Raw genomic sequence first — 1,153,433 nt, 5'->3', positions numbered from 1 at the left:
GGTGAACACAGGAGCGCAGGTGCTGAAGAGGAGAATAAATGAGGGATAATCATCCTCCGGCTGCTGGAAATAATCCACCAAATCTCTGCTGTCGGTTGCTCGTGTCAACATGAAACACAAACCAAAGAACAAACAAAGACCTGATTGGGGAGCAGTTTTAAACAATGCTGTGAGGGGGGTTAAACTCCTGTTTGGGATTTGCTTTGATGATTTATTTCTCCTTGTCAATAAGAAGAAATCCTGTGGACGAAATGGCTGAAAAACAGCCAAAAGAACACCTTGTGAGTGTGTCACTGCTGCAGCGAACAAAGGGGTCAGGGAGAGAATACTGTGGCTGATATTAAAGATAAATAGTTCAGCCATTCCTCACATCTCAGCCTGCTGACACCTCTCGTGCTGTTCATGGAGCTCAGTAGTGATGGGCACAGCAGCTCTTTTAGATGAACTGAATCATTGGAATCAGTTCACTAACAAGATTTGTTCAAAAGATTCGTTCAGTGCTTGGCGGGAGGAGCCTGCGACTCCGACCCACCTAACCGATACACGGCTTAACGGTTTATTTTTCACTTTAGTGTTGTGGCTGTGTTGCTTTGACAAACACGTTTGTAAAAATAAATTAGTACTAAAATGAATAAATAAAAAGTATTCAAGTATGCAACTAAATGTTGGGTTTATTATAGGAAATATAAATCGCATTACAAATAACATAATACAAAAAATAAGTAGGAACTAACCTACGAATGAAGATAAAACTCTAATAATTAAAAAATATCAACTTAAATGTGCAATCTAAAAGAAACAAATACCAAATCAAGAGCAAACTGACGAGGAAAAAACAAGTATAAATACTGTGCATTTAAAAATATAAAGAAAATATTAACTTAAATGTGCAATCAAAAAGAAAATAAATAGCTTAACTGTAGTGCAAAAGAAAAAGATAAAGAAACTAAAATGAATGAATAAAAATAGAACAAAGACACATCCATACACTCACTGTTGTAGGTGCAGAACAAATGAAATCCAAACAGGGTCATCGTGATTAGTGGCAGAGCAAACGTAAAATCATGTCCTCAGCAACAGTTCTCTGGGTGGCAGCGCCAATGTGAATCACAGCGTCGGTACAGTCGGTGAAAGCATCGCACAGTGAGTGAACGAGGGCCCTCAGCCCTTAGTGACCGTACGTTCAGTGATTCACAGACCACTCAGCAGCTCCCCTGCCGCCCTGCTGAGCTCAAATACTGAACTGAGAAACGAACGAATCAGCTGAGGAAGTGATTCCATTCAGTTCCTTCACTCAAATGATTCGTTCATTCGAACAAAACAACACTGGAGCTCAGGCAGACTTTAGCAGGCTCGGACACATTGTATTAGGAGACCAGCAGAAAAGTCTGTGCTCAGAGAAAAGATCGTTTCCACATTATACATGATTTATTTCACCTTTACTGCAGTGTTGTTCAGGGAGTGGCACAGCCTCACTGATGAATGTCTTTGAGGGAAATCTGTGGCTATGCAGAGGCGATGGCCTCGCGGGAGCCGTTTCATGGTGACTTTTAGTGGTTTGGGCTGAATGTTTTATTTTCATGATTAGTTTATTTGTTTTTAAGCGTGAGAAATAAACCTCTCACATCTCTCTGAAAGGCTACCACGGGGTTATTCTGCCTTTACTCTTTGTGCCATTTCTAACTGTTTAAAAGACTTTGTTTCAGTGTTAAATGCCTCCTGGCTGCCGTGTGAAACTCAGTCATATAGTCATCTACAGGAAGTTGTAAATAATGAATAAAGACAAGTTTCTTTAGAGAATAACTGAAGGGATCTACAGCTTGAGGACATCTTTCAGTATTTTTAATTTCTCTGCAGTTTTGTACCTTTTCAGGGTGAATCTTTAGGCTTTGATGCAGAGTATGTGAACATATGTGAGATCTGTTCGGCTTTTCTGAGCCTTTTAATATCTTTTACACTAAAAAACAAATAAATGAGGACGCAGATGAGTGTCTGAGACCAACACCTGGGCTGGTTCTCTGCCTCATGCTTCCTTCTCCTTTATGCTACTTCTGCCACGCATCGGCATTATCTTCTACTCTGTAAACATTTGTTTACACCACATGGAATATTAATGGACTGTTGAGTTTGTGTGTGTTTTCTGAAGATATTTAGATGGCTGCTTGACAGTGAAGTGTGTGCAGAGAGGGACTGAGATGAGATAAATAGAGGGTTGCAGACATAAATCTGCAGAGAACAGATGGACGGGTAGAACAGGAGAGAAAGGGGTGTTGTCAGCAGCAGTAATGATAAGCAGCAGAGAAAAACTTACAGGGAAGTTGTGGGGAAAATTAAAACCTGCATTTATTATTGCACCAAGTTATGGACGGGTATTTTATATGTGAAAATAACAGGAAGTGCGTTAGCTCACTACGGCTAGCTTTAGTAGCGCCGAATTCGTGGGAACAAAAATTGTAAATAGCCGGTATTTTGTCAGGTTTTCAACACGTTGGGGATCTAAACGACTACTTTCTCTCCTGAAAATGTTTCAAATGTTGCTAAAGTTTACAGAGTTTAGAGCTTTAGAGAAATCTGCTTCAGGCCGGCTGATTTCGGCTCGGGCAGGAGCGAAATGCATTGTGGGTAAACGCTCTGCATACTATCTGATCGATGAATATGTAGTATGCAGTTTCGAACACAGTCTTTTATACCATCTACACTTAACAGGTTCAACCCATTTCCCCAACATCTTTAAAACCAACAATATTTTTATGCAGTGGTTATCATCTAAACATATATAAATAAACCCCCCAAAATACCAAGAATTATATTTACAATATTAGCTAAAAATTTAACCCAATTACCAAACATATAAAAGTACAAATACTTCAACCCCGCCTTCTCATCCAATGGTTTCTCCCGGAACCTTTAAATGGCGTTCGAGCCTCTAGGGAAGCTTTTGCCCGAAACACCCCGGAGAAAACAAGAGAAGAAAGGTCAGTGAACCACACAGTTAGCTTAGATACTTCCTGCACTCATAGCAGGAAGTAGACATAGACAGGAAGTAGACTCATAGACATTCACTAATTAACATTAACTCTTCTTAGCTGTCAGCCATCAGCTGCTAAAACTTGCATGCAAACCACCACCCGGCATTGCAATAAATACTTGATCCTAAAAGTGTGCAAATGGTTTCCTTTGTCTGTTCAAATCTATGCCTTATTTAAAGTGCAAAGTATTTCAAATGCAGCATCCAAAAGTGCCTCACTACCACAAACATTCAGTAACTAAGAGCTCCTTCGTTACCGACACAGAGTAAATATTGGCATAAGACTTAAACCAGTACTGATATAAATAACCAAACATATAAAATGATTCAGCACATATTTAATCAGGCATAATCAGCACATAAAACACAGCTTTTTACATCTCTTAAGTAGATCAAGTCACATATTCATGACAATCATGCACTGTACTGAAGACACCACTGTAACATTTTTCATCATTTAACCCACAGAAATGAACAATTTAGACTAGATTTGTCTTCTTTTGAATCCCCTAAAACTGGACTGATTAAATATCTCCTGAATGAAAACCTGTTTTAAAGTGTCGTGATCATTAGATCATTTAGAAGTATTGAACTGAAACGTATTATTATGTTTAAAACTGTTTAAACTGCATAAATTAAGTGTTCATTTAGTCACGGTTCACATAAATAAAGTAAGTGGATACTGAAACATTACTGGAAAACTACACCCTCTTTGAAAATTAAATCCTAAGATTGCAAAGGACGGATCCTGGTTAAAAAAAATTTAAAAAAAAAGACTCCAAGGTTCCTCACGAGTACTGGAAGCCAAGGAAAAATTTGACCACTGTTTCCATGGTTACCTCATCGTAGGACACATTGCATTACTCCAGACCGACTGTTTTGGGATGCAGGGAACTTCTCCAATCTCAAAGCACTGTCATCCCACACGAGCATCACTGAGTTCAATTTCTACACGAACAAAGATGTTTTCATACTTTACGTCTTTTACAGATGAATTTCTACCATATTCATGATGGATCATTGTAGAGCATGTTGGCTGTGCTCACTTCCACGTTTGCCTGTTCATCCTTTTCCACTGTAGTGATTAATGATAATGAGCGACATATTTTCCAGCAGAAAGATGATCTGAAAATAAGAATAAAGACCTTTTTGAGCTGCTGCCTGAATCACAAAATGACCATAAAATGAAAGACGTTTTCATTAACAAAGATTAAATCATGCCTTTCAGTTTTCTACATCATTACCAGAGGTGGGTAAAGTAGCCAAAAATTTTACTCAAGTAAAAGTACTGTTACTTTAGAAAAATATGACTCAAGTAAAAGTAAAAAGTAGTCATCCAGATAATAACTTGAGTAAGAGTAAAAAAGTGCTCGGTGAAAAAACTACTCAAGTACTGAGTAACTGTTGAGTAACGTCTGATTTATTTGTTAACACAAGCATTCAATCAGACAGACAAAAATACTAAATAATCATCTTTAGGCAAATTAAAGTTCATCCAATTGATAAAATAAATTAAAATGAATTAATTAATTACAAAATAGCTTAAATAAAATAATCAAGGTAAATTCAAGTACTTCAATAAAAAATAAGAGAGACTTAGGAAATGTTTAAAACATATGTAACCCATATGTAACCTAAAAAACAAACATTCACCTATCCATGGGGGAAAAACGAGTTTAGGAAACTTAGCGCTACATGTTTCCTCAAGTTAGATGTTGAGTTTCTGCTGAAATGTGCGTTTGTTTTGGTTGACACAGAAGACACATAATGTAGCTGCTGTTTCTCACTCTTTGTAAGGTAAACATGCTTTCAGTATGAGGCCTCGTCTGCGTCTTCATTTCCCACCGTTGGTTCTGACATTTTTCATCTGTTTCTTTGTTTGTTTGCTACGACTGCTAATGCTAAAGCTAACCCGTCCCGCCGCTGAGATTGAGTACGGTCACATGACCAGACTGCACGGCTGCGTCTGATTGGTGAAACACAGTCAGGTGGTAGAGCCTTTGGCGGAAGTCTCTCTCTCTGTCAGAATAAAACATTAAAATGAGGCGTACGCGGGGGGATAAAAATAATGAGGCGTAGAATACCAAAGAGGTAAGAAGAAAAGTAACCAGCTCATTGTAGCCTAATGTAGCGGAGTAAGAGGACAGCTTCTGCTGCACACATCTACTCAAGGAAAAGTAAAAAGTATAGAGATTTAAAACTACTCCTAGAAGTACAATATTTTCAAAAACTTACTCAAGTAAATGTAACTCGTTACTACCCACCTCTGATCATTACTTCATAAAACAATTTGTTTCTCAGGATTTCACTGCCTTGTCTGTTGCAGAAGGCGGAATATCTCCACTTATATGACATACAGCATGTTGTGCTGCATCCATCTTAGAGTGCACACGGCTCTAAGGTTTTCATGTGCAAATAACGCTGGTAATTAAAACTCCTGAAACCATTTACTTGAGGAAAGATGCTGCTCATAAGCATATTTGTTAGACTGAGGGATTATGTGGGATATAGAAGTGGATGGCTCAAAAGTTGATAGCACCAAAACACCTCTGCCCTTTGAGAACATGGATGTGCTAATTAACTACAACACAATCTGTCCATTACTGAAGGAAGTGTTTTCTGGAGGGAGTTGACAGTTTGGCTTCGTGTCCAGAGAATTCTCAGTTTATATCGAGGTAATATTTTGCCTTTCCTTTCACGTACTGCGTGTTGAAGACAAACGCTTGGCCTGATACCGGTGCAAGATAAACGGCACCAGAAGTCCATGAGGCAAATTTAGAGTTCCAGTCTGCAACATTTATGGGGATCTTTTGACGGAAATGCAGCTAAATATTAGAAAATATGTCATTTAATTCATGTAAAGTGATAAATAAGATGGATTTATTAATTTAGAATGAACAATTAATTACCAAAGCTGCAAGTTATCAGCCTCAACTGCTCTCCATGATTACCCGCCATGTTGCTACAATAGCTCAGAAAGGACACACTAAGCACAGCCACTGAGGTTTAGAGGTGGGGGGTATTCAGGTGGTTGCAGTTTGTATTGTTAGACGTCATTACATCTTTAAAACTACACAGTGTTAGCTGACTGTGATCAGAATGTATGCAGTCTTATTTATTCTGGATGTGGCTCCATCTCGCTGACGGATTTGGCTTTAAAAATACTTTTCTTGCATTAAACTTTCTTTGGGACATCTGGGACGTGACAACAGGACTTCTTTGCTCTCCAAATCAATGAAGTACGAGAAGTTCTAACTTATAGCCATCAATGGTATCCACAGCATATTTCAACTCCACCTGAACTGTTGTTTTAATGTTTTTTATCCTCAAAAACCTGTTCTGATAATGATGCTCCACACTCCCAAAGACAAATGGCTTCTCATTCAGATAAGAGCTGTTATTAGGTGTTCAAACTGTGTTATTCTGGCGGTAACATTGTTCTCAGCCTACTTTCTAAAATGAGCTTTGCGGATAAATATTACCCGACTTGACCACAGTGCTTTTTAATGCTCATTATAGCAGCTGCTCACTGATTTTCTAATGAGAGAAGCAGGCTCCCTGCAGTATTCTCTGCTGCATTAAGCCTCATTTTCCAAGGTCAAACCTCCAACAAAAAGCAGGGAGTCCTTGTATTTAAAGACAGAAACACGTGTTGCAAACATTTTCAGAGATGAAGAGTACAAACCCAATACAAGGAGGAAACAAACAGGGAGGGGGGTGGTCTACCTTATAATCCAGGGGGAGCACACTGAGCTTTATTGGTTCTGTTTTTGAAAATAACTTTTCTGTGAAGCTGTACAGTTTCATATAAACACGAGACGGAAGAGGAGTTTTTGCACCCTTGCTGGAGGTGTGTGTTAGGTAGGTCATTGAATCGTTGGAAAGAGGAAACTTAAAGGCCAGCCTCCTCTCATCCAATGTGGGCAAAGAGGGATGCACGCCTCTGTAGCTAACATTAGCTGCATTCGGACTGTAGGAACCTTTGGCAGTTCTTTTAACCTTTTCAGGAACGGGGCCGTTTTCTCCCGCATTCGGACATACAGGAACTCGGGATCAAGGCCCTCAGTTCCTGGAACCATTTCAGCTCCTTCTCCTCAGCTGGGTCTGTTCTGGTTTCCATAGGAACACATCTGACGGAGGTGTTGGGTGGTCGGTAGCTCCGCCCCTTGTCATGTTGTCAGGCTGAAATGTTTCCTCATACAACACGGACACAACCTTGGCGTGTTTAATAAGTTAAACCTCCACGTGGTCTCCTTTGTCTGCGGCGCTCTGCTCTCCTTCCTTCATGAAACCAAGAAGTACGGCCTGCGCTCCATCCTTCGTCTCCTGACTCTCTCTGTGAGCTCTTCCAGCCTCCATGTTAGACGCCCCATGTGATCGTCCATGATTAATATCACCATCATGCAGACCATGAACACGGTGGCCTCCCCGCTCTCCATGTTAGCTTCTTGGTGGAGTTTTTTTCTTCTCTCCTTACTTTTACCGGGTTTTGTTTTGTTCTGTTTTGTTGTTGAATGTGGCGCTAAAGTAACACGTCGCTGTCGCAGGCGGCTGCGTCGCATCAGTCCCCATTAAGGTCTGACTCATGTGGGAATGCAGACTGAAACAGTTCCCCTGGGGAAGGACGGTTATCAGAACGGAATTCGAGGATAACCATTCTTAGAACTGCGTTCTTAGAACGGCTCTGTCCGAAAGCGGCTATTGTAACGAGGAATCCTCGGTTTGGTTCCAACCCAGTGCCTTCACTGGTCATCAGTTCCACTCTATCCACCGTCAGGTAAAGGCTACTAAAGCCTTAAGAGATATTTATTTGTTAGGGCTGGACGAGTTAACTCGTTATTATCGCGTTAACTCGTTAATTATTTAAAGGTAGGGTAGGAGATCCTGGATTTTGAGTCCAGCGAAGCTTGCATTTTGAAAATACACAGGTAAAAAGTCCCAACCCTTTTCTTCACTTTCCCCCCGAAGGCACGCCTCTAGAGTACATGAACGCGCACGAGCACGAAGGTGCACGAGCGCTGTTCTGACAGCAAGCATCGATCGTTGCCGTATTTAGTATTTAGTTTATGCTAACTATACGTTTAATAATGCTAGGTGCTAGCCAAGCTGGCTTTAGTTTAGCTTCCTGCCAAGCTTCGTTCACGGAGCAGGGTACGCACACAGGGGGAAGGAGGGGGAAGGAGGGGGAGGGGGAGGGGGAGGGAGGAGCAGATTGCAGTTTGATAGACGGCATCAGAATCCAATCATTGTGAACGGTCCGTTCACAATGATTGGATACTGTTTTTCCTAGATTGTACGTTCTAGAAGCCACTAAAACTTTTCATATTTGTGTCAAAACTTTTAATTAATTGGTTGCAATGGGGGTGTGAAGAGTATTTCAAGCAATATGTAAAAAAATGTTCCAGAAAAAGATCCCCTACCCTGCCTTTAACGCTGATACATATTTTATCGTGCATTACTGCAAGTTTTATTTATTTAAAAAAAATTAAAAATATATTTTTATTTTGGGCTTTTGTGCCTTTAATGGATAGGAAAGTTCAGAGAGACAGGAAGCAGGGGGCAGAGAGAGGGGGAATGACATGCAGCAAAAGGCCGTCCGATGCGGGACTGGAACCGGGGCCAGCTGCAGCGAGGACTATAGCCTCTGTACATGGGGCGCCTGCTCAGCCCACTACGCCACGGACCACCCCTGTTTTATTATTTATTTTATTTTGTAAAAGACTGTTGCTCACAGGCTTTTATTTTGTAAAAGTCTGTTGCTGTCTGCTGCGGAACTGGAAAAGAAAGTAATCGGCGGATTCACCAAACATGGAGAAGGGTACGGAACTTTCACTCGGCCATTTTCATTTTAAAGTACTTCCAGACGGCGGAGTCGACAGAACCAAAGTCATCTGTAAACTCTGCCAAGTTGAATTGTCTTCTCAGCGTAGTAGATCCAGTCTAAAATATCACTTAAAGGGGAACTCCGGGGCATTTGAAGCGCAATCCCATTGCTAGAGGTTGTCAAATACTGATAGTAGGACACAGAGAGGTGCAAATCGGCGCTCCCTGTGCGGCGATTGCGCTGTTTGCGCAGCGTGTCATGCTAGCCAAATACGTGGTGGCTAGGGGCAAGCGCTAAACCTTCCACGTAAAACAACAACTTGCACACTGCAGAAACGTCACACCACTTTATAAACCATCCGACAATAAAGTCACAAGCCTTACCATCAAAACCATATGCATGGTTCTCACATGACTGGCATGGGGACGTTACAAAACAACTTTATAAACAGCATGTCACTTACCTCTTGTCGGTATGCGCGCGCATGTGAAAGCCCAAAACAGTCAATGGACGATAATCCCATATACAAAACAATTATCTTCTCTAGAAAAACTGCGTTCAAGTATTTAAAACATTACAACAATATTACTGGGCATGTATTATAATGTATTTGACAACCTCTAGCAATGGGATTGCGCTTCAAATGCCCCGGAGTTCCCCTTTAAGTTATGTTACCCCTCGTTTCTCTATATGGAAACAGAAAATAGGTGTAGTCGTTTATTGAAATATGTGCAACATGAATGACTAAAATCAGAGTTTGTGCAAAACAAAGCAGCTTGAAAGTGAGCTCCTTTATTCTCCAACACAGCCTGAACCCTCTCAGACAAGCTTTAAAACAAATCACATGAATATTTTGGACTAAAACCATTAAAAGCTTTAAAAACAACACCCTGGTACACAGATTCCATTTGCTTGATGATTTTCCCTTAAATTATAGTGCATTGAGTTGCCTCCGTCACTGAACTGAAAGAATTTTGTTGAGTAGGTTTCACTTAGAATGAAGTATGAATACGAATCATAAATAAATCTAAAGCAAGCACATTTAAAAACTAAAATACAATGTACTACTTAGTATCATGATTAACGGGATTATTAGCTTAAAATCATGTTTCTACAGTTAAATGCTGTGGAAGTTTGAAAATTGAATCCTTCATAGGAAACTTAAGCTTCTAATAAGATTAAATGGACCATCTTTTAACTGAATCTAATTCTAATTCATCTGGTGACTTCCTATATTTCCCAGAAGGCCCATGAATCAGCTTCAGTGAACAGGTGCATATAATTTCCTTTTAATCTGAGCTCTGCATCGAAGTGACTTGCTAAAATGCAATTAATCAGTAATGTTTTAACCGTGGTTCCATCATAAAGCATCATGTCATTACGGTAATTATTGACTTATTGCACCAGCCCGTAAATACAAGCTGAAAGCTCAATTTAAAGGGCTGGCAGTTTGGTGTTAAAAACATGCATTTTTGATGAGTTCTTAAAACTCAGTCCCAGATCCAGCAGCAATCATGCTGTTGGGTCGCGTCCAACATGCTCCTGCTGTGCACATGTGCACATGTAGAGGAGGCACATCAGATCCCGAACGCTGAAGTAAAATTTGATCAAATGTGTCAAACACGCCTGCAGCCAGCCATGTTTTACAACACACAGCGTACTGTATTAGTAATGATGTCGCATGATACTGCTGATTGCACCATCTGTGACTCTTTATTCTGCTTGCTGGAGGTATACTCTCAGACTGGGTTAGTTGCTCCCGTCCTGCAGTTCGGTACAGAGTTAATGTCTTTGCAGGCACAGTCAGTTTTACTTTCCTTCACATCTTATCTTAACCTTATTGTGACACATTTCTGTTTTAATGTACACAAGCATGACGTGCAATGTTCGTTTTTTTTCTCACAAACTTGTGAATGCCACAAAATGAATATTAGCTTCGTTGCTAAGCAGAAAATTACTGTACAGCCATATTTACTAGGGCCGGGCAACGATTAAAATGTTTAATGTAATTAATCACATGATTTCCCTGATTAATCGCATTTGTACGCAAAATCCAGAAATTAATTCAAAAGTAGTGTATAGCTTTTAGCATTTAGTTTTATTTTAAATGTGCTGCCATATGAATGAAAGTGCCATAACATTTGTTGTGCAAACACACTTTTAACATCAGCATCTTTCTGTAGTTTTTATGTAGAAGCCTCGCTCCACTGTCTGTTTCCTTGAATGACTTGCTGCTATCAGTTGTGTGTTTTGCCTTTAAGTGATATTTTAGACTGGAACTACTACGCTGAGAAGACAATTCAACTTGGCATTGTAAACCCAGGAGTTTTTTTTTTAAATTTATTTTGAAATACTTGCTTTTATGTTGAAACAAGTAAAACAGGAAGTAGCGCCGGTTAGCTCCGTGAGCTTCACACAGAGACCGAGGAGCACCTGAAACGGTGATGTCCAAGGCTGTGTTCGAAACCACATAATACATACTACATACTGCATACTGATCAATCAGACAGTATGCAGAGCGTTTACCCACAATGCATTTCGCTCCTGCCCGAGCCGAAATCAGCCGGCCTGAAGCTGATTTCCCTTAAGCTCTAAACTCTGTAAACTTTAGCAACATTTGAAACATTTTCAGGTTAGAAAGTAGTCGTTTAGATCCCCAACGTGTTGAAAACCTGACAAAATACCGGCTATTTACAATTTTGTTCCCACGAATTCGGCGCTACTAAAGCTAGCCGCAGTGAGCAATGCACTTCCGGTTATTTTCACAAAATAAAATACCCGTTGCCTTTTATCATAGGGAAAGCCATTACGATACAATTGGTGCTTTTGTTTTGAAAACAGGAAGTGAACCTACCCTCGTTGTAGCTAGCTTGAAACTGCCGTTTTGACAGGAAATGACGATCGGCGACGTCACGTTACGTTGCATCTTGGGTAGTTTGAGTACGGGTAGTAACCTCATGATGCATACCCAACATTTCAGAGAATCTAGTATGCATCCGGGAACTTCTCGCTTTAAAAGTTAGTATGAGTAGTGGGAGTAGTAGGAGAAGTATGCGGTTTCGAACACAGCCCAACTTTAAAATGAAAATGGTCCGAGTAAAAGTTCCCCTTCTCCATGTTTGGTGGTTCCGCAGCAGACAGCAACAGACTTTTACAATAATAAAACCTGCGTTAATGCGCGATAAAATATTTATCAGCGTTAAATAATTAACAAGTTAAAGCGATAATAACGAGTTTACTCGCCCAGCCCTAATATTTACAGATAAATTAGATTTGACAAAAGTGAGCATTTTGATATAATTCACAGTTTATTCCATCCATTTTCATTCTCAAGAGAGATGTTGTCCTTTAATAACACATTTGAGATGCAGTTTTTGTAAGTATTTGCCCCGATCGCCCAGGTGTAACAGGTCATTAAGGTCTGCAAAGACTCGTTTTTGCATATTTAGACTTCTTCTGTATTCTGTATGGGACAGAGTGAGACTGAGCACGTGAGATACAAAAAGAAGAAGCAAATAGATGCTTACAGCATGTGACAGAGAGGGTGACAAGGATTCACCGGGGTATTTGGACCTTGTTGGAGCAAGTGTTTAACGGAGGTGAGTTATGTGTGAGTGTAAGATTAAGAAAAACAAACACCTGTCTCTCAATGTTAGCAATACTTACATCTAACACACTATTAGCTGAATACAGGGCAACACAACCTGCGCATTGTTTGTGACACCTGAGGCTGTTTTGGGTCAGATTCTGAATATTTAAGGTGTGTATTTGGGTTAACTTGTGAATTTAAAAGGGTAGCTGTCGACGAGAGTCGGCAGTGCTGTCAGCTGATGTGTTTGTGTGAATGAGAGTAGAGAAAGGGTGAGTTCAGAAGGGCCGCATAACGACTGGGGATAAAAGCTTTTTTACTGGATGTGAATGTGAGATCACAACAAACTGTGCAGGTAAACCCGTCAGCTGGAGTCCCCCGTTTTCCTGCAGTTCCAGTTATCAGCTGCTGCTTTTTACCCCCACGATGAGATGAGCGCACCGACGTGCACGACCAGATACAGTAGCGTGCACTGGGCAGTAACAGTGCTATAGTCTTCCTGAATGCTAAGGATTAGGTTGCAGCTCAACAACAAACAGCTGATAGAGGAAGGCTTGTTGTTTTATTTAATGTTAAAGTGAAACTGCAAAATGGGAAACGAGTTGAGGGGAGTGTCATGCACGAGTCAGGCCTGTCTTATCTGTCTTATCTGTCTTATCTGTCTTGCTTTAACCCTTGTACGGTCTTAACATTGTGTTTACTCCCCTTGTCCTACGGGCCAAAAATGACCCGCCCTACCAAAGCCCCAAAATAAAGCAACTTAATTTAATTTTAAATCCAAAATCTATTTTGCATGATGAAACCACCTGTTATTTATCCATTCAACTCAATTAAATACATTTTTTATCATGTATTTTTTGCTACACAATACAAAAAGACAATCACCAGTTTTCAGGATTACACTTTTTTTTTTTACCACAAACCAACTGTCAGTTGGACCAACAGTTTTCTTGTTTTCTCAGTTTTCTTTTACATAATAAAGGTTTATTATTGCTATTATATAAATGTGAAGTAATTACATCTGAATTAATTATATTGAAAGGGAAAAAAACAGTGAACTTTTTTCTGCTGTTTAAATGTTTTTATAATTCACGGGTCAAAAATGACCCATAAGACAATCTTTGTACCCTAGTGGTGTACAGCCCACATGGAAACATGAACAAAAATAAAGTGTGACTTTTTCTAATGATGGGGTCCCTTTAGGAAAAGTCATAACATTTCAAGTTGGAAAAAGATAGTTTAAGGTATTTTTTCTACAGCTAAACATGGTAGTGGGTCACTTTTGACCTGCAAGACAACAGGAGGGTAAAGTAGTTGATATGAATGTTTTCTCTGTAGTTGCAGACATGAAAGTCAGAACTGATATAAGATGGATGATCATAGGGATAAATTTAGAGTTTTCTCCAGCTGAATTTGAAAGGCCTGTTTTAAAAGGGGACTTTGCATCCAGCTCGTGAGGAAACCTGGTGCCAAAATGCTTTAGAATTAGGATATATATCAATATAGTTCCTAGATGGATTTCTTTCAATTACTTCATGAAGTTTAGTATCATCATCTGGACAAATGTGATTTGTGCCAATTTTCAAACCGTTTCTGGTGACAGTCGGAGAGCCAGAAATATAGGATTTCATTTTATTTGAGAGGGCATTCTTGTGTTTGAGAGACATAAAATTCCTCAGCAACAAAATAGATTGTTTGTCTGCGCTACCCAAATATTATGTAAGAAAAACAGAAAGACATTAAAGAGGCAATTTTACTGAACTTCTGTGTTAAGCAACAGAAACACAGACAGAACCGAAAGTCTTTCAAGCAGCTCAAAAATCTTTCTATCTGGAATAAAGCAAACCAATTTGGACTTCAATCGCATCTCTCTTACTTTGGAAGCTGTGTTGACATCAGCCTCTCACCAGCTGTGTGCTGTGAGCTCTGCTTGTGCATCACTGAACTGCTGCATCGTGGCCTCATTTGTGTATTCACACTGCTGCCCATTCTGTTGCTGCACTGCTGCAGAACAGCAACTTCCTGCACAATCCTACTACACAGCGATGCCTTTGGGATTTCTCATGGATACACTTTTGTGTAATCCATAGTTGATATGACTAAAAAAGAGAGTTGACCACTTGTATTTGAGACCAGTCTTATGCAGTTGCCAAAATCACAGGAAATTCCTCAACGTACCCGGCTTATTGCCTACACATTAAAACGATAGTTAGCATGTTTATATGACACTACATAGACCTAAATTAATGTGTTTGTCTGATCAAAACTGGACTAAACTGAGCTTCCTCGAGCCAGACTAACTTTACAATTAAGCAGTGCTTAATTTGTAAATCACAAGGTCCCGGAACGCATACAGAAAACGGTGCTGAAAACAACATACAGATGCCCATTGACAATGCTGTGGGACTTACAAGCCTTAATTTCAAATAATTTCCATGGTATTAATGTTATGACAATAATTTACAATTATTTTAGGCTATGCTGCACAGCACAGGCTGGCGGGCAACCTGCCCTGGCTTGGCTAGCTGTCGGTGAAGTTGGCTAGCAGCTGCGGCGCTGCAGCCGGTTTTGCTCGTCAGCATGACCACTGCAACTGCCCGTCTCGCCGCTTGTCGTGGCTTTTCTGACTCGTTTCAAAGTGTCATGCAGCTCTTCCTTCTTTTTGAAAAAATTCAACTGACATGTTTGCGTTGAAACGGTAACACTTTGTTCCTCTCTGCTGCTTGCTCCCCAGCTAACGCAAATTTAAAAAGTTTTTGGCTGTGTTCGAAACCGCATACTACATACTTCCATTCTGCATACTGCATACTCATCGATCAGACAGTATGCAGAGCGTTTACCCACAATGCATTGCGCTCCTGCCCGAGCCGAAATCAGCCGGCCTGAAGCCGATTTCGCTTAAGCTCTAAACTCTGTAAACTTTAGCAACATTTGAAACATTTTCAGGTGAGAAAGTAGTCGTTTAGATCCCCAACGTGTTGAAAACCTGACAAAATACCGGCTATTTACAATTTTGTTCCCACGAATTCAGCGCTACTAAAGCTAGCCGCAGTGAGCAACGCACTTCCGGTTATTTTCACAAAATGAAATATCCGTTGCCTTTTATCATAGGGAAAGCCATTACGATACAATCGGTGCTTTTGTTTTGAAAACAGGAAGTGAACCTACCCTCGTTGTAGCTAGCTTGAAACTGCCGTTTTGACAGGAAATGACGATCGGCGACGTCACGTTACGTTGCATCTTGGGTAGTTTGAGTATGAGTAGCAACCTCATGATGCATACCCAACATCCTGTTCTGGCAGGATCCAGCACAAATTGAGCCCTGACACCAAGGTAATGCAGTTGAGGACTGAATCACTCCTGCATGTATGTGCTCAACGAATCTCAAATGAGCCCAGGTCTTCTGTACATGCTTCGAAGTGTCATTTTAAAGATGATTCTGCCCTTTTTAACAGGTTGACATTATTTTCGGAGGACTTGTTCAGATGTATGAGGCAGGTTTTGGTTTAAGCACAGTGCCTCTCTGTCTCACCCTTGTTTTGACATGTCTTTGTTACCAGTCTGTTTTCAGGGTGGAGTCCTGATAAGTGCTCAACCCCACCCTTATGGTGAGGTCAGCTGCTACTCAAGCACAGTTCCACTGCGCTCTTTTGTCCTGTTATGCTGGTGGGAGATGGAAGATGCATCTTCCAACAGAACATTTCCATCAGAGGCTGGCTTCAGTGGTGCAGCAGGGTGGATGTAAATGGGCGGAGCTCAGAGGTCGAAGCTCAGCAGTAAAGGTGAAGTGATGTGCTTTTGGAATGAAAATCCGAACAGCTCGTTAAAACGAGGAACTTTCAACTTGTCAGGGTTGTGTTTTTATCATCTATGATGTCATCTTTAAAGCCAAGACTGGTCACCTTTCCAACCAGTAGAGTTTAAAAGGTGTATTAACACATTTAAAATCCCAATAAAGCTGCTTTAATGTTTGTTTCTTTAGTCAAACGGCTAAACGTGTCTAAAACTGTAACTGAGAATCAGCCTCTGAGTTTCTTGATGTTGTTTTTGTGGGTTCGGCTCTGCACATGCAATTTGGTGACTAACAAAAGTAAGAGACAGAAAGCCATGAAGGTTCTGTTTGAGAAAATGTTAAAGCTTTTAACGTTTTCCTCTTCTATTCTGACATTTCAAAGGGATCAATGGTCCCACTGATATCACGGACGACAGCAAATGATCGATTTTCACTCACCAAGTTCACACGGAAGTTCAGCAGTTTTAAATATTGGATCATTGTCTGTTATTATCAAAGCTATCAAAGCATCTGTTGGGTAATTAAGACTGAAAAAGCTATTGAATTATTGGTATTTAGGATGTTTGAGGGTCATTTTTTTCCTTTAAATCCAACTGCAGCATGCACTGTATCACTCCTCCATCGGCCATGACTCACATGAGGAATATTAAGTTGTATTTTTTTCCATTTGGCTTGACATTGAACTCCTGAGGGCTCGTGTGGGATCATGATGTGCAGATAACTGACCTACAGTAGGACACACATTTTAAATGTCCAGAGGGTGCAATTTGCCCTTGTTGCAGAAAATAAAGTCAGTATTAGATAAAGATGAAAGAAGAAAAAGGAAACGGACTCAAGAAAAGATGATATCAAGATACTTTCATGTCTATTTGCCTAAAATGGCCAGAGGATATGGACCGTGTTTCATTTAAGTTAAGCTATATATTTTCTGGATTGTTTATTTGTGTTGGCCCATAAGGGCCCAGCTGGAGGGTAATCACAGAAATTAAATGTGTCTTAAGATGATCGAGCTGGGAGCTCCAGTTGTGTTTTGTTATGTTGGGCATTTGATATGTTTGGCACGGGATGCTGTATCCAGAAGGTCCATATTAGATTGTGATGACTTTGGCCCTGGATGGTGCAGCTGGGAGGTAGATTCGGGATTAAGATGTCACACTGTGGCACCCTTTGGTTTACGGCCATGTCATCTCAAGCCAAGACGCCGCCATGTTTTGCACTCAGAATTAGCTTAGTCATGCATACATGCACAAGCTGGATGGCCTCCAAACCTATGTGTCTGTCACTCCGTCTTCACCTCTAAGCTCTATTATGCTGGGCGTGCTTCCACTTCCCGAGCTGCAGCCTCACGCATACCGAACACTCCCTGTGAGAAAACTGCTGATTTTATCCGAAATGCACTTATGATTTCTTGTGACCTGAAGTTCTGCAAAATTACCGTAATGTAATGTAATGTAATCCTCCATTAACTGATTGTCTTAGTATTTCTCCCACTGTTTCCAGTGAATATTGCAGGAATTTAAGTTACTTGTTCAGATGCATGTGTCTCTTCTGTAGTTTTGCATCACAGTGTTAAGCATGCACTGGAAAAAATGCCCCTCCAAAAATAAGTAAGAAAAACAACGTTTTTGCTTGAAATAAGCAAAAAGAAATCTGCCAATGGAACTAGTGAAAATCGGCTTGTCAAGATTTCTTGAATTAAGATGTGATATTTGGGACTTTTGAGATAAAAGTGATCTTAAAATTAGCTTAAAAACCTCTTCAAATGTCAAGTCAAGTCAAATTTATTTGTATAGCACATTTCATGTACAAACAGTTCAAAGTGCTTTACATAAAATAAAAGCATTGCAGCAGGGAGTGTAAGAAGCATTAAAAATACATAAAAGAATATAAAGAGAAACAAATAAAATCATTTAAATAAATTTAAAATCAGGCAACAGTCCAGATAAGTAAAAAGATATTTCATGCATAGACACATGAGAACAGAAATGTTTTTAACCTGGATTTAAAAATGTCTACATTTGGTGAAAGTTTAATCTCCACTGGCAGTTTGTTCCACTTGTTTGCAGCACAACAGCTAAATGCTGCTTCTCCATGTTTAGTCTGGACTCTGGACTGGACCAGCTGACCTGAGTCCTTGGATCTAAGAGCTCTGCTGGCTTTATATTCTCTGAACAGATCACAGATTGTAAACCATCAGCAGGCTTTTAAAATCTATTCTGTGACTGACTGGAAGCCAGAGTAAAGATTTTAAAGCTGCTGTGATGTGTTCAGATCTCTTAGTCCGGGTTAAAACTCCAGCAGCAGCGTTCTGGATGAGCTGGAGATGTTTAATGCTCTTTTTGGGAAGTCCAGTTAAAAGAGCGTTACAGTGATCGAGTCTACTAGAGATTAATGCATGGATGAGTTTCTCCTGGTCTTTTTGGGAGAGGAAACCTTTCATTCTGTTGATGTTTCTGAGATGGTAAAAAGCTGCCTTGGTGACAGCTTTGATGTGGCTGCTGAAAGTCAGATCTGAGTCTATCAACACTCCGAGGTTACCAACTTGGTCAGTGATTGTAAGGTCCCGAGTCTCAAGATATGTACCAACGCTGACCCTCTTCTCTTTGCTACCAAACAGAATGATCTCAGTTTTGTCTTCATTTAATTGTAGAAAATTCTCTCATCCAGGTGTTTACTTCCTCCAGACTCTGACACAGTACGTCTGCTGGGCTGCAGTCGTCCGGTGACAGAGACACATAAAGTTGTGTATCGTCTGCATAACTGTGATAATTGATGTTAAAATTCTGCAATATCTGACCCAAAGGGAGCATATACAAGTTAAACAGAAGAGGTCCTAGAATCAAAAAAAGCTTTTTTCATTTGAAATCCGACTCAAAACAATTTGTTTTCAAAACTTTTTCATTTAACAAGATATTCCAGATGTATTGTCTTCAAACAAGTCCCTATATCTGGCTGAAATAGTACTTGTTAGGCAGTTGTGTCTTATATTAAGTGTAATGAGATATTTTGAATGAGACAAATATATCTGGTAAGACTTTGATTTTTTCCAGTGTGACCTCCTGGGTGATTAGTTTAATGGAGATCTTGTGGTTGTATCGCTGGATTAAAACTCCTTACAGTTTAGTGGAAGATAATCCAATGAACAGGTGCAAAAACAAATAATTAGAAGTCACTTTTACAGCCAAACTGGAGCTTTTTTTCAGCTTGTCTGTGATTCCATCTCAGAAAAGCGAGACCAGCGTTTACTCTGATCTTATCCAGCCTATTCTCACTTTGACTCCACACTACTGCTGTATACTGCCATTTTGGACTGGAAAAAAAAAAAATCTTACCAAGTATATTTGTCTCATTGAGTATCTCATTCCACTTAATATAAGACACAACTGCCTAACAAGCACCATTTCAGCCAGATATAGGGACTTGTTTTAATACAAAACATCTTGAATATCTTGTTAAGTGAAAAAGTCTTGAAAACATCTTGTTTTGAGTCATATTTCACATGAAACAAGCTTTTTTTTCCATTTTATTCTCATTTCATTTTCATTTTCATTTTTAAGCTAATTTCAAGATCACTTTTATCTCAAAAGTCCTAAATATCACATCTTATTTCAAGAAATCTTGACAAGACGATTTTTTTTACTTATTTTTGGAGGGGCATTTTTTCCATTTTGTTCGGAGCATTTAGCACAACGAAACAGTGCAGAGGAAGGACTTTGGCAGGTAACTGTAATAAAATGCTGTTTGTTGGCGTCATTAACGCAGCTCATTAACATTATAAAGCAGCGTGTTCTATACTGGGGTCCTGAACCAATTCCCAGGTAAGAACCCCTCTGTTTTTACATAGAAAATGCCTGTTTGCACTTGTATATTAACTAAATGTGTAGACCGAATATTTAAAAAGAAGTTTGTACCATTAGATGGGATGTGAGTCACAGTGTTTTTGTTGTTTTTTACTGGAAACAGCTTCAGGGCTGAAATTTAAATGACCGAAGTCTGATGCAGAACTTTCAACTTTGTGGATGCAGTTGATGTTGTAGCTATAACTTTTCTCACAGTTTTAAGATCTTATTGTACAATGTAAACTTTACACATGAAAAGACATCTGCAATATGTTTATTTTAACAGTTTTTTTTACGTGTTACTGATCATTTTTCAGTTAAAATGAAAGAAGCCAGTCGTGACAAAAGCAGGTCATAAGTCATTCGTTACCTTCTCACTGTGACCTGGTGGACTGAAAATACAATACACTTTAGAAAAAATAAAGCTGCTTTGTAGTGACATAATATGATGGAATTAACTAATATGAATAACCTGTCAAACACAGAAATCTGGATCCACATCTGCCATTCACTGGCCAGTACTCCTGCCATTCTTACTGTGTTTGACTTCAGCACCTCTTCTTCTAATTCAATCAATTTTTATTTATATAGCACCAAATACAACAAAATGTCATCTCAAGGCACTTAAATAATAAAGTCCAATTCAAGCCAATTGGAATTCAATTCATTGTAATCATAATTATTTACAAAATAATCCAATTCATTCATATAGAGCCAAATCAAAAACAGTTTCCTAGCTAAGGAAACCACAGATTGCACTTAAACTTTGCTTTGGGTCCAATCTCCCGTCCTGAGCGTGCCTGAGGCGACTGTGGAGAGGAACGAGTCCCTTTGAACAGGAAGAAACCTCTGGCAGAACCAGAACCAGGAAGGGTGGCCATCCGCCTCGACCAGCTGGGGGCTGAGAGGACAGAAAAGAGGGAAAAACCCACTGTAACACCATTCAAAGGATAAAAAAAAAGAGGTAAAAAAAGAGAGCAAAGTGAGGAAAGGTGTGACAGATGAGGCCCCCCAGGAGTCTGTGTCAGGTTGGTGTGTGAGGAGGGAGGACACGGATGCGGACTTTCCAAAAACAAGGTAGATTTATTAAACAAAAACAAAGTGTCAACATAAAACACGGCTGAGCCGGAGAAAAACGTAGCTATAACCAAAACAAACAAACGTACATGGCATGGAATAAACGGCGTGGCAGGGGCAGGCGGAGGTCTGGCGGACGCCCAGACCGCAGACGGCGTGGCAGGGGCAGGCGGAGGTCTGGCGGACGCCCAGACCCCCGATGACGTGGCAGCAGGCGGTGGTCTGGTGGACGCCTAGACCCCCGATGACGTGGCAGCAGGCGGTGGTCTGGTTGGCACCCAGACTTCCGTTGGCGTGGCGGCAGGAGACGGTGGTCCGGCGGACGCCCGGACCCCCGACGACGTGGCAGCAGGCAGTGGTCCGGTTGGCACCCAGACTTCCGTCTGCGTGGCGGGAGGAGGAGCCGGGGACCGTCCGATGGTCGACCGGACATCCGGCGGGGGGGGGCCCCCTTCAAGGGATGGATCCCAGACATCCCCAACGTCTGGAGGTGGGAGGGAGGGGCCCAAAGAGGTGAGTCCATGGGCTCTGAGGCTTTGTCGGGCCCTGCCGCCTCTTTGTCAGGCCCTGACGCCTCTTGGTCGGGTCCCTGGTCAGATTCAGGGTCAGACTCGTGGTCAGGCTCGTGGTTAGGCCCTATGGCCTCCTGGTCAGGCCCTATGGCCTCTTGGTCAGGCTCGTGGTCAGGCCATGTGGCCTCTTGGCCAGGCTCGTGGTCAGGCCCTGTGGCCTCTTGGTCAGGCCCTGAGGCCCCTTGGCCAGGCTCGTGGTCAGGCCCTGTGGCCTCTTGGTCAGGCCCTGCGGCCTCTGTGGCTGGGGCCAGCTCTTGGACGGCTGGGGCCAGCTCTGGGACGGCTGGGGCCAGCTCTTGGACGGCTGGGGCCAGCTCTGGGACGGCTGGGGCCAGCTCTGGGACAGCTGGGGCCAGCTCTGGGACGGCTGGGGCCAGCTCTTGGACGGCTGGGTCGTTGGACACCGTGGCTGCTGGGTCGCTGGATACTGTGGACTGACATATTGAAGAGGTGAGAGAGGAGGAGTATAGTGGTGGGGAATAACGCAGGTGAATTGAGTGAACCTAATGAACAAAGTGCAGGGAAACTAAGGCATGACTAAAAACTAAACATGGACTGAAAAACAAAAGCATAACCTAAAACATGAAAACTAAAAACGAGTCCCTGGGCGTGACAGTCTGGGCCTATAGCAGCTTAACTATGGGATGTTTCAGGATCACCTGAGCCATCCCTGACTATAAGCTTTATCAGAAAGGAAAGTTTTAAGCCTAGTACCTCATACCATCCTAACAAACTCTTTCCAAGTTAATCTGCCACAGAACTGAAAGGCTAAGGCCCTCCCAGCCGTGGAGGAGGGGCCTCCGCCCACAGCAGACCTGACCCAGATTGAGGACAACCTTTTAGCAGCTGTGTGAACACGGTGAGGACCAACGTTGGTTGTTACTGAGTGGTCCGTCGGGATCTCACACTGAGGATGAGGAGCATCGACAGGATGCATAACATCTCTTTGACAGCAGAGGACAGAATTACATGTGGACGTTGTAAATGTTTATAACACAATTATGACGACGATTGAAGAAACAGTTTCTTTAAATTCTGTATGATGGGATGTAAATGCAGGAATTCTTCAACGGGACTAGAAGCTGTCGCTGTATATTGAGATGGTTTGATGAAGACTCATTTTGATGATGAGGAGGAGGTTGTGTGAGGAAACGATGAAGTGAAGGCGGCAGTGATCACAGCAGACCTGTGGTTGTGTTGGGCAATGATGACAGAGCTGTGGGGACGATTGGAGGAGGCAGGAAGGAGCGGTGCGGTTCAAGAGCAGCGACCAGCTCGGTCCCCAGATAATCTAAAACAGCTTTACACCAGCTGCTGTCTGAGCCCATTTACACTGGAACATCTCACCCTTTACAGAGTGCCTTTAAACACAACGCAACCTAAAACTACCCTGAGGTTCACAGCTATGCTGTTGCTGGGCTGGAAAAAAGTCCCTACCAGTCTTTAGATAGTTATGATTTCTGGTAATCACCCCCCCAACATAGGCCAACTTATTCCATATTCAAATGCATGAATGCAAATATCCGCATGTTGTGGTTTTCAGAAGCACATTTGACTGAGCTTTCCCGGGTTCTGGAAGTATAAATTGCAAGCAAGCATGAGAAACAAGTTGAAAGTTGTGGAAGTAGTGACTTCGGAGTGTACTTTTTAGGGCTGGGCAACAATTAAAATTTTTAATCTAATTAATCACATGATTTCCCTGATTAATCACGATTAATAGTATTTGTACGCAGAATCCAAAAATGAATCCAAAAGTAGTGTATAGCTGTTAGCATTTAGTTTTATTTTAAATGTGCTGCCATATGAATGAAAGTGCCATAACATTTGTAGTGCAAACACACTTTTAACATCAGCATCTTTCTGTAGTTTTTATGTAGAAGCCTCGCTCCACTGTCTGTTTCCTTGAATGACTTGCTGCTATCAATTGTGTGTTTTGCCTTTAAGTGATATTTTAGACTGGAACTACTACGCTGAGAAGACAATTAAAAAATTTAAAATTTATTTTAAATACGCGCTTTTATTTTGAAATAAGTAAAACAGGAAGTAGCGCCGGTTAGCTCTGTGAGCTTCACACAGAGACCGAGGAGCACCTGAAGCGGTAATGTCCAACTTTAAAGTTGAAAATGTCAGAGTAAAAGTTCCGTACCCATCTCCAGGTTTGGTGGATCCGCAGCAGAAAGCAACAGACTTTTACAATAATAAAACCTGCGTTAGTGTGCGATAAAATATTTAGAATAATTAACAAGTTAACGCGATAATAACGAGTTAACTCGCCCAGCCCTAGTATTTTTTTTTTTTACCACAGTCATGATGGTGCTACCTGGAGAGTTAAACATGCTCTGAGGTGGTGTTAAAAGTGTGAGAACCACTGTATCATCAGAGGGATCCAAAGTCGAAAGGGCCTCCAGAAAGATAAACAAGGAGCATAAACCTTTGATTTAAATCAGAATGAAGTGCACCTGACCACACAGATCACGGGCTATGATGACTTCACCATAAAGTCTTTTGAGAGCAGCACTGCTAACTATATAGTTGGCAGGCTACCATATACCTGTATTTTTATTTAGTCAAGTCAAATCAAATCAAATCAAATTTATTTGTAGCACATTTCATGTATAAAACAATTCAAAATGCTTCACATAAAATAAAAGTATTGCAGGGCGGTCGGTGGCGTAGTGGGTTAAGCAGCCGCCCCATGTACAGAGGCTTAGTCCTCGCTGCAGCTGGCCCCGGTTCAAGTCCCGCATCAGACAGCCCTTTGCAGCGTGTCTTCTTCCTGTCTCTTCTCCAACCCCCCCAAAAAATGAAATAAAAGCATTGCAGCAGGGAGTGGAAGAAGCAATAAAAATACATAAAAGAATATAAAGAGAAACAAATAAAATCATTTAAATGCTTAAAAACAAGCAACAGTCCAGATAAATTAAAAGATAGCATGCAGATTTCATGCATAGACACATGAGAAAAGAAATGTTTTTAACCTGGATTTAAAAATGTCTCCATTTGGTGAAAATTTAATCTTCACTGGCAGTGGAGATTAAACTTCCATAAAGTCCCTAAACTTTCTATAACATCCCTGTGTTTTATATCTTACCAGCAAAGATATACGGTGCAGCTCTACTTTAACAAAAGGACAAATTTTAGCTTTTACCATTCAATAATTCAATGTAGTATACCATAAAATGTGTAATATGTAAATGTTCTGATCAACATTCAGCATTAGAAGCATGTATCATGAGGCCACGTGTGTTTCTCTTACAACAGGACTGTTCCTCAACCTCAACAAATAATCTCTCCTCATCATTTTTTTACATTTTGTTTTGATTCAGGACAGAGCAGCTAGAGCAAAGTAAAGTGATGGCTGAAACATAGAAGAAGCGTTGATAAAGGTGTGTTCTGGAGAGTTGTACGATAGAGTCACCACAACAGGTGACTTCAGACATGTTAGATATTAAGAGAAATATCTGTTAGAGAGTTTTTCACAGCTTTTTGTGCTTTAATAACTGTGCATAACGGATTAGCCGGAGTAGCCGTGCATTCATGTGCAAACACACACAACAAAGATTGCAGTATGGTTGTTTGCTTAGAGCCCTGCTGGAGAAATGTCTCGTGGACGTTAATGTTGAACACAATGTCTGCACCCTAAGCTCCTTAGAAAATGCGGCTAAACCTTTTCAGGGTCTGCTGAACGTTTTATTTTCTGCCCCAAAGTCAGCGGTGCTGCAGAGCATTTTAGAAATCAAAGTAACAACGTGTCTGTATCCTCTGTGTGACTCCTTATGGAACGATGCTCCTGAAATGTGGAATTAACTGAGTCATATTCAGAATTCCAACATGCCTGGCTGGCAGCGCACACATTTTCCTGGCAGATGCACGTCGGGCCTCATCTTCGGCCCCTGGAGCGTTTGTTTCTGCTTCACATGAACGCAGTCGAACACGGTTGGCCACTTGAACCTGCCTCGTTCATCCGGAGTGTTTGTCACGGTTGGGCTTTTAATACTGACTGAATGTTTACCTTTACTCATGTAGCTAATTTAACCTGATATAACTTTGAAGTTTGAAACATGTAAAGGTTAGTTTGCTTTCCCAATGAATGACTGATATCTGCGGTAATCTTTCCAGAAAGATTCCCAACAGCGTTCCTCAGCTTTAGGCCACAGCTAGATGATGTATTTCCTGCCAGAAAAGCAACTGATGACACGTCCTGTTATGGCCCTGTCACACTGTTGCGTATGAGAGAAACATATGAGTTGCGTATGAAAATTATCACTCATACGCTGGTATACGCTGACATACGCCAGGGGAACGTTCGGCATAGGTTGTATACGTTTCAAGCACGCTGGCATACGCTGGCATACGCTGAGGCAGAAATAAATTTTTGAACATGCTCAAAACTTTTGTGCGTATGGTTAATACGCTAAGCATACGCTTGGCATACGCTGAATACGCTAGAGGTACGATATAGGTACGTTACTGATAGGTCGAGAACGCTGGACATAAATTGCCATACATTGGCATGAAGGTGTACCGTACAGCTAGCGTATTTATAGCCTCCGCCCGTCTGACATATCTGAGGCAACCGACGATTCACGGGAGCGGTCAGGAGGAGGAGTTGGGGATCTTGATCGCTCAGAAGCATGTAACTCATCAGCCGCAGGTGCATCAGGCATTTCAGCAGGTTTGGGTGAGAATGATTCTTGTGTTTTTTTGCCTTTTCCTCGGCCCAGGGCCCGGGCAAACGACGATTGCTGCTTGGGAGGCATGATCGAGATGAATGTCTCGAGAGATGTTGATAGCGCGTCGTCTACTGCAATAATGGAGCAATGTGGAAAGGCTGCTGATATAGGCGCGTTGAAACGTACGCTGGGCATGCGCAGTTCATATGCTACTCATACGCTAGTCATTCTTTATTTTCAAGGACTTTTCGTGATTAATAATATAATTTTCATACGCAACTCATACGCTTCTCTCATACGCAACAGTGTGACAGGGCCATTAGGGACGACAAAATCAAATTCACAAGAGTAGCTTCAACAATAGCCAACAAATGCATAGCTTAATTTATTATTTTATTATCTTATTTATTATCTTACTTTATTCGTCTTATTTCTGACGTGGGCCTCTTCAAATCTAGGCTAAAAACCTACTAATTTCGGATTGCTTTTAATACCCAGTAGTATGATTTTATCACAGTAGACAATTTTATCTTCTTTGATTTTGTTGTATTTTATTGCTTTCACTGTTCTTTTATTGTTTTGACTTATTCTTCTCTTTATTTATTACCTGCTGTAAAGCACTTTGGTACACTGTAAGGATTGTCTGTAAAGGGCTGTATAAATAAAGTACATTTACATTTACATTTAGCTCTTAAATGGAAGAGTGAACAACCACCCCGACCCTCTCTTTGGCTTAGTGAACTGACCTCTCGTATCCCTAACGAGAGAATAATGTACAATCTAAAACAAAGACCAGATCAATTTGAGGGAATATGGAGTGATCTGAATGAGCATCTGAAGGGCTTGGGTTGAAAATATGTTCACAATGAGTTATTCAAATACAAATACTTGTGTTGAATACGGAAAAATCCAATAAACAGAATGTTAAAAAAAAAAAAGCAACTGGTTGCTACTGAGATGTGCTACAAAAAAAAAGTAAACATTCAGATGTGCAGCAGGTGGATTAATAGTGACGATAAAACCCACAAAGTAACCCAACTGATCTGCATCACATCCTCTAGATGAATGTATCTTGATCCTGGTCCTGGAGACCCACTGCCCTGTATGTTTTATGTTTGCCTGCTTCAAATGAATGGGTTATTAATTATTTGAAGATGAGACTATGATTAAAAAAAACTGCCCAGCTTGTACATCTACACAAACATTGATCAAAAATGCCGCATTAAAGTAATACTGGGAGCAAAAACAGTTTATTTTAAGTGTTTGATGGAGTCAGAAAAACGGCCAAAAAAAGACACGAGAGTCAGAAAAAGGAATAAACCAGAGTCCTGATTTTATAGTTGCACTGTACAGCTTTTATACACCCAGCTTCTAATTAAGCTTCTTAAAAAACAACAAAAAAACAACTATTTCCCCCATACTGATTGAGTTTAAAGCGTAATGGTGCCATGGTAATGGAACCAAACTGGTTCCAACCTGTAACCAGGCAGCTCTAAACTCTCCTCAAACTTGTTTTTCAGCCTTTTTTTGGGCCAAAACCTTCAGCACTTTCTAAATTTTAGTTTATATTTTCACAATCCATTGTTAAAAGCGCTGCTTTACTGCATAAGTAGAACAAAACGAGTAAGTTAGTTTGAAATATTGTGGAGTATGCGGTATCTGCTGACGTCAGACTAACACTGTAATGAAACATCTGATAATCTGCGTAGCTTTATATTCTCCATTCTGGCGCCAGGTTGAACTGCCTTTGAGCGCATGTGCAGCCTGTGGAGTCGGTGTGTCTTCTGCTCCAGAGATATTTAATCAGTTGTATTCTCACAGACTAAAAATACACACTAAACATTTTATATATATATTATTCATACGAGAATTAACTTTTTTTTTTATTTATACACAACTTTAATCCAAATGTTCACTTGTAGACACACCTTATGTACCAGCTGCCTCCCCACATACCTCCGTGTCTCTGTGAGTGTTGTTTCCCGGGCGCGTCTTCCCCTGAGCAGCCGTCACACCTGCAGCTCATCTCAGCATCAGGCCAGGAAGTAAATCCTCCCTGGGCTCCACTCCATCTGTCACCATATCCCTGTTTGCTCGGCAAACTTCTCAGTCCGGCTTTTTCAATATTTGCTCAGGTTAGTTTCTTTGTTTTGCTAATCCTGTTTTTCTCTGAGTCTCCATTGAACCTGTCGGCTTGCTTCTCCTCCTGTTGGATGCTTCTGATTTTATAACAATGTTAGCTTGCTATCTACAGTGTGTCGGGGGATAGAATAGAATTGAAAAATACTTTATTCATCCCCCAATGGGGGAAATTCAAATTAGTCAAGTAACTCAAAAAAATCATGAATATTTACAATGATTGTATATTAGCAACAACAATAATAATACCAATTCTAATAATAAAAAATAAATAAAAATAAACAATAATAATAATACTAATAGTAATAATAATGATAAATGACTAAATAAATTGAAAAAAAAAAATCAATCAATTTGAGAAGAACTCAGCAGTCACTGTTAAAAAGCCTTATGGCAGTGGGAACAAAGGACCTCCTGAACCTCTCAGTTCTGAGAGATGAGCCAGGAGCTGATAGGACTGTTCCAAGTTTTCTGTCCCTGATCACAACAGCAGAGCCATTTCTGAGCCATTTTGTTGGGGGCAGCTGTCATTATAAAGTATTCAGCCTATGGTCGAGCCTTTCACCCCATTAAGTGATGCATGCACACTTTAAGTCTTTGCTAAGTTTAGAAAGTTTTCCTTTTCAATGCCAAACATAGGAAGTGGCACCAACTTACAAGACACAAAACGATCTAAAGATTCTGGTTGCATAAGGCATAAATGAAAATCTCAGAGGAAGAAGTGGATACAAATCATGACATTGACTTATAAGTCAAAGACTGAGCGGAGTTAGCTCAATATTCTGAAAAAGTGAGTCGCAGCTGAGATCCTAAAGCATTCACCTTTAGAATATATGAAGAGCAGACTCCTTTAACTAACTGAGGCAGGGGATGAACTGGAGTCCCAAACAATACATTAATAAACATAAATTCTTGAGCTTCATTCTCCTTGTATTTGCAGACATGAGTCTATCTTTTTCAGAGAGTCTCCTGCTGTGAACTGCAGGAAAAATACTGACCAAATCGCCTGCAGATGTTTTTAAAAAGCTCTGATGTTCATGAGTGAAAGATACTGTTGATCAAGTACTTACCCCAACCCCAAAGAACAACTCTATCAGGCAGCTCAGCTCATTGTCACCATAAACATTTCGACTGTAGCAGGATATTCTGCAGCCACATATAAGTGAGGTTTGCCAATAATTGTTTACACAGATCCTGTTTCTATCTTTTCCTTTTTGCATAGTTGTTCAGTAACTTTTGAACTTTTTAAAAAAAAATGTCCTGATGATACAATATTGGCTCATTTGCATTCATTTCAGAGGATATTTTAAATTCTGAGCAAAGTGAGGAGGCAGCAATGTGGGACCGGCAGCCAGGTTTTTAATGTGGCGTCTTGGAATATAAGAAGTGTTTGGCAGAGATTTTTGGCTCACATAGTCAAGCGAGGACTGTGAAACAATGCAAAACTTTAATAAAAGCATCACAGAAGGATAGTGAATAGAAATAACCTGAATTAAATCACGAGTTTGGATTTAAAACTGCACCTGTCTTTACAACATTTTCCAAAATACTTCCTGGAAGTTTCAGCATCTTGTGAGACTTGTTGTACAAAGCTTCTCTTTCTTCATTTTGTAGTCCAAAACTGACTCTGTGGCAGTGACTTCAGAGCTCTTTGGGGGAAAATGTCATTTTTTTCATAGCAGACTTGACCTGAAACGTATCCGTGGGCCAGTGAGACCACATCTGGACAGATGCAAGTATCACTGAACCCAGCCCAAAATTCACTGGACCCAAAGTAATCCAAACAGCATGAGAACATTTGAGACTTCTGCTGATATTTTGAACAGTCATATTTGTTGTTTTATGCTGTGCAGACATGTGAAAATGGAAAGGTTGTTTTGTTTGAAAGCAGCAACAAGATATCTGGTGGGAGGACAGAATGAAATGTAAGACAGAATCTGAGTGTGTTTGAGCTGGAGTGTCTGGAGGGCAGAATGGTGCCGGTGGGGGGGCAAGCTTTGACGTTCGTTGTCAGGTTTGATGATATGAGGAGCAGCAAAGCAGAGGGAGAGATGAGCCGGTACTTCCATTCATTGTAAGAAGTCGGGGACTCTGCTCGGGAGAGAGACTCTGTTACTCTGTTACATGCACACACATTTACTTTAACCTGGAAAATCTGCTTTGTTGACAACATATATCCAGATATATCATTTACCCATGGAGATGATAAAAGTTACATCGTATCTCATGCTTACACAACTTAACATGTAAGAATCCGAGCTTAAACTTACAACTTACAGGATTCACACAAAGATATACACCCTCAGGTGTGCTATCAGGATATTACATAAATCCAGAGGTGGGTAGTAACGAGTTACATTTACTTGAGTATGTTTTTTGAAAACATTATACTTCTAGGAGTAGTTTTAAATCCCTATACTTTTTACTTTTACTTGAGCAGATGTGTGCAACAGAAACTGTCCTCTTACTCCGCTACATTAGGCTACAATGAGCTGGTTACTTTTCTTCTCACCTCTTTGGTATTCTACGCCTCATTATTAACTTGAGGAAACATGTAGCGGTAAGTTTCCTAAACTCGTTTTTTCCCCCATGGACAGGTGAATGTTTGTTTTTTAGGTTACATATGGGTTACATATAGGTTTTAAACATTTCCTAAATCCCTTTTATTTTTTATTGAAGTACTTGCATTTACCTGGATTATTTTAATTTAAGCTATTTTGTAATTAATTAATCCATTTTAACTTATTTTATCAATTGGATGAACTCTAATTTGCCTAAAGATGATTATTTAGTATTTTTGTCTGTCTGATTGAATGCTTGTGTTAACAAATAAATCAGACGTTACTCAACAGTTACTCAGTACTTGAGTAGTTTTTTCACCGAGCACTTTTTTACTCTTACTCAAGTAATTATTTGGATGAATACTTTTTACTTTTACTTGAGTCATATTATTCCGAGGTAACAGTACTTTTACTTGAGGACAATTTTTGGCTACTCTGCTCACAGAATAAAGAACATTGGCTAACACAAGTCAGGCTCACACATGGCTACAGTACAGCTTAACTTATTTTGGCATCTATGTTGTGTCACATTTACTGTACAGAACTGCTTTAATGAGCAACTGAGATCTCATTAAATCAAGTTATTAATTACGTTTCTGCATCATTGCCTTCAATGGATCATAGGATTTTATGTCTGCAATCTCTTGTATCATTATCATTCACTCCCCATTTATTACCCCTTGTTCCTCTCCTCCACATACGGGGGTCCATCGGGGAGGTTTATGTAGGAGGCATCCCGCTTCCTTCAGAATCACAGATGCTGCTTATCTCCAGGTACGGATAAAAGTAAAGTGCATGAAGTACATTCTTTGTACGACAGGCTTTGGCTCCTCCAGATCTAAATGTTGCAAAAGGATTCTTTTATTTTCTAATTGAAATTCTGTTGAGCATCAGAGTGGCCTACGCTTGGTTTTCCTGACGCGATGAGGTGAGCCGCGCCGTCTCCCCGGGGCCAGAGGCAAAGATACCGAGCAAGACAGGCTGGCTTCAAAACACACTTTTGAATATGTCACAGCAGGAAAAGCACAAATGGAACAGAAAATATGGAGTATGGTTTGATTCCAGTAAGGTTAAAGAGTATTCAAACAGACTTGATCTTTTCCGGTAATGACACTTTCCGCAGAGGGACGGTATTGATCCTTGCAATGCAGCTTAGGAAAAGCTAAAAAGGACATGAAAGACTCTGAGGTGTTCCCCTGACCTCTAAACCTTTCAGATGCCAGTCTGATGGGATCTGATAGCATCCGTGGGAAGCTGGCCCAACACACAGGGTCTAAAGGATTCTTTGATATGGTCCTGGTACAAGACCCTGCAGAACACCTTCAGACGTTCTCTGGCAGGATGAGGAGAGCACACTCTATATTAGGCTTGTGGTCTTTTTATGGCTATTACATAACATTTTATATGTTGAAACGAATGCTTGAAATAAAAGATGCCATCATCTCCACCCTGGCCCTCATCAACGCATCTATTGAGCCATTAAGCCAAGAGGAATGGGAGCTGGTCTGCGCCGTCCTGCAACCATTCGAGGAGGTGACTGTGGAGATAAGTGCAGACAGGTACCTAGAACCATTGAAGCATTGTTTTCTCTACACTATTCAGTCACTATTATACATTGCAAACACAACACATGCAGTATAATGCATCACGTATAATATGCCACATACTTTTAAAAAACTAAAAGTTCCTGTTTTCTCTCCTTCAGCTATGTCACAGCCTCGAAAATGCTCCTGCTTTGCAAAGGTCTGCAGCGGGTGACAGCCGAGAACCAACAGACAGTAACCGTGCAGAAAGTGAAGGAATTAGTTGCAGCTCTTTGTTGTTCAGCCATGGACCTCAAATTTCTGCGGATGGAGTACAACACTGTCCTTTCAGAAACTACCTTATTGGATCCAAGGTTTAAAAATTTGCCTTCAGTGATGGGAGAGCTATTGATGAAGCTCTTCAGAGGATTAGTGCAGCAGCAGCAGCAAAATGCACCCCCAGCAGCCAGCCAGCTCCACCATTAGAGGGCCAAGTGGAGGAGGAGCAGCAAACCTCTGCTGTTTGGAGGCTTTTTGATGACAGAGCTACAGGAGATGCTTCACGGAGAAATCCGAAAGCTGATGCTGTAATGGAGGTGAGGAGCTACCTTGAGGAGCCCCTCATCCAGAGAGCAGAAGACCCACTGAGCTGGTGGCAGGCCAAGGCCTCAGTCTTTCCACGCCTGGTTAAGGTGATGGAGGCAAGACTATGTATTGTTGCCACATGAGTTCCTTCTGAGAGAATCTTCTCCAAAACAGGGCAGATACTCACAGAGAGGCGAAATCGCATCAGCCCATCCAAGCTGAGGCATCTGATCTTCCTGAATGCCAACCTGCCCTGAGGACTAATGCTGTTTGCTGGAGTTTGGTTCTGTTCTGTGGATCTGTTTGAAATTTTTTGTTCATTTGTCCAATAAAAAAGCTTCATTGAGGACATTATTAATGTTAGCTTGAGTTTGGTTCTGTTCTGTGGATTTGTTTGAAGTTTATTGTTAATCTGTGCAATAAAAAAGTTTAATTGAAATAAACAAAAGTAAGAGTGGTTTTGTCACAGAATAAATGCACACAATTAGGCAATTATAAGGTCTCTCATAAAAACACTGAAAGCAAAAGGGTTTTCAACACATAAACCATGATTTTTTTGCAAAGTTAAGGTCAAATATAGGCTACAAAAGATCCTAAATAAGGAGCCGTTCGGGAGTCGAAAGAGCCGGCTCTCGGAAAAGAGCCGAACTTCCCATCACTACTGAGCTGCATCTGTCGGGAACTGAGTGACAACTGGACAGAAACACAGTAATTGTACAATTTGTGAGCCTCTCTGATTCCAACATTCTGTGTCTTGAGCAACTATTACCCATCCTATGGTGAGATTGAGTTGGTCAGAGCGCTCAGACTCTGCAGTGCTCTGATCAGAATCACACTTCAGGCCGCCATCTGTGCAGGGATCAAATCTGCCAAACTGTATTCAGTCTGTTGCACAATGGAAAAAAATCAAAGTCTTACCAAGTATATTTGTCTCATTTCTCGTCAAAATATCTCATTACACTTGAAATAAGGCACAACTGCCTAACAAGTACTATTTCAGCCAGATATAGGGACTTGTTTGAAGACAATACATCTGGAATATCTTGTTAAATGAAAAAGTCTTGAAAACAAATTGTTTTGAGTCACATATCATATGAAACAAGCTTTTTTTTTTACATTTGAAGAGGTTTTTAAACTAATTTCAAGATCACTTTTATCTCAAAAGTCCTAAATATCACATCTTATTTCAAGAAATCTTGACAAGCCAATTTTCACTAGTTCAGTTGGCAGATTTGTTGTTGCTTATTTCAAGCAAAAACGTCTCGTATTTGTTGGTTTTTTAACTTATTTTTGGAGGGGCATTTTTTCCAGTGCAGACCAGAAATTCTAAATTCAATCTGGACATAAAGTGGATTTGCAAAGGAAACCATTTTGGTGACGTTAATCGAACCAAGGCCCTCGTGTTCGCCCTGTGATGGACTGGCAACCTGCCCAGTTTGGACTCTACCAGTCACCCAATAAGCATTAAGACAGCCTGTGCCACCCATAACCTTCCTCAGTTCAATGTTTTTATAGGCAGTGGATGGATGCACTGATTAAAAAACTATTAATGTCTTTGGATGATCTCTATTTTTGACTCGCTGCTGTAAGACAGAATAACTGGCAGATGACACCTCATGCTCAAACTATAAATATTCTGTGTTCAAGCTCATTTTTTGGATAAAAAAGGCCTTTGACGTGTATTTATACCCTTCTTGCATCATCTGAACGAGTTGGTGTACTTGTTGGATGATGTGAGTGAAGCTGACAGCATCATATGCTTCTTGTTAGGATCAGTCTCGACTCCAGGCCACCTGCTGCAGACTGAACGAGGGGGAAATAACATTCCAGATTCTTACTGTGACCCTCGTTAAGTTACAACAAACGGTCCATTGTGTGTATGGATGGAGGGCTAAATGCATGTGTTCATACCTGTTTTCACTAAACATGCTCAGTGTATCTTACGCTGTGTTCATTTATACACCAGCGGGCATGGATTTCATTTTCACATCACACTTGGTTTTATTTTTGGAGGATTTAGTTGCATTCATTTTGAAATAAAACATTAAATCTAAATGAAAATTTGAATAACCTCATTTGCATTTTATTCTGCCACAAAGCAACAGTATTCTCTTCAGTATTGTGCATGTCGAGGCTTCATTTTTTTTTTTTATTTGAGGATAATCGGAAATAATTGGAAAACTTTGGCTGTGTGAGTTGGTTTTGTTACTCAATAACTATGTGTTTCTATGTTATATATTTTTGATCGTGACACTGTCACTCTTTCATGACTTGTATGACTTAAAGAAGTGACCGGAAAAGGAAGTGTGAGAGACTTGTCTCATTTCGACTTCAGGTTCCTGTTGGTCAGCGTATGTGAATATAAATTGTGGAGCAACGATTATAAAACTCTGTTGTATTTTTCTTTAAACGACTCAAGTTTGCTTATTTTTTGCAGTAATTACAGTTTAGTGACACAATGCTTAGGATAGTAATGAGTTGAGGCAGATGCTGATTTTCTCACAGTCCAAATTTATAATATTTTTGCTGATATAAGCACAAAGTTTCAAAGAAGTCGTGTTTGAAAGGCATCCGACATAAAGCAGTGATGCAAAGAGCAAAAAAATATTTTGGTGGGACTGTGCATGCGTCATCATGCACCAAAGTATTTTGCATATGAACGTGCTTCAAATTCTGTTTTGTCACATACTTATCGAGTGAATCACGATTGATGAACTTCTACATTTCAAGCCTTAATGATGTGGATTACCTGTAAAGTTGAGATCACTTAACTTCAAGCTGTTCAGTGAATATTTAACACGGTAACAAAAGATAGAAGAAGGGGGGCTGAGGGTTGAGCACCACTTTTATAAACTATTGTTGCTTTTTTTTAATCCTTCACTTTGCCTGGAAAACACCAATAAAAACCACCTGCTCTCCTCTGAAGGATGCGTTCATGTAAACAGTGATATTGTCTCCACAGACTTGGATGGGACCCATCATCCCGGTGAGCCCAGCAGGAAAAAGCAAACATCCAAACTTTGGCCTGCACTGTGCAAACATCTTCCTCTGAAATCCTGAGTAAATGCACACATGAACATGTGATGTGCAAACTGAGTCGGCGACAGATGACGTCCCTTTTCATGCTGAAGCCACAGTGATCTCATTAGAATTGGGTCACGCTGAAGTTTCACACAAAGCAAAATAAAATCAACAGTTTGCTCAAACAAGGCAGGGAGTTCCCTGCAGGTCACTGTGGAAGATGGTGAAACTTAAGTAAAACGGGCAGGAGGACACTGTTCTATTTAAAAAATGCCAATTATTCAATCACTTAGTTTAAAGCCAAACAGGATTCAGCATCGCTGTCCTTAATTGGATATCTAGTGCTTGCTGTAAAAGGGATTTCATGCCCTTTTTTGTGTTTAAAGGCATAAAAGATTAACCAGATTCCCAGAGCTGACCTACTTTGTCTATATTTTCTGACGATTGATGTTTGCGCCAATCAATTTCATGGGATTTTTTTTTAACCTTCAGTTCCTGCTTTATTTATTTGTCTTAAACTAGAATGACAGTTTTCCCTCTTAAAATGTTGAATTGCCTCCTCACACATGCAGCTAAACTCTCAGTATTTTAGAAACGTCTCAACACTTTTGTCGAGAAGCGGCGCTCCTCACGCTTTCATGGAAGTGTCATTATCGGTGTGAGATCAAAGGCTGGCTCTGCTGGTGAGATCAGAATTATTTTCCTTTTGCTCTTTGTGTGGCTGACTCTCTTATTCTCCCCATCTGTCTTTGCTAAATTTAAATGCAGCCACAGATCCTGTGATTTTCCAACCCGATGTGACTCAACTTTCTGCGTGTTTCACCAGAAATGAGGAGATGATATCTGGGTCACGAAATCTATTTTTTTTTTTTTTTTACTAAACATAATTATATCAGTGACATCAGTGATCAAAGGATGGCTCCTTATCACTGAAAGATACTCGAGAAGAGTAAAGAAAAAATGTGATTTTAAATGGCAGCTTAACAGAAAGGAGTCAGAGGTTACAGCTGAGAGCTTCAGAGCTGCCAAAGTTGGGTCATGTTACATTAAAAATAACAGTTGTTGCCCATGTGGTGAATTGGGGATGGTCGCCCTCAAATGTGCAGATGATGCAGGAAGAACTCTGCAGAAACTTTTATCGTCAACCAGGTCCGTTTGAGAATTACAGGATGAGGCATCTAGTCTGGAGAGATCCTCATAGCCCAAATGTCCGTGTGGGTGTGTTTTTCATTGATTACTGCTCCGTGAAACAGGCGGCAGCAGGCAGTGATACGAAGGGAGAGAAAATAGCGCCAAGCGATTGTGAGGTCTGACTTTTTATCAACAGAATTAAAGGTTTCCTCTCCCAAACAGACCAGGAGAAACTCATCCATGCATTCATCTCCAGCAGACTCCATCACTGTAATGCTCTTTTAACTGGACTTCCCAAAAAGAGCATTAAACATCTGCAGCTCATCCAGAACACTGCTGCTGGAGTTTTAACCCGGACTAAGAGATCTGAACACATCACAGCAGTTTTAAAATCTTTACTCTGGCTTCCAGTCAGTCACAGAATAGATTTTAAAAGCCTGCTGATGGTTTACATCTGTGATATGTTCAGACAATATAAACCCAGCAGAACTCATTAAATCGTCACTTGTTGTGTATTCATCTTTTAGAGTCTCTGTGTATTTCTTCACATTCAGCACTGCTGATTTAAATCTAAATGCAACACTGAGACTCACCAACCCTGCACGTCTCACTTACTCATGATCCATCCATCCATCCATCCATTATCTTCCGCTGGTCCGGGGATCGGGTCGCGGGGGCAGCAGCTTGAGCAAAGAGACCCAGTCGTCCCTGTCCCCGGCCACTTCCTCCAGCTCTTCTGGGGGGACCCCGAGGCGTTCCCAGGCCAGCCGAGAGACATAGTCTCTCCAACGTGTCTTGGGTCTTCCCCGGGGTCTCCTCCCAGTGGGACGGGCCGGAACACCTCACCGGGGAGGCGTCCAGGAGGCATTCTCACCAGATGCCCGAGCCACCTCATCTGACTCCTCTCGATGCGGAGGAGCAGCGGTTCTACTCCGAGCCCCTCCCGGATGACCGAGCTTCTCACCCTATCTCTAAGGGAGAGCCCAGACACCCTGCGGAGGAAACTCATTTCGGCCGCTTGTATTCGCGATCTCGTTCTTTCGGTCACTACCCACAGCTCGTGACCATAGGTGAGGGTAGGAACATAGATTGACCGGTAAATCGAGAGCTTCGCCTTCTGGCTCAGCTCCTTCTTCACCACGACGGGCCGGTGCAGAGCCCGCATCACTGCAGACGCCGCACCAATCCGCCTGTCAATCTCCTGCTCCATTCGTCCCTCACTAGTGAACAAGACCCCGACATACTTGAACTCCTCCACTTGGGGAAGGATCTCATTCCCGACCCGGAGAGAGCATTCCACCCTTTTCCGGCCGAAGACCATGGTCTCAGATTTGGAGGTGCTGATGGTCATCCCAGCCGCTTCACACTCGGCTGCGAACCGCTCCAGTGAGAGCTGAAGGTCACGGCCTGACGACGCCAACAGAACCAAATCGTCCGCAAAAAGCAGAGACCTGATTCTGAGGTCGCCAAACCGGACCCCCTCGACGCCCTGGCTGCGCCTAGAAATTCTGTCCATAAAAATTATGAACAGAATCGGTGACAAAGGGCAGCCCTGACGGAGTCCAACCCTCACAGGAAACATGTCCGACTTACTGCCGGCAATGCGGACCAGACTCTGACACCGGTCATACAGGGACCGAACAGCCCATATCAAGGAGTCCGGCACTCCATACTCCCGGAGCACCCTCCACAAGAGTCCCCGAGGGACACGGTCGAACGCCTTCTCCAAGTCCACAAAACACATGTAGACAGGTTGGGCGAACTCCCATGCTCCCTCCAGGATCCTGCGGAGGGTGAAGAGCTGGTCCACTGTTCCACGGCCAGGACGAAAACCACACTGCACCTCCTGAATCCGAGAGTCGACTATCCGGCGGATCCTCCTCTCCAGTACCCCCGAAAAGACCTTACCAGGGAGGCTGAGGAGTGTGATCCCCCTGTAGTTGGAACACACCCTCCGGTCCCCCTTTTTAAAGAGGGGGACCACCACCCCGATCTGCCAGTCCAGAGGCACTGCCCCCGATGTCCACGCGATGCTGCAGAGGCGTGTCAACCAAGACAGCCCCACAACATCCAGAGCCTTGAGGAACTCAGGACGGACCTCATCCACCCCCGGGGCCTTGCCACCGAGGAGTTTTTTGACCACCTCGGCAACCTCAGCCCCAGAAATGGGAGGTCCCACGTCCGAGCTCCCCAACTCTGCTTCCTCATCGGAAGGCGTGTCGGTAGGATTGAGGAGGCCCTCGAAGTACTCCCCCCACCGACTCACGACGTCCCTAGTTGAAGTCAGCAGAGCCCCGCCCTCACCATACACGGTGTTGACGGTGCACCGCTTCCCCCCCCTGAGCCGCCGGATGGTGGACCAGAATCTCCTCGAGGCCGTCCGGAAATCGTTCTCCATGGCCTCCCCGAACTCCTCCCAAGCCCGAGTTTTTGCCTCAGCAACCGCCGAGGCTGCGTTCCGCTTGGCCTGTCGGTACCCATCAGCTGCTTCCAGAGTCCCACTGGCCAAAAAGGCCCGATAGGACTCCTTCTTCAGCTTGACGGCCTCCCTCACCACTGGGGTCCACCAGCGGGTTCGGGGATTGCCGCCACGACAGGCACCGACCACCTTGCGGCCACAGCTCCGGTCGGCCGCCTCAACAATGGAGGCACGGAACATGGCCCATTCGGGCTCAATGTCCCCCACCTCCCCCGGGACATGGTTGAAGCTCTGCCGGAGGTGGGAGTTGAAACTCCTCCTTACAGCGGATTCCGCCAGCCGTTCCCAGCAGACCCTCACAATACGTTTGGGCCTGCCAGGTCTGACCGGCTTCCTCCCCCACCAGCGGAGCCAACTCACCACCAGGTGGTGATCAGTTGACAGTTCCGCCCCTCTCTTCACCCGAGTGTCCAGGACATACGGCCGCAAGTCCGATGATACGACTACAAAGTCGATCATCGAGCTGCGGCCTAGGGTGTCCTGGTGCCAAGTGCACATATGGACACCCTTATGCCTGAACATGGTGTTCGTTATGGACAATCCGTGACGAGCACAGAAGTCCAACAACAAAACACCACTCTGATTCAGATCGGGGGGGCCGTTCCTCCCAATCACGCCCCTCCAGGTCTCACTGTCATTGCCCACGTGAGCATTGAAGTCCCCCAGCAGGACGAGGGAGTCTCATGATTAGGAGTTAAAAAGTGCATTGATCAGGGTTACACCTCTTCCTTCCTTTCACATCATGTTTACACTGGCCTACAAAAAGCAACATTATGAAGATGTGTTGCCATCTCTCAATTTCAATCTCTCCATAAATTGTGACCCTACTTCTTGTGTGTGATACACACTGTTGTGCATTTTCTGGTGAGGCTGGGCTACTGTTGGACCTTCTCTTGCAATGCTTGTTAGGGCTTGGCAATATGTCGGAAATATTATCATGATATAGCTATATTTTTATTGATCGATAGTGCAAACTCTTCCTTCTCTGCATGCTGAAGATGCTCACCTCGTGTGTTTTTGCAAGCTGCTTTCTTTTCTTAAGAACAAGTTTCTTAAAGCGTCTGAAAAAGCTCAACAGCGCAACTCATTGTATGTTGTTGATGCAGCGTGAGTGTGAGACAGAGAAAGACAGGCTTGCTATTTTTTTATAGTAAAAATTAGGGCTGGGCAACGATTAAAATGTTTAATCTAATTAATCACGATTTCCCTGATTAATCACGATTAATCGCATTTGTACGCAGAATCCAAAAATGAATCCAAAAGTAGTGTATAGCTTTTAGCATTTAGTTTTATTTTAAATGTGCTGCCATATGAATGAAAGTGCCATAACATTTGTTGTGCAAACACACTTTTAACAAAAGCATCTTTCTGTAGTTTTTATGTAGAAGCCTCCTGCGTGTTGTTCCCCCTCTCTCTGCCCCCTGCTTCCTGTCTCTCTGAACTTTCCTATCCATTAAAGGCACAAAAGCCTGAAATTTTTTTTTTTTAAATAAAACCTGCGTTAATGCGTGATTAAAATATGTATCGACGTTAAATATTTAACAAGTTACTTTGCCCAGCCCCAGTATATTTACTTCAACAGTTTTGGAGGATAACACAGGTTCCCTCTCAGCCAGTTTCCTCTTGTTGGCTCCTCTGATTCCCTCAGTCATACATTCAGTCCTCTTCCCTGCAAGTGATGTCCACATTGACTGAGGGACACACCTCCTTTGTTGAAAAGTCTGACTGTCGCATTATGCTTTGAACTTGCTCTGATTCATGCTTTTTTACGTCTCTTTCTTGTAGGAAAGCTGATCCTTTCTTTTCATAAGCTGGAAAAAATAAACTTGAATCAGAGACATTTCCGTTGTGTTTGAAGTGATTAAGCTGAGCTGCAGCGTCACCAGGGGGTGGCAGTAAGGACTGCATTGGTAGTGGTTTTAATTCAATAGAGGAAGTAGTTGTCCAAACCAGAAAGAAACCTTGAGGGAGAAAAAAACAACAATAGTGGTGGACATTCAGGAAAATGGAAGTTGTTTCCTTTCCCCCTAACTTGAACCAAGTCTTCTTCAAAAATGGGGAAAAACCACTGCAAGCACAGTGCACATTAGTGGAAGTTTTTGTATTTCCGTTAATTTTTTCACATATTCTAAATGCAAATTAGATAAAATAGCGATGGAAACCCGACGGGTCGGCTGCAGCGCGGGACTGTGGCCTGCAGACTGCACACGAGCCACCCAGTCCATCAGCTGAGCTACCTGCCACCCCGGATGCCTACTCTGTTACCGCAGCAACCGCACCGCTGCGATTGCATTGATTGAAAAAAGAAACATGTGTTTTCAACATCAGATTTCCGAACCTGTGAACGGAGCCACGGGAACAGAGGACATTCATTATGACTGGCTCCTGTTGTCGATCACATTCAAACCCAGAACTGCATTCCAGAGCAGCAACAAACCTTTTATTTCCAGCAGTAGGCGAGCATTCGCTCATCCACACACACACAAAAAAAGCACATACACGGACTGCAGAACGCCCAGAAATAGCTGGCATTTTCCCCCTTCTGTAAATGAGGTATTGTATAGAGCTGTCACATCTGGAGCAACACTGTTCAGAGTGAAAGACTGCAGCAGATGTGCGCGGAGAGCTGTTGTCAACCAAGGTGCTTATTAAAGCTGTCAATGCAACACCCCCTTCAGAAGGTTTCAGATGATACTTTCAGCTACAAATTCAGGAAATAAAAATCTTTCATGGCACTTTGGAGACTGTCAGGCACTGGTAATTCCACCGTGTCATTCTACATAAACACAGAAGTGAATAAAACAACAAATATGGTGTTTTTTTATCAGATTCAATTTATATTTAGTGTAGCTAGGTGCATTCCACACGGGGGACTATGAACAGTGATAGTTTATCTAAGTAAATACACACAGAAAGGATCTGTGCTGTATGACTGCTATGAGTAAACTAAACAAATATGTACACACGGCAGCTTATTCAAATATTGTGGATACAAATATGTTGACATTTAACCATATAACATCATGTTGTTTCCAGTCGTACTTTTTATTGTAAGGCCAAAAGCAGCAAAGCTGAGCTGAGACAGTTTTTTTTGATTCCTTCCCTCAAATGAATATTTATCTTGGACAAATACCACTGAAATATTTTGTATATGTGAGTAGGTTTATACGGAGCCCCTTGAGTCTTAAGGTGAAATATATTGGGGTGTCGAGAAAGCGTGCACCCGTTTTAAAAAGCGCGCTCTCATTTAACCAAACCGTGCTCTCCTTAAAATATAGCAAGCGCACGTTTACCTAAATCGTGCGCTCGAATTACTAATGTCGTGTACTCGCTGTAATACAGTCGTACTCACGTTATATCCCTCGTGAGCACAATTTACTGAAACGTGTCTTCACTTTGCAAAGTGCGCGCTCATTTAACCAAAACGTGCTCTCGTTGAAATACAACGCGCGCACGTTTACCCAAATCGTGGGCTCGATTTAGTAGTTTCGTGCTCTCGTTGTAGTAACAAAGTTATATACCTCGTGACCACAATTTACTAAAGCGTGGTCATGATTCACAAAACGTATTAACGTTATTTAAGAAATGTATAGCCTAATTAAAATTGGCACAAGTAAGCAAAGCGTGGCCACGATTCCACACTCTCATAACATCATGAGCCAAATTTACCAGCAGGATATGATTCTTCACCATTTTGAAATGGACTTAATCAGGGTTTACCATGGGCTAGGTATGGAATACAAGAATATTCTTTCAACCTTGGCGTCCAGTCATGGCATCATCATGAGCCTAGTTGACTCAAAGTACTTCACACACCCTCACCTGTTCTCAAGGCTGCCTTGTAAGGCGCCCAAGTCAGGGCTGTTGCCAAATGAAAAACTTAAAATATTTATTTGCATTTGTTAATTTTTCCCCCAGGATGAATTGAACAGCATCCAAGACACATGGAATGCACATCGCATCCGTCCGTCCAGAAACCCAGGTGTTCCGGCTGGAATACCGGATATAATGCACCTGGCTCCGCATCTGTGGGGGGCTGAAGATCATCTCTTTCCTCTCGATGAAGCCAATCTGACCGTCTGCAAGTGGAAATGCACCTTCCTCGACTCCATACCATGCGACATCGATGTATTTGATTTTTGCACAGGCATAATGCAAGAACGAGGGTTACAGTTGACAAACAGTCCAGACCAAGCACTTGAATTATACATTACATTAAGGGACACTGTTCGTCCCATAATACTTGCTTAGGCATACATTCGCCATAGCACAATGCACTTACTGTTCCATTCCAAGCAACTTCCAAATAGATTAAAAAGGTGAGATGCTCACACTGTAATGGTAACAGATTTCGTGGCCACAATTAATACAACGTGCGAACGTTTCAAGCAATTTGGATTCATTGTTGCCATACAGAATGTCGTGGGCACGTCTTACAGATCGTGGGCACACTTTTGTTTATTGTGCTCACAAGGTATATAATGTGGGCACGACTGAGGGGCAGTGAGCGCACGGTTTGAGTAAGACGAGCGCACGGTTTATGTATACGCGCGCACGCTTTATTTAGACGAGCGCACGATTTAATAAAGCGAGGGCACACTTTGAAAAGTGAGAGAACGCTTTCTTGAAACCCCCTGAAAAAGATATTGTTTGATCTCCACCGGGCTCCGTAGGTTTAGGTGGGATGTTGCATCTATAATGCAACACCAAATCCAGTGAGCAATATAATCTGAAATTTGTACACAGCTTAAAATGTTTCTGCATATCTATTTTGGCAGAGCACTTAAGTATGATTTTACATTTCTTATAATAAATATCAAAGGATCTCATACTTCTGCAAGCAGCTGTCCCGGTTAATAACTATTACTAAACACCCAAGTCATAAACTACAATTTCATGGTAGCGTAGAATGAAGAACAATCATTTTATTATGTGTGCAAATACGTAAGGAAATGGCAAATAGATTCATCTTGAATAGGTTTGAAAAATGCACCTTACCTGGTAAAACTCACCTGCTGCTGCTGGAACAAAGTTGCAAATCTGACACAAGTGAAAAGAATTCTCTTCCATTGTCTTCTCCTCCTGCTCATACCGGCTATAAAACCACCGACAACCATTTAAAATATGCTCTTTTATCTCCACATAGAATTCCACAACCAGCAGTATTTGCTGAACTCCTCTCCAAACTCTCCTCTCAGACACCTGCACACCTATAAAAGCAAAAAGGTACGTGTCAGACAAGGTCGAGGCACTGTGGACCCGTTAGCTTAAACAACAAGAGCGCAGGACATTTCAGTACTTTAAAACTCAAAGAAATATTTAAACATGGGCTTCAACAGTCTTACGACTGCAGAATTAATGCAAAATTACACATCGAACAAGGATGGAGGTGTTTATAGAGTTCTGGACTACACTGTGTGACGGAGACTTTCTGATTTATTCAGAATTTGACAGCTTGTGTTGGGTCATAGAAGATGTGGATTCATTACTCTGCAAAGACATTTATACAACATTAATAACTCAGTGACTGCACAGGTTTGTTCACCTTTGAGGGCTTTCATGTCAGGTGGCTGCTTTCACTGAGCCTGACAGACGACTCAGGCGTGTTGGTTATTAATTCTACGATACACCGACTCCACTTTCACCACCTAACATGTAATGTGCGGGGCATGTGATGTGGAGTCGGTGCTTGCTATGCACCACTGCCCTCCTCCAGGCTCTTGATCATCATCCTGGAGCTCAGTTCAACAGCCATCTCTTGATTTTCCTGTTCAGGGTTAAAAAAGGGCAACAGATACTGAAGTCTGATGGTGAGCAGCAACCACAAACATGTCCCCTGCAGCCTTTTGTTCGAATCCGACTCAACTTGTGGTGATCTTTCACCTTTGTTATTTTAATAGTATGATGGGTGTTTGCATGTAAATATGATGTGAAAGTGGGAGCGAATCATGTTGCTCTGACACAACTTCGGCTTGTCTCAGAACAAACACTCAGTGGGGTTACATGGCACTGAAAGGATAAGATTATTGGCTAAATTACAATAAAACTGAGTTATTAAGTGCATGTAGACACCTTAATCTGACAAGAACTTGGATCGGATCGGATTAAGACCCCGAGATAACTCGGTTTAAAGTCAAATCAAACCTGGACGTGGTGAATTAGACTTTGCGTTCTGCATATGCACCAGATTTTTTCCCGGGGTTGTGAACCGGAAGTCAAAGGAGACGATTAGGGCTGGGTGAGTCAACTCGTTATTATCGCGCTAACTTGTTAATTATTTAACACCGATACATATTTTATTGTGCATTAACGCAGGTTTTATTATTGTAAAAGTCTGTTGCTGTCTGCTGCGGAACCGGAAAAGAAAGACCGCTACAGGTGCTCCTCGGTCTCTGTGTGAAGCTAACGGAGCTAACCAGCGCTACTTCCTGTTTTACTTGTTTCAACATAAAAGCACGTATTTCAAAATAAATTTTAAAAAAACTCCTGCATTTACTGCCAAGTTGAATTGTCTTCTCAGCGTAGTAGTTCCAGTCTAAAATATCACTTAAAGGCAAAACACACAACTGATAGCAGCAAGTCATTCAAGGAAACAGACAGTGGAGCGAGGCTTCTACATAAAAACTACAGAAAGATGCTGATGTTAAAAGTGTGTTTGCACAACAAATGTTATGGCACTTTAATTCATATAGCAGCACATTTAAAATAAAGCTAATGCTAAAAGCTAAAAGCTATACACTACTTTTGAATTCATTTTTGGATTCTGCGTACAAATGTGATTAATCGTGATTAATCAGGGAAATCATGTGATTAATTAGATCAAAAATGTTCATTGTTGCACAGGCCTTGAGACGATATTCCTGTTGTTGTCGCCGTCAGAAAGAAACAAACAACGCGATGGAGAATGCTCCGTTGGGCATCGAGTTTGTGCAACAAGCAGCTCATCACAGAGCAAATGTAGAGGGACGTAGCTTCATCTTGCTCTGCGTTCTCCATCTTTCTCCAATGCCTGAGTTTGTTGTTGTTGTTGGTGGTGAAGAGGTCAACAGGAAGTGGCTCTATTAGCAACAGCTGGAATGGGTACAGCGCCACCTATCATACCGGGGTATGACACGCTTTGTGCCTCTGATTCCATTCATTCACCGCCAAATATCCAAGAAGAATTACCCTTTCTCAAATAAGGAGCATAACCCAACTATAATCAAATAATCTCACCATGTAGACCCGCTGACTGTCTGTGACATGCTGCTTATCAGCCGAATGTAAAGTGCTACAGAAAGTAGAACCGCACATGAGAAATTCCTGAAACTTTTCCTGAAGGACGCTGTCAAAAACAAATTAGCCTGCAGAGAAAGGTCAGGGAACGCCTCTTCCCATTACCGCTTTAATTTGTTCTTTATGTGGGAGTGAAATAAGATACATGTGCCCGTCATGCGTAAGTGAGTTGTCACGTAACTAATCAAATCAGAAGCTCTGCTGTGTTCCAGTCTGCTTGATTTATTAATAATCACACAAGAGCCAAAAAAAAAAAAAGGCTGCTTGTGTGTGATGGGCCGTCTGTTTGTGTCCTTCCTGTTGACTCGTCTGGTGTTCAGTTATAATGTTGGGACTTTTTAACATTTTTTAATGTGTTTAATGTTCTCTTGATTGTGCTTCTTCCACCTGAGAGTGTGCAGATTAAGCAGCATCTTAATGTGCATGAGAAGTCTGCTTCAAGAGTTAAAATTTGAAAAATGAAGAAATATTTTCTTATTTTTTATTCCTGAGAATAAAAACCAAACTCGGGGTGAGTTAAGCTCTCTTGGTGTGATGAAAATCCAATTCTTCATGTCCTTAAAGTTCTCCAGATATGTTCATAAAGGAGATTTCTGGATTTCTTCAATCTTAAACTTAATGACTTTCCAAATGTTAAGGACCATGGACAGTGCATGTAAGTGACGGGATGATTAGATTATGAAAGTAGACGTGTTGTACCTTTTTTAAACAATTTGACACCATTTTCTGTATGTTTGAGACTGACTTTGGTCAAAATATTTTGCTGGCCCTGTTTTCACATCTCTGTGAGAACAGGGGCAGAAAGTGAGCGAATTAATGTCATGAAAATAACTTGAACACACTCAGAGGGCATTCAGTGTAGCAGCGAGAGTGAGGAGAGGACCGGTGTTGCGTTGGAAACACACCTTATCCACACAGCTGCAGGTTGTCTGAGTGACAGAACGGAACCGTTCACCTAGAAAGCTTCAGCTAACAAAGTAATGTGGGAACAATAATGTTCATCATTCAGAAAGGAACAGCAATAACTCCTTAGAAGCTGGTGTACGTCATCTTCGTTAGCTAAGCTGTTAGCGTTAGCTGCTGCTAAAGGAGAAAATAAATCAATAAATAAACCATGAGGAATTATTTCTAAGATATTTCCATTTCCCTGCTCTGAAGTTCAGGCTCTGGGAGTTGGAACTGATCCCTCTTTGTGGCTCAGTTTCTTCAGTCCAGCTTTGAATTGGGCAAAGAAGTTAAAACAGTGGGATGAAAAGAGGCTGCTGCACATCCACAGTCTTTAGCTAACTCTGCTGGAACATTAGCCTCAGATGGAGTTTACCCACTGGGCTCTGATATCCTCTGAGGCTGCTGCTGGATGGAAGATGCATGCTCCTCAGTGCAGCTGACAGCAGAACATTTCCACCAGAAGCTGGCTTCATCCGTTCAGCAGGGTGGATGTGGGTGGGCGGGACTTAGCAGAGGAGGCGGAGTCAACTTAAGGAGTGACGGCTCGTTAAATGAGGAGCTTTCAAACAAATAAAAAGATTTTAAAAAAGCCAAATTATGATAAAAAGCAGACAAATATTATAAAATGTTAGTTTCTATCCCTCATTTCATGTGAAACTGTGAACAACAAAAGGGTTCCTTATATCTAAGAGTTCAACTTCTGAAGGGATTTTGAGAGAATGAGAATATTCTGGGTCCCTGCTGCACATTTTCTCCTTAAGTGTGTACGACTCACTGCTCACAATCTCTTAAAAGATGTTCCTTGTGAAGGTCAACCATCAAGGCATTTATTAAGAGTTTATACAGCAACAGAATTGCACTGTTTGTTTGTTATCACAGTTATTTCCTTAGCTGTTATCACCTCGTAGTTTCTTAGATGATTCTTTTACAAATTAGCAGAAGAAAACGGGTTAAACCAGTTAAACAAATGAACTGGTGTTGATTCTTTGTTTTTGAGGAATCGTTTGTCATGTTGTAGGAGCACTTGAATCCTTTCAGTCACCCAACATACTTCTGGGAAACAAAGTGCCCGACTCCCTACCTCAGGCTGACTGACTGCACCACTGTGGACAACAAATCCAAAACACTGGGGGCAACAGTAACTGTAAAGTGGCTCGAATGGCATGCTTGGTCAGAAAAATCATAAATTATATGTCAGTCCAATCTTGAAAAATGGATTTTTTAATATGAAAGGAATGTTCCTCTCTGAATCTGTTCATTTATCACCATAAAGTTTGTGGTACAGCAGTTAAGTAGGAGGTATCTAACTTTTTTCCCCTTAATTTAACTGCAAAAGTCTTTCATGAGAAAGTTTAATCTTAAGGATTTCCTTAAGCTCAAAGCAAAGGAAAACGAATGAAAGAAATGAGTGTTTGGAATAACATAATTATTCCCTCGTTCTGCAACAAGTTGATAAAACTAAAGGCTGGTTTTTATTCTGGTTTCGCCGGTTCTCACCAGAATCAGAATCTTCAATCAGAACCTTTCTATTGGAAATGGAAGATAACTGTTGTGCAGATTAAATCACAGTCTTCAGAGGACCGGGGAATCTTATGGGTTGCCTTTTGAGTTTATTATAAGGGAGTGTTTGGTCAACATCTGTGGGAGAAGGATGTCATGACATGCTCATGACTTCTGGCCTAGTTACATCCTGGGCCTTGTTGACTGGTTCATATGAATATGGGTAAAAGGTAGTATGGGCTGTTTACATTTAGGGCAGACGCTCGGCGTCGCAGAAAGAGATTGAGTCCGGATGACGCATGCATGTTATGATTAAACCAGTATAAAGTTGGTTCACAGTATGAAGACGGTGGACATTTTGTACATTCTGTATGCACATTTGCTGTGACGGTTTGTTCAATAAACTCCCCAATGGACGGCTGACCAACGCGGGATTCGACTCTAATTTCTCCACAACATAATGGTGACCCCGAATTCGTGAGAGTTTGCATCTGGATCCCGGCGGAGCGTGTCCTCTGTGCCCCGACAACCGACATCAGCTGTAACAAGCCGGCAGGTTGGATTTTGTTCCTACCATTACGCAGTTAATCTCGGTTAGTGGAGCACAGCTGACGGCTTCTTCCGGCTTCCCCAAATTTAAAAGAACACAGGAGAGAGACGGATCCTGTATTCGGTAAGCTCTTCCATTGCTTTCCTCTGCGCAGGGGGGCTGCTGAAATTGTTTGGGAAATTTTGGGCCAAGAGGAGCCATATGTGTGAATTGGGATAAAAATTGGGTAAACAGCAGCTGATGTGAGTTGTAAAGCAGACAGCTGTGGTCAGTTGGTCTGGCTTGTGTTGTTGTATTTTTGTAATTAAGGAAGACTAGTCGCTAATGCTCGGGCAGGGAATAAATCGATGAGTTTAAACTGGAATAGTGGATACGCTTTTAGAGCGGGCAGAGTGGAAATCACTCGTTCATAGTGATGTCATAGAGCCAACGGCCGACCTTTTATGCATGGGGGGTTCGGGCTACCGTGGGACTATGGTTCGCATTAGTCATTAATATATGTGAAAATTATTTTCACTAGTCAAGGAGTAGACGAATGCTGGTAATTGATTGACTTGCGAACATAAAAGTTTGAAGGTGGAATCAAAAGAGCAGTTCAAGAAAACTCCGAAAAAGTCAATTCCAGTTCTATACGGGCACATTTTAAGTATATATGTTTATATCATTTTATATATCTGCCTAGAACTCTTTGGAGTTATCCGAGACCTCAGTATAAAGACATTTTGAGAAGAAAATTCAAATTCGTTTATGAAATTGGCCACAGGAGATTTTTATTAAGAGGTCACAGCGAAGCTGATAAAGTACACGTCAGCATCTGTTGCTTTGGTCAAGAAACCATATCACAAGGCTTGTAGGGAAAACACATTTTGTATTCCATATATTGCCGACACCCACATCTCCTGAAAAATTAAAAGTCTAAATGAAAGAAATTGATAATTTAAAACTGTGAAGATTTGAACGGTGACTGACAAAACTTTGATCGACCGACTTGGTGATCGACTGACTTGGTGTGGGTGCGTGGGACCGGTCTCTGTTTGTCTGTCAATGTGTGTGGAGTCCTGCTGGTTTGTGTGAATCAAGAAAGAGAAGAAAAGAAAAAAGGTTCTGACTCATATCATCCCTTGACTTTTGAGTATTCGTAGTATTTTAAGTTAAACTCAGATTTGCCTCATTGTTATAATTTGCCTCATTGTTATAGTTGCCACATTAATAACTTGGGGAGATAAGAAGTTGTTGCAGTAATGTGCTATGACTTTTAAACGCTGAGTGTTTATTTCTTTAAGATTCTGTATTTTCGTTGAGTGCATCTTGTTATTATTGAATTATTGAATACTGCTGTGATTGGTGTTAAGTTTCTAAAGTTCTATTCTCAACAGGCGAGTGAAGGTGTTTTGGATTTCAGGGGGACAGAGGGTGCTGCGCGTTCACGAGGCTGGTGTGAAGGAGCGTGCTCTGTCCTTGACAGTTTTCTGCTGCTGCAAATGTTCGTGTGTGATCACATTTTCTTTCCTTGTGTCTTCCAGGGGCAATTTATGGTTGAACTGTAATAATTATTAGTTTTCTTTAGGTAATGTGCTAATTGCAGAGTTGTTATCAGTCGAGTAATGAGGGTTTCGCAATTCTAGAGGAGAGTTTCTGTCTCTAGTCAAGTTGAATGTGACATTCCTGATAAAGAAAGTTTTTCGCTTATGCATTGTTTCTGTATCTTTTGATTTGTAGTTTCCCTGTCCACAGCGTGTTAAATTGTATTTCTTTCTCTTTCTTAACAAATGCCATTTCGAGGTGAAGAATAGTGCAACTGTTATTTCTGTGTTAAATTGTATTTCTTCTCTGTCCAGCTGAAAGTTTGTATTTCCTCCTTTTTCTCAACTTGTAACAAAAAGTGTGACAAACGCCATTTTGAGTTGGGGTGTGGTTCAATTGTTATGTCTGGTTCAATTGTTATGCTTGGGAGGAGCTAATAACAGTCTAGGAAGTAGATGTAATGGTGTGTTCATATTTGGTTGGTTAGAAATTCACGTGGTTCATTGGAGGCAGGCTTAGAGGTGTGTTCATATTTTATTGGTTAGAAGTTACGTGTCTCAGACGTGTTTCATTGGAGATAGATTTAGAGGTGTGTTCAGATTTCATTGACTTTCAAAAAAAAAAAAAAAGTTTTATTTCATTGGTCAGAATTGACGTAGCTGTGACGTACATTGGATCATCTGGATTGGTGGAGGACATTGTGTGTGGATTGGATCGGCAACATCCGGATGTGAGCAAAGGTTGGGGCAACGCCTTAAGCCTGAGTCACTTTAAACAGAGTAAGCATTAACTGAGCTTTCGATTAGCAATAAATTAACATTGGGTAGCATTAGCAATAGAGCAAGTATTGATTAGCAATAACTAGCATTGTTTAGCATTGATTAGCGTTGATTAGCAATAATTAGTATTGATTAGCAATAACTAGCATTGATTAGCAATCACTAGCGTTGAATAGCATAATTAGCATTCAATTAGCATTGGTCAACAAGGAAGCTAGTATTGATTAGCAATAAGTAGCATTAATTAGCAATAGTTAGCATTGGTTAGCATTAGTAGCATTTGTTAGCATTTCGTTAGCCATAATTAGCATTGATCAGAAAGACAATTAGCATTGATTAGCAATAGCAATAAGGCAAATATTGGTTTAAATCTTAATTAGCAATAGGTTAGCATTTATTAGCAACAGCTAGGAAGCTAACAGCAATTGGCATTGGTTAGAAGTCAAAAAGCTAAATTAGCCTAACATTGAATTAACATTGGTTCAATTTAAAAAAAAACAAAAAAAAAAAACAACCTAGAGCATAAGCTTTCAAAGCTAACATAGGCTAACCTTAACATTAGCATTGACAATATCCAATCCAATAATTAGCTGCATCTAAGGAAAATTTAGAAAATGGATAAGTAAATAAAAAGGAAAAGTCAAAAGTCAATAGAAGGGAACTAACTAGGTGAAACAATGGATGTAACACCAACAATAATCATCAGTGCCAAACATCCTGAACATTCCAAAGATATTAAAAAGATATCTCTAAAATGGGAAAAACGAACAAAACATAACGTCTCACCCTGGCCAAAAGGTGGCACTTTCAATGTAACTACCTGTAAGATTATGGAACAAAGGATTAAAGCTTACAAACCAAAGGACAAAAGCAAAAAGAGACAGGAAAAGAGAGAGCTTGAATTAAAAGTTTTACATTTCTTTGAAAATGCAGAGCTATATCCAACACTGCCAGGAGCAGTAAACATACAAGGAGATTCTGAAATAAAAAATCACAAAATATCTCATGAACGTCCAGAACCACAAATAGCTACATCAAGCAGTCATGGAGCTCCTGAGCCAGACGCCGTCTGTAATTCAGATCAGGCAAGAGGACAGCTCCTACAATACCAAAAATCACCCGAACTGGCACCTCCAGTTCAAAAGGCATCTTCTGAAGAACATAAGAGTCCAACAGCGTCAGCACCGAGTTTGATAGAAATGACGCAGGGACAGTATGTGCCGTGGCAGACGCTCGTCCTAGCGGGGCTGGTTGCTCGATTGCCGGACATTCACACAGGTGCAAGTAGATGGATAAGAGCTTTTGAACAAGAGACTGTGCATAAACTGTTGACTGTGGGACACATTAAGGCAGTGTGGGCACTGTGTTTTGGAACTTCTACCATGGAGGGCATTTTGAGACACAGTGAGAATGACTGGATGTTAAGCCACCGAGCTGATGGAACTGACTTTAATGCATATCGAGCTGCACTCTGGAGAGCGTTACGAGCTGAGTTTCCTGTGGGAGTGGACCTCGAAGCATTAAAGGGGGAGCCACTGTCAGGAAAAGAGAGTCCAGCTGTGTACATTGCACAACAATTGAAGAAATGGAGACAAGAGTCTGAGGGAGAAATCGAGAAGAGCCCAGCTTGGGTGACATTGTTCAGAGTTTCCATCAAAGAGGCTCTGCCTGCCCCAGTTCAGGGGAGGCTGGAGGATGTGGTGGGGTTGAATTCAATGTCACATGGACAATTCCGAGACCACGTGGTGCATGCAGTAAACAAATACAGAAAAGAACTGAAACGGAAGGAGCAGGAGGAGGATATGCAAAGGGAACTTGCACGGTTGCAGTTAGAAGAACTGCAAGCGAAGCAAGAAGTACAAAATGAGGCCATAACAGCGGGGGCCGCTGAACAGCCATCACAGGGGCAAGTCCATCGTCGACCCTGTCAAAAGTCAAGAAGAGGTGCACCTGGAGGACGAAGGTCCTCGGGGGCATGTTGGGCCTGTGGCGAGAGGGGACACTTTGTTTACAGCTGTCCGAGAGCACCGAGAAACCCGAGTGTTCGGCAGGACCGTGGCCAGTCCCTGTGGGGCGGAGCAAGTGGCCCGGCAGGTCCAAGGCGTTCCTCTGGCAGAGGAATCCCAGTATTGGTTTACATTGACATATAGAGGTAAGAAGTACATTTACATCAGACGTACTCAAAAGGGTTTAAAAACCGCCCTCAGATGGGTCATCATTACAAAACAAAACAAAGTTTTTAAGTTAAATGTGTCACGACTACTAAGTTTCTAAAACTTGAATTTAAATAGGTCACTGTTACTAGGACAGAACAAAACAAAGTTTCTGAATTTAAAATTTAAATGTGCCACTATTACGAAGTTCTAAAATTTGAACGGAACAAAGGTTCTAATTTAAATTTTAGCATTGATAGTCTGAATTAGAGTATCTATTTAGCCCATAGGGAATTACTGATATCTCTCCATCCCACTTGGAGGGAGTAAGAAAAGCGCCATGTCCAAAATAAATAAATAAATATCTAATGAATAAATAAGTAAAATTAAAATACAACAAGTATGATCTTCTTTTGGGAGGATTATGCAATAAAATGCGCTTCCTCTGGAAGGAATCATGAAAAATCCAAAGATCAAAGGTTGAAAGCACAACTGGAGAGGACAACCGAGGCTAAGTTAGCCTTTGAAAATTTGAAACGAAATTAGCAAAAGTCATCCAAAACGGCCAACACTAGTCTATGAGAAGCCATTTTTCTTATATGTCTCCAATAAAAACCATAAGATTTCAGAACTAATAAATCAGAGTAGGTATGTTGTGACTCGGACAGGATGTTTGCAGGTTGTGCATCTTTTGACACGTCCAGATGTGAATACAGAAGTGTACTACATCGGATCCTGCAGATGTCATTCCACGTGAGTTGGAAGGAGAACCACATGAGTGTGTGTCAGAAGCTGTGAGATACATTAAACTGAGACCTGACTTAGGAGCAACTCCACTGGTGCAGGCTGATGTCACTTATGTTGTGCATGGTTCATGTTGTGAGATCATTTGGGTGATCATGAGGTTTTGCAGTTGTGAAACAGGAAGGTGGAAAACTTTGGGACGGTGAAAGCTGAGAAGTGTGAACGGCCATGTTCGGCACAGTTGGCTGAACTGAAGGCATTAACGGAAGCATGTTGACTGGTGAAAGGTAAGGTTACGAATGTATACACAGATTCTGCATAGACTCATGATATTTGCTATTTGTTGGAAGCAGTTTGGAAGCAGAGAGGGTTCAGGAGGTCAGAAGGAAGTCCAGTGCGACATGAGGTCCAAAGGAAGGAGCGGATTGCAGTCATGAAAATTGAAAATTGGCAGTGATACATTGTCAAATAATCGTAAAGGTAACAAAATGGTTGGTAAAGGTAATATCGCGGCTGATGAAGCAGCGAAAGTAGCATCAAAGTGCCAGCTTGCTGTTTTGGCACCAATGGTGTTACTGGAGCCAGAGGTCGCGCCATCACAAGGATTTTGGTCATACACATTGGATAAATAGTCGTAAATTTTTTTTTGGTAAGAGAATTGATTCATCTGTTTGTCATTCCATCAGAGATTAGCTCAAATAATGGTTAAGTGTTTGTTTAGAAAAGTGCAAGAGGCATTCTGCAGCAGCTGCGAATCAAGCAGCGCTGTGGGGCCGTTTATCATCCACAGAGTCAAGGGATGGTTGAGAGGATCAATGGAACCTGGAAAGTGAAATTGAATTGAATCTGTGCTTCAACTAAACTAACTAGATGCTTTGCTGCTTGCACTAATGAGATGTCCTATGCAGACTCATAGAGTCACGCACTAACACCGCATAAAATGCTAACGGGTCGACCCAGGCCGGCACCTCAGTTCCCACTTGAGCAGGTGCGAACAGAGTGGACAGCTTACATGAAGCAACTAACTGCAATCCACAGAACAATCTATCTACAGGAGGAGTTCAGAGACTCAGGTCTCGAACAGCTGGTTGAGAGACCAGTGGTGCCAGGCGACCAGGTGCACATCAAAGTGTTCCGGAGGAAGTGGCTTGAGCCAAGACGGAAAGGACCGTACACAGTGGTGCGAGCAACGCCGACGGCAGTTCAAGTGGAAGGTAGCAACACATGGTACCATTTGAATCACTGCACCAAGGTTCGAACTAAAGACACAGTCGGAGTCGAGTCCGAGGGAAAGGATGAACAAAAGGAAGAGGTTAAGATTTCTGACACTGTGAGCATCCAGGTGTGGGTGTTGGCCGACAGCATGGGCTCAGGAGAACGAAGCCTGGAGATGTTGGACGGGATCCCGCAGACAGGAGAGGCTGGAAGGGTCCCGTGATGAAGCCACCCCGCAGGGAAGTAGCCAGCCTGGGTCAGATGAGTATGATGCAACAATACACACCCACTCAGACCATGCCACGCCACAAACTTTGCCAGCAATACACACTAGAGCTAGTCGTGAAGAGGTATCTGCTAAGCTTGAATTTAAGTTCATGGAATAAACGATTTGAGGAAGGGTGGATCATGGGTCCGGTGGAGGAGACGACGAAATCGCTGCCTCCGGACGCCACAACAAAGGGGCAATCTGGTAAGATCATGTCAGATCGGGTCAGAAGTAGTTGTTCACAATGGTTGTAAGAATAGAAAGATTTTTCGGGAAAGGCTAGGGGGATTTGATACCATTAGCACTACAGGATAGAATAATCATGTTAATCCAAGAACAGACGGAGTGTACATGCACAGGTGGAGTCGGGAAAACAGTGTAACTGTGGAAGATGGTTTAAGGCAGCACAGGATATCTGGTATAGTTGGGCATGGTACATCACGAGAGGACTGACAGCGACAGAGTGTCTCATATGCGCAGACGCTCCAGGAGCATTGCCTGTTGTTGTTCCAGAGCCACACACCTTCAGGGACTGTGCAGTGGTCCAGCAACGGGAATGCAGGAAAGGTAGGTTCACATCGGCAGAGGATAAATGGTTATTGTTTCCTATGTGTGGTATTAAATGCAGATTGATGTTTGGGCCAAATAAATTACATAGTTATTTTCAAAATAAGGAAGGGCCACAAATTGGAGTCTTCTTGTGCTGAATTTAATCTGAGTACATCACAGGATGGGCCTCCCACTGATTATAGAGTAGATCACGATGGTGAGTTTGAATGCTTTTGGAAGTCACGTAAGTAGTACTACTGTTAAAAGGAACCAATATTTATTAGGGTTTATTTATTTGGATCAATAATGTGAAAATATCGAAATGATCATTTTAACTCTATATCTTTTTGGGGATCAGACACACCCAGTAGCTGAGAGTTACTGGATGTGTGGAGATGATGTTTTGTTAAATGTGCTACCCAACAGGGAGATAGGTTTTTGGGCACTGGTGAGGAGGAACACATCAGTTGTGTTAGTGTATGACAAGGTAAACGAGATGCGAGGTTTGGATGTGGAAAAAGGGAGAGTTAAAAGATCTAGTGATGACTACATCAGGGATAAGCACGTTTACTTGGATGCTATATGACAGCCGAGAGGGATTCCTTTGAGCTCAAAGCACGCAGGGAGGTTGCAGCTGGATTTGAGGCTGGTTTGCAGTGGATCACAATTAACAAAATGGGGAGTGGACTAATTACATATAACACAACCAACAGAGAATTCTCAGCTACACGAGTGAAGGGCTTGCAGGCTTTGGAGAACAACTACATGAGACGAGTATGATGGCTTGGTAGAACAGACAAGTTTTAGAAGGTATATTAGAAGGGAAAATTGGTGTTTGCCGGATGGTTGGGGAAAATGTTGTACATTTATACCCGGGAACACTGCAGCTGATGGTACGTTTACAACGGCCGTGAAGAAGATCAGAGAACGGAGAGAGGAGCTGACGTGTGATGCTGGTGGAGGTGAACGGTGGTGGACTGGTGTGTTTGGGATTTTGGGAGAAGGGGGAGCGATGACAGTTAAGGCGGGAATAGCAATATTGTTGATAGTGAGGATGGTTTCCCTATTGGTGTGTTGCATTATACCCATTCTGAGAAGGTGTTTGATGCAAGTGATGTTCAAACGAACAGTGGAAGGAATCAGGGGGCAGATGACCATGCGAGACCAGGTCTGAGGACCAACGCATGGGAGAGCGGGCCAACGAATGAAGGTTATCAACGGACGGTTCACAAGTTTCTTTCCTCGAGGGTGGAACCAAGTATAGTCTGACAGGGAGAAGAGATGCTGAAGATCTCTTTGATTGGGAGTGACGTACTGGCGACCTCTCCTCCCAGAGTTAGCTTAGCAGTTCCAGACCCAGCCGGACGGATGTTCGGCCAGAAGCAGACGACACCAGAGTACAGGAGATGGGACGGGACTGGAAGAGCTGCATTACATTGCATTTTATTACCATTGTTGTGTGATAATCCATAATTTTATGTATTGTACTTGATACAAAACGGTGATTAACTGATTTGATGGTGGTGTATTCAGTCTATGTGTATTATCAATCAAAACTGATCACTGATATGTCCATTGCCAATTGTGTCGGTCAACTGTTCGGAGTGCGACCTTGGTAAAGTGGTCGGTCGCCAGTGGGGGGGGCCGTAGGTGAATTTTCCCAAGATAAGAACATGAGTTACGAAAGTTACGAAAGTAGCAGCCGGTGGGTTTTTCGCACCTATGCACTGCGAACAGTGGACAAGTGTGATGGCAATGTAAAACTTGTAGTGTTGTTGAATTCAATATCGTGTAATTTAATTTAATCATTTAATGTGATTCGAGTACACGCATATGTATATTCCTTTTCATTTATTCAAAATGGTCCCGTTGATTGATATTGTAGAATTATTAGAATAATTTAGTGTTGATTATGTTAATTAATTCTTAATTAACTATGAGGGATGATTTTCTTTCATTTCAGATTATTTCTTTATTAAATCACTGATAAGTGATTTCAGGGGGGACTATGTGGGAGAAGGATGTCATGACATGCTCATGACTTCTGGCCTAGTTACATCCTGGGCCTTGTTGACTGGTTCATATGAATATGGGTAAAAGGTAGTATGGGCTGTTTACATTTAGGGCAGACGCTCGGCGTCGCAGAAAGAGATTGAGTCCGGATGACGCATGCATGTTATGATTAAACCAGTATAAAGTTGGTTCACAGTATGAAGACGGTGGACATTTTGTACATTCTGTATGCACATTTGCTGTGACGGTTTGTTCAATAAACTCCCCAATGGACGGCTGACCAACGCGGGATTCGACTCTAATTTCTCCACAACACATCAAGGCCCACAGTCAGGGTGAAAATGTTCCAATCTGAGGAGGGTAAAATGGACCAGTCGTCCTGACCGTCCCTGTTACACTCTGATAGAAACTCAAGGAATAAACAGTTACAAAGTGCATATTTTCCAATCTTAACATACCCATTCATCCAAATATACTAAAGTTAATTTGGATTATTACTGAAATGGAATGTGTTGCCTGTCATTTATTGTAGTGTAAATGTAAAACGATCAGTTTGGGGAGCTCGTATACTAGGCTAACACCATTGTGCATGTGCTATTACATGAATTGTGTTATGTTGGCTGGTGAATCTCTTAACATTGTGGCTCTTATCCATTAAAAAGATTATCCCAGCGAGCCACAGAACCAACATGGACCTGCTGACGTGGAATTTTGCCTTTTAAACTGCATCTCTGCTGGGATGTCTCAGAACATCTACTGTGACGAAGGTTTTCTGAACATTTCCAAACTTAACCTTTCCCCAGCAACTGCAGGGCGAACACGAGCTTTAAAGATTAATAAGTGAAATGACCTGTTACTCAGGCCTCCACAGTACAAAGACACGTTTGTTACCCGACTGATAAAAGTGCCGTTCAGTGATGAATCATTCACAGAGTGGCAGGATGTTTGATCCCGGCTGTTTGCAGTAATGATCCGTGGGCTCACCTCTGCCACCGGCTGCATTGTTTAACACGAAGCGTTCGGTACCCACAACGACTTGTATATTGATAAACTGGTTTGGTTTGAGGCTAAATAAATGGAAATGGATCTGGGAGGAAGAAACCATGATGAATAATACGCCGCTCTGGTAACTTTGGGAAACTAACAGACTGTTTATAGACAAATTCAGAGGAGCCTAAAAGAGACTAATGACAAACAGAAAATTATTGCTGCCAAAGGTGGTTCTACGAGCTACTGAATCATGGTTTGTGCTTATTTTTTCACACTCTACTTCAGCATTTTAGTGTCTTGTTTTATGAATAATGACACATTATAATATGTCATGTGTTCTTTCTTCTTCACGTGACTGCAGCCCGTAGAAGGGACTATGAGGTCAGGTAAAGTCCCTTATTCTGACATCATAACCAAAGTCTGAGGCCAGAAAAGTTCTGAACAGCTCTCAGACATTTAGCCGTGAGAAAAGCACATTTTGGGGTTGGGGATGTGCTTTGGTCACTATATCTTAATTCCAAGTTGAACTGGGTATACAGATTGTTAATATTATAGTGTAGCACAATATTGTAAATAAATAGCTATAAAGTACAGGACGTCAGCAAATGTAATATAATGTAACTTCATGCCTCTATCTGTTTCAACACAGCCAAATGTGTTTGTTTTCATAGTTGTATGGTTCTCCAGAAGGTATTTCTCAGTTAAATGTAACATCTGTTTTTAGTTGCATGATTTAGTTTCCTTAACATTCCCAAATGTGAATGATATGGGAACATTTGAGGGACCTTTGCATGTTTGGACCGTTTACTGTTCAATCTAAACTTAGGGGAGCCACAGGCTAACATGAGTTCAATGTTCTGTGCTCGCTGGGATGCTCCAGAACATTTCATGTGACTGAAACGGTGTGAAGAAGATGCAGAAGGAGAAAAATGAATGAACGTGTGCTGCACGCACACACACACACGACTGCTGGCTCACATGTTGACTTTTCACTAATTTATGTTTCTTATAAACAGGAAAATCGTTGTTTTCATCAATCTACACATAAAGTAGATTCTGTGGAACACAGAGGGGCAGCAGTCACGCAGACACTCGCACATCTTTACAAGGATTAATTCACATTCACTGACAGGTACACGCACAGAGGATGCCAATTTACCCCCGGAGAAACCTAAACACTCACACACATACAGGTCATTAGGTCTCTGCCCATTTCTATTTGTTTGAATTCATTACGTTAGCACCCAGCATATATATTTATTTTACTTGGAACACAAAGGGCATATGACAAAAATGTACAGTTCATTCTTAATTATCATAAGAAGACTCTCTTTGCTGTCTGAGCTCAGTGAGTCCATCACTGCTTCTCTGAGAGCAGCAGACTCCCTTTGTGGAATTTGTGGGATCCTCATTGCATCTCTGGCCTTTGCCTCCTTTAGAGCTCAGCTATACATTACAATAATACATTACAATAAAACACAATCAGTGAGATTAGGAGAAAGTTTTAGTGACCATTACAACTGTTGAATTTGCCTCTTGTCCCTGCGTCTGCATAGGTTTTTTCCAGGTGTTTCGGTTGCCACTCACAGCCCAAAGACATGGATGACAATTTCATAGAAAGTGTGTGTATGTGTTAGCCTTATGAGGGACTGGTGACCTCTGAGTTGGACCATATTTAGCTTTGATTTTGGCACCAATTCGCCATGGGTGCCCCGATGTCACAATGTTAATTCTTCTCAAAGATCTCATACTGAAGATGGAAAAATCTTGAAGATTCTCAAATGTTAACATCTGGTCGATGTGTAAAAATGACGTCTCATGCTCCCTGAACCACTCTTCAGTATATTCAGGTTGTCATCTGACCGCATTTGATCGAACACCTGAAGCCACCGCAGATGATTAGCTTAGTTAAATCCAGGTGGTGACTTCTTTGGCCTGGCAGTGTTTGTCCATCTACAGCTTTTTATTAGTCTTTTTCTGTTTGACCTATTACATCACAGACTAAATTAACTGATAATTGATTTAAATGGCCGCAAATTGGTCCTTTGTTGAATGGTGAAGCTTTACAGCCCAGTACATTTTGATGCTTTCCACTTTACTGTTTCTTACGGAAGCCCTAAACGGCCATACATACATACATTTTATTCCCCTCCGTTTTCTCGTGATCACGAGATAATTTTCTTCCGGGGCGATGAGGACGTGCACGTACGTACACCTCACAGTGCACGTACGCAGCTGTGAAGTCGCGCTGGGAAAAGAGACTTTTCTGGGGCTTTTCTGGCTGTTAGAAAACTTATTGACGGATAAAAAGTCCACGACTTAAAAATATAGAATACAAAGATTAGTAAATAACAGCGGTTACAGCTGGAGGCGTCCTGTGAACAGTTTTACAGGCATCTATTTTACACTGTCAAATCATATTTTGTGAGAGAACACTGATTTCTTGGGCTGGTCATGTAAAACAAAGTGGACCGGAGAGGCTACTTACAGCGCACACCTTTAGCGTATCAGTGAAGCATTTGTTCCTGTTTTTGTCTCAAAACTCAGCTGGTCAACTATGCAGTTTATGACGACATCGGGCTCGGTTAGATTGCTCCTCCGATAAAGCTGAAGTCTTGCCAACCGTCTTCTCAGATGACGCACACTAATGTGTATTATCTGTAATAGCAAGGCATAAAGCTATTTCAGCCTGTGTCTGGTCTTGATTGAAGAGATATGTGATGCGGTGATCAATATTTTCCTGCACTAAATGATGTTTCCTGCAATGATTTAATAGACAAGACGAGATCTTGAATTAATTATCTCGTTGTCATGAGAAAAGCCCTGTAAGGCTTCCGTAGTTTCTTATATATATGCACATAATAACTTGTGCTCATTCTTTATTAGCACTGCTATTCCCTCACAGTACATGACATGCAAAACAAAAAGATAGGCAGTAATAATTAGCTACTCTGGGTTTTATTACCACACCTTTTCATGGCTCCTGGCCGCCTGCACCTGAGGCTCTGACGCATTAATGCTCTCCACAGGACGGATGATGGTTAAACTGTTAAACTATCGCACTAAAATGTGCCAGAAGTTTGGGTTTGTTTCTTAACGAGGCAGCACATTACAAACACTGCTGATGAGGCAGACAGCAGGTGGAACCGGTCCAACTAGTTTTGTGTTCACACTTTGAGAGAAATGTGTTCTAGTTGCAAAACTTTTTTTTATTTGACTGCAAAATCATCATATATCTCTCACTGCTTTTCTCCTAAAGTATCCTCTGGGGTCATTAAACCGCTCCACGTTAGCTAAGAAGCTGCGCTGCTGCAGTTCATTGGGTTTAAGAGCCTCATTTTCTTTGTCTGAACTACGCTTTCAGTATTTAGGTCAAAGCTACCTCCGTCTCACTGTGAAAACAAACCTCTTCATCTTGCTCCATAGCTTCTTTTCTTCCCATACAGCCATGCAAATGCATCCAGGAGCGTGTGTGCACATATAGCAGGTTGCACAGAGCAACACATAAACCGTATATAGAAATACACATAGAGCCCATTCTGCTCTTTGTCACCCAAACAGCTGCAGACACAAAACACTTTCCCTCTCCTGCATCTCTTTTTTCCGCCCGCTCCTCTTCGCCTTCTCGTTGGATCTGCTTCTGTCTTCCTCTGTTAACCCCCCCTCCTTCCATTTTTTCTCTCTGCTGCCTGTCAGCCGAGCAGCAATGTGAATCAGCGTTTGACGCCCACGCTCCGTCTTTTCTTATTGCTTCAGAGCGAAAGGAGAGAGTGGCGCTGATAACGGTGAGCAGGATGGGCTGAGAGGGAAGAAGAAGAGCATAAATATCGCCGGCAGGTCTTAATTACACGGACAGAATGTGACAGCCAACACAATCCATACCGGTAGCTCATTCCACTGCCAATCTGTTCATTTTCTGTTCATCAACAAACCGACTAAAACATCTATCTTACTTGTAAATTCTCCACATCACAAGGACGCGTCGCATGACACGACACGTTGGATTTGCTAACCTCGGCGGAAGAACTCGACCCCATCCAGCACCTCTGTGACAAACCGGGATGATGATGTCAGTGTTGAACTGGCTAACGCTGCTCACAGGGTGGGTGCAAATCTTTAAAGACGGGTTCCACGATCTGAAACCAGAGGAGAAACCACGTTTTTTAAACCAGCCCAGCCAGCATGTCCATGTGGAGCCCATAAGGTTTAAATTTGGGCTGCAGATAAGGGTCCCAAGTGGGTTTGTCCGTAGTTTCCACAGTGGCCCCACCTGTGTTTGCCCATAAGGGTTTCAAAGTGCAACTTGAAGGGTTAGGGGTTAGGGTTACCCTAAGCCTTAAATTATTCCAAAGGCAATACAGATAAACACATCACACAAAGTAAAAGGATGTTCACATTCAAATTGGCTAAATGCTAAGTGCTAACTAAAGCCACACAGCAACTTGACACCCAAATGGGCAAACACAGGTGGGACCCTTATCTGCAGCCCTAATTTTAACCTTATGGGCCCCACATGGACATGCTGGCTGACCAGATATGTCACGGCAACAAAAGCCACTTTGAGTGAAGGTGATGATGAAATTTATTGGTTAAATCTACTCAATAATACCACAACCTACAGCCCAGTCTGTGCCCCTCATGTTGTAGCATAGCGTAGTTTATATTAGCTCTATAAAGGTCTGATAAACACTGTTGTGTTTTCAGTGTAATTTGCTCTGCGTATTGAGGTGTCTGATACTCAAAAGAACAGTTGAAAAGGACCATCTCTAAGGCCACTGAGTCCAGAGATTGCATATTGAGTACATGTGTCCCAACCAGGGATAGCATATAGTCAAATAAGGAGATTAGTAGGAAAATACAGTCCAAAGGCGTGAAGTCCATATACATTGTTTCCTGGCTAGACGCCTGGAGAAAAAGAGACCTGGAGCATCTCCACCATATAGGGATAAATTAACACCCATAAAAATAATCTTCACCCTCTGGAGGACAAAGATTTCATTTGAACAATTGGGCTCATCTCTCCAGACTTGATGCATCTTTTCTGTAAATTTGAGACGGACCTGATGAATGCAATAAAGGTTTCTATGTTCGATTAAGTCCGTGTCAGCAGAGTTCTTCATCACCCATCTCCACATTGGCTCGGCAACCATCCCTCTTATTTACCACAGTATATTCTGACACAACCTCAAATAGCCTCTTTAAATGATCCATGAAAAGGTCTCCGAATAATATTTTTCCAATCATCAAACATAGAATCAATTGGCTTTTCCGGCCCATCTCAGTTGTGAACATCTGCAAACACCGAAAGTTTATATTTGATTAACTATTAAATTAAAATAAAGGAAACTTTTACTGTCATCTCTTCCATCAACAACTATTCAGAGAGACGAAATGTCGAACCCCCGGGTCTACAGTTGGAACATATAGTTTAACATGGTGTAAACAGACAAGTGAGACACTGAATCACAAAGGATATTTGCAACTAAAGCCACGGAGAGCCCTCTCGGCCAACATTCCTATCTATCTATCCGTCGAGGAGTCCATGTACAGGGAGAGCATGTTCCCTGCACACCCCGAAAACTAGTGATGACACATTTTCAGCTTTTTCCTCTGATGAAACGCTCACCAGTCCAGGCGGGACTAAAAACGATTGGTCTCATTTCTGACACCAGCTTATGGAGAAAGATCTAAACTGTTACCAGAGTGAAGCTCCGTGTCCGTGGCAACAACATGTCCGGGTCAAATAAGTTGATCTAATCTGAAAATGTCAACCGGTGCTCGCCTCAGCATCTAGAAAAAGACCCAAAGAAACACATGGTCAGTGTCTACTGCAGGCAGCAGCTGTGAAACCTGCTAAATGTTCCCTCCTGATTATTCCTGAGTGTTCTGCATAAAAAAGCTGCATAAAAAATCTGCATTACAATGTGTCTATGGAAACACACTTTCTTTTAAGGAACTCAAACACACTCCCGAAGGTACATTTAGATACATTAACGTGTAATATACATTTATTGCTGCTTAACAAATGGGTTTTAACACATTTAATGTTGCACTGAAGTGAATGCTGCTGAGATCCAGATATCTTCACTTACGATTAATGAAGAGAATCTGGTCGTTGTTGAACATTTAGAATAGTGTTCTTAGACTAATTTTAACAAAGTCTGTAACAGAAAAGGATTTTCAGAGTTAAGATATCTCATTTTTGGCAATTAGCACAGAAAATGTCTGTTTGCTGTGAAAAGGATGAGATGAGCAAGAAGGGCACTCTGACAGTGTATCCACCACCAAGGTCAATACTCCATTTTACAGTTATAACAGAAAATAATCCAGGAAAAATTAATCAGCTCTCTTCTTAGCATTGAGTTTTGTATATTTTCCATAATCTGGAAGACGAACAGAAGCCAGCATCACTTAAAGCACTAAAAAAAGTCACTCATTTCTTTAAATGTTGCCAGGAAGACAGGATACAGTTGCCGTGATTTACTGAAAACAAAAATACTGTAAATAAGGTAAAAAAACAGAGCTTTAAACTTTAAATATTCATTAAAGTGAATATCTGCTCTGAGCTCCTTTCTCCTCCAGCACAGCCTGAACCCTCTCAGACGAGCTTTCTGTCCTTTCTTTAAGGAGTCTTCAGGAATAGTTCTCCAGGCTTCTTGAAGGACATCCCAAAGCTCTTCTTTGGATGTGGGCTGCCTTTTGTTGCGTTCTCTGCCAACATGATCCCACACTGCTTCAGTAATGTTGAGCTCCGGGCTCTGGGGAGGATTCATCCCTCCATCAGACCTGCTGCCACTGATTTTCAGCCCACTTCTTGTGTCCTTTGGCACAGCTCAGCCTTTTCTCCCTGTTTCCCTTCCTTAAGAACGGCTTCCTGACAGCCACCCTTCCATGGAGCCCATTTCTGATGAGGCTTGGGCCAACAGCAGATGGATCAGCTGAAGGTCCAGATGCATCTCTCAGCTCCTGTGTCAGGTCTTTGCTGGATTTTTTCCTCTTTCTTAAGGACATCACTTTCAGCTCTCTGAGAATCACTTTGTTGGTGCAAAAATACAATTTTATACCTTTCAAACTGTGTTGTTTTTGCTGTTTTTCACAGATGCAGCTAAAGAAATGGGAACAAATCTCTGTAAACAGCTCTGGTTCATCTCTTGAGTTAGGTGCTTTGCTTGATCAATTGAACATGGTCAGGCACACGGACTGGACTGAAAATGAGTGAAAAAGGAGCCAATGTCCAAAGAAACACTTTGAAAGCCTGGAACTGTTGCTCAAGAACATTTTAAAAAGAAAATAGTGTTGCCTTTTGAAAATCCTGTCAGTTTATACAACATTCCTCAATGTAAAGAAGATTTCAGTGTTGAACACATTTTTATACTCGTTTCTAAAAGCCTATAACCTTAAAGTCCTCGTCAAAAGTTTGAATTTTCAAAGAACTGGAGTCATTTTACCTCCATGGTGGAGCGACGCCTCACTGCCGGCATAATTCAAACACTGCAAAAAGACCTCTATAGGAGCCAAAGTAAACACAGGCTGTGTTCGAAATCGCATACTTCTCATACTACTCCTACTACTCATACTAACTTTAACTTTTTTTTTAAGTTCCCGGATGCATACTAGATTCTCCGAAATGTTGGGTATGCATCATGAGGTTACTACTCATACTCAAACTACCCAAGATGCAACGTAACGTGACGTCGCTGATCGTCATTTCCTGTCAAAACGGCAGTTTCAAGCTAGCTACAACGAGGGTAGGTTTACTTCCTGTTTTCAAAGCAAAAGCACCAATTGTATGGTAATGGCTTTCCCTATGATAAAAGGCAACGGGTATTTTATTTTGTGAAAATAACCAGAAGTGTGCCGCTCACTGCGGCTAACTTTAGTAGCGCCGAATTCGTGGGAACAAAATTGTAAACAGCCGGTATTTTGTCAGGTTTTCAACACGTTGGGGATCTAAACGACTACTTTCTCACCTGAAAATGTTTCAAATGTTGCTAAAGTTTACAGAGTTTAGAGCTTAAGCGAAATCGGCTTCAGGCCGGCTGATTTCGGCTCGGGCAGAAGCGAAATGCATTGTGGGTAAACACTGAATACTGCCTTATCGATGAGTATGTAGTATGGAAGTATGCAGTATGTAGTATGTAGTTTGCGGTTTCGAACACAGCCAAAGACATGTTTCTTGCTGAGATACGCCTGTTTTTTTGGGTAAATAAACCCTTTAAAATTGGTTCTTTGCCAAGTTGTCTGTTACGTGTAAACAACACTGATTCATCCCTTGAGTTAGGTTCCTGTCTTGAATAATTAATGGTTCAATATTCACTGAACTGAGCGAAACAGCAGCCAACGTTCAAAGTGAATCTCAGAAAGCCTGAAGAACTATTGCTCAAGTCATCAGAAAATCTGACAGCTTGGAAGCAGAATACAAAGAAACTCGGGCTGGAAGACATTCAAAAGGAAAAATAAACGCATATTCTTTCTACATACGCTTCTACTCACAACTCTAACTCAATGCAGTCTGAAAAATAGGTTAAGTGTGTTTTGTATGATAGTTAAATAGATCCAGAGGACCAGCGGGACGTAAAGAGATATTCTATGTGCGTCTGGATAAAAGCATCAGTTAGAAGATGCTGAATAAGTCAGAGGAGTGTGCAGCGTCTACAGCTGCAGCAGAGATGAGGGGCTGAGACGGAGTTCGTGTTCTGAGTCCGACCCCCCCACTGGGATGTGTAACCAGGGGACAGCGTCACCCATGTGAATCCAGCAGTATGCACTCAAAGGTTGAAACTGCACCCGAGTCACTACAGCAAGAGCACACCGAGCTTTAACTGCAGACATTGTGAAGTGACCATAAAGAGCAAATGTCCATGAAAAGGATGTTTTATTTTAAAGGGAAAAATACATTAAATAATTATATGTACATGTACTGCATCCAAACATTCCTCCCAGCCTTATAAAATGTGGTGATTGCCTTGTGTCGGTGTGTCCATCATCTGAGGAAACGTGGCTTTAGGAGGCATTCTGGTGAGTCTTTGCTCCGAGGAAAGCAGCTAAAGTATCTGTGGGTGTCATCTCAACTCCTCTGTATGAGGGGGGGGGGTTAAGCATCTAATCAGGATGCTCTACGGTTCCTCATCGGGGAGGCGCCACAGGAAGTGGCTCACACACGGAACATTTTAGGGGAGTTAGACGGTAAATCCTGTTTGCTCTGGGATAAAAGCAGATTAGATCAAAGTATCGTCCTTCTGGTTGTTTTCTTCTCCTTCCTGATTTTCCCAGTTACCCCCTCTCTGCCTGCCTCTGCCCACCTGCTCACTTCTTAATCAGCTCACCTGCTTTCACTCTTTTTAATCACCTTGCCAAGTGTTTATAATCCTTGGTTTACTCATTGATCCTCATTGCTCGCCTGATTCTGATAAGTGACCTGCTCTGTTGGTATTTATGGTTGATTATCAGGTTTGTGGTTTTTATGCGTCCTATATATGCAGCTATTCCAATGAATTAGGTGGTTGAATTTCCTGTTTAGACCACCCTGATTCCTGTAAATGTCTTTGCACTTTGGAGCTTTATCCAACTCTAAAATAACACCTCCCAAAAGAGGACACAATTAAAATTAAAGCTGCAAGCAGCCTGAAGCGGGACCGAGATGAGCGCACATCGGCGCACGCTCTGGACGGTTTTTGACAATTTCTAGGTCTGCGATGATGATAAGGCTTACAATCACAAACGCCATCACATGATTTTCACCGCCTGGCCACGCCCTTTAAGTTTTGAAAAAGTTTCTCCATGATTGTTTCCCCCCATGTCTTAAGAGTAATCTGGCCAAGTTTGAAGCTGTTACCATTAAATCTGTAGGAGGAGTTCGATCATATGCAAGGTGTGGAAAAAAATACGTTTCCAACCACCAGCAGGTAGCGCTATAGGTGGATGTCACTATGATAATTTGTACGCGTTCAGTCTGGGTCCAGCATTCACCGTATGAAGTTTGGGACAGATTGGATAATGTATGTGGGAGTTATAAGCGACTTAATTTTTTGTGGCGAGTGATGGCGAGTCATCGAACTTTGAGGCGTCGCCACAGCCACACCCTATAAGTTTTGAAAAAGTTTCTCCATGTTTTTTCCCCCCATGTCTTAAGAGTAACCTGGCCAAGTTTGAAGCTTGTAGCATTAAATCTGTTGGAGGAGTTCGATCATATGCAAGGCGTGGAATCGGGCAAAAATGGCACAAAAACGCACCTTCCATCCAAAATGGCCGCCTTCCTGTGGGTGTGGGACCATGGCGGCAGGAGACTTTTTTGTGCGTCTGGGCATGATGAATGAGTGTACCGAATTTCGTCGTCCCACGCGAAACTAAACCATTTTTAAGCATGGTAGAGGGTGCTACAGAGTCAATGAGTGACTCCCAAAAATATAAAGTTTAGATTCTTTCATGTCGTCGACTGGCAGGTGGCGCTCGCAAAATTTCCTGAGTTTTCGAGTAACATAAAGATGTTCGATATCCTTCAACCTCGGTGGAAACTTCTTCGTCTGACCCAGCAGCTTCAGCTTGGCATCCTCTGAGCGGGACTGAGAAGTCAGCTGCAACCTAGTGAAAACAGGACAGAGCAGGGTGAGATAACAACTTCATTTACTTTGCTTTTCCTCATGTTCTCTCCTCACCGGTTTAACAACTTTGAATTACACCTGCTCCATACAACTCCTGACCTGCAGCAGTTTTTCTGGTGCTTTCGGAGGATTTATCTGGTTTTTATCCCCTGCTTTTATGGCACAGCTGTTATGTATCAAAGGTATTTGTAAAATGTCTGAGGAAAGACTGCTGGGGTGGAAACAGCCGGAGGTGTGCGACCCTCGATCCCGTCGGAGTTCCATCGCTCCTCAGCTGCATCTTAAATGTAAATAAATGTCAAACATTTCTGCGTTAAACCTCTTTTTTTGTAAAATACTGATTATTTTATTTATGTAAAAGTATTTTTATAGTTTATATGAATATTAAACGATACAACAGTGTTAGCTGCTGACATTACTGGTTTCACTGCTGCATGTGTTTTGTAAGTAAATTATATTTTGTAAGAATTTTGCAGTAAGTTTAGTCTACAACCTGTTTTTAGGTTGTTCTGCTGCTTTCAGAACATATCACTGCTTTAATTAGGTTATATTCACAGGGAGTCATAAACATGTTGCTGGTATCTCTCATTAAGTAAAAAAATCCACTGAAAATTGAATTAAAAATGGATTTTTAGACGTATAAAGCAACTTTTGAAAATCTTCTGTGATGACCTTTTCTCAGATGGAAGGATTTTGATCCTAATCAAGATCAAATTTCAGAAAACAAAGTGAATGATTTGTAATATTTGTGTGACATGATATGCAAAGCAGTGTTAGAGGATCATGCATCTCTATCTGTGGCTCTCTGAGACACAGGGAAATCCAGTTCTCACTAATTATTCTCCTGATATCCCTGCATGTGCTGTACTGCACACACTGCTGCCCACAGATGGCGGGCAGAGACATGCCAGGAACATGGAGGGGAAAAGTGTCCATTTGAATATTGTAATTGTGACGACAGCATGTTAAAATGATTATTTGATAGAAAGAGGCCTTCTTTGTGGGTCCAGCTTGTGTTGACCGTCATTGATCCATCACCTTTTCAGATGTGAATCACAGAAGTTAGTTTATCTGATTGGTTTTAAACGCCACATTTACATTGAGGAGGTTATGGCTCAACCGCTGCCGAGGTTCAGACGTTGGACTACAGCAGAGATACTCATTGCGTGGCTTGCATAGTAGCTTATAACAATATGTAACAATAACAATACATATTTTTTTTCAAATAACACACAGCGAATACTGCACAGTATTAAGTATTTTAATTAAGTTTGCTTTTTTTTTGCACAGTATTTTTATGAGGTCTTTTTCAAGTCGTGTAGGACATGCAAGAGAAATAAGGATAATAGAAAAAATAAAAAAAATAATAGTAACAAAAAATAAGTATGCCTATATATAAAAAATAAATAAATAAATAAAAATAAAATTAGCAAAACAACAGCACAAACTTCAAGCAATGACAAACGTAATGCATCCCTAGTACTCTATGTATTTGGACAAATTCTCAAAGATTTGCGTTTTTTGCGTTTTTGTAGTATAAAGTATTTTTATTAAGTATTAATTAAGGCTTAATGGTATTTCCTAAAGGGGGCTCTGTTAAACCTGGCAACGCAGCCCGCTTAAACCACCTCACACTTTACCGCAGAGCACGCTAGCTCCTTTAGCCAGCGCGAGATGCAGGCACAATGGATCCGTTTTTGATTAAAAAAGGGCAAAAACCAGCACAGAAACCATGCTCATCCTGAATGTCTTACTATGATTACAACAACAAACTACAAATACAACATGAAGAAAGTCGAGCACATGCACGCCAGCTTCCGCTCATCCCAGTATTAAAGTAAATGTGGTCTTAATTGAAAATGTGACAACACCTCTTTATGAATTATGATGGATTCATCCGCCTGAGGGCGTCTCTCCTGCAGCCCAAGGCCAGACCTTTACCCACAGCATTCATCCTCACTCTGTCCTGTGTTGTATGAAGTTGCCATCTACTCGTCTGGACATCCGCACTAATTGGTTCTAATGATCTTAATAACTCTCATTTCACTAATGCTCTAATGGACATGCGTTTCTTTGTGGAATGAGTCACCCTCATTAGTTTGTAAAGGAGGTCCAATTTTGGACTGTAGGTGATTTCTAATGCTGGATAATGGTGCTCGTAGCAGGCACTAATGAATGGAGCGCATGTTTTAAGTGTGTGTCAGGGGGTGTTAATGTGCTTCTGTCAGACTCGCAGAGACAAATCACAACTTCTGTGCATTCATATTGGTCTAAAAGAAAGATTAGCCAGCACCGCTGCCCTGCTTCTTCTTTTTAACAGCGTCATGTCTGCAGTATTAATTAACCCTCATAAACAGGACAACAGAGCCTGATTAAACTATTAATCTTTTATTCACCTTGTCCAACTTTCCTCCCCTTTTAGCTGTGCTTTAATTCTTTTTCTTTTTTTTAGCAATTGCTGAAATGATTTGAACCTCTTGTACACAATACAGTCCATCTGGGTCGGATGTCTAAGTTTCCTATTTCAGCCCATTCACTGCCCCCAATAATGTTAATCTGTGTGTGACCAAAGAGAAAAACACCCCTTTTTTACTGTATGCAGTGTGTACATATTGGCAAAGATTGCTGTATAAGTCCAATCCAATTTTATTTATAAAGCACTTTACAACAACCTCAGTTGACCAAAGTGCTGTACAGAAAATTAAAAACAAAAAATTAAAAGAATAAAATACAAGAATAAATTAAAAGACATACAACAGCTATATAATTAAAAACAATAATAATATCCATCCATCCATCCATCCATTATCTTCCGCTTTTTCGGGGATCGTGTCGCGGGGGCAGCAGCCTAAGCAGAGAAACCCAGACGTCCCTGTCCCCGGGCCCCGGCCACTTCCTCCAGCTCTTCTGGGGGGACCCCGAGGCGTTCCCAGGCCAGCCAAGAGACATAGTCTCTCCAACGTGTCCTGGGTCTTCCCCGGGGCCTCTTCAATAATACTAAAATAAAAAAAAATAAAAACTGTATAGTGTATATAAGTGTAAAATATATGGCTGGGCAACGATTAAAATGTTTAATCTAATTAATCACATGATTTCCCTGATTCATCACGATTAATCGCATTTGTACGCAAAATCCAAAAATGAATCCAAAAGTAGTGTATAGCTTTTAGCATTTAGCTTTATTTTAAATGTGCTGCCATATGAATGAAAGTGCCATAACATTTGTTGTGCAAACACACTTTTAACATCAGCATCTTTCTGTAGTTTTTATGTAGAAGCCTCGCTCCACTGTCTGTTTCCTTGAATGACTTGCTGCTATCAGTTGTGTGTTTTGCCTTTAAGTGATATTTTAGACTGGAACTACTACGCTGAGAAGACAATTCAACTTGGCAGAGTTTACAGATGACTTTGGTTCTGTCGTCTGGAAGAACTTTAAAATGAAAATGGCCGAGTAAAAGTTCCGTACCCTTCTCCATGTTTGGTAGATCCGCCGATTACTTTCTTTTCCTGTTCCACAGCAGACAGCAGCAGACTTTTACAAAATAAAAGCCTGTGAGCAACATACTTTTACAAAATAAAAGCCTGTGAGCAACAGACTTTTACAAAATAAAAGCCTGTGAGCAACAGACTTTTACAATAACAAAAGAAACAATAAAACCTGCGTTAATGCGCGATAAAATATTTGTCGGCGTTAAATAATTAACGAGTTAACGTGATAATAGCGAGTTAACTCGCCCAGCCCTAGTAAAATCACATGTAAAAGTGCTTTGTACAACCTTAACATGGTTGAAATGGAACCATATAAGTGTGGACCAAACAGATTTACCACAGTCACACCATTAGTTTAATTCTACATTACGTTCGTAGTAAATTGGACTTAAATGTTTTTGTGATAATTAAAGTTGTGCTGTGTCTGATTAAACATGATCCAAAATACACAGCCGAACAATATTCAGTTGCATGACTTCTGTGTTTTAAAAGCTGCCATTAAAAAATAAAATACAGACGGAGATGAGGTCGTATATCCAGTCCAGTGTTGCTGGATCTTCAAAAAGAAAAAAGAAAAAGAAATATACCAAAATCATGTGACGTTACAGACCCGATGCAAGACAGACAGGACTCCTTATTAGTTTAAATGTATGCAGGCTCAGCAACAATGAGCCAAAGACTGAAGGGAAATGATCCTTTCTCTGCTCCTAGAAACCAATTTGCTTCCAATGGCGTTCAGTTAAAAGCCAGACATACCTGTGTAAATCAAAGATGGAAACCTTTCAGGTTATACCTGTCACGATCTTTGTGTTTTGTGTTTTTTTTCCAGCCTTTTCCTCAGCTCCCTTCACCTGTGCTCACTTATCCTCAGCTGCTGTCAGTCACTAATCACTCTCCCCACAGTACTTACACGCCCGGTTGTTTTCATTCTCTGTCAGATCCTCGTCGCTGTTCCTTCTCCTGCGTAACGTACAGTCTGTTTTGGGTTTTTCAGCTTTAGTTTTATGGCAGTTTTCATAAATAAACTGAGTTTAGGTTATCTCCTGGCTCCAGCTCTGTATCTGCACCTGGGTCCTCTTTCCTCACATCCACTCTGAACCATGACGACACCACTTTTATCTGATTTATTTAAATGAATAACCATATATTTTTAAACTTTTTGTTGAACTGGATTTACCGTTTGGCTACTTTGGATTAACTTTCCCAGTTAATGCCCTGCTAAGAATGGTGTTAAATGTGTAGTCGTAGCTTCTGAAGCGTGTCTATTTTTAGTCATTTATTGGACGTATTTCTGGCACAGACACAATCGAAGGGAAATAAATGTTTAGCAGGAGACTGTTTTCCATCAGAATGAACACTGCCCTACTTTATTAGTTTTTGCTTTGATGTAAATAAATCTAATTTCCATGTTGAAGATCTACATGATGTTCGTGTCACACTAAAAAAGTCTCCACATGGAGCTGAATCCTCTTTATTTACTCTCTTTTTGCCACTCCTTTTTCACAGTTTGTTGCCCAAACAACAATAGAAACTATATTGATTGTGTGACCTTTGATTTGGTTCCCTCACCGACTTCAATACCTCAGTCTAAGGGGGAAAAAGAAGAGTTGAAACACATTCTGCAGCCCAATTAAGCAACAAAAAAACCCCACTGTGGTCCAGTCTTTGTGGAAACATTAAATTCAGACCTCGAGTGACACTTGCATGTCTTTACCTTGCTTTCCATTAGTTTCATGGCACACAACCAATCAACAATTTGTTATTTTTATTAAGTCAGTTATTCACAAATAACTTTGCAAATGGGTTGGGCGAGTTAACTCGTTATTATAGCGTTAATTCGCTAATTATTTAACTACAATAAATATTTTATCGCGCATTAATGCAGTTTTTTTCATTTTTATTATTTATTTATTTATTTTATTATTGTAAAAGTCTGTTGCTCACAGGCTTTTATTTTGTAAAAGTCTGTTGCTGTCTGCTGTGGAACAGGAAAAGAAAGTAATCGGCGGATTCACCAAACATGGAGAAGGGTACGGAACTTTTACTCGGCCATTTTCATTTTAAAGTTCTTCCAGACGGCGGAGTCGACAGAACCAAAGTCATCTGTAAACACTGCCAAGTTGAATTGTCTTCTCAGCGTAGTAGTTCCAGTCTAAAATATCACTTAAAGGCAAAACACACAACTGATAGCAGCAAGTCATTCAAGGAAACAGACAGTGGAGCGAGGCTTCTACATAAAAACTACAGAAAGATGCTGATGTTAAAAGTGTGTTTGCACAACAAATGTTATGGCACTTTCATTCATATGGCAGCACATTTAAAATAAAGCTAAATGCTAAAAGCTATACACTACTCTTGGATTCATTTTTGGATTTTGTGTACAAATGTGATTAATCGAGATTAATCAGGGAAATCATGTGAGTAATAAGATTAAACATTTTAATCGTTGCCCAGCCCTAGTTTTAACATATCTGTAGAATAATCACAGGGTGAGTAATACAGATTTTAGTGGTATAAAGAGGCTGTTTGACAATCCTTAGGTTTTAGAGTCGGTCTAAAATGGGTTAAATAATCTGTAAAATGTGCATTTCTTTCTCTGCGCTTTAACCACAGGTGTGAATGATCTTTCCTTTACTTGATGCTCAGGTTCTTTATTCTTCATTACCTCTTCAATCAATTGAAAAATATTTCTTTCCTTCGGAGACAGATGGTGGAACTCTGCAACACTTTTTCTCTCTTGCACTCGTCACTCCACAGTAAACAATGATAAAAGGAAGCAGCACTTTAAGGGGCCTTTCCCAGTGGACACACTGGCTGACTTATCATGGCCACCTATCCTTTAAAAAGAGCTGCTTAATCTCAGTGGAGCCCGCTGGCTATATAAGCAAATAAACACCATTTCTCTTTTCTCTCCGTATTTTTCTCCCCACAATCTTCCAGAGTAGTTGTCTACCAACCTCTTCAAACCCATTGCTAGCTCTTTTTTTTCATTTTTATCATGCTTCCATAAACATTTTTGTGGTGCTAAATTTGTCCATTAACTTATTTTCCACCAACGTGGTAACGCTGGAGGTCTCCTTTCAGATTTAAGATGAATACAGCTCACATGACAGCTGCTCTGAAAGTCTGTTAAAGAGGCTGCAGCTGGGAAAATCTTTAGAAATATGTTTGTGTTTACTTTGGCTCCTATAGAGGTCTTTTTGCAGTGTTTGAATTATGCCGGCAGTGAGGCGTCGCTCCACCATGGAGGTAAAATGACTCCAGTTCTTTGAATATTCAAACTTTTGATGAGGACTTTGAGATTATAGGCTTTTAGAAACGAGAATAAAAATGTGTTCAACACTGAAATCTTCTTTACATTGAGGAATGTTGTATTATGAACTGACAGGATCTTTAAAAATCAACACTATTTCACTCATTTTCAGTCCAGTCCGTGTGCCTGACCATGTTCAACCGATCAAGCAAAGCACCTAACTCAAGAGATGAACCAGAGCTGTTTACAGAGATTTGTTCCCATTTCTTTAGTTGCATCTGTGAAAAACAGCAAAAACAACACAGTTTGAAAGGTATAAAATTGTATTTTTGCACCAACAAAGTGATTCTCAGAGAGCTGTTCATCAAAAACCTGGAAGATCTCAGCATGGTGTGCAGTGTGTCCTTAAAACATTTGAGGAAACTGGACAAGTGGAGGACAGAAGAAGAAGTGTCAGGCCTAAAGAACTATCTACAGCAGATGAACAGGATCTGAAAGTGATGTCCTTAAGAAAGAGGAAAACATCCAGCAAAGACCTGACACAGGAGCTGAGAGATGCATCTGGACCTTCAGCTGATCCATCTGCTGTTGGCCCAAGCCTCATCAGAAATGGGCTCCATGGAAGGGTGGCTGTCAAGAAGCCGTTCTTAAGGAAGGGAAACAGGGAGAAAAGGCTGAGCTGTGCCAAAGGACACAAGAAGTGGGCTGAAAATCAGTGGCAGCAGGTCTGATGGAGGGATGAATCCTCCCCAGAGCCCGGAGCTCAACATTACTGAAGCAGTGTGGGATCATGTTGGCAGAGAACGCAACACAAGGCAGCCCACATCCAAAGAAGAGCTTTGGGACGTCCTTCAAGAAGCCTGGAGAATTATTCCTGAAGACTCCTTAAAGAAAGGCCAGAAAGCTCGTCTGAGAGGGTTCAGGCTGTGCTGGAGGAGAAAGGAGCTCAGAGCAGATATTCACTTTAAAGCTGCTCACAACTGAACTGACTCTGGTTCTGCCTCATACTGAACTCTGATGTTGACACGTTTCAATAGAACACTGCATCTACATTTAATTTTCCTGGTATCTTTTACACTGGTTACAACTGGTAAGGAAATGAGGGGTGTCGAATACTTTGTGATTGTGGAAAATGTGCAAAGCTCAACAGAAAGAAGAGAGAAAATAAACTTGCTGCCGACCTGGATTATAATTTTTGGCCTTTGTGGAGGATCCCTTTTGGCTCTCCAGTGTTTATTTAACTTGGGCTTTTTAAACTAAGACCTTCCAACAGCAAACAGTTAATTGCTCATTTAACATTTTCTACAAAATTTCACCAAACCCAAACAGCTCACAGATGGGCGAGGCAATGAATCTGGTTAGTTAAGCACCAAATAAAGGAGATATCTTGATTATAAAAAACATTTTCTGTTACAGACTTTGTTAGAATTAGTCTAAGAACACTATTCTAAATGTTCAGCAACGACCAGATTCTCTTCAGTGAAACATTAAACAGGCCACTGAATGTGTTAAGAACCATTTGTTAAGTGGCAATAAACGTATATTACATGTTAAAATAACTAAATCTACCTGCGGGAGTGTGTTTGAGTTCCTTAAAGGTCCCATGGCATGAAAATATCACTTTCAGAGGTTTTTGAGCCTTAAAATGAGTTTCTCTAGCCTCCTTTAGTCACCCCAGTGAGTAGAAATTGCGAAATGTATTCACTGAGCAGTACAGCATTTCCTCCGTGTTTTGAACAGAGCGCCTCGAATTGTCTCGTTGACTCAAGGCTCCTGGCATGACGTCATGCCAGGATAGAGCTCATCAAAATTTCCCACCCCCTCTCTCCGCCACGCCCTCTGTCTCCACCCACTGCTGGTAAACTACCTGTATCTTACCCGCCCAACTCATGTGGAGTAGACCGAGACTCGCCACGACTGAAGACAGTCACAGAAGATACAGCAATGGCTTCCAAACGACTTTACCATGCGAAATGTACTGTGCCAGGATGTGAAGATGAAGAGAAGAATATGTTTCCGCTTCCACCCTCTGTCCCTTTGAAAACGGAATGGCTAATTTCATTTACACGGGACAGGTGCCCATGCATGTTCCAAAGAGCGTCAGTGTTTGCGCGACACATTTCAGAGGAATGCTTCCACAACTTGGGACAGTACAGGGCAGGTTTTGCCCTACACCTGAAGTTGAAGCCTGGATCAGTGCCAAGCCTTGCGGTCCATCAGCTACCCACACCGATCAAGTAAGTCATAATTATTTGGAGCCGCTAGCACTTCATGGGTGACAGCAGCTAACTAGCCAACATTAGCTGTGGAGGTATTTATCCATGAAACCTACACTGCGCTACAAAACCAATACTCTGTTAAACTGGTTAGATTTGGAAAATTGGTTGTAAAACAAGACATTTGTCTTTTGACCAAGTATCTTACGTGTAGGGGACTACATACAGCATGAATACTAAGGTAAGCAAGTCTAGTTCTGTTCTGCGGCTAAATACGTCTGTTACACGGAAAATGACGCCCGACGATAACAATTCATATTTTGTAAGCCTTTCTTTCGATTGGTGACTTTATATTTTGTAAGCCTTTGTTACGGTTTGGTGACTTTTTTTTTTTTTTAACGTTGAGTCGTTTCTGCGTCTTTCGTGTGTGATATGCGATCGGGTGTTGTGGCTAGGTGAAGGATGTTTAGCAAACGTTTGCTGACTTCCCTCGAACATACACCATTATGTATCTGTCAATTCGAACACAGTTTTGACTTCAAATCTGTCGTGACACGTCAGTTTATCACGAGTGTAATGCTCGGCTTTCGAACCATGAGATGTGTGCTCTCTGTCTGCATCAGGTTCACTCTTCACTGGCCAGCACATCAAGTGCTCACGTCCAGACATCCCGGACCAGGGATGCTGCCTGCCATACTGAGCCCATTGTCAATAGGACTGCAGCCACACCGAAGAATGTTGTCTTTCTCTATATTGGAATGCTTTGCAGGTGAGATGTTTTACCTTGTAGTTGTTGAAAGTTTTTGTCTGAAATGTCATAATTGAGCCGGGTTTCTCCAGCACTATAAGGCACGAAACACCTAGACCAGGTCCCCTGAAAAGATTGTCTTGTGAATGTAATTTATATTTGATTTACCAAAAAATGTATACTTTTAGGGGGTTTTCAGATCATAGTTCCTATGAAACTTCACAATATATGAAAAGCTTTTTCCAAAATGTTTTATACCTACTTTCAAAAATATTGTTTTATTTGTTACTACCATTAAAAGCAGCATTTAAATGTTTCAAATGCTATCTCAGCTGATATCACTTTCCTGATGCTTGAAATCAGATTTTTAAAAAAAAGTAATGAGAACAGCTTCTATAGCATTTTGGAAAAGAGCTTTTCAAATGCTTTCCCATGATGATGCATGTGTCTCTACCAGCTAACCCCCACCACCATGACAAATGAAAATTCTGTGGGAAACACCGTTTACACATTGTTTCTTGTACTTTCAGACTGTACTTGGCAGCGATCCACTTTAATGAAAATGCGAACCGACCACAGGCCCAGACAGCAGACGGTGTACCTCTCTTCAAAATCTCCTTTCCCAAATCCAAGAAGGGAGAGTGCAGTCAAACGTCAAAAGACTAAGCCAACCTTTGGTAAGACCTCAAAAGTTCAAGAATTCAAGTCCAACTACTTTTGCCTTTATCAAATTTACTGAGGTTAATTCCAACAAATAGGAATACAAAAAATGTGAGAAATAGAAATCTAAACAAACATAAATATATATATAGAACAAATATAAATATATAAATAAACATTGAAATGTACAAATGACTAACTGAAATATACAAATGTTGAGCGTGTACAGTGTGTATGAATGTTCTGTGTGAAAAGGGAATGTGGATGTCCTGATGGACCTAATTTTTCACATGCGAGGCAGTCTAAACCCGGTGCAGTGTCCTTCATCATCGGGGTACTCGGCACGGACACGCAGGACCACACAGGCAGGAATGACCGCTCTGATCCGGCGACCCCAAAAAGCCCCAGCACCACGCCACGAACTGCCTGTAGGCCAAATACCTGAAGCGCCTGGAAGAACAGATAGAAAAAAACGACACTTGCAGAGAATGTTGTTGTTCTTCTGTTATTGCTATGTTGTACATATTTACATATTCCTATGGATTATTCTTGATTGTGTTTTAATAATGTCTTGTAAATAAATCTACAAACACTCTTCATACTGTCTGCATAGTTGAATTATCAGGCTCTGTTGGGTGGGTGTACTGTAAACTCTATGTATGTGGCTATGAGTGATTATTTTACAACGCTTACCGATGGGTTCTTCTCAGGCGTAAACTGCCAAACAGGTAGATCCAATGTTTACAGTGTTACCTGAGGGATCTCCATGCAGCATCTATTCTCCCTTTCTGTGGGCATTATCTCGCAAATTCCACATTGACACCTATTATTTTAAAAAAAAAAGGCAGTGTAATGATATTCTGTTTTCAGGTAATGCCGGCAAATATAACAATGAAACATCTTTAGTGGCAAGTAAATGAGTTAACAGGTGAGCATGGAGAATAATTACATGCTGGTCAGAATACTATCATGTTTTTTGCATGCCATAGGCTACTGTATAACTACATGGGCAACGCACAGCTGGCTGTTCCCAGTGAAGACGGGCTACTAAAAAGGTGTACACAGAAATATGTGGCATAAGTTTCATTCCGTGTAGTTACACTTTGGATCCAGCACCTGGTCAGGATATGATGAGGTATGCTTTTTTTTTTTTTTTTGTATATTACAGCATGTAAACCTTTTTGTCTAGAAAACTTGGTTATAAATCGCTCCCCTTATGTCAACACTGGGTGGAGAATCATTTGCATGTTGGCAATGTGTACTATGGGAAATACTTTGGCAGTGTTACTGTTGTACAATGCAAGGCGACATTGAGAAAGTTACTTGGTGTAGAGACTGGAGATGCCAGCAGCCATACTCACTAATGTTAGCACTGCAAATACGTGCCCACATTGCAAAATAAGTTGGGAACTTATACGTTTTGTAAGCAAAAATAACATTTTAGGTAGTCCTGATGTAGTGACTAATTTCTGCTCTAATTAGGCTACCGTAGGCTAAGCCACTGCTAGTATCTGCGCACCTCAGTGGTTCGGACCGACCCAACTATAAACGTTTCCAGACATAACATTTCAAACTCACCATTCTGAGACGTTTTGCTGAAGGCGCTGCTGATCTGCAGTTTGTTGCTGAACTGCCTGCGCCTCGCTTCAGGGTCCGATTCCGGGTCGAAGGCGAAAGGTACGATGGTTTGCTCACCTGCCATTTCTATTTTTTTTTCCTACTAGCAGGCAGCTAACATGCGCGGAGCCAAAACAGAGAATCAGACACGCCCCCATTCAGCCATGACACACCCCTCGCGCTCCTCCTTGCTTCTCATTAGGAAAACAGGGCACTGGAGAGAGCGCTGAAATGCTGCTTTCTTCTAAGAGGCCAAATCTGCGTTTTTCGGGTGAATTTTGAGAACGCCTGGGGGTATAACATCCTGAAGCCTCCGAAAGCCCATTTAAAGCGCCACTACTATACCATGCCATGGGAACTTTAAAAGAAAGTGTGTTTCCATAGACACATTGTTATGCAGATTTATGAGCAGCCAGAACACTCTTAACAGGTTTCACAGCTGCTGCCTGCAGCAGACATCGTCTGCATTGTTGTTTTTGTTCTGGACGCTGAGGAGAGCACCGACATTTTGACATTTTCAGATCGGATCGGCGTATTTCTGGAATGAAATGACAAACTGACCTGGACACACGTACACAGAGCTTCGCTCTGCTCACAGTTTAGATCTTTTTCCATAAGCTGGAGTCAGAAATGAGACCAATAATTTTACTGATAATGCTGTATATATAGTTTGTTTATATATATAAACAAACTCGTGAAGTTAAAAACTCAAAACCAAGAATCAAGTATGAATCCCTGCCCTACATGGTGGGAAACTGCATGGTCAAAGTCGGAGCAACTACATTTCCAAGTAGGCCATGGGCAAAATGGTCACCAATTGGCTGATTGAAAGCAGCTGAAAGGAAGGAGCTGCTCACTTCAATCAAAAGTATGAGGGGAATTCGTAGAGAACGGCAATACCCTGTCCTTAAATTACAAGAGGTAGTTGCAGTGGCTGATGAAGAAAAGGCTGAAATGATAGCCAAGGCCCTGGTTAAAATACATAGCTCTGATAATCTGACAGTCATGGGCAAGCATGGACGGGAGGAGACAAAAGCGGCTTACCCAGATGTACTTAGATGGAGGGAAGGAAATGGGGGTACAATAGATGTCCGGTTTACTCGTGTGGAGGTGGAAAGGGCTGTAGGGAGGTCTGGTAACTCAGCTCCAGGTAAAGACAATGTTTGTTATGCCATGCTCAAGCAGCTGGGGCCAATGGCTATTGGCAAGCTCCTTGGATTCTATAATAAGGTGTGGGAGCTGGGCATTCTCCCCAAAAGCTGGAAAGAGGCTATTATTATCCCGATAAGGAAACCAGGTAAGGACCCTTCGAACCCGTGCAATTATAGGCCCATTGCACTTACGTCACATATGGGGAAGATAATGGAAAGGATGATTGCTGAAAGGCTATTGTATCATGTTGAAAGTAAAGGATGTATGTCAGTGTTACAAAGTGGGTTTAGAAAGGGGAGAGGAACTATGGACCCAGTTGTTTGTTTGGAGACAGATATTCGAAAAGCCCAGGCTAACAAAGAGTCAGTCTTTGCTGTGTTCCTGGACGTGGAAAAGGTGTATGACATGGTATGGAAAGAGGGTCTGATGATTAAATTAAGTGAACTTGGCGTATCAGGGCGTGTCTTTAATTGGATTAAGGATTTCTTATTTGATAGACTCATTCAAGTTAGAGTAGGAGGGGCCTTGTCAGGGCGATACGCAGTGGAGAATGGGACTCCCCAAGGGAGTGTAAAAGCCCTCTGTTATTCTCTATTATGATTAATGATGTCTTCAAGCAGGTTGATGATGGTGTTGGTCGCTCATTGTTTGCAGATGATGGGGCATTATGGAAGCGGGGACAAAATGTCAATCATATAGTCTTGAAAGTGCAGGATGCAATCCGTTCTGTGGAGGAGTGGTCAAACGCATGGGGCTTTAAGTTCTCAACTGACAAAACTAAAATGTTACTTTTTACAAGGAAGAGGAATGTGAAAGTAAAATTGGGAATGTATGACCAGGTAACTGAACAAGTTAAGGAATTTAAATTCCTAGGTATATGGATGGATTCTAAGTTGACATGGAGAACTCATATTTTGCACATGGTTACAAAATGTAAGGGAGTCTTAAATGTGATGCGGTGTCTAAGGGGGATGGATTGGGGGGCCAGTAAATCAGCCTTGAAAAGAATCTATATAGTGTTGATTAGGTCTGTACTGGATTATGGTTGTGTGGTTTATGACTCAGCAGCAATATCAACTCTTAAAAAGTTGGAGGTGATTCAGGCGCAAGCACTGAGGCTGTGCTGCGGTGCTTTTAAGACTTCCCCTGTAGCAGCTCTTCAGGTAGAGGTGGGTGAAATACCCCTAGCTCTGCGACGAAAGCAATTAATTATGCACTATTGGGTTAATCTCAAAGGGCATTTAGGGAATCTCCACCCTGCAGTTAACACTTTGCAGCAGTGTTGGGAGAGTGAGAGGGCGAAGCAGGAATGTTTTGCATGGAGAGGAAATAGGCTTGCAGAATTGATGCCTTTCACTCGGATGCGGTTTTCCCCCTCTGTGGTGTGGTCGGTAACTCCTCCATGGCTGTTTCCATCTGTTAATGTGGACTTCAGTATTCTGGATAGGGTGAGGTCACGCAAGCCACGACGTAATTCAGCTTGTGGAGGAGAGGTTAAGACTAGTGTATGGCTCCTGTATTCACAGACGGTTCAAAGGACCCCAATTTGGGTTGCACAGGCTTCGCTTATGTCATCCCATCTCTGCATGTTTCTGTTAAAAAGAGGACACCAGATAATCTAGCAGTCTTTAAAGTGGACTTGTTGGCAATTTTAGCAGCCCTTCACTGGTTAGAGAGTGCCAACATAAAGGAGGTAATTATATGCTCTGATTCAAGCTCCGCGCTAGAAGCTATCAAATCCTTCAGGTCTACTAGTAGACAAGATTTAATTGTTGAGACCTTTGAGAGCCTTTATAGGCAACATCGTAATACGAAAGTCTCATTTATGTGGGTCCCAGCCCACAGGGGTATTGAGGGTAATGAGGAAGCTGACCATATGGCTAAGAAAGCAGTGGTGGCAGACGGTCCATTTATGGACGTCGCTATCAGTAGAGCAGAAAGTAAGTCTCTTATTAAAGATTATTTTATTAAGGAATGGCAGGGCAATTGGGAAAGGGCTATGAAGGGGAGGCATCTGTTTATTTTTCAGAAAACTGTGGGTTTAAAGGGAAGGACAGCAATCAGAGGTACTAAGGAGGAGAGAGTAATCACTCGACTCAGAATAGGTCACACTTGTTTAAATAAGAATCTTCACCGCATAGGGAAGCACCCATCAGGCCTCTGTGAGCATTGCAGGGAGCCAGAATCAGTGGAACATGCATTACTTCATTGTGGTAAATATGTACTTCAGAGGAGACAAATTCTCCAAGAGATTAGGAGTCAGGGTAAGGCAATCAGTCTAGTTAATTTTTTCACTTGTATTAGACAGAGTATGTTTTTCACCTATCTAAAGGAAACAGGATTATTTGACAGAATCTAGTGTGGCTATGCACACACACGCACACACGCCTCACACGCACATACATCAGACATACACGTTACCCTCCACAAATACCAGAGACCAAGGGAAAGAAAACTCTGTTTCTCATAGGACAGTAGGGGGCGGACATGCGCCTAAACTGAGCGCTACTCGCCCATAAAGCCTCCAAAGAAGAAAGAAGAAGAAGAAGGAGCTGCTCACTTGCTTCATGGATCGAACAAGCTGCATTGAGGGAGCAAGCAGCCAAAACTCTCTGCAAGATCTACTCTAGAAGTTGCTCCAACACACCAATGGTCGGTGATTATATTTGTTCTTTTGAGGACTGGTAGAATATTTACCTTGAAATGCTAAGTTTGTACCTAGAAGCTTCTTAATTTGATTACTTACCTGTCCTAAATTGTTTGTTAGTGCTAGGGTTAAAGTTGAGCTACTGCAAACTTATTGCAGTTTTGAGCATTAATTGCATTTCAGTGTTTGCTTACTGTGTTTGACATGTTAAAAGATTTAAAGAAAGCTTATGGTTTAATGTTTAAAGTTAAAAAATAATGAATTCAGTTAAATGCAAGGTTAAAGAAAAAACATGTTTGATTAAAAACTCTTGCTAAAAGTTTGAATTTAGAATGTTAAAAGTTTAAAATGTTTGAGAAAGAGCTGATCTACAAGCCTGTAAAAATACTTACCTTATTGAGCTGATTTATTTAATTAATTCAATTATACTTACCTTTTTTTAGTTGATTGATTATTGTGAAACCTTGTTTGAAAATACCTGTGTAATTTTGTTGTTAACACTTGTTTCTCTGTGTTCGAAGGTTAACAACCTGATGATTATTCTGAAGATCAACTGGACAAACCAACAAAGATTAAAAGTTGGACAATAAAAAGTTGATCAAATTTGGAAATCAAGAGTTGTCCGTGTGTCCTTTCAGAGTTCAACTGAGTGGAAATTGACAACGTCAAACTTATCCTTAAAGGGATACAAGGTAGTTTAGCGGCAGTATAGCGATCTCTATTGGTCAAACTGAAATTCTACACTGTCGTAAAAATGCCCACCTGTACACACCCACTAGCTAACCATCGTGGCGAATGCTGCCGTTGTGTTATTTAGTCAGTGCAGTTAGGTCATCTGATTCACAAGTGTAGACTGCCCACGTAAGATACTATAATCAGAGATTTTCTGTAGAGAGAACTCAGGATAATATGCTATAATCCTGTTGCTGGAGGGACGGGGACGTCTGGGTTTCTCTGCTCAGGCTGCTGTCCCCGCGACCCGATCCCTGGAAAAGCGGTAGATAATGGATGTATGGATGGACTGTTGCTGATCTTGAATGGGATTCATCCCTCATGGTGTATTCGTGGAGTGATTCCTTTGTATTAGCAGACACTTACAAAAGTTACATCTTAGACAGATGCGCGCAAGCACTACCAACACACGCCGCAATAAACGCAAACTAGCTCTACACTATTCCGATTACAATCACAAATGAATCAATTTTCATTTGTAGATAACAATTCTTGTTCGGATCAAAACGCTATTCTTATTCTAATCAGGTCAGTCCGTGTATTTCTGAAGCTAGGCTACGTCTCGAACTCAGGGGGGAATTAGAGCACCGTCATCACCTGTCTCTTCACGATCTAAAACGCAGGTCACTATGGTAGATGAACAAGATCACGCTTGGAGAAATTTCACAAAGATGGGAAGTGCCAACATCGAACGTTTCAAATTCAATCTGTGAAAGGCAGAATAGGAAACGCTTGGTGTTGGCTCTTCAACGCAAGCGAACACATAGCCTACAACTACAGCTAGCATACAGTACCTAGCTAAGTGCCGTAAACACAAACGACTCTTCTCGCGCATCACGACACTTCAGAAGCGGGTCGCTCCTGCCGAAGTTACATATGGGATTTTCAGCATACAGACCCCTGTTGGGAGCGAGACAGGCTTCATTCGCTTACCATTGACTTGTTTAACCTTTGTTAAACTCCTAAAGGCTATAATTTTAGGTGAAAATGCTACCTAGTGCCCCTTTAAAGAGAACCATCCATATGCACGGCTGTATAAATCTGGTAAAAAGACTATTCACATTTCTGCCTTTTGTCCTCACACACAGTTTTAATCAGGCATCTACACATCGCTCCGACTCCAGACTGCATCTACATCAGCATGAATGAATGATGAAACCGGTCCTCAGAACCAGACCTGAGGGGATTGTTGCCTCATTGGAAGGCACATCATGGCCGTATCACGTCCTGTGGACCTTGTCACCATTGTCTAGATTAGATTTGATTCCTTTAGGTTCGGATTCTTGGACTTCCTCTAAATTTCCTCGCTGATCACAGCCTTTCCTTTCTAAATTAATCCAAAACAGAGCTTCTTCTTCTTTTTATTATCTTTCATTAACCTTAAATGTCAGGCCATCCATCTCACAGGACTCATACATATCAGCCTGACTCTCCGTGCAGCTGAGCATTTATAATGTGCTTCAGGGTGTATTATCATAAAAAAGACTGGACTGGCTGTTGCTCTAACTGTGCTGCATTTATAAAATATAGCACTTTTCTGTTCTTGCTGACCATTAGAAACGTTTAACAGTTCCAGCAACATTTACTGGTTTAAACCACAGTTTCCTCTGTCGCACACACACTGATGAGCACATCGTTAGTGCCACCTCGGTCAGGGACAGTTATGCCACATATATTCTGGCCACATTGCTCATTGAATGTGGAAACTGTGACCTCAACACATCGCCATAAGCGCTTGGACCTGTGTTTGAGGCGCATTTGGTTCACTGCAGTGCTGATCTGACAGTAGGTGTCACTGCTGAGAAACTGACGAGATTAACACTTTAATTCATATATTATATACCAATGTAACTGCCCTGTTTTAACTTCTGGTGCCTGATGCTTACTAACCCTTTATAATAACTGTGCCGTCTGTAGATGATCCTGTTCACGCAGTCTCCCTTGCAGGTTATAAAGTAAGGAGGTGTCTGACTGGCTGAAGCTACGCCAAAGCATCTGGTGCCCTCGATATCGCAATGTCAGTTTTGGCATGAACTGCCTTTCGCATTGTCACACCGCGGTGAGGCCAAGGTTTTTTTTTGTCTCATCTCCATGGCTGTGTTCGAAACCGCATACTACATACTACATACTGATCGATCAGACAGTATGCAGAGCGTTTACCCAGAATGCATTTCGCTCCTGCCCGAGCCGAAATCAGCCGGCCTGAAGCTGATTTCTCTTAAGCTCTAAACTCTGTAAACTTTAGCAACATTTGAAACATTTTCAGGCGAGAAAGTAGTCGTTTAGATCCCCAACGTGTTGAAAACCTGACAAAATACCGGCTGTTTACAATTTTGTTCCCACGAATTCGGCGCTACTAAAGCTAGCCGCAGTGAGCAACGCACTTCCGGTTATTTTCACAAAATAAAATACCCGTTGCCTTTTATCATAGGGAAAGCCATTACCATACAATTGGTGCTTTTGTTTTGAAAACAGGAAGTGAACCTACCCTCGTTGTAGCTGGCTTGAAACTGCCGTTTTGACAGGAAATGACGATCGGCGACGTCACGCTACGTTGCATCTTGGGTAGTTTGAGTATGAGTAGTAACCTCATGATGCATAGCCAACATTTCAGAGAATCTAGTATGCATCCGGGAACTTCTCGCTTACTCAAACTCACATACTAACTCAAAAAGTTAGTATGAGAAGCAGGAGAAGTATGTGGTTTCAAACACAGCCCATGTCATGTTTTGTCCCTTCCTGTTTTATTTTGAAAGATTAACTCTCCTCTTTCGTTTCCCAGTCCGATTGTCTGAATGATTGCACCTGTTCCCTTTAACCCTGTGTGTATAAGAGTCTGCGTCTCCCCTTGTCTTGTGCCAGCGTGTCGTATTTGTTGGTCTAACGTGCTTCACTCTTGCCTTTCCAAAGCCATAGTTAAGCCTCGATCTAAGTCACCGTTTTGGTTAAATCCTCTCTGAGAGTTTTGTGTTCTTGTTAAATTTTGATATCATAGTTTTGCTTAAGGTTAAAACTAAGTTTCATAGCTTCTTTGTTTTTCCTCCAAGTGGAGTGATCTTTTGTTTGATTAATATTTTATAGCTTAGTGCCTCCGTTTTTCCTAGAGGTTTTTATTTTTCTTCGTAGCAGGAGTGATTTTTGGTTAATAATAATGATCTCTGATCCTCCTTACAGTGGAGTGATTATTATTAGCCAATAATCCGTTCCTCTCAGTGCCATGTAACCCCACTGACTGTGAAACACGTGTTGCCTTCTCAGTATTTGTGCTGCATCTTCGTTGAGGCTCCAACCTCTATTTTATCTGTCAATCATCTCATATTTCCCATGGCAATCAAGGTAAGATGAGGGAAGAAAGCCGTTCATTTATTCTCATTCTCCCGTCTCGCTCCAGCACAAAGTGACGACCATAGACACTTGAAACACGTCGAAAGTGTCTATTTCATTGCATAAAGCAGCGTGTCCTCTTTATTCGTCAGAATTGTGATGCATGAGTTGGAAAAGGCTCAATTATTTCTGTCATCTGAGTCTTATTTGTGGTCACATATCTGTAGGTGTCCAGAGTTTCCTCTGCATGTTGTTGGTCACGCTGTTGGTCACATCAGCTGGTGAGAAAACACTGACACATTCTGTTTTAGCCCAGATGATTGACAGCTAATGCAACACCTTGTATTGTGCCAGTTGCACAATCTGGTCAACTGCTGCCCTCAACCATCCTATAATGTGTCTCCCAGCTGGACTTCATTTTAGAGCACTGTTTAATTTACATGCTGAAGAAAGGTTATGGTGGTTAACACCATGTGTTGTCACAAAACATGTGGGTCTGTGTTCTTTTTTAGAGTGAACATAGAGTACACTCTTTAAGGAAAAAGTGCTTTAGCCTGGCTGGAAGTGTGACAAACATGACTTTTAGCCTGGAAACCTGAATTCATCTCCTGCCTGACTCGGTACTCTTTACATTCTGGACTTTTTCTGCGGTTCTGTTCACATCATTGCACATCATTGGAGCATGCAGAAGGCAGGGCATGAGGTGCATAAAACCTTTTTTTATGACATTTAGCACCACATGCATCTGAATGTAACGCTGAAACACTGGGGAAACGGTTTAAAACAACGTGCGGGTCAGCAGAAAAGAGAATGACGCAGCAACTCTGACCAGCATGCGCACTAAATGTAATGTTCATCATGGGGGGTTTTAGCCCCAAAGTGTCATTTTCTGCAGAATCCTGTGATGTGCAGCCACGGTCGTCACCTCTTTAAGTTTTCTGTAATGTTTTTTATAATTCGGGTTCCTTCTTCAAAGAGCATATAACCACACATGCACAGATTGTCTCGTTGTTGCTAATTCTTAATAATTATTCTTAATAACCCGCCCTATACGTTGGTGGGACAGGCAGAGTGGAGCGTTCGTACACAAATCAGCCAAAGTGAGCCAGGTTAGCGAAGGATGATTTCCTTTTAGGGCTGGGCAACGAGTAAAATGTTTAATCTAATTAATCACATGATTTCCCTGATTAATCACGATTAATCGCATTTGTACACCATCCATCCATCCATCCATCCATTATCTATACCGCTGAATCTGTCGGTCGGGTCGCGGGGGGGGCTGGAGCCTATCCCAGCGGTCAATGGGCAAGAGGCGGGGTTCACCCTGGACAGGCCACCAGTCCATCACAGGGCCACACAGAGACAAACGAGACAAACAACCATGCACGCTCACACTCACTCCTAAGGACAATTTAGAGATGCCAATTAACCTAACATGCATGATTTTTTTTTTGGACAGTGGGAGGAAGCCGGAGTGCATTTGTACACAAAATCCAAAAATGAATCCAAAAGTAGTGTATAGCTTTTAGCATTTAGCTTTATTTTAAATGTGCTGCCATATGAATGAAAGTGCCATAACATTTGTTGTGCAAACACACTTTTAACATCAGCATCTTTCTGTAGTTTTTATGTAGAAGCCTCGCTCCACTGTCTGTTTCCTTGAATGACTTGCTGCTATCAGTTGTGTGTTTTGCCTTTAAGTGATATTTTAGACTGGAACTACTACGCTGGGAAGACAATTCAACTTGGCTGTAAATTTTTACAGTTTTTTTCAAATTTATTTTGAAATACATGCTTTTATGTTGAAACAAGTAAAACAGGAAGTAGCGCCGGTTAGCTCCGTTAGCTTCACACAGAGACCGAGGAGCACCTGTAACGGTGATGTCCAACTTTAAAATGAAAATGGCCGAGTAAAAGTTCCGTACCCTTCTCCATGTTTGGTGGATCCACCGATTACTTTCTTTTCCTGTTCCGCAGCAGACAGCAACAGACTTTTACAAAATAAAAACTGCGTTAATGCGCGACAAAAGTTAACGCGATAATAACGAGTTAACTCGCCCAGTCCTATTTCCTTTATGGAAAGAAATGTTGCAACGTTAAAAAAGAAATGCTTCTTTTTTAAGAAATCACTTGTTAAATACAACAGCACACTGCCTCTGGAGGAATTAAAAGGGTGAGAGTGCATGTTCAGCTGTATCTGAGATTGGAAACCTCCAAACTTTGGAGTTATTTTCAGGAGATATCTCCGACTGAGAACATAATTCTTTTAAGTCTCAGATAGAGCAGAATAAATTGTTCATGAATGTGAACTGGGATTTTATTGTATGTGTATTGTATTTCAATTGTTGGACCCAAATAGATCTGGCCACAAGGACATGGATGTTTGAGTTTTGAGTAAAACTTAATCATCCTCAGTTTTACAGCTGTTGAAACTTAATTGCTTTAAAGTAACACAGCAACACCTTATAGTGTGTATAAGACCATCTTAGCTTTAATGTTATTGTAACTGTAATTTAAGCATTTATATCAGCAGCCTCCTACCACTTGTGAACACAATGACTCGAGCCCCGCATCCACCGTCTCCTTTTCTGAATCCGCCTACGATTTCCCTGCAAGGTGAAGCCGCTCGGCAGCAGCCAAAGCGGCCTCCTCATCTCCCATTTCCCTCCATAACAAAGACACACCGAGGCTTCCTTTCTGTGGGCCACCAACCGAAGATGGAATCATCTGGATGTGTGTTATTCATCTCACGCACACAAAGAAAGACCTATAAGAAACAATTTTACCCTCTACTTACCTTCAATCTCTACATCTGAGATTCCACATGACTGCACACAACCTCATGTGTCCATTGCACAGCAGCGCGGTGTTCATGCTTCCATGTCACTTCTTCCATTTTGGCTTCAGGGAATTACACATCTCAAAGTAACGCACGACTCTGAATGGAGGACTGAATCGGCCATCATTCCCAATGCATGTATATGGCCAGATTTAAAAAAAATCATAAAAAAAGAAATTCTATTTTTTTCTGCAAATTCCACCAGATTCTTGTTCTATATGTCCCCAGCTACCTCTGTGGGCATTTTAAAGTTATTTCACTGCATCATGCCGGCTGCCTCTTTATTTGGAGCATCCCTTCTGCAACAATCAGCGCAAAGCGCTTGCAAAGCTCATTTAGCGTAAAAAGATGTAAAAAGGTGTCAATTTCAGTTATTTTTATTTTCATTATAAACAAATTAACCCGGTAGCTGCATCTACCCAAAATTTAATTTAACCCGTCAGCGGAACCAGCGGAAATGTCATTTCTCCGTTCCGCCACTAATTCAACTGAGATCGAGACTCGTCAGACCAGGCAGTTTTTTTTCCAATCTTCTACTGCCCAGTTCCAGTGAACCTCAGTTTCCTGCTGTCAGCTGACAGGAGCAGCACCCGGTGAGGTCTCCTGCTGCTGCAGCGCAGCTTCTTCACGGTTCCACATGTTGTGCGTTCAGAGATGGTTTTCAGCCCGTCTGGCACCAACAACCACGCCACGTTCAAAGTCACTTAAATCCCCTTTTTTCCCCAGAAAAAGGGCTGCAAAGTGTTGCTTGTTGTCCCAGGATTCTATTCATTCATTCTAAGGCCAGAAATATACCTGGGCCCTCATTTATCATTAGTGCGTAGAATCCCTTCTAAATCCTGTCGTATGAGTGAAATTTAGAATGTGCCCAAGTACAAAAAAATCGGCATTCATCAAACGTTCTTACACAGGTCGTATGCACACGGGTAGGTAATCTGCAATGATAAATACCACACCTGCCAGTTCACCTTGCGCGGGCACGATCAGACTAATTTGCATCATGGAACGCCCCCAATTAACCATATATGGCACCAACATTCCCTTTAAAAGCCACCGGAACTTGCTTGCTTGCGCTTGACTCAGAGCGCGGATCTCGAAAACACATGAGAAGCAATACAGAATCATACGCGGCGGACAGCACAGCTTTATGCCAATTACACACACAGGCTCCACACCTCCACACACGCATCACGTCTGCAATCATAACTCATTAGGGGAAATCACATTTTGCCAATATTTTAGAGACCCCTCAACATTTCCCAAATCATGTTTTCGGGGGATCTCGTGTCAGTTTCAGGGGGTCTCAGATCCCCCGAGTCCCCCCTTAGTTCGAACACTGACCATACATATAACCAATGTTGCAAACATGCTGCGCAACACTCACCAATAAGCCATCCATCTTCAACAGCTCCTTCTTGTAAACGAAGGCCCACTGAGCTGTTCTGCAAAATAAAGGAATCGGACAGCACCTGTACATGCACAGGTATGGCTTGTGTGCGCTTAGTTTCTCGCTCGAGAAATGGCCCCAATTCACGGCAGAGGTCGAGCAATTTATGTTTTGGAAATCTGAACCTGCTCAGAAGCCACTCACTACTTTCTGCCAGTAAATCTGCTCGCTCCCTAAACACGCGCTCCCTCCGTAGCGCACGGTTTTCCAGATCCTCAAGCAATGCAAGATGGGCCATGTTGCGTTCTGAATGGCATGTCCTAGGTGTGCCTTTTATACCCATATCAATTAAACTAGGCTGATTATTGTCAGGTCTTCTGGTGAAACAATTATTGTTACACTCTGAATGAAATGCAATGAACGCCAGGTAGATCTAATGCACCGTGCTTTGGAATTGCATAGGCTACGCGGACCCAAATGCCGTCAGACATACTGTAATGCAACAATTGAATGAACATTGTAATATTCCCCTGTGCAGCAATCAACACCATTTGCAGTTTCGTAATTCTACCACTAGGCAATGTGCGTAAGCATGGTCAAAGCTGTGCGTAGATTTAGGCACATTTCTAAGTTCAAGTACATGTTCATAAATCCCACACTTTGCTCAGGAATGATGGCACGCACGCTTTACGCACAGATCTGTTCCTAAGAACGCTTGATAAATGAGGGCCCTGCTTTTTGATACTGCGGTCACGCCATTTGCGCTTCGGAGAGGCATGGACGCGCCAGCTCCACTTGAAAATCTAGTGCGCGTCTACACCGTGTCGTACGGTAAAGCATGTATATGGCCAGATTAAAAAAATCTATTTTAATTGTTTTCTGCAAATTCCAGATTCTTGTTCTATATGTCCCCAGCACCCTCTGTGTTGATTTTCAAGTTATTTCACTGCATCTTTTTCTAATAATCTGATTCTGAAATCGTACCTGTATATACCAGTAACCAAACTATGTTTTTATGCATATTTTTATGCATTTTATGCTTATTTCACATCAGTTTTATTTATATAGCGCCAAATACAACAAATGCCATCTCAACGCACTTAAATAATAAAGTCCAATTCAAGTAAATTGGAATTCAATTCATTGTAATCATAATTATTTATAAAATAATCCAATTCGTTCATAGAGAGCCAATTCAAAAACATGTTTCCTAGCTAAGGAAACCAACAGATTGCAGTGAAACTTGTCTTCAGTCCAGTGGCGGAACAAGTCAGAGCCGAGCCCGGGGGCGGGGCAGATGACCGGGCCCTTTATTAAACTCACCATAACATAATTTTACAACATACACATTGCCGCAACAGCGGGGAGGTAGAGAGGGAACAGTCGTCCTTTAATCATATATCAACCTTACAGAACTGGTGTATAACAAGCTTCCTAGAGATAAATGTAAACAAGACAAAGGAGCTTGTCTTTCAAAAAGACATGGGTGCAATACAGCCAATAACAGTCTCTGGACAGACAGTGGAAACAGTAAACGATTTTAAATACTTGGGTACATATGTTGACACCAAACTGAATTTTAGGGAAAACACAGATTCTATATTTAAGAAGTGCTCTCAAAGGCTCTACCTAATTCGCAAGCTAAATAATTTTGGAGTGAACCAAGAAATCCTCAAAACAGTCTATAAAAGTTTAGTGGAAAGTGTCCTATCCTTTAACATGATTATGTGGTATGGAAACCTCACTATCCAGAGGAGGAACCAACTACAAAGGATAGTAAACATGGCTTCAAAAATTATAGGGAAACCTCAAATGAATCTAAGCAGTCTGTATGAGGAACAGAGTAGGAAAAAAGCCAATAAAATGATTAGTGACCCCTCCCATCCACTACATCAGGAAGGCGTTTTAGAGTACCAACAGCAAACAAAAATATTTTTAAAAGATATTTTGTCCCCAATGCTGTGACACTATTAAATGACACCAAACGCACAAGACTGTAGACTGTTTTTACCTTATGTTGTAGGTTTCTTGGGACAGCAATGCACATGCACTTATTTATTTCATTTTAAAGTCATTTATTCATGTCTTAGCATATGTTGAAATGTCTGGTCCATACTGTTGTTTATTCAGTACTGTACTGTGGTTTTTTTTGTATGTTGGTGGTGAAACCAAAGACACATTTTCACACTGTGGACAATAACGTTTTTCGTATTCGTATAAAAGTGTATTGATTGAATTGCTAGGATATACCTTTTAATGTTGGCGTCCTGGTCCTGGATGTGTTCATCATCCACGGTCTGCGTGTCACCTGTAGCGTGAGGAGACCTGTTCTCATTCCCAGTGTCTAGCGCGGGTGAGGAGGGTGGCCTGGGTTCATCCAGAGAGACGGGCTCTGGTTCATCTCCAGGAGGACGAACAAAATATGCATCAAGTTTTTGTAATTTAGCTTTTCCCTGCTCCCTTTTTTCCTTTTCTTTGCGCTTTGCCGCTCCACTTTTGTACTTATATGAACTTCCACTCATCTTAGCTTGGTAGTACAAATTATTGTTGCCTAGCTAGCACTCTGTTGACAAGTGAGTGACTGAGTGATGACGTTGTGGACGGTTGATGACAATTTTACCCATAATACACTTGGATCGGCCCGATCCCGGCCCGAGCCCGGCCCGAGCCCGGCCCGAGCCCGTCAGAGCAGTGACGAGCCAGTCAGAGCACGTCATCGTAAGCTCTTCCTCCTCATCACCCTGCCTGCATCCTCCTCCTCCTGAGTTCCTCATCTTGTCCCCCTTCTCCTCCTGCGCTCAGCCTCCTCTTGTCTTCCTCATCATTCTGCCTTCATCCTCCTTTTCTCCTTCTCATCCTTTTTTAACAGCTGCTGACTGCGCCGGGAGAGCGCACCTGCAGATCGTCGGCCAGGTCCGCCCCCGGCCCGGGCCCAGTAGGGGCTTGCACCCCCTCAAGCTCCGCGGCTGCTTCAGTCCAATCTCCCGTCCTGAGCGTGCCTGAGGCAACTGTGGAGAGGAACGACTCCCTTTTAACAGGAAGAAACCTCTGGCAGAACCAGAACCAGGAAGGGTGGCCATCCGCCTCCACCAGCTGGGGTTTGAGAGGACAGAAAAGAGGGGAAAAAACCACTGTAACACCATTCAAAGGATACCTGTTGGAACAGGGAAACACGAGTTAATGACCACAATAATGTCACATGTACATTATATCATTTGAGAAATTAAACGTGGGAAAAAGAGAGTGAAGTGAGGAAAGGTGTGACAGATGAGGCCCCCCAGCAGGCTGGGCCTATAGCAGCTTAACTATGGGATGTTTCAGGATCACCTGAGCCATCCCTAACTATAAGCTTTATCAGAAAGGAAAGTTTTAAGCCTGGTCTTAAAATTTGAAAAATTGTTATTTTCAAAGAGTTTGATTTCTCTTTCGGACCCCGGACCTGTTTTTGACCCTGATCTCCGCCCAGCCCCAGATCGGTTCTGTAAGTTTTTGACCCGTCTGCCCTGTCTTGACCTTTTGCCTGCTTCCTGGATTTTTGTCTTTGGATTAATACTTCCGGAAGCCCAGAGCGGACGTGGTACGTCTAAACTTTTTTTTGATGGTTTTCTCGAGATAACGAGTTAATTTACCGATGGTTTTCAAGGCCACTTTTTCTCCCCAGTCCACCCCTGTTTATATGTGTTTATATGTATTTCTGGCAAAGGTTTACCCATCTTTACCCCCCTTTCATTGAAAAATGAATAAAGCAGCCTATGAATCAAACATAGAGCGTTTGTGTAACAATTCTGCTGTGAGAATGCACAAAGCAAATCCTGCTGGTGTGACGAGCATCTGAAGAATGGAATCAGGTTTAACACTCACCAATCGTGCCGTTATCGGCACCTCTCGTGCATCATTCGGTAACCATGGAGACGGCCTGGTCCCCTCAGCTGGTCGCTGATGAAGTTGACTGTATCAGCAGGATCACTGAGGTGTAAACGCCTGCTGAGCTGCAGTCGAGCCGGCCGTCTGCTTAAAGGACGCGGGCCGATATGAAAGTTATCTCTACAAGACAAACAAACTGCAGTTTCAGTAAAAATCTGATGCGTTGATCTGTCGAGTTCTCCAAAATCTGACATTTTCAGCTTGAGTCTGTTCTTGGAAAGGCTTTAAGAACGCCAAGAAACTGATCATGAGCATTCAAGAATAGATAGTTTATCTCGTGATCTCGAAAACCATCAGAAAAAAGTTTATACGTACCACGTCCGCTCTGGGCTTCCGTAAATGCTTCAGGATTGCATGCTTGGATTTTCCTGGAACCCTTGGACCGGACCTGGATTTGATCTTGCTTCCCTGAACTTGTTTTGAACAGTTTTCTCTACAGTCTGGATTTGGACTCCTGTGTTCCCCACCAGGCTTTCTGAATCATCTGTTTGGATCAGGAACTTTGGCTCCCAGAACTCGGACCCCTCGCCCGCCACCTACATCCATCCATCCCGCTCCTGTGTCTGCCTGGGGAGGACTCAAATGACTTCTTTCCAGTGTTTTATTTTCCAGAGCATCAATAAAAGTCCTCTGTAAGTAATTTTTGAGCCCAGTCACCAGCTCAGTTCACATGCTAACAACATGCCCCCCCCCTCCTCAGCCTCTTGCTGTATTTGTATATGTTGATATTGATCAGCTATAATGGCGATTGTACCTTCATGGATTTCTTAATTAGTATCAAATCGAATTTATTCTAACTGTGAAATCGTTTGCATGCCATTCAGAAAACAATTTTTTTTTTTTTTTCATGAACATGATCTCTTGTGGATTTAAAAAAATTCTTGTTTTTCAGAGCTTATTATAAAATAGTAGGATGCCAGAGTGCATGAATACTAAATTTAAGGCACCCTAATGAGACTAGATTCACACAGGGAGCTCTCTTCTTTTAATAATATCTATTTTTGATGATGCAGCACGCTTCAGGATCAGAGAAATAGGACATTAAATAAGGATACCGTAATGAAACCTGACTATTTTTCAGGCAAATTTTTTACCTACACCAGCAGAGAAGAGTTCAGATCCCAAGTATGTGTCTGCTTCTAATCATGCACCTCGTGTTGGCCAGGTTTAATGGTTCACAGCTACGTGTCAACACACAAACTTTTATTAAATTCAGCTTGATTTGTCCTAAAATGACTTGCAGTTATCTTTAAAGCTGGCAGAGAATTTGATATTCTGTTTTGCAACAGTCTGCTGCAACGATGTGTTCAGTAAGAGGGGCCGAATCGCTCCACGATCTCTGTGCATCATTAAAGTTTCCCTGTACCGAGGCCGAGGAATGCAATCTTTTATCTCCACGAGAACTGGAGCGCCGATAAAGACGGACCATTTATCAAAAGAAAACATGACAGTTTTTGTACAAAAACAGTTTTCATAGATATTTCCTGGGGGAAGATTCAGTGAAATACACAACTTAGTTGTAATCCTGTCACAGACACCAGCAGATGCTCAGATCTTTCAGGAGCCCCGTTCTTTCTCTCCATGAAAACTCTGGACAGTGAGGCCGGGCGCCGGCATCGAGGTGAAGCCCCGGACACATCAGTCGTGTTTCTCCTCTGACGGCTCGTAAAAAGATGATTCTCTTTGCTAAACTGAGGAATTCTGACGAGCCAGAAAAAAACAGCTTTTGTTCTTTGCGTTGGTTTGTACCACGTTTGCGTCTTAAAGGGATAGTTCGCCTCTTTTGACATCATTTATGAACATTTTCTTACCCCCTGCTGCGTCCTGTGAGCAGAGTTCCAGCCTCGTTTTGGTGTTGATGAAGGTAGTCCGGCTAGTTGGCTGGGGTTTAAAAAATAAAGCGTCTTGCTTCTCAAAACAATATGTGTTCAAAAGAGTAATACATTTGCATCACAAAATCGTTCTTCTGGAAAAAGTCAGACCCCACAATCTCTTGGCCCTATTTTCTCTCCCTTCGTATCACTGCCTGCTGCCGCCTGCTGACAGCCGCGCCTATTACGGTGTTTGCTGCTCGGAAGCAGGGGACTGCTCGGTCTGTGCTTCGGTCTGCACGGTCTACACAGGACGCAGCAGCGGGTAAGAAAATATTCATAAACGATGTTGCTAGTATGGGATATCATACAGTTTCATGCCATGTAAAGGACTACTAATATGTTCTGTATTATAAATTGATTCATAGGTGTTTTTCGTTCTGCTGCAGCAGTGGCGCAGCCAATGCTTTTATTTTGAAAAGCTTAGAACAGGAAGGTGTCGTAAATCGATTGTCACAAACTGCGGTAGTAGCGCGAACTCCAGGGAACAGAGAGGCGATGTGCTTCACGGTTGAACGGAACATATTACTAAGGTGATATTGTGGATTGCAAAGGTCCTTTAGCACCTGGTTGATGGAGGAACAAGGTTGGTAGTAGTGTTTTATTGTATAAATGTATATTTGATTATATTTCACGGAGCATACAGGTTGCTATCAAGCGTAGCAGTAATGTTTTTCCCAGTAGAGGGCGCTCATGTTTTATGTTGGTAAGTTAGTCATGTTTAGCAATATATAGGTTTATAAGTTTCAATGTTATATGCTATGTAAGGTCACAGGTTTTATCTTTGTGTATTTTGTTTTACTTCTCAGTACAGTAAAATATTGAAGGCAATATTGACGAATAAAGGTAACATACTGTCAGAGTTACTAATAATGTATTTTATTCTGTATGTTTGTAGCTCTTACGGTGTGTTCACATGCAAGGCTGTTCAATACAGGATTGTGAACCATCAGTTTGAGAGACCATCTTTTCAACCGGGACGCTACATGTCAAAAGAGGCGAACTATCCCTTTAAGTTTCCAAAGTGCCATCACATGATCATCTTTCTCTTGAGTTTATATTCTGTTTAGTCCCTAGTTGTTTTCAGTCTGGTTTAGTTTAAGTTCCCCTGTTCTTATCCCTCTCATTAAGTACTCACCTGTTGTCACTCCCAGAGGTGGGTAGTTACGAGTTACATTTACTTGAGTAGTTTTTGAAAACATTATACTTCTAGGAATAGTTTTAAATCTGTATACTTTCTACTTTTACTTGAGTAGATGTGTGCAGCAGAAACTGTCCTCTTACTCCGCTACATTAGGCTACAATGAGCTGGTTACTTTTCTTCTTACCTCTTTGGTATTCTACGCCTCATTATTTTTATCCCCCGCGTACGCCTCATTTTAATGTTTTATTCTGACAGAGAGAGAGACTTCCGCCAAAGGCTCTACCACCTGACTGTGTTCCACCAATCAGACGTAGCCGTGCAGTCTGGTCACGTGACCATACTCGATCTCAGCGGCGGGACGGGTTAGCTTTAGCATTAGCAGTCGTAGCAAACAAACAAAGAAACAGATGAAAAATGTCAGAACCAACGGTGGGAAATGAAGACGCAGACGAGGCCTCATACTGAAAGCATGTTTACCTTACAAAGAGTGAGAAACAGCAGCTACATTATGTGTCTTCTGTGTCAACCAAAACAAACGCACATTTCAGCAGAAACTCAACATCTAACTTGAGGAAACATGTAGCGCTAAGTTTCCTAAACTCGTTTTTTCCCCCATGGATAGGTGAATGTTTGTTTTTTAGGTTACATATGGGTTACATATGTGTTAAACATTTCCTAAGTCTCTTTTATTTTTTATTGAAGTTCTTGAATTTACCTGGATTATTTGAATTTAAGCTGTTTTGTAATTAATTCATTCATTTTAATTTATTTTATCAATTGGATGAACTCTAATTTGCCTAAAGATGATTATTTAGTATTTTTGTCTGTCTGATTGAATGCTTGTGTTAACAAATAAATCAGACGTTACTCAACAGTTACTCAGTACTTGAGTAGTTTTTTCACCGATTACTTTTTTACTCTTACTCAAGTAATGATTTGGATGACTACTTTTTACTTTTACTTGAGTCATGTTAGTTAGTTGAATAAACCCACCGTCTGTCTGCTCCTCATCATCCTTCTTCCTCAAATTCAACCGTGACTCCTGACAAATGGAGGTCAAGCTTATGGCGTCCTGTGTTTCTGGTACGTGACGCTTTGTGCTTCTCTATCTCAAAATGTTGTGTTTTATGAAGAGTCTACAGGCTCGAGTCTTCGTGCATTTGCTTTTTCATTTCTTTTAGCTTATTTGTGTGACCTTGGATTAGATTTTGAAACAAGCAATTTTTGTTCGTTCATGCACATTTAACCGCTTATTAATGAGCACCGAGCCCATTTGGAGAACCAGTCACTCAGCTTAATATCTTTGCATGACACTTGGAAATTACCTTCTTGTCTTTATATATAATTAAAATGCCTTTTACACCAGAACTTTTCATTCTAAAGTACTTCCAACACTCTCCCTCTTACTTAAAAAGTCTGTGTTAAGTCATCCGGGTCTCTGACCTTGAGCCCTGCCAACAAAAACCCTTTGAAGCTAAATGTGGAAAGATCACCACGTACTCTTCTTCCCCCTCTTTGCACCAGCTTCTTCTGAACCGGCACTCAGCTCTTATCTGCTCTGCTGTCAATCAGCAGCATACAGAGGCCGCTGCCTTGAGCTTCAACTGCTTCACAGATCTGCTGCTCAGAGAAAGCGGTCCGAGCGTTGAGGCGGTGGGTAAAGCAACTTTCAGATCAAGGCAAAGACCATATGTGGCTAAAGCTTGGAGCTTTGAGCTCAATATGTGTTGTGGAGTTATGTAAAAATGAAACTATAAAGAGAGAAGAATGGGCTGTCTTCTCCTGTCTTCTACCGGTTTGGCTCTTTAGAGTTGGACTTTAAAAATGTGTTTGAGGTTTAAAGACCTTCAAAAAGCTGCAGACCTCTCAGGGTGATTCAGTCGGGTCTGTTGTGAACATGTTTTAGATAAATGGGAGCTCGGTTCCATCTCCATCTGACTCTCAATGACCACATCAAACACCTGTGCAGGACCTCATTCCACCATCTTGGCAACATTTCCAGGCTCCGCCCCACTTTAACCCTGCCAGATGCTGAGAAGCTCGTCCGTGCCTTTATCTCCTCGAGACTGGACGACTGCCCACGGACTCTTCACCGGGATCCCTGGCAAGTACATCCAGAAGCTGCGATACATTCAAAACAGTGCTGCCAGAATTGTTTCATAAATAGATAAAATGTATTATTATTACCTGTTATTACAACTGAGATGGTTCAGTTTTAAAGGTGAAATTCAGTGTCCACTGTTGTCAGATATGGAATATTAAAGATGCCATTTATTAAACAAACAAACCCCGAAAAAGAAACTGATTAAAAAGAATAATAAAACATGTAATTTACTCTTTGTCATCATTAAAAATAACTGGTTTAAAACCATTAAAGTGTGTCAGTAAGTGACACTCAGTGGGGTCACATGGCACTGAAAGGATCGGATTATTGGCTAAATTACAATCAGACTGAGTTATTAAGTGCATGTAGACACCTTAATCTGACTAAGAACTGGATCGGATCGGATTCAGACTCCGAGATAACTGGGTTGAAAGTCACTCTAAACCTGCTTGTAGACGCTGAAGCACGTGGTGAATCAGACTTTGCGTTCTGCGCATGCTCCAGATGTTTTCCCGGGGTCGTGACCCAGAAGTTAAAGGAGACGATATTCCTGTTGTTGTCGCCGTCAGAAAGAAACAAATAACGCGATGGAGAATGCTCCGTTGGGCATCGAGTTTGTGCAACAAGCAGCTCATCACAGAGCAAATGTAGAGGGACGTAGCTTCATCTGGCTCTGCGTTCTCCATCTTTCTCCAATGCCTGAGTTTGTTGTTGTTGTTGGTGGTGAAGAGGTCAACAGGAAGCGGCTCTATTAGCAACAGTTGGAATGGGTACAGCGCCACCTATCATACCGGGGTATGACACGCTTTGTGCCTCTGATCCCATTCATTCACCGCCATATATCCAAGGAGAATTACCCTTGCTCAAATAAGGAGCAGCTTATTCTTATTTTAATTTAGCCAATAATCCGATCCTTTCAGTGCCATGTGACCCCACTGAGTGAGAGCTCTGAACAGTATGTGATGAGTTGGGGAAAACATAAATCATTGCAATCTCACAATTTTACAGCCTTTATTGTTAAAGTCGGCAGGTTTTTCTTTCTGGACAGTTTAAAAGTTGCACCGTACATGTTGTAATGTCTCAATAAGACACTCTGGATCCATCAGTGTCAGTTGGCAGATTTTAAATGTGTTAAATGTATTTTTGAGGGAGCATTTAAAGCTATCAATATGTGTGAGTATTCATGTAGCAGGTTGAATGAAGTGAGGACAGGTCAACTCTGATGTCTTGTCTCATATGTCACCCCAAAGGCTCAAAGTTGACGGCATCAAATTGCCCCTCTAATAGAAAAGAGTACCTGGCCGGAGCGCACAGGGCGGCGGTCCACTGGCTCGGAGCGACGTAGCCTTACATCTGCCACATCAACTTAAGTCCAGACAATCTGATTTGATCTGTGTGGAACATTTCAGAGAATTAAAAATGGGGCTTTGGTGAAAGACAAAAAGCAGAGGAACCTTTGAAAAAGTCGGGCACAATACTGAGGCCTCACGATTGTGTCATCATCACATGCGAGAACACTGACGGTCAACATCACATACTTTTTTTTAGGCTACAACAATTCTTAAAGATTCGCCCTGATCTGACCTCCTTCAGCCGAGCAAAGTTAAATGTCTGAAGATGATTCTGCAGATTGGAGCCATTCCACATTAACTCGGAGCAGCAGGCCTCTGAATTAGCATCTGAGCTAGTTCGCATTTTTACAGCTTCAGCGTGTAACCACCCGTCCAACTGTGAGACTTTGCTCTGCTACGTTGGCGTTTTCCTGGTGCTCCATCAGACACGTGACACATTGATGTCCCAAACTTTCCCTGCATCACCTTTTACTTTCACTGATAGTTCAGACGTGAGTGTTAGCCATCTGGTGGCAGGGCCTGTTTTTGCTATGGGCAATGTGGGCGACCGCCCAGGGCGCACTCACTGATCCCAGGCCACACGACACAAGCTGCTTCCAATCCAAATAAACTCTATTTCATTCCTAAAATGAACATAGACCCATATACCTTCATGTAATTAACTGGGTTATGTGAAAAATGTAAAATAAAATTAAAATCTGTGCAGTTATCTACGTGAATGTGTTTACGTCGTGAGACTCCGGTTGATTGACGGCTGAACGGACGGCGTTAATGGGAAAAGCAAAGGTAATAATGTGGAGTCATCATGGATCATCATCATGGTGAAAGACCAAAGAAGCCATCAGGTGCCCAGTTTAGAAAGAGAAGAAGAGGAGAAACGGGCAAAAGATAAAGGGATGCAGAATTCTATGAGTGACGCAGGCTATAGGATCTGTTAGCTTCTTGCTAACATGTTGCTATTAGCCACGACTGTGTTTGATTTTTTGTTTTGCTGAACTAGAATTAGAATTAAGGCATCCTGTCATGCAGCTAATTTCACCCAAAGGCAACCTGGTCTGGTTGTTAATGTTAATGCCAGTTGTTGCCAATCTTTTTTTATGCTCAATAGAGTAGCCATCCATCCATCCATCCATTATCTTCCGCTGGTCCGGGGATCGGGTCGCGGGGGCAGCAGCTTGAGCAAAGAGACCCAGACGTCCCTGTCCCCGGCCACTTCCTCCAGCTCTTCCGGGGGGACCCCGAGGCGTTCCCAGGCCAGCCGAGAAACATAGTCTCTCCAACGTGTCCTGGGTCTTCCCTGGGGCCTCCTCCCAGTGGGACGGGCCCGGAACACCTCATCGGGGAGGCGTCCAGGAGGCATTCTCACCAGATGGCCGAGCCACATCATCTGACTCCTCTGGATGCGGAGGAGCAGCGGTTCTACTCCGAGCCCCTCCCGGATGACCGAGCTTCTCACCCTATCTCTAAGGGAGAGCCCAGACACCCTGCGGAGGAAACTCATTTCGGCCGCTTGTATTCGCGATCTCGTTCTCTCGGTCACTACCCACAGCTCGTGACCATAGGTGAGGGTAGGAACATAGATTGACCGGTAAATCGAGAGCTTCGCCTTCTGGCTCAGCTCCTTCTTCACCACGACGGGCCGGTGCAGAGCCCGCATCACTGCAGACGCCACACCGATCCGTCTGTCAATCTCCTGCTCCATTCGTCCCTCACTCGTGAACAAGACCCCGAGATACTTGAACTCCTCCACTTGGGGAAGGATCTCATTCCCGTCCCGGAGAGAGCATTCCACCCACACAATAGAGTAGCCTTTATTTTATTTTTTTTTTAGCTTTCTTCGGTTATTTTTTAGGATTTTAAGGTTATTTAAGGATTTGTGATTGATATTTATATACTGTATTTAATTTATTTATCGTGTTTTTTCCCAGTTCTTTTTGTGCCTTTTTGTTTTTAAGATTATATATAATAAAGCAATACAAATAATTAGTGGTGGGCCGTTATCGGCGTTAACGTGCTGCGATAATTTGAGAGTCTTATCGGGCGATATAAAAAATATCGCTGTTAATCTATTCTCAAAGTTGGGTTGGGAACTGGGTCAAAATAGGTAAGCAAACTGTGATGACTTTAACCTTGATATTTTAGCTCGGGTGTGGGCTGATGTACTTTGTCTGCCGTTAGGTGTGATTAAAACAGAAGATCGCCACTTTGCAGAAGCCTGTGCTAGGCAGTTTATGGAGGTCGCTAATCTGTGGGGGATAGTTGACAAACTCTGCTCTGTAGGAACAGACTGCGCTCCTAATATGGTGGCCGCAGGGAGGATACTGCGCGTGTGGCGCAACAGAGACGCACTGCACACAACGCTATCTCAACAGCAGCTCCACCTGGCCCTCCCTACAAGTGCTGAATATGAGAAGTTGGCGAAGCTAGAGAAACTGCTGGAGCCATGCATGTGAATAAGCTGGTCTGCCTGCTGCGTGTACACCAAGAGCGACCTCGCTGGAGAAGCTTCGCTTGAGAATTTGCTTTGGTAGCTTTGTTCGCTCGTGACGTCACATTGAGAATGTTCAATTCTTAAAGGCCCCGCGGCTGTGCAGCACCCCCGCGAGAAAAAAACATGAGGAAAGAGAGGGCAGGGACACGAATAAACGTGTTGTTATTTACAATTTGTTATACAAGATATACATCACGTTACAAATGATGTAAAACTACATTAGGTACACCTGAGAAGAGCAGGAATAGCAGAGGCAGCTGTGAAAATAAACTAAATTCGAAATAAAATCCAAAATAAATCCGAAATAAAACTTAATTGCAGTGAGAAAGGTATGCGTGGGGTTACTACACTATTGTATTGAAGCACTCGACACGGCAATTGCAACAGTCTCAGGATTAAACGACTATTGTTTGGATAGGAACCAAAGTTTACACGTCTGTTTCCGCGGACCCTGCGGATTGTCGGACCCCTGAATGAGCCATTTTAATCTAGATTAATCTAGATTAATTTCAAGATTTCAGTGAGATTAATCTAGATTAAAAAAAATTAATCTATGCCCACCACTACAAATAATATAATATGTTGTTGTGTTGGTGCCGGGTAAGTCTTTTTTTTTCCGGGGGGGGGGGTTGTTTCGCCCAGGGCATAAATCTAGCCAGGACCGCCTGTGGTGAGTGGACATGATTTCAGCCTTCACAGGTTTCCCTTTCCAGCGTTACATCAGAAATACAGAGACACACTGAAATAGAAACATGATAATAATCAGTAAGATAAATGGAAATAGAAAGCTAAGATAGTTTACTGCATAATGCTTGGTTTAGATGAAGCTGAAGTGTGTTATGTGCAGATGAAAGAGTGTCTCGTACAGCTTGTGTGTCATGGCGGAATGAGTCTGTTGCTGAGTCAGCTCCTGAGCCAGCTGACGTTTCGGCTTAAACGGAACGGCCATTAAAGCTGCATGAGAGAAAAGGCCAGGAGTTAATTGAGTCAGTCGTTCCTTATTGTAAAATAAAAGAGCAAAGCTGACATCTTTGAAAGCTGGACCAAAAAACTATTTATCTTCCTGGGAACATAAATGTGTGGAGTAAGATGTATTATAACGTGATCTGAAAGAAGTTGGATGTCCTTTTCACACCAATTGTGTTTAAACCGGTCTTTAAACGCAGGCACTTAGGCCAGTGGAATCCTTTTCCATAGCCAGTAATAGTGTGTTTAAGATAAGATAAACCTTCATTTATCCCACCAAAAAGCTTCTGGTTTGTCCCCAGCTCTGAACCGATCCGAAAACCACAACCTCCCAGGGGACAAGCCTCTAGTACAACAGCACAAAGGGATGGAAATGCACCGCAAAGAGATTCATTCTCAGCCTGAACTGAACTCAACATTTCAAAGAACAGCAAAAAGGATACAAATTTCAACCTGTTCCTGTGCAGACTTGATACAGACGTCTTCCTCCACACAAGTTCTCTCACAAACTGGTACAAAATACATCTTTTTTTTTTTATTATCACATGCTCAGCTCATTTAAAAGTAAGTTAAATTTCTCAACTTACCCTTTTCTTAGCTGGTGTACAGCTGGAACAGTCAAAGGAAATATTCCTTACTCCACTTCTTTTTACCGAACATTGAATTAACACCTTTTTCTGTCTAAAAATGTGCAGTTTTAATGCAGAAGCATGCAACACTGCTCAGGTAGACCTCTAAAAAAATAATGACACAGCTCACCCTTCCCAAAGAGAAAGCACAAGATGGAGAGCAGAGCACTCTCTGTAACCAACACAAGGACACAGACACCACGTTCCATTTGGTGCCTAATTCACACATTAATTTGGAATCCACATTTATATTATTTTGAATTTCTTATTATGAAGACAGATTGCACAGTTGTGTCCTTCCACTCCGTATGCAGTGATGTGACCCCTCTCTTCCTATTAACCCAGATTCTGCCATGGCTACGGGCTGAGAACACGCTGTAGTCGGTGTGTCTGCAGAGACATGTGGCACCGGCTCGCCAACACCTGCACATTTCTGAGGTGCTGCCGGCATGTGAGGCAGCGTGTTATGCTCAATAATGAAAATCAAATCAGCTCCCTTTTCTCGTCTTGAACAGGCGGAGAACCCTTCTTGTGATTGCAATAAGATAAGAGGAATTTTATTAATCCTGAAGGGGAGTGCTTCATTACTCCAACAATGGATGGATGTGTACAAAGAGGAAAACGGTGCAGGGCGATAACAGCAGAAAGGCAATGAGCGGCTCAATATAAACAATAAGAAAATTAAAATTGAGGAGGGGAAGCTACGTTCATGACAGGCCATTGACAGGATTTAATACTTTTCTAGCTTGCTGGCTAAAGTATTAAGACAATGCTGTGAGACTTACAAGCCTTAATTTCAAATAATATCCATGGTATTAATGTTATGAGAATAATTTACAATTATTTTAGGCTATACTGCACAGCACAGGCTGGCGGGCAACCTGCCCTGCTGCTGCCGCGGTATCGGCCTTCTGCCCTGGCTTGGCTAGCTGTCAGTGAAGTTGGCCAGCGGTTGCAGCTCGTGGAAGCCACATTTGAAGAGGAAGCTGTTTTATTCATAAATACAAGAAAACTCATAATTCAAAGTAAACACAAGAAACTTGTGCTACAAAAAAGGACCACACTCAGTGAATAGTTCCCCTCAATTCAATATTTAACCTTCTAATACTGGCTCAGTACCTAATGAAGAACCTCCTGATCCCTATAATCCCTATAGACCAGTGAGCAGTGCTGACCAACATGTCATTGGAGTCATCAGGTGGGAACCTCATTTCATCAGTGTTTCATCTAGTTGGGCCCACGACACCTCCAGGAGGCAAGACAATGGCTTTGTTCGAAACCGCATACTTCTCCTACTACTCCTACTACTCATACTAACATTTTGAGTTAGTAAGCGAGTTTGAGTAAGCGAGAAGTTCCCGGATGCATACTAGATTCTCTGAAATGTTGGTTATGCATCATGAGGTTACTACTCATACTCAAACTACCCAAGATGCAACGTAACGTGACGTCGCCGATCGTCATTTCCTGTCAAAACGGCAGTTTCAAGCTAGCTACAACGAGGGTAGGTTCACTTCCTGTTTTCAAAACAAAAGCACCAATTGTTTGGTAATGGCTTTCCCTATGATAAAAGGCAACGGGTATTTTATTTTGTGAAAATAACCGGAAGTGCGTTGTTCACTACGGCTAGCTTTAGTAGCGCCGAATTCGTGGGAACAAAATTGAAAATAGCCGGTATTTTGTCAAGTTTTCAACACGTTGGGGATCTAAACGACTACTTTCTCACCTGAAAATGTTTCAAATGTTGCTAAAGTTTACAGAATTTAGAGCTTAAGTGAATTCAGCTTCAGGCCGGCTGATTTCGGCTCGGCAGGAGCGAAATGCATTGTGGGTAAACGCTCTGCATACTGTCTGATCGATCAGTATGCAGTATGCGGTTTCGAACACAGCCCTGATTAAGATATGTTTATTGCAGGTGGTGTATTTCAGTGTTGACTGCAGAGAGCAGATCTCTGTTTTAAACATGCATTGGCCTCTTCTTTCTTAAATCCACAGCAGTAATTAGTGCTGTTTGCAGAACCCAAACAGATCCACCCAGGAAGGTCAAGACTGTCATCACCTGTACCGAAGTGTCCCCTTCGCTGAATTAGTGCATTTTCTTTGTAAGCTGCTTTGGCAGCTTGTTGACCTGGATTAACGAAGGCAGAATAGACCCTCATCGTTTAAATGGAATTCCCAACACAGGTGTGTTTGGCATTTGGAAATACCAACAACCACTGCAGAAGTTGGCATGTTAGTAAATATTGGGTGGAGCATTTATCTGAGTTTGTGCAAACTAAACACAAAACCTCGGTCCAAACTTGCTGCTTCAAGCCTGCAAAAAACATAAAGACACAAACGTGCTCAGCTGTTTTCTGATATCCAACCCTCCTCTGCCCATTAACGCCTGCAGACAGCAGGATTAAAGTGGTCCTGAATCTGATTTACATCACAATCAATGTTTTAACCTGGTTCCTTCTCCCAAATCGTGAATAAAGGAGATGCAGCTAACTCCCTTCTATCTAGACATGCCTGAAGAACTTGAATTAATGGCCCCCGATGGCGAAACATTCAGCATGGGTGCTGCCACCAGTCATGGGGTTGTAGGTTTAACAAATTAATATCGACTTAAATTAAATCTCTACTATTGTGACATACCTAAGAGTCTGCGAACCACAGGCATTTCTGGACAAAAAATAAGCTTCCTGACGTGTAAGAAAGAAATGAAATAAATTCGCTCCAGCTGGACTTTGGATGTCTGATTTTTTAATAGGATTTTTCTGATGTGTTTTTTTCTTTGTCCCAGTAAGAAATTGTAAATTCTGAGTTTCCATTTGAAACTGAAAAGTTGTAAACATGTAACATTCAAGCGACCGTTCTAGCCTCTGAAAACAATGAACGATGCACAGAAATGGACCAACAGTGATGCTCAGGATTTATTGAACAGATATTTGAGGGAGGAGTTTTGACATCGACCCGTCTACCATCTGCAGGCCGTCAGTTTTCAGTCCTTTTCAAACTTAATTGGGCCAGTTCAGTGTGTGAGTTGTGCTTAAAAGTGGGATCAGTCACACCTGGCCATGTCCAAACTGCAGAGAACAACTTTTCATGTTCTGGATTCTTGACTTTTTTTCACTGATTTACATCCAGCACCTCAGTTGCTTCCTGTTTTATTTGGTAGAACTTGCCTCCTTGTGCACTCTGTTGGGTTTACTTCCCATTCGTGTTATGTGATGTATTTATACATCAGATTTTCCTTTGTTCTGTGCCAGATCTTCGTCATTGTTGCCTTGCTTTGTCATGCCTCTTCAGTTTCATTCTTATCGTTTGGATTCTCTTTTTATTAGGGCTGGGCGAGTTAACTCGTTGATTATTTAACGCCGATAAATATTTTATTGTGCATTAATGCTGTTTTTTTATTTATTTTTTGGGGGCTTTTGTGCCTTTAATGGAAAGTTCAGAGAGACAGGAAGCAGGGGGAAGAGAGAGGGGGAACAACACGCAGCACAGGGCTGTCCAATGCGGGACTCTGTTTTATTAGCACTTTCATTCATATGGCAGCACATTTAAAATAAAACTAAATGCTAAAAGCTATACACTACTTTTGAATTCATTTTTGGATTTTGCGTACAAATGCGATTAATCATGATTAATCAGGGAAATCATGTGATTAATTAGATGAAAGATTTTAAATGTGCCCAGCCCTACTTTTTATTTATATTTTACGAGGTTAATATGATTGTTAGACTGAGCATGCCCAGTATGTGATGCAGCTACCATCACACGCTTTGTGAGTGTGTTTGTGTGTGCAGTCAAACCATTATCATATACAGGTAAGTGGGAGTTTAACTGATAACAAGGCCAGCTCTCAGGCAGCTTGTTTTAGTCTAACAAGCTGCAGTCAGCCCGGTGATACAGTACAGAGCACCGGCCAGCCTTTTTAAAGCTGTAATTCCAAACAAGCAGCAGCCGCTACATCATGAAGCTCTGAGGCATGCCGATGAAACCCTCACACAACTCCCACTTTCATGTTCCTGGACTTTGTGGTTTTCAAGACTGAAAAAAAAAAACCACAAGCAGTTTAATGGACAGCTTCCAAAATCCGTGTTGTATGCATTTACAGAATGTGTGCTCCTTGTAAGATGTGAATCCTGGAACTGCCTCTGGCTTTGTAGTTTCTAAAAGTTTGCATGAGTTAAGCAGCGTAGGTGGTAACCAACTCAGAGGTTATCTCCAGTGGATGAGTTTCTGGAGGCGGGACTCTTTGTGGCTGGCTCCCTAATGTCATATTTTTTATTCTAACCACTTCAGAGATGTAAACACACCTTTGCCTCGGAGTCCTCCGAGCTCCCGGACTGATAATCGTTGCAAACATGCAATGCATAAATCTTGCATTGGCACAAATAGAATAATATATGATTGTATTGCTTTTGGCAGAGCGCTGACACCATGTTAGCATCAGCTGTTGTAGTATTGCTCCACACTCTCTGGAACATTATTCATCTGTTTGGCACCAGATAAATAAAAAATGCCTTCCATTTATCTTGGAGCCCCCTTCAACCTCGTGAGGCTTTTCTACAAAACCTCTGACTGTATAATGTATACATTATGTACATTATACATTGTGCAGTTAATGCATAATTTATAAGAGAAGCCAGGAAGAAATGTTTTTACAGCAAGCCCACAATCATCTGGACGAAGCAGGGAACGCTGCGAGGATCATGTTCTTGGATTTCTTCAGTGTTCTAAGACTCAACACCAACCCATAGACCATAATATGGGCAGACCAGAGTCTACTTCTTGGGGAATCTTTGGTCTTTTGTGGAGAGAGCTATCTGCTTTGCTGCCATCAGCAGGATCAGAGCCACTGACCCAAAGAGACTGAACAGAGTGATACAAGGAAGGCTGGCTCTGTGCAGGACTGCTCTGGAGGTCCTCGAGTCGATCAAGACTGCTGCAAAAGTCCATGAACATAATGGACAACACTGCCTGCCTTCTGCAAACCATACAGTGATTAAACAACAGAGAGTCAGATATGGAAGGCCATTCATTTCACAGCAGGAACATTTTTTCCAGGAATTGAGACTCTTTTAGGACAAAATCTATGATTTTTTTTATTTGCTTTTGGTACATAATACACTGAAACAGTTTAATTTCCCTTCAGCTTTAGTGGTCTACTCTCCAGTTCAAGTTTAATTACATTTCTGATCTGTTTTCTTTACCTACTTACCCTAAAATAAAAAATAAAAAGCTGTAATAATTCAGTTGTGGACGGAATCATTTGTCAGATAGGGCTATTGTCTTTTAATTAAGATTTATCTGCTTGCCTTAAGATCACATTGATTCTAATTTGGCGCTATTTAAATTGAATTGCTTGGTCTTAAAAAAAGCATAAAAATGGAATCAACCTCCTCGACAGATAGACTCAGATCCACATAGGCAGCAGTCATCCATTTCATTTTCTTTCCTCCCTGTTTGAGTCGTATTGCCAAAGACGAGCAGATGGGGACACAAGTCACATGTCAAACATGTTTGCAGAGGAAGTCTTTACCATGCTGTCGGGTCCAAACCGCTCACGCCGAGCTAAACGTGGCATCTAAAAAGCACGAAGGCGAGGCTGTCCGGCTCTTTAAACTGGCACGGATGACTGTGCATTTTGTTCTTGATCAGATTAGTTTATCGGCCTCCTCTTATCTGAAAGCCTGCGTCTCCTAACTGCCCAGATAAATAAAGCAAACCAGGCTGAACACACTGCAGAGCATAAATGTGTGGCAGCAGAAGTTGTGACCTTTTCTGCAGAGTCTCTTGTCTCAGAGTTCGGGTCCTGGCTCTTTAAGCCGTCTAATGATCCATAGAGGAGCCCTGTGGCTCAACCCCTGTAATTATACTCTCTTTCCCTCTCTGAGTGCGAGTCTCTCAGGCTCAGCCTATCATTCTGTGCCAGTCTTTGCTTTCTCTGTCACAGACACACATTTTTCTGTCTCCTTTTTTTCTTCGCTCTGATCCGACGCTTTCTCGAATTCATTTGTCTTTGTTGCCCTTCTTTCCACTCTCTTCTTCTCTCCTTGTCACCATTTTCTTCTCTCTTCTTCATCCCTCTGTCTCCTGCAGATTAATTACACTACAATATATGCGCAGCTCTCCTCCCGGGGAACCCTCCTCCACATCTACAACCCCTACTCCTGGGCTGAGTAATGGAGCCACTCCACTCTCAGCAGGCAGCCCACACAATGCATACGAGAATAGATGACAGCATGTCTGTCAAGTAGGGTCTGTGAACAGACCATGCTTCAGATAAATACTTTGCTTTTAATCTTTTCTTTGTTTCTTTGTTTGTTTTCTGTTGCAGAGCCCAGTCGACATTGATAAAATGGCTGGACCAGAGGTTGTGAATCTGGAAATTTCTTGGTAGCACATACCTGGGGTCCCCAGTTTTTTTAATCCTGTGGATAAACCACAGTCTACAGCATAAATGTCCAACATATCTTTAGCAACATACATGCAGACTGCTTCCGTAATCTCTTCCCACCGGGTCCCCTTGTTGTTGTGCGGATGAATTGAAAATGATTACACTATGTTGCCTTCTTTGTAGCAGGTGTTTGCATGCCGTCACAGTCTGTTGGATCTCATAGTGAGCAACGTTTCTCCCCCCCGGGCCGGATGCCTCTATCTGAGACGCTCAAATGAACCAGCGATGCAGCTGCCGTTAGCTGGAATAGCCTTTGAACAAACTCTGCAATGGTTTGTTCCAAGTCTGACTCAAACCGGGGCCAAACGGCAGCAGAGACTGAGACTTTTTAGGGAGCCATGTGGTTGTTTGGGCGACATCTAAACTACGGAAGCCCAGAGGGAGCGGCAGTACGGGAAGGTTAAAGAGAAAACTGACTTTCTTTAAAAACTAGGGCTGGGCACATTTAAAATCTTTAATCTAATTAATCACATGATTTCCCTGATTAATCACGATTAATTGCATTTGTACGCAAAATTTAAAAATGAATCCAAAAGTAGCGTATAGCTTTTAGCATTTAGTTTTATTTTAAATGTGCTGCCATATGAATGAAAGTGCCATAACATTTGTTGTGCAAACACACTTTTAACATCAGCATCTTTCTGTAGTTTTTATGTAGAAGCCTCGCTCCACTGTCTGTTTCCTTGAATGACTTGCTGCTATCAGTTGTGTGTTTTGCCTTTAAGTGATATTTTAGACTGGAACTACTACGCTGAGAAGACAATTCAACTTGGCTGTAAATGCAGGAGTTTTTTTTTTCAATTTATTTTGAAATACGTGCTTTTATGTTGAAACAGGAAGTAGCGCCGGTTAGCTCCGTGAGCTTCACACAGAGACAGAGGAGCACCTGTAGCGGTGATGTCCAACTTTAAAATGAAAATGGTCCCAGTAAAAGTTCCGTACCCTTTTCCATGTTTGGTGGTTCCACAGCAGAAAGCAACAGACTTTTACAATTATAAAACCTGCGTTAATGTGCGATAAAATATTTATCGGCGTTAAATAGTTAACAAGTTAACGCGATAATAACGAGTTAACTCGCCCAGCCCTATTAAAAACAAATTGTCTTGAAAGACAAAGTCAAATCAATCAGTAGATTTTTCCTGAAAATAATCTAACAATCTCCATAAAACCTCAGCCTTTTCTCCCGGTAATTTCCAGATGCAGAAGTATTTAAAACAATGAAATGTTCACATATTTACTTCATAAAGCCCTTTGAAAGATGTTCATATCTTCTCCAGTTCTTCAAATCAAACCAGTAAAATAAATTAAGATAATTCGATGAGGCAGTTCTGTTCTGGTTCATATCATAATAGAGTTCTGGAAAATGAAGACATTTAATCAGCTGTCACTTCACCACATATTGTTTGAGTGAGGAAATCATTTCTTCTTTTCTGTCCTTAAGTAATCAAAGGGCAGCTGTGCAAAGTGACGACGTTTTGTTTGGTCCCGGCGTTATCAAAGGGCAGCTCAGTCAGACTCACATTTAAAATGTTGATTTACACTCTGTCCTCATCCCGTCCCTCAGAACATGTTTGCACCAATAAAGGGGAGACTGATGAGTAAATGTCACACCGCTGTCACAGTCTGGAGGTGGTGGGCTGGTAGTGGTGGGCTGGGTTTGGAGCAGCAGCATCACAAGAGCAGAGGCGGAGCACAATGAGACGATGGATTGGGTGGATGGTGTTTTTGCTTCTCAAAACAATATGCGTTCAAAAGAGTAATACATTTGAATCACAAAATCGTTCTCCAGGAAAAAGTCAGACCTCACAATCGCTTGGCCCTATTTTCTCTCCCTTCGTATTTTTTTAGTAGTTTTTTTTTTTTTTGTATAGTTTTCTGCAAAAGTCTGGAGTTTTCCAATGGTCAAACATGAACATAAACCCAGAATCTGAGGCAGAAACAGAGTTTGTTCAGTTCTGAGCAGCTTTAAAGTGAATATCTGCTCTGAGCTCCTTTATTCTCCAACACAGCCTGAACCCTCTCAGACGAGCTTTCTGTCCTTTCTTTAAGGAAACTACAGTTTGATGACCCCCAGATGCCCTCCTGAGGGTCGTAGTATGAAGCAAGTTCAACACAGCCAGGCTTTCTTTGTGTTCGCTGGCTGGACTGAACCGCCTCTCATAGATAACTGCTGCTATGATGGTGGCTCTATATATTATAATCAGCTTTCTTATTCAGGCTGTAAACACTCGTATAAAATGAATATTCCACCCTTCATTTGAAGTTTCTAATACACAGAATACACCTCTCTCCTAACTCTTCACTTATAAGATGATACATATAAATATATATATATATATATATATATATATACAGCCCCTGCTGTTACGCCATGCAGAGGTTCGGATATTTAAGGTGGACTATTCTTTCACTTTAGTTAAGATTAAAACGCTGGGTCATATTCTCTATTGATTACACACTGAAATGTGAATTTGTCGCTGAATCAACATTGTATTGTGGTAGAATTTGCGAATTAAAATGCTAAAATGAATCAAATAAAACATCTGAATGTGAAATCCTGAACTAGCTAATTACCAATCCGCCATTTCTTAAACGTCAAGTTCGCGGCTTCGGTTTAAAACCTCTGAGCGATGACATTTAAAGCGATCCCTAAACACGATGCTAAGGATGCATCCTCAGCACGGCGTACAGTAATGAGACATTTGTGCGGAAATGTGTGGCCGGGTTCAGCCTTTGGGGTTCAACTACCCGGAGGGAGCTCAGAGTAGAGCAAAGGTGGGTAGAGCAGCCAAAAATTATACTCAAGTAAAAGTACTGTAACTTCAGAATAATATGACTCGAGTAAAAGTAAAAAGTAGTCATCCAAATAATTACTTGAGTAAGAGTAAAAAAGTGCTTGGTGAAAAAACTACTCAAGTACTGAGTAACTGTTGAGTAACGTCTGATTTATTTGTTAACACAAGCATTCAATCAGACAGACAAAAATACTAAATAATCATCTTTAGGCAAATTAGAGTTCATCCAATTGATAAAATAAATTAAAATGAATTCATTAATTACAAAATAGCTTAAATTAAAAGAATCCAGGTAAATTCAAGAACTTCAATAAAAAGTAAAAGAGACTTAGGAAATGTTTAAAACATCTGTAACCCATATGTAACCTAAACAACAAACATTCACCTATCCATGGGGGGAAAACGAGTTTAGGAAACTTAGCGCTACATGTTTCCTCAAGTTAGATGTTGAGTTTCTGCTGAAATGTGCGTTTGTTTTAGTTGACACAGAAGACACATAATGTAGCTGCTGTTTCTCACTTTTTGTAAGGTAAACATGCTTTCAGTATGAGGCCTCGTCTGCGTCTTCATTTCCCACCGTTGGTTCTGACATTTTTCATCTGTTTCTTTGTTTGTTTGCTACGACTGCTAATGCTAAAGCTAACCCGTCCCGCCGCTGAGATTGAGTATGGTCACGTGACCAGACTGCACGGCTGCGTCTGATTGGTGGAACACAGTCAGGTGGTAGAGCCTTTGGCGGAAGTCTCTCTCTCTGTCAGAATAAAACATTAAAATGAGGCGTACGCGGGGGGATAAAAATAATGAGGCGCAGAATACCAAAGAGGTAAGAAGAAAAGTAACCAGCTCATTGTAGCCTAATGTAGCGGAGTAAGAGGACAGTTTCTGCTGCACACATCTACTCAAGTAAAAGTAAAAAGTATAGTGATTTAAAACTACTCCTAGAAGTATCATTTTTTAAAAACATACTCAAGGAAATGTAACTCGTTACTACCCACCTCTGGAGTAGAGCCACCGCTCCTCCACATTGAAAGGAGTCAGCCTCCTGGTCACTTCCATTTGGAGGTTTTCCGGGCAGGTCTAAGTGGGAGGATGCCTTAGGCTACACCCAGAACACGCTGGAGGGATTATATACACTTCCTGGCCAGGGAACTCCTCAGGATCCCTAAAGAGGAGCTGGGAAGTGTTGCTTGGAGAAGGAAAGTTTGGGTTTCCATCCTCCAACTGTTGCATCTGCGACCTTTCCTTGGACAGGTGGAAGATAATGTCTGGTTAAACTGTCGAAGACATACTGAGCTGCAGCTCTAAGGGAGCAGAGAAAAGAGACCCTTTCAGTGGATTACTCTGTTTTTTTAATATTCAGACGGGACGCAGACAAACACGGCCTTTGGAAACTGTAATTCCTCCCAGATCGACTTTGAGACTGAAAGTTAAAGCCGTAATTGTCTGTCATTGTTTATGTGCCACTGCCCCTTGCTTAGATGAACGTTCTAAATGAGGTTTTCGCCCGTTTAAACAGTTTAAAACAGCCAAAGGGAAAAGTGCAGCGCTTGGCGAGCCGATCAATGGTTTAATTTCATCAGTCAGAGACAAACACAGATTATGGGCTGTGCTGCTTTGCCTAGCCAGAAACCTTATACAGACTCAGTTTGTTGGAGCCAGAGTGGGTTCAGACGGCAGTTTTATCTGTAAGACTGCAGGGAGAAATGTTTCAGAGGGGACTCCATTCCCCATCCCTGTTCAAGGGTGTTGTTTGACATTTGAAGATGAGTCCAGCTGTGGGATTTTTACGAGAAACTCACCAGTAAGAGTTTATTTCTTTACAGACAAGAATGCAGGACCATTTTCTGAGCAAGTGTCTGACTTATCTAGCTGCTCCGACACAAAGTTTCATCTCAGCCCGAAGCCGTTTGGACCCCGATGCGTCGCACTTATTATATCTAATCACTGTCAGAACAAGTGCTCCAGGATTCCTCTGTTGGCTTCCTGCTACAGAACATTTGGTTTGACAGTCAAACAACAACCATAAAAGTCCAAAGATACACTTGGCTTGCTGCTGGAAGTCATAAACAACACATTTAATCCTCTCCGGTGCAATAAGAAGACCTAACACAATGAAAAAACACTCACTCCCCGCCCTTATCGCATTGCAAACACCTGATGCAGGTTACAACTGTTTTATTATTAATTTTATTATTGTAAAAGTCTGTCGCTCACAGGCTTTTATTTTGTAAAAGTCTGCTGCTGTCTGCTGTGGAACAGGAAAAGAAAGTAATCGGCGGATCCACCAAACATGGAGAAGGGTACGGAACTTTTACTCGGCCATTTTCATTTTAAAGTTCTTCCAGACGGCGGAGTCGACAGAACCAAAGTCATCTGTAAACACTGCCAAGTTGAATTGTCTTCTCAGCGTAGTAGTTCCAGTCTAAAATATCACTTAAGGCAAAACACACAACTGATAGCAGCAAGTCATTCAAGGAAACAGACAGTGGAGCGAGGCTTCTACATAAAAACTACAGAAAGATGCTGATGTTAAAAGTGTGTTTGCACAACAAATGTTATGGCACTTTCATTCATATGGCAGCACATTTAAAATAAAGCTAAATGCTAAAAGCTATACACTACTTTTGGATTTTTGGATTTTTGCGTACAAATGCGATTAATCGCGTGATTAATTAGATTAAAAATTGTAATCGTTGCCCAGCCCTATTTATAAAATACAATTTCTATTAAAAATCATCTGAAGACGCTATACACCGGATAAGTTATCGAATGCATTAATGTGAGCCTGGATGTATAAGCTCTGTAAAGAGTGTGATAGCCTGAGTGAGACTCTCAGATCTCCTCTTGTGTAAATATGTGGTATTTTAATGATAATGTGTTTTCAGAGCTCTAATTGGCTGGACTTGTGCTCACAGCCTGCACGACTGCTGCTGCCACAGAAGGCAAAGACATACAAGTGCGTGAGCCAAGTCTCTGTTCACCTGTTGATGAAGTTAGATAAGTGCTAATTTATGCTTCGCTGAGAGTTTATCGCATTTATTTGTGCTCATGTTGCTCACGGGAGGGGCGGGCTGACATTTCCAGCACACCAGAGTCATGTGGAGGGAAAAGCTACTGAGATTTAACTCGACTGACATCACACCGGACCTTCAGCTCTGGATATTACCTCTTTCTGTTCGGCTAAAATCTGTCTTCCATAATTTAAGAATTAGCTCTTAAATTATGGAAGAGTGTATTTTCAATTCCAACTATAGTGCTGATTTATGTAAATTATTAATAGAGCTAATTAGATACATGAAGACTGAGAAACTGTGTTTGCAGAGCAGAGAAATCTTTCATGTTCTGCCTTTGAGGTGCACGGCTCGCCGTCAGAAAATGCACGAGAAAAAGCTTCAGACCAGAAGAAACTAAATGTGTTGGGATGTTGCATTCAATTGTTAAACAATCACAGAAATACAATGAGTTCAATATAATTTACGCTACAATGACCTGATGCTAAATGTGGGTGCTTTTACCTTTAAAGCATTTTGATTTGATGCACTTCATGTCAACTTTATCCAGGCAGACAATGTAATTTATCAATAAATTCTGACAAACACGAGTGGAAACCTCTCAAAAAGGTTTTTATTTCTTGTTTCTGGTTTGTTTGGAGGCTGAGAAATAACACGGTCGTACAGAAACAACGTAGCAGAGGTCCAAACTGAGAAACTGTACTATGATAATCTCTCTATTAAACAGGTAACAGACACTTAAAGCGGTGTTTCTCAAAGTCTGCGGAGGCCACTGCTCTGCATCTTTTAAATATTTCCCAGCTTCAACACACCTGGCTCAGATTAATGGATCAATAACAGGCGTGTTATATAATAGTGTCTTACAACCGCTGTAACCTGTTGATGTGTGACCAAAACTAAAAAAACATAATTAGAATGTAAAGTAGCCATAATAGTTAAACTTTTTTTTACCCTAACCATGTTCTGATATCGCCTAAATTCAACCAGGAAGTGGTAAATGTTGATTATTTATTGCCTGAACATAACCTGAGAAAATAGTTGCTGTATCTTTTTCTCAAACTCAAACTTCATGGTTGAAAGTGCTTCACATAATAGGCGGTGAAGTCCTGCTGGAGCACATCTTTTACTAACTATAACCTGTGTGATCCATCTATGTAATGTGAAAAGTGAGTGTATATTATGCCATTTTTGGCCAATTTTTGTTAAAAAACGTTAATTCTTTTACATATTTCCCCAAGAAAATGGAAAAAAACCCACAAAGAAACATTTTTGTCTGTTTTGTCTGTGTCGTTAAAGCAGGAGTACAGGACCCAGATGCAGACAAACTCCAGAGGCAGGCAGGAGTAAATACAACTATTTTCATTTAACAAATGGATGGAAAATCCAGGAAATGGCACAAGAGTGACCGAGCAAAGCGACCAACACAAACACGAATGAGCCAAGGATCTTAGGAAGGAACAAAGGAGTGTTTACACAGAGGGAGCCAATGACCATGAAAGAGCAAACTGAATACAGGTGTGCAGGTAGAGCAGCAAGCCAGAAAGGCTTTCTGAGACAAGGAAGCTGCCTGAGGACACGACAAAAGAAAACAGAAAACCACCCAAAACCCCCACAAACCATGACATTTCAAGACAGCAGCCGTTGGGCTGTTTCACCAGAAACACGTTACTCAGCTGGTTGATGGTGCTGGATACATCCGATGGTTCCCGTCTCAGTTTAATGGAACAGGTGCATAGATTTGTTAGGCTTACTTGACATGTATGGCATATCCGTCACCAGCCAGTGACAGTAAACCTTAAAGGGATAGTTCGCCTCTTTTGACATGAAGCTGCATGACATCCCATATTAGCAACATCATTTATGAACATCTTCTTACCCCCTGCTGCGTCCTGTGAGCCGAGTTCCAGCCTCGTTTTGGTGTTGATGAAGGTAGTCCGGCTAGTTGGCTGGGGCTTAAAAAATAAAGCATTTTGCTTCTCAAAACAATATGCGTTCAAAAGAGTAATACATTTGCATCACAAAATGGTTCTCCAGGAAAAGTCAGACCTCACAATCTCTTGGCCCTATTTTCTCTCCCTTCGTATCACTGCCTGCTGCCGCCTGCCGACAGGCACACCTGTTACGGTGTTTACTGCTCGGAAGCAGGGGACTGCTCGGTCTCCACTTCGGTCTGCACAGTTTACACAGCAGGCAGTGATACGAAGGGAGAGAAAAAAGGGCCAAGCGATTGTGAGGTCTAACTTTTTACTGAGTTTTTACTGTTTTATGTGGATAAAATAACAGAAAAACATGAAAAAGATCCGACTGAAAGACATTTTACTGAGTTTTATGTGGATAAAATGACAGAAATATCTTGCGTGCTGTGTAGACCGTGCAGACCGAAGTGCAGACCGAGCAGTCCCCTGCTTCCGAGCAGCAAACACCGTAACAGGCGCGGCTGTCGGCGGGCGGCAGCAGGCAGTGATACGAAGGGAGACAAAATAGGGCCAAGAGATTGTGAGGTCTGACTTTTTCCTGGAGAACAATTTTGTGATGCCAATGTATTACTCTTTTGAACACATATTGTTTTGAGAAGCAAAACGCTTTATTTTTTAAACCCCAGCCAACTAGCCGGACTACCTTCATCAACACCAAAACGAGGCTGGAACTCTGCTCACAGGACGCAGCAGGGGGTAAGAAGATGTTCAGAAATGATGTTGCTGATATGGGATGTTACACAGCTTCATGTCAAAAGAGGCGAACTGTCCCTTTAACGCACAGCCCTTACATTCAGCCACAGAATGAGCAGGGAGTCTGCAGCAGATGGTCCGACCAGAGAAAAACCCTGATCTCAACACGAGCCGTGATTACCCGAAGAGACAAATGACCCCATGAGTGAGTCCACAGATTAACTGCGGCCACTTCTCTGAGACGCTTCAGAACCTTTAAAAATGCCGGAGAACTCGTGGAGCCCACTGCTGTGGATCTGCTCAAACACAGATCAAACGGTGAATAAGCACCAGTGCTTTTGTGATTTAGACAAATCGTGGGCAAGATGCAGATATGTGAGCATGTTGTTGTGTTAGCGGAATCTCTGCGTAACACAATCAGCAAGATGGATTCCCGCTTGTTTCATTCCTCATATTGAGTCGTTCCATGTGATGAGAAACAGAATATTATGAGTCTGTGTTTTATTACAGATTGGTAAATCTGAGTATTTATGAATGGTTGCTGTCTGGGTTTTATGTAGAGATGCACACACACTAATCAAGTTATATACAGCGGGTATTTATTCTCACTGTGAGGAGGCAGGTGCCAGATACCGCAGCCCCCCACCAGCACCTTTACTTTATTACTGTGTGTGTAGCGTGATTATTGAGCTGAGGTAGATAGACACTTTGCACTTAGCTGCAGGTAATTGAGCCTCAACAAACAGGCAGCACTGACACACACACACACACACACACACACACACACACACGCACACACACACACACATGGAGAGTGTAACCTGGTTATGGACGTGAACGTGACTGTTGAGGTGGGAGACGTGGCCGGCCGGCTTCTCTCAAACTTTATTACTCTGTCTCGCTCGCACTCTGTTACAGACAAGCAGAGAAGAAGAGAAGAGAGTGTGAGAAGGAGGAAGAGGAGGAGAAAGCAGGGAATTCAATACAAAAAGAGACTGAGAGGTTTACAGAAAGGGAGGATTCAGATAAGAAATATAAAGGATTGAATAGAATTGATCATATGCCAATCAATAAAGACCAAATGTTATCTCGTTAAAGTTGCACCTGGCATGTGGTGTGGTGTATGAGGGAGAATATTCTGTGTTGCAAGCAGAAAAAATGAGCTGGTATCTGAGCAGCTTGGACGTGGATCAAATTGTGATGGATAGACGGCTCTGAACATCTCAGCTCTGCCGGGATGTTTCAGGTTTGCAGTGGTTAGGACCAAAGGGAGGCAGCAGGACGGGTGCTGCAGCAACAGGGTCGTGGCACACTGAGTTATGGGGAGCACAGGCAGCTCTAACCTTGGGTCATCCATGTCCACCATCTTTTCTGCAGCCGGGTCTCTGATTAAGTTTAGGTCTTATTTAATTTGATGTTGTTAGGAAGCTGGGGTTTGGGTTTCTGTTTTCTCCACTAGGGGAGTTCTGGAGCCTACCTGGAGGACGGTCTGGAGATTATTGCTCACACCTGATTCTCATCTATAATCATCATCAGCAGGATAAGAGGAACAGGTTGCCAGTCCTTCAGCGCCTGAGTGTTAGCCATACATGGTTCTCTGAGCCGGTCCTTGTGTTTTCCTGGTTAAACCTGATTAATCTTATGAAGCTAAACTTTGCAGACTTAACCCCTCTGTGTTTCTCATCAAGGTTACCTTCCCGTTGTCTCCTGATCTCAGTCATCTCAAGCTCCTCAGTAATCTCGTGCCTTCATCAACCTCAACTGGATTCTTGGATCCATTTCCACGGCTGGCGTAACCTGCTCCTTCCTGTGAACAACCCTGCGAACCCTGTCAATCCAACTCACACCCACTACAAACTCCCTCTGGATTTCCCCAAGGATCCTCGGACTCTCTGGAACTCACCTGGAAACCTCCCTTGGACCCAAGCCCCTATCTTCCACTCACCTCTCCCTGGTGAACTTCCATTCATCACATGCAAGTCGTCCTTCCACAAAATCTTCCTGGCAAAACATTCTGGAACTCCCCTTCTTCACTTCCCACTGCAGAGCCCAAATAACTCCAACCTCATCACCAGCTGCCCCGGACAAAGAGACTCTTCATAACTTCTTTGTATAAAAACCTTTATTTACCATCTTCTGAGAGAATCTTTGCATGTGGGTCAAATAACATCCAAAAACCATGACAGATGTCTTGTTTCACTTCCCTTGACACTGTGGGTCTCTGTCCCCCCTCCATTGATGCCACCTGTGTCTCCCTTCCTTGTCAGTTGTTTACTCATCTCAAATGTCATATTAACTCCTCCATTCCACCACATGCGGTTTTGGCCTGGTCACAGAGGCTTTTCTATGAAGTTTTGATGAAAGTATTCTGACTTTCTGTTGCAACCCGTCCACAGTCCAACATCAAAGATGAAATCTATCTGCAGACTTTGTTACATATTGGGAGACATATCGATATTTTCTCTACGTCTGTGAGGGGCAGTTCGGTTTTCTGCTCCTTCCTCAACATTAGATCAACGTGTTATTTGAGCTGCGGCAGTAATGTAAGCTGAAGCTCTTTGACCTTAATATCCAAATCTATTATGGGATCTTAATTTGATTTATTCAATTAGTCTCAGAGTGGCTGACAAGATTCAGACGTCATTATCTGTAGACAAAGACTAAAGATAACTCTTCAGCCCCCTCTTTGTGCTTCACCATCTGTTGTGTCTCTTATCTGTCTTTCTTGTGTTTGTCTTTCTGGATTTCTGCCTCTCATGTTCTTGTGTCGCTGTATCTTCTCACCTACACGCATCACTGGAGTGCAGCAGCTGCCTGTCTGTGCACGTGACTTTCCTTAAATCCAGCAGTGGGCTCCATCATTGTGTGAGTTGTTATTAGTTACTGATCCTTGACTGAAGGGGATCTGGGAGTTTGAAGGACTTCAGTAACCTCAGTGTCGTCTTTATTCGCTTTATTGCATACTTAAATAATGCTTTACGTGCAGTTTAAAAGATGCTGAAACATTGAAACTACTGAGAATGTGGCTTAAAATGCATTAAAGTTGTAAAGACTCAAGCTGTTCCTAAACTTAGGGGCATCCGTAATGTATTTTAACTAGGGCTGGGCGAGTTAACTCGTTATTATCGTTTTAACTTGTTAATTATTTAATGCCGATTAATATTTTATCGCGCATTAACGCAGGTTTTATTATTGTAAAAGTCTGTTGAATGCATCACATTCACACAGTTACAGCAAACACCACGAAGCATGGAGGAATAAAATAAAGATAAACTAGCAGGTAACATCACCGCTACAGGTGTGAAGCTAACGGAGCTAACCGGCGCTACTTCCTGTTTTACTGGTTTCAACATAAAAGCACGTATTTCAAAATAAATTTGGAAAAAAAACTCCTGCATTTACTGCCGAGTTGAATTGTCTTCTCAGCGTAGTAGTTCCAGTCTAAAATATCACTTAAAGGCAAAACACACAACTGATAGCAGCAAGTCATTCAAGGAAACAGACAGTGGAGCGAGGCTTCTACATAAAAACTACAGAAAGATGCTGATGTTAAAAGTGTGTTTGCACAACAAATGTTATGGCACTTTCATTCATATGGCAGCACATTTAAAATAAAGCTAAATGCTAAAAGCTATGCACTACTTTTGGATTCATTTTCGGATTTTGCGTAAAAATGCGATTAATCGTAATTAATCAGTGAAATCATGTGATTAATTAGATTAAACATTTTAATCGTTGCTCAGCCCTAATTTTAACCCTAACTATGATCATTTTCTAAGTAATGTTACCTAAACCCAACCAGGAAGAGACTAACAGTTTTTGTGTTATACTGACTGGACATCACGTTGTATTCGTGGCCATCCGCCCTCCCTCCTAAAGACTTCAGAAACTTTAGAGGAAGCCCCTATGAGTCATGTTCAAAGGTGTACAGAAACAGCTTTTTTGTTGTTTTCACTGAAAGCCTTATGGGACTAGAAGTGGACCAGAAGAAGCTCCCATTTCACGTGTCCATACAGCCAAATCCAATCTACTTCTCAGCTGAATGTTTTAGCCTTCTGCACCTTTACTGCGTCTCTGAAACCTTCTGCTTCAGGAAGGCTGCTGTTCTGGGATGTAATAAAGTCAGCTACTGGGGGGCTTAATGGGTTTATTTTTCTTCATTTCTGTTGGAGAACATTTGCTTCTCTGTTTTTTTCCTACCATTTCCACTTAGTTAGGCTGCAGAAGTTTTACTTGCATTTTAGATGTTTTTGCCATCAGTTTAAATTTTTCAGAACACTTGAGTTACTGCTGGTATGACAGCATAAGCACTGACATTTAAAATCCTGACGCACAGTAAGCTGTTTCAGACAGTCCCCAAGTGCATTCCTGCTATTTCTGGGTCTCAACGGCGAAATCACAAAAGGCCATTTGTGCACTAAATTCCAAGGTCATTGTGCATCTGCTGCTGTTATTAACATGAAAATGCAAAAAACAGAAGAAAATTCAAATATTGTGTGTAGTCGGCACACAAAAAGTTCATGTAACTGGAACTAAACAATCAGTTTAACTGAAGTAGAACTGAATCCATCATAGAATATGACCTTCAGCTCACAGAAACAATGTTTTATCTCGTGCTCCTGATGCCTCAGGTCCAACACATTAACACCAGACCCAAAGGAGATCCACAACCAGAAAAAAGTTCATTAAAATGACCGTCATCTGTCAGAATTTCAACCAAAGTATCCTGTGAAAGTGGCTCACACCAACTGTGTGAATTAGGATTCTTTACCCGGTTTATTACTCATTTAAAACCTAATGAGCAGAGATGTTTGGATGCTATGACCTACATTAAATCGGATTAATTGTGGGCGCATCCCAAATTTTGGGGACATGTCCATGAATCAGAGAGCTGAGACTGTGTCCAACAGAAGGTTTTCTAAATGATTAACAAATGATTTGGAAACAAAGGTAAACATTATAATACGGAGCTGACACTTCTGTTTACCATGCTCAGCTCGAGGTTAATGCGTGCATGAATTATGCAGATGTTCTCTTTTATCTTTACCAAAAGCTCTGTGCTGTGTTTGATTAAATAAAATGTCTGAATTAAAAAAAAAAACTTCAAATGAACCGATTCAGAATGTGTCTCCTTCCGTTGGAAAAGCTTTTTTATCTTTGATTTTATTGTTTGAAAGTTAGTCAGATGCTGATGAATTCAGCTAAATATTCATTCTCATATGCATGAGAAGATTTATAAAGTAGTCCTGAACTAATAAGAACACAACACGCTTCTCCTCAGTTTTGTGTCACTGCTGCTGTCTGTCAGCCCCTCATTCTTATTCTCCGTCCGTCTCTTTCTCCGGGTTTCCTCCTGTTTTTCTGTCTCTGGTTTACCTCGGCCCACTCTCTGTCTCGCTAACTCTCCTCGTTTTCTTTCCATCTTCATCTCCTCCTGTCACTCATCATCCCTGCTGACTCCTTCTTTCCCTCTTTCCATCTGTCCATCCAGCACCTGTTCGCCGAGCCCTTTTCTCCACCTCCATCCCCCAGGACTGATATCCCATCTTTTTCAACATTTCCATCCCGTAATACTGTCAGACAGTTGTTTGTGTTTTCTTCTCTTCTTCATCCCTTTCTCCAGCCTCCTTTACAACATTCTTATGCCTCTATTCTTGTGTTTTGCAGGTGTATTTCCCCAAACTGCCACAGCACACAGCCTGCTGCAGCTTCCGATCCATTTCCATTAAGCATTAACACGTTATCTGCTCCTGGGTATCTTCAGAATGAAAGCTCACAGTGTCCACGGAGACGAGAATAAGACTGAATGTGTCACTGGAAAGCTGGAGGGGAATCAGATTCAGCCAGCATCAGCCAGATGGAAAATAATTCATGCAGTGTGCATAGATGGGGAAGTTTTCACCCAAGTGGAGAGTCATCATCTCCATCGAGCCACAGCCAGAAACATCTTATGGGAGATGGATGGGTTGTCTGGGAAACTCCTAAAAGATTTAGACGAGCCGATATCAGACTCTTTCCTTTGTTTCACAGCAGTTTACTATCACATCAGTGTTAAATACCTAAAATGAAACTACTTAATGAGACTCTGTCAAACTACTACTGGGCAAAATCCTTGAGACACTTTGCCAGGACAACAGTAAATGATATAATTTATACACAATGGCTGTGTTTGAAACCGCATACTGCATACTGATCGATCAGACAGTATACAGAGCGTTTACCCACAATGCATTTCGCTCCTGCCCGAGCTGAAATCAACCGGCCTGAAGCTGATTTCGCTTAAGCTCTAAACTCTGTAAACTTTAGCAACATTTGAAACATTTTCAGGTGAGAAAGTAGTCGTTTAGATCCCCAACGTGTTGAAAACCTGACAAAATACCGGCTGTTTACAATTTTGTTCCCACGAATTCGGCGCTACTAAAGCTATCCGCAGTGAGCAACGCACTTCCGGTTATTTTCACAAAATAAAATACCCGTTGCCTTTTATCATAGGGAAAGCCATTACCATACAATTGGTGCTTTTGTTTTGAAAACAGGAAGTGAACCTACCCTCGTTGTAGCTAGCTTGAAACTGCCGTTTTGACAGGAAATGACGATCGGCGACGTCACGTTACGTTGCATCTTGGGTAGTTTGAGTATGAGTAGTAACCTCATGATGCATACCCAACATTTAGGAGAATCTAGTATGCATCCGGGAACTTCTCGCTCACTCAAACTCGCATACCAACTCAAAAGGTTAGTATGAGTAGTAGGAGAAGTATGCGGCTTCGAACACAGCCAATATCTGCTCTGAGCTCCTTTCTCCTCCAACACAGCCTGAACCCTCTCAGACGAGCTTTCTGTCCTTTCTTTAAGGAGTCTTCAGGAATAGTTGTCCAGGCTTCTTGAAGGACATCCCAAAGCTCTTCTTTGGATGTGGGCTGCCTTTTGTTGCGTTCTCTGCCAACATGATCCCACACTGCTTCAGTAATGTTGAGCTCCGGGCTCTGGGGAGGATTCATCCCTCCATCAGACCTGCTGCCACTGATTTTCAGCCCACTTCTTGTGTCCTTTGGCACAGCTCAGCCTTTTCTCCCTGTTTCCCTTCCTTAAGAACGGCTTCTTGACAGCCACCCTTCCATGGAGCCCATTTCTGATGAGGCTTGGGCCAACAGCAGATGGATCAGCTGAAGGTCCAGATGCATCTCTCAGCTCCTGTGTCAGGTCTTTGCTGGATGTTTTCCTCTTTCTTAAGGACATCACTCTCAGATCCTGTTCATCTGCTGGAGATAGTTCTTTAGGCCTGACACTTCTTCTTTTGTCCTCCACTTGTCCAGTTTCCTCAAATGTTTTAAGGACACACTGCACACCATGCTGAGATATGCCAAGTTTTCAGCTAACAGCTCTTTGGGAATCACCTTGTTGCTGCAGAAATCCTGTTTTCTGTCTGTCAGACTGTGTTATCTTTGCTGTTTTTCACACATGCAGCTAAAGAAATGGGAACAAATGATGTGTCTCTGTAACCAATAACAGCTCTGGTTCATCTCTTGAGTTAGGTGCTTTGCTTGATTGATTGAACACGGTCAGGTACAAGGACTGGAAATGCTTTCAGCTCATTGCTTTTTGCTCAAGACCATGTTAGAATATTGAAAGTAAAATGTACTACAAAGAAACAAGAGGTGGTTCAAACAGCTGTCACAATTAGGCATGATAGCTGAACAAGCTTCAGTCTGGATATAATTGCTGAAAAACATCACACACTGTGCCTGTTCACACCTTTTCTTTTTAAATTGGATGTTGTTAGGAGGAGATACAACGAATCTCTCATTAGAATTATTTCCGATATAAATCTTCATTATGACACAAAAAGGTTTACTCCTGGATAATTTGGGGAATTGTTTGGACATTTTCTGCTTCTTCCATCATCTTCATTCCTTGTACCTGAGCATCTTCAGAGGAATGTGTTTTTTCTTTGTTAAGCCACTTTGACCTTTGAATGTTTCAGGCAGGAAAAAGGCTCCTAACTCAAGGGATGAACCAGTGTTGTGTCCACACAGAACAGAAAACTTAGCAAAGAAGCCATTTTAAACTGGATCTTTAGGCACTTTGTTCCCAGCAGCCTGTTACAGAGACACATCATTTGTTCCCATTTCTTTAGCTGCATCTGTGAAAAACAGCTTCATAGTTTCAACTTTTTTGTACATTTACATTAAAACTGCTTTCAGTTACCAAAAGAGTCAAATTAATATATGAAATTCAGTTTTAAAAAATTCCTAATCCCAAAAAAATGAATGTTATCCAGCTAAAAGTAGAAAAGTAAGAAAAAAAACAGACAATAATACGAATGATATTTTATTCAACATCAAGAAAAAGTAAATAAGATTAAATTTAAAGCTTAAAAATGGAATATAAGATATAATCTAATAACTAATTATGGAACAATTAATATAAATGAAATGATTAAACTGTTTTATGCCACAAGAAATGAATAATCTAGAAGCTCTTTGTGGGTTTTAGACTGGAATTAAGATTTGTTCCCATTTCTTTAGCTGCGTGTGTGAAAAACAGCAAAGATAACACAGTGTGACAGACAGAAAACAGGATTTCTGCAGCAACAAGGTGATTCCCAAAGAGCTGTTAGCTGAAAACTTGGCACATTTCCAAAGAATTTAAGATACCTTAAACAAGAGTTGATTTAAACCACTTCAACAGATGCATTTCCAGCCCTTTTTGTATGAGTTTATTTGGCTTGGACAGTCGAGCAGATGATAAATGTTAAATGTGCAGGAGCAAAAGGCAATTTGCCATCTGGGTCCAAGGAAGCAAAATGTCAAGAAATTAGGCGAAAACTTAAGAATTTATTTCATCCAGAGAAGAAAAACTGCACCCAAGAGTCACTGACACTCTTTCTGTACGACATGCCTGAACTGTGGAGGAAATTGTGCTCTTGTGGTCAGATGTAAGGCCCAGTGTCTCAGATACCAAACCAAATTGTCATTTTTATACACTGTAGCAGCTCAGGCCAGAAAATAATCCTTCAGCACACAAACCTTTGTAATGATCCAACTCATTAGCATCATTATTCAGCAGCCTTGGGCAGACTACTGGCACTTTTCCTCCCCTTCTTCTTCTGTTCTCTCTGGTGTGCTCCTCACCGGCGTTCCTCTCGGACACTTTGCAGCATCCTCACTCTTTGCCTTCCCTCTTCTGCACTCAGGCAGCACTCACTTCCTCGCTCCTCTCACTCATTCCCTTTGCTCCTCAGGAGGGATGGAATGAGATGAAGAGATGGTGATTGAATGACTGTGAAAGATGCAGATAGGTTATGCTGAGAAAAAGAGTGGAACAGAGATGTAACAGATGCCTCTTCTCCATTAAGGGGGTAATGAGCAGAGCTCGAAGTAGCCTCGCCGCACTCACTCAGCGGGGACGTGCTGGAGGGTCCAGTTCCACCGAGCGAGGAGACGGCAACACCTGGCTACCTTCCTGTACAACATCACAGATGATGTCTCCCTCTTCTCTCCTTCCACATCTCTTATTTCCCCTCTTTGCTGCTTGTTTTACGCTTTCTTTTCTACTTTCTTTATAGTTCTTTTAGTATTTCCAGCTTCTCGTGTGCAGATATGCAACACATTTAGATCTGTGATCATATTTAAACTTTTAAGTGGACCTGATCACAGTGCCAGACTCTTGCAAATCAACTAATCCAGCAGACAACTCCATTAAAACAACAACTTAAAGTTTCAATGGACGAGATGCTCCATTCACCATTTGGCTGAGGCCAAAGATGTCCATGGCACTGGCTCAGAGGTGGGTAGAGTGGCGAAAAATTTTACTCAAGTAAAAGTACTGTTACTTTAGAATAATATGACTCAAGTAAAAGTAAAAAGTAGTCATCCAAATAATTACTTGAGTAAGAGTAAAAAAGTGCTTGGTGAAAAAACTACTCCAGTACTGAGTAACTGTTGAGTAACATCTGATTTATTTGTTAACACAAGCATTCAATCAGACAGACAAAAATACTAAATAATCATCTTTAGGCAAATTAGAGTTCATCCAATTGATAAAATAAATTAAAATGAATTCATTAATCACAAAATAGCTTAAATTAAAATAATCCAGGTAAATTCAAGAACTTCAATAAAAAAATAAAAGAGAAAAAACGAGTTTAGGAAACTTACCGCTACATTTCCTCAGGTTAGATGTTGAGTTTCTGCTGAAATGTGCGTTTGTTTTGGTTGACACAGAAGACACATAATGTAGCTGCTGTTTCTCACTCTTTGTAAGGTAAACATGCTTTCAGTATGAGGCCTCGTCTGCGTCTTCATTTCCCACCGTTGGTTCTGACATTTTTCATCTGTTTCTTTGTTTGTTTGCTACGACTGCTAATGCTAAAGCTAACCCGTCCCGCCGCTGAGATCGAGTATGGTCACGTGACCAGACTGCACGGCTGCGTCTGATTGGTGGAACACAGTCAGGTGGTAGAGCCTTTGGCGGAAGTCTCTCTCTCTGTCAGAATAAAACATTAAAATGAGGCGTACGCGGGGGGATAAAAATAATGAGGCGTAGAATACCAAAGAGGTAAGAAGAAAAGTAACCAGCTCATTGTAGCCTAATGTAGCGGAGTAAGAGGACAGTTTCTGCTGCACACATCTACTCAAGTAAAAGTAAAAAGTATAGTGATTTAAAACTACTCCTAGAAGTATCATTTTTTCAAAAACGTACTCAAGTAAATGTGCCTCGTTACTACCCACCTCTGCACTGGCTCTGGGCCCTGTTCCTTCATCTTGAACCAGTTCTTTCTAAGGCTATGTTTGGATCACTCGTCCCCTATATAGTGTTCACTATGGAGGAATCCAGCGGTGCTCCATAAATATGCGCTGCATAAACAAATCCCTTCTGCCACTTCAAGAGGACTTTCTTGGATGAACAATCTGTGCGAGTACTTTGGATCCTGCCGAAAAGCTCCCAGGTGATTTCAAGTTTAATGCTTACATTTGTGCTTCAGATTCTACTGAAACCACAGATAAGACAGAGAGAGCCTCTGCGATGTGTGCACTTTGTTCTCTCTGTGTTCTGTACAAGGCTGAGTGAAAGAAGAGGATGGATAGAAATGGCTGCTGCAAGGTTATCTAAGAGACTGCGAGAGCACAAAAGAGACGGCGGCAGCCGTACCGCTGGGACATCCTCAGCCAGCTCACAGCTTCCACTGCATTACACCGTGAGATGAGAGCAGGAAAGGTCCAGGACGTGCATAAAAGCTCCTCACTGGGGTGGAGTGTTCCTCACAGCCTCTTCAGTATATCCTTTCATGATTGCTGCATTTCACTCTGTGATTCTTTGTTCTGGACTAGATGTGATGTCCAGTCCAGAACAAAGCGAAGGTTCATGCTGTCGACACAGATTCGTGACGCGTCTGTGTCGACAGCATGAACCTTCGCTGAAAACAACTTTTTTTTTAAACATATTTTTATTATGATTTTTCATTGATTTAAACATTGACATTTAAACATGAACATTATATCCCCATCTGGCAATAATAATAATAACAATAACAATAACAATTAACAATAACGATAATAATAATAAATAAATAAGAATAAAAATAAACAAACAGATAAACATAGAATAAAACAAACAAAATGATACTAATGTAGATAAATAATCATTAATAAAACAAAATTACATTCCAATCGGGTCACAGCAGTGCACAAATTGCAGAACTTGTACAGTTAATCACAATTCAAGGTTGTGAGTTTCCAGAAAGTCCATATAAGGTCTCCATGAGTGAGCAAAATTCTTTTTCTTTTTTACAATATATTTTAGTCTCTCCAAAGCGAGACAGGACCCTTTTCTTCTCTTCATTTCACACAAACATCAGGTACATTAGGGTATATACGATTCAACATGCAAGGTGTAAGATAAGTGTGCATTAACCACTTATGTTGTAGCAGCTTATATCTGGTATTAACTGGCTCAGACTGGGTCTGAGCCTGAAAACCACATTTTAATCTGGAAATGGAATGATGCTTCGGTGTCATTTTGACTGATGTTTGAGGCTTTTCCCTTACGATGCATCGACTGTTTGTGGGCGATGTGTGAGAGTGAAAAAGCCTGCAGGCAGAGTAATGGCTGCAGTGTGTGGAGGTGAGGGACTGTATTTACATAGTGACGGGGCGTGCACGTGCACGGGAATGTGTGTGTTAGTTTCTTCTGCGTGTTATCTCTTGGAAAGAAGGAATCTACGTTGCAGCTCAGTCCTTTTCTGAAAGATTTCTGCGCCCCCCTGCAGCGCCTCGTAGTGTTTGTGTAATGGGATTATTTGGCTTGATGGGATATAGTCTGTCATCTGGGGGATCCTATCTGAGGCTCTGGCTCAAATTCATACATTGTAAAGAGGGTGAATCACCTGGGATCGCACAGTCATATTCCAAAGGCAGGCGCACACACACATAAGGCAGAGGAGAAACAAACGCACGCATTAATTCACACCGTCTCGTAGGTGCCTAAAGCACAAAAAAGGTGTCTGGTTTTTCTCTTACATCACCACCACAGTCTGTCTCACTGTGTCGTTCTCACATGCAGAAACACAATGTCATGGTACTTATTCAATTTCACCAGCTCGGATAATGGTTTTAGTTTAGATTAGGAACCTTTTAAGAGCTGCTTTACTTTTCTGCCGCCACAGAGCCAACTGATTGCGTCCCTGTGAGAGGTTGGTTGCATATATCATGTGTTTACATGCAGTGAATTACCAGCTGTAAACACTACTTTAGCTGGTATTCAGAAAAGCAACGTGAACGCTCATTTATTCAGCGCACACAGGCTCTTTTACAGCTAATATTTTATGTATCAGGACATATGAAAACCAGTAAATAAAACACGACCTCAGCTGAAAAAACACACAACGTATTACACTGAGTCATTATTTATTGAACAAAAACTAAAACAAAACTCAGAAGCAGTGAGTGAGATACTAAGTGAACCCCTGATCCAGCAGCTGGTAGCAGCAGTGAGTGAGAAACTAAGTGAACCCCTGATCCAGCAGCTTGTAGCAGCAGTGAGTGAGAAACTAAGTGAACCCCTGATCCAGCAGCTTGTAGCAGCAGTGAGTGAGAAACTAAGTGAACCCCTGATCCAGCAGCTTGTAGCAGCAGTGAGTGAGAAACTAAGTGAACACCTGATCCAGCAGCTGGTAGCAGCAGTGAGTGAGAAACTAAGTGAACCCCTGATCCAGCAGCTGGTAGCAGCAGTGAGTGAGAAACTAAGTGAACCCCTGATCCAGCAGCTGGTAGCAGCAGTGAGTGAGAAACTAAGTGAACCCCTGATCCAGCAGCTGGTAGCAGCAGTGAGTGAGAAACTAAGTGAACCCCTGATCCAGCAGCTGGTAGCAGCAGTGAGTGAGAAACTAAGTGAACCCCTGATCCAGCAGCTGGTAGCAGCAGTGAGTGAGAAACTAAGTGAACCCCTGATCCAGCAGCTGGTAGCAGCAGTGAGTGAGAAACTAAGTGAACCCCTGATCCAGCAGCTGGTAGCAGCAGTGAGTGAGAAACTAAGTGAACCCCTGATGCAGCAGCTTGTAGCAGCAGTGAGTGAGAAACAAAGTGAACCCCTGATCCAGCAGCTGGTAGCAGCAGTGAGTGAGAAACTAAGTGAACCGCTGATCCAGCAGCTGGTAGCAGCAGTGAGTGAGAAACTAAGTGAACCCCTGATCCAGCAGCTGGTAGCAGCAGTGAGTGAGAAACTAAGTGAACCCCTGATCCAGCAGCTGGTAGCAGCAGTGAGAAACTAAGTGAACCCCTGATCCAGCAGCTGGTAGCAGCAGTGAGAAACTAAGTGAACCCCTGATCCAGCAGCTGGTAGCAGCAGTGAGTGAGAAACTAAGTGAACCGCTGATCCAGCAGCTGGTAGCAGCAGTGAGTGAGAAACTAAGTGAACCCCTGATCCAGCAGCTGGTAGCAGCAGTGAGTGAGAAACTAAGTGAACCCCTGATCCAGCAGCTGGTTTCCTGTGGGACGTCCTCAGTCTCTCTCCTGGTTGAGGAGGAATCTTGTTCCCACTCTTCTCTCCAGCGCTGCTTCAGCTCTTTGAGGTTTGCAGCTTTGGTTTCTGCACAGCTCTCTGAAGGTCCCACCACAGCATCTCAGTCAGGCTGAGGTCTGGACTCTGGCTGGACCGTTGCAACACCTTGATTCTTCTCTTCTTCACACATTCTGCTCTAGATCTGCTGCTGTGTTTGGGATCTTTGTCCTGTTGATGAGCCAGTTTCAGCTTTAGCTGTCGGACAGACGGCCTCACATCTGACTCTAGAACTCTTTGGTATCCAGAGGAGTTCATGGTGGACTCAGTGACTGCAAGGTGCCCAGGTCCTGTGGCTGCAGAACCAGCCCAGATCATCAGCCCTCCACCACCGTGCTTGACAGCTGGTGTGAGGTGTTTGTGCTGATATGCTGTGTTTGGTTTCCTCCAAACGTGCTGCTGTGCATTAGGAGCAAACATCTCCGCTTTGGTCTGGTCTGTCCAAAGGACATTGTTCCAGAAGTCTGGTGGTTTGTTCAGATGCAGCTTTGCAAACCTAAGCTGTGCTGCCATGTTCTTTTTAGAGAGAAGAGGCTTTCTCCTGCAGCCCTTCCACACAAGATATATTTGTTCAGCCTGTTTCTAACTGTGGTGTCATTAACTTTGGGGCAGCCTTACATTAGACACACTGGACAAAATCCAAGTCTTACCAAGTAAATTTGTCTCATTTCTAGTCCAAATATCTCATTACACTTAATATCAGACACAACTGCCTAACAAGTTCTATTTCAGCCAGATATAGGGACTTGTTTTAATACAATACATCTGTAATATCTTGTTAAGTGAAAAAGTCTTGAAAACAAATTGTTTTGAGTCACATATCATACGAAACAAGCTTTTTTTGACATTTGAAGAGGTTTTTAAGCTAATTTCAAGGTCACTTTTATCTCAAAAGTCCTAAATATCACATCTTATTTCAAGAAATCTTGACAAGCCAATTTTCACTAGTTCCATTGGCAGATTTTTTTTTCCTTATTTCAAGCAAAAACGTCTTTTATTTGTTGTTTTTTTACTTATTTTTGGAGGGGCATTTTTTCCAGTGCAGTGAGACATAGTCAAAGACCACTGGGACATATTTAGGATATGACGATAGGATGATCATTCCATTGTGTTTCTCTCCTAATCAACCAGTAGAAATGTAACATGGAGTGACAGCATGGCTGTGGCCTCATTGTGTGACGACCAAAGTGAACCTGAACAGTCGATAAAGATTCAACGTGGAAGAAAACAGAGGAGGAACGATTAGTTCTGTTTGTTCAGTCTGTCAGCTCGTTAAACGAAGCATTAACACGACACATGGAGTCTGTGTTGCTCTTCACACCCTTCAGAAACGATCATCTCACAGTCTGAAAACATCAGACATGACACTGCAGCTGTAATCACTGGATGCCTGTCTTCCACTGTTGCTCACAGTGAATTTATATGAACGCTAAAATTATACAACGTAGCTAATGTCTTTCCTCCTTGGCATTGTGTTCCAGAGCAGCAAACTGCCAAACCTCTGGTTTTACAGAGGTGCTCACACTGGATGATGATCAGTAACTGAAGTGTTTTCACTCTCAACTGTATTTACAACTGAAAACATTCACAGTTTAACTCGCGTTAATTCCTCCTATGGCTCGAGCTCTAAAATTGGATCCAGCGTTTTGGCTATGCCTCTCTTTATTTATTCGAATAACATCCAGCAGAGCTGTTTACTTTGAAGATAAATATGAAGGAAACTCATTTGAGCTGAGGCGGTGTCCTCTGTTATAATTAAAGGGGATTTGAATATGCACTGTGGTAATGAAGAACATTGCTCTCAGTGCTGCCCTTAATCCTGGAAAATGTTAAGATATTATACAGTAGACACATGCTTTAAGTGGAAATGAACACAAGATACACGGGTGCAGACATCTGACCTCATAACGCTTCATTTCAGGGTTTGTATTCAACTCTTTATGGAATTCTAAACATTACAAAGTAGGTTGTGATTGAATTAATTTAGAATTCTCCCTAATATCACGTATCAGAGCTGAAATAAAGTGAGTGTTTGACTTAAATCTTCCCCCGAGGTCATGTGACTGGATGGTTTGCTGAGCTATGAAGGCAGTTTGGCTGTGTTCCAAACCGCATACTTCTCCTACTACTCATACTAACTTTTTGAGTTAGTATGCGAGTTTGAGTAAGCGAGGAGTTCCCGGATGCATACTAGATTCTCCGAAATGTTGGGTATGCATCATGAGGTTACTACTCATACTCAAACTACCCAAGATGCAATGTAACGTGACGTCGCCGATCGTCATTTCCGGTCAAAACGGCAGTTTCAAGCTAGCAACAACGAGGGTAGTTTCACTTCCTGTTTTCAAAACAAAAGCACCAATTGTATCGTAATGGCTTTCCCTATGATAAAAGGCAACGGGTATTTTATTTCGTGAAAATAACCAGAAGTGCGTTGCTCACTGCGGCTAGCTTTAGTAGCGCCGAATTCGTGGGAACAAAATTGTAAACAACCGGTATTTTGTCAGGTTTTCAACACGTTGGGGATCTAAACGACTACTTTCTCGCCTGAAAATGTTTCAAATGTTGCTAAAGTTTACAGAGTTTAGAGCTTAAGAGAAATCAGCTTCAGGCCGGCTGATTTCGGCTCGGGCAGGAGCGAAATGCATTGTGGGTAAACGCTCTGCATACTGTCTGATCGATGAGTATGCGGTATGGAAGTATGTAGTATGCGGTTTCGAACACAGTCACTGTCTTAGTTTGCAGGAGCACCGAAAAAATCTGTTCCATCTCAGCTGGAGTTCATTTAAATAGTGGATGGAAAGAAGAACATCTGTGAGAATCTGCATCAGAGCTCAACCGTGTGTTGTTTCTACCATTATAGACTTTCACACTCATACTAGTTGGCTCTGAACTGTGGGCTCATGCTTGGTTATTTGAAATGCAGCACAGAAAGACAGATGGAAACCGAGTTTCTTCTGTTGATGAGCTGTGACACTAACTGTTGTTTATGTTTTCCCTGTTTTCAGTAAAAAAAAATCCTTTTACACAAGACATAATAAAGTACTTAAGCACCCGGTAACACATGAATAATTAAAGAGGGACATAAGAGAAAAGAGTCCTACCTTCATGTTGATTACAAGTTCATTTTAATGTTCATAGTAGAAGAATATAATCAGCCATCTTGACTGAGCGTGTCTTTTCAACAGTCCTGTGAAAAAGAAAGAACTCCCTCCTTCAATTCTAAGGTTTTATCATGATGTTTTTTTATTATTAAGACACAACAATAAAAAATAACCTTGTCCTTGATTTGGGCTTGTTCTGCAGCACCTTGCACTCATTGAGTCCACCATGAATGGACTGTACTTGTATAACCACTCAAAGCGCTTCGAACACTACATGCCCACAGGATTCACCCATACTTAAAGGGACAGTTTGCCTCTTTTGACATGAAGCTGTATGACATCCCATATTAGCAACATCATTTATGAACATCTTCTTACCCCCTGCTGCATCCTGTGAGCAGAGTTCTAGCCTCGTTTTGGTGTTGATGAAGGTAGTCCGGCTAGTTGGCTGGGGTTTAAAAAATAAAGCGATTTGCTTCTCAAAACAATAAGCGTTCAAAAGAGTAATAAATTTGCATCACAAAATGGTTCTCCAGGAAAAAGTCAGACCTCACAATCTCTTGGCCCTATTTTCTCTCCCTTCGTATCACTGCGTGCTGTGTAGACCGAGCAGACCGAAGTGCAGACCGAGCAGTCCCCTGCTTCCGAGCAGCAAACACCGTAACAGGCGCGGCTGTCGGCTGTAGCCCCAGCCAACTAGCCGGACTACCTTCGTCAACACCAAAACGAGGCTGGAACTCTGCTCACAGGACGCAGCAGGGGGTAAGAAGATGTTCATAAATGATGTTGCTGATATTCAATTCAATTCAATTCAATTCAATTCAATTCAAATTCAATTCAAAAATACTTTATTTATCCCAGAGGGAAATTAAATGTTGATGTAGCTCAATTAAATCAAAGAGTTATTATAGATGCTGATGGCTGTGGGCAGGAAAGATTTCCTGTAGCGGTCCGTTTTGCATCCAAACTGAAGAAGCCTTTGACTGAAGAGACTCTGTTTTCTGATAACAGTCTCATGGAGAGGATGTTCAGGGTTGTCCATAATTCTCTTGATTTTATGCAAAATCTTTCTTTGCATTATTGTCTCCAGAGGTTCCACAGTCGTCCCCAGAACAGAACCAGCCTTCCTTATCAGGTTGTTGAGTCTTTTTAGGTCCCTGGTTCTGATGCTGCTGCCCCAACAGATGACGCAAGAGGAAATGACGCTCTCAACAACAGACTTGTAGAAGATCTGCAACATCTTGTTGCAAACCTTGAAGGACCTTAGCTTCCTCAAGAAGTACAGTCTGCTCTGTCCTTTCTTGTAGATGGCTTCACTGTTGTGTCTCCAGTCCAGTCTGTTGTCCACATAAACACCAAGGTATTTATATTCCTCAACCACCTCCACTTCTTCTCCCATGATGGAAACAGGGTTTGATCTGACCCTGTTTCTCCTGAAATCTACAATCATCTCCTTTGTTTTGTTAACATTCAAGATGAGATGATTGTTCCCACACCATGCCACAAAGCGGTCCACCAGCTCTCTGTACTCAGCTTCTTGTCCATCTCTGATACACCCGACAACTGCAGAGTCATCTGAATATTTCTGTAGATGACAGGAGTCTGACTTGTACTGGAAGTCTGAAGTGTACAGAGTGAAAAGGAATGGTGAGAGTACAGTCCCCTGTGGTGCTCCTGTGCTGCTGATCACCTGGTTAGACACACAATTCTTCAGTTTGACAAACTGTGGTCTGTTTGTCAGGTAGTCATTGTTGAGGCCTCCACCTGAGTCTTCTGGAGTTTCAGACGAAGCAGATCAGGCTGGATTGTGTTAAATGCACTGGAGAAATCAAAGAACATGATCCTCACAGTGCTGCCTGCTTTATCCAGATGACAGTGGGTTTGTTGAAGCAGGTGTATGATAGCGTCTTCAACTCCAACTCCATGGCGATAAGCAAACTGCAGGGTGTCCTGATATGTGCTGGTTTGCTTACACAGGTGGGTCAACAGGAGTCTCTCCAGGACCTTCATGATGTGGGATGTCAGGGCAACAGGTCTGTAATCATTGATGTCTGAGGGGTGAGTTTTCTTTGGTACCGGAACCAGACAGGATGTCTTCCACAACAGTGGTACCTTCTCTTGGGTCAAGCTAAGGTTGAAAAGGTGTTGCAGAATCCCACAGAGCTGCTCTGCACAGGCCTTCAGGACTCGGGGGCTGACACCATCTGGACCTGCAGCCTTGTTCCGGTTCAGTCTCTCCAACTGCCTCTTCACCTGACTTCTAGAAACAGAAAAGTGGGAGGGGGAGGCAAAGGGGACAGCAGCATCTCCTGATGGGGTTGAAGACAAACTAGTGGAAGCAGAAGAATCCATGACTGAGGTGGAGGTGGAGATGTTACAGGAAAGCTGTGGGTCAGAGGAGGGTGGGATGTCTCTTTGGCTGGGAACAGGAGGGGAGGATGGTGAGCTTGTTCCTGAACTGAACCTGTTGAAGAATGTGTTCAGCTCATTTGCTCTGTCCAGACTCCCATCCATCCGATCCTCCCTCTGCTTGAGGCCTGTGATCTTCTTCATTCCTGACCACACATCTCTGATATCATTCCTCTGCAGTTTACTCTCAAGCTTCTTTCTATACACCTCCTTGCTCTCTCTGATCTTGACTTTGAGCTGCTTCTGTATACTCCTCAGTAACTCCCTGTCTCGCTCCCTAAAGGCTCTTTTTTTCTTGTTCAATAGTTCCTTTAGCTCACTGGTGATCCAGGGTTTGTTATTAGGGAAGCATCTCACTGTTCTGGTGGGGATGGTGTTGTCCACACAGAAGTTTATATAGTCAGTCACACACTCAGTCATGGCATTAATGTCCTCTCCATGTGGCTTACAAAGAGAAATCCAATCGGTTGCATCAAAACAACCCTGTAAGGCTTCTTCAGCTTCCTCTGACCACTTTCTAACAGTCCTTTTTGTGACAGTATGGGATGTCACACAGCTTCATGTCAAAAGAGGCAAACTATCCCTTTAAGATACATAACTAACTGCCTTCTAACCATTCATACACACATTCATACACCAATGGATGTATTGGTAGGCAACGTGGGATTCAGTGTTAGCCCGGGGAAAGCCGGAGTCGAACCACCGACCTTTTCAAGCACTTTGAATCGCCTTGTAGTTGAATTGTGCAATACAAATAAACTTGCCTTGCCTTTCGGTTGGCGACTGCTCTTCCTCCTGAGTCCACCATGAACTCCTCTGGATACCAAAGTGTTGTAGAGTCAGATGTGAGGCCGTCTGTCCGACAGCTAAAGCTGGGCTGAAACTGGCTCATCAACAGAACAAAGATCCCAAACACAGCAGCAGATCTACAGCAGAATGTGTGAAGAAGAAAAGAATCGAGGTGTTGCAACGGTCCAGCCAGAGTCCAGACCTCAGCCTGACTGAGATGCTGTGGTGGGACCTTCAGAGAGCTGTGCAGAAACCAAAGCACCACAACATGAGCAGCATTGTGTTTTTATGATGTTATGATACATCTTTCTTTTCACATAACTGAAAAACTGTCAGGACCAGAGAATGGAGGACGCAGATGCAGGAGGTTTAATTCCAAGACTTTGAGGCAGCAGATCGACCAGTTCCTCGTGAGAGAAGCTAAATGGGCTATGAAATGTTACTCTAAGAATATACTTTCCAAAAGTGGAGAAGTATATCTATATAAAAATTATCAAAACTCAAAATCACTCCACTAGCGGAGGAGAAAACAAAAGACCATGAAACTTTACTTTTTTTAAACTAAAGATCACTCCTACTGAGGAGGAAAACAAAAACGCCTCTCCTAGAAAGCGGAGGAAATATGCTATGAAACTTTTACCAACAAAAAAGGCCACTCCACTCAGGAGGGAAAACAAAAGGGCTATAACAAAAATTACCTCTGTAACTCTTACAGGTTCTATATTATCAAATATTACTCTAGGAAAAACAAAATCTCTCTTACGAGGAAATACCACTGGGAACTCGGAAACGGGCTTGGGAAAACAGGCTTGGGACAAACGCGAGGATGATGCACCATACGGAGACAGATACAACACACTGGCACAAGACAGGGGGAGACGCAGACTCTTAAGCACACAGGGGTAATGGGGAACAGGTGGAATCATTCATACGACAATCAGACTGGAACACGAGAGGAAGGGCAAGTGACCTGGAACGAGAGGGGAGTTAGTCTTTCAAAATAAAATAGGAAATGACGAGACAAGACAAAAATCCAACTTAACCTCACCACGGTGTGAGAGAGCACCCCCTTCTAGGACCGGACTCCGGACGGTCCAGGGAGTTCAGGGTGGGCTTTATGAAAGTCAGAGATGAGGGAGGGATCGGCTATATAGCTTTTAGGCACCCATTGTCTTTCTTCTGGGCCGTATCCCTCCCAGTCCACCAAGTACTGTTTACCCCTCCCTCGATTGCGTACGGCTAAAAGTTTTTTTACTTTATATAAAACTCCACCGTCGGCCGACTCCAGTGGCGGCGGGGGCTTGGAGGTCGGGACCATGGGGCTTTCCTTGGCGGGCTTGACTTGGCTGACGTGGAAGGTGGGATGTACTCTGAGGGATCGGGGTAAACGGAGACGGATGGCGGCTGGATTGATGACTTTGGAGATGCTGAAGGGGCCCACGAAGCGCGGAGCCAGCTTCCTGCTGGGGACTTTCAGGTGGAGGTCTCGGGCCGAGAGCCAGACCTTCTGCCCAGGCTGGTAGTCGGGTGCAGGGCGACGCTTCCGATCGGCGGCTTTTTTGACGCGGTCCCCCTGGCGGGTCAGAATCTGGCGGGCTGCAGCCCAGATGCGCCGACAGCGGCGAACCAGAGCATGGGCGGAGGGAAAGGAAACCTCCCGCTCAGCGTCAGGGAACACGGGAGGCTGGTATCCGTAGACGCACTTGAAGGGTGAGAGACCGGTGGCGGAGGTGGGCAGAGAGTTGTGGGCAAACTCTACCCAGACCAGGTGGGCGCTCCACGTTGTCGGGTTCTGGGAAACCAGGCACTGGAGGCCAGTTTCCAGCTGTTGATTGAGGCGCTCGGTCTGGCCGTTTGCCTCCGGGTGGTAACCTGAGGTCAGGCTGGCTGAAGCACCGATCAGCCGACAGAACTCCCTCCAGAACCGCGAGACGAACTGGGGCCCCCGGTCTGAAACAATGTCTTTGGGGAAGCCATGGATTCTAAAAACATGTCTCATCATAATACTGGCCGTTTCTTTGGCCGTAGGCAACTTAGGCAAAGCTATAAAATGTGTCATTTTAGAGAAACGATCCACCACGGTCAGTACCGTGGTGTTACCTTCAGAGACCGGGAGCCCCGTGACAAAATCCAGCGAGATGTCCGACCACGGTCTGGAGGGGATCGGCAGTGGGTGCAGCAGTCCCCTGCGTGCTCCGGAGGAAGTCTTATTACGGGCGCAGACCGAGCAAGCCTCGATGTACTCCCGGACCTCCGGCTCCATGGAGGGCCACCAGAACCGCTGGGAGATGGCGAACATGGTTCTCCGGACCCCCGGATGAAAGGTGAGTAGCGAGGTGTGGGCCCAATGAATCACCTGTGGACGCAGATTAGCCGGGACAAATAAACATTGCTCCGGGCATCCACTAGGTGGAGGGGTCTCACCGTTGGCTTCCTTCACCTCCTTTTCTATTTGCCAATTTACCGCTCCAACCACACAGTTCAGTGGAAGGATGGGCTCAGGTTCCTTGGCAACAGGCGCAGGATCATAAATACGGGACAGGGCGTCGGGCTTGATGTTTCGGGATCCTGGCCTGTAAGACAACGTGAAACGAAAACGGTTAAAAAACAGAGTCCACCTGGCTTGGCGAGAATTAAGCCTCTTGGCTTTCCTAATGTATTCTAGATTTTTATGGTCGGTCCAGACAATAAAAGGATGAGATGCCCCCTCCAACCAGTGTCTCCACTCCTCCAAGGCGATCTTAACAGCCAGCAGCTCCCGGTTCCCCACGTCGTAGTTCCTCTCCGCCGAGCTCAGGCGCCGGGAGAGGAAAGCGCACGGGTGCATCTTACCGTCAGACTCTGCCCTCTGGGAGAGAACGGCCCCGATGCCCTCGCTGGAAGCGTCCACGAACTGGCGCTGTGGGTCAGGTAAGGTGAGGATGGGTGCGGTGGTGAAGAGTTGTTTGAGGCGGCGGAACGCCTCTTCTTGTTTCGGCCCCCAGAGAAAACGAACCTGAGGTGAGGTGAGGGCATGGAGCGGGGCGGCGATGGCGCTGAAACCCCTGATGAACCGCCTGTAGAAGTTGGCGAACCCCAGAAACTGTTGAACCTTTTTGCGGTTGTCTGGGGTCGGCCACTCAGCCACAGCACTGATCTTGGCGGCGTCCATCTGAACTTTGCCGGGGGAAATAATAAAACCTAGGAAAGTAGTAGTGGTTACATGGAATTCACTTTTTTCAGCTTTCACATACAAATGATTTTCAAGCAGTCTTTTCAAAACTTTGTTAACATGGGACTTGTGTGTGTCCAGATCAGGTGAATAAATCAGAATGTCATCTAAGTATACATAAACAAAATGATCCAAAAAGTCTCTGAGGACGTTATTTATCATGGCCTGGAAGACAGCGGGAGCGTTGGTGAGGCCGAAGGGCATCACCAGATATTCGTAGTGGCCACTAGGGGTGTTAAAACCAGTCTTCCACTCGTCCCCTTCTCTAATACGGACGAGGTGGTAAGCGTTGCGCAGGTCCAGTTTGGTGAAGACTGCGGCCTGTTGTAGTTGGTCGAGTACCGACGACTTCAGAGGAAGTGGGTAACGGTTCTTTATGGTGATGTCGTTAAGTGGGCTGTAGTCAATACAGGGCCGTAGGGAGCCGTCCTTCTTGGTCATGAAGAAAAATCCCGCCCCAGCCGGGGAGGAGGAGGGGCGGATGAGCCCTGCTTTAAGAGATGTCTCGATGTAGTCCTTCATGGATTGTTGCTCTGGCCGTGATAGAGAGTAGAGGCGCCCTTTAGGAATAGTGGATCCTGGGATGAGATCCACGGCGCAGTCGTAAGGCCGATGTGGGGGAAGAGACGTGGCTCTGTCTTTGCTGAAGACTTCACTGAGATGGTGGTAGCAGGCGGGGATCGAAGTCAAGTCGGGCGGCTGGAACTCTGTGACAGGGACAGAAATATTTTTAACAGTGGCGTGAGCCGGTTTATCAGACTTGGCGTGCAGACATGATCCCTCGCAGGCTCTTCCCCAACCCAGTATTTTGCCCGAAGGCCAGTCAATGTATGGATTGTGTCTGGTGAGCCAACAGTGAGCCAACACCAGAGCATGAGAAGGAGAGTGAAACAGAAAAAATTTAATTTTCTCCTGATGACGGTCCGTTGTCATGGTTACGGGTTCCGTAATGTGGGTTATGGAAAACAGGGGCTGCCCATTCAATGCGTTGGCGTTAATGGGTTGTGTAAGTCTTTCCGTCCTAAGACCCAGTTTTTTGGCTACACCCCAGTCCATAAGGCTTTCATCTGCCCCGGAATCAATCAGAATGTCAAGGTTGAGAGTGGTGTTTCTGTGCGTTACCTTGATGTGGAAAGGTTTTCGTGGCGTGGAGCTGGTAACCACAGAGTCTCTCTTTACCTGGGGTGGACGGATTGGGCATGTGGAGATGAGGTGTCCGATCTCCCCGCAATAAAGGCATCTCCCCTCTCGGATTCGGCGTTCTCTTTCTGCCTGTGTGAGCCGAGCTCTGCCCAACTCCATGGGTTCCTCTCCTCCGGCAGGAGATGAAGTGAGGGGATGAGCTGGTGGAGATCCGTGTACGGGTGACCGTGGGAAAAGACGAGAGGGTTGGAGAAAGGCGGGCGCGCGTTGGTGTTCTCCCCGATGGGCCTTTAACTCCCGCAGCCGGTTATCCGTCCGAACCGCGAGGGAGATTAGCGAATCCACATCCGCAGGGAGGTCCAACGGGAGGAGAAGTTCCTGGATGGGGACAGCCGGTCCCTTCAGGAAGACGTCGTACAGCGCCCGATCGTTCCAGCCGCTCTCCACCGCCAGAGTTCGGAAACGGATGGCGAAATCGCAAACGGTCTCCCGACCTTGTTTGAGACCGCTTAGCTCCCTCGCCTTCTGTCGCTCCGCGGTAACAGGGTCGAATACATTGCGTAGCGCTTCTGTAAATGCCTGGTGGGAGCTACAAAGTGGGGATTTTCTGTCCCACTCTGCCCGGGCCCATGCCTTAGCCCTCCCGGTCAGGTGTGAGATCATGTAGCCGACCTTGTGGAGGTCGGTGGGATACTGGAGCGGGTTGAGAGCAAAATGCAACTCACAGTCACTGATGAATGCTCTGCTCAAGCCGACCTCTCCAGAGAATCGCTCCGGGGAAGCCAGCCGAATACTGGCACCGTAGTTGGGGGAAGAGGGCTGAGGCGCTGGTGTAGGTGCGGGTGCGGCTGCGGCTGGGGCTGCTGCAGGTGCATCTCTGTCGAGGTGCCCCAGGACTTGCTGCAGCTGGCTGGCAAGCCGATCCACCCGGCCAGAGACGGCGGTCTGGAAAGCCAGCTGACTCCGGGCGAGGCTGTCGACCCCCTGGACAAGCGTACCCATCTGCTCCTCCTGCCGAGTAAGGCGATCGCTCTGGGAAGAGAGAGCCTCGGTCAAAAGCTCGGATCCTGCTGCGTCCATTCTGGCCAGTGTGTACTGTCAGGACCAGAGAATGGAGGACGCAGATGCAGGAGGTTTAATTCCAAGACTTTATTTGAGGCAGCAGATCGACCAGTTCCTCGTGAGAGAAGCTAAATGGGCTATGAAATGTTACTCTAAGAATATACTTTCCAAAAGTGGAGAAGTATATCTATATAAAAATTATCAAAACTCAAAATCACTCCACTAGCGGAGGAGAAAACAAAAGACCATGAAACTTTACTTTATTTTAAACTAAAGATCACTCCTACTGAGGAGGAAAACAAAAACGCCTCTCCTAGAAAGCGGAGGAAATATGCTATGAAACTTTTACCAACAAAAAAGGCCACTCCACTCAGGAGGGAAAACAAAAGGGCTATAACAAAAATTACCTCTGTAACTCTTACAGGTTCTATATTATCAAATATTACTCTAGGAAAAACAAAATCTCTCTTACGAGGAAATACCACTGGGAACTCGGAAACGGGCTTGGGAAAACAGGCTTGGGACGAACGCGAGGATGATGCACCATACGGAGACAGATACAACACACTGGCACAAGACAGGGGGAGACGCAGACTCTTAAGCACACAGGGGTAATGGGGAACAGGTGGAATCATTCATACGACAATCAGACTGGAACACGAGAGGAAGGGCAAGTGACCTGGAACGAGAGGGGAGTTAGTCTTTCAAAATAAAACAGGAAATGACGAGACAAGACAAAAACCCAACTTAACCTCACCACGGTGTGACAAAAAGAAGGAGCACCATTCTCGAATTTGACTCATTATATAAGGCTTTTCAGCTACATGTGTGAATAGACAATGGCAATGAGACAACGAATAGATATAGCATGTCATAAGGGATGTTTCAAGGCACAGATCTAACTAACAGGCTTATGTAATCAGAGAAAAGTAAATGTTTTTAAAGGTGTGAATCAGAGGCAAACATCACTGATAAAGAGAAAAGAGGATTAGTCTTCTGCCGGTGATCATGATTAGAGGAGCAGGATGATCTTTGCAGGTGGACAACAGTCTAATGGGATTTTAGAGGTCTAGCCTGATTTTATCTTAAGTCAGTGCAATGATTTTCAGCTTTCACCGGCTTCCCGCTTTCTTCTCCAAAAGCATCAGTATTTTGGTCCAGTTGAAAAGCAATTTAACTTCATCTGCCCTCGCTGCTCTTGTATCTGACCAGTTATCGATGACCAGCATCAAATCGAGCACTTAATTAATTTGGAAAACATCATTCGGCACATCCAATATTTGAGAATAAATTTCAGTCTCAATCAAAGCAGCCAGATAGTTCAGCTGCTGCCCGTCTGTGAGCAGCTAAAATGTCTGTGGGATAAAACTCAGCGTGGTCCAAATTGAATTTTTCCAAATCAGCATACCAATATAAAATGGAGCCATTTACCTTCATGGTACTGCACAGCATATTTGAATCTGACACCCAGTTCTCCTTAACTCCATCCACCCATTTATATCAGTTACTCCTGAAATTGAATAAGACTTGGTTGATCACTTCTTGGTTTAACACCCCAGTTAGATCAATTCATAATTTTTTTTTCCTGTGTTTACCTCATGCTTGCTTTTTCTGTTGATTCCACCACTACTCAAGTCCCATCAAACACACACACGTTTGATATCAGCTATTGTAGCTCCTCCAGTGAGAGGCATGAGGCAAGATAGTCCTGATTAAAATACTGGGCTTTATTGATGGTTGAAGAAAGAAAAAATAATGCTGTGTGCATGTCTCATACATCTATTGTCATAACATAGCATAGATTAAGCTAAACACTTTCCGGCTTGCTTGAATGACTCCAAAATGGCGCATGTAAACACACTAATTTTCACCCAAATTACGCCTTCACTGCAGATAAATATGAACACCGACCAAGCTCACTGCTGCTTATCACAAAGAGGTGCTAAATGTATTTTCTTCTATCTTCTGTCTGTTTCTGCTTCTTTATTCTATGTTCCACAACCTCAACTGACAGAAATGATCCTGCTTTCGCAGTGTTTTTGTGACGGTGCGTCGCTAAAAGACGCTCGGGCGAAACACACTCTGAAGAATGAATAATAATTTCCATTCAACTGTAAACAAAAAAACTAAATAATAAAGTGCCGATACAGAAAATACACTGGAGACAGGAGCAGTTACAGGTATCACCAACATAAAAAGATAGATGCTGTTTAAAATGTGAAAGAAAACAGAATGCAATGTTTTACAGTGCTAATAAATAATTATTTTATTCACAATAGAACATTGAAAACTTGTCAAATATTGAAGACTATTTTTTATTTCATGAAAAATATTTGCTCATCTCCAATTTGATGGAGGCAACATTGCTCAAAAACGTTGGGATGGAGGCAACAACAGTGACTTCCTCTGCCTCCCCCTCCAGCCTGTGTGTCTCCAGCAGTCGGGAGAAGAAGCACCTACAGAGAATCATCCAGAACAAGGCTACAGTTCCAGAAAGTGTCAGCCCCGGGGTCCTGAAGGCCTGTGCTGAACAGCTTTGTGGGATTCTATAGTCAAGGGAAAGTAAAAGTACTGTGAAAGACATCCTTCCTTGTTCCAGAACCTAAGAAATCTCATACATGTACCCTTCGTAACTACAGATCAGTTGCCCTAACATCCCACATCACGAAAGTCCTGGAGAGACTGTTAATGGCGCCACCTAAGGAAGCAAGTCTGCACCTTTCAGGATCCAGTACATTTTCTTATCATCCTGGGGTTGGTGTGAGGATCATGTTCTTTAATACACTTCAGCCACAACTGTTATGTAAGAAGCTACGGGCGGAAACCGCCACAACCACCCGGTTTATTGACTACCCAACAAACAGACCACGGTATTTGAGACCGGTTTGTGTGCAGAGCCAAGCTTATGTGGAGTTGGCAGCACGAATCCTGGAAGGAGAAGGCCTGCGAACGACTCCACAAAAGAGTATTGACTGTATGAATAAAAATAATTGTCGAACCGTACCAAACCTGCAAGTATCTTTGCTGAACGAACCCGCTGTGGCATCAGAGAACCACCACAGTGGATTTTAGGAGTAACAAGACTAACACAAACACTGTTTCCATCCTGGGTGAAGAGTGGGGGGTGGTTGGGGGTCACCTGAGAGTCTACCTGGACAGCAGACTCCTCTGGAGATGAAACAGTGAGGCTAGCAGACAGGACTTTTTAAAGAAGCAAAGGCTAACATTCTGTTAAAACAACATAGCGTTGTGTGTCAGACCTCTTCAGCTCCAGCAGCAAAAACTCTTCACATTGAAAACTGATGATTGTTTAAAAAATACTGCAACAGTAAAATTTCCCTTTGGGATAAATTAAGCAGAGGTGGGTAGAGTAGCCAAAAATTGGACTCACGTAAAAGTACTGTTACTTCAGAATAATATGACTCAAGTAAAAGTAAAAAGTAGTCATCCAAATAATTACTTGAGTAAGACTAAAAAAGTGCTTGGTGAAAAAACTACTCAAGTACTGAGTAACTGTTGAGTAACGTCTGATTTATTTGTTAACACAAGCATTCAATCAGACAGACAAAAATACTAAATAATCATCTTTAGGCCAATTAGAGTTCATCCAATTGATAAAATAAATTAAAATGAATTAATTAATTACAAAATAGCTTAAATTAAAATAATCCAGGTAAATTCAAGTACTTCAATAAAAAATAAAAGAGACTTAAGAAACGTTTATAACCCATATGTAACCTAAAAAACAAACATTCACCTATCCATGAGGAAAAAAAAACGAATTTAGGAAACTTAGCGCTACATGTTTCCTCAAGTTAGATGTTGAGTTTCTGCTGAAATGTGCGTTTGTTTTGGTTGACACAGAAGACGCATAATGTAGCTGCTGTTTCTCACTCTTTGTAAGGTAAACATGCTTTCAGTATGAGGCTTTCTTTGTAGGCAGTACAGTATGAGGCATTATTCTTTCTTTGTTTGCTACGACTGTAAACTGTAAAGCTAACCCGTCCCGCCGCTGAGATTGAGTATGGTCACGTGACCAGACTGCACGGCTACGTCTGATTAACACAGTCAGGTGGTAGAGCCTTTGGCGTTACTCTCTCTCTCTGTCAGAATAAAACATTAACAACCATAACTTAAGTTCACTCTGAAAGATTAAGAAAGTCTGGCTGCTTGGAAGAAATATAAAGAAATATATCATATATGATATGCTATGCTATATCAGCCACATAATGTAACGTACATTCCTGGAAGTTTTCTCATCCGGTGCCCTGACTTTTCCAAGTTGCCAGTTTTCTATTCCGTTCTGCTTCATCAACCAGCCCCACTGTGCCACACCTGTTCACCAGCCTCGCTGCTTATAAATGACGTCGCCAGCTCAAGATGGCAGCTCCCTTTTAAACAGTGGTAGGACGGGGTGACACATTTGACATCTTTTTATACACCCTTTGAGCAGCACCAGCAAGGACAGGAAGCCAATTTACAAGTTGGTTCCACACTTCTTCTCCTTAAGTGTTCCAGAGTGAAATGTTCTAAATAAAGCTTACAGCTTGATTAAGGATGATTCAGTGATGACAAACCAGAACACATTTGTTTCTGGGTCACATCGCTGGGAGCCTTTCCGGTTTCTTTATTTTCGTCTTCTCTTGGTTTTTCTTGCATGTAGTGATACTGCGTCTATACTGACAGACTCTACCCCTGGTCATTGTCATGTGGGAGACGCAGCAGGCCTCGCAGCCATTCAGAGTAGACAAACATATGCGGAGAGTCTTCCTGGAAGTGTATTCATATTAATCATATTCTGCCTTGTCCACGTTTCCTGTTGATGGATACACAACGGAGAAGCTTCAGTAATGAGAGCGCCTCAGTTCATCTCACAAAATAATATCAGGCTCTAGCTTTTTACTTACTTCTTTTAAAACATCCAAATATTAAGCTGACATTTCTTGAGAATGTAGGTTAAAGATGTGTTTAACTGAATGTGAAACAAATCTAAGAGACAGTGGCACTGCATCAGAAGATGAGTCAAAGCTGATATCCCATCGAAACTAGGGCTGGGCGAGTTAACTCATGATTATCGCGTTAACTCGTCAGTTATTTAACGTAGATAAATATTTATCGCGCATTAAAGCAGTTTTTTTTAATTTAATATCATTTTTTGGGGCTTTTGTGCCTTTAATGGATAGGAAAGTTCAGAGAGACAGGAAGCAGGGGGCAGAGAGAGGGGGAACAACATGCAGCACAGGGTCGTCCGATGTGGGACTCGAACCGGGGCCAGCTGCAGCGAGGAATATAGCCTCTGTACATGGGGCGCCTGCTCAACTCACTACGCCACGGACCACCCCTGTTTTATTATTTATTTTATTTTGTAAAAGCCAGTTGCTCCCAGGCTTTTATTTTGTAAAAGTCTGCTGCTGTCTGCTGTGGAACAGGAAAAGAAAGTAATCTTTGGATCCACCAAACATGGAGAAGGGTACGGAACTTTTACTCGGCCATTTTCATTTTAAAGTTCTTCCAGATGGCGGAGTCGACAGAACCAAAGTCATCTGTAAACACTGCCAAGTTGAATTGTCTTCTCAGCGTAGTAGTTCCAGTCTAAAATATCACTTAAAGGCAAAACGCACAACTGATAGCAGCAAGTCATTCAAGGAAACAGACAGTGGAGCGAGGCTTCTACATAAAAACTACAGAAAGATGCTGATGTTAAAAGTGTGTTTGCACAACAAATGTTATGGCACTTTCATTCATATGGCAGCACATTTAAAATAAAGCTAAATGCTAAAAGCTATACTCTACTTTTGGATTCATTTTTGGATTTTGCGTACAAATGCGATTAATCGCAATTAATCAGGGAAATTATGTGAATAATTAGATTAAACATTTTAATCATAGTAAAAAGACACAACATACTGATAAATTTACAGTATGTCTGAATTGTTGTTGGGACCAGTCGATGCAGACAAAAATGCAAATTATTAGCCTTTAAATATCATTTTATGTGTGTGTGAGAGTCCAGACGGTGTTATTGTGCCTCCAGCTCTCCTCCGTGACCTGCACACCCCCCACAACTTATTTAATAGGTTTCATACTGAACCAGCTGGACTCAAAATAAAGCTTTACATGCACACACTCAGGTGTCCACACACACACTCAGGTGCATACTGGCATTTGGTTATTTTGACTCTAGTGAGCAAAAATTCCATCCATCTGTCTACTACCTGGAACACACTATATATATCCAAGTGTGTAAGAGCTTTTCAGTGTGTGTGCATGTGAGAACTGCAGCTCTGCTGCTATCTGATGTTTGTGTGAGTGTGTTTGTGTGTTATGTGGGTGGTGTGAGTAGGTGGAGAGACTACTGTTCATCCTGCACCCTGAGGACACCCTGGAGGAGTTACAGTGCTTCTAACCGCCCACGCCCACACACACAAACACACAAACGTATTTACACACTTACCTGATAACACTTAGAACACTTTCACACACCTTCAGTTCCACACAAAAGTCCTCATTTCTTTATATTTCCTTTTAAGTTGGTCTTGAGCAACAATGCTTCAGGCTTTCTGAAGGTTCTTCAAGGTTATTGTTTGGACTTTGACTGCTTTTTCTCTCATTTTAAGTTCTTTTCATATCCAATCGTGTTACTGACCTGTCGTCAATTAACGACTTAATTGGGAAATGTTCCTCCAGCAGTTTCTTTTTTGTATCCTTTTGAAAATACATAATTTATCCCAAAGGGATATTATATTGATGCTGTATTCCTTTAAAACAATAATCATGAGAACCAGTGTTGTGTCCACACAGAAAAGATTTAGCAAAGAGACCATTTTCAATTCAATCTTTAGGCACTTTGTTCCCAGCAGCCTGTCACAGAGACACATAATTTGTTCCCATTTCTTTAGCTGCATGTGTGAAAAACAGCAAAGATAACACAGTGTGACAGACAGAAAACAGGATTTCTGCAGCAACAAGGTGATTCCCAAAGAGCTGTTAGCTGAAAACTTGGCATATCTCAGCATGGTGTGCAGTGTGTCCTTAAAACATTTGAGGAAACTGGACAAGTGGAGGACAAAAGAAGAAGTGTCAGGCCTAAAGAACTATCTCCAGCAGATGAACAGGATCTGAAAGTGATGTCCTTAAGAAAGAGGAAAACATCCAGCAAAGACCTGACACAGGAGCTGAGAGATGCATCTGGACCTTCAGCTGATCCATCTGCTGTTGGCCCAAGCCTCATCAGAAATGGGCTCCATGGAAGGGTGGCTGTCAAGAAGCCGTTCTTAAGGAAGGGAAACAGGGAGAAAAGGCTGAGCTGTGCCAAAGGACACAAGAAGTGGGCTGAAAATCAGTGGCAGCAGGTCTGATGGAGGGATGAATCCTCCCCAGAGCCCGGAGCTCAACATTACTGAAGCAGTGTGGGATCATGTTGGCAGAGAACGCAACAAAAGGCAGCCCACATCCAAAGAAGAGCTTTGGGATGTCCTTCAAGAAGCCTGGAGAACTATTCCTGAAGACTCCTTAAGAAAGGACAGAAAGCAAATTATATAAATATAAACATCAAATATTCACTTTCAAGCTTCTCAGAATTGTAGAAACTCTACTTTATACTTATATACTTATATACATTTGCACTATAAATCACTTTTTTTTTTCTGGGAATATAAGAAGAAAAGAGAGCTGGCTGAAAAACACAGACTGTCTTCATCATAAACGCGTCTTCTTAACGACACACACAGGAAACACAGAGCCGTTCAGATGATAGAGAAGCATAATGCTACACCAGCCCACTCACAGGCTTTGTCTCCATTTCGCTCACAAACACTTTTTCCTCAAAATCCTCCCCCAAACCCATATTTACATATCTTTCCTACTTTTCTACACACAGAAAGCCTATTGAGACCATAATGCTCAGCTTTTATGAAGATGTTTGACGGGATGGTGAAGCACAGACCGGTGACGGGCATGAAAACGTGAATATAACCACAAAGCTGAACCTGGAACAACACTAGTTACGGTGCGTAAAGCCAAATACGAGCTCCTCATCACTTGTAACTAAGGTGCGATCCAGAATGTGTCCGGAAGCCCTCACTATCTGCAGGCTTGGTGTTAAAAACTCAGGAAGCTAACAATAGCCTGCTCCCTATTTCTGGCTTTAATCATCCAGATTCCAAATTTAGTAGCAGATGTGAGACAGGAAGTCTTGATGTGTGATTGCATCTGTTGATGAATGTGTTTCACTGCAAAGTGAACACAAAAAGGCTGAGTGGAAGCAGATTTAATTGGCTTAATCACAGTTAACCCGTAGTTTAAGTTTATAAGTGATATGGGGACAAAATGCCAGCGTGACACCGGTTCTGACAGGATTTAAATATCATTAACACTCGAGCTTCAGGCCGGCCGTCACGGTCTGGATGTCAAAGTTTGGTGTGGAGGACACAATTGATTGCTGAAAATTCTCCACCTTAAAGGAAGCAATACTTTTCATTTCATTTGGACTGAGCAGCAACAATAATAGAATAGAATAGAAAATACATTTAAAGGGAAGAAGGCCAGCTGAAGAGCAAAGATCAGAACTCGCGTCCCTGATGTTACGCCAAGAGCAACTAATGAGGGCGCTTCAGTGATTTCATTCATTGGGTTAACATTTCAGAACAATGGACAGGAAGAAACTCTCCTCCCAAAAGCAACCGCATGGGTCGTTGAACCCAACAAGAAAACAGTAAAATTGTTTTAGGGGTGTGGTGTCATGTGTCCCAGAGGGTGGTGGTGTGAGGCGTTGAAAAGGACGGATGCAGATTTACAAAAAACAATCTTGATTTATTACAAAACTAAACTGTGAAAAACTAAAACATGACTCAAGTTCAAGTTCAAGTTGACTTTATTAGTACCCGTAGGTAGATTTGTTCTGCATCTCACACACCTTATTAAGAGACATTAATTTGACAGAGTACAGATCCAGAGGACAGATCAAGACAGTCCAAAGACAGACATGGCAGGTACTCACAATGCTCACTGAACAGGATAAAAGTAGATATTGAAGATATAGAAGGAACAATAGATAAAGGTTGAAGCCAGGGTCAGGGTTTCTATAAATATAATTAAGTAATAAATAAATTGTACAACAGATTTTAGCAGTAAAGTGCGTTAGGTTTCATTTAAAAGAGCGACAGCAGCAGGGACAGAGCTGTTCCTACAGCGTGTGGTCCTAGTTCTCGGGACTATGAATCTGCGTCCTGACGCCGCTGGCGTCCCTTCCTGCTCACAGCTTTGCAGTTCTCTTTAAAGGGACACTATGTAATAAATTAAGTCATTTATTAGCTCAAATCAACATATTCATTCATAAGTTAGTTCTCATTGGTGTAAAATGATCTCTGTCAAAAATCTCACTTATCCTCCTGAGTGAAGAATAACTTGTCTGTATCTACATAGAGCAGGTAAGCTCTATGGAGGCTGCCATGTCCTTCCGCTCTATGAAAAAGACGAAGTGCCGAGAGGGACATAAAGCACTTCGATTCGCGATTTCCCCACCAGGCCTACAAGCAGAAATGACGTCATTGTGACGTCATTTCCGCCAAATGGCTTATTACAGCCGCTAATGCTAAATAGATTTTATTCCTTGGCACATATGTCTTTGTGTTCATTAGCTTTCTTTTTGTAAGTGCATCATCTTCTTCTTTTTATTATTATTCCTATGCTCCCCCTGGATATCTTCTTTTTGGCGTTATGCTCACATTTGTAAACTGTTATTTTGTTGATTTACTAATAAAGTTTAAAAAAAAAAAAAATGCTAAATAGATTTTATCTCGTAAATGATCCCACTAATAATGCATTGATTGTTACCAAACTTCTGCCGTAGTACACATAGGCTCTTAGCTCACAAAACGAGGCATTAGAAAGTTTGTAAGTTTACCGGGAGTTTATTTACCGCTGCTAATGCTCCTATTGCTAACACAGGCTAATGCTAACGCTGCGTCAACGTCACTTCCGGTAACTCCCGGAATATGACTAATTGCATTGCTTGCACACCAAAGGAGATGTTATGTTATCTGACATGTTATCTGTCATCTGTATTCATAGTGTTGTTGTATGTGTGTTATATAATCCTTTGTACTGTGTGTCTTGATTTCTTTTTGTTTGTATGGACCTTGAGTCTGAAGCTATAGCTTCTTGAATCTCGACACATTCCGCTTGCCGTAGTTCAAGAAGTTGCAGCGCACATTTGAAAACGTGAGGCGCTAGAGAGCAAATTCATTCAACTTTGCAAAATAAAATTGCACCACTAGATGGGGGAAGAAATTACATAGTGTCCCTTTAAAGCAATACTATGTAACATTTCTAGCTTAAAATAACAGCTTGAAAAAAATTGTGCGGCCAGAATGAGTTTTAATATTACGATTGGCCTGTCTCCTATGCCCTTCGGGGGTCTGAGTTGGAAAAACTGTGCTATGTAACTTTGCTGGAGCGGCCCGGGAGCTGAGCGGAAGTACTTCGACTTGCTTTCTGGCACACCTACCGCAAAAACAAATAGACCCCTCTCACGCTCCCGGGTACATTTGATTACTCTTACCTTCTCGGTCGATATAGCTTGCACCTTCTGACTCCTCGCCGGTTCGTCAACAAACGTGAAACGTGAAAGCGAAAGGGTGTTGTATTTACGACAGTGTAACTGTACATTACCTCCAAGCCTGTAGGGGGAGCTCCAGAGTGGGCTTTTTGAGAAGTTACATTGTATTGCTTTAAAGTTTAGGGTCGAGTCAATGATTGTCCCCAGATATTTAATGGACTGCACTTGTTCAATTACTAGTCCCTTGATCCTAACAGGTTCAGGTGTTTTGATATTCTTCCTAAAATCGACAGCCATGTCTTTGGTCTTTGTTAAACTAAGATGTAGGTAAGAGTCTTCACACCACTTGACAAAGTTGCCTGCAGCAGGCTAACAATTACAGAGTCATCTGCATACTTTAAAATAAGGCGGTTGTTAAAAAATTACTATAATAACAAAGGACTTGACTTAGCTTAGCTTAACTTAGCTTAACTTAGCTTAGCTGCATTTAGCTGAACTTATCTTAATTTAGATTAATTTAGATTAATTTAGCTGAATTTAGCTTAACTTAGCTTAATTTAGATTAACTTAGCTGAACTTAGCTGAACTTAGCTTAATTTAGATTAACTTAGCTGAACTTAGCTGAACTTAGCTTAATTTAGCTTAATTTAGCTTAACTTAGTTTAACTTAGCTTGGCTTACTGTGACGGGTAGGATCTGGCAACGGTGCATGGAAAACCTGGAAACTAAATACTGAGGGAGTGATTGGTGAGTGAGTGCAGCTGAGGTGTTGTGAGTGAAGGTGATGGCAGAGCAACAGAAACTATGGGGAAACATGGCAAAACTAAATACTAGAAAGCAACTAAAAACATGACAAAAACCCACAGACATGACATCATGTTACTGACTGAGCAAAACTCAAAGATTAAATGCAGCCTGGAGACATCTTTTGAACTTTTACCGTAGTAAAGGTTTTTAAGGAGGTAGGTGGGGGCTGAAAATGGTTGATTCCAACAATGGGACTCAAGTTCAACATCAAGACATGTCTGATTTATTACTTCTCAGTTGCGTAAAGTCAATAATATAACAAACATGCACTTTGCTGAAAGTATTTAGTCCCTTCCTGGTTGGGTTTATTTAATAAAAAGTAGTTAAAAGTTTAAAAAGTTAACCAGAGGCGACCAAAAGAACATTTTTCTCCAGCTAAAACAACTTAAACCTTAAAAACATCCGTCTAATTGGCTGCACTGCAGCTCCACATTGTGTCCTGCTGCTGATGAATCCACCAGAAGTTCAGTCAGAATTTCTGGTACTTTCGGTCCAAAAGATGTTGGGCATTTGTGTTTTCCTGGGCTGTTACAACAGAACGACTGTGTTCCGTTTGTTGATGGAGACCTCTGGAAGTCGAGGTTTATTGCACTACAGTTGGATTTAACACCCCGCTGGTATGAGACAACACTGCACTGTTTGGATAAAGATTATGTCAAACCAAGTGTAAAAACAGAGATTGTTAGTGTGAGGGTTTTTGTTGTAACATTTTGGAAGAATACTCACATCTCCTGGGGGCATGTTTTCATGTTTTCAGCCCAAATACTCTGCTTGATTGATCGCCTATGTTCAGAGTATATTGTTTTAGAACTCACTTATAAATATTGTTTACTTCTGTCCAAAACCAGGATGGTGGCTTTTCTCTAGTCTGATAGTTGTATGAAGGGGTTGCTATGTGAGGCTGATTTCTGAACAGCTCGTTGTTATCAGCCCTGCTCTGGGTCAGCATGTTGTCGTCCAAGTAGAATTAAATCAGAGTTCTGGGAAAAAAAGCTGCTTGTGGCTCTTCTCTTCAACATCCTGATGCTGACCTTCAGTGCAGCTGAGTTTTCATTCTGTTCGACGGTACCGCGGACATCAAGCCCCAGCAGGAACATTCTGAAATCAGTTCAATTTCAATTCAGTGCCAAATCACAACAAACATCATATCAAGGCACTTCAATGACACAGTCCAATACAAGCCAATTAAGTCCAATAATCAAATCAAATTGAATGAATCAAATTCCAAATTGGTCCAATTCACACAGAGCCAATGCAAGAAAAGGTTGCCGAGCTCAGGAAAGCAACAGATCCAATCCCCCGCCATCCCTGAGCGTGCACGAGGCGACTGTGGGGAGAAAAAACTTAATTTTAACAGGAAGAAACCTCCATCAGAACCAGAACCAGGAAGGGCGGCCATCTGCCTGGACCAGCTGGGGGAGGAGAGGACAGAAAAGAGGGGACAACAAGCACCGTAACACCAGGCCAGGGACACCTGCTGAGAGAGAGAAACACAAGTTACTGACAACAATGTTGTCATGATAAGTAAGTAAAAAAAAAAAAATAGATTCAGTGGGTGCTCTGACATTTAAACAAACTCTTCTAATATGATCCATTAAGTAATTTAGCTGACAGACAGGCTTGTGCTCAAATTATTTCCTCAGATTGACGTCTCAGGACTTCATCGCAGCTCAGATAATGTGATGCACTGTGCTCCTTAAAGCTTTGAAAAAGTCATCATGTCTGCACTTTCCTTCCCCAGCTCCACCTCCAGCTCCCGGCTCTTTCTCTTTCCAAAAAAAAAACAAAACTTACAAGACAAAATTAGAAACTTTCAGCGAGCAGCATCATTTGCATAAGAAGTAAAAGCATAATTACCTGTTCCAGCTCTTCATTACTTCACCTCCAGTTAAAGCTAATTAACTACACTGTTATCCCCGCACGCAGTTCAGCGATAACTCATTTACAATTTAACATGATTACACCCAATGAGGTCACAGCTTCATTTTCAGGATGGTATGTTCTTCAGCTGAGTGTGTGTGGTTAGCCTTTCTTTTTTATAATCCATGCACTCAGGTTGTGGCATGTTTTGAGTGAAAGAAAATCGCCTGCATCATCTTTTGGCCGTCGGCCTTTGCAGGAATATGTGTCTCTTCCATCTTTGCCTTCTACGCTTGCTGACAAACGCTCTTTCTTTCTTTGTTTTTACTTTTTCATTTTCATGGACGTGGACGGGGACAAACAAATGTTTGATCCAACCAAAGTCTGCAGATGAGACGCAGACTTGAAGAAAGATGGGGGTCAGGGTGCACCCTGCCTCTCGCCTGATGGTAACTGGGATAAGCTTTGGTAAGCAGAAAGGTTGCATGTTTGTGTCTGCTCACTTTGCACATGCTAAAACCCGTAGATTAATGTCTCTCTATTTATTCTATGTGTGATCGCACTGCTCACGCTGTTCACTCCACGTTAGGTCTGAAGAAACCATTAAAACACAATCACACTCAACACGATCCAACATCCATCCATTTTCTAGACCCGCTGAATCCGTCGGTCGGGTCGCGGGGGGGCTGGAGCCTATCCCAGCGGTCATCGGGCGAGAGGCGGGGTACCCCCTGGACAGGCCGCCAGTCCATCACAGGGCCACACAGAGACAAACGAGACAAACAACCATACACACTCACACTCACTCCTAAGACACGACCCAACAGCTGTGATAAAAATCCAGCTCTTCAGAACTCGTTTCTCATATGTCTTCGGTAAAAAGTTATATCAAGGATGGTATGATAAAAAAAGTGAAAGATATCACTGCTCACAGTCATCCTTCTGTCCTCAGATTTCTGTAAATACTCAGCTGTTACGGATGTACCGATACCAATTGTCAGACCTGGGCTTGAAAGGAGGACTCAGATGCAGATAATCCAATTAGGCAGAGTTTATTAGAATATTCCAACCACCAATGCGACGTAATGAAAATAATCAGCTATGAAAATATACTTCTATCTATTTTATAAAACTTAATAAATAAAAGAGGACAAAGCAACTTAAACTCACTCTGCTATGAGGAGGGCAATAAACTAAGAACTATAAACCAAAATTCCCTCCCAAAGGAGGCTATCAAAAATGGCTGTGAAAAACTTAGACTAGATTACCAAAATTTATAAACAAAAAATCACTCGCAAGGAGGCTAGGAATCAAGGCAAGAATTTCTGTGGCTGTGGCAGGCTTGGGTGATCGACAAGACAAAACACTCAGGCACAAGACAAAGGGAGACACAGACTATAAGATACATGAGGGCAAATGGGAAACAGGTGGACACAATCAGGAATCAGGGAAGACACTCTAACAGGTGAGACATGAGGAAGTAAAACAGGAAATGACAAAACATGGAGACAAGACAAAAACCCAACTTGACCTCACCGTGTGATACCGATACTGGTATCGGGTATCGGGCCGATACTATTCTAATATACTTGTACTTGTTAAAGTTAACCAATGCCAATTTATTGCATGAAGACCACGATCAGAGGGTGGCTTGTCATTTTTGTTGTATTTTTTTAGATTGGCGGCGAGGGGAGATGTCGAGCTAATCAGGAACTGTGTGGTTAGTGAGACCGAAACCTGTCTTCCAATTCCATCCATCCATTCATCCATCAATCCATCCATCCATTATCTGCCGCTTCTCCGGGGGTCGGGTCGCGGGGGCAGCAGCCTAAGCAGAGAAACCCAGACGTCCCTGTCCCCGGCCACTTCCTCCAGCTCTTCTGGGGGGACCCCGAGGCGTCTCTCCAACGTGTCCTGGGTCTCCCCCGGGGCCTCCTCCCAGTGGGACGGGCCGGAACACCTCACCAGGGAGGCGTCCAGGAGGCATCCTAACCAGATGCCCGAGCCACCTCATCTTCTGTCTTCCAATTCTTCCAATTCATTACCATTTTTGTGGTAGAAGTATCGGCATCGGTACCCGGTGTCGGCAAGTACTCAGATCCAAATATCGGTATCGTGTCGGTTTGAAAAAAAGTGGTATCGCTGCATCCCAAGTCACTGTGAATGTTGTGGGAGAAAATGTTTTGTCTACTAAATGACATAATGATGGAAGCACCGAAGCTCCTCCCGTTAGTATTTAGACAATATGAGAAGACTTTCCAAAGGATACAGTCAGGACAGCTCTTCAGTTAAAAGGAGTATTTGACTGAACCCACAGACTGATTTAAGGAGTCGGAGGGGAATACTTGAAATCTGACTGGATGAAAATACCCGTCTTTGTGGCTAATGTTGGAATCCTCCGATTATTCACTGAGTAATGAAAATACAGAAGAAAGAGGGAGGCTTTACCTTAAAGGGAGTCTGCTGGAAGCAGATTTGTTTCAGAGCCAGCAGCCAACATTTATATTTCACTTTAATTCTCTGACAGGTGTTTTTTTTATGGACGGTCTGTGGTTATAAGTGGAGAACACACTCGTATGCAGGCTTCTTCGGTTATTTTTTCATCCAATGAATCCTTCCTGTTTGCTTTGTTCTGAGCAGCTCCATCCAGTTGGATCGTCTTTGATGCTTCTGGATGCTTTCTTTGTTCACTCCACAGGAATAAACAAAGGGAAGTGCAATGTTAAGTTGGTCAAATCATTGTTTACGTCTCGGATGTGTGTAGATTTTATTTAAACCATATATAAAATGTGTCGCACTGTGCTTGTGACCTCTGCATGCACAGAGTAATGACAGCAGGAGAGGAGTGAAACACCTGGAAGGAATGTTTGATGACATAAAGAAAAAGACTGACTGGATTCAGTCATACGAGCAAATGAGATCGCTGAGCCACAACTCATTTCTCAAAAGCAGCAGCTCTCACTGATGTCCTAACAGGCTGCCAGGCTCCACTGAGAGCTCAGCACCCCTGCAATGTTACTAAGTGCTGCCCAGAGTTTGGGCTTCTCTGCCACGTCCTTTTTCCTATGTTTGACAGAACAATGAAAACCAGCTTCAGTTCTGTTGTGACGCTCTGCAGATTGCTCTCCGCAGCTGTTTATTCTAATGCTGCTTCATTCCTGTTCACTTTGCAGAATCATTTTTTTTCAAATAAATTCAGATATTCAAACAATCCACAATAGCAGAATAAGTGTTATAGGGTCCATCTCTGAAAGGAAATGAACCACTTTGCTGTTTTTCTAACATTTTTTTCTGTTATCTTCGGGCTGTCATGGTTGCCTTGCATGGATGAGTCTATAATGGCCACAAAAGTGAAGTTATCCATAACATTCAGTAACATTCAGTAACATTCAATGCATGGATGAGTCTATAATGGTGAAGTTATCCATAACATTCATAACATTCAGTAACATTCAATGCATGGATGAGTCTATAATGGTGAAGTTATCCATAACATTCAGTAACATTCAGTAACATTCAATGCATGGATGAGTCTATAATGGTGAAGTTATCCATAACATTCGGGCCAAATGCTCTGAGGGGAGGGCTGGAAGTGGAAGTCAGGGGACATGGACCCTGTTCCTGTTCTCCATGAGCAGGCTGCTGGTATGTGACATGTGCAACACTAACTAACCGTCACCGACGTCCTGTTGCAGGTAAAGGGCACCGATGACAGATGAGGAAATGACATGAGGATGAAAGGGTGGTGAACACCTGCAGAACTGAAGCCACAGGCAGGTCAATAATGAACAAAACTCACTTTATAGCCACAATGCCAAACTTAATTTATCTATTTTGTTTCTGTTGGCAGCTACACTCCAAGGAGTTATGGGAATACATACACTGTGAAAAAGGCTTAAAACAGACAAAGGTACTGGGATCTAACAGGGAGACAAGTTTAAGAAGACGTTGGAGTAACTTAGACACACATGAAGGACTGTTTGATGTTGAAACTGGTTGAATACACCTCAGATGAGGAAGCAGCTAACCGAACACTGGAAGGTAGCAATTTTTGTTCATGAATTACTTGTTTTGTTACTTTGGGGAAGTTTCTACCAGCATAGTTTATTTTTTAAAGCCAATACAGCAACTTTTGTTGTTGAGCCTCTATTGCAACTTTCTTATGAAACTAATAGAAAAAGCCCGCTGCACGGTGGCTCTTAACACTGAGACATCCGTCTGACATCCAGGGGCCAGGAGGAAATCTGTGGTCCCTGAGTGCTGATTACCTCCTAATTGTTAGGTTCAGATTAATCTCCAGCAGAGGTGGGACATCCATCATGCAGCACTATGTGCAGGTGTCACCCCAGTATTTATGTTTGCACTAATCACTTCACTCTGTTTGGTCTGAATTAGTATAAAAACTCCCACCGAGGATGAAGAGTGTAAGGCTTTTGTCTCGGGCTTTGATCATTTAAAAAGTGCTGATATTTAGACGATGACGTGCCGGCTGAACTTTATGTGAGAGCCGTGTGATGTCCTCAGTGAGCTCTGTGCAGTTCTGGGGTTTAAAACACGACGACGTGTCACACAAACTAATGAAACTCTGGGAACAGAAAGCAAACCTGGAAGGTTCATGATGACCCAGAAGCTTTGAAACACTGGAAAAAATGCCCCTCCAAAAATAAGTAAAAAAACAACAAATACGAGACGTTTTTGCCAATGGAACTAGTGAAAATAGGCTTGTCCAGATTTCTTGAAATAAGATGTGATATTTAGGACTTTTGAGTTAAAAGTGATCTTGAAATTAGCTCTTCAGCTCTTCAGAATTGAGTTACTGACTGAAATAAGTCCGAATAGAAGGTGCAACTCTGTGGACTGAAAGTGTTCAATCACCTTCTGCTGCTTCTAACTTCTTCTTTGGGGGGATCATCGTACATGGAAGGACAGCTGAATTCACAAATGTAAGTAAGTAAGTAAGTAAGCTTTATTTGTACAGCGCCCTTCACGGACCAGAGTCACAAAGCGCTTTACAGTTACAACTGAAACACACAGTTAGGAAGTACATACAAGTATAAGTCTAAGAGGCAACTCAGTGACAAATATATTCAAAAGCCAGCTCAAAACCCACCTGTTCAAAATCACCTACAACACCTGATAAAATGTTCCTCTCCCCTGCCATCCCCCCCCCCCCCCCACCCTATGTGCCGAAAGTCTGTAACAGTGTTTTTCTCTTGTCTTTTTGTTTATGTCTTGTTTTTGTCTCTGCTTTCTGTTTGTTCCTTATGTAAAGCGTCTTTGAGCATTTGGAAAAGCGCTATATAAAACGTATATATTAATATTATTATTATTATTATTATATTAGCCCTGAGACAATTGAGCAAAAACCAGAACAAATAAATAGGTCTTAAGTTGCCTTTTGAAGGCGTCAAGAGACTCTTCCAAAGCCTGGGAGCAAGGAAACTGAAGAGCTTTAAGAACAGGGGTTAAGCGAGTCCTCCTATTGGAGCAGAGTTTTGCTCTAACTGCAGGCGAGATGGCTCCTTCTAGTTCAGACATGAAAACAAACTATTACCATAGTCTAAACGCGAAGACATGAATGATCATGAATGCTCCAAATCATTTTGTGACACCATTTTCCAAAGTTTGGAGATTTTCCTCAGTTGGAAAAAAAAGCCATTTTTAGTCAGCTGTTTGCAGTGTCTTTGTAGAACACAACACCCAGGTTTCTGAGGCTCGGTTTAACAGACTGGCCCAAGTCACCCAAGTACTGGTTAATCCCTGGAACGGAGTCATCAGGGGCAATAACCAGTGTTTCTGTTTTGTCCACCACAAATGGGGTCTTTAAGTTACTTGAATGGTGATTTTGTCCAGAAGAGGCTTAACAAAAAAAAAAAAAATCAGGATTTTATTACAGCAGAGCGACAGTTTTGTAATGTTTTAAGCGAGTTGACCCGTAGGCTGAATGGGCTGATTTTCAGTCCCAGTTTCTGACAAAAGACACAGAAAAACATGTGAATGAGAGCAGAGCTTTATGGGGAACTCAGCTGGATTAATCCACACTTTACTGTTTTTGAAAAAAGATGCAAAAAGATGGAGCTTTAGTGCATGAGTGTCCACATCTATCTCAGTCTTACTGAGGGTGTACATGCATCCAAACACTTTATATCTGATTGTGTTAGTCCGGTTTGGGGAAACTCAGGTTTATACCAGTTTGGTTGGCCTGACTTGTCTACATGCATTTTAAAACTCTGGTTTTGGTCAATCTTTTCTTGTGCCAGTTAAACGCGTTTACCGGAGACCTTCAGTCCAGAGGCATCTTGAGATGGTTCGGGGCCTTTCTGTGACAAATTGGGAGAGAGAAAAGGTTATCTGTTTGCTTTCCCCTCCTCTTCATCCTTTGGTTCTCTTCTCTCCTTCATTCATTGTTTTTCTGCCTTTAAAGGTCTTCTTTGATCTCTTTGTCATTCATTCCTCTTTTACTTTAATCTTCTCCTTTCCTTCCCTTTCATCCTCACCTTAACTTATCTCTCCGTATCAGTCTCAGTATTTTCCTCTTTTTTTTTTTTACCCCTTCTGGGATTCTCTCCTCCCCTGTCGCCTCCTCACTTTTTTGTGGAGGCTGTGTCTTGTGTGCATGAATGGCAGATAGCAGCATCAGTATTCACCACAGCGCCTCTCCTCCTTTGATAGCCCCCCCCCACCTCCTCTCAACTGCCCAGCGGAAGTACAACTGTGTGTTTCTGTCAGAGTGTGTGTTAGCATCGAGTCCTTCCATCTACAGAGTGGGACATTAGTAGTCTTCTGCCATCTTCCCTTCCTCCTCTTTCTTCTCATTTTGCTGTTAAGTATGCTGTGCACCTTCCTCACTGTCACGCCTGCACAAGTCATCCTCCAGCTCAGATTGTACCATATCTGTTTCTTTTTCTTTTAACACTCGGTTCATGGAGAGCATGTTTATGGAACACATCAGGAAGGATACAAGATATTTCCAGCTTTAACTTTGAGAACAGCGTTGCATTTTGTGTCTGACATCTCATTCCATGGTTTTTCATCAGCTCCGGGCTCATCTGAGAGGTTCAGGAGGGTCTTTGGTCCCACAGCCACAAGGCTTTTTAACAGTGACTGCTGAGTTCTTCTCAAACTGATTGATTGATTTTTTTTTTCATTTTTAATTAATTTATTTAGTAATTTATTATTATTATTATTATTATTATTATTATTATTAGTTAGTAGTAGTATTTTTATTAGAATTGGTATTATTATTGTTGTTGTTAATATACAATCATTGTAAATATTAATCATTTTTTGAGCTACTTGACTAATTTGAATTTCCCCCATTGGGGGATGAATAAAGTATTTTCTATTTCTATTCTAAAAGACTGGTTGCTGTATATTAAAGGGGTATTTTTTAGCTTTGATGGGAGTTAAAAAGTTTATCCTTTTTATTCGATAAACGTTCAATCTCGCACTAAATTTAACCTCCTTTTTTCTGGCTTCTTGGTCTCAATTCAGGTCAAAAGCTAATAAGCTGCTGCGTATCAAATCTTCTTTTAGTGCTCTAACAGGAACTTTCTACCTTGGTAAGCACTTAAATCCTTTGGGATAAGAGGGGGAGAAAAAAGAAGCGAACGAGGCAGCAATTTCAAATGGAAATGAAGCTGTTAGGAAAGATTTACTGACGCTGCTGCTGTGGAAAAGTTCGCTTTCTGCGTTTATGTGTCATCTAATGTCATGTTCTAAAACATCTGAAGAAGTCTGAAATCCTTCCAAATGTCTCACACAGCAGTCTGTAAGCAGGAGGAAATAAATCTTAAAGTTTATCAATCCAAAAGAGAAAAAAAGATGATACCTGGCTTGATGTTATATTGGCAGATTTACACACGGACAGGCTGTGGTTGCATTAACTCCAGCAGCTGCTGTTAAAATTCAGACCATCCATCTTTTTTTTAGCCTTATCAGTACAGATTTCCATCTATCTTGTATTTCTAACCATAAACACAGCAGACATATCTGTAACAGTTCGGATTATCGTGGTCTTTCGTTGTGTTTGTAGCTTTGTTTCCTGTTGCTTTCCAGGTCCTGTCCTCAGCCCCGTGATTAAAACATCACAAACTTTTTACCAGAACTAAGCTGCTGCCTTTAAAGGTTTGTCGTAAACCATTTCTGAGGAGGATTCCTTGATGGTTCTCTGCAGTTTGGGTAGAAGGACTGAATTAAGACTTGTGAGCATCAGGCCTGTCGCTGATCTTCAGTGTTCATGAATCTGTCCAGAAATAGAGAATCTTTAAATGTCCGTACCCAATGTGAAATTAGGAAACAGTCTGTGACCGATGGATGCCTCATATCGTCAGAAGCCTTGTGAGAGCAGGTGTCTCCTCTCTGTCTGAGCTCGGCCTGACGCATGCTCTGGTTCTCTCTAAACGAACAATCAGAGCTGTTCTAACAGAGAAATTAGAACCCCAGCTTATCTTATTTCTTGTGTTTGGAAGTATTTTAAATATTTACACCGTAGGTAATAAAGACAAAGCTATTTGTCCACTTGTAAAAAGTAGCTGTCTTACTCTACGATGACTGCTAGCTTGCCATTGGAGTGAGGCAGCAGAGGCTTAAACATCTGACTTAAACAACAAAAATAAGTCAGGCAGAATCTCTGTCATAATCTATGTATTTTGTGTTTTTCTGTCTGGACCTTTTTCCTCAGCTCCACTCCCTTAAAGGCCCTGTCACACTGTTGCGTATGGCACTAGCGTATGCCAGCGTAAGAAAATTATCACTCATAGGCTGGTATACGCTGACATACGCCAGGGGAACGTTCGGCATAGGTTGTATACGTTTCAAGCACGCTGGCATACGTTGGCATACGCTGAGGCAGAAATAAATTTTTGAACATGCTCAAAACTTTTGTGCGTATGGTTAATACGCTAAGCATACGCTTGGCATACGCTGAATACGCTAGAGGTACGATATAGGTACGTTACTGATAGGTCGAGAACGCTGGACATAAGTGGCCATACATTGGCATGAAGGTGTACCGTACAGCTAGCGTATTTATAGCCTCCGCCCGTCTGACATATCTGAGGCAACCGACGATTCACGGGAGCGGTCAGGAGGAGGAGTTGGGGATCTTGATCGCTGAGAAGCACGTAACTCATCAGCCGCAGGTGCATCAGGCATTTCAGCAGGTTTGGGTGAGAATGATTCTTGTGTTTTTTTGCCTTTTCCTCGACCCAGGGCCCGGGCAAACGACGATTGCTGCTTGGAAGGCATGATCGAGATGAATGTCTCGAGAGATGTTGATAGCGCGTCGTCTACTGCAATAATGGAGCAATGTGGAAAGGCTGCTGATATAGGCGCATTGAAACGTACGCTGGGCATGCGCAGTTCATATGCTACTCATACGCTAGTCATACGCAGAGTACGTTGTTCATACGCTGACATACGCTGGCCATACGCTGTCAATACGCTGACCATAAGCTACTCATACGCTACTCATAGGTTCAATACGGTAAGTATACGCACAATTCTTTATTTTCAAGGACTTTTCGTGCGTATGAAAATTATGTTATTAATTTTCATACGCAACTCATACGCTTCTCTCATACGCAACAGTGTGACAGGGCCTTAACCCGTGTTCACTGATCCTCAGGTGCACTCATCCACCCATCCCCCTCCTCCCGTTTTTTCTTCACTGTTTCTCAGGTCCCCGTCGTTGTTTCCTCCATGGTTTCCCCTCAGTTCTTGTTCCAGCTCCTGTCTATAGTTACAGTCTGGTTTGTTATTTCTTAGGTGTTTTTATTTTTACAAGTTTAGTTTATGGTGTTCCGGCTTGGCTGTGATTTTTACTTTTTATTTCCCTCCAAACAAACTAAGTTTAGTTTCCATTGCCTCCTGGCTCCTGCTCTGTGTGACTGCATTTGGGTCCATCTTCCTCACTTCCATTACCGAACCGTGACAATCTCACATTTAACTTTGTGAAAAATCCTTTGTAGAAGATAACAACCTTTAGTTTTCACTCTATGCTCCACTTTCAGCTGCTCCAGGGGGTCTACACCATGGACGTATTATAAATGGATACGCTGCCACCTCTCAGCCGGCACGCCGATGTTTCCCAGTGACCACTCTGGTATTGCAACAAAAAATCCCATGTGGCCCAAAAAGCATTTTTCCCATAGACCGCAATAGTAAAAGAGATGCCTGTAAAACTGTTCACAGGACGCCTCCAGCTGTAACCACTGTTATTTACCAATCTTTATATTCTATATTTTTAAGTCATGGACTTTTTATCCGTCAAAATGTTTTTCTAACGGCCAGAAAAGCCCCAGAAAAGTCTCTTTTCCCACCGTGACGTCACAGCTGTGTAAGTGCAATGTGATGTGTACGTACGTGCACGTCCTCACCGCCCCGGGGCATGATGGGAGCCCCCAAAGCATCATGGGGGGTGACTCTCATGGGCTGTGTTCGAGACCGCATACTTCTCCTACTTCTCCTACTAACTTTCTGAGTTAGTATGCAAGCTTGAGTAAGCGAGAAGTTCCCGGATGCATACTAGATTCTCTGAAATGTTGGGTATGCATCATGAGGTTACTACTCATACTCAAACTACCCAAGATGCAACGTAACGTAACATCGCCGATCGTCATTTCCTGTCAAAACGGCAGTTTCAAGCTAGCTACAACGAGGGTAGGTTCACTTCCTGTTTTCAAAACAAAAGCACCAATTGCATCGTAATGGCTTTTCCTATGATTAAAGGCAACTGGTATTTTATTTTGTGAAAATAACAGGAAGTGCATTGCTCACTGCGGCTAGCTTTAGTAGTGCCGAATTCGTAGGAACAAAATTGTAAATAGCCGGTATTTTGTCAGGTTTTCAACACGTTGGGGGTCTAAACGACTACTTTCTCTCCTGAAAATGTTTCAAATGTTGCTAAAGTTTACAGAGTTTAGAGCTTAAGCGAAATCAGCTTCAGGCCGGCTGATTTCGGCTCGGGCAGGGGCGAAATGCATTGTGGGTAAACGCTCTGCATACTGTCTGATCGATGAGTATGCAGTATGGAAGTATGTAGTATGTGGTTTCGAACACAGCCATGTTCTATGGGCCGCATAACGCGGAAGTCAGAAACTTTTTCGGCGTATGCGCCAGGCGAGCAACTCCATTATATCAATGGCGGCCATTTTGCGGTCCGTTATCCAGTTAATATAATACATCCATGGTCCTGGATCTGATCCCCAGGGATCTCCCCCAGACTTCTGTCCCTGTGGAGGGGCAGCTGATCAACACCAAGGTCCGGCTTCATCCAGCTCTTTGATCCAAGCCACTCAGCAGATTTTCTTTTCGGACTGAGATGAAGGACACTGGATTTTTTTTCTGATCTGTTCTGCTTTTAAAAAGGAAACTTGATTTGTGCTGGTTTTGGATCCAGTTCTTTCTGTTGGACCACACCAGCACCGACTCTTTAATGGTCCAGAACCGTTTCCATCAGGGTGACAGAACCAGAACAACTAAAACCTGTGACTGCTATGTTTCTAACCCAGAGTCTGGGTAGCATCTTGTGTACTTAATCCGAAGAGAATTAAAAACTGTTGAGCTTTTACATCCACATCAAAATGAAGCAGCAGAGGAAGCTGTCATCTCACTGTTTAATGATTTAATGTCACCAGGCAGCATCTGTGAACACTGCTCTGTGTGCAACTATAAAACAGCATTTTTAGCTCAATCTATAAGCATCCTTTGTAGCTACTTTTATAAACATTGTTGGTGGTTCTGGTACCACCAGCTTGAGTTTATACTTAAGATTCTGCTCAGAACTGTGTGTTTATAGAATGAGAACTGATCAGAAATCCCTGTTGGTGCTTTAAGGCCCCCAAAGCAAACACTGCTGCTGCAGACTGATGATAAATCACTGATCTGTGATCCGGCTCTGTGGTCCTCTGCAGATATTTAGAGATTTTTAAACAGTACACTGTGAGATATAGCTAAATGGATGTAATAAAGTGTCTCTGAGTTCTCAGGCGGGTCGACTGAGAATTCAGCCGCCTCACAGATTTTGCATTAGAATTAGTGATATTGAGCATTATCATAGATATTGGGGGTAGTAGTGTATTCAATCTGACGCTCATGTCGTTAGAAATAACTCGGAGCATCACTTTGTGTACAGTTGTGATGTTGAGCAGAGCATCAGAGTCCAACCGATCTGTGACTGTCAGAGAGAGAAAGGTGCTTTTTCCTGTTAAGGCCAATCTAAAAGAAGACTATTTCATCTTAGTGACACAAGATTATGGAAATATCAGACTCACCCATCCAGAGTTGATTTTCATTGAACTTTCTGACATTTCTGGCAGTTTAGATTTTTGATCAGAAGATGGAAGTTTGATATAACTGTGGAGATTACTGTTAAATCCCCGACTAAGATTTGTGTTGCTGTCAGTCCAAAGGTAGGCTTTATTGATCCTGCTGTGTAATAAAATGGATGGATAAAAAAGGAAACATACTAACAGGAAGTCACTCTATTAAAAACATTGATTTGTCACTGAATGTGTATAAAAGGTCCCTTTAAAGTAAGCAGATGAACCTTTTTAAAAGTTCAACCTGTCAGAGTTGGGGGGTGGCAGGACACGGATGCGAACTTCAAAGGTGTAAAAAGGAAACTGGGTTTGTTTTCAGAACAAGGATAACAACAAGTATGACAACACTAAACTGTGGGAACAAAAACATGAATACAACTGTGATAAGAAAACAAATGACTTGACATGGAATGAAAAGCACTTAGCTTGTGGTGTGGCGTGGCGTGGCGTGGCGTGGCGTGGCGTGGCGTGGCGTGGCGTGGCGTGGCGTGGCGTGGCGTGGCGTGGGAATGGTGAAATCAAGGTAAAGAAATCCCAAACTGAAAGTGGAGCCTGGAAACTAAATGAACTGAGAGTGATGGGTGAATGAGTGCAGCTGGGGACAATGAATACAGGTGACGTGAATGAAGTAGTGATCAGAACATGGGGACTGAGGGGAAAAACAACGACAAGACTAAAACAAAACATGAACTCAAAAACCAAGACATGAAACAACCTAAAACATGATAAAAACAAAACTAAAAACATGGGGAAAACCCCATGGATGTGATAAAACCCTGAATGGTTTATTGTCTCTAAGCGTATGGAACTGGATCCCAGGATGGTGACAGTGAAACCTGAAGATATAATTGTCCAGGCTGTAATTGTCAGCAGTAATAAGTGGCTCAGTGCTGCAGAATTAGAAATGAGTCTGTTTGCAGCTCATATGCCTCAGAGTTGGACTCATCCCTGCTCACACTCGGCTGATGGAGGGCGTTCAGGTGGCCCTGCGAGCCATTCCTCAGTGTGTGTGGGAGCGTGAGCAGGTGTCAGCTCTGGTTGGCGTGGACACTCCTCATCATTTCCTCCTGGGAGTTCATGCTTGTGGTAATTTTCCCTCACTCTCTCTCTATTAGTCATTTACTGCGTCCCTCTCTGGTTGTTTTCAGCCCCCCCCCCCGCTGCTATGCATCTGCTGCTCATCCTTCCTCTGGCTGCAGCCACTGTCTCTCGCCCGCAGTCTCTCTGCACACGATCCGTCTTTATTTCCGCTGTCTCTCCCTCTTGTGATAGACTCTTATCAAGACCTATTAGGCTGCTTCAGGCCCCACACACAAAAATCTGCCATCTTCCAGCCAATCATAGAGCGCCTGGCGCCTGGGGGGGCTGTGACTCAAATTCAGTCTGTGTACTGGAGTGAACAAACAGCAATTTACTGCTGATGAGTTTGTGCATCAATGTGTGTGTGTGAGAGAGTGTGGGGGCGGGCTAATTGCTGATATGGTCGGGGACTCCCATCATGACTCGCATTCTGTTGGTGAAGAAAGTAAAGTTGGATCAAAACCAGGAAGTCTTTGCTTGTGGCAAAGTCGAGTGCTGGCGTTCAGAGGACGTTTTTATCAAAGTGTCTGACAGAAAAACGTTGTTTCATCACAATCTGTTTGATTTACGAGGCACGGAAACAGAATCTAAGAAGAAGAAATGTGGAGGTGTTGGTTGTGGCTCAGGTGCAGAAGTGGGTAGTAACGAGTTACATTTACTTGAGTATGTTTTTGAAAAAATTATACTTCCAGGAGTAGTTTTAAATCTCTATACTTTTTACTTTTCCTTGAGTAGATGTGTGCAGCAGAAACTGTCCTCTTACTCCGCTACATTAGGCTACAATGAGCTGGTTACTTTTCTTCTTACCTCTTTGGTATTCTACGCCTCATTATTTTTATCCCCCCGCGTACGCCTCATTTTAATGTTTTATTCTGACAGAGAGAGAGACTTCCGCCAAAGGCTCTACCACCTGACTGTGTTCCACCAATCAGACGCAGCCGTGCAGTCTGGTCACGTGACCATACTCGATCTCAGCGGCGGGACGGGTTAGCTTTAGCTTTAGCAGTCGTAGCAAACAAACAAAGAAACAGATGAAAAATGTCAGAACCAACGGTGGGAAATGAAGACGCAGACGAGGCCTCATACTGAAAGCATGTTTACCTTACAAAGAGTGAGAAACAGCAGCTACATTATGTGTCTTCTGTGTCAACCAAAACAAACGCACATTTCAGCAGAAACTCAACATCTAACTTGTGGAAACATGTAGCGGTAAGTTTCCTAAACTCGTTTTCCCCCCATGGATAGGTGAATGTTTGTTTTTTAGGTTACATATGGGTTACATATGTTTTAAACATTTCCTAAGTCTCTTTTATTTTTTATTGAAGTACTTCAATTTACCTGGATTATTTTAATTTAAGCTATTTTTTAATTAATTAATTAATTAATTAATTAATTAATTAATTATAATTCATTTTATCAATTGGATGAATTCTAATTTGCCTAAAGATGATTATTTAGTATTTTTGTCTGTCTGATTGAATGCTTGTGTTAACAAATAAATCAGACGTTACTCAACAGTTACTCAGTACTTGAGTAGTTTTTTCACCAAGCACTTTTTTACTCTTACTCAAGTAATTATTTGGATGAATACTTTTTACTTTTACGGCAGAGAAGATTGTCCACTTTTCGGAGGGTTGGGGGTTCAGTCAGCAGCCCTTTTAGACTTTTAGCCCCAAACAGGTCAGATGGAGGGTCGGCACTTTTTTTTGGACAGTTAAGAATTGCACACTAATTAAAGCTGCCTTGAGCTTTGTGATTAAAGTGGATGTGACACGGTTCCGCTTCATTTCTGCTGGAACAGGGAGCAGTAGTCATTACAGTGACCTTAGGTGGTCACTGATGCAGAAGGTCTTTCGTTAGGCCCTGGTCATGAGTTAGGGCTTAGGTCTAAAATGAATGGAAATCAGTGAAGTGTGTGTGTGTGAAACTGCTTTGCAGAACTGCTGAGATTAAAAGGATACATATGAGTGCAGAAAATTTCTGGCTGTGCAGTGTTTTTAGCGATTACTCTATAATAAATCGATATTTTTCGTGAGGTTTCAAGTGAAGCATTAAATTAAACAATAACCCAAAATATAATGAGAAGGCTTAAATGCTCAGTAGGTCTCTTAAAACCTTCATTCTGTAAATGCAACGGGGAAAGCTTCATCAGAGTGAGGATGGAAGAACAACTAGAGAACCACAGGGATTTTATTGAAGTTACACTAGGCTTGCCCCTCTTCGAAACCCCAAGGCTGTGATAAAGAGTGCTGGTGTTCGGTGTTGTGTGTTGCCGCCACGTAGACTTAGAGGTAGTTGCTTTTGAATAACCCAGCCCTGCTGACAAAACAAAACTAAAGTCCAGGTAACCTGGCACTTCAACCCTCTTATCTTCCTACCTGTGTGTCTTCCACTGTTTTGTCCCTCCCTAACTTTAAAAAAAAACTTCTGGAGCTCTTAAAGTTAGATTTACTGGCAAGATATCTCTTTTTGCCCCACTTTTGTGTCTTTCACACATTTGTTTTTTCAGTGTCTATTTCTCAAAATTCCTCCAAACATAGACCCAAAGTGCAGCGCTGCATGGATACAAATATATGCAAAAATACAGAGGCAACACGCACAACACGATGTTGACAGTGTGTGCAATAATATGTCCAAAGGCTGAGGTGTGGACCTAACCAACTTTGTTTTGACAATTATGAAGTCAGTTGGCATAAGTCAGAGGACCATGGAACTCATGCAAAGCCACAAGCAAGGCACAGAAGAGGACTTTGAAAAACACGCTTCATGTAAGGTACATTTTTCGGGTAAGAAAATGTTCATAAACGATGTTGCGAACTATCCCTTTAAGTACATATAATCTGGTAAATAAAGTGAGACATGCACCGGTTGCTTTTCTGTTTGGGAAGTACCTTTAAATGTTTATTCATCATACTTCCAGTCATACAGGCCTTATAACCTGATTGATTTATGGATAAATTAGGATTTATGTTTTATAATGATTAACAGATGAGTTTCCGATTGAAAGAAAATTGTCAATTCTGGTTCTTGGAGAATTGGAATCGGCAGATCAAACATTTGGATATAAAAAAAAAGTAAAAGTAAAAATGCAATTTGTTTATCTCTTGTCTGATAGTGAGAAGACAGACACGCTCTCCACTTTCAGAAGCAGTAATCAGAAGGTAGTTATTTTAAATTCATGAAAGTTTTCCGCTTGGTTTACATGTGATATCGTTCCCTGCTGAAAACCCACCGATTCAAACAGCAAAGACAGTATTTCTTCCTGTTAATGTTGGACTGAAACTGAGTGTGGGCATGCTGTAATCTAACAGTCTAACGGCACTTTTCACCCATAGAAAGAGCTCAGGTTATCACGGAGTTCGATGATGAACTCACATTTCGAACACTTCTGTCTGAATTGGTGACTCTTGTCGTTCCTCCTGTGTCGACTGGTTGCAAATGCTCCCTGAATGCAGCACTGTCACATCTGTGAGATAACTCGGACCTGAATTAACCAGCTGAAGCGTATTTTACGAGTGTTTCCAAGACGAAATGTGCTCCACGATTATCTGGTTAAATGCAGACTGGAACTGGGTCCGCTCATGTAAATCTGACCACTCGATCAATATGCAACATACTGTGTGAGGGGATCAGCTGCATTATTCATCAACTTTCAGCACAGGAACCTATTTATTTCCGAACCCTTTATTTTAGCCTCCAGAGATGAACTCGGCACAGAAAGAAGTTTGTGGAATCGCAGGAGGCAAAGGGTAAGAACATTTCTGGCCTGCAGCTGCGTCCTGTGACATCCTGCTGTTTCAATTTGAGAAACACTACATAAAACATCGTAAAAATATCCTGTCTCTGCTGCACCCTTACATCAGAAAACTGCTTCTTTCTTTTAAGACATAAAAACAGAAGAGTGGGAGAAAACTGAGAGAGGGAAGAGGAAAGTGTCACCACCATGGGGTCTTTCGCCACGTTTTTAGTTCTTAGTTTTGTGTTTTATCATGTTTTAGATTATCTCATGCCTTGGTGTTTAGTTCCCGTTCAGTCCTTAGTTTTCCCATGCTTTGGTTTTCGGTCATGACTTTAGTTTTCTAGCTCATGTTTAGTTTTAGTTTTGCCTCATGCCTTAGTTTACTACGGAAGCCCAGAGCGGACGTGGTACATATAAACTTTTTTTGATCGTTTTCTCGAGATAACGAGTTAATTAACCGATGGTTTTCGAGGCCACTTTTTCTCCCCAGTCCACCACTGTTTATATGTGTTTCATGTGTTCGCAGTTTGTTTGTCTTGTAGAGATAACTTTCATATCGGCCCGCCTCATTTAAGGAGACGGCCAGCTCGACTGCAGCTCAGCAGGCGTTTACACCTCAGTGATCCTGCTGATACAGTCGACTTCATCAGTGACCGGCTGAGGGGACCAGGCCGTCTCCATGGTTACCGAATGATGCACGAGAAGTGCCGTTATCGTTATCTCGAGAAAACGAGCACAGAGAACACCAGAATTGTTACACAAACGCTCCACATTCCATGTTTGATTCATAGGCTACTTTATTCAGTTTTCAATTAAAGGGGGGTAAAGATGGGTAAAAACCTTTGCCAGAAATACATATAAACACATATAAAAACATATAAACAGGGGCGGACTGGGGAGAAAAAGTGGCCTCGAAAACCATCGGTAAATTAACTCGTTATCTGGAGAAAACCATCAAAAAAAAGTGTATACGTACCACGTCCGCTCTGGGCTTCCATAGTTTTCTAATCCAGGTCCGGAATTTAGTTCAGCCATGTTTTCCCCAGTTTCTGTTGCTCATTCACATCACCTGTAGTTTTCCCATCAGCTCACTCACCTATCACCCAGTCAGTATTTAGTTTCAAGGTTTCCTCATGCACTTTATCAGATCCTTACACCCTTCACACCACGCCAAGATAAGTATTTTGTTTGTTTTCAGCTTTAGTCGTGTTTCGTTCTTCCCTCAGTCTAGTTTTTCTGTCATCCGGCTCATCCGCGCTTTATGTTAACCTTGTTTTTGGATTAATAAATCAAGTTTGCTTTCTGAAGTCTGCATCCGTGTCCTTTTCCACGCCTCGCACTCCACCCCTACCTGACAGAAAGAAGTGGACGTGGCCATGTGAGGAATGGGGGTGGAGAAGAGTAAAAAAGAGAAATGAGACGGGCAAAGACCAAGGAAGGGAGGATGGACGAGGATGGTGAGAAAGTCAACACATTCAGGCATCTGAAAGGAGACAATACAAAAGACATAGTTGATGAAAAAGCTCGAGAAGGAGAAAAAGAGTTAGATGAAAGAATAGAGGATGAGAGAAGAAGTGAAGCTGAGTGGAAGCCAAGAGAGGAAATGAGGAGTCGGCAGAGGAGTCGGAGAAGGGAGGGAAGCATTAGTATCATGTTGGGAGGATCAGTCTGGTGATCCTTTGATGTCAGCAGCCAGAATGCACACACGCACACACACACACACACACACCGGTGCACAGTATCCAACCTGTGGAGTGATGCGACCTGTGGATTCAAAAACAGCAGGATGGGAAAACTACAGAGACACAAACAGGAAGTCACCCATCAGAGAGCTCAGCCACACACAGAGAGGTGAGGGTGGGGGAAGACCAGCACCTGTCACACACATTGTTTTTTACCTGCTGGAAGCAGCTTTCACTTCAGCTGCCAAACCTCCATTCTGCCTCGCATCTATTTTTAGTTCATGCTCGGACTATGTGGTCTGTCAGGTCTGTAGTGTTTAATATGCCTAATTAAAGTTCTGGGATAGGTCTCTATAACTGCAAAACCATCTCGATTAGATTGTGTATGTTCATCGATGGTTTAGTGTTAAGTGTTTAAATGGTGAAAGCGTTTAGAGAGCATCCTGTTCGCTTCACTGATGGTGAAGCGATGCAGTGCAACATCACTGCATCGCTTTAATACCTCAGAGAATATGTAGAATTACAAATATTTGTCTATCTATCTATGTATCACCACTGACAGTCTGACTGGTGGTTTCCTTCTATGTAGCTTATTGTTAGCTTATTGTTAGCTTTGATGTTAGCTTTGATGTTAGCTGTAATGTTAGTTGTGATGTTAGCTGTAATGTTAGCTGTAATGTTAGCTTTGATGTTAGCTGTAATGTTAGCTGTATTGTTAGCTTTGATGTTAGCTGTAATGTTAGCTTTGATGTTAGCTGCAATGTTAGCTGTAATGTTAGCTTTGATGTTAGCTGTAATGTTAGCTGTATTGTTAGCTTTGATGTTAGCTGTAATGTTAGCTGTATTGTTAGCTTTGATGTTAGCTGTAATGTTATATCCTCATTTTTAAGTCGCTTTGGATAAAAGCGTCTGCCAAATGGAAGATGGACGGTTCACTACCAGCAAAGAGGCGCGTGGAAGTTAACTAGATATTCACAATCTGACAAAGATGCTGGAATAAATGCAAGGCTCTAAATATCCCCATTTGTATTGTGACGTAATGACTCCCACAATAAATTGTTCTGTTGTTTCCTTCTGTTTCTTGTAAAAAGAAACAGAAACAACGGGGGAAGGAGAAGACAAAACTGTCTACTGTAGAGAAAACACTAGGGAACTGTCAAACCATGCAGGCAAAACGACAACTTTCAATCCATGACAGTCTGGACAGTCAGGTTTTTTTGTCTGAAAATAGTAATTTAGAGCATCGTGCGCTGATCACTCTCATCCCCACCACTACCATCTAACGTGCTCATCTTTTTTACACTGATTCAACTTAATTCAATTTATTTATTTGACCTTATATAAGTTATTTCCACTAGATATCTCCTTTTACATCTCATGTTACAGTCTATAGTGAACTGTTATTGTAATTCTTTTTCAGTTGGATCTTGTGGAGATAACTGTCGTGGAACCTGGCATAATTTTATGTTCAGCTTTTAAATCATTGAGCGAGAGAATCCTGCAACCTGCTGCAGTTTTGGAGAAAACTCAACTAACTTAGAGTTTTATTATGAACACAGTTGTAACTTCAGTCAATACATACATTTTCAAACTTGGCGTTTTGTATTCTTCAGTCATTGTTTTTGAATGGGGCATGAGCATTACAACTGGTGCGTCTCAAAGCTATGTAAGTCACAAATGATTTGAATATTACATATGCTTTGAGTTTATTTGTTGTTTCTGTTTCTATTTAAGTTTTGTGTGAGCAAACATCAGAGTGATGCAATAAACCTTTTCCAGGCACTCAAACTGAAATTTTAAATCTCAATAATGCTAAAATAATGAGAAATCAACTGAAAGGACAGAACAAAATGTATGCAAGCATTAAGGGCCACATTTAAAACACTCCGGTGGATCATCAGTGTGGAGCAGAGACATGAACAAAGGAAAGAGAAAGGATAGGACCACCCTGAGTCTAGATGCTGGAGCTGAGGAGAGACTTTTGACGAGGCTCCTCAGGCACCGTGAAGAGTTGGAAGATGGCGAGTATGATGGGGACTCAAGTCAAGTCAGTCGAGTCGACTTGAGTCGCTGTTTTGATGACTTGTGACTTGACTTGACAAAAAATAAAAGACTTGAGACTCGACTCGGACTTGGAAGTTAAAGACTCTGCACTTGACTTGACTTGAGACACGATGACTTGAATGACTTGAGTGTTATTCAGTTCATGTTTTTAGTTTGAATATAAAATTAATAAATTAATAAAAAAGGATTACCCGGTAGGAGCGCAGGCTGAGAATGGCGTCATGATTGGATCCCTACCCTGTCAATCAGTCATGCCCTCTCTACAAAAATAGTAAAAAACCTTACGTGTTTATTGGAGAGAATAAACTCATATCAGATATGCATCAACATGTCAGCGGGAGGGGGACCGAGAGTCGTTGTCTTCGACTTTCGTAATTATCATTTTGACGGCAAAAGACGAACAGCTCAGTGCAAGACATGCGGCATCAACATCTCGGACAGCCAGACGACAACTTCCAACTTTGTTCGTCATCTGAAGATCATTCTGACCAGTAAGTGCTTGTCAAATTAGCTAATATTATCCTGTTAGCCTAGTCGGTAGTTAGCTAACGTTAGCTTGATATGATACGGGGTGGACAGGTTGGACACATTGGTCAATGATGTTTACTGACAGTTACTTATATCTTTGTCTCTTCACTTTATTAAGATCAGATTCTGCAGGTATTTGCAATAATAATAATAATTGCAATAATAAGGTCACTTGACTTTGACTTGCCTAAGAAAAAATTACTTGGGACTTGAGACTTGAAAGCTAAGACTTGAGACTTACTTGAGACTTGCACATGTGTGACTTGGTCTCATCTCTAGAGAGTAGAAGGTCCTTTACATAAAAGCAGGCCTGAAAGGAGAATAATAGAACAGGGGAGAGTTCTAAAGAATGTGGATCAAAACCGATAGCCTTGAAAAAGGAACGGCTAATAATATCTTTGAACCGGAGCCATGTCGACAGAATTAAAAATGAGATGGGTCTTACAGCTGGAAACACCAGGGCTGACACGAGGGGGACAGATCTTATTTACTGAACTCATTGCATAGATCGATGTATGGATGTTAGTTTTATTTGAGCATTTCTTAATGAGACAAACAAAATGGAGACATCTAAACGAGGGACATTGAAGAAATTTCAACAAGACTTTGTTTGTTTCTGCAGAACAAAGATCTCATTCTTTGTACTGATGATTTATTCTTCTTATGATACCATCCTTTCCACAGTTGTCAGCAGCAATTCTGCTCCACAAACACAACAGCTTTCTCTCTGTCAGCATGAACAAGTCTGACAGTTAAAGCAAGGTACCGTACCCCCGTGCTCCCCGGGCCCGGTGTATGGCATCTGTCTCTATGAGTGTGTGTTCAATAGGTGCCAACCTGGATGGGATAAAGAGATCTCGTGTATTTCCCTTCATGAACATGACAATAAATCCAATCTTAACCCTAATCTAATACAGGGTCACGGAAAGCCTGAGTACCCGGAGAGAACCAATGCATGCAAGTCACTGCGAGGAGTTCAACCAGGATCCTCCTTACTATGAGGCAACAGTGCGTACCACCATGCAGCCCACTTTCACGGCACTTTCCTGTTATTATTGTCTTCCCTGAGCTGCTTTTAGTGCCCTTTGTTACTCTAAATGCCCTGTGCCATCTAAAGTGCTCTTTTGTCAGAGTTATTTTCATTAAAAGCTAGAACGGTTTGTGTGTGTGTGTGTGTGTGTGTGTGTGTGTGTGTGTGTGTGTGTGTGTGGGAGGAGATGGTGGGGGTTAGTTGTGCTATCTTGGAGATTAGAACGGTAATCTGGATCCTCTGAGTTCATCTGGAAATCAGTTTAAGAACTTCAGACAGACCAAACTTCAAAAGGCTCTCAATGCTGACAAAAAAAGTCTTTCCTTTCCTAAAGTTGCAGTGCGTATTATTAAGGGCTGTTGTATGTGAAAATGAATTCAAATGAGTCACTGTTTGTCCCACGGATGACAGCAGATTACAGAGGAGCTCTGCTGGGACCGATAGTCTCCCTGAACCCTCTGAAACTACTTAAAACTGTCCCTTTATTTAACCTTAAACAGGCGTGGAACTGGGCTCGATGCAACGGTATCACTTACGCCAGACTGTGACATTCATTGTACTGCTGTCTCTGTTGGATTATGTCACACTCCATCCTCTCTCTGCACCGCCGCTGTCAGACTGAGTGCTGACTGCTGAGAGGCTCAGGAGTTGTTAATGAGGGCAAGCTTCCTCTTGTGCTCAGGGTGAAAAAAGACTTTAAACAAATAGTAGACTGACAAATAGATCATATCAAACAAAGGAGTGGGGTTGGTTTATCATAAACATTGGCTAAAGTTGAGCTGTAGGTTGGGTAGTGTTGAGAAAAGTCATGGAAATGGAATGAAATGTTTTTGTGTATCATGCAAACCACCTCCTACATTACAACTGCTGTCCTTTCCTGCAGAACTAAAATAATCAAGCTTCATTAAAGTCTGCGTCTTCAGAATGTATGGTTGTCCATGTCAGATAACTAATATTCATAATGCCCTTAATGCAGAGATACTCATTGCGCGGCTCCTCAAGCTTTAATCGGCGGCTAGCACTCGAATAGTAGCTTATAACAATATGCTAACATAACAATAAATTTTTTCAAATAACATACAGCGAATACTGCACAGTATTATGTATTTTTATTAAGAATTAATTAAGGCTTAATGGTGTTTCCTAAAGGGGGCTCTGTTAAACCTGGCAACGCAGCCCGCTTAAACCACCGTCCCACTTGACCGCAGCGCACGCTAGCTCCCTTTAGCCAGCGCGAGATGCAGGCACAATGGATCGGTTTTTAATTAAAAAAGGGCAAAAACCAGCACAAAAAACAAACAAAAAATCAGCATGAAGACGCCAGAGAGGGGACGAGCAGGCAAACGTCGGGTGTACCGCAAGATGCAGGCACAATGGATAGTTTTCTTTAATTAAAAAAGGGCAAAAACCAGCACAAAAACCATGCTCATCCTGAATGTCTCACTATGATTACAACAACAAACTACAAATACAACATGAAGAAAGTCAAGGACATGCACGCCAGCTTCCGCTCATCCCAGCATTAAAGATCCTATAGCATGAAAATAAATGAAGGCTTTTATGTATTTTTATAGACTTTAGTGGTCCCCTAATACTGTATCTGAGTTTTTTTCCCCAAAATTCTGCCTTGGTGCAGAATTACAGCCAGTCCCAAAAATGAGCTTTCCTTAGGATCCTCAGAATGAGCTGTTTAGTGGGGGTGTGGCCTTACTTACGCCCGTGGTACCTTGCGCAAATGTTTTGTGAATCGCTATGGCACGTAGATGGAACGGCAGTCCTATGCCGTAAAACTAGCGAAACCTGTTGAAATGAGCTTACTTTGACAATATGACGAACTAGTTACTGAACAACTCTCCTAACACAGTCAAACATCAAGCAAGTGCTACACAAGACACAGCAAAAAAGGCGTGCGTGAAGGGGAAAGCAGGAGTGAGGATTTTGACATTCTCATCTGATTGCTCTGGTTTGCAAAGATGCACGTAGCGCGAGTCATTTCAATCAGGGGAAAGGCAGATATCGAGCGCGCCATAACACCAACAGCAGGACGGCTATCAAAACAACAAATAAGTACACAACACTCGCGTTACAGTAAATGAGGTGTCCACTTGCATACCTCATGCTATTTACTGTTACATTAGCGACTGTGACCGAGCTATTAGCTGCAGAGCTAACGACACAGACAGACTGACCGTTTTGACTCTGGAACCATGAATGAATCATTATCCTGATGAAATGCACTGAATTTGCGGATTCATTCTTCTTCAGGAAGCTTGAAGTAGGGGGTTTTGGTCTAAAATGAGCGAGCTAACCATCTCATGGGCATGCAAACACCTCCAACAGTCCAGTTGGCAGAGATAAGAGCTTGCAGATGCTATTAGCTGCATAGCTAACCGTTAGCTAACGTTAGCTGCTAACGATACAAACCCTTTCCTGTGGTAACAAGCTATGTAACTATACTGTACATACAGGAAAGCAACACAATAATAGAGCGTTAAATTACTTACTCGGGAATGAGATCCTTCCCCAAGTGAGACACGAATGGAGCAGGAGATTGACAGGCGGATCGGTGCGGTGTCTGCAGTGGTCTCCGCACCGGCCCGTCCTAGTCAAAAATCAGCTGAGCCAGAAGGCAAAGCTCTCGATTTACCAGTCAATCTATGTTCCCACCCTCACCTATGGTCACGAGCTGTGGGTAGTGACCGAGAGAACGAGATCGCGAATACAAGCGGCCGAAATGAGTTTCCTCCGCAGGGTGACTGGGCTCTCCCTTGGGCTCTGTATTAGCCCAAGTTCTGGAAACAATCGTCTGTGAAATATTTGGCGCACACATACACAAATCTCTTCGGTTCTGTCGTCACTTTCCCAGAAAAAAACTATATCTGTCCACTGGCTCTTTAGAGTTTCTGATGCAGGAGCTCTAAAAAGATTTTTTACATCCATGTACAGCGCAATGAGCTGGCCAAAGAGCTGTGGGCAGGGAAAGGCAGTTTATTGGCTCTGGGTGGAAACAACCTCCACGTCATAAGCGGGCACACGTCATAAGTGGCGGCTTTCCCGATCAGGCCATCTGCATGGTCACATTTCCAAAGGCGGAGAATAATTTCCAGTGCATGGTTTAGGTCTATCGTCATTTTTAGCCACTGGGGGACCGCAGGCAGGCTAGGGGAACCCATATTAATGTTAAACAACCTTAAAAAGTGAAAATTTCATGCCATGGGACCTTTAAAGTAAAGGTGGTCTCAATTGAAAATGTATTGGCTGTGTTGTTTCTTTTTTGTGGGATGTTTTACATGTAGAAATGCATATTTGCAAAAGGGGACTTTAGTATGTTGTGGTAAAAGTGGCTCTTCCCTTGATTTTGCTCTGCCAATGGGGCTCTTGTGAAAAAAATAGTGAGTATCACTGCCTTAATGGGTTATATTTGCTTCCATTTTACAGCCAATAACTTCCATTTGAAGGGGGTAAATAGCATGTTTGCACAGCATTTGCTGGAGCACAAATCACTGGTCCATGCACCACATTCTGCTCACTTTTACCTCAAGCTAGAATTGGTGGAATTGTTTTGTGATCCCCAACCACATTATCTGGGTGCGTTAGTCCAGTATCAAGAAGCTTGATTCCGTAAGATTTTGGTCAGACTAACATGCATTTTAAAAGTCTGGTTATCCTGTGCCATATAAACGTGCTTATTGATACAGTTTGTCTCTATGGGACTGGATTGAGATGCTGTTCAAACAACTTCACAGATATTTATGCAGACAGTCTCTTTTTTTCCTTTCCATCCTGTTATTTAGCTATCCCTTTCTCAGTCTACAATGCTCTGTTTTGTTCTTTTGGCTTTTCATCTTTAGACCTCTGCTCTCGCTCTTCCTATCATTCTTGGAAGAAAAGTCACCTTTCATGTCAGCGTGTGTGTGTGCGTGTGTGTGTGTGTGTTACAAGCACAATGGCTCAGTTTAACATTGTAATGGGACATGTGACAGCTCTAATTCTCTCTCTTTCAGTTGAACACACTCACACATCTGATTTATATGCCCACGGGGCTCTCCATCGAGCCAGTGCATTCACCAGCCCATTAACTTCACACTTAACCATCACAGAAATGCCTAATTGTTACCCTAAACCTTACCATAACCTAATTCTAAGCCTGATGCTTTAACCAGGTTTCAACCCCTAAAAATCACCTTGTACCTGCAGTGAAAAAATCTGGGTGCACATGTTTACAGGAAGTACCCATAAGCTGGTTTGTAGTCAGACCTTGGTCCCCATTATCCATGAAAACAAGTGTACACACACACACACACACACCTACTCATTGATAACAATCTTTACATCAACTCCTCTGTCTTTGACTGGTTGAATTTTAATGTGTGTTTATGGACAGTATATTCATGTACACGGTGTGTATTTTCGAATGTAAAAATTTTAAATTGCTGTCTTAAAGGTGACCTCTATTGCAGACAGGAAATATACCGCTCAAATCTGATCCGTTATGAAACACCAGAGGATATGTGTATGCTTCTACATTGCCTTTCTGAACCCAATTACTGCATCTATTGTCTTTTCTTTTTGCTGAACATTACATTGCAAAGCATACAGTCATAGATTGTTGAGCCCACTGACAAAGCAGCAAGAGAGAACAACTCATGCATATAAAAAATACAGATCCTGTGGCTTTGATACTACATTCGTCAAATTATGTATCATTAGTATCTGTCATTAGTATCACAGTGTAAGCTACAGAAATCGTTAATAACTGAAAATGAGTCATGCAAACTGCATATTTAAACTTGGGTGGGAACATAACATTATTAAACCCACTCAGAAATCAGAGAAATGATCTAACAGGTCTGTTGGAACAATGTTTTCTTCAACCTAATCATGTAGTTATGATGCCTTAACCTGAACAAATGGGTTTCAGTGAAAAGTAAAAAAATTGAAAGCTGTAACCATTCCAATCTGAAGTATTGATCTGAAGTCCAGTAGCTTTCTGCCAACTTCCTTCAAACTACCTGTCAACCTCAGAAAGAGACTTTTTCATTTTTCATCCGTTTTTCAGCTAAACTAAATGGCTTCCTTGCATTTTGCTGCAATTACATCAGAACAGCCCTATTTAAAGCCCTTTACTGACAAAGTTTTGAATCATCAGTTGCATACTCTCCTCATTTAGTTAATTATCTGGGGCTGCCATTGTCAAAATTATTTATAGATAATAAGCATTATAGATCTTTGCTAAAACTTAAGTGCTGCTGCTCATTCCTCTGGTGTGACCAAGCCCCATTATCCCAACACTGTGCTTACAGTTTTGAATAAAAAATACTGATAATTCAAAACATTCAGTACAAGAGAAAGAGGAAGAACTCATCTGGTAGTATTGTATGATTAAAGTACACTGTGCAGTATTTAGTGACATCTAGTTTCAGAAATTGTAAACAAACCTCCTAACTTACCGACAATGGCTTCAAAAGCTCGAAAAGTCCAATCTGTGGTCTGGATTTGGTTTGTCCCATCTGGTCTCCTGTTGTAACATCAGAGGTGGGCAGAGTAGCCAAAAATTGTACTCAAGTAAAAGTACTGTTACTTTAGAATAATATGACTCAAGTAAAAGTAAAAAGTAGTCATCCAAATAATTACTTGAGTAAGAGTAAAAAAGTGCTCGGTGAAAAAACTACTCAAGTACTGAGTAACTGTTGAGTAACGTCTGATTTATTTGTTAACACAAGCATTCAATCAGACAGACAAAAATACTAAATAATCATCTTTAGGCCAATTACAGTTCATCCAATTGATAAAATAAGTTAAAATTAATGAATTAATTAATTACAAAATAGGTTAAATTAAAATAATCCAGGTAAATTCAAGTACTTCAATAAAAAATAAAAGAGACTTAGGAAATGTTTAAAACATATGTAACCCATATGTAACCTAAAAAACAAACATTCACCTATCCATGGGGGAAAAACGAGTTTAGGAAACTTACCGCTACATGTTTCCTCAAGTTAGATGTTGAGTTTCTGCTGAAATGTGCGTTTGTTTTGGTTGACACAGAAGACACATAATGTAGCTGCTGTTTCTCACTCTTTGTAAGGTAAACATACTTTCAGTATGAGGCCTCGTCTGCGTCTTCATTTCCCACCGTTGGTTCTGACATTTTTCATCTGTTTTTTTGTTTGTTTGCTACGACTGCTAATGCTAAAGCTAACCCGTCCCGCCGCTGAGATTGAGTACGGTCACGTGACCAGACTGCACGGCTGCGTCTGATTGGTGGAACACAGTCAGGTGGTAGAGCCTTTGGTGGAAGTCTCTCTCTCTGTCAGAATAAAACATTAAAATGAGACGTACGCGGGGGGGGTAAAAATAATGAGGCGTAGAATACCAAAGAGGTAAGAAGAAAAGTAACCAGCTCATTGTAGCCTAATGTAGCGGAGTAAGAGGACAGTTTCTGCTGCACAAATCTACTCAAGTAAAAGTAAAAAGTATAGTGATTTAAAACTACTCCTAGAAGTATAATTTTTTCAAACACTTACTCAAGTAAATGTAACTTGTTACTACCCACCTCTGTGTAACATATAGCAGCAACATTATTGTTGTCATTCAGGGCCCATTTCTGCATCGTCATGCACCCTCAGACAGACAAATCCACCCCTTTTCTCAGTTTTTTTTCCATCTTTTTTCCTATTGCACAGAACATTTTCTCTCCTCAGCCACATGACCTCTTGGTCCTAGAAAACCTTGTAATCTCCCTCGACCTTCGTCTTAATTACTTTCTGAAGAGTTGACGCTGTTCTTTGAAACTTTATCAATACTCGTCTGTCTTTTCATCATCTGCTGCATTGGCCCTTCTCTTTTATATCTTTCCAATGGCAGCACAATTTCTGGGCTTCCTGGGAAAAAAAGCTACCATTTTCAGTTGGTCATAATAATTACTCATAGTTAAAGGGACATTTTGTAATTTCTTCCCCCATCTAGTGGTGCAATTTTATTTTGCAAAGTTGAATGAATTTGCTCTCTAGCGCCTCGCGTTTTCAAATGTGCGTTGCAACATCTTGAACTACGGCAGGCGGTATGTGTCAAGATTCAAGAAGCTATAGCTTCAGACTCAAAGTCCATACAAAGAAAAAGGCATCAAGACACACAGTACAAAGGATTACATAACATACATACAACAACACTATAAATACAGATGACAGATAACATGTCAGATAACATAAGTTGACATAGCCTTTGGTGTGCAAGCATTACAATTAGTCATATTCCGGGAGTTACCGGAAGTGACGTTGACGCAGCGGTAGCGTTAGCAGCAGTGTGTAGTTGCTATCTGGAAAGTGTTCTTTTAGATAAACTCCTGGTAAACTTACAAACTTTCTAATGCCTCGTTTTGTGAGTTAAGAGTTTATGTGTACTATGGCAGAATTTTGGTAACAATCAATGCATTATTAGTGGGATAATTTACGAGATAAAATCTATTTACCATTAGCGCCAGTAATAAGCCATTCGGCGGACATGACGTCAAAATGACGTCATTTCCGCTTGTAGGCCTGGCGTTGGGGAAATCGCGATTCGAAGTGCTTTATGTCCCTCTCGGCACTTCGTCGTTTTTCATAGACCGGAAGGACATGGCAGCCTCCATAGAGCTTGCCTGCTCTATGTAGATACAGACAAGTTATTCTACACTCAGGAGGATAATTTAGATTTTTGACAGAGATGATTTTACACAAATGAGGACTAATTTATGAATGAATATGTTGATATGAGCGAATAAATGACTTAATTTATTACATAGTGTCCCTTTAAAAAAAATACTGTGGCTAATTCTGCATTCAATGTACCTCAGAGGGGAGAAGTCGGGATATTAAGTCATGTCTGATGCACAAAGAGGAAAAATACAAATGGCTTCCTTAAAGTTTGCTTTTTTTTATGCTTTTTGGGTATGTATATTTGTGGGTTAATCCAACATCTGGGGTGGCGCTCCCCCTTTTCAGTTTTCAGTTGTTCCCTGATGTAGATGAGGAAGTACTGATCCATATTTAGGGTCATGGTCGGGGTACATCTCGGACAGGTTGCCAGTCCATCACTCCAGACAATAGAAAATGAATAATGCACACTCACCTCTACCGTAACCACCGACCTGCTGGACTGGAAATGAAATTGTTCTCATTATCCTTCAGTGTGAACAGTTGAATTAATATTGAATTGCTGCCCTTCCACTGACCTTTGAGGCAGAACAGAAACTAGTATTCTTTCAATCTTACTCATCTATTTGCATGAACAACATCATTACACAAATGTCAGACAGTTGTGTTTGTGACGAGGAAATATTTCAGCTTCTTCTTTTTTTATCATGGAGTCGTGAACCACGTATTCCCAAGCTCAGGTTTCAGTTTCAGGATGACACACTCCGTAAAGCGACTCTCCTATTTGCATATTTGACAGTCCCAGCCTCGGAATAAAAACTGATTTGGAAATACAAATTATCTTTGGCACTAATCCCCGGGAGCTGCAGCAGAATACCCACATGTGCAGTGACCAATTAAACTGAATTATCTTGTAGTGGAGCAGAGCTAGATGGTTATCCCCTGGCTTTTTAACACCGGCAGTTAGAGAGGCAGCCAGTTGCAGAAGTTTTAACACGGTCTTGAAAGATTTAAAGGGCTCACATATCAACACAATACCTTTGCTCAATAAGATGACTTGGTCATTATCTAATGGCACATCACTATCATCCTTTAATGTCATGATTAATTTGTAGTTGTAACCATAACAGGACTCGGTGTGTTATCCCTGTGCTGTTGGATGAAACACAGCTAACTATGTCAAATCAATTGAATGTCTTTCTTCTCACGTTGCCGAGGAGGGCTGTTTTATTGTAATCATAAATGCATTGAACAGATCAAGGGGTTGCTGATGCTCCAGTGACATGCCTCACGTTTGAAATCGATGCAAAGAATATGCGACCGAAGGGAACACTTTGGCCACAACCTCAGCATCTGCCTGGTGAACCTCAAAGCCCAAAGCAAATAAGTTTGTATCGTGTCGTTGAACCATATTTGACTGTAACAGGCTTTAAAGCTGTTGAGCTGTTTGTCAGCAGTCAAAGTTGGGGTGAAAAACTCATCATGATGGACATTGACTGCGTATTGTGGCATTTTAACGTATGAGTGATACAATCTTTGTGAAACAATAGAGCTTGAAAGGTCATACCTTATCTACAATTGTGTATTTTAAGTTTGCAGGCTTACTCTTGAGCCAGCTATCTTCAGGCAATGAAGTGAAGTGACCTGTTCGAACGTACCTCAGCTTGTGCCAGGTTTATCAGGAGCTAAGAATTAGCTTCAGATACCTTGTCTCAGGATGAATCTGGACCAGTTATTAACCTTTTATAGTGTTTCATCTGGGGCCATATTTGCTTTTGTATGCATGTTTCTAATGGCTACCTCGTGCATCCTGTACTTGTTGATGCTGTTTGGAGGTGACGTGCAGAGGCGGTGTCAGTGTAAGGATCACATCTGAATGTAAAGGGATTCAAAGCTGTCATCAGGTGTCAAAGTTGGAGGGAAAAAGTATGACAGACATACGCCTCAGGGGATAACCCATCATGGAAAGCATTGACTGTGCAGTGTAACATTTGTATGTATAAGTGATGGGCTGTGTTCGAAACCGCATACTTCCTTACTGCATACTCATCGATCAGACAGTATGCAGAGCGTTTACCCACAATGCATTTCGCTTCTGCCCGAGCCGAAATCAGCCGGCCCGAAGCTGATTTCCCTTAAGCTCTAAACTCTGTAAACTTTAGCAACATTTGAAACATTTTCAGGAGAGAAAGTAGTCGTTTAGATCCCCAACGTGTTGAAATATTGACAAAATACCGGCTATTTACAATTTTGTTCACACGAATTCGGCGCTACTAAAGCTAGCCGCAGTGAGCAACGCACTTCCTGTTATTTTCACAAAATAAAACACCCGTTGCCTTTTATCATAGGGAAAGCCATTACCATACAACTGGTGCTTTTGTTTTGAAAACAGGAAGTGAAGCTACCCTCGTTGTAGCTAGCTTGAAACTGCCGTTTTGACAGGAAATGACGATCGGCAACGTCACGTTACGTTGCATCTTGGGTAGTTTGAGTATGAGTAGTAACCTCATGATGCATACCCAACATTTCAGAGAATCTAGTATGCATCCGGGAACTTCTCGCTTACTCAAACTCGCTTACTAACTCAAAAAGTTAGGATGAGTAGTAGGAGTGGTATGCGGTTTCGAACACAGCCACAGAGACAAATATGAGTGTATGTCCAACTTTCTTGATTTAGCTGCCTTTAATACCATTTACATTGCTGTAGCTCTTGCTTCTTTCTGTCATCATTGTACCATAACCCAAATATTAATGTTGTTATCTGTGAGCAAGTTCCTGACATTTGTCAACATACAAATGATGGTTCCTTATGTAATAAAATGATCCTAAAGAGTGACAAAAAATGTTACCAACTGATTGGAGGTGGAAAAAAAATGGCAGTAAATCATATTACATTTCATTTGAATAGTGTCTGGCACACTCTGCAAATACTGTACACATTTATCAGGACCGCCAGCTTATCTGCTGCTTCATTAGTAAACCATGAAAGCATATTTTTTTTATGTTGAAACAGTCCAGGCATAAACCAAATGTATCTTCAAAAGAAAGATCAGTGATGTTTTTATTACAGCATTGCAGTTGTGTTGTATCACTTGAACTTTGCTAGTCAGATTCTAACAGTGTTAACGGTAATCTTCCCACTGGTGTTACACAGAGGTCACCAGCCGTCTCCACAACAGGATTTAATTACACCGTGTCCCAATTCATTAAAAGCTTACCTATTAACTGGCATTTTGAATGTGAGACATAACAGCGTTTACTGTGGGCCTTTATCTCTCCAGCACGAACGGCCAGAACAAAGACAAAAACAGCCAGTCAGTCACAGGGAGCTCAGTGGCACAGAAATAAACCGTGTGCTTGTGTGTCAGAGTGTGTGTGAAGGCGAAGTGATTGCTCTTCTTTCTTATCTCGTTGTTCTCTTGTCTCTGTCAGCCACCTGTCTGCTGCAGAGCTGCTCAAACAAACAAGCCCCTGACACACAAATAATACCCCTTCACACAATCATTGTCAGCGACTCACCTACGCAGAGAAACACTGCTGGAAGTAGCCTTTGTAGTAAGAAGCAGAAGTCTGGAACACCATGTGTTTTTATGTGTTTACTGATCTATCTTTTAATTATCCTCAAATTGTTCTGGGGGGATTTAAATAGAAGGGGACACAGCATTTTGGCAAGGCCAATGCATACAAGTCCATACAAACAAGAACTATTTAAAGAAGTTTTCTGAATCATTCAATTCTATTTATAACTAGGGCTGGGCGAGTTAACTCGTTAATCATTTAACGTAGATAAATATTTTATCGTGCATTAACGCAGATTTAATTTTTTTTAAATTAAAATCTTTTTTTGGGGGCTTTTGTGCCTTTAATGGATAGGAAAGCTCAGAGAGACAGGAAGCAGGGGGCAGAGAGAGGGGGAACAACATGCAGCACACGGCCATCTGATGCAGGACTTGAACCGGGGCCAGCTGCAGCGAGTACTATAGCCTCTGTACATGGGGCGCCTGCTCAACCCACTACGCCACGGACCACACCTGTTTTATTAATTATTTTATTATTGCAAAAGTCTGTTGCTATCTGCTGTGGAACCGGAAAAGAAAGTAATCGGCGGATCCACCAAACATGGAGAAGGGTACGGAACTTTTACTCGGCCATTTTCATTTTAAAGTTCCTCCAGACGGCAGAGTCGACAGAACCAAAGTCATCTGTAAACACTGTCTTCTCAGCGTAGTAGTTCCAGTCTAAAATATCACTTAAAGGCAAAACACACAACTGATAGCAGCAAGTCATTCAAGGAAACAGACAGTGGAGCGAGGCTTCTACATAAAAACTACAGAAAGATGCTGATGTTAAAAGTGTGTTTGCACAACAAATGTTATGGCACTTTCATTCATATGGCAGCACATTTAAAATAAAGCTAAATACTAAAAGCTATACACTACTTTTGGATTCATTTTGGGATTTTGCGTACAAATGCGATTAATCGTGATTAATCAGGGAAATCATGTGATTAATTAGATTAAACATTTTAATCGTTGCCCAGCCCTATCTATAACATCAAAGGTGTCTGATTTATGCAGACTTTGCCTCTTGGATTTGAAATATCAAGTCCAAAGATCAGCAATAGGCCATGAAAGCACACGCTGATCTGGGGCTGAGTCACCTCAGTTTGAGATGTTTAAAGCGGAGGGTTACACGGACATCTTTTTGTCCCTGATAAGCCAAAACCAATGTTTGAAAAGGGCTATTGTTTGACTACATGGTGCTTACATATTCGGATTGATCCACAATGAATTTACTTTATTAATAAAACAATAGGAGGAGATGTGGCAAGTCAACTGGAAAGACCATCTGCCAACATATTTCCCAGCAATGAAAAGTGAATCAACGGGAAAATCAATACGGCATATTCTGAATAAAAAAGAACGTGATCCTAACCAACAGTCCACTGTTATGTGCAGCAGGCAGTTGTCACTCATTCTTTGCTTTTGTTTTGAGTACAGGAAACTATCTGCCAATCATCTATGACAAAATGTGCAGTTAGGTTGACATTTTTTGTTATTTTTTACTCCACCCTCAGATTTGGGAACGTAGTGACACTTCGGATTAAGGGAGAGCAAGGCTGAGGGAAACGAATGATGCCAGCTGCAGACCGAATCTATGAACCCCGTCAGAACACCAGAACTGACCGTACACACCCCAGAAAGTCATCGGTCCGGCTCTGCGAATTCTGCAGCAATCAGATGAAGAAAGTGGAGGATTTTACATCCAACCGGGATCTTTTCCTCACCATAGCAAAGAAGTTTTGATTCCTCAGCCTGACCTGAACAGTGAGTGGGAGTAAACAGGAAAAAAAAGTCTCCTTGTAGGCATTAAATTCTCCTGAATGACACCGGAGCGCTTGTTCCCACCATCTACTCTGAGCTCATTTCAGACTCACATACAGGCGCTGAATGAAAACCTCTTTTCAAAGAAGTCAAAGAGCAGAACGAAAAAAACAAATGTTGCTCATCAGAGAGAAAAATTAGCCGCGCCAATCAGTTCTGTTTGTGTGTTTATGCTTAACATAAGGTGTCATACCTCGGGCCAAAAAAACAAAACTCCCCCAGAGACGAGACACACTGGATCAATAGTCACGCACACACCCCCCCACAGGGCTGCAGAGGCCTGATGTTTGCAGACAGCTCAGTGTGAGGCGGCTGCAGGCTTTGATATTGAAATCTGAGGTCACGGAAGGCACAGGCAGACTGTACTTCCATACACAAATCTGAAAACCTATTTGCATACCTGCACAAACACAGAGAGCGGCTCCGCAGGCAGCTGACACTCAAACAGGATGAGAGGACCCCGACTCTTCCTCTGGAGTTTAGAAATAAAAACGCTGACTGGATGTGAAACAGAAGCTCAGGGTTTGCTGCACAACACAGCAGGAAACAAGATAAAGTCCAAAATGCTTCTTCTGTTCAGTAAAACCATGTGAAACTAATTTTTCTGCTTCCACACATACAATGAAACAGCTGAACAGATGATTGTTAAACACCGGTTACTGGTTAATGATTCCCAGATGGAGCTGAAGAGTCTGGCATTTCCATGTGTTCTATGTCTCTAACTACAGTACATCGTACTTTATGCACCAGATTATAGCTCCAAAGCTTCTCTCTATTTGTTACTAACATCAAAGTGCATCTCAGAGAAGTGCTTTGTTTGCACTGTACTTGGTAATTGTCAATCTGAACTAGAACGAGTGAACCCAAACTGCAGACTCAGCACACAGGCCGAGCTTGTAGCTGAAAAAGTTATTTATCTATAATAAGTGGAGAGAAACTCCTGCTCTCAGGCTGAGGGAAACAGACTGGTGAGTATGATTCAAGATGAGTTATCTGAAATGTAATCTTCAATCCCTACCAGCTCTGACAGGTCTAGGTTCCTGGAGCGGACTGGAGGCGGCTGGCCGGATCCCGAGAGGTGAGAACAGATTACAGGTGGAGAGCGGGCCGGCCAGTGGGGTCCCGACGGGCCGAGAGGAGTGAACATCCAGCATTCTGTTATGTCTTGAAGACATTAAAGCCGGGATGTCCTTAAACTTTTTAAAATTCAACGAGAATTAAATTGAACCGGCAAATTTGTGCAGTAGTGAAGTCCAGCTTTTTTTTTTATCTTAGGCAGCTGGCAGAGGTGAAGCACTTCCTTGTACACACACAGTTTGAAACAGTAATCCAGCCTTCATCACATCTCGGCTGGATTACTGCGATGCACTTTATCTTGGAGTCAGCCAGTCCTTCCTCGCACGTCTCCAGTTGGTCCAAAACGCTGCCGCTCGCCTCCTAACTGGAACACGTAAGAGGGAGCACATCACTCCCATTTTAGCCTCCCTCCACTGGCTGCCTGTGCATTGTAGAGTCCATTTTAAGATTCTTTTATTTGTTTTTAAATCTTTAAATGGGCTCTGGGCCCCGCCTCACCTCTCTGAGCTGCTCCATCCTTATGCTCAGGTCAGCTGATCAGCTGCTCCTGGAGGTACCGAGGGCCAAACGGAAGCTCAGAGGAGACGGAGCCTTTTCTGCTGCTGGTCCTAAACTGTGGAACGACCTCTCATTGCACATCAGGCAGGCCCCTTCACCGCCCATTAAAACCTGTCTTAAAACCCATTTTTATTCCCTGGCTTTTAACCCAGCATGAGACTCTGTTTCTGTTATTGTTTTATTGTTTTTATTGTTTTAATATTGTTATTGATTATTATTGTTTTTACATTGTTCTTATGTTTTATGCCTTATATTTCATGTTGTTACTCATGTACAGCACTTTGTTTCACCCACGGCTGTTTTAAAGGGCTTTATAAATAAAGTTGAGTTGAGTTGAGTTGAGAGAATTTTACAGGTGAGAGATTCCAGGTACAGTCTCCAGGGTGAAAACGGGACTGAGATGGCTGCAGGGAACACGGATCTGTGAGAGACGGATGTGGCCCAGATGCACCACTGCAGTGGCAGCGATCTGGCGTGGAACTGCCGCCGCCTCCGGCCGGAGGAAGCCCGTCTCCGGCTGCCTGATGCTCCACAGCTGGGGAGAGCAGACAGTTATAAAACCAGCATCAACAACAAGGAACTGAAAAACTGTGCATGAGTCTCAGACTGCTCACATAACAAGTGAGCCGAGAAACGTAACATGTCTGTTGTTTGTATCCAGACTGCGGTGAATCGGTCTGTCCTGAAGCATCCGTTGGTTTCCAGCTCTGATAGTCATAATAACACTGAACTACTGCATTTGAATTCTCCAACCTTTATAAATCAGCATCTATGTAATTCTTTTCAGAACTAATGTTAATACTTTCATTCACTCAGCCTCCCTTGACACAGTTTGAAGGCCGACTGGCACAATGAAAACATTCAAAGCGTGCTTCATCATTATGGGAGCCCTCGCAGATGTGCTGATAACTCATATTGTGTGCAGTGCTGCACCCCCACACTGTCACCGACGCTGCCTTTGAACTGTCACACCACAGAAACTCCATTTCATGAGCTCAGACTCAACAGTTCTGCATCTCGGTTATGTTTTCCTTGCATCTCACACTTTTATGAGCTCCTATGAATACTGCGATGAACGGAGCACCCCAGCAGAAGTCGGCTCCAGTTTTTAATGCTGTGCTGCATGAGAACCTGAAAATGACGACCAATTAAATCTGCTGTCAGGCCTCGGTGTTAATGTGCAGAATTCTTCAGTCTTCTAAAAATCTTTACTCTGGCTTCCAGTCAGTAACAGAATAGATTTTAAAAGTCTGCTGATGGTTTACAATCTGTGATATGTTCAGAGAATATAAAGCCAGCAGAGCTCTTAGATCCAAGGACTCAGGTCAGCTGGTCCAGTCCAGAGTCCAGACTAAACATGGAGAAGCAGCATTTAGCTGTTATGCTGCAAACAAGTGGAACAAACTGCCAGTGGAGATTAAACTTTCACCAAATGGAGACATTTTTAAATCCAGGTTAAAGACATTTCTGTTCTCATGTGTCTATGCATGAAATCTGCACGCTATCTTTTAACTTATCTAGACTGTTGCTGGTTTTTAAATTCATTTAAATCATTTTATTTGTTTCTCTTTATATTCTTTTATGTATTTTAATGCTTCTTCCACTCCCTGCTGCAATGCTTTTATTTTATGTGAAGCACTTTGAATTGTTTGTACATGAAATGTGCTATATAAATAAATTTTTGTGATTTGATTTGATTCTATTGATCTTACGACAGATAATCTGATCCTAAAATCAAATCATTCAGGATTTGAAATATATTTTTATACATTCTCCAATTAAAAGACTCTCACTCAGTGGGGTCACATGGCACTGAAAGGATCAGATTATTGGCTAAATTACAATCAGACTGAGTTATTAAGTGCATGTAGACACCTTAATCTGACAAGAAATTGGATCGGATCGGATTAAGACCCCGAGATAACTGGGTTGAAAGTCACTCTAAACCTGTTTGCAGACAGTAAAGCATGTGGTGAATTACACCTCATCCTGACTAAAAGCGAGCGAGCGAAACTCACGCGATACGACGAAGAAATTTCGCGAGGGTATCCTGATATGCAGCGTGACGATTATGTCGGGAGTGATTCTATTGGTTCAGAAAGTGCTCAACCTTCGGTTCAGATCTTTGTGGTACGGGTGTTTGAGGTCATAAACCATTGGGTGCTGTTCCACGGTGCAGATCAGCTTCTCCTCATCCATTATTCCCTGAGTCATGCTGACCTGTTGCAAACTAGCTCGTCAACAGGAAGCAGCGTGTTCAGTTCAACCAATAAGAAGTATTTAGGGGCGAGACGCCGCCGTGAAATGCCGTCCCAATAGAGACAGCGTGGGCGACTTTGTAAGGGGTCGGTGTCATCGCTGGACGGAGCGACATCGCTCGCGGCACGTCAGGACAGGCTGATTGAAAAGTACACATTCTGATCACTTTTTATCAATTGCTCGCTTGCGTTCAGTCAGGATGAGGTGTTAGACTTTGGGTTCTGCGCATGCTCCAGATGTTTTCCCGGGGTCGTGACCCGGAAGTCAAAGGAGACGATATTCCTGTTGTTGTCGCCGTCAGAAAGAAACAAACAACGCGATGGAGAATGCTCCGTTGGGCATCGAGCTTGTGCAACAAGCAGCTCATCACAGAGCAAATGTAGAGGGACGTAGCTTCATCTTGCTCTGCGTTCTCCATCTTTCTCCAATGCCTGAGTTTGTTGTTGTTGTTGGTGGTGAAGAGGTCAACAGGAAGTGGCTCTATTAGCAACAGCTGGAATGGGTACAGCGCCACCTATCATACCGGGGTATGACACGCTTTGTGCCTCTGATCCGTTTCATTCACCGCCATATATCCAAGGAGAATTACCCTTGCTCAACTCATTAGGGACCGAGCAGTGAAACTGCAAGGACCCTATTGTATCTGTAAGGGTTATTCTTATTCTTTGCAAAAGGTGCTCGAAAACTCTAAACTTTATATTATTTGGAGTTGCTCATTGACTCTGTAGCGCCCCCTACAATGCTTAAAAATGGTCCCCGCATTGGGGTTAGTTTAGCGTGGAACGACGAAATTCGGTACACTCCTCTCCTTCATCATGCCCAGACGCACAAAAAAGTCTCCTGCCGCCATGGTCCCACATCCACAGGAAGGCGGCCATTTTGGATGGAAGGTGCGTTTCTGTGCCATTTTTGCCCGATTCCACGCCTTGCATATGATCGAACTCGTCCTACAGATTTAATGCTACAGACTTCAAACTTGGCCAAGTTACTCTTAAGACATGGGGGAAAAAAATCATTGGGCAACTTTATCGAAACTTAAAGGCTGTGGCGACGCGTCAAAGTTTGATGACTCGCCATCAATTGCCACAAAAAATTAAGTCGCTTATAACTCCCACATACATTATCCAATCTGTCCCAAACTTCATACGGTGAATGCTGGACCAAGTCGGAATGCGCACATATTATCATAGTGACATCCACCTATAGCGCCACCTGCTGGGGGTTGGAAACGTCTTTTTTTTCCCACACCTTGCATTTTAACAAACTCCTCCTACAGATTTAATGGTAACAGTTCCAAACTTGGCCAGGTTACTCTTACGCTATGGGGGGAAAAAATCATGGAGAAACTTTTCCCAACTCTGAATGGTGTGGGCGTGGCCAGGCGGTGAAAATCGTGTGATGGCGTTTGTGGTTTGAAAGCCTTATCTTCTTGCAAGGTCATGAAACTTGGCACACACGTCCAACCTGACGACCTCGTACGTATTTAAAGGGTATCGTGTGTGGGCGGAGCAAAATGGCTCAGTGGCGCCCCCTAGAAATTTTCAAAAACCCCTCCGTATTTGGGTTATTATGTGCTCGTACGTACGCAGAGGGTATCGTGCGTGTGGGCAGAGCTTCGCGACTATGGCGTCCAGCGCATATCCCAACGTCCGCACATCTCGGTCCCGCCTACAGCTGCTTGCAGCTTTCTAGATCTTATTGTAATTTAGCCAATAATCTGATCCTTTCAGTGCCATGTGACCCCACTGACACACACTCATACTAAAGTATTTGGACCCCAAAGGCAGCTGCAGAAAACAGCCCCGCTGAAGTAGAACCTGCATTCTGTGTCCAACATGCGCCTCTGAAGGTGCCGCAGCAGCAACAATCAGAGCCTTCCTGTGGCTGATATAGATGAGAGTTCACACTCAAGTCACTTCCATCATATCGGTGTCCTTCAGGTTGACTGCTTTGCCTGAAAATTACACGGTGTGTACGCTCACTATGTGTTATTACTGTCATATGTTCAGAGGAGCCGCGGGGCTGCTTGGCTCACTCCCACTCAGTAATGATACATCTTTACACTGTTGAATATCGTATATCCTTCTATATTCAGTCCGTCTTTACTCGGTCATTATTAAGTCTCCCTGTGTTCATCTTTTATTTTAAGGCACCGTATAATTTCCTATTCTTTCCTACTGTAAGCTCAGTTGTCTTCTGCAGGCAGTTTGGTTTGTGTGCAAAGCCTCAGCAGGAGCTGCTCCGTGTGTTAAAGAGTAGGCTGGTAAAAACTTAGATAAGTTAGTTAGGATGCAACATCAAAATATTTCTGGTAATACCACGCTCACTACTAAAACTGTCAAAGTTTTACAGCAACAATAAAACCGCTGCATGCTTTCTTGTTGCCCTGCAACATTAAAGTTGTTAAACTTCTTCGTAAATGCTAAGTTTGGGTTATTTTAGAGTGGTGGGTCCCTCGCTTTGTTATTCTCTAACATTAAATAGGTCTGAAATAAGCTGATAACTTATATTTAATCTAAACTTACATGTCTGCTTTCTGTAACTCCTCACGAATAAGACAGAACATTGTTATTCTGATCCCAGTAGAACCAGCAGAACTGCTACCAACTCGTTCCAGTTTCAATAAGAAGAAATAAAAAGCTTCACATTTTCCAGACAACCGCATGAGCTTTCCCACATGCCCTGTTTGCTTAATGTTTAAAGAATCTTTGAACAGTTTTATGACCAGAAGGAGAAGAGAATCACACTGTTGATCATGGATGCGGTTTTAGTTTGACGTAACTAGAAGATAAGTTTGATCTGGAGGTTTTTCTCAGCAGGGTGTTCGTGATGAAGAGGGTCAGCGTTGGTAAATATCTTGAGACTCGGGACTAGGGATGGGAATCGAGAACCGGTTCTTGTTGAGAACCGGTTCCCAGTGTTTCAATTCCTTGGAATCGTTTGGCGATTTTGCAAACGATTCCCTTATCGATTCCAGTGGGCGCAAATGACGTCAACACGCAACATTGAGTGGCGAGTCCAGCGCAGCCAGCAGCCAACAGTAAACATGGCGCCCAAGCGGTACAAACGCTCGAAAGGCTGATTACACATCCCTAAAAAAGACGACAACAGGGCAACTTGCAAAGTGAATATTTCACCAAAGGGAAGAAATACTACCAACATGCAATAACTATGAATGAATGATTAACGTCGGTGAATCTGAACCCAGCAGCAACGTTAGCAACGTTAGCATGTCCTCGGCTAACACTGCAGGTAACTAACTAACTAACAAACACTGCCTATCATGTTAGCACCATTTGCCTCATTGTAAAAGCTGCTGTTAGTAACGGTTAAGGTTAAATGAATGCCTTCTCAGGCATTACATTTAGATGAAATCATGAGAGGCAGAGCCTGACTGGCTCAGAGCCAGAGGCTGGTGGTACTACCCCCAGTTCACCTCTACCTCCAGCTTCTCCTTTCACCAGAGCAGGGAAGACTTAAATTACCCAGGCCAGGATAGACCAATGTGGACCTCACCGTTGTTGGGTTTGTAAGGTCATGACTCATGTTACTTCTAAACTAAAAGTTGATGTTTAATCGACCGATTTGTTGTCCTTTTTCTCCAAATGAGAATCGATAAGGGAACCGACAAAGAACCGAATCGTTAAGCAGAATCGAAAATGGAATTGGAATCGTAAAAATCTTTTCAATTCCCATCCCTACTCGGGACCTTACAATCACTGACCAAGTTCGTAACCTCGGAGTGTTGATAGACTCAGATCTGACTTTCAGCAGCCACATCAAAGCTGTCACCAAGGCAGCTTTTTACCACCTCAGAAACATCAACAGAATTAAAGGTTTCCTCTCCCAAAAAGACCAGGAGAAACTCATCCATGCATTCATCTCCAGCAGACTCCATCACTGTAATGCTCTTTTAACTGGACTTCCCAAAAAGAGCATTAAACATCTGCAGCTCATCCAGAACGCTGCTGCTGGAGTTTTAACCAGGACTAAGATATCTGAACACATCACAGCAGCTTTAAAATCTTTACTCTGGCTTCCAGTCAGTAACAGAATAGATTTTAAAAGCCAGCTGATGGTTTACAAGTCCCAGAACGGTTTAGGCCCAAAATCCATCTGTGATATGTTCAGAGAATATAAACCCAGCAGAGCTCTTAGATCCAAGGACTCAGGCCAGCTGGTCCAGTCCAGAGTCCAGACTAAACATGGAGAAGCAGCATTTAGCTGTTATGCTGCAAACAAGTGGAACAAACTGCCAGTGGAGATTAAACTTTCACCAAACGGAGACATTTTTAAATCCAGGTTAAAAACATTTCTTTTCTCATGTGTCTATGCATGAAATCTGCACGATATCTTTGAACTTTTCTGGACTGTTGCTTGTTTTTAAATTAATTTGAATTATTTTATTTGTTTCTCTTTATGTTCTTTTATGTATTTTTAATGCTTCTTCCACTCCCTGCTGCAGTGCTTTTATTCCATGTAAAACTGTTTTGGACATGAAATGTGCTACAAATAAATTTGATATGATTTGATCATGATCCAAGCTTCCACAGCAAGCCAGCAGCACAGGTGAGAGGTCAAAGTAAATTTACAATCTTTTAAGCACACATCCACCTGACTTTAACAGGCCAATGACTCCAGTTCCTGCTTAAAACAGAGCAGTTTCCCTCTCCCCCATCAGTGCTCTGACAGCTTCTCATTCATCGATCTGTTGGTAAATTACATGTGTTTTTTATTACCTTCATGTTACAGTTGTTTCCTTCTTCTCACATTCTAAAGACTGTTTTTATTTGGTGAAATCAAGCAATCCAGACTTCTTGTGCTTGTGTGGTTCCCAGCCTTATTTCCTGGAAGTGCTGGCCTGTCAGATGTGATGTCTGTGCGAATAACAAGCTTCTGTTTGTGTTGTTACAAGGTGCTGAGGGCCGTCTCTGACAGGCATGCAAAGCCGAGTGGCAGAATACCCTCTGAAACTTCATGTTTGCACAGTCTTAGGGTAACAGCACGTCCTCTAACACTCAAAAACTTTTTCTTTCTGTTTGCTCTGAAATATTTCTTTGAGTTAGCTTGAAGCTGAGCAGGCATGAGGTATTCCACATCCTGTAAGTCCTTTAATGGGTCGGTAAGTGTATACCCTGAGTAAATCGGTGCACAAATGGTGCCATCAGACAGTGGAAAATGTCCGGTTTGACATTTTTCAGACTCTGTACTCAAGCTTTTGCATCTTTTATCTGCTTGTTGGTCTCCTTGTGGAGAGTGGAAGTGTCCACAGAGACAGCTGTTTCCACTGAAAGTGAAAGAGTCGGACAGAGTTGTAGATGCGCTTCTATAAAACCAGAGGTGGGTAGTAACGAGTTACATTTACTTGAGTTTTTGAAAAATTGTACTTCTAGGAGTAGATTTGTGCAGCAGAAACTGTCCTCTTCTTTAAAACTATTGTAAGCTCTGTCCAAACAGATTTGCAGCAAATAATAAACTGCTCACTTCAATCAGGCACGTTTCCTAAACCCTTAAAAGTAGCTGCCATCAAGCCACTCCTAAAAAAGACAACATTGGATGCTTCCATTTTAACCAACTACAGACCCATCTCAAATCTTCCTTTTATAGCCAAGATTGTTGAGAAAGTGGGTTTTAATCAACTCAGTAACTTCTTGAACTCCAGTGGCTTCCGACCTCACCACAGTACAGAAACGTGTTAAAGTGTTAAATGACATAAGGTTGAACACTGACTCCGGCAAGGTGTCAGTTCTGGTCCTGTTGGATCTCAGCGCTGCATTTGACACTGTGGATCACAGTATACTGCTGAACAGGTTGGAAACCTGGGCAGGACTCAGCGGGACAGTCCTAGAATGGTTCAGGTCCTACTTGGAGGAGCGGAGTTATTTTGTGACTATTGGAAGTAATCAATCTGATCGAGTGGCTATGACATGTGGAGTTCCTCAGGGGTCAGTTCTTGGACCCCTTCTGTTCACTCTATACATGCTGCCTCTGGGTCAAATTCTGAAGAACTCTAAAGTCAACTACCACAGCTATGCAGATGACACACAGATATATCTCGCACTGTCTCCGGATGACTGCAGTCCTATAGAGTCATTGTGCGACTGCTTAGAGCAAGTCAAAAAGTGGATGAACCAAAATTTCCTTCAGTTAAATCAAGAAAAAACTGAGGTCATTGTGTTTGGCAACAAAGAGAAGAGGTTTGCTGTCAGTAAACATCTTGAGTCACTGTTATGCCGTGTAGTGCATTAATGAAAAGACACACACGGTCAGCGTGGGTTTATGCTGAAACTTTACTGATGAACTCCCTATCTGAGTACATGGTCTCCTACGTAACCTATCGCCTAGTGCCTTATGGGTAACGTAGTATATTAAAGTAACACATAACAACACATCTTCCCCCTTTAAGAAAAGCAATTAACTTTAACCCAACCACAGACTATGACTAAGTCTAAGACCTAATATACCTTGCTTTACCTTACTCTAAATGAGTAACAATTCACATTCACAATATCACAATTATCAACTCTGTTTTTTTTTTTGTTTTTTTTTCACAACACATTTAGAGTCTCTAGTGTTCAGCAACTTTCAATGAGTCTCTTGGGAGGCTCAACCGTGCGCTTTGGCCTGCACGGCGTCTTGGCAGGAGAGCTATGGACAGTTGCTGGCACTTCCAGTTCCACGGTATGCTTCAGGGTGTTGTCTCCGGCTTGCGGCATTGTGTCGGGCTGTTCCACACCTGTCTGGCTTGACATTTGTGGCTTGAGATCGACACGGTTTCTTCTCAGAGACCCTCCATGCTCTGTCTGAACTTCATAAGAGCGTGGTGCCACCTCTTTTTGCACTGAACCATGTAGATTCCAGATGCCTGTCACATGATCTCTGATCCTGACTTGTTCTCCGGGCCTTAATACGCGCAGTTTCCTCGCTCTTTTGTCATGTTGCTGTGTTTGTTTCTCTTTGTCTTTTTCTTTGTCGATTTTGATTTTGTGTGCTCCTTTGGGTGTCAAGAGATTCTCATGCATTGGCAGATTGGTTCTCAGGCGTCGTCCCATTAGCATTTGGGATGGGGACAGGCCGTTCTGCAGTGGCGCACTTCTGTAGATCATCAGGCTGTGATGAAAGTCTTCCTTTCCATCGTGCGCTTTCTTCATGAGACCTTTGACAACTTTGACTGAGCTCTCTGCAAGGCCATTGGACCTAGGGTAATGTGGGCTAGACGTTATGTGCTGAAAACCCCATTCTTTTGCGAAGTCAGCAAACTCACTGCTTGCGAATTGTGGACCATTATCTGATATCAGTTCACATGGGACTCCATGTCTTGCAAATACAGTCTTCAGGAATGCAATGACTGCTTTGCTTGTTGTTGTTTGCAAGGTTGCGACCTCCGGGTAGTTTGAGAGGTAATCTGTCACCACTATATGGCTCTTTCCATGGCAGTCGAACAGATCCGCTCCTACTCTGTAGAATGGTCTACCTGGCACAGGGTAAGTCATAAGTGGTTCTGCCTGCTGTTTGGATCGGTAAGTCAAGCATACTTCACATGAGGCTGTGGTCAGGCCAATGTCTTGGTTCATTCTCGGCCAATACATGACTTCACGAGCTCTGCGTTTACACTTTTCTTCCCCCAGGTGCCCTTCATGTATCTTCCTGAGCATGTCTTTGCGCATTGAAGATGGAATTACAAACTTGTTGCCCTTGAACACAATGTTGTCGACCACCGTCAGCTCTGTTTTGCAGGTCCAGTAATCTTGAACTCGCTGTGGACAGTCGCTCTTGTGCTCAGGCCAGCCTTGTTTGATCATCCTCTTGAGTTCTGTCAATGTCTCGTCCTTTTCAGTTTCTTGTTTGAGTTGTTCTGTTCTTTCGCTTGACACAGGAAGTGACGTCATGATCATGTCAACGTATGCCTGTATGTCAGCACATTTTTCCTTGTCTGGTTTCTCATGTTTGTCAACAGCCCGTGACAGTGTATCGGCTGCATACATGTATTTTCCTGGTGTATATGTCAATTTCACGTCGTATTTCTGCAGTCGTATTAACATACGCTGTATTCTCAGGGGACAGTCTGTCAATGGCTTGGACATGATGGCGACCAATGGTTTATGGTCTGTCTCTGCTTCTACAGTCTGCCCATATACATACTGGTGGAAACGTTCACATGCATACGTGGTGCCCAGCAATTCCTTCTCGATTTGCGCATAATTGACCTCGGCACTGGTGAGGGATCTCGATGCGTAGGCCACTGGTTGCCATCTTTCCTCGTGCAACTGTAGAAGAACGGCTCCTAAGCCATACTGAGAAGCATCAGCGGAGATTCTTGTCTCTCGTTTAGGATCGTAGAACCTAAGCACTGGCTCTGAGATGAGTATCTTTTTCAGGTTCTGAAAACACTCCTCTTGCTGTTGTAGCCACATCCACTCATTTTTCTGCTCCAGCAACACTCTGAGTGGAGCCGAAATGGTAGACAGCTGGGGTATGAACTTAGCTAGGTAGGTGACCATCCCTAAGAACCGCCTCACCTTGTCCTTGTTCTGGGGCGTCTCCATATTGGCTATGGCTGACGTCTTTCTTGGGTCAGGACTCACCCCTTTCTCAGACACAACATCTCCGATGAACGTAAGTGACTTGACTGCAAATTCACATTTGTCTCTGTTTAGCTTCAGGTTGACACTTCGTGTACGCTCAAGCACTTGTCGTAGCCTTGTGTCATGTTCCTCTCTCGTGGATCCCCACACTATCACGTCATCCATCATGGTTGTGACTCCTGGAATGTGCTCGAATATGGTGTGAATCGACTTGTGATAGACCTCTGGAGCAGATAGGATTCCATATGGAAGACGGAGGAATCTGTATCTTCCTTCTGGCGTGTTGAAAGTACAGAGTCTTGAACTGGCGTCGCCGAGCTTCATCTGCCAGAACCCTGAAGACGCATCAAGTTTACTGAACCACTTGGCTCCTGCGAACTGAGACATAATCTCCTCACGGGTTGGCAACTTGAAATGCTCTCGTTTGACTGCTTTATTCAGATCTCTGGGATCCAGGCATGTGCGTAATGCACCATTTTTCTTTTCTAAGATGACGAGGGAACTCACCCAATCAGTCGGCTCGTTGATTTTCTGTATGACTTTCAGCTTTTCCATTCTTGCTAATTCTTCCTTCAGTTTTCCTCTCAGTGCAAACGGAACTTTTCGGCAAGCGTGAACTACTGGTGCAACTGTCTCGTCCACGTGTATTTTGTGTTCACCTGGTAAGCAGCCTAGTCCCTCGAAAACATCATTGAACTCAGTCATTAAGGTGTCTTGATCACTGCTGTCTGTGTTCTGTTTGTCTGCTGTCTGCGACGCCACCATGAACACCCTCCTCACGAGATTGAGTTTCTCACATGCAGTTACACCTAGTATTGGTTGCACTTTCTTTTCAACAATCAGCAACTGTGCCTTTAACATCTGGCCTTTGTGTTTGAATGTAGCTATACAGCTGCCTTTAACTGGTACACTTTCTCCTGTGTAGCCTGTCACTTTCATTTTCACTGGATGGATCTTGCTTTTTATTGTCAGCGTTTTGTAATCAGCAAATGACAACAAGTTCACTTGTGCTCCCGTATCCAACTTAAACGGTATTATTGTCTCATTTACAATCACTGGAACAATCCATTCTTCTTTTTCAGCATGGGATGCCTGCACTACATCTACGAAAAACTCATCTGGTTCCTCGTCCACTGTATGCACTTTTTTCTTTGTCTCAGCTGTGCAGCATTTTGCATAATGGTTTCTTTTTCCACAGCTATTGCATGTTTTCCCATAAGCTGGACATGTTCTTGGCGCGTGACTGCCTCCACATTGCTTACAAGTGCCATCCACCATTTTGTCTTTATTTTGTTTAAATTGGCGTTTCTTGTGCTGCTCCTTTGATCTTACTGCATGCACCGCCATTTCTGTTTTGGCCAGTTCTTTGACTTGCTCGCGCGAGCTCTGTGATGCCCTGCACAAGTCTACTGCCTTATCCAAAGTCAGTTCTTTATCTCTTAGCAATCTCTCTCTCAGGCCATTGTCTGCAATTTCACAAACTATGCGGTCCTTTATTAGTGAATCTTTCAGTGCACCGAACTCGCATGTCTTGCTTAAAGTATGCAGTTCTGCCAGGTACAGATCGAAAGCATTGCCAGGCTTTTGGTCACAGGAAAAGAACTTGTATCTCTCAAACGTTATGTTTTTGGTAGGCACAAAGTACTCTTCGAATTTTTTCAACAGTGCAGGTAGTTTCAGATCAGCGGCTGCAATTTGGAAACTGTTATAAATGTCCAACGCGTCTTCCCCAATTACGTGCAGAAGGATTTGAGCTTGCAATTTCTCATCCCCTTGCCCTGCTCCGCTAGCAGCTAGATATATTTCAAATCTCTGTTTGAACCTTTTCCAGTTATCTGCGAGATTTCCACTAAACTGCATGGGTGAGGGTGGACTTAGCTTATCCATGACTGTGGGTCGTCTTTCCGTCCTTCCAGCAGACGAATTTTGCTGCGGTGATTGCGCTGACTCTGGCACCACTTCTTCTCTGTGTTCGCCGAGTTCTCCCGTGCTTTCGTCACTGCTGCTAGAACTACTGCTGCTGCTGCTGCTGTTGTTCTCCTCTCTCGCTAGCATTGCACATTTCGCGGCTTCTAGGGCTCGTAGACACGACCTCACGGCTCAAACTCGCTCACTCGTCACTGAAACTCCTCTTATTTTCTCCTTTTCAAAGATTATCACCATCTGACACCATGTTATGCCGTGTAGTGCATTAATGAAAAGACACACACGGTCAGCGTGGGTTTATGCTGAAACTTTACTGATGAACTCCCTATCCGAGTACATGGTCTCCTACGTAACCTATCGCCTAGTGCCTTATGGGTAACGTAGTATATTAAAGTAACAAATAACAACACAGTCACTGTCTCTAGAAACTAAAGACCAAGTCCGGAACCTCGGCGTGCTGATAGACTCAGACCTGACCTTCAACAATCAAATCAAATCAGTCACCAAATCAGCCTTTTATCAACTTAAAGCGGCAGTCGGCAACTTTTTTTTAGTCCTATTAGCTTGAACTGTCATGGGATTCTGGAAGTAGAATATTAAATAGGCTGTTTAGGAAAAATAACGAAATCTGTAGCTCCCTCTGAAGCCTGTAATCATGCTTGAAAAAACCGAGCGCTCCCGGCTGTTTTTAACCAATCAAGTTAGGGTGGAGGAATCCTACCTGTCAATCACAGCTTGTGCACACGCTGCTGAGCGTGAGTCTGCCCCAACTTGTGTGCGCTCACACTGGTGTGAACTCAGGTGCACAACCTCGTCCACAGAGGGGGAGGGGTTTGGGGGGCGATTCGGAGCTTGTTAGAGGTTGGGGGAGGGACCTGAGAGTTGTATCAGTTCGAATTTTCCGACTTTAGACTTGGAATTTTGAAAACTTGCCGACTGCAGCTTTAAGAACATATCCAGAATGAAGGGTTTCATGTCCCAAACAGATCAGGAGAAGCTGATTCATGCTTTCATCTCCAGCAGACTTGACTACTGTAACGGTCTTCTGACTGGACTCCCCCAAAAGAGTCTCAAACAGCTGCAGCTCATTCAGAACGCTGCAGCCCGAGTTTTAACCAGAACTAAGAGATCACATCACATCACCCCAGTTCTCAAGTCTTTACATTGGCTCCCGGTCAGATACAGAATAGATTTTAAAGTTCTGCTACTCGTCTACAAATCACAGAATGGTTTAGGTGCAGAACACATGAATGACATGCTGGTAGAGTATAAACCCAACAGAGCTCTGAGATCTGCTGACTCAGGTCAGATAGTGGAGCCCAGAGTTCAAACGAGACCCGGTGAAGCAGCTTTTAGCTGTTATGCTGCAAACAACTGGAACAAACTACCAGAAGAACTGAAATATTAGCCTGATTAACATAGACTTTCAAATCTCTTCGAGATTCTGGTCTGACCAAGACCATAACGAATACGATTCGAAATGGCCTGGTCAACCCGCCTCCCTCGGGTTGCTACTGGTTGTGGCCAGAAAAGGCTGTGCCTAAGCTTAAGCCAATCACACCACTCTTTCCTCTGACGTATGATTTAGCTACCAGCGGAGCTAACTGGTAGATTAAACTCTTACCAAAGCCAGTAGGGAGCAAGGCGAAAACGTCTTTCCTGTCAAGAAATGATTTAAGGGCTGTTCTTTGCTCGATTTTTAACGAGAATCTCCCGTCGAACACTTTCATTACAGCATCTACAGCAGTGTCAAAAGCTTGACGCTGCTCCATGTTGATATTGAATGAAGCGCTTCCGTGTACAATCCATGGGTTGAGTGGCAGTTCAACCACGTCACTACCTTGAACACGCCTCTACCCTGAACACGCCTCTACCCTGGGCCGTTGGCGCTGCTCAAAGTTGATTGATTCCCGACAAAGTGGGTGGAGTTCCCATTTTTTCGGGAACTCGAATCCACCTGAATGAGCAGTTTGCCTGAGTAAGTGTAGCAGAGCCGAAGGTGTTGCGTCACTGCGAGGGCGGAGCCTGGGTACTGAAATATGCCACAACTGTAAGCACTTTTAAATCCAGGTTAAAAACATTTCTCTTTCGGTGTGCGTATGGTTGAGTTTATATCTTTCTTTTTCCCCTCTTCTTTGATTGCTTTTAACTGTGTTTTTAATTTTTATTCTATTTTTTTTCTCTTTAAATTGCTGCTTTATGCTGTTCTTTTAAATGCCTTGTCTTTATGTAAAGCACATTGAGTTGCCTGTGGTATGAAATGCGCTGTATAAATAAAGATGCCTTGCCTTGCCTTGCCTCTTACTCCGCTACATTAGGCTACAATGAGCTGGTTACTTTTCTTCTTACCTCTTTGGTATTCTACGCCTCATTATTTTTATCCCCCCGCATACGCCTCATTTTAACGTTTTATTCTGACAGAGAGAGAGACTTCCGCCAAAGGCTCTACCACCTGACTGTGTTCCACCAATCAGACGCAGCCGTGCAGTCTGGTCACGTGACCATACTCGATCTCAGCGGCGGGACGAGTTAGCTTTAGCATTAGCAGTCGTAGCAAACAAACAAAGAAACAGATGAAAAATGTCAGAACCAACGGTGGGAAATGAAGACGCAGACGAGGCCTCATACTGAAAGCATGTTTACCTTACAAAGAGTGAGAAACAGCAGCTATATTATGTGTCTTCTGTGTCAACCAAAACAAACGCACATTTCAGCAGAAACTCAACATCTAACTTGAGGAAACATGTAGCGGTAAGTTTTGTAGCAGTCACAGTGCCGTGTGGATTAAGAGTTTTTCAAACTTTGACAAAACCAACATTCCTGTGGGGGATGTTTACGTATGTGGATATAAACCAGATCTTCATTTTCTTTCCACAAAGGAAAAAGAGACAGAAACTGCCTAATTTACAACACCCTTAAGAGCTTTTGGGGAGTCGAACTCACTCTTGGAAAAGTGGGAGACTTACTATCTTATCTAGACCATAACTCGAAAGTTGACACTTTAACAGATCAGACCGACCAGATGGCTACACACGAACTGAGAAGACTCACTTTTAGTCAAATCTTAAAACTATATTAAATGTGTTTGATAACCGTGTACAATTTCTTTCAGGTTTCCAGCTTGATCACAAGACGCATATAGAGACAATTTGTACGATTCTGGCTTAAATATTGACAAAGAACTGATTTTGGTGGAAAATGCCCAACCTGCCTGATGGAACCACATTGCCCCCTAGTGGTCTGCAGTGTTGATTAGTTGAACATTTAAATCCCAGAGGACTCAGTAAAATGGACAATGTATATGCAACAATTTAACTTCTAACGATGTCCCTTCGGTATCTATTTGGTATTTGTTTAGTGTCCCCATTGTTAACACAGAAAATGAATATTCTATGGCTCACTATTCATATGTCACGATTTCATAGATATTCATCTGAATTTTGAAAGTCATAATTGTCTTTATCATGTGTGTTATTTTGATGTCTTTATATTACAAGTCTATGTTATATCTTTAATCTGCATATCTTAACAAGATGTGGTGTTTTCAGAATCACCGAGACAAATGTTCTATGAGATGGGAGTAATGGAGAAACACAGAGTTCTTTGTCTCATCCAGAAATCCCCCTATAGCACAGATCACCTTACAGAGACATGCACACAGTTCAAGCATTTCATTGGCTGAAAAAGTAGTGTAAGCCCCGCCTCCGAGAGTCAAAACCTGGAACCCGGGAAAAACACGCTCTCTTGTGCTCTGGCTCTCTGGCTCTCTCGTTTCTTGCCTCTTGTTGTTTTCCAGAAGCACGCTCTTGTTTTCAGAGGGAGAACAAGAAAAGAGAAGAACAATGGAGAATTGATCAGATGAGTTGCTCAGAGAGATTTGAAGAGCACGGAAAGATGAGAGTATGAGCCGTGGAGAAGACGACGGAAGGGAGGAAGGAGAAGGACGGAGCAGGACCCAAAGAAAGAGGAGAGGATGAAGCCCTCCATGACCAAAGAAGGACCCAAAGAAAGACGAGGAAGACCCGAACAAAGAAACAGATTGAAATACTCTGAAGATGCACGTTTTACGTGTTTTTGTTCGTCCCTCGCCATCCACGTCCTTCTACGTCGCACGTCCTAACCTCCGCTGTTTCACGCCATCATCACCTTTTTCTACCAAGAAGCCAACGCCAAGCAACCTTTTATTAATCTTCTGTGAACTTAAGTTCACTTCATCAGAGAAAGCAGCAACGGACCAACTCTGACACAACGATGGATTTGATCATCCCACAGTAAAGCCCTCGACATCATCGTCCCCGTTTCCCTGTGAAGAGAAGCAACTGAGAAGCTAAAAAGGTCAGCCACCACAGCCAGGAAGGCCCAGAGAGCGGAAGAGAAGTCCCCTCGGACCCCGCGTGGCCGCTACCATGGTCCGAACCGACTGAACAGAACTTCAGCACAGTAAGACCGACCCGTTTTCACCTTAAAGTGGGTTTGATGGATGTCTCGAGGCTTTCACAGAGTGATAAATTAATCCGAAATGTCAGTATTTAGATTCAAATAGTCAGCCAACCCAAACTATTTGAATAAATCCAGTAACTCTCCATTCCCATACTTTATTTTATATTCACTAAGTGTTTTATATAATCACCCATATTCAATGCATCTCCTGTTTGTTTAAAGGTTCATGTCTAAGATCATATCATTGTAATAAACAGCTCATATATCTATATATATGTTATAATCACAGATTGTGTCGTATGCTTTCTTTACGTAATGTCTGTCCAACCAAACGAGAACTTCACGAAAGTAGCGAGATATGAGACTGAATATTAATTGAATATTAATTTAACACCAGGATCGTAAGATTTCGAACAGTTTTCCTACCTGACTGTGACTTAAAATTAAGTCAAAACCTAGGTTGGTGGTGCCCCTGAATTCGAGGTAAGGTTTATTTGAGACTGTAAGAACATCTCATAAATCCTTATATTTAATAGGTATATAAATACCCGGTAACGCTACAGTTTCCTAAACTCGTTTTTTCCCCCCATGGATAGGTGAATGTTTGTTTTTTAGGTTACATATGGGTTACATATGTTTTAAACATTTCCTAAGTCTCTTTTATTTTTTAATAAAGTACTTGAATTTACCTGGATTATTTTATTTAAGCTATCTTGTAATTAATTAATTAATTATAATTTATTTTATCAATTGGATGAACTCTAATTGGCCTAAAGATGATTATTTAGTATTTTTGTCTACTAGTTTTTTCACCAAGTACTTTTTTACTCTTACTCAAGTAATTATTGGGATGACTACTTTTTACTTTTACTTGAGTCATATTATTCTGAAGTAACAGTACTTTCACTTCAGTACAATTTTTGGCTACCTCTGTATAAAACACACAACAGAAAAATCTTTGTATTTTGTCTGTGTTTGATGCACTTTTGATGATCTAGTAAACATGTTTTAGTTTCCTTTTCATGGTTTTTAAACGTGTAAAGCTAACATTGACAGCTGTTTTGAGTGAAACTGTTGCTCTCATCTCCTGAGTTCTTTGGTTCTTTGGGGAACCCCAGGCTGGGAATCAGTGATCTGAGTGATTTTGACCATCTTGTGATAGTGGACTGGGTAAAAATGGACATGAAACACCCAGTCAGTTTTGACTGCAGCCTTCAGAAAGGTTAGTAATCTCTCTCATTTGCACTCATGTTACTAATAGCGTCCCAATTTTGCTGGTGAAAGTGCATTTTTGATGAAAAGGATCATTTACAAATCAGACTATGTGGCAGCAACAAACACCAACCCTTCATTTAACCCACGGGTCCACCGAACTGCTGCCTCCTTTCCAAACACGCCCTCTGAAACAATGTTTGATCCTTTCAGGGCCAGGTGTTAATAGAAATATCAACCTTATGATGCAGTGAGTGAGCAAAGTTTCAGAGGCATTAAGGAAAGAGGACATTGCCTCCGTTTGGACGGAGAGAAAATCGATGTGGAAAGTGGCGTGGGCAGCGACAAGCACGATAGAATTATATTGGTTATAATTGCAAGATGGAAGCACTCTCCAGAACGGTAGTAAGTGAGTTTGACACGGAGTGAACTCTGGCTTTAAATACAGGGTTTTGTTCTCCAAACAAAAGCAGCATGACTGCCTGCCGGATCTTTTGGTATATTCAGAGCGTGATGATCATTTATAGAAATACTCTGTGTGCTTTGTGAACATAGGTATGTATTTTAACCACCTCAGGACATGATGGCAGCCCCACAAAACCAGAGATAACAAGCAATTAGAGTAATCTCTGTTCGCCCAATCGGGTCCTAATGACCATGAAACTCGATTAGCAGCTACTATCTGAAGATGAGTCAAATGAGAAATGATTCAGCCGAGTACACGTTTAACGTAGATGAAATTTTAAGCTGGTGAACAGCCGTCCGAGTAGTTCAGGGAACCTACAGGCGAAGCGCTGATTCCACAGGACGATTAACACAGCTGAGTTCAGGCTGAAATGTTCGTCTTTTTGGCAGTGAGATCGCTGATTGATTGCCTTATTTTTATATCAGAAATCAGGTGCATAGATGAAAGTTTGACTGTTTCTGCCCAATGGGAAATGCACGAGATAATCGCCTTTGTTTAGTGGCTTTATCTGCTTTACATACACGTTTTAAAAAGCTGTACATACACGCTTTAAAAACCTGTACCTACACGCTTTAAAAAGCTGTACATACACGCTTTAAAAACCTGTACCTACACACTTTAAAAACCTGTACCTACACGCTTTAAAAAGCTGTACATACACGCTTTAAAAACCTGTACCTACACGCTTTAAAAACCTGTACCTACACGCTTTAAAAAGCTGTACCTACACGCTTTAAAAACCTGTACATACACACTTTAAAAACCTGTACCTACACGCTTTAAAAAGCTGTACATACACACTTTAAAAACCTGTACCTACACGCTTTAAAAAGCTGTACATACACGCTTTAAAAAGCTGTACATACACGCTTTAAAAACCTGTACATACACGCTTTAAAAACCTGTACCTACACGCTTTAAAAACCTGTACCTACACGCTTTAAAAACCTGTACCTACACGCTTTAAAAACCTGTACCTACACGCTTTCAAAAGCTGTACATACACGCTTTAAAAGCTGTACATACACGCTTTAAAAACCTGTACCTACACGCTTTAAAAAGCTGTACATACACGCTTTAAAAGCTGTACATACACACTTTAAAAGCTGTACATACACGCTTTAAAAACCTATACATACACGCTTTAAAAAGCTGTACATACACGCTTTAAAAAGCTGTACATACACGCTTTCAAAACCTGTACATACACGCTTTAAAAACCTATACATACACGCTTTAAAAATCTGTACCTACACGCTTTAAAAACCTGTACCTACACGCTTTAAAAACCTGTACCTACACGCTTTCAAAAGCTGTACATACACGCTTTAAAAGCTGTACATACACGCTTTAAAAACCTGTACCTACACGCTTTAAAAAGCTGTACATACACGCTTTAAAAGCTGTACATACACACTTTAAAAGCTGTACATACACGCTTTAAAAACCTATACATACACGCTTTAAAAAGCTGTACATACACGCTTTAAAAAGCTGTACATACACGCTTTCAAAACCTGTACATACACGCTTTAAAAACCTATACATACACGCTTTAAAAATCTGTACCTACACGCTTTAAAAACCTGTACCTACACGCTTTAAAAACCTGTACCTACACGCTTTAAAAACCTGTACCTACACGCTTTAAAAAGCTGTACATACACCCTTTAAAAAGCTGTACATACATATGTACTGTACTGATGTCACTTTAGAAATCACAAATATGTATATGTATGTATATGTATATATATATATATATATATATATATATATATATATATATATATATATATATATATATAAGACCCAGAGAGATTCATTCCTAAAGCTCTTAGCTTCCTGATTTTACAGGCCACACAGTGGAGATGATTTTGTTTCTAACTTGGCCTCCTTGTCTGTTTTGATATTCAGGTTTAGAGTATTTAACTTTACCTGCACTACGATATCATTCTCTTTGTTAATAAATCTGCTGTTTTGTCACTCAAATCAAAGAGAAACTTTATGATTTTGTGTTTTTTTCTAATTTAAAGCACCTCCATCTCTGATTATGTCTGTATTTAGTCTTGCTTTTGCATCGAAGACTCCATCATCAAAGGCGGCAGCAGGACTTTTTGTCTTTGTTTGTGCCACTTCAGAATTCATGTTGAAGTTTTTTTGACACGAGTTTGAAAAGCAGAAACTATAAATATGCATCATCTGTGGATCATTTCCTCTGAGTCATTTGTGTGAGAGTTAGCAAACCTGAGAGAGGAAGCTGAACACAACAAAACTGTCGTTATACATTTGGTAAATGTCTGAGACAGAATGTTAAATGTGAGATGAAGGTTTTGTGTCTTCACAGTGATCATTTTTGTTCTACTTATTAATGTGATAATAAGCAGCAGCCAGGCCAGCGAGCACTTACTTACTTACTTACGTCTGAAATACAAAACGAGGGTCACTTTTAAACCTGATTCTGTCCAGAATGACCCATCAGTGAAGGACATCTGTTCGACTTCATCCGGTTTTCCCTGCCGAGGAGGCTTGTTTTTGTTAAATTTCATTCCAACATCGTAACTTAATCTTAATAATGATCGTCCACATGATGATGATGATGAGCCCCCACATCATTTGATAAGGAAATTCTATATAAGTTTACATGCCAGCTTTCTTTGAGAGCTCGTCATGAGTGTGTGTTGCATTATTCTCCTGACTGCAGCAGACCCAGAGAGCCTTTAAAGTCAAATTTATTCGCATCGCACATTTCATGTACAAAACAATTCAAAGTGCAGCGGGGAGTGGAAGAAGCATTAAAAATACATATAAAGAGAAACAAATAGAATAATTAAAATGAATTAAAAGCAAGCAACAGTCCAGATAAGTTCTGTCATGACCATGGGGTTTTCCCCATGTTTTCAGTTCTTTTGTGTTTTATCATGTGTTAGTCATGCCTCAGTTTTAAGTCCATGTTTAGTTAAGTTTTGCCAAGTTTTTTCCCTCAGTCCCCATGTTCTGGTCATTAGTTTAATTCACTTCACCTGTCCATCGTCCCCAGCTGCACTCATTTACCAACCACCCTGTTCAGTATTTAGTTTCCAGTTTTTCCCATTCAGTTCGTGAAATCCTTTCTCCGTTTTTCCCACGCCACGCCATGATTTACCAAGCCATGTTCTTTGTTTGGCCTTAGCCATGTTTTATTTCCCACAGCTTAGTTTTGTCATCCGGCCTTTTGTTAACCTAGTTTGAAAATAAACCCAGTTTGTCCTGCCTCCCCAAACCTGACAAGTTCAACGATACAACCAACCCTGGTGGGATCTCATCTGTCATGAGATCGGTCAGCTTCTTTATTGTTTCTACGAGCTTTGTCACAATGCTACAATTTTAGACTTGATACAGATGACAAGAAACACTCTTGATGCCTGATATAATTTTTGATTCCACCAAGGAAAAAATGAGTAATTAAAAAGCACAAAATGTTTTTGATGAAAAGTTTCAGACCAACTTTCTCCACTCAGTGCTGCGGCTCCTAAAATGAAAATAAGAGCAGCATCACTGCTTAAATAAACTGCTTTTTTGCAATGCTTTCCTATTTATTTCTTTTTCTTCTTGACTGTATTACTGACAAATAAAAGGTTTTGGTCGTAAATGGTTTGTTCCACATATTAATATTTGTTCCATACATGTATTGGTAATAATGTAAATGTGAGGAGGTCTTTGTGTGACACATTAGTGCTGCACACATACACTGTTGACTCTGAGAGTCAGATTGACTGCATTGTTTGAATAATTCTAATAGAATGAAGTTAAATGGCAGCTCCTCCTTGAAACCATGCGTTTGCATGCTGGTCTGCCAACAGCTGTGGTCCATTAGTGCAGTTTATACATGATGCTTTTGTGGCATCACAGTTTGTGGTCAGTCTGCAAACTGACACGACTCCTTATTTTCAGCTTCTTTACCTGATAAACTATGAAACCGTTTCTCTGCCTAATGTTTCCTCATCATTAACTTGTAAGTATGTCGTGTTACAGGAAGGTCTGACGAATGAACCAATAGCTCGACATCTTGAGTTAAGCAGGAAGTCAGCAGCTGTTCACTGGACGGTCTCAGAAGACAGATGACTGTGAGGCAGGCTGCCATTAATCTCCAGTCTCTCACTCACACCAGACACCTGCACCATCCCAGATTCTTGTGTTGCAGAAAAAGTACGACGACAATATCTGAGGGGGAAAAAAAGGAAAAATGGGGGGTGTAGTTCAAAGTTGCACTGATGCACTGTGAGATACTGTCAACAGAAAATGCAACACTTAGTCCAACCCTAGCTGTGGCTGATCCGGCATCTCTGTGTTCGAAACCGCATACTACATACTACATACTGCATACTGCATACTACATACTGCATACTGCATACTGCATACTACATACTGCATACTGCATACTACATACTACATACTGCATACTGCATACTACATACTGCATACTGCATACTACATACTGCATACTACATACTACATACTACATACTGCATACTGCATACTACATACTGCATACTACATACTACATACTACATACTGCATACTCATCGATCAGACAGTATGCAGAGCGTTTACCCACAATGCATTTCGCTCCTGCCCGAGCCGAAATCAGCCGGCCTGAAGCTGATTTCCCTTAAGCTCTAAACTCTGTAAACTTTAGCAACATTTGAAACTTTTTCAGGTGAGAAAGTAGTCGTTTAGATCCCCAACGTGTTGAAAACCTGACAAAATACCGGCTATTTACAAGTTTGTTCCCACGAATTCGGCGCTGCTAAAGCTAGCCGCAGTGAGCAACGCACTTCCTGTTATTTTCACAAAATAAAATACCCGTTGCCTTTTATCATAGGGAAAGCCATTACGATACAATTGGTGCTTTTGTTTTGAAAACAGGAAGTGAACCCACCCTCGTTGTAGCTAGCTTGAAACTGCCGTTTTGACAGGAAATGACGATCGGCGACGTCACGTTACGTTGCATCTTGGGTAGTTTGAGTATGAGTAGTAACCTCATGATGCATACCCAACATTTCGGAGAATCTAGTATGCATCCGGGAACTTCTCGCTTACTCAAACTCGCATACTAACTCAAAAAGTTAGTATGAGTAGTATGAGTAGTAGGAGAAGTATGCGGTTTCAAACACAGCCATGTGTTTTTTTGAAAATGTGGATAAGCTGGAGGAAAGTGGTCAGATATGTTTATAAAGGCATCTGTATGACCAATCCACACCCAAGAAGGTATTATTTTTACAGATGTTACAGTCTCTTCTAACACAACTTAGTGAATTATAACCGTGTGGCTATAATTTGTTTCCTTTCTTTTCAACTTTGCGGTGGTAATGGAGTCATTTTCTCAGCAGCGACACCAGCTGTTCAGTTTAAGGACTGCAGCGAGTCCAGCATGTTTCCGACCAGGTATCATCATGTGACGAGCTGGCAGTGAGAATGTGTTGGTTGTTTCATGCCTCTGGCAGATAACACTGCAGGTGGTGTCAGAGGAGAAAGGGAAACTGATGCGGCTGCCCTGGATTCAGGAGCCTTCTGTTTGTCGTTCCGCTTGATTCCTCACCTGAATGAGTCTCCTGCGGTGGTTGTCATCTGATGTCATGTTTGATATTCTGTGCAAAAAATAGGGCCGCAAACCTCCATCGTGGTCAGGAGACACCAGGGAGGATGTTTTCAGTCCCTCAACCAAAGATTTGGGTGTTTAGTTTGGCTGTAATTTGCTGACTTGCTGTCTTTAGACTGTTCAGTACAAGATTATCAAAGTTTCAACAGCTGGGCTGGGTGAACTGCAGGGCCATGTCTGCCTGAAACCCTGCTTTGCTGGAAAGTATTGTGTCACAACGAGCCCTCCTCCACACCACTTTCATGTTCGAGGATGAGACAATCGGTTCTTTGGGGATGAACTGATTTTCATCTGAAATGTGGATGTGGAGGACAAAAAACTGGAATTATGTCGCTTGTGAGGTCTGCAGGAAGTCATTCAAAGACTAACATCCAATTACATCTAATCCTGATGTAGTGAAACAGTTACCATATTAAATTTTGTGTTACTTATTACAGATTAGCATGTTAAAATGTTACAGCTAGTCTCTATCCTGGGATTATCCTCCATTTCGTGTCATTATCATGTAAAACAGCGGCTGATTCAGTCAGTTCCACATATACGCTGGTGTTGTAAGAAGGATCCTCGCACTCCTCTTACCGGAGGCTTTTCAGACGGTTAGCAATAGTTTTTCATCCTTTTGTGGTGGGTTTTCATCACTGAAAAAGTTCATTTGGTCCAGTTTAACCTGGAGGCTCCTGCAGTAAATCAATTCAAACGTCTCCTGATGACTTCACTGCAGAAATTAAGCCGGAAGCAAATCTGTCAAACAGCAACACAAATTTTGTTGGAGAAAATTTTTTTAATATGTCAATAGTAAAGAAGTCGGGGGGGGGAGGGGGGGTCCTGACTCATTCGAATGATGATAGCTCTCATCTTTAAAAGCTATCATCCTTGCAGCATCTCAGGGAAACTGATTTGAAAAGTGACTCTTATTCTCAAAGACCAAAGATGAATAGTCAGGACCCTGAACTTTCTTTGTAATATGATCTTTGGACAGAGGAGCAGCTGCAGTGAGATGAGCCTGAGACTGAGAGGTTCAGGAGGTCAATTCAATTCATTTTTATTTATATAGCGCCAAATACAACAAATGTCATCTCAAGGCACTTGGATAGTAAGTCCAATTCAAGCCAATTGGAATTCAATTAATTAATAATAATCATAATTCATAAAATAATCCAATTCGTTCATATAGAGCCAATTCAAAAACAATTTCCTAGCTAAGAAAACCAACAGATTACACTGAAAACTTTTTGTTTTTCGGTCCAATCTCCCGGCCTGAGCGTGCCTGAGGCGACTGTGGAGAGAAACGACTCCCTTTTAACAGGAAGAAACCTCTGGCAGAACCAGACTCAGGAAGGGTGGCCATCCGCCTCGACCAGCTGGGGTTTGAGAAGACAGAAAGGGGGGGAGGGGAGGGGGGGGAGGGGAGGGGAGGGGGGGCGGCGGCACTATAACACCATTCAAAGGATATCTGTTGGAACAGGGAAACACAAGTTAATGACCACAATAATATCACATATACATAAAGAGAGTAAAGTGAGGAAAGGTGTGACAGATGAGGCCCCCCAGCAGTCTAGGCCTATAGCAGCTTAACTATGGGATGTTTCAGGATTACCTGAGCCATCCCTATTCAAGGTAAACACAAGAAACTTGTGCTAACGAAAAAATAAATAATAAAATAAATAAATAAAGGACCAGACTCAGTGAGTAATTCCCTATACTCCCTATATAGATCTGCTCCTCACACCACAACAACCATCTTTTTACAGCCACAAGCTACCTCAGCCTCTCACCAACTGCACACCAGTCACAGCGGGGTGGGGATGCAAACCCTGGTTCGGGTAGGGGGAGAAATAAAAGAGGTAAGATAGGCGGGATTGGGATTCCTTTGTTCCCACAGCCATGAGGCTTTTTAACAGTGACTGCTGACATGTTCTTCTACAATTTATCTATTTAGTCATTTATTAGTATTATTAGTATTGTTGTTGTTAATATACAATCATTGTAAATATGTATAATTGTTTTGACTAAATTGAATTTCCCCCATTGGGGGATGAATAAAATATTTTTCTATTTTCTCTTCTATTTCTTAAAAATGGTTAAAAAGCAAATATTTCTGAAGAAATAAAGTCTTTAACCCTTGTGCGGTCTTAACATTGTGTTTACTCCCCTTGTCCTACGGGTCAAAAATGACCCGCCCTACCAAAGCCCCAAAATAAAGCAACTTAATTGAATTTTAAATCCAAAATCTATTTTGTATCATGAAACCACCTGTTATTTATCTATTCAACTCAATTCAATACATTTTTTTATCATGTATTTTTTGTTACAGAATACAAAAAGACAATCAGCAGTTTTCAGGATTACACCTTTTTTTTTTTTTACCACAAACCAACTGTCAGTTGGACCAACAGTTTTCTTGTTTTCTCAGTTTTCTTTTACATAATAAAGGTTTATTATTGCTATTATATAAATGTGAAGTAATTACTTCTGAATTAATTATATTGAAAGGGAAAAAAACGTAAATGTACAAAAAAGTTTAAACTATGAAGCTGTTTTTCACACATGCAGCTAAAGAAATGGGAACAAATGATGTGTCTCTGTGACAGGCTGCTGGGAACAAAGTGCCTAAAGATCCAGTTTAAAATGGCTTCTTTGCTAAGTTGTCTGTTCTGTGTGGACACAACACTGGTTCATCCCTTGAGTTAGGAGCCTTTTTCCTGCCTGAATGGTTCACAGGTCAGAGTTAAAGCTGCAGTCGGCAGTGTTTCAAAATTGCGAGTCTAAAGTCGGAAAATTCGAACTGATACAACTTTCAGGTCCCTCCCCCAACCTCTACCAAGCTCCGACCGCAGCTTTAAGTGGCTTAACAAAGAAAAACCTCTGAAGTTCCAACCTAACTATGGAGAAAAATATAGCTCACTTCTTGTTTGAAGGCATTACATCATGTTTTATTATAAATTAGGGAATCCAATATTGTTAATTAATGTGTATGCCTTTTAGTTAATTAGGTTTGAATTATTTAACGCTTTTCCGTGCATGATGTCATGAGTGTAAAGACCAGAATAGCTGCTGTTGGGTTATCTTTGCTGTTTCTCATAGATGCAACTAAAGAAATGGGAACAAATGAAATGGTGTGTGTGAACACCTTTAAATAAACTGATGTGATGAACATGTTACTCACATGACTGATACCAACAGTCCTCCTGTAACTACACAGTATAGACGAGAATATGTCAGTAAAATGCCTTTTTCTAATTCCCTTTTCAGATGAAAAGTTTTTTTCTGATAAAACTCTGTGAAAGTGTGAATTCCTGATGTTGAAGAATTATATTGTGAGAAAAAAATGTACCAAAGAGTCCTCTAAGACAGCAGGATGATAGTTTGGTCCTCACAGCCACAGGAAAACTTACCTGTAAACTCGACTGTGTGTTGTATTTAGATGCTCTCTCATCTCCTGAGCAGAAATCTATATGTAAAAGAAGTGTTTCCACTCCAGCAACTCTGCGTGAGTCCCATTTGCATTTCCTCAAAGTCAAAGTTGGCAGCACTCACTGGAAGAGATGAGGAGCAGGAGGACAGATGGAGAGGAGAGCTGGGGATACTATCAAGCAGGAAGGAAAGGACAGACAGGGTAATTAGGAGGTAAAGGTGCAAGAAAAGGAGAGTAGGGGACCAAAACTACCCTTCCTGCTTTTCCTCTGCCAAATCCAACCTGGTTGAAGAGATTAAGGGGTGGTTGATGCTTTGTTACTCTCTTTTCTGTCTCTTCTGCAGCAAACAGAGATGGAGAGATGAAGCCAAATGCTGCTGCTCAGTTCGTCCTTACAGTCCTGACAGAATACAAACCCTGTTAGGACTCTGACTCACCTCCCAGCTCACAATTCACATCCTCTGCAGTGAGGATCTTGACCTTAATATTCGGGGCATTTGCTATTCAGACTGCTGGAAGTATTATACAGGAGAAAGTGCAGGTTAATAAGCTCTCGTCAGCCCATGAGACTGAACCCAGAGCTTTTATCCACATCTTCTTCCAGGATTTAGGCTCATTAAAACACTCCTCTTTACCCAGCATCAGAGTAAACTCTCAGTAATATACACCACATTGGGCCTCATGCAAGAACAAATTTCGTATTTTTATTCTAAATTTCTCTCACTTTTTTCGTACGAAGGTCTCGTACGAACACGCCACGTCAGATTCAACAAACGCTCTTATCTTCGGAAAAAGTGTAAACGACCTGCGTAAATGATGAATCCCACGTGTGCGTATCTAAGTGCATGTGCGCGAGGATAGTATATTTGCATACTCCACGCCCAAAATGATATAAGGCTGTGCTTCCTCTCTTCTGTGCCAGGAAGTGTTGAGTGTTGAGTCATGAAAACGGCACAAGGCACACAAAGAACAACTTTAGGGGCTCTGAGACTGAAGTTCTGCTTTCAGAGATCCAAAAAGGAAAATCTGTCATTTTTAGCAGTGTCAGCAGTGGAATTACGGGACCTGCTAAAGCCAAGAAATGGGAAGCAATTAGGAGTGCGTTTTATTCCATGTCACCTGTAGTTCGTAATGTCAACGAAATAAAAATAAAAAAATAAATTGTTTGATATGAAAATGGCTTAAAAAAAACGTCTCGACCTGGCCAGGCGCTCGATGACTGCAACTAAAGCCGTGCAGTCAGTTGTTGCCTCATCATGATGGCACTTTGATGGGGTGGTCTATGAGGGGGGTCTTCTGGCACCACACCTTCTGCTCTGCCTGGGCTGGTTCATGTGGAGACCCTCGTTCATGGCAATATTGTGCAAATCTGGCATGCCTTCTCTGGGCTATAGAGCAGTTTGCCCCCCGCTGTATGGAGACACCCACCTGGCCTTCAGCTCAGTGCGCTGCACGACAGCACGGGGGCTTTGATGCGTATATGTGTGCTCCAATTATGATTGGCAGTCCAGCCACGACATGAAAGTCCCTCTTAACTTGTACTTGTTGGACAGCGGTGTATGGGAATCTGATGTACCATGGGGGATAAACTGATAAAAGTTTTGATGACCAAGGGGAGCGCACGACTCACAGAGGACTGGGACACCCCCGATCTGTCTCCAATCTCCCTCTGAAAGCTTCCAGTGGCCAAAAATCCAAGGGTGGTGAGGACCTGGGCGTGTGGTGGAATTGGGTTTGATCGGCGTGTTTCTCTCTGTAGATAATGTAGACATTTTTAAATTCATGTTAAAAACATTTCTTTTCTCATGTGTCTATGCATGAAATCTGCACGATATCATTGAACTTATGTGGACTGTTGCTTGTTTTTAAATTCATTTAAATAATTTTATTTGTTTCTCTATATTCTTTTATGTATTTTTAATGCTACTTCCACTCCCTGCTGCAATGCTTTTATTTTGTGTGAAGCACTTTGAATTGTTTGTACATGAAATGTGCTATAAATAAATTTAATTTGATTTGATTTGGAGTTGTGGCTCTAGCAAGCTGCATATTTGCAGCAGCACAGTCCTTGGCAATCTTAATCGCGATGTCAGCCTTTCGTCTGTCTCCACATGGATATCTACTCGCTCTCTTCAAGAGCCTGACGCGCTAAGGCATCCAAAAGTAAAGTCAGCCGCTGGTTACGCTTCCCATTGACCTTGTTATTTACAGAGTCAAATTAACCTTCAATTAGTGCATAATTTAAGTCAAACAGAATAATGTCAGCATCATTATGGGGTATAATGTATATACTTATTTATGTTTGCTTCAAAGTAATTAAATATAGAATCCATTAGTCAAGCATACTTGATTGGAATAACAGTGGACTATTTTAGGAAACTCCTACAACACGTCTGGATCACTCGTAAATTCTGTTCGTACCTGAAAGAAAATGTAAAATACGAAAAGATTGGTGAATGCGCCAATTCTCTTAAATCACTCGTACGGACGATTTAAGAACAAATCTGTGCGTACGAACGGTTCTTGCATGAGGCCCAATGTTCTTTATTGATTGTATAAGGACTTGTGGAATATTCTGTATGACTTTCCTATAAGTCTCACTGGAGCAGCTCATGCTATAAATAGCATTAAAATCATTCAATTCAAGTGTTTCCATTGTGTGTCTAACAGACCAAATTTGTTTAGTCATCCAGTCCTCCATAAACATAGACTTCCTTCTACTCAAACCAGAAGTCAGAAACTTTCTCTGCGTATGCACCGGGCGAGCAACTCCATTGAAATCAACGGCGGCCATTTTGCGGTCCCTTATCCAGTTAATATAATACATCCATGGTATATCCCCAACTACAATAATCATAACTACCCGAATTTGTATGTCTATAGCAACTGTTTTTCTTTAATTGTCTCTGTATGTATTAATTTGACTTAATTAGAAATGTAATGGATCCAAATCCTTTGGATTCTGAATGTATTACAATAAACTGGCTTGAATTTGACTGTCTTGTGTCTTGAGATGACATTTGTTGTGATTTGGCGCCATATAAATAAAACTGAATTGAATTTGATTGAATTTCCCTGACTGGCAACATGGGATAAGTGTTTTGTGTTTATGTTTCTCGCTCAGATGCAAACAGAGCATATCACCAGATTTGACAGCCAAACAAAGTGGAACTCAGCCCACTACCCCAGAACACCAGCTGATTCCTCTCTGTGCGTTCAGTTGGCAGATTTTAAATACGCTGTGGTATTTTAGCTGCCTACACTCTGCAATCCACTTTACAACACATTTCCCCTCCAGTTCATCCTTTTCACGCCAGCTGACTCGATGCTGTGTCTGTTTTCATTGATGCCTCCTGAGTTCTGCTCCCCGGGAGGGTCTCTGCTGCCGTCGATACCACATGGAGGGGCAGGGAGGTCCCAAAACAGAGCCGTGCCCACAGATATATCTTTCTGCTCAAAGCAATGAACTTTTCTTTGTCAGAGCCGTCCTGATTCATTCATTTTTATCACGATTTCCATCTCAAACATGTGAGAGAAGTCTGTAAAGATGTCAGTTAGGAAGCCAGTTGTTTGCTGAACTGGAAGAAAATATCCAGCCAATCATGGTGCATTGATGCGAGCTCACTGTTTCAGCTGTGTGGCAGCAGGGTGCAGGAAGACTTTGCACCTGATTTTCACACAGGATATCATCTGGGAGGGGCCCTTTCTGAAAGGCCATTCAGTCCCTGTAGAAGTGGAAGGAAAACTTGGATCGTGTTGGCAGTAACTCACACTTGTTTCTGATATTTATTTCTCAGAATTTTCGGGTGCAGCTAATTTCGCTGAGTTGCTGCCTCACAGGGAGGACTTTCAGTATCTCAGAATCTTGTTCAGGTGTGGATGTTTAAATAAAGCGGCAATGATACAACGTTTTTCTGCTCTAATGTGGTGAAAAGAGAGCTGAGTTGAGAGGTGAATTTGTCAGATTACTTGTTCTAAAATCGATGTTTTTCTGTTTGGTTCCAGTTCTGACTTTTCCTCAGCTCCCTCCTGCCTGGTCATCAGCTCCACTCCCTCCACCTGTGTTCATTTCTCCTCAGCTGCTCTCATTCACTCATCGCTCTCCTCACAGTATTTAAACTCCCTGTTGTTGGAGCCTCGTCGCTGTTTCATCCATGGTTTTATGGTGTTCCAGCTTTGCTGAGATTTTGTTTCCTCTCCCGATAAACTGAGCTTACTTTCCGTTACCTCCTGCCTGCCCCGTGTCTCCGTTTGGCTCCATCTTCCTCGCCTCCACCACCAAATCGTCTACATTCCAAACATCACTTGTGGTCATAAGCTGTGGGTAATGATAGAAAGAATGAGATCGTAAATACAAGTGGTCGGAATGAGCTTCCTGTAAAGGGTGTCTGGCTTCACCTTTAGAGATAAAAGTCACTAGCTGTGTTGGAAACTGCATACTTCTCATACTACTCCTACTAACTTTCTGAGTTAGTATGCAAGTTTGAGTAAGTGAGAAGTTCCCGGATGCATACTAGATTCTCCGAAATGTTGGGTATGCATCATGAGGTTACTACTCATATTCAAACTACCCAAGATGCAACGTAACGTGACGTCGCCGATCGCCATTTCCTGTCAAAACGGCAGTTTCAAGCTAGCTACAACGAGGGTAGGTTCACTTCCTGTTTTTAAAAAAAAAGCACCAATTGTATCGTAATGGCTTTCCCTATGATAAAAGGCAACGGGTATTTTATTTTGTGAAAATAACCAGAAGTTGTGCTCACTACGGCTAGCTTTAGTAGCGCCGAATTCGTCGGGAACAAACTTGTAAATAGCCGGTATTTTGTCAGCTTTTCAACACGTTGGGGATCTAAACGACTACTTTCTCACCTGAAAATGTTTCAAATGTTGCTAAAGTTTACAGAGTTTAGAGCTTAAGAAAAAATCAGCTTCAGGCCGGCTGATTTCGGCTCGGGCAGGAGCAAAATGTATTGTGGGTAAACGCTCTGCATATTGTCTGATCGATGAGTATGTAGTATACAGTTTCGAACACAGACTCTTTGTTTTACACCTTTCACCGTCTTCACCCATCAAGTCAAGTCAAGTTATGTTCTTTGTTTTGTTTTGTCTTAGCCATGTTTTCTTTTCCACAGTCTAGTTTTGTCATTTGCTCTATGTGAACCTTGTTTTTTGAAAATAAACCAAGTTTGCTTCTACTTTTGAAAGTATGCATCCGTGTCCTTCCACCAACTTTGAAACTCGTATTGTTGTAGCCGTGTCACGGCACCGACGTGGACTCCAGCAGCTTTGACCCATTCCTGTGTCATGTTCATGAGAACCTGTTGGAAAAGATTGTTTACTGTTCTACAGCTGGACTGGAACCATTTAGGACCCCAGAGAGCAACTCAAACTATTCTGCAGGATCTGCATAAACAGCCCGGGTAACGTAACGTCGCCGATCGTCATTTCCTGTCAAAACGGCAGTTTCAAACTAGCTACAATGAGGGTAGGTTCAATTCCTGTTTTCAAAACAAAAGCACCAATTGTATCGTAATGGCTTTCTCTATGATAAAAGGCAACAGGTATTTTATTTTGTGAAAATAACCTGAAGTGCGTTGCTCACTGCGGCTAGCTTTAGTAGCGCCGAACAAAATTGTAAATAGCCGGTATTTTGTCGGGTTTTCAACACGTTGGGGATCTAAACGACTACTTTCTCACCTGAAAATGTTTCAAATGTTGCTAAAGTTTACAGAGTTTAGAGCTTAAGCAAAATCAGCTTCGAAATGCATTGTGGGTAAACGCTCTGCATACTGTGTGATCGATGAGTATGCAGAATGCAAGTATGTATGTAGTAAGGCAAGGCATCTTTATTTATATAGCGCATTTCATATCACAGGCAACTCAATGTGCTTTACATAAAGACAAGGCATTTAAAAGAACAGCATAAAGCAGCAATTTAAAGAGAAAGAAAAAAAAATAGAATAAAAATTAAAAACAGAGTTAAAAGCAATCAAAGAAGAGGGGAAAAAGAAAGATATAAACTCAACCATACGCACACCGAAAGAGAAATGTTTTTAACCTGGATTTAAAAGTGCTTACAGTTGTGGCATATTTCAGTTCTTCTGGTAGTTTGTTCCAGTTGTGTGCAGCATAACAGCTAAAAGCTGCTTCACCGGGTCTAGTTTGAACTCTGGGCTCCACTATTTGACCTGAGTCAGCAGATCTCAGAGCTCTGCTGGGTTTATACTCTACCAGCATGTCATTCATGTGTTCTGGACCTATACCATTCTGTGATTTGTAGACGAGTAGCAGAACTTTAAAATCTATTCTGTATCTGAACGGGAGCCAATGTAAAGACTTGAGAACTGGGGTGATGTGATGTGATCTCTTTGTGCTGGTTAAAACTCGGGCTGCAGTGTTCTGAATGAGCTGCAGCTGTTTGAGACTCTTTTGGGGAGTCCAGTCAGAAGACCGTTACAGTAGTCAAGTCTGCTGGAGATGAAAGCATGAATCAGCTTCTCCTGATCTGTTTGGGACATGAATCCCTTCATTCTGGATATGTTCTTAAGTTGATAAAAGGCTGATTTGGTGACTGATTTGATTTGATTGTTGAAGGTCAGGTCTGAGTCTATCAGCACGCCGAGGTTCCGGACTTGGTGTTTAGTTTCTAGAGACAGTGACTCAAGATGTTTACTGACAGCAAACCTCTTCTCTTTGTTGCCAAACACAATGACCTCAGTTTTTTCTTGATTTAACTGAAGGAAATTTTGGTTCATCCACTTTTTGACTTGCTCTAAGCAGTCGCACAATGACTCTATAGGACTGCAGTCATCCGGAGACAGTGCGAGATATATCTGTGTGTCATCTGTATAGCTGTGGTAGTTGACTTTAGAGTTCTTCAGAATTTGACCCAGAGGCAGCATGTATAGAGTGAACAGAAGGGGTCCAAGAACTGACCCCTGAGGAACTCCACATGTCATAGCCACTCGATCAGATTGATTACTTCCAATAGTCACAAAATAACTCCGCTCCTCCAAGTAGGACCTGAACCATTCTAGGACTGTCCCGCTGAGTCCTGCCCAGGTTTCCAACCTGTTCAGCAGTATACTGTGATCCACAGTGTCAAATGCAGCGCTGAGATCCAACAGGACCAGAACTGACACCTTGCCGGAGTCAGTGTTCAACCTTATGTCATTTAACACTTTAATAAGAGCCGTTTCTGTACTGTGGTGAGGTCGGAAGCCTGACTGAAATTTGTCAAGGAGTCCACAGGAGTTCAAGAAGTTACTGAGTTGATTAAAACCCACTTTCTCAACAATCTTGGCTATAAAAGGAAGATTTGAGATGGGTCTGTAGTTGGTTAAAATGGAAGCATCCAGTGTTCTCTTTTTTAGGAGTGGCTTGATGGCAGCTACTTTTAAGGGTTTAGGAAACGTGCCTGATTGAAGTGAGCAGTTTATTATTTGCTGCAAATCTGTTTGGACAGAGCTTACAATAGTTTTAAAGAAGTCAGATGGCATTGTGTCAAGACAGGATGTCGATGGTTTAAGATGCTGGACTGTTTCTTCTATGGTTTTTTAGTCAACTGTATTGAATTCTGACATCATAGTTGATTGATTCCTAGGTGGTTTTAAGGATTGCGTCATTTTATTATTTTGCTCATTTATGTTGATATTTACCCTTATAGATTAGATTTTTTCATTGAAAAAACAAGCAAATTCATTGCATTTTTCTGTGGAACAGAGTTCTGAAACTATCTGTTTTGGGGGGGTTGTCAGCTTATTAACCATAGCAAACAGAGCATGAGTGTTGTTGATGTTCTTATTAATCATTTCAGATAAGTGTTGCTGTCTAGCCCTGAGTAACCCGTGGTTAAAATTACAAAGACTTTGTTTGTAGAGGTCATGGTGAATTTGAAGTTTAGTTTTTCGCCATTTACGCTCTGCTTTCCTGCATTCTGTTTTCAAGGCCTTTACCATGATAGTGTTCCTCCATGGTGTTCGCTTTCTGCTCAAGATCATCTTATTTTTAACAGGTGCAACAGTATCCATGACATTTGAGAGTTTCAAGTTAAAGTTATCTAAGAGTTCATCAACTGTCTCTGCACTCGCAGTTGATGACATAGCTATAACTTCCATAAACTTAGCACTGGTATTCTCATTTATGTACCTTTTTCTAACAGACACACAGGTTAACTGAATGTTTGGAGCTAACTGTAAGTCAGAGAACACACAGAAATGATGAGAGAGCGCCAAGTCCTTCATATCAACAGAAGAAATGTCAACACCTTTAGAGATAACCAGATCCAGTGTGTGGCCTCGAGTATGTGTGGGTCCATTCACATGTTGAAGGAGGCCAAAAGTGTCAAGTAGGCTTGGGAGCTCCTCAGTGTCCCTCTGAAAGAGTTGGAGGAGATGGGGGTGATGCAATTCTGAGTGTTTGCTGAATAAGCTTCAGAAGATGGAAGGACAGATATCCGGTGCAAGATTACCACTGAACATGACTTTAAAATGATTGCTGTGTAATGTCACACATCACTCGAAATGATTCCAGAAAGCTGTTGTAATGAAACCATGCATATGAGTAGAATGATAGCGAATAAGCTCTGAGTGTAGCAATTTTTATCTTCTGGCAAAAATTGCAATTAAAGAAAGAGTTCTTTCACAATTAGAATAATTAAGAAGCTAGTTTTATTACCCTGAAACACCTGGCCAGAAGATCACTGCACAGTGGTTTAATCAAAGTTTAATCAAATTTCCTGCTCAGCACCAAATGGTGATACACTGGAAAAAATCTTACCAAGTATATTTGTCTCATTTCTAGTCAAAATATCTCATTACACTTAATATAAGACACAACTGCCTAACAAGTTCTATTTCAGCCAGATATAGGGACTTGTTTGAAGACAATAGCCGCTTTCGGACAGACCGTTCTAAGAAAGTAGTTATCAGAACTACCCTCCTCGAATTTCGTTCTGATAACTATCCTTCCCCAGCGGAACTGTTTCAGTCTGCATTCGCACATGAGTCGGGACCTGATAGGGACTGATGCGCCGCGCACAGCCGTCTGCTTCAGTGACGCGTTAGCCGTTTAGCGCTACATTCAAACACAAAACAAAACGATAAAAGTAAGGAGAGTAGAAAAAACACCACAAAGAAGCTAATATGGAGAGCGGGGAGGCCACCGTGTTTATGGTCTGCATGATGGTGATATTAATCATGGACGATCACATCAGGCGTCTAATATCGAGGCTGGAAAAGCTCACAGAGAGTCAGGAGACGATACTTTTTCATTTCATGAAGGAAGAAAGGAGAGCAGAGCGCTGCAGGCAAATGAGACCAGTGTAAGTTTAACTTATTAAACACCCGCCGGTTGTGTCTGTGTCTATGAGGAAACATTTCAGCCGTGATAGCATGACATGGGGCGTAGCTACCGACCACCACACACCTCCGTTAGATTCGTTCTATAAGAACTATGAAAAGACCCGACCTCGGAGAAGGAGCTAAATAGTTATAGGAACTAAGGGAGAAAGCCCCGAGTTCCTGTATGTCCGAACACGGGAGAAAACGGCCCCGCGGATTAAAAGGTTATTAGAACTGCCAAAGGTTCCTACAGTCCGAAAGCGGCTATTACATCTGGAATATCTTGTTAAAGGCAGGGTAGGAAATCTTTTTCTGGAACATTTTTTTACATATTGCTTGAAATACTCTTCACACCCTCATTGCAACCAATTAATTAAAAGTTTTGACACAAATATGAAAAGTTTTAGTGGCCTCTAGAACGTACAATCTAGGAAAAACAGTATCCAATCATACTGAACGGACCGTTAACAATGATTGGATTCTGATGCCGTCTATCAAACTGCAATCTGCTCCTCCCTCCCCCTCCCCCTCCTTCCCCCTCCTTCCCCCTGTGCGCGTACCCTGCTCCGTGAACGAAGCTTGGCAGGAAGCTAAACTAGAGCCAGCTTGGCTAGCACCTAGCATTATTAAACGTATAGTTAGCATAAACTAAATACTAAATACGGCAACGATCGATGCTTGCTGTCAGAACAGCGCTCGTGCACCTTCGTGCTCGTGCGCGTTCATGTACTCTAGAGGCGTGCCTTCGGGGGGAAAGTGAAGAAAAGGGTTGGGACTTTTTACCTGTGTATTTTCAAAATGCAGCTTCGCTGGACTCAAAATCCAGGATCTCCTACCCTACCTTTAAATGAAAAAGTCTTGAAAACAAATTGTTTTGAATCAGATTTCATATGAAACAAGCTTTTTTTTTTACATTTGAAGAGGTTTTTAAGCTAATTTCAAGATGACTTTTATCTCAAAAGTCCTAAATATCACATCTTATTTCAAGAAATCTTGACAAGCCAATTTTCACTGGTTCCATTGGCAGATTTGTTTGCTTATTTCAAGCAAAAAACGTCTTTTATTTGCTGTTTTTCTTACTTATTTTTGGAGGGGCAATTTTTTCCAGTGTATAATAGCTGTTATTTCAAATTTCAATTTTCAAATTGAAAATGAATTTCTTTGCTTAACAGAAAATATGTGAGGAATATTTGCTATTCATTTTGCCATTTCATCTGCAGCTTTGAGCTTATTAGACTGGAAAGAAGAATTACTGGAGGGATGTAAACTGTAGTCTGTCACTTTCTCTGTAAACCTGATGTTTCGTTTCAACACACATCCAACACACGTGTGTGTGTGTTAGCGTGTAGACTCATGACACGGTGTCCCTTCAAAGCCAGAGTCGGGCCGCTTGGTGCCAGCAGGGCGACGAGCAGATCAAAGTTGGTGCCGTCCTGCGGCTGCAGGCAGGAGAGGAGGACGCACTCGTGTCCCGTTGTCCACTTCCACAGGGCGGACACAGCAGGACGCCCCGGCTCAGAGGAAGCTGAACATTCTCACTTACACGCCGTGTGAGGTCTTTGTGTTCAGGATCACTGCTTCAATCACACAGACTGCTGCTGTTCTCAGTCAGAGCCAGAAATGGGTCATCATTCCACACCATTTCTGGACCGTTTCACCACTCTGGTCATCAAAGCCACGATTTTTACGATCCTAAACTGCTCTAAAAAGGAGGAGGATTGATTGATTGATTGATTTTTATTTTAGAACATGTATAAAAAAGAAAATGTATGGAACTATTTGTACATGCAAAAGAAAGAAAAAGAGAAATTAATTTTTTTTTTAAATGAAATCACATAAAATGCTAATACATAACAAAACACCACACATTGTTTTAAAAAAAATACTTTTTTAGTTTCCCACCCCTTTTTCACTACTCTTCAGTTTGTAAATATCCTAACTACAATACACCTATATAAATATATGCCATATATATACTTCCTAAATATCTAAATAAATATATAATCACAAAAATAAATATATACTACACACATATCCTTGTAAATATAAATGTAAATATGAATATATGAATATATATATATATATATATAACTATCCCCATAAATAAATATATACCATATGTACCATATACTAATTAAATTACAATATAACAATTAACCCTATTCTATTCATATATTTATCCCTCATCTTCCTTCCTCTTCCATGTACTTGTTTAAAAATATTTTTTTGTACCTTTGTTTAAACAGAATTATATTTTCACTTTGTTTTCTTTCAGACTCTTCCACAAAGTCACCCCACAGCTCGATGCGCACATGCTTTTCATATTTGTTCGGACCTTTGGTTTATTTTGGACGTTCTTTTAAAAAAAGAGAAATAAGTCAGTTTATTGATTTTAATGCTGCAGCCATGTAAAAATGTTCAAATGCAGCGTTTTCCTAGCACGCTGTGTACACTCCACCAAGTGGAGTTCTGTTGCTGTGGGTGAAGTCAATTTGTTCCTTTCCTCCTCAAAGACTCTCACACACAGATGCCTGCACACAGCTCCATGCAAACACTCCTCAGACGTGCACACGTACACACTCCCCACTGCTTCAATTTGTTCTTATTTGTGCTCAGAGATGTGGAGGCGGGCAGAGCGATGCGGATGGATGAACGGCAGCGTGGACGGAGAACAGAGGAGAGGCCGAAGGGAGGCTGGAAACGAGCTGACACTTAAGCGTATACATTATTCATACTGGAATAAATGCTTCATTCATAACCGTGGTGACATCACCATCCATCAGCCTGCTTGCCCTCCTCCTCCTCTCACCAGATTCTGGCTGTACCTGCATGTATCTGTGCATTTCTCCTTCTTTTGAACCATTCCTTTTTGGATCAAACATCTCTGTATTGGGGTAGTTGTTTCTGCAGTTGACAATAACGCATCCTTTATCAGTCTTTCTGTCCATAAGTTTACTTTTTCGACATCTAATGATCGCTTGCTTTCCTTTTGCTGTCCATCATACCGATTCCTAGCTCCAGGTGTTACATGCCCCCTGTCGTGTCCATGGGGTTTTCCCCATGTTTTTAGTTCTTAGTTTTGTGTTTTATCATGTTTTAGTTTATTTCATGTCTTAGTTTTCTTAGTTCAGGTCTTGTATTTAGTTTTTCCATTGTTTTCCCAGCAGTTTCTGTTTCCTTAATCCCCATGTTCAGGTCATTAGCTCATCTGCGACACCTGTTCGGTTCTCTCAGCTGCATCCATTCACTCATCAGTTCCCACAGTATTTAGGCTCTCCGGTTTCTCAGGCTGTGTTCGAAACTCCATACTCATCGATCAGACAGTATGCAGAGCGTTTACCCACAATGCATCTCGCTCCTGCCCGAGCCGAAATCAGCCGGCCTGAAGCTGATTTCTCTTAAGCTCTAAACTCTGTAAACTTTAGCAACATTTGAAACATTTTCAGGTGAGAAAGTAGTCGTTTAGATCCCCAACGTGTTGAAAACCTGACAAAATACCGGCTGTTTACAATTTTGTTCCCGACGAATTTGGCGCTACTAAAGCTAGCCGCAGTGAGCAACGCACTTCCGGTTATTTTCACAAAATAAAATACCCGTTGCCTTTTATCATAGGGAAAGCCATTACCATACAATTGGTGCTTTTGTTTTGAAAACAGGAAGTGAACCTACCCTCGTTGTAGCTAGCTTGAAACTGCCGTTTTGACAGGAAATGACGATCGGCGACGTCACGTTACGTTGCATCTTGGGTAGTTTGAGTATGAGTAGTAACCTCATGATGCATACCCAACATTTCGGAGAATCTAGTATCCATACGGGAACTTCTCACTTACTCAAACTCGCATACTAACTCAAAAAGTTAGTATGAGTAGTAGGAGTAGTAGGAGAAGTATGCGGATTCGAACACAGCCTCAGTCTTTGTGAAATCCTTTCACCTTTTACGCTACGCCACGCTAAGCTAAGCTAAGTCCTTTTGTTTTTGTCTCGGTCATGGTCATGTTTTGTTTTCACAGTTTAGTTCTTGTCATCCGGCTCAGCCGCGCTTTATGTTAACCTTGTTTTTGAAATAATAAACCAAGTTTGCTTTCTGAAAGTCTGCATCCTTCCACGCCTCGCACCCACCATTGTGAGACCCCCATGTGACCATTTCTCCATCCACTGTGGCTATCAGTTCTTGTTCCAGTTTAAATTTATAACTTTATAACTTCTACTTCTTTTCACTCAAACATCTTTCATGTTTCATCATTTGCTTGTTTTCCATCATCAGTTACCAAGCAGTGATTGAATCCTCTGTATCGCCTCTTCATTCCACCCACCAACCAATCAGTGGGACTCATTAATTCCTCCACTAATTCATCTTTAGGTCATAAATAATAAATATCAAACTACAGTTGTAAAACTGAGCTGTCAGTTGTTGTCATAGCTCTCAGCTTCCCATTCTATCATCTGAAAGAGGTGGTGTTTGCTCAGTGGCTTTAAGCAGACACATTTTCCTATTTTTAACCTTGCAAATGTAGAATAAATACACCAATCAGCCATAATATTATGACCTCCCACCAAGCAATCAGTTTCAACCAATTAAGGTCATAGACAGACGGATCATTTGGGGCTGACTGTGAGTGTCTGGCACTGGGACGTTGGTCATGGATCCCTCAGGCTGTGTGTGGCCTCTGACAGATGCATTCACATCCCATACATTCGGGGTCGCTTGGAGGCTCACGGTGGTTTTCACGGTGGCTTGACAGTTGTACCTGTCGTGGTTTATTCATCTGAAATAAGTCAAGAAGCGGCTTAAATCTGCCCTGTTTTCCTTCTTATTGTGTTAAAAATCTAAATTCACAAGCTAAAAGACATGCAGTATGATAAGCAGTCATTGTGATGCACAAGTTAGAAAATTGTTTGAGCTGCCAGTCAGGAACAAGATGTATCTTAGCCCCACAACAGGCAGTAATGTTCTTTGGTTTGCTTTCACACTGCACTTCATACAACATTCAGTAGTCATTACCTACAAGACCTGCAGCTCCCTAAAAGGGATTTCGATTGGATGACAGCGGCTGGTAGTCCATCACTGTATGAAAAAATGGAGAAAAAACTAGTAAACAGGAAAAACTACAAGAATAACAAAATAGAGTACAATAGAACATGGGGGGGGGGGTGGTTTAGGAGGAAATAGATATAAATGAAAAAATACTAAAAATAGATAAATTAATTTATCAACAAAATAGAGAAACAATAAATGTAATATATAAATAGTAATAATAATAGAATTTATAAAACTAGTAGAAGGCGAGGGTGTTTAAACTGTGGGGCCTTTGTCATAATACTGTGAGGCATTACAACAAGAAGCTGTAACTGCAACAGTAACAGTTTACTAAACCTTTCTGATATTCTCGTGATGGGTCCAAAAGTCTGTCCTAAAGATGTTTTCATGCCAAATACAAACTCTTCTGGTTGGACCATAATTTGGTCAGTCGATATAAAAGCATCAATGAAAATTCTTTGTTCAATAAGCTTAAACATGTAGAAGGGATATTCAAGATTCAAGATAGTTTTATTTGTCACATATATTATATATTTATATTATATATTGTATAATAAATATATATTATCAATATTTTAATATTATATTAACTATTATATTCTAATATATTATATAATTATATAATAATTATATAATATAATAATAATAAAATCATATATTATATTCTAGGATATTCTTAGTGAATCGAATCCATTAAACTGACGCTCTGTTCAGTTAGCCCGCCTGGTGGGCAGGGAGCCCATAGCTCAGCCTGTGGGAATCATAGCATGTCATTACCACTCGTGCTCTGTGGGCCCACAAAGGTGCAGAACATCTGGATATGTCATGACAGAATCTGGTGTGTATCATATTTCATTCAAATGAGTCAGGCCAGGCATCATGTCTTCATGAGGTAGTCATGTTTGGTTCCAAAACAGCACGTTGTCCCTTTTATCAGAAGGTTTGATTCTTCCATTTTCCATCATGGCTCCCCGTCTACCTCCTAGTGATACAACCCTCCATCCCCCTGCTCTCACCTCCATTCCCGCGTTACTCACTTTCATCCTCTGAACTGATGGTTTGGATTTTTTCGGTGAAATTGCCATAATTTCTCCCTCATCGCTCACGACTCCGCCACTCATCCTGTGTTGCTCCATGCAGGATGGATGGCCTCAGCAGTTATCCAGCGCTCTCCCGCTCTGTGCAAGGACCAGCTTTTAATGAATTTTTCATGGTCGTGACATCGTCCGGCTGTACTTTATGGGTCTATTTCTTTCTCCTCGGGCGTTTTCACTGTAATGTTGCTCCGGTGTTGTATTGGCAGCAATATTTTTCTCTGTATGGATCTTGTGGTCCGCTCAGCAGTATGTTAGAAGCATTGATTTTCTTTCCCAAACCTTCCTACACATCTCTTTGTAGAGGATGTAATACTGCCCTGGATTGCGTGGTCGTCGATGGATCAGCTTTAAGAAACACCTGTCTCCATTTCCCTAAATATCTCTTCTCGAAGTGGATATCCTCATCTCGCCTTGTGCTACAGTTTGTGCTGTGGTGGAAGAATAAATGTCTGCTTCAAACAGTCAACAGGCAAACATTGATTACAAAGACAAACTCCCTGCAAGCCGTGGCTCTTTCTTCCCTGAAAAGCCCCGTGTTCATTTCCATCCCCAGTTCACTGTGTGTTTACTCCGGTGCTGAAGCCATGACTCAAGTTACAGATACACAGAGGTGGGTAGTAACCAGTTACATTTACTTGAGTAAGTTTTTGAAAAAAATCATACTTCTAGGAGTAGTTTTAAATCTCTATACTTTTTACTTTTACTTGAGTAGATGTGTGCAGCAGAAACTGTCCTCTTACTCCGCTACATTAGGCTACAATGAGCTGGTTACTTTTCTTCTTACCTCTTTGGTATTCTACGCCTCATTATTTTTATCCCCCCGCGTACGCCTCATTTTAATGTTTTATTCTGACAGAGAGAGAGACTTCCGCCAAAGGCTCTACCACCTGACTGTGTTCCACCAATCAGACGCAGCCGTGCAGTCTGGTCACGTGACCGTACTCATTCTCAGCGGCGGGATGGGTTAGCTTTAGCATTAGCAGTCGTAGCAAACAAACAAAGAAACAGATGAAAAATGTCAGAACCAACGGTGGGAAATGAAGACGCAGACGAGGCCTCATACTGAAAGCATGTTTACCTTACAAAGAGTGAGAAACAGCAGCTACATTATGTGTCTTCTGTGGCAACCAAAACAAACGCACATTTCAGCAGAAACTCAACATCTAACTTGAGGAAACATGTAGCGCTAAGTTTCCTAAACTCGTTTTCCCCCCATGGATAGGTGAATGTTTGTTTTTTAGGTTACATATGGGTTACATATGTTTTAAACATTTCCTTAGTCTCTTTTATTTTTTATTGAAGTTCTTGAATTTACCTGGATTATTTTATTTAAGCTATCTTGTAATTAATTCATTCATTATAATTTATTTTATCAATTGGATGAACTCTAATTTGCCTAAAGATGATTATTTAGTATTTTTGTCTGTCTGATTGAATGCTTGTGTTAACAAATAAATCAGACGTTACTCAACAGTTACTCAGTACTTGAGTAGTTTTCTCACCAAGCACTTTTTTACTCTTACTCAAGTAATTATTTGGATGACTACTTTTTACTTTTACTTGAGTCATATTATTCTGAAGTAACAGTACTTGAGTAAAATTTTTGGCTGCTCTACCCACCTCTGCAGATATTCAGGGATAAAGGGGGAAAGTTGTTACCCGCAGAATTGTTTTCAGTTGGTAAAAATGCTTCATGAGCTGAGTCGGTCGACTGGAGCCTGTTCAAAAAGCATATTTTAATGGAAAGTCAATCTAAGATGAGGTGCGCATCAGAAAAGGAGAACAGACGTTCGGCAGCCAGCAGCAATCTGGTGAAAGTGATCATATCAAAATCCTTTTATTTCCCTTTGAGATCAAACTTTACAGACTGAGTATTCAACATTTTCAAGAACAAATGGGAGAAATTACTTTCATGAGGTTACACATGTATGATTAGATTACATCATATCATGAAGATTCGCTGAAAGACGAGCTTTCACACACACACATATGACAGCGAATGCCTTTGGAAAACAGTAACTCCTGTACGGGCCACTTTAATCTGCAGTTAGCTTGCATCCCTCTGCAGGCGTGCACGAGGCCGTTGCTGCATCAGTGTTTGTTCTGAGTGTCTGCATTGGATCTTTTGGCCGTCATCAGACTTCTTTGTCTTTACTTCTCTGTTTTTTTTTTTTGCAACTTTAGCTTCTTTTCCAGAAAGAAAATAATCTCTTGTCTATAGTTTAAAATATAAACTGAGTCGGGGCCGACGGCCTTATCCACAGATCAGCAGTAACTTTCCATCAGAACTGGGTGGCCTCCACCATTCACTTCCTCTAAGTGTCCTCAGTTATCTGTCTTTGTTAAGCTTTTTCTTTCCTTTCATGTCGTTTTTAATCTCCATCCTTTTCAAGCCGTTTTGACTCTGATGACTCACACGAGTCGCTTTCTTTCCTACTCTCTGCTTGTGAGGTTGTCCATGAATAAGTAGATTAAAATGAATGTACCGAACAGATTTAGATCTTCTTGCATACAGTGTGCGATGTATGGCAGAGGTATTCATGCTGAAAATCTCCCATCATGCATCTGTCCAACCTCATCCCTAACTGACAAGCTATTCTTCCAGATTCAATTAAAGAAGGAATCCTCTTTTTGAATCTGACAGCAGAGGAAAAACACAGCTTGTTAGTATACTTCATTGTGCCAGCGGAGAGCTTAATCCCCAAATTTTCTTCTCTTTGAGGAAATCTTGTTTGAATTGCCTTTAGAACTGAAAAAGACCGGATACCGAACTGGACTTCATGAAAGGGAAAGAAAACATTTCATTGCAAAGTCAATATCTTCAAAGGTGTGAAGAGATTTTCAGTTCTTTGTGGTCTTATGTCTGATCTTAAACATTTTGGGGTGCAGCAGGATGTCAGTCCGTAACAGACGGAGCCTAAACTTTTATTTTGAAAAAGTCAGAGCGACGCTGAGCCTGGTCTCAACTCTCTGCAGGTTGAGATTCTTAGGTTTAAAAGCAGAGGACTTTGCTTCCTGGTCAGGACCGTGCGCTGGTGCTCGGCTGGCGCTCGGCTGGTGCTCGGCTGGTCTCAGAGCCAGTTCATCTTCAGAACTTTATAGAATCTGGTTTAATTGTGCACAGCCTCCCTCTGATGTTGTGTGACTTTCTGCAGTTTGTCTTCAGAGATCACAGAGGCTGTGTTCGAAACCGCATACTACACACTTCCATACTGCATACTCATCGATCAGACAGTATGCAGAGCGTTTACCCTCAATGCATTTCGCTCCTGCCCGAGCCGAAATCAGCCGGCCTGAAGCTGATTTCTCTTAAGCTCTAAACTCTGTAAACTTTAGCAACATTTGAAACATTTTCAGGTGAGAAAGTAGTCGTTTAGATCCCCAACGTGTTGAAAACCTGACAAAATACCGGCTATTTACAATTTTGTTCCCGACGAATTCGGCGCTACTAAAGCTAGCCGCAGTGAGCAACGCACTTCCTGTTATTTTCACAAAATAAAATACCCGTTGCCTTTTATCATAGGGAAAGCCATTACGATACAATTGGTGCTTTTGTTTTGAAAACAGGAAGTGAACCTACCCTCGTTGCAGCTATCTTGAAACTGCAGTTTTGACAGGAAATGACGATCGGCGACGTCACATTACGTTGCATCTTGGGTAGTTTGAGTATGAGTAGTAACCTCATGATGCATACCCAACATTTCAGAGAATCTAGTATGCATCCGGGAACTTCTCGCTTACTCAAACTCGCTTACTAACTCAAAAAGTTAGTATGAGTAGTAGGAGCAGTATGCGGTTTGGAACACAGCCAGTGTCTCACGTCTTCATATTGCAGCTTCTAAAGGCTTCTGTGCACAGCAGGTGGTATTTCTGAATACTGCTGCAAACAGGATTCATGCCCACCGTGGCCTCTAAGTACCAGCTGATAGTTAAACAAAGCTATGGGCTGTGCTTTGGCCTACACTTGTGGGTGACTGGATGCGCTGTTAGGATGTCACATTCCATCATCAAATGCTGATGCAGGGAGTGTTTAACTGAAATGATGGTGTTCTGGGAAAGAAACGGTAGAAAATACAGAGAACTTTAGCTCATAAATGAAAATAAGTATCCTCCTCTCCACTGTATTAATTTCCCCCAGAACACGCAGTGTTTTGACTAGCAGTAATTCCTGCAGTGTTCTTACAGTTGTCTGTAAGTGTCTGTAAAAACAAACTCGAAGGTCCCCAGACTCCCATAAAAGTGTATTTTTCTGAGATGATGATCAGGAGGAGAAACTTTATGAAACCCTTCCTATGGGGAACTGTTAATCCTTTTACATGGTTATATAAATAGCATGGCTTTAAAGTCAAAGAATGTCTTTTCTGACAGTCTTGCGTGTGAAAATGATTAATAAAATAAAGAAATCCAGCTGATGTAAATGGATGCTTTTTAAATATTTATGGGGGGTTACTTTGGGGTTACACCTTGTTTGTTTTCAGATTGAACAGACAGATGGGACGTCGTCCTCTGCTGTTCTGTCACATGTCACATGTTCCAAAATGACTTGAAATTAAATATCTTCTGCGGTGAAGTCTTACTTTACTAGTTAGTGAAAACAGTTTGTACTCGGGCAACAGTAAATGCATTAATGAACTAGCTTTGTTTAGCGTGCAACAAACGATTTAGCTACATTTTAGGCCTACAAAATGTTGCTATGTCAGCGTTCTCTATGTCCTGTCAGTGTCCTTCTCTTCCTCTACAACATCAGTAGCTGATCCGTACATGTTTTTGTGACGCGATGATGATAAAAGTAGCTCTGGGCAATGTTTAAATCTCACGGCTTTGGTAATAACAGCTCCCCCCAGTGGACACACAAAGCATTGCAGCTGGTTTCCACAGACCGTGGGGTAGATTCTCCTTGGGGCTGATTTAACCCAGTGGGGGTTTCTGCGCTACTGTAGGCTTCGATTTCAGGACTCTCATTTTTAATGTGAGCTCATGGCAATATGTGTAGATAGCACACCAGTTTCGGTACTCTTCACGCGTAATTTTTAAGCATTTTAAACTCTCAGCGTGTCATTGCACGTTATTAAAATGCCTAAATGGTTTGGGTAAAATTTAAATGTAAATGCACTTTATTTATACAGCCCTTTACAGACAATCCTTACGGTGTACCAAAGTGCTTTACAGCAGGTAATAAATAAAGAGAAGAATAAGTAAAAACAAATAAAAACAATAAAAGAACAGTGAAAGCAATAAAATACAACAAAATAAAATAAGATAAAAGTGTCATCATACTACTGGGTATTAAAAGCAATCCTAAATAAGCAGGTTTTTAGCCTGGATGTGAAGAGGCCCAGGTCAGAAATAAGACTTAGCTGGACGGGGGGCTTATTCCAGAGCCTGGGGGCAGCTTTGGGAAAAGGCTCGCTCACCCCAGGGTTTGTATTCTGACCTGGGCACTTCCAGCAGAAACTGATCTGCTGACCTCAGAGCTCTACCAGGACTGTTAAAAGCTCAGATAAATACGACGGGGCGAGGCCGTTAAGAGCTTTAAAAACAAACATTAAAAGTTTAAAATCAGTTCTATAAAGGACAGGAAGCCAATGGAGGGAGTTAAGAACAGGAGTGATGTGCACACGTCTGTTGGTGTTGGTTAAAGACGGGCAGCAGCGTTCTGCACCAGCTGAAGGCGGCTGAGAGAAGACTGGGAGACGCCCACATAAAGAGCATTAAAATAGTCTGACCTTGAACTTATTAGGGCATGGATGCAAAAGTGCAGGATGAGGTGTCATTCCCTCACACACTGGAAAAAAAATTCAAAGTCTTACCAAGTATATTTGTCTCATTTCTAGTCAAAATATCTCATTACACTTAACATAAGACACAACTGCCTAACAAGCACCATTTCAGCCAGATATAGGGACTTGTTTGAAGACAATACATCTGGAATATCTTGTTAAATGAAAAAGTCTTGAAAACAAATTGAGTCACATATCATATGAAACAAGCTTTTTTTTTTACATTTAAGAGGTTTTTAAGCTAATTTCAAGATCACTTTTACCTCAAAAGTCCTAAATATCACATCTAATTTCAAGAAATCTTGACAAGCCGATTTTCACTAGTTCCATTGGGAGATTTTTTTTGCTTATTTCAAGCAAAAACGTCTTGTATTTGTTGTTTTTTTACTTATTTTTGGAGGGGCATTTTTTCCTATGCAGGACAGAGTGTGCACCCTTTCTTACTCTTATGAAGTAGCCATCACAAAAAACGAGCATCCTGACACTGTGGTCCTGAAACTGCAGTTTCTCCTGCTTGTTTAGCCACATCGTAGACGGGGGTGCCGGCTGGCTCTGGTCACGGGATTGGCCTGGAGGTGGCCGGCTCGAGGACAGAAATGCCGGAAATTTAAATATTTGTCATCTTTAAGTGGTTCTGAGAGCAAAGCACACTTAATTCAGAATGACTCACAGGCATGAATCAGTAGAGAAAATAATAAACATGCGGCTGTGGTGTAAAAGGTAAGGTCAGGTTGGTCCTTATCGTCAGGCGGAAACATCTTTTTTAACAGTTTGATTCAGTGAAATGACACGTTTATTACTCCGGGGAAGCGGTGCACTCCTGATGGCTCGTATGCAGGACGCCCTTGTTTGTCTCAGCAGGGAAAATTGCCTCCACATTCTCATCATGCTGGAGACAGACATTACATTTCCCACGGATGTCAGACAGACACAACAGCAGAGAAAACACTGAAGTGCTGTTGGATGAGGCTGGGTGTTTCTGTTCTGAGCAGCTACCCATGCAGGGGAGGCTCCATGCATCGGGAACACGCCGCGGGTCGGGCCTCTGTTTGTGAGAGGCAGGCCTGTGGAACACCTCTTGCTGTTGGCTTTAACAGAACGGCAGTGGAGCTGAGCAATCTCATGCATCCTAAAAAAAGCATTTCCCCTGCAGCTGGTCATTAGAGAGAGCAGCTGAGACTGTTCACTGCTTACCAACATCAGGCAGGTCAGAGAAAAGCCTTCATCCCTGCATTTTGGATTCTTTCTCCTCAAGTTACTCTGTAAAATAACAGCAGAGATTATATTTCTCCAGTTTTAGCTTCTCTTCATTGGCACCCTGTTAAATTCAGAATAGAATTTAAGATTCTTCTCCTCACATATAAAGCTCTTAATGACCGAGCTCCATCATATCTTAAAGATCTCATTGTAAGATATTTTCCTAACAGAACACTTCGCTCCCAAACTGCAGGTTTACTTGAGGTTCCCAGAGTTTCTAAAAGTAGAATGGGAGGCAGAGCCTTCAGTTATCAGGCCCCTCTCTGTGGAACCAGCTGCCAGTTTGGGAGGCAGAGCCTTCAGTTGTCAGGCCCCTCTCTGTGGAACCAGCTGCCAGTTTGGGAGGCAGAGCCTTCGGTTATCAGGCCCCTCTCTGTGAACCAGCTGCCAGTTTGGGAGGCAGAGCCTTCGGTTATCAGGCCCCTCTCTGTGGAACCAGCTGCCAGTTTGGGAGGCAGAGCCTTCAGTTGTCAGGCCCCTCTCTGTGGAACCAGCTGCCAGTTTGGGAGGCAGAGCCTTCAGTTGTCAGGCCCCTCTCTGTGGAACCAGCTGCCAGTTTGGGAGGCAGAGCCTTCAGTTGTCAGGCCCCTCTCTGTGGAACCAGCTGCCAGTTTGGGAGGCAGAGCCTTCAGTTGTCAGGCCCCTCTCTGTGGAACCAGCTGCCAGTTTGGGAGGCAGAGCCTTCAGTTGTCAGGCCCCTCTCTGTGGAACCAGCTGCCAGTTTGGGAGGCAGAGCCTTCAGTTATCAGGCCCCTCTCTTTGGGGAATAAGCTGCCAGTAAATGTGCGGGAAGCAGACACCCTTTCCACTTTTAAGACCAGGCTTAAAACCTTCCTTTTTGATAAAGCTTATAGTTAGGGATGGCTCAGGTGATCCTGAAACATCCCATAGTTAAGCTGCTATAAGCCCAGATTGCTGGGGGGCCTCATCTGTCACACCTTTCCTCACTTTACTCTCTTTTTCCCACGTTTAATTTCTCAAATGATATTATGTACATGTGACATTATTGTGGTCATTAACTCGTGTTTCCCTGTTCCAACAGGTATCCTTTGAATGGTGTTACAGTGGGTTTTTTCCCCTCTTTTCTGTCTTCTCAAACCCCAGCTGGTGGAGGTGGATGGCCACCCTTCCTGGTTCTGGTTCTGATGGCCACCCTTCCTGGTTCTGGTTCTGATGGCCACCCTTCCTGGTTCTGGTTCTGCCAGAGGTTTCTTCCTGTTCAAAGGGAGTCGTTCCTCTCCACAGTCGCCTCAGGCACGCTCAGGACGGGAGATTGGACTGAAGACAAGTTTCACTGCAATCTGTTGGTTTCCTTAGAGAGGAAATTGTTTTTGAATTGGCGCTATATGAATGAATTGGATTATTTCGAAAATAATTATGATTACAATGAATTGAACTCCAATTGGCTTGAATTGGACTATATTATTTAAGTGCCTTGAGATGACATTTGTTGTATTTGGCGCTATATAAATAAACTGAATTGAATTGAATTAAAATGTTTTAGTTGCAATCATTTTCATTTCTAATGGACGCCCTGCACTGTATGTAAGTCACTTACTGATAAGGTGCCATGTGGTCAGCTGGCTTACTGTGCAGCAGGTCACATGTGATGTCATATAATAATGATGTGCTGTAATGATCTGTTATATCTCCACACTTAAAGTCACATTATGTAATATCCCAACGCTGCATGCAGGTGCTGCCAGGCGCCCTGACGTAACATTATGTCATAACTAAAGTTACATGTTCAATCATCTGAAAAAGCTGTAAATTCATGAGATCGCAGGGGATGGACACAAATCTTTTACACACATTTACAGACAATAGATTCACCTGCAGGTCTGAATTTAATCAGTGCTAAATTAATAGCGTCTCGTAGAACCTGTTAAATATGATGTAATATTTGCATAGCGATGAGAATATCCATTGTGATTATGATAGTTGCCTTACATTCAGCTCTTAATTTCCTCTGCAAAGCAGCAGTGACAGGTTTTAAACTCCAATTATTCCCCCACTTTTATTGGATTTCACATCGTTTAAGTGATTATATAATCATTTGTCCAGAGAGGTTGGACTGAGGGGAAGGGAGCTGATTGGTGTGAACATGTGAGGAGAAATAAAAGATGATGCGAGGTGACTTCAATTAGAGGGACGGTCGAAAAGAAATGAAGAACGAGTCGAGACTTGGGATGATTTTCAAGGAGAAATGTGAGGGATGGAAGAGGTGAGACGATATTAAGGTTGTGTAGTGGAACATGGAGCTGTGTCAGGGTGGGGGGGATGAGAGCAGTGGATGTGTGTTTGTGCTGTTCTCACATAAATGATGTGAGTGTGAGACGGAGCAAACATCTGAAAAAGCTGAAAAGTGTGTGAGCTGTTCCTGTTTGGTGGGCGACATGCAAAGATTGTGCTGGAGTGAGTCTGTTGCTGTGAGTTTGGAACTATGACTGTGTGACTCATCTTATTGTGTTTCCCAGGTTTCAGCTGAATATGTTTTAATGAGCAAACTGTAGGAGCTATTTGTTATTTTGTAATATTTAGCTCACTTATTTAGTTATCTTTTGGGGGTTTAGTTTTGGGAATGCACCTTTTTTGGTTGTTTATGATATTTAGTATTGTTTATTTTAATTATGCTTTTATTTTGAAAGCACTGGTTAGCTGGGGCGCACTGGGAGAGTTTACTTAGATGGGCAGGCAGTCACAGGTGAGCAGGCACCTGGGAGGGCTACTGGTTATTTACCAAAAAAGGCCCATTGTTCTTTGTTCGTTTGTTTGGTTAGGGCATTAAACCTAAAGAAACCTAATTTTTTGCCTGGACAATGGACTCATTTTTCCTGCGTAAATTCACTCCCTAGGTGTCTCAGTGGCCGTTTGATTTGATTTAGTTTATTATTACTATTCCGACCACAGAAACGTACAACCTGACCAACCTCGAGTCAAACTGCCCACGACAGAAGACAATAGTTTCCAGAAGATTGGCTCCATGAATGGTTCAAGCCAATCATCTGGAGCAGAAACTGTCACGCCCAGAGACTCTTGTTTTTAGTTTTCATGTTTAGGTTATGCTTTTGTTTTCAGTCCATCTTTAGTTTTTGTCATGCCTTAGTTTCCCTGCACTCTGTTTATTAGTTCACTCACTTCACCTGTGTTTTTTCCCCCAGCTGCACTCACTCCCCAATCACTCTCACTCCCTATTTAGTTTCCTGCCTCCCCTGTCAGTCTTGCCGGATCTTCGTTGTTGATTGTTCCATCCATGTGCCACGAAGCCAGAAAAACTAAGTATTTATTCCATGTCATGTCAAGCTAAGTCTTTTGATTTTCATAGTCAAGTTTTTGTTTTGTCACAGTTTAGTTTTGGTAATCCGGCTCAGCCGCGCTTTGTTTTGACTTTTCTGTTTTTGAATTAATAAATCTTCCTTATTTTTGAAGTCCGCATCCGTGTCCACCCTTCCACACCCAACCTGACAGAAACAGAGAATTTACACTGTGAGGAAGCAAAGAGAAGCCAAACCCAACAGCAGCTGTTCTGGTCTTTACACTCATGACATCATGCATGGAAAAGCGTTAAATAATTGAAACCTAATTAACTAAAAGGCATATACATTCATTAACAATGTTATGGATTCCCTAATTTATAATAAAACTTGATTTAATGCCTTCAAACAAGTGATTTTTTTTTTTTTCTCCATAGTTAGGTTGGAACTTTAGAGGAATGTGTTTCCTCTCATTTAAGCCACTTAACTCTGAGCTATTAATCATTCAGGCAGAAAAAAGGCTCCTAACTCAAGGGATGAACCAGTGTTGTGTCCACACAGAACAGAAAACTTAGCAAAGAAGCCATTTTAAACTGGATCTTTAGGCACTTTGTTCCCAGCAGCCTGTCACAGAGACACATCATTTGTTCCCATTTCTTTAGCTGCATCTTTGAAAAACAGCTTCATAGTTTAAACTTTTTTGTACATTTACGTTAAAACTGCTTTCAGTTACCAAAAGAGTCAAATTAATATAAGAAATTCAGTTTTTTAAAAATCCTAATCCCAAAATAATGAACGTTATCATGTCTAAAAGTAGGAAAAAAACAGACAATTATAAGAATGATATGTTATTCAACATCAAGAAAAAGTAAATAAGATTCAATTTAAAGCTTAAAAAAGGAATATAAGATATAATCTAATGACTAATTATGGAACAATTAATATAAATGAAATGATTAAACTGTTTTATGCCACCAGAAATGAATAATCTAGAAGCTCTTTGTGGGTTTTAAACTGGATCTTTAGGCACTTTGTTCCCAGAAGCCTGTCACAGAGACACATCATTAGTTTCCATTTCTTTAGCTGCATGTGTGAAAAACAGCAAAGGTAACACAGTGTGACAGACAGAAAACAGGATTTCTGCAGCAACAAGGTGATTCCCAAAGAGCTGTTAGCTGAAAACTTGGCATATCTCAGCATGGTGTGCAGTGTGTCCTTAAAACATTTGAGGAAACTGGACAAGTGGAGGACAAAAGAAGAAGTGTCAGGCCTAAAGAACTATCTCCAGCAGATGAACAGGATCTGAAAGTGATGTCCTTAAGAAAGAGGAAAACATCCAGCAAAGACCTGACACAGGAGCTGAGAGATGCATCTGGACCTTCAGCTGATCCATCTGCTGTTGGCCCAAGCCTCATCAGAAATGGGCTCCATGGAAGGGTGGCTGTCAGGAAGCCGTTCTTAAGGAAGGGAAACAGGGAGAAAAGGCTGAGCTGTGCCAAAGGACACAAGAAGTGGGCTGAAAATCAGTGGCAGCAGGTCTGATGGAGGGATGAATCCTCCCCAGAGCCCGGAGCTCAACATTACTGAAGCAGCGTGGGATCATGTTGGCAGAGAACGCAACAAAAGGCAGCCCACATCCAAAGAAGAGCTTTGGGATGTCCTTCAAGAAGCCTGGAGAACTATTCCTGAAGACTCCTTAAAGAGAGGACAGAAAGCTCGTCTGAGAGGGTTCAGGCTGTGCTGGAGGAAAAAGGAGCATCTCATCAACAGCTTCTTATTTATTTTCTCTCTGTGAAACCACATTTGTCTCAGTTCTTTTTATTCTTTCTAAACTTTTAACAGAATTAGTTTTCAGAAATGCTGCCTCAACGTTTCTTCATGTCTGAGATGTGATATTGTGTTAACTCAAAACTTTTTAAACTTTACATTGCACATCACTGCAGCGTATAAATCTAATTTTTAAAGTTTATTCTGGTTTCAGAGTGCGTTTGTTTCTCTCTTTGGTGGGTTGCACATTTTAAATGCTTTTGATTTCTCCACACTCGTGCATTTACTCTTTTCCTCTCCACCTTTTAACCAGAATATGTGTCTGTGGTAAGTCCAGGTTGTGTTGACCCGCTGTTTCCCACAGTGCTGGGACTGAAGCTTGTGGCTGCATTCATTAAATCTATCTGAATTTGATAATGACATCATCTGCAGAGTGGTTTCCATCCATCCCTTTTTTTTGTTTGTTAGACTTCAATCTGAGCAGCTTCTGTGTGTTTCTGCAGGTTTTAGGTCAATTTGTCCTCCCAAACAATCCCTACAAACGATGTGTGGGTAGCAACATTTAGCTTCTATTCTGTGAAGTTATTGATTTTAAGGTTTCAGCAACATCTTTCATGCAGTCTGCTCCTGAAACCAGTGGAATTTGTTGTCAGTCAGTTTACTTTTCATACAAACTGAATGTGTTACGCCCCTGACAAAAGGGGAGAAATAAATATAGACTTTACTTTTAAAATAAACACTTCTCAGTTTACAGCGATACTCCGGAATTTTCGACATTGGACCTCATTTCCGAGTCAACCAGAGTGTAAGAAATGTGTACAGATGTTTTTTTTTTTGTTTTTTTTTTAAATTCCATGCAGCCCTTGTGAAACCACTGGTCGCTGTTGCTAAGCTAGCGCAAGTGATCGACTTTTGGTAGCCTACCACAAGAAAACAGTCTTGCCCAATTCAATAAACACTCAAAGCACATCAATTATTATGTCAGGCAGTGGATGTAAAGGTTTGTGGTGATAGAGTAATGTTTGAAATAAAACTGACCTTGCATTACATGGATTTTTATCATATGAGGGACTAGTTTATAGTGGTCAGCGGAATTGTACCTTACTCTCAGCAGTTGTGATGTAACTAACTCAGCTGCTAGTTCCAAGCTAGTTCTGCTGCGTTTGGATCGAGCGAGTTTGCTGCGAGCGGATTATAAACCAACATCCAGCAACGTGGCAACATGGTAAACCAGTGTGCCTTTGCTAATTGCAACAATAGAGCCCATAGATGGGTTCCGAAAAGTTTCCATTATTTTCCAATAAAAGATCCGGAAAGAACAAAACTCTGGCTCCTAGCTGCAGGATTAGACATACAAACTCCGATGGAGACGCTGCGTATCCGGGTCACATTATTATAAGTGCACATTATAATAGTTACACTGTGGACTATTAGTTATTATAGCTTGCACGGTACGTTTTTTCATTCAAACAATAGATAACAAATCTCAACAAAATTTTGTTTTGGTAACTTACCGCAATGACAACTGGCCATTGGGTCCAGCAGGTCTGGGTCGTTTTTTCCAGTTTATCTTATCGACTGAGAAGAATGTTTCTAGCACTCCGCGGTTGAGATGTGGTAAGAAGTCCTGGTGCTCCGTTATGCACACATCTCGAGATGTGCTATGGCCAGACAAATCTAGACTATGGAACGATGTATCAAGCTCCAGCTCTTCCATCTGTGGGATAACTAAGTCTCACTCTCTGCAGCAAAAGCATTCTTCCTCCGTCTCCGTTGCTTTGCAATTTCGGCACCGACACCACCAATCCCCGGTTATTCTAGCTCTCGTTCAGCCCTCTCTCGTTACATCTCTCTCAACTCTTCCTCAGTATATTCCGGCTCGTACAGGTATGCTTCATTGGAAAAATTAAATGGCTCGTCCTCGGCATCAAAAGCACCGGGTTCTCCGAACATTGCCATTCTTTGATCAAGTTTTTGTATGCTCAAGTATCAGCATCATTCTTCACAAAACAAACTATTGGCAGCGAGAGCCGGTAAGATTGGTGCTAGATATTAGTCTGCGGCTGCCAAACTTTCAAACCAGGAAGCACGAATGGCTGCGGGTAATAACATATAATTGTAAGGTTGGTTTTACTCCCTAAATCTCTCTATCAACGTAGATATTTGCATCGATAGCCTGGCAAGACAATCGATGTGCTTTGAGTGTTTATTGAATTGGGCAAGACTGTTTTCTTGTGGCAGGCTACCAAAAGTCGATCACTTGCGCTAGCTTAGCATCAGCGACCAGTGGTTTCACAAGGGCTGCATGGAATTAAAGAAAAAAAACAAAAAAACATCTGCACACATTTCTTACACTCTGGTTGACTCGGAAATGAGGTCCAATGTCGAAAATTCCGGAGTATCGCTTTAAACACCTTTTAACCATTTAGATTATTTTTATATTTTAATCAATCCCACTTCATACTATTCATGAACTTGTTTAACTTTTTAATCCAGCAGGTTTTTAATATTACAACAACCCATGAAATTACTTCTCCTTCTTAACACAAAGTATGTTATTCTCTTAGGCTGTCACAAATGTATTATATATACATATATAGAAACTGAATGTAACGTAAGGCATTAAAACAATAGCTCCTGACTCCACTTAAAGCCCTATCAAAGCTCAAAGCGTGGTTTTATTCTTAATTAAACAAGTACTGAGGAACCGAAGACATGCTTTCATTTTAAATCTCATACATGAGAGGCAGAGAAACCAAAACACTGCATTTAATTTAAACAAATAATTCCATTTACAGGCTACTGAAAATAGATTAATAAGTTCAGTTAGAGACCGAGCACAAAGAAATGAAGAATACATGTAAGAAATAAAGCTGAAATGCATATCTGTATATATGTTATGTATATGACAACAACAAGTCAGAAAGTCTAAGATTAGAAACGTAACGTTGGTTATAAATCTGAAACAACAGATTAGACATGAAAGTCAGTATCACACTGTCAAATTTAGATAATAAGGAAGCATGGACACAAGGTGAAGTTCAGCTTTCCATCTTCCATTGTCACAGCCATTTTTACACCAAATCTGGTCTTTTTCTACGTGCCTAAAACAAGCCGATTCAGTCCTTTAGTCCAGTCTGGGCACCAGCTGGTTTGTGATCAGCGCTTTGAGGGCTGAAATCGGTCCGGTGCACCGGTTCTTCACCACGGCAACATGAAGGGATGACATTAAACTGTATCTTACAGGTTGTTTGGCTGGTTTAGTACTTCTGACTGCAGAGAAATAGCTCCCAGCTGTCTTGATGAATGGTTTGGGATTATGTTCCAGCATTGCAGCCACATTTGTCTCTGGAAAGAGTGTATTTTCAAGATAAAATGTGTTATTTTTCCAAGTATAACAAAGGTTCTGATGTCTAAACTTAATTAAAGTGAAACTTACCATCGAGACCTTTAACTTACGGGTGTGTCACCGCTCTCACCCAATTACCTGAAGAAGCTTTGCTTTTCCAAGGCTGTCGCTGTAAATAAGAGTTCATTCTTAATGGGTTGCCTGGTTAAATAATCCCATTTAGAGACTGGATGTCTTCTTGGCCAAGAAGGCTGCACAAAATAAAATGTTTCACGTATAAGGCAAGGCAGGTTTATTTGTACAGCACAATTCAACAACAAGGCCATTCAAAGTGCTTTACAGAGACATTAAAACAGTAGAAATAAAAAGCACAATTTAAATTTTAAACAAAAAAGAAAGAAATAAGAACAATAGATAAAATCAGTGGTTAAAATGTGATTAAGTTTTGAAACTCAAGCTTCAGATTTGGAACTTTATTCAAATGCAGCTGAAAATAGGTGTGTGTGTATAAGAAGATTTTAAGTGGTAGAAATATAATATATGGAGTTGTAAAACAAATAAATGGGTATAACAGTTCCATACCAACTATAACCAACACATTCTTTAAAGCAGCTCCTGCATGTCGCCACACTTTTTCCTGTTGGCATCTCATTGTCATGTCCATGGGTTTTCCCATGTTTTTTGTTTTATCATGTTTTAGTTTATGTCATGTCTTAATTTTTAAGTTCATGTTTAGTTCTTAAGTTTTGCCATTGTTTTCCCCACAGCTTCTGTTTCCTCAGTCCACATGTTCAGGTCATTAGTTCATTCACTTCACCTGTCGATTTTCTCAGCTGCATCCATTTACTCATCAGTTCCCTCAGTATTTAGACTCTCTGTTTTCTCACAGTCTTTGTGAAATCCTTAAGGCCTCAGTATGCTTCTCCGTTGCTATCCGTCACCTCTCCAAAACTAAATACTGAACAGGGTGATTAGTAAATGAGTGCAGCTGAAGACAATGGACACAGGTGATGTGAGTGAACTAATGACCAGAACATGGGGACTGAGGGAAAAACAATGGCAAAACTAAAACATGGCAAGAATTAACTAAACATGAACTTAAAAACTAAGACATGAAATAAACTAACACACGATAAAACACAAAAGAACTGAAAACATGGGGAAAACCCCATGGACGTGACAGTCGGGATTTCGGATACTCAAGGCAGTTCACCTCTCGATCAGTAGGCGGCGACGTCTATGGTGAAAGTTGTTGATTGATTGTTTACCTTCCGGCTCCGTTCCACTCCTCACAGTGAACGATGGCGACCGAGAGAGAAAGACTGTTGTTGGAGTTGGAGCTTGTTGATGTTAAAATGCAAATAATCTTGACCAAATGTTGACCGGCACACAGTAAACTCTTTCAGAAATGGCCGTGTTGATGCTCTGAGAGGAAGGAGCTAAACCGGAAAAGTGATTCCGGAAATGATGTTGTTAGCCGACCAATCACAACGCTTGCGGTCTCCGCGAGTCTCCGTCTCCTCGACGGATAGATAGATAGGAATGTTGGCCGACGCACGCAAGCGACGGAGAGCGTCTCCGGGAGGGTCTCCGTCGACAGAGAGGGCTCTCCATAGGCGACCATAAATCAGCCTTTCCACCTTTCACCGTTTTCACCCGTCAAGTCAAGTCAAGTTATGTTCTTTTTTTTGTTTTGTCTTAGCCGTGTTTTCTTTTCCACAGTCTAGTTTTGTCATTTGCTTTATGTGAACTTTGTTTTCTGAAAATAAAACAAGTTTGCTTCTACTTTTGAAAGCCTGCATCCGTGTCCTTCCACCAACTCTGAAACTCGTATTGTTGTAGCCGTGTCACGGCACCGACGTGGACTCCAGCAGCTTTGACACATTCTGGTGTCGTGTTCATGAGAACCTGTTGGAAAAGATTGTTTACTGTTCTGCAGCTGGACTGGAACCATTTAGGACCCCAGAGAGCAACTCAAACTACTCTGCAGGATCTGCAGGATCTGTATAAACAGCCCGGGTGGCACCAGTTTAGATGTGAGACTACAGTCGCTCATTTCAAAGTGAGTGATTCCCCTCGGAGGCCGCAGTCTTAAAAACTCCAGGAAGTCTTCGCCACTTTGACATTCAAAGCTGTCAGAGAACGAGCAGCCGGTGCGGCGGACACGTTATCGATCTGTCCGCCGAAGACAGATCTCACTGACGCAGAAACTGAGCCAGGGTTAACGGATTCTTGAAGAGATGCAAAGCTGGAGCGATGGAGAGATTGTTTTTCATTTGTGTTATCGATGAACTAATCTCACCGCGAGGCCTAATCAGAGCATCATTTCAAAGGCTGTTTGTTCCTGCCGGTTGGAAATCAATCGCTCGCACTGATTTCCTGCTTCTGCCTCTCGTCTGTTAAAGTGATAATCTACTAATAATCAAGCTGCACCCTGACAGTCATCATCTGGATTTAATTCCCTCTCCCACCGTACATTCTTTCACTTACAGATAGTTCTTGTCTGCTTTCCACTCCCTTTTTCAGACACATTATCACCTCGAACACTTCAGTCTGGGGTGAAATACTTCTATCTGCTGATTAACAACTTTTCAATTAAGTTATCACGGTTCCCTGAAGATGGAACCTAACTTTGGTGAGGTGAGAAAAATGTGATTATGTAGGAAAAGCTTGAAGAAACTGCAACCAACTCAAAGGTTTTAACAGTTTTAAAATAGCTTTAAAGGTATGAAAATGTCGTGATGGTTCGGTGGGAATTACAAAATAAATAAGTAATTATCCATAAAGCACTACGTACCCACTCTGAATATGTTTCCTCTCTAAACAAACTAATCTCCCGTCAAAGATGGCTGGTAAAAGCACAGTGTGTGCTGTGCTGAAGGGAGATTTCACACCTGTTGTGTTCGTCCTGAAGTCCAAACAAAATGAATTCCATGTGGAAGTTCTTTCACTCATATGAAGACCTCCAGGAGATCTGAATTTATCTCCGATCGGACCCATAATTTCTACACTTTACTTTAGCTTGTCACTTCCTGTTTGCTTAGGTTAAGTCACCTAAATCACCTGGTTATGTTGAGGCAATGAAAAAATAATTAGTTAGAGTCAGAAAAACATTTGGATCGCACCGCACACTTTTACTGGTTACTGTTTTTTTTAGGGCTGGGCAACGATTAAAATGTTTAATCTAATTAATCACATGATTTCCCTGATTAATCACAATTAATCGCATTTGTACGCAAAATCCAAAAATGAATCCAAAAGTAGTGTATAGCTTTTAGCATTTAGCTTTATTTTAAATGTGCTGCCATGTGAATGAAAGTGCCATAACATTTGTTGTGCATACACACTTTTAACATCAGCATCTTTCTGTAGTTTTTATGTAGAAGCCTCGCTCCACTGTCTGTTTCCTTGAATGACTTGCTGCTATCAGTTGTGTGTTTTGCCTTTAAGTGATATTTTAGACTGGAACTACTACGCTGAGAAGACAATTCAACTCGGCAGTGTTTACAGATGACTTTGGTTCTGTCGACTCCGCCGTCTGGAAGAACTTTAAAATGAAAACGGCCGAGTAAAAGTTCCGTTCTCCATGTTTGGTGGATCCGCCGATTACTTTCTTTTCCTGTTCCGCAGCAGTCAGCAACAGACATTTACAAAATAAAAGCCTGTGAGCGACAGACTTTTACAATAATAAAAGCCTGTGAGCAACAGACTTTTACAGTAATAAAATAAATAATAAAACAGGGGTGGTCTGTGGCGTAGTGGGTTGAGCAGGCGCCCCATGTACAGAGGCTATAGTCCTCGCTGCAGCTGGCCCCGGTTCAAGTCCCGCATCGGAAGGCCCTGTGCTGCATGTTGTTCCCCCTCTCTCTGCCCCCTGCTTACTGTCTCTCTGAACTTTCTTATCCATTAAAGGCACAATAGCCCTCCAAATGTTTTTTTTTTTTTAAAAACATGCGTTAATGCGCGATAAAATATTTATCGCCGTTAAATAATTAATGCATTCACGCGACAATAACGAATTAACTCCCTAAGCCCAAGTTTTTTTTATTGCACCAATTGCCTTAAATGGTAAATGTAAATGTAAATAAAATCTATTGGTTTCAGAAAAACTCCACGAGCAGAGAAATAAAGATGAAATGTTATGTGGAGCCCATTAAACAGCTGACAGATCCATATATCTCAGTGTTTCATGAACTTTTTGATTCACTGAGGAGCAGATGGGTGACTAAAAAAAAAAGGGACTGTATGGGACCACACACTGATTTTAAATAAAACAATGAACAAACACGTTTTATTCATTCTTGTCTTTGGCCGAACGTGTTTTCCCAAGGCGACAAAGTTAGCCTGAGGCAATACTGTTGCACTCTGCTATCAATGAGCGTACCATTAATCACACTTAAGGCCTGCTAGTTAGTTTTAATTAGACTTTCTTTATTAAATCAAATAATTCAATAAACACTGGAGGTGCTTGTTTGTTCTGAGAGAAGAGGGCCAATAAGAAGAAAGATTAGCTGCCTTAAAATGCAACCCCATTCATCATTACAGATGACGGAGTACCACCTTAAAATTGAGAAGCATCCATCAACTTATCAGCAGCCGTCTAATGAGCACGAGGCCACTTCATCAGCTTCAACACAATCTGCTCTTTCATTCATCTCAGAGCAGGAGGCCTGTCTGTTAGCGTCACACCTGATGTACAACACGTGCACGCACACGGGAGCCGGTGTTAACATTCAGAGCTGGTGCTAACATTCAGAGCTGGTGCTAACATTCAGAGCTGGTGCTAACATTTAGAGCTGGTGCTAACATTCAGAGCTGATGCTAACATTCAGAGCTGGTGCTAACATTTAGAGCTGGTGCTAACATTCAGAGCTGATGCTAACATTCAGAGCTGGTGCTAACATTTAGAGCTGGTGCTAACATTCAGAGCTGGTGCTAACATTCAGAGCTGGTGCTAACATTTAGAGCTGGTGCTAACATTCAGAGCTGATGCTAACATTCAGAGCTGGTGCTAACATTCAGAGCTGGTGCTAACATTCAGAGCTGGTGCTAACATTCAGAGCTGGTGCTAACAATCAGAGCTGATGCTAACATTCAGAGCTAGGCTCAAACATTCAGAAAGTGTCTGATTGGTCCTTTCTCTTCTTCTCTCACTCTGCGAGCCGTCCTCCTCTGAGGATCTCCCGGGTGCTGCAGATGAAGAAGCACCCATGTTGCCAAGTTGCCTGCTAAATGTCACCTGGCATCTCTACAGCTTGGCTGTCCATTACGCACACATGCGTCCCTCCCCAAAGGACCCATTCTTTACGGGACCATCTGGATGCCATGGCAACTTTGGGATTTCACCGTGTTTGCTGCAGGTTCATAATGATGCTGGAGGTGAAGACGAACATAAGGGTTTATCTTGAATTCCATATGTTGGAGCTGTTTACTGTGTTTCATTACCGGGAAGCAGTTTATTCTTTGATATCATCGTTGATCAAATATATCATAAACAGGAAATAACTTAAAGGTATTTAGCGTGTTTTGTTTCCAGATTTAACCATAAAAGGATTCGCTCATGATAGAATGATATATCTTTAGATATAGCTACGGTTTCCTTTAAAGTATAAATTCTGAGATTAAGATTACATGATTATAAAGTTTTGTGCACTGATGGTGAGTAACGCTTCAGATTAATTATTCATTTAGAGCTTTTAGCCTTCCACATTTCTCAAGTATTTGATGCTGCTATTAAATTAGACTGGTAATGATTTTGCTTATCTAAGAGTCCCTCCTCATTTATGTGCTATGTATGATGTCATTTTGTAATATATATGAAATAATATATACATAGATATGTATGTGTCCACAAACTGTTATATAGCATATAACAAACCATTACATATCTAGTTTTCCTGTATTTCTCTGTATACTGTTACATTCCTACAGTCATGGCAAACAAAAATTTGCTTTGAATTTGAGATAATAAAGCATGAGTATAAAGAAAGTCAGCGGTTAAAACAAGTTTCCAAAGGTAAAACTGTGAATAAATTGTTAACAGTTGCTGTCACCTCTGATCCTCTGGGGTCAGCTGCTGAGTCACTGCCCAAGTGTGGATGTCACCCTGGCTACTGGCCACTATCCATCCCTGTTAGACTTGTGTGGAGCGTCCCCCCATGAGTGCCCAGAGGCACCTGGAGCTGCATGGCTTCCTTGTTGTCCCCAGTTCTACCACAATAGATCCACTGCCACAGGATCGCAACTGTTGCCTTTGCTCGGTGGCCTCCCCTCTCGATTAAACCGCGGCTCAGTTTACCCGCTTTACAATCCCTTCTGGCCCCACCCCCACTTCCAACCCATGGGATGCATTAAAGGGTCATATTTTGATCATATTATTGTAACCTTGAATAAACCAGGAATAAACTTTGTTTTGCTTTTACTAAAGTGTCCTATGCTAATACAGCAGAGCAGTACGGCACATTTACAACACACAGCACAAACAGACATTAGACGAATTCGTAAGAAATGAGCAAAGTTTACATAGAATTAATAATAAATTATCAAATATAAATATGATAAATATCACGAGCCAGATAAAACCAAGACAGTCAAAACACCTAAATCTTAAAGTATTTGTCTCCAAGTTCCGTAAAACTGCTTGAAATACATTCAGTGAGATTCACTTTGATGTAAGCGGCATAAATAAATGTTGTTTTTCTCAGTTCAGTCAGGGCTCTGGGAAAGAAATCCAGAGTATGAAGACAATAACTTCCTGAGCCTTGAACTGATGATCTTTGAATGCATATGGAGGTCAGGCGCAGGGTCCCAGTGCAATTATTTACGGTCTCAGACCAACCCTTTCGGCGGCCTTGGCCCGGCCATGCCTCATGCACCTCCTAGAAACCAACTCTCCTCCTTCTTCTGGGGTCCGAGGAGTGGTTCGATGTCTTCTGTTACCGTGGAAGTAATGCACAGTAAGCTATGCACAACGCTTGTGAAGTGTTTGGCTATTCTAAGAAAATACCCGGTTGAGCCTGATGGATAATCTTTCTGGGTTATTAATAATTTGGGTAGTTTCTGTTAAACGTAGCTGCTGGTTTGGGTCATCACAACTGATGGTTTCCATAGCGAATAGCACCGTTTCTCCTCCAAGCTACTTTCTCCACTTCCTGGTCTCCTTTTTGGAGTAAATAGCGATAGATTCGGTTCAACTATACGTTTCATCTTATCACCCATGAACTTGGTGGAAGATTAATTATTGTGATATTTACAAGCTGCAGTGGAGGTGCACATTTCTCAGTAAGTGGCGCTCAGAGATGGGTACGAGTTACATTTACTTGATTAAGTTTTTGAAAAAAACTTATACTTCTAGGAGTAGTTTTAAATCCCTATACTTTTTACTTTTACTTGAGTAGATGTGTGCAGCAGAAGCTGTCCTCTTACTCCGCTACATTAGGCTACAATGAGCTGGTTACTTTTCTTCTTACCTCTTTGGTATTCTACGCCTCATTATTTTTATCCCCCCCCCGTACGCCTCATTTTAATGTTTTATTCTGACAGAGAGAGAGACTTCCACCAAAGGCTCTACCACCTGACTGTGTTCCACCAATCAGACGCAGCCGTGCAGTCTGGTCACGTGACCATACTCAATCTCAGCGGCGGGACGGGTTAGCTTTAGCATTAGCAGTCGTAGCAAACAAAGAAAGAAACAGATGAAAAATGTCAGAACCAACGGTGGGAAATGAAGACGCAGACGAGGCCTCATACTGAAAGCATGTTTACCTTACAAAGAGTGAGAAACAGCAGCTACATTATGTGTCTTCTGTGTCAACTAAAACAAACGCACATTTCAGCAGAAACTCAACATCTAACTTGAGGAAACATGTAGCGCTAAGTTTCCTAAACTCGTTTTTCCCCCATGGATAGGTGAATGTTTGTTTTTTAGGTTACATATGGGTTACATATGTTTTAAACATTTCCTAAGTCTCTTTTATTTTTTATTGAAGTTCTTGAATTTACCTGGATTATTTTAATTTAAGCTATTTTGTAATTAATTATTTCATTTTAATTAATTTAATCAATTGGATGAACTCTAATTGGCCTAAAGATGATTATTTAGTATTTTTGTCTGTCTGATTGAATGCTTGTGTTAACAAATAAATCGGACGTTACTCAACAGTTACTCAGTACTTGAGTAGTTTTTTCACCGAGCACTTTTTTACTCTTACTCAAGGAATTATTTGGATGACTAATTCTTACTTTTACTTGAGTCACATTATTCTGAAGTAACAGTACTTGAGTACAATTTTTGGCTACTCTACCCACCTCTGTGTGTAAATGTGTCCCATATTTAGCCACAAAGGTCAGCTGGTGCAGCAACTGGAGGAACCAGACGGAACAGTTTTTAGGTCATAGGTTTTGGTTCTTAGCTCTATGTACATGAGGGCTGTCATCAGACTTTCTTTTGTCTATTCTACGTCCTTAACTGAAGGCAACGCTACGGTTCCACTCTGAGAATGATAGATGAACAAAGTTGACTCCTCCTGTAAGATAAAATAACATGATAAGACAAGCCCTACAGCATAAATACAGTCTGTCTGAACTTTAGTCACTTGAGTTTAATTTTTCCACCATCCCTAAGGAGCATCATCCGATGCAATCAAATCAAAGTGCAAACAAAAAGGCTTTAGCTCTCATTGTTGCAGGTTCCTCCTACATTTTGTTTCAATCCAACTATCAGGAAGCATCTGTTTGACATCAGACCGCTGAAGGTTAAAAACAAGGAATAACATTTTAAGCCTTTAGAGCTACGGTTAAAGAGTTTCTGAGCAGGTTGGCTTATTTAGGACTGTGCAAGCATTTTAGGTAGATGAGACTCTCGTGCATCATGTTGCACCATAAGGGATGTTTGGATATGTCCCAGATTCATGATTCATGAAAGAATACAAAGACATATGAGGCCTGTGACAAGATAAAGCAAAAAAATGCTAGTTGTCACAGTAGTAGTTGTAGGTGTTTTTTTTTAAGTAAATGATGGTCACAATAAATGCTGTTTTATTTTTTTTTTATACATTTTTACCTGATGAAAGCATAAAATGAAATGTTTTAACCATCTTAGTAGACAGAGTTTAAACATCACTGTTCCAAGTGTGCTGAAAATGTAATTTTTGTTGAGTCGCTGTGGTGTTCTTTGTTGTTTTCCCTTCATACATCCAATGACACACAGCAGCTGGAGGGGACTTAGTGTGTGTCATCAGATATGGTTATAGTCATGGAGAAATAAAAAGCATACCTTCTCTAAAATCTAAAGTTTTCAACATAATTCAAAATCGCCTGCTTCTTTCCAGGTGAAAATAACCTGAGATGAACAAGAACAAGACATGTTGCACCATGTTACTCTTTATTCAGCATAAACTAAGTCCATCCTGACTGCTTCCACAGGAACTAAGAAGGTAAGTAGCAGCCAGGTGATTATTTCATCATCAGCAAGTGTAAGCACCTCTAGTGTGTGTGTTAACACGATGCCAAGGAGGAAAGACATCAGCAATGATCTCAGAGAAGCTGTTGTTGCTGCCCATCAATCTGGGAAGGGTTATAAGCAGTGTTGTATAAAGTACTGAAATCTCACACTCAAGTAAAAGTATAGGTACCCCTCCAAAATATGACTTTGGTAAAAGTCCAAGTCACTGACTGAAATGTTACTTGAGTTAAAGTCTTAAAGTATCCGAAACGTCTTGTACTTAAGTATGAGAATTACTGTAAAAATAGATGTACTTAAGTAATGTAATGAAAAGTATAAGTAAACAGTGACAGTGACATTTTTTATATTTTGGTAAACTTTGAAGGTCAAATACACTTAAAATCTACACACAACCAAGTGCAGGCAACATTTAGACCAGGTTTAGACAGAAAATACAAACTTTGTGAACCTTTAAATTTTTCTTCTTCAAGTAAGGTCAGTGCTGAAAATGAGGCGTACATTACACCATTAAGAAAATAATGAAACAAAAGAGGCTGCTACTGTTATTGCCATCATTATAAACAAAATTTAAAGAAAAAAATAGGAGAAAACTGCAGCTTATCTGGCATCTGAAGAGGGAGTCCAGTTTGAAACCCCTTTTGTAAACCTTTCTAAAAAATAAATAAAATAACTCAGTACAGAAAATGCGGCCAACATCACCAAGAAAAAAAGCTGTTACGATTACTGTACTTCACAAGCTATAGGAGGTGCACACACAACCGCTCATTATACAAAAGAAGACAGAATTGGGAGGGAACTGCAGCTTATCTGGCATCTGAAGAGGAAGACCTTTTTTGTATAACTACCTTAAAACCTAAAAAAGGGGAGTTTCTGTAAGATAGAATTTCCACGTCTTTGGGCAGGCATAACATGCATGGGGTCAAAACACTGTTGCGTTTTTTTCTCTCTCTCTCTCTCTCTCTCTCTCTCTCTTTGTAACGAGTAACTAAACCGAACAATGAAAATGTATCGGAGTAAAAGTATGCAATTAAGTTCGGAAATATAGTGAAGTAAAAGTGAAAGTTGTCAAAAAATTTTAAACTCGAGGAAAGTAAAAAGTATTCCAAAATATACTTAAGTACAGTAGTGAAGTATTTTTACTTCGTTACTATACAACACTGGTTATAAGGCCATTTCCAAACTATCTGGAGTCCATCGTTCTATAGAGAGAAAGATTATTCACAAGTGGAAAACATTCAGGACAGCTGTCAATCTTCCCAGGAGTGGACGTCCCAGCAAGGTCACCCCAAGGTCAGAAACCCAAGAGCTACATCTCAGACGTGAGATGTGAGGCCGTCTGTCCGACAGCTAAAGCTGGGCTGAAACTTAACAGGACGATGACAACAGGAAACCATTACTTCAGCTCACTGCTGCTGAAGCTGCTGCTAGGCTGCTGGATCAGGGGTTCACTTAGTTTAGTCACACAGTGTGATATGTCACGTGTTGTTCATCTGATGCTGTATAAACCTCTTTTTTTTAATATCCTGATACATGAAACCTTGGTCTTTCCTTTTGCCACAACCCTGTTTGTGTCATCACAGCTGATCCATCCCATTCAAAGCCAAACCTAAAGGACTCCAGATCACACACATAAATGCCCGCGGTCATAAACTCAGTGTGGCAGATTGGCAACAGTACATAGATTTTTGCAGATCAGTGTTTGATCCACAGTGACCTTTAGTTGGGTTCCAAGTTGCCTCTCATATGTTAATCCCTTCATGTCCCTCTATCCTCCATGACTGTGTGGGTCGAGGAGACAGGAGGAAAGAGCAGAAAGGGAGAAAAACGGATTGGTGTTCTGAGCCTTACTGCATGCTGTACTTTTACTTTGTCTTCTTCCTGACCACAAAGTAGCAGAAGAGTCTGATAACTGAAGGTTCCACCTGCCTTGGAGAATTCAGGGACCCACGAGGTATTTTTGTATGATGGATGTCGGTCATTTGGATTTTCACAGGCCTGTCTGAATGAAGATAAGACAGAGAAAGGTGACTCATGACTGGATGTCATCACGTTTACAGACTGATGAAACCAGAAATGTTACATATCTTGTGTGAACAGGGCTGTAAACGCAGCATGAGGGACACTGAAAGTCCAGGGTTAAGCCTGAAAGCCACAACTCCAGCCTCATATGACGAGTTTGTAGATATTAAGCCTTCCATCATTAGGGATGGGAATCAAAAACCGGTTCTTGTTGAGAACCAGTTCCAAGTGTTTAAATTCCTTGGAATCGTTTAGCAATTTTGCTAATTTTGCAAACGATTCCCTTATCGCCTCCAGTGCAGTCAACAGTAAACATGGCGCGGTACAAACGCTCGAAAGTTTGGTTACACTTCCCTAAATAAGACGACAACAGGGCAACTTACAAAGTGAATATTTCACCAAAGGGAGGAAATACTACCAACATGCAATAACTATGAATGAATGTCGCGTTTTCGATCTGCTCCGGATTAAAGCTGCCGTCGGCAACTTTCTTTTAGTCATATTAGTTTGAACTGTCATGGGATTCTTGAAGTAGAATATTAAATAGCCTGTTTAGGAAAAATCCCCAATTCTGTAGCTCCCTCTGAAGCCTGTAATCATGCTTGCAAAAATCGAGCGCTCCCGGCTGTTTTTAACCAATCACGTTAGGTTTATTGTTACGGTAATCTATTATCTGAGCAGAACAGTCACCATGCTGAGCGTGAGTCTGCCCCCAGCTTGTGTGCGCGCACACTGGTGTGAACTCACGTGTACAACCTCGTCCACAGAGGGGGAGGGACCTGAAAGTTGTGTCAGTTTGAATTTTCCGACTTTGGACTCGGAATTTTGAAAACCTGCCGACGGCAGCTTTAACGTTGGTGAATCTCAACCCAGCAGCAGCAACGTTAGCATGTCCTCGGCTAACACTGCAGGTAACTAACAAACTAACAAACACTGCCTATCATGTTAGCGCCATTTGCCTCATTGTAAAACCTGCTATTAGTAACGGTTAAGGTTAAATGAATGCCTTCTCAGGCATTACATTTAGATGAAATCATGAGAGACAGAGCCTGACTGGCTCAGAGCCAGAGGCTGGTGGTACTACCCCCAGTTCACCTCTACCTCCAGCTTCTCCTTTCACCAGAGCAGGAAGAGTTAAATTACCCAGGCCATGATAGACCAATGTGGACCTCACCATTGTTGGGTTTGTGAGGTCATGACTCGTGTTACTTCTAAACTAAACAAAGTTGATGCTAATCGACCGGTTTGTTGTCCTTTTTCTCCAAATGACAATCGATAAGGGAACCGACAAAGAACCGAATCGTTAAGCAGAATCGAAAATGGAATTGGAATTGTAAAAATCTTATCAATTCCCATTCCTACCCATCATAGCATGAGTGATGCTTGAACTGTTTCATTAACTGTTTAAAAACACTTCTCTTATCAGCCTTGCTTAAATCATAATGAGGGTTTGTATCACAGCAGAGAGCGTCTCACATCCACAACCCGTCTTCCTTGTTTTCGGTTGTCTCTGTATAACGGTTTGAGGAAGTTTTTGGAGTCTGCTCTTCCTCTCAGGGGGCTTACATCTTAGGTCAGGGATCGGCCCGGTCTGTGCCGTCACGCAGCCGTCAGCTCCATCAAAGCCCTGCAAGTCAGCTGATTTAGTGCAGCCTGAGGCCATTCTACATAACGCTGTCACTGAAGGAAGCAGCCGACTGTAAGTCTGTGTGAGTGTGTGTGAAATATTCATAAAATGAACATAATGAAAGTATTTCATGCATCTTGTATAACAGACAAATAAACCGACATATTGTTTATTTAAGCTGAATTGTAGCCTATATTTTATCAGTTTGACTCCACAGTTCAGTTCAACATACATTATTCTCCCCATTTTCAGAATTACCATTAGCCTACCGCAAATTCTAGTCCATGTGAAGCAAATCATATCATAAGCTATGAAAGAATTAAGCTAGCATGTTTTTTATCTATTTATTTTGCATGACTGACTGTCAGGGCTGCACATTGGTGTGCAAGACGATTCCCCAAAAACATGCACATTAGGTAAACTGGTGACTCTAAATTGTTCCCAGGAGTGTGAGAAAGCATGGATGGTTGCTTGTCTCGTTCGTCTCTGTCGGCCTGTAATGGACCCTGTAACCTGCCAATGATGTGGTTATAAAATCAGGATTTTATCACAGCAGAGCGACAGTCTGGAAAAGCTTTAAGCAATAAAATCATCCCATTAAGACTTTCTGACAAAATAAATAGAAAAACATGTAAATTGGAGCTTTTCCTGTGCATTTTACTGTGTTAACATACACTTACACTTTTAATAAAAAGTAGGGCTGGGCGTGTTAACTTGTTAACTATTTAATGTCGATAAATATTAAATTGTGCATTAACGCGTTTTTTTTTTTTGGGGGGGGGGGGCTTTTGTGCCTTTAATGAATAGGAAAGTTCAGAGAGACAGGAAGCAGGTGACAGAGAGAGGGGGAATGACATGCAGCGAGGACTATAGCCTCTGTACATGGGCCGCCTGGTCAACCCACTACGCCACGGACCACCCCTGTTTTATTATTCATTTTATTTTGTAAAAGTCTGTTGCTCACAGGCTTTTATTTTGTAAAAGTCTGCTGCTGTCTGCTGTGGAACAGGAAAAGAAAGTAATCGGCAGATCCACCAAACATGGAGAAGGGTACGGAACTTTTACTCGGCCATTTTCATTCTAAAGTTCTTCCAGACGGCGGAGTCGACAGAACCAAAGTCATCTGTAAACTCTGCCAAGTTGAATTGTCTTCTCAGCGTAGTAGTTCCAGTCTAAAATATCACTTAAAGGCAAAACACACAACTGATAGCAGCAAGTCATTCAAGGAAACAGACAGTGGAGCGAGGCTTCTACATAAAAACTACAGAAAGATGCTGATGTTAAAAGTGTGTTTGCACAACAAATGTTATGGCACTTTCATTCATATGGCAGCACATTTAAAATAAAACTAAATGCTAAAAGCTATACACTACTTTTGGATTCATTTTTGGATTTTGCGTACAAATGTGATTAATCGTGATTAATCAGGGAAAACATGTGATTAATTAGATTAAACATTTTAATCGTTGCCCAGCCCTAATAAAAAGCTTCAGAAAGATGGAACTTTGAAGCATGTTCAGACCATTTAGGCCAATTTGAGTCTAGTTGAGTGTAAACATGCAGAAGTGATTTAAAATGGTGATTAAAATAGTCAGGTTTTGGACAGATTAGCACAATAAATACACTTTATTTTCTGGATGTTGTCATGTAAATATGCCTGGTGTAGAGGGGACAGCAAATGGAGGTGCAGCAGAAGTTGGTGACAGTGCTCAGGTTTTAGGATGCCGACCATGAATAGTGAGTCTCACACTGGGGCTGCAGGTGTAGTCGGAAAAAAGGTGGCACAAAATGTCACATAATATATCAGATCTTTTACTTTCGTCTTGTAGGGTTACAGATGATAAAGTCTCATGAATTTTAAAGTTCTTCTTGGCTGGGAACACCATGGATGTCAGGTTTCGGGGTTGGGGGGTGAAGGTGGGAAGGTAGGACATGGATGCAGACTTACAAAAACAAGGAAGATTTATTAACAAAAAACAAAGTAACAACATAAAATGCGGCAGAGCCGGAGAAAAACGGAGCTATAAACAAAACAAAAGAACATGGCATGGAATAAATACTTATCTTTGGAAAAACGTGGAACTCATGGGACGTAGGAACCTTAGCATGGATTTGAAACTTGACACTAAACAAAGATCCCCCAAAACTGAAAGGGGAGGCAGGAAACTAAATGGGGAGTGAGAGTGATTGGGGAGTGAGTGCAGCTTAAGGAAAAAACACAGGTGAAGTGAGTGAAACTGATAACCAAAGTGCAGGGAAACTAAAATGGCAAAAACTAAACATGGAGTGACACACAAACATGACCTAAAATATGAAACTAAAAACGTGAGTCCATGGGTGTGACAATGGAAACCCTAGTATTAACAAGAACCATACCATCATAAAGGAAGGCATTTTTGAATATTTTTTTTAAAGAGAGCACCATGAGTTTTGTTGGCATTCAAGTTTTATCAATGATTTATGGAAAAAAATCAAAAAGTCTTCATTCATAAGACTGGTCATAGTGTTGAGAGCAAAGAGTTGATGAATTCTTATTCATCAAAGTGCTTCAGCAGAAAGCAGCTGGACTCTTTTACTTGTTTTAATTGAGGATAGAGAAAAGCCTTTACAGCCTCACAGCTTGAACCCTCTGACCAAAACATGTGACAGCGACTTAAACGACTTGTGGACGGGCGAGTTGGCGTGACCTCAACAGCTTATAAGCCTGAAACTACCCACCAGTTAGCTAAAACTGAAGAATCCTGTCCGATTGAGCGATAAAATGTCTTCAAGAACTAAGAAAATAATCCATTTGCCTTCTATTCAAGCACTTAGGATTACCAAGACCTCGACTGAGAATCTGCAGACTTGTACATCAAAGCAGGGCTCGATCTCCTCGTTTTGTGAGCATCTGGTCAAATGCAAAAAGCACACTTACTTATTTTAAAGACCCAGTGTCAGCGAGGACATGCTAATTACTTCTGCAAGATGACACGGCTCTGGGGGAGTGTCTTATTTTTGGAATTCAGACTCCAATACAAAACCAGAGCAGGTTTTTAACCCACATTTATTCACCAGAAACACAAACGACACACTGATGTTCATTCAGTTTTATTTTTTAAAGCGCCAAATACAACAAATGTCTTCTCAAGCCACTTGAATAGTATCGTCCAATTCAAGCCAATTAGAATTCAATTTATTGTAATCATATGTTCAGGAAAGCCGTGTGGTGGTCCATACAATTTGATTTATTCAGCTGAAACTTTTTAGCCGTTAGCATGACGAGACGCAGGCAGTTTTTCATCAGAATGTATCCAGGAATTGCCTAATCTAGTGTGTTTAGCACCGTTCAAGCATGAGTGCAATATGAAGTGCTTTAGAGAGCAAATGCAGATCTAAAGCAACACATGTGGAGATAAAACAAAAACAGAACAATTAGAAGCAATTTGCACGAGAAAAATAAGCAATTAAAGTAGAAGTATGAACAATTAAACCAATGAAAGTTAAGTGTACCTTAAAAGAATGTTTTGCACTGATGTAAGCTGCATCTGCATCCTTTTCTCACGGCTGCAACACCTGCACAGATGCACAGGTGGGAAACATTTGACTTAACTTCACAGTCACACAGCATTTTAAAGAGAAGAACGTCAAGCGTGTGCATCATCCGAACACCTTAAAAAATAATACTTCAACCAAAATAAAACTTTGAATCTTAAAACATGAGACCGGGAGTTAAAAATCAGCTCGTTAAACAGAGCTAGCACTGACAGGAAGATTGTGGCGAGTGGTGGAGAGGCTGCATTCCACATGGCTGGAGGAACACTCACAAAATGACTGGCCTTGGCAATTTACGAGAGGAAAATGTCTTCACAAATTCTTATTAACCGTTGTGTCATCCTTCACATCAGCAGGTTGTCGTCATGGTTATTCTCTTGAAACAGAAACAGAAAATCAATCATGTGATCAACACATTTGCTGTTACAATCTGTTACATCTGTTCTAATATGCACCAACGCCAAATTACAAACTTCTTTTCATAGTTCATCCTCTTTTGAATTTTGGCGTTTCTGCTTTTTCCTGCAAAACTTAATCATGCACATTAAGAAAATAGGTTTGTGGAACCATGACCAATCAAGCACGGTAATCAAATCCCAGCTGGATAGTGGCTGGTTGTCTCCTGTGTGCACTGGACCCTGACGCAGCCATGTTTGTGCACAAAGAGAAGAGAAAGATATCTGCCTTTGTGGAATCAGCAGTGTTGCCATAGTTACTTTGAAACAGTAATCCAACTACTGACTACTGATTACTTCTTTAAAAAGTAACTTAGTTAAGTTACTGACTACTTGCTTTCAAAAGTAACTAAGTTAGATTACTTTTAGTTACTTTCAGCCGAGGCTGATCCCCCGCCCCTATAACATGAAAATGACTACCAGTTCTGCCAATACTCACTTTATTGACATGTATTTTAACCAGAACATCAAAAATGACACTGGCATTTGCAAACTTTTTCTGGAAATAGGCTTACATGTTTTTTAAATAAAAAAAAAATAAGACAGTCTTTCTTGACTTTACTTAAAATATAAAAAAACCTCTTACGTAAAAAAGTAATACATATTGAACATCCCTTGAACCTGTAGTTGTCTAACATTAGAGCAGCAAGAAGTGGTTTTATGAAACAAAAACAGTATAAAAAAATCTAAATACTCTTTCTTCACTTCATTTAACTGAAATACTTATTACAAATTAAATGCTTTTTTGACTTCATTAAATCTAACTTAAATACTTCTTATAAAAAATAAAGTAGCGTTTCTTGACTCAATTTAACATAAACACTTCTTTAAAAAAAAAAATACAATAGACATTCTTGACTCCATGCATTTAACTCTGATTGCATCTATCTATGAATTACGGTAACACTTAAGTTATATTGAACATGTAGTTGTCCCGCATTAGAGCAGCAAGGAGTGGTTTTACAAAACAAATCAGAACAAAACCCGTATCTGTATTTATGACTTGGCTTTCAGTTGCATTTATGCGAGAAACTGTGGAGTAACCAGTTATTCAGTGACCATCAGTCATTCACTCGCAGCGATGCAGACAAACGGACGGTTATAACACGTAACCTGCTGATAATTATTGGCCCAAGCCAGTATGACAGTCTAGTTTTTGACCGAAAAATGTCACGTTTATCCACTTGTTGACCAATAAAAGTTTAAACAAACCTGATTGATCGTCAGACCCGTCGCTTTGCAGAAATGTTTGTATGCTAGTCGCCTACAACTGCAGCTGTTACTGGATTACCCAAAGCTACACCTGACGAAGTATACATAGATAAACACCCGTACACTCATTCAGATATCATAGAGGATGTAATACAGTACAAAGACGTTAACAAGTCATCTTTGAGTCATCAATTGCAACCAGGTAAGATAAACAGCTAGCTAGCCCTCTCCATAGCACTGCCTGAAACGTATATGTTATAAAGTTAGCACGAATAGCTAAACCTATCAACTATCGTCTGTGACAGGCACTGATGAAAACTGTGGTTTAGATTGGTGTATTTATTGAAAATGATTAGGGAAAGTGAGTAAAATGTAACAAATGATATCGCTGGTGTTTAACATTTCAGATCAGTTTTACTGGGTAGGTAGATGTAAAATAACGAGTGACTTCCCGTCGCGGACACTGATATAACTCATAAGAAAACGAAATTATCCCAAATTATTTCAATACAAATGTATGGTTGTAATAATCGTGAATATGTTGACAAAAGCCAAATATATGTTCCCCTGAAATGCAGAAATAGTAACGCACGATGTTTTAGATAAGTAACTTCAATCTGACTACTATTTTTGAAATAGTAGTTGCGTTAGACTACTCGTTACTGTAAAAAGTAGTCCAACTACAGTAACGCGTTACTAATTAACGCGTTACCGGCATCACTGGGAATCAGTCAGGTCCAGTAACGGTTTAATAAGGCCATAACTACTCTGTCTGCTAAAACATGAAGAAACAGACCATCAATGTGCAGCGTTGTGTCAGCGATAGCTTCTGTATTTAAATGTCACACTGACCATGGAGATAAAACACAGCTGTAAATCAGTTAATGACCAAAGTCTTGAGGGAAAGCTGCAGCAGTGAACAAAATAAATCGATACAAAGAGAGACGGCAAAAAGAGGGGTTTTGTCTCGCTTCAACTCTTCTGCTTTCTGGGTATGAGAGAAAAATGCCCTCACACTTATTGATTGGTTTCTTCTCAACAACAAGAGACGGTAGAAATTCTTGTTGAGAGGTGTCAACCATCCGTGGTTTGAAAGAGGAGGATGTTACACAATAGAAATTGGTGTTTGAAGCAGCCGTGTTGAAATGGAATCCACACAAACAGCAGACCACTGAGCTCCATGGCATAATTCAACAGATGCCTTTTGGTGGATTCTTTCCTTTTTAATATAGCAGCCATCACTTGAATGCCCCGTGATTTAAATTTCATTAAAGAATGTAAGATTGAGATCTGATTGGCCACTGGCACAAAGTGAACTGAGGATTTAAAAAACAATGATATTCACAGGGCCTGAAGCATCTCATACATGATAGAGCACAAAGTCTTCCCTCCTGGCTTTGATTGGCTTACTCTGTGGAAGCATGGACTTATCTCGGGATGTTTTCATGCTTTTAATTTCATTCTGTCAATAAAACCAATCAATCAAATATAAATGGAAATTAAACAAAGTATGACAGAGTGAGACATCTTTAAATCCGGACAAAATAATCCTACATAGAGAGCAGTTGTCATTCTGTACGCAACCAGCTGCTCTTTTAACCTTTTAATGAGCAGTGAATGTATCGTGTCAGTTTCCCACCTTCTCTCCTCTCTGTCATCAGATTTAAAATCCCCACCACGACCCTTCAGGGCCAGTTACACTTGGCAGGAATCTTGTTCCCACTCTTCTTTCCAGCGCTGCTTCAGCTCATTGAGGTTTCCGTGTCGTATGAGATATTTTAAGAAAGGCCTCAAAATGGTTATTATTCAAAGGTATAAGGAAGAACAAGGGGGATGATCCTGGCTGGGAATTAAAACTCTATGTATGATTTCAGCAAGTGTGTGCAGGTCTGTGCATGTGTGGGTAAATGTATATAGGTCTGTAAATAGTTGTGTATTATTTTTGTATATAAGCAGATGGGTGTGTATATGGGTGTATGTATGTATATGTGTGTATAGGTGTATGTATATGTGGATGTGTATATATGTATGTGTACATATGTATATGTGTGTGTATGTAGTACTTTCATCTCTCTGAGGAAATATAACTATAATTATTGTTTCATGTTGTCAGAAAGGATATTGGAAACTGAAAATAATGTGATAAATTACTACTGGAAAAGGGGTATGATTATATAAGTTATACTTCATCATACTCCTTTTCAGACTCATAATCACCGATGTAATGTGTCTTCAAGAAATTTATTTATAATTTATTATGTACTTTGTGTTTGCTTTGCACTGACCGGTGAAATGTTTTGTCTGAAATAAATTACTATCATCATCATCATCGAGGTTTGCAGCTCTGGTTTTTGCACAGCTCTCTGAAGGTCCCACCACAGCATCTCAGTCAGGCTGAGGTCTGGACTCTGACTGGACCGTTGCAACACCTTGATGCTTCTTTTCTTCACACATTCTGCTGTAGATCTGCTGCTGTGTTTGGGATCTTTGTCCTGTTGATGAGCCAGTTTCAGCTTTAGCTGTCGGACAGACGGCCTCACATCTGACTCTAGAACACTTTGGTATCCAGAGGAGTTCATGGTGGACTCAATGGCTGCATTCAGACAGAGCAGTTCTAAGAACGGTCCTCCTGGAATTCCGTTCTAATAGCTGTCCTTCTCCAGCGGAACTGTTTCAGTTTGCATTCCCACATGAGTCGGGACTGATAGGGACTGATGCGACCGCCCGTCTGCGACAGCGACGTGTTACTTTAGCGCCACATTCAACAACAAAACAGAACAAAACAAAACCCGGTAAAAGTAAGGAGAGAAGAAAAAAACACCACCAAGAAGCTAAGATGGAGAGCGGGGAGGCCACCGTGTTCATGGTCTGCATGATGGTGATATTAATCATGGACGATCACATCGGGCGTCTAACATGGAGGCTGGAAGAGCTCACAGAGAGAGTCAGGAGACGCAGGATGGAGCGCAGGCCGTACTTCTTGGTTTCATGAAGGAAGGAGAGCAGAGCGCCGCAGACAAAGGAGACCTCGTGGAGGTTTAACTTATTAAACACGCCAAGGTTGTGTCCGTGTCGTATGAGGAAACATTTCAGCCTGACAACATGACAAGGGGCGGCGCTACCGACCACCAAACACCTCCGTCAGATGTGTTCCTATAGAACCCAGAACAGACCCAGCTAAGGAGAAGGAGCTGAAATGGTTCCAGGAACTGAGGGCCGTGATCCCGAGTTCCTGTATGTGCGAATGAGGGAAAAAACGGCCCCGTTCCTGAAAAGGTTATAGGAACTGCAGAAGGTTCCTACAGTGCGAATGCGGCTAATGACTGCAAGGTGCCCAGGTCCTGTGGCTGCAGAACCAGTCCAGATCATCAGCCCTCCACCACTGTGCTTGACAGCTGGTATGAGGTGTTTGTCATGATTATGCCTGGCTGTAGTGTTGTGTGATCTGAGCCATAGGGTGGGGCTCCTGCATGCACACCTGTGCCTCATTCTACTTAATCAGGAGCCCTTATTAAGGACCAGCATGAGCTGCCAGTCTTCAGATCTCACTCGCGACTAAATTCAGAATCCAAATTAAATCCTTGCCTTACCTGTGCTTCCTTTAGTTTCTCAGCTTCCTCCGTGGAACCCTATGCTGTTTCTTACCAGCAGTTCAGTCTTGACAGTTTTCCTTGTGCTCAATCCCTGCGGAGATATCTTGGAGAACTCACTTCAGCAACTTACCTGCCTCCATCCAAGATGGAAACTTCCAGACAAGTAGGGAAAAACTAACCTACAAATCTCTATAGACACACCTGAAAACCTTTAGAAATATTACCAAACTTGGACTAACTAACCTCACCTCTTTCTCAGAGGTACAGACCACCCTCCTGGATCACTTTCCTCCAACTTAATAAACCACTTGTACTCATGTTCTACTTTAGAGTCCACTTTTCCCGGGCTCCTATGAGCCGTTACAGCCGTTTCCTCCAAACGTGCTGCTGTGCATTATGAGCAAACATCTCCGCTTTGGTCTGGTCTGTCCAAAGGACATTGTTCCAGAAGTCTTGTGGTTTGTTCAGAAGCAGCTTTGCAAACCTAAGCTGTGCTGCCATGTTCTTTTTAGAGAGAAGAGGCTTTCTCCTGCAGCCCTTCCACACAAGCCATACCTGTTCAGCCTGTTTCTAACTGTGCTGTCATGAACTTTAACCTTTAACATGCTAACTGAGGCCTGCAGAGTCTGAGATGTAGCTCTTGGGTTTCTGACCTTGGGGTGACCTTTAACCTTTAACATGCTGACTGAGGCCTGCAGAGTCTGAGATGTAGCTCTTGGGTTTCTGACCTTGGGGTGACCTTTAACCTTTAACATGCTGACTGAGGCCTGCAGAGTCTGAGATGTAGCTCTTGGGTTTCTGACCCTGGGGTGACCTTTAACCTTTAACATGCTAACTGAGGCCCGCAGAGTCTGAGATGTAAAAATAGAGATATAAAATCTCACGTGTTGTTGTTCTGAAGTTGAATTTACTTGAATTTATGGTGAGGTAACCTGTAAGGCCCAGAAGATTTTTGTTATATCCTAATAAGTAAAACCTTAAGAGTTTAGAAAGACTAGTTTCTTTTTGTAACTGTATTTGGGTGTAAAATAAAATGATTATTACAGAGCTGTGACATGTTCAAATATGGAGGAACTGCTAACTTTTTTTCACATGCAAGAGCCAAGAATTTGTCTGATTTTGATTGCGACATTAGAAATTGATTGGCATCTCTAAATATTTGAGCCTGATGCTACTAAAGCTTGAAGTAAATTGTAGCAAATCAAACTACCTCACAGTCCAAAGAAAGACTCTCCACAGAAAATGCTTTTTTAGAAGAAGAAGAAGAAGGTGCTTCGGTGTAGTACAATCGGGACATTCCATCCGATTTACTGTGACCTGCATTTATGTCATACATTGAGAATAATCTCGACAAGTGTCTTTTATGTTTTTGTAACCTTCCACTCCTCCGTCCCGTTGGGTTAGAAGCTACACGTCACATTTTAAAGCATTGAATTGAATGTCAGTTTCATTTTATGGAAACCACATTTCAGTGTGGTCCACGTTTGGCAACTTGAATAACTGAAACGAAGGGAACAAAGATGTCTGATCTGATCTTTATGAGATAGAATATGCACTCGGTTTCACAGCCAGATGGATCCTGCTTGAACAAAGTTGCGTCTGGAAGTACTTCCCCTCAGGATCTAGTGATAACAAACCCTGGGAATGCCGCTGAAGCAAAAGATTATACAGAACCTGAAAGATTTAAATAGATACAAAGAAGGACATAAGATCAAATGGACTTAATAAGTATTAAGGGGAAAGCTACAGTACTTTTAGTTAACTTCTATTAAATAGGAAAGCCTGGCAGAGACAAATAGATACAATTGGACAGAGAGAGCAAGTGAGATGGAGGGGAAGAAAGACCGCTGCCCACTCTGTCTCTCCTACATTCATGAGGAGGGTTAGGGTTCATTCTGAACCCAGGGGGATTGGAGAAGTGGGCTCATGATTGGTGGGTCAGCAGTTCAAATCTCCACTGCGCCCAGGGAAATCATACAAACTGCTCTGTCTCAGTAAATGATGTTGAAGTGCCCCTGAGCAAGGTGCTAAACCCTTGTCTGCTCCAATGGAGCTTCCTGGCGAGTTGAAATCTGTGGTTGAAAACCTTTACTCCCCCCTAAATCTGCCCGGCATTTAGCATAGGCTCCCATGAACAGTGATTTACAGCCGGGGTTTGTTCAGGGATGTTTGATTTAGTGATAAAACTTTTGCTTGTGTTTTGATTTAAAGACTGTCCACCTGATGTAAAAACACCATTTTAAATGGTGTTTTAATTTGTTAGAAGATATATCAAGAGTAAAGCAAGCAGCCAAAGAACATTTGGCCCTTCTAAGGCACAAATCTGCAGTTTTCTTTTGGTTCACATAATACTTGTCAGTGCTTTAGTGTCCCACCTATGTCTCCCATTTGCGCACCATGGCTGTGCATTTCCAACATGGAAAGATTGTCGGCACAGTTTAACTTGCATTAGCTTTAAGCTACACATTATTAGCCATTTACTCATGAGTCAAATCAAAGAACACCAGACTTTCATAGGGAAAAGTCAATCAGAGCAGACTGATGTAAAATGTGCTCCAATCCGTTCCCGTTGCTACAGAATCCTCTTCAAAGGAATAGTTTGCCTCTTTTGACATGAAGCTGTATGACATCCCATATCAGCAACATCATCTATGAACATCTTCTTACCCCCTGCTGCGTCCTGTGAGCAGAGTTCCAGCCGAGTTTTGGTGTTGATGAAGGTAGTCCGGCTAGTTGGCTGGGGTTTAAAAAATAAAGCGTTTTGCTTCTCAAAACAATATGCGTTCAACAGAGTAATACATTTGCATCACAAAATCGTTCTCCAGGAAAAGGTCAGACCTCACAATCTCTTGGCCCTATTTTCTCTCCCTTCGTATCACTGCCTGCTGTGTAAACCATGCAGACCGAAGTGCAGACCGAGTAGTCCCCTGCTTCCGAGCAGCAAACACCGTAACAGGCGCGCAGCAGCCAGTGATACGAAGGGAGAGAAAATAGGGCCAAGCGATTGTGAGGTCTGACTTTTTCCTGGAGAACGATTTTGTGATGCAAATGTATTACTCTGTTGAACGCATATTGTTTTGAGAAGCAAAACACTTTATTTTTTAAACCCCAGCCAACTAGCCGGACTACCTTCGTCAACACCAAAACGAGGCTGGAACTCTGCTCACAGGACGCAGCAGGGGGTAAGAAGATGTTCATAAATGATATTGCTAGTAAGGTATGTCATACAGTTTTGTGTCAAAGGAGGCTGGTTTTAAGATCAGATTACTCAAATTGTAACTTTTTTACAGCCTCGAAATAAGTGAAATATCCTAAACACAAGCAATTACATATTTTGTTTTCTTACTTTAGGAAATTAAGCTATTCCTAACTATCCCTTTAAGATTTCCTCTTTCATTCAAACTGAGATTCAGCAGTGTTGACTGCTGCCGTCTCGCTTCTCTTGTAGCACAGCAGCCAGTGGGTGATTGGGACTTGGCTTCTTCATATATATGCAGAGAAACAATGTGGACTGAATTCAATACTAAATGAGTCACAGGTACAGAGCTGCATCTAACCCATTTCAGTGAGTGAAGGGACAAAAAAAATAATTATAATCATTCTCAAAGAAGTACCAATTAAATAGCAGCCAATCGTTTGTTTTCCGCTGGCGCCACAATGGAACATGTTAATATGAGTTGGTTGAATTAGAATAATTTACTGTAAAAAGCTTTATTAAAAAGCTTGTTTGTATGCTGCGTAAATGGATGCTTAAATCTTGTTTGCAGGGCTACTTAATGCACATTATGGAAAATTAAAGCAACTTTATGAATGTCGTCTGAACTGCCAAAAATTAAGAAGATGTGACTCAGCAGCTGCTTCCGTTCTGAGCCAATAAAAAACCAGAGTCTGATCAAAGAAATGAACGTAATCCAGAAAGACGAGCCCTTTATGTGGATCTCTGTTGTGTATGTGTGCTTATTCTTGTGGAACAACACTGCAGTTGTAGTTAATTCTTCTACATTATTCTAAAACTACTTCTTCTACTGAACTACAGTCACAAAGACCTTCGACTAAACTGCCACCATCTGGCGACACTTCAAACTGGTCAGTAGTAACGCGTCTGCAGCTTTTCAAGAGGTTTAAATTCGCTCTGCTGGTGAACAAAGACTCAACTGATAATCAGGGGAAAGGGAAATATCACCTCCTCAGCACCTTGTCTACTACAATCATGCTGGAACAAGTTTAAGGGGTCACACTGGAGCAGTTAGTGATGACTGCTGCTCCCTGAACTGTGACACACTTTTTCGTGCTAAATTACTTGAGACATGAGCACAGCATGAGTATAGAAGAAAGCTTGATCAGAACACCAATTATTGACTTTTTATTAACATTTTGAGGCTACAAGGATGAAGCATTTGGTATTCTCTCCCGAATATCCGACCACAAAGCTGTTGTCTGCTTCCCTCAGTCGTCACTGTGTATGTTTTAAAATGAACAGTAGAAGAAAAAACTACAAGTAACAAAAGGCTCTGACAAGTTAACTGATCTAAAAGATTAGAATATTTCCAGAAGTATTTGTGCAGGAGGAGGAGGCCAGTAAATGCTAACCGGGCAGCGCACTCAGAAAAAGTTTATTTTATCTTCACAGAAGAAACTAGTCGAGACATTTGTGCTGAGTTGGTGCATGATTTCATCACCCCGCTCAGAATTCAAAGAGCTGTGTGAAATAAGACGAACACATCACAGCACCATGCTCTGTTGAATTGGTTAAGCTCCGTGTCCACAGGAAATAACAGCTCCGGCTGTATTTTTATACTGTGAAAAGGAAAGGCAGTTGTGGTAAAAGCCTCCTCTTTGTGTGCATAATAAGACACAAACACAGCACAAAGGCCATGCCGAAGATCGCTGTGATATGGATGCAAACGGGATTATGAGCTCTTTACCTTGAAGGGACATCTCCTCTTTCAATGAAGAAGATGATACGCTGGAGTATCTTTTTTGGGATCCCTGTAAAGCCCGATTTATAGTCGTCCGGGAAAGGCTACAGAGAGCTACGGAAACCCTCCCATCCGCACGTCAACGACCACCAATATAGAACCACGTTTTTTAATCCAGGTGAGCAGGTATGTCACGGCAACAAAAGTCATTCTGAGTGAGGGTGATGAAGAAATTAATTGGTTAAATCTACCCAATAATACCAAAACCTACAGCCCAGTTTGTGCCCCTCGTGTTGTAGTATAGCGTAGTTTACAGTATATTAGCTTCATAATGTCTGATAAACACAGTTGTGTTTTCAGTGGAATTATATTCTGACAACCTCAAATAGCCTCTTTAAATGATCCATGAAAAGGTCTCCAAATAATCGTTTTCCAATCATCAAACATAGAATCAATTGGCTTTTTCAGCCCATCTCAGTTGTGAATATCTGCAAAAAATCTAAAGTTTAGATTTGATTAACTATTAAAGTAAAATAAAGGAAATTTTATTTTATTGTCATCTCTTCCATCGACAATCTAATCCACTTTATTTATAAAGCACAGTTTAAATAAACACAAAGGTTTCCAAAGTGCTGTACAATAAAATAAATACAATAAAATATAATAAATAAATAGACTGACAACCCCACCCCAAACTATGCAGAGAGACGAAATGTCGAACCCCCGGGTCTACAGTTGGAACATATAGTTTAAAATGGTGTAAACAGACAAGTGAGACACTGAATCACAAAGGATATTTGCAACTAAAGCCTGATTTAAGGTCGTCCGGGAAAGGCTAAATTCCTATCTATCTATCCGTCAAGGCAACGGAGACTCGCAGAGACCGCAAGGGTTGTCATTGGTCGGCTAACAACATCATTTCCGGAATCACTTTTCCAGTTTAGCTCCTTCCTCTCAGAACAAAAACACGGCCATTTTTGAAAGAGTTTACTGTGTGCCGGTCAACATTTGGTCAAAATGATTTGCATTTCAACATCAACAAGCTCCAACTCCAACAACAGTCTTTCTCTCTCAGTCGCCATCGTTCACTGTGAGGAGTTGTGTTTGCGAGCGTAAAAATAATGTTTGCGACTGCCTGAGCTGCACATGTGGGGGAAATCTATATCGTTGAATTTGCGATTTTAATATCTTGAATGTTCATGTCTAGATATTGATATGATAACGATATATCGTTCAGCCCTAATTAACACCAACATCCCTTCTGAGAAATTGAGGGGGGGAGTTCACAGGTACGTTACCCACAGCCATGATGGTGGTAGATCCAAAAACATGTTTGGAATCTAGGGTGGATTAAAAACTGATACAAGCTGATGCAAGGTGGTATATTTTTAATGTTTCTGGAATAAATTAATTAAAGGTTTTGAGACCTTTTTTTTTGGTATTCCTTTCTGCGAACACCATTTGAGGGACACTGGAGGAACTTCTTGCATAAATTAGGTCACATATTGACCCATACTGACTAGGTGTATTGTTACTGTAAATGTGAACATGCACAACAAAGTGAGAAAAGAAAGGCACTTCAAGGAGGACAATAAGGCATCAACACAAAAACATTCTTACCTTCAGGATATGCTTATGTAAAGCACTTTGAACTGTTTGTACATGAAATGTGCTATACAAATAAATTTGATTTGATTTGATGAAGAAGTTCCTCACAGCTTTTCCAAGCTTCTTTGGTGGTGAAGATGGTGAGGGGAACAGGGATGGGAGTGCAGGAGTGCATTGAAGAGGGCGAGAGTGAAATCCACTAAAGAATAGAAAGATGAGCAGAATGGTCTGAATAGGGTAGAAATAACAATACATTTGCATAATGGAACAGCAACTTACCTCCACGGACATCCAAGGGGAAAGAGGGTTTCAGGACTGTCTTCCACAGACCATAGAACTGCACCTTAGCACAAAAGTCTGCCCGTCTTCCTTTTCCTCGATGTTTCATCGAGTCTTGTCATAGCAATGACTTCTACAGTCATGTTGGAGATAACTAGAAATTGCAATATTTGGTACCATTTTAATCTTTGAAAGGTGGGAATTTTATTCTCGATTTAATTGATGAGTTCTTGCTGTATTTTGACATGTTTCCCATATCTCTTCTTATATAAATATAAATGTTAGCTTGAACTATTTCTGATCTTGGAGATTTGCTTGCTTTTAAGAATTTGTACTGGACGAAATGTGACTTGCATCAGACATCTACTTGAGATTTCTGTTACAGCGTACACACTTTGACTTGAATGACTTGTTTTTGGAGTAGAGGCACAAACAGACTGCATTGTTCCCCTCTAACTAACATGATCTCATTGACTGAGGCACTAAGTTTGGGACATGAATGTGGGTGAAGTAAACAGCTAAAACCAACACAGACCACTGTGGTCCTCCAACACAATACTTTCCACTTCAGGAAAATTGTGGATGGTGAAAGTTTCCTGCATCTCTTTCAGCTTTTTTTAGTTTTAAAAACTTTCCAGTGGGCCGAGTTCTCACTTTTCCACATTGTTATGTATATATTTCTGGTAAATTTTAGCCACAACACTTTTTCATGAAGTGAAACTCTCCAAGGAGAACCACTGAACGCGTGGCCTAGAAATACTGACTCATGTTCCCCCATTTTATGGCTCTGTTGTTGAAGAGATGAGGCTGTTATCAGAGCCGGGCTCCGTCCCCACCGGCCGTCACTAACAGTCTAAGAAGATGGAAAAATTCCATCAACACGCAAACACCTAAAAGCACACACACTGTTGCACCATATCTGCACCACACTCACCTATTCACCAGTAACATCTACACTATCACAGACACAGTGTAAACACACACACACAGACACTCCCAGCCAATCTATTCCAGACACACCTCCGAATACCCCATCCAGCCTCCGAACACAATGTTTCCTTCAGCGATAGCATCTCTGTCTTCTGCAGAGGAAAATGTCTCCCTCCGCTGCTTCCTTATCACAGGAACAATGCGGCGAAGTGCAGTGACACAGCCGTCTTATCAGCAGCACAATGCACAGAAAGCGTCACAATGCCACACGTCGGCACACAAACTCCTAATACAGCTCATTCAAACCGCCTCCACAATGCCGCCTCACACGTCCGCTGCTTGTCGATGCATCTGCTCCAGAACGAGGTACTCAACCACAGGTGGTAAACTATGAGGCAGGCAAAGACTTATTTGATTCTGCATTCAGCCCCACAGTATGCAATGAATGGGAAAAACTCTCTGTCGACACGCCACTCGATAAAGAGCTTTTAGTCCCGCAAGACACGAGAGCAAAGCCGGCCGTGTGATGAAATGTTCCACATCTGTAAAGGCCAAAATCAGCATCACAACACCACTAAATGTGTCCAAAAACAGAAACAGAGTAATAAACAGAGACACAACCGTGTGAAAAGGTTTGTTTATTACACAAATTAACCTTTTCTTCATGTTACAAAAGAAGAACTGGAGTCACACAGCCAGTAAAATGGAAATTAGATTAGATTAATAAAGCCAGAGATGGGGACTCGGGTCACTGTGACTTGGACTCGACTCGCTGTTTTGATGACTTGTGACTTGACTTGACAAAAAACAAAAGACTTGAGGCTTGACTCGGAAGTTAAAGACTCGGCACTTGACTTGACTTGAGACACGATGACTTGAATGACTTGAGTGTTAAGCATCTAGCATAACTTCAAACTTTGTTCGTCATCTGAAGATCCATTCTGACCAGTAAGTGCTGTCAAATTAGCTAATATTATCCTGTTAGCCTAGTCGGTAGTTAGCTAACGTTAGCTTGATATGATACGGGGTGGACAGGTTGGACACATTGGCCAATGATGTTTACTGACAGTTACTTATATCTTGTATTTTAACTTTATTAAGATCAGATTCTGCAGGTAAAATTGCAATAATAAGGTGACTTGACTTGACCAAGAAAAAATTACTTGAGACTTGAAAGCTAAGACTTGAGATATACTTGAGACTTGCACATGTGTAACTTGGTCCCATATCTGAATAATGCAGTAAAAATGTCACAAGGTGCCTCACAGAAACAAACCAGGTAAGGCAGGTAATGTGAGGCCAAAATAAATAAGTGCAGAAGAAAAAAGAACAAATGAAATATGCACAAAAATACACTCTGAAAGTGTTCTAACGTGGCAGAGATTTAAGAATGTGATGAAACATAGAAAGCTACCTGCTGATGACATGGGGTTGGTGTCAGGTAAAGGACCATTGATGTTTTACTGAGTTTTTTAGAATAATGATGCGTCTTGTTACAGAGCAACGAGCATTATCTTCTGGAAAGACTCAATAAGAATCAGCTCAACAACAACAACAACATGGCCAGCCAACAGTTGGTGTCTCCGTCTGATTGGATAGAGGCTCCATCCTACAGAGCTGATCTGGCAATAAGATTCAAACCTGATTAATGAAGGATGTTGCTGTTTATCAGCTAAGAGGAAGCGAAGCTGGGTATGAACTGGGATCTGTTTCAGATTCATGTTTCTATAATTCTTCCACTCAGTTGAGTGACTCTACATTTTTCTCCATTTCATTTGAAAAAAATAAAATAGCAAAAAGTTTCTAAAAAAAGAAATCATGGCCGTTTTACAAAGGCAAAACATTCATCTGTTAATGCTATAAATTAAATAGTTTTGTTTCAAATGCGAGTTTCTTTTATCTTTTGGGGTATTTCATGTTTAATTGGACCCAAACTGTGTTCCTTGCCTGCTCCACAGTTCCCAGAAGAAACCAGTTTGTGAAAACAGAGAAGAGCCAAAAGGTATCGTGTGAATTTCCTTTTGACGAATAAGAAAAAGCGTGCAGTACGAACAAAATGTACAGAGCTGTAAAGTTGTTTAATTCACCTTTCGACAAGCTGAAACGAGCTGAAAGGGGGCATATTTACACCGACTGTACCAATGTCTCCTCTTCAGTCAGTAAATCTATTTCATCTAGCTTTCTCTTGCCTGTAAACTACGTTAAATAGTCGGATTAAATGTCGTGCTTGAGCTGTAACTGCTGAACTGCATGTGATCGTTCTGAGTACAGAAAAGTATCAGTATCAGCAACACAGCATCGATCAGATCTACCGTCGACGCTGTCTCGGCAAAACCAGGAACATTATAAAAGACTCCTCCCATCCGGCTACACAAGCCTTCGCTCCATTTCACTCTGGTTTGCACTGTCTATGCACTATTTATATTTAATTATTTAATTTATTCATCTTCAGTTACTCATTTACATAGTATATATAGTGTATATATTTAGTCTGTATATATTCTGTGTATATTCTGTATATATAAAAGCACACCTTTGCACTTTGCTCTTTGACAATAAAGTTGAATCTAATCTAATCTAATCTAATTATCAGATGCAAGTCCTGGGACACAAATCAGTCAGTTATGCAACAGGTTCAGGAATCTTCATTAAACTGATGTTTGATCAGATGAATTTGATGTTTCATGATTAGATTTCCTGCTTTTCACGCAGTTTAACTTTAACAACATCATACGAAGCTGTTTGAAGCTTCAACTCTAAAGTTACTTGGAATATCAGCTCTTATTAATTCTTATTGATTACTTTGACTTGCACGTTTACATTAAATATGCACTCAATAGCCTGCTGATGGTTTACAAATCCCAGAATGGTTTAGGGCCCAGAATACATCTGTGGTCTGTTCAGAGAATATAAAGCCCGCAGAGCTCTTAGATCCAAGGACTCAGGTCAGCTGGTCCAGTCCAGAGTCCAGACTAAACATGGAGAAGCAGCATTTAGCTGTTATGCTGCCAACAAGTGGAACAAACTGCCAGTGGAGATTAAACTTTCACCAAATGGAGACATTTTTAAATCCAGGTTAAAAACATTTCTGTTCTCATGTGTCTATGCATGAAATCTGCACGATATCTTTGAACTTATCTGGACTATTGCTTGTTTTTAAATTAATTTATATTATTTTATTTGTTTCTCTTTATATTATTTTATGTATTTTTAATGCTTTTTACACTCCCTGCTGCAATGCTTTTATTTTATGTAAAGTACTTTGAATTGTTTGTACATGAAATGTGCTATATAAATAAATTTGATTTGATTTTATTTTGATTCAATACAGCCACCACTCTTTTCTATCTGCCACACGTGCTGTTAAATGGTCCACAGATGTGTTTTTTTTTTTAATTATTATTATTTTTTGGGCTTTTATGCCTTTAATGGACAGGACAGTTCAAGAGAGACAGGAAGCAGGGGGCAGAGAGAGGGGGAAAGACATGCAGCAAAGGGCCGCCTGATGCGGGACTCGAACCGCCACAGGTGTGTTTATGTTTAAGCCTGTGTGAATGTCTTGGGAAGAAGCTCCCTGTTCAGTAAGGTGTGCATCCGGTGAATCTCACTCCTCCTGTTGGTCGCTGCTCTTGGTTTCCCCGGAGGAGACTGTTGGAGATGAGTTGTAGAAATCCCCTGCTCTCTGATCAGTGCTGAAACTTCAGGGAGACGATGAGACGCAATGCTTTTTAAACTGTAAACCAGCACACACACACACACACACACACACACACACACACACAGAGGAACTCTCATACTGACTTGTAAACAGAGCTGTAGCAGAGCAGGCAACAGCTCGGCGACGGTGAACGCTCACATAGAGACACACATCCTCCGGGAGGATTCTGCAGTCCATTTATGAAGTAATAAAAACAAGGCTGCCCAGCGGTCAATATATGCAGACAGCTCTGCATCGACAGATATAAGCACAAGCCGATGAAACTGCCGAGCACCTTAAAAGAGAGTGTTTGTGTGTTGTGACCCCGGCCTGCTGCTGCAGCAGTTTCACTCTGCAATTACCAGTCAAGATGCTCCTTTTGGCCGGCGCTGGGAAAAACTTTCTGATTGTAAAGCCTCTCTGCAGCCATGTAAAGGCGTAGGCCATCAGAATGTGCATTGTGTGTGTGTGTGTGTGTGTGAGAGTGGGCAGACAGAATTGATGTTTCTCGGAGGAATAGCAATTTCTCTCTTCTCTGCTGAGTTGGGAGAGGGCCAGCTGTGATTGGTTTTTCCTCCACATCCCTTCATCATAATAACAACTTGATTCTGCCGTCTGAAACACACACATGCTCTCCTCCTGCAGCCGCATTGCAAACTCCTGTTTTATCACTCCTCTAAATACCCACACCAGCCCACTACTTACCTATTAACCTCATCGCTTTGGTATCTTTTCTCTCCCTTCTTTTTGCTCATTTAGATGTTCTCTCTGCATCTTCTCCTCTAATTGTTTTATCCATCATTTCTTTTTCTCCTCTCCGTCTCGTTTCCTCATGTTTTCTCTATTCCATTTCTTCCTCCTCTTCTTATCTTCCTCTTTATTCCTCTGCTCTCTTCGCCTCATTGCTCTCCTCTCTGTTCCTCTCCCGTTGAGTCATTAAGCAAAAATGCGAGTTATTAACATATCAGTTTGAGGTTTTACGGCCGTTTCTGCTTATTTAAGAAATTAGTTGAATAAATTGAGCCATCTTTTTCATGTTAATGTCCCTTCATTGTAATTCTCTTTGGTTAATCTTTTTCCCATTTTCATCCATCAGCCTTCCCCTTTCCTCCTTTATCTTCTCTCCCTTCTACTTCCCTCTGACACCTGCTTAGCTTATCTGGTCTGTTTCTCTCTCCTCTTACCCATTGCTACCTGGGGGGTTAAAACTGCTCCAAATCAGAGTGCTGACTCCTTGCAAAGTTGTTTCTTAAACAAAGTGATTGATCGTATTAAAGTGTTTTTTTAAGGTCCAGACAGGCATTTTTTTTCCTCCATCCACCACTGCAGAAGTCTTGAATGCAGCTCGGTGTGTGTGCGTTTCTGCTGGTACTCAGCTTTGCTTATAAGAGCTCTCACACGCTCAGCGGGGGGGGGGGGGGGGGGGGGGGGGGGGTTAACTCAGGCTTTCTTCCATGAATATGTTAGTAATTATGGTTTTAGTGTTTCACCACATGGATGGTTTGACAGGACACGGTTAGTTCGTCCAGATGGAGGAAAATAGAAAAACTCAAATGATAATCAACCGAACAAAAGGTACTATGTTTGACTTTGGTTGCAGGAATATGTTGAAGCTAACTGTTCCAGCTATCAGGTAAAGCCAGGTGGAACTCAGCGGAAGGTGTAAATAAGATCAAACAGAAAAGCGTAGAAAGACTCGGCTGATCAGTACATATGTTCAGATTTAAGGCACCATTGTTTGAATCTGCCTCAGGATTGATTTTCTGTCTTCAGCAGCTTTAGTTCCTCTTGCATCATTGATGTATGACCACCAACATGTCTGAGCTGATCCAACACTGCTGCTATAAGGGAGAGAGTTCAGCTATCTCACAGCTTTAATCACGAGTGACAGAGAAGAGGACTGAATAACCGACTGATAAATGGATGCAACAGCATCAGCACCACGTTGTTCATGATGAAAAAGATCTAAGGAATCAAGGAATCTTAGTTCATGATGTCCTAAAGAGTATTTTGATGGGAGTGCAAGACCCGTTCCAAAAGAAGTTGGGAGGTTTTTGTAATTTGTCAATTGTTTAATTCAACAAACACAAGTCAAATAAATTATTTTCAGTGTTCAACATACTTCTTTGTACTGAGAGAATGTAAACAAATCTAAAGTTTGATTCAGCAATACACACAAAAAAATGTTCGAGAGAAATAGACAAATTTATAGAATAAATTCAGGAAGATTCTCCAACCAGCAGATTACCATGGCGACAGGTGAGGGTCTTTCCAACAAGGATGGGTCAAGTTTGTGCCAAACTCCGTCAGAGAATCCCCACCAGCTAGTCTCAGGTGGACAGAAAGACAGTGGACACGTGTTCTGTGGGCAGAGGAGTCCACGTTTCAGCTGCTTCTGGGAAAAACTGACGAGAAAGAGCATCCAGGCTGTTCTCAGCTGTCTGCAGTCCACATCTGTCCACATCTGTCTCCTGCTGAACATGTACCGAGCATCAAAAGAGGAGAACCAGGCAACAACAACCAGGCACTGCTGAGCAGCTGAAATCTGGGATTCAGGAATGGACCCAGATTCCTCTGAAAAACTGCAACAATCAGTGTCCTCAGGTCCCAAAGCGTTAAAAAGGTCATTAAAGGAAGCTGAAGGAACAGGATGGGAAACATGACTCTGGAACAGCTTTTACTGAGTGTGCTGCTGCATCAAATAAATAAGGATTTAAGGTTTCATCTTTTCTTGAATTGGTAGAAAATAACTCTCATTGTGCTTTCATTTCCTCAGGCTTTTGCAAAGCAGATACAAACATAAAACGCAAATTAGAGGTGATGTGAATGATTAAAAAAGGAATCTGCACCCACAGTGAAGCAGAGCAGTGCTTCTGAAAATGAACAGTTTTAAAGTCTTTTTCGGATGTGCAACGACCGCTTTTACAAACTATTTTAGAGGTTTTGTTCTGACGTGTAGTGTGCATATGGTCTGCTCAGTAAATGACAGGAAAACAGGTGTTTATTAGTGAAACTGAGCTCTAATGATTTAGTTTTATGCCTTTTTTATCCATTAAACTGCAGTACATGATCGACTTACTGCCGCTTCTTCCCGAGCAGAGTTGAGTGCTTGCACCTGTTCAGCTCAGCCCACCTCAGTGGATATTATATCCTGGTTTAGATGAGGCTGGGGAGGTAAATGTGGTTCACTTATCTTGCTTGTCTGTGGCAAAGAAAGAGGTGTTGACAGCCTGCGATGAGCCTGAGGGTTTCATTAGGCGGTTTTACAGGTTAACGGCGCTTGTTCTGATGTGTGGAGGTGAAAGCCTCATTTTCCTCAGCAGGAAGGTTAACGTTCAAGATTCGGCCATGATGGTGTGGGATTAATAGAGTGAAATGAACATTAAGTGTACTTCTGCCGCAGAATAATTTCTGCTGAAATAAATTCAAGATATTGTTCGTATCAGGAAACGCTCCCATATGCTCTGTCTATAACTCCATGGTTTTCTTGCCCTGAATTCAACACTAACTAGAGGCAACTCTGACTTTCATTACCAACTCAAAAGAGGGCTACAAGCCTCATGGTGATGGAGAATGCCTTCTGGAGCACAGCTGAACAATAATCTGTGTGGCAGATGCACCAGAGAAGCACACAAGTCATAAAAACAAGATATCTGCCACAGGCCTTGCACTGAATCACTGCTCCAAATGAGAAATTTATTTATAAATCAGAATTTGCTCGCGAGTGCAATCTGTGTAGATGAAGTCAAATGAGATAAATGGGCATCCAGTCTTTCCTTCGCTGTGCCCTTGGAGAATTATTACTCGGGGATTTTCCTGATGATGGCCCATCCGGAGTGATTTGTAATAAATGAACAAGTAGATGTGGAGCATCTTACTGAAGGACACTGACAGGCAGGAAAATAAGTTTGTTGTTTTGCAGTAAATCATCTGAAAACCACACGTATCCTCTAAAATCTATTAGATCAGCAATCAGGGTGGCTACAAATATCAGCAATATTGCACACAAAGAGTCAACCAGATGAGCTTTAAGGTCCTGAATCTGCATTTCAAAGGATTTTAGCAATGCAATGTTTCTGTTAGAAAGGTAGTTCATGGGAAAATTAAACCAAAACGTAAAATGTGTATCAAATCAAATCAAATCAAATTTATTTGTACAGCACATTTCATGCACAAAACAGTTCAAAGTGCTTCACATAAAATAAAAGCATTGCAGCAGGGAGTGTAAGAAGCATTAAAAATACATAACAGAATATAAAGAGAAACAAATAATATAATATAAATTAATTAAAAACAAGCAACAGTCCAGATAGGTTCAAAGATATCGTGCAGATTTCATGCATAGACACATGAGAACAGAAATGTTTTTAACCTGGATTTAAAAATGTCTCCATTTGGTGAAAGTTTAATCTCCACTGGCAGTTTGTTCCACTTGTTTGCAGCATAACAGCTAAATGCTGCTTCTCCATGTTTAGTCTGGACTCTGGACTGGACCAGCTGACCTGAGTCCTTGGATCTAATGTACATCCTCAATCAAATTGATTTTCACTTTATATATATTTATATATACTAAAAAAAAGAAGCCAGGTGGCGCTCCACACATGTCAGGGATGAATATCTCTCCAGGCAAAGCAAGTTTGATCCTTGGTTTATTATTTATCCTCGGGACCAGCAGTTTTGAAGAAGCTTTGGATGGATTCCACAACTTCCTGAATCTGTATTTAAATTAGAATAAAGTCTTACTTCGTATTCCTTTTGTTTTCGCCTTCTTCTTTTCAAATAAAAAACGTACGTTTGACCACATCGGACATGTTGTCTCCAACTGTCCAGTTTGAGGCCCAAAGAGAGCAGATGGTACCAAGATGTACAGGTCACGAACAGTGTCTTTAGCCGCTTTCGGACTGTAGGAACCTTTGGCAGTTCTAATAACCTTTTAATCCGCGGGGCTGTTTTCTCCCGTGTTCGGACATACAGGAACTCGGGGCTTTCTCCCTTAGTTCCTATAACTATTTAGCTCCTTCTCCGAGGTCGGGTCTTTTCATAGTTCTCATAGAACGAATCTAACGGAGGTGTGTGGTGGTCGGTAGCTACGCCCCTTGTCATGCTATCACGGCTGAAATGTTTCCTCATAGACACAGACACAACCGGTGGGTGTTTAATAAGTTAAACTTACACTGGTCTCATTTGCCTGCAGCGCTCTGCTCTCCTTTCTTCCTTCATGAAATGAAAAAGTATCGTCTCCTGACTCTCTCTGTGAGCTTTTCCAGCCTCGATATTAGACGCCTGATGTGATCGTCCATGATTAATATCACCATCATGCAGACCATAAACACGGTGGCCTCCCCGCTCTCCATATTAGCTTCTTGGTGGTGTTTTTTCTACTCTCCTTACTTTTACCGTTTCATTTTGTGTTTGAATGTAGCGCTAAACGGCTAACACGTCACTGAAGCAGACGGCTGCGCGCGGCGCATCAGTCCCTATCAGGTCCCGACTCATGTGCGAATGCAGACTGAAACAGTTCCGCTGGGGAAGGATAGTTATCAGAACGAAATTCGAGGAGGGTAGTTCTGATAACTACTTTCTTAGAACGGTCTGTCCGAAAGCGGCTTTTATCCCAGAACTCCATGGTGAATTATGGGCTTAACACATGTTGGACCTGCATCTTTATCACAAATCTCATCAGAGCAGGGTCAACTTATTCAGCTCATCTTTAACACAGTGAAGATCTCACTGAGCGGTGCTATGATGCTGGTTATCAGCTCAGTAAGTCAACCCAGGTTTTCTGACTCTGGTTATGTGCACGTTCAAGTAAAACAGGTGGATGTGGCATCAGCTGACCAATCAGTCTGTCACCCAGCCTCTAAAATGCTGAACAAAAGGGTTTTTGGTAGTTCTGGTGATTTAAATTAATCTTTAAAATATCTTATAAAATGTACGTGTATCTGAATGTACAGACATCAGGTTTTCGCCATGTTGTTAGTTCTGTCATATTAAGTTTTTCTCATCCCTTGGTTTTTAGTTCCTGTTTAGTTCTTAGTTTTACCATGCTTTAGTTTTCTGTCATGTCTTATGTTTTCAAGCTCATGTTTAGTTTTTAGTTTTGCCATGTTTTAGTTTTTTCTCATGCCTTAGTACTCTAGTCCAGATCCAGTATTTAGTTTAGCCATGTTTTCCCCAAAGTTTCTGTTGCTCTGCCATCACCTTCATTCATGCCACCGTGTTTTTCCCCTCAGCTGCACTCACTCACCTATCACTCAGTCAGTATTTAGTTTCCAGGTTTCCTCATTCACTTTGTCAGATCATCATGGTCTCAAACCAAGCTAAGTCTTTTGTTTTTTGTCTCAGTCATAGTCATGTTTTGTTTTCAGTCTAGTTTTTGTCACGCGCTTTGTGTTAACCTTTTTGGAAAAATACATATATATATATGTTTTTTTAATTTTACATATAATGGAGGAAAGGGAATATTTTATATTTCCGAGATGATTTTGATGAATTAAGATGAATAAATGTTGATTTTAAATCTTTAAAAGTCAGCAGGAACAAGTTTTGGAGACATCTGTCCCTGTTTTAGACCTCAGAAACAATCGCGTCACTGATGAAGATGCGAAGGACTCAGAGTCTTTGACTCCAGTTGCAGTCATATAGAATCACTGTTAACGCACCCTGGTCAGCTTTGTTTTCATTTTCTTGGAGAGGTCAGGGGGCGGAGCTTTTAGGTTTCCGGGGTAAGTCACCGTGGTGAACCAGCTTCACGATGTTGTAAATCCGGAGCTGAACCTGAACGCACCCTGATAATCCCAGTACTGTTTCATGTAATCTTTGCACGTGTTGTTTGTAAAGCGTCTTTGAGTGTCCAAAAAAGCGCTATATAAGTTTAATGTTCATTTACATATATCAGATGAAATATGTTTGGTCATATAAATGTGGTTATAATATATTTTATAATATGAACTGTGCTAAACCAGTTAAATGTGAGAAGCCTATCACGTACTGCATTCCTTTCATTATCTGTCTTTATTTCACCAATACTTTAAGACCAATGAATGAATTAATGCGTACTATTGCACTGTTAGCTCAGAGCTGCCGTGTTGTTGTTATTATTATCCTGTCCAGAGTCCAGACTAAACATGGAGAAGCAGCATTTAGCTGCAAACAAGTGGAACAAACTGCCAGTGGAGATTAAACTTTCACCAAGTGGAGACATTTCTAAATCCAGGTTAAAAACATTTCTTTTCTCATGTGTGTATGCAGGAAATCTGCACGATATCTTTGAACTTTTGCTTGTTTTTAATGATTTCAATTATTTTATTTGTTTCTCTTTATATTCTTTTACGTATTTTTAATGCTTCTTCCACTCCCTGCTGCAATGCTTTTATTTTATGTGAAGCACTTTGAACTGTTTGTACATGAAATGAATTTGACTTGACAAAATCTTGCACCTGCAGATTATCTCAGTTCAGCTGTGTGTTCAGTCAAGGTTTCAATCATCAGGGCACAAGAAATAATCCGGTCCCTACCAGGTCTTAAAGGTGAATAATTACATCCTCAGATGAATGCTATTACAGCAGCATTATTTATTTAGTGTGCTCTGCAGCATTCAGGTGTGTGTTAACCCAAAAGACATCAGCAATGATCTTAGAGAAGCAGCTGTTGCTGCCCATCAATCTGGGAAGGGTTATAACGGATAATATTCATACCTGGGAAAACAGCATGACTGCTTCAGCGTATCCACTGAGAGTTACCACAGTGTCAGTAAACAGTATTTACAGCTTTCTCTGCAGTGCTGCGTTTCACACCGCTGATGAAAGCATGTTTAGACTTGAGTGAGTCATTGGGATTAAAGCGACCACAATAGGTTATATAAGCAATAAATAAAGTACTGTGCTGCAGTCTTGAGCCACCTCACATTATTTTATATTTCCAGGAAAACAAGAAATAGGTGCCGTAATTTACTGAAGCATGTTCAATATAAATACAATGTATACCCTCTGATACAAGCTTTCTGTCCTTTCTTTAAGGAGTCTTCAGGAATAGTTCTCCAGGCTTCTTGAAGGACATCCCAAAGCTCTTCTTTGGATGTGGGCTGCCTTTTGTTGCGTTCTCTGCCAACATGATCCCACACTGCTTCAGTAATGTTGAGCTCCGGGCTCTGGGGAGGATTCATCCCTCCATCAGACCTGCTGCCACTGATTTTCAGCCCACTTCTTGTGTCCTTTGATCAATCAGAGGCTATATAGATATATACATTCTCGCGTGCGGTTCGCTTTGCATGGCATCAGCCTTTCTTGATCTTCCATCATTTCACCGTCGTTGGACGCCCAATTGCCTGTTGGCTGGAGTAGCGTTGTTTCGCCCTCCTAGGGGCTGCGAAGGGTTGATCTTCGGTCAAGGTAATTCTGTTTGTTGGTGATGATAGCGTTTGCACCTCCCCTCCCAACTCACAGTTTCTGATCACTGTGTTGTGATACACACACTGGAGCTTAGCTACCTGTTAAGCCTGGTTTATGGTCGGTGACGCAACACGCAACGCAAGCCCTTGCGCGGTTGTAAGCCCCCCCTAGCATGCTTGCGTGTGTCACCTCAATTTTCTAAACTTCACGCGAGACGCGAGCAGAGCTATAGAGTAGCCACTCTGGACGCGAGCACAAACCACTATCTACATCACATCCGGCGGCGTGTTCATCTTCCGGTTTCATCCCCTAATAAAAGACTGCTGTTTTCAAACGCCAAGGTAGAAAGCAAAGAAGAAGAAGCATGAATCCCATAGACATAATATATTATGTCTATGATGAATCCACTCGAAGAGAGACTTGCCGAAGAGGTCCTGGCGGTGAATTTCCTTTCATCGTAGTAGGCTTGTCATTGAAAAAAAAAACGCTGCTCCACCTACTGTCCTGGCGGTGAATCGCCACGCAGCACACCCAACCGCCGGCAAAGCAAAATGAAGCATAAACGTCTTGAGCCATTACCGCAAGCGCAAGGGCAGTTAAAAGAGGTATAACTCAGCCTTTAGCCTCTCTAAGTTTGTTGTTTCGCTTTAATTGGTGACGGTAGCCTCTCGCTCCCTCTCCCAATTTTAGCCAACCGCTTATTCGGTTTTGGATCGAGCTACCTGTGGTAGCATCTAAGTTTCTATGGTTCTATGAGTCCCGGATGACCGCCAGTGATTCTCTGTCACTCAGAATCCTTGCATTCCGCGAGAAGATTCTGTAGGAACAGAGCGTCGGATGACGTCAGGCTATATAGCCTCTGATTGGTCATCCGACATGTCACAGGTGTGACTCTGTTGGTATTAGTACTCAAACGGCTCATGCAGGGTACATTCAGTGCTTTCAGCACTGCCCTCTGGCGGTCATCCGGGATTCATAGAACCATAGTTACATACGTAACTTTCCATTTAATTTCCTGGAACAAACTTAAATATTTCTTCCCATAAGGGTTGTTGGCTTAAATTTTCAACAAAATCTAATTATGTATCTTTCAACATAAACCTTAATGGAGTTACGTTGTTTTGGCAGCAGATAACTGTAATATTAACGACTTCAAAGCAATCAACACGAAGATTGGAAAACTCTCTAATACACCCAAGGCACGCTAACTCATGGTCTTTAGGGAGGGCGACTCCCTTTGATTTGCTTTCAAGACAAAATCAGTAAATATTTCTTTTACAATGTGACTAAAGTGATTTTTTTTTATTAGGAACACTGATGCAAAAAGAAAAGATTGTCAAGGTTTTTAAAGACAGGAAACATGCTTTCATATCCAGAAAGTTAAAATGAGCGAAGCAGCAACAGCAGGACACAGCATCACACCATCAAAGCTAAGTCTGCACCACTGAGAGGAAAATGAGCTGAGTATGAAAAATCAGCCCACAAATCCAATTATTTCCGGATTGTTTCACATTTCTGCCTCGTTCTACCTGTGGCAGACTCATTGATTACTGATGCTGGATGCAGAGGCAGCGGGGCACATTCATTAGGAATAATTCATGTGCTTATGCCATCAGTGAAACACAATGTGCAGCGTTACAGTTCATTGTCTGAGCAGGAAGAAAATAGGTTGCTCTTTTAGAAATGATGGATCTGCTGACTTCTGCAGATTTTAATGCTGTGGCATGAAGAACAACGTGTAAAGCTGCTTTTAGTCTCCACATTGCACATCATTTGAAAGAAATGGTGCAATGAAATTGATATTTTGTTCAGTGTATACATCTCCTTGTCATGTAATCAGGTGTTCTACACGAGCCGATACGATGAACCAGGGTTCATAGAATAAAATAAGGACTGTTATAAATATCTGCTGCTCTGTATCATGGCTGCAGATACATCAGGTATTCAGAGAACGGTACACTTACAGCCATCTGTGTCCTCTCTCTGATCTACTCCACCCAAAGCTATATGCTGTTGCATTCTGCTGCAGATGAAGCAACAGATGAATTGTTCAGGATAATCTATCGGGTCCTTTTCTCAGATTTCCATAGCATCTTCCAGTTATTGTTCTGTTGTTGAGACCAACCAAAAGAACAAAGAAAAGCGCATTTAATTACCTTTTTCTCCACTGAGTGACTCAGCCACATATTAAAAACTGTGCTTCTTCTCCGCTGTTGTTTCATTATCTGTGGTGCAAACTGTTCTTCTGCAACGGACTAATTCGGGGGGTGTTTGCATCCGCTAAAGGCTAAAAATGCACGTAGAAATCAGGTGTGTGCACATGTATAATTTCACAATGATTGAGATTTATAAAAGTGGATCAGCATCAGAGGTGGGTAGTAACGAGTTACATTTACTTGAGTATGTTTTTGAAAAAATGATACTTCCAGGAGTAGTTTTAAATCTCTATACTTTTTACTTTTACTTGAGTAGATGTGTGCAGCAGAAACTGTCCTCTTACTCCGCTACATTAGGCTACAATGAGCTGGTTACTTTTCTTCTTACCTCTTTGGTATTATACGCCTCATTATTTTTATCCCCCCGCGTACGCCTCATTTTAATGTTTTATTCTGACAGAGAGAGAGACTTCCACCAAAGGCTCTACCACCTGACTGTGTTCCACCAATCAGACGCAGCCATGCAGTCTGGTCACGTGACCATACTCGATCTCAGCGGCGGGACGGGTTAGCTTTAGCATTAGCAGTCGTAGCAAACAAAGAAAGAAACAGATGAAAAATGTCAGAACCAACGGTGGGAAATGAAGACGCAGACGAGGCCTCATACTGAAAGCATGTTTACCTTACAAAGAGTGAGAAACAGCAGCTACATTATGTGTCTTCTGTGTCAACCAAAACAAACGCACATTTCAGCAGAAACTCAACATCTAACTTGAGGAAACATGTAGCGCTAAGTTTCCTAAACTCGTTTTTTCCCCCATGGATAGGTGAATGTTTGTTTTTTAGGTTACATATGGGTTACATATGTTTTAAACATTTCCTAAGTCTCTTTTATTTTTTATTGAAGTACTTTAATTAACCTGGATTATTTTAATTTAAGATATGTTGTAATTAATTAATGAATTTTAATCTATTTATCAATTGGATGAACTCTAATTTACCTAAAGATGATTATTTAGTATTTTTGTCTGTCTGATTGAATGCTTGTGTTAACAAGTAAATCAGACATTACTCAACAGTTACTCAGTACTTGAGTAGTTTGCCCGAGCCACCTCATCTGACTCCTCTGGATGCGGAGGAGCAGCGGTTCTACTCCGAGCCCCTCCCGGATGACCGAGCTTCTCACCCTATCTCTAAGGGAGAGCCCAGACACCCTGGGGAGGAAACTCATTTCGGCCGCTTGTATTCGCGATCTCGTTCTTTCGGTCACTACCCACAGCTCGTGACCATAGGTGAGGGTAGGAACATAGATTGACCGGTAAATCGAGAGCTTCGCCTTCTGGCTCAGCTCCTTCTTCACCACGACGGGCCGGTGCAGAGCCCGCATCACTGCAGACGCCGCACCGATCCGTCTGTCAATCTCCTGCTCCATTCGTCCCTCACTCGTGAACAAGATCCCGAGATACTTGAACTCCTCCACTTGGGGAAGGATCTCATTCCCGACCCGGAGAGGGCATTCCACCCTTTTCCGGCCGAAGACCATGGTCTCAGATTTGGAGGTGCTGATGTAATTAAAGCTATGGTAGGTAATCCTAGAGAACTAGCAAGAGAGCTAGCAAGATTCGAAAGTGTCCACTCCTCTAAGCTCCACCCCCCCCTCCCCATTCCGTCAGTGCTTCATCCAAAGCCCGTGGAACCGCATGCGCACATGGAGCAGGGAGCCGGCAGAGGGGGGCGTAGGCAGAAAGCAGAGGCATCTGATTGGTTTTTTGTAGGCGACCAATCCGAGATCAGCGGGACGCTGATCTCGGATTGGTCAGCTTTTTCTCAGTCCTGCAGCTGCCACAGAGGTCTGATTATTTTCGTCCCTTTTTCTAAATACATCTTGTATAGATTTCTCTCAGGATAGACGGACCATTTCACCCAGTATTACAAAATGTGTTTCTGAACAGGATTACCTACCATGTCTTTAATTCATTCATTTTAATTTATTTCATCAATTGGATGAACTCTAATTTGCCTAAAGATGATTATTTAGTATTTTTGTCTGTCTGATTGAATGCTTGTGTTAACAAATAAATCAGACGTTACTCAACAGTTACTCAGTACTTGAGTAGTTTTTTCACCGAGCACTTTTTTACTCTTACTCAAGTAATTATTTGGATGACTACTTTTTACTTTTACTTGAGTCATATTATTCTGAAGTAACAGTACTTTTACTTGAGTACAATTTTTGGCTGCTCTACTCACCTCTGATCAGCATGCATATGCACATGCTTTATTTCTGCATACACACATTTATGTTTCTGGCTCTAACGGGTTCAGACTACTCGCCTGAGCAGCAGCATGGAGCTACACTATCGCTTCTCATCTGATCTGTATCAAGCAGTTCCGTCTGTTATTTAGATGAGTCTTTCTCGTCGTTAACGTCGCAGTATGATACAAGTAGCCTCCAGTGATTGGACCTGTTGTCACGTGGTTATTGAAGGGAACTGGCAGCTTCTTCCGTGGTTCACCCAGTTTCTGCTCCTGAATCCTGAGTCTCCGTCATGTTCGCCTTTTTCCGGTGTCCCCTCACACTTTCTTCTGCACTCTCACCTGCTGTATCTTCTTGCCAACCACTCACTCACTGACTCCTCCCCCTTTGACTCCTCAAGGATTTGCAGCTTTTCAGTTAGACTCTGCAAGCTTGACAAAACAAGTCTTTCAAGCATTCACTCGTGGCCTCGTGAGTTCTCATTGACCTTATATGCATCCTGTCACGCCCAGAGACTCTTGTTTTTAGTTTTCATGTTTAGGTTATGTTTGTTTTTCAGTCCAGGTTTAGGTTTTTTGTCATGCTTTAGTTTCCCTGCACTCTGTTTATTAGTTCACTCACTTCACCTGTGTTTTTCCCTCAGCTGCACTCACTCCCCAATCACTCTCACTCCCTATTTAGTTTCCTGCCTCCCCTTTCAGTTTTGTCGGATCTTTGCCTTTGTTAGGGTTCATGACCTGTCTGTCCCAACCTGCCCGGCTAAAGTTAAGTATTTTTTCCATGCCATGTCAAGTGATTTTGTTTTGTTTTTGTCACAGTTTAGTTTTTGAATCCGGCTTTGCCGCGCCTTTTGTTCGTACTTTGTTTTTTGTTAAATAAATCACCCTTTTTTTTTTAAGTCCGCATCCGTGTCCTCCCTTCCACCCATACACCTTGACAAAAAGATCCGACCAGAAATGGACGCGGCGGACTACACAGCCTTCTGGGAGCTGGCTGGGGACTTCTGTTGCCTCTCATCAAGCTACACCTCCTGGGAGAAATTGAACTCTGCCAATGAACTAATTGACTTTTTTGTACAAAAGCAGGTCCTCCAGCACATGTCAGGAGTGACGCACATCTGGGCAGAGGTGTACAGCGCGCTGCTATGCTGGATATCTTTGGCATGGAGCCACAGAAGGTAGCCGCGCTGTACACACCCTCCCTCACCACTCCAGCATCCCAGTCCCCGGCCCCAGCCGTCCCAGAGCTGGCCCCGGCCCCAGCCGTCCCAGAACTGGCCCCGGCCCCAGCCGTTCCAGAGGCCTCAGGGCCTGACCATGACCAAGAGGCTTTAGGGCCTGACCAAGAGGCTTTAGGGCCTGACCAAGAGGCTTTAGGGCCTGACCACGACCAAGAGGCCACAGGGCCTGACCAAGAGGCCACAGGGCCTGACCAAGAGGCCACAGGGCCTGACCAAAAGGCCTCCGGGCCTGACCACGAGGCGGCAGCCCTCCACAAAGCCTCAGAGCCCATGGGGCCCATGGACTCACCGGTTCGAGCCCCTCCCTCCCACCCCCAGACTTTGGGGATGTCTGGGATCCATCCCTTGAAGGGGGGGCTCCCCCCCCGTCGGAGGTCCGTCCGACCTTGGGACAGTCCCCGGCTCCTCCTCCCGCCACGCCGACGGAAGTCTGGGTGCCATCCAGACCACCGCCTGCTGCCACGTCATCGGGGGTCCGGGCGTCTGCCGGATCACCGCCTGCTGCCACGTCATCGGGGGTCCGGGCGTCCGCCGGATCACCGCCTGCTGCCACGTCATCGGGGGTCCGGGCGTCCGCCGGATCACCGCCTGCTGCCACGTCATCGGGGGTCCGGGCGTCCGCCGGATCACCGCCTGCTGCCACGTCATCGGGGGTCCGGGCGTCCGCCAGACCACTGCCGTCTCCTGCCGCCACGCCGACGGAAGTCTGGGCGTCCGCCAGACCACCGCCGTCTCCTGCCGCCACGCCGACGGAAGTCTGGGCGTCCGCCAGACCACCGCCTGTTCCTGCTATGCCGTCTGCGGTCTGGGCGTCCGCCAGACCACCGCCTGTTCCTGCTATGCCGTCTGCGGTCTGGGCGTCCGCCAGACCACTGCCTCCTGCTGCCCGAAGCCGGTACCACACACCCGTTTCTGGTCCCCGGCCTGACCGGCTTCGAGCCCCTCCCTCCCACCCTCGGATTTCTTAGGGGTTGTCTGGGATCCACCCCTTGAGGGGGGGGCTCTGTCACGCCCAGAGACTCTTGTTTTTAGTTTTCATGTTTAGGTTATGTTTGTTTTTCAGTCCAGGTTTAGGTTTTTTGTCATGCTTTAGTTTCCCTGCACTCTGTTTATTAGTTCACTCACTTCACCTGTGTTTTTTCCCTCAGCTGCACTCACTCCCCAATCACTCTCACTCCCTATTTAGTTTCCTGCCTCCCCTTTCAGTTTTGTCGGATCTTTGCCTTTGTTAGGGTTCATGACCTGTCTGTCCCAACCTGCCCTGCTAAAGTTAAGTATTTATTCCATGCAGGCACGTGCACAGACATTTTGGGGGGCAGGTGCTCAAGCAAAAAAATGGGCACCCATCGCCAAAATTATACATGAAATTAAAATAATGATAAATACATAAATAACACAGTCGGATATTTTCAACGTATATATTTATTTTTGTTAACGCAACCAATACTAACTCAAATTGAATAAATAATTGAATAATAGGCAAAAACAAGGCCAGACAAAAACAAAGACAAAACAAAGACGGGCTGATGGCTACAATTTCGCTGGTACTTGTGACTTGGTAAAGGTTCATTCATTCAAGGCCATATTGTATAACCAAATAATATGTTAAATAATAAAAAAAATATTTTAACTTAAAACTCTGCTCTGAATAAATTAAAGGATCTTCACAGGAGCATCCTCCTTGGTGCCATCTCTTGGAAGATTTTTATTACTTCACTGTGATTTATTTCAATGTCTTGCTCAATGGCAAGCAGGAGAAGGTCGGAGAGTCTTTTTTCCCCACAGAGACTCCTGAGCCTGGTCTTTATTATCTTCAGTTTTGAAAAGGATCTTTCCACTGAAGCTGTTGTCACTGGCAGTGTTGCATAGATCCTTACCATCTTCACAAATGTTGGAAAGATGAGCTGGCCAGTGTTCTCTTCAACAATGGCAAGGATTTCTTGCAGGTTCTTCGAGGGAAAGCTGGAGTGGAACACCTTTAGCTCTGTCTTCAGCTGGTCCTCATTTTCCTCATAGAAGTCCCAAAGAACATGGACAGCTTCCTCTGCCTCTGGGTTTGGGGTGCTTACCACATTACCTCACCAGACTGTCATGTAGCTCAACTTAAGACCTACCTTTCTTTTCAATAATTAAAATAATTAATGTCTGCCTGCCTCTCTCCCCTCTCTCTTCATTAAACATGACAAACGTCAGTAAACAACTGGGCAAGGCTTTTAAATCATGGATTTCGTGAGGGTTTTTTTTGTTTGTTTTTTAGCAAACGTCGGACCAGTTGCGACGTAATGTTTTCAGCGGCGCTAATTGTTGTTGTTAATTTATCACCAAACAACGTCGGGGTATTGCACTGTCATTACCTGTCTGTCTGATGCTCCGGGTCAGAGAAGAAGTTGGCTTCAGCTGTTTAGCCTGACGCTCAGCACTGCACGCGCAGTAGGCAGTAAGTGAAGGAGGAGGAGGGAGGGGCGCGTGGGAGGCTTGTGGGTGCCGCGGTGCATGTCGGGGCGAAATTCTCACAAGAACTCAAATAAATGCACCGTCAGATATCGAAACACAGTTGGGGGGAATTGATGACAGAAAAAGTAATTTTTTTTAAATTATATTTATAAAAAATTGGGCACCAGCAGAAAGGGCACTTTTCTCATCCAGGGCAAAAGGGCAGGTGCTTGAGCACCACTAGGGGTCTATCTGTGCACGTGCCTGATTCCATGTCAAGTGATTTTGTTTTGTTTTTGTCACAGTTTAGTTTTTGAATCCGGCTTTGCTGCGCCTTTTGTTCGTACTTTGTTTTTTGTTAAATAAATCACCCTTTTTTTTTAAGTCCGCATCCGTGTCCTCCCTTCCACCCATACACCTTGACACTTCCAATCTGGGACATTTTTCTGTGACCTCCATCATTGACTTTTTTTTTCTTCTTTCTTGGCTCTTTTTTGTTTTCTTCACGTAGAACCTTTAACAACATTAAATATACTCTACTCTAATATAAAGTCTGGTTTGTGTGTATGTCAATGTCGGCGTTATCAAGTGAACCTACAATATACTCTGAGGTTTTATAAAAAAAAAAACTCAGAACTATTGCTGCTTACAGATGAAATGTGAACATGTTTATATTATTTATATTATATATGTATATATTAGGGCTGGGCAACGAATAAAATGTTTAATCTAATTAATCACATGATTTCCCTGATTAATCACGATTAATCACATTTGTACGCAAAATCCAAAAATGGATTCAAAAGTAGTGTATAGCCTTTAGCATTTAGCTTTATTTTAAATGTGCTGCCATATGAATGAAAGTGCCATAACATTTGTTGTGCAAACACACTTTTAACATCAGCATCTTTCTGTAGTTTTTATGTAGAAGCCTCGCTCCACTGTCTGTTTCCTTGAATGACTTGCTGCTATCAGTTGTGTGTTTTGCCTTTAAGTGATATTTTAGACTGGAACTACTACGCTGAGAAGACAATTCAACTTGGCAGTGTTTACAGATGACTTTGGTTCTGTTGACTCCGCCGTCTGGAAGAACTTTAAAATGAAAATGGCAGAGTAAAAGTTCCGTACCCTTCTCCATGTTTGGTGGATCCGCCGATTACTTTCTTTTCCGGTTCAGCAGCAGACAGCAACAGACTTTTACAATAATAAAATAAATAATAAAACCTGCGTTAATGCGGGATAAAATTGTAATCGCCATTAAATAATTACGCGATAATAACGAGTTAACTCGCCCAGCCCAAGTATAATAAGTTGAAGATTGAACCCAGAAGAGCGTGCTGCCTGGGTTTTGTCGTCTCTCCCTGCAGGATGTCCTGCCCATCACTGCCACTGTACCAGTGCATCATTTATGTTCTGTGGCAGGCAACCAGAGGTGGAGTTTCACACCATCTGGCTCTCAGTAAGGACCGAGCTGTTTGATTAGAGGACAGAGTGAACATAGAGCTCCCAGTAGGGCTTAATGGATGCTCCCAGTCAATAATACACACACACACCCTGGGCTAGCTTCATTTCCTGATTGGAGGTAACACGAGTGGCAGGTGAAAGATTGTGTTTCCTGTAAGTTGGAGGCTGAGGGGGTCTGACAGCTGAGGTTTACCGCTGCTGTCACTGCAGAAGCTTTGTTCATATCAGAGGACGTCCGATGACAAACAGAATAACCTTGTTCTCAGCAATGTTAGCGCCGCCTACTGATCGGGAGGTGAACTGCCTTGGGTATCCGACATCCCGACGGAGAATTTCGAAAGGTTTTACAGCCTCTGCGTGACCACGGAATCGGATAGCGACGGATCAGCATACCGATGCAGACATCCCAAGTCTCCCGGAAGGTCCGGGAGTCTCCCTGATATTGATAGTTAATCACGGATGCCCGCGAGTCGGATAAAATATCCCGGATGCAGCGTGCAGGCAATAAAATAACTCGTGCAACTTGCGCGTTTCGACTGAGCAGGCACTAGTGATGTGTCGTTCGCGAACGATCCGGCTCTAAGAGCCGGCTCTCTGAAGTGAACGACAGGAACCGGCTCCACAATGGGAGCCGTTTTGGGATCCTATTTGGGAGCCGTTTTTTTCTTTCAGTATCTCTCCTCCTCCCTGTCGTTGCGCTTGTGCTCTGCAAGTGCCACAGAGCCGTCAGTTTTTTCTTCCACGTCGTTTTTTTTGTCCTTCGGTGCCTCGCTGTCTCTCCCAGCTGTCTCTCCCCTCTCCCTCTCCCTCCCCCTCCCCCTCCTTGCGCGTTTTGCTCTGCTTCTGCCAGTGCTAGACGAGTTTTTTTTCTTCAGTCGGTGCCTTAATGTCTCCACTGCCCTCATGTCAAGCGTGTGCTCCACACATCTGACCAATCACAAGCAGCTTTCAATTAATAAGGTGACTGGAAACACTGAAAAAAAGTTTGTCCACTTTTTTCTTTCCTCTGCTGTCCTCGTGTCAAGCGTGTTTGTATTTATAACTGTTTAATTTATTTTAAGTTATTTTTGTGGAAGTGGTGCTATTTTGTGATAATTTAATTGGTTATAATAAAACTTTTATTCATAAAGCATTGTTATGCCGCACTTTACTCATCATAAGTGCTTAAAAATGTCAATAATGAAACAAAATGTTGTAAAATTAGGTTAAATTTATTAATTAATTAATTAATAACGTAAAAAATGTGTATGGGGAGCCGTTTGGGAGCCGAAAGAGCCGGCTCTCCACAGTAAGAAGAGCCGAAAGAGCCGAATCTCAAAATAGAGCTGGAAATCCCATCACTAGCAGGCGAGAGAGAGAGAGAGAGAGAGAGAGAGAGAGAGAGAGAGAGAGAGAGAGAGAGAGAGAGAGAGAGAGAGAGAGAGAGAGAGAGAGAGAGAGAGAGAGAGAGAGAGAGAGAGAGAGAGAGAGAGAGAGAGAGAGAGAGAGAGAGAGAGAGAGGGGTGTGGGGAGAGGTTGCTTGTGAAACCTGTCTGTCCAAAGCGACTCTCTGTTCAAGGAGCGTCCAGGGCGACTGCTTGTCAGAGGGGGGGGGGGGGGGGGGGGGGGGTGTGGAGAGGAGACTGAGTCATCTCCCTGAAATGAGTTTTTGGAACTTGGGATGTCTGCTGATGCCTTTAGCCACGTTAAGTCTGGATTTACTAACTGTTGTTTGCCACATCGGCGTACGAGTACACTCTCAAACTTGTTGTCTTAGTTCATATCCTTTCCATAAAAGCAGACAGGGCTCTGAGAATATTGCACTGTCTTTTGACATGAAAGCATGTCAAAAGACGCTGCAATATTCATTCACTGTGTCAGTGCATAAATGCTTCTGGTAAATCAATGGTAATTAAGCTAACTGTCATGCGAATTCTTAGCTTGGCCAATCTAAGCTATAAAATGGTACTCCTGACATAAAACCATTACATTTTAGTGAGGTTAGCCAGCTTTGATCATTCCTGTACCTTTTTTAAAGTGATTTACCTCATTTTGGTTGTTTCAGTGCACATGTAACGTTTATTTGTGTCTGTTGATGTTCATGTTTAAATGTGGAGCTGAAAAAACAGTTCAAATAATTAACTTGTTTTGCTAATTCAGCAATTCCCATCGTATTGAGGCTAAAATACAAAATGCAATGAAATCTTGTAATATGTGTCATTGTGGTTACATTTTAACGTTATTGGTGCTTTTCTTTATCTTATGCTGTAGCAGGTGCAAGAAGTTGATAAAGTCTCATGTGAAAAAAGTCAAGTAAACAACAGAAAGACGATGTGGAAACTCATGACTCTGCACTTTTTGTGTTTTTTGAGCTATCGGATTAAATCTGGAAGATCATGTGATGGAAAATCCTGCTGGGGGAGGTTCCCAGCAAGCCTGTGGACAGTGATGCAGGCTGTGAGGCTGACTGTAGGACAGATGACTGACCAGTGAGTCATTGGTTCTGTCGACACTAACCTACACAGACAAACACACTATTAGCTCTATCTCAGTAAGAGTCTATTTATTACATCACCTGACCCTCAGAAGGACTAAAAACTGGATTTTCTGGATCTCAAACTCCTTGATTTAATGAGTAACTGAATGAAAGATGTTTTTTTTAAACAGAAAGAGCTCATTTTGGTTCTTTATATTTTATGCTCATTATTTGGTATTTGGTATTTTATTAGGATCACAATTAGCTGATAAACATATCAGCTACTCTTCCTGGGGTCCACACAGAACATAAAAACAAACATCAACATACAAGACAATATATATATAAAAGGAAGAAAATAATGAATTCTCTTCTTGGGGGATAATACACTGAAACAGACAAAAACAACAACAAACAAATTGATTTTTGGAAAGAGCTCAATTTGCTTCTTTTCAAACTGCTGCATTGATGTGCAAATGCTGTTCGCTGCAAGCCAGGAAATGGCCAGTCGTTCACTCACTGCAAACTCCAGCTGCTCTGAAACTTGGGCTACGGCTACACGGAAACGAAACGAGGTTTTTTTTTTAAAACGGGTACGAAAATTCTTGCAACCACACGGCAACGCTGCTGTAAAGACTCAGGTCCAGACGAAAACGGATTAAAACGATGAAACGATGCAGTACACACGCCACTGTGTCACGCCACGCTGTGAGACAATAGAGAAGTCTCACAGCGTCAACGTTTGACTGATGCAAAAACGTTTTCGCTGTAATAATGGAAACGAAACGACCTCGTTTTCAAACTTTCCCACTCTGGAACCCATTCTCAAAAACTATCGTTTTGGGGTAGTGGGAACGCCGGCGAAACGATAAGAAAAAGTATCGTTTACAGTGAAAAACGTTTTCGTGTAGCCGCAGCCTTAGGTAGATGTTAGAGCCTTCATTGCTCCGTGGTCTGTCAGGAATATAGCATTAAGAAGAGTTTTGGAGCCCAGAGGTTGGCCCATTCAAGCCTCAGACTAAGGTTTCTTATCTTTTAACACCAGAAATAACCAGAAATTTGAGGCCCTAAACGTTCCTCTTTCAACCACATGTTTGTTTTAAATGATTACTAAAAAAAAAGTTCATTCAAGCCAACTTTTTCATGAATATTCTGTACCTGCTCCTATGTTCAGTCGTGTGCTCTTGACTCTGATTGTCAAATGTATGTTCACAGCATGTAAATACATGTATTTATAAGTATATGATCCAATTTGTGAAGGAAATTAGTATTATCATTTCTGTTATTATTATGTTTTGTGTTTGTGAATAAGACCCTTACACAGAAAGATGTTAAAGCATTTAGCACAAAGAAAGAAAAACACTTGAGTAAAGTGAATAGTGGTATTTACAGCACCACAGAACTGCATCGTTTGGATGAAGAGCTGCAGTCGGAGAAGAAAAGAAAAGGCAGAATGTGACTCATATGTATTGGCTGGTTTCTTTCCAATGTGGTTGGATGCGTGAAATGTTATTGTTATTTCAGTCTCTTCTGCAGGCTGATGAGTTCATTCCTGCCTTTGAAATGCTGCAGACAGACCTGCTGTGCTGTGATGGGTCTATTTCTACAGAGATTACACAAGTTTGTGGTGAGGTTCGCCAATGCTGGACCACACTCATTCATGGTCAGAGGTGGGTAGAGCAGCCAAAAATTGTACTCAAGTAAAATTACTGTTACTTCAGAATAATATGACTCAAGTAAAAGTAAAAAGTCATCCAAATAATTACTTGAGTAAGAGTAAAAAAGTACTAGGTGAAAAAAGTACTCAAGTACTGAGTAACTGTTGAGTAACGTCTGATTTATTTGTTAACACAAGCATTCAATCAGACAGACAAAAATACTAAATAATCATCTTTAGGCAAATTAGAGTTCATCCAATTGATAAAATAAATTAAAATGAATTAATTAATTAATTACAAAATAGCTTAAATTAAAATAATCCAGGTAAATTAAAAAATTTAGGCTTAGGAAATGTTTAAAACATATGTAACCCATATGTAACCTAAAAAACAAACATTCACCTATCCATGGGGGAAAAACGAGTTTAGGAAACTTAGCGCTACATGTTTCCTCAAGTTAGATGTTGAGTTTCTGCCTAAATGTGCGTTTGTTTTGGTTGCCACAGAAGACACATAATGTAGCTGCTGTTTCTCACTCTTTGTAAGGTAAACATGCTTTCAGTATGAGGCCTCGTCTGCGTCTTCATTTCCCACCGTTGATTCTGACATTTTTCATCTGTTTCTTTGTTTGTTTGCTACGACTGCTAATGCTAAAGCTAACCCGTCCCGCCGCTGAGATCGAGTATGGTCACGTGACCAGACTGCACGGCTGCGTCTGATTGGTGGAACACAGTCAGGTGGTAGAGCCTTTGGTGGAAGTCTCTCTCTCTGTCAGAATAAAACATTAAAATGAGGCGTACGCGGGGGGATAAAAATAATGAGGCGTAGAATACCAAAGAGGTAAGAAGAAAAGTAACCAGCTCATTGTAGCCTAATGTAGCGGAGTAAGAGGACAGTTTCTGCTGCACACATCTACTCAAGTAAAAGTAAAAAGTATAGAGATTTAAAACTACTCCTAGAAGTATAATTTTTTCAAAAACTTACTCAAGTAAATGTAACTGGTTACTACCCACCTGTGTACATGCTGGAGTGGAGCTGTATGGGCGGTTTGTATGCTGTCAGAGGGCCACGTTGATCCAATAAAGAAGTGACTACATTACCATTCTGCTCCTCCAGAGTGAGGCTTTGCTTGAGTTGGCTTCCCATTCAGTTCAAATGCTTACAGCTGATGTTAGATCCCATCACCGTAGGGAGTGTGTGCACGGCCATGTGCACTTTGCTTTTTGAACAGATGTGCTGATATATTTGAGGCATGTTGCTTATCAAACTTAGATATTGCATCAGTGTGACAGTACGATCAATGAGAAGACTGTTTTGCCTCCTTTTATCATTGAATGTAACAAATATTTCACTTCATAGAACAATGTTTGGAGTGTCACATAGATGCAAATACGAGATTGGTTCTCAGCCGTGAAAATGTCAATAGATTTAGAGATTTAATGGCACGACCTTATCTCTGAGCAGCTCCGAATCCAAATGCCAGTGAAGGCTGTTCTTAACCCTGTGTCGTCCTGCTTTGCTTTTTTCCTCAATGCAACACTGAAGGATTAATGCTGAGACAGAATAAAGAGATGCACTGCATGAGCAGCATGTGCGATAGGTAGATATCGCCCAGAATTCACAGCTAAGAAAGTATTTATCTACGAGAAAGTCATCTTTACACGATGATGTTTGACGCTCCGGGATTTGACCTTCTGAGTCAGAACTTCTATGTCAAGTTGAGATGTTTTGCCTTGATTTGAAACATGACTCACCAGTTTTTGTTCTAAACTTGGAACTTAAAAACACAGAGAATAATATGAATATCAGTGTTCAGATTGCAGCAAGACCAACAAATAGACAAAGACATGCATGCTGAAGTAGACACACAGATATTTTGATGGTGAAGATGTGGTGCTCATGCTCCTTCTGCACCAAAGTGGTGACAGTGCTGGTTTGGATCCAGTATCTAACTCAGAACCAGTTTCTTCTGCTTAGACAGACAAACCATCTGTTCCAGGACTGGAAACTGTTTCTACTGTAGCATCAGATCCTTGTTGGTCAACAAAAAAACTGTTTAAGTCGGGGCCTGGAGGCGTGTTTATGGTGTCCAACCAGATCCAATAGAAAACTGTGAGTGCTGTGTTTTAAAAGAACAGAGCCGATGTCGTGTCTAGTCTGTTTAACTCGAGAGGGAATCATCTCAAACTGAGCTAAAACATGGAACAGTGGAGGAAAATCAGCTCACAGTTCCTCTGCTTTTACTCAGTTTTTCTGTTCTAACATCGTCCGTCTGTGCTCGGGATGCACAGCAGAGAGAAATATTAGGGCTGGGCAACGATTCAAATGTTTAATCTAATTAATCACATGATTTCCCTGATTAATCACGATTAATCGCATTTGTACGCAAAATCCAAAAATGAATTCAAAAGTAGTGTATAGCTTTTAGCATTTAGCTTTATTTTAAATGTGCTGCCATATGAATGAAAGTGCCATAACATTTGTTGTGCAAACACACTTTTAACATCAGCATCTTTCTGTAGTTTTTATGTAGAAGCCTCGCTCCACTGTCTGTTTCCTTGAATGACTTGCTGCTATCAGTTGTGTGTTTTGCCTTTAAGTGATATTTTAGACTGGAACTACTACGCTGAGAAGACAATTCAACTTGGCAGTGTTTACAGATGACTTTGGTTCTGTCGACTCCGCCGTCTGGAAGAACTTTAACATGAAAATGGCCGAGTAAAAGTTCCGTACCCTTAAATAAAAGCCTGTGAGCAACAGACTTTTACAATAATAAAATAAATAATAAAACAGGGGTGGTCCGTGGTGTAGTGGGTTGAGCAGCCACCCCATGTACAGAGGCTATAGTCCTCGCTGCAGCTGGCCCCGTTTCGAGTCCTGCATCGGACGGCCCTTTGCTGTGTGTTGTTCCCCCTCTCTCTGCCCCCTGCTTCCTGTCTCTCTGAACTTTCCTATCCATTAAAGGCAGAAAAGCCCCAAAAAACAATAATTATGTTAATGCACGATAAGATATGTATCGTCGTTAAATAATTAACAAGTTAACGCGATAATAACGAGTTAACTCGCTCAGCCCTTATGATATCACCTGCCGATGCACAGCAGAGAGCAGCATCCATCAGTCCTAACGCCACAGAAACTGGATCTTCTTCACGTCACTCCGTCTCGAAGGACAGATCAAAGCTGAAAGCTTGTTTTCAGATTGATTACTGACAGTCAAATTCCACTTCCTGTCACTTTTGTTCCTTTCATCCAATCGGTTGCTGATCTAGTCGTCTGGCACCTTCAGCCTCGTCTCATCACCGCCGTTAACTTTGCTCTCATGGAAAACAACAGAAGAGTAATATTTCTCCACCATGCTCGTCTGAAACATTACGACATCATACTTGGTGGTAAATTGCTTCCATCGTTCTCATTTTCACCATCTGTCTGGTTGGTGAGATGTTTCTGGAGAGCCTGGTGCAGAGGGTGCCATGTGTGTGTGTGGAAACCATGACAACATGGTCCATCATACTCAGCCGGTGGTGTGTGTGTTGGTGTGTGATCCGAAAACTGAACGTGTCTGGCTGTGGTTTGTATCTGTGTGTGTTTGTGTGTGTGGGAGATGGGTGAGAAACTAAATAAAGCTCGTTTCTGTCTTTGTTGTCTTTGTCCTTCCGCCTTTCACCTCTCCGTCTCTCTGAGGGCCAACAGACACATCCTGGGCCTCTGTGATACTGGCTCTTTCTCTTCTTCTCTTGTCCCTTTCTCCTCCCCAGAGCATATTTGGAGATAAACATCCTCTCTTTGGTTCTGTGCTTCACACTTGTTGTCCTCCTCTTTGTCTGCGACACAGTGGAGCTGAGAATGACACCCCCTGTTTATCTCACTTTTTTAATATATGAAGAGATGAAATACGCTTCCACAATAGTTGTTGTGCTCTCCAAAGGGCATTTATTTTGACTTTCACTTAAATGTCAGTCAGTCTTCAGGTAGTTCATCCCGTCAATGTTACAGCCTCTAAACCCAAACAAGTCTGGAGTGTAGGGGCGGTAACAACTCCTCCATTTGCTTTTATCCATTTAACTGAAGTATTGTTGGACGGTATACCGATACCAGAAAGGTATCATGATACCCTGACGCAAGAAACGATGCGATACGTTCTTTTTTTAGTATCGATACTGCTCTTAAAATAACGTTCAGCGAGCCGCGCCAAATCTGTCATTCTCTGGTCACACTCCATGCACGCAGGGGCTAGTGGGCGGGGCTAACTTGCTTTCCTCCTCAGCTCGCGCACTCAGCTACATGCAGCAGCAGGTGAGCAGTGAGGGAGGGAGAGAGCAACGCTATAGATGCCGACAAGTTCGGAAGCTCCTGCAGACCGTCCCCGGCTTGTAAACAAAAAAGACGGGAAAAGCGACATTTGGAATTATTTCGCTTGCCTCGCAGATAGTGAGGGCAAGCCAACAGACACACTGAAGCCGGTGTGTAAGAGATGCTACAGAGGAGTGCAGACGAAGGGAGTGAACACGTCCAACATGGCTAAGCACCTCGCTGACAGACATCCTCTGCTTTACAAAGATTTCAAAGACTGACAGGCTAGCGAATGTGACTGAAATCACCATTAGCCCTACAGGAACAGCCCCTTTCTTATAGAGTGTATGAAACAACATTTTTCCCAACGCTTGTCGAGATAGCGACTGTAGGCTATTCATACCATAGAGCCTTTATCATTCTCAACTGGTTAGCTTATGAAAGGGCATGTTGTTCACGCTAGTAATGTTGACTTAAGCATAACTTGCAAATGCTATTTAATATTCTATCAGTTCTGGTAATGTCATGGCATATATGCTGTTTGGTTAATAATTATTTCTCGGTGGACATTTCAAATAAGTGACATATTGCAGAAGTTCAGAGGTTGAAAGAGAGTGAATTTGGGATTTCATTGTTCATGAGGAAAGCAATAATTTTATTTTTGTTAAAGCATGTTCAGTAGCTATTTATTTTGGCAATTATATTTTTCTAATTATTTATTCTGAGTGTAAAGGTTGAAATACTTAATTGCAATTCTCTGACGTACGTTTGTCCACCATAGTGTAATGGCAGTGTGTAAGTCAGTCATTAATGTGTTCACTGTTCAAACGTTGATATTGGACAGAACAGTAGCTTGTTAAGCAAAAGCCAATATGCTAACAGAAGAGATTGTGCTCATACTTGCTCTGTAGTAATTTTCTCAAACAACAGGAAATGAGCAAGCTGCTGAAAATTAAACCATAGTGAAACCCAGCTGTAGGCTACCATTATTCATCTCTTTTCCAGATTTTTTTAGATTTTCGCTGTGGTATCGGTTCAGTATCGAGTATCGAGGTATTTATGGCAGGTATCGTATCGAAGTCAAAATTTTGGTCTCGGAACAACACTAAACTGAAGACAGTATGAACCCAAGATGTGTCTCATGTATATCTCATTAGTTTTACATATATTTGCATATATGGGCCAGTCTCCCCTTTGCTGATGTGTCATTGGGAGGCATAAGCTAACCTTGTTAGCAGAATGTTGAACATGCCTGCATATAAATCTATAAGAACAAATACATCTGAATGCGCTACAGAGGGCCCAGCCGCTAACATCTCGGGTTTGGATGAGACCCGATCAGACCTTATGGGGCAGCCTTGAGAAAAAAAGCAAAATAAAGACAGTTTTCTGTTGCTTTAACGACAGATTGAGTCTTTAAGCGGATCTCCTGCTGCACACGGAACTCTTTTTCAGGTCGGGGAAAGTCAAACGCCTTCGGATTGTCAAGACAAGTGCTTTGCTTTTTGAAGTCAAAATGCAAACAGCTCGCCGCTAACAAACACAGCGCTGGTCTTTCCTGTGGGCAGTTTAGACAGTTGCCCTGGGTGCAGGGTCAAATCTGTCAAATTTATCCTGACAGATAAAAGCCAACAGGCTCCCAGTTTCAAAAACAACCAACAGGATAAGAGAGGTGAAACCAAGACAAAGGTAGTCTTCTGTGCTTTAATATCGTGTTTGTCTTCTCTTATTACTAACCCACTATCAGGGTCACAACATATATGAGCTAAATAAGCTTCTGTTTCTGTTTTATATGACGTTGATTTAAGGAATGTGTTCATCTCCAATGGTTTTGCATGAATATGACAACTGGAGATGCATTTTAACATTGTCATCTCCATCCAAAAGCTGATGAAGAGTCACATGATATTTCTGATCGATAACCTGACTGTAAATCATTTAGTGTAAATTAAAAACCTGTGTGTAAGGAAATGAACCACCCAAATACACGATTTTATACTTTGACGTGTGAAAGTTGAAGCATTTTTGATGCTATAACTAAGTTTTCATGCATATCAATGGAATTTCTTATGAAATACAGTGTAAACCGCTTATAGTGGTCACGGATATAGTAATCAACCGCTTTTATAGATCAAAAGGCTTGTGACAGAATAATTTCTATACAAATGCTGTTTAAATAATTTGTTTATATCAAGAAATCCGCTTATAATGTTCATTTTATGAATGTAAACATGTGCAAAAATAATTTTAAAACTACATGTAGCTATTTTATTTTTTACTCCCTTGATTCCTTTCTGGACGTCTGCTTCTGCCTCGCTTGCTAACGTAACGAGTTGACACCGGGCAGCAAACGCGCGAATCATGGCTGGAAAAAGGAAGTCATTTTCTCTGAATGAAAAACGTAGTCTCCTCGAGGCGTATGACAAATTACCAAAAGTACTGTAATTAAACTTGCATGATGATAAAATTCAGTAAATGCGGAAGCTATCCGTTTCATTTAATTTTTCTCATTGAAAAACAATACAAATGGCATTTAGATGATATTCTGCATAAAAAAAATAAGTGAAATACCTGTACTGTAATACAAATTCGGTTTTAGTAATCAACCGCTTATAGTGTTCAAATTGGCTCTGGACCAACGTGATCACTATAAGCGGTTTCCACTGTAACTCTAAACTTTAGTATAATTAGCAATCTAATGTGTAGGGCAGGGCGAGTTAACTTGTTATTATCGCGTTAACGCATCAAATTAAAAAAAAAAATTGGGGGGGCTTTTCTGCCTTTACTGGATAGGAAAGTTCAGAGAGACAGGAAGCAGGGGGCAGAGAGAGGGGGAACAACATGCAGCACAGAGCCCTCCAATGCGGGACTCGAACCGGGGCCAGCTGCAGTGAGGAATATAGCCTCTGTACATGGGGCACCTGCTCAACCCACTACACCACGGACCACCCCTGTTTTATTATTTATTTTATTATTGTAAAAGTCTGTTGCTCACAGGATTTTATTTTGTAAAAGTCTGTTGCTGTCTGCTGTGGAACCGGAAAAGAAAGTAATTGGCGGATCCACCAAACATGGAGAAGGGTGCGAAACTTTTACTCGGCCATTTTCATTTTAAAGTTCTTCCAGACGGCGGAGTCGACAGAACCAAAGTCATCTGTAAACACTGCCAAGTTGAATTGTCTTCTCAGCGTAGTAGTTCCAGTCTAAAATATCACTTAAAGGCAAAACACACAACTGATAGCAGCAAGTCATTCAAGGAAACAGACAGTGGAGCGAGGCTTCTACATAAAAACTACAGAAAGATGCTGATGTTAAAAGTGTGTTTGCACAACAAATGTTATGGCACTTTCATTCATATGGCAGCACATTTAAAATAAAACTAAATGCTAAAAGCTATACACTACTTTTGGATTCATTTTTGGATTCATATGCGATTGATCGTGATTAACCAGGGAAATATTGTGATTAATGAATTGTCAGACACGCCTTCCGATGAGGAAGCAGAGTTGGGGAGCTCGGACGTGGGACCTCCCATTTCTGGGGCTGAGGTTGCCGAGGTGGTCAAAAAACTCCTCGGTGGCAAGGCCCCAGGGGCGGATGAGGTCCGTCCTGAGTTCCTCAAGGCTCTGGATGTTGTGGGGCTGTCTTGGTTGACACGCCTCTGCAGCATCGCGTGGACATCAGGGGCAGTGCCTCTGGACTGGCAGATCGGGGTGGTGGTCCCCCTCTTTAAAAAGGGGGACCGGAGGGTGTGTTCCAACTATAGGGGGATCACACTCCTCAGCCTCCCTGGTAAGGTCTATTCGGGGGTACTGGAGAGGAGGGTCCGACGGATAGTCGAATCTCGGATTCAGGAGGTGCAGTGTGGTTTTCGTCCTGGCCGTGGAACAGTGGACCAGCTCTATACCCTCGGCAGGATCCTGGAGGGTGCATGGGAGTTCGCCCAACCGGTCTACATGTGTTTTGTGGACTTGGAGAAGGCGTTCGACCGTGTCCCTCGGGGACTCTTGTGGGGGGTGCTCCGGGAGTATGGAGTGCCGGACTCTTTGATACAGGCTGTTCGGTCCCTGTATGACCGGTGTCAGAGTTTGGTCCGCATTGCCGGCAGTAAGTCGGACATGTTTCCTGTGAGGGTTGGACTCCGTCAGGGCTGCCCTTTGTCACCGATTCTGTTCATAATTTTTATGGACAGAATTTCTAGGCGCAGCCAGGGCGTTGAGGGGGTCCGGTTTGGCAACCTCAGAATCGGGTCTCTGCTTTTTGCGGACGATTTGGTTCTGTTGGCGTCGTCAGGCCGTGACCTTCAGCTCTCACTGGAGCGGTTCGCAGCCGAGTGTGAAGTGGCTGGGATGAGAATCAGCACCTCCAAATCTGAGACCATGGTCCTCAGCCGGAAAAGGGTGGAATGCTCTCTCCGGGTCGGGAATGAGATCCTTCCCCAAGTGGAGGAGTTCAAGTATCTCGGGGTCTTGTTCACGAGTGAGGGACGAATGGAAGGGGAAGACCCAGGACACGTTGGAGAGACTATGTCTCTCGGCTGGCCTGGGAACGCCTCGGGGTCCCCCCAGAAGAGCTGGAGGAAGTGGCCGGGGACAGGGACGTCTGGGTCTCTTTGCTCAAGCTGCTGCCCCCACGACCCGATCCCCGGACCAGCGGAACATGATGGATGGATGGATAATGTGATTAATTGGTTTCAAAATTGTAATCGTTGCCCAGCCCTACCAATGTGTTATATATGTTGTTATCTTAACGTTGTCTCATTTCCAGGCCCTTTCTCTTACATCTACTGTACTTTGTATTAGCATATATTAATACCATTGTGTTTTTTTTGGGGGGAAACCAGGGAAGAACTTGTCCCAGTCAGTCTGGACTTTAACAAACATCTCCAGGATTCAGGCTGCGGCCTCCTCTTTCTGCCCATGAGTTTAACCACCTGGGAACATAAGCGTAGCGCTTTAATTACCTTCACTGCGTTCTTTTTCTGTGATATACTTTCAATGAGTGATGCGCTCTCAACAAGCTCTCTGGTTTGATTCTGTTACTGTGGCGAGTGTGTGTTCTGCTGATTATTTGTGATTGATTTGTCAACAGACACGTAGAAAGGAAAACTATGCGAGGAAGCCGAGGCGTGTATGATTTTATGTGCATCAGTGAGTAATAGCTATTGCATATTGCTTTGGACCTATACAGTATGTTGGCAATAAACCGAGCGCTTCCCGTATAGGTTCCCATTAATTTTGATAACTTGTGCTGAACAGTATGTGTGCATGTAGCACGGCTCTGTGACAGGAGCTTTAAAATTAGGGGGGAAAAATTGTTCTGCTGTGCAGTAATGAATTTGCACGTTGCTTTTTCCCAGTTTGCTGAAAAATGAAGATAGTGCTGCTTCCATTAATTGCCTGTGGTGAGACTGCTGGTGAAGGTACTATTGCACAGGCGGGTTTTGTCATTGCCACGGCTGCTGTTTAACATAGACAGTACATCACATTACACTGCTCACCCAGCAGCTTTGCTGCAGAAACTCTGGTTCTTTAAATGCCAAAGCTGTGTTTTAGCTTTTATTTAATTAAGTTCTCCTTTTTCTGATATTTCTTTGCCAGTAAGTGCCACTATAGTAAATGCAGCATGGATCCTCCATGGTTCATACTGTACAAGGTATAAGCCTGGATACTCAAGAATCTTGCATGTCCATCTGGTACCGTCTGGCTGGAGATCCGGCATCTGTATTCACACGCTGCCTCCATATTTAAGGCTGGTGTTTACCTCCCATGTCATGAGGATCTGAGTGGAGCTGTGAAGTCTCCTGCAGGCAGGAGAGATGCCATGGATTATATTTAGGAAGCTCTTTTTCATTTGAGGAGCAAAGAGCCAAAGGAGACAGCTGTCAGCAACCAGTCCCTGCAATCTGCAAGAGTTTCAGTGTAAAGGACGAGGGAGCGAGCCTAAGCTGGACCCCCCTGACCTCTGACCCCTCGTTCATCAGCAGCTGATAGAAGCACACGGACGAGGGATTACTGTGGGAAACCTTTGTCCAGCACCAGATCCAGAGTTCCATTCACAGACTTTACTGTGCAGAGAAGAAGCCTGATGTTAGCCTGATGTTAGCCTGGTGTTAGCCTGATCTTAGCTCATTTCCACTTCTGTGATGGCAGCATTGATACAGAAAAGCTCACTGAGGTTTTACAGCAACATGTGCTGCCTTCAGGACCACATCTGTTCCAGGGACGTCCGAGCACTGTTCCAGCAGACCATGGAAAAGCACATTCTGCACACGTTCCAGAGGCACGGCTGAGGAAAAAGAGGGTAGGGGTGCTGGACTGGCCTGCCTGCAATTCTGACCTGTCCCCAAACTCTGAAACAGCCACCCCCCCCGTGCTGCTGCACACCTGAAGACCTGTTAGCAGAAAGAATGGGACAAAACAACAGCTGGAACGCTGCATCACCTGGTGTCCTCACTGTCAGGATGTCTCTAAGTGTTGGGAGAAGGAAACGTTACAAAGTGGGAGAAGATTCACTGATGGACCTTTTTTATAATGTAGTAAAGGCCTAAAACGTAAAAATTGATGCATATTAACAAATTTAAACCAAATTGTTGAGAAAAAACATGAAAAATCCTCGGTTCATACCGTCTGTAATTAAATGATAGTCAAAGTAACTTTTTCTGATCAACAGCTCCACATGCTGATTAATTATTTGACTTAAATATTGTATGAACGCATATTGTTTTGAGAAGCAAAACGCTTTATATTTTAAACCCCAGCCAACTAGCCGGACTACCTTCATCAACACCAAAACGAGGCTGGAACTCTGCTCACAGGACGCAGCAGGGGGTAAGAAGATGTTCATAAATGATTGTTAATATGGGATGTCATACAGCTTCATGAAAAAAGAGGCAAACTATCCCTTTAAGACGTGTTTGCAGGAAGAATGGGACAAAATAACCTGATTTTGAGCTCTATTATTTATGTGGTTGCAGTGGTCTGTGTCAATAGTTACATAAATGGGAAAAGTATGTTAGGATTAATCTTTTTAGTCTAAATATTGACCCAGGAATGATTTAGAATACTGGACGATATAAAGTTTGGCTTTAAATCTTGGAGCTCACTGGACATTAAGGACTGAGAGGCATGTATGACTGAGTTGTTTCAGTGTTTTTGTCTTTCCGGATGTGGAACAGTCATCTGTGAGGAAATCTGACAGCATTCTATAGGAATATTTGAGGAAACTACAAAAAACAACAACACATTCACTGCAGGGAAGTGTGTTTCCACTAAGATCTCTCACAGCTTGAAATTAAACGAATGTTGCAGCCTGCACAAAGGGCCAGCAGAGTCTATTCTTTCAGTTCTGCTCTATTACACTCAATTTAACCAAACTTAAAGAGTCAGCCCTCTTCCCTGCCTTATTCCGGTTGTTCTTTCCAACTCGCTGCACAAAGCATGGCCTTTAAATGCCCCAGAGGACAAACTGTGCTTTGTTTGTACAACTGATGATTTCAAGATGTTGCTCATAATTTTTGTAACTGATCATGAGTTTGTATGCACCCATTATCACTTTCACTTCATGCTAGTCCGGCCCAAAGTTATCTCGTTTTATGAAATTTAAAAATACCTCAGCTACTTCCAGTTTGCATTTGGTAGCATGCCAAAAGAGCATTGTGTCTGTATCGAAAAAACAACAAGACCCTCCAGCTGAAAGGGTTGTACAAGTCGATGTTTATATCCCTCAACACGGCTTAAAGCAGTGTCCTGTGAAGTACCGTCCATACAGAAGGGAAGTACAACTCGTATATGCATTTCCACACCATAGCAGACGCCATTCTCAATGCTTTGGACTTCTCAACCCTGGACCTTGGTGTGACACCAGGCCGAGGCCAACACATGCTCCATGATAACACAAGAACACTTTTAAAACACTTCTGTCTCCTCCTGGTTTGGTTTAAATGATAACGTTACTTCTATCCATCCATTTCCGTCAGCTCATCCAATGCAGACACTTGTATCCGCCATAGCGTAACTGGGTTAAGTTAAAAGTAGGGCTGGGTGAGTTAACTCGTAATTATCGTGTCAACCTATCAAATTATTTAACGTTGACAAATATTTTATTGCGCATTAGCGCAGGTTTTTCTATTTATTTTATTATTGTAAAGGTCTGTTGTTCACAGGCTTTTATTTTGTAAAAGTCTGTTGCTGTCTGCTGCGGAACCGGAAAAGAAAGTAATCGGCGGATCCACCAAACATGGAGAAGGGTACGGAACTTTTACTCGGCCATTTTCATTTTAAAGTTCTTCCAGACGGCGGAGTCGACAGAACCAAAGTCATCTGTAAACACTGCCAAGTTGAATTGTCTTCTCAGCGTAGTAGTTCCAGTCTAAAATATCACTTGAAGGCAAAACACACAACTGATAGCAGCAAGTCATTCAAGGAAACAGACAGTGGAGCGAGGCTTCTACATAAAAACTACAGAAAGATGCTGATGTTAAAAGTGTGTTTGCACAACAAATGTTATGGCACTTTCATTCATATGGCAGCACATTTAAAATAAAGCTAAATGCTAAAAGCTATACACTACTTTTGGATTCATTTTTGGATTCATATGCGATTAATCGTGATTAATCAGGGAAATAATGTGATTAATGAATTGTCGACCGACACGCCTTCCGATGAGGAAGCAGAGTTGGGGAGCTCGGACGTGGGGCCTCCCATTTCTGGGGCTGAGGTTGCCGAGGTGGTCAAAAAACTCCTCGGTGGCAAGGCCCCAGGGGCGGATGAGGTCTGTCCTGAGTACCTCAAGGCTCTGGATGTTGTACTTTTGAATTGTGATTAATCAGGGAAATCATGTGATTAATTAGATTAAATATTTTAATCGTTGCCCAGCCCTAGTTAACACATTGAATACCGGCGGTTTTTACAGAATTATGTCGTAGAATTCCAGCGTTCTAAACCATTTTTTTGACGTTTTTTGTACAGTCACAGCATGTTATGTGATAGGGCCACTGAAACATGTTATGGCTCGTTTGAAAGCTGAGACTTTAAACTCTTTGTGGGTCAAAACTGCGTGTCTCTAGGTGCCGCCATTAGCGAGCTATCCTTAGCTAAACCAAGGCGGGTATCCACCAAAATCAACAACAAACTGAGATATCGGGGCTTTTGTGAAACGTGCGCTCTTTCAGCCTGTCGCACTTTAGATACTTACATATCCGGGTCAGAGGATTTGCGTCGTGTCGCATGTGGCAAAGCTAACCTGTTCATAAGACCGCCTCCTTAGACTTGTCGCGTGTCTTCTTCTCCTTCTTTTTGTTTGTTTATGTTACTTTACCGCCACCCTCTGGAAACCGACACGTGCGATTGGACAAAATGCGGAAATGCACAACAATCAATGCAGCGTTATCAAAATTGTTCTTGAGTTGACGCAAAGCCACTGGCGTAATGATCAAAATGTCCAGATGATGACACCAGTTTTTGACTGCCATCTATGTCAGTTCTGTTCATCACATAATTACAAAAATCACACAGAATGTGCATTAGAATGTATAGATTCAGAATCCATAAAAAAAAACGTAAAAACGTATTTTTACCATGTGGGAGCCAACGCATGGGCAGTAAAAACGTAGTTTTACGTGACTTGGGAGTCAATGTGTTAAAAGACAATCATGGTTAAGGCTAAAGTAGATACATGGACATCATTTTGCTGGTTTCCTTGGTTACATGTAAAGCAAACAACTCACTTAGTTAGGGTTAAAAAAAATATAAAATAAAATAAAATAAAAAAGACATTCTTATACTGTCCAAGCTTCATGGACACGATCATGGTTGCCATTTTTACCCTTTCAGTTTTACTGAAAGTACTGAAGCTTGCTTATTCTTTGATTGTAATTACTGGCCATATCTGCCTACATGAACAAACTTTACTTGAGCAGGAAGGTGGACAGTCTCTAAAAAAGACAAAAAAAGAGAAGCATAGATGTGCTTCATAAGGGATGTAGTCTCATTGTAGCCTCATGAAAACATACCTGGGGAACTTTGTGACTGGGTTGTGCAAAAAGAGAAGACTCTAAATTAAACAGAAGCAGCTCCTTGAGGCAACAACAGACTTCTGACCAGCTGGGTCAGGAAGAGCACAAAAAGGAAGTTTAACAAGTTGTCAACAATGCAAAGGTGCTGATTTATTGTTACGTTGCGTGGGTGCGAGGCGTAAGGACACGAATGCGGACTTTCGAAAAACAAGACTTGGTTTATTAATCAAAAACAAGGTTAAAACTAAGCGCGGCTGAACCGGATGTCAAAACTAGAACTATGAAAACAAAACATGACTAAGAGTAAACAAAGAACATGACTTGGAAAAACAAAAGACTTGACTTAACTTGACGTGACGTGACGTGACGTGACGTGACGTGACGTGACGTGACGTGGTAAATTATTATTTCATCAACCATCCAGCAGCTCAGCCAACAGAGAGTGGATCAACGAGCCACGAGAGAAGAGGCAGAAACTGGAGGAGAGTTTAAGAAACAGAGCTCCAACCAAAGGAAAATGTGGAGGGGGGCCAAAGGTCCGATGCAAAGCCATGCTCAAAACCTAACTGATGCTGCCCATTTCCTCCAGTTTAACAGCAGAACAATGCCCTATAAGAATGTGTGATGATAATGTGATCTCCAGGGAATGGAAAAGGACCGTGGTTTTATCCCCCTACTGCTGATGCTGCGTGGAGTGGGTGACCTTAAGGTGCACGCTGGAAAAGATAATAAATGTCTTGTTCTGAAGCCATTTCTCTTTACACGGCAAGAGACTGAAGAATTGTAAAAAGCTTTGTGTGTTCACTGTTTGAATCGTTGCCTCAGTTGGTGAAGTGAAACTTCTCCCCTGAGAGGTTTCCAGTGGAGCTGAAGAGACTTACGAAGTTACCTGACTCTTAATCATATTACATGTCTCAAGACAACAAGACAACTCTAAGCAGGGAAGACGCTCTGGACAACGGACGGGTGGATGAATGACAGGGATGAAAGTATTTCCTGAAGGAACCTTTGGTGACAATAAAAGCCAAGTTTATTTGTTTTGAATCAGTCAGTGGAGACGGGTCTGATTTGCTTATCTTTTTAGGCCTTTTAAAGGATTGCTTCATGTTTGCTTCACTAATAAATGAAAACCAGTTAGAATTAAAGCTGCAATAAGCCTTGAGCAGTACCTGCCTGTGCGCAGGTCGGGCAGACGCTGGACGCCGTAGTCGCACAGCTCTGCCCACACGCACGATACCCTTTACATACGTACGAGGTCGTCAGGGTGGACGTGTGTGCCAAGTTTCATGACCTTGCGATGATGATAAGGCTTTCAAACCACAAACGCCATCACACGATTTTCACCGCCTGGCCACGCCCACACCGTTCAGAGTTTGGAAAAGTTAGTCAAGATTTTTTTTCCCCCATGTCTTAAGAGTAACCTGGCGAAGTTTGGAGCTGTTACCATTAAATCTGTAGGAGGAATTTGATCAAATGCGAGGTGTGGAAAAAAAATACGTTTCCAACCACCAGCAGGTGGCGCTATAGGTGGATGTCACTATGATAATATGTTCGCGTTCAGGCTGGGTCCAGCATTCACCGTATGAAGTTTGGGACAGATTGGATAATGTATGTGAGAGTTATAAGCAACTTCATTTTTTGTGGCGAGTGATGGCGTGTCATCAAACTTTGAGGCGTCGCCACAACCACGCCCTTTAAGTTATGAAAAAGTTGCCCAATGATTTTTTCCCCCCCATGTCTTAAGAGTAACCTGGCCAAGTTTGAAGTCTGTAGCATTAAATCTGTAGGACGAGTTCGATCATATGCAAGGTGTGGAATCGGTCAAAAATGGCACAAAAACGCACCTTCCATCCAAAATGGCCGCCTTCCTGTGGACTTGGGACCATGGCGACATGAGACTTTTTTGTGCGTCTGGGCATGATGAATGAGTGTACCGAATTTCGTTGTCCCATGCGAAACTAACCCCAATGCGGGGACCATTAGCATCGTAGGGGGCGCTACAGAGCCAATGAGCGACTCCCAAAAAAAAAAAAGTTTAGATTCTTTCATGTCGCCGACTCCCAGGTGGTGCTCGCAAAATTTCAGTTTCAGTTTTCGAGCACCTTTTGCAAAGAAGAAGAAGACGGAAAGAATAATAACTATATAGATACAATAGGGTCCTTGCAGTTTCACTGCTCGGTCCCTAATAAATGACAAATTAATGATTTTTTTTGGCTCTTACTGCTGGTTACTGCATGTAAGACACTGACTGCCCATGAGTGCTTCACACAAACCTTCTACAAAATATGCTTTTAACGTTCGCAGAAGCAGGTGAAAACTGTTTAGTTTCTGTTATGAGCACAGACCCAGTTTTGAGGTAAATGTATGAACAGGTCATTTTATGAATGCAACTCAGTGGGCGGCTGTCGGAGAGCGAGCGGCGCTTAGTCAGGCTCCACAGATAGATGCTGAATATGCAGCATCAGGAATGCTGCTCCAGGTGCAAAGGTTGTGTCGCAGCTGCTGTCGCAGAATGACCAGAGTGAGAATGTGGGCCTGGAGTCAGGGGAGAGAGAACTCATAGTTTAGGACAGTCAGCATTTCAGCTGCAGCAGCTCCTCTCACACTCACTGAAGCAGCATCTCTCACACACAGGCTGCAACACTCATTATGTAAATATCTGCTGTTACGAATTCCTATACAGCATTTCATGTAAATACTGTCCATGTTCACATATAGTACAGTATTTACTCTCCATTGCACTGCAGTTGCTTGTGGGTTTATTGTTTACTTCTATTCTACATTATCTGTACATATGTACAGTCTTTTATGCTGGTACAAAGAGCCAAGCTAACTGGAGTTAAATTCCTTGTATGTGTGCACGTACATGGCCAATAAAGCTGATTCTGAGTTAAGCTAACTTTCCATGGTCTGACACCCACAGAGCCTGGATTCCATCATCCTGGAGTCAGTCTAACGTCTCATGAAGAGACGGTGAACAGTCCAACAGTCTGAGGATCCAGAGTGATTTGGCATAATGATCCCAGGTCCCAAACTAAGGATTTTCAAGGAAAAAAGGTGCAGACTAAAATGATGGTTTGTTGTATTTTTCAAAAGCAAGTTCGGCCTGCTTGTCACTCAATGAACTACTTTGATTCACAACATCCAACGAAAAAAGTTTCTCACATGTAGAAACTTGGTTACAGTCTTAATGTCCCAGTTCAACTGACTCAATGCTCCCTTAAGGTGTCTCATGAGATCTTAAAAAAACTGATTCTAACAGATTCTAACCATCAAGACAAAGTCAGTGGGGTCACATGGCACTGAAAGGATCGGATTATTGGCTAAATTACAATCAGACTGAGTTATTAAGTGCATGTAGACATATATCCAATAAGAATTACCCTTGCTCAACTCATTCTTATTGTAATTTAGCCAGTTATCTGATCCTTTCAGTGCCATGTGACCCCACAGAGTGATCCAAAACCAAAAGGAAACCGAACTTCGAGCCCTTTAAATATACTGTACCTGCATCTAGGTTAAAAAACAATCCATTTGGACTAATTTCATCTCCCTTTCTTTCCTTCGATTGTTTTAAACAAAGAAAGCGTGTCGGACCGTAGAGGGAAAGCCGGAGCTGATGTTTATGCCTGAGGACCCCCCACTGGAGCAAAATTCAATCCATCGTCTCATTGTGCTCCGCCTCTGCTCTTGTGATGCTGCTGCTCCAAACCCAGCCCACCACTACCAGCCCACCACCTCCAGACTGTGACAGCGGTGTGACATTTACTCATCAGTCTCCCCTTTATTGGTGCAAACATGTTCTGAGGGACGGGATGAGGACAGAGTGTAAATCAACATTTTAAATGTGAGTCTGACTGAGCTGCCCTTTGATAACGCCGGGACCAAACAAAACGTCGTCACTTTGCACAGCTGCCCTTTGATTACTTAAGGACAGAAAAGAAGAAATGATTTCCTCACTCAAACAATATGTGGTGAAGTGACAGCTGATTAAATGTCTTCATTTTCCAGAACTCTATTATGATATGAACCAGAACAGCCCGTGTTTTCCTTTCTCCAAAATTCTCATTAGAATAGACAACATGGCTCCGATCCATCAACAAAACCTTTTTGCCGGCGGCTTTCTGGCACAAACCGCCTCGCTCTGCATCCACCTTCTTCTTGGAGGGATCCACCACTGCTGTGCAAGGTATCGGTGGTCTTTACGTTCATTTATTTGTACAAAATCTGACTGTAAACTGATGGAGTCCAAACTATGTAGAGATGGCTTCCGTAAACTCTGGCAAGATGAGCATAAACATTCGGTATTAAAGGGATAGTTCGCCTCTTTTTTTTTTTTTTTTTGAACAATATTTTTATTAGTACAATATTATTTATTTATGGCCGGGAATAAAATACATTCTTTCTGCCATGCCGCTGTCACCTTAATGGATGCCTTTTTGACACTTTAAATGCAGCTGTGGTCATTAATGTACTTTTATTATAGTTATAGTTTTTGGGATGAGCAAATCTTGATGGACAATGACTCAAACTGCCAAAGCAACCCAGGAGTTTTTGAAGGTGACAAAGTGTAATATCCTAAATTTGATCTCAACTTAACTGAGCTGCTTTCCACTTGATGAAGAAACAACCACAGACAGCTTCAGTAAAGGGTTTGTGATTCACTACAAAGGTGGAAACCCATTATTTATTCATGTCAGCTGATATCAGGGAGATAACTGCCTGCAGAACATTCTGAACAAAGTATCGAGACTTAACATTTAATTCGTACTTATACGTATTTAACAATTTGTATGAATTAATTTGTCAAATTAGAGTTGAGCCCCTAAAATTTTGATTAGATATTAAAGAGAGTAGAGAAAGGCGAGAGTCTGAATTTCAAACACGTATTCATGATATCATTTTATTTCGTTAGGATCCAAATATTTGTGGACCCGGGGGCACAAATTAGTGCAGAGTTGAGGTGCATCACTTTACTTTCACAGCTGATAAATGTCTTCCTTTAAAGTTACGTGCCACACATTGAGCCTCTTTTCAATCACTTCACACATCACATCCTGAGAGAAAGAGAAAGAGAAACAGGGACCGACAATGAGAAACTCTGAGATTAAAATGGGAGAAACAGAATGAAAGCGTTCGAGATGGAGAAGGCGGAGTGGCCAGATTACTTGGGGTATATCTCCAGAACAACATAATTACCCTTCATCCTCCTCAGTAACACCCTCCTTATCACCAGGCTCTTCAGAGACAAAAGGCACCGAAGCTTCAGAAACTGATTTGAGCCTCTTATGTCCTTTCTCAGCTGCCCGGCTGCTTGGACGGATGAAAGAAGAGGAGGATGACTGTTAGGAAGAAGAAAGTGAGCAGAATGAAGGTGAGGAGAGACCAACAAAGTTTGGTTAGTCACACAGCAGCACAGCTACGCTGTGAAGGGAAATCTTTTAGTGGCATTCCGTATCTTCAAGGGTAAAATGCCATTTATTTGAGATGTTTTCTTGGGTTGATATGTGCTTCTCCTTACAGGAACCCAGCTGAAGAGGAGGTGTTGTCATTCAGAAACTGTAATCTTAATCACATTGTCTGCCGTCTCTGAGCAGCCAGGTTGTCAGTGAGTCCCTTTAATTGCCCTTTTCCAGATTCCCTCATCTGTTTCACTTTAATTGTGCCTTATGTCAAACAGCAGAGCCATCGACCTGCAAAGAAACGATGCTGGTTTAATATAATTAAAACAAATTCCAGAAGGTTGTAAAGATTTATGCGTAAATGTCACGATGGCTTCAGTGAATTAATCTCTTTTGGAGCCATCTAATATGGCATTTATTTGTTTTATTTGGCTTATTAATTGAGCGAGACACGCTTTGTTTCAGTGTGTTCAGCATCACATATCCTCTTGTTAGCTTTTCTACATAGAATTACAATTTCTGCACATTCCTTATAAAAAAACATGATTATTATTGGAGGATAACAGGCTGAATGCACCTTCAGAAGCATTAAAACTGTATGCAGAGCTGCTCTCTGATAGGAAAACACAGGGTTACTGAAGGCAGCAGCTGTGTGGAAAATGTTGTGAAAGCATATTTAACTGCAGTCACAGTACACCTGTTCCTTCTTTAACATCCATCCATCCATCCATCCATCCATCCATCCATCCATCCATCCATCCATCCATCCATCCATCCACCCATCCATCCATCCATCCAGCTGTCAGATAGCTTTACTGTGATATTTACCTCTATGAGTCACTTTTTAGGTTATCTTGTGAGGAAAAGGACCGGCTCAGTCTCTTGTTTTCTTCTCTCCGTTCCCTACACAAATGCAGCTTAAGTTTCAATTTGTCACCACATTGACCTGCTTTCTTCATCGCCGTTTTCTACGGGATGGTTTCAACTTTGTGCATCTGGCTGGCACTTACCTGGCCACAGATGGAGGTTAAAGGGGACTGTGGGAGGACTTGTGTGTCATATGCAGTCCGTACTTTTCTACTTCCCTCCCACCTGCAGCTCCTTATTGAGCTCTCACAGGTAAACAGTTCGGGTTAGCCGTAAAAAGCCCACGGTTAGCTTTAAATTCTCGTGCATCATTGGGGTGACATGCTATAAAACACACGGTGAGGCAGTCGTCCTTGTGCACTTGTGCTGATTTGCTTCCTGCCCTGGTTTTCCTCAACACCTGTGGTTAGCCACTGTTCCCTCACGCTGCGTACCCAGCCTCCAGTTTTCTCCAGTCTTTGCCAGATTGGTCCGCTTTGTTTGCATTAACTGCCTTCTTAATTTTAACCCTGCTCTGAGTTTGTGACTGTAAAACTGTCCCGGTATCCTGCGTCTGGGTCAGTCTCCCCTCGGGAAAACCCGCAGAGGAACGGAGATTCAAAGAGAAGGAGAGGAAAAAGAAGGGAAGCTGGGGAGGAGCATAAAAAGATAGCAATGTGGTGTGATACAAAATGCATGAAGTTTCAGTGTTCCAGCTGTACTAGAAGTTAATCTTTTCCATAATTTATTAGGTGGTTGAGTTAGATTGAGATTTTATGAGCACTGATTCTAGTCAAGTGGGTCTGATTTCTTGAGTGCAGACTTTTTTATTTCCAAAATACATCCAACTTATCCTTATTCCACATGCTGGGGGTAAACAGGGCCTTTAAACACAGAAAATATTAAAATGCGCTTTATATCCTTTAAGCAAATGAAATGAGAGTAAATTCACTGAGATTTACGAGTCACGCCAGAGTGGGTATAAAGGCCAAACGAAGTAGATTAAAATTCTACTGGTTCCATTATTAATGTCAGCAGCTGTTCTGCTGTGTGGGGCAGAGGAACCATGTGTTGACACATAACATGTTGATTTACGGGACTTTTTATGTGTGTTCACCTGTATTTTGTGACACTGACACAAACAGCACAGGTGAAGAGTTTTCGATGTGAGGTTTAGATGAGCTGCACACATTTTTTAGGGGTTAAACTCAACTATATCAAGTAGTTTTCCTGTACCTTGACTTATGGTTTGTTGCACTGGTGATGGCTTGTTTTAGAATCTCAGCATCATATCAAATCTTTTGTGCTTTGGGGCAAGTTTGGCCCCTTTTGCATCTTATTTTTCTCTCAAATATTGCATTTCAGCGGGGGTTTGTCTCGCATGTTTTGTTTCCTTTGAAGAAGAGATGGTGTAACATCAGGTCGTAGCTTGTGTTTCAGCGGCTCAGTGATGGAGGAAAACCTCGTGGCTATTCTGGTGTTTCTACAGTGCGCGTCTTTTATCTCTAACATGCTCATCAAATGACTCGAGCTCGGTAAGACGCTGCCGTCTTCTCACACAAAACAGAAGCGACACAAACCCATAACCTTACTTTTGAGTCGGGAAAGTATGAACAGGAACCAGGATGACTAGCCTGACTACGTCATAATCACGATTCTAGTCAGAATGTGAGTCTGATACCGCTGGATAGAGATTTGAGTATGGGGCGTGTTTCAACTGAACCAGGAGAAAAAATGCCTCTTCGCTCAATTGGATAGACCTACAACCAATCAGAGCAACGTAGTATGTGACGTAGATTAAGCGACACACACTTGTTGTAGGAAGGACGGCAAAAACATATTTTCTATCGATAAAAGCCTTTATCGCGTTCCTCTGTTCGTCTTTCAAAATGAATGCAACGTGGAGATCCTGTAGAACAGACTCGATGGCAGAATCTACACACCCTAGCTCTCCAGCGGCAGCTGTGTTCAGCTCTTTAGTGATGTAGTCGATAATGTCCCTGTTGATTATCTGCCCATCATCGTATAAAGCCCGCCCTGGCGATCTGATTGGGTCGACCGATTCTTGGTCGGGCATAATGATTTCCCAACTGAGCAGAGCCAGACCGAACTTCCCGACCAAATCTTTTATGGGCGGGGCTAAGTTCGGCTGGCACCCAGGCTACAGGATGACATCATGACTGAGGCTTTCTTAGAGGAATGTTTTACAGTTACGACTGTTACAGTAGGATCTGTTTGTGACAAAACATCATCAGCTAAACTTGAGACATTAAAGACACCCAGGATCAGGGACATTGCTGGGCATACAGCTGTACGGGGGCCCAGGCCCCCCAGAACCCCACCACCAACACTGCCTTACTGTATACAGAAAATGAGCCTGTACTGGAACATTTATTCAAATGTGCATGAACCTCAACAGGTTTAACGGAGCTATAGGCTATCCAAGCAGATAAAAACACCTTGTTTTTAGTTCAGCCATTTAGCTTTTCAATTCCTCCTCCTGTAGCTCATCTTATATAATCAAGTCAGCCTTTTACAAGAGGAAATATTACTAAAAAACACTAAAGGCCCTGTCACACTGTTGCGTATGAGAGAAGCATATGAGTTGCGTATGAAAATTATCACTCATACGCTGGTATACGCTGACATACGCCAGGGGAACGTTCGGCATAGGTTGTATACGTTTCAAGCACGCTGTCATACGTTGGCATACGCTGAGGCAGAAATAAATTTTTGAACATGCTCAAAACTTTTGTGCGTATTATATAGGTACGTTACTGATGGGTCGAGAACGCTGGACATAAATTGCCATACATTGGCATGAAGGTGTACCGTACAGCTAGCGTATTTATAGCCTCCGCCCGTCTGCCGCCTCCATCTCCGCCAGACGGGCGGAGATGGAGGCGGCAGGCGACCGACGATTCACGGGAGCGGTCAGGAGGAGGAGTTGGGGATCTTGATCGCTCAGAAGCATGTAACTCATCAGCCGCAGGTGCATCAGGCATTTCAGCGGGTTTGGGTGAGAATGATTCTTGTGTTTTTTTGCCTTTTCCTCGGCCCAGGGCCCGGGCAAACGACGATTGCTGCTTGGGAGGCATGATCGAGATGAATGTCTCGAGAGATGTTGATAGCGCGTCGTCTACTGCAATAATGGAGCAATGTGGAAAGGCTGCTGATGTAGGCGCGTTGAAACGTACGCTGGGCATGCGCAGTTCATATGCTACTCATACGCTAGTCATTTTTTATTTTCAAGGACTTTTCGTGCGTATGAAAATCATATTATTAATTTTCATACGCAACTCATACGCTTCTCTCATACGCAACAGTGTGACAGGGCCTTAAGATACAAGATAATGAACAATATTTCTGTCCAGGTACTGAACATGTTTTAATCTTACTGCAGCACAGTCAATAAATACTTCCACAAGAGAGAATATTGCAAAATAAAAAGTCAGAATCTTAAATTAAGAGCCCCTGATATGGTCTGATAAGTTATTCCCCTGATTGAGTAGCCTTTTAAACTTTTACCTACCCACATTTTACCCATTTATAATGCCTAAGATAGTTTAGTAAATAGGCTATAATAGGCAGAATAGGATATTGTCTCGCGTGAATTCATCTGCCATGGAACCAGACAGTTTAAGCCTAAATGTTGTGTATTTGGTGTAAGAACAGCGGCCTATAGGTAGGCGTGGGCGATGACACAACAGAGAAAACAAACCTCTCACCTCCCTCCACTTCACTCTCAGTTCTCCTTGCTGCTTCTGACTCTGTGAGAATTTCCTTATGTCCATGACCACGTTGACGGCAATCCATCAGTATGTAGTAGTTCATACAGCCGACTACGCTTAGATTGGCACAATGTGTGGCTACTACCCGCTGATAAAGGACATGCGTGCCGCAGTATCTTACCTTCCACACGGTCCATTCGCTGAACATGCACAGACGCACCCAAAGCCTGCGATCACAACCTCTTCACTTCACTCTTTGGTAGACCTATGCAGCTTTGGCTAAAGGAGGTTACTGGTTGAAAGAGGGAAAATTGGGCCTATGTTATCCTTCTTGGCACATCAGTTTTAACGTAGTCTGAAGGATGTATTTGGGAATGTTTACAGGGCACGTGCCTCGGTAAAAAGTGTCAGGATTCAAACCTGTAGCCTTGCAGTCACAAGTTAACATCTGCAACATCTGCTCTGCCTCTGTCAGTTCCTGCCACGAGCGAGACATGATGACATTGTATTACAGCTGGTGGCTTCGTTCACAATTAGGATCCTCCTGTCAAAAACCATCAAACGCTGTTTCAGAGTAATTCGGGTGCTCTTTTTTTCTGTGTTTGTCTTCCAGGCATTTCTGCTTCATTAGACAGTTTACCGATGCAGAAGGAGACGACGGGTTACAAAGGCCACGAGTCCAGGGAGACAAGACCTTCCTTGTGCTGGCTAATTTGAACACTTGGCTGCATGACAAAAAGTGTTTTTGTTTAAAAGTTAGACTGTCTTCAGAGAGCAAACTCGTTCCCATCTGTGGCTCCAAGCTGCTTGCATCCCGCGGCCTGAATGCAGGTCAACGGTATTCTCATTCAGCTTGCGTCGCACCCTTTGCTTCCAAGCCACAGCACTTGTCTTTGTACTTCCATACACACATTTTTCCCCATAATTCACAAGTGTCTTAAGTATTATTGAAGTTTTCATGAAGTCTGATTCTTCAATAAAGCATCTGTTTCATTTTTAAACTCGTGGCTCCAACCAGATAAAATCATTCCTGCTCTGTCAGCCACAATAAATACAATGCACCTCCATTGTAATTTCAGGGTTTCAGTGCTTTGTTTAGGTGTCAAAAATTTGTTTAGGTGTCACTAAATTGGCTGAAATGCCCTCCCTTCACATTGCATAACTCCACTGAGCAGTTTTGAGGTCAGCTGTAGCTCACAGGGTAAAGTGGTTTTAGTACAATTTGGAAAATGCTGGTTTAACTCCTGTTTTCCCAGTTTATAAGTACAAACACCACATTGCAATTAGTTGTTTGATTTTAAGTCGCTTTGACTAAAAGTCCCTAAATATAATAGAACTTTTAAACAAAACTCGACTCATTGCGCTCTGAACTCCTTCTTGGCCTCTGATAGCTGACTTGTGTCGTCGTTTGTCCTGTTGGATCTCAGTGCTGCATTTACAGTCGATTACTGCGTGCTATTCCAGAGATTTCAACATGTTATTGGGATTAAAGGGACTGCATTAGGCTGGTTTAAGTCTTATTTATCTGAAAGATTTCAGTTTGTTCTTGTAAACGAAGAATCTTCCTAGTTATGGAGTTCCTCAGGGTTCTGTACTTGGACCGATTCTTTTCACTTCATGCATGCTTCCATTAGCATTGTTATTACACAGCATGGCATAAATTTACATTACTATGCTGATGATACAGTCCTGATACGGAGGCAGAGCCTTCAGTTATCAGGCCCCTCTCTTTGGAACCAGCTGGTACAATGACATCATTGTTGTCATTAACTTGTGTTTCTCTCTCTCAGCAGGTATCTCTGGCCTGGTGCATGTTGTCCCCTCTTTCCTGTCCTCTCAGCCCCTAGCTAGTCGAGGCAGATGGCCGCCCTTCCTGGTTCTGATGGAGGATTCAAAAGGTGTTTTTTCTTTCCGCCTCGTGCACGCTTTGGAGATTGGATTGAAGAGAAGTTTCAATGCAATATATTGGTTTACTTAGCTCGGCTATTTCTTTTTTGGGTCTGTATGAATTGGACCAATTTGGAATTTAATTAATTTAATTTGATAGAATTCTAATTGGCTTCATCCTTGAATTGCCTTGAGATGACGTTGTGATTTGACGCCATATAAAAAACTGAATTGAATTGAACTGACAACAAGCTCAATAGTCTCCTGCTAAAATATGGAGCCACTTCAGGAAAGACTTTGGTCCTTCCATCCTGTCCTCATAGCAGATAGCTTTCATCTTAACAACCCCTGTGACTCTCGGAGTATGTGCCAATAACCAGACTTCTGGATGCTTATTTAGAGCTGTCCTAGTATAAGTTTGGTATAATGAGTGTGGGGAAACAACACTGCTGTTGAGTTCAACAATAAGAAATATGGATCCACACAGGAGTTTTGACACTTACATTGAATATGCAAATATACAAGCACAAAGGAGACTTATATTTATTATTCATGTCAGCCTGATATTTATGAACCAGTTGGTGTCAAAAGACCGAGAAAGAACAAGAGCTGTTGTTCTGTTGAGTCAGCACTGTTAGCTAATGATTGCAAATGTGTTTTTTAAACATTCCCAGGTACCCCTGTACAGGTCCCTGTAGTATATAACCATAACAAGGGCAGCCGAGGACTAATTAAAGCTGGTGACGAGGAGACAAGCTTGGCTTCTAACTTACCATCCACAAGGCTGAGGAAAGCAGAATGATGTTGGCTGAAAAATACTTCCCCAAGCAATAGAAACCCAAGTCCGTTTTGATTGAAGAACTCAGAACAAAGCTTTGAAATCAATTTAAAAGGTCCTACATCCGTATTACTTAGTCAACCAGTTTCCATTCATTTAACTCTGATTGTAATAACTTCAAATGTTTGGTTACAAAATGGCGCTGCTTAAATTATCAATCACACATGAGTAAATATAAGAGCTCTGTGCTTTACTGGGTTTGATGGGATAACAAAGGGAGTCTCAGCTCATTTAGACATTGTATCTGTCCTTATTACATCAGATATAAAAAAGAAAATCAAGCTGGTCGTTTACCTCGTAAAAATCAGCTTAATGCCCAAGAATCAGCTGGTTGGTGTTAAGTCGTATTACTCACAATATAACAAACTGAAGTTCTGTTTTTTGTGATGTGTTTAAGGGCTTACAATAAGGAGGAAATAAGTACAATGAGGGTAAATAGAGAGACATAAAAGATCTACCAAGAAAGGTCGACTCGCATATTAAACACTCTTCCTTCTGTGTAATATTACTAAAATCAGGAACATCGTTCCCCAAAGTCATGCTGAACAGCTGGTCTGGGCATTTTTCACATGTAGGATGGACAACAGTAATGCCATTTTAGTTGGATGCCCTAATAGTTCCCTAAAAAAATCTTTCAAATGATCCAAAATGCTCCTGCCAGGGTCCCGGCAGGTGCTGCCAAGATAAATCACATCTCTCCGGCTTGGGCCTCTCTACTCTGGCTGCCTGTAAAATTCAGAATTACACACAAATTTTTTCTTTTTACATATACATACATGGCCAAGCTCTGACTTATGTGAAATATCTCATTGTTCCCTATCACCCCACACGAAGACTTCAACTTTTCAGGCTCCTCTCCTCTGGAACCAGCTCCTTCTTCAGATAAGATACACCTAAAACTAGGGATGGGCAACGATTAAAATGTTTAATCTAATTTATCACATGATTTCCCTTATTTATCGCAATTAATCGCATTTGTACGCAAAATCCAAAAATCCAAAAGTAGTGTATAGCTTTTAGCTTTTAGTTTTATTTTAAATGTGCTGCCATATGAATGAAAGTGCCATAACATTTGTTGTGCAAACACACTTTTAACATCAGCATCTTTCTGTTGCCTGTGAGTAACAGACTTTTACAAAATAAAAGTCTGCGCTAATGCGCGATAAAATTATATCGGATTTAAATAATTAACGAGTTAACTCTTCCAGCCCTACTTAAAACTGATCTTTTTGAAAGAGCCTACATTTGGTGCACCTGACTGTGTGCTACTTGTTTAAAATCCTCTGTTTTTGTCATTTCCCTCCTGTTAAAACCGTATACTGTTTTATTCTCATGCTTGCTGAAGGCTGCTTTTCTAGTTTTTCTGTCATTACTCCCCTTCCTACCCCGAGGAACGTGTCACTGGCCTGACATCCAGAAGTGTATCACAGCAAATTCAATTAAATTTGGGATTAAGTTGATAAAATCTTGCTTTCACACTGTCTACCATGAAGTAAAAGTAAGTGCAGTGATCTCCACATTTTTGCATTTTCTACATTGTCACAACTTTTTCTGCTTTGGGGATGCAGAAATCTGCCTTTTCAGTTTTGTTTGTGTCATTAATTGAGACGTTGCTGCAACAGAAAAGCAATCATCCTGAAGTACAGGCCCTTCTGCAGCTCCTTGTTTTACACCATGCTGCTATCTGAAGTGCACAGAACACATCACCATATGTTGATCAAACCAGTGTTAATGTAATCAGTTCAATCAGCTGCCGCTGATTTTATTGCACATTATTTCAGATTGAACACGGCTAAATGCCAAACCAGCAGAAATCTCACCATTTTGGATTTCTAGGATTACATTTCTTTCTCTCCTGGGGGTGGGGCCTTTGGCATCCACTGATCTGTCCTCGTGTTTTCCACCAATGCAACAATCTGTCATGTTAATCTATGCATTTGTTGCATGTGTGCTTGTAGGTCAGTGATTATGCTTTGTGCACGAGACAAAGAGAGTGGAAGATAAAACACTAGAGATTTAACCCTTTTTTTCATTTTCTTTTGCTTCGGTCACCATCTATAGAGGATTTATTCATCTTTAAAATCATCACAGTGTGAGGAAGCAATACTCAAGATTCAAATTTACATCCCGCTTCCCTTTTTTTCCTGTTATGTTTTCTTGTCAATGCTTTGTTCATTGCTGTTATTTTAGCTTCCTGCCTTTCAGTCACTGATTGACTCCTTGGTTTTCAATGTTAATTACCAGATCCTGGGGAAGGACAATTGTTCTGTCATCTGTCTGCTAAAGAACTATCTCCAGCAGATGAACAGGATCTGAAAGTGATGTCCTTAAGAAAGAGGAAAACATCCAGCAAAGACCTGACACAGGAGCTGCGAGATGCATCTGGACCTTCAGCTGATCCATCTGCTGTTGGCCCAAGCCTCATCAGAAATGGGCTCCATGGAAGGGTGGCTGTCAGGAAGCCGTTCTTAAGGAAGGGAAACAGGGAGAAAAGGCTGAGCTGTGCCAAAGGACACAAGAAGTGGACTGAAAATCAGTGGCAGCAGGTCTGATGGAGGGATGAATCCTCCCCAGAGCCCGGAGCTCAACATTACTGAAGCAGTGTGGGATCATGTTGGCAGAGAACGGAACAAAAGGCAGCCCACATCCAAAGAAGAGCTTTGGGATGTCCTTCAAGAAGCCTGGAGAACTATTCCTGAAGACTCCTTAAAGAAAGGACAGAAAGCTCGTCTGAGAGGGTTCAGGCTGTGCTGGAGGAAAAAGGAGCTCAGAGCAGATATTCACTTTAAAGCACGTTAGAAGATCTTATAAGTTTTAATTTACATTCATGTTTGCCCAGAATTCTGTAAATCACTGCACTTATCTCCTGTGTTCCTTAAGAAAAAGGATTCATTTTGCCGTCTCTTTTTGCATGTGTGTCACAGTAGATGGCTCTCATCTCCCATCCTTCTGTTTATTTTCAAGTCACCACTTTCCCATCATGACTATTCATTTGTCTTTCATGGCCATGTCGCCTCACGCCCCCTCGGGGTAACAGTATTGGCGTTTCCTGAAGAGATGCAAAGCACGTTTGCACTTACACAGCGGTGCAACGTTCAGCATTCAGCTCACGCGTGATGCTCCCCCTTTGCTGCTAATTCTAATTCACAGCCGCAGTGGTAACAGCTACCACCCCTCGTGCCACGTAAGCCCGCCCTGCTTCCACACTCTTCCTCCATCCTCACTCTGCTCCATTTGTATGTCTGTCACAGCAAACAGGAACCGACACAGATGTTAGGCCTACTTCTTCCTGGAATAGGACAAAAACACAACATTTTTTTGGGTAAAATCCGTTCTTAATGCATTGTCTTTACTGAGTGTATCTGCAATGGGCAGATGCTCTTGAACTTCTAAAATCTTCAACAAATTTTTTTGTAAAACTAAGCATTAGGCCCTTTTTGTTTATTTGTTTCTGCCTCCTTTCACCTAAGGCTAACCAGAGCTTATATTAGAGGAAATTCATTAAAGTTAAAGCAACTTTTAAATGATTTTCATCAGTCTTTAAGGATTCATAGACGGTGAGACGTGCCGTCAGTATGAAACCCTTCCAATCATTGATTTCTTTTATATAAAACTAATAACATTTAGCATCTTTTTGCCAATCATCTTATCACTGATGGTAAAAACATGCACACTGGAGAATCCTGATGAGTGGAACAGCATTCGGAAGAGCAAATACCACAAATACAGCAAATGAAATGCAAGAGTTTTTGCAGCTGGCGTTGCTGCAACATGTCAGATTTTCCACATTAGGCTGGCCTGACATGCTCTGCTGCAGCCTGGATGAAGCTGTGCTGCACTCTAACTGTGGCATAATGTGGAAAATGATGAGCAGTCAGTGTCTTACCTGCCGTAGACAGCAGCCAGAGTGATGTAAGTTTGGAAAGTTAGGAAGGAATGCTGACAGAGGAGCTGAATTAACAGCTTCTCAATATGAGCACAGAAGAAGAGTGAGCTCTGCTATTTCATATCGGTTCCAGCAAATGCTTCATAGTAAACTTTGTTGTCTTGTTTGTGTTGAACAAAGTTTACTTTCTTGCTGTTTTCTCGACAGAATGTGCATGTTACGTCATTGCGTGCATGCATGGTGGCTGCCAAACATGCTGCTGAGCAGCTGCAGCTCCCATTTTATTCCAAAATAACAACCATGTGACTCCTTCCTTTATTTTTAACTTATTTTCTTTGCAAAGGTACTGCAGCAGTAAGGTATTAAAGACAGCTCCAGAAGAGCTTTGCTGATCAGTGGCAGGATAGCCACCGTGCATTCAATGAAGGAGAGCAAAGCAAATGCTCTTCAGTAATTAGAAAATGGCAAAAGAAGGCTGGAGAGGACAGAGAGACGGCCATCCAACCATAAGCATGATGCTAATGTTTCAATCCAACCTTAAAACTGCTATTTCCCATTTTCTTTTCTTCTTCTCCTTCATCTCTGATCTTGCTTTTTGACTTCCTCTCCTACTTCTGTACTATTTCACGGCAGAATAAAGTACTTAGTTCGGTTTAAACCAACAGAAAATGGATGTTTACTCTGTAAAGGAAGGCTAATCACGTTCTTGCTGCCACTTGTAACCAATGTGTTTCATGCATGCTAAAATGTTGCACTCATGCTCATTCTATCAGTTGAATAGCACCAATAAAACCATTAAGGAGGAGCATGGAAGAGTGTAGTTTCAACACAGATAATTGGCTAAATTACAATCAGAATGAGTTGAGCGAGGGTAATTCTCCTTGGATATCTGGCGGTGAATGAAACGGATCAGAGGCACAAAGCGTGTCATACCCCGGTATGATAGGTGGCGCTGTACCCATTCCAGCTGTTGCTAATAGAGCCACTTCCTGTTGACCTCTTCACCACCAACAACAACAACAAACTCAGGCATTGGAGAAAGATGGAGAACGCAGAGCCAGATGAAGCTACGTCCCTCTACATTTGGTCTGTGATGAGCTGCTTGTTGCACAAACTCGATGCCCAACGGAGCATTCTCCATCGCGTTGTTTGTTTCTTTCTGACGGCGACAACAACAGGGATATCGTCTCCTTTGACTTCCGGGTCACGACCCCGGGAAAACATCTGGAGCATGCGCAGAACGCAAAGTCTGATTCACCACGTGCTTCAGCGTCTACAAGCAGGTTTAGAGTGACTTTAACCCAGTTATCTCGGGGTCTGAATCCCATCCGATCCAATTCTTAGTCAGATTAAGGTGTCTACATGCACTTAGTAACTCAGTCTGATTGTAATTTAGCCAATAATCCGATCCTTTCAGAGCCATGTGACCTCTGCGTCCCCCTCCAGCCTGTGTGTCTCCAGCAGTCGGGTGAAGAAGCACCTACAGAGACCCATCCAGAACAAGGCTACAGTTCCAGAAAGTGTCAGCCCCGGGGTCCTGAAGGCCTGTGCTGAACCCATCTCTTCAGGAAACACTACCCTGATCCACCCTTTTAGGACAACACCTGTTTCACCTGTCCTAGTTCCTTACGCACTTATTTGTTTCCTAAATTGTCTTTGTTTTCTAAATTGTCTTCCCATCTGTCTCGGTACCTAACTCACCGCACTTACTCCAGCACTAGTTACACTCTTAGCTGTTTGGTTTTGGAAGGAAATGCACTTATGATTTCTTGTGATCTGAAGTTCTTTTGCCGACCGATGCACTTATTGTAACTCGCTTTGGATAAAAGCGTCTGTAAAATGACCGTAATTTGATGTAATGTAATGTCTGAACAGCTTTGTGGGATCCTATAACAACCTTAGACTGAGTCAAGGGAAAGTAAAAGTGCTGTGAAAGACAGCCTTCCTTGTGATTGTATTCATTTATTGAAGATGATCTTTTTCCTGCTTTTCATGTGATTGAGATCAGATCCAAACTGTTTCTCCAACACCTGCTTTATGAAGAGCTGAGGACACAATGCAGACAAACCTGAATGTGCTTTCCCGTTATTGTTCGCACTGATGACTCATGGCTGTTGTGTCAGATACAATTCGAACCACTTCATCAAGTTTGCAGATGACACAACAGTGGTGGGTCTCATCAGCGACAATGACGACTCAGAGAGGAGGTAAATCTACTCATCAACTGGTGCGACATCAATAATTTACAACTCAATGTAAATAAAACCAAAGAAATAACTGTGGAGTCCAGGAAGACACATATACCGCACACCCCACTCATCATCAATGGCAGTGTGGTGGAATCTGTGAAAAGCACCAAGTTCCTGGGGGTGCATATCACAGATGACCTGACCTGGTCTACCAACACCACCTCCCTGGTCAAAAAGGCCCAGCAACGCCTCCACCTCCTTCGCCGGATGAGGAGAGCGAACCTCCCCCCTTGTGCCCTCACCACCTTTTACAGGGGTGCTATTGAGAGCATTCTTACCAGCAGCCTCTCAGTCTGGTACGGCAGCTGCTCTGTTGCCCACCAAAAGGCCTCCTGAGGGTGGTAAGGACGGCAGAAAAGATCACCAGATCGGCCCAACCATCTATCCAGGAACTGTATCCGTCCCGCTACCTCAAGAGAGCAAACAACATCACCAAAGACTGAACTCACTTAAGGAAAGTCTATGAACATGAAAATACACACCTGCTTTTGTATGCTGCACTTTACTTACTGCACCTTTTGTACATCACGATCTACCTCTAATTATTTACCCGTCTATTTGTCCGTACATGTTGAGTTTATTTGTCTTACCTGTGTGCATTATTGTATGTTGTGTATTTTGTGTGTGTTATAATGTTGCTGCACATTTGGAGTATGGGGAAACGCAATTTCGATCCTCTATGTAATTACTTGCACTGATTGCGTGGTTGGATTGACAATAAAGTTCACTTTGACTTTGACTTTGATTGAAATCTGATGTCAGAACTGAGAAGCGTGCCCAGCTTTGTTGTGCTTTGGGTCGGACTCCAGAAGTCCTCCCAGCGCCGCTGCTTCCGGACTTTATGACTTATGATAGATGGATGGATGCTCTATGGGTGTGTCTTTGGCTATTTCTGTTCCCTGCTCACACTCCTTCCCTCCCGCCTCCCTCCGCCATCCTCGTGCACACACAGCCGCCTGCAAACGGCGGGGAAGCACGCGCAGGATCCTGTGGCGGAATCTTAAACTTGAACCTTGTGTTAAGAATCTGCCGCAGATCGAGCGGACCGGACTGGGAGGATTTAACCGGACGGAGGAGATCTGTGTGCGGCACTGCGACGCCGCGGAGCCTCGGCCAGGATTACCAGGCAGTCTCCACGGTGGGCAGATTTTTCCCTCCTAAAAATAGGCGACTTTCGGCACGCAGAGCCCGCTGCGGGTCTGCCAGACTCCGCGAACCTGCAGCGACACCTCAGATGGTTGAAAGTTGGGTTTCAGCCACTGTCTCCAGATTAAGTCTCCTCAGCTGTGCACTTCAGCCCAGATGTTTGCGGATGCCCTGCTTGGATTATCATATTGTGAGATTGATTAAGTCTGTGTTACAGATAACAGAGGAGGGAGCAGAGGACACCGCCCGGACGAGTTGAGCGGCTTTGCTGGCGCACCATTTCATTCGACTTGTTTCTGGGTCCAGAATAAGAGCCCGTGTTCAGCCCCGCGTGCAAACGGACCGGAACCGCACCAATTAACGGGATGTTCTGAAAGTGCATTTTATTTTGTGGTTTGGTTTTTGTTAAGCATGCCCTGTTCGGAGTAGAAGCTGCTTGTTGTAGGGAGCAGAGCAGAGCAGAGCAGAGCAGAGCAGAGCAGAGCCGGTACCTGGAGGAGAGGACGGTGTTCGTGCTGAAGGACGCGGGTGTAGCTTCTCATTGTTCGGGTGTGGGAGCTCACACCGGAGCTGGAGCCTCCCAGAACCACTTCATCTGCCTCATCTGGCTTTGGATCCCTCACTGAGGACCGTGCTCAGGTGAAACGGCTTTAACACGATCTTATGGCCCTGTTACTTTGCATGGAGTGGTGTTAATTGGGCGAATGGGACACTAAAAGGAGTTTTTTCATCCATCCATCCACCCTCTGCCTTTACGGTGAGTGCGGACGTGAGTGCTTTCCGTGCTTTTTCGTGGTGAGACCACTGGCAGCTGATAGCCGGGCTGCCCTTCCTTTCTTTTCTTTTTTTTTTTTTTAGAGCGCGTTTGTTCCGGCAGTGTTGCCCGATCCAGAAAACACACGCACACAAACACACACACCCGACTATTCGGCCACAAAAAAAAAAAAACCGGCCAAGATAACCCATCTCCTCAGCGGATGAACACTCACCCGGGAGAGGGGAGCAGGAGTTGGAATAAGCCGCCGAGCTTGGTCGCCTGTTTTTAAAGCTTCTCTTTGGGGTTTAACTCGCCTAAGAAGACGGGATTCCGGAGGAAACGGACAGGAGAGGAGCTGGAGATCGATGAAGGTGAGGCTGATTGACCTACCGGCTGTTAATAATGCAGGGTGTATGTGTGTGAGATGGCGGAGGATTCTCAGCTGTGGTGTCTCTCTGCCACGGGGATGCCAACATAGTTTTATTCTTAGTTCCCAGGAAATGAATCATGGCTGTAATCTGATTAGGCGCTGCTGTAACCCCGCGCAGTGTGCGGCTGCTCTGTTTTGCGGCTGCATTGGCACCCAAAGTGGATTCTGCCATTCTCTGAAGCTGCAGACAAATTGTGTGAAACCCTCCAAAAAATGCAGCGCACTGACGCGCGCGCTATTATGCGCTGTGGTGTGGTGGTTTCAGTGGCATTTCTTTGCGCTTGTGTTGCGTTATGTTGGCGCTGCTGTATGGGAATGTGCGTGCATGACGTGCGCGTGTATGGATGCGTAATACAACCCATTTTGGGGGCTTTCTCGTTTGGCTTTCTCTCTGGATCTGTCTCACTTTGTGTGTTTGTGATGCTGCCTCATCACACCGCTCTGCCTGACTGGCGTTACAGCCACATCTATAATGCAGGAGGCGAGAAGATGAGAACTCAGGAGTGGAGAGGAGCTGAGTCAGGGAGGGGAGGAAAGGAAAGGGGGGGGAGTGGACTGAGGGAAGATGTAGCAGTGATAGAGGTGGGAAAAGAGGGAAGGAGAAAGGTCCAGAAATCCTAATAAAGGAAGATAATAAGGATGATAAAACAGAATGAGATTAGATGGGAGGGAAGATGAGGTTGAAAACAATAATTAAAGTACTAAAGTATCATTTCAACATATATTAAGATTCATATTAAAAAAGAACCACTTTGTAAATCATCAGAAATGACCATCTGAAATTATATTACCCCAGAGATGCATGGAGGCAGTTTGTGCACAACAGGACAGAAGGATGGTTTGGTAACAGAAGTCTGAAGCCAGCGAGTGTTTAGGAACAAGGGACCGCTCCACACTGAGAGAGCTTCTGTTCCACAAAAAAGGATCTGAAGACGTGGCCTAAAAATATCTTCACAGACATCAGAGAAGCTGCTCGTGGTTCGTGGAGAGCTTCGGATTCGCTGATGGGGAGTTCTGAGTCTCACGCTGCGAAGAAGCTGACCCGAGTGTTGAGGTCTGACGTATTCTGAGTACAAAGGATGGAGCTGGTGTGGTGTCAGCACCACGGAGAGCTCTGCCATGTTTCCATGGACTGAAGCATCAGCACCACGGACAGCTTCCACTCAGCATCAGCACCACGGAGAGCTCTGACATGTTTCCATGGCCTGAAACATCAGCACCATGGACAGCTCCCACTCAGCATCAGCACCACGGACAGCTTCCACTCAACATCAGCACCACGGAGAGCTCCCACTCAGTATCAGCACCACGGAGAGCTCTGACATGTTTCCATGGCCTGAAACATCAGCACCATGGACAGCTCCCACTCAGCATCAGCACCACGGACAGCCCCCACTCAGCATCAGCACCACGGACAGCCCCCACTCAGCATCAGAACCACGGACAGGTCCCACTCTGCATCAGCACCACGGACAGCCCCCATTCAGTATCAGCGCCACGGACAGCTCCCACTCAGCATCAGCACCACGGACAGCCCCCACTCAGCATCAGCACCAAGGACAGCCCCCACTCAGCATCAGAACCACGGGCAGCTCCCACTCAGCATCAGCACCACGGACAGCCCCCATTCAGTATCAGCGCCACGGACAGCTCCCACTCAGCATCAGCACCACGGACAGCCCCCACTCAGCATCAGCACCACGGACAGCTCCCACTCAGCATCAGCACCACGGACAGCTCTGACATGTTTCCATGGCCTGAAGCATCAGCACCACGGACAGCTCCCACTCAGCATCAGCACCACAGATGCTTGTAGTTAGCAGCTAACCAACCAATCAGCTGCTGGTGTTGTCTCCACGATGTGAGCCTGTCTCTCACTCTGTGTGTGTGTTCACGCGCGACTTCTTTGGCAGATGTGTGGATCTGTCAGTGGGCAGATGTTTATTTCTGTTAACGTACAGCCACACCACTATAAATGTGTAGTGGGCATCCAAATGAAAATGAGCCCAATTCCCATTGTTTTGCCAGAGTCTTCCAGCCGCTCTGCACTGTAAAATATTTGTTGTACAGTTCACCTGCACTCCAGACAAATGAAAGGTTCCAGATAGCTCGGTTTTGAACTGAAGCTTAAAGGAGGGCCGACAAGAGATGGTTGGATGTCAGATAACTTGGCAGTTTGCTACAGCTGTGCAGCTAAGCTTTCACAGTTTAAACATTTACCAATTTCAGAGATTTATGACGTATAAAATAGTTTGTTTGGGTCACATTCACTACCTCTGAGCATAGAGCACACAGTTGTAACTTCTGTACCCAGAATGCACCGTTCAATCAGCCACCATTACGTATTAATTCATCGTGCATCTTAATAGTGTGATTGATGGTCATTAAATCTGATTATTAATTAGATTTCTTTTGCTTTGCTTCACGTTGGGGTCAAATTACAAAAGAAATTCTGATTCAGGACTGTTATTCATCTTCATTGTTTCACTGTTTCTGCGTGAAGCTGCAGTTGATGACTCGTATTACCAAGAAATTTAAATTTTCCTATGAGCATTCGTGGGTATAAAACACTTTTCTAGTTTTTTATTACCTCAAACAGCTGATGTTAATGAACTCTGCTCCTCTTCCTCACCTCTCCTCCTTATGACCGTCTCTGGTTTATTGGTTTTGAACTGTTTGCATGGTAACTGGCTTAAAGGTTGGATTAACACGTCCAGAGAGACGGACAGTTTGCCTGATGTTGTGTCGTAAGTCACAGACATTTTTCATCTAAAAATATTACCTCAGACCACAGCTGTCTGAAGCACAGCAACACAGCAGCATATCTCCTCCCACTAAAGGCCGGAGCTGCAGTAAAGCTGCAGCAAGAAGCAGGAAGTGGCCTTCAGTAACAGTCACTCACACCGGCAACGTGGCTCCTTCCTCAGGAAAATAACAATAACTTTAATAACATGTAGCTAACCTGACCTAACCTGCTTAGTTTCTCTTCCCTGCTTACTGTTGTATTTATTAACAGTAACAGCAATACCTTCAGTCCACCTTAAAGTGAACACATTTAACAGGCTGTGGTGGAGATTAAACATCAGATGATGGAGACTGAAAGGCAGAAATAAAGTGCTAGTGATCAGCAAACACCGCCCTGACAGTACAACCCTGCTCGCTTTTAGCTTTTAGCTTTTAGCTTTTAGCTGCTGGTCTGTGCACTGGAGGTGCACAAGACTCCCTGAGGAAAGTTCCTGTGGTTTAAAAGCACTTAAAAGCATGAAGAACTGCACAACAGTGTTTATATGTTAAAACTCCAGCATAATCAAACACTTTTGGGGGTTTCGAGTTAGCAATTTGTATTGAAATCTTGGGCAGAAATGACCGGTTTCCCATTCAACATTCAAACTTCCATGCATGAAACACAACTTCTAGGCAGGGGATATGAAAATACTCTACTGGGAATATGAATGCATGTGGTGAGTTGTTGTGGCCATTTATGTTTGTAAATCACAAGTTCTATCAATTTAGTTTTCTTTGGGCAGTTAGAATATAGTTAGTTTGGAATCAAAATGTGTAATTCATTTTTATATTTGAAATTGTTTGAATTATTTTTGTAACTTTTAGACCCTGCCATCAATTAGAGAGATTAAGAACACACCGGGGGGGGGGGGGGAGCTTTTTGTTTGTCAAATGTCCGGTGGGAAGATGGGAGGTTTTGGTAAAATGATTTTTTGACCACCTTTTGAGCTTGTAAAATCAGATTAAGTTAACTTTCGTTTTTTGATCTAAGTTGGAAGAGATTTTTAGTTATTGTTTTGTTTATATTTTTGTTGGAAATAAATAAACAATCAAGTCGGAAGTTCGTGCAAGGATCAAACCACCTGTTGCCCCCCATGGCCTTTCTTAGAAAATGTAGTTTGGAAACTTAGAAGGCCGTGATACTGGTATCGTCTGATCTGACCCAGCTCTTACTCGGCTTACTCTTGGTCTCCATCTTCACCGTTTTCTAAAACCATCATCAGATATTTTTTCCCCCATTTCTGATTTAAAAAACCCTGAACTCACTCCTGATCCTGGGTGTTTCAGTTCTGCTGCAATATTAAAACCCCAACAGAGGAAGGAAATAGCATGAAGGACTTTGGAAGAGAAATACCAAGAGCAGTCAGAACCAGCATCCATGATGGAAACCTTATCCATTAATCCATTAAGGACACAAACTACATTTCACAGGATGCAGATAACCTCTGATGTGGGGATGTTTTCAGGCGGCATCTTTCCTCTTAGCCTTAACCCAATACTCTGTCCCACTTCAACAAAAATAAAGAAATAGTTCAGATGTAGTGCTTCAACCTTGAGATGATTTCAAAACCTCAGAGAGTTTCAGAACTTTGGGATGAGCCCCACAAGCTGAGAAGGCTTTCAGGAGAAGTCAATAAAAGGGAAAAGAGGCCGATTTTTAGACTGTGAAATTATTTAAGGATCTGGGGAACTTCACACGTCAAAGCTAGATTTCCTCCAGTTCTGTCAATCTTTCTGTCAAATATTGTCATTGGTTATCTTTTGGATCAAACCTTCTAACGCAAAATGATGAATTCAGTGTGAATGTGTGAAGAGGAAGGGGAGTTGTGTCTTTTTTAAAATGCATCCAGCTCCAGAGGGCTTCTCCCACACTGGACTGTTTTGGGACGGAACAGAAGGCCAGACGAGCAGATGCACAGAAAGTTGGCACGCAGACTCTGCCTCACACAGTCATCGGGAGGCAGGCGGGCTTATGAAAGCAGCGAGCTGGCAGGTGTGCAAACAGAAGCCAGACACGCAGAAGAAGAGTCAAACCCTCGCCTGAGTGTGATAACGCACTTAAATGTGATAACGCAGCTGGAGAGACGCGCTGATCTGTGGTGGCCGTTTTCACAGAGAGCACAACAGCGTACTTCACATCCCATTTCCAGAGGAGGAGGCGGCACATCTCCACCTCCACACTCTCTTTTCACTTCCACACCATCCCATCGTTTCTTACCTGTGACACATTCGCTTGTGTACTCTTCCCAGACGGCTCAGCCAACACAGTCTCACACATCCAGGCTGGAAATGTGATTCATCACAAAGGCTCTGGATGCTAAAGTTACATCTATGTGCAGCACTGTGTGTGATTTAAAAAAAAACATAAAAGATAATTGTACCATTCCTCAGTTCTTTAAAGATTTAAAGGAAAACAGAAAATGTGTGCGATGATTTATTGAGTTAGTTCAGTTCTGAGCAGCTTTAAAGTGAATATCTGCTCTGAGCTCCTTTCTCCTCCAGCACAGCCTGAACCTCTCAGACGAGCTTTCTGTCCTTTCTTTAAGGAGTCTTCAGGAATAGTTCTCCAGGCTTCTTGAAGGACATCCCAAAGCTCTTCTTTGGATGTGGGCTGCCTTTTGTTGCGTTCTCTGCCAACATGATCCCACACTGCTTCAGTAATGTTGAGCTCCGGGCTCTGGGGAGGATTCATCCCTCCATCAGACCTGCTGCCACTGATTTTCAGCCCACTTCTTGTGTCCTTTGGCACAGCTCAGCCTTTTCTCCCTGTTTCCCTTCCTTAAGAACGGCTTCCTGACAGCCACCCTTCCATGGAGCCCATTTCTGATGAGGCTTGGGCCAACAGCAGATGGATCAGCTGAAGGTCCAGATGCATCTCTCAGCTCCTGTGTCAGGTCTTTGCTGGATGTTTTCCTCTTTCTTAAGGACATCACTTTCAGATCCTGTTCATCTGCTGGAGATAGTTCTTTAGGCCTGACACTTCTTCTTCTGTCCTCCACTTGTCCAGTTTCCTCAAATGTTTTAAGGACACACTGCACACCATGCTGAGATATGCCAAGTTTTCAGCTAACAGCTCTTTGGGAATCACCTTGTTGCTGCAGAAATCCTGTTTTTTGTCTGTCAGACTGTGTTATCTTTGCTGTTTTTCACACATGCAGCTAAAGAAATGGGAACAAATGATGTGTCTCTGTGACAGGCTGCTGGGAACAAAGTGCCTAAAGATCCAGTTTAAAATGGCTTCTTTGCTCAGTCTGTTCTGTGTGGACACAACACTGGTTCATCCCTATAGGCTTCCCTCTTATTACTCGAATAATTCATAAGGAAGTGTCACAGTTGCTCAAACCACTTTAAAAGATTAAAAGAAAGTCTGGCTGCTTGGAAGAAAATATTAAGAAATAACTGAGATATTTGTCAGGCTCAACTCAAACGAGCTTTGTAGGAAGCCACCTTTTCACAGCAGGTTGATTTAGATTTTAAAATCATTCCAACTTGATCTGACCATCATCCAGCATGTATGTTATTAGAAGATTTTTTTTTCTTATAAATGTTTTAATAAATCCTTTTTAGCTTCGCTTCGCTCCTGCTTTGTGAACTAAATGCTGCGATCTTTGCAGAAATGTTTCCCATCATTACTGGAAATACTTCGGCAGCTTTCTTCTTCTTCGTGGCTTTTATCAGAACTGCTTTCTTATGTAACGATTCCTCACGGGGAGCGACACACCAACTCTCCGGTGGCAGATAGCAGCAGGTAAGAGGCCGTCACAAATATGCAGATTATCATGATTTACATCGTGGTGGAAATTCTGCATCCTGTCTGAAAGAAGAATTAATCTGGAACTTAATCTCCCCGCCCAGATCCATACCCCCAATCCCTCCTTCCATTCCCCCATCTGTCTCCTCATCCATCTGTTTGTCCAGCCGGGCGGCCTGCTTGCCTCATCAGAGCTCACTTAGTCGGGATCTCTTTTGCTTTCTCGCCCTCTTTCTTTCCCAGTTTTCCACTTCAGACATTACATATTGAGTTAAATGCTATTATGGCTGTATGTGCTTCATTCTATGACCCCCAGCAGCTCCTCATCAGCAGAATTTCCTTTTTTGTCCACTCTCACTTGCTTAAGGAACATTAAATGCTGTGTTTAGTGTGTTTTCTATCCACAGCAGGAACTCAAACACCACTGCGGCTCAGATAGGAACTGAAATGAATGTCATTCAGAGAAGGTGCATATTTCTTAATGCTTTATCATTTCAGTGCAGGTTTTTAATGGAGAGTGGCAACGATGTGAAGCTTAAAGGAGGGCAGACAGGAGATGGTTGGATGTCAGATAACTTGGCAGTTTGCTACAGCTGTGCAGCTAAGCTTTTACAGTTTAAAAATTTACCAATTTCAGAGATTTAGGACGTATAGAATAGTTTGTTTGGGTCATATTCACTACCTCTGAGCATAGAGCACACAGTAACTTGTTCTAACCGTTCAATCAGCCACCATTACTTATTAGCTCACCGTCCATCTTAATAGTGTGATTGATGGTCATTAAATATGATTATTAATTAGATTTTTTTAAGAGTGCTGCCCCCCCCCCTTCATTGTTTTGTGCATTGCTTCATGTTGGGGTCAAATTACACACACGCCTGATCATGTAAACATGAAACTTTGTGCTCTGCTGATAATGTCAGCAGGTTGATGTTGATTCAGGACTGTTGTTCATCTTCATTCCTTCACTGTTTCTGTGTGAAGCTGCAGTTGATGACTCGTATTACCGAGAAATTTAAATTTTCCAATGAGCATTCGTGGGTATAAAACACTTTTTGAGTTTTTTATTACCTCAAACAGCTAATGTTAATGAATTCTGCTCCTCTTCCTCACCTCTCCTCCTTGTGACCCGTCTCTGGTTTATTTTTGCACCTAATTTCCTCAAAAGATTGTTGTGATTAGGCTTTTCAAAATGACGGACCTACATTTCTGCCCAGATGAGAGATTGTTTCCTTCCTCTGTCAGACTCATGGAAAAGCGTGTAGTTGTGAAAATGATTTCCACTAAACTTCACCCACAATCCAGGAGGCAGTTTAAAAAGGATTCCTGATGAGACGGACTGACAGATAATGCACCTGCTCGTCTCTCTGTGATACTCTGTGTTTAAGTTACTTACATAATGGATCGCTGTGGTTTCTTTTTGCCACATCATCTGATATCACTCAGTCGATAATGGTCAGTGAAATTGTTGATTCGTAGATAAATCTCTTGCAGCTCTGCACTTAAAACACTGAAAAGTGAGAAGCACTGTTCTACTCAGTGAAAGGGAAGCGTAAGACTGGGACATTCATGCTGTAATTATCATTATTACATCAGAAATTATCCCTCTGTCCACATACTTTCGAACTTGTTTGCATCACATCAGACACGGCTGCTACACACTTTGCATTTCATTTGGCAGCTACCAGTGCTTAAAAACCTCCCAGTTTGCCACATCCTGCTGTAACTCCAGATCTGCAGATGAAGGGCTGCTGTCGTGGAGTCGCACAGCCAAAGGGAGCTGCCATCAGGACCAGCCTGAAGTGCAACATCTGGCTCTAATGAGCCGGGTCTCCCGGCAGATGCAGGAGCGCTCTCCTCCCAAAACTCCAGTTTAGGCTCGTTTCTTTCCAATTTAGAAACCAAGTTTATTAATCAGTGTTAGCAGCCTGCTGCAGAGCGTAAACCATGCAGCCAAGCACCTGACCACACAGACTGTGGGCTGGGAGGATTTCAACTAAAAGTTTGTCATTTTAATGCGTAACTTACTTTTTGATCAGTTAAATGTCTTGAAAGCAGAACAATCAACACAGATCATTGATATGTTTGGTTTTTTTTCACACTTTTAGATAAAACTGATGAAGGTGATGGATGAAAAGGACCATTTACAAACTTACTGAGTCCCCTCACACATCCTGCTCCACCACAGTTTGCAGTTTGTGCTGAACGGTGAGAGTCCTTTGCCTTGGTGCCAATTCGTATCTAATTATGCTTTCTTGAACAGCAGTGAGACATCTCTCCTTATCCATTTTACAAATACTTTGATGCACGACAGGGCTGCCATAAAAGCAAGGAAGACAAACTGCTACGTACCATAAAAGAGCCAGGATGTCCTTAACTGAGTCGATAAAAGCAGTGTTTTTTCACCCCGGAAACAACAATGCTGGAAAATGGCACAGTCGTATAAAATATTGAGGGCAGCTGTTTTGATGCTCTGTTTCACCCCGATATGTTCAGACCTTAACTCGACCGATACAACTCACCTGGAGTGGAGGGCGGCACGTCTTTCACAGTGAAGAATGAGTTGGATTTGGTTTGAAACACTGAATAATGTTCTTATTGGACAGTTTGCAGCATTAACCCAAATTATAAGTGTGACATAAAGTGATGAGGGTGGGATAGTCGCATGCAGAGGTGGGTAGAGCAGCCAAAACTTGTACTCAAGTAAAAGTACTGTTACTTTAGAATAATATGACTCAAGTAAAAGTAAAAAGTAGTCATCCAAATAATTACTTGAGTAAGAGTAAAAAAAGTGCTCTGTTTAAAAACTACTCAAGTACTGAGTAACTGTTGAGTAACGTCTGATTTATTTGTTAACACAAGCATTCAATCAGACAGACAAAAATTTTGGTGGAAGTCTCTCTCTCTGTCAGAATAAAACATTAAAATGAGGCGTACGCGGGGGGATAAAAATAATGAGGCGTAGAATACCAAAGAGGTAAGAAGAAAAGTAACCAGCTCATTGTAGCCTAATGTAGCGGAGTAAGAGGACAGCTTCTGCTGCACACATCTACTCAAGTAAAAGGAAAAAGTATAGAGATTTAAAACTACTCCTAGAAGTATCATTATTTCAAAAACTTACTCAAGTAAATGTAACTCGTTACTACCCACCTCTGGTCGCATGTTCACATAAATCTATTTTAACTGGAGGCATCGTACCAGAATATTTGGATATTTGGACGCCAATACTCAAAAAGATTATCTGACAATGAGGGCCTGATAAAGCCGCACAGTGTTGCAGAACTTATCAATATTTCAGCACCAGCCAGTCCAGAACCAGAGCCGGTTAAGTGCTGGTTTTCAATACCCATTGCTGAAAAATATCTCTGTCAGTGCAGACCAGTTCCACCCCCATCGGAGTGATTTTTCACACGTGATCTGACAGCCAAGGGAGGGATGATAACACGAAAAAAAAAAAGAAACTTGTCAAGTTTGAACTGAATACGAGCCGGCGTGGTGCGGACCTCCAGAGGACCTCCAGAGGACCTCCAGAGGACCGGCGGTGTGAGGACGAGATCAGCTCTGGTGCAAACTCATTAGAGATGCTAGCTGGCTAATCTGAGCGAGGCAGTGATCTAATGCTCATCACATTTCACTTTCTGTCTCTCTGCTTCCAAACTGCCGTCGATCACTTCAGCCCTCAACATTCCCATTTCTCCACCATCATTCATCCTCTCTTGCTGCTCTGCTCGACGTGTTCCTCTGTTTCTTTTTCCCTCTGCTTCTTTTTCAAGCTGAAGGTCACATCTGACGGCTCGCTGATGGATGGTGCAGCTTGATTTAGGAGAAATGAACACAATAACTATGTTGGAGGAGTAAGAGCTCACATTAGCACCGTGAGGGGGAGAAAAAAGCAGAACTGAAAATTGATCTGCAGAATTTTGTCATTTAAGCATCCATCAATCCATTTTCCAAACCCTGTTAATCTGAGTCAGGGTTGCAGGGGGCTGGAGTCAGCTCATCAGGGCCAACACCGAGAAAAAGAGCCAATGCTCACCCCTGGGATCGATTTAGAATCACAGGTTAGCCGAACATATTTGTTTTTGATGCCTGAGAACTCTTGCATGTGAGATGAGAGAAAAACGCTCCAGCCGAGGTTCGAACCGGGCACCACCCTGCTGTGAGGTGCCAGTCCTGATCAGCGCACAGCCCTGACATTTCAGTGTTCTCTGCTTCCTGCTGGAACGTAGCAATCTGCAGGTTTTCTCTGCATCAGGTCACTGCGAAGACGCCGGATTATTAAAAAAAACGGAGCGCTGGGAGTCCGGTGATTTCATGACGCAGGCCTGTTGGTCTGTCATAGGCTGTTAAAGGGACAGTTCGCCTCTTTTGACATGAAGCTGTATGACATCCCATATCAGCAACATCATTTATGAACATCTTCTTACCCCCTGCTGCGTCCTGTGAGCAGAGTTCCAGCCTCGTTTTGGTGTTGATGAAGGTAGTCCGGCTAGTTGGCTGGGGTTTAAAAAATAAAGCGTTTTGCTTCTCAAAACAATATGCGTTCAACAGAGTAATACATTTGCATCACAAAATGGTTCTCCAGGAAAAAGTCAGACCTCACAATCTCTTGGCCCTATTTTCTCTCCCTTCGTATCACTGCCTGCTGTGCAGACCGAGCAGCAAACACCGTAACAGGCGCGGCTGTCGGCAGGCGGCAGCAGGCAGTGATACGAAGGGAGAGAAAATAGGGCCAAGAGATTGTGAGGTCTGACTTTTTCCTGGAGAACGATTTTGTGATGCAAATGTATTACTCTGTTGAACGCATATTGTTCTGAGAAGCAAAACGCTTTATTTTTTAAACCCCAGCCAACTAGCCGGACTACCTTCATCAACACCAAAACGAGGCTGGAACTCTGCTCACAGGACGCAGCAGGGGGTAAGAAGATGTTCAGAAATGATGTTGCTGATATGGGATGTCATACAGCTTCATGTCAAGGCGAACTATCCCTTTAAGGCTCTGATGCTGCTCACCTGCTTCTCCTCCCGAATCATGTGGAGCCTCCTAAAGGCCAAAGGGTGTGTGCATGTGAGTGTGCATGTGAGTGTCACTCCCCTTTGAGATTAAAAACTCTGGATTTCACAGGCAGAACACCAGCCTGCTGCAGAGCTGAGTGTGTGAGGGAGAGGCAGATGGAGGTTGCTGTAAGGTGAAGCCTCTGTAGACTTACCCTCCATTTCACTGTCCATCAAACACAGTGTGCGCTCACACACACATGCACATGCACGCACACATGCACGTAACCAGAATATGAAATGAGTTCTTTGTTTGTGCCAGACCTGCCTGTTTCCGTCCTCTTTGCATCCTTTTCTCCTGCTGTTTTCTTCCTCCTCTTAATTTGGGATCATGTCAGAAATCCTCATGATCCTGAATTAGAACTCTGAATACTGCATTTTCCCTCCAGAACAGTTTGTTCTCAGAATCTGAAAAGCTCCTTAACTCTTTCATGCCGAAAATCCCCGTGTATGGATGAGGGTCGGTGCCATTTCTGTAAGCTAACTGATCGATGAGCTCTGAGAGAGGAGGTCGTGTGTTACCGCTGTGATCAAACCGTTTATTTCCATCTCTCTGAATTTTTCTAACAAGTTCAATAACCTCTGTGTTGATGAGTCGGTGTTTTCATACTGCTGTTTACCTCGAAACTGGCGGTTTTGGTGAGGCTGAGAGAAAATATCAGGTTTTTGAGGTCTCACTCTGGGCTGCTGATGAGGACAAAGAGGCGTCTCAGGTGTCTGTGATCAATACAACCCAAGGTTGTTCATATTGACCCTCTCTGTTGTGAAGCTGTTTTTTTCTGGTGGAAACTTCCAAAAATAGCTCAATGTTGACTTGGTTAAAAAAGGAGACGGTGTTCCGCTCACATGCTGACACAGCTCATCTGTTGATAAAATCATTCTGTTGTCTTCTGAGTGCAGCCTTTGACACCATTTCTCCCCCCATCTCCTCCTTAGCCCCCCCCCCCTGCACTGGTTTCACTCCTACCTCACAGGCCTCATACAGCTCAAGTCCTTCTCCTCTCAGCCCACTTCAGGTGTTCCCCAGGGCTCCGTCCTGGGGCCCCTCCTCTTCATCATCTACCTCCTCCCACTTGGCAATATTTTCCCGAAAATTTGGAACACTGCTTTGCGGATGACACCCAGCTCTATCTGTCCAGTAAACCTGACTCCCCTCTCCCTCCCTCCTCCCGCACCCTCTGCCTCTCTGAGAATAAATCCTGGTTCATCTCACACTTCCTTAAACTCAACAGTGATAAAATAGCCTTGTCACCTCCCGCATAGATTATTGCAACTCATTCCTTTTCGGTGTCCCTCACAAATCCCTTCATGAGCTTCAGCTGGTCCAAAACTCTGCCACCGTTACCCCTTCCTTTCACCATATCACCCCCGTCCTCCAGCAGCTTCACTGGCTCCCGGTCAAATTCAGAATTACTTTCAAGACCCTATTTTACACATTCAAGGCCATCCTCACATTCAAGGCCCCCCCATATCTGTCTGATCTCCTCTCCATGGTCATCCCCTCTCGCTCCCTCAGGTCTTCCTCCTCCTTCCACCTCTCTGTAACCTCTCCCCGTCTCAGCACCACGGGGAGCAGGGCAACTGAAAGCTCTGCTCTGTTTCAACTCTGGAACTCACTCCCACCAGACATCCACAACATTGACTCTTTACCCCTCTTCAAATCAAAACTCAAAACCCATCTGTTCCAAGCTGCATTCTCCCTCTAGCCTCTTTTTAACTTGTGTTATTTTATTTATTGTGTTTTTAATGTGTTGTAAAGTGTCCTTGAGTGTTGAAAAAGGCGTTTTTTTAAAAATAAAATATATTATTATTATTAACGTAATTTCATATGTGCAAAACTGCAATAAAACGACATGTCCCAAAGTAAAGTTTCCTGGAAACGATAAGGAAGAGCAACCTGCAGCTGTGTGTAAAGCACCATCCTCCAGTCAGCGTGACTCTGGAGTTTTTTTCAGACAAAGGTCTGCGGACACGAATCAATAGATTACATTTTGAGGACAAATTCAATCTTTTTTTATTATTATTTGCTGCGGACTGGGTTAGCATGTAATATCGGTTCAAATTGAATTAAATTCTTGTTCTTAATAATTCAGAATGCAGCAAGTAATAACAAATATAATTTCCTTTTTGTGTTTCAGGAATTTACATTCAGTTCAGTTTGGAGTTTAAAGGCTAAACACTGTCACCGCCAGTGGGACAGAATTTAATCATCCTGATTTAGTGGATGTACCGGCGTAAATACGCTGTGTTGGTGTAAATAAATAGAATAAGAGACAACGTGATTGTCTGCAGAACTCTGAATTCTGAACTTTTCTCTTCTCCCCTCTTTGATAGCAGCCCTGATATGAATTTAAAATACCCCGCAGACATTTTCTGTCTTTAAACGTCTCTGTGTGGCTATCTTTGTTCCAAACACCGTTATCTCCATCCTCTGGTGCCTCCTGCCACATCCACATCATCTCAAACCCCCGTTTCCCTTCTTCCCGTCTCCGTTGGTCTCGGCGTAAACAGCTGTGATTCAGCTCTGCTGCAGCTCGGCCCTCCCGCTGAGGCAGAAAATGGAAGCGTGGTTTTAAGCGTTGAACGTGCAAACTCGCCGGGGTTAGTACGGGATGGAAGCGATATCAAAGCAACAGCATGGGAGGCAGAGAAAAGCAGAATTAAAGGAGATAGACGGTGAAAAGCAGAGAGAAAGGATAGATGGCAGCCAATTACGTGGCTCAGCTTAGTGTGAACAGTGGGACAGGGTGCTGTCAGCAGCCCGATAAAAATAGACTATCTGTTGGATGTATGGCGTGCGTTCTGTGCGTGTGGTTTCTGTCTGGTTGTTTTTGCAAATGAATCTGAATGAGCTTGAATTTTTTTTTGATCTACTTGAATTTTGTGCTGTTAATTAATTGTGTCTCAGCTTTGTGGGTTTTATGTTTACAGTGCAGACTGATGGCAGGGAGTAAACATTACTCAATTAATTCACTCCACTGTTAAGATGAGTAGAAAAGCACACACAGACACACAATGTATATTTATCGGTTTTAGATGGAGAGAGACAGCTCTCCACAACCAATTACAAAATTACGTCTGAAAGAATTGGAAGATTGACATTTGTTTGTGTGTGTGAGTGTGGAAAAAGAAGCACTTTGCACACACACTGTGAGCTGAATGTCATGTTTGATGTAATGAGTTTCATGGGTGAGTGTCTCCATGTATGGCCGGGTCATTAAATGGTAATGGTGAGATGAGAGCTGATCTGTCACACACTGACAGCAGCGACGGATAGAATAGAGGAGGAAGAAGAGAAGATGGCTCCCCGTCCTTATCTCTCCTCTATTTCTCCATGGAGTTTGGGAAAGGGAAGAGAAGAGAGAAGATGTAGAGATATGAGAAACGATGGCAATAATGAAAAACTGCTTAAAACCAGGGCTGGGCAACGATTAAAATGTTTAATCTAATTAATCACATGATTTCCCTTATTAATCGCGATTAATCGCATTTTTATGCAAAATCCGAAAATGAACCCAAAAGTAGTGTATAGCTTTTAGCATTTAGTTTTATTTTAAATGTGCTGCCATATGAATGAAAGTAGCCTGATTAACATAGACTTTCAAATCTCTTCGAGATTCTGGTCTGACCAAGACCATAACGAATACGATTCGAAATGGCCTGGTCAACCCGCCTCCCTCGGGTTGCTACTGGTTGTGGCCAGAAAAGGCTGTGCCTAAGCTTAAGCCAATCACACCACTCTTTCCTCTGACGTATGATTTAGCTACCAGCGGGGCTAACTGGTAGATTAAACTCTTACCAAAGCCAGTAGGGAGCAAGGCGAAAACGTCTTTCCTGTCAAGAAATGATTCAAGGGCTGTTCTTTGCTCGATTTTTAACGAGAATCTCCCGTCGAACACTTTCATTACAGCATCTACAGCAGTGTCAAAAGCTTGACGCTGCTCCATGTTGATATTGAATGAAGCGCTTTCGTGTACAATCCATGGGTTGAGTGGCAGTTCAACCACGTCACTACCTTGAACACGCCTCTACCCTGGGCCGTTGGCGCTGCTCAAAGTTGATTGCTTCCCGACAAAGTGGGTGGAGTTCCCATTTTTTCGGGAACTCGAATCCACCTGAATGAGCAGTTTGCCTGAGTAAGTGTAGCAGAGCCGAAGGTGTTGCGTCACTGCGAGGGCGGAGCCTGGGTAGAATGAAAGTGCCATAACATTTGTTGTGCAAACACACTTTTAACATCAGCATCTTTCTGTAGTTTTTATGTAGAAGCCTCGCTCCACTGTCTGTTTCCTTGAATGACTTGCTGCTATCAGTTGTGTGTTTTGCCTTTAAAGCAATACTATGTAACATTTCTACCTTAAAATAACAGCTTGAAAAAAATTGTGCGGCTGGAATGAGTTTAAATATTACGATTGGCCTGTCTCCTATGCCCTTCAGGGGTCTGAGTTGGAAAAACTGCGCTATGTAACTTTGCTGGAGCGGCCCGGGAGCTGAGCGGAAGTACTTCGACTTGCTTTCTGGCACACCTACCGCAAAAACAAATAGACCCCTCTCACGCTCCCAGGTACATTTGATTACTCTTACCTTCTCGGTCGACATAGCTTGCACCTTCTGGCTCCTCGCCGGTTCGTCAACAAACGTGAAAGTGAAAGGGTGTTGTATTTACGACAGTGTAACCGTACATTACCTCCAAGCCTGTAGGGGGAGCTCCATAGTGGGCTTTTTGAGAAGTTACATTGTATTGCTTTAAGTGATATTTTAGACTGGAACTACTACGCTGAGAAGACAATTCAACTTGGCAGTGTTTACAGATGACTTTGGTTCTGTCGACTCCGCCGTCTGGAAGAACTTTAAAATGAAAACGGCCGAGTAAAAGTTCCGTACCCTTCTCCATGTTTGGTGGATCCGCCGATTACTTTCTTTTCCTGTTCCACAGCAGACAGCAGCAGACTTTTACAAAATAAAAGCCTGTGAGCAACAGACTTTTACAAAATGAAATAAAGAATAAAACCTGCGTTAATGCGCGATCAAATATTTATCGGCATTAAATAATTAACGAGTTAACTAGCCCAGCCCTACTTAAAACACAATCAATCAATCTTTATTTATAAAGCACTTTTCATACAAATAAATGCAACACAAAGTACTTTACATAGCAAATAATATTTCATTTTAAAAAACGCCACTTTACCCATCATATTACCCAAACCACAAGCCCATAGTCACACACATGCACACATGATGAGTTTTGAACCCTCACTGACAGCAGCGGGGAAACAAGAACACTGAAAGTTATTAAAAACAATATATTAAAATAAAGTAAAACACGATAAGAATGGAATGGAAAAAAATGGTACAAAAGAGACGAGTTAAATATTAAAACAAGTTCATTAATAGTACAAAGAATATCAGTGTGTTAAATAAATAAAAAGAGACTAAGAAGGAAATAAAGGAACTAAAATATTGACTGTGAATACTGAGTAAATATATTCAACTGAAAGCTTTACTAAAACAGTAGTTCTTAAGCTTTCTTTTAAAAATATCAACACTCCTAGCTGCCCTCGGGTCTTCAGAAAGGCTGTTCCATAAAAACTAAGAGATGCTTCTCCATTTGTGTTTGTCCCAGCCCCCGCAGACCTGAGGGCTCTGACAAACTAAGAGCATCTCAGATAAATACTGAGGACTAAGACATTAAGAGCTTTAAAAACTAATAAAAGAATTTTTAAATCATTCTGGAAACACACAGGAAGCCGATGCAGAGATTCTAAATCTGGAGTAATATGCGCTCTCTTTCTGGTGACGAGCAGCTGAGTTTTGTAGCAGCTGTGATGGATTTAAATAGAAAGAAGAGCATTAAACCATCTATTCTACGGGTGATAAGAGTCTCTGCAGTGTCTCTGCATTGGTCTGAGAGAGGTTTCTGCCATCCATGTTCTAACATCTAAAATACAGTTAAAAAGGTCATAAATAGGGCGAGTGTCATCCACCCTAACCCAATATAAAGCTGTGTATCATCAGCATAACGATGGAAGTTTGTGCCGTGGTGATGAGGTGTGGAGATGGGATCTAAAAGACAAGTTGTAGCTTTTGCTTGAGAGATAACTTTATTAATAATCTCTGCATCAACCAGGACAAAACTGTCCAGAGTTTCCCTCCAATACAGGCAGTGATTCAGTACTATTAAAATCCAGAGTGAGGGTTATTAAAACTAGATTTAATGTTATAAATCTTATTCATGAAATGGGATGCAAGTTCCTCACATTTAGCGTTTGTCGCAGTCACACTTTGATATGTAATTTATAAAAGTAGGGCGAGTTAAAAGGTTGATGGTTTGAAAACAGGAATTTGGGTCATTGTGGTTATCTGTAATAATCTTGGAGAAATATGTTTTTCTTGCCTGTTTTATTGCTTTATTGTATGTGGCCAGTTGTTTCTTTTTAAATGTGGTACAGTAAGTTTATTCTTCCACCACCTTGGTGCTGGCTGTGTTTGTGCAGAGGAAGAAGCGGGTGAGCGGGTCTGGATGGGACCTGCTGATTGCATGATGTGTTGTAAGGGTTAAATTTGTCAATAAAATCAGCGTTCAAAGTTCTGCAGGTGTGTTGGAGCCCAGTTTTCAGTCCAAGCTGTCTGCTAAAGTCGCCCTGCTCCGGGTTTAAAATGGAAGGAAACAATAAAACGGGGTTAAAAAGGTACCTTAGAAGCCCTTTTGGTCAGTTCAGACTGTTGGCGAGTGGTGTCGTTGGTCCCGACGGGCACTACCGAGTCCCGGGGAGAGTGTAGCGCTGAAAGAAACCGATATTTCTTACCACTGAGTCTACAGCAATGAGGGTCGTTTGAGAGAGGGGAGGAGGTGGAAGGGACAGCTGGAAGGGATCACAGGGAACACCGGGGATGCTCGGAGGCAGGTCACCCAGCGGTGGAGGTTCCTGGTTGGGGGTCTTTTTCACCTCGATCCAGGACAGCAGAACACAATTACAAAGTCAAATTCTGGAAATAAGTTCTGCACATACATATTTATATATGTATGTCCCTCAAGCTAGAATATAAATGCTTTTATGATCTGTAAGGAAACATTAGATGCATTAATAATAGAAACACTTTCTGTTTGGCTGAGACTACGAACACTGGTGTGAAGTGTTTTTGTGTTGAACAAGAAATTATTTTCACGGGGTTGATGTCCCGGCTGTGCACTCAGAGCCCTGCATGCATGTTAAAAAGGTTTCAAATTGTTCATCTTCTGTACCTTTTTGTTTACAGGATGATTTGTCAGAAAATCCTGCTTTTGTGGCACCTGAATACTTTTCATTGGTTAGTCTAAAACCTGCTTTTCCACAGGATGGCGGCTTCTCTTTGGGACTCTAACGGAGCTGTTTTGAACTAGTTCTCAGCGGTTTTGATGGCAGATGGTGGTGTTGGTTTGTTCAGTGTCGGGTCATTTCCTGGATGACTGACATGATTTCCTTAGAACTGTTATTTAGAGTTTCTGCAGCCGTTTTTAATCTTTTTCAGGGAACTGACTTAACATGGGGCTTTTATTCTCCTTCATTTACTGTAAATATCAGTGACTGTGTTGGGATGGCTTTGGATCATTTATTCATTTATTTATTGACGGATTTATTGGGTTGTTTGGAAGGGCTTGTATGTGCTGTTTGCACTTATTTTCCCTGAATTAGGTTTGCTTGATATGTTAATTCTGCATCAACGGTGCACAGGAAACTGCATGAAGCTTCTCATTCTCCAACTCTTTTGCAAACAGAAAACTGAAACACTTCTCGTCTTCCAGAATGACTTCAAAAGAAGGCAATTTGATAGAAAACTTACTCGGATTTCAGAGCTTTAGAGCACATTAAACTTGATTTTATTGATTTGTTGACTCACACCTTCTGCATGCTGAGTAAGGAAGGAAAAAAGCAGAAAAGGAAGGAATAAAAAAGCCATGAAAGATGAGAAAACATGAGTCTGTGTGTCCTTACAAGCAACAGGGAAGCCTCCTGTTACACTCTGACCCAGAGAAACCAAGTGACCGCCTGCCTCATCAGCCTTTAGCCCTGAGCAGCCACTCTGAATGGCCCCGCTGTGCTTTCCTTCCAGCGAGGAGGGGGATTTACCCCTTGGGTCCCCTTATCTTTACCCAGACTTTATGACTCTCAGCCTCTTTCTGCCTGTCTTGTCAGAAGGAACTCTGAGTAAGGGCTAAACTTTGGTCTTTAGACTCCTTTTTTTTTTTTTTTTACAGCATTCTGCACTTACTGCTGACAGAGCTGTGCACACGGGGGCTTTTTCTATGGTCATTGCAGAATAAGTTCAGTATATGCACTGCTGTGCAGCTCTTTAGCCGCCCCTCGGATGGAAATGGAAAATGGGTGCAGTGATTTACTGAAATGTGCAAATATGAATTGAAATACGGTTTATAAATAACATAAATGGGAAGAAACTGTAACTCCTCGCTTTTTGAAAAACTGAAAACAGATTTCATGAATGACTTGATGAGTCAATTGTTCCTGCATGTAAGGAAAATCTGACATTTTTGTCTTTCAGCTGATGTCTGAGTTGCTAAAGCAACATGCATGAGTCTGTGGGTTTGGGTGTTATTATCAGAAACGTTTATTCCCAGCATGAGACTTTTTTCTACACATTTCCCTCTGAAATGCAAACAATGATTTGACTTGAAGGTTTTTTTTCACATTAGAAGAAAATACCTGTCATTTTTGTAAAACACAATGTTCGTCGGCCAGAGGTGAAGGCGTAATGTGCAGGTGAAACTTAAACCTTTGTTCTCAGATCACTGTTCAGTTCCCCTGGGAGCCATAAAATGCGTTCGCTCCACAAACTGCAAACGTTAACCACCGTATGAATCCACTCCTGTTTAAGGTGTCATTATGCCACAACAAAGGACAGAACCCGAGGTGTTTAACTGCTGTTTGAGTCCTCGTTGGTCACACAGTTGGCCAGATTATACCTTTATTGGATGAGTTTATTTGCATGATGTTGTGCCTTTTATAGCTTTGCTGAGGTTCTGCTGTAGATGAAAGGAGGGCCTTCATAATGATGTGCTCTTTAAAAATGTATGAACCACCTTTCCGTATACATTACTGAATATTTTAAAAGCCACTTTTACATTTAAAGTCTGGCTGCAGGTGGAATCTGCGTGTTTTCCAGCCGAGATGTTTAAAGGCAACATGAATTAGTTAAAGCATTTTATACAGCGGTCACGCCACGGGACGGAGTCGTGCACCAACTCAACTTTCAACAATAGTGGAAGGAAAAAAACAAAACCCTTGTTAGTTTCTTTAAATCAGAATTGTCGTGACAGGCGTGGAGTTCAGGAAGAGGTGATGTCGCACAAATGCTATCAAGAAAGACGTTTCCTGCAGATCTTTATCTCCCTTCAGCTCAGGACGTATGCAGGCCATCCTGCCATCTACTGAGGCCTGGACCTGATCTGGTAACATCGCTCTGTTCCCCTTTAACATGCAGGGAACTGATCCACACAGCAGAACCTTCACTTTAGACATTAACTGACAGAATCAGTGTTTTGGGGGTTGAAATGAGTCACTATGCTTTCATGCAGGAGCCTCTGTAGTCGGAGGTAGACAGAAACAGGCCAGGCAGGTGTAGAAACAACACCCAGCTTTAATCTAGGCTGACAAGGATTTTACAAAAGTTAAAAATCCACAACAACACCTAAAGCAGGAAAACAGCTGCTGAAGTATAGACTCAGAATTATAGAAATAAATGAGCCAGAAACATGGCAGGAGGACATGGGGAGGGTGAACAGACCGATCAGAGGAAGCTCAAAGCATGAATATACACACTGAGAAATGAATGGATAGCAAAGCAGGAAGTAGGACAGCTACAACAACATGGGGTGGGGTTAAAACTAAAATAAGACTAAAGCAAATATTTACAAAACAGGAGCATAACAAAAGCAGTTAGAAAACAAAGAGTAAAACCAAACAGAAACAGAAACATGAAAACCAGACAAAAACGATCAAAAAGGAAAAACATTTAAAACCACAGAACACAAGTTCCACTGCTGGACTTCTGTTTTTCAGCAACAAAACATGTTGGGTTTAGAAAAATGTAAAAAGATAACGCAAGTCACCCGCTGGGCACTGAAAACTGACCATGTGATCCTAAAAAAAGCATCCATACCTGGTGAGCTGTGTGGGGAAGTTGCAGGTGAGATGCAGCAGTTTCCAGTTGTTAAGGAGTTTTCGGCTGTGTTCGAAACCGCATACTTCTCCTACTACTCATACTACTCCTACTAACTTTTTGAGTTAGTATGCGAGTTTGAGTAAGCGAGAAGTTCCCGGATGCATACTAGATTCTCCTAAATGTTGGGTATGCATCATGAGGTTACTACTCATACTCAAACTACCCAAGATGCAACATAACGTGACGTCGCCGATCATCATTTCCTGTCAAAACAGCAGTTTCAAGCTAGCTACAAAGAGGGTAGGTTCACTTCCTGTTTTCAAAACAAAAGCACCAATTGTATCGTAACGGCTTTCCCTATGATAAAAGGCAACGGGTATTTTATTTTGTGAAAATAACCGGAAGTGCATTGCTCACTGCGGCTAGCTTTAGTAGCGCCGAATTCGTGGGAACAAAATGGTTAATAGCCGGTATTTTGTCAGGTTTTCAACACGTTGGGGATCTAAACGACTACTTTCTTGCCTGAAAATGTTTCAAATGTTGCTAAAGTTTACAGAGTTTAGAGCTTAAGAGAAATCAGCTTCAGGCCGGCTGATTTCGGCCGGGCAGGAGCGAAATGCATTGTGGGTAAACGCTCTGCATACTGTCTGATCGATCAGTATGCAGTATGCAGTATGTAGTATGTAGCATACGGTTTCGAACACAGCCTTCGAAGAGGAGCTCTTTTCTTCTTCTGCTGCCTGTTGGCATGTGTCTCATGGCAGCTGCCACCAAGCTGGTCTGTGCATGCAGCCGTATTGTTTAAAATGTCTCCTATTTGTTTGACTACAAAGCCTGGATTAGATCACTGTTCTGTCAGATCAAACTTTTAGGGCCATGAACTGCTGCAGTTAGTGCAGTGATTCTCCTTCTGGTTTAAATTCCAAACAAACTGGTTTCATACAGTACATTTGTGTGGAGTCTCGTGTGATAAATGGAAAATCATACAAGTGTAGTAGAAGAATAATCCCCAGTTAATGGCCTGTCCTATCAGCTCCATTGAAATTAATAGGCAGGCTGGTCTGAATTAATGGAAAGTGCTGTTTTTGCTTTTTAGCCTAAATGGAAATGGTGAATGTGTGTATTTTCAAACTTTGTTCATAAAGTGTTTTAAAACATACTCTGACCTAATACTGTTTAATACACTGATGATCACTCTGTCCCAAGCACTGCTGTTTCAACAAGGAGTCGGTGCATTAGGTAAAGAGGGTGTGGATGATGATGAAGGGATCATCTTAGAGGTCATGTGATGGTCTGTTGGTAGGAGACGTAAAGTGGGGGCTTGTGTCTCAGGGGGTCCTTGATCTGGTCTGACTGTGGACCTCCAGATGATGCCTGGAAATGGATGGATGGGTGTGAAAGAGGGTGAGAGGATGGGTGGGTGGAGTTGGAGAAGGGATAGGTGGATGTGAAGAGGATTGGATGGATGGGGGACCAGGAAAAAATGGCCACTTCTGAGGTGCTCATTACCTTTTCAACAGAAAGTTCTGGATAAGTATAGAGTTCTGCTGTGCTCTGCAACCCTGCCCATCCATTAAAAAGAAGAGCTGTGGAATTAAAGCCAGTTATTGATTGTGGAATCTTTTCTCATCTCCCCCGGCTCCTCCTCTGTCTGTCCTCAGAAGAACAGAAGAATTCTCCAGCACTTTGGAGAGATATAGGCACAGCTGTTTGCTTTGTTATCCTGTTTTTATCTTAGATGAATGGGTACATGTCTCACTTTTATTGTGGCTTTTTATATTTAAGTCCACCCCAGATCCAGCAGCTTCAGCAGCAGGAAGTTGACGTAATGGTTTCCTGTGGGACGTTATCAGTCTCTCTCATGGTTGAGGAGGAATCTTGACTCTAGAACTCTTTGGTATCCAGAGGAGTTCATGGTGGACTCAGTGACTGCAAGGTGCCCAGGTCCTGTGGCTGCAGAACCAGCCCAGATCATCAGCCCTCCACCACCGTGCTTGACAGCTGGTGTGAGGTGTTTGTGCTGATATGCTGTGTTTGGTTTCCTCCAAACGTGCTGCTGTGCATTATGAGCAAACATCTCCACTTTGGTCTGGTCTGTCCAAAGGACATTGTTCCAGAAGTCTTGTGGTTTGTTCAGATGCAGCTTTGCAAACCTAAGCTGTGCTGCCATGTTCTTTTTAGAGAGAAGAGGCTTTCTCCTGCAGCCCTTCCACACAAGCCACACTTGTTCAGCCTGTTTCTAACTCTGCTGTCATGACCTTTAACCTTTAACATGCTAACTGAGGCCCGTAGAGTCTGAGATGTAGCTCTTGGGTTTCTGACCTTGCTGGGACGTCCACTCCTGGGAAGATTGACAGCTGTCCTGAATGTTTTCCACTTGTGAATAATCTTTCTCTCTTTAGAATTATGGGCTGTGTTCGAAACCGCCTACTTCTCCTTCTACTCCCACTACTCCTACTAACTTTAACTTTTTTTAAGTTCCCGGATGCATATTAGATTCTCCTAAATGTTGGGTATGCATCATGAGATAACTTCTCATACTCAAACTACCCAAGATGCAACGTAACGTGACGTTGCCGATCGTCATTTCCTGTCAAAACGGCAGTTTCAAGCTAGCTACAACGAGGGTAGGTTCACTTCCTGTTTTCAAAACAAAAGCACCAATTGTATAGTAATGGCTTTCCCTATGATAAAAGGCAACGGGTATTTTATTTTGTGAAAATAACAGGAAGTGCGTTGCTCACTGCGGCTAGCTTTAGTAGCGCCGAATTCATGGGAACAAAATTGTAAATAGCCAGTATTTTGTCAGGTTTTCAACACGTTGGGGATCTAAACGACTACTTTCTCTCCTGAAAATGTTTCAAATGTTGCTAAAGTTTACAGAGTTTAGAGCTTAAGCGAAATCAGCTTCAGGCCGGCTGATTTCGGCTCGGGCAGGAGCGAAATGCATTGTGGGTAAACGCTCTGCATACTGTCTGATCGATGAGTATGCAGAATGGAAGTATGTAGAATGTAGTAGGCGGTTTCGAACACTGCCATGGACTCCAGATAGTTTGGAAATGGCCCTTTAATCCTTCCCAGGTTGATGGGCAGCTTCTCTTAGATCGATGCTGATGTCTTTCCTCCTTGGCATTGTGTTAACTCACACCTGAAAACTGACTAAACTTCTGCTTTTATAGAGGTGCTCACACTCACTGATCTGTTATATCTCCTAAAAACAGGGCGTACGCCGTTTTTCCACACGACTGCATACAACTACATCTCCTCCTAATTGAACCGATCCCTCCTCCATTGTGACATAATTATTCACACCTCCTGTATCATCAAATCTCTGCCACATTCCTTCGTAAAGAATCGGTTGGTTTCCTTCCAAAGTGTCAAACAAGATGATCAATCACCCGCAAAATGTATCTGCAGGTAATTTCGCTTCTGCGTTGCAAACTTATTGGGGAGCAAACAGCTTTCAGATCAGCTTTTATTGGCAGTTCTGCTTCATTAACATCAGCAGACGAGAAAGATTGAACAGTAAATCCGATCTGACAGACTGTTGTTGAACGTACGGATGGAGTGCAACAGAAATCTGTAAAGGGTAATCTTTCTGCTAAGGAAAAGTAATGCTCGTCGTGCTGTATGGACACCTGGACTCTCATTGTGTCCTGTTGTGCATGTCCTGGAAGCCATTATAGATTTTTTTTTAAAGTTTCTTTATTTTCAATTTTCAGGCTGGAGCTGCAGTGAAGTGCCCGGATAATTTCCTCCATAAATTGAAATACCCTCAGAGCCTCGCGGAGCTTTGTCTGAGCCTTTTCCATCACCGTACGAAATGACCATTTACTGTAAAGTCATACTCTGACAACTTTCCGAAGCAGTTTAGTGTGAAAGATCAACCGTTTCAGTTGAAAAACGACTTCAGATACCTGCAGGCAAATTGAATTCTTAGCTGATATATTTTCTTTTCTAACTTCGTGTGACAGTTGTTCTCCTTTTATAGATTATGCATCGCACACAAAGCAGATTAATTTCTTTCTCTGACCGTCTAAAGCAGTGATACTCACTATTTTTTTCACAAGAGCCACATTGGCAGAGCAAAATCACGGGAAGAGCCACTTTTACCACAACATACTAAAGTCCCCTTTTGCAAATATGCATTTCTACATATAAAACATCCCACAAAAAAAGAAATAACACAGGCAATACATTTTCAATTAAGACCACATTCACCTTAATACTGGGATGAGCAGAAGCTGGCGTGCATGTTCTTCATGTTGTATTTGTAGTTTGTTGTTGTAATCATAGTGAGACATTCAGGATGAGCATGGTTTTTGTGCTGGTTTTTGCCCTTTTTTAATTAAAAACCGATCCATTGTGCCTGCATCTCGTGCTGGCTAAAGGAGCTAGCGTGCACTGCGGTCAAGTGTGACGGTGGTTTAAGCGGGCAGCGTTGCCAGGTTTAACAGAGCCCCCTTTAGGAAACACCATTAAGCCTTAATTAAAACTTAATAAAAATACTTAATACTACAAAAACGCAAACTTAATAAAGATACTTAATACTGTGCAGTATTCGCTGTGTGTTATTTGAAAAAATGTTTTGTTATTGTTACCATATTGTTATAAGCTACTATGTGAGTGCGAGCCGCCAATTAAAGCTTGAGGAGCTGCGCAATGAGTATCTCTGTTCTGAAGAGTCTGCTGGTGCGGGTACAGACTCCATAACCTTTGTGATCTCAGGAAAGATGAAGCGCATTGTGCTTATGTAGCCATTTCTTTGCCATCCATCCAATCAAGCAAAGCTTTCCGCTGTAAAATGGAGTCTTTCTTGTATCTGTGTGTTGTCATCAGCTGGAAGTGTGGTCATTTGTTTTGACCCCTTCTTTAGCTGTTGATGGTTGGGGGTAGCTTTCCTTTTGCTTCATTTCTTGATCCCGCCGCCGTCCCCCTGGCCCCTCGACCGTAGAAATGACGGGTCATCCATTATCAGGGATTTGTTTTATTTTTGCATCCGTCTCAGAGGAGACTGAGCTCCCAGAGGAGCTCAGATTCACGGCTTTATGTGAGACACATCAGCTGGAATCTGGGACGGTTAACAAAGCGACGTTACAAACGATTTGTAAACCTGCCGATAAAACAACGTTATTTTTACCTCTTTTTCATGCATCTTCTGTCCTTTTCAGTGATTAATGGAAAAATGAGTAGCATTCTATAAAGCATCTCCAGGTTTTTGTCTTGGTTAACTTTAACTTGAACAGAATCTCTTTAAAAAGGTGAGGATGTCCTATTTCTCAGTTTCCTAATTTATGCTCCCTTGCATCCTTTTATTCAGCGACCCAGAAAACGTTCTCCTCTGCCATTGTGGAGGATTTTTCTGTTCCTTAGACAGACTTTGAGGAGAAAGGAGGCTTCTGGTGGATCATAAAGAATATCCTTCCTCTTATATCCTCACGCTTTGGGAGTTACAACACAAGAAAGAGACACGAGGAGTTCTTTTTATATTCCATCCTTGATTCCTTTTCTCGCCTCCTCTTCCTAACCCCAATAGACCCACACCAAAGATAGACGTGCGTATCCTTGCTTATAGTTCCTCTGGAAACCCTCCTCTCTCCTCCAGTTGCCTTTCAGGTATTGAGATTTCCTGGCCTGGATATCCAGGTCGTTAACGGGAAAAGAAGAGATGAGATGAGCTCCTCAAAGTTGGCATGTTAGACATTTTATTGGGCATTTGTCATGTTTTCCAGCTAAGGTTGTAAAATTTGATTAAGTTTGTTATGTCCTGATGCATCAACACCTGATTTTGAATAAATGTGAACTTCCGTTTTCACATGAGAACTCTAAATATCTAAAAAAAAGCCGAAGGGCCGCTGTTTCTTCTTCTGGTTTCCAGAGATCGAGCTGCTTGGGAAAACATTTTGAGACACCAGGAGTCCAACAGTCCATGTATGTCCATGATCTCAACATCGGAGAGCTCGCACAGGCTTTATAAGCAGGACCGAAGTAAACACGTAGCCCACCACTGGGAGCTAATCCTCCAGCATCTGTTCAGTCTAGCCGGCCGTTCCAAAGAGAACCGGAAGCTTAAAGGTTAAAGTGTCGGAGAGCGCTGGGGTCAGTGTGCCAAGTCATCCCTCCATCACTCCATCACTCCATCACTCCATCCCTCCATCCCTCCATCACTCCATCACTCCATCCCTCCATCCCTCCATCCCTCCATCACTCCATCCCTCCATCCCTCCATCCCTCCATCACTCCATCCCTCCATCACTCCATCACTCCATCCCTCCATCCCTCCATCACTCCATCACTCCATCCCTCCATCCCATTCTCCATTTGTGCTTCAATAAGCCAACTTCTCGTCATTTTTCTCAAACTATTCCTTGTTTTTCCTCCATTTTTCCTTTAGCTTGCTCCTTTTTTCCATCCTTTAATGTCTTTTGACTTGTTTCTAAACTAAAAATATTTCTTGCCACTCTTCCCTTAAAGTCATTCAATCCCTTATCCCTCCATCACCTCTCCGTCCTGTCCTCCATCTGTGTCACCGGCTCCATCTCTGCTGCTGCTGCTGTTCTCCTCAGGCTTCCTAACCCTCCTCTATCCATCCATCAGCCCTTTATCTCCTCCCCTCCCACAGATCTAACGTCCTTGTGTCATTTTTTTCTCCCATGTCATTCTTCAACCCTTTCCTGCCCTTCACACACCTGCACCTCACACTTACCCCTTTAACATCCATTCTTCTCCTCTTTGTCACGCCCTGATCCCTCCATCACCTCATCTTTTTTTGTCTCCCGCTGCTTCAAACCTGACCTCAAGTTCAAGACATGAGAATCATTGCGGTGCCATCCAACCTGCCTCCCGTCTCTGCCTCAGTGCCATCATGATCATTACAGAGAGAGGTGAAAGATCCAATCACCGCGGTGGATGTCATCATCACACCTGCACACTCACGCAGAGAGAAAAATGAAAAGCATCGTCGAATAAACGCTCTTTTCTTACAGATTGGAAGTTCTAACATGATGCTATTTTCTGCATGACTCGAGCTTTGTGTGTTCATCATTACATGTGGCGTTTGTTTGATTCCAAGGTGTGTTCTGTGTGTTTGCTCGTTCCCCGTGCAGTCTGGGTAATCTCTCATGCATCGGGCATGACGGCGTGGGCAGAAATAGCTTGGCTGTTAGGACTGATGGAGTCCACGAAGCTGTTTAGTAATGATTATCAGACTATGGAGTGAGTCCAGAGCTGGCCGACCCCATTAGAAATACCTCATAAGTCACCATGAAGCAGCCTGATGCTGATCTGCAACACGCTCACCTCTGACTCATGTCTTCACACTGGAAAAAATGCCCCTCCAAAAATAAGTAAGAAAAACAACAAATAAAAGACGTTTTTGCTTGAAATAAGCAAATAAATCTGCCAATGGAACTAGTGAAAATCGGCTTGTCAAGATTTCTTGAAATAAGATGTGATAATTAGGACTTTTGAGTTAAAAGTGGTCTTGAAATTAGCTTTAAAACCTATTCAAATGTCAAAAAAAGCTTGTTTCATGTGAAATTCGACTCAAAACAATTTGTTTTCAAGACTTTTTCATTTAACAAGATATTCCAGATGTATTGTCTTCAAACAAGTCCCTATATCTGGCTGAAATAGTACTTGTTAGGCAGTTGTGTCTTATATCAAGTGTAATGAGATATTTTGTAGAGAAATAAGACAAATACACTTGGTAAGACTTTGATTTTTTCCAGTGCTGTCTGTAGTCAGGACCAGATCAGCTCAGAGAATAAGCACAGAGCTGCACAGGGATGCAAAATGGTGGCACTGTCAACAGAAACTGCTGTTGCGTTTCACTGAAACGTCCTCAGTCCCACCCGTTTGACGCAATCTGTTCATGTGGTGTATCGTTCAAGCTTTCAGTTCAGTTAAATGATGGGAGTCAGTTGGACGCAATTCCCAAGGAGTAGGAAACTCTGAAATCTGCATATTTACCTGTTTTCAAATGAAAATCAAATCAAATCAAGTTTATTTGTAGTACATTTCTTGTAAAAAACAGTTCAAAGTGCTTTATATAAAATAAAAGCATTGCAGCAGGGAGTGGAAGAAGCATTAAAAATACATAAAATAATATAAAGAGAAACAAATAAAATAATTTATATGAATTTAAAAACAAGCAACAGTCCAGATAAGTTCAAAGATATCGTGCAGATTTCATTCATAGACACATGAGAAAATAAATGTTTTTAACCTGGATTTAAAAGTGTCTCCATTTAGTGAAAGTTTAATCTCCACTTGTTTGTTCCACTTGTTTGCAGCCTAACAGCTAAATGCTGCTTCTCCATGTTTAGTCTGGACTCTGGACTGGACCAGCTGTTTGGTGTATAATTCGTGCATAAAGTGTTTAGGAGGTACAGGAAGTAGCTCCAGCTTTATTCAAGCATTAGTTATCAGAGAGTTGGTGGAGGAATTAACAGGTGACCAAAACAAAAAAGGTATTTTGAAAGCAGAAAATTGGAATATTTGGGTCATCTGTAACATCAGCCAACAGAACCTTTATTTAACCATCTTCAGCAGCAGAAATAATGTCAGAAATGGGACTGAAGATGTTGTGATGGAGTGCCTGTTTCCCAGCATCAGCTGCAGGGACGGATTCAGAGGTTTTAGGATTACACCACAACTATAAATAGTGTTATTAAGCTCTACCAATAATTCTGTCCTCCCACAGGCTGTGGTCTGCATCTGGTTTCCAGTCAGAAGTCATTTGGCTTCTTTAAACCATAAAAGGTGAATCTGGGGAAAAAAAACAGCTCGGTGCAATTTGAACCACAGAGTTGGCAGGTCAAAGTTCCCATGGGGGACATTGGAGAGGCGTCTGTTTTGTTTTCAGCTGCAACGTTTTGGTTCCTCTCCAAAGTGCCCGGTGAACCTGTTGCTGTAACTGCTCTTAATTTCACATTCTGTTTGCGTCTCATCTGGGACCCGAAGCTGCCCGAGCGTTCACCTCTGACTAATGATTCCCTGAGTGGCGCAGACACCAACAACAGCTTAATCAAGACGGGAAACATTCAATAAGGAAGTCTGAGATTTCAGACGCACGGATCCGGTTCAGATTAGTTTTACAAAGTTCTTTACTGTGTTCTATAATCAGGTGGAATTATAACGAGAACAGTCAGTTACTGCAACTTATGTAAATGTACTTTATTTATATTATTATATATTATAATTTATATTATTATTATATTATAGTCAAGTAGCTCAAAAAAATATAAATATTTACAATGATTGTATATTAACAACAATAATACTTGTAAAAATACTACCACTACTAATAATAATAAATTTAAATGTATGTAAATGTACTTGATTCATACAGCCCTTTACAGACAATCCTTACGGTGTACCAAAGTGCTTTACAGCAGGTAATAAATAAAGAGAAGAATAAGTAAAAACAAATAAAAACAACAAAAGAATAGTGAAAGCAATAAAATCCAACATAATCAAATAAGATAAAATAAGATAAAAGTGTCATCATACTACTGGGTATTAAAAGCAATCCTAAATAAGTAGCTTTTCAGCCTAGATTATGAAGAGGCCCAGGTCAGAAATAAGATCAAAATAAGACGCAGAAATCTCACGTTGGAACAATTTCTGATGGTTTCCAGGAAAAAGCTGGCCTCAGATTTCATCTTTCCTGATTTCCCCTGAAGGTTAATGTCCTTCTGCTCAAAGTGTAGGACATTTATCCGGTGGAAATGGGTGTAATGTGTCCCTTTATATTCACATGTTAAAGCAAAGGTATTCCTTTTAAAGCTTAAACTTCTTTTCCAACACTGTGCGGCAGATTTAATTAAAAGTTCTACACCTCTGGTTGTGTGGCGTTCTCTTCCAGCTGGCGGTGTGCAGTCTGAACCCGCGACCTTGTCTTCACTGATACTCAGTCATTACCAGCCACCTGATAGGAGCTGACTGAGTCTATCGCTGCACATTACAGGAACCAACGCTCTGAATTTATTTGTCCGTGTTAGAATACAAAGCGTACATCAATTGGTTATCCTCCATCCTGGGAGAGCATTACTGAGGCCCGACGCTTTAACGAGAGCAATATAAGCCGCTATCAGAAATCATGATGACATTCGTGTGGCACGCCGTGCCATAAAAATGCTAATGTTGCTTCTCTGACAGCCGAGCGGGGGGGCCGGGGCATCGGAGTGCAGCTGATCTCGTTAGATAAAACACTGTCATTCCACTTATTGGTTGGTGGGTCCTGTGAAACGCAGAGCCGCTCCCCTGAAATGAGGCCTTTGCTCATAAAGACACCAACAGGCTGGATTTGGTTTCTGTTTAACAGTATTACCAGGAATTCTGGCCAAAGTTTAAAAGGCAATAATGCATTTAAATTGCACATCACTGACATTACTATTCAGGAGGCGATGAAAAGCGGAAAAATGCAACACTTAAAAAACTGACTCTGATGGTGATTCATGCGATGTTTTTCAGCGTTTTACAGAGTGGAAGCACAGCCAAAGCACTCCTTAAAGACTGCATTAGTGAAAAAGGGTTTATGAAGCTGTTTATGGGTTAGAAAGGAGTTGTTAAGTGCACCAGGTTGGAATTCACTTTGTCACAATGGAGTCTATTTCAGGAAAATGCTTTTGTTTTTATAAACAAAACATCATGAAAATGAAAAAATCATTGAATGGTTCTGAACATGTTGGGTTATTAACAGTTATTAACAGCAGCTGAAAACATGACAAATCTGTGGATGTTCTAAAGTGAAGATATTAAACATCTTTAGAGCAAAAAAACAAAGTATGAATTAAACTTTATGAAGACTTGATCCTCCTGTTTTGCTGCAGCTCAGATGGTGTTTCCTTCCCTTTTTATAGTATTTAATTAATAACCCAACATGTTCAGAACCAGAGTTAGTTCAGTTCTGAGCAGCTTTAAAGTGAATATCTGCTCTGAGCTCCTTTCTCCTCCAGCACAGCCTGAACCCTCTCAGACGAGCTTTCTGTCCTCTCTTTAAGGAGTCTTCAGGAATAGTTCTCCAGGCTTCTTGAAGGACATCCCAAAGCTCTTCTTTGGATGTGGGCTGCTTTTTGTTGCGTTCTCTGCCAACATGATCCCACACTGCTTCAGTAATGTTGAGCTCCGGGCTCTGGGGAGGATTCATCCCTCCATCAGACCTGCTGCCACTGATTTTCAGCCCACTTCTTGTGTCCTTTGGCACAGCTCAGCCTTTTCTCCCTGTTTCCCTTCCTTAAGAACGGCTTCTTGACAGCCACCCTTCCATGGAGCCCATTTCTGATGAGGCTTGGGCCAACAGCAGATGGATCAGCTGAAGGTCCAGATGCATCTCTCAGCTCCTGTGTCAGGTCTTTGCTGGATGTTTTCCTCTTTCTTAAGGACATCACTTTCAGATCCTGTTCATCTGCTGTAGATAGTTCTTTAGGCCTGACACTTCTTCTTTTGTCCTCCACTTGTCCAGTTTCCTCAAATGTTTTAAGGACACACTGCACACCATGCTGAGATATGCCAAGTTTTCAGCTAGCAGCTCTTTGGGAATCACCTTGTTGCTGCAGAAATCCTGTTTTCTGTCTGTCACACTGTGTTATCTTTGCTGTTTTTCACACATGCAGCTAAAGAAATGGGAACAAATCTTAATTCCAGTCTAAAACCCACAAAGAGCTTCTAGATTATTCATTTCTGGTGGCATAAAACAGTTTAATCAATCAGTCAATCAATTATACTTTATTAATCCCCAAGGGGAAATTCCAGTTTCGGTCATGTGACCAAGGCATCGCAGCCCACGGGCTCACGGCCACGCAGGCGCCGCCTAATCATTTCATTTATGTTAATTGTTCCATAATTAGTCATTAGATGATATCCTATATTCCTTTTTTAAGCTTTAAATTGAATCTTATTTACTTTTTCTTGATGTTGAATAAAATATAATTCTTATTATTGTCTGTTTTTTCCTACTTTTAGACAGGATAACGTTAATTTTTTGGGATTAGGATTTTTTCAAAACTGAATTTCAAATATTAATTTGACTCTTTGACTATTAAAAAACTGAAAGCAGTTTTAATGTAAATGTACAAAAAAGTTGAAACTATGAAGCTGTTTTTCACACATGCAGCTAAAGAAATGGGAACAAATGATGTGTCTCTGTGACAGGCTGCTGGGAACAAAGTGCCTAAAGATCCAGTTTAAAACGGCTTCTTTGCTAAGTTGTCTGTTCTGTGTGGACACAACACTGGTTCATCTCTTGAGTTAGGAGCCTTTTTCCTGCCTAAATGGTTCACAGCTCAGAGTTAAGTGGCTTAACAAAGAAAAAACACATTCCTCTGAAGATGCTCAGGTACAAAGACTGGACCTGCCAAAGAAAGAGCTTCAGAAAGCCTGGAGAACTAGGACTGGCTGCAGAATATATCACATTTAAAAGTCCTAAAACTAAAATATTTGCCTTTAGAATCTAAATAAAGGTTTGTTTATTCACATTATGACAGATGGGTCTGTTACCCAACAGCCAGCAGCGGAAATCACTCAATAACAGCCCCCCCCCCCCCCCCCCACAATGGTCCACTTAATGCAGGAGTTGTAAAAGAGGAGATTATGACAGCGTTGCCATGGTGATCCTCTGGAATGAGGGTTTGAACAGGACCCCAGTCTGACTACAGTTGCTGGATTTCCGCAGTGAAAAGATGTACTGGAAATGTGCACACGCACACCTCAGTTACCCTCACAGGAGGAGCAGAAAAGCACCTAGACGGGGTCAGGAAGCTCAGCTGCTAACAGTAAACATGCTGTACATAAAGATGCTCAGCACACGCCCACACGCTGCTGATCTTTCTCACCGCTCGGCTCCGTGCGAGGGTCTGCCCTCCCCTCAGTTTCCCCCGCTCTGTGAGCGAGGAGGAGAAGCAGATTAGAAGGTTTCTTTGACTCGGTGCACTTGAAGAGGCTGAGCGGCTTCGACACACTCCAACAGTAAATGAGAAGTGACTCCCTGCTTGTGTGTTTCCATACCTTCATTTCTTCATCTCTTCTGGGTGAAGTGTGTGGGTCTGACACAGTGTTGCCTCAGATGCGTCTCAGGTCGAGTGTTGAATCATTTACTGAATGTGGTGAGAGGACGTGATGGCAGCATACCAACCTCCTTATCCTGAGCAGGCAGCAGATGATGTTTTATGTGCTAAGCTAACTGCTAAAGAGATGCTAATGGCTTCCACGTGTGCAGAATGTGTTTTTCCATGGTCTGCTTTAACAGTGCACGGACGTCTCTGGAACAGATGTGTTCTTGAAGGCAGCACATGTGAAACATATATGAAAAACACATGAAAACACGTAAAAACACATGAAAAAGGAAAGCACGTAAAAACATGTAAAAAAACATAAAAATACATGAAAAATCACATAAAAACACATGACAACACATGTAAAATCAGATGAAAACACATGAAAACACATAAAAACACATGAAAGCACATGTTAAATCACATAAAAACACATGAAAGCACATGTTAAATCACATAAAAACACATGAAAATACATGACAACACATGTAAAATCACATAAAAACACATGAAAACACATAAAAACACATGAAAGCACATGTTAAATCACATAAAAACACATGAAAACACATAAAAACACATGAAAGCACATGTTAAATCACATAAAAACACATGAAAGCACATGTTAAATCACATAAAAACACATGAAAACACATCAAAAACACATGAAAACACATCAAAAAAACATAAAAATACATGAAAAATCACATAAAAACACATGACAACACATGTAAAATCAGATGAAAACACATGAAAACACATGTTAAATCACATAAAAACACATGAAAATACATGACAACACATGTAAAAACACATAAAAACACATGAAAGCACATGTTAAATCACATAAAAACACATGAAAATACATGACAACACATGTAAAAACACATAAAAACACATGAAAACAAATAAAAATACATGAAAGCACATGTTAAATCACATAAAAACACATGAAAACACATGAAAACACATAAAAACACATGAAAGCACATGTTAAATCACATAAAAACACATGAAAACGCATGAAAACACATAAAAACACACGAAAGCACATGTTAAATCACATAAAAACACATGAAAACACATCAAAAACACATAAAAATACAGAAAAACACATGTAAAAACACATAAAAACACATGACAACACATGTAAAATGAGATGAAAACACATGAAAACACATGTTAAATCACATAAAAACACATGAAAATACATGACAACACATGTAAAATCACATAAAAACACATGAAAACACATAAAAACACATGAAAGCACATGTTAAATCATATAAAAACACATGAAAACACATAAAAACACATGAAAGCAAATGTTAAATCACATAAAAACACATAAAAACACATGAAAGCACATGTTAAATCACATAAAAACACATGAAAACGCATGAAAACACATAAAAACACACGAAAGCACATGTAAAAACACATAAAAACACATGACAACACATGTAAAATGAGATGAAAACACATGAAAACACATGTTAAATCACATAAAAACACATGAAAATACATGACAACACATGTAAAATCACATAAAAACACATGAAAACACATAAAAACACATGAAAGCACATGTTAAATCACATAAAAACACATGAAAACGCATGAAAACACATAAAAACACACAAAAGCACATGTTAAATCACATAAAAACACATGAAAACACATCAAAAACACATGAAAACACATCAAAAACACATGAAAATACAGAAAAACACATGTAAAAACACATAAAAACACATAAAAACACATGAAAGCACATGTTAAATCACATAAAAACACATGAAAATACATGACAACACATGTAAAATCACATAAAAACACACGAAAACAAATAAAAATACATGAAAGCACATGTTAAATCACATAAAAACACATGAAAACACATAAAAACACATGAAAGCACATGTTAAATCACGTAAAAACACATGAAAACGCATGAAAACACATAAAAACACACGAAAGCACATGTTAAATCAGATAAAACACATGAAAACACATAAAAAACACATGAAAATACAGAAAAACACATGTAAAAACACATAAAAACACATGAAAGCACATGTTAAATCACATAAAAACACATGAAAACACATGAAAGCACATGTTAAATCACATAAAAACACATGAAAACACATAAAAAACACATGAAAATACAGAAAAAACACATGAAAACACATGAAAAAACACATAAAAACAAATGAAAACACTTGAAAAATCACATAAAAACACACGAAAACACATAAAAACACGTAAAAACACATGAAAACACAGAAAAACACAGAAAAACTCTCAGCCTTTCATTGAGCCTGCTGTTCTAAAAGGATTTCACCTGTTTGACTGAACATCATCAAATATATATTTTTTTGCACAACATTGTCCTCGTCACCACACTTTTTTTGTAACTGCAAATGTAACTAATTCTAATGATACTATTTAACCTGAAGCACTGCTCGTTTATTAAAACGACAGTTTAAACAAAGCAGATTATCTCAGAGGAAACCGTGACTGATTCGGGAACGGAAACATTTGCTCTGCAGCGGCCTCGAAGCTCAGAGGAAGCCCCCGAGACACATTTGGATGACTTTGAAAACCTGAATAGTGAGTGATTTCTCTCATGACGCCCTGGTCCCTGGAGCCACTTCATTACAAAGTAATTATTCGATGAAGCCAGGGGCAGAGTGCTTCACTTATTCTCTGCACAGAGAGAAGAACATGATGCGTGTTTGCTTTGATGTCCGGTTCATCAGGTGATTCTGAAGCTCAGTTTAGATAATCAAGCTGAGACACAACTTGTCTGTGAAATTAATTGAGATGTTTTCATCCCTCTCCAACCACAGTTCTTGGAAACTGCACAATAATTAGATCGATTAATCTTCCTAATTAGGCTTTGATTAGAAATGTGAATATGTGCACATATGGGCGCCGCCCGTTAGAGCCAGTTCGCCTAAACCGGACAAATGAGCATGTGGTCGCAAACGGAGCCAATGGAAGTTTCCAGTTCTGCAGGTGAGGTCCTAAAACTGCTGATCACAAACACAGATGCAACAAAGTCATTTCAACACTGAGCAAAACTCTCCACCGTGAGCCGATATACGTATGAATCTGATTCCCTGTTCAGGTCAAACAGTTTCTGCTTAAAAAAGTCTTTGCAAAGCTAATCCTAATGTAGCAGCTGTGGCATCAATGCAGAGAACTTCATTTGAGATCAAATAATATGCACAGCATTGTAAAGGTTTCAGAAGTCCCATGCACGTCTCCTTAAAGGGATAGTTCGCCTCTTTTGACATGAAGCTGTATGACATCCCATATCAGCAACATCATTTCTGAACATCTTCTTACCCCCTGCTGCGTCCTGTGAGCAGAGTTCCAGCCTCGTTTTGGTGTTGATGAAGGTAGTCCGGCTAGTTGGCTGGGGTTTAAAAAATAAAGCGTTTTGCTTCTCTAAACAATATGCGTTCAACAGAGTAATACATTTGCATCACAAAATGGTTCTCCAGGAAAAAGTCAGACCTCACAATCTCTTGGCCCTATTTTCTCTCCCTTCGTATCACTGCCTGCTGCCGCCTGCCGCCTGCCTACAGCCGCGCCTGTTACGGTGTTTGCTGCTCGGTCTGCACTTCGGTCTGCACGGTCTACACAGCAGGCAGTGATACGAAGGGAGAGAAAATAGGGCCAAGCGATTGTGAGGTCTGACTTTTTCCTGGAGAACCATTTTGTGATGCAAATGTATTACTCTTTATCTTCATCAACGCCAAAACGAGGCTGGAACTCGGCTCACAGGACGCAGCAGGGGGTAAGAAAATGTTCGGAAACCATATTGCTAATATGGGATGTCATAAAGCTTCATGTCAAAAGAGGCGAACTATCCCTTTAAGGACATGACTGCATGAAAGGACGCTCATATTTTGTACTCCATGGACCTCTGGATTCTGCACCGGAAGCAAATGATTCGCTCCCTGATTAGATTTCCAGATGCTGCTGACATCCCGGCTCTCAGCAGCAGCGTAGTTGTAGCTTTTAGGAGTTATGAGGCCTCCTCTGTTTTGGCTGATCGATAACGTGACTTTTATTTCTCCTCTGCAGAGAAACAACCATCAGTCAGAGTCTTGGTGAAACATCCCACAAAATAAACTATTAGCTGCAGTCTGACATCCTCAGCGCTCCTCAGGCTGACTTGTTTGTCGGGTTCGACAGATCAATAACAGGCTTTTCTCCTCTGGTTAGTGGTTATGTTCACGTCTATTTATAAAACTTTCACCTTAATGTTTTTCCACATTAGCCCTGAGTCTATCCTCTAATGTGCTAATGTCTTTGAGATGGAGGCATGAGGCTAATAAAGCATCGCCATCTTTAATCATTCTTTCAGCAGAGAAGCAAAGAGCTCCCGCCCAGCCCGGTCTGTTCTCCTGAGTCTGGGAGTTTTTTGGCTTTTGTCCAGTGGTCAGTAAGCTGATGCCTCTGCCTGTAGTAAGCTGAACATGCCCTTGAAAGTAAGAACAACAAGATGCAGGCCCAAGATACACATGCAGAGGCACAATGGTGGAAGATGTAGTGTTTTTCTTTGACCTTTCACACAAACAGGATGCTCTCTCCAGATGAATATTCCTGGAAGAAATATGGCAGCACATGTAAGGTTCCAAAGGCCTCAAATGCTCTAATATTGTTCATTTCTTAAAGTGTACGGACACCTCTGACTGCTGAAATATAAACATGAGGAAGTCCAGGTTCCTGCACGGAGCTGATTGCACTGGAAAAAATGCCCCTCCAAAAATAAGTAAAAAAACAACAAATAAAAGACGTTTTTGCTTGAAATGAGCAAATAAATCTGCCATTGGAACTAGTGAAAATCGGCTTGTCAAGATTTCTTGAAATAAGATGTAATATTTAGGACTTTTGAGATAAAAGTGATCTTGAAATTAGCTTAAAAACCTCTTCAAATGTCAAAAAAAGCTTGTTTCATATGAAATCCGACTCAAAACAATTTGTTTTCAAGACTTTTTCATTTAACAAGATATTCCAGATGTATTGTCTTCAAACCAGTCCCTATATCTGGCTGAAGTAGTACTTGTTAGGCAGTTGTGTTTTATATTAAGTGTAATGAGATACTTTGACTAGAAATGAGACAAATATACTTGGTAAGACTTCTATCCAGTGTGGGAATGATGGTGCTCGTTTGGGACTAAGTTTCAGCCGGTTAAAGATTATTAAATCATTCTGGTTAACGGGACATCTCAGAGGTTTTCCCTGCTCTGCAATGTGAATTTTGGGCCAAGGTGACTTATAATATAATTTGAACCACTACCCTTGATTATGCAGAACGACTGATCATCCCACTGCTAAGTTTTCCATGATTCTCTTGTAATGTCTTCACTTGTTTTCACTGAAAACCAACAGGGTGATGTTTATAAATGTCTGAGTTCTTCTTCCCTAAAGATGTTAAAACAGGCTCATCTTTATATAATAAGAATATTAACAAGAATGATAAAGATAACAGTGACTCCAGTTTATGTCGTGCTTTTAATGAGATCCAAGGTTGCTTTACGAAGATGGTTAACCAAAGAAAAAAAAACACAAACGATTGAAGGGAGTCTGGTTAAACTAAGTTAAACTGTTGGCTTTGGTGAATAGATGATGTTTGAGGATGTTTTTATTTGGTTTTAAAGATGTTCAGGGATGAAGCGCTGTGACGTTTGAGTGGGGATCAGAAGAGCAAGGGCATGCAGAGATGAGATGAGGAGGAAGCATGTTACAGTGCATGCGAAACTTAATCAGAAGCCAGCGATGAGGGTTGGAAACGTGTTGGCAGCAGAGTCTGTAATTAGATGGTGAGCATCAACACTGGGAAGAGGATGGGAAACCTCATCAGTCATAGCAGAGAACTGAGGAAGGCAAATGGAGCCATTTCCTGATTCTTTTCTTATTTTTTGACTTTCTGTAGTGAAATGATGTATTTTTCATGGACCGATGTACATATTTTACAACCTTTCATGAGCTGGTTATTTTGATTGACGTGCTTGTATGAGACTATGGCTGTGTTCGAAACTGCATACTTCTCTTACTACTCATACTAACTTTTTGAGTTAGTATGTGAGTTTGAGTGAGCGAGAAGTTCCCGGATGCATACTAGATTCTCCGAAATGTTGGGTATGCATCATGAGGTTACTACTCATACTCAAACTACCCAAGATGCAACGTAACGTGACGTCGCCGATCGTCATTTCCTGTCAAAACGGCAGTTTCAAGCTAGCTACAACGAGGATAGGTTCACTTCCTGTTTTCAAAACAAAAGCACCAATTGTATCATAATGGCTTTCCCTTTGTTAAAAGGCAACGGGTATTTTATTTTGTGAAAATAACCGGAAGCGCGTTGCTCACTGCGGCTAGCTTTAGTAGCGCCGAATTCGTGGGAACAAAATTGTAAATAGCCGGTATTTTGTCAGTATTTCAACACGTTGGGGGTCTAAACGACTACTTTCTCGCCTGAAAATGTTTCAAATGTTGCTAAAGTTTACAGAGTTTAGAGCTTAAGAGAAATCAGCGTCAGGCCGGCTGATTTCGGCTCGGGCAGGAGCGAAATGCATTGTGGGTAAACGCTCTGCATACTGTCTGATCGATCAGTATGTAGTATGTAGTATGTAGTATGTAGTATGTAGTATGCGGTTTCGAACACAGCCTATGTGGTTGTTTGTGCCATCGTGTTCATGTGTTTACTCGACTCATTAAAAGAATTGGACATCTGTGCATCCCTGAAAGAAGCCTCGTCCCAGCAGATGATCAGCCAGCACTGCTGCAGAAGCTCCCTGCTGGTGAGTCCTCTCAGAAGCTCTGTGGCAGCAGCAGTTAGGCCCGTTGTTCTGGAACTTTGTTAACACAAGACTTCTCCATAAAATGTCAGACAGTTGGTACACTTGTCCTTCCCCAAGGGTGCAATCGGTGCTTCAAAGGAGTCGGCTAATGGCTTTGGGGTGTCCACTGGAGCTGCAGAGAGATGATGGATCAGTCAGCGAAGACTTGATAATCAATGGACACACACCGATGGATGGATGGATGGATGGATGGATGGATGGATGGATGGATGGATGGATGGATGGATGGATGGACAAACAGGAGACGATGGATTATACTGGATGTATTTAATAGGCAGGAAAGGGCGGTGACGGGTTTTGATATACAGACTCCTCAGATGTGTGTGTGGACAGTGATATTAGGAATATTGATCTCCAGGAGTCCTCCCATTTAATGAATCTTTCATAGAAACATATAACAATGAAATCTCTCTGGATTGGCATGAATAATGTGGGGGGGGGGGCATGGCAGAATTTCTCTCCAGTCTTCTGAAGACTAAAGAGCCGATTAACAATTTTAGTCCACAAAGTTTAGAAAAATGTTTGAACGATCAAGGACTAATTGGCGTCTTTTGTCAGAACAAATACCCAAAGGACAGAAAAATAACAAATCTTCACATCAAAGACGATGAAACTAGAGAATATTACTTTTTTTTTTTTCTTGACGAATGATTGGATCCATTTCACTCTTATCCGTCTCTCTCTCCCAGTTCTCTCCCTGAGTTTTATCTCCATTTGTTTCTCCTCATCCTCTTTTTTGTTTCTCACAGAAGTAGCTGTTTGTACACGTGTTTGGATTTATTCCCTCTGAAGGTCATCTTTGCTTCTCTGCTGCAGTGTTCACCAGGGATCCACAGGCTCGAATCAAAGAATTGAGCTTGCTTCTAAAGGAAATACAAAAAGATTGCTCCTTCAAAAAAATTCTAACCGGTTGATGCTGAATGTCGTGTTGATTCACAATCCATCTAAACCCTTAAAGCAAACCCTGTTGCTGGTGTTCCTTGATGCTATTTGTTTGAATCAGTGCTGTAATTTTAAGCACATTTTGCATCCAACAGTGGGAGCTATTTTCAGAGGTGGACTGATGCATATCTAAGACATTATTGTCTCTGTACAAGTAAACCTATCACTGCCCTTGGTATTCAGAGTAATAGGTACTTGGTATTCACCTTTTCCAGAGGTAGGCAGAGGAGCCAAAAATTGTACTCAAGTAAATGTACTGTTACTTCAGAATAATATGACTCAAGTAAAAGTAAAAAGTAGTCATCCAAATAATTACTTGAGTAAGAGTAAAAAAGTGCTCGGTGAAAAAACTACTCAAGTACTGAGTAACTGTTGAGTAACGTCTGATTTATTTGTTAACACAAGCATTCAATCAGACAGACAAAAATACTAAATAATCATCTTTAGGCAAATTAGAGTTCATCCAATTGATAAAATTAATTACAAAATAGCTTGAATTAAAATAATCCAGGTAAATTCAAGTACTTCAATGAAAAAAAAGAGACTTAGGAAATGTTTAAAACATATGTAACCCATATGTAACCTAAAAAACAAACATTCACCTATCCATGGGGGAAAAAACGAGTTTAGGAAACTTACCGCTACATGTTTCCTCAAGTTAGATGTTGAGTTTCTGCTGAAATGTGCGTTTGTTTTGGTTGACACAGAAGACACATAATGTAGCTGCTGTTTCTCACTCTTTGTAAGGTAAACATGCTTTCAGTATGAGGCCTCGTCTGCGTCTTCATTTCCCACCGTTGGTTCTGACATTTTTCATCAGTTTCTTTGTTTGTTTGCTACGACTGCTAATGCTAAAGCTAACCCGTCCCGCCGCTGAGATTGAGTATGGTCACGTGACCAGACTGCACGGCTGCGTCTGATTGGTGGAACACAGTCAGGTGGTAGAGCCTTTGGCGGAAGTCTCTCTCTCTGTCAGAATAAAACATTAAAATGAGGCGTACGCGGGGGATAAAAATAATGAGGCGTAGAATACCAAAGAGGTAAGAAGAAAAGTAACCAGCTCATTGTAGCCTAATGTAGCGGAGTAAGAGGACAGTTTCTGCTGCACACATCTGCTCAAGTAAAAGTAAAAAATATAGAGATTTAAAACTACTCCGAGAAGTATCATTTTTTTCAAAAACATACTCAAGTAAATGTAACTCGTTACTACCCACCTCTGCCCTTTTCGTTTTGGGGATTGGGAGTTGTGGTCATGTTGCCACCCAAATGGGCCCAAAGCTCCAGCTGAATGATGACCACTGCTCCTTGATCCTATACCTGCAAAAAAAAGGAACTTCCCTGCTTATTCTTTACTCTTTACTCTTGCCATGTTGGGAAGGAAATGGAGAGGAGTTGGGATTGGACCTTAAACTTAAATTGATCAATGTCAACATTGTGACTCTTTATAATCCATCTTTCCACCAGACAGATGCAGCTTCCTCTCGACTGTGAACCTTTCCTGGGCTTTGGTGTGATGGATGGATTTCACCACTTTTGAGGATTTGGGGAGCTGCTGAAAACTAAATTTTTTCCAATCAATGCAAAGATTATTTCTGGTCAATATACAGATTTCTTTCTGGTGAAACGCAGCGACTGGCTCCTGGTAAAGACTTTCCACTTCACAGACTCGGTTACTGTTGAAATTGACCGCTGTGAGTCAGTAAAGTGGGAGGGGGCGGACAGACGCGTCTCCCACTCACAGACCCATTATATGTCTAATCATCGGCTGTCCTGTGTCACGTAGAGTGACTCAGCATGAAACCTCGGCCCCTTAAACCTATCATCTTTGAATAAAGTTAAAAAAACACCACTATATTCAAATAAAAATGTAGTTGCACAGCTCAGGTCCTTATTTTATTTTACTGACATGAAGTAAAGATAATAAAAATGAATGAATGCAGATAAAAGTTAACGGGAGGCCGACTGCTTCATAGGCTGCAGGCATACCCTGGTCCATCGTCTTTTACTGCTGAATACAAGTGACAAAAATATCATTGCGTAAACTATTAAAAATCTAACGATGCTATAAAAACTGACCCAAATATAGCAAACGCTGGGACACTAATCATTGTACTAACTAACCATTATCATTCTTTTTTCACCAGCCAGTTAAATGATTTAAACACAACTCCAGGGATGATTGTTGGGTGATGACATGAGGCGCGTTTGTGTGAAACAGTTCAACGAGTTTATCTAGTTATTGGAACTGGAGTGCTCTCTGAATTGAAATATAAAGTATACCTTTCTTTTCTCTGGTTGCATTCACTCCACAAATAGGAGAATCTGGTTGTAATTCCTCCAGTTGGTGTTGGCTCGATAAACTCTGAGCTCCAAATTTTGGAGGCTGACGCTAAGAATGACTCTTTATAAGGTCGACTTTTTGCTGTTGTTTGCAAGTTATTTTTGGTAATGGCAGAATCTGGTGTTGCCCCTCATATTTTCAACCAATCACTATGCACTTATGTCATCTGGACCAATCATGGCGCTGCAACGACGGTTTGATCAGTCGCCTTACAGCAGTGGTTTCAAACTGATCCGTGAAAGGGCCGGTGCTGCTGCAGGTTTATGTTCCAACCCTGCAGCAGCAAAGCTGACTTGTTTCATTCAATCAACTGAACTGTCTGCACTGAAGGGCTGTGTTCGAAACCGCATACTTCTCCTACTTCTCCTACTATTCCTACTAACTTTTTGAGTTAGTATGCGAGTTTGAGTTAGTATGCGAGTTTGAGTTAGTATGCGAGTTTGAGTAAGCGAGAAGTTCCCGGATGCATACTAGATTCTCCGAAATGTTGGGTATGCATCATGAGGTTACTACTCATACTCAAACTACCCAAGATGCAACGTAACGTGACGTCGCCGATCGTCATTTCCTGTCAAAACGGCAGTTTCAAGCTAGCTACAACGAGGGTAGCTTCACTTCCTGTTTTCAAAACAAAAGCACCAATTGTATCGTAATGGCTTTCCCTATGATAAAAGGCAACGTTTTTTTTATTTTGTGAAAATAACCGGAAGTGCGTTGCTCACTGCGGCTAGCTTTAGTAGCGCCGAATTCGTGGGGACAAAATTGTAAATAGCCGGTATTTTGTCAGGTTTTCAACACGTTGGGGATCTAAACGACTACTTTCTCGCCTGAAAATGTTTCAAATGTTGCTAAAGTTTACAGAGTTTAGAGCTTAAGAGAAATCAGCTTCAGGCCGGCTGATTTCGGCTCGGGCCAGAGCGAAATGCATTGTGGGTAAACGCTCTGTATACTGTCTGATCGATGAGTATGAAGTATGCGGTTTCGAACACAGCCAAGGTCTTAACCAGTTCAGTTGATTGAATGAAACAGTTCAGCTGTGCTGCTGCAGGGTTGGAACCAAAACCTGCAGCAGCACCGGCCCTTTCACGGATCAGTTTGAGACCACTGCCGTACAACTAGTTCCCCGAATACCGGCTCATGCTTCTACTTTTCGATCTCTTACTCTAAATTAAGGGCTTAAAATAACAACCAACGCAACAAAGAATTTCTGTGAATGAAAATTGGCTGCAGGGTTTAGGGGTAATGTGCTGTTTTACCAAGCATTCTGAGCTCTTTCACTAGGGCCAGTTTAGTATTTTGCACTTTCAGTGACACTGAGCTCAATTTTCACTGATATTCAGCTTCTTTTGCCAGTTTTGACACTGCTGCAACTCCCCACCAAGGGTCTTGAAATCCACTTTGCGGTAGTTTGTGTGTAATCTAGCAAACAAATTTTAAAAAGCAGCAATGTTCAAATTCCTCCATCTCAACTATCGCCTTGCTGGAGAAACAACCAAGTGGCATAAAACAAGCATTTAACCCTCATTTAGCCGTGAAAATCTTTGGCTAAATATAGTTTGTATGGTTTGATTTAAAATATGTAAGATGGACGACTGAAGTCTGTAAATCATGTTGAAATCACAGAAAACACCAACCAGGATTCTAATGTCAAGTTTTCATTTGGTATAACACCAACATGAAGGGGAAAAACAGCATATTCTTCCACATTTCCCTGTTTTTGGCTCAAACGCCAGTTATTATGATGTCAGAAATAGATGTTATTGGGTCCAAACTGTTACTATGCCAGTGCACGGATGTGTTAAACACCATCTAGCTGTATATATTCTCAGCATTGTTGCTTACTGAAGTAAAAACAAACATAAATATCTTACTTTCTATAAATAAAGTGTCTTCCCTGAATCATATTGGACCTTATGTATCTAGATACAGATCATAAGGGCAAGATGCACACCTTTGGTGGTTTAAAGAATAGCAGAAAAGGTCAACGGGTCAGATGGATGTAATTCGTTTTTTTTCCAAAGGACTGTATGGGAATGAAGATTTCATCAACTGCTGTCGTATAGAGGGGAGCTCAGGGGACACATGAAGAATAGAGAAGATGTGGAGGATAGGAATACGTTTAGCCGCTATAAGACAAATGAAGTGAGAGGCAGGGGAAGGAAGAGAAAATTGGATGCTGGGTTGAAGTTGATAAATAGAGAACGTACAGGAACAGGGGATTAAGGTGGCGGAAAAGGACAAAAATAGATGTGAGCGATGCTGAGACGGATGCATGGATGATGGAGAACAAAGACAGTATTGCAGAAAGACTGTAGTCTGTCTCCGTGTTTGTGCCGTTTTTTATATTTAGACGTGTTTGACCACGCAGAAAGTCATTCCCCAGCCTGAATAAACACGCAGCCTGCTTCATCCTTCATGGTCCATGGCAGTCGGGGTTAATTCAGAGCAGTCTGCAGTGACAGTGGTGGGAAACGCTGACTGAACCAGCTCATTGTTGGGTTGGTGCGATGTGCAGCTGACCTTTTAGTGCCTGCTGTGTTCCCATTGGTTATGACAGGAACTAACACTGTACAACTTGTTTCACCTGATTTAATCAAAGGGGGTCTTTAAATACTTTTGTTTAGAACCTGGATGCTTGATGGAGTTGATCCGATGTTGACCCACACATCCAGAATAGTTTACACAGGGCTGGATGGTGTTTTTCACATGATCTGAATGTAAATATTCACTTAAAGATTAGGTAAAGTCTGGTTTGCTGTAGACATTCTTTAGTTGGATCAATATGAATGTGCTGGAATTACAAAAGTAGACATTCAAACTTCCAAAGCCAAGAGTCAAATCACATTTAATTCCTGGAAAACAGGAGGTAGGTGCAGGAATTCATTGAACATGTGCAAATGTAAATACAGTATTTTGGCAAAAAAAATTGTTGTTTGACAAGCTTTCTGTCCTTTCTTTAAGGAGTCTTCAGGAATAGTTCTCCAGGCTTCTTGAAGGACATCCCAAAGCTCTTCTTTGGATGTGGGCTGCCTTTTGTTGCGTTCTCTGCCAACATGATCCCACACTGCTTCAGTAATGTTGAGCTCCGGGCTCTGGGGAGGATTCATCCCTCCATCAGACCTGCTGCCACTGATTTTCAGCCCACTTCTTGTGTCCTTTGGCACAGCTCAGCCTTTTCTCCCTGTTTCCCTTCCTTAAGAGCGGCTTCTTGACAGCCACCCTTCCATGGAGCCCATTTCTGATGAGGCTTGGGCCAACAGCAGATGGATCAGCTGAAGGTCCAGATGCATCTCTCAGCTCCTGTGTCAGGTCTTTGCTGGATGTTTTCCTCTTTCTTAAGGACATCACTTTCAGATCCTGTTCATCTGCTGGAGATAGTTCTTTAGGCCTGACACTTCTTCTTTTGTCCTCCACTCGTCCAGTTTCCTCAAATGTTTTTTCAACATGCACTCGTAAAAATTAAGTGAAATTCAGACTCTTCAGCATCTGACCAACATTCATGTAAAGATTATTGTTTTCTTATGAAGAAACTTGGCCAAGAATCAATAAAAATGCATCAATTCCCGTCCCTAATCTTATTGAGAACATCGAGATAGTGGAGTGGTTGACGCCTAAAGAGGTAAACACAACCAGAAGTAACTTCTTACACATCAAAAACACTGAATTTAGGAAGTAAACACGAACAAAAGAGGCTGCTGTTGTTCTTTTCTTCTTGTTCAAGAACCCAAACCACCTGGTTAGGTTTAGGCATTAAAAGTACTTGTTGAGGGTGAGGGAGAGATCACGGTTAGCCCCTTTCACGATATCCACCGGATGTTTGGAATATATTTCTTCCATCGTGACCTCATCACCTTGTTGCTGCAGAAACCCTGTTTTCTGTCTGTCAGACTGTGTTATCTTTGCTGTTTTTCACACATGCAGCTAAAGAAATGGGAACAAATGATGTGTCTCTGTGACAGGCTGCTGGGAACAAAGTGCCTAAAAGATCCAGTTTAAAATGGCTTCTTTGCTAAGTTGTCTGTTCTGTGTGGACACAACACTGGTTCATCCCTTGAGTTAGGAGCCTTTTTCCTGCCTGAGTGGTTCACAGCTCAGAGTTAAGTGGCTTAACAAAGAAAAAACACATTCCTCTGAAGATGCTCAGGTTCAAGGACTGGACTGAAGATGAGGGGAAGAAGCAGAAGATGTCCAAAGAAAAACTCTGAAAGAGCTTCAGGAAGCTGGAGAACTGCTGATCAGCACACTTTAAAGGTTCCAGGAAAGTCTTGGAACTAAAATTTGAAGAAATGAGAACTGAGTCAACACTTTCGAACAGTTTTATGTTGAATGGACTGAAATTTTGTCGTGATTTTCTGTTGCTCCTCTGTGAGCTTTTTCATCATATTTTACATGAAAGCCACACAGCGAGGCCTTTAAATCAGCAGGGAGTCTGTAGCTGGAGACGGCTGGATTCTTACACACCGTGTCACAGTGATGTTTGGGTTTAATCTGTTGGCTCGTTCGTCAGTATTCTTATACTTTTGTCGGCTTGTGTGAGTGTGCACAGAGCACAAAGGTTGGATCCCTCTGCTTTGGTTCTCCATCCTCTTTCCCTAACCCAATGCAGGCTTTAATTTCTATCTCCTTGTCCTCTCCCGTCCTCTGCTTCAGGGCTTTGATTGGTCCTTTCTCACCTTCCACTTTCTTCCATCTTCATCACGAGTCACCTTTTATCTTGCATCTCTTTCCCATTTTTCTTCCCATTCCCGTCCGCTCCGGCTCAGGCGCAGAGTGCGGAAGAGAAGACTCATTAAGAGGTTTAGAGCTTCTGAAATAACATCAGCAAACGCCTCCATCTTAGTCCTTTCCCTTAAAACAGGTGGGTTTTAAGAGATTTCTGATGAACAAATATGCAGCGGTAACCACGGTAACCCATTCCAAAGTTTAGGGCCAACCACTGCAACAGCTCGATGGCCTTTCGCTTTTAGCCTGCATTTAGACACATCCAAGTAAAGTTTGTTTGCCGACCTCAGAGCTCTGATTGGTCTGTGAACATGTATGAGTTCAGCTAAATACTCAGGGGGCCAGACCGTTTAAAATGTTAAAAACAAACATCAGGATCTTAAAATCAATTCTGAAGCGGACAGGAAGAAAGTGCAGAGAGGCCAGAACCGGGGTTATATGTTCCCGTCTCTCTGTACCCGTTAAAAGCCGAGCAGCAGCAGCGTTTTGCTGATCTAAACATACATACAATAATCCAGTCTGTAAAAAATAAAAGTATGAATCACCTTCTCCAGGTCATAGGAGAGAAGTGAGATTTTACCCCGGCCAGAAGTCGCAGCTGGAAAAAAAGGCACTTTTGATTCCAGATCCAACTTGCCTGTCAAATTAAAAAAAAAAAAACATCAAATTCATGTCCTCCAGAGGACAAAAATCAAGTGCCAGGTTGTATACAGAGTGAAGAATGGGTCAAAACTGCTTTTTTTCCCCCATCATTTGTGTCAAAAAAGTGATAAAATTTCTATGGAATTCTGTGTTTGAAGATGATCGATAATCGAGGTTTTTAGCACAACCTAAAGCACAAAGTCCCAGTGAAGAATTTTCTGTAAGTCTGCACAAAGCTCTTGGTGGACGCTGTGTTACAGACATGATTTAGGGCAGTTTGTCTATTAGAGGAGCAGCTGACTAATCCCCGTTTTAGAGGCAGAAGAGAATAATCTGCCTGAAGCCTGTTTGTTTCTTCTGCTCTGCATTGTTTATTTTTGCTTATCTGTGTGTGTGTTACTGTGTGTGTTACACTGTGTGTGTGTGTGTGTGTTACTGTGTGTGTTACACTGTGTGTGTGTGTGTGTGTGTGTTACTGTGTGTGTGTGTTACTGTGTGTGTTACACTGTGTGTGTGTGTGTGTGTGTGTGTGTGTGTGTGTGTTACTGTGTGTGTTACACTGTGTGTGTGTGTGTGTGTTACTGTGTGTGTGTGTTACTGTGTGTGTTACACTGTGTGTGTGCGTATGTGTGTGTGTGTGTGTGTGTTACTGTGTGTGTTACACTGTGTGTGTGTGTGTGTGTGTGTGTGTGCAGCAGCAGCACAGCCAGATTTTTTCCTCCACACAGAGAAATACAACAAACCCAGCACCTCTGTCTTCGGCCATCTCAGCCGGAACAAAAAACTCAAACAGACTTTCAAAATTCAGCCGACCAAACCGAAAGCAATAACTAAAACTAACAAACCGCTCTGTGAAGAAATAAATAAAATCTTAATATTTAGAGAGGCCCGGGAGTCTGGAGTGAGGCTGTGAATAAACCCAGTCGGTAAAGGAAAGGGAATCCGGCAGCAGGCGGGCAGGAATGTCAGAGCAGCAGAATCAGGGATTACAGCTTTTACATTACAGCCGGTAACATGACAAATGCTCCATCACTGGGACACTTTGAAGCCCTGCTCCTCAGATTTGTGATAATTTTTTGTGACTAAATGTCCTCCTTTAAGGACAATTAGTTTCAACCTGTTGAATCCACAACCATCATTCTGGAAATTGATTTTAAAGTTGTGCTGTCCACACATGTTAGTATGCAGTTGAAATAGGAGCGATTCCTGGTGGCTAATGTCTGATTTATTTCAGTCGATTGATTGAAATGATTCTGAAAGCTTTTAGCCTCGATATATTTGATCGTACTTGCTTGTTGAGATGAGACATTAATCCACTGTCAAATCCCTCTTAACCTCTTCTCCTCGACCTTTCTTACTCAGGAAGAACACGACCCTCCTTCCATGTTTGGAAGCCTTCGGAACAAATGAACCCTGATGTTTGTCTGACAGGTAGCTGATATCATTAGATCAGGTGTATGTTTAGTGATTAATGCTGCGCTCTTCCCTTCAGCTCCTCAGAGTGTTGAGTTAAATACACACCTTTTATATGCACACACGTGCTAACATGCGCCGGGATCAGTCAATACAAGGTTTCAGTTGCAGCCAGCTGACAGGCTTCTTTATTCCACATCAATCCATCAGCTGAATTAAATTCATCGATTAGCTTTGGCAGCTGTGAGCTGCTCCTACATGAGTTTGAGTGGAGACGCAGCAGAAGTCAGTTGTAGACTCCACGGGACGATAAAGACAACATCAGCTTGTATCCAATCAGCTTCAGATGAAGCATTCACCTCCACACTGAACCATGACCGCGTCTGACCTTTCACATTACCAACAGCAGAGGCTTAAATCTTTAAAACGGAGGACTAAAACAAAAACTGAAAAAATAGATTTGCATAAAAACAGGATGCATTTTCAGTAAAAATGATTGAAAAATGTCGGAATTTAGCAGTTTATGTGGCTGTTACTGTGTTATTTAGCTAACAATATAATCTATTTATGATTAAATAATAAAGACAAGACTATATATTCATATTTAATGTGTCTGCAAATGATTAAGCAGCAACAAATATCATTAATAAAAATAAAAAAGCACATTTGATAAATGCTGATAGTATTTTCTTCTTTTTTGGCTTCATTTGACAGTGAAAAATGGCCTCAGAGCAGCATTTATTATCATTGTCGCCTTGATTTAACCAGGAGAGTCTTGTTGAGATTAAAGATCTCACTTGCAAGAACAATCCTGGCCAAAATGCGCTCAGACCTGCATTGTTGGACAGCGACGGTTGGGGGGAGTTCTGCCGCGCCGCCTTAATGTTAGGTGGGACCGTTCGGCCCCTGTTACAACTCATTTAGGCTCGTGTAAAAGATGCTTTCATCACAGACAAATGCTTTGAATTATTTCAGATGGATCAGCTTTTCAAGCAGTTCATCCGTTGGAGAAGTTGATTGATTTCTATTTTAGTATTGGCCTAACATATAAACTTTAGACTTATAGACTTTTATATAGACTTTGACATAAGTCTACGGATGATGGGTAGGCTCCTCCATCGGTGTGTCTGTTTTTCTTCCGGTTCACTGACGTGGGAAAAAAACTTTTGCGAGATCTTGCAAAAAAAAAAAATCCCTCCATATCCCTTTAGGGGCTCCGTACAATTCAACTTGGCTGTAAATGCAGAAGTTTTTTTTTTTTTTATTTATTTTGAAATACGTGCTTTTATGTTGAAACAAGTAAAACAGGAAGTAGCGCCGGTTAGCTCCGTGAGCTTCACACCTGTAGCGGTGATGTTAGCTGCTAGTTTATCTTTATTTTATTACTCCATGCTTCGTGGTGTTTGCTGTAACTGTGTGAATGTGATGCAGAGGAGAAGTGGAAGTTAAAGAATCCTAGTTCTGACCGTGCAGATTGCCTCTGGGGAATGACTCTGCCGTTGGTTGAGAAGCAGCTAAAGTAGCCAGTATTACTTTGATTATTTATTGGTACCAGCGATAATGCTAAGAATGCTATTTCTTTAATGATTACAACAACTAATGTTGTCTTTTACTTTGTTTACTCAAACATTTAGTTCTACGGTGTTGATGCGGCGTTAACAAACATCTGTGAAAAGAACCGGAGTCTCGCATCCAATCAATGGGCGGCATATTGGCAGAGTTTACAGATGACTTTGGTTCTGTCGACTCCGCCGTCTGGAAGAACTTTAAAATGAAAATGGCCGAGTTAAAGTTCCGTACCCTTCTCCATGTTTGGTGGATCAGACCATTACTTTATTTTCCTGTTCCACAGCAGACACCAACAGACATCTACAAAATAAAAGCCTGTGAGCAACAGACTTTTACAATAAAAAAAAACCTGGGTTAATGCGTGATAAAATATTTATCAACGTTAAATAGTTTACATGTTAACGCGATAAAAACGAGTTAACTCGCCCAGCCCTAGATATGAGAAATACATGCATCTTCAATTTACTCTTACTCTCTTTGAAGCTTTTTAATGTTGTTTTATGTAAAAAGATTCGACATTGATCCACATCTCGATGCCTCAGTTGGGATGTTGGAGCACTGATGGTGCTGTGGGTGCAGCGTGCAAAGCAGGCAGAGCAGCTGCGAACACTTACCTTCCGACTGCATTAAAGGCAACATTTGATTCGAGCCACGAATCTTTACTGGCCTCACAACTGGATTTAATTGATATTCATCTGAAGATGCATCTAAATGTCTTGCATCCTCAAATTATGATTTAGCCATATTTCACGGAGCTGTATTTTCATTACAGAATACCATCAGTGCAATCAGTCTGAATTCCCTTCCTGTTGCTTGCTTTCAGTTGCCTCTGGCGTCCACAAATTACACATTACAGCTGCTTAATTGGCTTTATCCACCAAGTCTTCTACCTGGGCTTTGCTTTGGCAGTGTATAGTGTAGCAGTTGCTCTTCCCACTCTGAGTTGGAGCACCGTGCCTCATTAAAGGCGCCTCGAGTCTGCAGATGTTCCATCAGGGTCTCAAGAATCAAGACATTTTCAAACTTCAGGTGATTTTGGGCGAATATTCAACTATCTTTGACAAACAGCTTGAACGGGAATAGCTTGTGGCTTAAGTTGGAAAGCAGTATTTCGAAAATTTCTGTCTATGATCCCCAAGAAACCAATTTGCAATTAATGTTTGTTTGTTTTTTTGTCATTTAAGTTGGCACAGAGTGACGTTTGTGCCTGTGAAGCCTTGTGAAAGCTCTCAGTTCTGCAACAACTCCTAAAGGTTTTCACTCTTCTTCTTTTATTCTCACAGTAATCAAAGCCGCACAAACGTGCTGTCAGAGTGTCTTTTAATTGCATTAGCGGAGTGGTCGTGTTAAATATGTGCATCTGTGAAAAAAGAGCATCTGTGCACGACCCTGAATAATTAAACTCTATTTATATGGAGTGAAGAAATGATTCAGAGGTTTTTCACAGTTAAGTGCAGCTGACGGTGGTGATTCACACGCTTCCTTTGCACGTACACGTATAAGCTCATATTATTTCTCACTGCTCGGCGTGAGTCAGCAGGTAATCCTGCTCAGGGTCAAAGGTCAAAGAAAGAGAGAGATGCTTATGGAACAGGATAAGTAAGGTTGAGTATGGAGGACTGATGCAGGTCTCAGACAACACTGTCATATCTGGGCTTCATGTAACGCACGCCCACACATGTGCTCAGACATGCTGTCTTATGCGAGGGTCGCTGGTTGTTTGTGACAGGATGCATCTCTGTGAAATCAGCAAGAATCTGCTGAGAGACGGCCGCGATGTAAACACTACAGAGGATCATTTTACATGCATGGATATGTATGTCTAAAGGAAGAAATGTGTATTTATTAGGGCTGGGCGAGTTAACTCGTTATTATCGCGCTAACTCTCTAATTATTTAACGCCAATTCATAGGACTCGAACCGGGTTTTTGTTTTGGCTTTTATTTTGTAAAAGTCTGTTGCTCACAGGCTTTTATTTTGTAAAAGTCTGTTGCTGTCTGCTGTGGAACCGGAAAAGAAAGTAATCAGCGGATTCACCAAACATGGAGAAGGGTACAGAACTTTTACTCGACCATTTTCATTTTAAAGTTCTTCCAGACGGCGGAGTCGACAGAAGGAAACAGACAGTGGAGCGAGGCTTCTACATAAAAACTTCATTTTTGGATTTTGCGTACAAATGCGATTAATCGTGATTAATCAGAGAAATCATGTGATTAATTAGATTAAAAATGTTAATCATTGGTCAGCCCTAGTATTTATCCATCTATTGGCTTACATGATAATAATATATTTCACCTACTTTATGTAATTTCTTTACTCGGTTAAGTTTTTACACACTTTTTGTTGTTGTTTCCTCTTTAGAAACAGACCTGATACAAAAAAGGACATGGAAATGCCGAACATGTTAGTGTAACCAGTTCCGCTATGGTGAAGGTGGGCTGTGGTGATCTGAATGTTAACTGGAAAAGAGTTCAGCAAACACACTTAGTTTCAGTTCCAGAAGTCAGAGTGTGCTATGATCATACTGTGAACATCCAGACATATTCACACACAACTCAGTTAGCAAGCTTGGGCCCATTTCTTGTTAATTTAACAGTCAGATAAATAGATAGATACTTTATTAATCCTGAAGGAAATTCAAGCATCCAGTAGCAAGACACAATAAAGCAATAAAAATCAGTTATTTGTTTATTTGTTGCCATGGAGCTGACAAAGCTCAAAGGAAAAAAAATTGTTTTTCACAAAGTATTGCAAGTGGAGTGACGTACCTTATAAACGCGTTACAACTATCTCATTACTGATCAAATGATCAAGAATAATATGAAAGATCAATTAGTAATCTTTCAAAAATTAAGGAATAATCACAACAATGGAAAGAATTCTTGAAGACCTAAACGTTTTCATTCATATGGAGAGACTAAGACTACTGGTTTATATGCATTTGGCCACCACAAACATGGGTTATACCAGCCCCAACACGGGTTATTACAACACCAACATTAGTTATTACAGCATTAACACGGGTTATTACAGCATTAACATGGGTTATTACAGCCCCAACACTGGTTATTACAGCATTAACACGTATTATTACAACCCGAACACTGGTTATTACAGCATTAACATGGGTTATTACAATACCAACATTGGTTATTACAGCCTGAACACTGGTTATTACAGCATTAACATGGGTTATTACAATACCAACATTGGTTATTACAGCCTGAACACTGGTTATTACAGCATTAACACGTATTATTACAACCCGAACACTCGTTATTACAGCATTAACATTGGTTATTACAGCCCCAAAACTGGTTATTACAGCATTAACACGTATTATTACAGCCCCAAAACTGGTTATAACAGCATTAACACGTACTATTACAGCCCCAAAACTGGTTAAAACAGCATTAACACGTATTATTACAGACCCAAAACTGGTCATAACAGCATTAACACCTATTATTACAGACCCAAAACTGGTTATAACAGCATTAACACGTATTATTACAGCCCCAAAACTGGTTATCACAGCACCAACACTGGTTATTACAGCATTAACATTGGTTATTACAGCACCAACACTGGTTATTACAGCACCAACACTGGTTATTACAGCACCAACACTGGTTATTACAGCATTAACATTGGTTATTACAGCACCAACACATTCTTAACAAAGGGGACTATAAGTTGAAAGACCCAAATCACTCTCCTTTTAGCTTTGGTTTGGTCTTCTCCAGCTGCTGCGGAGGATGTGTTCTCCAGCTCTTGTTCCTTTTTCTGAACGGTTTACTATGAACTAGTCAGATTACAAAGAAAAACTGCTCAATCCTGCTACGAACACAGACTGATCGATAGAGGAAAAAACTGAGAACAGAAGCTGAAAATAGTTTGAAGATCACCTCGAAGCTTCGTAGTTGCTGTTTATCTGGTGTTTTAATGGTTTCACATGTACTTCGGCCCATATTTCAGAAGGTCCATGCTAAAGCCCTTCAGTGCTGACATCAGTGAGTGAAAACACAACTGTTTATCCTGACCATTGTTCAGCAATCACTCAGACGGTTCAATAGTGTGTTCAGCCTGTTGCTAATCCAATCGGTTTGAGCCAGTCTCACTTGCACATTAGGTTAATTGCTCAGCAGCTCATTATTCACGACCGTTATCAGATCACGGCTGTTTTTGTGGCTTTTGTTTTCATGCTTTTAATGAGGAAGTAATGCATATTTATCAGTGGGCAGCTCCCCAAGCGAAAGCCACTAATCTGATCACACATTATTGTTTCAGGTTGATGTTAATCTCTGATAAAGATTGCTTTTACATGTCTGGAGTGGAACTAACACTTCTGCCAGTGTTTGTGTTGTTCTGCACCAACCTGAGAGGTTGAAAGCTTTTATACCATCCCTGCAATGCAACAAGATGTAGAACCTATTCTGCAAAATATCAGCTGTGTATCAATAATAGATGTTCCAATAAAAGGAGAATGGCAGCTAACGCTATCTGGCTGCTTCTGCCTCCTGAAAGGTGTTTGCATTTCCATCTCTCTCACACACAAACATGCTTGGCCAACAGCGTCTGCGTGCCCTTTGACTCGCATCCACTCCTCACACTGAAGTCACCCACACACTCCCAGAAGACAGAGGTCCTTTGATGTGAGTCGGAGCCAGTAAAAGGGAATGAAAGAGGCCTTCAGAGGGAAGTGCAGAGACAAGTGGCGCATCCTCCACAGTCACCATTTTGTGAATTTGCTCTGCAGCCAGAGCGCCCCCTCTTTCCTTTCTCTGCTCTCCTTTTACCTCTCTGTGTGCCTGCTCCCAACATTTCCCTTTAAAAACTGATTCTGGCCTTAATGCTGCGTGTCTGAAATCTCCATCCTGCTCAGCCAGTCAGTTAGACACAGCTGCTTCTGCTTTCTGGAAGTGTTCGGCTCTGTTTCATCTGTTTTCAACACTAGATGCACAAGTAGAATTAGCATTTCCTTTTATAAATCCTTATTCTGTTGTTCAGATGCTGTTGAGATAAAATGCAAAAACATTTGTTCAACCCGTCTGAGTGACAGGAAGCAGTAATTTATTGAAACAAGTTAAAAAGGAAAAAGCGACAGTTTCTGAGCAGCTTTAAAGTGAATATCTGCTCTGAGCTCCTTTCTCCTCCAGCACAGCCTGAACCCTCTCAGACGAGCTTTCTGTCCTTTCTTTAAGGAGTCTTCAGGAACAGTTCTCCAGGCTTCTTGTGTCCTTTGGCACAGCTCAGCCTTTTCTCCCTGTTTCCCTTCCTTAAGAACGGCTTCTTGACAGCCACCCTTCCATGGAGCCCATTTCTGATGAGGCTTGGGCCAACAGCAGATGGATCAGCTGAAGGTCCAGATGCATCTCTCAGCTCCTGTGTCAGGTCTTTGCTGGATGTTTTCCTCTTTCTTAAGGACATCACTTTCAGATCCTGTTCATCTGCTGGAGATAGTTCTTTAGGCCCGACACTTCTTCTTCTGTCCTCCACTTGTCCAGTTTCCTCAAATGTTTTAAGGACACACTGCACACCATGCTGAGATATGCCAAGTTTTCAGCTAACAGCTCTTTGGGAATCACCTTGTTGCTGCAGAAATCCTGTTTTCTGTCTGTCACACTGTGTTATCTTTGCTGTTTTTCACAGATGCAGCTAAACAAATGATGCGTCTCTGTGACAGGCTGCTGGGAACAAAGTGCCTAAAGATGCAAACAACTCTTCCTGAAGACCACACTGTAACGAATTGCTGTATATTTACGGTGGATTTACAACAGTATCCGACTGTATTTTACAATAACTGTAAAATACTGCTGAATATTCATCCCTCAAATGTAAATTAACAGTTAAATCAGTCATTTAACAATACCAGTAGATAACTGTAATTTAACAGCATAAAACAGCATTTGTAATGAATTGATGTCCAAATCCAAAATACGTTATTATACTGTTAAATAAATTAAGGTAGGTGTGCTGTAAAATGACTAAAACACAGTTATCCTACCGTCATGTACTGTAATCCAAAAAAAACGATAATATACTGTTAAAATAAATAACAGTAGCTGCATTGTTAAATAACAGTAAAATACTGGCAGCAGGGACGTATTTTACTGTTATTTTACAGGGAAATTCTTTACAGTGCACCTTAAAAAGATTATATATAAAGTCTGAATTCAAAGAAATCAGAGGTGTGTCACGACTTTTACACATAACGGTGTAACTTGCTCATTTGAAATTTATTTTTGGCACTTTAGTTCAGTAATTTTCGTGTCTCTCTTCCTTTTGCCTTCTCCTTTGCTCCTCTTGCCCTTCACCTTAACATCCCCTCACCCTCCATCGACCGCCCACTCATGTCTGTCACCTCCTCTGCCCTCCGTGCATCCTGCACTCGCTTCTGTCTTGTTCATTTCCAGATTAACCAAACTGATATTTGAACAGGAAAATGACTTAACGGCACATTTTTCTGACTCGCAAATCAATTTTCGAGCGTTCGGGTGGATGAATCACTCGGGTTTAATGAAAGAGAGCCGTATGATTTCTTCACCGGTCCTCTGGTCTGCTCTCATTTTCTCTTTAACCCTCCTCACCCCTCATTCACCCTCCTCTCACCGTAAAGTGACGTTTTGCCCTCTTCCACATGGGTTTCTTTCCTCACCTCCCCGTCTGTCCTGTTTGGTTTCACTGCTCCTGTCATAAACGTCAACACTCCCCACCTGCACCTGCCTCCCACCCTCCTCCTCCTCCTCCTTTCCTTCCCTCTGCCTGCTCCGTGTCACCTCTCGTCTGCCGGGGAAAGGAACGCCGCAAGGCGCCTGCAGAGCTGAGACTCTAACAAGCAAAAGCACTCAGCAGGATAAAGGTGTAGAAGAGGGAGAGAATGGAAGTCTGTGGGAGGTCGCCAGACAAGGAAATGAAGTCTGAGACGGATGTGAAGAACACTGGGAAGAAAAGGGAGACAGTGGCTGTGTTCGAAACCGCATACTACTCCTACTACTCAAACTAACTTTTTGAGTTAGTATGCGAGAAGTTCCCGGATGCATACTAGATTCTCCTAAATGTTGGGTATGCATCATGAGGTTACTACTCATACTCAAACTACCCAAGATGCAACGTAACGTGACGTCGCCGATCGTCATTTCCTGTCAAAACGGCAGTTTCAAGCTAGCTACAACGAGGGTAGGTTCACTTCCTGTTTTCAAAACAAAAGCACCGATTGTATGGTAATGGCTTTCCCTATGATAAAAGGCAACGGGTATTTTATTTTGGGAAAATAATCATTTTAATTGATGCTTAAATTGATGCAAAATGTTTTATTGTTGATTGTTGCAGTAAAATCAGCCGAATTAATCACAGAATATTCTCAACACCTGAAGAGACGATCGTCCACCAGGGCTGCAGGGATGACTTTTCAAGCTAGCTTTTTGTTTTTAGCTCGTAGCATTTATTCAAGCGTTTGTCACCACGTTGCTGTTTAGGATGCAGGAGGACTCTGTCCCACTAACATCTCAATTTAATTAATGGGGACTTTTCTCCCCCCCCCCTCTGTGGCTGCTAATAAAAAACACGGCTTGTCAGTGACTGTTACGCTCATCTAGGCACATTTACAGCTGACTAAAATAACTTAACTGCTCCCAACAGTATCATGCAGCATCGAGCTGCTGCATCTGTTTCGCTCTGTGAGAAACAGACTAAAAATATACCTTTAAAGGAAGGAGTATATAGTAAAATGTAAACCTAAATGACCCCAGGATGAAGAGGCAGGATGTTTCTGCTGAGTTCATGGTTTAATTAATGATACATTTACAGTTGTTTTATGACATTAAATAATTGTTTGGCTTGTGAAAATAGTCAGAAAGGCCATGAACCTGAATTGGGTCTTGTTTTAAAAACTAAAATATGAACCTAGAATCAGTGAGCAGATCGACATCGGTATCGGTATCGGAATTAACAGTTCTCATTCACACATGCAGGACTGTCGGCCATGTGGAAGTCTTCCCTGTAGGTGTAAATGAGAGCGGGAGCTCAATTAAATTAAACTGCATTGACAACTCAATTAAACTGTTAAGTTTTACATTTAAAGCAGGAAAATAACTGCAGATCTCCTTCAGCTCTGTTCAGCTAATTTTACTTTATTGTAACCTACTTTTTCTGGTCTGCATTGATTTAAATCTATTTTGTTGTTTTGCTTGCTTGTTTTTTCGTGCACCTGCTCTATGATGCAGCATGTAAATAAAATATATTAACTATAACTTCTTTTCCAATTCTTTAATATGTTTCTAGTATCTCGATGGAAATCAACGAGATTTATGAGATCTAAATATGTGAGTGTTTCCTCAGATCTTTCGTGAATGTCTTGATCTTTTATTCATTTTCATTTACTAAAGTCTATTCATTTTTAATAAAGAACACAGCCTGTAAGTGTTTTGGGCTCGGAGGTGGGTTGGAGCATAGGGAAGTATCATCCTTAATGCTTCTTTTTATTTATTCTGCTCGTTTCGTTGTGCAGATAAAGTCTGTGTGAAGAAAGGAGTTAAGTTGTAGGAATATCCCTCTGAGGGGCTTCACTGTGTGGAAGGTGGGCGGCCCCCCGGCTTCGGGATGCCTGATAGACGTTAACGCTAGTCGTCCATTGTTCAGTCAACGCAAGCCGTATCCAACGCATTCAGTTAATTTTCAATGAAATCCGGCCGATCGTTGTCGCCGTGCTCGCAAAGCATGCTGGGATTCCGGCACGGCGAGCGGGGGACCTGCGGCACGTCAAAAAGTTGGGCTCGCTCGAAGTTTATGTAAATTTGCCATGGCAGCCGTAGTGCGTTACCCAATGACAGTAGATCATGTAGGCGTGTCATGATAGGTTTGTTGTGACGAAAGCATTGCGGAGTAAAATAATAAAGATGGAGGAGTGTTTGATTACAGCGGTTAGCGGGTTCCTCGTTTTATTCGATCTATCCCTGCCATCATACAGGGATACAAACATAAAAGACGAGGCGTGGAGGAAGGTGGCGGAGATTGTGGGTGTCCCTGGTGGGTTGACATCTGTGTGAACTGTACTGGCCAGTAATGTTTGCTAATGTAAATGGCTAGGTCATTCCCCTGGTTGTCTTCGTGGTGATGAGCTAGATATGTTATATTATGTATAGTAAAACAATGAATGAAATAAATGAAGTGCATCACTCAGTTTTTAAATCAGAGAAAAGGTGCAGGGACACGTATGTGAAGGAGCGCAAGAAGGAAAAGGAGAGACAGAGGAGTGGCTCTGGGGCCTCCTCACACAGGCCATGGAAGTATGCAAAAATAATGTGCTTCTTGGATCAGTTCATCTGCCAAGGAGAGCACCCATGGCATCTTCCTCAACCTCCACAGAGGCTGTACACGCCCACTGTAGTAGCAACACGGCGACACTAGGCATCCAATCCGGCGAGTTAAGTTGACGTGACGGAACAATGGATCTCTACCGTAAGACATGAGATCAAAAACAAACAGAAATAACATTTCAGTGCTTCAGTCGGGTTGTTGACAGGGAAAGTTCTGAGTTTCCACTAGGGCTGGGCAACGATTAAAATGTTTAATCTAATTAATCGCATGATTTCCCTGATTAATCACGATTAATCGCATTTGTACGCAAAATCCAAAAATGACTTCAAAAGTAGTGTATAGCCTTTAGCATTTAGCTTTATTTTAAATGTGCTGCCATATGAATGAAAGTGCCATAACATTTGTTGTGCAAACACACTTTTAACATCAGCATCTTTCTGTAGTTTTTATGTAGAAGCCTCGCTCCACTGTCTGTTTCCTTGAATGACTTGCTGCTATCAGTTGTGTGTTTTGCCTTTAAGTGATATTTTAGACTGGAACTACTACGCTGAGAAGACAATTCAACTTGGCAGTGTTTACAGATGACTTTGGTTCTGTCGACTCCGCCGTCTGGAAGAACTTTAAAATGAAAATGGCCGAGTAAAAGTTCCGTACCCTTCTCCATGTTTGGTGGATCCGCCGATTACTTTCTTTTCCGGCTCCGCAGTAGTCAGCAACAGACTTTTACAAAATAAAAGCCTGTGAGCAACAGACTTTTACAATAATAAAATAAATAATAAAACATGGGTGGTCCGTGGCGTAGTGGGTTGAGCAGGTGCCCCATGTACAGAGGCTATAGTCCTCGCTGCAGCTGGTTCGAGACCCGCATCAGACGGCCCTGTGCTGCATGTCGTTCCCCCTCTCTCGGCCCCCTGCTTCCTGTCTCTCTGAACTTTCCTATCCATTAAAGGCACAAAAGCCTCCCCCAAAAAATTTTGAATTTTTTTTTTTAATAAAATTTTTTTTTAATAATTTTTTTTTTTAATAAATAAATAAATAAAACCTGCGTTAATGCGCGATAAAATATTTATCACCGTTGAATATTTAACGAGTTAACGCAATAATAACGAGTTAACTCGCCCAGCCCTAGTTTCTACCCATTACCTTCAGACACAAAGGTAATAAAGTCAGAGAAAAGTAAGTGTAGTTAATGCTTAATAAAGAGTTTAAGTTTGTCTAATTACAGACAAGCTTCCAATACATTTGTATTCAAGGGACACTCATCTCCACTTTGGATTAAATGTGTTTATATCAGAGAGACTGTGATGGAGGAGGGAAAAAACAAGAAACAATGTGTAAAGAGAAGAAATGAAGACATCAGGATGAGTGCAGGGAGGAGAAAGAGGAGGATAAAAAGAGAAGGATGGGAAAGGACAAACAACCTTTAACTTGGCTCATTGAAGAAGGATGGAGAGCTCTTAGCGTGGGGGGGGGGGGGGGGGGGCTGGGGTTGAGGGGTGGGCTGGGTCCCTGGGTAGCATCTGCTTTGTGCAAGACTGCTTAAATTACCCAGAAGGCCTTGAGGCTGAATAGAACTGTGGGGTAATCAGGACAGGATTCCTCTGCGTCTCCGGCCTCTCCTCAGCTGCACCAAGCGCACTCTGAAGGGAAGACTGGAGCTATTCTCACAACACGACATGTAATCACACGTCACAGACGTCACATGATTCAGGGTTAAGATGGCAGCTTATCTGTAGGCTGTCGTGTTGAGATGGTGATGCATGATTTCAATATGAGCCCTAACCATGTACACTGAAAAAAGTGACTTTTTGGTGAAGTAAACTCTATTAGAGTAACTGTCATAATCTCTACCTTGTATTTCTAAGATTCAGTAAGAACTCGAGCTTCTTAAGTAAAATTAAACATTTTAATAACGTAATACATCAATTATGGAGGAAGAGTAAGTTTTACTTAGGTTTCCTCGTACAATTTAAATGTTTAATAGTTGTATGTACATAAACCTAGAAATACTACATAAACTTTACTCTGAAAGTGTATCGTTAAAATCTACTAAGTTACTTCATAACAGAAAATACTACAGATATATAAAATTTACTTAAAATTTGGAGTAAAATGATGTTCCTGCCTATGAAAAACAAGTAGACTTTACTTAATTTGTTTAAATAAATATAACTTAAAACTTAGATGTAATTAAGTTAATGTTACTTAATATCTTCAAAACTGTTATGTTTTATGGTGAGTAAAATTGACTTGATATTGCAGCATTAAATATTACTTAAATCATTTGAGTGCAAATACTTACAAAGGGTTTTTTAAGTAAATCTTATGAGTTATTTTTTTTCAGTGTACTGATCACCATCTGAACCTGATCATGTTTAATAAGTCCAACCTAACCATTTGTGTTGATCCACCTCCAGCCGAGTCCTGGTGGGGTTTGATTTAAATGTTAAAGCAGCACCGACCAAAACCATCCAAACATACCCAGAATCCCAGTATGTGTGCAACACTGGGAAGTCTGGCACTACTTCAACTCTGTCATACCTCTGTGGCAGCTCTGCTGGTAGAAACACACTCATATAAATCACTTTGTTTAAGTTCCACCAGCAGAATGTACATCAGAGAAGACACCCAGTTAAGTTGTTACCTGTTCGTTTGTCTGTTATCAGGTTTTTCAGGGTTTGATATACATAGAAAATAACCCTAAAACTGGACACACCCTGAGTTATCTGTTTTATATTTAAAGGCTGCGTGATGGAGGTTGTTGTAACGCCCCTTTACGTTCCCATTCCTGTTGACACACCAGGTCATTGTCTTTCTGTGAAGTCGTGGACGTCCAGTAAGACGTGGTGCAAAAGCAGGAAGTCACGGAGCTTTATGAATAACCAGAGAAACTAAAGTATCATGAAGGAATTACAGTTTCCTGCACTGATTATTTATAGTTTCACTTCAGCTTCAGCTCATTTTGATTTGGTTTAGGTTGCTGTTTTATGTGAGAATGCATCCAAGGTTGTATGATCGTGTTGATGTGTTGTGATTTGTGCAGCTGGTGGAGTGGAGGGGGCAGGAATCTGGGTCTTTCCCCATGGCCTTCAGCGGTCAGTCTAACTTGTGCTTTACATTGTCAGGACCTTGGTGGCATAATGCAGCAACATGGAGCTAAAGTACTGAGAACATTTGCTACTGTTAAGCCAAAAGAACAAAAATGTTCCAACATATCACAGTTTAACTGTGAATGCGGTTTGTTTTCTGTTAGTTGTTGCAGTGATTAAGCGGTGGACACTTTCTGGTCACCGGCCCAGGATGGGTAGGTGGGTGGCTTTGGGAAAAGGGGGTCGTTTTAACACCATTAGCGACAGTTTCGTGTCTATTTAGTAGCCAGTTGACTTTGGTCCATGTGAGTTGGTCCAAGTCCCTGTTTTGTGCTTCTGTGTATTACTCAGAAACTCCAGCACAGAAGCTGTTAAAGTTAAAAGAAGGAAGAAAAAACACTTTTCTTTTGGTCCTGCTCCCACTTCTAAACTCTGTAAACTTTAGCAACATTTGAAACACTTTCAGGAGAGAAAGTAGTCGTTTAGATCCCCAACGTGTTGAAAACCTGACAAAATACCGGCTGTTTACAATTTTGTTCCCAGGAATTCGGCACTACTAAAGCTAGCCGCAGTGAGCAACGCACTTCCGGTTATTTTCACAAAATAAAATACCCGTTGCCTTTTATCATAGGGAAAGCCATTACGATAAAAAAGGTGCTTTTGTTTTGAAAACAGGAAGTGAACCTACCCTCGTTGTAGCTAGCTTGAAACTGCCGTTTTGACAGGAAATGACGATCGTCACGTTACGTTGCATCTTGGGTAGTTTGAGTATGAGAAGTAACCTCATGATGCATACCCAACATTTCGGAGAATCTAGTATGCATCCGGGAATAAAAGTCAGTGTGAGTAGTAGGAGAAGTATGCGGTTTCGAACACAGCCATGTTCTTTGTTTTGTCTTAGTCATGTTTTGTTTTCATAGTTCTAGTCTTGTCATCTGGCTCAGCCGCGTTTTGCTTTAACCTTGGCTGTGTTCCAAACCGCATACTTCTCCTACTACTCATACTAACTTTCTGAGTTAGTATGCGAGTTTGAGTAAGCGAGAAGTTCCCGGATGCATACTAGATTGGCCGAAATGTTGGGTATGCATCATGAGGTTACAACTCATACTCAAACTACCCAAGATGCAATGTAACGTGACGTCGCCGATCGTCATTTCCTGTCAAAACGGCAGTTTCAAGCTAGCTACAACGAGGGTAGGTTCACTTCCTGTTTTCAAAACAAAAGCACCAATTGTATGGTAATGGCTTTCCCTATGATAAAAGGCAACGGGTATTTTATTTTGTGAAAATAACCGGAAGTGCGTTGCTCACTGCGGCTAGCTTTAGTAGCGCCGAATTCGTGGGAACAAAATTGTAAATAGCCGGTATTTTGTCAGATTTTCAACATGTTGGGGATCTAAACGACTACTTTCTCACCTGAAAATGTTTCAAATGTTGCTAAAGTTTACAGAGTTTAGAGCTTAAGCGAAATCAGCGTCAGGCCGGCTGATTTCGGCTCGGGCAGGGGCGAAATGCATTGTGGGTAAACGCTGTGCATACTGTCTGATCGATGAGAATGTAGTATGTAGTATGTAGTATGGAAGTATGTAGTATGAGTATGTAGTATGTAGTATGCAGTATGTAGTATGCAGTATGTGGTTTGGAACACAGCCTAAGACTGATGGGCAGAGGCCTCACAGCCATTCAGGCCTTTATAAATATGTCAAACTAAAACAAGAACAGCTAAAAATGATTCGCCCGTTACTGATTTTGTTCTCCTCCAGAACTCGAGTAATGTGATTTTGTAATTATTGTACCTGTGTCCACCCCAGCAGGACCAAATTCCTGAGCCTTTCCTTGCCCCAGTTGGCCCTGGTCCTTCTCCCTCTCAGATCATGCTGGGAAACCTGAGCTCTTCCAATCTTTCGTTCCTTTTTCGCTCCTTTTCATACTTTTATTCATTTGTTTCTTACCTCAACGTCTTCATTCTCATCATTTTCCTCTCTAATCTCATTTCCCATTCATTTCTCTGATCCTCTCACCTTGTGTCCTTTATTCTTTTCTGGTTCCTGTGCGCTTCTCCTTTGTTCAGCTCCTTGTTTTCTCTATCTTCCTTCCTTTCTTCCCCGTCTCCTCCTCTCTTATCACCCCCCCTCCCCAACAGATCCTGGATTCTCCTGTTCGCAGCTTCTCCTGCTCTATCACGTTTGCTCCGTGTCTCTCCTCTCTTCATCGTCAGATCAGACGTAAGGGTCCATGGTAAACACTGCCTTAGCATCTTTTTTTCTTCCCCCAGAAAAGCTCCGCCTCACATCAAAGTGCCCATTTGGCCTCCTCTGTTGGTGTCTGATTTCAAAGTGCCGTGACGTAACGCAGCGGCGCGGTGAATATGCTAATCCTGCAGGCTCGCCGTGGATCATTGAAACATCCTCAAACTGTGACCAGGTCTGTGTTGGGGATGATTTAAGTATCATGCACAGACCCGGGGAGCAGATTTCACACCAGCTGTCAAACAAACAGCTGAAGCTCCGGGTTCCTACGTCTCATTCGCTGAGAATTATCCGGCCTCCTCTTCATCTCCACTAACAACTTTGCATTAACTGTACTGCAGAAGTGCTGCTTTTTGTTTAGCTAAGACCAGATTCTCATCAGCAATTATATAGCTCACTAAAGAGAGAAATGAGCTAATAATGCTCCACCGGTACTGTTTAATTAGGTCAAGAGTTGGCTTTCTGTCAGACTTGGAATATAGAGGCCGGGGTCGATGAACCTGAACAGAACTCCTTACTGGAAAATCCAGCTTCTTTCCCTTTTCTGGGATTAATTGAAGGCAGCATAAGGACACAACTGCAGAGCCACCAATCCAAAACTAAACTTATAAACACTGCTTTTATGCTTTTTAATTGCACAACAGTGAGTTTTCACTCCAAACAGTAAAGCTGATGTGATGTAAAACATGACTAAACTGTGTAAAAATGATCATTATTAAGCTGGGGCAGTTCAGATTAATAATAATCAGGTTTGTGTATTTGCTTTACACCATAAAATATTGAAATTTGTTTTAAATTTCTTTCTGGTTGAATTGAATTGTTTTGACTACCAATAGATTGATCCAAATTCTGATCAATCTGAATGAAGAAGATCATTCGGATTAAATCTAATTGATGTAAATACTGTAAATACTCAGGGTTGATTTAGCCAACATGTAACTGAGGTATTGAGCCGTCTCTTATCTCCTTCATCATGCAGCGTTTTAACAGTCTGCACCAGTCAAACAGGACAGAATCATTTCCTTTCAGTATCTGTGTGCACTGAGCTCTCAGGTCAGTTACTGCACTCTCTCCCATACAGTCAGAACTTACTTTGAGGGAGTTTTGAATCTAATTTGTGCCTCAAATTTACATTCCAACCCTGATGCAGTGAACTGTGCTGTAAAAAACTGTTTCTTTGTGGCATTTTGACCCAGTGATGTCACGATGATGTCATTAGGCAGAGTATGTCTCCTCTCAGGAACCAGGAAGGTTACATTCAAAGCTCTTCTTTTTAGCTCTCAGTGAACCAGAGGACTGGATGATTGCCAGAAAAATTAATTAACTCTTAAAGGATTATTCAGGGAGATTGGAGTGTGGAAACTTCCTTTCTGCACGTTAACCTTAAAACCTTTAGCGTCCCTCAGAACAGACTGTTTCCTCCTGTTTAATACTGGTAAACAATCCTGTTGTGATACTTTTCTGCGTTCCTATTTACTGTTTTCATACCTTTATGCACAGAAAAAGGAGAAAGTTGGTGTCTAAGAACACGATCACATAGATTAAACATTCAGTTCAGACTTTTTAAGTTGGTTGATGTTAAAAATGATCAATGAATGCAGTTCAGTCTAAACAACCTGGTGCCTGAATGCAGTTTTCCCCTCAGGCAGAGAGGAAACGATCATTTTCACTGGAAAAAATCTAAATCTTACCAAGTATATTTGTCTCATTGAGTATCTCATTAAACTTAATAGAAGACACAACTGCCTAAAAAGTACCATTTCAGCCAGATATAGGGACTTGTTTTAATACAATACATCTGGAATATCTTGTTAAATGAAAAACTCTTGAAAACATCTTGTTTTGAGTCGGATTTCACATGAAACAAGCTTTTTTTTTTCATTTGAAGAGGTTTTTAAGCTAATTTCAATATCACTTTTATCTCAAAAGTCCTAAATATCACATCTTCTTTCAAGAAATCTTGACAAGCCGATTTGAACATTCAATTTGCACTACTGTTATACTTGCACTACTCCAAATCCACTGCATACCATAATTTTAGTCGTAGAATACATCAAGGACCTTTACATTTACTTTGCACATAAACATATTTATTTTACTTACTTCGGCATATGCCACTTTACTTCTGATGTCAATATCAGAGACTTTGTATATATATATATATATATATATATCCACATTGTGCTGTCACTCTGTTTACCGGTTACCATAGTTTATTTCTGCCTTGTATTAAAGTGTTAAGATGCTACCGCTGCGCTGCACTATTGAGTTTGAGAGAAACGTAATTTCAAGCCTGTGTATGTCCTGTGTGTATACAGATCTGACAATAAAGTTGACTTTGACTTTGACTTTCATTGGTTTCATTGGCAGATTTTTTTGCTTATTTCAAGCAAAAACGTTTTTTTACTTATTTTTGGAGGGGCATTTTTTTCCAGTGTTCATAGAGAGAAGAAGAAAAGCTGTGACTTGTGCATCCAGGTGAGGGTGGCGGGGAATGTGCTGCTATGAGCAGCGATATCCTGGTATAAGCAGAGGGGTTTAGCTGATTTGCTCCTGTAGAGACGCCTTCAGGCCTGGATTTCTCCTTCGTATCGAGTGGGGACACAAATAGAATGAACTCGCTGCCACGCTGGGCCTCGGGCTGCTTGAACAGCGCTCTCCTGTAATGTCCGAACCCACAAGAACCGTGCACAAGGGCAGCAGCGCAGAAATATTACCTCCAGCAGCACGGATGTGATTACAATCGCTTCGGCTTCTGTCAATTCAGTAATGGCCGAAACCACACTTTTAGTCTTTAACAGAAAGGGCAGCAAACCTGATCTGTGGCTCGATTCCAAATAATCAATCTTACAGCGGTGTTCTGAAATGTGTCTGACATTGAAATGTGTTCGTGTTTCCTGATTCCTCGTTTCCAGTTTGCAGAGAGACTCCTTGTATTTGAATGAGTCTGAGGGTCGATGCGCTCTCGTTTAGCTGCTATTTCTGAGGACATTTGTAACTCTGAAACCTGCACAGTCACGGCTGTTAAAGTAGGAGGATGCATGGTGGTTATTCCGGTTCCACATCTGTTTGTGATGTCTCAGAAGGGTTTGTTGATGATAACAAAAATGAAAGAAAAAACTGCTGTCAGAGGGTGGCTGTCGGGATTGTTTTAAAGTAGAATGAAACGTTGTCATACCTGGAAACAAACCTCAGAGGGGTTAAAGAAAAACACCTGAGGTGGATTATCCACAGGAGGAAATACTTTAATCTGTGGGTTTCATATCATATTAAGGAAGATGCGGTCAGTCACGTGAGTTTATTGATCACAGCTGCTACGTGATGTCATTTTAATGCGAGGACATGACTCACAAAGTTGCTTCCATCCCTTTTTTTTGCACGTTAGTAGAAGCTTAATTGATTTTTACCTTTTTCATTAATCTTGTCTTTTTTTTTTCTCTGTGCAGCGTTAATTGAAATCTACTTAAAGGGATAGTTTGCCTCTTTTGACATGAAGCTGTATGACATCCCATATCAGCAACATCATTTCTGAACATCTTCTTCCCCCCTGCTGCGTCCTGTGAGCAGAGTTCCAGCCTCGTTTTGGTGTTGATGAAGGTAGTCCGGCTAGTTGGCTGGGGTTTAAAAAATAAAGCGTTTTGCTTCTCAGAACAATATGCGTTCAACAGGGTAATACATTTGTATCACAAAATCGTTCTACACGAAAAAGTCACTGTCACTTGGCCCTATTTTCCCTTCGTATCACTGCCTGCTGTGCAGACTGAGCAGTCCCCTGCTTCCGAGCAGCAAACACCGTAACAGGCGCAGCTGTCGGCAGCCAAACACATTGCTCATAACATTATCGTGGTTTCTTCGCCACTTTCAAATCTTGCTAGCTCTCTTGCTAGCTCTCTTGCTACATCTCCAGCTAGCTCTCTTGCTCGCTCTTTTGCTAGCTCTCTTGCTAGCCCTCTTGCTAGCTCTCCAGGATTACCAACCATGCCTTTAAGTAGAGAAATCCACGGCTTCTATCATCCTTAATGCCAACAATTTAATTTGTTTTACCATTGATTTGTGGGATCTTACTGTACAGTTGACCTTTAGGACTTTTGCGGCCTTTGACCATGTTATATTTGTGACCTGACATACACAAGCCTGTATGAAGGCATCCGTTCCTCTGGCAGAAAATTTAATCTGTTCTCAGAGCGCAGCTGAACATTAAAGGTGATGGTGCATCAGCATTCAAAGCCCCAAAGCCATTGAAATGAGCTGCCTGAGGAAATTAGGTCAGCAGAGTCAACGACCTCTTAAATCTTCGCTGATTTGACTTCATTTTCTTTTTAATCTGCTATATTGGGAACAAATATTTATTTTTCATACAGTAACTGCTGTTTAGAAAGATTCCCCTTAAAAAATGCGAGGATTGTGTGTGGTAAAGCTGCTGTGCAATGCTTTGATTTGCACGTTTTCTTTGATATCATGGGTGTTCGCGCAGTGTGTTGGGGAGTCTGTGCTTGTTTGTGTTCCCTCACTCTTCATCAGCGGTTCACAGGCAGTCGAGTGTGCAGTTTGGAGCCACAATCAGATCAAGGTTGAGCATCTCCTTCTGATCGGTGCTCTCTGCTCTGCACCACCAACTCGGTCTGATCCGGCCACAGCCTCAGGCTACCTCTCTGATCAGCCACATACCGCAAATCTGTGCTATCTCATATACAGGCTCAAGGGAATGGAGGCTCAGTCAAACACAGATGCATAAAAACACATTGGCACCCCACATGCCCGCTCACGCCCACTCCCAAAGTGGTACATGCCATAGGTGTGGGAGTGTTTCACTGCGTGTGGGGAGGTTTTCAGAGAAGGAAAGAGATGGGCTGTGTTCGAAACCGCATACGACATTCTGCATACTACATACTTCCATACTGCATACTACATACAGCATACTCATCGATCAGACAGTATGCAGAGCGTTTACCCACAATGCATTTCGCTCCTGCCCGAGCCGAAACCAGCCAACCTGAAGCTGATTTCCCTTAAGCTCTAAACTCTGTAAACTTTAGCAACATTTGAAACATTTTCAGGCGAGAAAGTAGTCGTTTAGATCCCCAACGTGTTGAAAACCTGACAAAATACCGGCTATTTACAATTTTGTTCCCACGAATTTGGCGCTGCTAAAGCTAGCCGTAGTGAGCAACGCACTTCCAGTTATTTTCACAAAATAAAATACCCGTTGCCTTTTATCATAGGGAAAGCCATTACGATACAATTGGTGCTTTTGTTTTGAAAACAGGAAGTGAACCTACCCTCGTTGTAGCTAGCTTGAAACTGCCGTTTTGACAGGAAATGACGATCGGCGACGTCACGTTACGTTGCATCTTGGGTAGTTTGAGTATGAGTAGTAACCTCATGATGCATACCCAACATTTCGGAGAATCTAGTATGCATCCGGGAACTTCTCGCTTACTCAAACTCGCTTACTAACTCAGAAAGTTAGTATGAGTAGTAGGAGTAGTAGGAGAAGTATGCGGTTTTGAACACAGCCATGGTCATTTGAATCCTTTATGAAGAAGAGAGGGCAGAAATCACCAATCAAAACACAAAGATGCACACATTCATGCATGTATGGGCACTTTAAAAATACACCTAAGGCACCACTTCCAGTGTATCCCACACACACACAGCAGCGGCCAGTTTTACGGGCTGTATCTTTGTTGTGGGAGTTTTGCTGCTCGCTGTGTGTGTCGGCAGGTGGTCGTGCAGTTGAGATGGACACGGCACCCTGGAACTGACTTCGCATGAAAGTGGGAGGGTGTGACATGCAGAGAGACGGAGCAGATGAACAAAAGCAACAAACTGTGAAAGATAAAAGGACTGAGATGAAGAGAAAGCTGGAATTGTGTTAAGCGTGTGTGCGTGGGATGAATGTATACTCACAGCAGTGTTAAAAATAACCGTCTTTTTGTGGTCAGATAGAACTGGAAACATTGGTCTTTTTCATCCTTTGTATCAGACGGAACAAAAGCATTTCCAGGAAGTCAATTGCTCTGGTTGCTTTCTTTCAAACCATGACTGCTCTGTATCTGCACACCACATCAGTTGATGGGGGCATTCACGCATTGTGGGCCAGAGCCAGCAGTTACCAAGCAGACGGAGCTTATTAAAGCTAGCAAGCATTAGCTGATGCTAAAGTTAGCAGCTCAAAGACCGCTCGTAGCAAACAAACAAAGAAACAGATGAAAAATGTCAGAACCAACGGTGGGAAATGAAGACGCAGACGAGGCCTCATACTGAAAGCATGTTTACCTTACAAAGAGTGAGAAACAGCAGCTACATTATGTGTCTTCTGTGTCAACCAAAACAAACGCACATTTCAGCAGAAACTCAACATCTAACTTGAGGAAACATGTAGCGCTAAGTTTCCTAAACTCGTTTTTCCCCCCATGGATAGGTGAATGTTTGTTTTTTAGGTTACATATGGGTTACATATGTTTTAAACATTTCCTAAGTCTCTTTTATTTTTTATTGAAGTATTTGAATTTACCTGGATTATTTTAATTTAAGCTATTTTGTAATTAATTCAATAATTTTAATTTTTTTTATCAATTGGATGAACTCTAATTTGCCTAAAGATGATTATTTAGTATTTTTGTCTGTCTGATTGAATGCTTGTGTTAACAAATAAATCAGACGTTACTCAACAGTTACTCAGTACTTGAGTAGTTTTTTCACCGAGCACTTTTTTACTCTTCCTCAAGTAATTATTTGGATGACTACTTTTTACTTTTACTTGAGTCATATTATTCTGAAGTAACGGTACTTTTACTTGAGTACAAGTTTTGGCTACCCTACCCACCTCTGTTAAATAGTCGCCAAATACAAAAAAACCGAGTCGTTTCTTCTGCTTTACTGTCAGTGAGAATATACTCTTTATGTTTAAGATACATCTGCGTGTCACAGCAGACTCTCCTCCCACCACCAGTTATTGTTTGTGTCTTGCAACCAGGGAGGGAATTTTATATGCGCAAACACAAACAAAATAAACTATATGAACAGAAGAATCCTGGTCTAAATGCACAGTATGGCTGTCAGACTCCACAGCTGACCACAGCCAAGCCTGCGCATCGTTATGGAGGATGCCCTGCTCATGGCTGTCTGATCTAATCATGCGCGGACTTTCCACCATCTTCACAAACACGCTCTGATTCCATTACAAAGATCCTCATCTGTGCACGGTCAGTAGTAATTAGGCCCTTTTAAAGACGATGAGAGAGCTCCGTAAAGTTCAAGCAGACTTCGTTGTTAAATAACAGAAGTGCTGGGGGTGGGGGGGGGGCTAATAAAGGGAAGGTTATTACTCTTTATCGTGTGCTTTTAAAAAGAAAAGTTGGCTAACGGCATGCAGGAGGGAAATGGGTTTTAATGACAGTGCAAAGTTTCAAGTAAAGAAGTGCTGAGACATGAATGTAATAGCTTGTGGAAAAATGCTAATTACAGCAGAGTTAATTCATGCCTCATCTCATTAAAACATGACATCTGCAACATTATTATTTCACTTTTACAGCAGGTAAGAACTCCAGAAGCCGAATAGCTGCTCTGACGATCCACTGCACAAGCAGATAAAACTGCCTTTAAAACGGCTGCAAATCAAGCTGACTTTTATGTTTGTTTTTTTTTTACCTAAAATGATCAAATCAGAGATTTAATGTTTTTTTATCCATAACAATAAGAAAGATGACTGAATTATAAACTTTATTTATTTTATTTTTGTGCAACAGTGACTAATCCAAGGTAAATTTTACTCAAAGGTTGTTTAAATGTAGATTAACTGCATTTAAAGAACACTTTTAGACCACAAACCCTCATTCACATTCTGTTGAACCAAACAGGAAGTTGTGCTGTAAACCCTGTTTTACTCATGCCGCAACCAATTTAATTATAACAATGCTACCAAAGTCATGCATAAAGGAAAGCTCCTCGTTTTTAATTTTGTATATGGAAGTGAAACCATCAGTCCAGGCATCTGTGTGCCACCAGATCAGCCTCAGAGTATATTGCTATTGATCCCATAAGATGTAGATTCATGTCTGTGCAGGATATCCCACACGTGTTCAGTTCAGTTTGATAACACCTGATGACTGTGAACGCATCCTGGGTGAGCAGCGCCTCTCGCCCAATGGCAGCCGGGATAGGCTCTCGCCTTCCCGCCACCCTGAAAAAGGATTAAGCAGGTTTAGAAAATGGACGGATGGATGGAAATCTAATGAAATCTGTGTGCTCTGGGAGCACGAGCATCCTGTAAGAGACTGCAGAAATGTTCCATCAGAGGACACTCTTGTATTTAGTTTTGAAAAACATCTCCTCACATCTTTCAGCTTGAGGAGCCAAACGATTTGTTTTTTCCGTTCTTCAAGGCAAAATATCAGATAATAACATGTGAGTGAAGGCAATCGTCTTGTCACTTCATGAACCCACTGAAAGTAAATGACAATAAAACACTAATGTTTTCTTTGGTAGTCATGGAAAAATCTGAAGTACTTGTTCAAAAAATTCTGAGCTAAACAAACATTTTAAGAGCTTTTTGAAGGGGCTCAGAGGGGCAACCATTACCATAGTCCCCTCCTCATAGCAGCCCATCATTAACCCCCTCACTTTTACACTAAATTTGATATACCTTTGATATGATTATAATAGAAATGGAAAAAGAATAAAGTTACATTAGCTAAAAGGGTTTGACTCTACAATAAGGCATCAATTCTACCTTTTGAGCGAAAGAAAGAGCTCAGATTGCCTATAATGGAGCTGTAATCTGTGGCCGAGGTGCTGAAAACATGCAGAGAAACCGTCCCAAGGCCAGGTCACATGGACATGAATATGCACAGCAGTAATGAAGTTAGCACTGGCACTGAGGAGTGAACAGGTGGAACAGGACAGGTGTAGCGTGGCCGTGCCCACATTAAAACATCACACAGATGGATATAAAAACATTAGAACCATGATGGATTCCCCATTTAAAACTGTCTGTGTACATGGCTGCGCCCTATAAATAGATTTGCAAAGCAGCACAAGGGATAGAAGGCTGAATTACACTGAACGGATGCGTCCACAGAAGGTTGGACTTTATTCTCTCAGTTCACTGCTTTCATGCCCTCCATGTGAGCTCCCTAAAGCAGACTTGACAGGTTTTCTCCCCAAATGAATCTCTGTTGCATCTCTGATTTTTTTCATTCCCACCAACTTCTGCTTTACAGTGATATTACTTTTTTATGACTACCACAGTGCTACATCTGAATTTTACTTTAGCACATTCACTATATCTCTCAGCTGTAGCTACATAGCAAATTAGGATTTTACAAGCCAAATCTAAAAGGTGAATAAAATAAAACGCAATGTTTCCTTTTAAATTACTTTACAATAAAGGCGGTGAAATGATCTCCACCTTCAGCGACTGTTAAACTGCAAAATCACTTCAGGTACAATACATTCAGCTTGTAAATCCACTTTTTTATTAATAAGTTCAGCTTTAAAGCACTTTATGTAAGTAAAAGTAAAAAGTGTGATGTAGTACTTTTACATTTTATTACAACATAAGGACAGACATCCTTCACTATAGCTCAGGTATAACTGGGGGTGCACCATCTACTCAAATGGTGGCCTGAATCATCCAGTATTCAATTTAAGAGATCAGTCTCATTATAATCTGAATTTTCTTCTGCAGGACAAGTTAAAGCATCATATGCACAGAGGTGGGTAGATCAGCCAAAAATTGTACTCAAGTAAAAGTAAAAAGTATTCATCCAAATAATTACTTGAGTAAGAGTAAAAAAGTGCTCGGTGAAAAAACTACTCCAGTACTGAGTAACTGTTGAGTAACGTCTGATTTATTTGTTAACACAAGCATTCAATCAGACAGACAAAAATACTAAATAATCATCTTTAGGCAAATTAGAGTTCATCCAATTGATAAAATAAATTAAAATGAATTAATTAATTACGAAATAGCTTAAATTAAAATAATCCAGGTAAATTGAAGTACTTCAATAAAAAATAAAAGAGACTTAGGAAATGTTTAAAACATATGTAACCCATATGTAACCTAAAAAACAAACATTCACCTATCCATGGGGGGAAAAACGAGTTTAGGAAACTTGCCGCTACATGTTTCCTCAAGTTAGATGTTGAGTTTCTGCTGAAATGTGCGTTTGTTTTGGTTGCCACAGAAGACACATAATGTAGCTGCTGTTTCTCACTCTTTGTAAGGTAAACATGCTTTCAGTATGAGGCCTCGTCTGCGTCTTCATTTCCCACCGTTGGTTCTGATATTTTTCATCTGTTTCTTTGTTTGTTTGCTACGACTGCTAATGCTAAAGCTAACCCGTCCCGCCGCTGAGATCGAGTACGGTCACGTGACCAGACTGCACGGCTGCGTCTGATTGGTGGAACACAGTCAGGTGGTAGAGCCTTTGGCGGAAGTCTCTCTCTCTGTCAGAATAAAACATTAAAATGAGGCGTACGCGGGGGGATAAAAATAATGAGGCGTAGAATACCAAAGAGGTAAGAAGAAAAGTAACCAGCTCATTGTAGCCTAATGTAGCGGAGTAAGAGGACAGTTTCTGCTGCACACATCTACTCAAGTAAAAGTAAAAAGTATAGAGATTTAAAACTACTCCTGGAAGTAACTGCACATCAAACTCTGCATCTGAACGCATTTAACCAAAGCTTTTCTCATACCACCTGAATTAGGTTTGTTGTGGCCTGGATGAGACGTGTTGTACAACCCAACGTCCTGTTTAAATCGTATAATCTGAGTCACACTGGAGTCTGTGCCTCTGTAAGCGCTGCTCTGCCGTTCTGTTGAGGTAATGTGTCATCATAAGATCATAAACACACACTTGAGGACGGTCATTAGCGAATTAATTGCCGTTTGCCTTCATTATTGATTGAGCTGATGGTGAAACATGGGACCACTTATCACGGGTCATCGATGAGCTCTGGGGGCGCCGCTTCAAATGAGGTTGACTTCCTGCAGCAAGCAGAGCCAGCTGGAGCCTTCGGAGGCTTACAATGAGGGAAAACTTCATTTTTAGCTGTGCATCATGCTTACATCTGCCCTCTTAAAACCTTTTTATCTAAACCAAATCCCAAAGTTTTTTCAAAGGAGAGCCACTGTATGCTCAGCTGAAGATTTCCTTTCTGTGAAACCATCTCTGAGGCGCACATACAGACTTATTGAGTGCACTGTAGGATGTTAGCAATGCAATCTTCAGATCAAAGTAGAAGGCTGGCTTTTAAAACTCAAGTAGTCCAATTTTATTCAGAGGCAGGCAGCCTGAGAGGGCTTTTGATAATCTGTACTGTCTGAGCGGATCTCATCTGAAACCGGTTTGAGAAAGGAAAGAAAGGGAGTGGCACGAGAGCAGAGAGATGTGGAGACATGACAAATGATCAGCGTGGGGGAGAAGATGGCCCGAGAAAAGTGTACGGAAAGGAAAAGAAACTCATCTTTCTCCTGTCTGGTGCAATCACGCTCCGTCTTTGTCTCCTCTCTGCGTTTGTAAGTCATCTCTCAGATGGTGCAGATGGTGATTTATTCTGCTGTTTTTGCCCGTGTTCATTCTTTCTCCACGCTGACATCCATTTGTCAGCCACCTCTGCCTCTTTAAAATGAATCCATTTCCCTTCCAGTCGCTCCGTTTCTGCGTCTCTTCGCAGTGAAGAGACGCAGTTTGGCAACAAATGCTAAAAGATGAAATGAGCATCGGTGTCATGATGACTCAGTGGGTTCCACTACACAGTCACAACATTAAATCTCACTCAAGGCTTCCTCTCCATCTCATCTCCCTCTTCGTAACTGCTGCAATGAAAAAGGTTTGACAGAAAGTGTGAAAACGTGTAGTTCCATTTCTTTGTTTTAAATGACTCGTTTTGGCTCTGGCCGACACAAAATGGAAGAAAATGAGTATTGTTTGTGTGTAATGTGCAACACTTTAAGCTCAATTTTGTGAAATGGGTTTCTTTGATCAACTTTTTGGACAAACTCGTGAAAAATTATAGAATATTATGAGGCTTCTTGAAGCGAAACATCTTAAATCTGCCACTGAATCGGGTTTATAAGTCGGAGATCTTACCACAAAGCTGTGGAGGTTTGACTCAAACTTTATCCCATGAATCTGTGATTCGTGACCGGTGTCGGCATCTCGCTTTTCATTCGTTTCATTTCACCGTTTTTCAGTTTTGACGGATTTAGGCGCCAAAACAGCTTGGTTAGGTTAAGGAAAAGGATTTTAGTTGAAATGGACCCACTTCAATCAGACGTATTACAAGATAAACTTTGCTCATCTGAGACAAGTTTTTCCTCCATTTTCTGGGTTGCCATGGTGACAAGTTTGATGACACCAGCAGCCAGGGCTGCGTTGGGACCAGTTTTCAGCCCAGCCCAGCTCGCTTATTTACGATGCTTTCGTCTGTTTTTATGAAACTTTATTTCTCTCAAAGTCAGTGAACCTGAAGATTTCCTTTTCAGTTAATGTGAGCTCCTCGTAACTCTACGAGCCAAAGAATCTTATTCTTTTTAAGAAACGTCAGTCCCGAGAGAGGCGAGTTGAGTTATTCAATTAGCTGATTTAAACAACTTTAACCTACGTACGCTGTCTTATTCTGATCAACATGACGTTAACCTCACTGGAATCTACAGGAGCCTGGTTTCCACTGCTGATTTTTATTTCTTTAATTCTACGCTTGCTTGTGGTGTTTTTTTTATCTGTTTTAAAGAGAACAAGATGCACAGAATCAACTTTGTGAATCGTGTCTGACCTGTAAAGATTGATGTGGATCGCCAGCTGTTTCTGATCGAAAATGGCAAACGATAAACTCCTCTTTCCCCGAGATGATATAATATTCCCAGAGTTTCAGGCAATTCATGAGCATTTTCCTCTCATGGATGTCCAACACCAGCACAATATCATCACAGATTGTAAAACACATGGAAAAATATGTATTAATTTACAAAAAAAAGGCCGTAAATTGTCCAATAGCTGCATTTTTCTTCCTCAGTTCTCTGCTGTGATGCAGCTCATGTCACACTGTGACAAATCCCCTGGTGATGAGAATCCATTCCTGCATGTTGTTTTGTTTTTTTTCAAAAATACAATAACTTATTGATTTCTATTGTTTCCACTTTATGTCCCACCTGTCCTCTGAGCAGCTGGACTCCTCATGACTAATGTTGGGGTCCTCGTTCTTCACAGGGGGCTGGGTTACAGGTTCATTTTCTGCTCAAAGGCTACAGATAAAGCGGTCCCTTAACTGTACGAGCAGCTCATGCTATAAAAGTTTCATTAAAGGCCTTTTTAATTCTCTTTTGTGACTCCAGTGATCTGACATTTTGCATGGCAGCAGGCTGACAGCATGACGTCTTGACTTGTACACTTTTGTCCTTGTTTGTCCTCTCGGAAAATCTTTGGTTCCAAACGTCCTCAACCAACTTTTTCTGCTGTACAGCCCCTCTGTGCCTCTTACTACCATCCATTTTCTACTTTTCAACATGCCTCTTTCTAATCGCTGCCTTAAAGAATGAATTATAGCAATTTTCTTGAGCCAAATCATTTGGAAAGGGGTAAATGCCTAAGCTGTTGGCCTCCATCTCAATAGAAATGAGCTGATTTAAACAACTTGGTTAGGTTAAGGAAAAGGGTTTGAGTTGAAATGGACCCACTTCAATCAGACTTATTACAAGATATACACTTTGCCTATCTGAGACGAGTTTTTCCTCCATTTTCTGGGTTGCCATGGTGACAAGTTTGATGACACCAGCAGCCAGGGCTGGATTGGGACCAGTTTCCAGCCCAGTTTCCAGCCCAGCTTGCTTATTTACGATGCTTTGGTCTGTTTTTATGTCCTTGTTTGTCCTCTCACACATCCTTTCACACATCCTCAACCAACTTTTCTGTTTCTACAGCCCCTCTGTGCCTCTTACTACCATCCATTTTCTACTTTTCGACATGCCTCTTTCTGATCGCTACCTTACAGAATGAATTATAGCAATTTGCTTGAGCCAAATAATTTGGAAAGGGGTAAATACCTAAGCTGTTGGCCTCCATCTCATCGATTTCAATACTCAGGCTGCACAGTTACACGTGTAGAAAGAGAAACCCGTGGATGGTCAGGAAATTAACTGGTGTAATGATGGTTGCGGGTGGCCGAGAGCTCCACTGAGAATCACCCAAAAGCTCTCCAGCAGCCACTCTGGCTGTGCTTCTGTTCATTTTAACCCCCTCAAAGATTGTGTTTCTTCTGAATGTTGGCTGCTCGCAGCTAAAGTTGAGTGAGCACCAAATGCACTCATCAGTATTCATGACACTGGTTCTGCTTTAAGCTGCTGTGCTGATTACAACGGTTGCTTCACCAAATTGCTCCATAATGAACATTCTTTTCTTTGTTCTCGTTTCAGGTTTCAGGAAGGACTGATCTTCCCACCAGATGACAAACGTGAGTGACATGAGTTTAAAGCTAAAATCTAACGAATCTGAATGCAAAGACGAGTTCAGAGTGACAACATGAATACAGGGTGGGGGGGATCTGGACCTCTCTGCACCTTTGTGGTTCCGTATTGGACTGAGAACATTTAAACTGTGAGAAAGTGGTTGCAGCCTTTTCGTCTGTACCTAAATAAATGGGTTATAAATGGGTAGGAGTTGGTTGTACTGAAGGGGAAGGGTGAAGAAGCAGCAGTTAAAGAGATCAAAGCATAATGAAGTGATGCAGGAGGCAGATCAGACACTCATTGGACTGTACTGGGCAGCTTGTTCTGATCTTACCTTCCGACCGCTGACAGTCCAGTATCTGTCTGAACAATGAGCGTTCGTTCAGTCTCTGATTAGTGTGGACAGTATCGGTGGGACAGATGTCCTCCGTCTGATCCGCTGTGTTCTGTTATCTCTTCATTCTCCTTCATTCTCACTTATCTGCTGTTGGATGAGGAGACGGGACTTCATCTGTGACTAGCCGATGCAGGTTAAGCACTGGTACTGCTTTAATGAACGTGTTGGTAAATATAATTACCTGCACGGTAGTTCAAGACGGATCAGAGCAGATGGAAGCCATACCGTCTGATCCGAATTAACAGGATTCAGATCGGCACCATTCATCTGTTACTGGTTCATTAAAAGCTGAATTAAAAGCTTTTTTTAAGCAGAAAATGAGGTGGAACAGACAACTTTCTGAGGACTTTTCCATCATAATGTTTCTCTTAACACGGAGCTGATTGTGATAAAGATGTTTCCCCCTCCAGCAGTCATTACTCCACGAGCAACGCAGACTTGTACATTTCAACACATCCTGGGAAAGATCCGACAGATGTTTCCTCAGTTCCTCAAACACTTTTTTTTTTTGTTATTGGGGTATATGCAAATCTGACCCCACCACATCTCCCCCCCGCAGCAGATGACACTGCCTGCCCTGTTTCTGCTGCACTATGCCACAGGCAGTTCTATTTTGGGTAATTCGGCTGCAAATTCTGAACCAGAGAACACTTATCATGAAGGTAAATTATACAAGTGGACGTTCCAGAAAGGCAACGATTCCACTTTCTATCTCTTACAACAATCCCTGCCTCATACCCACAGCGTCAACTGGGTAAATGGTTGGAGCAGGTTTTAGTACTTTAGTGTAAAAAAAAACTGAAAACGCCGTCACGGTGCAGTGTGGAATGTCTTTTTATTAGGAATGGGCAACGATTAAAATGTTTAATCTAATTAATCACATGATTTCCCTGATTAATCACGATTAATTGCATTTGTTCGCAAAATCCAAAAATGAATTCAAAAGTAATGTATAGCCTTTAGCATTTAGCTTTATTTTAAATGTGCTGCCATTGAATGAAAGTGCCATAACATTTTCCGGTTCATTTCCGGTTCCGCAGCAGACAGCAACAGACTTTTACTAAATAAAAGCCTGTGAGAAACAGACTTTTACAATAATAAAATAAACAATAAAACAGGGGTGGTCCGTGGCGTAGTGGGCTGAGCAGGCGCCCCATGTACAGAGGCTATAGTCCTCGCTGCAGCTGGGCCCAGTTCGAGTCCCGCATCGGACGGCCCTGTGCTGCGTGTTGTTCCCCCTCTCTCTGCCCCCTGCTTCCTGTCTCTCTGAACTTTCCTATCCATTAAAAGCACTGAAGACCCCCAAAAGTTTTTTTTTTTTTTTAATTAAAAAAACATGCGTTAATGCACGATAAAATAAGTATCAGCGTTAAATAATCAATGCGCTAACGCGATAATAACAAGTTAACTCGCCCAGCCCTACTTTTTAGGATTTCCACATCCTTTTCAGGATGTTTTTACTCCCTCTTTACCCAGCCAGAGCAGCACAGGCAGCAGGGAAGTTCTGCAGGAATTCAGGATCTCAGTCAAAACGGTGACACAAGCCGCCCACTGGCACATTGGCTCAGTGTGACACTGCTCTGCAGAGATGATTCTCATCATGAAGCATCAATCCGTTACTCAGGCATGTCGGATGCATCTGTGTACATATGGCACTGCTGTTGGGATTATGATTAATGTGATTAGGAGCTGCTGTCCCTGCTGTGCTCAGAACCTGAAGGACAAACGGAGAGCGAGCGTCTAACTTGTAAGCTTCACACTCATAGAATCAGACAACAAACTATCCAACGCAGTTCCAAAGGTGCTGTCAAATTTAAATCATATTTATCCAATTAACTACGAACAAATGATTTCAGTTGTCTCGTCTTTACGTTGCTGTTTGGCTCTTTAGAAAATGAATGTAGCTCACGTCCAAGGCAAAGATGCCAGATGCCTTCTATTCAAGCGTTCGGGTTGACCACGAACGAGTCCCTGGGAAGAGACTGAAAGCCTGGTCCATAAATCAAAGATTTCAGCTCAAGCATGAATAACACATGCAGTCGATGTTATTAGTTCAGCTAAAAGCTGACATAAATGCAAACATGTTAGTCCAGCTGAAAAGGTGTCAGGAATTATTCAAGGCCACGGATATATTTCTGCAGGTGAACGTTTGACTCATCTCAAACCGTCCAAGGGGCTCTGTGCACCCCACCTCAGTCCCCACCTCGGGCTTTGATCTTGAAGTAACACAAGTCGGCACGCAGAGGCAGCTACGAGGAATAACATGCATCTGACATTTAAAAAGAGCAAAGAAATCACGTAAAGCTGTCAAATTCAACACTAATTTGCTGTGAGCTACATTGTTCTCATCATGAGGGTCACTTACTGCAACAGAATCAGACATATTTCAATCAATAGATACATTTTCCTCCTGTGTTTGCTAACTGGAAAATGGACTGTAGTCTAATCTGAGGGCCTCGGTGAGCCGGAAAACTGGAAAAACGTAAATAAATACAAGAAGACGAGTGAATCGCAGCTAAACTGAAACTTTCTGATTATTTTTATTCAGGCAAGCTTTTACTTTGTAATGTTTTTATTTCTCTTATTGCATTTATTGTTTGTTTATATATAAATGAACTGACAATGTAACCCACGGGGAGAGGAAGTAAAGCAGAACCAGACCCGCGGTGAGCTGGAGTCGATTTAAATAAAACTCAACACACTGACGTGTGCAGAAACATTCACTGAAACGTGAAGCCCAGGTACTGACACTTAATGTTAAACGCGCTTGGTTTTGGACTGTTTTCTATTTTCCGCGGGTTAAAGCAGCCTGATGCTTTCTGTTGCTCTGAAGTGTTACTCACCGAGCAGAAAATTGCATTATTCACTTGTGCGTTTGGCGGATGACTGATTTGCCGCCTTCTTCAAAGTGTACTCTTATGTGGGGGCTATCAGCAGACCGGCTCTCCTGCGCGTCACCTGATAAAATCTGTTCACATCTGCAGCTGTTAAAGATTTCAAGCCTCCTCCACACATCTCGCCTACAACCCTGTAATTCAATGTGTTGTTTGCATATAGGCATGTGCAGGCTTCTTATAATGGCCACATGCAGATGTGTGCTCATGTAAAATTACACGTGTAGATATATGCGCATGTTTTATGTGTGCTAATGCCTCCATATGCTCGGGGGGTGTGTTTAAGCTCTGTATCCTGGCTCCCTGTGGCTGTGATGATGGAGCATGTGTGCAGAGAAGATGCAGGTACCTTGTCTGTGGTTATAAACTGTGGAATACTAAATAAAAAGGGAAGAAAGTGTTTGTAAGAGCATATTCATGTTAATTGTTGGGTGTCATGGTCGGATTGTGATTGGCGGGTCAGCCTATTTATTGTAAGAATCTTTGGGGGCTCGTCAGGTGTTTCCAACCGGAATAGCAAAACAGTTTTTGACCGCTGTGCAGGATCACCTTATGCTCTGTGCGGATGCATTTTTGAGATGTTTGATTTAAGTAGCCTGGGCGAAAGCCGACTGTTGACTCCGTCAAACAGTCTGGAAAAACCCAAGAGGAATCCGTTCCCATGGAGGGTGGGACCTTACTCAGCAACTTAAATTCATTGGAGTTCCCTTATCCAATCAGTAATGTTTAGAAAGGACGTAGGTTATGCGCCGAGGTTCATGCTTACTCTCGCGAGGCTCTAGCTCACGAATCACGCTTCCCACATCCGCTTTCATTATACCGGTACCATTTGATAAATCAAACTTTTCCCAAAGCCAGTTGGAAGGAGAGCTACGACATCCTTGCCACTAACAAAATTGACGAGGCATTCCTCTTGCTCTTGTTTTAATTGTGTAATGATCTCCAGAGTTGAGACAACTTCATGGATAGCTTCTAGCGTTCTTCCGTCGTCATGTTTATTTCCGCTGCGGTTGAACTACAATTATATGGACTACAATGGACTCCGCGCGTGAGTTCTGCGTCACCACTCGCAACTGTTTGCTGATTGGCAAAACACTGAGCGAACCGAGGTAGGGGGATTGGGCCAGACTATGTGCGGAGCCAAAATCTTTGGGCGGATGTGCGTAGGATGGCGTCGCCAGGCTATGATTTAAGGTATGAGATGCAAAATAAATGGAGTTGTTTGCATCTTAACTGAAACACAACGGGACTCTCATTCATCCGTCATGGTATGGTAAAAGCACATCAAATAGGTTTCCAGTCGAAATACCTTAAAGCATTGGCTTAGCTTCTACAGTGTTTTAATGGTAACTTCTGGAAGACTTGAACCTGCCTGAAGGTGCACACAACCATGAAACAGTCCCCTACATCACATGAGCTAAAGTCTGTGCAGGTGATGATTGAATGTCCTGTTTGGGGTGAGCTCTGGTGTGACCATTTTAAGGGTGTCTATATGCATTCTTTTCTCTTTCTGGCCATAATGTTGGCGCCTTCTCCTTCCACAACATCAGACCGCGTGGCTCAGGAATGCTGTGCTTTGACTTTTGGTTGCGATTTATAGTACGGTTTTAATTAAGGTGGTATTTTTATGAAAAAGAAAGAATGTTATGGTGCGTGGGTTTGCGAGGCATAAGGAAACGAATGCGTACTTCAAAAACCATGACTTGATTTATTAATCAAAAACAAGGGCTGTGTTCGAAACCTTATACTACATACTCATCGGTCAGACAGTATGCAGAGCGTTTACCCACAATGCTTCTCGCCCCTGCCCGAGCCGAAATCAGCCAGCCTGAAGCTGATTTCGCTTAAGCTCTAAACTCTGTAAACTTTAGCAACATTTGAAACATTTTCAGGTGAGAAAGTAGTCGTTTAGATCCCCAACGTGTTGAAAACCTGACTAAATACCGGCTGTTTACAATTTTGTTCCCACGAATTCGGCGCTACTAAAGCTAGCCGCAGTGAGCAACGCACTTCCGGTTATTTTCACAAAATAAAATACCCGTTGCCTTTTATCATAGGGAAAGCCATTACCATACAATTGGTGCTTTTGTTTTGAAAACAGGAAGTGACCCTACCCTCGTTGTAGCTAGCTTGAAACTGACGTTTTGACAGGAAATGACGATCGGCGACGTCACGTTACGTTGCATCTTGGGTAGTTTGAGTATGAGTAGTAACCTCATGATGCATACCCAACATTTCGGAGAATCTAGTATGCATCCGGGAACTTCTCGCTTACTCAAACTCGCTTACTAACTCAAAATGTTGACAAGACTAGAGCTATGAAAACAAAACATGACTAAGACAAAACAAAGAACATGACTTGGAAAAACAAAAGACTTAACTTAACTTAGCTTAGATAAGCTTAGCTAAGCTTAGCTTAGCTTAGCTTGTCGTGAAAGGTAAATGTTTAAGGTGCAAGGATCTCACCCAGACTGTGAGAAAACAGGGAACCTAAGTACTGTGGGGACTGATGAGTGCAGGTGACGTGAGTGAAACTAATGACCTGAACATGGGGAGTGAGGGAAAAACAATGGCAATACTAAAACTAAACATGAGCTAGAAAACTAAAGACTAAACACAAAGGCATGAGAAACCAAAACATGATAAAACACAAAACTAAGAAGTAAAAAACAAGGTGCAAAACCCCATGTTCGTGACAAAGAGGGGAAACATTTCCTCCTTTTCAAGTGAAATTTGGAGGTGAGGAATCACCATAACCTGCTATAAAATGTATATTATACACACTGTGTATAAACAACTCAAAACGCAACCGTTCAAAGGTCAAGAATTTTGTTCAAATACAACTTAGTTTTCACAGTGACTGTCTGAGGCTTTATTTCTAAAGCTGCTCCACCTCAAAAAGAAGGAGGGAATCTCCATATCACAGCCCACATAGATCCGGCGTCTCATGTCATTTCTGATCAGATCTTATCAAAGGAGCATTAAGGGAGAGGCATTGTGGAATTTAAAGACATGAACTCTACTATCGAACACTAATACTTACCTTTAGTGATGGAAAGGAGGTGCAGGATGCTCAGAAGTATGCTCGGCTGTCTTAAGTGAAAGCTCAAAGGTTTTCTCCTGGCAGGATCTGCATTGGTTCCCTTCAGATTTTCCGGAGAAATGCAGTTTTTACACTGAAAAAAAAAAAACAACTCATAAGTTTTACTTTGTAAGTATTTGCACTCAAATGATTTAAGTAAAATTTAAGGCTGCAATATCAAGTAAATTTTACTTATCATAAAAAATTACAGTTGTGAAGATATTAAGTAACATTAACTTAATTACATCTAAGTTTTAAGTTACATTTATTTAAACAAATTAAGTAAAGTCTACTTGTTTTTCATAGGCAGGAACATCATTTTACTTAAAATTTTAAGTAAATTTACTGCAAATCTGTAGTATTTGCTGTTATTAAGTAATTTAGTAGATTTTAATTGACATTTTAATTTACTTGGTTGCATTACTCACTAAAATTAGGTAATCATTCCCATTGTTCTTTTGATAAATGTTACCAAATAAATTTAACCAATACTCCATGCATTTAATATATATGTATCACATATCACATATATAAATTACAATGCAATTAATGTCAAGGTTGGGTTGGCAGGACACGGATGCAGACTTCAGAGGTGAGCGCAAACTGGGTTTATTTATCAAAAACAAGCTTTAACAAAAGGCACGGCTGAGCCAGATGATAAAAACTAAGCTGTGGGATAAAACATGAATATCACTATGAAAAAAACAAAACAAATGACTAAACATGGCATGAAAAGAGCACTTAGCTGTGGCGGGTGAAAAACAGAGAAAGGATTTTACAAAATGAATGGGGAAACCTGGAAACTAAATACTGAACTGGGAGTGATTGACAAATGAGTGCAGCTGGGGACAATGAATGCAGGTGACGTGAGTGAAACTAATGAACTGAACATGGGAAAAACAATGGCAAAACCTAACTAAACATGAACTCAAAAACCAAGACGTGAAACGACCTAAAACATAATGAAACATAAAACTAAAAACATGGGAAAAACCCCATGAACGTGACAATTAAACTGTTTATTTTTCCATTTTAAACAGTTTAACAAGAACAGTCAAAGGTAATCCACTACTATTGTGGATTGAATCGCCCAATCTTTTATAGGGCAGCCATAAGTTTAACAGCATGACTGACATGAAAAGAACAGACGCTGCATCTGATATACACTATTGGGATAAAATATTAGGAACACTGTCAACATAATGCACTATAATGGTAGACCAGCACCATCCACCACAACTTCAGTAATAAACATAAAGTCAAATTATCCCCTTTCTGACGATGTAAATAAAAACTGAGCATGTTTGCCTACCAGGGTCCAGAATGCAGTATGAATCCTCACAGCTCAGTCAAACTCTGGAGTAAATATCAGAAAATAAGCCGAAGATAATTGAAAATGAGCCCGGATACATAATCGGAAGCGTGCAACTGGAGCCATATGCTGCTGGAACATCTTTATTAAGACGCGGTAGTGAAGAAAGATGAACAATTAATTCACTGTTAGGTTGCTCAGCCGGACCAGAGGGAGGCAGTTAAACAGAAAACAGATGGATTACACCACGCATCATTGCCCCAATATGGGAGCACCATATTTGGCTGCAGTGCCTCGGATAAGTTTATTTGGTCATACTGGGTGTTATTACAGTAAAAATTTCAAATGGGCTTTAAAGAGAAAGGACAGCAGAGGGAGTGAAAGGCGGACTTTGAATTAATTTAAGGCAATAAAAAGCAAAGTGGGAGGCTGAGAATTATCACTCTCAGCAAAGATTAGAAAGCATTTAGGGATTAAGGAGTCTGGGTAGGGAGCTCGTACTCCGACATAAAAACAGCGCAACGAACACTAATAAGCCGTCTCTGCGTGATGAGGTCAAACTTTATCCGAGTTTATTATCACCTCCTCACACCTGCTCCGTGCTTTTTTTCTCGTCTTCGGCCCTCATCCTGCTGCAGGAAGCAGATCCTTGTAGGAGTGGATGCACAGATCCTATCGGGCACCGGAGCCGTTACCCCCCTGCTGCTAATAAATCAGCCATGTTCAGCATTAACAGGCCGAGGTGGAAGCCATCCCCCGTCAACTGTTGCCATGGTTGCATTCATTTGAGATGGGAGTTGCTGCAACTGAACTGTCAAAGATCATCTTGTCCACACAACAGTAAACTCAGCCTGAATCTCATGGGAAACAGGAAATAATCAGATGTAAGTTTGTCAGTTTCACTGTAAGTCGTCATTTTTTTATATCCAACCTAAAAAGATAATTTAAAAAGGAATTTAAATGCCAACAGCCAAACCTTTAGGTGACCAAACAACGACAGCAAGGCCATCTGAGAATGTGGCCTGTGCTCGGTGAGGACTTTGTTCTGAACAGAGCAGTGTTTTATAACCTCAGACGTGTGGTAAAGCCGGGGCTGGAGCCAGAGGAGATGTGCCAAGTTATGATTTAGTGCTAGTTGTCTTTGTTAGTAAGGCACTAAATGGGGAATTCCTGCTGTTTTCAGTGAGACGCATCATTTTGGCTCTCAAACGGCTCTTCACTTAGTACCACTTCTGCTGTAATTTAGACAATTTGGCAAAGTTTCCGCATCCAATTAGCACATATGGCTAGCATATCTGCATGTAGGGCTGTAGAGATACACTAATCTCATGATACGATACACAATATGATATGATACGATACGATACGATTCGATATGATACGATTTGATACGATTTGATACAATTCGATACACTTACATCATTTTCTGGAAAAAAAAGGGACGGTGTGATTTGACATGAATCATCGCTGATTGGACCAGTGGTCCGACCTTTGAACCGGAAGAAAAACACCGCCCGACAAACAGAAACAAACGAATATGTCACAAACGTGAGAGCTGTGCACTTTATATAACATTTTATCAACTAATTTATCACCGTTTTGTATAATGTGACCCCCTGGCATTGTATTGTATTACCTTAATATTCTGTGTTTTCACTCATTGTAACATCTGACTTTTCAATAAAGTTTGCTTTAAAACAAAATTAAAATACAAATTTAAAAAAAAAAATTAAAAATCTATTCTCGCGGCTGAAAAATACTCACGGCAGTATCGATAAAATTGCTCAGCCCTATCTGTATGTTGCTAAAATTATTTAGAATAGTTATGCTAAACCGTACAATTTTACAGTTAAAACACAGCACATCATTACATAAGCCTACTGACTCTGGCATTTCTCTCTGTTTGTAAGAGTATGTCATGTGGTATTAGTTCCAACCCCTGATTTCACAGAATTACACACTGTTTAATTTGCTTTTTGTAAAGTAGAAGCGCAAACCTTTCAATGAGTAGACCAAAGTTAACTTGAGTTAACAGAGAATGGGAACAAAAGCTGGAAATTATCAGTGGTTTATTTGTACTTTCAGGCACAGCCATGTTAGGCGCATTTAAAACAAAGAGTTCCCTCAAAGGTTTTTTTATGTATTTATTTAGTCATTTAATATTATTATTATTAGCAGTAGTAGTAGTAGTAGTAGTAGTATTTTTTATTACAATTGGTATTATCATTGTTGTTGCTAATATACAATCATTGTAAATATTTATCTTTTTTTTTGAGCTACTTGACTAATTTGAATTTCCCCCATTGGGGATGAATAAAGTATTTTTCTATTCTATTCTATTTCTATTCTATAAGAACTACGACAAGGTTCCTGAGTCCCCAGAAACGCCCACCGGCTTCACATTTTAAGACCATCGCGCTGTCCATCTTGTTCTGCGTAGAATTTAAAAACTATTCAGATCTTAACTGAATTTCTGTTTTTGAGCTGTTGTTGTTTTTAATCTCTCAGCTATAAATGTATTGTTTTTCTGACTGTAAAGCGTACTTTCTCCTTAATACGCAGCATATGGGTCAACAAAGCGATTATTTTAAATCATCCCTCATAAGAATGGATTCCAATGGCGTTAAGTTGGCGCCTCAGGTTTGTTGTGTGGCCTTTGAAGTTTGTTCAAACTGAGCCAATCCCTGTGTGGCACACATGCTGCTCTTCAGATGCACATCCTCATGGCAGATGGTGTGTGTTCATCTTGGGGAGAGAAGTGGATATTTTTGCTCCGGAGCTCAGTTTTCTGTTTATAGGAATTAATACATTTTAAAAAAGTGAGGAAAAAAGCACTTTTTGAGCTCATTTTAACGAATATGCCAAAGATTGTATTAATGATACAGACGTTCAAATCTGGCAGTGACTTTTCCATTTAAGTTGAAGCAACATATTGAAAATCATGGTTATGTTTTGCCTTCAGGTGATCGCTTCCTTTTCCAACCTGGAATCTAAGTAGCTTTTTGTTGGGTTGATACGAGCTGATAAATTACAATTTGCTTATAAAAACCTTTATAGACTATATAGAGAATTCAAAAACTGGAACATTTAAGATGCGTTCATCCCCAAAGTCGGGTTTTCCTCATGAATGTGTCTCTATCATCATTCACAACTGAATCCTCGCAGCATGACACTGCCACCACCATGTCATAAAAGTTAAAAGATGTTGGCCCCGCCCCTCCATTTTTCAGAGGTAAGGGGAACCTTTTCTTTCATAGTTTAAGGAATTTGAGCACCCAGCCATCCAAATGGCCTCCACCACTACAACTGTTTCTTGGTGCCTTAAAACCTTCACAAAGCTGTCGATCATCACTATCTTATTACTTTCCACTGACCCTCTACGACTGTAAAACATCCCCTTATTAGCTTCTTTTCCATCCTCTTTCTTGGCTTTTTTGAGGGGATCTGGGTGGTTTGACCTTTGGTCTCTTAATGTTTACGTCGTCTCGAAGTAAAAACGGACCTCTGATGATCGGAGTTTCCCGTTCTTTTCTCCGTGTCATTCTTCAAACCAGGGCCGGTTTTTGCTATGGGCAATGTGGGCGACCGCCCAGGGCGCACTCTAAAAAATAAATCAATAAATCAATAAATAAAATAAAATCGCCAGTTTTCTAGACTACCGCTCAATTCCATGTCAAGTTAGTGGAGTGGGCGCTGCTACAGTCTGAGCTCTGTTGGTATCATAACTGCAGGAATTTTTTTTTATCCTCCATAGAGTAGCCTTTATTTACATAATTTTTTTAGCTTCCTTCGGTTATTTTTTAGGATTTTGAGGTTATTTAAGGATTCCTGATTGATATTTATATACCGTATTTCATTTATTTATCGTGTTTTTTCTCAGTTCTTTTTGTACCTTTTTGTATTTAAGATTATATATAATAAAATAATACAAATAATATAATATGTTGTTGTGCTGGTGCCAGGGAAAGTCTTTTTTTTTTGGTTGGGGGGATCTAGCCAGGTCCGCCTGTGCTTCAAACTCACTTCTTGGTCTTTATCAGGTTCTGTGGTTGTTCTCAGGGACGGTTCACCAGCCTGCGGAGCCAAACACCGGCAAGCTTTTCAGCTGCAGTCGGGCACCAATTATCCCCCCGAGTTTTTTTTTTCCTTAAATTTAGCAGTCGAATCGACCATTCTGTCAATTCATCTCCCGTTCCACTTGCTGCCGAGCAGCCATGTTGTCACCAGGCTGCTCTGCCGCTCGGTCTGCCTGTCCATCACCGGAGCTGCCATCGCATTTTCCTGAGTGTTCTCTGGGTTATTATGAGAGAAACGTCAAGCGAATGTGTGACAAATGTGTGTCCCAGGCCACTTTCAGACCCACAGCACTACTAAATCTAAATCTCTGTGTTTCTGTGGGTGTACGTCCAGCTGAGAAAACCTCAAAATGACTGTTTTCTCTCAGCTTTTAAAGGGCAATATAACATTCCACTTAATGCACCAGCCAGTTGTATAGAATTCACAGAATTGGTCATTCCTGCCAACCTCTTTCACACAATGGCAGCATTTTATTGACTCCACTTATTTACGAGGCGCATAGTGCTGTCATCGCTGGCCAACGTGGAATGCAGCCAAAGTGAATCCATTATCCTCACATCTCTCACTAATGGCCACTCTCTTATTTTGGAACCGCTAACTCAACGAGGCTGAAACACACGTCAGAGGCAGCTGGGACACAAACACGTCAGCTTCCATCAAACGCAGTCACTGAAGCTGTGACAGCTTGGATTCAGTTGATATTTACCTGTAAAACGATTTGATGCATCTCTGTTTCCTTTAGCGGTGCCAGGGGATAATCTGCCTTTTATATTCTTTATATTTTTCCCCTTTATGTGTTTTTACTTCTTTCTTTTTGAATAAATATTAGATTTATTACTTCGGCTGGACAATGATTACAATTTTTAATCTAATTAATCACATGATTTCCCTGATTAATCACAATTAATCACATTTGTACGCAGAATCCAAAAATGAATCCAAAAGTAGTGTATAGCTTTTAGCATTTAGTTTTATTTTAAATGTGCTGCCATATGAATGAAAGTGCCATAACATTTGTTGTGCAAACACACTTTTAACATCAGCATCTTTCTGTAGTTTTTATGTAGAAGCCTCGCTCCACTGTCTGTTTCCTTGAATGACTTGCTGCTATCAGTTGTGTGTTTTGCCTTTAAGTGATATTTTAGACTGGAACTACTATGCTGAGAAGACAATTCAACTTGGCAGTGTTTACAGATGACTTTGGTTCTGTCGACTCCGCCGTCTGGAAGAACTTTAAAATGAAAATGGCCGAGTAAAAGTTCCGTACCCTTCTCCATGTTTGGTGGATCCGCCGATTACTTTCTTTTCCTGTTCCACAGCAGACAGCAGCAGACTTTTACAAAATAAAACCCTGTGAGCAACAGACTTTTACAATAATAGAATAAGTAATAAAACCTGTGTTAATGCACGATAAAATATTTATCGGCGTTTAGTAATTAGCAAGTTAACGCGATAATAACGAGTTAACTCGCCCAGCCCTTTTGAACAACTGGGATATATAAAAAGTTCAAATCATTTTCATCGTCCTGCACATTCAAATTACTTTGACTTGTAAAAAGCTGACTTTCAGTCAGAAATCTCATTTAATGGCTATTTGACCAGCACCACTCATTCTTGACCTGTACTTTGATTTAGCTGCGTCTCTGACTGCCGTTTCTGCTCCCACTGCGGCTCCAAGGGCATAAAGTCTGAGTTTTCTACATCCGAATATGTCTGTAGAGCCTCATCTCTGGAGGCCGCCATAGATTTGGTGATTCTCTCTTCATTTGGAGCACGACCTTGTTAATTATTGACTGATTAATTAGGCTGGCTTGGTTATCTGGGGTTTGCAAAGGTTCGGTCACTGTGAAAAACGGCTAACACGGTTTCTTCAAAGCAGTTTTATTACCACAAAAATACATTAACACATGGCAGATTTTTACACGACGAGTGCGTATCATTGAGTTCATGCTTTCTGGTGAGTTAATCAAATCCAAAATGAGCCCAGATGTTACCTTTCAAACAATCAGCTGTTTCTGCCTCTACTGCATAGAAATATATCTGATATCCTCATCAGATCTTTATACCGGTGTAATCAGTACAACACAATACAAGCCGGTAAGGTAACTGCTGGTTTGTACCATGTTTTCCAACAATGGTGACCAAAGCACCCAAGAGAGTATCATTCAGTGATGTAACAACACCTATATTAGACCTAATTATGACTGTTTCTCTGGCTGAACCTGGTTACTGAGGTGGTTTAATGCTGAGATGCGAACCTCTGAGAGAAAGTCTGAGAGAACCTTAACTGCCATTTTAAGTTACCATTTGTAGAATTGTTGGGTAGATTTTGTGTGTTTCTACGACGCTGGACGAATATTTTGAAATGTAGGTGTTAAAAAAGCTGATATTATGAACTTTCTAATGATGGGACTTTGTCAGGAGTCAGATTGGGATTTCTAATATCTTTCCGGAAGAGGTGGCGGCCACCTCACTTCGACCAGGCACGGTCCTTTTATCCAGGAGCACAGGGGCCATCGTAGCAGCCGAACTCACAGTGTCCTGGGAGGACAGGCGAGCCACCTCTCACCTGATTGATGAGGCTCTCCGTAGAAAGGAAGGCACCCAACCTTTCCTTAAGCCCAATTGAAGTCGGCTTCCGTGGTTTCCCAACAGCATCGGTACGCTGTTTATTACAGAGGCTTGGAACCCAAGCACCTGAAGAAAGCCACTCGGGGATAGCCTTGGCAGCTGAAATGAGCTCAAGATGGCTGACCAGAGAAGGCAAATGGAGCCCTTCTGCAGGTGAAGGTTAATCTTCACTCAGGCGAGGCGTCCAGGCTGAGGGGCGAAACGCTGGTGACCCTGAGATGCCTGCTGAGGATGCAGAAGGGTTTCCATCAATGCTCTGAGCACACGTCCCAGGAATAAATAAATGGATGGATAGATAGATAGATAGATAGATAGATAGATAGATAGATAGATAGATAGATAGCTTTATTAATCCCTTTGGGAGGTTCCCTCAGGGAAATTGAAATCTCCATCTCACTCGCACTCCACACTGTTATATACAGAAATGTACAAAGGTAACAGTAAACAGTGGAAAACACCAGCACCCGTATAAAGATAATAATGATAATAATAATAATAGTAATGTTATAATATTAGTATACTAGTACTAGTAATGATAATAGTAATAATAATGATGATAATATGTATATGAATTTATGTATAAAGTAAGATTAAAATTATTAAAGGAAGATTATTGCACGTTTTTGCACCGTTGGCTAGACCGACTGGCTGACTGCCACCTGTCCTATAGTCCCTCTGTCTTTCTGTTACCCCTCCTGCCCCCCAGTGAGGAGTTAAACAGTTTGATGGCACGGGGGACAAAGGAGTTCCTCAGGCTACGGCTACACGAAAACGAAACAAGGTTTTTTTTGAAAACGGGTACGAAAATTCTTGCGACCACACGGAAACGCGCTGCTGGTCCAGACGAAAACGATGAAACGATGCAGTACACACGCCACTGTGTCACGCCACGCTGTGAGACAATAGAGAAGTGTTAAAATTGGCTCACAGCGTCAACGTTTGACTGACGCAAAAACGTTTTAGCTGTAACAATGGAAACGAAACGAGGCCGTTTTCAAACTTTCCCACTCTGGAACCCGTTTTCAAAAACTATCGTTTTGGGGTAGTGGGAACGCCGGCTCCGTGTGGCCGCGACAGCGAAACGATAAGAAAAAGTATCGTTTACAGTGAAAAACGTTTCCGTGTAGCCGCAGCCTCAGTCTGTTGGTCCTGCACTTTGGGAGAAGCAGCCTCTCGCTGACCAGGCTTCTAACGCCGTAAGGAAGAAGCTGAACACCACATAGCTCCTGCCACTGCACGAAAAGAGGGATTTGTGTCACTGTGGACGGCAGTGAACATCCACGAATTTGCCTAATTTTCGGACGCACCTGGGCGCTTGCAGGCAGACAAACTTTAAGTTTGTTGAGCGAGAAAATCGTCAGAAACGAACCCGACTCGCGGCGGGCTCTCACAGCGGGGTGCTAATGGCTCAGCGATTAGCACCCGCTGTGAGAGTGCCTGGACCTCTCACTGGCCTCGCTGGTATTGGACGAAAAAGGCACGTGATTACATAAAAAAGCTCCTGTAAAGCTGACCGCCCATTGGCCAATAAGGTTAATATATGCATACTTTATATGGGCATATCACTCAGCAATTATGATTAATAATTGTGATTATGATTACTAATATTCCTGGGATGTTTGTGTACTTCATATATTCACGTCATTCTTATAAGCTGCACTATGAATAGGCTATGAATGCAGGCATGAATGACGTGAATCTATTGAGGAAATGAAAAAGGAAACTTTTTTTTTTAAAGCGCTTTTATGGCCACACCACACAATGTACATAGCTTACATTGTAATAAGAACCATGTTGATAATAAAGAATTGAAAACTATATACACACACACACCGCCTCCTTCAAGCGACTCGTTACATCCATTTTGTGAGGTGACAGTAGCCTGTAAAAACAATAGGCCTATGGTTAATAAAAAAAAACTGCATTAACGTAACGTAACATCGGGTCCAACTCAACTAGATATTGGGAGAACATTCACTTATTCTTACCCTTGACCTGGATTATAATGCCACGGTGAGTTATGCAGGCGGCGAACTGCTTCCTATAAATTGAAAACACGAAATTCATTTTTTGAAATAAAGCAACTCACACTGGTTTTCACGTGATGGACACAATTAAGTTGAGTTTAGCCTAAAGCCACAGTCAATAACCTACTCTTACCGCGATTTTCGGATTCTGTATCCGCCTTCTCTTGGGGGTGCGCTCTTCAACTTCTCTGGAATGTAACTTCAGTCCGTTCTCGACGGCCATCTTGCCTCCAACCTAGCGAATCTCTGGTCGATTCCCTCCAGAACCCTCTCCACGACCGTATCCACAGTGCTGGCCACCATACGAGACATCCCGGTCATAGCATTCAACAGGACTTTCATTTTATCTGCCTGTAAGCAAGTGAGTAAGTAAGTTTAATATACAGCACATTTAAAATCAGCGAGAACTGTCCCAAGTGCTGTACAGTGTCAACAAGACTAAAATTAAACAATCAAATGGTCATGTGCAAGTAGAAAAAAACACACAAACCTGTAGACCCGCAGAGAGTTGCTGGGGAGTTGAAAGCAAGTCGTCTTCCAGCCATTGTATTCCGCAAACCAGGGCAGTTTTCACAGCACGGGACCTCAGCGATTTCTGTCTGCCTTTCTGCCGCCAGATCTGCTCCTTAAACTTTTTGTTTACACTGCACGACACAATGTTTCTCATACGTGATTGAACGAGAGCTTATGCGAGCCGTTAAGCTCCACCAATCATATGCGTATACGTCATTACACGGAATACTCGCGAGACAACCTCCCGTCCTTTTGCTATTTAATGTTGTCTGACCACAGCTGGCAATTTGCACTGTTTTGACACAAAAATGGACTCTGCAAGGACAAAGAAAAGACCTCGGCGATATTGTGACCATTGTGACACCGAATTAAGCCATACACAATAAAACACTGAGCGCACTACTGCACATTATGTATACAGGCCAGATTTCTATATTTTTATTTCTATATTTCTATTTTATTTAAGAAACCTTTTAGAATATTGCTGTTGCATGCTTATTTTATCTTTATCTTATCTTTATTATTATACATTTGGACATCCAGTGCGGGCAACAAAGAAAAGAATTTCATTGTTCAGGGAAACACGTTTCTAACTGCACATATGACAATAAACCTTTGAATCCTTGAATCCTTGAATCTTGCCCACAAAAAGAGGTGTTTGGGAGAAAAAAAACCAGATATGCATCACCTGTCACCAGCAGACAGCGTGCACCTCTTCTTTTTCAAGACAACACAGCAACAAACTTGGCTGGAGTTGGAGGTGATAGTGATGAACGTGTAGAAACAGGCCTGCCCACCCCCCACCTCACCTCACCCCACCCCACTTGAAAATGACTGTGGCAGCTCCTGACCTGATCACTGGCATTTACATATTAAAGGCTCTCCTAAGTAGGGGAGGGGAGGGGGGCATGGGGGAGCAGTTGCCAGGTCAATTTGCGACAACTTGGGCCAAGTTTTCACTTTTACCACCGCAAATGCAGGGGCTTAACATATGCGGACATGTAAGGGGCCACATACATCCACAAATCCCTCTTTTCATGCAGTGTGCAGTTTTCTGCTTGTAGCAATTTAAATCCGACTAAAGAATCCAGTTAAAGACAAATATATATGTTATTCAAGTTTTAAAATTTCTATTATAATGGGCTAGTTACATTTAGAGTGATTCTGTTTTTATTATCCATTAGAAATGTATAAAAATCATTTAAATTTGATTCCAGGCAGGGTTCTGAGCTCTGAGTTACGGCCCTTTGGACTTAAAGGGACACTGCAACCCTAATTTCTCACCGAGTTGTATAAGATACTTTATTCTAATACTTCCCTCTAAAGTGGTGGACGAGTCGGAGGGATCACTGAAATAACCAGTAGGCCTCCGTGTTCCTGAAATAATTAACCAATGAGAAAACAGCCTTCTTACCATCAATGGAAGGATCGGTTTGAGCTGGAGTACTGAACTTCAGCAGTGAGGGAAACCTTTCTTCCATCTGCTGCAGGGCCTGTAGTTTTCAGATTTTCTTCCCTCTCGTACTTCCAAATGACAAAAAATGAGCCAAACTGACCCCCAGACTCCAACAGAACATTAAGAGCAAAGCAAAAGTTGCTCTACAGCCTGACAAATTTGGTATCGATCCAATACTAAGTAAATACAGGGCCAGTTTTACCGATACTTTTTACTACTACCATTTACTTTTGTGTAGGGGAGAGCAATGTATCATAATTAATTAAGTGAATGCATCATCAATATGCACATTAGAATGAAAACATGAATTTTCATGATTATTTAATTATTTTTAATAAGTTTTCCTTTAATTAATCATGTTTATGATGATATTAAAACACAGGACAAAGTTTTCAGGCAAATAAAAATATTTTTATCAAGTAACTCAGAAATGTTTATAAAAAACTTCAAACTTAAATTTCCCTTTTGGGGTGATAATCTGCATTTGCAATTAACAAACTCAAGATTTTTTTTTTTAATTTGAAATGTACTAAGTAAGTTGTGCAAATAAAGAGCATATAAGAAAATACTCCTACTGGTTCTGTCTTTTGGCTCTCCTGTGTCCTAGAAATTATCCCACGCACTGGAAAAAATCAAAGTCTTACAGAGTATATTTGTCTCATTTCTAGTCAAAATATCTCATTACACTTAATATAAGACACAACTGCCTAACGAGTATTATTTCAGCCAGATATAGGGACTTGTTTGAAGACCATACATCTGGAATATCTTGTTAAATGAAAGTCTTGAAAACAAATTGTTTTGAGTCGGATTTCACATGAAACAAGCTTTTTTTTTACATTTGAAGAGGTTTTTAAGCTAATTTCAAGATCACTTTTATCTCAAAAGTCCCAAATATCACATCTTATGTCAAGAAATCTTGACAAGTCGATTTTCACTAGTTCCATTGGTAGATGTTTTTGCTTATTTCAAGCAAAAACGTCTTTTATTTGCTGTTTTTTTTACTTATTTTTGGAGGGGCATTTTTTCCAGTGCGAGGGTCCATCTCATCACACAAGTATCGATCAATACCCAATACCAACGTTAGTATCGATACTATTGATATTTTAAATCGATCCGCCCAGCCCTAGCTCACAGTGGGGTTAGTTTTTACCACATTTTCGAGCTGATGGACATTTGATCATCACTGTGCTCCGTTTGCTCTCACTCTGATGGACTCAGATTAAAGTTTTTAGGAGTCCATCTCTCCAGAAATTGCTCAGTTATGTCAAACTCTGAAGAAATGTACGTAACAGCAGCAGACAGAGTTGAGCCAACATGTCTGCTCTAATGGACGACCGCAGAAAGCACAAGATAACCACTAACTGAAGTCTGGATGTGATTAAATTAAAAGTGGTTCAAATTCATAAAAAGATTAAAATTAACGTTACGCTAAATTTACTGGTGATTACAGTAATTGTGACATCGGCGTGTGTCATTAGAGGTGAGCTTTCTGCCTTCAGTGAACACCCATTATCCATTTCCTCTCCCTCTGCGCCCGTTGCCTTCAATTTCCACCGCCACACACACACACACACACACACACACACCCTCAGCTGCTGTAAGTCTTTCTGTCTGAAACACCACACACACACACACACACACACACTCCTGTGCATCTGCTGCCTCTCTGTAGGGTAACGGCAGGTATGTGGAGGAGCCTTCCCTCACTTTTAATTGCATTCCTTTGGGCTCCACTCGCCTCCCATGGCGAGCCAACAATCTTCTTTGTTCCTTTGATCTTAACGAGTCTTATTAACTACCATGGTAACAGCGGGACCGTAGCGTTTATTATTGGACACAAATAAAGGGGCCGCTGCTGCAGGGAGGTTTGGGATTAAAGAAGATTTTGAGTTGCAGTGAGTGCTGGGCTGTCTCAGAATATCATCTGTGAGCTAATTATAAAGAATTCAGTCAAAAGGGATGATTGTTAACTGGGTGGAAACGACTTTGGCGGCAGTTGAATACTGACTCGAGTTCTGATGCCGTGGTTTCATCTTTACTTCTACCATCGCTCCTCATGTTCATGTTGCAGCTTTGACCCTGTTGGGCTGGAACTTTATTTCCTCCTCGTGCATTCTGTGTTCAGAGGAGAGAGGTTTGAGGAGAATAATGTGTCCTTTGGAGAACATGTGATGTTTTAGAGGAGTGCACAATGAGCAATGACGAAGCTGGAAAGGAAAAGGTTTTGTGCTTTTTCATTAAAGGGATAGTTCGCCTCTTTTGACATGGAGCTGTGTAACATCCCATATCAGCAACATCATTTCTGAACATCTTCTTACCCCCTGCTGCGTCCTGTGAGCAGAGTTCCAGCCTCGTTTTGGTGTTGATGAAGGTATTCCGGCTAGTTGGCTGGGGTTTAAAAAATTGGCCCTATTTTCTCTCACTGCTCAGTCTGCACTTTGGTCTGCACGGTCTACACAGCAGGCAGTGATACGGAGGGAAAGAAAATAGGGCCAAGCGTTTGTGAGGTCTGACTTTTTCCTGGAGAACCATTTTGTGATGCAAATGTATTACTCTGTTGAACGCATATTGTTTTGAGAAGCAAAACGCTTTATTTTTTAAACCCCAGCCAACTAGCCGGACTACCTTCATCAACACCAAAACGAGGCTGGAACTCTGCTCACAGGACGCAGCAGGGGGTAAGAAGATGTTCATAAATGATGTTGCTGATATGGGATGTCATACAGCTTCATGTCAAAAGAGGCGAACTATCCCTTTAACCTCTAACGGAGTTCATGTCAATCATCATGGCTTCTAAAGCATCACTGTTGGAGCCCATCTCAGCTGCACTATTTAAGGATGTTCTATGAGTAACAAGGAAATAAATCATCAACTGAACCAAACGTCCAGAATTCAGACACTCTGAGTCGGTTTCTGCGTGTTTGAAGAAGCGCATTCAGAGGGGAAAAGATATTCCAAGAGATTAAACTAATTCCCAAAGATACTGGCTGTGATCGAAACCGCATACTTCTCCTACTACTCCAACTACTCATGCTGACTTTTTTCCCAGATGCATACTAGATTCTCCGAAATGTTGGGTATGCATCATGAGGTTACTACTCATACTCAAACTACCCAAGATGCAACGTAACGTGAAGTCGTCGATCGTCATTTCCTGTCAAAACGGCAGTTTCAAGCTAGCTACAACGAGGGTAGGTTTACTTCCTGTTTTCAAAACAAAAGCACCAATTGTATGGTAATGGCTTTCCCTATGATAAAAGGCAACGGGTATTTTATTTTGGTGAAAATAACCAGAAGTGCGTTAGCTCACTGCGGCTAGCTTTAGTAGCGCCGAATTCGTGGGAACAAAATTGTAAACAGCCGGTATTTTGTCAGGTTTTCAACACGTTGGGGATCTAAACGACTACTTTCTCTCCTGAAAATGTTTCAAATGTTGCTAAAGTTTACAGAGTTTAGAGCTTAAGGGAAATCAGCTTCAGGCCGGCTGATTTCGGCTCGGGCAGGAGCGAAATGCATTGTGGGTAAACGCTCTGCATACTGTCTGATCGATGAGTATGCAGTATGGAAGTATGTAGTATGTGGTTTCGAACACAGCCCCTGTTTTTTTTGTCTCCAGTTTGAACAGCTACTCCTACTGAATTACAGCTGCGTGCAAAGTTGCCTCCACTGCCCCCTACTGGTGACCCCCCACAGGCGAGTGTATTCACCTCAAAGCAGCCAATGGAAACATGTTTGATTCATGTCTGTTTTTTGCTGCTTTTCAAACTATTGCGTCAGATTTGCTCATGATGAGCAGCCCGATGCACGAGTACTCTGACAGGTGTTCGTATCCGTCTGGATGTCTGTGAAAGATGTGGGTGGATGTGATGTGGTCGCAGATGCATAAGATCGGGCACTGCCCCCGACTTTATTCCTTCACCTCTCTTGTACTGATGCCTGTCCATGTAGAGTAACTCGATGTGGTCTCTGGTATCTGTTCTGGTGATGATGCTACATGCAGCTGTATGCTTGACCTCAATGTGATGGCAGCATTTTAAGATAACTGCTATCACAGCTAGTTTTTTATTCTTTACGTTCACGCACCACCTCCTGCTGTGTGCATCACTTCTGTGTTTGTGTTGGCGGAAGAGTCTGAGTAACCCGTTCCTTTCACATACCAACTCCGCCTCTTACCGTTCTTTGAATGTCGGATTTAATTACACGATGAATTTGTTTTTTTCAGCTGGTTGAGAAAACTTTCCTGCCTCTGCTTCTGTACCCTTTATCCCGCTGAATCATGCTAACATTTGATGACATTCGCTCTTATTGTTAAGCTTGTGAGTGGCACACAATTGTAAAAGAAAACCTGGGGCTGAGCTGGCTTTATGATGGCGAGCATCACTATCTGCTGGTATTTCTGAAGATTCTTTTGTATCCTGTGAGAAAATTAGCATTAAAAGCATTACTCCAAGAGTGATTTGCAGCAGAAGTCCTGCAGTTTTTTTTTTTTTTTTTAGAGATTTTAGACCTCTCAGATGCAGAGTCTGCATTCAGATCCACTGTGAGACTTTGCTGTGTCACCTCAGTCATGTGACTGCAGTAAATGGGTGATGCACATGCAGAGATGGGCCAGTGAGACGAGCTTCATTGACTCATACGCTGAGTGGAGGTTAAGATTGGAGCCGGCTGGTAATTGTGGTCTCTCTGCTGCTGATAGTTGTTCTCATCATTTCTGTCTCGAAAGCCAATTTACACAGCCATGTTTCACATTTAGCTCTGATAGGCTGTTACACACACACACACACACACACACACACACAGAAAAAGGCCTTGTGCTGAGAAACAGCTGCATACAGATGAAAACTCGGTTTTCATAATCAAACACTTCCCGTCTCTTCCTTTGTGACATGAGAAGACAATTAAAATTAATCATAAACGATTAAGACTGTAAAGAAAAGCCAAATTAGAGAATTTAAAAACATTGATTCTTATATTAATTTTGAATTTTATTTCATTGCACAGTATGAACACAGGCTATTCGATGTGTTGTCTCTTCAGCTTCAGTTAATTTCTTGATATCCATCAATTTCTTTTTACAATAATGTGCTCATTCGGGCCCTGATCCAGATTGTGATTCAAATCACCTGTTTAACCCTCATACCTGATTTAAAACTTAATTTCTGAAAGGGGACATTTTTGTCCCCCATTAAAACGACCTAAAAACATCATATTTTAATATTTTTTCCATTTTTTTTTTCCATAAATCTTTTCTTTCACTTCAGTTCTGATCATAACCACCAAGTGTTCAATTATTTTCAAAAATTTAACTTTTTAAATACTGGTTTATATGATGTAAACGCCAATTTCTGTAAAAAAAAAAAAAAACAACACAAAACCTGCTATATTTTCAATATATGGAATGCAAAGTGGAATTATTGAGTAGGGATAATTATGGTCTGGGATATGTCAATGATCAGCAACAACATTGATTTTTAGGGATTTTTAATTTTTTTGTTATGCCTGATTTAAAAAAAAATACATTTTTGTCCCCTTTTAAAACGACCAAAAAACATCATATATTAATATTTTTTTCCACTTTTTTTTTCATAAATCTTTTCTTCCACTTCAGTTCTGATCATAACCACCAAGTGTTCAATTATTTTCAAAAAAGTAACCCTTTAAATACGAGTGAAATTGGTTATATGATGTGTGTTTGAAATTCGAAAAAATAGTGCACAACTGGACCAAATATGATGAGTATCACTATTTTCAGTGTGAAATTAGAGGAGAAAGTACACTTCAAGTGGAGAAAAATGTCCCCTATCAGGGATTAGGGTTAAACCAAAGGCAGAGAAAGCTTCGCTTTTCGATAAAACGCTTGTTCAGTAAAGACAATCTAACAGAAAATTGTAATTTCTCAAAATAAGCGTTTCAGTACATTTGTATTATACACTGGAAAAAATCAAAGTCTTACCGAGTATATTTGTCTCATTTCTAGTCAAAGTATCTCATTACACTTAATATAAGACACAACTGCCCAACAAGTACTATTTCAGCCAGATATAGGGACTTGTTTGAAGACAATACATCTGGAATATCTTGTTAAATGAAAAAGTCTTGAAAACAAACTGTTTTGAGTCACATATCACATGAAACAAGCTTTTTTTTTTACATTTGAAGAGGTTTTTAAGCTAATTTCAAGATCACTTTTATCTCAAAAGTCCTAAATATCACATCTTATTTCAAGAAATCTGGACAAGCCGATTTTCACTGGTTCCATTGGCAGATTTTTTTGCTTATTTCAAGCAAAAACATCTTTTATTTGCTGTTTTTTTTACTTATTTTTGGAGGGGCGTTTTTTCCAGTGTAATATCGGACCTACAACAGTTATTTAGTCCTCTATTTTCAATGGAAACATTGATACTGCTTATCCCACCGAGCCCCGTTCCCACACCATCATGTTGTCAGATCTGAGCCGTGGGGGCGAGTAAGGCCTGAAAGCAGATGTGTTGACATTTCAGGGTACCGTCACTAATACAAGCTGCAAGTCCTCCCCACGGCGAGCAGATATTATCACCCCTCTCCTTCCTCTTTGCGCTGTAGCTTAGAGCAGGAAAGACTGAAAAATCATCAAGCGGAGTCTCAAATGTCAGGGGATTAAAATGTGTGAAGCATCAGTTCGACAGGTGAGTGTGAGCACGAGTTCATTCAGTAAACATGTAGACCTGAGCTCTGAGTAGAGGAAGGAAGTGGGGTGAATATCCCACTGGCACGTGGCTCTGAGGTTACAAAGACTTGTGTCGAGGAAGAAAAACATGCTAATTTCAATTTTTGCTTAGAGATTTTGTCCAAGGACGCTGTCAGACTGAGGAAGAGCGGGCCGCTTCATGAGAGGAGACAGGAGAATGGAATTAGATGGATTTGGAAGGGAAACACCGAGGACTCAGGACTGGCCCGTGAAAAGAGAAGGCTGCTGAATGCAGCCTTTGAAACTGAGTAATGAGAGCAGGCAGCCTCTGGACTGCAGAGAGAGGATGGCAGCCAAGTGTCGGCCCAGCTGGCAGCTAGCGGCCAGATGATGCTAGCTCGCTAGCAGTGCTGGGTCATATTTCTGCTTGGGCTCCTTCAACGAATCAACCCAGAGAGGCTTCTGCTTTGGACACAGTCAGGGTGCTCCATCATTTACAACATTTTCCTCATAGGAGGATGCTGACTTAATGTAGTTTCCGTTTCTTTCTTTCCCTTTTTATCAGCTTTTTTCTCTTTATTGTTATTACTGTTGCATGTACAACGGGCAACATTTGACTGCTGATCCCTGAAATGCTGCTCTGTAATGGGCTTTATTGCACCTTGCAGATGTCCTGTTGTTCTTCTCAGGATGTGCAGAACAAACAAAGGAACATATGGGCCTGCTGGGCCTCTAGACGAGCATGGGGCTGTGTGTTTGTCACGGTCTCGTAAATCACCTGGCATCGCCTTCTGATTAGCTGTTTTCTATTTGAGCTGACACAGCGTACCCATTGTTCTTTACTGTGATACATCTGGATTTATAGCCGAAAACAAGTCTATCAGATACTATATTCAGTCCACCTTCACTCAGATTCGTTCAAGAAATTAATAGAAAACTGAACCCGTTTTGGCTCAGTTGTACATATGGCACCAAATGCTCCAACAGGAGTCCTTAGTGACTGGTTTTAGCACAGCGGGTGCACCCTGAGAGTGACTTTTGACATCTTTAGCAGAATTAGGAAAGCCAAATCCCAACATGGCCCAACTGTTCTACCCTTCTGTTAATAAGGTGCCCCATTTCTTTTAGGGATCAATGAGTGGTGTTGGCCTGGGTGTTGGTGGCCATTTGGATGGCTCAGTATTTTCTAGTTCTTCATTCCCAAAAAACAAAGGCTCAACAAAAATGCATTGTTAAGGCCAAGTGGAGGAGCTTGGACTGGGCCACATGTGTCTGGTGCAGGGTTGTCTTTAAATATTTACTTTACATTCATTTATCAGACTTTTATCCAAGAAAACGTACAGTTGAGGTAGAGACTGGAGGGAATACTTTGACATGTAGACTTAAGATCCTAACTTTCCATTATAAAGATCACTAATCTATCACTGAGCCGAACAATGTGTTTTAAATTGTCTTTCAAAAATGTGTCAGGACCTGGTTTTGAGCCCTACAGAGATGTAGAGAAGACAGAAGAAGAAAAAAGCCCTTTATCTGCCAACAGAAAGCTGCCTGGGAGATCTGCAGTAAGATGAATTAACAATTAAAACTGTGAGAACACTGGTGCTTTTATCAGAGATTTACTTGTGAGGGTGAACTAAATTAGTCAACTGTGACAGCAGCACCTCAGACAAGTCACATAATTCATTTACCTGATCAAACATGCATGTGTTGCTACTGTTAAGCACTCAACCGATGCTGTAAAAAGAATCTCAACACGACTGATAGGTTGGAGTGATATTTGATCTATTGTAAATGTGTCATTAATGTATTTGTAATATATTAGGCGGGGATTAGGGATTATCGTGGTCACATTTTAGATTTAGACACCAGCTGATTGGGGGAACCAAACAGCAGTCAGAGGAGGTGAGGACCCAGGTGCAGACGTGCACAGGAGGCTGGCAGGTGTAGAACAAAATGCTGTTAGGCGCGGGGTTCCCAGAAATAGTCTTAAAGATAATCCAATGACAAAGAAAATCCAAAAGGTACACAGAACAGATCTATATCGCACACTTCATTACTAGGGCTGGGCAACGATTAAAATGTTTAATCTAATTAATCACATGATTTCCCTGATTAATCGCATTTGTACGCAAAATCCAAAAATGAATCCAAAAGTAGTGTATAGCTTTTAGCATTTAGCTTTATTTTAAATGTGCTGCCATATGAATGAAAGTGCCATAACATTTGTTGTGCAAACACACTTTTAACATCAGCATCTTTCTGTAGTTTTTATGTAGAAGCCTCGCTCCACTGTCTGTTTCCTTGAATGACTTGCTGCTATCAGTTGTGTGTTTTGCCTTTAAGTGATATTTTAGACTGGAACTACTACGCTGAGAAGACAATTCAACTTGGCAGAGTTTACAGATGACTTTGGTTCTGTCGACTCCGCCGTCTGGAAGAACTTTAAAATGAAAATGGCCGAGTTTTTTTTTAAAGTATTTTTTTGGGCTTTTTATGCCTTTAATGATAGGACAGTTGGAGAGAAACAGGAAGCAGGGGGCAGAGAGAGGGGGAAGACATGCAGCACAGGGCCGCTCGGTGCGGGACTCGAACCGGGGCCAGCTGCAGCGAGGACTGTAGCCTCTGTACATGGGGCGCCTGCTTAACCCACTACGCCACGGACCACCAGGGCTTGAAAACGAAATTATTTTTTAAATCGTTCCGTTCCGAACGGTTCAGGCATGTTTAACGTTTTCGTTCTTGCGTTCCGCCACCAACATATCGTTCCTGAACCGGTTCGTAACGTAATATATCGTTCGTTCTTATCGTTCCGGCAGTGTTTGGCGGGCCTATCAAGTCTACGTGTGTGGACTTTACCTTAGAATAGACGTACTCATTAGTATTTGCCCTTGATTTACACCGTAGCTCTATACCCAAAAATAATAAATCACCGGCAGCATCCAAAAACATTCAGATGGGCTAAAGCTGCGTCGACGTCACTTCCTTGATCTGGGAGCTTCAAAGTAAGATGAGGGTTGATCTACTACTGTAGACAACAAAGTATATGCTATATTTTACATGAATTTTTATGTTGTAGAGTTGTGGATTTATTTTATCAATGGAGAAATTGAGCAGCCTTGCTTTGTTGTCTACAGTAGTAGATCAACCCTCATCTTACTTTGAAGCTCCCAGATCAAGGAAGTGACGTCGACGCAGCTTTAGCAGCAGAGAAGCTATTGAAGCTGTGTTGATAATAATAAACTCCTGGACTATGTACAAACTTCCAAATGCATCGTTTTGTGAGTACAGACCATATTTGTTACTACTGTAGAAGTTTGGTGTCATGGCATGTGATTTAAGTGTGGTAATTTTGGAGATACTGCCAGGGTCCGTTAGCGCTTGTACGAAGCTATTCGGGATAACTCAGTAACTCAGCTGATGTTCAGCCAATATCGAAAAAACTGCGGGTGGGCTACTTGGCTGGATGTCACGGTTCAAATGACCCCAGGGTGAATCTACTCCGAACCATCACTATAACTAGTGGATAACTAGACTAAGTAGTGGATAAAGGAAGTGATTTGTGACAGCTGCCTGCATTGAGCCCAGTGGACAGTGAAGTGAACGCAAAACCGGAAGTAGTCTTTTTTTTCCCCTGACAAAGGCTACGCTTTTGTGAAATTTTATAAAATATATAGAGAACGAAAAAAAACGTTATTAACGGTTTTGTGGATTGCAGAATAACGTTTCTGTTCTGGAACAGTTGAAGACCATTTCATTTTCGTTTTCGTTTTCGTTTTCATTTTCGTTCCTTGAACCGGTTCGGAGCCCTGCCGACCGCCCCACGCCGATTGCTTTCTTTTCCGGTTCCGCAACAGACTTTTACAAAATAAAAGCCTGTGACCAACAGACTTTTACAAAATAAAAGCCTGTGAGCAACAGACTTTTACAATAATGAAATAAATAATAAAACGGGGGTGGTCCGTGGCGTAGTGGGCTGAGCAGGCGCCCCATGTACAGAGGCTATAGTCCTCGCTGCAGCTGGCCCCGGTTCGAGTCCCGCATTGGACAGCCCTGTGCTGCGTGTCGTTCCCCCTCTCTCTGCCCCCTGCTTCTCTCTGAACTTTCCCATCCATTAAAGGCACAAAAGCCCCCCCCAAATTTATTTATTGTTAATTTAAAAAAAAAACTTGCTTTAATGCGCGATAAAATATTTTTCGCCGTTAAATAATTAGCGAGTTAACGTGATAATAACGAGTTAACTCGCCCAGCCCTATTCATTACATGTAGACCCATGTGAGCTGAACATGTAAAGCCAAAGCAACATACAATACATTCATGCATACATAAACATTTAAACGTAGCCATGATCACACACACACACATTGCAAGCAAACACAAACTTAATATCAATTTGAAAAAAGGGGAAAAATAGTTTTCAGTTACTTGCGAAATACTTTGTTTTGCAAGATTCACTTATTGGTATGTTAGGTTTAGGCAATATTCTGTTCAGGAGTAGTGTTCGTATACGACTCAATTTCCAAAAGAAAGAACCCTTTACCTCTGAAAAGTCGAGGATCGGGACCAAATTTGGTGTGAAACTCAGAGATGCCAGGAGCCATGAAAAAGGCAGAAGTAGCTGACATTCTGTGAATGAATCAATGAAATAACTCATCTTAAACTAGTTAATCAACTGTTTGTTCTGGTTTAGGCTCAGCTAAACAGCAGGTTTTACCCACCCTGAACTTTTAGCCCATAAAAAGGCCTCCTCACATGGATCAATAGTGACGCAAACAGGAATGTCAAGTCAACAGCTTCATGTGCAGATCTGTGTCGGCGGCTGGAAGCTACATTCTGTCAGCTTCACTGTCCGCCCTGCTGTGGCTGATCGTATCTGACACTGTTAATAGGCTTTAAACGCTAACTGACACATCTGGCACCAGCACACTGACATGAGACAACAACAGTGATGAAGTGGCACGAGCTGACATGCACACACCTCAGCGCAGTGCGGCTGCATTAGTGCAATTAGCCGCCTTAGCCTCCATATGTTTTAATACGACCTCTGCTCATTATAGCTACACACAGTTGAGTCCATTTTGGATGCTTTAAGCAAAAAAAAAAAAAAATCAGTTGAGTGTTTTTGTTCTCCATGAAGGAAAAGTGATTTAAAGCCATTTCAAAATGTCATAAAAACATTTAATGAAACACAAAATGACTCACTTTCATCCACATTGTGATGGAGCTTCTGACATTCAGGAAGTCTTCAGTGAGGCCGGCCGTACTCGAGCAATCAAAAATAAATGCAAGAAATGCACTGGAAAAACTGTCCCTCCAAAAGTAAGTAAGAAAAACAACAAATACGAGACGTTTTTGCTTGAAATAAGCAAAAAAATCTGCCAATGGAACTAGTGAAAATCGGCTTGTCCAGATTTCTTGAAATAAGATGAGATATTTAGGACTTTTGAGATAAAAGTGACCTTGAAATTAGCTTAAAAACCTCTTCAAATGTCAAAAAAAAGCTTGTTTCATATGATATGTGACTCAAAACAATTTGTTTTCAAGACTTTTTCATTTAACAAGATATTCCAGATGTATTGTCTTCAAACAAGTCCCTATATCTGGCTGAAATAGTACTTGTTAGGCAGTTGTGTCTTATATTAAGTTTAATGAGATATTTTGACTAGAAATGAGACAAATATACTTGGTAAGACTTACATTTTTTGCAGTGTGCAAACAGTGGCGATTCTAGAGTCTGTGGGGGCCCCAAGCAAAAAAATCCTAGGGGGCCCTACCGACTAGTGTTCGTCACCAAAACATCTGACACCAACGAAAAATGTATGAAATAAAACCTCTTTTTATTCCAAACATGAAAAACAGTTATTTTTAAAATATACATGTAAAGAATAAATAAATAAATAAAAAAGACTAATAGTAAAATAAAAAATTGAATAAAATACAGAAACTTACTTTGAAAACCCAATATAAACTTTGTACAAAATATTTACAGTACATATTTACAACGTATTTACAGTAGTAAGTTCCTCATAAGCCCAATTTACAGTATGCACTGCTTTCAGAAATGCTGCTTACGGGCCTTGGCTTGTGCAAATGCTGATACCATGTCCTCCAGATCCAAAGACCTTCGCACACTACACTCTATTGAAATAAGAGCCAGTCCTGAAAGTCTCTCTTGAGACATAGTTGACCTGAGATAGGTTTTGATAAGTTTTAGAGCAGAGAAACTTCTCTCTCCAGAGGCAACAGTGACTGGGAGAGTTAATAGTAGACGGAGGGCAATGCTGAGATTTCCATAAAGATCCAGAATCTGTTCTTTGTAAATGTAATCAAGCATCTCTCTTGGAGAGGCAGATACATGATCAGGAAAGGCATGGACAGCAGCCCTGATTTCCAGAACCAAATCCTCAGAATCAATGTCATGTAGTGTCTTTTCTAGTTTCTTGCAACTGTCTTCAAGTTTGCCACTCTGAATAGTCTTTGACACATTTTCTTTGGAGAAGATAAAACCATAAATGGCATAAAAAATCCTCCAATTTTGAAAATCTTTCATTCAAACTGGCCAGAGCTGTGTCCACTAGGGGCAGAAAAAACTCTCTGTTAAAGTGCTGATCTGGAGTGGACTGTGTTTCTTCTCTACCCTCATAAAGGAACTGCCTGGTTGTTTTCCTATTTCTTTTTTCTGGAAATGCCATGTCAATTTCTAGGTTTTCTGCTATCTCCCTAGCATCAATCTGAGAGGCAGCAAGTCCATTTTCCCTCAAATTCTCCAGATACACTCTAACTGTGCTGGTTTCTCTTTTAAGTGTGTCAATAGAAACAGCGGGGCACTAGAGAAGTTTGCTGACTCGGTTGATCTGGTACAAAATATTGTACCAGATTACAGTGCACATTACAAAACTCCATTTCAGGAGTTCATCCTTAATGCTGGTTGCCTTGGACAATGTCTCTGAGTCCTTCTGCACTGAAAGCGTTTTGAGAGCAGACAAAGCTTGTATGATCTCTGGCAGGTGGTAACGCACCACTTTCACACTGTCAATCCTAGCATCCCATCTGGTCACTGACAAAGACTTTACGGTTAACTGTTTCACATGTTCCTCTAACAGTGCCCAGCGTTGCACAGAAGAGCTAAAAAGATTGTACAGTCTCTGGAGAACACCAAAGAAGGTGATGGAGACTACTGAAGATTTTGCAGCATCTGCTACAACCAGATTAAGAGTGTGACTCCTTCATGGGACACACAGTGCCTTCTCATTCATTTCTAATATTCTTGCTTGTTTTAGTTTTAAGCCTCATCTGGAGTTCATGCCATCTTGTCAAACAGGTAATGTGTGTTTTGGAATATACATGTCCCTTTAGATGCCCAGCCAGATTCCTCCAATTTCTAAAACCTCCTATTGTAAGTGCATTGTTTTGTTTACCAAAAAGTTTTCACGCAAAGCAGAACACAGAGTCTTTGCTAACTGAATAAAGAAGCCATGTTCGCTGTATCGTCTCCCCATTTTTCATTACCATCTCATAATTTTCCTTTGTGAATCTATGTGAATTTTTCTCAGAATTCTGTGGGAATACTACATCTTTGATCTGTATAGGCCCTTTTGTAACTAATGCACACGCTTCAGCATGACTTAAGCCCCATACACAGACGTCGCTGCTATTTACTCGCTACTCGCTCACTCGCCTACTCGCCACTCGCTTGGGTGCTTTTGCTGACTTGGTGTGTAGAAGTTGGGTGGCCACTGTTTGGAGAACACTGGGGGAACGTCACCTGTCAATAATCTGTATTCTGCATTTTAATTGGCTACTCGCTTTTACTCGCTTTACTCGCGTCGCTCGAAGTTGAAATATGTTCATCTCGGAATCCGCCCATATCGCATTGCTTGTACTCGCTTGTACTCTCCTCGCCTACTCGCCTCCTCGCCTCGCGTGAACACATAGACATTCTATTGACTTCACTCGCTGAGCGAGTAAATAGCAGCGTTGTGTGTGTACGGGGCTTAAGAACACATGGCCATTTTGCAGGGTCTTCTGATGTAGTCAAACCTAACAGTCATTTACTGTTAATGTTATGCTTAAATCATTATCTGTTCCACTTACCACTGTCTTTCTTTCTTTTAGCTTCTTCTTCTTTTTCTTTTCACTGCCAGATGGAAAGGTCCTCTTCATTTTCGATCAGCTTCTGTTCTGATTCACTAGGTAGCCCGGCCTCCGACCCCGCTCCTCGCGATGTGATTGGCCTGATTAAGTTTCGATTTTCAGCCTCGCAAAACGACCACAAGTGACTAGTCCAGACAAGCCCGGCAGCAAATTCAATTTGCGGTCGCTAGGGGCATCTAGATTTCTTGACTAAATCATTTAAATTTAACTGTTCAAAGAAAACATGTTCACCACGAACGTTCGCCACTGTTTGTTTATAAAGTAACTAGACAATCTTTGATTGAAAAAAAAAATTTAAAAAAAAAAATCTTTGATTAAATGCACCTCAGCTCTCGGGGGCCCCCTAGTGGCTCGGGGCCCCAAGCAGTTGCCTACCTTGCCTGTTGACAAGCTGCGCCTCTGTGTGCAAAGTACCATCGATACGTAGAGCAGAGCTTTAAAAACTCCCCCAAAGTATCACCCCGGTCGATCTTTTCCAGGTTTAATGACCTTTTTCTTTGCATAACCGTTAAAAATGACTAAGAGTTTCAGTTGGGAAGAAAACTCTAAATCAAAATGTATAAATGAAGGTTTGTCTTGTTGTGGCTTTATGACCCATGAACCGGAGTTCCTACTTTTAAACGCCCCCTGGGCTCAGACCCTCGGTTAATGCGGCCCGCCCACGCTGGTTTTAAAAGACGATGATGCTCCATGAACGTTGCTGTGACGTGATGAATTGGACTCGGCTGCGCTGATGAGCGGGGCAGCGCCTCCGATGATGAGCCGCCCGTTTCATATAATGAGTTTTATTGACACGGGTGGCCTGGTGTGATTAGCGGCGCTAACGGACAAACTGCTGCGTGGTCTCATATTGGACAACCATCACGGGTTCTGCTGAAGAGGTTAGGAGGACGAAGGAGAGATGGATTCCGCTTTCAGCCTGTCCTCCGGGAACCTCTTTTACTTTTCTACTTGAGCTGACATTAGCAGTAAATGTCAGTCTACTGAATATTTTAGAGAACACTGAGAGCTGAGTGTGATTTAAACCCTGAGTCTACAGGACACTGAGGCTGTCTGTTGTGGGAAAGTCATTGAGGCAAAATGGATTGAAAAGCTACTTTGCAAATGTATAAGACATTTAAGTATTTTTAGATCATACAAAGCAGAATATTATCCATAAACCATGCTGCTTATAACCAAGTTCCTTAAAGGAAAACGCCGGAAAGTTTCAAATTTACTATTTTCCCTGGTACATGTTCCCCAAAATCAATTTCTCACCTTGTTTACATTTGTCAGCCCGAGAGAGTAACATTCGCGAATGTTTGAAATTCAAGTTATACCGCTCTGGCTCTCCCTCCCTAGCGCCACCATATTCACTCAACATGACGTCAGAAATGCAAACACGCGCCGAAGTGACCCCTTCACTTGACCTTGTTTATTTTTTATACAGCAATGGAAGACACTTGCAAACTTTCTTGGTCTGACTCGGACCCGGAGATAGAATGCGAAGTTTCGCCTGACTCCGAGTCTGAGTCAGATCATGATCAGCCTCTCGATCCAAGAAATATGTTAGCTTATAGCCATCAGAAATAAAGATGGACAAGTGGCTGTCGCAGCAGCCGCGACACCGCCGCCAAATGCTAACAACATCCTGGCGGTTAGCATTGCTGAATGGGACGGCAAAGATGTGGAGACCGAAGTCTGGCGACTAGAGGACTTTAAATGGTGCCGCTGTGGGAACTGTCGGCAAATGCGACAGTTCACGAGTGTGTCTGCTGTCACGATCTCGTTGAGGCTGAAGAGAAGGGGGTGAGTGTCTGTGGTGGCCCCGGTGACCTGACTTGCCTGATAGACCACGAGAGATTTCGCACCGCTGTCATCGCCGAGGATGTGCTGTCGTGGCAGATCATCGCTAGAGCTGTGGATACAACCGGTGAGGCGTTTCCGGACCCCATACCCAACCTTGTGTACTGTTTCCAGGCCTACCGGCAGGTGACCTACTTTCTCCATGGGAGACTTGGGAAGCACTTCCGAAGAGTGATTCCCTCCTGTGCGGTGTGGGCGATCAGAAATAAATATGAGTCGCAGGACGGGACCTACAAGGGTTTCCTTCACGCTGACGAGGCAGTTGTAGACTATCACTACAGGTATATGTGAACTTACATGTTGAAATAAAAATAATTTCTAATTCTACTATATACAGGTAGTATTCAATCATTGTGTATTTCCAAGTTACACTCTAAACTTTGTTAGAGCTTCATCATGTATAGGAAACCAACTGAACTTTGTTTCTATTTTAGTTAGGCTTCAACATACGAAATGTGTAACCAGAACACTTTAATATACATAAATATACAAATCTAGTTGTACTACACATATAGTATTCAATAATTCCAAGTCAGAGCTTCATAACTTGTGTCATATGTATATCAAACAAACTTATGTACATTGTTTCTAGTTCACAGTCAGGCTTCAACATGAGGAAATGTGTAACTAGCTGGTTGTATTTTACAAATCCAAGTGCATTCGAGCTTCTCAATTATAGTAGGCCTAACTTTACACATATCCTGCACAGGACAAGAAAATAATGTAAAGAATAACTTCAAAAAGAAATACATATTTATTTACTTTTTTATTTTTTCAAGTACTATTCAATCATTGTGTAGAGCAGCATTGACAAATGAACAAATATAAAAATGAGAGGTGGCAAAACTTTAAGTTAAGTCTTTACATTAAGCTGGTACTTTCAAACGTGTGAAATAGATGTATTGAAAATTTAAATACTTTATCAAATCAATTTGACAAAGTAAAAAATGATAGAGATGACGTGATCATGGTCTTCAGTGACCCTGGAACCGACTCAAGAATTTCTCGACAAGGGCAGCTTTATCCGGACGTTCGACTGGGGCGAAGTTGCGCCTCCCAACATCTGGGTCAGGCAAGACGTGCTGCCCTCTGCGATAACTGCCCACCGAAGCGCTCTCCAGCACTGCCTTCATCATCTCATCTCTGAAGGTGAAGGTCTTTGTCTGGTACTTCATCCTTGAGGTCCAATCTGCCGCCCTTTTTGACCATGCTAGATCCCACTTTCGGTCCCCTGTTGTAATAAATATAGGAAAAATATATAAGCTACTGGTACCTGTGAAATACACATAGATATAGTTGTATAACATTCATTGTGAGAGAGCATCTCACTCTAACAGCAGGAGGTGTGACCGATTCGCCGAAACATGTTAGCTAAAAGATGAATAAACTTTTACATGTCTGAGACAAACAAAAAACATAATTTAATACACATAGATATGATGCGTGCACTACAATTTTATTACCGTTTCTCCAAAGCTTTCACGCACATGATGTTGCAAGTACACATACAGTGTCTACACAAAGTATACACACTCCTGTTCAAATGGCAGGTTTGTGATATAAGAAATGACAGAAAGACCAATAATGTCACAACTTGTACATACGAGCATATTTAACACATAAATGAAGTTACAAAATACAGGTTCATGAATAATCTGTATGTTCCATACCATGCTTTGTTGTTGCCTGTTTTCGGTGCACATTCTCATTATGATCCAGCACTGCCAGCTGCAGCCTTGCCTTCATTGAAGGGTATGGAAAGTGGTGACGTTTGTCTGCATACTTGAGCAGCATACCATGAAACACCTCCAGGGCCCCTGAAGCACAAATGAAATGTAATAGTGATTTAAAAAAATTAATAAAAATACAAATAGTGACACACAGTAAGTCCCAACATCTAGGTCAAGGTATTGGTGTATTGAGTTTAAATTACCTGTGTGTTTGAACCTAGTTAGGTTAGCCAAGTCCCTCAGGAGTGCAGGCTCATTAACCACTTCATTCAGGGCCTTGTGCGCCGGACATCCTGCCTCTAACCACTTGATGTCCGCCCTGTCCTCTTCCGAGAGGGGCAGATGCTCACACTCTGTGAAGGTGTGGTTCTCTTCAAAGTTTACATGTTGGTTGGCGACATGTCTGGCTACACTTGTCCACTTCTCTCGCAGGATCTGCATGGGCATAACAGAAAGAACAAATTAGAACGTAAACAAAGCATCTGATACACAAAAAAAGAACATCTTGACAGATCACAGTGCAGTATAACAATTAGTATAACAGTACAACAAATGTGGTTTTCCAAAATTTGACATTCATAGTACGTGACCTTGTTATATTACTAGTGAAAATATGCACCACTTTGACACTGTCTTTAACATGCAGTTTTAGTCAAAATATAACCATCTTGCTTATTCAGACGTATCATTGAATTTTCAATACAAATTCTTACTAGGAATGAAAAGGATGGAGGGAAGGAGGATTTTTTGTGGACTGATTTGCTTACCACAGCATCATTCCCACAAGTGCTGGAGCACCACCACAGGTGCGTGGAAACAGCCTTCAACCATGGGAACAGGTCTCTCTTGTATCTTGTCTTTGCGTGCTCCGCCAGCTTTTTCTTCACTGACTTGGCCATGTGGAATACGTCAAACTGGTGGTCAATATCACTATATTGACGTTGCTTCAGGGCAGCCCTTACTCCTACATGTCGGTCGGTAGCAATGCAGTCGATGTTCATCCCCTCGTTCTGCAGGAACTCCAGTGACCTGAGGAAACCCTGCTTCTCCATAGCCTGCGAACTGGTGACTTCCGAGACTTGCACAAGTTGAAAGTCAACAATGTACTTGCTCTTTTCCTCCATGAAGGTATAACTACAGTACTTTGCACAATACCCAGGAGAATCACATCTCCCATCCCCTAATAGAGTGACCTTTGTATCTTCATGGTCTTCTTCACCTTCTTTGTTCCAAAATAAAGACAACACTCCCTGCTGCTCAGCCAAGTAATACTCATTGATGACTGGAAACAGTACCTTTCTCTGCACTTCTTTATACTGAGACTCGCCAAAACATTGCAGGTGAAGTGTGTGCGCAATGTCAGAAAATTTGGTAAAAGTACCACCAGCTATGAGAATCGCTGCGGGGAGGAGTAGGTTTCCCTCGAAAGAAGTGCTGGCACCAACGTGGGGTTGAGAATGCCATTCTCCACAGTGGGACCTAGGACAGGTATACTTTAACGTGAGTGCACAACCAGTGGAGAAGCTTTTGCATACCATCAAGTCTCTGTCACATTTGGAACAGCTTTTGTTTCTGAAAAGCTCAACAATTTTCTCATAGCGAACAATGTAGTAGTCTGCTCTGGCTTTTTCCTGTTGACTACTGCTTGATCCACGTGGACTATTGGTACTTGAGACAGCATCGTCATCAGAGGGATGATATGTTATATCCTTCTCCCCCACTCTTGTGCTTACAGATGTTACTAAAGTAAATGATAAGTCAGTATTGTTGCACGTTTTGATTGGAGATGGAAGTGGTGAAGAAGATCGCACCGGTAACTTGTCATCCAGTAACTTGTCCTCGGTTTGTGTTGCAGCATCCCGATATTTAGTTGGAGGAGGAACTCGGCAATAAGAATGAAATGACAGGCTTGATGAGGAACAACTTCTTGGAGTAGAAATACAGCTGGGCCAATCCTGAAGTGTAGTGTCCTGCATACAGCTGCATTCAGGTGTGTTAGGTGGTGAGAGTGCAGCTGCATCAAGGAGCTGCAAGAATGGACAACAAAAATTAGTTTGGTAGTTCTCTATTTTTTTTTTTTTTCAGAAAAAAAAACATGCAGCAAAAATGAAGCAACAGGATAAAAAAATAAACAGACCAAAAAGATAGGAGCCATGAAGTCAACATACCAGGCTTGTTCAGAAAAAAAAAAAAGCTATTAGCAGAGGTCTCAGTCAATATTCACACAAAATACACCGTTATTATAAGTAGGCTATGGTTTACGTACCTTTCCATGATCAGACGACTCTCCTGCCCTTTTAGCACCAAAAATGGTGGGTACAGCATCCTGAAGTGTAGTGTCCTGCATACAGCTGGGTTCAGGTGTGTTAGGTGGTGGGAGTGCAGCTGCATCAAGGGTGTGACTTGGCTGATCGTGAACTACATCCAGATCTGGAGATGGAGTGTGGCGCTGTTGTACATCTGGAGATGGTGCAGGCTTGGGCTTGAGTACAGGTGACCTTGTAAGCATACGCAACTCCTGAATGAGCTGCAAGAATGGACAACAAAAAAAGTTATAATCTGGCAAATTTTAACATCTGACACACCCACACAACAGCTCGCTAGCTGATGTATTGACACCATTTGACACATAACAACTTGCTAGCATTGCTAACTACCGAACCTAGTTAGCGTTGCTAGCTAGTACACTATGTTAGCTAGACAAAATGAGCCACCTACAAGTTTTTGACATGTATGTTGCAACTAGACCTATAGGTTAAAGCGACAATCCGGAATTTTCGACATTGGACCTCATTTCCGAGTCAACCAGAGTGTAAGAAATGTGTACAGATGTTTTATTTTTTTTTTTCCTTCCATGCAGCCCTTGTGAAACCACTGGTCGCTGTTGCTAAGCTAGCGCAAGTGATCGACTTTTGGTAGCCTGCCACAAGAAAACAGTCTTGCCCAATTCAATAAACACTCAAAGCACATCAATTGTCTTGCCAGGCTATCAATGCAAATATCTACGTTGATAGAGTGATTTAGGGAGTAAAACCAACCTTACAATTGTATTTTATCACCCGCAGCCATTCGTGCTTCCTGGTTTGAAAGTTTGGCAGCCGCGGACTAATATCTAGCACCAATCTTACCGGCTCTAAAATTCCTGAGTGTAAACTAAGAAAATCTTTGATAACACTAGCCGTGAAATCCATCAATTAGCAGAGGTCTCAGTCAATAGTCACACAAAATACACCGTTATTATGAGTAGGCTATGGTTTACGTACCTTTCCATGATCAGACGACTGTCCTGCCCTTTTAGCACCAAAAATGGTGGGTACAGCATCATCAGAAAGAAGTTTTGCAGGACGCTTTCCTTGGAAATATTTTGCCTTCATATTATCCGAACTGCAATCAGAGGCAAAGTGCTCGGTGCACACACATGCAGGATAGTGGGTGTTGTTCACAGCACGAATTCGGTCAGTTGACCACCCGGGTTGCAGGTGACTCTCCACCGCGGTTAGCCATCTTTCAAACCTGACCTCATCCTGTGGGAACCGGTGGTAGGTTATACCTTTCCCCCTCGTCTTGGATGGGTGATTTTTGCAGACGCAACAAGTCGGCATGGCGCCGTCAAACGTATTTAGGACTAGTATTGACCTAGCAGTGCACACCAAGAAGGATATCAGAGGAACCGCAGCAGGTTCGCACACTCCCGCCACACAAGTAGGATTTTATTTCCGCTGCACAAGTAGAATTGCATTTCTGACGTAAAATATGCCCGGATGTGGCTGAACATGGCTGCGCCCATGGCCAGAAGTGAAAAAATCTGGGAGCGCAAGGTTATGGGTTGAATAATGTAAAACAGTGTGAGAAATCGATTTTGGGGGACAGGTGTCAGGGAAAATAGGAAAATTTAAATTTTCCGACGTTTTCCTTTAAATGATGATTAAAACTCAAATGCAGATGATCTGTTATTGTGTAAGCTGTGACCACATGTAAAAAAAAGAATCATACCTTTACTTCCAAACTATCTGGAGTCCATCGTTCTACAGAGAGAAAGATTATTCACAAGTTGAAAACATTCAGGACAGCTGTCAATCTTCCCAGGAGTGGACGTCCCAGTAAGGTCACCCCAAGGTCAGAAACCCAAGAGCTACATCTCAGACTCTGCAGGCCTCAGTTAGCATGTTAAAGGTTAAAGGTCACCCCAAGGTCAGAAACCCAAGAGCTACATCTCAGACTCTGCAGGCCTCAGTTAGCATGTTAAAGGTTAAAGGTCACCCCAAGGTCAGAAACCCAAGAGCTACATCTCAGACTCTGCAGGCCTCAGTTAGCATGTTAAAGGTTAAAGTTCATGGCAGCCCAGTTAGAAAAAGACTAAACAAGTATGGCTTGTTTGGAAGGGTCTGACTCTAAATAACAATCCTCCTGAGCAGCTGGTATGAACCAACTCTGGAGTTTAAATCTAGTAAATTTCAATGAGGATCACAGCGGCTATAGGAGCTATTTGTTAAGTTAGTTTTTGTTCTTTGGTTCTAGTTGTAAATTCAATTTGCTAATTATGAGTAACTTTATTTTATTAATTTCAGTGCTTTATTTAGATTAGATTTTTTTGCTAGTTATTTGTTCAGGATATTTTGGTAATTGGGTCACACTGGGCACCTGGAGTTATTTGTGTAGGTAGGCACCTGGAGTACCAGCATGCACCTGGGTGGGCCAATGTGTTTTTTACCAGGGAAAAGGAGAGAGCAGCATGGTTTTCTTTGTTCTTTTCAAATGAATCATCAGAAAAAGCAAGAATTCAGCTTGGACATTCATCTTCTTTGACCTGCGTTAAACCACATCCCCCATGGTGCATCAGTGGCCTTTTGATTGTGTTTGGTTTAAGTTTAATTCTTTTTTTTATGGACAAATGGCCAATACAGCTGCCATTTATAAGATTAGCTGACTCTGTCATACAAGAATATTACTTTTAAGCAATGTAGAATAGAACTCTATGGCTCAGCTGACAGTTTGTGGTGTTGGTTACGGAGGGTACAGCAGCAGGACGACTCAAACACGACATCTTTCCACACGTCTTATCCCGTCTCCACACTCTGGTTGTGTTACTGCATTCTAACTCTGTTAAACTTTTAACAGACGTAGATGGCTGCAGCCCTCCAGCTACGGGAGGGTTTGCTAAATGATGGGCGGGCTTGTAATCAAAGCCATCTGAACACATTTTCCATGAACAATTATAACACAGTCAGTCTGCCTTTTCATGCCTGAACCCACCTGAGCCCCCCGGGTCGGCCCACAGGTTATATCACCGTGATGCACGGCAGACATGAGCTTTATCATGCTGCATGTTGTGTGTTGTAGCGTCTTCTGCATATGAAAGGTCTGCAGAGTGGAGTCTGTCATGTGCTCTCTGCTCAGAGCTCCAAACGAAGAAGGAAAAGAGATGACCGGAGCAAACCGGCCTCTGATGGAGGTTGTGACATCAATTGAAGGAGAGCGAACGAGGTGGTGTTGTCGCTCAGATCCGGACCTTTGGCGAATAAATGTCTTCTCTCATCAGCACCAGAAACTGCTCTGCTCTTCACGCTCTCTTTCTCTCTGTGTTTTCATGTCAAATGTATTTAAAGAGCTGCATTATTATCGGCTAATAATAAGACTTTATTGGTGTGTGTCAGTCTGCGGGCGTCTCTTATTCATACCTCATTGGCTGTCACAGTGAGACGAGGACTTATTCAGCCAATTAAGTCGGAGCAACACGGGAGTGAAAAGACCTGCCGTGTAAGCTGTTGCTGTCTATCTAAATGTCACGGGCCGCAATCAATGGCCCTGATACAGCGAGAGGAAGGTGAGAGCACATCTGCTGTGTGATTGCACGACAATAAGTCATCGTATTATTGACTTCTGTCCCAGCAACAAAGCTGGAAGGATGCTGCAGCCATGCAGCTGCTTGATGGGAAGTTAAGTTGATGATTGAGTATGAGACAGAGATGGGACCAAGTCACACATGTGCAAGTCTCAAGTAAGTCCCAAGTAACTTTTTCTTGTGCAAGTCAAATCAATCCTGTAATAGGTCAAAGTCAAGTCACCTTATTATTGAAAATACCTTCAGAATCTGATCTTAATAAAGTGAAAAGACAAGATATAAGTAACTGTCAGTAAACATCATTGGCCAATGTGTCCAACCTGTCCACCCCGTAGCTAACGTTAGCTAACTACCGACTAGGCTAACAGGATAATATTAGCTAATTTGACAAGCACTTACTGGTCAGAATGGATCTTCAGATGACGAACAAAGTTGGAAGTTGTCGTCTGGCTGTCTGAGATGTTGATGCCGCATGTCTTGCTCTGAGCTGTTCGTCTTTTGCCGTCAAAATGGTAATTACGAAAGCCGAAGACAACGACTCTCGGTCCCGCTGACATGTTGATCCTGCGCTCCTAATCGATATTATTTTTTTAATTATTAATTTTATATTCAAACTGAAAACATGAACTGAATAACTCTCAAGTCATTCAAGTCATCGTGTCTCAAGTCAAGACAAGTCCCGAGTCTTTAACTTCCAAGTCCGAGTCGAGTCTCAAGTCTTTTCTTTTTTGTCAAGTCAAGTAACAAGTCATCAAAACAGCGACTCGAGTCGACTCGAGTCCGAGTCACAGCGACTCGAGTCCCCATCTGTGGTATGAGACGTGTGAAGTTTGTGAGCAGGTTTAAAAGCATCTGAGACTGAAACAACCCCGATCTGTCATCACGTCCTGATTAAAACGTTGTGGTCACTGTGGTTCTCTGCATGCAGCAGCACTCTGTGAAACTGCAGGGATGCTTTCAGAGGAAGAAGGAAGCGAGAAAGTTCTGCTCAAATCTCTACCAATGCTGATTAGATTTTTAGTAGGGCTGGGCAAGTTAACTCGTTAATTATTTAACACCGATAAATATTTTATCGCGCATTAACGCAGGTTTTATTTTTATTTATTTATTTCTTTTTTTTATTAAAATAAATAAATTTGGGAGGGGCTTTTGTGCCTTTCATGGAAAGTTCAGAGAGACAGGAAACAGGCGGCAGAGAGAGGGGGAACGACACCCAGCACAGGGCCGTTCGATGTGGGACTCAAACCCACTACGCCACAGATCACCCCAGTTTTATTATTTATTTTATTATTGTAAAAGTCTGCTGCTCACAGGCTTTTATTTTGTAAAAGTCTGTTGCTGTCTGCTGTTGAACCGGAAAAGAAAGTAATCGGCGCATCCACCAAACATGGAGAAGGGTACGGAACTTTTACTCGGCCATTTTCATTTTAAAGTTCTTCCAGACGGCGGAGTCGACAGAACCAAAGTCATCTGTAAACACAGCCAAGTGGAATTGTCTTCTCAGCGTAGTAGTTCCAGTCTAATGGCCCTGTCACACTGTTGCGTATGAGAGAAGCGTATGAAAATTAATAATATAATTTTCATACGCACGAAAAGTCCTTGAAAATAAAGAATGACTAGCGTATGAGTAGCATATGAACTGCGCATGCCCAGCGTACGTTTCAACGCGCCTATATCAGCAGCCTTTCCACATTGCTCCATTATTGCAGTAGACGACGCGCTATCAACATCTCTCGAGACATTCATCTCGATCATGCCTCCCAAGCAGCAATCGTCGTTTGCCCGGGCCCTGGGCCGAGGAAAAGGCAAAAAAACACAAGAATCATTCTCACCCAAACCTGCTGAAATGCCTGATGCACCTGCGGCTGATGAGTTACATGCTTCTGAGCGATCAAGATCCCCAACTCCTCCTCCTGACCGCTCCCGTGAATCGTCGGTTGCCTCAGATATGTCAGACGGGCGGAGGCTATAAATACGCTAGCTGTACGGTACACCTTCATGCCAATGTATGCCCACTTATGTCCAGCTTCTCGACCTATCAGTAACGTACCTATATCGTACCTCTAGCGTATTCAGCGTATGCCTAGCGTATGCTTAGCGTATTAACCATACGCACAAAAGTTTTGAGCATGTTCAAAAATTTATTTCTACCTCAGCGTATGCCAACGTATGCCAGCGTGCTTGAAACGTATACAACCTATGCCGAACGTTCCCCTGGCGTATGTCAGCGTATACCAGCCTATGAGTGATAATTTTCATACGCAACTCATATGCTTCTCTCATACGCAACAGTGTGACAGGGCCATTAAATATCACTTAAAGGCAAAACACACAACTGATAGCAGCAAGTCATTCAAGGAAACAGACAGTGGAGCGAGGCTTCTACATAAAAACTACAGAAAGATGCTGATGTTAAAAGTGTGTTTGCACAACAAATGTTATGGCACTTTCATTCATATGGCAGCACATTTAAAATAAAACTAAATGCTTAAAGCTATACACTACTTTTGGATTCATTTTTGGATTTTGCGTACAAATGCGATTAATCGTGATTAATCAGGGAAATCATGTGATTAATTAGATTAAACATTTTAATCGTTGCCCAGCCCTTGTTTTTAGATTAAATCTGTTCGTCACTTTATAAAAAGGAAACTGCTTGTGTGTGAACTACGTTGTGCTTTTCAGGACAGAATTCAGGCCAGAGCAGGACAAGATTCGAGAAATTCTGGAGCTTCCCTCATATCTCTGTATATTGTCGGGACAATTGGAAATCAGTGCATCGGTTTATTGAAAAACTGTTGCGGCACTTTCCCCTGCAGGGAGTCGCACCCGAATAGTTCTGTGATTAGAAATTCTTATTTCCCACCGAAAGGGTCCATCTTCACTTAATTTCCTTTATTCAATATTGTTGTATCCATTATCGCTGCATCGAATGTCCTTCAGGTAATAGAGCGATATTAAACCTATATGCAGACACATCTGAGACTCATACAATATTCCGTCCTCAATCTAATGATATTGCACATCTCATATTCCTGTTAGTTTTCCCCGGGAGCCGTGGAAATGTCAAACTCAATATAATACTTACGGGTGAAACTCTTTGAATCGATTACAGAATGAAGTTGAAATGTTTCATTCAACAATGAACACGGGGAGCAGATGATAGAAAAGATGGCAGGAATGCAGAGAGTAGAAGATTTTACAGAGAAGGTGTCACAGTTGGTGGAGTGCGAGGCGTGGAAGGACACGGATGCAGAGGTAAAAAGCAAACTGATTTATTACTTAAAAAAACAAAGTTAACATAAAGCGCAGCTGAGAAGGATGACAAAAACTAAACTATGACGACAAAACATGAGACCAAACAAAACAAAGAACATAACTTTGAAATACATGAAAATACTTAGCTTGGTTTAACTTGGCGTGGCGTGGCGTGAAGGGTGGATGGTGAATGGATTTCACAAGACTGCGGGGAACCAGGAAACTAAATACTGAGGGAACTGATGAGTGAATGGATGCAGCTGAGAGAATCGAACAGACGAAGTGAATGAACTAATGATCTGAACATGGGGACTGGGGAAACAGAAACTGTGAGGAAAACAAGGCAAAACTTAAAAACTAAGACATGACATAACCTAAAACATGATAAAACACAAACTGACCACAGTAGTTTAAATGTAAATGTTATTCAGAGGTAGAACTGTAGCTCTGGCCACGATGCCGGTTTCCTCCTCTGATAAGGCTTTTGGAAAATGAGTCCATGTAACCCTGGAACACACTGTCTGCATTATAAGCTTGTTTGCCTGACAGCGGCTCAGCCAGCAGGCTCGGCACCTCGGCGTCAGCTTATCTGAGCTCGGTCATGACATCTGCAGTGTAGCTGCTGCTGCTGCACATCAGCACGCTGCACTATCACCTCACCGTTTGGATTATGTAGCCACATATTCACCTTTATTACACTTAAATGTTTGAAGGACACGTTGCGACACGCTGCTGCTTTAAAATGAATGTTGGTGGCTCCACAGTTTCTTGTTTCAGGCAGAGTTCAGGGCAGAACAAGTTGGCTGGGGTGGGAAAAAGGAACTTTTGGGAAAGGGTAGAAACCTGAGTGGGTTTAAATAGGATGGGAGCCAATATTACAGTTAAAAAAATTCAGCTAATTCAGTGTATTCCTGTCCAGGCAGAATTCCTCTGAGGAAGTCTAATAAACGAAGGAATAAACAAACCAGCACAGCAGTCTGATTCGGTGGCCGACGAGCTGAAAAATCAATTAATCAATGAAAATTATCCACAGCTTAAAAAACGCTGGAAAGTCATCATATTTCTGCTTTCTAAAAACTGATATTTGATGTCAAATTTACAAATAATTCAGAGCGATTCGATTTATTTTCACACATTTGAGAGTTTTTAATTGAAATGAAGAAGGGTGTTTATGCTTCAATATTCAACTGAACTAATTCAACATTTTAGCTCTTTATTTGTGTGATTATAAATGTGGATTTTGGGATTTTGGCAGTTAAGCTGGCCTGTGTTTTAATGACTCTGTCGGCCATATTTAAGGTTTTCTTAAATGCCAGCTTGTTAATGAGGTGGTCAGTGGTTTGACCTTCTTGTTTGGTCAGCGTTCAGCTGTGAAGAAGTTCTACTGTATGGTTTAATGAGCCTGAGTGTAGCTTGGGGAGTTCTAGCCCAGAAAAGGTTAAAGACTCCTGATCCAGTGGAGCTGATAGGTACCATTAGACTTTTAATGAGTCCCACACTTCCCTGTCTCGTGGCTTCAAAAAGAGGCTTATTAGGATCCTCTGAGAGAAGACTGCTCTGGGTTTTAGTTGTTTTTTGGTCATCGTCACCCACGCTGACACAGATGTGACCCAAACATCTGCAAGCGCCACAGTATTTGGAGCCTGGAGTTTAGAATAGAATAGAAAATAGAGTAGAAAAATACTTTATTCATCCCCCAATGGGGGAAATTCAAATTTGTCAAGTAGCTCAAATAAATAAATAAATAAATATTTACAATGATTGTATATTAACAACAACAATAATAATACCAATTCTAGTAAAATATTCTTGTTTATAATTATAAAAAATTATATAAATATATAAATAAATATATAAATTGTATAAAATTCTAGTTTATAAGTGAACCCCTAACTGGCACACAAATTGAACAAATGTTTTCATGACTGGAGCATGAGACATTGTTTGTCCTCAACTCTTAGAACTCTTTCAGCAAGAAAGTTTTTGTTCAGCAGGTGTTTTACGACTGAAAATCCCAACAGGTTGGGACGGTTAGCTCAGAAATACTTAAATTTACCTGCAGATGGTATGAGCTAAAGATATTTCATGCTTTAGCTCATCAACTTGATTTTAGTTGGTCATATACATTGAACTTTTTTGCATCAATGCTGCCATCACAGAAGTGGAAATGAGCTTTGCTCATTGGGGCCCTGATCCGAGCCCCTCCCATCCCAGGTTAACATCAGGCTAACACCAGGCTAACACCAGGCTAACATCAGGCTAACATCAGGCTAACACCAGGCTAACACCAGGCTAACATCAGGCTAACACCAGGCTAACACCAGGCTAACATCAGGCTAACATCAGGCTAAGATCAGGCTAACATCAGGCTAAGATCAGGCTAACACCAGGCTAACGTCAGGCTAACGTCAGGCTAACATCAGGCTAACATCAGGCTTCTTCTCTGCACAGTAAAGTCTGTGAATGGAAGTCTGGATCGTGGTGCTGGACAAAGGTTTCCCACAGTAATCCCTCGTCCGTGTGCTTCTATCAGCTGCTGATGAACGAGGGGTCAGAGGTCAGGGGGGTCCAGCTTAGGCTCGCTCCCTGAAACTCCTCCAGATTCCCTGAATGCTTTCATGATATTCTGCTCTGCAGAGGGAGAAACATGCAGATCCCTTCCAGTCTTTCTCTGAGGAACGTTGTTTTAAACACATTTGTGGACAAACTGGAGATCCTCTGAACATCTCTGCCTGAAATATCATTTATTATATGTGCTCTCGCTTGCTTGTGCCAGTTAAAAAAACAGGCGGTGCCATTTTGCACCAGCAGTAGGTGAGCAATGGAGCGCCGGTTAATTCCTGAAAGAAGAACAGTGCAGTGATTGAGTGATTACAGACGCATGCGTCCCTGTTTTAAGGTTTTTTTTAGACAGAACGGGCTGGATTTGAGGGGAAAAGAAACTGGAAAGTCGCTGCAGGGGGTCCCGCTGGTGCTGTTCGGTCTAAACAACATAACTTCAGTCTAGTGCTCATAAATATTATAAAAAATGTTGTGGCATCCATCTCCTGATCATAAGGCAGTCCAGGAGCATCTTGGTGCGAGTTTTTCTCTCTTTAGTGTTCACATATCTGTGCATAAGTTTGTCCTCGCACTCATGCATGACTGTGCAGATTGTGTGTGTGTTTCAGCATTAGGCAGCTATGAATAAGGCCTTAAGAGTTGGAGCATGAAAACAAGTTTGATTTGCCTGATTTAACAATAATAACTCTTCGGGAAGTCCACTGACAACAAGCTCAGCAGCAGAGAGACGAGGGAGGCTTTCTTATAGAGGGAGCGATCATAGAAGGGCTCCTGCTGTTATCTTCACCACTCACGCATCACAGGAAATATCTATTCTGGGGCCAAACGCCACATTAAGTGACTGACAGTATGAATTATTTATTTAAAATATGGCGTCTTTAGAGTACAGTACAGTGATTGATGCACATGTCTTTCATTTTACTCAGAAGCAGAAGCTTCTTTGTTCTTCCCTGTTTTGGGTAAAACCTCCATGATTAAAGCTGCAGTCTGCTGGATTTGTTGTTGTCATACGTAAAGTCCTACTTTTTGGCATTTTAAGAGTTTACATGATCTATCAGAACGCTTGAAGTTGAAAACGGTGACCTGCGTAGTCGCAAAATGCAAGAAATGCTTATTTTTTAACCGAAAAATAAAAAGTTATTCAACTTCCTGTCCCGCCCCATCAAAACACATGAGAACTCGTGCACGTCTATGTGCACGCCAGATGCACGTACACGACTCCTCATTCATCAACTCACCTGTCATTTGCGATCATGGAAGACACAGTAAGTAGACTAGCCCGTAATGAAGTTCAATAGTCCAGATAAATAAGCGTGGGGACGAGCCTACCTTGTATCGCGCGTGCACAATCGGTGATTGACAGGCAACAGAGCCCAGCTCGTAACCTGATTGGTTACCTTTTACCAGTCCGGTATGCAATTTTGTAAACAAACCTGCTGGCTTTGGAGGGACCTAGCGGGACATATAGGGGACCTAGAGAACTCATTTTTTTTGTATTGGGGTATTTAATGTACTACTTTCAGAATCCCCGGACAGTTCCAGGCGATATGCTTGAAAAAGAGTTGCAGACTGCAGCTTTAAGCATTTATTCTCCTGAAACTTGTTCCCTGGGTTGTAATAGCACCTGGGGTTATTTTTCTACAAATCTGCAGCGTCTGGAGGAAAAGTGTAAATTGCCTTCCACATTCTGCTCAGTCCTCATGGTGCTAATCCTGTAAGGAAACACTGCAGTTTCAGCTGTAATTTGTTTGCTTGCAGATCCCCCCCCCTCTCTTATTGTTGTGCTCTGGTCATCATTCAAAAGAGGAAGCGGAGACAGAAAAGTTTCCAACAGAGTTTAACTTTGTGGTGAATATATTCAAAGCAAAGATTTGGAACCAACGCATGCAATTTATTTAGTAATTTATTATTATTATAATTATTACTATTAGTTAGTAGTAGTATTTTTATTAGAATTGGTATTATTATTGTTGATGTTAATATACAATCATTGTAAACATCAATAATTGTAATAATTTTTTGGAGCTACTAATTTGAATTTCCCCCATTGGGGGATGAATAAAGTATTTTTTCTATTCTATTATGTTTATTGCACATTTTGTTAATTTACAAACAGTGAACAACATAGAACAAGAATAAACAGTACATACTAGAAAAAAAACAACGATAATAATAGCAATAATAATTATTCCAATAAAACTAATAAATAAATAACTGGAAGAAAAAAAAAAAAAGGAACGTTTATAACCACAAAACAAAATATCATTGCTTGTGTAAGAATCATGGTGGTAGGGAGATGAATAAATGAAAAATATGTGAATAAATAAATGCGTATATCATTATATCAACAACACGTACATACATGTGAAGGTCTAAATGTGTATACTAAATCAAGATAGTATGAAAAGATGGATAAATCTTTATTCCAGCCATCTACTTCAATGTAATTTTTCTCAAGGAAATTACAGAAAACCTTCCAGATTTTCCAAAACCTGTCAAGCTTATTATTTTTTGGGGTGTGGCTCGTCTTTTTTAAAGCCAAGTAAAAAAAACATCCCTGTTAACCATTGCAAAGTAGTAAGGTTTATCCCTTTTCCATGAACAGGCTGTACATCTTTTAGCTCCCAGAAAATAAATATTGAGTAAGGATTTTTCATCCGGCGTGCTGTTTAAGTGGCGCCGCCTCCACTCAGGGCACCACTGATGCAGCAATGCTGTGGACCCAGTCTTACCTTCACTTTGACGTTGATGGGGAAATTAATCTCTGACTCTGCAAAACTTTCGTCAACCAGATATTTACAAATGCAGAGCCGACCATCCACTGGGTCCTGATACATTTATTACAATGTAATTGCATCTTTAATGTTACAGTCAGCTCAGATTCACATCAGTTTATCTACACATCACCGCAGAAAACCATTTAATGACAAGCTGCTCACACTTTTCTTCAGGACATCGAACATCAGTAACCTGTTTGAATTTAAAAAGGTGTGTTCTGTTAGCATCTTCCCGAAAGATTCGGAGAGGGAGAGTCGTGCCTTCATAACGTATTCTCTCCATTTTCTGTCATTCTTTGTACGTGGGCTTAAATCTTTGGACTGTTCAACGCTGGCAGTGTTGCGCTTCCTCCGCTGGCTTCCTGTTTGCCAGAGGATATTTTGTTAACTTTTAAATGCTTTAATGAACAAGCTTCACTTTACTGAGCTGACCTGCTCGTCATACCCCAGCCAAAGACCTTTGGTCAGCCAACCAGCAGCTCCTTGATGTGCCAAAAACCGGACTAAAAGTGCACAGCTCACCTCCTTATATTCAATCTGCTCCCACTGTTGAGCAATTCAAATCATGGCTTAAAAAGCATCTCTTTCTCTTGGCTGTCGTTTTGAGTTGAGAGATTTCATCCTCCTCGCAGATTTGACTGAATTAAAGTGACTTCACAAACATCTTGGTAAAACAAGTCAATATTATATTTACTAAGCTGTTCCAAAAAATAAGGGAAAATATAGAATTCAAGATTCATTTAAAAGTTATTGGAACTTGATTTTTGGACAAAAGACAACCCCAGTGAAGGAGGCTGAAAACATCTGGAGAACCAGGTCAACACGAACACATTTAATACAAATAATTCCTCATCATAAAAGTATGATAACATCACACAATTAAATGTGCATGTGCAAAATAATCTCTGTCCATTTGGAAAGTATTTGAACATGAAAGCAAAACGAAAACAAAAAGAATGGATGCATCGTGCTAGCATGTTACGTTTTACTAGCATCTCGTAAAACATAGCATGCTAGCAAACATAGCTTGCTATGTTTTACTGCATGTTAACGCAGATCTTTGAATAAAACAGTAATACAACATTAAACTGAATAATAGTATTTCTACATTATAACACACAGCTGAGATGGCCTGGTTAAAAAGAAATAACAACCGACTGGATGCTAACTGGTAAACACATTAGCCCAAATGCTAAATGTTCCCTGTAAATGTGTCACTTCTGGATAAATGTGTGCAGATCCAGTTTTCATCCTCCTGTTTTTTTATTAAATAATTGGTCTTCTTCCCCCCGATCCCCCAGCTGTCATGAACATATTAAGTGAGCAACCCAATCGAACCGCAGTTGTGAACTGGGTTCCACTCTTTGGCATTCCATGACGTTCAATAGTCTGCCTCCCTGCCGCTCTCACCGCTCACCTTTGTGCCTTTAAAGGTGTTGTTGAGGCCAGATCGATGGCTTTGTGCAACAGGACAGAGATGAGTTGAAAATATTCACAGCCACTATCGATCAGCCGTGCCCAACAAACAGTGGCAACAGCAGCGTCTGCCCATGGCATGCTGGGTTATTTTTATTCTGCCTGAGACAAAACAGGGTGAAGGGGGAGGTGGAGGGGGAGATGGAGTAGGCTAATGTGGCAAATATAGTAGGAAAACAGTCTGTTATGAAGCAGTATTAACCCCGAGCCTGGAGCTGCATGCACACATCCGTGCATTTAAACACACACGTGTTATAAGACACTGAGAAAGAGGCCCAACATGCAGACTGTGGCAAGTGTGAAGCATCAACAATGACCTTAATATCAGGACTGACTCACATTCAGGCTCGACCTCTTCATCCTAAAGACCTCCTGAAAGTGTCTATCTTAAATATACAGGATGGATGACAGTGCCTGCTAACTGAGGGAGGGGGAGCGGGAAAGTGGGCCAAGGAGAAAGGCACCGAAGCACCATTTATCTGACAGATAAGCGTCCGTAAAATAGTTTGGGTTTTCATTATCACAGAAACTAATGAGTGAAAGCCTGCTGAGCTGTGCACACTCCTGACAGATCGGATTTTTGTATGTCTCATACAGGTGAAAGTGACACTTCATCACAAACTGAAACGTTGACTCTGTGCTGCCTTATTTCTGGAGTCTGACACAGAAAGCATCCTCTGAGATTAAGTTTGTGGAAAAAGGCCCGACACGTCCGACATGTCGGACTAAAATCAGGTTGTTTAATACCAGAAACACTTGGCCGGTAAGCCAACAAAGCAGATATTTCTGTTCGACACGTCCAGATTACAATTAACTCAGGCTGTGTTTGAAACTACATACTACATACTACATACTACATACAGCATACTACATACTGCATACTACATACTGCATACTACATACTGCATACTACATACTGCATACTACATACTGCATACTACATACTACATACTACATACAGCATACTACATACAGCATACTACATACAGCATACTACATACTGCATACTACATACTACATACTACATACAGCATACTACATACAGCATACTACATACAGCATACTACATACTACATACTACATACTACATACTACATACAGCATACTACATACTACATACTACATACTACATACTACATACTACATACAGCATACTACATACTACATACTACATACTACATACTACATACAGCATACTACATACTGCATACTACATACTGCATACTACATACTGCATACTACATACTACATACTACATACAGCATACTACATACAGCATACTACATACAGCATACTACATACAGCATACTACATACTGCATACTACATACTACATACTACATACAGCATACTACATACAGCATACTACATACAGCATACTACATACTACATACTACATACTACATACTACATACAGCATACTACATACTACATACTACATACTACATACTACATACAGCATACTACATACTGCATACTACATACTGCATACTACATACTACATACTACATACAGCATACTACATACAGCATACTACATACAGCATACTACATACTGCATACTACATACTACATACTACATACAGCATACTACATACAGCATACTACATACAGCATACTACATACTACATACTACATACTACATACTGCATACTACATACTACATACAGCATACTACATACTGCATACTACATACTACATACTACATACTGCATACTACATACTACATACAGCATACTACGTACTGCATACTACATACTACATACAGCATACTACATACATCATACTACATACTGCATACTACATACTACATACAGCATACTACATACTACATCCTACATACAGCATACTACATACTGCATACTGCATACTACATACTACATACAGCATACTACATACTACATACAGCATACTACATACTACATCCTACATACAGCATACTACATACTGCATACTACATACAGCATACTATATACTGCATACAGCATACAGCATACTGCATACTACATACTACATACAACATACTATATACTGCATACAGCATACAGCATACTACATACTACATACAACATACTATATACTGCATACTACATACAGCATACTGCATACTACATACAGCATACTACATACAGCATACTACATACAGCATACTACATACAACATACTATATACTGCATACAGCATACAGCATACTGCATACTACATACTACATACAGCATACTGCATACTACATACAGCATACTACATACAGCATACTACATACTGCATACTACATACTACATACTACATACTGCATACTACATACTACATACAGCATACTACGTACTGCATACTACATACTACATACAGCATACTACATACATCATACTACATACTGCATACTACATACTACATACAGCATACTACATACTACATCCTACATACAGCATACTACATACTGCATACTGCATACTACATACTACATACAGCATACTACATACTACATACAGCATACTACATACTACATCCTACATACAGCATACTACATACTGCATACTACATACAGCATACTATATACTGCATACAGCATACAGCATACTGCATACTACATACTACATACAACATACTATATACTGCATACAGCATACAGCATACTACATACTACATACAACATACTATATACTGCATACTACATACAGCATACTGCATACTACATACAGCATACTACATACAGCATACTACATACTGCATACTACATACTACATACTACATACAGCATACTACATACAGCATACTACATACTACATACTACATACTACATACTGCATACTACATACTACATACAGCATACTACATACTGCATACTACATACTACATACTACATACTGCATACTACATACTACATACAGCATACTACGTACTGCATACTACATACTACATACAGCATACTACATACATCATACTACATACTGCATACTACATACTACATACAGCATACTACATACTACATCCTACATACAGCATACTACATACTGCATACTGCATACTACATACTACATACAGCATACTACATACTACATACAGCATACTACATACTACATCCTACATACAGCATACTACATACTGCATACTACATACAGCATACTATATACTGCATACAGCATACAGCATACTGCATACTACATACTACATACAACATACTATATACTGCATACAGCATACTACATACTACATACAACATACTATATACTGCATACTACATACAGCATACTGCATACTACATACAGCATACTACATACAGCATACTACATACAGCATACTACATACAACATACTATATACTGCATACAGCATACAGCATACTGCATACTACATACTACATACAGCATACTGCATACTACATACAGCATACTACATACAGCATACTACATACTGCATACTACATACTACATACTACATACTGCATACTACATACTACATACAGCATACTACGTACTGCATACTACATACTACATACAGCATACTACATACATCATACTACATACTGCATACTACATACAGCATACTACATACTACATCCTACATACAGCATACTACATACTGCATACTGCATACTACATACTACATACAGCATACTACATACTACATACAGCATACTACATACTACATCCTACATACAGCATACTACATACTGCATACTACATACAGCATACTATATACTGCATACAGCATACAGCATACTGCATACTACATACTACATACAACATACTATATACTGCATACAGCATACAGCATACTACATACTACATACAACATACTATATACTGCATACTACATACAGCATACTGCATACTACATACAGCATACTACATACAGCATACTACATACAGCATACTACATACAACATACTATATACTGCATACAGCATACAGCATACTGCATACTACATACTACATACAGCATACTGCATACTACATACAGCATACTACATACAGCATACTACATACAGCATACTACATACAGCATACTACATACAACATACTATATACTGCATACAGCATACAGCATACTGCATACTACATACTACATACAGCATACTGCATACTACATACTGCATACTACATACAGCATACTACATACAGCATACTACATACAGCATACTACATACAACATACTATATACTGCATACTACGTACTGCATACTACATACTACATACAGCATACTACATACATCATACTACATACTGCATACTACATACTACATACAGCATACTACATACTACATCCTACATACAGCATACTACATACTGCATACTGCATACTACATACTACATACAGCATACTACATACTACATACAGCATACTACATACTACATCCTACATACAGCATACTACATACTGCATACTACATACAGCATACTATATACTGCATACAGCATACAGCATACTGCATACTACATACTACATACAACATACTATATACTGCATACAGCATACAGCATACTACATACTACATACAACATACTATATACTGCATACTACATACAGCATACTGCATACTACATACAGCATACTACATACAGCATACTACATACAGCATACTACATACAACATACTATATACTGCATACAGCATACAGCATACTGCATACTACATACTACATACAGCATACTGCATACTACATACAGCATACTACATACAGCATACTACATACTGCATACTACATACTACATACTGCATACTACATACTACATACAGCATACTACGTACTGCATACTACATACTACATACAGCATACTACATACATCATACTACATACTGCATACTACATACTACATACAGCATACTACATACTACATCCTACATACAGCATACTACATACTGCATACTGCATACTACATACTACATACAGCATACTACATACTACATACAGCATACTACATACTACATCCTACATACAGCATACTACATACTGCATACTACATACAGCATACTATATACTGCATACAGCATACAGCATACTGCATACTACATACTACATACAACATACTATATACTGCATACAGCATACAGCATACTACATACTACATACAACATACTATATACTGCATACTACATACAGCATACTGCATACTACATACAGCATACTACATACAGCATACTACATACAGCATACTACATACAACCTACTATATACTGCATACAGCATACAGCATACTGCATACTACATACTACATACAGCATACTGCATACTACATACAGCATACTACATACAGCATACTACATACAGCATACTACATACAACATACTATATACTGCATACAGCATACAGCATACTGCATACTACATACTACATACAGCATACTGCATACTACATACTGCATACTACATACAGCATACTACATACAGCATACTACATACAGCATACTACATACAACATACTATATACTGCATACAGCATACAGCATACTGCATACTACATACTACATACAGCATACTGCATACTACATACTACATACTGCATACTACATACAGCATACTACATACTGCATACTACATACTACATACAGCATACTGCATACTACATACTACATACTGCATACTGCATACTACATACAGCATACTGCATACTACATACTACATACAGCATACTACATACAGCATACTACATACTGCATACTGCATACTACATACAGCATACTACATACAATATACTGCATACTGCATACTACATACTACATACAGCATACTACATACAACATACTACATACTGCATACAGCATACTACATACTACATACAGCATACTACATACTACCTACAGCCTACTACATACTACATACTACATACTACATACAGCATACTACATACTACATACTACATACAGCATACTACATACTACATACAGCATACAGCATACAGCATACTACATACTACATACTGCATACTGCATACTGCATACTACATACTGCATACTACATACTACATACAGCATACTACATACAGCATACTACATACTGCATACTGCATACTACATACAGCATACTACATACAGCATACTGCATACTGCATACTACATACTACATACAGCATACTACATACAACATACAGCATACTACATACTGCATACAGCATACTACATACTACATACAGCATACTACATACTGCATACAGCCTACTACATACTACATACTACATACAGCATACTACATACTACATACAGCATACTACATACTACATACAGCCTACTACATACTACATACTACATACTACATACAGCATACTACATACTACATACTGCATACTACATACTACATACAGCATACAGCATACTACATACTGCATATTGCATACTCATCGATCGGAAAGATCGGTAAGAAGAAAAGTAACCAGCTCATTGTAGCCTAATGTAGTGGAGTAAGTTTCGGAGGACAGTTTCTTCTGCACAAATCTACTCAAGTAAATGTAAAAAGTATAGAGATTTAAAACTACTCCTGGAAGAATAATGTTTTCAAAAACTTATTCAAGTAAATGTAACTCAGTTAGTGACTGACACTTTTGTTCTACTTGGTGAATAAGATGTGTCAGAGATGACTTCTCCGAGTCGTCACCTGGCTTGTGTTTGCTGTAGATCTAAAGCATCATCACATTTACAGAAGCTGAGGTGTCATGAAATTGGCAGCAAGCCGACGTTTTGCACGTCTCATTTAGACGGAGGCACAAGGATCTGAAGAGCCTCGTTTCCGTGTTGGCATTTGTAAACGCTGTTATGCACACAGATGAGTCACAGAAACTGTTGTTGAAAATGAAAGAGCAACCACTCAATAATGTGTGACTATTATCCACTTACTGCAGCCAATTTGCTGCGGAGATAATTTACCCAGAGTGCGCTGACAAAAGAAGCACCTGACATGGAGGGGAAGTTGATGAAGGGTGCATTTCTGCAGGAGAGAGTTGGACAGTGAGTCAGGACGGGGATGCAAAGGAAGACTCGGTAATGATGCAGCACGGTGGTGAGAGAGAGACACGAAGTGTCAGAGAGGACAAAGGAAGGCAGCAGAATGCTGAGGTCAGAGGGCAGAACGAGGCCGGCTCTGTAACACTCCACCCCGTCTGCGTCTGCCTCCTAATGGCTCTCAAGGGTTTTCCTCCTCACGCCGCACTCTGCCGTGTTGGTGCTGTCATTATGGCAAAATGGAAAAACGCTGAACTGGAGGAGTGAGGAGGAGGCTCGCAGAGCTGCAGACGGTGAACTCCTGAAACAGGACGGAGGCGTCGTGGACGTTCGGAGGCGAGTGGAACACGGCAGGAAACCAGAGGCAGGGGTGAACAGTGAACAGATACTACGGCACATCCTGCTGCTCCGCGGGAGCTCAGGGCCCCGGCAGGGATTTCTGCGTGATGTGCAGGAACTCCTTTATGAAGTGTGAACGCATTTGTATAATGCATGTACTTGGTGTAAACTGATGTGTACTGTGGGAAGATGCTGCATTTGTTTGAGAGCACAGTGATGCTTTTATCTGCTCTCACTCAGGATCTGGATACATCCAGCTGTTTCTGCCTCACTCAGTGGGGTCAAAAGGATCAGATTATTGTCTAAATTATAATCAGACTGAGTTATTAAGTGCATGTAGACGCCTTAATCTGACTAAGAACTGGATCGGATTATTGGCTAAATTACAATCAGACTGAGTTATTAAGTGCATGTAGACACCTTAATCTGACTAAGAACTGGATCGGATGGGATTCAGACCCCGAGATAACTGGGTTGAAAGTCACTCTAAACCTGCTTGTAGACGCTGAAGCACGTGGTGAATCAGACTTTGCGTTCTGCGCATGCTCCAGATGTTTTCCTGGGGTCGTGACCCGGAAGTCAAAGGAGACGATATTCCTGTTGCTGTCGCCGTCAGAAAGAAACAAACAACGCGATGGAGAATGCTCCGTTGGGCATCGAGTTTGTGCAACAAGCAGCTCATCACAGACCAAATGTAGAGGGACGTAGCTTCATCTGGCTCTGCGTTCTCCATCTTTCTCCAACTTCTGTTGCAGTTTTAAAAAATGAGGCCGGAAAAATGACAATTACAACTGGTTTCCCAACTGGGATGCAGCTTTAGTAACTATCGATCACGTGTCTGCTGTTATATCATAACTTCACATACTCGCTTCTCATCCAGCTTTGGTCCAGAAAAGAGAGTTTATTTGAGGATATTTTTCCCTTTGGACCTTTGGATAAGAGCATTATGTGTAATTAGTGTCCTTTCTGCTTTGCCTCGAGAAATAAACAGATAAAGTGTGGCTGAGGCCCAGTGATGAATAAGTTTCATGTCCAGGGGCTATCCAGGTACATCTGAGCAGCTTCAACCCACACAAACAGGAGATGAGCTGCTGACCCACAGGCCACCTCAGCTCAGGCTTAATTCATAACTTTAGCTCGCATAAGAGCTCTGACCTGGAGAGATGAGGAGTAACCTTCATGGAGAAGCTGGATCAGCTGCTCCAGAACCGCTAGTCTAAGTTTTTTACGTTTTTATTTAAAAGAATTAAATGATGCAGTCTTAAAAAAAGGGAGGAAATACAAGAAATGATGGAGAAAATGCCATTGTTACTAATTATCTAGGCTGTCAATATACCTGCACGTTTTCAAACGGTTGTTGATCGTCTCTGCGTTCTGCTGACATGATACTGATGTGCAGTTCTGCCTCTACATTTACATTATTGTACTAAAAGATTGATCCCGCCCCCATTCTTTTATATCTTCCTCCAAGTGTCCTGATCGGCAGTTCTGCAGCTTCCTGAAGCTCTTTCAGAGTTTCTCTTTGGACATTTTCTGCTTCTCCCTTCATCTTCAGTCCTTGTACCTGAGCATCTTCACAGAAATGTGTTTTTTATTTGTAAGCCACTTAACTCTGAGCTATGAACCATTCATCTGTGTCCACACAGAACACACAACTTTGCAGAGAAGCCACATGAGTTGCACATGTTTAAACACTCAGAAAAAGCTCGACTTTCTCCACTTTTGTTAAACATATGCCTGTAGATGCCCACAGCCTGGTTCTAATAAGACCAAAATCTAGTCCAAACTTAATAATATTTAAAAAATTGAGGATTTTCCAAATGGCAGCCACCACTCTCGCCAACAGATTTAAACATACACATATTGCTCACACTTATGTGAAATGTTTTTGAATGCAGCTTCATAGCTCTACACTTTCATCGGCTATTTGACCAGTAACTGGTCTTTGGATCATCCTTTGGATGCTGACGCTCGTTGGCTCGCAGCTGCTTTATTGGCTGAGAGGAGCTGTGGAAGTCTGCTCCATCTTGGTTATCATGTCAGTTTGTTAAAAGGCAGCACTGGTCAGGACAAACAGTCTGTTGGGGTCTACAGGTGTTTTCTGACTGGAAACTTTACTGGTTTGGATTACCTTTACAGGGAACATTGTTTCTAACAGTACTGTTTGCTTTTTCCAGATAAAACTCATCACTGGATGACTGTGAAGCTTCATCGGTGAGTTGCCTGAATTCTGTCATTCTCTGTTTAAGAGCTATTGCCGCTGATTGTTCCTGTTGCATCGATCAAAAACACACAAATCTGGGTTTATCTGATGGTTTAATTTCTATATGCATTGATATAACAACTGTGGAAGAAGACGGGCGTGTTTGCTCTGTCAGGACTTGAGATGCTCGTCCTGAAAGTTGCTGCTGATCAAAGTCCACGTGGAGCCCAGGAAAATCAAGAACTAGTATTGGTGTATACCAGTAAATAGCATAATATAGACCAGTGGTCCCCAAACTTTGTCAAAACTGCCCGGCTCGCTCTGCATGGCTTTACATGGAGATTTTCCATGAAAATTACAGTAAATATGCCAACTGTATGTAGCAGATCTGTAAACAATGTAGACTATTGTTATAATTTATGTTAGGCTACTATCATGTTAAAATGATATTGCATTGTGTTTAATGGAAATAGCTGAAATAACAAAAATAAGAATAATAACATTGATAATGGTAGATAAAAGCCTGTATAAGCATTTTTAAAAATCATATTTTATTCCAAAATTTGTGAACTCACACAATTCTACTGGGCATTTAAACTACCAAGAGTGAACAACAATTTAGAACATGTTAATGCCATATAATATATATATATATATATATATATATACATAAATATAAATATAAATACAGTGGCCATAAGAAAAACGTGTGTATGTTATTTCAGTTGCAGCATTCGATAAATAGGCCAGTCTCTGAAAAAGGCTGCGCAACAGCGCCACAACCTGCCAGTGGCCACAAAAGGAATGACACATGAACTTGTTAGGAGTCGCCATAGAGAATGAACAGAGAGAAATAAGACTGATGGTGTTGAAGGGAGGGATGGAATACATTACGGCCATAAAAAATTAAATGGTGGGCCGTAGTTTGGGGACCATTGATATAGAGCATTACAAATAAACTCATGCAACCAGTAATTGCATGTGTGATGTCCAAAGAGAAGTTATTGGAGTAATGAGAACATGTAAATAAGACCATGGCAGTTGTAAAACATCTAAAATGACTAATAGAAGTGTGAAATGTGCCATTTTTATTGCAGAACTAAGTAATTTTAGGATGAATGGAATGAACAACTACATACTAATGAAAGGAACTGAAACTTTGTGTAGAAAAATGATGAACAGAACTGTTAAAAACAAAAAAACTGCGTTCATATCCTTTAAGCTGTGAACTGCACTATCCTGTACAGGATAAAAGTAGCATCATGTGGAACAGAAAACAACACATAAGTTAAAAGTCTACTGTAACAGCATCTTTAGCTCTACTGTTCTTCCACAGACACAGGGGCTGTGTTCGAAACCGCATACTTCTCCTACTAACTTTTTGAGTTAGTATGCGAGTTTGAGTAAGCGAGAAGTTCCCGGATGCATACTAGATTGGCCGAAATGTTGGGTGTGCATCATGAGGTTACTACTCATACTCAAACCACTCAAGATGCAATGTAACGTGACGTCGCCGATCGTCATTTCCTGTCAAAACGGCAGTTTCAAGCTAGCTACAACGAGGGTAGGTTCACTTCCTGTTTTCAAAACAAAAGCACCGATTGTATGGTAATGGCTTTCCCTATGATAAAAGGAAACGGGTATTTTATTTTGTGAAAATAACAGGAAGTGCGTTGCTCACTGCGGCTAACTTTAGTAGCGCCGAATTCGTGGGAACAAAATTGTAAACAGACGGTATTTTGTCAGGTTTTCAACACGTTGGGGATCTAAACGACTACTTTCTCGCCTGAAAATGTTTCAAATGTTGCTAAAGTTAAAGAGTTTAGAGCTTAAAGCAATACTATGTAACATTTCTACCTTAAAATGACAGTTTGAAAAAAATTGTGTGGCTAGAATGAGTTTTAATATTACGATTGGCCTGTCTCCTATGCCCTTCGGGGGTCTGAGTTGGAAAAACTGCGCTATGTAACTTTGCTGGACCGGCCCGGGAGCTGAGCGGAAGTACTTCGACTTGCTTTCTGGCACACCTACCGCAAAAACAAATAGACCCCTCTCACGCTCCCAGGTACATTTGATTACTCTTACCTTCTCGGTCGACATAGCTTGCACCTTCTGACTCCTCGCCGGTTCGTCAACAAACGTGAAACGTGAAAGCGAAAGGGTGTTGTATTTACGACAGTGTAACCGTACATTACCTCCAAGCCTGTAGGGGGAGCTCCAGAGTGGGCTTTTTGAGAAGTTACATTGTATTTCTTTAAGTGAAATCAGCTTCAGGCCGGCTGATTTCGGCTCGGGCAGGAGCGAAATGCATTGTGGGTAAACGCTCTGCACACTGTCTGATCGATGAGTATGTAGTATGCAAGTATGTGGTTTCGAACACAGCCTGAGACGTTGATGAGAAAGGACAAAAACGCGATATAAACAGCTGTAACCTCTTCACATTGAACCCCGGTCAGGAAAGAGTCGACTCACCATGGCGATGGCGCCATAGGTGGCTGCGTATCTCCTATAAGAAGGACCACAACTGGTTCCTTGATTGAACGTTGATCACTTTTTGGACTTCAACGCAGAAACAGGAACGTTTGGAGGGTGGGTTATCTTCTGCAGTCTGATGTGTAGGGGGGGTTAACAGCATGAGCATCAGTTATGAGCATCAGCTGCAGGAGAAACATTTCCTCAGAGTTTAGACTGACAGCGCAGCCTCTTTTTATGGATTTTGTAGAAAACTCCAGCGTCGGAGCAGTTTCGACGCCTTCGGGGTGTTCAGAGAATCCCACTGCTGCTCGGTTTTAGTGTAAAATTGTTATTTTTGTCTTCGTTTTTCCCTGAAAGTTTCAGACTCTCTCTCCTCAAACTTCTGGTTGACCACACGAGGGAAAGTGCCTCTCAGTTCGTGTCAGCGCCGCCTGCTTTTTCACGCATTCGTGTTGTCATTTTTAAACCAAACGCTGTTTAATTCCAGCTTCCACCGCAGACGGAGAGAAAAGAAGAACGTTAAAACCTCCGCGGGCTTGTTAGCTGCACAGGTGGCAGGTGGAGAAACTGTAGCACCAATCCGACAGTCACTGCTGCGCGGTGTGAGGACGTCTGATGTCTTTGGCAGGACTCAGTCATTAATGTAGCCCAGAAATCTAGACGCCCCTAGCGACCGCAAATTGAAGTTGCTCCCGGGTGAGTCTAGTCAGTTGCGGTCGTTTTGCGAGGCTGAAAATCAAAACTTAATCAGGCCAATCAAATCATGAGGAGCGGGGTCGGAGTCCAGGCTACTTAGTGACGACAGAGGTGCGACGTTTCAATGTGTAGTTCCAGAGAGAGGTAAACAATGACTGCGCCCAGCTAACAGTCTTTCGAGTTGGGTTTGGCAGTGACTCTAGAAAATTTAAATATCCAGTTTTCTTTGCGAGACGACATTAGATTACACACCATGATGTACTTTCCATCGCGCTGACTACGCAATCCTTCTTCATCGCTCTGATTGGTTGTTGCGCCATCCTATTGCGTGGCGTTGAGTGCAGAGGCAACTTAACAGACAACCGTTTATCCCGCCCACACTGCTATCCAGCTGCACTAGACCCCTGTACAGCTTTTTGCTGTAGGGGTCTAGCTTGCTAGGCTATCATTAATGTGCAATGCTTGAAGCTGGAGAAGCCTTTTGGTAGTATCCAAAGAGGCCATGCAGCCAAACGGCAGCATTTATATCGGCCTGCCGTGTGAGGAAGATCCTGAAAAGCCTTCCAGAATATGTGATATTTTATCTTTTCTTTTCTTCTTCTCATGACTCTTACGCGTATTCTTGGGGCTTCAGTTGATCTGCCTTTGTGAAGGTCTCTCAGACACATAATTCAGATTGATTAAATACCTTGTAGGGGAAATTTTGTGTAATGAAAAACTGAAGTGAACTAAAACAACAATGCATAAAGTAAACCTTTAGAAGATTAACGTTCAATGAAGAGTAATTATAGCCCCGGCTCCTTTACGGGCTTAATTTTCCTCTGCTTTTGATCTGCACAGATCAGCAGTTTTTAATCTTCTTTGTCAACACCGAGCAGAGAAATGTGGGAGAGAAACCCTCACCTGGGGGCTGATGCTAGTTGGAAAATGACTGCGTTCACTTTCCACCAGTTAACATCCGGGGAGGGAACAGCACCGTTCACAGTTACCTGAAGCCTTTGAGCCAGTTTGGCTTCCAATAAACTGAATTAATCACAACTGAACCACCAGAAACACGCAGTCTATCATTTTTTGCCCCTGAGTCTCAGTCTGATACCTTATACACATCATATAATGCATCCCTTTTACCCCAGGAAGCTGTTTACACTGGCGCTTTATTTATTCCAACCGTAGATGTCCCGTTGTGGTGATGATGCACAGGCAGCTGAATGCTGACCCGAGCAGCTTGGACATCAATTAGTTGAAAGAATAAAAAAAAACAATCATCTCAGACCAAAGTAATAAATCGGAGAAATCTGTTATTTAGCTTTTGATTGGAGTTTGAGCACTGAGTTGTTTTAGATGGTGAGAATTTGCTCTTTGATTCTCTGTTTTGACTTCAGCAGCCCGACAAATTACTTCCAGCTTCTCCAAACTGAAAGCGCTGCGACTGCTCTTGACTGCTCAGATATGTCCTTCAGTTCTCCTTCAGTAGTTCTCAACATACAGATATGTCCTTCAGTTCTCCTTCAGTAGTTCTCAACATACAGATATGTCCTTCAGTTGTCCTTCAGTAGTTCTTAACACACATATATGACCTTCAGGTGTCCTTCAGTAGTTCTTAACACACAGATATGTCCTTCAGTAATTCTTAACACACAGATATGTCCTTCAGTTGTCCTTCAGTAGTTCTTAACACACAGATATGTCCTTCAGTAATTCTTAACACACAGATATGTCCTTCAGTTGTCCTTCAGTAGTTCTTAACACACAGATATGTCCTTCAGTTGTCCTTCAGTAGTTCTTAACACACAGATATGTCCTTCAGTAATTCTTAACACACAGATATGTCCTTCAGTTGTCCTTCAGTAGTTCTTAACACTCAGATATGTCCTTCAGTTGTCCTTCAGTAGTTCTTAACACACAGATATGTCCTTCAGTTGTCCTTCAGTAGTTCTTAACACATAGATATGTCCTTCAGTTGTCCCTCAGTAGTTCTTAACACACAGATATGTCCTTCAGTTGTCCTTCAGTAGTTCTCAACATACAGATATGTCCTTCAGTTGTCCTTCAGTAGTTCTTAACACACATATATGACCTTCAGTTGTCCTTCAGTAGTTCTCAACATACAGATATGTCCTTCAGTTGTCCTTCAGTAGTTCTCAACATACAGATATGTCCTTCAGTTGTCCTTCAGTAGTTTTCAACATACAGATATGTCCTTCAGTTGTCCTTCAGTAGTTCTTAACATACAGATATGTCCTTCAGTTGTCCTTCAGTAGTTCTTAACACACAGATATGTCCTTCAGTTGTCCTTCAGTAGTTCTTAACACTCAGATATGTCCTTCAGTAATTCTTAACACACAGATATGTCCTTCAGTTGTCCTTCAGTAGTTCTTAACACACAGATATGTTCTTCAGTTGTCCTTCAGTAGTTCTTAACACACATATATGACCTTCAGTTGTCCTTCAGTAGTTCTTAACACACAGATATGTCCTTCAGTTGTCCTTCAGTAGTTTTCAACATACAGATATGTCCTTCAGTTGTCCTTCAGTAGTTCTTAACACACAGATATGTCCTTCAGTTGTCCTTCAGTAGTTCTTAACACACAGATATGTCCTTCAGTTGTCCTTCAGTAGTTCTTAACACTCAGATATGTCCTTCAGTAATTCTTAACACACAGATATGTCCTTCAGTTGTCCTTCAGTAGTTCTTAACACACAGATATGTCCTTCAGTTGTCCTTCAGTAGTTCTTAACACACATATATGACCTTCAGGTGTCCTTCAGTAGTTCTCAACATACAGATATGTCCTTCAGTTGTCCTTCAGTAGTTTTCAACATACAGATATGTCCTTCAGTTGTCCTTCAGTAGTTCTTAACACACAGATATGTCCTTCAGTTGTCCTTCAGTAGTTCTTAACACACAGATATGTCCTTCAGTTGTCCTTCAGTAGTTCTTAACACACAGATATGTCCTTCAGTTGTCCTTCAGTAGTTCTTAACACACAGATATGTCCTTCAGTTGTCCTTCAGTAGTTCTTAACACTCAGATATGTCCTTCAGTAATTCTTAACACACAGATATGTCCTTCAGTTGTCCTTCAGTAGTTCTTAACACACAGATATGTCCTTCAGTTGTCCTTCAGTAGTTCTTAACACACATATATGACCTTCAGGTGTCCTTCAGTAGTTCTTAACACACAGATATGTCCTTCAGTTGTCCTTCAGTAGTTCTTAACACTCAGATATGTCCTTCAGTAATTCTTAACACACAGATATGTCCTTTAGTTGTCCTTCGGTAGTTCTTAACACTCAGATATGTCCTTCAGTAATTCTTAACACACAGATATGTCCTTCAGTTGTCCTTCAGTAGTTCTTAACACACAGATATGACCTTCAGTTGTCCTTAAGTAGTTCTTAACACATAGATATGTCCTTCAGTTGTCCTTCAGTACTTCTTAACACATAGGTATGTCTTTCAGTTGTCCTTCAGTAGTTCTTAACACACAGATATGTCCTTGAGTTGTCCTTCAGTAGTTCTTAACACACAGATATGTCCTTGAGTTGTCCTTCAGTAGTTCTTAACACACAGATATGTCCTTGAGTTGTCCTTCAGTAGGTCTTAACACTCAGATATGTCCTTGAGTTGTCCTTCAGTAGTTCTTAAAACTCAGATATGTCCTTCAGTTGTCCTTCAGTAGTTCTTAACACACAGATATGTCCTTCAGTAGTTCTTAACACACAGATATGTCCTTCAGTTGTCCTTCAGTAGTTCTTAACATACAGATATGTTCTTCAGTTGTCCTTCAGTAGTTCTTAACACACATATATGACCTTCAGGTGTCCTTCAGTAGTTCTTAACACACAGATATGACCTTCAGTTGTCCTTCAGTAGTTCTTAACACTCAGATATGTCCTTCAGTTGTCCTTCAGTAATTCTTAACACTCAGATATGACCTTCAGTTGTCCTTCAGTAGTTCTCAACATACAGACATGTCCTTCAGTTGTCCTTCAGTAGTTCTTAACACACAAATATGACCTTCAGTTGTCCTTCAGTAGTTCTTAACACTCAGATATGTCCTTCAGTTGTCCTTCAGTAATTCTTAACACAAAGATATGTCCTTCAGTTGTCCTTCAGTAGTTCTTAACACACAGATATGTCCTTCAGTTGTCCTTCAGTAGTTCTTAACACTCAGATATGTCCTTCAGTAATTCTTAACACACAGATATGTCCTTCAGTTGTCCTTCAGTAGTTCTTAACACACAGATATGTCCTTCAGTTGTCCTTCAGTAGTTCTTAACACACATATATGACCTTCAGGTGTCCTTCAGTAGTTCTTAACACACAGATATATCCTTCAGTTGTCCTTCAGTAGTTCTTAACACTCAGATATGTCCTTCAGTAATTCTTAACACACAGATATGTCCTTTAGTTGTCCTTCGGTAGTTCTTAACACTCAGATATGTCCTTCAGTAATTCTTAACACACAGATATGTCCTTCAGTTGTCCTTCAGTAGTTCTTAACACACAGATATGACCTACAGTTGTCCTTAAGTAGTTCTTAACACATAGATATGTCCTTCAGTTGTCCTTCAGTACTTCTTAACACATAGGTATGTCTTTCAGTTGTCCTTCAGTAGTTCTTAACACACAGATATGTCCTTGAGTTGTCCTTCAGTAGTTCTTAACACACAGATATGTCCTTGAGTTGTCCTTCAGTAGTTCTTAACACACAGATATGTCCTTGAGTTGTCCTTCAGTAGTTCTTAACACACAGATATGTCCTTGAGTTGTCCTTCAGTAGGTCTTAACACTCAGATATGTCCTTGAGTTGTCCTTCAGTAGTTCTTAAAACTCAGATATGTCCTTCAGTTGTCCTTCAGTAGTTCTTAACACACAGATATGTCCTTCAGTTGTCCTTCAGTAGTTCTTAACACACAGATATGTCCTTCAGTTGTCCTTCAGTAGTTCTTAACACACATATATGTTCTTCAGTTGTCCTTCAGTAGTTCTTAACACACATATATGACCTTCAGGTGTCCTTCAGTAGTTCTTAACACACAGATATGACCTTCAGTTGTCCTTCAGTAGTTCTTAACACTCAGATATGTCCTTCAGTTGTCCTTCAGTAATTCTTAACACTCAGATATGACCTTCAGTTGTCCTTCAGTAGTTCTCAACATACAGACATGTCCTTCAGTTGTCCTTCAGTAGTTCTTAACACACAAATATGACCTTCAGTTGTCCTTCAGTAGTTCTTAACACTCAGATATGTCCTTCAGTTGTCCTTCAGTAATTCTTAACACAAAGATATGTCCTTCAGTTGTCCTTCAGTAGTTCTTTACACACAGATATGTCCTTCAGTTGTCCTTCAGTAGTTCTTAACACACAGATATGTCCTTCAGTTGTCCTTCAGTAGTTCTTAACACACAGATATGTCCTTCAGCTGTCCTTCAGTAGTTCTTAACATACAGATATGTCCTTCAGTTGTCCTTCAGTAGTTCTGAACACACAGATATGTCCTTCAGTTGTCCTTCAGTAGTTCTTAACACTCAGATATGTCCTTCAGTTGTCCTTAAGTAGTTCTTAACACACAGATATGTCCTTCAGTTGTCCTTCAGTAATTCTTAACACACAGATATGTCCTTCAGTTGTCCTTCAGTAGTTCTTTACACACAGATATGTCCTTCAGTTGTCCTTCAGTAGTTCTTAACAGTCAGATATGTCCTTCAGTTGTCCTTCAGTAGTTCTCAACACACAGATATGACCTTCAGTTGTCCTTCAGTAGTTCTTAACACACAGATATGTCCTTCAGCTGTCCTTCAGTAGTTCTTAACATACAGATATGTCCTTCAGTTTTCCTTCAGTAGTTCTTAACACTCAGATATGTCCTTCAGTTGTCCTGTAGTAGTTCTTAACACTCAGATATGTCCTTCAGTTGTCCTTAAGTAGTTCTTAACACACAGATATGCCCTTCAGTTGTCCTTCAGTTGTCCTTCAGTAGTTCTTAACATACAGATATGTCCTTCAGTTGTCCTTCAGTAGTTCTTAACACACAGATATGTCCTTCAGTTGTCCTTCAGTAGTTCTTAAAACTCAGATATGTCCTTCAGTTGTCCTTCAGTAGTTCTTAACACACAGATATGTCCTTCAGCTGTCATTCAGTAGTTCTTAACATACAGATATGTCCTTCAGTAGTCCTTAAGTAGTTCTTAACACACAGATATGTCCTTCAGTTGTCCTTCAGTAGTTCTTAACACTCAGATATGTCCTTCAGTTGTCCTTCAGTAGTTCTTAACACTCAGATATGTCCTTCAGTTGTCCTTAAGTAGTTCTTAACACACAGATATGTCCTTCAGTTGTCCTTCAGTAGTTCTTAACACTCAGATATGTCCTACAGTTGTCCTTCAGTAGTTCTTAACACTCAGATATGTCCTTCAGTTGTCCTTCAGTAGTTCTTAACACACAGATATGTCCTTCAGTTGTCCTTTAGTAGTTCTTAACACACAGATATGACCTTCAGTTGTCCTTCAGTAGTTCTTAACACACAGATATGTCCTTCAGCTGTCCTTCAGTAGTTCTTAACATACAGATATGTCCTTCAGTTGTCCTTCAGTAGTTCTTAACACACAGATATGTCCTTCAGCTGTCCTTCAGTAGTTCTTAACACACAGATATGTCCTTCAGCTGTCCTTCAGTAGTTCTTAACATACAGATATGTCCTTCAGTTGTCCTTCAGTAGTTCTTAACACACAGATATGTCCTTCAGCTGTCCTTCAGTAGTTCTTAACACACAGATATGTCCTTCAGTTGTCCTTCAGTAGTTCTTAACATACAGATAGTTCCATGGAGCAGACAGTCTGCTAATCTGCTGACACAACTTTTAAGTGAACCTGGGTTACTCCTATAAAACAGAAGTTCAGGAGCACTCACTCAGTTACCTGCACAAGTCCAGCTCGCTGTGAAAGCAGGAGTTCAAATCCTGCAACATTTTAGTTGAATGCATTCATTATGAGGTGAATAAGTAATCCGTTAAATAGCAAATAAAAATGTATTTATTCAGCTGCAGACTTAAGGTGACAGAGAGCAGAGCTGTCACACAGCGGCAGAATTGTTTAATGACGTATTTAAAATGGATGAAATGTATTTCCAACATTGAATTTCTTTTGTATTAAAGAATGCAGAGATATAGCACAGAGAATAATTGTGAAGTGGAACTGATTATTACAGCTGACAGAACTGTCGCTCATAGTCAGCTTGACGCTCCATGGTTCATTAAGTGTACTTACGGGCACATAAGGAGACAACGTGCCACTGTTACTGACATCTTGTGGTCAAGTTGGAGGTAGCAACCATCTCAAATGCTGGCCAAATTAACTGCTGAAGAGAAAACGAGCAGCTTCAGCTTCACTCTGAAGAACCAGTTTATTCTTATTATTTCTTATTATCTCTTATTATTTCTTATTATTTCTTATTATTTCTTATTATTTCCTATTATCCTCGATACAAACAATGTTGCCTGTTAAGTGAACAGATATAATCATCTGTTATTCAAATTTGCTCCTCGACTTTTGTCCAAGGCAGAAGGACCTGCTGTGCAAACGGATATTAATACTTCCTTCTCAGGTAATAAAGACATAACTCATTTAGCGAAGCCATTAGATATTAAGACACATTATTTTTAAATAATATAATCTCCATCCTCATAGAGCTTTGTTCTTTTTGCACACCGTAAATGTAATATGGGAGAGAGTCTTTTAACATTCAGCAGTGCAGCTCAGGCTAACAGACTAAAACATTAACCTTCTACATATTTGCATTTAATAATTCAATTTGTCAACAGGGGACACTCTTCAGCCTCTAACAGCTGGCCTCTCACTTAACTCCTGACATCCACTCATTGATTCAAACAGCTGACAGCACACTCATGAAACATCTTGGGATGAGTTTGGATCTGATGGGGAGTTAAATAGCAGCTTTTAGAACATGGACTCTACTTTAAACTGAGTTTAAAGCTTCTTTGGCACCACACTGCCGTCATCTTTGTAGTGATTTTTATTTATTTCAAGCTGTAACTAGTTGCCAGTTCCATAATTAAATCCAACGCAAGCTGCAGAAAGTGACTGATCTGGGGTTGAAGATCAGTTCTACGAATGCTGGCAGAGAATCAGTGCAGAGGGTGCTGCTGTGGCCCACCAGCTGCTGTCTTTTACCTTCACCGTCACACTTTAGGAGCTCCTTCTGAAGAAGAGCGGCACAATCAGATGTGACTGAACTCACGGGCAGAAGTCAAAACTCAGACTTCAGCTGCCGTTTGACCATAACGACTCCTCAGCTGAGAAGTTGTACATCACGAATTGCTGTATATTTACGGTGGATTTACAACAACTGTATCCGACTGTATTTTACAATAATTACAATTTTTTTACAATAATAAATACAATAATTTTACAATAATTGTAAAATACTGTTGAATTTTCATCCCTCACATGTAAATTAAATTAAATTATTAAAACACAGGCCAGCTTAACTGCAAAAATCTCAAAATCCACATTTATAATCACACAAATACAGAGCTAAAATGTTGAATTAGTTCACCCTCCCTCATGTTAATAAAAAACTCTCAAATGTGTGAAAATAAATCAAATTGCTCTGAATTATTTGTAAATTTGACATCAAATGTCAGTTTTTAGAAAGCAGAAATATGACGACTTTCCAGCTGTGGATCATTTTCATTGATTTATTGATTTTTCAGCTCGTTGGCCACTGTATCAGACTGCTGTGCTGGCTTGTTTATTCCTTTGTTTATTAGACTTCCTCAGAGGAATTCTGCCTGGACAGGAATACACTGAATTAGCTGATTTTTTTTTTACTCTAATATTGGCTCCCATCCCATTAACTCACTCAGGTTTCTACTCTGTAACGAATTGCTGTATATTTACGGTGGATTTACAACATTATCCGACTGTATTTTACAATAACTGTAAAATACTGTTGAATATTCATCCCTCACATGTAAATTAACTGTTAAATCAGTCATTTAACAATACCAGTAGATAAATGGAGCACCGCGTTAGTTCTGGCAGACCACATGGTCTTTGCCTATTGGCTGACGCCGACCCAACCTTTATGGCCAGCTGCGCTCAATGGGTAATCAGCTGCTGCTCGCAATTGGATGCTGGCATTTGGGGCACTTCATTTTAACTTGGTTTGCTGTCACTGCTTTTTTTTTGCTCTCTGCTTGCACCCACCACCTCGCCTGCTCCACCGACTTCTCATTCCCAAACAATGTCATACTGTTGTTCATTGTTGCTTGCTCTGTTCTAGGGGGTTTGTTGCCTTTACAGCAAATGGAAGGCACTCCACCTGAGGATGCTGCTGTTCCCTGTCTTGGCTTCCATGGAGCTCATGGAAAAGTCGGGAACTTCCTCCGAACAGAGCCATACCGCCAAACATAAATTGTATGCATTCAGAATAAGCTTCTGAAATTCATCTCTGTTCTCGTCTCGTTTTGACGAGAGTGGTTCTGACAGAACTGTAATTTAACAGCATAAAACAGTATTTGTAATGAATGTCGAAATCCAAAATACGTTATTACACTGTTAAATAAATTACGGTAGATGCGCTGTAAAATTACTAAAACAGAGTTATCCTACCGTCATGTACTGTAATCCAAAAAAAACAGTATTATACTGTTAAAATAAATAACAGTAGTTGCACTGTTAAATAACAGTAAAATACTGGCGTCACAAGAACCAGCACTTTCATTTGAAACTGTGCGACTATCACAATGAAAAGGGGATTTTTTTTTTTTTTTATTAATAATAATATTATTAATTTATTTCCCATTTTTACTAAGTTAGAGCCTCCTTTCAGGTTGCTTAATACAATACTAAAAGACAACAGAGAAACATTTTTCCTGCTAAACTGCACCATGCTTTAGGTCCTGGACGCAGAATCAAAGTCAAATGATATGCTGCTGCAGCCATGGTGAGTTTTTTTTGGGGACTTTTAATCAAGAGTTGAAACTCCTGCCTCCAAATGAAACGATATTGAGCAAAGTGCAGCATCAGGGCGAAGCTTCAGGTGTCGACCCTGCAGAAATCTCCCTGAGCGGCATACTCGGCCCTAATATCTGAGCTCCAAACCTCAGCTGAGAAAGGCTCTGCCCTACTAACCTTCTGTTGATTGGAAAACCAGTGACATTTTGATTAAACGGGCTGTTAAGCATTGTTTAATGTTTTGGAAAGACGACTTGCGATAAGAAATTCTTAACTGTGTTCAGCAGAATCTTAATTGGCTGGATTTAATGTTTCCCTCCTGCTTTATTGAAAAAAAGTGTGTGGTTTATTAATGTCTTAAATGTGGAGATTTATAGTGATGAGGCAGATGTTTGGTCTTTGATGTACTGCCATGGGGAACGTTGCCTGGGTGGTATGTGATTTCTCTTGTTGACTCAGAGCAATTTCAACACTACTTTTCTGCAGAATATGGCGAGATAAAGAAGAGTTTAGTTGCTGTGAATAGCTCCGACTTGCTCTTTGGGTTTGAGCTTTTGAAAGATGATCAAATGGTTTCCAGCGGGTATTGATCGGTATTCTTGCTTGAATTGTCCGCCCGTCCCTAATCATGTTTGAGCAAAGCAGCGTGGAGCATTAATACACCAGATGGATCGATCGCAGTCGTTATGGTCTGCTTTGCTGTGACGAGCAGTTATATTTCTGCGAATGTGCGCATCGGGATGCAGGGAATTTAAACTGTGAGGTAAAAGGCTGCCACAGGCTCTGTGTTCTGCTGATGTTGAAGCATAAAGATCATCTGAAAACTGCAGTCTGAAGCTTGAGAATTTCTCAGGAATGATTTTTCAGTGAAGCCTGAACCTGAACCTCAGCCTCCTTTCTTTTCCCCAAAAGTAGTGTATAGCTTTTAGCATTTAGTTTTATTTTAAATGTGCTGCCACATGAATGAAAGTGCCATAACATTTGTTGTGCAAACACACTTTTAACATCAGCATCTTTCTGTAGTTTTTATGTAGAAGCCTCGCTCCACTGTCTGTTTCCTTGAATGACTTGCTGCTATCAGTTGTGTGTTTTGCCTTTAAAACCCTCAATGGTACGCATTATGATCCCAATGGCAAAAAAAATGTTTGTATGGTAGTGGTGGGCCGTTATCGGCGTTAACGTGCTGCGATAATTTGAGAGTCTTATCGGGCGATAGAAAAAATATCGCCGTTAATCTATTCTCAAAGTTGGGTTGGGAACTGGGTCAAAATAGGTAGCCTAAGCAAACTGTGATGACTTTAACCTTGATATTTTAGCTTGGGTGTGGGCTGATGTACTTTGTCTGCTGTTAGGTGTGATTAAAACAGAAGATCGCCACTTTGCAGAAGCCTGTGCTAGGCAGTTTATGGAGGTCGCTAATCTGTGGGGGATAGTTGACAAAATCTGCTCTGTAGGAACAGACAGCGCTCCTAATATGGTGGCCGCAGGGAGGATACTGCGCGTGTGGCGCAACAGAGACGCACTGCACACAACGCTATCTCAACAGCAGCACCACCTGGCCCTCCCAACAAGTGCTGAATATGAGAAGTTGGCGAAGCTAGAGAAACTGCTGGAGCCATGCATGTGAATAAGCTGGTCTGCCTGCTGCGTGTACACCAAGAGCGACCTCGCTGGAGAAGCTTCGCTTGAGAATTTGCTTTGGTAGCTTGTGACGTCACATTTAGAATGTTCAATTCTTAAAGGCCCCGCGGCTGTGCAGCACTAGCCTGGGTGCCAGCCGAACTTAGCCCCGCCCATAAAAGTTTTGGTCGGGAAGTTCGGTCTGGCTCTGCTCAGTTGGGAAATCATTATGCCCGACCAAGAATTGGTCGGACCAATCAGATTGCCAGGGCGGGCTTTATACGATGATGGACAGATGATCAACAGGGACATTATCGACTACGTCACTAAAGAGCTGAACATGGCTGCCGCTGGAGAGCTAAGGTGTGTAGATTCTGCCATCGAGTCTGTTCTACAGGATCTCCACATTGCATTCATTTTGAAAGACGAACAGAGGAACGCGATAAAGGCTTTTATCGATAGAAAAGATGTTTTTGCCGTCCTTCCTACAACAAGTGTGTGTCGCTTAATCTACGTCACATACTACGTTGCTCTGATTGGTTGTAGGTCTATCCAATTGAGCGAAGAGGCATTTTTTCTCCTGGTTCGGTTGAAACACGCCCCATACTCAAAACTCTATTGAGCAGTATCAGACTCACATTCTGACTAGAATCGTGAGTATGACGTAGTCAGGCTAGTGCAGCACCCCACCGATAAAAAAAACATGAGGAAAGTGAGGGCAGGGACACGAATAAACGTGTTGTTATTTACAATTTGTTATACAAGATATACATCACGTTACAAATGATGTAAAACTACATTAGGTACACCTGAGAAGAGCAGGAATAGCAGAGGCAGCTGTGAAAATAAACTAAATTCGAAATAAAATCCGAAATAAATCCGAAATAAAACTTAATTGCAGTGAGAAAGGTATGCGTGGGGTTACTACACTATTGTATTGAAGCACTCGACACGGCAATTGCAACAGTCTCAGGATTAAACGACTATTGTTTGGATAGGAACCAAAGTTTACACGTCTGTTTCCGCGAACCCCGCGGATTGTCGGACCCCTGAATGAGCCATTTTAATCTAGATTAATCTAGGTTAATTTCAAGATTTCAGTGAGATTAATCTAGATTAAAAAAATTAATCTATGCCCACCACTATTGTATGTTTTTTCTAGCTTAAAATGGACTCTTATAACAAAATCAACAAAGTTTTTAAAAAAAAAAAAATTTTTATTAAAGTTTTATAAATTTTTAAGTTTTACAACACTGTACTATCGTGGAACAAAAACAATATTTCATCTAATAACATATAAGATACATCAAATCTCCTAAAAACACTTTCCAATTCAACAAAACACTTAAACAAAGATATTTTTGTGGTGCCTGACATAAAATAAATTTCATTCTTCCTTAGAAATCATTTACAAATATGAGCCGTTGCCCTCAGGCAACATTCTACCATTACGGAACAGTAAGATATGTGTTGATCAAAACTGGCAGAAACTAACTGGTGCTACCTCCATCCCCGTGCTGGCCTTCCCGAGGACTGTCTACTGTCCTTGTGTGTCTTTGCCTTCCCATAAAAGACATTCGGATTCATTCCCTGTATTAAAACATTTATTTTAAGTGAATCAAATATTTCACAAATGCATTTTGAATTAACATATACATGGGTTATTTAATATAATTAATTTAAATTATCTTTCATCTTTCATTCTTTTTTACAGATTTCATGCACTTTTTACTTGAACCATTATGGCCACCAGGGTCAAAAATGATTCCGTAATGGTACAGTGTTGCCTCAGGGCAACATCCACTTTTTTGTTATTTACTAAATAATGTATGTTTATAGTTTTCCTGAAATGATTGAAAATACTTTACTCACCAGTGAATGAAGTTCAGATTTTTTGGAGGGGATTTGAATGACGAAAAATGGTGAAAAACACACTTTCAGAGAGAGGAAATGTGGTGAGCTGAAATGTGGCCGCATGGGCTGTAAGAGGATTCAAAATCTCTTCCTGTAGAGCATGTGACCACCAATCTGCATTTTCATTGGTTTCTCAAGGGTTAGGAGATTCTTAAGGTGGTATAGACCACCCCCGAAAATGCCTCCTTTTTTTCTTACAAGGTCAAAAAGTCCATGTTGCTTCAAGGCAACACCGTACCATAGTGGGTTTTAAGTGATATTTTAGACTGGAACTACTACGCTGAGAAGACAATTCAACTTGGCTGTAAATGCAGGAGGTTTTTTTTATTTTTTTTATTTTGAATTACGTGCTTTTATGTTGAAACAAGTAAAACAGGAAGTAGCGCCGGTTAGCTCCGTTAGCTTCACACCTGTAGCGGTGATGTTACCTGCTAGTTTATCTTTATTTTATTACTCCATGCTTCGTGGTGTTTGCTGTAACTGTGTGAATGTGATGCATTCAACAGACTTTTACAATAATAAAACCTGCGTTAATATGCGATAAAATATTTATCTGCGTTAAATAACTAACGAGTTAACGCGATAATAACGAGTTAACTCGTCCAGCCCTATTTAAAACACTTCACCATGTAGAGGCGTGTTTGTGAGGCGCTGACAGAGAGCTGGTTCAGGGTGATGCACTCTGTTCAGACTGATGTATCGGTCTCTGGTGACGGGTCAGACAACTTTAAACGCCTTTCATGTTAGAAATCCATTAGTGGAGACGACGCAGTTAAATGCACAGAGTCCAGCTACTGTTGAAGCTCAACTTGACTGTCAAATGGAAGCCTGTCCCTGTATGCATGTCCGGAAGGGAAATGGATTTATTGACTGATAACTCTTTATAACTCAACAGCTTTATTGGAAATTCATTTGTAAATATATCAACTTTTACAGCTTTTACAGAAAAGATGCAGAAAGATATAAATTTGGAGTAAGTGCAGAATGTGTCGGCCCAGTTGATTGTATAGGGATTCAAACCCCAACCCTGCATCACCGGGGCGTGTTCGTCTGGCTTTAAGAGCTTTGATGTTGCACCATCCTGTTTATATCTTTATTCTTTGGTTTTGGTTTGACGAACACACTTTTTTTTGTCAGACTGAAGCTGGAAATGGTATAAAAGGCTGTTAGATCTCAGGCTACTATTGTTTCCCAGTGTGTCTAATAATGGAATGAATTCAACACGAGGCAGAAACTAATTCTCACTGAAAGTTTAACTTTCTATATGTAAAAAACGTGCATTCAATTAGCTCGTCTCGGTGGTGATTTTTACGTTGCCGACATATCCTGCTGCCGTCAGTGTGCATTATGTGGTTTAACTGCAAATGAGGTCTTCAGCAAATAAATGTAACTGAATTAATTAAAAAGATAAAGACGGATAAAGGTCTTTCTTTCAGACTGACCAGTGGTGAGAAGTTGTTTGTCAGTATTTTCTGATGCTCAGCTCTGTGGTTTAAATGCAAGAACATACACTCATTTCTGCTAAATCTAAAATCATAGAGATTTCAGAACCCTCCCAGACTGCAGCTCAGTGCATCCAGCGAGTCATTATCATGGAGTACTGAGGCACGCACACTCAGGAAGGAGAGTCCTTTGAGGATCCAGAGGTCCTGCGGTGGCTGTTCTTTTGATAGGATACAGGGGATGAATGTCCGTGTGTGTGTTAGTCTGCCTGTGTGTACAAGCCTCTTTGGAAAGCCGCCAGTCAATTCCAGTGCTGCGTCGGCTAACAATCAGAGCGCTAATTAGCTTCTGGAGTAGGGCCTACAATAAGAGAGAAATGCTGACGACAGGACAGTGCACGGGGTGAGAGGATGTGAGAGCAGGCCGGGGAGAACTGAAATTACACAGATGAAAAGGGGAGATGACCAAAGAAGTGCAAACTCTTCAGATTCTGAGTCGGTTTTCAATGTGACATTTGAAATCTTTAAGCAATGCAAACAGGCTTTCTGGGTTTGCATGGGGAATTTATGCATATACTGTTCCCGAACACAACAAAAACCTAAAAGTCAGACCAGCGAATTCAAGTAAAAAGTTGATTCATGCCACCAACTTACAGAAAAAGTTGTGCTGACAGCTGAGAAAGTCCAGAAAAGAGAGCAGCACTGGCACACATCAGCGGTTCAGGATCCCCCGCCGTCCTGTTTCCCGCTCTGACCCCAATCCACTCCCCACAGCGCCTCCCATCCTCGGCTGCTTTTTGTCTGTAAGCCGCACACGTGCACCGCGCCAGATCTCATGAGAAAAAACACAACACCGGTCGATAGTTTAAGGGGTTTAAAACGACAAATCTTTGTTGTTTTCAGAAAGGTGGCAGCGCCATCGAGGGCTGACCCAAATGCCTCGAAATTCCGTGGCGGTAGGCACCCAAATCAGAACTAAAATGCTTTTATCCGCTTTTTCCTTTCCTAGCTGCTTATGCTCCGACATTATCAGGTGAGCGCAGGGTTTTTTGTTACTTCAACTCAACTCTGAGCGCTGTCCTCTAACAAACTAAAATCTGTTATGTGGAAGAAATGGATTCCTTAAAACTTTAAAGGATGATTTTGTTCATTTCTTTCCATGCAATCAAGCAGTTTCACTGATGGATAAAAAGGTGTATTTCAGGATTTCAGTGCTCAGTTCAACACCCTCCTGGTGATGCTGGAATCACACATTAAAAGAAGACCAACAATTTCTACTATCTAGTTAACTTTGTATTCTTATATTATATAAGATTATATTATATCTTATCATATTATATTATATTATATTATATTTAGGGCTGGGCAACAATTAAAATGTTTAATCTAATTAATCACATGATTTCCCTGATTAATCACGATTAATCACATTTGTACGCAGAATCCAAAAATGAATCCAAAAGTAGTGTATAGCTTTTAGCATTTAGCTTTATTTTAAATGTGCTGCCATATGAATGAAAGTGCCATAACATTTGTTGTGCAAACACACTTTTAACATCAGCATCTTTCTGTAGTTTTTATGTAGAAGCCTCGCTCCACTGTCTGTTTCCTTGAATGACTTGCTGCTATCAGTTGTGTGTTTTGCCTTTAAGTGATATTTTAGACTGGAACTACTACGCTGAGAAGACAATTCAACTTGGCAGTGTTTACAGATGACTTTGGTTCTGTCGACTCCGCCGTCTGGAAGAACTTTAAAATGAAAATGGCCGAGTAAAAGTTCCGTACCCTTCTCCATGTTTGGTGGATCCGCCGATTACTTTCTTTTCCTGTTCCGCAGCAGACAGCAGCAGACTTTTACAAAATAAAAGCCTGTGCTGCGTGTTGTTCCCCCTCTCTCTGCCCCTTGCTTCCTGTCTCTTCCTGTCTAGAGCTTGGCCGCTCTATGTAGATACAGACAAGTTATTCTTCACTCAGGAGGATAATTGAGATTGTTGACAGAGATAATTTTACACCAATGAGGACTAATTTATGAATGAATATGTTGATTTGAGCTAATAAATGACTTAATATATTACATAGTGTCCCTTTAAGTAAAATGAATAGCAAACAGAAATGTTGCAAACAAGGTTTAATGTTTCGACTTAAAGCTTCGACAGAAAGCCCCCCTTACCCTGCACCGCTACATTTGATCTTCTGCATTGAAACCCCAGCAGATAAAACAACCACAAACCATTCCGACTCTCCTGAAAAACCCCTCCCCCACCTCATGAAAACATCAGGAGGAGGGTGGTTTGTATTACAGATGAAAAGAAAATGCTAAACTGACGAGTTGGCAGGTTGAATGTCAGGTGGAGGAGAGGCGAAGATGAGGAAAAAATGGAAGAAAGGTCCCGCTATCCTTTGGAGTTTGGCCTGTCTTTTAGATGAGAGTCGGGCAGTGGTGGATGTGCTGAGTTTTCTCACTGGAGTGAAACAAATTGCAAATCAATTGTCAAGAATATTCAGGAGACGACAAACCAAAGAACAGCAGAGAGCCTGGAGCAGCTTCCCTTTGTTTTCTCCATAAATCCAGATTCTTTCGAACATCATTCACGGGAATCGAACCTGGGACCCTCTTGCTGTGAGGCGACTCCCTTTGTATTGAATCTTGGTGCTGATTCTATCTATACTTTAGCATATTTCCTCAAAGTTCCACGTACAAAAAGCCCTTCTCCAGTGCGAATGCTTAAAATTCTCCACACTCGGGTCTCATCTTGTAAATGAACACTTTTATATTAAATGTATTCAGCAGGCAGTGTGGAAGCCAAGCGATTTGCATTATAACCTGAAGGTGAAATCTACCTGACTGAATGCTAAGTTGCTAAATCCATCTCCACATTCATGGAGAATCTGTCTGAAACCATCACTGAAGTGCTGCAGATTGCGGGCCACGTCAGCCCCTCTTCAGTGTTTATTAACGGCAGCATCCGTGCCACTGGCGCCGTTCGGGTTAACAAATACCTTAAAGGCTCATTTGAACGTATTTTAGCATCTGGAACCGGTGCAGATGTTATTCCGTTTAATCTTTTTTGGGTTTGCAGAAGCGCTACGTTCTCAGCTGAGCCTTGTCTGTGCCCACACTGTAACGAATTGCTGTATATTTACTAGAGATGGGACCAAGTCACACATGTGCAAGTCTCAAGTAAGTCCCAAGTCATTTTTTCTTGGGCAAGTCAAGTCACCTTATTATTGCAATTTTACCTGCAGAATCTGATCTTAATAAAGTGAAAACACAAAGATATAAGTAACTGTCAGTAAACATCATTGGCCAATATGTCCAACCTGTCCACCCCGTATCATATCAAGCTAACGTTAGCTAACTACCGGCTAGGATAACAGGATAATATTAGCTAATTTGACAAGCACTTACTGGTCAGAATGGATCTTCAAATGACGAACAAAGTTGGAAGTTGTCGTCTGGCTGTCTGAGATGTTGATGCCGCACTGAGCTGTTCGTCTTTTGCTGTCAAAATGGTGATTACGAAAGCCGAAGACAACGACTCTCGGTCCCGCTGACATGTTGATGCATATCTGATATGAGTTTATTCTCTCCAATAAACACGTAAGGTATGCAGAGAGGGCATGGCTGACTGACAGGGTAGGGATCCAATCATGACGCCATTCTCAGCCTGCGCTCCTACCGGGTAATCTATGTTATTTTTTGTATTAATTTATTAATTTTATATTCAAACTGAAAACATGAACTGAATAACACTCAAGTCATTCAAGTCATCGTGTCTCAAGTCAAGTGCCGAGTCTTTAACTTCCAAGTCCGAGTCGAGTCTCAAGTGTTTTATTTTTTTTTCACAAGTCATCAAAACAGCGACTCGAGTCCAAGTCACAGTGACTCGAGACCCTATCTCTGGTATTTACAGTGGATTTACAACATTATCCGACTGTATTTTACAATAATTGTAAAATACTGTTGAATATTCATCCCTCACATGTAAATCAACAGTTAAATCAGTAATTTTACAATACCAGTAGATAACTGTAATTTAACACCGTAAAACAGTATTTGTAATGAATTGATGTCCAAATCCAAAATACGTTATTATACTGTTAAATAAATTACGGTAGATGCGCTGTAAAATTACTAAAACACAGGTATCCTACCGTCATGTACTGTAATCCAAAAAACAGTATTATACTGTTTGATAAATAACAGTAGTTGCACTGTAAAATAACTACAACCCCTACTGTTATTCTACTGTCCTATACTGTAATCCTAAAAACGGTAATATACTGTTAAAATAATTGTGATTTAACAGTATTTGTAATGAATTGATGTCCAAATCCAAAATACGTTATTATACTGTTAAATAGTGCTACTGTTATTGTTACTGTTATTGTTATTTTATTGCTAATTTTATCTCAAATTTTATTTTTATCTGTGATGAAGCTATTCTTAGTGCTATTTTATTGATGACTCTCTTAATATGTGATGCAGTTGCTATTGTGAAGCACTTTGGTCAGCTGAGGTTGTTTTAATGTGCTATATAAATAAATTTTGAATTCAATTGAATTCAATAAATTACGGTAGATGCGCTGTAAAATGACTAAAACACAGTTATCCTACGGTCATGTGCTGTAATCTAAAAAAACAGTATTATACTGTTTGATAAATAACAGTAGTTGCACTGTAAAATAACTACAACACCTACCGTTATTCTACGGTCATATATTGTAATCCAAAAAACAGTAATATACTGTTAAAATAAATAACAGTAGTTATAACACTGTAAAATAACAGTGAAATACTGGCGTCCCTGCTGCCAGTATTTTACTGTTATTTTAAAGAGATTCTTCACAGTGTAATAACGTTTAAAAAAGCCAGCAGTGACCTTTTTGGGGGCGGGAGGCGGCGCTAAAGATGGTTATTATCTTATTTAAGGAACATTAAACCTGACTCATAGGGCTTAATGCCTGCTGAATGCCTGCTGAATGCCTGCTGGAAGCCGTCTGAATGCCTGCTTAATGCCGGCTGAATGCCTGCTGAATGCCTGCTGGAAGCCTGTGACGTTGACGGGCTTCTGCTGAGGTGGTTTTCAGACTCGGTCTGTGGTCTCGCAGTTTGTTAAGAAACGCCTGGAGCAGGCAGGAGTTCTCCTGAAAGTGGCCGATGTAATGAGTGCTGTCCCCGCTGTGGAGTTTGCCCTTTGACCACAGCGACACACACAGTGTGTAGGGGTTTCCAGAAGCCTGCAGCAGCAACATGAATGCAGTTAAAGCTACTCACTCTATCCCGCCTCCACGTCTGTGGCTGTTTCCCATTTCCCGTCTCTTTGTCTCTATTGTCTTTCCCCTCGTCTCTGTGTCTCTGCATCTTCTCCCGCTGTGTTCTGTCTGCTCGATGGCAACGTTTTCTGCTGTATGGCTGGAAGCTGTGCACATTTACACCCAGTCACATGCATGAATACATCAGCAGGCAGACATTTAATAGCACTGCGTAAGGCAGGCTCGTGTCAATGCATGGATATGAGTAAAACATGGAGCTGTAACTCATTTCAGGACATTATAGTAACTTCCTATAAACTTAAACCCCCTAAGAGCCCGTTTCAACTTGATTGTGGGTGTAAATAAGTGTAAATGTGGACTCAGTAAATAAAGAAAGACCTGCAGAGTTCCAACGAACCGGATGACAGTTCAGCTTGATCATGTCGTTGATGCTCTGGATTGATGTGAGGTAGCAGTTTGTATTTCAAACCCTTTAAATCCTGAGTTGCTGTTGAACTGAAGTTCTATGATTGATTTTTTTACGACTCCTCTTCAGCTGCTATGTGAAGAAGTTAGAAATTAGTTGTGTTTGCTGCCATTAGGTGCTTCTCTAAGATGTTTTAAGGCGACGTTTCTTAAGATGTTGCATCATAAAATCGAACAGAAGGGCTGTTACAATGTCAGGCTGCAGACAGATGATGGATCCGTGTTTACACAAAGCATTTAAGCTTTTAGTTTAGTGCTGCTGTGCACTTTTAAAGGACACCAAAGTGTAAATTCCCAGTAGAAGTGGCTGTTATGTAGCCAGCTATTTAACTGTCATATCTGTTTTTATGCTCTTGTGTGGAAGGTGTAAATCATGTTGAGAATGTTGATGTAAAAACCTTTTTAGGACTGTTTCATTATACGTTATAGGTAGGGCTAGGCAACGATTAAAATATTTAATCTAATTAATCTTGATTTCCCTGATTAATCACGATTAATCGCATTTGTACGCAGAATCCAAAAATGAATCCAAAAGTAGTGTATAGCTTTTAGCATTTAGCTTTATTTTAAATGTGCTGCCATATGAATGAAAGTGCCATAACATTTGTTGTGCAAACACACTTTTAACATCAGCATCTTTCTGTAGTTTTTATGTAGAAGCCTCGCTCCACTGTCTGTTTCCTTGAATGACTTGCTGCTATCAGTTGTGTGTTTTGCCTTTAAGTGATATTTTAGACTGGAACTACTACGCTGAGAAGACAATTCAACTTGGCTGTAAATGCAGGAGTTTTTAAAAAAATTATTTTGAAATACGTGCTTTTATGTTGAAACAAGTAAAACAGGAAGTAGAGCCGGTTAGCTTCGTGAGCTTCACACAGAGACCTTTCTTTTCCAGTTCCGCAGCAGACAGCAACAGAATTTTACAAAAGCCTGTGAGCAACATACTTTTACAATAATAAAATAGATAATAAAACCTGTGTTAATGTGCGATAAAATATTTATCGGCGTTAAATTGTTTATAATTAATAACAAGTTGACTCGCCCAGCCCTAGTTATAAGTCTTTTCTTGGCCGAGTAAGATGCAAATTGGACACAATCGTCCTGCCGAGGAAGAGTCCTTGTCTGTGTTCAAAACCGCCTACTACTCCTACTTCTCCTACTACTCCTACTAACTTTAACTTTTTTTAAGTTCCCGGATGCATGCTAGATTCTCCGAAATGTTGGGTATGCATCATGAGGATACTACTCATACTCAAACTACCCAAGATGCAACGTAACGTGACGTCGCCGATCGTCATTTCCTGTCAAAACGGCAGTTTCAAGCTAGCTACAACGAGGGTAGCTTCACTTCCTGTTTTCAAAACAAAAGCCCCAATTGTATCGTAATGGCTTTCCCTATGATAAAAGGCAACGGGTATTTTATTTTTGTGAAAATAACCGGAAGTGCGTTGCTCACTGCGGCTAGCTTTAGTAGCGCCGAATTCGTGGGAACAAAATTGTAAACAGCCGGTATTTTGTCAGGTTTTCAACACGTTGGGGATCTAAACGACTACTTTCTCGCCTGAAAATGTTTCAAATGTTGCTGAAGTTTACAGAGTTTAGAACTTAATAGGCCCTCCAGAAAAACGCGATTGTGCGATCGCTGATTTTATTGCAAAATCAGCAAAATACTGCTGATTATGCGGGGTCAATATATTTTAAAAAAGCCGCATATTCACCGCAATAATCACATTTTCCGCGCAAAATATGCGAAATATGCAGGACTCGCTTGATTTCACAATCTCCGCACTTTTCTGCATAAAGTTGGGGAGAGAAAAAAATGTCGAAAATTAACGAGAGACAAAATGAAAAAAGCTAATCGATCTCACCTACCGACGCACATTACTACCAAAGACCGGGCAAACCAGTACCTCGATGTCTTGCACGAAAGCGGGGGGGAACTATTCTGCACCCCGTGCAACTGTGTGTTGGAGCATAAAAGAAAATCGTCGGTGACTGCCACTTTACCAGCGCGAAACATTTGAAAATGCTTTCTGCAGCTGCGGAAAGGAAAGCCAAAGCCAGACAGCTGACGTTCACCGAGGCATCAGCCTCCAAAACCATTGCGAGGGCTACCAGAAACGAGGTGAGTAGCGTACAAGCTTGAAATTGGCCAAATAAAGAATAAATGAAACAGAATGAGACCGAGAAGTGTGTGTGTGTGTGTGTGTGTGTGTGTGTGCGTGTGTGTGTGTGTGTGTGTGTGTGTGCATGTGCGCGCGCGTGTGTATGTATTGTGAAACTGCTCAAGTTGTTAAAATAAAAAACCTTCTGTGAAGTAACTTGGTTCCAGTATGCTTGTTTATCATAGGAGGTCTTTAAAATGACTCTTTTTCATTCAGTAGCAGCATATTTTGCAACTTTGCATAATTCACAACTTTTTGCATAATTCGCAAGTTTCCGCAACTTCTCGCAATTTCACGGCATAAAATCATTAAAAAAACCTGCATATTCAATCGCAAAATCCAGGATTTTAGCCCGCAAGATCAAGGATTTATGCCTGCGTTTTTCTGGAGGGTCTAGCTTAAGAGAAATCAGCTTCAGGCCGGCTGATTTCGGCTCGGGCTGGAGCAAAATGCATTATGGGTAAATGCTCTGCATACTGTCTGATCAATGAGTGTGCGGTATGCAGTATGGAAGTATGTAGTATGCAGTATGTAGTATGCAGTATGTAGTATGGAAGTATGCAGTATGCAGTATGTAGTATGCAGTATGTAGTATGCAGTATGTAGTATGCAGTATGCAGTATGTAGTATGCAGTATGTAGTATGCAGTATGCAGTATGCAGTATGCAGTATGTAGTATGTAGTATGCAGTATGCAGTATGTAGTATGCAGTATGTAGTATGCAGTATGCAGTATGTAGTATGCAGTATGTAGTATGCAGTATGTAGTATGTAGTCTGCAGTATGTAGTATGCAGTATGTAGTATGTAGTATGCAGTATGCAGTATGTAGCATGCAGTATGTAGTATGCAGTATGCAGTATGTAGTATGTAGTATGCAGTATGTAGTATGTAGTATGCAGTATGTAGTATGCAGTATGTAGTATGTAGTATGTAGTATGCAGTATGCAGTATGTAGTATGTAGTATGCAGTATGCAGAATGTAGTATGCAGTATGCAGTATGTAGTATGTAGTATGCAGTATGTAGTATGCAGTATGCAGTATGTAGTATGTAGTATGCAGTATGTAGTATGCAGTATGTAGTATGTAGTATGTAGTATGCAGTATGTAGTATGTAGTATGCAGTATGCAGTATGCAGTATGCAGAATGTAGTATGCAGTATGCAGTATGTAGTATGTAGTATGCAGTATGCAGTATGTAGTATGCAGTTTGCAGTATGTAGTATGCAGTATGTAGTATGCGGTTTCGAACACAGCCCTTGACTTTGAGAAGCACTGATATTGCTGCATCAGGTGCATCAGGATGTCAGAGGACACCTTGTTTGTATCTCCAGAGGTTGGATATTTGCATCTTGCAGACCTCTCCGGCCTCTTGCAAACTTTGCAGGCACACACGGTCGAACACCTCCGTAACACTTAAATCTAGCCTCGTCTCGAGTTTAAAGTGTCAGCATGTAACAATCACTAACATCTACTGGTCAGGTTGGAGAAAGTGACCATCTTTAAAGCCATCTTATCCACCATCCATTAACATGTTGCTTCTGTGAATTCTCCATCAGGGAGAAAACAAGCAACTCCAGCATCACATGAAGCCTTTTCATCAGGCAAAGCTGCCCCTCCTCTTGGCTGTTCCCCCCTGTTCACATCATCTGTGATTATTTACGGTGTTCATGGTGTATCAGTGCTTTGTGTGTGTTCCTGAGTGTCTGATTTGGTTACCAGGGGGGCTGAGCCAGGAGGAAGCGCAGATATATAGTCCCACCGTGATGGTGGGTGACTTAGAGACCCACCGCCAAATGACTTTCTCAGAAGAAGAGCGGCGCGGGGCTTAAGATAGCTGCCTGCTTATGTTACAACTCATGGGGGAGAAAGAGGGAGGGGAAGGTGAGAGACCCTCAGGGAAGACGATAGATGTGAAGAGATGGAGAAGAGGAAGGAGGATGGGTCAGATTATCAGAGGCAGGACAGTAGAAGCAGAAGAGGACATGCATTCAGCAGAAGAAGAACCAGGAGGCAGGAAGCATGAGGTTTGAGTTATTGGTCATAATCAGAAAACATCATGATCCTGCTGAGGACTGATGTGTTTTTATTTGCAGTGGCGCACACTCTGGGCCTATTCAGCATCCAGCTGGGATGCCACAGAGGAAGGAGGGAGATGGAGCCTGGTTTGGGCAGCTATTTATGAGCTTTTTATGAAGACTGGTAAATATGGAACCCACACGGAGCCCGACATAAGGGCCAATATACAGAGTTATGAAAAAAAGAATGAATGTTTTATGTATATGGGCATAATAACAAAGAAAACCAGGACTGTGTTCGAAACCGCCTACTACATACTACATACTGCATACTGCATACTCATCGATCAGACAGTATGCAGAGCGTTTACCCACAATGCATTTCGCTCCTGCCCGAGCCGAAATCAGCCGGCCTGAAGCTGATTTCCCTTAAGCTCTAAACTCTGTAAACTTTAGCAACATTTGAAACATTTTCAGGTGAGAAAGTAGTCGTTTAGATCCCCAACGTGTTGAAAACCTGACAAAATACCGGCTGTTTACAATTTTGTTCCCACGAATTCGGCGCTACTAAAGCTAGCTGCAGTGAGCAACGCACTTCCGGTTATTTTCACAAAATAAAAATAACCGTTGCCTTTTATCATAGGGAAAGCCATTACGATACAATCGGTGCTTTTGTTGTGAAAACAGGAAGTGAACCTACCCTCGTTGTAGCTAGCTTGAAACTGCCGTTTTGACAGGAAATGACGATCGGCGACGTCACGTTACGTTGCATCTTGGGTAGTTTGAGTATGAGTAGTAACCTCATGATGCATACCCAACATTTAGGAGAATCTAGTATGCATTGGGGAACTTCTAGCTTACTCAAACTCGAAAACTAACTGAAGTTTGTATGAGTAGTAGGAGCAGTATGCGGTTTCAAACACAGCCCAGGTTTTAAAATGAGGTCAATTCTGCCTCAGATCAACAACACACATCACACTGAGTCATTATTCACTGAACAAAGACTGAAAATCAGTGAGTGAGAAACTAAGTGAACCCCTGATCCAGCAGCTGGTAGCAGCAGTGAGTGAGATACTAAGTGAACCCCTGATCCAGCAGCTGGTAGCAGCAGTGAGTGAAAAACTAAGTGAACCCCTGATCCAGCAGCTGGTAGCAGCAGTGAGTGAGAAACTAAGTGAACCCCTGATCCAGCAGCTGGTAGCAGCAGTGAATGAGAAACTAAGTGAACCCCTGATCCAGCAGCTGGTAGCAGCAGTGAGTGAGAAACTAAGTGAACCCCTGATCCAGTAGCTGGTAGCAGCGGTGAATGAGAAACTAAGTGAACCCCTGATCCAGCAGCTGGTAGCAGCAGTGAGTGAGAAACTAAGTGAACCCCTGATACAGCATCTGGTAGCAGCAGTGAGTGAGAAACTAAGTGAACCCCTGATCCAGTAGCTGGTAGCAGCGGTGAGTGAGAAACTAAGTGAACCCCTGATACAGCAGCTGGTAGCAGCAGTGAATGAGAAACTAAGTGAACCCCTGATCCAGTAGCTGGTAGCAGCAGGAAGTTGAAGTAATGGTTTCCTGTGGGACGTTCTCAGTCTCTCTCATGGTTCTGGATGAATCTTGACTCTAGAACACTTTGGTGTCCAGAGGAGTTCATGGTGGACTCAGTGGCTGCAAGGTGCCCAGGTCCTGTGGCTGCAGAACCAGCCCAGATCATCAGCCCTCCACCACCGTGCTTGACAGCTGGTGTGAGGTGTTTGTGCTGATATGCTGTGTTTGGTTTCCTCCAAACGTGCTGCTGTGCATTCTGAGCAAACATCTCCACTTTGGTCTGCTCTGTCCAAAGGACATTGTTCCAGAAGTCTTGTGGTTTGTTCAGATGCAGCTTTGCAAACCTAAGCTGTGCTGCCATGTTCTTTTTAGAGAGAAGAGGCTTTCTCCTGCAGCCCTTCTAAACAAGCCACACTTGTTCAGCCTGTTTCTGATTCAGTTAGTTTCTCCAGACTAAAAGGTGACAAAGTTTTTACCCTTCAGAACTTGAGTCACCGCAGGTCACAAATGTTGACATTACGTTAATCCTCCTGAATTTAATCTCAACACCAACGTAACGGCTCAAGCTGTTTAAGTGCAGGTGTTGGAGCAGTAAGACGATGAGCCCTCGCTGCAGGTTTTTCTGCAGATTTTTAAAGCTGAAGCTGCCCGTGAGGTGTCTGCCTCCTCATTAGCAAACTGTCTTTAAAGCAGACTCTTTGTTTACCCCAGTGGCTGCCATTCTTTTTAACGTGTGGCCATTTCAAATGTGCCAAAGTCAACTTTTCATTGTGCTCATCAAATACGAGAGCCTCTATTTTTCTACATTTTCGAAGGAGTAGGATCAATCTGGCATTTCTAACAGCTCGAATGACTTCTTCACGGTTTTTATCCCAGCGCTGCAGTTTACCGCCTTCCTCTGTCAGTTCCTGAGTCATGTTTTTTGTATAAGGACCACCAGAATGATGTCCTAACAGAACAAAATGATGTCACAGTAAAGATGACCTTTCGGTCTTTTGGATTTAAATGTCATGACCCGGTTTTATCCCTCTTAGTCACGTTATGTCACGTCACTTGTGTAACCAGGGAAATAAGCAAAGCTTTGGACCACTTTTACACCACAGTGGAAAAAACTTGCCTCTCATGGAAGTATCTCTCTGACCTTCTGATCACGCCACTTCATCCCATCTTACAGGCGAAAGGTGGAAATAATGAGCACCTTTACATGATGCCGGACATGTACAGAGGTGGGTAGAGTAGCAACAAATTGTACTCAAGTAAAAGTACTGTTACTTCAGAATAATATGACTCAAGTAAAAGTAAATCCAAATAATTACTTGAGTAAGAGTAAAAAAGTGCTTGATGAAAAAACTACTCAAGTACTGAGTAACTGTTGAGTAACGTCTGATTTATTTGTTAACACAAGCATTCAATCAGACAGACAAACATACTAAATAATCATCTTTAGGCAAATTAGAGTTCATCCAATTGATAAAATAAATAAATGAATTAATTACAAAATAGCTTAAATTAAAATAATCCAGGTAAATTCAAGAACTTCGATAAAAAATAAAAGAGACTTAGGAAATGTGTAAAACGGCTGGATTACTGCAACGCACTATATACGGGGGTTAGTGGGTTCTCCATTGCACGTCTCCAACTTGTACAGAACGCAGCTGCGCGTTTTTTAACTGGCACAAGAAAGTTTGAGCACATTTCACCGATTTTAGCCTCACTCCACTGGCTACCTGTCCATTTTAGAATTTATTTTAAAATTCTTTTATTTGCTTTTAAATCCCTAAATGGTACATCTCTGAACTCCTGCACCCATACACACCCTGCCAATCCCTCAGGTCAGCTGACCAGCTGCTCCTGAGGGTTCCCAAAACCAGGCTGAAGCTCAGAGGGGACCGAGCATTCTCGGTTGCAGCTCCCAAATTATGGAATGACCTGCCACTGCACATTAGACAGGCCTCCTCACTGTCTAATTTTAAAACTCTTCTTAAAACGCCCCTCTTTTCCTTGGCTTTTAATACTACGTAGGCTGTTGATTTTATGTTCACAGATGTTTTATTTGGGGTGGGGTTGTCAGTCTATTTATTTTATTGTGTTTTATGTATTTATTTTATTGTACAGCACTTTGGAAACCTTTGTGTTTATTTAAACTGTGCTTCATAAATAAAGTGGATTGGATTGATTGGATATGTAACCCATATGTAACCTAAAAAACAAACATTCAACTATCCATGGGGAAAAAACGAGTTTAGGAAACTTAGCGCTACATGTTTCCTCAAGTTAGATGTTGAGTTTCTGCTGAAATGTGCGTTTGTTTTGGTTGCCACAGAAGACACATAATGTAGCTGCTGTTTCTCACTCTTTGTAAGGTAAACATGCTTTCAGTATGAGGCCTCGTCTGCGTCTTCATTTCCCACCGTTGGTTCTGACATTTTTCATCTGTTTCTTTCTTTGTTTGCTACGACTGCTAATGCTAAAGCTAACCCGTCCCGCCGCTGAGATCGAGTACGGTCACGTGACCAGACTGCACGGCTGCGTCTGATTGGTGGAACACAGTCAGGTGGTAGAGCCTTTGGTGGAAGTCTCTCTCTCTGTCAGAATAAAACATTAAAATGAGGCGTACGCGGGGGATAAAAATAATGAGGCGTAGAATACCAAAGAGGTAAGAAGAAAAGTAACCAGCTCATTGTAGCCTAATGTAGCGGAGTAAGAGGACAGTTTCTGCTGCACACATCTACTCAAGTAAAAGTAAAAAGTATAGAGATTTAAAACTACTCCTAGCAGTATAATGTTTTCAAAAACTTACTCAAGTAAATGTATCTCGTTACTACCCACCTCTGTACAAGTATTTTTCTGTTTCTTTTGTCAGAAACTGGGACTGAAAATCACCACATTAAGACTCACTTCAAGCGTTTCCAGCCTGCTGCTCTGCTCTAATAAAATCCTGATTTTATAATCCCGAGTCATCTGCAGAATGTGGTTAAAAAAATCTAATAATCTGAGTGGAACACAATTCCATTCATCAGATTAGACTGGCCTCCTGAGACTGGAACGGATGGAGGAAGCAGGGCGCCACGCCAACCATCGCTCCCATCAGAAATCCATCATGTGACCTTCGTTGCCGTGTCCCAACCCCCGAGCTGTGAACTATTGACTAACATGGCGGCCTCATGTTGACACACATGAGCACATATTCCTGTGTGATCCTGTCCTGGATCATGCCTGAAACCATCCCTTCCTGCACATGAACGGTGAACAAAGTAAACACACCTTGTCACAGATGGTGATAAATGCCACCAGCACACACATTCACCGTCTTCAGAACGCACATCCACCATCACACTCTCTTCTTCTGACATGATCTTCTCACACAAACGCTCCCGGACTGACGGACGGACGCTGATAAATGGCAGCTTCTCACACTGAGAGCAGCAGCACAGCCGCCACCGCATGTGTTGTTTCCCCGTCGCTGGGTGTTGCCCGGGGAAACCATTTTGCAGCTGAAACTGAGATTGAGTTTCCCCTTCGTCAGGGTGACAGATAACAAGACCCTGGCAATCAAAGCCCGACAGTATCATACACTTGGCCATCAGTCAGAGCTGACAGCTGACTGCAGGCAGACAGATGGAGGACGGTTCCTGCGAGGAAACAAGGACGAGGGAGGTGGCAGATGAGATAACAGTCAAGGAGGAAAAAGACTAAAATAAGCTGGAGTTATGCAGCTGAGATTTCTTATGCTGCGGTGATAACCGCTGCCACTAATTAATTCATTTGTTGCCTTTGTGCTTTCATTAATTCACTTGGACCTGAGACGGATCCCCACCAGGACACACAGCATTGGAACAAAGAGATCACATCACCCCAGTTCTCAAGTCTTTACATTGGCTCCCGGTCAGATACAGAATAGATTTTAAAGTTCTGCTGCTCGTCTACAAATCACAGAATGGTTTAGGTCCAGAACACATGAATGACATGCTGGTAGAGTATAAACCCAGCAGAGCTCTGAGATCTGCTGACTCAGGTCAGATAGTGGAGCCCAGAGTTCAAACTGGACCCGGTGAAGCAGCTTTTAGCCGTTATGCTACAAACAACTGGAACAAACTACCAGCAGAACTGAAATCAGACCCAGCTGTGAGCACTTTTAAATCCAGGTTAAAAATATTTCTCTTTCGGTGTGCTTATGGTTGAGTTTATATCTTTCTTTTTCCCCTCTTCTTTGATAGCTTTTAATGTTTTATTCTATTTTTTTGTCTCTTTAAATTGTTTGTTTTTATGTTGTTCTTTTAAATGCCTTGTCTTTATGTAAAGCACGTCGAGTTGCCTGGTGTATGAAATGCGCTGTATAAATAAAGATGCCTTGCCAGATGTCTTATATTTTGGCGGTTTTGATAAGGCAACAGCTTGTGAATTAACCGATGTTGATGGTATCCAGTCGAAGTCTGTTTGTGAGCTTTTGGGGATCAGTAACTTTAAAATGAATTCACAGTGTGTCCCCTTAAACTACAGTCAGCTCAAAGCTAAGCCAGCAGTCCAGTCCAGCCCCTGGATCTATGTTGTTTGACCAGTTTGTCCAGATACTGTCGGGTCAGACTAAACAAAGGGTACCTGTTAACCCTCTGAACTTCAGTGATACATTGTGGCTTTTTTTCCTCACCTATACCTGGACAAGCTTAAAAAAACTACTTTAAATGAATAATTTCAATTGTTTTCACACGCCAGGCCAGGGACGTTGCTGAGCATACAGCTGTACGGGGGCCCAGGCCCCCCAGAACACCAACACTGCCTTACTGTATACAGAAAATCAGCCTGTACTAGATGTATAAGAACATTTATTCAAATTTGCATGAACCTCAACAGGTTTAACAGAGCTACAGGCTATAAAAACACCTTTGAGTTCAGCCATTTAGCTTTTCAATTCCTCCTTCTCTAGCTCATCAAATATAATCAAGTCAGCTTTTTACAAGAGGAAATATTACTAAAATCCACAGTATGCAACAAAATAATGAACAATATTTCAGTCCAGGTACTGAACATGTTTTAATCTTACTGCAGCACAGTCAATAAATACTTCCACAAGACGGAATGTTGCAAAATAAAAAGTCAGAATCTTAAATTAAGAGCCCCTGATATGGTCTGATAAGTTATTCCCCTGATTGAGTAGCCCTTTAAACTTTTACCTACCCACATTTTACCCATTTATAATGCCTAAGGTAGTTTAGTAAATAGGCTTTAATAGGCAGAATAGGATATTGTCTCGCGTTTTTCATGGAACCAGACACTGTTTAAGCCTAAATGTTGTGTATTTGGTGTAAGAAATTATCATCAAATCAAATCAAATTTATTTGTAGCACATTTCATGTACAAACAATTCAAAGTGCTTTACATAAAATAAAAGCATTGCAGCAGGAAGCGGAAGAAGCACTAAAATACATAAAAGAATATAAAGAGAAATAAATAAAATAATTTAAATGAATTTAAAAACAAGCAACAGTAAGCTAAACGATATTGTGCAGATTTCATGCATAGACAGTGGCCTATAGGGCCTCTCACCTCCCTCCACTTCACTCTCAGTTCTCCTTTTTGCTTCTGACTCTGTGAGAATTTCCTGATGTCCATGACCACGATGACGGCAATCCATCAGTATGTAGTGGTTCATACAGCCGACTACGCTTCGATTGGCACAATGTGTGGCTACTACCCGCTGATAAAGGACATGCGTGCCGCAGTATCTTACCTTCCACACGCTCCATTCGCTGAACATGCACAGACACACCCAAAGCCTCCGAATACAACCTCTTCACTTCACTCTTTGGTAGCTCTATGCAGCATCGGCTGAAGGAGGTTACTGGTTGAAATAATGAATCGTGCCTATGTTATTCTTCCTTGGCACATCAGTTTTAACGTAGTCTGAAGGATGAATGTGGGAATGTTTACAGGGACAGGTGCCCCGGTGAAAAGTGTCTGGTGATGTGCCTGCGACAGGCCCTTCCAGTCTGGTTTTATTCCTCTCATGTGACATCATCATCACTGTAACTTCTGTCTGAAAGGTTTTGTTCGCCTCTTTCATGATGTTATTGCTCCGGCGACACAGATCACACTGCGGCAGGATTAATGTGACTAATCTAACTAAGATTACCGCTAAGTCACTCTTTCATGAGCTCTGAAAGCCACGGTGCACCAAGAGTAAAACCTCGGGCTTGTGTACTAAATGGTGAATGCATTACATGATTAGTTGGAAGATTAGCACCGCCTCAAAGGTTGTGTGTGTCAGATTTATCAGTGGCGAGCTTCAGTCTCAGTGGAATCTTTAAAACAAAGATAGAAGGGGCTGCTGGTCCCTGACAGATGCAGAAGTAGACTACTGCCTGCCTTCAGTCTCAGTAACTGAGCCGGCAGGTTTCCTCCAGGATGGCAACAACAAGGCACCAGCTTGGGAAACCTTGTTGCTGATTGGATGCTTTGGAATGATCTGGATAAATTGAGTTTTGGAGAAACCGCTGTATTTATTATTGAGGTTCATCCCTGCTTGCATGGGCTGGAACACTATGAGTGAGATTCCTTATAAGTGCACCTGAGTGCGTCTGAGGTAGCTCAGCAGTTAGGAGCTTCTGGAGTTTCCCTCTGAGCTCTGTACACCGCACACACTGACGTGTGCATCATCCTGGAACCCTGATCTGCTCACATAGGATGCCTGAGGGTTAAAAATGCCTCCAAGCTGCTTCAGATGTCAAAAGCAAACGTGTTTTCAACCCATTTCTGCCAAAAACGTGAAATGTTTACTTTAATATCTTTCTAATGATGTAGATCTGATGTATAATTGATCAAAAAGCGATTACCAGCCTCTCCTGTCCATACGTGATCTGTGACTTGTTTGGCATTTAAATGTGAGCGTTCTGTCTGCAGCTCTTCAAACAGTTGGCTGAAAAACAAGATTCTGCAGCTTTCAGTCAGCTGAATACAGCTTTTTGACGTAGATAAGATGTATCCTGAACAGTGTTGGATTGGATCTCAGAACCATAAACACTAAAAGTTGCACATCACACCGGTTTGGGGCGATTAAAAGCAGCTTAATGGATGTTGCTGAACTTGAGAGGACACGAGGTTGAGCAAAAGTCTGCAGAAGTAGAACAAAAAGACCCCGAATCCCAGCTGTGTCTGTTGTAATTCAGGATCTCCGACACACACCGGGATCTTTGTGTTACACCACTCCAGTGTGAGTGAATGCATTGCTCAGTACAGTAATCCCTCTGTAACACGGACTGAGACCACTCTGCATCACTGCTGTGCGTTTGCACCTGAAAGCAGAGAGCCGTGAAAACATGGAGATGGAGAAGAAGAAGAAGAAGGGAGAATGCTGACACAGAAAATCAGAAATCTTCTTTTATCAATAGATTAAATGATCATCGTTGCCATTCTAAAGGTCTGAAGTTTATTGCACGACTTGCCTCCTTTTCTGATGCCGATCAGCTGAATTCGTTGTACTTAATTCCACACAGATCTGTATCTATGACAAGAGGTGGGTAGAGCAGCCAAAAATGGTACTCAAGTAAAAGTACTGTTACTTCAGAATAATATGACTCAAGTAAAAGTAAAAAGTATTCATCCAAATAATTACTTGAGTAAGAGTAAAAAAGTGCTCGGTGAAAAAACTACTCAAGTACTGAGTAACTGTTGAGTAACGTCTGATTTATTTGTTAACACAAGCATTCAATCAGACAGACAAAAATACTAAATAATCATCTTTAGGCCAATTAGAGTTTATCCAATTGATAAAATAGATTAAAATTAATTAATTCGTTACAAAAAAGCTTAAATTAAAATAATCCAGGTTAATTAAAGAACTTCAATAAAAAATAAAAGAGACTTAGGAAATGTTTAAAACATATGTAACCCATATGTAACCTAAAAAACAAACATTCACCTATCCATGGGGGAAAAACGAGTTTAGGAAACTTAGCGCTACATGTTTCCTCAAGTTAGATGTTGAGTTTCTGCTGAAATGTGCGTTTGTTTTGGTTGACACAGAAGACACATAATGTAGCTGCTGTTTCTCACTCTTTGTAAGGTAAACATGCTTTCAGTATGAGGCCTCGTCTGCGTCTTCATTTCCCACCGTTGGTTCTGACATTTTTCATCTGTTTCTTTCTTTGTTTGCTACGACTGCTAATGCTAAAGCTAACCCGTCCCGCCGCTGAGATCGAGTACGGTCACGTGACCAGACTGCACGGCTGCGTCTGATTGGTGGAACACAGTCAGGTGGTAGAGCCTTTGGCGGAAGTCTCTCTCTCTGTCAGAATAAAACATTAAAATGAGGCGTACGCGGGGGGATAAAAATAATGAGGCGTAGAATACCAAAGAGGTAAGAAGAAAAGTAACCAGCTCATTGTAGCCTAATGTAGCGGAGTAAGAGGACAGTTTCTGCTGCACACATCTACTCAAGTAAAAGTAAAAAGTATAGAGATTTAAAACTACTCCTAGATGTATAATTATTTCAAAAACTTACTCAAGTAAATGTAACTCGTTACTACCCACCTCTGATCTAAGCCAGTATTCCTGTGTTTCCAGGGTTTTGGAAGCGGAGCAGAGCTAAATAAAAACCAGGTGAGTCCGCCCTTTCCTGCCCCCAGATGCTCATTTAAATCTCTTTTAAATGTAGAAAACCACAGTTTTTTCTAGTGTCACATTAATATGCCCACAGTTAACTCAGTTACTGATAAAGTCGGCGGCCTTTTAAAGACCTAATCTACTCGGATGCGTCTCCTCCGCTGTGGTCATGGCGAATCAGCCGTTTGTCATTTTTGTTCCTAACAGCCTGAAAGGCAGACACGGAGACATCAAAGGATTGTGGGGATTATTTAATCATCAGTAGGCCTAGTGAAATGAAAATGGACAGAAACAATTCATCAAATCTTGTAATTGTACACTTCAGTGGAATTTTCTTCTTTTTTTTTTTACCTTTTTCATTCCCATCTTCTAAAAAATGTTGATGAAAACATCAGTTTAAGCTGGAATTAAGTTAAATTGATGGCAACTTAAATGAGTATATTTTATTAACGTTCTACTTGTTAAACTTTTGGCCAAAAAAACAAACAATTGCTCATATATTTCCCATCGTGGTCCGTGTCACACGATGAAATAAACAGATGGGATTACCTGAACTGCTTTCTCAGCAGTGGCCAGCTGGAGCACATTCATGAGTTTTACGTGCATATTTCTCCCTTTTGACATCTCAAAATGTTAAGGTTTCAGCTATGAGTTTTTAACGCTACACCTTTAGCCATAAAGAAGCTACACGGGTGGGATTTGTGCTTCCACATTTTGAAGAATCGGCCGTTTAAATGAGAAAATGGGGAAGTATTAACAAACTGAATGACCCTGGGGGGGGTCTTCTGCTCTCAGAAAACTCTCTGAAGAGTGTTGATCTCAAAGCTAAAGATGAGCGAAGGTGTGGAGAGATTTCTGTTTTTTGTCCTGGTTAAATGTCAATGAAATGTGACGCTCGTATTTCAAAGCATTCTGTGATTGCAGGCGAGGTGATTACCCGAAATCTGCAGCTTTCACTTCCGCGTCTCAGCAGCTTAAGTTTGAGTTTACAGAGAGTGGCTGAGCCTGAAACCCCTTTAAATTCCCCTTTTTCTCTCCTTCATGTGAGACTCAGCAGCAGCTGTATTTCCTTTGTGCTCGGCCCTTCATGCCAGCAGCGTCGCAGCTTGACAGACTGTAACTCTTCATTCCTCTTACAACGCTTGTTGCAGGAGGAGCAGCTCTTCTGTAATTACAACTGACACTTGACAGCTGCTTGTATAACATAGAAATAATTCCTCTTTTCTGTAGAGCAGTATGACTGACAGTTATTACTCTTTCCCCCCATGTTGCTAACATATTTTTCTAGTTATATTAATGTGAACCCGAACTCAGGAACCACATCCTCAAGCAGCTGGAGATTATTTTTCTTCATTAAAGTAAACACAAGAAGTGAAATTAGACATTGGAAAATAGATTTTAATTGGATAAAAATTAGGGCTGGGTGAGTTAACTCATTATTATCGCGTTAACTCACAAATTATTTAACATTGATTGATATTTTATTGCGCATTAACGCAGTTTTTTTTTTTTATTCTTTTTTTTGGGACTTTTGTGCCTTTAATGGATAGGAAAGTTCAGAGAGACAGGAAGCAGGGGGCAGAGAGAGGGGGAACAACATGCAGCACAGGGCCGTCCGATGCGGGACTCAAACCGGGGCCAGCTGCAGCGAGGACTAAAGACAGACAATGGAGCGAGGCTTCTACATAAAAACTACAGAAAGATGCTGATGTTAAAAGTGTGTTTGCACAACAAATGTTATGGCACTTTCATTCATATGGCAGCACATTTAAAATAAAGCTAAACGCTAAAAGCTTTACACTACTTTTGAATTCATGTTCTGGATTTTGTGTACAAATGCGATTAATCATGATTAATCAGGGAAATCATGAGATTAATTAGATTAAACATTTGAATCGTTGCCCAGCCCTAATAAAAACATAAAAATGCACACAAGCCTCAAACTAGCAACACTTTCATCACTTTTAGGGTCGCTGCTGCTGTACAGGTGACGTATGGAAAGGATTTAAACATTAACTCACTCTGCTCCAGAGAAATTACAAAAATAAAAAAATACTCTCTTTTGCTCTAATAGATTTGCAGGAATTAAATTTTTACAAGAAGTGAACAACAGAAATATAATTACTACATCTGACATTTTAGAATATTGGCTTTTTGTATTGTTTTGATGAGCACCCACAGATCTGACATTTCATCAACATTGTTGTAATTATCATAATTACAATTCACTTTCAGAGCAGCCTGCTGCACAGTGGAAGGCTGCAGACCTCTCACCTGCTGTAGGACAGAGACAGCTGATGGACGGATGGAAATACAGATAAATATACATCATTTCTGGTTATTAATGTGTTTTTGCATTATTTGATGGCGTGAGCGGTTGCACCATAAAGCCCTGTTAATATTTCCAGTCCCTGCTTTCTGACAGTCTTGATGGTAAATCCTGTGCCGTTCATTCCTTAAGGCTTCTGATCATCTTTAGCATCGAGTCAGACTGTAGCTAATCGCTTCTCCTGAAGCCATTCTGCTGTACAGCTACTGCTAATCTTTTAGCCTACGGCATTAGCACGTGCTAAGGCTAATCCCTTCTTGTGTAGTACCAGGCGGTGCTAACGCTAATCCGCTGTTGTGTAGTCGAGCTAATGCTGATGCAGCTATCAGTCAGGAGTGCTGAGACACCTGAGTGTCCATCAGCATTACCTGATTTAAGGTGGACCTCACCTCCTCCATCTCCTGATTTAAGGTGGACTTCACCTCCTCTGTCTCCTGCTTTAAGGTGGACTTCACCTCCTCCGTCTCCTGCTTTAAGGTGGACTTCACCTCCTCCGTCTCCTGCTTTAAGGTGGACTTCACCTCCTCCGTCTCCTGCTTTAAGGTGGACTTCACCTCCTCCGTCTCCTGCTTTAAGGTGGACTTCACCTCCTCCGTCTCCTGCTTTAAGGTGGACTTCACCTCCTCCGTCTCCTGCTTTAAGGTGGACTTCACCTCCTCTGTCTCCTGCTTTAAGGTGGACTTCACCTCCTCTGTCTCCTGCTTTAAGGTGGACTTCACCTCCTCCGTCTCCTGCTTTAAGGTGGACTTCACCTCCTCCGTCTCCTGCTTTAAGGTGGACTTCACCTCCTCCGTCTCCTGCTTTAAGGTGGACTTCACCTCCTCTGTCTCCTGCTTTAAGGTGGACTTCTTTGCGGTTTCTTTGCTAAAAGAATTACTCAGAAAGTTGTGGACAGTGGTGGAGTGTGGCCCATCTTTGGGGCAGTTTGAAGCTGATGCTGAGTATTTTACTCATAATGAAGCATTATGAGTAAATCACAGCTTCTGTGTGTTAGTCCTAAACATTTTCATCGTTTTCTAAGATAAAAACAGCTCTGGTGTATTTTCAGTTTATCACCAAAAGCATCTTTCAGTAACACCCATAAAGGGATAGTTCGCCTCTTTTGACATGAAGCTGTATAACATCCCATATCAGCAACATCATTTATGAACATCTTCTTACCCCCTGCTGCGTCCTGTGAGCAGAGTTCCAGCCTCGTTTTGGTGTCGATGAAGGTAGTCCGGCTAGTTGGCTGGGGTTTAAAACATAAAGTGTTTTGCTTCTCAAAACAATATGCGTTCCACAGAGTAATACATTTGCATCACAAAATGGTTCTCCAGGAAAAAGTCAGACCTCACAATCTCTTGGCCCTATTTTCTCTCCCTTCGTATCACTGCCTGCTGCCGCCTGCCGACAGCCGCACCTGTTACGGTGTTTGCTGCTCGGAAGCAGGGGACTGCTCGGTCTGTGCTTCGGTCTGCACGGTCTACACAGCTACCTTCATCAACACCAAAACTCGGCTCACAGGACGCAGCAGGGGGTAAGAAGATGTTCATAAATGATGTTGCTGATATGGGATGTCATACAGCTTCATGTCAAAAGAGGCGAACTATCCATAAAAACTGAAAGCAGCTTCTCCGGGTTCGGTTCTGTTGAGCCGAGATGTCTCTGAGGCCCCAAAGGTACCAGAAGTTCTGAGATGCACATCGATTAAAACTTTACAGACCAACGGCAGCATCAGATGAACCGAGCTGGTGTCCGTATGTGTGCTGCTTACGCTTATTTAACGCCTCTGTTGTTGGGTTTTTTGGAAGAGTTTCACTGGATTTGGTGCACGATATGAAAGTAAAAGTTCTCTTTTTGTCTTCTGTGGTTCTGCAGCTTCCTGCTGTTTTAAAAGTTATTTTCTGCGATCCAACACACCGAGCTTCTTCCTCCTTCCTCTCCTTTTTCTTCATCTTATTTTTTCCTTATTTCCCCTCCGTGAACACTGTTTTTCAGACCTTGTTTTGTTTGGAAGGGATTCAGACTGTCTTATCAAACTCGGCTGCAGCTTATCGTTCGGTTTTGTTGTATTTTTCTTCTCATTTTGCTTGTTTTTACTTAGGCTTCATTTTATGAACACGTTTAATTACCAGCCCTCCATCCTTCATGACCACCCAAGGTAAATTAACTGAGCTGAAGTGCACATTAAGCCCTCGAGCGATTCCAAGTTAGTCAATTTACAAAATGAGATTCCAGTAAATATATAAATATATATATATATGCTGTATGTTCTTAATCTCAATGCACAGAACTGCAGAATGTGATGGAACTCACCTGCATGACACATAAACTTGAGGAAAGTTTCCCCTCAGGGGCAGAATCAGCTCACTGTGACACGTTGTGTTTTCCACAGGTCGTTCTGTGTCATGTTCTAATTTACTTCAAACTTCTTGACTTCGTTTAGACGTTTCTCGCATTTCCCATCATGCCTTGGGAGACTAAAGCCTGAAGCCCACTCACTGTCTAATTTTAAAACTCTTCTGAAAACGCGCCTCTTTTCCTTGGCTTTTAACACCACGTAGGCTTTTGATTTTATGTGCAAAGATATGTTATTTGGGGTCGAGTGGACAGTCTATTTATTTATTTATTTATTATGTTTAATTATTAGGGCTGGGCAACGATTAAAATGTTTAATCTAATTAATCACATGATTTCCCTGATTAATCACGATTAATCGCATTTGTACGCAAAATCCAAAAATGAATCCAAAAGTAGTGTATAGCTTTTAGCATTTAGCTTTATTTTAAATGTGCTGCCATATGAATGAAAGTGCCATAACATTTGTTGTGCAAACACACTTTTAACATCAGCATCTTTCTGTAGTTTTTATGTAGAAGCCTCGCTCCACTGTCTGTTTCCTTGAATGACTTGCTGCTATCAGTTGTGTGTTTTGCCTTTAAGTGATATTTTAGACTGGAACTACTACGCTGAGAAGACAATTCAACTTGGCAGAGTTTACAGATGACTTTGGTTCTGTCGACTCCGCCGTCTGGAAGAACTTTAAAATGAAAATGGCCGAGTAAAAGTTCCGTACCCTTCTCCATGTTTGGTGGATCCGCCGATTACTTTCTTTTCCGGTTCCACAGCAGACAGCAACAGACTTTTACAAAATAAAAGCCTGTGAGCAACAGACTTTTACAAAATAAAAGCCCGTCTGCAGCTGCAGATCAAAGCTTAATTTGGTGGAATACATTGATGCATTGATCCGTTTTATTTACCCCGTTGCTTTGCACCTTTTCAGTTAAATCTCAAACTCCTGGAATAAAAGAAAACACATCCACGAGTTTCCTAGACTCCCAAAAAGAAGTATTACTATCCCTCTCCTTTTAAATCAAAGCTGTGAAACCTGCAGATCTGAGCCGACTGTTATGCTGTCCAAAGAAAACTGGAAAGACTTTGGTTTTGTTAATTACAAACTCTTATGTATTTATTACGAAATAATGACACTAGAATTTAGGAATGAAAAGTCTGGGGACTTTGTAAGATTTAAACTACTGATTTGTTTCACAGGGCTCAACTCTTTTGTGTTCATTTGACCGTTTGAATCCTTTTCAGTGGATAAAGTGTGTTTTTTCTCTCCTTAAAACTGGGAGTAACATTTGTAAGCTTTTACTTTTTAAGCCTGGTGTGAAGGAAGGAGTGAATGACCAATTCTAAGGCAGGTGAAAAGGAACATTTAGGTCGAGATGAAACAAAGTTATTGTGGAAAAAGAGCAGAAAACGCTCAGGTTTTAGGAAAACCTGGAAAGGAGAACTCTGTAAATGGCTTTAGAGGTGAAAGTGTGAGCGCTGGCAGAGGAATGGTGCTGACAGCTAAGCAGGAGACCGGTTTATTTCTGCATTAACTCTACGGAAAACATCTTAATTTTCTGGTGAAATGACTCAACACACATGACGCAGACTCAGAGCTCCTCCTTCTGAAACACATTACCGTGAGGTTCATGTTGGCTGTGATGAAAAACAATTAGTTTGAACTGAAAGTGTTTTTCCGTGCCTGTTTCAGGCTTCATAATGAGTCCCGATTAGCCGTTTGCACCTCTGAGAAGCTGAAGCATGTTGTGTGCGTCTGGCTGAGGAACCCGAACGAAAACACAATGAGCTCTGCAGCCCTGAGGGGAGGGCAAAGAGGAAGGAGGGATGGGTGGAGGGGAGCGGAGGGGTGGTGGCTGACATGAGCGACAGCAGCAGAGAATACTAATGAATTAATGATGCAATGTGTTGACATTTCTCTTCTCCTCTCCATCCCTGCCTTCCTCCCCCTCCTCCCCCTCTCTGCAGGTGGAAGGGTGTCCTTGTTAGCTTGTCATCCCGTTGTAACCCTGAAGCCAGTGATGTGACTGGAATCTAAATCCCCCATAAAAGGGCCGACTCCACCTGCAAGACTTCCTGCTTCCTCAGGTAGGTCGTGTTTAATGGATTTAATGGATTAGTGTGTCTCTGTCTCTGTGTGTAGAATCAGAAAATAAATGTCCAAAACGGGGACTTCCAGAGCTTGAAAAGAAGGAGTAGGAGCTATTTCTCTATTTCTAGTTAAAGGGATAATCTGGAGTAGAATGCACTTTAGATTAATTTACGGGATGTTGGGAGGACATACGTTGAGTTGACATCAAAATCATGTCATTCGGATGTGTTTTGAGAATTTCGATTTGACCGTTTTTAGCCAAAAGTCGTTAGCGTGGAGGTGAAGGGGGCATATCATGTCACCGCTACAAAACGCTATTTTTATACCTCTTCTACAGCTCCAAGCAACATAACACTTACGTGGTAGTGAGTAGAGGGTCCCTAAAGCCAAACCGAAGTGTCCCGAGGTCTTCATGTGGTCGGATAGAGAGTCCAGAATTAATTTAATCAAGCCAGTACCTGCTCTCAATCAGAGCTTCTTCCGTCAACAGGAGGCTATCTCACGCGAGACATCACGTCGGTCACTTTTGGACATATTTGGGGCTTTAAAAACAATTTAAACATAAAATTTTACTTCATAAACCATTAACATATGTTGTCCTTGTCTCAATTTCAAACAACTGAGATAATATATATGTTTAATGAATACAATCAGTCTCTACTAGATCACAATTAACAATGGAAGCGTGACCACTCTTTCTGTAATAAGGTTATAATTGATGTTAAAAATCCACCATACTCAATACTTGGGTTCTGTCACTGGGGACGAAGACCGTTCAATTTGTCCATTCTTAGACAAATATATCTCTGAGGCTCTTCCAGCTCTTGGGCTTCTCCACCTGTGGTGCTCCTTGTGATGCATATTCCAACTGGAGGCCATCTTCAAATTCACTTTCAGATTCAGATCTAAATTATCCTCATATTTGGAGAAATCTTCCTCTTCCACATCGCTATGTGTGCCCGACTCTCTTCAAATATGAGTTCCAAAGTCCTCTGGCAGCTAAATCTTTTGGTCGTACTGATGCTGGAAGACTGTACTGTAGTTCAGAGGTATTTATCTCTCTGTTTCACCCCCTTTATGTGCAGGTGTAAAGTGTATAGTGCAAGAAAATTTCAGATTTTTACAATGTTCTGGAGTAACATCTAAAAAAGAAAGTGAGAACAAACAGCTTCTGTGTGCTTTGATGATAATAATGTAACATTGTGTCTCTGTGTATGCGGGTCAAACTCACCCGAACACCATATGAAGGATGTGAATGTGTGGGGTATAGTAATGTGTGCTAAAAAAAAAAATTGGTTTGTACATGTTTATCACAGAAAAAAGGCTATAAGGCCGTTGAGCTTCAGGTAGAAAAAAATGTATACTTGTGCCATTTTTCTTCTTTTGAAAATTTGAAACGGGCCTTCAAGTCTTTGTGCACAGGCGGCAGCCGACACGATTCAGCTATTCTAACCCAGCCTCAGCGTAAGAAGCTGTGCTCTTTGATAAAATACTCACACGGTATCAGATTTGTACAGTTATCGTGGTCAAAGCAATTAAAAATACTCATATAGTTGTGATATTTTACTGCAACCTTTTGTCTGTTATTAAAGCACAATAGCTGCACTTAAAATATAAGTTTGGGGAGATGCAGCTGTAAAATGGCGTAACTCTACCCCAGTCGAGCCACATGGAGTTATAAGGAAATGCAACTTATTTCCCCTCTCTTGGAACGTGGGCGTACGAGTTGTTTCTGCCTGATAAAGTGAGATGAAGCAACAGCTTCTTGGATTAACATCTCTCAACCTTGGACATGCTCGGTGTGCAGATCGGTTTTCTGGCCTGTTCTCGTGCTGCCGGTGCATAACGCAGCTGATGACACTGACAGAATGCTTTATTCCTGTTGGTCCTGCCGTGCGTTTGAAGGCCACGGCAGCCATTATGCTGCCTCGTGCACAGCGGGCGCTGCCGTGCTTTATTCCTGCTGTGAGGCGCCGGGCAGATGTGTAAAATGCCACATCATCCCGTGCGCCACAGTTCTGAGCAACACTTCCGTGGCGGCTGGTGAACGTGCACACGAAGTGATGCGTGTCATGTTTCATCACATCTTCGGTTCATAGCCCCGAGGTCACGCAAGTTAATTCCACACTGCAGTGAAGCCGCTTCAACAGTAGAATGTCAAGAAGGAAACTTAATCCAGACTGACTCACAATGGAATAAGCTGCGACAAACTGCCTCAACAACGCCACGAGTGTCCAAGAAAAGGAGCCGTAAGAGGATTGCTGGGGTCAGAGCCGCAGTGCACGGACAAGAGAGGAAATTAATATTTCTCTATATGCTTAAAGGAGATCTTTTCCAGAGTCTCTGCAGAGCTGAGAGGAGAAGAAAACTGACATTTCCTCCTCTTCTGTGGCTGCTCAGGTGGGAAAATCTGCTTCCCCACCATCCTGCATGTCAACTCTGACCATGTTTAAATCCAGGCTGAAAACAGTTCTATTTAGCTGTGCATATGACACCTGAAAGTATTTTATCTGCACTCTTAACTTTTAAATGAATTAATTAATGATTATTTTTAATGTTTTTATTTTGTTTTTTTTTATTATTATTATTATTATTATTTTATTTTTTATCTTTTTTATTTCTTTTTAATGATTTTATTGCCTTCTTGTGATTTTATGTAGCTGTGAAGCACTTTGAATTGCCTTGTGTACGAATTGTGCTCTATAAATAAAATTACCTTGCCTTGATTTGTGATAAATAAATCTTATTCCTGTCACGTCCATGGGGTTTTCCCCATGTTTTGAGTTCTTGGTTTTGTGTTTTATCATGTTTTGGGTTGTTTCATGTCTTGGTTTTCTGGCTCATGTTTAGTTTTCTAGTCCACATCCTGTATTTTAGTTTTTCCATTTGCTTTTCCCTCACTTCCCATGCCAGGTCATTAGTTCACTCACGTCACCTGCATTCATTGTCCCCAGCTGCACTCATTCACCAATCATCCAGTTCAGGATTTAGTTTCCAGGTTTCCCTTTCAGTTTGTGAATTCCTTCTGTCAGTGACGGTTGGGTTTGGCAGGACACGGATGCGGACTCCAGAGGTAGAAAACAAAACAAAACTTGGTTTATTCACAAAAATCAAAGAATCAAATTTAAAGAACTAAGCTGTGATATAGAAACATGAATATAACTGTGGCACGAAAACAAAAAGACTTGGCATGACAAGAAAAAGTCTGTGGCATGAGAGGTGAAGACGGAGAAGGAAATCCCAAAATCAAAGGGGAGCCTGGAAACTACATACTGAAAGGTACTTATCACTGATAAGTGAGGGAAAAGCAAATGGAAAAAACAAAAATACAGGATGTGGACTAGAAAACTAAAACTAAATATGAGCCAGAAAACCAAGACATGAAACAAAGCAAAACATGATAAAACACAAAACCAAGAACTCAAAACATGGGGGAAAACCCCATGGACGTGACACTTCCATTGATTATGTGCGGTGAAATTAAGCCTTTGTGTCTGGATTCTGTTAAGTTACACAGAGTGTGTCAAATATACGTTCTCCTGGGATCCGTGATTTTCCGGCTGAGTGTTCAGAGCTTCAGGCTCCTTCCTCTGGTATTCAGGTGCTGTCACACTCCAGCTGAACAACACACACAGGTGACCTTCCTCCAGCTCCGATGCTTGCACAGTTTTGATGATAGGGTGATATGGGTTACAACATATGTAACCCATATGTAACCTAAAAAACAAACATTCACCTATCCATGGGGGGAAACGAGTTTAGGAAACTTAGCGCTACATGTTTCCTCAAGTTAGATGTTGAGTTTCTGCTGAAATGTGCGTTTGTTTTGGTTGACACAGAAGACACATAATGTAGCTGCTGTTTCTCACTCTTTGTAAGGTAAACATGCTTTCAGTATGAGGCCTCGTCTGCGTCTTCATTTCCCACCGTTGGTTCTGACATTTTTCATCTGTTTCTTTCTTTGTTTGCTACGACTGCTAATGCTAAAGCTAACCCGTCCCGCCGCTGAGATCGAGTACGGTCACGTGACCAGACTGCACGGCTGCGTCTGATTGGTGGAACACAGTCAGGTGGTAGAGCCTTTGGCGGAAGTCTCTCTCTCTGTCAGAATAAAACATTAAAATGAGGCGGGGGGATAAAAATAATGAGGCGTAGAATACCAAAGAGGTAAGAAGAAAAGTAACCAGCTCATTGTAGCCTAATGTAGCGGAGTAAGAGGACAGTTTCTGCTGCACACATCTACTCAAGGAAAAGTAAAAAGTATAGAGATTTAAAACTACTCCTAGAAGTATAATGTTTTCAAAAACTTACTCAAGTAAATGTAAGTCGTTCCTACCGGAGGTGGAAAGAGTACTGAAAAATTGTAATTAAGTAAAAGTATCTTTACTTTGCCTAAATTCTACTCAGAGTAAAAGTAAAATTACCCATCTCAAAATTTACTTGAGTAAAAGTACAAAATTACTTCATTTAAAATGTAATTTGAGTAAAAGTTACTTAATTACTTTCAGTTTCTTAATGCAAAAAAGGATGAGTCATGAATCAAATTCGGTACAAGTTGTTTTAATCGATTTCGAGCTCACATCATGCATGGTCTTCATGTGACATATGAGAAGAATCAGGCAGATTGTGTAATTATTACACCATTAGAATAAAAACCAGATGCAGAGGTTTGGTTTGGATCTTTAGGCTCGAGTGAAAGCGATCCACACTGAATCAGTCGATTAGAATGATTTAAAAAGATCCACAAAATCTTGTAGATTGGGATTCTATCCTAAAAGATCCCCTGATGTTTGTTCAGTGCAGCTATCAGAGACTTAGAGAACCCGCTCCTCACCTGCCGTCGACCCAATATTCAAAGTGCCTGGAATCATCGGGAGCATTCGGCTCTTAGAGGCTAAACGTGACCTCTCACAGAGCGTTGTGTCCTCAGTCTGACCCTCCGGGCTGCTGCTTCATGTGTTAACATGTGTGGACGATGGGAGAGCCTCGGCTCCCCGCAGACCTCACCTCACCACGGCTGCCTTCAGGCTTCCTGTTTCAGAGTCTTTATCTCCTGTAGACACACAGATTGATGCAGATACACACAGTGCAAACACAACATCACTGCAAATCCATCCGTGCAGCCTTTAGCTGCAGCGCCTGTAATCTGCTTCCAGTGGTCGTCGGACAGGGAAGATGAAGAGGAAGTGAACCCGCTTATACCAGGACTGGTTGAAGATGAATGTGGATATTTAAATACCCCGATAACCAGTTTTAGCTCGGAGTTGTTCTGTATGTTCTCCCTTTTTTTTTAAAAATTCAGCCAAACAAAGTCAAAACACCTCGGATGTATTTTTATTCCACTTTATCATCCTCTAAATTTGTGTTTGGTCCATTCTATGCTTAACCTCCACTTTAATGGATATTTTACAGCCTTCAAAGTTAAATCTGCCTCACTTAAACACAAGATAAACTTATAGCCATCAATGCAGCAGAATGAGTGATGAGAAAACTGATCCTCACTCCGTTTCTGCTGACATTCGATTCAAATAAAGAAGAAGAAATCGCTCTGGTTGTGCTTTTGTTTAGATTTTTTGTCTCTTGGATCATCATTTATAGATGACTCCAAGACAGCCGGGTCTCGTTGTCTCAGTTTTTAGACTCTGCTCAGCTTCATGTTTGTTGGGATTTTTTGGCTTTTTGTTTCCTAACTTTTGCAGAGCCTTTGTGCTTAAAAACAAGTTGAATTCCTTCACTGAGAACGCTCTCACTTCTGGTTTGGACTGAAGTTCTGCGTCGCTGGTGCAATGAGCTGAGGGTTTCTGAGGTCTTTTTTCTTGGGTAAGTAGCCTATATGGACTTGTTTCGGACTTGGGACTCAAAACTTTAACTTGATTCAGGGCATGAGGGACTTGGGACGTAGTTTTGACCTGCGGAAGTCAAACATTTTGATGCACAGTGGTGTACAAAGATAGTTAAAAAGGTCCCTCGGGACGTGTTCAAGTTTCCTTTAAGTGGAGTCTCAGTTCCGGCTACACAACATTTTAATGATCTCATCTTTGCGAGTTGAATTTAACTTGCACGCAGAGTCCTTAGATGACCAATTCTGGATGTTTTCATCTGTGTTCAGAGCTCTATCCCCCAGAGAACCGGCCGCCGTCTGCGGCTAAAAATCTTCAAAAACAGGATCCGACTCAAATGTGGCGAGAGTTTAAATTAAAGACCTGGGCGTATAAAATGAAACCGTAGCAGTGGATGAACAGTGTCCTCCAGGATCTCTAGAGAACGCACTGTATTATGAAAGCGTCCAACAGCGTCTTCTTCTTCTTCTTCAGATTCAACATCTAAATTGATAATTCAAGCTGAGGGCTTGAGGCAGAAAGGCCCGATGGGAGGGCTGGAAATGCAACCACTCGGCTGATATATTGCTCCCGCTCCAGGAGACGGTGGCATTCCTCTGGGCTGCATTTACTCTCCAAGGAGTAAATCATCGTTACAAAACACTAAAAGTGTCACTTTGCTGTGATTCACCTCTCCACATATGTTCCTAACCATAGTCATTGATCATGGGGAGTACGGATATGTGATCTTTATCCGAGGGACTGATGTGTTGTAATAGAGCAAAAGGTGTGCAACTATTGACCTCCTCTCTATCTGTGACACTCTTTGTTTGGGCTTTAACTCTATTGGCATTATGTGTTACTGGAGCCTGTTGAGCATGTGCACACAGATATGCCTGATGTAGATTGTTACTCATGCTAGTTCACGGTTACCTGTTCCTGTCTGTTCTGTTCTTTCTAAATAAATCGGTTCTGTTTTCCGACAAAGCAAAGCAAGGCAGGTTTATCTGTACGGCACAATTCAACAACAAGGTGATTCAAAGTGCTTTACAGAGACATTAAAACAGTAGAAATAAAAAGCATGATTTAAATTTGAAACAAAAAAGAATTGATTAAGTTTTGAGCTTTATTCAAACGCAGCTGAAAATAGGTGTGTCTTCAACCTGGACTTAAATACACTGAGTGTTTCAGCTGATCTGAGGCTTTCTGGGAGTTTGTTCCAGACATGTGGAGCATAGAAGCTGAATGCAGCTCCTCCATGTCTGGTTCTGACTCTGGGAACTAATAGAAGACCGGATCCAGATGACCTGAGGGGTCTGGAAGGTTCATACAGGGTCAGGAGGTCCCTGATGCATTCTGGTCCTGGACCATTCAGAGCTTTATAGAGCAGCATCAGAACTTTAAAGTCTATCCTCTGATGGACAGGCAGCCGGTGTAAAGACCTCAGAGCTGGACTGATGAGCTCCACTTCTTTGGTCTTAGTGAGGACTCGAGCAGCAGAGTTCTGAATGAGCTGCAGTTTTTAGGGCGACCTGTAAAGATGCTGTTACAGTCATCAAGCCTGCTAAAGATGGATGCATGGACTAGTTTTTCCAGGTCCTGCTGACACATCAGATCCTTTAACCTTGATATATTCTTATGGTGATAGTAGGCTGACTTTGTTACTGCCTTAATGTGTTTTTCCAAGTTTAGGTCTGAGTCCATCACTACACCCAGATTTCTGGCCTGGTTGGTAGTTTCTAGGTGTATAGATTGAAGTTCTGTGGTGACCTGTAATCGTTTCTCTTTGGCTCCAAAGACGATTACCTCAGTTTTGTTTTTGTTTAGCTGGAGAAAGTTGTGGCACATCCAGTCATTAATCTCCCCAATGCATTTACCAAGAGCCTGTACAGGGCCTCGGTCTCCTGGTGACATTGTAATGTATATCTGTGTGTCATCTGCATAGCTATGGTTGTTTATTTTGTTGTTTTTTAGAATCTGTGCCAGTTCGAGCATGTAGATGTTAAACAAAAGAGGTCCCAGGATGGAACCTTGGGGAACTCCACATGTGATTCAGAGGAACTGATGAAAGAATAAATGTGAAAATATAGCATTTCCATAAAAAAAAATAATAATAATACGTGTGACAATACTAGCATTGTTTTCCTTGAGCAGGTTGTAACATGATGGGGGCTTGTCCGGGATCTTTTTGACTTTTTGCATTCACCGATTAAACAAGTGTTTCGGCTCGTTAACTCTGCTGTTCTTCCACTGCGGACTAAGCAGGTTTAGTTGTTGTTGTGTAGAGACACTCTGAGGTTTAGTAGGGTGTGCTATGTGACATATTCTAAGTTTAGTGGCAGTAAACCTCTCTCATCCCAGTAAGAGCTTGGAGTTCTCGATTAACTGTTGGACATTAAGCTTCTGTTTAGTGGAGGCAGGTTACTTACCTTTGGTGAGCTAACTTGTAGTGTTTTGTACATGCACTGTGGCTCACCTTGACCTGGCCATTTGTTCTGGGGTTTTTCTTTCATGAGTATTACCTGGTATTTATACAAGCTGAGCCAATATTTAACAATGGGACCTTTAGAGTTGCAGGGAAATCAGAAGCCTTTTGGCATTTGACTTGTGGGTGGTCATATGTGAGTGATGACAGTAGCTTTTTGTATCAGGTAACTTGTTATAGGACCACAGTTCACTTTTAGTTTTGATCATTTGCTAGTTTTGCTTGATTATGTAGAGACTTTAACCAAGTGTTTATATTTCTTTTGTGGCTTTTGTACATTTTGAGTCACACAACTTTGTGTTCTTGTCACTGTACAGCATCAACAAAGCTCATTTTTTGGTCTAATCCACTTATTTTGTGAAAGCATTTAGTTCTAATCGGCTAATTGTTGTAGAAAAACGCTTTGGGTCGTGCATTAGCTTTATTGCCTTCTTTCAATTTGTCACACCTGCAATTGTGGGTGAAGGCTGTGTTAACCCAATGGGTTGGAACAATATGTAAATGAATTAGGATTCTATGAACTCTGTTTGCCTTTAATCCGGTGCATGCACGCCCGTGCTGAATGCACGCCGTGCTGAATGCACGCCGTGCTGAATGCACGCCGTGCTGAATGCACGCCGTGCTGAATGCACGCCGTGCTGAATGCACGCCGTGCTGAATGCACGCCGTGCTGAATGCACGCCGTGCTGAATGCACGCCGTGCTGAATGCACGCCGTGCTGAATGCACGCCGTGCTGAATGCACGGGTTTTTGTTCATCATTTCCTCTTTGAGATGCTTGTATTTGTTGCAGATGGTGGAATGTTTTATGAATCGCAGTCAGCTTTTTAAAATGCTCTCTGCAGATTTTGAATTCAAACAAAGCAGTCTGCCAACCCCACAGCTTAATAATTGCCTCACTTTCTTTGCCTCATTTTTCTATTCTTGTTACTGTCGATCATTTCTTTCCCACTTTGTCTTTGCTGCTCGCTCTCTCGTTATGTTTTACACTTTTTTACTTTATCTTCTTCCTGTTTTTCCTCCCCTAAAAGCGTGAGTTTCTCAGTGTTTTTCATACCGTCTGCGGTCTTTTATGTTATTTTTGATTTCCTCACTCCTTCTTCCTCCGGCTCTCATCTATCTGCCCAGTAGATGATAATGTTAATATCATTGGAAAGTTCCATGATCAAAGAGCCTATGATGAATAATAATTACGATATAATTACAGCTCAGAGATATGAGAGCCGTACAACTCGCACACACACAACCAAACGCATGGCCGTGCAGACACATAATACAAACTATACATGCAGTGATACAGAAACTAGATAGTAAAAAGATGTACTTTGCTCTCAGTATCCATTAATACCCAGTTAGGTACACTAAGTACTGCCCATCACTCCAAATCAGTGTGCAGGCTGCTTCTCTGAACTTATCGATGCTTTAATGGACTCCCCGGAGGAAACATCGAGGATGGTTTTGGTCTCCACGTTGGCCATAAATGCCTTATAATGGACTCCTTGCAGAGCATTATCCCTCACTTGGACCAATGATAGGAAAATGTGGATTTACTTTGTGTTGCCATACTGAACACTGACTGTATGAAGACTGGTTGTCAGCGTAACCACGAAAGGTTGGAAAAAAATGAACAATGGTGGAGAAATGGACGAGTTTCAGGTACAAATACTTCGTTATAACATCACTGCAACATTGGCAGAACTGCAGTATGTGGCTTTAAGCTGGATTTACAGTCGACCCGTCGCTCACGGCGCAGCCGACCCGTGACGTCAAAATGACGTTTCAGGCCTGGCGCTTCCCTTGAAAAGACGGCGCAGCGCGTTGTCGTGCACCAGTCGATTTTTTTGTAACTTGGCTGCGCCGAGCACAACGAACCGGATGGACCGATGTGAGACCGGCTCAGTCAGGAGGTGCGTTTGTACAGCACCTGTACGAAACTGCAGTGAAACAGCACAGGGAGCACGTAAACTCCCAAAACTGGTGCACAGAGATTGGCAGAACTTTGGGGAAAGAGGGAGAGTTCTGTAAGAATGTGTGGAAGAAGCTACGGGACAGATACCTGAAGGCAAAGAAGAGGGCAGAGACTCCAAGTGGTGATGCCGGGGGCTTCAGACCTTCACCTCTATTAACTGAATTGAAAAATTAAAATTATCCAAATACTGCAGCAGCATCAGTGATGACAGTATTCCTGCTCTTCATTGTTTTCTTCTCCACTTTCGTGGTTGTAGAGTAGCGGTAACCTTCACGTAGCAGCGACACCTCTGTGACGGAGAAAACTGCAACTACTGGCGCCACCGTATATAGCCGGCACGAAATCGTGACGTCATCAACACCGCTCGCGCTAACAGACGCGGCGACCGGCTTTATTTTGAAGGAAGCGGGAGTTCATTCATTCTGTACATAATTATTTTATTCTAATGGTGCAGTGTTGAATGTTAGAATATCATTATTTTTGCACTATTGTTTAGGTTATTTAAATGTTCTATTTGTGCACAGTTTCATACATTTTATTATAATTTTGCACTGTTTCTCACTGAATGTTAATTTATTGGCTGTTTGGGTTATTAGAATTTATTTAGAGAGAAAGAAAGAAAAACAAATGTTTCACCTCGGAGACTTCTGGATTTTTAGCCGTTTTCACAATGATTTGGGACTTGTTTGTACATTCTGTGGCGCACACTCTGGGTGATTGATTCAAGTGACTCGAAAACCCGATTCACTTTACTCATACAAACTCGAGTCAGTAAAAGGAATCGAGTATCCCATCACTACTTTAGAGAATCCCAACAACCTTTGTGTTGTGTCACCCAGTCTTTAAATTCTACCTCTCTATATTCTTTATGTTGTGCTGATGAAAGGAGTGAATCGGTCTGTCGGATGCACTTCAGATGACGGTGTGTGTGTTGCTCAAACATCTCAAAATGCACCTGAAAAAACTCAGAAAATCAAACCTGATCTGAAAAGTCAGTGTTGTTTCAAAGTTGGACAATATTGGATGAAAGATAGGGACTTGGTGTCCAAAGGCCTTTAGTTTGCATCCTGGTGTTTCTGTCGGTGCTGGAACTGATGAACAAACTCATTTGATGCAGGACTGAATGCTAATTGAACACTTTTCCCATTATACTCAAAAGCCAGATGTCAGAGTTAGTTGTTTGTGGCTTCGGTGCAACAAACTTGAAAGACTCTTATTTATAAGAACAATATCAGAACTGTTCTTATAAATGTTCTGAGCAGCCAGAAAGAAAAACCTGTAACGCTGTTGGTATGAGCCTTCTTTCATTGCATGAGGTTTTTAAAGGCTAATCTGTTCCTGAAATCACTCTGCGTCCGGCCCTCAGTACAGAAAAATGTCATTGTAGTCCACATTGGCAGTAATTGACTACTCTAAATTCTAAAGTAAATAGATTGACTTGTTTTCTGTGGGCAGACAGCAGGACTGCAGCATCGTGTGTTTTCCTGCTTCAGCGGGGTTCTCGGTTTATTTTTGCCTGGGTGGTCTTCTCCTTTGATCTTTATTGATTTGCATCTCAACCTTTTTATATAAACATCTCCGAAGCACAAACACAACTCCTGATCTCCTTTTCTAATCACTCGTGTACATCCATCCTCAGATTCACTTGCATGTATCTGTGTGTGCACACAACTCTTTCAGCCCTTGTTTGCCTCATCATTGATCGGACACCCGTCTTCCCTCCACTTTCCTGCCCTCTCTATGAATTACGATGCAGATTCAGTCCTGTGTGCGTCCTGTTTGATGAGCGTGTCTGAGGTTTGCACGAAAGATAATGTTCAGAATCGGTTTTGTGGAGTCATATATTATCGTATTAAGACTTTGAACACGTTGCTCATGAAAAGGAACTCTGCGCTCACTGCAGTCCTCTTGGAGGATTGATCCCACCTGCAGTCACTGGAATACGAAGCAAACAGCAGATCCCAGGTGGATTTATTCATGTGGAACTGAATAACCTCAGAGTGTAAATTATTCTTTGCATTGCAGCTCTGGGACTGCAGGTCAGAGCAGTTTCAGTTCTGCTCATCCTCAAATACAATTTTTCTTACTAAAAAGTCAGCCAGAGCCCTTTATTCCAGCACCGCGGCACACTCGGTCTGTTCTTCTGTTTGGTTAATACGAGTAAAACTGAAAATCTCTCTAACTTCTAACTTCATTTGCCTGGTTTCTCCTTTGGACTCAGGAACACATAAAGACTTGTACTTGTAGCTTATAGAGTGGGCTGATTTTGGCCATAAACTTCCCCTCACTAATGTCTTTAATGGAAGGCAAAAGTAAAATAATTTTCAACACTTTAAATGGAACACGAGCTCCAAATTCCCCTCGAATCCAAACCACATTTGGACTCATTCAGATTCTCCAACTTGAATTAAATTAGTTCTTCGTTTTGAGGCATTACTGAAACCAAAAGGTTTATCAGAGAAGAGATGCAGTGAATCTGTGTGCGTACAGTATATATACGACCTGGATATAGTGAGAAAAAAGAGGCTTTCATTTTTCCTGTGTAGTAATTTCTGTTTGAGTCAGGAGTGTAAAGCTCAGAGGTCGAAGTTATTCGTCCTTCTGATGATTCACGCTTTTCCTCTTCGCTGCGCAAATGACTCAACGTTTACACCACCAAAGGTCAGATTTAATCTTTTGTTTTTCTTGTAGCTCTAAGGAAAGATGGAGCATAAAGCCGTTGCTCTCCGTCTCGTGTGATCGGTTCAGAGCATGCCTTATCCCTTAAGTCAGAGGTCTTCAACAGGGGGTCCGCGGAGGTACTGCAGGGGGGTCGCGAAATCTTTGGTTGATTAGACGATTTTTAACATTTCATTTTTTTTTTTTCAAACAATTTTTTCTCACAAATTGTGTGCAAACGTGTGCCATCAGATGGTTTGAGGATGCATTGTCCCATCTACATGCATGTTTAAAGTTAAAATCTGTGGATTATTTGAATAGCTCAGTGTTGTATGCAAGATGTTTGTTTATAAATGGCAGTGGCACGGCCACCCTGTACCTTGCACATGTTTAAAATAAAAACATGAATATATTAACCTGTGTATTATTTGAATAGCTTAGTATTGAATGTACAATAACAGAGTAGCTAGGTTTATACACGGCACTAGGCGCCGTTAAATATAAAACACAATTGTATACCATATAAATAGTAGGGGGGTCCCTGCTCCAACTCTCCATCAGTTTGGGGGTCCCTGGCCTGAAAAACATTGAAGACCCCTGCTTTAAGTAATAGAACGGTCCCGTAAATCAGCACCTTCCCTCGTTTCGTATAGATACACATACACACGGGCGAACTACTCAAGAGTTTTTGAGAAATTTCCACTCAAGACGAGTGTGTAATATGGGCTCTTCTTGTGATGAGGGTAAACATGACCCCGTCTGAACAGTTATGTGGGGTAAACATAAACTTGCATAAAGTGGATTTACTGAATCTTGAAGCGAGCAGGAGCCAAAATATTGATGTGAGAAGAGAAAGAGAAAAGGTCACAGATGCATAAAGAGGACTGAAGATGATGCTGTGGGTGTTTCTTTTTTTTTTATTTTGAACTGAGATGTAATCATGATGGTTCAGTTATCCCCCAAACATCCTTTGCACCTCATTTACCAGCAGGTGCACACACACTGGGGCAGGAAGTCGTGTTTTCTGTCTTTTTCTCGGTGCCAACACACAGCTAAGGATTTTTTTTCCACTGAAGAGAAACGATGACTCAGAAAGACTTAAAGGGGCTGTTTCAGAATAAGTCATCATTTAAACCAGTGGTTCCCAAACCTTTTGTGCCCTTATAACACGTGTTATCACTCATATCATGCAAAATATATGGAAATGTGCATAATTATTTACTAATGCCAAATAAAATATGACAAAGACAGCTATATTACTCATTAAATATTTAAAAAATAATTGGAAACTTGATCAAATAAGGCTTCAACAAAGCAGCAACACTCGTTTAAAGCAGACAAATTAAAAATGAGGCAAATGAAGTTTAGCACAGAGAACTGTCCGTGGTCCTGAACTGCCCATGGTTCTGAACTGTCCGTGGTTCTGAACTGTCCGTGGTCCTGAACTGCCCGTGGTCCTGAACTGTGCATGGTCCTGAGCTCCCCATGGTCCTGAACTGTCCATGGTCCTGAAATGCCCATGGTCCTGAGCTGCCCATGGTCCTGAACTGCCCATGGTCCTGAGCTGCCCATGGTCCTGAACTGCCCATGGTCCTGAGCTGCCCATGGTCCTGAACTGTCCATGGTCCTGAAATGCCCATGGTCCTGAGCTGCCCATGGTCCTGAGCTGCCCATGGTCCTGAACTGTCCATGGTCCTGAACTGTCCATGGTCCTGAAATGCCCATGGTCCTGAGCTGCCCATGGTCCTGAACTGCCCATCGTCCTGAACTGTCCATGGTCCTGAACTGCCCATGGTCCTGAACTGTCCATGGATCTGAACTGTCCATGGTCCTGAACTACTCATTATAAATGTACAATTTCAGCAATCCGCACTGAAACATGTGCTATTGTAAATATTTTTAATAATTAGTGAGATACATGTTGATTTCTTTAATCCTCGGTGGCACTAAGGGCCACTCACAAGTCTGTCACAAGTTTTTTCTGTTTGTGTCCTTTTTTGCAAGAAGTAAAGAGAGTAAACTAGACGTTTGTGCTTCTCTGGGTGCTCCAGTCTCCTCCCACAGTCCATGCACATGCATGTTAAGCTAATTAGCGTTTTCTGAAGCGACTGCTGGTGTGAGTGTGCATGGTTGTCTGTGTCTCTGTCAGCTTTGTGATGGACTGGCCTCTCTCCAGGGTGTACCCTGCCTCAGCTGGGACAGGCTCCAGCCTCCCACGGTCTGCAGAATGGGTGAGTTCATGGTGGGTGTACAGTGTTGTAGGCTCCGGGCTGGGCAGATCATCGACTTCTACATTTGTGTCTTCTATTTTCATGTGAGACATCACTTTTGTATGGTGGGATGTTTGCTTGGTGAGCCCCCTTTCCCTCTGTGTTTGTGAGGAAGCCAGGTGAGCTTTGAACAAGCCATGAAGAGGGTCAGAACAGTCCATCAGGCATGAGGAATTCCTGCAACACGTCTTCTTATCAGTGGCAGCAGCTCGTTTAGGTGACCGCACTCATTAACTGTTCATCAGTGATCATTTTACCTGTAAATACAGGAGGAGATGCAGCATGGCTGCTGTCTGTGCTGCTAACATGCATCCTGTGCTGTTAACATGCATCCTGTGCTATGCAGCCTGCTTTACATTGTTCTCTAGAGTAATTCTGGGGATGTACAGATTAAAGGATATGCCCTGGATCCCAATTTTGATCTTAAAGATGTAATTAAATATGTACGTCAGGCCCTGGATCCAATAAAATGAAACAAACAACACTCAGTGGCCTGACTAGTTAGTCGACTGAGGTTTTGCTGACAGTGGACTTCCTGCTCGGATGTGGATATTTTCATGTGCTATCTCTGCTTGAAATGGCACGATGATGAAGAAATGTCCCTGTGTTCTCTTTACAACATGGTGAGAAAAGCAGGAGAGGCTCTTTGTCCTGCTTATCAGCACTGCGTTTATTTTGTATGCATCCACAATGGTGAGGAGTGGGTGGAAAGCAGCAACTCTTACTGATCTAATACCTGGAAATCATTTGGATTTCATAAGAAGGAACATCAAACAAGTCTGTTGAGCATCAGTGAAGTACAGTGAGATGTCGGTGAATAGTTAAACAGCGAGCGCAACATCAACACAAGCTAAAGACCTAAATATTAACAACTTTTTCCTCAACCACAACTATAGCCGCATTCGGACAGAGCAGTTCTAATAGCTGTCCTTCCCCAGAGGAACTGTTTCAGTCTGCATTCCCACATGAGTCGGACCTTAATGGGGACTGATGCGACGCAGCCCTCTGCAACAGCGACGTGTTACTTTCAACAACAAAACAGAACAAAACAAAACCCGGTAAAAGTAAGGAGAGAAGAAGAAAACACCACCAAGAAGCTAAGATGGAGAGCGGGGAGGCCACCGTGTTCATGGTCTGCATGATGGTGTTATTAATCATGGACGATCACATGGAGCGTCTAACATGGAGGCTGGAAGAGCACACAGAGAGAGTCAGGAGACGAAGGATGGAGCGCAGGCCGTACTTCTTGGTTTCATGAAGGAAGGAGAGCAGAGCGCCGCAGACAAAGGAGACCACGTGGAGGTTTAACTTATTAAACACGCCAAGGTTGTGTCCGTGTCGTATGAGGAAACATTTCAGCCTGACAACATGACAAGGGGCGGAGCTAACAACCACCAGGGGGCGGAGCTACCGACCACCAAACACCTCCGTCAGATGTGTTCCTATGGAAACCAGAACAGACCCAGCTAAGGAGAAGGAGCTGAAATGGTTCCCAGAACTGAGGGCCGTGGTCCCGAGTTCCTGTATGTGCAAATGAGGGAAAAAACGGCCCCGTTCCTGAAAAGGTTATAGGAACTGCCAAAGGTTCCTACAGTGGGAATGCACCTTTAAACAACTCAGCGAGATCAAAGGTGAGTCTGCAGTCTGAAGCCTGGTTGAGAGCTGCTACCATACCTACATTAGAGCTTCGGTAGCTCATGTTTCAGGCCTCACAGGGGAGAGCTACACACCCTCCGTCACTCCATCAGAAAGACCAGCCTGTATCTGGGGCCCTGGATCAGAACCAGAACTTTAAAGGACTGAACCAGTCAGCTGAAAGCTGCTGGAACCACTCAGAATCGAATGTTCTGTGCAGCCGTGTTTGACGAGCGGTTCAGAAACACACATCCGCCTGTTTGTGTAATCTGACAGCATCAGCACAAATCTGAATCGTGTTGTCTTTGATTATCCTGCATGCATGAAAAACACTTCCTGTGTTTGTTGTGATCAGCAGCTGTAAACAGGTCAGATTCTGGAGAGTTTTCTCCTCTAATTTGGACGTCTCTGCCACGAGAAGCAATCGATAGCGGCTCCGCTGGAAGAAGAATCTCTTTCATTTGCATCCTGTTCCGTCTTCATCTGTTCACCCGACTGCTTTTGCTCTCCTTCCTCATCTCTCTCTGCCGTTGTTGAATGGTTTTGTCTTTTGGTTCAGTCCTGAAACACCAACAGAGCAGAAACCTCTGAACCAGATCACTTAAAACTGTCCCCAATAGTGTTCTGGAGATACTTTCCTTTTCTCTTCACAACAAATAAGTATTTCCAAATAAGAAGTCCTGCCTCTAAGAGGACAGCTTAGTTTTTAACAGTCTCACATTTAAGAGGCTACATCTGGCATAATCCTTTGTTGTTTTTGCTTAGTTTATTACTTCTATTGTTACTTGTTTTGTTTGATTTATTGTCTCTTCCTCCCTTTTCAACCTTTCCATCTTTTGTACTCTGGTTTAATACATTTGTATTTTATGTACAAGCTAAATTTGAGCTAACTGTTTTTCTTGGAAAGCGAACGAGCCGTCTGTGCAGAGCTGCCTGGGGCTGGCTCCAAGTCATAAATATGTCTGGAAGACTTTTACAAAGTGTGGGAGGCTCCTGCAGATTGAACACAAAGAAAGCCAAACACAAACTCGTCTTACTCGCTGGAGTTTGGCAGTTTTCTTCAGCTTCCAACAGCTTCTGTCGGAGTCTTGAACTCCGACTGAAAAACAGTTTGAATGCCGGTACTTCCTCCCCACTCTGTCCTGATTGCTTTCCTTAGTTTCATCGTTGCTTTCAGCTTCTTTTGAAGCAACTAATATTGCCAGAGCAGGAGGGCAGATGTCTTCAACATCAGATTTGATTGAAGGAATTTCCTCTGAGGCTGGATTGAGCATTTTAAACCTACACCAGCTGTAAGCTTCATACAAAAATACTGTTTCTCGACCCTTTCTATATTTTTAGCAGAATCAATTTGAATAAAGCATATAAAAAATGCTATTATGAAGCCATATTAAGGCAAGGCAAGTTTATTTGTAGAGCACAATTCAAAGTGCTAAATAAAATCATTCCATAACACATCAAAAATAATCATTAGTTAATTAAAAAGTGAAGAGTGCAGATAAAATACTTTCAGGTGTCATATGCACAGCTAAATATAACCTTTTTCAGCCTGGATTTAAACATTGTCAGAGTTGAGGCCTGTCTCACATCTTCTGGAAGACTGTTCCAGACGTTAGGAGCATAAAACTGAAACGCAGCCTCAGCTTGTTTAGTCCTGACTCTGGGCACCAGCAGGAGACCCCTCCCTGAGGTTCTCAGAGCCCGAGTTGGTTCATATGGCTCTAACATGTCAGAGATGTACTTTGGCGCTTGACCATGAAGAGACTTGTACACAAGCAGAGCTGTTTTAAAGTCTATTCTCTGAGCGACAGGAAGCCAGTGCAGAGACCTGAGCACTGGACTAATATGGTGGTATTTCCTGGTTCTAGTCAGGACTCGAGCAGCAGCGTTCTGGATGTACTGCAGCTGTCTTACAGCCCGTTTAGAGCCCAGTGAGCAGGCCGTTACAGTAGTCTAACCTGCTGGAGACAAACGCATGGATCAGTCTCTCTAAGTCTGCTTTAGACACTATTCCTTTGATTCTCCCAATGTTTTTTAGATGGTAAAAAGCTGCTGATGTTACAGATTTAATGTGGCTGTTAAAGTTCAGGTCTGAGTCCAATATTACCCCGAGATTTCTAACTTGATAGTTAGGTTGTAGAGAGAGAGTCTCAAGGTGACTGATAACACTTTCTCTTTGTTTCTGTGGGCCACAGACAATGATTTCAGTTTTGTCTGAGTTTAGCTGGAGGAAATTGTTTTGCATCCACACACTGATCTGTTCGATGCAGCGACACAGTGTATCTACAGGCCCGTGTTCTCCTGCCGTCAGTGACACGTAGATCTGAGTGTCATCTGCATAGTTGTGGTAGGACACATTATAGCTGCGTATTAGCTGGCCTAGTGGAAGCATGTACAGATTGAACAATACGGGTCCCAGGATTGACCCCTGGGGAACCCCACAGGTCACAGGAGACACAGTTACCGATTTCAACAACATATTTCCTGTCCTCGAGATTCCCACCCAGTCTTTTAACCTCTAATAAGATCACATGTTTAACTGTGTCAAACGCAGCACTCAGGTCCAGCAGAACTGAGACTGAATTAAGAAGTAAAAATCACCACCTTCAAGCTGCAGTTTCTCACAAAACTCCCACAGTCCTCGTCACACAAATTAAATTAACTTCACACTAAAGCAGATCCTCCTGCAGGGTCCTCCGTCACCGATGGCTGCAAGACTCAGAAAAATAAGCTTTGTCACAACCGCAAGTTCATCACATAAAATCCATCTTATTTCTGCTCAAGAAGTCAAGAGACGAGTATTTTTTTTCGCCTGCTCTGCCTCCAGTCAGCTCGATATAATCTCACCCACCAAACCGCTTTAATGAGGCTGTCAAACATGGTGCGCCTTGCTTAATCATTCACACAAGGTTGATGTAGAATCAGCAACAGGAAGCATAACCCTTAAACTATTAATGAAGCTGAATCTGCAATTAAAGCTGAAATTCAGCAGCGTCTGCAGTCAGATCAACTCCTGCTTGGATCCACTTTTTGGGCTTTATTGTACACAAAACCATCTCCTACTAATCATGCTTCAGAACTACTCATTTGATCTGGGAAATGACAATACTTCAGTCCTTGTAAAATCAAATTTGATGTTGAAATGTTTTTAACTGTCTTAACGTCCTCTGTTTATCTGCATCAGTTCCTAAAAGTGCATAAAAGTCAATTTCTGGTCATGGTTTTAAAAACCCATTTTGCAAGCGCTGCACTTGAGAATTTAAAGGGATAGTTCGCCTCTTTTGACATGAAGCTGTATGACATCCCATATTAGCAACATCATTTATGAACATCTTCTTACCCCCTGCTGCGTCCTGTGAGCAGAGTTCCAGCCGAGTTTTGGCGTTGATGAAGGTAGTCCGGCTAGTTGGCTGGGGTTTAAAAAATAAAGCGTCTTGCTTCTCAAAACAGTATGCGTTCAAAAGAGTAATACATTTGCATCACAAAATCGTTTTCCAGGAAAAAGTCAGAGCTCACAATCTCTTGGCCCTATTTTCTCTCCCTCCGTATCACTGCCTGCTGCCGCCTGCCGACAGCCACGCCTTCATTTCAAAAGAGGCGAACTAAACCTTTATAATAATAATAATAATAATAATAATTTATTTATATAGCACCTTTCATACACAAAATGTAGCTCAAAGTGCTTTACAAATAAGATCAATATACAAAGTAAATAAAGTAAAATAACTACAAGAACAACAAAATGGAGTACAATAGAACATGTTACGGGGGGGGGGGGGGGGGGGGGGGGATTAGTAATAATGATAATAATGAAATTGATAAAACTAGTAGAAGGACTTTAAGTCCTTGTAAAATCAAATTTTTCTGTTTATCTGGATCAGTTCCTAAAAGTGCAGAAAAGTCCATTTCTAGTTATTGGTCATGGTTTTAAATTGAGAATTTAAGTCTTTTTCTGTCTAACGAAGCGCCTTGCTGATGACTAATTGAGAACAGTGCCTAATCAAACCACTGGAGGCTTCTGGAGTTAAACATGCAGGACCAAACAGAACTTCTTCAGATGTTTCATAGGAGCTACCATTTGGGGAAGGAAGTTCCGCTTGATGAAGGATGCTGGAAATAATCTTGCATGCATTTGCTTGTTTAGTTCATAAAATTCTTCTTTAGTAAAAGTGAAAAAAACAACAGTGCTATGCTGCCCTCACAGCACGCGACTATGTGAAGTAGGGCTGGGTGGATCGATTTAAAACATCGATACTAACGTTGGTGTCGGGCACTGATCGATACTTGTGTGATGAGATGGACTCTTAAGTTTACAGAGTGAACACCGCTCTTCTCTCACTTCTCTCGTGCTCAATTAGCCCCTCCCCTTTCCTCCAGCATTAGATAGGCTAATGTTATTGTTCAGTGTAAATGGAGACCCACTTCTTTGGTGGAAAACAAATGAGCCAACATTCCCCTCTCTGAGCAAGCTTGCCAAAAAACACCTGGCAGTAATTGCAACATCTGTACCAGCAGAAAGGATTTCCCTAGTTAGTAAGTGAGAGGAGAAGTTCAATAAAAGGGAAAAAGGGAAAAATGGAAACATGTTATTGTTTCTGAACAAAAACCTATAAATCTGTAGTTCTCAACAAGGGGACAGGTCTCAAAATGCGGCCCTCAGGGGATCATTTCTGTATTTTCTTATATTTATTTATTTGCACAACTTACTTAGTACATTTCAAATTGAAAAAGAAAATCTTGAGTTTGTTAATTGCAAATGCAGATTAGCACCCCAAAAGGAAAATTTAAGTTTTAAGTTTTCTATAAACATTTCTGAGTTCCTTAATAAAAGTATTTATATTTGCCAAATTTTGCAGTATCACACAGCCCTAAGGTGAAGCTTACCGTAGCCAGAGTGGTGTAAAAGATTATCATATTATATATAATAAATATAAATATAAATATAATATAATTATTTTATATAATATGTATATATTATATAAAATAAATATTATATAAATTATATTATATTATTATAAAAATGATTGTATTACTCTATAGCTCTGCTTGCGGCAGAAAATACGCCAAAGATCGTACTATGGTGGAGAGCGCTCACTCGTTCAAGTAACTGCACGTACAGTACGATAAAGATCGTTTGTGCTACAGATGACTCACTCTGACTAGATTTCAAACCCAAAACATTTTAACCGTTTTTAGCATGAAATTACTTTTACTATTTCTTAACTATGAACTTATTTATTACCATATTTATGTAAATTATTCACAATATTGAATTGATGACTCTCTCTGACCAAAAGGCATCACAGTGTCTAAGTATCTAAATATGTCACCGGTGCAGAGATGTCACTTTTTCTCGGCACTTCAGATGTTGGGAGTCATCGTTTGAATTTAAAAAAAACGACATTCTGTAACTGCTTCAGACTTTAGGCTGTTCATACTGACATATCTGGCAGTTAGAAGAGGTGTGAGCCAGCAGAGGTTTGGGATAGTAGTTTTATCAAAATGTCCCTTCAGGATGATTTTGCACACTTTAATCAAAGAAAGAGCCTTGTTCTTCTTAAACAGGAGAGCTAACTTTATTATTTCAGGGAAACGGGGGAGTTATCACTGATTAATTAATCATTTTGATTCAAATCGCTTGCTCTCTAAAGATTTATAGACACATTTATAGCTTTTAAAGAAGCTGATCAGTGTCCAACACATTCTTCACATGTGTGAGCTCCAGCTCATTAACAACATGCCAGATTTTACTCCTCAGCAGCAGCTGTGCAGAGTTCTCGGATGGGAGCGGTCACATGGAATTCTGATGAGAAATCAGGAGGAAACATCTCTTAACCTACAGAACGTAAACACGTCTGCAGCAGAAACATGCAGACAGACACAATCAGAGACACCGCTCAGTGCCAAGCAGCTATTTACACTTTCCTGGCAGAATAGTGAAACCCAGTTTGGGATAAAGCAGAGCCTGCAGGTGGGGAGGCAAACAAAATCTGTTCCCTTTCCTGCATGCTCTGTGAGCAGAGCACGACGTCCTGTACACAACCAGCTCTCTGAGCTGCTGGCACAGCCGCGGTAAATACCCACCAGCCATAAATAACCCCAAGCAAGTCTTATCTGTGTTTACATCTGTTCCACGGACGTCTTCTGAGAAGCCTCTCACCATAAAATGATGTCACTGCGTTTCATTTAAACACTGGACGAGACATTACTGTCCAACGAACATTTTTAAATCTTGTAGTTCTTTAAAATGACAGAATAATACTGTAAATGGGCAAACGTTCATCGTTGGTTTAATGCATTTATAGCATTTTTATACATTATTACTCTAGATAGATGAGGCCATTCCATGAATAAAAAATATTAAAATACCCTTAATTTACAGGGACTGTAGCTATTTTTTATGTATTTGTATTGTATTTAGCTTGTTTTTCCACTGTCTAATGGTTGTTTTTTAATATACTAATTCTCTAAAATGACAGATTAATACTGTAAATGGGCAGACATTTATCTTTAGTTTTATAAACCTTGTTCGTTTTTAAAACTTTGTTATTGTATATGGAAAACATAGTATTTCAACATGAAATTACTGTAGATGGACTAGGCTGTTTCCTAAAATAAATAATGTATACCGCGAAATTACAGAGATTAATCTGAAAGTCATCTTATTTTAATGTTTTTTGACATAAAATGTATGTTATTTTACAGTATGATGGCATTCATCAACTATAATAAACTGTATTTTAAGTCATTTTGACTGTAAATGTTTAGCTATTCTGTATTTTTACAGTTATTGTATGTAGTTCTGTTATCCGGTTATTTACTGTAAATTTACGGTATCCGTTTGGAATCTTTACCGGTTTTTTACCGTTTTTTTTTTACAGTGTAGAGTCAACACATGTTCATATTTTATCTCTGGAACTGCTGCCACGGTCACTCCTGACTGATTTTCTTGGAGATTATTTAAAGTCGCTGGTTTAGGATCCTGCATGGAGGTCAAACCTTTACTTTTTGCAGATGATGTCGTCCTCTCTGCAACATTTTCATGTTTCATGGCGTTGTAACAGGTCCCCAACAGAACACCTGTACATAGTTAAGGTTCCTGTAAAACAGGAGAAAGAATGAGACCGTTTGCTTCCGTTTAGCGCAGCTTCACTCTGTAGAATTTATTTATCAGTTTGCAAAATATCTCTTTCCTTTTCTCTTTTATCCCTTTTCTGTATTTTGCTTTTCCATATTCAGGAAGTAAACAAGAGTCACGGAGAAGCAACTGCCCGCACTGCCCCCTACTGGTGACACTGAAAAGCTCTTTAATTGTGCTCTTCCTATTGACCATTTTGGCACATATTAACATATTTCTTTCACAGTGTGATGCAGCTGAAATAAGAAGCGGCACCTTTAAATCTGCGGCCGTGTTGCTCTGCTCCCTCAGTCTGTCTTCACGGGTCTGTTGATATAACTCACTACAGTTCCTCTTTGGTTCCTCGGATCAGCTCCACATCAATGTGTGCGCTCGTATTAATTAAACTGGAACTGAGCCATAAGGCTCTTTGTCACTACCCTAACCTATGGCCTTAATTTTGTGTAACAACCAAGAGAACAAGATTACAAACACAAGCAGATTAAATTAGTTTTGTCTCAAAGATGTCCGGGCTAATCTCTGAGGTCAGATTCAGGGGAGGCACGGAGTTGATGTGCTGCTCTTTCTCTTTGAGTTAAAGTTTCTGATAATGTTTCCTCCTCAGTGCCTCCCTTTAGATGTTTATGGAGAAGCTCAGTTTGGGTGGAGATCCCTACGTCGACCCAGAATTGTGTGAATTTAGAGCAGCTTGCTAACACATGACAGAATCTATACTTCCTACAGTTGGTCTGCAGAGCCAAATGTTGCAGTTTTACTATAAAAGCTTAATAAATGTAACATTTCTCAGTCATTTCCCACACAGCTCACCTACTGCTGTGAAATGATGATGATGTTTTGATTCATCATGACGATGGACATGCTCAACACTTTTTTAACACTTTATTTATAAAGTTTTTCAGGTATAAACCACATATAAAACACAAACAATATACAACAAAACAAAACAAACTGGTGGAGGAGATTAGTAGCTGCACCATGCAGACGGTACAGAAAAGAACGAGACAGAGTAATAGTGTCCAGTGTAGCATGATGCCTGTCGTTTCTAATATACTCAATAAAGGGTCCCCAGACTTCAAGGAACTTGTGATGAGTGTCTGACAGAGTATATATCAAATTTCTTCCAGATAAATACAAGAAACCATATCATTCAACCATTTTTTTATAACAGGGAGGAGAAACTGATTTCCATTCTCTAAGAATGACTCGTTTTGCTACGACCATGCTGAACATGAGGGCTTATTTTTTTAATTATTTTTATTTAGTCATTTATTATTATTATTATTGGTGGTAGTATTTTTATTAGCATTTGTATTATTATTGTTGTTATTGTTAATATACAATCATTGTAAATATTAATGATTTTTTTTTAGATACTCGACTAATTTGAATTTCCCTATTGGGGGATGAATAAAGTATTTTTCTATTTCTATTCTATTGTTGTAATGATGAGGGAAGAGTGAGAGAAGTTGGAACAGCCCAGTATTATCAGAAGACTGTCATTGATGAACTGTTTACTGTATATAACACTGTACAAGTGGAAAATGTCATCCCAAAAACTCTGAAGCTTAGGGCAAGACCAGAGAAGGTGACCCAGAGTCCCGTCGTATAATTATCACAGGTAGCAGAAACAGAGAGAAAACATCCTGTTCAGTTTGGTCTCAGAGAAATGTAACCGGTGAATGACCTTAAACTGAATAAGTTGAAGTCCGGCATTGATAGAGCAAGCTTTGATCCTCCCTGGGCCCAGAGCGCATCAGAAATCTCAACCCCGGTGTCTGATACCCAGGCTTCTTTAATGTGGAGGGAAGGGGCTGCCAAACTAAAAAGGTTATGCTCAACCCTTTTGATCTGGACACATGTTTTTTATGCTGGGACTGAGCTTCTCCAACAGGAGCTAAAGGAAGTGATCAGGAGGGCTGGGATGTATGAAAGGCCTCTGCTGCCACTCAAATGGTTCTGAGAATGGATGGATGCTCCCATCATGATGTTCTGGAAGCTTCCTTTTAGCAGAAACATCCACCATGTTTCCTGATTTACGACAGTTTGAATGCAAATTAAATGTGTCGACGCTGTTTACCGTTCCAAAGCAACATAATAACTGTACAAATAACCTCTGTTTTATCTCTTTCAACCTACGTTAAATCATCAAAAAGGAGGGTGAAAAAGATGCTCTAATTAATCTAGCACTGAACTTACATGTAGAAGTTTGCTCTTTGGTGTTCTGTGGGCCTGTGCGCTGCATTATTACAGATAAATGAGACGATGCTTGAGTTTCAACGACCAGATGTTTACCCTTTGAGGCCCAGAAACGTTGGTTTATGTCCTATTTAAAGTTAAACTGCATCTAAGGTGACTTTTCACTGCTAAAAGTGGATGATTGAGACTGAAAATGTGTTAAAGTTATAGAATGAATGTAATGGAGCTGTATGCTGGTGATGTTTCTGCAGCTTTCACCTTTCTTGGCCTCAATCTGTTTCTTAGGTTTTATTGGCTGAAAAAATCTCTGAAACAATCTCACTTCTGCCTCTTTCTGTACGACTCAATTAATCAGCAGCGTCACTAAACAGCCTCTTTGCCATCAGTGGCCCTAAATTGCCTCCAAGATGAACAGCGAAAAGGAGCACTTTGAAATGACTTTTGAAATTAACTTTCAAAGTCAGCCGCAGCAAATTGGCTGTAGAATTATCAATTAACAGCAACAGACCTAAATAGGTTTGGAAATGAACACCGTAAAAAAGAATGGCTGTAAATTATAATGAACAATAAAAAAAAGAGCTGCACTGTATATTAACCGAGTGAAAAACAAAAAAAAACTAAACTCATTAGCACAAAATGAAAAAAACATGGAATTCAAAGCAGTTTTATCAGGCAAGATTTGATTTGGTTCTATCAACCATTTTAAACATTAATTTGGTTATAAACTACTGTGCCAGGCACTGATGGACCCTGAGTGTCACATATTGAGGCTCTGGAAGCTGATTTCATCCCAAAAACATGCGTTTTTTGCCAAGTGATTCTCACTAAAGTTGTGTTTGTTCAGCTCATCTAAAGAAGATGTCAGACTTGGACATAAGAGGGGACTCAGATGCAGAGAGTTGGTGGAAGGGCAGACTTTTCTATAATTCCAAAACAAAAATCACTCCTAGGGAGGCAACATAAACGGCTATGAAACTAACTTCGACTTAGAAACTAAACTATGAAAATTACAAACCAAAATCACTCGCAATGAGGCTAAAGAACTCGCAAAACTTGAGAAAAGCCGGAAATTTATCAAGAAGAGCTGTGTTCGAAACCGCATACTTCTCCCACTACGCCTACTAACTTTCTGAGTTAGTATGCGAGTTTGAGTAAGCGAGAAGTTCCTGGATGCATACTAGATTCTCCTAAATGTTGGGTATGCATCATGAGGTTACTACTCATACTCAAACTACCCAAGATGCAACGTAACGTGACGTCGCCGATCGTCATTTCCTGTCAAAACGGCAGTTTCAAGCTAGCTACAACGAGGGTAGGTTCACTTCCTGTTTTCAAAACAAAAGCACCAATTGTACTGGCTTTCCCGATGATAAAAGGCAACGGGTATTTTATTTTGTGAAAATAACAGGAAGTGCGTTGCTCACTGCGGCTAGCTTTAGTAGCGCCGAATTCCTGGGAACAAAATTGTAAACAGCCGGTATTTTGTCAGGTTTTCAACACGTTGGGGATCTAAACGACTACTTTCTCTCCTGAAAATGTTTCAAATGTTGCTAAAGTTTACAGAGTTTAGAGCTTAAGAGAAATCAGCTTCAGGCCGGCTGATTTCGGCTCGGGCAGGAGCGAAATGCATTGTGGGTAAACGTTCTGCAAACTGTCTGATCTATGAGTATGCAGAATGTAGTATGTAGTATGTAGTATGTAGTATGTAGTATGTAGTATGCAGTATGTAGTATGTAGTATGGAAGTATGCAGTATGTAGTATGTAGTATGGAAGTATAGAAGAATGCAGTTTCGAACACAGCCTGGTCTGTGGCTGCAAAGATGACACACTGGTACCAGACAAAGGGAGACGCAGACTATATGAACACAGTGGGACCTGAAACGAGAGGACAGCTATCTATCAAAATCAAACAGGAAAACAAGACAAAAACACCAAAATGAAACAAGACCTCGTCGCGGTGTGACAGAAGATAAGAAAAGAGGAATTAAACTAAAAGTGTGATGATAAAAAAGAGAGACGCTGAGCTTTCTGTGATAAATACATCCTGAAAAGATATGATCTGCCTCCAGATACGGTGGCAGGTAGTTTTAGATGTTCATGACGTATCATTTGTTTCATTCTGAAGAGCATCTTAAGAAAAGAAACTTTGCAAAGCAAAAGAATGACTGAAAGCAGCTGTTTGATGTGATTTGAATTGATATGCAGAGCATTGCAGAAGGCTCCAGCCAGCCTTCATTTCCTTACATATTTAAGAAACACAGGAAATGGGTGCAGCACATCTGAAACATGCACAACCCTAAATGGGTGTACAGTTCATATATATACACATATATATGCTAAACTGAGTTTGTACAGTTCTAATGAGCTCTCTGAAAATGGTTGAGTACGAGGACTGGAGTGAAAACGCATTAAAAAAGACCTTCAGAAAGCCTGGAGAACTATTTGCTCAAGACCAGTTACAAATATTAGAAGAAAGCATAAAGAAGGGCTGAATCAACACTTGAGCACAGCACTCAGGTTTTAATTAGAAAATAAAAGAGGAAAAGAGGCTACAAGGAGAACTACAAATGAGAGGACACTGAAATGTGGGGAGCACGGCTAATTACCAGCCCACCTTCAGCCCGAGCAGACGAGTAATCAGACAGAAATACTGAGGACGCTGGCGTGGCCGTGAAGGCTGCTAATCAGCTGCAAATGTTACTGCATGTTTCTCAGGAAATAAATAGTAAAAATGGAAAATATTCTGCTGCCGGAGCTTCAGGGCCTTCGATGCAAAGCGCTGAAGGAGAAGCGAGGGGAAGTAGAGTTTGTATCAACAGCAGCGAGTACAAATTAAAACCTCAAACAGAGACGCTTCACACGCACATCCAACTCGTTTCCCAGCAAAACGCTCTTTCATCATTTTTAATGAACCGTGAAATGTGTCCTTTTTAATGACCCTGAGTGAATGTGTTGCCGTGGCGCTTTTAGTATTGTTGCTCCACCCTTTGGGTGCGGCTCGGCCTGGTTTCGGTGGTGATAAAATCGTGGTGATAAAAGGCCGGGGAAGGTGTCTTTCTCCTCTTTTATAACAGACAAAGACATCTGATAGTGTTTGACCACCTGGTGACACATCTGGCTGTGCTCTTTAAAGGGATAGTTCGCCTCTTTTCACATGAAGCTGTGTAACATCCCATATCAGCAGCATCATTTCTGAACATCTTCTTACCCCCTGCTGCGTCCTGTGAGCAGAGTTCCAGCCTCGTTTTGGTGTTGATGAAGGTAGTCCGGCTAGTTGGCTGGGGTTTAAAAAATAAAGCGTTTTGCTTCTCAAAACAATATGCGTTCAACAGAGTAATACATTTGCATCACAAAATGGTTCTCCAGGAAAAAGTCAGACCTCACAATCGCTCGGCTATTTTCTCTCCCTTCGTATCACTGCCTGCTGTGCAGACCGAGCAGCAAACACCGTAACAGGCGCGGCTGTCGGCAGGCGGCTTTCCTTTCCTTTTGTTTTTAAAGGTTTCCTCTCCCAAACAGACCAGGAGAAACTCATCCATGCATTCATCTCCAGTAGACTCCATCACTGCAATGCTCTTTTAACTGGACTTCCCACAAAGAGCATTAAACATCTGCAGCTCATCCAGAACGCTGCTGCTGGAGTTTTAACCCGGACTAAGAGATCTGAACACATCACAGCAGCTTTAAAATCTTTACTCTGGCTTTCAGTCAGATAGAATAGATTTTAAAAGCCTGCTGATGGTTTACAAATCCCAGAATAGTTTAGGGCCCAGAATACATATGTGATGTGCTCAGAGAATATAAAGCCAGCAGAGCTCTTAGATCCAAGGACTCAGGTCAGCTGGTCCAGTCCAGAGTCCAGACTAAACATGGAGAAGCAGCATTTAGCTGTTATGCTGCAAACAAGTGGAACAAACTGCCAGTGGAGATTAAACTTTCACCAAATGTAGACATTTTTAAATCCAGGTTAAAAACATTTCTGTTCTCATGTGTCTATGCAGGAAATATCTTTTAACTTATATAGACTGTTGCCTGATTTTAAATTTATTTAAATGATTTTATTTGTTTCTCTTTATATTATTTTATGTATTTTTAATGCTTCTTACACTCCCTGCTGCAATGCTTTTATTTTATTTGAAGCACTTTGAATTGTTTGTACATGAAATGTGCTATACAAATAAATTTGATTTGATTTGATTTGATTTGTTTTGTTTTGTTTCCTTTCCTTTCCTTTCCTTTCCTTTCCTTTCATTTCCTTTCCTTTCCTTTCATTTCCTTTCCTTTCCTTTCCTTTCCTTTCATTTAATTTCCTTTCGTTTCCTTTCCTTTCATTTCCTTTCCTTTCCTTTCCTTTCCTTTCGTTTCCTTTCCTTTCATTTCCTTTTGTTTCATTTCCTTTCCTTTCCTTTCATTTAATTTCCTTTCCTTTCATTTCCTTTCCTTTCCTTTCCTTTCATTTCCTTTCCTTTCCTTTCATTTAATTTCCTTTCCTTTCATTTCCTTTCCTTTCCTTTCCTTTCATTTCCTTTCCTTTCCTTTCCTTTCATTTAATTTCCTTTCATTTCCTTTCATTTAATTTCCTTTCCTTTCCTTTCATTTAATTTCCTTTCCTTTCCTTTCCTTTCCTTTCATTTAATTTCCTTTCCTTTCCTTTCCTTTCTTTTCATTTAATTGCCTTTCCTTTCCTTTCATTTCCGTTTGTTTAATTTCCTCTCCTTTTGTTTCCTTTTTTTTCCTTTCCTTTCCTTTCGTTTCCTTTCCTTTTGTTTCCTTTCCTTCTTTCCTTTCCTTTTGTTTCCTTTCCTTTCATTTTCTTTCCTTTCATTTCATTTCCTTTCATTTCCTTTCATTTCCTTTCCTTTCCTTTCCTTTCATTTTCTTTCCTTTCATTTCATTTCCTTTCATTTCCTTTCATTTCCTTTCCTTTCCTTTCCTTTCCTTTCATTTAATTTCCTTTCCTTTCCTTTCCTTTCATTTAATTTCATTTCCTTTTCTTTCCTTTCCTTTCATTTAATTTCCTTTCGTTTCATTTCCTTTCCTTTCATTTCCTTTCCTTTTGTTTCCTTTCATTTCCGTTTGTTTAATTTCCTTTCCTTTTGTTTCCTTTTGTTTCCTTTCCTTTCCTTTAATTTCCTTTCCTTTCCTTTCATTTTCTTTCCTTTCATTTCATTTCCTTTCGTTTCCTTTCCTTTCCTTTTGTTTCCTTTCTTTTCTTTTCCTTTCCTTTCCTTTCATTTCCTTTCCTTTCCTTTCCTTTTGTTTCCTTTCGTTTCCTTTCGTTTCCTTTCCTTCTTTCCTTTCCTTTCTTTCCTTCTCTTTCCTTTCCTTTTGTTTATGTGCTGTGCAGACCGAAGCACAGACCAAGCAGTCCCCTGCTTCCGAGCAGCAAACACCGTAACAGGTGCGGCTGTCGGCAGGCGGCAGCAGGCAGTGATACGAAGGGAGAGAAAATAGGGCCAAGAGATTGTGAGCTCTGACTTTTTCGTGTGGAACGATTTTGTGATGCAAATGTATTACTCTGTTGAACGCATATTGTTTTGAGAAGCAAAACGCTTTATTTTTTAAACCCCAGCCAACTAGCCGGACTACCTTCATCAACACCAAAACGAGGCTGGAACTCTGCTCACAGGACGCAGCAGGGGGTAAGAAGATGTTCAGAAATGATGTTGCTGATATGGGATGTCATACAGCTTCATGTCAAAAGAGGCGAACTGTCCCTTTAAATGAGCAGCTGTGCCGATGACCGAAGACTTTCAGTTGACTTCCATGCTCGTGTGACTGTTTTCCCATTTATGAGTGCATGTGTGGAATCTGAGTTGGCATCTCGTCATTATCCCGAAAACGTTTTAACGTTTGTGTTTTGAAATGGAAGCGGCGATGGCGAGCGAACTGTGCAGGAGAGTAACCATCTGTTCTGAGTAGGTGTGTGTGTGACGCATGCAGTTTATGTGGTTGCGGGAGCCAAACGCGGTGTCAAAAGAGGTGATTAATTAGGACGTGAGGGTGTGACGCAACACTCTCCCAGAATGAAATGTGAGGTTTTTATGTTTTGTGCTGCAGTGCAGAAAGAATAATTGATTTAGGAACAGAAACGTGCACCCAAGGCTGCGATGTGCTGCTCAGCAGGGCAAAGGAGAGAAAAAGAAGTGACTGGGACGAGGCTTTGAGAGTTAATCATGTACAAACCGTTTGACTCGGCTCGCAGGGGAAAAGAGAAGCAGCATTCAACTTATTGTCGAGTTTTTTTCTATCAAACATTCATAGCAAAACATTAGATGTAAAAATAACTGAAAACAGTTAACAAACGGAAACTGCTGAACTTCCTACAGGTTCCTTACAAAGCTAAAGCTGGGATGCTTCTTCCTGCTGCTGTTTATAATAGGGCTGGGCGAATTAACTCGTTATTATCGCGTTAACTCGTTAATTATTTAACGCTGATAAATATTTTATTGCGCATTAATGTCGTTTTTAAAAAATATACTTATATTTTTTGGGGCTTTTGTGCCTTTAATGGATAGGAAAGTTCAGAGAGACAGGAAGCAGGGGGCAGAGAGAGGGGGAACAACACGCAGCACAGGGCCGTCCGATGCGGGACTCGAACCGGGCTTTCATTTTGGCTTTTATTTTGTAAAAGTCTGTCGCTGTCTGCTGTGGAACAGGAAAAGAAAGTAATTGGCGGATCGTAGTAGTTCCAGTCTAAAATATTACTTGCGATTAATCGTGACTAATCAGGGAAATCATGTGATTAATCAGATTAAACATTTTAATCGTTTCCCAGCCCTAATTTATGGTCTGTCCCCAGAAACTTAACATTTACTTCTAACTGTCGAGGCTTTCAGATAAGCCCAAACTCAGGTAGAAGGTGCAGATGAGCCTTAAATATGGAGGACGACAACAAAGTATTTATTGTTTATTATTTATTTATAAGTATTTATAAAGGTGTATTGTAGTGAGGATATTTACAAACTGAAGAGTATTAAAAAGGGGCGGGAAACTAAAAAAGTATTGTACTTCTTCCCATTCCTTTTTCGAACAATGTGTGGTGTTTTGTTATGTATTAGCATGAGATTGAATTTTTTTTCTTTCTCTTTTTCTTTCTTTTGTATGTACAAATAGTTACATACATTTTCTTTTTTATACATGTTCGAAAATAAAACAAATCTATCAATCAATCAAAAAAAAAAGTAGCTGCAAATAAGGAGGAGCCGCAGTAAAAAACATACTTAGTTTGACGCAGTCAAAGCAGTCAAATTACCTCTAATAGGTGCAGATTTCCTGTAAATCCAGCTCTGCTGCCTCCTCTTTATAGCGCAGCTGTGGTTTTTGTCTTTGGGTCTTTGATGCTGATGTTGGAGAAATATGATCCGACGGTCCTTTTCTGCTCCGCTTCCTCTGTTGCATAAACTGCTCAGTGAAAGATCAATGAAAGATTCTGTGTCCTCGGTGCGATGTAGTAAAGCCTTTAATGCTCAGTGACAGACTCGCTGTCTGAGATCAGGAACAGTTGAACTAAACTGCTGCTGTACTCCATGTTTCATCAGCAGAATGCAGTCTGTGGGATCAGGTTCTGCTTTCTTACGTTTGCAAACTGTTGGGCGTTTCGTTTCAGCCGGTTCGGCTCTGTGGTTTGATTTAGTTGTTTTTCATTTAAAATGGGGGGAAATTTAAGTGGCCAACAGTATAATTTTTGTTCTTGTGGCAGTTTGTCTGAATAAAAATTGCTGTAAAAACCCCCCTAAGTGTGTCTCCAGTTGTGATAAGTGTCTATAGATCACAGACCAGGACGGAGGGATGATAAAGGGCAGAGACAGACCACTCAGACTCAGGGAATGTAACCGTCAGGCTCCACACAGATGCATCACAGCAGCAGACAGTTCCAGATTAAAGAAATGCTACAGAAATGTATCCTTGGTTCACAGATCATTCCTGCATGAAATGGTGAGAAAAACCAAGATGGAGGTGAACAGAGTTGTGTGACAACAGGGTATTTAACATCTAATGCAGCCGGAGCAGCCTCTTATGAAGGCATGTGTTCCCATTTCTTTAGCTGCATCTGTGAAAAACAGCTTCATAGTTTCAACTTTTTTGTACATTTACGTTAAAACTGCTTTCAGTTACTAAAAGAGTCAAATTAATATAGAAAATTCAGTTTTGAAAAAATCCTAATCCCAAAAAATGAATGTTATCACGTCTAAAAGTAGGAAAAAAAAAACAGACAATAATAAGAATTATATTTTATTCAACATCAAGAAAAAGTAAATAAGATTCAATTTAAAGCTTAAAAAAGGAATATAAGATATAATCTAATGACTAATTATGGAACAATTAATATAAATTAAATGATTAAACTGTTTCATGCCACCAGAAATGAATAATCTAGAAGCTCTTTGTGGGTTTTAAACTGGAATTAAGATTTGTTCCCATTTCTTTAGCTGCATGTGTGAAAAACAGCAAAGATAACACAGTGTGACAGACAGAAAACAGGATTTCTGCAGCAACAAGGTGATAAGGTCACGATGGAAGAAATATATTCCAAACATCCGGTGGATATCGTGAAAGGGGCTAACCGTGATCTCTCCCTCACCCTCAACAAGTATTTTTAATGCCTAAACCTAACCAGGTGGTTCAGAACAGAACAACAGCAGCCTCTTTTGTTCCTGTTTACTTCCTAAATTCAGTGTTTTTGATCTGTAAGAAGTTACTTCTGGTTGTGCTTACCTCCTTAGGTAAACACACTCCACTATCTCGATGTTCTCAATAAGATTAGGGACGGGAATTGATGCATTTTTATTTATTCTTGACCAAGTTTCTTCATAAGAAAACAATAATCTTTAGATGAATGTTGGTCAGATGCTGAAGAGTCTGAATTCCAGAGTCTGAATTGAAAAATTAACCAAAATTAACAAAAAAAATCCCTAAAAATCAATGTTGTTATGCCAGACCATAATTATCCCTACTCAATAATTCCACTTTGCATTCCAAATTTTGAAAATACTGGCACCTAAAGGCTTAAAATTTGGGCTAAAAAGTTCGAATTGGCATCTAAAGGGTTAATTTTTTTTTTTTAAATAATTGAAAACTTGATGGTTATGATCAGAACTGAAGTGGAATAAAAGATTTATGAAAAAAAAGTGGAAAAAAATATTAATATTAGATGTTTTTAGGTCGTTTTAAAAGGGGACAAAATGGTCCCTTTTCAGAAATTAAGGAGTTTTTTATGATGTGTGTTTGAAATTCGAAAGAATAGTCAAAAATGCACAACTGGACCAAATATGACGAGTATCACTATTTCCATTGTGAAATTGGAGGAGAAAGTACACCCCAAGTGGAGAAAAATGTCCCCATCAGGGCTTAGGGTTAAAGAAAGGACAGAAAGCTCGTCTGAGAGGGTTCAGGCTGTGTTGGAGGATAACGGAGCTCAGAGCAGATACTGAAAATATTTAACCATAAATTCTGTATTTAATTTGCTTCAATGAATCATTCCAGCTATTTCCTTGTTTTCTGACAATATATGAAGAAATAAGAGATGGTTCAAGACTTGCTCAGTACATTATGGTTGCCCGGACAGCTTGGTGCCAACAACTTGCATACAAATAGATTATCATGCTGTGAAAAACCGTAGAAGTCTTTAATAGCCTTAATGCCTCTGCCAAGGCTGAATAACTCGAATCTTGGACCAATATTCTGAGTTTTCCTGCTCACAAAAAGGCAAACAACCTACGATGTTTTTATAGAACTCCACTTTGGCTCTTCCTTTGGCAGAAGCACCCTTGATGTAGGTAAAAAAGAGAATAAATAAAGTCCTAGTCCACTTCTGCATATGTGCAATGCAAACCCACACAACACATGCCAAACATGACTGCTGAAAATAGCAGAGAACACAACCAAAGGGTCTCTGAGTGATGTTTTAACACTTCGGCTTCAGAGCCAATGAGGCTGTGGATACTCATTTAGTTGCTCTAATTTTCCATATTATTGCAAAAATATAGCTCAAGTTTTTGCACCTAACTAACCTGCATATGCACCTGCCTCCATGTCTCCACTGGGATGCATCTGCAGAGCTAAAGTGGTAGCTGTCATTAATGGTTAATGAGCATTATTACCATCAGATATCAGTCGGAGTCAGGAAATCTTTGTTTGGAGCAGTTTTAATGGACACAGAATGCACAGAAACCAACCCACTGTGCACTGTGGAGTGTCCGTGTGCACAGGTGTTCATCTTCTCAAAGTGACGGCTGCAACAGCGGCAGGAAGTGATCAAACAAAGGGGGAAAAACAGCAGCTGGTTTGACATTTTAGAGTTAACTCTGGGATAGTTTTTGGGTTTCCACAGGAGTCTGTGAGATACTCAGCAGCAAACAGCTGTGATGTAAATGTGCTCCTTTAACATAACTCAGGATAAATAACCTGAATCATTAAAGGAGAGGAGGCTGGAGACTGCAGCAAAAAGCAACCTAAACTTTGGGATCTCAGTCCCATGTCGAAGCTTTAAACATCTTGAATAAGCTTTTATTACTCAGTTAGGTTAGATTATGATGTTCAAACTCTCTGGTTCTGTTGGTCAGTCATAAAAGAAAGTTCCGTCAGTTAAGCTGTTTTTATCACCAAAACGTAAAATTCATCTGGTCCTTAAAACCAGCTGTTAAAAAATGTTTTAAAGTTTTCCACCTGATATTTTACTCTGTGTTGTTAGTTTTTCACACGCTGCTTCTGCATTTTGGCTTCTGACCTTGGGGTGACCTTTAACCTTTAACATGCTAACTGAGGCCTGCAGAGTCTGAGATGTAGCTCTTGGGTTTCTGACCTTGGGGTGACCTTTAACCTTTAACATTCTAACTGAGGCCCGCAGAGTCTGAGATGTAGCTCTTGGGTTTCTGACCTTGGGGTGACCTTTAACCTTTAACATGCTAACTGAGGCCCGCAGAGTCTGAGATGTAGCTCTTGGGTTTCTGACCTTGGGGTGACCTTTAACCTTTAACATGCTTAGGCCTGCAGAGTCTGAGATGTAGCTCTTTGGGTTTCTGACCTTGGGGTGACCTTTAACCTTTAACATGCTAACTGAGGCCTGTAGAGTCTGAGATGTAGCTCTTGGGTTTCTGACCTTGGGGTGACCTTTAACCTTTAACATGCTAACTGAGGCCCGCAGAGTCTGAGATGTAGCTCTTGGGTTTCTGACCTTGGGGTGACCTTTAACCTTTAACATGCTTAGGCCTGCAGAGTCTGAGATGTAGCTCTTGGGTTTCTGACCTTGGGGTGACCTTTAACCTTTAACATGCTAACTGAGGCCTGCAGAGTCTGAGATGTAGCTCTTGGGTTTCTGACCTTGGGGTGACCTTTAACCTTTAACATGCTAACTGAGGCCCGCAGAGTCTGAGATGTAGCTCTTGGGTTTCTGACCTTGGGGTGACCTTTAACCTTTAACATGCTAACTGAGGCCTGCAGAGTCTGAGATGTAGCTCTTTGGGTTTCTGACCTTGGGGTGACCTTTAACCTTTAACATGCTAACTGAGGCCTGTAGAGTCTGAGATGTAGCTCTTTGGGTTTCTGACCTTGGGGTGACCTCTGCTTTAATAGAGCTGCTCACACCTGATCAGTTTTTCCCATTTTTCATTTTAATTCCTCTTATGTTAAATCTTATTACTGAACATTGTTTGGCAGTATTTAATGAAGCTCCCACCGAACCATAGGAAGTCACTGAGGTGGATCTCCTGGAAAAGAAAGGGGGGGGGGGGGGGCTTTCTGCATGTCTTGTTATTGGTTCCCTCTGCAGTCACATGTCCCTGGGAGAGCTGCAGACCTTTGAAGTGTAACAGCTTCAGTCTGATATCATTGTTGTTGGAGGTTGTTTGGCTGCAGCTCCATCGATCTCTGCGGCTCCGGCACACTGGAGCAGTTTCATTAACATTCCGATTCTTAACTCCTTCCTGGCACGTTTGCAGGTCTTTGTTTCAGGTTTTATCTCTTGAGTGAAGTCACAAACTTGTGTGACACGCGACCATTAAACGTGAACTCTCACATGTCTTCCCAGTTTGCTTGTTGGATGTTTGAGTTCTGGACTTTTTGCTCCTAAAATGTGCAGATGCATGTCTGCATATATCCTGTTTTTCTCACATATCCCGCAGAAACTACAGGAAAACTGAAGTCCATATTGAGTTTTACATTTAGCACGACTGTTCAACCCGCTGCAGCACTCATGCAGAGCGACATTTATATTACATTTACATTTATCTATTGTATCTGTAAGAGTTATTCTTTCTTCTTCTTCTTCTTCTTTGCAAAAGGTACTCGAAAACTCTTTGCAAGCACCACCTGAAAAAATCTAAACTTTATATTTTTGGGAGTCGCTCATTGACTCTGTAGCACCCCCTACAATGCTTAAAAATGGTCCCCGCATTGGGGTTAGTTTCACGTGAGACGATGAAATCCGGTACACTCATTCATCATGCCCAGACGCACAAAAAAGTCTCATGCCTCCATGGTCCCACATCCACAGGATGGCGGCCATTTTGGATGGAAGGTGCGTTTTGGTGCCATTTTTGCCCGATTCCACACCTTGCATATGATCGAACTCGTCCTACAGATTTAAGCTACAGACTTCAAACTTGGCCAGGTTACTCTGAAGACATGGGGGGGAAAGTCCTGGAGTCATGTTTTAGGGTTGGCATCACAAACAGTTCATTCATCAGGTAAAATCAGAAGTAAAGCACCTCTTGTTCTGATCTGTTTCAGGATTAATCTACACGGGACTTGTGGTATTTTTGTCCGTCTCTGCTGCTAATTTTAGTCTTTATGAACAGGACAGCCTCCATTTTCTGTTTTTTCTTGTATATACTTTCCCAGCTGCACTGGAACTGCTGACACTTTGGTTTTGTTTCCACCTCAAAAACCCAATTTTCTCTCTAAATTAGAACAACTGCTCGTCTCTGTGGAACTCTCTGTTTGGATCTGGGCTCGTTCAGCCGTTAACAGGAACCACTTTGTGTCGCCGTGCTGCAGGATCAGGCTGATGAGGATTTAACAAACACCGGGGTGGTGGAGTGACCCCGAGTCCTTCCGTTTTAATAGGAAATACATCATGAGCTGCTCTTTTAATAAGAGCTGGAGACTCAGATAATAAAAGGGCTCATTAAAGATGTGATAACCACCATTAGATAAGGTCCTTTGTGCTGGTTGTTCTGATTATAAAACAACATATTTAGCTACTTTTCAGTATGATCAATTGTTATTAGTATTTCTGCTTTAAAAAATCTTTTTTTTTTACTTATTTAGAATTTCTCTACCTTGAATAAAACCACGTTTTCCTTTCTCAGGTCAGTGGAAAAAAAGGACAGAAAACCGAATTCAAATGAAAGCAGCAAACAATAAACAGGAGAAAATGTGTTTTAAAGTAAAGTAGGAGTTGATTTCCTGGAGTTTTTTAAACTTAATCCAAACTAACTGAACCAAACAGTGAGTAAAACGATGAAATTGACACGAATGACATCATATTTCCAGAAGACGTGATGAAACACGATGTATTCATATGAAAATGCTCTTTTTCTTAGCCATGCCCTCAGGTGTGTGGGGACTTTTTGTGTTTATTCCCTAAATGTTTGGCTCTCGAACATCAGCTTCTGTCTGCGTGGAGGGGAACATCTCAACCGGCACCATATTTTTCTTTTATATACTGTATGTTCATGATAGATAATATTATATTTGACCTATAAAGATCTTTCTCACATGTTTTACCTGCATTAGAGGCAGCACAAAGTCTTCAAAGTCTTCATTATGTAACATTCAAGCAATCAAGCTGTCTTGGAATCTCATAGTTGTGGTTCAATATCCTGTTTCTATTTGAAATGTATTGAATTGATTCATCTTAGGAAGGAAGCTTTATATTCAAAAAAGTTAACTGCAAAAGGTTCAGTTAAATGAGACGCTGTTTTCACTGTTTCAAAATTATTTTCACTTATTTTGTAAACGTTTGGAAATACTCCTCTATTACAATAAAGGATTGTGGTAATTATAAATAAATAAATACATACATACATAAAAAAATTAATTAGTAAAATAAAATTAAATAAATAAAACGTAGTATTGTCATAATTTTGGGGGCCAAATTGAGACAATACCACGTTTTCCCTTGTGGAGCAACGTAACTATTCCACGTTTTTCTGTGAGACTGGGTTGAAGAAGGAGGTAGAAAGAGGCATAAGCAGAGAGGTGTGCTTCTCTATAAATGGGAGTCCTTCACCGTTATGAGCACAGGTGTTTCCACCTCGACCCCCACTCTCAGCTGGCAGTTAAGAACACTAAAAGAGCACTTACCGTGTCATTATCCAACCAGCAGCCACGCTCCCTCCTTCACACCATCCATTACCCTGCCCACCTGCTCTTTTCCTCCTCTTTACCTTTTTATGGTTTTTTTCCGTTTTGTTTTAATCTTGTTGGTTTCTTCTTTGCGTTTGTGTGACATCCTCTCTGTGATCTGAGGAAATTAGCGTAAAGAGCAGGTTAACCACGGCGTGTGGTCGCTGATGATGTAACTGGAGTTATTGCTGTTTAGCGGTCACTTACTGATCAATTATTAGAATGACTGAACAGATAATTGAGTGACTGTCTCACAGTCCTAACCACTGACACCACCAGAGGATTACAGTTTAATAGACAGAGATACTAACTCACTGGCTGTGTTCGAAACCGCATACTACATACTACATACTGCATACTGCATACTGCATACTACATACTGCATACTACATACTGCATACTGCATACTGCATACTACATACTGCATACTGCATACTACATACTGCATACTACATACTACATATTACATACTGCATACTACATACTGCATACTGCATACTGCATACTGCATACTACATACTGCTTACTACATACTGCATACTGCATACTGCATACTACATACTGCATACTACATACTACATACTGCATACTGCATACTGCATACTACATACTACATACTGCATACTACATACTGCATACTACATACTGCATACTGCATACTGCATACTACATACTGCTTACTACATACTGCATACTGCATACTACATACTGCATACTACATACTACATACTGCATACTGCATACTACATACTACATACTGCATACTGCATACTACATACTGCATACTACATACTGCATACTGCATACTGCATACCACATACTACATACTGCATACTGCATACTACATACTGCTTACTACATACTGCATACTGCATACTGCATACTGCATACTACATACTGCTTACTACATACTGCATACTGCATACTGCATACTACATACTGCATACTGCATACTACATACTACATACTGCATACTGCATACTGCATACTACATACTACATACTGCATACTGCATACTGCATACTACATACTGCATACTGCATACTGCATACTACATACTGCATACTGCATACTGCATACCACATACTACATACTGCATACTGCATACTACATACTACATACTGCATACTACATACTGCATACTACATACTACATACTGCATACTGCATACTACATACTACATACTGCATACTGCATACTACATACTACATACTGCATACTACATACTACATACTGCATACTGCATACTACATACTGCATACTGCATTTCTACATACTGCATACTGCATACTACATACTACATACTGCATACTACATACTGCATACTGCATACTACATACTACATACTACATACTTCATACTACATACTGCATACTGCATACTACATACTGCATACTGCATACTACATACTGCATACTACATACTGCATACTGCATACTACATACTACATACTGCATACTGCATACTACATACTGCATACTACATACTGCATACTGCATACTGCATACCACATACTACATACTGCATACTGCATACTACATACTACATACTGCATACTACATACTACATACTGCATACTACATACTACATACTGCATACTGCATACTACATACTACATACTGCATACTGCATACTACATACTACATACTGCATACTACATACTGCATACTGCATACTGCATACTGCATACTACATACTGCATACTGCATTTCTACATACTACATACTGCATACGAAAGTAGTCGTTTAGATCCCCAACGTGTTGAAAACCTGACAAAATACCGGCAATTTACAATTTTGTTCCCACGAATTCGGCGCTACTAAAGCTAGCCGCAGTGAGCAACGCACTTCCTGTTATTTTCACAAAATAAAATACCCGTTGCCTTTTATCATAGGGAAAGCCATTACCATACAATTGGTGCTTTTGTTTTGAAAACAGGAAGTGAACCTACCCTCGTTGTAGCTAGCTTGAAACTGCCGTTTTGACAGGAAATGACGTCACGTTACGTTGCATCTTGGGTAGTTTGAGTATGATTGGTAACCTCATGATGCATACCCAACATTTCGGAGAATCTAGTATGCATCCGGGAACTTCTCGCTTACTCAAACTCGCATACTAACTCAAAAAGTTAGTAGGAGAAGTAGGAGAAGTATGCGGTTTCTGTTAGTAGAGCAGATAAAAGCAGAATTTCAGTGGAATTGTGCAAATTATGATACAAGCATGAAATTTGGTGTATTTGTTCTCTAAAGGCTTCTGATCAAATCTATCTAATTGGACATTTGAAAATCTAAGATGGCGGCCATTTTTTTCAAGATGGCTGCCAAATTAGCCTCCAAAATCTCCTTTGTTTGATCCTGGTGGCCATTCCTATGTTTTCAAGTATGGTGAGTTGGATTTTGTGACTTCAAATAGGGTAGAACACAGAAAAAGATAATTTTGTAAAACATTAATATGAACAAATAAATATATTCAACTTATGATGTCCATCCAATGTTTAAATAAAATCTTAAATTAGGCTAGGTTACATAGAAACAAGTTTAGCAAACAATTATTCAAAGTTGTTGTTCTTTTTAGAATTTCATGAAGTGAGCTCAACAGTAGCTTATATAAAGAATACTGGCAGATACTGTATACTGATGTAAAAATACATTCTCTTTTTTCTAACATTTGCACCAGCATTCGCAGCAAATATTTATCAGGTTATTTTAATAGGCTATATTTTTTTGTTCCAGGGTCGTAAAAGCATCAGCCTTTGAAACTAAATGTCAGACCAGCTGTTAGCTCTATGTGGGCTAAAAGCAAAGCAACAAAAATTTGTTCAATCAACAACCTCATCAGTATGAAAATGGCCACAATTTGTCCAAAACTGCTCATATTTTTAGTTGGTTAAACATCACATCACTTTGTTCAAAGTTCAACCCTAAACCCTAACTTTTTTATTTTTTATTTATTTATTTATTTATTTATTTATTTATTAGTAGTAGTAGTAGTTAGTTGTAGTATTTTTATTAGAATTGATATTATTATTGTTGTTGTTAATATACAATCATTGTAAATAATAATAATTTTTTGAGCTACTTGACTAATTTGAATTTCCCCCATTTGGGGATGAATAAAGTATTTTCCTATTCTATTTCTATTTCTAAACAAGGAACCTTTTAGACTAAACTTCCCCTTGCAACATTTGTATCTCTGGGTGTGACACGAGCCACATTTCTGCAGCTATTAGAAGTTTTGTTTGACTTAAATCTTTTTTTTTTCCAGTTTGAAGATTTGAGGCGATCTGGGTCTCAGTATCAGGACTGAAGAGTCTAAGCGAGTGATATTTCCGAGCTGTTGCCGCTGCATGCAGCTCATATAATCAGATCGATGCAGCGTTGTGATGTTGTGGGGAAACTAATTGGACATGACAACAGTAAACAACTCGAAGTTACGTTCAGTTTCATTCTGCCAATCATAAAACATCTTTCCTCATTAAGTTAACAGCAGACACAATCTCAGCAGCATCGATTTGGGATGATGCATGTTGTCTATATTCTGTATAAATTTGTAGAGGTGAGGTTTGCGTTTGAGTGTGATCTTGTTTGATTTGGGAATATCGTAGCTGAAACGAGGAGGATATCTGTGTTTGGAACGACTCCACCTTCGTTTCCTGCTCCTTTTAAGAAATTAAATGGCAAACCGAAGCGTACCAGACGAGCAGCCAGACAGTCTGGTGACAGTAAGCTTTTCCCTCCCTTCCTGAGCTCTTATGGTTACACTGTTGGATGATGTTACAGGATCTAATGTCGCTTAAAAGCAGACAGACATATGGGACTGTAAGTTACAGTTTCTCAGGAGATACTCAACGCAGGATCAGGCTTCATCTCTGTTCTATGCAGCTGCTGCATATTGGCCATATTTCATAGTTTGAGTTGGGAAGTAAGAGCAAAAGTCTTAACATGTGTTAAAAGCCAAAGATGAGTTTTAAAAGTGGACAATAAAGGGGCACTTCTGATATGTAACGGCAGATCGTTCCATAGTTTGGGAGCAGCAACACTAAAAGCTCCGTCTCCTCCGAGCTTTGGTTTAGACCTCGGTACCTCCAGGAGCAGCTGATCAGCTGACCTGAGGCAACGAGCGGGAGAATATGGAGCAGCTCAGAGAGGTTAGATGGGCCAAGACCATGGCTGTGTTCGAAACCGCATACTTCTCCTACTATTCCTACTAACTTTTTGAGTTAGTATGCAAGTTTGAGTAAGTGAGAAGTTCCCGGATGCATACTAGATTCTCTGAAATGTTGGGTATGCATCATGAGGTTACTACTCATACTCAAACTACCCAAGATGCAACGTAACGTGACGTCGCCGATCGTCATTTCCTGTCAAAACGGCAGTTTCAAGCTAGCTACAACGAGGGTAGGTTCACTTCCTGTTTTCAAAACAAAAGCACCAATTGTATCGTAATGGCTTTCCCTACGATAAAAGGCAACGGGTATTTTATTTTGTGAAAATATCCGGAAGTGCGTTGCTCACTGCGGCTAGCTTTAGTAGCGCCGAATTCGTGGGAACAAAATTGTAAATAGCCGGTATTTTGTCAGGTTTTCAACACGTTGGGGATCTAAACGACTACTTTCTCGCGAAAATGTTTCAAATGTTACTAAAGTTTACAGAGTTTAGAGCGTAAGAGAAATCAGCTTCAGGCCGGTTGATTTCGGCTCGGGTAGGAGCGAAATGCATTGTGGGTAAACGCTCTGCATACTGTCTGATCAATGAGTATGTAGTATGCAGTTTTGAACACAGACCATGTGAACTTTTAAAAACAAATAAAATAATCTTAAAAAGAACCCTAAAATGCACAGACAGCCGCTGGAGAGAAGTCAGGATAGGGCTGATGTGCTCCCTCTTCCCAACTCCGGTTAGAAGCCGAGCAGCAGCGTTCTGGACCAACTGGAGACGCCTGAGGGAAGACCGGCTAACTCCAAAGTAAAGAGCGTTACAGTAATCCAGCCGAGTTGCAATGAAGGCATGAATTGCTGTTTCAAAATGTTCTGCCTTGGAAGAAGTGCTGCAGCCGCCCTTTATGCAGATTGGATTGGATTGGCTGTTTGGAGTCTTTGGCCTGCGTCCCTCCTGTGGGAAATCTAGTGGACACCTGATGTTTGTGTGTGCAAATCTTACTAAATAGATGTATAATCCAGCTACTGGACCTCTGTCTGTTTGTGGTTGGATATTAGTCTGATGGAGACTGATCGCAGCAGCAGTAATAACCTGAAATGTCAGCTGTAACTCAGCAAAGGACCCAGATTATTGTTGACTTCTGTGTTTTAAAGGTTTACTGCAGCAAAAATACAAGTCATTCAAAAAGTGTTGGAGTTTACGGACATGGGAACGGAGTGAAATACAAAGAGAAGCTGCTGAAACGGGATCAAGAGATAAGATAGGAGCAATGTGGGACAAGTAAGAGTTGGATGAGGTCTGAAAAAGTACAGATAGGTTGTTACTGTGCACTCTCATAAATAGGGGTACAGAACGAGTCCTTTTTTGTCCCCTAAGGTACAATCTATACTAATGTACCCCCTAGGACAGGGGTGGCCAACCCGCGGCTGTTTGTCTGGTTTCATGCGGCTCTTACGTTCATATCAAAATTTGTGTTTGTGTTTTTTTTAATGTGCGTGTTCGCTTCGTTTGAGTTCAATACGGCAGCGGTCTCCAACCTTTTTTGCTCCATGGACCGGTTTAATGTCAGACAATATTTTCACGGACCTTTCAGGTGTGGCAGATAAATACTACAAAATAAAATGATACAACTAACACAGACACTGTGGTATTTGGTAAATATAATAATAAACTTGAATCCAATGTGTACTTGTATGTAACTTCATTAGCAGCTATCTCTGGTAACGTTTAAACGTGCCTTCAAAATGCAGCTTTCTTTTTCTTAGTGGTCACAGCCTCTTCTTCTGTCTCCTTGCTGGGAAGAAGCTTTCCAAACATGTCTGTTTGTGACTCATTTTGCTCGGTTCGTGGGTTTAATATCAGCGTTGATGCGTCATGTGACCGAGACGAGAAGGCCTCAGTATGCTTCTCCGTTGCTATCCGTCCTTTCGAAGTTCTCCGTTGGGATGTCGGATACCCAACGCAGTTCACCTCCCGATCAGTAGGCGGCGCTACGTTAGACAACCCAATCTGGCGACGTCTATGGTGAAAGTGGTTGATTGATTGTTCACCTTCCGGCTCCGTTCCACTCCTCACAGTGAACGATGGCGACCGAGAGAGAAAGACTGTTGTTGGAGTTGGAGCTTGTTGATGTTGAAATGCAAATAATTCTGACCAAATGTTGACCGGCACACAGTAAACTCTTTCAGAAATGGCGGTGTTGTTGTTCTGAGAGGAAGGAGCTAAACCGGAAATTATGTTTTTAGCCTTAAAAGGTACATGTACTCAAGTGGTAAAAGGTACATTTATGTACCTTTTTGAGGGTCCAAAAGGTACATATATATGTACTCAAGTGGTAAAAGGTGCATATATGTACCTTTTTTTCTACATGCTGGGGTACAATAGACAGTCTGTGTTAGGCTACTTCAGTATAAGGGTACAAAATTGCCACCACAGGTACAAGATTGGTCTCTGTAAGGTACAAACCACAAGGGTACAAAACCATACCTTCCGAGGGTACTGCCCCAGTGACAAGCCGTCGTACCCCTAAAGGTACAATTCTGTACTTTATTTTCTGAGTGTGTTATTACAGAGAGAACCATTTTAAAGAAAGGACTCTTCCCTCTGATGAAGGGGAATAGAGGCAGAGAGCTGAGAGGCTGCCGAGGCTTGGAGGAGCTGCAGCCTAATCATTATCCTCTGTCATCTCCTTCTTCTCCACTGAATCAGACGGTTCTTCCTCTCATTAATTATCCTTAAATCAAGGCTCCTTCACATGCTTCTCACTCCGTGTAGCTCTCACTTTGTGTTACAGCTGACCTTCGTTTCATTCGGTAATTCAGCGTTTGAGCTTTCATTTCCCTCAACATCAGTCCCCGTCTTTCCTCGTGTTTGACCACATCTGAAACCAATGTTGGCTCTGATTAACTGCACCGAAGCGCTGGGAAGCAGAGAAGGAAATACAGAACCATCTGAAGGTCCAAAACCTGTTCAAATAAATAAAAAAATAGAATTATGGTCTGTAAGGGCTTCGGACCACAGACTAAACAGGCTGCTGTGGTATTGTAAAGTACGCTCCTCAGTGAAAGAGGCTGATGTTATGCTCGCTAAGCTGCTGAAGTGTTTGCAACAGCAAATGTAAGCGATCAACACAAGTTGGTTCTCTTACGGTGAGATTTTGGTGCTGAAACATGTTAGTTCTGATGAGAATCACTGCTTTAAGACAGCGCAGTGAATCATGGTCGACTAGATACTCATGTCAGCGTAGTTTCAGCAGAAAAAAACTTGTTCACCTGTCCAGAACCAAAAGTCGTGATAATCCACGGTTGTTATCCAGAAGATGGTAACATGTCCCTTTTTGGCAGCTTCCATTTCATATGATGGGAACTGTAACCCATGTGGAGTAAAAACATTTAACCATGTGCTCAGTCGGTCTCAGACACGTCGTCCCTTGCATGAAGGTCTGCAGAGTCACGCCTTTTCCCATCCCGTCCGTCTGCCTTCGAAGTGTTCGTGGCCAAATCAAAAGTGTGGAACGTGCACCAGGTATGGAGCGAGGGAATTAAGGAGTTTGGTTCTGGTTTTGGTTCTGTTCTGTGGATTTGTTTGAAATTTTTTTGTTCTTTTATCCAATAAAAAAGTTTAATTGAAATGAACTAGCGCTGGGCAATGATTAAAAATTTTAATCCAATTAATCACATGATTTCCCTGATTAATCATGATTAATCGTATTTGTACACAAAACACATAAATAAAATAAAACCTGCGTTAATGCGCGATAAAATATTTATCGCGTTAAATAATTAACGAGTTAACGCGATAATAACGAGTTAACTCGCCCAAAATAAACAAAGGAAAGAGCGGTTTTGTCACAGAATAAATGCAAAGAATTAGGCAATTATAATGTCTCTCATAAAAACAATGAAACCAAAAGGGGTTTCAACACATAAACCATGATTTTCTCTGCAAAGTTAAAGCTGCGGTCGGCAACTTATTTTTAGTCATATTAGCTTGAACTGTCATGGGATTCTGGAAGTAGAATATTAAATAGGCTGTTTAGGAAAAATAAGGAAATCTGTAGCTCCCTCTGAAGCCTGTAATCATGCTTGCAAAAACCGAGCGCTCCTGGCTGTTTTTAACCAATCACATTAGGGGGAGGAATCCTAACTGTCAATCACAGCTTGTGAGTCTGCCCGCAGCTAGTGTGCGCTCACACTGACTGGTGTGAACTCACATGCACTAACTCATCCACAGGGGGGGGGGGGGGGCGATTCGGAGCTTGTTAGAGGTTGGGGGAGGGACCTAAAAGTTGTATCAGTTCGAATTTAGACACGCAATTTTGAAAACCTGCCGACTGCAGCTTTAAGGTAAAATATGGGCTACAAAAGATTGTAAATAAAGAGCCGAACTTCCCATCACCAGATCAGAGACCGAACGAGGTGCCACAGACATATTTACTCCCAGATATGGTCCCAGTCCTGAGGGTGGTGCTTCCACTTCTTGGGCTTGTACACCCAGCGTCTCATTTCTGCCTTTCTATCTCACTTTTAATTTCTTTTAACACGAAGTCGCACCACAAATATAAATGTTCTGGAAGGAAACCATGCAGGTGCTGTATGAGACAAACATGCAAACCTGCTGCCTTGGTAATATGTTCATCACTCTTCCTGACGTGGTGGAGTCACTCTGCAGCAGCAGGGCTCAGATGATGAATATTCAGTTTTATCCTGAGGGCAACGCTGGTATTACTCCAGTCAATCTCGTCTTTGCATGGGATCCAGCTCTCACTGAAACGGGCCATCCTTCTCCTGGGAAATGGCTTTTTCTCCCAGTTCCTTGGCAGCGAGACATATCTGAAGAGATAAATGATGGAATAGATTTTTATCTCTTTCTGTGTGAACAAACCCTCAGACGCAGCTATCTTGATAAATTTTACTTTACTTCCATTCCTTCATTTTCTTGTTGGGATAACGAAGCTGAAATTTAGAAAACATAATTGCGCGGACTATCCCTCTAAGAATGCATTTTCCTTCTCCTGGTTTCATTTTTCTATCCATTTCTGGTTCCCTCCCTCCTCTTTGATAATGGGCTTATTTTTATTTTTTTTAGCTCTGTGACTAAATGGAGTTGGGCTTCAGAAAAAGGGGAGTTTGCTGCAGCTTTGTGGCAGTTTGTGTGAAGTCTGCATGTGTGTTTGTGGGATCCACTGCTTCATTTTATAAGCATATTTATATATTTATAATTAAAAGGATGATCAACTTGAATTAAACTCCCAACAACAACAGTTGGCAGCATGTGAGAATCTGGAGACATTCGTCATCATCGGCGGAAAAGACCAGAAAGCTGTGGCTCCATGACGTTTCTGTGTGCTGAAGCAGGTGGATTATTCAGTTGTTCTTCCACAAAACTGCCACCAAGGCTATAAATTTACCATCTTTCTTCAGGGTTGTTCATTTCAGTCCAGATGATTAAATGTACATGTAAATGCACTTTATTTATACAGCCCTTTACAGACAATCCTTACGGTGTACCAAAGTGCTTTACAGCAGGTAATAAATAAAGAGAAGAAGAAGTAAAAACAAATAAAATTAATTAATTGATTAGTTAAAAAAAACAATAAAAAAAACAGTGAAAGCAATAAAATACAACAAAATTAATTGAGATAAAAGTGTCATCATACTACTGGGTATTAAAGCCATCCTAAATAAGCAGGTTTTTAGCCTGGATGTGAAGAGGCCCAGGTCAGAAATAAGATGCAGCTGGACGGGGGGGCTTATTCCAGAGCCTGGGGGCAGCTTTGGGAAAAGGCTCGCTCACCCCAGGGTTTGTATTCTGACCTGGGCACTTCCAGCAGAAACTGATCTGCTGACCTCAGAGCTCTGCCAGGACTGTTAAAAGCTCAGATAAATACGACGGGGCGAGGCTGTTAAGAGCTTTAAAAAGCAACATTAAAAGTTTAAAATCAGTTCTATAAAGGACAGGAAGCCAATGGAGGGAGTTAAGAACAGGAGTGATGTGCACACGTCTGTTGGTGTTGGTTAAAAGACGGGCAGCAGCGTTCTGCACCAGCTGAAGGCGGCTGAGAGAAGACTGGGAGACACCCACATAAAGAGCATCGCAATAGTCTGACCTTGAACTTATTAGGGCATGGATGGCTTTCTCAAGGTCATGAAGACTTAAAAACATTTTAACTTTGGCCAGGAGACGCAGCTGGAGAAAACTGGTCCTGACGACATTGTTCATTAGTTTGTCCAACCTAAAATTAACTATGATTTAACTTAATTTGAGCTTTTCTCTCGTACCAACACACCTTGATTTGAGCATATTCTGAAACCTGACCCACATCAGTGCACAGGAATGTGCTTCTAACCTGCTAACCAGCCATGAGGAACACGTTGAGGTGTGACACACCAAGCTGTCGGCTTGCTGTTATGAATTAAAACCATTTTTTTTTTACCATTTTCTCTTTAATAATCTGCATCAACCAACGACTGGTCACACTAATCAGAGTGAGAGGCAGACACAGAAATGTGCAGGGATGAAGTGTCCCTTCTGATGGTCGGCTCGCCTTATTTCTTATGATACAGATCAGTGCTGTTCAATTACAAATTGCTCATTTTCGCGAACTGTGCTTTTCGTGGTTTTTCTTTGCTTTTTTTGGCTGAACCAGAGTTGGGCCACTCGGGTATTGCTTCTGGGCCGCCATTTGAATAGCCCTGATATACTGTAGATCAACTTATGTTTGTGTTCCCCAGCACATTTCAGCTGAAAGCATCAGTGGTTGAGCTGCGACAGCAGTTGGAAAACCAGAAGAAACTGTCCCCATAAATGGTTGTGCTTAATTAAACTGTCAGAATGTTAGTTGATATAATTGGAGTCTTGTTGGATTGAACTGCCCCTGTTGATAACCATCATTTGGACACCCTGAATGCACTGAGCCTGCTTGCTTTGTCCTAAAGACCCTCATGATGGGGCTACATTCTTTGCATTGTGAGGAGCTTACATCACAGAGTGTTCGGGAACTGCTTTTTTCACCCAGATGCAGCCGACTCGAAGCTGTCGCTGCAGTTTATTTCCTTCTGTTCTCTGTGTGGCATGGCCTTTAGGGCCCAGTTTCTGGCCTTTAGGGTCCAGTTTCTGGCCTTTAGGGTCCAGTTTCTGACCTTTAGGGTCCAGTTTCTGGCCTTTAGGGTCCAGTTTCTGGCCTGAAGACTCTTCAGCAGGTGCAGAGGCCTGTTAGGTTTAGTGTTGTCCTGCTTACAGCCACCCTTTTGAGTAGCTTCCTGTTTCTGGTTGTACGGTGTTGAGATGTAATGAACAGCAACAAATCCATTGCCTCTCACCCGCCCCCATCAAAACAATGCGACAAATGTGAGCACTTCATCATATATGTGTGGTCCTTTCTGATTTTGTTTTGTTCTGAAGCTCTAAAAACACTTAAAGGGATAGTTCGCCTCTTTTGACATGAAGCTATATGAAATCCCATATTAGCAACATCATTTATGAACATCTTCTTACCCCCTGCTGCGTCCTGTGAGCAGAGTTCCAGCCTCGTTTTGGTGTTGATGAAGGTAGTCCGGCTAGTTGGCTGGGGTTTAAAAAATAAAGCGTTTTGCTTCTCAAAACAATATGCGTTCAACAGAGTAATACATTTGCATCACAAAATCATTCTCCAGGAAAAAGTCAGACCTCACAATCTCTTGGCCCTATTTTCTCTCCCTTCGTATCACTGCCTGCTGAGTAGACCGAGCAGTAAACACCGTAACAGGCGCGGCTGTCGGCAGGTGGCAGCACTAGCGATTCAGACTTGAGTAGAAGTAGAAGTGCTCTTTAAGCACCGTACTTAAGCGGAAGTATTAAAGTATTAAACATGTTTTGTACTTAAGTATTGCAAGTAGTTTATTTTTAAAATTACTACTCAAGTACTGAAAGTAAAAGTAAAAGTATTGTGTAATGTAGTTATTAAAGAAATTAGTCGAAAGTTTGAAAATCAAATTGTTTATATTATTCAAAATGTGTGGCTGTAACAGCAGTACAGCAGAATGTACAAGAGCACCTTAAAACATTGAAGGCCAATATTTCGCAATCTCTCGGGAGGCATAGTAGGCACTTCATTTTGTATGAATTGTCTTTCACTCCGGCAAATATAAATAGAGACTGTAAGTAGGGCCAGGGGTGGTCTTCTTCCTCACCACCACCACCACCATCAGTCGAAGTTGAAGGTGTTTCTGGTTCTACCATCTTTGGTTCAAACAAAGCACTTTCTCTGGACGCAGGCAGGCAGCAGAGCGAAAGAGGCCGAGCAGAGAGCAGCACGAGCGGTCTTCTCACCCTTCAGTTTGCACACATTAGATCTACGTCATGTATAGCTTCGTGCCACAGTAAAATTGGATGCAACGGTTGTTATAGCAACCATAAACTCTGAACGGGACGCTAGACTTGAACTAAAGTGACTGTGGGGTTTGGAATGATTCCTAACATGTTTATAACAACGAGTAACGATGCAGCACATAAAAAATGTATCGGAGTAAAAGTACTAAACTCATTGAAAATATGTACTGAAGTAAAAGTGGAAGTAGGAGAAAAAAATAATACTCTAGTAGAGTACAGATACAGCATTTTAGTACTTAAATAGAGTAGTGAAGTAGTTCTACTTCGTTACTATACATCTCTGTAAATGATATTGCTAATATGGGATATCATACAGCTTCATGTCAAAAGAGGCAAACTATCCCTTTAAGTATCTAATATCAAGATGTTAAAACGTCCGTGTTGCTCTTTCAGGACTTCATGTGAGCTTTCCTTCGGCTTCTTTCATTCAGTGAAGCTGCAGCAGCTTTTTCTCAACCTTCAGATTTTTCCTGCTGATAGATTTTCAAGGTCGCCATTAAAGCTCGGACACGTGGACAAACACAAACACACACGCACGCACGCACACACGCACACACGCACGCACACACACACACACACGCACGCACGCACGCACGCACACACACACAAACACACATGCACGCACACACACACAAACACACACGCACACACGCACGCACACACAAACACGCACGCACACACGTGGATGTGAGAGCATGCGCGACGCCTTCGTGACGAGGCGACTCTAAATGGATTCCACGGTCGCCTCGGCGATGAGGATTGATTGGCGACAGAGAGAGGAGCCCAGAAAGGCTTAAGGCTGGAGGGGCAGTGGTGAGATGATGGGGTCAGAAACCTCTCCACACACACTCAGTCCCATCCTGATGAGCACCAGCAAAGCCTCACGGATTATCGGCACCAGAAATGTTGTTCCATTACCACAAAGAGCCGTCAAATGGTTATTACGGGTTGTAATCAAAGTGAAGAGTGCTCCGGGTCAGCTGTGTGTCGGGATATTCTCATGTATGCGTCCAGAAGTACACCAACGCTTATGGATTATACAAGCAGAGACCAAATGAATTAGGTTTCCTTTGTTTTTCATGCTCTTTGTCCTTTAAATGTCGATTGGGTTTCATGTCTGCTCTGTCCGATGATGTGAGAGCAGTGTGCTGCTTCACATGCGAGATGTTTACATCTGTGTGTTACTCCACATGTGGGAGGCTTAGTCTCAGGAGAACAGAGGAGTGAAGCTCTTTCTGTTGCACACACATCAACAGACAGGACCTGACTGTTAAACTCAGCTGCTCTCTGGGGCCTCAGGCACCTCGTTCCATATTTACCAATAATTATCCGCCTTCCCCTCGCTGTCTGGCAGGGTATTCTGCTCTTTATGTCCTTAATGGCCTTTGTTAAATGTTAAATGTTTGCGTTGCCATGTCTGATAACTGCTGACTCAAACGTCGCTTATGTATGTAAACCGTTCGGAGATGGTTATCAGGCTTTGGGACATGTTCACAACGACTGAAAAGGGAAAAACTAGGATCTTGTTTTTTACAATTTTATGAATCTTGTGAAATATTTTAACATTTTGTGCACATTTGGCTTTGGGTTAGGCCACAAATCCGGCTCAAAGTGGGCAAAGAAACGGGTTTAGTTGGGTAGAAAGTGAAGGAAAAGATAATCGTCTGGCTTTTTAAAGATAGCATCTCACAAATTTAAACCAGCATGCTGAATAAGGACGTTAGAGACATACCTGCTGATCGGTGATATGTGCAGAATGTTGTCACATTCGTTCTGCATCTGCATGCTGAGTTCATTACCAGTCTTTAGACTGATCCCAAACGGTTCATTGCAAACAAGCTAAATGGGTTGGGGTCAGGCTTAGTAACTCAACTTGGTGGTAAATATTGACAGCTCAAGTTAATCGAGGATTTTGTGTCTGCAGCTTCCAAAGCTAACGCTGCTGTGGATGATGTTTAATTGGATTCATGGTAGAATGAAACCAATTCTAAGTGTCTGCAGGGAATGGACAGCGTGATATTTGTTGTCACATCCCATCACCGCCTCCCCCCCTCTGGGGATCTGGTTCCATCTCTTGGGTTTGCACCACAGTACAGATGGAAACTGCCTTTTTTTTTCACTTGTGCAGTGACAGTAAAGTTGAATCTATCAGATTTTTGTGACTAACACAAACATTTAACACCCATTTAACCCTTACAGTTCTTGTCACTGCTTTCCACATAAGTACTACACTGGAAAAAATCAAAGTCTTACCAAGTATATTTGTCTCATTGAGTATCTCATTACACTTAATATAAGACACAACTGCCTAACAAGCACCATTTCAGCCAGATATAGGGACTTGTTTGAAGACAATACATCTGGAATATCTTGTTAAATGAAAAAGTCTTGAAAACAAATTGTTTTGAGTCGGATTTCATATGAAACAAGCTTTTTTTTTTAATTTGAAGATGTTTTTAAGCTAATTTCAAGACCACTTTTATCTCAAAAGTCACAAATATCATATCTTATTTCAAGACATCTTGACAAGCCAATTTTCACTAGTTCCATTGGCAGATTTATTTGCTTATTTAAAGCAAAAACGTCTTTTATTTGCTGTTTTTTACTTATTTTAGGAGGGGCATTTTTTCCAGTGTACCAACCCAACAGTGATGAAAACGTGTTTTTTTAAACCTTATAAAGCTGATGTTTTTACCTTCAGTCACACACATACAGCCTGTAAGAGAGCATTTCTACACTGTAAAGAATTTACCTGTAAAATAACAGTAAAATACTGGCAGCAGGGACGCCGATACAACTACTGTTATTTATTTTAGCAGTATATTACCGTTTTATGGATTACAGTATATGACCGTAGAATAATGGTAGGTGTTGTAGTTATTTTACAGTGCAGCTACTGTTATTTATCAAACAGTATATTACTGTTTTTTGGATTACAGCACATGACGGTAGGATAACTGTGTTTTAGTCATTTTACAGCACATCTACCGATGTAGGTACCAGATCGGCTCAGGGTCCGTCGGCTGCTGAACACGTCACACAATATGGCTGTCCGCTTGAATGGGAGTACACTGTGATTGGCTGTACGTCGGACAGTTGTGATTGGCTCGTTTTTTTCTTTCATCTTATAACCTTATGTGTGCCTTGAATATGTACGACCCGATTTACCTTTGTGTATACATGCCACATGTTTCTGTACATTTTGTTAAAAATCTTTAATGAAAAATAAATAAATTTAAAAAAAGTTGAGCTCAGACAAACTTCGTTGCGTTCAACTTTCACGATAGATAGATAGATAGATAGATAGATAGATAGATAGATAGATAGATAGATAGATAGATAGATAGATAGATAGATAGATAGATAGATAGATAGATAGATAGATAGATAGATAGATGCCAAGGTTAATGTACATTTATGTGAAGGAGTCCACTCGCATATAGTCACACGCATGTAGAGGTTATTGCTGCTCGGCACACAAACGATACACCAAACTGAAAATGAAGCTTCTCTTCAGAGTGAACCAAAGTGGCCAAAATGATTAAACAAAACAAACTAGATTTTAAAGGTTTGGGGCTAGTGGTGGTCAAGGTGTGGTACATACTATTTTGTAGGAAATGTTTAATTTCTTTGTAAAAGCTCTCCATAGCTGATCACCGAAAGACCGAGAAAAAAAACTCTCTGAAGCACAGCGCCTAGTTACGGTTACTATGGCTACTACAGCCAATCACAATGTACTCCCATTCAAGCGTACAGCCGTATTGTGTGACGTGTTCAGCAGACGACGGAACCCGAGCTGATCTGGTACCTACATCGTAATTTATTTAACAGTATAATAACGTATTTTGGATTTGGACAGCAATTCATTACAAATACGGTTTTATGCTGTTAAATTACAGTTATGTACTGGTATTGTTAAATGACTGATTTAGCTGTTAATTTACATGTGAGGGATGAATGTTCAACAGTATTTTACAATAAATGTCAAATACAGTCGGATATTGTTGTGAATCCAACGTAAATATACAGCACTTGGTTACAGTGTGGTCATTGTGCTCATGTCTGTGAGAGCGCTTACTTACATACATCAGATGGATTACTCTTAGGAAGCCGGAGAGACTGACACAAAGCTGCTGTGATACAGAGAAGAGAGTGGAGGAGGAGAAGGGAGAGTGGTGGGGATGAGGAGGGTTTGTCCCACTCAGCTTATCTCACCACAGAGCACTGCACCTGCTGGGGCTGCCAGGTTGCTGGGAGGTTTACAAGCAGTGTGAGCTGCCACGGTGGAGCGATTTTTAAGCAGCGGAGGTGAGTGGATTTGGAGGCTCTTCAGGGGTGAAGCGGTTCAAGTCCATGCAGGGCAGGAGTTGCCATGTTGGAGGGCGTTTTTAATCCATCGGAGGCAGATGCTGTGGAGATGTTTAACGGGCAGAAAGGTTAATGAGAGCGGGGGGGAAGTGGACGAGGTAGTTCTGGAGTTTCCGTGTTGCTTGTTGGGAGAGATGATAATCTTCTGGAGAGGCTAAGGTCAGAAGATTTCACAGCAGAAAGAAGCAGGAGAGGATGTTTTACAAGGTGGAGTTACTGCACAGGAGTCTAATCATCTGGTGACTGTACGGCATCCTGCAATGTAGTCACAGACCCAGCTACTCCCTGATCACCTGACTCCTCTCATCGTTCCATCAGACTGGCTGTGTTCCAAACCGCGTACTTCTCCTACTACTCATACTAACTTTTTGAGTTAGTATGCGAGTTTGAGTAAGCCAGAAGTTCCCGGATGCATACTAGATTCGCCGAAATGTTGAGTATCCTAGGGAGGCAACATAAACGGCTATGAAACTAACTTAGACTTAGAAACTAAACTATGAAAATTACAAACCCAAATCACTCGTAAAGGGGCTAAAGAACTCGCAAAACGTGAGAAAAGCAGGAAATTTATCAAGACAAGGGCTGTGTTCCAAACCGCGTACTTCTCCTACTACTCATACTACTCATACTAACTTTTTGAGTTAGTATGCGAGTTTCAGTAAGCGAGAAGTTCCCGGATGCATACTAGATTCGCTGAAATGTTGGGTATCCTAGGGAGGCAACATAAACGGCTATGAAACTAACTTAGACTTAGAAACTAAACTATGAAAATTACAAACCAAAATCACTCGTAAAGAGGCTAAAGAACTCGCAAAACGTGAGATAAGCAGGAAAGACGCTTTTATCCAAAGTGACTTACAATAAGTGTGTTCCACATCGGTAAATCAAATCAAATCAAATTTATTTGTAGCACATTTCATGTACACAATAGTTCAAAGTGCTTCACATGAAATAAAAGCATTGCAGCAGGGAGTGGAAGAAGCATTTTTTCTTCTTCTTTGGCCTTTAATTTTCATTTTATCTCTGGGAGCTGAAGCACTTCTGTATGTTTTCATCTCCCGGAGACAATGTTGGATCACTTTAATGTCAAGTGTTATTGTTTTTTTTTTCATTTCTTTAAGCTGCTTGAGATACCTAGATGTTTTGACAAAAAAGTGGAAGAAATGTGCAACACAGATGCAACTTTGGAGTGAGGTTCAAGAGCTATTCTGCTTGAAGAAGAAGAAAAAAAGATGAGATGGAGGTTTTACTGATGCAACACAAAGCTTTTAAGCTCAGAGTAGATCTGACAGAAAGGAGTGGGATGTTGTTCAGGTGTTTAAAAGGTGTTGAAAGGGCTTGTTTTGTGAAAAGAAGCTGTTCGGTGGCATCAAACGGAATGGAAAGGACGTACAAAACCAGACTCATTTATCATCCACAGCATTTTGTCAGTGCATTAACAAAGTTTCTCTCAAGTTTATGAGCAAATCTCAAAGATCAGCAGCAGGATGAGACTTTTATGATGATGACTTATCGTAATGGGTTTCTCAGCCTCTTAAATTTGCCTACAGTTACAGTATATTACGCCATAAATGTTCACATTCTGTAACCCCCTAAAGAAAGGCACAAGTTGGGGGAGGGAATTAAACCTGGATTGCCCATAGATACTGATGTATATACCTCACTGATGTGAGGCAGGAGTAACTTCTAAAGAGTTTGGTCTTTTATTTCCATAAAACTATTACCATAGGCACCAAAACAGCAAGATACCTGCCCTCCAGCAGCCTTTTAAACCATCTACACTTAACAGTTTCAACCCATTTCACCCATGAGGGATGTTCCCATTTCCCCAACATCTTTAAAACCAACAATGTTTTTATCCACTGGTTATCATCTAAACATATATAAATAAACCCCCAAAAATACCAAGAATTATATTTACAATATTAGCTCAAATTTAACCCAATTACCAAACATATAAAAGTACAAATTACTTTAACCCCCGCCTTTCTCATCCCAATGGTTTCTCCCGGAACCTTTAAATGGTGTTCGGGCCCCTGGGGAAGCTTTTGCCCGAAACACCCCGGAGAAAACAAGAGAAGAAAGGTGAGTGAGCCACACAGTTACACTGGAAAAAATCCAAGTCTTACCAAGTAGATTTGTCTCCTTTCTAGTCCAAATATCTCATTACACTTAATATAAGACACAACTGCCTAACAAGCACCATTTCAGCCAGATATAGGGACTTGTTTGAAGACAATACATCTGGAATATCTTGTTAAATGAAAAAGTCTTGAAAACAAATTGTTTTGAGTCACATATCATATGAAACAAGCTTTTTTTTTTAATTTGAAGAGGTTTTTAAGCTAATTTCAAGGTCACTTTTATCTCAAAAGTCCTAAGTATCACATTTTATTTCAAGAAATCTTGACAAGCCGATTTTCACTGGTTCCACTTGCAGATTTTTTTGCTTATTTCAAGCAAAAACGTCTTTTATTTGTTGTTTTTTTACTTATTTTTGGAGGGGCATTTTTTCCAGTGTAGCTTAGATACTTCCTGCACTCATTGCTAATCACAGACATTCAGATACAAAGTCAAATATCTTTGCTTCTGTCTACCAGTCACAAAAGTGTCTGTTAATGTTGTTCTACCTTATGATGCATTCACTGTGTTTCTGTTACATGAAATACAACAATTAGGGGAACATTAGCATGTTTTCATGTTTGTCAGTGAACAGATTTGTGCATCATGAAGGTGGCACATTCTCCAACATGCAGACACCAAACTTTCCAAGTGGTTTGTTGAGAAGAGAATGAGGCTGAATTTCACAACTGAGTGTGATGACCCATGATTTCTGAGCACCCATGGTGGTTATCTGGCTGTCTGGTACCGCCTACAAAGAATGCATTTCTCCCATCTTAACATCTCTAAATCAAATCAAATTTATTTGTAGCACATTTCATGTACAAAACAGTTCAAAGTGCTTCACATAAAATAAAAGCATTGCAGCAGGGAGTGTAAGAAGCATTAAAAATACATAACAGAATATAAAGAGAAACAAATAAAATAATTTAAATTAATTTAAAAACAAGCAACAGTCCAGAAAAGTTAAAAGATATCGTGCAGATTACATGCACAGACACATGAGAACAGAAATGTTTTTAATCTGGATTTAAAAATGTCTCCATTTGGTGAAAGTTTAATATCCACTGGCAGGTTCTTCATTAGGTCCTGAGCCAGTATTAGAAGGTTAATTGTTGGATTTAGGGAATTATTCACTAAATCTGGTCCATTTGTTTTTTGTGTTGCACAAGTTTCTTGTGTTTACTTTGAATTTGCAGCTACAGTAGTTGATTTAGGGCTCATAGTGGCTTGGAGCCCACATAGGAGAACATTCATAACCTGCATGCACTGATCTGTGGCCAAACCTTCTGTTTTATGCTCTTAGTTTGATGGCCTTTCAGTTGCATTCTGTCTCCCACTGCTAAAGTTACCTGATGTAATTCTGAGCTCTGTTGTGAGATGGAGTTGCATTGCTACTCGGCTGCTGCTCTGAAATGTCTCTGAAATGTCTGAAATGTTGACTGGTCACTAGGGATGGGAATTGATAAGATTTTTACGATTCCAATTCCATTTTCGATTCTGCTTAACGATTCGGTTCTTTGTCGGTTCCCTTATCGATTCTCATTTGGAGAAAAAGGACAACAAATCGGTCGATTAGCATCAACTTTATTTAGTTTAGAAGTAACACGAGTCATGACCTCACAAACCCAACAACGGTGAGGTCCACATTGGTCTATCATGGCCTGGGTAATTTAACTCTTCCTGCTCTGGTGAAAGGAGAAGCTGGAGGTAGACGTGAACTGGGGGTAGTACCACCAGCCTCTGGCTCTGAGCCAGTCAGGCTCTGTCTCTCATGATTTCATCTAAATGTAATGCCTGAGAAGGCATTCATTTAACCTTAAAGTGTTAGTTCGCCATTTTGCACATTAAGCCCTGTTTGGGGGTATTCTGGGATGAGTTAGAGATGTTCTGATCACAATTTGGACATTTGGTGCTGAACGGAGCATTTAGGTATCCACTGCGGCAGCCCCCCCACCTTTGCATTGAGTCAATGACCACTCAAGCAAACAATCATAAAACGGCATTAAACTTTCGTTTGCAGAGACATGAAACTCACCGTGTGGTCTGTGGTGGACAGCGATACGTTGGCTCGAAAATCACCGCGAAATACGCTTCCAGAGAAGTTATATTACCATTATTGTCCGTCTTCATTGATTTGTATTGGTTTGACTAGTATTACTCTGCGCGCTGTATGTCGCTGGATGTCTTGCTGCTGCTATTCAATGGTGTCCGGAAAAATAGGTCCACCAAATGCTAAAACAACTGTTAGAAGGCACATTTCGCTGCAATTTTCGGGTCAATTTATCGCTGTCCACCACTGACCACACGGTGAGTTCCATGTCTTTTCAAACGAAAGTTTAATGCCGTTTTATGATTGTTTGCTTGAGTGGTCATTGACTCAATGCAAAGGTGGGGGGGCTGCCGCAGTGGATACCTAAATGCTCCGTTCAGCACCAAATGTCCAAATTGTGATCAGAACATCTATAATTCACCCCAGACTACCTAAAAACAGGGCTTAATGTGCAAAATGGCGAACTAACACTTTAACTGTTACTAACAGCAGGTTTTACAATGAGGCAAATGGTGCTAACATGATAGGCAGTGTTTGTTAGTTAGTTAGTTACCTGCAGTGTTAGCCGAGGACATGCTAACGTTGCTGCTGGGTTCAGATTCACCAACGTTAATCATTCATTCATAGTTATTGCATGTTGGTAGTATTTCCTCCCTTTGGTGAAATATTCACTTTGCAAGTTGCCCTGTTGTCGTCTTTTTTAGGGATGTGTAACCAAACTTTCGAGCGTTTGTACCGCTTGGGCGCCATGTTTACTGTTGGCTGCTGGCTGCGCTGGACTCGTCACGCAACGTTGCGTGGTGACGTCATTCGCGCCCACTGGAATCGATAAGGGAATCGTTTGCAGAATCGCCAAATGATTCCAAGGAATTGAAACACTGGAAACCGGTTCTCAACAAGAACCGGTTTTCGATTCCCATCCCTACTGGTAGCTGGTGGGGCAGGTTTGCTTTGACCAAAGCACCACCGGGGCCTGGTGCCGAGCCGTTACGTTGCTGCCATCACTTTGACTCTATCTTTGGTTTCACCACCAATATTCCAATCTAATATAAAGCCAAATTCAGGGTTGTGAGAGTAACTTGATCAGAATTTCTCTGGCCAGACCTATAAGCAAAAGTATTATCAATTTATTCATTCATTTTAAATTTCCCGATGCGACTTCATGGCAGACACGCACAGAAAATAGATAACTACCTGGAGGTACATATATAGTCTCTTTAAAGAAAATTGCTAAACTAATTGCTGTTTTTATCCACGTTTTAGTGGAAATATTCAGTGTAATGAGCACAGAGACCTGGGGGGGAAGTGAAAAAGCAGGACAGTGGATGAAGCAGAGTGGTTTCTATGAAGGGGGCAAGCAGGAGAAGGACTGCCAGGAATATTTTTACAGAAGTGCTGACAGTTCCCAACCAGAAAATGGGCTTAGAAACCAGTCACCTATTTAGTTTCCCCCACTTCAGCCTCAATGGATTTCTTTTTTTTATATAACTGTGGCAACACAGTTTAGGAAGTGGGCCAAAGTCACTTCCTGTGTGACTCTGTGGGAGACAGAAAGTTACTGAGAAAAAGACCAGAAAGGAGAGATGTAAATACAAGAAAAATGGAGGGGAACCAGTGAGAACCTCTTCCAAAACGTCCAGGCTTCGTTCTTTTGTTACTCTGTGTTTTAGTATCTGAGATGCATCATATACAATAATATCTTTTTATCTCTAAAGTGTTTCCTGATCAGCAGTTCTTGTACCTGAGCATCTTCAGAGGAATGTGTTGTGTCCAGGGCTGGGCAACGATTAAAACTTTTTATCAAATTAATCACATGATTTGCCTCATTAATCACGATTAATCGCATTTGTACGCAGAATCCGAAAATGAATTTAAAAGTAGCGTATAGCTTTTAGCATTTAGCTTTATTTTAAGTGTGCTGCCATATGAATGAAAGTGCCATAACATTTGTTGTGTAAACACACTTTTAACATCAGCATCTTTCTGTAGTTTTTATGTAGAAGCCTCGCTCCACTGTCTGTTTCCTTGAATGACTTGCTGCTATCAGTTGTGTGTTTTGCCTTTAAGTGATATTTTAGACTGGAACTACTACGCTGAGAAGACAATTCAACTTGGCAGTGTTTACAGATGACTTTGGTTCTGTCGACTCCGCCGTCTGGAAGAACTTTAAAATGAAAATGGCCGAGTAAAAGTTCCGTACCCTTCTCCATGTTTGGTGGATCCGCCGATTACTTTCTTTTCCTGTTCCACAGCAGACAGCAACAGACTTTTACAAAATAAAAGCCTGTGACCAACAGACTTTTACAAAATAAAAGCCTGTGAGCAGCAGACTTTTACAATAATAAAATATTTAATAAAACAGGGGTGGTCTGTGGCCCTGTGCTGCATTAAAAAAAAAAAGAAAGTAAATAAATAAATTAAACAAAAAAAACATACGTTAATGTGCGATAAAATATTTATCGGCGTTAAATAATCAATGCGTTTACGCGATAATAACGAGTTAACTTGACCAGCCCTTAATTCTGACCTGTGAACCATTCAGGCAGGAAAAAGGCTCCTAACTCAAGGGATGAACCAGTGTTGTGTCCACACAGAACAGACAACTTAGCAAAGAAGCCGTTTTAAACTGGATCTATAGGCACTTTGTTCCCAGCAGCCTGTCACTGAGACATATCATTTGTTCCCATTTCTTTAGCTGAATGTGTGAAAAACAGCAAAGATAACACAGTCTGACAGACAGAAAACAGGATTTCTGCAGCAACAAGTGAACATCAATCTGAACTTGTATCTAACTTGATGTTCAGACATTTCTTCAGCTCCTGATTTCATCACAGAAGCTGTAATTACAGCTCTCTGATTGGTAAACAGCTATGAAAGTAAATTGGTAAATCAGACAGCTAGCTAACTATTTTTTTAACTTACCTCCATCTGTTTCATTCATTCAGTTTGATCAAAGATCCGAGCCATCTGGCGGTAATTTAAAGAAGACTTTTCTCCGTAAAGTCATTCTCTTGGTAAGAATGAGCACCAGTTCTATGTTAGAGGATCTGATGACACAGTGGGAGTACAAAGGGAAAAGTATATTTAAACTAATCGAAATGCCTGCCAGGTGATGTGATATTGTGAATTATAGATTAAAACGGAGTGTTAGCAGCTCAGAGAGCAGTAATCTTCTCTTGTCGTCAGCTCTCTTTGTTTCCAGGGTAACGATGCTAGCTTTAGCATTCTAGCGATGATGGCTGCACCCCCGCTTTGATTAAAAGATCAGAGATGGTACATAACTCGCTCACACAGCATTATTGCTCTTTTGGCGGAGCTCGCAAAGCCTTAAAGGGATAGTACGCCTCTTTTGACATGAAGCTGTATGACATCCCATATCAGCAACATCTTCTTACCCCCTGCTGCGTCCTGTGAGCAGAGTTCCAGCCTCGTTTTGGTGTTGATGAAGGTAGTCCGGCTAGTTGGCTGGGGTTTAAAAAATAAAGCGTTTTGCTTCTCAAAACAATATGTGTTCAACAGAGTACACTGTAAAGAATTTCCCTGTAAAATAACAGTAAAATACTGACGTATTGTTGCTGTCGGCAGGTGACAATTATGGCTAATTGTGGCTAATTATGATACAATTCATGTATTTTGTTCCTGCTTAAACAATTTGGTCTGCACTTCGGTCTACACAGCAGGCAGTGATACGAAGGGAGAGAAAATAGGGCCAAGCTATTGTGAGGTCTGACTTTTTCCTGGAGAACGATTTTGTGATGCAAATGTATTACTCTGTTGAATGCATATTGTTTTGAGAAGCAAAACGCTTTATTTTTTAAACCCCAGCCAACTAGCCGGACTACCTTCATCAACACCAAAACGAGGCTGGAACTCTGCTCACAGGACGCAGCAGGGGGTAAGAAGATGTTCAGAAATGATGTTACTTGTTTGGGATGTTATACAGCTTCATGTCAAAAGAGGCGAACTATCCCTTTAAACTTTTCCCTGACTTACCCAAGTCATTCTGGTGTTGAGTCCAAACCACATGGCGACTGACCCAAACAAAACTCATTATTAAAGCCCCAACTCAAATCTCCTCTCTCCTGCCTCTGAATGTGGACTCACTGGGCTCATGGTAAACCAACTTAAATAAATCCAGTTGCCCCTTATTCAATCAGCCCCAACAGTGAGCACTTTTAAATCCAGGTTAAAAACATTTCTCTTTGCGTGTGCTTAGGGTTGTGTTTATACTTTTCTTTTTCTTCTTTAATTGCTTTAACTGTGTTTTAATTTTGATTCTATTTTTTTTAATTCTCTTTAAATTGCCTGTTTTTATGCTGCTTTATGCTGTTCTTGTCTCCATGTAAAGCACATTGAGTTGCCTGTGGTATGAAATGCGCTGTATAAATAAAGATGCCTTACCTTCAAGCTCTTAGGACAAATATATAAATGTTGATGGGGTGTTTTTAAGGGGCATGATTCTCATCGGGTGCCTGGGGAGAGGCCAGAGCTCAGTCCCAGGACCTGTAAACATGCGACTAAAGCTTCAGAACATCCCGGGACGGCTATTTTCCGGTTTATTTCTAGTTTCACTGAGTCTTTAGGTCTCAGTAACAGGACTTCCTGATTGGTTTCAGGAGAATTCCCAGTTTACCTGGTGCACTGACACCTGAAGTCTTTAATTTGCATTGATTGTATAACTTATCTTTTTGAGCTTCACCTGAGCGGTATAATGACGCCATTTTCCTGATGTTCTGTGTCTCTGTGCAGGCAGGTTTTGATGGACAGCTAACTGAGCCTATGGAGGACTCTCAGGACTCTTAGACGAGCATCTGCCGTGTCCCGCGGTCTAACCTGCATCGTTCCTGTGTACAAACCCTGTAAGAAGAGAATGACCTGATTAAAAGGTAAGAAAATGTGATCATGTGACTCGCTGTGTTGATGTTCATTCTGCTGCCTGCTTTTGATTGGCTGAGGTTGTTGGCGAGGAATCAGATCTGATTGATGGAGGAGAGAGTTCAGTGATACACTGACTTCTGGCGAGGGATGTATACCGTTGTGATTTTATCGATACTACAACGTAATTTAGAGTAAACAACAAAGAAATTACAAGATGTTAAAAGATTCAATGTTTTTTTTTTATTCCCACAAGGATGATCAGAACAGAACAAAAAAATTATTCTTACAATTAAACGCTTCTTAAAACAGAAGATCATAGAGAAAAAAAACATACAGAAACAGAACAGTGGAGGCACTTCTCCTGCAGTTTTTGTTAAGAAAAAGCAACATATTTACAGCAATTGTGTCATAATTATGGGTAGGTAGACAGTTAAAGGGATAGTTCGCCTCTTTTGACATGAAGCTGTGTAACATCCCATATCAGCAACATCATTTCTGAACATCTTCTTACCCCCTGCTGCGTCCTGTGAGCAGAGTTCCAGCCTCGTTTTGGTGTTGATGAAGGTAGTCCGGCTAGTTGGCTGGGGTTTAAAAAATAAAGCGTTTTGCTTCTCAAAACAATATGTGTTCAAAAGAGTAATACATTTGCATCACAAAATCCTTCTCCAGGAAAAAGTCAGACCTCACAATCTCTTGGCCCTATTTTCTCTCCCTTCGTATCACTGCCTGCTGCCGCCTGCCGACAGCCGTGCCTGTTACGGTGTTTCCTGCTCGGAAGCAGGGGACTGCTCGCTCTGCACTTCGGTCTGCACGGTCTACACAGCAGGCAGTGATACGAATGGTTCATAAATGATGTTGCTGATATGGGATGTCATACAGCTTCATGTCAAAAGAGGCGAACTGTCCCTTTAAACCGTTAAGTTTGTGGACCAGTACTCGATATGCATCCCTACTTCTGACTGGTGATAAGAAAGTGGAGACAAACACACACTACATGTTCACAAACTGCTGTTGTCTGGCATCCATATTGAACACAACACAAGGCAAAAAGATGACCAGTGTGGTGGTTAATGAGGCTTTCAGTGTTTTCTGAGGTACACTGTTAATATTCTAAGGGAGAGTTGTGATTTGTATTTGCTTCGATTCAACTTGACAGACTGTGTATGCTGTGGAAAATAAGTCCTCATGTCTCGGTGTCTTGTTCTGCTAATAATTTATATCATGTGAGTGTTGATGCACAGGACTGTGCTGCATGGGTTACATGAGTTCATCTTAATGGACTAATTACCCCCACAGAGATGGATACAGTCTGACTTGACTTATTGGCTGCTGGAGGATTGTTGTTTTTAAAATGTCCTCTGTCTACTTGGCTGGAACAGGTGTGATGGATCACTGTTACATCTACATCCTTCACTTTGTTGTATCTGAAAAGTCCCGGCGCTGAGTTCAGTGTTTGCTCTCCGTTTTAATTGATTTTTCTGCTCCAGCAGTAATTTGATCATTTGTTTTCCACAGTGGCTTTTATCTAATTTCTGTCCAATAAATATATGTTAGAACTATGAAATGAACAGACTCACACATAAAATAGGAATTAAAAAGGTGCATTTTTTTTTATCAGTTTTACATGTTTTATGAGAATCTAAAGCAGAGAGTATTTTACAGTGACTGTTAAAGACGGTCAGCCTTTTCTCAAAGGGCAGAAAGAGATATATTTGGTTTGTAGATGATGACGAATCAAATATATGACAGTCGAGGGTCATCAGCAATGAGAAACAAAGGTACACAGCAACACCGAGTACTATTTACACCCAGAACTGACCTGTTCTGTTCCAGAACCAGAGGCGTGTGTCACATTTAGCGAGCTAAAGTCGTATTATTCACTTGAGTGAGATTCCCACCTTGTAGATTCTGTGCAGGTCCCAATACCAAAAGGAATTGATACGATAAGAATCCATCTCGATGCTCAAAAAGATTAAGGTAGAAATAGCGAATTTCTTATCTTGTAATTTAGAAGTTTGAGACGTGAGGCTCCTGTGAAAAAGGTCACGTACAAAGTGGATTTATAAATATATCTGTGAGGCCGAGACACAAAATCCAACCACAAAGATGGAGAAATGGCCTCCAATGAAATTGACCTTTTAACATAGAGCTCATAGGGGTGCCCTCTGAACTACCGCCCCCTACAGGCAGGAGGGAGGATAAATGACATGAGACCACGGCTGTTTTCAAAACCGCCTACTTCTCCTACTACTCTCACTACTCCTACTAACTTTAACTTTTTTTAAGTTCCCGGATGCATACTAGATTCTCCTAAATGTTGGGTATGCATCATGAGGTTACTACTCATACTCAAACTACCCAAGATGCAACGTAACGTGACGTCGTCGATCGTCATTTCCTGTCAAAACGGCAGTTTCAAGTTAGCTACAACGAGGGTAGGTTCACTTCCTGTTTTCAAAACAAAAGCACCAATTGTATGGTAATGGCTTTCCCTATGATAAAAGGCAACGGTTATTTTTATTTTGTGAAAATAACCCGAAGTGCGTTGCTCACTGCGGCTAGCTTTAGTAGCGCCGAATTCGTGGGAACAAAGTTGTAAACAGCCGGTATTTTGTCAGGTTTTCAACACGTTGGGGATCTAAACGACTACTTTCTCACCTGAAAATGTTTCAAATGTTGCTAAAGTTTACAGAGTTTAGAGCTTAAGAGAAATCAGCTTCAGGCCGGCTGATTTCGGCTCGGGCAGGAGCGAAATGCATTGTGGGTAAACGCTCTGCATACTGTCTGATCGATCAGTATGCAGTATGCGGTTTCGAACACAGCCCACGTTTCATTCTTAAGCAGGCACATCACCAGACACTTTTTACCGGGGCACCTGTCCCTGTAAACATTCCCACATACATACCTTCAGACTACGTTAAAACTGATGTGCCAAGGAAGGATAACATAGGCACGATTCATTATTTCAACCAGTAACCTCCTTCAGCCGATGCTGCATAGAGCTACCAAAGAGTGAAGTGAAGAGGTTGTATTCGCAGGCTTTGGGTGCGTCTGTGCATGTTCAGCGAATGGAGCGTGTGGAAGGTAAGATACTGCGGCCCGCATGTCCTTTATCAGCGGGTAGTAGCCACACATTGTGCCAATCGAAGTGTAGTCGGCTGTATGAACCACTACATACTGATGGATTGCCGTCAACGTGGTCATGGACATCAGGAAATTCTTAGTCAGAAGCAGCAAGGAGAACTGTACCTATAGGCCACTGTAATTTCTTAAACCAAATACACAACGTTTAGGCTGAAACAGCGTCTGGTTCCATGGCAGATGAATTAACGCGAGACAATATCCTATTCTGCCTATTATAACCTATTTACTAAACTATCTTAGGCATTATAAATGGGTAAAATTTGGGGAGGCTAGTTTAAAAGGCTACTCAATCAGGGGAATAACTTATCAGACCATATCAGGGGCTCTTAATTTAAGATTCTGACTTTTTATTTTGCAATATTCTCTCTTGTGGAAGTATTTATTGACTGTGCTGCAGTAAGATTAAAACATGTTCAGTATCTGGACTGAAATATTGTTCATTATCTTGTATCTTAGTGTTTTTTAGTAATATTTCCTCTTGTAAAAGGCTGACTTGGTTATATTTGATGACCTGCAGAAGGCAGAATTAAGCTAAATGGCTGAACTCAAAGGTGTTTTTATTTGCTTGGATAGCCTGTAGCTCTGTTAAACCTGTTGAGGTTCATGCAAATTTCAATAAAATTTCTTATACATCCAGCATAGGCTCATTTTCTGTAAACAGTAAGGCTGTTGGTGGTGGGGTTCTGGCTGGGGGCCTGGGCCCCCGTACAGCTCTATGCCCAGAAACGCCCCTGTTCTCAAGTGTTTGTTTCCTTCAACAAAAAAGTCAGTTTATACTTGCTCCTGTTGAACTCGTTGCATTTTTCTTGAAAAAGCAGAAGGAGCTGCAGGTGTGCGATCAGCTCCGTCTCCAGAGGCGTCTGACTGACCCCGCAAAGCCAAAGATGAAGACGATCGTTGCATCTTTTAGTTCACCTTAAAGTTTCTCCTGCGACCTCTGAAGGTCGCACACTTTTGGAACAGGTCGTTTCTGCCTTTATGAATAAGTAACCTGTGCTGTTGTGTTGGGACAATCAGAGTTTTCCTTTTTCAGGGTGCCTCTAAGTGCACTTGGAGGTCAGACTCTCCTAAACTCTCCCAGCGATGTCAGCCCAGATTAAGGCTCGTGTTCCTGAGATTGAGCAGAAAAGAACTTTTCTTGTGTTTATTTTTCCCTTGAAAGATTTTAGAGCTGCTGTCGCGGAGCGCCGTGAGTCAGCCAAACGCTGCAGAGGAACCTCCAGTCTGGTGAAAAGACCCCCGAAACGAGCCTCATTCGACATAAATGTACATTTAAAAAGATGTATGTAACGGCTAACGGGGTACATCAGGCTGCGATGGGCTTCGGCGGCCCGGGAGTGACCTCACTGAAAGTTCGACTGCATTCATAATGGAGGGAAACATTTGAAATGGCTCCAAATTAGTGTGAATGAGATGAAAACTGAGACTAATGTGGTCTGAATAGCCACATTAGCTTCTCGCTCCGTCTGAGACATTGAACCAGCGCCGATAAGCAAATAGGCCCATTAGCTGACTATAGACCTCATAACACACTGAAATGGGCTCATGAGAACACACCTCGCATATGGAAATGTACCCGGGATTTGTCTTCTTTATCGTTAATATCCACGGTGATGTAGTTTTCACCTTTCTGTGTGCCATTGAAAACTTTTCTTTCCCAACTAATTCGCCGCCGCCGCTGTGAAAGGAGTCTCTTAATGAGGCAGAGTTCTCACGCAGACGGCAGGTGTGGACCTTTACCCGGAAATATAGAAACGAAATGAGCAGGTCCAACGGTCACGAGCGGATTAATAGGAAGTACAAATCCAGGATGAGTGAGCCAATAATGAGAGGAATCTGGGACACAGAGTCAGCTGCTGTCTTTATTCTAATGAATGAACTGAGAACTGAGAGATTTTCCACATTTGCTTGTTTGCTTTCATGAACATTCGACTGATTATTTGAAATGAAAAGTTTGGGAAGATAATGGTCCAATATTTGCAGAGCTGCCTTATTGTTTTAGTTGATTCCTGCAGAGCGGATGGCCTTGAATGCAGCCAAATTTTACATGTGAGAACAATGATTTGGTTTCACTGTGAAATCAGATGTTTTAAAACTCTACGAGCCATTAGCATTAGCCATTAGCCACCTGCCATCAACCCTTAAAGGGATGCATTAAGTAGTGATAGCCAGTGATGACTCAGAGAGGCTCCTTTCAGTGGTTTAAATGGCAGCTGATCACAGCTCCTGGTTAAAGTTTAGGCTGTCGTTTTCATGTGACCTGTAGTAAGCACAATGCTGATGACATTTAAATATAAATGACAGTTTCCATGACAACCAGTCGACCGATGCAAAAACTACGAACATGTCACCAGGAAAGCAGGCGGTGATTGATGTCCATTTAAATGCATTTTTCTCAAACAAGTATATCAATTAAATTGAGCAAAACTGCACCCTTAAAGGGACAGTTCGCCTCTTTTGACATGAAGCTGTATGACATCCCATATCAGCAACATCATTTCTGAACATCTTCTTACCCCCTGCTGCGTCCTGTGAGCAGAGTTCCAGCCTCGTTTTGGTGTTGATGAAGGTAGTCCGGCTAGTTGGCTGGGGTTTAAAAAATAAAGCGTTTTGCTTCTCAACAACTATATTTGTTCAACAGAGTAATACATTTGCATCACAAAATGGTTCTCCAGGAAAAAGTCAGACCTCACAGTCGCTTGGCCCTATTTTCTCTCCCTTCGTATCACTGCGCCAACTAGCCGGACTACCTTCATCAACACCAAAACGAGGCTGGAACTCGGCTCACAGGACGCAGCAGGGGGTAAGAAGATGTTCATAAATGATGAACTCTGGATCGTGGTGCTGGACAAAGGTTTCCCACAGTAATAGCTCGTCTGTGTGCTTCTATCAGCTGCTGATGAACGAGGGTTCTGGATGCAGCGCCGTCTGAGGGGTCAGAGGTCACGGGGGTCCAGCTTAGGCTCGCTCCTTAAAACTCCTCCAGATTCCCTGAATGCTTTCATGATATTCTGCTCTGCAGAGGGAGAAACATGCGTTTCCCTTCCAGTCTTTCTCTGAGGAACGTTATTAATTTATTCCTCATTCCCAAGCATCTTATTTGCATTGCTTTATACCATCGATTTCCCTTTGCTACACTGTAAGAGCAGTAAAAACAATGAGTGTTAGCTTGAAAACAATATCATCTTAGAGGCTGTTTTGGGGGCGGGGCATATTGGCTTAACTAGTTTAACTATTAACCAGTGAACTTTAACTCCATGTCCATCAGTACCCACGTACAGTAGATGGATTATTGGATTATTATTCACTTTATCTTCAGGGAAAGGTGAGGTTTAACCAACAGTTGTTATTGTGGTCACCATTATTCTTATTAAAAGCTCAGTAACTCACCCTAAAGAGTGCAGTTTGTATTGCCTATCACTGCCATTATTGTTAAAGTATCGTTTCATGGACGTGAAAACAATCTTCAAACTTAAAACACAAGTCTTTTCCAGCTTCTTTCACAGTCTGACCAGGCAGTGGTGCACACTGTGCATGTTTCAGCCTGAACATTTAAGCTTTCAGTCCTGCAGCTCAGCTGTTCAGATGCCAGGAATTTAAACCCTTCGGGGTAAAATATTTGGACCTTGTTAGATCAGAGAAGTGATAAATGCTGAAATCTTCTTCCCCTCTTTGTCCCTGTGAATCAGAACGTTGTTGGACTGAAAGCACTTTGGGAAGTGGTTCTGCTGGTGCTCCTTTCAGCACAAAGTGAAGGTCAGCAGACGTATTACGGCCCTGAGGGGAGCGCTGGGCTGAGCCGGGGGAGGAGGAGGAGGAGGACGCGTCCGGCTGCTGGCAGGGCGCTCGGCCTCACCGCCTCACTCTCTGCGAGCCTTTATAGCTTTATTGATCCGGGCCGAGCAGCGGAGCACGCGGGCCTGTTAGAGAACACCTTGTTGGTGGCTGTGATTCTTTTATACTCCTTCAGGAGCAGAGGTGCAGGGAGGAGAGCGAGGGGAGCCAGTTTAGTTCTTATTTTCACTTTCAGATTTATTTATTCCTTTATTCTTGTAGCGGCAGAAAGGATCCGCTGATGACTAAGCACATTTTGGGGCGAAATGTTAAGGAATGTTTTTAAATGATGGGACAGTCTGCAGATATTAGCTTTGGGTCGGCACATGTTTGTAAAGTTTTATAAGACTATGGCTGTGTTCGAAACCGCCTACTACATACTACATACTTGAAAACGGCATACTCATCGATCAGACAGTATGCAGAGCGTTTACACACAGTGCACTTCACTCCTGCCCGAGCCGACATCAGCCGGCCTGAAAAGCTGATTTCGCTTAAGCTATAAACTCTGTAAATATATAACTTTAGCAACATTTGAAACATTTTCAGGCGAGAAAGTGGTCATTTAGACCCCCAAGGTGTTGAAAATCTGACAAAATACCGGCTATTTACAATTTTGTTCCCACGAATTCGCCGCTAGTAAAGCTAGCCGCTGTGAGCAACGCACTTCCGGTTATGCCGTTTTGACTGCTCTCGTCCCGTTAACGGAATTTGACCGTTCAAATGGCGATGGACGACGTCACGTTACGTTGCATCTTGGGTAGTTTGAGTGTGACAAGTAACCTCATGATGAATACTCAACATTTCGGCGAATCTAGTATGCATCTAGTGTACATCCGGGAACTTAAAAAAGTATGACTAGTAGGAATAGTAGGAAAAGTAGGCGGTTTCGAACACAGCCTAAGATCCTATTCTGCCCCCTGAATGGGGGAAATTCAAATTAGTCAAGTAGCTCAAAAAATAATTATTAATATTTACAATGATTAACAACAGCAATAATACCAATTCTAATAAGACAATACTACTACTAACTAATAATAATAATGACAAATGACTCAATAAATTTAAAAAATAAATATATTTTTTTATATACATACATACATACATATATATATATATATATATATAGATATATATATATATATATATATATATATACAGTGTTGCCATAGTTACTTTGAAACAGTAATCCGACTACTGACTACTGATTACTTCTTTAAAAAGTAACTTAGTTAAGTTACTGACTACTTGCTTTCAAAAGTAACTAAGTTAGATTACTTTTAGTTACTTTCAGCCGAGGCTGATCCCCCACCCCTATAACATGAAAATGACTACCAGTTCTGCCAATACTCACTTTATTGACATGCATTTTAACCGGAACATCAAAAATGACACTGGCATTTGCAAACTTTTTCTGGAAATAGGCTTACATGTTTTTTAAATAAAAAAAAAAATAAGACAGTCTTTCTTGACTTTACTTAAAATATAAAAAAACCTCTTACGTAAAAAAGTAATATATAACTATAATTTAACTGAAATACTTATTACAAATTAAATGCTTTTTTGACTTCATTAAATCTAACTTAAATACTTCTTATAAAAAATAAAGTAGCGTTTCTTGACTCAATTTAACATAAACACTTCTTTAAAAAAAAAATACAATAGACATTCTTGACTCCATGCATTTAACTCTGATTGCATCTATCTATGAATTACGGTAACACTTAAAGGCGGGGTAGGGGATCTTTTTCTGGAACATTTTTTTACATATTGCTTGAAATACTCTTCACACCCCCATTGCAACCAATTAATTAAAAGTTTTGACACAAATATGAAAAGTTTTAGTGGCCTCTAGAACGTACAATCTAGGAAAAACAGTATCCAATCATTGTGAACGGACCGTTCACAATGATTGGATTCTGATGCCGTCTATCAAACTGCAATCTGTTCCTCCTTCCCCCTCCTTCCCCCTGTGCGCGTACCCTGCTCCAGAAGCTTGGCAGGAAGCTAAACCAGAGCCAGCTTGGCTAGCACCTAGCATTATTAAACGTATAGTTATCATATACTAAATACGGCAACGATCGATGCTTGCTGTCAGAACAGCGCTCGTGCACCTTCGTGCTCGTGCGCGTTCATGTACTCTAGAGGCGTGCCTTCGGGGGGAAAGTGAAGAAAAGGGTTGGGACTTTTTACCTGTGTATTTTCAAAATGCAGCTTCGCTGGACTCAAAATCCAGGATCTCCTACCCTACCTTTAAGTTATATTGAACATGTAGTTGTCCCGCATTAGAGCACTGAGCAGCAAGGAGTGGTTTAACAAAATATCAGTCATTCACTCGCAGCGATGCAGACAAACGGACGGTTATATCACGTAACCTGCTGATAATTATTGGCCCAAGCCAGTATGACAGTCAAGTTTTTGACCGAAAAATGTCACGTTTATCCACTCGTTGACCAATAAAAGTTTAAACAAACCTGATTGATCGTCAGACCCGTCGCTTTGCAGAAATGTCTGTATGCTAGTCGCCTACAACTGCAGCTGTTACTGGATTACCCAAAGCTACACCTGACAAAGTATAGATAAACACCCGTACACTCATTCAGATATCATAGAGGATGTAATACAGTACAAAGACGTTAACAAGTCATCTTTGAGTCATCAATTGCAACCAGGTAACTAGCTAGCCCTCTCCATAGCACTGCCTGAAACGTAGGCTATATGTTATAAAGTTAGCACGAATAGCTAAACCCATCAACTATCGTCTGTGACAGGCACTGATGAAAACTGTGGCTTAGACTGGTGTATTTATTGAAAATGATTAGGGAAAGTGAGTAAAATGTAACAAATGATATCGCTGGTGTTTAACATTTTAGTGGGACAGATCCCTTTTACTGGGTAGGTAGATGTAAAATAACGAGTGACTTCAGGCGAACCCCACTCCCGTCGCGGACACTGAAATAACTCATAAGAAAACGAAATTATCCCAAATTATTTCAATACAAATGTATGGTTGTAATAATCGTGACTATATGTTGACAAAAGCCAAATATATGTTCCCTGAAATGCAGAAATAGTAACGCACGATGTTTACTGAAAAAAGTAGTCCAACTACAGTAACGCGTTACTAATTAACGCGTTACCGGCATCACTGTGTATATATATATATATATATATATATATATATATATATATATATATATATATATACATATTTATTTATTCAATTATTTCTGTCCAAAAAGAAACAAAGAGCAACACCTTCCAGGTGTTTGTAAAGGAGGATCATTTACAGAATACAACAGAAAAATACTTTATTCATCCTCCAATGGGGGAAATTCAAATTAGTGAAGTAGCTCAAATTTTTTTTTATCAATATTTACAATGATTGTATATTAACAACAACAATAATACCAATTCTAATACAAATACTACTACTAACTAATAACAATAATAATAAATGACTAAATAAAATAAATGACAAAAAAAACGTTTTCTATATTTATACATTTCTTTTTTTCTATATTTTTTCTATTTTATATATATATAAATATATATCCATCCATCCATCCATCCATCCATCCATCCATCCATTATCTTCCGCTGGTCCGGGGATCGGGTCGCGGGGGCAGCAGCTTTAGCAAAGAAACCCAGATGTCCCTGTCCCCGGCCACTTCCTCCAGCTCTTCCGGGGGGACCCCGAGGCGTTCCCAGGCCAGCCGAGAAACATAGTCTCTCCAACGTGTCCTGGGTCTTCCCCGGGGCCTCCTCCCAGTGGGACGGGCCCGGAACACCTCACCGGGGAGGCGTCCAGGAGGCATTCTCACTAGATGCCCGAGCCACCTCATCTGACTCCTCTCGATGCGGAGGAGCAGCGGTTCTACTCCGAGCCCCTCCCGGATGACCGAGCTTCTCACCCTATCTCTAAGGGAGAGCCCAGACACCCTGCGGAGGAAACTCATTTCGGCCGCTTGTATTCGCGATCTCGTTCTCTCGGTCACTACCCACAGCTCGTGACCATAGGTGAGGGTAGGAACATAGATTGACCGGTAAATCGAGAGCTTGGCCTTCTGGCTCAGCTCCTTCTTCACCACGACGGGCCGGTGCAGAGCCCGCATCACTGCAGACGCCGCACCGATCCGTCTGTCAATCTCCTGCTCCATTCGTCCCTCACTCGTGAACAAGACCCCGAGATACTTGAACTCCTCCACTTGGGGAAGGATCTCATTCCCGACCCAGAGAGAGCATTCCACCCTTTACCGGCCGAAGACCATGGTCTCAGATTTGGAGAATTAAATATATATATAATATATTTTATATAAGAAATTAAGAGTATTTATTCAGTATTTCTGTCCAAAAAGGAACAAAGAGCACCACCTTCCAGATGTTTCTGTGTAACAAAACATCTGAGAAATCAAATTTACTGATGTAGTTTATTACCATAAGCTGATTTACTGTGTATACAGTCACCGTTGGACTGTCCTGCTCTCTGTAAACTTGTTCATGTTCCTGTTTAATGTCGGCGGCTTCAGTGCACGTCCTGTACGATATCTGCTGGCTGTGCATAACAAACTTTCCCCACAACTTGTGCAGCCACAGTAATAAAGCTGCAGTTTGTCAATTATAATAGCGCCTCTTCAGCAATAACACATGTCCAGTTTTGATGATGGAGTTGCAAATAGTGTCCCTGATGGGCTCCACTCCGCATCATTTGTCTGCCCCTGAAGAGACGACCTGTTTGCAGAGGAGTGGGGGGGGGGGCGGTTTGGTCTTAACCCGACTGATAAGACTCCCTCTGTAGCTGCTGTGCACCGCAGCCTGAACACTTCTGCTTAAAGACCTTTCACTTCTGATGAGGTCGGCAGCTTTCAGGAAGCAGTGGGAGCTGCAGAGTATTGTGAAACGATGGTGGAATTCACGGGATGGTCTCACGCATGAACATCTGAACAGTTCACCTGCACTGAAAAAAACAACTCATGAGATTTACTTAAAAAACCCTTTGTAAGTATTTGCACTCAAATGATTTAAGTAATATTTAATGCTGCAATATCAAGGAAATGTTACTCACCATAAAACATAACAGTTTTGAAGATATTATGCAACATTTACTAAATTACATCTAAGTTTTAAGTTATATTTATGTTTTTCATAGGCAGGAACATCATTTTACTCAAAATTTTCCACAGGAAGGCGGCCATTTTGGATGGAAAGTGAGTTTTGGTGCCATTTTTGCCCGATTCCACACCTTGCATATGATCGAACTCGTCCAACAGATTTGATGCTACAGACTTCAAACTTGACCAGGTTACTCTTAAGACATGGGGGGGGGAACAATTAATTGAAAAACTTTTCCAAAATTCTGAACGGTGTGGGCGTGGCCAGGCGGTGAAAATCGTGTGATGGCGTTTGTGGTTTGAAAGCCTTATCATCATCGCAAAGTCATGAAACTTGGCACACACGTCCACCCTGACGACCTCGTACGTATGTAAAGGGTATCGTGTGTGGGCAGAGATAAATGGCTCTTAAATATCTTCAAAAACCCCTCCGCATTGGGGTTATTGGGGCTTGCAGCTTTCTAGTTCTTATTGTAATTTAGCCAATAATCCGATCCTTTCAGTGCCATGTGACCCCTCTGAGTGATTACACTGTTGCCTTGTTTGCTGCTCTATGCGCCTTTAATTGCCCCTCTGGGACAAATAAAGTTCATTTTGAATTTGAATGACTTTTATCTGATAGGTGGATGGATAGATTGGACAGTAAGGTGACAGATGATCACTCAAAACTCAGTGAGTCTCTCCGTGTTTCTCTCTGAGTCCTCTTTAGATGCAGGCAGCGCCACCTTTAGCCCCCATAAGGCAACAGGCTCCTCTAATTAGTTCAGTTTCTTTCTTATCCGCGGCTGGTTTTCTGCCAGGATGCTGAAAACAAGCCTTGTTTAGCTGCTGCTCGCTGCCAGCCTCGTTGTTCTGCAGCTTGTCGAAGGTAATGATGTTTGTTTGGACGGTTTTGTGACGCCGTTCACAGCTGAGAACCCTCCTTTATTTAGACTTTAAGTTTCTTTATCTTCCAGTGAAGACAGACGTTTGTGAAGGCCGATTTATGGCTGCGTGTCTGCGTTTCAGTGATAGAAGAAAAGACTTGTGTTGCCAAATTAATTTTCTGTGCTTTATCATTTAATTGGCAACAGCGCATCAATAAACAGGCAGTTTGTTCTGATGTTTGACAGCAACGAGACGACCAATCCAAGTTGTTCTCCGGGAGTATTCCAGCTCTTGGTTTTCATCGAGTCGGTGGGGACACGTTAAACAGACAAAACACACACATATTGAGACTTTCTCAGTAGAATCAATGAGAAGAGTCGAAAGCCTTTTAATTTAAAAGCACAGACCAAACACAGAGGAGCAGCCGACATGGCTGACGTGAACAGGCAGCGAGGAAGCAAGGCAGGTTTATCTGCACAGCATAATTCAACAACAAGGCGATTCAAAGTGCTTTACAGATGCATTAAAACAGTAGAAATAAAAAGCATGATTCAAATGTTAAACAAAAAACAAAGAAATAAGAACAATGGATAAAATCAGGAGTTAAAATGGGATTAAGTTTTGAAACTCAAGCTTCAGATACTTACATACTACACACTGCATACTCATCGATCAGACAGTATGCAGAGCATTTACCCACAATGCATTTCGCTCCTGCCCGAGCCGAAATCAGCCGGCCTGAAGCTGATTTCTCTTAAGCTCTAAACAAACTTTAGTCAATTTTCTTTCTTTTTTAATAAAATAAATATTTACTTAACTCGAATGGATGAATGAGTGAATCTGACCCTTCAGAGGAGAGGAGCTGATGTCACCGCTATCTGGGGCAGGGCCGTGGTAACCATGGTAACCCAACAGTTTGGTATCAGCTCTTTATTGTAGACTTTTTGTCAGCAACATTTTCATTTTACCAGCTGAGATCCCATCAGGATATTCTGTGCGTTATCAACATTTAATTAGTTTGATATCATTATAACAGTCAGTGTGATGTTGTGAGTCCTCGCTTCCACTTTGGATAAAGTAATTTAGCACAAACACTGATGTGATCGTTCTGATTTTGTGTTTAAGAGCTGCACGCCCACTCGTCTGTTCAACCTGCAGATATTTGCTGCACACAAACTGTGGGATTTCAGCAACCAATCTTCTAAATTAGTGCACGTTTAGCGGTGAAAATCTCCACCCAGTCACTGACTTTCTGCTGCCGTGCACAGAAAGATGCCAGCTGTAAATGTCAGGGCAATTTTCATTCCTCATCTGTGCCAAAAGGATTTCTGTGTGAACATAACTGCTGCTTCGCTTTGCTTCTGTGTGCTAATGCCCCCCCTGAGGAGCCCCTGCAGGTCTGAGTGTAGCAGCTCAGTGCAGGTGGGTGTCGTGCTAATGCTACACTTCATCCCCGAGCTGGTGGAATGACACGCTTTGCTCATCTAAATCTATCAATCACGGTCGGTGATCATTGGAAAACGCTTTGAAAGTAAAACCAGGAGTCAGCGGTCCTTTCAGGGGTGAAAAATATATATATTCTGGGGCAGTTTGCACTGTTTGAATCTTAATAAATCCATTGACATTTAAAGTATCCTAATAAAAAACATAGTTGAACCCCTCAAAGAGTCCCTCAAGCTTTAATTTTGGTCTTTATCTTGACCAAACACATTCCCAGTCTCGTTTCTTGCATACAAAAATAAAAATGTCTCATCGGTCTCCTGAGAGACCCCCTAATCTCTTCAGAGTCGTACATATACGCTGTAATACCTTCTTTTTACAATGCCTGATGAGTCATTATGTGATATTTCAAGGTAGAGCTGCTCATTTTGAACATGACTGTAAGCAGCGGGAGGGCTCAGCTGGGGGTCTTTCTGTGGCGTGCATGCTCTCATTGTGCCTGCATGGATCTCTGCCAAAGCATTAAAACTCGTCCTGTTGGGTAAGTAGAAATACTTCCATCAGACATCAGAGAGAGGCCCACTGTGCATGATGTTGGACAGTAGTAAAATGAGGTGGAATATGATTTAATAACATGTCATTTTGCCGTAAAAGTCTAGTTTGGGAGCGTTTGTGTTGAAATGTAAGATGATGGTCGTAGAAGAAGCTTTAGCTATGACTTTGTCTCATTTGGCTCAGATAATAAGGGTAAGAGCACCGCTGTTATGCCATTAATATCGCATCATATTTCACGTGTTCGGGTCGAAAAGGCGCTCTTTAAAACGTGCAAACCCATTTTGTAACCTTTGGCTGTGTTCGAAACTGCATACTACATACCGCATACTACATACCGCATACTACATACTGCATACTACATACTGCATACTACATACCGCATACTACATACCGCATACTACATACCGCATACTACATACCGCATACTACATACCGCATACTACATACTGCATACTACATACTGCATACTACATACTGCATACTGCATACTACATACCGCATACTACATACCGCATACTACATACCGCATACTACATACTGCATACTACATACCGCATACTGCATACTGCATACTGCATACTACATACTGCATACTACATACCGCATACTACATACCGCATACTACATACCGCATACTACATACCGCATACTACATACCGCATACTGCATACCGCATACTGCATACTACATACCGCATACTACATACCGCATACTACATACCGCATACTACATACCGCATACTACATACCGCATACTACATACCGCATACTACATACTGCATACTACATACCGCATACTACATACCGCATACTACATACCGCATACTACATACTGCATACTACATACCGCATACTACATACCGCATACTACATACCGCATACTACATACCGCATACTACATACTGCATACTGCATACTACATACTTCCATACTGCATACTACATACTACATACTACATACTGCATACTACATACTACATACCGCATACCGCATACTACATACTGCATACTACATACTGCATACTACATACTGCATACTACATACCGCATACTACATACCGCATACTACATACTGCATACTTCATACTGCATACTGCATACTTCCATACTGCATACTACATACTTCCATACTACATACTGCATACTACATACTGCATACTACATACTGCATACTACATACTGCATACTACATACTGCATACTTCCATACTGCATACTTCCATACTGCATACTACATACTGCATACTGCATACTACATACTGCATACTACATACTACATACTTCCATACTGCATTCTCATCGATCAGACAGTATGCAGAGCGTTTACCCACAATGCATTTCGCTCCTGCCCGAGCCGAAATCAGCCGGCCTGAAGCTGATTTCTCTTAAGCTCTAAACTCTGTAAACTTTAGCAACATTTGAAACATTTTCAGGCGAGAAAGTAGTCGTTTAGATCCCCAACGTGTTGAAAACCTGACAAAATACCGGCTGTTTACAATTTTGTTCCCACGAATTCGGCGTTACTAAAACTAGCCGCAGTGAGCAACGCACTTCCTGTTATTTTCACAAAATAAAATACCCGTTGCCTTTTATCATAGGGAAAGCCATTACGATACAATCAGTGCTTTTTTTTAACCTACCCTCGTTGTAGCTAGCTTGAAACTGCCGTTTTGACAGGAAATGACGATCGGCGACGTCATGTTACGTTGCATCTTGGGTAGTTTGAGTATGAGTAGTAACCTCATGATGCATACCCAACATTTCAGAGAATCTAGTATGCATCCGGGAACTTCTCGCTTACTCATACTCGCATACTAACTCAAAAAGTTAGTAGGAGTAGTAGGAGAAGTATGCGGTTTGGAACACAGCCTTTGTTTTAATTGAGAACTGAACATGTCTCATCCAGTGCCATTCTGACCATTTTCCTCATTGTTCCTCATTCCTTCACTGTTTTGGTGCTGAAATCGGTGAAAGACAAACTTTAATTTGAGGTTTTGAGGTGCTGTCTCACTGGATTTGTTGTCCCAAACATTGTGATGTTTGTCTCTCTGAAATTACTCACAGTGATTCACTTCAACACTGAGGACTTGCTCGATAGACCAGTTAAAATCTGCTGGTCTGGCTGAAAATCCGCTGCTTCTGATCAAATGATTGGTGCATCCCTAAATCTGAGCCATGGGCCTGTCCTGGGTGTCTCCCTGCTGGGAAAAACTGCCCCCCTTTAACGTCTTTTGTGATAATATCCTAGTTTCTAATTATTACAGAGTGATTTCTTAGTGATGGTGGCTGCAGAACACTTTTATGACCTGCAGAGGCTTTCGTTTCTTGGCAGCGCAACAAGCTGCATAAGCAGTCCTCCGACAGTTTGCTATACGCCTGACCTTGAGGACTGCTTTGCCCATCATTTTGGTGAGAGATGCTGCTTTGTTGCTAAAAAATGATGCTGAGAACGGACGTCTTGGAGCCATCTTTCTTCCCGGGTGCCACATCATTTTCTACTTGATATCAACAATTTAAACACAATCTTATGTTAAACATCACAAACAAATAGGTGTGCTACAAACCTGTAGAACAATAAGTAGCATTTAATTTGATAAACAAGGACTTTTCCAACTATTTCTCATGCAAACACAACCAAGCTGCAAAAGAAAGGTCATCCATCAACTACTGGTTGTATTTTAGCGTTGGTTCGTCGGCCTTTTTAACATATAACATTTTAACATACCCACTTATAATCTTTTATACGCCTGCTTTCTGTTCAAGAGCTCAAACTGAACTGGGAAAAGGGCATTTGAACATTTTACCCCCTTTGCATTGGAAGTGGCTACAAAACCCCTAAAAATAAAGTTAAAAAGTCAGGATTCACACGTGATGTTTTTCACTTTGAGGTCCATGGACTCAGGTCAGCTGGTCCAGTCCAGAGTCCAGACTAAACATGGAGAAGCAGCATTTAGCTGTTGTGCTGCAAACAAGTGGAACAAACTGCCAGTGGAGATTAAACTTTCACCAAATGGAGACATTTTTAAATCCAGGTTAAAGACATTTCTGTTCTCATGTGTCTATGCATGAAATCTGCACGATATCTTTGAACTTATCTTGACTGTTGCTTGCTGCAATGCTTTTATTTTATGTAAAGCACTTTGAATTGTTTGTACATGAAATGTGCTATATAAATAAATTTGATTTGATAAAGAAAGAACTTAAAAACTAGTTATTTGTAAAAAGGGAAAAATGTAAACTACAGAAGATGAATTAAGTAAAGAAATGGTTACGAAATAGGTTTTATAAGTAGAAGATTAAAGTTCTGAGAGAGAAAAGTTTAATTGATGCATCGGGCCTGAAAGAAAATCAGGAATTATTAAGTCTTACTAAAAAAAATTGTGAAATTCTCTGAAATAAAGAGTAAGAAAAAAGAGGCTTTTTTCTTACTCTTGCATGATTAAAATAAGCCTCATTATTTAACATGTTGATTAAACTGGTAGTTTCTGGTGGAAGTGATTGCAACGCCGTCTTTGTTTCCGGTTTGTTTTGCAATCAAAGAGCTCAACGAACACACCCGAGCGGAGCTCTTGTGTGTCTGCTTTCACCTTTTACTTTTGGTCTTTTGTTTTGAGACTTTGCTGCTTCAACATGACAAATTCTTCATCTGCTGCTCTACCAAAATGCACATTTACTTCCAGCCCTCTGCATCATGAAGGCATCCGTGCAGCCTACCTGTGCTGACGTGCTGCTGGAACTTTCAGCGGGTAAAAGTGCACTGACAGGCACAAATTGATTGGTAAGAATTGGTTTCTACGGTGATCACAGAAAGCTTCACTCATTAGCTGCACTCAGTGCTGTGGCTGCAGGGCCTGCTGATTCAGACCAGTTGTTACTTTATAAAACCAGCAAGAAAACAGACAATAAATCTAGGGCTGGGCGAGTTAACTCGTTATTATCGCGTTAACTTGTTAATTGTTTAACGCAGATAAATATTTTATCGCGCATTAACGCAGGTTTTATTATTGTAAAAGTCTGCTGAATGCATCACATTCACACAGTTACAGCAAACACCACGAAGCATGGAGGAATAAAATAAAGATAAACTAGCAGGTAACATCACCGCTACAGGTGTGAAGCTAACGGAGCTAACCGGCGCTACTTCCTGTTTTACTTGTTTCAACATAAAAGCACGTATTTCAAAATAAATGTTAAAAAAAAACTCCTGCATTTACAGCCAAGTTGAATTGTCTTCTCAGCGTAGTAGTTCCAGTCTAAAATATCACTTAAAGGCAAAACACACAACTGATAGCAGCAAGTCATTCAAGGAAACAGACAGTGGAGCGAGGCTTCTACATAAAAACTACAGAAAGATGCTGATGTTAAAAGTGTGTTTGCACAACAAATGTTATGGCACTTTCATTCATATGGCAGCACATTTAAAATAAAGCTAAATGCTAAAAGCTATACACTACTTTTGGATTCATTTTTGGATTCTGCGTACAAATGTGATTAATCGTGATTAATCAGGGAAATCATGTGATTAATTAGATTAAACATTTAAATCCTTGCCCAGGCCTAAATAAATCAAAAGTGTGAGTGCGTCAGAAGGAAAAGAGAAAGGAAATTCAGCGACAGCAGGAAGAAAGTGACGCGGCAGGAACCAGATACCCAAAGCAACAGGGAAATGAGATGCTGTAAGTCACCTTGATAGAGAAAAGAAGAGCATATCATGTCACCGTGCGAGGGCTAATTCCCCACTGAGCATGTGCAGAAGAGCTTCAGGATGTTTGACATTGACCTACCTCCTGGAACAGGTTGTTCTCGCTGTGCCTGGGAGAATAAGGAAGGATATACTGTCTGTTATATACTGAGAGGAGCAAGAAAAAAAGCCCAACGTTGACTGTTAATGTGAGGAAATCAAGAGGATGAGCAGCATCTATCTACATTAAATCTGTCTGAACTATTCCTTTAAGTGTCGGCACCGAGACTCTGACAAAGTAAAGTAAAAGCCTGGAAACTGTACTGAGCGCTGGATCTGAAGGGAAAGCTCCTGTTTTCAGTCGGCTCAGTGTTGTTTACGTTCAAACCTCTTCTACTATGGGATGTTATCCTTCATCTCACGGGGTCCCCCGAGCTGTGATGTAACCGTTGCAGGAAGTGTTGACATGGCAACAGAGAAAACGTGTATTTTTCCTCATATTAACCAAGTGCTGTTGAGGTGTAATGAGGTGGTGAAACAGTAGAGCGAATATGAAGCCATTACAGGTGGAGCAGGTGAAGATTAATGTCTTTACGGAACTATTACCATCCTGGGTTATGGTTTTTTTAATATATATATATATATATATATATATATATATAACTGTTGTGACACTAATCTCATTGAGAAATGTAGTCTCATTCTCAGTAGAGACCTCTTTCAAATCAATCATCAATACGATGTTTAAATAAAGAATAAAGAAGTCAGTGTTTTCCTCATTAAGTCTTTAAGTTGCTGTGAAATAGCTGCTAATATGATGATTATGTTTGTTTCTCATAATGTGTCGCATATAGAAAACAGAGTTAATGCTTAATAGGGTCATTGATCCTCATCATTACAGACTTTAGAGGCTCTTCACCAAACCAATGACCAGGATCCAGCTGCTAAAATGATGCCGCACTACTCCCTTATTTAAGGTTTACTTCTTTGGACCACGATGCATCTAAAGAAATACAACTGCTGTCATGTATAAGGATCATTTTAAAAAGAGCAGTGCAAAAGAAGCTCAGTAAGAGAGCAAATTGTCCGATCAGCTCTCAAATACAGCAGGGACGCCAGTATTTTACTGTTATTTTACAGTGTAACTACTGTTATTTATCAAACAGTATAATACTGTTTTTGGATTACAGTATATGACCGTAGGATAACTGTGTTTTAGTGATTTTACAGCGCATCTACCGTAATTTATTTAATTCAATTCAAAATGTATTTATATAGCACATTAAAACAACCTCAGCTGCATCACATATTAAGAGAGGCATCAATAAAATAGCACTAAGAATAACTTCATCACAGATAAAAATAAAATTTTAGATAAAATTAGCAATAAAATAACAATAACAGTAACAATAAAAGTAGCATTATTTAACAGTATAATAACGTATTTTGGATTTGGACATCAATTCATTACAGATACTGTTTTATGCTGTTAACTTACAGTTATCTACTGGTGTTGTTAAATGACTGATTTAACTGTTGATTTACATGAGGGATGAATATTCAATAGTATTTTACAATTATTGTAATGCCAGTATTTTACTGTTATTTTACAGTGCAACTACTGTTATTGGACGGAGTATTTTACAATTATTGTAAAATACAGTCGGATACTGTTGTAAATCCACTGTAAATATACAGCAACTCGTTACAGTGTGGGCCTTAATGAAGATTAAAGTAAATGTTACCTTGTCTGGGAAATAGTGGAACAGAAGTACGGTGGCCGGCAACCTATAAACACCTATTATTAGAGTAAAGGTCGCCCAACTTCTTTCCAATTTGGGAATTATAATATCAGTGTAACCTTCATAGAGTAATTCACAGCTCCAAATGACCAACGCCTATTCTGGGAAGCGTTCACAAGCGTTGATAAAGGTCACATCGAGGCGGACGCTCACAGATTTCTGATGGATTTCTTTATTGCACTGGAACGTGTTTTGTAGTAAATGCATGGTGGCTGTTGGTGTGGCCCTTTAAGAGCGGGCCCTCACTGCTTATTCATCCATCACTCTGAGAGTCGGTGTGTGTCTGAGCCTGTCTGAATCAGTTCATGGAGGTAGACGCTGATATCCAGTGGATGGTTATCGGGCTGAGAGGACGTCTGGGTTTCACTTTGCTGCCGAAAACCTGAGTCAGTCAGCATAAAAGTAGCAGCTCGTTACATTTATGCCAACAGCGTCTTCAACCTCATCAGAGCTCATTAAAGAGAGGATGCCGACAGGCCTCTTCGCTGCAGGGATCGTGTCAGTATCTGTGAAAAACAGAGCTAATCAAGGCGGTGGGCCTGCTGGATACCATTGTGTCAGGCTGAAGTGTGGAATATTTAAAAAAAACGACGGAAATCTGTGCCAGCGCCACATAAGCTCTGGTTCATGAGTGTAAATACCAACACAGTTTATGAATGTTCTTATTTATACCATTAAAGCATGTCAGTGACGTCTGAAATGTTGAAGGCAACTGAAGACACTGTGTAGAGTTTATAATGATCAAAGGTATCACCGTAATTCTTCCACATTTATGGTACTTTATATATTTTTTTATCACTTTATATTTCACTTTCGTCTCACTTCACTGGTCACTTTATATTTTTAAACAGTTTTTTAAATTCTTAGATTGTTTTTAAAGTGTTTATTATTGTATAAACATTTTTATTGCTACTGGATGCTTGAATTTCCTTCGGGATCAATAAAGTATCTATATATCTATCTATCTATCTATCTATCTATCTATCTATCTATCTATGCTTCCTGTAGCGGCGATGAACTCTGAACTCAGATGAAAATGTAGAGGTGAGGAAAAAGTAATGGTCTTAGAATTCTGAATCATTTCCTACACATCCTTTTCAGCTTCTGTGACTTTTGTTTTTATTGTACACATGCTGGAAGAGACAGAAAGAGAAGGTTTATTAATGCGTAGAGTGTTTTTACCTTGACATCACTGAGAAACATTAATAGAGGGATGTAGACGTAAAGAAAGCCAACCAAACATGAATTTTTCCGAGCTTTAATTCTTGTCTATCCTCTCCTATTCCTGCTATTCTTCCCCGTTGGCCCCTCTTCGTCCCCATATGTAGAACTTAAATAGAAGCAGTGGGGTGAAAGCTACTTTTTGTGCTTGTAAATCATCACAGACGGGCACCATTTCCTCGGTCTTGATTGGGAGATGCTGGTGCAGAAACCCGACGCTCTCCCAGGAGCTCAGACTACACTGGAAAAAATCTAAATCTTACCAAGTATATTTGTCTCATTGAGTATCTCATTACACTTAATATAAGGCACAACTGCCTAACAAGCACCATTTCAGCCAGATATAGGGACTTGTTTTAATACATCTTGAATAAAAGTGAAAAAGTCTTGAAAACAAATTGTTTTGAGTCCCATATCGTATGAAATAAGCTTTTTTTTTTCATTTGAAGAGGTTTTTAAGCTAATTTCAAGATCACTTTTAACTCAAAAGTCCTAAATATCACATTTTATTTCAAGAGATCTCGACAAGCCGATTTTCACTAGTTCCATTGGCAGATTTATTTTGCTTATTTCAAGCAAAATCGTCTTGTATTTGTTGTTGTTTTTCTTATTTTTGGAGGGGCATTTTTTCCAGTGTAGACATCCTAAAGCTTTCCCCCACAGATCACTTTCTTATCAACTCTTGTTGCCTCTGAAGAAACATGATTCTTCTCCACTCTTTATTATAAACGTGTGTTTACTCCATCTGAGATAATGGCCTGCTGCTATTGGCTGAGCCTTTGCAGTGTGTAGCCCCCGGGGGCCAATCAGAGCTCAGAGTGCTGTCTGGGGAGTGCTTCTGATGCACTCCGGGCGGCCCGCTGGGAACGCAGTTTTTCCTGTGGTGGGAAGCCGGTGGAATTTTGTGGGCGTTTGTTTGCAGGTGTGTTATATGCACAGAAGGTGATGGAGACACATTTAAAATAAAACTAAATGCTAAAAGCTATACACTACTTTTGGATTCATTTTTGGATTCTGCGTACAAATGCGATTAATCGTGATTAATCAGGGAAATCATGTGATTAATTAGATTAAACATTTTAATCGTTGCCCCGCCCTAGTTAAAACATCACAGCAGCTGAACAGGTTACTGCAGCAAACACACGTAATGAGGCTCTTCCTCCACTTACACCTGCAACACTTAAACCTCTGTCACCACATCTGGATGTAGTTACTTTATTGATCCCCTGAGGGAAACTGTGCAGCACTGTAGAGGTGTAATTTCTCAGGAACAGTAATGGACCAAGAAGGAAATGTACACAGAATAACTGTGTTCACCATATTTAACTGTTTAAACATGCTGTGATGTCATTAGGTGATACACTTCAGGACCTTTATCTTTTATCTACCGTAGAATAATGGTAGATGTTGTAGTTATTTTACTGTTATTTATCAAACAGTATAATAACGTATTTTGGATTTGGACAGCAATTCATTACAAATACTGTTTTATGCTGCTAAATTATAGTTATCTACTGGTATTGTTAAATGACTGATTTAACTGTTGATTTACATGTGAGGGATGAATATTCAACAGTATTTTACAATTATTGTAAAATATATTACAATATATTTTACAAATATATATATATATATTAGGGCTGTGACTCGATTAAAATTTTTAATTGAGTTAACTACAGGCTTTGAAATTAATTAATCGAAATTAATCGCATTTTAATCGCATATACTTTATCCTTTACAAAATAAACATTTTCAACAATATTTCAACAAACACAGAACATATCCCTATTTGAAATCTGAATGTAGCATGCATGAAAACACAGTATATAGAATCTTGGATGTTAAGCTGCGTTGGGCCCCCGTTAGCTTCCACGCTAGCTGCTACATGTTTAGCGTTGAGGTGATATTTGAGGCTTGATACGCTGCGGTGATACGCAAATTCCTTGTTGCATAATTTGCACACAACCACGCTCTTGTCGACACTTCCATCTGTCTGTATTTAAAAAAATAAATAAAAATAAATTATAGTGTGCGATTAAAATGCGTTATTTTTTTTAACACGCTAATATGTGTGTAGTTAATTAATCGAAATTAACGCGCTAAAGTCCCAGCCCTAATATATATATATATTACAATTATTGTAAAATACAGTCGGATACTGTTGTAAATCCACCGTAAACATACAGCAATTTGTTACAGTGTTCAACTAAAATCTTCAATCAAACTATTATCATTTTGATGAGGTGGTTTTCCCTCTGTGTGAAACAGATATTAGGTTGTTTCTGACAGAGAATAAGCGTGTTTCAGGGTTTTTCTCTCTGATGTTGGAGCCGTTTCTGAGTCTTTATTTTCTTTTTCTCTCGGAGAGGGAATAGAGCGGTTGAATGATTTCATTTAAAAGCTGTTTCATCAGCTCAAGGCTGGCGGTCTCTGCTTCTTTTAGAAACTTTAACATTTTAACATCAGTATAAAACAGGATTATAACACACGGATGAACCAATGAAGGACATTCTCACTGAAAACGTGGTTAATCTGTTCCATTTTCATGAGCTTTTTATGTGTTTTATGAGCCACTCACATCATTAACTGACAGGTTTTCAGGGCTAAGTGGACTAAAAATCCAAGTGAAAATGATTTTACAGTAACTTATTTGTTTTAAACCATAAATATATTTATTATCACTAATTTCTGAACTTCTTCCACTGTAGAAATCTGCTGCATGTGCTGCCAAAACACAGATAAATTAGAACGATTTAAGCAGTATTTCAGTATTTGTCTCTGCTGAGTTTTCCAGCTTTTTGCCGAATGTTTCTGTCTCTTGGATTTGGTAAAGATGATGGAGGCTACATTGATAAATCAGTTACATCAGATATTAAAAGAATAGCACTGTGGAGGGATCTGGAGATCTGCACAGAAGGAGCTACTGCACTGCGACAAACGGGACAAACGTCCCGTCACAAACAGATCTCCGATGCATCGCAGCATCGACTCCTGCAGCAAAGTCTTCAAAGTGCAGCCCGCCGCCCTGTGATGTGCGCTATGGGGATTGGCCTCAATAAGAACACAAGAAGCAAAATAACTTTGTCATCTGTGATGATGATAAAGCCAGAGAGACGAGTCGATATAACCAATGAGCTGGATGGAAGAGAAATGGGCAGCGATGAAGACAAAAAAGGCCAAATCGTTATGGGCGGAGCAGCTCTGATAGAACTGGAAGTCCTGTGCATCCGTGCAGAAGCTTCCAACAGACACAACCGTCCAAGATGGCGGTCATACGGGGTCAAAACTAACCCATTCCGTCAGTGCTTCATCCAAAGCCGGTAGAACCGCGTGCGCACACAGAGCAGGGAGCCGACAGAGGGGGGCGTAGGCAGAAAGCAGAGGCATCTGATTGGTTTTTTTGTAGGCGCTCCAATCCGAGATAAGCGTCCCGCTGATCTTGGATTGGTCAGCTTTTTTATTAGTTCTGCAGCTGCCACAGAGGTCTGATTATTTTCGTCCCTTTTTCTAAATACATCTTGTATAGATTTCTCTCAGGATAGACGGACCATTTCACCCAGTATTACAAAATGTGTTTCTGAACAGGATTACCAACCATGTCTTTAAGTGAAAAAGTCTTGAAAACATCTTGTTCTGAGTCATATTTCACATGAAACAAGCTTTTTTTTTTCATTTGAAGACGTTTTTAAGCTAATTTCAAGATCACTTTTAACTCAAAAGTCCTAAATATCACATTTTATTTCAAGAAATCTTGACAAGTCGATTTCCACTTGTTCCATTGGCAGATTTTTTTTGCTTATTATAAGCAAAAACGTCTTTTATTTGTTGTTTTTTTTCCTTATTTTTGGAGGGGCATTTTTTCCAGTGCTGCATTAGCTCGTTGTTGGGATGCAGGAGGAGGCCTCACAGCGATCCTGCGTGGGATTTGATGTGTTGTGGTTCTGATTACAGTCCCACCACTTCCATCTCTTTAGATTTACCCGCTGACTGCTGATAACCCCCCCCCCCCCCCCCCCCCCCCCGCCCCCCACACACACACCCACCTCATCTATCTGTGTGCCATCTGCCCCCCCGCTCCTTCTTATTTGCATCAGGTGAAGAGGCAACACGAAGCTTCTGATGCCCTCTCTGCTACGCTTCTGTCGGTCACCATTCATCACTCCATCCCCCTCTCTCTGACACCATCCCTCTCTGGCTTCCTCTTTGTGTTTATATGTTTATTTATTTATTTATTTATTTAGGGTTAGATGTGAGTCCAACACTGAGCCGCCGTCGCTTGCATGCAGATTGCAGCATCCCACCCCTTTCTGTCGCTCATAATTTAGCGTTTCACGTGTTTCTCTCTGCTCGCACTTCATCTTTCCCTCCGAGTTTCCCACGATGATCCGTGTGAGCAGGATGTGGAATGAGAATTAGCTTTCGCCTAAGTGATCTTGTGGTGTTGATTGCAGCATCCCACCTCCTCTCTCCAGCTGAATGTATTATTAGTTAATGACATGCGGGCCCACGTCTTCTGCCCACTCCTGTTTTTTCTTTCTTTTTTTTCTACTCAAGATGAGCTTTTTTTTTTTTATTGTAATGAAAACAAAACTGTTTCACCAAAGCAGCACAATGATCACGGTGTCAGCACAAAGCTACAAAATGTATCGTCAGTGAACCATAGACAGTATAACACCACACTGTAAAAAATTTTCCTGTAAAATACCGCCAGTTTTTTACTGTTATTTTACAGTGCAACTACTGTTATTTATCTTAACGGTATATTACCTTTTTTTGGATTACAGTACATGACGGTAGGATAACTGTGTTTTAGTCATTTTACAGCGCATCTACTGTAATTTATTTAACAGTATAATAACGTATTTTGGATTTGGACATCAATTCATTACGAATACTGTTTTATGCTGTTAAATTACAGTTACCTACTGGTATTGTTAAATGACTGATTTAACCATTAATTTACATGTGAGGGATGAATATTCAACAGTATTTTACAGTTATTGTAAAATAGTCAGATACTGTTAGATAGATAGATAAATACTTTATTCATCCCAAATTGGGAAATGATTGTGTTGCAACAGCGTACAGTATAAAAGATATGTAAACAATTAAAGGAAAAAACAAGCAAATAGAATAAAAGTAGAGAATAAACATCAGCTATAAACAAATCTACGGTATGACGAGTAGGGTAAATAATAATAATAGTAATAATAATAAACATCAGTAAACTAAATAAAAACAGATTTGTACATTTAACAATAAAGGTAAAAATAAATTTAACTGAGCAGACTGAGCCAATAAGAAATATTGGGTATATGGATAATTTACATTAAATTGTACTATGATGATATTTATGCAAATGTTATTAGTGTAAAATGAGCATTTGGGCAAATCCACCGTAAATATACAGCAATTCGTTATCCAATAAGACATGGATTAAATGCATCATTTAAAGGCCATCTACACACAGTTCATCAATAACTCGCCAGTTTCCCCCATCCGTGTCTTTTTAAAGTATTTTTTCTTTATGATATGAAGCGTTTCCTGCAGGGGCGGACTGGGGGAGAAAAGTGCCCGGGAGTTACTGTCAGACCGGCCCACTCAGTACACGGCGCGCGGCCCACTCAATGCATCGCACGTCAGTGGTCTACTTGCACAAATATCCATACACTTAACATTATTTTGGGTGAATACAAAGAAATAACATATATATGTTTTTTTAATAACTTTTGGATCCACCAATTTGCCTGGATGGACACATGGAATAAAATGATACCTGCTCTTGTAACACTCCAAGGTAGGTATGGAATGATTGTCAGCAGAGAAAGACCAAACAATAAAGAAACTGGAATCAGAGGGTATAATTAGTATGAACTATATTGTAGAAATGAACAGAACAGAATATACAATGGGGTGTGAACATCAGTGGGATCAGTGGTGTTTCATGCTGGGTGTGTGATTGTGTGTAGGCATGTTGAAGGTGTATAACAAAACAATAAGTTAAATAACTGAACATAAACTAACTCTGCTGGCACATGTGCATTTAAAATAATAATAATTATAAATAATTATTTATAATTATAAATTATAAGTTAAATTATAGATTATAAATAATCTCAGAGATCACATGAAACACCGATGACGGTGTCTTAGCTCTGTGTTTTGGTAACCCAGCTTGACCGTCGGAGCCCAGTCCACTGACTCAGTAGCCAACAACGCGCTGGAGCAGCCTTCAAAACAAAGCCCAAACGTAGCCCGTATTACATTACTGTTGATTGGCATTTAACAACATAATACTTTACTGCACTACTACAAAACAGTTAGATTTCGCACATACCTTTGACGAAGTGGTCACCGCAGACACGAGCATTTGCAGATTCAGCTCCTCCAGTCTGTAAACGTAGGTTAACTATCCACTTTTTGCGGCGCTGTTCTGTGAGTTTTTTCCATTTCTCACCTCTATGGGCGATTACCTTAGGTACCCGATAGTAACCCTTTCCCTTCTCTCGGTTAGACCGATTGCTACATCCAAAAACGGCACAAAACTGAGGCATTTTGGGCAAAAAAGTGGCAGACAAAACACAGGGTTTTCAATGGGCTCCAGCTCAGGTTGCCCACCACTTAGGTTCGCGCGCTTAGAAAATCGGAAGTGACGTCAAGTGAAGCCCTCCTGGCGCAAGTGTGTATGGGAGTAGGCTAGACTGATTGACATTATTATTATTGTTATTAATAATAACAATAATAATGATACAACTTTATTTACATACAGATTGACATTTAATAACACCTAAAAGACTAACAGAAGAAATTACATGAGTAAAGAAAATAAACACCATGAGTGTGATTACAGATCGCAAAGAAGTGATAAAAGTCAGTCAGTGCATCATTGATAAATATGTGTTAACGGGTTACACAACATTTCCGTGCCATACTGTGATGACCTGTCAAAGAATGGGCCGAATCACGATTACAATGGGCTGGTCTGTGTGTGACATGGGGCCGGCCCGTTTTCGTCGGCCCACCGGGGATTTCCCCGGTATCCCCGATGGCCAGTCCGCCCCTGGTTTCCTGGTTTGTTGCACCTGCAAACATAGGAAGTTCTTCACCATTTGGAAAATGACTTTTAAAAAACTGCAGCATGTGAGTGGATAAGAGGGGACTCCAACCCTGAAGTGGGTTAAACGGTGTGTAAAAACGGATGGAAGTGACTGAATTAATCTAATTAATCACATGATTTCCCTGATTAATCACTATTAATCGCATTTGTACGCAAAATCCAAAAATGAATCCAAAAGTAGTGTATAGCTTTTAGCATTTAGCTTTATTTTAAATGTGCTGCCATATGAATGAAAGTGCCATAACATTTGTTGTGCAAACACACTTTTAACATCAGCATCTTTCTGTTTATACTCTGCTAGCATGTCATTCATGTATTCTGGACCTAAACCATTCTGTAATTTGTAGACGAGAAGCAGAACTTTAAAATCTATTCTGTATCTGACCGGGAGCCGATGTAAAGACTTGAGTAGCGCCGGTTAGCTCCGTGAGCTTCACTCAGAGACCGAGGAGCACCTGTAGCGGTGATGTTAGCTGCTAGTTTATCTTTATTTTATTACTCCATGCTTCGTGGTGTTTGCTGTAACTGTGTGAATGTGATGCAGAGGAGAAGTGGAAGTTAAAGAATCCTACTTCTGACCCTGCAGATTGCCTCTGGGGAATGACTCTGCCGTTGGTTGAGAAGCAGCTAAAGTAGCCAGTATTACTTTGATTCTTTATTGGTACCAGCGATAATGCTAAGAATGCTATTTCTTTAATGATTACAACAACTAATGTTGTCTTTTACTTTGTTTACTCAAACATTTAGTTCTACGGTGTTGATGCGGCGTTAACAAACATCTGTGAAAAGAACCGGAGTCTCGCATCCAATCAATGGGCGGCATATTGGCAGAGTTTACAGATGACTTTGGTTCTGTCGACTCCGCCGTCTGGAAGAACTTTAAAATGAAAATGGCCGAGTAAAAGTTCCGTACCCTTCTCCATGTTTGGTGGATCCGCCGATTACTTTCTTTTCCGGTTCCGCAGCAGACAGCAGCAGACTTTTACAAAATAAAAGCCTGTGAGCAACAGACTTTTACAAAATAAAAGCCTGAGAACACTATACATGGGAAGAGGGACGGAAAGGTTGTCAAGATCAGCTGATAAATATATGTTTGGGATCATGACGGTGGCTAGCAAAAAAGCCATTACTAGGAAATGAATGAAGGCAGAGGATCCTAAAAGGGAAGATTAGATTGACGTAATGCACAATATTTATATGATGGAAAGGTTGACATTTTCCATCAGATTAGAATCTGGCAAATTTGGTTGGTTTTTGTTTCACCATTGAGGTCAGATTTTGTTGAATAAAACCCTGGGGACAGGAGGAACCCTTACATAGCTACAGATTGTATATAGTTAATTTGCAGGTAAATTTAAATGAGAAGATAGGAAAATTAGGAGACAGGTTGGAAGAACAAACGGTAAATGCCAGGTATTGAAAGTGTTAGGGCAGGTTGAAGTACATAAAGGAAAGAAAGGTTATAATACAGAATGTGGGCACAATAGTTTGTTGAATACGGGAAGGATATTGTGAAAAATGTGGAATTGTGGTTGTTCACCTGTATAGAAAACAAAAACTCAATAAAAATTAGCAAATTTAAAAAAAAAAAAACCCTATGAGCAACAGACTTTTACAATCATAAAATCTGCGTTAATGCGCGATAAAATCTTTATCGACTTTAATTAATGAACAAGTTAACGCGATAATAACGAGTTAACTCGCCCAGCCCTAATATTAAGAGACAGAACTGATATTCTTTTCCCTGCAGAGCTTCTGTGCATTTATTCATTTTGTGTGTCTGTTTTATAATGTAACAGCTGAATTTAATCCAGTCCTCACTGAGTTATTCATTGATGCAGACTGTGTGTTTGTCTCTGATCATCTCTGAAACATGTCTGAAATAACAAACACGCGTGGACTCTCACATGGCTGCACATCCACACACGCAGCTGAGGCCATCTGTTGAATCTCAGTAGATTAGCCTGCTGGTGGGAGCAGCCTCGTGCATTTTACACTCTCACACACACACTCTCAAGCTGGGATGTGCTGGTGTCTCGGGGTCCGTGTGTGATGAGGTGTCAAAGTGTTTTGCTTCACCTGCCAAGTATCTCTTTGTCTGTCCTCCCCCATCACCTTCATCTCTCTTTCCATCCGTCTCTCCGTCCTCATTAAACTCTCTAAACTGATGTCATTTTGCTTTCCTGTCGACGGATCCGACGTCTGCTTCCCGTCCCAAATGAGAAACTTTTCTGTAAAAGAGACCTCAGTTTTTCATGAATTAGAGCTCCGGTGTGTTTTTGAAGACATTTTGTGATAAGAAAACTGCATTTTTGTCCTCTGAGAGTCAGTCTGAAGTCCTCACCTGCAGGAGCAGTTCTTGTTGAGGCCGATCCAGCTGAAGCATCTTGTTTGTTTTCCAGGGCTTTCCTCCTTTACCCAACGACATCACCATGTACACACAGAATTGTTCCGCTGACTTCCAAGGCTAGCCTGTTGAGTAGGGCTGTAGCAATACACTAATCTCACGATACGATACACGATATTCAGCCAACGATTCGATACGACACGATATTCAGCCAACAATTCGATACGATACGATTCGATACGATATTCAGCCAACGGTACGATTCGATACACTTACATCATTTTCTGTGGAAAAAAGGGACAGTGTGATTTGATATGAATCGATGGGATTCAACACGATATTCAGCCAACGATTCGACACGACTCGATACGACATGATACAATACGATTTGATTCGATAGGATTCGACACGATATTCAGCCAACATCCATACGATACGACATGATAAAATATGATACGATACGATTCGACTCGATACGGCATGATACGATACGATATGATTCGATACACTCATCATTTTCTGGGGGAAAAGGACAGTATGATTTGATATGAATCGTCGCTATTGGACTGGTGGACTGATGATTCGATGCGATACACAGTATTCAGCCAACGATTCGATAAGACATGATACGACTCGATACGATTCCACACGATATTCAACCTACGATTCGATACGATTCGATACAATTACATCATTTTCTGGGGGAAAAAAGGGACAGTGTGATTTGAATCATCGCTGATTGGACTGTTTTTTTTTCACCTGTTTTCACTTTGAACAGTGATTGTTCAAAGGATATTTTCCAACCTTTGAACCGGAAGGACGACACCGCCAGACAAACAGAAACAAACGAACGTCACAAACGTGAGAGCTATGCACTTTATACAACAAATTTAAATTTTTTATTTAATAATCAACTAATTTATCACTGTTTTATATAATGTGACCCCCTGGCATTGTATTGCATTACCTTAATGTTCTGTGTTTTCACTAGTTAAACACAGAACGTTTGACTTTTCAATAAAGTTTGCTTTAAAAAAAAATAAAAAATCCTTGTGGCTGAAAAATCGATACTTTATCGCAGTATCTATAAAATTGCTCAGCCCTAATTTTGAGTGACTGGGCTTGCTAGTTGCTAGTACTGTGGGTTCGGTATCACTCTGCTGCCACATCGGCCCAAACTACATCAGGTTAGTGCGACAGTGGGTCAAAGACGGAGCAGATACTGAAAGGATGTTTACATTGTCATATCCAGTGAGGCATGTTATGTATGTGGCCCTGCTGATATCCCATATGCCCACACATATAGCGGTTTGTTTGACTCTGTGGAAGGATGCACATTTAAACACAGGTGGTGATAACTGAACGGATTTGCTGTTCGGTCTACATTAGCAGAAAAGATTTGATGACACGTATGTTTCTGATCTGAAAAGGCTACAAATCTATCAAGATAAATGATGTTACAAACATTTTCATCCACAGTGAAAGAGGAAAAACGGCTTTAAGAAACAGGCTGACACAGACTGAAGCCCGTTTTCTATGTTTGTTTGCTTATTTCGGTGAGCGCAGCGTGAGTCTATGCATGCGCACGTGTAACAGACAGAAATTGTGTGTGTTAGTGTGGGTGTAAGAGCAGGCCATCTGTTAGAATATTGAGTGGAGCAGACCAGATTTTTTTCCCACAATCCCTCCCCTGCTGTCCCTTCTTTGACTCTTTTATTATCATCCTCACATCTATCTGTTTATCTTTCTCGCTGCGCCCACCTTCGTATTCTCCTGGGTGATGAGGGCCGACTCTGACTAAAACAGCCTCATCAGCGGACGTGCTGTCCACATGTTTGTACATGTTGCACAATCGGTGCTTTGGGTTAGCTTCACTAAGTTAAATATGTATTGGCTCATACAACAGGTATGTCTCCATCTGTGCCTGATATTTCTGAGTGTATAGATAGGCCTGTAAACAGGAGCAACAGTCTGCTGTGGACTGTTAAACTCAAGTAGGGAAAACCAAACTGGGTATCAGACATTAGGACTGTGATCTCAGCATCCTGTCGACTATACCAATAATAGCTAAAGTTGTAATAGAGCAAACAGGAATGTCCTTATCCACCATCAGGGTTCATTTAAGCAGCTTCTGCCTGAAGAAGCAGAGAACAGGGAAGTGGTCAACCACTCGTCTTTCTACTGCTGCACCACGATAGGAGAAGAGGGCAGGGATACCTGCTGAGAGAGAGGAACACAAGTTGATGGCAACAATGATGTCATCTGTACATGGAGAGGAAAGAGAGCAGAGGGAGGAAAGGTGCATCATGGGAGTTTTCAGGCTGACCTTAAAGGTCGAGAGGGTGTCTGCTTCCTGAAGCCAAACTGGCAGCTGGTTCCACAGAGAGGGGCCTGATAACTGAAGGCTCTGCCTCCCAAACTGGCAGCTGGTTCCACAGAGAGGGGCCTGATAACTGAGGGCTCTGCCTCCCAAACTGGCAGCTGGTTCCACAGAGAGGGGCCTGATAACTGAAGGCTCTGCCTCCCAAACTGGCAGCTGGTTCCACAGAGAGGGGCCTGATAACTGAAGGCTCTGCCTCTCAAACTGGCAGCTGGTTCCACAGAGAGGGGCCTGATAACTGAAGGCTCTGCCTCCCAAACTGGCAGCTGGTTCCCCAGAGAGGGGCCTGATAACTGAAGGCTCTGCCTCCCAAACTGGCAGCTGGTTCCCCAGAGAGGGGCCTGATAACTGAAGGCTCTGCCTCCCAAACTGGCAGCTGGTTCCCCAGAGAGGGGCCTGATAACTGAAGGCTCTGCCTCCCAAACTGGCAGCTGGTTCCCCAGAGAGGGGCCTGATAACTGAAGGCTCTGCCTCCCAAACTGGCAGCTGGTTCCACAGAGAGGGGCCTGATAACTGAAGGCTCTGCCTCCCTAACTGGCAGCTGGTTCCCCAGAGAGGGGCCTGATAACTGAAGGCTCTGCCTCCCAAACTGGCAGCTGGTTCCACAGAGAGGGGCCTGATAACTGAAGGCTCTGCCTCCCAAACTGGCAGCTGGTTCCACAGAGAGGAGCCTGATAACTGAAGGCTCTGCCTCCCAAACTGGCAGCTGGTTCCACAGAGAGGGGCCTGATAACTGAGGGCTCTGCCTCCCAAACTGGCAGCTGGTTCCACAGAGAGGGGCCTGATAACTGAAGGCTCTGCCTCCCAAACTGGCAGCTGGTTCCACAGAGAGGGGCCTGATAACTGAAGGCTCTGCCTCCCAAACTGGCAGCTGGTTCCACAGAGAGGAGCCTGATAACTGAAGGCTCTGCCTCCGAAACCGGCAGCAAACTTAATGCACAGTGTTTACCACCAGTGGTATCCCTCTCTTTGTGCTCTCCAGTATACTCATGAGATAGTTTGTTGCTTTAACTGCTGATAAACCCTGATTACTGCTTTGTAAACCTAACAGTCGGCCACATACAGGCTAAACTCGGCCAAACTGCGTCTCAGTTTGGACTTAATTTGCCTTAATTTAATTTAAAGTCACTACAACACGGCTGCCTCGAGCTCCTGTGAAAGGCAGCTGATGCACAGATACCAAAGACTCTCCTTCCCACCCCTCTGATCTCCCTAATTATGGGCTACATTTCAAGTGATTCTTGAGTGGAAGGATTTTCTCGAATATAACAAAAGCAAAGAACTGTTGAGACTTGTAGGCATCACATCTAAATAGATTAAACTAATAAGCCATTCAAGGCAGCTCCCATCATAGGGTTGATTGTTGCATGTTTGGAAGCATAATTTCCATTTATTGCTTTCAAGTTTCCAGTTTAAGCTTCAGCAACAAAGAAAGGAAATAATAAAGATGATAAACGGGGATAAATTCATCAGGGTTTCGACCCTCAGAGATAACAAAGGAGTTTTTGTTGTATTTTACTGCCTCTCTTTTTATCTGCCCCCATTAATCTCCCCCTGTACGTGTTTCCTTGTCATCTCGTTGTTTTTCTGTTGCTGAAATGAATGCCCTCAGTTTTCATTGCCAACTGCTGCTCGCTATCTAATGCATGAATACAGCAGTAATGAAGTTTCACCTTGGCCTTGGTTCTACTCTGCTCTGCTTTTCTTTCTCTGTTCTTTCTTTCCATTTCTGCCTCTCCAAACCCCCTCTTTAAATCGAATTTGTTGCACTCTTTTCGCCGTCGGCCTCGTCCTCTGCTCCTCTGGCTGCATCTTGCTGTAAATACACGTTTATCTAAAGTATATATTCCAGCTCTGACTCTTGGACACTGCATATTTTGCTGGGTTTTTTGTCGTCTCGTGGCTGCAGAGACGCGGTGTCTCAGGTTTTTCGCGTTCAGACGCATTTTCTCTGGCTGTGATTGAATTTGATAAGATATAGAAGCTGTATGAAAATATCTCCGGCTCCGTAATTTTTCATCAACCCGTTGTTATCACCTCCAGTTGGTGAGCAGATTTGTTTTCCTGCTGACTTCCAACGTGAGTGCTGTATTATTGACAGGGCTACATCTCATCTAACGGTGCCAGATCCCCGCTCGTCACCCGGGGGACGGTGGCTATTTGATTTGGGTTGCGCCTCCATCTGGAGCTCCAGCAGAAAAAGAGAATTGCAAAGAAGTGATGCCACGCTGCATCCAATGCCCTCGGCACGCTGTGAAGTTCTGGCTTCACTTTGGCTTTTGAGTGATTTAGGTGCTGAGAGGAGCGATTGCTAACAGATTCAGGCCTCGGCAGGATGAAACAAAAGTGCTAAACGTATACCCTCCATGATGGGAACAGATGCACGATGTGGGGCAGATATCAGGAGAAACGGGCAAAAGATAAAGGTGTGCAGATTTCTATGAGTGACGTAGGCTGTAGGCTATCAGTTAGCCTCTTGCTAACGTGTTGCTATTAGCCACGACTGTGTTTGATTTTTAGTTTTGCTGAACTAGAATCATAATTGAGGCATCATGTCATGCAGCTAATTTCACCCAAAGGCAACCTGGTCCAGTTTGTGTTTGCAACACAACAAAGTTAATGTTAATTCCAGCTGTAAACAGGGTGGAAAAAGCTGCTACAGTCTGAGCTCTGTTGTTAGCATAACTGCAGGAATCTGTGTTTTATACTCCATAGAGTAGCCTTTATTTATTTAACTTTTTTAGCTTTCTTCGGTTATTTTTTTTAGGATTTTTAGGTTATTTAAGGATTTGTGATTGATATTTATATACTGTATTTAATTTATTTATTGTGTTTTTTCTCAGTTCTTTTTGTACTTTTTTCTATTTAAGATTATATATAATAAAATAATACCATCCATCCATTATCTTCCGCTGGTCCGGGGATCGGGTCTCGGGAGCAGCAGCTTGAGCAAAGAGACCCAGACGTCCCTGTCCCCGGCCACTTCCTCCAGCTCTTCCGGGGGGACCCCGAGGCGTTCCCAGGCCAGCCGAGAGACATAGTCTCTCCAACGTGTCCTGGGTCTTCCCCGGGGCCTCCTCCCAGTGGGACGGGCCCGGAACACCTCACCGGGGAGGCGTCCAGGAGGCATCCTAACCAGATGCCCGAGCCACCTCATCTGACTACAATATAATTTGTTGTTGTGTTGGTGCCGGGGAAAGTCTTTTTTCGGGGGGGGATGGTTCGCCCAGGGCATAAATCTAGCCAGGACCGCCTGTGCTCACAAAGACGAGTTTATTTAACCTCACAACCTTAATTTTGATGCTGTTCATTCAGGGAAGAGTCAGAAAACAAAGAAGGAAGTCTGGGGATATCTGCCCAGTACACCACATCAGATTGAGAAAGAAGATGATCAGAAATCAGCTGGAGGACACAGATAAAGGTGGAGGAAAAAACACGAGTAGACGATAGAAAAGAGATTTAAAAAAGTACATTTATATGAGAATTGGAGGAATGTCTGAGATCCATTAATCTGAATCAGAAACTCCTCCAGTGACCTGAGGAGTACGCACGGACGGGACATCCCCGCTGACATCCTCACCCTGCGTTACACCAACGCCTGCATTTACAGATCCAGCAGGTCTGAATAACCTCCCCAGCACACTCTCTGACAGGCTTCCATGTTTCAGCAGCTCGTCAGCACAAAGAGGATGCTGATCCTGATTATCCGTCCTCTGCACAAACTTTGTTTCTCCGCAGGCTTTTGGACGTCACTCCCGTTCATCACAATCCAATTTTCCTCAGCACTTCAGCTGCTGAGATCTCTGCGAGCAGCACGAGCAATCAGACTGGAAACAAAACAAGCAGGAAATGTGATTTCTGTTCTTATGATTTTCTGTGTTTCCCTGTTTTCTGTTCTGTGAGGAAGCATCCCCCGGGAGTCCAGAGGCCAGAGTTTGCATCAGATTTTACTTTTAGAGCCGAGCGACTGATGCAGGCTCTCTTTGGGTTTGTTTGTTGGTTTCCTGGTTCTGGTTCTGGTTCTAATGCAGGTTTCTTCCTGTTAAAAGCGAGTTTTTTCTTCCCACAGTCACCTCGTGCACGCTCAGGGCGAATCAATGTGTCGGTTTCTTTAGCTAAACTACTTTTTTTAATTGGATTATTTGGAATTGGACTGAACTGGATTAGATTATATTCCAGTGAATCAATTGAACTGGATTAGATTATATTCCAGTGAATCGGAGTTGAACTGGACTGAACTGGATTAGATCATATTCCAGTCAATCAGAGTTGAACTGGACTGAACTGGATTAGATTATGTTCCAGTGAATCGGAGTTGAACTGGACTGAACTGGATTAGATCATATTCCAGTCAATCAGAGTTGAACTGGACTGAACTGGATTAGATTATATTCCAGTGAATCAGAGTTGAACTGGACTGAACTGGATTAGATTGTGTTCCAGTGAACTGGACTGAATCTCTGAAGTGGCCTGAGATGACGTCTGTTATGATTTGTTTTTTTATAAATAAATCTGAATTGAAGTGAATTGGAATAGAAAAAGACTTTGAATTGAAGTTAGTCGCATCCTGGAGCAACGTAACAACACACACACTCTTAAAGTCTTAAAATCCAAACCCTGAGGCTCCTCCTCAATAACAATCGAACCATGTTGGTCGAGTGAATTAATAAGAGGGCTGTGTCGGATGAATATTGATTAGTGGACCCGTAACCTCTCCTCACAGGGCTAATTTATTTTTCTCATTACTTTCAATTGCTGCGCGCTCCCAGCAGTGCTGAGTAGTCGGAGTATTCTTTCATTTCTTTTCTCTTTGGAGGGCAAATTTATTCTGAAGAGCGTTTTTGTTTTTTTTCAGAGTGTCCAAAGTTTCCAGGACATCCGTATTCTATCAGAGTGTGAATCACTGCAGGCCTTACATGGCTCTGAGAGCTTTTTCCTTCCGACTGTTTGAAGTAAAGTAGAAACCTTTCAAGAAGATCCCATGTTTAACTAATATCTTAGCTCAGCTCAGATTATTGGCTCCATGTCACTTGTTTGCTCGTCATAACCAGAATCAAGTTTATTGCCAAGTAGGTTTGCACTTAAAAGGAATTTGACGATGTGTAGTTGGTGCAGACGATATATATATATATATATATATATTTACTAGGGTACTTCAGCGGAACAAAATTGTAAACAGCCGGTATTTTGTCAGATTTTCAACACGTTGGGGATCTAAACGACTACTTTCTCACCTGAAAATGTTTCAAATGTTGCTAAAGTTTACAGAGTTTAGAGCTTAAGGGAAATCAGCTTCAGGCCGGCTGATTTCGGCTCGGGCAGGAGCAAAATGCATTGTGGGTAAACGCTCTGCATACTGTCTGATCGATGAGTATGCGGTATGGAAGTATGTTGTAGGCGGTTTCGAACACAGCCTAAATGTATCATCTTTAGATGAGCTATGCTAGCTCAAGCGGGCTAATGTTAGCGGATCATTTAAAGATGAAACGAGCCAGGAAGCGAGACTCAGAGAAAAACCAGAAATCGACCTGTAACCGCTCCACAATTTCTTTTAATCTCGCTGTTAACCTTCTCTACCTTCGAGAATCTCTTTTCGACTCGTCTCTTCTGAGGCCTCATCCTCTCCAAACACCTCCGACATCCCGACACATCTAATTCACACTTACTTCCACCTCTGCGCTCCCTTTGCACAGCTCTACCTGTTATTTAAAGAGATTTAGATTAATATAGAACTCCCTGATTGAGGGTTTCTCACTGCGCGGAAGCTTTGATGTCGTCCCTTTTACTGAATAAAAGCATCTGCTTAGCGACTTAATGTCACCACTTGTGTAAATTCACTCAGAAAACATCCACAGATGCTATTTGGAAGCAGCTCGCTGTGCAGCTGGAATCAACTTCTGCACTGTTTCTGTTGGATGTAACAACATTTTACTTTTAGCATCATTCTGCATCATTTAAAGTGTAAAACTCAAAATCATTGAGCTTTTCGCCAAAGACTAACCATTATCCATTATTTCTGTTTATTTCTGTTCTATACAGATCATAATTGCATCACATGTTGTTAAAATATCTTTTCCATCTCTTATTATCTTGCGTTTCTGAGTCTATTAGATGGAATATTCTGTGTGAAATGCACGTTGCTCAGCCTAATTACCAGAATTTCTAACAGAAATACGAGTTCTTTTCTAAGGGCAGACGGTGGAAAAACTTCAGACACTGAAAAGTAATTTAAGTTTAAATGTAAAAGAGTCGTTTGAAGGACAATTCCACCTCTGCAGAGCTCACTGATCCTCGGAGTATATCTCGGAGAAGATGACAGATATAACTATGAGAAGTTAAATTAAATAAGGCCACAGATGAGTCAGAATCTGCACCGCCTGCTTGGGTTTCGTTCACATCGATAGTTATTGGCTTATACCTCAGACGTTAAGCTCGATGCAGGTGAGAAGCCACAATCACCTCATTGTTGGGGAACGTGGCGGCCTCCTGGTTGGCCTGTTCGTTTTGCTGATAACGCATCAGAATGAAAAAAATTAAAAAGAATGGACTTCACCGTCTAGCTGCTTGGTCGTGTTTTGCTCTACATATTAATTATTCCAAAGTAGAGCAAAAGTAAAGCATTAGTAATGTTAGAAAGGTTTCCCTTTTCTCCTCTGAGGTTACATTACATTACATCACATTACGGTCATTCTGCAGACGCTTTTATCCAAAGCGACTCACAATAAGTGTGTTCCACATCGGTAGGCAAAAGAACTTCAGGTCACAAGAAATCATAAGTGCATTTCCTTCCAAAACCAAACAGCTAAGAGCATAACTAGTGCTACACTCTCAGAAAATAAAGTACAGAATTGTACCTTTAGGGGTACGATGGCTTGTCACTGGGGCAGTACCTTCGGAAGGTATAGTTTTGTACCTTATACTGAAGTAGCCTAACACAGACTGTCTATTGTACCCCAGCATGTAGAAAAACAGGTACATATATGCACCTTTTACAAGTTGAGTACATATATGTACCTTTTGGACCCTCAAAAGGTACATATATGCACTTTTTACCACTTGAGTACATATATGTACCTTTTGGACCCTCAAGAAATGTACATATATGCACTTTTTACCACTTGAGTACATATATGTACCTTTTGGACCCTCAAAAAGGTACATATATGCACTTTTTACCACTTGAGTACCTATATGTACCTTTTGGACCCTCAAAAAAGGTACATATAGGTACCTTTAGGTCCAATAATTAACCCTAGGGGGGGTACATTAGTATAGATTGTACCTCAGGGGACAAAAAAGGACTTGTACTGTACCCCTATTTCTGAAAGTGTAGAGTGCGGTAAGTTAGGTACCGTGACAAATGGGAAGACAATTTAGAAAACAAATAAGTGCGTAAGAAGCTAGGACGAAAGGTCCCACATGTGGAGTTTAAAAAGTGTCTTCCTGAGACGGTTTGGAGCCGTGTTGGCTGTCCTCTGTTTTCATAAAGATCCCCCTTCAAACAGCAGAGACCTGAACGAATACGAGTCCTCACTGAATCAGCTGAATGAGAAGGGAACATCATTTCTGGACAGCTGGCCGACACGTCCGCCATCATCACTCTGCCGATGACACCAGATTCTATCTTTGGGAACTCGGCACAGGCCAGCCAGCTGACACAACTGCTGTTATTGGGATTATTTTTATTATTACTCAAAGTGTTCTTATTGAGGCTGATGTCTCTCCCCATGGTGATGCAAATGAGTCATTTTCACCATAACGCTGGGCTGTTGGAGCCTCCGTCCTCACTGTTTATTACTGCACCTGCTTCTCTGGAGAGGAAGCTCAAGCCAGCAGATTTATCGGGACTCTCTGCTGTATATTCCCAGTGCATCAGCAAAGTCTCTGGAGTATTATATATTTATATATATATCAGTGATGGAAATCCTCTTCGTTTAGTTTTGAAAATGAGGAATTTATCCCATTAATAAAATGCTTTGGCTTCAGCCGCGGCTGATAAAGATAATCTGATCTTTCGCTTATTGTCAGTGCTGGGCAACGATTAAAATGTTTAATCTAATTAATCACATGATTTCCCTGATTAATCACGATTAATCGCATTTGTACGCAAAATCCAAAAATGAATCCAAAAGTAGTGTATAGCTTTTAGCATTTAGCTTTATTTTAAATGTGCTGCCATATGAATGAAAGTGCCATAACATTTGTTGTGCAAACACACTTTTAACATCAGCATCTTTCTGTAGTTTTTATGTAGAAGCCTCGCTCCACTGTCTGTTTCCTTGAATGACTTGCTGCTATCAGTTGTGTGTTTTGCCTTTAAGTGATATTTTAGACTGGAACTACTACGCTGAGAAGACAATTCAACTTAGCAGTGTTTACAGATGACTTTGGTTCTGTCGACTCCGCCGTCTGGAAGAACTTCAAAATGAAAATGGCCGAGTAAAAGTTCCGTACCCTTCTCCATGTTTGGCGGATCCGCCGATTACTTTCTTTTTCTGTTCCACAGCAGACAGCAGCAGACTTTTACAAAATAAAAGCCTGTGAGCAACAGACTTACAAAATAAAAGCCTGTGAGCAACAGACTTTTACAAAATAAAAGCCTATAAAACAGAGGTGGTTTGTAGTAGTCCCGCTTCGGACGGCCCTGTGCTGCGTGTCGTTCCCCCTCTCTCTGCCCCCTGCTTCCTGTCTGAACTTTTCATTAAAGTAATTTTTCCTTTCCAAAAAAATAATGATTATTTTTTTTTTAAATAAATAAATAAAGTATAATAAAACCTGCGTTAACGCGCAATGAAATATTTATCGGCGTTAAATAATTAACGAGTTAACTCGCCCAGCCCTACTTATTAGTAGTTTTAGTTTTTTAAATATATTTGTCCTTTATTTGGTCGGAAAGACTTTAAATAGATACGTTTCTCTTTCCATGTATTTCTGGTCAAAACTCTGTAGAAAGAAAGCAGATAAGAGTTAATGAACGTGTTTTCATCCAGTTATAACTTCATACGTGTTGGAAAAGTATCTGAAACGTATAAGAACCTGTAGCTCTAACAGTTGTTTTAACTCGTATCCCATAGCAACGCCTCTCCATCCTCTCCCTCCCTTCTGTCTCAGACTATTTCTTTTCCTGTCGAGCTGAAGTTTAACAGTTTGATTTAGAAGCACATGTTTCAGAGCAGGCCTTCCTCTGTGATTCATCACCGCCGTCTCCCTTCTGACTCTTTGCATTTCTCTATTGACCGCCAGAGCTGCTGCACGTCGGTAATGGACATCCATGGAACGGTTATAAAGACGAACGCGTTCTGACCTGTGATTTATAGCCTCGTCTGTAAAGGAAGCATAGAGTCCTGTGTCCATGTCCTTGGGACGTTGTGTTCTTTGGTTATTATTATTTCAGGTCTGTGGATTGATCCACAAATCTTTGAATTCTGTATTGTTTTGGTTGTTTTGTAGTTTTTAATGATGCAGGGGCAGTAACGATGCAGATCAGTAAACATTAAAGGTCAGAAAATGTCCTTTTTTACTCAAAATCAACAGAATTCCCCTCTTATGCGGATTTCAGAGTACTTAGTGCTTACAATTATCCAAAATCTGCTGTCATATCCACTTTTATTTTACTTTGAAAAATAAATTCAGTGTAAAAACTAAATTTCAAAAATTGAGACGTTGATTTTTTTTTTTTTTTCACACTGAATTTATTTTAACATTGGAAAAAAACCAGAGCCAAAAAAAAAAAAACGGTGTTCGAAATTTGATGGTGTTTAAAATTCAAAGTCTGATTTGATGCTGTGAAATTATTAGAAATTCATATTCAAACTCTGATGGCACAGAAAAACTTCCATAGTAATGTGACACACCAGTAAACACGCCTCTCTTTACCACGCTTCTGTTGTATCTTTTCTGGGAAGGAAAAGAAGAGTGAAATGAGCCTTTATCAGTCAGTCGATGTGGGTATGTGTAGCATCGCAACAGCAGAAGTAGAGATCAAGTACAGACAAAGCATAAAAAGTAAGAATTAAGTATGAAAAATAAATGGGAACTAGATTAGATGAGTGAAAATAATACTCGTCACATGGTGACTAATATTTATCAGTAATATTCACATTTAAAATAAAACTAAATGCTAAAAGCTATACGCTATTTTTGGATTCATTTTTGGATTCTGCGTACAAATGCGATTAATCGTGATTAATCAGGGAAATCATGTAATTAATTAGATTAAACATTTTAATCGTTGCCCAGCCCTGGTATTCTCCCATGTCAGCTAGCTTAGAGGCATACATGCAGAGTATGCAGCAGCTAGACCTGATTCGGCCTCTTAAAGCTCATCTTAACCCTTGGATGCATGAACGACCGATACCTACACTCTTCCATGAGTGGGGTCAAAAATGACCCCAATTAGAATCAATGTGTTTTTGCAGTGAATTTAAAAAATGTCTTTCATTTTGGTTAAAGGTGATTATATTTATTATATTTGAGTCAACAAAAAAATTGATTTTACATTTAACAAGTTTACTTATAACTTCTTTTTTTTTTTTTTTACAATAAATAACATCAAAAATCTTAAAAAATTATTAGAAATAAGCCAATGACAGAACAAGAAATTGATAGAAATTAAACTGACATGATGGAATCCCTGATGACAGCTTTACAGTCATCTTTGGTCAATTAATAACACAAATATGAGCTCTTGAAAGAGTTTTATGTAACATTGTTTGTGTTTTTGTAGGTCATTTGATTTGATATTTCAATTGCATTTTATCATATTCAGACTGTTTTCCCCTTCTACCAAACACGTTTTATTACTGAATTATCAGTGTTTCCATCCAACAGTATTTTATATTCAAAGATAAATGATTGAAGAAAAAAAGAAAATAAAAGAAAGTTCAGCTGATAAATATTAATAAGCAGCGTGTGTAATTGTTGCGGAGGTATATTTCATGCAAATACTTTTTTTCCTTATTTTAAAAATGTATGAAGAAGAAGAAGAGGAGAGACGGACGGACGGAGGCTGTTGGTGTAAAACAGGTGGAGGACATGAAGAGAAGCACTGATGGATGGATGGATAGAGGAGTGAAAGGCTGTTTTATTCAGAGAGGAGCGTAAATCCAACAGGGAGTCTGCAGAGAGGCCAGACACAACACACACACATGCAGGAAAACACACCTGGGAAGCATCCTGTCTCACTTCAGTGTGAATCTATGTTGGCAAAAAGCTCTGGATGCAAGTTTGTGTACGTTTGTGTGTGTTTGTTGGCAGAAGCTGACGGCTGGCAGATGGTCAGAGCTGAAAGTCTCTCCCCTGTGGATCTGTTATCTCTATCGCTCACCCTCCCTCCCTCCCTCCTTCTCCCCCCCTTCAGCTCCTCCTCTCAGGGCTCCCTGCCTGCACTAAGCCCCAGCAGAACACCTCCCAGCTGGGCACAGACCTCCACCACCTCCCCTCCTGGAGCTCAACTCTCTGAGTGTTTTTGGACAGAAATCCAACACTTTCTTTTCTTTGAATTTAAGGTTACTTCTGTCTTTTAAACACTGAGTATGATTCACAGTCAGTTTAAAGGGAAATCTGTTCCTTTAACTCCTTATTTCAGCATTTAGCTGCTGAGCTCAGAGAAAGGAGCTCAACAGTTGCATCTGTGCACATTCGGCTCTCTCAAGAATGATTTGATTGTAAAATAAAAGCACTAAAAGTGTCACTGTTTAGGTTAATCTTTAGTTATTCCAATTTAAACCGACACATTTCCCAGTTTAAGCAGGTTATGTATGAAGAAGTAGCAAAGATGGAGGAGAATATCGGAGCTGTTTAAGGCCAAAAACACCCAGGTGCGCCCTTTCACCTTTGTTCTCAGACAAAAAGACCAAATCTGAGTTCCACCAGTGGAACCTTATTGTGCAGAACTCCTTCTGCAGCCTTCATATTTCACATCCAAAGCAGACAGATGTTCTTATCTTTGCCTTCTGAAGGTCTTTCAAAGTTTTTCTTTGGTTGATTTTTGAACTCATTTTCTCTCCGGTCCTTCGGTCTGGCAGTTTTTGCACGAATCTCGGATTTGTGTTTATTGAGTAAAATGGGAAAATAGAGGACAAAGAGGAAGTAGAAGACCTAAATAAGAGAAATCCAGAGAGCACACACACTGCACACCATGCTGAGATATGCCAAGTTTTCAGCCAACAGCTCTTTGGGAATCACCTTGTTGCTGCAGAAATCCTGTTTTCTGTCTGTCACACTGTGTTATCTTTGCTGTTTTTCACACATGCAGCTAAAGAAATGGGAACTAATGATGTGTCTCTGTGACAGGCTGCTGGGAACAAAGTGCCTAAAGATCCAGTTTAAAACGGCTTCTTTGCTCAGTTGGACACAACACTGGTTCATCCCTTGAGTTAGGAGCCTTTTTCCTGCCTGAATCCTGGTTGAACATCCATCCATCAATCCATCCCTTCATTCATTCATCTGTTCATCCATCCATCTGTTCATCCATCCATCCATCCATCCCTTCATTCATTCATCTGTTCATCCATCCATCTGTTCATCCATCCATCCATCCATCCATCCATCCCTTCATTCATTCATCTGTTCATCCATCCATCCATTCATCCATGCATCCCTTCATTCATTCATTTGTCCATCCATCCATCCCTTCATTCATTCATCTGTTCATCCATCCATCCATCCCTTCATTCATTCATCTGTTCATCCATCCATCCATCCCTTCATTCATTCATCTGTTCATCCACCCATCCATTCATCCATGCATCCCTTCATTCCTTCATCCATCCCTTCATTCATTCATTCATCCATCCATCCCTTCATTCATTCATCTGTTCATCCATCCATCCATTCATCCATGCATCCCTTCATTCATTCATTTGTCCATCCATCCATCCCTTCATTCATTCATCTGTTCATCCACCCATCCATCCATCCATCCATCCCTTCATTCATTCATCTGTTCATCCATCCATCCATCCCTTCATTCATTCATCTGTTCATCCATCCATCCATCCCTTCATTCATTCATCTGTTCATCCACCCATCCATTCATCCATGCATCCCTTCATTCCTTCATCCATCCCTTCATTCATTCATTCATCCATCCATCCCTTCATTCATTCATCTGTTCATCCATCCATCCATCCATCCCTTCATTCATTCATCTGTTCATCCACCCATCCATCCATCCATCCATCCCTTCATTCATTCATCTGTTCATCCATCCATCCATCCCTTCATTCATTCATCTGTTCATCCATCCATCCATCCCTTCATTCATTCATCTGTTCATCCACCCATCCATTCATCCATGCATCCCTTCATTCCTTCATCCATCCCTTCATTCATTCATTCATCCATCCATCCCTTCATTCATTCATCTGTTCATCCATCCATCCATTCATCCATGCATCCCTTCATTCATTCATTTGTCCATCCATCCATCCCTTCATTCATTCATCTGTTCATCCACCCATCCATCCATCCATCCATCCCTTCATTCATTCATCTGTTCATCCATCCATCCATCCCTTCATTCATTCATCTGTTCATCCATCCATCCATCCCTTCATTCATTCATCTGTTCATCCACCCATCCATTCATCCATGCATCCCTTCATTCCTTCATCCATCCCTTCATTCATTCATTCATCCATCCATCCCTTCATTCATTCATCTGTTCATCCATCCATCCATCCATCCCTTCATTCATTCATCTGTTCATCCACCCATCCATTCATCCATGCATCCCTTCATTCCTTCATTCATCCATCCCTTCATCCATCCATTCCTTCATTCATTCATTCATCCATCCATTCATCCATCTATCCATCCATCCCTTCATCCATCCATCCATCCCTTCATCCATCCATCCCTTCATCCATCCATCCATCCCTTCATCCATCCATCCCTTCATCCATCCATCCATCCCTTCATTCATCCATCCATCCCTTCATTCATCCATCCATCCCTTCATCCATCCATCCCTTCATTCATCCATCCATCCCTTCATCCATCCATCTATCCCTTCATCCATCCATCCCTCCATCGGACACAACACCGGTTCATCCCTTGAGTTAGGAGCCTTTTTCCTGCCTGAATGGTTCATAGCTCAGAGTTAAGTGGCTGAACAAAGAAAAACACATTCCTGTGAAGATGCTCAGGTACAAGGACTGAAGATGAGGGAAGAAGCAGAAAATGTCCAAACTTTGAAAGACTTTCAGAAAGCTGGAGAACTGTTGATCAAAATATTCCAAGAAAGACTGGCTTCTTGGAAGGAAACAGAAATAAATAAGGGCTGGAGGATGTTTTGCTCGGTTGTGTAAGGTGAAGGTGTCTGACTGACACTCTGCACCAATCAGAGCAGAGCCAGCGGGACACGGCAGCCAATCAGAGCAGAGCTGGCGGGACACGGTAGCCAATGGGAGCAGAGCCGGCGGCAGCCAGTCGGATGAGTCTGCAGTGAGCTGTGGGTGGCTGAGTCTGTTTGATGGGTAATTTCCTGGTTGACTGAGGCCGTTTTGACTGACTGATGAGGTGGATGATTTGGCTGAGTGTGTGTGTCCCTGAAGCAGCAGAACAAACCCATCGGCGTTTTATAGGCAGAACATAAAAGCTGCCTTATATCTCAGTTTGTTATCTGCCTCTCCATGCCTCTTCTGCCTCCTTACGATATGCCTCTGCCCTTTTTTTGTTGCTCTGCCCCTTTAACATCACAGCATTTGGACTGTCCCTTAACTTTTCCCCTCCTGTTTGACTCGGCGTGTCTTATTTAACATTTTAAAGCTGCCATCCTAACAGAGAGTTATTGGAGCTTCTTCCTTCCCACAACCAGATATAAAGGGAAAGATTGTTTTATTCTCCATTATTTTCACTTATCTATCCTAGTTCCCATTTATTTTTCATACCTAATTCTTACTTTTTATTAGGGCTGGGCAACGATTAAAATGTTTAATCTAATTAATCACATGATTTCCCTGATTAATCACGATTAATCGCATTTGTACGCAAAATCCAAAAATGAATCCAAAAGTAGTGTATAGCTTTTAGCTTTATTTTAAATGCGAGTTAACTCGATAATAACGAGTTAACTCATTCTACATTCAGTATTGTAACATTAATCATGTGGAAATCTTGTTTTTATAAGTATAAGGGCTGTAGATCACTGACTATCTATCTACAGATCTATAGCTGATACTTGATGTGCAAACAGACATTTCAACGCCGCTGTGCCTCCATCAGAGCTGAGACGGGCGGTAATGGTCAACCTGTGCATCAGACACAGTGGGGCAAATGTGCTTCAGAGATGTTTCTGCTCATGTTGATGACATTCAGAGACATTGGTCGGCCATTTTCCTCATGAAATGTCCCACCTTTTTGGTTTTATCTTTGACTTTGGGAGATATTTGCTCCTTTGTGTGTGGTGGTGTTGGAGGGATGGTCCCACGCCCGGCGGGGGGCAGGTTGTACCCCTCAGCTGGGGGCGCTGATATCTCTTTTCGCTGCATTTCTATATAAAAAATGATGAATAAAAACTATTGGAGGCATTGGGGTCTCTATTCCACAGTCTGTGGAAGGGAAGACGGTGAGCAGCACAGTTAAATTAGTCAAACTGGTTGTTGCTGCTGTGTGTGATCCTGCGTTAATCAGCTGAGCTGAGAACACTCCGGATTAGTGACTCAATCAGGCTGATGGATGACAGTTATTAATAGAATTAGAGTGACTTTGTTTCTCTCATTTCTTGTAATCAGATGTTTGTCAAACAGGGAGAGAAATGTTAAAGAGTGACGGGATGATGCGTGCATCCATCCATCACTTCCACCCGTTAACTGATGGAAGTCTTTAATTCATCACTTCACTTTTCCAATCATTGTTCTTCTGTAAACCTGCTCCACCCATCTGATTATCCACTGATTTATCAGTCTATCTGTCAGTGTGTCCACCCATTTATCCAATAATCCATTAAGCCTGGAGTTTAACATCCATCCTTTATCCGTTTCTCTGTTCATCTTTTTGTCTCTTTGGCTGCCATCCATCTATCCATTCATCTGTCCAGCAGTCTCTCCATCAGTCTATCAGCTGCCATTTGTTTTAACCTCTAAAACAAACCTCTACAAGTTGTTCATGGATCAGATCTGTTCCGACAACATGGAGCAGAACTTCTGAAACGTGGCACATCTGTTTAGAATCCGTCAGTCTAACCACCATTTGTTCAGCTTCTCCCAATCGGCACTGAAATACGAGAAGCAGAAGCCATCTCCTGCCTTGCTGTTAGTTCCTCCATCTCTGCAATGTGCTGCCTTAAGCTTTGACCGAAGGTGATACTTCAGAGGCAGCCAGGCTGCTCCCACCGGTCGGCCGGATGTTAAAGTTTGGCTGTCAGTCTTTGACCTGCAGGAAGAGAAACCTGCTGCCTGTGCTGACATGAACCCTGGCTGCTCCTTACAAGGCAGCGCTGCCTCCGCCGAGTACAGGGAGGGAGGGAGGGATGGATGGATGAATGGATTGGTGAATGGATGGAATGGAATATAATTTAATTGAATTGGATGGATGGATGATTGGAATTGGATGGATGGATGGATGGATGGATGGAAAATAATGGATGGATGGATGATTGGAATGGAATTGGATGGATGGATGGATGGATGGATGGATGGATGGATGGATGGATGGATGGATGGATGATTGGAATGGAATTGGATGGATGGATGGATGGATGGATGGATGGATGGATGGATGGATGATTGGAATGGAATTGGATGGATGGATGGATGGATGGATGGATGATTGGAATTGGATGGATGGATGGATGGATGGATGATGGATGGATGGATGTTAAAGTGGATGGATGGATGATTGGAATTGGATGGATGGATGGATGGATGGATGGATGGAATGGAATTGAATGGATGGATGATTGGAATGGAATTGGATCAATGGATGGATGGATGGATGGATGGATGGATGGATGGATGAAGGAAGGAAGGAAATCGTAACTTGATTTAAAGCTAGTCACAGAGTATCATCCCAGTTCTGCCATAAAACTCCAGAATATGAGAATCTGAACGTAACTTAGCAGCAGAAACGGGTTAAATATGTCTCAGCAGTGAAGGAAGTCATGCTGTAAGATATTACTTTATAGTTATTTATTATTTAACACCTGTCTTACATCAAACATCCCACACAGAAGTCTCATCCAGTTATTCAGACTCCTTAATCTTTTATTCTTTTTAATTAGATTGTTTTATTGGTAGTAACTCCATGTCTTCTTGTCAGGAATGACAGGTAGTGTCAGAAATAGCTCTCTGTATCGATGCTTGAATTGAAAACCGCCGTCCTCCTCCTCCCTCAGCTCTGCTGTCTTCTGGGGGATTACAGCAGAGGACTGAAGGTCATGGGTGGGCAGATCAGAAAGAAGAAGAGGAACAGATTTAAGACCAGCAGAGTTTCCCTTAATACGACCGAGAGGAAAGGCCTACTGGTCAAAATCCAGAGGTACAAACCTCCTTTGAAATGGAATCTGCTTTAAATGAGGAGGAAGAAGAAGCAGCACAGACAAAGAAGCTGGAAAAGTCGTATTTCTCTACAGTTCTTTCCAATCTTCACTCTGATTGTTACACTCTGAAAGTCATTGTTAACGATTTATCTAAAAGATGAACCCCACAGTCTTTGCACAGCCTGTCAGTTTAACAATAAATTCAGATATTAGTGTGTTGGCGGGTAACGTTATGAGTTCTGAAGCTCTGTGCAGCGATCCTAATGCAGGTGAGAATACAGCCACAATAACAATGATGGTTGTTGTTTTATTCAGACACTCAGGAAGACCACACAGTAAAGAATGTCCCTGTAAAATAACAGTAAAATACTGGCAGCAGGGACGTCAGTATTTTGCTGTTATTTTACAGTGCAACTACTGTTATTTATTTTAACAGTATATTACCGTTTTTTAGGACTACAGTACATGACGGTAGGATAACTGTGTTTTAGTCATTTTACAGCGCATCTACCGTAAATTATTTAACAGTATAATAACGTATATTGGATTTGGTTTTATGCTGTTAAATTACAGTTACCTACTGGTATTGTTAAATTACTGATTTAACTGTTAATTTACATGTGAGGGATGAATATTCAACAGTATTTTACAATTATTGTAAAATACAGTCAGATTCTGTTAGATAGATAGATAAATACTTTATTCATCCCAATTTGGGAAATGATTGTGTTGCAACGGCGTACAGTATAAAAGATACGTTTTTAAAGGAAAAAACAAGCAAATAGAATAAAAATAGAGAATAAACATCAGCTATAAACAAATCTACAGTATGAAGAGTAGGGTAAATAATAATAATAATAATAATAGTAATAATAATAAACATCGGTAAACTAAATAAAAACAGATTTGTACATTTAACAATAAAGGTAAAAACAAATTTAACTGAGCAGACTGAGCCAATAAGAAATATAGGGTATATGGATAATTTACATTATATTGTACTATGATGATATTTATGCAAATGTTATTAGTGTAAAATGAGCATTTGGGCAAATCCACCGTAAATATTACAATATATTTTACAATTATTGTAAAATATATTACAATATATATTACATATATATATATATATATATTACAATAATTTACAATTTTTGTAAAATATATTACAATATATTTTACATATATATACACATATTACAATATTTTACAATTATTGTAAAATACAATCGGATACTGTTGTAAATCCACCGTAAATACACAGCAATTTGTTACAGTGAGTTTATTTAGTGAAGCTGGAGGCTGAGCCGTGGTCACATCAGCAGCAGATACAAAAACACTTTGTATGTGGGCTGAAATGCTGAAATGGGCGTCGTTAGCTCAGTGATGGCCAATTTAATTTTTCCCATCAAACAGTTTGAAGTTCTCACTCAACCTACTTAAAGTTAAGATGTTGATATGCTGATGATTAACTGGCAGCTTTAATAACTGTGTAGTTGGTGCCAAAGTCAGTAGTTTTGAAGATATTTGGTCATAAAGTGACCGACTGGAGACTTTCTATTGGCTATAATCCTGATGGAGCAGATGGAAGGAGAGACCAACAGGTGACTGTTATAGGGGTCATAGGGTAATACAAGATATTTCAGGCTGAGATGCTCAGAGGAGCTCCGGTTTGTCCACAAATGTGTTTAAAACAACGTTCCTCAGAGAAAGACTGGAAGGGATCTGCATATTTCTCCCTCTGGCAGGCAAAACAGGCAGCGCACACCTCGATTCTGTATCATGAAGCAGCCTGGAATTATCCTGGAAATGTCCTGGTTAACTAGCTTAACTCAACTCTGGATACAAATTAATCGAAAAGGCATCAGAGGACCAATCACAATCATGGACCTGGAACTGCATATTTCCATAATCCTAAGAAACTCTGAAGAATTTAAGCATAAAAATAGGCTAAAAATGATTCAGAGAGCAAGAAAAACAGGAAATGTTTTACAATTCATTGATTTAAATCGAGTGTTGGGAGAAGGAAACGTTACAAAGTTTTCACGTCGGAACACGAACCGATTCACCTGAAATGGAATGAAAGGTTTTTACTCTGTGTGGTGAAAAGTTTGTCTTTGAGTTGCCCAAGATGGATGTATGTTGGTGAGGCTGAAAGCAAATACAAGGAATGTTTGAAAAGAAGTTGTTGTAACTAAAAGCAGTAAAACAGAAAAGCTGCCTACTGATTTTATGAGGATGAAGAAGACACGACTCCTCCCAAAGTCTGGATGTGTTTGAAACTGCATACTCCATACTACATTCTACAGACTACATACTCATCAATCAGACAGTATGCAGAGCGTTTACCCACAATGCATTACGCTCCTGCCCGAGCCGAAATCAGCCGGCCTGAAGCTGATTTCCCTTAAGCTCTAAACTCTGTAAACTTTAGCAACATTTGAAACATTTTCAGGTGAGAAAGTAGTCGTTTAGATCCCCAACGTGTTGAAAACCTGACAAAATACCGGCTGTTTACAATTTTGTTCCCACGAATTCGGCGCTACTAAAGCTAGCCGCAGTGAGCAACGCACTTCCTGTTATTTTCACAAAATAAAATACTCGTTGCCTTTTATCATAGGGAAAGCCATTACCATACAATTGGTGCTTTTGTTTTGAAAACAGGAAGTGAACCTACCCTTGTTGTAGCTAGCTTGAAACTGCCGTTTTGACAGGAAATGACGATCAGCGACGTCACGTTACGTTGCATCTTGGGTAGTTTGAGTATGAGTAGTGACCTCATGATGCATACCCAACATTTCAGAGAATCTAGTATGCATCCGGGAACTTAAAAAAAGTTAAAGTTAGTATGAGTAGTAGGAGAAGTAGGCGGTTTCGAACACAGCTTCTGTTTCCAGCTGAATGTCAGCAGAGCAGATTACAAAGCCGGACCGACTCTCCCATCCATTATCTCTCGTCTCATCTTAATAAGAGCAGAGCAGCTGCACCATCCTCCCCACGAGGCCTCTGAACTTCAGGCTCATTAAGCAGACATCTTGGCCTCTGCGGTGCAAAGGCCTTCTTCTGGAGCCGACACTTCACCGTCCTGGCCTGCTCATTTAAAACCGAAATGTCAACAACTTCGCTGCGTGCCACCATTGATGTCAGCAACCGGCACTTAAGGAGGAACTTCTGCTGTTATCCACACACTCCTGAGTGTTCAGATCCGGGGATCTGAATAGATCTCCATCTGTCGTGGTCATTTAGATGTTCCTCTGTCTCCCGTTCATTTCAGGGAAACGGTGCGCTTGGTTCATAATCCTGATTCATGATCTGGGAGAAGATGTTTGCACTTTATTATAAAAGCGAGAGCCGAGAAGACGTGGCTGGAGTGAAAATGGCTTTCTGGGCCTAAACATAAAACGGTCTGAGAAGCCCCTCCCCTTTTGTTGTCTGCTTTAAGTCCTAAAGTTTAGTTTGGAGAGTTTCTTGTAAATAAAGCTGCAGTCATCTCACCGTTGACCCATGCAAGCAGGGTTTGTTCATGTTGTGACTGATTCAGTCTGACAGCAGCGGGAGACGCTGAGGTGTTGCTGTCAGACTGAAGGTGAAACCACGCGTTTCATCTTCATGTCTACAGCAAAGAAAAACCTCATCTTCACATCCTCGTGCCTTTTTTTTTTATGTATCTATCAGGGCTGGGCAACGATTAACATGTTTAATCTAATTAATCGCGATTAATCGCATTTGTACGCAGAATCCAAAAATGAATCCAAAAGTAGCGTATAGCTTTTAGCATTTAGCTTTATTTTAAATGTGCTGCCATATGAATGAAAGTGCCATAACATTTGTTGTGCAAACACACTTTTAACATCAGCATCTTTCTGTAGTTTTTATGTAGAAGCCTCGCTCCACTGTCTGTTTCCTTGAATGACTTGCTGCTATCAGTTGTGTGTTTTGCCTTTAAGTGATATTTTAGACTGGAACTACTACGCTGAGAAGACAATTCAACTTGGCAGTGTTTACAGATGACTTTGGTTCTGTCGACTCCGCCGTCTGGAAGAACTTTAACATGAAAATGGCCGAGTAAAAGTTCCGTACCCTTCTCCATGTTTGGTGGATCCGCTGATTACTTTCTTTTCCTGTTCCGCAGCAGACAGCAGCAGACTTTTACAAAATAAAAGCCTGTGAGCAACAGACTTTTACAAAATAAAAGCCTGTGAGCAACAGACTTTTACCATGAAGTCAGTTAATGTTGATTTAATGCGACTTTTTTTTTTAAAAGTGCCTCATTAAGGATATTCTCCCCTATAAGATAAACCTTTTAAATGTAAATGCACTTTATTTCTACAGCCCTTTACAGACGATCCTTACGGTGTACCAAAGTGCTTTACAGCAGGTGATAAATAAAGAGAAGAAGAAGTAAAAACAATAAAAGAACAGTGAAAGCAATAAAATACAACAAAATCCGCCGTCTGGAAGAACTTTAAAATGAAAATGGCCGAGTAAAAGTTCCGTACCCTTCTCCATGTTTGGTGGATCCGTCGATTACTTTCTTTTCCTGTTCCGCAGCAGCAGACTTTTACAAAATAAAAGCCTGTGAGCAACAGACTTTTACAAAATAAAAGCCTTTAAAACAGAGGTGGTTTGTGGCGTAGTGGGTTTGGTATCCATTAAAGGCACAAAAGCCCCTCCAAAAAAAAAAAAAAACCTGCGTTAATGTGCGCTAAAATATTTATCGGCGTAAATAATCAACGCGTTAAAGCGATAATAACGAGTTAACTCGCCCAGCCGTAGTATCGATGAATCCCTTTTCTATAAACTGTTTCTGAGATGAGAATCATGGGTTTACTCCAACAAATAGCCCCCCCGCCGCTGGACTCTGACCCACATTTGAGTCATCGACGTCCCTGAAGGGAACCGAGCTGCCATCCCAGCTCGCGTCATCGGATTGCACAATTTCAGCGCACTGTTGGAGAACCTGGACCCAAATGTCACACTTCTCCCTGAGTCAGAGAATGCGGCCCGCTGGGCATCATGTGCTCCCTGTTTCTGAGGTAATCCTGCACCTCTAACATTTCCCAGAAGTTTGATTAAGGTCGCGTTGTTCGAGTTTATTCTGCAACTGAATCCTCAAATCGGACAGTTTGGTCCCCAAGATATCTGATTCCTGTTTAAGTTATGGATTTGTAAATGTACTTTATTTCTACAGCCCTTTACAGACGATCCTTACGGTGTACCAAAGTGCTTTACTGCAGGTGATAAATAAAGAGAAGAAGAAGGAAAAACAATAAAAGAACAGTGAAAGCAATAAAATACAACAAAATCGATTAAGATAAAAGTGTCATCATACTACTGGGTATTAAAAGCAATCCTAAATAAGTAGGTTTTTAGCCTAGATTTGAAGAGAAACATGAGAAAGATCAGGTAATTATTAGAGAAAATGATTAAGATCTAAATATAACCTGATACGGCTGCATGTAAAATGTAAACATAAAAGAAAAAGACAAAAAGCCAGCCGTCACAGAGTCCCCGAACACAATGAATTCAATTTTGGGCCAACCACTGCTTAATATCAGCAATGCAATAAAACAAAGAACATTGTGCACTGTTACTATCTGGCTTCAATGGTAGATAAATGTGTAAATTAAAAGCAATCCTAAATAAGTAGGTTTTTAGCCTAGATTTGAAGAGAAACATGAGAAAGATCAGGTAATTATTAGAGAAAATGATTAAAATCTAAATATAACCTGATACGGCTGCATGTAAAATGTAAACATAAAAGAAAAAGACAAAAACAGCTGAAATAAACACCTCAAACGGGCAATATGAGGTACAAAGGTGGACAGGCGGCTTTAAAAGGACACAAACAATGGTCACTGGTTGTGTGATGTCCTAAATATCTGCTCTCACATCAGGAAACACAAACATCTGTCCTGCTTACTTCCAATAATCATCACGCAGAAAACATCCAAGCAATAAAAACTGGTATTTTCTGTCCTGCCGACTGTCCTCACTGGAAAAAATCAGTCTTACCGAGTATATTTGTCTCATTTCTAGGCAAAATATCTCATTACACTTAATATAAGACACAACTGCCTAACAAGTACTATTTCAGCCAGATATAGGGACTTGTTTGAAGACAATACATCTTGAATATCTTGTTAAATGAAAAAGTCTTGAAAACAAATTGAGTCACATATCATATGAAACAAGCTTTTTTTTTTACATTTGAAGAGGTTTTTAAGCTAATTTCAAGATCACTTTTATCTCAAAAGTCCTAAATATCACATTTTATTTCAAGAAATCTTGACAAGCCGATTTTCACTAGTTCCATTGGCAGATTTTTTTGTTTATTTCAAGCAAAAACGTCTTTTATTTGTTGTTTTTTTACTTATTTTTGGAAGAGCATTTTTTCCAGTGTAGGAGACAGCTGCCCAAACCAGAAGCATGGGAAAGGGGGGAACTTTCCCAGGAAGGATTGAAGATAAAAAAAAAGATGAATAACCAGAAAATATCTTTTCTTTCAGGCTGTGGACGATCAAATCCAGACATCCCTCCACGCCTGGCCCTGATTGGCTCCTGCTGACAGATACCGAAGCCCTCGTCTTCAGGTAGGGTCACTTCCTTCTTCTTCTTCTCCTCCAGTGCTGGACTCTCGTACTTTCTGGGGTTTATTTGGGGGGAGAATTTGATTTGAATTGCTGCTGGATGTGGTCTGCTGTGCCCCCCCCCCCACCCCACCTGCATTTTTCTCTGATGAATACTGAAGCTTCCAGAACTACCATTTCATCTGTTTGTTGTCCGACACACGGAAACACAACAGCTAAACAGAAAGGCCGTCTGTGTGTGACAGACATGTTTCAGGAGTGTGTGTCAGCTGCCAGCTGTCTGTGACAGCCAGAGGCGGTCCTGGCTAGATTTACGCCATGGGCGAACCCCCCCCCCCAAAAAAAAGAAAGACTTACCCTGCCACCAACACAACAACAAATTATATGATTTGTATTATTTTATTATATATAATCTTAAATACAAAAAGGTACAAAAAGATACCACATGTAGCTTACAAAATGCCATGTCAATGTATATTAGAAGTTATTTAACTTATTTAATTTAGCATATTCTTTGGTCTTTCACCATGATGATGATCCATGATGACTCCACATTATTACCTTTGCTTTTCCCATTAACGCCGTCCGTTCACCCGCCAATCAACCGGAGTCACGTGACGTAAACACATTCACGTAGATAACTGCACAGATTTTTATGTTTTTTACATTTTTCACATAACCCACTTAATTACATGAAGGTATATGGGTCTATGTTCATTTTAGGAATGAAATCGAGTTTATTTGGATTGGAGGCAGCTTGTGTTGTGGCCTGGGATCAGTCTATCCCCACATAGCAAAAAACGGCCCTGGTGACAGCTGAGTGTTGGCAGCACTTTGTATTTTTCTTGTGTCTGTTAAAGGAAATGCAGGGAGCTGTGTAAAACCAGCGTGTTGGTGTTGGAGAGCTTTTATTAAAGTGGAGGTTTCTTCATGATGATGAAGAGTCCCCTGGTGGTTCCTGGTGCATCAAAAAGACCAAAAAGTCATCGGCGTCGGCCTGCAGCCACGGTACAGATCACAGGCTCTGAGTTCGGATTGGGAATCCCTGCTGTTTGTTGTCACAGTTTCCAACATTTTGGAACATGAAACTAGCTTATTTTGGTGTGAGGTTACCCTGGTGTTCATTAGGTCAAGCTAATACCAGTGCGCCCTCTGCTGGACCCCAAGGCAAACTGCTTTTAACGGTGCGACGCATCTCTGTCTGCAGCCTGAAGCACCCGTGAACGCTCATTTTGGAAAGAAAAAAGTTTCTGACGCTCAGAGTTTCTCCGGATGTTTGAACGTCAAAGAAAAAGTGACGCAGTGCAGATGGTAAACTATAGAAAACAGTTATTCCAAAGCCTGGAACCATCTCGATGATTAAATCTGAACACCTGGACACATTCCTCAGCTGCTTCCACACTGGAAAAAATGCCCCTCCAAAAATAAGTAAAAAAACAACAAATACAAGATGTTTTTGCTTGAAATAAGCAAAAAAATCTGCCAATGGAACTAGTGAAAATCGGCTTGTGAAGATTTCTTGAAATAAAATGTGATATTTGGGACTTTTGAGATAAAAGTGATCTTGAAATTAGCTTAAAAACCTCTTCAAATGTCAAAAAAAAAGTTTGTTTCATATGATATGTGACTCAAAACAATTTGTTTTCAAGACTTTTTCACTTAACAAGATATTCCAGATGTATTGTCTTCAAACAAGTCCCTATATCTGGCTGAAATGGTGCTTGTTAGGCAGTTGTGTCTTATATTAAGTGTAATGAGATATTTTGACTAGAAATGAGACAAATATACTTGGTAAGACTTAGATTTTTTCCAGTGCAACTGTCCAAAACATTACCCACAATGCCAATTATCTTGATAATGCTGATATTTATCGATTTAAAAATGTGGGTTTGATCCTCCTTTTCATGCACATATGAAGTAAGTTCAGCTGCTCATAAGTATCAGTGTTCTTGGCTCCTGTTCCACCTCAGATTTCTTATTTCCTTGTTGTTATTGGCATATCGTTTCTTTAAAGCAACATTATCAGAGCCCAGTTATCTGATTCTAGGTTCTGATTCTGCTCCTCAGAGGGAAGATGTGCTTTCAGTCCGAATCATAAAAGGCAATTTGCTGCCAGCAGCTCGACTCAAAGAGCCAAATCAGGTCCTTATTGCTGACTGAATGAGTTTTCAGCTGCGTTAAAGACTCTTTTACAACATATAAACACTGAGATTTCACACAGGAGTCCAGCATTAGATGAAGTCTTATGTAACTATTGCATTTAGTAAAAGCAGAACTCTGTTTGTGATGGGAAGGGTTCAGCTTGCTTTCTGTTTAAGGAGCAGAAAGCCCAGCACTCCTGCATATTTGTACTTATTAAAAATGGTATTCTTCAGATATTTAAGCCTGTATTTTGTATTTTTGTAGATCAACAATGATCTGAACAATCCTGTCCTCCTCAGCCACATAAACTCTTTCTCTTTTCCATCAGCATTTGGATGTTTGCAGGTAATAAGTGTTTATTTTGCTTTATGCACACCCTGAGCCATCTTAAAAACCACCAAAGCTCTCTACTGGATTTAATAAATATGTATTTCCCCACACGGGAAGAAAAGGGAACTATATCATGAAGCTTTTCTGCAAGTTAGAAAAGTTTTCATTAGGGGCGATTTGCACATTTCAGGAGGAAAAACAGGGAAAACAGCCGGAATAACTCTGCCTGTGTACAGCATGGAGTTCCTGTTTATTTGTTCCTCATCACTCGTAAAAGCGCCGTCTTTGCTGCGAAGCCTTCAACGGTTTTGGTGGCAGTCTGGCAGTCGAATAATAGCGACGAGCCTCTCAGTCGGTGACAGATTCTGAGCTCGCTGCTAATGGGAGGCGACACCCGGAGACCTGAAGCGCCCAAGAAAACCATCATCCCCACTCGCTGTGGACAGAAACCACAGGGGGGATGAATTAAAGATGAGAAGCGGGCGGAAAATAAAGACTGATTTAATACACACGATCCAGACAACAAATTTGTGAAGAGCTTGTGTTCTCTTAGATGAACAACAGCACAGTGAGACTATTTATTATGAGCGTGTGGTTCCTCAGCACAATCATCTCTTAAGAAACGGTCGTCTGCAGAGGTGAACATTTTTCAACATATTGGCTGTCTTTGAAACCGCTTCTTCTCCTACTACTCCTACTAACTTTCTGAGTTAGTATGCGAGTTTGAGTAAGCGAGAAGTTCCCGGATGCGTACTAGATTCTCTGAAATGTTGGGTATGCATCATGAGGTTACTACTCATACTCAAACTACCCAAGATGCAACGTAACGTGACGTCGCCGATCGTCATTTCCTGTCAAAACGGCAGTTTCAAGCTAGCTACAACGAGGGTAGGTTCACTTCCTGTTTTCAAAACAAAAGCACCAATTGTATGGTAATGGCTTTCCCTATGATAAAAGGCAACGGGTATTTTATTTTGTGAAAATAACCGGAAGTGCGTTGCTCACTGCGGCTAGCTTTAGTAGCGCCGAATTCGTGGGAACAAAATTGTAAACAGCCGGTATTTTGTCAGGTTTTCAACACGTTGGGGATCTAAACGACTACTTTCTCACCTGAAAATGTTTCAAATGTTGCTAAAGTTTACAGAGTTTAGAGCTTAAGGGAAATCAGCTTCAGGCCGGCTGATTTCGGCTCGGGCAGGAGCGAAATGCATTGTGGGTAAACACTCTGCATACTGTCTGATCGATGAGTATGCAGTATGCGGTTTCGAACACAGCCATTACTCTCACCGCATCAGTTCACTTCCAGAGAGAAAGTTTCCCTCATTTTCACTAAATCTTTAGATGATTATGGTCAGATTCAACCATCAGGAGCACAGACGGGCTTAATTTGACACTTTCCAGAGATGCAGGCCTGTGTGTCTGAGTCTCTGAGCCCAGAAATAGTTGCAGTAATTTACTGAAACATATTCAAACCTAAATGTAAGTAAATTACTAAGAGATAAGCAGTTTCTGAGCAGCTTTAAAGTGAATATCTGCTCTGAGCTCCTTTCTCCTCCAGCACAGCCTGAACCCTCTCAGACGAGCTTTCTGTCCTTTCTTTAAGGAGTCTTCAGGAATAATTCTCCAGGCTTCTTGAAGGACATCCCAAAGCTCTTCTTTGGATGTGGGCTGCCTTTTGTTGCGTTCTCTGCCAACATGATCCCACACTGCTTCAGTAATGTTGAGCTCCGGGCTCTGGGGAGGATTCATCCCTCCATCAGACCTGCTGCCACTGATTTTCAGCCCACTTCTTGTGTCCTTTGGCACAGCTCAGCCTTTTCTTTCCAGGTCTTTGCTGGATTTTTTCCTCTTTCTTAAAGGGATAATCTGGAGTAAAATGCACTTTAGATCAATTTACGGGATGTTGGGAGTACATACGTTGAGTTGACATCAAAATCATGTCATTTGGATGTGTTTTGAGAATTTCGATTTGACCGTTTTTAGCCAAAAGTCGTTAGCTATTTTTATACCTCTTCTACAGCTCCAAACAACATAACACTTACGTGGTAGTGAGTAGAGGGTCCCTAAAGCCAAACCGAAGTTTCCCGAGGTCTTCATGTGGTCGGATAGAGAGTCCAGAATGAATTTAATCAAGCCAGTACCTTTCCGGAAATGTGTCTGCTGCAGCTGCCGCTACAGACCGTGGAGCTGTAGAAGAGGTATAAAAATAGCGTTTTGTAGCGGTGACATCATATGCCCTCGTCACCTCCAGGCTAACGACTTTTGGCTAAAAACGGTCAAATCAAAATTCTCAAAACACATCCGAATGACATGATTTTGATGTCAACTCAACGTATGTACTCCCAACATCCCGTAAATTGATCTAAAGTGCATTTTACTCCAGATTATCCCTTTAAGGACATCACTTTCAGATCCTGTTCATCTGCTGTAGATAGTTCTTTAGGCCTGACACTTTTTGTGTTTTTTGTGGGGTTCTTTTTGTTTTATTTTGTGTTTTTCTGTTTTCTTTTGTGTTTTCTTTTGTGTTTTTTTCTGTGTTATTTCGTGTTTTTCTGTTTTCTTTTGTGTTTTTTGTTTTATTTGGTGTGTTTTTCTGTGTTATTTTGTGTTTTTCTGTTTTCTTTTGTGTTTTTTTTCGGTTTTATTTTGTTTTTCTGTTTTATTTGGTGGCTTTGGGTCAGATTTCCTCCTGTTCATCTGCTGTAGATAGTTCTTTAGGCCTGACACTTCTTCTTTTGTCCTCCACTTGTCCAGCTTCCTCAAATGTTTTAAGGACACACTGCACACCATGCTGAGATATGCCAAGTTTTCAGCTAACAGCTCTTTGGGAATCACCTTGTTGCTGCAGAAATCCTGTTTTCTGTCTGTCACACTGTGTTATCTTTGCTGTTTTTCACACATGCAGCTAAAGAAATGGGAACAAATCTTAATTCCAGCCTAAAACCCACAAAGAGCTTCTAGATTATTCATCTCTGGTGGCATAAAACAGTTTAATCATTTAATTTATATTAATCGTTCCATAATTAGTCATTAGATTATATCTTATCTTCCTGTTTTATGGTTCAACAAACAACAAAAAACCCACATTCCTCTGAAAGTATCCAAAGTAAAACTTTGAAAGACCTCCAGAAAGCCTGGAGAACTATTGCTGAAGGAACACTTTGAGTGTCTCGAACACCTCGGGGCTGCAGGGCATGAATCCGTTTGGATTTCTCTAATGTGCAGACAGATAAAGACAGATATCATGTTCTCAACCCTAAATACAACCAGGACAAGGACGGATACTTTCTGAGAGAATCTTGTGGCTCATTTTATTTAATGTAGAAATAAATGTTGTGAATTTCAGTGCTGCCAAATAAATCTGTTTTGCTTTCTGGCGATATAGATTGGTATATCTCCAATGTCACAAATAGGAGCTAAACGATCAGTTTTCCTGTTTTTATTTAAACTCGTGCCTCATGTGGGATTTGTGTTGGTATTAGAGCCAAATTAAATGATGAAACACGTGTCTCTTGTCATTTCCCAGAAGGTTTCCGAGTTCCTGTTCGTTCTCTGGTGCTGAGTTACAACCTGTAGAGCAATCCTTCGGTATCTTTCCTCGGCTCGTTCACAGTGAAGCTGCTGAACGGCATCTCTGCAAACTAAGATGTGATTAATCACGATTAATCGCATTTGTACGCAAAATCCAGAAATGAATCCAAAAGTAGTGTATAGCTTTTAGCATTTAGCTTTATTTTAAATGTGCTGCCATATGAATGAAAGTGCCATAACAATAAATAACGGAGAGTTATTGGAACTTCTTCCTTCCCACAGCCAGATATAAAGGGAAAGATTGTTTTATTCTCCATTATTTTCACTTATCTATTCGAGTTCCCATTTATTTTTCATACCTAATTCTTACTTTTTATTAGGGCTGGGCAACGATTAAAATGTTTAATCTGATTAATCACATGATTTCCCTGATTAATCACGATTAATCTCATTTGTACGCAAAATCCAGAAATGAATCCAAAAGTAGTGTATAGCTTTTAGCTTTATTTTAAATGTGCTGCCATGTGAATGAAAGTGCCATAACATTTGTTGTGCAAACACACTTTTAACATCAGCATCTTTCTGTAGTTTTTATGTAGAAGCCTCGCTCCACTGTCTGTTTCCTTGAATGACTTGCTGCTATCAGTTGTGTGTTTTGCCTTTAAGTGATATTTTAGACTGGAACTACTACGCTGAGAAGACAATTCAACTTGGCAGTAAATGCAGCACTTTTTTTAAAAATTTATTTTGAAATACGTGCTTTTATGTTGAAACAAGTAAAAGAGGAAGTAGCGCCGGTTAGCTCCGTGAGCTAACACTTCACAAGCTAACGTTCTCACACACTTTTTAGCCTCTTCAAATCTAGGCTAAAAACCTACTTATTTAGGATGGCTTTTAATACCCAGTAGTATGATGACACTTTTATCTTATTTTATCTTATTATTTTACAGCGCATCTACCGTAATTTATTTAACAGTATAATAACGTATTTTGGATTTAGACATCAATTCATTACAAATAGTGTTTTATGCTGTAAAATTACAGTTATTTACTGGTATTGTTAAATGACTGATTTAACTGTTAATTTACATGTGAGGGATGAATATTCAACAGTATTTTACAATTATTGTAAAATACAGTCGGATACTGTTGTAAATCCACCGTAAATATACAGCAATTCATTACAGTGTAGCAAAAAGATGCTGCAGGGAGAACCTTTCTACTCTGAAAATAAAAATATTCAATAAATATTTGACTAAAAACTGCTTCAGATGCCATAAAGTCTTGTGGCTTTGCTGCTCAGAGCCGGTTCCATAGGCGTCGTATCAGTTAGTTTGTTAATAAAACGTGAAAGAAAGAGGCACACTCACTCATATGTCCTCGTTTTTTTATCACAGTTTGAACGACTTCATGAAGGAGTCACTTTGAACGTTGCACCCACAAGGAATCGTGAGAGAAAAGCGTCTCTTCTCTTTCATAAAGGATGCTCAAGTGTCTGCTGAGCTGGAGAGATGATAAAAGGGAGCTCTGAAGCTCCTTCCCTTAGAATTTCGAGAGCTCTCATCATGGCTGCCAAATAGATGCTTTTTGGGTAATTTCACTCAATTACGAACCTTCTCGAGGAAAAACAAAGACTCTGAATCGCTCCTTCATCCATCCATCCGGGCCTCATCTGGGGCTTTTAAAAAACTACCAATCGCTCCTTCATCCATCCATCCGGGCCTCATCTGGGGCTTTTAAAAACTACCAATCGCTCTTTCATCCATCCATCCGGGCCTCATCTGGGGCTTTTAAAAAACTACCAATCGCTCTTTCATCCATCCATCCGGGCCTCATCTGGGGCTCTTAAAAAACTATCAATCGCTCTTTCATCCATCCATCCGGGCCTCATCTGGGGCTTTTAAAAAATTACCAATTGCTCCTCATCCATCCACCCGGGCCTCATCTGGGGCTCTTAAAAAATTACCAATTGCTCCTTCATCCATCCATCCGGGCCTCATCTGGGGCTTTTAAAAAACTACCAATCGCTCCTTCATCCATCCATCCGGGCCTCATCTGGGGCTTTTAAAAAACTACCAATCGCTCTTTCATCCATCCATCCGGGCCTCATCTGGGGCTCTTAAAAAACTACCAATCGCTCTTTCATCCATCCATCCAGACCTCATCTGGGGCTTTTAAAAAACTATCAATCGCTCCTTCATTCATCCATCCGGGCCTCATCTGGGGCTCTTAAAAAACTACCAATCTCGTGGACATGCACCTTTATGCAAAGTCGGTGCTGAACCTTCGTTTCCTGGCTCATACTTCCACGCATGCACATGTGTGGCGTATATCTGAAGCTCCAGTGGCCCCGTGTTCTAGAATGCGCTGCTGAGGGTGGCAGCATGTTGGAGTAGCTCTGTACCTCACATTGAGATTTTTCTTTTGCATTTTTTGGACAACTGTTCCTTCCTGCCTTGGATGCTGTGCAGCTGGATTAATTTTTCCCAATACTTCTGTATATTTTACTCTTTTGTCATGATGCATCACCATAGCAACAAGGTGGTTTACAACAGGGAGCAGCTGAATAACATTGGAAAAGCAGAAATAATTCGACAACTGAAGCCAGAAATCCCACTGGAATTGAAAAGGAGGCGTCGTGGATGCAGAGCAGGAGCAAAGAGGAGAGAAAGAAAGAAGAAGTTCAAACCATCTCTGCCATCCTGCATCATGGGAAATGTAAGATCGTTAGCTAACAAGTTGGATGAACTTTTAGCCTTGATAAGGACTCAGCAAGAATATCGGGAATGTAGCATTATGTGTTTTACTGAGACATGGCTACAGGATCATATACCCGACTCCAGCGTCTCTCTGCCGGGCTTCCTGACTGTACGAGCAGATCGAGATATAAAGACTAGCAGGAAAAGGAAAGGGGGTGGATTGGCAGTGCTTGTCAACAACAGATGGTGTCACCCAGGACATGTTACTGTGAAGAGTCGTCTCTGCAGTCCTGACATTGAACTATTGGCAGTAAGTTTTCGTCCATATTATTTGCCAAGAGAGTTCACCAGTGTTGTTTTGGTGGCTGTTTATATTCCACCCTTAGCTGTTGCCGACACTGCATGTGATGTCATCAGTTCCGTTGTTGCTAAGATACAGAATCAACACCCCAATTCTTTTGTGGCAATATCTGGTGATTTTAATCATGCCTCACTCTCTGCTACACTGCCAACTTTTCAACAATTTGTCAGCTGCTCTACCAGAGAAAACAAGACATTGGATTTGTTTTACACAAATGTCAAGGATTCATACATTTCCAAATCAAGACCTCCCCTGGGAAAATCAGATCACAACCTTGTTTTTCTCTGTTCAGCATATAAACCCCTTGTTCAGAGACTACCTGTCACAAAAAAGACTGTTAGAAAATGGTCAGAGGAAGCTGAAGAAGCCTTACAGGGTTGTTTTGATGCAACCGATTGGATTTCTCTTTGTAAGCCACATGGAGAGGACATTAATGCCATGACTGAGTGTGTGACTGACTATATTAACTTCTGTGTGGACAACACCATCCCCACCAGAACAGTGAGATGCTTCCCTAATAACAAACCCTGGATCACCAGTGAGCTAAAGGAACTATTGAACAAGAAAAAAAGAGCCTTTAGGGAGCGAGACAGGGAGTTACTGAGGAGTATACAGAAGCAGCTCAAAGTCAAGATCAGAGAGAGCAAGGAGGTGTATAGAAAGAAGCTTGAGAGTAAACTGCAGAGGAACAATATCAGAGATGTGTGGTCAGGAATGAAGAAGATCACAGGCCTCAAGCAGAGGGAGGATCGGATGGATGGAAGTCTGGACAGAGCAAATGAGCTGAACACATTCTTCAACAGGTTCAGTTCAGGAACAAGCTCACCATCCTCCCCTCCTGTTCCCAGCCAAAGAGACATCCCACCCTCCTCTGACCCACAGCTTTCCTGTAACATCTCCACCTCCACCTCAGTCATGGATTCTTCTGCTTCCACTAGTTTGTCTTCAACCCAATCAGGAGATGCTGCTGTCCCCTTTGCCTCCCTCTCCCACTTTTCTGTTTCTAGAAGTCAGGTGAAGAGGCAGTTGGAGAGACTGAACCGGAACAAGGCTGCAGGTTCAGATGGTGTCAGCCCCCGAGTCCTGAAGGCCTGTGCAGAGCAGCTCTGTGGGATTCTGCAACACCTTTTCAACCTTAGCTTGACCCAAGAGAAGGTACCACTGTTGTGGAAGACATCCTGTCTGGTTCCGGTACCAAAGAAAACTCACCCCTCAGACATCAATGATTACAGACCTGTTGCCCTGACATCCCACATCATGAAGGTCCTGGAGAGACTCCTGCTGACTCACCTGTGTAAGCAAACCAGCACATATCAGGACCCCCTGCAGTTTGCTTATCGCCATGGAGTTGGAGTTGAAGACGCTATCATACACCTGCTTCAACAAACCCACTGTCATCTGGACAAAGCAGGCAGCACTGTGAGGATCATGTTCTTTGATTTCTCCAGTGCATTTAACACAATCCAGCCTGATCTGCTTAGTCTGAAACTCCAGAAGACTCAGGTGGAGGCCTCAACAATCACCTGGATTAATGACTACCTGACAAACAGACCACAGTTTGTCAGACTGAAGAAATGTGTGTCTAACCAGGTGATCAGCAGCACAGGAGCACCACAGGGGACTGTACTCTCACCATTCCTTTTCACTCTGTACACTTCAGACTTCCAGTACAAGTCAGACTCCTGTCATCTACAGAAATATTCAGATGACTCTGCAGTTGTCGGGTGTATCAGAGATGGACAAGAAGCTGAGTACAGAGAGCTGGTGGACCGCTTTGTGGCATGGTGTGGGAACAATCATCTCATCTTGAATGTTAACAAAACAAAGGAGATGATTGTAGATTTCAGGAGAAACAGGGTCAGATCAAACCCTGTTTCCATCATGGGAGAAGAAGTGGAGGTGGTTGAGGAATATAAATACCTTGGTGTTCATGTGGACAACAGACTGGACTGGAGACACAACAGTGAAGCCATCTACAAGAAAGGACAGAGCAGACTGTACTTCTTGAGGAAGCTAAGGTCCTTCAAGGTTTGCAACAAGATGTTGCAGATCTTCTACAAGTCTGTTGTTGAGAGCGTCATTTCCTCTTGCGTCATCTGTTGGGGCAGCAGCATCAGAACCAGGGACCTAAAAAGACTCAACAACCTGATAAGGAAGGCTGGTTCTGTTCTGGGGACGACTGTGGAACCTCTGGAGACAATAATGCAAAGAAGGATTTTGCATAAAATCAAGAGAATTATGGACAACCCTGAACATCCTCTCCATGAGACTGTTATCAGAAAACAGAGTCTCTTCAGTCAAAGGCTTCTTCAGTTTGGATGCAAAACGGACCGCTACAGGAAATCTTTCCTGCCCACAGCCATCAGCATCTATAATAACTCCTTGATTTAATTGAGCTACATCAACATTTAATTTCCCTCTGGGATAAATAAAGTATTTTTCAATTGAATTTGAATTTGAATTTTGAATTGAATTGTGTGGCCCAGCCTCTGTTGCCTTTCTGTGACCTCTTTAGGCAGAACAATAAATCCATTCGCGGTTGGGAGGAGTGGGTTTGGAAATGGATCTTTTCTGCCTTTTTTGTGATCTCTGCATCTCTTTCATCTGGAACATTAAAGCACAAACTCTCAAATCTTTCCTCCCTGAGTGTACAGCACATAAAGCCTTTGATGGTGCGGGAGGTGAAGCCGACCGGAGGAGGGTACGCGCCTGTGTTTGTGCCTGCAGTTGTTGTCCGTACCTGTTTACTTGCGCAGAATGTGTGTTTGCCATTGAGGGTAAAGCATGTTAATCCATCAGTGGAAGGCTTGGCCCCTCTGGGCTTCCTTACTGTTGTTTAACCGAGAACTTTTCCTCCCAGTCAGCACAAACTGGCAGACGGAGGAGGAGAGATGCATGCTGGTAGCTTTGGGCGAGTAGCAGCACCTGGACTGATGTGTGCAGCTGAACGCCACACTTCCATAGCTGACAGCTCTATTTTTATCTTTCTTTAATGTCTTTTCTCTTCTTTATTCTCAAACTTTCACTTCTTATCTTTCTTTTGTCCTCTTTCTTCACTCTTAATGCACCTCTCCATCCTCCTTTCTTCTCCTTTCATGCCTTCCACTTCTTGGCACAGGCCTCATCTTTGTTTTGTATCATGCTTCTTACCTCATGCCCCATAAATATTTTTATCCTCATCTCACAGAGATTTTATTGTCTTTTATTTCTGCCTTTATGTTTCATGGTTCGTTACCAGACTTAATGATGTCCGCCGTGTCTGTGCCAGTTATTAAGGATTTATAAGTTTAGATTTTTATAGGCCCATTGCTTTAGCTTGCACCCTGATGAAAGTCCCTGAAAGAGTGCATCATTTTTACAGACAAGCAGTTTGGTTTTGCACCTAAACAAGGCACAGAATTGTGTATAAAAATGTCCTTAAATAGATTGTAAACAGTTAGAAAGTTAAAAAGAAGTAAGTTTTTCATGGTTTTTGACATGTTGACCCTCTTAGCCATTGAATCGGTTGATAATGGAGGGTTTTGTCTCAAGTTCTTTTTCATCTATTTGGATTGTTGTCTCGTTCGTCTCCATGACGCAGTTGCGTTGTGCTGCCGTTACGCACCAGGCGCCCAGTGCATCCATCTTTCTTGTCCGAGTTTTCCCTCTCGTAAGCGACTTGGCAGCCAAGGCTGAAGAGCATCCCCTACCCTGGTTTGTTTCTCCGAGATTTTCCTCCCTGCTGCTTCTAACGTGCATGTTTTTGAGGGGTGGGAGGAAGCCGGAGTTCTCAGAGAGAACATGCACCCAGAAAGGCCCCAGCAGGGAATCAAACCTGGAACCTTTTTGCTGTGTAATAACCCAGTATGACAGCAAAACGTGTAATAGCTACGTTGGTCCACAAGGGAAAACGTGGTATTGTCATAATTTGGCCCCCAAAATTGAGACAATACCACGTTTAGAAAAGACAGAGGCTGTGTTTAGGGTGACCAGATGAGGTTGGCTGAAATTCGGGACGGGGCGCGCGCGGGTGGGCTGACTAGTACAGTAATAAAATGCTTTGTCGTCGGTGTTCTAGTGTAGATTGGGTATAATTGTAATAAAAGACGCACACTCCGGTAATATCATGGCAAGTTGCAGTGTATTGGTATAACGTACACAGTCCAAAGTTCCGGGGTTCATAAAATTAACATGAAAGTTAAAATTAACTTCATGATGCATACCCAACATTTCGGCGAATCTAGTATGCATCCGGGAACTTCTCGCTTACTCAAACTCGCATACTAACTCGAAAAGTTAGTAGGAGTAGTAGGAGAAGTATGCGGTTTCGAACACAGTCATAGAGATAGTAGAGATAGCAGCGTCCATAGCAACCACCTTAACAACGGTACAAAACGTTTTATTATTGCGTTTTTTTTAAGAAGATACTAGATCTATCAACATGCATACAAATGCACATGCTTTCTTAAAATGTTGTGTTTTTCACAGAAAATAGGTTGACAGTTGGCCATTTTCTTTTTTTCGCTGAGGGAAACTTAATAGTCACGTGACCTGGTTGCAAGGCAATGTAAATGATGGCACAGAAACACTTCCATAGTGTTTCTGCGTTTCATGCTATGCTTGAAGAATCTGTAAAAATCCCTGTATGCGTTTGTAGGCTGCAGATCTGCCAGCATCCATGACAGACTCTTTAAAAACTTGTGTTTCTGTGTTTCTACGCCCGTGTGTCTGTCTGCATCTTTGCTTCCTCGAGGTGCTTCTGTCGAGCTGACAGGTGAGAACGAAAACAAGGCTTTTCCGCCCTCCACTGTGTGACACCTGTCAGCTGCCGTCCGACGTCCGAACCCACAGTCTGGCTGACCTTCCTGCTGCAGCAGCGTGAGCGTGTGATGTCACTCCCGCTGTGGGCGTGCGGCGCTCTCTGAGCCTGGACACGAACAAACGCTCACACAGGTAGACAGATGGACGGGCAGGTCAGCACACGATGGAACTTTCCATGACAAACCCAACAGTTTTGGTGATGACCTGGTTGGAAAACACTCCTCCGGGTTTTTTAAATCTGTGAAAGATGTGATGAAATTTGACTGTACAAACGGAACCGATGATTATTTTAAACTCTGAGCGGCTAAATTTGGTACCTATGTCATCATCTTTGCTCTGATCAGCCTAAAAATTATGACTACCTGCTTAATATTGGGAGGGTCTCCCATTTTGCACCAAAGTATCCCCATTATCCTGCTTTAAGAGGCCTCTTTTATCAGAGAATGCTGCTTCAGTTAAGGAGCGTGTCTGGTCAGCAGCAGTCTGTAGCTGGTAGGTACCTGTTAAAGTACCCAACCAGGGAAACTAGTGACACTGGGCTTTAACTACCAGGTATTTTAACCCAGGCCTGTCGTCGGACACCTCAGAGAATTGTTTTTTTTACAAAGGGGCCGATAATATATCGCCTTTAAAGCAAAATGCTGTTGTGCAGGGCTGGAAACCAAAGCCATGAACTGCTGTGTCTCAGTTCCAGGCCTCAGAATGTGCGTAACAAAGGTCAGCGCTAGGGCTGGGCGGTATGGCCTAAAATGTATACCCCGGTAAAATTTGAGCCACTGACGGTATACGGTATATATCGCGGTATGGTACTTTTGTATATAAATTACAACAGAACAGTTTCTCAGTGGTTACCATAGCACCAAATAAACACTTTCAATCAGGATGTTTGCAGCAATGTTAAATTAAATGTATTGTGCAAAACAGAAAACACAGGAAATATAAAAAATATATACGTTGTATTTATATTTAAAAAATAAGAAAAGGTCAATTTCCTCGAATAAACTCTGTGAGAGAAAAACCGCTGCCTCTTGGATAACGTAACTTTCATAGGCGCCTTCCACTTATTCAACATGCTCAAATATGCGTCATGTTTCAGACACCCCATTTGTGCATGTTAAGCTAACTGCTTGTTAATACGATAAGTGTTTTATTACTTTGCATGTCTTCCAAAAGAGAAAATAATCAGGATTTTGAGGATGTCACCGTTACACACCAGCTGAGACGCAGGGTAGCAAAACATTATGGGCGTGAAAACGAAACTTAGAAAATCGGCTCGGCACATGCGCGAAACCACAAAGTAGCAAATCTCGACAAGTAGGAGAAGTCGACAGAACACCGGCTTTGACTCGTTTCATATTCCGGAGCATGGTTAGCCCGCAGGTGGTAAAACAAATTATTCGTGTTACCTTGTCTTGCGATTACTGTCGCCCGGCATATCCAAGCGGATGTTGAAAACTTTGCATTACTGCCGGACTCATGAGCTATTGCGGTATAAGGTATGCCAAAAAAATCTCTACCGTTGGTGAAAAATACCGCATAAGGTATGATACCGTGCATACTGCCCACTTCTAGTCAGCGCGCCTCAAAACAAGCCAAAAGCACAAAGTTTAAAAGTTCACAAACTACTCCTGTTCTTTAAAAAAACATTTTGTCTTTGAGACTGTTCTGGCCAAGACGGGCAGCAGTTTACAACTAGAAAATTTCTGAAGAAATTTTGATGGGTGCCAATCTACTGCCCGCCCTATCAACAAACCCTTTAGTTCAGTTGAAGTTGAGAGTCTCCTGTCACATATAAACTTTGCTTTTCAATCGATTTTCCCTCGCAGAGACACAAAATTCATAAGACAAGTCTGCTGTAGACAGCTATGTCATTTTTATCAAGGTCCTGTTTAAAATAGAGCTTTTATGGCATTTTCAAAATGGCCTCGGTAAGTACTTTTCAATGCATTTTCCCATTGCATTGTGGGTATTTTCAAACTTCATTTCACTATCAGTTTAAAGGAGAAAAGCAGATCAGATTAATAACATGAAGCTGTTATAACAGGGCATCCATCTTGGCTCTGCCCTGATAAGCAGTCTTAGAACAGAGCAGGCTAACAAGGCGTTGCCCCGGTAACAGGAGCAGGTGATGTCTCTGACATGTACGCTCACTATGGCTTCTTAAAATCGCACTATAATTTTGACTGCACTCGACTGTCTCGAACAAACGGTCGCTGTTCGAAAAGTAAAAGTCGTATCCGAATAATTCTTGAACCGTCACCACCCCAAGAGACGGCAGAAGCCAGCGGTGTAATTTTCATTCAACTACTATGTGTGGCTCGTTTTTTTATGGCAGTTTTAAAATCATTTTTCACCTGAATTTGATGATTTGGCCTTTATAATGGAAATGGAGACTCGACCTCTGGGCTCAGAGGCAATTTGTAAGAAATATGTGTGGCAGAGCTCAATGAATGTGACTTTGGGTGAAAGAGGACATTGTCCAGATCGGGCAGATATTTTGGACATGAGAGACATTTGTTTGAGGAATTGGTGCAGTATCGAATTTTGAGTGGGGACCTGAGTGGGAGAGACACCTCAGCTGAGATGTAGTCTACCTAAAACGTAAACTGCCGTTGTGTCAAAGCTGTATAATGTATCAACAAACCCTTTGGTTCAGTTAAAGCCGAGAGTCTCCTGTCACATATAAACTTTGAATGAGGTTTGTGCGATACTTTATGGCTGAGTTATAAGGCCTCTAAAATAAGCAATTTTGGCTTTTCAATGCATTTTCCCATCCACATTTTTCCCACTTTTTCCCATTTTGCCGAACTTCCTTTCTACTAATGAGAGCCAAACGTCATTGCACAGCATTCCCGATCGATGCGCACGCAGCGGTGGGCTTTTTATGTCGGTCGGACCATCGGTGCTAGACTAGTAGCGCACCGAAATGACGGAAACGGAAGAATAAGAGTCTGGCAACAGAATAATATGTGCGTCTAATGCCTTCGGCATTGGCACCCATAATAATTCCCACATCATTTCCCCACAATGATGTACATTCAATGCGTTTGTATTTAAACTCACATATAATGAAAAAAAACAGGACGTAAAAGAGGTCACCGTTAGTCTAACCTGGGCACTAATGTCCGATTAATGAAGCCAACCTTCTCAGATTCAGGTTTTTTTTAGAGCAACTGGTTCCAAACAGAAGGAGCAGCGTATTTAAGCGCCCTTTCAGATTTTAGACTTGGGGATCGGTTCAGACTGAAGACATTCTTGAGTGATGTAAGTCAGGAGTTGGGTGGAAACTAAACGTTCCTCAGATCCTCTGTCTGTTTCCAACACATCTGATGCATCCTGCCTCCTTCTAGGTGCCACAGGAACCGTAAACTCGATGTTACGTCCCTCGGTGTGTGCTTTAAATAAAAAAATGTAAATGCTATTTCATTTGTTTCTGCGCTTTAAAATCAAATCTAGTTCCTCTTTAATTAAATCTTCCTCTGCCTGCACTCATTGTATAGATTTGATTTGGACACAATAGATTTGATTAGGGGGTCTTAAAACATCAAGGTGCACCACTTAAGCACATAAAGGCCTTGGAAAACCGTTCAGCTCTGGCACAAACTGCTGCTCGTGTTCAACGCCGTCTGGTTTTCTTTGTGTTGCTCAACAAAAGCCTCAGCACTCAGAGAAGAGACTCGCTGCACGCTTCCATAAAAGATTTGACCAACCATGAGAGGAACATGTGTACATGCATGTGGAGGAACAAGTGGATGTTTTCACACTCGATGCGTGCAGTTAGATTAATATTCAAGATGCTGCATAAACTCAAATCACTTGAGTTTTCATGCACAGCAGCCTTCCCTCTGTGGACGTTAATCTAACTGAGACTGTGCTCAGAATACGGTGTTTACGTCAGCCGCACAGGATTCATTCATATCCCCATTTCCATGTTACACAGCGCCGTATTCTTAATGGATCTTAAACTCTTAACTGCATCCAAATCCCTCAGAATACGAGGGATTAGCCTTTGTTTCACTGCAGCCTGAACTTCGCCACAGCACCCGACCAATGAAAACAAGCGACGGTGTTCCTGAAAAAGAAGCCCAAAGACACGCTCATAAGCATACCTGGTAACTCTGAAGCTTCGAGCAGGGGTTCCCAAACTTTTCCATGCCAAGGCCCCCCAAAGAGTCTTAGCTTCTGGCCCCCTTTGCAAACCACAGACAATGCTACAAAATATATAAAGAAACATAAACTTTTAGAAGGGATTTTCTTTCTTTTATTCACTATTCAATAATTATTACATTTGTTTAGCCTAGGAATACTATCAACCGACATGTTTTCATCAGTTAGCCTCGATGTAATCGTCCAAAACTTGAAAAAAATTGTTCTTTCAAGTGCTTTACAAAATAGTATTTCCTCCAAATCTTTCCTGGGAAATAAATCTAATGTACGCAAAGCAGTTGGGCCTAATTGGACACATCTGTGCTCTCATCCAGCTGAAGTGCGAAGTGTTTGCCGGCTCTCCCCTGCTCCAGAAGCTGAGCAGATACGTCCTGGGCCGTGTCACCAACCTGTGGGCTCACGGGGTTGTCAGAGAGTGGGACGGCGTCCATTTTTTTTTTTTTTTTTTTTTTTTTTGGCAGCATCCTCACCAAGCAATTCTTGGACAATGTCTTTGGTAGCTGGTAGAATCAAATCCTCTCCAATTGTGAGACAAAAGACTCTGCTGGATGTTTCGAATGTTTTAAACACTCATTTGAGAGGGTCTCCAGACAGAGGACGCATTTCGGGCAACTTTTCTGTACGGCTGTAAAGCCAAACTTAATGTTTGCTGCCTCATACTTTCTGATTTTAGTTGGCCAGTTCTTAGGTTTTTCTGCAGCAGTGTCCTCCACAGCAGGGCTGTTGGTCTGTTCCTTCAGTCTCTTACAATCAAAAATCTGTCCATTTTGGCTAAGCTACCTACACGCTAGCATCCGTATTTTTTATGATGATGTTTAAAAAAAAATTAGATTCTATTTTTCTATTATCTTCTCTCCAATTTTCTGCGGCCTCCACTTTGAAAACCACTGGCTTCGAGCTCGTGTTGTAAAGCAGCATCCTGTGAAAACTCAAGCATGAAACAAGATGATGCCAGTGCATACATGTCTACGTAATGTGATGGAGACGAGTGTGTTCCATTAACTCTGAACATGACCTCATTCAGGTTAACGTCATCAGAAAATAATGAAAAAAAATCAGAAAAATGTTTCCACGCCAGCATTTCAGTCAGAATAAGCTCTGGAACTGATAAAAATCAGCTTTTTACTGAGCATTTAAACGGAACCGATTTATGATGACTTGAGCTGCGATTTGGACCATTTACATGAGCACAGAAATAACTACATACATGCATATTTACACGTGACATCCATCATGTTAACTCGGGACCTTGAAAACCTCCTTTTCATGCTTTTACTTGCTGTTTAAGCACCTGAACCACCTGGTCAGGTTTACTGGGAGAGCATCCCTTTAAAGCAGTTAAATCCCTCTCTGAAGCGGTCGGGTGTGGATTCACTTTGGGGATGAAGTCGGGTTTAAACCCCAAACCTGGAGATCCTGCTTCACAGACCAGCCTTCTGTTAGTTGGACCCTTAATGAATGTGTCGTCATAGTCTGATTGGATGTACAGGGTGGCAATAAGCAGCGGATAATGGGATCAGGTTCTGCTTTTGGCCGTTATTATCATGCTTTTACAGTTTCTGGTGCACATGGGAGGAATCTCTCAGCCTTGAATGAACTCCTGCGTGAACTGTCAAGCCTCGCCGTGTCTCATGGCTCCATCTAACTTTCTTTGTTCACTAAAATCCATTTCCTGAACAGTTTCTGTGCGGTTGCAGCATCGATCGGACTCGTCCCGTGCCCACGGCGTCGGTGTCTTACTCGGCATGTGTCCGCACGCCTGACGGAGAACCTGTTGAGGTTGGTGTTTACATCGCAGTCAGCACTTTTTTAATAGGAGGCGCACAGTGCCCATATCTTTGATGAGCAGCCTGATCCATACCTTTATTAAAGACCCCCGTGTGTGTCCCGTTGTGATTGCGGGGCTCATGTTTGTACATTTGTTTTGTTTAAAAATCCCTGTGTGTCCGTACCTTTGACAGACTTAAAGCCTTCCTCTTTGTTAAATGATCTACTGTGTTTGCACAGATGTGTGTCCTCTTACTCTAAGTCGTATTGAAGCTCTCGTTGCTCTGATTTGTGCAAGATTTGATCAGTTTAAACTGATTTCTTCTGTTTCTTTTAGTTTGCACATGTAAAAGCTGGCTTAACAGTTCAGTTCAGAACAGCTGCAGCTGCACTGGTATCCAGAGTGTTACTGGTTTTTATTGTTTCTCCCTCTTATAGTGCCCTAAAACACACCAAACTAAAGTTTAGAGACCCTGTTTGATCAGTTTAAACTGATTTCTTCAGTTTCTTTTAGTTTGCACATGTAAAAGCTGGCTTAACAATTCAGTTCAGAACTGCTGCAGCTGCACTGGAATCCAGAGTGTTACTGGTTTTTTATTGTTTCGGCCTCTTATGGTGCCTTAAAACACACCAAACTAAAGTTTAGAAACCCTGTTTGATCAGTGCGATGACGGCATGTAAAGGCTTTTTGCTGCCATCCATGGCCTGGTTTCATTTTTGATCCCACTTAACTGTTTGATGTGATACTTGACTTTTGAGTCATGCAAAGCTGATACACGGTTTCGCTGTGATACTTTGATGTGTTCGTGCACGGCTGATACACATCTAGAGTTTGCAGAGGCAGGAAGGGCTCTACATCCTGGAGTGTCCTCTCGTTCACCCACCTGCTCCCCGGCCGGCTCTCCTCGCTGAAACACTTTGTGTTTCTAATTAGACGAGCAGAGGAACAGAGGTTTGAAACAAAGCTCACAGCAATATGAAAAGACCCTCCATGCCAGACTCTGAGCGAGCGTATGAAAGCTCTGGGTAATCCTCCCTGTGCATCCATGCCTACACAGATACAAAGAAATCTACATTTCATACAGTACTTGAGCCCAATTGCATTGTTTTCTTTGTATTGTTGGTATTTTTTAATCACAGCACCAGTTCATTTGTTTCTGGTGTTTGTGTTTGATTTGGGCTGTTTCTCATTTAAATTATGGTTTTGAACAGCAACAGCGAACCAAAAAGGAATCTAAGGAAGAGTGAACGATCAAAATATCAGTCAAATAGCAAACGGGTAATGAAAATGTTCTGGGAACATAATTGCATTAACTTGTCCCGGAGCTTTAAACATTTCTAACGCTGTAATTAGAGCGTAATGTGTAATTAAAATCCGATGCTCTTCTTTGTCCTGTGATTGATCAGCAGACTTTAAAGGACTGTTGCCGTAGCGATGACCGTGTTTGATCATGTTTCTTTGATTGGTCCATGCAGTATGAAAATATGGCTTCACATTACAGCTGATGGTGCACTTCAGCAGCAAATTCACATCATCTCTGACTCCTGTTCAGACGAGGTATTCCTTCCTGTGTCTCAGAACACAGTTTGTGGTTTTCTGCATTAAAATGTAAAGGATAAATCAGACTCTGCAGGCCTCAGTTAGCATGTTAATGGTTAAAGGTCATGACAGCACAGTTAGAAACAGGCTGAACAGGTATGGCTTGTGTGGAAGGGTTGCAGGAGAAAGCCTCTTCTCTCTAAAAAGAACATGGCAGCACAGCTTAGGTTTGCAAAGCTGCATCTGAACAAACCACAAGACTTCTGGAACAATGTCCTTTGGGCAGACCAGACCCATTTCCATGTACTGGATGAATGCGTTAGGGTCAGTCCTACTATCCGTCTCACAGTACCATCTGGAAGGTTTTTGCTCGGTGTAACATGGACCCAAATTTGGGGATGGGTACCAAAGCATGGCGTTAAATGGCTCCTGCAGCTAGATTCTCCAAAGGATGGAGAAGTGAAAACCTCCAACATTATCATCTATTGTGCTTCTTAGTTATTCCTGGCCAGAGGTGGGTATTAACGAGTTACATTAACTTGAGTAAGTTTTTGAAATAATTATACATCTCGGAGTAGTTTTAAATCTCTATACTTTTTACTTTTCCTTGAGTAGATGTGTGCAGCAGAAACTGTCCTCTTACTCCGCTACATTAGGCTACAATGAGCTGGTTACTTTTCTTCTTACCTCTTTGGTATTCTACGCCTCATTATTTTTATCCCCCCGCGTACGCCTCATTTTAATGTTTTTTTTCTGACAGAGAGAGAGACTTCCGCCAAAGGCTCTACCACCTGACTGTGCTCCACCAATCAGACGCAGCCGTGCAGTCTGGTCACGTGACCGTACTCGATCTCAGCGGCGGGACGGGTTAGCTTTAGCATTAGCAGTCGTAGCAAACAAACAAAGAAACAGATGAAAAATGTCAGAACCAACGGTGGGAAATGAAGACGCAGACGAGGCCTCATACTGAAAGCATGTTTACCTTACAAAGAGTGAGAAACAGCAGCTACATTATGTGTCTTCTGTGTCAACCAAAACAAACGCACATTTCAGCAGAAACTCAACATCTAACTTGAGGAAACATGTAGCGCTAAGTTTCCTAAACTCGTTTTTCCCCCATGGATAGGTGAATGTTTGTTTTTTAGGTTACATATGGGTTACATATGTTTTAAACATTTCCTAAGTCTCTTTTATTTTTTATTGAAGTTCTTGAATTTACCTGGATTATTTTAATTTAAGCTATTTTGTAATTAATTAATTCATTTTAATTTATTTTATCAATTGGATGAACTCTAATTGGCCTAAAGATGATTATTTAGTATTTTTGTTTGTCTGATTGAATACTTGTGTTAACAAATAAATCAGACGTTACTCAACAGTTACTCAGTACTTGAGTAGTTTTTTTCACCGAGCACTTTTTTACTCTTACTCAAGTAATTATTTGGATGACTACTTTTTACTTTTATTTGAGCACAATTTTTTGCCACTCTACCCACCTCTGCTCCTGACCTGGGGGTAGTTTCCTCTTTAGGTGCAATGACACCCTTAGAAAGTTGCGAGTTCCTTTGACTATAACAGATCAGTAAACTGTGATGGTACCGTTGCTCCCAGCAACTTAAACTGAAGTACTTTGTAAAGCTGTTTGCATGTGGGAATGACTGCCGGTTTAAAGGCAGACTGTGCTCACATCACATTTGGAGTGTAAAACCTTTGCCCAGTGAAGTGTTTCTGCAGTTTAAAGCTGACGTCATGATTGCAGGTAAACACACAAACCCTTTTGGGCCTCGAGCTGAGAACCTCATGCAGCATTTAAAGGATTTAGACAATGCGGCACTAATGGTGAGTGCATCTCCACAAAGTGTTCCAGCGATAGCACGGGCACACATTCCTCATTAGACTCTTCCTCCCAACTGCACAAAGCAATTACAGCTCTGCAGTAAACACAAAGAGCCGGGATGGTGATGAATGGGCAATAACAGACTCTATAGAATATGCGTATGAAGGCCTTCCATTTATTCCAGGTGCACTTTGAATCCAGCCCCATTGGTGCATGATTACATGTCTTTTGTAAAACTCAATCAGACCTCTATGACGGCGGCAAACAACACACATTGTGAGTCAGCACCTCACTCATCTTTAATGAGTCTTTTCAGCGGGCTGTAATCAACTCAGTGGCAGGGGACTGCGACAGTGCTGTTACAGAAAATACTCGTTTTCACCATCATTTGTAGTTTTCTGTTGTTCCTGCACTCGTTTTCTCTTTAAGGCGTTTGCTGCTCTCCAAGTTTTGAGGCAGTGGAACGCTTAGTTGCCATGTTTTTTATATATTTTAAGGTTAAATATTTGATATTTTGAGCCTCTGCAGTCAGTCAAACAAATTGAGATATTTACATGGACGATATTTGCTTAAAGGGATACAAGGTAGTTTAGCGGCAGTATAGCGATCTCTATTGGTCAAACTGAAATTCTACACTGTCGTAAAAATCCCCACCTGTACACACCCACTAACTAAACATCGTGGCGAATGCTGCCGTTGTGTTATTTAGTCAGTGCAGTTAGGTCATCTAATTCACAAGTGTAGACTGCCCACGTAAGATACTATAATCAGAGATTTTCTGTAGAGAGAACTCAGGATAATATGCTATAATCCTATTGCTGGAGGAAGTGGCCGGGGACAGCTCGTCTGGGTGTCTCTGCTCAGGCTGCTGTCCCCGCGACCCGACCCCCGGACAAGCTGCAGATAATGGATGTATGGATGGATGGATGGACTGTTGCTGATCTTGAATGGGATTCTTCTCTCATCATGGTGTATTCGTGGAGTGATTCCTTTGTATTAGCAGACACTTACAAAAGTTACATCTTAGACAGATGCGCGCAAGCACTACCAACACACGCCGCAATAAACGCAGAGTAGCTCTACACTATTCCGATTACAATCACAAATTAATCAATTTTCATTTGTAGATAACAATTCTTGTTCGGATCAAAACGCTATTCTTATTCTAATCAGGTCAGTCCGTGTATTTCTGAAGCTAGGCTACGTCTCGAACTCAGAAGGAATTAGAGCACCGTCATCACCTGACTCTTCACGATCTAAAACGCAGGTCACTATGGTAGATGAACAAGATCACGCTTGGAGAAATTTCACAAAGATGGGAAGTACCAACATCGAACGTTTCATATTCAGTCTGTGAAAGGCAGAATATGAAACGCTTGGTGTTGGCTCTTCAACGCAAGCGAACACATAGCTACAACTACAGCTAGCATACAGTACCTAGCTAAGGGCCGTAAACACAAACGACTCTTCTCGCGCATCACGACACCTCAGAAGCGGGTCGCTCCTGCCGAAGTTACATATGGGAGTTTCAGCATACAGACCCCTGTTGGGAGCGAGACAGGCTTCATTCGCTTACCTTTGACTTGTTTAACCTTTGTTAAACTCCTGAAGGCTATAATTTTAGGTGAAAATGCTACCTAGTGCTCCTTTAAAACATGTTTACAGGCTGAGAGCTTTTGATTATGTGTTGAGGATTCGGTCTGAAATCACATTTTCACATCATATATCATATATCATTTTTCAGTATTTTAAGCCAAGAAAAGTCGAGCTCATCCCAACTCTGGAGGGATATAAACAGGCTGAGTACAATACATTAACTTTAGACCATCAACCAGCTAATTGACTCTTTTAACGTCATTGGAAGTGCATCTCCTTTGGATGCGAGGATCGGTAGAACTTACAGAACTTTCTACTTAAAGCTCAGAGCAGTCCAGTCCAGGAAAAGCTTTTTCTGAGCTTCTCTGGCTGTGTTGGAAACTGCATACTTCTCCTACTACTCATACTAACTTTCTGAGTTAGTATGCGAGTTTGAGTAAACGAGAAGTTCCCGGATGCATACTAGATTCTCCGAAATGTTGGGTATGCATCATGAGGTTACTACTCATACTCAAACTACCCAAGATGCAACGTAATGTGACGTCGCCGATCGTCATTTCCTGTCAAAACGGCAGTTTCAAGCTAGCTACAACGAGGGTAGGTTCACTTCCTGTTTTCAAAACAAAAGCACCAATTGTATGGTAATGGCTTTCCCTGTGATAAAAGGCAACGGGTATTTTATTTTGTGAAAATAACAGGAAGTGCGTTGCTCACTGCAGCTAGCTTTAGTAGCGCCGAACTCGTGGGAACAAAATTGTAAACAGCCGGTATTTTGTCAGGTTTTCAACACGTTGGGGATCTAAACGACTACTTTCTCACCTGAAAATGTTTCAAATGTTGCTAAAGTTTACAGAGTTTAGAGCTTAAGAGAAATCAGCTTCAGGCCGGCTGATTTCGGCTCGGGCAGGAGCAAAATGCATTGTGGGTAAACGCTCTGCATACTGTCTGATCGATGAGTATGCAGTATGGAAGTGTGTAGTATGCAGTATTCTGTTTCGAACACAGTCTTGGTCGAATTATTGTACAAGCTGGCATGTATGAACACTTATTGTTCATGTTGCTTTTACTAAAAGAACTTCTTCTATTATACCGAGTGAGGAAAGCTGAGAAAATGTCTGATATTTTCTACAACTTCTCTTCATTTCCACTGCATCCCTACTTTAAATTACTGTTAATCAGATTTAGATACAAAGAATAAATCCAAATCTGGGCTCAGACCAACAAGCTGACCAGCAGATCTGTTTGGATGATTTAACTCCCAGACTGATTATACAACAAACCACTTTAACTCTTAGTTGTTGAAATAAAAACTTAACCCTTCAGTCTGACGATGAACCAACAATTAAAAGCCTGACTAATGGTATTAGATGAAAGTCCTGACTCTAAGTCATCAGATAACACACCTCTGTGGGATCATCTGACCCTCTTATATCAGATTTTACCCAGACCAGTGACCCTGGCCAGGCTTGGAACAGCAAGCTGTGCATCCTCGCTTTAATCTTAAGAGGTCAGGAAGGTCAGCGAGGTCGGGGGGCCCTCGTTAGGAGCCCCAGCTGGAATCTTAACAAGCTGACCGGCCAATGGGCCGCTGAGGGCTCGTTTTGAGTCGTAGGGGATGACCTTGGGGTGAGGAGCGCTTTAAAATGAAAAGATGCTCCGGGGGTGTGCATATTAGCCACTTTCTGCATGTATCAGCTGTATTATAAAGAGTTTCTTCTCAATGTGAGCGTATTTATGTGATCATACAGAGTGTGTGCACATGCAAACCTGTCCTCTCACACTGCCTCAGTAAATGTACACACAGGTGAAGCCTCACCAAAACTGATACCAGCTACATCTGAGCACAATCAGTTGTGGAGGCAACGAATAGATCAGGGTGAATTGTCACCGTATTGTATCTTATCCCACGTATCAATACATATTGAGTCCTCTTAGGAGGAGACGCGTCTCCCAGAGAATGAACTGCTTTGTGTGATGCCAGAGAAGGCTGGAAGCCCAGATCAGTGATTTGGGTGGTGGTTTTATCCCATTCTTTCTGAGTTGGTGTCCTTGGATTTTGACCAGATTACAACTACTGTACTGCAAACCAGGGGCGTTGCTGGGCATACAGCTGTACGGGGGCCCAGGCCCCCGGCCAGAACCCCACCACCAACACTGCCTTACTGTTTAAAGAAAATGTGCCTGTACTGGGTGCATAAGAACATTTATTCAAATGTGCACGAACCTACACAGGTTTAACGGAGCTACAGGCTATAAAAACACTTTTGAGTTCAGCCATTTAGGTTTTCAATTCCTCCTTCTGTAGCTCATCAAACATAATCAAGTCAGCCTTTTACAAGAGGAAATATTACTAAAAAACAAAGTATGCAACAAAATAATGAACAATATTTCAGTCCAGGTACTGAATATGTTTTAATCTTACTGCACATTCAATAAATACTTCCACAAGAGGGAATATTGCAAAATAAAATTCAAAATCTTAAATTAAGAGTTCCTAATATGGTCTGATAAGTTATTCCCCTGATTGAGTAGCCTTTTAAACTAGCCTACCCACATTTTACCCATTTATAATGCCTAAGATAGTTTAGTAAATAGGCTATAATAGGCAGAATAGGATATTGTCTCGCATCACACACGGTCCATTCGCTGAACATGCACAGACGCACCCAACACCTGCGAATACAACCTCTTCACTTCACTCTTTGGTAGCTCTGTGCAGCTTTGGCTAAAGGAGGTTATGTGGTTGAAATAGGGAAAATCGGGCCTATCGGGTCGGTTCAGAACGGTTTGCTTATTTCAGTGTTTCCACGACCACGAAAGTGTACCGTTACCATGGAACCCATTACCATGTCTGTAACCCTTCTGCTTGGGGTACCGAGCCCACAGGGCCGGTTCCAGGCTCTGCTCCCAGTTGTTGGTGAGGAGGCTGTGCAGCGGGAGCTCGATGGCACTGGGCAAAACCAAAAGGTTTTCCAGCTGATTGCCGCAGAAATGTCAGAGAGTGGTTTCAACCGGACCGCGAGCCAGTGTGGCATGAAGCTGAAGAAGCTGAAGAAGCTTCGAAGCGATCGACGTAGTGACGCTTCGGCACGCACTCCTCCCACCCCTGAGGGTCCCCTTTGTACAGTGGAAACGCAAAGCTGACCCCAAAGCGACCCGACCCGTACCGTACCGACAGTGGAAACAAAGCTTTAGCGTAGTCTGAAGGATGTATGTGGGAATGTTCACAGGGACACTGTCCCGGTAAAAAGTGTCTGACGTGCCTGCTGCAGACTCCAGACACCGAGGCAGTAAAATAGTTCCGACACCCTCAGGTCCGTATTTGTGGACATGCTGTGACCTGGTTTCCATGTGAAGCACAAACTCAGCATATGCAGCCAAACTAAAATGTTCAATCATGCAAAAAGCAGTGAAACTGTCTCCTCACGCAGCTCTGATTACACATGTTTCTGTTCTCTCCCGTCTCCACAAACTTCTTTTTTGCCTCGCTTGCTCTCAAATCCTGGCTTGATGATTGATTGCGGCTCAAATTTGCTTTGTGCTCATTCAATAGTTCCACACTAATGACTTTCTTTCTGGGCTTTAAACCTTAAGCCTCCATGTTGTCGTGTTGTTTCCTCCGTCTTCTGTAATTACGGGTTTGCTCCTTATTTTTCCTTTTTGAAGTCTTACTGCCTAATCTTTGTGTGTGCTACCAACAAAACATTCTGATGAAAACACTGTTTGGTTGGTCGTCCAAGTCCGCCAGAGCAAAATGACGGTACATACAGGCACAGATCCGTGAGGCGTGTAAAACAAGCCGGCTTCCTAAAAACACGAGTACATTCACACGTTCCACAGTGAGCAAACAGCACACGTGCACACAGTGAGATGAGGTGGAAGCAGCAAAGAGTTGCCCAAGCATAAGACTGAAAAAAGTACTAATTAAATTACAACATATGGAGGAGGAGGAGGAGAGGAAGGGCAGGAACAGATCAGCGTTGTGGAAATAACAACGCCGGAGGGACAGAATCCTGATCTGTGTTTCACCTCAGTCTCACCCCACCTTAAAAGAGCCTTTTCCCATGAAAAAAAGCTTAAAACTTCATTTGAAAGATGATTGTTTATAACCAAACACCATTCTCTCACAACATCCTGAGCTGCTGATTGAACCGATGTGGCCACATGTGATGGCGTTAGCAACAAAAGTGACCTCAGCTCACGCTGGCGTTTTAACTGGGCACTCACGTCGGTGACCGTCTGCCTGTGTGCTGGGTCTGTTTCTGGAGGATACCACCAGTGGGCCCACCACTGATCTCAGAACATACAGGGCTTTTGTAACGACGCGATGGAGTAATATGTCCAAAAAGTGACGGCTGTAATATCTCAGATTGTATTTGTTGCCCCTAAATGAAGGATGTCGGGCACCTGGTAACATTTTTCGCTGCATCGTCTCCACTGGTCGCCTTCATAATGCCTCCTTCGTACGTGTAGTTTGGTAATACATGAAACAGTTCAGTATATCTTCAGCCTTACGGACCTCGTTTAGCAAGATAATAACCATGGTTATAACATAACTATGTTATTATAACATACTAAGTATTATAATAACATAATAACAATGGGTTATAATCGTGGTTATTATGTTATAACAACATACTTAATGTGTTATAATAAGATAATAACCATGGGTAACCGTGGTTATGTTAAGTTATAATAACATAATAACTATGTTATTATAACATAATAACCATGGTTACACACCATCTTAAACGTCAGTAAACATCCGTTCATTCTTTGTATTTTTGGTGTTTAAAGGGGAACTGCGGTATTTTCAACATTAAGCCTCTTTTCTCAGTCGTCTGCAATGTTTTAGAACCCCCCTCACCGCTTTTTGGATGTTTACTGCTGTCTCCGGTATTTGCCTAATCTTGATTCTTCTCAACCTGCTTCAGAACGGCAAGTCATGCGCATGTCTTAAAAGGTCCGTAAAAGCACCATAAACGTCCGTTTTCAAAATCATCAACTCACCGGAGCGGTTACTGGTGTGCACTGGTAATCCATATCAAATTTCGTGGCGAAAAGTTGCTTCTGTCGTGTTTTATTTGACATTTTGTACTGGATGTTCGTTGATATTACTCCGCCACCGCTAAGAAAATAGTGCGAGCATGAACGAGCTCCAAATAAAACACAGACCCTGTCTAAGTCGTACTCGGTTTATTCACCGAGTTGAATCGGTTGGTCGTTCTAGCCGGGGAATCCATTCATTTATTTCTCCTTTCTTCCCGTCTGCCTCTTGCTATCTTCTTCCACAATCATACAGACTCTGTGTTTCCAGGCAGCAAAATTCTCACTGAGTGTATCTCTGAGCGACATACAAACTTCAGTGGTGAATGAAGTGGTGAATAAACTACCGACTCCTTCTGAGCTGCCGGGCTCCGTTCTCCTGGGCAGTTGCAGACGGTGCATCCCAGCTGGCTGTAGGACGTTGTTTTTGCGGTGTGTTCGTTATTTTTCTTTCCCTCACGGACGCCAAAGGAGCCCCAGAAGGGGTCCGAGAAGGGGTCCTGTCATAGCAGCTGGTCCTTGATATTGTCTTGATGCTGTTTGGGGTGTGTAAGAGCCTTCAGGCTAACTGTTACTCACAGGACAGGAGGAGACCCCCAGAATGAGACCTATAATGACTTTAAAGTTCTAATGCTGCTCTATAAAGCTCTGAATGGTCCAGGACCAGAATGCATCAGTGACCTCCTGACCCAGTATGAACCTTCCAGACCCCTCAGGTCATCTGGATCCGGTCTTCTATCAGTTCCCAGAGTCAGAACCAGACATGGAGGAGCCTCATTCAGCTTCTATGCTCCACATGTCTGGAACAAACTCCCAGAAAGCCTCAGATCAGCTGAAACACTCAGTGTGTTTAAGTCCAGGGAGAAGACACACCTATTTTCAGCTGCGTTTGAATAAAGCTCAAAACTTAATCACATTTAAAACTTCTGATTTTATCTGTTGTTCTTATTTCTTTCTTTTTTGTTTAAAATTTAAATCCTGCTTTTTATTTCTACTGTTTTAATGTCTCTGTAAAGCACTTTGAATCGCCTTGTAGTTGAATTGTGCCGTACAGATAAATTTGCCTTGCCTAAAGAAACAGATCAGACTTAACATTTGCTTTCCTCAGACTTATAAGTTTTTAAGCCCAGCTTTCAGAAACACCCCCACGTTCCACATGACTTAATGGAGCAGTGGGGAGTAAACCAGCGGTTTTAATCAACATTTCCATTTAAGAATAGCTGCTTTGAGGTGTCCTGTTGACGCTTCAGATGAAACCAGCAATAACCATCTGCTCTCTGCTCTCAGAGTACCGTGAAGTATTGTGCTCGAGTGTAATTTAGTTGTCTTCATTTCGTGCTGCTTAATTCTGAGGTTGATGTCTCTACGACACAGATCTGAGAAGCAAAACATCCGACGTGACTGCCAATTATAACGCCTTGTTATGCAGCAAATAATCTGCTCCAAGATGTCCTGTATTTATGGAACAGTCCTTTAAAATTTGATGAATAACGATGCCGATCCTCTTAACCGTCGGAGAGATAAGTCACCTTCGCAGTACAAGATTCATTGATGAGGTCAGATTATCGACAGTTATGAATCCAAATGTCAAAGTAATTGAGAATCAACACACATTTAAATGATTAAATGATATAAAACAGAAGCTACTGCAGTTGTATCAGCTAATCTGGGGGCTACTAAATGTCTCCAACATGATAAACTGGACCTGATGGAGCATCTTCTAATACTTTTATTGTTTTCTGCCCCTTTTTACTAGATTGTAAGTGTATATTCTAATAATGGACATTAAAATGTGATTTGTGGGTATCACAACAGATTCACCCCTATTTTAAATGAGTCATCTATGTAAATATAAGCATTCTTTATTTTTAAATTATTTAATTTTTATTTATATATATAATTATTTATATATAATACATATTATATATATATATATATATATATATATATATATATATATATTTATATTTATTTTTCTGTAAAAAAAAAAAAAATCATGAACATTATATTACATTGTGTATAAAATATATTTCTTTTTCATGTGGATTGCATTTGATGTGCACCTGCAGTCCGGCTTCAGTGATGAGACGAGTTCAGATAAGATGCAACTTTATTCATCTCACAGGGGGAATTAGCACCTGGAAGGTGACAGATGTGAACACTTGAGAATGATCTTTGCTCTTATGGGTCATATTTGTGGATTTATTTCTAAGATGTGCACTACCTCATACTGCCTATAGGGGGTGGTAGATTAGAGGACGCGCCTATAAATCATGTTTAAGGGTATGAATAAAAGGTCAAATGGAGGATTTGTTAGCTTTTTCTGAACTCTTAATTTAGTAAATCTGGCCACTCAGCTTTGAATTGCAGATTAACTCACTTCTTTGTAAGTAAAGAGATTCATTTACAGCCTCGAGCTGACATCATTATCTGCTGTGAAACATGCTTCAAGAGCTTTACCATAACTGATCATTTAGTTTAGATGTGACCTGATCTGAATTCTAAGTCCTACATGCTCCATTGGATGTACCAACAGGATGTACTGGAGTTCATTCCTGCATGGTTTTACCTTATTTATGGGAAGCTTCAAACGTTAAATTAAATATCCAAGAATTAAAGGAAATGTACCCGTAGTTGTTGCTTGGTGGATCTGGTAGCGTAGCAGGCGAACCCCCCGACATCAAAGTGCTGCCATTTCAAAGACTGAGCCATCAAATTCGTCTGTCTTGGTTTTCATTCTTCATTACAGATTTTCCAAATCAATTTCCAGCTTTGCTGCCTAGCGTGACCTCCTTCGTATGTGAAGCAGCTGAATGTATGCGCAGCTTCCATTCAGATGCAGAATGAAAGCTGCACAAACATCTTCTTGGATGCATGAACACATTAGTCACACGTGTTAAACCATAAGCAAGCAAGTACACATATATCAGTGCAAAGTGGAATTAGTTGTTCTGCCATTTATGAGGATGATATGTGCAGCAGCTGACTGAGATGGGTTTATTTGTTCCAGCTTTGTATTTCTGTCAGGTTTGCAGTTCATTTCTGTAACCCAGCATGACCAATAGAGCCAAAAGCAAATAACACACGGCCATAGAACCTAAGCTTAATGCCAGAGAGGGAAAGGAATAATCATAAATATACAACTGATCATTGTCTTATTGCATTTGTTCAGTAAATAATTACCCTTCTTGATCCATCGGCAATCATTATCAATGGAAAGTTGTATTTATAAATCAAAACAAGCTTAAAATAGATGGTAAAAGTCCATAAAGATGGTTTAAGGATTGAAGAATGTGAAGCTAAGGGCCTCTCAACATGTAAGGCCTGCTATTCAAATTAACTACCAACGACCCTTATTGGTTAAAAATGGCTCAATATGCCAGTGTATTGATGATTTCAAATTCTCCATTATGGGCGCCAAGAGACACCTTCGTCACACGTTCATTTTCATCCTTCGGCATTGGCACCCATAATAAGAAATTAAGTGAATCTTTCGCCCAGTTCTTCCACTCGGTCCTAATCTTGTGTTTTACAGGTCAGGTACCTGTAAACCCTGTCATGTAGCCATCCAAATCCTAACCAAACTATTGACTAGTCTGATCGACTGCTGATCCTTAAACCCTAAATGAAATGAAGAGAGGCACCAAGGGTAGGAACTATGATTGAGCCTTTTCTGGTAATGGACTCTCAGAGTGAAGTTTCACTCTGCAGGAATGCTACTCAGGCTGAATCACAGACTCTGGATGATCCTGAAGAAGAATTTCTAAAGTCATATATACACCGTGAGGTTAAAATGTTTGACAGTTTGAACTCCCTGTATTTTCTCATTATTTCTGTGAGGAAGCATGCTCGCACCTCTGAGGGTTGAACTTTCTCCCACTCCTTCATAAATCCTGGAAACATGGCAGCTGAGAGTGAAAGCCGAGTAAAGTCCTTACAGGGTGAACTGATACATTAGCCGAGGGGAGGTGAGGAAGGGTGGCAGGCGTGACGGGAATACAGCAGAAGGGAGATGAAATGAGGAGGCTTGGACGGGATGCTTTCAGTTGTCAAATGGAGCTGAAAAGAGAAAAGTGGAAAATACTGATGAATGGGCAGCACAAACACTCCCAGCCATCTGAGACCGTTACACAACCACTCTGAACTCTTTCACACATCTCTTTCCCCTCCTTTCCTCTTAGTATCTCACATACAAGTAAGAACTCTATCTCAGATTTCTTTTCATCTTCTTTACTTTTTTTTACGATTCTCCTGACTGTTCGTGGCTGTTTGTTTCCCACAGATCAGCAGCAAGCCAATGGTCGGATGGATGGATGGATGGTTGGATGATTACATACTGTGGGTGAATGAATGGATGGATGTTAGAAACGATGGTTGGATAATTACATACTGTGGGTGAATGAATGGATGCATTTTCAGCTGGATGAATGGTTGGATGAACTCAAAGATCCATTGATGGATATTTCTGGGGGAATTGCTTCAGGTAGCAACACTGAAATGCTCGTGTTTGTCTACCCTGAAAAACTGAAAAAAAAAGCTTTATTTCTTTACTCAGAACAGTAGAAAGAGATGGAAGTGTTGCCCTTCAAGAGGCAGAGGCCTTGGAGATAACTGGAGCTCCCTCTTTTGTTGGACAAAAGGTTGAAATGTTGTGGCACAGGCTAAATCTCACTCCATAGAAATATTTCCCTGTATTATTTGCCAAATTAAAACGTAATATATTGATACGTACCCTCTTCAATGATACTTTAATCTTTAGTTTTGGTTGTATTTTGCCTTTAAATGAAGGTTCATAGTCTGTAAAGCCTCATCCAGACAGATTTTAATGGTCCTCCATTCAATCGAGGCACAGACGGTGTCGAGGTAATGTCCACAGAAGGACCAAAATGCAGATGAAAGGGAACATTTTACTTAATTTAAAATTTAAAATATCAAGAAACAGCAATCAGGAACTGAACCCAGGTGTGAAATTCAAAGAAACAAGCTCAACAGGCAAATGAAAAAACAAAGGAAACTGAATCCAAAGGCATATTCTATGACAGATGGTATCTGGACTAAGATGTTGGGTCGATAACAGACAACTTCTACAAGAATAATCTCAGGTTTGACACTTTTTTGTTGTTTTTCTGAAACATTTACTGTAGAGCTTTCCTCATAAAAGGTGTAAAAGCCCCTGAACGGGTGATGATATTGTAGATAAACGGGCTGTTGGCCAAACAAGGGTTCTTCCTCCATTACTTTGGCCTGCCCCGGTTCGACCAACCATCCCTCCCTCAGCAGTTGGGGCCGATAAACCCGCCTGCCAAAGGAAAAGGAATCACCCTGTATCCTCTCTTTGTCCTGCCTTTTTGACATTTAAAATGCATGAATTCGTCTCCTCTGTCCTTCTTGTGCCGGGAGTTCTGCCAGATGCATTTTTTGTTCGGGGTCACTGTTCGGATGATTCGGTCATAACAGTGTGAATCATTATTCTTTCTACCTCCAAATGTTCTCAGCGGGGGGGCAGAAACGGGTTTTAAACTGAGATCCATCGAAGAATGCAGCCAGTGAAACGGATAAAGATGAGGCCAGGGCAGAAAATCCAGTGATGCTGTGACTAAATAAACGGCTGGCGGCTAAACTGATTTACCGCTGTTTATATTTATCTTCCTCTGTTTCCCTCATAATCTTCTCTCCTAGTGGAATGGAAAGCGGTAAAACAGCATTTAGACAAAGTGCCAGGAAACTCTCTGGATTGGAACAAACAGAAATGAAATTCTTTTCACCGGAATGTCAGTTTCTCAGTTTTAAATGGTTCTGCCTGTCGGATTCGTGAGGAGGAAAACAGCGATGTTATTTTAAGGTGTTGATAAAATCACTCATTCTGAGCTCGGTTTGTGTAGGAGCACCGTTTGTTCTTCTGTTAATAACAGTGTGGCACACAGATGTCCGGTTCTGCTGGAACTACAGGGGCAGTTTATGTGCCAGCCTTCAGTCCGCCTGCAAACCCAACCTCATCACAGTGTTTGCTTAGTAAGAAACAAGGTGACCAAAGTCGATTTAATCCAAAATTATTACAACTAAATACAATTAATGTGATCCCAAGTCATAAAAGGTCGCCAGGCTAAGAAAATCAACAATTACCGAGAGTCTTCGGATCTTCAGAACTCTTCAAACCGATCCCCCATCCTGAGCGTGCACTGTTTCAGGGTGAGGGTGTCTGCTTCCTGAAGCCAAACTGGCAGCTGGTTCCTCAGAGAGGGGCCTGATAACTGAAGGCTCTGACTCCCAAACTGGCAGCTGGTTCCACAGAGAGGGGCCTGATAACTGAAGGCTCTGCCTCCCAAACTGGCAGCTGGTTCCACAGAGAGGGGCCTGATAACTGAAGGCTCTGCCTCCCAAACTGGCAGCTGGTTCCACAAGAGAGGGGCCTGATAACTGAAGGCTCTGCCTCCCAAACTGGCAGCTGGTTTAACAGAGAGGGGCCTGATAACTGAAGGCTCCGCCTCCCAAACTGGCAGCTTATTCCACACAGATCCACATATCATAAACACTGTGTTCCTTTAAAATGTTTTCCTGCTTGAAACAGAAAGGTCGGGCATCATGACGCAGCATCATACTCCAAACTGAAGGCTGTCCTCGCTGCCATGGACGTCTGGCAGGTATAATAAATACTGTTCTACATACAATAAATAAATATATATAAATAATATGTATAAAATAAATAAATATATATAAATAATATGTATAAATAAATACAATAAATCTCCAGAACCTATTTCAGACTCGTTGAAACGAAAGTAACCATCACCGTTATGTGAGCCGTGCAGGAAAACGAGGTCTTCGGATGTTTTTAAGGAGTGGAACGCCTCTGTGGAAAAGCTTCGCTGAAAGGTGGAACACAAAGAACCCGTGTTTCTGCCTGAATGTGCATTAATACAACCGCATCACTGTGAAGGCCGCGTGATGAAATGGGCTGAAAGGAACACGTGTAAAAGAGAGGTTAGGGAACTAACCAGGTCCCTCCAGTTCAGTCTGCAGCACGGCAGGAAGTGAGAGGATTTCAGATCTCACAGCAGGACAGTCTGTGTTCGCTTTAAGCATGTAAAGGCGAACATCGTGGATTTCTTCTGTCTCTGGTTTCCCTTTCTGCATGCTGAGAGAGGATCCCGGATGATGAATCAGTGAAACTATCCTAAGGAGCAGATGTCAAACTCGTTTTACTTCATTTAGGAGTTTCTCACCGCAGGTTGCCATGTTTGCGTATCAGATTGTGTTCGGGTCATTTGGGCAGAGGACATTAACTGTTCATAAGCCACTTTTCCCATCAGTTCTGTGACAGTAAAGTTACAGTTTAATATAAACTGCTTGGAGCAGACACAGCTTTACAGACGCCATGGAAACGGTGAAGACGATCTGTCATTGTCAGGGTAGAGCTGAGGGGCCTCTGGCCGGATTTTAGCTGCTTTATTTCTTTTATTATCCCTGGATGTAGTAGCATCGTGGAGATTCACGCTCTGATGAATCCTAATTTCATTCAGATAGTTTTCATACTCGAAAAAGGGGCAGTTCTGAGCAGCTCGACCAGAACTTTGTTGAATGTTTGCTTCGTTTTGTGCTGAGTCATATGAGCAGAGGTGGGTAGAGTAGCCAAAAATGGTACTCAAGTAAAAGTAAAAAGTAGTCATCCAAATAATTACTTGAGTAAGAGTAAAAAAGTGCTTGGTGAAAAAACTACTCAAGTACTGAGTAACTGTTGAGTAACGTCTGATTTATTTGTTAACACAAGCATTCAATCAGACAAAAATACTAAATAATCATCTTTAGGCCAATTAGAGTTCATCCAATTGATCAAATAAATTAAAATGAATTAATTAATTACAAAATATCTTAAATTAAAATAATCCAGGTAAATTCAAGAACTTCAATAAAAAAATAAAAGAGACTTAGGAAATGTTTAAAACATATGTAACCCATATGTAACCTAAAAAACAAACATTCACCTATCCATGGGGGAAAAACGAGTTTAGGAAACTTAGCGCTACATGTTTCCTCAAGTTAGATGTTGAGTTTCTGCTGAAATGTGCGTTTGTTTTGGTTGGCACAGAAGACACATAATGTAGCTGCTGTTTCTCACTCTTTGTAAGGTAAACATGCTTTCAGTATGAGGCCTCGTCTGCGTCTTCATTTCCCACCGTTGGTTCTGACATTTTTCATCTGTTTCTTTGTTTGTTTGCTACGACTGCTAATGCTAAAGCTAACCCGTCCCGCCGCTGAGATCGAGTACGGTCACGTGACCAGACTGCACGGCTGCGTCTGATTGGTGGAACACAGTCAGGTGGTAGAGCCTTTGGCGGAAGTCTCTCTCTCTGTCAGAATAAAACATTAAAATGAGGCGTACGCGGGGGGATAAAAATAATGAGGCGTAGAATACCAAAGAGGTAAGAAGAGAAGTAACCAGCTCATTGTAGCCTAATGTAGCGGAGTAAGAGGACAGTTTCTGCTGCACACATCTACTCAAGTAAAAGTATGAAGTATAGGGATTTAAAACTACTCCGAGAAGTATAATTTTTTTCAAAAACTTACTCAAGTAAATGTAAGTAAACTCGTTACTACCCACCTCTGCATATGATTTAATAATATTCTGAATCATTCAAAAGATAAAAGCAGCCACTGTTGAGGGTTTTTTTTGCTCGAGCAGACATGAAATCATCTCTCTCATGTTGGGGAACTGTGTGACCCGACTGTTGTCTTTCATCACCGGCAGGTTTTCATTGGCAGAAGACTTCTTTTGTCTTAGATGCAGAGATGTTGAGGAAATGTCAGTATTTGACACCCTGGAAATGAGAACAGGCTGAATAAGATGTCATAACTTTATCAGAATGATCCCAAACACCAGCTACTCTGTTACTAAATATCAGGGCTGGGCAACGATTAAAATGTTTAATCTAATTAATCGCATGATTTCCCTGATTAATCACGATTAATCGCATTTGTACGCAGAATCCCAAAAATGAATCCAAAAGTAGTGTATAGCTTTTAGCATTTAGCTTTATTTTAAATGTGCTGCCATATGAATGAAAGTGCCATAACATTTGTTGTGCAAACACACTTTTAACATCAGCATCTTTCTGTAGTTTTTATGTAGAAGCCTCGCTCCACTGTCTGTTTCCTTGAATGACTTGCTGCTATCAGTTGTGTGTTTTGCCTTTAAGTGATATTTTAGACTGGAACTACTACGCTGAGAAGACAATTCAACTTGGCAGTGTTTACAGATGACTTTGGTTCTGTCGACTCCGCCGTCTGGAAGAACTTTAAAATGAAAATGGCCGAGTAAAAGTTCCGTACCCTTCTCCATGTTTGGTGGATCCGCCGATTACTTTCTTTTCCTGTTCCACAGCAGACAGCAGCAGACTTTTACAAAATAAAAGCCTGTGAGCACCAGACTTTTACAAAATAAAAGCCTATAAAACAGAGGTGGTTTGTGGCATAGTGGGTTTGGTATCCATTATCAGACGGCCCTGTGCTGCATGTCGTTCCCCCTCTCTCTGCCCCCTGCTTCCTGTCTCTCTGAACTTTCCATTAAAGGCACAAAAGCCCCCCAAAAATATTTAAAAAAAAATTTTAATAAATAAAATAAAACCTGCGTTAATGCACGATAAAATATTTATGCGCGTTAAATAATTAACGAGTTAACGTGATAATAACGAGTTAACTCGCCCAGCCCTACTAAATGTATGAAAATGAGAATTTTGTGTAAAGACAAGCTTATAAACATAAAGATGTAAAGTCCACTGTAGGCTACGATCTTCATGCGGTTTTGTTTGTTGGAAGCGTAGAGTTTAATGTGTGATAAGTGCAGATAAGTTTAAAAGAATCGATCAGAGAGGATCCAGCAGCATCTCTCACAGGAACAAAGTTCTCCAAAATCCAAACGACAGCAGAGTCGAATGTTTCCGGGACTTAAAGGCTTTCGTTGCACAGACTTTAACGGGAGAAAGCAGAGAGGGAAACTAAGAAGGAAACAGCAGCAGAATCTGTGTGAAGACGCTCTGCAGAAGTCTCCACTGAGCAGAAAACAGCAGAAAGCTTTTCAGGACCTAATGGAGCCTCACAGCAGATGTTCCTGCTCATTATTCAGATTTCTGCTCCTAATTGGACGTTTGCTTTGTGTTGCCTCCCTAAAAACAGGCTTCTTGTGCTGATGATCAAATTATGTCTGAAAGGTTAAAGTATCAGAATTTAAACGAATAGAAAATAATTTCAACTCTTTTCCATCGTGACTTGTTGGGGTGACGCGGCGTCGGAGGCTTTTGGCGGCGCCACCTTCTTCGGTGGGTTCCATGCTTCCCGGTCTCGCCCCGGTGGGCTCGTTTTCTCTCGGCTGCCTTGACCTCGCCTCTCGCCTGGACCTCTGCGACGCGGTCTGGTTGCTTTGTCTGATTAGGGCTGGCAGCGTCGGCCTGTTAGGAACAACTCAGCCTCTCGGGTCCTGACCTCCCAGGAAAATCACGGCTGCACCCCCTCAGCATGCGTGTCCATCCACCCGTCATCCTCCACCTCTCCAACTCTGTGTTTCTCTTAGATCTTCCCCTTTTATTCATCACTCATGAGCTAAACATGTTGTGGCTTCGTCACCTTTCTCCACAGCCCTAAATGCTCATTAGAGCACTTAATGTGGATTAATCTGCCGAAAATAGTCCACAAGTAAATCCATTGTTCCCTCCCGAGTAACATTCACTGAAATTACCGTGGCAGCTGTATTGTACACTCACCAGCCAGTTTATTAGTTACAGCTTGTTAGCACTGGCTTTGACCTCCTGCTTGGGAGTTGCATTCATTCTTAGTGGCATAGAAGTCCCACGGCTACCCTACCAGAGTGAGATCGGGTGGCCGTGGAGACGCCAGCAGTCAGTGGGGTTACATGGCACTGAAAGGATGGGATAATTGGCTAAATTACAATAAGAATTAAAGCTGCAAGCAGCCTTGAGCGGGACGCCGTAGTCGCGCAGTTCTGCCAACACACATGAAACCCTCTGCGAGCACATAATAACCCCAATGCGGAGGGGTTTTTGAAAATTTCTAGCGGGCGCCACTGAGCTGTTTTGCTCCGCCCACGCATGATACCCTTTAAATACGTATGAGGTCGACAGGGTGGACGTGTGTGCCAAGTTTCATGACCTTGCGATGATGATAAGGCTTCAAACCACAAACGCCATCACACGACATCACCGTCTGGCCACGCACACACCGTTCAGAGTTTGGAAAAGTTTCTCAAGATTTTTTTTCCCCCATGTCTTAAGAGTAACCTGGCCAAGTTTGAAGCTTGTAGCATTAAATCTGTAGGACGAGTTCGATCATATGCGAGGCGTGGAATCGGGCAAAAATGGCACGAAAAACACACCTTCCATCCAAAATGGCCGCCTTCCTGTGGACGTGGGACCATGGCGGCAAGAGACTTTTTTGTGTGTCTGGGCATGATGAATGAGTGTACCAAATGTCGGCGTCCCACGCTAAACTAACTCCAATGCGGGGACCATTTTTAAGTATCGTAGGGGGCGCTACAGAGTCAATGAGCGACTCCCAAAAATATAAACTTTAGATTCTTTTCATTTCGTCAACTGGCAGGTGGTGCTTGCAAAGTTTCAAGAGTTTTTGAGCACCTTTTGCAAAGAATAAGAATAACTCCTACAGATACAATAGGGTCCTTGCAGTTTCACTGCTCGGTCCCTAATGAGTTGAGCAAGGGTAATTATCCTCAGATATATGGCGGTGAATGAATCGAACCAAACTCAGGCATTGGAGAAAGATGGAGAACGCAGAGCAAGATGAAGCTACGTCTCTCTACATTTGATCCAGCTTCTCCATGAAGGTTACTCCTCATCTCTCCAGGTCAGAGCTCTTATGCGAGCTAAAGTTATGAATTAAGCCTGAGCTGAGGTGGCCTGCAGGTCAGCGGCTCATCTCCTGTTTGTGTGGGTTGAAGCTGCTCAGATGTACCTGGATAGCCCCTGGACATGAAACTTATTCATCACTGGGCCTCAGCCACGCTTTATCTGTTTATTTCTCGAGGCAAAGCAGAAAGGACACTAATTAATGCTCTCATCCAAAGTTCCAAAGGAAAAAATATCCACAAATAAACTCTCTTTTCTGGACCCAAAGCTGGATGAGAAGCGAGTATGTGAAGTTATGATATAACACCAGACACGTGATCGATACAGTTACTAAAGCTGCATCCCAGTTGGGAAACCAGTTGTAATTGTCATTTTTCCGGCCTCATTTTTTTAAAACTGCAACAGAAGTTGGAGAAAGATGGAGAACGCAGAGCCAGATGAAGCTACGTCCCTCTACATTTGGTCTGTGATGAGCTGCTTGTTGCACAAACTCGATGCCCAACGGAGCATTCTCCATCGCGTTGTTTGTTTCTTTCTGACGGCGACAACAACAGGAATATCGTCTCCTTTGACTTCCGGGTCACGACCCCGGGAAAACATCTGGAGCATGCGCAGAACGCAAAGTCTGATTCACCACGAGCTTCAGCGTCTACAAGCAGGTTTAGAGTGACTTTCAACCCAGTTATCTCGGGGTCTGAATCCGATCCGATCCAATTCTTAGTCAGATTAAGGTGTCTACATGCACTTAATAACTCAGTCTGATTGTAATTTAGCCAATAATCCGATCCTTTCAGGGCCATGTGACCCCACTGAGTGACACGGCGCACTATCCTGCTGAAAATGTGCCATTAGAAGATGGAGGCACTGAGGTCATAAAGGGAGAGACACTGGAACAATGATCAGGTGAGCTGCTGGTGTCCAAAGTGTGCTAAAAAAGCATCCTCAGACTATTATACCATTAAACCAGGCTCACTAACATGCCTTCATATTTACCTCACCCATAAGTAGTTTTTAATAGGCCACAGAACACAATGATGTCACCGCTACACTGTTCGACGGCCTATTTTCAATGACAGTCTGTCGCTGTGATGCCTCTGCAGCCGATAAACCCGAAGCACAGAAGGAAAAGGGAGGGAGAACTGTTGGACTGAAACCTCAGAAAATAAAACGTGTCAAAACTCTGCTGACTTTGCTGTGTCCTCTGCGACTTCTCTGGGATCCGGAGCGCTGAACCCAGCAGAGAGAGCAGCGCATGCTGCTGTTGTCCGAAGGCCAAAACACCCCCAGCTTTCTTATGTGAGTTAAAAACTCCTTCTGAAACATTTTCAGACTTTCAGCTAACAGAATACACTCTGGAACATTTTTCTGAGTTTATATTTGTTCTTTTTTTCAGTTTTATTGTTCATCAGAACAATAAAAACCTACTTATTTAGGATTGATTTTAATACCCAGTAGTATGATGACACTTTTATCTTATTTGATCTTCTTTGATTTTGTTGTAATTTATTGCTTTCAATGTTCTTTTATTGTTTTTAACTGTTTTTACTTATTCTTCTCTTTATTTATTACCTGCTGTAAAGCACTTTGGTACACCGTAAGGATTGTCTGTAAAGGGCTGTATAAATAAAGTACATTTACATCAGAGAAATAATGTAATTCTTTAGATGCTGATGTGACCCACAGCTCCGTGTGTAGCTCCTGCTTTGCTGCAGATGTGATCAAACATATTTATTAAAAGATATTTGAACAAACATAACAACATCAAACACATTTGGTTGGATTTAAAGCAGTTTGATGCTGTTTTCTTGATATTTATTTTCCCTTTCTTTATGGCACATTGGTGAAATACCTTCTGATGGACGTATTTGATAAAAGCTCTGATGTGTGGATGATGATCTTTGGAAAAACTCTGTCTTTATATCATGTGTTGTTGTTGTTGTTATGCTAGCAGTGTTAGCATCCAGGGACTCTCCATGACAGGTCCCCATGTGATAGTTCAGGCTGCTGTACCCGACCACGGCTCCACGAGCACAGCTTCAGGTGCTGGTTCGGACTTTTTCATTTTGTTTTTACCTTCCAAACAGCAACCGTGTGAGTAAACGCTGCCTCTGAGCGGAGCCTTCGGGGGGCTGCAGACTCCACACTAACATGATAATAGTACGGATCCGCTCTTGTGTTTCATTCAGTTGATCCGTCTTTAACTTAAGATCTGCAGCAAAACCTCAGTAAACAGGATTTAAAATGCAGAATCTCACCATTTACCAGTTGATGGTGCGTTTTATTCAATCCTTTGGTTCTTATAGAGGCGTAATTATATCTTTGATGCTAAAACTCCCATCAGTTCATGTTTTCCCGTGTTTTCTACCTCAGGTTTACTGTCACCTTGAACCCGTCTGGCCTTTTGTCTCAGCAGAGCTGTTTTTTCCCCAGAGAACCGACACTCCCACACTGTTTCTCTGTTAAACCCCATGATTGTGCATGAGAGTCCCAGCGGATCAGCAGTTTCAGCACTTCTCACAGCAGCCTGACTGGCACCAGCAGCCGTGCTTTGACACCTTTTTTTTCCTCCCAGGCTTATGCTGGGTTTCAACATAAACAGATCTTCCTGACAACTGCGCATCCACAAGTTCAGATGAGCAAATCCCATCTTTAATGGTCCCTAAAGGCTCCACCAGCTCGCTGTGCAGCTGTTTTTTTTATAGTCAGAATCTCAATAAACACAAATAAAGAACTAATTGGTATAAACTACACTGTAAAGAATTTCCCTGTAAAATAACTGGCAGCAGGGACGCAAGTATTTTACTGTTATTTAACAGTGCAACTACTGTTATTTATTTTAACAGTATATTACCGTTTTCAGGATAGAAATAGAAATAGAAAAATACTTTATTCATCCCCCAATGGGGGAAATTCAAATAAGTCAAGTAGCTCAATTTTTTTTTTAATATTTACAATGATTGTATATTAACAACAACAATAATAATAATACCAATTACAGTATATGACTGTAGAATAACGGTAGGTGTTGTAGTTATTTTACAGAGCAACTACTGTTATTTATCAAACAGTATAATACTGTTTTTTGGATTACAGTACATGACGGTAGGATAACTGTGTTTTAGTCATTTTACAGCGCATCTACCGTAATTTATTTAACAGTATAATAACGTATTTTGGATTTGGACATCAATTCATTACAGATACTGTTTTATTCTGTTAAAATACAGTTATCTACTGGTATTGTTAAATGACTGATTTAACTGTTAATTTACTAAATTTATTTCAATTTAATGTTAATTTTTAAAATTATTGTAAAATAATTTACAATTATTGTAAAATTATTGTAAAATACAGTCAGCTACTGTTGTAAATCCACCATAAATATACAGCAACTCGTTACAGAGTAGTTAATGCTCCCATGTCACAATCTGCCCCCCCTCCCTCATTTCCATCTGTCTTTGCAGAGTTGTGCTGAGTACAGGATGTTCTGCAGCCTTATTGAGGTGTCAGCTTTCCTGCTGCCTTCCTCATCTCTTCATCTTCCTCTCTCCTCCTTCTCCAATTCCCTGTCGTCTCATCCTCTCATATCTGTATCTGCTGCCCACCCCTCTCCTCCTCTCGGGGGTTTATCTAACCCTCTCTGCCATCATCTCAATTCTCTCTCCAGTTGTTCCTCCTCCTCACACATGGCAGACACAAATAGATATGAACATGCATGTGCATGTTAATATTTGCATAATAACTCCCTGTACGTGAAGCTGAGAGTGTTGATTCATTTGGATTCTGATGAAGAGGTTTCCAGTGTTCCAGGAAAGGGGAAACTGCAGAACAAGAGGCCCATTTCAGCTATTGGAACTATAAGAGCTGAGTATTATACAAAGGTTTGATCACGCTTCTTTTAGCTTGTACGATTCTCGGTTCAGCTAATGAAAAGACTTCACTCGAACTTTCGTTTGCACTGGATGAGATGGTGCTGACGGAACTGAATTCTCTGAATAAACCAGAAGGGAAGCTGGAAAAATGAAATGATGATGGATCCATTCTCAGAGCTTAACACACCTTTCCAGGCTGCAGAGGAAGGCTGAATGTCTTCATCAGATGGGATGATGTAGGAGCCGATCGCGCCTCCATCTCGGCAGGTTTCCTGTTGTTTTGCTTAAGGTAAAAGGTGAAAAATGCATGTTCAGTGGGCTTTTAATGCCGTTCTGACAACAATGAGTCAGTTTGCCTGAGGCCAGTACATGTAAATGTGAACACATACACATTTTCTCCTCAATGGGAGCGTTGTTAGCAGCTATCTTTAACTAGCTTCTGATGTTTCTTAATCTGATGTCTTCCAAAAAAAACCAAAAACCACTTAAACTAGTCAACTCTTTTACATCGGATCTGTAACCATGTTTAAGTGATTTAAAGCAATTTAGATTCACACAGACACTCATACAGGGCTTCTTATCACATGCAGTATGTGACATCTTGCCCCCCATTTTCTATCATACCGTCCCTGCAGTAGGAGCGTTTTTTGAGTGCTATGAGCCCCCCGAACTTTTCCCCCTGTCTGATTTTTTTTTTTGTTGTTGTTGTTGTTGTTGCAGCGTATTCGTGCACCACTCAAAATTTGCACAGAGAACTACAAACATGATGGACCAATTCCAATCCAGACTCAGCAAGGAGGTGCGGTACAGGCACCTGTACGACTCTGCACTGAAACAACAGGGACCACGTCAACTCCCAGAACTCACTGACGGAGATTGGCAGAACTTGGGGGAACTTGCTGTTGTTTCATTCACTGGAAGTGGCTTTGAGTATTATGAAAAGCGCTAAATAAAACCCATCTAACAAAAAATGGGCCAGAATCAGACAAAGACAGGGCCAGCATAAAACGGCAGCATTTGATGCTCTGTGAGCAAAAACTGAATGCCGAAGACAAAATGAGGCCCATCAAACTGTCCACCATCCATCCGACCAATACAATAATTTACCTGTTTCACATTTTTACCACCTTTGCATCGAACATGATTTGTTTCACGCTTTTGCAGTTTGTCATGAGACGTGATTAGTTTCACTTTTGTTTATTTATTCCTGATGAGAATGATAAATAAGAAATAATAACATTGACATTAAGGTCTTTGTGTTGTTTTGTGAGCTCATCAAACATCCCAAATCATCCAGTAATTAGTTTACGACAGTGTGTTTGTGAAGTGTTTCTCTGTTGTGGAGCTGCTAGCTCACATTAGCATGAAGCAGCAGCAAACACGCCCTCCGCAGAGAGCTGATTGGACTTTCAAATGTCATCTTCATCTCTGCTGCAGCGTCTTCCATCAGGGAGGATGTAAAATCAGCCAGGAGTGATTCATGATGTCCCATCAACAGTCCCGTTTAACTTATTATTTAAATGCAGTCCTCACAAACACATCGATCTGTATGTGAGTGATGTTCAGCAACATGATTACACATCATAATAATTATTATTCATCATGTAAACCGTTCAAAAGCAGAGCTGCGTGTGTCTCTGATGAGAATAAGTGAACTCTGATTGTCTTCACACACACACACACACACACACACACACACACACACACACACACACACATTCTTGTTAACCTTCCACTGCAGGACAAAATAAGTTTAGTGAGTTGTGGGGTCCACACTTTCTGGTGGTCCTAGAACTATGAAAAAAATCCCCCAAAAAATCTTGATATTAAAAATCACTTTCAATAAACACAATTTGAAACTTTATTTTACATGTTAGTTTTTCAGTCACATGTGGGGCCCGTTTCTAACCTTCATGATTTGCAGGATCCACCTTTACACATGATGTTTTCATCGACAAAAAATGGGTCAGAATCAGACAAAAAGATTAGTCCAGGTTAGTCCTGACCGGATCCCCTCAGTGGATTTAACCTTTGTTTGGACTGTTGGTTTGGTTTAGAAGCAGTTTTACTCATTTCTGAGCTGCTGATTGGCCAGCTGCATTATTATTATTATTATTATCAATATTAATGTTACTATTACTATTATTATTATTATTATTGTTATTATTATTATAAATGTTATTATTATAATCGTTATTATTATTATTGTTATTACTATAATAATAATATAATAACATAATAATATAATTATATATAATAATAGCATAATAATAATGAAAATATTAATAATATTAATAATTATTATTTATTATTATTAATTATGAGTATTATTAATATTAAGGCCCTGTCACAGTGTTGCATATGAGAGAAGCATATGAGTTGCGTATGAAAATTATCACTCATACGCTGGTATACGCTGACATACGCCAGGGGAACGTTAGGCATAGGTTGTATACGTTTCAAGCACGCTGGCATACGTTGGCATACGCTGAGGCAGAAATAAATTTTTGATCATGCTCAAAACTTTTGTGCGTATGGTTAATACGCTAAGCATACGCTAGGCATACGCTGAATACGCTAGAGGTACGATATAGGTACGTTACTGATAGGTCGAGAAGCTGGACATAAGTGGCCATACATTGGCATGAAGGTGTACCGTACAGCTAGCGTATTTATAGCCTCCGCCCGTCTGACATATCTGAGGCAACCGACGATTCACGGGAGCGGTCAGGAGGAGGAGTTGGGGATCTTGATCGCTCAGAAGCATGTAACTCATCAGCCGCAGGTGCATCAGGCATTTCAGCGGGTTTGGGTGAGAATGATTCTTGTGTTTTTTTGCCTTTTCCTCGGCCCAGGGCCCGGGCAAACGACGATTGCTTCTCGGGAGGCATGATCGAGATGAATGTCTCGAGAGATGTTGATAGCGCATCGTCTACTGCAATAATGGAGCAATGTGGAAAGGCTGCTGATATAGGCGCGTTGAAACGTACGCTGGGCATGCGCAGTTCATATGCTACTCATACGCCAGTCATTCTTTATTTTCAAGGACTTTTCGTGCGTATGAAAATTATATTATTAATTTTTATACGCAACTCATACGCTTCTCTTATACGCAACAGTGTGACAGGGCCTTTATTAGTAGTAGTATGATGGTGATACAATTAGAATTTTATCAATAAGATCTCTTTTTTCATATTTTGCTCCATAATGCTGCAATAAGCACTTATCTTAAAACTAAATAAGAAAACCCTTTTTCCTCCATATTTAAGTATTGATGGAGAGTATTGATCCATCATACGACTTAGACGGGCTGTGAGTTCTGAGCACTGAGACTTGTGTCGTGCATAAACTGTGGAAGCATCTCTAATTGTCATCAGTGAACCATCGTCCCCATCTCTGCCTTTAACTCTGATTGAGCCGCCGCCTGGCAGCGATAATGGTATTCCTGTTTGTTCAGCAGATGAGCCGTTCCCAGGGGAGTCTGAGAAATGCAAATGGTGTGATAATGTCACCAGAGGGGTCTCGAAAGCCCACTGAGATGACACGCCATCATCAGAAATCCAACAAGATTAGCTCCTCCATCACCGCTTGAGAGCAGTCCCAGAAATTAACTGAAGTTTTCTCTGACTGTTTCTGACAAACTCCATCCATGGATGAGAGAAGAGATTTCATTTTGAAGTTGATGCCGACGTAAAGTTCTTTGGTTCTGGTTTACACATTCATGAATAATTCCAAATAAACCCTTCTCCATCTCAAAGATAATTGGACCTTTTTTTGCTCATGACCTGTGTGTTTGGTACGAGATGATGAACACGGGATCCAGGATCTCCATCTCTGGTTTGACGCAGTCCTTTTTAAAGCTTTCAGGATCCAAATATTTACTTCTACCACTCATTTGATAAAAAAAGGGCCAGATTCGGACAAAAACAGGGCCAGAATCAGACAAAAAACAGGGCCTGAATCAGACAAAAACAGGGCCAGAATAAAACAAAAACAGGGCCAAAATAAAACAAAAACAGGGCTAGAATCAGACTAAAACAGGGCCAGAATCGGACAAAAACAGGGCCAGAATCGGACAAAAACAGGGCCAGAATCAGACAAAAACAGGGCCAGAATCAGACAAAAACAGGGCCAGAATAAAACAAAAACAGGGCCAGAATAAAACAAAAACAGGGCCAGAATCAGACAAAAACAGGGCCAGAATCAGACAAAAACAGGGCCAGAATCGGACAAAAACAGGGCCAGAATCAGACAAAAACAGGGCCAGAATCAGACAAAAACAGGGCCAGAATAAAACAAAAACAGGGCCAGAATAAAACAAAAACAGGACCAGAATCAGACAAAAACAGGGCCAGAATAAAACAAAAACAGGGCCAGAATCAGACAAAAACAGGGCCAGAATCAGACAAAAACAGGGCCAGAATAAAACAAAAACAGGGCCAGAATCAGACAAAAACAGGGCCAGAATAAAACAAAAACAGGGCCAGAATCAGACAAAAACAGGGCCAGAATCAGACAAAAACAGGGCCAGAATAAAACAAAAACAGGGCCAGAATCAGACAAAAACAGGGCCAGAATAAAACAAAAACAGGGCCAGAATCAGACCAAAACAGGGCCAGAATCAGACAAAAACAGGGCCAGAATAAAACAAAAACAGGGCCAGAATCAGACAAAAACAGGGCCAGAATCAGACAAAAACAGGGCCAGAATAAAACAAAAACAGGGCCAGAATCAGACAAAAACAGGGCCAGAATAAAACAAAAACAGGGCCAGAATCAGACAAAAACAGGGCCAGAATCAGACAAAAACAGGGCCAGAATAAAACAAAAACAGGGCCAGAATCAGACAAAAACAGGGCCAGAATAAAACAAAAACAGGGCCAGAATCAGACCAAAACAGGGCCAGAATCAGACAAAAACAGGGCCAGAATCAGACCAAAACAGGGCCAGAATCGGACAAAAAATGGGCCAGAATCGGACAAAAAATGGGCCAGAATCGGACAAAAAATGGGCCAGAATCGGACAAAAAATGGGCCAGAATTAGACCAAAATCAGGGCTAGAATCAGACAAAAAACAGGGCCAGAATCACAAAAAAAATGGGCCAGAATAAAACAAAAACGGGGCCAGAATTGGACAAAAACAGGGCCAGAATCGGACTAAAACAGGGCCAGAATCAGACAAAAAACAGGGCCTGAATCAGACAAAAACAGGGCCAGAATCGGACAAAAACAGGGCCAGAATCAGACAAAAACAGGGCCAGAATCAGACAAAAACAGGGCCAGAATCAGACAAAACAGGGCCAGAATCAGACAAAAACAGGGCCAGAATCAGACTGCAGCCCTCACTACTGCAGTAGCCCCTCAGGCTATCCTGATGTCGTAAGTCCACAAATCACAAGCTGACTTGATGTTTAACTCTCAAAGACCGACCACACATTCATGGGTCCAGAATCAAGTAGGAAGTGCTGTTGTTGCCATAATAATTGTGTAAAAAGTTGTTTTATCAACTCACATTTAACCTTCCTCGTTGATGCGGAGCTACATTTGATGCTTCAGTGATGCAAACCTCACTTAAGTGTATTTACAGAACATTTATCTGCTCACAGCACAGATTTATATTAAATGCACACAGCTGCATTGACTTCAGTCTGATAGAAACAAATCTAAGCTGATTTGCAGGTCGTAATAATGAGTAATGTGTGATTTAAAGCCTGTTGAGTTGTCACTGTTTGATGTTTTCTACTGATTTTAACTGCTCCACAGACACAGTAACACACAAGTCTGCAGAAGTTATGTCGGCTTTCCATAACCGTGCAAAGCAATTCTCGCTCGGCCTTTACAAACCAAATACCACTCGGACGCCCTCGTTTATTACCCCAATAAATCTGCTGCTTCCAGCGGAGCTCTGAAAAACGTGTAAGTTTTAAAAGTGTAAGGTTTAATAGCACAGCGTTGTTCAGAGCAGCCGAGCGCCACATTATCTGCAGCTCCACCTCATCAACAACCGCCCTCAATCCTGCCATCAACCCGGAGCACACAATGAGCTTTCTGGAGAAAATCCCCAAAAATCTGCGATTTACAGAAGTGAAATGTGTATGGAAGCCCATTTCCGCCATGATAGAAAAAATAGAAGACCAACAGGAAGTCATAATTTTGATGTTCAAAATCATAATTTCGACTTTCAAAAAAATATGTCAAAATTAGTCAAAGTTATGTAAAAATTATGACTTTGAATCTCATAATTATGAATTTGAAAGTCGAAATTATGACTTGTAATCTCATAATTATGACTTTGAATCTCAATTATGACTTTGAATCTCATAATAATGACTTTGAAAGTCGAAATTATGACTTGTAATCTCATAATTATGACTTTGAATCATAATTATGACTTTGAAAGTCGAAATTATGACTTTGAATCTCATAATTATGACTTTGAAAGTCGAAATTATGACTTCCTGTTGGTCTTTTATTTTTTCTTTCATGGCGGAAATGGGCTTCCATAAATGTGCGATCAAAGGCTTATAAGTTTTAAAATTTTTCAAATTCAATTCAAAAATACTTTATTTATCCCAGAGGGAAATTAAATGTTCATGTAGCTCAATTAAATCAAGGAGTTATTATAGATGCTGATGGCTGTGGGCAGGAAAGATTTCCTGTAGCGGTCCGTTTTGCATCCAAACTGAAGAAGCCTTTGACTGAAGAGACTCTGTTTTCTGATAACAGTCTCATGGAGAGGATGTTCAGGGTTGTCCATAATTCTCTTGATTTTATGCAAAATCCTTCTTTGCATTATTGTCTCCAGAGGTTCCACAGCCGTCCCCAGAACAGAACCAGCCTTCCTTATCAGGTTGTTGAGTCTTTTTAGGTCCCTGCTTCTGACAGATGACGCAAGAGGAAATGACGCTCTCAACAACAGACTTGTAGAAGATCTGCAACATCTTGTTGCAAACCTTGAAGGACCTTAGCTTCCTCAAGAAGTACAGTCTGCTCTGTCCTTTCTTGTAGATGGCTTCACTGTTGTGTCTCCAGTCCAGTCTGTTGTCCACATGAACACCAAGGTATTTATATTCCTTAACCACCTCCACTTCTTCTCCCATGATGGAAACAGGGTTTGATCTGACCCTGTTTCTCCTGAAATCTACAATCATCTCCTTTGTTTTGTTAACATTCAAGATGAGATGATTGTTCCCACACCATGCCACAAAGCGGTCCACCAGCTCTCTGTACTCAGCTTCTTGTCCATCTCTGATACACCCGACAACTGCAGAGTCATCTGAATATTTCTGTAGATGACAGGAGTCTGACTTGTACTGGAAGTCTGAAGTGTACAGAGTGAAAAGGAAAGGTGAGAGTACAGTCCCCTGTGGTGCTCCTGTGCTGCTGATCACCTGGTTAGACACACAATTCTTCAGTCTGACAAACTGTGGTCTGTTTGTCAGGTAGTCATTAATCCAGGTGATTGTTGAGGCCTCCACCTGAGTCTTCTGGAGTTTCAGACGAAGCAGATCAGGCTGGATTGTGTTAAATGCACTGGAAAAATCAAAGAACATGATCCTCACAGTGCTGCCTGCTTTGTCCAGATGACAGTGGGTTTGTTGAAGCAGGTGTATGATAGCGTCTTCAACTCCAACTCCATGGCGATAAGCAAACTGCAGGGGGTCCTGATATGTGCTGGTTTGCTTACACAGGTGGGTCAACAGGAGTCTCTCCAGGACCTTCATGATGTGGGATGTCAGGGCAACAGGTCTGTAGTCATTGATGACTGAAGGGTGAGTTTTCTTTGGTACCGGAACCAGACAGGATATCTTCCACAACAGTGGTACCTTCTCTTGGGTCAAGCTAAGGTTGAAAAGGTGTTGCAGAATCCCACAGAGCTGCTCTGCACAGGCCTTCAGGACTCGGGGGCTGACACCATCTGGACCTGCAGCCTTGTTCCGGTTCAGTCTTTCCAACTGCCTCTTCACCTGACTTCTAGAAACAGAAAAGTGGGAGGGGGAGGCAAAGGGGACAGCAGCATCTCCTGATTTGGTTGAAGACAAACTAGTGGAAGCAGAAGAATCCATGACTGAGGTGGAGATGGAGATGTTACAGGAAAGCTGTGGGTCAGAGGAGGGTGGGATGTCTCTTTGGCTGGGAACAGGAGGGGAGGATGGTGAGCTTGTTCCTGAACTGAACCTGTTGAAGAATGTGTTCAGCTCATTTGCTCTGTCCAGACTTCCATCCATCCGATCCTCCCTCTGCTTGAGGCCTGTGATCTTCTTCATTCCTGACCACACATCTCTGATATTGTTCCTCTGCAGTTTACTCTCAAGCTTCTTTCTATACTCCTCCTTGCTCTCTCTGATCTTGACTTTGAGCTGCTTCTGTATACTCCTCAGTAACTCCCTGTCTCGCTCCCTAAAGGCTCTTTTTTTCTCGTTCAATAGTTCCTTTAGCTCACTGGTGATCCAGGGTTTGTTATTAGGGAAGCATCTCACTGTTCTGGTGGGGATCGTGTTGTCCACACAGAAGTTTATATAGTCAGTCACACACTCAGTCATGGCATTAATGTCCTCTCCATGTGGCTTACAAAGAGAAATCCAATCGGTTGCATCGAAACAACCCTGTAAGGCTTCTTCAGCTTCATGTGACCACTTTCTAACAGTCTTTTTTGTGACAGGTAGTCTCTGGACAAGGGGTTTATATGCTGAACAGAGAAAAACAAGGTTGTGATCGGATTTACCCAGGGGAGGTCTTGATTTGGAAATGTATGAATCCTTGACATTTGTGTAAAACAAATCCAATGTCTTGTTTTCTCTGGTAGAGCAGCTGACAAACTGTTGAAAAGTTGGCAGTGTAGCAGAGAGTGAGGCATGATTAAAATCACCAGATATTGCCACAAAAGAATTGGGGTGTTGAGTCTGTATCTTAGCAACAACAGAACTGATGACATCACATGCAGTGTCGGCAACAGCTGAGGGTGGAATGTAAACAGCCACCAAAACAACACTGGTGAACTCTCTTGGCAAATAATATGGACGAATACCTACTGCCAATAGCTCAATGTCAGGACTGCAGAGACGACTCTTCACAGTTACATGTCCTGGGTGACACCATCTGTTGTTGACAAGCACTGCCAATCCACCCCCTTTCCTTTTCCTGCAACTCTTTATATCTCGATCTGCTCGTACAGTCAGGAAGCCCGGCAGAGAGACGCTGGAGTCGGGGATATGATCCTGTAGCCATGTCTCAGTAAAACACATAATGCTACATTCCCGATATTCTTGCTGAGTCCTTGTCAAGGCTAGAAGTTCATCCAACTTGTTAGCTAACGATCTTACATTGCCCATGATGACGGATGGCAGATGGTTTGAACTTCTTCTTTCTTTCTCTCCTCTTTGCTCCTGCTCTGCATCCACGACGCCTCCTTTTCAATTCCAGTGGGATTTCTGGCTTCAGTTGTCGAATTATTTCTGCTTTTCCAATGTTATTCAGCTGCTCCCGGTTGTAAACCACCTTGTTGCTATGGTGATGCATCATGACAAAAGAGTAAAATATACAAAAGTATTGGGAAAAATTAATCCAGCTGCACAGCATCCAAGGCAGGAAGGAACAGTTGTCCAAAAAAAATGCAATTTCTTCCAAGAAATAACAGGAATGAAATTTAGAAAAAAGAATAAATCTCAATGTGAGGTACAGAGCTACTCCAACGTGCTGCCACCCTCAGCAGCGCATTCTAGAACATATTTTCATTAAATGTGAAGCATGTTTCTGCGAAGCTTTGATCTGCAGCCTTTGAGGCTGAGACTGAGCCGAGCGGCCGGACAGTGATTGATATCGGCTGCGGCCGCATTAATATGAATGCAGTGGAAAGTTCAGCCTCGCTGATTGGCTCAGTGAGAGCTTTGCATTCCCAACACATATCCGTCTGCTAAATATGAAAAGGAGGAGCCGATGTCTCCGAATGTGAAGAGGGATGACGGATACTCCAGCTCCGAGGCCTTTGACTCCTAACAATGTTTTAGCTCCAGCTAATTAATAAATCATCCTCGGTTCAAGCTTTAAATAGTTAATCGAGTCATATTTTGTAATTCTGGTCTTACTGCACTTACGAATTGTAGAATAACTGAAAAACTGCTGTTAGATTTAACGCTGTTAAGCATCAAATTCATGTTAAATCCTGTTAAATCTGCTCATAAGGATGTTGCCCTAACGCATTAGAACAGGGACGTCCACGTTGGGTCCCTGAGGGTTCGCTGTCCTGCAGGTTTTAGATGTCTCAGTGCATCATTAGCAGGCGGCTGCAGAACTTAGCATCTTTTGAAGTGATCCGTTTCATCTGAATCAGGTGTGCTGAAGCAGGGAAACATCTAAAAGCTGCAGGACAGCGGCCCCTCCAGGACCGGACATGGACATCCCTGCTTTAGAATAACTGAATAACCATGAGTCTTTGGAGGAATCAGCAGGTTTGTCACGGGCTCCGTTCCTGTAATATTATCAGACACCTGCAGATAAAATCAACTTTCTTGCTTATTAGGGACCGAGCAGTGAAACTGTAAGGTTTCTTCTTTCTTTTTCTTCTTCTTCTTCTTCTTCTTCTTATTCTTTGCAAAAGTTACTCGAAAAATCCTGAAATCTGGACTTTATATTTTTGGGAGTCGCTCCTTGACTCTGTAGCGCCCCCTACGATGCTTAAAAATGGTCCCCGCATTGCGCTTAGTTTAGCGTGGGACGACAAAATTCGGTACACTCATTCATCATGCCCAGACGCACAAAAAAGTCTCTTGCCGCCATGGTGCCACGTCCACAGGAAGGCGGCCATTTTGGATGGTAGGTGCGTTTCGGTGCCATTTTTGCCCGATTCCACGCCTTGCATATGATCAAACTCGTCCTACAGATTTAATGCTACAAGCTCCAAACTTGGCCAGGTTACTCTTAAGCTAGGGAGGAAAATAAATCTTGAGAACCTTTTCCAAACTCTGAACGGTGTGGGAGTGGCCAGGCGGCTCAAGCCTGCTTGCAGCTTTCTAGTTTTTACTTGAAATTAGAGCTCAGGTTGAAAATCCAACCAAAATCTGATGTAAATGTGACATGAAGTGGTAGGATTGTGTGAGAGCTGGGACTTCTTTTGGTGCAATCATCACACAGTTCAAGCAAGTTCAATTTGTTTTAAATTAGGGCTGGGCAATGATTAAAATGTTTAATCTAATTAATCACATGATTTCCCTGATTAATCACGATTAATCGCAAAATCCCAAAAATGAATTCAAAAGTAGTGTATAGCTTTTAGCATTTAGTTTTATTCTAAATGTGCTGCCATATGAATGAAAGTGCCATAACATTAGTTGTGCAAACACACTTTTAACATCAGCATCTTTCTGTAGTTGTTATGTAGAAGCCTCGCTCCACTGTCTGTTTCCTTGAATGACTTGCTGCTATCAGTTGTGTGTTGACTGGGACAAAGTGACACGATACATGTTGGTTTTATTGTTTAATGATACATCCTGAGGCCGGATTGCTGGGATTTGGATGCTTTTATGCTATTTTTTTGCTCCGTCATTAATCATTTATCATTACATGAGATGCATTAAGTAATAATAGCCAGAGATGACTGAGAGGCTCCTTTCAGTGGTTTAAATGGCAGCTGATCACAGCTCCTGGTTAAAGTTTAGGCTGTCGTTTTCATGTGACCTGTAGTAAGCACAATGCTAATGACATTTAAATATAAATGACAGTTTCTATGACATCCGGTCGACTGATGCAAACATGTCATCAGGAAAGCAGGCGGTGATTGATGTTCATTTAAATGCATTTTTCCTGTCTCTTGTATTCACTCTTTCTCAAACAAGCATTAAAGGGACAGTTCGCCTCTTCTGACATGAAGCTGTATGACATCCCATATCAGCAACATCATTTCTGAACATCTTCTTACCCCCCGCTGCGTCCTGTGAGCAGAGTTCCAGCCTCGTTTTGGCGTTGATGAAGGTAGTCCGGCTAGTTGGCTGGGGTTTAAAAAATAAAGCGTTTTGCTTCTCAAAACAATATGCGTTCAACAGAGTAATACATTTGCATCATAAAATGGTTCTCCAGGAAAAAGTCAGACCTCACAATCTCTTGGCCCTATTTTCTCTCCCTTCGTATCACTGCCTGCTGCCGCCTGCCGACAGCCGGCAGTAGGGGGTTAGTCAAGGCCTCAGTATGCTTCTCCGTCGCTATCCGCCAATCCGACTCCGTGGTCACGCAGAGGCTATTAATCCTTTCGAAGTTCTTCATTAGAGATGTCGGATACTCAAAGCAATTCACCTCCCGAACAGTCGGCGTCACTATGCTAGACGACCCAATGTCGCAACGTCTATGGTGAAAGTCGTTGGCTGTGTTCGAAACCGCCTACTACATACTACATACTGCATACTTCCACACTGCATACTCATCGATCAGACAGTATGCAGAGCATTTACCCACAATGCATTTCGCTCCTGCCCGAGCCGAAATCAGCCGGCCTGAAGCTGATTTCTCTTAAGCTCTAAACTCTGTAAACTTTAGTAACATTTGAAACATTTTCAGGCGAGAAAGTAGTCGTTTAGATCCCCAACGTGTTGAAAACCTGACAAAATACCGGCTGTTTACAATTTTGTTCCCACGAATTCGCGCTACTAAAGCTAGCCGCAGTGAGCAACGCACTTCCTGTTATTTTCACAAAATAAAATACCCGTTGCCTTTTATCATAGGGAAAGCCATTACCATACAATTGGTGCTTTTGTTTTGAAAACAGGAAGTGAACCTACCCTCGTTGTAGCTAGCTTGAAACTGCCGTTTTGACAGGAAATGACGATGGTCGACGTCACGTTACGTTGCATCTTGGGTAGTTTGAGTATGAGTAGTAACCTCATGATGCATACCCAACATTTCAGAGAATCTAGTATGCATCCGGGAACTTAAAAAAGGTTAAAGTTAGTAGGAGTAGTGGAGTAGTAGGAGAAGTAGGCGGTTTAGAACACAGCCCCTGATTGATTGTTTACCTTCCGGCTCCGTTCCAGGACCCTAAAAACAAGGAAAAGAGACTCAGAGAAATCAAGTTGAGCTGAGGTAGAAAGTCACAGTGGAAATTTAATCCTAAAACAATATATTATAACTAAGATATGCAATAACAATTCAATAAAACGTCGGAGCACATTTCCCTGCTGGTGTCAGAGGGTGATCACCTGGGGGAGACGGAGGACAAACGCCCCCCTGACCACACAGTTTGAATGTCGGCTCTCATTTACCTTCCTGCAGCAAACTGTCAGATAGCTCAACAAGCAGAAATGTAACTAATATGAAAACTCCATAAACCATGATCATCTTATACAGCATGGATTCACATAGGCTGTGTGCAGAAAATGCAGGATTCTCAACATTTGCATACTTGGATCAGATTCAAACATCCACCTCTCTGCAGAAGAACGTTGCATCGGGATGGATGCTGGCGTTCAGTCTGTATTAATATGTATGAAACCCGCTCTGACATCTTTCACTCGTGCATCATCATCATTTGGCCCTGTAGATGTTGGTTATTATTGATTTTAATCCGGTTTCGAATGCATCATCCGAGGATCATCAGCAGCGAGCTGAGTGTGTCGGAGCGGCTCCGTGGGCCAAAGTGAGGCGGGGATGATGTGGCAGAACTGGGAAAGCTCAGCTTCTCACTCCTGCTGCGAGAGGCGTCACGATCGGTCTGGAAAATGCTCCCCGACATACGGAGCGCTGCATCAAACTCCAGTACTCCAGCTTTATTATAATCGGGTCACACTGAGATCAGAACAAAAGACCAAACGATGCGTCGTTACCAAACGTGATGTAACTCAACACAAATGGACAGATTTGACTAAAGCAGCCGCAGTGAGGACATCCAAACCTCATGTGGGTGCATCCCAACATGATAAGCTGACATTAAAGGCAGTGTTTATGCTACAGATCTTAGACTGGGAACCATCTCAGCCTGAACCTCTGTGAGTTAATACTGCTTTATTTGCTATAAACGGCGTCACAGGAGCGCTGATTTTATTGTGTTTGTGGTGTATTTGTTCCTTTTACACAGAGAAGCGTAGAAGACACAATCTCACATTAAATAAATCCACCACGGCTGAATTCTTATGTCCAAATGATCGACACCAGATACAACATTATTTTCACCTGTGAGTTACGTTCTTCTTGGTTAGGTTTAGGCAATAAAGCGACTTCTTCTCGCAGCACAACTGTCACCTTAATGGGCGCTTTTTCACACATTATGATGAAATTGGCTGTGTTCGAAACCGCATACTTCTCCTACTACTCATACTAACTTTTTGAGTTAGTATGCGAGTTTGAGTAAGCAGAAGTTCCCGGATGCATACTAGATTCTCCTAAATGTTGGGTATGCATCATGAGGTTACTACTCACACTCAAACTACCCAAGATGCAACGTAACGTGACGTCGCCGATCGTCATTTCCTGTCAAAACGGCAGTTTCAAGCTAGCTACAACGAGGGTAGGTTCACTTCCTGTTTTCAAAACAAAAGCACCAATTGTATGGTAATGGCTTTCCCTATGATAAAAGGCAACGGGTATTTTATTTTGTGAAAATAACAGGAAGTGCGTTGCTCACTGCGGCTAGCTTTAGTAGCGCCGAATTCGTGGGAACAAAATTGTAAACAGCCGGTATTTTGTCAGGTTTTCAACACGTTGGGGATCTAAACGACTACTTTCTCTCCTGAAAATGTTTCAAATATTGCTAAAGTTTACAGAGTTTAGAGCTTAAGAGAAATCAGCTTCAGGCCGGCTGATTTCGGCTCGGGCAGGAGCGAAATGCATTGTGGGTAAACGCTCTGCATACTGTCTGATCGATTAGTATGCAGTATGGAAGTATGTAGTATGCGGTTTCGAACACAGTGTCACTTCCTTGTTGAGTTTAGAAAATCACTTTGTTAGAGTTAGAAATGATCCCTCCACCTTAACTTTAAAGGACGCTGTTTTAACACTTCACCTGCAGTTACTCTCACGGCGACTAGATGGCGCATATTCTTTGACTGTGACTCATGGGGTCATTTAAGGGCAGTTGTGGCGTCACGGTCTGCTCTGACACGTCACTTTTCACCCTCCAGGACATTTTTTTAACATGTAACAGTTGCTTTATCTTTGTTCCAAGTGATGCAACACATTAGCATCTTCTGATTTTGGACTTTGGACGCCATAAAGTGAAGTGATTTTTGCAATTTTTTGAGCCTGATTGGGAGTTCAGGTTGGAATTTTGATTAGTTTGTGGCAACAAAAATCCCTGAGGGGTAAAGCTGCGGACATCCATCAGGTTAAACACACGAGTTTCTGCATGTATGATGGAACATGTTGTCTGGTAATGTATTCATTAATCATGAGTTTCTGCAGATCAGGTGGATGTAAATGTAAAAACTGAAAGACGGTGACTGTAAAAGGGAAATTCAAAGTAGAAAATGGAAAAGTAGTGTTCTGCCTGCTCTCTCTCAGCTCTGACACTAATTCAGACATCTCAGACTGTCATTCTGTGTTTCTTTCTGCTTTCACTCGGTGTCGTTGCCACAGTCTACCGATCACATGCAGCACAACACAACATCCCCACCAGCTGGCTGGAAATGGCGTTTTCTTTCCGTCTGCTCTCGCCTGTCTCAAACCACCTCTCTGCTCAGCGTCTGCTTCCATATTTTCCTTTCTTTGGCATGTTTGCTCACACTGTCTCCTCTCCTTTAGTTTTCATTCCAGCAGCCTCTCTCCTCTCAGACCCTGATTCCAAATATTTTCCCAATCTTGCCCGACTCTGATGATGTTTTTCTTGCTGTTAGCTCAGCAGTCTGAGCCTCCTTCTGCTCACTATTCGAAGACATTTCTATCTCACTACTGTTTTGTTTCTGTGGATGTAACATCGTTGACTTAAAAATCTCCTTCTTTCATACATTTTTCTAACGTTTGCTCTGATTTGTTTGCAGTTTACCCTCTGAATGCAGGCACATTCACATATTTCTTTGTTCATAAACAGCTTCTGGTTCTATCACAGATAACGCCCCCACTCTCAGTTCTCCCTGCTTATCTCTGAGAGGCTCATCTCTCACGCTGTTGTGGCTGTCAGCTCATAACAGCTGTCAGACTCACGAGATCTGGTACTCCAGGCAGAAAAAACAACTAGTAGGTAATACATCCAATTTCTAAAACCTGTTTAATCCAACTGAGAGTCGCAATGGGCGGGGTGCACCCTGGACTGGTCGCCAGTCCATCACACACAACCATCCACACTCACACTCACTTCTAGGGACAATTTAGTGTCACCAATTAACCTAGCTTGCATGTTTTTGGGCGGTGGGAGGAAGCCGGAGTACCTCGAGAGAACATGCAAACTCTACACATCCTCCTAGATCGTTTTACAGTTCTGGGTTGGGGTTAAGTACTCAATTATTTGCTTATTATGTTCATCTCACTCCAACAAAACCCTTTCTATCACTCTGAACTTTTTGGTGTACCACAGGGCTGCGTCCTTGGCCTCCTGTTCTTTTCTACATGCAGCCTCCTGGCCAGCTTATTCGAGACCATAATAACACGACTGTTTCTACGCTGATGACTGTCGGCTGTACATGCTGATAAAACCCACAGATCCCAGCAGCCTTTGCTAACCTCACATTCCTGGATAGCCCCAAAAATGACAATAAGAGATTCATTCTGTTTGGTCCCCAAATTCTTTCAAAGAGCTTCCCAAACCGTAAACATTTGTTTTGTTTATTTTCCCCTGAAATGTACTCATGAAAATAACAGATTAAAAGTAGGAATTAAGATGCCGATGCTTCATTACTGCCTGCTGTGCATTTAAAAGTTAGTTTGATCCTAACAAGCAGACCTGAGATCTGTGAAACTCAATCATCACACAAATTAAAATGTCTGCTTCCAATCATACATTTCATTAACATAAGTGAAATAGGGCCAAGTCGCTCAACGTCCTCCGTTTATTCCCACGTGGACACATGTACATGCATTTTTAAACGGGCTCTTTCTGATTATGAAGAAGATTGAAATGAATCAACCTTGACAAATAGAAGTGAGAATGACTGGAGGACAACTGTGTGAAAATAGATGACAGTTTGAAGACGGGATAGATGAATGAAAGAGGAACATATCAGGCAGCAAAGGTGCGCAGAGGGAGGGGGGAGATGGAGATGGAAATGATTCGCAGAGATTGATGAATGATTGATGTTGTAGGGATGGAAATGTAGAAACAGAAGGATGGATGAAGGCACCGTTTCTGATGGGAGAGAAGACTGATGAAACGGAAATGAAGGGGCGGCTGGTATGTCAGAGGAGAGAAATACATCTGGAAACAGCTGAAAAGAGTGAAGGAGGGATGGTGCAGGCCAAGAGATAAGTGAAGGAGTGGAGAAAAGAGGCAATGCAATTGAAATGAGAAGCACTTTCACTCGAGAAGCGAGTGATCAAAAGAGGAGAGGACGGCGGCGGTGGAGGAGTGCCTGTCGCTGGGAAAGGAGCTGCTTTGCATTTTTCTCACGCTAAGCTGGCCTGACTAAACAAATTAAATCTGTTCTCAGAGCAGCGCTGCTCCTCTGAGACCCAGCGTCTCACTGCAGCTGAATTCAGCAGCCAAACCCATCTGAAAGTAATCTCATAAATCAGCATACGTTCGCAGTGATAATTGGTGATGTGGCTGTAAACAAGTACGGAGCGTTGGTCACCTCTGCCTCACAGCAGGAGTCTCTTTTCTCTGAACCCGTTTGTCACAAACACTTAAACATCTTTTACAGATTATATCTCCAACCCGCAGGCGGCCACACCGTGCTAAACTCTGTGTTCAGCCACAATGATCAGTGGAAACCCAAATTACCCTGTAGACTGGAGCAGATAGATCACAAAGTTAGATGGCCGAACAGTGGACTGTTCGTTACGCATCAAAGAGGAGCCTTTAAAAAGGACCCAACTAAAATGATCGTACCACACTCGTATGTGAAGGTACCGCTGATGCAGAGGTGGATGTTGGAGTTCTGGAGAGACAGATGCCTGCAGTCCACATCTGTCCACATCTGTCTCCTGCTCAACATGTTCAGAGCATCATGAAGAGGACCAGAAAACAACAACCAGGGATTGCTGAATGGACCCAGATTAACCACTAAGAAAACCCTGAAGATCTGTTTCTTTGAACTTGTTTCTGTCTAAGAAAGTTGCCCTGCATGTGTTCATCTAACTCAAAACAAAACCCTTTCTATCACTCTGAACTTTTTATGGCTCAACTGATTTTGGTGTACCACAGGGCTGCGTCCTTAGCCTCCTGTTCTTTTCTCTCTCTCATTGGGCTTCTCTCTCTTTTCCCCTGGACAGGTTGCCAGTCCATCACACACAACCATCCACACTCACACTCACTTCTAGGGACAATTTAGAGTCACCAATTTACCTAGCTTGCATGTTTTTGAGTGGTGGGAGGAAGCCGGAGTACCTCGAGAGAACATGCAAACTCCACACATCCTCCTACATCGTTTTAGAGTCCTAGTTTGGGGTTAAGTACTCAATTATTTGCTTATTATGTTCATCCCTTTCTATCACTCTGAACTTTTTATGGCTCAACTGATTGTGGTGTACCACAGGGCTGCGTCCTTGGCCTCCTGTTCTTTTCTACATGCAGTCTCCTGGCCAGCTTATTCAGCACATAACAGAAAGTTGCCCTGCAGGTATACAGTTCCCCAGCCTTCCTGTTGTTCTTCTTCTCCTTCTCTTCTTATTTAAAGACAACCAACAAGCCAGGGAGCATCCTCTACACCTCATGCTGTCGATTCCACCAGAGATGGGACCAAGTCACACATGTGCAAGTCTCAAATAAGTCTCAAATAAGTCTCAAGTCTTAGCTTTCAAGTCTCAAGTAAGTCCCAAGTAATTTTTTCTTGGGCAAGTTAAGTCAAGTCAAAGTCAAGTTACCTTATTATTATCGCAATTTTACCTGCAGAATCTGATCTTAATAAAGTGAAAAGACAAGATATAAGTAACTGTCAGTAAACATCATTGGCTAATGTGTCCAACCGTCCACCCCGTATCATATCAACCTAACGTTAGCTAACTACCGGCTAGGCTAACAGGATAATATTAGCTAATTTGACGAGCACTTACTGGTCAGAATGGATCTTTAAATGACGAACAAAGTTGGAAGTTGTCGTCTGGCTGTCCGAGATGTTGATGCCGCATGTCTTGCACTGAGCTGTTCGTCTTTTGCCGTCAAAATGATAATTACGAAAGTCGAAGACAACGACTCTCGGTCCCCCTCCCGCTGACATGTTGATGCATATCTGATATGAGTTTATTCTCTCCAATAAACACGTAAGGTATGTAGACAGGGCATTTTTTTAAATTAATTTATTAATTTTATATTCAAACTGAAAACATGAACTGAATAACATTCAAGTCATCGTGTGTCAAGTCAAGTCAAGTGCCGAGTCTTTACCTTCCAAGTCCGAGTCGAGTCTCAAGTCTTTTATTTTTTGTCAAGTCACAAGTCATCGAAACAGCGACTCGAGTCCAAGTCACAGTGACTCGAGTCCAAGTCACAGTGACTCGAGTCCCCATGTCTGGATTCCACCTCAGGTTTCATAATCCTGATGCACATAACTCCTTCTATGAGTAAGTGTGAGCACGAATTGTTTAAAAACTGAACTTTAACAGCCCGACGTGATGGATTCGACGTTCCGGTTGTTGGTTTAATTAGCTGACCCAGCTGAAAGAAACTTTTTCAGCCAAAACGGAGTTTGTGTCCAGAATTCTGTCAGACTTCAGCCTCACCTGGTGTTCAGGCATGATTAAACCTCCTGAAAACTCTCTGCAAAGTCCCAACTGAGCGAGTTGCAGTTGTCACTCATTACTTCCTGAATATTCCCGTCCTGTGCGTGCTTTTCGATGACTCGCCGGCATTCGAGTGTCGTCTCAGCGGGGTTGTAAATTCTCCCGATCGTTCTCATTCCCTTCCATCTCACATTGAGCTCCCCGTCCCGTCCTCTTCAAACAGACTTCCTGCTCTGTATTCCGCGCTGCAGTTGAGGTGCAGCTTGAATTTTTCAGGGCTCTAAATAAGAGCGTCTTTCTTCCTTTTGTTATTTGCTTTCGACCTTTCCCGCCGTCGCTCCTCTTAACTCGGCGGAACTTTTTCGGCGAGCGTGCACGCGGGAGTCCACGGGAGGAGCTGAATGATTGGATGCGTCGGCGTGATTTTCTTTGCATTTATCATTCCTTCTTATGCTCTCTTTCCCTTTTCTTCTTACATGAATTTATTCAGGGATCCGCTGAGCTGAACTCTGGAAACCACACGCTGAGAAATCAGTGTCAGCGTAAATGTATTCCTTTATTGACTCGGCTGGGAGAGAGTTGAACGTTTAAATGCAGAGAAGAATCTATTAAGTTTATGAAGCAAGACAGACGTAATTTCTCCTCCTCAGTGTTCTCTTTAGATTGTGATCATTAGAGTGCAGTGAGCTTAATTGATGATATGAGTGCTGTTTGCTCTCTCTGGCAGAGAGAAGCGTGCACTGCAGCCGGAAACTTTCTGTAATTTTCCACCTCTGCCCCCCGCTGCTCCGCCTCTCCTGTTCCTTCCTTCTCATTATAAATGTGTTTTTACTGGGAAAGAAGCATAAAGAATGGATCGCTGTGATGTTCAGAGCTGTGAGAGAGTTTGCAGATCCACACACGAGTTCTTTCAGCCTTTGTTGTGTCAGCGGGAGCCAGGCTGAGTAAATCCTCACCTCTGATTCAGTTTTTCTTCTCTTTGTGTCTCTCTTGCAGCAGGCCGGTCGCCATGGATCCCGTCTCCTCGTCGCTCTGCCTTCTCCTCATCCTCCTATCCTTCCTCCCCTCCTCCTCCTCCTCCTCCTCCATGCTGTGTCCAAAACGATGCACCTGCCAGAATCTGATGCCGTCCTACACGGTGCTGTGCGCCAAGACGGGCCTCCTCTTCGTCCCACCCAACATCGACCGCCAGACGGCCGAGCTCAGGCTGATGGACAACTTCATCACCACGCTGAGGCACCGGGACTTCGCCAACATGTCCAGCCTGGTCAGAGCCCAGTTGCCATACCAACTTTAATTATAAAGCACTTTATACACCCACAGGACCAAAGTGCTATACACAATCATAAAATACAATACAATCATAAAATAGAAAGGTCAAGTATAAAAGCAGTACTAAAGTAATTCAAATATAAACACAATAAAACAAAGTCAAACATCTCAGATTGTGCCAAAGGCCAAAGAAAAAAGATGGAAAGAAGAAGGGATTTAAAAACAGCAAGTGAAGAGGCCCGTCTTATGTCCAAAGGAAGGTCATTCCATAGCTTGGGAGCCAGAGGAGTGAGCAGAATGGCATGTGTGGGGGGGCAGAAAACAATACCTGAAAAAAAATCGGTGGAAAACCACTACTACAACTTCAAGCATAAGAATAATAATAATAATAATAATAATTTAATATAATTCAATTCGGTAATGAAAATATGTTCACACTAGCATAAATCATGACCGTCAATTTTGTTAACAGTGTGGAATTTTTTTATGAAGTTTTTTTTTGTAAAGAAATGTAGAACTTGTATGATGCATGCAAACGCACCATTACAGCCAACTCCAGCTTTTTATTACCTTCATTAAGTCTACATTTCAGATCATTTTATACAACAAAAACATCCGAAAATGTGAAAATCGCCTTTTTTTTCAGCAGCAAGGGGTTAAGGTTACAGAGGGGGGGGAACACGATAACAAAAATGTAAATAAAGCTATAAACCTTGCAGATATATGCTTTTTTAAAATCACCACCTTCCTTTATTCTATCAATACAAAACACAAACAGAGATAATAAATCGTGGCCTTTTTTCTGGCCAGTTTTCTTTGGATGGACAGGGCATTTCTCAGGGGGGCAGGACTTCTTCCTGGGGGGGCCACAGTAAAAGGTCCCTTCTGAGCTTGTGCTTTGTCTTCGGGACCCTCAGAAACAACTGGTCAGCTGACCTGAGGGAACGGGAGGGTGTGTAAGGATGTGGCAGCTCAGACAGGTAGGGAGGGGCAAGGCCATTAAGAGCTTTAAAAGCAAATAAAAGGATTTAAAAATGAATCCTAAAATATACCGGCAACCAGTGTAAAGAAGCTAAAACCGGGGAAATATGGTCAAATTTTCGTGTACCTGTTAAAAGTCGTGCAGCAGCATTTTGAACCCTCTGAAGCTGGGAAATGCATGAATCACTGACGCCTATATATAGTGCATTACAGTAATCCAGCCGTGAGGTCACAAATGCATGGATTGCTGTTTCAAAGTGCTGTCTAGGAAGAATGGGTTTTACTTTGGCTAGCTGCCTTAAGTGGAAAAAGCTGGATTTTACAACAGCTCTAATGTGAGCTTCCAGCTTAAGACCAGCATCCATCTTGACCCCTAAATTTGAAATAACCGGCTTGACATACTGAGCCAAGGAGCAAGCATCGGACAGAGAGTCTTCATTGGAACTGCCAAAAATCACCACCTCTGTCTTATCTTCATTAAGTTTCAAGAGATTTAAAGCCATCCAGACCTTCAAATCTTCCAGACATAAGAACAGAGCCCGAAGAGAGGTGGAGTCTGCTTTCTTTAGTGGTACGTAAATCTGTGTGTCATCCGCATAACAATGAAAAGCAATCCCATATTTCCTAAAAACAGAGCCAAGAGGAAGGAGTTGTCTCATCACGCTCAGTTTGATGCTCAGTTTGATCATCTCATCTCTGATTCTACCCTTAAACAGACATGACACAGGTTCACATAATAATAATAATAATAATAATAATACATTTTATTTATAACGCACTTTACATTTACAACAAAATCTCAACGTGCTACAGAGGGATAAAATAAAACTATTAAGATCAAAAGCAGGAACAGTAAAATGCAAATAAAATACGCAAATAAAAGTGGTGAGTCCATTGAATGCAAAAAATAAATAAAAACAGGACAGAGCATTTCAAGTTTTTTAAATTTAAACATGGTCCATCCCTCATGCCATCACCTGCTTTATGCTATATTTTATTATTCCAGGGGTCTGTGTACTGATTTAATTTTATCTTTAACATTAAAATATGGTTCCAATTATGATCTTAGCCAATCAATATGGACCCAGTTCTTTCTATATTTGCACAGACGTTTGGTCTAAAGTATGACATGCAGGTAAATGAGCTGCTGAAAGCGTCACTGCTCATAACTCGTATCAGAACCCACCTACTGTTGAATTATGTCCTCAGTGTGATCTGAGGAACAAGCAGAAATGCAGGTAGATGTCCAGGAAACACAGTCACAGACCCAAACGGCTGGGCTTTCACATCTGTGTGTAACTTGTCTAAAGAAGGACGGTCTTCCCTGGTTTAACACTTCTGTCCTGCTCCCCTGTGCCTGGCTGTGCCACACATTATCCATCCTACTGCCGTCACCTGTGGTGAACCCGTTCAGCTGAGCCTCAAGCTTAGAGTTTCGTCTCTGGAAGCAACCCCGACTCATTCTAATTCTGTTTGTTTTGGCCCTTTTTCCGGCAGTGGTTTTCTCCAGCTGTTACAGATGATAACCGCAGGTGTGACATCTGTTACAGAAACCTAATTCTGGAGAAATTAAGGTTGAAGTATGAAGAAAGGAGGAAGTAACTGCTGGAGTAAACTGAGGCTAATGGTGTGATGCTATCAGAAGAGAAAGTTTTATCGTTCTGAAAACAGAAAAGTCTTCGGCTCTCAGGAACATGTCACAGCATCAAAAACAAGAAATTTGAGGCAACATTTTGAGTATTCATGCGTATTTCTCCCAGAATGCATTGGAGGAACATCTGCTCCTTACAACCTGCTGACTGAGGTGACGTCTTTATCGTGCATTTTCCCCCAAATTATTCCCGCTGTAGTCATGTGACGGCGGCGGAGGGGCTTCCAAAAGAAGAAAAACACCCGTATCCTGATGTTTAATGGCCTGATAGAAAGTCTCGTCACAGCTGGAAGCTTCGTCTTGGCGGCCGATGTTTGCTCACACTCAGGGAGACGTGGGAAATGAGGTTTTTATTAATGTTCACCTGATGTCACCGGTGATCGCACGCGTTTCCAAACAAACGTGAGGGTGCTCGTTGACCTTTTCTCGGGTGTTGATGGAACATGTTTCCGCCTCTTCACGCTCGTGATCTTCTGTGCACGGTGGAAGTGTTCAGCAGAAACCTCCCGGCAGATTTATAACCCTTTTAGCTCTCAGCTGCTTTTGAATTCATTACGAACATTATCCTCGGGTTGGCTGAGACACAGGCGTTCCTGGATAGATTTACACCCTGGGCGAACTATCCCTTGCCCCCCCCAAAAAAAAGTACAAAAAGAACTGAGAAAAAACACGATAAATAAGTGAAATACAGTATATAAATATCAATCACAAATCCTTAAATAAACTCAAAATTCTAAAAAAAAATAACCGACGAAAGCTAAAATAAATAAAATAAAGGCTACTCTATGGAGCAAAAAAAAATTCCTGCACTTATGCTAACATCAGAGCTCAGACTGCAGCAGCTGTTTTCACCCTGTTTACAGCTGGAATTAAGGCAAGGCCAAGCAAGTTTTTATCTGTATAGCACAATTCAACAACAATGCGATTCAAAGTGCTTTACAGATACATTAAAACAGTAGAAATAAAAGCATGATTCAAATTTTAAACAAAAAGAAAGAAATAAGAACAATAGATAAAATCAGATAAAATCAGTAGTTAAAGTTAGTTATGTTATTAACATAAACATTGTTGTGTTGCAAACACAAACTGGACCAGGTTGCCTTTGGGTGAAATTAGCTGCATGACATGATGCCTCAATTCTAATTCTAAACTAAAAATCTAACACAGTCGTGGCTAATAGCAACATGTTAGCAAGGGGCTAACAGATAGCCTATAGCCTACGTCACTGATAGAAATCTGCATCCCTTTATCTTCTGCCCGTTTCTCCTCTTCTCCTCTTCTTCTCTTTCTAAACTGGGCACCTGATGGCTTCTTTGCTCTTTCACCATGATGATGATCCATGATGACTCCACATTATTACCTTTGCTTTTCCCATTAACGCCGTCCGTTCACCCGTCAATCAACCGGAGTCACGTGACGTAAACACATTCACGTAGATGGCTGCTCAGATTTTTATGTTTTTTACTTTTCTCATATAACCCAGTTAATTACATGAAGGTATATGGGTCTATGTTCATTTTAGGGATGATATACAGTTTATTTGGATTGGAAGCAGGTTGTGTTGGGTGGCCTGGGCGGTCGCCCACATTGCCCATAGCTAAAATCGGCCCTGGGCTGAGAGTTTAAAGGCCGTCCTGTAACCTGACAGGCGGTTTAACCTTCCCAGCCTTAACCCCTCTGTTCCCCGCGACCTTTGACCTGCCAGCCCAGGTGGACAGAAACACCGACACGAAGGTTAAAGCTAGAATTGAACCTTAACAGGAAGGAGAAACAGAACAGTTGGGTGCAATACTTCCGGCTGTAATGTCCATCCTGTGTTTCATCCGTCCAGATCCACCTGACCCTGAGCAGAAACACCATCAGCCAGATCCGGCCGTACACCTTCGCTGACCTCCAGGACCTCCACGCCCTCCACCTGGACGCCAACCGCCTCACCGTCCTGGACGACTCCCACTTCCAGGGGCTGGTGAACCTGAGGCACCTCATCCTGGCCAACAACCAGCTGCACAGCATCTCAGAGGGAGCCTTCCAGGTACGGGGAAGCGCTTTTACAACTTAATAAAAGTTAGGAAACACGGGAACATTTCTAAATGTTTCTTTAACAGCATCATTTCAAGATGATTACATTAAAGTCAACATTTTAAAAAGAGGAGAAATAAAAGGTGGGATCATAAATCTCGATCTATAATATAATATACTTCTATAATGTCCTCTCTTTTTATAGGGTTAGGGCAACTGGTTGTATCCTAGACTTAACTTTGAGGTCATCTTTATATGTAACTCTGAGTTTCTGCTGATGCATTACTGTAAATGATGGGAATCATTGGCTGTGTTCGAAACCGCATACTTCTCCTACTACTCCTACTAACTTTTTGAGTTAGTATGAGAGTTTGAGTAAGCGAGAAGCTCCCGGATGCATACTAGATTCTCCAAAATGTTGGGTATGCATCATGAGGTTACTGTCAAAACGGCAGTTTCAAGCTAGCTACAACGAGGGTAGGTTCACTTCCTGTTTTCAAAACAAAAGCACCAATTGTATGGTAATGGCTTTCCCTATGATAAAAGGCAACGGGTATTTTATTTTGTGAAAATAACAGGAAGTGCGTTGCTCACTGCGGCTAGCTTTAGTAGCGCCGAATTCGTGGGAACAAAATTGTAAACAGCCGGTATTTTGTCAGGTTTTCAACACGTTGGGGATCTAAACGACTACTTTCTCACCTGAAAATGTTTCAAATGTTGCTAAAGTTTACAGAGTTTAGAGCTTAAGAGAAATCAGCTTCAGGCCGGCTGATTTCGGCTCGGGAAGGAGCGAAATGCATTGTGGGTAAACGCTCTGCATACTGTCTGATCGATCAGTATGTAGAATGCGGTTTCGAACAGGAAATGACGATCGGTGACGTCACGTTACGTTGCATCTTGGGTAGTTTGAGTATGAGTAGTAACCTCATGATGCATACCCAACATTTCAGAGAATCTAGTATGCATCAGGGAACTTCTCGCTTACTCAAACTCGCATACTAACTCAAAAAGTTAGTAGGAGTAGTAGGAGAAGTATGCGGTTTGGAACACAGCCTTAGAATAGCAGAAGTAAAATGTTGCAGCTGAAGGATAATAAGGATGATGGTTAAGCAAGTCAAACCTGCCTGGACACTCGCTCATGATGTCATTTAGAAGTCATCAGAATGAAAAAGTCTAACTGAGTGTGTGCAGATGTCCTCGCTCTGTTATGTGTCCGTTTAGAGGAATAAGATTAAACATTATCAGCTTTCTGGCTCTGAATCGGTCTGATTCGTGTAAGGGTCACAAACACCTGAACAAAGGATGAGTTCTTCTCTCATTCCTGCCCGAACTCTATGAAATGCAGTTCAGTTAATGCAGAAGAAAGGAACAAACTGCAGCTATCGCACTGACAGACGGAGTTAATTTGCTAATTCTATTTCATATTAGAATTAAATATAGAGAAATTGGACATTCTTTTGGTTAGTTAGATAAATCCAGACGGACCAAATTGCCCAGCTACCCTCAGGCTTTCATTAGTTGCAAATTATAATTTAAATTGTTAAAACTAATCTTTCTGCCGCCCCAACAAATGGAGTTTTGCTGACTTGTAAAACAAATTCAGCAACTTCTTCTTCTTCTTCTTCTTCTTCTTCTTCTTCTTCTTCTTCTTCTTCTTCTGCTGCTGCTGCTCATGCTGCACCGACACAGTCACTCGTGCCAGGACTCTCAGCTGAGAAGTGATTGCAGAGTCTTTAAAAGCTCTTCAGAGTAGTTGTGTTTCTGAGGGTCAGGTGTTGGGCTGCCTCCTGCGCCCAGCTGGACTCCTCTTTAAAAACCCAGCCCTGAAATTAGCTGTTTCCCTGCTTCATTAGTGACAATGTTCTTCCTCGACTCATTAATAGTCCAGCGCTGAAGGAGCAAAGTGGCCCCTGAGGATCGCCTCAAAGGGGACCCAGAGAGACGAGGGCTCTTCATCTCTGTTATTATAATTTAATTATTCTTCATTTGTTTTTGGTAAGAATTGCACGGAACAACAAGAGCTTTAAATCCTGCCTCTTTACTTCATTGTTTCACTTCATTTAACAGAAGTTTTCCCCAAAAAATGCAACTGATCGGGATCGTAACACAGCCACGTTTCCAAAAAAGTTAAAACCAGGATTTTATTTACAGTAAAACACGCTGAGTCCACGTTCTTGGCACAAAGTTGAGCTTGTTAGACTCCGTCAGATGGACAGACGGATCGGGGCTCCTCCCCCCGGACGGTGGAGCTCCTCCCCCCGGATCGTTTCCTTCGGATGGGGGCGTGGTTTATATATAGGGGGAGGGGCTCCACCATCCAGGGGGAGGAGCTACATCATCCGGGGGGAGGGGCTCTACGATCCGGAGGGAGGAGCTCCAGCATCCAGGGGGAGGAGCTCTACGATCCGGAGGGAGGGGCTCCACCATCCGTGGGGAGCTGGGAGTAGAGCCGCTGCTCCTCCACATGGAAAGGAGTCAGCTGAGGTGGTTCACCTGGTTAGGATGCCTCCTGGGAGGAGGCCCCGGGTCAGAACCAGAACTCTCTGGAGGGATTATACATCCCATTTGACCTGGGAACACCTTAAGATCCCCCGGGAGGAGCTGGAGAGGGATGTCAGAGTTTCCATCCTGGACCTGGTGGCTGATCAGCTGTTTGTCATTATTTTAAACATCAATATTAAACCTAAATCCAGTTCTGTGTCTCAGCTTCACAGCAAAGAGACTTAAGGTAGCTGTTGAATAGAAACTTCTATCTGTCATAATGCAGTCTGACACGCATCTCCATGGCAACGCAGCATCTGTACCATCACACCCCTCCCTGTGCTCCACTAATTGAGCGTTTTCTGGAGTTATTTTAAACAGTTTGGACTAAATCAGCCAGCGAGGACTCATCTTCTGCTCTTTAGACTCATCTTCACAGACTTTCTTTTCTTTTGTTGCTGAGAAATGAGACTGAAAAAGCAATAAAGTGTAAAGTTGTTGTGATGAGAGCTGCAGCATTGTGACGGTCCGTCTGATTGCCTGCGTTACACAGCAGCCAATCAGCCGGCTTTAATCTCCATCCTCCTCTCGTCTCTTTGTGCGTTCGCTCGTCGTAATGTCCGCTGACTCGTGGCCTTTCTGAGGTAATTAGAGAAAACAACATGCTTTAATCGTACGGCATCGATCGGGCTAATTTATTTCCACATATTTCCATTTTTCCTTTAATCCGCTGAACCCTGAATCTGTTATTCTGAATTATTCTCAGCCGGTGTTTAATCCGCCTCTCTCACAGGACTTCCTGGAGACCCTGGAGGACTTGGATCTGAGCTACAACAACCTGGTGGACATCCCCTGGGACACCATCGCCCTGCTGGTCAGCGTCAACACCCTCAGCCTGGACCACAACCTCATCGAGAGCGTCCCGGAGGGGATCTTCTCCAACCTGCACAAACTGGCCAGGTCAGCATCCTGCAGCACGTTTTGGTTTAAATCTGAACGCTGCTGTCACACCAAAGCAGCTGCAGAGTTATTTATATGCTGATGTGGATAAATATAGCCACCATTCATTTAAAGTGACTGCTAAATGTTATATTTACCTCAATATTTCCATAATTTCAGCACTGACTGATGCTATTTTCAGCTGCTTCTTGCTGCTGCACCTGAGTGGAAAATTGGAACTAGAAACCGTTTGTGTTAACCTCTAACATCTCGAACATGAGCTTTATCGACTGTGTTGCAAAGCCTCGCATCACAGCTTCCCTTTGATGGTGGGGAGCCAAATTACTCGGACGAGGTTATTTACAGTAGGGCTGTGCGATACTGCAAAATTTGGTATCCATCCAATACTAAGTAAATACAGGGTTACTATTGCCGATACTTTTTACTACTACCATCTACTTTTGTGTAGGGGAGAGCAATGTATCATAATTAAGTGAATCCTCATCCAAATGCAATTTTTTTTTAAATTTTTGAAAAAACTTGAATTTTTATGATTATTTAATAAGTTTTAATATTAAATTTAATATTTAATATAAATATTAAATTTAATAAGGTTATTATAAGTTTTCCTTTAATTAATCATGTTTATGATGATATTAAAACACAGGAAAAGGTTTTCAGGCAAATAAAAATACTTTTATTAAGGAACTCAGAAATGTTTATAGAAAACTTAAAACTTAAATTTCCCTTTTGGGGTGCTAATCTGCATTAGCAATTAACAAACTCAAGATTTTTTTTTTTTCAATTTGAAATGTGCTAAGTAAGTAGTGCAAATAAATATTTGCATATTTTTATGTAGGGGCGTGGACAGGGAGGAGTCAGGTACTCCGACGTGCGCTCAATTGCACGTAGATTGGGATGAACAAAGGAAATTTGCTTGGATTCATACATCCGGATATTTTTGTGTGTTGGAGGGCATTTGGGTTTGAGCGTACGCCATGTTTCAGGAGGAAATCCATGCGAGTCTTTGTACATGAGGCCCCTGGAGTTGTACAGAAGAGAAACTGAAACTTAAGAATCGATCTCATCACACAAGTATTGATCAATACCCAATACCAACGTTAGTATCGATACTATCCATATTTTAAATCGATCCGCTCAGCCCTAATTTACAGTATTTACAACAAAAAGGTGGCGTGCAAAGAAAACAGAAAAAAAAATAATGTGATCAAACACCACACCTGCTGCGTCTTCCCAAAGTGTCTGATATTAACCTTTTGTGGTTTGGTTTCTATAAATAACACTGAACTGAGCTGAACTGAAATAATATTGGGCTCATAAGATAACAGCAGCATTAAACAAACAGAAAAATATCAATTAATCACTTTATTGTGAACCAGTGATACAGCCAGAGCTACTTTAGAAGGATAAAGTAAGGCTGTTAACTCCAGAGGTGGGCAGAGTAGCCAAAAATTGTACTCAAGTAAAAGTACTGTTACTTCAGAATAATATGACTCAAGTAAAAGTAAAAAGTAGTCATCCAAATAATTACTTGAGTAAGAGTAAAAAAGTGCTTGGTGAAAAAACTACTCAAGTACTGAGTAACTGTTGAGTAACGTCTGATTTATTTGTTAACACAAGCATTCAATCAGACAGACAAAAATACTAAATAATCATCTTTAGGCAAATTAGAGTTCATCCAATTGATAAAATAAATTAAAATGAATTGAATGAAAAAAAGAGACTTAGGAAATGTTTAAAACATATGTAACCCATATGTAACCTAAAAAACAAACATTCACCTATCCATGGGGGAAAAACGAGTTTAGGAAACTTAGCGCTACATGTTTCCTCAAGTTAGACGTTGAGTTTCTGCTGAAATGTGCCTTTGTTTTGGTTGACACAGAAGACACATAATGTAGCTGCTGTTTCTCACTCTTTGTAAGGTAAACATGCTTTCAGTATGAGGCCTCGTCTGCGTCTTCATTTCCCACCGTTGGTTCTGACATTTTTCATCTGTTTCTTTCTTTGTTTGCTACGACTGCTAATGCTAAAGCTAACCCGCCCCGCCGCTGAGATCGAGTACGGTCACGTGACCAGACTGCACGGCTGCGTCTGATTGGTGGAACACAGTCAGGTGGTAGAGCCTTTGGCGGAAGTCTCTCTCTCTGTCAGAATAAAACATTAAAATGAGGCGTACGCGGGGGGATAAAAATAATGAGGCGTAGAATACCAAAGAGGTAAGAAGAAAAGTAACCAGCTCATTGTAGCCTAATGTAGCGGAGTAAGAGGACAGTTTCTGCTGCACACATCTACTCAAGTAAAAGTAAAAAGTATAGAGATTTAAAACTACTCCTGGAAGGATAATGTTTTCAAAAACTTACTCAAGTAAATGTAACTCGTTCCTACCCACCTCTGCTGTTAACTCCAGAGTGAGAATCTAAACTGCTTTCTATGGCTTCCTGAGACAGAGTCCCAATTCATGACGTCGTAACCACGGTTTCGTGTTCGGCCGAACAACATGAAGGCAGGAAGTGAGATGCAGAATAAGCCTGAGGGCTAAAGGGAAACTTCCACTATAAATGTAATGAATAAACTCTCCCTAAGGGCTTATTTTCTGCCTCATTTATTGGCGTAAGTGTTTAGTGATCTATAAAACGGGAACAAAAACCCAAAGATTCTTAACTGCTCTGCTTTGGAAAAGGAGTCCAACTCTTTTAATTCTGCCTGTTGCTCCACTTTGCAGCAGAGTTTACCGATAAAGAGTTCTTAACTCATGCAAGGCAGCCATGTTGGATTTTTAGGGTCAAGCCTGGCGACGTTCTTCCCACTTCCCGAGTCAGGATTCCAACTTTTGGAGGGATTCCAGTTTGAATTTCTTGCAGGGAACCAAAGAAGTGTGATTATCTGATGAAATGCAGCAACACCACTGTTTTCAGCGCAGTTCATTCTGGCTCCATCAGCTGGAATTACACCGAAAACTTCAGGTTCTGTTGTTAATTTTTCACATTTTGCTGTGAGGCTGAGTTTTATTATCGCAACACATGAGGCGTTTCTTTCATTTTGATCTAGAAATAAATCAAAGACACTTAAATGAGCTGCTCGGGATTCACAGATGTTACATTTCCATAATGAAACTGTAGCAAAGATAACTTACATGTCTGAATAACATGTGACCAGAAGAAGATGCAGTTAAACTGAAATCATTTCATGAATCCGTCCATGTTGGACCTGTTTTTAAGGGAAATAAAGCAAATAAGATCCAGTTAATTTCTCAGGGAAGCTCGTGTTCGGCTCTTAAAGCTGAGAAATGGCCGGTGAGGCGAGGTCTGGGCTGCAGGTTGAGCACCTCGCCGGCGGGCACATCGATAATAACGATGGTGAATTGCGGAGCCTCCGCTGACTCCCAGGCAGCGAGGGGATTAGAAACCGTGACCTCAGACTGCTCCCTGTGCTGAGCAGCTCTTTGCTCTGTGAGTAAGTGTGTTTGCACAGATTCTCACTCAGTGTGAACTTATTATTCCAGCTCCTACTCAAACACACAGAATCAAACACACAGAAGACACTTTTTCTTTGTTTGTTTTTGAACGAATCCATCCTTTTGGGATCATTTCAAATAAAAAATCCATGTTTTTTACTTGGCTTCAGCACAGTCAGCCACTTACAGTTTGATGCTGTAAGCAGCTACATGTGCACATGACGACCTCTGAACCCGAGTAACACAAATCAATCGTGATTTAAGTCGTTCAGCAACATGTAAAAAAGAAAAACCGGTTCATTTCCCCCCCGTGGACCCGCTGCTGTGTGTTGTGGTGCACAGGTTGAACATTCATTTCCCCACAAACTGATGCATTAATTCAGCCTCCCGCTGCTGCACCTGAAATAATATAATTGAAATCTGTGGAGTGCAGCATTCTTACTGCTCTCAGCAGCTATTAACTTCCTGTTAAGTCATCACTGCTGAATGTTTCTGGGGGGGATGTTGAGGAGGAAAACACTTTGTTGCTGACAGCACTAAACATACGAGTCTACAACATTATTAAGAGTCATCAGGTTGAGTATTTTAGATCAGATTAGATTAGATTTCCCTTTATGGTCTGCAGGGTTAGTGCTCAGACCAGAAAATAAACCGGAATATTCATCCGTGGTTGAGCATCGTCCTTTAGATACTGTTTGAACCAAAGGGAGAATCCATCTGTTGAAAGATGGACAGAAGAGGCTGATTAAACCTTTCCATTTAAGCCAAACTCACTGGGAGTGTTGGTAATGGACAGCAAACCAGAGCTAAACCCGAGGGGTGGGATCAAGGTGGGATTTTAATGCACAATGACTTGCTCACCTGATTTGTAAAGAAGTAATAAAGAATTTGATGGTTCAGCCAGGCAAGGCCAGTTTATTTGTTCAGCACAATTCAACAACAAGGTGATTCAAAGTGCTTTAAACTACGGAAGCCCAGAGCGGACGTGTTACGTATAAACTTTTTTCTGATGGTTTTCTCGAGATAACGAGTTAATTTACCGATGGTTTTCGTGGCCACTTTTTCTCCCCAGTCCGCCCCTGTTTATATGTGTTTATATGTATTTCTGGCAAAGGTTTTTATCCATCTTTACCCCCTTTCATTGAAAACTGAATAAAGTAGCCGGAGACGGCCGGCTCGACTGCAGCTATATGTATATCTGATATACATATATTGATATATACACCTATATCAGCAGGCGTTTACACCTCAGTGATCCTGCTGATACAGTCGACTTCATCAGTGACCAGCTGAGGGGACCAGGCCGTCTCCATGGTTACCGAATGGTGCACGAGAGGTGCCGTTATTGTTTCCTTGAGATAACGAGATAAATAACTCGTTATCTCGAGAAAACGAAATGCTCGTCACACCAGCGGGATTTGCTTTGTGCATTTTCACAAATGCTCCACATTCCATGTTTGATTCATAGGCGACTTTATTCAGTTATCAATAAAAGGGGGTAAAGATGGGTAAAAACCTTTGCCAGAAATATATATAAACACATATAAACAGGGGCGGACTGGGGAGAAAAAGTGGCCTCGAAAACCATCTGTAAATTAACTCGTTATCTCATGAAAACCATCAGAAAAAAGTTTATACTTACCACGTCCGCTCTGGGCTTCCGTATTAAAGAAACATTAAAACAGTAGAAATAAAAAGCAGGATTTAAATTTTGAACAAAAAAGAAAGAAATAAGAACAATAGATCAAATCAGGATTTAAAATGTGGTTAAGTTTTGAAACTCAAGCTTCAGATTTGTAGCTTTATTCAAACGCAGCTGAAAATAGGTGTGTCTTAAACACACTGAGTGTTTCAGCTGATCTGAGGCTTTCTGGGAGTTTGTTCCAGACATGTGGAGCATAGAAGCTGAATGCAGCTCCTCCATGTCTGGTTCTGACTCTGGGAACTGATAGAAGACCGGATCCAGATGACCTGAGGGGTCTGGAAGGTTCATACTGGGTCAGGAGGTCCCTGATGCATTCTGGTCCTGGACCATTCAGAGCTTTATAGAGCAGCATCAGAACTTTAAAGTCTATCCTCTGATGAACAGGCAGCCGGTGTAAAGACCTCAGAGCTGGACTGATGGGGTCCACTTCTTTGGTCTTAGTGAGGACTCGAGCAGCAGAGTTCTGAATGAGCTGCAGTTTTTAGGTAGACCTGTAAAGATGCTGTTACAGTAATCAAGCCTGCTAAAGATGGATGCATGGACTAGTTTTTCCAGGTCCTGGTCCTGCTAAGCTAAAACTTGGAGTTCAGATCATGTTAGCTACCTTACTCAGTGTTCACTGTCTTTTTCAAGCTGAAGATGTTGAAAAGAAATGTTAAAAATCCAGCTGAGTGTGTGCTGCAAATGACTTCAAATAGCCAAAAGAACACTGGTGCCAACCTCACCAAGCCACCAGCTGCTGACGGCTCACTGGTGGTTTGTCCATTTAAAGCCGGTGAAACTTTAATCACCAGGTTTCAAACCTCAGTACATTTTCCATTCTTACTGGTTCACTTATTTTTTTAACAGATTTTAAAGCACCGATTCCCCACACGAATCCATCTCTGCATGTTTGGACCAATCGCGTTGCTCAAACTCGCTCAGTTGCCTTAGCTTGTTGCTATGCTAACACATATTCTGCACATTAAGATGCAGAATAGAGAGATTACAGTGAGAAACAGCAGGTTTCAGCCATCTATGCAAAGAGGGGAGATGCACAATCTGCTCAACATGCTAAACAACAACAGCCTCAACACACAAAACATTCATCAAATGAGTCTTCTTAGATAGATAGATAGATAGATAGATAGATAGATAGATACTTTAGTCATCCCAATTTGGGAAATTATTGTGTTGCAACAGCGTACAGTATACAAGATATGTAAACAATTAAAGGAAAAACAAGCAAATATAATAGAATAAAAATAGAGAATAAACATCAGCTATAAACAAATCTACAGTATGAAAAGTAGGGTAAATAATAATAATAATAATAATAGTAATAATAATAAACATCAGTAGACTAAATAAAAACAGATTTGTACATTTAACAATAAAGGTAAAAAATAAATTTAATTGAGCAGACTGAACCAATAAGAAATATGGGGTATATGTATATATATATAATTTACATTGTACTATGATGATATTTGTGCGAATGTTATTAGTGCAAAATGAGCAGTTGTGCAAATTGTTGTTGTTGTTGTTGTTCTTCTTCTGCAGGAAGTTATTCCATCCCACACCAACAGCCTTATATAAGGAGTCTGCATCACAACTGCTCACTAATACACGGCAGCATTAAGAAAGTTTAAATCCAAAAAGAATAATAACTGAGCTCACAAATGTCCTAACTTCTCTTCAGCTTTAATGAGTTTAAAGGTGACGCTCTGCATATAATATATACATACATATATACAGTATATTTGCATATCATTTCCCAGTTTTTGGGGAATAATTACAGTCGGGGTCTCTGCATCCGACTCTGTCTCCAGCTTATTTTCTGAGGCACAGCGCTGCTTTGTGATGATGCATTTTCTGTGACCGCGATAAACTGACCGAGTGAAGAAAGTTCTGCAACGGTCGAATCGATCTGGAGTTCACCGAGGCTGAGAGAGGAGCTGATGGAGGGACGTTTGTGATTCTTTCAGCTCCAGTTTGATCAGGAAAGAGGAAGAGAACTGGGGGCTGAGTTTGTTCACACCCTCCTTTGATCTTGCCCTTTATTTTCCTCCTCTTATCTCACCTTTTCACACGGCCTCCCACCTGATCGATCAGCCTCCCATCTCCTCTCCCTCCCACCTCGTCCACTCACAACATCACAGCCACGGATGATGAATATGATTCTGAAGAACTGAGTCACCCTTCCTCCCCCGTTCCCCCTGCTTCTCCCCCTTTCTGAACTCTGTCTGTCTGGACTTAACGAGTCACCGACTTTAAAGTAAACGTTGTTTTTTATCTTCCAATAATTGCTTCCCTTCCCTTTTTTTTTTGTCTAAAATGAAGTGAAAGCACTCTTTGAAGTTCTGGAATTATAACCTCAAACTGCCTCTGTCTGAGACTTAAATTTGTTTTTTTTTCTACCACTTCAGCATTAAAGGGACAGTTCGCCTCTTTTGACATGAAGCTGTGTAACATCCCATATCAGCAACATCATTTATGAACATCTTCTTACCCCCTGCTGCGTCCTGTGAGCAGAGTTCCAGCCTCGTTTTGGTGTTGATGACGGTAGTCCGGCTAGTTTGCTGGGGTTTAAAAAATTGTTCCTATTTTCTCTCACTGCTCAGTCTGCACTTCGGTCTGCACAGCAGGCAGTGATACGAAGGGAGAGAAAATAGGGCCAAGCGTTTGTGAGGTCTGACTTTTTCCTGGAGAACCATTTTGGGATGCAAATGTATTACTCTGTTGAACGCATATTGTTTTGAGAAGCAAAACGCTTTATTTTTTAACTAAACTATCCCTCTAATATATAAATAAACACGACTTTTATCTTGTTAGATATTTACTGCCAGCGTAACTTAAACTGCCACCAGAGGACGTCCTCTGAATCTATAAATCACATTTTCTACCCGACTAAAGGCTGAATTTGATTCTGCAGTTTAAATGGGCCGGTTTGGGGAGGGTCTGTTCCAAGACCAACGGTGAGGTTTTCCTGAACTACACCAAGTAGTTTTGAAATCTGAAGCCAGCCAGAGAGTTTAGTTGATCTTTACTTTACCTGAAACTCCTTCCGGGCAAAATAAATCTGTCCTTTTTTATCCTTTTAAAACTGGTAGATCAGTTTTAAAAGGAGAAAACGCTTTACTTTTTAAACCCCAGCCAACTAGCCGGACTACCTTCATCAACACCAAAACTCAGCTGGAACTCTGCTCACAGGACGCAGCAGGGGGTAAGAAGATGTTCATAAATGATGTTGCTGATATGGGATGTCATACAGCTTCATGTCAAAAGAGGCGAACTGTCCCTTTAATGTATACTCAAATTGCAGGGAAAAGATTGAAAACATTCTTAGGGTCATTACTAACACTGTTAGGAGTTCTTCTCTCATTCAGAAAAACAAAAAAAGAGACCCTAAACCCTGACTCCATCTCTATTTTGTCTCCTTCCCCAGGTTGGACATGACGTCCAACAAGCTGAAGAAGATCCCCCCGGACCCGCTGTTCCTGCGGAACCCGGTCTACACCAAGCTGAAGGGCTCCCCTCTGACGGCGCTCGTGTTGAGCTTCGGCGGGAACCCTCTGCACTGCAACTGTGAGCTGGTGTGGCTGCGCAGGGTCAGCAGGGAGGACGACCTGGAGACCTGCGCCTCGCCCAAAGACCTGGCCGGCAAATACTTCTGGACCATAGGAGAGGTTGGTGAAAGTTACAGCAGATCTTTGATCTTTAAAGTGGTCTGATCAATGGTTCCCCAGCTTTCTGAAGGTTTTCTTTGGACATTGGACAAAAAAGGCTCCCAACTCAAGGGATGAACCAGTGTTGTGTCCACACAGAACAGACAACTTAGCAAAGAAGCCATTTTAAACTGGATCTTTAGGCACTTTGTTCCCACATTCACCTCCAGTGAATGTGAAAAACCAACCCAGTCTCACAGAAAAACGTGTAATAGCTACGTTGGTCCACAAGGGAAAACGTGGTATTGTTACAATTTGGCCCCCAAAACCATGTTTTATTTGGCCTATTCATTTACATTGCTTCGCAACCAGGTCACGTGACTATCAAGTTTTCCTCAGCTAAAAAAGGAAAATGGCCGACTCTCAAACCTTTTTTCTGTGAAAAACATAATATTTTAAAAAAGCATCTGCATTTGTATGCATTTCGAAGGAATTTCTAGCGAGAACTATGCATAATATTTTCAGAATCTTCGTTCAGAGAATGTAGACGATCTTTCGTTTATTAGTTTCGCCGAAGATTTTGGTATCTCCTTGAAAAAACGTAAGAATATCACGTTTTCTACCGTTGTTAAGGTGGTTGCTATGGACGCTGCTATCTCAACGTCACCGACCTGCACCGACATTCCCCGTGAATGTTATCACGTCTAAAAGTAGGAAAAAAACAGACAATAATAAGAATTATGTTATTCAAAATCAAGAAAAAGATTCAAATTAAAGCTTAAAAAAGGAATATAAGATATAATCGAATGACTAATTATGGAACAATTAATATAAATTAAATATTTAAACTGTTTTATTGCACCAGAAATGAATAATCTAGAAGCTCTTTGTGGGTTTTAGACTGGAATTAAGACTTTAGTTTCTTCTGTGAAAAACAGCAAAGATAACACAGTCTGACAGACAGAAAACAGGATTTCTGCAGCAACAAGGTGATGAGGTCACGATGGAAGAAATATATTCCAAACATCCGGTGGATATTGTGAAAGAGGCTAACCGTGACCTCTCCCTCACCCTCAACAAGTACTTTTAATGCCTAAACCTAACCAGGTGGTTCAGAACAAAACAACAGCAGCCTCTTTTGTTCCTGTTTACTTCCTAAATTCAGTGTTGATGTGTAAGAAGTTACTTCTGGTTGTGTTTATGTTTATGTGTTGTGTGATTCTTGACCAAGTTTCTTCATAAGAAAACAATAATCTTTAGATGGATGTTGGTCAGATGCTGAAGAGTCTGAATTCCACTTAATTTTTACGAGGAAACTGGACAAATGGAGGACAAAAGAAGAAGTGTCAGGCCTAAAGAACTATTTCAGAGGATGTTTTTGCCCTGTTGGGACTAAAAATAGGGAACAAAAACTTCAAGCAGTTTCATGATCCAATGGAGTCCGTCCCAAAATGAAATGTTCTGCTGTTATTTTTAGCTCTCTGTGGGCACCAAATCAACTTCTTTCTGAAGGACGAATCAGCAGGGCAGATGGCTGGTGTCACACAGCAGTGAACCCTCTGCTGAAAGTGTGAAGTCAGGGAGGCTGCCAGCCCGAAAATGATTCAGAACTGTCCGTTATATAGAGTTTGTTTTTATTTAACCAGGAAAATAAGACTCAGTCAGCAATGGTTATATCAACACACACACGCAGTGTTTCATACACTGTGGCAGTGTTCGAAACCGCATACTTCTCCTACTACTCATACTACTCATACTGACTTTTTGAGTTAGTATGCGAGTTTGAGTAAGCAGAAGTTCCCGGATGCATACTAGATTCTCTGAAATGTTGGGTATGCATCATGAGGTTACTACTCATACTCAAACTACCCAAGATGCAACGTAACGTGACGTCGCCGATCGTCATTTCCTGTCAAAACGGCAGTTTCAAGCTAGCTACAACGAGGGTAGGTTCACTTCCTGTTTTCAAAACAAAAGCACCAATTGTATGGAAATGGCTTTCCCTATGATGAAAGGCAACGGGTATTTTATTTTGTGAAAATAACCGGAAGTGCGTTGCTCACTGCGGCTAGCTTTAGTAGCGCCGAATTCGTGGGAACAAAATTGTAAACAGCCGGTATTTTGTCAGGTTTTCAACACGTTGGGGATCTAAACGACTACTTTCTCACCTGAAAATGTTTCAAATGTTGCTAAAGTTTACAGAGTTTAGAGCTTAAGAGAAATCAGCTTCAGGCCGGCTGATTTCGGCTCGGGCAGGAGCGAAATGCATTGTGGGTAAACGCTCTGTATACTGTCTGATCGATGAGTATGCAGTTTGCAAGTATGTAGTATGTAGTATGTAGTATGCAGTATGTGGTTTTGAACACAGCCTAAGTCTTTATGAGTGTGGGTAAACTGCAGAAACATCACAATATGTGTTTATTCTGGGTTTATTCTGGGTTTCTGTCCCAGCAAACAGCCAGAATCTGTTTTATCATCCGGCTGCACTTTGATGTCAGCTGTAAAGGAAGGTGACGACATCCAGGAATCCAAAAAGACTGATTTAGAAAGTGGAATCATCTTTCAGGACTGTGATGTGACGTGTTGTTGCTGGTGGAGGAAGGACGCAGAGAATCAAAGGGTGAACACAAAGCCACAGCTGGTAATTAAACCACCAGAGGCTGCAGCTGATGTTTGGACCTGACCCTCAGCTCTGATACTGGATTATTTACCAGGAACAGTGAGCTTTGAATAAACATTAAAGCAAATGTGCCCCTCTGTGTTTTCATCTGAGAGGGTCTGGAGACTTGTCACAAGCAGAGAAGTAAAAGAAGTTAACCCGCTGCTCTATCCACACAGCCCTGCTGGCAGAACCGATGTGTCTTTGTGTCTGAGAGCCAGGTCTCAACAGAAGCCATCTTGGGTTACTTCAAAGAGAAAGAGTCAACTTCTGGTCATGTGACATGTAGTCCAGTTCAGTTGAATCCAACTGACAATTTCTGCTGTCAGTCAGCGGATTTCATGACACTAACAACCTGTCAGAAAGCACAGCCCGATGCAGGCACTGTATTAAAAGCCGCATTCCCACTGTAGGAACCTTTGGCAGTTCCTGTAACCTTTTCAGGAACAGGGCCGTTTTTTCCCTCATTCGCACATACATGAACTAGGGACCACGGCTCTCATGAACTAGGGACCACGGCCCTCAGGAACTAGGGACCACGGCCCTCAGGAACTAGGGACCACGGCCCTCATGAACTAGGGACCACGGCCCTCATGAACTAGGGACCACTCATGAACTAGGGACCACGGCCCTCATGAACTAGGGACCACTCATGAACTAGGGACCACGGCCCTCAGGAACTAGGGACCACGGCCCTCATGAACTAGGGACCACTCATGAACTAGGGACCACGGCTCTCATGAACTAGGGACCACGGCCCACATGAACTAGGGACCACGGCCCTCATGAACTAGGGACCACGGCTCTCATGAACTAGGGACCACGGCCCTCATGAACTAGGGACCACGGCCCTCATGAACTAGGGACCACGGCCCTCATGAACTAGGGACCACGGCCCTCATGAACTAGGGACCACGGCTCTCATGAACTAGGGACCACGGCCCTCAGGAACTAGGGACCACGGCCCTCATGAACTAGGGACCAAGGCCCTCATGAACTAGGGACCACGGCCCACAGGAACTAGGGACCACGGCCCTCAGGAACTAGGGACCACGGCCCACAGGAACTAGGGACCACGGCCCTCAGGAACTAGGGACCACGGCTCTCATGAACTAGGGACCACGGCCCTCATGAACTCGGGACCACGGCCCTCATGAACTAGGGACCACGGCCCTCATGAACTAGGGACCAAGGCCCTCATGAACTAGGGACCACGGCCCACAGGAACTAGGGACCACGGCCCACAGGAACTAGGGACCACGGCCCTCAGGAACTAGGGACCACGGCCCTCATGAACTAGGGACCACGGCTCTCATGAACTAGGGACCACGGTCCTCAGTTCTTGGAGCCATTTCAGCTCCTTCTCCTCAGCTGGGTCTGTTCTGGGTTCTATAGGAACACATCTGACGGAGGTGTTTGGTGGTCGGTAGCTCCGCCCCTTGTCATGTTGTCAGGCTGAAATATTTCCTCATACGACACGGACACAACCTTGGCGTGTTTAATAAGTTAAACCTCCACGTGGTCTCCTTTGTCTGCGGCGCTCTGCTCTCCTTCCTTCAGGAAACCAAGAAGTACGGCCTGCGCTGCATCCTTCGTCTCCTGACTCTCTCTGTGAGCTCCTCCAGCCTCCATGTTAGACGCCCCATGTGATCGTCCATGATTAATATCACCATCATGCAGACCATGAACACGGTGGCCTCCCCGCTCTCCATGTTAGCTTCTTGGTGCTGTTTTCTTCTTCTCTCCTTACTTTTACCGGGTTTTGTTTTGTTCTGTTTTGTTGTTGAATGTGGCGCTAAAGTAACACGTCACTGTCGCAGAGGGCTGCGTCGCATCAGTCCCGACTCATGTGGGAATGCAAACTGAAACAGCTCCGCTGGGGAAGGGCAGTTATCAGCACGGAATTCCAGGAGGACCGTTCTTAGAACGGCTCTGTACGAATGCGGCTAATGTAAATGTACTTTATTTATACAGCCCTTTACAGACAATCCTTACTGTGTACCAAAGTGCTTTACAGCAGGTAATAAATAAAGAGAAGAAGAAGAATTAAAAAGAAATAAAAACAATAAAAGAACATGAAATCAATAAAATACAACAAAAATCGTATAAGATAAAAGTGTCATCAAACTACTGGGTATTAGGATAAAAGTCTTATTTGTGACGGATCTGGTGTTGATGAAAGCCATGCGAACAAAACGCCGATCTGTCTGTTGGGAGGCCCGGTTAACGGGTCGGAGTCATAATGTCATAAAGTCTAATTTCAGTAAATGATGCCTCTTAACCCATGAAAGACATTTTTCTAAACCTAACGTTTGATAAGCTGTGAAAACAACTAAAAGTTTTATCACAAATTACGAGGAGCCTGACACTTGTTCGCTCACGGTTAATCAGGCTCTGAAGAGGAAAAACAATGTGTCTGAGGTGACGGTTCAGAGAACGTTTCTGTCAGTTTTGTCCGTCTTACAGCTGAAAAGCCTCATTACTGTCAGTGGTTAGTTGTGTTACTGCTCTGCAATGAACTCCCATGTTTGACTCTTTCAGATTTCCAATAAAATACATGTTCTGTGTCAACCTAAAGCTATTCCTCATGAAAGCCTGTGGAATAGCTTTGTTGGTCCACAGCACAAAAAGTTGCACTTTACCTAAAAAGGCTTAAAAAATCTCGACTTACTTTGTCTTTTTTAAAGGTCCTGCTTGTTTCGGACACGTGTGTGTCTGAACATTACTGGAGTTATAAAATGCATCAAGACAAAATGAAGCTTTTTGAAAGCAGACTAACACACCCAGATAACGCAGTTGGAGACTCAGATGGGCCGAGCTGCTCTGTTCATGCTTCAAAGTTCCATCTTTTGGTAAAAACAGTAAAGTGTATATTAAGACAAAAAAAAGCTGCTCTCAATCGCTTATTTTTCTGTTTCTTTTGTCAGAAACTGGGACGGAAAATCAGCCCATTAAGTGTCAAACTGGTCATTACCAGGCAAAACCACCATTCAAGTAACTGCACAGGGAATTCAGCTGGGCCTACATGCACCATTATCCCCCACTGAGGAAGTTAGAAACAGCAGAGTGTTTTACACAGGGTCACAAAGTTAATTTGCATGTATTCGAGGGGTAAGGATGATGATCCACTTATCACGCTGTAACCTAAGCTCACCTCGGCCGTGCATGTAACCGTTCTCTGAGTTTAAAGTAGCTCACAGAGCAGAATGGCCTCCAGGAGTTCACCCCTCCAGGCTGTTTGAGAGCTGTGACACCTGGAGCTTTGCCAGGAGATAAAGATGGGCTTAATGGGCATCATCTTAAAGGACAAGACCGTTTTTTTGACATTGGGCCCTTGATTTCACATTATAACATGATGTTCTACTCACCCCTGCTTGTTGTTTGTCATTTGGAGCTGTTCCGAAGATATTCGAGAGGCGTCTGGCTGCTCTCTTGAGATATTCGGCCATGAAACGGTTTCCTATGGGCAAGCTTATACAGGCACAAACTATGCTGTTTATAATTTATTAATTACTGTACACTAGCACTGATAACGTGGAGGTGCGTCGCTTACTTAAAAAAATCCAGGTTAGTGTAATTTTGATTTTTTTTGTCGTAAAGTGGGTGTTACTGACGTCCTCGTCGTGCTACTGCCACAGACAGCCCACAGACAAACACACACAGAGTGCAGTATGAAGTATGCCGTATGTAGTATGCAGTATGCGGTATGTAGTAGGAAGTATGCAGTATGTGGTATGTAGTATGAAGTATGTAGTTTGCATTATGCAGTATGTAGTATGCAGTATGGAAGTATGTAGTATGCAGTGTGAAGTATGTAGTATGCATTATGCAGTATGCAGTATGGAAGTATGCAGTATGTAGTGTGTAGTATGCAGTATGTAGAATGAAGTATGTAGAATGCATTATGGATCATGCAGTATGCAGTATATAGTATGTAGTATGCGGTTTCGAACACAGAAATGTGATGGCTATGAAGACAGACCAGTTATTTCTGTCTTCACATCCTCTAAAAGCTCTCACCGGGAAGCGGTCCGGTCAAATCACAGCCTTTTAGCCCCAGCTTCACGGGAGCACTTCAGGGCGAGAACGTAACACACAACTTGAAAGCATCAGTGGTTTATTCCAAGCTGCAGCTCAGCGGTCATCAGGTCAGCAATCAGCTCTGCTGGAAACCAAACCCTGAAAAGGTTTGGAGACCCTGAGTGGTGGGAACGATGAGTAAAGCCGTGATAAGCCTCGCAGTAATACTCCACCGGGGGGGGTTTGGCTGGCTTTAACACAGGCTTAGGTCCCAGTGGGTGGTTTTAAATAATGCAAGGGGCTGGAAAACTCTGAGATCACATAATCCTGATGTGCAAACAGCTGAGCTCCTTCAAACTGCTGCTGGAAGATCACATCATTGGAAGTTAGTCAGAAACTGCTCTTTTGTACATGAAATATTCATTTTAAATCTCTTTAACTGTCTGATAATCGTCTCCCCTCTTATTTATAGTCACTGCGTTCCACAAGCTTGAACCTTTTTGTATCGTTACGTTGCTTTTCTCTCCCCGGTTCACCGACAGGAGGAGTTTGTTTGCGAGCCGCCGATGATCACTCGCCACACGTCCAAGATGTTCGTGATGGAGGGTCAGGAGGTCAGTCTGCGCTGTAAGTCCATCGGGGACCCGGAGCCGTCGACGCACTGGGTCAGTCCCGATGGGAAGCTGATCGGAAACACGTCCAGAACCGTCTGCTACGAGAACGGCTCACTCGACATCCTCAAGGCATCCGTCAAGGTAACACAAGTTTAACCGTCTATCTGTAGCGTTAAATCAGGGACTAATGCTTGGTTTGGACAATATTAACAAAGTTAGCTTATTTATAAGTGCAGAACACTTCCTGGTTCATGTTAACGTTAACATTCCACACTTTAAAACTGAGAAAACTGCTTCCTTACCGCTCAAAACACAGTTAATGTGATAACCAGGAACGCAACGTGAACCAATGAGCCTGCAGACTTCCAGCGAGCTGACAGTGGCGCTCCAGTTTTCTGACGGTGTTACAAACTGTTTATATCTCAAGAAACCAGAGTGGAAAATGGACTGAACGAGAACCTTGATAAAGTTATTTATAAGAACTGGACTCATCTAAAGTTAACCTGCGATTACAAGCTGCATGAACCTGTCAGCCACAGATCTGAGAGCTGTAGAACACAGGAAGCTAGGACATTCTTGTTAGCTGCTATTAGCATTGATTACCACAGCACTAATATTAGCATCGATTATGAGAGCACTAATATTAGCATTGATTATGACAGCAGTAATATTAGCATTGATTAGGACGGCACTAATAATAGCATTGATTATGACGGCACTGATATTAGCATTTATTATGACAGCACTAATATTGGCACTAATATTAGCATTTATTATGACAGCACTAATATTGGCACTAATATTAGCATTGATTGTGACAGCATTGATATTAGCATTGATTATGACAGCACTGATATTAGCATTGATTATGACAGCACTGATATTAGCATTGATTATGACGGCACTGATATTAGCATTGATTATGACAGCACTAATATTAGCATTGATTATGACAGCACTAATATTAGCATTGATTATGACGGGACTAATAATAGCATTGATTATGACAGCACTGATATTAGCATTGATTATGACAGCACGTATATTAGCATTGATTATGACGGCACTGATACTAGCATTGATTATGACAGAACTTATATTAGCATTGATTATGACAGAACTGATATTAGCATTGATTATGACAGCACTGTTATGGGCATCGATTATGACGGCACTGATATTAGCATTGATTATGACGGCACTAATATTAGCATTGATTATGACAGCACTAATATTAGCATTGATTATGATAGCACTGATATTAGCATTGATTATGACAGAACTGATATTAGCATCGATTATGACAGCACTGATATTAGCATCGATTATGACGGCACTGATATTAGCATTGATTATGACAGCACTGATATTAGCATTGATTATGACGGCACTGATATTAGCATTGATTATGACAGCACTAATATTAGCATTGATTATGACAGCACTAATATTAGCATTGATTATGACAGAACTGATATTAGCATTGATTATGACAGCACTGATATTAGCATTGATTATGACAGCACGTATATTAGCATTGATTATGACGGCACTGATATTAGCATTGATTATGACAGAACTGATATTAGCATTGATTATGACAGAACTGATATTAGCATTGATTATGACGGCACTGTTATGGGCATCGATTATGACGGCACTGATATTAGCATTGATTATGACGGCACTAATATTAGCATTGATTATGACAGCACTAATATTAGCATTGATTATGATAGCACTGATATTAGCATTGATTATGACAGAACTGATATTAGCATCGATTATGACAGCACTGATATTAGCATCGATTATGACGGCACTGATATTAGCATTGATTATGACAGCACTGATATTAGCATTGATTATGATGGCACTGATATTAGCATTGATTATGACAGCACTAATATTAGCATTGATTATGACAGCACTAATATTAGCATTGATTATGACAGAACTGATATTAGCATTGATTATGACAGCACTGATATTAGCATTGATTATGACAGCACGTATATTAGCATTGATTATGACGGCACTGATATTAGCATTGATTATGACAGAACTGATATTAGCATTGATTATGACAGAACTGATATTCCATCCATCCATCCATCATCTTCCGCTGGTCCGGGGATCGGGTCGCGGGGGCAGCAGCTTGAGCAAAGAGACCCAGACGTCCCTGTCCCCGGCCACTTCCTCCAGCTCTTCTGGGGGGACCCCGAGGCGTTCCCAGGCCAGCCGAGAGACATAGTCTCTCCAACGTGTCCTGGGTCTTCCCCGGGGCCTCCTCCCAGTGGGACGGGCCCGGAACACCTCACCGGGGAGGCGTCCAGGAGGCATTCTCACTAGATGCCCAAGCCACCTCATCTGACTCCTCTCGATGCGGAGGAGCAGCGGTTCTACTCCGAGCCTCTCCCGGATGACCGAGCTTCTCACCCTATCTCTAAGGGAGAGCCCAGACACCCTGCGGAGGAAACTCATTTCGGCCGCTTGTATTCGCGATCTCGTTCTTTCGGTCACTACCCACAGCTCGTGACCATAGGTGAGGGTAGGAACATAGATTGACCGGTAAATCGAGAGCTTCGCCTTCTGGCTCAGCTCCTTCTTCACCACGACGGGCCGGTGCAGAGCCCGCATCACTGCAGACGCCGCACCGATCCGTCTGTCAATCTCCTGTTCCATTCGTCCCTCACTCGTGAACAAGACCCCGAGATACTTGTACTCCTCCACTTGGGGAAGGATCTCATTCCCGACCCGGAGAGGGCATTCCACCCTTTTCCTGATATTAGCATTGATTATGACAGCACTGTTATGGGCATCGATTATGACGGCACTGATATTAGCATTGATTATGATAGCACTGATATTAGCATTGATTATGACAGAACTGATATTAGCATTGATTATGACAGCACTGATATTAGCATCGATTATGACGGCACTGATATTAGCAGTGATAATGACAGCACTGATATTAGCATTGATTATGACAGCACTGATATTTACATCGATTGTAACAGCACTGATATTAGCATTGATAATTTTCTTTTCCCCGTTTTTAAGGATTCAGGAAAGTTCACATGCATAGCATCGAACGCCGCCGGCGAGGCCACTGCTCCCGTGGAATTGGTCGTCAACCCTTCTCCGCACTTTGATCCCAAACTGGACCCCGACCCGGGGCCTTCGGATATCCCCACCTCCATCAAGTCCAACATTAGTGGAGGCCACGCCCGGTCTGACCAGCAGAGGGTCAGCGTGTCGGACGTGACGTCCGGCTCTGCCACCATCAGATGGCCTCCTCAGAACCACATCCCAGGAGTCCGCATGTACCAGATCCAGTACAACAGTTCCACAGATGATATCCTCATATACAGGTAAGACAGGGGGAAAGCTGTTCCACTCCTGCCTGATACAGGACTTTATCCTGGGTCTTCTTTGTCATATTTTGCGTTTCTTGGTGCTTTAAACGGCTGAATTTCAGGACTCTATTTAATATGTCTGATTTTTGGGCAGCAAGAGAAGGATCCGTGGTTGAATCTCTGGCTTCCTCAGACCACATATCTTTGTCGAAGGCACTGATCCCCATGTTACTTCTGATCCCTCCATTGGTGTGTGAATCTGAGTGATAGATAGAAAGTGTGTGCAGACTAAGAAAAGCTGTAGGAGTGTGTGACCGGGTGAATTTGCTGTTGTTGTAAAAGAGCTTTAAGATATCAGCTGGACTAGAAAAGAATAACAGCCCATTTACCATTTGTTGCTACGTACAAATGGGCTGCATCCATGTCTCTGACCATGGCTGTGTTCGAAAAACTGCATACTTCCATACTACATACTACATACTGCATACTACATACTACATACTCATCGATCAGACAGTATGCAGAGCGTTTACCCACAATGCATTGCGCTCCTGCCCGAACCGAAATCAGCCGGCCTGAAGCTGATTTCGCTTAAGCTCTAAACTCTGTAAACTTTAGCAACATTTGAAACATTTTCAGGTGAGAAAGTAGTCGTTTAGATCCCCAACGTGTTGAAAACCTGATAAAATACCGGCTGTTTACAATTTTTGTTCCCACGAATTCGGCGCTACTAAAGCTAGCCGCAGTGAGCAACGCACTTCCGGTTATTTTCACAAAATAAAATACCCGTTGCCTTTTATCATAGGGAAAGCCATTACGATACAATTGGTGCTTTTGTTTTGAAAACAGGAAGTGAACCTACCCTCGTTGTAGCTAGCTTGAAACTGCCGTTTTGACGATGTCACGTTACGTTGCATCTTGGGTAGTTTGAGTATGAGTAGTAACCTCATGATGCATACGCAACATTTCGGAGAATCTAGTATGCATCCGGGAACTTCTCGCTTACTCAAACTCGCTTACTAACTCAAAAAGTTAGTAGGAGAAGTATGCGGTTTCGAACACAGCCTCTGAGTCTGATACCAGGGTCATCATCCGCGGCCCTCCCTGAGCTTTAAAGGCCACGCCTTCGTGGTTTTGCTCTCATTCTGACGCCTATCGAACACGAATCAGCTCTTCCTCCTGATCCCAGCTGCCTCAGAGGATCCAGAACAATGCACCATTGTCATTAGCTCCTATCAGCATTGATCGGCACATCAAGCATTCCGTTGCACACGCTGAGGGTGTTTCTCCTGGAGCTGCAAGAGTGGACGTGGTCTTTCAGTGTTTACCGACTGCTAAAAGTCACAACAGACATGACATTGATCCATTTTCCCAGCTGGCAGCTCATGCTCAGTCCTGTGTTCCGGTAAATGCAATAAAGTAGGGCTGGGCGAGTTAACTCGTTATTATCGCGTTAACTTGTTAACTATTTAACGCCGATAAATATTTTATGGCGCATTAACGCAGGTTTTATTATTGTAAAAGCCTGTTGAATGCATCACATTCACACAGTTACAGCAAACACCACGAACCATGGAGTAATAAAACAAGGATAAACCAGCAACTAACATTAAATGCAATTAATCGTGATTAATCATGGAAATCATGTGATTAATTAGATTAAACATTTTAATCGCTGCCCAGCCCTAGTAATAAATCTAATTTAACTTCAGTTCTGTGTTCATAAAGAAGAAAAAGAAGAGCTCAGGTAGCAGACTTTAGATCAGTTCTGGAGCTCTTTCATTTCCCTTTCTTCCCACGGTAAGTGTAATCATCATGAGTGGTAGTCCAGCCAGAAGTTTTACTTTGTGGCTCACGGCAGGCGGGTCGAGAATAAGAAAATTGGGATTATTTTGGGGGGGAAATGAGAATGAGCGCTGCAACAAAAAGGCCATAAAACTTAATATGGATAATAGTGGGAGTATGCTGCAGACCCTGAGGCAGAAAGTAATAGAGATAAAACAAAGAAAATTACGTCTAATGAGAAGAACAAGACGGAACATTAAGATTAATGCGAAGCAGCAATCTTCTGCCTTCACATAATAAAGAAAAATGTTCAGAGTAAAGAATCACTGCAGCAACGCTTGAATTTCACATTAAAGGAGAAGCCAAGTGGTTAAGTTGGGAAGAAAGGATCCTCCAAACGTATAAAAGTTGCAGTAAAGCCAGTGAGATAGCACAGCGCTGCATTTCAGAGAGGAGCAGCTGAACTTTCCGGAGGGAAACTTTCGGCCTTCTTCCCAAACTGTGCACTCGGGCAGCTTTAACGGCCGCCTCCTAATCACCAGATGTGACTTTCAGAGCGTATTTCAGGCTGAAGTGCGGACCCTCTGTCAGCCCCTGATTCTGAGTGACCGCTGGATGGTCCCATCCGGCACTCAGCCAGCCCCGTTGCCTGGCAACAGCATCCAGAATGCATAATTGAGTGTTATTACGAAGCATTTTGAGGGCTGACAGATGACAGTTTGAAACGAGTCCAACGGCCTCCAGTCTGGTTCTAACCGGAGACTAGTGGCACACAAGTGACCACTTTCCAGCCCTCGAATTGAGAGAGAGCCCTTTAAGGGCGTCCAAATGGATCATTTCGAACGAGCAACGGGGGCGATGAAATCGTTCTGACCGGGCCGCTCGGCTGATTGCTGAGCCAGGCGTCCCGCTCTCAGGCCCCAGCAGAGTGTTGACATGTTTTTATCTGTGTGTTTGTGTTGATTCCTGATTCCTTTCAGATTAAACACACCTGGATCACACACATTAAATGGTAAAAGGTCACTTTTTGTAGCAGCTGACCCCCTATCTGCCTGTAAGACCGATTTGTGCTGATTTCAGGTTTAACCTGAAACTTTTATTGTTACAAATGTGCTTTACTTCTTATCGGGTGTATAATACGGAAGCCCAGAGTGGACGTGGTACGTATGAACTTCTCGCTTACTCAAACTCGCATACTAGCTCAAAAAGTTAGTAGGAGTAGTAGGAGAAGTATGCGGTTTGGAACACAGCCAATGTCCATCTTCACACCCTCAGCAGGTCATTTTTTCATTATTTGTTCTGCTTAAAGACTAATTTAGCTTCATGCCACCACAGGACAGAACATTATCCACACAAGCCATATGTGGTTCATGGTATTTATACAATTTTTTTGTCAAAAAGCATCTGGAGGAATGTTATCTTGCCCTAAACAGGCAAACTCAGCATTTTCTGAGTGCAGCTCTGGCCATCTGGAGCCCCCCCACCTCCAGGGAACAGCAACAGTTGGTAGAAAAGCAGAAGAGAGCCCTTCTGCTGAGCTTCCTACGCTCTGCTGAGCCCAGGCAGGGCCGGCCCAAGCCTTTATGGGGCCTTAAGAAGAATTTCATTTGGGGCCCCCCTAATATCACTTCAGCTCCAGATGCCTCATTATTCCACAGGCTACACTGTTATGTGTGTAACGGACCCACAATCATTAGCATTATTTGTGATCATCTTACATTATACAGGTTTCATTCTTGTTTTTAACCTTAAAGGGATAGCAAACTCATAAATATGGTTTAATTAACTTCTACATAAAGAGTGATGTATAAGTCTGGCTCATTAATTTAACTATTTGGAAGTAACATCAGCCGGCTGGATTAATTTCTTTCAGATGTGCAAAGGTGTGCAAAATGTTCAAAATCCAAATACAAAATAGAATCAAATGACATTCACATTATCTTCCAGAAAAATAAAGTTGTAATCAAAATTAAACACCTAAATAATAAATACAATACTTAAATAATTTTGCCCAACGGTGGCAGCAGCCAACAGGAGGCATAAATTAACCTAGTATTAGTATTTTTCAAAATATATATATATTTTCTGGTGTAATACAATTTCGTTTAAATTATTCAATGTTATTTTAATTTCATGTATTTACTTTTTTATCACAACGTCTCGGTGCTCTCTGGGGCCCCCTGGTGGCGTGGGGGCCCTAAGCGACCGCCTAGTTGGCCTATGCCTTGGGCCGGCTCTGAGCCCAGGGATCCCGTTTCTGACCCCTCCTGCACCTCTGAGCCTTCAGGTGGAGCCTCAGAGACCCATCAGTACCTGCTTCAGATACTCATCAAATAAAGTTCTCCAGCTTAATTTCTGCCGGTTGGCATGGCAACTCTTATGAATCGGCATCATATGAATGCAATTATCATGAACCGGTCTAATTAGGATTTGAATTAATTTGATTTAATTTAATTATATGCGGACTGAGTTGGAGTGTAACTTTAAAGTGCCTTGAGATGACTTTTATTATATTTAAATAAACTGAATTAAAACCAAGAGATGATACTTCTACAGCTCACCATTAGAAATTGGTTCAACTTTCTACTTTCTGCTCACTGTTAACAACAAAATTAACTTAATTAACTTAAACTAAATTAATCTCACAATATAAATAAGGACAGGTATATGTGTATCCTTATATATATATATATATATATATATATATATATATAAATATGTTTTTAGTGAGTTTGTCAGAGCACTGAAACCTTTCAAACAGGCGAGATTTCTGAGCCACCGAAAAAGTGAATTCTTCCTTCTAAAAGAACTCAAACCTCAAAAGCATCACAAGCACCGAACATCTTTCAGTTCGTGTTGCTCTGCATCGTTTCCATCATCTTACTTATAATTCTGCAGGTCGAATCCCCCCTAAAAACAAAAACAAAAACAAAACAGCAAAAATGAGACAAAGCAATGACAATGACAGGCAGTTATTCCAGATTATGTGCAGATCTGTTCTTATTAACGCCTAATTTCATGTGATCCTCATCTGAAAAAGTTATTCTACGAGTCTGACTTCGACTCCTGGCTGATCAGCAGCAGGATACAGAATGAGATGTCGGTTGTGTGTGGGGGGGGGGGGTGAAGTTAAAACTAACAGCAGCTAAGATGCTGCACGGCCTGCAGGCTGCATCCTAAACAGCAGGTGTTGTAACGAAGTCAATGGGCGCATTCCCACTGTAGGAACCTTCTGCAGTTCCTAGAACCTTTTCAGGAACGGGGCCGTTTTTTCCCTCATTCGGACATACAGGAACTAGGGACCATTTCAGCTCCTTCTCCTCAGCTGGGTCTGTTCTGGGTTCTATAGGAACACATCTGACGGAGGTGATTGGTGGTCGGTAGCTCCGCCCCTTCTCATGTTGTCAGGCTGAAATGTTTCCTCATACGACACGGACACAACCGGCGCGTGTTTAATAAGTTAAACTGACACGTCGGCTGTGTTCAAAACCGCATTCCGCATACTGCATACTCATCGATCAGACAGTTTGCAGAGCGTTTACCCACAATGCATTTCGCTCCTGCCCGAGCCGAAATCAGCCGGCCTGAAGCTGATTTCTCTTAAGCTCTAAACTCTGTAAACTTTAGCAACATTTGAAACATTTTCAGGTGAGAAAGTAGTCGTTTAGATCCCCAACGTGTTGAGAACCTGACAAAATACCGGCTGTTTACAATTTTGTTCCCACGAATTCGGCACTACTAAAGCTAGCCGCAGTGAGCTAACGCACTTCCGGTTATTTTCACAAAATAAAATGCCCGTTGCCTTTTATCATAGGGAAAGCCATTACCATACAATTGGTGCTTTTGTTTTGAAAACAGGAAGTGAACCTACCCTCGTTGTAGCTAGCTTGAAACTGCCGTTTTGACAGGAAATGACGAGCGGCAACGTCACGTTACGTTGCATCTTGGGTAGTTTGAGTATGAGTAGTAACCTCATGATGCATACTCAACATTTCAGAGAATCTAGTATGCATCCGGGAACTTCTGCTTACTCAAACTCGCATACTAACTCAGAAAGTAGGAGTAGTAGGAGAAGTATGCGGCTTCGAACACAGCCATAGTCTTTGTGCAGAAACTTTGTCCCTGCAGGCCACTGTACTCACGCTGCATGTGACTGTTATTATCTGCATGCATTCAGCTTTTTTCTGGCCATCCTGCCATCAGAGCTGCAGTTTAATGCGCAGCGGCAGGATTGGGAAGCATTCGAGAACAGAAGTGGAGCTCTTTGGCGGAGTACTCGCCCTCTCCACGTACGCTATAACAGAAGAGACTCCTGACGCCCACTCCGGCCTCTCCGGCCTCTGCAGTCTGGCCCTGATATTTACAGATACTCTGCCCAGCAGAACACCAGCAGCAGCTCTGACATGTTCATCACCGCACGCTGAGGCACTCACTCCAAATTTATTGTTCCAATTTATCCTACTCTCTGCCTCCTGGTTGCTGAACACCAAATGTTTCTTTTTCTTCTCGGGAGTCTTTGAAAGAAGGACTCGCTGGATTAATTCGGACAAACTTATTTACAGCCGAGGTTTTTATCCAGCCATCAACAAACTTTAACTTTTAGCCTTTTTAAAGCTAACCACATGTGCATCTTTAGCCCTGGATTCATTCAGTTGGACGTTCCTGATCATTCATCATCATAAAATCATCATAAAATCACATATTTCTGTTGTGTCTAATAGCTGTGTCCACATTCCTGCAGCACATTGTGTTTTTCCATGCTCTGAAGCATTGTGTCTCAGTCCCGGTCCCCAGGGCCCCGGCTCTTTGTGTTTCCAACATGCCTGATTCAATGGTTTCTGGTGATGTGGCCTAATTACACCACCATCCAATAAAAAACCCGCCCTGACGGGTCCCTGCCTCACATTCAATCGCTCTCTGCCTGAACATTTAGCCGTAGCAAACCTCTCAGGTTGGTATACTTTGGGAGTTCAGCAGAAAAGTCTCAACAGATTTTCTTCACTTTGAATTCGATGTTAATATATTTGTTAATATCACAAGTCTTCCTCTATGTAACACCTGTAAATGTACACTAAAAAATATCCTTTTTCTTGAGTCCTCCAAACACCAAAAGCAGGTCTCAAATAGTCTGCCTGCTCAGCATGCCTCATTTTTTTGCAAAAATATTTAAAGAGAGTGTTGAAAAGAGCCTTTGAAAGCCAGGCGAGGCTCCTCTGTCACACACATAGCAGCCAGAGATGCAGCTGTATCAAAGGATTCAGTTAACCGCGGATATTTAAATCAGTAGAAAACTAAGCAGGAACTTGATCATCTTCAAATAGCACCAACTCCTGCATCAGCTGCAATAATAAAACTGTCCCTGCTGAGTTCCATCTCCTTTTTTTTGTATTTTTTTTTTTAGGGCTGGGCGAGTTAACCCTTTGTCGCGTTAACTTGTTAATTATTTAACGCCGATAAATATTTTATGGCGCATTAACGCAGGTTTTATTATTGTAAAAGTAAACACCACGAAGCATGGAGTAATAAAATAAAGATAAACTAGCAGGTAACATCACCGCTACAGGTGTGAAGCTCACGGAGCTAACCGGCGCTACTTCCTGTTTTACTGGTTTCAACATAAAAGCACGTATTTCAAAATAAATTTAATAAAAAGAACTCCTGCATTTACAGCCAATTTGAATTGTCTTCTCAGCGTAGTAGTTCCAGTCTAAAATATCACTTAAAGGCAAAACACACAACTGATAGCAGCAAGTCATTCAAGGAAACAGACAGTGGAGCGAGGCTTCTACATAAAAACTACAGAAAGATGCTGATGTTAAAAGTGTGTTTGCACAACAAATGTTATGGCACTTTCATTCATATGGCAGCACATTTAAAATAAAGCTAAATGCTAAAAGCTATACACTACTTTTGGATTCATTTTTTGGATTCTGCGTACAAATGTGATTAATCGTGATTAATCAGGGAAATCATGTGATTAATTAGATTAAAAGTTTTAATCGTTGCCCAGCCCTAGTTTTTTTCATTCAAAGCTCACCATTTCTTTCTAATCACGCCCTCCTCAGGGGAACCGTGCACAAGCCTTCATCTCTACAGGTAAAGCGGATGGATCGTGCACGCCCTGCTTTAAAGGTAGGGCAGGAGATCCTGGATTTTGAGTCCAGCGAAGCTGCATTTTGAAAATACACAGGTAAAAAGTCCCAACCCTTTTCTTCACTTTCCCCCCGAAGCCACACCTCTAGAGTACATGAACGCGCACGAGCACGAAGGTGCACGAGCGCTGTTCTGACAGCAAGCATCGATCGTTGCCGTATTTAGTATATGATAACTATACGTTTAATAATGCTAGGTGCTAGCCAAGCTGGCTCTAGTTTAGCTTCCTGCCAAGCTTCTGGACGCGTAATTCGTTCACGGAGCAGGGTACGCGCACAGGGGGAAGGAGGGGGAGGGAGGAACAGATTGCAGTTTGATAGACGGCATCAGAATCCAATCATCGTTAACGGTCCGTTCAGTATGATTGGATACTGTTTTTGTACGTTCTAGAGGCCACTAAAACTTTTCATATTTGTGTCAAAACTTTTAATTAATTGGTTGCAATGGGGGTGTGAAGAGTATTTCAAGCAATATGTAAAAAAATGTTCCAGAAAAAGAACCCCTACCCAACCTTTAACTGTGCGAAAGGCAGCCGGCTGTGGAGCGGCGGCTCTGTAGTTCATCAAGTTGTTGAGGGATGGCGGGAAACTGCAGGTCACTCGTTCATTTTCCCAACTGCTGATGGTCCAGTCCGAAGCCTCCCTCTTGTCCCTGCGGGCTGCAGATGCCTCGTCATGATGCCATGACAAATGGGGCGATAAAACTTTGGAACGCTCTGAAAGAGTTCTCACCGCTGCCCATTCTGCAGGGAAACCTTTGGATTGGAATTAGGAAGGTTTTTTTTATTTTTATTTTTTTTTTTGCCTTTTTATGCCTTTAATGATAGGACAGTTGGAGAGAGACAGGAAGCAGGGCAGAGAGAGGGGGAACAACACGCAGCACAGGGCCGTACGATGCAGGACTGGAACCGGGACCAGCTGCAGATAGGACTATAGCCTCTGTACATGGGGCGCCTGCTCAACCCACTACGCCACGGACCCCCACATTACGAAGGTTTTTAAGAAGCATTGGTGGTTTCTTTTTCTTTTTTTCCATTTTCTTTTTTTTTATTAAAATAAAAAGAACAGACAGAGATGTACATGGTATGTTGGGACATCAACATCTGGGTTTCTTTAAACAATTAGATAAAATATTAAATAGAATAAACAGGAGACCGAGCAACCTTTTCCTGAGACAGTAGAGCTGTGTATCAGATTATGAGAAAAACTGAAACAAAACAAATAAATCCCAAGAGTTAAAGAAATAATAAATAAAAAAATAAAACGAACAAAAAGACAAAACACCACCACAAAAACCAAATCTATCAATTCGTTAACTCCACGAAATCTGGCCGTGACTGTTGTACATAGAAGACTATATATATATATATATATATATATATTATTATTATTATTATTATATATATTGGATGTATTATACTATGTATACCATTCTGATCATAACTTAAATCTGTTCATTTGTAGGCGAAGTGAAAAAGTCATTTTTTCCATTATGTATACTTCATTAACTATATCATTATCCATATATATATATATATATATATATATATATATATATATATATATATATATATAGATATATATATATATATATATAGATATATATATATATAGATATATATATATATATATATATATATATATATAGATATATATATATATATAGATATATAGGTATAGGTATATAGGTATAGATATATAGGTATATATATATATAGGTATATAGGTATATATATATAGGTATATAGGTATATATATATAGGTATATATATATATATATATATATATATATATATAGGTATATATAGGTATATATATAGGTATATATAGGTATAGGTGAAAATCATATTTCCCTAAAATAAAAGTGCAAAACTGGAAAGGTACTTTCACATTAAATATACTTTCCAATGTTTTGTGGTTTCCTTTTCACCTATCAGCTCATTCTCCAAACGTCTGGTCCTCTCTGGCGGAGCTGAATGACTGAGGCTGTTATCTATGAGAGCTTCAGCGGTGACATGAGCAGAAGGAACACGCATACAACCATCATTTCAGCTCCCACTGAGCACTGAAAGACCGACTAAGATGGAACTGCACAGGAAACATTACAGCTGCATGTTGGGGGCTGTGAGAAGGGTGCTTTAACAACTGTCTTATCAGATAATAAGGTCTGTCTAAGCAGCGGTGAAATGTACAGATGCTGAGATATCACACATGTGGAGCTGGAAGACTTATCAACACACTATATACGGATATATACTGTCTGAATGACAGAATATTGTTGTTTAACAGCTGATGAAGCCGTCGATGTTAGAAAAGGGTCACATGTCACACTGAGTCGTTATTCATGGAGCAGCTTCAGCAGCAGTGAGCTGAAGTAATGATTTCCCTTAAGCTCTAAACTCTGTAAACTTTAGCAACATTTGAAACATTTTCAGGTGAGAAAGTAGTCGTTTAGATCCCCAACGTGTTGAAAACCTGACAAAATACCGGCTGTTTACAATTTTGTTCCCACGAATTCGGCGCTACTAAAGCTAGCCGCAGTGAGCAACGCACTTCCTGTTATTTTCACAAAATAAAATACCCGTTGCCTTTTATCATAGGGAAAGCCATTACCATACAATTGGTGCTTTTGTTTTGAAAACAGGAAGTGAACCTACCCTCGTTGTAGCTAGCTTGAAACTGCCGTTTTGACAGGAAATGACGATCGGCGACGTCACGTTACGTTGCATCTTGGGTAGTTTGAGTATGAGTAGTAACCTCATGATGCATACCAAACATTTCGGAGAATCTAATATGCATCCGGGAACTTCTCGCTTACTCAAACTCGCATACTAACTCAAAAAGTTAGTAGGAGTAGTAGGAGAAGTATGGGGTTTGGAACACAGCCATCGTCCTGTTGATGAGCCAGTTTCAGCTTTAGCTGTCGGACAGACGGCCTCACATCTGACTCTAGAACACTTTGGTGTCCAGAGGAGTTCATGGTGGACTCAGTGGCTGCGAGGTGCCCAGGTGCTGTGGCTGCAGAACCAGCCCAGATCATCAGCCCTCCACCACCGTGCTTGACAGCTGGTGTGAGGTGTTTGTGCTGATATGCTGTGTTTGGTTTCCTCCAAACGTGCTGCTGTGCATTATGAGCAAACATCTCCACTTTGGTCTGCTCTGTCCAAAGGACATTGTTCCAGAAGTCTTGTGGTTTGTTCAGATGCAGCTTTGCAAACCTAAGCTGTGCTGCCATGTTCTTTTTAGAGAGAAGAGGCTTTCTCCTGCAGCCCTTCCACACAAACCAAACCTGTTCAGCCTGTTTCTAACTGTGCTGTCATGACCTTTAACCATGGGCGTCAATTGGGTACGGCAACTGCCACACCTTGGCTCAAGGGGAAAATGGAAATGTTCGTTTTTCTTTTTTCTTTTAAAATTAATTTATGGTATCACTCTGTGTCAATTTGTATAGATTATTCTATTATTTAATAAATATATGAACTACAATTTAAATTCTGAACAACACAATCAATTGATCTAAGTATCTTTTGAAATGTGGTATCTCCCAGCCCCCCCCTCCTCCCACGAGATGACGGAGCCTGGAGGTGAAAGCTGATGTTATTAGCGGGATTTTCTGTTTGCTAATTAATGTAAAATATGAACAGGAAGCAGAAAACTTTAGATTTATTTATCACCAAAAAAAGGGCAGGTGATGATGAGTCCAATGTTGCCCCAGCGGCGGAGGAAGGACGACCAGGTAGTGAAGGCGGGATTCAGGCTGTTAACGAGCCTGTCCACTTCAGCACCTCCGCCGCTAATGCTAACTCTAATGCTAACTCTAATGCTAACGCTAACAGGGAGACGGAGACGAGTCCATTGTTATGTTAGTGGCTATGTGAGTGAGACTGCATTTGCACACAGATAAGCTACATAGCAGACTTTTGTGGTGATTATTTGCTGGGCGTGTATAACTATTGATTGATACTGTGGTCATGTGACTATAGTGACCTCGCCATACCTTAGCTTTGGCTGAATTTCGCTGCCTTTAACATTTTAAACTTCTGTTTACTTGCAGTCTCATTCTTATGTTTCTGTAGGTTATTTCTCTGCCTTCGGTGTGTTGTTAGGGACTTGTTTTCAGGTTGTCGGGAGTGTTTTCCTCGTCCATCCGATGATATCAGGAGACGGTTTTGTCATTAAGAGAAGCTCCCTGAATTTACATTCACGTAAGCCTGCTGATAACCAGTTATCAGAAAAAGTGCGCCTCTTTTTGATGATGAAAGCCTCCGTGACACCTGATACAGTTACCCGTCAGACTTCTGCCTCGGCTCTGACTCGAGGCAGCAGTTAGAGGACAGAGGAGTGAAAGCAGGTCGGGCGAAGGATGCAGAGAAAGCCGGTTTCAGCAGCTCCTCCTCCTCCTCTTTCCTGTTATTTCTTCACCTCGCTCTCTGATTTTTGCTTCAGCTCGTTGCGTTGGCAGAAAAGTCGATAATGGAAGCTTCGAGATAACAGCTCGACATGTCCTCACCCCCCCACTCTCCCACTCTCTGTCTCTTTGTGTCGGCCAGACTCTGAGAGGAAGCCATGTTTTTACAATCCTCCCTCCTTCTCAGCTCCGCCCAAGGGCAAGAATAACCTTTCTCCTTCACCTCTTTCTCACACAAAGTCCACGTGCACTGTAAGGATTATGAGTGCAGGACGGGCTCAGCCAGGAAATTAATCTATTGATTTGTGCTCCTTTAATATTCTCTTCTGCTGCTTCCCTCTCTCTCTGTCCTACAGCAGGAGTGAAAGGCTTTGGGTGTGGCTGTTCGAATGTGTGTGCGTTAGCTTTCTAATCAGCATCCTACTTTCTGTTGAAGGAGGGAGGACAGAATGGGAAGCTGTAAAGATGGACGGAGGCAGTGATGGATGAGGGGAAGAGAGGACGTTTCTTTGACAGTAAAGAATACTGTAAAATAACTGTAAAATAACTGTAAAATAACAGTAAAATAACAGTAAAATACTGGCGTCCCTGCTGCCAGTATTTTACTGTTGCAGATCTGAATAAATCTGCAACAAGAATTTCCCTGTAAAATAACAGTAAAATACTGGCAGCAGTAGGTTATTTTACAGCGCAACTACTGTTATTTATTTTAATCAATCAATCAATCAATGAAACTTTATTTATATAGCCCTTTACAATCGCCAACTGGAACTCAAAGTGCTTTACAACAGGATAAAAACAACAAAACATAAAACAAAACATAACACACGATTCAGAAATGGTAAAAGTGCTAAAAGTGCTGCAGGGCATTAAAAGCCTTCCACAAGTGCAATAAAATTGAATAGAATTTGTATAAAATTAAGATAATTAAAAAAGAGCGGATAGAATGGATGCATAGTGGCCCTAATCAGAGTTCGAACGCCTGTCTAAAAAGGTCGGTCTTAAGCTTCGATTAAAAAAAGGCCGATATCAGTTTAACGGTATATTACCGTTTTTTTATTACAGTATATGACCGTAGAATAATGGTAGGTGTTGTAGTTATTATACAGTCCAACTACTGTTATTTATCAAACAGTATAATACTGTTTTTTTGGATTACAGTACATGACGGTAGGATAACTGTGTTTTAGTCATTTTACAGCGCATCTACCTTAATTTATTTAACAGTATAATAACGTATTTTGGATTTGGACATCAATTCATTACAAATACTGTTTTATGCTGTTAAATTACAGTTACCTACTGGTATTGTTAAATGACTGATTTAACTGTTAATTTACATGTGAGGGATGACTATTCAACAGTATTTTACAATTATTGTAAAAATACAGTCGGATACTGTTGTAAATCCACCGTAAATATACAGCAATTCGTTACAGTGTGGGTGGATGAAAGTGGGGGAAAGCAGAGGAAATGACAGCTGATCATATTCTGCTCTGTTTTACTCATCCTCCTATCTCCTGCTTCCATCCCTCCATCAACGCTCGGTCTTTTTGAAAGTCGCTGAAACGTCATCGTCTCTCCTCTGAATGCATCTCATCCCTCCTGACCGTTGGCCTCCCTCCATCAGCCGTGTGTCACTCTGTCCCGCCGGTCACAAAGCATCCAGAACAGGAGATGACAGCAGGGCTTTTAGGCTGAGCTCAAATCTTTCTCTCCCGTTCAAACTCAGAGCTCAGCTCACGGGAGGTCACATCTCTTTATCATCTTTGGAGCGAAGTTAAGCTCGGAGCACAGCGTTTAGACTTAGATTACTCTGAAACTTACAGTACAGACGAATTAAAGTCTTTGTTCAACTTCTCTGTGAAGAGAACCCAGATGCGAGACTGAATAATTCATAAACAACATAACAAGAAAGACCCAAGAAGCTCAACAAGCAAAGAAATCTAGAACCAACAGCACCAAGAAAGAAAGTTAGGCTGTGTTCGAAACCGCATACTACATACTACATACTGCATACTACATACATCATACTGCATACTGCATACTACATACTGCATACTGCATACTACATACTGCATACTACATACTGCATACTGCATACTGCATACTACATACTACATACTGCATACTACATACTGCATACTACATACTACATACTACATACTACCATACTACATACACCATACTACATACTATATACTGCATACTACATACTACATACTACATACATCATACTGCATACTGCATACTACATACTGCATACTGCATACTACATACTGCATACTACATACTGCATACTGCATACTGCATACTACATACTGCATACTGCATACTACATACTACATACTGCATACTACATACTGCATACTACATACTACATACTACATACTGCATACTACATACTGCATACTGCATACTACATACTACATACTGCATACTACATACTGCATACTACATACTACATACTACCATACTACCATACTACATACTACCATACTACATACTACATACTACCATACTACATACTGCATACTACATACTGCATACTACATACTGCATACTACATACTACATACTGCATACTGCATACTACATACTACATACTGCATACTGCATACTACATACTACATACTGCATACTACATACTGCATACTGCATACTACATACTACATACTGCATACTACATACTGCATACTACATACTACATACTGCATACTACATACTACATACTACATACTGCATACTGCATACTACATACTACATACTGCATACTGCATACTACATACTGCATACTACATACTACATACTTCCATTCTGCATACTACATACTACCATACTACATACTACATACTACTAGCCGAAATCAGCCAGCCTGAAGCTGATTTCTCTTAAGCTCTAAACTCTGTAAACTTTAGCAACATTTGAAACATTTTCAGGTGAGAAAGTAGTCGTTTAGATCCCCAACGTGTTGAAAACCTGACAAAATACCGGCTGTTTACAATTTTGTTCCCACGAATTCGGCGCTACTAAAGCTAGCCGCAGTGAGCAACGCACTTCCTGTTATTTTCACAAAATAAAATACCCGTTGCCTTTTATCATAGGGAAAGCCATTACCATACAATCGGTGCTTTTGTTTTGAAAACAGGAAGTGAACCTACCCTCGTTGTAGCTAGCTTGAAACTGCCGTTTTGACAGGAAATGACGATCGGCGACGTCACGTTACGTTGCATCTTGGGTAGTTTGAGTATGAGTAGTAACCTCATGATGCATACCCAACATTTCGGAGAATCTAGTATGCATCCGGGAACTTCTCGCTGACTCATCAAATCAAATTTATTTGTAGCACATTTCATGTACAAAACAGTTCAAAGTGCTTTATATAAAATAAAAGCATTGCAGCAGGGAGTGGAAGAAGCATTAAAAATACATAAAAGAATATAAAGAGAAACAAATAAGATGATTTAAATGAATTTAAAAACAAGCAACAGTCCAGATAAGTTCAAAGATATCGTGCAGATTTCATGCATAGACACATGAGAACAGAAATGTTTTTAACCTGGATTTAAAAATGTCTCCATTTGGTGAAAGTTTAATCTCCACTGGCAGTTTGTTCCACTTGTTTGCAGCATAACAGCTAAATGCTGCTTCTGCAGTTCTTTGTTTAACATTCCTGGAACCCGTCTCCGGCTGCATCTCCACCTCCGCTTGTGTACTTTCTCAGCATCGCTCCTCCCAACATGTCACATCTATATCTGACACCATTATCTCCCGACCTCATTCACCCGCCTGCTGGAACAAACACGCCTTCCATGTGTGTGATAAAGCCAGCCGGTGGACACGCTGACCTCTTCCCACTAATGATGGCCAGCTGTCTGTCTCTGGATCCTCCGTCAGTCTCTGATCCAGCTTCCATCCTCACAACCCGTCCGTCTCAAGTTTACCAAAGTTAGAAGTCGAGAAGTGGGAGTAAACAACCTCTTCCCCCCTTTCTGCCTCCACACTCCATCCTCTCTGCCATCTCTTTCTTTCAACATTGATATTCTGAGGCCGTATAAAAGAAGACACGAAGGGGAGTTTTCCCCCTGACCTTGAAGGAAATCCACCATGTCAGTATTTTCCTGACAAACTGTGGAATCAGTTTTTCGGTAGTTCAAATAATTTCACATCAAATGATGAAGATGGAGGTTTCAGTTAGCGTCTTTTTATTTATTTATTTAAACATATCTTTATTGCTTTTTCAAATTATACACGAAAAAGCTTTGTATGGAAGCATGAAAGCGCCTTTTATTACACAGAACGTGGTGAACAAGCAAACAAACAACAGCAAAAACCCACACAGTGAAAGAAAAGAACAAACAATAAAACTAGGGTTGGGCAACGTTTAAAATGTTTAACCCTCTAACCGCCAAAGTCGCAGAATTGCGACATGACGTCAGCATAAACAAAACAGTCTGTAGATAAAATAAACGGGCTTTAAGGTGTTCAGTCCTCCTACCACTAGTTGGCAAACATGTTACCCTTTCAAACAAGACCAAGCTCAAGTCATTTTGTAGTAATTTTGTAGTTCACAGTGTTTTTATAAGGCAGTGCAAAAAAGCCGCGCGAGCTCAGACGGAAGCAGTTATTCAGAGCTTTTCTGTAGAGACGTGCGAGTCGAATTTTTATTGTCAGCGAACTATTAGTGAGTTTTTAACACCATGGCTTGTAAGAAGTTGAACCGTGCGGAAGTATTGAGCATGCTATTTGCCGATTCCGACTCCGAAGGAGAGTTTTTACCTCGTGAGGAGGAGGATCGGACGAGCGCTCATGCTTCTCACCGTGAAACTTCCGAAGGCAATGGTGCCGGCATGCGAAGCGAGGCTGTTCTCCAAGCACACACACACACACTCCAACTCATTCGGTGTCGTTATCCAACCTCAATGGAGTGGGTGGTAGTGGGGAACGCGGTCGCAGTGTCCGTGTTGGTCGAGGAATCGGGGGTGGGAGAAGTGGGTCTGGTATCTCTAGCATGCGCTCTCTCCATCCAGCCCCCGGTGCCGCGGCGCGCCTATCCGCCAGCGCAATGATCCTGACATTTTACCACTTGTTTTATTATTGTATTCCTCATTCCTGATCATTATGAATAAGGTTGAACAGGTTAAAAAAAAAATAATCAATTCAATGTCTTCCACTTCTTGCATGTGTTTTCCTACCCTATGGTAGCCTAATGATGACAGTATTTTACCACTTTCTCCTGTTTTATTGTTGGTTTCCTCCTTATGAATGATGGTAAAAGACAGAAAAATGAAAATAAGTTCAAACATCAAGTCAATATCCACCATTTCCTGAAAAAATATAGGCAACTTTTCGCATGCGTTTTCCTACTATTTGGTAATGATGATATAGTAATATTTTACTACATTATTCTGTTTTATTGTTGCTTTCCTGTTCCCTGATCATTATAGATGATGATAGACAAAAAGAAAAAAAAAGTTTTAAAAAAACAAGTTCACAATCACTCAATTCCAATATTTCCTGAACATAATGAGATTCAAAATGGCTGCCACCTGATGACGTCATAATATGCAAATTAGATCAATAATTTCATACCCCACATAAACTATGGATCATGGGCAACATTTTTCTAATGTACAGTAGGCATCTATCTTTCACCCCCTTTCAGCCACCAGCTTTAGAAATATTAATGTCAAAATCCAGTATTTTCAAAAAAAAATCTTGGCGCCTAAAGGGTTAATCTAATTAATCACGATTAATAACATTTGTACGCAAAATCCAAAAATGAATCCAAAAGTAGCGTATAGCTTTTAGCATTTAGTTTTATTTTAAATGTGCTGCCATATGAATGAAAGTGCCATAACATTTGTTGTGCAAACACACTTTTAACATCAGCATCTTTCTGTAGTTTTTATGTAGAAGCCTCGCTCCACTGTCTGTTTCCTTGAATGACTTGCTGCTATCAGTTGTGTGTTTTGCCTTTAAGTGATATTTTAGACTGGAACTACTACGCTGAGAAGACAATTCAACTTGGCAGTGTTTACAGATGACTTTGGTTCTGTCGACTCCGCCGTCTGGAAGAACTTTAACATGAAAATGGCCGAGTAAAAGTTCCGTACCCTTCTCCATGTTTGGTGGATCCGCCGATTACTTTCTTTTCCTGTCTCTCTGAACTTTCCTATCCATTAAAGGCACAAAAGCCCTACAAAAATTTAGTTTTTTTTTTAATTTTCAAAAAAAATTAAAAAAATTAAAAATTTTAAAAAACATGCGTTAATGCGCGATAAAATATTTATCGGTGTTAAATAATCAACGCTTAATATAATTTAAAAATTAAATAAATAATAAAAAAAATAATAATAATAATAATCAATGCGTTAACGCGATAATAACGAGTAAACTTGCCCAGCCCTAAAAAAAACAAAACAGGAAAACATGAAAAAAACAAGGACCAAAACAAAAAGAAACCACACAACGACATTAAAAGCTCAGATTTGTTCATCAGTTACAGGGATAAGCAGATATTTATTGTATTTTACACAGTATTACAGTGTTACTATGATGTTTAGTTGGTTTCATAACTCAGGTGTGGCTCCCTCTGGGAATGTCAGAGCAGATAAGTCCATAGAGGCTCTTCTGTAGAGTCTGTGCACTCTCCATGTCTTTTTATGTTTGCAATGACCTCTAACCCGCTTTTAGAAATTGGAATTTGTGCCTTGATTACAAATACAGTCCAGTTAATGAACCTTTTTCCGTGTTTTCTAACAGCTCGTCTCAGTTTCGTCTTAATTCGGTTCTCACGTGTGATTTCTCTCCCTGGATCCTTGCTGCTGAGATGCAAATACTTTGTTGCGTGACCAAGAAATTGAGGGCAGGTCCCACTGTCCCTGCTCAGTCAACAAAAAACATGTTTAAGTTCAGCCAAAGATGGAGTTTGAATGTTGTGCTTCAGTTTTTTGGCTCTTTTTTTTTTTTTAAATGCAGTGCAACTAAAGAATATGTCCTTCTGGAGAAGTTTAATTCAAACTTCAGAGTGAAATCTGGCACACAGGGACGACTTTTATCTGTATTTGTAGCAGAGAGACGGGCAGAATCCAGCATAAACAGACACCAAATGCAGATAGATTTGACAAGTAGATATTTTAAGACATATTTCCACTGAAATATCATGTGCCCAGACGGGTAAATGGCTGCCGTCATCTCATGTTGAGGTGTGAGATGTTATTTTTGACTTCTTAAGGACGATGTGGGCCTGTTGTGGTTGTGCAGCTTTTCCACAGATGGACATAAGCATTGGATATGTTGCCCTGGTCATACTTACTGTGTTGTTTTATGCAGGCTGGGGGCAACCGGGTCCAAAATATTAGTTATTTATAAAATACTGGTGATTTAAAACTTTTTAAAAACATGTGAAATATACCCTTTGTTCTGACCCTCAGTTTGTATTATTGCATAGAAAGCCTCACCTGCTTTCCCTAAAGGATGTTTCAGTGTTCAGACTGTCTGAACGTAACTCTTACTGTCACCCTGCAGTTAGGGTCAAAACTACACTTATGACTCATCATTTATTTAACTTATATACGGATCCTGTGTTGAGCTGCACAAAATGTGTAAAAAATGCGATATCCACCTGTTCCACATCAGCATCGCAGACTGCCTTTACGGCATTAGATAGTAGATTAGTTTTTTGCATTTTGATCGCCCTAAACTAGGTCCTGTATGGAAACTACAATTGTTACACTGCTCAAATCTGGATGGAATTATTCTAAAGAGGCTATAGATTCATTAAAACCTTGTTTGGGATTTTTGAAACCTTTTTCTGATTTGTGAAAATGTAGAACAGGGTCATTTTACTGCTTTTTTTTTGTATTCTCATCACCCTAAACTAGGTCCTGTATGGAAACTACAATAGTTACACTGCTCAAATCTGGATGGAATTATTCTAAATAGGATACAGAGTCTTTAAAAAACATTTTATGATTTGTAAAAACTTTATTTGGTTGCTAAAAGAGTAAGCTTCTGATCACTATTTTCCCCATTAAGTTCCGATGTGTGGCTTGGTGCGGGGGGAGGAGGGTCTCCGCCGACAGAGAGATGGTTTTGATTTTAGGGGTCGTAAAGCCGGCTTCCTCTGCATTCACTTCCATTCTGCATACTCATCGATCAGACAGTATGCAGAGCGTTTACCCACAATGCATTTCGCTCCAGCCGGCCTGAAGCTGATTTCCCTTAAGCTCTAAACTCTGTAAACTTTAGCAACATTTGAAACATTTTCAGGCGAGAAAGTAGTCGTTTAGATCCCCAACGTGTTGAAAACCTGACAAAATACCGGCTGTTTACAATTTTGTTCCCACGAATTCGGCGCTACTAAAGCTAGCCGCAGTGAGCAACGCACTTCCGGTTATTTTCACAAAATAAAATACCCGTTGCCTTTTATCATAGGGAAAGCCATTACAATACAATTGGTGCTTCTGTTTTGAAAACAGGAAGTGAACCTACCCTCGTTGTAGCTAGCTTGAAACTGCCGTTTTGACAGGAAATGACGATCGGCGACGTCACGTTACGTTGCATCTTGGGTAGTTTGAGTATGAGTAGTAACCTCATGATGCATACCCAACATTTACGAGAATCTAGTATGCATCAGGGAACTTCTCACTTACTCAAACTTGCATACTAACTCAAAAACTTAGTAGGAGTAGTAGGAGAAGTATGCGGTTTGGAACACAGCCCATGTGTGGACAAAAAGTAGGACCTGTAGGGACTTTATTCTAGATAATAACCTGATAAAGATGTGTGGGGAACTGTATTAATGTGGTGTTTGGTGAGAGAAACAGATGCTGGAGCTCACGCTGAGTGACTGAACTGTCGACCCTGATAAAGTTCACCGCAGACCGGACCATCTCCAGCGGCGTTAGGTCCTTTTCACAGTCCTGCTCTTTTACATTCCCTCTGAACACAGACAGAAACTCACGCTGCCACTCATGCACACTCTCAGTGCCCCGAGGGCCGGGCTGGGCTTTATAATTCCATCCCTCCTCTCGTCACCTCTGCTCCGGACTCGATGAAGAGGAACTGCCCTCCGTCGCCTGAATAATGCAAAGCACACACACGGAGGAAGTGGACGGCAGAAGGCTAAGTGGCTGCAGACGCTCTGTGTGTTGCTTCCCTGTTTCTCACCTTCAGTTGGACCATCATCAGAACGTGGTTCGGCTGAAGCTGATGGTTCACTTTTAGCTAACGTTGGTCATCAAAGTTAGCCTCTCAAAGCTCACACGGCAAACACATCTGCACCTTAAGCAAGTGCGGCGCCGCATTATCATTCGTTGGGAGTAACGTTTGTTTCCGTCTGACTCGTGTTGCTCTGACTTTGCTCCGGTTTGAGGCCGGTGTCACCAGGTACTGGACTCAGTTCCAAGGTCAGGTCTGACTGCAGGGACGAGGGTAGCAGGGTCACAGAGTTTCAGAAGTATCCTACATATCGTCTTTGTCCTGAATTCTGTCCGCTGTTAGACTCTGGCTGTGTTCGAAACCGCATAATAAATACTGCATACTTCCATACTGCATACTACATACTGCATACTACATACTGCATACTGCATACTGCATACTACATACTACATACTACATACTACACACTACATACTGCATACTACATACTGCATACTGCATACTGCATACTGCATACTACATACTTCCATACTGCATACTACCATACTGCATACTGCATACTACATACTGCATACTGCATACTACATACTACATACTGCATACTACATACTGCATACTGCATACTACATACTACATACTGCATACTACATACTGCATACTACATACTACATACTGCATACTACATACTGCATACTACATACTACATACTGCATACTACATACTACATACTGCATACTGCATACTACATACTACATACTGCATACTACATACTACATACTCCATACGGCATACTACATACTGCATACTACATACTGCATACTACATACTGCATACTGCATACTACATACTGCATACTACATACTGCATACTACATACTACATACTGCATACTACATACTGCATACTGCATACTACATACTACATACTGCATACTACATACTACATACTGCATACTATACTACATACTGCATACTACATACTACATACTGCATACTACATACTGCATACTGCATACTACATACTGCATACTACATACTACATACTTCCATACTTCATACTACATACTGCTTACTACATACTACATACTGCATACTTCCATACTTCATACTACATACTGCATATTACATACTACATACTTCCATACTACATACTGCATACTACATACTTCCATACTACATACTACATACTGCATACTACATACTACATACTGCATACTGCATACTGCATACTACATACTACATACTACACACTACATACTGCATACTGCATACTACATACTGCATACTACATACTGCATACTGCATACTACATACTTCCATACTGCATACTACCATACTGCATACTGCATACTACATACTGCATACTGCATACTACATACTACATACTGCATACTACATACTGCATACTGCATACTACATACTACATACTGCATACTACATACTGCATACTGCATACTGCATACTACATACTACATACTGCATACTACATACTGCATACTACATACTACATACTGCATACTACATACTACATACTGCATACTGCATACTACATACTACATACTGCATACTACATACTACATACTCCATACGGCATACTACATACTGCATACTACATACTGCATACTGCATACTACATACTGCATACTACATACTGCATACTACATACTACATACTGCATACTACATACTGCATACTACATACTGCATACTGCATACTACATACTACATACTGCATACTACATACTACATACTGCATACTATACTACATACTGCATACTACATACTACATACTGCATACTACATACTGCATACTGCATACTACATACTGCATACTACATACTACATACTTCCATACTTCATACTACATACTGCTTACTACATACTACATACTGCATACTTCCATACTTCATACTACATACTGCATATTACATACTACATACTTCCATACTACATACTGCATACTACATACTTCCATACTACATACTACATACTGCATACTACATACTACATACTTCCATACTACATACTACATACTTCCATACTTCATACTGCATACTGCATACTACATACTTCCATACTACATACTACATATTACATACTACATACTTCCATACTACATACTGCATACTACATACTACATACTTCCATACTTAATACTTCATACTACATATTACATACTACATACTTCCATACTACATACTACAAACTGCATTCTACATACTACATACTTCCATACTTCATACTACATACTGCATACTACATACTACATACTACATACTGCATACTACATACTACATACTGCATATTACATACCACATACTTCCATACTACATACTGCATACTACATACTACATACTTCCATACTACATACTACATACTGCATACTACATACTACATACTTCCATACTGCATACTACATACTGCATACTACATACTACATACTTCCATACTACATACTACATACTGCATACTACATACTACATACTACATACTTCCATACTTCATACTGCATACTGCATACTACATACTTCCATACTACATACTACATATTACATACTACATACTTCCATACTACATACTGCATACTACATACTACATACTTCCATACTTCATACTACATATTACATACTACATACTTCCATACTACATACTACATACTGCATACTACATACTACATACTGCATACTACATACTATATACTGCATACTACATACTACATACTGCATACTACATACTGCATACTACATACTGCATACTCCATACTACATACTACATACTGCATACTGCATACTGCATACTACATACTGCATACTACATACTGCATACTGCATACTACATACTGCATACTACATACTACATACTGCATACTATACTACATACTGCATACTACATACTACATACTGCATACTACATACTACATACTTCCATACTTCATACTACATATTACATACTACATACTTCCATACTGCATACTACATACTACATACTTCCATACTACATACTGCATACTACATACTGCATACTACATACTACATACTTCCATACTTCATACTACATACTGCATATTACACACTACATACTTCCATACTACATACTGCATACTACATACTACATACTGCATACTACATACTACATACTTCCATACTGCATACTACATACTGCATACTACATACTACATACTTCCATACTACATACTACATACTGCATACTACATACTGCATACTTCCATACTTCATACTGCATACTGCATACTACATACTTCCATACTACATACTACATATTACGTACTACATACTTCCATACTACATACTGCATACTACATACTACATACTGCATACTGCATACTACATACTACATACTTCCATACTACATACTACATACTGCATACTACATACTGCATACTTCCATACTTCCATACTACATACTACATATTACGTACTACATACTTCCATACTACATACTGCATACTACATACTACATACTTCCATACTTCATACTTCATACTACATATTACATACTACATACTTCCATACTACATACTACATACTGCATACTACATACTACATACTGCATACTACATACTACATACTACATACTGCATTCTACATACTACATACTTCCATACTTCATACTACATACTACATAATACATACTACATAGTGCATACTACATACTACATACTTCCATACTTCATACTTCATACTACATATTACATACTACATACTTCCATATTACATACTTCCATACTGCATACTACATACTTCCATACTACATACTCATCGATCAGACAGTATGCAGAGCGTTTACCCACAATGCATTTCGCTCCTGCCCGAGCCGAAATCAGCCGGCATGAAGCTGATTTCGCTTAAGCTCTAAACTCTGTAAACTTTAGCAACATTTGAAACATTTGCAGGAGAGAAAGTAGTCGTTTAGATCCCCAACGTGTTGAAAACCTGACAAAATACCGGCTGTTTACAATTTTGCTCCCACGAATTCGGCGCTGCTAAAGCTAGCCGCAGTGAGCAACGCACTTCCGGTTATTTTCACAAAATAAAATACCCGTTGCCTTTTATCATAGGGAAAGCCATTACCATACAATTGGTGCTTTTGTTTTGAAAACAGGAAGTGAACCTACCCTCGTTGTAGCTAGCTTGAAACTGCCGTTTTGACAGGAAATGACGATCGGCGACGTCACGTTACGTTGCATCTTGGGTAGTTTGAGTATGAGTAGTAACCTCATGATGCATACCCAACATTTCGGAGAATCTAGTATGCATCCGGGAACTTCTCGCTTACTCAAACTCGCATACTAACTCAGAAAGTTAGTATGAGTAGGAGGAGAAGTATGCGGTTTGGAACACAGCCTCTGTTTCTCTGCCTTTACCCCCAGATGTTCTCCTTCACACCTGTTCATTCATTCATCTGCTTCCCTCAGCTCCCTCCCAGTTCTCATAGTTCTCTGGTCGGCCATCTCATCTACCAGTTCATCGTACGTCCTGATTTCCTCGTCAGTTAATCAGTCTTTCAGTTCATCCTGCTTCTGTTTGCATGAAGTTTTATTTGCAGTTCTTTGTTCCTGCCTTGGCAACACCTCAGCTTCTAAATAAAGCCTCTGTTGTTCATCTCCTTGGCCCGTCTCAGCCCGTCTGAGTCCCTGAATTACCGCAAGATGGCCAATAAAACGCCGCCCCGGCCTCTTCACGCCTCTAAGTGAATAACAACACTGGAACTGAACAGCAAAGATGCTGTAAAACTGGAACAATGACTTAAAAGAAGCTGAAATGTTGATGATTATTGTTGATGAACTCGTACTGGATGCTGCTATGAGTGTGTTATTCGGTCCGGCGGTTATCTCCGTGAATCAGAGGCTGTTCTGGATCACAGCTTCCATGTTTCTCTGCTCAATTATCATTTCCACTGATGGCATCTTTTCTCCTGCGGCCCATTTTCTTCTTCTTTTCTTTCTCAAACCTTTTATTATATTAAGGAACCATCCTGAAGGTGTCTCATGGTTTGAAAGTCATTGTTTCTGAAGGTTTTCATGAAGCACAATAAGACATCTTTATTCGTCCTTGACCTTTAATCAGCAGGATTACAGACAAAAGGAAAAATAAAGATAGTGATCACAGCAAAATGGGTTTAAACCTTTGAACCTTTGTGTAATTTGGCTTCTTCTTCTTCTTCATGGGATGAGACGACCCTGGCTTTCTGATCCTAGATCCATAAATCTCACCGGAATGAGTGCCGTCAGACTCTAAAGAAGACGTAAAATCCTCTTTTTGTTCAGCACACAGAGAAGAAGAAGAAGAAGAAGAAGAAGAAGAAGAAGAAGAAGAAGAAGAAGAAGAAGAAGAAGAAGAAGAAGAAGAAGAAGAAGAAGAAGAAGAAGAAGAAGAAGAAGAAGAAGAAGAAGAAGAAGAAGAAGAAGAAGAAGAAGAAGAAGAAGAAGAAGAAGAAGAAGTGCATCTTTGGAGGGAAAAAGCTGCCGTTATTTTGACAGCTTTCTGCGTCAGACTGTGAGAGAAACACCCAAAGATGGAGGTTATTCAGACCGTCTGTGTCTGACCTAAAGCTGGAAACTGTAAAGGTTTCATATTTCCACCCGTCCACCTTTCTGAGTCTCTGCTCCTACTTCTTCTTCTTTTCTTTTACTCATTTCTTCCTTTTACGGAAGCCCAGAGCGGACGTGGTACGTATAAACTTTTTTTCTGATGGTTTTCTTGAGATAACGAGATAATTTACCGATGGTTTTCGAGGCCACTTTTTCTCCCCAGTCCGCCCCTGTTTATATGTGTTTTATGTGTTTGCAATTAGTTTGTCTTGTAGAGATAACTTTCATATCAGCCCGCGTCCTTTAAGGAGACGGCTGGCTCGACCACCTCAGTGATCCTGCTGATATAGTCGACTTCATCAGTGACCAGCTGAGGGGACCAGGCCGTCTCCATGGTTACCGAATGATGCAAGAGAGGTGCTCGTTATCTTGAGAAAAACTAAATGCTCGTCACACCAGCGGGATTTGCTTTGTGCATTTTCACACAAACGCTCCACATTCCATGTTTGATTCATAGGCGACTTTATTCAATTTTCAATGAAAAGGCGGGTAAAGATGAAGGTAATGTTCATTACTGACTTTTGGTCTTGGAGGTCACATGAGTAATACGTTAAATAACGAGGCACAAACGAAGGCTGTGTTCGAATCCGCATGCTGCATACTACATACTTCCATTCTGCATACTCATCGATCAGACAGTATGCAGAGCGTTTACCCACAATGCATTTCGCTCCTGCCCGAGCCGAAATCAGCCGGCCTGAAGCTGATTTCTCTTAAGCTCTAAACTCTGTAAACTTTAGCAACATTTGAAACATTTTCAGGTGAGAAAGTAGTCGTTTAGATCCCCAACGTGTTGAAAACCTGACAAAATACCGGCTATTTACAAGTTTGTTCCCACGAATTCGGCGCTACTAAAGCTAGCCGCAGTGAGCAACGCACTTCCTGTTATTTTCACAAAATAAAATACCCGTTGCCTTTTATCATAGGGAAAGCCATTACCATACAATTGGTGCTTTTGTTTTGAAAACAGGAAGTGAAGCTACCCTCGTTGTAGCTAGCTTGAAACTGCCGTTTTGACAGGAAATGACGATCGGCGACGTCACGTTACGTTGCATCTTGGGTAGTTTGAGTATGAGTAGTAACCTCATGATGCATACCCAACATTTCGGAGAATCTAGTATGCATCCGGGAACTTAAAAAAGTTAAAGTTAGTATGAGTAGTAGGAGAAGTATGCGGTTTCGAATACAGCCAAATTGTCATATGTTTTATGTGCTCGGGAGTCCCTACATTCGGTCTGCAGCATTTGAAGGTTCCGGGTCATACCATGTGCTGATTGGTGTAGGGGGGAGTGCACCAGAATCAGTTAGAGGAAGTTTTTTTTTAGATTTAGTACTATGGTTTAGACATGCTAGGAAGTATAATTGATTGATTTTATAATGGAGGGTAAATGTATTTTAAGGTTTTTGTGTGTTGTTGTTATGGGGATGTGTAATGGGAGGAGCAGGAATCCCCCAGGGGTTTGGTTGGTAGAGCCCGAGTAGGATATAAGGCTGCCAGTTGTACCACACTCGAGAGAGCTTTCCTGTTGCTAGTAATGCTGCTAGGACCACAGTGCTCCTGGTCCGCAGTATGTGTTTATGTCAAAGTCTGTGTGATGTAAATGTTGGTGAATAAAACACTCTGTGGGCTACATGCCCATCCTAACAGGGGGTAAAGATGGGTAAAAACCTTTGCCAGAAACACATATAAACACATATAAACAGGGGCGGCCTGGGGAGAAAAAGTGGCCTCGAAAACCATCTGTAAATTATCTCGTTATCTCCAGAAAACCATCAGAAAAAAAGTTTATACGTACCTTGTCCGCTCTGGGCTTCCGTATCCTTTCACCGTGTTCTCCTCCCCTTCATCTTTAATCCCACGCTGACTCGTACCCTTTGATTTTTTCCGAGGTGACATCCCTTTCAGCTTCCTGTTTGCCTTTTGATCGGGTTTATACTCCCACTGCTTCGGCTCCTGCCTCGGCTTCCATCTTCTGTATTACTGGGAAACACTTTTCCTCCTCTTTGTACCTGAACATTTGTGTTGGATCTGCACTCATCCCCCTCTTCAGCCGAATGGAACGGATATGATTACAATGAGGCTTCAGCACCGATATGTAAAATGTGCCCGAGCACCAATCAGTGCTGATAAGATGGAGAAGGACTGAGACGCAGATCAACACGTTATCGAAGCACATTTATTTTAATGGGAACACTCTGAGCAGACTGATTAAAGTCATCGTGATGACAGGATATGACTGTCAAGCAAACATAGAAATAAGCTTTATTCTGGGTGCAGAAGAGATAAAATGAAAGCTGAATACAGCTGATAAAGTCCATCAAAGATGGAAAATAATTAAATGTACAAACACCTTCCTGGACATTAGATCAGTGCATCACTGATGATTATTTAACTGTGTTTGGCACCAGGATTTATAACATAACTTTGGCTTAACAGCTCAGAAAGAGAGCTGTAGCTGCTCTGATTTACCGCTTAATGACTGCACACCTGTGCAGGTGCACAGCAGCATCCATACTCAAATATATAGGCAGATACAGATATAAAAACAGGCTACATTTGTTTGAACAACTATAAACCCACAGGAAAACAGGAGCAAACCTAAACAACAAGTTATAAGTAGGGCTGGGCGAGTTAACTCGTTAATTATTTAACGCCGACAAATATTTTATCGCGCATTAATGCAAGTTTTATTCATTATTATTATTATTATTGTTTTATTTTATTTATATATTATTATTACTTATTGTTATTATTTTATTTTAACGCAATTTTTTCTTTCCTAAATTTTTTAAATTTATTTTATTTTGTAAAAGTCTGTTGCTCACAGGCTTTTATTTTGTAAAAGTCTGTTGCTCACAGGCTTTTATTTTTGTAAAAGTCTGTTGCTCACAGGCTTTTATTTTGTAAAAGTCTGCTGCTGTCTGCTGTGGAACAGGAAAAGAAAGTAATCGGCGGATCCACCAAACCTGGAGAAGGGTACGGAACTTTTACTCGGCCATTTTCATTTTAAAGTTCTTCCAGACGGCGGAGTCGACAGAACCAAAGTCATCTGTAAACACTGCCAAGTTGAATTGTCTTCTCAGCGTAGTAGTTCCAGTCTAAAATATCACTTAAAGGCAAAACACACAACTGATAGCAGCAAGTCATTCAAGGAAACAGACAGTGGAGCGAGGCTTCTACATAAAAACTACAGAAAGATGCTGATGTTAAAAGTGTGTTTGCACAACAAATGTTATGGCACTTTCATTCATATGGCAGCACATTTAAAATAAAGCTAAATGCTAAAAGCTATACACTACTTTTGGATTCATTTTTGGATTTTGCGTACAAATGTGATTAATAAACTAACTAAATAATCATTTTGCATTCGTTTTGTCACCAAGATCTTTGACTGATGATGGAGATTCAGGTGGCTGCATAAAGTGGAGTTTATCCCAAAGTGTGGAGGAGCAGAAACCCACCTTAGAGTATCTGAGTTCACATGAAGGATAAATCCCCCTTTTAAAAGCTCCAGATGTTATAAAGTAGCTGAATCAGGTGGTAAAGGTGTGCATGAGTCAGACAGCCGTGTGGTTTGATGGATGTAATTTCTAACATTTATTTAACATTCAAAGAACAAACCCCTGGTTAGCTGCCTTTTCTTCCATAAAATAAAAACAGGGAATCAGTATTTTGGGCAGTATTTGTTCTTTTCTTTGATGAATAACTCTGTTTTGGGGGTGAAATACTGTCAGACTCGCTATAAAAGCTGTTTCATTTGGACTGAGAGTATACTGTGTTTAAACTCCACTCACTCTGTGCTTCGCTGGTTTTACTCTGACAAAGATAATCACACGTCTGACTCTGCAGCAAAGCCTGAGACTGATAGTTGAGATTATAACACACACAACTCAACACAATTCACTTTCAGGCATGTTTTTATATCAGGCGGAGCTAAATTAAAGCCATTTAGTTTAAAAAATGTCTCCTCCGCACGCTATTTAACTGTTAATTTACATGTGAGGGATGAATATTCAACAGTATTTTACAATTATTGTAAAATACAGTCGGATACTGTTGTAAATCCATACATTAACGCACTCTTCTGTATATATTTTTAACATTTTTTACATTTATTACTTTGTTTTATTATTATTATATTTTTTGTTTTTATGGCACCAAACGGACCGGGCCAAATTCCTCGTGATGTAAAAATTACTTGGCAATAAAACCTTTTCTGATTCTGAATATACAGCAATTCGTTACAGTGTGTGTTTACTGTGTAGAGATGTGGCTTTAAATGACATTTTGCATCTAAAATATCTTTTGATCCTATTTTTACCAAATTAATCAAAGCTGCAAAGTCCAGTTTCCCCCTCAGCTCATGGTTTTGGACTAAAACTTGGGATTTAAGTCCACCTGCATGCAGCATGTGGGTCCAGACTTTGTTGAAGGATGCCCTCTGTGTCACATCTTTCAGCATCCATGATGCTGTAATGCATTTAATCCCTCTGTGTGTCATTCAGGATGATCCCAGCCAACCACAAATACTTCCTGCTGAGCGACCTGGCGACGTCCCGGGACTACGAGCTGTGCGTGTTGGCCGTGTACGACGACGGCATCACCACGCTGACGGGCACCAAGCTGGTGGGCTGCGTGTCCTTCACCACGGACACGGAGTACGGACGCTGCCACTCCATACGAGACCAGGTGGGTGTGTTAAAGCGGCGCTGACAGCGAGCTGAGCTCAACAACAACACGGAGGCCCCTGGGATCCTCAGAAATCTACACTTTTTGTTTTCCAGCTCAGACTTCCTGCACAAGAGAGATTTACTATGTGGCAGGCTTGGATACAAGAGTCAAATTAATACTAATAAACACATTAATTAATTATAAATATATCTCTCTATATATATATATATATATACCGTATATATATATATATATATATATATATATATATATATATATATATATATATATATAAATTTATATTTATTTATAAATATTATAAATTAATATTAATATAAATATAAAATCATATCATATAAGTTATATTTTTATAAATATATATATATATAAATAAATATATAATCTATATATATGTACACGCACATCTATATGTTAACGTGTTACATTTATTATTATTGTGCGTTAAAACGTTAAATTTCAGTTGCTCAAATTCAAGGATTCATTCAATATATTCAAGGATTCATTCAATATATTCAAGGATTCATTCAATATATTCAGGATTCATTCAATATATTCAAGGATTCATTCAATATATTCAAGTTTCATTCAATATATTCAAGGATTCATTCAATATATTCAAGGATTCATTCAATATATTCAAGTTTCATTCAATATCTTCAAGGATTCATTCAATATATTCAAGGATTCATTCAATATATTCAAGGATTCATTCAATATATTCAAGGATTCATTCAATATATTCAAGTTTCATTCAATATCTTCAAGGATTCATTCAATATATTCAAGGATTCATTCAATATATTCAAGTTTCATTCAATATATTCAAGGATTCATTCAATATATTCAAGTTTCATTCAATATCTTCAAGGATTCATTCAATATATTCAAGGATTCATTCAATATATTCAAGGATTCATTCAATATATTCAAGTTTCATTCAATATATTCAAGGATTCATTCAATATATTCAAGGATTCATTCAATATCTTCAAGGATTCATTCAATATATTCAAGTTTCATTCAATGTATTCAAGGATTCATTCAATATATTCAAGGATTCATTCAATATATTCAAGGATTCATTCAATATATTCAAGTTTCATTCAATATATTCAAGGATTCATTCAATATCTTCAAGGATTCATTCAATATATTCAAGTTTCATTCAATGTATTCAAGGATTCATTCAATATCTTCAAGGATTCATTCAATATATTCAAGGATTCATTCAATATATTCAAGTTTCATTCAATATATTCAAGTTTCATTCAATATATTCAAGGATTCATTCAATATATTCAAGGATTCATTCAATATATTCAAGGATTCATTCAATATATTCAAGTTTCATTCAATATATTCAAGTTTCATTCAATATATTCAAGTTTCATTCAATATATTCAAGGATTCATTCAATATATTCAAGGATTCATTCAATATATTCAAGGATTCATTCAATATATTCAAGTTTCATTCAATATATTCAAGGATTCATTCAATATATTCAAGGATTCATTCAATATATTCAAGTTTCATTCAATATATTCAAGGATTCATTCAATATATTCAAGGATTCATTCAATATATTCAAGTTTCATTCAATATCTTCAAGGATTCATTCAATATCTTCAAGGATTCATTCAATATATTCAAGGATTCATTCAATATATTCAAGGATTCATTCAATATATTCAAGTTTCATTCAATATATTCAAGGATTCATTCAATATATTCAAGGATTCATTCAATATATTCAAGGATTCATTCAATATATTCAAGTTTCATTCAATATATTCAAGGATTCATTCAATATCTTCAAGGATTCATTCAATATATTCAAGTTTCATTCAATGTATTCAAGTTTCATTCAATATCTTCAAGGATTCATTCAATATATTCAAGGATTCATTCAATATATTCAAGGATTCATTCAATATATTCAAGGATTCATTCAATATATTCAAGTTTCATTCAATATATTCAAGGATTCATTCAATATATTCAAGGATTCATTCAATATATTCAAGGATTCATTCAATATCTTCAAGGATTCATTCAATATATTCAAGTTTCATTCAATATATTCAAGGATTCATTCAATATATTCAAGTTTCATTCAATATATTCAAGGATTCATTCAATATATTCAAGTTTCATTCAATATATTCAAGGATTCATTCAATATATTCAAGTTTCATTCAATATCTTCAAGGATTCATTCAATATATTCAAGGATTCATTCAATATATTCAAGGATTCATTCAATATATTCAAGGATTCATTCAATATATTCAAGTTTCATTCAATATATTCAAGGATTCATTCAATATATTCAAGGATTCATTCAATATATTCAAGGATTCATTCAATATATTCAAGGATTCATTCAATATTTTGCTCCATATTGACACGAGAGCATCAGGACTGAACATGAATATTTTTAGGCCATGTTTTACCACCTGAAGCTCACAACATGCAATCCTTTGCTCGCTGAACTAAATTAGTTTTCCTGTCGCAGCTGTTTCATTATTTGTGTGCACTGAAGGATGCTTTTCAGTTCCCCTGAAAACACGGTTTCTGGGCTTTGGAGGGTCTCCAGAATAATGACCATGCGCCGTTCTTCCCGTGGCGTTCCTGTACAATCAGATATAAGCTGTAATGAAGCTCCAGCGCGGCCCATTGTTTTGTTTTTCCCGTTGTTTGTGTTACTAAGAAGCTTTGCATGAAACTACACAGTCTTAAGTAGAGTTATTAAGACTGAGCAGGTGGCAGTTTTTAACGGAATAGACATGATTCACTGTTAAATGACCCAAACACACATTTAGAAGTCCTGCAGCTTGTTTAGAAATGCACAAAATGTCTAAATATAGGGAATTACCCACTTTTTTTTAAGTAGTAGTCAAAAATTACTTGAGTAAGAGTAAAAAAGTGCTCGGTGAAAAAACTACTCCAGTACTGAGTAACTGTTGAGTAACGTCAAAACACACAACTGATAGCAGCAAGTCATTCAAGGAAACAGAGAGTGGAGCGAGGCTTCTACATAAAAACTACAGAAAGATGCTGATGTTAAAAGTGTGTTTGCACAACAAATGTTATGGCACTTTCATTCATATGGCAGCACATTTAAAATAAAGCTAAATGCTAAAAGCTATACGCTACTTTTGGATTCATTTTTGGATTCTGCGTACAAATGCGATTAATCGTGATTAATCAGGGAAATCATGCGATTAATTAGATTAAACATTTTAATCGTTGCCCAGCCCTAATTTAAAACTGCTCCTGGAAGTATAATTTTTAAGTAAATGTAACTGGTTACTGCCCACCTCTGTGGGCGGCTGTCTGAACGTCTGCATGTTCTTCTCGCCTCTCCTCAGTTTTTGGGCGGCACCATGATCATCATCATCGGCGGGATCATCGTGGCCTCCGTGCTCGTCTTCATCTTCATCCTCCTGATGAAGTACAAGCTGCACAGTAACCACTACAAGCAGAAGGCCGCCGCACGCCACGCCAACGTCTGCTCCCAGACCAACGGAGGAGGAGGAGGAGGAGCCACCATCCTGGCTCTGCCTCCCTCCTCCTCCTCAGGCCAAGGTAGGCGAGGAAGATGAGGAGGAGGAACAGGAAGCAGCTCCTCCTCCTTCTCCGCCTCTAAAATCTGACTCCATTTTGTTTCCCAGGTGGAGGTGCCAATAAAAACTCTCAGCCGTCGTCGTCAGAGGGGATGGGAGGAGCTTCCCTTAGAGGGACGACCGTGGTGGATTTAAATCCCACTCGTGACGATGACGCCATTTCCCAATAACACACGAGAAAGAGTCGATGAAACCCCACCGAACTCTCAGCCCGATACTCCACCTTCTCCCCTTTTCGTTCAGTTTTTTATTTTGTTGCTGGTGCCTGGAGCCAAACTCCACTTTCACCGTGAGGAGCAGCTCTTTACATCGGTGAGTAGCAGGACGAGGTGGGCTCACCGGTGATGTTCAAGAGAAACAGGAAGTAGAATAATTCAGTCAAAATGTGGAGCTGCAGAGCAGAAAAAGTTACTTTGAGTTTAATTTAATTACAGACGGTTTGAACGGAGGATTTTTCATGTTTTGTGTCAACAGTTTGGTTTAAATTCGTTAATATTTTTACGTTTTAGGCCTTTATTGCATTATAAAAAAGGTCCGTCAGAGAATCTTCTCCCACTCTGTAATGTTTCCTTCTCCCAACACTCAGAGACGTCCTGACAGTGAGGACACCAGGTGATGCAGAGTTCCAGCTGTTATTTTGTCCCATTCTTCCTGCAAACAGGTCTTAAAGGGATAGTTCGCCTCTTTTGACATGAAGCTGTGTAACATCCCATATCAGCAGCATCATTTATGAACATCTTCTTACCCCCTGCTGCGTCCTGTGAGCAGAGTTCCAGCCTCGTTTTGGTGTTGATGAAGGTAGTCCGGCTAGTTGGCTGGGGTTTAAAAAATAAAGCGTTTTGCTTCTCAAAACAATATGCGTTCAACAGAGTAATACATTTGCATCACAATATGGTTCTCCAGGAAAAATATAGAGCTCACAATCTCTTGGCCCTATTTTCTCTCCCTTCGTATCACTGCCTGCTGTGCCTGTTACAGTGTTTGCTGCTCGGTCTACACAGCAGGCATTTTTTAAACCCCAGCCAACTAGCCGGACTACCTTCATCAACACCAAAACGAGGCTGGAACTCTGCTCACAGGACGCAGCAGGGGGTAAGAAGATGTTCATAAATGATGTTGCTGATATGGGATGTTACACAGCTTCATGTCAAAAGAGGCGAACTATCCCTTTAATTCCCTAAAACTTCTGCTGCATGTGCAGATATGCCGTTGTGTGTCTCTTATTTTGCTGCAGAGCGGTCACTGACCTTTCACCTCATTCACAAATCAGCTTTAGGACCAGATCATGATTACAGTCAGCTGTTTGAAATAGCATCAGGAGTTTCTGACCTCATTGTTAGCTCTAAAACAACAACTTTTCTAGAATGTTCCGCAGGCTTGAAATGTAAAATTGGATGGACGATAATAATTGAAATTGAGTTCACACTTTTCTATTTTCTCCATTTCGTCCCAACTTTTTACTGATTTGGGGGTTGCGTGAGGATCCCATCCAACAGCAGGGACTTTATGCTGTTTGGCAGCAGTAAGAAGTTAACTTTGTTAAATATGGAGCCTCCAGAGAGACTTTCATTCAAACTTTATTTGAAACTGCGGCTCGTAGACGCAGAAAGAGAAATGCTGATGAGAGGACGGGCGGCGAGTTTGAGACAAACTCCGCTCAACACATTTCTATTAAAACAATGCTCCTGATGTATCCTGTCGTGGTGCTGATTGGGCTCCATATTCATCTTCAGGGAAATAATTTAGACTTTTTTCTTGCAGAATGAGTCGATTTGAGTCGTGATTTGTCAGCTAAAAGCTTGTAATGCATGAACTAATCAGCCCAAAGTGTGACGTAAAGCAGGAGCGCCTGTTTCTTTAAGGACTCCGTCGATCTTCTTGGATGGGAAATGGCTTCTTCTCAAAGATAAAGTGATGCAGTTTTTAGTGGTCATCGACAGCAGATAAGCAGCTTGATGGTGTTTGGCCAGTCTGGTGCATCACTCAGTGGGGTCACATGGCCCTGAAAGGATCGGATTATTGGCTAAATTACAATCAGACTGAGTTATTAAGTGCATGTAGACACCTTAATCTGACTCAGAACTGGATCGGATGGGATTCAGACCCCGAGATAACTGGGTTGAAAGTCACTCTAAACCTGCTTGTAGACGCTGAAGCTCGTGGTGAATCAGACTTTGCGTTCTGCGCATGCTCCAGATGTTTTCCCGGGGTCGTGACCCGGAAGTCAAAGGAGACGATATTCCTGTTGTTGTCGCCGTCAGAAAGAAACAAACAACGCGATGGAGAATGCTCCGTTGGGCATCGAGTTTGTGCAACAAGCAGCTCGTCACAGAGCAAATGTAGAGGGACGTAGCTTCATCTGGCTCTGCGTTCTCCATCTTTCTCCAATGCCTGAGTTTGTTGTTGTTGTTGGTGGTGAAGAGGTCAACAGGAAGTGGCTCTATTAGCAACAGCTGGAATGGGTACAGCGCCACCTGCACTCTCAGAAAATAAAGTACAGAATTGTACCTTTAGGGGTACGATGGCCTGTCACTGGGGCAGTACCCTCAGAAGGTATAGTTTTGTACCTTATACTGAAGTAGCCTACAGACTGTCTATTGTACCCCAGCATGTAGAAAAAAGGTACATATATGTACATTTTAGCACTTGAGTACCTATATGTACCTTTTGGACCCTCAAAAAAGGTACATAAAGGTACCTTTAGGTCCAATAATTCACCCTAGGGGGTTCATTAGTATAGATTGTATCTCCAGGGGACAAAAGAGGACTCGTACTGTACCCGTATTTCTGAGAGTGTATCATACCGGGGTATGACACGCTTTGTGTCTATGATCCCATTCATTCACCGCCATATATTCAAGGAGAATTACCCTCGCTCAACTCATTCTTATTGTGATTTAGCCAATAATCTGATCCTTTCAGGGCCATGTGACCCCACTGAGTGAGTCCTTTTTAACCCAAAGCTCCAGGAAATCTGTCCTCAAGAGTCAGAAGTGTGAATCCGAGCCGATCTGGACCAGTACGGGAGGCATAAACAGACACTTTACTCTGCCGACACAAAGCCATTGATTGCCCCCCCCCCACATGGCCTGTCAGGGCATCAGAGCTGTGAGAGCGTCCCGTGGTTCCTGGCCCGCTGTTTGTGCTTCTGTTTGCTTCACATCGGGGCCTTACAGTCAGCAGGACCAACAGGCTGTTAACACCTCGGGGCAGTTTTTCTGCTCGTGCACAGCACATATGTGCACGGGTCACATTGTGGCCCCCTGCTGGTGGGATCAGATCGCACGTTCACCCCTTTTTTTTTTTGCCCTTTGGAGATAAATTCTGACTTAGTTTTGTTTGACATTGAGAACACTTTCTTTGTCTTGCTCTCTCTCAGCTTCCCAGTCGCAGGTTTGGTTTCTGGCCTCCTGACTCCTCCCCCTCCCTCCTGACTCCTCCCCCCTCCCTCCTGACTCCTCCCCCCTCCCTCCTGACCACTCCGACCCCCTCCAGACTCCTCCTCCATCCCTGCTGGATCCTCCTCCCTCCCTTCTGACTCCTCCTCCCTCCCTCCTGACTTCTCCCCCTCCCTACTGACTCCTCTTCCCTCCCTCCTGACTCCTCCCCCTCCCTCCTGACTCCTCCCCCTCCCTCCTGACTCCTCCTCCCTGACTCCTCCCCCCTCCCTCCTGACTCCTCCTCCCTCCCTCCTGACTCCTCCCCCTCCATACTGACTCCTCCCCCTCCCTCCTGACTCCTCCTCCCTCCCTCCTGACTCCTCCTCCCTCCCTCCTGACTCCTCCCCCTCCCTACTGACTCCTCTTCCCTCCCTCCTGACTTCTCCCCCTCCCTACTGACTCCTCTTCCCTCCCTCCTGACTCCTCTTCCCTCCCTCCTGACTCCTCCCCCCTCCCTCCTGACTCCTCCTCCCTCCCTCCTGACTCCTCCTCCCTCCCTCCTGACCCCTCCCCCTCCCTCCTGACTCCTCCCCCTCCCTCCTGACTCCTCCCCCTCCCTCCTGACTCCTCCTCCCTCCCTCCTGACTCCTCCCCCCTCCCTCCTGACTCCTCCCCCTCCCTCCTGACTCCTCCCCCTCCCTCCTGACTCCTCCCCCCTCCCTCCTGACTCCTCCTCCCTCCCTCCTGACTCCTCCCCCCTCCCTCCTGACTCCTCCTCCCTCCTGACTCCTCCCCCCTCCTGACTCCTCCCCCCTCCCTCCTGACTCCTCCCCCTCCATACTGACTCCTCCCCCTCCCTCCTGACTCCTCCTCCCTCCCTCCTGACTCCTCCCCCTCCCTCCTGACTCCTCTTCCCTCCCTCCTGACTTCTCCCCCTCCCTACTGACTCCTCTTCCCTCCCTCCTGACTCCTCTTCCCTCCCTCCTGACTCCTCCCCCTCCCTCCTGACTCCTCCTCCCTCCCTCCTGACTCCTCCTCCCTCCCTCCTGACTCCTCCCCCTCCCTCCTGACTCCTCCCCCCTCCCTCCTGACTCCTCCCCCTCCATACTGACTCCTCCCCCCTCCCTCCTGACTCCTCCTGCAACCCTGTCTGGAGACATCCTTCAAAGCTCAGGAGGATGTTCTTTTCTGTTATCTCTGCTGGATCTGAAATGTTGCTCGTGTGCGGTTAAATGAATGATCAATCGATGGAGGGTGGAACTCAGACTGCCAGGATTAGCGTCTACAGTTTGGCACATAGAATCATCTCTAGTGTGACATCCTCCTGAATGTTTCATGGCAGTTTGAAACGCGTCCAGCTCCGACTTTTTACTGTGGGCCAGACTTAGATCAAGTTACAATAGATTAGAGAGGAAAATATACCGTATTTAAAGTCGGGAAGGCATTCTCATCGTGGCATGTTACCTCCCAGATGTCAGAGAAGTTTAAATTGTAAACTCTGTCTTTCTTACCCTAAAAGTTAGCAGCAGCTCCAATATATCCAGCATCATGGTAGAAAGAAAGCACACCCTGTTTCACTTCAAAGGTTTTAAGTGTCGGGACATGATGAAGAATTAATGAAAAGATAAATAACAATCAAACACGTGTCACTATTTATTGAGCAAAATTTGAGACAAAACACAGAAGCAGTATGTGAAAAACTGCAGACTGTGTTCGAAACCGCATACTTCTCCTACTACTCATACTACTCCTACTAACTTTCTGAGTTAGTATGAGAGTTTGAGTAAGCGAGAAGTTCCCGGATGCATACTAGATTCTCTGAAATGTTGGGTATGCATCATGAGGTTACTACTCATACTCAAACTACCCAAGATGCAACGTAACGTGACGTCGCCGATCGTCATTTCCTGTCAAAACGGCAGTTTCAAGCTAGCTACAACGAGGGTAGGTTCACTTCCTGTTTTCAAAACAAAAGCACCAATTGTATGGTAATGGCTTTCCCTATGATAAAAGGCAACGGGTATTTTATTTTGTGAAAATAACCGGAAGTGTGTTGCTCACTGCGGCTAGCTTTAGTAGCGCCGAATTCATGGGAACAAAATTGTAAATAGCCGGTATTTTGTCAGGTTTTCAACACGTTGGGGATCTAAACGACTACTTTCTCTCCTGAAAATGTTTCAAATGTTACTAAAGTTTACAGAGTTTAGAGCTTAAGAGAAATCAGCTTCAGGCCGGCTGATTTCGACTCGGGCAGGAGCGAAATGCATTGTGGGTAAACACTCTGCATACTGTGATCAATGAGTATGCAGTATGGAAGTATGTGGTATCCATTTTTATATGAAGGAAGAATTACTTCTGATAGATTTGTCTTTACCCCTGAATTTCCCACCCGTCCTCTCCACTCCTTTTTCCCTCCGAACACTTCTTCTATCTCTCCTGTTTCCCGTTGAGTTGCTGCTCTCATCACGCATCTGTGATCTCTTTTTCCAGCTCAGTCACAAGGATGAAATGTTGGCATTTTACGCCTCTTGAAGCCTTGGATGTCGGTCCTCTAAATGTCACAATAACGCAGGTTGTTGAAAGCCTATATTTTGTGCCATCTCCAGGAATCTAACCCTTAATTTGTGGCTTTGGAGTTTAAATGGAACCAGTGTTATATATATTTTGTACACAGTTCTCTCGGATGACGGTCCTCCGGTCACCATCTTCTTCTTCTTCTTCTCCTTCTTCTTCTTTTCCCTTTATCCGGGGTCGCCACAGCGAGTCGATCTCGCATCATCGATTCGGCTCATGTTTTACGCCGGATGCCCTTCACTTCCATCTTATTACATCCAGTTTTTATTGACTGATCTGAACAGGCACGTATCAGATCTCCTGCTGGACGCGGCTCACACCCCTCCTCTTCAGTTTTAATGAACTCAGCCGGTTTTGATGTTCAGCCTGAAATGGCAGCAGATTCTCTCCTGTCAGAGATGCCGAACACGGTCTAGTTTGCCTCTTTTGACATGAAGCTGTGTAACATCCCATATCAGCAACATCATTTCTGAACATCTTCTTACCCCCTGCTGCGTCCTGTGAGCAGAGTTCCAGCCTCGTTTTGGTGTTGATGAAGGTAGTCCGGCTAGTTGGCTGGGGTTTAAAAAATAAAGCGTTTTGCTTCTCAAAACAATATGCGTTCAACAGAGTAATGCATTTGCATCATAAAATGGTTCTCCAGGAAAAAGTCAGACCTCACAATCTCTTGGCCCTATTTTCTCTCCCTTCGTATCACTGCCTGCTGCCGCCTGCCGACAGCCGCGCCTGTTACGGTGTTTGCTGCTCGGAAGCAGAGGACTGCTCGGTCTGCACTTCGGTCTGCACAGCACGCAGTGATGTTCATACATGATGTTGCTGATATGGGATGTCATACAGCTTCATGTCAAAAGAGGCGAACTATCCCTTTAAAGAAAAGGGGCTGGATCAGGACTCTGGATCAGTATAAAACCCTGAAAATGATCATCTAAAGTTGCTCAACGCAACACATTTAAACAATGACGCCTTTAGAAACCCATTAAATGTCAAATACTGACACCTAGTGGTCACTCAGAGAACAGTTTCCACCTAAAAACTGAGTCCAAAGCCCACTTTAAGAGATTCTACTTTCACAAAGGAGAGATTTTTTTAAAGTGAAAAAGATCTGACACCAACTTAAATAAGTGTGTTAAAGGGATAGTTCGCCTCTTTTGACATGAAGCTGTATGACTTCCCATATTAGCAACATCATTTATTAAATTTGACTTATCCCCTGCTGCGTCCTGTCCGGCTAGTTGGCTGGGGTTTAAAAAATAAAGCGTTTTGCTTCTCAAAATATGTGAATCGAAGGGAGAGAAAATAGGGCCAAGCGATTGTAAATGGAGCCACTGTTAGTCACAGCAAAGTTTAATGCTGTGTTTGGAGGGCTTCTGCAGATCTTTGAGTTATTTAAACTGGGAAGTGGCCCAGTTCATGCCTCTCACATCCTGTCAGAGGGCTGAATATGCCTCCATCTTCAGCATCTGCACAGAAACAGTTCGGTCTCACCCTCCCACTCCCTGCCTCCACAGATGGGGGTGAGGAGGCAGAAGTCATGGCAGGGTGCTCCGTGCAGCCACCAGGCTTCAGAGCATCATCCATCCAGCTTTTATTTTGGCGTAGTGATGGTCTTCACATGGAGTCACAGTGACACCTGGTGGTCACACCGTGCACTGCGGCTTTTATTTTTATCCTGGTGTATCTGGGGAAAACAGAGAGGCCCTATCATTCACATGCGTGCCCTGAAACAGGCTTATTAAAGCTGGGAGGTACGCAGCAGACGCACAGTCTGGAGCTGGAGGTGAAACAATCCCGTCTGAGCAACACCAGACTTTGGGGATTTCCACCTCAGTGCCTTCTTTAGGGCAAGATTTAAGATGTCCTGTCACATATTTATGTAATAACAGTCTTTACCTGTCGCTCTGCAATCAGCCATAAGGACGAAAAGACTCTTCGTTCAACTGGTTTCTCTCCAGCGGCTGCTGTGTGTCTACGAGCTGTTTTCAGTTCTCCATCCGATGCGAATCCTCTGCAGATTTTCTGTGCTTTACGTCCACAGTTTGATCCTTAAATTAACCTGTGAAATTCACCAGAACACCTTCAGAAATGTACAGCTGCCACATTTTCTCCACTCCTGTCGCGACCCAACGATGTCGACCCTGCTCAGGCCAGGAGCTGTTTCTGCCAGATGCTCTTCAGTTTTCACCTTTCCCACTTCTGACTGCACAAAACATCCAGTTTTTAACCCTTTTTTTTTTTTTGCTTTGAACGTGTGTAGTCTCGACTTTGGCTCTGACCCTCTCTGCTTAAAGATAACCACACCATGATGCTGCCGCCACCGTGCCTCACTGTCAGCAGAGCTTTAGCGTCTGATGAGCAGGAATCATCATGTAATCGTATATTTTCCTGATTATCCTGCTGCTGCAGCCATGTGGGACTCCAGAGAGCTTTAGGAAGAATTTTGTTGATTAAAAACTTAAATTACTTCAGTTTTTGAGGCAACCGAGGCTCCATAGTGCTTTAAAAAGTCGGGGTGTAGTTTTACTCCAAATCCATGACTGGGCTCCGGCCTCTGTTTTATTATAGTAAGTCTTTACATGAATATTAAAGGGATAGTTCGCCTCTTTTGACATGAAGCTGTATAACATCCCATATCAGCAACATCATTTATGAACATCTTCTTACCCCCTGCTGCGTCCTGTGAGCAGAGTTCCAGCCTCGTTTTGGTGTTGATGAAGGTAGTCCGGCTAGTTGGCTGGGGTTTAAAAAATAAAGCGTTTTGCTTTGGAGGGGGATAAAATAGGGCCAAGCCATTGTGAGGTCTGACTTTTTCCTGGAGAATGATTTTGTGATGCAAATGTATTACTCTGTTGAACGCATATTGTTCTGAGAAGCAAAAGGCTTTATTTTTTTAAACCCCAGCCAACTAGCCGGACTACCTTCATCAACATGTAGGATGTCCTAAAGCTTCATGTCAAAAATTGCAAACTATCCCTTTAACTAACCCAAACACGCATCTGTGTACAGAAGGTTCTTAGACTTTATCTGAAGGGTCAATTTCAGGAGTTTATCAGCAGAAAACTCAGTGTTTTTAAACTTTGTCCAGTCAATCGATTCACCGACTTGATGACGATCGGAGCCTGTTGTCGAGATGTTCCCTGAGCTGCTGTGATGTAGATAAAATTAGACCCAAAGGGAGAAAATACAAGAGAATCCAGTTGGTCAGATAGGTTTTTTATCAAGTCATGATGTTATTTAGATTACTTAAACCACATCTGGTGGTAAAACACTCGTAAAAGTGCACATGTGGCACGTTATTTCTGCGGCTGGCCGACTGTTTTATGCTACAATTCAGTTCATCTGACTTTGTCGAACCTGGTTTTTACTGCATGTTTGCTCACAACACATTCTATGAAAGTATAATTGAATAAAATTTAGTTTTATTTCATGTTAACTTCACGTAGTTCTGAAGTGGTCAGTATAAAGTCTGTAGATTAATGTTTAAACTGTCTTCACATGTTAAAAAAGAGCACCGATGCAGTGTTACTGAAGCGCTTTAGAGATACACTGGAAAAAATCAAAGTCTTACCAAGTATATTTGTCTCATTTCTCTACAAAATATCTCATTACACTTAATATCAGACACAACTGCCTAACAAGCACCATTTCAGCCAGATATAGGGACTTGTTTGAAGACAATACATCTGGAATATCTTGTTAAATGAAAAAGTCTTGAAAACAAATTGTTTTGAGTCACATATATGAAACAAGCTTTTTTTGACATTTGAAGAGGTTTTTAAGCTAATTTCAAGATCACTTTTAACTCAAAAGTCCCAAATATCACATTTTATTTCAAGAAATCTTTACAAGCCGATTTTCACTAGTTCCATTGGCAGATTTTTTTGCTTATTTCAAGCAAAAACGTCTTTTATTTGTTGTTTTTCTTACTTATTTTTGGAGGGGCATTTTTTCCAGTGTATAGTCTAATTCAGATCATTTGTCCTCCAATTCAATACAAATAACTGTAACTCAATTAAAATCCATTTGAATCTAATTCAGTAAGCTCCAGTTCAGCTTAATTCCTATAATCGGCTCCGGAAACCGACGGATCTTCTCTTTGATACCGTCCCAACTCATGCAACTCGCTGTGGCTGAAATCTAAAACAGGTCATTTAATCTCCATCTGAGAAAACCCTGCACGGTAAATCTGGAAAGTAAGCGGAAAGACGGCCGAGGAGGGCTGAGCGACAGATTGTGGGTTCAGAGCTGATGGAGGAGAGAAACTTCCAGAGGACAGAAGGGAGGATTATGGACTTTAGTTTGTGAGACGGAGCAGGAGAGAAATGTGAAAAAGAAAAGACTGAAAGTACAGATGAGTCACTGAGCCCCTCAAGACAGTTATTGACAAGGAAAGATGGAGGGATGAAGAAGGATGGAGAGAAATGAAAACTCAGGGATGAGGGAGAGGTGGAGGAGATTGGACAAGAAGAAGAAGAATAGAATGTTTGAGCAGAGATTTAAGCTCCCAGAGAAAAGATTAAAGGCTGTGTTCGAAACCGCCTAATAAATACTACATACTGCATACTACATACTACATACTGCATACTACATACTGCATACTACATACTGCATACTACATACTGCATACATACATACTGCATACTACATACTTACATACTACATACTACATACTCATCGATTAGACAGTATACAGAGCATTTACCCACAATGCATTTCGCTCCTGCCCGAGCCGAAATCAGCCGGCCTGAAGCTGATTTCTCTTAAGCTCTAAACTCTGTAAACTTTTGCAACATTTGAAACATTTTCAGGAGAGAAAGTAGTCGTTTAGATCCCCAACGTGTTGAAAACCTGACAAAATACCGGCTGTTTACAATTTTGTTCCCACGAATTCGGCGCTACTAAAGCTAGCCGCAGTGAGCAACGCACTTCCTGTTATTTTCACAAAATAAAATACCCGTTGCCTTTTATCATAGGGAAAGCCATTACCATACAATCGGTGCTTTTGTTTTGAAAACAGGAAGTGAACCTACCCTCGTTGTAGCTAGCTTGAAACTGCCGTTTTAACAGAAAATGACGATCGGCGACGTCACGTTGCATCTTGGGTAGTTTGAGTATGAGTAGTAACCTCATGATGCATACCCAACATTTAGGAGAATCTAGTATGCATCCGGGAACTTCTCGCTTACTCAAACTCGCATACTAACTCAGAAAGTTAGTAGGAGTAGTATGAGTAGTAGGAGAAGTATGCGGTTTTGAACACAGCCAAAGAGTGGTCATCAGCCTGTATATCCATCTATCTGCAGAAGGAATGTGATAGTTGATTTATCGTATTTATCTGCTGGTTACAAGCAGTTTTATATAGATTTTTACCTGTTTTTTTTATATCATTTTAGATCAAATCTATCTAACGATCCCTGTTACCAGAAATAGGTTTTCTGAATGGCAACAAAGACTTAAATTTCTAATATGTTCATTGGTTGGAACCTCACCTGATGTGCTCCGCCTCTCAGCCTGCAGGGGATTGGATGAAGCATCTATTAATGTATGGAGTTAAATTTGTCTCAATAATATTTGTATATACGCAGAAGGGGATCCACAAATATGTCTTGATTTGCATGTGTGTTTTGATATCTACAAATAAAAAAATCATATTTGTAACTCGTATATTGATTTTTACAAAAATAGATGTGCATTTGTAAATAAAATGCCATTTGTAAAACCAAAAAAATCATTTGTGAAATGTGATTCTGCATTTGTGAATCACCAGCACACACACTTTTCGCTTTCCACAGTTACGTGTTTTTGAGACGCTCTTCGCATGAAAGTCGCACAAATCCACACGGAAATATTTCTTGACTTGCATTCGTGTTTTGATATCCACAAATAAAAAAAAACATATTTGTAACTTGTAAATTGGTTTTCACAATTGTAGATGTGTATTTGTAAATGAAATGGCATTTGTAAAACTGAAAATTGCCTTTGTGATATCTAATTTTGCATTTGTGCATTAACAGCACACGTAGGTTTCTTTTTCGCATTTGTGAATCAGCACGATCAGCGCACGTATTTTTGAGACAATCTTTGCGGCAGAGGGAGCCACCCAGAGTCACAAATAGCCTACCTCTACTTCCTAATCCAGTAGATGGCAGTGTTGTTCTATAAAGCTCATAACGGCTATGCTTCACTTGACTTTCATCGAATTTTTCAATTCATTCAAATTCAACCATGGCCGAACAACGTGGGCATGATGAGCAGCTACCGCCAACTTCAGTAAGTACAATTCCCTCGCCCCAAATTATGATAGTAAAATGTAAATGTAAATAGTTCAGAGACTCTCTATTTGTCATATGTTTTATTTTTTCTGACAGTATTCAGAGTGAGAGCAATATGGTAACACGCAATAGATTAAGTATTGAGAATGAGGACTCACGTGACTCCGGTCGGCCATGTTGGCAGAAGAATCTATTGGTTGCCAGGGGCAACGCAATTAACTTTACGGATATCTAAACGGATATCTTCCCGCATTTGTCATTTCGGCAGGGCAGAGACGAATACAAAAGAAAGAAAGAAAGGAAGCAAAGCAATGGAGAGAGATAAGGCGAAAGAAAAGGGACCTTACAGGGACAAGCTTATTACAAGCGCAAAGCAGCGGTATTTGGAGAAACTGTCCAGCATCCAAAATATTGATCCTTACGAGCTCCCTGCAGCAGAATGGCACAGAGACCTGGACCAGTTACCTCCGTGCACATATATGGACATAGTCAATTATCTTGTCTTTGGTGTAAGTTACTACACTATGCAGGAGTTTAAAAGTCACAAATCTTTGGAATCGTACGAGACTTTCTGCTGTGGCTGGGTGCAGCACTTGGCCATCTACAAGCCTCCAGGTGGCTCTGGTGATGATAACAGCGTTGTACTGGCAAAGGTAAGGTTCTTGTCATGCGTTTTAGTGTGTTGTAATTACATTGCATTGAGACACTTCTTGACCAAAATGACAACGTAATTAACTGCGACTTGTTTTGTAAACACTAGATTAACGAGATGTTCAATGTACACAAACGTATCCAATGTTTTGATGTATGCTAAAGCTTATGTTTAGGTATTTAGTTGTCATTTGATTTTAGCCCAACGACACATACCGTAGCAGGTTATTGTGTTGGGGGCTGCAAAGTGAACAAACCAGTTCTGGGTTGGCTAGGGTACTTATGTGTGATTGCAAGGCGTACATTCCTGGTTAGATTTCAGCCATTATCAATGTGTCTAAAGTGTAGACTGTAACTTGAAATAAATGCTTTTTACTGTTTAGTTGATTTAACTTTATTTATTTTACAGGTCCTGCATTCACGGAGACTCTGAGCCTCCACTTACCCAGTCCAGTGGTATCACTTCAGTTGTGTGGGGCTTGTGGACAGACCCTCCGCTGACACGCCATGGTTTTGCTCTTCTTGTGCTGAATAGTGTTTCTTTGTTCTTTTGCACTAGTAACAGTATTATTTTATTATTGCTTGTTGTCAATGTTTACATGCTGGAAATTTTTATACTTTTTATACTGAATGCACACATGTTCTTGTGCACTGTTAACTTTTCCTAGAGGTATATTGCATTCTGCACCTTTGCGCCCTTATTCTTTTTTCCTGTTCTGTTAATAAACATTGTTAAGCCATATCAAGTTGTTTCAAGCATTTATTTCAAACAAATTAAAAGGTAATGAACAAGGCACTCAAACATTTATTTCAAACAAATTAAAAAGTAATGAACAATGAGGAATGAACTCAAACAACACTTTTGCACATGTTCGTTAAGGCACAGCAAACAGTGACGATCTTATCTAAAGGCATTAGGTTTTCACCCTCACATTTGAGCGGCATGTGCACAGGTACAGTTGAATGTAAAAAGCTGAATTTGTCCAGTCAGCGTGGTTCTCCAACATCTCATATGATGGCTTACCTACAACAGAATAAATAGTTTATGAAAAAATCTGCAATCAATGGCAAACCCATCACAGAACACATGCAAAATAAAGATACAGACTGAGAGGGTAACGCTGCTCATGGTATGACAAAAGGGCTGAAGGGGTACACATTAACACATTAGCCACATTAGGGGGTAGTTAACATTCATTTTCGAAGAGGCAACAGCTCGCTAGTTAGCTCGCTAGGCAGTAACGTCAGGTGCACTTCAGGGTTTGCAACAACATAAAGTAACTTCGTAGCTTTAAGAGACAACAACATAAAGAGATTTTTAGATAACGTACCCGAGTGAAAATGTAGAGAACACACTCTCATCGACGGAGGGGTGCAATCGAAAGTAAGGTCCAGCCAGCCAGGCAACCCGGCGTCTCCTCGTCAGGTCAGACGCCTGCTCTCCCTGATGCTGCATCCATTTAGGAAACCGAAAAAAAATGTATTTCGTTGTTCCTATGTTTCCCAAACGTATTGTGTGAGGTACTGGAACAGTTCTTCACACAGCAGTGATTTCCAGGCATGTTCTTGCAATTCCGCACTGTTTAAACTTACTGATTTAAAAACACACGCGTACAATGTAAACGAACGGAGAGAACGGCGTTTTCTCGCTAGCATTCTGCCAACATGGCGGATAGGGGCGGGGCTCTGTACTATGACGACAACTCCTCATTCTCAATAGAACAACACTGCCATCTACTGGAGTAGAAAGTAGAGGTAGGCTATTTGTGAATCTGGGTGGCTCCCTCTGCCGCAAAGATTGTCTCAAACATACGTGCACTGATCGTGCTGATTCACAAATGCGAAAACGAAACCTACGTGTGCTGTTAATGCACAAATGCAAAATTAGATATCACAAAGGCAATTTTCAGTTTTACAAATGCCATCTCATTTACAAATACACATCTACAATTGTGAAAACCAATTTACAAGTTACAAATATGTTTTTTTTTATTTGTGGATATCAAAACACGAATGCAAGTCAAGAAATATTTACGTGTGGATTTGTGCGACTTTCATGTGAAGAACGTCTCAAAAACACGTAACTGTGGAAAGCGAAAAATGTGTGTGCTGGTGATTCACAAATGCAGAATCACATTTCACAAATGATTTTTTTGGTTTTACAAATGGCATTTTATTTACAAATGCACATCTATTTTTGTAAAAATCAATATACGAGTTACAAATATGATTTTTTTATTTGTAGATATCAAAACAAATACATGCAAATCAAGACATATTTGTGGATCCCCTTCTGCGTATATACAAATATTATTGAGACAAATTTAGCTCCATATTAATGGAGCCGGTGCTGCTGCACCTAAAACCCGATTGGTCAGAAGTTCTGCATTTGGAGCCTGACAAGATGAATCCTGATTGTCAGAGTGAGAATCCAGCTCCTGAAAAAAAGGGTTTTATTCCTCTGAATGTGTTGATGTGAACGTCCAGAAGAGAGGAGTCGATAAAAGTTCCCTTCTGCTTGTAAAAGCTGCTGGACTGGTGAAGCTTTAGGATTTCTCCATCTCTTCGGGCTCCATTTCATCAGTCTGGGACCAAAATAAATAAGAGAAACTGGCAGCCGGAGGCCGGCTTTACTTCTGAGAAGAATCAACAATGGCTCTTAGTCACCGGCCGGCTGCCTCCACTCGCAGCACTTTTTAATCTGATTTGTGGAAGTTCGCTGATGATTTACTTATTTATTTCTTCCAGAGGCGTCTCGGGTTAACACTCTAAAAAACGTGCCTGTTTGAAACATTCAGTTGAATTTTTGTCTAATTCTTTAAAGCCACAACATGTTTTCATGACCATTAAAGGGTGTAAAAAGTGAGCCCACAGGTTCTGGAAGGTGGATTCTGTTAGCTTAGACCTGGCCAGGCTGGCTCTGGGACTCTTTTTCCTCTGATATAGGAATAAACATCTGAACTGGAACCCCTTCCTCTTGTGTGTTTTTACAGATTTCCTCATGTTCAGCTTCACAGCGCTGGAGGGAGAGGAGGCAGCACAGGTGAGAGGCTAACCGCTCGTTGTTTCACCAGAGAAGCTCTGCCTGGAGGTCTGGGGGGGAGAGACGGCTGGAAATAGGGCTGGAAACAAGGCTGGAAACAGGGCTGGAAATAGGGCTGGAAACAAGGCTGGAAACAAGGCTGGAAATAAGGCTGGAAACGGGGCTGGAAACAGGGCTGGAAACAAGGCTGGAAACAAGGCTGGAAACGGGGCTGGAAACGGGGCTGGAAACAGGGCTGGAAACAAGGCTGGAAACAAGGCTGGAAACAGGGCTGGAAACAAGGCTGGAAACAAGGCTGGAAACGGGGCTGGAAACGGGGCTGGAAACAGGGCTGGAAACAAGGCTGGAAACAAGGCTGGAAACAGGGCTGGAAACAGGGCTGGAAACAAGGCTGGAAACAAGGCTGGAAACAAGGCTGGAAACAGGGCTGGAAACAAGGCTGGAAACAAGGCTGGAAACAAGGCTGGAAACGGGGCTGGAAACGGGGCTGGAAACGGGGCTGGAAACAAGGCTGGAAACGGGGCTGGAAACGGGGCTGGAAACAAGGCTGGAAACAAGGCTGGAAACGGGGCTGGAAACGAGGCTGGAAACGGGGCTGGAAACGGGGCTGGAAACGGGGCTGGAAACAAGGCTGGAAACAAGGCTGGAAACGGGGCTGGAAACGGGGCTGGAAACAGGCTGGAAACAAGGCTGGAAACAAGGCTGGAAACAAGGCTGGAAACGAGGCTGGAAACGGGGCTGGAAACGGGGCTGGAAACGGGGCTGGAAACAAGGCTGGAAACAAGGCTGGAAACAAGGCTGGAAACGGGGCTGGAAACGGGGCTGGAAACGGGGCTGGAAACAGGCTGGAAATAGGCTGGAAATAGGCTGGAAACAAGGCTGGAAACAGGGCTGGAAACGGGGCTGGAAACGGGGCTGGAAATAGGGCTGGAAACAAGGCTGGAAACAGGGCTGGAAACAAGGCTGGAAACGGGGCTGGAAACAAGGCTGGAAATAGGGCTGGAAATAGGGCTGGAAACAAGGCTGGAAATAGGCTGGAAATAGGCTGGAAACAAGGCTGGAAACAGGGCTGGAAACGGGGCTGGAAACGGGGCTGGAAACGGGGCTGGAAACAAGGCTGGAAACAGGGCTGGAAACGGGGCTGGAAACGGGGCTGGAAATAGGGCTGGAAACAAGGCTGGAAACAAGGCTGGAAACAAGGCTGGAAACAGGGCTGGAAACAAGGCTGGAAACGGGGCTGGAAACAAGGCTGGAAATAGGGCTGGAAATAGGGCTGGAAACAAGGCTGGAAATAGGGCTGGAAACAGACTGGAAACAGGGCTGGAAACAAGGCTGGAAACGGGGCTGGAAACAAGGCTGGAAACAGGGCTGGAAACGGGGCTGGAAACGGGGCTGGAAATAGGGCTGGAAACAAGGCTGGAAACAAGGCTGGAAACAAGGCTGGAAACAGGGCTGGAAACAAGGCTGGAAACGGGGCTGGAAACAAGGCTGGAAATAGGGCTGGAAATAGGGCTGGAAACAAGGCTGGAAATAGGGCTGGAAACAGACTGGAAACAGGGCTGGAAACAAGGCTGGAAACGGGGCTGGAAACAAGGCTGGAAACAAGGCTGGAAACGGGGCTGGAAACGGGGCTGGAAACAAGACTGGAAACAAGGCTGGAAACGGGGCTGGAAACAAGGCTGGAAACGGGGCTGGAAACAAGGCTGGAAACAAGGCTGGAAACAAGGCTGGAAACAAGGCTGGAAACGGGGCTGGAAACGGGGCTGGAAACAGGCTGGAAACAAGGCTGGAAACAGGCTGGAAACAAGGCTGGAAACGGGGCTGGAAACGAGGCTGGAAACGGGGCTGGAAACGGGGCTGGAAACAAGGCTGGAAACAAGGCTGGAAACAAGGCTGGAAACGGGGCTGGAAACGGGGCTGGAAACGAGGCTGGAAACAAGGCTGGAAACAAGGCTGGAAACGGGGCTGGAAACGGGGCTGGAAATAGGGCTGGAAACAAGGCTGGAAACAAGGCTGGAAACAGGGCTGGAAACAAGGCTGGACACGGGGCTGGAAACAAGGCTGGAAATAGGGCTGGAAATAGGGCTGGAAACAAGGCTGGAAACAGGGCTGGAAACAAGGCTGGAAATAGGGCTGGAAACAGACTGGAAACAGGGCTGGAAACAAGGCTGGAAACAAGGCTGGAAACGGGGCTGGAAACGGGGCTGGAAACAAGGCTGGAAACAAGGCTGGAAACAAGGCTGGAAACGGGGCTGGAAACGGGGCTGGAAACAGGCTGGAAATAGGCTGGAAATAGGCTGGAAACAAGGCTGGAAACAGGGCTGGAAACGGGGCTGGAAACGGGGCTGGAAATAGGGCTGGAAACAAGGCTGGAAACAAGGCTGGAAACAAGGCTGGAAACAGGGCTGGAAACAAGGCTGGAAACGGGGCTGGAAACAAGGCTGGAAATAGGGCTGGAAATAGGGCTGGAAACAAGGCTGGAAATAGGCTGGAAATAGGCTGGAAACAAGGCTGGAAACAGGGCTGGAAACGGGGCTGGAAACGGGGCTGGAAACGGGGCTGGAAACAAGGCTGGAAACAGGGCTGGAAACGGGGCTGGAAACGGGGCTGGAAATAGGGCTGGAAACAAGGCTGGAAACAAGGCTGGAAACAAGGCTGGAAACAAGGCTGGAAACAGGGCTGGAAACAAGGCTGGAAACAGGGCTGGAAACAAGGCTGGAAACAGGGCTGGAAACAAGGCTGGAAATAGGGCTGGAAACAGACTGGAAACAGGGCTGGAAACAAGGCTGGAAACGGGGCTGGAAACAAGGCTGGAAACAAGGCTGGAAACGGGGCTGGAAACGGGGCTGGAAACAAGACTGGAAACAAGGCTGGAAACGGGGCTGGAAACAAGGCTGGAAACGGGGCTGGAAACAAGGCTGGAAACAAGGCTGGAAACAAGGCTGGAAACAAGGCTGGAAACGGGGCTGGAAACGGGGCTGGAAACAGGCTGGAAACAAGGCTGGAAACAGGCTGGAAACAAGGCTGGAAACGGGGCTGGAAACAAGGCTGGAAACGGGGCTGGAAACGAGGCTGGAAACGGGGCTGGAAACGGGGCTGGAAACAAGGCTGGAAACAAGGCTGGAAACGGGGCTGGAAACGGGGCTGGAAACGAGGCTGGAAACAAGGCTGGAAACAAGGCTGGAAACGGGGCTGGAAACGGGGCTGGAAATAGGGCTGGAAACAAGGCTGGAAACAAGGCTGGAAACAGGGCTGGAAACAAGGCTGGACACGGGGCTGGAAACAAGGCTGGAAATAGGGCTGGAAATAGGGCTGGAAACAAGGCTGGAAACAGGGCTGGAAACAAGGCTGGAAATAGGGCTGGAAACAGACTGGAAACAGGGCTGGAAACAAGGCTGGAAACAAGGCTGGAAACGGGGCTGGAAACGGGGCTGTAAACGGGGCTGGAAACAAGGCTGGAAACAAGGCTGGAAACAAGGCTGGAAACGGGGCTGGAAACAGGGCTGGAAACAAGGCTGGAAACGGGGCTGGAAACAAGGCTGGAAAAAGGCTGGAAACAAGGCTGGAAACAGGGCTGGAAATAGGGCTGGAAACAGGGCTGGAAATAGGGCTGGAAACAGACTGGAAACAAGGCTGGAAATAGGCTGGAAATAGGGCTGGAAACAAGGCTGGAAACGGGGCTGGAAACAAGGCTGGAAACGGGGCTGGAAACAAGGCTGGAAACGGGGCTGGAAACAAGGCTGGAAACAAGGCTGGAAACGGGGCTGGAAACGGGGCTGGAAACGGGGCTGGAAACAAGGCTGGAAACGGGGCTGGAAACAAGGCTGGAAACGGGGCTGGAAACGGGGCTGGAAACGAGGCTGGAAACGGGGCTGGAAACGGGGCTGGAAACAGGCTGGAAATAGGCTGGAAACAAGGCTGGAAACAAGGCTGGAAACGGGGCTGGAAACGGGGCTGGAAATAGGGCTGGAAACAGACTGGAAATAGGCTGGAAACAAGGCTGGAAACAAGGCTGGAAACAGGGCTGGAAACAGGGCTGGACACGGGGCTGGAAACAAGGCTGGAAATAGGGCTGGAAATAGGGCTGGAAACAAGGCTGGAAACAGGGCTGGAAACAAGGCTGGAAATAGGGCTGGAAACAGACTGGAAACAGGGCTGGAAACAAGGCTGGAAACGGGGCTGGAAACGGGGCTGGAAACGGGGCTGGAAACAAGGCTGGAAACAAGGCTGGAAACAAGGCTGGAAACGGGGCTGGAAACAGGGCTGGAAACAAGGCTGGAAACGGGGCTGGAAACAAGGCTGGAAACAAGGCTGGAAACAGGGCTGGAAACAGGGCTGGAAACAGGGCTGGAAACAGGGCTGGAAATAGGGCTGGAAACAGACTGGAAACAAGGCTGGAAATAGGCTGGAAATAGGGCTGGAAACAAGGCTGGAAACGGGGCTGGAAACAAGGCTGGAAACGGGGCTGGAAACAAGGCTGGAAACGGGGCTGGAAACAAGGCTGGAAACAAGGCTGGAAACGGGGCTGGAAACGGGGCTGGAAACGGGGCTGGAAACGGGGCTGGAAACGGGGCTGGAAACGGGGCTGGAAACAAGGCTGGAAACGGGGCTGGAAACAAGGCTGGAAACGGGGCTGGAAACGGGGCTGGAAACGAGGCTGGAAACGGGGCTGGAAACGGGGCTGGAAACAGGCTGGAAATAGGCTGGAAACAAGGCTGGAAACAAGGCTGGAAACGGGGCTGGAAACGGGGCTGGAAATAGGGCTGGAAACAGACTGGAAATAGGCTGGAAACAAGGCTGGAAACAAGGCTGGAAACAGGGCTGGAAACAAGGCTGGACACGGGGCTGGAAACAAGGCTGGAAATAGGGCTGGAAATAGGGCTGGAAACAAGGCTGGAAACAGGGCTGGAAACAAGGCTGGAAATAGGGCTGGAAATAGGGCTGGAAACAGACTGGAAACAGGGCTGGAAACAAGGCTGGAAACGGGGCTGGAAACAAGGCTGGAAACAAGGCTGGAAACGGGGCTGGAAACAAGGCTGGAAACAAGGCTGGAAACGGGGCTGGAAACAGGCTGGAAACAAGGCTGGAAACAAGGCTGGAAACAAGGCTGGAAACAAGGCTGGAAACGGGGCTGGAAACAGGGCTGGAAACAGGGCTGGAAACAGGGCTGGAAACAAGGCTGGAAACGGGGCTGGAAACAAGGCTGGAAACAGGGCTGGAAACGGGGCTGGAAACAAGGCTGGAAACAGGGCTGGAAACAAGGCTGGAAACGGGGCTGGAAACAAGGCTGGAAACAGGGCTGGAAACGGGGCTGGAAACAAGGCTGGAAACGGGGCTGGAAACGGGGCTGGAAACAAGGCTGGAAACAGGGCTGGAAACGGGGCTGGAAACAAGGCTGGAAACAAGGCTGGAAACGGGGCTGGAAACGGGGCTGGAAACAAGGCTGGAAACGGGGCTGGAAATAGGCTGGAAACAGGGCTGGAAACAAGGCTGGAAACAGGCTGGAAACAAGGCTGGAAACAAGGCTGGAAACAGGGCTGGAAACAGGGCTGGAAACAAGGCTGGAAACAGGCTGGAAATAGGGCTGGAAACAGGGCTGGAAATAGGCTGGAAACAAGGCTGGAAACGGGGCTGGAAACGAGGCTGGAAACAGGCTGGAAATAGGCTGGAAACAGGGCTGGAAACAGGGCTGGAAACAGGGCTGGAAACAAGGCTGGAAATAGGGCTGGAAACAGACTGGAAATAGGCTGGAAACAGGGCTGGAAACAAGGCTGGAAACAAGGCTGGAAATAGGCTGGAAACAAGGCTGGAAACGGGGCTGGAAACAAGGCTGGAAACGGGGCTGGAAACAAGGCTGGAAACAGACTGGAAATAGGCTGGAAACAGGGCTGGAAACAAGGCTGGAAACAGGCTGGAAATAGGCTGGAAACAGGGCTGGAAACAAGGCTGGAAACAGGCTGGAAATAGGCTGGAAACAAGGCTGGAAACAAGGCTGGAAACAAGGCTGGAAACGGGGCTGGAAACGGGGCTGGAAACAAGGCTGGAAACGGGGCTGGAAACAAGGCTGGAAACAGGGCTGGAAACAAGGCTGGAAACGGGGCTGGAAACGAGGCTGGAAATAGGCTGGAAACAAGGCTGGAAACGGGGCTGGAAACGAGGCTGGAAACAGGCTGGAAATAGGCTGGAAATAAGGCTGGAAACAGGGCTGGAAATAGGCTGGAAACGGGGCTGGAAACGGGGCTGGAAACAGGGCCGGAAATTACGTTGTTAGCCGACCAATCACAACGCTTGCGGTCTCCGCGAGTCTCCTCGCCAGATTGGGTCGTCTAACATAGCGCCGCCTTCTGATCGAGAGGTGAACTGCCTTGGGTGTCCGAAATCCCGACGGAGAACTTCGAAAGGTTTAACAGCCTCTGCGTGACCACGGAGTCGGGCTGGCGGATAGCGACGGAGAAGCATACCGAGGCCTTAAACACCTTTTAGTGGTTTTCAAAGCAACGTATAGGCATGAAATAGGTTTTGGAGAATAAAATCTCAGCAGTTGGCTGAGCTCTCACTGAGTCATCGGTGGTGAAAAGCAGCCTTTCTGAACCCTGCAGATACTGTGGGCTGTTGTTGTGTTGTGTTTCTGAACAAAATGGAGGAGCTTGTGGTGATCATTTGTCCATAAAACTGAGACGTCTCGAGTGTGTGGGATCAAAAATAAAAGAGCGAGCACGTACTCCAGGAGCCTGTAGTCTTTAGAAAATAAAGAGCCTCCCCAGAGGCCAGCTGAGGAGAAACACGTCTATTTATAAGCAACAAAAGAGGGATGAAACAACAGGATTTTAACACATTATTTGGATTTGTTGAGCTTTATTTCCTCAGATAAAACTCTGACATGTGTGATGATAAATATAAACCGAAACTGTCGTCCAAGAATGGGCTCAACGGTTGGGTTTGCATCCAAACTGGTTTCATGTTTGCCGCCTCTTTGTTCTGAGATGTATTTTGCAGTTGAAACAGCAGGAAAAAAGCGACCACAAAGCATCTAAACCAGTGATACTCACTAATTTTTTTCACAAGAGCCACATTGGCAGAGCAGAATCAAGGGAAGAGCCACTTTTACCACAACACACTAAAGTCCCCTTTTGCAAATATGCATTTCTACATATAAAACATCCCACAAAAAAAGAAACAACACAGCCAATACATTTTCAATTAAGACCACATTTACCTTAATACTGGGATGAGCGGAAGCTGGCGTGCATGTCCTCGACTTTCTTCATGTTGTATTTGTAGTTTGTTGTTGTAATCATAGTGAGACATTCAGGATGAGCATGGTTTTTGTGCTGGTTTTTGCTCTTTTTTAATTAAAAACCGATCCATTGTGCCTGCATCTCGCGCTGGCTAAAGGAGCTAGCGTGCTCTGCGGTCAGGTGTGACGGTGGTTTAAGCTAGCTGCGTTGCCAGGTTTAACAGTGTGCCCTCTTTAGGAAACCCCATTAATACTTAATAAAAATACCTAATACTGTGCAGTGTTTGCTGTATGTTATTTGAAAAAATGTATTGTTACCATATTGTTATAAGCTAGTATCTCTGATCTAAAGTGACCTGTACACCTCTCCATCTCTTGTCTCCTCCAGGTGCCTTGTGGGTTAAACGGTCGCCTCCCTGTTGAGAGCATTGATGATCAGGTACTCGATCCACAAACTCACCCTAACTTCAGATGAGAGGTGGGCGGACAGGATGAAAACATCCTGCGGGGCCGCTGGGAGGATGTTCAGCCTACCTGTTGGCATGCAAAGCTCTCGGCTCCGGTGGGGCGGACATGTTGGATACAGGTGAACCTGGAAGTAAAACCTTGGATCGGTTTCTAAAGGGAAGTACCCAATGATTTCCAACATTATGAATCTATGTCGAACCGGAATCCTGCTCCCGGATTATACCCAAACGGATGGATCCGGATCTCTTCGGGAGGCTGCTCTTCTCTCCCCCTTCTACACAGTCACATGCCAAAGGATTTCAGCAGTATTACGACAGCCGGAGAGCACACAGACATGTGAAAGCACACCTCTTTATTATCTCTTAGCACTTAACGGGGAAACTACATGCTGGGCCTTGGATTCAGTGAAAAACAGTCGAACTCAACGGTGAACTTCTCTGGCACTTTAGTCATTCGGATGTTTTCACGTCACCTTTTTGCCCCCCTCCCCCCCTTCTCATGAACAACTGAATAGTATATTCTTCAGTATAACGACTGACTCTTCTGGCTGTGGATGACTTTAGATTATTTTGAAGTAAATCGGTGTGTTTGCGTCCATGGTGGGTCGGTTCTCTCTCTCTGTGTGTTGGAGTATTAAAAGAAAAAAAAAAGAAAAAGAAAAAAGCAGGGGTCCCGAGGATGGAGCCTTGAGGAACACCCGACGGCACAATTAAAGCACATACACTCTGCATTTGATGGTGAAACCTGATGATCTCTTTGATTCTACAAAGCAACACGAAACACTGAGTATTTAAAGCCGGAGGCGGTTAAATGTGTGAAGTGGTTTTAAAAGATGGCCGGCAGAACTCGCGCTGTCCCCTTCCTCCCCTTCCTCCCCCCCTTTGCTGTTTGACAGTGTCCGTGTTTGTATGTGACATACACCTTCCAGTCTTTGATGGTTTGATACCCATGATTTACTTTGAATATTACAAAAACAACCACGATGAGGAGAAAAAAAACGTGCCGAGTGGGGATTTTATGCTTTCATAGATACGATTATGTGGATTTCTAATGAAATAAAAACGTATTTTTCTTGGAAAAAGTGGCGTTGTTATTCAGATGACTGCTGTTTGATGCTGATATGAATGTATTTTCCTTTACTGTGTGCACAGAACCATGTGATTTAAATGATACGGACATTTTTTACAGCCCCAAATCAGAGAAAAAGTTGGAAAATTCTAAACAAAACGCAGCGATTCTTACATTTATGTTGACTTTTAAACGATGCAGGTGTTTTACATTTCACCTGTAACCATCAGCGACTGTGATGTCATGGCGTTAATGACATCAGAGTCTCACATGTGGGGGTCATATCCGTCCCTTCTTCATCTGAATGTAAAATGCAGATCCTTCTCTACTCTCTAGGCTGAGGCCTCCTCCTCCAACCCGTCTCCCGAACCGGAACCATCAACGCGAAGGTTCGGCTGCTGGAGCTTCCGGCTTCTCCTGACCTGAAAAGACACGTTTTCCTCTCACTACAGTAACTCTTCCAACTGAAAACCAAGTGCATTATAGGTAGAGTACCTTAGAGCGGTAGCAGAGGACCAGGATTAGTAGCATCATGCCCTGCAGGACCAGTCTGATGATCCAATCAGTCAGAGGGGCTGAAACGGAACAGATTACTGATGAAAGAACATGATGTAAAGTTTTCTACAGTCTGAGCCATGTTTAAAAAGCTTTGCCCGATGTAAATACAAATCTAAATATAGCTGCAAGCAGCGATTGGGGGGGGCCTAGCAGCATTGCACAATAGGGAAGGCTTGGGCCGCTCAGGAAGGTGTCGTGAGTCCATGCAGAAAGTTTGGCATCGATACATCAATGCATCGCAGAGATACGGCCTAACGTCCTGTTTGCACGTCGGCGCAGAGTTTGATTGGCTGCTACGGGCAAAGGGAAGCGAAATGAAAAAATCAACATGATAACTTTTTGTGCAGCTTGGTCTGAAGATTGTATGTGTCAAGTCCCGTGGAGATCGGACGATCTGCGTGGCCTTAAATGCTTTTTGAAGGTTTTTGATAAAAGCCAATATGGCGCAGATGACGTCATGGGTTACGATGACCTCGTCTGCATCCAGGGATTCCATTGGTACCCCATTTGTGAAATTTGGATCAAGGGGCCCAAAGATATGGGCAAAAATGCCATGTTGCTATATGTAGCGCCCCCTAGAGGTCAAACGTCACCAAACGTCTTGGGCCTCTCACAGAAGTAGTCATGAGTCTGTGTTAGGAGTTTGACGTCATAACATCAAATGGTTGTCAAGATATGGCCTCACTTCCTGTTTGGCTGATATGGGCAAACGGAAGCAAAATTCCACACGATAACTTTTGTGCGGCTTGGTCTGAAGATTGGAAGGTTTTTGATAAAATTCAAAATGGCGGAAAATCTAATTAGACGGAAAATTATGTCATTTTGGACAAAACCATCCAAGGATTCAAACGATGCCTCATTTGTGAAATTTGGACCAAGGAGTCCAAAGTTATTTTGCTGAATGCTGAACTTTGACGTGTTGGTGGCGCTAGAGAGTACACTGTTGGGGCATGAAAATTCTTGACGTTGACTTTGGTACTGTGCTGAATACGTGTGCCGCATTTCACACGCTGCTAAATAAATCAACATTTCCTTTACAACAGAACAGAGAAACTTTATCAAGTGTCAGAGCTGAGATACAGCAACAGGCCTCATAAAGTTGGGTCTGGAAACATGAAAATGTTGAAAAAGGGAGCGTTGTATAAAAGAAAAAGCTGTGTGACTAACCAGGTTGCCTGGCAACAGGTCAATAACATGACCGGATGAACCCGGAAACTAAACTGAATTCATTAGAAAAAGGACCCAAAACCAACCGTAAAAAACAAGGAGCTACCACTCTGAGTTACCTGCGACGGTGAGACGCAGCAGCCGGCTGGTCGAGGAGAAGTTGTGGGAGAAAACGTGGAGGTGATAGTCGCAGCTGTAGGCGCCTTGGTGGGCGTGGCCTGCGGCGGAGAACAGGAAGAGGGCGGAGTGACTGACCGCCGGCAGGGTGAAGTTCTCCGCGGCTCTGGAGGCGCTGAAGCTCAGCTGGAAGGAGCCGCCGCTGTACTGTGGTGTGACGGAGCAGTTGATGCCGAAATCTGAGCCCAGGAGCACCTGAGATCCCTGCTGGGTGGCGTTGGAGACCCCGTAAGGGGGGTAGGACAGGGCGATGGTTGGCTGAGCCAGTAAATCTGGTGACGAAAGGAAGAAATAAACACGGTGACTTCTTCTTCTCTGAGCTTTCAGGAGATGTTGGTTCAGCTTTACCTGAGCACATCACCTGTAGGCTGTACTCAGGGTTCAGCTTTACCTGAGCACGTCACCTCCAGGCTGTACTCAGGGTTCAGCTTTACCTGGACACATCACCTCCAGGCTGTACTCAGGGTTCAGCTTTACCTGGACACATCACCTCCAGGCTGTACTCAGGGTTCAGCTTTACCTTAGCACGTCACCTCCAGGCTGTACTCAGGGTTCAGCTTTACCTGGACACATCACCTGCAGGCTTTACTCAGGGTTCAGCTTTACCTGAGCACGTCACCTCCAGGCTGTACTCAGGGTTCAGCTTTACCTGAGCACGTCACCTCCAGACTGTACTCAGGGTTCAGCTTTAACTGAGCACATCACCTCCAGGCTGTACTCAGGGTTCAGCTTTACCTGAGCACGTCACCTCCAGACTGTACTCAGGGTTCAGCTTTACCTGGACACATCACCTCCAGGCTGTACTCAGGGTTCAGCTTTACCTGAGCACGTCACCTCCAGACTGTACTCAGGGTTCAGCTTTACCTCAGCACAACACCTGCAGGCTGTACTCAGGGTTCATCTTTACCTGAGCACATCACCTGCAGGCTGTACTCTGGGTTCAGCTTTACCTCAGCACATCACCTGCAGGCTGTACTCAGGGTTCAGCTTTACCTGAACACATCACCTGCAGGCTGTACTCAGGGTTCAGCTTTACCTCAGCACAACACCTCCAGACTGTACTCAGGGTTCAGCTTTACCTGACCACATCACCTCCAGACTGTACTCAGGGTTCATCTTTACTTGAGCACGTCACCTCCAGGCTGTACTCAGGGTTCAGCTTTACCTGAGCACATCACCTCCAGACTGTACTCAGGGTTCAGCTTTACCTGTGCATATCACCTGCAGGCTGTACTCAGGGTTCAGCTTTACCTGAGCACAACACCTGCAGGCCGTACTCAGGGTTCAGCTTTACCTGAGCACATCACCTGCAGGCCGTACTCAGGGTTCAGCTTTATCTCAGCACATCACCTGCAGACTGTACTCAGGGTTCAGCTTTACCTGAGCATATCACCTGCAGGCTGTACTCAGGGTTCAGCTTTACCTGAGCACGTCACCTCCAGGCTGTACTCAGGGTTCAGCTTTACCTGAACACGTCACCTCCAGGCTGTACTCAGGGTTCAGCTTTACCTGAGCACGTCACCTCCAGGCTGTACTCAGGGTTCAGCTTTACCTGAGCACGTCACCTCCAGGCTGTACTCAGGGTTCAGCTTTACCTGAGCACGTCACCTCCAGGCTGTACTCAGGGTTCAGCTTTACCTGAACACATCACCTCCAGGCTGTACTCAGGGTTCAGCTTTACCTGAGCACGTCACCTCCAGGCTGTACTCAGGGTTCAGCTTTACCTGAGCACGTCACCTCCAGGCTGTACTCAGGGTTCAGCTTTACCTGAGCACGTCACCTCCAGGCTGTACTCAGGGTTCAGCTTTACCTCAGCACATCACCTCCAGGCTGTACTCAGGGTTCAGCTTTACCTCAGCACATCACCTCCAGGCTGTACTCAGGGTTCAGCTTTACCTCGGCACATCACCTCCAGACTGTACTCAGGGTTCAGCTTTACCTGAGCACGTCACCTCCAGGCTGTACTCAGGGTTCAGCTTTACCTGAGCACATCACCTGCAGGCTGTACTCAGGGTTCAGCTTTACCTGAGCATATCACCTGCAGACTGTACTCAGGGTTCAGCTTTACCTGAGCACATCACCTCCAGGCTGTACTCAGGGTTCAGCTTTACCTGGACACATCACCTGCAGGCTGTACTCAGGGTTCAGCTTTACCTGAGCACCTCACCTGCAGACTGTACTCAGGGTTCAGCTTTACCTGAGCACGTCACCTCCAGGCTGTACTCAGGGTTTATCTTTACCTGACCACATCACCTCCAGACTGTACTCAGGGTTCAGCTTTACCTAAGCACATCACCTCCAGACTGTACTCAGGGTTCAGCTTTACCTGAGCACGTCACCTCCAGGCTGTACTCAGGGTTCAGCTTTACCTGAGCACATCACCTCCAGACTGTACTCAGGGTTCAGCTTTACCTGAGCACATCACCTCCAGACTGTATTCGCTCTCATCGGGGTCGACCGCAGTGACACACTCCCGCAGCGTGGACGCAGACCGCAGGCAGGAAGACCTGATCCACCACACAGGTCTCAACGGAGAGTCATCCGTCATGGCTGCCGACACCACAGAACCACAGGCCAGCTTCAGGCACACCGCGGCCGCCGGGTTCTGGTCCCAGACAAAGTCCAGGTCGGCCACCGGTCTCCACTCGCCGTGGTGTCCCATCTCTAACGTCCCAGCGCAGCGGTTGGCCTTCCCCACCAGCCTGAAACTGTCTGGATATAAGCAGAGACAAGAGGGCTGTGTTCCAAACCGCATACTACTCCTCCTACTCCTACTAACTTTTTGAGTTAGTATGCGAGTTTGAGTAAGTGAGAAGTTCCCGGATGCATACTAGATTCTCCTAAATGTTGGGTATGCATCATGAGGTTACTACTCATACTCAAACTACCCAAGATGCAAGATGTAACGTGACGTCGCCGATCGTCATTTCCTGTCAAAACGGCAGTTTCAAGCTAGCTACAACGAGGGTAGGTTCACTTCCTGTTTTCAAAACAAAAGCACCAATTGTATGGTAATGGCTTTCCCTATGATAAAAGGCAACGGGTATTTTATTTTGTGAAAATAACAGGAAGTGCGTTGCTCACTGCGGCTAGCTTTAGTAGCGCCGAATTCGTGGGAACAAAATTGTAAACAGCCGGTATTTTGTCAGATTTTCAACACGTTGGGGATCTAAACGACTACTTTCTCACCTGAAAATGTTTCAAATGTTGCTAAAATTTACTGAGTTTAGAGCTCAAGAGAAATCAGCTTCAGGCCGGCTGATTTCGGCTCGGGCAGGAGCGAAATGCATTGTGGGTAAACGCTCTGCATACTGTCTGATCAATGAGTATGCAGTATGGAAGTATGTAGTATGCAGTATGTAGTATGCAGTATGGAAGTATGTAGTATGCAGTATGGAAGTATGTAATATGCAGTATGCAGTATGCAGTATGGAAGTATGTAATATGCAGTATGCAGTATGTAGTATGGAAGTATGTAGTATGCAGTATGTAGTATGGAAGTATGTAGTATGCAGTATGGAAGTATGTAGTATGTAGTATGCAAGTATGTAGTATGCAGTATGCAGTATGGAAGTATGTAGTGTGTAGTATGCAGTATGGAAGTATGTAGTATGGAAGTATGTAGTATGTAGTATGCAGTATGGAAGTATGTAGTACGTAGTGTGCAGTATGGAAGTATGTAGTGTGTAGTATGTAGTATGGAAGTATGTAGTATGCAGTATGGAAGTATGTAGTATGCAGTATGGAAGTATGTAGTGTGTAGTATGCAGTATGGAAGTATGTAGAATGTAGTATGCAGTATGGAAGTATGTAGTATATAGTATGAAGTATGTAGTATGGAAGTATGTAGTATGTAGTATGGAAGTATTTAGTATTTAGTATGGAAGTATGTAGTATGCAGTATGGAAGTATGTAGTATGTAGTATGCAGTATGGAAGTATGTAGTATGTAGTATGCAGTATGGAAGTATGTAGTATGTAGTATGCAGTATGCGGTTTCGAACACAGAGTCTTCAATAAAGGAAAAAACAAAGAAAGTCCAACAGCTCTACCTGAGCAGGTGAGTCCAACAGCTCTGCCGGGGCAGCTGTTCCTGGCTGTGCTGTTTCTGCCACAGCTCAGGAGCTCGGACTCGTTGCCCTCGCAGTGGAACTCTCTGCTCCACCCCGGAGCACCCGCCTCCCCGTAGAGCGCCCCCTGCAGGACCAGAGGAGCCCCGCAGCTGAGCTGCCTGCAGACCACCTCCGCATCCTGCTGGTCAAAGTCAGCCTCGCACACCGGGGACCACAGCTGGTCCGACTCCACCTCCAGCCTGCCAGAACACGAGCCGGTCCCGTTCACCAGCCTGACGGAGTCTGTGGACGCAACAGCACAAAGTAACATTAAATCTTTTTTTATAAATTTTTAGGGCTGGACGAGTTAACCCGTTGTTATCGCGTTAACTCGTTATCATTGCGTTGACCCGTTATTATCGCGTTAACTCGTTATCATTGCGTTAACCCGTTATTATCGCGTTAACCCGTTATTATCGCGTTAACCCGTTATTATCGCGTTAACTCATTATTATCGCGTTAACTCATTATTATCGCGTTAACTCATTATTATCGCGTTAACTCATTATTATCGCGTTGACCCGTTATTATCGCGTTAACCCGTTATTATCGCGTTAACCCGTTATTATCGCGTTAACTCATTATTATCGCGTTAACTCGTTATTATCGCGTTGACCCGTTATTATCGCGTTAACCCGTTATTATCGCGTTAACCCGTTATTATCGCCTTAAACTCATTATTATCGCGTTAACTCATTATTATCGCGTTGACCCGTTATTATCGCGTTAACCCGTTATTATCGCGTTAACTCGTTATTATCGCGTTAACCCATTATTATCGCGTTAACTCATTATTATCGCGTTAACCCATTATTATCGCGTTAACCCATTATTATCGCGTTAACTCATTATTATCGCGTTGACCCGTTATTATCGCGTTAACTCATTATTATCGCGTTAACTCCTTATTATCGCGTTGACCCGTTATTATCGCGTTGACCCGTTATTATCGCGTTAACCCGTTATTATCGCGTTAACTCGTTATTGTCGCGTTAACTCATTATTATCGCGTTAACCCGTTATTATCGCCTTAAACTCATTATTATCGCGTTAACTCATTATTATCGCGTTGACCCGTTATTATCGCGTTAACCCGTTATTATCGCGTTAACTCGTTATTATCGCGTTAACCCATTATTATCGCGTTAACTCATTATTATCGCGTTAACCCATTATTATCGCGTTAACCCATTATTATCGCGTTAACTCATTATTATCGCGTTGACCCGTTATTATCGCGTTAACTCATTATTATCGCGTTAACTCCTTATTATCGCGTTGACCCGTTATTATCGCGTTGACCCGTTATTATCGCGTTAACCCGTTATTATCGCGTTAACTCGTTATTGTCGCGTTAACTCATTATTATCGCGTTGACCCGTTATTATCGCGTTAACCCGTTATTATCGCGTTAACTCATTATTATCGCGTTGACCCGTTATTATCGCGTTAACCCGTTATTATCGCGTTAACTCATTATTATCGCGTTAACTCATTATTATCGCATTGACCCGTTATTATCGCGTTAACTCGTTATTATCGCATTAACCCGTTATTATCGCGTTAACCCGTTATTATCGCGTTAACTCATTATTTTCGCGTTGACCCGTTATTATCGCGTTAACCCGTTATTATCGCATTAACTCGTCATTATCATGTTAACCCGTTATTGTCACGTTAACTCGTTATTATTGCGTTAACTCGTTATTATCGCAATAGCTCGTTATTATTGCTTTAACTCGTTATTATTGCGTTAACTCGATATTATTATCATGTTAACCCGTTATTGTCACGTTAACTCGTTATTATCGCGTTAACTCGTTATTATCGTGTTAACCCATTATTGTCGCGTTAACTCGTTATCATCGCGTTAACTCGTTATTATCGCGTTAACTCGTTATTATTGTCGTGTTAACTCGTTATTATCGCGTTAACTCGTTATTATTGTCGTGTTAACTCGTTATTATCGCGTTAATTCGTTACTATCGCGTTAATTCGCTATTATTATCGCGTTAACCCGTTAAATATTTAACGCCGATAAATATTTTATCGCGCATTAACGCAGGTTTTATTATTTATTTTATTATTGTAAATGTCTGTTGCTCACAGGCTTTTATTTTGTTTAGGAACTGAAATGAACCTTCGGATACAAACATAACTGCTGTTTTTAACTAGGGCTGGGCGAGTTAACTCGTTATTGTCGCGTTAACTTGTTAATTATTTAACGCCGATAAATATTTTATCGAGCATTAACGCAGGTTTTATTTATTTATTTATTTGAATTTAGAAAAATAATAATAATGATTTTTGGGGGGGGCTTTTGTGCCTTTAATGGAAAGTTCAGAGAGACAGGAAGCAGGGGGCAGAGAGAGGGGGAACAACACGCAGCACAGGGCCCCCCGATTTTTTTATTTTGGCTTTTATTTTGTAAAAGTCTGTTGCTCACAGGCTTTTATTTTGTAAAAGTCTGCTGCTGTCTGCTGTGGAACAGGAAAAGAAAGTAATCGGCGGATCCACCAAACATGGAGAAGGGTACGGAACACAACTGATAGCAGCAAGTCATTCAAGGAAACAGACAGTGGAGCGAGGCTTCTACATAAAAACTACAGAAAGATGCTAATGTTAAAAGTGTGTTTGCACAACAAATGTTATGGCACTTTCATTCATATGGCAGCACATTTAAAATAAAGCTAAATGCTAAAAGCTATACGCTACTTTTGGATTCATTTTCGGATTTTGCGTACAAATACGATTAATCAGGAAAATCATGTGATTATTAAATTAAACGTTTTAATCGTTGCCCAGCCCTACTCATTTTGAATAAACACTTCAGGAAACATCATCGGAAATGTTCTCGCGTCTCTGAACCAGATGGACGGATGATTAACGCTCATCTCTGCACACGACTTCCCTCTGAAACTAGATGCTATCTTGATGCTGTTTGTGGTCAGATTCTGAGAATTTAAACCTCAAACCTCGTGATTTCCATCAGGATTGTGCAACATCGGTCCAGTGTATGTGTGATCTGACTCGATATGAAGCTACTCGTGTTGCCCAACCGTTTTTGCCTGGGACAATGCAGCCCTGCTCTCTATTTAAAGAGAAGAAAAACATTGTTGGGCCTTCTGATCTGGCTTTGAGTGACGACTGATCAGCTTTGATTCAAACAGATCTGTGGATTAAGGACATTGGCGGTGTTCGAAACTGCATACTTCACATACTACTCATACTAACTTTTTGAGTTAGTATGCGAGTTTGAGTAAGCGAGAAGTTCCCGGATGCATGCTAGATTCTCCGAAATGTTGGGTATGCATCATGAGGTTACTACTCATACTCAAACTACCCAAGATGCAACGTAACGTGACGTCGCCGATCGTCATTTCCTGTCAAAACGGCAGTTTCAAGCTAGCTACAACGAGGGTAGCTTCACTTCCTGTTTTCAAAACAAAAGCACCAATTGTATGGTAATGGCTTTCCCTATGATAAAAGGCAACGGGTATTTTATTTTGTGAAAATAACAGGAAGTGCGTTGCTCACTAGCTTTAGTAGCGCCGAATTTTTGGATTCTGCGTACAAATATGATTAATCGTGATTAATCAGGGAAATAATGTGATTAATTAGATTAAACATTTTAATCATTGCCCAGCCCTAGTATAGCTACAGAATCAGCTTTCTGGGTGCTTGTGTTACCTGAGCAGGTGATTTCCAGGCTGGTGAAGCTCTGGGTATCCTCCACTGTCACACAATCCCTGATCACAGACCTGAGTGGGATGCAGGCGGGTCTGATCCACAGCGCAGATTCACTGACTTCATGTTGTCTGAATCTCATGGACACAGGTGAGCCGCAGTCCAGCAGCTGACAGAAAACATCTGTTTCCTTCATGCTCCACGCAAAGCGTCCGCTTATGACATGTTTCCAGCCTCCGCCGTGTTCCACCTGCAGGTTACCTGAGCAACGACTGGCTCCTCCCACCAGCCGGACTCCATCAAGAGGGTCTGAGTAAGAATCAGGAGATCGATTAGAGAAGGAAGGGGGGGTGAAATTAAAGCTGCAGCTGTACCTGAGCAGGTGAGTCCAACAGCTCTGCCGGGGCAGCTGTTCCTGGCTGTGCTGTTTCTGCCACAGCCCAGGAGCTCGGACTCGTTGCCCTTGCAGTGGAACTCTCTGCTCCACCCCGGAGCCCCCGCCTCCCCGTAGAGCGCCCCCTGCAGGACCAGAGGAGCCCCGCAGCTGAGCTGCCTGCAGACCACCTCCGCATCCTGCTGGGCAAAGTCAGCCTCGCACACCGGGGACCACAGCTGGTCCGACTCCACCTCCAGCCTGCCAGAACACGAGCCGGTCCCGTTCACCAGCCTGACGGAGTCTGGAAAAGAACACCGTCGTGACGTAGTTAAGCACATCTGTGAGTTAGTATCATTTAAAAACTAGTGCTGGGCAACAATTAAAATGTTTAATCTAATTAATCACATGATTTCCCTGATTAGTCGCGATTAATCGCATTTGTACGCAAAATCCGAAAATGAATTTAAAAGTAGCGTATAGCTTTTAGCATTTAGCTTTATTTTAAATGTGCTGCCATATGAATGAAAGTGCCATAACATTTGTTGTGCAAACACACTTTTAACATCAGCATCTTTCTGTAGTTTTTATGTAGAAGCCTCGCTCCACTGTCTGTTTCCTTGAATGACTTGCTGCTATCAGTTGTGTGTTTTGCCTTTAAGTGATATTTTAGACTGGAACTACTACGCTGAGAAGAAAATTCAACTTGGCAGAGTTTACAGATGACTTTGGTTCTGTCGACTCCGCCGTCTGGAAGAACTTTAAAATGAAAACGGCCGAGTAAAAGTTCCGTACCCTTCTCCATGTTTGGTGGATCCGCCGATTACTTTCTTTTCCTGTTCCACAGCAGACAGCAACAGACTTTTACAAAATAAAAGCCAAAATAAAAACCCGGTTCGAGTCCCGCATTGGACGGCCCTGTGCTGCGTGTTGTTCCCCCTCTCTCTGCCCCCTGCTTCCTGTCTCTCTGAACTTTCCTATCCATTAAAGGCACAAAAGCCCCCCCAATTTTTTTTTAAAAATTCTTTTAATTAAAATTAATAAATAAATAAATGAAACCTGCGTTAATGCGCGGAAAAATATTTATCTGCGATCAATAATTAACAAGTTAACGCGAAAGTAACGAGTTAACTCGCCCAGCCCTAGTTAAAAACAGCAGTTTTGTTCCATTTCAGTTCCTAAAAGGTCGACATATAATCGCTCCATCTGTGTTCTTCTGATTCATTCTTTCGTCTTCACTCAGAAGGAGTTTCTTGGCTGATATTGAGCCTGTTGCTCAGTGGAACTGTGTGACAGTTATCAGTGCTAACGGACAGATTCATGACAATAATAAAGGTTTTTACCTAAACAGGTTATCTCTATGGAGCCAGAGAAAAACATGAACTTTGTGGCACATGTCAGTATCCCAGAGTCACCGCAGTCAGGAGTTAATCTCCACATATCTTGTTCCGGGGTCTTCCTTTTCCTGGTAGAAACCGCAGAGCCGCAGTCCAGCTGCCGACACACTTCCCCTGCAAACTGGAGGGTCCAGGAGTCCGTGTACGCCGGCTTCCATTCCCCCCGCCGCCTCAGCTCCAGCGTGCCGGCACACCTGCTTCCTCCGACCAGCCGCACGTCCTCAGGTTCTGGGCAGAAACCAGACGGTGAACTGATTAAAAACCAAACCCATTCAATGAAGTATACATAATGGAAAAAATGACTTTTTCACTTCGCCTACAAATTAACAGATTTATTAAGTTGTGGTCAGAATGGTGTATATAGTATAATACATACAATATATACATATATATAATATATATATAATAATAATAATAATAATATATATATATATATATATATATATATAATAAATACATACATTCATAGTCTTCTATGTACAACAGTCACGGCCAGATTTCGTGGAGTTAACAAATTGATAGATTTGGTTTTTGTGGTGGTGTTCTGTCTTTTTTGTTTGTTTGTTTTATTTATTTATTTATTTAACTCTTGGGATTTATTTGTTTTTTGTTTCAGTTTTTCTCATAATCTGATTTACAGCTCTACTGCCTAAGGAAAAGGTTGCTCGGTCTCCTGTTTATTTTATTTAAAATTGTATTTAATTACCATGTACATTTCTGTTACATCCCTCTGTTATTTTTATTTTAATATATATTTATATACAGTATTTTTGTATTATTATTATTTATTTATTTATTTGTACTGTATTTATTTATTTTTTAATGATTTTATTGCCTTCTTGTGATTTTATGTAGCTGTAAAGCACTTTGAATTGCCTTGTGTACGAATTGTGCTCTACAGATAAAATTGCCTTGCCTTGCCTAATAAAAAAAATAAAATGGAAAAAATAAAAATAAAACCAAACCCATGAATATCTGAATAGCCATCAGACTCACTGTGAGGTGTTCCTTTACCTGAGCAGTTGAGTCCAACAGCTGGGCCAGCATGCTGTCTAACAGAGCTGTCACAGTCCAGGAGAGCCAGTTCCTGTCCTTCACAACGGAACTCTTTGTTCAACACGGTGTCAGATTCTCCGTACAGCGCCCCCTGCAGGACCGAAGGAGCCCCGCAGTTGAGCTCCCTGCAGACCACCGCTGCGTCCTGCTGGTCGAATGCAGCTGCGCTCACTGAGGACCACGACAGGTTGGATTTCACCTCCAGTCGGCCCGAACACAGGTCAGCTCCATCCACCAGCCTGACGGAGTCTGAGACAGAGAGGAGCAGCTGTCAGTGTGAGAAACACCCAGCCAGAGTTATTCTGCAGATAAGGCCGGTTTTTCTGTACAGATAAGATCTGGAGCGGTCCTTAACTGGTTCAGGTCCTACTTAGAAGGCCGGAGTTATTTTGTTACCATTGGCAGCTATGAATCTGAGCGAGTGGCCATGACTTGTGGAGTCCCCCAGGGGTCAATTCTTGGACCTCTTCTGTTTAACTTATCTATATTCTCCCTTTGGCAGACATTACAGAACTTTAACATCTATTATCACAGTTTATATATTATATATATATTATATATAATTTATATATTATATATATATTTATATAACTAGCTTCCACTAGTTTGTCTTCAACCAAATCAGGAGATGCTGCTGTCCCCTTTGCCTCCCCCTCCCACTTTTCTGTTTCTAGAAGTCAGGTGAAGAGGCAGTTGGAGAGACTGAACTGGAACAAGGCTGCAGGTCCAGATGGTGTCAGCCCCCGAGTCCTGAAGGCCTGTGCAGAGCAGCTCTGTGGGATTCTGCAACACCTTTTCAACCTTAGCTTGACACAAGAGAAGGTACCACTGTTGTGGAAGACATCCTGTCTGGTTCCGGTACCAAAGAAAACTCACCCTTCAGACATCAATGACTACAGATCTGTTGCCCTGACATCCCACATCATGAAGGTCCTGGAGAGACTCCTGTTGACCCACCTGTGTAAGCAAACCAGCACATATCAGGACCCCCTGCAGTTTGCTTATCGCCATGGAGTTGGAGTTGAAGACGCTATCATACACCTGCTTCAACAAACCCACTGTCATCTGGACAAAGCAGGCAGCACTGTGAGGATCATGTTCTTTGATTTCTCCAGTGCATTTAACACAATCCAGCCTGATCTGCTTCGTCTGAAACTCCAGAAGACTCAGGTGGAGGCCTCAACAATCACCTGGATTAATGACTACCTGACAAACAGACCACAGTTTGTCAGACTGAAGAATTGTGTGTCTAACCAGGTGATCAGCAGCACAGGAGCACCACAGGGGACTGTACTCTCACCATTCCTTTTCACTCTGTACACTTCAGACTTCCAGTACAAGTCAGACTCCTGTCATCTACAGAAATATTCAGATGACTCTGCAGTTGTCGGGTGTATCAGAGATGGACAGGAAGCTGAGTACAGAGAGCTGGTGGACCGCTTTGTGGCATGGTGTGGGAACAATCATCTCATCTTGAATGTTAACAAAACAAAGGAGATGATTGTAGATTTCAGGAGAAACAGGGTCAGATCAAACCCTGTTTCCATCATGGGAGAAGAAGTGGAGGTGGTTGAGGAATATAAATACCTTGGTGTTCATGTGGACAACAGACTGGACTGGAGACACAACAGTGAAGCAATCTACAAGAAAGGACAGAGCAGACTGTACTTCTTGAGGAAGCTAAGGTCCTTCAAGGTTTGCAACAAGATGTTGCAGATCTTCTACAAGTCTGTTGTTGAGAGCGTCATTTCCTCTTGCGTCATCTGTTGGGGCAGCAGCATCAGAACCAGGGACCTAAAAAGACTCAACAACCTGATAAGGAAGGCTGGTTCTGTTCTGGGGACGGCTGTGGAACCTCTGGAGACAATAATGCAAAGAAGGATTTTGCATAAAATCAAGAGAATTATGGACAACCCTGAACATCCTCTCCATGAGACTGTTATCAGAAAACAGAGTCTCTTCAGTCAAAGGCTTCTTCAGTTTGGATGCAAAACGGACCGCTACAGGAAATCTTTCCTGCCCACAGCCATCAGCATCTATAATAACTCTTTGATTTAATTGAGTTACATCAACACTTAATTTCCCTCTGGGATAAATAAAGTATTTTTGAATTGAATTGAATTGAATTATGCAGACGATACACAACTTCAACTTCAGGTCAGCTGGTCCAGTCCAGAGTCCAGACTAAACATGGAGAAGCAGCATTTAGCTGTTATGCTGCAAACAAGTGGAACAAACTGCCAGTGGAGATTAAACTTTCACCAAATGTAGACATTTTTAAATCCAGGTTAAAAACATTTCTGTTCTCATGTGTCTATGCATGAAATCTTATTTGTTTCTCTTTATATTCTTTTATGTATTTTTAATGCTTCTTCCACTCCCTGCTGCAATGCTTTTATTTTATGTAAAGCACTTTGAATTGTTTTGTACATGAATTGTGCTATACAAATAAATTTGATTTGATTTGATTTGATTTGATTTGATACAGCACAATTCAACAACAAGGCGATTCAAAGTGCTTTACAGAGACATTAAAACAGTAGAAATAAAAAGCAGGATTTAAATTTCAAACAAAAAAGAAAGAAATAAGAACAACAGATAAAATCAGGAGTTAAAATGTGATTAAGTTTTGAAACTCAAGCTTCAGATTTGGAGCTTTATTCAGCTGAAAATATGTGTGTCTTCAGCCTGGACTTAAACACACTGAGTGTTTCAGCTGATCTGAGGCTTTCTGGGAGTTTGTTCCAGACATGTGGAGCATAGAAGCTGAATGCAGCTTCTCCATGTCTGGTTCTGACTCTGGGAACTGATAGAAGACCGGATCCAGATGAGCTGAGGGAACAGCACTTTGTCGCAACTGCTGTTGTTTTAAAGTGCTTTATAAATAAAGAAGTAGTAGTAGTAGTAGTAGTAGTAGTAGTGAGGCAAACACAAACACAACATGCATGACCACCAACGTATTTAAAGCACCATCACATCTAACATCTGGAGATTATTTGATTTCATGAGAAGGAAGGAACGTTTAAAAAAAAAGTCCTTCTGAGATGTCAAGGTGGATTCCAGACTGCTCACACAGGATGAAGACACCGATATCGATCACTTTCTGCAACCACAGAGGCAGCTTGGTGACGTAAGTTGTAAAAATATTGTTATCAATTATATTTTGAAAGGTTTTGGTTAGAAATATACCGGCTGGAAATTATTCAGCTGAAAAAAGTGTCAGACGAAGGAGCAAAAACTCTTTTTTTTTACCCAACATCTATCTGAAAGTAGCTTAGATATGTATAGGTATGTTCAAACAGCATTCTTATTAATAAAGATCTCGTGTTCAGAAGAAATCTAACCCAGAAACAGAGGTTGGAAGGAACAAAGTAGCTCATTTCTGTACATTATGCCAGAAAAAAACTGAGCATAAATGCAGAGATTTACTGAAAAATGAGCAAACATAAGTATAAATACAGTAAATAATAATAATAATGATAATAACAATAATAATAAAAATAATAATAACCATAATAATAATATATTTTATTTATACAGCACTTTACATCAACTTAATGACCTCAGAGTGCTACATTTTAAAACTAGTATTTAAAAAAACAAAACAAAACAAATAAACAAACAGAAAAAGATTTTTAAGATTTTTCAGTTAAACTAAAGGCTTTTTTAAAAAAGGTGAGTTTTAATAAGGTAGATTGGTCCAGTTCTGAGCAGTTCTGAGTTCCTTCAACAGCCTGAACCCTCTCAGACGAGCTTTCTGTCTTCAGGAATAGTTCACACTTCTATTATTTATGGAAATAATCGATTGGCTTTGTCTGCCTTTCCAAACTGTAACATGACCGAGACTGTAAATGAACGAGATTTACTGAAATAAAGAAGTGAAATCAGCGGCTCTGCTTTTCCAAGCTGAAGAGCGTGTTCTTCTTCTGGGTTATCTGTGGTTCATATTCTCTTCTCTAAAACAGGAAGTCGATGACACTGACCTGAGCAGGTGATCTCGACGCTGGAAACCGGGATCGGATGGATTCTAAAGAGATTTAAAGAGCTGAGGACGGAGTGCAGAGGTTTGGGAGAGTCAGAGGGAGGCCTGATTCTTTGGAACGACACCACGGAGCCACAGTCGAGCTGTCTGCACACGGCGGCGGCTGACCTCAGGGTCCAGACGAAGCCGATGAGCGCATCATCCACCGCCATCCAGTTCCCCTCATCCTTCACCTCCAGCCTGCCGGCACAGCGGCCGCCACCTCCAGCCAGCCGGACCTCACCATGAAAACCTGAGCAGAGACACAGAAGCAGCACTTTGAAGTGACTTCCAAAAATTCTCCTTAAGTTGTTTTGCTTCTGTTTACCTGCCGTGTGTTCAGCCCAGAGTCCTGAGGAGAAAGCAGAGAGATGGTTAGAGTCTGTCCTCAGAGGATCTGCAGGGAGCAGAAAACCTTTAGAAAACCTAAAGATGCTGACTGAGTCCTACCTGAGCCGCAGAGAGACAGAAGCAGCAGGAGTGCTGTGTGATCCATCTTCTGTGAGTGCTGTGAGGCATCTTCCTCATGTGGTCAGACTCTATCAGACCAGAGCCGCCCTCTAACTTCCTGAAGGACGCAGCCAAGCCAAACCCTGAAGCAGCCAAACCCTGAAGCAGCCAAACCCTGAAACAGCCAAACCCTGAAGCAGCCAAACCCTGAAACAGCCAAACCCTGAAACAGCCAAACCCTGAAGCAGCCAAACCCTGAAGCAGCCAAACCCTGAAGCAGCCAAACCCTGAAACAGCCAAACCCTGAAACAGCCAAACCCTGAAGCAGCCAAACCCTGAAGCAGCCAAACCCTGAAACAGCCAAACCCTGAAGCAGCCAAACCCTGAAGCAGCCAAACCCTGAAGCAGCCAAACCCTGAAGCAGCCAAACCCTGAAGCAGCCAAACCCTGAAGCAGCCAAACCCTGAAACAGTGAAGCAAAACCCTGAAACAGTGAAGCAAAACCCTAAAACAGTGAAGCCAAACCCTGAAACAGCGAAGCCAAACCCTGAAACAGCCAAACCCTGAAACAGTGAAGCAAAACCCTAAAACAGTGAATCCAAACCCTGAAACAGTGAAGCCAAACCCTGAAACAGCCAAACCCTGAAACAGCCAAACCCTGAAACAGTGAAGCAAAACCCTAAAACAGTGAAGCAAAACCCTAAAACAGTGAAGCCAAACCCTGAAACAGTGAAGCAAAACCCTGAAACAGTGAAGCAAAACCCTAAAACAGTGAAGCCAAACCCTGAAACAGTGAAGCAAAACCCTGAAACAGTGAAGCAAAACCCTAAAACAGTGAAGCCAAACCCTGAAACAGTGAAGCCAAACCCTAAAACAGTGAAGCAAAACCCTAAAACAGTGAAGCCAAACCCTGAAACAGTGAAGCAAAACCCTAAAACAGTGAAGCAAACCCTGAAACAGTGAAGCAAAACCCTAAAACAGTGAAGCAAAACACTAAAACAGCCAAACCCTGAAGCAGCCAAACCCTGAAGCAGCCAAACCCTGAAACAGTGAAGCCAAACCCTGAAGCAGCCAAACCCTGAAGCAGCCAAACCCTGAAACAGTGAAGCAAAACCCTAAAACAGTGAATCCAAACCCTGAAACAGTGAAGCCAAACCCTGAAACAGCCAAACCCTGAAACAGCCAAACCCTGAAACAGTGAAGCAAAACCCTAAAACAGTGAAGCAAAACCCTAAAACAGTGAAGCCAAACCCTGAAACAGTGAAGCAAAACCCTGAAACAGTGAAGCAAAACCCTAAAACAGTGAAGCCAAACCCTGAAACAGTGAAGCAAAACCCTGAAACAGTGAAGCAAAACCCTAAAACAGTGAAGCCAAACCCTGAAACAGTGAAGCCAAACCCTGAAACAGTGAAGCCAACCCTGAAAAAGCCAAGCCAAACCCTGAAGCAGCCAAACCCTGAAAAAGTGAAGCCAAACCCTGAAACAGCGAAGCCAAACCCTAAAACAGTGAAGCCAAACCCTGAAACAGCCAAACCCTGAAAAAGCCAAGCCAAACCCTGAAGCAGCCAAACCCTGAAAAAGTGAAGCCAAACCCTAAAACAGTGAAGCCAACCCTGAAACAGCGAAGCCAAACCCTGAAACAGTGAAGCAAACCCTGAAACAGTGAAGCAAAACCCTGAAACAGTGAAGCCAAACCCTGAAACAGTGAAGCCAAACCCTGAAACAGTGAAGCCAAACCCTAAAACAGTGAAGCCAAACCCTGAAACAGTGAAGCCAAACCCTGAAACAGTGAATCCAAACCCTGAAACAGCGAAGCCAAACCCTGAAACAGTGAATCCAAACCCTGAAACAGCGAAGCCAAACCCTGAAACAGTGAATCCAAACCCTGAAACAGCGAAGCCAAACCCTGAAACAGCCAAACCCTGAAACAGTGAAGCCAAACCCTGAAACAGTGAAGCCAAACCCTAAAACAGTGAATCCAAACCCTGAAACAGCGAAGCCAAACCCTGAAACAGTGAAGCCAAACCCTGAAGCAGCCAAACCCTGAAGCAGCCAAACCCTGAAACAGTGAAGCAAAACCCTAAAACAGTGAATCCAAACCCTGAAACAGTGAAGCCAAACCCTGAAACAGCCAAACCCTGAAACAGCCAAACCCTGAAACAGTGAAGCAAAACCCTAAAACAGTGAAGCAAAACCCTAAAACAGTGAAGCCAAACCCTGAAACAGTGAAGCAAAACCCTGAAACAGTGAAGCAAAACCCTAAAACAGTGAAGCCAAACCCTGAAACAGTGAAGCAAAACCCTGAAACAGTGAAGCAAAACCCTAAAACAGTGAAGCCAAACCCTGAAACAGTGAAGCCAAACCCTGAAACAGTGAAGCCAACCCTGAAAAAGCCAAGCCAAACCCTGAAGCAGCCAAACCCTGAAAAAGTGAAGCCAAACCCTGAAACAGCGAAGCCAAACCCTAAAACAGTGAAGCCAAACCCTGAAACAGCCAAACCCTGAAAAAGCCAAGCCAAACCCTGAAGCAGCCAAACCCTGAAAAAGTGAAGCCAAACCCTAAAACAGTGAAGCCAACCCTGAAACAGCGAAGCCAAACCCTGAAACAGTGAAGCAAACCCTGAAACAGTGAAGCAAAACCCTGAAACAGTGAAGCCAAACCCTGAAACAGTGAAGCCAAACCCTGAAACAGTGAAGCCAAACCCTAAAACAGTGAAGCCAAACCCTGAAACAGTGAAGCCAAACCCTGAAACAGTGAATCCAAACCCTGAAACAGCGAAGCCAAACCCTGAAACAGTGAATCCAAACCCTGAAACAGCGAAGCCAAACCCTGAAACAGTGAATCCAAACCCTGAAACAGCGAAGCCAAACCCTGAAACAGCCAAACCCTGAAACAGTGAAGCCAAACCCTGAAACAGTGAAGCCAAACCCTAAAACAGTGAATCCAAACCCTGAAACAGCGAAGCCAAACCCTGAAACAGTGAAGCCAAACCCTGAAACAGTGAAGCCAAACCCTAAAACAGTGAATCCAAACCCTGAAACAGCGAAGCCAAACCCTGAAACAGTGAAGCCAAACCCTGAAACAGTGAAGCCAAACCCTAAAACAGTGAAGCCAAACCCTGAAACAGTGAAGCCAAACCCTAAAACAGTGAATCCAAACCCTGAAACAGTGAAGCCAAACCCTGAAACAGTGAAGCCAAACCCTGAAACAGTGAAGCAAAACCCTAAAACAGTGAAGCCAAACCCTGAAACAGCCAAACCCTGAAACAGTGAAGCAAAACCCTGAAACAGTGAAGCAAAACCCTGAAACAGTGAAGCAAAACCCTAAAACAGTGAAGCAAACCCTAAAACAGCCAAACCCTGAAGCAGCCAAACCCTGAAACAGTGAAGCCAAACCCTGAAACAGTGAAGCCAAACCCTGAAACAGTGAAGCAAAACCCTGAAACAGTGAAGCCAAACCCTAAAACAGTGAAGCCAAACCCTGAAACAGCCAAACCCTGAAACAGTGAAGCAAAACCCTAAAACAGTGAAGCAAACCCTAAAACAGTGAAGCAAAACACTAAAACAGCCAAACCCTGAAACAGTGAAGCAAAACACTAAAACAGCCAAACCCTGAAACAGTGAAGCCAAACCCTGAAACAGTGAAGCAAAACCCTAAAACAGTGAAGCCAAACCCTGAAACAGTGAAGCAAAACCCTAAAACAGTGAAGCCAAACCCTGAAACAGTGAAGCCAAACCCTGAAACAGTGAAGCAAAACCCTGAAACAGTGAAGCCAAACCCTGAAACAGTGAAGCCAAACCCTGAAACAGTGAAGCCAAACCCTGAAACAGTGAAGCAAAACCCTAAAACAGTGAAGCAAAACCCTAAAACAGTGAAGCAAAACCCTAAAACAGTGAAGCAAAACCCTAAAACAGTGAAGCAAAACCCTGAAACAGTGAAGCCAAACCCTGAAACAGTGAAGCAAAACCCTAAAACAGTGAAGCAAAACCCTAAAACAGTGAAGCAAAACCCTGAAACAGTGAAGCCAAACCCTGAAACAGTGAAGCAAAACCCTGAAACAGTGAAGCCAAACCCTGAAACAGTGAAGCCAAACCCTAAAACAGTGAAGCCAAACCCTGAAACAGTGAAGCAAAACCCTAAAACAGTGAAGCCAAACCCTGAAACAGTGAAGCCAAACCCTGAAGCAGCCAAACCCTGAAGCAGCCAAACCCTGAAGCAGTGAAGCCAAACCCTGAAGCAGTGAAGCCAAACCCTGAAGCAGCCAAACCCTGAAGCAGCCAAACCCTGAAGCAGTGAAGCCAAACCCTGAAACAGTGAAGCCAAACCCTGAAGCAGCCAAACCCTGAAGCAGCCAAACCCTGAAACAGCCAAACCCTGAAGCAGCCAAACCCTAAAACAGCTCCTCATTGGAAATTATCTTTGAATTTGAAGTAGGGCTGGGCGAGTTAACTCGTTATTATCGCGTTAACTCGCTACGTATTTAACGTCGATAAATATCTTATCACGCATTAATGCAGTTTTTTTGGCTTTAATGGAAAGTTCAGAGAGACAGGAAGCAGGGGGCAGAGAGAGGGGGAACAACACACAGCACAGAGCCGTCTGATGTGGGACTCGAACCGGGGCCAGCTGCAGCGAGGACTATAGCCTCTGTACATGGGCTGCCTGCTCAGCCCACTACGCCACGGACCACCCCTGTTTTATTATTTATTTTATTATTGTAAAAGTCTGTTGCTCACAGGCTTTTATTCTGTAAAAGTCTGCTGCTGTCTGCTGTGGAACAGGAAAAGAAAGTAATCGGCGGATCCACCAAACATGGAGAAGGGTACGGAACTTTTACTCGGCCATTTTCATGTTAAAGTTCTTCCAGACGGCGGAGTCGACAGAACCAAAGTCATCTGTAAACTCTGCCAAGTTGAATTGTCTTCTCAGCGTAGTAGTTCCAGTCTAAAATATCACTTAAAGGCAAAACACACAACTGATAGCAGCAAGTCATTCAAGGAAACAGACAGTGGAGCGAGGCTTCTACATAAAAACTACAGAAAGATGCTGATGTTAAAAGTGTGTTTGCACAAATAATGTTATGGCACTTTCATTCATATGGCAGCACATTTAAAATAAAACTAAATGCTAAAAGCTATACACTACTTTTGGATTCATTTTTGGATTCTGCGTACAAATGCGATTAATCGTGATTAATCAGGGAAATCATGCGATTAATTAGATTAAACATTTTAATCGCTGCCCAGCCCTAGTTTGAATTTTTTCACCAACATGAGCTGCTGAGGCTTTAAAAAGACTTTTCCACTCACTGTAAGTCGTCTTTATTCAAGTGAAAAACATCATTTAAGTGTTATTAATTCAATTTATCTCGTGGGTGAAATGAGGGAGAGATCACCAATAAGTCAAAGAAGTTTATAATAAGTGTTTCTGCCGTAGATTTAAGAATATTCCGATCTTTAGGTCTGATCAGTTTAAAAGAGTTTTAAAGAGTTCCTGAAGTTCTGAGACGGCCCCACAAACTCTTCAGATTAAAAGACTTTTAAAATGACTTTTTCTGAACTTTAAACCAAGTTAAATAGTTCTGCAATAACTGAGGTGGAGAGAAAGTGTAGGTGCAGAAGTCGACTAGCAGATATTCTTGGCTTACACGTGTACAAAAAGCTGTTGTCCGTAAAAATCCACTTAAAGTCCAGGTAACGTTAGAAAACATAGACATTTATTCCACATGTGTCACTCAAGTATCCATACACCTGGCTTTCAATTCAATATAGGACGGGACACGTTAAAAAACCGTGTGTCTCCACTGCTGGTCTGACGTTCACAACACAGGTGTAACTGCCCAGCGTGCGAAGCTGCAGCCTCTTAAAGTTACAGTACCGCCAGGGCCGTAACCAGGATTTTTCAAATACCGAGGTCAAATATTGCGATAAATCTTATTTGACAAAAAAAAAACATCCTAATATGTTGACTTTTTAAAATACAGTGTGGAAATGTGAATAAACAGAGGTAAATCACAAGCCCATCAAGGAGGTGAATATGTAGGTGAACAAGTTTATTATAACAATGTGATCACAAAAGTAGAGTATTTGAGTGAGTGAGTGAGTGAGACTCAGTTCTTCCCCTTTCTTCCTCTACTGACTCTCTCTCTTCAACTCCCTCATTCTCATCCTCTCCTGTGTCATCTGTTTTAAAATATCATCATTAGCATCACCATTAATATTATTGTTATTATTTTTATTATTACTATTGTCACCATCATCACCATGCATGTGCATGACCCACTAAAAGGTCAAATGAATGAGTTGGGTTATTGGTCTAACCGATGTGCAAAATTTTAGACACCATTTGCAATAAAATCCAAATGGTTCATTAGGAAAAATGCAATCATTTTACCTAAGTAACTGGTTGAATCCACCCACTAAATTAACATCGTAGAATGTGCCAAACAGACCACAAGATGTTGGCTGTATTTTAGATGTATATTCTCAATTCAATCCATTCACTCAACACAGAGAAGACAGAGGTATCATGCTGGGCCTGACAACTAGCTAAATGCTGGTAAAACGTGGCTTCATAATGCACCATGAGCAGCACAACTAACCTCAAGATTGTGTCATATGAGAGAGTACACGGGGTATTTCATTCTGTTATTTTGCCCCGTGTGCATCATCAATTGTTTTTAGTAAAAGAAAAATATAAGTTTCTGACCCAGTTTCTATTAGTCTGCTTTATCTACATGTAGGAAGCCATAAAGTACTGAACAAAACTGTAGCTAGTGAGGCTGAATGACCATTAGCCACAGTTGGCACAAAGCTGTCAAGCCCTGATTTAAAAAAAAAAAAGTTAGCTTAACAGCCCAAGCTGTCACGATTCCCAATAATTTTATTACAGGTCGCTACTTTTTTTTTTGGAAAATCGAATTGAGAGAGAGATTTGTGTGCAGTGTGTTTGTGCCGACTGGAAAACGAAATCCTAACCAAGGGGCTTTGTGACTGTTGCTTGAAATGCTGAGGACAATGATCTAGCATCCTCCTATTCCTAGCCGCGCTTTGAACGCATACGAACATTATGAACTGTCACTCATTCTCACTGGCGATTGGCGAAATGAACTCACCTCCTTCTCTCTTTCTTTTCCCCTGGCCAGTTGGCTTTCAAAAGCTGAGTTTAGTTTGTTTAGTAGATTTCTTCATCTTGCTTCCATAGCTGACTTTCGCGTCGAAGCTGCGTAATATGATAAACATGTTTCCAATGGCGGGTGGCGTTAAAAAAAAAAAAAAAGTCGGGTGGCGTTTTTCCGCTCAGTTTTAAAATATAACGTGATGATAAAGGGATTATGTGGACTTTATTTTCAGAAAAACAAATGAGAATGCATGCTGATCTTTCCACCAATCAAAGTCAGAACGATTTTCATCTTATATTAATTTGACATTTCTCTGAATAAAAAAAAAAAAAATTAATTTAAAAAAAACACCGGGGAAAATACCGAGGTCATGACCTGTGTGTCCTCAATGCTGGTTACGGCACTGAGTACCGCCAGTATTAAACTTAAAAGAAAAAGCCTGTATTAAACAGAAAATATGAACAAACAGCTATATTCAATAAAACTTTCTCATCAATGACAATAAGAACAATATTCAAACTTAAGAATATAAAACATATAGTTAAATTTCATAAGCAGAAATAAGAAATCAGCAAATCTGTACTTGCCTCCTACAGAAAGAATAGAGCAGTTATAAATGATGATGCTGGACGGATAGATGTCAGCGGTTTCCTCTCCATCTCTTAATCACGGCATCGATCTTCTGTTTCCTGGAGCAGTTTTTTTTTCATTTAAAAGGTTTTTAAATCAACCTTTCAGGTATTTCAGGTTGAAAAGCTCTGATGTTACTTATTTAATCCAGAGAAACTGTTGCTTTTTTCACTCATTATAAAGAAAACGTTGAATTCTGCAGCTGCACCTGCTGACAGATGTTAAAATGTTTCACAGGTTTGTGATGTTTCTGCTTACTTACTGTGTTTCCTGCAGAGATGCAGCTTCAGCCGACTCATCATCTTCATACATGTTCCTACACGATGGCGTCGACTTTCTATCACGTGTTTTCTACAGTTACAGTCACCCATAAGATGTTGGGACATGAATACTGTCAGAGAGAAGATGAAAAAGAGTTTTTCTTTGGACATTTTCTGCTTCTTCCCTCATCTTCAGTCCATTCCTTGTACCTGAGCATCTTCAGAGGAATGTGTTTTTTCTTTGTTAAGTCACTTAACTCTGAGCTATGAACCATTCAGGCAGGAAAAAGGCTCCTAACGCAAGGGATGAACCAGTGTTGTGTCAGAGACACATCATTTGTTCCCATTTCTTTAGCTGCAAAACTGCTTTCAGTTACCAAAAGAGTCAAATATATGAAATTCAGTTAAAAAAAAATCCTAATCCCAAAAAAATTTATGTTATCACATCTAAAAGTAGAAAAGTAGGAAAAAAACAGACAATAATAATAATTATATTTTATTCAACATCAAGAAAAAGTAAATAAGTTTGTCTGCAGACAGTGCGACAGCATCTTACAGCTCAGGAATCAGAGGCTTTACCGTCACTTCGCTTTGAACCCTGGGAAATGTGGCTCCCGTGACCGATAGGCAAAGATCTCCTTCAACAGAACGGTGAAGCAGCTCTGTCTCCTGTCACATATAAACTTTGAATGAGGTCTCTGTGATGCTGTATGGCTGAGTTATGAGGCCTCCAAAATAGGGCAGTTTTTGGCTCTTTAAGTGCTTTTCAATCTGCGAGGCCCAAAATGAAGAAGACAGTTCTGCTGAAGATATTTATGTCATTTTTATCAAGGTCCTGTTTAAAATACACCTTTTATGGCATTTTCAAAATGCTCGTTGAGCCCCAAAGTGGCCTCGTTAAGTACTTTTCAATCGATTTTCCCAGAAGACATGTCTGCTGTAGACAGCTATGTAATTTTTATCAAGGTCTTGTTTAAAATACAGCTTTTGTGGCATTTTCAAAATGCCCTCGTTAAGTACTTTTCAATGCATTTTCCCATTGCATTGTGGGTATTTTCAAAATTCCCCTCACTATTAGCCTGGCGACGCCATCCTATGTACTTCCGCCCAAAGATTTTGGCTCCGCACATAGTCTGGCCAAATCCCCCTACCTCGGTTCGCTCAGTGTTTTGCCAATCAGCAAACAGTTGCGAGTGGTGACGCAGAACTCACGCGCGGAGTCCATTGTAGTCCATATAATTGTAGTTCAACCGCAGCGGAAATAAACATGGCGACGGAAGAACGCTAGAAGCTATCCATGAAGTTGTCTCAACTCTGGAGAGCATTACACAATTAAAACGAGAGCAAGAGGAATGCCTCTTCAATATTGTTAGTGGCAAGGATGTCGTAGCTCTCCTTCCAACTGGCTTTGGGAAAAGTTTGATTTATCAAATGGTACCGGTATAATGAAAGCGGATGTGGGAAGCGTGATTCGCGAGCTAGAGCCTCGCGAGAGTAAGCATGAACCTCGACGCATAACCAACGTCATTTCTAAACATTATGATTGGTTAAGGGAACTCTGTTACTCCAATGAATTTAAGTTGCTGGGTAAGGTCCCGCCCTCCATGGAAACGGATTCCTCTTGGGTTTTCCCAGACTGTTTGACAAAGTCAACAGTCGGCTTTTGCCCAGGCTACCTCACTATCAGTTCAGAGGAGAAAAGCAGATCAGATTAATGACATGAAGCTGTTATAACAGGGCAGCCATCTTGGCTCCGCCCTCATAAGCAGTCTTTGAACAGAGCAGGCTAACAAGGCGTTGCTACGGATACGGCACCAGCTGCGGCTTGTGTGAGTTCCAACTGACATTTGTACACAGACTATGAGTTTTTAACCTTGGAGGGTTTCTTTGACCGCACTGTCTCCAACAAACGGTCGCTGTTTGAAAAGTAAAAGTCGTATCCAAATAGTTCTTGAACCGTGAGTTTCACAAGATATAGCAAAAGCCAGCGGTGTAATTTTTATTCGGCTACTATGTGTGGCTCATTTTTTATGGCAGTTTTAAAATAAGTTTTCACATGAATTTTATGATTGTAGGCGTTTATAATGGGCGGAATGCGAGCCGGAGGGTCGACTCTCTGTGCTCAGAGGCGATTTGTGAGAAATCTGTGAGGCAGAGCTCAATGAGTGTGACTTTGGGTGAAAGAGGACAAAAATACCTACGTTTTGAAGTAAGATTTGTCCAGATCGGGCAGATATTTTGGACATGAGAGGCATTTGTTCGAGGAATTGGTGCAGTATCAAATTTTGAGTGAGGAGAAGCAGTGGGAGAAGTGGGAGAAGCACCTCGGCCAAGCTTTACTCTTCCTTAGTATCAACAAACCCTTTAGTTCAGTTAAAGCTGAGTCTTCTGTCACATATAAACTTTGAATAATGTCTGTGTGATGCTGTATGGCTGAGTTATGAGGCCTCCAAAATAGGGTAGTTTTTGCGCCAACTGCAAAAAACTGCCCTATTTTTTCATTTTCAATGCATTTTCCCATCCACCATTTTCCCATTTTTTTCCAATTTTGCCGGAATTCCTTTCGACTAATGAGAGCAAACATAATAGCACACTGATCGAGGTCGTTACGCACGCAGCGGTGTGCTTTTTATACCAGTCGGACCGTCGCTGCTAAACAACTAACGTGCCGAAATTCATGACGGAAACGAGAAAATAATAAGAGTCTGGCAACAGATTAGTATGTGTCTAATTCCTTCGGCATTGGCACCCATAATAACTTCTCCTTTAATATAGCACAATTGAGTTTTTTTAAGTTAGCATGGTTCCCTTTAATCAATGATACTTTTATCAACAAACACGATTGTCTTCAAAACACTATATACAACATATAGAAACAGTAAAAGACAGATAATCTGGGGAAGAATTACCAAACAAAATGGTGGCTGTGATCATTTGGTCGGTAAGGTCACAGGATGGTGGCTGGGATCACGTGTTAGCTGAAGAAGAAAACAACAATGGCGGACATGTAGTCCACATGTTGACTGAAGATGTTGGGCTCTTTGTCTCTGTAGACATGTGGGCCAGAATGTGAAAGCTACAGCAAGACAAAGGAAACCTTTACAGAGTGGGATGTTCAAATCACTGCTGGTTGGTCCTGGTTAACAAAGACTTCCAATGTTAGCGTGTGATTCATGTTTAAGGTGCCAGGTGAACAAAGGAGGATGGTTAGTTTGCATTCAAGATCATAGGAAACATTAACTTAACTCAAATGAACCTTACTGAGGGTGGAGCATTACTTCCTGTCTGTGATGAGTCATAAAAACATGTAAATGTACCTGGAACACAGTGAAAATACAGATTATTGATCGCTGCCGAGAACATGGATGTTAAACATGTTAATGAACACGTTTGAAAATGTCAGCAACTAAAATTAAAGGTGAAGCTGCTGTCACAGCAAAACTAAACTTCAGGTCATCGACTTCATGAGACGTTTCATCAGTACAGATGATTAAGCAGATATGAAACTACAGATGACGGTAAAATCTTCGCTTCATCATCAGTGTTAATATATGGAAACATCTTCTCAGTGAAAGTGTGTGTGAAGGTGTGTATGTGTGTGTTTGTATAAAGATCAGAGAACGTCAGCTTTCCTTTGTTCCAGTCCAGATTCACTCTGATCCTCCGGAGCTTCGGTACTGAAAGATAAATGGTTTCAGCTACTGGTGACCATGCCATGTATTTATCTTCTAAGAGCACAATCATCCACAATCCAGATGATAATTTTTCCTTCCTCTCAGCAGACTCTGCTAACACACCAAGTCCCCAGAATTTACCGTCTCCAACCTCGACATCCCAGCTGTGAGTCCCTGAGTCAAATCCCTCAGAACTCAGAACAGACCGGTGATAATCAAGCCTCTCTGGATTATCAGGAAGGTTCTGTTTCTCTCCTGCACTCACAGCGGTCAGATCCTCAGACAGGATGAGCTTTGAACCAGCAGTGTTTGGGTCCAGAATGAGGGGAGTGTAGCAGACCGTGTCCTTCATCTTGTTCCAGATGTTGAAGGCCAGGTTGCCCAGGTGTTTGGCCTGGTCTATCAGAGCTCCTGCAGGCAGCTGTGGATCATCCAGCAGGGGGCAGCGCTGGACTCTTTCCACTGCAGCCTTGTAGTGGTTCAGGAATGAGACGCCTTCAGCTCTCAGCTCCTCCTCTGTGGCTCTGACTGTGTCTGACAGAGCTGCCATCTCTCTGCTCAGAGCCTCCATCTTCTCCTTCATCATCCCACTCTTCTGCTGCTCTTCCTCCCTCAGTGCAGCCAGCCTGGCCTCCTCTTCCTCTGCTAAAAACTGCCGAAGCTTCTTAAACTGCTCCTTAATCTGCCTCTCTGTGTGTCGGGCCTGGACCTTCATGTGTTCTGCTGTCTGATCAAACATCTTTTTGACTTTCTTCTGGAGCTCCAGTTTCTCCTTTAAGGGTTCCAGATATTTCTGAAGTTCCTTCTTGTGTTGCTGTGCAGCTTCATCGATGGGTCTGAATCTGTGGTCGGAGTGTTTTTCTGAATCTTTGCAGATGAGACAAACCGGCTGCTGATGGTCCAGACAGAAGAGTTTGAGTTTCTCAGAGTGCAGACTGCAGAGAGCCTCTGAAGCTCTGTGATCTCTGTCCTGTACGAAGGACTCACACAGATTCTTCAACACCCGGTTTAAAGGTGGGTTTTTATTTGAAGATCTGCTATTACAAACTGGACACTGTCGTGCTGGTTTCTCCTTCCACCAGCTCCTCAGACAGACTCTACAGAAGCTGTGGCTACATGACAGAACAACAGGATCTCTGTAGATGTCATGACAGACCGAACAGCAGAAATCTCCCTCTGATCTGGCAGCCATTTAGTCTGTGAGTGAAGCTGAAAACAGTAGACAGAATTAGAGTTTAGATTCTCTGACCGCACCTGAGCCCGAACTTGAACCGACCTGCGGGCCGGGTCGGTTCGATATTTCACGCCACTATCTTTGGGTCGGACCGGACCGGGCATGATCAAGCTTTTTTTTTTTTTTTTTTTTTTTTTAAATCACTATTAGCTTAATTGGTACGGGCAAAATTATGTAATAATTAGACGAAATATTCTATATAGACAATATTCTTAATGTATACAAAGTTGCACAAGTCAGACTACTGTGTTTATCATCATTGTTATTTTAAGTCTCTTCATTCGGATCCATGTACGCTACGATCCAATCACGAATAAACACACATTTAGGCTATACGTGTCGTCCTTGTTGCATTGTTCATCAAGATAATTGTTAACAAATTTCTGTGGTTCACTTCAAACAACTCAAAATTGTAGTTGACAACGTCAGCTATAACAGCCCACATATTAAGAAATGGTCGGGTTTAAAGCGGTCTCGGGCTCATAATTACAGTTAATGTGCCGGGCTGTGCCGGGCTCGGACACAATGTGCACGGGCTCGGAAAGGGTGGGGTTTGATTTTTTTAGGCTCGATCTAAGCTCTAGACAGAACACAGTCAGCCATGGCTCCCCTCCCAGCTCTACTGACTTCATCAAACTGACCGTTTGAGGTGTTTTTGGTCAACCTCACCTTCGGTGTGTGGAGTGTGAGCAGCTTGAAGTTTCCACTTCTCTCTCCTGCAGCTGGACTCGCTCAGAGGAAGCTGTGAGTTTGGTCCGAAGGTGAATCTGATCGTCTGTGTGTCTCTCTGTAGTGAAGAAGAATCTCTGACTGTTTCCTGCTCCGTCTCAGGTGAGCCGGGTGGAGCTAACCTTGTTAGAGCTGCTGCCTCATCTGTAACTGAGGTGCGTTTCATTCCATGCCTGCCAGCAGAATGACATTCATGACTTTATCTGCACAGATCAGAACAACCAACACTATGAAGAATGTGAAATATGTAGTTGTGACGCAGCTCACATTCAAACTCTGCTAAAAACAAGAATAAGTAGCTGAAGTCAACAAGCTTCCCATCCTCCTCCAGTGTTTACGCCTCCACCATGGAAACTCTCTCCAGGGACCTTTGGTGTGTTCCCTCTACAGGCACCAGGATCTAAATGAAGTCCTGAGGAAATATCTAACCCCTGAAAAGCTGCCTGTTGTGAGTTTCCACCAGAGGAACTCAGAATTTTTGTTCGAGGAGTTCGGACGAAGAACTAAAAGGTTCCTTCATGCTGTCTAAGGATCAGGGATGGAGGACCACACCTGTTCAAAAGGGTCCCCATCACCAGCGACTGGAGAGTAAAGCTTGGACTCGTGACTCCACCATATTTTACTGCATTGGCTGATGGCTGAGAAGCCACTGCACTTGTTTGAATGTTTGGTTTAAATGTGTTGTTTAAATGTCCCGTTGAAATGTTATATGCTTGGGCTGCTTTACGGTTGTTTGTCTGTATGGAGCTACCCACTAAGTCATATATAAAATACTGACGTACTTTAATAAAGTGTTCTTATTAACAATAGATGAAATAACACACCGTGATATATGTATAAATACAAGTGCCTATGTCTTGCGTAAATAAAAATCGGTGTGTGATTGTTGACGGCAGGACAATAACTTTTAGAACTAATGGCGCTTTTCCACTACCTCTACACGGCTCTACACGGCTCGGTTTGGTTGTGTTTCCATTACACTTCGCGCCTCCTCGACGTGGGCGGGGTCGTCGTAACATGTCTGCGCGTGTTGCTGCTCACCCTGCGGCTTTTTGTTGCACAGAAGGCAAGAGAAGAGAACCATAGAAGACTCCTGGCCACCAGACAAAACAGTATTGAAAAGTACCGGAGAGTTTTGTTACGAGCTTCAAAAAGACGACGTTTGGAGGTAAGCTAACGTTTGCTAAGGCTAGCTTTTATTATCCGCGTTATGATGCTTCCACTCATCGCCCAATCAGTGGAAGGCAGTCGGCTGACGTCACGTTTTAGTAACGCTTCGGCCCGCTTGGAACCAGGGCTGAGGTGGTACGGTTTGGGTGCTCACTTTCCTCTAACCAAAGAGTGGCCCTCTTGGCCTGTCATCGGCTGTGTCGTCTGCTGCCCCTGGATGGTGATGGGTTGGTCGGGGTCGGGGCCGCCCTGGTTTTTGGGGCGATGGATCTTGGTGGATGCTGGCTGCACTACTGTGTATCCTGTCTGGCTTCGTTGCTGTGGGCGTTGGGTGGGCCTGGGTGCTACCTTGCCTCCCCTCCGGGTCGCGGCCTCTCGATGTGCTTGGGGTGCGTTCTCCGGTCCCGGGGGGTTGGGCCAGGGGGGACGGCCTGGCTCATGGGACGTCCCCGGGGGCTGCACTGCATGGGTCTCCTGGAGGGTGGGGGTCTCTATACTCTCGCCTTCTCGGGTGGCAGCCCTGTCCTTTTTTTTCTGTGTTTTGGGATAGGGCCATGTCCCTTAGAGAGAACTCCATTTGGTGCCGGTATAGCTTGGTTTCTCGTGACGTAACAGTGCTGCATCGCGGACACGCGAAATTCAGATGGATGTCAGGAAGTGAAGTCTGCCCATAGAACTGCTGTGTTTTGTGCTGTTTACGGCTGCTCCAACCGTTCTACCCGTGAAAAAGAAAAAAGTTTTATTAGAATACCAAAGGTTGTCGTACACAAAGGTGAGAAATGTAAAAAGCTAACAGAACAACGCCGTAAAAAATGGATTTCAAACCTACATCTGCATTCGGGAGGAGCAGTCTGTTTACTCTCGTGTCTGCAGCGACCACTTCGTCAGAGGTATGTTAGCTAACTGCTAACTTTGTTTTTGTGGCTGTGTTTATATAGCATTGGGGTGTTGTTAAATACTCATTTACTTAGTAATGATTATTAAGTCTCCATACTTTTGTAAGCCTTCATTTGTTGTTTTGTGTAGTATGATGTTTGAAGCAGAGGCGCACCTTGTCAACAGGCAAGGTAGGCAACTGCTTGGAGCCCCGAGCCACTAGGGGGCCCCCGAGAGCTGAGGTGCATTCAATCAAAGATTGTCTAGTTACTTTATAAACTGTCTCAAACAGTGGCGAACGTTCGTGGTGAAATTTAAATGATTTAGTCAAAGATTGTCTAGTTAACATGCCATTCTATAATTCCATAATTGCATTGTTGACTTCGTCAAACTCACGTCAAGTTCCACTGTGGGCTATGTTCGCGGAGAACTGGCCCCTCAGAGTGTTTGCGATTGTTGGCAACGTTCGCCGAAAATTCCAGACTAGTGGAAAATAAAAACCATACTTATGAAATCGATATCATGAACAGCTTTACTTGTCACAAAGAATCTTTAAATGAACACAATTATTATTGGATGGCCAGCTACACCCAATAGATAAATAGCAACAGGCGAATATCAAGTGCCAACGTAGTCTTTTTTAGTTATTTATTTATTCTTTATATGTATATTTTAAAAATAACAATGTTTTTCATGTTTGGAATAAAAAGAGGTTTTATTTCATACATTTTTCGTTGGTGTCAGATGTTTTGGTGACGAACACTGGTCGGTAGGGCCCCCTTGGATTTTTTTGCTTGGGGCCCCCACAGACTCTAGAATCGCCACTGGTTTGAAGGACCAGAAAGTTGGTTATGTCCACAGCCTCGATGGTTGGCAAATCCTTATATTCTCCAGAAAATTCACTCATCTTCATGAGGCACGGGTCCCGCCCAACATATTTACTCACTAATTGTTTGTATCGTATTCTAGAAACTGGCTCTGAATCTCTACAATACGGACTCTCTGGAACGGTTTCCTCCATAGACGTAGTCGCCATATTTACTTCCTGACAACCATCTGAAAACCGCGCCCTCTTACGACCACGTGACTGAAACCAAGCTATTCCACGCGTCGGGTGGAGCTGGGGATCCCACATGGCGGTGTGGTTGGGGGTGTCCCCCGCTGTCCGCTGTGTCCTCAGTCTTTCAGCTTCCTGGGAACTATCATCTCCCAGGACCTCAAGTGGAAGCTGAACATCAGCTCCCTGATCAAGAAAGCCCAGCAGAGGATGTACTTCCTGCGGCAGCTGAGGAAATTCTACCTGCCCAGGTCAGTGATGGAGCACTTCTACTCCTCCGTCATTGAGTCCATCCTCACCTCTTCCGTCACCATCTGGTACGCTGCTGCCACCGTTAAGTACAAGGGCAGACTGCAGAGAAGGTCATTTGCTACAATCTTCCATCTCTCCAGGACTCTGAGGGAAGATTGTGGCAGATCTCTCCCACCCCGGTCACAAACTCTTTCAGACACTTCCCTCTGGAAGGAGAGTGAATTCCATCAGGAACAAATCCTCATGCCACAAGAACAGTTTTTTCCCATCCGCTACTAGCCTTATCAACAAGGCTGGGAGCACTGATTCTCTTCCTCTCCCCTTCCAGACCTACAAGCTACATTTACGTAGCATCTTCAGACCTTTTGCGTTACATTAACGCACAAGTCTCTACTTATTTGGTGCACAAATGCAGACTGCCAGACTGCACACACAAAGTCAAGCATATTTATTTTAAAATCTCGAAAATATATTCACAAATGTATGTATATTTATATACATATATACATTTATTTGTGTGTCACATTTTATATTTATATTAATTATATATACATTTAGAAATTCGGTCATATTTGTATTAATTTTTTTGACACAAAATTTCCCCCATAGACTTCATCCTGTTGTATATCTGCACATTTATAGTATTTATAGCATCCAGCTTGCACTACAGCTTGTTATTTTTTGAGATTCTGTATATATATCTATATTGTCTACACTTAAAGGGAAAGTTCGCCTCTTTTGACATGAAGCTGTATGACATCCCATATAAGCAATATCATTTATGAACATTTTCTTACCCCCTGCTGCGTCCTGTGAGCAGAGTTCCAGCCTCGTTTTGGTGTTGATGAAGGTAGTCCGGCTAGTTTGCTAGGGTCCCGAAAATAAAGCGTTTTGCTTCTCAAAACAATATGCGTTCAACAGAGTAATACATTTGCATTACAAAATCGTTCTCCAGGAAAAAGTCAGACCTCACAAACGCTTGCCGCCATTTTCTCTCCCTTCGTATCACTGCGTTCAGCCACCTAGCGATAGCCGCGCCTGTTACAGTGTTTGCTGCTCGGTCTGCACAGCAGGCAGTGATACGAAGAGAGAAAGAAATAGCGCCAAGCTATTTGTTCTTCAAATATATGCCAAATATATGTTCTTCCAGTGGGCTTTTCTGATTGGCCAGCAGCTCCAAATCAGGATAGCCATCTGCCATCTGTTACCATGGAGACCTGGTTGACCCCCAGAGTTACAGCATCTGATCCCTCAGATGCTCAAATAGGCAGACAGAAGCTGAACCAAACACATTTCCTGTGTCCTTTATGCAAATGATTTATTTTCCACAGGTTTCCCAGTTTATTCAGAGTTTATTCAACAGTTTTCTGCATACAGTTACAGATAATGGACTCGTTGTTTCCTTAAACCGTCATCAACAAACCTAAAACTGCAAACTGTGCAGCATTCAGCCGAGTTTGTTTTTATCACAGCGAACAAACACAAACCTGCCTGTTTGTTTCAGCTGCGAGTTTAAAGAAACCTTTTCTGCCCGTGTCTGAGGACGATCGTTTGGTTTAACAGATGGAGGCGAACATGGATGCATTTAGCAGCATTTCATCCATTACACAGACTAACAGCAAGTGATGTTTTCTTCAGGTGTGGCCTGAAAGGCAACAGGGGCTGTGTTCCAAACCGCATAATTTGTGGGAACAAAATTGTAAATAGCCGGTATTTTGTCAGGTTTTCAACACGTTGGGGATCTAAACGACTACTTTCTCTCCTGAAAATGTTTCAAATGTTGCTAAAGTTTACAGAGTTTAGAGCTTAAGAGAAATCAGCTTCAGGCCGGCTGATTTCGGCTCGGGCAGGAGCGAAATGCATTGTGGGTAAACGCTCTGCAAACTGTCTGATCGATGAGTATGTAGTATGCAGTATGTAGTATGCGGTATGTAGTATGCGGTATGTAGTATGCGGTATGTAGTATGTAGTATGCGGTATGTAGTATGCGGTATGTAGTATGCAGTATGTAGTATGCGGTATGTAGTATGTAGTATGCAGTATGTAGTATGCGGTATGTAGTATGCGGTATGTAGTATGCAGTATGCAGTATGTAGTATGCGGTATGCGGTATGTAGTATGCGGTATGTGGTATGTAGTATGCAGTATGCGGTATGTAGTATGTAGTATGCGGTATGTAGTATGTAGTATGCGGTATGTGGTATGTAGTATGCGGTATGCGGTATGTAGTATGCGGTATGTGGTATGTAGTATGCGGTATGCGGTATGTAGTATGCGGTATGCGGTATGTAGTATGCAGTATGCGGTATGTAGTATGTAGTATGCGGTATGTGGTATGTAGTATGCGGTATGTGGTATGTAGTATGCGGTATGTGGTATGTAGTATGCAGTATGCGGTATGTAGTATGTAGTATGCGGTATGTAGTATGTAGTATGCGGTATGTAGTATGTAGTATGCGGTATGTAGTATGCGGTATGCGGTATGTAGTATGCGGTATGCGGTATGTAGTATGCAGTATGCGGTATGTAGTATGTAGTATGCGGTATGTAGTATGTAGTATGCGGTATGTAGTATGTAGTATGCGGTATGTAGTATGCGGTATGTAGTATGCGGTATGTAGTATGCAGTATGCAGTATGTAGTATGCGGTATGTGGTATGTAGTATGCAGTATGCGGTATGTAGTATGTAGTATGCGGTATGTAGTATGCAGTATGTAGTATGTAGTATGCGGTATGTAGTATGTAGTATGCGGTATGTAGTATGCGGTATGTAGTATGTAGTATGTAGTATGTAGTATGCGGTATGTAGTATGTAGTATGCGGTATGTAGTATGCAGTATGTAGTATGTAGTATGCGGTATGTAGTATGTAGTATGCGGTATGTAGTATGTAGTATGTAGTATGCGGTATGTAGTATGCAGTATGTAGTATGTAGTATGTAGTATTTCGAACACAGCCATGAAGATGTGGGACTTAATGGGCTCCAAACACTCAGTTTCAGTTTGTCTGCAGACAGGAATCAGAAGCTTTGAACCCTGGGAAATGTGGCTCCCGTAGGACCGATAGGTAAAGATCTCCTTCCACAGAACGGTGAAGCAGCTCGCTGACCCGAACTTTCAAACTCTCTGCTGGAAACTAATCTTCAGTCTGCAGAAGAGTCCGAAAGGTCGACGTCTGGAGGAGGAGGAGCTGCCATTTTCTACGCTTATCTCTTACAATCGCCTGAAAAAAGCTGCTCAAATGAGTCCGACGCTCAGAAACGACACGCTGAGTTATTCACACATTTAACTCGCCTACATGAACACCAAACTGCTGTTTTACTCCAAAGGAAATGACTCTAAGGGATTTATTCATTCGATTAAAACAGAAACAACTTGATTTTATGTCTTTATTCTGCTGCACTTTTCCTTTAAAATAACACAGAAGTTTGGTTTAATCACAGGATCGTAACGAGTTAAGATCGAATAAAATAAAAGCATCAAAGTGGTGCGTTTCTGCCTCTAATCCTTTAAAAGTTGGAAGCACCGTCAGTCTGCAGAACCCCCTTCATACCTGCTCATTCCTCCTGTTTGCCGGGGGTCCAGATTCAGCCGAGACGCTTAATTACCAACAGAAAGCGCCGGCCGGTTGTCCGGTGGACGTTTCCACGCAGCTAAAGACGCCTTCCTGCGACCTGCGGACCGACAGAGGGAGAAAACAGCCGGCGGAGCCACATTAATAAGTTCAGAGAGCAGCTTTTCTGTGGATTCACGCCTCCGTCCTGTCAGTAGCGTGCGGGGGGCTGGTGGTGCGTCACCAGGTGGGCGCTGTTGGACTTGTCCCGCAGCATGCTCAGCGTGGTGTTGGAGAAGTCCCTCAGGACGTCCACCGTCTCCCTCTGCAGCAGCAGCGACTCCTGCACGAACTCCTGCTGGCTCTCCACCAGCAGCTGGACGGACTGGGCCAGCGCCTCCAGGGACCGGGACACCGAGGTCAGCAGCATGCGGCTGGCCCGCTGCTGCTGCAGGCTCTGGGACGCCATCTGGGCCACCTGCTCCCGCGACCTGCGCAGGGAGGCTCCGCCCGGCAGGGGGTCCGACGGGTCCCATGCCGAGGTGGAGGGATCGCCGGGTGGGGGCACTAAGGAGGGAGGTTTGTGTGATTTGGAAGAGGAAGGAGCGGCCGTCAGAGTCGGAGGAAGGATGGAGGTGAAGAGGGCGGCGGGGTGAGAGGAAGACCCGTTGGCTGCAGAGGAGGAGGCGGCGGGGGGCTGTGATGGAGCAGCGTCTGGGAAGCTGGAGGAGGTGGAGGCCACGGGCGGCGCCCGGGCGGGGCCGGGGTTCTGGACGTGGTTTTGGGTCTGGATGTTTCTGGAGTAGGTGTAGACGGGCTTGATCCTGAGCAGGGCGTCGTCCGGCAGGGGGTCCAGGGAGGTGGGAGGCAGGGCGGAGGGGAAGATCGAGTCGTCGTGTTCGTCAAAGTCCATGGCGTGTTCTGAGGAAGAGAAGAAGAAAGAAGAGGGGTCGGATTAGCCAGGGCCGGTTTTTGCTATCCAATCCAATCTAATTTTATTTATAAAGCACTTTACAACAACCTCAGTTGACCAAAGTGCTGTACAAAAAATAAAAACAAAGAAATTTAAAAGAATAAAATTAAAAGGCACAAAACGGCTATATAATTTAAAACAATAATAACATTAAAAATAGCAATTTCACATTTCAACATCTCACATCGTGTCAAAAGCCAGGGAGAAGAGATGCGTTTTAAGATGGGATTTAAAAACAGACAGAGGAAGCCTGTCTGACGTGGAGGCAGATTGTTCCACAGTTTAGGAGCCGCCACAGCAAAGCTCACTATGGGCAATGTGGGCGACCGCCCAGGGCGAAAAATAAATAAATAAATAAAAATAAAATAACAAAATGGAAAAAAAATAAATAAAAAAAAAATAAAAAATAGTAAAAATTAAAAATGAAAAAAATTAAGAAATTAAAAAAAATAAATAAAAATCGCCAGTTTTCTAGACTACTGCTCATTTCCGTGGCAAGTTAGTGGAGTAGGGCGACAACTTGCTCCTGAGAGTCCTACACGGGGGAATAGACTGATCCCAGGCCACAACACAAGCTGCTTCCAATCCAAATAAACTGTATTTCATCCCTAAAATGAACACAGACCCATATACCTTCATGTAATAAGATAGATAGATAGATAGATAGATAGATAGATACTTTATTAATCCCAATTTGGGAAATTGTTTTGTTGCAGCAGCATACAGTAAAGATATGAAAACAATTAAAGTAGTAGAGAACAAGCAAATAGAATAAAATAAATCTAAAATAAAATAAACATTCGCTGTGTACAAATCTACAGTATTTTTTTTTGTTATTGTTTTTTAGGAGAGACTTCAAGCCTATTGAGCTTGAAGTTCTTTCCAGCCAGAGGGGGGGTGTTGAAGATGGTGATGGCTGCTGGTAGGAAGGATTTCCTGAATCGGTCCTTGTGACAGCGGAGCTGGATGAGCCTGTTGGAAAAGGAGCTCCGCTGTCCAACCAGCAGCTGGTGGAGAGGATGGGTGGGGTTATCCATGATGGATAACAGTTTGTTCAGTGTCCTCCTCTCCACCACCGATTAAAATGAGCTTAATTAACTGTGAAAAATGTAAAAAAACATAAAAATCTGTGCAGCCATCTACGTGAATGTGTTTACGTCACGTGACTCCGGTTGATTGACGGGTGAACGGACGGCGTTAATGGGAAAAGCAAAGGTAATAATGTGGAGTCATCATGGATCATCATCATGGTGAAAGACCAAAGAAGCCATCAGGTGCCCAGTTTAGAAAGAGAAGAAGAGAAGAAGAGGAGAAACGGGCAGAAGATAAAGGGATGCAGAATTCTATGAGTGACGTAGGCTATAGGCTATCTGTTAGCCTCTTGCTAACATGTTGCTATTAGCCATGACTGTGTTTGATTTTTAGTTTTTTTAGCTGAACTAGAATCAGAATTGAGGCATCATGTCATGCAGCTAATTTCACCCAAAGGCAACCTGGTCCGGTTTGTGTTTGCAACACAACAAGAAGTCCTGACTGTGGATTATTTTTATTGTTATGAGCTATATGCTAAATTAAATAACTTAAATAACTTCTAATATACATTGACATGGCATTTTTTAAGCTACATGTGGTATATTTTTGTACCTTTTTGTATTTAAGATTATATATAATATAATATAATATGTTGTTGTGTTGGTGGCGGGTAAGTCTTTTTATGACCGAGAAGCATTAATCTGAGTTCAGATGCACACACTCTGGATGTCCCATCCAACACCTCTCTGTAAGGCAGGGCTGGGATCACTCAGACCATTAACCTGAGATAACCTGAGATAACCTGAGATAACCTGAGATACCCTGAGATAACCTGAGATAATCAGAGGGAGACTTTAGGAAAGCTCCGGCATCACCAAACATGTAAAATCCTACTTTAGGAAGTTTAGATCCTCGACTCATCCAGAAAACCAAGAAACATCAAACAGAGACTGTACGTAACCCCGTCCTTACCTCCATCATCTGCCAGATCAAAGTCTGAGGAGGAATGAAAAGGATCGCCTGCAAAACATGACATCATCACGTCACCACAGAGGGCGCAGCTCAGATGAAGCTTGTGTCACGCTCAACTCTAACAACACGTGTATTTCTAATGTAACCCAGATTAATCGTTAAATCAGGTTAAAGGAGCATTTCAGGATGCATCTGTCTGCACTTTTAAGAGTTTAGTAGATCTATTGAACCACCAGTTTGCATGTCATTCAGAGACTTTAGCTTTCACACAGATAAGCTGAGTCTGCACCTTTAGTTTTAGTCGTTCGGCTCCACTTACCGAGCTCTTTCTCCGGTGAGGAGAGGGGTGAAATGTCAAAGGAGGCTCCTCCCTGTAAGGAGTGGGAGCTGTCCGTCAAGCTGAGGTAGGAGTAGGGGGGGGCGGTGGGGGTGGGGCCTTTCCTGTAACACTTTGAAAACTCTGCTTCCTCCAGGTCCAGATCGCTTTCGTCACCTGAAGAACCAGAAAACAACAAAAAACGGTAAAACAACACGAAGCAACATGCGGCACACCTCGGTTCTGCAGCTGATTTTAATCTGAAACGGTTCCTGTGTGTCAAAGTTTAAAAACAAGCGCTCTGAACATCGTCCCGTCCTTCCTGAAACAACCGATCCAGACTCGGGCTGAAACGATTCTTCCAACAACTTGATTAGAAGTGCTGCGTTTGTAGCAGTTTGATTTGATGGAGGAAACCGGAGAAAACAAATGTCTGAAGTTTGGGAGCATTTCAAAGAAAAGAAATGAGAAAAATACTGTACAGTGTGGAAATCAGTCGGTTCGTTAGCTGAGAAGGAAGCTAGCAGAGAACAGAAGGAAGCAAGAACGCTAGCAGAGAACAGAAGGCAGTTAGCAGAGAACAGAAGGAAGCAAGGAAGCTAGCAGAGAACAGAAGGAAGCAAGAACGCTAGCAGAGAACAGAAGGCAGTTAGCAGAAAACAGAAGGAAGCAAGGAAGCTAGCGGAGAACAGAAGGACGCTAGGATGCTAGCAGAGAACAGAAGGAAGCTAGCAGAGAACAGAAGGAAGCAAGGAAGCTAGCGGAGAACAGAAGGACGCTAGGATGCTAGCAGAGAACAGAAGGAAGCTAGCAGAGAACAGAAGGAAGCTAGCAGAGAACAGAAGGAAGCTAGCAGAGAACAGAAGGAAGCTAGCGGAGAACAGAAGGACGCTAGGATGCTAGCAGAGAACAGAACGACGCTAGGACGCTAGCAGAGAAAAGAAGGAAGCTAGGACGCTAGCAGAGAACAGAAGGAAGCTAGGACGCTAGTGGAGAACAGAAGGAAGCTAGGACGCTAGTGGAGAACAGAAGGAAGCTAGGATGCTAGTGGAGAACAGAAGGAAGCTAGGACGCTAGCAGAGAACAGAAGGAAGCTAGGACGCTAGCGGAGAACAGAAGGAAGCTAGGACGCTAGCGGAGAACAGAAGGAAGCTAGGATGCTAGTGGAGAACAGAAGGAAGCTAGGATGCTAGTGGAGAACAGAAGGAAGCTAGCAGAGAACAGAAGGAAACTAGAATGCTAGTGGAAAAAACAAGGAAGCTAGGATGCACGTGGAGAACAGAAGGAAACTAGCGGAGAACAGAAGGAAGCAAGGACGCTAGCAGAGAACAGAAGGAAACTAGGATGCTAGTGTAGAACAGAAGGAAACTAGCAGAGAACAGAAGGAAGCAAGGATGCTAGTGGAGAACAGAAGGAAACTAGCAGAGAACAGAAGGAAGCAAGGATGCTAGTGGAGAACAGAAGAAAAATAGCGAAGAACAGAAGGAAGCTAGCAGAGAACAGAAGGAAACTAGGATGCTAGTGGAGAACAGAAGGAAACTAGGATGCTAGTGGAGAACAGAAGGAAACTAGCAGAGAACAGAAGGAAGCAAGGATGCTCGTGGAGAACAGAAGGAAAATAGCGAAGAACAGAAGGAAGCTAGCAGAGAACAGAAGGAAACTAGGATGCTAGTGGAGAACAGAAGGAAACTAGCAGAGAACAGAAGGATGCTAGGATGCTCGTGGAGAACAGAAGGAAAATAGCAGAGAACAGAAGGAAACTAGGAAGCTAGCAGAGAACAGAAGGATGCTAGGATGCTCGTGGAGAACAGAAGGAAGCTAGCAGAGAACAGAAGGAAACTAGGATGCTAGCAGAGAACAGAAGGAAACTAGGATGCTAGTGGAGAACAGAAGGAAACTAGTAGAGAACAGAAGGAAGCTAGGATGCTAGTGGAGAACAGAAGGAAGCTAGGATGCTTGTAGAGAACAGAAGGAAACTAGCGGAGAACAGAAGGAAACTAGCGGAGAACAGAAGGAAGCTAGCAGAGAACAGAAGAAAGCTAGCGGAGAACAGAAAGACGCAAGGACGCTAGCGGAGAACAGAAAGACGCAAGGACGCTAGCGGAGAACAGAAGTTAGCGCTAGCAGAGAACAGAAGGAAGCAAGGAAGCTAGCAGAGAACAGAAGGAAGCAAGAACGCTAGCGGAGAACAGAAGGAAGCTGAGGTAACTTGCGTTTATCGTGTTGGTTGAATAGTGGCTAATTTCTGTTGAAATGTCACCAGAACTACCCCCCAGCACACCATCATATTGTCCTTAATGTGCCCATCAGAGCAGCTTCAGCCTGGAAGCTGTTAATGTGAACTAACATTCTCAGAATAAAAACAGCTCATTTTATCAGACCATGTTGTATCTTTAGAATCAGAGGCTGCTGGTTAAGGTGTCACTGTGTTAGCTGCTGTTATTCTGAGTCACTGTGTTCTCTGATGACACAATAAAATCTGTCGGCTCTGTATCTGCGCTGCCGCACCTCCTGTGGGACTCAACATCAGAATCTTATGGACCATCTTCTCCACGGGGCCCAGCTTCTTCTTCCTCAGGTTGTTGCCGTTGGGGCCCCGCATGGCTGTAATGCGCCGCTTTCCGTCACATTTCAGGTCCGCCCATTTCTTCATGATCTGGTGAACCTACGAGCAAAAAAACCTCCCTTTTAACTAAGACTAGCTCCAAACTAATTGTCATCTATCAACAATTACAACATATAGTCCACAGAGTATCATATGGCCCTGTGATTATGATTATTTGGAGCTATTATTTCACTCAACAGCCAAAGCAGCTGTTGGGAAACCTTTAAACAGGATAGAAACACAACGTTTCTCTTGTAAATTTGTGGATAATTCAAGATGGAGCAACAAACCTGTCTGTGATTCTCTCCCAAACTGTTGACCTGACTTGTGATCCGGGTCCAGGTCTGCTTCTTGGTGTCCGCCGACACACCCTGGTTAAACTTCTCTGTAAAGAAAAACACATTCTTTTGAGTTTTGGCTCCAACGAGCGACACAAAAGTGTAACACAAGCATCCAGATGTTGTTTTGAGGCCCTTCCATCTGACAAAAACACTAACAGAGAACAGAAGGACGCTAGCGGAGAACAGAAGGACGCTAGCGGTGAACAGAAGGACGCTAGCGGAGAACAGAAGGAAGCTAGCAGAGAACAGAAGGACGCTAGCAGAGAACAGAAGGAAGCTAGCAGAGAACAGAAGGACGCTAGCAGAGAACAGAAGGAAGCTAGCAGAGAACAGAAGGAAGCTAGCGGAGAACAGAGGCAGAAGGAAGCTAGCGAAGAACAGAAGGACGCTAGCAGAGAACAGAAGGAAGCTAGCGGAGAACAGAAGGAAGCTAGCGGAGAACAGAGGCAGAAGGAAGCTAGCGAAGAACAGAAGGACGCTAGGATGCTAGCAGAGAACAGAAGGAAGCTAGGACGCTAGCGGAGAACAGAAGGAAGCTAGGACGTTAGCAGAGAACAGAAGGTAGCTAGCTGAGAACAGAAGGACGTTAGCAGAGAACAGAAGGAAGTTAGCAGAGAAAAGAAGGACGCTAGCAGAGAGCAGAAGGAAGCTAGCGGAGAACAAAAGGAAGCTAGCAGAGAACAGAAGGAAGTTAGCAGAGAAAAGAAGGATGCTAGCAGAGAACAGAAGGAAGCTAGCGGAGAACAGAAGGAAGCTAGCAGAGAACAGAAGGAAGCTAGCAGAGAACAGAAGGAAGCTAGCAGAGAACAGAAGGAAGCTAGCGGAGAACAGAAGGAAGCTAGCAGAGAACAGAAGCAGAAGGAAGCTAGCGGAGAACAGAAGAAAGCTAGCAGAGAACAGAAGGAAGCTAGCAGAGAACAGAAGGAAGCTAGCAGAGAACAGAAGGAAGCTAGCAGAGAACAGAAGGACGCTAGCAGAGAACAGAAGGAAGCTAGCTGAGAACAGAAGGAAGCTAGCAGACAACAGAAGGAAGCTAGCGGAGAACAGAAGAAAGCTAGCAGACAACAGAAGGAAGCTAGCGGAGAACAGAAGAAAGCTAGCAGAGAACAGAAGGAAGCTAGCAGAGAACAGAAGGAAGCTAGCAGAGAACAGAAGGACGCTAGCAGAGAACAGAAGGAAGCTCGCGGAGAACAGAAGGAAGCTAGCAGAGAACAGAAGGAAGCTAGCAGAGAACAGAAGCAGAAGGAAGCTAGCGGAGAACAGAAGGAAGCTAGCGGAGAACAGAAGGAAGCTAGCGGAGAAGAGAAGGAAGCTAGCGGAGAACAGAAGGACACCAGCGGAGAACAGAAGGAAGCTAGCGGAGAACAGAAGGAAGCTAGCAGAGAAAAGAAGGACCCTAGCGGAGAAGAGAAGGAAGCTAGCGGAGAACAGAAGGACACCAGCGGAGAACAGAAGGAAGCTAGCAGAGAAAATAAGGACGCTAGCGGAGAGCAGAAGGAAGCTAGCGGAGAACAGAAGGAAGCTAGCGGAGAAGAGAAGGAAGCTAGCTGAGAACAGAAGGAAGCTCGCGGAGAACAGAAGGAAGCTAGCAGAGAACAGAAGCAGAAGGAAGCTAGCAGAGAAAAGAAGGAAGCTAGCGGAGAACAGAAGGAAGCTAGCAGAGAAAAGAAGGACGCTAGCGAAGAGCAGAAGGAAGCTAGCAGAGAACAGAAGGAAGCTAGCGGAGAGCAGAAGGAAGCTAGCGGAGAACAGAAGGAAGCTAGCGGAGAACAGAAGGACGCCAGCGGAGAACAGAAGGACGCCAGCGGAGAACAGAAGGAAGCTAGCGGAGAACAGAAGGAAGCTAGCGGAGAACAGAAGGACGCCAGCGGAGAACAGAAGGAAGCTAGCGGAGAACAGAAGGACGCCAGCAGAGAACAGAAGGAAGCTAGCGGAGAACAGAAGGAAGCAAGGACGCTAGCGGAGAACAGAAGGAAGCAAGGACGCTAGCAGAGAACAGAAGGAAGCTAGCGGAGAACAGAAGGACGCTAGCAGAGAACAGAAGGAAGCTTGGCGGAGAACAGAAGGAAGCTAGCAGAGAACAGAAGGAAGCTAGCGGAGAACAGAAGGAAGCTAGCGGAGAACAGAAGGACGCTAGCGGAGAACAGAAGGAAGCTAGCGGAGAACAGAAGGAAGCTAGCGGAGAACAGAAGGAAGCTTGGCGGAGAACAGAAGGAAGCTTGGCGGAGAACAGAAGGAAGCTAGCGGAGAACAGAAGGAAGCTAGCGGAGAACAGAAGGAAGCTAGCAGAGAACAGAAGGAACATAGACCCCCACGGTCCCCCCAAGGCTGCCGTGCATGTCACAAAGGTCTCTAAATTACTCTGAGGTGACTGATCATAGAAACAACAACTCACTGAGGAGGATGTATCGGTTCTTCTTCACAGCGTCCAGCAGCAGTTTGACCTCGTCGTAGGAGAACCTCGGTTTGGACCGGAACCCTTCCTTCACTCCTCCCACCTTAAAGTCTTCATCCTCTTCACGCCACGCGGTCGCCATGGCTGCTCCCCTCCTCCTCTTCGCTGGACAGCCCCACAAAAACTCAAGTTTGGCACCTATAAGTCCAACTTTTAACCGCCTTCCAGGACTGTCGGGTCCTTCGGTCGAAGAGGGCAGAGATCGTGGGAGAGGGATGAGAGAGATAAAGAGCAAATGGGAGATAAAGAAGAGGAAAAGATAGGTCTGAAATGACACCCAAATAAACCAAATATTACTCTTTAAATCAAGTGTTTTAAAGATCCAATATGTATTAAGGATTTATAACAATATTAATATGAGAAAGATCAGGTAATTATTAGAGAAAATGATTAAGATCGGCTTTAAAAGGACACAAACAATGGTCACTGGTTGTGTGATGTCCTAAATATCTGCTCTCACATCAGTAAACACAAACATCTGTTCTGCTTACTTCCAATAATCATCACGCAGAAAACATCCAAGCAATAAAAACTGGTATTTTCTGTCCTGCCGACCGTCCTGTGTGACACCGGGTGGCAGTATAAGGCACTTTTGAGTTTATTTAATTGCGTTTTTATAGCAGCAAAAAACTACGGCAAACATGTGCGTTCATTTCCTCCACTCAGCTCTCAGTTTTTAGGGATAAACAAAGTGAGAAGCTGACAAATCCATCATCTCTACAGCGTCCAGAACGCAACGAGTCGACTCATTATCGATCCATATTATTTAAATCCAACTCATGAACAGAACAGATACATAGAACTTGGTCCATCATATGTTGAGCGTTTGTATCCAGTAAAAAAAAAAATAAAACATCTAATTCTCTACTAATTTTAACTAGAGGAGTTTAATTAAAACTTTACTTTGATACAGATAATAGATGCTGTACTGGCAGCAGACTGGGATCTCTGAAAACAGCTGTAAGAATAAGAATAATTGGGATATATAAGCTTATTAAGAAGAAGATCCTGTTTTTCTTGAGGTTGTGTCGCTATACCGCCCCCTACTGGTCGGATTTACGCAAAGCTTTGGTGAAGATGCCATTAAGAAGCACCAGTTTGCTGAGATTAACTGCTCATTTCATCAGAAAACGAAACGGAAACACGCCAAAACAATACTAAAATTAATTGGGATATCTGAAAACAGCTGTAAGAATGAATAATTGGGATATATAAGCTTATTAAGAAGAAGAAGATCCTGTTTTTCTTGAGGTTGTGTCGCTATACCGCCCCCTGCTGGTCGGATTTACGCAAAGCTTTGGTGAAGATGCCCTTAAGAAGCACCAGTTTGCCGAGATTAACTGCTCATTTCATTAGAAAGTCAAACGGAAACACGCCAAAACATTCATAAAATTTATCTAATTTATATTACTTTTCCACCATTTTTTAAAAGAGAAAAAAAGATTAACTTTGTGTGGTTTTATTTTTTTGCCAAATGTCCTAAACTACACGACGTCTAAATACGTACGCGTTCGTTAACGGTTTTCAGTTGGAAACTTCTGATTTTTTTTTTTTTTTAATAATTTGAATTAACGTTAGCGTTCGCACTGGTCACGTGGCCCGTCTGAGCCAATCGCTGGGGCTCCTCTCGTTGCCTTTGTTGAGCCGCCTCTCCCACTGAAACTGCTCCTCCTGCCCGGGCAGAAGAAGCCTGCCGGACTCCGCCATCTCTGTTAAAAACCGCGTCGAACTCGATTAAAAAAACGTTAAATTTGAGAGTGAGAGCCGGTTCTGAAACGTAGTTCTTATCGGTGCTGTTGTACGCGGGCAGGTGCCGGAAAGCTGGGCGCTGTTAATGAACGCTGGGTACTGGCTGCGCGACAAACCGGTGGTCCAGACGGGGGGGGACGGGTGTCTGCCAGCCCCGGCTTTGCGCCGCTCCGTTGTTCACGTTTTCGCTTCTCGTGTTTCCCCTCGTCCTGTCCGCTTCACTTAAATTAACGCCGAATTGATGCCGAATTTAACCGCGATGTGCGGCGCAATCAACTGTAAAGGTGGGGGGATATTTACCAGGAAAAATGAAAAATGGCGTCCTTCTTCTCCCCTCCTTCTTCCTCTGTGGTTCTCCCGAAAGTTCGGAGTGACGAGAACAACCGAAATGCGCAGACTCCGCAGCGCGTGGTATTTTTTTCCCCTGAACGCGCAACATTCTCACGTCGCCGCCGCGCGCCCCCCTGTGTCCTGGATACTGTTTACACCAAAGCGCTCCATTTTCATGTCAATTAAAACACAAAAATCACGAATTCTGCTTATTTTTTTGGTAATTAAACCTCATTAAACCACCTCATGTTACTTACAACTTCTGACATAGTTATACAAGTCCACACAATTCATATTTCTTGCGCATTTTTTTATTTATACATTTATATATATATTTATAAGCAATTTATCACCAAAAAACACCATTTTACAAGCTCCGTAGCTGCGCCGCTTTGTCTTAAACCCTGCTGAGAGTCAGACATGTTGGCCTGGAGGTCAGCAAAGGCCTCTGTGTATTATCGTATTACCATTATCATTATCAAAATTATCATTTTCTTGTCAAACACAAAAATCACGAATTCTGCTTGTTTTTTAGTAATTAAACCTCATTAAACCACCTCATGTTACTAATACAACTTCTAACATAGTTATACACGTCCACACAATTCATATTTCTTGCGCATTTTTTTTATTAATACATTTATATATATTTATAAGCAATTTATCACCAAAAAACACCAATTTACAAGCTCAGTAGCTGCGCCGCTTTGTCTTAAACCCTGCTGAGAGGCAGGCATGTTGGCCTGGAGGTCAGCAAAGGCCTCTGTGTATTGACGTATTACTCACAGCAAAACTGCATGTTAACTGACTAACTTATCTACTGTAGCTGATGAAACTATCAAAAACTAAAAAAATCTAATTTGCCATAATGAGAACCAGATGTACAAAAAAAAACTACAAACTAAATCCTCTGGAAAAGGCTGTTTGTTTTGTACGTGTTTGGCATTTTTTTAGCTGAACAATGCTGGGGGTCGTGCTCCTCTTCAAATGAACCAACAAGATTAGAAAAGGTAACATTAATAGCATCGACGTTTGACCACCATTTCATGGGCTTCGTGGGGAGGAAAGAAGACATGGAGGCCAAAAAAAAAAAACATGTTCCACATCTGTCCGCTTGGTGTCGCCAGAGATCTTCCTCCAAGAATAAATGCGTGTTCTCTTCCTCTGTGCAATACCCGTTTGGGTCTGCAGAGGGCGCCATCTTGGACGTGTTTCCACCACTCAAACGTTTCAGACTGGGAAAAAAGAGGCTGTGGAGATGCTGTAGAGTGTTTACTTTGGTAACTGAACTGGTTGCTGGTAGCTTTGGGTTGTTTTTCTTGTTTTTACAAATGAGGGCATGTTTTCTGGGGGGAAAAAAGGCGACTTTTTAAGACTTTTCAAGCTGCACGACCCATCCAACGGAGCTGCTCTTTTATTGTGTTGTCATTCATATATGACAGGAATCATTAGAGCTTCCTTTGACTCAACAGCTGAGCGATCAGAGGCCACCAACAGGGAGTAATACGTGCAGGAATAAAGGCCGGAAGGGGCAGTCGTTTCAGTTACAAAGCAAAAACTATGGCTCCCTGTGAGGGCATTATAAGAACAAAGAGAAATATGGAAAATTCGATTTACTGTTACCTCACCACCACAAATAATAATAATAATAATAATAATAATAATAAGGAATCCCAAGAGGAGAACTAAAAAAGTGGGAACACATTGGCACAGCAAAGAAAATCATCCTTTAGTAGAAAAAGAGCTGGGATGGAGGGCGCTCCTATCGTTTCATGAGGTTGTTAGCCTTCTGGTTGGCAGCCTCGATGCGGGTCACGTTGAGCTCAGCCTGCAGAGACGGAGGGAAAAGGTAAGAAGAAGAAGCTGGCTGACAGACACTGGAGATAATCAGACAGTTTTTCCAAAGCAGACGGGGTACAAACCGTGCAACCCGGGGAGGAAAAGTTAGCAAAGCGGTTCGGTTTTGCTCAGATTCAGGTGGAGAATTGTTGCAGAATTGGGTAAAAGTTTAAGATCGATCCATTTCTTTAGAGTTAGACGTTCATGCCATCTTCTAAAGAGGCTTTTTCAGTAAATGTAAATGTAAAAGTACATTATTTATACAGCCCAGTACAGACAATCCTTACGATGTACCAAAGTGCTTTACAGCAGGTAATAAATAAAGAGAAGAAGAAGTAAAAACAAATAAAAACAATAAAAGAACAGTGAAAGTAATAAAAAACAACAAAATCGAATAAGATAAAATAAGATAAAAGTGTCATCATACTACTGGGTATTAAAAGCAATCCTAAATAAGTAGGTTTTTAGCCTAGATTTGAAGAGAAACATGAGAAAGATCAGGTAATTATTAGAGAAAATGATTAAGATCTAAATATAACCTGATACGGGTGCATGTAAAATGTAAACATAAAAGAAAAAGACAAAAAGCCAGCCGTCACAGAGTCCCCGAACACAATGAATTCAATTTTGTCATCATTTAAATGAAGACAATTTTGGGCTAACCACTGCTTAATATCAGCAATACAATAAAACAAAGAACATTGTGCACTGTTACTATCTGGCTTCAATGGTAGATAAATGTGTAAATTAAAAGCAATCCTAAATAAGTAGGTTTTTAGCCTAGATTTGAAGAGAAACATGAGAAAGATCAGGTAATTATTAGAGAAAATGATTAAGATCTAAATATAACTAATGATATGGCTGATACGGGTGCATGTAAAATGTAAACATAAAAGAAAAAGACAAAAACAGCTGAAATAAACACCTCAAACGGGCAATATGAGGTACAAAGGTGGACAGGCGGCTTTAAAAGGACACAAACAATGGTCACTGGTTGTGTGATGTCCTAAATATCTGCTCTCACATCAGGAAACACAAACATCTGTCTTGCTTACTTCCAATAATCATCACGCAGAAAACATCTAAGCAGTAAAAACTGGTATTTTCTGCCCTGCCGACCGTCCTCACTGGAAAAAATCAAAGTCTTACCGAGTATATTTGTCTCATTTCTAGGCAAAATATCTCATTACACTTAATATCAGACACAACTGCCTAACAAGCACCATTTCAGCCAGATATAGGGACTTGTTTGAAGACAATACATCTGGAATATCTTGTTAAATGAAAAAGTCTTGAAAACAAACTGTTTTGAGTCACATATCATATGAAACAAGCTTTTTTTTGACATTTGAAGAGGTTTTTAAGCTAATTTCAAGATCACTTTTATCTCAAAAGTCCTAAATATCACATCTTATTTCAAGAAATCTTGACAAGCCGATTTTCACTAGTTCCATTGGCAGATTTTTTTGTTTATTTCAAGCAAAAACGTCTTTTATTTGTTGTTTTTTTAACTTATTTCTGGAGGGGCATTTTTTCCAGTGCCGTGTGACACCGGGTGGCAGTATAAGGCACTTTAGAGTTTATTTAATTGTGTTTTTATAGCAGCGAAAAACTACGGCCCAGGTCAGAAATAAGACGCAGCTGGACGGGGGGCTTATTCCAGAGCCTGGGGGCAGCTTTGGGTTTGTATTCTGACCTGGGCACCCTGACTAGCGTCCTAGGCAGTGATACGCAGGGAGAGAAAATAGGGCCAAGCGATTGTGAGGTCTGACTTTTTCCTGGAGAATGATTTTGTGATGCAAATGTATTACTCTGTTGAACGCATATTGTTCTGAGAAGCAAAACGCTTTATTTTTTCCTTCTTTTATTTTTTGTTTCAGTGATTTCTGCTTCTCAAACCTCCTCCTGACATTTACACACCGCAGTACCTTGTTTCGTATGCGGACGATCAGATCGCTCTGCGATTCGAGCTCGTTGCCGATGTCCAGCGCCATACTTTTCAGATTCCCGAGCATGCTGCCGACCTGAGTCAGGTTCTCCTCCATCTCGTCCTCTCGGGCATCGTCGGTGACCCTGAGGGGGCAAAGAGGGAGTTATCCTCACATCCTGTGCTATCCCACCCTGTGTTTGGCCAGCTGCCGGGTTAATGATGAGTTACACGGCAGTTTGTTTTAAAGCAGAGCAAACACACGCCCTGCAGCTGCCTGCTCATATAACACAGCACACACCTGATCAGACCCTCTCCCTCTGTTGTTGTTTTTTTTGTAGTTACAAAAATAAAATATATTTCACCATTTTAAATTAGAGATCCATAAACAAAATAAGTGAGAATAAATTTTAAAAACATCATTTTTAGTTACAAAATAAAATACATTTCACCATTTTAAATTAGAGATCCATAAACAAAATAAGTGAAAATAAATTTTAAAAACATCATTTTTAGTTACAAAATAAAATACATTTCACCATTTTAAATTAGAGATCTATAAACAAAATAAGTGAAAATAAATTTAAAAAAAAAATCATTTTTAGTTACAAAATAAAATATATTTCACCATTTAAAATTAGAGATCCATAAACAAAATAAGTGAAAATAAATTAAAAAAAAATCATTTTTAGTTACAAAATAAAATATATTTCACCATTTTAAATTAGAGATCCATAAACAAAATAAGTGAGAATAAATTTTAAAAACATCATTTTTAGTTACAAAATAAAATACATTTCACCATTTTAAATTAGAGATCCATAAACAAAATAAGTGAAAATAAATTTTAAAAACATCATTTTTAGTTACAAAATAAAATACATTTCACCATTTTAAATTAGAGATCTATAAACAAAATAAGTGAAAATAAATTTAAAAAAAAAATCATTTTTAGTTACAAAATAAAATATATTTCACCATTTAAAATTAGAGATCCATAAACAAAATAAGTGAAAATAAATTAAAAAAAAATCATTTTTAGTTACAAAATAAAATATATTTCACCATTTTAAATTAGAGATCCATAAACAAAATAAGTGAGAATAAATTTTAAAAACATCATTTTTAGTTACAAAATAAAATACATTTCACCATTTTAAATTAGAGATCCATAAACAAAATAAGTGAAAATAAATTTTAAAAACATCATTTTTAGTTACAAAATAAAATACATTTCACCATTTTAAATTAGAGATCCATAAACAAAATAAGTGAAAATAAATTTTAAAAACATCATTTTTAGTTACAAAATAAAATACATTTCACCATTTTAAATTAGAGATCCATAAACAAAATAAGTGAAAATAAATTTAAAAAAAAAATCATTTTTAGTTACAAAATAAAATATATTTCACCATTTAAAATTAGAGATCCATAAACAAAATAAGTGAAAATAAATTAAAAAAAAATCATTTTTAGTTACAAAATAAAATACATTTCACCATTTTAAATTAGAGATCCATAAACAAAATAAGTGAAAATAAATTTTAAAAACATCATTTTTAGTTACAAAATAAAATACATTTCACCATTTTAAATTAGAGATCCATAAACAAAATAAGTGAAAATAAATTTTAAAAAAAATCATTTTTAGTTACAAAATAAAATATATTTCACCATTTTAAATTAGAGATCCATAAACAAAATAAGTGAAAATAAATTAAAAAAAAATCATTTTTAGTTACAAAATAAAATACATTTCACCATTTTAAATTAGAGATCCATTCACAAAATAAGTAAAAAGAAAAAAATAAGTGAAATAAAAGAGCTCGAGGTATATGATTTAAATTCTTCACATAATCTTCTTGTTTTGCTGGCTTTAGAATTTATACAATTTTCCAAAGATCCTAAATAGGATGAAAAGAGTGCTTTAAAAACAATATAAGGTTTGGATGCTGGTGTGTAAATTTAGTACAATAAATATGGAATTCAGCAAATATTAAAAGAAGGTTGATAATATAACATTTTCCTGGATTTCTTTCTTCATTTTGTGTCAGACCCAATAAAACATGCTCGATGTTCAGTTTGGAATAGAAGTCAATTTTGTTGTTTATAAAATCATTTAGGTCAATCCAAAAGACATGAGAGTAGGTGCAATCCCAAAATAAAGGACATATTGTTTCATCCACATTACCACAGAAGGAGCAGTATGTGTCAATGTTGATCTTGTATTTTACAAGAAGGGTCTTGACTGGATAACATCTGTGGAGCAATTTAAATGTAACTTCTCGTACCTTATTTGTAAGAAACAAATTTCTTGACAAGATCCAAGTGTTCTCCCAATCTACGTCATTATAAACATTATTCCAATAAAAAAAAAACAGCTGCAGGTTTAGAAACATAGCTTTGAATAATATTTCTAATGCACTGGTTAGTGGCTTTATCACTCAGTAAAGTCCTACTTTTGAAAGTAACTTTCCTCTAACTTTCATACAGTTTAACTCAGAGAAACACATTATACCTTAAAATGTTCTGTTTCTTTTTCTTTATTCTTAGTTCTTCCGTACGTTTTTTGCCGTTTAACTACTTCTGCATACTTTCACCAATTTCCACAATTTTGGTATCAAAATGTTCAGCTCTTTCTGGAGATGTGTGTAATGACTTTTAGCGTTTCTAACTTTTATACTTTTTAAAATATTAAGGTTTTTGTGCAAGTTTTCCTCCCTTTAAAAGTAATGGTAAATCCTTTCAAATCATTAAAAAAAGCTTCCTCCTCTTTCAAACTTAACTACTTCAGCATACTTTCAGCTAGAGACACCATTCAAACGTTAAAATGTTCACAAGACATTCAGCTATTACCAATTGTTTTAGCTTTTTAAAATCTTTAGCCAATTTTGAAATATGACAGTTTAAAAAATATGAACATTTTGCTCCTTCTTGGTTTTTATGAATGAAGAGCCAGCAGAATGGTGCACCGGTCATTTTCAGCTTTTTCTGATATTTAAACAAATTCCTTTAATTTTCTTACAGTTTAACTGACAGAAATTATACAAATTATACCTTAAAATGAAGGAAAAATTGTCCTCTTTCAGCCAATGTAACTACTAAAGAGCTCACAATTACAGAATTTCAGCTATGAGCCTTGAAGCGAGATCAACCTCTCAAATGCTCTCAAATTCTCTGACTAACTCCAATGTTAAGTTTGGTGGGACACAAAAATCACAAAATTCCTTCAACCAATACCGTAGCAACAGTTTTTACTGCTAAACCTGAAATATTTTCAGCTTTTTTAGCACGGTCAGCTATCCCCAGTCAGCTCATAAGCATTCTCACTGCTGTTTCACAGGAACAGCTCTTTCTAGTTGACCATTGTCATTCAGCAATTGACCAACAAGTAATATTTTACCCTCTCGCTCTGTACCTGTGTATGTATCCCCCGCTCATCACCATCTGCTCTCTCTCATCGACCACCCGAGATGACGGCGGCTGATTGGACACGACTCCATCCTGGCTGGAAGCTCCGCCCCAAACCGCCTTGTATGCGCCGCTCTCCTCGAACGCCTTCAGTCTGCGAAGGGACGCGAATGAGCTGATGAGCGAATATGAAGGCCTTTTCATTGAGTTCAGGGCTTTTAAACGGGACCAAACGGCACCCATACTGAGCAGAACACAGGCTTTTGTCCTCTGCACCACACAGAATGAGTCCAGTGACGTCCCGTTTATAAAGACAACAAATATCTGAACAAACCAAAAGCTTCAGAGCAGCAAAGCAAGCAGGCAACAGAAATAACTACTGACCAAAAGAGCGAGGACGGCTGGTGAATTAAAGTACATGTGTCTTCATCTTCATTTAATCTATAACAGGCTCAGTGCTACAACCCCAAATCAGAAAAAGTTGAGGCAACGTTTAGACTTTTATCTGATTGTGGATGGTGTGAACCCAGAACATTTCATGTTTTGTCATTTAACTTGTTAACATGTATGTTGTTTATTTAACTTCATGGCTTTAGAAGACGAGCAGCCTCCATGATGAGTCTGTGAGGAGCAGAGATGTTCACAGGAGCTCCAGTTTGTCCACAAATGTGTTTAATGTGTTAAAATAATTGTTTATTAATAATTGGATAGTATAAACCCCAGATCTTATTTGTTAATTCATGCATCAATTTGTGCATTTTAGGCCGCAACATGTTCAAAAGTTGGGACATCAGGTCAGTTGGAGCTTGAAATGATATAAAAAAAATGTCAGACTCACTAAAAACATCTCAGAAAACTCTTTTACAGTTTTAGTTTTTTGTCTCTTTTCATTTTTCTGAACAAAATCCAGTTTTCTGAGCTCAGTGTTTTGTCCGACGTTGACCTGTTTTCGCACCTCTGGGCTCTCCTGATATTTCAAATTCAAACTTTTGAGCCAAATCTGAAAACATCTGGATGCAAACGTGCTTTTGACATGGATCTCCGTAAACTTGCCTCAGAACAACGTGGATCGGACACACAAACACACAACCCCACCCACGCCTCCACCTACTTATCACAGCCGCAGAGGCCGCAGCACTTTCCCAGGTCGGTCAGGTTTTTCTCTGCCTCTTTCATATCAGAGTTGATCTGATCCAAACCCTCATCTATACGCTCCAACTGCTCTATGAGAGGTGGAGGAGGCGGAGAAGGGGGTAAAGGGGGAGAAGAGGGCAATAAAGAAAGAATGGAGGGAGAGGAGAAGAGGTGCAAAGCAAAATCTAAGCATAAACTACTTCCAAAAAGCACATTTAAACTGAAAAACAAACTGAAATCCACTCGCAAATCAAAGAAATACTGTCGCGCTGCATGAGACTCTGGAGCCGAGTTGTTGGTGCCCAGTTCCATTATGTTTCCTCTCTCAGGTGAACCTGGAGGAGGCCTCTGTCCCCTGCAGGATGACATCCAGTTGGTGTGTTTACGTTTCTTTTTAACCATCTAACAAGCTCTTATTTCTTATTTTGGACTCTGGTTTGAAGAAGCCGCAGCAGATGTTACCGTGTCACTTACTTTCTAACTACCAAGAAGTTAAGAAGTGGGCATAACTACCAAGTTTTCAATTATTTTCAAAAAAATTAACCCTTTAGATGCCGATTTGAACTTTTTAGCCCAAATTTGAAGCCTTTAGGTGCCAGTATTTTCAAAATATGGAAAGTGGAATTATTGTGTAGGGATAATTATGGTCTGGGATATGTCAATGATTAGCAATAACATTGATTTTTAGGGATTTTAAATTTTTTTGTTATGCCTGATTTAAAAAAAAAAAAAAAGCCTTTTTAAAACAACCTAAAAACATCATATATTAATTTTTTTTTTAAACATTTTCATAAATCTTTTATTCAATGTTGTTGCTGATCATTGACATATCCCAGACCATAATTATCCCCGCTCAGCAATTCCACTTTGCAGTCTATATATTGAAAATACAGCAGTTTTTTTGGTTTTTTTTTACAGAAATTGGCGTTTACATCATATAAACCAGTATTTAAAAGTTTAATTTTTTAAAATAATTGAAAACTTGGTAGTTATGATCAGAACTGAAGTGGAATAAAAGATCTATGAAAAAAAAGCGGGAAAAAATATTAACATATGATGTTTTTAAGTTGTTTTAAAAGGGGACAAAAATGTCCCCATTTCAGAAATTGAGTTTTAAATCAGGTTTGAGGGTTAAATATGATTTGGTGCAACCTGGGAACATGGCAGCTGTCGTCCACCAACTCTGTTCTAATCTCAATTCCTTTTACTGGCCCTAACCTCCGGCCCACCGGCCCCCAGTTGAAGGGCTGGATAACGACACGCTTTGTACCCGCTCAAACGTAGGTGATCAGTGCTTTTTGGACTATAAATGGAAACCTGAACCTTCAGATTCTCTTTGTTCACATGCAGAAACCTGCTTAGAGATCAGATTCAATGGAACTGGACACCGGTCGGGTGGAGCTGTGGACCCGGAGCATACTTCCTGAGTGGCCAGATGCACAGCCCACAGCACTGGGCCATGGACGTCAGATTCTTCTCTGCCTCCCGCATGTTTCTGTTGATGGAGTCCATGCCTTCCTCGATGCGCTCCAGCTGCTCTGTTAGGAACAGGAGTTTTACGCTGGATCGTTTTTATGGCAGAGAGGAGCAGCGAGCTGCTCCGATTGGTCCGGCGTGTTCAGACCATCCCAATAACTCCCAACACTTCAAATGCTCAGAAAGGTTGACCGTCAGATAAGAAGCATTTCACCTGGGATCATTGGGCCTCATGCAAGAACATTTTCGTACCTTTATTCTTAATTTCTCTCACTTTTTTCATACGAACACGCCACGTCAGATTCAACGAACGCTCTTATCTTCGGAAAAAGTGTGTAAACGACCTGTGTAAATGATGAATGCCACCCGTGCGTATTTAAGTGCACATGCAAAATGATACCATATAAGGCTGTGCTTCCTCTCTCCTGGGCCAGGAAGATTAACATGAAGGCTGTGTTTGAGCCTGGTGAAAAAAAACTCAAAACATCACATCTTCCTGCCTAATGTGAGGACAAGAGGTGGGTAGTAACCAGTTACATTTACTTGAGTAAGTTTTAGAAAACATTATACTTCTAGGAGTAGTTTTAAATCTCTATACTTCATACTTTTACTTGAGCAGATGTGTGCAGCAGAAGCTGTCCTCTTACTCCGCTACATTAGGCTACAATGAGCTGGTTACTTTTCTTCTTACCTCTTTGGTATTCTACGCCTCATTATTTTTATCCCCCCGCGTACGCCTCATTTTAATGTTTTATTCTGACAGAGAGAGAGACTTCCGCCAAAGGCTCTACCACCTGACTGTGTTCCACCAATCAGACGCAGCCGTGCAGTCTGGTCACGTGACCATACTCAATCTCAGCGGCGGGACAGGTTAGCTTTAGCATTAGCAGTCGTAGCAAACAAACAAAGAAACAGATGAAAAATGTCAGAACCAACGGTGGGAAATGAAGACGCAGACGAGGCCTCATACTGAAAGCATGTTTACCTTACAAAGAGTGAGAAACAGCAGCTACATTATGTGTCTTCTGTGGCAACCAAAACAAACGCACATTTCAGCAGAAACTCAACATCTAACTTGAGGAAACATGTAGCGCTAAGTTTCCTAAACTCGTTTTTCCCCCATGGATAGGTGAATGTTTGTTTTTTAGGTTACATATGGGTTACATATGTTTTAAACATTTCATAAGTCTCTTTTATTTTTTATTGAAGTACTTGTATTTACCTGGATTATTTTAATTTAAGCTATTTTGTAATTAATTAATTCATTTTAATTTATTTGATCAATTGGATGAACTCTAATCTGCCTAAAGATGATTATTTAGTATTTTTGTCTGTCTGATTGAATGCTTGTGTTAACAAATAAATCAGACGTTACTCAACAGTTACTCAGTACTTGAGTAGTTTTTTCACCGAGCACTTTTTTACTCTACCCACCTCTGGCAATAAGCTATCGTATAGCTTAATATAAGAAAAGAATGATTGAAAAGATGCTAAGAGGCTATATGAATTCATTTGGAAGCAATGAATATGCTAATTTACACACATTACAATGTGTTTAACTTTAGCTGAAATGTAAAATAAATCGATGTTGGTGCCCTGCAACTTGTATTTCAGCTCATTAGAATAGATTACAAAACCGCTGCGGTGCACAGGGATTTAAGTGCTGTAACACAGCCCGTTTTGCTTTCATTCGAACAGTTCGATGCATAAATGAAACGCGGATAAAGCAGAAGTGATTACCTCCTTGTTCATCTAACATCACCACAGTTCTGATCCCGACATCTTTACTCTGCAGGAGGGAGAACATAAAGACATGAAGACACTAGTCCAGCATCTTTCTGAATGAGCTGCATTCGTTGTTTTCTTAATTATTTAATAATATTAATATTAACTTAATTATTTGTGTGCACGTACCTCCTCCACCAGCTGCAGCATCCGCCGTGTGCTGTCCAGAGACTAAAAGACACAAAAACACATTCAATCACTTCTTATCGGTGATCTCTCCCTCACTTCACCCACGAGATGAACTGAATCATGAACACTTAAATGATGTTTTTCACTTGATTAAAGCCGACTTACAGTGACTGGAAAAGTCTCTTTAAAGCCTCAGCAGCTCAAACTAGGGCTGGGCAACGATTAAAATGTTTAATCTAATTAATCACATGATTTCCCTGATTAATCACGATTAATCGCATTTGTACACAAAATCCAAAAATGAATCCAAAAGTAGCGTATAGCTTTAAGCATTTAGCTTTATTTTAAATGTGCTGCCATATGAATGAAAGTGCCATAACATTTGTTGTGCAAACACACTTTTAACATCAGCATCTTTCTGTAGTTTTTATGTAGAAGCCTCGCTCCACTGTCTGTTTCCTTGAATGACTTGCTGCTATCAGTTGTGTGTTTTGCCTTTAAGTGATATTTTAGACTGGAACTACTACGCTGAGAAGACAATTCAACTTGGCAGAGTTTACAGATGACTTTGGTTCTGTCGACTCCGCCGTCTGGAAGAACTTTAAAATGAAAATGGCCGAGTAAAAGTTCCGTACCCTTCTCCATGTTTGGTGGATCCGCCGATTACTTTCTTTTCCTGTTCCACAGCAGACAGCAGCAGACTTTTACAAAATAAAAGCCTGTGAGCAACAGACTTTTACAGAATAAAAGCCTGTGAGCAACAGACTTTTACAAAATAAAAGCCTGTGAGCAACAGACTTTTACAAAATAAAAGCCTGTAAGCAACAGACTTTTACAAAATAAAAGCCTGTGAGCAACAGACTTTTACAAAATAAAAGCCTTTGGGCAACAGACATTTACAATAATAAAAGCCTGTGAGCAACAGACTTTTACAAAATAAAAGCCTGTGAGCAACAGACTTTTACAAAATAAAAGCCTTTGGGCAGCAGACTTTTACAAAATAAAAGCCTGTGAGCAACAGACTTTTACAAAATAAAAGCCTTTGGGCAGCAGACTTTTACAAAATAAAAGCCTGTGAGCAACAGACTTTAACAAAATAAAAGCCTGTGAGCAACAGACTTTTACAAAATAAAAGCCTATGAGCAACATACTTTTACAATAATAAAAGCCTGTGAGCAATAGACTTTTACAAAATAAAAGCCTGTGAGCAACAGACTTTTACAAAATAAAAGCCTGTGAGCAACAGACCTTTATAAAATAAAAGCCTATGAGCAACATACTTTTACAATAATAAAAGCCTATGAGCAACAGACTTTTACAAAAAAAAGCCTGTGAGCAACAGACCTTTACAAAATAAAAGCCTGTGAGCAACAGACTTTTACAATAATAAAAGCCTTTGAGCAACAGACTTTTACAATAATACAATAATTGCACTGTTGATCAGGAACACTTTAAAGGTTACAGGAGAGTCTGGCTGCTTGGGAGGAAACAGAGAGAAACGAGAGCTGGATCAGGATGTAACGACAAGGAAACGTTGTCGTTACATCGTTGTGTGTTAAGGAATCAATTTATATGAGGAGAATCAGTTTAGTCTGTTTGGAATGAAAGAATTAAAGGCTTTATTCCATCAGAGGCAGATGTGTTTCAGCCTCCTGTTTAACGCAGGAAAGCCTCGTGTCTGCCAGCCCCTCGCTGTGTGAGTAAATACCACGCCGGTCCCCGGGGACGCCTCCACCCAAAGGTGGATGATGAGGTGACAAATGGCTCTGAAACCCAGAGAGGGCGTGCATGTGTGTGCATGTGTGTGATGCAGTGGGAGACCAGCCGTCTCTACGGCAACCAGGTGAGCCAGGTGTTGCTAAGGGGCCTCCCTCAGGGCTTTAAAGGTGCTGTGACGCGTCAGTAACGCTGATCTCATCTCTCGTGTGTGCTGCTGGACGTGTTGTGGAGTTTTTTCTCTCTGACTCCCAGCTGATTATCATCATGCTGATGCCATGTCAGCAGTTTATTCAAAGGTTTACTTTATTTATCAGCTTTAAAAACAGATCCTCTTGTGTTCTCACAGTGTTAGATTCTTATTGAACAATCCATGTTGCCATCAGGGACTCCTTTATCTCCAAACTGCAGGTTATAACCTGTGAGTAAGAGCCATTCCCTGAGAACTCCAGCTATAAAAAGCTGCTTGCTGTATTATGCTGCCCAACCACGGCACAAGATATCGGCTGTGTTCCAAACCTTCTCCTACTAACTCCTTGACTTAGTATGCGAGTTTGAGTAAGCGAGAAGTTCCCCAATGCATACTAGATTCTCCGAAATGTTTGGTATGCATCATGAGGTTACTACTCATACTCAAACTACCCAAGATGCAACGTAACGTGACGTCGCCGATCGTCATTTCCTGTCAAAACGGCAGTTTCAAGCTAGCTACAACGAGGGTAGGTTCACTTCCTGTTTTCAAAACAAAAGCACCAATTGTATGGTAATGGCTTTCCCTATGATAAAAGGCAACGGGTATTTTATTTTGTGAAAATAACCGGAAGTGCGTTGCTCACTGCGGCTAGCTTTAGTAGCGCCGAATTCGTGGGAACTAAATTGTAAACAGCCGGTATTTTGTCAGGTTTTCAACACGTTGGGGATCTAAACGACTACTTTCTCTCCTGAAAATGTTTCAAATGTTGCTAAAGTTTACAGAGTTTAGAGCTTAAGAGAAATCAGCTTCAGGCCGGCTGATTTCGCCTCGGGCAGGAGCGAAATGCATTGTGGGTAAACGCTCTGCATACTGTCTGATCGATTAGTATGCAGTCTGCAGTATGCAGTATGTAGTATGTAGTATGCGGTATGTAGTATGTAGTATGCAGTATGCAGTATGCAGTATGTAGTATGCAGTATGTAGTATGCAGTTTGTAGTATGCAGTATGTAGTATGTAGTTTGCAGTATGTAGTATGTGGTATGTAGTATGTAGTATGTAGTATGCAGTATGTAGTATGCGGTATGTAGTATGTAGTATGTAGTATGCAGTATGTAGTATGTAGTATGTAGTATGCAGCATGTAGTATGCAGTATGCAGTATGTAGTATGCGGTAAGCAGTATGCAGTATGTAGTATGCGGTATGTAGTATGTAGTATGTAGTATGTAGTATGCAGTATGTAGTATATAGTATGTAGTATGCAGTATGTAGTATGTAGTATGCGGTAAGCAGTATGCAGTATGTAGTATGCGGTATGTAGTATGTAGTATGCAGTACGTAGTATGGAGTATGTAGTATGCAGCATGTAGTATGCAGTATGCAGTATGTAGTATGCGGTAAGCAATATGCAGTATGTAGTATGCGGTATGTAGTATGTAGTATGCAGTACGTAGTATGTAGTATGTAGTATGCAGCATGTAGTATGCAGTATGCAGTATGTAGTATGCAGTAAGCAGTATGCAGTATGTAGTATGCGGTATGTAGTATGTAGTATGTAGTATGCAGTATGTAGTATGCGGTATGTAGTATGTAGTATGCAGTATCCGGTATGTAGTATGCGGTATGTAGTATTTAGTATGTAGTATGCAGTATGTAGTATGCAGTATGTAGTATGCTGTATGTAGTATGCGGTATGTAGTATGTAGTATGTAGTATGCAGTATGCAGTATGTAGTATGCAGTAAGCAGTATGCAGTATGTAGTATGCAGTATGCAGTATGTAGTATGCGGTATATAGTATGTAGTATGCAGTATGCAGTATGTAGTATGTAGTGTGCAGTATGCAGTATGCAGTATGTAGTATGCGGTATGTAGTATGTAGTATGCAGTATGCAGTATGTAGTATGCGGTATGTAGTATGTAGTATGTATTATGTAGTATGCAGTATGCAGCATGTAGTATGCAGTATGCAGCATGTAGTATGCGGTATGTAGTATGTAGTATGCAGTATGTAGTATGCAGTATGTAGTATGTAGTATGCAGTATGCAGTATGTAATATGTAGTATGCAGTATGCAGCATGTAGTATGTAGTATGCAGTATGCAGCATGTAGTATGTAGTATGCGGTATGTAGTATGTAGTATGCAGCATGTTGTATGCAGTATGCAGTATGCAGTATGTAGTATGCAGTATGTAGTATGCAGTATGCAGTATGCAGTATGTAGTATGCTGTATGTAGTATGTAGTATGCAGTATGCAGTATGTAGTATGTAGAATGTAGTATGTAGTATGCAGTATGTAGTATGCAGTATGTAGTATGTAGTATGCAGTATGTAGTATGCAGTATGCAGTATGTAGTATGCAGTATGTAGTATGCAGTATGCAGTATGCAGTATGTAGTATGCGGTATGTAGTATGTAGTATGTAGAATGTAGAATGTAGTATGCAGTATGCAGTATGTAGTATGCGGTATGTAGTATGTAGTATGTAGTATGTAGTATGTAGTATGCAGTATGTAGTATGTAGTATGCAGTATGTAGTATGTAGTATGCAGTATGCAGTATGCAGTATGTAGTATGCGGTATGTAGTATGCGGTATGTAGTATGTAGTATGTAGTATGTAGAATGTAGTATGTAGTATGTAGTATGCAGTATGCGGTATGTAGTATGCGGTATGTAGTATGTAGTATGTAGTATGTAGTATGTAGAATGTAGTATGCAGTATGCAGTATGTAGTATGCGGTATGTAGTATGTAGTATGTAGTATGTAGAATGTAGTATGCAGTATGCAGTATGCAGTATGCGGTATGTAGTATGTAGTATGTAGTATGCGGTATGTAGTATGCAGTATGTAGTATGTAGAATGTAGTATGCAGTATGCAGTATGTAGTATGCGGTATGTAGTATGTAGTATGTAGTATGTAGAATGTAGTATGCAGTATGCAGTATGCGGTATGTAGTATGCGGTATGTAGTATGTAGTATGTAGTATGCAGTATGTAGTATGTAGTATGCGGTATGTAGTATGTAGTATGCAGTATGCAGTATGTAGTATGTAGAATGTAGTATGTAGTATGCAGTATGTAGTATGCAGTATGTAGTATGTAGTATGCAGTATGTAGTATGCAGTATGCAGTATGTAGTATGCAGTATGTAGTATGCAGTATGCAGTATGCAGTATGTAGTATGCGGTATGTAGTATGTAGTATGTAGAATGTAGAATGTAGTATGCAGTATGCAGTATGTAGTATGCGGTATGTAGTATGTAGTATGTAGTATGTAGTATGTAGTATGCAGTATGTAGTATGTAGTATGCAGTATGTAGTATGTAGTATGCAGTATGCAGTATGCAGTATGTAGTATGCGGTATGTAGTATGCGGTATGTAGTATGTAGTATGTAGTATGTAGAATGTAGTATGTAGTATGTAGTATGCAGTATGCGGTATGTAGTATGCGGTATGTAGTATGTAGTATGTAGTATGTAGTATGTAGAATGTAGTATGCAGTATGCAGTATGTAGTATGCGGTATGTAGTATGTAGTATGTAGTATGTAGAATGTAGTATGCAGTATGCAGTATGCAGTATGCGGTATGTAGTATGTAGTATGTAGTATGCGGTATGTAGTATGCAGTATGTAGTATGTAGAATGTAGTATGCAGTATGCAGTATGTAGTATGCGGTATGTAGTATGTAGTATGTAGTATGTAGAATGTAGTATGCAGTATGCAGTATGCGGTATGTAGTATGCGGTATGTAGTATGTAGTATGTAGTATGCAGTATGTAGTATGTAGTATGCGGTATGTAGTATGTAGTATGCAGTATGCAGTATGTAGTATGTAGTGTGCAGTATGCAGTATGCAGTATGTAGTATGCGGTATGTAGTATGTAGTATGCAGTATGCAGTATGCAGTATGCAGTATGTAGTATGTAGTGTGCAGTATGCAGTATGCAGTATGTAGTATGCGGTATGTAGTATGTAGTATGCAGTATGCAGTATGTAGTATGCGGTATGTAGTATGTAGTATGTATTATGTAGTATGCAGTATGCAGCATGTAGTATGCAGTATGCAGCATGTAGTATGCGGTATGTAGTATGTAGTATGCAGTATGTAGTATGCAGTATGTAGTATGTAGTATGCAGTATGCAGTATGTAATATGTAGTATGCAGTATGCAGCATGTAGTATGTAGTATGCAGTATGCAGCATGTAGTATGTAGTATGCGGTATGTAGTATGTAGTATGCAGCATGTTGTATGCAGTATGCAGTATGCAGTATGTAGTATGCAGTATGTAGTATGCAGTATGCAGTATGCAGTATGTAGTATGCTGTATGTAGTATGTAGTATGCAGTATGTAGTATGTAGTATGTAGTATGTAGAATGTAGTATGTAGTATGCAGTATGCAGTATGTAGTATGTAGTATGTAGAATGTAGTATGTAGTATGCAGTATGTAGTATGCAGTATGTAGTATGTAGTATGCAGTATGTAGTATGCAGTATGCAGTATGTAGTATGCAGTATGTAGTATGCAGTATGCAGTATGCAGTATGTAGTATGCGGTATGTAGCATGTAGTATGTAGAATGTAGAATGTAGTATGCAGTATGCAGTATGTAGTATGCGGTATGTAGTATGTAGTATGTAGTATGCAGTATGTAGTATGTAGTATGCAGTATGTAGTATGTAGTATGCTGTATGTAGTATGTAGTATGCAGTATGCAGTATGCAGTATGTAGTATGCGGTATGTAGTATGTAGTATGTAGTATGTAGTATGTAGAATGTAGTATGTAGTATGTAGTATGCAGTATGCGGTATGTAGTATGTAGTATGTAGTATGTAGTATGTAGAATGTAGTATGCAGTATGCAGTATGCAGTATGCGGTATGTAGTATGTAGTATGTAGTATGCGGTATGTAGTATGCAGTATGTAGTATGTAGAATGTAGTATGCAGTATGCAGTATGTAGTATGCGGTATGTAGTATGTAGTATGTAGTATGTAGAATGTAGTATGCAGTATGCAGTATGCAGTATGCGGTATGTAGTATGTAGTATGTAGTATGCGGTATGTAGTATGCAGTATGTAGTATGTAGAATGTAGTATGCAGTATGCAGTATGTAGTATGCGGTATGTAGTATGTAGTATGTAGTATGTAGTATGTAGAATGTAGTATGCAGTATGCAGTATGCGGTATGTAGTATGCGGTATGTAGTATGTAGTATGTAGTATGCAGTATGTAGTATGTAGTATGCGGTATGTAGTATGTAGTATGTAGTATGCAGTATGCAGTATGTAGTATGTAGTATGTAGAATGTAGTATGCAGTATGTAGTATGTAGTATGTAGTATGTTGTATGTAGAATGTAGTATGCAGTATGCAGTATGTAGTATGTAGTATGTAGTATGTAGAATGTAGTATGCGGTATGTAGTATGTAGTATGTAGTATGCAGTATGCAGTATGTAGTATGTAGTATGTAGTATGTAGAATGTAGTATGCAGTATGCAGTATGCGGTATGTAGTATGCGGTATGTAGTATGTAGTATGTAGTATGCAGTATGCAGTATGTAGTATGTAGTATGTAGAATGTAGTATGCAGTATGCAGTATGTAGTATGCAGTATGTAGTATGTAGTATGCAGTATGCAGTATGTAGTATGTAGTATGTAGTATGTAGTATGCAGTATGTAGTATGCAGTATGCAGTATGCAGTATGTAGTATGTAGTATGCAGTATGCAGTATGTAGTATGTAGTATGTAGTATGCAGTATGTAGTATGTAGTATGCAGTATGTAGTATGCAGTATGCAGTATGCGGTATGTAGTATGCGGTATGTAGTATGTAGTATGTAGTATGCAGTATGCAGTATGTAGTATGTAGTATGTAGAATGTAGTATGCAGTATGCAGTATGTAGTATGCAGTATGTAGTATGTAGTATGCAGTATGCAGTATGTAGTATGTAGTATGTAGTATGTAGTATGCAGTATGTAGTATGCAGTATGCAGTATGCAGTATGTAGTATGTAGTATGCAGTATGCAGTATGTAGTATGTAGTATGTAGTATGCAGTATGTAGTATGTAGTATGCAGTATGTAGTATGCAGTATGCAGTATGTAGTATGCGGTTTCGAACACAGCCATAGACAATGAAAAACATCAAAAATAAGCATACACGCCCCCTATCGGTCACATTTATATTGCAGCTTGAGGACATGCACAACTGACGCACCAAACAATGCAGGATGCACGAGGCAGCCGTGATAAACACATAGTTAACAGCAAATATATTTCCAGCCAAAGTCCACCCTTACTGCGTCAACAAGAATTAAGATTCGTATTACGATATTTTATTACTGGATTTGAATATTTATCAATTTCATACGGATTTAAATGGAATTCTATGATCTCTTCACATTGTTCATACATACACTGAAGCTCATTAATTCTACATTTAATGAGGAAGTCAGAACATTTTTAAAATATAAGCTTCTAAGGCGTTAAATTAAAACAGATTTTTTTTAAAACCTGTGTTGGTAGCTGCGTTTTGGATTTCCCTAAACTTACCTCATCTGTAATCTGATTGCCTCTCCTCTGTAGCTCCTCCTGCTCCGTCAGGATAGACGGGTCCACACGGCTGTTCGCCATGTGTGTCTGCAGGTGTTTGTTTGCGTGAGTGTGCCGGTTCAATAGCAGGTGATCAGATCAGGCTGCAGCATCAGGTGGTTTCAGCAGCTGCAGGGAAACAGAGAGAAAAGAGATCATTTCTGATGGTTTCATCGAGAAAAGAGATCCTTTCTGATGGTTTAATCGAGAAAAGAGACCACAAAAAAAAAGCTCATGAGTCAAAACTGCTAAAAGGAGCCGTCGCTCATGTTGAAAGACTTTCTCTGGTCTTCAAACTGCATGAAGAATTCCTTATTTTTAAACAAAGTCCAGTTCAAACTTACGGCCTATAAGTCAAAGCATTCTTAAGTCCCTTTTTGAGATGCATCTGCTAAATGAATGTAAAATCTCTAAGATGTTCCTCTTTAGCACACAAAAGCACAATAAACACACTTCAAATTCTGCTTTTTAACCATTTAACTGCAACTAAAATACACTTAACACAAAACTAGTTGTTTTAAAATACTAAACTTCAAGTTAACTAATTGTTAAATATACCAAAGATTAGTTTGGTCGATCGAAATCAGATCAAACTTATTCATAAAGCACATTTAAAACAACCACTGTTGACCAAATGAATGTAAAAGACAAACTTATAAGCAGATAAAACAAGTAAAACCTGTTAAAAAGCGTAAAATGCAGTTAAAGGCCTTTATCTAAATGAACAAATCTAATGTACTCAGCACATTTAATTTCTCACCACATGCTTTTTAAAGCATCCCATCAATCTTTTTTATTCCTGAAGCACATTTCAACACACCAAAATCTGCTCAAAATATTGAACAGTACAATAAACTCCAATATAAAAACACAGAAATGATGCATAGAGTGATGGATATTCAGGGTAACTGGTCTGCTGCCCTCTCATTTTCACCATGTGTGTCAGGATGATTTGTTCTCAGAGAGCTCTGACCTGAGCGCCAGAAAAGAAGATCTGCCAGTAATAAGGGGCCCGAGAGACTTGAACATAATCAGCGGGGGTTTAAATTGAATTTTAAAGTGAACTGGAAAGCCAGAGCAAAAGAGAAAAGGAGCTCCCGTTAGTTAGTTATCTCATGTAAATTATATGTTGTGAAAGGACCAAAACAAGAGGGGCTTTAACCAGAAAACTAGACTTAAAAGAACAGAACCAACTTATTTATCACACTTTATGTGTATTCTGAAACTTAATTCTAATTGAGTACAGATAAGATTTAAAGGTTTACTCAACTACAACTAACTTTCCTTTGAAGTGCCTGAAATTACATTTATGTGCCCAAGATAGACCTTTGTGTGCATCATCTGGTTCAGAAAGAACAGAAAATGTCCCGTTTGTGAGACAGTTTGGGAGAAAACACATGAATAATTCTGAATGATTAAAGTCTGCGGAGATTAACCGACACAAATAAGAATGTGATCTTTACATTTAAGGCCGCTGCAACCAATAAAATGGTTCAAAAAGATGGTTTTGATGCAGATTCTGCACAGATTTCCACCACAAAATAAGAGTAAAACTTAAGAGTGGGTCCACACCATCACTACGTCGAGTGGGTGGAATCTCTACACTAATCAGGCTAAGTCGTACAGGCTAAATAAGACTGGGCCCAAAACGGATCCCTGCAGGACGCCATAAATGCCCGAAACAAAGTTATCAACATCAGCGTTAATCAACACTACAAAACATATAATGTGCGTCAAACTAATTTATTTGCAGTCTAAAAGCTGCTCTGCTATTTCCTGTGATGGTCAGATAACCGAATGATGCTAGCCTCCAACCAGGTGTTGAGTCTTTGAATTATAATTATGCTAAAAACTCCACAGTGTGGCCCTTCCGCACTCAGAAATACACAGTGAGAGCACAGAAGTTAGAGGAGATTTTATATTTCCTAATAATTATAGATGTAAAGATTAACCGATACAAATAAGAATGTGATCTTTACATTTAAGATGTAATAACAGACCGCTGTAACCAATAAAATGGTTCAAAAAGATGGTTTTGATGCAGATTCTGCACAGATTTACACAACAAAATAAGAGTAAAACTTAAGAGTGGGTCCACGCCATCGCTACGTCGAGTGGGTGGAATCTCTACACCAACCTGGCTAAGTCGTACAGGCTAAATAAGACTGGGCCCAAAACGGATCCCTGCGGGACGCCATAAAAGCCTGACACAAAGTTATCAACATCAGCGTTAATTAACACTACAAAACATATAATGTGCATCAAACTAATTTATTTGCAGTCTAAAAACTGCTCTGCTATTTCCTGTGATGGTCAGATAACCGAATGATGCTAGCCTCCAACCAGGTGTCGAGTCTTTGAATTATAATAATGCTAAAAACTCCACAGTGTGGCCCATCCACACTCAGAAATACACACACATTTCTTTTCAGACATCTGGTTGAAGGATCATAATTAAGTCTCACCACTAATCACCGCCTACTGGAATAAAGAACAGCAAGGAGGGACAAGACGGTAGAAAAGAAAGATGATGTTCTTCAGTACAAAGGGAGTCATGTAATACAGAGAAGGCTCTGGAAATGCATAATCTGTTGATTATGTTAGCAAGAAACAGAGGAAGTATTCGACCTGGACGCCATCTGTTACTGCTTAAAAATGGACATGAATGTGTGGGTGAATGAGTAAAAACTGACATTATTAGTTCCTGTGTAATTCATATTCATATATAGTGGTCATAAAGGGGAATAATTCACTATAGAAAAATACTCACATACAAAACACCGCTTCATCCGTTTTTAGTGTGAAGAAAACTGCCCTGATTAAAGGTAAATACTACATCCGTGTGGTCGGTACTGGTACAGTTATGGTGACTTTACTGGCCAACCACACTCAGTGGGGTCACATGGCTCTGAAAGGATCGGATTATTGGCTAAATTACAATCAGACTGAGTTATTAAGTGCATGTAGACACCTTAATCTGGCTAAGAACTGGATCGGATCGGATTCAGACCCCGAGATAACTGGGTTGAAAGTCACTCTAAACCTGCTTGTAGACGCTGAAGCACGTGGTGAATCAGACTTTGCGTTCTGCGCATGCTCCAGATGTTTTCCCGGGGTCGTGACCCGGAAGTCAAAGGAGACGATATTCCTGTTGTTGTCGCCGTCAGAAAGAAACAAACAACGCGATGGAGAATGGCACACAAAAGAATCATAGGAAGATTAGGCTTGCTGTTGTCAAGCAGATGGAAAGCAATCCTGTGGCATATCAAGGTATTTTGAGGAATCCAGATTCCTCAATGGCAGAATACCTGGTGGTGTCAAGGATGCGTTATGTTGGCAGTTGGGCTACAGAGCTCGAGATTCAAGCTGCAGCAGACTGTTTAGGTGTGAGTATTTTCACATATCACAATGACCGTTGGCTTGAATATGGTTGTCACAAACATCAATTCTCCAAACAGGCAGTTTATGTAAAGAATTGCAATGGTAACCATTATTTAACGAGCAACCTGCAGAACAGGCAAGACAAAGAGTGTTTACATATACAGGAAAGCTTTGGCGGAAGGAAAGCCAGAAGGAAAGAAGTAAAAGAAATTATGCTCAAAATAGTTTGTATAAGGAAAAGCATAAGGCTATGAGTAAATTGAAATATAGGTTACATAGACAGATTGTCAAGGAAATGAATAGGACCATGTACAGGACTAATGTCAGGCATCAAGCCAAGAAGTTCTATTCGTGTAAAGAGAGAGACAATTTTGGCTCATCATGCAGGCATTGCCTTAGCTCTATACATGGGACAGTTTTATATGTTTCTTTTGAAAACTGTTTGTGAACTTCGGTTATTGTCTAAAGCAGTGGCGGCTGCTGACTTTTAAAACAGGGGAAGCCCATGTTACGCGTTCAGGGTTGTAGTGGCTCGTGCCATCCCAAAGCAGAAGTTAGCAAAGTTAAAAAGAATTAGTCATAACATAGCTGTGTCTAGTATGACAAGTATGCCCAGCAAATACACAGAAAGAAGGTATAGACTTCTACAAAACTTCTAAACAACAAGGATACGTTTCTTATTTACAGTGTAATATTTACAGAATATGTATGTATGTGTGTGAGGATGGAAATGGAAACGATGGGAAATGAGTGAAACTCCGACAGCACTTTCACAGACAACCAGTCTCTCTGGTATCCGCTTTGGGACTGAAGTTCCAGCGTGCTTCTCCACGCTTAAAAATTCGGCTGCCACAGAATCTCTCATGATGGACAAACACTAACTCCAATCATCCCGACACAGCCCCTCATATTGACACGCCCACGTCTAATCTACCCCCAGAGACGCCGAGCAGCCTCGGAAGTGATGAGTTTTTGTCGATTTAGCCAATGATGACCCAGAATTGTAGAAAGAAACTCGACTCTCCCGCCCCCTCCTGAAGCCGGGCAGCCCTCGGCTCGGAAGCCCGGCTGTTAGTGGCGGCATCAACATGTTGTAGTTATGAAAGTAAATGCAGTATTGGGCATATCTTGTGTTTTGTGAATAACTGTTTTATCGTCAATTTAACATTGAAGATGTAGCAACTTCGCCAGAGAATGGGAGAGGCTGCCCGGCTTCCCGTGTTGTCTCTGAATAGCCGAGGCTGGTCTAAACTCAACAAAAAACACTGAGCAACAACATGGTCTCTGGATAGCAACACTGTCATCTTGCCCAGCTCGTGTGTATAAAGACTCCCGGCAGATCTTCCTCTCTCACTCTGCAGACTGCCATGTTTTCTGTATGACCGATGGACCTTTCTTGCAAGAACTAAATACATAAAAGACAACTTGGTTGTTCTCTTAAGACTCACTTAAGAAAATTTCCACAAACAGTGGTAATTGTTAGCCTGACTACGTCATACTCACGATTCTAGTCAGAATGTGAGTCTGATACCGCTCGATAGAGATTTGAGTATGGGGCGTGTTTCAACCGAACCAGGAGAAAAAATGCCTCTTCGCTCAATTGGATAGACCTACAACCAATCAGAGCAACGTAGTATGTGACGAAGATTAAGCAACACACACTTGTTGTAGGAAGGACGGCAAAAACATCTTTTCTATCGATAAAAACCTTTATCGCGTTCCTCTGTTCGTCTTTCAAAATGAATGCAATGTGGAGATCCTGTAGAACAGACTCGATGGCAGAATCTACACACCCGAGCTCTCCAGCAGCAGCCATGTTTGTTTCAAACGAAGTCAAACCAAGCGCTCTTTAGTGACGTAGTCGATAATGTCCCTGTTGATCATCTGTCCATCATCGTATAAAGCCCGCCCTGGCGATCTGATTGGGTCGACTGTTTCCATGTCGGCAGAGATGTATAGTAACGAAGTAGAACTACTTCACTACTCTATTTAAGTACTAAAATGCTGTATCTGTACTCTACGGGAGTATTATTTTTTTCTCCTACTTCCACTTTTACTTCAGTACATATTTTCAATGAGTTTAGTACTTTTACTCCGATACATTTTTTATGTGCTGCATCGTTACTCGTTGTTATAAACATGTTAGGAATCATTCCAAACCCCACAGTCACTCTAGTGTGAAGTGATGGGAGATGCTTTAAAGGGGGAAGGGACATACGTGCCAATACATATTCTTTTGTTCAAAAGAGTTAAGGTCAATGTTTTAAGGTGCTCTTGTACATTCCGCTGTACTGCTGTTACAGCCAAACATTTTGAATAATATAAACAATTTGATTTTCAAACTTTCGACTGATTTCTTTAATAACTACATTACACAATACTTTTACTTTTACTTTCAGTACTTGAGTAGTAATTTTAAAAATAAACTACTTGCAATACTTAAGTACAAAACATGTTTAATACTTTAGTACTTCTACTTAAGTAAGGTGCTTAAAGAGCACTTCTACTTCTACTCAAGTCACTTTTTTGATAGAGTACTTGTACTTCTACTCAAGTCTGAATCGCTAGTACTTTATACATGTATGCATGTCGGGCATAATGATTTCCCAACTGAGCAGAGCCAGACCGAACTTCCCGACCAAAAACCTTATGGGCGGGGCTAAGTTCGGCTGGCACCCAGGCTAGGTAATTGTATCCTAAAATATCATGATAATAAGTACACCTTTGATAACATCTCCTGTCAACTTACCAGGTAACGGGGAGTAAGTGTTATCCATTAATGTCCCCTTCCTTTGCAGTTTCATTACCTCTGGACCTACCGCTGATTGGATTTGACTTCTTAGAAAACCATCCCGGAAAGGATTCTTGATCAAGACAAGGAGGACTATCAAAGATTTATGGCAGAAGGTTCATGATATATCTTCCAAATGCACTATAGGTGTAATGACCATAGACATGATGAGGATCAAGGCAGGTTGAATCGGAATCAGCTCGTGACAATGGATGACATTTTTTTAGAGAAAAAAAATGACCATCATGAAATATCATTAACATGTAAAAGGGATTAAACAAAAAGGGTATTTTTTGTGTCAAATTTTGAATCACAAGTGCTGGGATGGAACTGGGTTACATACTAATAAAAAGGAGTTGACTGTTTGTCACACTACTTATTTGGAGGCGTCTTTGTCTCGTTTTTGCGTCGCTTCCTCATTATTCATCTGTGGAACGTGTTGGTGGGGAAATCACTTGGACTCGCACGCCCTGATGTGGCAATGCCGTCAAATCTCTGCAGGAAAGCAATCACGTTAACCTTCGTGTTAGTTCCCTGTTACCATCTCTTGTGTTAACGGGTCGGTTTTTACCCGCGTTTTAATTTAGTTGTAAAATACACTAAAAACAATCATCTATCATCCAATTTGTTTCTCATCTCTTGGTTACCTTGTTAGGCTTCTTTATCCATAAAAATATTGGTTTTAATATTTTTGGTGTGGGCCCCTGGGCCTTGCTTTTGTCAGTATACCCCTCAATTTCAATAAAAACAAAAATGTAAAATGAACCTCAAGAGAATCAATAAATAAAAGGTTGTTATGTCACCTGACTATTACTGAGGGGATTTAGAACACATTTCTTAAATAAATTAGTTTTATTTATTTTTTCATTTTAATATTATTAACTATAGTAACATCTATGGTGTTACGGGTCAGTTTCGACCCATATATTTACTTCAAGAAAAAGGCAAAAAAGTCTCTTTTTTTCAGCAAACTTTAGTACAAACACAAAATGAAAAGCAGTGTGTTGGCTGAACTTGGGATTTCAGTTTTGGCTCTAATTATTGCTTAATAATCTTATTTTTTTAACTGGGTCGAAACCGACCCTAACAACACAAAGGTCTTAATTTCAACTAGAGCATTTTATAATTTAGCGAAAACAATTTGTTTTTGTTTTATTTTGTTGAAATAGAGGTTCCTGACAAAGTCATAAAGCCTTGATGCAATAAACAAATTTATATGGTTATGTTATGCATTTAAAACCTAAAAACGGGTCGGTGCCGACCCTAACACAAGACGAAGGTTAAGTAACAGCCCACGTCAGACAGATCTGTAGGACGAGTTCGATCTATCTAACCCCAATGCGGGGACCGTTTTTAAGCATCGTAGGGGGCGCTACAGAGCCAATGAGCGACTCCCAAAAAATATAAAGTTTAGATTCTTTCATGTCGTCGACTGGCAGGTGGCGCTCGCAAAATTTCCTGAGTTTTCGCATACCTTTTGCAAAGAATAAGAAAGAAAGAAAGAATAATCCTTACAGAAACAATAGGATCCTTGCAGTTTCACTGCTCGGTCCCTAATAATAAAACAGGGGGGGGGGTCCGTGGCGTAGTGGGTTGAGCAGGCGCCCCATGTACAGAGGCTATAGTCCTCGCTGCGTGTTGTTCCCCCTCTCTCTGCCCCCTGCTTCCTGTATCTCTGAACTTTCCATTAAAAAGGCACAAAAGCTCCAAATAATATAAAAAAAATTTAAAAATGCGTTAATGCGCGATAAAATATTAATCGGCGTTAAATAATTAACGGCGCCCGATTATCGCCCCGCCCTGATGCCAGAAACTTACGCCAGAAATAAGGTTCAGGTTTAAAAATAACCGAACTTCTCCTTTAAAGAACAACGCTGACTGTTACCTGCGCAGTGGGTCAGCACACTCCACAATACACGTGTTTCCAGGTCAAATACAAATGAAAGTTAAAAAGACTTCATTAATGATAATTAAGTGAGGAAATATGTGACTTTAAATGACTTTTTATCTCCCAACCTGAAGCTTCTTCCTGCTGCAGAACACCAACTTCCGACCGGAACAAGCAGAGCTTCGTTTATCATCAATTCCCTCAGAGTTTAGATGCAGAAAGAGGACAGCTGCTCTTATTTATCTGAAGACTTTATCAGATTCACTCAAATGGGTGAAAACCAACACGCGCGCGCCCACCTTTCATCCGCTCCTCTTTGTGTTCTCGGGCTTTTGTCCAGATTTTCCGCATGAAACCGCCTGCAGTCCGCGGCCGACACCTGTTGCTCTGCCTCTGTCCTCCCTCCTCAGCACCACATCCACCCCTGCCTCCTCCTGCCCCGTCCCGCCCCGCTCCGCCACACCGGCCCCGCCCTCACCGAGCGCACCCCAGCAACACCGAACACGCAACAGCTCCACGTTAATGAGGGGAAAAGGCTTCCGTGCGCCGCCATCTGGGCCGGATATTTACAATAAGAGCAGCGTAGTCTTAGTTTGTGGGGTTAAAGTTATATTTCTATCAGTTCTTTATAAATCCAGGATCTCCTAAAACTTTCCCTGCGGGTTTTTCTCCATGACGTCAGCATGGCGCATCAGCAGCCGCTGTTGATGAGTGAAAGTTTACTCCGCTTTTTCATATTATATTAGATATTATAGATATTAGAGCATATAGATTAGATATTAGATATAGCCTATAATAATTTTAAGAATAATATTATAATTAATATTAGAATGTATAATATAGATTATAGATATTAGATATTATAGATATTAGATCATACAGATTAGATATAATAAAGATATATAATAATATTAAGAATAATATTCTAATTAATATTAGAATATATAATATGGATTATAGATATTAGATATTATATTAGATATTTTCATTTATATCTATTGTTTTATGATTATTAGAATACATGAGGCCGACTTGTTTGCACAACCCAAATGTTGTAATTCTATGGAAAATTAACTATAAACCTAAAAATTGTTTATTAATTGGACAGTATAAACCCCAGACTTTCAGGCATTTCAGGCCGCAACATGTTCAAAAAAAGTTGGGACATCAGGTCAGTTGGAGCTTGTAATGTATAATATAATATAATATAATATAATATAATATAATATAATATAATATAATATAATATAATATAATATAATATAATATAATATAATATAATATGATATAATATAATATAATATAATATGATATAATATAATATAATATAATATAATATGATATAATATAATATAATATAATATGATATAATATAATATAATATAATATAATATAATATAATATAATATAATATGATATAATATAATATGATATAATATAATATAATATAATATAATATGATATAATATAATATGATATGATATAATATAATATAATATAATATAATATAATATAATATAATATAATATAATATAATATAATATAGTATAATATATTATATTATAATATAATATAATATAATATAATATAATATAATATAATATAATATAATATAATATAATATAATATGATATAATATAATATAATATAATATAATATAATATAATATAATATAATATAATATATAATAAGTAATAATTTAAAAACATTTATTTGGACGGCTGATTTTAACCAGGATCTGGCCCTACAGCAGCCTCCATGATGAGTCTCTGAGGAGCAGAGATGTTCAGAGGAGCTCCAGTTTGTCCACAAATGTGTTTAAAACAACGTTCCTCAGAGAAAAACGGAGCCAAAGGAGCATCCAGACTGTTTATTTCCTTTTCCCTCTTAATAACATCCTCCAGACTCTCGCAGTGTTTTCTGATTTGGGGTTTTATTCACATTTTCTCTGTAAAATCGTATTAATCACATTATGTTTAATGTGTTGCCGGGCAGAAATATAGAAAGTGATGTTTATTATCAAATGAGATAAAGTTGTTGAGACGAAACATGAAATATCTTATGTTCAAGCTGTCTGCAAGGAAAACAAAAAGTCCAATTTTCTCTTATTTAGGCCTGTAGCGAGCATAAAACTCGTGGACAGACTGCTGAATTTAACTTGTAAAAAGTGTGTTTGAAGGCAGAAAATAAAGAATTCAGAGTTTCTGAACTAAAGGAAGCATCAAAACGTGTTTAAATCATGTTTAATCATGTGTTTAATCTGTCTTATTCTGATTCTACGACTCCTTTCATGGCACAGAGCATCTTAAAAAAGGAGGTCAAAGACCCCAGAAGAGGTTCATTTTGGGACTTTTTATGGAGGCTAACATTCAGTCTCACTCAAAGCACTTCAAGTCATTTAATCCTTTAAAAGTTCTGAAGATATCGAGATGTTTTCCGGGTTTTTGTCTCATGTGATGCGAGCTGTAACCACGGGAGAGAAGCTGGTTTCTATTAATAACGCGTCACATGTTGGGCTCAGCTCAGATTTATTGCTAATGACGCTGCTGCAGTCACAGTTATACTGAAAAAAACAACTCATAAGATTTACTTAAAAAACCCTTTGTAAGTATGATTTAAGTAATATTTAATGCTGCAATATCAAGTAAATTTTACTCAACATAAAACATAACAGTTTTGAAGATATTAAGTAACATTAACTTAATTACATCTAAGTTTTAAGTTATATTTATTTAAACAAATGAAGTAAAGGCTACTTGTTTTTCATAGGCAGGAACATCATTTTACTCAAAATGTTAAGTAAATGTTATATATCTGTAGTATTTGCTGTTATGAAGTAACTTAGTAGATTTTAACGATACACTTTCAGAGTAAAGTTTATGTAGTATTTCTAGGTTTATGTACATACAACTATTAAACATTTAAATTGTACGAGGAAACCTAAGTAAAACTTACTCTTCCCCCATAATTCATGTATTACGTTAATAAAATGTTTAATTTTACTTAAGAAGCTCGAGTTCTTACTGAATCTTAGAAATACAAGGTAGAAATTATGAGTTTACTTCACCAAAAAGTCGCCTTTATTTCTTTATTAACATTTCCAATCAGTTTCAGCCTGATAGAAATAAAAAAACTTTGATTAAACAGCAGGAGAAAGGCGCCCAGCAGCAGCCTCAGCAGCCTCAGCTCCACGTTGGTCCCAGTCTACAGTTTCCCTTTGCTTTTAACTCTATGCAGGTGTTTTTTGGTCCGGTTTCAATGCAAAACGAAGCGCAGCGAGTGGAACGACAGGAAGGGAGGATTGGGATGCACACAGAGAGGATGTTGTGGAGCAGCTTCCATTCGTTGCCTTCAGGAGTACATCGTCAGCTGGAGCCACTGTGAGACACAAAAAAGAGTCAGAGTCAGCATCTGAGCGCTCGATAACTTCATCGATCTTCCACTCCTGAGGCCGATAATCAAACTTTAAGGCTCTTTACACGTCGTTCTTAATGTCTGGCAACAACAATCCAGATCAAAGAAAATAAATAAATAAATAAAAAATAATAAAATAAAATAATAAAATAAAATAAAATAAAATAAAATAAAATAAAATAAAATAAAATAAAATAAAAAATAAAATAAAATAAAAATAAATATAAAAAATATTCCCATTAATTTATAGACCATCGAACGGCTTTTTAAATGCTTCCTCTTAGAGGAAAGCTTATCCATGTTTCTGATCTTATTAATACTTCACTAGGAGGAAAACTTAGTCATATTCAAATGGTCTATTAAGACCTATTATGACTGTATAAACCTTAATATTTCCTCTCAGATGAAAGTCTTTTAAAGATTTGTTATCATTCACTATATCAACCGTTCTGTTATTAGCTATATTTTTAAATGCCTCCTCTTAGAGGAAAGTTTATCCATGTTTGTTAGCTTTTGTTAGTTTACTCAAATTACCTGTTATAGTTATACCAATCTCACTGTTAGCTAAAATTACCTGATTGATGTTCTGTATCTGTATTTCTGTGTTTGATTTTTTGATGTTTTTATTTCTGTGTTGTAAAGCACAGCCTTGTTGCTGAAAAGTGTGATATAAATAAATGCAGACCGTGCAGAGCGAGCAGTCCCCTGCTTCCGAGCAGCAAACACCGTAACAGGCGCGGCTGTCGGCAGGCGGCAGCAGGCAGTGATACGAAGGGAGAGAAAATAGGGCCAAGAGATTGTGAGGTCTGACTTTTTCCTGGAGAACGATTTTGTGATGCAAATGTATTACTCTGTTGAACGCATATTGTTTTGAGAAGCAAAACGCTTTATTTTTTAAACCCTCTTGTGAAAAAATAGTGAGTATCACTGATTTAGAGGGTCAAATTAACTATGTTTGAGGATTATTTACAGCTAAAACAGGCTACAACAGAAATTCAGTCACGGACGATGAGTTGAGGAAGGATTAAAGAAGGCACTTTTCCATTCGTCTTATTCTTCATATGGAGCATAAATGCAGAGAAGGACATTTCACCTCCTTGATGTCCAGGTCAATGGAGCCGTTGTTGTCCTTATCCAGAGTCTTAAACGCTCCTGCAGAACACAAACAAACACATCATTTACCGTCATGTAGACCTATCAGCGCTTTAAAACCGCTGCGATGCCTAAAAACCATCAGCACAGCCTGAAAAGTAACAACCAGCCTTCTAACGGAACGTTTTCTGTCCCCATCACTGAAGGATTTCCCATATTTTTTTATATTTTGTGGGCAGATACTGCGGATCAGGCTGAATTATCCAGAAAACGTGTACAGAATGATCCATTTCACGTCAAAAACATCACTTTAAGCAGTGAAATATGCAGAGAAAAAGATCAGAATTGTCTAGAAAAACCTGATTAATTCATAAAAGTCGTGACAGTTTGCTGCGCTTTGAAAGGAAAACAGAGAAGAAGAAGAAAAAAGGCACTCACTGCACATGGCGTCCAGTCGCACCAAGCAGCCAATGAAATTATCAAAGTCCATGTCGCCGTGCTCGTCGCTATAGCGACGGATGATCATCTTGAACAGCTGGTCATTCAGAGGGAAACCTGCTCGCACAAGCAAACAGAACGCGTTTGAAATGAGTTTTTCTGGTTATTCAAAAACACGAACAGAGGTGGGTAGTAACGAGTTACATTTACTTGAGTATGTTTTTGAAAACATTATACTTCTAGGAGTAGTTTTAAATCTCTATACTTTTTACTTTTACTTGAGTAGATGTGTGCAGCAGAAACTGTCCTCTTACTCCGCTACATTAGGCTACAATGAGCTGGTTACTTTTCTTCTTACCTCTTTGGTATTCTACGCCTCATTATTTTTATCCCCCCGCGTACGCCTCATTTTAATGTTTTATTCTGACAGAGAGAGAGACTTCCGCCAAAGGCTCTACCACCTGACTGTGTTCCACCAATCAGACGCAGCCGTGCAGTCTGGTCACGTGACCGTACTCGATCTCAGCGGCGGGACGGGTTAGCTTTAGCATTAGCAGTCGTAGCAAACAAACAAAGAAACAGATGAAAAATGTCAGAACCAACGGTGGGAAATGAAGACGCAGACGAGGCCTCATACTGAAAGCATGTTTACCTTACAAAGAGTGAGAAACAGCAGCTACATTATGTGTCTTCTGTGTCAACCAAAACAAACGCACATTTCAGGAGAAACTCAACATCTAACTTGAGGAAACATGTAGCGCTAAGTTTCCTAAACTCGTTTTTCCCCCATGGATAGGTGAATGTTTGTTTTTTAGGTTACATATGGGTTACATATGTTTTAAACATTTCCTAAGTCTCTTTTATTTTTTATTGAAGTTGTTGAATTTACCTGGATTATTTTAATTTAAGCTATTTTGTAATTAATTAATTCATTTTAATTTATTTTATCAACTGGATGAACTCTAATTGGCCTAAAGATGATTATTTAGTATTTTTGTCTGTCTGATTGAATGCTTGTGTTAACAAATAAATCAGACGTTACTCAACAGTTACTCAGTACTTGAGTAGTTTTTTCACCAAGCACTTTTTTACTCTTACTCAAGACTACTTTTTACTTTTACTTGAGTACAAGTCTTGGCTACTTCTCACCTGCAGCTTTGAAGGCCTGCGGCAGCTCGTGGGCGCTGATCACACCTGAACGGTCGGCGTCGTGGGATAAATAGATGCCCTGCAGACAACACGTAGAAGACAAATTAAAGGCTCTCCACATAAAACCGAACAAAACCCAGCAGGAGGGACGTTAAAATGTCACAATTTAAATATTTAAACCCGTGAATCAGAAAACACGAAGCAGCGAACTGACCTGCCATCTCTTGATGTTGTTCCAGAGGTATTTGAACTCGTGGAAGCCCAGTTTTCCTGTGCTGTCGCTCTGCGGGGGGTCGGGTCAAAGCTCAAACTCAAGAACAAAAGCGCTAAACAGAGCTCTGCAGAACAAAGCAGCCGGTGTTCCCAACCACTTCTGCCACTCTAATGTTTAGAGTTTCACATTTATCCTCCTGCAGAATGTTTACTCTTTAAAACACAGATTCTGAGGGATGAAACAGTATTTCATGCTGTCTGATACGGCTCTTAAAATGAGTTTAATGTAGAAATAGGTCATTTCTTTAAGAAAAAGATCGACCTGATGCTGAGCTACTCTTCTTTTTTTCCATCAAATCAGCCTTGAGCCGAGGACTCTACCGGACCTGTGGAGATACGCTGTGGTGTCTGACACCAAGCCATCAGAAACAGATCCATTAAGTCCTGTAATTAGTCCAGAATTAGACCTGATGCTCAGTTAAACTCACATCTGGGAAATCTGGAGGCCAGGCCAACACCTCGGCCTTCTTGTTGTGTCCCTCAGCCCCATTCTTTTGCTGAAACCGGCTTTTTGGGGTGTGCTTGGTCAGGATCAGGGTGTACGTGGGTGTTAGGAGCCAAAATAACTTCCACATGTTGGGTAAGACCCGAGGTTTCTGCTTCAGCCAGTTCTTAAACTGTAGAAATGAGCCATTAACTGGTTAATAGCTGCTATTATAGCTATTATAGCTGCTAATAGGCACCACTATGCAGATGACACTCAGATCTACGTGTCACTGACGGCAGGAGATACGTTGTGTCGCTGCACCCAACAGATCAGTGTGTGGATGCAAAACAGTTTTCTACAGCTAAACTCAGACAAAACTGAAATCAGCAGCTTTTTACCACCTAACAAACATTTCCTTCTTGTGATTTTATGTAGCTGTAAAGCTCTTTGAATCGCCTTGTGTACGGAGTGTGATCTACAAATAAATTGGCCTTGCCTTATGGTACATCTTCCTTGAGCAAGCCGTCCCCGTACCGCACACTGTGTTTACATCTTTAACAGTAATGGTAATTTATTACACCCGTAATCATCATCCCTGCTGCTGCAGAACATGTGAGGAAGGATACATCCATGACAGCCACCATGCTCCTGCAGGACTCTATGCTGAACCCGTCGGTCTTCAGGCTTCCATCTGAGGCGAAACAGCAACTTTAGTTCAGCTTAATGCAGCTGCACAAACTTTAACCATAGAATAAGAAACCTTTGAGAGGAACTGGCACACAAAGAAGCTCAGAGAAGAGCAGCAGAAAATCACAGAGAAGCTCAGAGAAGAGCAGCAGAAAATCACAGAGAAGCTCAGAGAAGAGCAGCAGAAAATCACAGAGAAGCTCAGAGAAGAGCAGCAGATAATCACAGAGAAGCTCAGAGAAGAGCAGCAGATAATCACAGAGAAGCTCAGAGAAGCTCAGAGGAGAAGCAGAAAATCACAGAGAAGCTCAGAGGAGAAGCAGAAAATCACAGAGAAGCTCAGAGAAGAGCAGCAGATAATCACAGAGAAGCTCAGAGAAGAGCAGCAGATAATCACAGAGAAGCTCAGAGAAGCTCAGAGGAGAAGCAGAAAATCACAGAGAAGCTCAGAGAAGAGCAGCAGATAATCACAGAGAAGCTCAGAGAAGCTCAGAGGAGAAGCAGAAAATCACAGAAAAGCTCAGAGAAGAGCAGCAGAAAATCACAGAGAAGCTCAGAGAAGAGCAGCAGAAAATGTTCCAGGGATCCAGAACAAAGGGAACTGCACTCACGCCTGGAAATGATTTTGTTGAGGATGTCCTTCAGCTCTATGGGGCACACCTCCATGTCCTGTTGAAGCACACAGGCACAAATCAGCCTTTTCATGCACGCAAACACAGGAAAGGCAGAAGCTTTAACCCCATTTTCAGTTCATGTCTCTAAAAAACGTATGAAAACGAAGCCCCGTATTCATTTCTATAGATCAAAGTTAGTGCAACTTTATTAGAACAATTCTTCTTCTGTTAAAGGAGATAACGAGGAAGCATCGGAGCTTCCAGATACTTTCACTCATTCAGGAACCTCCCTGAAATAAAGAGGATATTTCATCTGAACCCTGGTTTCCTGCAGAGAAAGCTGTGACTCACCAACCAGCTGAGTCACAGCTGATCCGAGTGTGACTCAAACTCTTTGCTTTTCTCTGATTTCCGTCCAGTTTCTGACTCAGAGCTGAAACATTCACCAGAGGTTTGTTCACAACAACATGCTGCGAAGTCATTTCTAACTTTAACTTTAACTGTAACACTCTTTTAACTGGACTTCCCAAAAAGAGCATTAAACATCTGCAGCTCATCCAGAACGCTGCTGCTGGAGTTTTAACCCGGACTAAGAGATCTGAACACATCACAGCAGCTTTAAAATCTTTACTCTGGCTTCCAGTCAGTCACAGAATAGATTTTAAAAGCCTGCTGATGGTTTACATCTGTGATCTGTTCAGAGAATATAAAGCCAGCAGAGCTCTTAGATCCAAGGACTCAGGTCAGCTGGTCCAGTCCAGAGTCCAGACTAAACATGGAGAAGCAGCATTTAGCTGTTATGCTGCAAACAAGTGGAACAAACTGCCAGTGGAGATTAAACTTTCACCAAATGGAGACATTTTTAAATCCAGGTTAAAAACATTTCTGTTCTCATGTGTCTATGCATGAAATCTGCACGATATCTTTGAACTTATCTGGACTGTTGCTGGTTTTTAAATTCATTTAAATGATTTTATTTGTTTCTCTTTATATTCTTTTATGTATTTTAATGCTTCTTCCACTCCCTGCTGCAATGCTTTTATTTTATGTGAAGCACTTTGAATTGTTCTGTACATGAAATGTGCTACAAATAAATTTGATTTTCGATTTAACACCTTAAATGTGAGCTCTGAAGTCAAAGCTTGCAGGGGTGTGAGACGCCTCCTGTGTTTAAAGACGTCAACATGCTGTTCAACTAAAAGCTTTATCACTGCGTCTGGGTTCATTTCGTAACGTGACGTCGCTGATCGTCATTTCCTGTCAAAATGGCAGTTTCAAGCTAGCTACAACGAGGGTAGGTTCACTTCCTGTTTTCAAAACAAAAGCACCAATTGTATGGTAATGGCTTTCCCTATGATAAAAGGCAACAGGTATTTTATTTTGTGAAAATAACAGGAAGTGCGTTGCTCACTGCGGCTAGCTTTAGTAGCGCCGAATTCGTGGGAACAAAATTGTAAACAGCCGGTATTTTGTCAGGTTTTCAACACGTTGGGGATCTAAACGACTACTTTCTCGCCTGAAAATGTTTCAAATGTTGCTAAAGTTTACAGAGTTTAGAGCTTAAGAGAAATCAGCTTCAGGCCGGCTGATTTCGGCTCGGGCAGGAGCGAAATGCATTGTGGGTAAACGCTCTGCATACTGTCTGATCCATGAGTATGCAGTATGTAGTATGTAGTGTGTAGTATGCAGTATGCAGTATGTAGTGTGTAGTATGCAGTATGTAGGATGTAGTATGTAGTGTGTAGTATGTAGTATGCAGTATATAGTATGTAGTATGTAGTATGCAGTATGTAGTATGTAGGATGTAGTATGTAGTATGTAGGATGTAGTATGTAGGATGCAGTATGTAGTATGTAGGATGTAGTATGTAGTATGTAGTATGTAGTATGCAGTATGTAGTATGTAGTATGCAGTATGTAGGATGTAGTATGTAGGATGTAGTATGCAGTATGTAAGATGTAGTATGTAGTATGTAGTATGTAGTGTGTAGTATGTAGTATGCAGTATATAGTATGCAGTATGTAGTATGTAGTATGTAGTATGCAGTATGTAGGATGTAGTATGTAGTATGTAGTATGCAGTATGTAGTATGTAGTATGCAGTATGTAGGATGTAGTATGTAGTATGCAGTATGTAGTATGTAGTATGTAGTATGCAGTATGTAAGATGTAGTATGTAGTATGTAGTATGTAGTGTGTAGTATGTAGTATGCAGTATATAGTATGCAGTATGTAGTATGCAGTATGTAGTATGTAGGATGTAGTATGTAGTATGTAGGATGTAGTATGTAGGATGCAGTATGTAGTATGTAGTATGTAGTATGCAGTATGTAGGATGTAGTATGTAGTATGTAGTATGCAGTATGTAGTATGTAGTATGCAGTATGTAGGATGTAGTATATAGTATGTAGTATGTAGGATGCAGTATGTAGTATGTAGTATGTAGTATGCAGTATGTAGTATGCAGTATGTAGAATGTAGTATATAGTATGTAGTATGTAGGATGCAGTATGTAGTATGAAATATGCAGTATGTAGTATGCAGTATGTAGTATGTAGTAAGCAGTATGTAGGATGTAGTATGTAGGATGCAGTATGTAGTATGTAGTATGAAATATGCAGTATGTAGTATGTAGTATGCAGTATGTAGTATGCAGTATGTAGGATGTAGTATGTAGTATGCAGTATGTAGGATGCAGTATGTAGTATGTAGTATGAAATATGCAGTATGTAGTATGTAGTATGCAGTATGTAGTATGTAGTGTGTAGTATGTAGTGTGTAGTATGCAGTATGTAGTATGTAGTATGAAATATGCAGTATGCAGTATGTAGTATGTAGTGTGTAGTATGTAGTATGTAGGATGCAGTATGTAGTATGTAGTATGAAATATGCAGTATGTAGTATGTAGTATGCAGTATGTAGTATGCAGTATATAGTATGTAGTATGTAGTATGCAGTATGTAGTATATAGGATGCAGTATGTAGTATGCAGTATGCAGTATGTAGTATGTAGGATGTAGTATGTAGTATGTAGGATGTAGTATGTAGGATGCAGTATGTAGTATGTAGTATGTAGTATGTAGTATGTAGTATGTAGTATGCAGTATGTAGGATGTAGTATGTAGTATGTAGTATGCAGTATGTAGTATGTAGTATGCAGTATGTAGGATGTAGTATATAGTATGTAGTATGTAGGATGCAGTATGTAGTATGTAGTATGAAATATGTAGTATGTAGTATGTAGTATGTAGTATGTAGGATGTAGTATATAGTATGTAGTATGTAGGATGCAGTATGTAGTATGTAGTATGAAATATGCAGTATGTAGTATGTAGTATGCAGTATGTAGGATGTAGTATGTAGGATGCAGTATGTAGTATGTAGTATGAAATATGCAGTATGTAGTATGTAGTATGTAGTATGCAGTATGTAGTATGCAGTATGTAGGATGTAGTATGTAGTATGCAGTATGTAGGATGCAGTATGTAGTATGTAGTATGAAATATGCAGTATGTAGTATGTAGTATGCAGTATGTAGTACGCAGTATGTAGTATGTAGTGTGTAGTATGCAGTATGTAGTATGTAGTATGTAGTATGTAATATGTAGGATGTAGTATATAGTATGTAGTATGTAGTATGCAGTATGTAGTATATAGGATGCAGTATGTAGTATGCAGTATGTAGGATGTAGTATGTAGTATGTAGTATATAGTATGTAGTATGAAATATGCAGTATGCAGTATGTAGTATGTAGTATGAAATATGCAGTATGTAGTATGTAGTATGCAGTATGTAGTATGTAGTATGAAATATGCAGTATATAGGATGCAGTATGTAGTATGCAGTATGTAGGATGTAGGATGTAGGATGTAGTATGTAGTATGTAGTATGTAGTATGTAGTATATAGTATGTAGTATGTAGTATGCAGTATGTAGTATGTAGTATGAAATATGCAGTATGTAGTATGTAGTATGTAGTATGTAGTATGCAGTATGTAGTATGTAGTATGTAGTATGCAGTATGTAGGATGTAGTATATAGTATGTAGTATGTAGGATGCAGTATGTAGTATGTAGTATGTAGTATGCAGTATGTAGTATGCAGTATGTAGGATGTAGTATATAGTATGTAGTATGTAGGATGCAGTATGTAGTATGTAGTATGAAATATGCAGTATGTAGTATGCAGTATGTAGTATGTAGTATGCAGTATGTAGGATGTAGTATGTAGTATGCAGTATGTAGTATGCAGTATGTAGGATGTAGTATGTAGGATGTAGTATGTAGTATGCAGTATGTAGGATGCAGTATGTAGTATGTAGTATGAAATATGCAGTATGTAGTATGTAGTATGCAGTATGTAGTATGTAGTGTGTAGTATGTAGTATGTAGTATGCAGTATATAGTATGTAGTATGTAGTATGCAGTATGTAGTATATAGGATGCAGTATGTAGTATGCAGTATGCAGTATGTAGTATGTAGGATGTAGTATGTAGTATGTAGGATGTAGTATGTAGGATGCAGTATGTAGTATGTAGTATGTAGTATGTAGTATGCAGTATGTAGGATGTAGTATGTAGTATGTAGTATGCAGTATGTAGTATGTAGTATGCAGTATGTAGGATGTAGTATATAGTATGTAGTATGTAGGATGCAGTATGTAGTATGTAGTATGAAATATGTAGTATGTAGTATGTAGTATGTAGTATGTAGTATATAGGATGCAGTATGTAGTATGCAGTATGCAGTATGTAGTATGTAGGATGTAGTATGTAGTATGTAGGATGTAGTATGTAGGATGCAGTATGTAGTATGTAGTATGTAGTATGTAGTATGTAGTATGCAGTATGTAGGATGTAGTATGTAGTATGTAGTATGCAGTATGTAGTATGTAGTATGCAGTATGTAGGATGTAGTATATAGTATGTAGTATGTAGGATGTAGTATGAAATATGTAGTATGTAGTATGTAGTATGTAGGATGTAGTATATAGTATGTAGTATGTAGGATGCAGTATGTAGTATGTAGTATGAAATATGCAGTATGTAGTATGCAGTATGTAGGATGTAGTATGTAGGATGCAGTATGTAGTATGTAGTATGAAATATGCAGTATGTAGTATGTAGTATGTAGTATGCAGTATGTAGTATGCAGTATGTAGGATGTAGTATGTAGTATGCAGTATGTAGGATGCAGTATGTAGTATGTAGTATGAAATATGCAGTATGTAGTATGTAGTATGCAGTATGTAGTATGCAGTATGTAGTATGTAGTGTGTAGTATGCAGTATGTAGTATGTAGTATGTAGTATGTAGTATGTAGGATGTAGTATATAGTATGTAGTATGCAGTATGTAGTATATAGGATGCAGTATGTAGTATGCAGTATGTAGGATGTAGGATGTAGTATGTAGTATGTAGTATATAGTATGTAGTATGAAATATGCAGTATGCAGTATGTAGTATGTAGTATGAAATATGCAGTATGTAGTATGTAGTATGTAGTATGCAGTATGTAGTATGTAGTATGAAATATGCAGTATATAGGATGCAGTATGTAGTATGCAGTATGTAGGATGTAGGATGTAGGATGTAGTATGTAGTATGTAGTATGTAGTATATAGTATGTAGTATGTAGTATGTAGTATGCAGTATGTAGTATGTAGTATGAAATATGCAGTATGTAGTATGTAGTATGTAGTATGTAGTATGCAGTATGTAGTATGTAGTATGTAGTATGCAGTATGTAGGATGTAGTATATAGTATGTAGTATGTAGGATGCAGTATGTAGTATGTAGTATGTAGTATGCAGTATGTAGTATGCAGTATGTAGGATGTAGTATATAGTATGTAGTATGTAGGATGCAGTATGTAGTATGTAGTATGAAATATGCAGTATGTAGTATGCAGTATGTAGTATGTAGTATGCAGTATGTAGGATGTAGTATGTAGTATGCAGTATGTAGTATGCAGTATGTAGGATGTAGTATGTAGGATGTAGTATGTAGTATGCAGTATGTAGGATGCAGTATGTAGTATGTAGTATGAAATATGCAGTATGTAGTATGTAGTATGCAGTATGTAGTATGTAGTGTGTAGTATGTAGTATGTAGTATGCAGTATATAGTATGTAGTATGTAGTATGCAGTATGTAGTATATAGGATGCAGTATGTAGTATGCAGTATGCAGTATGTAGTATGTAGGATGTAGTATGTAGTATGTAGGATGTAGTATGTAGGATGCAGTATGTAGTATGTAGTATGTAGTATGTAGTATGCAGTATGTAGGATGTAGTATGTAGTATGTAGTATGCAGTATGTAGTATGTAGTATGCAGTATGTAGGATGTAGTATATAGTATGTAGTATGTAGGATGCAGTATGTAGTATGTAGTATGAAATATGTAGTATGTAGTATGTAGTATGTAGTATGTAGGATGTAGTATATAGTATGTAGTATGTAGGATGCAGTATGTAGTATGTAGTATGAAATATGCAGTATGTAGTATGTAGTATGCAGTATGTAGGATGTAGTATGTAGGATGCAGTATGTAGTATGTAGTATGAAATATGCAGTATGTAGTATGTAGTATGCAGTATGTAGTATGCAGTATGTAGGATGTAGTATGTAGTATGCAGTATGTAGGATGCAGTATGTAGTATGTAGTATGAAATATGCAGTATGTAGTATGTAGTATGCAGTATGTAGTATGCAGTATGTAGTATGTAGTGTGTAGTATGCAGTATGTAGTATGTAGTATGTAGTATGTAGTATGTAGGATGTAGTATATAGTATGTAGTATGTAGTATGCAGTATGTAGTATATAGGATGCAGTATGTAGTATGCAGTATGTAGGATGTAGGATGTAGTATGTAGTATGTAGTATGTAGTATATAGTATGTAGTATGTAGTATGTAGTATGCAGTATGTAGTATGTAGTATGAAATATGCAGTATGTAGTATGTAGTATGCAGTATGTAGTATGTAGTATGAAATATGCAGTATATAGGATGCAGTATGTAGTATGCAGTATGTAGTATGCAGTATGCAGTATGTAGGATGTAGGATGTAGTATGTAGTATGTAGTATGTAGTATATAGTATGTAGTATGTAGTATGTAGTATGCAGTATGTAGTATGTAGTATGAAATATGCAGTATGTAGTATGTAGTATGAAATATGCAGTATGTAGTATGTAGTATGCAGTATATAGGATGAAGTATGTAGTATGTAGTATGCAGTATGTAGTATGTAGTATGCAGTATGTAGTATGTAGGATGTAGTATGTAGTATGCAGTATGTAGTATGCAGTATGTAGTATGCAGTATGTAGTATGTAGTATGCAGTATGCAGTTTGTAGTATGTCGTATGTAGTATGCAGTATGTAGGATGTAGTATGTAGTATGTAGTATGCAGTATGTAGGATGTAGTATGTAGTATGTAGTATATAGTATATAGTATGTAGGATGCAGTATGTAGTATGTAGTATGAAATGTGCAGTATGTAGTATGTAGTATGTAGTATGCAGTATGTAGTATGCAGTATGTAGTATGTAGGATGTAGTATGTAGTATGTAGGATGTAGTATGTAGTATGCAGTATGTAGTATGTAGGATGTAGTATATAATATGTAGTATGTAGGATGCAGTATGTAGTATGTAGTATGTACACAGCCTGAGTCTGTACCTTTAAAAAGTAACACAGCCTGAGTCTGTACCTTTAAAAAGTAACACAGCCTGGGTCTGTACCTTTAAAAAGTAACACAGCCTGGGTCTGTACCTTTAAAAAGTAACACAGCCTGGGTCTGTACCTTTAAAAAGTAACACAGCCTGGGTCTGTACCTTTAAAAAGTAACACAGCCTGAGTCTGTACCTTTAAAAAGTAACACAGCCTGGGTCTGTACCTTTAGAAAGTAACACAGCCTGAGTCTGTACCTTTAAAAAGTAACACAGCCTGGGTCTGTACCTTTAAAAAGTAACACAGCCTGAGTCTGTACCTTTAAAAAGTAACACAGCCTGAGTCTGTACCTTTAAAAAGTAACACAGCCTGGGTCTGTACCTTTAAAAAGTAACACAGCCTGAGTCTGTACCTTTAAAAAGTAACACAGCCTGAGTCTGTACCTTTAAAAAGTAACACAGCCTGAGTCTGTACCTTTAAAAAGTAACACAGCCTGGGTCTGTACCTTTAAAAAGTAACACAGCCTGGGTCTGTACCTTTAAAAAGTAACCACCAGGCCACGCCCACTGGGCGCTCAGCCAGGTGGGTGTCAGATAGCTCCACTACAACCGTCTTCAGCCAGTAAATCCTGGCCGGTTGGACCGGTGCACACACCCTCTGATGACTCAGACAAACACACACTCTGTGCCGCCCTGTCAGACAATGGCAGGAATGTGGAGAAAGAGCCGCTCTGAGGGCAACACGCCCTGCAGCTGAAGGCGTTCCCACACGTCTGTCTGAGGAAAACGCTCAGAGACACAGTTTCACTGTTTGGCCACGAAACAGAGGATTCCAGTTTCAGAAAGAATACGAGCCGGTCTGAGGGCTTCTCTGCTCTCTGATCTCACCACACAAGCCTGGAAATCTCATCACGGTTTAAGGCTTCCTGATGTTTGTTCAGACAATAAGAACTTTTCACCAGTTTCATCCCAACACGTCTGAGGACACCGTCCATATCATCGGTTAATTCAACATTTATTCAGACGGTTCAAGGTGGAACAGCTTCATTTCTCCTACATGCAGCATCTGTGCTGCTCTGACCCGCAGTCTGTGGCAGCATAAACATCCCATTCCATCACATCACATCACATCACATTACATTACGCCATGGGCGTCCCACCCGTGGGGGATGGGGGTGTTTCAACACCCCCACTTTTACAGCAAGATGATTTCATCCCCCTCACATTTTCCAAAAGTAAACCTGCCGGTCCGGGAAATTTGGTATTACGTCAGAGACAAACTAGATTGTGAGTCGGCCTTTTGAATTTTCAATGAGCAAACAAAGTTTTCACAAATCATAAAATGTGTTTTAAAGACTCTTTAGAATATCCATACAGACTTGAGCAGTCTAATAATTGTAGTTTCCATACAGGACCTAGTTTAGTGTGATGAGAATACAAAAAAAGCAGTAAAATGGCCCTGTTCTGCATTTTCACAAATAGGAAAAAGGTTTCCACAAATCCCAAACAAGGTTTTAATGAATCTACAGCCTCTTTAGAATAATTCCATCCAGATTTTAGCAGTGTAACTAATGTAGTTTCAATACAGGACCTAGTTTAGGGCGATCAAAATGCAAAAAAATGCAGTGAAATGGCCCTTTATGCCCATCCATTTAATTCGCGAATCGGAGGCCAACTTCAGCGTCGTGTCTCTGGGCTTGATGTGGCGCTCATGTGTCCGCCCACGTTTAAAATCACTGCTCCACCCTAGCCTGGCTGACGCGTCCACATCTGGATGAGGTGGTGGTCTGGGAACTAGGTGTGCATTTTCTCGTATTTGAGGCATGGTTTACGAATGCCTCAAATACGATTAATTTTAACCACGGGTTACTCCGCGCTAGACAGCAACACTTATCTGAAATGATTAATAAGAACATCAACAACACTCGTGCTCTGTTTGCTATGGTTGATAAGCTGACAACCCCCCCAAAACAGATAGTTTCAGAACTCTGTTCCACAGAAAAATGCAATGAATTTGCTTGTTTTTTCAATGAAAAAATCTAATCTATGAGGCTAAATGTAAACATAAATCAGCAAAATAATAAAATGACACAAACCTTAAAACCACCTAGGAATCAATCAACTATGATGTCAGAATTCAATACAGCTGACTAAAAAACCATAGAAGAAACAGTCCAGCATCTTAAACCATCGACATCCTGTCTTGACACAATGCCATCTGACTTCTTTAAAACTATTGTAAGCTCTGTCCAAACAGATTTGCAGCAAATAATAAACTGCTCACTTCAATCAGGCACGTTTCCTAAACCCTTAAAAGTAGCTGCCATCAAGCCACTCCAAAAACAAAGACAACATTGGATGCTTCCATTTTAACCAACTACAGACCCATCTCAAATCTTCCTTTTACAGCCAAGATTGTTGAGAAAGTGGGTTTTAATCAACTCAGTGACTTCTTGAACTCCAGTGGACTCCTTGACAGATTTCAGTCAGGCTTCCGACCTCACCACAGTACAGAAACGGCTCTTATTAAAGTGTTAAATGACATAAGGTTGAACACTGACTCAGGCAAGGTGTCAGTTCTGGTCCTGTTGGATCTCAGCGCTGCATTTGACACTGTGGATCACAGTATACTGCTGAACAGGTTGGAAACCTGGGCAGGACTCACCGGGACAGTCCTAGAATGGTTCAGGTCCTACTTGGAGGAGCGGAGTTATTTTGTGACCATTGGAAGTAATCAATCTGATCGAGTGGCTATGACATGTGGAGTTCCTCAGGGGTCAGTTCTTGGACCCCTTCTGTTTACCCTATACATGCTGCCTCTGGGTCAAATTCTGAAGAACTCTAAAGTCAACTACCACAGCTATGCAGATGACACACAGATATATCTGGCACTGTCTCCAGATGACTGCAGTCCTATAGAGTCATTGTGCGACTGCTTAGAGCAAGTCAAAAAGTGGATGAACCAAAATTTCCTTCAGTTAAATCAAGAAAAAACTGAGGTCATTGTGTTTGGCAACAAAGAGAAGAGGTTTGCTGTCAGTAAACATCTTGAGTCACTGTCTCTAGAAACTAAAGACCAAGTCCGGAACCTCGGCGTGCTGATAGACTCAGACCTGACCTTCAACAATCAAATCAAATCAGTCACCAAATCAGCCTTTTATCAACTTAACAACATATCCAGAATTAAGGGTTTTAAAGTTCTGCTACTCGTCTACAAATCACGGAATGGTTTAGGTCCAGAACACATGAATGACATGCTAGCTGAGTATAAACCCAGCAGAGCTCTGAGATCTGCTGACTCAGGTCAGATAGTGGAGCCCAGAGTTCAAACTAGACCCTTAGAAGCAGCTTTTAGCTGTTATGCTGCACACAGCTGGAACAAACTACCAGCAGAACTGAAATCAGCCACAACTGTGAGCACTTTTAAATCCAGGTTAAAAACATTTCTCTTTCGGTGTGCGTATAGTTGAGTTTATATATTTCTTTTTCCCCTCATCTTTGATTGCTTTAATTTTTATTCTATTTTTTTTTCTCTTTAAATTGCTTGTTTTTATGCTGCTTTATGCTGTTCTCTGAAATGCCTTGTCTTTATGTAAAGCACACTGAGTTGCCTGTGGTATGAAATGCGCTGTATAAATAAAGATGCCTTGCCTCGCCTAGAGCCGTTTATTGGGCGCTACGAATGTCTATCAAATGGCGTCTGGTTCTTCCCATGCTGCTTTGCGCACGATTCATAGCCAATTGTATCACTTATACCAGATGAGGACAGAACTTCGACGAGGAAGAAGAAGAAAAAAAAGTAAAATAAAAGTAAACTTGCGCTCTAAGCTACTTAAAACACTTTCTAAGGCTGCATCGAACGGTGACGTTGTGTCCGCCGCCATGTTGGATTAACACTCTACAAGCTTCGGTGTAGCATAGACGTCGTCATCGTCTTGCATTTTTTCTCCTGGTTCGGTTGAAACACGCCCCATACTCAAAACTCTATCGAGCGGTATCAGACTCACATTCTGACTAGAATCGTGAGTATGACGTAGTCAGGCTACTGGCGCATAGCACCTCCATACCGATTTTATGCTGAACAGTACTGTATAGCTTTCAAAATTTTAGCGCTGTTGACCGGAAGCCAAGTAACAACATTTCGTTGTCAAGACTCACCTGAGGTTTTTTTGTGCAACGACAATAAAGAAAGTCTAAGTCTAAAAATCCCTGTCATGCTGAAGAGGAGGGAGGAGGTTTTTAGCTGCTGAACCTGCGTGGCTACAGAGAGAAACCCGGTGATGGAGGCCAGGGTGGAGTCTGACAGACGCTGACAGCAGGCGGACGGGTGAGGTGAGGGAAGAAGAACCAGCTGACTCGGTCAGGAAGGCCTTTAAGACGCACCAACACAACCTGCTGAGCAGCAAATGAGCTCAGAGCGGCTGGATATTATGGATTAAACCGGAGTCTCAGCTCTGAGGGAAACATTTACTGATTTAAACGAGTAACTCGACTGCAGCTCGAGGATGTTTTCTCATTTTTAAAGCTCTTCCTGTCCGAGGTCAGAGTTCACCGCCTGAAAGCTGCTGCCTGGCACCATCGTTTGAAGCAGAGAAACTCGACCTCCAGCTCAAAAGATGCTGAGAGTCCATCTGCTCACAGCTGGCAGGCATTAAACAGGCATTAAACAGCCCAGAAATGGCTTCTTTTCATGGGCCTGAGGTTTATAATCATTGGGAACCACATCTGATGAGGATAATAACGTGTCAGAGTGGTTTTATTTTCATTTTTCAGGCCTTTTTTCGGTCTTTGCTGAAGTGTTTTTGGGATGTTTCAGACATTAAATCTCTCTGATCGTCTCTCTGTGAGCTGTAAACACTCAGAGATGGAACCGCTGATTGTTCTGTGATTACAGAGCAAACTGAAGTCTGTGTGGTTTGTTGTAAACAAGCAGCAGACATGTTCCCCACGCTGACCGAGCGCTAAATCTTTGCTCTGAATGTAAACTCATAAAACACTTCCGCTGCATTTCATGTATTACATGAAGGTAGGGCTGGGCAACGATTAAAATGTTTAATCTAATTAATCTCATGATTTCCCTGATTAATCACGATTAATCGCATTTGTACGCAGAATCCAAAAATGAATCCAAAAGTAGTGTATAGCTTTTAGCATTTAGCTTTATTTTAAATGTGCTGCCATATGAATGAAAGTGCCATAACATTTGTTGTGCAAACACACTTTTAACATCAGCATCTTTCTGTAGTTTTTATGTAGAAGCCTCGCTCCACTGTCTGTTTCCTTGAATGACTTGCTGCTATCAGTTGTGTGTTTTGCCTTTAAGTGATATTTTAGACTGGAACTACTACGCTGAGAAGACAATTCAACTTGGCAGTGTTTACAGATGACTTTGGTTCTGTCGACTCCGCCGTCTGGAAGAACTTTAAAATGAAAATGGCCGAGTAAAAGTTCCGTACCCTTCTCCATGTTTGGTGGATCCGCCGATTACTTTCTTTTCCTGTTCCACAGCAGACAGCAGCAGACTTTTACAAAATAAAAGCCTGTGAGCAACAGACTTTTACAAAATAAAAGCCTGTGAGCAACAGACTTTTACAAAATAAAAGCCTGTGAGCAACAGACTTTTACAGAATAAAAGCCTGTGAGCGACAGACTTTTACAAAATAAAAGCCTGTGAGCAACAGACTTTTAACAAAATAAAAGCCTGTGAGCAACAGACTTTTAACAAAATAAAAGCCTGTGAGCAACAGACTTTTACAAAATAAAAGCCTGTGAGCGACAGACTTTTACAAAATAAAAGCCTGTGAGCGACAGACTTTTACAAAATAAAGGCCTGTGAGCAGCAGACTTTTACAATAATAAAATAAATAATAAAACAGGGTGCTGCTTGTTGTTCCCCCACTCTCTGCTTCCTGTCTCTCTGAACTTTCCTATCCATTAAAGGCACAAAAGCCCCCCCAAATTATTATTTTTTTAATAAAAAAGAAACAAGAAAACATACGTTAATGCGCAATAAAGTATTTAACGGCGTTAGATAATTAATGCGTTCACGCGATAATAACGAGTTAACCCGCCCAGCCCTACGTGAAGGTGAAAAGATCCCGTAAATTATGCATTAAATGATCTCTGAATGGGATGCAGTGGAGGAGACGGTGTAATCTGGATTAAAGTGGGGCATTCGGTGCCTGTGTGCACACAAACCGGATCAAACCGGATCAAACATCACATCAGCTCACCTCTCCAGCGAGCTGGTGGAAGACTTTCCGAAACTGCTTCTCCTCGTCATTCTCGTGAGCCTCGGCGGCGAAGTTGAGCGGCCTGCGAGGAGGAGGCTGCACAGAGAGAAACAGAAACAGGGAGCTTCTGTTAGGCTGCACACATTCCTCACTGGAGCTGCATTTAGACGCTCAGGCTGTTTGTTTGCTTGGGAAATCTTCCTCTGGGACTTTGAACCACAGCAACTCTTTGAGGCTTCGAGTACACGGAACCAGGCGTCTGATTTAAATCAGATTCCCTTATGGGCGTCACAATGTGAAATGCTGCTGTTACCACAGATGTTTTCACTGCATCTGCTGCTGCCGCCTCTTTTTTTTAAAGGGATTCTTACCTTTACAGAGTATTTACAGAACTTTGGTAGTCACGGCAACCAAGTGAAACATGTCAGCCGACTGATCTGGGGTGTTAAAATTCAGCTCCAGTAGGTCTCACTGATTAAACTTCATAAACTCTTCAAATATATTATTTATTTTCAGGAAAGCTGCAAATAAACTGTTGATGTGTCAGAAATAATCTGTATAATAATAATAATATAATAATGTAATAATAAAATATAATATATTATATAATAATGTAATATAATAATAATATAAATAATTTTATAATATAAATAATTTTATAATAAAATTATATAATAATATAACATAATATATGATATAATAATGTAATATAATAATAATATAAATAATTTTATAATATAAATATAAATCATATAATATTAATAAAACAATGTAATAATATAACATAATATATTATATAATAATGTAATATAATAATAATGTAAATAATTTTATAATGTAAATATAAATAATATAATAATATAAAAATAATGTAATAATATAATATATTATATAATACTGTAATATGATATATTCATAATATAAACATAAATAATATAATATTCTTATAATATAAATATATAATAATAAAATAATGTAATCTAATAATAATATAAATAATTTTATAATATAATTATAAATAATATATTATATAATAATGTAATATAATAATAATAATAATATGAAGAATATAATAATATGATATATTCATAATATAAACATAAATAATATAATAATGTGATATAATAATCTGCTGATATTGTTTCCACATCCGTTAAAAGTCCATCAGATCGATGGCGGGTGGTGCATTATAATAACTACGTCTGTTGGAAAAGGTCGAATCGATAATTCAGACTCTATTTGGAGGAGGGTGGAGCAGCAGGCTGTGGTGCTTCATCAGGTTTTACACCGAAGGTTTCCGGTACTTACGGGGTCTGAAGGGACGAACTGAGCCGGGTCGATGTTGCTGTTGGAGGAAAAGGACAGCAGAGGGTTTAACTTTAACTTTAACTTTAACTTTAACAGCACAAACACTGGAAGCAGAAGTTCGAGCTCACCTCACGATGTTGATGATGCCACCGATTAAATTCTTTGCCAGAAACATGTTTGTTCTTTGTCTGAAGAGAGAAAAAGTGGGAATTAAATTAGAAGAGCCTGGAACCTGCAAAGAAAAACTGAATCAAGCATATTTTCAGATCTAAAGGCATGAAATGAAATAATTTCTCTGTTTTCTCTGTGCTTTATCAGAGCTGTCAGTGTTAGCTGATCAACACATGGACCTTCTACTTAAATGTGTTTGTTCCGTCCTCTAAAACAATGAGAGGATTTGCTGTTTCTCTGTTTTACAAAAAAAAACAAATATACAGAAATATTTGTGTATTTCAGACAGATTAGACACTTCAGATGCTATATTTAGACATTTCTTAAACATATAATTACTAATCTTTTTAATTCAGTGACAACAACAGTTTGTGTTGATCTGATCAAAGATAACAAACAGATGGAGTCCGTTTTAGAATAGAATAGAAAAATACTTTATTCATCCTACTACTTGAGCTACTTGACTAATTCAAATTAGTCAAGTAGCTCAAAAAATTATTAATATTTACAATGATTGTATATTAACAACAACAATAATAATACCAATTCTAATAAAAATACTACTACTAACTAATAATAATAATAAATATCTAAATAAATTAAATAAGTAAATTAAAATAAAATAAAATAAAATAAAATAAAAAAAATCAATTAATCAATTTGAGAAGAACTCAGCAGTCACTGTTAAAAAAAAAACAGTTTTGAACAGTTTTCTAACATTTATGAAACTTTCAGAGATCAGGGGGGGTCTTTGTCTCCAACTGAAGCCCCATTTTATTTTTCTGTGAGTTTTTAACCTTTTAAAAGTTCATCTATGGAACCAAAACTCAAAAGTAAGCAAACAAGCCTTCTCCAGTCATTCAGGAAGGGCCTGCTGTACAGGTGTGGGGGCCTGCTGTACAGGTGTGGAGGCCTGCTGTACAGGTGTGGGGGCCTGCTGTACAGGTGTGGAGGCCTGCTGTACAGGTGTGGAGGCCTGCTGTACAGGTGTGGGGGCCTGCTGTACAGGTGTGGAGGCCTGCTGTACAGGTGTGGAGGCCTGCTGTACAGGTGTGGGGGCCTGCTGTACAGGTGTGGGGGCCTATAATCCCATTAGAATAATAAGAATCATTCTTTTTAGTTTCTCTACATTTAAGTTTTGATGTAAAAAATGTGAGACTTCAGAGAAATGAAATGGCAGCGTCACACTTAATTCCTGAAATTTTATTAACTTTAATTTAAACTTCATTAGAAAAAACTCTACTTGAAGTTTGACATCTTATTAGTTTTAATAAAATATGATAAATTAATATGATTTACTGTAACTGGGAGCGTTTAAAGTTCTCAGCAGTTATGTTAAAGGGATAGTTCGCCTCTTTTGACATGAAGCTGTGTAACATCCCATATCAGCAACATCATTTCTGAACATCTTCTTACCCCCTGCTGCGTCCTGTGAGCAGAGTTCCAGCCTCGTTTTGGTGTTGATGAAGGTAGTCCGGCTAGTTGGCTGGGGTTTAAAAAATAAAGCGTTTTGCTTCTCAGAACAATATGCGTTCAACAGAGTAATACATTTGCATCACAAAATGGTTCTCCAGGAAAAAGTCAGACCTCACAATCTCTTGGCCCTATTTTCTCTCCCAAGCGATTGTGAGGTCTGACTTTTTCCTGGAGAACCATTTTGTGATGCAAATGTATCACTCTGTTGAACGCATATTGTTTTGAGAAGCAAAACGCTTTATTTTTTAAACCCCAGCCAACTAGCCGGACTACCTTCATCAACACCAAAACGAGGCTGGAACTCTGCTCACAGGACGCAGCAGGGGGTAAGAAGATGTTCATAAATGATGTTGCTGATATGGGATGTCATACAGCTTCATGCCAAAGGAGGCGAACTATCCCTTTAAAATACTGTGAGAGCATTAAAATGATTTAATGTCAAATATAGAAACTTGAATCTTTCTTTATCTAAAAGTGTTTTAGTATCCAGCAGTTTTAATATTGTTTATTTATTGTTTATTGTTTGTTTGCACTATAATAAAATATTACAAACAAGAGTATATCACATAAAAGAAAGAAATAGAATAAAATAAATAAATAAATATACATACAATAGATAATAAATGATAACCTGCATGAATCAGTGCTGGAGAGGTTAGAAACCCTAGGAGGGCTTATTGAGAACCTCACTATTAAGATAAATAAACTAAATTAAATGTATCTTATCAGGATAAAACCACAAATGAATTAATGAGAGATAAAAAAATTTTAAAAAAAGAATAAAAACAACATCACATAAACCAATAATCAAGCAATGAATCAAGAAATAAATTACAATAAATCAAAAGAATAAATTGCAATGGCGACTATAAACAAAAAGCAGCAGGGTGGGACAGAGACTTGTTGTTATCTCCACTCCGGGTCGGGTTTCAGCGGAGCTCACAGCGACACAACACAGCTCAGAAAACCCGAAAACAGGCAAAGGAGGAGCGGGGAGTTACTTACAGATTCCTGCTTCAGCTGCGGAGGAGACGGACGGAGCGGCAGCGGGTAGAGCAGACAGGCGGGGCCGCGGAGGAGCGCACACAGACGGTCAGGCGGTGAGACAGAAGGCGCTGACACTACCGGAGTCCAGAAAGCAGTGGAGCAAAAGTTCCTCTGTTATGCATCATCATCATCATCATCATCAGCAGCCCGCCCAGCTCACACACCCTGAGGAGGGCAGAGCCGGCCGCAGGGTCCTAACTCCCCCCAGATAAAGGGCCGCTGCTCCAACATGAAACTGCCTGTTTGGATTCATCATCTCAGTTGGATTTATTCATTTAAAACAAAACTTTGATGATATGATGGCAGCTTTAGGCCTTCTTGGGAATCATCCTATAAGCTCTGAATACTTCTGGAAGTTTCTTCTTGACTGAATACTTAAAGGGACAGTTCGCCTCTTTTGACATGAAGCTGTGTAACATCCCATATTAGCAACATCATTTATGAACATCTTCTTACCCCCTGCTGTGTCCTGTGAGCAGAGTTCCAGCCTCGTTTTGGTGCTGATGAAGGTAGTCCGGCTAGTTGGCTGGGGTTTAAAAAATAAAGCCTTTTGCTTCTCAGAACAATATGCGTTCAACAGAGTAATACATTTGCATCACAAAATGGTTCTCCAGGAAAAAGTCAGAGCTCACAATCTCTTGGCCCTATTTTCTCTCCCTTCATATCACTGCGTTCAGCCACCTAGCGATAACTGCGCCTGTTACGGTGTTTGCTGCTCAGTCTACACAGCAGGCAGTGATACGAAGAGAGAAAGAAATAGGGCCAAGCAATTGTGAGGTCTGACTTTTTCCTGGAGAACCATTTTGTGATGCAAATGTATTACTCTGTTGAACGCATATTGTTCTGAGAAGCAAAACGCTTTATTTTTTAAACCCCAGCCAACTAGCCGGACTACCTTCATCAGCACCAAAACGAGGCTGGAACTCTGCTCACAGGACGCAGCAGGGGGTAAGAAGATGTTCAGAAATGATGTTGCTGATATGGGATGTCATACAGCTTCATGTCACTGCTCCACCTGCTGCTCCACCTGCAGAAACTACTGTAACTGCTGCTCCACCTGCAGAAACTACTGTTACTGCTGCTCCACCTGCAGAAACATCTGTTACTGCTGCTCCACCTACAGAAACTACTTTAACTGCTGCTCCACCTGCAGAAACATCTGTTACTGCTGCTCCACCTGCAGAAACTACTTTAACTGCTGCTCCACCTGCAGAAACATCTGTTACTGCTGCTCCACCTGCAGAAACTACTGTTACTGCTGCTCCACCTGCAGAAACATCTGTTACTGCTGCTCCACCTACAGAAACATCTGTTACTGCTGCTCCACCTACTCCACCTGCAGAAACATCTGTAACTGCTGCTCCACCTGCAGAAACATCTGTTACTGCTGCTCCACCTGCAGAAACTACTGTTACTGCTGCTCCACCTGCAGAAACATCTGTAACTGCTGCTCCACCTGCAGAAACATCTGTTACTGCTGCTCCACCTGCAGAAACTACTGTAACTGCTGCTCCACCTGCTGCTCCACCTGCAGAAACTACTGTAACTGCTGCTCCACCTGCTGCTCCACCTGCAGAAACTACTGTTACTGCTGCTCCACCTGCAGAAACTACTGTAACTGCTGCTCCACCTGCAGAAACAACTGTAACTGCTGCTCCACCTGCAGAAACAACTGTTACTGCTGCTCCACCTGCAGAAACTACTGTAACTGCTGCTCCACCTGCAGAAACTACTGTAACTGCTGCTCCACCTGCAGAAACAACTGTTACTGCTGCTCCACCTGCAGAAACTACTGTTGCTGCTGCTCCACCTGCAGAAACTACTGTAACTGCTGCTCCACCTGCTGCTCCACCTGCAGAAACTTCTGTTACTGCTGCTCCACCTGCAGAAACTACTGTTACTGCTGCTCCACCTGCAGAAACTACTGTTACTGCTGCTCCACCTGCTGCTCCACCTGCAGAAACTACTGTAACTGCTGCTCCACCTGCTGCTCCACCTGCAGAAACAACTGTAACTGCTGCTCCACCTGCTGCTCCACCTGCAGAAACTACTGTTACTGCTGCTCCACCTGCTGCTCCACCTGCAGAAACTACTGTTACTGCTGCTCCACCTGCTGCTCCACCTACAGAAACATCTGTTACTACTGCTCCACCTGCAGAAACTACTGTTACTGCTGCTCCACCTGCAGAAACTACTGTTACTGCTGCTCCACCTGCTGCTCCACCTGCAGAAACATCTGTTACTGCTGCTCCACCTACAGAAACATCTGTTACTGCTGCTCCACCTACTCCACCTGCAGAAACATCTGTTACTGCTGCTCCACCTACAGAAACATCTGTTACTGCTGCTCCACCTGCAGAAACTACTGTTACTGCTGCTCCACCTGCTGCTCCACCTACAGAAACATCTGTTACTGCTGCTCCACCTGCAGAAACATCTGTAACTGCTGCTCCACCTGCAGAAACATCTGTTACTGCTGCTCCACCTGCAGAAACTACTGTAACTGCTGCTCCACCTGCTGCTCCACCTGCAGAAACTACTGTTACTGCTGCTCCACCTGCAGAAACTACTGTAACTGCTGCTCCACCTGCAGAAACAACTGTAACTGCTGCTCCACCTGCAGAAACTACTGTTGCTGCTGCTCCACCTGCTGCTCCACCTGCAGAAACTACTGTAACTGCTGCTCCACCTGCAGAAACTACTGTAACTGCTGCTCCACCTGCAGAAACTTCTGTTACTGCTGCTCCACCTGCAGAAACTACTGTTGCTGCTGCTCCACCTGCAGAAACTACTGTTACTGCTGCTCCACCTGCAGAAACAACTGTAACTGCTGCTCCACCTGCTGCTCCACCTGCAGAAACAACTGTAACTGCTGCTCCACCTGCTGCTCCACCTGCAGAAACTACTGTTACTGCTGCTCCACCTGCTGCTCCACCTGCAGAAACTACTGTTACTGCTGCTCCACCTGCTGCTCCACCTACAGAAACATCTGTTACTACTGCTCCACCTGCAGAAACTACTGTTACTGCTGCTCCACCTGCAGAAACTACTGTTACTGCTTCTCCACCTGCTGCTCCACCTGCAGAAACATCTGTTACTGCTGCTCCACCTACAGAAACATCTGTTACTGCTGCTCCACCTACTCCACCTGCAGAAACATCTGTTACTGCTGCTCCACCTACAGAAACATCTGTTACTGCTGCTCCACCTGCAGAAACTACTGTTACTGCTGCTCCACCTGCTGCTCCACCTACAGAAACATCTGTTACTGCTGCTCCACCTGCAGAAACATCTGTTACTGCTGCTCCACCTACAGAAACATCTGTTACTGCTGCTCCACCTGCAGAAACTACTGTTACTGCTGCTCCACCTGCTGCTCCACCTACAGAAACATCTGTCACTGCTGCTCCACCTACAGAAACTACTGTAACTGCTGCTCCACCTGCAGAAACATCTGTTACTGCTGCTCCACCTGCAGAAACTACTGTAACTGCTGCTCCACCTGCAGAAACTACTGTAACTGCTGCTCCACCTGCAGAAACTACTGTTACTGCTGCTCCACCTGCTGCTCCACCTGCAGATGATGACACAGATATTTGAAACATTCCTTTTGGGTTCACTGCCATGTGAGGCGTGTCCTGCTCAGAGCGGACTGACCTGTTTCACAGAACATCTTATGAATGGAACTCATGGATCATTCATTACTTCACTTCTTTAAGACACGCCCACTGAGACACATTCAGAGCTTAACATTTCAATCATTCACTGTGTTTAAGGACCTATAAAAGGACAGAGGATGACAAAGTGATGAACATTTGAGCCCAATCTTTAGGATCTGAGGAAGGAAAACAGTGAAATAATAGGAACACAATTCCAGAGTCTATGTGGAGGGAAACCCAGAGATCCTCCTCCTGCTCTCCCTGAGGGATCCGGTGCCTTTCCCAAGCCGGAAGGAAGGGACACAAATTCAGTCAAATGAATAAATGATTAAAACCATCAGCGTTACATAATGTGTAAATATGTTTCTATTGCGGCATAAAAGCGAGTCTCCGCTGCCCTCCGGTGGTCAGGAAAGGAACTGCACCACGTTAGCATCTAATAATGAACATCAGCAGGAATTTTTAGAGTTTAAGTTTTTTTTAAGATATTTTAGTCACTAATTTCTGTATGAAACATAAAGGTAAATTACAACAATCTGCAGCCCAGACCCCATTAAAAGTTCCTTTTCTGGGGAAAGGAGAATAAAGATCCCTTTGGAGAGTGAATCATGCTGCTGAATGCTGATGATTAAAAGCCAGGATTCTGATCCCCTGATGAACCCAACCACCGTTTTTACCCAATTTATCAGTGTAAATGAAGGATAATGCTTTTAAATACATATGGAGTCATCTACATGAGTCATTCTGCTGATAACAAAGATTTATTTTTCACTTTTTTGTTTAGCTTTTTGGATTTTAGAGGTTGGTACTTCAGTTTGAGCTTAAAAACACTCAGAATTCGTGTTTAAACGATCATGAGATCAGCTTCACGTTCCCTGTTAATCCTAAAAAAAAGAGATGAAAACCACATCGCATTTATGTGGTTGGCAGGTTGTTGTTTCAGGAAACAACTAATGATTTAGGTTATATACTCTAAATGTCCAAATCTGGTCCTGATTTACCAACAAATTACTTCCAGAATTGAATAAATGGCTTAAAAAATGCAGAAGTCTCATTAGAAAAAGCCGAAGGGTTGAAAACAAAAGGAGAAGAATTATGTTTCAATCATAATAGAACGAAGGCTCCTAAAGATGCTGAAGAAGTTGAGAAAAGGTGAAAAAAATTAGCAGAAAAGTAGTTTCTGTCACTCTTTTCAGCCCAAAAAAGTACTTGTTGGAGGACCTGAAGCTGAATTAAAGCTGAGAACATGTGAAACAAACAAATGTTTATTCACTATTTTATTTTATTTCATTTTATTTTATTTTATTTTATTTTATTTTATTTTATTTTATTTTATTTTATTTTATTTTAATTCTATTTTATTTTATTTTATTCTATTTTATTCGCTTGTTTTTACTTTAATTGTTTACATATCTTTTACTGTATGCTGCTGCAACACAACACTTTCCCAAATTGGGATGAATAAAGTACTTATCTATCTATCTCTATCTATTTGAACATATAAGAACAGTGCTGAACAGTAAAGTAAGTAAATATACATATAAAGAAGCTAATATACCTCTGATATTAGAAGGAAAGACATAAAATGAACGTTTAAAACTGAACAAGTCCAGTAAGATTAATGATGGTTCAGTTTTTATGAAGGAGACACAACAATTTTATTAGAGTTCTAACAATACAACAGATTTATTAGTCAGTAGGTTCATATTTAGATTATTAAAAACCTCAAAAACACTTAAATTAAGAGGGTCGTGTTCTGTGATTTCTAACTATTATGGGTTTCAAATCATGTTCAGAATGACCTGATATTTGATGTTATATTCAAACCATATTATTAGACAGATTTATAATCTTAACATAGCAGCTGCTATGAACCAGGAAGTACCCCTCGCTTGTTGTGATTTTTTTTAATTTTGTTTATTTATTTATTTTTTAATGTTAAGAGCTTTTATTTTGTAAGCAAGACAGGAAATATATGTTTTTTTTTAAAGGTTTTTTAATACTTTATTTAAATAGAAATAAGTATACAACAAACAAACGAATGAAGTATACAATATAACATGTCAGTTATGTAAACGAACAAACAACCAGGGGTGTTAGATGAAAACATGCAAAGGTGTACATATAGAAATTGTCCATAGAGCCTTTTCATTAGTAGAGTCTGTTATTGATTTAAAATATTGTTCTATATCTTTAATAAAATGGGGAAAATATGGCGTTGTATTTACGGAAGCCCAGAGCGGACGTGGTACGTATAAACTTTTTTTTGATGGTTATCTCGAGATAACGAGATAATTATCTCGAAATGCTTGTAACACCAGCGGGATTTGCTTTGTTCATTTTCACAAGAACGCTCCACATTCCATGTTTGATTCATAGGCTGCTTTATTCAGTTTTCAATGAAAGGGGGGTAAAAATGGGTAAAAACCTTTGCCAGAAAAACATATAAACACATATAAACAGGGGCGGACTGGGGAGAAAAAGTGGCCTCGAAAACCATCGGTAAATTAACTCGTTATCTGGAGAAAACGATCATTGTTTCGTCGAGATAACGACATAATTATCTCGTTATCACGGGAAAACGGATGGAATAAAATGTATGTATCTATGGCCGTTTAGGGCTTCCGTATTTATTAGCAAATTTCCATTTATGAATATAAAATTTAGCAAAAAGAATAAAGCAAGTTTATTATAAAGAAAACATTTAGCATCCTTTCTGGGGGCTTGCTGTTGTGAGTTGTCGCGGTGGCTTCTTAAAAATAATAATAAACGCTTTTGTACGTGTTTTTAATCTTTCCACGCCCCCTCGGCGTGACGTCACCCGGAACCAGGAAGTGCCCCTCGCTTGTTGTGAGTTGTCGCGGTGGCTGGTTGCCTCTGCTAGTTGCCTCTGCTAGTTGCCTCTTCCTGTTGGCTCCTAATGGCGGCTTTGGCAGGTCCGGGCCGGACCGGCTCTGGACTCCGGTCCTCGGCGCTGTTCTTCGTCCTGTTGGCGGGTCTGAGCGGGCCAGTCCCCGCCGTGTCCGAACCGGGGAAATGGATCCTGGACGTGGACAGCGTGAGTTCCTGTTTACACTCTGCGTTTGGTGCCGTTTATCTGACAGTTTACGCGTGTTTGGGTTAAAGTAAATGGCGTTAAAGTGGTGTTAAAATGGTGTTAAAAGTGGTGTTAAAGTGGTGTTTTAAGGCGGTTCCGGTGGTACAAGCAGAGCGATGACGCTAATTCTGGGTCAGGTTTTTTTTTTTTTTTGTAACAAACTTTATTTATCTTCACAATATCACAGTAACAGTAGTCATGAAATAAATAGTGTACAGTAATGAACAAAGGACATAAAGTGAAAGAAGAACATAGTTAAAAAATGCAACGATTGAAAACTGTTAGAACATAAGAGAAAAAATAAATAAATAAAAATAAAACAAAAAAAAAAATTACACAAGTAAATGCGAGTTACAAAAATAAGTTATAGTCTTTCCAAATACTTATTGTTTTTATAGCCTTTTTGTTAATTTAATTCGAGATTGAGTCAAGATTTTACATCTATTACGAAGAGGGCAAAAAGTGGTTTCCTGTGCATTATTTTACTTTTATGAATATGACATTTGGCAAGCAACAGTATTAGATTGATAAGGTACGTGGGAGAGGAATCTTTCGCCTTGAAATCTGTGAAACCAAACAAAAAAATATCAAAGAAAAGAAGGAAATCTGGTTGGATATAGTTGGATATCAGAGCAACAACAGGTGGTCACAGGAAGACGTGTCGCCGTCACATCAGCGCGTTCAGCAGGCTGCAGAGTGGCGGTTCCGACCCGTTCAGCACAAAATGTGACGTGTGTGAGGCTCATTGTTCTGTTAAGTTGCATTTTAAGCTGTTTTTTGGTTGTATGGGCTTTAAAATCCAGTAAAAAATGGTGGATTTGTGTGATTTTTCTCTGCAAAGCCAGGGGCGCCACTATTAAGATCAGGGACAGGTTGCTTAAAGGGGCCCCCAGGGCGCAGCCACAGGGGGGCCCAGTGGGCCGGGGGTCCTCAAATAAGACACAAAAATAAAATAAAATTTATCTGTAGCACATTTCATGTACTAAACAGCTCAAAGTGCTTCACATAAAATAAAAGCATTGCAGCAGGGAGTGGAAGAAGCATTAAAAATACATAAAAGAATATAAAGAGAAACAAATCCAGATAAATTAAAAGATATCGTGCAGATTTCATGCATTGACACATGAGAAAAGAAATGTTGATTTTAAAAATCAACACTAACTCAGAGAAGGGGGCAAGAATGGCTGCAAATGTGTAGAGTTTCAGGAGATCCCAGAAGATCTGCGACTGCAGCTGAATCCAATGATTCATTTTGGGTTCGTGGCCACTGGGATGGTGAATCGATAGAGAGATACTTTATTGATCCCGAAGGAAATTCAAGCATCCAGTAGCAGACATAATAAAGCAATAAAAATGTTTATACAATTATAAACAATCTAAGAATTTAAAAAAACAATTTATAAAAACAGTTTAGAAATATAAAGTGACCAGTGAAATTCAGAAGTGCCATCACTGGGAATGTCTGCCGCCAGGATTTTCGTGACCTACGTGACTTTTATTTAAAAAAAACAAATGTATAAACTTCAGTCTCGCTTTTAAATGTTTGGATTTTTAAAGGACTACTTTAACGGAGCTAAAGTAGCTGTGCGGCCCGGTCAGAGTTGTATAGTTTGCTGTTCGTGGATGCTAGGAGACTGAGAAGTGGCTAATCAGCTAAGGCAAGTTTATTTATAGAGCACAATGTGTACACAAGGCAATTCAAAGTGCTTTACAGCTACATAAAATCACAAGAAGGCAATACAATCATTCCATAAAACATAAAAATAATCATTAATTTGTTAAATTAAAAGCAAAGAGTGCAGATAAAACACTTTCAGGTGTCATATGCACAGCTAAATAGAACTGTTTTCAGTCTGGATTTAAACTTTGTCAGAGCCTGAGTTGGTTCATATGGCTCTAACATGTCAGAGATGTACTTTGGTGCTCGACCATGAAGAGACTTGAGCTGTTTTAAAGTCTATTCTCTGAGCGACAGGAAGCCAGTGCAGAGACCTGAGCACTGGACTAATATGGTGGTATTTCCTGGTTCTAGTCAGGACTCGAGCAGCAGCGTTCTGGATGTACTGCAGCTGTCTTACAGCCCGTTTAGAGAGCCCAGTGAGCAGGCCGTTACAGCAGTCTAACCTGCTGGAGACAAACGCATGGATCAGTCTTTCTAAGTCTGGTTTAGACACTATTCCTTTGATTCTGGCAATGTTTTTTAGATGGTAAAAACCTGCTGATGTTACAGATTTAATGTGGCTGTTAAAGTTCAGGTTGAGTCAAATATTACCCTGATAACACTTTCTCTTTGTTTCTGTGGGCCACAGACAATGATTTCAATGAGTTTAGCTGGAGAAAACAGTTTTGCATCCACACACTGACGCAGTATAAATGTCAGAGTAAATGCAGCGAGCCAATCGGAGCTCAAACTGTGGAAGAAACAGGTTGTTTTATTTTCTGGATATTTTTCATCCGTTTACACAGAGCTGGATGAATCCTGACTGGATATTTGTTATATTTGTGGGTTTTTTTAAGGTTTTAAGGAAGAAAACAGGTTTTTTTAACCATTATCTGAAGCCTGTGAAACCACGATGATTCTGTCTTTTATTACATCAGTTTTTCTGCAGCTCCTCTGCTTCCTTTTTGGATATTTTTGCAGATTTTTGGTCCTTTTTGCGTGTCTGAGCCCCTGCAGACGTTTACACGTCAAGCTGAAGTCTGCTGGGCGCCCACAGCCTGCACAGCCGTGTCACAAAGAGCTTTTTCTTCACGGAGCACATGATCCTCTGCTCGCCCACGCCAGTCAAACGGCCCATTTAAGGTGGAGCGCCTGTTTGCTCCTCATGCTGACAGAAAAGTCTGGCTCAGAACGTACATTAAGGTGTTTGTTCATGTGGAAAAGATGAGACAGGACAAAGATTTAAACAGTCTAAAACAAACTCTGCATGTGTGCTCCTCTCTATTGTCGCTCTTCCTGAAAGTTTTACAGGTCGAATATTTAATCAGAGTTGTTCTGTTGGTCTAAGATGTTGAGAAGCCAGAAACCAGTTATTAAAGCAACAAAGTCAAAGTCAAATTTATTTTTGTAGCACATTTCATGTCCAAAACAATTCCAAGTGCTTCACATAAAATAAAAGCAGGGAGTGTAAGAAGCATTAAAAATACATAAAAGAATATAAAGAGAAACAAATAAAATGATTTAAATGAATTTAAAAACAAGCAACAGTCCAGATAAGTTCAACATTTTCAGGTGAGAAAGTAGTCGTTTAGATCCCCAACGTGTTGAAAACCTGACAAAATACCGGCTGTTTACAATTTTGTTCCCATGAATTCGGCGCTACTAAAGCTAGCCGCAGTGAGCAACGCACTTCCGGTTATTTCCACAAAATAAAATACCCGTTGCCTTTTATCATAGGGAAAGCCATTACCATACAATTGGTGCTTTTGTTTTGAAAACAGGAAGTGAACCTACCCTCGTTGTAGCTAGCTTGAAACTGCCGTTTTGACAGGAAATGACGATCGGCGACGTCACGTTACGTTGCATCTTGGGTAGTTTGAGTATGAGTAGTAACCTCATGATGCATACCCAACATTTAGGAGAATCTAGTATGCATCCGGGAACTTCTCGCTTACTCAAACTCGCATACTAACTCAGAAAGTTAGTATGAGTAGTAGGAGTAGTATGCGGTTTCGAACACAACCATCGTCCTGTTGATGAGCCAGTTTCAGCCCAGCTTTAGCTGTCGGACAGATGGCCTCACATCTGACTCTAGAACACTTTGGTATCCAGAGGAGTTCATGGTGGACTCAGTGACTGCAAGGTGCCCAGATCATCAGCCCTCCACCACCGTGCTTGACAGCTGGTGTGAGGTGTTTGTGCTGATATGCTATGTTAGGTTTCCTCCAAACGTGCTGCTGTGCATTATGAGCAAACATCTCCACTTTGGTCTGCTCTGTCCAAAGGACATTGTTCCAGAAGTCTTGTGGTTTGTTCAGATGCAGCTTTGCAAACCTAAGCTGTGCTGCCATGTTCTTTTTAGAGAGAAGAGGCTTTCTCCTGCAGCCCTTCCACACAAGCCAAACCTGTTCAGCCTGTTTCTAACTGTGCTGTCATGACCTTTAACCTTTAACATGCTAACTGAGGCCCGCAGAGTCTGAGATGTAGCTCTTGGGTTCCTGACCTTGGGGTGACCTTTAACCTTTAACATGCTAACTGAGGCCCGCAGAGTCTGAGATGTAGCTCTTGGGTTTCTGACCTTGGGGTGACCTTTAACCTTTAACATGCTAACTGAGGCCCGCAGAGTCTGAGATGTAGCTCTTGGGTTTCTGACCTTGGGGTGACCTTTAACCTTTAACATGCTAACTGAGGCCCGCAGAGTCTGAGATGTAGCTCTTGGGTTTCTGACCTTGGGGTGACCTTTAACCTTTAACATGCTAACTGAGGCCCGCAGAGTCTGAGATGTAGCTCTTGGGTTTCTGACCTTGGGGTGACCTTTAACCTTTAACATGTTCCTTTGTGATAAATCCTTTCTGACACGTTTTCTTTTTTTAATGTATCTTCAGGAAACCGTGAAGAAGGAGAACCTCTTCTTTTTCACCAAAACTCTGTCCAACAGCAGCCTAATCTACCTGAAAGGTAAACGCATTTTCCACTGAAGCAGCACTCTTAACATTAGTTTGAATGTGAAGCGTATTGATTTCTCCCGTCTGTGTCTGCAGTGACGTCGCAGAGCTGCAACTCTTCGCCTCCCGTCCAGCTCAATGTTTCGTGGTATCTGAGGAACTCGCACTGCTACAACGAGATCTTCAGACTGGATGTAAGACGCTCTGTTTTCTTCTCTCACTCAGGTCCAGATTCAGTTTGTTCTGCTGGTTTTTACCCTTTTAAATTCAGAAGGAACGGTGGTAAATATGCTGAGTCACACTGTGAACCATGTGCCAGCTTTAAGGGCATCTGTTTAAACTAGGGCTGGGCCAGTTAACTCGTTATTATCGCGTTAACTTGTGAATTATTTAACGCCGATAGATATTTTATGGCGCATTAATGCATGTTTTATTATTGTAAAAGTCTGTCGCTCACAGGCTTTTATTTTGTAAAGGTCTGTTGCTCACAGGCTTTTATTTTGTAAAGGTCTGTTGCTCACAGGCTTTTATTTTGTAAAAGTCTGTTGCTCACAGGCTTTTATTTTGTAAAGGTCTGTTGCTCACAGGCTTTTATTTTGTAAAAGTAAAAGTCTGCTGCTCACAGGCTTTTATTTTGTAAAAGTAAAAGTCTGTTGCTCACAGGCTTTTATTTTGTAAAAGTCTGTTGCTCACAGGCTTTTATTTTGTAAAAGTCTGTTGCTCACAGGCTTTTATTTTGTAAAGGTCTGTTGCTCACAGGCTTTTATTTTGTAAAGGTCTGTTGCTCACAGGCTTTTATTTTGTAAAGGTCTGTTGCTCACAGGCTTTTATTTTGTAAAAGTAAAAGTCTGCTGCTCACAGGCTTTTATTTTGTAAAAGTAAAAGTCTGTTGCTCACAGGCTTTTATTTTGTAAAAGTCTGTTGCTCACAGGCTTTTATTTTGTAAAAGTCTGTTGCTCACAGGCTTTTATTTTGTAAAGATCTGTTGCTCACAGGCTTTTATTTTGTAAAAGTCTGCTGCTGTCTGCTGTGGAACAGGAAAAGAAAGTAATCGGCGGATCCACCAAACATGGAGAAGGGTACGGAACTTTTACTCGGCCATTTTCATGTTAAAGTTCTTCCAGACGGCGGAGTCGACAGAACCAAAGTCATCTGTAAACACTGCCAAGTTGAATTGTCTTCTCAGCGTAGTAGTTCCAGTCTAAAATATCACTTAAAGGCAAAACACACAACTGATAGCAGCAAGTCATTCAAGGAAACAGACAGTGGAGCGAGGCTTCTACATAAAAACTACAGAAAGATGCTGATGTTAAAAGTGTGTTTGCACAACAAATGTTATGGCACTTTCATTCATATGGCAGCACATTTAAAATAAAGCTAAATGCTAAAAGCTATACACTACTTTAGGATTCATTTTTGGATTCTGCGTACAAATGCGATTAATCGCGATTAATCAGGGAAATCATGTGATTAATTAGATTAAACATGTTAATCGTTGCCCGGCCCTCATCAGAATAAGAAGTGTCCTTGTAAACAACAGTATTCTGTCGCTCTCATCTGTTTGTCTCACGGTCTTGTTGCTCATGGTTTGTACCGGTGTCCAGTCCACGCAGGTTTCCAGCTACTTCAGGTCCACGGAGGTCCTGTCGGACGGGGGCAGCGGATACTACGTTTTCCACCAGTATCCCGCCATCGTCTGCCAGCCCAACATGAACCCGGACACGGTGAGGAGCGCACGCACACCTGAACCGTCCGTGTGTGGTGATGTCACATTTTTAAAGCCTTTTATTTTATCACTCAGTTTAGTGTGGATCAGTTTGACCCGAAAATCCGGTTGAAGGAACCAGCGCCGCCGCCGCCTCAGCAGCTGGTAAGAGTCCGTCTGCACATTTACAAGGGAAACGAGTCACTACATATTATATACTGCATACTGCATACTACATACTGCATACTGCATACTGCATACTACATACTGCATACTGCATACTACATTCTGCATACTACATACTACATACTGCATACTGCATACTACATACTACATACTGCATACTGCATACTACATACTACATACTGCATACTGCATACTACATACTGCATACTACATACTACATACTGCATACTGCATACTGCATACTACATACTACATACTGCATACTACATACTGCATACTACATAGTACATACTGCATACTGCATACTACATACTGCATACTACATACTGCATACTACATACTACATACTGCATACTGCATACTGCATACTACATAGTACATACTGCATACTGCATACTACATACTGCATACTACATACTGCATACTGCATACTACATACTTCATACTACATACTGCATACTGCATACTACATACTTCATACTGCATACTGCATACTACATACTACATACTGCATACTGCATACTACATACTGCATACTGCATACTACATACTACATACTGCATACTACATACTGCATACTACATACTGCATACTACATACTGCATACTGCATACTGCATACTACTTACTACATACTGCATACTACATATGGCATACTACATACGGCATACTGCATACTACATACTGCATACTACATACTGCATACTGCATACTGCATACTACATACTGCATACTACATACTGCATACTACATACTTCATACTACATACTGCATACTGCATACTACTTACTACATACTGCATACTACATATGGCATACTACATACGGCATACTGCATACTGCATACTGCATACTACATACTGCATACTACATACTGCATACTACATACTACATACTGCATACTACATACTGCATACTACATATGGCATACTACATACGGCATACTGCATACTGCATACTGCATACTACATACTGCATACTACATACTGCATACTACATACTGCATAATACATACAGCAAACTACATACTGCATACTGCATACTACATACTTCATACTACATACTGTATACTACATACTTCATACTGCATACTGCATACTACATATTGCATACTACTTACTACATACTGCATACTACATATGGCATACTACATACGGCATACTGCATACTGCATACTGCATACTACATACTGCATACTACATACTGCATACTACATACTACATACTGCATACTACATACTGCATACTGCATACTACTTACTACATACTGCATACTACATATGGCATACTACATACGGCATACTGCATACTGCATACTGCATACTACATACTGCATACTACATACTGCATACTACATACAGCATACTACATACTACATACTGCATACTACATACTGCATACTACATACTACATACAGCATACTGCATACTACATACTGCATACTACATACTACATAGTACATACTGCATACTGCATACTACATACTGCATACTGCATACTACATACTTCATACTACATACTGCATACTACATACTGCATACTGCATACTACATACTGCATACTACATACTGCATACTGCATACTACATACTGCATACTACATAATACATACTGCATACTACATACTGCATACTACATACTACATACTGCATACTACATACTGCATACTGCATACTGCATACTACTTACTACATACTGCATACTACATATGGCATACTACATACGGCATACTGCATACTGCATACTGCATACTACATACTGCATACTGCATACTGCATACTACATACTGCATACTACATACTGCATACTGCATACTACATACTTCATACTACATACTGCATACTGCATACTACTTACTACATACTGCATACTACATATGGCATACTACATACGGCATACTGCATACTGCATACTGCATACTACATACTGCATACTACATACTGCATACTACATACTACATACTGCATACTACATACTGCATACTGCATACTACTTACTACATACTGCATACTACATATGGCATACTACATACGGCATACTGCATACTGCATACTGCATACTACATACAGCATACTACATACTGCATACTGCATACTACATACAGCATACTACATACTGCATACTGCATACTACATACTGCATACTACATACTGCATACTACATACTACATACAGCATACTGCATACTACATACTGCATACTACATACTACATACTGCATACTGCATACTACATACTACATACTGCATACTACTTACTGCATACTACATACTACATACTGCATACTACATACTGCATACTACATACTACATACTGCATACTACATACTGCATACTGCATACTGCATACTACATACAGCATACTGCATACTACATACTGCATACTGCATACTACATACTGCATACTACATATGGCATACTACATATGGCATACTGCATACTGCATACTGCATACTACATACTGCATACTACATACTGCATACTGCATACTGCATACTGCACACTACATACTGCATAGTACATACGGCATACTACATACTGCATACTACATACTGCATACTGCATACTGCATACTACATACTGCATACTGCATACTGCATACGGCATACTACATACTGCATACTGCATACTAGATACTATATACGGCATACTACATACTGCATACTACATACTACATACTGCATACTGCATACTACATACTGCATACTACATACTGCATACTGCATAGGGCATACTACATACTGCATACGGCATACTACATACGGCATACTGCATACTAGATACTATATACGGCATACTACATACTGCATACTACATACTACATACTGCATACTGCATACTAGATACTATATACGGCATACTACATACTGCATACTACATACTGCATACTGCATAGGGCATACTACATACTGCATACGGCATACTACATACTACATACTGCATACTGCATACTACATACTGCATACTACATATGGCATACTACATACGGCATACTGCATACTGCATACTGCATACTACATACTGCATACTACATACTGCATACTGCATACTGCATACTGCACACTACATACTGCATAGTACATACGGCATACTACATACTGCATACTGCATACTACATACTGCATACTGCATACTACATACTGCATACTGCATACTGCATACGGCATACTACATACTGCATACTGCATACTAGATACTATATACGGCATACTACATACTGCATACTACATACTGCATACTGCATAGGGCATACTACATACTGCATACGGCATACTACATACGGCATACTGCATACTACATACTGCATACTGCATACTAGATACTACATACTACATACTGCATAATGCATACTACATACTAAAGCTAGCCACAGTGAGCAACGCACTTCTGGTTATTTTCACAAAATAAAAAATCCGTTGCCTTTTATCATAGGGAAAGCCATTACCATACAATTGGTGCTTTTGTTTTGAAAACAGGAAGTGAACCTACCCTCGTTGTAGCTAGCTTGAAACTGCCGTTTTGACAGGAAATGACGATCGGCGACGTCACGTTACGTTGCATCTTGGGTAGTTTGAGTATGAGTAGTAACCTCATGATCCATACCCAACATTTCGGAGAATCTAGTATGCATCCGGGAACTTCTCGCTTACTCAAACTCGCATACTAACTCAAAAAGTTAGTAGGAGTAGTAGGTGAAGTATGCGGTTTCGAACACAGCCCGAGTCTCGGCTCACCTTCAGGGATTTAAATGATGCGACTCGTCGTCTATTTTCCTCCTGCGGACGTCCACCACAGTTGTTGTTGTCTTTTTATTTAATTCTTTTGTATTGTTTTCTGGTTAAAATAGCTGCTAAATTCAAACAAACAGCTCTCCGCCTCCCTCACTAACACCACAGAGCCGAGTTCATTCACCTGAAACCAGAAAACGGAACCGTTTCTGATTCACATTCATGTTTTTTCTGGAAAATCTCTCCTCGGATTTGCAGACCCGGCCACTGCTGCCCAAATGTTTGCTGTGAAGTGAACTTAAAAAGTTAAAAAATATTCAACCTTCTTTTTGTTTTGGTCTGAACAAACTCAACATCAAAGAAAACCGCTTTAACTCGGCTAAAAAGGAGCATTTTATCCTAATTCTTGCTGTGAATCATGTGTTTTTTGGGTAAATTTGCTCTTTTTGTTTTTCAGCCAGTCACAGAAAAGACTTCAGGGAGGAGGAAGAGAGAGGTGCAGCCTCCACAGCCCAAGGTGTGCACGTCTAACATGTTTTAAATTAAAGCTTAATAATAAGAGTAAGAATAACGAATAAGAGTCTAAGATGATGGATGGATGTTTGCACGAGTTAAAGGTTTCAGAGTCTAGTTACTGACTCAGTTAATACACGTGTTGTCAGACACACAGTTGTGTTCATTTCATGAGATATATTAATAATATTATATCCTTCTGCTATCTTAATGCCTACATTCGCAGTTTCAGGTTATTTTAGTATGTATTCAGATCTTTTTCCATCTCTTTTTGTTGAAATGTTCAGATTCATAAAACCAACAGAGGAATACGAGCCCAACTTAATTGACATATTCATTGACATGTACAAAAAAAAAAGGACAATAAGAAACTTGTTTTAACATTGTACTCCCGTATTCGATCCAACCAACAGATGAGGTTAGATTAAGGTGGAAAAAAGAATCTGGAACTGTCACCACAGAAGAAGAGTGGTTGAATATACGCTCTGTGCAGTTAACTTCCACTAGTTCTGGTCTGTGGAGGCATTTCTGCTGGCGGAATCTGATCAGATATTTCATAACTCCTGAGTTAAAATATGTGCAGACAGGGGAGACAAATATCTTTTAAAAATATTATTAGCAGCCAGCAAGAAAGCTGTAACCCGGAAATGGCTGCAGGCTTCACCCCCAACAGAGACAGACTGGATAGATGTTGTGACAAATATTCAAAATATGGAAAGGATGAGCTTTTCGCTAAGTCTACGGAGCGATAAGTATTCGCAATACTGGGAAAAATGGATTGTGTTTGTGGCCACGAGAGATGCTCACTGAGCCATTACTGTATGAACCGACTTGTATCATCAGCATAATGTCTGTTTGAATGTGTAGGTGACCAACTGTTTATTCTATGATTTTCTGTATATTGTATGTCAGTGATACTCACTATTTTTTTTCCACAACAGCCACATTGGCAGCAAAATCAAGAGAAGAGCCACTTTTACCACAACATACTAAAGTCCCCTTTTGCAAAAATGCATTTCTACATATAAAAAAGAAACAACACAGCCAATACATGTTCAATTAAGACCACATTTACCTTAATACTGGGATGAGCGGAAGCTGGCGTGCATGTGCTCGACTTTCTTCATGTTGTATTTGTAGTTTGTTGTTGTAATCACAGTGAGACATTCAGGATGAGCATGGTTTTTGTGCTGTTTTTTGCTCTTTTTTTAATTGAAAACCGATCCATTGTGCCTGCATCTCACGCTGGCTAAAGGAGCTAGCGTGCTCTGTGGTTTAAGCGGGCTGCGTTGCCAGGTTTAACAGTGTGCCCCCTTTAGGAAACACCATTAAGCCTTAATTAATACTTAATAAATAATACTTAATAGTACAAAAATGCAAACTTAATAAAAATACTTAATACTGTGCAGTATTCGCTGTGTGTTATTTGAAAAAAATTGTTATTGTTACCATATTTTTATAAGCTACTAAGCGAGTGTGAGCCACCAATTAAAGCTTGAGGAGCCGCGCAATGAGTATCTCTGTTCTATGTTGTTTCTTTCTATAAAAATATGTTCAGATTCTGACTTGATTTCTCTCCGTGTGTCGCAGCCTGCTGGAGGAAAAGCTGCCGTTCCTGCCGAAGAGGTCAGCTTCATCTGTAACGTTTGAGCAGCACGGTGTTGGTGTAAAACGTATCTCACTGAAACGTGGTTTCTTTCTTCTCGTTGCTTTTGTGGCTCAGAAGCCGGCGAACTTCGGCGCGGTGGCTGAGAGCTGGGAGGACGGACCCTACGTGTTCATCCTCAACATCAGAGAAACCTCGGAGAGCAAGAAACAAGCCTCCGAGTCCGGCGGCACCACCGCTCCCTGGAGTCTGCAGCGTCAGTACCTTTCCTTTAACCGTGATAATACTGATCTGCTCAGAAGTCTGTGGCATGTTTCATCAGATGACGTCATTCGTCCCTTGTTATTCGCCTCAGACGGGGACAGAAATCCCCTTTAATAGTGAGAATGCTTTAAGGCATTCTCACAATTAAGTTCCTGTTTCTCTTTAGTATTATTTTTATTCTGCCAGTTTTCAGCACCTAACTACTCCTGCATACTTTCAGCTATTTCTACAATTTTGGTATCAAAACGTTCAGCTCTTTCAGCAAGTTCATGCTATCATTTTTGGTGTTTTTAACTTTTACACTTTTTAAGATATTCCACTTTTATTCAAATTTTCCCCGTCATTCAAATGAATGGAAACCGCTTTCAGCTCTTCCAAATCATCTTCCTCTTTCCAACTATTTCTGCATGCTTTCAGCCAGAGACACCATTTAAACTTTAAATGGGCCACAAGACATTCAGCTATTACCAATTGTTTCAGATTTTTCAAATCTTCAGCCAATTTTGAAATATGACAGTTTCAAAAACATGAACATTTTTGCTCCTTCTTGATTTTAATGAATGAGCACACAGTTGATTGCGTGCTGATAAGTTTAAAATTTTTCAGTTTTTTCAAACAAATTCCTCTAACTTTCATACAGTTTAACTTAGAGAAACACATTTTACCTTAAAATGTAGGAAAAATTGTCCTCTTTCAGCCAATGTAACTACTAAAGAGCTCACATTTACAGAATTTTGGCTATGAGCCTTGAACCGAGATCAACCTCTCAAATTCTCTGACTAACTCCAATGTTAAGTTTGGTAGTACACACACAAAAAAAATCACAAATACTTTAGCAACAGTTTTTAATGCTAAAATTGAACTATTTTCAGCTTTTGTTAGCATGGTCAGCTATCCCCATTCAGCTCATAAGCATTCTCACTGCTGTTTCTTTTTCTTTATTCTTAGTTCTTCCGTACGTTTTTTGCCGTTTAACTACTTCTGCATACTTTCACCAATTTCCACAATTTTGGTATCAAAATGTTCAGCTCTTTCTGGAGATGTGTGTAATGACTTTTAGCGTTTCTAACTTTTATACTTTTTAAAATATTAAGGTTTTTGTGCAAGTTTTCCTCCCTTTAAAAGTAATGGTAAATCCTTTCAAATCATTAAAAGCTTCCTCCTCTTTCAAACTTAACTACTTCAGCATACTTTCAGCTAGAGACACCATTCTAACTTTAAAATGTTCACAAGACATTCAGCTATTACCAATTGTTTTAGCTTTTTAAAATCTTTAGCCAATTTTAAAATATAACAGTTAAAAAAAATGAACATTTTGCTCCCTCTTGGTTTTTATGAATGAAGAGCCAGCAGAATGGTGCACCGGTCATTTTCAGCTTTTTCTGATATTCCAAACAAATTCCTTTAACTTTCTTACAGTTTAACTGACTGAAATTATACAAATTATACCTTAAAATGAAGGAAAAACTGTCCTCTTTCAGCCAATGTAACTACTAAAGAGCTCACAATTACAGAATTTCAGCTATGTGCCTTGAAGCGAGAGCAATGTCTCAAATCCTCTCAAATTCTCTTACTAACTCCAATGTAAAGCTTGGTAGAACTCAACCTGCTGCCATTTAAAAATCTTTCACTTAACTGATATAAAAACTACATTTTCAGCTTTTTTAGCATGGTCAGCCAACCCCATTCAGCTCATAAGCATTCTCATAGCTGTTTCGCAGCAGGAACAGCTCTTTCTAGTTAATTTAAAAAGGATTCAGATAAATTAAAACTCATTTTTAAGTTGCACATTGATGGAATTGGCGCATCGAGGATGTTTTTCTGCCTTTTTAAGAGTTGATTCTTATCAGAGGAAATGAAAAAAGGTTTTCCAAATCAGTTCTGAAGCAGCAAACTCGTCACCTGTGTCTGTTTCTGGGGAATAAACACAGCCGAGACTCTCTGAGATGAAAGGATTTGTCGTATATGACCGAGTCTTCTTCCAGGTTTAGGTTCCAATTAGCGGCAACGGCTAAAAACGATGTTTCTACATGGTGACGTGTTGTTTTAAATGGAAACAGCTGATCTGACCTGATGGTGTCTGTTTGTGTTTACAGTTCAGATCAGCATGAAAGGTCCTCATGACTACATATCAGCCTCTGAATGGCCTCTGATGGTGGTAAGAACACACGTTACTTTTCTTTTTCTTCTATCAAAGTCGGAGCAGAGCCGAAATAAACCACAGAGTTGATCAAATTTGGTCTTAAAGTCGTATTAAAATGAGCAGCGGTGTCTTTTCTGAGGTAAATCCGCTGATAAACGCGTCCCAGATCAGCTCAGAAATATTAAATATTGAATTTCAGTCGCCTTCCAGCTGAGGAATAATGCTAACATTCTCATGGCGTCTCCCGAGGTTTCAGTTGAGATGCATCAGCGCCAGCTGGGCAGAGAGAAACTGGTTTGTTTTGTGTTTCTGGTAAAAGTTTAATGAGCTACTTGGTGAAAAACGGGGCAGGTGTCGGAGGTGATCCTCGACTCTCTTTTGGTGCATTTCAAGCACCCAGAACTTAAAATAGCCCGAGGTTTTGCTTCCAGAGGCCAGAAGATTATTTCAGGCAGGGCTGGACGATAAGGAAAAGAATAATATCACGATATAGAGTCGGTTTATTTCAAAAGTTAATCTAATAATGACCCCAACATGAACAAACGTATTAAAACTTTAGAACAGAGTTTATTAACCAAAGTTAAGGGACACTTTTTAACTGTTTTCTCTCTTGTAATTGGACAAAAACCCAAAATCTGTAACTGTAATCACAAATAAAAGCCTGGTTCTCATGCCTCGTGTGCATTTAAATCATGCTTTTCATTCGGGACACGAGCCATAAATGATGAGATGATGCTTCGGCCCGGGTTGCATTTCAGCCGAACTTCTGAGGTTCAGTCTGTGTCTTCTTGGCTGTGTTGTCAACTCTGTTCACTTAAAATCTGTTAATGTTACAGGTTAAAGGGTTAGGTTTTGAGAGTTTTTACTCAGTGGCAACGCAGTGGGAAGAGGTGAGAGTAGAATAAAGGGAGGTAGTGGGTCTAATTTGTTTTTGGGAAAAAATATGAAAATTAATATTTGAAAATTGATATTTTCTAAATGCGGCTTAGAGTGGTGGACTTAGGATCAGGGTTTTAGACCCTGTGACCCTTAAGGTTAAGGTATGTGGGAGGGAAGGTTGTAATAAGGGAGGTAGTGGGTCTAATTTAGTTTTTGGGAAAAATTATTTGAATTATGAAGATTAATAGTATTAATAATTATTATCATTATTATTTAAATTTTTTTCAAAGAAAAATATGATAAAATATCATAAAAAATAGGAAAAATATATGTGGGCAAAAAGTATATACAAGAATTGAAAATATCAAAGAATAAAAAATTGAAAAATATATACATGTAAGAACAGAACAGGGGTTAGGGTTAAGTCAGAGATTGTTTCATGCTCTGATTGAACTGCTTTCAGATCACAATCAGAGCTCTTTCTCCTCATTTATTCTAGTTTACAACTATTCCTTCAATACAACTTAAAGTTAGGACTTCCCATCCCAAAGGTTCCTGTTGTCTTTAAAGTACAAACCTTCCTCCCGGGCCCGAGCTTTGGGTTCCTGCTGTGGAACTACAACTTAAACACAAACTCAACCCACTGACCATTGTTACCCCTGAGCTTCTCTGAGTAGATGTGCTGTGTTTAACGTGCGCACGCCTCTGCGTCTCCAGTTCTACATGGTGATGTGCATCGTGTACGTGCTGATGGCGGTGCTGTGGCTGCTTCTGTCTGCCTGCTACTGGAGGGACCTGCTCAGGATCCAGTTCTGGATCGGAGGCGTCATCTTTCTGGGCATGTTGGAGAAAGCCGTCTACTACGCCGAGTTCCAGAACATCAGATACGACGGCCGCTCAGGTAGGAGGCGCCTCTGGTTAGCCAGCAGCTCGCTTTGAGCCTGCAGCTCGCTTTGAGCCTGCGGATGCTTTGAGCCTGCGGATGCTTTGAGCCTGCAGCTCACTTTGAGCCTGCAGCTCGCTTTGAGTCTGCGGCTCGCTTTGAGCCTGCAGCTCGCTTTGAGCCTGCGGCTCGCTTTGAGCCAGCAGCTCGCTTTGAGCCAGCAGCTCGCTTTGAGCCTGCGGATGCTTTGAGCCTGCGGCTCGCTTTGAGCCTGCGGCTCGCTTTGAGCCTGCAGCTCACTTTGAGCCTGCGGATGCTTTGAGCCTGCGGATGCTTTGAGCCTGCGGCTCGCTTTGAGCCTGCAGCTCACTTTGAGCCTGCGGATGCTTTGAGCCTGCTGCTCGCTTTGAGCCTGCGGATGCTTTGAGCCTGCGGCTCGCTTTGAGCCTGCAGCTCACTTTGAGCCTGCGGATGCTTTGAGCCTGCGGCTCGCTTTGAGCCTGCAGCTCACTTTGAGCCTGCGGATGCTTTGAGCCTGCTGCTCGCTTTGAGCCTGCGGATGCTTTGAGCCTGCAGCTCGCTTTGAGCCTGCAGCTCACTTTGAGCCTGCGGATGCTTTGAGCCTGCGGCTCGCTTTGAGCCTGCTGCTCGCTTTGAGCCTGTAGCTCGCTTTGAGCCTGCAGCTCGCTTTGAGCCTGCGGCGCTGTAACGGCATGTTCCTCCTGCAGTCTGGGGGGCGGTGGTGTTCGCTGAGGTGCTCTCGGCGGTGAAGAGGACCCTGGCCAGGGTGTTGGTCATCATCGCCAGCCTGGGCTACGGCATCGTCAAGTGAGTGTTTGCGTCACAAAGCTCTTTGGGACGTTTCCTCGTTGGAATCCAGAAATGGCGACTCGAGTCACTGTGACTTGGTCTCGAGTTGCTGTTTTGATGACTTGTGACTTGACTTGACAAAAAATAAAAGACTTGAGACTCGACTCGGACTTGGAAGTTAAAGACTCGGCACTTGACTTGACTTGAGACACGATGACTTGAATGACTTGAGTGTTATTCAGTTCATGTTTTCAGTTTGAATATAAAATTAATTTAAAAAATAATATGGATTACCCGGTAGGAGCGCAGGCTGAGAATGGCGTCAGGATTGGATCCCTACCCTGTCAATCAGCCATGCCCTCTCTACATACCTTAGTGTTTATTGGAGAAAATAAACTCATATCAGATATGCATCAACATGTCAGCGGGACAGAGAGTCATTGTCTGTGTTCCAAACCGCATACTTCTCCCACTACTCATACTAACTTTCTGAGTTAGTATGCGAGTTTGAGTAAGCGAGAAGTTCCCGGATGCATACTAGATTCTCCGAAATGTTGGGTATGCATCATGAGGATACTACTCATACTCAAACTACCCAAGATGCAACGTAACGTGACGTCGCCGATCGTCATTTCCTGTCAAAACGTCAGTTTCAAGCTAGCTACAACGAGGGTAGGTTCACTTCCTGTTTTCAAAACAAAAGCACCAATTGTATGGTAATGGCTTTCCCTATGATAAAAGGCAACGGGTATTTTATTTTGTGAAAATAACAGGAAGTGCGTTGCTCACTGCGGCTAGCTTTAGTAGCGCCGAATTCGTGGGAACAAAATTGTAAATAGCCGGTATTTTGTCAGGTTTTCAACACGTTGGGGATCTAAACGACTACTTTCTCACCTGAAAATGTTTCAAATGTTGCTAAAGTTTACAGAGTTTAGAGCTTAAGAGAAATCAGCTTCAGGTTGGCTGATTTCGGCTCGGGCAGGAGCGAAATGCATTGTGGGTAAACGCTCTGCATACTGTCTGATAGATGAGTATGCAGTATGTAGTATGTAGTAGGCGGCTTCGAACACAGCAAATGTCTTCGGCTTTCGTAATTACCATTTTGACGGCAAAAAGACGAACAGCTCAGTGCAAGACATGCGGCATCAACATCTCAGACAGCCAGACGACAACTTCCAACTTTGTTCGTCATCTGAAGATCCATTCTGACCAGTAAGTGCTCGTCAAATGAGCTAATATTATCCTGTTAGCCTAGTCGGTAGTTAGCTAACGTTAGCTTGATATGATACGGGGTGGACAGGTTGGACACATTGGCCAATGATGTTTACTGACAGTTACTTGTATTTTTGTCTGTTCACTTTATTAAGATCAGATTCTGCAGGTAAAATTGCAATAATAAGGTGACTTTGACTTGACTTGCCCAAGAAAAAATGACTCAGGACTTGAAAGCTAAGACTTGAGACTTGCACATGTGTGACTTGGTCCCATCTCTGTTGGAAATTAATCTAAATTTAAAGTGATAACGATGAGGAGCCCCAGATTTGATCTTTAATGATGATGTTTCAGGCCCAGGCTCGGCGCCTTGCTGCACAGGGTCGTCGGGGTCGGTCTGCTCTACTTGGTCTTCTCCGTGATCGAGGGAATCCTGCGAGTCAACGCGGTGAGTAAACCGCAGAGCCGTGTCTGACTCTGATATGGGGCTCTCTAAGAGCCCGAATAAAGACAACTGGACTTATTTTCTCTCGCACAACGTTAAATGCTCTCCTGATGTTCCAGTCGCAGTTTATCAACATCTGAACCTCTGAAGCCTTTCAGATTAGAGCTGAAACTTCTAAAAGAACCAAGAAAAGAGATCCAGTTGCTTTTGTTCAACCTCTCTGAGGGATGATTTAGTTCTTAGACTAATTTCACAAACTATTCAACCCCCTGAGGGATCCCATCAGAGGATTTAAATGCTTTTGTTGCTCAGATGCATCCAAAAATGTTCAGATCTGTTCCGTCTTGATCGTTTAAACTCTTTCAGATGTTCATCCGGACTGGATCCAGCAGCGGGAGCTGTACAGCTCAGCTGCTGTTTGCAGGAAACGTGTGTCTAACCTGTGTGTCTCTGCAGGGCCAAGGAGAGAAATCCAGCACCAACCTGCTGTGTGCCATCGTGCTGGCCTTCACCGACACCTGCATCGTCTGGTGGATATCCTTTAAAGAGATTATAAATATGAAATGTCTCCTGATCAGCTGCGATAAAACGGTCGCTGTGTCGGTGTTCTTCAGAAAGCTGTAATAATTCGCTCTGTGTTCCAGTTTAAAGCTTTTTAAAAACAGCCGTAGACGTGTTGGACCTCACAGGGTGAAAAGATAATTAAGTTATGAGGAAAGATCAGATGTGAACCACTAATTATAAGCTTTGTAAACATGGGACCCGTGTAACTTTTATCTTCCACACTTCTGTTTGAATAAAAACCTGAATGAAAGTCTCACCCAGACAGGAGCAGATAGAGTGAAATAATACAGACACCCCCCCCCCCCCCCCCCCCCCTCTACAGCGTGCACAGCGTCACTGTGATGGACGACATATTTCAAACCAGCTGAACTTTATATATTAAGAAAGAAACGGGCAGACGGCCACTGGCTGCTGCTCTGGACCACCAGGGGGCAGCAGAACTCTCTTATGCCCTCATGTTTCTCTGCTCTCAGTATGGAAGTTTCTCTGTGCCATCAGAGTTTGAATACGAATTTCTAATATTGAATTTTTACAGCATCAATATCATATCAGACTATGAATTTGAATAACCAACAGTGTAAAAAAAAAAAATCAATTTCTAAAAACAAAAATCAGTGGAAAAAGAACCAGACTCAACATCCGGGTAAACAGGGAGAAGCAATCGATCCCTGTTCTCAATTCATCCAACGGCAGCCAATCAGGTTACGCTCCATTGGTCATGTGACACCAACCCAGGTAGGGCAGATCAGCCGTGTCCACCAACGCGGGTGATGCTGCTTCGGTGAGTGAGTTTACTTTATTTGCCATTTGTGTTGGTAAAATTGAGTAATAGATATTACTCAATATCTATTGAGCTGATCTGACCAATGGAGTGTTGAAAACAGGAAGTGAACCTACCCTCGTTGTAGCTAGCTTGAAACTGCCGTTTTGACAGGAAATGACGATCGGCGACGTCACGTTACGTTGCATACCCAACATTTCAGAGAATCTAGGATGCATTCGGAACTTCTCGCATACTCAAACTCGCATACTAACTCAAAAAGTTAGTAGGAGTAGTGGGAGAAGTTGGAGAAGTATGCGGTTTGGAACACGGCCGTAGTTCTCCTGAGTGCTATTGTGGAGGAATAAAATCTTTCTCAAGTCAAATAAATGAACAAAGTCCGTTATGTGCCCTGGTAGTGGATTTAATCGAAACACATGCTCATACAGAACATGGAGAGCTCTGCCGTTGCGGCGCGTCACACAAGCTTCTAACAGTGGTACAAACAAGCTACACAGAAAGGAGTTATTTCCTGTCTGGCGCGCGAGGCGCCATCTCGTGAGGTGCATGACGTAGCTTAACGTAAATCAACAGGATCTTCTCACAGTAAGGCCTGCGCATCCCACGCATGAAACTTACAGATAAGGACACAGATGTTCGCAGGTTGCAAGTTGCAGGGCAGATTATACTATTAATATCATGTTTTTGCAAAGCAGAGACAAAGTGCAATTAAAGTTCAGTGTCTGGTACAACACACATCACATGAATATAAGATTACCTGTAACAAAGGTATATAAATTCTTTCACACTATCCCCTCTGGCTTTACTTGACTCTGCCCTCTGCTGGTGGATATATGCTACTGCAGCTCCCTCATTTTTTTTTTTCTCTTCTTCTTTTTTTTCCGCTTTATTCCTCGTGTTTGTGTTCTTTAGAAAACCTTTTAAATCTTACTGTCTTCTAATTAAGTTTAACTGAGCAACTTTGGCTGTATTTTGTGATGTCTGTTGACCCAAACTGAACCAACGACGGGATGAATTCAGCTTGGATTGAACATTTTTGGGGTTTTTTCGTGTGAGAACACTTCCTGGGTTCATCTTAACGTCTGTCTGAGTCCCTGAGGAAGGCTTATGTGTGGAAACGTATCAGAGTTTCATAAAGGGAAGGAGCGCCTTGTAGTTTTTTGACACTGAAAATAAAAAACAGCTTTTTTTTTGCCTGAGGCTCCTTGACCTTTTCGTCACATCTTTCTGAGTCTGGCTCAGACGATGAAGCTGCTGAGGCTGAGGAGGAACGTGGTGAAGCTCTCCCTCTACAGACACTTCACCAACACGCTCATCTTCGCCGTCATAGGTAACAAAACATGCTCAGAGATGCTCTTTTTTTTTCTGAAAGCCTTTTTGTTTCTTTATAAAACTCTGTTTTCTTTCTCAGCGACGGTCATTTTTGTCATTTGGACCACAAAGACCTTCACGTTGTCCAACTGCCGCTCTGTGAGTATCACATCTCTACCTGGTGAACGCTTCGGCTCTCTGATGTCCTCCATGCATTCATCTCCAGCAGACTCCATCACTGTAACGCTCCTTTAACTGGACTTCCCAAAAAGAGCATTAAAATGAGCCGCCCTACCAAAGCCCCAAATAAAGCAACTTAATTCAATTTTAAATCCAAAATCTATTTAGTATGATGAAACCACCTGTTATTTATCTGTTCAACTCAACTCAATACATTTTTTATCATGTATTTTTTGTTACACAATACAAAAAGACAATCAGCAGTTTTCAGGATTACACTTTTTTTTTAACTGTCAGTTGGACCAACAGTTTTCTTATTTTCTCAGTATTCTTTTACATAATAAAGGTTTATTATTGCTATTATATAAATGTGAAGTAATTACTTCTGAATTAATTATATTGAAAGGGAAAAAAACAGTGAACTTTTTTCTGCTGTTTAAATGTTTTTATAATTCGCGGGTCAAAAATGACCCATAAGACAATCTTTGTACCCTAGTGGTGTACAGCCCACATGGAAACATTAACAAAAATAAAGTATACATTAATAATTTTACATTTTTTTCCGAGAACAAAGTCTCGGCAGGTTATAATATGAAAAATATAAAAAAAAAATAGGAATAATATATGTAGGCAAAAAGTATATACAAGAATTGAAAATATCAAAGAATAAAAAATTTAGAAATGTATACATGTCAGAGTGAAACAGAACAGGGGTTAGGGTTAAGTCAGAGATTGTTTCATGCTCTGATTCAACTGCTTCATTTCATGCATGAAATCTGCACGATATCTTTGAACTTATCTGGACTGTTGCTGGTTTTTAAATTCATTTAAATGATTTTATTTGTTCCTCTTTATATTCTTTTATGCATTTTCAATGCTTCTTCCACTCCCTGCTGCAATGCTTTTATTTTATGTGAAGCCCTTTGAATTGTTTTGTACATGAAATGTGCTACAAATAAACTTGATTTGATTTAGTTTGAGCCAAACACAGAAATTCATCCATTTTCAGCCTTTTTTTCCTCCTGTTTTCACTCTGTGTCCGTAGGACTGGAAGGAACTGTGGATAGAAGACGCCTTCTGGCGCTTCTTGTTCTCCACCATCTTATTGGTTATCATGTTCCTGTGGCGACCATCGGCCAATAACCAGAGGTAAAGGGTAAAGGCCGGGGCGGGTGGCGCCACTGTTCGCCCTCTAGTTGTGACTTAAAGCCCAGTTTGTGTTGCAGGTACGCCTTCAGTCCTCTGGTGGATGAAGAGAGTGAAGAAGAGGAGAAGGAGCCCATGATGAACGAGGCTTTTGGTCAGAAACCTTCCCTTTTCTTTACATTTAAAACTTCCTCACAGCCGCCATCACTGTCAGTTCCTTTAGGGGCGGAGCCTGATGCTGCATATTTAATGAGCGTTCTCTGTTGTGAACAGAAGGTATGAAGATGAGGGGCATGAAGAACGAGACCAACGGGACGGCCAAAGCCAACAAAGTGGTGAGTTTCAGATGAATATGTGTTTGGTTTCCTTCTTTTCTCTGATAAAAATGTAAAACCTTTTATTTTTGTTTAATATTTTTATTAACAAACATATTGATACAGATAAATAAATAATAAATAAATAATGTGTAATATATTATATAATTATATATATATATACATTATAATATATAATATTATATCATATATTACATGTATGTAATATTAAAAATGATAAATAAATAATAATAAATTATGTGCATCTTGATGAGTTTAAAAAAAAAAGCTGTATGCCTCATCTTGTGTTTTTATTTATTTTGTTTTGGTTTTTTACAACAATTCCAGAACAATACACAGTTGTGGGGGGGGGGGGGGTACTTAGCTAACAGTTAAGGACATCTATATATAGTAGGGCTGGGCAACGATTAAATGTTTAATCTAATTAATCGCATGATTTGCCTGATTAATCACGATTAATCTCATTTGTACGCAGAATCCAAAAATGAATCCAAAAGTAGCGTATAGCTTTTAGCATTTAGCTTTATTTTAAATGTGCTGCCATATGAATGAAAGTGCCATAACATTTGTTGTGCAAACACACTTTTAACATCAGCATCTTTCTGTAGTTTTTATGTAGAAGCCTCGCTCCACTGTCTGTTTCCTTGAATGACTTGCTGCTATCAGTTGTGTGTTTTGCCTTTAAGTGATATTTTAGACTGGAACTACTACGCTGAGAAGACAATTCAACTTGGCTGTAAATGCAGGAGTTTTTTTTTTTTAATTTATTTTGAAATACGTGCTTTTATGTTGAAACCAGTAAAACAGGAAGTAGCGCCGGTTAGCTCCGTGAGCTTCACACCTGTAGCGGTGATGTTAGCTGCTAGTTTATCTTTATTTTATTACTCCATGCTTCGTGGTGTTTGCTGTAACTGTGTGAATGTGATGCATTCAACAGACTTTTACTAAATAAAACCTGCGTTAATGCGCCATAAAATATTTATCTGCGTTAAATAATTAACAAGTTAACGCAATAATAACGAGTTAACTCGTGACTTTTGATGTGGCTTAAAAGCTCTTCCCACAGTCGGCTCGGTGGAGAGGAGGGAAAGCCTGGAAATGAAACTTTAGCAAAACTTTAAAACATTTCAGGCCTTTGTTGTGCCAGCATGTGATATTTTGTTGTTTTTTACAGGACGAGGACCTGAAATGGGTCGAGGAGAACATCCCATCATCTGTGGCAGAGGTGTAAGTCAGAGATTAACTCCTCCGTCTGTGTTATTCGGGGGGTTTGTTGGATGTATTTACATGTTAAAGATGCTGTTCTGGACCCAGGGTGTCTTTTCTTCAGCCTTGGTGGATTGAAACTGTCTTATGTGATGATGATGAAAGTCTTTTTCTCCTGTTCGCAGCGCCCTGCCGCCTCTGCTGGACTCCGATGAGGTACGTTTTCTCGTGTTCCTGCTTCACTAAAGCCCGGCTACAGCATTCAATCCCCTAAAAAACTCAACTGCATCCCTCAGAATTAAACATTTTGAAGGTTTTTGTTATGAAAGAACCTCTAAATAACCTGGAAATGAAAGTTATTGGGGGCATGACTCTGAATGAGGAATACAAATCATAAAAATAAATATTTTTTTTCTAAATATTTCTATTGAAAGCTACAATACAATACTTTCAGTTTCAGACATACAATTTGCCTTTTCTTTTCTTTTTAACACACACATATGCAATCGATTACATGTGTAAAACAAAACACTCACAATATTTGTTTAATTATTATTATAAATAGTAATTAATTATTAATTAATTACTATTATAATTAATTATTTTATAATTAATTATAAAATTATATTATTATTATATATTTTATATTAATTATTATATTGATTATTTTATAATTAATTATATAGAAAATAATTAAATTAATTTACAGAGTGCCATGTAATAAACAGTGAACAACCCCCCACCCACATACTGCTGGTTATTTATGCATTTATTTAAAAGGTAGAACAGTAACAGGCACACATTCAATCAGGTAGTACCTCTAAATTAGTGAAATAGGAAATAAAGGGTTACCATTTGTGAAAAAATTTGACTGTACATCCTCTCAGCGTATATTTAATTTTCTCAAGTTTAAAAAAAAAAAACATCTTTAAGCCACCGGGATATTTATCAGACTTCCAATGCAACAATAATAAACATCTTGCTTGTAAGGAAGTGAAAGCTATAATAGAGTTAAATGCAAGTGAGGGGTCAGGAATCCCAAATATGGCAATCAGAGGGGCATGGTTGAATATATTTACCCCAAGAACAGTGGACATGATAGAAAAATAACCTGAAAAAAGAAACCTTTCAGATCAGGACAAAGAAAAAACATGTGACTAAGGTGAATAAAAAAACCTTTATAAGGGAAACGTAAATCACACAAGCGCAGATGAACGTTTCAGACGGATAAACGCGCTCGTTTTACATCGTTTTTCTGCCGTTCGCCCGCTCAGTTCGTCCAGAGTTCTGCTGTTAAAGAGGCTTTTTAGCCTGAAAATAATAATAATAGAAATGGGAGATAAAAGTGTGGATTTGTTAATCAGGGAAATGAAAATTCATTCATAAATATTGAATTCTGAAATGTGCACAGTTCAGATTGTGACCAGCAGGGGGCAGCAAACAGCCAGGAGATCGTCTGTTGCGTCACGCCGTTGTTTACCCTCATCCTCGTTGTCGTGGCGACCGGAGCTTGTGTGTGTTTGATCTTTAAACGCTCCTGCAGCCATTAATGATCCAATAATCATTTAATATTTATCATATGAATAATAGAGGCTGTTTTAGTTGACTCACTCATTACAGTTTAAGATATTTTTTTATACTTTTCTCCTATTTAACCGTTTTATTTGGGTCATTTTCCAAATATTCTCCCTCATCTCCAGATTGAGCCGCTTTTTAAGGCATCGAGCAATCAGTGAAGTGCCTCTAATGTGAAATCAATGGGTTAGATAAGCTGCTGTTTGGACACTGAGAGATATTAAATGCATAGAAAATATGAGTTCTGGAGGGAAGCCTTCAGATGGGCAGCCTCTTCCAGGTGAGTTCGGTGCATTAATATCAGCGTGGGAGTCGTGTCCTTTGTCACAGACGGAGATTAAAGGGACAGTTGCCTCTTTATGGCAGATTATACAACATATTCTTGCTGTTTTAAGAAGGAAATTCTGGTGAAATCTGATAGCTAAATGATTCGCTGTCCCTGTAATGGCCAATAATGTCATTGGTGATGATTAAAGAGGGAGATGACTTTATTCCTTTATTCGAGCTCCGAAACAAAGCAAGTTCCAAGAGGTTCGTATCGGTCCTACATGTAGGCCGAAGCCTACATTTTCACCCTAATGGCGTTGATAATAATAATCATTAAACTCTTTAAACTGCGATGCTGTGCTGTTTTACAGTCGTCCTCACAGCCGGTTTGCTGAACACGTAGCTTCCAGTGGTCGGTTTCCTGCTCTCTACATAATTTGGGCTGTTTTGAGTCCTTAAGTTCGACTGTTTTTTTTTGTAATTTACTTTTTTATTGCTTTTCAACAGTACAAACAAAAGGAACAACATATACATGAACCAATGACAAGAATAAAACAACATAACATGAAAGAAAAAAACAACCCACACACAAAACATTACTAAAATTAAACAGTTCTGTTTAGCTGTGCATATGACACCTGAAAGTATTTTATCTGCACTCTTCACTTTTAAATTAATTAATCAATGATTATTTTTAATTTTTTTTTTATTTCTTATTTTTTATTTATTTATTTAATGATTTTATTGCCTTCTTGTGATTTTATGTAGCTGTAAATCACTTTGAATTACATTGTGTACGAATTGTGCTCTACAAATAAAATTGCCTTGCCTACTCGCTAAAAAATGCTTACATAAACTAAACTAATCCAAACATAAAGATAATTACATACAGCAGGGTTAACATCTCCAGCATCTCATTGCCCCATCCATCAACCATCTGGCCCAACACTTATGAAGGGACCTCATAGTTTCATGAATATTTCCTCCTTATTGTTCAGCCTGAAAATCAGTTGCTCGTAGCTTTGCTATTTTTTTTAATTTCTCCTAACCGCTCATTAAATGGTATTTTTGGTTTTCCAGTGTCTTAGAACAACCCTGCACCCTGTAGTAAGGGCCAATCTACACCATAAAGTTTGCTGGAATGATAAGTCTATTCCCTCCGTGGCTTATTGTTAGCTTATTGTTAGCTTATTGTTAGCTTATTGTTAGCTAATTGTTACCTTATTGTTAGCTTATTGTTAGCCTATAGTTTGCCTATTGTTGGCTTATTGGTAGCTCATTGTTGGCTCATTGTTAGCTTATTATTAGCTTATTGTTGGCTTATTGTTAGCTCATTGTTAGCTCATTGTTAGCTCATTGTTAGCTCATTGTTTGCTTATTATTAGCATATTGTTAGCTTATTGTTGGCTCATTGTTGGCTCATTGTTAGCTAATTGTTTGCATATTGTTAGCTTATTGTTAGCTCATTGTTGGCTTATTGTTGGCTCATTGTTGGCTCATTGTTAGCTTATTGTTAGCTTATTGTTGGCTTATTGTTGGCTCATTGTTGGCTCATTGTTGGCTCATTGTTGGCTCATTGTTGGCTCATTGTTGGCTCATTGTTAGCTCATTGTTGGCTTATTGTTAGCTCGTTAGCTTATTGTTAGCTTATTGTTAGCTCATTGTTGGCTTAATGTTAGCTCATTGTTGGCTCATTGTTAGCTTTTTGTTAGCTTTAATGTTATATCCTCATTTTTAAGTCGCTAAATGCAGAAACATAAACTCAGTTATTCTGATATTTGCTTTTGCTGTTATTTAACTGCTGACATAAACACAAAACGGCTTCATTTAATCTGTTAACAAACATAATTTCCCCATCTTCTTCCTCAGCCGTGCCTTTGGAACGTGTGCAGAATGCGCTTTTGGTGTTCAAAGACAGAAAATAACCCGTACGGTGGTTTCTGTGTTTCAGGAAATCATGGTGACGAAGTTTGAGATGTCCAAGATGGAGTGAAGCGAAACAGGAAGTCGGGCAGAAAGAGGCGGAGCCAATCAGGACGACTGGTTTAAAACCGAAGGCTGGAAAAGGAAATGAAGAGTTTATTTTAGAGGCGGCTGTGTCACCATGTGATTTGATCCCTCAATTTATGAGCTTTGTAAGCCTTGATTGTACATACACTGGGAGCAGAATCAATCACAGCAGCACACGGATCTTTTTCTAGTCTTTCTTTCTATCGCCCGTTTTGGCTTTTTTCGGCCTTTTCTTGGTTTACATGTAAAGATGTGAATTTGAAACGCTTGTATTTGTGCAGCAGGCCAACTCTCCGCCTTGCTTTTTGGGCTTTTGTTTTGTTTTTTTGCACCAAAACACGCACACATTGAGCCAGTTTGTAATGAAAGAAGTCTCCAACCTGTAAAAGCCAAATATTCAGAAGAGTCGAATATGTGAATGAAAGTTATTTTCTATGTTTTTTGTTTTTTTTGGGCTTGTGGCTGCAGGTAGTTCTCACATTCGGGCTGTTTCTGTGCCGTTTGAGCCTTTAAAAGTGCTTCTAGTCCTTTAATGTCTGATTTGTGGGAGGTTTGTGGGAGCCCAGATGAAACCGTTCATCTTTTATCTGTTTATCTTTGTTTTTTTAAGCCCTGCCAGCTCGTAGGGTTCTTACAACTCAAGGGGGAGTCATGTTTCCCATATTTCCAGCAGCACAGCCATTCAGTTCCACACAGACAATCGAGTTAATCTGAGGATTTATCCTCCTGACTGCACTCTTACCATCATGTAAGATTCATCCAGATTTCATGAAGCATGTTAACATGACACTCAGAAAATCAGATTATTGTGTTAGTCCCACCACAACCAGACCTTTAAGATGCACATAAGACATGTCGGTCCAACCCAAACGGTACAAAATCAAGCTTTCTGAACTGGGCTGCTGCAAAGTCGAGTCTTTTTTGCATCGTTTTGTAAGTGTAAGTTTATATTAATGCAGCTCAATTGCAAATAAAGCTGCTCTCACCCACACATTTTTCTGTTTCTTTTGTCAAGACGACTAGAAAAGGGTCAGAAAGAGACGACGTGTCGACCGTCACGGTCGCTCTGCTCTAATAAAATCCAGATTTTTTTCATTTTATTTATTTTTTTATAACCAGGATCTCTGTGCAGTGCACAGATGGGGACTCGAGTCGCTGTGACTTGGACTCGAGTCGCTGTTTTGATGACTTGTGACTTGACTTGACAAAAAAGAAAAGACTTGAGACTCGACTCGGACTTGGAAGTTAAAGACTCGGCACTTGACATAATAAAAAAAAATAATATGGATTACCCGGTGGGAGCGCAGGCTGAGTATGGCGTCCTGATTGGATCCCTACCCTGTCAGTCAGCCATGCCCTCTCTGCATACCTTAGTGTTTATTGGAGAGAATAAACTCACATCAGATATGCATCAACATGTCAGCGGGACCGAGAGTCGTTGTCTTCGGCTTTCGTAATCACCGTTTTGACAGCAAAAGACGAACAGCTCAGTACAAGACATGCGGCATCAACATCTCGGACAGCCAGACGACAACTTTGTTCGTCATCTGAAGATCCATTCTGACCAGTAAGTGCTGTCAAATTAGCTAATATTATCCTGTTAGCCTAGTCGGTAGTTAGCTAACGTTAGCTTGATATGATACGGGGTGGACAGGTTGGACATATTGGCCAATGATGTTTACTGACAGTTACTTATATCTTTGTGTTTTCACTTTATTAAGATCAGATTCTGCAGGTAAAACTGCAATAATAAGGTGACTTGACTTTGACTTGCCCAAGAAAAAATGACTTGGGACTTGCACGTGTGACTTGGTCCCATCTCTGGTGCAGTGAGTTCAGCTGAAGTTACCCGGACCAGGATCTCCCACAGAGGAGGCTAAGCAGCAGGATGTGGTCACGGATGGTAGTCCAGCTGTAACGTTGCTCATCTCAACTGCACGTGACGGCGCAGAGTGTCGGCCACTGGTGGCGAAACATCTCGACTATTCACCAACTATTTATCGGATGTCTTTGAAATTTGGGACAAACTCTTTGGGACAAAGAGTCAACTCTTCTCTGCTTTCTGTTCTTGATGCATCGTCAACCTGGTTGGCGTGGATACGCCATCTGTGACCGCATTCCTTGGCGTTTCCAATGAGAAAAAGCAGAAACACCATGTAACCGACTCAGTGGGGTCACATGGCTCTGAGAGGATCAGATTATTGGCTAAATTACAATCAGACTGAGCTGAGCAAGGGTAATTCTCCTTGGATATATGGCGGTGAATGAATGGGATCAGAGGCACAAAGCGTGTCATACCCCGGTATGATAGGTGGCGCTGTACCCATTCCAGCTGTTGCTAATAGAGCCACTTCCTGTTGACCTCTTCACCACCAACAACAACAACAAACTCAGGCATTGGAGAAAGATGGAGAACGCAGAGCCAGATGAAGCTACGTCCCTCTACATTTGCTCTGTGATGAGCTGCTTGTTGCACAAACTCGATGCCCAACGGAGCATTCTCCATCGCGTTGTTTGTTTCTTTCTGACGGCGACAACAACAGGAATATCGTCTCCTTTGACTTCCGGGTCACGACCCCGGGAAAACATCTGGAGCAGGTGCAGAACGCAAAGGCTGTGTTCCAAACCGCATACTTCTCCTACTACTCATACTAACTGTCTGAGTTAGTATGCGAGTTTGAGTAAGCGAGAAGTTCCCGGATGCATACTAGATTCTCCTAAATGTTGGGTATGCATCATGAGGTTACTACTCATACTCAAACTACCCAAGATGCAACGTAACGTGACGTCGCCGATCGTCATTTCCTGTCAAAACGGCAGTTTCAAGCTAGCTACAACGAGGGTAGGTTCACTTCCTGTTTTCAAAACAAAAGCACCAATTGTATGGTAATGGCTTTCCCTATGATAAAAGGCAACGGGTATTTTATTTTGTGAAAATAACAGGAAGTGCGTTAGCTCACTGCGGCTAGCTTTAGTAGCGCTGAATTCGTGGGAACAAAGTTGTAAATAGCCGGTATTTTGTCAGGTTTTCAACACGTTGGGGATCTAAACGACTACTTTCTCACCTGAAAATGTTTCAAATGTTGCTAAAGTTTACAGAGTTTAGAGCTTAAGGGAAATCAGCTTCAGGCCGGCTGATTTCGGCTCGGGCAGGAGCGAAATGCATTGTGGGTAAACACTCTGCATACTGTCTGATTGATCAGTATGTAGTATGTAGTATGTAGTTTGCGGTTTCGAGCACAGCCAAAGTGATTCACCACGAGCTTCAGCGTCTACAAGCAGGTTTAGAGTGACTTTCAACCCAGTTATCTCGGGATCTGAATCCGATCCGATCCAGTTCTTAGTCAGATTAAGGTGTCTACATGCACTTAATAACTCAGTCTGATTATAATTTATCTCTTGTTAAATCAGTCGCACGTATTACTTTCGTGCTTTGTTGTTTGTATGCAAAAAATATCGAATAATGTGCTGTTAACAGCTTTGATTAGCAGTATCACCTGCCTGACCAGTGAGCTGGTTTTCCATGTTGGGTATGACATCATTCCCCCGCCCTGACTTGTGATGCAAATGCTAAATAAACTGGACTTTATAGCACTTTTCCACTCTAACTGACCATCCAAAGCACTACTTTTACACTACATGCCACATTTCTGTCTCTATCGCACACATCGGTAGGCAACATGGAGTTCAGTTTCTGGCCCAAGGACGCCCGGGCAAGCCAGGAGTCAAACCATCGACCATCCTTCCTCCCCAAATGCAACGGAGCAATATTTCCCCTCCGATACCAACTTTTAAAGGTATTCATTTCTTTTGTTTGTTGCCCAAAACTTTCAGTTTCGTTGATATTTCCAAGAACTTCAACTGAAATAAATGTTAGTTTGCTAAAAATGGCAGTTTTTTAGTTTAAATCTGCCCCGATATGTAATTTTACTACACAATCCTGACCAAAACCAGTGTTGATGCTGATGTTAAAAGTGTGTTTGCGCAACAAATGTTATGGCACTTTCATTCATATGGCAGCACATTTAAAATAAAGCTAAATGCTAAAAGCTATACACTACTTTTGGATTCATTTCTGGATTCTGCGTACAAATGTGATTAATCGTGGTTAATCAGGGAAATCATGTGATTAATTAGATTAAACATTTTAATCGTTGCCCAGCCCTGATAATAATATTAACTATCGAGTTTAGCTCCAACAGCATCAACATAACCTGTCCCTGAACTCCAGTGTTCAGGTGTCCTGGAGCATCACAGCAGACGCCATCTCAGTGTGTCAGACTCTAACGCTGTAACATCTGTGGGTGAAACTCTGCTATGAACTGATCCCGCTCCGCGTCCATTTTACCCCAGCATCTCTTCTGTGCTCGATTGAGCTTAAACAAGACGACGTGCAGCATCGTCTCCATCTCATCCTCACGCATCAGTCCTGTGTGCAGCCGCCATCGCTCTGAGTGGCCTGTGGGGCAGCTGTGGGGCAGCTGTGGGGCGGCTAAGGGCAGCTGTGGGGCAGCTGTGGCCAGCTGTGGGGTGGCTGTGGGGCAGCTGTGGGCAGCTGTGGGGCAGCTGTGGGGCAGCTGTGGCCAGCTGTGGGGTGGCTGTGGGGCAGCTGTGGGCAGCTGTGGGGCAGCTGTGGGGCGGCTAAGGGCAGCTGTGGGGCAGCTGTGGGGCAGCTGTGGCCAGCTGTGGGGTGGCTGTGGGGCAGCTGGGGGCAGCTGTGGGCAGCTGTGGGCAGCTGTGGGCGGCTGTGGGGCAGCTGTGGGGCAGCTGTGGGGCGGCTGTGGGGCGGCTGTGGGGCAGCTGTGGGGCAGCTGTGGGGCGGCTGTGGGGCAGCTGTGGGGCAGCTGTGGGGCAGCTGTGGGCAGCTGTGGGCAGCTGTGGGGCAGCTGTGGGGCGGCTGTGGGGCGGCTGTGGGGCGGCTGTGGGGCGGCTGTGGGGCGGCTGTGGCCGGCTGTGGGGCGGCTGTGGGGCGGCTGTGGGGCGGCTGTGGGGCGGCTGTGGGGCGGCTGTGGGGCGGCTGTGGGGCGGCTGTGGGGCGGCTGTGGGCAGCTGTGGGGCGGCTGTGGCCGGCTGTGGGGCGGCTGTGGGCAGCTGTGGGGCGGCTGTGGGGCGGCTGTGGGGCGGCTGTGGGGCGGCTGTGGGGCGGCTGTGGGGCAGCTGTGTGTTCCAGCCTGTTACGTTTTGACGCTGACTTGTCTGAATGAACTAACGCCCCGTACGTCTCTCACGTCGGCCTGCGGTCGCTTCTTATCAGGAAAACATGTTTAAAAGTCTCCGTTTGAATCCTGTTTGTCAGGATAAAGACGTTTATTTCTGTCTGAGCTCCTAAACTCTGAGTCCAGTAGTTTTAGCTGCAGAACTGTTCAGCATCGTGTCTTAATTCTAAAACGCCTCAGATTAGATCCACAAAACGTTTTTTTCAATCATTTATCTTATTTGATTTTGTTGTATTTTATTGCTTTCACTGTTCTTTTATTGTTTTTTTCAATTTTTTTCAATTATTTTTTGATGATTATTTTTTATTATTTTTGAAATTGAATTTTTTAAAAAAAAAATTTATTTGTTTTTACTTCTTCTTCTCTTTATTTATTACCTGCTGTAAAGCACTTTCATCGTAAGGATTGTCTGTAAAGGGCTGTATAAATAAAATACATTTACATTCTTGGAACAGATACTCAGGCAGCAAATAGTGCAAGAAAAACCATAAAAGAATATGAAACATCTGATTCCACGTGGACAAGGACGTGTTAATATTTTGTTTATGATAACGCTGAGATTTAATCTAATAAAATAAAAACAACACTTTTAAAAAAATTAAAAAAATAGGGATTCACCTCCTGTTTAGGCTGTAGTTCAAGTTTCAAATAAAAATGAGAGAAAACACTCAGAAAACATAGATTAATAAATTTGCAATAACACTGGTTTTGGTCAGGATTGTGTAGTAAAGTCACATATTTAAACTAAAAAACAGCCGTTTTTAGCAAACTAACATTTATGTCAGTTTTTATTTCACCACACTGAAAGTTTTGTGGCACAAACAAAAGAAGTGAATAGCTTTAAAAGTTGGTATCGGAGGGGAAATATTGCTCCTATGCATTTGGGGAGGAAGGATGTTCGGAAGATGAGACATGTGAACAGCTGGAATTGTTTGGTTTTCACCCCAGTGAGCAGGAGCTGTTACAAATAAAATAAAAAAGGTAAACGTGAAGCAGGATTCCTGGGAGACTTTTTATTTTAGAGGACTATTTAATTAAGATGAAACGTTTACTTGTGACAGAGGTCGGTTACCTTTGCTGTTGATGGCTTTGAAAGATGTGAAAGTGTGGATCTTTGTTTGGACAGAAGAGGAACGGGCCACAGTCTTGGCTTTCCTCTGCTTGCATCATGTCAGCAGCTGTTAAAGAGATGCTCGAGCAGGGTTTGAACGTGGAAAAAAGCTGAGCTTGAGCTGCACAAAACCTCCAAAACCTGCAGGTGATACAGACTACAAACCCCAGACAGGAGCTGGAAACATTCTCCTCCTTTCTTCTCATCATCGAGTCTGACATTTAAAATGTCTTCTCAATCTTCCTTTGAAAGCTTCAGATTTTTAATAGCTTTTCTTTCCGTTTCCTTGTTGGAAATGTTCTGTAATCTCATTCTGAAACCGTGTATGAGGGAACAGTCATCAGTGTCTTAATGTTACCCTAAGGGACAAAAAAACCCATCAATAAGACATCAATAAGACATCAATAAGACATCAAACTCCACCGTATTTAGAAAATAAAGACGAATCTGAGCTGGAAGCAGCAACACATTCGGAGACAAAGACATAAAGAGACGTTTGTTGTTGATTCTGGAAGCTTCTCCAACCAGCAGGTCACCTGCTGACAGGTGCGGGTGGAACAGCAGCTTCCACCAAAGGTTCAGCCTCTCCAACAAGGACGGAGCACACAGCAGGCAGTGATACGAAGGGAGAGAAAATAGGGCCAAGCGATTGTGAGCTCTGACTTTTTCCTGGAGAACCATTTTGTGATGCAAATGTATTACTCTGTAACGAATTGCTGTATATTTACGGTGGATTTACAACAGTATCCAACTGTATTTCACAATAATTAATGTAATTTATTTATTATTTATTATAATAAATGTAATTTATTTACATTATTTACATGAAATAATGTAATTTTACAATAATTGTAAAATCCTGTTGAATATTCATCCCTCACATGTAAATTAACAGTTAAATAATTTAACAATACCAGTAGATAACTGTAATTTAACAGCATAAAACAGTATTTGTAATGAATTGATGTCCAAATCCAAAATATACATTATTATACTGTTAAATAAATTACGGTAGATGCGCTGTAAAATGACTAAAACACAGTTATCCTGCCGTCATGTACTGTAATCCAAAAAAACAGTATTATACTGTTTGATAAATAACAGTAGCTGCACTGTAAAATAACAGTAAAATACTGGCGTCCCTGCTGCCAGTATTTTACTGTTATTTTACAGGGACATTCTTTACTGTGTGGTCTTTTGAACGCATATTGTTTATAGAAGCAAAACGCTTTATTTTTTAAACCCCAGCCAACTAGCCGGACTACCTTCATCAGCACCAAAACGAGGCTGGAACTCTGCTCACAGGACGCAGCAGGGGGTAAGAAGATGTTCATACATGATGTCGCTAATTGTCGCGTCCTTTTTAGTTTCCAAAGTATATTTTCTAAGAAAGGCCGTGGGTGGCAGCAGGTGGTTTTGTTCTTGCACGCACTTCAGAGTTGATTGTTTAAAAAACATATGTAGTTTATTTTTGACAAAAAAAAATATGAACAAAACAATAACTAAAGATTTCTTACAATTTAAGATGAAAAACGAAAGTTAACTTAATCTGTTTTAACAAGATCTAAAAGTGATCAAAAAAATCATTTAACCACCACCTCCCGTCTTCACAGCGGACATTTGACAAACAAAAAGCTCCTCCAACACGCCCCCCCGGTGTGTTCTTAATCTGTCTGATTAATGGGAGGGTCTAAAAGTTACCAAAATAATCTAAACAATTTCAAGTATAAAAATGAATTACAGATTTTGATTCCAAATTAATTAAAGTATATTCTAACTGCCCAAAGAAAACTAAATTGATAGAATGTGTGATTTACAAAACATAAATGGCCACAACACTAATATGGGATGTCATACAGCTTCATTTGGGGCCCCCCTACCATCACCTCAGCTCCAGATGCCTCATTATTCCATAGGCTGCACTGTTATGTGTGTAACGGACCCACAATCATTAGCATTATTTGTAATCCTCTTACATTATACAGGTGTCATTCTTGTTTTTAACCTTAAAGGGATAGCAAACTCATAAATATGGTTTAATTAACTTCTACATAAAGAGTGATGTATAAGTATGGCTCATTAATTTAACTATTTGAAAGTAACATCAGCAGGCTGGAGACTGCATTATTTATAGTAAACACGTTAAATAGTTTAATTTCTTTCAGATGTGCAATGGTGTGCAAAATGTTCAAAATACAAATACAAAATAGAATCAAATGACATTCACATTATCTTACAGAAAAATAAAGTTGTAATCAAAATTAAATTCAAAATTGCTCTCGGGGCCCCCTGGTGGTGTGGGGGCCCTAAGCGACCGCATAGTTGGCATATGCCTTGGGCCGGCTCTGGCTTCATGTCAAAAGAGGCGAACTGTCCCTTTAAGCTGCAGCCGTTACGCTTCAAACTGAAGCTCCGTAATGAAAAAAGTTCTGCCGATGTTTGAGACTGATGAAGTTAGCGGTGTTTTAACACAGAGAGGTGAGTGAGGGAGCGTCTTTAAGCTGGTGTAAAGTTGTAGTTTATCGGCTGGTTTGACCTCCTGAACGCCACCGATGGGACTGAACGTAACCACTGAGGCCCGTCTACCCTCCTCATGTGCATCCTCCATAACAGCTGGTGTCTTTATATTGTAATCCTGACGTGTAATCCATCTGCTCCTCCTCCCATGGCGCCTTCAACCTGAACTGCACCAGCAGACAAATCTGAAGACGGCTCCATCGACTCGTCTCAGCCACATATTCTCCATCTGCTGCTCGGGGCTCATTTCATGAAGAAGCTGTTGTGTTTGATTTCGGCGCCGCTCGTCTAAACTCAAACTGGAATCGGCCCAACGACGACGCCACATTGTCCATTAAGAACATGACAAAGCGTCGGTTTTTTCACTGTTCTCCAGCATTACGGCTGTAATAACATAATCCCAGAGATTTGGCCCGACAGTATGCTGCTGATTTCAACCGACAGTAGGGAATTACCGTCGCCACAACAGTTATAACTGCTGCTGTGGGCTTCAACATGTGGCCCGTGGGCCCTCTGAGGGAAGCTGATGGTGGCATTTAAAAGAAAATATGATCAGAATCTTTAAATGCAGGAATATGCACCATCTTTTGATTGTTTGGAGCATCTCATTGTTCATATTGCAGATATATTTACACGGATATATGTTTGCACAAATATCATCATTGTACAATATAATGTAAATTATCCATATACCCCATATTTTATCCATATACCCCATATTTTAGCCATATACCCTATATTTTATCCATATACCCCATATTTTATCCATATACCCCATATTTTATCCATATACCCTATATTTTATCCATATACCCCATATTTTAGCCATATACCCTATATTTTATCCATATACCCCATATTTTATCCATATACCCCATATTTTATCCATATACCCCATATTTTAGCCATATACCCTATATTTTATCCATATACCCTATATTTCTTATTGGTTCAGTCTGTTCAATTGAATTTATTTTTTCCTTTATTGTTAAATGTACAAATCTGTTTTTATTTAATTTACTGATGTTTATTATTATTACTATTATTATTATTATTATTATTATTATTATTATTATTATTTACCCTACTCTTCATACTTTAGATTTGTTTATAGCTGATGTTTATTCTCTATTTTTATTCTATTCTGTTTGCTTGTTTTTCCTTTAATTGTTTACATATCTTTTATAATGTACGCTGTTGCAACACAATAATTTCCCAATAATAATCTATCTATCTATCTATCTATCTATCTATCTATCTATCTATCTATCTATCTATCTATCTATCTATCTATCTATCTATCTATCTATCTATCTATCTATCTATCTATCTATCTATCTATCTATCTATCTATCTATCTATCTATCTATCTATGCGCCGTTGGAGTATCTGGAAATGTATTTCTCTCATGGACTGAAGAGGACTATAAATTAGGGCTGGGCGAGTTTACTCGTTATTGTCGTTATTATTAAAATAAATTAAATTAAATAAATGCATTAATGCACGATAAGATATTTATCGGCGTTAAATAATTAACGAGTTAATGAGATAATAACGAGTTAACTCGCCCAGCCCTAATTTTGTTCATGATAACGCTGAGATTTAATCTAATAAAATAAAAACAAGACTTTAAAAAAAAAAAAATAGGGATTTACCTCCTACTCAGAAAACATTGATTAATAAATTTGCAATAACACTGGTTTTGGTCAGGATTGTGTAGTAAAGTCGCATGTCGGGGCAGATTTAAACTAAAAACAGCCGTTTTGGGCAAACTAACATTTATTTCAGTTATTATTTCATCACATTGAAAGTTTTGGGCCACAACAAAAGAAATGAATACCTTTAAAATAGGGCTGGGCGAGTTAACTCGTTATTATCGCGTTTACTTGCTAATTATTTAACGCCCATAAATATTTTATCGCGCATTAACGCAGTTTTTTTTTTTAATTAAAATTGTTTTAAATTTATTTTATTTTTGTAAAAGTCTATTGCTCACAGGCTTTTATTTTGTAAAAGTCTGCTGCTCACAGGCTTTTATTCTGTAAAAGTCTGCTGCTGTCTGCTGTGGAACAGGAAAAGAAAGTAATCGGCGGATCCACCAAACATGGAGAAGGGTACGGAACTTTTACTCGGCCATTTTCATGTTAAAGTTCTTCCAGACGGCGGAGTCGACAGAACCAAAGTCATCTGTAAACACTGCCAAGTTGAATTGTCTTCTCAGCGTAGTAGTTCCAGTCTAAAATATCACTTAAAGGCAAAACACACAACTGATAGCAGCAAGTCATTCAAGGAAACAGACAGTGGAGCGAGGCTTCTACATAAAAACTACAGAAAGATGCTGATGTTAAAAGTGTGTTTGCACAACAAATGTTATGGCACTTTCATTCATATGGCAGCACATTTAAAATAAAGCTAAATGCTAAAAGCTATACACTACTTTTGGATTCATTTTTGGATTTTGCGTACAAATGTGATTAATCGTGATTAATCAGGGAAATCATGTGATTAATTAGATTAAACGTTTTAATCGTTGCCCAGCCCTACTATAAATGTTAGAAAACGAACTTTTTAAAAAATCTGTTCATGTCTGTTGCTGGCTTGGCGTGTCTCGCAGTCTCCTTTGTTCATAAAAAGGTGTCGGCAGCTTCGTAGCTCGACTCAAGGACACTTTGACAGCAGGCTTCCCTGCTGAGGACCAGACCTGAGTTCTATAGCAACGCTTCAGGGCTCACTAGCTGGTATTTAGAGCAAGAATGTGGACAAGCAAAGCAGGCAACCAACCAGCAGAGAGTTGCCTTTCATCCCCACTACAGTCTATTTCTGATGTATGAAGTGGCTCAAACAAAACCACAGATGTCTTTTACACCAGGAAAAAGCTCACTTTGCAAAATAAGTTTTACTTATTAGCCACAATCAGTTAGCATCAGAGTTTACTGGAGTGTTTCAGATCAGGAGCTGTGTTGTCCGTTTGAAGGGTTGTGGGGTAACATGCATTAATTAGCTTCAGCTGGGCCGACTGAAACGTGCTCCATTCACATTTTATGTTGTTAACTCATAGCTACACCGTTGGAGCATGCATTTCCACCCTTAAAATGATTATTCTTATTGAAGATGGCTTTTTCTGAGCCCAGTTTTTAAGAGACGAGAGCTGAAGACAACTATGAGTTGAACTTTCAACCATGTAAACCTGAATAAATTAACTTGATGTGAGCTCTTTTGCTAAGAAGCGCTGGAGGCATAGGTCTGGTGGCATATTTTCACCAAATCAAACAATCTGAGAAGTTTAAGCCTGACTATAGCTTAACCCTAACCCTAACTTAAAACTGGATTTTGCTCCTCTAAATTGTATATTTTTAACTTTTTGCCATAAAAAGCCTAAAATTACTCAGGCATAACTTCACACTTTTCCTCTTTTTATGAACGTTATGCTAACGTAGCCCCACAAACATCTCTGTCTGCCTTTAAAAGTAAGAAGCCAGTACAAGCGAAGAGGAAAAGTTGGTTAGGGGCTAGCAGCTAACTGCTGCTCACTTTGCTCGGGGACCGGTCCAGTTTGTTCGTGGCTAGCAGACACTAACTCAATTGTGAGTTCTAGTTCCAACGGCTAATAGCTAGTAGCTCATTCCTCCTTGGGAGCGGCAGCTAGCCCTTGCTAGACCCTGGCTAACTGCTCCTCATACTTTGTGCTAGCTTCTCATTTCTAATTGCTAATTAGCTGTATGCTCCAGCCTTAGGCGCCAGGATTGGTTCTTCCCATCTTCTACATTAAATATTGTAACTGTCTTTGCCTTTCTGAGATTGTCTGTTGGGCTGTCCATGTTCAAAGCACAAATCTGGCTCATTTAGCCCATTTCTTTCAACATAAAACATATCTTAAGGACCTGTTAACGAGGTTAAAAACGTTTAGCTAAACGTTTAGCACGTTTTTCATTTGGGCTTTTACAATCTTCAAAAGTGGGAAACATTTGGTTGAGAAAACTATTCCGATCAATATGATAAACAGTCATTTAAATAGCCTAAAATAGCTTTGAATGTGAGAACTGAGAGAAATCCATCATAATCCAGAGGGCAGATTGTTGCTCACGATAATCAGGCATCATGTCTGTGTGACTAGTGTGGGATTAAAGGACAGTAATTCCATATGTTTGCCTATAATGATGTTACTGAACATTTAAAACCGCTAAAAGACAACAAATCCTGCTGAACTTGAATACTGTCCTGTGTTTTACGAAGCAAACACTGGAGAAAAGTTGGGTAGAAACAGGCTACAGTAACATTAGTAGGCCATGATAGATTTGTTCAGACTGATATAAAACATGGTGCAACTGGAAGTTCAAAGGTCTTAGTGTCATTTCAGGGTTTTATACAGTGGAGTGTGAGGCGACCACGGCTGGCATATGGACACCCTGCATGGCTCACCGACAGCCTGCTGCCTGATAATGCATGCAGATCCAGTCTAATACAAAGAAATCTGGTATTATTCCACCCATTACGTAAACGGATGAGATTATCAATACACAGATTAATGATCGCCCAATAGTATTCCAGGCCTGCTCGGGCGCTCGGTCTGCACACACTTCAATCATCCAGACAAAAATAGAAACCCCCACAGTGACTTGCAGTTTAGTTGTTAGATTTTAGTCTTTATTGTACTATTTTTTTTTCTGGACAATTTGCTAGCGGACATGTGAAAACTTGGACCAACAAAACATCTTCATCATCATTATTATTATTATTATTATTATTATTATTATTTTAATTACAGCATATTGTCAGACTGCAGTAACAGTGAGAAGATGTGTTTTTAAAAAAAATTAAGAACAAAAAAAAAGAAGGAAAACAACAACAGAAAAAAAACATTTTGACTTTAATATTGAATGGTTGTTTTTTTTTTGTTTTTTTTGTTTTGTTTTTTTAATCCATGTACACAATATAACAGTCTAAAAACATTAAACACACAGAGCTGAAGACATTGCAGTGTTGGTTGGGAAGTGGCAGTCCTCAGGGCAGTTTATATACTGTAGCAACATGGTCCTGCTGTACTGTCAAATATCTACTGGGGCGGATGGGGGCAAACGGGGCAAAGAAAGGGGCAGAGGGGGCAACTACAAACCAAAAATGGCCGTCAATATAAAACTAACAGTCTTTTTTTTCTTTCTTTTTTTTTTTTTTGTTGTTTTTAATCCACCAATCAGGAGTCGGTAGAGACGGAGCAGAGTAGCTCGACGATGGGGGGGGGAGGGGGTAAGTAAGAAGGTGAGGTGGTGGAATGTCTCGATTTTCATTATTTCACATTTCTGCATTTTCTTTTCTCTCTTAGATGATAAAAAAAATCTCACAGACAAGCAAAGAAAAAAAAAAAAAAAACACTGGATGGACATGTTTTGTGTGGATGTATCGGACGGAGGCGGGGGGGGGGTGGACGGATGAAGGAAGGGATGGATGGATGAGGTGAAGGGGGGGGGCGAAAGAAAAGGCTTGAATTATTGCTTTCTGAGTAAGTATTATTTTTCACTTCTCATCTACATGAATTGCATCTCTTTCATTCTCGTTCTCACCCACGGTGACCTGTTTACACGCCATTACTCCGCTTATTCGGGAGGAAGGAGGAGGGATGAAGGGAGAGTCGAGGAGGAGGAAGGGGGGAGGAGGAGGAGGAGGAGGAGGAAGAGGAGGAGTTGGGGGGTGGGGTGGGGCTCAGAGCTCCTTGCTCAGCGAATCCCGGGCAGTTCTAATCCTCTTTGTGTGGCCTCACACGTTTCCCGCCTTTTTGTCTGGTAAACGATAACAGAAGAGATTGAAAAAATGTATTAAAAAATAGGATAATAATAATAATAATAATAAAAAACAGTCACATAAAAGGGTTACATGTGTGTTTAGTGGTTTAGTACAGATGCTGGTCTCTAATGTTGTTAGTTATTTTCGTGTTAAAGGATGCAAACAAAGCAAACAACAACAGTTCCGTAAGAAAGAAAACAAAAAAAGGATCATCATGTGGTGACCAACAGTGTCACCATGTTTGTTTTGTGAATCTATTTGTGCCTTTTTGTAGTTTTTTTTGACTGTCCTTTGTGCTCAGAGCTCTCAGGAGGAGGAAGGTTTGTCCCTGACATCTGATAAATAATCTGACAGAAAGACCAAAGACAAACGATGGAGGAAAAGAAGTTAATCTGGCTTGTTGAGGAGGCTCTGTGACACTTTGATTTTGCCCACTAATCCGCTGATGGACTAAACTCTACTGAAGTCAGCTCAACCTGCACTCTCAGAAAATAAAGTACAGAATTGTACCTTTAGGGGTACGACGGCTTGTCACTGGGGCAGTACCCTCGGAAGGTATAGTTTTGTACCCTTGTGGTTTGTACCTTACAAAGACCAATCTTGTACCTCTTGTGGCAATTTTGTTCCCTTATACTGAAGTAGCCTGACACAGACTGTCTATTGTACCCCAGCATGTAGAAAAAAAGGTACATATATGCACCTTTTACGACTTGAGTGGTAAAATATGTACCTTTTGGACCCTCAAAAGGGTACATATAGGTACCTTTTACCACTTGAGTGGTAAAATATGTACCTTTTGGACCCTCAAAAGGGTACATATAGGTACCTTTTACCACTTGAGTGGTAAAATATGTACCTTTTGGACCCTCAAAAGGGTACATATAGGTACCTTTTACCACTTGAGTGGTAAAATATATACCTTTTGGACCCTCAAAAGGGTACATATAGGTACCTTTTACCACTTGAGTGGTAAAATATGTACCTTTTGGACCCTCAAAAGGGTACATATAGGTACCTTTTACCACTTGAGTGGTAAAATATGTACCCTTTGGACCCTCAAAAGGGTACATATAGGTACCTTTTACCACTTGAGTGGTAAAATATGTACCTTTTGGACCCTCAAAAGGGTACATATAGGTACCTTTTACCACTTGTGTGGTAAAATATGTACCTTTTGGACCCTCAAAAGGGTACATATAGGTACCTTTTACCACTTGAGTGGTAAAATATGTACCTTTTGGACCCTCAAAAGGGTACATATAGGTACCTTTTACCACTTGAGTGGTAAAATATGTACCTTTTGGACCCTCAAAAGGGTACATATAGGTACCTTTTACCACTTGAGTGGTAAAATATGTACCCTTTGGACCCTCAAAAGGGTACATATAGGTACCTTTTACCACTTGAGTGGTAAAATATGTACCTTTTGGACCCTCAAAAGGGTACATATAGGTACCTTTTACCACTTGTGTGGTAAAATATGTACCTTTTGGACCCTCAAAAAGGTACATATAGGTACCTTTTACCACTTGAGTGGTAAAATATGTACCTTTTGGACCCTCAAAAAGGTACATATAGGTACCTTTTACCACTTGAGTGGTAAAATATGTACCTTTTGGACCCTCAAAAAGGTACATATAGGTACCTTTTACCACTTGTGTGGTAAAATATGTACCTTTTGGACCCTCAAAAAGGTACATATAGGTACCTTTTACCACTTGTGTGGTAAAATATGTACCTTTTGGACCCTCAAAAGGGTACATATAGGTACCTTTTACCACTTGAGTGGTAAAATATGTACCTTTTGGACCCTCAAAAAGGTACATATAGGTACCTTTTACCACTTGAGTGGTAAAATATGTACCTTTTGGACCCTCAAAAAGGTACATATAGGTACCTTTTACCACTTGAGTGGTAAAATATGTACCCTTTGGACCCTCAAAAGAGTACATATAGGTACCTTTTACCACTTGAGTGGTAAAATATGTACCTTTTGGACCCTCAAAAAGGTACATATAGGTACCTTTTACCACTTGAGTGGTAAAATATGTACCCTTTGGACCCTCAAAAGAGTACATATAGGTACCTTTTACCACTTGAGTGGTAAAATATGTACCTTTTGGACCCTCAAAAGGGTACATATAGGTACCTTTTACCACTTGTGTGGTAAAATATGTACCTTTTGGACCCTCAAAAAGGTACATATAGGTACCTTTTACCACTTGAGTAGTAAAATATGTACCTTTTGGACCCTCAAAAAGGTACATATAGGTACCTTTTACCACTTGAGTGGTAAAATATGTACCTTTTGTACCCTCAAAAAGGTACATATAGGTACCTTTTACCACTTGAGTGGTAAAATATGTACCTTTTGGACCCTCAAAAGGGTACATATAGGTACCTTTAGGTCCAATAATTAACCCTAGGGGGTACATTAGTATAGATTGTACCTCAGGGGACATAAGAAGGACTCGTACTGTACCCCTATTTCTGAGAGTGCAGCTTTTCCCTCCCACTACAAACACTCTGTGAGCGGCGGCTAGCTGGAGCTAACGTCCACCTGCCTGCTCGGTGCGGAGGCCAGAAGGTGGAGGAGGAAGGTGAAACTCGGAGGTCAAGAGTTCGCAGAGGTGCCCAAGATGTTTATCCCCTGGTTGATGAGCGTGTTTGTATCTTTCATGAATCCTCTGGCCATGAAAGCGCTCGTTAAAGGGTGTGAATGCTGACCGAACCGCGGGTTTGTTGTCCTGAGACGAGCGTTATTTTAGCGTCACTGCAGCCTGGGGTCATGGAAGACGATGAGAAATTGGACTTGGAAAGTCCAATAAAAACACGGAATATTGCAAATTTGTTTCCGTGACCAGTTTCTGGAAGACATTAACATGTGCGAAAGCGGATGAAATCTTCCCCTTTTTAATCATTTGCTCAACAGAATGAATAATGGATGGGGCCTTGTGGCATCGTTTTCTAAAACTGCACACATAAAGAAAGGTTTAAACCATAATATGAGATCATTTTCTCTTTGTTGACGCCTTTTAGAAGTCGGACTGTTAACTTAAAGTGTTCTGCAGCTTCCTGAAGCTCTTTCAGAGTTTCTCTTTGGACATTTTCTGCTTCTTCCCTCATCTTCAGTCCTTGTACCTGAGCATCTTCAGAGGAATGTGTTTTTTCTTAGCTAAGCCACTTAACTCTGAGCTGTGAAGCATTCAGGCAGGAAAAAGGCTCCTAACTCAAGGGATGAACCAGTGTTGTGTCCAACTTAGCAAAGAAGTCATTTTAAACTGGATCTTTAGGCACTTTGTTCCCAGCAGCCTGTCACAGAGACACATCATTTGTTCCCATTTCTTTAGCTGCATCTGTGAAAAACAGCTTCATAGTTTAAACTTTGTTGTAGATTTACGTTAAAACTGCTTTCAGTTACCAAAAGAGTCAAATTAATATAAGAAATTCAGTTGAAAAAAAATCCTAATCCCCAAAAAAGTAGAAAAGTAGGAAAAAAACAGACAATAATAAGAATGATATGTTATTTAACATCAAGAAAAAGTAAATAAGATTCAATTTAAAAACTGTTTTATGCCACCAGAAATGAATAATCTAGAAGCTCTTTGTGGGTTTTAGACTGGAATTAAGATTTGTTCCCATTTCTTTAGCTGCATGTGTGAAAAACAGCAAAGATAACACAGGTGACAGACAGAAATCAGTGGCAGCAGGTCTGATGGAGGGATGAATCCTCCCCAGAGCCCGGAGCTCAAAATTACTGAAGCAGTGTGGGATCATGTTGGCAGAGAACGCAACAAAAGGCAGCCCACATCCAAAGAAGAGCTTTGGGATGTCCTTCAAGAAGCCTGGAGAACTATTCCTGAAGACTCCTTAAAGAAAGGACAGAAAGCTCGTCTGAGAGGGTTCAGGCTGTGCTGGAGGAGAAAGCAGCTCAGAGCAGATATTCACTTTAAAGCTGCTCAGAACTGAACTAACTCTGGTTCTGACTCAGATTCTGGGATTATGTTCATGTTGGAACATGTTTCAGTGAATCTCTGCAGCTGTTACCATGGAAACATCTGCAGATATTCACTTTAAAGCTGCTCAGAACTGAATTAACTCATCCAAATGTTTTCCAATAAGTCAACGCATCAATTTTCTGTTTTCCTGGAAATATAAATGAATGAGGAGAACCTCAAGACTGTTGTGTGCTTTTAAATGTTACTACTCTAAACTGATTTGTGACAGTTTTACAATCTATGGTGAAGACCAAACATGATCATGGAAGGTAAGATAAGAGTCAGTCAGAGACGTTCAGCTCTGCATGCCCCACCCAAAACGTACCAGTTCCTTCAAAAGTACAACTTTGTACACATTTACAAAGTTTTTTTTATTCTGTTCGTATGTGCTGCTGGACATAAAGTTGGATAAAAGGTTAAATTAAGTTTAAAAAGGTTCCGCACATCGCTGTTTGGTGTCTTTTAACCAAATGGATCAATCAAAATGGGTAGTAACGAGTTACATTTACTTGAGTAGTTTTTGAAAACATTATACTTCTAGGAGTAGTTTTAAATCTCTATACTTTTTCCTTTTCCTTGAGTAGATGTGTGCAGCAGAAGCTGTCCTCTTACTCCGCTACATTAGGCTACAATGAGCTGGTTACTTTTCTTCTTACCTCTTTGGTATTCTACGCCTCATTATTTTTATCCCCCCGCGTACGCCTCATTTTAATGTTTTATTCTGACAGAGAGAGAGACTTCCGCCAAAGGCTCTACCACCTGACTGTGTTCCACCAATCAGACGCAGCCGTGCAGTCTGGTCACGTGACCGTACTCGATCTCAGCGGCGGGACGGGTTAGCTTTAGCATTAGCAGTCGTAGCAAACAAAGAAAGAAACAGATGAAAAATGTCAGAACCAACGGTGGGAAATGAAGACGCAGACGAGGCCTCATACTGAAAGCATGTTTACCTTACAAAGAGTGAGAAACAGCAGCTACATTATGTGTCTTCTGTGTCAACCAAAACAAACGCACATTTCAGCAGAAACTCAACATCTAACTTGAGGAAACATGTAGCGCTAAGTTTCCTAAACTCGTTTTTCCCCCATGGATAGGTGAATGTTTGTTTTTTAGGTTACATATGGGTTACATATGTTTTAAACATTTCCTAAGTCTCTTTTATTTTTTATTGAAGTTCTTGAATTTACCTGGATTCTTTTAATTTAAGCTATTTTGTAATTAATGAATTAATTTTAATTTATTTTATCAATTGGATGAACTCTAATTTGCCTAAAGATGATTATTTAGTATGTTTGTCTGTCTGATTGAATGCTTGTGTTAACAAATAAATCAGACGTTACTCAACAGTTACTCAGTACTGGAGTAGTTTTTTCACCTTTTTTACTCTTACTCAAGTAATTATTTGGATGACTACTTTTTACTTTTACTTGAGTAATATTATTCTGAAGTAACGGTACATTTACCTGAGTACAATTTTTGGCTACTCTACCCACCTCTGCTTATAAACGGAGGAAAATAAGCTGGAAATGCCCCAAAATCTGTAGTTTAAAGTAATATAATGTATTTACCCATCTATTCATCACGCAAACTAAGAAAGAACACTAAAAGTTGTGCAAGTTTTCCTTTGTTTCATCGAAAACTACCCAATGTGTGATTTTCAGCTTCCACCGAATACTTCAGGAAACATCAGTGGCCCAGTTTTACGGCCAAATACTTGGTTTTAGCAACAGAGTTGGAACTTCAAAGAGACCTCTGGTAAGTTGCACAGTGGCAGCGGGAGCTGCTCTGGTCTCCACAAGCATCTGTCGGGCTGTGTAAGATCAAAGCGGGCCGGTTGTTGAACACCGAGCCTCGCAGAGCTCATTGAGTGGAGAGGAGGCCGGGACCCGATGAATAATTTAGGAGGTTCAGAGGCACTTCACCTCCTGGTGCTCAGCGCCGAGCCGGGAACACATGAAGCAGTTTGAGCCAGAAGTGAAGCATCGGTGGGGAAAAAAGCTGTTAGACTCAGCAGACCACCTCAGCGAAGTAAAGACCTGACCTCTGTGATTGTTTCTGTCTCTAAAATCACAGCTGATGGCCGCATACGGCAACGTTTTCACCTCTAACTCCCTCTGAAGAACACTCAGACCTCGTTGTTCCCACCTCAGCCACAGTCATATCTACATGCTGTGGTGCCCTGCACTTAAAGAAGCAGCTGTGGCTAAAAGCTGCTCGTCGGTCGACTTCATTGTTGTAAAAAATTTCCACCAGAAGCATGATGGGAAATAATCCCAGAAAAATCTAGCTGCGGTCGAAGTAAGATCTGGGAAACTGTGTTCAAAACCACATACATTTCCTACTACTCATACTAACTGTTTGAGTTAGTATGCGAGTTTGAGTGAGCGAGAAGTTCCCGGATGCATACTAGATTCTCTGAAATGTTGGGTATGCATCATGAGGTTACTACTCATACTCAAACTACCCAAGATGCAACGTAACGTGACGTCGCCGATCGTCATTTCCTGTCAAAACGGCAGTTTCAAGCTAGCTACAACAAGGGTAGGTTCACTTCCTGTTTTCAAAACAAAAGCACCAATTGTATGGTAATGGCTTTCCCTATGATAAAAGGCAACGTGTATTTTATTTTGTGAAAATAACCGGAAGTGCGTTGCTCACTGCGGCTAGCTTTAGTAGCACCGAATTCGTGGGAACAAAATTGTAAACAGCCGGTATTTTGTCAGGTTTTCAACACGTTGGGGATCTAAACGACTACTTTCTCACCTGAAAATGTTTCAAATGTTGCTAAAGTTTACAGAGTTTAGAGCTTAAGAGAAATCAGCTTCAGGCCGGCTGATTTCGGCTCGGGCAGGAGCGAAATGCATTGTGGGTAAACGCTCTGCATACTGTCTGATCGATGAGTATGCAGTATGTAGTATGCGGTTTCGAACACAGCCAAAGTGACACTTTCTTTAGATGTAAGAGGGTGTTTTAAAAGTATTTTTCCAGCATCTTCCAAGTTGTCTGAGGTGCAGGAAGCAGAAGGAAATGTTGAAGACTTTCATTGCTTCCTTTTCACTGCCAGACGTACTCTAATAGAGTCAAAGATTTCACTTCGGCTGTCCTGAAACACATGAAAGATTAAAGATGCTTCCCTAATTTTAATGAAACTTCTCAGTGGGGCAGTTATTCTGTCTTATTGGTTCTTATCAGAGGTAACAGACTCTCTGGGGTATTTAAGGCCTTTAATAGGCAGATTTATCTCGTCTCAGAGCGGTCGAGTCGGGCCAAATGAAAGACGAAACCCCGGCCAGTCGGGTAGTAAAACGTGATAATGACAGTTTTGTGCTCTCATCAGTGTCCCTTTCTGTCTGCTGTGGTGTATTTTTTAAGGGAAACTTAACTTTCAGGAGTTGGGAACACTGAAATGTGACTGGGCATTGCTCCTTTAGGTCCAATAATTAACCCTAGGGGGTACATTAGTATAGATTGTACCTCAGGGGACAAAAAAGGACTCGTACTGTACCCCTATTTCTGAGAGGGAACCTGAACTCTTAGGTGTTAGAAACACTGAAATGTGACTGGACATAGCTGCTTTTGTGCACAGATTTAACAGATATGACGCAGCTTGTTGATCGACGAGCATTTCGGGGGCGTGCTACACTCTCAGAAAATAAAGTACAGAATTGTACCTTTAGGGGTACGATGGCTTGTCACTGGGGCAGTACCCTCGGAAGGTATAGTTTTGTACCCTTGTGGTTATATATAGGCACCTTTTTACCACTTGAGTACATATATGTACCTTTTGAACCCTCAAAAAGGTACATATGGGTACCTTTATGTCCAATAATTAACCCTAGGGGGTACATTAGTATAAATTGTACCCCTATTTCTGAGAGTGTACCGACTTCCAGCCACGCTTTGGGAGTCGGATCTCCTCCCAGCTTTCTTTCCTTTTCGATCCTCCTCATTTAAAAATACAAAATAAAACTGTTGATTTTTTCCGGATGCAGATCTTTTATCACATGCTTTTGCATGCGTTCCGGCTGTGTGACTTCACATTAGTGTGTATATATATGTATGTGTGCTCAGTATCTAACTAATATCTGAATCATAAGGACCGTTCAGACCATTGTCGACACACAGCTCTCTCTCTAATTGGTCGGTTGCTGCTGACATCACGTCCTGAACGATAGCCACCGCTGCGTCTCGAAGATCCCTCTTCCTCATCTCCTCCTCCTCCTCCTCCTCCTCCTCCTCACTCTCTCCCTGGTCACATGACTCTGCCATATCTGGACAACCTCCATTTTGTGGTGACTCAGCACGCCCTCCCCCCTCCTCCACCTCCTCCACCTCCTCCTCCACCCTGCTAACGGTTAGCGCACAGCTGGTTTTACTGTGTTTTCTGCTACTGGTTGTTAGTGCAGCTGCTTGTTGTTGTTGTTTGTTGTTAGCATCTCCATCTTTTGCACGCCCTCCCCCCTCCTCCACCTCCTCCACCTCCTCCTCCACCCTGCTAACGGTTAGCGTACAGCTGGTTTTACTGTGTTTTCTGCTACTGGTTGTTAGTGCAGGTGCTTGTTGTTGTTGTTGTTGTTGTTGTTTGTTGTTAGTATCTCCATCTTTGCTGCCGCGGCTGTTCTGAGGCTCGTCAGAGTCCCGGTCGGAGTGCTCTAACTCACCGCTGTTCACAGCTGCCGTGGCGTTGATGATCTTGGCGTTGGCCTCCTCTTTCACTCCTTCGGCCTCCTTGCTCTTCTTCACGGGGCTGCTCCCCGTCGTCTTCTTCTTCTCCTCCTCGTCCTCGTCCTGGTGATTGTGCGTGGCGTCCTCGGCCATGCCGTTGGTGCAGCCGTTCTCCCCGTTGGTCACCGGAGCTTCGGTCGGTGTCTTCTCCGGCTCCTTCTCCGGCTCCTTCGCCTCCTTGGCTCCTTCGCTCTCCTCCTCCGCCGCTGGCGTCTTCTCGGCCGCCGCCGCGTCTTTGTCGTTGGTCTCCTCGGTTGCCGTGGCGGCTTCGGCCTCAGCACCCGCCTCCTCCGCTGCTTCTCCTCCCTCCGCCGCCTCCTCCCCCTCCTTGGTGCCCTCGCCGTGGTCCACGCTGCTGGATTTGCCCTTCCGCATGATGAAGTTCTTCAGGGAAACCGCACGGCCGAAATGTGAGCGCTTGGCCTTGGCGGCCTTTCCATCTTTTCCTTCCTCTGCAGCCGCCTCCTCACCTGGAGGGAAAGGGGGAGTCAAGGGTTACACTTCTCCAGGAATAATCAGATTTTCAATTATTATGGGTGCCAATGCCGAAGGCATTAGACACACATATTACTCTGTTGCTGGATTATTATTCTCCCGTTTCCGCCCTAAAGTTCGGCGCGCTACTAGTCTGGCAGCGATGGTCCGACCAACATAAAAAGCACACCGCTGCGTGCGCATCGATCGGGAAATGGTGTGCAATGACTTTTGGCTCTCATTAGTCAAAAGGAATTCCGGCAAAATGGGAAAAAGTCGGAAAATTGCGGATGGGAAAATGCATTGGAAATGAAAAAATAGGCCAAAAAATGATTAAAGAATTACCCTGGAGGCTCATAACTCAGCCATACGACATCACAGAGACCTCATTCAAAGTTTATATGTGACAGGAGACTCTCTACTTTAACTAAACTAAACTTTTTTCTTTTATAGGGCAGTAGATTAGCACCCATCAAAATTTCTTCAGAAATTTTCTAGTTTTATTTGAAATTGACTCAAAACGTCAATCAAATATCTGACATTGAAGAGAAATAACTTGTTCTACTGCAGGGTGAATGACACTGTGACACCGGATTAAAGCAATCAACGAGGAATTTATGGATTCAAGCATGTGTTAAATTATTTTTGGGCCTTAATAGACTAAAAAAAACACTTTCCATCTCTGTTGTATTGAGTTTATATGATGCAAGATGAGTTAAATAAGTTGTTCTGCATCTTATAACATGGTTACATCATGAAATCCTGCTGGTGTGGTTCTGACACAGCGCTTCCCTGCAGTGGAGGTTCCTCAGTATCTGTATCAACACAGGGAAGAAACTCCTGCTGCTGGTTATTGGTTTTAATTATCTCACTATAAATTATTACAAATTGCTTTAGAAACACTGGGAGAAACTTCGATGTTTTACTTTAGGGCCCAGAGCCATTAAAAAGTGCTTTTATCAGCAAGTTCTGCTTTAAAGCGACGGTTACCAGCGAGATGCTGGACTTATTGAGCATTAAAGGGATAGTTCGCCTCTTTTGACATGAAGCTGTATGACATCCCATATCAGCAACATCATTTATGAACATCTTCTTACCCCCTGCTGCGTCCTGTGAGCAGAGTTCCAGCCTCGTTTTGGTGTTGATGAAGGTAGTCCGGCTAGTTGGCTGTCGACAACCGCGCCTGTTACGGTGTTTGCTGCTCGGTCTGCACAGCAGGCAGTGATACGAAGGGAGAGAAAATAGGGCCAAGAGATTGTGAGGTCTGACTTTTTCCTGGAGAACGATTTTGTGATGCAAATGTATTACTCTGTTGAACGCATATTGTTTTGAGAAGCAAAACGCTTTATTTTTTAAACCCCAGCCAACTAGCCGGACTACCTTCATCAACACCAAAACGAGGCTGGAACTCTGCTCACAGGACGCAGCAGGGGGTAAGAAGATGTTCATAAATGATGCTGCTGATATGGGATGTCATACAGCTTCATGTCAAAAGAGGCGAACTGTCCCTTTAAGGCCTGCGGTCTGGAGGTAGGCTGCTTTTACAGCTCAGTCTGAATGCTTCACTATAAATAAACAGGCCACAGAAAATGTTAGAATCTCACAATTTCTATACCTTTATTGGAAAACTGTTGTATTTTGGACCTGTGACACACCTATACCTGTTAAGAAGGAGCCATTTCTACCTGAGCAGCAGGTCCTTCAACATAGGAGAATAAGCACATCACCACCATTAAAACTCGTAGAGGAAGGCCTAATCCCAGCTCCTCCCCTTCTGTTCTGCCCCTTTCCTTTTTGATCACCAACTGGTTGACTGATTAAAGTGAAATCAGACACAGAAGTGACCCAGTCTGCTGGATGGCTGCTGTGAGGCGGCAGCTCTGTGCTGCCCACTCTACAAAAAATGATTCCCCTAATAATATCTGTATTCGGTTAGCCTGGAGTCTTTTCAATTTTCTTCCAGTTTCTTTAAGCAGCCCAGAGCCAAATTCAGCCTTTACTGTTGACCGAAGCTTCGGCGTAATTTGAATTTCACATCAAGTCTTTGAATATTTCATTTGGGAGAATGTTGAATTGCAGGACCTCCCTTAGAGCCCTTCCAGCCGTCTGTGGTCTCCGGATAGACTCAAACTGAGTGTGAACCCTGTCGGCTTAATGTTTTTAACTGTGATAATAAGAAAAAGCACGCAGCTTACAGCCTATTAGCAACACTGGGCGAGGTCTCCTGCTCCTTTGATGCCTTAAATGTCCTGAATGAAAAGCTCTCTGAAGGTCCCACCACAGCATCTCAGTCAGGCTGACCTTAGGGTGACCTTTAACCTTTAACATGCTGACTGAGGCCTGCAGAGTCTGAGATGTAGCTCTTGGGTTTCTGACCTTGTGGTGACCTTTAACCTTATTATCAGTTTATTATCATGTTATTATCAGTTTATTATCATTTTAACGATAAAGAGGATTTTTGTGAGCTTTTTTTAGCATCATAATCTGTCATATTTGACACATAGTTGACTGCCTGTGTCCATATATGAAAGGAATCTCAGAGGATGGTTTACAGCTTACTACTTTTAACCAGAGAGGATCAGAACAAGTCAACAAAAAGATGGGCCCAACCTTATAAAGCACCAGAATGTTCCTTTAACTGAAACAAACCAAGTGATAAAGCTCAAAAAGGCTTAAAGTAAAACCTGCAGCACGGATTAAAACGTCGGCTGTGAAAGTGGAGGTGATGGTTTAAATGTTCGTGTTGTCTCACCTGAGGCGGGGGCTGCAGTTGCGTCCTCCTCGCCACCGGGGGCGCACTCTGTGTTGGCGCGCTTGCTCTTGGGGATGACGCGCTTCTTGAAGGAGGTCCAGATCTCGTTGGCGTGTTGCGTCACCGTCCCGCCTCCTGCCGCCGCCGCCGCCGCCTTCTCCTCCTCGCTCCCCTCCGCCTTCTCCTCCGCTCCCTCCGTCTTGGTTTCCTCTGCCGCCTCCTCGGCCTTGGCCTCCTCTCCTTCCTCGGCTCCGCCCGCCGCCGCCGCCGCCGCCGGCTCCTCCGCCTTCTCGCCGTCTTTCTCCGAGCCTTTGGCCTTGCTGCTGATGCCGGACATGGACGGGTCCCTCTTCAGGCCCTGGAAGGTCCAGGAGCGTTTCAGCTTCCACCTCTTCTGGCCCGACTCCTTGGAGTCCAGCGTGGAGGAGTCGCCGCCGCCTCCTTCGGCCTCCGACGCCTCCTCGTGCCCGGCCTCTCCGCCGCCGCTCTTCTTGTGCGTCTTCTGAGCCATGAGTTTCTTAAAGGAGTGCCAGCGCTTCATGTGCTTGGTGGCGCCGGAGGAGGACGAGGCTTTCTGCTCCTCCTCTGCTCCGCCCGCCGCTCCCCCCTCCGCCGCCGCCGCTTCCTCCTCCACGGTGGAGTCCGCGGTGGCGTTGAGCGCTTCGGGATCCTCCAGGCGGTCCAGGGATCTGGACCTCACCTTCACCTGCTTCTCTGCGGCGGCGCCGTCTTTCTTCTCGGTGCTGCGGTGGGAGAAGATCCTCGCTACCGGCTTCCTGATCAGATCCCGAACCGTGGATTTCCCCTCGGCGGGCTTTCCCTTCTCCTTCTTCTCCTCCTCCTTTTCCCCGTTTTCCGCAGCCTTCTCTGTTGCTGCTTCTCCTTCCGCGCCTCCCTCGGCTTCAGCCGCCTCCTCGCCGCCCTTCTCGCCGTCTTTCTCGCCTCCCTCGGCGGCGCCCTCCTCCCCTCCGGCGGCGCTCTGCTCCTTCTTCTTCCTGCCTCCCATCACCTTCCCCAGGCCGCTCTTGTTGAGGAACGAGTCCAGGAAGGAGGTCTTGTGCTCGGCAGAGGCGGCGTTTTCCGAGCTCGGAGGCGGCGCCGCTTCGCCGCTGGCTCCTCCCTCCTCGGCGCCCTCTGCCGCCGCCGTGTCGTTATTCACAGTCTCTTTGCTATTGACCACCTCGCTGTTCACGGCGGTGCCATCTTTATCGACCACCTCGCTGTTCACGGCGGTGCCATCTTTATCGACCACCTCGCTGTTGACAGTCTCTGAGTTTGCGGTTTTCGCCGGTTGCTCCACCTCCGCCGGCTTGTTTTCGGGGGTTTTTCCGTCTTCCTGGACCACCGGCGCCGCACTGGCCTCCGTCGCCGCCATCTCAGAAAGGGAAAACAAATAATAACAACAAAAAAAGTGTGTTCCTTTCCTTCCTTCCTTCCTTCCTTCCCTGGCCTTCTACCCTCCTCTTCCTCTCGCTCTAACTCTCTCTGGTGTTTGGTTCCTCCCGCTGTGGCGGCGCTCTCAGGTCATGGAGAGCAGGTCGGAGAGCACTGGCGAGGAGGAAAGATACTCAGCATCCTACTCGTCCTCCGAACTCCTGCAGAGAAAACGACAGAGGAGAGGACGGAGGGATGAGAGGGATGAGAGGGAGGGGGAGGCACAGATGGTTAATAAGTCTGAATCAACACCACAGACACTCAATTAGTCTGGTCCGGATCGTGCTTTGAATGGAGGATGAAGTGTAACATGATAGAAAATCTTGGCAGGAAATGCAACGTAATTACGATGTTTCCTTATCAGTCACACTTCCAAAACTCACATCCAGTGTGCGATGTGATGTGGGACGTGAACGCTGAGCGCTAACACCAGACAGGAGCAGTAAAACGAGCCTCCTCTCTGGGACCGAACACCAGCAGCAGCATGCCAGCCCAGAACGTTTCATAGTTTCCAAGCAACGTGGTTTTTAAATCTTCGAAAAATAAGGCAACAAACATGGAAATAACTTGTGTATAATTAATTATTATTCAGATCGAAACTCGCAAAGTGTGGAAGTGGAAAACAGAAAGAAACAAATAAAATGTTTTTTGTAAAGTGGTGCACATGATCCTTCCTCCTTATGTGAAGCTGATAGTCTCCATATAATTCATCCATCCATCATCTTCCTCTTATCTGAGGTCGGCTTTCAGAACCAACAGGTCCAGGAGTTAAACCCATCCATCCCTCTCCAGCTCCTCCTGGGGGATCCTGAGGTGTTCCCAGGTCAGATGGGATGTATAATCCCTCCAGAGAGTTCTGGTTCTGACCCGGGGCCTCACATCTGGAAGAGCTGTTCAACTCTAAGGCTACGTTCAGACTGCAGGCCTTGATGCTCAATTCCGATTGTTTTGTGAAATCGGATTTTTTTGTGAGGTCGTTCACATTGCAATTAAATGCGACCTGTATGTGGCCTGCTGTGTGAACGGCTTACCGCCCCATACTATCCCGCATGCGCAGAAGAGCGTACGATGACGTCGTATGCAGCGAGCGTTGCTTGCTCTTGCGCTTGACTCAGAGCGCTGATCTCGAAAACACACGAGAAGCATCATACGCGGCGGACAGCACAGCTTTATGCCAATTACGCACACAGGCTCCACACCTCCACACACGCATCGCGTCTGCAATCATAACTCATCAGGGGAAATCACATTTTTCCAATATTTTAGAGACCCCCCAACATTTCCCAAATCATGTTTTTGGGGGGTCTCGGATCCCCCGAGTGCCCCTGTAGTTCGAACCCTGGGTGGGACTGTGATGTGAGCGGCTTTTCAGACGCGGACTTCATTCAAAATTTTCGGATGACAAGGAGGTCTTTCATTTATCTCTGCGAGCGCCTTTCTTTAGCGCTATCACGACAAGACACACACCTCCGACGGTCCATATCGGTGAGCAAACGCGTTGCGGTTGGACTGTACTGGCTGGCAACAGGTGCTTGCTACCGTACGATTGCTAACCTCTTTGGCACAGGAAAGTCTACTGTCTGCTCCATAGTACACGACTTATGCAGAGCAGTTCGTCATGTTCTCATGTCCGACTACATAAAACTACCTCAGGGAGATGACCTGCGAGAGGTTGTTGAAGGCTTCAGGCAGAGATGGGGTTTGACGCGTAGGTCGGATAAATGCGCCCCGGCCGTTCAGACTGCAGTCGCATGGCAAAAGATCAGATACGTATCGGAATTAGGACCACATATTAAAGTGGCCTGGATCGGATTTGAAAAAATCCGATCTGTGCTGTTCAGACTGTCATGAAAAGATCAGATACAGGATTTGGGTCACTTCAGTGTGCTGTCTGAACGTAGCCATTGTCACTGCACTCCAAACTGCTGAGGAACTGAAAAATCTGATGATTATAAGCCAAAACTTGTTCATCTACTTGGTCTCTTATGAAGATTCTTCACGTTTTAATTTTCTTAATTTATTTGTTCTTGTCCTGGAGATTTCAGTGAGATATTTTTAAGGGAAAGTAGGCAAAGACGGCAGCTATACAATCATGATGGAAAGAAATATAAAACCTGTATAAAAAATGTACGAAATATCCCGTGAAAATAACAGATCATTTTAAATAATAACCCCAATCCCTCTCCCTATATTCCTAATGACACCTTTGCATTCATCAGTAAGCTTAATGACTGGTTCTATCCAGGCTTATGTGCTTCCGTCTTCTTTACTTCTGTATATCGGGGGCTGAAGAGATTGTTTCCTACGTTTTGTCCAGCGCTTGTAAGACATTTTGAATTATGTTTGATGGATTTGTAGTGGAACTTTACAGACTGTGATCCCCCTCTTTTGTTTTTGGGATAAAGCCACTAATGTTCCTTAATTTCCCCCTTTCTGTGAACAGATAAATACCCAGAAGGCACTTCTTTGTGTCCGTCTGCGGCTCTCGGCTGCAGGTATAATTGATTATAACCGAAGATGTAAATCCACTGAAACACTCTTCATCTTTAGTGGCTTCAGTTTCTCGTTATAAATGTTTCTCAGGCAGGAATAAACTATTTTTTGGAAGCGGATTAATTCAGTTTTGGTGTCGTATTGAGGATCTGCAGGATCCTGTGGTTTCTGTGGGTGAAATATACAACCAGACTGGCCCTGTCCACAGTTTGTGGATGTAAAACCCTGCTTAGACTTTAATGAATGAATCAGCCGATGTGGGGAGTCCAGACCTTTAGAGCAGAGCGCCGCACTCTGATGCAGGGGAGGTGAAACAGTGACTCAGCCTCCAGGAGGGCTGCAGACAGGGAGTAAACACATACATCACATGTTTCAGACAGTCTCACACTGCGCTGCTGACCAGCTGGATGCTTCACTGGCTGCCTGTTGTTCGTCCGGGCTGCTTTTTTCTGCTGAGCTGAAGGCTCACTTTCCCTCAATGGATGAGGAGTTAGTCAGATTTACAGGCTGAAACGCAGGCTGCAATGACTTGTTCGTTGTTTCACACCTCAGGCTGACAACCTGCTATCTTCTGATAATCATGTTCTGGACTTATATCTTTATCAGGGCTGGGCAACGATTAACATGTTTAATCTAATTAATCACATGATTTCCCTGATTAATCACGATTAATCGCATTTGTACGCAGAATCCAAAAATGAATCCAAAAGTAGTGTATAGCTTTTAGCATTTAGCTTTATTTTAAATGTGCTGCCATATGAATGAAAGTGCCATAACATTTGTTGTGCAAACACACTTTTAACATCAGCATCTTTCTGTAGTTTTTATGTAGAAGCCTCGCTCCACTGTCTGTTTCCTTGAATGACTTGCTGCTATCAGTTGTGTGTTTTGCCTTTAAGTGATATTTTAGACTGGAACTACTACGCTGAGAAGACAATTCAACTTGGCAGTGTTTACAGATGACTTTGGTTCTGTCGACTCCGCCGTCTGGAAGAACTTTAACATGAAAATGGCCGAGTAAAAGTTCCGTACCCTTCTCCATGTTTGGTGGATCCGCCGATTACTTTCTTTTCTTTTACTTTTAACAAAATAAAAGCCAAAATAAAAACCCGGTCCGAGTCCCACATCGGACGGCCCTGTGCTGCATGTTGTTCCCCCTCTCTCAGCCCCCTGCTTCCTGTCTCTCTGAACTTTCCATTAAAGGGCACAAAAGCTCAAAAAAATAAATAATTTTTTTTTAAAAAAGCGTTAATGCACAATAAAATATTTATCGGAGTTAAACAATTAACGAGTGAACTCCCAGCCCAGTCCTAGACAGAATACATCTTATTTAACAGAATATGTAGATTTAAAGACGTTAAACGAATGTTAGAAACCCAAATGAATTTGGGTCCCCCTACAGCTGCGGGATGTCATAGCAAACAAATCTCTGTGTGAACCCTGCACATGCACAGCCATATGCATGAATTTGCTGTCATGTTGAAGAGACCACAAAGACTTCATTAAAGGTGGAAACTACTGGAAACAGCTGGAAACTAGAGTCGTGAACTGAGGTCACAGAAAAAAGAGCCAAAATACTTTAAAAAAGAGTCAGAAACACATAGTTTAAGTTTCACAAACTTCTCTGATGTTGCTTAAAGTTCAATTCGCTGTCATCACTGAATTGCTGTACTCGATTAGATGCCATAAAACGTATTTCAGAATGGCGTCAGACATCCTGCTCTTTGATCAGCAAAAGAATCATGAAAAGAAATCAGCCCGAGATTCATGAAATAAGCATTAAAACTATGTGTTGGTACCATGGAAAGTAACATCTATTTTGCTGCGTTTCCACCAAGTTCTTTTTTTACTCATTTTGAAGCATATATTAAAAAAATATATATATATATGTCTGCTCATTTGAGGCGGTTTTGCACAAAATTGTCACTTACTTGACTGATGATACACTCACTGACATGAAAGAGAAGACTATCCTCTAAAAAAACCAACCCATGGGTATTTTGTTCATGCAGGAAAATACATTTACGTTGCAAGAAAATGCGACCTCTAGTGGTCATGAGAGAATAGCGTCCATTAATGCAATGGTGGCATCGTAAAAAGAATGTATTTTAGTCTTAAAGTTGTTCTAACTGTAACCAAGTGGTCTTATTGCCCTAACTCAACCAGGTAGGGACCACAGAGTTAAAAGAGTTGGTCTGGAACTGGAGACTTTGTAAAAAAAAAAAACAACAACACAGAAATGCTCATGTGAGTCAGAGTTGAAAAACGGACAAATGTGCAATACCTCCTGCCACCTGTAGGGGTGTTAGTTTAAAGTACACCCCCAATGCTTGCTGGGTCTGAACAGCCTATAAGGTTGTAGGAAAGAGCCTATACCACCACCAAGCTAGTTTATTCAGTACAAACAAGGAGATGGAAATAAGCCTCACAACTTTTCTTTATGGCAAGATTAAAAAATTGATAATTTAATTGAATTTTGCGACCTAAGCACTACAAAGTGGCTTCATTGTCTCACTCTAAACTGTCTTGAAAGTCCATCCCCTCAACAGAAACCAGAAGCAGATATTCTGGTGTTTAGATTTTTATTCTTCCTCAGCTAAATGAGTGGATCACTGTGTCCACCACAACCTCAGACCTGATGATGATTGTGCATCTTCACCGCACTTTAAATCTCTAAACTACAGAGTGAACGTCATTAAAAGTCTCCGCTGCGACCCATTCACTGCTCCAAACAATGAAGCTACAGAGGAAAAAATGACCATGAAAGCAACCTATGAGAAGTGTTGGGAACCGAGCTCAAATGCTTTCTGTTTTCTGTTCATGAAACCGCAAAATAACAGTGAAAAATCCAAATTACTAGAATATAATCGCAGATGTCTTGGTGATGAGGCGTTACAGCAGCAGCTTGCAACCCAAACAGCTGTCGTCCAGCGACTCATTCACCCTCCAAATGACTTGTTTACTACTTTGAGCTTTAATTCAGTGTTAGCATGTTAGCTCTGACGCACACGGCTCAGTTACATTGCCTAAAGATAGAAATGGACCCCACCAACACAAAAACAGGGACACAGTTTTGTGATGAGGCGGTATTAAATCCACAGTGTTACTCAGCAGGCGCATAAAAAGCACAGAAATCAGGCTCAGAGGTTAGCAGCAACATCGGGCTACTTCCTGCATCACTCAAATATTGTAACATGACTCAAATCACTCTGATAAACTGTTTGCAATAAAACAGGCAGCTTTAATTCAACAGACCCTTGATCTATTATTTCTACTAATCAATAATTCAGGCTTTGAAGGGCAGATTATTAACACAGAAGTGGAGTCTGCCCCGTCTTTCATGGTCTCATTTAGGGTCTTTTTGTTGTTCCAAACACAACCAGCGCCATTATTCTCTGCTGCAGATCTACTCTGAACATAACCGGGTCAGAACACATCATCATACGTCACTCAACTCCAGTTCTGAAACTTTTTGTCTGCTCATTCATCCACTGTAAGAGATTTTGAGGTCTTTTAGCTTTTTTTTGATTGATTTATGTTTAAAGACTTGATTGATTTCAGAGCACCGACTTGATGAATCTGAGAGTCACACCCTCCTCTTTTAAAATGATTTCCACCTGACCTTGCCTGACCAATCACAAGCATTTACCTGATAGATGAGACTGTCTGGAACAGGGATGTCCTGCAGGTTTTAGACGTTTCCCTGCTTTAACACACCTGATTCAGATCAGTGCATCATTAGCAGGCTGCTGCAGAACTTAACAACCTTTTGAAGAGATCCATTTCATCTGAATCAGGTGTGTTGAAGCAGAGAAACATCTAAAACAGGGGTCTCAAACTGAGCCGTGAAAGGGCCGGTGAGGCTGCAGGTCTTTGTTCCAACCCTGCAGCAGCACAGCCGACTTGTTTCATTCAATCAACTGAACTGTCTGCACTGAAGGGCTGTGTGCAAAACCGCATACTACATACTACATACTACATACTGCATACTTCCATACTGCATACTCATGGATCAGACAATATGCAGAGCGTTTACCCACAATGCATTTCGCTCCTCCAGTTAAGACCTTGGGTATGCATCATGAGGTTACTACTCATACTCAAACTACCCAAGATGCAACGTAACGTGACGTCGCCGATCGTCATTTTGTCAACACGGCAGTTTCAAGCTAGCTACAACGAGGGAAGGTTCACTTCCTGTTTTCAAAACAAAAGCACCAATTGTATGGTAATGGCTTTCCCTATGATAAAAGGCAACGGGTATTTTATTTTGTGAAAATAACCGGAAGTGCGTTGCTCACTGCGGCTAGCTTTAGTAGCGCCGAATTCGTGGGAACAAAATTGTAAACAGCCGGTATTTTGTCAGGTTTTCAACACGTTGGGGATCTAAACGACTACTTTCTCACCTGAAAATGTTTCACATGTTGCTAAAGTTTACAGAGTTTAGAGCTTAAGCGAAATCAGCTTCAGGCCGGCTGATTTCGGCTCAGGCAGGAGCGAAATGCATTGTGGGTAAACGCTATGCATACTGTCTGATCCATGAGTATGCAGTATGGAAGTATGTAGTATGTAGTATGTAGTATGCGGTTTTGCACACAGCCCTTCAGTGCAGACAGTTCAGTTGATTGAATGAAACAAGTCGGCTGTGCTGCTGCAGAGTTGGAACAAAGACCTGCAGCCTCACCGGCCCTTTCACGGATCAGTTTAACACCCCTGTTTTAGATATTTCCCTGCTTCAACACACCTGATTCAGATGAAATTAATTTCTTCAAAAGGTCGTTAAGTTGCGCACAAGCCTGCTAATGATGCACTGATCTGAATCAGGTGTGTTGAAACAGGGAAACGTCTAAAACCTGCAGGACTTTGGACAGTCCTGGTCCAGAAGGTGCTGAATCACATCAAGTTATTATTTAAATGGGAAATTAACTTGCAACTTTTAGTAAAAGCACATTTGGGCATAGTGTGGTCAGCAGGTGGCAATAAGGTGGCTGCAAAACGCATGGCAGCAATGAGCCGAGCAGTTTTATTGTCCTTGTTTTTAAATCTAGAGGCAGAAAAAGTTGCTTATGTGTTCACGGCTGTTGTGTTCCCATCAAAACCAAATCAGGGCCGGAGCTGATAAATACCTGTGACACTGAAAAAAGTGACTTTTTGGTGAAGTAAACTCTATTAGAGTAACTTTCATAATTTCTACCTTGTATTTTTAAGATTCAGTAAGAACTCGAGCTTCTTAAGTAATATTAAACATTTTATTAACGTAATACATGAATTATGGGGGAAGAGTAAGTTTTACTTAGGTTTCCTCGTACAATTTAAATGTTTAATAGTTGTATGTACATAAACCTAGAAATACTACATAAACTTTACTCTGAAAGTGTATCGTTAAAATCTACTAAGTTACTTCATAACAGCAAATACTACAGATATATTACATTTACTTAAAATTTGGAGTAAAATTATGTTCCTGCCTATGAAAAACAAGTAGACTTTACTTCATTTGTTTAAATAAATATAACTTAAAACTTAGATGTAATTAAGTTAATGTTACTTGTTTTATGGTAAGTAAAATTTACTTGATATTGCAGCATTAAATATTACTTAAATCATTTGAGTGCAAATACTTACAAAGGGTTTTTTAAGTAAATCTAATGAGTTTTTTTTTTCAGTGTACTTTAGACTCATCTGTCAGTTAAACGCTGTCCTATCGCACTCAAAAAGCAGATCTCAGCAGATCTTAGAGCATAAGCATAAAAAGCTCTAAAGTCTGAAATGATTCTACATTCACTTTGATGTGAAGCCTTGAACAGATGTTATCATATCGGTGAGTTTCTGCAGGGTTCTGCTGAGCTGTTCCAGGCACGTTCACCCACACGAGACCGATCTGCTCTTTGTTTCAGTTTCTTTTTGTTTCGTTTTTTTTCTTTCTTTTGTTGGCTGGTGGTTACACTGCAGCAGCAGAGGAGCATTAGTGAGCTGGATGGGAGGCTGAGGCCCCCAAGGTGTTGGAACAGCATCAGACGGAGGACGACAAAATGGAGGGAGGGAGGGATGGAAGTGAGGAAGAAGAGGAGTGGGCTCATTTTCCTTCGTTTGGCCGCCTTTACGTTTCACCTCCATCTGTCCGTCTGTCTGTCTGTCTGGTTTCTGCTCTCCACTGTCTGCTTTTCGCCGGGTTCCTTCTCCTCCCGTCTCCACCTCTCGGTTGTTTTTCTCTGCATCTCTTGTCTCTTTCATTCATCCCTTCTCTTCCCTTGTCCTGTCCCTCGCTGCCTTTTTCTTGTCTTTTTGTTTATCTCTTTGTTTCATTCAAACATCCTCTCACTCATCCAGCTGTGTCTCTGTCTCCTTTTCCATCTCCATCTTTGCCTTTCTGTCCTCTGTGCTTCCAAACACTTCTCTCTGCATCACATCTCCACTCGTTCACCTTCATCCTCTCTCTGTCTGTCCATCCCTGCCTTCCAGACAGTCTGTCAGCCTTCATCTGCTCTGTCTGTCTGTAACCTTTCCATCTGTCTGCCAGACGGAACTTCATCACAAGTCAAATAAACAAAAGAATATCGAGTTAATTGATGATTCACTCTGCAGTCCTGCAGACTGACTCCAACAGGCACATATTGAAGGTGTTAATTGTTGCCTTCTGTTTCCTTGTTTGGGGAGTTTGGTGTGGATCAAGATTGACTTTCTTCTTGCAAGCAGCATGTATTGAATAAATAATTATTGTTGTAGTGACACTGGAATCATTTAGGGAGTTTACACACATAGGCTGTGTTCCAAACCGCACACTTCTCCTACTTTCTGAGTTAGTATGCGAGTTTGAGTTAGCGAGAAGTTCCCGGATGCATACTAGATTCTCCTAAATGTTGGGTATGCATCATGAGGTTACTACTCATACTCAAACTACCCAAGATGCAACGTAACGTGACGTCGCCGATCGTCATTTCCTGTCAAAACGGCAGTTTCAAGCTAGCTACAACGAGGGTAGGTTCACTTCCTGTTTTCAAAACAAAAGCACCAATTGTATGGTGATGGCTTTCCCTGTGATAAAAGGCAACGGGTATTTTATTTTGTGAAAATAACAGGAAGTGCGTTGCTCACTGCGGCTAGCTTTAGTAGCGCCGATTTCGTGGGAACAAAATTGTAAACAGCCGGTATTTTGTCAGGTTTTCAACACGTTGGGGATCTAAACGACTACTTTCTCACCTGAAAATGTTTCAAATGTTGCTAAAGTTTACAGAGTTTAGAGCTTAAGAGAAATCAGCTTCAGGCCGGCTGATTTCGGCTCGGGCAGGAGCGAAATGCATTGTGGGTAAATGCTCTGCATACGATCAGTATGCTGTATGCAGAATGGTAGTATGCAGTAAGTAGTATGTAGTATGTAGTATGCAGTATGTAGTATGCAGTATGTAGTATGTAGTATGCAGTATGTAGTATGCAGTATGCAGTATGCGGTATGTAGTATGCAGTATATAGTATGTAGTATGCAGTATGTAGTATGCAGTATGTAGTATGCAGTATGTAGTATGCAGTATGTAGTATGTAGTATGTGGTATGTAGTATACAGTATGTAGTATGCAGTATGTAGTATGCAGTATGTAGTATGTAGTATGTAGTATGCAGTATGTAGTATGCAGTATGTAGTATGTAGTATGTAGTATGCAGTATGTAGTATGTAGTATGTAGTATGCAGTATGTAGTATGCAGTATGTAGTATGTAGTATGTAGTATGCAGTATGTAGTATGCAGTATGTAGTATGCAGTATGTAGTATGTAGTATGTAGTATGCAGTATGTAGTATGTAGTATGCAGTATGCGGTATGTAGTATGTAGTATGTAGTATGCAGTATGTAGTATGTAGTATGTAGTATGCAGTATGCAGTATGTAGTATGTAGTATGTAGTATGCAGTATGCAGTATGTAGTATGCAGTATGCAGTATGCGGTATGTAGTATGCAGTATGTAGTATGTAGTATGCAGTATGCGGTATGCAGTATGTAGTATGCAGTATGCGGTATGTAGTATGCAGTATGTAGTATGTAGTATGCAGTATGTAGTATGCAGTATGCAGTATGCGGTTGTGGTATGCAGTATGCAGTATGTGGTATGTAGTATGTAGTATGCAGTATGTGGTATGTAGTATGCAGTATGTAGTATGCAGTATGCAGTATGTAGTATGCAGTATGTAGTATGTAGTATGTAGTATGTAGTATGCAGTATGCGGTATGTAGTATGTAGTATGCAGTATGCGGTATGCAGTATGTAGTATGCAGTATGCGGTATGTAGTATGCAGTATGTAGTATGTAGTATGCAGTATGTAGTATGCAGTATGCAGTATGCGGTTGTGGTATGCAGTATGCAGTATGTGGTATGTAGTATGTAGTATGCAGTATGTGGTATGTAGTATGCAGTATGTAGTATGCAGTATGCAGTATGTAGTATGCAGTATGCAGTATGCGGTATGTAGTATGCAGTATGCAGTATGCAGTATGCAGTATGCAGTATGTAGTATGTAGTATGCAGTATGTAGTATGTAGTATGCAGTATGTAGTATGCAGTATGCAGTATGCGGTATGCGGTATGTAGTATGCAGTATGTAGTATGCAGTATGCAGTATGCGGTATGCGGTATGTAGTATGCAGTATGTAGTATGCAGTATGCGGTATGTAGTATGCAGTATGTAGTATGTAGTATGCAGTATGTAGTATTTAGTATGTAGTATGTAGTATGCAGTATGCAGTATGCAGTATGTAGTATTTAGTATGTAGTATGCAGTATGCAGTATGCAGTATGCGGTATGTGGTATGTAGTATGCGGTTTCGAACACAGCCATGGAGCTATATGGTTTAATGCTTTTCTTTGCCATATTCAAGCCACTACTGAACCCAGCTCTGATCCTCACGGGCAGGTACGTGTTCAGTAATGCTTGTTTTGTTCATGTTGATACAGAGAAATGTTCGTGAATGTTTATTTTGCAGAATCTGCAGCCCTCAGTTCAGAACAAGGAGCAAAGTGTCCATCCAAAGCTGGATGTGGAGAAAGTTTCGATCCATGCAGATTATCTGTAATAAACTGGTTCTGGTTTTAATTTCCCAGCAGGTTTGGGCCCATTTAGAGCCTGACCTGTAGATAAAGCGGTCACTCCCAGCTTCCTTGTTATGTTTGCTCACAGACCGCTGCCCCCCACAGGATGATTCATCTCTTCATTCAGCCTGGTGACACACAATATTCCACCACTATGCAACAGCAACAGCTTGGGGAAAATTGGAATGAATTCCATTTTAATCAACATAATGAAAAAAAAGATTTTCATGAATGAATGTAGAAAAGCATTGCAGTGTTTACTGGGTTTATTTTGGTATATGTGAATGTGTAATCAGTGGATGGACAGAGTGTCAAATCCCTGCGGTTTAAAGCCCCCCCGAACGGTCGAACTTCAGCCTCTGAGGACGTTCTGAATGAAAACCGACTTCATGCTTTTACATAAATGAGGCACAAACACTTCAATTCTTAATCACAAGCTAATTCCAAATCAAATTATTTCAGTAAATCTCATTTTCGCTCCTCACAAATGCATCATTACCAGCTGAGAATGGCATTGTGGGTAATCTGGTTGCAACATAGCGAGATGGATGCAGTCAGGACAGGTGAGCAGCACTCTGCTGTGATTGGCTGATTTGGCTCTGACCTAACCACTGCAAAGCCCAGTGAAGAAGCTGATACTGGGCCTGAGTATCTAAACGCAGGCTCCAGAGTTCCTGGTTTTTAAATATTGTTTTCTGTATTCAGTGTCTTAGATGCAGATGCAAAGACCTGCTTGATGCAAAGTGTCTCTCTGCCCCTTTTCCTCACTATAGAATTGATCCAGGCGATAACAAGTTATCAGATACGAGTTATACGACAGTAAAAAGACATGCTTCTCTGGTTGAAGTAGGGCTGTAGCGATAAACTAATCCCACGATACGATACACGATATTCAGCCAACGATACGATACGATTTGATACGATTCGATACGCTTCGATACGATTTGATACGATACAATTCTATTTGATTCGATTCGATTCAGTACGATTTGATTCGATACGATATTCAGCCAACGATACGATACGATACGATTCAATACACTTTCTGTAGTTTTTATGTAGAAGCCTCGCTCCACTGTCTGTTTCCTTGAATGACTTGCTGCTATCAGTTGTGTGTTTTGCCTTTAAGTGATATTTTAGACTGGAACTACTACGCTGAGAAGACAATTCAACTTGGCAGTGTTTACAGATGACTTTGGTTCTGTCGACTCCGCCGTCTGGAAGAACTTTAAAATGAAAATGGCCGAGTAAAGGTTCCGTACCCTTCTCCATGTTTGGTGGATCCGCCGATTACTTTCTTTTCCTGTTCCACAGCAGACAGCAACAGACTTTTACAAAATAAAAGCCTGTGAGCAACAGACTTTTACAAAATAAAATAGATAATAAAACAGGGATGGTCAGTGGCGTGGTCAGAGGCTATAGTCCTCGCTGCAGCTGGCCCCGGTTCGAGTCCCACATCGGACGGCCCTGTACTGCATGTTGTTCCCCCTCTCTCTGCCTCCTGCTTCCTGTCTCTCTGAACTTTCCATTAAAAGGCACAAAAATCCCCCCCAAAAATGATAATAATAATTTAAAAAAGCGTTTATGCGCTCTAAAATATTTATCGGCGTTAAACAATTCACGTGTTAACTCGCCCAGCCCTACTCTCCAGTGACTTAAACCCCATAACGCAGGTTTAAAGCATCGGTGTGTTTCCCCGGCTCTCCTGCAGGTGGCGCAGGTCTGCACGTCTGGATCAGCCAGACGGAGAACGAACAGCTCCCCCTGCAGGAGAGTCACACTCCTGATTAACGTGGCCACACTCCTGTCTGCAGATATTTCTGTTTACACTGCAGAGCTCTGCTGTGTTATAACTCTTTCATTACTTCATGGTGAGGGCCTCCTGGGGGCAGTTTCAGCTGCATGTGTTCCTGCTCTGTTATGGCGCTCTAATCCCTCAAGACGCCCGTTAACGCAGCTGTAATGGAGGTCATCGGGGAGGCAGCAGAGTGCCCAATCACACAGCGATAATAGCCCTCACTTTCACACCGTCTTCCTTCCATCAACACCGAAAACTCAACCGCTGCGTTTACACACAAATCCGCAGCTTTGGCCGCTTCACTTCCAGCCTTTGTGCTGCAGATTGAACCGGCTTCAGAAGCAGAAACAGACGCAGAAACAGACGCCCGCTGTGTGTCATCACAGCTCAAACCGTCAGGGTGAGAGACGCCCTGTGACAAAAGGCTTTTACTGCGTTCAGTCAGACTCTGGAAACAGCTGCTGTGAGATGTGACGTGTTTTTCTGTCAGTTTGGATCAAAATCGTAAGGAAATTATATTTGGAGGCCGTCCCAAAAATACATAATTACTCATTTGTCTCTTCGTTTTACAAATGAATCCATCAAATGACTTATTTACTCCCTCGGCTCAGTAAATTATAAACTCCCTTTTTGATCATTTAGTTATGAACTGAACTGGTTTGGAAGAAAAATGTCTGACTGCAGCGAGTTTCATTCATTTCAGCCCAGTTTTTCGACTTTGGACATCACATCCAACTTATTATTTAAATGGGAAATTAACTGCATTAAATGCACATTTGGGCATAGTGTGGTCAGCAGGTGGCAATAAGGTGGCTGCAAAACGCATAGCAGCAATGAGCCGAGCAGTTTTATTGTCCTTGTTTTTCATCTAGAGGCAGAAAAAGTTGCTTATGTGAGTAAAATGTTTGCTAAGTCAGTAAATTCTCCTGGTTTAGTGTCAACTTTCTTCTTTGAAAAAGGCCAAACTTCAAAATGCAAATAAAACCACAGGTCATCACAAATGTAGAAAACTGTTCAACCATCAATTACATCCCAAATTTACACCAAAAGTAACGTGTTCAAACTGAATTATTGAAACTGAAACTGAACTGGCAGTGTGTTTCCCCTCAGAACACAAACAGAACTGGAGTTATATGTCTAAGTAACGACCAGTGATGGCCAGAGGTGGGAAGTAACGAGTTACATTTACTTGAGTAAGTTTTTGAAAACATTATACTTCCAGGAGTAGTTTTAAATCTCTATACTTTTTACTTTTCCTTGAGTAGATGTGTGCAGCAGAAACTGTCCTCTTACTCCGCTACATTAGGCTACAATGAGCTGGTTACTTTTCTTCTTACCTCTTTGGTATTCTACGCCTCATTATTTTTATCCCCCCGCGTACGCCTCATTTTAATGTTTTATTCTGACAGAGAGAGAGACTTCCGCCAAAGGCTCTACCACCTGACTGTGTTCCACCAATCAGACGCAGCCGTGCAGTCTGGTCACGTGACCGTACTCGATCTCAGCGGCGGGACGGGTTAGCTTTAGCATTAGCAGTCGTAGCAAACAAAGAAAGAAACAGATGAAAAATGTCAGAACCAACGGTGGGAAATGAAGACGCAGACGAGGCCTCATACTGAAAGCATGTTTACCTTACAAAGAGTGAGAAACAGCAGCTACATTATGTGTCTTCTGTGTCAACCAAAACAAACGCACATTTCAGCAGAAACTCAACATCTAACTTGAGGAAACATGTAGCGCTAAGTTTCCTAAACTCGTTTTTCCCCCATGGATAGGTGAATGTTTGTTTTTTAGGTTACATATGGGTTACATATGTTTTAAACATTTTCTATTTCCTAAATTATTTTAATTTAAGCTATTTTTTGTAATTAGTTAATTAATTTTAATTCATATTATCAACTGGATGAACTGTAATTGGCCTAAAGATGATTATTTAGTATTTTTGTCTGTCTGATTGAATGCTTGTGTTAACAAATAAATCAGACGTTACTCAACAGTTACTCAGTACTTGAGTAGTTTTTTCACCGAGCACTTTTTTACTCTTACTCAAGTAATTATTTGGATGACTACTTTTGACTTTTACTTGAGTCATATTATTCTGAAGTAACAGTACTTTTACTTGAGTATTTATCATTTTTGGCTGCTCTACCCACCTCTGCTTATCCTCGTGAAACTGGATCTAAGAGCAAACAGACCGAGCACAAAGTTCACAGCTTAACAGAAACACCGAAAGCAAACGCGTACATCGTTCAAACAGCGTTTGCTGAAGGATTTGTTGATTATCCCAAAGGTTTTACATTCTGTAACAACAACACAGAAAAGCCTAAATGAGTGAAAACACATTTCACTTGATATATGGAGTTGTGCTTTTGAAATATCGAGCTGGAGCACCAGGACTCTGAAGCAGTTTTGTAATGAAAAGCCATCAGTCATGGTGTATGAACTCCAGACTCCAGGTTCGGTCGGAGCGCTCGCACTTTAACGTTTCACTCCTGGAGCTGCTGCCATTTGGCTGCAGGACACGAGGGCAGAACTGCTGCGGGGAGTTGAACCGGTGACCTCCCAGATTGAGGCTAAGCTGAGCGGAAACCGTGTCCAGGCCGAGGCGAGGGCGAGTCGCCGTTATTTGGACGGCGTCTGAAGCCATCAGACTTTAATCCAGTGACCAGACGAAAGTGTCCAACACTGAGGAGAGGAAGGGAAAAGTGTTCCACGCCGTTTATTTACAAGAATACACTAAAGGTGGCTGAATCAGAGGGATAAATGTGGGCTGAGAGGGGATGTGACAGAACAAATCCAAACCTCATTTAACCCCAAATGATGCAGCTGTTTTAAACCTAATCCCTGATGGGGGACATTTTTCTCCATTTTTCTCCACTTGGGGTGTACTTTCTCCTCTAATTTCACACTGTAGACAGTGATATTCATCATATTTGGTCCAGTTGTGCTTTTTTGACTATTTTTTCGAATTTCAAACACACATCATATACGATGCAATTTTTCATTGTGTAGAAAAAAAACTCCTTAATTTCTGAAAAGGGACATTTTTGTCCCTTTTAAAAACGACCTAAAAACATAATATATTAATATTTTTTTCAACTTTTTTTTCATAAATCTTTTATTCCACTTCAGTTCAGACTCCCAAGTTTTTAATTATTTTAAAAAAATGAACCCTTTAGATGCTAATTTGAACTTTTTAGCCCAAATCTTAAGCCTTTAGGTGCCAGTATTTTCAAAATATGGAATGCAAAGTGGAATTATTGAGTAGGGATAATTATGGTCTGGGATATGTCAATGATTAGCAACAACATTGATTTTTAATTTTTTTGTTATGCCTGACTTAAAAAAAAAAAAAATCCTTAATTTCTGAAAAGGGACATTTTTGTCCCCTTTTAAAACGACCTAAAAACATCATATATTAATATTTTGTTTCCACTTTTTTTCCATAAATCTTTTATTCCACTTCAGTTCCGATCATAACCACCAAGTTTTCAATTATTTTCAAAAAATCTGATCACTGACATATCCCAGACCATAATTATCCCCTCTCAACAATTAGCAACAACATTGATTTTTAAGTTTTTTGTTATGCCTGACTTGTAGAATTAATTAAAACTTCTTTTAATTAAGGCTTTATACGGGGGTCCCAAACACTGATTACAGCCGTTTGGTTTGTCCCAGTCCCCCCCATCATACATCAGGTCTAATCCAACTGGTTTCAGAGTGGCTGCTCTGTACAAACTGGGATAAAGGTGGATGATTCACAGCCTTCTTCATCCTCATGGACCCAAACCAAGATGGCCGCCACAAGCAGAAACTCAACTCCAGCTTCCTCCGGCTCGCCCTTTCCCAGAGTCTTCTCAGAAAACTTAAGGAAGGCCTGGGATTCTGACCTTGGAGTAGTTTTCAGAGATGATCAGCGGAAGTCCGTCTTAAATCTGATACATACATCATCTAAACTCGGCCTGATCCAACAGAAAGTCGTACACAGAGTTCCCGTTACCAAGGCTAGGTTGGCGAAGATTTATCCGAACCTTGACCCATTGTGCCCCTGATGTAGGGGTCAACCTGCAGATTTAATGCACACGTTCTGGCTATGTCCGAACCTTTCTACCTTTTGGTAGTATTTTTAAAGCTCTCAGTGAGATGTTTGGAACCCGATTAGATCCCGACCCGGTTTGTGCCCCTCTTTGGTGTAACATCTGAGGAATCTCGAGCTGCCCTACCGACTAAAGCCTGTGTTGTCATAGCTTTCACTACGAGACGTTTGATCCTTTTCAAATGGAAGCAACACACACCTTGACACACACCGTGACATTTTAACTACAATGTCACTTTTATCACATTGTCATTTTAATTTTATCGACGCCTTATTTTTTTTTTATTTATTTATTTTTTTTTTGCTAAATATATATATTTTTTTGTCACCCCTTTTGTGTTTTTATTTTCTTTGTGATTCAATTTTCTTGCTCTTCTTTTAATGTACCGCTATTCGCCCTTCTAATTGCCCTTCGGGGATAAATAAAGTTTTTTCTGATTCTGATTCTGATTCCATCCTTTTTTTCACCGGGTCAAAGATATCGTGTACTTCTTAAAGTTAGACGAAAAATCAAGTACACACCTAAAGGATCCTCCCAACCATTTCTCAAGGTATGGAGCCCCTTTCTTGGTCATTATGACTCCTTGATAATGAGTAGACCTGAACATACACATGGCCTTTTGCATTGGTGGAATCCCCCCCCTTCTATTATTTCAGGTTTGTATGTATCTATTTACCTTTTTTCTTTTTTTCCTGGATGCCTTCTTTTATTTTTCTAGTTTTCATTTGGTTGCTTAAGTAAATTAATTGTGTTTGGGAACCTGTAGCCCTATGGTTGGGTGGGGGGGTGGGGTGGGGACTCCACTGGCCAATGTAATTGATGAACCTTGTACCCTGTGTTTTGGAGATGACTGTGTACATTTTAATAACATGTACATGTGCTGTATTCTTGTGCGGTAAAAATTTCCAGAAAATCTATAAAACATATTTACAAAAAAAAAAAAGTATAAAAATCTGACGCGAGCCCATTGAGCTGCGGCCAGATAAACGCTTGTTGTTGTTGTGGATTAATGCCTGGAGCGGCAGATTGCCCTCTGAGAGGACAGGCCAGCCTTTTAGTGTAAAGGTATTAAGCCCAGGTTTTAATCCAGCACGAGGAGAGCAGCCAATTTAAACTGGATCCAGCCCAAAGGACGACACAGTCACACTCAGTTTATCTCTGCTGCCACGCCTGCTTCGGTCCCGTCGTTGCTATCTGAGATCCCGTCAGTTTTATAGCTTTATCACGCCGTCCTGTCCTCCACTTCCTGTATTTCCACATGTTGCACTCAGGGACTTCCAGCAGAGGAACAATGAACTTCTGTGTGTTTTTTATTGCTGCCAATAAATCCCCATGAAAAGATGCCGTTGTTTCAAAAGGATTAAAACACATCAGTGTCACCTTCCTCCGTTACTACGTACACACACACATCCAGCCGCTGAAATGCTGACAGCAGCGTCACAACAATCCCCAACGAATCCTTCGGTGTTTGGAGTGTTTGGTGCAGACGGCCACAAAAACACTCAAAAAAGAGCATTTGCACACGGACTGGTACAATATTCATTGGACGTATTGACAAAAAAAGAGAAAAGTAGAAAACACCAGACTGGTCCTTTAAGTTCTGAGCTCTTTAAGAGCCAGATGGACCAGTTTTTCTACATTATTCATCCTTATTTTACCACTTTGCAGAGCAGAAAACTTGGGATAAAAAAACAGATCTCACAGCAAAAGGCTCCAACATTGTACGATGAGCTTGTTTTCTTTACTTTCCCAACAGAAGCGACACTCAGTGGGGTCACATGGCTCTGAAAGGATCAGATTATTGGCTAAATTACATTAAGAATGAGTTGAGCAAGGGTAATTCTCCTTGGATATATGGCGGTGAATGAATCGGATCAGAGGCACAAAGCGTGTCATACCCCGGTATGATACACTCTCAGAAATAGGGGTACAGTACGAGTCCTTTTTTTGTTTCCAGAGGTACAATCTATACGAATGTACCCCCTAGGGTTAATTATTGGACCTAAAAGTACCTATATGTAGCTTTTTTGCAGGTCCAAAAGGTGCATATATGTACTCAACTGGTAAAAGGTGCATATATGTACCTTTTTTTCTACATGCCGGGGTACAATAGACAGTCTGTGTTAGGCTACTTCAGTATAAGGGTACAAATATTCCACAAGAGGTACAAGATTGGTCTCTGTAAGGTACAAACCACAAGGGTACAAAACTATACCTTCCGAGGGTACTGCCCCAGTGACAAGCCATCGTACCCCTAAAGGTACAATTCTGTACTTTATTTTCTGAGAGTGTGTGATAGGTGGCGCTGTACCCATTCCAGCTGTTGCTAATAGAGCCACTTCCTGTTGACCTCTTCACCACCAACAACAACAACAAACTCAGGCGTTGGAGAAAGATGGAGAACGCAGAGCCAGATGAAGCTGCGTCCCTCTACATTTGCTCTGTGATGAGCTGCTTGTTGCACAAACTCGATGCCCAACGGAGCATTCTCCATCGCGTTGTTTGTTTCTTTCTGACGGCGACAACAACAGGAATATCGTCTCCTTTGACTTCCGGGTCACGACCCCGGGAAAAAATCTTGAGCAACTACGGTTGCAGATGCGTTGAAAACGGCAAAACAAATCCAACAGTAAAACGCTAGCCTGGAAAACCAGCGCCAACTGCTGGACGGCAAAATGTTTTGCCTGCGGTTGGGTCTGGCCTCGATCCACTTGTCATTTTGAAAATACTGCCCTGAATCTGGCAGATGGCAACTAAACCAATCACAACGCAGAGATGTGTTTTGAATCAACGCGGGCGGGCCAGAGGGTTCTGAGGGAGTGACGACAGAGCAGTGCGACGTTGGGCAGTGGAAGCGAACATAGACAAGCGAAAGCACAACAAGAAAGATGGCGGCGGCAATGGAACAGTGCTCGTTTGATTCAGCCTTGGCACACAGCCATTATAACGAACAGCCTTGCCACTCTCTATTAAGCCCCATTGTACCGGCTTTTTGGCTGCAGTTCCACCAGAATTCCACTGGGAGCGTCGGTGGAGACCAGAATGAATGGGGCCCAATGGAGCTAGATGCTACAAATGGTCAGTTTCACCTAAGTCTCCTCAAGAGCGCTCAGATTTGAATGTAGTTTCTGAGAGCTCAACATGGGTTTCAAGTAAAAAATCAACTGAACGAGTACATATATCCCTTTGATTTCTTACTGGTTGGCTTCTTGTTGTCCACAACGCGCTAGCATTGTGCTAATGACAGCTGGTCGACCAGCTATGTATGACGTCATATACACTTCAAATCCTTTTTTTAAGCAAATGAGTGGCTCTAAAAATCTAAAACTCAGCCATGGGTATTTTCTAAACACCCTCTTTCGAAAACAACATTCGAATTACTAGAGAAAAAATTATATCTTGAGATAAGGGCACGAAAGGGCGTATAGCTCCATAGGACTCCATTCATTCTGGTCTCCAAAATTGGGCGCCCCACGTGGAAAGAGGGTGGAACTGCAACCAAAATCGCCTCGTTGGAAACCGGAAATGCACCGTGAGTGGCGTATCTGTCCTATTATAGAATCTGTGCTTGGCATCAGTTTTGGAAGAGTCCCCTCCCACCAAAGCTTTCTGTCGCGCTTACTACGTCACAGTCAGTTGCGCTGATTGGTCAGAGCGTTGGCCTATAGGCACAGACGCGGTTTGAAAGACAACGGGTTGTGCTCATCAACAATGTTCCGTTGTATCCATTGATCGGTGCCAGACTAAATTAGACATCCAATCCATTTAGGCTGGTTTATCAGGCTAGTAAAACGCTGCAAGTTCCCTCAAAACACAACGGAAGTTCGCCAGGCCACTCGGGGGTCTCGACCTTTGGGAGATCGACCAACATAACGAAGAAGAAGAAAGTCAAAAGGTACGTTGTCCTTTATGTCTTTTTTTAAAACACTTGGCATAAAAACATAAAGGACAACGTACCTTTTGACTTTCTTCTTCTTTGTTACTTTGGTCGATGCCCTTTCACAGAGATCCTCATTGCGCGACTCGCGAGCCTAAAGCTCTAATTGGCGGCTCGCACTCACATAGTAGCTTATAAATATATGGTAACAATAACAATACATTTTTTCAAATAACACACAGCGAATACTGCACAGTATTAAATATTTTTATTAAGAATTAATTAAGGCTTAATGGTGTTTCCTAAAGGGGGCTCTGTTAAACCTGGCAACGCAGCCCGCTTAAACCACCGTCACACCTGACCGCAGTGCACGCTAGCTCCATTAGCCAGCGCACGCTAGCTCCTTTAGCCAGCGCACGCTAGCTCCTTTAGCCAGCACACGCTAGCTCCTTTAGCCAGCGCACGCTAGCTCCTTTAGCCAGTGCGAGATGCAGGCACAATGGATCGGTTTTTAATTAAAAAAGGGCAAAAACCATGCTCATCCTGAATGTCTCACTATGATTACAACAACAAACTACAAATACAACATGAAGAAAGTCGAGGACATGCACGCCAGCTTCCGCTCATCCCAGTATTAAGGTGAATGTGGTCTTAATTGAAAATGTATTGGCTGTGTTGTTTCTTTTTTTTGTGGGATGTTTCATATGTAGAAATGCATATTTGCAAAAGGGGACTTTAGTATGTTGTCGTAAAAGTGTCTCTCCCCTTGATTTGGCAGTGCTTTTGTGAACAGATGCATCTACCAGTGACATAAACCCTGCATACAAAGCCGCCGACTACAAGCAAACAAGCTGGAATCTGTGAAAATCTGCCTCTTTTGCTCTGGACTCTGCAGAGCTCATGAGCTGCCAACCAGCACGCTGGAGATCTGAGTTTGAGATCCATTCCACATTTTTCAACTGCTTTGCAAAGGGTGGGGAGTTAAAAAATGCAAAGCTAGGGTTTTAACAGTCTACATGGCTGTAAAAACAACAACAATCTCATGATTACTACTGATTGTGGAGCTAATGCAACATGTCTTCTGATGACATTGGTTTAGAATAGAATAGAATAGAAATAGAAAAATACTTTATTCATCCCCCAATGGGGGAAATTCAAATTAGTCAAGTAGCTCAACATTTTTTTAAATATTTACAATGATTGTATTAACAACAACAACAATAATAATATCAATTCTAGTAAAAAATACTACTACTAACTAATAATAATAATAAATGACTAAATAAACAAATACATAAAAATAAAAATCAATTAATCAATTTGAGAAGAAGTTATGATCTTTATTATTATTATTATTTATGATCGAAGTTAACTGAGCAGAACTCTTCCAAAGCTCATAGTCGTGACATCAGTTTCCCTTTCGAACAGGGCTCTGTGTCACCAGGTTTATCTTTGGTGGAACAAAGCCTGTTGCATTAGAGTCGAATAGTTGGATATTGATCTTTAATTTTGGAGCTCAGAGTGTTAAACTAACCAAAAATATCTGAAAATAAGAGCCTTTCGCTGCAGTTTTTGGACATTAAAATGGATAAACGATGGAAAACAACATCTTGAACCCTCTTATCTGGGATTTGTTTGTCTCTGTGATCTTCTCTCGGCAGTTAAATATCGTCCTGTGTTGTTGTGATTCCATTACTGCAGATGTCATGGCCTTGTTGAGACTTAACAGTGTGTGTGTGATCTCTTTTTAATCCACTGAAGAAATGTTCTCTCGTCTCTCTGCCTCGAAGCCACTCGCGGTCTCTGCAGCTCTCCGGCAGATCAAGCCGCACCAAAGCCTTTTCTATTCAGCGATGTGCCCTCATTACCATGCAGACCTATATTTTCAGAAATACAATTCCCTAATTATCCTTGCTGTCGTAGTTTTGCATCAGGAGCCGGGCTGGGAGGGAGCGTACTGAAAAGCCTTTCATCTGCAGAGCTGTTAGGGTCCATTTATTTTCAATTCTGCTCCTTCATGAAGAAGAAAAAACGGTGAGCAAGACTTCTGCCGTGTGTTCGCTCCTGATTGTTCAGGGCCAGGAAAGAAAAAGCTTCTGGGATGATTGTTGGAGAAACGTCTCACAGAAAAGACCACCTAGCTAAAAAATCAGCAGATTTAAAGGACCATATGGGCTGTGTTCGAAACCGCATACTTCTCCTACTACTCCTACTAACTTTCTGAGTTAGTATGTGAGTTTGAGTAAGCAGAAGTTCCCGGATGCATACTAGATTCTCTGAAATGTTGGGTATGCATCATGAGGTTACTACTCATACTCAAACTACCCAAGATGCAACGTAACGTGACGTCGCCGATCGTCATTTCCTGTCAAAACGGCAGTTTCAAGCTAGCTACAACGAGGGTAGGTTCACTTCCTGTTTTCAAAACAAAAGCACCAATTGTATGGTAATGGCTTTCCCTATGATAAAAGGCAACGGGTATTTTATTTTGTGAAAATAACCGGAAGTGCGTTGCTCACTGCGGCTAGCTTTAGTAGCGCCGAATTCGTGGGAACAAAATTGTAAATAGCCGGTATTTTGTCAGGTTTTCAACACGTTGGGGATCTAAACGACTACTTTCTCTCCTGAAAATGTTTCAAATGTTGCTAAAGTTTACAGAGTTTAGAGCTTAAGGGAAATCAGCTTCAGGCCGGCTGGTTTCGGCTCGGGCAGGAGCGAAATGCATTGTGGGTAAACGCTCTGCATACTGTCTGATCGATGAGTATGCAGTGTGGAAGTTTGGTGTGCAGATGAGAAAGAAGCATCAGACATATCAAAGACTAAAGTTAAGCCTCGGCACCTTATCTCCAGCCACGTCTTTTCTTTCCAACAGCCAAAGCACCGAGTTTGAGCCCAAAAATATGACTTCAGATCAGCGACAAAACCGATTACATTAGCCGACCAGACCAGCTCCAATTAATTTCTTCTGTGTGTAGCATCAACTCGACCTAATCCAAATGTGAGGTTTCCCTGTCTGGAAAGACACAAACGCCTTGTTCAAGCTTTTTAAAGGGAGTGTAAAGTTGTTTCTTTGGTGTTTGATCGGCGAGGAACTCAAACACATGGACACAGGCAGGGAAAAACAAAGCCGGAAACTGGGTCGAAGTGAATAGTTTGGAAAGATGAGTGCAACAGACCAAGATAACCAGGAGGTAAATGTTCTGAGGGAGGTAATCTGGGGTGATAATCTGGAACTGGGAGCTGGTGAAGCAAAGGAAGTGCAAAATCAAGCAGGAAGTGAGGCCGAGAATCAAAGAAGAAGACAAATGTGATGCTTAAAGATGCTCTGCGGTGCTTTTAGGTTTGATTATTTTCATTATCTCAGAGCATTTTCAACGTTTCACAGCTTTAATCATAATAAAACCAGCATTCATGGGAACGTTTAAACCAGTCCGATGCTGTTTCTGTACGACCACATATCTGCAGAACCGACGGCGTTCCCATCGTCTGCACCGTTCCCTGAGAAGTCTTTCCTGTTGCACTTCACAGCTGCAACGAATATGCAGGAACTGAGACTTCCATGTGCTTTCTCTGACTGTGAGTAAACGATGGCGAGGCTTCAGGAAGGTAAGTCCACACGATCAGAGACGACCCAACCTGGCTTGGACCACCAGTTGCCCCACATCGTAGAACAAAGGTGTCATTTAAATCCAGAGATGGGACCAAGTCACACATGTGCAAGTCCCAAGTAATTTTATCTTGGTCAAATCAAGTCAGCTCACCTTATTATTGCAGTTTTACCTGCAGAATCTGATCTTAATAAAGTGAAAACACAAAGATATAAGTAACTGTCAGTAACCATCATTGGCCAATGTGTCCAACCTGTCCACCCCGTATCATATCAAGCTAACGTTAGCTAACTACCGGCTAGGCTAACAGGATAATATTAGCTAATTTGACGAGCACTTACTGGTCAGAATGGATCTTCAGATGACGAACAAAGTTGGAAGTTATGCTAGATGCTTAACACTCAAGTCATTCAAGTCATCGTGTCTCAAGTCAAGTCAAGTGCCGAGTCTTTAACTTCCAAGTCCGAGTCGAGTCTCAAGTCTTTTATTTTTTGTCAAGTCACAAGTCATCAAAACAGCGACTTGAGTCCAAGTCACAGTGACTTGAGTCCCCATCTCTGTTTAAATCGCAGATTGTGCCTTTAAAAAAGGCTCACAGGCTGGATGACGTAATGTTCCCGGAAACAATTCACCGGCAGACGACCGCCGCCAGCGAACTGTCTGACCTCTGACCTCAGAGAGACACGGTTCAAGAGCAAAGAGGATTTCTCTGCAGGGAGCAATAACGTCTCGAACTCCACGACACTCGGTTCAGGCGTGTTAAATCCGTCGGGAGGATCAGGAGAAGCGGCACGCCACGGTCTCACAAAGGTTCACACGAGGAGGAAACGGCGTGGGGAACGAGCTCAGAGGAGGGCCTTACTTCCCACATTTCATCCTCAGATCTTTACATCTCATCAGTCCTGACTGCAGCTGGAACCATTAAACACCAGAGTTTGTTTATTTTCTGCCGTTTCACACTGGAAAAAATGCCCCTCCAAAAATAAGTAAGAAAAACAACAAATAAAAGACGTTTTTGCTTGAAATAAGCAAAAAAATCTGCCAATGGAACTAGTGAAAATCGGCTTGTCAAGATTTCTTGAAATAAAATGTGATATTTAGGACTTTTGAGTTAAAAGTGATCTTGAAATTAGCTTAAAAACCTCTTCAAATGAAAAAAAAAAGCTTGTTTCATATTATATGTGACTCAAAACAATTTGTTTTCAAGACTTTTTCATTTAACAAGATATTCCAGATGTATTGTCTTCAAACAAGTCCCTATATCTGGCTGAAATGGTGCTTGTTAGGCAATTGTGTCTTATATTAAGTGTAATGAGATATTTTGACGAGAAATGAGACAAATATACTTGGTAAGACTTTGATTTTTTCCAGTGTGGTGAGTTCTGCACTGGAAAAAATGCCCCTCCAAAAATAAGTAAAAAAACAACAAATAAAAGACTTTTTTACTTGAAATAAGCAAAAAAAATCTGCCAATGGAACTAGTGAAAATCGGCTTGTCAAGATTTCTTGAAATAAAATGTGATATTTAGGACTTTTGATTTAAAAGTGATCTTGAAATTAGCTTAAAAACCTCTTCAAATGAAAAAAAAAAGCTTTAATCATGTGAAATATGACTCAAAACAAGATGTTTCCAACACTTTTTCACTTAACAAGATATTCCAGATGTATTGTATTAAAACAAGTCCCTATATCTGGCTGAAATGGTACTTGTTAGGTAATTGTGTCTTATATTAAGTGTAATGAAATACTCATTGAGACAAATATATTTGGTAAGATTTAGATTTTTTCCAGTGCAGAACCAGGTTTGATATCAGTCAACAACATTTTCCTTCCATAAAGTCCTTCATCTGATCCGTTTGCACTAAGTTTCCCCCAAAAAGGAAGCTTAACGTGCTCATTCATCCCGGCAGGCTGTGCTCAGGTCAGTTAAGGGCTTGTTTGAAGTAACACTTCTGAAGTTTTTTGTGTAGATGCTGAACTATTCTCTTCATCTGGAGCCACTGGGCCAGATGGCCGGGACTCTAAATGGCTTCTGTATAATTCAAAGTAAAAAGCACTCTGTGTAATGTGCTCTGTGTCCTCGGTTGTGAAGCCAGAAGCAGCAGAACAGGCGTCCACGCTGGGACCGGCGTTCACCTGGCACAGGTATGACCTGTTGGCTGGTTTACTTCTCAGTGGCAGAATGGCTGCTATCGGAACGCACCCTCTCTTCATCTTTAGATCATCTTTGAATGAAGGAAAAGTTCTTGATAAAAAATAATTAGGGCTGGGCGAGTTAACTCGTTATTATCACGTTAACTCGTTAATTATCAGGTTTTATTTTATTTATTTATTTTAAAAAAATATGTATAAATTTTTTGGGGCTTTTGTGCCTTTAATGGATGGGAAAGTTCAGAGAGACAGGAAGCAGGGGCAGAGAGAGGGGGAACGACACGCAGCACAGGGCCGTCCGATGCGGGACTCGAACCGGGGCCAGCTGCAGTTTTATTATTTATTTAATTATTGTAAAAGTCTGCTGCTGTCTGCTGTGGAACAGGAAAAGAAAGTAATCTTTGGATCCACCAAACATGGAGAAGGGTACGGAACTTTTACTCGGCCATTTTCATGTTAAAGTTCTTCCAGACGGCGGAGTCGACAGAACCAAAGTCATCTGTAAACACTGCCAAGTTGAATTGTCTTCTCAGCGTAGTAGTTCCAGTCTAAAATATCACTTAAAGGCAAAACACACAACTGATAGCAGCAAGTCATTCAAGGAAACAGACAGTGGAGCGAGGCTTCTACATAAAAACTACAGAAAGATGCTGATGTTAAAAGTGTGTTTGCACAACAAATGTTATGGCACTTTCATTCATATGGCAGCACATTTAAAATAAAGCTAAATGCTAAAAGCTATACGCTACTTTTGGATTCATTTTTGGATTCTGCGTACAAATGCGATTAATCGTGATAATCAGGGAAATCATGCGATTAATTAGATTAAACATTTTAATCATCGCCCAGCCCTAGTTTTTATACAATATTTAAAGAGAAACTGCAGATCTGCAACAAGCACAATAAGGAAAATGATATATATGGAAGAGCCAAGAAGTCCAAAGTCTACAATTCAACCGAGACAACAAGATCAATCCGGTTTATCTTTATGGAAGGCAGAACAAGGAAATGTGACTGATTACAGGGATGGTAAAAGTCCCTCAGGTCTTTAACCTCGTTAGCATGTCCATAAGATGTTTTTTATCTGTCACAAGAAATATCAGGAGAGAAATCATTGATCTGTGCTACTGGAGGAGCCAGTCTGAACAATGTTCTGTGAGGAACTGATGAAGCTTCCAGGACATGTTAGTCAGGGGCTGGCGGCCCCGGCTGAGCGGCCCAGCGCGAGCCGCCAGGACTGGGCCCAGAACGAGCAGCTAGCCTCTGGGACTCAGCCAGGCCCGAGGAAGTGGGGGGGGGGAGACACGATCCAATCCCATGTGGACAAACAGCCGCCGGTAGCCGGGACCTGGCCCAGGGCTGAGTGAATGGCTGCTAGCCCGCGGCTAACTAATTTCATGGCCATCTGAGACGGAAACAAGTCGGCAAAAATCTTTGTTTTGCGGTCTCTTATGAACTAAAAGCAGAATGCTAAAAGCTTTCCTTCCGACAAACTTAAAGAAGCAACACTTTGTCTCAGACAGTTTCATAGCTGAATATCCGATTAACTCTGTAATTAATCATCTGTTGCATGTGAGAACAACAGTACATCACTGATCTGAGTCTTTGGAAACTTATGATCCCTGCTGTTTCGGTGCCTTTTTAGTAGGCCTGGGCAACGATTAAAATGTTTAATCTAATTAATCACATGATTTCCCTGATTAATCACGATTAATCGCATTTGTACACAGAATCCAAAAATGAATCCAAAAGTAGTGTATAGCTTTTAGCATTTGGTTTTATTTTAAATGTACTACCATATGAATGAAAGTGCCATAACATTTGTTGCGCAAACACACTTTTAACATCAGCATCTTTCTGTAGTTTTTATGTAGAAGCCTCGCTCCACTGTCTGCTTCCTTGAATGACTTGCTGCTATCAGTTGTGTGTTTTGCCTTTAAGTGATATTTTAGACTGGAACTACTACGCTGAGAAGACAATTCAACTTGGCAGTGTTTACAGATGACTTTGGTTCTGTCGACTCCGCCGTCTGGAAGAACTTTAAAATGAAAATGGCCGAGTAAAAGTTCCGTACCCTTCTCCATGTTTGGTGGATCCGCCGATTACTTTCTTTTCCTGTTCCACAGCAGACAGCAGCAGACTTTTACAAAATAAAAGCCTGTGAGAAACAGACTTTTACAAAATAAAAGCCAAAATAAAAACCCGGTTCGAGTCCCGCATCGGACGGCCCTGTGCTGCATGTCGTTCCCCCTCTCTCTGCCCCCTGCTTCCTGTCTCTTTGAACTTTCCTATCCATTAAAGGCACAAAAGCCCCAAAAATGCATTAAACAATTCACGAGTTAACGCGATAATAACGAGTTAACTCGCCCAGCCCTACTTTTTAGCTTCATTAGCGCTCCTAATGTTGGAGCCGAAATAAGGGCAGAAAATACAAGGAAAAGGGGGGAAAGGCTGCAGGAAAGTTTGCTCAAGCACAAACGTTGGTGACACAATTAAACTCAAGTTAAACATTAAGAAAAAAATGTGATGCATCAATAAAACTGCCAGCGGGGATCCACAGTCATCGTCCAGTTGTACCAGACCTCCCATAAAGGTCAACATGTGGTCACCGCTCTGTTTAAAGCCGTCAGAAAACTAAAATCTAAAAACTGCGTTGGCGTCTGCACCAATGAGCCCTCCTACTCTGTTAAGACCGGACAGAAAGACTCAAGAAACAAACCCATAACTGAGTGGAAAAGGAAATATTTCTCCAAATGGGTGAACTAGGACTTTGGTTTACAGCGGAAACTGGTCAATGAAAAAAAAATCTGCTTTTCAGAACTGAATCTCGTCGAAAGTCCTAATAACAGTTCATTATCCTCTCAAATCTCCAACTGTATTGTTTTCCTAGAACTTAAAGCACGAAAATGACCTCAACTATTTAGTAATTATAGGTTCGTGTTGCAGTTGAGTTATGAGTCAAGCTGCAGCAAAATCTGACAACAGCTTAAACTGCTGTGGGCAACGGAGAGGAAAAAGCTCCACAGTTTCCTTATTTCTAACATTATCTCACTGTTACACACACTGCAGGCAGCGTTCTGCAGTTAGACATGTTCATGCGCTACTGAGGCAGATGCTCATGGCTCGTCTGTCCTGCAGGAAGATTCAAATACTAACAATGAATTTAATAAGATTTGATGTTGAGGAAAAGAAGAACCCATAAAGTTGTTGTTGAGGTCATTTCGTCTGAAATTGGACTTCGAGCTTATGTCTGGAGACGGAAATTTAAGATTTATTTGCTCATTAAAGCTTCAACAGTTAGCTTGCCTTTAACGATGTCCCACCCAGAGGTGGGTAGCAACGAGTTACATTAACTTGAGTAAGTTTTTGAAAAAAATATACTTCTAGGAGTAGTTTTAAATCACTATACTTTTTTTTTTTTTAACATTCTCAACAGGTTTGAACTGACAGATGCCGCAAAATTTGTTTGGAAGTGTTGTAATCTAGGTTAAAATGTCAGATAATCCACCTTTTATCCCACTAAAGCTTGTTTATATACTGTACTAATTAGTCGGTTATTGAACAATCCGTTTATATATCACAGATATATGACCTCATTAAAAGAAAGTTACCCAGATTACGTAATGTTATGTAAAGATTACGTAAAATCGCTTCAAAGTGAAGGAGAAGCTGGTTACAGTGAGCCTCTTTTAATCCAAACCATGATCATTTCCCAAACCTAACCGAGCAGTTTCGTTGCCTAAATCTAAACAAAAGGTGCCTGAAAACAAGAAGTCAAAGAGGAATAGTCCCACATGGGTTATGAACCTTCCTCCTTTACGTAAAACTTCAGTTTGAACCGGTTCAGACTTTCATATCGAGCTTCACGCCTGAACTCTCACCCTAACCAGCGTTTCTCTTGTTCCTACCAATCATCCACCAGTTCCTCCACCTCCTTCATACTTCAGGCATCTCCCCACAAAAAGCCCCCAGTTTAAAGGGACATTTTCTTTTTTTCTTTTTTCTCTCCGCCCCCGTCCATCCTGGCATCATTATAAGAGCCTATTATGGCGTTACAGAGGCCAACTCGCAGACTAAATGCCTTGTTTCTGTCCGCCATGGGAGCCTTCTACAGAGCCACAACTCCCTTCTCCAACACAGAGGCCCCTTCATCACGCCGCCCTCCTCCTCCTCCTCCTCCTCTCATCCTCCTCACTCTCTTCTCCCTCAGACACAGACAAGCCTTTATCTGCCCATCATGTGCTCGTTCTCGCTTTTTTTTTCTCCGGCCTGACCCTGTTTTCCTCGGCGAACAGGCATGCCGGTTAGGATTTGAGGAGGAAGACACACAAACACACGCACACAAACCGGGCCGAGCGGCGGGGAAAAAGGCCGATTTGGAAAGCCAGCTAAATATTTTATCCATGCCTATCTGTCCGTGTAGCTTAATACTGATTTGATGTTATCTCTTAAGTCTTTCCAGCAGAGTTTTATTTATTTATTTTTTTCATTTTTAGATTCTGGTCCAATAATCTGCTCATTTCTGCGGTGCAGCTTTTTTTAAATTCGCGATCTTCCCGACTGTATTTGCTCCTCAGTGAGCAAACACTTAAGCTGGAGAGGTGCAGCACACTGTTACTCATCTGTTAATCTTTTGGTTAAATCATTGTTCCTTTCAGGAAAAAAAATCAGGCGACTACTTCAAATATTTATCTCTTCTCCAACCTGCTGATCAAACTTCATTCGACTTCATTACGAAGGACGTGAGATACAGGTCGTGCACGCTGATTCTTTACTTTTAAGCCAAATTTTTTCACTTAATTTAAGAAGTTCAACATCAAATTTGATTCCACTTTACAAAGAACGGGACATAATGATGTAGAAATCATCGGCGTGTCCACTGGCACCTTTCAGAGATAAAGACGAGGTATATAATTAAACAATTAGAGCTTTTTTTGACATTTGAAGAGGTTTTTAAGCTAATTTCAAGATCACTTTTAACTCAAAAGTCCTAAATATCACATTTTATTTCATGAAATCTTGACAAGCCGATTTTCACTAGTTCCATTGGCAGATTTTTTGCTTATTTCAAGCAAAAACGTCTTTTATTTGTTGTTTTTTTACTTATTTTTGGAGGGTTATTTTTTCCAGTGCTGTCAGCTGTCAGTGTTTCAAAGTCCTGAAGCTCCGTGTCCCTCAAAGCGCTGTTTTTCCCTTTTAAGTTGAGGTTAAATCGGTACTTTTATGAAGTATTAATTGATTCTTTTAGGAGTTTTATCTCCTACTGCCAACTTTTTGAGACCCGTGACCGAGCATGTACTTTTCTATCTTTATTTTGTTTTACAACTCTGTCACTTTCACTCGCTCGTAAGCCGGGTTTCTCACCTACACCACCTGGTTAGGTTTAGGCATTAAAATGACTTTGTTAGGTTTAGGTTTCCTTTCGAACTTACTGATGAGTAACTGAGTCCTCTTCAAAGGACACAAAGAGCTCTTTCAACACTAATTACACACATTTCTGTCATTAAAAAAAGACAATTGGACCAAATTAAGCTAAATAAACTTCAGTTAGGACTCTGAATTAGTGTGTATCTCTGTATGAATGCAAATATCTACTGTTCCAAGGGTCTCTTTATAGATTAAATATGTTTAAACTTTAAAGTGTGATGTCTGTATGAAGGAAGGAACAAGAAAGAAGAGATAAATGCATTTATTTTAACATTTAAAGCATTTAAAAACAATCAGGGCTGGGCAATGATTAAAATGTTTAATCTAATTAATCACATGATTTCCCTGATTAATCACGATTAATCGCATTTGTACGCAAAATCCAAAAATGAATCCAAAAGTAGTGTATAGCTTTATTTTAAATGTGCTGGCTTATGAATGAAAGTGCCATAACATTTGTTGTGCAAACACACTTTTAACATCAGCATCTTTCTGTAGTTTTTATGTAGAAGCCTCGCTCCACTGTCTGTTTCCTTGAATGACTTGCTGCTATCAGTTGTGTGTTTTGCCTTTAAGTGATATTTTAGACTGGAACTACTACGCTGAGAAGACAATTCAACTTGGCAGTGTTTACAGATGACTTTGGTTCTGTCGACTCCGCCGTCTGGAAGAACTTTAACATGAAAATGGCCGAGTAAAAGTTCCGTACCCTTCTCCATGTTTGGTGGATCCGCCGATTACTTTCTTTTCCTGTTCCACAGCAGACAGCAACAGACTTTTACAAAATAAAAGCCTGTGAGAAACAGACTTTTACAAAATAAAAGCCTGTCAGCAACAGACTTTTACAAAATAAAAGCCTGTGAGAAACAGACTTTTACAAAATAAAAGCCTGTCAGCAACAGACTTTTACAAAATAAAAGCCTGTGAGCAACAGACTTTTACAATAATAAAACCACATCAGACGGCCCTGTGCTGCGTGTCGTTCCCCCTCTCTCTGCCCCCTGCTTCCTGTCTCTCTGAACTTTCCTATCCATTAAAGGGGAATTCCTGTATTTTCAACATTAAGCCTCTTTTCTGAGTCGTCAGCAATGTTTTAGAACCCCCCTCACCGCTTTTTGGATGTTTACTGCTGTCTCCGGTATTTGCCTAATTTTGATTCTTCTCAACCTGCTTCAGAACGGCAAGTCATGTGCATGTCCTAAAAGGTCCGTAAAAGCACCATAAACGTCCGTTTTCAAAATCATCAACTCACCGGAGTGGTTACTGGTGTGCACTGGTAATCCATATCAAATTTCGTAGCGAAAAGTTGCTTCTGTCGTGTTTTATTTGACATTTTGTAAATCCCATTGAGTTGTATTGAAGACTGGATGTTCGTCGATAGCGGACATCTTTGTAGTTCTCTAGCACCGGAAATGCTGCTAGGTGTATTACACTTGACCGCAGCGCACGCTAGCTCCTTTAGCCAGCGCACCCTAGCTCCATTAGCCAGTGCACGTTAGCTCCTTTAGCCAGTGCACGTTAGCTCCTTTAGCCAGCGCATGCTAGCTCCATTAGCCAGTGCACGTTAGCTCCTTTAGCCAGCACACGCTAGCTCCTTTAGCCAGCGCACCCTAGCTCCATTAGCCAGCGCACGCTAGCTCCATTAGCCAGTGCACGTTAGCTCCTTTAGCCAGCACACGCTAGCTCCATTAGCCAGTGCACGTTAGCTCCTTTAGCCAGCGCACGCTAGCTCCATTAGCCAGCGCACGCTAGCTCCTTTAGCCAGCGCACCCTAGCTCCATTAGCCAGTGCACGTTAGCTCCTTTAGCCAGCGCACGCTAGCTCCATTAGCCAGCACACGCTAGCTCCTTTAGCCAGTGCGAGATGCAGGCACCATGGATCAGTTTTAATTAAAAAAGAGCAAAAACCAGCACAAAAACCATGCTCATCCTGAATGTCTCACTATGATTACAACAACAAACTACAAATACAACATGAAGAAAGTCGAGCACATGCACGCCAGCTTCCGCTCATCCCAGTATTAAGGTGAATGTGGTCTGAATTGAAAATGTATTGGCTGTGTCGTTTCTTTCTTTGTGGGATGTTTTATATGTAGAAATGCATATTTGCAAAAGGGGACTTTAGTATGTTGTGGTAAAAGTGGCTCTTCCCTTGATTTTGCTGCCAATGTGGCTCTTGTGGAAAAAATAGTGAGTATCTCTGATTTAGAGAGACTCACTTGGACTGTATCTTCATCTTAAATAGCTCTTATCTGTGCAACAACAAGTGAAGATGCCATTTGTTTTGGGCCAGTGTCACATTAACATTAGCGCTGGTTTCATCCGTTTCCCTGCAGTGTGAGAACCAACTGGAGCTGCATAATCCATCAGAGTGAGCGTCACAGGCTGTGGAAGCGCTTAGCTAACGCATCTGTGTCATTAACCATCCTTTCACTACAGAGCGGTAACGTATATGTGATGAAAACCACAGCAGAAGAGTTCCTTCTGACGCTGAAAAGAAGCTGAGAATGGACTGGGGCTGCAGTTTGGGCCTTTAATAACTGAGCTGAGCAGCTTTTCTTCCACAGGAAAGTGAGAAACTTCACATTCCTGAGTGCACAGATGAACCTGCTCGGGGGGTGAGGTGAATGGCTTCAACACGCTGCTTTTCTGCGTCTCGCTGGATCTAAAAGAAGCACATGATCCACATGTGACGCTCATAGAAAACACCTCGCCACGCCGAACACTTTCCTCCTTGTCCTCCCACAGCGGACGCCATGTTCGCCGCCTCCACAACCATTTTCCTCCCCGCTTTTACGCGCCGTGCTAACGAACACGTGCTAACGAACACATGGCCTCCTCCTCTATGCATGAAATCTGCACGATATCTTTGAACTTATCTGGACTGTTGCTGGTTTTTAAATTCATTTAAATGATTTTTATTTGTTTCTCTTTACGTTCTTTTATGTATTTTTAATGCTTCTTCCACTCCCTGCTGCAATGCTTTTATTTTATGTGAAGCACTTTGAACTGTTTTGTACATGAAATGTGCTACAAATAAATTTGATTTGATTTGATTCTGAACGTTTTAGTCCTCCTTTGTCTCTATTCTTTCTTTTCTTTGTCATTCTGCCCTTTAATTTTCCTTTAAGTTCCGCTTACTTCCATCATCTTCTTCCTGCATCTCTCTCTGCTTTCATTCCTTTTTCCTTAAATGATTCTGTTTCACTTCTTTTTTCATCCTCCATTTTGTCTCTTCTCCACCTTTAACTTCCATCTCTCCTACAGATTCTCTTCCATCTTCTTTTCTTCACTCTTTCCTCCTCTATGACCCTCTTTGAACTCTCCTCCTCCTCTGAACCCAAACCTTTTGCTCTTATTCATTTACTTTCTGAACAATTTAGTCCTCCGCTGTCTTCCCATCGTCTTCCTTTTTCTCTATTCTTTCTTTTCTTTGGCCTTCTGCCCTTTAATTTTTCTTTTACACTAAATTCCCTTTAAGTTCCGCTTACTTCCATCATCTTCTTTCTGCATCTCTCTCTGCTTTCATTCCTTTTTCCCTAATTGATTCTGTTTCACTTCTTTTTTCATCCTCCATTTTGTCTCCTTTCTTGTCTTTTTACATCTTCTCCACCTTTAACTTCCATCTCTCCTACAGATTCTCTTCCATCTTTGTGACTCATCCACCCATCTTCAGATTCTTGCCTCCTCTATTACCCCCCCCCCCCCCATCATGACCCTGTTTGAACTCTCCTCCTTCTCTCGTCTTCCTTTATCGTCTCAGCATCAACGTCTCCGTCTTTCGATCTTTGTCCACCTACGTGTTCCCGGGTTTCTGCTCATTTCCTCCCTTCGTTTATCTTCATTTCCTCCGTTAATTAACCTTGTGATACGAGCCAATTTGCGTTGATGACACAGAGGGATGAAGTATCGTGTTTCATCGGTTATACTGGCTCTGAATTTTAACAAACGCTCAGATCTAAACGGACTCATGGATGCAGAGGAGATAAACTCACTGCAGAACCATGTTCCTTCAGCACGGGGTCGCCAGGCCACGAGCAGTCAGGCAGTTAACCCATGATCTGTGTTCCAAACCGTATACTACTCCTACTACTCATACTAACTTTTTGAGTTAGTAAGCGAGTTTGAGTAAGCGAGAAGCTCCCGGATGCATACTAGATTCTCCGAAATGTTGGGTATGCATCATGAGGTTACTACTCATACTCAAACTACCCAAGATGCAACGTAACGTGACGTCGCCGATCGTCATTTCCTGTCAAAACGGCAGTTTCAAGCTAGCTACAACGAGGGTAGGTTCACTCCTGTTTTCAAAACAAAAGCACCAATTGTATGGTAATGGCTTTCCCTATGATAAAAGGCAACGGGTATTTTATTTTGTAAAAATAACAGGAAGTGCGTTGCTCACTGCGGCTAGCTTTAGTAGCGCCGAATTCGTGGGAACAAAATTGTAAACAGCCGGTATTTTGGCAGGTTTTCAACACGTTGGGGATCTAAACGACTACTTTCTCACCTGAAAATGTTTCAAATGTTGCTAAAGTTTACAGAGTTTAGAGGTTAAGAGAAATCAGCTTCAGGCCGGCTGATTTCAGCTCGGCAGGAGCGAAATGCATTGTGGGTAAACGCTCTGCAACTTTCCTCCCCAGCATCCCAACAGCTGCGTACAGATGCAGGTAAACTGGAACTGGGTTCGGGATCTGTGATGCTTTTTAAACGTATGACCACAGCAAAGTCAGATAATTATCAGCAGTTATAAGGCTGAATATCCTGAGACATATTCTCTGCCTCGTTTGATTTTCTGCAGCTCAAACTAACCTTTGAACGGACTCAACATTAGGAAGACGCCACAGACGTCCCAGGACAATCCCCGGAGGGGAAACCAGCTCAGATCTCCTGCCGACTCAGTGATTTTTGGTGAGTTCCAGTGGTTTTATTCATGCTATAAAAACACTTTTATGTTGGCTGTATATGCAGTTTGCTGTGTGTTAATTAGTTTGATCCAGAATACCAACAAAGATGCTTCAGATTCATGCAGTAAACGTGCACAGACTGCTGTGCTACAGCTGCACTTTATGTTCTTAATGTTCTGGGGAACATAGGTAGCAGCCATCCTCTGGCTCTATTTTTGAAAAAAATCACACTTCCAGGAGTAGTTTTAAATCTCTATACTTTTTCCTTTTACTTGAGTAGATGTGTGCAGCAGAAGCTGTCCTCTTACTCCGCTACATTAGGCTACAATGAGCTGGTTACTTTTCTTCTTACCTCTTTGGTATTCTACGCCTCATTATTTTTATCCCCCCGCGTACGCCTCATTTTAATGTTTTATTCTGACAGAGAGAGAGAGACTTCCGCCAAAGGCTCTACCACCTGACTGTGTTCCACCAATCAGACGCAGCCGTGCAGTCTGGTCACGTGACCGTACTCGATCTCAGCGGCGGGACGGGTTAGCTTTTGCATTAGCAGTCGTAGCAAACAAAGAAAGAAACAGATGAAAAATGTCAGAACCAACGGTGGGAAATGAAGACGCAGACGAGGCCTCATACTGAAAGCATGTTTACCTTACAAAGAGTGAGAAACAGCAGCTACATTATGTGTCTTCTGTGGCAACCAAAACAAACGCACATTTCAGCAGAAACTCAACATCTAACTTGAGGAAACATGTAGCGGTAAGTTTCCTAAACTCGTTTTTTCCCCCATGGATAGATGAATGTTTGTTTTTTAGGTTACATATGGGTTACATATGTTTTAAACATTTCCTAAGTCTCTTTTATTTTTTATTGAAGTTCTTGAATTTACCTGGATTATTTTAATTTAAGCTATTTTGTAATTAATTAATTAATTTTAATTTATTTGATCAATTGGATGAACTCTAATTTGCCTAAAGATGATTATTTAGTATTTTTGTCTGTCTGATTGAATGCTTGTGTTAACAAATAAATCAGACGTTACTCAACAGTTACTCAGTACTTGAGTAGTTTTTTCACCTTTTTTACTCTTACTCAAGTAATTATTTGGATGAATACTTTTTACTTTTACTTGAGTCGTATTATTCTGAAGTAACAGTACTTTTACGTGAGTCCAATTTTTGGCTACTCCTCACCTCTGGATTTCAGTTGGACTAACATGTTTACACGACATTAATTCTGATAAATAAACTCTCGGCCAAGCTATATAACCCAGTTGACTGGTTTTGTTTCTGGTTAGTTACGACTAACCTGCTCGTAACAGTCATGAATAACGCAGCCGCCATCACTCCAAACCATCTCCATCCTTCTTGCTTTTGTTTGTGCACGCTGATTCTTTACCGTTAAGCCGAATTTTTCAGTGTCTCTACTTAATTTAACATCAAATTTGATTCCACTTTACAAAGAACGGGACATAATGATGTAGAAATCATCGGCGTGTCCACTGGCACCTTTCAGAGATAAAGACAAGGTATATAATTAAACAATTAGAGCCTGTGCTTACTGTCATGAAACAGACTTATTTAAACTCGTTGAGCTGTTTTAAGTTGTCAGCTTTCAGTGTTTCAAAGTCCTGAAGCTCCGTGTCCCTCAAAGCGCTGTTTTTCCCTTTTAAGTTGAGGTTAAATCAGTACTTTTATGAAGTCTTAATTGATTCTTTTAGGAGTTTTATCTCCTACTGCCAACTTTTTGAGACCCGTGACCGAGCATGTACTTTTCTATCTTTATTTTGTTTTACAACTCTGTCACTTTCACTCGCTCGTAAGCTGGGTTTCTCACCTACACCACCTGGTTAGGTTTAGGCCTTAAAATGACTTTGTTAGGTTTAGGTTTCCTTTCGAACTTACTGATGAGTAACTGAGTCCTCTTCAAAGGACACAAAGAGCTCTTTCAACACTAATTACACACATTTCTGTCATTAAAAAAAGACAATTGGACCAAATGAAGCTAAATAAACTTCAGTTAGGACTCTCTGTATCTCTGGATTAAGGCAAATATCTACTGTTCCAAGGGTCTCTTTATAGATTAAATATGTTTAAACTTTAAAGTGTGACGTCTGTATGAAGGCAGGAACTGTGTATTTCTGTTTCTGTGCATCTCGTTGCCTTTTTCTCAACTTAATTGAGGTCACAAACACGGTGACACGCTTTACTGTAACCCTACGATCTATCATTTATGTAAACGCGGCATAAATGTTTCATCCTGGCTTTTAATTCTGAGAGTCTTAACTCCTGCGGTCGGTGGAGGCCGGCAGATAAGAAGTAAAGATGAAGATAAAGATAAATCTTGATGGGTCACATCTGAAATATGATATTAACCTTTTGCTAAATGTGATCTATTGTTTGACTGTTTGGGCAGAGGAAAGAAAAACGCCACCTCAGACCCATCCCTCACTTCTTCCTTCTTTTGTTTCCTTCACTAATAAACCACCGCGTCGTATTTCTGTCACGTGATCCCTCCCGTCTCCCATCTTTTATGTTCAACTAAAAAAAAAAAAAGAAGCTTTATCTTGTCCATTTATTTATTTATTAATCCGGAAAAGCTCCACATGCGCGAGCGCGCTGTGGAAATAGAACACAAGTCTCATCAGGAGGGAGCACGAGAGGGAGGCGCGCTCCCGGGCCAGAGTTGGGGAGGTATGGGGAGGTATGGGGGGGGGGGGGGAATCCAGGAGGCAAGCCAGTCATCCAGCTACCGCGCGCATGCTCGAGACAGCAGGTGCCCGAGCTCCCGTTCAAAAAAAAAAAAAAAAAAAAAGCCAATTTGCATTGCTAATGAGCTGCCCAGAGCCTCCTCCCCCTCCATTTTGGGGGCAGAAAAAAAAAAGCCTCTAATATGGCGACATGTTTTCATTCAAACACTTAAATAAAGAACAATAAAACTATCTGCTGGGGCTTTAGATGTAAAAGGAGATTTCCCATCAAACCTTGAAAGTAAAAATAATCAGAAATCCCTGCGGAAATAAGAGAAATATCCCAAAAAACATGAAGCAGAAGACTTGAATGAGAGCTGTGCTGAGACACTCCGGGTCACTCCAGGAATAATTTACAGCGCACAACAGCGGCTTTCCATCACGGAGACGTTTATGGGACGATTAATTTGGCTTAATGGGCCGATTTATAGGAGTATTTCTTTCATAACATTTACACCAGGAACAATAGACTCAACAGTCTGAGCGTGACGCCACGGAGACGCGCACAGAGAGTGCACATGGCCATCCCAAACACAGATGCGTGATCAGGTAATCAGTCGATCCGGCGGGGGGATCAGGCGGAGCGGCGGCGAAGGGGCTGACGGGAGGCTGGAGCACAACAACAACAGACTCAGTTCCTCTTTCAGCCAAACAAGCGAAGCGCCAAATGCCCAACAAGCGGCTCATTGTGGGGGCAGAAGAAGCGGCGCGACCCCCTGGTTCATTAAAACACCGACACATGGAGCAGAAATGAGCGGAATAACAGAATAAAGCAACAATCTCACAGCGAAAAACAGCCAGATTCTGCTGCTTCTCCGCGCGCTGACCTCGTTTACATCTCACACGTGCACGGTGCGATTCTGTCTGTCTGTCGCCATGTGCGTGCGCGTGTACACGCGCTTTATTAAAAAAATAATAATAAATGGCACAGACCCCCACATTACCCCCCCCCCCCCTTTTTTTCCTCCTCTATTCCTCTTTTAACGCGCGCGTTGTGTAATATTTTGGCTTTTATTGCCGCCCAGGCGCATAAACAACTTGGGATTTTTTGCTATTATTCTCCAGACTGCTCGCGCCGAAAACACACAAACACATGAACAGATGACACACACACACACACACACACACACACACATACACACACACACACACACACACACACACACGTCAGATGAGGCAGATTTAACCGTTGGACCAACAGAGCGACAGACGCCCCCAATATGGAAAATACAGAAATCTCCTGAGCAGCTTTGCGTGTCTCATATTCCAACAGCTCCATAATATGACACAGAATAACAGAAACGCACGGTTTAATTTGGGGGTAATGTGCGCCCCTCTGTTGCTCCATATCATTAAGAAACGGCGCACAAAAAAACGCACCAAGCAGCCGCCGCCGCGGCGCAGCCAGCCGGCGCGTCTGATCCGGTGCGCGCTGAGGCACCCGGGGTGTTTAATCACCAACCAACCGGCCACATTTCTCCTAAATGCCTCCCCTGTTGCCTCCAAACTGCCGACGCCAAACAACAGCCCCGCGCTCATTGTCCGCCGCCGCCGCCTCCAACCGTCGCGCTCGCACCGGAGACCCTCCAACCGAGACAAAAAACAACACGAGGACCCCCTCGTGCACGGAGAGGTTGCCTCACCTCTCCTTCCACCACCGCCACCAGGTTAATTTGACCCTCAGCGGCTAATTACCCGCCAGCTAATCGCCATTAAACGCATTCGCGCGACCTGTAGCCCCCAGACGGCAGATAAAAGGCTGTGTTTACGGGAGATGAGAGGGGAAAGGAGAGCGCGAGGATGAGTGCAAACAGCGGAGGGATGAAGAAGAGGAATAAAAGACAGAAACAGACCTCCTTCGGTGCGCGTAAAATCCGTTCCCAGGCGCGTGGAGCGGCAGGTAATAAGCTTGTTGTGTTGGACGCTGCCGGGCTAAATCCTACCAGCCATCCTCTCTCTCTCTCTCTCTCTCCCCTCTGTCTGAGTGGAGGTCTCTTTCCCTCCCTCTCTCTCTCTCTCGTGCTCCTTTGCGCGCGTGCGTGCGTCTCTCCTCTATCCCTCCGCGCGCCTCTCAGCCAATGGTGTAAGATGAAATTGGCGCGAGAGGTCGGTCGCTCAGCGGGGATGCTTTGGCAGGTCCCACGAGCACGCGCCTCAAACACACATATGCGTCCGCGCGCGGACGCGCTCAAGACGCCCTCCACCTCGCCTTATGGTTGCCCCTGGCAACGACCCCCTCCTCCTTCCCAAAATGCCATCCCCACATTTCGGGGGGCTTTAGCGTCTTCTCGCGGGGTTAATTTCCTCGTGGACGCGCTTGGGACGGTGACGGATGCGCGTGCGAACTTGTAATAATTTTAATAACTAACGGGGGTGAGGAAGATGGGTGAGAGACAAAGACAAACTGAAGGAGTGAGAGAGTCAGCAGCTTACAACTCTCCCCGTGGCGGCTGAGCTCCATTCAAGGTTTCACGCATTGTTTAGGACCTGCGTGCGCGCGCATGTGCGTGGGGGGTGTGTGTATGTGTGAAGGCCAGAGAACAATGGGGGCAAAGCATCAAGGCAAGAAAGAAAGAAAGAAAGAAAGAAAGGAGGAGGAGGGGGGGGGCAGCGTGGGCAGGGGGAGGATGGCGGTAAGAAGGCCTCTTTTCTTGGTTCACTTGGAACCAGAAGAAGCTGAAAAACTTCCCCAAACACACATTTTCCTGCTGTTCCTGCCCTCCGTCCTCACACCTGCAGGTTTTCTGCCCCCCCCCACGGCAGCAGCAGACCACCTGCACGCGCTCCCATCTCCGGCAGACACTTCCTACATCATTTAGACTTGGAATGATGTCATTTTGTGGAATCCATTTTGGATGACTCAGCGCGCGTTCTTTCGTTTCCGGCTCGGTTCAGCAGCCGGACTTTTTTCTGTGATGTGTTTGTGTTGCTGAAATAAATAAAAAAAGATATTTTCCTGCAGCATTAACGGTGCCAGGTGGCCCACCGCTGCTCCTGGCTTTGAACTGCTCCGATAAGAAGGAGAGTTTCCACTCCACTCCATCCTGCTCAGGCTCGTAAAAGGCCTCAGCATCTCAGCTTCTTCTGCTTCAAATGATAAGTTTTAACTCTAATTCCTGGATGTCGCGATGAACGTCTTGCTGAGTTTTTAAAGCAGTGCTGCCCGACGGCCTGAAGATCACTTATTCCTGATTTTCTTGTCTCTTGTATGCCATTTTTGGAATTTAAGTGTCCTGAGTGAACGTCCTACGCTGTTCAAATGGTCAGGGTTAGGACAAAAGAGCCGGGCAGGATGTCATTTCCTCAAATCGTAGCGTAAAAAGACACGTGAAAGTACAAAAAGCCAAGCCAAAGACCTTGGCGTGCGATAACTAAGCCTTTTATTGAGACCAGACTGGTAAAACAAAGCTGAAACACTGAGTTCTTGCGCACAGAATCTACGATTTAAACAACGTTGCTTCAATTCGGTGAATGGGGAAAAAAAACACATTAACCTCCATTTGTGCTTATTTTTTCATGAAATTATGCAAACAAAGTAGGGCTGGGCGAGTTAACTCGTTAATTGTTTAACACCGATTTATTAACGCTTTTTTAAAAAAATACTTTTTGAGGTTTTGTGCCTTTTAATGGAAAGTTAAGAGAGACAGGAAGCAGGGGGTAGAGAGAGGGGGAACAACATGCAGCACAGGGCCGTCATGGGACTCGAACCGGGTTTTTATTTTGTAAAAGTCTGTTGCTCACAGGCTTTTATTTTGTAAAAGTCTGTTGCTCACAGGTTTTTATTCTGTAAAAGTCTGCTGCTCACAGGCTTTTATTTTGTAAAAGTCTGTTGCTCACAGGCTTTTATTTTGTAAAAGTCTGTTGCTCACAGGCTTTTATTTTGTAAAAGTCTGCTGCTGTCTGCTGTGGAACAGGAAAAGAAAGTAATCTTTGGATCCACCAAACATGGAGAAGGGTACGGAACTTTTACTCGTCCATTTTCATGTTAAAGTTCTTCCAGACGGCGGAGTCGACAGAACCAAAGTCATCTGTAAACTCTGCCAAGTTGAATTGTCTTCTCAGCGTAGTAGTTCCAGTCTAAAATATCACTTAAAGGCAAAACACACAACTGATAGCAGCAAGTCATTCAAGGAAACAGACAGTGGAGCGAGGCTTCTACATAAAAACTACAGAAAGATGCTGATGTTAAAAGTGTGTTTGCACAACAAATGTTATGGCACTTTCATTCATATGGCAGCACATTTAAAATAAAGCTAAATGCTAAAAGCTATACACTACTTTTGGATTCATTTTTGGATTCTGCGCACAGATGCGATTAATCGTGATTAATCAGGGAAATCATGCGATTAATTAGATTAAAATGTTTAATCGCTGCCCAGCTCTGGTGTTTTCCCGTGTGAACAGCACCTAAAACTCTCCAGGAAGGGAAGCTTCCTTGTCCTCGGCGGTGATGGAAACTCATCTGATGGTGCGGAGGTGGGCGCTCCCGGTCTCAGAGCCTCATTAGGGGAGCATATGGAGCGATCTGCAGCCGGTCCGCTGGTGATGGGGAGCAGAAACAGGTCTGACTCAGCACTGCTGCAGCTGAATTACAGCTCCGGGTTCTTCCTCTCTGTGCTTTTAATACGCTGAGTCGTGGTGGGATGCACTAAAACTCGTATCTGAGATTTGTTTCATCAGCCAGCAGAGGCTTTTACGTCGTCTTTAAAGGTGGAAACTGAAAGGCCAAGATTTGTATTTCCACCTCCTTCGGGACAGGAAGGGTCCTTAAACCTGTTACTATGAGCACTTCTGACGATCTTTTGGGGTTCTGATCACAGGTGCTCTGCTCAAAGGCACCTCAGCAGCAGCAGGTGTGAACAAGGTTTCTAACTATTTCTATGAGCATGTAGGACTATGATTCCTGCTGCTCTTGGAGCTTCTCTGCACCTCTCAGAAAGGCAGAGGAGGCTGAGAGGAAGAGGAGAAAGGAGGCTGCTGGCTGTCGAGTCGAATCATCGTCACAATCAGACGGCCGACTCGTCGACACACTCGGTGACTCGGGTCGATGGAGCCGCTTCTCATCCTGCGACTGCACACATACAGAATCAAATGTAACGCATCACTGCTGGTTGTGTTTTTAGGTTGTTTTTAGGTTCAGTTTCTTCTTCTCTGCCTTTTTTAATGTCTGCAGACTGCATCACCGAGCCGGGAAACCGTCTGTTGCTCTGCAGAGTCCGAGCTGCTCTCTGTGATCACCGAAACTCTTCATTTTCATGTCTTTGTTTGCATCATTTCATGGAAAAAATCTGCACAAATGGAGGTTAATGGCAGCAGCAGAAACTGGCTGAAACGATGTTTAAATCGTAGATTCTGTGCGCAAGAACTCAGTGTTTCAGCTTTGTTTTACCAGCCTGGTCTCAATAAAAGGCTTAGTTATCGCACGCCAAGGTCTTTGGCTTGGCTTTTTGTACTTTGGCGTGTCTTTTTACGCTACGATTTGAGGAAATGACATCCTGCCCGGCTCTTTTGTCCTAACCCTGACCATTTGAACAGCGTAGGACGTTCACTCAGGACACTTAAATTCCAGGGCTGGGCAACGATTAAAATGTTTAGTCTAATTAATCGCATGATTTCCCTGATTAATCACGATTAATCGCATTTGTACGCAGAATCCCAAAATGAATCCAAAAGTAGCGTATAGCTTTTAGCATTTAGCTTTATTTTAAATGTGCTGCCATATGAATGAAAGTGCCATAACATTAGTTGTGCAAACACACTTTTAACATCAGCATCTTTCTGTAGTTTTTATGTAGAAGCCTCGCTCCACTGTCTGTTTCCTTGAATGACTTTGTCATGGTCTCTCCCCTGGCTCCTGGTAACAAGCACTTTGTGCTTTCAATTAACTCTCACTCTGCTCTGCTTAATTGCTACGCCTGCCTTCACTCTGCCGTTAACCTCTGTATATAAAGCTCTGGTTTTCAGTTCCACCCTGTCAGCCCGTCTGCGAACACGCTCCTGATACCTGTTCCCTGGCAGAAGAACGCTGACTCCTGTTGGCTAACCCGGACCTGCTCTGAAACCCTGCCTGATCTCCAGTCCTTGGAAACCCGACCTGCCTTCTGCCTGACACCCTCCCTGATCTCCTGCCCCGGTAATGTTGACCTGCCTTCCGCCTACCTACCACGATTTCTGGATTACCCTTGACTGTACTGCCGCTTTGGTCATCTTTCCTGTTGTGTGTGTGTGTTACCCCCCAGGACTCCCAGCCCCGTGGCGAGTGAGCTCGGACCCACCACCACCTACACGAGACGCCGCTCAACCACTGGGGGACACACACACACAGGCACCTGGACCATAGCACAGTGGTTAGCACACCAGCCTGCCAAGCCAGCGAACCGGGTTTGATACCCGAGTCGGCCCCAGCTCCCTTTCCCCTGAAAACCTAAAACAGTTTAACGTGACGCATTTGTGGTCCTCCACTGTCTGTTTCCTTGAATGACTTGCTGCTATCAGTTGTGTGTTTTGCCTTTAAGTGATATTTTAGACTGGAACTACTACGCTGAGAAGACAATTCAACTTAAAAACATTTTTAAAAACGTTAATGTGCGATAAAATATTTTTCGCCGTTAAATAATTAGCGCGTTAATAACGAGTTAACTCGCCCAGCCCTAGAAAACACCCACCGGTATTCAGTTTGTTAGAAATGAGAGGCAGAGCGGTGTGAGACCCAGGAGCCTCCAGAACCGCAAATATCTGACAGCATAAGCAAACAAAGCTCCACTCAGCTCAACAACCTCGTTTTCACCGAGGATGCTGCAGTTGATGCTGGAAAAGTGATAAATAATGATAAATAATGAACCTATAATTATCTCAGGAAGTCGGACACTTGATAAAAACAAACTACCGTGTTAGCCAGATCAAACTTGACTTCTAAAATGCATTCAAACATGTTAATCCAACAGAAATCAGAGCTCATACACCCAGATAATGTGGCCAAACCGCTCCCACATGTTTATACTCAGATGGTCGAGCTGCTCCGTACAGAATCCCATCTTTCTGCATCTTTTTGTAAAATCAGTAAGTTTAAATTACTTAAGTGTTTATGTCTTTAGTCAGAAACTGGGACTGAAAATCAGCCCATTAAGGCGACGTATAAACTCGCTTAAAGCATCTCCAGACTGTCGCTCTGCTCTAATAAAATCCTGATTTTAGAACCACAGCCTCATCTGACAGAATCACCATTAAAGCAACTTAAAGATGGCGTCTGAGCAGTCAGTGGAAAGGATCAGATTATTGGCTAAATTACAGTAAGACTGAGTTGAGCAAGGGTAATTCTCCTTGGATATATGGCGGTGAATGAATGGGATCAGAGGCACAAAGCGTGTCATACCCCGGTATGATAGGTGGCGCTGTACCCATTCCAGCTGTTGCTAATAGAGCCACTTCCTGTTGACCTCTTCACCACCAACAACAACAACAAACTCAGGCATTGGAGAAAGATGGAGAACGCAGAGCCAGATGAAGCTACGTCCCTCTACATTTGGTCTGTGATGAGCTGCTTGTTGCACAAACTCGATGCCCAACGGAGCATTCTCCATCGCGTTGTTTGTTTCTTTCTGACGGCGACAACAACAGGAATATCGTCTCCTTTGACTTCCGGGTCACGACCCCGGGAAAACATCTGGAGCATGCGCAGAACGCAAAGTCTGATTCACCACGTGCTTCAGCGTCTACAAGCAGGTTTAGAGTGACTTTCAGCCCAGTTATCTCGGGGTCTGAATCCGATCCGATCCAGTTCTTAGTCAGATTAAGGTGTCTACATGCACTTAATAACTCAGTCTGATTGTGATTTAGCCAATAATCTGATCCTTTCAGTGCCATGTGACCCTACTGACAGTCTATAACTTCCATCCCTTAATGTTGTTGCAGTCACAGGCTTGTCCTCTACAGGAAACAGTGGCGGTTATTGGACCTGTTCTGAGTGTGCACTGACAAAAGTGAAGTAAACTCTATTAGAGTAACTGTCATAATTTCTACCTTGTATTTTTAAGATTCAGTAAGAACTCGAGCTTCTTAAGTAAAATTAAACATTTTATTAACGTAATACATGAATTATGGGGGAAGAGTAAGTTTTACTTAGGTTTCCTCGTACAATTTAAATGTTTAATAGTTGTATGTACATAAACCTAGAAATACTACATAAACTTTACTCTGAAAGTGTATCGTTAAAATCTACTAAGTTACTTCATAACAGCAAATACTACAGATATATAAAATTTGGAGTAAAATTATGTTCCTGCCTATGAAAAACAAGTAGACTTTACTTAGTTTGTTTAAATAAAACTTAAAACTTAGATGTAATTAAGTAAATGTTACTTAATATCTTCAAAACTGTTGTGTTTTATGGTAAAATTTACTTGATATTGCAGCATTAAATATTACTTAAATCATTTGAGTGCAAATACTTACAAAGGGTTTTTTAAGTAAATCTTATGAGTTTTTTTTTTCAGTGTACTGTAGCCCTCAGGTCACCACAACTAACATGTTATTACTGTCCATGTTAATGTCATCAAAAACTCCTTTAAACACACTATTTCTGCTGCTGCAGTTTGGAAACCAGCTGAAATCAGAGAGTGAGATGAGCCTTATCGGTGCCAGAGCCAAACATCTCTGCTGCCAGTGAACATTCTTCCAATTTAAAGAAAGAAAGAAGTGCATGAATATTTTATCGTGTTCTACACGAGGTGGAAGAGGGAAAGTTATTCTTCAATAATAAGACTTTTTGAAGCCTTTTGTTTGTATATTAAACCCAGCACATGGTCATTAATGTGAGACTATTTAATGCTTCCCACAAGCCGAGCAAATCCAGAAAGTGTTTAGGTAAGAGAAGTAAATAAGGCACAATTTAAATTGAATGTTGGGGGGAATATCCAGCGTCTGGCAGCACGTTGGGTCTGAGAAAATGACTTCAGGGCAAAGAAAGTCTCTGAGGTGTGTATATATTTGCACTATAGTTGGTCTCTTCAGGTTTGATTTGAAGTCAAGTTTGGCTTCTGTTATTGTGGACTGGAATAAATAAACAGCCAAACCTGCAAGTGTGTCTTACAAAGTCTGGCGTTCGGAATTTATTTATACCGGTTGCATGAATTGCAGATTCAAACTGAAAGTGAACATTAAAAGAAAAGAAAACTACTGTAGCTCCAAGACAGATGCAGACGCAGTGGGTTGTTTGTCCCTTCTGGGCTCCTGTAGAAACACTGAAGCGCAACAAGGTGAATGGAAACTAGACAAGGCCCGACCTCTCTGGAAGCAGAAACACAAGGATTCTTATTTAGGGCTGGGCGAGTTAACTCGTTATTATCGATTTAACTTGTTATTATCGCGTTAACTCGCGTTAAGTCGTTATTAACTCATTATTGTCGCGTTAACTCGTTATTAACTCATTATTGTCGCGTTAAGTCGTTATTAACTCATTATTGTCGCGTTAAGTCGTTATTAACTCATTATTGTCGCGTTAAGTCGTTATTAACTCGTTATTATCACACTAACTCGTTATGGTCACGTTAACTCGTTATTATCTAACGCCGATAAACATTTAATCGCACATTAACGCAGGTTTTTATTTATTTATTTTTTTGGGGGGGGCTTTTGTGGATAGGAAAGTTCAGAGAGACAGGAAGCAGAGAGAGGGGGAACGACACGCAGCAAAGGGTCGTCCAATGCAGCGAGGACTGAAGCCTCTTGTACATGGGGCGCCTGCTCAACCCACTACGCCACGGACCAACACAGTTTTATTATTTATTTTATTATTGTAAAAGTCTGTTGCTCACAGGCTTTTATTTTGTAAAAGTCTGTTGCTCACAGGCTTTTATTTTGTAAAAGTCTGCTGCTGTCTGCTGTGGAACAGGAAAAGAAAGTAATCGGCGGATCCACCAAACATGGAGAAGGGTACGGAACTTTTACTCGGCCATTTTCATTTTAAAGTTCTTCCAGACGGCGGAGTCGACAGAACCAAAGTCATCTGTAAACTCTGCCAAGTTGAATTGTCTTCTCAGCGTAGTAGTTCCAGTCTAAAATATCACTTAAAGCTATGGTAGGTAATCCTAGAGAGCTAGCAAGAGAGCTAGCAAGATTCGAAAGTGTCCACTCCTCTAAGCTCCACCCCCCCCTCCCCATTCCGTCAGTGCTTCATCCAAAGCCGGTAGAACCGCATGCGCACATGGAGCAGGGAGCCGGCAGAGGGGGGCGTAGGCAGAAAGCAGAGGCATCTGATTGGTTTTTTGTAGGCGACCAATCCGAGATCAGCGGGACGCTGATCTCGGATTGGTCAGCTTTTTCTCAGTCCTGCAGCTGCCACAGAGGTCTGATTATTTTCGTCCCTTTTTCTAAATACATCTTGTATAGATTTCTCTCAGGATAGACGGACCATTTCACCCAGTATTACAAAATGTGTTTCTGAACAGGATTACCAACCATGTCTTTAAAGGCAAAACACACAACTGATAGCAGCAAGTCATTCAAGGAAACAGACAGTGGAGCGAGGCTTCTACATAAAAACTACAGAAAGATGCTGATGTTAAAAGTGTGTTTGCACAACAAATGTTATGGCACTTTCATTTATATGGCAGCACATTTAAAATAAAGCTAAATGCTAAAAGCTATACACTACTTTTGGATTCATGTTTGGATTTTGCGTACAAATGCGATTAATCGTGATGAATTAGATTAAACATGTTAATCGTTGCCCAGCCCTATTCTTATTTCCATGCAATTCTACACCAATTAAAACATATTTTTATGATTGTCATGTTGCTAATAGAAACTAAGAAAAGGAGGTACAGTGACCACAGTGAAGAGCACGATAAGGTCACTTTACTGAGGACCGTTATCCAAACCATTCAGCTGATGTTGGAGATTAAACCGTTTCAGGCTTATCTTGTTTCAGAGTTCCACTTCTTTGGAGAACACATTCCCTCTGTGAGTCTTAAATGACCTGATTAACCGAGTTATTGCTCATTTCACTCGCACGTTGCAGCTTAGCTCCATGTTTAAAACGACTCCCCGCCTAATCATTCATCTGACTGCTCCCATAACTGCTGGTTCATACGTTTCTACATGCTAATGGGGTAATTAGGTAAATACATTCCAGCTCCATCTAATCATGTTTCACGTGCCTTCTTTTTTAGATTTGAGCCCCCCGCCCCTCCAAAGCTCTGTGCACGGCCCTGGACCACAAAACAGATCAAATCTGAGGTTGTGTCCGACTTATTTCCGTAATTAACAACTGTAAACTGGTGTACCCCAGGGATCTGTGATCGGTCCGAAACTTTTTTGCTTTATATTAGTGATATTTGTAATGTTACAGATCTGTTGAATTTCATTATTTTTGCAGATGATGCAAACATGTTCTGTTCTGGCAACAATTTACAGGAACTTTTGTCTTCTATAGAAAGAGAGCTAGAAATCCTCAAAACCTGGTTCGATGTTAATAGATTGTCACTCAAAATAAAGAAAACTAAATTTATAAAGGACATGAAATTAAAAATGTGTGATGCTGAAACTGAAAGAGTGACAGAGATAAAATGTTTAGGGGTGGTTATTGACCATAAATTAACATGGAAACCACATGTTAATTATATCAAAGCAACTATTTCTAAGACAATAGCTATTCTGTACAAATCAAGAAACCAATTAAATTATAAAGGCCTTCCATATTATTTACTGCTCACTTACACATGATACTGTGTGGAAGTCTGGGGCTCCACATATAAAACAACAATAGTTCTCCTACAGAAACGAGCCGTACGGATTATTAATAAGGTTGATTACTATGCACATACCCCCCCACTGTTTATGAAATTCAATGATCTGGTAATATTACAAAATAATGCAAATAATGTATAGAGCTAAATCAAAGTCAGCACACAAAGGTTTTTCTCATCTCAAGAAACAAAGTATAATTTCATTTAATAACTTACTGGAGATGCATATCTGTTGTTGGGCTTTCATTATGGAATGATGCTAATATAAATGTAAGAAATTGTACATTTATTATTTATTTATTATTATTATTTATAATTTTTTTATATAATTTATATTTTGGTTTTCAAAAGGATGATTTCTAAAGCAAATTTTGAGGGCTACAAGTATTTATAATTTGTGAAGGATTTTGTGTTTATTTATGATTTTGCTTCATTATTCTTCAATTTTTTTACTTTATTGGATGCAATTCTGTTTTTTTGTCTTTTGTCTTTTTACTCTTATTTTTTTCTTCTTACTTTAGTATTTGTAAAAATATAGGTTGATGGGATTCAACAGGACAGGCTTAAATATAAGCATTACGCTTCAGCCTTTTCAGTCACTTAAAAAATGCTGTAATTGTCCTGAACACATTTGTTGTTTACTGTGAGACTGAATAAAACAAACAAACAAACAAACTGTTGAGCTGTTGTTTACCAGGTAAGTTTTTAGGTCTTTCTGGATCTCCAGCTGCTTTTCTATCGGTCACATTTTCTGAAACTTTGAGGCGAGTTGGAGCTCCGTTCTGATGGATTTTACCCTTAAAAGCAGTTCCAGCTCTTAATGTGAGCATTACTTACATAGAAGCAGCATCCACAGCAGCCATTTACAACTTCATTCATAAACAGCTTTTTGCAGCTGCATTCAGAAACGCTGTCGGGTGTCTTATCGCCACCAGCTGGAGCTTAGAGATTCCACTTTAAACAGGATGTATTACTCCTGTTTGCTCTGGGGTTAATAAATACCGTCCAGCATCGCACAGAGAGTTCATAAACACAGTTTAAGACGTGTTTATCATAAAGATTGGTGATATTAACGCATTGGTTTAAACTCAGAATGGAATGTATAACACTGCTGGGTGGAGTTTATGTATGGGACCCAGCTCCATATCTGACGGGGTTCCTTCCCAATGAGCTGCTGAGTTAAGGTTTTTGAAGTGGACGTCCAGCCATTTTCCCACCATCAGTGTGACTGCCCCCCCCCCCCCTTGTAGAGAATAGATTGCACCACTTGCATTTGCCTCTGGAAGGCTGACAGACCCACTTCAGCCCGATGGCAGAAAGCATAATCCCACTTTGGTTTTCTTCAAGAAACCAGGCTAATGAGTCTGTGTTGAAGGCTAATTAGGATCCACAGCATTAATTGGCTATAACACACACACACACACACACACACACACACACACACACACACACACACACACACAGCTTTAGGGGGAGGTTGACAAACATGCCAACATAGTTTCATCTTTAATTCCCTCTTAAGTCTCTTTCTTTTATCCTTTGCCCTTCATCCTGTATTGTTCTATCTATCTATCTATCTATCTATCTATCTATCTATCTATCTATCTATCTATCTATCTATCTATCTATCTATCTATCTATCTATCTATCTATCTATCTATCCCTCTATCTATTCCTGTATCCCTCCATCTCTCCCTCTATCTATCTATCCCTCTGTCTATTCCTGTATCCCTCCATCTCTCTATCTATCCCTCCATATATCCCTCCATCTATCTATCTATCTATCTATCTATCTATCTATCTATCTATCTATCTATCTATCTATCTATCTATCTATCTATCTATCCCTCTATCCCTCCCTCCCTCCCTCCCTCCCTGGCTCAGTCTGGAACCTCGCAGCCCAAAGTCGTCTGGATGTCAGCAGGCAGAGGTGTCTGCAGAGCGCTCAGCCTCCGGTGACAGCAGCCTGTGTGTTTACAGCGACGCAGACGTGGAAAACCCAGGATGGAAAGCGACAGGCAAAAAAACAATGAGCAGAAAAACAATAAGCAGAAAAACAACAGGCAGAAAAACAATAAGCAGAAGGGAAAACAGAAGATGAAACCAGACGTGGAAAGTGACAGTCGGCCACGTGAAGAGAGGCAGAGGCGTAGTTGGAGTGAGACGGATGGGTGATGAATAGGAGGGAGTTTGCCTGAGGACAGGGCGGCCGGCCTTGGTGTGCCCGGCTGAAGCTGCTGGCTGATAAATAACATCACCATAATATCACCATGACATCAGGGAGCAGAAAGAGGTGGAAACACCACGCAGACAGAGATCGATACAGTAGAGCAGCAGCGATAAAAAATGGTGAAAAACCTGAAAATAAACGCCACTCTGAATGGTTATTTGTTATGGCGCCATGAAGGGCCCCCCTACACACTTTCCTGGCACTTAGGAGTCTCTGCTCCAGCATCTCTGTAATTTGGTTTAAGATGCCGCTGAATGTATAACAGCCTATAGGGATGCAAAGCTGCACAACAGCGTCATTCACAAGTTATTGAGAATGGAAATGAGTTAGTGTTGGTATGTTGGCCTTAGAGTGAATACGACCTTTTTATAGCGCTGGGCATGTGTGCAGGAAATGATATTAGAGATGGCAAATGGAGTTAGAAATGGTTTAATATACACACTATACAATGATATAGGAAATAATAGGTAGATTACTGGAGATTGGGTGAGAATGGGGGAGGGCAATTAGGGATAATGAACCCTGTTATTAGTGGGAAATGATTACTGGTGGCATCCCTGTAATCACTTAAGGGGCAATAAATGGATCTTTAGGATTGACCCCATGGGGATACCAAATGGTGTTAATTTGGCCACTTGTTGAGTAATTGAGGTCCAGGTAACTGATATTATATGTGATAGGCTGTCCAAAGGATGTCTGTGTTAGTACACGGTAAGTGAAATTGGAAAAGAAAAGCAGCTTTGGTGCGCCCTTAGCACAGGAAACTGCTCTACGGCTGCAGCTCGCTGTCCCTTCAGTCTGTTATTGACGTGCTGGACAAGTAAAAATCCATTTCTACCTGTCTGGACTCTTGTTGTCTTTGTGAACGACAGAAATCCATCTTGCTTGGAAGTTTTTAAAGGTTAACCTGACTTCTTTCTGAGTTTGGATGGACAGTTGTTTGCCCAACAGCTCTGTGATGGCATGCACATCTGTACAGTTGATTAGCATATCGGTGCAGATGTGCATTGCCAAAACAAATTTCTCAATTATTTGAGAAATGTTTGTTAATTTACACACAACGCTTGTTTTTCCCTGCATGAATGAAACTTTTGCAACTCACCGATATGAGTGAATCAATGGGAGCTCTGAATTTATAGACTGGACCTTAGAGGGATGAATGGAGACAATGAGCATGTCTATAGTATATTCCAGGGAATTGTGTCACACTAGCTCAAAGAAGGGTGCATTCACTCAGTGGGGTCACATGGTACTGAAAGGATCAGATTATTGGCTAAATTACAATAAGACTGAGTTATTAAAGTGTAATTCTCCTTGGATATCTGGCGGTGAATGAATGGGATCAGAGGCACAAAGCGTGTCATTCCCCGGTATGATAGGTGGCGCTGTACCCATTCCAGCTGTTGCTAATAGAGCCACTTCCTGTTGACCTCTGCACCACCAACAACAACAACAAACTCAGGCGTTGGAGAAAGATGGAGAACGCAGAGCCAGATGAAGCTACGTCCCTCTACATTTGCTCTGTGATGAGCTGCTTGTTGCACAAACTCGATGCCCAACGGAGCATTCTCCATCGCGTTGTTTGTTTCTTTCTGACGGCGACAACAACAGGAATATCGTCTCCTTTGACTTCCGGGTCACGACCCCGGGAAAACATCTGGAGCATGCGCAGAACGCAAAGTCTGATTCACCACGTGCTTCAGCGTCTACAAGCAGGTTTAGAGTGACTTTCAACCCAGTTATCTCGGGGTCTGAATCCGATCCAATTCTTAGTCAGATTAAGGTGTCTACATGCACTTAATAACTCAGTCTGATTGTAGTTTAGCCAATAATCCGATCCTTTCAGTGCCATGTGACCCCACTGACTGTCATTACGGAGCAGTCCCTGGCTTGGTGGTTGGGGAAAGGTCCATGTAAAGAGGCTGAAGGAGGGTGAATGAAAGCTAATAGGACCATAAACACTGGGTTCAAGTTCGAGACCAAACTTGAGACTTTTGTATTTAGTTTCCTTCTTTTCAGTCATTTGCTCTTTAACTACTCGGATGGTGTGGGCAATGAAACTACTGGCTGACGGTTAGGAAAACACTGTGTTTTGGTGTAAAATGCTAGCCTGGCTGACGCGTCCACAGTCTCGATGAGATGGTGGTCTGGGAACTAGGTGTGCATTTTCTCGTATTTGAGGCGTGGTTTACGAATGCCTAGAGCCGTTTATTGGGCGCCACGAATGTCTATCAAATGGCATCTGGTTCTTCCCATGCTGCTTTGTGCGCGATTCAAAGCCAATTGTATCACTCATACCAGATGACGTATGTAGAGCGACAGAAATTCGACGAGGAAGAAGGCAATGAAATCTTTCAACGCCAAACGTTGCTCTTTTTTAAAAGTAAACTTGCGTTCTAAGCTACTTAAAACACTTTCTAAGGCTGCATCGAACGGTATCGTTGTGTCCGCTGCCATGTTGGATTAACACTCTACAAGCTTCGGTGTCGCGCATAGACGTTGTCATCGTCTTGCTGCCCCCCCCTGTTCTGTGATTGGTTCCCTAACTCAGGCAAAAATAAGGGCGGTGGTTTCCAGGCTGACTTTGCAGTGTGAGTGAAATCGCGCGCAAAGCAGCATGGGAATTCCCAGGCTTGTAAAATGCACTATTTTACTGTAGAAACTCAGTATTGCCACGTTTATGTTGAAGTAACGCAACAGTTCAGCCAAATGCTTGGAATCTGAATCTCAAACATTTATGCTGTTGCTCTCGTCTTCAAGGTAAAAATTAGAGAAAGGGCTCCTGACCAAATGTCAGAAGGTTGTATTACATATGACTGATGCGCCTTCATTGTTCATCTCAGCAAGCTAAAGGGCTATTCCCAAAGCCTAGCAGGTCTTTGTGTTGAAGAAGGAGTTACAAAACATGCCCCTCAAACCAAAAACGCAGAACTAACTCAGAGCTAACTCAGCTGTTTCTCATCCTGTGTAAATCTCACACTGATGCAGCGCTGAGCCGCCTCAATCTGCCATGAATTACCAAAGAACTGCACCACATCAACAAGGAGGCCTTTTTTTTTTGCACCCATGAGGCCCAATGAAAGTGTGAAAAAGGTTCGTATTTAATATTTCCAATTCGCTGAACACTAGGGAAACCTAGGGGGCTAACTGGCTGCTAAGTGTTAGCAAGACTTTTCTAACATTAGCATTTCTGTATGCTTATGTAATCATAAAGGAGGCTGATATTATCTGTGTTCATTTGTTTCACTTTAGCTCAATTTCTGTGACTGTTTTTCATCGATATGTAGGAAGTATTTAAAAAAGTATTTAAAAGTATTTAAAATAGAGTTTAGTTTTGAGGGTTTAACTGAAAAGGACATTAATGATGTTTTGCATTTGTTTGGAAGGAAAGCATGAAATGTGTTCAGTCAGTAAGTAACTGATGAATTCTCCTCATATTTGAGCTGCTGATGAAAAACACAATGATCAGTGAATTTAAAATCTATATGAAATGTGTTTATTTCACTATTAAAACACATTATACGCACATGTAGCTGAGTGTAATGTTCTATTTCTCACCGCTTCAGAGCTAAAACTGTCACTGCGAACACAGCCTGGAAAAGAGGGCATGGAAGCAGTGAGGCAGTATGCTGACTCTGTCAGCTGGAGAGGAGGTCATTTAAGTCAGGAAGTAAATCCCTGCAACAATCAAATCTGCTGGGTGTAAAACTAAGTGACTAACCCACCTCAGGAAATATATCATTTTGGACTTTTTAACAAGCATATTTCCTGCTTTGTCTCTTCCATTTCTTCCCTCTCAGCTTTAAACCTTCACATTGTTTTTTAACTCATCATAAAACGATGCAAAGCCGAGATGAAAAAAAGAGGTATGATTTTATTTATTCTGAAGGAAGAAAGCACACTGAGAGACCTTTGTTCTGCACTTCTGATTGGTTTACAGAAGCAAACAACATTGAGGGAATCAGACATCTAAGAAGCTGGGATTATTCTTATTTCATCATCTTAAAAAAGTCACCTGATCCAACAGAACCATTCAGGGAGTCTCTAACCAACGAGGTTGTTGTCATTTAACTGATTCCTGTTGTGCGTTAGCACGCAGCGATGCAGCGCTGATCCACCCATGTTTATGGGTGAATTACCCAAGAGAATAGTGAAGGTTAACAAAGACGCCTTTCTTGCACCAATAAGTGCGACTGATGTGTGAAAAGGGACAAAATGTAATGAGCAACTGTCCAATACAGCTCCTACATACCAAACCTTATAAACCAATCCAGGGGGAAGGCTAACCTGTAGCGCTGGCAATGGGTAGCAAGGTTTATCAAACATTTCCGTTAACACATCATCAGCTGTGTGCTTCTGAACAAGAGACTCAACAGAGGTTATCGTAGGTGTTCTGTACAATAAATGGTCTTAGCTTGGGATACAGCACAGAAATAGGTTGATTTAGCGACATTTGCTTACCAATAGGATAGACCAGAATCTCTGATAGTGCTGTAAACTGGTTCAAGTCCTGTCTGAAGGACAGGAAATATGTTGTTGAAACCAAATGGCTATGACCTGTGGGGTTCCCCAGGGGTCAATCCTGGGACCCCTATTGTTCAATCTGTACATGCTTCCACTAGGCCAGCTAATACGCAGCTATAATGTGTCCTACCACCACTATGCAGATGACACTCAGATCTACGTGTCACTGACGGCAGGAGAACACGGGCCTGTAGATACACTGTGTCGCTGCATCGAACAGATCAGTGTGTGGATGCAAAACAATTTCCTCCAGCTAAACTCAGACAAACTGAAATCATTGTCTGTGGCCCACAGAAACAAAGAGAAAGTGTTATCAGTCACCTTGAGACTCTCTCTAAAACCTAACTATCAAGTTAGAAATCTCGGGGTAATATTGGACTCAGACCTGAACTTTAACAGCCACATTAAATCTGTAACATCAGCAGCTTTTTACCATCTAAAAATATTGCCAGAATCAAAGGAATAGTGTCTAAACCAGACTTAGAGAGACTGATCCATGCGTTTGTCTCCAGCAGGTTAGACTAAAGCACTTTGAATTGCCTTATGTAGGAATTGTGCTCTACAAATAAAATTGCCTTGCTTTGCCTAGAAGGTTTGCACCGACGCCAATGTTCTATTTGGCAACTTGGCCGTGTTTACAGATGACTTTGGTTCTATCGAAGAACTTTAACATGAAAATGGCCGAGTAAAAGTTCCGTACCCTTCTCCATGTTTGGTGGATCCGCCAATTACTTTCTTTTCCTGTTCCACAGCAGACAGCAGCAGACTTTTACAAAATAAAATCCTGTGAGCGACAGACTTTTACAAAATAAAATAAATAATAAAACAGAGGTGGTCCGTGGCGTAGTGGGTTGAGCAGGCGCTCCATGCTGCATGTTGTTCCCCCTCTCTCTGCTCCCTGCTTCCTGTCTCTCTGAACTTTCCTATCCATTAAAGGCACAAAAGCTCCCCCAAAATAAAAATAAATAAATAAATAAAATCTGCGTTAATGCGCGATAAAATATTTATCGGCGTTAAATAATTACAGAGTTAACGCGATAATAACGCGTTAACTCGCCCAGCCCTATTATTTAGCCATTAATCTGATCCTTTCAGTGCCATGTGACCCCACTGACTGTTTTTAAACAGTTCAATGAATTTCTCACCTATTTTTAGACCCATTTTTGCTCTTTGAAGATTAATCACGATTGTAATAACACATCTGGATCAACGTGACACAAGTTTTCTTTGGAAAATGTTTCAGCCTGACGTACGAAAATGGAGGCATTTGAAAAAACTAAATGAAGTTGACGGAACGATGAATAAAACATGGCCTCTTACTGTCTCCGGTGTAATAAAAGTCAAAGCTTTTCCCGTACCACCCTAACTTTGACCTGTTTAGCATTGAACAAAATCTAGATATAGCTTTAGCTAACAACACTAAAACGGTGGTATTGTGTAATAATTCCTGTATTTTATAATTTTCTTGTGCATTTACTGGAGTTTTTTCCCATCTGGTTTAGATATGAAGCCTTTTGTGACAGGAGAGAATAGCATCCATGTGCCTCTTCATGCTACGCTACATGGGTGAGTAAGCATGTGTAATCTCATGAGTAATCTCATGGATATGTCAGATGTTGCAGAAGGTGTGTGTGTCATCACACCCTCAGCACTACCTGTCAAACTCATTTCCTTCCCGTCCGTCACAGTTCACCTATTTTCGGACCTGAGGCGTGCACGTGCAGCGAGGCGCAGCTTTGGTGGCCAATGGGGACGCGGGTTTGAGCCATGTGGGCAGCAATTCCTCCTGCGATTGGTGGAGGTGAGAGGGCCGTAAGCGGAGGAGTTTAGTGGGGATTAACTTCGATATGTAATCAATGTTGACTAGTAGAATAAGAGAGGGTGAGACGGGGAAGGAAGGAGGAGGGAGAAAGAAGAGGAAAAAAGAAGTGAAAGTGGCGCAGTAAGAATAAATCAGGCTTAAAGAGAAATTAAAAAAAAGCACAGAAATGAGAAGAAATGATGAAAAGACATAATGAGAAGGATAAAAGATCTAATTAGAGCCAACGGAAGATGAAGAGGAGAGATGAATGAGACGTTAAGTAAGGGAACAAAAGAGGATGAAGAACGAACATGAAGGCAGAACAAGTGAATTAAGTGAATTAAGGCGGCCATCTTGAGTCTGATTGGGTGTCTTGTGACTCTCCCCGATCTCCCAACAAGGGCTCCGAGGCTTGTTCATGAGAATAGTTTCCCTAGTGTTCATTGCTTTTAGGGCAGACAGACATCTTGGGTGTATCTGCCCTCCAGGAAACCTGATTATAGGTATGTTTGTCCTCATGTAGGGAACTGTGCGATGACTAGAATAAATCACCCCAGCCATGTACATTTTTCTAACCCCAACAAGTGGAAAAGTACGGGATATGAGTCCTTCTTTCTGAATGTTTGTGGCTAAATCGTGCAGCGAGATCTTGAGCGTCAACGCCATCAAGTAGCAAGACATAATCTGAGGTGGGTAGTAACGAGTTACATTTACTTGAGTAAGTTTTTGAAAACATTATACTTCTAGGAGTAGTTTTAAATCTCTATACTTTTTACTTTTCCTTGAGTAGATGTGTGCAGCAGAAACTGTCCTCTTACTCCGCTACATTAGGCTACAATGAGCTGGTTACTTTTCTTCTCACCTCTTTGGTATTCTACGCCTCATTATTTTTATCCCCCCGCGTACGCCTCATTTTAATGTTTTATTCTGACAGAGAGAGAGACTTCCACCAAAGGCTCTACCACCTGACTGTGTTCCACCAATCAGACGCAGCCGTGCAGTCTGGTCACGTGACCGTACTCGATCTCAGCGGCGGGACGGGTTAGCTTTAGCATTAGCAGTCGTAGCAAACAAAGAAAGAAACAGATGAAAAATGTCAGAACCAACGGTGGGAAATGAAGACGCAGACGAGGCCTCATACTGAAAGCATGTTTACCTTACAAAGAGTGAGAAACAGCAGCTACATTATGTGTCTTCTGTGTCAACCAAAACAAACGCACATTTCAGCAGAAACTCAACATCTAACTTGAGGAAACATGTAGCGCTAAGTTTCCTAAACTCGTTTTTCCCCCCATGGATAGGTGAATGTTTGTTTTTTAGGTTACATATGGGTTACATATGTTTTAAACATTTCCTAAGTCTCTTTTATTTTTTATTGAAGTACTTGAATTTACCTGCATTATTTTAATTTAAGCTATTTTGTAATGAATGAATTAATTTTAATTTATTTTATCAATTGGATGAACTCTAATTGGCCTAAAGATGATTATTTAGTATTTTTGTCTGTCTGATTGAATGCTTGTGTTAACAAATAAATCAGACGTTACTCAACAGTTACTCAGTACTTGAGTAGTTTTTTCACCGAGCACTTTTTTACTCTTACTCAAGTAATTATTTGGATGACTACTTTTGACTTTTACTTGAGTCATATTATTCTAAAGTAACAGTACCTTTACTTGAGTACAATTTTTGGCCACTCTACCCACCTCTGGACGTAAGCTGGAGCTTGAGTCAAGGAAATGTAATCATAACCGCAATATTTTGTCCTGTGGACCAACAAAAATTATTACATGCTCTGTTGCTCAGAGACACCAGAGAAATGACACAGGCTGTAGAAGAAGAAGAAGAAATTAATATGAAGAGGAAGATCTAACAGGAAGAACAGCTGATTTGAGTATATATGCAAATAGATGTCAATAACAACAAATCTTATTTCCGATATAAAGAAAACAATTAACCAATAAAGAGAGAATCATTTAAAAAACTAAACTCTGTGAAGAAATAGTGTAGAAGAAGAAATACATATGAAGAGGAAGATCTAACAGGAAGAACAGCTGATTTGAGGTCATCTTAATATACATATATATATATGCAAATAGATGTCAATAACAACAAATCTTAGAAAACAATTAACCAATAAAGAGAGAATCATTCAAAAAGCTAAACTCTGTGAAACTGCAGTAGAAAACTTTCCAGTCTTTCAGTTTCTGTTGTAAAACCACATATTTGAGCCTAATCTTTGGCGTAATTATTAGTTTGTAACGCATTTAATTTAAATCTTTAGATAAACCATAACTCTGGAAGCCAGCACACATTTTCCCTTTTATTTCCACTAATTACATTTGCACAAATATCATCATAGTACAATATAATGTAAATGATCCATATACCCCATATTTCTTATTGGTTCAGTCTGCTCAGTTAAATTTATTTTTACCTTTATTGTTAAATGTACAAATCTGTTTTTATTTAGTTTACTGATGTTTATTATTATTATTATTATTATTATTATTTACCCTACTCTTCATACTGTAGATGTGTTTATTCTCTATTTTTATTCTATTTGCTTGTTTTTCCTTTAATTGTTTACATATCTTTTATACTGTACGCCGTTGCAACACAATCATTTCCCAAATTGGGATGAATAAACTATCTATCTATCTATCTATCTATCTATCTATCTATCTATCTATCTATCTATCTATCTATCTATCTATCTATCTATCTATCTATCTATCTATCTATCTTATGGGAGGGAGCAGGTGGAGGAGAAATGGCGGGAAAATGAGGAGTTGGTGCAGAAGAAGGGTGGAGGGTGGAAAATAAATTTGGGGGAGAGGGTCATGGAGAGGGAGGAGGAGCAGCTCTCCTTTCAGAGGCTGTGCTCTGATGCATGTCAGCGTCCCCCCCCCCGAACATCCCACAACCCCCCATTTTCATGAATTAAAGGCTCCGTGTGTGTGTCATTGTCACCCTTAGAGGTCTGAACTATTCTCTGGAACTAAAGACCGCCACAAAACAAAAGTATGACTCATCACACACACACACATGCAGCAGGATGAGGGAAGAGCGGCCAAACAACGGGAATGAGAAGCTGGATTTTCTGATCGTTGCATTAATAATCCTGCAGAGTTCTGCTCTGTGTAAACATCCAGTGAAGTGAGAAACAGTCCTGTGAGCAGGTTTAATTATCTGATAAAATGATAAAAACTGCTGTTAAAACATTTTCTCTAATGTGTGCTCAGCTTTTACAGCTCGAGCATCTGAGTGTTCTAACCAAGTTCTTCTTCTGTCTGCTGTAATCTGACGCTGAGGGGCCACGCCATCTTCTTCTGGCCTCGGGTAATTCTGCACGACTCTGGCTGGACGTTTGGGCTCCTTTCTGTCCCGATGCAGCAGAGCTGTTTTAGCTGTGAATCCAGAGAAACGACTGGGTGCTTTAAATACGTTGAAATGATTTATTTATGTCATTAAAAGTGGCAAAAAGTTGGATTTCTTACCCAATCTTATGCAGTTCTGCTGCTCCTCCTTCACAGAAAGTCTGCTGATGTCACACACTTTAAAATAATCATACTTTAGTTCACTTTATCGGAATATTTCCAAAGAAAATACACTTTATATTAGAATGATCTGCTGTTTCTAAAGTGTTTTTATTATTAATACCTTAAATTTTTAATATATTTTAAATTACATTTAAGCTTAACTTTGTATTCATGTGTTTGAACCCATGAAGCACTCATTAACCAACAAACAATGAGATAAAATCATATTGATGGCATTAATATTAGTTGATAATAACTTTTAAGTATACTTTACTGAGCAAGCCTGTAAATTAGTACATACACACTTGTGCACTGAGGTGTAGCATACTACAATTTCAACAATTATTTCAACAATGAAATCACAATAAAAACACACTTAGCAAAAAACTAGTTGATCCAAAATGGTAAAGCTCAAGTTACCTTTTCATTACCACACTTACTGAGGATCAGTCTTACTGCAACTACACTCAAATATGCTGAAAGTAGACTCATTATGTTGTAAAAAAGACCATTTACCTGTTGGAGTCTTATTTCTTAGTGAACTGTGAGGCCTAAAATGGGTCAAAGTGTTGAATTTGAAGCCTTTGGATCCACTTTGGGGACCACTCCCTGCTCTGTGAGTTCAGCCTCAGTCACCCCCAGTTGCCATGAACACACATTTGATTTTTATCACTTTACTTAAATCAAAATCAAATCAAATCAAATTTATTTATATATTTATGTACAAAACAATTCAAAGTGCTTCACATAAAATAAAAGCATTGCAGCAGGGAGTGGAATAAGCATTAAAAATACATAAAAGAATATAAAGAGAAACAAATAGAATAATATAAATGATTTATTAATTTATCAATCTAAATTTAAATTTAAATGCAGAGTAAAAGAAAACAAACCTGCAGAATTTAACCAAAAAAACCTCAAATTTAACAGCTGTGAATCTGGAGCGAAAAGACGGAGAATTAAGCCAAAGTTAGGACAAAGTTGAAGCCATCGAATCATGGCGACGAGCTGTTGCTCGTTCTTTTGCAGAGATGACTGAGATGGCTTAAAGTCCAGCTCGTGTTTGCCAACATACGGATCATCGCAGCTGATGCAGGATTGTCATCATCCCTCTCATTTCCAGCCCCAGGTGACCCCGGTAATTTGGGTGTTAGACTCATCTCAGGTAGGCTTTCATCTGGCCGCCCACTCGGGACCGCTTCAGCCTTTTCAATGAGGTGTTATTCCATTCAGGCACTTTACACACTGAACTGCAGTTTATATCAATAAAACCCACTGAGTCAAGCTGAACCGAGAGAAACAGAGGGATGAATGAACGGCCAATAAAGTGTCGCTCTGACACATCCTGTCTCATGAGAATGACTGAAAGGTGGGAGCAGAGAAAGAGGGTCGAACCATCATCTATTAGCGTTAGAGTGTGGGCATCACGCAGTGCAACAGTCTCTTTGGGTAACTGCTCTCTGCACGCCACATTAATCTGTGTAATTAGGTTTGAGGCTTGTTCTACCTCCTTATCCCTCCCCGACTTCCTTTTCCTCCATCTTCCTCCCTGTCTGTCCTCGATAATTTCCTCTTCATTCATCCATTCTGTTGTTAAAATCCCTCTTTTCTTTCTGCAACGTTAACTTCCCCTTTTCCCCTCATCTTTTCATCTATCATATGACCCACAACCTGAGAGGGTTGAGTTTAATTAGTCATGGTGGACAGAGTCTACAGCCACAGGTCTGAAAACAACAAATTCTAAGCAAACTTTTGAAATGTGGCTAAAAATAAATGTTTCTAACTTGTTAGGTACAGATATGGTGTTAGTATAATCTACATTAAAGGTGTTTCCTATTTATATATTTCTATTAAACTTTTCTGAAACGAAACATCCCCATTTTTCATAAAACATGGTTAGACACACCACAAGTGTTAGCATCAATGACTAAATGGAAAATACAACTGAAGCTAATTCTTTCGGTCATATTAAAGAGTAAGAACTAGAGCTGGGTGAGTTACCTCGTTATTATCACGTTAACTCGCTAATTATTTAACGCTGATAAATATTTTATCGCGCGTTAACACAGGTTTTATCTATTTATTTATTAAAAAAAAAAATTTCAATTAAATAAAATTTGGGGGCTTTTGTGCCTTTAATGGATAGGAAAGTTCAGAGAAACAGGAAGCAGGGAGCAGAAAGAGGGGGAACAACATGCAGCAAATGGCCATCTGATGCGGGACTCAAACCAGGTTTTATTTAGGCTTTTATTTTGTAAAAGTCTGTTGCTCACAGGCTTTTATTTTGTAAAAGTCTGCTGCTGTCTGCCGTGGAACAGGAAAAGAAAGTAATCGGCGGATCCACCAAACATGGAGAAGGGTACGGAACTTTTACTCGGCCATTTTCATTTTAAAGTTCTTCCAGACGGCGGAGTCGACAGAACCAAAGTCATCTGTAAACTCTGCCAAGTTGAATTGTCTTCTCAGCGTAGTAGTTCCAGTCTAAAATATCACTTAAAGGCAAAACACACAACTGATAGCAGCAAGTCATTCAAGGAAACAGACAGTGGAGCGAGGCTTCTACATAAAAACTACAGAAAGATGCTGATGTTAAAAGTGTGTTTGCACAACAAATGTTATGGCACTTTCATTCATATGGCAGCACATTTAAAATAAAACTAAATGCTAAAAGCTATACGCTACTTTTGGATTCATTTTTGGATTTTGCGTACAAATGCGATTAATCGTGATTAATCAGGGAAATCATGTGATTAATTAGATTAAACATTTTTCTTCATGTGTGAACATCTGTGCCACCAAGAAAAAGGAGATAGAGACAGAGTTCCTTTTTAGGTTAAATGCTGAGGTGGAATGAACAAGCAGCAACAGCTGAGAGTGAACAGAAAAAAAACCTCTCTTTAAGTCTTAACCTGGATAAAGAGGTGAGTTTGAGATTACTGTCACTTGCAGTGTCACACGAAGTGCTGAACCACTGAGAATTAGCATGCAACTGTACACAGCTTTTAGCCACTTCTTACCCCACCTGGTCGCCACAGATAAATGTTCTTTATATGTCTTTTATATTTCTAGGCAGCAAAACTAGATTAGGTTTAGGAAAGATCATGAATATGTTTGAAATAAAGACAGGTTGTCTTTTTTTTGACAATATGGGGGAGATACAAGGCTCTTTGGTTCCAGCTGAGAAAGGCTAAGGTGACACATATCCCTGCCTCTAAAAACGTAACATGGCACCATTTTCCTCTGGTGATCCGCCTGTTTTTCCTCTTTGTTTTTCAGGTAAAAATAGATCTCAGGGTTTCTAACTCCCCGCTCGACTAAATGGCTTGGTTATCGTCCGACTTTCTGGATTAGAATTTAAGTTTTCTCCAGTAAATTCACATAACTTGCGAGTTAGCATCCCCAGTCACTTAAAGTTTTAAAAAATACTGCGTAGCAAGAAGTAGGTTTATGAAGCACCACAAGTGTTTGTGTTTCTTTTCTTACATCAGTGAAGTTGCTTCTCTTCACCTGCACAAAACACACTCAGGCAGGAAATCTAGCTCCATTAGCTTTGTTAGCTCGTGTTAGCTTAATTAGCTATGTTAGCTCCGCTAGCTTTGTTAGCTTTTTAGTTAGCTTTGTTAGCTCGTGTTAGTTTCGTTAGCTTAATTCGCTTTGTTAGCTTCATTAGCTTGGTTAGATTAGGAAAACTATGGATTCTGTGTCCTGAAGGGCTGAAATTAATCGAATAATTTCCGTAAAGGAAACTGCAAACAAAAAAAGACCAGTTCACCAACACTATCTACAGAGCACATAGCCTAACGCTAACCCTTAATGTAGCTTAATAGGATGTGTTTTTTGGAGCACTGCTCAGAATTTGTACTCGTTTTTGTGGATTTATGCATGGTTGTAGAATGAAATATGTTATTATTATTTTTTTTTTGTGGTATGACTAGAGAAAGGGGAATGAAACGCAGCCATGGAGCCACAGGATGGTACTTGAACCCGGGCCAGACTCCCTACTCAACCAGTTTGACTGATGCACCCAACGCATCAGTCGAAAACTCATTTAATCAAAATATAATTTACACACTTTATGGAAAATGTAATTGCAAGTAGGTTTTTTTAAGACCCGTTTCAGGGACTATAAAAACATTGAAGATGAAGATGTTAATCTTGCAGTTATCTTTCTACCCGAAGCAGCTGTGGTGGTCATCACATTGAAAGATACAGGATATAAATGGTAATGTGTAATATATTGGATCTGTCTTCAGTTGCTGTTTATCCTTTTGAATGCATATCTGTGCCACTCCATCTCTTTGCCCTTCTCTGTATCTCTTCATCGCCTAACCGTAATGCTGATTCATGGCAGAGCTGCAGGCGCTGACATGACAGTCTGGCAGCTCTCAGACACGAGTCCTGCTGGCTGCTCAGCCTGTGTTTATGTGTGTGTGTTATATCTGTGTCTGTTGTCTTTCACCTCTCTGGGTCACATCCCCAAACTGCCTGTAAACCTCAGCAGGAGGCCAAACCAGCTCCAAGTCTACACAGAAAACAAATATCAGGATCCTTCAGTCTCTACTTTATCTGCTGAGTCAGAAATAAGGCCCTAATGTTCAAAGCATCATAACTGGGGCTGTAGCGATACACTAATCTCACGATACGATACACGATATTCAGCCAACGATACGATTTGATTCAATTTGATACGATTCCATACGATTCGATTCCATACGATTCGATTCCATACAATTCGATTCCATACACTTCCATTCGCTTCCATACGATTCGCTTCCATACGATTCGATTCGATTCCATACACTTCCATTCGCTTCCATACGATTCGATTCCATACGATTCCATACGCAGCCATACGATTCGCTTCCATACGATTCGATTTCATACGATTCGATTCCATACGATTCCATTTGCTTCTATACGATTCGATTCCATATGATTTGCTTCCATACAATTCGATTCCATACACTTCCATTCACTTCCATACGATTCGATTCCATACGATTCGATTTCATACGGTTCGATTCCATATGATCAGCTTCCATACGATTCCACACGATTCCATACGATTCCTTTTGCTTCCATACGATTCGATTCCATATGATTCAATTCCACACGATTCCATATGATTCGATTCCATATGATTAGATTCAATATGATTCCATACGATTCCATTTGCTTCCATACGATTCGATTCCATATGATTTGCTTCCATACGATTCGATTCCATATGATCAGCTTCCATACGATTCCACACGATTCCATACGATTCCATACGATTCGATTCCATACGATTCCTTTTGCTTCCATACGATTCGATTCCATATGATTCAATTCCACACGATTCCATACGATTCCATACGATTCGATTCCATACGATTAGATTCAATATGATTCCATATGATTCCATATGATTCCATATGATTCCATACGGTTCGATACGATTCGATACACTTACATAATTTTCTGGGGAAAAAAGGGACAGTGCGATTTGACATGAATCGTCGCTGATTGGACTGATGGTCCGTCCTTTCAACCGGAAGGACAACACCGACAGACAAACAGAAACAAACGAACTCGTCACAAACGTGAGAGCTGTGCACTTTATACAACATTTTTATCAACTAATTTATCACTAATTTAGCATTGTATTGTGTTATATTAACGTTCTGTGTTTTCACCAATTGTAACGTCTGACTTTTCAATAAAGTTTGCTTTAAAAAAAAAAAGATTAAATTAAAAAAAAAATAATAATGATCGATACTCGTGGCTGAAAGTCAATACTTTATCGGGAAACGAAATATCGATATATATCGCAGTATTGATAAAATTGCTCAGCCCAAATCATAACATAGTAGAATATCTCTTTTAGCTGTTGGGCGGCATTGATCTCAGTATTAAGTGATAACTGACGATGTTACTTTTATGTCACAGGGTTTTACTTTTAAAGGCGGGGTCCCAGATTGTGGTGGGATAATCCTGATATAACTGCACAATTTAGACAGAAAAGAAACCGTAGTGTCTGTACGTAAACAGCCATTAGATTATTATGATACGAAGGGAGAGAAAATAGCGCCAAGCGATTGTGAGGTCTGACTTTTTCCTGGAGAACCATTTTGTGATGCAAATGTATTACTCTGTTGAACATATTGTTTTGAGAAGCAAAACGCTTTATTTTTTAAACCCCAGCCAACTAGCCGGACTACCTTCATCAACACCAAAACGAGGCTGGAACTCTGCTCACAGGACGCAGCAGGGGGTAAGAAGATGTTCAGAAATGATGTTGCTGATATGGGATGTCACACAGCTTCATGTCAGAAGAGGCGAACTGTCCCTTTAACATTGATCCATTAGCCCCAACCAAGATGATTGGTGCGAAGAAAAAGAAACGAGACAGAGAAATGGTCAAAATATGCAGGTTTGATCACAGTTTTTTCTACTTATTTAACCTAAGTAGTGTTATGAAGATATCTAATGGGTCGCTGTTAAACCAACCAGCATTCTGGACGGTGATGGCAGCTGGAGAATCGAAGGTGGAATGTGTTTTCCCAACACACTGAGGACAATGGTGGTCCTCTTTATGAGCCATATGAATGTGGCAAAAAATGTTGCAAACACTGGAGAACAATGAGCTCAACTCAGTCTGACACCATCACTTATCACCATCCTTCTGCTCTCACAGAAAGCCTCCATCACCCCTCTCCAGCCGATGCTCCACTGCCCGTCTCTCCGTAATCCCATTATGTGTGGCAATGACCTGTCAGTCTCAATCAGGGTTGTTGTCATGCCAACCTCCCGCCAAAGGGCTGGCCCCTGGGCTGTCGGCCAATGGGAAGCCTCCCTGCTGATTAGCTGGCGATGATCTTGTTAGGTTGCCCCTCCCACTCTGGGGAAGACGCAATGGAAGGATGGAGGTGATGGACGGGAGGGTGGATGCACAGAAAACAACAGAAGGATTTTTAGGTGATGTAACACACCTGCTGGCGGCCATCTTGGACGTCCTGATATGAAGTGATTGTGTTGTCATCGATACATATCAGACTGTTATCAGGGTACAGACGAGTCATGAAATACCTTTACATGAGCAGATTCCTTTTGGAAGCTGAAAGTTTCTATGAAAGCAGCAAATTTTAGGTTTTTTATCATAAATCTCTTGCTTATCTCGGAGTTATTGGTTACCTGTTTGATCAGAATCAGAATCAGTTTTATTGCCAAGTAGGTTTTCACATAAAAGGAACTTGTTCTGGTGTAACGTGAAGGGAAGAAGAAGTAAAAAACAGAGTAAGTCAGATTTACAGCAAGGAGGTGGAATAATAAAACAATGAGTAATAATTATTACAATGTGCAAAGTGATGGGAATGTGCAATAGTTGTATGTAGAACCCCCTTTCCAATGGCTTATGGGATTATAAGTTAAACATCCTTCCATTAATATTTCACTCCCTACGTAACTATTTATGAAGTGTAAACATGTAAGAACGACTGAATTCACTGCTTGAATGGTGATTTAGTCAGATGAGGCTGTGGTTATAAAATCAGCAGAGCTTTAAGTGAGCTGACGTAGTCTTAATGGGTTGATTTTCAGTCCAGTTTCTGACAAAAGAAACAGAAAAATCTGTGAATGAGAGCAGCTTTCATCTGGATTAATATACACTTTACTGTTTTTACTAAAAGATGCAAAAAGATGGAACTTTGGAGCATGTGTAGAGCACCTATAGATCTATTTTGAGTCTATTTGAGTCTATAAATACGGGAGTAATTCGACCCCCAACTGGTTTGGTTCGTCCGGTTTTGATAACTTTGAGTTATTATGACTTCGATCAGATGTGCACAATGATATTTTTTTTATTCGTGTTGAGTCTGTTTCTGCTGTCAGACGGTAAAAATTTGTAAAAGTTTAAATTTGTGTTTTCTTATGTGCAGTTACTGTTACTCCTATCTCACATTTACACTCACAGTGTTCCAGGACAGTTTACATTTAATCTAACATTTTGCAGCATTAGGCTACCTTTAGCATTAGGCTATCTTTAGCATTACCTTCTGTATTACGCTGCCTTCAGCATTACCTTTATCATTAGGCTATCTTTAGTATTAAGCTACCTTTAGCATTAGGCTATCTTTAGCATTACCTTCAGCATTAGGCTATCTTTAGCATTACCTTCAGCATTAGGCTATCTTTAACATTACCTTCAGCATTACGCTACCTTTAGCATTACCTTTATCATTAGGCTACTCTGAGCATTAGGCTACCTTTAGCATTAGGCTATCTTTAGCATTACCTTCTGTATTACGCTGCCTTTGGCATTACCTTTATCATTAGGCTATCTTTAGTATTAAGCTACCTTTAGCATTAGGCTATCTTTAGCATTACCTTCAGCATTAGGCTATCTTTAGCATTACATTCAGCATTAGGCTATCTTTAACATTACCTTCAGCATTACGCTCCCTTTAGCATTACCTTTATCATTAGGCTACTTTGAGCATTAGGCTACCTTTAGCATTAGGCTATCTTTAGCATTACCTTCTGTATTACGCTGCCTTTGGCATTACCTTTATCATTAGGCTATCTTTAGTATTAGGCTACCTTTAGCATTAGGCTATCTTTAGCATTACCTTCAGCATTACGCTACCTTTAGCATTACCTTTATCATTACCTTTATCATTAGGCTACCTTTAGTATTAGGCTACCTTTAGCATTACCTTTAGCATTAGGCTACCTTTAGCATTACCTTTAGCATTAGGCTACCTTTAGCATTACCTTTATCATTAGGCTACCTTTAGCATTACCTTTAGCATTAGGCTACCTTTAGCGTTACCTTTAGCATTAGGCTACCATTAGCGTTACCTTTAGCATTAGGTCCCTTAAAAGTGTGTCTTCTTTTTACTGCAGCCAGTTGGAGTTGGTGTTACTGGATCTTGTGTGAGAAACCAACAACCCAATCTATGAAACACCTGAGATAAAAGTCCTTATCCCTTAAAATTCCACTCTACTATTTGGCAGAGCACATTTTTAACCCCTTCAGACCCTGCGTCCATTGGAATGGACATGACATATTTCTGTCTCTAAACCAATAAATACTCTGTAATTTAATGATGCCAGCAGTGCATGTTACTGACTGGATTCTGTTTATCCAATCACAATCATTTTTATGACATTGAGCAAGCTCTGAGAGAGTGACAGACATCAGACAAGACAAGCATGGCTGAGCGACTGCAGAGAGGGAAGAGTAAGTGTCAATTTTCAATCAAAAATATCAATTTATGTTCATGCTGGCCAAATAAATTTGCTCTCAGTATAATTGTAACAGTTACAAGTGATAATATTTGAAGTTATTTTGAATATATATCATATCATTAATTCATAGGATTTTTTCAAAGTCTGATGTCCATTGCAATGGACATCAGGAGTTGGGCGGGTTCAGCTAACACTAAAATGTTTAGTGTCAGTATGTAAAGATACAACATATCTGTAAGTTTTTAATTTTCATACAGTTTACTATGGGAAAAACAGATTTTTCAGGTAATCTTATCTGCAGTCACACATCTATTGTGATCATGTGCATGTTCAGATTGCTTTATTTCTGTATCTTCTTGCAGGCTCCAGGTTTTACTGGTGATGACCTCACTACTGTCCCCTACCAACTCTATGATACACCATAAAGTTGATGTGCATGTTAAAAACTGTACACAGACTCAAAACCATGCAAACATCCAGTTCCAGATGTTTAGGTCATACCATATTGGTTACCATGTGGAAAAACTCAGCATTATTTTCCTTAGGTTTTTATGACATTTTACGCCCATTTTGTCGTGGCGTCCATTGGAATGGACATGAAAAAATACTATTAAAAACATGAGATATCAAAAATGTGTTTTTTGCACTTTGTTTTTATGTTGGAGAGGAATCAGAATCAGTTTGAAAAAATTTTTTTTTTTCAGCCAAAAAAATGCAGGTCTGAAGGGGTTAATCACTATACTCTGTCTTATCAAAGATTAGTGGGAGTGAAGCTGCCTAAACCATCTCTAAAACTTGGTTTAGGTATGTATATGTTATAGCACTACTTTTTGAAACTCATACATTTACCATAAATTGTCACCCCATTTGTGAAAAAAAAACATCGATTCTGATTATTATTATTGTTAAAAAATCCAAAAAAAAACATTTTTCCATTGCATCCGGCAAATTTGGAGCCTATTTCAATATTCTGATTATTCAAAAAAGAACTTATTGAATTAATCAGAAAGTTCTGTTTTAACTTGGTTTTAATCAGATTTTGCTGTCCGTGTAAACATAATCGCTGTATTTCTGTTTTCTGTTGGCTTTTCTTTGGTTTGTTTGCATGAACTAAAGATAGATAGGAAACTACGTCAGCTTTATCCTGCATAAATTATTAAAATGTTCTGTTCATCCAGACTTCTAAAAGGTTCTTGTTGTGTGTAACATGCACACATTTTTCAACACATATATAAACACAAACGTATACTTCATTAATAATTCCAGGTGGAACTGAAGGCAGATACTGTAGATGCTGACTGTTTCTTTTGATTTAAACCTTTTAACACCTCATTTATCAGTGAACTAACACTGCAAGCTTAGCCAGACTGAATTACCTAAAGTGTAAGTTTAAGTGCAGCTTCTGCTCCTAACGCTAACCTCAGCTAGCTTTACCTTTGATCTCTGACTTTAAGGTCAATTGCTGAAACCAAGAGCTCCTCTGACTCCTTTTACCACCTGTCGCAGCTTTTTACTGATCAGATCCAAAAAACTCTCTGCACCAATTAAAAAATTATAGTAAAGATTCTTGTTTGATGGAAATTTAAAGGAATTAACGGAAAATAATAATTGCTAATCAAGTTGGAGATAAGAGATAAGAGATAAAGGCTCTCTAAAAGAAAACTGAATGAGTTGTTTAAAGTTAAACTGTTAATTTCTGTAGAAACCTGTCTTTGTTAAATACTGGGGTGCAGCAATATTGGAAAACATTCCAATCAATGTGATGAAAATGAAAGAAAAATCTAAACTGGCCTTTCGACAAGAGTCAATATGTTTCCACCAAAATCATCGACTGGCCTGTCTCTGGCTGCTAAAAGCTTTATGTTTACATAACTGCAGGATGTTGGTGGAAATCTCAAAATGCAACAAGGCATGTAGCTCATATCAACCTCACAAAGAATAATGTGTGCTGCGGGTGTGTGTCACTCGAAGGCGGTTTCTTGGAAAGCAGATCTCAGATTAAGTGTTCTTGAGCCAAGACGTTGAACTCCAGTTGCTGCTCCGAGATTAGCTGGCGTCTTAGATTCTATTACTGAGTGAATCATTGGCAAAATGTTCAGTGTTTTGAAGAACTCCATTATTAGTTTAATATATTTGCTGCTCAAGACAAAACAAACAAACAAACACAAGAATCTTCGGGTTTCATTTGAAGCTTCTTTAACTCAAGTTTTGAACTCAGCTTCACAACTGTAGCCGGTTTTCAAAGAAACTGAATGCAAAGACTTTTTCCCATGCTGTGTCTTCCCAAAGATTTTACACAAGAATTAGCGTCTTTTCTCTTTTCCATATCCTCCACGGCTGTGAACTCTCTGATCCTGGCTTACCTTCACTTCTCTGCACTGTAGGTGAGCATGGATTAAAGTTCTCAGTTGCTACAAAGGATTTCCATCAATTGGATTCCAGAAAAGCCGAGAATGAGATCAGCGTTGATCCAAATAGGGGAGACAAACAGCGACAGGGAGATTTTTACTAAGTTAACTGGTGATCTGAGTAACTGGTCAGCAGAGGTGGGTAGTAACGAGTTACATTTACTTGAGTAAGTTTTTTAAAACATTATACTTCTTGGAGTAGTTTTAAATCTCTATACTTTTTACTTTTACTTGAGTAGATGTGTGCAGCAGAAACTGTCCTCTTACTCCGCTACATTAGGCTACAATGAGCTGGTTACTTTTCTTCTTACCTTTTTGGTATTCTACGCCTCATTATTTTTATCCCCCCGCGTACGCCTCATTTTAATGTTTTATTCTGACAGAGAGAGAGACTTCCGCCAAAGGCTCTACCACCTGACTGTGTTCCACCAATCAGACGCAGCCGTGCAGTCTGGTCACGTGACCATACTCGATCTCAGCGGCGGGACGGGTTAGCTTTAGCATTAGCAGTCGTAGCAAACAAAGAAAGAAACAGATGAAAAATGTCAGAACCAACGGTGGGAAATGAAGACGCAGACGAGGCCTCATACTGAAAGCATGTTTACCTTACAAAGAGTGAGAAACAGCAGCTACATTATGTGTCTTCTGTGTCAACCAAAACAAACGCACATTTCAGCAGAAACTCAACATCTAACTTGAGGAAACATGTAGCGCTAAGTTTCCTAAACTCGTTTTTTCCCATGGATAGGTGAATGTTTGTTTTTTAGGTTACATATGGGTTACATATGTTTTAAACATTTCCTAAGTTTCTTTTATGTAAAAAAAAATATTATTATATATATTATATTATATTATATTAATATATTTTAAAAACATTATTAAGTCTATTAGATTATTTTTTATTGAAGTTCTTGAATTTACCTGGATTATTTTAATTTATTAACCTATTTTGTAATTAATTAATTAATTTTAATTTATTTTATCAATTGGATGAACTCTAATTGGCCTAAAGATGATTATTTAGTATTTTTGTCTGTCTGATTGAATGCTTGTGTTAACAAATAAATCAGACGTTACTCAACAGTTACTCAGTACTTGAGTAGTTTTTTCACCTTTTTTACTCTTACTCAAGTAATTATTTGGATGACTACTTTTTACTTTTACTCGAGTCATATTATTCTGAAGTAACAGTACTTTTACTTGAGTACAATTTTTGGCTACTCTACCCACCTCTGGTTATGGTGCTGTACACACATGCTGTGTAACCACACATCTGTCAGATCACACAGCTCAGCTCACGCCGGCGTTGAAAAGAAAAGGAAAAATGTGCAGAGAAGGAGAGGAAGGTGGGGAAATCGTGTTTTTAGGCCAGTCTACTGAAGACCTGATTGTCCCAGTTGAACAGAAAGTGGAGCTCCCACTCGGAGATGTGTGTGTTTGTTCTGTAGTCGCAGCAGTCGGCCTCTCTGGGACAGATCTCACTGGGAGTTGGAACGATTGCGTTGAGTAAATCTCTCGTTCTGAAGCAGTGAGGCAGACTTTGTTTGTGATGCCAGGACACTGCTGACTGGTCACATGTGGTCAGTCACAGAGTAAATTGTACAATTACACCTGAATTACATTTCTAGATGAATGGATCCCAATTCGGATGAAGGAGGAGCTTTGAAAACTGTGTTAGCGAGGTGTAAAACCGTCTGTTGTAATCAATGTACTTTGGTAGGATTGAGTTGTGAGGTACCTCATTACATTACATTACATTACATTACATTACGGTCATTTTGCAGACGCTTTTATCCAAAACGACTTACAATAAGTGTGTTCCACATCGGTAGGCAAAAGAACTTCAGGTTACAAGAAATCAGAAGTGCATTTCCTTCCAAAACCAAACAGCTAAGAGCAGAACTAGTGCTAGAGTAAGTGCGGTAAGTTAGGTACCGAGACAGATGGGAAGAGAATTTAGGAAACAAATAAGTGCGTAAGGAGCTGGGACGAACCAGGTGATGTCCTCAGAGGGCGGATCTGGGTAGTGTTTCCTGAAGAGATGGGTTTGCAGTCTGCGGCCAAAGAGTCTGAAACTGGATGGAGCAGCTACAGGGAGCCGGTGTAGAGAGCGGAGAAGGGGAGTGGTGTGGGAGAACTTGGGGAGGTTGAACACCAGACGAGCAAGGGAGGCAAAAATAGCGCCAAGCGATGTGAGGTCTGACTTTTTCATCGAGAACGATTTTGTGATGCAAATGTATTACTCTGTTGAACGCATATTGTTCTGAGAAGCAAAACGCTTTATTTTTTAAACCCCAGCCAACTAGCCGGACTACCTTCATCAACACCAAAACGAGGCTGGAACTCTGCTCACAGGACGCAGCAGGGGGTAAGAAGATGTTCAGAAATGATGTTGCTGATACGGGATGTCATACAGCTTCATGTCAGAAGAGGCGAACTGTCCCTTTAAGGTGGATGCATCGACATCCACCCCGAGATGTCTGCCTCCACTTGGGTGTCAGAAGGGGGAAAAGACAGAATCAGCTGGGTGTCGTCTGCATAGCAGTGGTAGGAAAAGTTATGGGAGTGGATGATAGAACCAAGAGATGATGTGTAGAGGGACCTCCAACTTTCAGGAATATTGTTGACTCCATGCTGCTTCTTTAAGCTTGGATGATCCTCACCACCAAGCCAAGTTTGACCTTATCTGCATGTCAGTGTCAGCTGATGTTGCTTTTTTAAAGTTTTTATTGCCTTATACTGATGTCTTTGTGCATCTCCTTGTCTGAAGATGTTTGGATCGTCTTTGCATCCTGAGACGGATGCTGAAAAAGAGCTAATCGCTCAGTAGAAAAAGGCTCACCATAAAGAAGCGTAAGGGCAAAAGTGCATGTGTTAACCTCGTTTAATTAGCTTTTAATTGAGCTCAGATTACTCCTTTGATCCTGCCCCACATGCTTTATTTGGGACTGTTCACCTCATCCCTTCTTGCCTGGGTTAATAATGTGATTCCTTTCTTAATGAACTGTAATCACTGCTCATCCTCACCCTTTTCAGCGCTTCGTATTATTTACTGTATTATTCTGTACGCTTAATGTGTTACCCCAGTTGGGCTTGTGAATCTGCCCCGCTGTCCAACCAGTGGCAGCGTATCAGGCTGTGTTTCCTGCCATCAGATTAGCCTGCAGTGACCTTTGGCCTGATGTGTACAGCTGACTGCCAACTGCAGACACCGGGGGTTAATAGACCTGCTCAAGGACTCTGTGACACCACAAGCATGACGAAGTGGGGCTCTTCTAATCTCAAGTACCAATCTAGAGATCAGACGAACTGACGAGATGAAGAAAACCATTTTGCTTTGGTTGATTCAGTCCTTGTTGCCGTGGTAATGACGTCCTTCTTGTTCTGGTAATGGCTGCAAAAGGACGAGGTGTTCTTGGTACGTTCTTGGTGCTGCATTTCTTTATTGCACAGAAAGCTTTGCAGGCCCAGTTTAAAAAAACAACAACAACACAGTATTTACACCAATCTGATCTGAGCTGCAGCAACACACCTGAGCATCTTCAGAGGAATGTGTTTTTTTTTTTTTTAAGCCACTTAAAGGGACAGTTCGCCTCTTTTGACATGAAGCTGTATGACATCCCATATCAGCAACATCATTTATGAACATCTTCTTACCCCCTGCTGCGTCCTGTGAGCAGAGTTCCAGCCTCGTTTTGGTGTTGATGAAGGTAGTCCGGCTAGTTGGCTGGGGTCCCGAAAGTCAGACCTCACAATCTCTTGGCCCTATTTTCTCTCCCTTCGTATCACTGCCTGCTGCCGCCTGCCGACAGCCGCGCCTGTCATGGTGTTTGCTGCTCGGTCTACACAGCAGGCAGTGATACGAAGGGAGAGAAAATAGGGCCAAGCGATTGTGAGGTCTGACTTTTTCCTGGAGAACCATTTTGTGATGCAAATGTATTACTCTGTTGAACCCATATTGTTCTGAGAAGCAAAACGCTTTATTCTTTAAACCCCAGCCAACTAGCCGGACTACCTTCATCAACACCAAAACGAGGCTGGAACTCTGCTCACAGGACGCAGCAGGGGGTAAGAAGATGTTCAGAAATGATGTTAATGTTAAGTCTTAATGAGTTTTAGTAACTTAATAAAAAATTATATCTCCTAAATATCCTCTTTAAAATCTAATGTTACAGTTTACAGTGTCTGTCCTCAGGAAAAGAGCTCCAGGATTCTAATTGGCAGGATGAAAGTGAGGTAAAATGTCAAAGACACAATTTGCTTTCAAGCCAAATGATAAACGATGTGATTCAGAACAGGAGAAACAGTTAAAGCATGGGCAGCCATTCGTTTGTGTTTAAATGTTTAAATAACCGAACTCCTAATGCGTACACAGGCTGTCAGGAGCGTATATATGTGTGATCCAGTGTTTGTGTCATTCCTAAGTCTGTGGAATCCCTGGAGTGCGCCACACCGGTCAATAGAGAACATAATGTTGTGAGTGTATGCGTAATGCTCCAGGGAAAGGAGTTCATTGTGGTTTAACTCGTGCAGTGAGTGGACGCCTGGGACCAGAGACATGGAGAGGCACATAATGAGAGAAGGATGTGGGGGATAGAGCGGTGTACACCACCTGCAGTATGTCAGCTGTTCTGTGTTTACATCTACTGAGTTTAATGTTTGCACACGTGCAGTAAGATGACCAGAATCTGTTATTTATACTAGGGCTGGGCAACAATTAAAATGTTTAATCTAATTAATCGCATGATTTCCCTGATTAATCACGATTAATCGCATTTGTACGCAGAATCCAAAAATGAATCCAAAAGCAGCGTATAGCTTTTAGCATTTAGCTTTATTCTAAATGTGCTGCCATATGAATGAAAGTGCCATAACATTTGTTGTGCAAACACACTTTTAACATCAGCATCTTTCTGTAGTTTTTATGTAGAAGCCTCGCTCCACTGTCTGTTTCCTTGAATGACTTGCTGCTATCAGTTGTGTGTTTTGCCTTAAAGTGATATTTTAGACTGGAACTACTACGCTGAGAAGACAATTCAACTTGGCAGAGTTTACAGATGACTTTGGTTCTGTCGACTCCGCCGTCTGGAAGAACTTTAACATGAAAATGGCCGAGTAAAAGTTCCGTACCCTTCTCCATGTTTGGTGGATCCGCCGATTACTTTCTTTTCCTGTTCCACAGCAGACAGCAGCAGACTTTTACAAAATAAAAGCCTGTGAGCAACAGACTTTTACAAAATAAAAGCCTGTGAGCAGCAGACTTTTACAAAATAAAAGCCTGTGAGCATCAGACTTTTACAGAATAAAAGCCTGTGAGCAGCAGACTTTTACAAAATAAAAGCCTGTGAGCAGCAGACTTTTACAAAATAAAAGCCTGTGAGCATCAGACTTTTACAATAATAAAATAAATAATAAAACTGGGGTGGGGTCCTCGCTCTAGCTGGCCCCGGTTCGAGTCCTGATAACATGATAATAACAAGTTAACGTGATAACAACAAGTTAATGCGATAATAACGAGTTTACTCGTTATTTAAATAGAATATTTAGTAGATAAACAGAATTTAAAAGCCCTAATTTAAACAGAATCGGGCCATGCAGTAGGTGGATTTGTTTTTCTGATGCATATTTTCAGTAATTTAACTTCCAGAATGAATTACATTAATATTACACATTTGTGTTCTCCCTGCAAATACAGACAAACAAACGTACGTATTTGCTGTTTTTGCAGCTGCTCGGTATCTCCAAAGCAAAGCATGACGGTGCTTAAGCGACAACTCAATTGGAATTTGATTAGAGTGAAAACAAAGACGACACTCCAGAGATGAGTGTTACATCACTCTAAGTCTGTGCCCAGACGAGTAGGCCGAAGAGGCCTCCTGGGGCTGAATGTGTCGGTTCTCATCTCTGCAGGGCAGCTGAGCTCTGATGCTCCTGCACAGATTTCCTGCCGGCTGAGTGATTGGACCTGAGGGAGCATTGAGTCAGGTCAGTCCTAATCTACTGAGGCTCTCCAGCAGGTCCGATCTTTTACTCCAGGGAGCTGGCTGGAGACGACTCTCTCTGTCTGCGTGTGATGTTAACATCCTCACGTATTTCCCTGCCGTCAGCCTCACAAACCCCGTCCGCCCCCGCGCTGTCTATTAGCTGATGCTCGGATAAATCTGCAGTTTATGCTCGCCGAGCGCTCCTCCTGAGAGACAATCTGCAAACTGAGCTTTACATCAAATTATATGTTCCAATTTTGAAACGGATGCTTTAATGTTAAGGAGATTTCAAATGAAATTGCTCTGATGATGATCACCATAACTTATGGGCTGTGTTCGAAACCGCATACTGCATACTACATACTACTTACTACATACTGCATACTACATACTCATCGATGAGACAGTATGCAGAGCGTTTACCCACAATGCATTTCGCTCCTGCCCGAGCCGAAATCAGCCGGCCTGAAACTGATTTCCCTTAAGCTCTAAACTCTGTAAACTTTAGCAACATTTGAAACATTTTCAGGTGAGAAAGTAGTCGTTTAGATCCCCAACGTGTTGAAAATCTGACAAAATACCGGCTGTTTACAATTTTGTTCCCACGAATTCGGCGCTACTAAAGCTAGCCGCAGTGAGCTAACGCACTTCCTGTTATTTCCACAAAATAAAATACCCGTTGCCTTTTATCATAGGGAAAGCCATTACCATACAATTGGTGCTTTTGTTTTGAAAACAGGAAGTGAACCTACCCTCGTTGTAGCTAGCTTGAAACTGCCGTTTTGACAGGAAATGATGATCGGCGACGTCACATTACGTTGCATCTTGGGTAGTTTGAGTATGAGTAGTTACCTCATGATGCATACCCAAGATTTCGGAGAATCTAGTATGCATCCGGGAACTTCTCGCTTACTCAAACTCACTTACTAACTCAAAAAGTTAGTAGGAGTAGTAGAAGTAGTAGGAGTAGTAGGAGAAGTATGCGGTTTCGAACACAGCCGTGGACTTTGAATAAAACAAGGTCACATCTTAAGGTGTTTCTGCTGATATAGTAGGGTATGTGTAGCCAGTCCATCGTTAGGAGAAAACAACCCCCCATGCACACATTCACTCCAAGGGTCAGTTTACAATCAAGCTGGCATGCATGTTTTTGGATTATAGGAGGAAGCCCGAGTACCTGGAGATAACCAAAGCATGCACAAAAAGAACATGTGACCTTCACACTGAGACTCGACCTGAAGCTTCTGTATTCAACTACCAGGTATCTTTACATTCTCTTTTTTAACTTGTGAGACTCGTGAATGTCGACACAGGCCAAAGTTTTTACAAAAACAACCTAAAGTGCTCCAGTGAATGTTCTATTTTCAGTTAATACATGTGACCAAATGTGCCATCTATGGTGACACATTTCAGTGCATCCTGATTTATAATCAGCCACAACATTAACACCAGAGGTGGACCCATTGATGGGTGGGATAGCCAACTGAATGACTCCAGGAATAGTCCTAAAAAAAGGAATATAAGCTTTGTGATGTAAAAAATATACTGGACCTCTGGAATTTCAGTACCTTTGAAAGAACAATTCTACACTAAAAAAAAAAAAAGTACCTTTATGTTCTCCTTGAAATGTGTCGATTGGAAACAACCTAACATGCTAACATGCTAAGCTAACATGTGTGTTTTTAAGGAGGTAAACTCCAACCCACCCCAGCTGAAATGCCACAGAAGAAACAGGAAACAGGAGGTTCCTGTTCCATGCTGACAGAGATAAAAACCCAACTACTGTGAACCTCAACTATCCAACATTTAGCCGATCTATTTGCCAATTTCAATGCTTTAAAAGGGACAAAATTCAGAACAGAGGTCGTATATTTGTTGCAGGAGGCTACATTTCTGCTTGAGCCAGCTACCACTCTGACCAATGATAAGCTGACACTTCAACCACGGTGCGAACTCCCAACACAGCCACTCACCGGGTCTCTATGGTCTCAGCTGTATTAGCATGAAACGGCTAATCACTAGCATCCCAAAGCAGGTGACCCACCTGATTAGATACTCCCAAAGCTGGGCATAAATATGGGGAGGCTGGCAACCATCATGCCAAGGTTGATGACCTGCTAAATCGCCAACTGCCCTGGTTACTAGCTTGCTGAAGCTAACTGGATTAGCTACTGAGTTGGCTTGTTTTCTTCTTCTGTGTGTGTGTGTGATACACCACTGCCACCCTTGTTGACTGACATTAACCTGGAAACTGATTGCTGTGAGGTCTCTCAAAGACACATTTTATTTAAATTACCAAAAATATCGTAGCTAAATTCGTTAATAGTCTTTAGCCCTTTTACTTTCACTATTAAAAGGTCCAAAGTACTTACCAAAAGGACATTTGTGGACCCGACAGGGTACTTTTCTGATAACTTTAACTCTGGATACACAAATAATTTACTGAAAAAAGTGAAAATCTTTTTCTTTACCTTTATTTCTGTACCTTTGTCCTCTTATTTTTGCTGAAGAGATGGCAGCAGGATGCACTACAGGAAGAATTTATTATTTTTCAGTCCGTTTTCTACTGGAAGATTTCCAGTCGTGGCTTTTTATATGGATTTTATTCTGACGTGCCAACTATCCTCACATTGTCGAAGTCTATGAACACCCTTTGTGGAAAACATTAAGGAATACTTTGAGGAATTTGACATTGACTGAGGCAGAAAAACTAGATCCACACATGAATAAAACTTCTTTACTTTATGGAAACTCTTGACTTTACCTGATCTGGTATGAAAAGATCTGACATTGGCCAGAGTATCCCATCACAGGTTAAATTATCTAAACCCTGAGAACCAAACCACCTGAATCACTGTAAACTCAAAGCTTCTGTCCAATGATGACAAAAAGAATGCTCTCAGAGCTCCGTTTCCACAGCCAAATGAGGCACTTTTAGCTCCCAGCATCGGCCAGTTGGATATTCTGACCAGTCTGTTCTGTTATTGATCACATTAGCGCATCAATTTGAATATTTAAGTACCAAAATCTCTCTTTTATGCTTTAGTTAAGGCATGTCACTTTAAATTTCCACAAAAACAGCATCCTCCCGCAGCAGACAGGCACTCCAGCGCCTCCCCCAGCCTCCCGGCTCTACTGACTGTCGGCTTGGCAGAGAACCAGACTTTTTCACCCGCCAACCGGTTGATCAGTCGGTCAGTCCTGTGACTGTGGGATCCAATCCAAAGCCATTAGCCGGGGGAACATCCTCACGTTATCCTGCTCTGCACTGCTGTGACAGAGATCCAGCACACACACATAAACACACACCTGTCCCATCGCCATGAAAGCCGCAGGTAATGCATGCTAATTGGTGTGTTTAGAAGACTGACAACAGGAGTGTTGTCGTTGTTAGTATGAGCAGCATTCAAGGAGGAAGGACACCAGCAACGATCTCAGAGAAGCAGCTGTTGCTGCCCATCAACCTGGGAAGGGTTATAAGGTCGTTTCCAAACTATCTGGAGTCCATCGTTCTACAGAGAGAAAGATTATTCACAGGTGGGAAACATTCAGGACAGCTGTCAATCTGCCCAGGAGTGGACGTCCCAGCAAGGTCACCCCAAGGTCAGAAACCCAAGAGCTACATCTCAGACTCTGCGGGCCTCAGTTAGCATGTTAAAGGTTAAAGGTCACCCCAAGGTCAGAAACCCAAGAGCTACATCTCAGACTCTGCGGGCCTCAGTTAGCATGTTAAAGGTTAAAGGTCACCCCAAGGTCAGAAACCCAAGAGCTACATCTCAGACTCTGCAGGCCTCAGTTAGCATGTTAAAGGTTAAAGGTCATGACAGCACAGTTAGAAACAGGCTGAACAGGTTTGGCTTGTGTGGAAGGGCTGCAGGAGAAAGCCTCTTCTCTCTAAACAGAACATGGCAGCACAGCTTAGGTTTGCAAAGCTGCATCTGAACAAACCACAAGGCTTCTGGAACAAAGTCCTTTGGACAGACCAGACCAAAGTGGAGATGTTTGCTCATAATGCACAGCAGCACGTTTGGAGGAAACCAAACACAGCATATCAGCACAAACACCTCACACCAGCTGTCAAGCACGGTGGTGGAGGGCTGATGATCTGGGCTGGTTCTGCAGCCACAGGACCTGGGCACCTTGCAGCCACTGAGTCCACCATGAACTCCTCTGGATACCAAAGTGTTCTAGAGTCAGATGTGAGGCTGTCTGTCTGACAGCTAAAGCTGGGCTGAAACTGGCTCATCAACAGGACATCGGCTGTGTTCCAAACCGCATACTACTCCTACTACTCATACTAACTTTTTGAGTTAGTAAGCGAGTTTGAGTAAGCAGAAGTTCCCGGATGCATACTAGATTCTCCTAAATGTTGGGTATGCATCATGAGGTTACTACTCATACTCAAACTACCCAAGATGCAACGTAACGTGACGTCGCCGATCGTCATTTCCTGTCAAAACGGCAGTTTCAAGCTAGCTACAACGAGGGTAGGTTCACTTCCTGTTTTCAAAACAAAAGCACCAATTGTATGGTAATGGCTTTCCCTATGATAAAAGGCAACGGGTATTTTATTTTGTGAAAATAACCGGAAGTGCGTTGCTCACTGCGGCTAGCTTTAGTAGCGCCGCATTCGTGGGAACAAAATTGTAAACAGCCGGTATTTTGTCAGGTTTTCAACACGTTGGGGATCTAAACGACTACTTTCTCACCTGAAAATGTTTCAAATGTTGCTAAAGTTTACAGAGTTTAGAGCTTAAGAGAAATCAGCTTCAGGCCGGCTGATTTCGGCTCAGGCAGGAGCGAAATGCATTGTGGGTAAACGCTCTGCATACTGTCTCATCGATGAGTATGTAGTATGTAGTATGTAGTATGTAGTATGAAGTATGTAGTATGCGGTTTCGAACACAGAGTCCAGTCTGAGTCCAGACCTCAGCCTGACTGAGATCCTGTGCAGAAACCAATGCTGCAAACCTTTTTTTTTTATTCATTTCAATAAATAAAGGACACAGTGTAATATGTCACGTGTTGTTGTTCATCTGAGGTTTTAACTTTAAGATCTGATTAGACACTGGATGATTTTCTCATATGTCCTGATATGAAAAACCTTTTTTTTCCACATGACTGTGTTTCAGAGATAAACACTACCCTCACATTAAAAAGTCTAAACAAACTATTCCCCTTCAACTGCCAATAAACGGAAAAATGTCTCCTGAACACACCATTCACTGCAGTATCTTAGCTGGAGAGTTTGAAAAGGAGAATTTATCACATAATATCTTGAACTGCCTTCAAATCTGAGTAAAGAAATGCGTCTTTGTTCTGAAGCTTTCATATCACATATAAATGAGTTATTACCCATCCAGTCAAACTTGGATCGTTAAAACAATCATTCTGAGCTCTGAAACAGCAAAGAGTCACAACGCTGTTGAAATGCAGCATCAGACATCAACCAAGAGCTTGAATAACTGGACTTCTTGGATCTTGAAGACGTTTCCCGTCACATCTGGAAACTTCTTTAAAGGATAAGATCGGTTTTTTGACATTGGGCCCTTGATTTCACATTATAGCATGATGTTCTACTCACCCCTGCTTGTTGTTGAACATTTGGAGCTGTTCCGAAGATATTCGCGAGGCGTCTGGCTGCTCTCTTGAGATATTCGGCCATGAAACGGTTTCCTATGGGCAAGCTTATACAGGCACAAACTATGCTGTTTATAATTTATTAATTACTGTACATTAGCACTGATAACGTGGAGGTGCGTCGCTTACTTAAAAAAATCCGGGTTAATGTCATTTTGATTTTTTTGTCGTAAAGTGGGTGTTACTGACGTCCTCTGGTGCTACTGCCACAGACAGCCCACAGACCTGCTGCCTATTTATTCATTCGGCTAAAATTCAAAATTAGTAACCCGGATTTTTTTAAGTAAGCGACGCACCTCCACGTTATCAGTGCTAGTGTAGAGTAATTAATAAATTATAAACAGCATAGTTTGTGCCTGTATAACGTTGCCCATAGGAAACCGTTTCATGGCCGAATATCTCAAGAGAGCAGCCAGACGCCTCTCGAATATCTTCGGAACAGCTCCAAATGTTCAACAACAAGCAGGGGTGAGTAGAACATCATGTTATAATGTGAAATCAAGGGCCCAATGTCAAAAAACCGGTCTTATCCTTTAATTCTGAAGAAGCTTCGCGGATGAAAGGACTGAGAAACTCATGAATAAGTCCAAAAAAGTCCTCATAAGACTCCTGTGGGGGTTTGGGGCAAAAGTCACAGAACAACTATAAAACTGCTACTTTCCCACTTATTCACCGTTTTTTTTTAACTCACTGTTTAAGAAGGTTTAGGCACTTTAGGCATATTTCTAAAATGCAGTGAAAAGTTGTACCTCATTCAGCATGGCTCGACCGGCCTGCCTGCAGCAATTTTTTAAATTTTTTAATTTATTTATTTATTTTGAAGCAAACTTTATTGAAAAGTCAGACGTTCCAATTAGTCCAATTATGCCAGGGGGTCACATTATACAAAACAGTGATAAATTAGTTCATAAAAATGTTGTATAAAGTAAATAGCTCTCACGTTTGTTTCTGTTTATCTGGCGGTGTCGTCCTTCCGGTTCAAAGGTCGGACCACCAGTCCAATTAGCGACGAGTCATGTCAAATCACACTGTCCATTTTTTTCAGAAAATGATGTAAGTGTATAGTATCGCACCGCTTCGTATCGCACCGCTTCGTATCGCATCGAATCGCATTGAAACGAATCAAATGGAATTGAATAGTTTTTTTTTTTTTGGTTTGGTTTATTTATGGATATAGGAAGACAATGGGTATCCAAGGGATTACATGTAAAAGCGTAAAACTCTTATTTCCAACATGGTCCCTGATGGAAAATGATAAGACATACAACACATGCAACAGATATCACATATACTCGTATACAATCACATTCCTAAGTCACCTAATTCTCTACTTTATTCCACAAAAAACCTCTAACTCTGTTTATAAACCCTTTTTGTTTCTGACTCTTTAATATTTAGTGGAAGGCTATTCCATAGCATAATCCCTGTATAAAAGAAAGAGTTACGTGCTGCGCTCTTTGCAGATGGTACCTTACAGGAGCGGACACTGGCTCTTGTTTCATGGGCATGTTGAGTATGCACCATTACAATTTGGGATCCCAAATACTTAGGGGCTAACCCATTGATGATGTTGAACATATGATTCAATTTTAGCTGTTCCACCCTTAGCTTTACAGGCAGAAAGTCCACTTTCTTAAAATCATCAAAAGTGACATGATACCTAGATGGTTTTCCTAATATAAAACGGATCATGTTGTTCTGCATAACCTGCATTTTATTTTTAATTTTCACTGTCAGTCCACTGTACCATGCTGAACAGGCATAGTCAAAATGGCACTGCACAAGCGCTGACACAAGAAGTTTTTTTACTTTAAAATCTAATTGCCTCGTGCTACGGTACAAAAGTTTGAATTTGGAAGCACTTTTATTTAATAGCTTCTCCGCAACTGTCTGACCTGTCAAAGTCTGGTCCAGTGTTAAACCTAAGTATGTAACTGTTGTCTTTGTCTGAATTTTATTACCATTACATGTGACTTCTAACTCAGGAGCCTTTTGTAGCTTGAGTTTGGTACCAAATAAAATGCATTCAGATTTCCCCACATGTAGTGACAGTCTATTGTCTAGCAGCCACTGTCTTACATTACTCAACTCATCAGTTAGGGTGTCTTGAATCTGAGAGATGTTTCTACCAGATACGAGTAGTGAGGAATCATCAGCGTAAAGAATGACTTTACATTTAACAGCTGCTGGCATATCATTTACATAAATAAGAAATAACAAAGGGCCTAAAATTTAACCTTGGGGCACCCCACAAGATATTGGCAAAGGTTCTGACAATACTCCATCATAATCACAGATTTGATTTCTATTTGATAGATATGATTTGAACCATTGTAATGAAGCCTAGTATCGAATTGATTCAAATTGATTCGAATTGATTCGTATTTAATCGAATCGTATCGTATCGAATCGCATCGCATCGTATCGAATGGCATTGAAAGAAATTGAATCGTATTGTATCGTATCGTATCGAATCGAATCACAACAAATTTAATCATATCGCATCGCAGCGAAACAAATCGCATCGAAACAAATCAAATCAAATCGTATCGAATTGTATCGAATAGTTGGCTGAATAGCGTGTATCGTATCGTATCGTGAGATTCGTGTCTCGCTACATCCCTACTCAGTTCCCAAAGCATTAAGAAGTGTCTTTAAAGGAAGCTGAAGGAACGGGATGGAAACATGACTGGAACAGCTTTCACTGAGTGTGCAGCTGATGAACTTGTCTTGACTCTTTTACCCTTCTGGTTGAACATCACAAAGTTTGCATCATTGCCGAGTGGCAACATTTAGAGCCTTTTACCAGATAAAGATGCTTTTACTGGGAGTCCACAACACATTTATAGACTTTAAATCTACAGAGTGGTCCTTTATCTGTTGAAATAACACACTGAGAATATACAGTTTAACAGCTAAATGAAAACCTCTTTCCTGGTAACAGAACGAAACGAAAGAGACGATCCAAGAACATCCAATTACGCTGACAGAGTCAGAGGTTTTTATTGCACACGAACAGAGTAACGCTGTGCTGCCTCTCCATAAGACCGTCTCCTGCTTACTAAGATGAGCCCGAGTGGGGTTTTTATTTGGGACGCTGAAGTGCAGAGAAAGGTCTCTAATGGAGGCTGAAACCTCGGTAAACAAACAGCAAACAAACAGCAAAAAGACAGTAAACAAACGGTAAACAAACAGCAAACAAACCGCAAACAAACACCAAACAAACAGTAAACAAACAGAAAACAGTAAACAAACAGAAAACAAACAGCAAACAAACAGCAAACAAACAGTAAACAAACGGAAAACAAACAGCAAACAAACAGCAAACACACATTAAACAAACAGCAAACAAATGGTAAACAAACTGTAAACAAACAGCAAACAAACAGTTAACAAACAGAAAACAAACGGCAAACAAACAGTAAACAAACCGTAAACAAACGGCAAACAAACCGTAAACAAACAGCAAACAAATAGTAAACAAACAGCAAACAAACAGCAAACACACATTAAACAAACAGCAAACAAACAGTTAACAAACCGTAAACAAACGGCAAACAAACCTTAAACAAACAGCAAACAAACAGTAAACAGCAAACAGTAAACAAACAGCAAACAAACAGCAAACAGTAAACAAACAGCCAACAAACAGCAAAAAACACAGCAAACAAACAGTAAACAAACAGTAAACAAACAGCAAACAAACAGCAAACAAACAGCAAACAAACAGCAAACAAGCAGTAAACAAACAGCAAACAAACAGAAAACAGTAAACACAGAAAACAAACAGCAAACAAACAGCAAACAAACAGTAAACAAACAGAAAACAAACAGTAAACAAACAGCAAACAAACAGCAAACAAACAGTAAACAAACAGCAAACAAACAGCAAACACACAGTAAACAAACCGTAAACAAACGGCAAACAAACCGTAAACAAACCTCAAACAAACAGTAAACACACATTAAACAAACAGCAAACAAACAGTAAACAAACCGTAAACAAACGGCAAACAAACCGTAAACAAACAGCAAACAAACAGCAAACACACATTAAACAAACAGCAAACAAACACTAAACAAACCGTAAACAAACAGCAAACAAACAGCAAACAAACAGTAAACAAACAGCAAACAAACAGCCAACAAACAGCAAAAAACACAGCAAACAAACAGTAAACAAACGGCAAACAAACAGCAAACAAACAGTAAACAAACAGCAAACAGTAAACAAACAGCAAACAAACAGCCAACAAACAGCAAAAAACACAGCAAACAAACAGCAAACAAACAGCAAACAGACAGCAAACAAACAGTAAACAAACAGCAAACAGTAAACAAACAGCAAACAAACAGCCAACAAACAGCAAAAACACAGCAAACAAACAGCAAACAAACACCAAACAAACAGTAAACAAACAGAAAACAGTAAACAAACAGAAAACAAACAGCAAACAAACAGCAAACAAACAGTAAACAAACGGAAAACAAACAGCAAACAAACAGCAAACACACATTAAACAAACAGCAAACAAATGGTAAACAAACTGTAAACAAACAGCAAACAAACAGTTAACAAACCGTAAACAAACGGCAAACAAACCGTAAACAAACGGCAAACAAACAGTAAACAAACAGCAAACAAACAGTAAACAAACAGCAAACAAACAGCAAACACATTAAACAAACAGCAAACAAACAGTTAACAAACCGTAAACAAACGGCAAACAAACCGTAAACAAACAGCAAACAAAGAGTAAACAGCAAACAGTAAACAAACAGCAAACAAACAGCAAACAGTAAACAAACAGCCAACAAACAGCAAAAAACACAGCAAACAAACAGTAAACAAACAGCAAACAAACAGCAAACAAACAGCAAACAAGCAGTAAACAAACAGCAAACAAACAGAAAACAGTAAACACACAGAAAACAAACAGCAAACAAACAGCAAACAAACAGCAAACAAACAGTAAACAAACAGCAAACAAACAGTAAAGAAACAGCAAACAAACAGCAAACACACAGTAAACAAACCATAAACAAACGGCAAACAAACCGTAAACAAACAGCAAACAAACAGTAAACACACATTAAACAAACAGCAAACAAACAGTAAACAAACCGTAAACAAACGGCAAACAAACAGCAAACACACATTAAACAAACAGCAAACAAACACTAAACAAACCGTAAACAAACAGCAAACAAACAGTAAACAAACAGCAAACAGTAAACAAACAGCAAACAAACAGCCAACAAACAGCAAAAAACACAGCAAACAAACAGTAAACAAACGGCAAACAAACAGCAAACAAACAGCAAACAAACAGCAAACAAACAGTAAACAAACAGCAAACAGTAAACAAACAGCCAACAAACAGCCAACAAACAGCCAACAAACAGCCAACAAACAGCAAAAAACACAGCAAACAAACAGCAAACAAACAGCAAACAAACAGCAAACAAACAGCAAACAAGCAGTAAACAAACAGCAAACAAACAGTAAACAAACAGAAAACAGTAAACAAACAGAAAACAAACAGCAAACAAACAGCAAACAAACAGAAAACAAACAGTAAACAAACAGAAAACAAACAGTAAACAAACAGCAAACAAACAGTAAACAAACAGCAAACAAACAGCAAACACACATTAAACAAACAGCAAACAAACGGTAAACAAACGGTAAACAAACAGCAAACAAACAGTAAACAAACCGTAAACAAACGGCAAACAAACCGTAAACAAACAGCAAACAAACAGTAAACAAACAGCAAACAAACAGCAACACACGTTAAACAAACAGCAAACAAACAGTAAACAAACCTTAAACAAACAGCAAACAAACAGCAAAAAACACAGCAAACAAACACCAAACAAACACCAAACAAACAGTAAACAAACAGCAAACAGTAAACAAACAGCAAACAAACAGCCAACAGCAAAAAACACAGCCAACAAACAGCAAACAAACAGCAAACAAACCGCAAGCAAACAGTAAACAAACAGCAAACAAACAGCAAACAGTAAACAAACAGCAAAAACAGTAAACAAACAGCAAACTAACCGTAAACAAACAGCAAACAAACAGTAAACAAACAGCAAACTAACAGTAAACAAACAGCAAACAAACAGCAAACAAACAGTAAACAAACAGTAAACAAACAGCAAAAACAGTAAACAAACAGCAAACTAACCGTAAACAAACAGCAAACAAACAGTAAACAAACAGCAAACTAACAGTAAACAAACAGCAAACAAACAGCAAACAAACAGTAAACAAACAGTAAACAATGTCTCCTTTAATTCATAAGAGCGCAGCGAGGTGACACGCAGACAACAGCCAGCCAGACAAAACTGCATTCTTTCTGCTTTTTGTGTTTGTTGCCCTCAAACCGACCAACTCCATTACATCTCCATTAAATCAATAGAGTGTTTGTATCTGACATCAATTTTCTTTAAACGTCAGTAACCCTCTGTGTATGTTTTAAATCAGATTAACCGCAGCAGCCAGCCGCCTTATGCTGCTGCTGCTGCTGGATGCAAATTGAATCAACGCAGTAATCCGGTTTGCTGCTGGTTTTTTCTTCTGCACATCTGTTCAGGCCACAGCTACAAAGAGTGGGTTTTTAAAAAAAAGCCCGTTCGGCCCGGGCCGGTAATGAGAAACAGTCAGTATGTCGAAATGTAAAATGTCTATATGGCTCCAAACATCACAGCATATAGTGAAGGGTGGTGGGGGGGGTTAGGGAAGATGCAGCTGGAAGCTGAAGACCCCATTATGCAACAACAGGGCCTGTGTTGTGTGGGGCTGAAATATCTGAGATTCCTGAACTGAGCAGCTCCGGAGCTGGAATGTGTGGCTGGAATCCGTCCGTTTGTTTCGGTTTGTGTCCTCGCCGCACAGCTGCTTCTTTTGGGGGTTTGATGAAGGCATGATTCTGTCTCATGAACATCTGAGACTTCAGATTTTAAATGTCTTTATGACCGTTAATCTAATTTCTGCAAATCGCTCCGGAGGTGGGAAGGTGTCACGGGTGGACTACGGACCAGAGCGAGCTGCTGAATCTCTGCTTTTTGGAGCCTCAGTGTTAATTTTTGCACCTGGTTCTGATTTGGTCTTATGACGAATTAGTTTCAGTCAGATTTTGGTCATCTGACTTCTGTTACTTTAACTCAACCGTTTGGACGCCGGCTGTTTTTGCCAGCGAGGCCGTGTTGTCGTCATATTTCGGCCCTCGAGCCGTCGTTATTGATCTAAACCAGGTGTTCCTGCACCCCCGGCTCCCACTGCGCTAATGAGGACAACCTGAAAAGTTACACAACATAAATCCATCAACATGTCTTCTTGTATGAGGGCTGGTGTTAACGCAGGTTCCCGGTTCGATTCTGCAGCCTCTCTGGGTGCAGTTTGCATGTTTCCCCATCTGCCTCTTTGGGCTCTTTTGGGGTATTTTGGCTTCCGCAACTGTCCAAGACACGAATATCAGGTTAACTGATGATTGCGGGTGCACAGCTGTTAGGAAATTAACCATGAAAATGATTTTGGTGTTGATGAAGGTAGTCCGGCTAGTTGGCTGGGGTTTAAAAAATAAAGCGTTTTGCTTCTCAGAACAATATGCATTCAACAGAGTAATACATTTGCATCACAAAATGGTTCTCCAGGAAAAAGTCAGACCTCACTATATCTTGGCCCTATTTTCTCTCCCTTCGTATCACTGCCTGCTGAGCAGACCGAGCAGCAAACACCGTAACAGGCGCGGCTGTCGGCAGGCGGCACCAAAACGAGGCTGGAACTCTGCTCACAGGACGCAGCAGGGGGTAAGAAGATGTTCATAAATGATGTTGCTGATATGGGATGTTACACAGCTTCATGTCAGAAGAGGGGAACTGTCCCTTTAAGTGATATTTTAGACTGGAACTACTACGCTGAGAAGACAATTCAACTTGGCAGTGTTTACAGATGACTTTGGTTCTGTCGACTCCGCCGTCTGGAAGAACTTTAAAATGAAAATGGCCGAGTAAAAGTTCCGTACCCTTCTCCATGTTTGGTGGATCCGCCGATTACTTTCTTTTCCTGTTCCACAGCAGACAGCAGCAGACTTTTACAAAATAAAAGCCTGTGAGCAACAGACTTTTACAAAATAAAAGCCTGTGAGCAGCAGACTTTTACAAAATAAGAGCCTGTGAGCAGCAGACTTTTACAAAATAAAAGCCTGTGAGCAACAGACTTTTACAAAATAAAAGCCTGTGAGCAACAGACTTTTACAAAATAAAAGCCTATTATTATTATTATTATTATTATTAAAAAAAAATTCAAATAAATATAAAACCTGCGTTGATGCGCGATAATATATTTATCGCCGTTAAAAATTTAACAAGTTAACGTGACAATAACGAGTTAACTCGCCCAGCCCTAGTTTAAACCTTAAATTCTTATCTCTTCTCTGGCGTTTTCTTCCCATCTCTGCGTCTCACGGCACTCGGGTTAAAAGTCCACTGGAAAATTCCTCAGATAACATGAAATTATTTGCCCTCTAACTGAATTTGTGGCGTTTTCTCAGCTGGGGGAAAACAACTGCATCTATTCATCCGTTGCATGGACCTGAAACACTTCTCTCCTCCCCTCGCCTCCATCCCCTTTCCACGCGCAGAGCCTGAAAACATGCCTTGTCCATCCGAGCACATACCATCCTCCCTGAACAATGCACAGATTTAGAGCCGGACTGCGGCACACTGGAGAAGAATGTACAGTTTGGAAGCGCTGGAACAGATTAGTGGCTTTGTGGTTGGGTCAAGTTTTAAGAACTCGTTTGATACAATATTTTTTTCCCAAGAAGAAATTTTTACTTGAGGTTTTTTTTTTTTTTTTTTTTTTTTCCACTATAACTGTGGCTGAAATGTAGAATTCACAAACAATTAAATGGTTGTTCTTCACCTTTCTCATGACTCAAGAAAAGGAGGTTTCACATTTTATTCCCCTTTAACCCTAATCCCTGATAGGGGACATTTTTCTCCACTTTCTCCTCTAATTTCACACTGGAAATAGTGATACTCATCATATTTGGTCCAGTTGTGTATCATATACAATGCAATTTTTCTTTGTGATTGAGATTGTGATTTTCATTGAGATTTTAATTTTTTTTGCTATGTCTGATTTAAAAAAAACAACTCCTTAATTTCTGAAAAGGGACATTTTTGTCCCTTTTTAAAACGACCTAAAAACATCATATATTAATATGTTTTCCATTTTTTTTCATAAATCTTTTATTTCACTTCAGTTCGGATCATAACCACCAAGTTTTCAATTATTTAAAAAAAAAAATTAACCCTTTAGATGCCAATTTGAACTTTTTAGCCCAAATTTTAAGCCTTTAGGTGCCAGTATTTTCCAAATGTAGAACAATAGAATAATTATGGTCTGGGATATGTCAATGATTAGCAACAACATTGATTTTTAGGGATTTTTGCCTACTCAATAATTCCACTTTGCATTCCATATTTTGAAAATACTGGCATCTAAAGAATTAATTTTTTTTAAATAATTGAAAACTTGGTAGTTATGATCAGAAGTGAAGTCGAATAAAAGATTTATGGGGAAAAAAAGCGGAAAAAATATTAATATATGATGTTTTTAGGTAGTTTTAAAAAGGGACAAAAATGTCCCTTTTCAGAAATTAAGGAGTTTTTTTTGTTTGTTTTAATCAGACAGCAAAAAAATTAAAAATCCCTAAAAATCAACGTTGTTGCTAATCATTGACATATCCCAGACCATAATTATCCCTACTCAATAATTCCACTTTGCATTCCATATTTAGAAAATACTGGCACCTAAAGGCTTAAGATTTGGGCTAAAAAGTTCAAATTGGCATCTAAAGGGTTAATTTTTTGAAAATAATTGAAAACTTGGGAGTTATGATCAGAACTGAAGTGGAATAAAAGATTTATGGGAAAAAAAGTGGAAAGAAATATTAATATATAACGTTTTTAGGTCGTTTTAAAAGGGGACAAAAATGTCCCTTTTCAGAAATTAAGGATTTATTTATTTATTTTTTTTAAATCAGACATAGCAAAAAAAAATTAAAATTAATGTTGTTGCTGATCATTGACATATCCCAGACCATAATTATTCCCGCTCAACAATTCCACTTTGCATTCTATATATTGAAAACATAGCAGTTTTTGTGGGTTTTTTTTTTTTAACTGAAATTGGTGTTTACATCATATAAACCAGAATTTAAAGGGTTAGATTTCTGAAAAAATTGAAAACTTGGTAGTTATGATCAGAACTGAAGTGGAATAAAAGATTTATGGAAAAAAAAGCAGAAAAAAATATTACTATATGATGTTTTTAAGTCGTTTTAAAAGGGGACAAAAATGTCGCCTTTCAGAAATTAAGTTGTGTTTTAAATCAGGTATGAGGGTTAAAGAGCAGATAATCATTATTGTCTCCTGCTGAAGGGCTCAGAGGAGATGGAGCGCTTTTATTAACTGGATCACAGACACAAGAACGACTGCAGAGTCACACAAATATAAAGAAAATCACCGGCTGAGACCTTCTGCACAGCAACAGGCCGATAAAAACTGAGCAACACAGCTGAGAAGGACTCGCACTCCGATGTAAACACACATTTCTGGGCCGTTACTCATGTTTCAGATTCATTACCGTGTTTTAGATGAAATATATACTGGGTTCATGGGATAGGGCTGCAATTACATTTTTACAACATAATGAATCGAATTTGCAAATGTTTTGTCTCGTCAGCTTAATTTAATTTGTTAATATACATCTAATTTTACATTTCAGGCTGCAATATATCCCCAGAAAAAGCTGGTATGTGAGTAATTAGGGCTGGTAATGAGTTTAGAATAAAAATGATGTTAGTTTAAATGACTTATGTCCAAAAGGTGATTGACAACAGGAGCCTCCAGGACAGGCTGAGTCTCTGAGGAGCTCCAGTTTGTCCACAAATGTGTTTAAAACTAGGGCTGGGCAACGATTAAAATGTTTAATCTAATTAATCGCATGATTTCCCTGATTAATCGCGATTAATCGCATTTGTACGCAGAATCCAAAAATGAATCCAAAAGTAGCGTATAGCTTTTAGCATTTAGCTTTATTTTAAATGTGCTGCCATATGAATGAAAGTGCCATAACATTTGTTGTGCAAACACACTTTTAACATCAGCATCTTTCTGTAGTTTTTATGTAGAAGCCTCGCTCCACTGTCTGTTTCCTTGAATGACTTGCTGCTATCAGTTGTGTGTTTTGCCTTTAAGTGATATTTTAGACTGGAACTACTACGCTGAGAAGACAATTCAACTTGGCAGTGTTTACAGATGACTTTGGTTCTGTCGACTCCGCCGTCTGGAAGAACTTTAACATGAAAATGGCCGAGTAAAAGTTCCGTACCCTTCTCCATGTTTGGTGGATCCGCCGATTACTTTCTTTTCCTGTTCCACAGCAGACAGCAACAGACTTTTACAGAATAAAAGCCTGTGAGCTACAGACTTTTACAAAATAAAAGCCTGTGAGCAACAGACTTTTACAGAATAAAAGCCTGTGAGCAACAGACTTTTACAAAATAAAAGCCTGTGAGCAACAGACTTTTACAGAATAAAAGCCTGTGAGCAACAGACTTTTACAATGATAAAATAAATTTAAAAAATAATATAAAATAATAATGAAAAAACTGCATTAATACGCGATGAAATATTTTTATATTCTGCGTTAAATAATTAGCAAGTTAACGTGATAATAACGAGTTAACTCGCCCAGCCCTAGTTTAAAACAAAGTTCCTCAGAGAAAGCCTGGAAGGGATCTGCATGTTTCTGCCTCTGCAGAGCAGAATATCATTAAAGCATTCAGGGAATCTGGAGGAGTTTCAGTGTAAAGGACGAGGGAGCGAGCCTAAGCTGGACCCCAGCTGGTCTCCAAATGGAGCTGTCAGCACCCAGTCCCTGCAGCCAGGCTCTGGGATGGGGTTGGATCAGGGCTCCAATTAGCTGAGTGTTTGGAAGAGAATAAGAAAAAAGTGGATGAAACTGTAAAAATCTGAAAAACATCTACAAATAAAAAAATAAAAAAAAGCTGATTAGCTCACTTGAACAGGTTTTTGTCTGTTTTGAAGAAGACTTTCTGCACATGATTAGCAAAAGAAACAACTTCAGAGCTTAAATGAAGTGACTCACCAGCAAAGGTGGGTAGTAACGAGTTACATTTACTTAAAAATGATACTTCTGGGAGTAGTTTTAAATCTCTATACTTTTTACTTTTCCTTGAGTAGATGTGTGCAGCAGAAACTGTCCTCTTACTCCGCTACATTAGGCTACAATGAGCTGGTTACTTCTCTTCTTACCTCTTTGGTATTCTACGCCTCATTATTTTTATCCCCCCGCGTACGCCTCATTTTAATGTTTTATTCTGACAGAGAGAGAGACTTCCACCAAAGGCTCTACCACCTGACTGTGTTCCACCAATCAGACGCAGCCGTGCAGTCTGGTCACGTGACCGTACTCGATCTCAGCGGCGGGACGGGTTAGCTTTAGCATTAGCAGTCGTAGCAATCAAACAAAGAAACAGATGAAAAATGTCAGAACCAACGGTGGGAAATGAAGACGCAGACGAGGCCTCATACTGAAAGCATGTTTACCTTACAAAGAGTGAGAAACAGCAGCTACATTATGTGTCTTCTGTGTCAACCAAAACAAACGCACATTTCAGCAGAAACTCAACATCTAACTTGAGGAAACATGTAGCGCTAAGTTTCCTAAACTCGTTTTTCCCCCCATGGATAGGTGAATGTTTGTTTTTTAGGTTACATATGGGTTACATATGTTTTAAACATTTCCTAAGTCTCTTTTATTTTTTATTGAAGTACTTGAATTTACCTGGATTATTTTAATTTAAGCTATTTTGTAATTAATTAATTCATTTTAATTTATTTTATCAATTGGATGAACTCTAATTTGCCTAAAGATGATTATTTAGTATTTCTGTCTGTCTGATTGAATGCTTGTGTTAACAAATAAATCAGACGTTACTCAACAGTTACTCAGTACTTGAGTAGTTTTTTCACCTTTTTTACTATTACTCAAGTAATTATTTGGATGACTACTTTTTACTTTTACTTGAGTACATGCCTGCTCTACCCACCTCTGGTCACCAGCTGTTTTCGGTCTGAATCAACAACATTAAACTCAATGACTTCCCAGATATACGATGGAACATCCCAAATATCCCAAGACACAAAAGAAGATGCTCCCTCCATTTCTACGGAAGCCCAGAGCGGACGTGGTACGTATACACTTTTTTTTGATGGTTTTCTCCAGATAACGAGTTAATTTACCGATGGTTTTCAAGGCCACTTTTTCCTCCCCAGTCCGCCCCTGTTTATATGTGTTTTATGTGTTCGCAGTTTGTTTGTCCTGCTGATGTAGTCGACTCCATCAGTGACCAGCTGAGGGGACCAGGCCGTCTCCATGGTTACCGAATGAGGTGTCCCGTTATCGTTTTCTAACGAGATAAATAACTCGTTATCTCGAGAAAACGAAATGCTCGTCACACCAGCGGGATTTGCTTTGTGCATTTTCACAAACGCTCCACATTCCATGTTTGATTCATAGGCGACTTTATTCAGTTTTTAATGAAACGGGGGTACAAATGGGTAAAAAAAAAAAACTTTTCCAGAAATACATATAAACGGGGGCGGACTGGGGAGAAAAAGTGGCCTCGAAAACCATCTGTAAATTAACTCGTTATCTCGAGACAACCATCAGAAAAAAAGTTTATACGTACCACGTCCGCTCTGGGCTTCCGTAGCTTTCCTCTTGTGAATGTCCACCACAGTTGCTGTTGGTTCGTCTCCTGTCGGGACAACTACTTCTCCTACTGAAATGCAACCAGCAATGTAGCCTATACTGCCCCCTTCTGGTGAGACGACTAAACTTTAAACACTTTAAACCATCAAATGATTGCTCCAGAAACCCTTAAATTCATTCCCCACACTGACACCAGACAAAATTAAACAGGATTTACAAATGTTTCATATAGTTAACTTTATTTGTAATCTATAAGTGTACAAAAGCAAAGCATTTCATGAGATTTAACATTGTTTTTACAGTAATAAGGATCACTGTGAGATGGCATTTGACGGTCCCTTTACAGTCATCTTCTGAAACCTCTCAAAGCTTTAAAACCGTGTTATTTATCAGCGTCAGCAGCAGTTTAGTCCTTCTGAGTTTGACTGTTTAGGGAACCTGACCTGAGAAATAAGGTCAAACATGCAGTTTCAACGAAACAAACGACACAAAACATGAAAACCTTTTTGGAAAAACAAAAAAACATGTTTTTTATCCTTAAATTTAAATTCAAAAGCTGCATCAAATTCATCCCTCAGTCCTTCACGACATTCTTCTTCAAGCTGTAACATCTCACTGTCACTTCAAGTGGACGGAAAATACACTAAAAATCAGTCTCACGGCAAGAAAAAAACCCAAAATCCTTCAACACACGGCGGCAGATTCCATAAATATCTCCGAGTGTTTCCGACATTGCTGCCGACGGTTTCCCAGAACATCCCGGCAGCGTCACAGCTCAACATCTGGTCACATCCTCACTTACAAATCCACATCCAGAGACTTTCTGTGAGCGTAAAACTCGTTAGCCGCCTCTGGAAGCTGACTTCTTACAACACTTCTGAGGTTCAGGAAAGCTTCAGCATCAATCTGGTGTCATTCAGAACAGGCATGAGCAACCAAATAAACATCTCAGGCTTTCCCTCCAACACACAAGTTGTTACTAATAAACAATATAAGTGCTATCATGGTGTCAAAAGGCAGTGAGTGATTAATAATAATCTTTTACATTAGCTTTAGCCACATTAGCACAGATGGCAGTATTAGGTCATAAAGATAAGAAAGCTTCTGTTCTATTGGAGTTATAAACCATTATATAAACCATCTATAACTGAAAGCTAAACACTCTGTTCTTTCCAACATGTGATCTCTTTAATAGTGTTTAATTCAGACTGAAGTCGTCTCCTCACGGCCGAATTCAAACCTCACCATTCGGTTTTTGGTCTTAAAGTCGTGAGATTCTCACTCTGAGTCATTCAAAGCACCAAAGTGGAACCTTAACATGTATTAAGGGGTAAGACATGATGGTTTAAGGCACGTTTCTGCTCTGATAAACCTGAGAAATTAAAGTTTTTCCAACATTTCCCATCAACAAAAGGATTTAAAGCGGCTAACTCTACCATACGTGTATATATCAGACATCTAAATCAGCTGCATTTAACTTTTATCGCACCGTTTACCACATTAATGAACTTCCAGGGTTAAAAATCTAAAGTTCATGCGGCATTAAAGCACCAGTTTTCAATCAGCAGCCACAGACTGTTAAAGACGGCCATGTTTAAAGGTGCTGCTACTCTGACGGATGTGCAGACGAGCTCCTATTTAAGCTGCCAGCACACACGGCTCGTAAAGTTTCCATCCAGCTCATCTCATTTCAGCATTCTTTGGCCCCCAAACTGCAGCAGGATGGAAACGTTTGGCTTCCAGCAGCTCCGAAGAAGAAGAAATCTGAAGCTTTATTCCATCCGACACATCAGGAGAGTGACCTGCGCTCCTTCTGTCCTTTAAAACGTGTGTTTGAATGAAAATCAGTACCAATAATTGGACAGAAACAAACCAGAACAGCCATTTTGGTGCTTCTGGAAGCAGATTTGTGCTGGGTTGTGTTGAGACTGAGCTGAAAACCTCATCTCTGACCCATCTGAGGAACGAGCTTTCATCAGTCTGGGCTTCAGGTGGGCGGGGGCCCGTTGACGTACTTCAGAGCCAGGTGGAGGCTCCGCAACATGCCGTTGCTACGGTGACACGGCGGCTCGGCGACGCAGCAGATCACGCCGCCCAGAAGAGCCAAAGCTGCGGCCAGGAGGAGGTAGAGGAGGGCGCGGGGGGGCAGGGAGGGCAGGGAGGAGGCGCTGTGGAAACCGGAGGAAGAGATGGAGGCGTTAGTGTCCAGAGATTCAACAGCTGCAGCTACGGCTGGGCAACGATTAAACATTTTAATCTAACTAATCACATGATTTCCCTGATTAATCACGATTAATCGCATTTGTACGCAGAATCCAAAAATGAATCCAAAAGTAGTGTATAGCTTTTAGCATTTAGCTTTATTTTAAATGTGCTGCCATATGAATGAAAGTGCCATAACATTTGTTGTGCAAACACACTTTTAACATCAGCATCTTTCTGTAGTTTTTATGTAGAAGCCTCGCTCCACTGTCTGTTTCCTTGAATGACTTGCTGCTATCAGTTGTGTGTTTTGCCTTTAAGTGATATTTTAGACTGGAACTACTACGCTGAGAAGACAATTCAACTTGGCTGTAAATGCAGGAGGTTTCTTTTTTGTAATTAATTTTGAAATACGTGCTTTTATGTTGAAACAAGTAAAACAGGAAGTAGCGCCGGTTAGCTCCGTTAGCTTCACACCTGTAGCGGTGATGTTAGCTGCTAGTTTATCTTTATTTTATTCCTCCATGCTTCGTGGTGTTTGCTCTAACTGTGTGAATGTGATGCATTCAACAGACTTTTACAATAATAAAACCTGCGTTAATGCGCCATAAAATATTTATCTGCGTTAAATAATTAACGAGTTAACACCATAATAACGAGTTAACTCGCCCAGCCCTAGTTTACATTGATAAATGGAAAATATTTCACATTATTGTGAAATTATCCAAAACATGTGTCAAACAATAGAAACAACCTTTCCCCGTTTGTACACTATGAGCAGCAGACTGGAACAGAAGCTGAAAATGCTGATTAAATCCTAACTTTCTGAGATAAATAGATGAGTGGTTATATTTGACGTGACCTAAAAACATCAGCCCCACACAGCAGGACTGAGAGTGAACCGCCACCTGTCTTACAGGCGGTAAAATCAAACAAACCCGTCAGTACGGGAGCCAGTAAATGACTGCTGCAGCCCCGAGTCCACCTGGATGTTTCCATCCCTGCAGGCCGGAGCCGATAAATACCCGTGACGGCCGCAGTTAGCATGGATGAAATGCTGATTAAACAGCCTGTGATGACGTTACAGTAACTACATTTAAACCAGCGCAGCATCTGGTCTGTTAACACCTTAAAACTGATCAGAATCAGCTTTATTGGCCAGGTTTGACTAAACAAACAAGGAATTTGACTCCGGTAACTTCACTCACAAAGTAAAACACTCAACAATAACATAAAATAATAATAAAATAATAAATTAAATAATGAATAATATCATAAAAATTAGAAATGATCTTTAAAGTTGAAGCGGCAGAAGAAAAGATTGAGCTCAGTGTTCCTCTAATTCACCCGACGTTTGAGGTTTTAATGCAAGCGGTCGGTGTTTGAGGAACATTCAATTCCACCTCTGCATCCGCGTTTAGAAGATCTGCAAAACGGTTCAAAATCACTCGCTGACCGGAGAAATCCAGACAAACGGAGCTAAAGAACCCCGATCTGCGGGTTTCCCTCTGCAGAAACGAGGTTCAAACCACATTCAAGCTGCTGGAACAGCCGTTTACAGGGATGATGAGGCTCTGAGGGGGAAAGCAAACCAGTTCTCTGAAGGTTAAAGCGTGTTCTAAACTTTTTCTTCACTAATATCAGAGAGCAGGGACTTTAAACTCTGCACACAACATGCTGCAGTTCAGTCACTGATTTCTGCCACAAAAAACACACAAATTAAGCTAATGAACCTGCTTTTTTAACTTTCAGATAACATTTAGTCTCTTATTAATTAAATTAGATCATAAGCATTTGCTAATTGCCTCTGCTGTTTCATAACTTTTAAAAAGACAACTCTAATTCCATTATTTAAACAATAGAGGCAGAGATAGAGCAGTTGGAAAGGCTCCATTTCAATAAAATCATTAGAAAATATCATTTGGGAGCTAAAGGCCATAAATAAAAGCTAACAAATTCAAACAGCCTGTTAGCACTGCTCCATATTCTGAATCTTGGCTGCGGTTCTGGTCCCAACAAGCTTCTTCTTCTTCTTCTTTTAGAAAACTAAAGCTCAATAAAGACCCAACATCGTTTTCATGGATGAAACGGGCTTGAACATAATAATCACAGAAGCGCTTCAACAGGGAACGCTGCTCCACTAAAGAGAGATGATAAATTCTTAAACGTTCTTTTCAGTGTTCTGAGTAACTTTCAGAGCTTTCTGTGCTTCTTACCTCTGCTCGGCTTCTTCAGAACAGGGCGGCTCCTCTTGGTCCTGAAGAACAAAAAGCATCCGTTCATCCCCAGGCAACAGCTCAGAATACAGAATACAGCGTGACAGTTAACTAAAGTCACATCATTAACTCACCTGTTGATCTCCATGGTGGTGTATGATGCCATCAGAGGAGGATTTCTCCTCTGGGTCATGTGATGAAGCCGCTGAGGAGGCAGGAAGTGGCTGCAGCATATGCTGATGGGTTTGCTTGGGTGAGTTGATGTGAGCCTGAAAGAGAAAACACACATTTAGTTGTTCATTAATACATGGTGTTCAGTCCAATAACGAGGAAGGTTCCTGATCCAGTCCTCAGTTCTTTATATTTTTCCATTAAAAACAGGAAGCAGCTGCAGAGATTCACTGAAACGTGTTCCAACATGAATCTGAACCCAGAATCTGAGGCAGAAACAGAACTTTTCTGAACTTTACATTCCAGCCTTTGGTTTCACCTCATTTCCTCCCAAACCGGCTCCTTTGGAACTGAGAGTCTTCAACATACAACAATGTGTAAAGTTTTCAGTTCTGAGAATGTTTTTACCAGCAGATGTAAAAGTTTAATCATCACCAGACTGTAAACAAGTTAAAAAACAAACACTTCATTTTCTAAGCATCTAAATCTAATCATACTAATACTACTAATACTTTTCTACTTTTAGACGTGATAGCGTTCATTATTTTGGGATTAGGATTTTTTCAAAACTGAATTTCTTATATTAATTTGACTCTTTTGGTAACTGAAAGCAGTTTTAACGTAAATGTACAAAAAAGTTGAAACTATGAAGCTGTTTTTCACAGATGCAGCTAAAGAAATGGGAACAAATGATGTGTCTCTGTGACAGGCTGCTGGGAACAAAGTGCCTAAAGATCCAGTTTAAAACGGCTTCTTTGCTAAGTTGTCTGTTCTGTGTGGACACAACACTGGTTCATCCCTTGAGTTAGGAGCCTTTTTCCTGCCTGAATGGTTCACAGCTCAGAGTTAAGTGGCTGAACAAAGAAAAAACACATTCCTCTGAAGATGCTCAGGTACAAGGACTGGACTGAAGAGGAGGGAAGAAGCAGAAAATGTCCAAAGAGAAACTCTGAAAGAGCTTCAGGAAGCTGCAGAACTGTTGATCAGGACTCTTTAAAGGTTACAGAAATGAGGCTGATCAGGACTCTTACACCAGGACTCTGGACCAGTGGCCATTCTCATATCATATTAAGAGAAGCAAAGCCTCGACATCTTCTACATGGTCTCAGAATCTCAACCTCTCCAGAATTGTGTCACTTTGCCCATTCGCTCTGGTCCAATCGATTTTCCAAAGATGTTCTCCGGACTTCAGTTTGGAAAAAAAACTGAGCTCCTGAGTTCTGGTCCATCTATGTCGATTTGTCTGCTGGAATGATGTTTGAAATCTGAGATTTCACACAAACTGCAGCAACACTTTACTGATTCTCTCCGTCACCTACATCCAATCTGGGCTTTATTCCTGCTGCTTTTACAGGTGATGCACCAATGATGTTACCCAACAAACACCCGTCCAATCCGGGCTTTATTCCTGCTGCTTTTACAGGTGATGCACCAATGATGTTACCCAACAAACACCCATCCAATCTGGGCTTTATTTCTGCTGCTTTCACAGGTGATGCACCAATGATGTTACCCAACAAACACCCGTCCAATCTGGGCTTTATTTCTGCTGCTTTCACAGGTGACGCACCAGTGATGTTACCCAACAAACACCCGTCCAATCTGGGCTTTATTTCTGCTGCTTTCACAGGTGACGCACCAATGATGTTACCCAACAAACAACCCTTTCAATCTGGGCTTTATTTCTGCTGCTTTCACAGGTGATGCACCAATGATGTTACCCAACAAACACCCGTCCAATCTGGGCTTTATTTCTGCTGCTTTCACAGGTGACGCACCAGTGATGTTACCCAACAAACACCCGTCCAATCTGGGCTTTATTTCTGCTGCTTTCACAGGTGACGCACCAATGATGTTACCCAACAAACAACCCTTTCAATCTGGGCTTTATTTCTGCTGCTTTCACAGGTGATGCACCAATGATGTTACCCAACAAACACCCGTCCAATCTGGGCTTTATTCCTGCTGCTTTCACAGGTGATGCACCAATGATGTTACCCAACAAACACCCGTCCAATCTGGGCTTTATTCCTGCTGCTTTCACAGGTGACGCACCAATGATGTTACCCAACAAACACCCGTCCAATCTGGGCTTTATTTCTGCTGCTTTCACAGGTGATGCACCAGTGATGATACCCAACAAACACCCGTCCAATCTGGGCTTTATTTCTGCTGCTTTCACAGGTGATGCACCAATGATGTTACCCAACAAACACCCATCCAATCTGGGCTTTATTTCTGCTGCTTTCACAGGTGATGCACCAGTGATGATACCCAACAAACACCCGTCCAATCTGGGCTTTATTTCTGCTGCTCTCACAGGTGATGCATCAATGATGTTACCCAACAAACACCCGTCCAATCTGGGCTTTATTCCTGCTGCTTTCACAGGTGACGCACCAATGATGTTACCCAACAAACACCCGTCCAATCTGGGCTTTATTCCTACTGCTTTCACAGGTGACGCATCAATGATGTTACCCAACAAACACCCGTCCAATCTGGGCTTTATTTCTGCTGCTTTTACAGGTGATGCACCAATGATGTTACCCAACAAACACCCGTCCAATCTGGGCTTTATTTCTGCTGCTTTCACAGGTGATGCATCAATGATGTTACCCAACAAACACCCGTCCAATCTGGGCTTTATTTCTGCTGCTTTCACAGGTGACGCATCAATGATGTTACCCAACAAACACCCGTCCAATCTGGGCTTTATTCCTGCTGCTTTTACAGGTGATGCACCAATGATATTACCCAACAAACACCCATCCAATCTGGGCTTTATTTCTGCTGCTTTCACAGGTGATGCACCAATGATGTTACCCAACAAACACCCGTCCAATCTGGGCTTTATTTCTGCTGCTTTCACAGGTGACGCACCAATGATGTTACCCAACAAACACCCGTCCAATCTGGGCTTTATTTCTGCTGCTTTCACAGGTGACGCACCAATGATGTTACCCAACAAACACCCGTCCAATCTGGGCTTTATTTCTGCTGCTTTCACAGGTGACGCACCAATGATGTTACCCAACAAACACCTGTCCAATCTGGGCTTTATTTCTGCTGCTTTTACAGGTGATGCACCAATGATGTTACCCAACAAACACCCGTCCAATCTGGGCTTTATTTCTGCTGCTTTCACAGGTGATGCACCAATGATGTTACCCAACAAACACCCATCCAATCTGGGCTTTATTTCTGCTGCTTTCACAGGTGATGCACCAATGATGTTACCCAACAAACACCTGTCCAATCTGGGCTTTATTTCTGCTGCTTTCACAGGTGATGCACCAATGATGTTACCCAACAAACACCCGTCCAATCTGGGCTTTATTTCTGCTGCTTTTACAGGTGATGCACCAATGATGTTACCCAACAAACACCCGTCCAATCTGGGCTTTATTTCTGCTGCTTTCACAGGTGATGCACCAATGATGTTACCCAACAAACACCCGACCAATCTGGGCTTTATTTCTGCTGCTTTCACAGGTGATGCACCAATGATGTTACCCAACAAACACCCGTCCAATCTGGGCTTTATTCCTGCTGCTTTCACAGGTGACGCACCAATGATGTTACCCAACAAACACCCGTCCAATCTGGGCTTTATTTCTGCTGCTTTCACAGGTGATGCACCAGTGATGATACCCAACAAACACCCGTCCAATCTGGGCTTTATTTCTGCTGCTTTTACAGGTGACGCACCAGTGATGTTACCTAACAAACACCCGTCCAATCTGGGCTTTATTTCTGCTGCTTTCACAGGTGACGCACCAGTGATGTTACCTAACAAACACCCGTCCAATCTGGGCTTTATTTCTGCTGCTTTTACAGGTGACGCACCAGTGATGTTACCTAACAAACACCCGTCCAATCTGGGCTTTATTTCTGCTGCTTTTACAGGTGACGCACCAGTGATGTTACCCAACAAACACCCGTCCAATCTGGGCTTTATTTCTGCTGCTTTCACAGGTGATGCACCAATGATGTTACCCAACAAACACCCGTCCAATCTGGGCTTTATTTCTGCTGCTTTCACAGGTGATGCACCAATGATGTTACCCAACAAACACCCGTCCAATCAAACCCATTACAAATAACACAATTATAACTGCTAAAATATGCTTCGTCACCAGACTCCATGTGAAAGAAGTCATCTATCAGCTTATATTCTTTGTCTTCGCCCGTTTATCACTTTTATAGACGTCGCATTGCCGCGTGCGGACATTTATCTGAACTGGTGGAAAGCCAGAGAGGGAAAACAGAGATAAGAGAAGTAAGGAAGGAAGAAGTCTGCATGTTTCTCTCCTACTTTTATGGGGATTGTTAAAGCGCAGCCAGACTCGACGCATAAATCAAGACTTTATGGATCCATTCTGCGGTCTGAGGAGCAGTGTACGGGACCGAGGAAGAAGGAGAATAAATAGATTCTTTCTCCGGTAATGAAAGAGGTGGAGAAAGTGAAGTCTAATGGAGAGAGAAGCTGGAAAACAGAAAGGAGGGCGGAGACAACTTTTCTAAAGGTTGATGATTCTGATGAATGCTGGTGGGAGAACAGGAACTGAGATACTTTATCAGAGGTAAGAGGAGGATAAAGTAAAACTACTCAACATCTGAAAGATTGTGCATGAGAGCACAATTATATTGGAGTGTGATCGAAGTCAAATTCATTGGTTTTTCAGCCGTTTTAAAGAGAAAATGTGAGTAAATTTGTGCCATCTTCCTTTTCTTTCTCTCAAGCATCAGAGCTGCTTGATTTAACTTCTAAAGACTAAACTGTGAACTTTGACCTGGAAGAGCAGCGTCCTTATCACATGTGAAGGGAAAAACGTTGGCTGTGTTCGAAACCGCATACTACATACTTCCATACTGCATACTCATCGATCAGACAGTATGCAGAGCATTTACCCACAATGCATTTTGCTCCTGCCCGAAATCAGCCGGCCTGAAGCTGATTTCCCTTAAGCTCTAAACTCTGTAAACTTTAGCAACATTTGAAACATTTTCAGGTGAGAAAGTAGTCGTTTAGATCCCCAACGTGTTGAAAACCTGACAAAATACCGGCTGTTTACAATTTTGTTCCCACGAATTCGGCGCTACTAAAGCTAGCCGCAGTGAGCAACGCACTTCCGGTTATTTTCACAAAATAAAATACCCGTTGCCTTTTATTATAGGGAAAGCCATTACCATACAATTGGTGCTTTTGTTTTGAAAACAGGAAGTGAACCTACCCTCGTTGTAGCGAGCTTGAAACTCGCCGTTTTGACAGGAAATGACGATCGGCGACGTCACGTTACATTGCATCTTGGGTAGTTTGAGTATGAGTAGTAACCTCATGATGCATACCCAACATTTCAGAGAATCTAGTATGCATCCAGGAACTTCTCGCTTACTCAAACTCGCTTACTAACTCAAAAAGTTAGTAGGAGTAGTAGGAGAAGTATGCAGTTTGGAACACAGCCTTTATCTTCTTTCCTGTTGCAGACTGGCAGGTGCAACACGATCTGAACATAATGACACATGATGCAGTCAAGGATGTTCTTGGAACTGGTGATGCCAGATGGCAAAGAATTGCTTCACAGGATGTGAAACTGTTAAAAAAAAAGTCAGAAATAAGGGCTGAGATGAAGTCAGAAACTTGTTTGAAATCAAGTCCAATGATGTCATGACCTTTAACCTTTAACATGCTAACTGAGGCCTGCAGAGTCTGAGATGTAGCTCTTTGGGTTTCTGATCTTGGGGTGACCTTTAACCTTTAACATGCTAACTGAGGCCTGCAGAGTCTGAGATGTAGCTCTTTGGGTTTCTGACCTTGGGGTGACCTTTAACCTTTAACATGCTAACTGAGGCCTGCAGAGTCTGAGATGTAGCTCTTAGGTTTCTGACCTTGGGGTGACCTTTAACCTTTAACATGCTAACTGAGCTTACTGAGGCTAACATGTCTTTCCTCCTTGGCATCGTGTTAACACACACCTGAATCAGAGCATTGATCAGCAGCTCCTGGCTGCTACTTACCCTCTCAGTTCCTGGGATTTTTACAGAAAATCCTCCACGGTGCGACTCGTGTATCCGCTGACAGACTAATCGAAGGCGAGCGTGTCTGAAGATGCTGAACAAAGAGCTTTTTTAAAAAACTTTGGTGATCCCAACCTGCTAAAGCAGCTGGAGAAGCTTCTACTTCCACAGAAAACCGCTCCTAAAAGTCATGCATTCACTCTGTGTGTCTGAATATGTCCATCAGGAGATTTTACAGGCATTCCACACATGACATTCATGTGATGCCATGTGCTGAATATTAATGCTGAACTCAAGCAAGAAAACGAGGCCTGAGCACAATAAATCTGCTGGTTTTTTTCCGTACGTTCAGCTCTCTGACCCGTACTCCAAACCGCTTCCCACTAAAAGGTTCAACTCTAAAATAGAGACAGAAAATGCCCTAAAAAACGGGGTGTTAGTTTAATGAAATACCCATTCATTTCTTTAGGAAATAAACAACTGGATCAGCTTTTTAAAAAAAGAAAATAATGCATTGATTTGGGTCTATTTTCAGAAGCAGATTAACCCACATCTGTTTCTACATTTGTGGCAGTGGGACATCGCCGCGGCGACCGCAGCTTTATCTGTTATGTGATGAAACTGGCATGCATGGCTGAGATTAGATCAGCTCAGAACTCGTCTGTTCAAACTGAAAACAAACGTCAAAGAGGATTAAAAAAAATCTAAATATTATCTGCACTGTATTCCAATTAAGACAAAACACTGACCTGAACACATGAACTGCAAACCAAGTGCACTGTGTGTTAAATCATTATGCAGCAGGATGAGCACAAAGACAACAAAGAGATCCGAAACAGACGGTCCGATCTCCACAAAGCTCTCGTTTAGGCATCGTGGATTTATTGTGAGAGTGTTTACAAAGAGAGAAAACTCCCCAAGATGCTCAAAAAACAGTCGAAAACCAGGTTAAAATACCATCTGAACCTGGTCCCAAACTAATCCAGATCAAAGTTTGAAACCATGACTAAAAAATGTAATAAAATAAACCAGAGTCTGAAAGTAACCCAACCTGAGTTAAAGTCTTTAAATGAGCTTAAATCAGGTCTGAAACTACTTTCTGACCCTTTCATGGTGGCAGCTGCACACAAGAACATCCTGAGCACATCAGGATTTCTGTGTTTGCACAGAAATACTCAAAACAAACACCTTTCCTTGGTCAATAGACATGATTAAGATGCATTACATATTTATGAATTAGGGCTGGGCGACTTAACTCGTTAATTGTTTAACGCCGATAAATATTTTATTGCGGATTAATGCTTTTTTGTGGCTTTTGTGGCTTTAATGGATAGGAAAGTTCAGAGAGACAGGAAGCAGGGGGCAGAGAGAGGAGGAACAACACGCAGCACAGCGCCGTCCGATGCGGGACTCGAACCGGGGCCAGCTGCAGCGAGGACTATAGCCTCTGTACATGGGGCGCCTGCTCAGCCCACTACGCCACGGACCACCCCTGTTTTATTATTTATTTTATTATTGTAAAAGTCTGTTGCTAACAGGCTTTTATTATTGTAAAAGTCTGTTGCTCAAAGGCTTTTATTTTGTAAAAGTCTGTTGCTCACAGGCTTTTATTCTGTAAAAGTCTGTTGCTGTCTGCTGTGGAACAGGAAAAGAAAGTAATCTTTGGATCCACCAAACATGGAGAAGGGTACGGAACTTTTACTCGGCCATTTTCATTTTAAAGTTCTTCCAGACGGCGGAGTCGACAGAACCAAAGTCATCTGTAAACACTGCCAAGTTGAATTGTCTTCTCAGCGTAGTAGTTCCAGTCTAAAATATCACTTAAAGGCAAAACACACAACTGATAGCAGCAAGTCATTCAAGGAAACAGACAGTGGAGCGAGGCTTCTACATAAAAACTACAGAAAGATGCTGATGTTAAAAGTGTGTTTGCACAACAAATGTTATGGCACTTTCATTCATATGGCAGCACATTTAAAATAAAGCTAAATGCTAAAAGCTATACACTACTTTTGGATTCATTTTTGGATTCTGCGTACAAATGCGATTAATCGTGATTAATCAGGGAAATCATGTGATTAATTAGATTAAACATTTTAATCGTTGCCCAGCCCTATTATGAATCTAAACTTTTTCCAGAAATATTTGAATCAGGCCTAATTAACCTTAACGATTAGTGTTAATAATCAACTAAATGTAATCAGTCCATGAAACAAAAAAACAAGAGCAAAATGAATCCACTGAACCATGTTTTTCATTTAAATTAGCTTTGGTTAAGTTTCCTCATTGTGATAAAGGGGGACGCTTCATTTAACCCACCTTCACCTCCCCGTCCGTTTGCACAGCTTTGGAACAGGAAGTCCTCCTCTCGGGTGGGGCGGAGCTCTGGACTCGTAGCCACGCCTTCACGCGTCCTCCGTCGAAGCTCAGCGACTCGCCGGCTTCTCTCTCAGGGGTCGAGGTCGTCCACTGGTCCCTGCGGGGCGCAGCGCCCTCCTGTCCGGCTGCCACTGGCGGGAAAAACCCGGGCTGGGAGGGCTCCGGCCATTCGTCCAGACCCTGCAGAGTCAAAGCAGAACAAAGTTTGGACCAATCGTCCATGTCGGCCGTTTATGTCGGCCACAAAGCCGTGGCTTCTCGTGCTTTTCATCGGTATTCAGAAGATAGTCATAGTGATACTTTATTTATAGAGCAGATTTAAAACAACCTCAGTCGTTTCTGGTCTAAAACGGCTCAAGACCAGATATAATATCATATCCCAGATATGATATTATATCTCAGATCTGATGTAATATCTCAGATATGATGTAATATCTCAGATCTGATGTAATATCTCAGATCTGATGTAATATCCCAGTTACGATGTCATATCTCAGATATTCCCAGGGATGAAAAGTAATTCCTGAATTAGAGCCATCTCCATTTTCCTCTTGCGGATGTCCACCACAGCAGTTGTTGTCTCGACCTTCTCAAGCTTAATTTCCATCTACGACGACTACTTCTTCTCCTGAATTACAACCAGCGTCGTAGCCTGCAGCGCCACCATCTGGTGACATCACACAGTCGAGTTCCTTCACTTCAAATCAGTCAATGGAAATAAAGTACGTCTGAGGTATTTTTGCAGCTGTTGAAAGTAGTGTTTCAGATTTGCTTTGCCAATGAATAAGAACCCAAAATCTGCTCCGTTTAACCAGAGAGGTGGGTGCTGAAGAAGCTGGAGAGGGGCGTGCATGCAGCAGTCTGCAGCGTTCCAGCACCAAAAAAAACAGGTCACACAGTCGCAGATTTAATGAAGAACGGGCTGACATCACGCCTTTGCTCGACCAATAAATAACAAGGCTTTGATGTCTTTGTGTTCATCCTGCAGCTGCCATCACAAGCTAATTCAGTTTTACTGTTTTCTGTCGGGCTTCAGAGTTCACCGACAGTGCAACCGTGTGCGTGTCGACTTCAAACCCGCCGAATCATTCATGCTCGTCTTGTTTTTTACGTCACCGCCCTCCCTCGTCATTATTTCTGTTTCTCTGGTTTCATGTCTCCTCTGCCAGAAAACAGGCTGAACCCGACAACATGTAAAGCTGCTACGTTCTGCGGGCGTCATCAATAAATCAGTGGAAGAGGGTGTGAGCTGCTGTAACCAGCCTGCGACGGGGAGCGCTTTCAGTGTGTCGGAACATCGATGCCTCTGTTAGTGTGTGAGAGGTTCAGATGGGAAACATCTGGGTCAGAGCAGAACAACACAAACATTATGAAATTAGGAGAAAAACGCCACAAGTTTGCTCACATTTAGACCCGGCGCAGCATGTTTGAGTTGTCTTACCCAAAATTATGGCTGGGCAACGATTCAAATGTTTAATCTAATTAATCACCTGATTTCCCTGATTAATCTAATTAATCGCATTTGTACGCAGAATCCAAAAATGAATCCAAAAGTAGTGTATAGCTTTTAGCATTTAGTTTTATTTTAAATGTGCTGCCATATGAATGAAAGTGCCATAACATTTGTTGTGCAAACACACTTTTAACATCAGCATCTTTCTGTAGTTTTTATGTAGAAGCCTCGCTCCACTGTCTGTTTCCTTGAATGACTTGCTGCTATCAGTTGTGTGTTTTGCCTTTAAGTGATATTTTAGACTGGAACTACTACGCTGAGAAGACAATTCAACTTGGCAGTGGGGCGGTCGGTGGCGTAGTGGGTACAGAGGCTACAGTCCTCGCTGCAGCTGGCGGCCCTGTGCTGCATGTCTTCCCCCTCTCTCTGCCCCCTGCTTCCTGTCTCTCTCCAACTGTCCTATCATTAAAGGCATAAAAAGCCCCAAAAAATATTAAAAAAAAAAAAAAAAAAAAAACTTGGCTGTAAATGCAGGAGTTTTTTTTTAACATTTATTTTGAAATACGTGCTTTTATGTTGAAACAAGTAAAACAGGAAGTAGCGCCGGTTAGCTCCGTGAGCTTCACACAGACACAGCTGTGTTAGAAACCGCATACTGCATACTAATCGATCAGACGGTATGCAGAGCGTTTACCCACAATGCATTTCGCTCCTGCCCGAGCCGAAATCAGCCGGCCTGAAGCTGATTTCTCTTAAGCTCTAAACTCTGTAAACTTTAGCAACATTTGAAACATTTTCAGGTGAGAAAGTAGTCGTTTAGATCCCCAACGTGTTGAAAACCTGATAAAATACCGGCTGTTTACAATTTTGTTCCCACGAATTCGGCGCTGCTAAAGCTAGCCGCAGTGAGCAACGCACTTCCTGTTATTTTCACAAAATAAAATACCCGTTGCCTTTTATCGTAGGGAAAGCCATTACAATACAATTGGTGCTTTTGTTTTGAAAACAGGAAGTGAACCTACCCTCGTTGTAGCTAGCTTGAAACTGCCGTTTTGACAGGAAATGACGATCGGCGACGTCACGTTACGTTGCATCTTGGATAGTTTGAGTATGAGTAGTAACCTCATGATGCATACCCAACATTTCGGAGAATCTAGTATGCATCCGGAAACTTAAAAAAAGTTAAAGTTCGTAGGAGTAGTAGGAGAAGTAGGAGAAGTAGGAGAAGTAGGCGGTTTCGAACACAGCCATTGTTGTTCACTCTCCGTCGACTCCAATTGATTCTGGTGCTAGCCTAAAGTGAGGAGACCCATCCAATATGGCGGCGACGCTGTTACGTTCCAGCACGCCATGAGGCGTCTACGTATATTAAGTCTATGCAGAGACCGAGGAGCACCTGTAGCGGTGATGTTAGCTGCTGGTTTATCTTTATTTTATTACTCCATACTTCGTGGTGTTTGCTGTAACTGTGTAAATGTGATGCAGAGAAGAAGTGGAAGTTAAAGAATCCTAGTTCTGACCGTGCAGATTGCCTCAGGGGAATGACTCTGCCGTTGGTTGAGAAGCAGCTAAAGTGGCCAGTATTACTTTGATTATTTATTGGTACCAGCGACAATGCTAAGAATGCTATTTCTTTAATGATTACAACAACTAACGTTGTCTTTTACTTTGTTTACTCAAACATTTAGTTCTACAGTGCAGACAGCAACAGACTTTTACAATAATAAATGCGCGATAAAATATTTATCGCGCATTAAATAATTAGCGAGTTAACGCGACAATAAAGAGTTAACTCGCCCAGCCCAAGTTAAAAGCTTAAAATAAAAGGCATCAAATGTCAACAGTAGAAGAAGAAGAAGAAGAAGAAGAAGAAAAAAAGGTGTTAGCTTAAGGTGAAAAGTGCTTCTCATCGATATTTCTTTCTTTTAACCTGTAAGCACATGAACGTGAGCTCAAACTCTGCTGTGACTGACCCAGTCTGCTTCCTGGTTTGTGATGTCAGAGCGAGAGTCGAAGGAACTGATGTAGCTCCACCTCTTCAGTTCGTCTCTGTGACACAGACCTACGGCACAAAAACAAAAGGAAAGAAAAAGGTTGAAATCCTCGTAAAAATCATCTAAAAATCTGTTCCGGGGGTCTTTTGGTCTCATCAACACGAAGAAGAAGAAGAAGTTTGTGACTTTTCAGGCAAAATTTAGTTTCAGGAAGCTCAAAGGTTCCTTCAGCCTTTAACATTTTCTTAACCAACCAACCAATGCAGCACTGCAGTCCAAAGCCAGATCATGCACAGCCAGAAGGGATCCAGTTCCGGTTCAGAGACAGAGCCCAACTTAGGACCAGCTCTTTCCTTTTTGACCGCGAGGAACCGGCGCCATCATACTGGTTCTTAAAAAGAACCTCGATCAAGCCGGTCTTGGCTTAATGCTCAACAAACCCTGGACTTCCCTCAGCGGGGTCACATGGCTCTGAAAGGATCAGATTATTGGCTAAATTACAGTAAGACTGAGTTGAGCAAGGGTAATTCTCCTTGGATATGTGGCGGTGAATGAATGGGATCAGAGGCACAAAGCGTGTCATACCCCGGTATGATAGGTGGCGCTGTACCCATTCCAGCTGTTGCTAATAGAGCCACTTCCTGTTGACCTCTTCACCACCAACAACAACAACAAACTCAGGCATTGGAGAAAGATGGAGAACGCAGAGCCAGATGAAGCTACGTCCCTCTACATTTGGTCTGTGATGAGCTGCTTGCTGCACAAACTCGATGCCCAACGGAGCATTCTCCATCGCGTTGTTTGATTCTTTCTGACGGCGACAACAACAGGAATATCGTCTCCTTTGACTTCCGGGTCACGACCCCGGGAAAACATCTGGAGCATGCGCAGAACGCAAAGTCTGATTCACCACGTGCTTCAGCGTCTACAAGCAGGTTTAGAGTGACTTTCAACCCAGTTATCTCGGGGTCTGAATCCGATCCGATCCAGTTGTTAGTCAGATTAAGGTGTCTACATGCACTTAATAACTCAGTCTGATTGTAATTTAGCCAATAATCCGATCCTTTCAGGGCCATGTGACCCCACTGAGTGATGATCCCTCTGCTAGAAGCCTGTTTCACACACACATCAGTTCAGCTGTTTGACCACCTCTGCTGTAGGCAGACTACCAGTAGTATGATGACACTTTTATCTTATTTTATCTTATTCAATTTTGTTGTATTTTATTGCTTTCACTATTCTATTATTGTTTTTTACTTATTCTCTTTATTTATTATAAAGCACTTTGGAAAACCGTAAAGATTGTCTGCAAAGGGCTGTATAAATAAAATACATTACAAACAGTCCTGCCTTGAACCTGCACTATTAAAAAGGGTTCTGAAACTTTCCCGTGCAGCATTATTTAGACCCTGGTTCGTCCATCGTTTTTTTTTTTTTACCACCTGAAAACTTCACTGCTTACCTGTGCCGGCACTGAAATATGAAGAGTCTGCGTCGTCGTGGGAGACCGAACGCCCGATGTCGACTGAGGGGTCCCACTCCAGCCCCATGAGCTCATGGGTGGGCGAGGATGGAAGACGACGAGGTGAAGGCAGGTCTGAGGAGAATGCCGACACCAGGTAAATGATTTCTCCTTGTGACGTATCTGATAACCGACACGTTCGTCTGTAATCCTAACGACATTATGTTTTACCTTCAGGGTGGTTTGAAACCGAAGGGAAGTCCGAGTAAGTTTGCTTTAACGCTCCTTCTTCTTCTGGCAGAGTCTCTGAGGGACAACCAGAGTCTGTGGGCTGAGACAGAATCCAGTCATCCTCAAACACCTGGAGGAGGAGGAGGAGGAAGAGGAGGAGGAGGCAGATTCAGGAAAACAGGCCAGATTTACAACTTAATTACCCTGTAAAGACAGCTTGCTTTTTGGGATTATGTCACTTTTAATGCCAAGAATGAAAATGAAACACTGATAAAAACTTAAAGTTTTAAAGACGGCTTTATGTTGTAATTAAATTGAATATAGAATAATTATTTGAATAGTATAATTTAAGCATCATTGGTGCAGAAAACTACTATGTTACAGACACATTCTAAAACTTTATAAAAACCAGCACTCTTTACACACACGTTCAATTAAAAAAGGCACAAACTTCAATATAGTTTTAATACTTTTGGACAAATCTGTCAGTTTTTGAATATTGAAATTTATTTTTGATTTATTCATATATTAAAATTTTAGGGCTGGGCAACGATTAAAATGTTTAATCTAATTAATCACATGATTTCCCTGATTAATCACGATTAATCGCATTTGTACGCAGAATCCAAAAATGAATGCAAAAGTAGCGTATAGCTTTTAGCATTTAGTTTTATTTTAAATGTGCTGTAAATGCAAGAGTTTTTTTAACATTTATTTTGAAATACGTGCTTTTATGTTGAAACCAGTAAAACAGGAAGTAGCGCCGGTTAGCGCCGGTTAGCGCCGGTTAGCTCCGTTAGCGTCACACCTGTAGCGGTGATGTTAGCTGCTAGTTTATCTTTATTTTTATTACTCCATACTTCGTGGTGTTTGCTGTAACTGTGTGAATGTGATGCATTCAACAGACTTTTACAATAATAAAACCTGCGTTAATGCGTGATAAAATATTTATCTGCGTTAAATAATTACCGAGTTAACACGCCCAGCCCTATAAAATTAGTTTCCTCGCTGCGACCCCTGTATATAACATCTGTGCGAGTACCAGTCTCATGCTGAGAAGACGAGTGTGCGTCTGTGCGATGTTGTTGTAGACGTGGCTGCAGCGCCGCAGCAGCTCCAGCAGCCGATTCTCGACACGCTCGGCATCGGCCGGCTCGCTGCGCTGGATCAACGCCTCGCCACGCCGCAGCAGAGCGTTCACACGGCTCACGTTTTCACAAACACACTGTTGGAAAGACTGCACACGGGACAAATATTACACAATGGCTGTGTTCGAAAATCGCATACTGCATACTTCCATACTGCATACTCATCGATCAACAGTATGCAGAGCGTTTACCCACAATGCATTTTGCTCCTGCCCGAGCCGAAATCAGCCGGCCTGAAGCTGATTTCCCTTAAGCTCTAAACTCTATAAACTTTAGCAACACTTGAAACATTTTCAGGAGAGAAAGTAGTCGTTTAGATCCCCAACGTGTTGAAAACCTGACAAAATACCGGCTATTTACAATTTTGTTCCCACGAATCCGGCGCTACTAAAGCTAGCCGCAGTGAGCAACGTACTTCCTGTTATTTTCACAAAATAAAATACCCATTGCCTTTTATCATAGGGAAAGCCATTGCGATACAATTGGTGCTTTTGTTTTGAAAACAGGAAGTGAACCTACCCTCGTTGTAGCTAGCTTGAAACTGCCGTTTTGACAGGAAATGACGATCGGCGACATCACGTTACTTAAACTTGCTTACTAACTCAACAAGTTAGTATGAGTAGTAGGAGAAGTATGCGGTTTCGAACACAGCCAATCTGAAGTATGCATGAGGTGGGAATGTAGTTCTAAAAGTACACACCTGCAACCGTCTCAGCTTTTCACAGGTACTTCCTGTTTGGTGTTCTACCTCCATCAGACGGTCGTCCATGTCAGCCAACCAGAGTGCAAGCTCCTCCCACTGTGCATCAAACTCCTCCCACTCCGAGACAAAAAGCTGAAAGAGAAAACATTCATTAGTGTTAAGTTCAGTGTTACACTCATTTTAAAGCTAATTTCCCAAAATAAGTCCCAAAAAGTGACAATTACACCTCAAAAAACTGCCGTAAACGCCACCAACGATGACATATTCAAAGGAGCATTATTTACATGTAAACTGATCAGAAACTTAATTATTTTGTAATTAAAGGTAAGAGGAGAAAATAAGCCAACATGTAATAAGAGACAGAACTGTTAAAAAGTAGCTGGAGAGTAATTATCCGGACCTGCAGCCGTCCTGTGATGGATTCCAGTTTGGCGTTGACATCATCCCATCGTCGGCCACATTCCCTCGCCGACGCCAGCAGCCGAGCCTGCATGGCGCCCTGAAAGAGTCGAGTTAAGGTCCGATTCTTCTGGGTCAGACTGTCCAGTTGGACGAGGTGAGATCCTGCATCACGCCGCAGCCTCTGAACACACACACAAAGCAAATGTGAAGCAGTGCACAGGAGACGGCCTTCTTCAGCAACATGTCTTCAGAAGTAAAACCATCGGAGCATATTTCAATATAAAGTGCCACATCCCATCTCTCCTAAGGTCATAGTCATAGTTTAGGTGCACCCCAAGGCTGGATGCTGGGGCCCCTTTTCTTTTAAATGTGAAGCAGTGCACAGGAGACGACTTTCTTTAGCAACATGTCTTCAGAAGTAAAACCATCGGAGCATATTTCAATTTAAAGTGCCACATCCCATCTCTCCAAAGGTGCACCCCAAGGCTCGATGCTGGGGCCCTTTTTCTTTTAAATGTGAATCAGTGCACAGGAGACGACCTTCTTTAGCAACATGTCTTCAGAAGTAAAACCATCGGAGCATATTTCAATATAAAGTGTCACAGTAAATCCCATCTCTCCAAAGGTGCACCCCAAGGCTCGATGCTGGGGCCCCTTTTCTTTTAAATGTGAATCACTTTGTTGGGTATCTGCATAAACGACTCATTGACTGAACTATTGATCATTTCATCAATGCAGTTTATCCGTCACAGCATTTGAATAAAAATTCTTCTTCTTCTCTCTGTAAGAACTCTGGGTTTCGTGACCGATGACCAGTTCTCCATCCGTGTTGCATCCGTCTCACAGTCGGAGCTCTTTTCACTTTACAGCATCAGGTTGTATCCGACTCAGTGTGCCAACAACTCCTGTTACAGACCATAGTTACCTCTCACATAGACTTCTACAACGGTTCCACGCAGGTTTCCCACCATACAGAGCAACATGTGCACAGATGGTTTAAAAAAGCAGCAAAGCAATCTGGTGTTCAATCAATCAAAACAGGAACATGAATACAAATCAAGTCACTGATGCCAATACTTCCCACAGAGTGACTTCTGGGTCTGCAGCCAGCAGTTTAAACTCAGTTGCCTTCCTCACACCCAAACTGGCCTTCCTGTGCACCTCTTTAACTGATCTTTCTGCTCTCTTTGCTGTAGATTTAGCTCTCAGCTCTTACACAAAAGTTTCCAAAGTATGTCCGACTGCAGCCTGTGGTTGGATCATCCATCTCTACCCACATCCAGTTAGACTGGTTAGCTTTAGGGGCTAGGATAATGACTGAAGCTTCAATGTTGTTCCTCACTTTGATTAAAAGTGTCTCAAAGGCAGAGGTGGGTAGTAACAAGTTACATTTACTTGAGTAAGTTTTTTAAAACATTATACTTCTTGGAGTAGTTTTAAATCTCTATACTTTCTACTTTTACTTGAGTAGATGTGTGCAGCAGAAACTGTCCTCTTACTCCGCAACATTAGGCTACAATGAGCTGGTTACTTCTCTTCTTACCTCTTTGGTATTCTACGCCTCATTATTTTTATCCCCCCGCGTACGCCTCATTTTAATGTTTTATTCTGACAGAGAGAGAGACTTCCGCCAAAGGCTCTACCACCTGACTGTGTTCCACCAATCAGACGCAGCCGTGCAGTCTGGTCACGTGACCGTACTCGATCTCAGCGGCGGGACGGGTTAGCTTTAGCATTAGCAGTGGTAGCAAACAAACAAAGAAACAGATGAAACATGTCAGAACCAACGGTGGGAAATGAAGACGCAGACGAGGCCTCATACTGAAAGCATGTTTACCTTACAAAGAGTGAGAAACAGCAGCTACATTATGTGTCTTCTGTGTCAACCAAAACAAACGCACATTTCAGCAGAAACTCAACATCTAACTTGAGGAAACATGTAGCGCTAAGTTTCCTAAACTCGTTTTTCCCCCATGGATAGGTGAATGTTTGTTTTTTAGGTTACATATGGGTTACATATGTTTTAAACATTTCCTAAGTCTCTTTTATTTTTTATTGAAGTACTTGCATTTACCTGGATTATTTTAATTTAAGCTATTTTGTAATTAATTCATTCATTTTAATCTATTTTATCAACTGGATGAACTCTAATTTGCCTAAAGATGATTATTTAGTATTTTTGTCTGTCTGATTGAATGCTTGTGTTAACAAATAAATCAGACGTTACTCAACAGTTACTCAGTACTTGAGTAGTTTTTTTCACCAAGCACTTTTTTACTCTTACTCAAGTAATTATTTGGATGACTACTTTTTACTTTTACTTGAGTCATATTATTCTGAAGTAACAGTACTTTTACTTGAGTACAATTTTTAGCTGCTCTACCCACCTCTGCCCTAAATGACTGAATGTAATGTTTTAGAAAACAAAGATGGAGATACAATGTCTCATTGTGTGTTTGTAATTCCTTAAGAAATACAGAAATCCATCTTTAATCCATGAATGGAAACATCACTGCTGCCATGAGCTGGTTGCTCATTTCGTCAGCCATCATCTGTATCTGTAATACGTATTACATCTCTGCACTAACAAGCAGAATCCACAGCTGCACTCTCATACGTGGTTATTTAAGGTGGCCGGACATCTGGGTGTTCACAGTAACTCCGCCTGCTTCAGCTTTACGACCGGCTGCTGAGTGATATTTACTCTCTGCTTGGATTAACCGCTGGCTGAACTTTAGCCGAACTTTAGCTGGAAACCAGTTCTTTTCTTTCCTTATAAATGCCTCACAAGACAAATACAGACATCAAACACAGGCATGCATCAGTCCTGACACGAATACAACAAAAGCGGAGGCTCAGTTCATGATGCAACACAGCTGGAAAGAAAGATTTTGCTTCAAACACCTGCAGGATTGGACTGTTTGACGTGTTGAATGGTAAACTGCATCCTCAGAAATCTTTGCTTTGTTAAAGCGTACCTCAAACCTCCGCAGCTCTTCCTTGGCAGCGCTGTAGTCGACGTGGGCGGAGTTTGGAGAACCGACGGCCTGCTCAGCCAATCGCAGCCAAGCATCCAGGTGGTCGTGTTCCTTCATGAACTCGTGCCAGAGCACCCACCTCTGTTCCAACCTGCAGAGCGGAAGAGACCAAGTTTAATCTTCAGCCGGGGAGTTCGGCTCCACCCAAAAGAATCTGAAAAGTTTGTTGAATCTGTCCCAGAATTCCCATGAAACAGCCAGCATCTTTACACCGTTTCTGTAAAAGTGAAAGCTACAGAGGCTTAAGGCCTCAGTATGCGTCTCCGTCCGCTATCCGTCAATCCGTCTCCGTAGTCACGGAGAGGCTGTTAACCTTTCGAAGTTCTCCGGCAACTCACCTCCCGATCAGTAGGCGTCGCTACTCGACGTCTATCGTGAAAGTCGTTGATTGATTGTTCACCTTGTGGAATAACACCTCATTGAAAAGGCTGAAGCGGTCCCGAGTGGGCGGCCAGATGAAAGCCTACCTGAGATGAGTCTAACACCCAAATTACCGGGGTCACCAGGGGCTGGAAATGAGAGGGATGATGACAATCCTGCATCAGCTGCAATGATCCGTATGTTGGCAAACACGAGCTGGACTTTAAGCCATCTCAGTCATCTCTGCAAAAGAAGGAGCAACAGCTCGTCGCGATGATTCGATGGCTTCAACTTTGTCCTAACTTTGGCTTAATTCTCCATCTTTTCGCTCCAGATTCACAGCTGTTAAATTTCAGTTTTTTTTTTACTCTCAACTTGGATTTGAACTCTTGAGTTTCTTTGGTTAAATTCTGAAGGTTTGTTTTCTTTTACTGTGCATTTAAGTAAAGTGATAAAAATCAAACGTGTTCATGGCAACTTGGGGTGACTGAGGCTGAACTCACAGAGCAGGGAGTGGTCCCCAAAGTGGGATCCAAAGGCTTCGAATTCAACACTTTGACCCATTTTAGGCCTCACAATTCCCTAAGAAATAAGACTCCAACAGGTAAATGGTCTTTTTTACTGCATAATGAGTCTAATTTCAGCATATTTGAGTGTAGTTGCAGTGAGAATCGGGTTTTGATTTATGGTCGCCTACGGAGACGCTCTCCATCGCTTGCGTGCGTCGGCCAACATTCCCATCTATCTATCCGTCGAGGAGACGGAGACTCGCAGAGACCACAAGGGTTTTGATTGGTCGGCTAACAACATAATTTCCGGAATCACTTTTCCGGTTTAGCTCCTTCCTCTCAGAACAACAACACCGCCATTTTTGAAAGAGTTTACTGTGTGCCGGTCAACATTTGGTCAAAATTATTTGCATTTCAACATCAACAAGCTCCAACTCCAACAACAGTCTTTCTCTCTCGGTCGCCATCGTTTACTGTGAGGAGTGGAACGGAGCCGGAAGGTGAACAAGCAATCAACCACTTTCACCATAGACGTCGCCAGATTGGGTCGTCTAACGTAGCGCCGCCTACTGATCGGGAGGTGAACTGCCTTGGGTATCCGACATCCCAACGGAGAACTTCGAAAGGTTTTATAGCCTCTGCGTGACCACGGAGACCGATTGACGGATAGCGACGAAGAAGCATACCGAGGCCTTTAATCCCCCTTCAGAAAAGCCAGGGTTTACTTGGCTCGATCAGCTAACCACACCTAAGCATCCCCTGCCCACCGACTCCGACCCGATATGATCACCAGTGTTTGACGGTAAAGAAAACAGTTCAAATATATAATAAGAAACACTGAGTGTTTGTGTGAATGGGTGTAGAACTGAACTATTCACCATTTCTAGCATCCTAGTTTCTGCTTTGTTCATTAACTGAAAACTTTTCCTCCTTTAACCTTTCCTGATATATCGGTCGGGTTAATATCGGGGAGGTTTAGTTGCTTTTTAAGTATTCACAGTGTGCTTTATAAAAATCTAATGGGTCTTTAACACTGCGTGGCAATTTTGATCATTTTTTAAAAGATATCTTTAAGGCTTTAACGTTCACTTCTAAAATCTGAGAGTAGTGGAGACGCTGAAGGGAAGAGACTGTCCACAGGTCAGAATATATGATATGATTAATGCTAAATATTATCTGAAATAAACACCTGAACCACAGCAGACGTGGACTGAGAGTAGGAGACCAGCTTTTTCTGTTGAGCAGCTAAATTCTTATGGAGCTGGGATTTACTTCAACTCCACCAAACCGATCGCATCACACCTGGAAAATAATAAAAAATGGCCAAATTCTGATGTCCAGGTTTAGGTAACCCCAACTCTAAAGCATCAATGAACCAAAAAATTTCTAGGGGTGGGCTAAAAAAAAAAAAAAAAAAAAAAAAAAAAAAAAAAAAAATCGATTCATGTACATATCGCAATTTTTTTATGGGATGATTTTAAAAATCGATTTTTTTTCTCCCCTGAATCGATTATATTACATCATATCCGTGTCCAGAAAAACTTCATCAATTCATTACATTAAGTTATGTTAAAACTAGCCCACATTTGTGCTGTGTGGACATTTCAATTCATTTTGTAACTGTAAACTTAAAAAAAAACAACTCTTTTTTTCTCAGTTGAAATAAATGTCGGCTGCTGGACTGACTGACACAGACTGATGTGCGTTGTTTATGGGAACGACATTCATTCTAGAAGTGTATGATTAAACTTGTTTGTTTTTTTTAATGAGGAAGAAAATTGCAATTACTGATTATATCGAATCGCAATACTTGTAGAAATCGCAATTATCAAGAATCGTGATACAATCGAATCGTGACCAAAGCATATCGTCCCACCCAGGGGCGGAGCATCAAATTTGGGGCCCCAGGAACAACCACTACCATGCATATTTGAACCAACATCAACCCTATGTTAGGCTTTTGGGAGACTTGTATAGGCTAATAGTTATTAGGAAAATAAATACATTTAAGACAAATATGGCTTCTATATCACAATTATGTGGTAGCCAACAAAATGAGAGATTATTTTTTAGTTATTTGACTTCGGGCTGCTATCACAGTGGTATGCAACGGAATGGGAATGGGATAATCAGTTACTGTAGGCTGTAATTTTGACATTTGGGCTCACCTTTCATGGGAAAGAAATCAGTCAGCAGTTGCTTTCCTTTATTTTGTTTCCTCTGTCTCTCTTGCCTTTCTTTTCTTTTCTGAAAGCCTGATTTTTATTTTTGGATGACATCTTTCATGTGCCGGCTGCTGCGTTTAATGCCTAATAATGAAGTGAGTGAAATTTATTGCGCATGTACAATCAAAAGTCCGCCAGAAGGCGGACTAAACCAATGCACACTGATAATGGGGGTGTCTGATATAGATTATAGCCTATTTGCAGGCTGGGATATACATTTCAACAGATATATTTCCAGAGAACATTGGATTTGCATAAATTACCAACATATTATTATTATTTAAAAAATTATTTTTAAAAAAACAAAAGAAGAAGGAAATTTCCCTTAGGGCCCCCTTGTAGGCTGGACCCTGTGAATCAGTCTGACTTTTCCCTCCTGTTCGACGCCGCTGGTCCCACTCCTACTAATTTCCTCCTGTGGGTGAGTCACTGCCAGGGAGACGTCTCAACAGACGCCTCTCAGTGCAGAGACGTTTCATTTCATGCATTAAAGACACTCACTGTCCACATCTCTGAGGGTCTCCCCCGCCGTTGGAGCCGCCGTCCCCCGGCTGCACGTCCTCTCCGGTCCGCTCCGGCGGAGATGAGCCGCTCAGAAAAGTGTCCTGAAACAGATCCAGGAGCAGCTCCAAGTCCCTCGCTTCATCTCCAGGTTCGACGTCTCTGCGGCGTTCTGATTCTCGGCATTGTGACATCACATTAACTCGACCTGGTGGAAAACAAAGAGGAGAAAGACAGAACAGCAGTCTGAGAACGAGCAGGAAAACCATCCAACATGAAATCATCATGGAGTTCCGTCTCACCCGGGTTCGAACGAGGCGGTTTTTACATGAGAGCTGATGCACTTCAGGGCAATTTGAAACTACTTCGTTAATCACAAATGACGTGACGGACCAGCTGTTTCTGGTCTAAAACCAGCGTATTCCCAGATATGATATAATATCCCAGATATTCCCACAGATTTAAGTCCTTCCTGAAGAACTCCCTCCTTTTGTGGATGTCCACCGCAGTCGTTGTTTTTCCTCTTTGAGCTTCATTTCTACTACTACTTCTTCTACTGAATTACAACCAGTTATGTAGCTTCACAGCCTTGATTATGTTAGTAGTGTATTTACCATTGTGTTAGTAGCTTTTCCTATTATTATTGATCCGTTTCTGCTGCAATTGAAGTCTATGGCAGCCCGTAGAACGCTTTTAGCCTAGGAATTCCCATGCTGCTTTGCGCGCGATTTCATTCACACTGCAAAGGCAGCCTGGAAACCACCGCCCTTATTTTTGCCTGAGTAAGGGAACCAGTCACAGAACGGGGGGGGGGCAGCAAGACGATGACCGAAACTTGTAGAGTGTTAATCCAACATGGCTGCGGACACAACGTTACCGTTCGATGCAGCCTTAGAAAGTGTTTTAAGTAGCTTAGAACGCAAGTTTACTTTTAAAAAAGAGCAACGTTTGGCGTTGAAAGATTTCATTGCCTTCTTCCTCGTCGAATTTCTGTCGCTCTACATACGTCATCTGGTATGAGTGATACAATTGGCTATGAATCGCGCACAAAGCAGCATGGGAAGAACCAGACGCCATTTGATAGACATTCGTAGCGCCCAATAAACGGCTCTAGGCATTCGTAAACCACGCCTCAAATACGAGAAAATGCACACCTAGTTCCCAGACCACCATCTCATCCAGATGTGGACGCGTCAGCCAGGCTAGAACGCTATGGTAAAAAGTTGTGAAATGTGGCACACGTATTCAGCACAGTGCCAAAGTACACCTCAAGAATTTTCATGCCCCAAGAGTGTCTCTAGCGCCACCAACACGTCAAAGTTCAAAGTGCATTCAGCCTAATAACTTTGGACTACTTGGTCCAAATTTCACAAATGAGGCATCGTTGGAATTCGTGGACCATGACGAGTCCAACTATGATGTCTTTTTGCATTTGACTAGATTTTCCGCCATCTTGAATTTGATCAAAAACCTTCAAAAAGCATTTCAGGTCACACAGATTGTTCAATTTTCACGGGACTTGGCACATTGACTCTTCAGACCAAGCCGCACAAAAGTTATGGAGTGGAATTTTTAATTTCGCTTCCGTTTTTCCATACCAGCCAATCAAACTCGGTGGTGACGCCATCAAACCGGAAGTGAAGCCATATCTTGGCAACCGTTTAATATTATAACGTCAAACTCCTAACGCAGACTCATGACCACAAATTTGAGAGGCCAAATAAGCTTGGTGACGTTTGGCCTCTAGGGGGCGCTATATATAGCAAAAATGCATTTTTGCTCATATCTTTGGGCCCCTTGGTCCAAATGTCACAAATGAGAATCCCTGGAAAACCTTCAAAAAGCATTTCAGGCCACGCAGATTGTAAGATCTCCACGGTACTTGACACATAGAATCTTCAGACCAAGACGCACAAAAGTTATCATGTGGAATTTTAAATTTCGCTTCCCTTTACTATAGAGCCTTCTCTGTGGCAACACCCAGACTGTGGAACAGCCTCCCGTTGTCTGTTAGATCCTCTCAGTCTTTAGGCCAGTTCAAATCTGGACTGAAAACACATCTCTTTTCCCTGGCCTTCCATAGCTGAAATGGAGTTTCACCTTGGCTTGGTACTTTTATTGTTATTGTTACTGTTATTGTTATTTTATTGCTAATTTTATCTCATATTTTATTTTTATCTGTGTTGAAAGTCATTCTTATTGATTTTATTGATGACTCGCGTGATGCAGTTGCTGTTGTGAAGCACTTTGGTCAGCTGAGGCTGTTTTAAGTGTGCTATAGAAATAAACTTTGAATTGAATTGAATTTGCCCGTTAGGCCGTATCTCTGCGATGCATTGATGTATCGATGCCAAACTTGGTGCATGGACTCATGACCCCTTCCTGAGCAGCCCAAGCCTTCCCTATTGGGCCATTCTGCTAGGCCCCCACATCGCTTCTTGCAGCTATATTTTCCTTTAAACCAGTCAATGGAAACATGTCTGATTCTTTTTTGATGCTTTTCAAAAAAAAACAAAAAAAAAAACACAGTTTAGTTCTTCATATGACGTTAAAACCACAGAAGTCACCAGCAGTAAAACTGTGATCTGGTTCAACAAAAAACACTTCTGTGTGACAAACCAGAGCTCTTCCTTTTACACGGTTACCTGCCAATAAATTCAGAAGTCTATTAGGCAATGACGCCAAAAGAGATTTTCATGAAGAAGTGCGCACAGTGGCAGCGTCCCAGCAGAGAAAAGACGGAGCGATCCTCACAACGTGCTTTGCAAACAAAACTCCAAACATTCAGCATCCCTAAAGCAATTTAAAACAGGAATACTGAAAGTTATCAACCTTATCCACAAGGTCGAGCAGAAGAAAGAAAAGCAAACAGGGATTCAGTCTGTGTGCCGATCTCAATCCCTAAAGCAAAGAGACGCACACAGAGGAGGCAGTGATTCACGTTATCAGCTCCACAAGGTTCAGCATACACACCTGAGGCCACACACACCGGAGGTTACACACACCTGAGGCCACACACACACCTGAGGCCACACACACCTGAGGCCACACACACCTGAGGCCACACACACACCTGAGGCTACACACACCTGAGGCCACACACACACCTGAGGCCACACACACCTGAGGCCACACACACACCTGAGGTTACACACACACCTGAGGCCACACACACACCTGAGGCCACACACACCTGAGGTTACACACACCTGAGGCCACACACACCTGAGGCCACACACACCTGAGGCCACACACACCTGAGGCCACACACACACCTGAGGCCACACACACACCTGAGGCCACACACACCTGAGGCCACACACACCTGAGGTTACACACACCTGCGGTTATTGCTTGTTCATGAGTCTCTCTGGGTCTCTGAGACACAGCCAGAACTGGTTCTGAATGAGTGGACAGCTTTCGCAGCCGTGTGGGTCAGATTTACCTCCATGAAGAGGATAGATTTACAGCGAGCCGTTCACTCGCTCAGCGCTCGCAGTCTGATGTGTAATTATCTCCTGATTTACAGACACAGCAGCTGATAACACATCCCAGCTGAAAAAGACCTTTATTCTCCCACGATTTAAGAAAACTAATCATCCAACTGACAGCTGTGCCTTTCACTTACTGTTTACCATTAATGGATGCTTTTGTCCCAGAAATATAACTAAATATGTTAAAATACCCTTTAAAAACCAAAGTTTTTACTAAAGAGGTGCAGACACAATCATTTCTGCAGCTGTTACGGATGCATTTAAAGCAGATTTAGATTTAATTTACTTCTGATTGAGCCATCATGTAACAAAGTGCGTCACAGACGGAAATAAAACGGTTTGTTTTCTAGTTCTTATGCTGGGGTTTCACAGTCAGCACTTTTGATCTGTGTGGTCCCTCACCCGGGGCCACTAACAGAAGGAGCGCCTCAGCATTCAGCAGATGGCCATGAGGCTCTCTGAGTGTCAAGCAGGGATTTCTATCCATAGAAGCTTTTTATTCAGAAACTCAAGCCATGAAAGCTGGCAGTTTATTAGAGTCAAAATGCTGCTTCTTCTTCTTCCGTCCTTTGGATTTCCACTGAAGTCAAAAGGTGCACGGTGGATGAGGGACGTTAAATCTGCTGAAATGTGCCCCGCCTCCCTGACAGCTGGAGTAGGTAAACCAGGAAGTGTGACCGATGTGAAACGACTGCTCAGATTCAACCTTTTCTTGTCCTGATCAAAGCAGAAACAGTCGCCTAAAAATCAGTGAACGTTGGACATTTCTATGTGTCGTTGGTATTTTTTTATTTGTGCCTCAGAGAAAAGCTGCAGTGAAGCAATCAGAGATTAAAGAAGTTCCTGCTTTCTTTCTCCAAAAGAACCGAAAAGATCTGGTTTTTGGAAAAGGTTCCTGGAATCAAGATGAATAGTCGCATTCGTACAGAGCAGTTCTAATAACGGTCCTCCTGGAATTCCGTACTAATAGCTGCCCTTCCCCAGCGGAACTGTTTCAGTTTGCATTCCCACATGAGTCGGACCTGATAGGGACTGATGCGACGCAGCCGTCTGCGACAGCGACGTGTTACTTTAGCGCCACATTCAACAACAAAACAGAACAAAACAAAACCCGGTAAAAGTAAGGAGAGAAGAAGAAAACTCCACCAAGAAGCTAATATGGAGAGCGGGGAGGCCACCGTGTTCATGGTCTGCATGATGGTGATATTAATCATGGACGATCACATGGGGCGTCTAACATGGAGGCTGGAAGAGCTCACAGAGAGAGTCAGGAGACGAAGGATGGAGCGCAGGCCATACTTCTTGGTTTCATGAAGGAAGGAGAGCAGAGCGCCGCAGACAAAGGAGACAACGTGGAGGTTTAACTTATTAAACACGCCAAATGTTCGTGTCGTATGAGGAAACATTTCAGCCTGACAACATGACAAGGGGCGGGGCTACCGGCCACCAAACACCTCCGTCAGATGTGTTCCTATGGAAACCAGAACTGAAATGGTTCCAGGAACTGAGGGCCGTGGTCCCTAGTTCCTGTATGTCCGAATGAGGGAAAAAACGGCCCCGTTTCTGAAAAGGTTACAGGAACTGCCAAAGGTTCCTACAGTGGGAATGCGGCTCATGTAAAGGCCTCGTTCTCTGAGCTGTCCGTGGTCCTGAACCATGAAAAATCTGTGTTTACAGATTAGTGAAAACTAACCAGTTCCATGGATCCCATAGAAACTGGCCCTTTTACTCAGGAAATCCAAAAATAATCACCTCGCTCTCATTCTGAAGGAAAAAAGTCAAACATCCGAACCTCACAAAGGACGAGCTGGAAGTTAATATTTATCTTTCCACTATTCAAATAGTTTCCAACCACACAAACCAGTCCTCAGGGAGGAAGCTGCAAAGTGAGGATGCTGTATGGAACAGGTGAAGGAACTGAAAGATGACACGAACAAAGATCGTTTAGGAGACCGAATGATGTAAGAGTTGTTAAATCGGCCTGTCCAGTGGAAGCCGGATGAATGTGGATGCACACGGTCGGTAAATGTGGGTCATCATACGGAGTACAGTGGAAACACTGGTGACACATATCCCTGTTTGAGCAGCCCGAGGTAAATGCAGACAAACCCTAAACATGATGCCACAGTTCAGCATGATGGACACAAACCTTCTGCCCTCTCGGTTCAGCATCATCAGACCAAAGGTGTTCAGATGAAGCCATTTCTCCTGCAAAGACTTTTTTTAGTTTGAGATTTCAGACGATGAATCAGTGCAACTCTCCTGGATTTTCTCAGATGTGTCAACAGATACTACAAAGTCCTGATTTACGCCAATCAATAGCCGTATATTTTCTTACCAATTCGTCCACGACAGGAAGAAAACGCCTCAACAAGCTGATGGACAAACTGCCCTCTCATTTCTGACTTCCTCCATTCGTCTTCTTGACTCTTTTCTCTGAGTTTTCCTCCCAGAGATATGAGCCGAGGAGGAGAAGGAACGAGAGGTTTCCGAGCCGTGCTTTTATAACGAGGTGCAAGAGGAAGGTAATGGCTGTGTTCGAAACTACATACTACATACTCATCGATCAGACAGTATGCAGAGCGTTTACCCACAATGCATTTTGCTCCTGCCCGAGCTGAAATCAGCCGGCCTGAAGCTGATTTCCCTTAAGCTCTAAACTCTGTAAACTTTAGCAACATTTGAAACATTCTCAGGTGAGAAAGTAGTCGTTTAGATCCCCAACGTGTTGAAAACCTGACAAAATACCGGCTGTTTACAATTTTGTTCCCACGAATTCGGCGCTACTAAAGCTAGCCGCAGTGAGCTAACGCACTTCCGGTTATTTTCACAAAATAAAATACCCGTTGCCTTTTATCATAGGGAAAGCCATTACCATACAATTGGTGCTTTTGTTTTGAAAACAGGAAGTGAACCTACCCTCGTTGTAGCTAGCTTGAAACTGCCGTTTTGACAGGAAATGACGATCGGCGACGTTACGTTACGTTGCATCTTGGGTAGTTTGAGTATGAGTAGTAACCTCATGATGCATACCCAACATTTAGGAGAATCTAGTATGCATCCGGGAACTTCTCGCTTACTCAAACTCACATACTAACTCAAAACGTTAGTATGAGTAGTAGGAGAAGTATGCGGTTTCGAACACAGCCTATGTGTTTGTTAAAGGTGAATCATCACTTCCCTGTCCTCAGTATAACAGAAGATGGAGGCGAGGAGCCTGGCATGTCACAGTGCCATCATTCAACATGAATGAAGTAAAAATGATTAAAATCCCACTTCAGCAGCATAAGGGTTTGTTTTATCTGATAGTTGTTTCTGGATATGATCCAAAAGGTTAGGTGTTTTAGGGGATTGAACAAAAAAAAAATTAAGGAATAGCAACAACTCGACCTTGGAGGGAACACTGTCCTCTGTTAGGACCGTTAGACGCAGACTAAATCGATGCTTTTCCCTCCGCCCAACTCGCTCATTCACATACAGAGGAAAGGAAAGTGGAGAGTCATTTTGGTGTCTTCATTGCATCAGACTGCAGAGACCCAGAGGGTCTAAAATGATCTTCTGACTGAAAGGAATTAGGGCTGGAAGAGTTAACTCGTTAATTGTTTAACGGCAATAAATATTTTATCGCGCATTTTATTTTTTTTTATTTTTGGGGGCTTTTGTGTCTTCAATGGAAAGTTCAGAGAGACAGGAAGCAGGGGGCAGAGAGAGGGGGAACAACACGCAGCACAGGGCCGTCCGCTACGGGACTCGAACTGGGGCCAGCTGCAGCGAGGACTATAGCCTCTGTACATGGGGCGCCTGCTCAGCCCACTACGCCACGGACCCCCCCTGTTTTATTATTTATTTTATTATTGTAAAAGTCTGTTGCTCACAGGCTTTTATTTTGTAAAAGTCTGTTGCTCACAGGCTTTTATTTTGTAAAGGTCTGCTGCTGTCTGCTGTGGAACAGGAAAAGAAAGTAATCGGCGGATCCACCAAACATGGAGAAGGGTACGGAACTTTTACTCGGCCATTTTCATTTTAAAGTTCTTCCAGACGGCGGAGTCGACAGAACCAAAGTCATCTGTAAACACTGCCAAGTTGAATTGTCTTCTCAGCGTAGTAGTTCCAGTCTAAAATATCACTTAAAGGCAAAACACACAACTGATAGCAGCAAGTCATTCAAGGAAACAGACAGTGGAGCGAGGCTTCTACATAAAAACTACAGAAAGATGCTGATGTTAAAAGTGTGTTTGCACAACAAATGTTATGGCACTTTCATTCATATGGCAGCACATTTAAAATAAAGCTAAATGCTAAAAGCTATACACTACTTTTGAATTCATTTTTGGATTTTGCGTACAAATGGGATTAATCGTGATTAATCAGGGAAATCATGTGATTAATTAGATTATGAGGAACACACATGAAGAAGACAGAATGTGGCCTTCTCAGGGGTTCAGGGCTGAAGTCTCGGCCTTGTAACTGATGTTAAAACATCCTCACACTTTCACACCCTTGCTCACAGACTAACAGTCCCTGGGTGGGAGTTAAGAAGATGAGGCCTTGGCCTGGTCGGCCTCCCGTGGGACGGCAGAGAGCGCTTGATTTATGAGTCTGGGAGAAAATGAAAAGCTCTCAGGTGGATGCACACACACAGTCGAGTCATGAAGTGTTTCTGATCTCCGGGGAAGGAAGAAGAAAAGAAGTAAGGATGGATGTGAGGGTGAAAGAAGGAACAGAGGATAGATACAAGGAGAATAGAAAAAGGGACGCCGACTACTGATGAGCTAATGTGGTAATATATAATCATAAAAAATGATCAAAGCAGGCCTCAGTTAGCATGTTAAAGGTCACCCCAAGGTCAGAAACCCAAAGAGCTACATCTCAGACTCTGCAGGCCTCAGTTAGCATGTTAAAGGTTAAAGGTCATGACAGCACAGTTAGAAACAGGCTGAACAGGTGTGGCTTGTGTGGAAGGGCTGCAGGAGAAAGCCTCTTCTCTCTAAAAAGAACATGGCAGCACAGCTTAGGTTTGCAAAGCTGCATCTGAACAAACCACAAGACTTCTGGAACAATGTCCTTTGGAAAATAAAAATAAAAAATTTAAAAGAATAAAATACAAGGATAAATTAAAAGACATACAACAGCTATATAATTTAAAACAATAATACTGAAATAAAAAAATAATGATAATAATAATGTATTTACAACAACAACGACTTTGTGGATGAGATCATATCTAATAAAAAGTTAATTGAGAAAACTTTCTCCCCCTTTCACTGCTGCAGCCCAAAGCTCTAAACTGATAAATAAAAGAGAAACAAACAACTGTCTTTGCTCAGATTCTTAAATCCTACAGCCCCCGGCCAAGTCTTTCTAATTAAAACACACAAACATTTCAGTACCGCCCAACAACAGGCTGCGTGAGACTGGACACAAACACAGACTCAATTCCTGCTCAGTTCATGGCATTTTGCCTCAGAAGAACATCTGTTGAACATGTGGCCACACACACTGTTTCCCCCTGAGAGCTGAAAGTGTGAATGAAGCATCATTATGCACATTTAGCAGGCAGACAGAGAGAGCATCTTTATCTGCTGATGAGTCACCGGCTGCCTGAAGCTCGGAGCCGACACACACAGCTGATGCAGCGACTGTCGTGGAGCTGATTTCAATTCATTCCCGTTCTGCTGTTCACTCAGGAAGTCTGCTTCCTTCCACGAGGACGAATATGTCACAACGGCTCGATTTGGTTCTACTTTCAGGCCACCGAGTAAAAAGACTTGTTTAACTGTAACAGCAGCAGAGTTGATGACCAATGATGCATCAAAGGAACCATCCTCTCTTTGCCGTTACCCAACACATAACAGTGCTAATATTTACATTTTCCCCTTGAAACAGAAAAAAAACCCCATAAATATTAAACATTTTAGATGGGAACCCTTTGACATGATGTGCAAGGTCCCGTATACTTTACATGATAGAAACTGAAAGACAAAACATTTCTATAAATCGTTCAAAATGTAATGGAAAAGGTTTTCTCCCATTGGCAAACATACATTAATTGACCGTTGTTTCTTTTAGCTAGAATGCTAAAAGAGGGTAATTGTCGGCTAATGTTGATAAGAACAACAAAAAACCGAATAGGCCTTTAAAAGTCTTTAAACGTCTTGTAGATACATTCATCCCCAACAATTTACACAAATTATCCAGTGCATCTCGTTCCATTCCACCCAAATGCTTTTCCCTATTGGTAAAGACTCGTTCCATACCTCTGTCCCAATGCTTTTTCCCTATTGGTAAAGACTCGTTCCATTCCTCTGTCCCAATGCTTTCTCCCTATTGGTAAAGACTCGTTCCATAGCTCTGTCCCAATGCTTTCTCCCTATTGGTAAAGACTCGTTCCATAGCTCTGTCCCAATGCTTTTTCCCTATTGGTAAAGACTCGTTCCATAGCTCTGTCCCAATGCTTTCTCCCTATTGGTAAAGACTCGTTCCATAGCTCTGTCCCAATGCTTTCTCCCTATTGGTAAAGACTCGTTCCATAGCTCTGTCCGAATGCTTTTTCCCTATTGGTAAAGACTCGTTCCATAGCTCTGTCCCAATGCTTTTTCCCTATTGGTAAAGACTCGTTCCATAGCTCTGTCCCAATGCTTTTTCCCTATTGGTAAAGACTCGTTCCATAGCTCTGTCCCAATGCTTTTTCCCTATTGGTAAAGACTCGTTCCATTGCTCTGTCCCAATGCTTTTTCCCTATTGGTAAAGACTCGTTCCATACCTCTGTCCCAATGCTTTTTCCCTATTGGTAAAGACTCGTTCCATACCTCTGTCCCAATGCTTTTTCCCTATTGGTAAAGACTCGTTCCATACCTCTGTCCCAATGCTTTTTCCCTATTGGTAAAGACTCGTTCCATACCTCTGTCCGAATGCTTTTTCCCTATTGGTAAAGACTCGTTCCATAGCTCTGTCCCAATGCTTTTTCCCTATTGGTAAAGACTCGTTCCATACCTCTGTCCCAATGCTTTTTCCCTATTGGTAAAGACTCGTTCCATAGCTCTGTCCCAATGCTTTTTCCCTATTGGTAAAGACTCGTTCCATAGCTCTGTCCCAATGCTTTTTCCCTATTGGTAAAGACTCGTTCCATAGCTCTGTCCCAATGCTTTTTCCCTATTGGTAAAGACTCGTTCCATAGCTCTGTCCCAATGATTTTCCCTATTGGTAAAGACTCGTTCCATACCTCTGTCCGAATGCTTTTTCCCTATTGGTAAAGACTCGTTCCATACCTCTGTCCCAATGCTTTCTCCCTATTGGTAAAGACTCGTTCCATAGCTCTGTCCCAATGATTTTCCCTATTGGTAAAGACTCGTTCCATACCTCTGTCCCAATGCTTTTTTCCTATTGGTAAAGACTCGTTCCATAGCTCTGTTCCAATGCTTTTTCCCTATTGGTAAAGACTCGTTCCATAGCTCTGTCCCAATGCTTTTTCCCTATTGGTAAAGACTCGTTCCATAGCTCTGTCCCAATGCTTTTTCCCTATTGGTAAAGACTCGTTCCATACCTCTGTCCCAATGCTTTTTCCCTATTGGTAAAGACTCGTTCCATAGCTCTGTCCCAATGCTTTTTCCCTATTGGTAAAGACTCGTTCCATAGCTCTGTCCCAATGCTTTCTCCCTATTGGTAAAGACTCGTTCCATAGCTCTGTCCCAATGCTTTTTCCCTATTGGTAAAGACTCGTTCCATACCTCTGTCCCAATGCTTTTTCCCTATTGGTAAAGACTCGTTCCATAGCTCTGTCCCAATGCTTTTTCCCTATTGGTAAAGACTCGTTCCATAGCTCTGTCCCAATACTTTTTCCCTATTGGTAAAGACTCGTTCCATACCTCTGTCCCAATGCTTTTTCCCTATTGGTAAAGACTCGTTCCATACCTCTGTCCCAATGCTTTTTCCCTATTGGTAAAGACTCGTTCCATACCTCTGTCCCAATGCTTTTTCCCTATTGGTAAAGACTCGTTCCATACCTCTGTCCCAATGCTTTTTCCCTATTGGTAAAGACTCGTTCCATACCTCTGTCCGAATGCTTTTTCCCTATTGGTAAAGACTCGTTCCATACCTCTGTCCCAATGATTTTCCCTATTGGTAAAGACTCGTTCCATACCTCTGTCCCAATGCTTTTTCCCTATTGGTAAAGACTCGTTCCATACCTCTGTCCCAATGCTTTTTCCCTATTGGTAAAGACTCGTTCCATAGCTCTGTCCCAATGCTTTTTCCCTATTGGTAAAGACTCGTTCCATAGCTCTGTCCCAATGCTTTTTCCCTATTGGTAAAGACTCGTTCCATAGCTCTGTCCCAATGCTTTTTCCCTATTGGTAAAGACTCGTTCCATAGCTCTGTCCCAATGCTTTTTCCCTATTGGTAAAGACTCGTTCCATACCTCTGTCCCAATGCTTTTTCCCTATTGGTAAAGACTCGTTCCATAGCTCTGTCCCAATGCTTTTTCCCTATTGGTAAAGACTCGTTCCATACCTCTGTCCCAATGCTTTCTCCCTATTGGTAAAGACTCGTTCCATAGCTCTGTCCCAATGCTTTTTCCCTATTGGTAAAGACTCGTTCCATACCTCTGTCCCAATGCTTTTTCCCTATTGGTAAAGACTCGTTCCATAGCTCTGTCCCAATGCTTTTTCCCTACTGGTAAAGACTCGTTCCATAGCTCTGTCCCAATGCTTTTTCCCTATCGGTAAAGACTCGTTCCATACCTCTGTCCCAATGATTTTCCCTATCGGTAAAGACTCGTTCCATACCTCTGTCCGAATGTTTTTTCCCTATCGGTAAAGACACGTTCCATACCTCTGTCCCAATGCTTTCTCCCTATCGGTAAAGACTCGTTCCATACCTCTGTCCCAATGCTTTCTCCCTATTGGTAAAGACTCGTTCCATACCTCTGTCCCAATGCTTTCTCCCTATTGGTAAAGACTCGTTCCATACCTCTGTCCCAATGATTTTCCCTATTGGTAAAGACTCGTTCCATACCTCTGTCCCAATGCTTTTTCCCTATTGGTAAAGACTCGTTCCATACCTCTGTCCCAATGCTTTTTCCCTATTGGTAAAGACTCGTTCCATACCTCTGTCCCAATGCTTTTTCCCTATTGGTAAAGACTCGTTCCATAGCTCTGTCCCAATGCTTTTTCCCTATTGGTAAAGACTCGTTCCATAGCTCTGTCCCAATGCTTTTTCCCTATTGGTAAAGACTCGTTCCATAGCTCTGTCCCAATGCTTTTTCCCTATTGGTAAAGACTCGTTCCATAGCTCTGTCCCAATGCTTTTTCCCTATTGGTAAAGACTCGTTCCATACCTCTGTCCCAATGCTTTCTCCCTATTGGTAAAGACTCGTTCCATAGCTCTGTCCCAATGCTTTCTCCCTATTGGTAAAGACTCGTTCCATACCTCTGTTCCAATGCTTTTTCCCTATTGGTAAAGACTCGTTCCATAGCTCTGTCCCAATGCTTTTTCCCTATTGGTAAAGACTCGTTCCATAGCTCTGTCCCAATGCTTTTTCCCTATTGGTAAAGACTCGTTCCATAGCTCTGTCCCAATGCTTTTTCCCTATTGGTAAAGACTCGTTCCATAGCTCTGTCCCAATGCTTTTTCCCTATTGGTAAAGACTCGTTCCATAGCTCTGTCCCAATGCTTTTTCCCTATTGGTAAAGACTCGTTCCATACCTCTGTCCCAATGCTTTCTCCCTATTGGTAAAGACTCGTTCCATACCTCTGTCCCAATGCTTTCTCCCTATTGGTAAAGACTCGTTCCATAGCTCTGTCCCAATGCTTTTTCCCTATTGGTAAAGACTCGTTCCATACCTCTGTCCCAATGCTTTTTCCCTATTGGTAAAGACTCGTTTCATACCTCTGTCCCAATGCTTTTTCCCTATCTGTAAAGACTTATTTCATGCCTCTTCTCAATGTGGACAGATGATGAATACATAGAACGTTGTGGTATTTCTTGTTGATTGTGCAAAGATACTTTAGAGGTGAACATAGAAGTTACAAGTTACTTTAAGGATACATTAGTCTCCGTAACACTGTGTTAGTGCAGGACAATGACCTTAATATCTGTAATCAGAAAGGCAGTGAGCAACGCACTTCCTGTTATTTTCACAAAATAAAATACCCGTTGCCTTTTATCATAGGGAAAGCCATTACCATACAATTGGTGCTTTTGTTTTGAAAACAGGAAGTGAACCTACCCTCGTTGTAGCTAGCTTGAAACTGCCGTTTTGACAGAAAATGACGATCAGCGACGTCACGTTACGTTGCATCTTGGGTAGTTTGAGTATGAGTAGTAACCTTATGATGCATACCCAACATTTCGGAGAATCTAGTATGCATCCGGAAACTTCTCGCTCACTCAAACTCGCTTACTTTACGGGGCGGATGTAGCTCAGGAGGAAGAGCAGTCGCTAACCAATCGGAAGGTCGGTGGTTCGACCCTCGGCTTACCCGGGCTACATGTCGAAGTGTCCTTGGGCAAGACACTGAACCCCACGTTGCCTACCGATAAATCTATTGGTGTATGAATGTGTGTGTGAATGATTAGAAAGCACATAGTGTGTGTATAGACGTAGACGTGCTGTATGAGTGTGTGTGAATGGGGCATGTAGTGTTAGAAGCGCTTTGAGTAGTCAACTAGACTAGAAAAGCGCTATACAAGTACAGTCCATTTACTAACTCCAAAAGTTATAAATAAAATAAATTTTACATTTTTTTTTTTTTAAACTGCGTTAATATAAAAATATTTATCGGCGTTAAATAATTAATAACGAGTTAACTCGCCCAGCCTGTGCTAATCTAAGACCTATACTAACCAAGAAACATAAGATAAAAATACAATATTGTGCAATATTGCATGTTGTGGTGCAAACAGCAGTGGAGGTAGGCATGTGTAAAATGATGAGTGCATTATTGTTCATTTAGGAGCCCGATGGCCTTAGGATAGAAGCTGTTCTCCATTCTGCTTTCTATAGTGCACCTATAAAAGTTGGTGAGGATGACTGGGTTCATGCCAAACTTCTTGAGTCTCCTCAGGAAGAAGAGGTGTTTCTGGGCAGCTTTGACCACCTTGTCCGTGTGGGCAGACCAGGTGAGATCATAGCTGATATTTACCCCGAGGAACTTGAAGCAGCTGACCTTTTTCTACTTCAGATCCATTGATGTGAAGGGGTGCATGCTCCAGTTCTTTCTGTCCTCGGCCTTTCCACACTGAGGTTTCCCTGAATCTTTGCACAATATTCTGCTCTGTAGATGCTGAAAGACCAAAATCTTTACAGTCTGACTCTGAGAAACATCTGCTGAACCTATTGATGATTCTCTGATGGAGTTTGGCCCAAAGCGGTGAGCCACGACCCGTCCTCGTTGGAGAGCCTGAACCTTTGGTGGAAGCTGCTGTTATACCCAATCCTGACACCCTCACCTGTCAGCAGGTAACCTGCTGGTTGGAGAAGCTTCCAGAACGCTGTTCCTGTAGATTCTATAAACTTTCCGTCTTTCTGTGACTCCAGAACAACTTTTACTGAGAATCTGACCAGCGGCGTCCATTCAGCCAAATCTAAGGTATGTCAAGGTCACTATAGTCACATGACCACAGTATCAATCAATAATTATACATGCCCAGCAAATAATCACCACAAAAGTCTGCTATGTAGCTTATCTGTGTGCAAATGCAGTCTCACTCACATAGCCGCTAACATAACAATGGACTCGTCTCCGTCTCCCTGTTAGCATTAGCATTAGCATTAGCATTAGCGGCGGAGGTGCTGAAGTGGACTGCCTCGTTAACAGCCTGATTCTTACTCGGCGCAACCGCGCAACTGTTCTGGCTCGAGAACCATTAATGACGTCATCGAAAGCGCCAGCCCCTTCACAGTTCCTTCAGCTCATAAGTGCAGTTTGCGCCGAGTATGCGTCACATTTGCAGTTCTCTCCAGACCAGCAGGCGTCACTGTTGAGGAAACAAGCTGAAGAACTGGACGAAGAAAGCATACACAATGCCACCTGTGGTGTCACGTCAGCAGAGGCTGGCACATCTGATGCGGAATGAATTTACTCTGGGTGTAGAACTGTATATGTATCTCAGAGCTAAGCGGCTTCGGCAAAAACAGAAGAGAAGGTGGAATGTTCGTCCTTTGCAACAAGACGAACGTTGTCAAACGTTGTCCCAGTGTAACTTCATAGACGTGTCGTACAGATGTTTGTAGAGGCGCACCCTCTCGGTCACCGCGGTCTCTGCAGTGTTCATGTTTCCTTTCTCTTGGTCAGCTGTTTCCGGTTGAGCTCGTGCGAAGTCAGAAAAAAAGTTGTGTACGCGCCCTTGCGACGCGCGAGGATGTTTTAGCTTGCGACGGGGGGCGTGGCGGAATTTTGGGTCACGTGACCGTTTGCGCCATTTGCGACCAGCTAGTAAGAATGGGTCAAAGCGAGGCTGCGCCGAGTAAGAATCAGGCTTTAACAGCCTGAATCCCGCCTTCACTACCTGGTCCTCCTTCCTCCGCCGCTGGGGCAACATTGGACTCATCATCACCTGCCCTTTTTTTGGTGATAAATAAATCTAAAGTTTTCTGCTTTGTCTTCATATTTTACATTAATTAGCAAACAACAAATCCAGCTAATAACATCAGCTTTGACCTCCAGGCTCCGTCATCTTGTGTGTGTGTGTGTGGGGGGGGGGGGGGCCTGGGAGATACCACATTTCAAAAGGGAAGATGATTCTTAGATAAATTGATTGTGTTGTTTAGAATTTCATTTGTAGTTCATTTATATGTATTAAATAATAGAATAATCAATACAAATTGACACAGAGTATTTCCATACAGTAAATTCATTTAAAAGAAAAAAGAAAAACGAACATTTACATTTTCCCCTGGAGCCCAGGTGTGGCAGCTGCCATACCCAGTTGACGCCCATGAATCTGAAGCAGCAGATTCAAGTTTTTGTAAATACGGTGGAAATTGTTCAGTGAAAACCCTGAAAATCCTTCAACTTTATTCGTTTCTGTTCAAGGTTCAAGCTGACAAACAAACTTCATATTTAAATCCATTTCAGAAAACTTTTCTGGAGATGGAGCAGGTCATAAGAGACTCACAGGGAGCAGGTAGAACAGCAGGGAAATGAAGCAACAAGAAGCCGGTTTACCGTCTGACTGCACCTGAGCGAACATGTGGAGTCCCAAAGCCCCTCCTGTTGTCTTCTTTCAAAGGAAAACACTTTGGGTCAGAGAAAGCAGAAAGGCCAACTACCTTTTACTAGCTCAAAATATTTACATCAGAAATGCATCCAGCTGAATGTCTCTTTTAGCTTTTCAATGAGCCTGACATCCAATAGAAAGTCTGATCTTCAGTGGTGATTAGAAGGCTGGAAAGGTGCTTTTTAAATGCCGGGCTAAGATAACCGCCCGCTAGCTCCAGGTTCATACCCACCAGAACTCAACTTCATCCGCTAAAAGCAAATAATTATGCTTTCCCAAAGCCTGGAGGAGCTGAATTAGTACAGAACAGTGGCCGACCTGAGGCCCGATGCAGGCAGCTTCACCTCCTGAAGGCCGGATTTGAATATCTGACGCAGACGTTCATTTGCATCCGCTGAATTAAAGGACTCCACCTGATCAAACAAACGTCTGCCAAATCTTTACTCTGGCTTCCAGTCAGTCACAGAATAGATTTTAAAAGCCTGCTGATGGTTTACAATCTGTGATGTGTTCAGAGAATATAAAGCCAGCAGAGCTCTTAGATCCAAGGACTCAGGTCAGCTGGTCCAGTCCAGAGTCCAGACTAAACATGGAGAAGCAGCATTTAGCTGTTGTGCTGCAAACAAGTGGAACAAACTGCCAGTGGAGATTAAACTTTCACCAAATGGAGACATTTTTAAATCCAGGTTAAAAACATTTCTGTTCTCATGCGTCTATGCATGAAATCTGCACGATATCTTTGAACTTATCTGGACTGTTGCTTGTTTTTAAATTCATTTAAATGATTATATTTGTTTCTCTTTATATTCTTTTATGTATTTTAATGCTTCTTCCACTCCCTGCTGCAATGCTTTTATTTTATGTGAAGCACTTTGAACTGTTTTGTACATGAAATGTGCTACAAATAAATTTGATTTGATTTTTTATTTGAACACACCTCCTGATTCTGCTGAAACACACCCACTTTACAGCCTTCACTCATGTTCAAACACGTGCACTCTGTAGCACACACACATGCACACACAATCAAAAAAAAAGACAGATAATCAGTCCAACACCCGACTTCATCGATGACATCACCCATGATGTCATCGCCCACCAGCTGAGCCAGACAGAAGGACAACCAGGAGAGCTCTGATTGGCTGTATAGGCGCCATAATTCCCTGACAGTTTTGTGTGCGTGCGTGTGCACGTGCACGTGCACATGCGCTGACTTTCACCACTCTGACGCCTCCAGCAGATGTCTGGCAGGACGAACAGTTGGACGGCTCACACCCTCATTTAATCTGTTGTTTCACATCGTTTCAACAATTCATCTTTAAACTCCGTCAAACGGGTTTATGTCGGAGTCTGGAAGGCAGTTATTGTTGATCTTTAGAGAAATTTAATCAACTTTATAGCACCCAACAAGAGCAGATGGATGGAAGCTCCTCTTCACTGAGAGAAGGAAACCAAACTTTAGCATGCGGCCATCTTTTTTGAGCAACATGTGTAGGGATGGGAATCGAAAACCGGTTCTTGTTTAGAACCGGTTCCCAGTGTTTCAATTCCTTGGAATCGTTTGGCGATTCTGCAAACGATTCCCTTATCGATTCCAGTGGGCGCAAATGACGTCACCACGCAACGTTGCGTGGCGAGTCCAGCGCAGCCAGCAGCCAACAGTAAACATGGCGCCCAAGCGGTACAAACGCTCGAAAGTTTGGTTACACATCCCTAAAAAAGACGACAACAGGGCAACTTGCAAAGTGAATATTTCACCAAAGGGAGGAAATACTACCAACATGCAATAACTATGAATGAATGATTAACGTCGGTGAATCTGAACCCAGCAGCGTTAGCAACGTTAGCATGTCCTCGGCTAACACTGCAGGTAACTAACTAACAAACACTGCCTATCATGTTAGCACCATTTGCCTGATTGTAAAACCTGCTGTTAGTAACGGTTAAGGTTAAATGAATGCCTTCTCAGGCATTACATTTAGATGAAATCATGAGAGACAGAGCCTGACTGGCTCAGAGCCAGAGGCTGGTGGTGCTACCCCCAGTTCACCTCTACCTCCAGCTTCTCCTTTCACCAGAGCAGGAAGAGTTAAATTACCCAGGCCAGGATAGACCAATGTGGACCTCACCGTTGGTGGGTTTGTAAGGTCACGACTCGTGTTACTTCTAAACTAAACAAAGTTGATGCTAATCGACCGGTTTGTTGTCCTTTTTCTCCAAATGAGAATCGATAAGGGAACCGATAAAGAACCGAATCGTTACGCAGAATCGAAAATGGAATTGGAATCGTACAAATCTTATCAAGTCCCATCCCTAAACATGTGACCCACACACACTCAGTCTAAAGTCCTTCCTGTCAGTGTGTGAGGCACAAAGCATCCCTCTGCCCTGGCTTTCCATGAGGGAGGCAGCTCATCTGCATTATTAAGACTCGTCCCGGCTCAGGAGACGAGGGGATCTCTTCCTCGCCGCGCCGCAGGCAGATAGGAGGCGAATTATGTTATTAAGATTAAGAAAAAGGGCTTTTGTTGGATGCTGCTGTCGATACTGAGCTGAGGGGGGAGATTAAACTGCGAGAGGAAAGGAAGCAAAGTGGGAAAGTGTCTGAGCTCTGACGTTAAAACAGCAGCAGGATGGGGGGCGGGGCTTCAGCAGCCTCGTTAGCATAGCACTCAAGTGGATTTATGGAGTTGGATCGGCTCGTTTTGGTTGATATTCAGCTGTGAAGGTGACTGAGTGACTGTGAAAGTTCCCCACAGTGTCTGCCTGCTGAAATAATGTTAATTAAGCTTCAGGGAGCAGAGGAGGGGGCGCTTAATGGATGAGGAAAACTCCCCCCTCATGAATATTACAAGTAAACTCAGAGCAGGGCCTCACCGAGCTGGATGATGTTAATACTGTCACTCTATAAGAGAGTGAGAAGGTCACACGGGTCAGAAACCGAGACGCCACCTGTTCAGCAGGTGGGTCCACATCCAGGTGCTCAGGTTCAGGCAGGTAATCATCATCTTTACTGAGATAAAACAGCTCAGGTTCAGGCTTTTAAATTAAATTAATATAATAAATTACCTGATTTTAGGGTTTATCTTTTAAAGCTTTGGCTGATATTTACACATAAATCCACAGAAACTTGAACAAACTGCTATAAACTGCATCTCCAGCAGACTCCATCACTGTAACGCTCTTTTAACTGGACTTCCCACAAAGAGCATTAAACATCTGCAGCTCATCCAGAACGCTGCTGCTGGAGCTTTAACCCGGACTAAGAGATCTGAACACATCACAGCAGCTTTAAAATCTTTACTCTGGCTTCCAGTCAGTCACAGAATAGATTTTAAAAGCCTGCTGATGGTTTACAATCTGTGATCTGTTCAGAGAATATAAAGCCAGCAGAGCTCTTAGATCCAAGGACTCAGGTCAGCTGGTCCAGTCCAGAGTCCAGACTAAACATGGAGAAGCAGCATTTAGCTGTTATGCTGCAAACAAGTGGAACAAACTGCCAGTGGAGATTAAACTTTCACCAAATGGAGACATTTTTAAATCCAGGTTAAAGACATTTCTGTTCTCATGTGTCAAATAAAGTTGACTTGATTTGATAAGTCGCAGCTTCTCAGTTTGAGGCTTCGTCAGCTTCACTGAAAGAGAGAGATTCAGGAGGTCCTTCCTGCCGGCAGCAATAATAGTTTAAATGAAAGTCTCATTTTCATCCAATTTAAAATGGGTCTCGTGTATCAATTCAATCCTAAAATCTTTATCATTTTAAAAATAAGGACACTTTTCGACCCCAATTCATGTTAAGCGAGTAGCTGAAATACTTAGATTACGACCTTAAATCTAGTCTTTGAAGAGCAATATAACAAAGCTCTGCAACTGTATTTCCTGGTATTTAATTTAGAATTAATAAGACGTTTAGGTACGAGCTGGATAGTTATTCATCCCCAGAGGGAAGTTGGTCCAACGATGCCAAACGCAGCAGCGAACCCGCTGAATCCTGCAGGATGGAAACGGCATCCTCGTTTGTTCTCATTACGACGTTTGAACGGCAAACAGGAAGACATTTTAATTTACTCGTGAAGAAGAAACAGCAGGTTCTGAAAACACTGAAACGAAGCCGTGAAATGCATCGTTCCCGAAGCGTCTGCGGCGAGGAGCAGGTGACAAATGGCTGCCATTAAAGCCCAGCTGCTTCAGAGGGGAAGAGATCTTCAGCCGAGGAGGCCATGAAGGTGAGAGGAAGTCAAGACTATTAGGAGCAGGACTGATTAAAACAACTGTGTCCTGAGACAAAGTGAATAAAATCCCTTCTGCTCAGGGACGGTTTTAGCTATGGGCAACGTGGGCGACTGCCCAGGGCGCACAACACAAACTGCTGCCAATCCACATAAACTGTATTTCATTCCTAAAATGAACATAGACCCATATACCTTCATGTAATTAACTGGGTTATATGAGAAATGTAAACAAAATAAAAATCTGTGCAGCCATCTACGTGAATGTGTTTACGTCACGTGACTCCGGTTGATTGACGGGTGAGCGGACGGCGTTAATGGGAAAAGCAAAGGTAATAATGTGGAGTCATCATGGATCATCATCATGGTGAAAGAGCAAAGAAGCCATCAGGTGCCCAGTTTAGAAAGAGAAGAAGAGAAGAAGAGGAGAAACGGGCAGAAGATAAAGGGATGCAGATTTCTATCAGTGACGTAGGCTATAGGCTATCTGTTAGCCTCTTGCTAACATGTTGCTATTAGCCACGACTGTGTTTGATTTTTAGTTTAGAATTAGAATTGAGGCATCATGTCATGCAGCTAATTTCACCCAAAGACAACCTGGTCCGGTTTGTGTTTGCAACACAACAAGTGCAAATTGCTAAGCTATATGCTAAATTAAATAACTTCTAATATACATTGACATGGCATTTTGTAAGCTACATGTGGTATCTTTTTGTATTTAACCCTCCTGTTGTCCTGCGGGTCCAAAGTGAGCCACCACCATGTTTAGCTGTAGAAAAAATACCTTAAACTATCTTTTTCCAACTTGAAATTTTATAACTTTTCCTAAAGGGACCCCATCATTAGAAAAAGTCACTTTATTTTTGTTTATGTTTCCATGTGGGCTGTACACCACTAGGGGACAAAGATTGTCTTATATATTATTATAAAAACATTTAAACAGCAGAAAAAAGTTCACTGTTTTTTCCCTTTCAATATAATTAATTCAGAAGTAATTACTTCACATTTATATAATAGCAATAATAAACCTTTATTATGTAAAAGAAAACTGAGAAAACAAGAAAACTGTTGGTCCAACTGACAGTAAAAAAAAAAGTGTAATCCTGAAAACTGCTGATTGTCTTTTTGTATTGTGTAACAAAAAATACATGATAAAAAATGTATTGAGTTGAGTTGAATAGATAAATAACAGGTGGTTTCATCATACAAAATAGATTTTGGATTTAAAATTCAATTAAGTTGCTTTATTTTGGGGCTTTGGCAGGGCGGCTCATTTCTGACCCGTAGGACAAAAGGAGGAAACACAATGTTAAGACCACACAAAGGGTTAAGAATATATATAATAAAATAATACAAATAATATAATATGTTGTTGTGTTGGTGGCGGGGAAGTCTTTTTTTGTGCTTCTGCTGCTCAGCCGAGAACACAAAGCTGAAACCTGAGCTCCCAAACTCCTCGCCGCGGCCCCGTTCCTCATCGTTTCCATCAAATCATCCTCTGTGGATGGAAATGATCGAGTTAAGAACCTGGAAATGAAACACAAGGGTACGTGGATGCCTCCCAGGAAAGGCCGGCAGAAGCCTGAATGTTTTGATCTGAATCATATTCAGCAGAGGAAATTATATCAGCTCGTATCAGCTGCAAATGGCCGCCAATTATTAGCCGATAGCTCTTCCATCATGCTGCCCGACGTCTCCCTCCACATCCAGCAGGCCGTGGGCCGTTTGGCGCCGAGCCGGCGGCGTGCTGCGGTTCTACCAGACCGTGTCAGACATGACAACGGCAAAAAATGACCGAGACTGAATAAAAATCAAAGGCCTTAAACTGTTCTCTCACTCATTTACAGCTTCTTTATGGCTCATTGTTCCCAACGATGCCACATCAGGCCAGTTTAACGTCATTCCCAACATTAGAATTAAATGTATTAGTTAGACATGAAGTTACACAGACTGGAACATGTTAACTTCAGCCAAATCCAGGGAACATAAACCTCATTTCCTTTTGTCTTTTGTCCCCTCAAACTCCCCCCCCCCCCCCGGAGCCAGTCCATTGTCTTCTCCGGACAAAAGGCAGAACAAAAAGTCTTTCTGTCGTCCCGGAGCGAGACGGGGATGATGTCAACATTGGAAAGGGAGGGACAAAACGGAGAAACGAGAGTATGTGGAAGGTGTCGAGTTTACGCATCAACCACCAAATGTCTGAGAGAGGAGTCAGAAAAGCCTCAGGGGGAAGGAGACGGTCTGCATTACACCACCAGTAACGGCCATTTTGGATTCTATACCAACAAATACCTTTAAAACTCCAACAGATCCTGCTCTGAATACATACTGACTAAACTCTCTGTGAACCAGCTGCCAGTTTGGGAGGCAGAGCCTTCAGTTATCAGGCCCCTCTCTATGGAACCAGCTGCCAGTTTGGGAGGCAGAGCCTTCAGTTATCAGGCCCCTCTCTATGGAACCAGCTGCCAGTTTGGGAGGCAGAGCCTTCAGTTATCAGGCCCCTCTCTGTGGAACCAGCTGCCAGTTTGGGAGGCAGAGCCTTCAGTTATCAGGCCCCTCTCTGTGGAACCAGCTGCCAGTTTGGGAGGCAGAGCCTTCAGTTATCAGGCCCCTCTCTGTGGGACCAGCTCCCAGTTTGGGAGGCAGAGCCTTCAGTTATCAGGCCCCTCTCTTGTGGAATAAGCTGCCAGTTTGGGAGGCAGAGCCTTCAGTTATCAGGCCCCTCTCTGTGGAACCAGCTGCCAGTTTGGGAGGCAGAGCCTTCAGTTATCAGGCCCCTCTCTGTGGAACCAGCTGCCAGTTTGGGAGGCAGAGCCTTCAGTTATCAGGCCCCTCTCTGTGGAACCAGCTGCCAGTTTGGGAGGCAGAGCCTTCAGTTATCAGGCCCCTCTCTGTGGAACCAGCTGCCGGTTTGGGAGGCAGAGCCTTCAGTTATCAGGCCCCTCTCTGTGGAACCAGCTGCCAGTTTGGGAGGCAGAGCCTTCAGTTATCAGGCCCCTCTCTGTGGAACCAGCTGCCAGTTTGGGAGGCTCAGGTGAGCCTCAAACATCCCATAGTTCTGCTGGTAACACCACTGAACACTACTTTGTTATTTATGGAGCATCCACCAGTGAGCAGAAAGGTTGCACAGCTTATTCTAACCGACTCTTTTAGCATTTGGAAGCCATCGGTATGAAGACACAGAGGTATTATATTTAATAGCGTGACCTAAAAACATCTTTAGAGACGGCTAACATTTCCCCGCCTCGACTTCTACACGTATATGATGTGATTTTATAATTCTAAGCTCAGCGACGGTGTCACATTGTGTTTCAGTTTGAACGGGACGGAGATTTCCCAAAGGTGCCAGAGGAGCCTTTTTACTGCACAGATCTTAATCTTCTGACCCAAATATGCTGACGTTTTCTTCTCAGATTTGAATGTTTAAACTAACTAAGCTGGAAGTGGCGTCAAAAAGCAGCAGAGAAATATAGGAAGAGAAGGGAGAGAGCGTTTGGAGTAAAGCACAGAGGATAACCCCAGCAGAGAGGATCAGACTTCCACCTAAAGGAGCCACAAAGTTAGTCAGGATGAAGAAGAACGAGTCAAATATCCAAACATACATGAGCTTCCTCTCACTTTGCTGTCAGGATGAGTGCATCTCCAGAGTTGGAACTGCAGCCTCATCCTGGAGCCTTTCACCCACTAAAAACAGCCGTTTCCCACGCCGGCACATTCAAGCTGTCGCCTTGTGTCGCTGTAGCAGCTTCTGATTAAAGGTCTCCCACCGGTTCAAAGCAGCAGCAGGAAAGGTTTCCATCATTTTCATCCTTCCTGTTAAATTCCCTGATAACACAGTGGAGCCAAACCTAATCACCGGCCGGATAGCGCTAAGAGTCGAAGCTCATCTTAATGAATGATGCAGACTCCTAACCGGGACTCAGGTAAGAAAAAAACAAGTTTTAAAGGCTTAAAAAGATGCCGATCAAACTAAATCAGATCAGGATCCTCTTTTTTAAGCTGTCACTCTGTAAATAACTTCAGATATTTAACTGCAAGAGTGGATATTATTATTCATTTCCAAGAGTTTAAACTCACAGTCGGTGTCTGTTAACAGTTAGCTGAACCGTTACAATCGGCAACAGTTAAGCTAACTGTTAACCACAGATACTCAAACAGATGTTTAGCTAATTCCATTTGTTCATCCACACCTTTAACTTTAATCATTTTAACATACTTTATGCTGCAATTTATTTCTTTACTTTGCTATTCTTTCCAAATTCTTTAATCAAACGATGATATTTTTCTCTCTAAACTATTTGAGTTTATCATATGTTCCCCCTTAGAAGTAGAGACTTTAAGCATATATATATATATATATATATATAAAAAATAGGGCCGGGCAACGATTAAAATGTTTAATCTAATTAATCACATGATTTCCCTGATTAATCACGATTAATCGCATTTGTACGCAAAATCCAAAAATGAATCCAAAAGTAGCGTATAGCTTTTAGCATTTAGCTTTATTTTAAATGTGCTGCCATATGAATGAAAGTGCCATAACATTTGTTGTGCAAACACACTTTTAACATCAGCATCTTTCTGTAGTTTTTATGTAGAAGCCTCGCTCCACTGTCTGTTTCCTTGAATGACTTGCTGCTATCAGTTGTGTGTTTTGCCTTTAAGTGATATTTTAGACTGGAACTACTACGCTGAGAAGACAATTCAACTTGGCAGTGTTTACAGATGACTTTGGTTCTGTCGACTCCGCCGTCTGGAAGAACTTTAACATGAAAATGGCCGAGTAAAAGTTCCGTACCCTTCTCCATGTTTGGTGGATCCGCCGATTACTTTCTTTTCCTGTTCCACAGCAGACAGCAACAGACTTTTACAAAATAAAAGCCTGTGAGCAGCAGACTTTTACAAAATAAAAGCCTGTGAGCAGCAGACTTTTACAAAATAAAAGCCTGTGAGCAACAGACCTTTACAAAATAAAAGCCTGTGAGCGACAGACTTTTACAAAATAAAAGCCTGTGAGCTACAGACTTTTACAGAATAAAAGCCTGTGAGCAACAGACCTTTACAAAATAAAAGCCTGTGAGCAACAGACTTTTACAAAAATAAAAGCCTGTGAGCAACAGACCTTTACAAAATAAAAGCCTGTGAGCAACAGACTTTTACAGTCTGTTGAGCCCGGGTGCGAGCAGAATCCTGCAGGTAACAGCGGCCTTAAAGCTGGGGGAATCCAGGCTGCTTAATGGTGTAATAACATCATCTGGTGCAATGGCCATCAGAGGGGACATTACTCTGCAGTCTGCAGCCGGCTGAGAGTCGGAGCGGCACGCCGCCTCGGGGGTGCGCAGCCTCAGGACGTAATAAAGGATAATAAAGGGAACCCAATTCAAAAAAAGCCTGGCGGCCTCAGCAACTCCAACACAAGTCTTTTTGTCTAAAGTTTAAACAACAATTCAACTTTAACTTTACGTAAAACAGGAAATAAGAACAAAGAAATACTGATTTATCATAGGAAACTAATTATTATTATTATTTAAAAAAAGATTTGATGAACACAAACTTTGTGCTTTTTTTCTGTATTTCAGTTCCAACATGTTTTGCAGGAGTCGTCAGCAGTAATCCAGGTTAAGATATTTCCCTTCTGTACTTTATTACGTGTCTGTTTTAACCCGCTGCTCTAAAGCATCACAGCTTGGGACGGCGTTTGAACTCTGATCCACAGCCTGAGAGTCATGTCTCAACCTCACAAATGAGGTCCTTTTCACCCATTTAACATGATGATTTAACATGATGAATACTGTTTTTATGGGCATTTCACCAATAATTGATTCATATTTCATGTTTTACGGGCCTGGGCTGGATGTGCCTCCAACCCTTTTGCTTTTAACTCCATTTTAATCGCTTTCATTGGTGGTTTTTCACGTCTTTTCGCCTTAAATTTGGATTTTGCTCTGGGAAGCGCTTTGGGGTACGCTTTTTAAAGTTTTAAAAGTGCTTTATGAATAGAGCTGAGATGCAGGGAGTTTTGTTTCTGGATGTTTTTGCTCTTTTGTTAATGCTTCAAAGCTTTTCACCCAATGATCTCCTTTAAGGGAGATTCACCCTGCGGGGGAGGTTGGGAAAAGGTCTATTTCAAGGCAAGCCGTCATGTTTTTCTAACGTCTAAATTAGGGCTGGGCAACGATTAAAATGTTTAATCTAATTAATCACATGATTTCCCTGATTAAATCACAAAATTTGTACGCAAAATCCAAAAATTAATCCAAAAGTAGTGTATAGCTTTTAGCAGTTAGCTTTATTTTAAATGTGCTGCCATATGAATGAAAGTGCCATAACATTTGTTGTGCAAACACACTTTTACACACAACTTTAGAACTCTAAAGTTCTAACTGGGGAACATCGTTAGAACTCTAAACTTCTAACTGGGGAACATCTTTAGAACTCTAAACTACTAACTGGGGAACATCTTTAGAACTCTAAAGTTCTAACTAACTGGGGAACATCTTTAGAACTCTAAACTTCTAACTGGGGAACATCTTTAGAACTCTAAACTTCTAACTGGGGAACATCTTTAGAACTCTAAACTTCTAACTGGGGAACATCTTTAGAACTCTAAACTTCTAACTGGGGAACATCTTTAGAACTCTAAACTACTAACTGGGGAACATCTTTAGAACTCTAAACTTCTAACTGGGGAACATCTTTAGAACTCTAAACTACTAACTGGGGAACATCTTTAGAACTCTAAAGTTCTAACTGGGGAACATCGTTAGAACTCTAAACTTCTAACTGGGGAACATCTTTAGAACTCTAAACTACTAACTGGGGAACATCTTTAGAACTCTAAAGTTCTAACTAACTGGGGAACATCTTTAGAACTCTAAACTTCTAACTGGGGAACATCTTTAGAACTCTAAACTTCTAACTGGGGAACATCTTTAGAACTCTAAACTTCTAACTGGGGAACATCTTTAGAACTCTAAACTTCTAACTGGGGAACATCTTTAGAACTCTAAACTACTAACTGGGGAACATCTTTAGAACTCTAAACTTCTAACTGGGGAACATCTTTAGAACTCTAAACTACTAACTGGGGAACATCTTTAGAACTCTAAAGTTCTAACTAACTGGGGAACATCTTTAGAACTCTAAACTTCTAACTGGGGAACATCTTTAGAACTCTAAACTACTAACTGGGGAACATCTTTAGAACTCTAAACTTCTAACTGGGGAACATCTTTAGAACTCTAAACTTCTAACTGGGGAACATATTTAGAACTCTAAACTACTAACTGGGGAACATCTTTAGAACTCTAAACTTCTAACTGGGGAACATCTTTAGAACTCTAAACTTCTAACTGGGGAACATCTTTAGAACTCTAAACTACTAACTGGGGAACATCTTTAGAACTCTAAACTTCTAACTGGGGAACATCTTTAGAACTCTAAACTTCTAACTGGGGAACATCTTCAGAACTCTAAACTACTAACTGGGGAACATCTTTAGATCTCTAAACTTCTAACTGGGGAACATCTTTAGAACTCTAAACTTATAACTAACTGGGGAACATCTTTAGAACTCTAAACTACTAACTGGGGAACATCTTTAGAACTCTAAACTTCTAACTGGGGAACATCTTCAGAACTCTAAACTACTAACTGGGGAACATATTTAGATCTCTAAACTTATAACTAACTGGGGAACATCTTTAGAACTCTAAAATTCTAACTGGGGAACATCGTTAGAACTCTAAACTACTAACTGGGGAACATCTTTAGAACTCTAAACTTCTAACTGGGGAACATCTTTAGAACTCTAAACTTCTAACTGGGGAACATCTTTAGAACTCTAAACTTATAACTAACTGGGGAACATCTTTAGAACTCTAAACTTCTAATTAACTGGGGAACATCTTTAGAACTCTAAACTTCTAACTGGGGAACATCTTTAGAACTCTAAACTTCTAACTGGGGAACATCTTTAGAACTCTAAACTACTAACTGGGGAACATCTTTAGAACTCTAAACTTCTAATTAACTGGGGAACATCTTTAGAACTCTAAACTTCTAACTGGGGAACATCTTTAGAACTCTAAACTACTAACTGGGGAACAGCTTTAGAACTCTAAAGTTCTAACTGGGGAACATCTTTAGAACTCTAAATTTCTAACTGGGGAACATCTTTAGAACTCTAAACTACTAACTGGGGAACATCTTTAGAACTCTAAACTTCTAACTGGGGAACATCTTTAGAACTCTAAATTTCTAACTGGGGAACATCTTTAGAACTCTAAACTTCTAACTGGGGAACATCTTTAGAACTCTAAACTACTAACTGGGGAACATCTTTAGAACTCTAAACTTCTAACTGGGGAACATCTTTAGAACTCTAAATTTCTAACTGGGGAACAGCTTTAGAACTCTAAATTTCTAACTGGGGAACATCTTTAGAACTCTAAATTTCTAACTGGGGAACATCTTTAGAACTCTAAATTTCTAACTGGGGAACAGCTTTAGAACTCTAAATTTCTAACTGGGGAACATCTTTAGAACTCTAAACTTCTAAATGGGGAACATCTTTAGAACTCTAAACTTCTAACTGGGGAACATCTTTAGAACTCTAAACTTCTAACTGGGGAACATCTTTAGAACTCTAAACTTCTAACTGGGGAACATCTTTAGAACTCTAAACTTCTAACTGGGGAACATCTTTAGAACTCTAAACTACTAACTGGGGAACATCTTTAGAACTCTAAACTTCTAACTGGGGAACATCTTTAGAACTCTAAACTTCTAACTGGGGAACATCTTTAGAACTCTAAACTTCTAACTGGGGAACATCTTTAGAACTAAACTTCTAACTGGGGAACATCTTTAGAACTCTAAAATTCTAACTGGGGAACATCTTTAGAACTCTAAACTACTAACTGGGGAACATCTTTAGAACTCTAAACTACTAACTGGGGAACATCTTTAGAACTCTAAACTACTAACTGGGGAACATCTTTAGAACTCTAAACTTCTAACTGGGGAACATCTTTAGAACTCTAAACTTCTAACTGGGGAACATCTTTAGAACTCTAAACTACTAACTGGGGAACATATTTAGAACTCTAAACTTCTAACTGGGGAACATCGTTAGAACTCTAAATTTCTAACTGGGGAACATCTTTAGAACTCTAAACTACTAACTGGGGAACATCTTTAGAACTCTAAAATTCTAACTGGGGAACATCTTTAGAACTCTAAACTACTAACTGGGGAACATCTTTAGAACTCTAAACTTCTAACTGGGGAACATCTTTAGAACTCTAAACTTCTAACTGGGGAACATCTTTAGAACTCTAAACTTCTAACTGGGGAACATCTTTAGAACTCTAAACTTCTAACTGGGGAACATCTTTAGAACTCTAAACTTCTAACTGGGGAACATCTTTAGATCTCTAAACTTCTAACTGGGGAACATCTTTAGAACTCTAAACTTCTAACTGGGGAACTTGTTGCTGAGCAGAACTCATCATTTTCAAAGTAATGAGTTTATTGATCTCTTCACAGTCAGCTGCAGACCAGCACGAGTGATTTCTGTCAGTGCAACCATGGCAACAGCAGGACATTTGTGCTTTCTCACACGCGCGCGCGCACACACACACACACACAAAACAAACAAACGCATCTTTTAAACTGGTATCCTGCAGGCACCCGGACACTGATACACCTGTTTCAATGGCTCCGTCTGCTTTCTGTGCACGCTCACACAACCTGGCCCGCGCGCACGTACACGCGCACACACACGCGCGCGCTCAGAGACAGAAACCGGTTCCCTCACTGCAGAGGCTGAGTTACCACCCTCACGGGTACAGTTTCCGGAAACAGCACGTGCTGAAAAGAACAACAACAGCAAACAGTTTCGGTCATGTGACCATCAGACTCTAAACATTCCCTGTGATGCTTCTATTATATTTTTTTTTCTTATGTATTTTCTTTCTTGTGTATTTGCCTGCCTAGGGACTACGGATGAAAACTAGCTTTGTAGCTATAATCCGGCATATTTACATTTATTTTTATACTGATGTTCATTGTCCTTATTCAAATAAAGAAATATAAAAAAATAAAAAAACACCATACATTTGTTTATCTGATTGAATTAACAGATGCGAGTTTCAACAGGTCCAAAATTGTCTCTAAAATTAAAATAATCAAATTTCGTAGTTTTAGGTTCATTCTTATATTATTCCATCTTTGCTTTACTGAGTAAAGATATGCATAGAAAATGTCTCCATCCGTCTTACTATAAAAGTGTGAGTCACGGCTCTTACTTTGGAATATTTGTACAATAATATAATAATAATTCAATTCAATTAATTTTTATTAGCGCCAAATACAACAAATGTCATCTCAAGGCACTTAGATAATAAAGTCCAATTCAAGCCAATTGAAATAAGTGAAAGAGATGCTTTAATTTGTACAATTATCGGATTATCACAAGTTTTTTATTCATCTACATGAAGAAATGAGGAAAAAAAAGATGAACTAATGGAGCACCATTGTCAGCTGAATATTATCGCTGGAACTTTATTGGATAAATGTAATAGTGCACACCTGAGCCGGTTAACGCGCCCTGCAGCAGACAGGGACGCACTTCTGAGCATAACACCGGGGAACAGGCTGGGGCTGAGTCCGAGCTGCGGGAAGCGGAAGCGGCTTCGTGGACTTTAATGAGTGCCTCACCTGCGGCTGGAGGAGCTCAGTCCGGGGAAACGTCTGGATACCAGAACAGGTAAGAAAATCCAAAGCAAAACCAACTCCGGTGTGTGAGTTTGGGCTTGAAACGGTGTGATCCTCAGGAGGAAATCATCTTCTCTCAGCGGCAGGAAGAAAATCTGCAGGTAGATCACAGGCCACGCCCCCTGGCCCCGCCCTCCTGCTGCGCGCACACACCTGCAGCGGCTCACCTGCAGAGCGGCTCTTTTTACTTCGTCCCGTTTCTGCACACACACCTCCTGTAATGCGTCCTTTTTCACCCTCCTGCACAGATTCCAGCTGCCTTCACACCTGAGATGCAGTTTGTTTCACCTTCCTGTTCACCCCACAGGTGTGCAGCCTCTGAACGGCCCCTGAGCCACAGGTGTGGGCGGAGGGTGCAGAGAAGGAGTCCTGCCTTTGGAATGGGACGCAGCCTTCCTGGCCTGTTTATTTTCCCCTGAAACCGTAAACGCATAAAAATGCCCCATCAGTCTGAAAGTTGTGAATGTTTAATGACCAAGCGAACTCTGATAACTCCCACACAGGGACTGAAAGTCCTTTATGTTGCATGTTAATGATTTGTGAGCAAATACAATCATGAAAGGCATTTAGCTTAATATTTGCCCGACTTTGTAAGCTAAATATCCAATCCAATTTGATTTATAAAGCACTTTACAACAACCTCAGTGGACCAAAGTGCTGTACAGAAAAATAAAAACAAAAAAATAAAATACAAGAATAAATTTAAAAAAAATACAATGGCTATATCTTTTAAAACAATAATAATACTAAAAATGTTTAAAAAAAATGTAATTTAATAGAAAAAAACTTGACTTAAAGGTGACCAAACTAAAAATAATAAATATAACTCAAATGGTCACTTGACGCACTGTGGGTTACGCAGTACAATAAGGTCCAAAACGTCAAAAAATTTAGTTCATCATGGATTTATTCCAAGTTTGCCGGCAAAACCAAACATGGCGAGCTTCCCAGGATGTGTGAAACGCCCATTTCCCAAACAAAAAATGTTAATTAAATTAATTACTAAACCAATTTATCCTAAACAACTAAAATTAAACAAAAAATACTAATTATCAACCAAAAAAATAAGCAAATAATATAAAATAAATCTAGATTCAAGATAGTTTTATTTGTCACACACACAATCATACACAGTGTGCAGGGAAATCCTTCCTTGTCCTGCTACCAATAAAAATATAATTAAAATTAAATATGAAATATGAATAAAAATGAGTAAAAAATATAAAATAAGAATAAAAGAAAATGTATCTGAAATATACAGTATTAAGACTTAATTAATACTGTATTAATTTGGATATTAAACTTAATTCTAAGACTTTGTTTTTGCTCATGTGACCTAAAATCCTTCATCACTGCTCACAGAGGTTTTACGGAGGATTTGTTTGCCTTCCAGCATTCTTCATATCTGAAGCAACTTGTTCTCTTTACAGAATGAAGCCTGAATGTGCTGCAGAGGCGTCTCATTCACAGAACTAATCCCTCGTTCATCGGCTTCCCTCTCAGCACACTTTTTGTCTTTTCATGTGACCTGAAGCTGCTTCCATCGTTGACTTTGCTCACAGAACAAGTCAGACTTGAAAACCAGAAATACAGAGTTCAACTCATCAGTCTAAAGCTTGTATTCTAGTTTCTTCCTCATCCATGAACAACTTCTTGTGGCTTTCTTTAGGATTTCACAATATGGTCTCCTCTGGGGCCACAGATAGCACTCAGTGGGTGGAGCTGCAGAACAACTGTTTAAGTCATTATTCTTTCAGATGTCACTGATAGGAGCTCGATTTATGATGAATAAATGAACTTCAGGGGATCCAGAGTCCATTTATTGGTCTGGAGATGGTCTGAGAACCCAGCCTGACATGTAAAGGTGTGCAACAGGCTGCTTTAGGACTGTTTGAAGTGTAATTATTTCCTTGTTTCCTTCCCTTCTTCCCTCCTTTGGAATGTGTCTCAGCTGTGAAACGGATGCATATTCAGACAGAAATGAAGATCTCTGGGTTCCTCCTGTCTACATTAATCCCAGATTCAGATTCCATGCTGCTTTGCAGGCTTTTATATTGAGACGTCAGACTGTTTATTTCATGCATGATGGCCTTTTAATCCACTGGGTGTTTTTTAAGGCAAACAAAAAGAGAACCGTAAAAACCTTTGGGGCTGACAGTAGAAGTTTGAGTCGACTTTATTCCGGAGGGAGCACGTTACCTTCCCATCCAGCACACACTCTGACCTCCTCACCTTTCCGCCTCGGCGCCCAAACCGCCTTTTGTTTCTTCTGACAGACCAATGACAGAAGCCATTGTCAGGCTGTCAGCCAATCAACCAATCACCTCTCCTATTGTGACACAAACCAGCCAATCGGAGCGCCGTATCTCCCCCCCCCCAAACACACCAGTGGGACATACACTCTCTGCAGAACTGAACTCACTCTTTCCTTTGTGCAAACGTGCACTCTGAGCTGCTCGACGTGCGTGTTTGTGGTCGACATTTACGGTTACATCAGCTCCAACCTTTTAAACACTTTTATCTGACACGCTAACAGGAGAGAAATGACAAAACAAGGGCCAAGTGTGGCCTTTCTGTTGTTTATATCTGACATTTTCACCCAGCAGACGTGGTGCAGGGATTAAAAACGGCTGTTCAGCCACACCTGTGGGGTCATGTTGACCCAACTAACAGCAAACTCCGGTCTGGATCGATGTAAAACCTCTTCTAGAGAGTGTTTAACACGACAAAGCAGCCGTGGAAACTCTGGACACCAGAGAAGTAGCAGAAGAAACAGGAATTGGTTCAGTTACTCTGGGAGCTCAGATTCAGCCTGAGACCAACCGGTTTCCATTCCCCGGCTGTCGGATGCTGCGGTTTTATCAGAGCTGATCCCAACTCTGTGATAGGTGTAAGCTGTTTGTTGGAATCTGAGTCTCGATGCGCTATCTTCTGTCTTATTATTGATCCAAAATGGTCCGGCTTTCATTCATTCGCAAAGCAAACCTGATGTGATCTTTTAAAAAAATGCAAAAAGTAAATGTGGTTGGAAGTGATTAAGTTCTGCTGTTTGGAGTCACCACAGGGGGGCAGTATAGGCTGTGTTGCTCATGGTTGTAATTCAGTAGAGGAAGTAGTTGTTTCACTTGAAGGATGGAAAAAAAACAACAAGTGTGGTGGACATCCACAAGAGGGAAAAGGAGATGAATTACTTTAATCTCTGGGAATATCTCGGATAATTATTGTTTTCATATCTGGAAAAAACGTTTTGGGTCATGTGCTCATCTTAAAGACTCAGGAAGCTTTGCAGAGCAGCTGCGTTTTATACCCCGTAAATGAGAACAGGGTGGAAAGAGCAATAACTTCAGGTCTAACTTACTTTCTTCTAAATTAAACCACCATCATCATAAATTATTTAGCACCAACTAAATGGAGGTTAGCGTCCGTCCTGTTCAGCTTTAAGCTAAAGCTGCTGGTTCCCACATGACCTGAAAGTAAAGCAAAGTGTGTGTTATTCACACTGGGCAGTCACAGAAAGCTGGATTCCCATTGATAAAACACTGGGGCCAATCTGGGGCACTTGCTTCCATGTCATTCAGAGCCAAATAGGGCAGATAAAACATGCCGTACTTTGAAATGACAACATAACTGATCAGCTGAGTGTGCTCTGAAAAAACAGATGTGTCTTTTTTAGGGCTGGGCGAGTTAACTCGTTATTATCGCGTTAACTTGTTAATTATTTAACGCCGATAAATATTTTATGGCGCATTAACGCAGGTTTTATTATTGTAAAAGTCTGAATGCATCACATTCACACAGTTACAGCAAACACCACGAAGCATGGAGTAATAAAATAAAGATAAACTAGCAGCTAACATCACCGCTACAGGTGTGAAGCTAACGGAGCTAACGGAGCTAACCGGCGCTACTTCCTGTTTTACTTGTTTCAACATTAAAGCACGTATTTCAAAATAAATTTTTAAAAAAACTCCTGCATTTACAGCCAAGTTGAATTGTCTTCTCAGCGTAGTAGTTCCAGTCTAAAATATCACTTAAAGGCAAAACACACAACTGATAGCAGCAAGTCATTCAAGGAAACAGACAGTGGAGCGAGGCTTCTACATAAAAACTACAGAAAGATGCTGATGTTAAAAATGTGTTTGCACAACAAATGTTATGGCACTTTCATTCATATGGCAGCACATTTAAAATAAAGCTAAATGCTAAAAGCTATACGCTACTTTTGGATTCATTTTTGGATTCTGCGTACAAATGCGATTAATTGTGATTAATCAGGGAAATCATGTGATTAATTAGATTAAACATTTTAATCGTTGCCCAGCCCTAATTTTTATTTATTTATTGTGATTTTCCAAGTTAAACCCAGGAAGAGACAATATTTCTAAGTATTACAAATGGACGATGAATTCTGCACATAGAATCTTTCTTTTCAAGGCTTTTGGGTCATTATGTGACAGACCGGACAGGGCGAGTAACAACAAAGGGTTCTACGCCTGGACATGAACTTCAGCCTCTGCGATAACCTGCTATAAGCTATAAAATGCCCCGACACTGAAACCGGACCCCATGTTTTTCTATGAAGTGAAACCAGAAAGAATCTGCTGTGGGTCCATTTGAGGCATCGGCAGGAATTCACAGCTCCGTAAAATCGCTGGAGAAAGAAGAAATTTGTTTCCAAATATGGAGAGTTAACAGAAACTGTGCAACAGCTGATTTCATGGCATTCCTGATGTGGTCTGATTCTACTTTCAGGATGACCTCAGAACGGCTCAGAGGCGCCCATAGATGCTTTACAGAACAACTCAACTCAACTTTATGAATAAAGCCCTTTAAAACAAAGTGCTGTACATGAATAACAACACGAAACATAAGGCATAAAACATAAGAACAATGTAAAAACAATAATAAACAATAACAATATTAAAACAATAACAGAAACAGAGTCTCATTCTGGGTTAAAAGCAGTTAAAAGGAATAAAAATGGATTTTAAGACAAGTTTTAATGGGCAGTGAAGGGGCTTAAAGATTTAAAAACAAATAAAAGAATCTTAAAATGGACTCTAAAGTGCACAGGAAGGCAGTGGAGGGAGGCTAAAATAAAACGCCTTTTGGCCACCTGTAGCTGCAGCTTTCAGAACCTGGAAATTCACATTGAAAGCTTTGTCCAAAGTACTAAAGAATCAGGCTTTTTTTTTGCTCTTTAGCTCCCCCTATATGTGGTGGGATGTACACTCAGGGCGGGAAGCCAAAGCTGTGAGCTGCTGTATCTCAGCCACCGGCTGCTCCACAGCAGCTTCAGAACCGGTAAACGTTTCACCTCAAAACCAGTCCGAAGAACATGGTTTACGGTTTTAAGGCTCACAAACTTGCTTTTACTCCTTCTTGATTTCCTTCAAAGACTACAAAGCAGCTCTCAGTCAGTCTGTCAGTGATCAGCCAGCTTCTGTGAACAGCTCTGACCAGTTTCAGGGTTTATTCTGAACTTTTATTCCCTTGTTAGTCCCAGTTTATGTTGCTTTATGTCTTTTTATGTCCTTGATCATCCTCCCTTGTACATATACTCCCTGGTTTTCTCTATCTTGTGTCTAATTGTCTCAGAATTTACAGTCTATGGCTGTGCTGAAAACCGCAAACTACTCCTAATACTCCTACTAACTTTTTGAGTTAGTACCTTCACCATTTCCAGCTGCCTAAGATAAAAAAAAAGCTGGACTTCACTACTGCACACATTTGCCAGTCCAATTTAAAAATCACTGTCCATCTTAAAACCCATGTTTGTGCACTGGAAAAAATGCCCCTCCAAAAATAAGTAAGAAAAACAACAAATAAAAGACGTTTTTTGCTTGAAATAAGCAAAAAAATCTGCCAATGGAACTAGTGAAAATCGACTTGTCCAGATTTCTTGAAATAAAATGTGATATTTAGGACTTTTGAGATAAAAGTGATCTTGAAATTAGCTTAAAAACCTCTTCAAATGGAAAAAAAAAGCTTGTTTCATATGATATGTGACTCAAAACAATTTGTTTTCAAGACGTTTTCACTTAACAAGATATTCCAGATGTATTGTCTTCAAACAAGTCCCTATATCTGGCTGAAATGGTGCTTGTTAGGCAGTTGTGTCTTATATTAAGTGTAATGGGATACTCAATGAGACAAATATACTTGGTAAGACTTTGATTTTTTCCAGTGTGGCTGTTGGCTTCCTGTATTGCACAAAGGGGCCCAAGTCAACAGGAGGGGGTTCACAGGAGCCCCTGGGACCAAACACCATCACTTCTGTCTTATTCTGGTTGAATTTTAAAAAGTTTAAGGACAGGAGGAACCTGGCAGTAGATCTGAGGACAGTTTGAGCTGCTAACAGGGTTAAAGGAGTCTTTTTCTTCCACCTGACCAGCGAAGTTCATCTCTGAGCTGTGTGGAAAACCTTTCATTCTTCAGCAGTAGAGACGGGATCTGTAAAGGAACGATCTGTCTGAGAGAAATCCTGCAGAGTCGCGTCAAATCAAGCGTGCCTGCATAGAAAATCGCATTTTCCAGAGGAAGATTGCGTCGCGCCTCAGGTGTGGAACAGCCCGGCAGGACGGCTGCCTGGTGCATGAAGGTCAGACACTCGTCTGATGACTGTCTGGAGACAGCAGAGAGGGAGTTTGTGTGTTTGTGTGTCAGACAAAGAGCCGAACGTCTGTTTTTTAAAGAGTTTTAATGTTAGAAAAAGAAAAGGAAGAAAGATTCAATGTGTCAGAGCGCCCCTGAGAGAGAGAAGACAGGGGAATAAGTGATAAGTCGATGAAAAGATAAAGCAGACACAGAGGGAGGAGTGAGGAGACAGACAGACATTACATAATGCTTTTAGCAGCCGTCTGCCTGCAGCGCCTCCTGCTGGACACACCGGGACCTGCAGCCGGGAGGATTCACACGTTATGTAAGCGGGCATGAAACAACCATCAGTGGGAAGAGGGGGGGGTCTTATTAAAGAAGCATCAATTATATCAGTTCAAAAAGGAGGAGGGTCTCATTAAAGAAGATTCAAGATTCAAAGGTTTATTATCGTGCAGTTAGAAACGTGTTTCCCTGTACAATGAAATGCTTTGTTGCCCGCACTGGATGTCCAAATATAGTAAAAGATAAGATAAAATAAGCATGCAACAACAATGAATATATAAATAAAAATATAGAAATCTAGCTTGTGTACATAAATGTGCAGTAGTCAGCAGTAAGGTGGTTGTGATTGTACATTCAGGTAGTCACGGTGGGTAACCGAAGCATAAATCATATCAGTTCAAAAAGGAGGGGGGTCTTATTAAAGAAGCATAAATCATATCAGTTCAAAGGAAATTTTGCATGATTGAGGTGGGAAAAATCCAGGATTCTGCCCTCAGAGCTCTGACAAGTCTTCCTTCCAGCGTTGGTTCATGTCTCCATCCTGTCAGAAACAGAATAAAACCCAGTTCTTTCATTCGTCTCATCAGCCTGCTGTGGAACCCGGAGTATTTCCTTTTAACATCGAAGAACACTGAACACAAACTTGTTCCTGTCTGAGTCGAAGCTCTGAAGTCTGCTGGAGTCTCCCTGAAACAACAGATTTAAGCTCTTCGAAGGCTCGGGGGCTGTTGTGAGCTTCCACTTCTCGTCCCGCCTAAAGAACAGAGACTTTTTCAGAAACTGGAGCTCATTTCACGCCAACATTTCTGCCTTTTCACACCTTTCTTTCCACTGAAATGTTCTTCTCGCTGTGTGTTACAGGTGGAAATCAGCTGGTTCCAGACTTTTCTCCTCAGCTCCTGGATGCAAGTCCACAGAAATATCTGACATCGTTACAAAAGGAGTAAAAGTTGGAAAAATATGATAGTTTCAGTTAACTTCTGATGAATTAAAGTCCAAAAACTTAAGATTTGCTCCAACTTCCCTGAGAAATGTTTCATTGTGTTGATAAAGCAGCAGAATTACTCGTCTTTCCAGACAGATTTGTTGTTACCTATTAGCTAAATGTGTAATTTCTAGAAGAACGTGAGCTCATCGCATTCATCCTTTAACTTGAACTGAATTCTCCTGCATCCCAAACGGGATCCAGAACACAATCTGAGACCAAACCGTGGCTGTAAACACACACAGAAACTGAACTCTTTGTGTAATTATAGTGGAAATCTGTTGGACTCCACTGAGCCTCACCATTCGTCCAGAAACCGAACTCCTCCTAAAGTCTGAAAGAAGAACGGATTAGTCCTCGTCCTCCTCGCTCAGATCCAGATCTGCTGAAGGAACCGGACTTCCGTCTTTTAGCTGAACAACTTTTATCAGTAAATAACCAGTGTTCCTCCCTCTCTTCCTGTCTGGTTGCAGGATTCAGGTCACCGTTGGGTTAAAGCCAAAAACATCAGACGGACTCAGACAGTTTTGTAATAATCACAGAAATGAAATCCAGACAGTTCATCCTGATCGTGATCCTGGTTTTCCCTCATTTTTCCAGGTGTTTCTCTGGCCGTGGCTCCACCTGCATCCTCCTGCTCAAGGATCCCAACGTATGAGCTCTGCCTTGCTAAGTATTTCCTCGTTCAGCTCTCTTAAACCTTCATCTTCACCTCAAAAACTGACGTAAAAGACGTCCTGACAGTCAGGACACCAGGTGATGCAGAGTTCCAGCTGTCATTTTGTCCCATTCTTCCTGCTAACAGGCTCGCTCCCTCGTCCTTTACACTGAAACTCCTCCAGATTCCCTGAATGCTTTAACGATATTCTGCTCTGCAGAGGCAGAAACATGCAGATCCCTTCCACTCTTTCTCTGAGGAACTT

At 41.5% G+C, this 1,153,433-nt stretch overlaps 10 protein-coding genes across 18 annotated transcripts; 2 read left to right on the top strand and 8 right to left on the bottom strand.

Moving 5' to 3' along the window:
* Positions 1 to 348,833: 348,833 nt before the first annotated feature.
* LOC142387984 (leucine-rich repeat and fibronectin type III domain-containing protein 1-like protein) lies at positions 348,834 to 819,088 on the top strand. 4 transcript variants are annotated; one of them, XM_075472790.1, is made up of 17 exons: positions 348,834 to 350,142; positions 432,596 to 432,633; positions 494,774 to 494,810; positions 539,619 to 539,738; positions 606,080 to 606,216; positions 664,696 to 664,779; positions 731,124 to 731,391; positions 735,860 to 736,060; positions 739,322 to 739,488; positions 748,078 to 748,318; positions 755,519 to 755,731; positions 758,657 to 758,967; positions 790,576 to 790,759; positions 794,137 to 794,353; positions 794,440 to 794,703; positions 810,259 to 810,308; positions 817,934 to 819,088. In XM_075472790.1, exons 7-15 carry the CDS (start codon positions 731,134 to 731,136, stop codon positions 794,559 to 794,561), a joined length of 1,914 nt encoding a protein of 637 aa, XP_075328905.1. In that variant the 5' UTR covers positions 348,834 to 350,142; positions 432,596 to 432,633; positions 494,774 to 494,810; positions 539,619 to 539,738; positions 606,080 to 606,216; positions 664,696 to 664,779; positions 731,124 to 731,133; the 3' UTR covers positions 794,562 to 794,703; positions 810,259 to 810,308; positions 817,934 to 819,088. The 4 variants fall into 4 exon arrangements, with proteins under 4 accessions (XP_075328905.1, XP_075328902.1, XP_075328904.1 ...); XM_075472787.1 differs by having other exon boundaries at positions 731,121 to 731,391; XM_075472788.1 differs by lacking the exon at positions 348,834 to 350,142 and adding an exon at positions 428,465 to 428,700 and having other exon boundaries at positions 731,121 to 731,391.
* Positions 819,089 to 819,413: 325 nt separating this feature from the next.
* On the bottom strand, positions 819,414 to 823,645 carry LOC142389006 (uncharacterized). The gene is made up of 4 exons (XM_075474557.1): positions 823,396 to 823,645; positions 820,926 to 821,255; positions 819,577 to 819,656; positions 819,414 to 819,503 (listed from the first exon to the last, which is right to left on the bottom strand). Exons 1-4 carry the CDS (start codon positions 823,643 to 823,645, stop codon positions 819,414 to 819,416), a joined length of 750 nt encoding a protein of 249 aa, XP_075330672.1.
* Positions 823,646 to 829,367: 5,722 nt separating this feature from the next.
* On the bottom strand, positions 829,368 to 836,124 carry LOC142389005 (antigen WC1.1-like). Its single transcript, XM_075474554.1, has 6 exons — positions 836,079 to 836,124; positions 835,957 to 835,980; positions 835,591 to 835,881; positions 831,566 to 831,856; positions 830,539 to 830,779; positions 829,368 to 829,458 (listed from the first exon to the last, which is right to left on the bottom strand). The coding sequence occupies exons 1-6, from the start codon at positions 836,122 to 836,124 to the stop codon at positions 829,368 to 829,370; spliced, it is 984 nt and encodes a 327-aa protein (XP_075330669.1).
* Positions 836,125 to 846,828: 10,704 nt separating this feature from the next.
* LOC142388744 (E3 ubiquitin-protein ligase TRIM35-like) lies at positions 846,829 to 849,747 on the bottom strand. The gene is made up of 2 exons (XM_075474295.1): positions 849,666 to 849,747; positions 846,829 to 848,971 (listed from the first exon to the last, which is right to left on the bottom strand). Exon 2 carries the CDS (start codon positions 848,952 to 848,954, stop codon positions 847,566 to 847,568), a length of 1,389 nt encoding a protein of 462 aa, XP_075330410.1. The 5' UTR covers positions 848,955 to 848,971; positions 849,666 to 849,747; the 3' UTR covers positions 846,829 to 847,565.
* Positions 849,748 to 855,899: 6,152 nt separating this feature from the next.
* Positions 855,900 to 867,452, bottom strand: LOC142387983 (uncharacterized). Of its 2 annotated transcripts, XM_075472785.1 has the most exons (7): positions 867,377 to 867,452; positions 865,268 to 865,507; positions 862,822 to 862,916; positions 862,435 to 862,591; positions 859,930 to 860,103; positions 859,611 to 859,658; positions 855,900 to 857,554 (listed from the first exon to the last, which is right to left on the bottom strand). In XM_075472785.1, exons 2-7 carry the CDS (start codon positions 865,407 to 865,409, stop codon positions 856,845 to 856,847), a joined length of 1,326 nt encoding a protein of 441 aa, XP_075328900.1. In that variant the 5' UTR covers positions 865,410 to 865,507; positions 867,377 to 867,452; the 3' UTR covers positions 855,900 to 856,844. The 2 variants fall into 2 exon arrangements, with proteins under 2 accessions (XP_075328900.1, XP_075328901.1); XM_075472786.1 differs by lacking the exon at positions 859,611 to 859,658 and having other exon boundaries at positions 855,902 to 857,554.
* A 309-nt stretch (positions 867,453 to 867,761) lies between these two features.
* On the bottom strand, positions 867,762 to 896,082 carry LOC142387982 (synaptosomal-associated protein 25). 3 transcript variants are annotated; one of them, XM_075472781.1, is made up of 8 exons: positions 895,808 to 896,082; positions 887,581 to 887,748; positions 879,111 to 879,152; positions 878,937 to 878,985; positions 877,141 to 877,258; positions 874,594 to 874,740; positions 871,174 to 871,318; positions 867,762 to 869,234 (listed from the first exon to the last, which is right to left on the bottom strand). In XM_075472781.1, exons 2-8 carry the CDS (start codon positions 887,659 to 887,661, stop codon positions 869,169 to 869,171), a joined length of 648 nt encoding a protein of 215 aa, XP_075328896.1. In that variant the 5' UTR covers positions 887,662 to 887,748; positions 895,808 to 896,082; the 3' UTR covers positions 867,762 to 869,168. The 3 variants fall into 3 exon arrangements, with proteins under 3 accessions (XP_075328896.1, XP_075328898.1, XP_075328897.1); XM_075472783.1 differs by lacking the exon at positions 877,141 to 877,258 and adding an exon at positions 875,698 to 875,809; XM_075472782.1 differs by having other exon boundaries at positions 895,979 to 896,082.
* Positions 896,083 to 898,753: 2,671 nt separating this feature from the next.
* Positions 898,754 to 921,801, bottom strand: capns1b (calpain, small subunit 1 b). Of its 2 annotated transcripts, XM_075472780.1 has the most exons (12): positions 921,641 to 921,801; positions 920,576 to 920,645; positions 919,117 to 919,176; positions 918,989 to 919,025; positions 917,681 to 917,776; positions 903,771 to 903,828; positions 903,099 to 903,163; positions 901,987 to 902,055; positions 901,773 to 901,851; positions 900,624 to 900,740; positions 900,187 to 900,245; positions 898,754 to 899,057 (listed from the first exon to the last, which is right to left on the bottom strand). In XM_075472780.1, the coding sequence occupies exons 3-12, from the start codon at positions 919,161 to 919,163 to the stop codon at positions 899,031 to 899,033; spliced, it is 654 nt and encodes a 217-aa protein (XP_075328895.1). In that variant the 5' UTR covers positions 919,164 to 919,176; positions 920,576 to 920,645; positions 921,641 to 921,801; the 3' UTR covers positions 898,754 to 899,030. The 2 variants fall into 2 exon arrangements, with proteins under 2 accessions (XP_075328895.1, XP_075328894.1); XM_075472779.1 differs by lacking the exon at positions 920,576 to 920,645.
* A 6,406-nt stretch (positions 921,802 to 928,207) lies between these two features.
* LOC142387979 (transmembrane protein 87A) lies at positions 928,208 to 957,778 on the top strand. Of its 2 annotated transcripts, none has more exons than XM_075472778.1 (21): positions 928,208 to 928,399; positions 932,984 to 933,056; positions 933,140 to 933,237; positions 934,648 to 934,767; positions 934,845 to 934,913; positions 939,113 to 939,172; positions 940,759 to 940,794; positions 940,892 to 941,030; positions 943,135 to 943,196; positions 944,778 to 944,961; positions 945,672 to 945,771; positions 947,320 to 947,413; positions 947,867 to 947,946; positions 949,979 to 950,085; positions 950,167 to 950,225; positions 951,292 to 951,395; positions 951,473 to 951,546; positions 951,669 to 951,727; positions 952,902 to 952,954; positions 953,119 to 953,149; positions 956,727 to 957,778. In XM_075472778.1, exons 1-21 carry the CDS (start codon positions 928,262 to 928,264, stop codon positions 956,766 to 956,768), a joined length of 1,782 nt encoding a protein of 593 aa, XP_075328893.1. In that variant the 5' UTR covers positions 928,208 to 928,261; the 3' UTR covers positions 956,769 to 957,778. The 2 variants fall into 2 exon arrangements, with proteins under 2 accessions (XP_075328893.1, XP_075328892.1); XM_075472777.1 differs by having other exon boundaries at positions 951,666 to 951,727.
* Positions 957,779 to 970,251: 12,473 nt separating this feature from the next.
* LOC142387978 (uncharacterized) lies at positions 970,252 to 1,027,034 on the bottom strand. Its single transcript, XM_075472776.1, has 4 exons — positions 1,026,829 to 1,027,034; positions 983,357 to 984,951; positions 980,067 to 980,600; positions 970,252 to 971,403 (listed from the first exon to the last, which is right to left on the bottom strand). Exons 2-4 carry the CDS (start codon positions 984,729 to 984,731, stop codon positions 971,381 to 971,383), a joined length of 1,932 nt encoding a protein of 643 aa, XP_075328891.1. The 5' UTR covers positions 984,732 to 984,951; positions 1,026,829 to 1,027,034; the 3' UTR covers positions 970,252 to 971,380.
* Positions 1,027,035 to 1,086,168: 59,134 nt separating this feature from the next.
* Positions 1,086,169 to 1,144,717, bottom strand: LOC142387977 (uncharacterized). The gene is made up of 13 exons (XM_075472775.1): positions 1,144,587 to 1,144,717; positions 1,112,920 to 1,113,127; positions 1,109,265 to 1,109,415; positions 1,106,285 to 1,106,467; positions 1,105,882 to 1,106,016; positions 1,105,076 to 1,105,270; positions 1,104,034 to 1,104,163; positions 1,103,803 to 1,103,937; positions 1,102,320 to 1,102,408; positions 1,098,834 to 1,099,073; positions 1,090,457 to 1,090,591; positions 1,090,323 to 1,090,363; positions 1,086,169 to 1,088,072 (listed from the first exon to the last, which is right to left on the bottom strand). The coding sequence occupies exons 2-13, from the start codon at positions 1,113,111 to 1,113,113 to the stop codon at positions 1,087,892 to 1,087,894; spliced, it is 1,809 nt and encodes a 602-aa protein (XP_075328890.1). The 5' UTR covers positions 1,113,114 to 1,113,127; positions 1,144,587 to 1,144,717; the 3' UTR covers positions 1,086,169 to 1,087,891.
* Positions 1,144,718 to 1,153,433: the final 8,716 nt, after the last annotated feature.

This window comes from Odontesthes bonariensis, chromosome 9 (assembly GCF_027942865.1).
Source record: "Odontesthes bonariensis isolate fOdoBon6 chromosome 9, fOdoBon6.hap1, whole genome shotgun sequence".
Taxonomy (NCBI): domain Eukaryota; kingdom Metazoa; phylum Chordata; class Actinopteri; order Atheriniformes; family Atherinopsidae; genus Odontesthes; species Odontesthes bonariensis.
Note: the sequence above shows the minus strand (reverse complement) of the source record. Positions and strands in the feature narration are given on the sequence as shown.

Coding starts and splice junctions, on each gene's coding strand:
- LOC142387984 (XM_075472790.1), top strand. CDS start 731,134: ATGGATCCCGTCTCCTCGTCGCTCTGCCTTCTCCTCATCCTCCTATCC. Junction 731,392..735,859: donor TCGCCAACATGTCCAGCCTG/GTCAGAGCCCAG, acceptor TCATCCGTCCAG/ATCCACCTGACCCTGAGCAG. Junction 736,061..739,321: donor TCTCAGAGGGAGCCTTCCAG/GTACGGGGAAGC, acceptor CCTCTCTCACAG/GACTTCCTGGAGACCCTGGA.
- LOC142387983 (XM_075472785.1), bottom strand. CDS start 865,409: ATGGCGACCGCGTGGCGTGAAGAGGATGAAGACTTTAAGGTGGGAGGA. Junction 859,659..859,929: donor CTCACCGGAGAAAGAGCTCG/GTAAGTGGAGCC, acceptor CATGTTTTGCAG/GCGATCCTTTTCATTCCTCC. Junction 857,555..859,610: donor TGATCTGGCAGATGATGGAG/GTAAGGACGGGG, acceptor TCTCTTCCTCAG/AACACGCCATGGACTTTGAC.
- LOC142389005 (XM_075474554.1), bottom strand. CDS start 836,124: ATGGATCACACAGCACTCCTGCTGCTTCTGTCTCTCTGCGGCTCAG. Junction 831,857..835,590: donor CGTCGAGATCACCTGCTCAG/GTCAGTGTCATC, acceptor TCTCTGTCTCAG/ACTCCGTCAGGCTGGTGGAT. Junction 829,459..830,538: donor ATACTGACATGTGCCACAAA/GTTCATGTTTTT, acceptor GTTCTTTTCCAG/ACTCCGTCAGGCTGGTGAAC.
- LOC142387979 (XM_075472777.1), top strand. CDS start 928,262: ATGGCGGCTTTGGCAGGTCCGGGCCGGACCGGCTCTGGACTCCGGTCC. Junction 933,057..933,139: donor CAGCCTAATCTACCTGAAAG/GTAAACGCATTT, acceptor CTGTGTCTGCAG/TGACGTCGCAGAGCTGCAAC. Junction 947,947..949,978: donor ACCTGCATCGTCTGGTGGAT/ATCCTTTAAAGA, acceptor TTTTCGTCACAT/CTTTCTGAGTCTGGCTCAGA.
- LOC142387982 (XM_075472781.1), bottom strand. CDS start 887,661: ATGGCGAACAGCCGTGTGGACCCGTCTATCCTGACGGAGCAGGAGGAG. Junction 871,319..874,593: donor AGCGGGGGATACATACACAG/GTACAGAGCGAG, acceptor TTGCCCCCTCAG/GGTCACCGACGATGCCCGAG. Junction 869,235..871,173: donor TCGTCCGCATACGAAACAAG/GTACTGCGGTGT, acceptor CCGTCTCTGCAG/GCTGAGCTCAACGTGACCCG.
- LOC142389006 (XM_075474557.1), bottom strand. CDS start 823,645: ATGGGACACCACGGCGAGTGGAGACCGGTGGCCGACCTGGACTTTGTC. Junction 819,657..820,925: donor GCTGCGTCTCACCGTCGCAG/GTAACTCAGAGT, acceptor GTTCCGTTTCAG/CCCCTCTGACTGATTGGATC. Junction 819,504..819,576: donor TCCTCTGCTACCGCTCTAAG/GTACTCTACCTA, acceptor GTGTCTTTTCAG/GTCAGGAGAAGCCGGAAGCT.
- LOC142387978 (XM_075472776.1), bottom strand. CDS start 984,731: ATGGCGGCGACGGAGGCCAGTGCGGCGCCGGTGGTCCAGGAAGACGGA. Junction 980,601..983,356: donor AACTGCAGCCCCCGCCTCAG/GTGAGACAACAC, acceptor CTTTCCCTCCAG/GTGAGGAGGCGGCTGCAGAG. Junction 971,404..980,066: donor CACGGCAGCTGTGAACAGCG/GTGAGTTAGAGC, acceptor ATCGTTTACCAG/ACAAAAAGGCGGGAAACGTG.
- capns1b (XM_075472780.1), bottom strand. CDS start 919,163: ATGTTTCTGGCAAAGAATTTAATCGGTGGCATCATCAACATCGTGAG. Junction 903,829..917,680: donor TCCACCAGCTCGCTGGAGAG/GTGAGCTGATGT, acceptor GTGCTTCAACAG/GACATGGAGGTGTGCCCCAT. Junction 900,246..900,623: donor GCGACTGGACGCCATGTGCA/GTGAGTGCCTTT, acceptor TGTGTTCTGCAG/GAGCGTTTAAGACTCTGGAT.
- LOC142387977 (XM_075472775.1), bottom strand. CDS start 1,113,113: ATGTCACAATGCCGAGAATCAGAACGCCGCAGAGACGTCGAACCTGGA. Junction 1,109,416..1,112,919: donor GACCCTCAGAGATGTGGACA/GTGAGTGTCTTT, acceptor TCCGCTCTGCAG/GTTGGAACAGAGGTGGGTGC. Junction 1,105,271..1,105,881: donor AAAAGCTGAGACGGTTGCAG/GTGTGTACTTTT, acceptor TCCCGTGTGCAG/TCTTTCCAACAGTGTGTTTG.
- LOC142388744 (XM_075474295.1), bottom strand. CDS start 848,954: ATGGCTGCCAGATCAGAGGGAGATTTCTGCTGTTCGGTCTGTCATGAC.